The sequence below is a fragment of the Macaca thibetana genome, chromosome 3 (assembly GCF_024542745.1).
Source record: "Macaca thibetana thibetana isolate TM-01 chromosome 3, ASM2454274v1, whole genome shotgun sequence".
NCBI classification, from domain to species: domain Eukaryota; kingdom Metazoa; phylum Chordata; class Mammalia; order Primates; family Cercopithecidae; genus Macaca; species Macaca thibetana.
The window spans coordinates 84,595,967-85,749,399 of record NC_065580.1 but is presented as its reverse complement, the minus strand read 5'-3'; the positions used below and the strand labels follow the sequence as shown (position 1 = coordinate 85,749,399).

Below are 1,153,433 nucleotides of genomic sequence, written 5' to 3'. Positions count from 1 at the left end.
GATTTTGGACCCAATGGAGAAGGAACATAATCCCAACACACTATTAGTGACAGAATGGAATCTTAGTAATAATGTAAATACTCCTTTAAAAGAAAAATTACAGATTTTAGAGTCAACCAATGCTAAAGCAATGATGACTCATCTGCAGAAGGGAATGTGGGTGTACATGCCGTCATTATATAAATGGAATAGTGCAACTGACAGTAATTAGGAAATAAAAAGCAGGGAGGAAAGGTCTAAGAAAGGGTAGGGGTGCTTGTAGCCCTTTTTTACAATGTGACACATCAAGATATGATATTAGGCCAGGTGTGGCTCATGCCTGTAATCCCAGCACTTTGGGAGGCCGAGGCAGGCAGATCACTTGAGGTCAGGAGTTCGAAACCAGTCTGACCAACATGGAGAAACCCTGTCTCTACTAAAAATACTAAATTAGTCTGGCGTGGTGGCACATGCCTGTAATCCCAGCTACCAGGGAGGCTGAGGCAGGAGAATCACTTGAACCCAGGAGGCAGAGGTTGCAGTAAACCGAGATCACGCCATTGCACTCCAGCCTGGGCAACAAGAGTGAAACTCCGTCTCAAAAAACAAACAAAACAAAACAAGAAAAGAAAAGAAAAGAAATATATAACATTAAATGTTGAGAATAAAACATAGTTGTTTCATTACATGACTGAAAAATATAAAATTTTAAAAATGAATACTTAAAATAATAAGTAGCAAGTATTTGAAGAAAAACAGCTGGAACAAGGGGAAGTAAAAGGAAAAAAAAGTCCTCATCTTTCCTATGGGAATATTAATGCATTTGTTTAAAGTTGGCATATTGTCTAAAGTCGACATATTAAGAAATAGAGGAATAAGCAGATAACCTGGAAATATAAAGATGAATACCAGAAGAAATTAAAACAGAAACAATTTAAGAGTCCTCTGAGGAACAGGATTTTGGTTCAGATATAATTTCTTCTTATTCTAAGGTTTTTATTATTTGATATACTAGTATATTAATGAATATTTACAAAATTATAGATTTTTACAGCAGCATTATGTGATTTAAATATGCAGTTTTTTAAATTAAAAAACCCTTTATATTCATTTTCTAAGCTAGCCTGTTTCCAAATATTGAAGACAAACTCATAAAGTCAAAATATATGGCTGTTTCATTTATTATGGTAAATGTTACAGCCATGAAGACAAGTCAGTGGATGCTAATTTGAGAGGTGACGTTCTCCACATTTAGAGGGGTGTGGGTACCTTGAACAGAGAGGCAGTTCAAAGATTCTCTTCAGCTTCAATAGCTTCCTGGGTTCCATTTTCATAATGAGTCTTTGTATCATGCTAAAAAATTTTTTTAACTACCAGTTTGGTAGAAAAAATTATAGGCACATGTATATGCAACACACACACACGCGCACATGTGCAAACACACTAACTCTAGTTAGTGTTTAACTAGAGTTATTAATTTTCACTAATTAAAATTAATAAACAAATTTTGATTAGCTCTGCTATTCTCCACTTATATGCATATACTTGAAAATATATATTATATATGTTACATATGATATATATATAATTTAAAATTTACTTATGTAAAAATAATTTATTCCTGGAATCAGATGGATAGTAATTTAGTTTTTTTAATAGCTATAATCTTGAAATAAGGAGAGTTATCATGGAGTTATATATTCACTGAAAATATGTGAATGTCATTCACGTGTAAACTAGAAGTTTCCACTGTTGACTTCATTAGATTTAATTCCCTAGTCACATTTCATTAGCTCTCAGTTATGTGTATGTGAAGTGTTTTGCAGAAAATCTTTTATGTTCCCCAATTTCACTGTCAAACTGCTTTCTTTCCCTTTCTTCCTCAAAAACCCCCACTCCACTATTCACAACACCAAAAGAATGGAATCAACTTAAATGTCCATCAATGGTAGACTAGATAAAGAAAATGTGGTACATATAACCACAGGATACTACATAGCCATAAAAAAGAAAGAAATAATGTCCTTTGGAGCAACATGGATGGAGCTGGCAGTTAATATCCTAAGCCAACTAATTAAGGAAGAGAAAACCAAATTCCACATGTTCTCCCTTTTAAGTGGGAGCTAAACTTCGGGTGCACATGGGCAAAAAGAAGGGAACAACTGACACCAGGGCCTACTTGAGGGTGGAGGGTGGGAGGAGAGTGAGGATTGAAAATATCTATTGTGGTGTATTGCATAAGCTCAGGAGTTTGAGACCAGCCTGGGCAACATGGCGAAATCCCATTTCTACACACACACACACAAAAAAAAAACAAAAAGAAACAAAAACTAGCCGGGCATGGTGGTGCACACCTGTGGTCCCAGATACTCAGGAGGCTAAGGTGGGAGGATCACTTGAGCTCAGGAGGTGAAGGTTGCAGTGAGCCAAAATCATGCCTCTGTACTCCAGCCTGGGTGAGAGAGTCAGACCTATCTCAGAAAAGAAAAAAGAAAATAAAATACCTATTAGGTACTACGCTTATTATCTGGGTGATAAAATAATCTGTACAGCAAACCCCTGTAACATGTAATCTACCCATGTAAAAAACCAGCACATGTATCTCCGAACCTAAAATAAAAGTTAAAAAAATTATGTTCTCAAACTCTCAACGGTATTTATGATATAGGGAACGTAACAGAGAAGTGTGCAAAAGTTTATGTGCTTAAGAACTGGAAAAATTGTCAGAAACAGTTTATTTGGGGAAAGAAGCCAGTTTGGAAGCAATGATGAGGTGTTCAGTTTTAGATCCACGGCATTTGAAGTGTTGGTGCGCTGTGTGAGTGAACACTTGGCTGGCAGAACAACTAACTTGTGTCGCTGCTGGAAGTTCTCACCCTCACCTGGGTTGTGTTAATGTTGGATTCTGGGGTAACAAAGGCAAAACAGTTACTAATTTAGTTTTTGGAATTATAACCTTGATGATATCACCTTTCCTATATATCACCATCCTCTGCCTAGCTTCAATTGTTTAAGTCCACTTTTATACTTCAAAAACAAAAAAAAATCCCAGCTCCTTTGACCCATATATCTTTGAATTTATTACTTACCTATTTTTACTGATGCCACTGACTTGCCTCTTGGTCCTTATTCCTTTTTCACTGATGATTTTAGCCTCCAACTAATGGTATTCTCTCTCCATTCTCTCTCTTCCCTGTTGTCTTCCCTCCCTACTTCCTTAGAGTCCAAGATCCGTATGATAACTACTCAACTAAAACCATTTCAGCACTTTTGCCATCTTCGTTTATTGTCTCCACCTGTTCAGTTGTTGGAAACAATCATCCACTTCCATTTTGTCTTTACCTGAGTAGCTGGATATTGCCACAGACACTTACACAATAGGAACAGCTACCGTCCCGAAGTGATGCCTGCAATTCCTAAATAGGTTATTGCACTGCTTGTCAATCATTTCCTAGCATACTCTTTCCCACTCTCATACAGGATTATGTCACATTTATTCTTCCCTCCTCAAACTTTCTCAAAAAGCTAAATAGCTAATTTGACACAGCTTTATAGATAAAAAGGAATAAGTTACACGGAAATGCTCAATTTCCCACTAAATGTAATCACTTACCATATCTGGATTCATATTCTTGCCCTTCTCAGTTGTTTTCATAGTGAAACGGTTCTGTCAAAGTTTGACCGTTACAACTGTGCTCCCCTCTTGCATCCCTCTTGCCTCTCTAAAGACTTAACACTTCTAATTGTGAGGTTTTCCTCTTGAATTCTTCACATGTCTCTGAATCAGATCATTCTTGACAGACAAATAAGCTGTAACAACTCTCTGCTGTAAAATGAAAACAAATAAGGGAAAAACCTTCCTTGACTTCACATCATCTTTGTTATTTATCTATGTTTTAATTTTCCCTTCTTAAAATCTGAGTACAGTCTTCATTGCCTTGATTCACATTCTATTTTCAGCTCACCCCATTTGATCTCCAGCCATGGTCACTTTCCCAAGATTTTTAAATTAATGTCACAAGTTGCCTCCATGTTGTTAAATCCACTTTGCTGGTATTCTCTTCCAGGACTTAGCTTAGTGTCATCCCCTCAGAGACACCTTCATTGACAATTGTACCTAAAAGGAAAACTGCAACCCTAAGTCACATCAGATTTTTCTATTGTCTTTATAGCACTTACCATTAGCTGATATCAATTGATTGGTATTTGTCTTCCCACACCATCAGCTTCATAAAAACTGAATTCCAACTCTGAGAGTAGTGCCTGAAATATTGAATTATTCATTTAAATGTTAACTATAAGTTGTTGAATGAATTCATGGATGCCTAAATAAAGTTAACATTTTTTACACTCCTCTAATATCAGCGAACACCAGAGTTGCCTTCTTGTAATTTTGATTTGATGTCTTCCAGGTAATAATTCCAGTGCTGCATGGTATCTTCTGTGTGGCTCTTGAAATCCATTCTGCACCCATCTCCACTCCTCTCTGCCTCAGAAGGCTGGCCTGTATGGATGCAGCTACAAGTGTTCCAATTCCCTGCTTTCTGATAAGATTTGAATGATTGTGAGTCCAGCAGGAGCTTGGAGGCAGACAGGAGAGTGGATTCAGGATCTTTATTACTCTAGATCCTTCTTTGTGGGATTGCCTTAGGCCAGTTCCATTTCCTCAACTCAAGATGGCAGTTGTTCTCATGGCAGCTTGCTCTACCCAACTCTCTCCTTTTGGCTTCCATGCGTGCCAGGAATTACTCCTACCGTGTGTGTGGTGTGTGTGTGTGTGTGTGAATTTGTTTGACTTTTTGAGCCTAAGCGTGATAACAGCTTTTCTGTTACTAGGTCCACAGTACTACCTTTTCTTCTGTTTTCTCTACATCTTATCCTTACATTTATAAATTGTCCCTTTAATGAACTAGCCTCCAACTGTCCTGTTTTGAATATGCCATCTACTACTCGCTGGAACACTGAAAAATGCAGAGTAAAAACAAATTCTGCCAAGTAGTCAAACAATTTATGTAATCATCCACAACTTGTGCCATAGTTTAGGCAGAAATGATTTCAACTTACCTTTGGGGTGTCTATGCCATTATTTCTGATCACTAACAAGAGTCAACTCATTTGTTTATGCCTTCTTGGAATGGAGATAAGGAGAGGGACAAAAAAGCACTGAGGTCTGTAAGTTGCAGCTGTGCTGCCAGGAGTTAATATAATTTAACCCAGTTCTGGAGTCCAAAGGATGACTAGCATTACATCCTGTTATCTTTTAAGTTGTGGAGCTCTGACTCCACTTTGCAAATGATTCAGCAATTTTATGCCCTTCCTAAAATACTGTTTTATTCATCAATGATGAAAACTGTTCTACAGATCAACAAGATTCTTTATGTTGATGAAATCATTGTTTAAACCGAGACTCCTATGAGGCTATGAAAAGAACACCTCCTTCTGATATGTGTTTCCAAAGTTGCCTCCTGTTTTACATAAGTGGTTTCATACACACACACACACACACACACACACACACAAATACAAGCAAAAATTTGGAACAGAATAATATAGCTATTGGCAATTAGAAGCTCAAAAGTTTTTAAAGCTTAATAAATTATTTTGATCTTTTAAAATTCTTTTTCATAAGCCAAGGTTCTATGTTAAAGGAAGTTAATTATTTCAAACAATAGAGCAGATGGAGTGCTCAAGAAAAGAATGAAAAGCATTGCTCATGTATTACTCACTTCTGATAAATATCTTTGTATATATACATAGCACACACATAAATGCCAGACATATCACTGAGATTAAAGTGATGTCATCATTTCAACACTGTATTTTCTCACTTCTGTATTCCTTTAAGCAATATTTTAACAAACACAAAATATTCTTCACTATAAAACCAATAGCAAAGTGTGTTAATTCTAACAATTGTATAGTTAACATAACTTAAATATTAGTATCCTAATCTGTTCCCCTATTTTCAACTATTCCTTTCCTTGTCCACCTCTTGTGGTGTAGTATTCTTTGCCACATTTTATAGCAATTAGAGAACCTTTTTGTGAAATATCATATTAGAACAATGTTTTAAACAATGTCCAGGGCTCATCATTTTTAGGGGGACTGAGTGGAGAGTGAGGAGTGGAGAAAGATGTTGAGAATGTGCTATTAACATTCAAGAAAATGTCTTGTTCTGGAAAATCATTTTTAGTTCTAGGAGAGAAACAAGAAAAACAAGAACAAAAATAATAAAAATAGAATTTGACTATTGTCAGAAAAAAAATAAAGCTGGGGTATTTGTGAGATTAAAAGACATGCTGCTTTGAAACATGAGAGAAAAATGGAAAATAAATATTAAGAGTTCTGAAATATAATTATCATAATAATTTGAAAACAAAGCTGGGTGGACAGAGAGCAATTTTAAGTATATTTTACACTATCATAAAATAAAACTATATTTCTAGTTTGATTCATATGTCCAATAAACTAAGATATTAAAATTGCAAAGGGGGAGGAATCGCATGTATCACTTTGCAATTTCCTATTTCTGGAACATATGTCCTAGACCCCCAACTCTTATACAATACAGGCTTTCTAATTCCCTCTTTAAATTAAACCTTTGGGATTACTCGAGCATGGCTGATACACTTAGATAATATCAGGCATTTAATACACACTATGTGCCTTTGATTTACCTGACAAGTGACAACAAGGCTGTATTGAGTTAAGCAGGCACTATCACTAAATGAATATTTGCAGAATCTGCCTGTGGTTATTGTCATACCAGAACAGAACTCTTGTTCAATATCCTGTTTGCGAAGCAGTCTGCACCAGATGCTTCCAAAGCAGGGCAAAACCACCCATAATGCAATTGGATGGATATGAAATTCTATACTCCTGAGGGAAAACACTTCCTCCTGGCCCCAGGTGGTGGGCCACTAATACTTTATTTGTGTTCCTAGGAGAACTGGTATCTTTAAAGAATATATTTTTAAGTGACTTTTTAGTAATATGGACTTTACCTTTCTAACACTGATTGTTTTTCTGTGATTATAAGTCACCACAATGGGAAATATTAAATTGGTCAGAATGAGTTGCTTTTCCTTATTTTTCACACAGAAAAAGATTCTTTTATTTAAATGTGATGTGAAACACATAGAATTATCTTCCTATATTTTATTAATTTCTAATTTCCTATACATGTTCTCTGAAATAATTTGGTAAACTACGTAGTAGAAATAAAATGGATTTACGTGTTAACTGAGAAGCTGGATATACAACTGAACAATGGCAGGCAATATAAGTAAAAGAGAACAATGACCTACAACCCTTTAGCAACCAGCCCCGGAAACCAAGCAACAACTTCTGCAGCAACTAATTTCAGAAGTCAAACTACACTTACGTACCAATCATAATTTGATGATTGACTTGGTCCAAGACTTCAGCTCACCTGTCCTCTCCCCCTCTCTTACCTGCCCCCAACTCAGGATCAACCAGAGAAAGCCAAACAGGCTTCCCAGCTAATCACATAGGATGCCCCACTTCCAGTAAGCCCACCACCACCCCCATTCAAACAGCCTCCAATTAGGGGAAACCTGAAGCCTTTCCTTTTTTCACTATAAAACTCTTGACAACCCTGACTGCCTTTGAGTATCTGCCAAATGTAAGCAACATTGTCTGACTCCCTATCTATAGCAAAGTGACATTGGCTGCCATCCTTGCTATAGCAAGTTGTTAATAAACAGACTTTATTTATGCTAATTTAAGTGCTGTTTGTCTACTTCTACTACATATTAATGTTCTTAAAGCATATTTATAAAATTTTAAGATTTTAGATTACAATTGGTTTTAAGGTACATTTTAAACTGTTTCAAATGATTATTTCTGGGGCATGGATTAGATGTAATGGGTAACTTTCTTTTTTCTACATATACACATACACATATAGAGATATATATATACTTATATACTTTTACTCTATATATATTTTACTTGAATATCACTGATTCCAAAATTATTTACAAACAATAAGAAATAATCTTGGCCTCAATTAGAGAGCTAAGCTTTATTTTATGTAAAGAACTAAGACACATTACACATCCAAAGGAATTATCACAAAGTCCATAGCAAGCATATAGATAAACAACAGTTTTATAGGCACCGATAAGTGACTAATAATAACAAAATAAATTAAAATTTGTTTTAGAAAAGCAGTTCACCCAGCATATCTTCTATTGTACTGGTAACTTGGGAAAACTGAAGAGTTTGTTCAATTTCATTAAATTCATCTCTTCCTTTTCTTTCTTTCTTCTCCCCAGCTACATGGAGATATAACCACAGCTGCTGCTTCTTTGCCTACCTAGGAAACCAGGCATGTCTATTATCACACATGCTTGGATCGGTGCCACCTGTTTTCTCCTCTGAAGATGTCTGCCAGAGAAGGAAGCACTACTGACAAGAGGCAAACTTGGGTGGCACTGGCAGGATTCAGGGCAAGAAAGGCAGGACTGATGCTCTAAACAGAGAGGAGGAAATAAACACAGAATCCAATATGAACCTTGTAGTTGTATATCCAAATTACAAGCAATGGCTTAGAACTAAGGAAATTATATGAATATGGATGGCAGGAATTGAAGGAGGGAGGGAAAAAGCATGTCACTAATGGAGAAAAGGGTGAAGAAAACACTGTAAATTCTTGAAGATATGGGAAATAAACATGAAATCAGATGATTCTAAAAAAACTATTTTTACTACATTTCCAAAACTGAAAAATTAAAATAATTAGAAGTTAAATTTACAACCACAAAATAAAATATTTAAAAGACTTTAGAGAAAAATGAACATGTGATTCCATTAAAATATTGACAAGAATATTGTTTAAATAGAAATATAAAATCCAATTACCGATAATTTTAGAAAAGTTATTCTTAGTGATAATTCCATAGTAATCTCTCAATTTTGATTCATGAATTTTGTTATGGGATGATTTAGACTTTTTTATCTAGACTAAGTGAATTATTATCACCTGATCTTTGAAAGGAGACAGTCATTAATTTGGAACATATTTCCTTTGATATCTTCTGTTAGAGTAAGTTTAATAAGCTCGCTCTCAATGTCAAAAGATCTTGGAGAACTGTCAACATATACTACATAATATATTTTCTGAAGATTTATTTACATATTACTCAGTAAGTTCTAAGATTGAGAAAATTTTTGTTATTTCAACACAAAAGGCAACAATGGTGCCATATTATAAAAAGAATAGCTTGGCAGGAATAAGTCTTAAAATCATTTATTTGTGTGTGTTTGTTGATGAAAAGAGGAAAACTCTGTAGAATATTTTAGAGATATATGCTCTAAACAGAGAGGATATATCTCATATATAAATATGAGTGACCATGGCCTGTGACACAGCCCTCAGGAGGTCCTGAGAACATGTGCCCCAGGTGGTCAGGGTACAGTTTGGTTTAATATATTTTAGGGAGGCATGAGACATCAATCAAATACATCTAAAAAATACATTGGTTTGGTTCAGAAAGATGGGACAACTCGAAGCTGGTGGGGGGACTTCTAGGTTATAAGTAAATTTAAACATTTTCTGGTTGACAATTAGCTGAGTTTATCTGAAGACCTGGGATCAATAGAAAGGAAATGTTCGGGTTAAGATAAAGGATTGTGAAGGCCAAGTATCTTTGTACAGAGGAAGCTCTCCGATAGCAGACTTCAGAGAGAGCAGGTTGTAAAATATTTCTTATCAGACCTAAAAGGGTGCCTGGCTCTTAGTTGATTATCCCCTGGATCTGGAAAGGAAGGAAGGAAAACAAGGGGAAAGAGAATTCTCTATAAAATGTGGAATTTTTCCCACAAGGGACAGCTTTGCAGGGTTATTTCAAGACATGTCAGAGACACATATTTTGGGGTAAAATATTTTTATTTTCTTCCTTGTTATGACAGAGTCAGATTGGAAAGTAAGTAACAATATCCAGGGTTAAATAAAATCTATCTGATGAGAATTTATGGTTTGTAGGGCATGACTCCCCAGACCCCTTAGATAGGAATTTGGGCAAGATTATAAAAAATCAGAGCTTAGTCCTGCTTATTTTTCACTTTTGGATTTGATCACTTGAACTTTATTTTATAGGCAACTATCAGAAGCACATATTCTTTATTTCCCATGATTACAGGCAGTAATAGATCACAATAAGGGGCTACTACAATAATTTAATAGTTTTTAGCCAATAGGCATGCTCTATGATTCATATAAATTTGGATATGATTACATTTCTTGCATATTTTTTTACTTCACAGCGTAGGCTCCATTATACAAACACCACATTTATATTTAAAATGTTACTAAGATAATGTTAGCATTGGCTTTATATAAAAAACAGACTTAAGGAGTTTAAGTATTTTTTATGAAAATATACAGCTAGTAGGTGGTAATGTCTAAATCAGAACCCAAGTCTTCTCATTTCAAACTGAGTGTAATTTCTATTATGCTGTGTGTCTCATCAGAAGGAGGCTTCCGTGTGCCTAGCTCCTAGCTCATTTTGAAGTAGACTATGCTACTTCACCAAATGCCTGAAGCTAGTTACAGGCAATCGTAGCATTCGAATGGCATTCATTACTAATTAATATACTATTAAGTACCTGTTTAGTACCAGGTGCTGTATTTGGTGACTTACAGATATTTTCTTTAATGCTTACAATAATTTTTTAAATGTAGGAGATATTTATCTCTCTATTATATAAGAAAATTGAGATTCAGAGAGATTAAATAATTTGTCTAAACTCATATAGATGACAGAGCTAGGATTCATACCCATGTCTATTTAATTTTTGTTTTTTCTAGGATCTGCTCCTTTTGAGATAGAATACCTTCTTATTTTTATGTGACTATTGTTGAATCTTCTTTCTTGATTCTTTAAGGACCAATCAATTGGCTAGTTTACTTAAGGCTTCTTTTTTTCTAAGCTGATGGTCATATATAGGTATTGTCTGGAAGAGAAACAGAAGACACCTGGTAAGCATAAACACTTTTGCAAGAACATTTTAAAAAATAGAGAGGATTGCCACAGAAAAAGAGTAATAATAGCTAAAGCATTCTGGAGATGAGGCAGAGGCATACTTCAAAAAGTTGGAAGTTATTTAAAAAGTTATAACTCTATGATTTTTATATCAAAATCAGTCACTTCTTAGCAATAAACTACAGGACTCTTGGTAGTAGTCTGAATGGAAACCTACCTTCACTGCCCTTCTAGCCACAAACGCAGACTGCAAACCTCATTGGTCATTGTGTGAGTAGGGCGCAGAAGAGGTAAGAAGGAAGTCACAATTCCAGCTTCTGTGCTCTGAGGACAAACTCGTGCCTTCTAATTACAGGTTCAACTTTTCAACTGCAGAAGCAGCTATTAAATATCTTCTCAAAGTGAACAAACTGCAGAATACTGTTTGCATGGGTTATAAAATAGACAAGAACCTGCACATAGGGGTATCTTGGTTTTGGAAGTGATGAAAAATACTCCCAGTAGGTGGTTCCCAGCTCAACTGTCATTTCTTTTCCAAAGGCATCTCATTCCAAAAATACTGTTTTAACTTTCTCATTTTTTTTAATACTTTCACATTATTTCATAAATTTGTTATAAAGTTTACCAAACTCTATTTTGTGACTGATTTTTGTGTCCCTCCTCTATCTTCAGCCATCAGATTATGTTCTAGTTAGCAGCGGCTCCATTGCATCTTGTTCAGTTTTATAACTTAAGTGCTTCCATGACTTCAGCCTTTGTGGGAGGCACTATTTTCAGGAACACTTGCTGAATTTCTGAATCCAGTTACAAGTAATCCTACCATTTGCATAACATCCTGAGAAGTAGTTAATTGATATTATCCCTGAATCAAATTTAAAATCTGGTAAACACTCCAGTGTTTTTGAAAAATGTCCATCTTTAGTTATAAAGAAATGAAATCATTTGAATTCTAAAGAGATGGAGGGGAGGACAACACCATCTCTAGCTTCCTTCTAAAGATCAGAAGACTGGGAGAGTATGTCAGCAAATTTAATATTTTCAGCAGGAGAATATGTCAGCAAATTTAAGCAGGAGAAGCTTTATCGGATTCAAGTTCAATGACCTGATTGAAAACTGTAAATTGCCCCAATTTCTTCATGGGATCGTCTTGTATCCTGGCTCATGTTAGGCCAAAACAACACAATATAGACTGTTGGAAAATTCTATTGTCATGGTAATTGGCAATCCAAACTGACTATGGAAAAAATTTGGCCATGCGTATTGGATCATACAAAAAGAACGTTACCAAGGAGACACCATCGCTACCACAGAGATAAGTGGCTCAGGTGAAAGGCAAGGTAGGGAAAAAGCCTGTCAGCCATCACCAAACAAAGAGTAATTCTGTTAGCAGGTTTGCTGGTTGGGTGGTTTTTTGGTTTGGGTTTTTGTTGTTGCTGTTGTTTTGCCTGCCTTTTAGTGCAGGCACACAGTGAAACTCTAAGTGGGAAACAATGGCTGTGCAGGACTGCATTTTCATCAGTTATACCATCTCTACCGCAGGTCTTCATTCTAAATCTCATCAAAACCACAAGCTTTTTAAAACACTCTGGCTATACTACAAGGTACTAATGCGAGACATGTCGTAAGAATATTTGAGATTGGCACTGATACAGATTTAATAGAAAAGCTACAAGAAGTTATCTGAGTAAGAAACTTTTCCTAGCAATGCATACACTCACTTTACTGGAATAAATTACTTCATTTTACTGCTGCTCATGTCAGTTTTTATGTGATCTAAATCAACTCATCAATGATTTATTTAAAACCTGAGTCAATTAAGTTATTTCTTCAGTTGGATAATAGCCAATTTCTCTTTTTTTATATGTCGTTTTTTATTGAAGCATAATGACCAAGCTCAAACTTACTTTATGATTTCTAATTTATCTTATGTTCATGTTTCTAAGTAGGAGACAGAAGAGATTAGCAGGTCTTGAAGACTCATTTTAAAGTAGGAGTAGCAATATTTACATTATCAAAGGTCTAGAATGAGAGTCAAGTATAGTAACATGTTAGAGATCATTGTAAATTTCGAAGTCCTGTGAGAATAGAAGTATTCATTCATCATTCATTCATTCCTTTGTTTTTTGTTCATTTTTTTATCCACAAATATTATTGAGGCCTTCTCTATGCCAAGTACAACACTAGGCACTCAGGATACATTGAAAAAATAAGTTCTCGGATCTCATATGGCTTACTGTCTAGTATACAAATCAAAGATGCAACATACTTAATAGCTACACTATATACTATCTTGGAATGTTGGAGGTTCTGTAGATGAACAAAAATAAAGGACAGTAAGTAAGAATAGACGTGAGCTGTTGAATTTAAGTTGTAAATCAAAATAGAGATCATTGAGCAGATGAGTTTCTAGCTAAGATTTGCTGGAGGTGAAGGAGTTGATAATGCGGATATTCAGGAAAAGAAAACAACAGAAAGAGAAAACACCAGTCTAGGTCCCTAAGATAAGAGCACAACTAACATGCTCTAAAAATGGTAAGGAAGCTGGTGTTGTTCAAGAAAAGAGCATGAAAGGGATGAGGAAAACATGTCAGAAAGCATCAGGAGGGTCAGATTATATACTATCCTGTGGGCAACTGTGAGGACTTTGTTTTTTACTCTGAGTGGAATGTTTTGAGGAGAGTAGTGACATGATTATATTTAAGTTTTTAAAGGTTCACTCTGGCCACTCTGTTAAAGCAGAATGTAGAAATCAGGAGAGAAGTGAGGAAAATAAATAAGTGTATCACAATAGACATGCTAGTGGCTTATACCAGGGTGGAAGCTGTGAAAGTAGAAGTGGTTGGATTGTGGACAGATTTTGAAATTTTATAAAAACAATATTTCTTAGAGAATGGAGGTGACTGCTAGAGAAATAGAAGACTCAAAATGGAATGCAATGGTTTCGGCTTAAGCAAGTGAAAGGGTAGAAATGTGAGTGGCATGGAGTAAGACAAATTTCTGGAGGAGCAGGTTAGGGAGAGGGTGAGCAGGTTAGGAGCTCATTTTGGAAACGTTGATTTGAAATCTCTGTTAAAATAACCGGTAGAGATGTAGAGATGTTGATAAGCAATTGAATGTATGAATCTGTAGTTTGGGAAATGTGAACTGGAAATGTTAATTTAGCAGTTGTTGGTGCATTGATTATATTTAAAGTCATGGAATCTGAAGTGAACAAAGATGGTGACTGCAGATAGAGAAGTACACAGCAACAATGACTGAGCCTATGGATAGTCTGACATTAAGGGGTCGGGAAGAAATTGAGGCATGAACAACATAGATTAAGAAAGAGAGAAGTGTCTGTTCATATTCTTCGCCCACTTTCTGATGGGGTTGTTTTTTGTCTAGCAAATTTGTTTAAGTTCCTAGGAGATTCTGGATATTAGACCTTTGACAGATGAATAGATTGCAAAACTTTTCTCCCATTCTGTAGGTTGCATGTTCACTCTGATGATAGTTTCTTTCGCTGAGCAGAAGCTCTTTAATTTAATTATATCCCATTTGTCAATTTTATCTTTTATTGCAATTGCTTTTTGTGTTTTAGTCATGAAGTCTTTGTCCATGCCTACATGCTGAATAGTATTGCCTAGGTTTTCTTCTAGAGTTTTTATGGATTTAGGTCTTACATTTAAGTCTTTAACCCATCTTGAGTTAATTTTTGTTTAAGGTGTAAAGAAGTTTCAGTTTTCTGTATGTGGCTAGCCACTTTTCCCAGCACCATTTATTAGTAGGGAATCCTTTCCCCATTGCTTGTTTTTGTCAGGTTTGTCGAAGAACAGATCGTTGTAGTTGTGTGGTATCATTTCTGAGGCCTCTGTTCTGTTCCATTGATCTATGTATCTGTTTTGGTACCAGTACCATGCTGTTTTGGTTACTGTAGGCTTGTAGTAGAGTTTGAAGTCAGGTAGCATGATACCTCCAGCTTTGCTCTTTTAGCTTAGGATTGTCTTGGCTACTTTTATGTGGCCAACATATATATGAAAAAAAAAAGCTCATCATCACTGGTCATTAGAGAAACGCAAATCAAAACCACATTGAGATACCATCTCACACCAGTTAGAATGGTGTTCATTAAAAAGTTTGGAAACAACAGATGCTGGAGAGGAGGTGGAGAAATAGGAATGCTTTTACATTGTTGGTGGGAGTGTAAATTAATTCAACCATTGTGGAAGACAGTGTGGAGATTCCTCAAGGATCTAGAACAAGAAATACCATTTGACCCAGCAGTTCCATCACTGGGTATACACCCAAAGGATTATAAATTATTCTACTATAAAGACACATACACATGTATGTTTATTGCAGCACTATTTACAGTAGCAAAGACTGGCAACCAACCCAAAGGCCCACCAATGATAGACTGGATAAAGAAACTGTGGCACATATACACCATGGAATACTATACAGCCATAAAAAAGAATAAGTTCATGTTCTTTGCAGAGACATGACTGAAGCTGGAAGCCATCATTCTCAGCAAACTAACACAGGAACAGAAAACCAAACACCTCATGGTCTCTCTTGAAAGTGGGAACTGAACAATGAGAACACATGGACTCAGGGAGGTGAACATCACACACAGAGGCCTGTCTGGAGGTGGGGGAAAAGGAAAGGAAAAGCATTAGAACAAATACCTAATGCATGCAGGGCTTAAAACCTGGAAGACGGGTTGATTGGTGCAACAAACCACTGTGGCACATGTATACCTATGTAACAAACCTGCACGTAGAGTACATGTATCCAAAAACTTAAAGAAAAATAAAAAAATAAAAAAGAACCTAGTTCCAAACAGTGTGAAAACTTAAAAAAAAAAAGAAAGAAAGAAATATATTATCTTAGCTCAGGTTGCTTTAATAAAATACTGTAGACTATATGGCTTCAACAATAGACATGTAATTTTTACAGTTCTGGAGGGAGGGGAGTCCAAGTTTAACATGCACACGGATTTATTTCTAGGTGAGGTACCACTTCCTGGTTTGCTGAACACCTTCTGGATGTGTCCTCACAGGGTGAAGAGTAGGAGTTGTGGTCTCTCTTCTTCTAAGGACAATAATCCCATCGTGGAGTCCCATCCTTTTGACATTATCTGTAACTAATTACCTCCCGAAGCCTCCATTTCCAAACACCATTACATTGGGGTTAGCGATTTAACATAGGGATTAGGAGAGGACACAAACATTTAGTTCATAACATATTAATGTATATTAAGAAGGAAGAACTAATCATCCGGATCAAATGCTTCTGATATGTCAATTAAAATGAGATCTTAGGATCGACCACTGGATTTATCAGTTTGAAGATCACTGGTGACTTTGGGAAAGTAGTTTTAGTGGAATGGTGAGGGTAAAATCTGGTGGGAGTGACTTCAAAGAGAATGGGAGAAAAGGAAGTGGAGGTAGCAAATGAAAGATCTTAAAAAAAAAAATGAGCCTTTTTGTTCTTTTTTGGTTTTTGTTTTTGATTTTGGTAGGGAGAGGGCAAATTGCAGCATACTTTCTATGTCAATGGAAAAGATCCAGTAATGAGTAAACACTCAAAAATGGGATTTCAAGGTGTGAATTGCTGGAAAGATGTTCTTAAGTAGGCGATCCAGGAGAGGAACCAGTGCAGAAGAGGAGAAACTGGATTTAGAGAAAAAAAAAAAAAAAAAAAGCATGCATGCTTTATCTCTGGTAGTACATTTATAAAGGAGAGGGTGTGAAAACTAATGCTGGGAGGTTGGAAGATGTGTGATGGAAATATGCACAAGTTTTTTTCTAAGTGTTTCAGTTTTCTCTGTAAGATATAAAATAATTAGCTCAGATTGAGGCTGGGGGAACAAGTGTCTAGTTAGGAAAAAGAATGTCTATAATTACATATAGTATAATTGTATGGAAACATAAAGGACCGCTATAAGTTTCCTGGTCATGTATTAAAAGCAAAACCAATCAATAGTTCGTGTGTTTTTCTCCAGCCACATTCAGCTGCAAGAGTGTAGGGATTAATACACTGGATATACTTGGCCAAACAAGTTTCATAAAGTCAGAGATGTTGCAGGGAAGCTGAGGATATATACAAGGAAATGTTTATGATGACTGACCTTAGAATTTAAGTTAGGTAAGTAAGTAAGAGAGACATCAAGACAGTAGAGGATAGTTAAAAGTTGTTAGGTTAAAAATTTAAGATTGTAGAAATTATAAGTATTAAACTGGTATAAAGAAACAACCCAGACTGCTTAATTTATAAAGAAAAGAGGTTTAATTGGCTCACAATTCTGCAGGCTGTACAGGAAGCATGGCGGCATCGACTTCTGGGGAGACTTCAGGAAGCTTTCAATCATGGCAGACGGTAAATGGGAAGTGAGGCACTTCACATAGCCAGAGCAGGAGATCCAATCACCTCTCACTAGGGCCCACCACCAGCATTGGGGATTACATTTCAACATGAGATTTGTGTGGGGACACAGATCTAAACCGTATCAGATGCCCAGAACTCCTTCACTGTTCATGTCTTGCTTTCAGAGCAGGTGGGAGGAATCTCTATTAGTGAAATTAATATCAATCAATTTTCCACTCATACTTAGTTCTTATAAAGGTCAAAAGAAGGAAAAAAAAATAGCTTAATTCTGTGTTATCTATCATTCCACTGCACTCCAGCCTGGCGACAGAGCGAGACTCCGTCTCAAAAAAAAAAAGTACTGGCATCTGGGCATTATCCGAGACACTAAAATATCTGGGGTGAGAGGAGTGGAAATGTGACACTAAGTTTCTGTATTTTTTTAAAGCTCCTCAGGTGGTACTAACGGAAAGCCAGGATTGAAGACCAATAGCTTTTAAAAGAAGTTTATTTATTTAGCCATATTGAGCTGCGCTTCCTTTAGCAGAGATAATCAGTGGTTGACAAAGGCAAATTATACTCATCACTTCTCTGGTTTCATAACTATGGAAAGTGTCATTAGTAACATATCTACACAAAAGATATTAGAAATGTTAACACATAAGGCAAATCAACAAGGAAATCAATTTATTTTTGTTAGATAGGAAAGCTGTTTTTTGTTAGATAGGGAAACTGTGATAGACCAAGTGAGCTTATGCTGAGAAAACATGATCTGTTTATATAATCAGTAGTGACAATTCTCTAAGTAAAAATTGCTCCCTGGAACATGACTGTTTTATAATATTGATATATAGTTGGTCAACTTTTCAAGCAACATTACAAAGGGAATTTATGTTTGCAATAAGAAAATTTCTTTTGTATTTTAGCTGAAAGTATTTAAAAGGCATCCATTTCATGTTTTTAATCAATGCCATTGTTGGGTGAAATACGGTTTCATCACACTTGGCAGTTTCAAAAAAAAAACTCATCTAAAGCAAGATTTAGAACTGAGAGCAGGAGATAGGAGAATAATAAATACATCAATAAACCATAATATACTAGATTCTCCTCTCCTGTACCCTTAACATGGCTGAGCACTTTACCTATCTTTTGCTTAATCTAATACCCATCTGAAGTTTTTCCATTGGTCATAACAGTAAATAAGAAAGCATGTGGCCATATGGACATTTGTATCTATAATTTTCTTCAATTACTTCTCTTTAAAAATTTTACATTCAAGGGGTACATGTGCTTATTACATGGGCATTATAGGTGTAATGGTCAGGGCTGGGCTTCTAATGTACCCATCACCCAAATATTGAACAGTGTACCCAGTAGGTAATTTTTCAACCCTCACTCCCCTCCTTCCCTCAAAAGTTAGGTATATTGGAGCACTAATTTACAAACAGTGAAATTTATTCTTTCTAGAATTAAAATTCTTTGAGTTTTGACAAATGTACAAAGTCATATAACCCTCACTACAATCAAGGTGTAGAATATTAAGCTAGAAATGTTAATATAGGTCAATTATGGACGTTTACATAATATCCATTACATCAGTTACATCATCCTAATAAAGTCCTCCCTTGTTCCTTTGTAGTTATTTCCCTCCTATCATCCCCAAGACTTGGAAACCACTAATCTGATTTCTGTGGTTATATTTTTGCCTTTATTAGAATGTGATATTAAGGTAATCATAGGTAACAGTATTTTGTATGTAACGTCTTTTATTTAGCCTAATGCTTTTTAGGGTCCTCTGTCATTACATGTATCAGCTGTGTGCTTCTTTTTATTGCTTAGTGATAACCATTGTCACAATTTAGTTGCCCGCTCATGAATTGATTGATATTAGGGTTGTTTATAATTTTTGGTGTAAAGTATAAGGCTGCTATGAACATTTGCATACAGGTCTTGGTGTAGACATGTATTTTTATTTATTGTGGAAAACTGCCTAGAAACAGTATTATTGGCTTGTAGGTAAGTATATATTTTAATGTTAAGAAACTGCCAAAGTGTTTTCCAAGTTTTTTGTGCCATTTTGCTTTTCTAGGAGCAATGGATGAGAGTTGCAATTGCTATACTTCTTATCAGCACTTGGTGTCATCTATTTGCATTTTGATTTTCACATTCTAATAGGCGCGACATCTCTTTGTAGTTATATTTACATTGCCCTTATTACTAATAGAGTGTTTCTTTGCCATCCATGTTTCCTCTTTGATGTAGTACGTGCTCAAATCTTTTCTTGATTTTTAAAAATTGGGTCTTACTTTCTTTAATTGAGCTGTGAGAATTTTGTTAATATTGTGGATATAAGTACTTTATATAAATAGGTCACTTGCATCAGATATGTCATTTTTCTCTCAGTCTTTGCCTTATCTTCTCAGCTTCTTAATGGTTACTTTAGAAAAAAAAAGATGTTTGGTATTTGATGAAATCAATTTATTCACTTTGTTTCATGGGTTATATTTTTATGGTCTTATCCAGAGCCACAATGATTTTCTACTATGATCCCTTCTAGAAGTTTTATAATTTTAGGTTTTACATTAAAATCCATGATAAATTTTGAGTTAATTTTTATAAGTCATATGAAGCATACATTGAAGCTCATTTTTATTGCATATGAGCATCCAGTTTTCCAACATAATTTCTTGAAAAGATTACCTTTTCTCCATTGAATTACATGATCATCTTTGCCAAAAATCAATTAGCCATATATTTGTTGGCCTATTTCTACACCCCTCTTATGTTCCAGTGATTTGTATGTTTGTGCTTTAGGCAAGGGTAGAATGTCTCTATGTTGTAAACTTACAGCTAAGTCTTGAAATCAGGTTGTGTGATTTCTGGACCTTTCTTCTTTTATGAAAGTACCTTGGCTCTTCTTGGTCCTCTACTTTTTAATGTAAATTTAGAAATCAACTTGTTGATTTCTACCCAGAAAACCCTGCTGAGATTTGGTAGAGATTGCATTGACTCTATTGTTTAATCTGGAGAGCACTGATATCTTAAAATGTTTTCTTCTAGTCAATTAACATGGCATATATCTCTATTTATTTATATCTTCTCTGATTTTTCTCATTAAATTTTATAGTTCAAAGCATATACATTTTACACATGAATTTTTCAGGTTTTACTAAATTTATCTTCACATGTTCTGATGTTCCATTTTTGATGACATTGTAAATTACCCTAGTTTCTATTTTAATTTCTAATTTTTCCACTGTTAATATGTAGAAATAAAGTTGATTATTTACATTGACCTTGTACCATGGAAAGTTCCTAAATTCATTTTCTTCACACAGTAATTCTAGTAATATTTTCTTCTACTGTTTTTTTGGTGATTTACTGCATAGACAATCATGGGATCTGTGAACAAAGGCATTTCTATTTTTTGTTTTTCAAGTTGTTTAAGTTTTCTCTTTTCTTTATTACTGGTTATAATCTTCAATATGATGTTTAGTAATAGTAGTGAGAGAAGACATCCTTGACTTATTTCCACTATCAGAGGGAAAAATTAGTCTTTTACCATTATGTATAATATTAGCTGCAGGTTTTTCATAGATGTATTGTGAAGTCTTATATTAATATTTGTAGAGTTTTTCTCATAAATGGATCTTGGATTTTGTGGAAGGACTTTATCTGTTAAAGTAAGTATATGGGTTTTGTCTTTAGCTAATAACAATTCTAAACAACATTAATTGATTTTAAAAAATTGAATCAACCTTGCATTCTTGGGATAAAATGACTTGCTCATGATGTATGGTATTTGTATGTTGCTATCTTTGATTTTCTATTAATTTGTTTAGTATTCATCTATCTATGTATATGAAGTATATAGTTGCATAGTTTCTTTTTTGTAACATCTTAGCCTAGCTTTGGTCTCAGGGTAATGCTGACTTTATAAAATGAGATGGAGAATGTTCACTCCTCCTCTATTTTCTCTAAGAGTTTGGGTAGAATTAGTATTATTTATACCTTAAAATTTTGGTAGAATTTTCTATTAAAGCTTTCTGAATGTAAATATTCCTTTCTGGAAACTTTTAAATCACAAAATCAATAAATTTAATAGTTTAAAAAATTTTAAAGTTATCTATTTGTCCTTGAGTGAGTTTCAGTAGTTTCTGTCTGTTAAGGAATTTATTTAATCTATATATTCAAATTATTACAAAAAAGTTTTTCATAATATTTCCTTTTTTGTCCCTTATGACTGTCTAATTTGTAGTGGCATCCTTTGTTTTGCTCTTGTTATTAGTAATTTTTGTGTTTTCTTTCTTCTTCTTTACCTTGATCAATGTGGTCAATATTTATCAACTGTATTTATCTTTTGAAAGAATCAGCTCTTGGTTATATTGATTTTATTTGTTATTTTTAAATTTAATAACTCTTGTTCTTTTCTTATTTTCTTCCATTTGTTTTAGACAAATTTTTAGATACTGGCAAATGAGAGAGCAGCACCATATATTGAATAATGATTTACAGTATACACCACACCCTGGAAAACATTGCTCCAGTTCTGCCAGGGGGTACTATGTAACTGATAGTATAACTGACTCTTCCAAAGGCCATTCAATCATTTTAACAGGCCAGTGGTTTCAAGTTCATAAGAAATATGGTAAGACAAATGAATTCTACTAACAGGAACCAATTGCTCTACTTCATTTGTTGTGAAACAAGTCCTTCACCAGAAGCGGTGTTAGGTGGAATACCATGATGGTATCCACCACGATGGTGGATAAGTCTTTCTGTAAGTCCAAGAATGATGATATTGGCAGATGCATTGAGGATAGGAGAGGAAAATCTATATCCAGAGCAAGTATCTCTTTCAGTGAGAATAAAGTAAGGCCTATGCTAAGATGGAAATGACTCAATGTAATCAACCTGCCACTGTATAGCTAACTAATTCTCCCCTAGTAAATTATGTTATATTCGAGGCTAAATGCTTATATCTGATTTGGCAATTGGGCAGTGAGAAGTTGCTCAACCTTAGTGAGTAGCTCAGCCTTACTGAGTAGCAGTACATGTTGCATGGCCTCATTTCTGACACAACAGCCACTTTGTTCATAAGCTTAATATAATGACAAGAATTATAGAATGATCCATCTTATCCACCTTAGCATTAAAATTCTCCTCTCTTGCAGTCACACATTTGTGAGCATTTACATGCAACATAAACTTGTTGTCCACTTAGAAATATCTATCCAGATATCTCTCCCTGAGACTAGTTTTCTAATTGTGAATTTTCCAACGTTCAGTGAAACTATTACCCCACTGTTTGTAAATTGGTATAAACCATACCTCTATTTCTCCCTCCAACAAAGGGACTGGGTATATTGCTCAAAGTTCTGCTGATCAGGTGGGTTTGCCTTAATTGGTGTCAACAAGGCCCCACAGAGTAGAACTATAGCATTTCAACCAGTCACATTTGGATGGAACTTACTTATCAAACAGAACTTGTATATTTCAAACCCTACTTATTTATTTTCAGTCAACTAGTCAGAGACACTCCCAGTGAAGTCATAGGTGAAGGTTGAGTAAAAGAATGTAAGTTTTGCAGGAGTAGGAACCATGGGCTTTCAGGAAACGTTCTCATATTAATTATATATGCCCGCACAACCTGCTGAAGCCCAATCTCAAAGACATCATTTTCACTTGATAACAGCATGCTGCTGTCTACACACAAATGTATGGTTTGGTAGCTCAGACAATATCCAATTTAGGATGAGCAGTTCAAGTTGCATGATAATTCGGGGGTCATGGTCAGGCATTCAGTCTCTCCTAAAGCCTAGTAGCAAACCAGAATCTAGATAAACATCTCAAAAACAGAGTAGTTAACCACCAGAAGAAAAATGGTATTGCTTTTCATTACATTGATGTTATTATGCTGACTGGATCTGGTGAGCAGGAAGTAGCAACTACTCTAAACACAGTGGTAAGACTCTTGTGTGCCAGAGGTCTAAAAACAAAATACACACAAAAAGAAGGATCCTTCTACCTTGGAAAATTTTTTAAGAATTTGGTGGACTGGGACATGTTAAGATATTTCTTCGAAGATTAAAAATAAATTGCTACATCTGGCCCCTCCTACCACTTAAAAAGAGGTAAAATATCAACAGGATCTTTTGCATGTAGGATCTTTCAACATATACTTCATGTGAGGATTACTTTAATACATTTTCTGAGTTGTATAAAAAGTTGCAAGACTTCTACAACAGGTCCACTGAGATCATTGAGAGGTGAATCTCAGTCAGATCATCTGACCTCAATAAGCTTCTATCTGGACTGGTGAACCAACATGAAGTTTTGGTTCTGCAAAAATTAGTGTCAGTTCAGATTCAGTAATGAATAATATCCTAAAAGTTTATTTCCTCTTCTCCAATGTGTAGTCAGTCTTGTAATGGCTAGAGGTCTCTTTGAGGAAGGATAAGAAGGTTATCCCTGTAAATATTTTGCAGAGTGGAAGGATCCTTCCTTAATGGAACCCACCTCTCTTCATTTAAGGAATTTGGGACTACAATCTTGTTCAAGTTTAAAAATTGATTGAGGGTCCTGCCTCTTTGTTTTGGTGATTCAAGTCAACCTTTATTTACTAGATCTAGAGTTTTCCACTTATGCAAATCAAATGAGACTTCAGTATGTTATGTACCTATTTCAGTTCTAGGGACACTATAATCAAGTTGTCAATAACACAAATTTTTGTGGATCAGACTATTCTGATTAATGTTCTGACTCTGTGTCTAACATGATAACCATGCTCACTTGGTCCTTGAACATTAAATGACACTACTTGGTCCCTGCAACCCCAGGATCGTCATTGTAATTATAGATTCCTGTTTAACTATAGCAGTTTCCTCTGTAATAACTGGCCTACAGAGAAGAGACACTATGGAGCTCTTTAAGAATATGGGGAAGAGGAAGTAGAGATTTTCTTCAAAATTTTTTCCCACTTTCATAAGAAAGAGAGTGTACTTTAGACCCTGGAGGATATATTTAAGGGATGAGAGGGTTGAGTAGGTTTTATATGATAAATCCAGCACATCATTCCAATTGCACTAAGCCTTTGGATGACTTCCTCTACAGTTTACTAAGACAGAGAAAGCATTTCAATCTTATTTGATGTGGGATTATATATGTACACATATATATGTACAAACACACACACACACACACACACATACATATTTTTTAAGGACATTTTTACAGAGATTTGCCCTTATGCTAGGCCAGGCAGTCAGGAAGTAAAGATGGATATAAAGTTTAGAGGACACGCTCAAGGAAAGCCATGAGCACAAACTAGAGTCCATAAGGCCAGAACGGAGTCTATGCACTTCTCATTTACTCCAGCCTCGATTATGTCTGTGTCCCATGGAAAAGTTAGTGTCATTTGTTACAGAGTTAAACATACACTTGGCCCAGGAGTTGGGAAAGCTGAAGGAGGATCAGTTGCTAAACTCTCTGCTGTCTGACACCACTAAGGTGAGCAAAAAGAAAAGCAACAGCATGCATTAGCCTGAGCCCTGGCATTTGAGCATAAAAAACATGGCTGCTGCTTCACTTCCACAGTCTACATCTCACAAAAAATATCTTTTGAAGCTCACTATTATTAGGAGATGCACACACACACATGCCCATGCAGGTGTACGGAAATTCTGAGAAACAGAGTTCAGCCCTAGCCAAGTGAACACACCCTCAAATCTGCCTATCCATGGCTTTCAGTCAAATGCATCATTTAAAACCATACAGAGCTTTACTACTTTGTATGGTCTCAAAATACAATAACAATTTTGGCTTTCATTTTAAAATGAAGGTAGATGAAGTAGCAGTTCATTTAAGCTGGTAAGTTAATATAAAAAGAAGACTATATTAGATGTCTTAAAAGAATAACAAAAGAAAGATCCATTGTATAATTGGCATGATAATAAGAATTATAAAATGTTTGTTTGTTTTGGAGGGGCCATATGATTGGGCACCTGACTATATTTTGATCAATCAAGCTGATAGATGAGATTATTGTCAGCTAAAGAAACTAAGTAAAAATGGTATAGATTTAAAAAAGATATGTTACTAAAAGTGAGGGATAAATTTGTTCAGAAGATTACGTGTGTGTGTGTGTGTGTATGTGTACATGTATTTGCATGCATATGAGCAATGGAAATTCAAATAGAAATATATATTTAAGCAAATTCTAGGAAAACAAGGGAGAAATAGCCATAGGTGAATCTGAATTTGAAAGAGTAAATGAATTTCCCTCTGTACCTTGGAAGATCAATTCAAATTTCAAAGTAATATAGAGGTGCACTAGATGAAAGAGAGAAAGAGGAAAAAATACATTGAAAGTTAACGCATATTAGCTGGTTCCAGTTAGAAGAAATTGAGATGGGATGTTTAAGTCACTGAGAAAGTCAAATCCATATGTTTTTATAATAATTTGAGGTAGGTTGTTGGAGATAGTAAGATCAAGGTCAAAATGGCTTTACAAAAGAAATATTGAAAAAATAATAAATAGCATTCATTTTTCATATACATATATTTTCATTTGTGGAAGACACTGTGTAGGCATTGGAGATACATAAATATGTATAATGTGTAGTCTCTGCTCTTATGAAGCATAACATCTATTTAGGAAGATGCACAAATAAGTATAAGACATCAAGGCCTATGAGGAAGGTATGAACAGAAGACTTTGGAAGAACAGAGACACACATCTAATTAGACTAGGGGACCAGGGGGGACTTCCCAGGGGAAATGACAGTAGTTCAGGTAAAGTTGAGATTGTAACCAGATGGAATTTTGTGTCAAGCAATTTATGCAATTGTATCAAGCAATTTCGTCCATTATGTGCCTAGTAACATCAAGCAATTACATCAAGCAGTTGTACATCTGGAACAGCTGAAGTATTGTTTCTTAACAGATGGGTTCTGTGAGATGAGTAAGGTAAGGCAAATAATAATCAAATCATCAAAACTTGTATATTTAACTAAATATATGGGTTTTGCTATATGTATTTTAAGCAGGAGAGGGACATGATGTGTTCTTTATTTTCAAAGACTACTCTATGGAGGTTCCTCAAAAACTTAAAAATAGAACTACCATATGATGCAGCAATTTCACTACTACATGTATATCTAAAGAAAATAAAATCAGTGTGTCTAAGAGATATCTGCACTCCCATGTTTATTTCACCACTATTCACAATAGCCAAGATATGAAATCCACATAAGTTTCTATCAGCAGATGAATGAATGAAAAATGTGGCATATACACAATGGAATATCACTCAGCCATAAAAAAGAATGCAATTCTGTCATTTGTGGCAACATGGATGAATCTGGAAGGCATTATATTAAGTGAGATAAGCCAAACATAGAAAGAGAAATACCACATGACCTTACTTATGTGGAATCTAAAAAGTTGATCTCACAGAAGTAGGGAATACAACAGTGGTTACCAGAAACTGGGGAGAGTAGAGGGAAGGAGTAAAAGGAGCGAGATTGGCCAATGGGCACAAAGTTAAAATTAGACAGAAGAAATTAGTTCTAGTGTCCTATTGCACATTAGGGTAACTATATTTAATAATGTATTGAATATTTCAAATTGACTAGAAGAGAGAATTTTGAATGTTACTACTACAAAGAAATTATAAATGTTTGAGATAATATGCTACTTGTTCTGAATTGATCATTACATTATACATATATATATATATATATATATATATGTTGAAACATCACATTGTACCCCACAAATACATACAATTAATGTGTCAATTAAAATAAAAATAAGGAGTACTTTCAAAGAGTGGTAAGCTTGGAAAGATGAAGACCAATTGGGAATGCATCACATAAGTCAAGGGTCATGTTCTGAAGATCTGAATCAAGGCGGAAGTGTGAATAGAGATATAGGAATAGATTTGAAATGATGATTATGATGATGGTGATGGTGCTAATGATAGTGATGCTGATGCTGATGAGGATGTTGATGCTGTTGGAGTTGCTGCTGCTGCTGATTACAGGTAGTATCTTTGGGCACTTACTAGTTTACATGCACTGTGGAAAGTTTATTACATAGATTATATCAAATAATCCTTATGGAAGCCTTCTAAGATTAAATTTATTTTTATCTTCATTTAAGGGAAGAGGAAATACATCCTTTAAAATTTGAGTATTTTGTTCAAGATCATAGAGACACTAAAAATTGTATGTGGATTTCAAACCAGGCTATCTAAAGCCCCTCTTTTAGGGCCACTTTATGATTTTCCTTCTCTACAAATATTTAGGAATGAAAATTGTCAAGTGCAAGGTAGGGAATGAGTTTAAATTAGAGAAGTTTCTAGGATTTCTCTCAACATTCTAACTGAAGTAATTAGAATAATAGTATTTCCATGTATTGAAACTGAGAGTGCTAGTGGAGGTACTAACACTAACATTATCAGTTGTTGAAACTGCAACAGTATAGTGAGATCCCGTCTGAAAATATATTTGAATTTATCTTCCTAGAGAAATAACCTCACCAGGAAATTTTCTAAAGAAATACTGTAGCGTAAAGGAAAATATTCTGCAGATGCACACAGCTGGACCAGGAATTGACCATTATTGTGTTAACAATGTATTTTATGGTTCTTCCTGTTCTTCATTTTGTCAATGTCTCGTATTTTTTTTCCTTATTCTGTTGGTCATTTCATACATTTTTAAATACCTGAATAAATTTAACTCCACATTGATTTATGGGTAGCTGCAGAGTTAGAAACAAACTGTTATCAGAATCACAGAAATATGTATCTCCAAAGAACACATATTCTGAAGAAAATTATTAACAGTATGACAATAATGTCTAGTCACACTACAATTCCACCTGAAGAAAATAGATCTCTGTCCCTCTACTCTAATTTGGATAGTAACCTCTGCTCTTGTACTGACACACTACGATAATTGTGCCATCTCTAATTTTACATCTTTATTTGCTTTTGTGTGAAGCTAGCTAGTCTGGTAATAACAAAAATTCTATTACTTTCTTCATGGATATCACTTTTCACATTAACAACAATAAAAAAAATACTGGGAATACCCCTTGAAAAGCTGCATTCCTTGTAATAAATCTTATCTATAAATAGTTACATTCCTTGTAATAAAACTAATCTATAAATTGCTGTTATTATTATTGTTAATATTTATAGTGATTAGGCTATAAAAGAAAAATATCAATGCTTTCTCAAGTAATTTTTCCATCATGTTTAAAACTTAGGGAGACTGATAATTTTAAAGATTAAAAACTTAGGGAGACTGACAATATAAGATTAAAAACTTAGGGAGATTGCTAATTAGAAGATTGAAAACTTCCACAGTAAAAAATATAAAACTTAGGGAGACTGCTAATTATAAAGATTTAAAACTTCCACAGGAAAAAATATAACTGTAATGCTTTACTTTGATGGTTTCTTTCATTGTAATGAGTTGTTCCTTTCTGAAAGTGTGGATAAAAGTCTGTGCATCCCTGCAAGTTTGTTAATGGTATTCTGTCACCATAGAGCACATGAGGTGAACCCCCTGGGAGGAAAACAGAATGTCTTATACTAAATGGACAGCTAATGAGATACTTAAAAGCACAGCCAGTGAAATGTGTTACTGGAATAAGGTCTGTACAAATTTGAGACTTCCAGTCCATTGATTTGTTTATAGAGATCTCTTAGATACGTATCTCCTTCACTGCTATAGTCTCGTATAGACTGAAGTCATACTGAACATTTATTTGGTGAGCGTCCCCAGAGGGAGTATCAAAATTAGCAGTCTCCATTAATAATATTTGGGGGTCTTCTGCTTGATTGAAAAACACTAATTTAATTAGTCATTTCATTTCTTCTCTAATGCTGTTTGCATTGCATCCAATTCTGATTGTTCAGTAATTTCCTCTGAAGAAACAAACAAAAACCACATGTTCTTAATATTGTCATTACTGTCCATCTCATTTATAACTAATTTAGCTGTGTCTAAACAAAGAAAGAAAATGAAGAATTAGGCAATTGAGGAGGGAATTTATTTTCAACTTAGCCAGACTAGATCACAGTATTTTTCACAACATTTCTCAATCATAGCATTGATTCTCTACTTTCATATCCTGTAAGTAAAAAGGCAAACTAAAATTGAAGCATGTGTTTATACAACATACGTGTTTAAGAAGATATCTGAATAAGCTAGTATAGAGCAGGGAGTGACATCAACACTCCTAAAGGGGAATGAACCGAGTTCAGTATGTCTTTTGAGTGGGAATCTGACAAAAACTGAAGTGGGTTAATATCAAAATGTCACTCCCTGGTTTTCAAAGAGAAAAACTGAAACTTAAATAGATAGTATCAATATAATTTTTAACATAAGTACTACTAGAATGGAGATTTACCAGAATCATATTATTGAAAAACAAAGATGAGAAATGTTTAACCAAACATAAGGGGTTCAAGAAAAGTACATACACACACACACACACATACATAGAAATATATATAAACTACATATATATCTATCTCCCTAGATGTATGTGTATATAAATGTAATATATGTATATTATATATTGTATATACATTATACATTATATGCTTATAACACTATATACATATTGTATACAATACATTATATGTATTTAAATGTAATTGCATACATATATTACATTTTCTTGAACTCATGCTTGGCTAAACATCTCTCATTTTGTTTTTCTAGGATACGAATCTGGTAAATCTCCAGCATATATATACATATCCTGGGGAAACATTTTATATGCATATATATATGAGATACATGTATATGATATACTATGCAATATAAGCAACTCTAAATCTGAATATATATACATTAAGAATATATATATATATAACAATCAGTAGGGAAGCTATTACATTTACAAACACAGTTAAATACACTATAATGCTCCATGCATTTGTTAGTGTACCTAAAAAACACCATTTATCCTGGTGCTGCATTATTTTTTCTCCTTACCTATTATATTCCTTCAAGTTGTCTTTTTTCCACGTTTTATTTTTCCTATCTAATGTTTATGGATACATAACAGTTGTACAGATACATAGGGTACATGTAATATTTTGACATAAGCATAAAATATGTAATGATCAAACTTAGGGATACGCATCACCTTAAACTTTATCATTTATTTGTCTTGGAAACATACCAAATCTATTCTTCGACTTATTTTGAAATATATAATAAATTGTTGCTGATTATATTTGCCTATTTGCTACTGAACACTAGATCTTATTCCATCGATCTAATTGTGTTTTTGTACCCGCTAATCAACCCCTCTTTATTCTCCCTCCGCATTACGATTTCTAGCCTCTGATAACCAGGATTCTGTAAACTATCTTCCATGAGATCAACTTTTTTTTAGCTCCCACATGTGTGAGAAAGCGCAACATTTGCCTTTCGTTGCCTGGCTTATTTTGCTTAACTTGATATTGAGTTACCTTAATCAGTATTTTTCCTAACGTTTAGTATTCACAGTAATTATTTTAAGTATTGTCTCTATGATTTAATTTATTTTCACGAACCATTTTTATCCTCTTTCTTGTTTCAAGCTCATTACTTTTGTTAATAGCATTGCTTGCTTCATTTGGTTAAGTTCTTCATAATTCTTTTACTACCTAATTTAAGTCTTGTTTGTCTCCAGAACCAAGATTTTATTTCAGAGATAGGAATTGTATGTTATTACTGGTTTTCTACAAGGCTGAGTAGGGGCATTGCGTGTATTTGTAGGTGTGGGGGAAAGGTCAGAGTGGGTTAGAGTCAAAAGTGCTAAGTTAGAACGACTTACTCAGTATGAAAACTAACTATTTTTCCAGTAGTTTGGGTATAGTACCTATACCATCTGGTTGGAAGATATGTGATCACTTTTTTTGGAATGAATAATCCTGAGCTGAGAACTTTTTCCCTAGTTGTATAGGATACTTTCATTTTGTGAAAACATGACAATTCAAGTGTCCTCATTCCCTACTTTATCCATATCCATAGAGCTGTCTGTTTATACTCTTCTTATAACCATTTAAAGAATAGAAAAAATAATTAAGGAACTTTAGCCATGATTTTTATTTATCTGTCAGAGCATGGGGTAGCATTTTCCCTAGACTTTCCTTCATGTGTCTTTTCTAGAACAGTCAAATGATCCTATCTTTTGTCTTCCAGTTTGCATAATGCCATGAATTTATTTCTTAACAATAAGTAGCTCTAGGTAAATAGGATCATTGTGCCTTTCCCATATAGTTTTCCTCCCACAAGAAAAACTGTAATGCTAACTAACCTGTTTTGGTGCTTCCTTTCACACTGAGGCATAAAGAGAATTTCTGTGTTGATTCTTAAGACAGCATGTTTTGGAACTTTCAACAGTAACTATATAATACCATATAGTTTTCCTCCCACAAGAAACACTGTAATGCTACCCTGTATTGGTGCTTCCTTTCACACTGAGGCATAAAGAGTATTTCTGTGTTGATTCTTAGGACAGCACGCGCCTTTTAATTCAAATTAAAAGAAACTTCAGAATTTTGTGTGCATACAAGAATAAGAACTATGCCAATCTTTTTCTAGTAGTGCAGGTTATGAGAATCTTCTATCTCTCCGTCACTATATTCATGAAACACATTTGTTGAAGTTTTTTGTGTGCTTGCTTACTAGATCTGAGATATAATAGTTCTGAGATCAAGCACATCTCATTTTACATCAGAGTCAACAGTTCTTTAATTTTCAGTTATTTTTAAAGTTTTTTCCCTACCGATTATAATTTATCATATTTCTATAACATTTGGAATAATAACTTCAGTTTAAAATCTTGTAACAAATTTACATCCATTTTAATTTAGAAGCTAAAACACTAACAAAATATGTCTTCTGGAGTCCTATGTTTTCCATCTTTTCTGCTTTGGTAGTCAACTGTCTCATAACTCTTCTGGGGAGAGAAATCTAAGATTGCTATTTAATAAATGAAGAGGTGGAGTACAAGGATTTGTTAATGCAAATTAAATTAATAGATCCTATTGACTACTGTGCACTTTAAAACTCATTGACATCTATCAAAGAAAATTTCGAGAAGAACCATGTTTTTTTTTTTTTTTTTTTGAGACGGAGTCTCGCTGTGTCGCCCAGGCTGGAGTGCAGTGGCCGGATCTCAGTTCACTGCAAGCTCTGCCTTCCGGGTTTTTACGCCATTCTCCTGCCTCAGCCTCCCGAGTAGCTGGGACTACAGGCGCCCGCCACCTCGCCCAGCTAGTTTTTTGTATTTTTTAGTAGAGACGGGGTTTCACCGTGTTAGCCAGGATGGTCTCGAACTCCTGACCTCGTGATCCGCCCGTCTCGGCCTTCCAAAGTACTGGGATTACAGGCTTGAGCCACCGCGCCCGGCCCCATGTTTTGATAGGTCAGTTTTTTGTCTAAAAAAAATGTTTAATGACATTACATTTTTTAGTGCATTTGTTAGTTTCCTACAAGCAGGATACTCAGAGAAAAAGCATATGTTGATTACGTGTGTGTCATGTTTTCTTCCTTATATTTATTTTTAACTTCCAGATTTTAAAAGTTAAGAGAAAATCTTTTTAAATCAAGAGCAAAATTAATTTAAAGCTGCTTCTCTAGGGAAAGCACTTAAAAATCAGAGAAATATCTATACAAATTTTTTTGGGCCTCAGGAAAAAAAGTTCCATAAATGAATCCCAGCTATTTTATTATTTCAATGTTCATAGCAATTATGTTTTCCCCAATTTGTTCATTTGAACCATGTTTTTTTGTTTTTTTGTTGTTTTGGTTTTTGAGACAGGGTCTTGCTCTGTACCCCAGGCTGGAATCCAGTGGCGCGATCTCGGCTCACTACAAGCTCTGCCTCCCGGGTTCACGCCATTCTCTTACCTCAGCCTCCCTAGTAGCTGGAACTATAGGCCCCCGCCACCGCGCCCGGCTAAATTTTTTTTTTTTTTTTTTTTTTTTTTGTATTTTTAGTAGAGACGGGATTTCACCGTGTTAGCCAGGATGGTCCCAAAGTGCTGGGATTATAGGCATGAGCCACCGCGCCTGGCCTGAAGTACGATTTTTAAGATAGCAATTACACACCAACAAATCTATTTTATATTCTTTTAGTATCATCCTGGTGATCAGCTAAATCAAATTCAGAAAGACAACTGCTGTGAAATTTTCGTATTTTTTTTGAACCTGAATAGCTTTTTCAGTATGGCTGTGGACATGTAGACCCTTAATGCGTTATTTGAACATAAAAATCACTCTACAACTATATTTACATTTTTCTCAATTTTTCTGAAAATAATTTATTTTTATACAATTATGTGATAATAAAGGCTTTCTTCTTTATTAAGTATTATTTTATTTCAGAATTTTACTGAGGAAATTATTTCCAGGATTCTAATAAATGATTTGCTTATAAATAGAAAACTTGTATGGGTAGTTTTCCCGTAAGTACTAATTTCACAAAACAAGACAATCTGTACTTGAACCTCTAAGAAATGGTTCTACTGATCGCATTTCAATATTCAAATGTTTCAATCATGCTTATCATTCTACAAATGTACAAATATTTCACTCATGCTTATTATTGCCTTCAAATACTAAGTTCTACTAAGGATGTCACTATCTTTGCCTGTTAAGCTTTTATGGCACAGTTAAGCTTCTTAAAAATCCAATTCCTATAAGTTAAGTGGTGTATATGAAAAGAGAATGCAGGTCTACTCATTTACATGGTCTTCCGACTTTTTTCATTACCTCCGTCTTTGTCTTTTCTCCTACTTTCCATAACTGGAAGATATTAAATGCATTCTGTGATGGAGAGACCGTGAGTAGCAGTCTCACAACCATTACTCATTTACTTTACATCTTGACACCAGAGATGAAGCTCAGTTCAATATCTGTGGAAATAGATAAAATCTCTCATATCGTTTATGTTCAACTAAGTAAACCCAAAATGTCACCATGAGAAAATCCATTTTCAGACTGAAGAGCCGTTTCTCTTCGAAGGAGCAATTAATGACTACTTTTCCTATTCCTTGTCTCCTTCACAGGACAATTATGATGGCACACGGTGAAAAACCAGTCCTCTCTAAAATGACATGTGGCATTTAAAAACAAAAATCTCTATTTTCAGTGCTTGCATAAATCTGATGATTTTCTCCTCTTGAGCAAAGAAACTCTAATGCCTTCCTGGTGTGTTTTGCGGAGCATGGGATCAACATCACACATGGAATATATTTGTGAAGAGACAGACAGAATTATGTCATACCCAGAGGGGAAAATAATCAGATATCAACCCTGCATTTGCTGCATTAATCATATTTTTGTGACTAAGAGAAATAAGAATAGAGCTGGTTATTAGACTCTTGATGACCTCGTTCCCAGTCTCCAGTTTTGGTGTGGCAAGTATGTTCATCTGTCTGCACATTGGGTTATTGGTAAAGTAAGGATAATCATGCATAATACTTCCTTATTGGCTCAGAGCTTTAGAAAGTGATTTCACATTTTCTTGTGTTACTTGAAAAATTGTGTGCTATTCAGGTGCTAATGGATCTCTCTGGCAAAGAAAACTAAGACATACTCTCTTATAATTTCAAGATGATTTTAAATGTATAATTACATTTATATCTAAAGTAAATGACATCTCATTTTTACATAATAGGAATTAGGGTTATTAGCATTAACAAAATTCAAAATGCAGGAATTAAGGATATTATTATTGGGGAAAAATAACAATATGAAATTTTAAAGGAAGGATTTGGTTTTAGGAAAGATAATGTTACTTCATACTTGGTAAAAGATAATTCAGTAAATATTTTTGAATATAAATTAGCTTCTAATTGAAAATGGTTGTGATTTTAAATGTCAAAGTTCACTAGAAGCCTTTGGGAGAAATTTGATGTATTGAAGAAGTTAAAATATATACAATTTTACAACCTATGAGATATATTGCCAATATAATAAAGAAAAGTCTATGTGACTATTTTGAACCTTAAAATATTTATATAAAAATGGTAATGAGTGAAAAGAAAAAATTTATTTCTGGAGAATAAACTGAACACTTTAAGCTATAGAATTGTGTTTTGTATTTTCTGTGTATCGGTCTTTAATATTGTGCAGGCAACTCAATTTTAATGTATAAAATAGTCTGGGTGATGATACTCATGCCCAACAATGTATCAGTTGAATTAGAGTTAAAAGCACTGCACCGATGTTACTAATTTATACTTGTTCATTTAGAATCATGTAAATATGCACATAGCTTTTCTGATAAAACTCTAGTTAGAAAAGTCATAGATGGAGAGGAAGACAAGGCTTCCAAATGGAGAATGTCAATATTCTAAATATCTCATTGCCAACAATTTTGCTTGTCTGTCTATGTCAACTTACAAAGAAGAATGGAATAGAACCAACATTACAAGGTAAGGTAGAACTGACAGCCATTTCTCCTTTTTTGTTGCCAGAATATTAGTCCTGCTTAGGATACCCATATACTAAAGATTATATTTCAAAATTTATATACCAGAGACATAATTTTGCACAGCTAAACCTATGATGGCAATTTCAGTCATTATGCCAATGACTGAAAGATGAGGAAAAATCGACAGGGGGATTTTGGAAAAGATTATATTATTCTCACTGATAACAAGTAAAAGTTGAGGAAAAATAAAAAGTCTTCTCTGTTGGATTTTTTTTTACACTTGAAATTTTGGCAGTCATTTTGGGAACATAAGTAGAGCAAGCATAAGATAATTAGTTAACACACATGTAGGCAGAGAAAGTCATAGAAAGAACATGAGTCATTCTGATGTAATTTATACACTAAATTAACTGACCGTTCTGCCTCTGATCATTTTATAAGCAATATTAAATTTATATATTGTGTAGTTATTTTGTTTGGCTCTTCTCCTACTTGCGTAAGAGATGATACTTGGTATTTAAGGCATGGAAGTGCCTATTTTATAAAATATTATTTCTATCTGAGATGAATTTGAGAGCATTGAGCATGTGTCAGTGGCTCAGGTACTGGTATAATTGTGTTCATCTAAATTTGTGGGACAACTTTTAGCCAATATTGTTGAAATTTAAGCAAAAGAGGACCTTGGATAACTTTACCCACATTTTATTTTCAACCTCAACATTTTACAAAGAATACGCTGAACTCCAGAAATATTAATTAACTTACTAAAGGTAGCCTAGATCTCTGTATTTACAAAAGTTTTATTTAGAGCTATATGTAAAACACTTGTCTTTATTCCTAGTCCAATTTTCTTTCCATTATACTATGCTTTTCCTAAAGCCTAGAAGCTAAGTCAATATCTGACTTTAATTATCACCTTAAAAGTCTTGTTATGTAGTTGATTCATCTTTATAAAAGCTGTGGTGTTTATGAGCTTTCTAGATTAACTGATGAACTGGGCTTAACTATTGGGGGGTTGGTGAGTCACTGTCCATGGTGCTGTAATAGTAGGGGTGGGGGGCACTTTCCAATTATTGTTTGACCCTTACTTTTTGATAGCAGTCATAGGTGCATGATATCATCCAAATGTAAAATTTATTCCCTGATTATTGCCCATTTAAAAAATAACAAATTTACTGTTGTCTTGGAAATTAAGAATCTGAAATTTCCCTTATATCCTCATTAATCTAGCATTAGTTTAGATGAGTGTTTTTTTCTTCTTCTTCTTTTTCTTTTTTTTTTTTTTTTTTTTCTCTCTGAGACAGGGTCTCACTCTGTCGCCAAGGCTGGAGTGCAGTGGTGCAATTTTGGCTCACTGCAACCTCTGCCTTCCAGGTTCAAGTGATTCTCCCACCTCAGCCTCCTGAGTAAGTATGTTCTTAATACATTAGATTCTACACAGTCTGCAGTAAAAGAGTTTTAAAATAGAACAGGATGGTATAGCAATGAAACAATTGACTTTTCTTAGAAGACCACAGCACTGATTTAGAACTGGTAAAGTCATAGTTTTTCTTTTTTTTTTTTTTTTCAGATAAATGTTGGCATCTCATAGTGACATATCATGACATTATCCAGAATAAGTTATAATGAAGACAGTTTTCTCTGAGGACGGAGAATCTTGGCACAGTTGACTGATTAGTTGGTCATCAAAGAGAACAAGAAATTCCATACAAGTGCTTTCTCTAAAGGGTCTGCAATCAGGCAACAGAGATTTCACCTAGAAAATGTTGACTGGTGTATATTTCTACCCGCATCTATGAAACTTGATCATGTGGGACTCTCACTCACTTTTGTGAATAAAGTCTTTTATAGGCCTCAGTATTTCCAGAAGAATAGGTCGAGACGTGGTTTGAACATTCACAATGAAACCACCCATCTCCTGTCTTTCCCATCTCAATCAGCTGGAATCCAAAGAGCACTGTGTATTTGGAGTAAGACCACCTCTCTTTTGACTTTCTCACCTTACAGTCAAATGGTTGCCTCAAACTTTTCATGTTCATGACAAATTTTTTTTTCTTTTTCTTTCCTTCCCTCAACACTTCCCACTTATCACCTTAATCTGTTTTCAGGCCATTATTTCTTATTTCATCATATTATTATTTCTTGTTTTTGATAATCAATTTCAAAAGCTCAATCTTCCAGTCCATCCATCATTTCCTTGCTCCAAATCAGGAATCGGTTCATTCCTTTATCTCCCATCGATCACTAACATCTAAAAAGCTTCAACAGTTTCCTTGTGTCGGATATTAGCAATATCCTCTCTATCCAACACTTCTTATTGAGTTTTTATTTTAACTTCCTGTTTTAAGTGGTATATGGCTGTCTTCCACAGCTTCCTCTGCAGCCATCCCAGTAGTGTTTATCCTGTCTCATACACTCATCACAGGCCAGGGCATTCAAGTGAGGTAATTGTCTTCCTTAATCCTCATTACCACATCCAAAATATTTTCCCTCCTTCCAACTTAGAAACCCAAACTGTGGTTCTCATATATGCATACTGTAATATTCTGTATGTGCATACTGCAATACTCCTCATATGTGCACACTGTAATACTCCTCATATGTGCACACTGTAATACTCCTCATATGTGCACACTGTAATACTCCTCATATGTGCACACTGTAATACTCCTCGTATATGTACACTGTAATACTCCTCGTATATGCACACTGTAATACTCCTTACAGCTGTCAGTTACTTACCACACATTTACTTACATCATTTCCCTTCATTTGCTAAATATTTTGGCTCCTGGATAACTTTTGCTCTTTTGTCCACTAATCCTTGAAAATGTGGCCTCTCCTGTCTCTGATATCTTATTCTCCAGTGATCCTGTCCTCCACCTTGCCACATATTGGTGGTCATTTCCTATATTTTGTCCTTAAGACTAACTCCACCTCTCCAAGATATCAGTCGCATGCAACCAGGAATCCAAGTGTCATATCTTATTTTTGTAGCCCACTCACAGTTTCCTACCACTGATGATCTCACAAATATACTGAAATCTACAATTCACTGATTCTATCACTTTTTAACCATTCGTTACACCCCTTCATGTTCACATTTTTCGCTATTGAAATTACTTAGCCAATCATCATACTTCCCATTGCATATACTCTTAACTCATTTTCCCTACTCAAACTTTGTCCTCTTTACTTAGGACAATCACAACCTTGGTTCCCCTTACTTACGTGTGCACCAATGAAGCTAAAATTAGATGTATAAGCTACAAATTGATTGTACTGTATTTTATTTGTCCATTTACTTTCTCCTATTTAGAACAAGTGTTAACAAACTATGTCCCATAGGCCAAATTCAGCCTGCTGCCTGCTTTTCAAAATAAAGTTTTATTGGAACACAATAATGTTCATTCATTTACATTTTGTCTATTGCTACTTTCATGTTATAATGACAGAGTTGAGTAGTTGCACAGAGATCTCATGGCTCCCACAGTTTAACATATTTACTCTCTGGTCCTTTATAAAGTAAGTTTTCTAATTGTTGTTCTAGATGACTATGCCATTACCTTTTCACCCATCCTTTTACATCTAATATATTCTCCCCAGTTCTCACTTTCAGTGGGTGAGATTGCTTCCCACTGCAAGAAAACCAGAACAGTATATAGATACGCCTTCATGCTCGCATCATATATGTAGGTAGGTAGTATGTGTACTAGCTACTGACATAAGTAAACCTAAGCTGAAAAATTTTGCCTTCTCCTTTGATACTGTAGACATTATTATATACATGCATTAGATTCTTCACATGAGCATTAGATCTTATAACTTCTCATCTACTAAACGACATCAATTTAATAGTTCACTTTTCTCTCTTGAATCATCAATTTCCTGATTTCTCTTTTTGTTGTATTGTTCTCGTGAATATACAGACATGCTTTTATATCTTCTCTTTTTAAATAAAATCTCCTGATAACATCTCCCTCTCTAGCTTCTTCAGTGAAACCCAAAAGTATTTTCTACACTTACTGTTTTCAATTTATTTTCTGTCATTCTCCTTCTAATGCATTCTCATCAGTCCACAAAAGACATACACATCGCAAAATCCAGTGACTGATTCTCAATATTCATTCTCTTTTACCTATCAATAGCATTTTCATTAAACAAATACTTACTAAATACTTATGTGTGTGTACACTGTTTAAAACATTAGCCAAAAATGAAAAAAATCAGGTAAAAATTTCTGCCTTTAAAAGGTATATATTTCACTAATTAATCATATTTAATCATGCATTCTTCCTTTCTCCCCTCCTACACTTTTTCTCAATCTGCTTTATAGTTCTTTCTATTCTCCATGACTACTTAATGTTGCAGTATTCCAAGGATAAGCAATTGGATATTGTTATTTTCTACCTGCAGACACTAACTCTGTGAAGTCATTCATTCCTGTGACTTTGAGTTTATACTTTTTGAAACTTTAAATGTGTGTCTCTAACCTGTACTTCTGTCCTGGACAACAGATTTATATATAATATATGCATATATGATTTATATATATTATATTGCCTATTTAACTTGGATGACTAATAATCATTACATACATAACATGTTTTCAGATGAACTAATGATCTTCTCCTCCAACCCTTCTGTATCTCAGTTGATAGCAACCCCATCCCCAGTGACCACCTCCTGCAAGCAGCCATCCCTTACTTGAGTTGTCACTATAAACTCTTAACAGGTCTTCCACCATCTATTTTCAATACAACAGCCAACGTGACACCTATAAAGTGTACACCAGACCATGTCACTCCTCTCCTCCAACCCCACTAGGGGATATCATCTCATTCTTAAACAGCAATGTCTGTCCTTATGAAAACCTATGAGGCACTATATGATCTGGTCCTCCCAAGCCTCTTTCACCTTATGCTTATCTCCCCCTCTTCTACTTGTTACAGTAGTTGCTTCCTTGATGTTCCAGAAAGAGACCCAACAGGCTCTCATTTGCAATTTTAGCTCTAATTGTTCCCCCTCCCTAAAAAAAGCTCTTTTCCTCATATATCCACTGGACTTACCTCCCTCCAGTATAGGTGTAAGTGGCACTTTTCTCAGAATAGATGGCAAAAAAAAAAAAGTGTAAATAAAATTGGTTAAAATACTGACAGCATGATATTACTTGGTCATATGATAAAAGGCTCAAGGAACCATACTCATAACCTCCTTAACTATTTTCATAATTTTATAATATATGCATAAGAAGCTTTTATGACCCCAAAAGCACAAAATAGCTCTCTTTGTAATTATATATGTAACGGAGCCATTAAATTTTGGTATGGTTTTTCATTTAAACAGTTTAATACAAGGACTAATAATATTTTTCTCACATTCAAAATAAAAAATTACCAGGTACATTTTCTAAGACCAACTAACTTGAGAGTAATAAAGCTAGAAAAATACATGTTTTTAATTAATACATTGAGCATCTACAAAGCATAATATTAATTTAAGAACATTTATAAAAGTAATTGTTGAGCATTCCTTTACTTTTTGCTTTTTGTTTAAGAGCTTTCTATAGCTTTTCAAAGATAGTTTACCTTAGTTTTCTTTGGCTTAAATTATTTTCAAGATAAAAGAATCTTTATCCAGCCATATGCAAAATGCAGTACATCATTCTTTTCCATTAAAAAGTAGAATTTGTATCATCTAGATCATAAATATCTGTAGAATTGAAACCAGCATTCTTGAGTCCTGAAGACTTTTTCATTTTCACCCTGACCCTGGACCCTAAATTAGTTTCTGCAGTGGCTCTATTCCTTTAGGATTTACAATTACATAAAAGAGAGTAGACTAAAAGAATCTCTAATAATCTTAGAAGCGAAATTAAGTAAACCATGAAAATCATGTCTGTCTATGACCCCAGTGGATCTAAAAAAAATTCATGGTCACATGGGAACTTTTGAGTATTTCTGTATATCATGAACAAAGTGACAGCAGTCCAACCAGTTTAGAAACTTCAAATGCCTTGAATCAATAGATTTTATTAAAATATTACAAGTTTGCACTGTGATAATTCAACCTGTCTATTAAAATTACTTCTATTAGCCCATGATTGTATACTCTGTTTGCCCACAAATATAAATAGTTATTTGAAGCACTGTAATTTACTAATCCTGAAATGAACATTTAAAAGAATAAAGAAAAAGAAATCACAATTAAAAAGGAAGAGTGAAAGAGAACTTTAAAATTTAGAGAAGATCTGTTATCAGGGTACTAGGGCAGGTACCACAATACATATTTTCTAAATAAGAGAGGTTGGGGGGTGGGGGAGATTTTTATAGGAATTAATTACTGAGAAGCATATGCGTAAATGAAAAAAAAGTATTATTTTCCTAAATTCATCATCATTCACTGTGGGAGAGAGTTAACAGTATTTTTCCCCATATCTGCATACTCTTATACATCATTTTTCGAATAAGCAGTCATGTGCAAAACAAGTGGTCTTCTGACCATGAGCCTGCTCACTTGGGTATAATTGCTCTGTCACAATTTGTTTTTATACTTCATTCTACATTTTCCTTTTGCTGCTGCCTTTTAACCTTCCTGCCTCTATTTGCTAAGGTGGTTGATGACTAAAATGTCTAGCCCTGAGGAGACAATCCTGAAATAAAATAAAACATGATACGCACGATGCCTGCAAGTAAATCCAGTTCCTAATATTTCAGCTGTTTCAGTCTAAGTGTAATAAAAACAGCAGTTGGTCTTAAAAATCAAAACAAACAAACAAACAAAACCTTCATTAACCTTGCCAAAAAAGAAAAACAGCTTCATTATTCTGATAGAATTCTGGGATACTCCCCCCAAAAATCTCCTAAGACACAGTCTGTTTGTACCATAGCAAAGTGACCTCTTTGATCTGAGATAATTTACTCCTCAATTGAAATTTCAATTATTTTTTCTGACATCTGCTAACATTGATGGTATTCCCAGAATCTCTCAGCATTACTACAACAGTGTGCATTAGTATAGGAAAACTTTTAAATGAAAATCTGCATTACATTTTAGTAAACACTTTACTAGCACTTAGGCCTAGTTATAAAATATCCTATTGCTTTCTTTTCCTTTTCTTCTTTTTTTTTTTTTACTTTTCTCTTTATTTTTATTTCTTACATTACTATAAGAAAAAGCTGAAATCACTTAGGTCCTTAAATACAAGAGTGTTTAAATACCACTATTGTGAAGAAAAGTTCACAATACTGCACAACTGAAGTGTGCATTGGAAAGGTATGAAATACAAAACTCAGGAAACCGAGTTTCCATCATGGAGTTCGTAATTCCTGTAGTCAAGTGCATTCTAGGTAGCTATACTTGACATTTCCATTCTTTGTAAAGCATGTTTTCACCATTTCCATCATCTATCTTCCCTTGCTGCCACATATATTCCCCATGAAATATTCTACTTCCTCCATATTCTGGGTTACTAGACTCAGAACTCTACTTTTTGTAGTAACATGGTTAGCTCCCTAAATTCAAATTTTATATTCGCTTTTACTGTACAAGGAAAAAAACTATGAAGGTAGAGTAAATTTTATTTCAAAATTGTATGCAAAAAACAAAACTTCTGTGCAAGTTTTCAAGATCTTAATCACTCCTAAATCTCTCCCCTACTTCCCACTACTATAACATGGCACATTACATAATGAACACATAAAATCTTTAGATTGGAAAACAAAGTGGGGTTTTTGATATTTACTAGCATCTTTTCTTCCCTTGCTTCGTCATTGTCTATGCATCCTGCTGTCTCCAGTCTTCCTAGATTTTTGAACTTTCACAACATTTGAAATCTATGTTTGACTGACAATCATTCAGTTACCCATGACAAGTTTGTGTCTGTTCCACTGAGCTCGCTAAGCTTAGTGTTTTTCTCTCCTGGGGAACCTCAGCCCCTCGTATGACTCCCAAGTTCTGTTTCCCAAGGTAGAGACATGGGTACCACCTCTTTCTGGACACAGCTCACATGAAGGTTAATGGCTTCCAGCAGCAGCTGACGTATTAATAGTTGATCACTGGTTGGGTGGAGCAAGATGGCCGAATAGGAACAGCTCCAGTCTCCAACTCCCAGCGCGAGCGACACAGAAGACTGGTGATTTCTGCATTTTCAACTGAGGTACTGGGTTCATCTCACTGGGGAGTGCCGGACGATCGGTGCTGGTCAGCTGCTGCAGCCCGACCAGCGAGAGCTGAAGCAGGGCGAGGCATCGCCTCACCTGGGAAGCGCAAGGGGGAAGGGAATCCCTTTTCCTAGCCAGGGGAACTGAGACACACAACACCTGGAAAATCGGGTAACTCCCACCCCAATACTGGCTTTTAAGCAAACAGGCACACCAGGAGATCATATCCCACACCTGGCCGGGAAGGTCCCACACCCACGGAGCCTCCCTCATTGCTAGCACAGCAGTCTGTGACCTACCGGCAAGGCAGCAGCCAGGCTGGGGGAGGGGCGCCCGCCATTGCTGAGGCTTAAGTAGGTAAACAAAGCTGCTGGGAAGCTCGAACTGGGTGGAGCTCACAGCAGCTCAAGGAAACCTGCCTGTCTCTGTAGACTCCACCTCTGGGGACAGGGCACAGTAAACAATAACAAACACAGCAGAGGCCTCTGCAGACGCAAACGACTCTGTCTGACAGCTTTGAAGAGAGCAGTGGATCTCCCAACACGGAGGTTGAGATCTGAGAAGGGACAGACTCCCTGCTCAAGTGGGTCCCTGACCCCTGAGTAGCCTAACTGGGAGACATCCCCCACTAGGGGCAGTCTGACACCCCACACCTCACAGGGTGGAGTACACCCCTGAGAGGAAGCTTCCAAAGCAAGAATCAGACAGGTACACTCGCTGTTCAGAAATATTCTATCTTCTGCAGCCTCTGCTGCTGATACCCAGGCAAACAGGGTCTGGGGTGGACCTCAAGTAATCTCCAACAGACCTACAGCTGAGGGTCCTGACTGTTAGAAGGAAAACTATCAAACAGGAAGGACACCTACACCAAAACCCCATCAGTACATCACCATCATCAAAGACCAGAGGCAGATAAAACCACAAAGATGGGGAAAAGGCAGGGCAGAAAAGCTGGAAATTCAAAAAATAAGAGTGCATCTCCCCCGGCAAAGGAGCGCAGCTCATCGCCAGCAACGGATCAAAGCTGGACGGAGAATGACTTTGATGAGATGAGAGAAGAAGGCTTCAGTCCATCAAATTTCTCAGAGCTAAAGGAAGAATTATGTACCCAGCGTAAAGAAACTAAAAATCTTGAAAAAAAAAATGGAAGAATTGATGGCTAGAGTAATTAATGCAGAGAAGGTCATAAACGAAATGAAAGAGATGAAAACCATGACACGAGAAATACGTGACAAATGCACAAGTTTCAGTAACCGACTCGATCAACTGGAAGAAAGAGTATCAGCGATTGAGGATCAAATGAATGAAATGAAGTGAGAAGAGAAACCAAAAGAAAAAAGAAGAAAAAGAAATGAACAAAGCCTGCAAGAAGTATGGGATTATGTAAAAAGACCAAATCTACGTCTGATTGGGGTGCCTGAAAGTGAGGGGGAAAATGGAACCAAGTTGGAAAACACTCTTCAGGATATCATCCAGGAGAACTTCCCCAACCTAGTAGGGCAGGCCAACATTCAAATCCAGGAAATACAGAGAACGCCACAAAGATACTCCTCGAGAAGAGCAACTCCAAGACACATAATTGCCAGATTCACCAACGTTGAAATGAAGGAAAAAATCTTAAGGGCAGCCAGAGAGAAAGGTCGGGTTACCCACAAAGGGAAGCCCATCAGACTAACAGCAGATCTCTCGGCAGAAACTCTCCAAGCCAGAAGAGAGTGGGGGCCAATATTCAACATTCTTAAAGAAAAGAATTTTAAACCCAGAATTTCATATCCAGCCAAACTAAGTTTCATAAGTGAAGGAGAAATAAAATCCTTAACAGATAAGCAAATGCTTAGAGATTTTGTCACCACTAGGCCTGCCTTACAAGAGACCCTGAAGGAAGCACTAAACATGGAAAGGAACTACCGGTACCAGCCATTGCAAAAACATGCCAAAATGTAAAGACCATCGAGGCTAGGAAGAAACTGCATCAACTAACGAGCAAAATAACCAGTTAATATCATAATGGCAGGATCAAGTTCACACATAACAATCTTAACCTTAAATGTAAATGGACTAAATGCTCCAATTAAAAGACACAGACTGGCAAACTGGATAAAGAGTCAAGACCCATCAGTCTGCTGTATTCAGGAGACCCATCTCACACGCAGAGACATACATAGGCTCAAAATAAAGGGATGGAGGAAGATTTACCAAGCAAATGGAGAACAAAAAAAATCGGGGGTTGCAATACTAGTCTCTGATAAAACAGACTTTAAACCATCAAAGATCAAAAGAGACAAAGAAGGTCATTACATAATGGTAAAGGGATCAATTCAACAGGAAGAGCTAACTATCCTAAATATATATGCACCCAATACAGGAGCACCCAGATTCATAAAGCAAGTCCTTAGAGACTTACAAAGAGACTTAGACTCCCATACAATAATAATGGGAGACTTCAACACTCCACTCTCAACATTAGACAGATCAACGAGACAGAAAGTTAACAAGGATATCCGGGAATTGAACTCATCTCTGCAGCAAGCAGACCTAATAGACATCTATAGAACTCTCCACCCCAAGTCAACAGAATATACATTCTTCTCAGCACCACATCGTACTTACTCCAAAATTGACCACGTAATTGGAAGTAAATCACTCCTCAGCAAATGTACAAGAACAGAAATTATAACAAACTGTCTCTCAGACCACAGTGCAATCAAACTAGAATTCAGGACTAAGAAACTCAATCAAAACCGCTCAACTACATGGAAACTGAACAACCTGCTCCTGAATGACTACTGGGTATATAACGAAATGAAGGCAGAAATAAAGATGTTCTTTGAAACCAATGAGAACAAAGATACAACATACCAGAATCTCTGGGACACATTTAAAGCAGTGTGTAGAGGGAAATTTATAGCACTAAATGCCCACAAGAGAAAGCAGGAAAGATCTAAAATTGACACCCTAACATCACAATTAAAAGAACTAGAGAAGCAAGAGCAAACACATACGAAAGCTAGCAGAAGGCAAGAAATAACTAAGATCAGAGCAGAACTGAAGGAGATAGAGACACAAAAAAAACCCTCCAAAAAATCAATGAATCCAGGAGTTGGTTTTTTGAAAAGATCAACAAAATTGACAGACCACTAGCAAGACTAATAAAGAAGAAAAGAGAGAAGAATCAAATCGACGCAATTAAAAATGATAAAGGGGATATCACCACCAACCCCACAGAAATACAAACTACCATCAGAGAATACAGTAAACACCTCTACGCAAATAAACTGGAAAATCTAGAAGAAATGGATAATTTCCTGGACACTTACACTCTTCCAAGACTAAACCAGGAAGAAGTTGAATCCCTGAATAGACCAATAGCAGGCTCTGAAATTGAGGCAATAATTAATAGCCTACCAACCAAAAAAAGTCCAGGACCAGATGGATTCACAGCTGAATTCTACCAGAGGTACAAGGAGGAGTTGGTACCATTCCTTCTGAAACTATTCCAATGAATAGAAAAAGAGGGAATCCTCCCTAACTCATTTTATGAGGCCAACATCATCCTGATACCAAAGCCTGGCAGAGACACAACAAAAAAAGAGAATTTTAGACCAATATCCCTGATGAACATCGATGCAAAAATCCTCAATAAAATACTGGCAAACCGGATTCAGCAACACCTCAAAAAGCTTATCCACCATGATCAAGTGGGCTTCATCCCTGGGATGCAAGGCTGGTTCAACATTCGCAAATCAATAAACATAATCCAGCATATAAACAGAACCAAAGACAAGAACCACATGATTATCTCAATAGATGCAGAAAAGGCTTTTGACAAAATTCAACAGCCCTTCATGCTAAAAACGCTCAATAAATTCGGTATTGATGGAACATACCTCAAAATAATAAGAGCTATTTATGACAAACCCACAGCCAATATCATACTGAATGGGCAAAAACTGGAAAAATTCCCTTTGAAAACTGGCACAAGACAGGGATGCCCTCTCTCACCACTCCTATTCAACATAGTGTTGGAAGTTCTGGCTAGGGCAATCAGGCAAGAGAAAGAAATCAAGGGTATTCAGTTAGCAAAAGAAGAACTCAAATTGTCCCTGTTTGCAGATGACATGATTGTATATTTAGAAAACCCCATTGTCTCAGCCCAAAATCTCCTTAAGCTGATAAGCAACTTCAGCAAAGTCTCAGGATACAAAATTAATGTGCAAAAATCACAAGCATTCATATACACCAGTAACAGACAAACAGAGAGCCAAATCAGGAATGAACTTCCATTCACAATTGCTTCAAAGAGAATAAAATACCTAGGAATCCAATTTACAAGGGATGTAAAGGACCTCTTCAAGGAGAACTACAAACCACTGCTCAGTGAAATAAAAGAGGACACAAACAAATGGAAGAACATACCATGCTCATGGATAGGAAGAATCAATATCGTGAAAATGGCCATACTGCCCAAGGTAATTTATAGATTCAATGCCATCCCCATCAAGCTACCAATGAGTTTCTTCACAGAATTGGAAAAAACTGCTTTAAAGTTCATATGGAACCAAAAAAGAGCCCGCATCTCCAAGACAATCCTAAGTCAAAAGAACAAAGTTGGAGGCATCACGCTACCTGACTTCAAACTATACTACAAGGCTACAGTAACCAAAACAGCATGGTACTGGTACCAAAACAGAGATATAGACCAATGGAACAGAACAGAGTCCTCAGAAATAATACCACACATCTACAGCCATCTGATCTTTGACAAACCTGACAAAAACAAGAAATGGGGAAAGGATTCCCTATTTAATAAATGGTGCTGGGAAAATTGGCTAGCCATAAGTAGAAAGCTGAAACTGGATCCTTTCCTTACTCCTTATACGAAAATTAATTCAAGATGGATTAGAGACTTAAATGTTAGACCTAATACCATAAAAATCCTAGAGGAAAACCCAGGTAGTACCATTCAGGACATAGGCATGGGCAAAGACTTCATGTCTAAAACACCAAAAGCAACAGCAGCAAAAGCCAAAATTGACAAATGGGATCTCATTAAACTAAAGAGCTTCTGCACAGCAAAAGAAACTACCATCAGAGTGAACAGGCAACCTACAGAATGGGAGAAAATTTTTGCAATCTACTCATCTGACAAAGGGCTAATATCCAGAACCTACAAAGAACTCAAACAAATTTACAAGAAAAAAAACAAACAACCCCATCAAAAAGTGGGCAAAGGATATGAACAGACATTTCTCAAAAGAAGACATTCATACAGCCAACAGACACATGAAAAAATGCTCATCATCACTGGCCATCAGAGAAATGCAAATCAAAACCACAATGAGATACCATCTCACACCAGTTAGAATGGCGAGCATTAAAAAGTCAGGAAACAACAGGTGCTGGAGAGGATGTGGAGAAATAGGAACACTTTTACACTGTTGGTGGGATTGTAAACTGGTTCAACCATTATGGAAAACAGTATGGCGATTCCTCAAGGATCTAGAACTAGATGTACCATATGACCCAGCCATCCCATTACTGGGTATATACCCAAAGGATTATAAATTATGCTGCTATAAAGACACATGCACATGTATGTTTATTGCAGCACTATTCACAATAGCAAAGACTTGGAACCAACCCAAATGTCCATCAGTGACAGATTGGATTAAGAAAATGTGGCACATATACACCATGGAATACTATGCAGCCATAAAAAAGGCTGAGTTTGTGTCCTTTGTAGGGACATGGATGCAGCTGGAAACCATCATTCTTAGCAAACTATCACAAGAACAGAAAACCAAACACCGCATGTTCTCACTCATAGGTGGGAACTGAACAATGAGATCACTTGGACTCTGGAAGGGGAACATCACACACCGGGGCCTATCATGGGGAGGGGGGAGGGGGGAGGGATTGCATTGGGAGTTATACCTGATGTAAATGACGAGTTGATGGGTGCAGCACACCAACATGGCACAAGTGTACATATGTAACAAACCTGCACGTTATGCACATGTACCCTACAACTTAAAGTATAATAATAATAGATAAATTTAAATAAATAAATAAAAAAAATAAATAAATAAATAAAATAGTTGATCACTGTCTCTTTCTTGGAACACTGACTTCTCTAATTTACAAGAACATTTCCCTGGTTTTCTTATTTCTCTGACTTCCTTTTCAGTTTCCTTTTTGCTGATTCCTGTTTCTGATTTTACCTTCTAATCTAAACATGGAATGTGTTTGGCTGTACTTTAGATCTTTCTCTTTTTATATATGTCATAATGTGTCTATGTACATGATATATGTCATTCTATATATGTTCTATATATATCATCTCTCTATATAATGTATCTCTCTATATGGATCTTCTCTATATATAACAATGTATCAGTTATTAAAATACTGTTGAGAAAAGAAATATTTAATTATATTCAAAGATTCATGACATATTAATTATAAAAACATGGAAGATAATTTGTGATCAACTAGCATGATATAAAATGGAGATATGCTGTGTAATATTTTTACAATTGAGAGATGTGATACCTATTTTTCTTATATAAACTATTAATTTTATTACTATGCATGTAGTACACATAATATATGTGGCATAAACATATATTATAATTCATACAGGTGTGAACCATCTTGCCTGCCTAAACAATGTTTGTTTTATGTGATAGTGTCAATGCATAAAATAATTCTTAAGATGTATATACATCATTTGCTCCATTATTATTTAGCTTGTTTTTAGATACACAATTCACTAGGTTCAATGGATGTTACTATGACATTTCTGATGAAATAACAATGAATTAAAGTTTTTTACTGTATGTATCATGTGCTAATCACATTTGGTGATTCAAACGACCAAAATTACCAACTTGCAATTACTATGTTGTGTCGGATTTTGTAAAGAATTGTAATTGGAGCTACAAATCAAAATCAGCCTACATAACTTACTGCTGAAAGTAGTGAATTTTCTAAAGAATTGTATTTGGGTTTTCTAAAGAATTTTCTAAAGAATTGTAATTGAAACCATAAATCGGAATCAGCCTAAGTAACTTATTGCTGAAAGTAGTGTATCAATTTTCTTTTGACACTGTAATGCTGCAGAACAAAACAGCTGATAGCTCAATGGCTTTAAACAATGACCGTTTATTAACACACAAGCCCTCAGTTCAGTGACTTAAATTGGGCTAGATCATTTTAGCTGGACTCACTCACAGGGCTGAGAATCTATCAGCCAGCTGTAGGATGATGAAGATTGGCTGTGGAAAGACTGAGGCAACTAGTTCTGTCCACGTATGTTTAATTGTCTCTGCTCCACTTGTCTTTAATTGGCTAGCCTTAGCCTATTCTCCTACCAGTGACAGATACAAGGGCACAAAAGAAAGCTTGAAAATATTTTTCAAGCCTCTGCTTTTGAAAAAATATTCCATTGACCAAAGCAAGTCACAGAGCCAGATCCAGAGTTAAAGTGGAAGGATACCACAAGGTTTTAGGTCAAGGAACATGAATACAGGGAGAGGAATAGATAATGGACAATAAAGAAATCAATGTACCACATATGTTATAAACACATTGAACATTACCATAAGGGGTCATTACCGTCTGTGGAACATTTTAAACTACACACATACATTACCTTTCCTCCTCAAACCTTCTCATTCAAGATGCCTATGTATTAAAAATCCCAGAGACTAGTAACCTGCATACTCTGGGTTACTAGACTCAGAACTCCACATTTTGTAGAAGCTCTGGATCAAAAAGAAATGATTTGATTGAAGTATATAACCTGACTGAGAATGATTAGCTTAAATTAATGCCAGAAGCTATGGCATGGCAATTTGACTGGCTTAAGCAGAGTATTCTTCTATTTTAGGAATTGTCAATTTACCAGCTTCAGGCCATCCACAAAAACTCTAGGAGAAGAAAGCTGTAAATACAAAGGAAACTTCCTTAGGTCTTATGATTTCCCCATTGTTCTTGCTTTTCAGAATATAAAAATTGAGCAGAGTCATATGTCTAGATTCAATAAAAAACTCTTCTTAGATTCCCTGTCTTATGTTTTCACTTGGTCTTACTACCTACTTCATTTTCTAATCGAGTTTTTCCACTTTATCTAGATTTCCCAAAGGATCTATTTTCATTCTGTTACTCGCTCTGATTCAATGGACTATTCTAATAATAACTTAGTAATGAACTCCGACTAAAGCCTGTGTCAAAAATCATTTTAGCCTTCACTCTTTTCATAACAATTAATAATATGAGAGCATTATTTTCCACTTCCTTTGTAGAACATGTTATTTTATGATAAATATCTTGATACAACATAAATCAGGTTAAAATAGAGAAATAATAAAAATATAAGTGAAAATTGACTCATGAGTAGACACAATACATACCAGGACTCTACTAAGTTTCAGTCAGACAAAAATACACACAATCTTGTTCTTTTGTTTTGCCTATTTTTTAATGTCCTTCATTGATTGACTTTTAAAATAATTCCTCATCAAAAAATCTTCACTCTTATGAAAAACTAAAGTTATGTTTGATGATCAAGAGTATTATGGGGTTAAAAATTAGCATTTAATACCTTATCAAAGGAAACAATTTAAATGCATTGTCAACTTCTTCAAGGTTTGAGCCTTGGTTTCAGAAAGTTGGGCCAGAGAAATCCCCTGAAATGCTTGAGGCATGTTTCCTGGCTGTGTCTTGCATCACCTTTTCTGACTTTGTAGCCAAGGCTCATAGCTTCAAGAGTTGGATGTTGATTGTCAATGTGTTACTAATAAAAAGTTAAGCCCTCAGATTTTTAAACCAGACATATTTGCAAAAACCATTGCCATTTCTTGTTTTTCTTTCTGTATCAGCTATTCATCTCACACTCCTAAGAGGCAATACATGACTTCATTCATTATGATCTATGCTTCAGTCTGAACAATTTGGGAATATTCATCAGGATTTGCCATTAATCAGTTAAAGATGTTCATAAACAAAGCCAATGAATAATTCATATAAAACCAAGTACATGTGCTCTAATGATGAATAATCATGAACTGATCTGGAATTTATTAATGACTTATGAATATTTATCTCTAGATTGTACTCCTGTGCAATTCACAATTCCACAAAAACTGTTTCCTTTTACATTTCATCCTGTACTTTTGCTGAAGATGCCTTTGAGACCATTAAATATTTTTCCAAGAGGGCTTTAATATGACAAAAATTGTGAATATGATGTCATCTAAATACCTTGCTAAACACACCAAAAATTGCTCCTTATTTCCATAATCTCAATCTAACAGATTTTTCTTAGGTAATATTGCCTTTCACCATATGATGTTTGTATGTATGACAGAAAGATGGCCATGTGAAGCCCACTTAACTAGTCAGATGTGAAAATGCAAAAAAATAAAATGAACTGAAAGCTGAATGCCGGAAATAACGTTTTCTTTAAGCAGCCACTAATCTTATGCCAGGTGCAGGCTGTGACGCCCTTCAATGAATGTCTTCTTAGTGTGCCCTCTGGCCACTCAAAAATTGGAAATTTCACAGCAACTTTGGACTGAGTATTTATATGAGATGAGACACTTCAGGCTAGGATTGTCATCAGCTGGCCCTTCACAGGATGAGGAGAATTAACAAGCAACATTTTTGGAACTCTTCAAGTGTTCTGAGTGCTTGGCAATCATTTACCAGTTAATCCTCCTTTGAGGGAGGTCAGTCCTCTGCTTGAATTTTCACATGAAGTATTTCACACAGATGTGAAGTGATCTCTAAAGGCCACAGTGCAGCAAATCTGGGGTAATAAAAATAATCAGAGACAGACTTGGACAAAATTGGAGAGTAGGAAATTGATAGTTTAGGTTACCCAATTGGATGCTCTTTCTGAATACTTCTCGTAATGAAAGCATGGTTATTCTTTGCTATATATCAGGAACTATTCTAAACACTTACATGCAGTAGTTAATTTAATCTTCACCACAATCCTACAAGGTGGGTTGTATCATTATCTCTATTACACAGATGAGGAACTGAGGCACAATGTGGTTAAAACAATCGTCCAGCATACAGCTAGTAAGTGATTGAACTAGGATTCAAATCTATGCACTGGGGCTCCAGGCTGGGCTTGCAACTTCTTCCCTGAGATGCCTCTGCTGCCCCATTTTTGTCTTGCCAATCACAAGCATCCTACCTCAGCTTGTCCACCCCGGCAATTACCTGGATTATACATTTCTGCCAAGTCTTTGCAAAAAAGAAATGTTTTATGTCCAGTCACTCACTGTCTTTTCTCTGGTAGGGAACTACAAAATTATCCCTAGAGTGGGCCTGTATTTGACCACTGAAGTATTTTGAAAGAAAGAAACATTCAAAAATTCTTTTAAAATATCATTGAAGTAAATACATACTGTGTTCGTTTTGCAGGACCACCTCTGCAGGAAAATGTGGTGAAATTTTATATCATTTTTTTTTCTCTTTTCAGAAGATCTTAAAAGTTACCAGGTCACTTAGTGGGATGCTCGTGCAGTTAAGCCAGGGAGAGGTTCAAAACTAGCTGGTGTGCACACATCAATGATTAGTGAGAGACTGAACCAGTAAAGTAGAAAGCATCTTTGCCCAGACTTTTTATCTACTCTGCCAGGATATATTCACAAGTATAAATGGTTTTTCGGGTGTGTTCAAATTACTTGGAGACTGCAAATTCCATTGATGTCACACACTGGGTGGTTAAATTCCTCAATTTATAAGGAAAGTTAATAGTTTCTATGAGATCAGCCTCTATTTATAATAAGTATTCCATTTAGGGGGAGAAATGGGAGTCTGTGAACTACTTGGCTTTCCTTAAAGTTCAGGACTATTTTCACACACTTTTAAGTGTTTATCTTTAGACTAAGCTTTTAGGTGTATAGCTACATTTTTAAGTCACTTCTTCATGAACCCCGCTCCATTGCATCCAAGGATATTTATATTTGAATTACCCATAACTAATTACAAATATTAATGGTAAAATAAGAGTAACATCCGATTGCTTAAATAAAAGAGGCTGCAAAAAGGCGACGGTAAAGACAATGATACAACAAAGAAAGAAATTTTGAAGTCTGTGTAAGAGGCCAAATTGAAAAAGGCATGCCTTAGGGTCAACTTAAAAATTACAAAAAATCCTGACGTTCACAGCACCTCTTCCATTTATAGAACAGGTTTAACACTTTCTCCGTAAGAGATGGCCAGTTGTTTTTCTAAATGTCTATAAAACGTTATGACATGTATTTTATTCCTCGTTATATGTATTTATCTCTAAATAAAATTAAGCAGCATGAAAATGTATTTTTATTAGAATTAATAGCAATTTTCAATGGAATAATTTTATACCCAGAATTTTTCAAAACTTTTAACTCTTTCAACTTGCTAATACTTTGTGCAGCTTTATACGTGATTAATATAAATTATTTATTTGTAAAGGTATTATTGTCATCAAGAGATTTTTCTCATTTAATATTTCATATTACTTATAAAAATCATAGTTGCCACTTTTTATAAAAGTGATATATGTATTTAAAGTAAATGCCATGCATGTATTCGTTCACTTATACTTTTATGCCTGCCTTAGGTAGTTACCTTCATTATCCCTCCCTCCTTTCATAAGGAAGAAAAGATTGAAACATAGAGGTCTCTTTAGTTATGCAGAGTCGCTTGGTTAGTAAGTGGTCAAATTGGGAGTTAAACATAAGCCTTTTAAATACAAGGTATTGCTTAAGAGCAATACTCCATTTTGTTTTAAAATATCTAATAATACTACAAAGCTGATAATAAAATGCCCTTTCTATGCCGTCATTAATTACTACTTCCCTTATACCCTCCATCATGCTCTTTTTAAAAATACGTATTTCCGCACATTAATTTTGTATCCTGAGACTTTGCTGAAGTTGTTTATCAGCTTAAGGAGATTTTGGGCTGAGACAATGGGGTTTTCTAAATATACAATCATGTCATCTGCAAACAGGGACAATTTGACTTCTTCTTTTCCTAACTGAATACCCTTGATTTCTTTCTCTTGCCTGATTGCCCTAGCCAGAACTTCCAACACTATGTTGAATAGGAGTGGTGAGAGAGGGCATCCCTGTCTTGTGCCAGTTTTCAAAGGGAATTTTTCCAGTTTTTGCCCATTCAGTATGATATTGGCTGTGGGTTTGTCATAAATAGCTCTTATTATTTTGAGGTAAGTTCCATCAATACCGAATTTATTGAGCGTTTTCAGCATGAAGGGCTGTTGAATTTTGTCAAAAGCCTTTTCTGCATCTATTGAGATAATCATGTGGTTCTTGTCTTTGGTTCTGTTTATATGCTGGATTATGTTTATTGATTTGCGAATGTTGAACCAGCCTTGCATCCCAGGGATGAAGCCCACTTGATCATTGTGGATAAGCTTTTTGATGTGCTGCTGAATCCGGTTTGCCAGTATTTTATTGAGGATTTTTGCATCGATGTTCATCAGGGATATTGGTCTAAAATTCTCTTTTTTTGTTGTGTCTCTGCCAGGCTTTGGTATCAGGATGATGTTGGCCTCATAAAATGAGTTAGGGAGGATTCCCTCTTTTTCTATTGATTGGAATAGAAAATTCCAGAATAGAACCCAAATGTCCATCAGTGACAGACTGGATTAAGAAAATGTGGCACATATACACCATGGAATACTATGCAGCCATAAAAAAGGATGAGTTTTTTGTCCTTTGTAGGGACATGGATGCAGCTGGAAACCATCATTCTTAGCAAACTATCACAAGAACAGAAAACCAAACACCGCATGTTCTCACTCATAGGTGGGAACTGAACAATGAGATCACTTGGACTCGGACTCGGGAAGGGGAACATCACACACCGGGGCCTATCATGGGGAGGGGGGAGGGGGGAGGGATTGCATTGGGAGTTATACCTGATGTAAATGATGAGTTGATGGGTGCTGACGAGTTGATGGGTGCAGCACACCAACATGGCCCAAGTATACATATGTAACAAACCTGCACGTTATGCACATGTACCCTACAACTTAAAGTATAATAATAATAAAAAAAATTTAAAAAAAGAAAATTAAAAAAATACGTATTTCCAAATTTCTAAGCAATATAGTTTATAGAGCTATTTGTTTATTTTTCAGTGTTAGACATTACTTATTGACTTACATTATAGAAGAAAAGTATTGCTCACAGAGTTCTCCCTTTTGGCACTTCTCCTACTGTCATCCTCCTGAAATACTAAAATCTCACTTTCTAGTTAGGTCAAATTTCAGAATTCGTATTTTATGGTTTTGCAAATACTACCGTTAGTTGTGCCATTGATCAAATTTTCTGACGTTTTTATTGAAGACACTTACACTTTATTGGATGCATTATTTTGTTTGTTTATCCTGGAGTTACCCATTCTCTTCAGTTGCTTTTCTTCCTATGTACTTGTCATTAACTCAGCACACTAACTCACTGACAGAATTGTAAAATTATCCTCAATACCTCTCTGTTTCTCTGTTTCTCTCTTCTCCTGGGACCTTTTTATTCACAAAGTCTATCACACATCTGGCTTTGGAAAATTACCATTTTCTTCATTATCTTGGGAATTTTCTTTCCCTCTCCTCTCTGTTGAATCCCGCTTATCTTCGTCTAGTATCTTCCTTTCTGGTATCTACTCTCCAGTTTTGGTGGAGTATATTCTCTAAGAGATCAAGAGTTAAGAGTTTAAAGATCTATACTTCTAAGCATGACTTTATTTCACATTGAGTATATTGAATTGTAGCAATCTGTATTTATTTTACCAGTTTTTAACTTTGGACTTTTTAGGCAAAGTGATTCAGATGGATTATTTGCATAAATAAAACAAAAATTTAAATTATTTCTTTTCATCTGTATAACACTCTTTTATGGAGGAGGGAGTAGATGTTCAAAATGAAAAACTAAATAATAATATTGACAGTAGTCTTCTAATATTAACGTGAATGAATCCAGTATCCTACTAGCCCTTAGTTTTAAGATTTTTTTTTAATTTTGCAAGTAATTTTAACTTAAGAACAGTTTAATTGAATTCTCTAGAGACATCTGTTAATGTAATTGTGAACATTTTGTTTCTTAGTGGCTCAGGATGTATGGAGTGATTTTATAATACAAATTATTCTTTAATTTAAGAGAAAAATCTAAGTTCATTGTGGTGTTTGATTTCAGTTCCCTGGGCATTTATTTAGAATTTTAACATCTGTCTTTATCTTTTTGTTCCTAAACAATGTTTTTGAGTCTTCTATAAATACATGTGTATGGCTAAACTTTTACTACTGATTTAATCTATGCTCTGTGCATATGAGACTATATGAGAAAACATTAATGCTATTCAATCTAAGTAACCAATAACGGATGCTGACTTAGCAAATTAGTTATTTTAGTTATTTTCTTCTTCTTTTTTTTTTTTTTTTTGTCTTCTCCCTCCAGGAGGCATTGACTTCATAGCTTCCAAAAAGTGAAAAATAAGACAAAAGTAGACTTTTAAAATACTTAAAGTAGTTGAGTCCTTTTGGATAAGAAATGCTACATTAGGCATCAATATATATCTACCAATGATGTGATGAAATTAATTGGCCACTTGAGCTAATACTAGTAGTATTATGTTGTGTATTCTTCCAGCTCTTATTCTTTTGTGAGGTTTGATTGTTCAGCTGTTTCAATTTCTTTTAGCCTCCTCAGATATCCATGTACTAAATTCCTATGTCCGAATTAAGCTTTAGATATCTTGGCAACCTAAGGGAAACATTGAAAGACTATATAGCATTGAATTATCCATTATTTGAAAGCTTGAAGGAACTCACTGGTAAATTATATTATCTGAGAGCTTTACTTGTAAATGTAATTCATGAACTTTTATTATGTTTTCTGCAGTTATCTGTGTATTCATATTTTCCCTTTCCTGAGTCAGTTTCATCTATCTATATATATATATTTAGAAAAATGTTAACTTATTATAATTTCTTGTTAATTAGCTTACTAATTGACATAGTTTTTCTTTAAAATATTTTTAATCTCCTTTACATATATTGGAGTATTCAACCATGTAAACTCTTCAGAGCTGTAGAATTGCTATAGGAGATGTGAATCCAGAATGACAATAGTTTTTATTTGCTGTGAAAGATAAAACATTCAGTCACCTGCAAATGTTGCAAAACTTTTTGGAAGGTTACCTGCTCAGATTACTTCAAACTGGAAGGTAGTTTCTCAATTGCTTTTTTTTTTTTTTTTTTTTCAGATAACAATAGCATTTTTGACACAAACCTAAATCAATATTATCTAATTGGCATAAATACAAAAGCAACCATAGCATAAATTCACCTGGAAAATTGTCAGTGAATTATGGTGTTCCTTGAAAAGCACAGTTTAGATATATTTGTTGAAGTGAGCTAAGAAAATCTTGATTTTTATTTTATTCCCTCATGTATCTATGAGTTTGAATTTTCAGCACATATAGCTATAAAAAGTGGTTATATAGAAACAATTACATGTGCCTTGTCATTTCTCAAACCCTTCCACATTTCCAAGTGCTTATTTAAACTTCATTTTAGCATCAAGTGTTTTGAAAATCACTTCTGAGAATAATTAGAGAATACTTTTGCTTTAGTATACAACATGTATTAATTTCCCCTTTTTCCTGAAATGGTAATCAATTGATAATAAAGAAGGTACATAAGAAATATATCTTTGTAGTACTGTTTCTATATTATATGACAATAATAACAAATAACTACATAAATAATAACTAAATGAATAACTAAATTTCAAAAGGATAAACTATATTTCATGCTAAATTTTGTGACTTTGAAAATCTATGTGACATTTTTCCCCAGAGATGAATAATTATCAAATTTTAAGAGCATATTGACTCATGAAAAGTCTCAGAATTAATGATTTACTTTGTGAGACTAATAATTTTTACATTGCTTAAAATATGTTAGCACTTATTTTTTCTCTAATCTATCCTAGCTAACACTTTCAGGTAAACCAAAGTATTCCTAACAGTAGTTATTGTATTGTGTCCAATTTAATAAAAATGTCTCTATTCTCATCAGCCAGAACTATTTTGTCATTTGATGATAAATTATATTACATTAAGGAATATTCTTCTACTGATATTTTTCTAAGAATTTCGTTGGTTTGTAATCAGGAATGAATGGTGATTATTTCTATTTTACATATTTGATATTTATTTCATTTTTTCTGTTTTGATCTAGGTAAGTAACGAATCATCTTCATAGTTTTCTAATAGATGTTCTTGAATTTCTAGAATAAAGAACATAGAAATCATTAGAAGGTAATCATGAAAAGAAATGGAAGTGATGAGTCATCGTCATAGATTCCTAGCAGATGTTCTTGAGTTTCTAGAACAAATAACACAGAAGTCATTAGAAGGTAAGCACAAAAAAAAAATGTAAGTAACGATTCATCTTCATAGATTCCTAATAGATGTTTTTAGTTTCTAGAATAAAGAACACAGAAACCACTAGAAGGAAATCATGGGAAGAAATGTATTTACAATAGACATATGGTCTATTCCTTTAAGCAAAGGATTAGTTTTCCTGTATTTTTATACCTTTCACAGTACAAAACAAGCCAACCACTAGCTAAGCTAATCAAAGAAAACAGAAGGCATAAATATTCAAAATAAGAAATAAGGATGAATAAATATTTAAACATGAGAAGTTTAGCAGGACTACTTTGCAGAGTTGTATGAAAATTAATTTGAAAACTTAGATGAACCGGTTAATTTCTTAAGGACATATATATTACCAAATTTACCCCACAGAGTTAAGAGGCTTCAACAGACCCATTTTCTAATAAAGAAAATTATTAAAGAACTGCCCCAGAAGCATGAGATTTAAATGGTTTCACAGAGGAATTATACCAAATTTTCAAAACAAAATCAATGCTCTAAAAATCATTGCAAAGCAATGAAAATGGGAGAAAGTGATCAAGTTCCTTTAAGACTGGGAGTATAAAAATCAATAACTCAGGCCATTTCTTCTGGGTTCCCTGTAGTTTTTCATCATCTGCTTTTGTTCCCTATTGATTGGGAGGGAGCAGTGTGGTAGTGTGAGAGGTCACATGCTGCCATTTGATGAATTATTTTTTTTTCTTAAGTTATTTTAACATCTCAGCATTCTCTGTCATCAAATTATACTGAGGGCATAGATTTATGTAGAATGTAGAATATAATTTTCCATTCTTGTTTGGTGTTAGTCGATTATTACTGAGTGGAATTTCCTAGATTGAATCTGAACTCATGTTCACTAGGTATACCATGCTGTTGCTCCATTGCTGGTACATGCTTTTAGCCCTTATGTCTTTGTAATATACACACCTGTTTGAATGATCATGTGGCTTATTTTCCCATTTACTCATTTTTGCCTTGCATGCTACATTGTTCAATATTTCTATTTCACTGTCTTTCATTTTTCATAATTTTCTTACATATAGCTTTCTCTCCTTTTATTTTTAAACTTTCTAGGTCATAGTACCTACCTCGTAGAATTTCAAGGGGATTAAGTGATCTAATATACATAAATCACTTAAAAATACCCAAAATATATTAAGCATACAGTGTTTTTGTTTGTTTCAAGCAAATATACTCAGAGTTTTAAATTTTTGTGTAAGACTAATTTTCTTAAGGATGCGAACTGGCAGTCTCGTGCACATCCTTAGACTGCTTCAATCTTATCCGACTCTTGAGCTTTTAGCTGCTTTCTATACTGGCTTCTACAATGACCACCAATTCCATTTGCAATGATGTTCTTCCTATCTGAGACTGATGCTCAGAATCTTGGGATCCTCCCACCACTTCCAGATGAAATACTGTACCACATGACATGGAACCGACTTCCCCAGTGGCTGTCCAAGGATCAGATAATGCAGCCTAAAATTCAGGGATAGTAACACTCCATGGAATGAATTTTGACCATTGAGGGAATGGAAATCCTGAGAAGATAAACTTCCCTCTCCGTGCTTCTCAACTCACTTTTCTGAAAGAAATCATTTGAATTTCTTTAGAAAGGTTGTTTTCTGGCAGAGTCAATACCCAGGTCTCTTGGTGGAACAGTGGCAGTTCATGTACTTTACTCATGCTGCTCGAATTTTCTTGAGTCCTGTCCTAATTGCACAATTTCCATTGCACGATGAATTTCTGAAACATCCATGAACTCATGACTTAGTAACTCAATAATATGCAGCTCATGAATGGCCGTTCAAACTCATAGGTACTTATTGTTCCGTGGTCATTACCTTTCTCTGGTAAAGACCGGTAGCAGATGGAGAGATGTTTCTCAAATTAGAATTTTTTCTCCGTCATGGTAAACATGTTTTTGCTCCAGATTCCAAGGGATCTGTATTGCAACTCATCTATTAGGTCTTATCAGAGACCCCATTCAGCATCTCCATTCACAAGGAAAACTCCAGCCCTGTCAAAAGTTTTGGATAATATAGCTCAATTGGCAGGGAAACTTAAACCATAGTTTGAACTTGCTTCAGAGCCCTCTCTTCCCCTGGGACCTACTTATAACTAACAGCCTTTCATAACTTGTGATAAATGAAGGAGAACAGTATTCTCAACGGAACTATATGCTACTTTTAAAAGTCCCAGAAGACCTGACACTGTTGTGCTTATTTCTGAGAAAGAATAAGGTTCAGGCCGGGCGCGGTGGCTCAAGCCTGTAATCCCAGCACTTTGGGAGGCCGAGACGGGTGGATCACGAGGTCAGGAGATCGAGACCATCCTGGTGAACACAGTGAAACCCCGTCTCTACTAAAACTACAAAAAACTAGCCGGGCGAGGTGGCGGGCGCCTGTAGTCCCAGCTACTCCGGAGGCTGAGGCAGGAGAATGGCGTAAATCCGGGAGGCGGAGCTTGCAGTGAGCTGAGATCCGGCCACTGCACTCCAGCCTGGGCGACAGAGCGAGACTCCGTCTCAAAAAAAAAAAAAAAAAAAAAAAAAAAAAAAAAAAAAAAAGAATAAGGTTCAAAACTTGCTCATCATCTTAGAAGGGACGTCCCAGAACACTCTAGACTATTGGTACGTTCTACCCCTAAGTTGAATCAATGCAATAAGCTCCTCAATGTTTGTAGAATTTGTCCAGTGCTGTTCTGGTAAATTAATGTTTAACAGCCAGCTCTCCAGGTAAAAACAAAGGTCCTGACTTTTAGCTTTGTTATTTTTTAAAATATAAATATTCCCACCATGTCGGATTTCAAAGTGTTAATTGGGCACCCCTGAATGTGTCCTTGGGAAGAGATATGTACCCCCAAGACTCAGAAAATACCATAAACCAGCTCCCAAAAATGTCTTTTACACTCTGGCGCAAGTGAATTACTGGAACACCTAGGATACTTGCAACATTCTGCTTATTGGGAGGAATATAGTGTTATTGATTATAGAGCATATATGATAGTCTATAGGCCGTATATGGCTCATGTGTGTTGTTTTGTGGCATATTAAGAAAAATCAAAATCTCTATGAATACGTTAGATACATGGATACATTATGATACAAAGTCTCTATAGACAGAAAAGAGTAGAATTAATCAGATTTCTATGTTTAAGTTGTACTGCTGGTCTTAACATATAAAGGCAAACTGTTTGATCTCCCATCTTGGGTACCAAGAAGATATATTTTCCAAATGAATTTCTGCATACTAAATACCAGAGGCTGTGTTGATCTGATTCAACCCATTCCATGTCAGACACAGCAGTTTCAATTGATATTACTCCTTTAATAACTTTACAATAGGTCACCATTATACACCATGATCAGTATGAGTTTTATCAGAGGCCATGCAGGTGAATTGAAGGGTAAATAATGGAGCCTAGCACTCTGAATCCTTCAAATCTTTTTATGTGTGTATAGTGCTTATATCTATATTATCTATTGATATATTTTATAAGTAAAACCAAATATAGGTACAATACAACTCTGATAATTACTTTAATTATGAATGACAATGATTTGGAAAGAACCCTATGGTTCAAAAAGTTTATTATACACATACCTTTGAAACAGTAAGGGTTATACATAAATTATTTTAATAATTTTTGAAAGATACAGTTCTTTCCAAATTATCTTTATTAATTCAAATGGAAGCATTCAGAAGATAATCTTTCATTTTCAACCCTTTGTTAAGTATAATATTTATCAGCAAAGAACTTATCTGAAGTGTCAAACTCAATAACTATTCAAACAATTGGACACAACCACATGACTGGCACTCAATCAAGAGGCAGAGCATCATCAGAACACCAGAAAACTACCCTGTGTACCCCATTTCACTTAGCACCCCCGTAAGGATGCTAAGTGACTTCAAAAACATAGGTTAGTTCTGCCTTTTTTGGTCCCTAATGTGAATGGAATTGTACGTTTTGTACACGATTGTGTTTGCCTTCTTTTTCTCAATTTTTTTTGGGAAATTCATCTATGCTGTTGCATGTAGTTGCATACGATTATTTTTATTACTAATATACTATTGAAAGAATATTACATTGTAGTCATTCTAGTGATTTAATAAGTAACATTAAAGAAGGTCAATACTTTTTCAAATATTTATTGGCTTATTAAATAGTATCCTCTGTGAAGTGTCTGTTCAAATCTTTTGTACATTATTTTTCAGGGTTTATTTCTCAAATACATTTAGTTTAAAAAATCAGTTTTTGTTAGATGTATATACTACAAATATTTTCTCCACTATGTGGACTGCTTTTGCACTCTTTTATTGGTGTCTTTTGACAAATATTAAGATTGTAATAAAAGCTTGGTCAAAAGAGGATCCCTTAAAAGTTGTATTTATGTGTATTCCATCCTACCCTATCCATTTCTGTTCATTTGTTTGTTTGTTTGTTTTGAGACAGAGTCTTGCTCTGTTGCCCAGGTGGGAGCGCAGTGGCGCAATCTTGGCTCACTCAACCTCTGCCTCCCTGGTTCAAATGATTCTCCTGCCTTAGCCTCCTGAGTAGCTGGGATTATAGGCCCACACCACCATGCCTGGCTAATTCTTGTATTTTTAGTTGAGATGGGGTTTTACCATGTTGGTCAGGCTGGTCTTGAACTCCTGACCTTGTAATCTGCCTGCCTCAGCAGTACTAGGATTACAGGCATGAGTCACTGCACCCAGCCCTATCCATTTCTTTGAAAAGCTTACCCTTTGATGAATTAAAGAATAAATATTTTTTTTCTCAGTTTTTAAACTAAAAGTTTTTTTTTGTTGTTACCAATGACTTTCTGCTACCTGAATTATCAGGTTGATTTGCACAAGAAAAGCCGTTGGCATACTAAACTGTTTTGCACCAAATAGATAAAAAGTTAAGATGCATCCATATTTAGTGAACTACCATATGGTTGATATTGTAGTCAGTAATTGTATCAACTTATTTCTAAACGTCAACATTTTAAACATATTATTTAAATATTAAATTCATTTTTTCCAGGAGATATTTTAACAGTTCCCTGTCGTCTTTTTTCAGTAGATAAATTGACAATTCTCTTATGTATGAATGCATGCATGGATATGTGTATATCATGTAAAGACACATGTATTGTAACACTTTATATATAATTTAAAACAGTCATTTACTAAAGGAAAAGAGGCAAATTATGTTTTAGGCCCTAAGAATATTTAGGTTGCAGATATGAGTTTGACTACACTTATTACTGTGATTTGCAACAAGTGTGTAAGATTAACTTAAAGTAGAAGGATGCTAGATTTCTTCTAGGAACAGTCATTAAAATTAAAACTTTTGACTTCTTATATACATATACATGTAACTATTTTATCCTCAGAAAAATAGGTTGGGAAAATGTTGGAAGGGCCAGCTGGGGTTATTTGTTATTAAATACTTTAAAGCACTAATTTCTTTTAAAGTATGCTTTAAGAACAATCATTATTAAACAAAATCATTTGCCCATAAGCAGGAGTGAGAACACAATATAACAGAGAAATAACACCATTATTACGGAATTATGATTTTGCAATTTTAAAATTCCTACCATTGTTCAAACTAGCCTAAGGTTTTCTGCAGATTGCATTGAAGTAATTTGCATGGTGTATTTTCTTCTTCTTTGACTTGTTTTTTATGACTAGTGATTAAAGAACAAAAAGAGAAATGTTTCTTTGTATTAATTCTCAGGTTCAATTGATTCCTTAGAAGACTTTTTTTTTTTTTCTCTTTCTCTATTGCTTGAATTGAAAAAACATTAATCTAAGTTGAAATACGTTCTCTGATGCATCAGAAACTTCTCCTTTTTGTTTTTGAATTTGCCTCAAGGGATAAGATAAAGTCATGAAAATTGAGATGTAAGTTTTTTTAGCATTGTTTAACATAACACTAATTGTTAATATAAAAGAGCACTGCATTTTTTTATTATTATACTTTAAGTTCTAGGGTACATGTGCACAATGTGCAGGTTTGTTACATATGTATACATGTGCCATGTTGGTGTGCTGCACCCATTAATTCGTCATTTATATTAGGTAATATTAGGTATATCTCCTAATGCTATCCCTCCCCACTCTCTGCATCCCATGACAGGCCCCGGTGTGTCATGTTCCCCTTCCTGTGTCCAAGTGTTCTCATTGTTCAATTCCCACCTATGAGCAAGAACATGCGGTGTTTGGTTTTCTGTTCTTGTGATAGTTTGCTGAGAATGATGGTTTCCATCTTCATCCATGTCCCTACAAAGGACATGAACTCATCCTTTTTTATGGCTGCATAGTATTCCATAGCATATATGTGCCACCTTTTCTTAATACAGTCTATCATTGATGGACATCTGGGTTGGTTCCAAGTCTTTGCCATTGTGAATAGTGCCACAATAAACATACATGTGCATGTGTCTTTATAGCAGCATGATTTATAATCCTTTGGGTATATACCCAGTAAAGGGATGGCTGAATGGTATTTCTAGTTCTAGATCCTTGAGGAATCACCACACTGTCTTCCACCATGGTTGAACAGTTTACAGTACCACCAACGTGTAAAAGTCCACATCCTCTCCAGCACCTGTTGTTTCCTGACTTTTTAATGATCACCATTCTAACTGGTGTGAGATGGTATCTCATCATGGTTTTGATTTGCATTTCTCTGATGGCCAGTGATGATGAGCATTTTTTCATGTGTCTGTTGACTGCATAAATGCCTTATTTTGAGAAGTGTCTGTTCATATCCTTCACTCACTTTTTGATGGGGTTGTTTGTTTTTTTCATGTAAATTTGTTTGAGTTCTTTGTAGATTCTGGATATTAGCCCTTTGTCAGATGAGTAGATTGAAAAAATTTTCTTGCATTCTGTAGGTTGCCTGTTCACTCTGATGGTAGTTTCTTTGGCTGTGCAGAAGCTCTTCAGTTTAATTAGATCCCATTTGTCAATTTTGGCTTTTGTTGCCATTGCTTTTGGTGTTTTAGACATGAAGCCCTTGCTCGTGCCTATGTCCTGAATGGTACTGCCAAGGTTTTCTTCTAGGGTATTTTTGGTTTTAGGTCTAACATTTAATTCTTTAATCCATCTTGAATTAATTTTCGTATAAGGTGTAAGGAATGGATCCAGTTTCAGCTTTCTATGTATGGTTAGCCAGTTTTCCCGGCACCATTTATTAAATAGGGAATCCTTTCCCCATTTCTTGTTTTTGTCAGATTTGTCAAAGATCAGATGGTTGTAGATGTGTAGCATTATTTCTGAGGACTCTGTTCTGTTCCATTGGTCTATATCTCTGTTTTGGTACCAGTAACATGCTGTTTTGGTTACTGTAGCCTTGTAGTATAGTTTGAAGTCAGGTAGTGTGATGCTTCCAGCTTTGTACTTTTGGCTTAGGACTGTCTTGGCAATGCGGGCTCATTTTGGTTCCATAAGAACTTTAAAGTCGTTTTTTCCAATTCTGTGAGGAAAGTCCTTGGTAGCTTGATGGGGATGGCATTAAATCTATAAATTAGCTTGGGCAATATGGCCATTTTCACGATATTGATTCTTCCTTCCCATAAGCATGGAATGTTCTACCATCTCTTTGTGTTCTCTTTCATTTCGTTGAGCAGTGGTTTGTAGTTATCCTTGAAGAGGTCCTTCACATTCCTTGTAAGTTGGATGCCTAGATATTTTTTCTCTTTGAAGCAATCGTGAATGAGAGTTCACTCATTGTTTGACTCTCTGTTTGTCTGTTATTGGTGTATAAGAATGCTTGTGACTTTTGCACATTGATTTTGTATCCTGAGACTTTGATGAAGTTGCTTATCAGCTTAAGGAGATTTTGGACTGAGATGATGGGGTTTTCTAAATATACAATTATGTCATCTGCAAACAGGGACAGTTTGACTTCCTCTTTTCCTAATTGAATATCCTTTATTTCTTTCTCCTGCCTGATTGCCCTGGCCAGAAGTTCCAACACTATGTTGAATAGGAGTGGTGAGAGAGGACATCCCTGTCTTGTGCCAGTTTTCAGAGGCAGTGCTTCCAGTTTTTGCCCATTCAATGTGATATTGGCTGTGGGTTTGTCATAAATAGCTCTTATTATTTTGAGATACATCCCATCAATACCTAACTTGCTGAGAGTTTTTAGCATGAAGGGCTGTTGAATTTTGTCAAAGGCCTTTTCTGCATATTGAGTTATTCATGTGGTTTTTGTCTTTGATTCTGTTTATATGCTGGATTATGTTTATTGATTTGCATATGTTGAACCAGCCTTGCATCCCAGGGATGAAGCCAACTTGATCATGACAGATAAGCTTTTTGATATGCTGCTGATTCAGTTTGCCAGTATTTTATCGAGGATTTTTGCATCGATGTTCATGAGGGATATTGGTCTAAAATTCTCTTTTTTTGTTTTCTCTCTGCCAGGCTTTGGTATGGGGATGACGCTGGCCTCATAAAATGAGTTATGGAGGATTCCCTCTTTTTCTATTCATTGGAATATTTCAGAAGGAATGGTATCAGCTCCTCCTTGTACCTCTGGTAGAATCTGACTGTTAATCCATCTGGTCCTGGACTCTTTTTGGTTGATAGGATATCAATTATTGCCTCAATTTCAGAGCCTGTTATTGGTCTATTCAGGGATTCAACTTCTTCCTGGTTTAGTCCTGGGAGGGTGTATGTGTCCAGGAATTTGTCCATTTCTTCTAGATTTTCTAGTTTATTTGCATAGAGGTGTTTATAGTATTCTCTGATGTTAGTTTGTATTTCTGTAGGATCAGTGATGATATCCCATTTATCATTTTTCACTGCGTCTATTTGATTCTTCTCTCTTTCTTCTTTATTAGTCCTGCTAGTGGTCTATCAATTTTGTTGATCTCTTCAAAAAACCAGTTCCTGGATTCACTGATTTTTTGAAAGGTTTTTTGTGTCTCTATCTCCTTCAGTTCTGCTCTGATCTTAGTTATTTCTTGATTTCTGCTAGCTTTTGAATGTGTTTGCTGTTTCTTCTCTAGTTCTTTTAATTGTGATGTTAGGGTGTCAATTTTAGGTTTTTCCTGCTTTCTCTTGTGGGCATTTAGTGCTATAAGTTTCCCTCTACACATTGCTTTAAATGTGTCCCGGAGATTCTGGTATGTTGTATCTTTGTTCTCATTGGTTTCAAAGAACATCTTTATTTCTGCCTTCATTTCGTTATGTACCCAGTAGTCATTCAGGAGCAGGTTGTTCAGTTTCCATGTAGTTGAGCGGTTTTGATTGAGTTTCTTAGTCCTGAGTTCTAGTTTGATTGCACTGTGGTCTGAGAGACAGTTTGTTGTGATTTCTGTTCTTTTACATTTGCTGAAGAGTGCTTTACTTCCAACTATGTGGTCAATTTTGGAATAAGTGCAATGTGGTGCTGAGAAGAACGTATATTCTGTTGATCTGGGATGGAGAGTTCTGTAAATGTCTATCAGGTCTGCTTTGTCCAGAGCTGAGTTCAATTCCTGAATATCCTTGTTAATTTTCTGTCTCATTGATCTAATATTGACAGTGGGGTTTAAAGTTTCCCACTATTATTGTGTAGGAGTCTAAGTCTCTTTGTAGGTCTCTGAGAGCTTGCTTTATGAATCTGGGTGCTCCTATATATTTAGAATAGTTAGCTCTTCTTGTTGAATTGATCCCTTTACCATTATGTAATGACCTTCTTTGTCTCTTTTGATCTTTTTTGGTTTAAAGTCTATTTTATCAGAGACTAGGATTGAAACCCCTGGCTTTGTTTGTTTTCCTTTGCTTGGTAGATCTTCCTCCATCCCTTTATTTTGAGCCTATGTGTGTCTGCATGTGACATGGGTCTTCTGAATATAGCACACTGTTGGGTCTTGACTCTATCCAATTTTCCAGTCTGTGTCTTTTAATTGGACATTTAGTCCATTTACATTTAAGGTTAATATTGTTTTGTGTAAATTTGGCCCTGTTATTGTGATGTTAGTTGGTTATTTTGCTCGTTAGTTGATGCAGTTTCTTCCTAACATCGATGGTCTTTACAATTTGGCATGTTTTTGCAGTGGCTGGTACTGGTTTTTCATTTCCATGTTTAGTGCTTCCTTCAGGATCTCTTGCAGGGAAGGCCTGGTGGTGACAAAATCTCTCAGCATTTGCTTGTCTGTAAAGGATTTTATTTCTCCTTCACTTATGAAACTTAGTTTGGCTGGATATGAAATTCTGGGTTTAAAATTCTTTTCTTTAAGAATGTTGAATATTGGCCCCCACTCTCTTCTGGCTTGTAGAGTTTCTGCTGAGAGATCTGTTGTTAGCCTGATGGGCTTCCCTTTGTGGGTAACCTGACCTTAGACTCTAGTTGCCCTTAACATTTTTTCTTTCATTTCAACTTTGGTGAATCTGACAGTTATGTGTCTTGGAGGTCCTCTTCTCAAGGAGTATCTTTGTGGCATTCTCTGTATTTCCTGAATTTTAATGTTGGCCTGCCTTGCTAGGTTGAGGAAGTTCTCCTGGATAATATCCTGCAGAGTGTTTTCCAACTTGGTTCCATTCTCCCCGTGACTTTCAGGTACACCAATCAGGCGTAGATTTGGTCTTTTCACATAGTTTCATATTTCTTGGAGGCTTTGTTCATTTCCTTTTGCTCTTTTTTCTCTAAACTTCTCTTCTTGCTTCATTTCACTCATTTGATCTTCAATCAATGATACCCTTTCTTCCAATTGATTGAATTGGCTACTGAAGCTTGTGCATTTGCCATGTAGTTCTCATGCCATGGTTTTCAGCTACATCAGGTCATTTAAGGATTTCTCTACACTGGTTCTTCTAGTTGGCCATTCATCTAATCTTTTTTCAAGGTTTTCAGCTTCTTTGCGATGGGTTCGAACTTCCTCTTTTAGCTCAGAGAAGTTTGATTATCTGAAGCCTTCTTCTTTCAACTCGTCAAAGTCATTCTCCATCCAGCTTTGTTCCGTTGCTGGTGAGAAGCTGCGTTCCTTTGGTAGGGGAGAGGCACTCTGATTTTTAGAATTTTCAGCTTTTCTGCTGTTTTATTCCCATCTTTGTGGTTTTATCTACCTTTGGTCTTTGATGATGGTGACGTACAGATGGGGTTTTGGTGTGGATGTCCTTTCTGTTTGTTAGTTTTCCTTCTAACAATCAGGACCCTCAGCTGCAGGTCTGTTGGAGTTTGCTGGAGGTCCACTGCAGTCCCTGTTTGCCTGGGTATCAGAAGTGGAGGCTGCAGAACAGTGAATATTGCTGAACAGCAAATGTTGCTGCCTCATCATTCCTCTGGAAGCTTCGTCTCAGATGGGGTACCCGGCTGTGTGAGGTGTCAGTCTGCCCCTACTGAGGATTGCCTCCTAGTTAGGCTACTCAGGAGTCAGGGACCCACTTGAGGAAGCAGTCTGTCCATTCTCAGATCCCAAACTCCATGCTGGGAGAACCACTACTCTCTTCAAAGCTGTCAGACAGGGACATTTAAGTCCACAGAGGTTTCTGCTGCCTTTTGTTCAGCTATGCCCTGCCCCCTGAGGTGGAGTCTACAGAGGCAGGTAGGCCTCCTTGAGCTGTGGTGGGCTCCACCCATTTCAAGCTTCCTGGACACTTTGTTTACCTACTCAAACCTCAGCAATGCTGGGTGCCCCTCCTCCAGTCTCACTGCTGCCTTGCAGTTCAATCTCAAACTGCTGTGCTAGCCTTGAGCAAGGCTCCATGGGTGTGGGAGTCAGGAGCAGGATATAATCTCCTGGTGTGCCGTTTGCTAAGACTGTTGGAAAAGCGCAGTATTAGGGTGGGAGTGACCCGATTTTCCAGGTGCTTTCTGTCACTGCTTCCCTTGGCTAGGAAAGGGAATTCCCTGATCCCTTGCACTTCCTGTGTGAGGCAATGCCTCACCCTGCTTCAGCTCACACTCAGTGGGCTGCACCCACTGTCCTGCCTCCACTGTCCAACAAGCCCCAGTGAGATGAACCCAGTACCTCAGTTGGAAATGCATAAATCACCTGTCTTCTGCGTCACTCACACTGGGAGCTGTAGACTGGAGCTGTTGCTATTCGGCCATCTTGGAACTGCCCCCCTAAAATAGCATTACATTTAAGCTAGAGCTACTTCTTTACATTGAAGGCATACTTCCAAATAAAATTATCTACACATACTCATGAATATAAATTAGTTAAGCCACACAAGGCAGATTTTTTACTTGAAATTTTATTTCACAAAATTAAAAAATCTGGCTAGAAATAAGTAGATTGCAGAAAATACATAGCTCATTTTTTGTCAAACTCATTCAAGCCAAATGGCTAAATGAAGCCAGCACTCGTCAAGGGGAAGACAGAGAAGTAAAGAAACAGAAATATTTACAGCTCATTTGCAATCAACAGAGAAATATGATGAAAGACTAGTGAACGTATTCTGCTGAAGGACTCCCTTTGGAGTTGAGGAAGAGCACTTGTCCCTCTATTTTATATGAGAATACAACTGGGCTTCCCATCAGCTTCTTTGTGCTTGTTGCTCTTAGGGGTGGGAGATTTCCTAATCTTGGCTATATAAAAATGTCTGTGATAGTGTCCTGCTGTGAGCAAAAGTATAAATGTCCAATGACATATCAGTCTTTAGATTTTCACACACAAAATATTTTTGAACATTTCATTCTGATGAGTCTGTCAGAATGAACACAGGTGTTTTTATCCAAACACCTAATGGATTATAATATTTAAGTTAATCTTCTCATAGTTTAATAGCTTTCATCTCTAAACTTCCCAACAAGGACTCCTAAGTATGAAGATGTATTTCAGAAATGTATAGCCCTTTAGAAACAGGTTAAGTTTGTAGATGACATCAGTGTCTTTGAAATATCATAGCAAATGTATACTTCCAAAGCATTAACAATGTATTATAATCTCATTGTTCAACGCAGCCCACTCTCCCTTCCTAAGTCAATACTTTGGAGGTAGGACACACAATTATCTTGTGTTTTTCTTCAAACTTTTAAATGCTATATGAAGGCAATTTCATAGAAGTTCACTGGGCCTAAAAGTACTTCTTGGGTAAATTTTTAACATTTCTCTAATGTTTGCCACAAGTTGCACTAATAGCAAGGAAAAAGATTACTAGCAAAAATCGTCAAAACCCAAAAGCAACCTGGGATACACTCTGTAAAAGTTAATTATACAAAATGGGTCATTCTTATTTTACCTAGCCAAAACAGAGTTGAGGGGAAAGAGCACTTAGGGCACACACACACATTGCTCCAAGAATATAACTCTTTGCAAGACTAGCTGTTGTAACTGCCTGCTGTAACCAAAAACAAGTTTATCTAATGTCTATGAAACAACCTGCAGCGATTCTAAGACTAGTTTTACCTGCCACTGTTGCTCATCAATCAGAACTTGCCAGTACCTCAGAACCTGACCAGTGAATTTTCTCAAATAGTGATACTAACAGTCTCCTTTTTATAAAACCTCTAATCTCCTCTTTGTGCCGCACACATAGAGAAGACCATCCAACATGTGTAGTCTGTGTGATGCCCTGAATTGCAACTCTTTCCTCCCAAATAAGTTAAATTTAGAGACTTGTCGCTACATGTTTTATTTGAATTTGACAAGTCTCAGTCTCAAAACCAAATTTTCTTTATTTTAACTAATCCAATTTTAACTGACAAATTTATTGAAACAGGGAATTTAGATTAAAAAGTTTTCTGCAGTCTTCCATTCACAAATTCAATAGAAATGTAGCAAAAAATGAGATTTCTTTTTCTGTTTAGTGAATCATTACTTGATGTAAAATCCTAATACATCTTTTTTCTCTTAGAATTTTACTTTCTTTTATAATTCACTCAAGATAACATCAAAATAAACACAACTTTATTTTCTAGGCAAATAGTGATTGCTTTTATGTAATTTGGCTTTTATTGTGGTATAATATGATATTATGTAGGATAAGGGTGGGCATCTAGCTCTTTTGTCCAAGGGAATTTTCAGTGTGTGACTAGAAAAGGGTGAGAGAGTGGTGGAGAGCTTTTATTTTCAGAAAGTTTAGCATATAGCATTGGCCTGTCTGTAGTTTTTCATAAGTGGCTTGCAGAGCATCACTATCTGACAGACTCAGTTCATATAACTTAGTAAAAGGGCATGGTCAATAGTGTTGGGAAGGGTAAAGGTAAAATTCCTTCTAATCAGTGCAAGTGAACAGTGGTGCCCACGAGCATATAACGGAGGGACTGCATGCCACTGCTGAATCTGAGCTCCGTACCTTACATATTTCATAGATATTTCAGGTGGACTTTGTGTTCACTGCCTTGTGGCTATTGATATTTTGGAATATGAAAGAATAAAAAAAAGAATCTACTTGTCTTAAAATATTATTACATGAGACAGTTTAACATATCCCCACAAAGGAGCTTTGCTTGATCAGACACAAAACAATCTATTTTAGTTCTTTGTCATACATTTTTTTTCTGATGATAAAGTAATATAAAATCAATGTAAACATGTTAAGCAATATAGAAATTAGACGGCCAAATTCTCCAGGTGCGGTGGCTCACACCTGTAATCCCAGCACTTTGGAAGGCCAAGGCAGGTGAGGTTGGGAGTTCAAGACAAGCCTTACCAACATGGATAAGCCCCGTCTCTACTAAAACTACGAAATTAGCCGAGTGTGGTGGTGCATGCCTGTAATCCCAGCTACTCAGGAGGCTGAGGCAGGAGAATAGCTTGAACCAGGGAGGTGGAGGTTGCGGTGAGCCAAGATTGCACCATTGCACTCCAGCCTGTGCAACAAGAGTGAAACTCCATCTCAAAAAAAAAAAAAAAAGGAGAGAGAAAACCAAATTCCCCTTCTTAAAGTATATTTTTCAAAATATAAAAATTTGACTCTTATACATATATATATATATATATAGATATACACACACACACACGTATAGAATGAATCTGTATCAAAGATTTAAATCATTAGTAAAGGTACTTGAAAGATGTTAAAAACAGTTGTCAGCATACTGAGTATTAAAAGGTATTTTTTAAAAGGAAATGTTAGAATAAGTTTTCTAGTTTAGATATAAAAAATCATTAATGTCTTACAGAGCAATAAAATCAAACCCTTCAGGTTTATTTTTTCTGTCAGACAGAAATCTAGAAGTTACTATATCACTTCTTTGTTTTTTGAGCATTAATCAAATAGTAAATAACAACATCAAACACAGGTACATTGTCCTAGAGGATTTAATAACCCTTAACTGGACCTGTGAAAACAGCTCCAATATAATATTGAAAGAGCGTCATGTATTTTCTTTTGTCTCTCATCCTACTTTTGCATAGTTTTTCTCAACAGCTCCCTCATTTTGATATAAAATTTCCAAAGGTTATTCCTGAGCACAAAGTTTGTAATGCTTATTTGTATTGTTTCAGCAAAAGGTATTGATTAACCAGATATGTGTCTTTGAGTGCTGTGGTCTGAATGTGGTATGATTTTGCTCTGTGTCCCCACCCAAAACTCATCTGGAATTGCAATACACACATGTCAAGAGAGGGACCTGGTGGGAGGTGATTGGATCATGGGGGTGGATTCTTGCATGCTATTCTTGTGACAGTGAGTGAGTTTTCATGAGATCTGATAGTTTAAAAGTGCGGCACTTCCTCCTTCTCTCCCTTTCCTGACGGCTTGTAAGACATGTTTTGCTTTCCCTTCTCCTTCTGCCATGATTGTAAGTTTTCTGAGGCATCCCCAGCCATGTGGAACTGTGAGTCAATTAAACCTCTTGTCTTTATAAACTACCTAGTCTCAGGTAGTCCTTTATAGCAGTGTGTAAACAGACTAATACAGAATGTTTATGTCCCCCTTGAAATTCACTTGTTGAAATCCTCACTCCTAAAGTGACGGTATTAGGAAGTGGGCCCTTTGGGAGGTGATCAGGTTATGAGGGCAGAGCCCTCAAGAACTGGATGAGTGCCCTGATAAAAGAAGCCTAAGAAAGCCCCTTTGCCCTTTCTGCCATGTAAGATTAGAGTGAGAAGCAAGCTGTCTAAGAGGAAGCAGGTCCTCACTGGACAACAAATTTCCAGCACCCTAATTTTGGACTTCCCAGCCTCCAGATTGTGAGAAATGAGTTTTTGTTGTTTATAAGCCACCCAGTCTATGATATTTTGTTATATTAGCCCAAAGGGACTAAAATATCAGGCAAACAGTTTTGAGCAAGTACTAAACATCTACTAGGAAATTAACTTTGTCTACAAATTCTCGTAAAGAATCTGTTTGAATTTTTGTAAGTATATATTATTTAATTTTTTATACTAAGATCAGGAAACCAAGCCCAAGGAAGTTTTTCCCATAACGTTGGGGAATTCTACTTTGTTTGCAATGTGTAAAATCTGCTAAGATCTTTGGTCTGTCAGGAAGGGCATTCTGTACTGATGAAACTAGAAATATGTAACAGGAAACTCGTCCAGTTTACCTGAGCATTTCCTCCGAGCATTGGCTCTCTATGCCAACTTATTCCCTAAGTGTGAGCTTGGTACCTTGAATAAATGAGAAGCATTCTCAATATGACACTCTAGGTATAATCTTGGATTTATGACTAATATTTCCAATTATATCTTAGTAAAAGGCAAACAGATTTTTACTTAACCTATGCAAATGACTATATTAACATAAAAAGTACAGAAACTTAGTAGAGGTGTTTGCTTCTGAATTATGAGGAGTAAATGAGACTTGCAAATTAAGGGTTAGCCTTAAATTAAGAAAGAAACAAGCTTCTTTTTAATATACCAGCCTGAAAATAGAACTGTAAAATTAAATCAACAATACTGTAAACAAATAACCACAATTAAATTTCCCTCATTAATTCATTCAGTCCAATGGAATTAATTCAGGTCAGCTGTCTGTTTTTAATGAAATTTTCTACTTCTAGTTTTAAAAAAGACCTAGCTCTCCTGACTCAGTCTGCTGGTATGATCTGACACTTGTCTAAATGATGTCAGCTTTAAGCTCCAAAGCCTATAACCATGAGTCTATGCCGTGAAGCATCAATAGGTAAAGGTTCCAGTATATTGCTTTCCATGAGTCTGTGAGTGCAGCTTTATTTATTGAAGACAAAAATTTACTCTATAATTTACAACAGAGCCTTCAGGCAAGCATAAGATGACAGCAGCAAACGTCTGTAGATGGGAGTCAATAGTTGTGGTTAATTTGTTATAGAAATGAATGATATCAGTTCAGAAAGGAATAAAGTTGTTTAATAGAGTACAATAAATAGTACTTCCATAAGAATTGTATCAGTGTTGCCTCTGATAGTATATTACGGGCAGAGAGAGAACTGACAACTCTTGAGGGCCTTCAAATCCATTTTATATATTGTAGAATCTCAGAAATATTTATATTACTCACAAGTCACTTTTATAAAATCATAATTTGGTTTGGAATCTCTTTCTGGGCAGCACCTTTTTTTTTTTAATAGTGTGAAGCAAATCAAGAAATGTGCAGCATACCAAATAAATGTTTTTGTTTTCTTTTTTAGTGGGGGTAAGGTGAAAGACCTTTGTGACTCCCCAGAAACCCTCTGAGAAACTCAAACTTTAGTTGTAGATGTAAAAGACATGCACTCTTCCTCACTAAATTTAGGATCTGATTTGATAGAAGAAAAAATGTAAAAGATTCGCTGAGGAGATTTGGTCACTTGATTAAAATAGGATTACTGATGCCTAAGAACAATTACTCAATGTGACAATATAATATCTTAAGTAAATATAGGAGAAGGAAACTCAATAGTTAGGAATCTCAGCTCCTTCAGATATGAGCAATAATTCATCACTGTTTAAATCTCAAGAACATGATAAAGGCAAAACAAAGCACTGAGAATGATTCAGCTAGTCTGATGAGGCAGTTGTCTGGTCACACTATTTTAACACTCCTTGTTAGGAAAAGACTAGATATATCAATTATTACTTTAATGGATAATAAAATTTAGTTATGCATTAATATAATATGCATTTGTAAAAAATTCTAATTTATTTAAAAATACATTATTGATAAAGCCATCAAAAATAAAATTTTGCCAACATTTTAATATATTTTGTTGCTACTTTTCAGGCTCATTATTTGCAAGAAACCTATTTCCAAGGCAAATGAAATTAACATCTGCCAAATTTTCTAAACCTTGATACACACATTTAAGCGTTTCCTTTTATTTCACTTTCGTGTATTCTGAAATGACCTGACAAGTTTACATTAAAACAAAACCTCTTTTTTTATCTTAAAATGAAGAACTTTTCTCTTATAGAAAAGAATTGCTTTTCTACAACATTAACATTCCTAGTATAATCTCAAACATCATTGTTAGTTTTAACTTTTCATGAATGTAACTTCTATTACACAGAGAAAACTGCAAAGTAGTGATTGATACCTGAGCATCAATAGCAAGAATGTTGGCAGACAGCAAAGGCTCATGAGAACATCAGTGATCACCTACTGAGACCCACCTCCCTTTCACTCATTCTTAAAGTGGCTAAATATATATGTTCATTAACTTGACCCAAAATACAGCCATTATGTAACATACTAATTGTTAAAGAAAATATACATATAATTACGTATATATGTAAAGGTAATTAAAATTACAATATCCAATCTTATTTTTCACTAGAAACTTATATATTATTTACTGATCTGTGATTAAATAATAGAGAAGTCTTTGAGTAAGGACATAGGAAATGATTTTAAGATCATGTAACCAAAACCATATAGAGTATGGTTGTTATTAATTATTAAAATAGTAGTATATTTAAAATGTTGGTATTGCAGATGTTTTTGTTTCCCCGGGAATTCTTGACTTCCCTAAAATTTGACTTATGTTGCCCTTGTTGGTCTCTATTAACTAATTAAACAAAGTTCCTTCAATTTAAGAGACTTTATAATCCAAGTTATTGATCTACTCTGAGGGGAAGAAAGTATTTTTAACTCACAAGCAGATGTATAGGTATTTCCCAGTTATAAACACATGGATATATAAAGAGCCTGCAGTTTAATTTCCACAACCTCAGTCACAAGTTAAACACAGAGGAAAAACTTTGCTGTTGAAGACCTCAAAGGGCTGCTCTGCTTTCCAGTGTGCAAGAAATGTTTTCTTCATTGAGTTAAGTTCCACAATAGAAAAGCACACAAACACAATAAAGAACCAAATAACCAGATTTCTTCCATGTCTCAACTGCCAAAAAAAAAAAAAAAAAAGTTTTTATCATCTCAATAGAGATCACCAAATATTCAGATCATAAAACCAGTGCCCTTTTCACTGTTATCTCCAAATGGGGAATAACTTATTGGACACATACGAAGCAGAAGCAGAACCAAACTTGATCAAGAAATTGAAACAAAACCAAAACAGAATTGAGAGAGAGAGAGAGAAAAAGAGAGGTAGAGAGACAGAGAGATGGGATCAATTTCTATTATCACTTAGGAATAACTCTAGGGTTCCAGAAATATATATAAGCCATTAATGAGGAAATCACTAAAATGATAAAGCTGATTTCCTCTAGCACTTGAGAAGCTGGGCATTTATGGGTATACAAAGAGAAGGAGAAGGAAGAAGAGTAAGAATAGAAGAATGATGTAAGGATAAGATTGTTAATTATTTACAATCCTGGTTAATGTCCTACATGGCAATAAAACCATAATCTTTGGGGCTGGTCTTATCTATCAGATAGAAATCTACAGATTCATATATACCATTACAGTGGGCTAAAATTACATAACAACTAGAAAAGTCAAAAACAGACACACTGCCCTAGGATCTAGAGATAATTAAATGATCCTTTTAAAAAAGGATCCTTTTAAAAAAGGGATCGTTTAATAATATCCTTAAAAGGGCATGCTTTTTATTCTGTTGGAATTCTTTTCTACTTGCAAGTTTGTATTCTATTTCCTAATCCTCTGTAATTTCAGTGTTCAGAGATAACTTTTTTTCCGGCACAGATTTTCTATATATATACACTTATATTTGGGAACTTAATATGGGCTCTTACAGTATGAAATTTACTAGCTTAACATTTTTTCATGGTGGAGTATAAGTTGAATAATTCATATTAGATCTCCTAAGTAATTAAAATGGCCCAATGATATATTCTTCCCCTTTTATCTTAATACATGCCTTCATTGATTATATTAAATGATTATATCAAATTACTTGGTAAATTTTAAACTCTTGGAATTTTAATCTTACACTAAATAAAAAAATCTTTAGAACACATTTCTAAATTTATTAGTAGTAAATTATCTGGGAGATTTTGTGCTATTTTTAGTTCGCAGTGGTCAATGAGGAAATAATTTCTTAATATATTAGCTTTGAATCAAGTTCATTTTATTTATATTTTATATAAAATTAATGAATATTTGTGTCCCACTGGTTTCTCAGTAATGTTTATCCACTTACCTTGTCTTTAGATTGCTTCCTCTACCAAACAAGAGAGGTCATGTCTAGTGATACCGTATTATTCTCTACAAAGACTCTGTATATTTTCCTCAGGTAAACCCCGAAGGTTACCAGTAATGTTTTGATAACTTACATTTCTTCAGATGAATGAGGATGTTTTGAATGTCAGAAAAAGATGTGGGATACAGGAGTGGAAGAAGAATGGAAAGAGAAAAGGAGGAAAATAAATATAAAAGATACTTCAAAATGTAACACCTCATGAAGAAGTAAAACCCCATATATAACATCATAGATACTTCATAAATATATTATAGGTACATTGTAGAGTTATCTTGCTTTTCAATTTCTGTAAATAATTTCCATATTGAAAATAATTATCCTTTCTTGTGCCCCTTTAATTTACAAATGAAAACATTTTTTACAAATAAAACCATATTTATATTTTCAAATATTCTCCAAATTTTTAATTAACACAATTATTCAAAATTTATATTTATACATGTTTATTTCTCAATATTCCCCATATTTGAAGGCTACTAAATCACTGAATTTTTGTAGTCTCCTCCCCTGAATTATGCACATATTTTTTTTCATGTTGCAGAGCTTACCAGAACAGTCTTTTCCATTCAAACGTATCATACTCTTTTCTCCAGACATCTTTATACCCACTGAGTTACTGGGTTCAGCTGATTCTAATTCTCAAAACCACCAATCCCATCTAAAATGTATGTTCTAACGCCAAGTTGCACTTTTGTGCCAGACATTTTTCTTTATGATGAATTCTATCAAACAGCTAATTAGTTTCCTACAATTGATTTCCATTTGGGCCTCCAAATCTGTCAAAAATATATGTATACGTCCTAATGTCAATTACAGATTTGGTTAAAAATAATTTTCCCCAAGGAGTTCCCCAGAGGTTGCCATGTAAATGACGCACACTACTATTCAATACTTTTAAGTTCATCTGTCAGGTTTATTCTCTTTTAACCCTCACCTAGAGTGGGCATTTTGCTACTTGTACATATAACACAATATAATTCAAGTTTTTGCGAATTTTAATATTATTAACTTTACATGACATATTCTGAGATATTATTCTTTAATATTTTATATGTAAAAATAGAAATGCATAAAAGTTGTCATATTATTTCTTGGGGAAAATTCAACTGCCACACAATGTATTGTAAATTTATAGCTTGACACATTTCACAAAAATTGACCGAAATCATGGATGTCAGGGAACCTAGAGCTGATTACTAAATATTTGATAAATATCAATAGTTTTATTGACTCAAGAAGAAAATTAACTAAACAATTTTCCACAGAAAAATACATGAAATAAAATTATTTTTTATTTGAGCAGTATATTTTTAAATGAAGTTTCATATTATTTTTCTAAACTTTGGTAATACTACTTTCCAAGTACTTTTGTAATTTCAGTGTTTTATTATTGTTGTTGTACTTGTATATGTTTAAGTTTCAATGATAAGTAGTTTTCCAAAGACAAAAAGTATAACTGTTAGAATATAGGCACATTGGGTTTTAGATGGTATATGTTGTATAGAGATAGATAAATACCAATACACAATTTTTCACATCTGTCTAGTACCTACTGTTAATCCCTTTGGGAGTCTGAAATGAGCTTTCTAGATTATTTTACTTCTTTCTTCATGCTATAGACTTTATTTTTTCTGCCCCAATTTATACTATAAATATAAAAGGGTTCAATTTTATTTAAATACATGAATATACTATTAATATGTTATCCAATTTAAGAAAAATATTTTGTAAGCCTGCTATGTGCAGTGTTAGAGTTTTTAATGGGATTGAAAAAGAAAATAAAACTTTAAAAACACATAAAATATATTAAATACAATTTCATCAATATAATTTTTAATATATAAATATTTTGAGTTCACGTTTGCCACATCAGATATATATAACTTTAGGAATCCTGAATACCATTTACAATGTCTTATGTTTTTCAGCACTCAGCAGATTTCAAGGAGCTTCAAAAAACATGATCTTATTTAATTACTGTAACTTTATAAAGGAAGGTAGGCAGAAAAAGAAACAGATTCAGGTTTATAAAGCGACTTGTTTGAAGTAAAAAATGGAGTAACAGCTGCATATGAATATGCCTTTTAGATTTTGATTGTAAGCACAGGTCTTTTCTCATTATAACTTTAGCTCATTTTTCAGGAATACATTATTTATCCTAAAAACAAAACTGTTTCCTTGATGCCTGGGACTAATTCTAATTTGCTTTTTCACTCTCACTGGCTGGCATCTTTTTGCTTCAGTAGAAATATCACTGACCTGCTTGAATATGTGTGGTGTACAGCACATAGATTTGCGGGTGTCCAAAATACAGATTTCATTTTTTCTCACACACTAATATTAAAAATTTGGATGAGTGTCAATTTCTCTGGTTATAGTATTCTGTGAAATGAAGAATTATTAAATATTTGCTCAAGTCCATTCCAGTCCAATTATTCCCTTCTATAAGTGGATTATTACTCTACTACAAGACGGAACTTGGAAGCAAAAATGTTTATTTGTCAGGAAGGAGTTTCTAATTATGGCCCATTACAGCTAACTCTTTACTTCTATATGTTTCACTATGCAGACACATGTCTAGTGTGTATTTAATAAAATGACAAACCTTCAGTTTGGATGGAAGACCTTATTAGGATTAAAAAAATCATTATAATCACAACATTTAAATATACCAGATATCATCTCAAAATGTATGTGTAATTAGTTAAAAAGCAATGTTAGCCTTCTCTAAGGATACTCTTTCTCACACAATAAAGAGGCAATGATTTATTACTAATACCTAATATACCACAAATGTTGAGTTGTATTATTTTGTTACAAATTTGAGAATGCAAATCTTTTATTTTCAACTTCTTGAATTGTTGGCCTTTCCAACAAGAGTGGTTCTTTTCAAAATACTCTCAGCCTGACATTCTGTTACTGTTACATGTCAAATTGAGTTACATCATGTAATAAAACATACTCAGAGAGGTGTACAATTTTAAAGAACTTTTCCAAGGCTCAGAACAAAACATCTTGTGTACATTTTTCCTACGTATGTTTTTTCACCAAATAGAAAAATCAAAATGCCATAATTATAAAAGCAAATCATATACCAATTGAGGCATCATGTTAGTATATCTTTATCAGACTTTTGAAAACATTACTGTAAAGTTGTCTGCATAAGTATTTTTCTTGGAATATAACACGATTTTGGTAAGAAACATTTGGAAAATTGGTTGCATAAAAAAAGTGTCATCAGCATTATTCACAACGGATATTTGGTATCAATAAGGATGAGTTTTCATCCCTTTTTGACAGCAGGTTAGTCCTATCTTCCCTACACAGTAGAACAGTTCTACATGAAGCCAATGAGCAAAGGTACAAGCTTGTATTCAGTGAAGATTTAGACCTGATTTCTTGGCCCCAATTTCTAATTTATCTTACTAAGAAACTTTATCTCTGATCAGATTTTTTTCACCTGAGGCCAGTATGTAGAGAAGATTATACACCCACTCGGTCAAATTTAAATTTCTCTTACTTGGAGGTATATTTGCAATGCAATTGCCACGTCAGATTTTAGCTTTGTAAAGAATTCTGTCAACACTTACATTTAAGGACACAAGTACAAAAATTTTGAGAACTATTGGCTGGGCACGGTGGCTCATGCCTGTAATCCCAGCAGTTTGAGAGGCCAAGGCGAGTGAATCACGAGGTCAGGAGATCGAGACCATTCTGGCTAACACGGTGAAACCCCGACTCTACTAAATATAAAAAAAAATTAGCCGGGCGAGGTGGCGGGCGCCTGTAGTCCCAGCTACTCTGGAGGTTGAGGCAGGAGAATGGCGTGAACCCGGGAGGTGGAGCTTGCAGTGAGCGGAGATCGCGCCACTGGACTCCAGCCTCGGCGCCAAAGTGATACTCCATCTCAAAAAAAAAAAAAAAAAAAAAAATTGAGAACTGTCTCTAGAAATACAAAGTAAATAATATTGAAATAGTTTTGAATTATCAAATATATATTATAGAAAACACTAATAAGTAATTTTGTTAATGCTGTTAAAAATTCAAAAATTATAGTGTAACAGGGAAAAGGAGAGGATCTTTTTCATCAGTTGACTCATCTATCAGAATGTTGGCTTCTGTAGTGCTATAGTCTTGGTTGCTCTCTTATGCCTTCAAACATATGGTTTTATTTCTCTATTCAGTTTTGCTACTTGTTCTTGACAAGAAAATTGGTTTCATATATTAGCTAATCCCTCACAGAGGAAAGCATATGGGGTTTTTTGAAATGTAAAGATAAAATATTAATTATAAGATGACTTGAAAATTTCAAATATATAAATAAACATGCACAGTAAAAACTTCTAGTGTAATAATGAATGAAATTAAGAAATTCATTTAACATGAATCAGATGTATTTCTAATGCACACAGGGGAAAAAATCATATTCTCATTATTTTAAGTTACACCATATTTTCCCCTCAAGGCATTTGTGGATCATAAAAGGAATACTACATAATAATAAAATAGAATTTGTAGCCATTTTAGATATGTATGCCCAGAGCAAAATAGTCTCAAAATATATAAATATTTTCAAATGTTGAAACAAACTTGAACACCTGGAATAAATCCCAATTGACCATGCTTTATAATTATTCTTACGTATTGTTGGATGTGATTTGTTAATATTTTGTTAGGATTTTCATGTCCATGTTAAGACAGACATTGCTATGTAGTTTTTTGTTCTTCGCATAGTTTGAGTATTAGAGAAATACTTACCTCATAGAGTGGGGGGTTACAAAGTGTTTCCTCTGCTTCTATTTTCTGGAAAAATTGTAGAAAATTTATACCATTTCTTCTTTAAATGCTTGCTAGAATTCACCAGAAACCCCATCTGGGCCTGATGATCTCTGTTTTTAAAGGATGTTAATCAGTGATTTATTGTTTTGAGCAACTAGTACATTCTGCTTATGTGGTGACCAGAGTAAAGTTTATAAACTTGCCAGCACTCCTCCCCACACAGCTCTACTGATAGTCTTTCTGGTTGGCAGAGACTTGTTTTGTTTCAAGGTAGGATGCTCCTAGAGTCTGGGCAGGAAGTTGTAGTCCACAGGTTTCAACCAGAGGAAGAGCTACAGTGGCCAGCGGATCTATGGAAGGTCTACAGATGGCTGCAAAAGCTCTTTGCAACTACTCCTATGGCCACTGCATGGTGTGCTGATGGTGTCATTTGAATTATGGACACAAGGCTAAGTCTGTTTGGGATTCCCTTGAAAATTTTGGTATGTGCTGCTTTAATTGTTCTTATTGTGAAAAGCCAACATGACTATGAAGGGAAAGGAGCTAGCACAGACACTTGCTGACTGAGTTGAAGAGAGAAATGTAAAGACAGTGGGAATATCAGACTCATTAATGAAGCCTTTGAGTTATCCAGTCACTTGCAGTGGTGGTCAGTCCTCTGATGTTAAAAACTCTGTGTCTGGCAATACCTAATAAAGATACAAATAGGTCCACATTTTCACTGTAGGATACAGAAGAGCCTCATGGCCAAGAACAGAAGAGCCAATTCCACAAAATGTTATTTCCTGAATGATAATGGCTTGTCTTGAAAAATAGACACAGTCATTTGAAAGAAGCATCACAATCCCAACAGTGCCAACAGTGCCAAGTAACTGAGGCCAAAATATATTAATATCTTTTCAGAAGACTATAGGACAATATCAGAGAAAAGTTGTTAATGGTTTTGATAAAAATGTTCAGCTTCAAGAAGCTCTTTGTCCAAGAAGCTGCTGGAAGAAAAAGGTGTAAAACCTAAAGAAACAGAAAAATATATTAGAAAACATCAAAACACAAAGGAAAAAAAAGGTCAATTGTAAAGAGAACCAGTAAAAATTTCTAATGGACTCTATGCTGAAGATGATGAACTTCTCCTTTTAGAGAAGATTACACAGATGATGACAGATTGACAACTCCTTTTAGACAATATTACACAGATGTTGACAAATTGTCATTAGACAAAAAGAGTTTTGGAAAATGGAAACCAAGATTATCAATTTTCTTCAAATATCAATTTGAAGAAACTCATTAATGCTATTAATTTAAATATTTTCTTTAAAAAAAGTAAAAGAGAAAAACAAGCAGTATTTTAAGAGTTCCCAATTAAAGCAGTGCAGTGAGAAATGCATGATTTAAAATTGAGATTCAAAAGCTTCCTTTGAAACTCCAGACACTGCCTGAACTAAATCAAGAATGTGAAATCAAACTTTGCAGAAAATCAGTGGAGGAGGAAATGCATCACATAGAAATAGAGGCGAAACTTCCCAAATTATATGAAAGCATCATCCTTTTACATCAACCCCCTGACTCCTATGGGAAGATGTCTGAAGGCCTGGAGAAACAACTGAACAGTTTGTTTCATTTAATCAGAGGTGGATCATCTCTCATGAGAAAATAGCTCAACAAAGCTTGTCAGCTGTTGTTATGATCAAGAGAGTGCAATGATCTAAGAAAACAGGATGGTCACAACATGCAAAAATTGTCTGAATTAGAGTTTGCAATCCAACTTTTCCCAAGTGGCCCCTTTGCACCTACTGTTCTACGTGTAGCCCAGTGTGGTGGCCAGTGAGAGTATCAGATCGGCTCCTGAATCCTCAGGTTCCCTGAGGAGTAGGAGGGGTGAGATGTGATAGCTCAAGGATGCAGAGTGATGTGCAGGTATGACTGAGGTTTCCAACAGCTAAATCCTGAATATCCACATACTTAGCCAGATATCTGATATCTTTTATCCATTTAATTAATTCTGATTGAGTGACACCTTTTGATTTAACTTATTACTTAATTGATGCTGCATTTTCTCTATTCAACTTTTATATATTAATAATGATAAAATACGATATTGTTTTCAGAATATAGAAGATTTCAATATAGTTCTTAAGAGCATATTATTTCATCATACTTTCTAGAATTAGATCATATAAGTATTGTGCTTTAATTTACTTAAATGATAACTGAAGTTGAACCCAATCAGGAAACAATGGAAACATTAAAGATCTTTTCCATATGCTGTGAGATGTGATAACAAAAAGTAATATTTACCTCGATAAATGTTGATTGCAGTTAAATATGTCAAGAAAACAAAAAAGCCATATTAAACACAACCAAATCCCCAGCCTAAATACTTGTGTTTATTTATTCCATATTTTATAAATTAAGTTTGGAAAGTTGATAGTTGTTGATATGGTTTGGATCTGTGTCCCCGCCCAAATTTTGTCTTGAATTGTAATCCTTTATGTGTAATCCTTTACATGTCTTGGGAGAGACTTGGCGGGAGATAATTGGATCAGGGGGCCTGAGGCATACCCTGCCATGAGAAACTGTGAGTCAATTAAATCTGTTTTCTTTATAAATTATGTGTCTGAGGTAGTTCTTTATAGCAGTGTAAAAGCAGACTAAAACAGAAAATTGGCACCTAGGAGTAAGGTGCTGCTATAAGGATAACCGTAAAATGTGGAAGTGGCTTTGAAACTGGATAATGGGCAGAGGTTGGAGCAGTTTGGAGGGCTAAGAAGAGGACAAGAAGGTGAGGGAAAGTTTGGAACTTCCTAGAGACTTGTTGAGTTGTTTTGATCAAAATGCTGATAGTGGTGTAGACAATGAAGTCCTGGCTGAGGTGGTCTCAGATGGAGATGAGAAACTTATTGGGAAATGGAGCAGAGGTCACTCTTGCTATGCTTTAGCAAAGAGACTGGTGGCATTTCCCCCTTGCCCTAGACATCTGTGGAACTTTAAGCTTGAGAGATGATTTAGGGTATCTTGCAGAAGGAATTTCTAAGCAGCAAAGCATTCCAGAGGTGACCTGCCTTTTTCTGAAAGTGTACAGTCATATCCTTTCAGAAAAAGATGATCTGAAATTGGAACCTATGTTTAAAAGGCAAGCAGAACATAAAAGTTTGGAAAATTTGTAGCCTGACCTTGCAGTAGAAAACAAAAACCCATTTTCTGGGGAGAAATTCAAGCCATTAGCTGTAGAAATTTACATAACTAAAGAGAATCTAAATGTCAATAGCCAAGACAAAGGGGAAAATGTCTCCAGGGCATTTCACAGATCTTCATGGCACCCCTTCCCATCACTGACCCTGAGGCCTAAAAGGGACAAATGGTTTTGTGGGCTGGGTCCAGGGCCTCACTGCTCTGTGCAGCCTCAGGACATGGCACCTTGTTTCTCAGACTCTCCAGCTCCAGCCGTGACTAAAATGGGCCAAGGTACAGCTCAGCCATAGCTTCAGAGGATGTAAGCTCCAAACCTTGGCAACTTCTGTGGGGTGTTGGACATGTGGATGCAGAGAAGATATGAGTTGAACTTTGGAAGACTTCACCTAGATTTCAGAGAATGTATGGAAATGCCTGGGTGTCCAGGCAGAAGTCTGCTGCAGGAGAGAAGCCCTCATGGAGAAGCTCTACTAGGGCAATGCAGAGGGGAAAATAAAGGGTTGAAGCCCTCACACAGAGTCACCACTGGGTCACTAACTAGTGGAGCAGTGAGACAAGGGCCACCATCCTCCAGACCCCAGAATGGTAGATCCACTAACAGCTTGCACCATGCACCATGCACCATGCACCTGTATAAGCCACAGAAATGGCCAGGCACGGTGGCTTGTGCCTATAATCCCAGCACTTTGGGAGGCCAAGATGGATGAATCATCTGAGGTCCAGAGTTTGAGACCAGCCTGTTCAACATAACAAAACCCCGTCTCTACTAAAAATACAAAAAAAAATTAGCCAGGCCTGGTGGTGAGCACCTGTAATCCCAGCTGCTTGGGATGCTGAGCAGGAGAATCGCTTAAACCCAGAGTGCCCCATTGCACTTCTGCATGGGCCACAGAGTAAGATTCTGTCTTTAAAAAAAAAAAAAAAAAGAAAGAAAAGAAAAAAAAGAAAAGAAAAAAGAAAGAAAGCCATGGAAACTCAACTCCAGTCCATGAAAGAAGTTGTGGAGGATGTACCCTGCAGAACCACATGGGTGAAGTCCAACCCTTGTATTCAGCATGACCTGGATGTGAGACATGGAGTCAAAGGAGATTATTTTGGAGCTTTAAGATTCAATGACTGTTCTGTTGGGATTTAGACTTGCAACAGGGCTATTTCCCATTGGTTTGGGCCAATTTCTCCCATTTGGAATGGGAGAATTTACCGAATGCCTGTACCCCCTGAACACTAATGTCCCCTAGAAGCCCTCTTTACTTTCAACCCACATACATGCAATCAAAAGTAACTAAGTTGCTTTTGATTTTACAAGATGATAAGCAGAAGGGACTTCCCTTGTCTCAGAAGGGAATTTCACTTGGACTTTTGTGTTAATGCTGGAATGAGTTAAGACTTTGGGGGACTGTTGAGAAGGAATAATTGTATTTTGCAATGTAAGAAGGACATGAGTTTTGGAAGGGGCAAGGGATGGAATGATAAGGCGTGGCTCTGTGTTCCTACTGAAATCATCTTGAATTGTAATCCCCATGTGTCAAGGGAGGAGCCTGGTGGGAGGTAATTGCAACATGGGAATGGTTTCCCCCATGCTATTCTGGTGATAGTGACTGAGTTCTCAGGAGAACTGATGGTTTAAAAGTGTGGCACTTCTGTTTGCTCTTTTTCTCTCCTGCCACCATATAAGGCATGCCTTGCTTCCCCTTCACTTTTGACCATAATGGCAAGTTTGCTGAGGCCTCCACAGCCATGCAGAATAGTGAGTCAATTAAACCTCTTTTCTTTATAAATTACCCAGTCTCAAGTAGTTCATTATAGCAGTGTGACAATAAACTAATACATTTGGCAACCATTTGTTTCTTATTTTGTTTGTTCTTTATAACCCTTGTTTTGCTGTTTATAATATTGTTTACTGTTTAAATATCTCTAAATTGTATGCATCCAGAATAAAATATAATTTGATTGCATGACTCCTGGGCTTCGTTTTTGACTTACAAACAATCTTCTTATCTCTTTTTTTAAAACATTCTGTTTCTCTCTGGTATATTTATGGTTACAATTTTTCACATTAAATGTTTGATCCTGTCCTGCTTTGCATAAGAAAGAAATTATAAATCCAACATCATTTTTCCTGAAATCTTAATGCAGTTTTTCTGAGAAGGTTAATGAGTCAGTTTATGCTCTCCAATTAGTTAACATGTCACTTTGGTCAGGTATTAAATTCCCATATGTTTTTAGATCTATTACTACTGCTTTTTAACAAGGATCATAGAGATTTTAAATACTCAAAAGGATAGTGAGCTCCTCATTTAATTTTTTTCTTTTTACATTTCTCTTGGTTGTTTAATATTTCCTATGACTATAATAAAATTTGGTCAAGTTCTCACCTCATTCCTCAAAACACAAAATGTATACATTAATTTAGGAGAGTTGACATTTGTCTAATGTCTTCCTATCTAAGGACAAGCACATTTTATACTTACTCATGCTGTAATTTATATACTAGAGTTTCCCTAATCTATGCACTTCACATTTATTTTTAGGGTTGTTGGTAGGCCTTTAAACTTATTATTAATAATAACTGTTTAATATTTTGAGATTTTAATACATTTTTCCTTCATTCTATATTTTCCCTTTTTCTTTTTTTCATTATGTACTTAGTATAAAACCTGAGCAAGTGGACATGATGGGAAGATAAATCCAAAGTGTTCAGAATATTCTTGACTTTTATGTGGCATATCCTATTTATTTATTTATTTTTTTGAGACAGAGTCTTGCTCTGTCGCCCCGGCTGGGGTGCAGTGGCCGGATCTCAGCTCACTGCAAGCTCCGCCTCCCGGGTTTACGCCATTCTGCTGCCTCAGCCTCTGGAGTAGCTGGGACTACAGGCGCCCGCCACCTCGCCCGGCTAGTTTTTTGTATTTTTAGTAGAGATGGGGTTTCACCGTGTTAGCCAGGATGGTCTCGATCTCCTGACCTCGTGATCCACCCGTCTCAGCCTCCCAAAGTGCTGGGATTACAGCCACCGCGCCCGGCCTTATGTGGCATATCTTAAACCCTAGGATGGAGAGAGGATTTGGAGAGTAAAGAATGTGCCTTGATAAGAAAGAAGACAATAGTATAATGCTCCTCTCCAACTACTACTTCACAAAAACCACAGAAACACATGTACATGCCCCATTCAGACTCCTCTAGAATATGAGAAGACAGATGAAAGAGAGGCAGAGCTGGATTTTCGAGTATTCATTCTCTTTTCAACCTTCTTTGGGACACTTAGAGACTTTCTTCAGCAGCAGGCTGAGGAATCTAAGAATCATGGTTGAGTAATACAATGTCAAAGGAGATCACAGAAGCAGATTTTGCTTTCCTGACAAAACTTTGGCAATACATGGTCACTCCCTTAATAACCACACATGCTAATGTCCCCGAGAAGCCCTCTTTACTTTCAACCCACATCCATGCAATAAATTCAATTTCTTATAATCATGGTATGTTTTTTCATTAACCCCCACCCCCTGCGATTTTGTGGAGTCCTTTGAAATCAGAAATGCTTCCATATCCCTTGATTTTGTCATTTCAGGAGAGAGGTAATGAGCCCGTATATCAGTTGCTGCAATTTTTGCAGAATTCCATAGGGTTCTCAAAGTGTAGAGAAATATGTTTCTCTTGAACTCGTCCCTTAATTTAATCTATATTTCACTAAGTTTAGGGTGTAATTTCATAGTGTAAGACTTAGGATTGCAGTTGTTTCCAGGTTTGATTTTTTTTTTTAATTTTATAAACATTTAAGGTCAAATATTTCACACAACATAAAAGTTAAGAGTGAATATACAGTCAGTAATTACAAAGCAATCTCCTCTGTCACAGCACGATGGCCAAAATATATATATATATATATATATATTTATAGATATATCTATATCTCTATCTATCTATCTATCTATCTATCTATCTATCTATCTATCTATCTATCTATATATCTGCAGTACTCCCAAGAGCCACCTTCCATGGCTTGCAGGGTGAGATAGCTTAACTACTGACATTTTGTTTTCTTAGTATGAATCATTAATAAGGTTGGTGTTTTTTTAATATATATTTTATATTAACATAGAATTTACACACAAAATCTTTCACGCTTTCTGTGTATAGTTCCATGGATGCTGAGAAATGTGTACAGTTGCATATCCACTACCACAATCAAGATATGGAATAGTTTGTTTATATTCTAAAAATTTGCCCATCTCCTTCAAAACTGTCTCTCCAGCTCATGGTCCCTGGCATCCATACATGTGTTCCATGTTCCAACAGTATTGCTACTGCAAGAACATCATACAAATGGAATCAAACAGCATGTAGCATTTGAGTCTGACTTCTTTTACATGGATTTATCCATTTGTTGCATGTGTTAGTGCTTTGTTCTTATTATGAACAGTACTACATTTTACAGGTGTACTACAGTTAATTTAATGCTTCATCGGTTAAAAAATATTTGGTTTGTTTCCAGTTTGGGGTGATTACAAATATAGATACTATAAATATATGCTTATGAGGGTAATGCCAAGTAGGCTAGATTATAGCATAAATAAATGTTAATTAGACATTGCCAAATTGTTTTCCAAACTGGGTATTTTTCATTCTTGCCAGCACTTGATTTTTGTTCCTTTTTTAAGAAGCTGTTCTAATAGGTATATGTTATATACATGTGGTTTTAATTTGTCAAGTGACTAAGAGATTGAGCATTTTTATATTCTTTTTATCTATATAATGTCTTCTTTGGTGAGGTATGTTTAAATCTTCTGCCCAATTTTTCATTACTTTCTTAGGAGTGTTTGAGAGTTGTTTGTATATTCTGCACACAAGTCCTTTATCAGGCATATGATTTGAAAATTTTTCTCTAATTGTTTGCATTGAGTTTTCAATATCTTAGCAGTGATTTTTACAGAACAAAAGTTTATTTATTTTGATAAAGTACAAATTATTCTCTCTCCCTTTCTCTCTCTCTCTATATATATATATATGAATACATAATGTATAATCATAAAAATCAATTGAGCATATATTCTTGTGAACGTATTTCTGGACTCACTCCTCTGTTCCATGCATCTCTCTTTACATATACATATATCCTTTTCAAAGACCACCTGATGTTAAGTACTATTGCTTCATGATAAATCTGAAAATATGGCAGCAAGAATTCTCCAACTCAGTTTTCATTTTAAAAATCATTTTATCTATTAGAGATCCTTTGTCTTTCCATATAATTTTATTTTATTTTATTTTATTTATTTATTTTTTTTTTTTGAGACGGAGTCTCACTCTGTCACCCAGGCTGGAGGTCAGTGGCGCGATCTCGGCTCACTGCAAGCTCCACCTCCCGGGTTCACGCCATTCTCCCGCCTCAGCCTCCGACTAGCTGGGACTACAGGCGCCCGCCACCACGCCCGGCTAGTTTTTTGTATTTTTAGTAGAGACAGGGTTTCACCATGTTAGCCAGGATGGTCTCGATCTCCTGACCTCGTGATCCACCCGCCTCGGCCTCCCAAAGTGCTGGGATTACAGGCGTGAGCCACCGCGCCCGGCCTCCATATAATTTTAATAATTTATTAATTTGTCCACAAAATCCTGTGGGAAAATTTGTTTATAATTTTACTGACTCTACAGAAGAATATGAACAACTGTAGGCTCTATAGAATCACGACAACCGGGTGACCTCTCCTCCCTGGTAGAAGATATGATTAATTTATTTGAATTGAGTGGGTAGCAGGGAACTAAAACCTACCAGTCAGAGATGAATTCATACAATAAGATATTATTTAGCCTTAAAAGAGAAGCAAATTCTGTCGTTAGTGACAACATGGATGAAGCTGGAGAACACTATGCTAAGTGAAATAAGACAGACACATGACAACATGATTCCATTTATACAAGGTATCTAGAATAGTCAAACTCAGAAGCATCAAATGGTGAATGCCAAGGACAGTGGGGAGGAGGAAATGGGGAGTCAGTCAATGAATAAAAGTTTCTGTTATGCTAGATGAGTAAGTTCTAGAGATCTGTTTACAACATTGTGCCTGTGTTTAACAATACTTTATTGCACACTTAATTTATTAAGAGAGTAGATTTCATATGAAGAGTTCTTGTTTTTAAAAAAAAGTCAAAAAGAAACATTTGGAGGTGAGGTGTACGTCAATTTCCTTAATTTTGGTGACAGTTTCACAGGTGTGTGCCTATGTCCAAGTCACGGAATTGTATGCATAATTTATGTGCAGTCTCTGAGAGAGAAAGACAGAGAGAACCCAGAATAAACAGGAGCTGTGCCTAGTTCACCTGAAAAAAAAGGGTGTCTTGGCTGTGGACCTTATCTTTGGGAGGAGGGATCAGAAGAGAATTTGCAGTTAGTACATCATGGCATACCTATTTATTCTCTATTTTACATTCAGCATTTTTTTTCCTTAAAATTATAGGAGTTGTCATGTTTAACGTTAGTGGAATCTCCAATTATAACTAAAATTTGAATCCCAGTATTAATTAAAGCTGTGAAGGTTTGTGCAAAATGCAATTAGTGCATTTTAGTAGATGGTAAAGTTAATTTTGAACCTATGTTGTAGAGGTACAAAAGCTAATCAACTCCCCTTTATATTTTTTTTGCACCAATTATTTTAGTAAAGTTTGAATTTCCAATTGGGTCAATGTGTGCACCTACTTTTTTCTAGTCTTTTTTGTTTTCTCCTTTTTTATCGAGGTTTCTTCCTCCTTTCCCCTCGTCTTTCATTCCTTCCTCTCTCTTTTTGTTTTCCATGTTTGTCACTATATATACCCGAGTGTGTGGGGGGTGCGGGGCTCCTCTCTACTCTACTCATACTTATAAACTTATTCCTCCAGAGAGCCTCAAATCAGTATCATTGTGGTTAGAGACTTTCCTGATGGCAATTGTTGCTTTATAGGGATGAAGGACCTTGAGCTTAAGTCAAACTAAAATTAACTCTTATTGTGCCTCAGTGGTGTCTGGGGTGTTTTCCCTACCACCCGGAGAATCAGGATGTTTGTTGCAAGAGAGATAAAGACAGCAGAGTGGCACAGTTAGAGTGCTGGGCTCATAAACCAGATATTGATGCGCTGTAACCATCCTCTGCTATGGCCTCATCTTTTCTGCAGTACAGGCTTCCTTTTCTTCCCCTCTTTTCCTCTGTACACATTTCTTCAGAGTATTTTGAATTTCTAATCACATAAATCATGACTTTTAGTTCTATTTCTGTCTGATGATTCAGGGTGCAAAGTGCATTGTGGGTGGTTACAGGGAAAAACCCAGGAGCCCAACAGTCGCTCTCATGAGTGCCTCCCTCCTTCTCCAGGGAGTGCCAGTCAATCTTCCCAGGTGAGAGCTTCACAGTCCTAATTTCATTTTGTCTTGCTTGGGGTGACAGCCATCAAGCTTGTGATTGCAAGATTATTCCTTTGGTCAGCTGGTAAGCAGCAGTACTAAGCAAAGCCTAGACACACTGGCTAGGGGTTGTGCATTCTCCTTCCCCTTTTCTCATCAGTGTCTGGGCCACAGGCTGCCATGGTCGGGCACCTCATTACCCTGGGAGGTCAGGGAACAACACAGGGCAACAGCAAAAGAAGCAGAAGCACAGAACATGAGCAAAGCCACTACCCTTGCCTGAACATCAATGACTCACATCAGGCAATAAAGTGACACGTTTAATTCTCTCTGGAGTGGTGGTGGTTTTCATTCCCACAAGCCTCACAAAGGTCCATTACTGGTCCTAGCCCCACCTGTCTGCCTATCTGCCATCCCATTCTGTTTGTAATGCCAATTGGTAAGGCTGCCCCAAACTGCCAATGATAGTCACCAGGACAAATGCAGTGAGCAAAGAGCTCCAGCCTGTCCCCTGTTTAGTGGGACTCAAGCCCAGTTTAGTGAAGGCACTGTGTTGTCACTGCTTTTCTGACTTGCCAAACAAGTGCTCAGTCTGACATTAGGCTATGTCGGGGTATAGTCAAATAATAGCAATTCTGGTCTTAGGGAGAAGAATGTTTTAGGGTGGGCATTGATGGAAAAACTCAAAAAAGGTACAAACTGCACAGACAAAAGCATAAACCAACAAGTAATTGGAAGGTCTGTCTCTAAAGGCTTCACTGTATCACAGAACAAGTTAGTTAGCAAAGCACTGTTAATTAAAGCTGAGCAGGTGTAGGTTATGGATGGGCCATCCTGTTCATTATGCCAATTGTTTTAATTGCCTCAGATTCCTCCCATTGGTTCAGGATGGATTTCAGCTTAGGGTTAAGCAGATGGCCAAACACATGCCACCTGACACTGGACAGATGTGATCTACAGAACTTTGTTAGTCACATATACTCACAGCCTGTGGAAGAGGACCTGCTTGCCACATAGGGTTTACACTTGGGAATGGAGTGAACAGGCAGGGGCTGTGGGAGGCAGGGTTTGTAGTATCAAGGTGAGATGTCCCCTTGTTTCCACTAGAGGATGTGATTGACCTGTTTCAATAATTCCATGGGCTGGCAGGGAACTGAAATCCACTATTCAGAGGTAAGCAGGAACTCTGCCTGGTCCCCTAGACTAGGAGACTTATACAAACGGGAACTTGTTGTTAAGCCATGCATGTCTTTATTTTATGAAAATGTCGTGACGGCACAGATGAATAGTTTTTTGGGTCTTATATTTGGGTCTTGCACCACATATATGTTCTGTCCATTTTTGAGGAATATATTTTGAAACTCTGTTGTTAAGTACATTAACATGCATGTCTACTTCCCCGTCTTGAATCATGGATCCGTTTATCATAAATATTTGAAAATCATATATTTGATAGGGGATTTGTATCCAGAATGAATAAAGAAACAACAAGAAAAAGACAAATTACCAAGTTCAAAAATGAACAAAGGGTTTGAATAGATATTACTCCAAAAATAGCCAATAAGCACATGTTCAACATTTTATTAATCACACAAATGCCAATCAGAATCACAAGGAGATACTAAGTTTTGGAGAGGGTATGGAGAAGTTGGAACACTCATAATCTGCTGTGAGGATGTCAAACAGTGCAGCCACTTTGGAAAACACTTTGACAGTTACTCAAAAGGGTAAGCTTAGAGTTAGCATAAAACCAAGCAGTTCTACACCTGGGTATATACCCAAGAGTACTGGGAACGTATATACAAACAAGAACTTATACATGATTGTTAACAGCAGCATCATTCATATTAACCAAAAACTTGAAACAATCCAGCTATCTACCAACTGACATATATTAATAGTTAAATAAAATTTGGCATATCTATAGAATGTGATATTATTTGCTAATAGAGAGAAAAGAATTAGTGATACATGCCATGGCATGGATAAACCTTGAAAACATTATAATAATAAGAATCCAGTCACAAAAGATCATAATTTGTATGATTTAATTTAGATGAAATGTCTAGAATAGGGAAGTCTACACATTTGGAAAGTAGATTTATGGTTGTTTCAGTTTGGAGGAGTTGAGAATAAATGGGGAGTGACTGCTAATGGATATGGGATTTCTTTGTAGAATGATGAATATGTTCTGAAATTGATTGTAGTGATAACTACATCACTCTAGAAGGAAACTGAAAACATTGAATTGAATACTTTAAATGTGGGAATTGTATGGTGTGTGAGTTATGCCTCAATACAGTTGTTATATCAAACAAACATATGCCTGCCTCTCTACAAAGAAAACAGCAGACTAGAGGACTTCATTGGTAAGTCAAAAAGTACCAGATTTACACAAGATGTTCCATATGACAGAAAAAAAAGAATACTTCTCAAACATATTTTATGAGGCCAGCATAACATCCATATCAAAACTGAGCAAAAAGTTATGAAAGAAAAGTTGCAGGTGGATCTTCTCGTGAACATAGATATTAAGATCCTTTCCAACAAAATCTGAAACATAAAAAAGGCATAATACATCAAAACCAAGTTGGATTTATTTCAGGGATACAGGCAGATGCTAACAGTCAAAAATTAATGTACTTAAAGCCCCTCCCAAATGCTGGCAGACCACTGCGCATGCGAACAGCTCACCCAAGGAAACATCCAGGGAGGAGAGACACAAATTTCTGGAATCACGCCAATGTATAAAACCCCAACTAAAGGGCTGAACAGCACACTTGGATCTCTCAAGTTGCCTACTTGGCTCTCTTCCAAGTGTGCTTTACTTCATTTCATTCTTGCTCTAAAACTTTTTCATAAACTTTCACTTCTGCTCAAAAACTTGCTTCAGTCTCTCACTCTGCCTTATGCCCCTCAGACAACTTATTTCCTTTGAGGAGGCAAGAATTAAGTTGCTGCAAACCTGTATGTATTCACTGCTGCTAACACTAACACAGATATTTTATTAGTATTTATTTTTGACATTTCAATAGGTTTTCTCAAAAAGATCAGAGAAAATTCCAAGTATTCCATCACCCATCTTGACCTATGTATTTCATTAATATACAGTTGTTATCTAAAAATATGACTATTGCACAAATTAATTTTAGAATAATAAGCAAATTCCCGAGAATAACAAAAGAAAGAGTGAAACTGTCTATATGCTTCCAAAACATTAATGACTTTCCCTGGTTATTGGGGGCTTTGATTAATATAAGCTTCACACTAAACATTTTGTCATGGCTTATAGAATTAAGCATCTCATATTTTATAAAATGAAACTTTCAGTATAGTATATCTAATTTGTGTACCTATTGATTTAAGCTTTGGAATTTACTATGAATGCAGCCAAATATAAGTGAGCATATCCTGAACATTATGAAATGCACTTATGCATTTTTATGAATTGGCTTCTTTCTTACCTGGTTGCATAGCCTCCATAAAATTGAATACCGGAAGAATTTCAATAGCAAATAATTGACTTTCCACTTATTTATTACTACTACCCCTCATTTCTGTTTTCTTGGCACTAAATAACCTAACCTTAGAAGCATGTATTGAGTAGTTTTGACATAAATGGAAAATTGACATTTTTTGCTAAAAGAGAGCACTAGTCAGTTATAATAAAAATACTGGACTGCCCTACTTGTTAAATATAAACTGTTATATGTTCTCATTCAAACACCCTTTAATATTCTTGGTTCTCTATCTCCATTGTCACTATCCTACTTTAACTCCAGTTATTTTATTGCTGGATCCATATACAGCCTCCTATCTGTTCTACTTACATCCACCCAACACATCTCCAATCATTTTCCATACAGAGAGATCCCAATAATGGGAAAAATGAATTATGTCATTTTTCTGCTTAGAACTCTTCAATGTTTGCCCAATGTTTCCACCCTTTTCATTATCTCTCTTCTACTTACTCATTGTGGTTTTCTTTTAAACACCTTCTTCGTTAAGACTAATCTGTTTGGAGTCTTGACATGTACACTGTTTTCGTCTGCTTAGAAAATACTTTGTCTTTTACTTCACAACCAGATTAGTTTCACACTTATATTTTATTCATTCAGGAAACTTCTATTTATCATATACAATGTTCCAGATAACTATGATAATATTAGGGAGTAACTTCAGACATGTGCCCTGACCCTCAACGTTACTATAGTCCAAGGACCAAAAAAACAAAAACAAAAAACCCCAGCAAATTATTGCACAAATTAACTTGTAATTCTGAGAAAGTGTTCCAAAAGAAAAGCATGTGGTGGTATGAAAACATATCCTAACAGTGTAATAAAGAGATTTCATCTAACTATAGAGGACAAAGAAACTTTCCAGGGAGAAAGGATGATTAGCTGACTTGTGAATGAGTAGCAATTAACTAGGCAAAGTGAAGGAAACTGCAGCAGGAATGGTGAGATCAAGAGGGAAGACCTGAATTTTCCCTTCCTAGTGGAAGGCCTCCCAGACACCCCAGATGACAATAAAGTGCCCCTGCAATAAACTGCCCCTAGGTCCCTTGCAGTCTGCCCTCCTCTTTATCTTCTCTGTCACTCAGTGCCATTTCATTTTTTGTACTGCTTCCCACCATTGGCATTCATCTACTTTGTGGCTTGTAATAATGGCTGTTCCAAGTTCCTTGTTTACGCAGATTAGCATCTAGAACAGAAATATACTCCTCTTTCCTTCCCCGACCCCCAGAGGCAAATTCCAGGGAAGGGCATTGATTGACCCTGCTGGGTTACAGACTGGGGCATTATTGTTGGCTATCCCTGGATTCTGGGCTCACTACTGTACCCAGAGTCAGGGCTTTTTGTTAGAAGGTGCACAGGGGAGAATCATGCTGAACAATCAGAAACAATCACTGTGACAATTTTCAACCACACTCAAATTTTGGCCCCCTCCACTAATTTTTTTTTACTCTTATTTACTTATTTGAGAGCACTTCACTTTGAAAGGTGATTCAGTCTTCTTTAAATATTTAGAAAAATGACAAACTTAAAGAAAACTAAGAAACCATTTACAATGTGACTAATGTAAACTTTTTTCACATTAGTAAAGTTGTTATAGTGGAATACTTGAAATTATATCACATACTAGAATTCAGAAGCATTTTATAACCACAAGAGAATTAGAAAATTTTAAGCCAGCTGTTTCAGCTTTCATAAGAGCTAAACCTTTTTCTGCACTCATTCATAAGAATGGATTGTATTAACTTTTCCATTATACTGAAAATTACTATGTCACCCTTGAAACCCCTCAACCCCTGGAAAATTCCTCCAAATAGAAAATAGTGCATCTAACATGGAAATATTTCACCATCCTCGATAAAATGTAATATGGATGAAAATATAAGTGAATAAAATAAACAGTTATAGTAAACTCACCAAGTTGGAATGTTAACTGTTATTTTAAGAGCTGCCAATCTACGTTGCATATCATAATAAATTTCAGAGTAGAGACTGGTGTTTTGCTTTATCGTTTGGGATCCCTGGCACTCATTCAAGGGTACAAAGAAAATAAACCTATAGTCCTAAATTATCTATAGTTATATGTTTGTCTACGTGTATGTTAAAATTATATATAGCAACAATTTCATTTAACGAGAGTGAGCATTTACAAATTTATTGAATGCTTACTCCATGCCTAGCACAGTTCTTGGTATTTGGGATACGTCACTGAATAAAGTCAAGTCCTCAGAACTTAAATAATTTATGTCCTAGAAAGTTCTAGTAATTATTTATATTGATAGTTATGTGAAAATTTCAAAGATATCTCACAATGTAAGGAGTAAGGAATCTAGGATGGCATGCTCCTCAGACCCTACAAGTAGGCATTTATCTTGGATAAATCAGTGTGTTTCATAGATTGGCTTTGATCCAGATAGATTAAGAAATCTGACATTGAGTGCATCAAATGGTGCTATGTCTCTCACAGGTGGAATCAATTAGCTAAGTTTACAGACATCAGTGACTATAACAAAAACACTGATTTATTGGCTTACATGGATAACTACAAAGGCTGTTATCCAGGGACTAAACAACTTTATGCCTTCTTTGTAAATACTTTCTGAGAAAAGCCAAACTGTAATGAGAAAATTGCTTATAGAGCACGATATTAACAACATTGTAGTTAAAAACAGGTTTCAAATGTTTGCAGTATCAGGCTGAACATATATGCAAATATGAGCATTCTATGAAATATCTAGCTCCAAATTTCTGTTCAAATTATTTTGCCTCCTGTGATACTACCCTAAAATCCACCCATAGAGAAACAGAGATGCTCATACTTCTCTGCGGCTGATTATAAAAAGAGCACTCTGATTGTCTGATTAGAAACAGTATATCCCAGTCTTCCCATTGATTTTGCCTCAAATCCACCAACTTGGGAAAATAAAAGGAAAAACATGCAGAAAACACACTTGTCTCTGCTTTTGTTAATTGCATGATCTTCCTACTTCCCAGTCAACCTGCCTTCACAAAAATAACACTGGATTTCAATCTATAACTCCCTTTATTTCTCTAAATAGACAATAATATTCTCAAATGACTTTTTTTTTTTTTTTCCTAAGTGGTAAGCTCTTAATCTGTGACACTCTCTGTTTCTTGACTTACTCTTTGAAGGTGGGTTTTATGCAGTCTTAATGATATTCCTCACTTCTTCCCCACCAACCACAAGTATATTATTTTAAACTGTCCCTTGTCTGCTCACTGTAAACATCTCTGTTTGTTTGTTTGTTTTGAGATGGATTCCTGCTCTGGCACCCAAGCTGGAGAGCAGTGGTGTGATCTAGGCTCACTGCAACCTCTGCCTCGCAGGTCCAAGTGATTCTCCCGTCTCAGCCTCCTGAGTAGCTGGGACTACACATGTGCCACCGCACTCGACTAATTTTTGTATTTTTATTAGAGAAGGGGTTTCACCATGTTGGCCAGTTTGGTCTCAAAGTCCTGACCTCAACTGATCTGCCTGCCTCAGCCTCCCAAAGTGCTAGGATTACAGGTGTGAGCCACCATGCCTGGTCTGTAAACGGCTCTTTAAAATTGTTTGGCCTTACATGCTCCTGGTACATCCTCTGTAGATGAGTTTATTATCTTTCTTACTCATTTCCCCAATTGCTGTGTCCTGTGTCTCCATGAGGAGTTGTAAGTCTGGTTTATATACATAACACAAAAAGTGATCCCTACAAAAACAATGGCAATTGTGCAAAATGTGGTGCTTTCAATGAACTCTTACATTGAAAAACAGCACTTATGATATTGAATTACATGTAAATAATGTATATACAACAATGGTGTGCCTGTTCTTAAGGGTCACTCTGAAAATGGCTTCTAATTCACCATATAACCCATGCTTCTCAAATTAACATCAGATCTGCTTCTCATCATTGCCTGAAGTCGTAATGTCATGACCCATCAGATTAATCTAATTTAATGTTTGGTTATTGGTATGTCATAGACTTACACAGGACATGTTCCTTTACTACTAAAATAATTGCTGCTGAAATATTCATTCATTCTTTAGTTAGTTAGTTAGCCACTTATGGCAGACATAGAGATTCACCACTCAGATCTTTCTTCCTTCAAGCATTAGACTCATTTCCCAGCTGCAAACACTGTAGGGAGCCTTACAGCTTTAACTTCATCATGGTTTGATGGCTGTCCTTGCCCACTCCTGCTTCCTCTTATTTCCTTTCTCAGGTGTGTGTGTGCCCAATATAACTTTTGTAGTCCTAATTCCAGTCAGTATCTGTTTCCAGGAGGACGCAATGATACTAGAACTGAGGTTTTTGAATTGGATCACTTACTACCTAACTGGGAATGAGAACCACATACCGAGTGAACTGTGAGTTATGGATAGTCCCCAGCTCAAGCTTGCAGTCCAACTGCTAACATTTCGCCATGTCACTAGTGCAATGACTCAGGCTATGAAAAATGCAGAGAAAACAATGCATACAAGGTAAAAAATGGAATTTGTTATTAAATTTCATTGCCAACCTGCTGAAAGATACTGAAAAGCTAAAAACTGAATACTTGAAAACTAAGTGTAAAATCCAGGACCCCTAATATTCTGCAGGGAGAGAAAATAAAAAGCTAAAGACAAACTCAGAATTTAATAGAATGGCCAAGTTTGAATGACATTTGAATATTCAGCTAAAGCAGGTCTATTATGTCAAGGCTATGGCTATGATTGAGAAAATCTAGGTCTCTGACACATGGGATCTGGGTGAATGAACCCAAAGGTATCAACTTCCCAGATGTCTCAGAATCATCAGAGACTGTATATGTGGCCCATCCTTCCCTACTAAGAGTTGTGATTTTCCTGTGTGGGAAGACACTGCAGAAGCCTCCCTTAAGCAAAGTAATAGGGCTAACCTTGGGATCTGCCCTCACCATCTGTCCTGTCTTCAAAGCCAGTGGCTAGAAATAAGTAGGAGCATATCTTAGCCAACAGCATGCTACATACCCCTACAGAGGTAGGGGACTCTGTCAGAAGAGCTGTAATTATCTGGCAAGTAGTGGCAGGAGCTGGAGGAGTATCAGTGAGACTAGATTTTGAGAAAGTTTGCTAAAGAGGATCATATAATAAGATTAGATAAAGGAGGATTTTTTGAATTAGGACCTCCTTGGGATACACAATTTAATATCATAGCAGGCACCCCAGCAAATTTCCTCCTAGAGTGGTACTAAAAGCCTGAAGAAAATGATGGTTTTGTTGAACCAAGCTGAAATGTCAGATGCCTTGGCAGAAATGGAGAAATGGATTAAAAGGCTCAGGAAGGTGAGCGAGAAGAGTGGATATATTCTATGTAAAGCTAGATACTCCACCAAAGGATGACATTTCTGAAAAAGGCAGACACACAGTACACCGAGACCACCAACAATGCAATGGTAAAAAAGACACTAATATTACTAAGAAATTAAGTGATGCCTCTCCTTTGCACCAGAGCTGCAAAAGAGGCTGTCACAGAGTGTGACTCATTTAATAATGATGAGGATGATGAGTTTATGAAACGATAGAGAGCCTGTTGTGGTGCTTAACAACTAAAGCTGGGTGTGGGGGGAAGCAGAAGTGTCACAATTTTATAATTATTTACAAGGTTGGAGTGCAGCCTAGGGTATCTGACATTCAGAAAGTTATGGAGACAATTAAGTTAATATGGTGCTCCTGGGAGCAAGACAGAGGGGCTATTAACAAAGTATTGCTTAATATATAGAATCTAAATAAAGCAAGAACAAATCACAAAGGCACTGCAATGCTAAAATGTCACCATCCCTTGTCAATTTTCCTGGACTCAAACCACTTTTCAGACTTACAACCTGTTGACTGAAGAGATGAATGGTTCCCCAGGAAGAGGGAACCTCTAAAACTGTAAGTAGTATGTAAGAAGGACCCTCTAAAACTGTACTGTAATGATTCCCTTTAGTGGTGTGTGTGTGTGTGTGTATGTGCGTGTGTGTGTTTGCTTTGTTGTTCTGAGTTTTTGTTTTCATTGTTTAAAAAATGCTTTCTTGACCCACTTTTGAAGTTCTGGTCAGTTTCCCTTCTTGAGAAACTGACTTAATTTCATATGCCAACCACTGTCCTTACTAGGCTCTTACACAGTGGACCACTATTCAGTCCCTAATTGTCCCAGAGCCAGATGGCAGACAATTAGGGACAACACCTATGATCCAGAGCCTGCAAAATCATTCAAATTAGCCAATCCAGAGAGAGCCCACACAACTTAACTAACCCTACCACAATTGCTGTACATAAGCTGCCCTGTAGAGCCTGAGCCTGATGTTACAATGTCCCAGGTGCAACCCCACATGCGGCTCTTCCTGCAGCCTTGTTTTGTATGAAGCTGTAAGTAACAAAGAGTTCTGCCTTCACCTACAGTTTTATTTATAGTTTCATCTACAGTTTCATCAACGGCATCTGTGGTGTCATTGTGTTGTATTTCACTATCAAAATTATCATTAAGTCTTATAAAACACCCAGATTTTTCCCAGTGAGACCTATGGAATTTACTAGGGTAACTCCATATTGAGGAAAGATGAGTTGACATACATATTTAGAAATCTGAACTGTTATTCTAGTTGGGGGATGAAGGGCTTAGGTAATATAGAGAGTCTGGTTGAGGTTGAGTTTATGGTGGATCCACTGTACCTATAGACAAAACTAGGGGCCATTTCCAAAATTCTGGAATGTATAATTGCTACAGACATATATAATAGTTGGAGTAACCACTATATTGGTTTCTTATCCTGTAGATTAAGGGCTATCATAGTGTAAAAAAAAATAGAATTAATCTGAATTATACCCCAGCCAGTATCTCTATGAGGATATTAGCAGAAATATTTTTAAAAATACGATGGCAATTGTCTCTATTATATATCTCCATTACATTAGTAAGTATGTTTTCTGAAGAAACTAGATAGATTTTAAAGTATAACTGGACGACCAAACCCCTCCAAGAAGTAGACCTGCACCATGCTCATGTGGTTTATTGCTAGAGCAGATTAATGTGTCTTAGGTATGTGGTACATAGCCACAGATTTTGTGAATGAGTTATTTTCTATCCCAGTCAGGAAAGGGGATCAGTTTATATTATCATGGAGTAAACAGGGCAGCAACTGGGTAGGTATATTATCAATGGCTCAGACCACTCTACTTAAATCTTTTTTACAGGAAGATTAACTCGTGATTTATTCTGATAATTTGAAAGCTTTGCTCTCTAAGCTCTCCTGTGAACTTTTCTCCTGTGAACTGTTCTTTGGTTGGTTAGTTTTTCTAATCAATTTTAGATAACATCTAGTGCTCTATTTCTAAAACTGCTTACAGTAATACCGGAAGTAAGTTATATCTTTTGAACAATGACTAGTCAGTAAAGGCTGATATAGTTAAAAAGAATCAAACCTTTTCAACTAATTTGAATCAATTATATTTTTAAAAGGCAATTAGAATAATTGTGCTGATTTACTAACTACAGATTTAAATTGTGAATACATTTTTAAAAATTTATTTACTTTTTGTATTTTGTAATGTACTATATTTTTGCACTAATTTTTAATTGATTTTCCCTTAGGTTTAGTGTGCTAATATTATAGACATTTTAGAATTTTATACTTATGTTTAAAATTCAATGATACATAGGAAAAAATAATAAGCAGTTTTTGAGGAAAAAGGATAGTTTTATAGTTTACGGTTTCCAGTTTTACAGAAAGAAAAGCCTCAGAACCTTAACTGGTGGAGTTTCAGAAACTGATGTGAAGTTAGGAAAGACAGAAAATGTATAAATTATACAGATGAAAAGGGCTGATAAAAAAAGAAAGAAAAAAACAACTTTCTTAGAATGGAATGATAATGATATCCAGAGGTTTTGAGGAGGTAAGATTAAAAGAATTTAAATTACTTGGTCTTCATCCTCTTAAATAAAATACAAATTGAGAAGGAAAAATGAGCTCTATAGTGATTTCTACATATATTAATCCATCCATTTGACCTATTAATTCTAAAATACTTCAGTGTAACTTTATTTTATATCATGAAACTATCCCTGTATCCTTGTATCAAATTCTATATTTTCTAATTTTTTGTTGTTCTCCATTCTTCCTAACAATTTTAATCTCATGTTTTGTATTTGGGCTGCATATTTATACTCCTATTTCCATTTATTCTAATCCTCATAGATGTCTCACTACCTCTTAATTTAGTTCTATCAACTACACATGCAAAACACTCTAGTATAATAACAAGGACTTGCTGACATATGTGGACATGTAAATCTGTCTTAACCCTCAACTGTTGTTATCCTGTTTGTTTCTTAGCTTGTATTGTTGAACTCCATATAATATTCTGTAAGATCTTAATTATTTTCCCATTATTCATTTCTTTATTGTGTTTATGTTATGTTTCCTTGACTACGTCAGTCATGGGTAAAAATATCCAAAGGATACACTCTTCCCTATTATGTAGAAAATAACCCACTTGATTAGAATTTATTATTAGAGTGTTTTTCTAGATGGCATATAAATCTTTTAGTTTAGGGTTATCAGTGTTATTTAGAGTCCAACATTATTTAAGAATCTGCAGTAACTGAAATAAGAATAGACAGTAAGCATGTAATTTCCAAATACACTACTGAATAATTCATTTCAAAATTCATTGCTTTGGAAATATGCCGTCTATTTAAAAAGCTTCAGATAGAAACTAAAAAAGTGGAATATACTTTTTAAAAATGGGCTTCGAAAGACCTTTGCAAGTATCTTAAAATTGTGTCTCTATTTTCTTAGAGCTGTTTGATAATGAGAGATTTAATCTAGACTCAAAACTATAAAAATTCTAAGGCAATTATTCATGAAAGAAACATAAAGGGAAAAATAATAATCTAGTGTGCAATCAAAATAAAAGTGAGGATATATTCAGGAAATTGTGATTACTCACATATCATTTATGACTATTTTCTTATTCCAAGTAAATGGTAACTTGGTCATTTCATTTAAAAGTTTAAAAAAATATCTTGACTAGTTGTCCAAAGAGACTTAATCAATTTCCCTAGGATATTATTTTTAAAATTATTGCAATTATCTTTTAACAAGTTTTTATATATTTTAATGCAGAGTGTGAACATCAGCCTACTTCATTATTATAGCATTATCCAATTCTTTCAAATGTATTGATACTAAAGCAAACTTAATTATGTGAATATGACATTTTTTTCTTTTCTATGTTTTTCTATTTCATTTCACCCAGTGAAACACTTTTGTGAACAATTACCAAATTATCTCATCCATGTTCTTCCACCCTAGTCCCTCTTTACCTTCTTCCTTATTTCTTACCATTTTTTCTCCACATACATTACTAGTTTCTACTGGCATCTAGATACCACGTTCATTTTAAAATGACCCAGATTTTTAGATTCATGATTGCATTTTGTTGGCTAATTTATCGTAGTGCTTTTTCCAGTCCATGTCATCTATATCAGAGAAAGTTCTCCTGGAAGTTCAATTGCAGAATTCTTCAACATGGAATTTCAAGCAATTTAAAAATTTACAAAAACAAAATCTCATGATCCTAGGTAGGCAAATAGAGCTATACCCCGTATTAGGGTTCTCTAGAGGGACAGAATTGATAGGATGATGTACATATAAAGGGGAGTTTATTAAGGAGTGTTAATTCGCATTATCACAAGGTGAGGTCCCACAGCAGGCTGTCTGCAAGCTGCGGAGCAAGGAAGCCAGTCTGATTCCCAAATCTGAAGAACCTGGAGTCTGATGTTCCAGGGCAGGAAGCATCCAGCACGGGAGAAAGATGTAGGCTAAGCCTGTCTAATCTTTCCACGTTCTTCTGCCTGCTTTTATTTTGGCCTCATTGGCAGCTGATTAGATTGTGCCTTCCCATACTGAGGGTGGGTCTGCCTTTTCCAGTCCACAGAGGCACATGTTAATCTCCTTTGGCAACACTCTCGCAGACACACCCAGAAAGAATTCTTTGCATCCTTCAATCCAATTAAGTTAACATTCAATATTAACCATCACAAACCCCCAGGGCCAGTTGTTAACGTTTGCTATCACACCACTGAGTTCGTTAACATTACCTTCCATTTGTAGTTAAACATCCCCCAAATGGTGCCTTATGTGTGCACTCAATCCAATGACTCATCAGTGTGAATCTCATTCTTTCATGAAGAGATGGTTCTATCAGTTTCTGATCTTCTATCTTATGGAAACACAGGCTGAGGATGTATACCATATCCTCATTTCCGCATGCATTTACTCTCCATACCCAAAACCTGTACAAAGTAGGATAAAAGAGGAGCAGGAACAAATAAAGCATTGCCCCACTGCTCCCAGAAACTGAGCTACAGCTAAGCTAGATACAGATTTTTGTTGGGTCTGTTTCCCATGGGACTAAAAGCTTCTGTAAGACAGCAAATGGGGAAATGTGATGCCTCACCATGACCAGCAGGGATCTGGACCTATGTTAACCTTTCAGAAGAGCAGTTGATGTTCCAAAAAAATTAAATGAGGAAGTATATATAAAGATAATTTTTGAAAAGTAAGCCCAAGTTTCCCATTATTATAAACACAAAGAATAATGTTAAAATGTGTAGTTAATTGTTAGGAAGTTCTTTTACTTGTATATAACATAGAACAACCAATAAATTGTTTTCAAGCAACAACGGAAAAAAATAGCAGAATTTATATGAAATATGAGAGAGAGAGAAGAAAAAAAAAACACAACAGATGGCTTTTGTAAATTTTTTTTTCCTTTCATATTAGCTGGCAGCCGGCAAAGAGGTCAGTCAGGGTCTTCTGCCTCTTGGCAGTCCGACAGGTCATCAAGGAAAACAATTTTAACTGTTTATGGATTCTCTTGACAAACTTTGGCGCACGCGTAACGGGCTGTCTCTGTATAATATCTATCAGGGTCCTTTGTTAACACTTTCTTCTTAGAATAGTTCTGCACATGGCCCTTACATCAGAATTCCTCAAACTAGAGCTGGGAATCAGGTGATATCGCTAAAATTCCTCAATGAAAAGTTGTACCACCTCTGGCAATAACATAACCTCTCATTTATTTATTTTTTGACTATATTTTTAAAAATCAGCATGTGTTTCCACTTTTATCAGCATACTGTTATGGTATTACTATGAACTAATAAATATTTTAAACTCCCAATTGCAAAACAAAAGTTCTGAATGGAATACCCACCACCATCAACAACCTGCACATCTCTCAGTCTTCTCCATTGCAAAACTTATTTGTTCAGTTGTCTCAGAAGAAAAATTTAAATATGAAATTCCTGGGCCTAATGGGCCCATTAGAAGCACAGCAAGTAAGCCTGGGCCATTTGTTAGTAGAAAAGCAGCAGATGTGGCTTGTAGAGCTCTTGATCATGCAGAGTTTTGAGGCCATTATAAGGACTCCTGCTTTTACTTGGGAAGATTTGTTGCAGTTTACATTTTAACAGGAGCCCTCTGTGTGAGTATTGAGAACAGAATGCTGGGTAGAAATGGTGAGTACATGAACTCTTTTAGGTGGATTTATTGCAATAATCCAGGCAAGAGTTGATAATGGCTTGGACTAAAGTGTAGCTATAGAGATGCTGAGAAGAGTTGGGATGCTGGGTAAAAGATATGTTTGTGGAAAGAATATGGTATATGACAGAAAGAGGGAAATCAAGATTGACTCTGGTTGTGTTGAGGTTGAACATTGTACTGAAGAAGTTTTATGCCGTAAACGTTCTGCTGAAGTCATTTTAATAAGGTTGTGTGTTTGTACTTGTGGAAATAACTGAAGAATTAGAACAGCTGCATTTCATAGGATTATTTTGGACATCTAGATATGGGGTAGAGTTGTGAGACATTGAAAGGATGCTCAACCCCATTCATGGCTAAATAAATGCAGTAAAAACACCAAGGAGACATTTTTCCCTTATCAGTTTGGCAAAAGCACAAAGCTTAATAGTACAAAGAATGATAAGGGAAGGAAGGGATTTTCATACACCGAATGAATGTGGGAAAGTAATTTGGTAGGACCATGGATGGGGGGTGATATGGTATCTAGCTTTTAACCAGAAATTGTACTGCTCAACATTTAGCCTACAGATAGATTTGTAGGTATGTTTCACACATAAAGATATGCATTGTAGCTCTTTGTTTTTTATTTTTATTTTTTTGCAATAAAAATCTAAAAGCAACCTAACTGCCCATAGGTCATTGGTTAAAAAATTCATTTCTCTCTCCTGTGTACACTCATTTGAAAGATTACTATGCAATAACTTTTAGAAGGTGTATAATTCATCTCTATATTCTCAAGTAAAAAGTGAAAGGTAGATAAAGGTTTATAATATATTCTTTTAATATGAAAATGATATGTGTATGTATTGGTATATAATATCTATGTATATATGCTTTTCTATACATAGAAAATTTCTTGAGGAGAATATAAATGATTAAAAAAGTAGTCTTTGTGAAGAAAATGTATTACTTGTAAACAGAGTTTTATGCTGGGCCTCTTTTGCAGTGCTGGATTTTTTTTTTTCATTTGCATGTAATACATATTTAATTAATTTTAATTGTTAAAAATATAAAATTTGACTACTGTTCTCTATGTTTCCACATGCTATCAACATTTAGCTTAAAGACATTAATGTCATAGGAATACTTAGGACACCGCTTAGCATGTTGCAAATTTGAAATTACCTGTTTATTAATTAACTATCATTTAATAATTCTGTCTTTAGTTCATGAAAAACACCAGGACTGTGTTCCATATGTTTCACCTTCTGACTCACTGCATGCCAAATTTGTCTGTAATTTTAGTTTCAGAGGTTCTGAAATAACAGTTAATTTATTATCATCTAAATCCTATCAAAATCTTATTAATCTAAAAACATAAAATTTGACTATCACAGTGAAGTGGTATGATCTAGTATAGACCACAGTAATGTAAAATATCCATTTTTTACCTTTTGAATTGTTCTAATTTTAGTTTATTACAAAATATCTATTAAGTCTAATGTATATGGTCAAAATTCCCTGAGTAATTGCTTTATTAAATAACTCTTAAAATATATTTTGGACTCAAAATGAGCATTGAGTTGTTCTTGTGTATTTAGTAGAGACTGGATCAATGAAACACCAATGACTTCCTGATTGACAAACTTAATATTTGCTTTTCAACCTTTATTCTATTTGATCTCCTTCAAGCATTGCATCGCACTGTCAAACACCTACTGATAGATAACTGTATTCTAACTTTACTTCAAGATATTATGCTGTCTTGAATATTTTTCTTTTCTACTATTACTCCTTAGGTTCTTTTACTGGTAGCTCCTCCTCTTGTGTATCACCCTGAAGAATTCATTCTCCCCAGTGTCTGTCACTCCAAGTCAAACATTCTTAACTTGAAGGTTCATAAGCTCAAAGTTGTTCCTAGAATTCAAGGTATCTAGAAACTTGGATAAGAAAAAAAATATATATATATAAATATATATGTTATATTTTTATTAAGTTATTACTTAAATTTTGAATATAGGTAAGAAGCCACAATAGTATTACAGTACCTATATCTTGTCACTGACAGAAATTGAGTATGTTGATATCATGTCATAGTTATTATAGACACTCAGTATACCTTTTACACCCATCACTAGTTTAAAGTTATAGTAGTTAGATTTTCCACAGAGCTTGTTATCCAAGTTGTTAGTAAAGATGCAGATGTATGTTCATAACTGAAATATGTTTTATAAATATTTTGGTAACTATATTTTAATAAATGTTTTTTTTCAGATCCTATATATTTAATATGACATATTTAGATTTATCCAAGAAGTTTTCAGAGACTTTTCCATTTTATCAAAGATGCCAATAACATAGAAAAGTGAATTCTTTCCTTTGAGAGAAGAGAGGAGGAAACCCCCCATTCCCATACTCTTCTATATTGTTTTATGCTCAGTACCTGATTTAAGAAAAAGACAAGGAAGCGAAATCAAAGGCAGGCAGCCCGGTGTCAGGCACCAGACCCAAAACCACGCCTGGGTCTGCCTGACCTTAGTCTGATAGTTAAAATTCAACCCATGATTTAGCAACCGATGTTATCCATAGATTCCAGACATTGTATGGAAGGACCCTGTGAAACTCCTCGTTCTGTTCTGTCTCACTCTGATTACTGGTGCATACAGCCCCTGTCACATACCCGCTATATTGCCCAATCAATCACGGCCCTGTCATGTAAAATCTTTAGTGTTGTGAGCCCTTAAAAGGGACAGAAATTGGGCAACCAACAAGCTCGGATTTTGAGATGCTAGTCCCCGGATGCTTCCAGCTGATTAAAAGCAACTTCCTTCACTATCTCGGTGTCTGTGGGATTTTGTCCAAGGCTGGTCCTGCTACATTTCTTGGTTCCCTGACTGGGAAGCGAGGTGACTGATGGACAGCCAAGGCAGTCCCTTAGGCAGCTTAGGCCTGCCCTGTGGAACATTCCTGTGGGGGACACTGGCCCGCCTGAGCGAGGCGATCCAAATAGCGCTCCCGGGTAGGCAATTGCCCTGGTGGAACGCCTCGCCAGAGCAGTGCATGGCAGGCCCCCGTGGAGGATCAACGCAGTGGCTGAACACCAGGAAGGAACTGGCACTTGGAGTCTGGACATCTGAAACTTGGTAAGACTAGTCTTTGGAACTTGCCCACTCCATTTGAGTGGAAGCGTGGCCTTATAACCCAGGGCATGCCTGTATCGGCACTTTTGTTCTGGTTTTGACTTGACTTGATTTGCTGGATACTTTGGTTTTGGTTTTAACTTGGTTTGAATTTGTTGGTATTCTGATTTTGGTTTGGTATAAACGTGTGTGTGGGGCCGGGTGCGGTGGCTTACGCCTGTAATCCCAGAACTTTGGGAGGCCGAGACAGGAGGATCACGAGGTCAGGAGATTGAGACCATCCTGGCTAACACGGTGAAACCCCGTCTCTACTAAAAATACAAAAAATAAGGCGGGTATGGTGGTGGGCGCCTGTAGTCCCAGCTACAGGGGAGGCTGAGGCAGGAGAATGGCATGAACCCGGGAGGCGGAGCTTGCAGTGAGCCGAGATTGCGCCACTGTACTCCAGCCTAGGTGACAGAGCAAGACTCAGTCTCAAAAAAAAAAAAAAAAAAAAAAAAAAAAAAAAGTGTGTGTGTGCCCTCTTTACCCGTTCTTTGTTTTGTGGTGAGTGTGTGGTGTGAGTGTGGTATTTTGTCTTGAGAAAACATGGGCCAGGCACAAAGTAAGCCCACCCCATTGGGAACTATGTTAAAGAATTTCAAGAAAGGATTCAATGGAGACTATGGAGTCACTATGACTCCAGGAAAACTAAGAACTTTGTGTGAAATAGATTGGCCAGAATTAGAGGTAGATTGGCCATCAGAAGGAAGCCTAGATAGGTCTCTTGATTCAAAGGTATGGCACAAAGTAACTGGCAAGCTAGGACACCCAGATCAATTCCCATATATAGATTCCTGGTTACAGCTAGTTTTAGATCTCCCGCAGTGCTTAAGGGGACAGGCAGCAGTAGTACTAGTAGCAAAGGGAGAGTTAATTAAGGAAGGTTCTCGCTCCACCCGCCAAGGGAATTCAGCCCCTAAAGTTCTGTCTGACCCTGAGCCCAAAGACTTGTGGCAGGAGATGGCACCAACAGTGCCCCCCCACTTACCAAGTGGAGAGGCCCCCTACTCCTAAGCCCACAGCCCCTACACCACCCAGAGTAGACAAGAAAGGAAGTGAAGTTGCAGGAGAAACTCTTCCCTTGGCGGCCTGCTTACGGCGCAAGACTGGAATCCAAATGCCCCTGAGAGAGCAGCGATACACTGGGGTAGGTGAGGATGGACACATGGTGGAAAGGTGTGCCTTTGTATATCACCCTTTCACCTCTGCTGACCTCCTCAATTGGAAAAATAATACTCCATCTTACACTGAAAAGCCTCAAGCTCTAATTGACTTGCTCCAAACTATTACACAGACTCATAATCGTACTTGGGCTGATTGTCACCAGCTACTCATGTATCTCTTTAACACCAATGAAAGGTGAGGGGTGCTCCAGGTGGCAACTAAATGGCTAGAGAAGCACATTCCAGGCGATTACCAAAACCCCCAGGAATACATAAGAATTCAGCTGCCAGGAACAGAACCTTGAGGGGATCCAAATGAAGTACTAGATATGGAGAGGTTAAGACGATATCGGGAAGCATTAATTGAAGGGCCAAAAAAGGGGCTCAAAAGGCCACCAATGTAAATAAAGTTTCTGAAGTCATCCAAGGAAAGGAAGAAAGCCCAGCCCAATTCTATGAAAGACTGTGTGAGGCCTATCATCTGTACACTCCTTTTGATCTGGATAGTCCTGAAAATCAGCATATGATTAACATGGCCTTAGTCAAAGCACGGAAGATATCCGGAGGAAATTGCAAGAACAGGCTGGTTTTGCAGGAATGAATGCCTCGCAGTTACTGGAGATAGCTAATCAAGTATTTGTAAATAGATATGCAACAAGCTGCTGAGAAAGCCTTAAGGAGGGTGAACACCAGGCCAGGTGCAACGCTGATTTGCTGGCTGCAGCAATTAGAGGGATCCCCCAAAAGGCAAGGAAAGGGGGGTTCTGGGAGGAATGCCCAGTCCAACCGCTCACGTCTGCAGCGTAACCAATGTGCCTACTGTAAAGAAATAGGACATTGGAAAGATAAGTGTCCCCAACTGAAGGAGAAGCAAGGTGATGCGGAGCAAAAGACCACAGAAAAAGATGAAGGGACTTCGTTCAATCTGGCCAAGGGGCAACTAGACTGAAGGGGATACACACACACACACACACACACACACACATATAAAAATACATCTCTATATATAGTATATCCTGATAAATTCTGGGGGAAAGGACATAAAATATCAACAATAAATTATGCAATTATTAGAGGCAGTATGGAAACCCCAAAAAGTGGCAGTCATGCATTGCAGGGGACACCAGCAAGCTTCCACCTCGGTAAGCCAAGGAAACTCCTGAGCTGACACAGAGGCACAAAAGCAGCATCTATTCCTTACTGGACATCATACCCTAGTCCCTCAGACACTTGATCTGGTGCCTACTTATTCTAAAGAGAAAGACTTTCTTCAGGCAGAGGGAGGACAAACAATAAAAGAAAGACGGATAAAGTTACCAGATGGGAGAATAGCTGTGCCACAGCTGCTAGGAGCCGCAGTCCTGCTGGCTGTACATGAAACTACCCATTTAGGCCAGGAGTCAATTGAAAAACTGTTAATTGAAAAACGTAAAACTGTTACGTCTCACACTTGCCAGCTCTTGCTAAAACAGTAGTACAGTGATGCATTACCTATTGACAGCACAATGCAAAGCAAGGTCGCTCTGTTCCTTCCGGCATACAAGCCTATGGAGCAGCTCCCTTTGAAGATCTTTAAGTGGACTTCACAGTGATGCCCAAATTCGGAGGTAACAAGTATTTACTGGTTCTAGTGTGTACTTACTCTGGGTGGGTAGAGGCTTATCCGAAAAGAACTGAAAAAGCTCATGAAGTAATCCGTGTGCTTCTTCAGGAGCTCATCCCTAGGTTTGGACTGCCCCTATGGATTGGCTCAGATAATGGGCCGGCATTTGTGGCTGACTTAGTACAGAGGACGGCAAAGGTATTGGGAATCACTTGGAAGCTACATGCCGCCTGCTGACCTCAGAGTTCCAGGAAGGTGGAGCGAATGAATCGGACTATCAAAAATAGTTTAGGGAAAGTATGTCAAGAGACAGAATTTAAATGCATAGAGGCCCTTCCTATGATATTGTTTAAAATTAGGTGCACCCCCTCTAAGAAAACGGGATACTCCCCTTATGAAATATTGTATCATAGGCCTCCTCCTATACTGCGAGGACTTCCGGGTACTCCCCAAGAGTTAGGTAAGATTAAATTACAGCGGCAACTCCAGGCCTTGAGGAAAATAACCCAGACTATCTCAATTTAGGTAAATGAGAGGTGCCCAGTCAGCTTATTCTCCCCAGTTCACCCTTTTTCTCCAGGTGACCTTGCGTAGATCGAGTACTGGAATGTAGCTCCTTTACGGCCACGGTGGAAAGGACCCCACACAGTAATCCTGACCACTCCCACAGCCGTAAAGGTGGAAGGAATCCTGGCCTGGATTTACGGCAGCCGCATAAAGCCCGCAGCCACTGAAACCTGGGAGACCAAACCAACCCTGGACAATCCCTGTAAAGTGACCCTAAGGAGGATGACAAGCCCCGCTCCAGTCATACCCGGAAGCTGACTGGTCTACCCACGGCAGAAGCATGAGGAAAATCATGGTGGGACTTATTTTCCGTATGACATGGACTTGTGTGGTAAAAGCTTCCACTGCCTCTTTTCATATGGAGGACTGCTTTCCATGTATACATCAGGTCACTGAGGTAGGACAACAAGTTAAAACAATCCTTTTGTTCTATAGTTATTACAAGTGCCTAGGAACTCCAAAAGGAACATGTTTATATAATAACACTCAGTACAAAGTATGTAATCCAGGGAGTGATCAGCCTGGTGTGTGTTATGACCCCTCTGAACCTCCCATGATCACGGTTTTTGAAATAAGACTAAGGACTGGTCCTTTTCTAGGCGACACAAGTAAAGTAATAGCTAGAACACAAGAAAGAAGGGTCCCCAAACATGTAACTCTAAAATTTAATGCTTGTGCCACTATTAATTTAATCAGCAAGGACTAGGATGTTGTTCTCTAGATTGGGAAAAAAGCAATATGGCAGAAAATAAGTATATCTGCTATGAATCATATTTATGTACAGATGTGTGTTAATACTGGTCTTGTGTCATCTGGGCTACTTAGAAAAAAAATAAAAAGGATCTTGTTTGGCTTCAAAAAAGAAAAAGTAGTCCCTCCTGCACAAGTGGAAGCTGTAATCCTTTAAAATTAATAATTACAAATCCCTCAGACCCAAAGTGAGAAAAAAGAGAATACGTATCTTTAGGCATTGATGGAAAAGGACTAGACCCTAAGGTAATACTTTAATAAGGGGAGAGATTTGAAAATGCTTTCCAGAGCCAGTATTTCAGACTTTATGATGAGCTAAATGTGCCAGTACCTGAAATTACAGGTAAAGCTAGAAATTCGTTTTTGCAGTTAGCCGAGCATGTAGCTCAGTCTCTAAAAGTCACTTCATGTTATGTTTGTGGAGGAACTGTAACAGAAGATCAATGGCCGTGGGAAGCCTGAGAATTCGTTCCTACAGACCCAGTTCCTGATGAATTCCTGACCCAAAAGAACCACCCTGCCAATTTCTGGGTTCTAAAAGCCTCAATTTTTGGACAATATTGCATAGCTAGGGAAGGAAAAAATTATGACTTAGTTGTCTTGGACAAAACCATATAATGGTACCACAAAAACAGTTACATGGTGGAGTTCCAATTACACAGAAAACAGTAAATTTCCAAAATGGCAGACTATTTGGGCCCATCCAGAATTCCACTGAGACTGGGCTGCCCCCACCAGGTTATACTGCATATGTGGACAGAGAGCCTATGCTAAGCTACTTGATCAGTGGACAGGTACCTGTGTAATTGACACTGTTAAACCATCCTTCTTCCTACTGCCCATAAACACAGGCGAACTCCTAGGATTACCTGTCTCTCTTTCCCGCGAAAAACGAAACATAGCCATAGGTAACTGGAAAGATGATAAATGGCCCCCTGAAAAGATTTTGCAATACTCTGGGCCTGCCACTTGGGCACAAGATGGCTCGTGGGGATATCAGACCCCCATCTACACGTTCAACCGAATCATACGGTCGCAAGCTGTTTTAGAAATTATTACTAATTAAACCTGTCAAGCCTTGACTGTTCCTGCCTGGCAAGAGACTCAGATGAGGAATGCTATCTAACAAAATAGACGAGCCCTTGACTACTAGTTAGCAGCTGAAGGAGGAGTTTGTGGAAAATTTAACCTTACTAATTGCTGTCTACATATAGATAATCAAGAACAAGTAGTTGAAGACATAAAGATACAACAAAACTGGCACATGTACCTGTGCAAGTGTGGCACAGATTTGATCCTGAGGTCTTGTTTGGAAATTGGTTCCCAGCAATAAGATGATTTAAAACCCTTGTAATAAAAGTTATAATAGTAATAGGAACTTGCTTACTACTCCCTTGTTTGCTTCCTGTATTTCTTCCAATGATAAAAAGGGTTTTATCGCTACCTTAGTTCACCAGAATACACAAGTATATTATATGAATCACTATCAATCTATTGCACAGGAAGACATAAGTAGTGAAAATAAAAGTGAGAACTTCCATTAATAAAATGAATGAGAATCTCAAAGGGTGGAAATGAGAGAATAGAAAAGGAGACCCCCCCCCATATTATTCTATATTGTTTTATGTTCAGTACCTGATTTAAGAAAAAGACAGGGAAGCGAAACCAAAGGCAGGCAGCCCAGTGCCAGGCACCAGACCCAAAACCAGGCCTGGGCCTGCCTGACCTTAACTTGATAGTTAAAATTCAACCCATGACTTAGCAACCGATGTTATCCATAGATTCCAGACATTGTATGGAAGGACTTTGTGAAACTTCTCGTTCTGTTCTGTCTCACTCTGATTACTGGTATATACAGCCCCCTAGATTGCTCAATCAATCATGGCCCTGTCGTGTAAACTCTTTAGTGTTGTGAGCCCTTAAAAGGGACGGAAATTGTGCACCCAACAAGCTCTGATTTTGAGACGCTAGTCTGCCAATGCTTCCAGCTTATTAAAAGCTACTTCCTTCACTATCTCAGTGTCTATGGGGTTTTGTCCACAGCCCTTCCTGCTATACCTTGTGTTAGTTCACCACTTCTAAGGCTTCATTAATCACTAAAATGCAAGTAATCCTTTAATTTGCATCTTCAGTAAGGACATTTCTCCTGAATTAGACCATACACAAGTCTCACAAATTTGACTCGTCCAGGTTGAGACTCTATTTGTCCATCACTCCTTACTTTCTCCATCTCCACCTTCAAACCTGAACCCTCCTATAATCCCTGTATTTGGTCATATTGCCCACATCAATCTAGTTTTGTAAACCAAAAATTATACAATCACTCTTCCTCTGGCTTTATTTAAAAAAAAATAGAAAAATCCCACTTGACAATTTCTGTGCCAGGAGTTATTCAGGATTTGCATCTCAATTTCATTTTATCTTCCCAACAATCCTACACACAAAGACAGTTATTGTAGGCAGGAAGACTACCTAGCATAATAAACTGTATATTACTAATGGACAAAATTAGGATTCAAGCCCAGATTTGTCCCATTTAAAAGCCTATGCTCTCTCTTTCACACAGGAGGTGAATTGAGTTCATTATTGTTTTTCTTAGCCCACCAGGAACTCAAGGAAGCAGGACCCACACCTCTTCCATTTATTCATTCTTCAAACATTTATTGATCTTGTTCTATGCTTTATAGAACCTAAGTTCTTTGTTCAGAGGAAACATAAAGTTATATGAGACAGACTCTCAAGTACCTTAGAGTTTACTTTTTCTGCAATTTAAACATTACCTTCAGGCAAAGCAATTTCCATGAATTGGAAGATATTAAACATTGCCTTAACATTTGGATACTTTAATAATAAGAATACCGATTATTATTGTTAATGCCAATTGAAATAATAAAAAATAAGTATGGCTAAGGATAGCTTCCAAGCAGCAGTAACAGGATTTGTTCTGCTATGTTGGATTTGTTACCCAATCACATTCTTTTTGGTGAACATATTCCATGCAAGGTTTCCAGCACTGTCACAGAGAACAAATTTGCTTACAAATGTGTAGACTGCTATGACAGAGACCATATATTATTGTCAGTGATAAAATCCGAGTTTCTACATTTTTTAATTTTCTCGCTGTGACTAAAATAAATAGGTTTTGTAGGTTCTTGAGAATTTTCACCATAAGAAATATAACTATATTTAAATATTTGAATAGTGGTTTTGGAATGACTGATTTAATTTTTTTGAAAAATAAACAATTAAAAATTATATATAAATTCAAAGGAAAAAGGTAGTAGATCATCTAATATCTTATATGCACATAAATATGATTCATAGATTACCATCTCAGGCAACTCTATCACATGCACAAATGGAAGAATACATACATAGAGACATATAGGTGGAAATTTTTAAATTAAAATTTGATTATACATGCCATTTTGACACAAAGCATGAATAAATAGTCTTTTTTTTTTTTTTTTTTTTTTTGAGACAGGGTCCTGCTCTGCTACCCAGGCTGGAGTGCAGTGGCATGATCACTGCTCACTGCAGCCTCAACCTCCTGGGCTCAAATTATCCTCCTACTTCAGCCTCCTGAGTGGCTAGGACAACAGCACATACCACCATGCTCAAGCTAATTTTAAAAAATTGTTTGTAGAATCAAGGTCTCACTGTGTTTTCCAGGCTGGTCTCAAACTCCTGGACTCAAGCTATTCTCCCACCAAAACATCCCAAAATGCTGGGATTAGAGGCATGAGCTACTGTGCCTGGCCAATAAAGTCTTTTAGAAAGGAATATATGGCTGGATGCAGTTGTTCACGCTTGTAATCCTAACACTTTGGGAGGCCAAGGCGGGTGGATCACGACATCAGGAGTTCGACACCAGACTGGCCAATATAGTGAAACCCCATCTCTACTAAAAATACCAAAGTTAGGCAGGTGTCGTGGTGCATGCCTGTAGTCCCAGCTACTCAGGAGACTGAGGTCGAAGAATCGCATGTACCTGGGAGGCAGAGGTTGCAGTGAGCTGAGACTGTGCCGCTGCACTCCAGCCTGGGTGACGGAGCGAAACTCTGTCTCGGAAAAAAAAAAAAAAAAGGGAATATATTTTGCATATCTTGGCAACTTTTAATTTCCTAAGTGTTTTCAAACAAAGGAGAAAAATCTGGTTCAGAGTCTAAAAATGTGTTTAACTTCTCAATTGAGTGAAGAAAGTCTGTTGTAATTGCTTATTTGACGACTTTAGACATTGTTTATGAGGCATCCAATAAAATTAATTAAAGAAGAAAACATTAGCGTAGAGGTGGTCCTCAATAATTGAGAGGAAGAAAACCTTGCCCTCAGAAACAACCTAGAGAGCTGTTCCATTGTAGTAGCTGCCTTCATGTTCTTTCCATAATCACTTTGGCTTTTTGAGCCTTACTTAACCTTGCTGGTGGGTCTTTCTCATTTTGTCTCCTACTATGGTTACTGTTGGACACACGATCATTATTCCTGGATTTATTTATTTTTATCTCTGTGCCACCTCGCTTAATTTTCTCCTCCATTTGCAGCCATAACAATTACCTTTTTGTTAAGATTGTATGTTAATCCAGGGACTAATAGTTCCCACATGAAGGAATTGTGAATTTTCGTACCTATATTACTTACTTTCATAAACTGTATGTCCACACCACATCAACAAGAGGAAGTTGCTGAACACATACAGTTTTATACATTTGTAAGATGCTTTGCATTTTTTAGTTTATTTATTTACTAGTCTCATAAATCTTCAGAAGGAGATATGTTGTATTGCTCTTTTAAAAGAAGAAAGAATTGAAAGAGTAGCAGTTTTATGGTTTACCAGAAGGTATAAAATGGATTATAGCAGTTATAACTAAAGCTGGGAACCCAGTGTCCTGGTTCCTAAAGCAGGACATTCTCTACTACATCAAGACACACACCTTAATTGATATTGCCAGTGAAAAAGAAAATATAGTCATCACTTAGTATCCATCATTCCAGGACCCCCATCACATACCAAAATCCAAGGATACTCAAATCCCTTATATGAAATGGTATAGTATTTGCATGTAACCCATGCATATATACTTTAAATCATCTCTACATTATTCATAATATCTAATTCAATGTAAATGTTTTGTAAATAGTTATCATATTTTATTCTTTAGAAAATATTAACAAGAAAAAATGTCTGTGCATGTTGAGTAGACACAATTATCCTTTTTTTTTTTTTTTCTACTAGATTTAGTAGAATCCATGAACATGGAACTCACAGATACCAAGATCTAACTGTAGTAAGAAATTCACAGAAAAGTACAGCAGGAATATTGCCTATTGCATTTTAGTATATATGAGCTATTAATGTTATCACAAACTTATTCTAACTCCAACATACTATGGTTAATTTGATTCTGGAATCACATTTTCCTTGATTTCTTTTAATTCGTTGCAGTCATTTCCTTTGAGAAAAGCTCATTAGCTGAACCAAAAATAGAAGAATAAGTTGTTCGATGCAATTTAGAACATCTGTAACTAGGTGCAATTTGTGTGTGTGTGTTTTAGTCTTAACGAAACCAAATATAATTATGCCTGCCAGAAAAGAATTTGGGGTAGGCAAATTGGGTATCTTAAGTTTGATTGACTATATTTTTATGTAAAGTTATATTTTTCTTCCTGAGCTAAGATGTAAATTTTAGAGACTTAAAGGCTGAGCAGTTTAAATATCAAATCATAGATCGGTGAGCCCCGAGTATCTGAGACAGGTCTTAGTTAATTTAGAAAGTTTATTTTGCCAAGGTTGGGGACACGAACCCTTGACACAGCTTCAGGAGGTCCTGATGACATGTGCCAGAAGTGGTCAGAGCAGTGTGGTTTTATACATTTTAAGGAGACATGAGACATCAATCAACATATGTAAGATGAACACTGGTTCAGTTTGAAAAGGTGGGACAACTCAAAGCAAAGGTGGGAAGACTCATGCAGGGAGGGGGCTGCCAGGTCATAGGTAGATAAGAGACAAATGGTTGCATTATTTTGAGTTTCTGGTTAGCCTGTCTAAAGGAGGCAATTAGATATGCATTTATCTAAGTAAGCAGAGGGGTGACTTTGAATAGCATGGAAGGCAGGTTGGCCCTAAGCAGTTCCCAGCTTGCCTTTTCCATTTAGCTTAATGATTTGGGAACCTCGAGATTTATTTTTCTTTCACAGGTCTTTAGTGCTAACTTCCAGTGATTACATGGTATTTGTCATTCCTGCATATAATAATAAGCCCAGAAAAAATTAATGTAGGAAAGTCATTCTAATGGAACCTCAATGTCCCCTTTCTTGGTTCCCTTCCTCAACTCTTTATGTCCTCCAGGGCCTCTGTATTCATGGTCTGGCTTCCCTTCAAAATCCATTAAGGCCGAGTTATTGTCCTCAAATGTGATGATGATTTATCTGAAAACAGAACTGGTTGATTGACATAATTCATTTTACTCTTGAGTTCTATTCATTGTGATTGCTGTGTTGAACCAGTATATGAAGGGAAAGTTGTTCCTCGTGGCTGCTCACCCTTTGGCACCTCCATACTTGTCTTGAAACACATTCAGCCAGCTGAAAGCTAGAGCTGGGTTTCACAGGCTCAAAAGGATTGTCTTGCATCATTATTTTGTTTCAGGTTTATAATTCTTGAACAGCTACAGACCATTCACTATAGCAGCTGAGGGACAAATCACCAAGTTTTACATATTTAATCTAGGGGACTAGAATGTCAAAGTGTGTGGCCTTGGCAACACCTGACGTTTCCTTAATGGAATGAGAATGGTTTCCGCAGATCTAGCCCTGACTCAGCTGGGAAGCTTTTTCATTTTACTGAAGCTCAGACCCCACCACCAGAGGTTTGATTTAATTGGTCTTAAATGATCCTTAAATGACTCTAATTTCCAGCCAAAGTTAAGGCCTACTGATATTGCATTGGTAATCATAAATGCTTACCAGCTGGGTAGGAGACAGGATGCCAAGTGATACCTTAAGGTAGAACCCAGTTGCTTTACCTTTGCTATGATCTTGATTTCACAGCAAAGCAAACCCATGGCAAGGTAAATCTCATAATCAGTATATCTACAAATATTATAAAAATAATTGATGCCAGTTATTTGACTGAGGATTACTCCTTTGGTTTATGTTTAGCCTCAGCATAGAATATATATTAAGTCCATTTATATACCCACAATTTGGCTTGTTTTTCTATAAATAAATTTAAATTGGCTTTAGTGGCCTTGGTCTCTAGAACTCTACTACATCAAATATTCTGTAATAGAAATACAAATATAATAATTTTAACGACTCCTGTCTTTGTTTTAAGGGTAGCTCTACTACCAACTAATGTGACTAGGGCACTTGGGGCATAATAATCATGATTTCTCAATGGTATCTGGCTTCTGTAGCTGACAGGCAATTGGGGAGATATGATTCTAATATCCACTGAGAGGTACTGGAATCATTGGCTGATGTCAGTAGTTTGGGGAGCATTTGCAATTTTCAGCCTTCCTGGAGAATAAGAATCTTAGTGTGGAGATTATATACATACTGCATAGTAACAAAAACATACCTTCAAGAAAGGCAATTAACAGAAAAAAGCAGCTATACTTATACTGGAGTTCTATAAAATGAACTCACAAACAAAGCAAACAAATCTGAGGTTGTGAGGTTGTAAGAATATTGGAAAGTTAAGGAATGGAAAAGACACCAAAGAAAGGATAAGAAAGTAGTTGGAAAGTCAAAGTGTAATAAAATATCTTTGAGTTCCATTAGAGTTCCATTAGAGGTGTGTGTAAATGTGTGTGTGTTTATGTGTGTATGTTAAGAAAGCTTTCCCAGAGAAGGAAAATATTTTGTTAAAAAGGTATTATTTTTTACCTATTGAGTGAAATATAATAATATAAGTAGAGCACAGCATATAAATTGTATTAGCCTTATTTAACACAAGGGGGTTGTAAAATATATAATTTGATAGTTAAGTACAATCAATCATAAAGTCACTATAACCTCGTGTGTCATTAGAACAAAGCACTGTAATTTATTCAAACTGAGATCATTTTTAGAGGGTATATTACTGCTAAATCTCTCCTCTTTCCATCTCCCTTCTGTAATTGTACAGTATCTCATGTTAAGCAGATGTGGGGTTTCTTCTTGGTGCCATAAAGGAATAATACCTACTGTTTTCAGTCATACAAAAATGCCTTTAAAACAAAAATATCAACAGTTTTCTGATGATTTGTAAGAGCTGTCTCCCTTGAAATATATTTTAGGGAAGTCAGCAGGTAGGTATAAAGTTTTCATGGAGGAATTATAAAGTTTTTATATATTTCATAAATGTATAGGTATATTTCTGCATGATTCTTTCTTGGTGCCCTTCCTGCCTAGAAAGAAGCGCAAGTTCATTGATGAATAGTATGGGTTATACCTAGCTTTAATGCTGATGTCACTGAGGTTCTGGGGGGAATGGTGTGAAACTGGAGGAAAGTTGTGAAATAGTTACTATTATTCAGTAATGACAGTATCACACAAGTCACGACTATACAAAATATTAGCAGCTGTCACTGATGACTGGGTATTTGACTATCCTCAGGGGATGAGTCTAGTGGGGGACTGCCTTTGTCTGCCCCGCTAGTATTTGAATCTCAAATGACAGGTAAACCAGTTTTCCAAGGCAGAGTTTTAGAATCAGATGAACTCTGCAATTTAGTACATGCCCGATGAGAAAAAGTGTACCTTGCTCTTAAAAACTGACATAGGTACAGATACCCATGTAAATATATACATGTTTATAAATGCATTTACTTTTATTATAATTTATAACTGGTCTTATTTATAAACTTAACCAAATTTAAATCATATTTCTTATGCCCCAAAGTCTTCTACTCCAAAGAAGAAATTGTCCTTAATTTACCTTCTATTTATTGTGGAAATGGATGTAAGTTTAGGATTTTCCCATATTGATCACAGAAATGTTCTTAGAAATGCTTTCTCTACAATGTAAAGTCAGATACTGTGAAAAAGGAAAGAGATACCATTAGCTGTTTTTCTCCTAGTGTGGATAGTTCCATGGTCTAATCAATGCTGAGATGAGAAAATTACTTTTTCTAGATCACAGCTGTGCATAGGCATCTGGCTTAGAATTAGAAGACCAGGTGTTATTTCTGGCACAGCCATGCAGTATTCTGGGCCCGTCATTTAGCTTTTCTGATTCTCACTACTCATTTTTAAAGTGAAGGTAATACTTTTGCCTCAGAGAGGAATTTTGAGGATTCATTTTTTAAAAATCCTTTGTAAACTTGTAGTGAGTGGATTATGCAAATAACTGTTTGCTAATTTTTAGCGTAATTTATGAAGGATATATGAAGTAGCAAGCATGTAGTGTTTCATACACTTTATTTTGGTTTGTTTTCAAAACAACAGGTTGTTTTGTTATCGATTGCCACCTAAAAAACTACCCCCAGATTAGTGGCTTAAATCTTTTTGCACAATTTTGTGCATCATGAATTTGGAAAGTCTCTGCTGGAGGGTGTGTCTCAGATCCACTTGTGTTGTCAGTTAAGGCAGCCGGGACCAAAGGCTCCAGCTTTAATATGCTTCTGGACTCACATGTGTGGTGTCCCAGGGCCCCTTGGTGGTTCTCTCTCTCTCTCTACCTGGCTTCATATCCTTTACAGCTTCTCTATGTGGCTTCTCACAGCATGGTGATCTCAGAGTAGTCACTCTTCTTATGTGGTTTCAAAAGAGAGGAGCAGTCGAGCTCAGTTAAGGGTTTTGTACCCAGAATTTGTTGCATTGTCTCCACTGGAGTCTTTTTATTCATCAAAAACAGTCCTAAGGACTATGTGGGTTCAAGAGTCTGGAAATATCTCTTCACCTGAAAATTCCACTTACTTCTGTTACATTGAAGATTGATAGTTGTATAATCACTCTCAGATGCTGAATTTTTTTTTGTCTGATACTGAAAGATAGAATATTTACCCTTTATTTTGGCCAAGTCATGAAGGCAGCTACCTCCTCTGCATGAAAGCAGTCATGCTTTTCATAAGTTTGAAGTGAGGAAATACATTTGTGGTATATGTGGTATATCAGTGGGACTTATATCACCACTATTCCTTGGAATAGTTGATTAACTAGACCACCACATTCCAAGTCAGAAAACAGAAGACTTGTTTTTCTAAAATTGCCATGAGTTTAGAGCCATAATAGCATGACCTCTATATGAAGCTTAGTTACCGTGGAAAAATCCTACTGTGGCCATTCTTCAATACTGTGAACTAGACGGTGAGAGACAGTTTGCTTTCTGTGTTTGTTTTTAACCTCATTATTTTCCATCTATTCTGGAGTAATCTCAATATCACTTTTCATCATCTATCCTTTGTATCATCTCTTGGCATCTGTTTCTCTTGGCATCTGTTTCTCTGACTTTCTCCTCTTGTTCTCCGCTTGCTCCCTTTCTAAAAAGATTTGGCCAGGCACGGTGACCCACAACTGTAATCCCAGTACTTTGAGAGGCTGAAGGGAGAGGATTCCTTGAGGCCAGGAGTTCAAGAACAGTCTGGGCAAGATAATGAGACACCACCTCTACAAAAAATAACAAATAAAAAAATTAGCAGGTGTGCTAATTAGTATATGGTGTGCACATATACTCCCAGCTACTTGGGAGGCTAAGGTAGGAGGATGGCTCGAGCCTAGGAGTTCAAGGCTGCAGTAGAATATAATCTCACCACTGCACTCTAGGAAGGATAACAGAGAGAGACCCTGTTAAATAAATACATAATATTGTTTAAAGGATTTGGTTGTTCATCACAGTGAAGTACACCCCAGAAAGAGTCACACCATTTATAAGCATCAGGATCTTAAACTGTATCATGAACCCTCTTCTCACTTCTGTCTATAATACGGGCTGGACACAAGTGAAATTGGGCCTTCAGACTTTATCTATTTTTCCCTATTTTTTTTTTCATATTTGTTTACCCTCTTGAGACATGAGTAAACAAATATTTCTCTACTATAAAAAATTTCATCAATAGTAGGTGATACTCAGCCTCATTGTGGAGGAGACAGTGAGGTGTGGTGAACACAACAAGTACAAGGACATAAGCCCTATGGAAGAGGCACAGGCATCACTGAGCTCCAGGTGACGGAGGTCATGTGAAAATGCAGAGCTGCTATATTAGTATCACATCTCATTGTGATAGGAATTCTCCTGATTTATACAAGTTGATGACTATTTAAAAATTAAAAACACAACAAAATATTATATAGGCCAGTGGAACATATCTGTGAGCCAGATTTTCCCCATGGACCACTAGTTTGTAAATCTGTTCATGACTCTAGACTCTTATCTTCCTCTTGAGCTCAAGATTCATACCCAACTGCTTCTAAATTTTCATCAAATATCTAAAACTGATCATGCTTAATATATCTAAATCAGAGCTTTTACTATTTTCCTTAATTTTTCCTATCTCAGGAAATGGTTATCAACTTAATAATCACTTAATTATAACTTTTTTCTATTCTTACCCATAACTCAATGCACCAACAACTTATGTCACTTCTAATACTCAAATGATAGCTATAATGCATCTATGTTTCCCTGTCTTCACTACTACTAATCTTTACTGTAATTTTAAACTCCTGGATTAATACAATAACCTTTAGATTGATCTCTCTCCTTTGATTCTTTCTCCTTTTCGATCTACACTCTGTCAGCAGTGGAAAAATATTTGACAATAGTAAGAAAAACAACATTTTTCCTCCATATATCTTTCAGTGACGTCCGTTGCTGTTGAAATAAATGCCATAATTTTCTCTATGGCCCACTTCTTAAAAATAGACTATTCCCATCATTCACTATTCTTGCCACATAATCCTTCCTTCTGTTATTGAAGAAGTCAAGCTGTTGTACCTCTCAGGATCATGGTGTTCGCTTCTCTCCTGGTGATTGGCTCCTTCTCTATTTCATGTCTCAACTCAAATGTTTCTTCAGAGAGACAGTTCCTGACCATCCTATCTAATGCAACCCCCACCACTGCATTTCTCTCCGTAATATCACCCTATTTATTTCATGATTTTATTAATGAATATTAATATAAACTCTATGAAGGCAGTAAACTCTATGAAGGCAGTTACCTCATCTTTCTGTCTTGTTTGCTATAGTAGCGATAGTATCTAGCCTGGCGCGTGGTACTTTCGGAACAAATATTTGCAAGAATAAATGGTTTGAATATCTATGGAAACATACTTAGCATGAGGACATCACAATTTTTCAATGAGTTTGAAATTATTAACATGTTCTATGTCATCTGGACCTACCTACGTGCATCATGTTGGTCAGCACCAGCCTTCTGCATTCTTTTTAACCAGTCACGTAACTCCCTCACTCAGTCATAGATGCTGTTTCTTCTGCCCATAGTGACCTCCCAACTCTTGCTCCTTTTAGCTAACTCTTCCTCATGCTGTTATCACATCAAATCTCAACTGAAAGGTATTTTGTCAGTGAAGTTTTCCCTGCCTGACTCCCATCCCACCTCCTGAGTCTTGCATAGGTTCCCTCCAAACTGTGGTTTTATGTACTTTAAGTTTGTATCCCTATCTAATTTATAATTAACCTAACTTATTGATAGAAGCATTTGTTTACCATCCTTAAGGACCAAGTCTGCCAAATTTACTGCAACCTTATCAGCTTCTTACAAACTTCCTAGAGCAGAACTGAGACTAAATAAGTGTATTAGTCAGGGTTCTCTAAAGGGACAGAACTAATAGGATAGATGAATATATGAAGGGGAGTTTGTTAGGAGAATTGACTCACACAATCACAAGGTGAAGTACCATGATAGGCTGTCTGGACACTGAGGAGCCAGGAAGCCAGTCTGACTCTCAAAATCTGAAAAGTAGGGTAACCAACAGTGCGGTCTTCAGTCTGTGGCCTAAGGCTCGAGAGCCCCTGGCAGATCACTGGTGTAAGTCCAAGAGTCCAAAAGTTGAAGAACTTGGAGTCTGATATTTGACAGCAGAAAGCATCTAACATGGGAGAAAGATGGAGGCCAAAAGACTCAGCCAGTCTTGTCCTTCCATATTCTTCTGCCTGCTTTTAATGCAGCCGCACTAGCAGCTGATTAGATTGTGCCCACCCAGATTGAGGGTGAGCCTGCCTTTCCCAGTCCACTGACCCCTCAAATGTTATCCCCTTTGGCAATACCCTCACAGACACACCCAGGAACAATACTTTGCCTCTTTCAGTCCCATCAAGTTGACACTCAATATTAACTGTCACAATAAGTATCTGTTAAGTGTTTGTAGACAAGAGGCAAACGAAAATTTAGAATTCATGAATCTGTCATTCCTGTTCCCCCACGGTACAAATTACTTAACATTAACACAAATCAATTTATATGACACTGGCTGTTATCCTCACTTACTAATACAGGATATTCATTCTCTGAAAAGTTATCTTCCATTATTTTTTGGAAGTCTTGAGGGATTTGCTTGTGTGCTCATGAGCCATTTTCATCAGCCATCATGAAGTCTGCTGTTTTGTCTCCTCCTCTTTGACCCATTGCTTTCTTAATATTTGTCACCAGCAGAGTCATGTGTAGGTACCGTGCCACTGTCCCCTAAACTCTCAGAAAGACAGACTTCCATTCATTACCCTTTAATAACATCACCAATCTCTGCCAACCTCCATGTCACTGCTGCTCCGGAAGTGCTGGGTGAAACATTTTGTGTACACTTACTCTGTTGAGTAACATACAGAAAAAGAGAGAAGGCTCCTTGCTTTCTCCTGAATTATACCTCATGAAATAATAACATCTTGTATTCCAGTGTTCTGAAGATTTTTTAGAGAAGAGCTTGATAATTTATTTATGTTATTTAAATTCATGGCTACCTTTTTTAGAATTCAGGCATAAATCCATGAGACCCCGGATGAGATACAAATCTAGAGACTGTTCCATGCTTTTCTCATTATCACTTTACCCTTCTGATAATTGAGGCTTTGATGTGGTTCAAAAACAGCTCTCTCTCCATGGAGAGTCGTTTTACATCCCATACACACATATATATCTAGAGAACAATTCTCAACTGTTTTCTGGACATGGAACACAACTGAGGATCCCCACACCTCCAAATTTTGTTTCAGTAAGGAAACAAACATAGCAGCCAGGCAGCTTCAGTTCTGTGTTCACGTCTAATTGTGAATGCTTTGCAGTTCAAGCATGATGATCCACCTGGCATTGCTATGTGTTGTGACATATACAAAGGCAAAACAATGAGTGTGGTTTTTGCATCACAGAGGCAGCAATTGGCCTAGGATACAGATACAGCAAATCCATCAAAATCATCAGGGATCCCAGCCACAACTTCTTTCTTTCTCCTTTTCACGTACCGCCACTGATGATTCCAAGGAGTTTCATATACATATAAAAGGAGAAAACACTAATGTGAGCCTAAGGACTAGGAATGATGAGGACTCTGTATTTTTGCAGGGAACGTTCTTTCAATGTGCACAGTGACTAAACTTTTCCATTGAAAAAATTTTCCACCCGGATAAATCTGCCACACTTTATGAGCAAATGCAAAACAGGATGATAGACACTGAACAGCGTAGAGACAGCCTGACCTGCCTTTTATTGCCTTCAAGGAACCAATTTGAGCTCTGAGCAATGAAATGAGTCAGTGCTTGAGAAATGTAGAAACACCAGGTGAAACTTCAGAAGAGGTTTTTTGTTAAAATGCAAAAGGTTTTTTTGTTAAAATCGAAGTCTTATTCTTAGGAAAATTAATAGACACAGAACCACCCTGAGAGCAAATGTTTAATTCGAGGATAATAAAAATCGTTAAGGAAAGCATAGACCGAAGAAAGACTTTACCATTTCTTAGACCTTGTTTGTAAAAAGGAACCAAAAGGAAGAATGAATGAAACAAAAAGCGTTACTGTGAACAACTTACTTTAGCACAGAACTTCTATGTGTTACTTTTTAAATACTTAGAGTAAGATTTAAGAAAGTATCCACATAGCAATTACAACTACATGCATCACAATGTCTTTGTTGATTTTTACCACATGCAATAGTGCTGTAAGCTAATACTCCATGTCAGTGACTAGAGATTACAAAACAGCATTATTTACAGTAGGTATCAATGTATTTATTCAGATGTGCACAGAAGCTGGGATTCTTGTTGTAATTAAATAGAACTCCCACTAGGGGGGGCAAGAAAATAAATCTCAAGGCCCTGTGTACAGGCACCTTTCCAACCGAAGGTACGCTAGATACCAGACGAAACTGCTCGGTATTTATTTATTTATTTTTCTTCCTGGTGAATCATTTGCAGCCTGCTTTTTCACTGTGGGAAGTTTCTTTCAGATTTATTTTCTCTGGTTTTTCAGCAGCTTTCTTTGGTTGTAAATCCATGCTGTGGTTGAGCAGCAAGCTCCAACAGGGATGTATTTTTCTACAGGATTTTTAAAACCTTGCATACTCAGTTTCAGCAGAGCCTTCCCCAGTTCCTTGCCAAAGGTATCGCTCTGGTAACTGAGCCTGGAGCTGATAGAGGGATAAAATTAGATGAGGAGGGACACATTGCTAAGGGAAGCTTTTGGAACTGCTTAGTGACTCAGAAAGATGAACTGGGGAAGCAGGCAGGTCAGCACAATAGAATGTAATTAACAAATGCAATTAGCATCAGCGCATAAATTCCTCCCCCTTGACATTCTCCTTTGTATTGCCAAGGCAACCCAGGCAGCCTCCTCCTTTCCCACCTCCTCCATTCCAGCAACCCCAGGCTCCCCGCCCTTCTCACTCACTGACTTTGCCCTTGGAGTTGATTTTAAATAGGTCGCACCTGGATTAACATGTGTGAGGGTGGAGAATGGGGAAGATGGAGGAGTGAAGGAAAGGCCAAGAGAGGGTTGACCTAGGTTTAGCAGTTGCAATTTTTATTTTTTGCTGGCTCGTACTCTTCGGAATATAACCCATGCCAGTTTGGGAATATTTTATTACTATTTGTGACCATCAGCTGGCTTGAAAAATGCCTATCTTTTCATCTATCCAGTTTGCAGATGGTTAGATGTGCACTCAGGCACTTCAGTCTGTGCTCTAAGTGTACATATTCTATACTTTGGTGTATCATTTCAAGTAGTTTGTTGTCAGATAAACAATGTTTCAAGTTAATTTTCAGGGTCACTAGCAGCCAGAAAAGAAATGAACAGCACTAATATATATATACTTTATTATAATATATTCAACATTAAATGTTATATCTATATAATATGTATATTTATATATGGACAGTAGTAACATCTGAGTGAGAAGTGCTGTTGAAGGCAAAAGTAGGTACTTTAATTTTTATTTAAATAGTTTTGTTTTTTATCATATTAAACACAAATGTTGTGCTTTTTAAAAACATAAAACTAATCCAAAAATTAAAATTAAATGCCTTTAAAAATAAAGATATTATGATTAGTTGGAAAAAAAAATGTTATAGAATATGAATGAAGCAAATAACTCCAATCATTACGAAAACCTTTATTGACTATTTTCTGAATGCCAGGAAGTATTTAAGTACTTAGTTAAGTCTCAAAAAAAAAAAAAAATAGGAAATAAGTATTTTTATCCCGTTTGTTTTTCCAGATAAGGGAGCTGAAGAACAGATAATTTGTTCAATATTTCTTAGCAGTATAAACTACCATGTCGTAATGCTTCTCATAATAAAAATTATGTTGCAGTTTGCTCATGACATTATATTAGTTGTATATTCATTTAAGAGAGAAATTACAGAGGAAAGGTAGGCAACTTGATAACATTAAACATAATTAACCCTCATGTAAATGTGACTTTGGTGTCCTGAATAATCTTATGGATTTTGGAGTCACCTAGAAGTGAACTCACATCCAGGCTTCACCCCTTAGGCTTGGTAGGCTGCAATCTGAGCCTCAGTTTCCACATGTGTAAAATGATCTAGTAATAGGCATCTCTCTTCTGATCTGCCCACTTCCCTTTAGGACCTCATTTCCCCCACACCCACCACCACCCTGATTTTAGATACTGTCTTCTTCCTTTTTGACGAGGAAGGAAAGACCTGATAAACGCATTCAAATAATACTTAGTTTCGTAATGCCTTCTCTAGAGTATTGGCACTATTGAAAAAGATCCAACCAGAAGTAAAAATACTTATACCAAAGGCATGGTTTATTTATGAAATATTGTGGCTTCCCTAGAGTATTGTCGCTATTTAAAAAGATCCAACCAGAAGTAAAAATACTTATACCAAAGGCATGGTTTATTTATGAAATATTGTGGGGATGAGATCCTTCATGCAACTACACCCTGATTTGCACTCTCTTTGTTATTTGCACTTTCTATTTGTTCTGTGGTAAGCAGGTCCCAAAGTTAAAGGAAGCTGAGAGGCTGAAGAAAGAGACTGACAAATCTAGTTTCTCAGAAAGAAACATTTAACAGAGACTTATGAATAGCAGCTATAGACTTGGGCAGCGGTGAGATACGACGATCTGCCTCACTACCCCCCAGACTCAGGCTTATATACCATAGGGAAAGGGATATGTACAGCAATTGCTTAAGGACTAAATTTATGGCACATACACTAAAATCAAAGTTGTTTTGACCTAAGGGCAGGGATTACAGTAAGTAGTACATGCTATTGCACGAGGAACAAGGGATAGACTAGAAATCTTAGAGGCATTCCTGAAACTGAGGTTAATCAGAAGTCAACATGGTGAGGCAGGGCAAGGTGGCTGATGCCTGTAATCCCAGCACCTTGGGAGGCCGAGGTGGGAGGATCACTCGAGCCCACGAGTTTGAGACTAGCCTGGGCAACACAGGGAGACCCAATCTCTGTTTAAAATATTGAAAAATAATAATCAGAAGAAGTCAGCATGGTGGATAAACATCCAAGATGGAGTTGCTTTAGCCTCCACACTACCTAGGACTTAAATGTAGTTTTCCAAATTAGTCATATACGTACAGCACATACAGAGATTTAGAAATGCTGGGAGACTTCGCAGCACACTTCACATAAACGCAAAGCCTTTCCATAAGGACGAGTTCACATGGATGACGCAGCCACAAATCAGGCCCCTCAATTTTTTTCAGCTGCTTTTTCCTCCACAGGCTATTTTATGAGGAAAAAATATATATCAAAGACTCCTGTTTCACTTTATATGGTGCCCTTGAATGTGAGCTTTAAATGGCTTATATAACTCACAGAAAAACCTGCTGTCCTCATTGCAGACTCTGGACTTGAGAAGTAAACAACTATTAGTCCAAAAGGGACCCATATCGCTTTACTGGATAGGATACCTGCTTCCAGAATCCAGGAATCGGAAACTTTCCTTCAGCTATGTTCAGGCTACCACTTGTTAAACGCCAAAAACAACGTGTTAAACACCCAGAAATATATATATATTTCTGTGCAGGCAGGGAATTTGGTTGTATGCCCCAGTTGCTTGGTTGGTGCCACAGGGTTTGGCAACTTCCTGATAACAGATTGTAGGAGAGGAAAGTTTGAATCTGGAAGGGACCCTCCCACACACACGCTTGGGAATCCATCTTTTTAGCTGGCATTTTCAGTGAATATTAACATGACTAAGGGAATAATATCTCGGCTTATTAGAAAATGGTAGTCAAATGGGGTAGAGCTAGAGGGTTTTCTGTCCCTGAGAATGATTTTGGCTTCACCTAAAAGAAAACTTCAACTCAAAATGTCTCAAGCGATTAAGAAAATGTATTATTTCATGTTGTAAGGAGCTTGGCAAAAGCCGATTCAAGGGTGGGATGAATGAGTGAATCAACAATACAATCAAGGACAGAGTTTCTCGCTGTCGTTCCCTTCTGCCATCCTAACAATGTTGGCTTAGTTCCTTGGCTTTTTCCCCTTATGAACACAATATGACCTTGCGCTTCCAAGAGTCGCATCCTCAAATACAATATCCAATGTTCCAAAGCAGGAGCAGGGAGTGGTGTGTGGGGAGGAGAGTGTGACCTCCTTGTACACTTTTGAAGAGCCTGGGAATTCTCCTGGCAGCTGCTTCAGTTGACTTGCCTCTCACCTCTCATGGGCCCGCATCATGTTCCTATGTCTGAATCAGTCATTGGCAAGGAGAATGCCAGTACTGTGACTAGAATAGAATAAAAAAGATCCATCCCTGCCTTATCCTGAGATAATAGCCACATCTCTGGAACCAAAGGAGTTCCATTAGCAAGGAAGAAGTAAATGAATGTCAGCCAATGTTGTCTGGGTGAGGGCCAGTGAGCATGTTCCAGAGACAACCTAGGAAGTTAATTACAAATTATCTTCTCTGCTGTATCTCTGGTCTGTTACCCTTGAACCTTGAATGATATCTGGACAACCTTTTTTCATTTTGCTGTGAGCCTTACAGGAAAGGCCTGTGGCATACCTAAGCCAGAGGGGTAAGCAGAAAGTGGCATAACCTGGAACCTTTGATGTCATGGCGGCTGTGCTTAGTAGATCACAAGAGAAAAAAGAATCTGGGGCTACAAGTTGGGGCTTCGAGATCCATCTGCTGTTTCTTAAGTGGATATCTCTGTCCCAATTTTCTCCTTGGAGGATCCATTTGCTCATTCAACAGATTTTATATGAATATCTAGCATATAATCAGGCTTAGTTCCAGGCACTAGGGATGCATCAGCAAACAAAACAAAAGTCCATGCCCATGGTACTTATGTTTTAGTTAGGTTAGTGGGGAAAGAAACACTAAAAAACAAAATAAATAAGAAAATCATTTAGCACATTGAAAGGTCATAAGCCCTATGGGCGGGGTGGGTGGGGGGAAAAACAGAGCAAGGAGCAGAGGGGACTAGAAAGTGAACAATTTTAAACATGGTAGGCAGAAACAATGACACTGAGAAATAGCATTTGAAAAAAGTCTTGAAAGAGGCGGGGGAGTGACCCTTGCAAATGTAGTTGTGAAAGGAGCATTCTGGGGAGTAGGAACAGCGCATACAGCCCCACAGTATGAGGATGCTGGTGCATCCCAGTAACAGGAAAGAAACCAGTGAGGCTGGGGAGACAGACTTTGCCTATAAGAGCCACAGCAAAATGAAACAAGGTTGTCAAGAGGCCTGGCTTTTGTCAGTCTAATTTTTGGGACACCAGCCGTTGAATCTAAGATCGACAGAAGAAAAAGAGAAAAAATACCCTTTTTATATGTCATATTTCTATAGTGATTGCATCCTCCAGTGCAAAATGGGTTGAGGGTTTGCCTCCAACCCTGACTCTGTTAGTAGCTTACTTTCTCACCTTGGGCCAAGTCACGTCATCTTTCTGGATCTCATTGTTTCTTTTATAAAAGTAAAGTGGCTTCACCAGATTATCTGAGGTTCATTTCAGATTCAACGTTCTATGATTCTTTACGTCTATTATCTGATAGAGCAAACAGCTCACTCTTCAACTGTAATTGAGAATAATTGTAAAAATATCACAGAAAAGATGGTCAAAATGACTTTCTAAATGTGTTTGGGAACCATTTTAATTCAGAAAGGAAGGCAGAATTATTTTAAAGCATTACTAGTATATAAATTATAGATATTTCTAAAGGTCCAAATATTTGAGCATCAGAAATATTTGTTTACAAGTAAGATAATATCAAGTAAGATAGTATATTTTTGTAAGTTTGAATGAATTGCAATATTTTCTTCCCTCAAGAGAAGAGTCTCCTGTTGGTCTTTATAGCTTAATTATAAACCATTTAAGAAACTTCAGTTAAAACCAAAGGTATTTCTCAGTAAAAGTTACAGAAAACATCATACCGAATAAGTGGATCATTGACAGATTACCAAGTTTACATTATCTATCCATTTATTTCAATAACGTTTATTTTTAAATTAATCCAAAATTTAAATTTGCTGATCATGAAGCATTTATTCTATGGCCAAATCATCCTTCAATGAGTCATTTCAAATAGTCATTCAAAATAAAGCCATTCAAATAGTCATTTCAAAAAAGTCCTCTCAAAGGGTCTCATTACAAATTTTCTGGGAAACTGAGATTCTTGTATAAATTATTCTCATAGGTTGACTGTTCAAAAGCGGTTAATTACTTCATTCACTCAATAGATATGTAAAGAGCCTATTATGTGCCAGGCACTACTTTGTATCTTGGAGACAGAGCTATAAAAATAGTTCCTCGGCCTACAGAACTTTGCTTTTAGTTTATTCATGTTTATTTTTAAGTGTGAAATGGAATAAGTTAGAAGAAATTAGGGTGCAATACTGAGTATTTAGAGATATAATTCTCAAACAAAGATTGCTGCCTCATATGTTTAAATTCAATTATTAAGTACTGCTTTCAATTTTTTAGTTTTTAACTCTTAGTAGTGCTGCCTGGCACTGATAAGTAAGGTGGAACTTTTAATAGCTTTTCATAGACAAAGGATTTTTTCAACTAGAACAAAAAAGCGTACTTGTTTGTTTCAATAAATACAGGTACAATTATTTGGAGTGAAGAAATTGTTTTAGAATCAGAAGTTTAAGCTCTAGCTCTGTCATATACTGTGGACTCCAGCAAGTTGCTTATCTTGACTGAGCTGAGGCCTCATACATGAAATGGAGCCTAGGAACGGGTGCCTCTCAAGGTTAAATCTCCAGTAATAGGAAATATCCTATTATTCTAAACTCTAAAAGCATATCCTATTATGCAAAAGTGAAACACTAATTTTTATTTAAAACCATAACAACTAAATTTATTGTAGACCTATAATATAATACACACCCATTAAAAAGAATAAAAATATAAATAGCATTTAAATAACTTGAAAATTTTATCACATCACTTTGTTTATTGAATATACCAGATAAGTCCTAAAAATGTATCAATGCATTTCTATTTTTTTTAACTTAGATCAGAATAGCACACTCAAAACAGAGTGTGACAGAAAAGAAAATGTGTTTACTTCTGCTGATCGAAAAAAAGATGAGCAAGTATAATTCATTTTAAAATGAGACTTTTATGCATCCCAAATAGAACACACACATGACCTAAGAGAACATTTTTCTCATTTCTAGTATTATATCACCCTTCAGAGATTTATTAAAGGTGACAAAAATATCCCACAGGTACTATTGATTAACTCTCCAGGATTTGTTAGACTCAATGAGATAATAAGATAAGGTACCCACTGAGAGAATTTAGAATCTAAATAGAGAATGGAAAATGAACAGCACCAACCAAAAATATATCCCCACAGATAAGTTAAAATGGTCTTTTAACCTTTCACAATCAATTTAAAGACTTCAATGAGCAGAATATAAATAATGGCAATGCCCTGTCTGGAATGAAGCATAGGTTATATACTAAGTGCCTATCACTCATCTCAAGCAGAACAAGCCATCATTTTCAGCCAAATGTCAGTCTCATATTTTACTCTCTATGTCTCCAAGAATGTCCTAGTTCTAAAGTCTTGCTAAAAAGATGTCATATTTTAAAATATATACCTTAAATATTTGCAGGGTAACATTTTATCCTTATTCATTTAGCATTTGTCATAAATGTTGTAAGACTTCAAGATGATGTCACAGAAACTAATGCTTGGAAAAAGAAAAAAAAATCTAAGTATGATGATGTACATTATTAACTAGCATTTCTTACTATAAAATAATTTGGGTAACTCATTAAGCTGAGGCAGGAGGATTGTGTGAGCCCAGAAGTTCAAAGCTACAGTGAGCTATGATCATGCCACTGCACTGAAGCCTGGGCAACAGAGCAAGACCCTCTCTCTTAAAAAGAAAAAAGAAATGCAAATAAAAATAAAAAAGAATTTTGTGCCTAATCCTGTGATCCACATTTTACAAATTACTTATTTAACTTCCATTTTGCTTGATGAAGTACTAGACAGCCTTTGTGGACCTGAGGACTGCAACAGGAAATAGATTTTAAAAAATCAACATTTATGTGATATTCAGAAATTGAATGAAGAAAATGTTTTAAAAATCATGCAGACATATGTATACATATATAACAAACCTGCACATTGTACACATGTACCCTAAAACTTAAAAGTATAATAAAAAATAAAATATTTAGAGATAAAAAATAAAAATAAATAATAAAAAATTAATAATTTCACTAAGAAAATACAAACATAAATGTTTGTTTTACATTATATCACCATTTAAATAAATGAATCAAGTGGCAACAATTTCTTTTGTAAACCAAATGCACTTGCAATCATATATTAGCATGTAATTTGTGTCCCACATAAATTCCCCTAAAGCTGTTCCTTTCTTCTATGCAATATCTATTGAATAGTCTATGGAGGAAATTTAATAGCTATGCTGCACTTGGTACACTACTTGTCTCATGCAGCTTCCCACCCATTTTGAGTAAGGAAAAGAACAAAATTAGAGTTAAACTGTTATGCCATTGACAAAATAATAAGTAGGAACCCAATAAAATATAGTGAAAGAATAAAGGCATGAGAAACCCATTACTGAAGACATTTATTTCACCCCCACATAAACCTAGTTAAATATTCCAAAGAGTAAATACAGATCAGAAAAGTGAGGTAAAAACTGCAGCACAATCATCTACATGCACAAAAGAGATGAGTAATTAATTTAAGAAAGTCTTAATATTAAGTTTAATAATAGAGACTCATTCAAACTCCTTTTCTAAATAAATCTTAAGTTAATATTTAGCTTTGCTTACATTTTCAAAGGTCAAATAGAAGCTGAACAGATATCATGTCCTAAAACACGACAGTAAATAAATGTGTCAATTTGCTGTAGTGAATTCGCTCTTTTAAGACCAAAGCACTAGTTTCCCCAGGTGCTGGGAGTGATGCCTGGCTCACAGCAGAGTCCTTCCCCAATAACTGCTTTCTGCCAAAAGGAGCGATCTCTCTCCACTGGTCCAGGAGTGGAAGAGTATAAAGGCTAAGCCCTCTTGCCTCAGTCTGGGAAAATTCTGAAGGGCCATACCAACTCCAGAGCTCCCCCTGCGGATTAGCTAAGTCCTGTTTCAAATCTATCGCTCTTCACCTTCTCTCTCTGTCCAATTCTGTATCCTTCACTCTCTTCCTAGTGTTGCTCTGAAGAGCTCCCCCTGATAAAACAGATGCATGCAAATATAAAATCTCAGAGTTGGCCTCTGGACCTTGGCATTGGTCTCTTTTCTAATTAATATTTTGAAACTGCACACACTATAACGTGAAATTGAAAAATCTGTGCATGTTCTCATTATTTTGCCATCATTTTATTATAATATTTTTCCTATTTGTTTCAAAAATCCTTATAATGCTTTCCTCTTTTTCCTCTATTACATCCTTGATCAAATTCTGATCATATCAAGAATGCAGGACACTGACTTTTTCTTTTCTAGATGATAAAAATCATGATTTAATAAGGACAAAGAAATTTGAAAGGTCATTGAATTCAGTTTTAGTTATAGTTTTTAAAAACCAATAGACTATGAACATTTTATTTAGTCCTCCAAATTAACATTAGTCATCTCTGTTCAAAGACGCCCTTGTCTGATACTTCAGATTTATATTTGCAGACATTGGGTTACTATGAAAATTAAGTTTAAAAGAAATAAACCAGACATTATATCCAGAACACTGTTATATTTCTATTAGGGGCAATGTATATTTTTTTAAAAATAGAAATAAATCCAATGTAGTGATTCCTGAAAGACCTAAACACAGAGTTACCATTTGACCCAGCAATCTCATTACTGGGCATATACCCAAAAGAATAGAAATCATTCTATTATAAAGACATGGACATATGTATGTTCATTGCAACACTATTTACAATAGCAAAGGCATGTAATCAACGTAAGTGACCATCAATGATAGAGATAAATCAAGGATAAAGAAAATGTGATACACATATACCATGAAATCCCATGCAGCCATTAAAAGGTACAAGGTAATGTCTTTTGCGAGGACATGGATGGAGCTGGAGGCCATTAACCTTAGGAAACGATCACAGGAACAGAAAATTAAATACCACATGCTCTCACTTACAAGTAGGAGCTAAATGATGAGAACACATGGACACATGGAGGGGAACAACACACAATGGGGGCTATCGGAGGGTAGAGACTGGGACAGGGGAGAGGATCAGGAAAAATAGGTAATAGGGACTAGGCTTAATATCTGGGTGATGAAATAATCTGTACAACATCCCTGTGACACAAGTTTACCTGTGTAACAACCCTGCACATGTACCCCTGAACTTAAAAGTTAAAAAGAAAAAGTTTGACAGGAAAGAATAAAAAAGCTAATGGCTAAATATATATAATACTTAAAAGCAGATTAAATAAAGGTCAAGAAAATCCCCCCAAAACCCATAAATCTATTAATTTTAAAATGATTTATTATTTACTATTTAAAATTTTTGAATCTACTATGTATCATACTGGATACTTTTTATACAGCTTTGCTAGACCTCTCAACATACTGATATATATTTATCAGTATTATACAAGGAAAAATAAATGAGGTTCATGAGTATTAAGTAACAAGGCAAGACTACGTGTTTAATTAGTGGTAGTTTTGAAGCTCATTGACCAACGGCTGCCAGGGATACATCAGAGCTTGCTGTAGCAAGGAAGAACACTCCACAGGCAAGTTTTAGGAGTTTCTGAATCTGAGGAAGTCAGGACAGGCTTTTTAAATAGAGTCTTGGGGCTTGGTTTAAGTGGCTTTAAGAAGGGTTGTGCAAAACAGAGGAGGTTAAAAATGATAAACTGAGATAAGCAAGGGCTATTTGCTGATCTCAGCTTATAAGCAGAATCTATTCACCACCTTCTGCACACATTACCCATAAGGGAACTAGGTATGTTTAAAAGGCTGCACTCACTAAGCATCACCCATCCTGAGCCCTTGTGGTATCTTTTGCTGAAAATATATTACTTGACCTCATCATAGAAAAATGTAGCTTGGAAGAAATTTAGAGTGCTCACATTCACCAGTTCTCAAAATGATCGACTTTAGTTATGATGTAGATAGCTGGAACTAGCAGAAACTTCTGACAAATATATATGTTTAGACAGGACATGAGCTCTGCTTTTAATTTTTCTAGGTCATATAATCAGTATATATACACATTTTTTTATTTAAGAAAAATTATTATTTGAATTTTATGTACATAACTTACACTGAACTCAAGTTTGAACATACGTTGGATTCTTAAATGGGACTATTTTTTTAAAGAGGACTTTTTTTTCCTTTGAATATTATTTACTTAAATAGATTTCCAAAGCAAGAATTTCTTTATTATCAATTTGCACATTTAAACAAAATAATATATCTAAGGTTACTAATTAAACTAATAGTAAAATACATGTGTTTTTTTTTTTTTTTTTTTTTTTTTTTGAGATGGAGTCTGGCTCTGTCGCCCAGGCTGGAGTGCAGTGGCCGGATCTCAGCTCACTGCAAGCTCCGCCTCCCGGGTTTATGCCATTCACCTGCCTCAGCCTCCGGAGTAGCTGGGACTACAGGCGCCCGCCACCTCGCCCGGCTAGTTTTTCGTATTTTTTAGTAGAGACGGGGTTTCACCGTGTTAGCCAGGATGGTCTCGATCTCCTGACCTCGTGATCCGCCCGTCTCGGCCTCCCAAAGTGCTGGGATTACAGGCTTGAGCCACCGCGCCCGGCCATGTGTTCTTTTTTTAATCAACAATTCATTAACAAGTGCATAAATTTCAATGTTTGACATCCTCAAAAATCATAAATTAAGAGTTGCTGGTTTGTAAATATGTCACCAAGTAAAATCATCATTGTAAACTGTATAATTGGCAGTGAATTACAACTAGAATAATTTTTGTAAAGTTTAAATATCCCCACTGGCTTTACTTTTAATAAAGCTATGTTTTATAAATTATCTTTATTATTTGGACAGATTAAAATATTTAATCTAACTATATTTGAGATTATTTCCTATTTTCATAACTATTATTTTATGAGATTTATAAATTTATTCACTTGGTAAGCATTAATTGAGCTTCTACTCTTGTCAGACTGTTATAGGCATATAATAATGCACGAGACCAACTCCATCCCCATTGTTCTGAAACTTACATTTTTTCCGAATGATGCAAACAACAACAAAAAAAGAAAAATAGCTAAATATAATATGACACAGTAATTAGTGTCATAAAAAGTTAAGTCAGAGAAAAAGACACAGAATAAAGGGTAGAGTGGGCAGGGATACTTTTTCAGGTCATGTGGTCACCCAAGTCTTTTCTATGTAGGTGCTATTTGCAGATGTTAATAAACTGAGAGTGAGGCATGCATGACTCTGCATCAAACGAGCTCTCCTTCCCTGACTAGATTGCTGAACTGTTTTATGGTACTAATTAATATCTCATTATATATGTAGCTATTTTATTATCTGCTCCATTGGAATGTGAGCTTAAGGATGACAGAAGTTAAATCAGTCTTATTCATCATTGTATCTTCAAAGAGAGTACTATAAATATATCTAGTTTTACAGATGAAGCAGCAAAGGCCCTTTGGCAATCAAGTGCCTTAACCAAAATATCACATAACCTAATAAATAGGATGAGAAGTTAGGAAGAAGAACAGAAAGTATGTTAAGTGCTCATATGTGCCAGATATCATGACAGGTGCTTTATATTATTAATCCTCAAAGCACATGTAGCAAGCTGAGTAATGACCCTCTAAATATCAACATCTCAATCCTTAGAAACTGTGACTGCCACCACATAGGTAAAATGTGTACCATATAGGTAAAATGGGCAGATGTGATTTAGCTAAGCATCTGGTGATAAGGAGACTGTTCTGGATTGCCCATGTAGGCCTGGTGTAGTCACAGCAATTTTGTAAGAGGGAGGCAGGAGAGCAGAAAGGAAGTGACTTTGGAAACAAGAAATGGGCATGATGAGAGGAGGAAGCATGAGCCAATGAAGGCAGGTGGCCTCTAGAAGCTGGAAAAGGCAAGGAGATGGATAACTGCCTAGAGTCTCTAGAAGGAACAAGCCCTGTCAACACCTTGACTGTAGCCCAGTATAACTGATTTTTGACTTCTGGCCTGTAGAAATATAAGAGGATTCATTTTAACTTTGTGTTGTCATAAGCCACCAAGTTTGTGATAATTTGTTATAGCAGCCAGAGGAAATTAACACAGCTGCACAGATGGGGAACTCAGGTAAAGGTTAAATAATTTGTCCAACAATACCTCTGTAGCAGAAAGTTAATGTAATTTTCCTGTACTCTCAGCCAAAGCTCCAAAGCTGATAATACTAGGCAGAAATTGCCCCCATATTTTAGAGTGTCAAGTAGTTACAAGTAACCCTTATAGTATTTAATCCAGGATGGCAGCATTAAGTCTTTTGACCCTCACGCCCACAACCCATCCAGACTAAATAAGGCCAGGTCTAGAGGAGTTTACATATAGAGGGAATTCATTTGGGTTGTTGGCTTGTCAGTCCAGAGGAGAGTAATGGGAAATGGAAGCTTTTTCTCTCCCAAGGCAACGTAACCTTAGAAAAACGTGTGGAAAGACTGGCAGTGGCTTTAAAAGATGTAGACTCTTTCTCAAACCATGGTTGAATGTTTATGAGCCACAGATTCTCAGTCTCATCTTGGGGCATTTATTGGAGGAGAGCACTAGACAGTACTTAACTGAGTCCTATGAAGGGTGGATGCATTTATGCATATGAAAGCTTAGGCCTCTTTACTGCATGGAATCTTCAATGGAAGAGAATGTGGCTTGAGCAGTCCACTACTGCACAGGAATGTGTAGGGAAAAGAATAAAGGGACTCGCACTTCCACCATTGGAACTGGCAAAGGTGCATGGGCCAATAGAGTCAGAATAACATAGCCCAGCTTAAGTCTTTTTGAATGTACCCTAAGAAAGAGGGAAGCCTACCAAAAGGAGAGTCTTCAGAGCCTGACACCAATGTGACAATAGTGTGCAATGTAGAGGTCCCTACAAGAACTCTTTAAATATTCACACATATACCTTATATAAACAGTCATATATGGATGCTGCCAGGCAACAAAAACAAAGGCACAACTATAAAAATAGGGGGAAGGAAGACATTTGTATCTCTTCTACCAACTCCCCTTTCTCTCCTCAGTCTAGAAGGAGGTAGAAAAAGAAAGAAAAGGATGATGGAAAGTGAAAAAAAGTCAACATGCCTTTTGTCACTAGAAGCTTTTGAGCCATGGATCAATCTTGAGTTGTGCAGAAGAGAGAAACTTTGAATGGAATTAAGAGTTTGGAGCTCTGATTTAGATTGGAAAAGAACATCTGAATAACAGAGAGTGAGTCATAATGATTGAAAAGAAAATAGAAGTGACTTGAAAGTTATGGGATGTTCATAATGTACCATCAGGGGGTGGAAAGATTTTGAAGAGTTCATGAAAAATAAAGGGGCTTCCTGAACACATTTTTAAGTTTAGCTCACTCAGTAAGCCAGTTAACCTTGTAAGGTATGGAATGAAGCAGCTGGGGCTTGAGAACAGACCTCTAATATTTTTGTCAAGTTTTTTACACCATAATTGGTTTCCAGTCCTCCTAGAAATCACTTTAATATTAAAATATAATCTCTTATGGATTTTACTTCCAGTGAATATGCCTTTCTAACACATTATACGATGTACTGATTTTAGTAGTCATCCATCACTTCTCTTCCTGCGTTAAAGAAACCATTTGAACTTTACACTTCCTCAGTGAGATGTTTTTCTTTTTCTTACTAATTTATCCTTTCATTTTCGGGTTTGCCTAACTTTGTTCTTCCTTGGAAATTTGCCCATTTTTTATATAGTAGCCAAGAAGGGGAGAGATAAAATTCTAAGCAATTAAAAGATTTGTTTCCAGGAAAAAAAATTAGGTTACCTTTAATAACCTGGGGACAATTTTAGTGTAACCTTTAGGATTTATGATTAAAATGAAAGGAATGAAGAACATGAAACAACAATAAACAAGAAAACAAAAAACTGGGGAACATTCTTTTGTCTAAGTGCTTTCTTGAACAATTCGAGGTGGCTTGAATATCAACCAATCAAGAGACTGTCAATTTGAATAACTCAGTTCTGCTAGTAGAAAACAAGCAATAATGAGGGAGAAAAAAAAAATTGTGTTCAGTTATTAAACAGCCTAATTACATTTATAAGATAATTAATTAAGCACCTCTTGAGACAAATTAAAGCACAAAATATTAGTAAAGCTGCCAACCTTATCCAACCCAGGGCCCGCGGGCCACATGCAGCCCAGGATGGCTTTGTATGCAGCCCAACATTAATTCGTAACCTTTCTCAAAACATTATGAGATTTATGCATGGATCTTTTTTTTAAGCTCATCAGATATTGTTAGTGTTAGTGTATTTTATATGATGTGGCCCAAGACAATTCTTCCTCTAATGTGGCCCAAGGAAGCAAAAGATTGTACACCCCTGTCAATTATACAAATTGTCGTTGGAAGAGTGAAAGCGCTCTTCTTTGTCCCTATTACTTGAAAATTGCTAAGACTCAAGATTTCTCAATTTTCTGTTTCATATCATGAAGCTTAACACTATGGTATTTAAACTGACATATATTAAGTATAAGCCTGGATGGCTCCTTCTATTCTACTTAAACATCGTAAAATATATGTGTCTATCAAAAATGTTTCAGCCTACTATGTATGTGTTGTTACAGTATTTAATGGTCGTATTCTTTCCCTTCTGATAAGACAAGCAGTTAGTTACCGAGTTGCAAATTGTCAAATCTAGTTGGCATATTAGCACTTGTCTAGATTATACTCCCCTCATAGTGGAAGTCGGTTGTCCAAGATTTCTCACCTAATCATTTGTAGAACTTGAATCCGTGAGCAATTCGACTGAGTGCTGACTCCTATCCAGTGCGTCCACCCTCTCGGAACAGCATTTTTTTCTAAGCTCTGAACAGCACATATATTTACCATCCCCACCCAAATAATATGAGATAAATTGTGGGACAAAATATCATTTGCTATTTCCGATTTTCAAAATGCAAAACTATGTTGTTTTGTGAAGTGCTTTTCCTCCTCTTTTTTTGCCTCCTCATTTCTGTGGCTCTAATCCTTAACACTTTTAATTATTCATGCATTTGAACAACTTTGAAGTAGAAACTGCTACCTGGGACCTGGGGAATCAGTTTTAAGAGAATAGCACAAAAAGTAGGAAGATGACAAACTGGAGAACTTGGATACTGTAGTTTGACCCATTTTCCAATCACTCAATGTTACCTTATAAGGGTTTGCTCTATTTTATGCCAAATTAGGTGCTCATGACAGCATAAAAATAAAATAATTTCCATCAAGTTTCTGTAATCATTTCTGAATGAGTTAGGGAAGACTGAAGCTCTTTAACAATAGACTCAAAATCTAACGGCTCAGAAAAAATAGACATTTGTTTCATTCTATGCCATAGTCTAAGGCAGTGCTCCCCAAAGTAGGATCTGTGTAGCCATAACCTGGGAGCTGTTAGAAATAAAAATTCTTGAGCTCCACCCTCTATCTATTGAGTCAGAAACTGATACTGAAGGCCAACATTCTGTGTTTAAACAAATCTTCCTGGGTGATTCTGATGCAAATCAAAGTTTGAAGTTCACAGAGCAATCAGTCCAGGAAAATGTGTGTGCACAAGGATAAGAAGGAGGTTGTCTCTACTCCATAGAGTCATTCAAAGACCCAAACTGACTGAATCTCTGTCATCCTCAACATGCCCACATGAAAAAGGAAAGTGTAAGTATATGTGGGATGTTTTCTAGGACAGTTACAGTGCTTCTTTATAAGAAATTCGGCACATGGTCACAGATCACTGCAACGGAGGGTGAAAAATGTAATAGAGTTTAACAATAACATACTCATCTACTGTAAAAGAAAAGAGAAAGGATTTTGGTAGTCATCTGATAGTCTCTGCAATGATGACATAATTATCTGTGGATGATCAAGTCTGCTGCTCATGTGTTGTAACTGTTTTTTTTTTTTTTTTCTTACATTCCCATTGTTTTTGCTTTCATGAGGGTACTTGCTTTAATTCTGGCGTTGGTCAAGTATATTGCATAAAGAGAGCTGATTATTAAGCTGATGAAGTAACAGGGTCTGTTAGTCTGTTGGTGTTGCTAAAAAGGAATACCTGAGACTGGGTCTTTTTTTTAAAGAGGTTTATTTAGCTCATGTTTCTATAGACTGTACAAGAACCATGGTGCCAATATCTGCTTCTGGTGAGGGCTTCAGGCTGCTTCCATACCTGTTGAAAGGTGAAGGGGAGCCAGTAGCATGTTCAGAGATCACATGGTGAGAGAGGAAGCAAGGGAGAGGGGAGCGAGGTTGCAGACATTTTTTCACAACCAGCACAGGGGCAGTGGGGCCTAGGTTACTAAGAGAGAACTCACTCATTACCACAAGGAAGGCACCAAGTCATTCATGAGGGATCTGCCCCCATGACCCAACACTTCCCTTTAGGCCCCACCTCCAACATTGGATATCAAATTTCAACATGAGGTTTAGAGGCTCAAATATCCAAACTATAGCAGAGGATAATTGAAAAAAGAGGAAACATTGTCAGATGTTTCTGAGAAATCAATTAAATGGAGACTAAAACTATGCCTTGGATTTGGCAAAATGGAGGTCATTGATGACTGTAGGAAGGAATGTTCCATAAAATAATGCTATAGAGCCATGTTGGCATGGAGTGTCTTAGTAATTGGAGAACAGAGACAAAAGAGTATAATTTTTTTTTTTTTTTTTTTGAGATGGAGTCTCGCTGTATTACCCAGGGTGGAGTGCAGTGGCGCAATCTTGGCTCACTGCAACTTCTACCTCTCGGGTTCAAGCAATTCTTTCTGCCTTAGGCTCCCGAGTAGCTGGGACTACAGGGACCCACCATCACACCCCGCTAATTTTTGTATTTTTTTTTTTTTAGTAGAGACGGGATTTCACCTTGTTGGCTAGGTTGATCTTGAACTCTTGACCTCAGGTGATCCACCTGCCTTGGCCTCCCAGAGTCCTGGGATTACAGGCGTCAACCCCCATGCCCAGCCATAAATAATTTTTAAAAGAAGATTATCTATAGAGTGGAGGAGAGATAGGGCTCTAAGTACAGGAAGATGTGGGATAGAAGTCTGAAGATTAATATATTTGATGGAAAATATATAGTTGAGAAGTTGTAGTTGAATACTCCGGAAAAAGAAGTTGGCTAATATTCCTGAGAAAGTATAATGGGGCACAAACATACCAATGGGAAGGATGATGGAATGTAATAGGAAGTCAAGAGACATTCACAGATGTGGAGAAAATTAAAGTAATCATTGGGAAAAATGAGACAAAATTTATAGAGTAACACAGATGGATTGCTGAGCAGTAGTAAAGAACTATTTGAAGTTACCTTGCACACATCTACACAAAACCGTTATAATTGCACATTCAATTGCTATATTAACTTGGATGTCAAAAAGCCCTAAAATTACATCTATTATAGTTTCTGTTAATTTTTTTGTTTTATAAAACATTTTACTGGCCAAAATTAGAAAAACTATAATATTTTACTCTGCCTAATCCTGCTTAATTAATCATTATTAGGAATTGTTTAGTCAGTAGGTTTATGATAAATACCAAACTTCATAAATTTAGTAAGTCTCCCAAGGCTTCAAAATTAGCACTCATGTGTAAGAGGTTTTAATAACATGACATCATTTCTCTTTTATTGGAATTACAGAAAATTCTAAAAAGAAACTCGTCAAATAAGCCAATACTTCATGTTTATTAAAAATAATTAAGAAAATTGAGTACACATATTAACATTTAGATTTTTTCCCAGGATTAAAAACAACATGCATTTCTCGATCATTAAACATATTATTTTAAAAATCGAGTCTCTAGGTGCTTACAGATTGTGAGCTGGGCACTTATGTAATGCCATGCTTTCATCCTAGCAGTGGGACTTCTTTAGACTTCTGAATGTGTCATGCACTTTGCTAAAGCTCACCATGTTGCTCTGAAAAGTTGAGTCAAGCCTAGGTGTTCTCTGAGAGCAGATTCAGAGATTCTAACTACTGCTTGAGACTTAAGATTCACCACTTACCTACAGGCTGAGTAATCCAGGATGCCCTACCACTCAAAGCACAATACACTAAAATCATATAGAGATTATCCTGAAAATTCATTGTCAATACATTCACATACAATTTCCAACATTTGTTAGGAATTGAAATACTTAATTTGATCCATTAAACTGTATTTGCATGTCCCAGGTTGCTTATCTTTCTAAGTAGGCATATAACCTATTTTTGAAAATAATTTTCAGATGGTTGTTGGTTGATGGTTAACATAGGTTTTCAAATAACATGGGGCTCCTTTGAGTCATTATTGGTAGAGGCATATATAAGTATCTTTGCTACCTGAGATCTCTGTGATGTGTATCTAGTTCTTTTTCTACCTGGTCTCTACCTTTAAAGGTGGGTCTCATGAGAGGACATATTTATGGTTGGCCTTTATAGGAACATTTTCCCACCTCTTCAGCAGATGTAAGAACACAAATGGGCTTTAGCAAATTAGATTGTCATAATTTTTACAAATCTATATTGGATGATTTCTTTTTTGATTTGTGCAAAGCAAAGCCTGGTTTCATCTGACTGTGAGTGTTGAAGAACTTTGTAGAATTATCAGTGCTTTCTAGAAGTGGTATAATTTTTTAAATGATTTATACTGTCTCAGCTACAATAAAGGAATCCAAGAAAGACCACAGAATCAGAAGAACTATCAGTTATTTAGCCATTTAGATAAATAGTTTAATTTTTATAAGTGAATAATTCTTTTAAATAATTTCAACATATATAATGCTGTGGTCAACAAGTTAAATATCCCACCCTCAAAAAAACATAAAACAGGCTGGGCACGGTGGCTCACTCCTGTAATCCCAGCACTTTGGGAGGCCGAGGCGGGTGGATCACAAGGTCAGGAAATCAAGACCATCTTGGCTAACACGGTGGAAACCCAATTCTACTAAAAATACAAAAAATGAGCCACGTGTGGTGGCGGGCACCTGTAGTCCCAGCTACTCGGGAGGCTGAGTCAGGAGAATGGCGTAAACCCGGGAGGTGGAACTTGCCGTGAGCCAAGATCGTGCCACTGCACTCCAGCCTGGGTGACAGAGGGAGACTCTGTCTCAAAAGCAAACAAGCAAAGAAACAAACAAACAAAAAACATAAAACAAAATGAAACAAATACAGGCAGATGGCAATTTGGCATAATTGCATTCCATTTTTATGGAATTGCATTCCACATTAATTTCATTTTTATATTCCTCAACTTTAGTGAAAATGGATTATGTATTTATCCACATAACCAATTATTATTTTGCAATTATATTTAAAAGTTTAGTAATACAAAGGTTTCTCCATTGATTATATACTAAATTTTAGTTGTTGCCGCATAACAAGAGAGCAACAATGTCTATTTTCAGGTTCACATCCTTACTGTCTTATTTGACAATGCTAGGTTCATTAATAATTGGTATTTTTATTTCTTCTCTGATCATTTATTCATTCAACAAGTAGTTATTAGGCTTCCTATCATTTGAGAAGCATTTTATAAGTATTGTGGATACATAGAGGAAAAAAAATAGACAAAGCTCTGCCTTCCTGACATTGGAGAAACCCTGAAAATAAACAAATTAATATATATTTGTTGATGAAAACTGGAAAAGAAAATAAAACAGAACAAGAAAGCTAGAAAGCACTGGGTTTATTTTATACAAGACACTCAGGGAAGATCTCTGATATGATGACATCCGAGCAAAGACCTGAGCAGGTGACTTAAATGAGGACATTTTGAGGAAAAAGAATTACCCTGGAGTGCATTCAAGGAAGTTCAGAAAGGCCAATGAGACAGAAGCAGAGTAAGTAAGAAGGTGATACAGGTATGGTCAGATGGTTAGCAGCATCAGATGGGGAAATTAAGGATTATAGGCCATGGTAAGGACTTTGACTCCTACTCTAATTAAGGTGAAAACCCACTATAAGAGTTGAACAGGGAAAATACATGTTCTGATTTAGTTATAAAAGGATCATTATTATGGCTTATTTGTGGAGTATATCCTTCAGAGGAATGAGTGAAAGCAGCGAAGCCAGTTAGGAGGATATGTTAATAATCCAAGTAAAATATATTGGTGACTTGGACAAAGAAGAGGTGAGACACTTAGAAGCATACTAGGTATATTTTGAAGGTGAGTTGGCAGAATTTGCCGATGGGTGGTTGTGGGTATAAGAAAAATGTATGAAGAAAGAGTCAATGATGAATATTCCCTATCCTCCAGCTACTGGAAATTGGAAGAATAGCATTTCGACTTATTTGTATAAGCAAGAGTGCAAAATGTGAAAGTGAGGTGGGGGTGGGGGCTGGAGTTTGGTTTTAGATATGGTTAGTATGACTAATGTAGATTGATATTATTTATAATTACAAATGCAAGATAGATAATTGAATATATGAACCTGGACTTAATTGAAGAGTACCACAGTAAACATAAATTTCAGAGTTTCAGATGGCTGAGATCATCAAGGGAATGGATGTACACTGAAAAAAAAAAAAAAAGATGTTAGGGCCAAGGACTGAACCCTTAAATATTTAAGGATTAAAGTTGGAGAAATGAGGGAAAGCCACTTAGCCTGAAAGGAAACCAGTAAGTTAATAAAGCACCCAGAAGAGAGTGATAACTTAAAGACAAAGGGGGGGCGTTATCAACCAGATCTAATATTGATAATGATAAGAAAGAGAGGGAGTAAGAATTGGTCATCAAAAGTGGGACTGGTAAGTAACTACTTCTCTTAAAAAAATCACAAATAAATCCACATTATTTTATTTTTGTTGTTAGTGTACTTGCAGTCTTGATGTATTTCACCTTAGTTTTCCCTCTAATTTAATGTTCCTTATATTTTGATGCTAAATTATTTTCCAATAAAAATGCAAACAAAATATTTAATATCTCTTTTCTTATTCCCAGATCTGTTATTTGGTATTGTATTTTGCTTTGAAATATAAAATCCGCAGCAACATTTTAAACATCTCATACTTGTGGTCTGTATTAAATGGAAAAGAAAGTTTTATTAGCAAGTAAAGTATCACTTATTGGAGTTTTACTCTAAAGTTAGTTTTTCATGTCTAGGATTCATAGTCCCTGATAGATTGAGTCAGTTATCTTTGTTAATTTACGGCTGAATAATGCTTGGAAATAAATTTTGTATTAGACAATCCTCACCTTAAGTGAATTATAAATTATACACTAAAACACAACATAATAACATTTACAGTATTAGCAAGATAACTTTGAGGTTGAAAACCCCTAAACCATACATCTTGTTTCATAATACAAAACACTTTGCCCAATATTGTTACATGACTTCATAAAATAATTAATACCAAGTTTTTTATTCCTTCATAAAAATTCCATATATTTGTTGAATTTTTATTAGAGTACAATGTTCTTTTACAGCTACACTATATATAGTATACCCACACTGTATTATATATATATATATCATGATACTGTATTTTTATTTGCAGAACTTATCAAAATTACGACTAAATAAAGATTTGTATAATTATGCAATTCTTAATAGATCATATACTCACACAATTCAAAAAGTATTCATGCAGTTTAAAGTCTCCAACCTGCCCTGGATGCCTTCCAATAAATCTCACCCACCTCTATCCTTGACTTTCATTTACCATCAAAGTTAATTGTTAATGTCAAATTTTTAACATATGTACACACATGCACACACACACACACACACACACACACACAAACATACATTGCTTATCAAGCAAGTACAAATAGGATTCCTGTTTTCTACCTTTTTTAACATAGAGGTTGTTGTTAGATACATTGTCCTATACTTTTTTACTTAACAATTTACTCATAAAATAATATAAAGCTTTTTGTATTACTTCATAAAATAATAATACTATATATTTGTTGAGTTTTTACTAGAGTACAATGTACTTTTATAGCTATGCCATGTACTATATATGCTATATTCATGCATCTATGGCGTTTCAGGTGTATTAACTATTATTGAGTACCTACTGTGTTTTGGGTGCTATTCTAATAAGTGCACATACAACAGAACACTGTAGTTTAAAAACTGCTGCCTTTATGGCTTTCACATTCTAACATGAGATAGCTTGAAGATATTGTTGTTGTTAGGGTTTTTGTTTGCAATTTGTTTTTTCCATACTTACCATTTCGTTGAAAGGATGGTTCATAATTTAAGTAACACTTACTGCTATTACCAATAATTAAACTTTCACATTTATAGTTTTGGCATGGCTTTAGAGATAGCTGTAGAATAAATGTTCCACAGGGGGATGTCTAGATTATAGGTATTTGAATTATAACTTTTGTATGTTTTATCAAATTGTCATCCATAGCATATATATATGCTGCTTCTATATATAAGATGCTTCTATCTATTCTTCATTTATGGAATATTTTTATCAAGAATGATTGCATACATTTCCTGATGTGAAGTTCATTCTCACATTGTTATGCAGAAAATCCTATAGAATCCACAAAAAAAAAGCTATTAGACAAATAAATGAGATTAGTAAGTTTTCAGGATCATATTATCTGTGGATAAAGACAGTTTTATTTATTCTTTATCCTTCTGGATGCCTATTATGTATTGATTGCCTTATAGCACTGGAAAGAACCTCCAGTGCAATTTTGATATAAATCAAACCCACACAAAATCATCACAAGAAAACTATGTAACAATATCACTTCATGAATATAGATATACATATTATAAACAAATCAAATCTTACAATATAAAGAAGATCATACATCATGATCAAATATGTTTATCCCAGGAATGCAAGGTTGGTATTTGAAACCAATTAATGTAATACACCAATATTAACTAAACAGAAACTCCTATGTGAAAAAAAAATTTTTTTGAAAAAAAATTAAATTCCATTACTAATAAAAATCTTCTTCAAACTAGGGATACCTGTATAAGAGAAGTTCCTTAACCTGATTAACAGCATCACTGAAAAACCTAAAGCAAACATTATACTTAATAGCAAAAGACTAAATGCCTTTCTTTTAAGTGTAGGAAAAAGACACTTATTGAGTGTCTGACTGAGATGTGAAAGAATTGGAAAGAACTTCAAAATAATTGTTTTTGTTAGTTTCCACTTCCCAAAATTTCTCATCTTCATTGTTTGTATCTAGAATTTAATATTTTTGATGCTACTGAAAATTTTAATTTCAAATTGTTTATTGTTAGTATATAGAAATGAAATAAAATTTTTATATACTAATGTATCCTGCAACCTAACTTATTGAATGTATAGGAATATAGATGTTCATAATATTCTCTCATTATTTTTTAATGTTTCAATAATTTTACTGATACAACATTTCTCATTCTTGATATTGGTAATTTGTGTCTTCTGTGTATTTTTTCTTTTCAGTCTTGCTACAGATTTACCAGTGATATAGATAATCTCACAGAACATGATTTTAGATTTATTAATTTTTGTGTATTCCTTTCTGCTTTGTACTTCATTGATTTATGCTCTGATCTTTAGGGTTTTTTTTGTTTTGTTTTTTGTTTTTTACTTGACTTTGCATCTTTTTCTAGTTTTTAAAAGTGGAATTTGAAGTCATTTATTAAAAACTTTTTAAAAATATTTTAAGTTCAGAGGTACATGTGCAGGTTTGTTGCATAGGTTAACTTTGTCACAGAGGTTTGTTTCATCACCCGGGTTTTAAGCCTAGTAACCATTAGTTGTTTTTCCTGATCGTCTCCCTCCTCATAGCCTACAGTGTGTGTTGTTTCCCTCTCTGTGTCTATTTGTTCTCATCATTTAGCTCCCACTTATAAGTGAGCATGTGGTATTTGGTTTTCTGTTCTTATATTAGTTTGCTAGGGATATGGCCTCCAGATCCATCCACGGCCCTGCAAAGGACATGATCTTGATCTTTCTTATGGCTGCAGAGTATTCCTTGGAGTATATGTACCACATTTTATTTATCCAGTCTACCACTGATGGAGTCTAGGTTAAGTCCATGTCTTTGCTATTGTAAATAGTGCTGTAATGAACATATGAATGCTCGTGTCTTTATAATAGAATGATTTATATTCCTTTGGGTATATATCTAGTAATTGGTTGAATCGTATTTCTGTCTTAGGTATCACCATACTGTCTTCCACAATGGCTGAACTAATTCACACTTCCACCAACAGGATATAAGCATTCCTTTTTCTCCACAACCCTTTCAGCATCTTTTATTTTTTGACTTTTCAGTAGTTGCCATTCTGACTGGTGATAGATGGTATCTCATTGTGGTTTTGATTTGTATTTCTCTAATGATCAGTGATGTTGAGCTTTTTATCATATGATTGTTGGCCACATGCATGTCTTCTTTTGGAAAGCATCTGTTCATGTCATTTGCCCACAGTTTTATGGGTTTGGGTTTTTTTCTTATAAATTTGTTTAAGTTCCTTATAGATCCTGTATATTAGACCTTTGTCAGATGTACAGTTTGCAAAAGTGTTCCCCCATTCTGTAGGTTGTCTATTTACTCCATTTATAGTTTCATTTGCTGTGCAGAAACTCTTTAGTTTAATTAGAACCCATTTGTCAATTTTTGCTTTTGTTGCAATTGCTTTTGGCTTCTTTGTCATGAAATCTTTGCCCAAGCCTATGTCCTAAATGATATTGTCTGTGTTGTCTTCTTCCAGGGTTTTTATAGTTATGGGTTATATTTAAGTATTTAATCCATCTTGAGTTAATTTTTGTATATGGAGTAAGGAAGGGGTCCAGTTTCAGTCTTCTGCATATGGCTAGCAAGTTGTCCCAGCACCATTTATTGAATAAGGAATCCTTTCCCCATTGCTTGTTTTCGTTAGGTTTGTTGAACATCAGGTGTATGGTCATATTTCTGGGTTCTCTATTCTGTTCCATTGGTCCATGTGTCTGTTCTTGTACCAGTACCGTGCTGTTTTGGTTACTGTAGACCTATAGTATAGTTTGAAGTCAGGTAACATGATGCCTCCAGCTTTGCTCTTTTTGCTTAGGATTGCCTTGGTTATTTGGGCTCTTTTTTAGTTCCATAGGAATTTAAAAATAGTTTTTTCTAGTTCCATGAAAAATGTCAATATAATGGAAATAACATTGAGTCTATAAGTTACTTTGGGCAGTATGGTCATTTTAACGATATGGATTATTTTTATCCTTGAACATGTAATAGTTTTTCATTTGTTTGTGTCCGCTCTGATTTATTTAAGTAGTGGTTTGTAGTTCTCCTTGTAGATATCTTTCACCTCCCTAGTTAGCTGTATTCCTAGGTATTTTATTCTTTTTGTGGCAACTGTGAATGTGTGTTTGTTGGTGATTTGGCCCTCAGCTTGACTGTTGGTGTATAGGAATGCTAGCATTTTTTTTACATATTGATTTTGTATCCTGAGACTTTGCTGAAGCTGCTTATCAACTTAATAAGATTTAGGCTAAGATGATGGGGTTTCCTAGATGAAAGATCATGTCATCTGCAAACAGGGTCAATCGTGTGTGTGTGTGTGTGTGTGTGTGTGTGTCTGTGTATGTGTGCTGAATTGCATCCCTCCAAAATTCATATGTTAAAGTCTTAACCCCCAGCACCACCTCAGAATGTGATGACATTTGGAGATAGAGTCTTTAGAAATGTGATTAAATGAAAATGAGGTCATTCAGGTAGGCTCTAATTCCATATAACTGGTGTCCTTATAAGAAGAAGACATTATGACTGAGTAAATAGAGAGGGAAGAGCATGGGGAGAAGATGGCTATTTACAACCTGAAGAGAATGTCTCAGGAGAAACCAACCCTGCTAATGCCTTAAACTTTTAGCCTCTAGAATGATGAGAAAATAAATTTCTGTTGTTTAACCCAGGTTGTGGAACTTTGTTATGGCAACCCTAGCAAACTATCTATCTATCTATCATCTATCTACTTAATCTATTTATTTTTATATGTAAATATGTAGAGATGTATACTGACATATTTAATTAAGAAGTATGAAATTTGTTACTTTAAATATAGACAGCTTATTTTATATCAATTGTACTTAAGTAAAGCCACTTTTTTCCCTGAAATTTGTGCAATATACCTGTGAAAAGATATATAATTTATTGTAACTGTCACTACCATTTATTCAATATAACAGATAGAAATTATATTAATTTATCATGTTAGCTGTATATGCAACTTTTGAGAGTCATCAACAGAACAAAGAAAGCATTAATACCTGCTTTTTCTTCTGAGACACTTTTTGTTTGGGCTTATGCTATTGTTTTAGCTAGCAATTTATGTCTGTAGTTTCTTGGGAATTTAGAAATGTAAAAGACAAACACTTTTTTTCTTCCTAACTGTCTCAGGAATGGACATTTAAAATATGCAGATAACTTCCTAATTCAATCATTTTAGAATAAGAATTTTCAAAATGAATTTAAAAAATTAAAAATTATTACCACTATTAATTCATAATCCTGTTTTACCTGTGGTATAATGTAGACATATAGTTTTTTAGTTTGGGATTTTTAATTTTTTAATATCTTTACTTAGTTTTGAGATTTTGGCTAGAGACTGGTCAATTGCCCTTTCTCAGAGCCTGATTTCTTCCACACTCCAACCACTTCCTTAATCAGGTTCTTATACTGTGGGTCATTATGCACAAGCCCCAATCGCCCCAGGCAAAATACCAGACAATTAGGAACAGCATTATAGCCAACGAGAAGGCAGTCTGAGAAACCTAGCTAACCCTGCCTTGCTTGCCATGGATACCCTAAATAACTGCCTCCTACAGCTCTCTTTCCCTGCTATCCTGTCCCTGAGTGCAATTCTCTATATGGCCCTGCCTGGCAGCTTTCTCTTATTAATAGCTGAAAGTAATAAGATATTCTGCCTTTCGTATATTTGAGTGACAGTGTGTTGTATCCTTCCATCAAAATAATCCTTAAATCTTATAAAACAATTTGCACTGTGAGCAGATAGCATGGCCGTGACTGCTGACTCTTGGATAGCTTTTCAAGAGGCTGCTCTTGGCTTACTAATTGGTTCCAGACCTCTATGAGAGTGGCTTGGACAGAACTTGAGCTTGTGCTTTAGCCTTGTTGCCTGCTGGCTGTGTCTGTCTGTGCTTGCCATGTATCCCCACATCTCTCAGAATATTCTAATGAGCAGTGCTACCAGATTAAACTCTGGAGGCTCAAGAAAAGCCTTGATGGAGGCTCACCCCATGGATATGCGAGCGATGCGCCGCTAAAACTGCACTTTCTGGGGCTGGGCATTCTATCCTCTTTCTAGTCACTGTGTTCAACAGAGGCTGACCCCAGATGCCCTTACCTCTTTGTTTCCTTTTTTATTATGTATACCAGAAATAAAATGTTAAGCCCACCAACTGACTCTTAGACCCTTTCCTTGGCCAAGGGCATTCCAAAGTTAACCTGAAACACTAGTTCAGGGCCACAATGGGAAGTAGAGGCTGGAAATACCTCATTATACTCTCCTCCCTTTGAAATTCAGGCACAACTGAACAACATTAACGTTAAAACAGAGACCCTATAACTGATAGAACAGACTATTTCAGTTTGACCAGAAACATTTACAATCTATTCTCTGTGAAGTCTGCTACCTGATGGCTTCACCTGCACAACAAGAACCTTGATCTCAATAAAACTTGTCTTAATGCAGTCACTTTCTTCTATTCCATATCTTTAGATAAACTTTAGCAACAAAGTGCCAATCAGAAAATCTTTGAATCTACCTGTGACCTGGAAGCCCCCACCACTTCAGGTTGTCCCACCTTTCCAGACCAAACTAATGTACATCTTACATGTATTGATTGATGTCTTCTGTCTCCCTAAAATGTTTAAAACCAAGCTGTAGCACAACTGCCCTGCACATATTGTCAGGACTTCCTGAGACTGTGTTACAGGCATGTCCTTAACCTTGGCAAAATAAACTTCTAACTTGATTGAGACTTGTCTCAGATACTTTTTGGTTTGTAATTATTACTTAGGGCAGAATGATGATTTGTCCATGTGTTTCAGGCAACCTTTAAATAGAGATGTTGGCTGGGTTCCCCCATGGTAAAGCAATGGCACCCCTGTCTCATAGTCAATGTTGCTCTGGTCGGGTAGCCATCGACCTGTCTTCTTTGCTGCATATTTTGTTGCTGTTTTTAGGGAACTTCAAGTTCCCCAGATCCTCAGGAATATCATGGGCTACCCTGTTGGATACCAGCCATTCAATGTTTAACCCAGAGAGGCTGTCTGTAGCAAGGAAACAAATATCTCACCCCAGCAACCCCCTTCTGAACACCTGCAAAAGTTACCCAGTTGTTTAAATGATGGAAGTCCCCTAGCCAGTGTGATTGGGCTTTAGTAAGTGCCCCTGCACGTCAACATGAAAAGGGACAAAAACTTAAAGGAACTTATTGCCTGTCCCAAGGAGAGGTGACTACAGCTCTCAATCTTTCACAGGTAGACTGAGAAGCCTTAGGATGAAGAATGGCTGCCTATGAGGCAGACCACTGGGCTCTTTCTTCCACTCCTTTCCTGTAACTATGAGACACAGACAGAAACTAACAACCATGACTTCAGGAGGCTAGAAGCCCAAAACAGAGGAAAAATAATGGAATAAAGAGAAAACCTTGACACAGGAGAAGAAATTTTAAAATAAATAGTTTGTGTACATAGATATATATTTATTGATTTACTTATATAACTCTGTATATATATGTATACACAAAAAAAATTATACATAAATTAACCCAATTAGAAATCCAAAAATCTGCTAAAATATTTTTTATAAAACTAATATAAAAATTGTACTAATTGGGCTTTTGTGTCTGTAAAAGATAGATTCTAACTTAACTTTCAGATCTGCTAAAATACACCAACTGACAAAGCTTTACAGACTTAATCATACTGGGTCTCAACTTGTAGTTCTACTCAAGGATCTCACTAAATTTAAACATAATACTTCCGATATTCTTGGGAGAGTAACTAAATATAAAATAGAGCCCGGTCCAGTAGTACATGCCTGTAGTCCCAATTACTTGGGAGGCTGAGGAGGATCACTTGAGGTTAGGAGTTTGCAGTCATAGTGAGCTATGATTGCATCTGTGAATAGCCACTGCATGCCAGCTTTGGCAACATAATGAGACCCCCATCTCTTAAAAAACAAAACAAAACAAAACAACAACTTAAAAAAAAATTAAATAGAGAAAAATTAGGTATTCTTTTCTTTCATTATAGTATTTTCTAAATTCCATTTTTAGCATATATGTTCTGATACAATGAGTAATGCATTAAAATTAAGTTAAGTTTTTGGCACGGAAAAATTAGCTTGAGAAACAAGACCCTATGGGTCCCCTTATGAAAACAGTTAAGATGTTCCAATGCGAAATTTAAAAGGACTGTCAAGACTTCAAACTTATTTATATAAAACCTAACTAATATTTGCAAATCTCAAAAAAATAGGTAAAGACAGATGCGTCAGGGTGGTTTATTACAATGCTGTGGTTTCATCTATTGTGATTCTCATGCATAATACCTAATATTAAAATTATTGACATCATTTAACTAATAACCAGTAAATACTTTGCTATTATAGATTTTGCTAATATTTATCTTTGGTGGCTATTTCAATGGCCTCTTGACTGTATTTTGCCTTTATCTCCAAGGAAAAAAGTATGCTTTTCCTAGGTCACCTTGTAGGGCAACTCAGTAGTGTTGCCATTGCATGCAATCTTTGCAGACAAGAACTTAACTGTACCCACCTTTCTCCAGAAGCACAGGTTTGATGTTAAGTTGATAACATCTTTCTCCAAGAAGTTTTACTTGACATACTCATTATAAACATAAACATTCAACATCTTTTAGTTCTTTTTTCATTCTGGAGGCAATATATTCCAATTTACAAATTCTACTTAATGTCTCTGATATTGCTGTTTCCAAATAAACTCACCTTAAATGGGGATCACTCAAATAAAAGGCTCTAAATTCTGTCCATCTTAAATTTAGCTGATCCTGCAGAGGCCCGTGACTACAACGGGTGTGGCAAAGCATTCATCAGGAGCTACCCTCTGAATTGCCACATCCTGATTCACATTGGAGAAAAAGCCTTTTATTTGTTCTGCTAATGGCTGTGATAAAAAAAATCCCACACAAAATCCAACTGGAAGAAACATTTTGCATGCAAACATGAAAATCTGCAAAAGCAATATGTATGCAATTTTGAAGGATGTAAGAAGACCTTTAAGAAGCATCAGCAGCTGAAAATCCATCAGTGCCAGCATGAAAATAAACCACTATTCAAGTTTAACCTTGAAGGGTGTGGAAAACACTTTGTTTCACCCTGCAGACTGAGAGGACAGATGCAGGTTCATCAGAAAAATATATATCAATAGGGATGTTCTTTTGTGGCAGAAACATGGACAGAGCTTCCAAAGCACATGAGAGAAATCCATAAAAAGGAAATAACATATGATGTATGCCAGAAAACATTCAAATGTGAAGATTATCTCAAATAACCTGTGAAAACTCATGCCTCAGAATGAGATGTATGTCAACATCCAAGAGACGGCTGCAGCAGAACTGTATTTAATCTCCAGAGCTGTCTTCTTTCTTTTCATACGGAGAATCACCCATTTATGTGTGAACATGCTGGCTGTGGCAAAAGGTTGGCTATGAAACAAAGTCTCACAAGACATGCTATTGTGTATGAGCTTGACAGGAAGAAAATGAAGACCAAAGTAAAGCTATCTTCTGAAAAATGAAATTTGTCTTCTCATCTCAGTAAAATATCCCTCATAAGAGGAAACAAGAACAAGGTTTATCTTTGCATGAAAATGGAGAGTCATTGAATCGTATTGATCTCGACCGCTTCAATACTTATTGTTAGCTAAAAATCAGCTTTCTCTGTTTAAAAGACTACAGACCAATGAACTCAGTTATTTTCCATCAGAAGTACATTTTTTGTTATTAAAATCATTGATTTAGGAAAAAAAGAATGACAGGCACTTGATAGATTCACTATAGAAGCTTTAGCAACCTCCTTTCATACCTCCTGAAGTCTCTGGACAACTATGATGGCCATAGGCAGCCCACAGACTTTTGAAACGAGAAACTAACATTCCTGACCCTGCACTATATATAGCATTAAAGCAAAAAATGTTGACCACATACTGGGACCTCCTGGAAATAGAGGCCCTTGCAGACCTTGAGCCTGTGATTCTCCATAACCAGTTGCCCATTATGCCTTGGGTCATAAAAGCAGCATCCCAAAAACTCAGCACTGCTACTGAGTCCTCCTTAATATAATATGGAGCTGAACCTGGTCCCTCTGGATTATTAACCTGGAAGGGGTGGTCTCCACTGTCCTCAATTCCTTGACATATGCAATGGTGTTAGATGAAGTCACCTTTCCCTCAAACCCATTGGCTATATGAAGAGCCCCTTGGGATTAACTGAGTGTTCAGCAATGGGAGTTTGTAGGCTGTATGGATGACACTGTCACCATTGTAAGTGACAGAACTCACTGAAATTTTGTTGCTTTACCTTCCGATAAAAGGACAGAACCCCAGGGTCAGCACGATTGGCTGGACTTCAGGCAGTCATCTTAGCACTGGATGCCCTGGTCAGCAAATTGCCTCACAAGCAAATGTTCACAAATTATTTGGTCATTGCCTAAGAGTTGTCCCTTCAGAATAAAGAACTCTGTGAATCCCTTGTTTCACAGATATCCAAAATATAAATCAAAATCACACATATATGAAGCTTCTCTAGGACACTCCTTTTTCTCCTTGGAGTTCCAGATATTAGTGGTAGTAATCAAAGCACACATTTCATGTCTCAGAATCACACCAGGCTCTTGAAAAAGGCATTCAATATAACTTTCATATCCCAAATATGTCCAAGACAACTGATTTAACTGTGAGGCCTAATGGGCTCCTCAAAGAACTTGTATTTAAGTTACAAAATAACCAGTTAACCCCTGAATGGATATCTCAGTCCTGCCCCAGGCATTAATATCTCTCAACTCAAGGCCCTTCAGCCAACTCAAACCACTTTAAACAAATCTTATTTTGGTGTTTTAGCCATGAAGTCTTTGCCCATGCCTATGTCCTGAATGTTATTGCCTAGGTTTTCTTCTAGGGTTTTTTATGGTTTTAGGTCTTACGTTTAAGTCTTTAATTCATCTTGACTTGATTTTTATATAAGGCGTAAGGGAGGGTTCCAGTTTAAGTTTTCTACACATGGCTAGCCAGTTTTCCCAACACCATTTATTAAATAGGGAATCCTTTCCCTATTGCTTTTTTCAGGTTTTCAAAGATCAGATGGTTGTCAATGTGCAGTGTTATTTCTGAGGCCTCTTTTCCGTTCCATTGGTCTACATATCTGTTTAGGTACCAGTACCATGCTGTTTTGGTTATTGTAGCATTGTAGTATAGTTTGAAGTCAGGTAGCATGATATCTCCAGCTTTGTTCTTTTGGCTTAGGATTCTCTTGGCTATATGGGCTCCTTTTTGGTACCATATGAGATTTAAAGTAGTTTTTTCTAATTCCTTGAAGAAAGTCAGCAATAGCTTGATGGAGATCACATTGAATCAATATATTACTTTGGGCAGTATGGCCATTTTCATGATATTGATTCTTCCTATCCATGAGTATGGAATGTTTCTCCATTTGTTTGTGTCCTCTCTTACTTCCTTGAGCAGTGGTTTGTAGTTCTCCTTGAAGAGGTCCTTCACATCCCTTGTAAGTTGTATTCCTAGGCATTTTATTCTCTTTGCAGCAATTGTGAATGGAGTTCATTCATGATTTGGCTCTCTGTTTGTCTATTATTGGTGTACAGGAACCAGGATCTAAGTAAACTAAAGAGCTTCTGCATAGCAAAAGAAACTATCATCAGAGTGAATAGGCAACCTACAGAATGGGAGAAAATTTTTGCAATCTGTCCATCTGACAAAGGGCTAATATCCACAATCTACAAGGAACTTAAACAAATGTAGAAGAAAAAGACAACCCCATCAAAAAATGGGCAAAGGATATGAACAGACACTTATCAGAAGGACATTTATGAAGCCAAAAACATATGAGAAAAAGCTCATCATCACTGGTCATTAGAGAAATGCAAATCAAAACCACAATGAGATACCATCTTACACCAGCTAGAATGCTAATCATTAAAAAGTCAGAAAACAACAGATGTTGGAAAGGATGCGGAGAAATAGGAATACTTTTACACTGTTGGTGGGAGTATAAATTAGTTCAACCATTGTGGTAGACAGTGCGGCAATTTCTCAAGGATCTAGAACCAGAAATACCATTTGACCCCGGAATCCCATTACTGGGTAAAAACCCAAAGGTTATAAATCATTCTACTACAAAGACACATGCATACATATGTTTATTGCAGCACTGTTCACAATAGCAAAGACGTGGAACCAACCCAAATGTCCATCAATGATAGACTGGATAAAGAAAATGTGGTACATATATACCATGAAATACTATGCAGCCATAAAAACAGATGAGTTCATGTCCTTTGCAGGGACATGGTTGAAGCTGGAGACCATCATTCTCAGCAAACTAACACAGGAACAGAAAACCAAACACTGCATGTTCTCACTTATAAGTGAGAGTTGAACAATGAGAACACATGGACATAAGGAGGGGAACTACACACCGGGACCCGTCGTGGGATGGGGGACTAGGGGATGGATAACATTAGGAGAAATACCTAATGTAGATGACGGGTTCATGGGTGCAGCAAACCACCATGGCATGTGTATAGCTATGTAAGAAACCTGCACGTTTGTCACATGTATCCCAGAACTTAAAGTATAATTTTAAAAAATAAAAAAATTAAAAGAAAACCTTTCTTATCACCCTCTGCTATATTTTTAAAGAGAAGGAAATGTCTCATTTCTGTTATTATGAAGACTCATTTTATATGTGGCCCCTTATTAATGTCTCCTCCTATCTTTTTAGATTTTCTATTTTGCTTCTACCCCATAAAGTCAATACACCAGATCTAAGCAAAGACTCCTTTGAAACCCATTAACCATGGATTGTCCCATAGGCCAGAACACTGCCCATGTGCTATGGGAAGCATTTGAGTCAAAATTTCCACCATCCAATTCACTTTCTTTAATATTTACATTTTACAAAGTAGATGATTACTTCAGGCTCTCCCTCTGATTCTCTCTAGAAAAGTTAAAATTGGTTTTCCAAGGCCATTCCCATAGACAATGTGGACTACCAAGAAAAGAGATAGAAAACCTTACTTACTGAATAAAATAAAAGTAACTTTCAAAGATAATAGTGAAATCAATGTCATATCTCATAATGACAAAAGCAGACAACACCTCACTGGCAATAATACGTGCTGGTGTAAAATTAGCATGAGACAACAAAGTCCTGTCAGGTGCAGCTACACACCATTCTGTTGACCATTGGTTTCACTACTGTAAGTCTGGATACTTACATTGATTTGCAACCCAGAGGCTCAAACTCTCTAAGTTAGCCATTGTTTGACCACAACAAATGCTTACGTCCACATTCGATTGAGTTTGACAAGGTGAGTAGAAGCCCTACAAACAAAATACTCACCTGGTTTTCTCATCTGCAATCAAACCAGCAACTGAAGCAAAAGGCACATTGGCTAAATTGGAGGGCCTGCCTACATGCTGATGCTGATCCTCCAAGCTCAATCACAGGTATTTTAATAGGCAAAATTGTGACACCCTATTAACCACATGCATGCATATCTGGGCACATCATTTAGAACCTATTTGCAGCAAAACCCTCCCCATCACCCATCTAGACAAAACCTTGGACCATTGGGAGCTTTTTGGTTCAGGTACTCTTAAGGCCTTAATTGTGCCAGCCCGGTTACAGGATTTGGTTCAATTACAACATCACAAATGCCAATATCACCATTCTTAGTTATGTACTCATAAAACCCTGTCTTAAAAGATATTTATAAGTCAAATTCCCAGGTGAAACTTTGCCCTAAAATTTCCCAAGAGGTTCAGTCTTACCATAATACTGGTGAACAACACCCACAGCAACTCACGTGGGTACCTACTTAAAAAAGATACCCTAGTTTCATAGACCACATCACATTGACCTGTCCTAGGAGTTCACCGTTGGGGATCACATCACCTCAGGTAATGTCAACCCATCCTGAGACCACAGAATTGGTGATGGCTTCATCCCCTGTGCAAAAGACAACTTCACCTCAACACCAAGACCACCATGTCAACAACACTCCCAGGATACCTCCCTTGACATTCTTTCAAATTGAACACTGGACATTTGTTACTATTTTTTCTTTTGATATTAGGTTTTATACTACATTTCCTGAGCTTGCTGTTTGGTTAGCCCAGATTCCTGGCATGCTCCTTGCTCTCTATCTATACTCCCATTCCTAAAGGGAAACCTTGTGAGGTTCCTTCTATCTGCACCATTCTAAAATGTGCATTATTGCCTCATATTGATCCATACTTGGACTGGACCTCTCACTCCTCAGAAAACTTCTCCTACCCTCCCGCATCCCCCAGCTTGCCACTGCAACCTCCTGCCTTGCTTCTCTGACCATGACCACGACAACTACTCCTCCCCCCAGTTACAAATACTGTTAACCTTTACATATATCTTATTAAACTTTCAGTTCATATTCTCAGCAACAAAACTGCCATACCTGCCACCTTGATTCAAGAAATACACTGAGTTACTATTACCACAAAACATAATATAACTCATAATTTAATTATACTTTATTGGAAGTCTCTGAGCGTACACTGGTGTAAGAGGTTTTCAATATACAATAATAGTGAAAAGAAGACACAGGTAATAACTCCACCAACATACTGTTAAAGACCCCAAAATTTCAGAATGTTTTTGCCATATACATGGGAAACTTGGTAACAGGATGGCCTGCAAGGACTCTGCATATTTCTACTTGTTTTCTTCCTTTCTATTCTTATACTGAAATGTTTTTTCTACACTGCTTAGGGGAGCTTATACCCTACTGTTTAAAAGTCTCCATTACTCTTTGGGCCACTGTAATACCCGTAGTAATTGAGTTTATCACTAATGTCAAGACAACCAGGGGTCCAACTAGGTATCTTGACCTAGTTTTGAGTCTCTGACTAGAGGCCAGTCAGTTCCCCCTTCTGAGAAGTTAATGAAATCCACACTCCAACCCCAACTTATCAGGTTCTTGTATGCTGGGACCAATATACATCCCCTTATGCCCAGAGCCTGCAAACTTATTAACCAGCAAATTTGCAGGGGGTCCATGTAACTAGCTAAACCCATCCTACCTGCCCCTACAGCTATAGATTGTCATTACCCTGTTCCTACATACAATTTCCTATCTGGCCCTATCTGGCAGTCACATCTTGTTTTGAGCAGTAAATAGCAGAGTTCTGCCTTTATCTATCCTAGTATCAATGTGCTATGTCCAACTATCAAAAAACTCTTTACATCTCATAAAACATGTAACTTATCCTTTTTTACTATAAAGCAGGTAGAATGCCCTGCCCAAATCTGAAATGTTCTAAATGCTTAGAATTGTCCTCAAATAAAAAGTCACATCATTTAAACAGAAATTGATAATATGACATTTCCACCTTAATAAGGGCATGTAACCCAAATGCCAAAAGAAGGTTAAACTGATAGATATTGATTCTTCATAAATATTATTTTTTTGTCTTAGTGTTTATTTTTTTCCTTCTGTTCAAATCTATTTTATCTGTTTCTTCTGGACTCAATATTTTTTTTATCATTGGTACTCTAAATTACATTCTTCAATACAGTAGCTACTAGTCAAAATTAAATACAATTAAAGCATTTAAAATTTTAAATTAACCAAAAAGTAATTTGTAAATAAAATTAAAAATTAATTTCCTAGTGACTAGCTATATTTCAAAGGCTCAATAGGCACATATGACTAGTTGCTACGATATTAGTCAGTGCTAGAGAGTCTTTTTTTTCACAGCAGAAAGTATGATTGGAGATCTTTTCTCTAGAATATGCATGCCTATTAATTCCTTTAATTCCTTCATCTACTACTGGTATTATTTGTTAGGAAGAGTTTTATGGAGTATACCAGAGATATTTTATTTGAATATATGTTAACCTAAGTGTAAGATCAGCTAGTCTGAGAGAAAAAGTTATGGGAAGTAAGACACAAAACACAGTTAGCAGAATTTTTTTTTTCATTTTTTTAAGCTAAAGGAAACAGAGATGAAGTGTCTGTTATGATATACCAGAAGTAACACATTATCTTAGATTTGACCTCTACTCTTCTGGGTGGTAAAGGTTTTTCTTAACATGTTTGGGAAAAACAAAAACAAAAACAAAAAACAAGTATATGCTGTTTCACAAAACCAAGAAGCCTTCCTTGGATGGCTCTGAAAATGTGTTCATCACAAGATTGTTAGCCCTCCAGACAGGGCTTGTTCAAAATGTTAACAGTCTATCCTTTGGGATTAGACTTTCTGGCAAGGCCTGCTGAATTGAAGGATGGTTACTTTCCCAATTATGTATGCATTGCAGCCAGACATATTCACTTTGATTCAATAAATTACATGCCCATGTATGTCTTACATAACCTATAAGAAATAGTGTTCAACACGGGTACTGGTTTTGAGGTAGCCTAGTTTTCATTGTCTGAAACATCCTTATAAGATGCAATGATCTAATCTGTTCTTTAGAGTCAATGAATGTGGCCCTGATTATCATTCAGTTTTATGTATCTTGTATGTGTGTGTATATATGTGTACGTCTATAGCAGTGTTTTCCAACTTTGGCACTGTTGATATTTGAGGCATTTGAGACAGTATAATTCCTTGTTTTCAGGGTCATAGTGTCCTATGTATTGCAGGATGTTTGGGAGCAACCATGGCCTCTACCCACTAGATGCCATCAGCACCCCTCCACCTCACCCAGTTGTGACAACGAAAAATGTCTCCGGACATTGCAGATGTCTCCAGGAGGGCAAAATAGTCTGTATTTGGGAAGCACTGATCTGTGGTAACCTTTTAAAAGTGAGACTGCAAAAGAAGTGATAATGACTAAACACAAATGATGCAAAAAGAAGTACATTTCATTAGACAGTGTATGTTTATAAATATGTTTCTATAAATGAAAATATAATGTGCTATTAGGAACATTTATTTAGTGCTGCTTTTGGCCTTCAATACCTTCTTACTAACAATGTAGTAAAACTACTGGGAGTGGGAGGTATTTATTTAAGGTCTGGACCTCAACCTTCCATTCTTTCATGATAATTTTTAAAATTTGATAAAAATATTATATAAATTATATAATATTCTTTACTACATGGTCAAATCTCTGTATTAGATCTTTTAATAACAATGAATAATCTTTTCAATCTCACTTTAAGCATAGTTTCACAAATTTCTAGTGAGGCTTCACCCTCTGTTCTTAGTTATCTGGTATGAACTTGGAAATAGCAGGAAAAAACAAAAAACACAAAACAGAAAACCTTCAATCCTTTGCTAGGCTCATGCAGAGAGATGTCTGGCAGGTCTTTTGGTTTGAGTGGAAGGAAAGCACACTCTGAGTTGAGAATCCTTGGTCAAGTTCTCTATCACTATGCAAAAATCATTAACTCCTTGATACCTCCTGTATTGCAATAGCAAATGTCTCTCTTGAGTATAGCCACACAAAGTTATACTGTTTAAAGCAGACATGGCTACATATTGTATGGCACAGTATTATAGGATAGTAAAAAGTGAATTTTCTTTATGACTTTAGAGCTTTACTCATCTACTTTTTTTTAGTTACAACGATGTACTGACTTACACGTAGTTTAATCAACCTTCTCTAATTCTACATGACATTGGGCTGGGCACATTGTAATTAGAACTTTGTTTTCTTACGTATAAAATAAAAATCGGATACCAGTTTCTGAGGTTGTTAGGATTTGAAAAGCTAGCATATGAAAAGGCCCTGGTCTAGTGGCATTCAGGGAAGGTCGAGTCCTTTTTCCTAATAAAGGACAGATAGAGAAAGTAGTTATTATATGCTATGCTGTAGAATGCTCTTCTTAGGCTCTGATAGTATAAGGAAGCAATCCTCCTGTCTGGCTGAAATAGGCCTGGGCTCAGATTTCATAGCAGTTGTAGGTAACAGCAGAGTAGCAATGGTTGCCAATGAACCTCATCCCTGGCTCAACTCTATTGGAAACAGTTGCAACTTTCTGCTTCAGTGGCAGCCCCAACAAACATTAAGATAGGACAATCAGGGCTTAGGAAATGTGAGAGACTGGCAGGGATTCAGGCTGTACTGGAGTGTCAGATCAACTAAGAAAGAGATGGTGCTTAGAAGCCAAAATAGCCACACCATCTTCTGCCTCTTTTGTCTCAAATGGCTCACGTTTGAAACAGTCTGAGAATGTGTGGCATAAAATACATATTCAAAACATCATATGTCAAATCTGTGGCTTGTGAAAATTTCTGTACAAAAAGAAAATTCTTTATTAACAATATGGAATCAAAATTAGCTCTATGAAAACCTTTCTTAGTAGAGCCCTTAATAAACACATCGATTTTTTAATCATCTCAAAGATGGCCTTTACAATGTAGACTATTATATATGATCATATTTCTGAAGTAAAATTACAAGGGTTACAAAGGAGCAATGCTGCTTTTCAGAGTCCAACCAATGAGAATGATAAATGGAGTGAATAGTTAATTGAAAGTAGTCACATTGCAATTCTCATGGTTTATCATCTACAAACTGAGAGTTTTAACACAAATCAAAAAATATTTATGAAAATAATGTTACTTTGCCCAGAGAGCCTCTGATACCCCTTTATTTAATTATAATTATTTAAAATTATCTTAGCAGATGAAGAATTGATGTCGGTCCAGATTCACACATTCGTGAACGGCATCATGGTCTTCTCAAAATGAGGCTGCACAAGCCATCAGAGATACGCTTCCAAGACTAGAACAGGGAGTAACTTCCTTCCAGATGTCATCATGGGAACAATATGATCAAAATCCATCATTGATATAGTTTGAATATTTGTTCCCACCCAGATTTCATGTTGAATTGTAATACCCATTGTTGGAGGTGGGGCCTGGTGGGAGGCGTTGGATCACGAGAACAAATGCCTCATGAATGGCTCGGGCCATCCCCTTGATGATAAGTGAGCTCTCACTCTGAGTTCACATGAGATCTGGTCATTTAAAAGTGTGTGGCACCTTCCTTCCCATACTCTCTCTCACTTGTTCCTGCTCTTGCCATGTGACGTGTCTGCACCCCCTTTACCTTCTGCCATGATTGTAAGCTTCCTGAGGCCTCCCCCAAAGCCAGGCAGGTGTTGGCACCATGCTTCCTATAAAGCCTGCAGAACCATGAGCCAATTAAACCTCTTTTATTTATAAATTACCAAGTCAGGTATTTCTTTATAGCAATGCAATAATGGCCTAACACAATGGTTCATTATGAATTATTATTTCAAAAATAAATCTTATAACATTTGTCTGAAAAGTTCCATTATTTTTATTATAGTTTAGTGTTAAAATAGTTTACAGGAAAATATTTAAATATTTAAAAAAATTATAACACTTTATTTTTTCATTTTTGATATGATGTTGACCTAAAAATTGGAGCGCTCTATCTGAGAGCTTTGCTAATGTCATTCTTATTGTTTATTGTAATGGCAACCTGCATAGCACCAGAGCAGGAGGTAACTGGGCCACTAAATAACATCTGAAGTTTCAATAACAGCCCTTTGTCATGAAAGATGATGACTGAAAGCATTTTGTCAATGTTCTGTAGGATAGAATCCAGAATTCTGGGCTATCACCACTATATCACTCCTGGAGTCCAAAAAACATTAAAAAGGATTTAACAAAATAATTAAATTGAGCTCATGACTTGAGGAGATTTTGTATTTGGCAAAGGCACTTGAGAGCAAAATCTTCCTTAGCAACCGGTTAATTATGATCTCTTGGCTATGTTCACCAATACCCCCATCATCCATTCAGACACTGTTTTTGTCTGCATTTCACAGATACATATAGCTATCAATTCATCTAAAGTCCTGGGTGATCTACTTAAGAAAGGAATTTACCTGTAATAGATTAAACAGTATACTTGATGACATTTTGAAATGTAAAATACACTAGAAATCGGTGCTGTTATTTTTCTCAGATAAATCGCTGCACTGATTATCATGAAGTACATTGATGTCACTATCACTATGACAACATTGTGACAAGAACTAGTCACTCCAAGCTACCTAGTAAAAGGAAATGTCATCTATATTTCTGAATAAAATATAACACACAGGACCTCTGCTTTTGTACATAAATTAGTACCTTACTGGCTAGGGAATGTTGAATCACAGTTGGATGAAGAAACAATTCATATTAATGTTTCTCTAAAGGTAAGATTTGAATATTTGAAAAATGTATACTGTAACTTTTTGATCAATTAAAAGGGAAGCATGGTTTTATCATAATATAAGGACCTATTTGATGGAATAAATGCCCTTCTCTTTATTTGATTATATTTTGCACTTAAAGTACAATTCAGTTATAGGAACAAATAGTCTAAATAGGTGAGTTTTGAGATATATTTGAAGATTATTACGTGAAGTAACATTTGAATCAGTCTTTATACTTTTAGGATGTTGCATAATTTTTAATTTTCAGCTTTTAAAGATAGAAGTGAGTCATCTACTTCTACTATTCCTTTTTTTATTAAGCAAAGATTTAAAATCTTTGTTGTTGTTGAAAAATAACTTGTTTCTCATGTATTTTTTGCCCCCTTTCCCCAGGGGTGTCCTGCAGAAAATACATGCAGTGTATTATAACCGTAGGAATAAAGTATTAGTCATCACAAACACCACTCATTTACAAATGCACAGCTGCCAGTATTTTTGGGTTATTTATGCTCAATTTTGTACTTGTTTTAGTTTGTACAGTATAGTGTCAGTATTCTGACATTTGGTGTTTAAAGAACTGTATTACCACATGATATGACATGGAACAGTTGACAAATGGCAATTTTCCCAGTAATGTTTGCCTTTTTATTTGATCTGAGCCAAATCCGAAACTCCTAAGAGGAATTCCTTCCTGATAAGACTTGGTTAATTTAAATAATATATTTTAAATAATAGGATTTAAATTTATTTTAAATAATTTTAAATTTATATGTTTTAAATTTATTTTACATATATATTTAAATATTTTGAATTTATTATTATAAAAAATATATTTTAGATTTATTTTTATATGTAATTTATATGTACACAACCTGTCTTAAATTTAAAATTCTATTTATTTTGGTCAATTAAGACAATGTGACTGTTATACATCATATATAATATGGGCTGTAATCTCAGAGATGGTCACTTTAATGCCTTATAATTTCTTAATTGCATAAACATGATTAAAAGGCTATTTTTTTTCTAATGCATTATTTGGTGCTAGAGACACTGAAAGAAAAACAGAAATATCTTTGGTGAAGGGTGTGTTATTCTGAGTGTATTAACTAATGCAAAAATTCAAAGTATGTTTTTAGTATTACTCAACTACCTATTTAGAACAATTGAGAAATAGAAAAATTGAGCATGGAAAATAAGTAGCTCCAGGTCTCTCTGATAAATAGTATGATTAACTTAATTTTCAATCCATATGTTATTGTATCAATTTCTGTTTTAGAGTCCAGACACATATATTTTGATTATATTAATTTAACTAAACAATATTTTCTAACTTATACTGACTGTGGCTATAATATACACAATATAGACAAAGAAGAAAATACATTTAATTTCAATTAAAATGTTTTAAATATTCTTAATAGTATTTAAATAAAAATTAAATAGAGGTAAGCATAGACATAAGCAGAGAATAAATATATTCAAAAGTCTGTTGGATGCATAGAAACTTCAAGACGGGAGGATTTCAGACTTGTATTTTTAGTGAAAAAAATTCAAAATTGATTGCCTTGTAAGAGATTTATTTTCTAGAGGCATACTTCCCCTACAAATTATAGTTTCTATTTTAAAATAAGCCTTTAGCAGAGCATATTGTATATCATTAAAAAAATCTGTTCCAAACCATCCATCTAACCTATTTTTATCATATAATGCAAGCATTAGTTGGATTTCCTAGACCCTATATAACATTAACTCACTTTCTTCAAGCTCCCACCTATACATATATGTACACACATATGCAAACATACATTCACATGCTTTGTGTTTAGAGTGGAAAGATAAGTATGTGCATATTCTTCTTTGTAATCCAATGATATATTTCACTATAATTACATTTTAATCTCTCTGTTAAAAATTTTAAAGAGATAAACTTAGAATCCAATTTCCTAATAATAATTTTTTATTTGAAGACTTAAGCAACAGTAGATTTTGTCTTCTTTTTTTTTTTTTTTTTTTTTTTTTTTTAACAATCTTTGAGAGGACATCAGCAAATATGTTCTTATAAGAGGCATTCAAATCTTAAGAAATTGAGTTCAGATCTAATGGAATACTAGTCATGTCTTTAATTCATCACTTCAGTGTGATGATTACTCTTTCATCTAATGTTTTAAATTTATTTAAGTTCAGTGATTTTAGAGCAAGTCAGAAGGAGAAGGTAGCAAGTTATTTTTTTCTTTTCCTTTCCTATGGATTGGAAAACAAATGCTTTAGTTAACCAATCTGGAAATGAATAAAAATTGTTGCTTATAAATTTAGGATAAAAGGAGAAGCACAATCTCTGTTAGTCACAAAATGATATAGTCCAGTTTGCCAGCAAAAGTTACATCAAATAGCTTTTAGAGTACATAAGGAATTCTAAAATTTAGAAATATATTAAATAAAAAATGGAGAATTTTACTAGTATTTATGTTATAGAATGATGATATATTAAGCTTTAGTTTATTTTCAATACATGGTGAAAATGGCACTTGTGAATAAAATAGGCATTCCAGACTAATTTTTTTCACACCTAGAACCTAATGTAAAGTGGCCTGCCGTTATTGTCTGTAGCAACATCATCTTGAATTGCTTTAAAAATGCCTTCAATGGGCCGGGCGCGGCAGTTCACACCTGTAATCTCTGCCCTTTGGGAGGCCTAGACTGGCAGATCACCTGAGGTCAGGAGTTCAAGACCAGCCTGGCCAACATGGTGAAACCCCATCTCTACCAAAAGTACAAAAAATTAGCTGGGCGTGGTGGTGCACGCCTGTAATCATAGCTACTCAAGATGCTGAGTCAGGAGAATTGCTTGAACCCAGAAGGCCGAGGTTGCAGTGAGCTGAGATTGTGCCACTGCACTTCAGCCTGGGCAACAAAAGTGAAACTCCATCTCAAAAAAAAAAAAAGTGCTTTCAATATACTTTTGTAGGCAAGCCTAGGCATTGCTGTGACTTTTTAAAGAAAATAAAAATAAATAAAAGGTTTTCATCTATCCAGGAATTTTTCCACAGTGTTGCATTTGATAAGTTTAATTTTAATGTACTTATTATTTCTTTTTTTATCCTTTTTCCTAAATAAGCCTAGTTGTTTTCACAAATGTTGCTTTAAATTCAATTGACTGTCTTGCAGTTAGAATATGAAAAATTGGCTAGGAATTTTTACTCAGCTACAAATCTTGAACCAAATAATTCTTGTAAAAGTACTGTATTTAATGTTCACACAGTCAGCTATCTTGTGGCTAGAGTTTTCTGCCAAGAGTACACCACAAGCTTTTTGTTAATATTATTCAGAAGTGGGAAAGGAGGTAGGAAACTTGATTTCCTGCAATACGAATGAGATTTTTCCCTCTAATATCCCAGAGCTCAGTCAACATAGGGACACTTTGAAATATATTTATTTATGACTATTGTTCCTTTCATGAGCACAAGAATTCTCCAGCTTCTGAAATACACGTCTTATTTACTTGCTATCACCATCTGTCAGAAAATATTTTGAGTTGAACAGAAGCAGCAGAAGAATAATCCCACCTGCAGATGCTGTTCAACTGAGAGATTAATCCCAGCAATTGAAATCATCACGAAGAGAGCTCTGACTTAGTTTTCTTTTCATTGTGACACAAAAGTTTACCTTATTTGACTCCTTGGGAAAAGGAAAGTAAATGCTAATTGTATTTCATTCAGATTTGCATTTGAAACTTTAGAGCTTTACGAAAATATTATTCAAGAATTCTGTGACACCTTCCCTGCCATATCCTGGCCTTGTTTCCCTAGTATCTGTGCCATCCTAGTGTACACTGTCCATCTGCACTCCAGCCTGCCATTCAGAAATGGTGTCCATGGCTGGGGAGGAGTTTGGGGTTAACATTTGAAAAAGAGATTCAAAGAATACTATGCAGTGTATTCCTGGCTTCAAGATTTGCATCCCTGTTAAAGCAAGATAAAAGTATTGCCTTTGAGAGTCAGGGGGAGAATTACAGCAAGGCAGTCATTCACCTTTGGGGAAAAGGTATGAAAACAAGTGGGCAATTTTACCTGCTTTCATTTTGTGATTGATGACATGGGAGCATTTTGAGGATATGCTATGTGTTTTATTCTCCTTTCATTCATTTATTTATTTATTCCTTCATTCCTTCATTTCATTTTTCCTATGAGTAACTCACTTTTTCATGTATTCAATCAACTAACATTTATTGAACATTATAGCTTTATAAATCTTTTTTTTTTTTTTTTTTTTTTTTTTTTTTTTTACTTTATTTGCCAAACTTCTTTCTGCCTCAAGTTTCTACAGTTTCACATTACCCTGTTTTACTTCTTCATAGCACTTGTCACTTCTGGAAGCCATACTATTTTTTTTGGTATATTGTCTGATTCCCTCTTAGGAAGTGTTAAGTTTTGTGAGAAAAGAAACTCTATGTTGTTCATTGCTTAATTCCCCAGATGTAGGAGGATGCCTGGCACGTGATGCTGATAGTTCATCATCATCATCATCATCATCATCATCATTGGTAGCAGCCAATCTTTACAAAACTTTTAATTTTTTTTTTCAGTAAATGAAAGAATGAATGATTGAAGTTACATAATATAATTTGTTGGCATTAATTAAGCCCAACCCATGTTACTGCACCTAATGATCTATTGATCCCATACATTTTCACTTTCAAATACAGTCACATGCCACATAATGATGTTTCATTCCAGGATGGACTACATGTGCAAAGAATTACATGATAATTACACTATAATAATTTATAGTAAAAATGAAAATTTTCTATAGTCTAGTGATGTCTTAGACTTCATAATGTCATAATGTGTTGGTATAACACATTGCCTTTTCTATGTTTAGATATGTTTAAATACATAAGTACTTACCATTGTGTTATAATTGCCTACAGTATTCAGTTTAGTAACGTGTTATACAAGTTTGCAACCTAGAAGCAATAGGCTATAACATTTAGCTTAGTTGTATAGTAGACCAGTGGTCCCCAACTTTTTGGCATGAGAAACCTGTTTCATGAAAGACAATTTTTCCATGGGGGTTGGGGAATGCATGATTTTGGGGTCATTAGCCATTAGACTGTCAAAAGGAGCACACAACCTAGATCCCTCGCATGCTTAGTTTACAATAGGGTTCATGCTCCTGTGAGAATCTAATGCTGCTGCTGATCTGACAGAAGGCAGAACTCAGGCAGTAATGCTCATTGGCCCACCACTCACCTTCGGCTGTGCAACCTGGTTCCTAACAGGCCACAGACAGATACTGCTCCCTGGCCTGGGGTTGGGGACCCCTGTAGTAGTCTGTGTCATCTAGGTTTGTATGAGTACAGTTACAATGTTTACACAAAGAGGAAATCACCTAACAACATGCTTCTCAGAAAGTATCCCCATTGTTCATTGAAACCTGACTGTAACTCAGTTTCCTAAGCTGGAGGGTATATGCAATCACCCTTCTTTAGTATCACCCAGACATATTTGTGTTAGACAGGGATTAGCATCAGTGTTTTGCAAGATCTGAAAGTATGAAGTTGATATTCATCTAAATTTATTTATGATACAAGAAGTCTTAAGAAAAACTGATAGACGGTAATATCACGATTCTGCCTTCCTTTGGTTGTTCTCTGGTATCACCATCATCTGTTGCTGCAATTGTTATGATTGTTTTTGTTAAGTCTTTTACAAATAGCATAATGCTGGTCAAGACAATGAATCATCAAAATAAATGACAGACTGGAAAACCAGTAAAAAAAATTCTGCAAAAATGAATGGACTCTCTTATATTTAGGTTTAAAGATGTAGCTGAAAATACATAGTAAGAAAATGCCCAAAATAATAGTATTAACTTTTAAACAAATACATCACATTATTTGCATGATGCAAATGTATGGTCAATATGCTAAAAACATTAAATTACCTGTGATTTAATAAATGTGTATGTTCAAATAAAGAATGTCATATGCTACATTTCAAGAGAAATGTCACATTTTACTTCCATTTTGACAGGGTCAGTTTAATTATTCCATGCTTTTCCAGAGCAAAAGGCCTGAATTTTTTCACTGGGAATTTTTGGGTAAAAAATGAGAACTCTCTCTGTGGCCTTGTAGGGAGAATCCAAACAATGGCTAATAGAAATGGCTGGATGACACTCAGCTTCCTTCAAAGTTGAGATTTGGTTATTAGGTAAATTACTCAAGGCAAAAAAGGAATCCCAGGAACGTGAATGGGAAAAGATAGTTAGGATTTTTATATTTCCAATCATAAAAGAACTTATTAAATATTTTTTTCACAAAGAGTCCTCTTGAAATCCTATGATTTTGATTCCATCTATATTTAAAGGAGCCACAAGTAGGTAATTTACTACCGTAGATGTTTTTTACTGTGAAAACAATATTACATTTAGCTTGATTCAAGTTGTCATATACACAAACACAATAGATCAAAGATTATTCAAATAAAATATTCTAAAGCCTCAAGTTAGAAACTAATTTTAAAAAATTGTTCACGTTCTAATTGTTACTTATCAACTAAAAGCAAGCTTAGTGTTCCTTCATTAATGTGAAAGTACGTCAATGGCAGTTTGTTTTTATACTTTCCATACCTTAATGTTTTGTTGAAAAAAAAAGAGATGAGAACAAAGATCAAACTTGTCTTGAGATAAAAAGACGTAAAGAGGATCATGTTAATATTTATTACTTATTTGCAACCAGTAGCATTAAGCAGAAAGTGGACAAAGATATTTCAGTTTTGAATTTCTCTGTTATATCGAGTGTGGCTGAATGAGCTGTCAGTCCTTTTTCCTCACTATACGTTTGTCAGAAATAGAAATACTCATTGATCCTCAGCAATTATTAGAGTAAGTTATTGCCTTGCACTAACTTTAGATTTTGTTTCTCTCTCTCTCTCTCTCGATCTCTCTAATACATTTTGCTCTAATTATTTTATCTGTATAAAATTTTCCACTGCAATTCATTAGTCTTACATAAGTTACTTACTTTTAGCATTTTAAACAATTCACCAGTAAGAATATTTCCAGTTTCTTAAGCTCTGTAATTACATTTTTGCAGAAAAATAAGTATAAAATTGGGCCAAATCAAAAAATAAAGGTTCGTTTTTAATTATGAAAGATATATATATATATTTTTTTTAAAGAGTCAATCACATGCTTCTAAAGTCAGAAAACAGGGGGTGGGGGCGGTGGCTTACACCTGTAATCCCAGCACTGTGGGAGGCTGAGGTGGGTTAATCACTTGAGTCGGGAGCTCAAGACCAGCCTGCCAACATGGTGAAACCTCATCTCTACTAAAAATACAATATAGTCAGGCATGGTGGTGCATGCCTGTAATCCCAGTTTGGGAGGCTGAGGCAGGAGAATTGCTTGAACCCAAGAGGCAGAAGTTCCAGTGAGCTGAGATAGTGCCATTGCACTCCAGCCTGGGCAACAAAGACTGTATCTCAAAAAAACAAAAATCAAAAAAAAATATATGAAAATAAAAATAAATCAAGTCAGAAAACACTTGTTCTTTAGGATGTGCTGTGGATGAAATAGTTTGTTTGCATTCTTATGTAGGAGTTTTGAAATCCTCCTAGATTTTCCTCAGCACATATGGATTAAGGTTTTCATTTAAAATTTTCCATCTTTCAAGTAAAAAATTCTGCAGCTAACCAGCTAAAGTTTCAGTCTAAAAATAAAAGTTAAAATCAATTCAGTAGTTTAAGTGAACCAATAACTACCACAAAGCATTTCACTAAATTGGTTAATTTCAAATAACTGGTTTATTGCAAAAGTTTGCATTATATATAAAATGAATAAAATACATCAAAAGCTATTGTACAATGAACAATTCATGCATAATATTTCCTTAAGATGAAATTTGAAAGGGCTTTATATATTAAGCATCTTGCATCATTTTATTTTTATTTAACATTCTGCAAGGTAGATTGTATATGGTATGTAATAAAATATTCTCAGTAATTATATATAGTCCCTTCTCTGATTCTCAATTATTTATCTTTATAATATCTCTATATTTGAGCTGAAAAAAAAGGAACAAAATCAAAAATTAATTAGATTGCCTGAGGTTATTCCATGGAATGGAGCCAAAAATAAAAATCCAAACAAATCTCTCATCTGGTCAGTCTGTTCTAATGGAAGCAGCACAAGCTCAGGCAGTAAACAACTTTGATTGAATGTTCCCGTAAAGGCCAGGCGTGGTGGCTCAAGTCTATAATCTCAGCATGTCAGGACACTGAAATGGGAGGACTGCTTGAGGCCAGGAGTTCAAGACCAGCAGCCTGGGCAACACGGTGAGACCCTGTCTCTATTAAAAAAAAAAATACACATATATATGCACAAACGTATGTATGCATTCCCTTGAAAATTTCACGATTTATATCTAATTAGAATTTTCCCTTGAATAAGGAAAGGGATGTGAATCCATTCTGATAGTACCAACTTGACTCATTAAAAATTATTTAGTAAGCTTTTATTACATCTTTCATGTTGTACTATGTGAGATATAAAAAAGTCTCTTAAGACTTGGTTCATCAGTGTATATGTCTAATCAGGGGGACAAATTTAAGAGTCAAATTATATTTTACTTTTTAACCTGTAGAAAATAGGAGAAGGAAATTGTTAGCATGGACTGTTGTAATAAAATTTTTATGGAGGAAAAAACTTCAACCAATATTAAGATTTTATTTCAACTATTAAACAGAAGATTTTAGACATTTTAAGTTTAAGAACTTTTGAAATTATTTTAGAATATTTATAAAATTATTGTCAATAAACATATTCTTCAAGGAAAAAAAAAAAAAAAAAAAAAAAAAAAACTTCAACCAGGGTGTCAGGTTTGGGAGGATACAGTTTTTTTGACAGAAGTATAGAGTCATATGATGCACAAAAATGTAATCAAAGGATCGAAATGGAAATTGCTATTTTAGAGTATGCCTATGTGTGAGTTGAAAAATGGTTTTCATTATATAGGACCAGTGCCAAATAAAAGAGAGCACTGAAGGGCCAAACATGTGATTTTTGAAATAATGAGACTTCTTTTTTAATAGTTTTATATTCTTTTGATGTCAGGCCAATGTAAGTTTAACAAGGTATGAAGGGTGGTTTTGCTATATTATTATCACTCAGTTCTATTTCATTGCTGTGTGTTAAACCAAATCATAATTTTACTTATGAATGTACATGAGATTAGTAATCATTAATTGATAACCATGAATATACCCTGCTACTAATCCATAATAAAAATTGTTTTTGTTTTGTTTATTTGTTTTATTTAATGTTCTAAAACTTGGGGCACATTTTTCTTAGAAACCATGCTATAAATGGTGTCAAGTTTCTATTAGCAATTTTCACAAGAACTTCTTAATAAATTCCATCTACTTGAGATAAGTTATTCATATAAAAATATGCTCTGAGTTCTACTTGGAGTATTAAAAACTATTCTCCTACTCATACTTGCATATTAGTTGCATACTAATTTTTATAACTCCTCTCATTCTTAACTATATACTTATGGCAATATATTTATTTTCAAAGTACGCTGTACACAACTATCTCCCAAATCTGTGTCTTTAAAATGACTTAACCCCATTCAAGTATAAACAAATATAACCTACTGCTTCTAGGATTTTTCTACTTGCATATGTAGAGTATATTCAATACTACATATCAAAATAAAATGTATTCGCTTTCAGCTAGCCCTGTATCTTATATTCTTTTCATCCTCCCAAATGAAATTTGTGTTAACATCATAAAACCAATCATCAAGAAAGAAATGTTGTGAATCCATTCCCTCTACCGCTGCTTTTTTCTTTTTCTTTTTTTTTTTTTTTTTTGAGACGGAGTCTCACGCTGTTGCCCAGGCTGGAGTGCAGTGGCGCGATCTCGGCTCACTGCAAGCTCCCCTCCCGGGTTCACGCCATTCTCCTGCCTCAGCCTCCTGAGTAGCTGGGACTACAGGCGCCCGCCACCGCGCCCGGCTAATTTTTTGTATTTTTCGTAGAGACGGGGTTTCACTGTGGTCTCGATCTCCTGACCTTGTGATCCGCCCGCCTCGGCCTCCCAAAGTGCTGGGATTACAGGCTTGAGCCACCGCGCCCGGCTACCGCTGCTTTTTTCACTCAGATCTAGTCAATCCATATCCCTTATTTATTTTATCTTCTTTACTCTATTCAAATTGTCATCATAGTTGGGTTATGATCCAGTACTATCTGTTGCATAAGCCATTCTTAGTTGGATTTCAGTCACTTGCAACTAATGAAACCCTGAATACCATAAAAGCCTATAATGTAAATCTTGAGTGTCATTGATTTGGTTCAAGAAATTATCCCTTTTGCATCTTATCTCATTTAATGACCAACAGCCAATTCGTCCTCCATATTTCCTCCTCAGTCTTGCCAGCAGAATCTCTTAAATATGAGAGCTTCATCTTCTCACTTCCCCCTAACTAGCCCAATTCCTTTTTACAAACTTCCAAATATGATCGAATAAATTCTAGTACCCTCTGCATAACCTACAGGATCACTGATTTACTGGCCTTTACTAACCATCTAAAATCTGTCTGTAATACTCATATGTTTTATCTTCCATTTATCTTATTTATTTATTTATTTATTTTTAAGACAACGTCTAGCTCTGTCACCTAGGCTGGAGTGCAATGGTGCGATCTTGGCTTACTGCAGACTCTGTCTTCTGGGCTCATGTGATTCTCCCACCTCAGCCTCCCAAGTAGCTGCGACTGCAGGTGCAATCTACCCAGCAAATTTTTATAGTTTTTGTAGAGATGAGGTTTTGCCATGTTGCCCAGGCTGATCTCAAACTCCTGAGCTCAAGCCATCTGCCTGTCTGACCTCCTAAAGTGCTGGGATTACAGCTGAGCCACTGGGCTGGGCAATCTTAAATATTTATAACTCTTCAAAATATGATGTCATTTTGTAACTCTATGCCTTAACACATATTATGTAACTCTATTCCTTATTCTTATTCATAACTCAACTGATAAGCAGACTGATTCTTCCCAATGTTCACTGGACATCACCTCCAAAGTAAAACCTCTCCCTATTCCCAAATTTCCACACTTTTTCTTATAAATAATTTTCCTACTGAAAATTTTTCAGTATATCTTTATATAACAAATATCCTACATCTGTGTATATGTATGTATATATAATTTTATTTTTACCTTTGTGTCTTCCTCATTGTGCTACGTGCAGCTGCAGAGCAAGATCTGTGCCATGTGCCATATGTATTCATGTTTGCCAGTGATTGACTATAGCATAGTAAATTTTATTAATATTGATCAAATTAGAACAAATCTCCCGGAAGACCAAAAAAACTCAATAAATGTGAGCTAACAAATGGGAATTTAGCACATATTTAAAACCAAGAGCACTACAACAAGCCTATCTGGCAATCAAATCTTTCTCCATCACTCCCTAGCACATCAAACAATTGTCCAGCCATTGTCTTTGAATTTTAGTAAGTGAATCGATTCTCAACAGGCAGACCACCATCCCCCCACTCCAATGTGAATTTACTTTTAAGGAAACACCTGATTAATTTTTCCTAAAAGGGTTAAACACTTTTTTGAATTCTCAAATATTTGTTGATCTTACCATTTACAAACTAAATAAATTGAATTCTAACTGTTCCACCGAACTTTTATTTTGGCAAATTTGATTACTTCAATCTAATACTTAGTAGGAACTTCCACTGAAATAGATCAAAGGAACAAATGTGCACATCAACTGATTTTCCCTGGCTGCCATACTTCCCATCATTTGTTAGACAATGAAAAGTACATTTTACATATTTGCGTATTTATTTTGTCCTTCCAAAGCTCAGGGTTCCCAGAGCAACTATTTAGTTTTATATAAGGTTCTCCTTTCAGTAACTCCCCTCTTGGAAACAGAAAAGAGCATCCACCAAGTAAAATAACAAAACATTTCTGCTCATGTATTTTTAAAGCTAGGGTTATGGGATAAGGATTCTTTATTTTGGAATGGAAACCTAAGAGGGGAGAACCTGAAAACCGTCTGGTCAACGTTTTTAGCTTTATAAAGACAGTCTGAGAGAATAAGATAAGCAGGGCAAGAGAAACAAATATGAGAAATGAAGACAGAGAATGAAAGTGCTCAACTGGGCAAGTGGCTTATAAATTTTTGGCTCTGGTTATTTTGAGATCTATAGTTTAATTGATGAGTCAATATAGTTTATATCTTGCCTAAGCTCATTTTTGTTGAGTTTTTGTCACTTGCAACTGGTAGAATCTTGAATTATATAATAGCTTATACATTAGTAACTGTGACATTGTATGTTTAATGAAAATATTAAACTGGAAAAGGAAAAATTGTATCTCACTTGAAATCATTGTAAGGAAGTTTATTAGCCTTGCCGATTTTACTAACATGTTTTCTAGTCATTTGCCTGTATACGTGTGCACACATACACACACACACACAGAGCTATAGCTATTTACAAAGCACTTCATAAATATTAATCTGATATGTGAAAGCACAGGTAAATATTTCATTACATTTTGAATGAGTAAAAAGAAAAAGACATAATTTGACCTCTCCGGATCATGATGAAAGGCATCTATTTATAAACATGAACACAGACTCTCTATCTCCAAATAAATTATTTCATTCAAAATCTAAAAATATTAATGCAATTTTGATCTTTAAAAAAGATCAACACAATGCATATGTTGTTGTTGCTGCTATTACTTTAATCACTACAGCAGGAAAGGTCAGATGTCTTTTAAAATTCTGTTGCTGAAGTAAAAGATGCAAATGTAAACAGCCATTCTCACGCTGAAAATTACCTTATTCACTTCTGAAATTGAAGAAGTGGTACTCAGAACATGGACATACAAGTTTTCTCTCTATTTTGAATACCTGGAAATGCCTCATAAAATATGTAAACCATTACATACATAATGAATTAAACTGATGATTGCTAATTATACACTTGTGTCACATAGTATTCAAAGTTACAATTTTTAAAGTTCTAGACAAATGGTTTTATGTTGGTGACATTGTAATTTTAAAGAATTTGTAAATATATCATCCCACTTAATATCAAGGCTGAGAGGATATGTTTTTACCCATTGGATAGATAACATAGTTAATTAGTCTGCAATACTTTGGGCTGTGTTACTAGTAGATCATTTCTGCATTGTGTGAAACTTAGATCCTCTGAGCAGCAGAGGCTGAGACTGAAGTTTAGAGGGGCTAGAAAAGTTTATTGGAGAGTAACACCTATTAAAAAAAAGTGCTGTGGGTGGGGTGAGAAAGAAGCAGGATTGTGTAGGAGGAAATTTCAGACCACATTTTGGATTTTATAAAATCTACCAGCCCAGCAGGGAGATCTGAAAGAAACATTGCTGGTTAGGAGAGTTCTGTGTGTAGCAAAAATGGCCCAACATTTGTATCGTAGTTTGCTCAGTTATCTGCTGTGGCCACGTCAAGAAGAGTGACCCCAGCTCAAAAGCTGTGATGAAACAGAAGGAGCTGATAGGTGAAAGCTGTTGATCCCAACTACACTTTTCAGATCTGGGCAGTTGGTTCTCCCTTGCATCTCCATAGGCAGGGCCATGGCTGCCACATCTCAGCCACATGAGACTAATAAAATGGAGTGCACTTTAATCAACTTACTAAACACAATTCATTGAGACAGAGCCATTTAATAAAATCCTAAATTGTACGTGCTTAAATTAGAAAGGTTTAGTTACTAAAGAGTCTTGGCGTTACCACTAGGGTGTGTCTGAAGAGAAAACGGAGGAATATGGAAATAAAATCAACGTTTTGTTCAAAAAACTTTATTATATGGAAAAAAAATAAAAGCTAAGCTGCATGCACACAAGTCTTCCAAACAAATAGAATAAAATGCAAATATTTTCAAAATAAGTTTAATATTCAGGAAAAAGCAGAAATAGCATTATAACTGAACATATGTCAAAGATGGATGGAATGGAAGGCTCCCCTGCATACACATTAAATAGATTTGTATGCTTTTTCTTCTTCGTCAGTCCACCCCATGTCAGTGATTTTTAGTGAACCGTTAGGGAAAACAGCCTATAGCCCTCATAATAAACTGTAATAAATCTTTAAATTGGGATGTCATGTTCTCTGATGTTTGTCCTAAGCCCTCCGCCTGAGATCATGGGTAATAAAACACTTACCAATGGCTTATCTTTGGCTTAATTTGACAAGAGAAATATTTGTTAGTATAAATTATCACATCTGGGAGGAAGGTAAGATAAATGTATTCATAGTACAAAGTGTACAGTATTCACATTGATGTCAGAATGGACAAAAAGATGATTTGTGATATGACATTGATAGTAATAACACAGATTGACCTTCGTTGGTATCAAATAAAGTTTAGGAAAACTCCTCACTTTCACTGTTTGACTGGATTTTCTCTAACTTCATCATACAAAATTATATTTGTATAATCATTTTTTCTCAAATTACAATATACAGGAGCTTATATTTATATTCTTCCTACTCTTATTTACCTTTACCACAGTAGTATTTCTTTATTGATGATACTTTCAAAATATATTTTATTTAAAAATAATACAGTTCTTAGATCTTTCTTGTAAAACACAATAAAAAATAAAGTCAGAGGATTACCTGTAGTTTTAGGATACAAATGTAAGTACTGGTAATATTTTGGATTCATTAAAAAAACTTTTTAGGTGAAAACTTTTTTTCTATAATCAAGTAGTATAAAAAATTCAGATTTTCCTTCTTTAAATAGATCACAATTTTCCAAGCTGTTATATATTCTTTAAGTACTGTTTTGAATGGCAGCAAAATATTCAAAGTGAACTAAATGCATTCGTCACACCTCACACTTGATTCTTACGTTTCACAAATTCATCTTCAAAATATATAAATACATCAAAGTTAAGAGGCTGATCTTAGTTATCATCTATCTGTAACTTCTAAGTTAAGTTAGTCTTCCAAAAGTCATACTGAGGTAAATTTGTAATTTGTAACTCATGCCTGTGTTCATAAATGACTGATGATGAAGTTGTCTTCCCTATAAAAATACAGCCAATGTGACCACTTTGTGGAAAAATGATGAAAGAAAATGTTATGTTTTCCCTCATGAATATTAGAATCATTTTGCTTAAGGAAAGCATGAATAATTCTTATAATAAGGATATGTGTACATATTTAGATATCGTTATGTATATAGATGTTTTCATATGAAGTGGGATAAAATCTTGTAGGTAAATGGATTTAAAGTGAAGGATAAATACTATAGAAAATGCTGTTTGGTTTTTTTTTTTAATCTCAGTGATAAAATCTAATGCTATAGAGCTTTTCATTCATTTCTCTCCACAGCCATGATTGTGGAGGAAATACAATCACCTCTTCAGAAATGAAATTCTCAAATTAACTGAGCTTTCCAGTTACTTCTTTCAGGCACACTGAAAGAGCACACTGGAGCAGTTACTTAGTAAGCATGGCAATATGTAATTTGGTGACAAACCTGGTTACTAGGTTACAAATGAGTTATGTTGTCCTTAGTGAATCCTAGGGCTGTAAATATCCAAATTAGTTTCCTCCCCCAAATTTAAAAATATTAAATTCAAGAAACTGGATTATGATGTCAGATTGAAGGAACAAAGGCATATAACTCCCCTCCATCTAAAATACCCTGAGGATAAAAAACATATATTTTTTAAATCTCTCTATTTCACTGGAAAATGCAGGTATAAAATCAGTCAGCTAGGTATAAAATCAGTCTGTCAAAATCAATAGCTTTCACATAAACCAGCTGTAACCCATTAGCAAAGATAACTGAAAAAAACTATAAAGTACCTAGAAATAAACTTACCAATAAATGTACTAATTATATGACGAAATGTATAATAGTTTTTCTGAAGAATATAAAATAACTGAACAAATGGTAAAATATTCAATTTTCCTAAATGAGAAGACACATTTGTAAAGATGTCACATTTCATCCAACTGTCCTCCTGTTGATCTATGCAACAATAAAATCCCAAACAAAATACTATATAAAACACCACATCAATATCAGTGGTGATTCTTCAACCAAATGACAGAGATGAATTCCAGAATAAAACTTTGGAATCATGTGGTTAGGTTTTAATTTGGATTTTGATATTTTGAATCTGGATTATTCATTCAGAAATAAACACAGTCATTTTCTTATAGATAGGATTTTAATCCACCTAAAGGCTTTTTCTTAAGGGAGGCTCCCATGGAGGAAGAGCGATTGCAGCATGCTATGTGGGGACAACATCCTCACAACATCCAGCTCTGTGCCCAGCAGGTGCCAGGAAACTTGCTTTATGAAAACAGTTACATTTACACATGAGGAGGTGATAAAAACATGGCAAGGATATGCAGTCATATGACACAAACAGGCTAGACCTGAAAAGGCTTGAAGCAATGAAAATACCGGTTACTTTCAGAAAAGGAAATGGCATCTTTGGGACATTTTGTCATAAAGCCAATAATTAAAGGAAGAATACTGAAAGAGAAGTTTCCTGAAGTTTAGGCTTCTTCTTTGTTTTTCTGACTTTATTAACATCTCCTGGAGGGGTGTGTGTGTGTGTGTGTGTGTGTGTGTGTGTGTTGGGAGAGGTATTGGTGTGGGATTTGGGCTTAACAATTAGGAAAACTCATAACTGTGTAACACGTTCACTCTCTTACATTTACTCCCTTTATTTGCCTAACATAAAACCATTGTGTTATATATAGGTTTCCCTCAAGGGATGAGCCCTTCCTCATGAGACCATTCAGCCCTCTCAAAAGCTTTCTTCATTCTATCCTTGAAAACTTCGCGGCTGTAAGGAAAACTAACCTGTTAGATGTGTGAGTCTCCTCTATAGAGTAATATGGACACTAGGATTGGCTAGATGTTGACTTGATTTTTATAAACCAATGCTGCCAAAATTGTTTGAATAATATAAGAACAATCTAGAATTTCTATAAGGGTTACAAATTAATGCATTTAAGTGGTACGTATAAAATATAACAGATTCTACCCTAAACTGATTCTACATAAACACAATATTTATCAAGTAGTAATTTGTTAACAAGGTTGTATTTCTATTAAAAAAAACATTTTAAAGAAATATTTTTAAAATTTATGATTTTATAGTGCTACGAGTGTCAACTGAATTTTGAACTTTCACTATCTTTTTATTTGTATAATTCATTTAAGACTCTAAATGAATCTATTTACTTTATTGTCAAATAATTTCAGGTACACTATATGAAATAGTTTGGGGCAAGTAAGAAAAAACCTTAAAAAAACGTAATAAATACAAATGGTAATACAGAAAAAGTAATAAATAGAAACAGGCTTGGTTATATATTGTGGCAGTGTCATATGAAATAGAAACAGTTAACAAAGCAAGATACAGTATATGAATGGCAATATGTAACTTATAAAGAAGGAGTTTCAAGATCATTGTTGGGTGCACAAAAGCTAGCCTCGGGAAACATATTCATATATTCCTCCCGATTGTTTGAGGCACATTTCTATAGTCTCTTCAACTTCTTAGTTGAAATTATTCTCTCAACTTCTTAAATTATCATGCTCTTTTGTAGCCCAGTTATCACATTCTACTTTGTACTATAGTTGGCTACATAAGAAACTGTCTCCAGTGCTAGGTCACTTTATTTATTGTACCACTCCCATTAGTATCACACAATAAATAACTCTTCAAATAGACCAAAGCAGCATTCTAAATCTTTCTTCTCAGGATATCACTAGAAAACTCCATAAGTAATGTAGTCTTTTTAAACAAAGGATTGTTAGGGATGTTCAATTTCTGTGTGGGGAACCCTCTTTTTAGTCATTAAATCAGGCTAAGCATTTTAAAAAATGTTTTTTTATGCCCTTTGTTTTTTAAAAACTGAGATACTAGATTTAATTAGACGCTAAACTTTGAAACAGAAATTTTCAACCATGAAACTAGAAAGCTCGAAAGGTTCACAGATTCCTATTTGGGCATTTGATAGCCTCTGAAAAATGTTTGTGTATGATTGACAGGCTTTAAGTGAAATTTTTAATTCTTCTGCAATGGACATGTGAAGGTTGGGTTGGAGGGGGGAAGCCAGGAGGTAGCAGACAGGAATAAAGGCTACAAGAATGTTTAATTTCCTGTTAACTGCTCATTTGCCTTTAAAAAAAAAATGAAATGACTTTTCCCTCTAGTAGAAGTATCACAGTTCAGATAGAAACAAAAATTCACCTTAATGCTGACACTTACGGATCTTTACATCTGCTCCGTTGCACTCATGGGGATATTTATCTTCTTCTCCTCAAGTGCCTGTATATTTATATGCAACTACATTGGTCTTTGATGTTACAATAATATTTCTTGTATAGACAATGAAGTTTTGCTGAAAGCTAAGAGCTTCTAGAGGTTGAGAAGTTGTCTTATTCATGTAGCCTCTTTGATACTAATAGAATGTGTATTAATTCTTGATTAAAAGGAATTAATTAACAGTTCATTTTCACATCCCCTAAAGATATGAGCTCATTAGTAAATTACTCACTATTTTGCAGCACCTTTTGATTTTTAACAAAGGCTTCCTAAAATCCTTCCTAAATATTGACCAAAACTTTAATTTATTAAATTGCAGCACATAGGTGTGTGCTGGTAGTGAACTTTGCTGAGTAATAGAACTCAAACTTTTAACAAATTTATTGAGTCCTTTACTATGTGGACGTAAGAGTCATTGTAGGGGGCAAGATTCATTCTGGTATTGGAAGGATCCTACTATTCAAATGCACTGCATTTGAAATTATCAAAATGTGTGAAATCTCCTTTATGGATAAATGGAAAAGGCAGTTAGTTAATTTCCTAATCTCTATTTGAAACATTTTTACATCTATCGATTATCATTTTTTCTTAAAGTTATCCTGAGATGAGTCTTAGCATATTTTGAATTGCTGTTCATTTGTGTTACATTTTCATATACCTTGTTATCATGAGTTTTGCCAATGTTATTTATATGATCTGTCTTAGAATGATCATATTTACTACATGATAGGTGCTACTCTTATTCAGGCTACACACACCTCATGCCTACCTCTTCAATGTCATTCTAGTAGTTCTTACAAAGTAGTTAATCTCCAATGGCCTAAAAATCATATTAGGTTATGAGGATCCTACAAATATTCCATCTGTTTATATTATTTGTAATAAGAATGACTTACATGGTGATTACCTATATACTTATGATTACACATATCATCTGTGAAGTTTTCTCTAAAGAGAGCAGCTACATTTATCAGCAGCAGCACTGTTTCAGCCAGACATTTTAACTAGGTTTATCATTGCCTTCCTGTTTCTTTTGTGTGTTGAAGTTTTCAAGCATTTCTTTCTATTCTTTCAGCTACTTCATTCTTTCCTTCCAGCATCTTGTTGGGCAGGGAGCTTTAGGCTTTACTTAAACTGAATATTTACATTAAAGCTGTTAGTTATTTCCCTGTGAGATGCCTACATTCTTCTGAGATGCCTCTGAGATATGTTTATCTTCAGTCACTTGAGGCTTCCAGAAGGAAGTTAGTTGAATATAAATAGCTCTGAGGACAAAGTTTTGCTTAAAGGAAAGCGTATAGTTCAGATAGAGTAGGAAAAGTGTATACAATAAGAGAAAAAAAGAGAGGAATTCTAACATTTTGGAAATTGAAAGAGAATGAGATTCTTATGAAGGAGATTAAGAAGCACTAATTTTGGCAAGAATTGTTCACACACATTTTATTTCTTCTCCTCTTATTCACTCTGAAACTGGAAGAATGGTAACAAAAAATCTTGGTTCTGCCCTAAATTTTTCATTTGATTTGTTCTTGCAAGTGATTTTTGTTGTTAAATTAAATGTCCACATTTATCTCCTAATTTTATTCGACTTCTCAGCAATTTTTTTATAGTGTTGGTCTCACCATTATTCCAGAAACATTATTTGCTTGCCTTTCACAATCCTACAGTCAGCTGGGACCTCTTCCAGACTCGTTAGCTGCTTCTTTTGTCTCCTCTATTGTACCCTTCCTGTTCCAAATCTCTTAATGTTGAAGTTTGTTCAGGCTTAGTTGTAGATCAGTATATCTTTGTATGCTCTACCTATAGTTTGTCATGGATTTGGAAAAAATACATACATACAAAGTATATGATATGTAGACTCTCAAATTTGAACTTGAACCTAAACTTCTTGAGTATTTCAGCTCAATGTAACCAGCTATTTACTGGTTATCGCCACTTGGCTATCTAGTAGGTATCTACAATTTTATATATTTTATTATACATATGTCTTATTCTTCATATCTCCTTTTCTTTCACCTTATATCCAACACATAAATAATTATTTGTTCTTCCTGCAGAATGCATCTTAAATATGTCCACATTTTATATCTTGCCACCATTATTTTTAACCCTCCCCAAAAAATCACAGTTGCCTGGATGCCTATAATAGCCTCCTAATCTTCTAACCTTCAAGTTTGGTTTCTTTTGAGTTTGTTCTCAATTCAGTGGCTGGAGTAAATTTTTAAAATGCAAATCAAGTCAAATCACTATACTGCTTAAATAATTAATGATTTGCTTTAACTTAGGATAAATTAGAGGCCTTGCAAGGCTTTACATGATTTTGCTTTTTTTCTTTTTAAAGCCTTATCCCATACCTCTCTGACACTTAATGTATTTCTCTACACTTTTTCATCTTCAGTGCTCACCTGCCTGAAATGCTCTACATCCTCCCTACCAATAGACTGTTCTTATGGTCAGCATCATGGACATCAGTTGCCAGCTTGTTAGAAATGCAGAATCTCAGCACGGAATGAACAATTCAGTTTGAAGGTAAAGAAGACAGAGATGATGCCAAGTTTATTGACTTAGGCAAACAGGTCCACACCTCCTTCCCTTTCTACACCTATTGTAGGCCTCAGAACAGATAAAACATCTTCAAGGAAGCCTTCTTTGATCCCCTAATAAAGTGATTAGACCGGTATCAAAGTCACCTGGAGGGCTTAGTAAAACACAAATTGCTGGGCCCCAGTCCCAGAATTTCTTCTTCAGCTGGGCTGGTGGGGACGGCTCAGAAATTGCATTTCTAACAAGTCTCCAGGTGATGCTGATGCTGCACATCTGGGGAACTGGTGGTGCTCTCACAAGCAACTCTTAGCCTTTGCTGTGCAGTAGAGTCAACTGGAGGAGGATTTTTATTTTAACCCTAACATTTGGATTCTTTACAGTTCTTGTCTAGTATGAATAATGTTACTATGAACATTTATGCACAAGTTTATGCATAAGCATATGTTCTCATTTTTCTTGGGTCTACACCTAAGAGCAGATTTGCTAGATGAACTGGTAACTCAAGGTTTAACTCTGAGGATCTGACAAAATGTTTTCCAGTGTGGCTGCACTGTTATATGTTCCTATCAGCAGTGTGTGAGTTTTCTAATCTCTCTGTTTATGGCAACACCTGTTATTATCTGTCTTTATTATAGTCATCCTAGTGTGTGGGAAGTGATATCTCATTGTGGATTTGATTTGCATTTTCCTGATGACCAGGTATTTTGAGCATTGTTTTATGTGCTTATTAGCCATTTGTATATGTTATTTGGAGAAATGCCTGTTAAGATATTTCTCCTATTTAAAAATGATCAGTCCTTTTATTATTGAGTTGTAGGGGTTCTTTACATGATCTTGATAGAATTCCTTCATCAGATAAGTAATTTACAAATACTTTATCCATTCACTAGTTTTGCTTTAATTTTTTTTGATGGTGTTCACTGAAGCACAGAACTTTAAACTTTTGAAGTCCAGTTCACTTATGTATTTTCTATTTTTGCTTCTGTTTTAGTAAAGTATGTAAGAAGCTATTGGCAAATCCAAGGTCAGAAATTTTACCCTGATATTTTCTCTAATAGTTTTATAGCTTTTATACTTACATGTAGGCCTATGGTGTATTTTTAGAAAATTTTTATATTGGATATGAGGTAGGTGGGGGTCTAATTCTATACTTTTTGCATGTTCAATTGTTAAAGCACCATTTGTTGAAATGATCATATTTCCCCCATTGAATTGTTTTGTCACTGTTGTTGAAACAAATTGTAAATGTGATGGTTTATTTCTAGATTTCCAATTATATTCCATTGATTTATATAGTATCCTCTGCCAGAACCACTTTCTTAATTACTGTTGCTTTGTGGTAAGTTTTGAAATCAGGAACTATAGGTCCTCAAATTTTATCTTTATTTTATTTTATTTTATTTTAAGACAGAGTCTTGCTTTGTCACCCAGGCTGGAGCGCAGTGCAACGATCTCTGCTCCTGCTGCAACCTCCTCTTCACAGGTTCAAGCAATTTTCATGTCTCAGCCTCCTGAGTAGCTGGCGTTAGAGATGTGCACCACCACGCCTGGTTAATTTTTGTATTTTTAGAAGAGATGGGATTTAACCACATTGCTCAGGCTGTGTTCTTTTGTTTTGAGGATTATTTTGGTTCTTCCGGCTTCCTTGAATCTCTATATGAATTTTAGAATCACTGTATTAATTTCTTCAGAGAATTCAGCCAAACTTCTGACTTCTTAGATGTCAGTGATTCTGTAGATTAATTTGGGAAGTATTGCTATATTAACAATATTAAGTCATTCGATCCATGTACATGGAATGTTATATCAGTTTGCTAGGGCTGTCATATCAAAGTATCATAAATTGGGTGGTTTGGGCAACAATGATTTATAGTCTTATAATTTTGGAGGCTAGAAGTCTAAGCTTAAGGTACCATCAGGGTCATGCTCCTCTGAAGGTGCTGAGGAAGAATCTGTTCCAGGTCTCTCTCCTGCTAGTTCCTTCAATTGTACCAGCATAACTCCATTCTTCACATAGCATTCCTCTGTGTATATGTATGTGTCCAAATTTTCCCTTTTTGTAAGGATAAAGTCATATTGGATTAACCGAAAACAACTGCCTGACCTCATCTACATCAATAATATCCTCAAAAACCCTATTTCCAATTAGGTACACGTATTGAAGTACTGAGAGTTAAGACTTCAGCGTATCAGTGGGGTGGGGGGGACACGGTAAACTATAGCATACCTTTCCTTTTGTTTAGAGCCTCTTTAATTTGTTTCAACAATGTTTTATAGTTTTCAGAGAATATATTCTTTACTTGTTTTGTTTTTATTTTTAATAGACTTTATTATTTGAGCACTTTAATGTTTATAGGAAAATTGAATAGAAAATAGAGTTCTGTATACACCCTTAAGCCTCCTCTCCCGAGTTCATTATTAGCATCTTCCATTAGTGTGGTAAACTTTTTATAATTGATGAGCTAATATTGATATATTATTACTACCTAAGCACATAGTTTACATTGAGATTTGCTCTATGTTGTACATTCTGTTGGTTTTGACAAATACATAATGACATGTATTCACCATTATTGTATTATACAGAATAATTTTACTGTTCTAACAACTTCCTCTGCTTCGATTGTTCATCTCTTTTTTCTCCACCTTATCCCCAAACCTCTACAACCCCCTGATATTTTTACTGTCTTCATAGCCTTCTCCAGAATCTTACATAATTTGAATAATGCAGTATGTAGTCTTTACAGATTGGCATCTTTCACTTACATTTAAGGTTCTTCCATGTCTTTATGTGGCTTTGTCCATTCCTATTGCCAGTTTGTGTATCCATTCACCCACTAAAGGACATCTTGGTTGCTGCTAAGTTTTGGCAATTATGAACAAAGCTGCCAGAAACATTTCTGTGAAGGATTTTGTGTGGAGTAGAAGTGGTAACAGCAGATACCCTTGTCTTGTTCCCATCTTAGGAAGGAAAATTTTAGTCTTACCACTATTAAGCGGGATGTTAGTTGTGGAATTTTTATAGATGCCCTTTATCAGATTGAGGAAGTTACCTTCTGTTCCTAGTTTTAGTGATTTTTTCCCACTAATCACGAAAACATGATTAGTGGAATTTTGTCTAATGTTTTTACTGTGTCTATTGACATGATCATATGGTTTCTATTTTTTGTTCTATTAATATGATATATTTTATTAAATGATGTTTGGATGTAAACCAAGCTTACATACATGGAACAAATCCCACTTGATCATGGTGTATAATTAACTTTTTGTTCTCTGGATTTTATTTGCTAGTATCTAATTGAGGATATTTGTATTGATATTCATAAAATATATTGGGCTGTAGTATTTTTTCTTGTGATATCTTTATCTAGTTTTGTTATCAATGCAATCCTGTCTTAATTGAATGAGTTAGAGAGTGTTTATTTCTCTTCTATTTTTTGGAAACAATATTTATTCTTTAATGTTTGATAGAACCCACCAGTGAAGCTATGTATGCCTGGACTTTTCTTTGTAAGTAGTTTTTTGTAATTGATTTAACCTCTTGCCTTATTATAGGTCTATTTGGATTTTCTCCTTAATTATTGATTTTAGTAATTTGTGTCTTTTTTCTTGATCAGTCCAACTAAAATTTTGTCAATATCTGATCATTATAAATAAAAAGTTTATGGATTCATTAATTTTCTCTACAGTTTTCTGTTCTCTGTTTCATCAATTTCTGCTCTAATATTTATAATTTCCTTTCTTCTGGTTGGTGAAGCTTTGATTTTTCTCTTTTTTCTGATGAGTAAGCTGAAAATTTAGATTATTAATTTGAGCTATTACTTTTTTTTTTTTTTTTTTTTTTTTTTTTTTTTTTGAGACGGAGTCTGGCTCTGTCGCCCAGGCTGGAGTGCAGTGGCGCGATCTCGGCTCACTGCAAGCTCCGCCTCCCGGGTTCACGCCATTCTCCTGCCTCAGCCTCCCGAGTAGCTGGGTCTACAGGCGCCCACAACCGCGCCCGGCTAATTTTTTGTATTTTTAGTAGAGACGGGGTTTCACCGTGGTCTCGATCTCCTGACCTTGTGATCCGCCCGCCTCGGCCTCCCAAAGTGCTGGGATTACAGGCGTGAGCCACCGCGCCCGGCCTACTTCTTTTTAATATAGGAGTTTACAGCTATAAATATCACTTTATACATTGTATTAACTTCATTTTATTGGGGTTTTCTTGTAAGAAATGAGTCATGTTTTCCTAACTGCTTTCAAGATTCTCCTGCAGTCCCAGCACTTTGGATTTTCTCTTTGTCTTTGTCTTTCCAACATTTTTACTATGATGTGCCTGTGTGGATATCTCTGCATTTATACTATTTGGAGTTTGTTGTGCCTCTTAAATTTGTAGATTAATGTTTTTCATCAAATCTGTAAGTGTTAAGATATTATTACTTTTTCTTTTTTTTTTTTTTTTTTTTTTTTTTTTTTTTTGAGACAGAGTCTCGCTCTGTCGTCCAGGCTGCAGAGCTGTGGCGGGATCTCGGCTCACCGCAAGTTCCACCTCCCGGGTTAACGCCATTCTCCTGCCTCAGCCTCCTGAGTAGCTGGGACTACAGGTGCCCGCCACCACGCCCAGCTAATTTTTTTGTATTTTTAGTAGAGACAGGGTTTAACCGTGTTAGCCAGTAAGGTCTCGATCTCCTGACCTCGTCATCCGCCCGCCTCGGCCTCCCAAAGTGCCGGTGTTACAGGCATGAGCCACCGCGCCCGGCCTCAGGTATTATTACTTTGAATACTTTATTGCTTCTAAATCTCCACTCTTATTACTTCTGTTATACATATATTGATTTGTTTAGTGAGTACCACATTTTTCTGAGCGTGTGTTAATATTTCTTCTCTTTTTCCTCTTTTTTTCTTTGAGTATAATGTCTCTGTATTATGTTTACAATTTTCCGTATGATATGTGTAATTTTTCTGTTAAAGCATCTCTAACATAAAACTTATTAAAAATACAATTAGAAGTGGTTTTCCAAAATACTTGTACCAGTTTAACACGATCATATGCTATAATACAACCCTTTGCTATAAGTCATCTCCAAAGTGTGGTATTGATATTTGCTTAAGCAATGAGTGTAAACTAGCATCTTATTGCTTACTTAATTTGCATTTCTCTATTTTCTCTATTATAAATGAGATTGAATATTTCTAAATAGATTGTTTTATAATTAACGTTTCTTTTGTAAAATACCTGTTTTCTTCATATTTTTAAAAAATGTTGTTTGGCTTATAAAATTTCACTTTGTATACTGAATATAAATTCTGTGCTGCTCATATGAGTTGCAAATGTCTTTTCTCAATTTGTGTTTTGTTTCTTCATTATTCCTTTCTGTATCTTAAATCTCTCATCTGGGTTCACTTTATTATATCTTGCAATATATCATTTAGTTGTTTCTTGTTTTTTGATTTTTATAATGCAAATCTTTTGGCATATTTCTATTTATTTCTTTATTTTTTTCTCTCTTTTTAAGGAGTTTGTTCTCTCTTTACTGAAGATGTTACTCCCCTATCTTCTAGATTCCATTATTGCTGTTGAGAAATCTGGTATTAACCTATTATGTTGTTAATGTTTTTATTGATTCTCATTCTTAGTCGTAGTTTTGATTATAGATCATATTTTACTACGTGTAATCGATAGAGAACACCATAACCTTAAATTGGTAGTAGATTGGAAAGTATCTGCTTCCTGACAGAATTTTAGTCTGTTTCTGATGATGACCAGAAATGCTACTGACAAGTTTAATCTTTTTCATGGTCTTTAGAATAATGTGAAAGATTTAGCTTCAACTTCTTCACATTCCTGGAAGATCTATTTTTTAGTATACAGATCTCTGATTGCTGATATCTTAAGGAAGACCATTTTATGTTTATATTTTCCTTGCCTTGTATCACTGCTACATTTGTTGCTGTTTTTTTAAGCTTCAGAAATTTCCTTAACATTCTAGTGAAACCAGTAGTGCATGACACTTATTGTGTGTTGTAGTTCATGCAGAGGCTTAGTTCTATCTGACATAACATGATTTAAATGCCATACTTCTAAATCTGAAATGTTACAAGGAAAATTCTGTGCAAAGACAAGAGGTAAGAGTTGTTTAACATTTTTATAATAAATAAAGTTAAAATAAATTATCCCTTATTATAGATTAGAAAAAGAAATCCGGTAAGATTTCCTATTCTATTTCAGATGTTCTGATACATTCTTGCTCCTGAATTTCATTCTCAGAGTGCCATAAAAATTATTTGCTTTTGTTGATACGGTCCCCTTCAGATAAGGAAAATAAAATTGCCAATATATTAACTTCAAATTTGTGAAAATGTAACCATTCCCTCTGAGCAACCATTTAAAGTGTTGCTTCAGGTGTGTTGGTTGACCGAATGTCTGAAATCCCTTCCCTGAAGGAAGGGATTGTTTAATTTTTTCCTTTGAATCATCACAATATTTTGGTTTGGTATGGAAGTCAATGAATTGGAAAGAATAAGAATGAATAAGGGGAGAAGTTCTGTAATGAAAGTAGTAGATGAATGATAACGTGTTTGTTGGAATTATGGAACATGTTGCTCTGGGAAAGAATAACATGCTTGGACCAAAAAGGTTCTGGGAAACTGAGTATATACCACTCATCTAATGTAACTCTTTCCCCAACTTCTATTTGAATATACATGTTAACATATATATGATATAAATTAAGATACCTACACACAGACACACACATAAAAACTTTCAGGTTTGTTTTGAAAGCTCTTCATATACCTATACAAGGAAGAACATTTTTCTCCTATGAGTATCATTTAATATATGCTATTGTATGAGCATATAATTACATTAAACTGACTCTTTTATGACTCTTTATTTTAACATAAATGCTTCAGTTAAAGATATGCATAATTTCTATACATGTTTCAAAAAATTAAGGATTGAAGAATAAATCTTTTGAAGTAAAAGTTTACATGTTAACAATAATTCAACCAGAAACAAGTGGAATTCCAGAAACATAAATTAAAAGATCCTTAACAGAACAGTTTTGTTTTTCCATTTCTATATAAAGAAGTTTGTTTTACAAGCAAAGTAACGAATGGCTTAAAACAATCTTCTTGTTGCTAGGCTCTCAGATACCTAAACAGACCTTATACTTTTTAGGTTGAAACCTAACGAACTGAAACATTATAAATATACATAGTAAAATAAGGTGAATCATCTCAAAAATTAGAATTTTACTTTCCTAGTAAATGTCCTTGATATTGTGTACAATAAATATTGATTTCTTTTTTTTTTTACTTTCTCCCTTTTTAATCCTTCTCTTAAGTAAAACAAACTCTCTATGCTAATTAATCTTTTAAAAAATACAACACTTCTTAAAATATGTTCTTAGAATATAACTTATTTCCTAATTGTTATAAATAAACTATTTCATTTTGAAGTGTTCTAAAATTATTTATATCAGGTAATAAATGTGAGTTTGATGATTTGTTGGATTATAAAATGTCAAGTATAATATAAAAATAAATTGAAGAACTTGATTCAAATGTTAGAGGAATCTTACTAAGTAGTACAGATACAGTGGTAAATAATATTGAGAAATGAGCTTAGAACTATACTTTCAGAAGCCCCAAGTGACTTTCCAGTTTCTATTCTTCAATGGCAAGGATATTTGCTACAAGTCACATTCCGTTTGAAAACTTCTTTGTTTCCCACTCATATAACAGATTCCTTTGTGGTGCAAGACATTTTGAAACATGAGGGCCTGATACATGTGTGTATGTGTGTAGTTTCTAAGTGGGGTTGGGGTTTGTTGGGGACTGTTATTGAACTATGTTATATTAAAAGATAGGATTAAATATCTTATTGTAGATTTTGTTTTATTGTATATGCTGTGTGTATGTGTGTTAGATGAGGGGATTCAGCTTGAATAAAATAGTGCCATGATCACGATGCAAATAAATATATTAAGAAGATAGTGTAAAAACAAATGGGAGTTTGGCTTGGATAAATGTACTTAAGTAAATGGAGGGTCCATCCATTTTCTCTTCAAGCCTTGATCTATGATTTCTTTTTCTCCTTAAAACTCTGTCAAAAGTCAAGATTAAATTCTACTGGAAATGTTAAGCAGATAATGAAAAACCAAAAGTACAAATGCTATAAAACCTATATGAAATAAAACTACAAAATCAACTGGGAAAATTATGGAAAACTTAGCAAGAAACACTTAATACTAAACAGTATATATATGCTCAACAAATCAAAATGAAAGAGATCTCAAGAATACCTATATATTAATAATATTTTATCTATTCATGTCAAAATAATACATTAGATGTTTAATATACATTCATTTTGATACATCTGAAATGAAAATATTTAATTATGCAGCATCTCAGTAATATCAATAATGAAATATTTTCCCCTCAAAATTCAAGATTTTTCTCTTAGATTATAGATGTAGAAAACTTCAGGAAAAAGTTGTGGCTTTTCTACTATAAATAATAATTTGTTATTTTATTTAATAGAAATATATTACACATGATATTGATACGTAATCAAAGAATAGGAATTTTACTAATTCTAACAAAAGTACAATAAATAAACATAAATAGCTGGAATATTGATGTTTGATTCTACCTTGTTTTTTCATTTATCTTCATTTTAAAAAGTTGTATTTCTATTAACAGAATATTTGTAATAACATCTATCAGTTGCCTCTGTTTAGTGGCATGTGTTCTGATTTAGTTGCTTCTGATATGTGCGGTCTTCTTGCACTTTTGCATGTGCCTGTGTGTGAACGTGTAGGAGAACAATTATTACAGTTACTAAAAATAATGAATGTTTATAAAAGATCTGATTGTGTATGTGTATTTGTAACCAGAGCAGTTTTTAATATTGTAAGTACATGTTTAATTGATAACGTAAAATAAAGAAAGTGTGCAAATTATAAGTGTGCAGGGCAATACATTTTTACAAATGAAACACCCCCATGTAACCAGAACCACGTTCACGAACTAGAACGTGATCAATGTGCCTACTTCCTTCTGATTACTACCGCCTCTCCAAAAACAAGCATACCCCACCTTCTAACTCTATAGATGAATTTTGCCTGCTTTTATGTTTCATGTAAACACAATTATATAATATATACATTATTATGTCTTTCTCAGCATTATGCCTGTGAAGCCTTATCCCTGTCATTGCTCGTAGTTGTAGCTGATTACATTTTGTGTTGTGTAGTATCCATTATGTAAATTATACTGCAATTTATTTTTCCATTCTTCTGATGTGAATATTTAGGTTATTTCCACTTTTATGTTATTATGAATATGCTGTTATAAACACATGTATATGTACTTTAGAGAACACATGTAAGTCATTCTGTTACATATATACTTCAACGATTGTTATTTTTCTACTAGATTTTTTTCAGGTGATAATCATATGATTATGGTGTGATTATCACCTGAAAAAATAAATTATTCTGATTCTTTCTAAGATTTATGCCTTCTGATATACTTATGGTCTATACAAACTAAATAAAATGCAGATTTAATTCAGGTTTTTTCCATCAATCTTAGCATTATTGACATTTTTGATAGCATATCTATTGATTGTGGGGGTCATCTGTCCTATACATGGTAGGCTAGTTAGCAGATCTCTGGCCTCTACCTATGAGATGTCCCTATGAGTAGCAACTTTCTCACACACACAGTCATGATCAAAATTGTCACCAGAAGTGCCAAATGATCTGGGCAAGGCAGGAGAAATCATCCTCCATTAGGAGTCTCTGGGATGAAATTTCCAGAAAAATTAATAAGTAATAGTGATGTATGTATTACAGAAGAGAAATTGTGTGGTTTGATTCTCAAGAAAGTTCATAAACAAATTCTTAGAAAATTTTTTATTATACAGGCAAATGTGATTATGAACTTCTCATTTTCAAAAATAATCAATTCCAAAAGAACAATGTTTAGTTACTCTAGATTTCAAAATCCCTTGTCATCAACTGTTACTGTCTTCTGTTCTCTTCACAAATATCACAAACTCCTATTTTATTAGGTAATTTCAATACCGACAATTCTATTACCTGCTACTGGGGTTAAGTGATACAAAATAAATTCGTATTCCTGGATCTATGATTTACTAATTTTATGATCAAAAGTGAGCCGGTTAGTCTCTGCAGTCCTCAGTTCTTCCAGCGAATTATGAGAGCTAAGTGAAATTCTGTATGTAAGGTATCAGGATAAGAAAAACAACACTAATGAATTTATTAGGTAATAGAATGAAATATAATTTTAACAATGACATCGATGATGAGCTTTAATTCATTTATCAACTTGCAGAAAAGCTCTGCTGTGTTAGTAAATTGGCCTGTGATGAATACATTTGTCAAGAGGGTGAGAAATAGCCTCTTAGGGTAGTGAGTTAAGAGTGATCCACTAGAGAAAAGAGATGAAACCTTAAAAGAAAATAACGAGTTGTGGGGGCCAGGTAAGGAGTTAATTGACTTAATAATAGTGAAATGTAGTAAATAATTCAGAAGTAACAGATTTTTAATATTCATTTCCTTTTATTTTTAATATAAAAGTATAAGTTAATTTAATTTTAATGATAGCTGTGTTTGACAACTGCATCACAAAATTCTTGAAAATTTAATGATCGGCTCTTGTCTCTTGTGAGTGGTTACTGTGGAAACACATGAGATTTTTATATATATATATGTGTGTGTGTGTGTGTGTGTTTCACTTCAAAACTGGTTATTACAAATCAAAGTTATTTATAACAAAAGTCTGGTCACAAAATGTCTCTGGATTATCAAAACATCTAAAAACGCAAGTTTAAGACTTATATTTATTATTCGAGAACAATAAAAATAATGAGGATGATTTCTTCTCAGAATTGTCTGTTTAAGCTTATCTACTGGAGTGGTCCATGAACACAAAATGTGTCTATTCAATAAGCGTCTAGAAGTAATCATTCTATCTATTGTACACTTCATTTGATTTATTATATCAATATGGCTTTTAATTATAGAGGTTTTTTTCTTATGGCATATTATGCATAATACTGGAATTCAGGAAAGAAATTAATTGATGTATACGAACATGATTTTTTTCATTATAAAACTGGGACTTCATTAACTTTAGTAATGTATAATATATATATCTAAGAACAATGTTATAACACAACACATAGACAAGTTTAAATATATCTCAAGTGAAGGAATGCAAGCATGACATTTTAAAAACACTTTTTCATATCGAATATAAAAATAAAGAAAATAAAGCATACCATTACCAGTAAGTCATTCAGTCATACAACTAATATTTAATGAGCAATTACAACGTGGTCATTTAATTATTCTACATATGTATGAAATAGACTACATTCCTGTACTCAAAGAGATTTTATTCTAGGGATAAAAACAGACAATGAGTAAATGAAAAAAAAAATCACATGTAATTCTAGGTCAGACTTTGAGACAAATTAAGTAAGTGCTATGAAAATAAAATAATGCATGATATGAAGATTGCAAGTGAAATGCAAAAAGTATTTTAAGTAAAGGGATAAGGAGAAGACTCTTGAAAAAAAATAATGACTTTATATTGGGGACTAAATTAAATAAAGAATGGAGTCATGCAAATATCTGGGGAAAGAGAACTCCAGACAGACAAAATGGAAAGGTCAAAGAACCTGAAAGGGAGAAAGAGTTCAGGGAACAGAAAGAAGTGAGTAAAGCCGGAGCACTTTAAACTGGAGGAAGAGTGGTGGATGGAAGAGATACCAGGTGCAAAATCACAGCCTGAAGCTGTCATTACTTCAGCACTGTTAGAATATATCCCACTTTTAAGCCACGAATTAGACTATGACCCCAGTCATCCACTTAAAAAAACATAGAACATAAAAGAACTTTAAAATAAGGTTGTGATTAATATTAATAATATAAACATAATGTAATATAAATGAACAGGAATGGAAATAATGTTATTACTATTAAATTAAGTTGTATCCTGTTGCTGAATATGTCATGTTTTAAACCAGCCTAAAACAGAAGTAAATCATAATGCATGCCTTTCTCGCCCCTCTTTTTCTTTTGAAAATGGATGGAGCCTTCTATTCATTTTCAGTGGTAAATTAATCCTTAACAATAGTCAGATTACCATTTAGGACAAATCTGATTCAGGATCCGGAATGAGGAAAAGAGGTCACCTTAATTAAACAAATTGCTATGCCTAATCTAAAAAATTTTCTTTTTAATCTGGGGTCTGCTAACAAGGAAGCATGGATTGAGCAAAATAGTGGTTGAGTGGACAAACAATAAATCTGCCATTTTATATTACTTAATTTACTTAAATTGATAAGTCTTTCATTCAGTTGCAAAAATAAACTTATGAACCAATAAGCAAAAATGAATGAGGCACCAAATATATGATTACTTACTGAATTCTAAAATTAACTGTTACTAAAGGTTGAGTTGAAAGTAATGAATTAATACTTTTTGAAATTATACCTTATTATATGTATTTTGCTTCTAATCATCCCTTTTATTCATCTGTATCTAAATCATTTAGCACAATCTTTCAGTGTCTTTCCATTATATTCAAACCTGAAATCTAGTACCGTTAAAAAATTTTATGTAATCTTATTGTATGATTAGGAATTGACTCCTTTAGCTACCTAATTTCTCATAATGAATAAATGAATTGGTTTTTACATTTGGTACCATTCACCAATATTTAAAACATCCTCATTAGTTGTTTGGGTGCCATTTCAAGAATTTTAGGTAAACTGTAAACCATCTCCACATCTCCACAAATAACTATATATGTTTACAAATTATGCATACATTTTTTGGAATGAACACTCACTCACTTTGTATGAAACCCATTTAACTATGCTATAAGTCCATGGACCTCAGGATAAGAATCTTAATGTAAATTAATATTTGAAAAAAAATCTCCTTCATATTCAATTCAATCAGCTAATTTTAATTAGCTGGATCCCAAAATGATATAGTTCTATCAAAAAATCACATATCAAATACTTTTGTGGATAAGGCTGTCAATTCCTAAGACCAGATTCCACACAATCTCAGATTAAGATTCTTTTTCAACACATAGAGTGCTACTGTTTTAATAATTTAGTTTTTTACAAGTACTTGAAAAGTGGTAATCTTTAATGACAAAATCAGTTCTATTTATATTAATTCCTGCATCCATGCCCTACTGAAGTTAGTTGGCTTTTGTTTTCAGGCAGAATAAGTAATTCATCTCATATATTTTTATGAAAATATATAACTCTGTCTTCCTCACATCTAGTATTTAAATTATGGTCCTTACCATAACAAGAAGTATGATCTGTACACTTTGAGAATTCAATGATACATTTACATTCTCTCCTATCAAAGTCTTATTTCAGACCTAAGCTATTTGAGAGAGACAGTCTAATAAATTATTAAAAATCAGTAAATATCATGCTGTATATTCATAAAATAAAATACTTGGAATCTCATCTCTCTGTCCAAAGCTACATACCTAAACTGAAATAAAGTTTATCAATGTAAATAGTTTTTATAGACTAATAATACAAGAAATGTTAGATTTTGAATGGTGATGTTGGGTTCTTGATAAAATGTGGTCGTAGACAAATGTGCCTTACAGAGAATTTCAGAAATATGTTTGTCTTTCTGTCTACAGATTTGTTTATACATTTTATCAGATAGGAAAAATAATGTAACTGAAAATTTTCTTTATTTATTTTAGTTAAGAAGGAAACTCAGTCCCTAATTATGTGCTTATCTATTATCAGTCCATCTCAAATGCCTAAACATGTTTACTCTCCAGCTCTTCTTCCTTGCTCTGTATTCTGTTTAATCTCTTAGACACCACCTTTAAAATTATATTCGGAGCCACTTCAGCATCAGTAGGCAATATATGCACATTTTTAAAGCACCTTAATTGTGTGTTCTGAGGACTAAGGGACCACATACAGAATATCCATAGTTTTCTAGATTCCTCTTTGCATATGGGCACACATACAGATGTGTACCTGCTTAAATACTTGTGTATTTGTATGCACATATTCATATAAAATTGACCCTTAAACAATATGTGGGTTAGGGGCACCCATCCCCAGCACAATAAAAAATTTACATATACCTTTTGACTCCCCAAAACGTTGACTGTTGGCTGAAGCCTTAATAAACAGTCAGCTAATACATGTTTTATTGTATTATATACTGCATTTACAACAAAGTAAGCTAGAGAAGAGAAAATGTTATTAAGAAAATCATTAAAGAAGAGGAAGTATATTCACTATTCATTAAGTGAAAATGGATCATCATAAAGGTCATCATCCTGTTGTCTTCACAAGGAGTAGGGTGAAGAGGAGGAGGAAGTATATGATTGTTTTTGCTGTCTCAGGGGTAGCAGAGGCAGAAGAAAATCGCATATGAGTGGACCCACAAAGTTTAACCCTGTGTTTTTCAAGGGCCAACTGTATATTAGAGCAAGGAAAAGGAAGAAACCACAAAAACAGTAGGGAAAAAAAAAAAGTCAAGAAACACATACGTATTTCTCATTGTGTGTCAGATGCTAAGATTACTTTAATATTAGCAATGATGCTTTGAAGCTGGTATTAATCATCTTCCTATTTTACAAATTATACACATACACACAGACTATATATAATAATGTTATTTAAAAAAATAAACTTGGAGTCTCCATTAATATGTACCTGTGAATGTGATTGTTCACTGATTGGAGCTGATTTGCCCATATTATGCTGAAAATATGCAATGTATCTGGATTCTTGTGAATATAGATATACAGGATTGTCTCCTTTCCTTGAAAGGAGAGAATCTTTTTATAGGGCAGTCTTCATGTAACCTTTATATTTAATCAGAACTTAAATACACTTAAAACAACCAAGCTATATTTAGAAACATGAAAACTTGTTTTATTTAAATTCTATTAGTAATAGATTAATTGATTAATACATTGATAGTATATACATTGTAAAAACCATGAAGACATGTATTACATAGACAATAAAAACGTTAAAAATATAGCATAATTATAAATTTAACAAAAGATGTGTGTGTGTGTGTGTGTGTGTGTGTGTGTGTGTAGTGAATGGACATCATCAGATCAATAGCTGGTTTTATAACATTGAAGCAGGAAGTCATTACAAGGAGATATTTAATCATTTATATCATGTGAGAAACAAAGACGGGGCAGGGACCACCCTGATATAAATTAAAGGCTAGTCCCTTCCAAGTGCCACCACTGCAATGATTTAAGTATTCTCTGCTCTTTTGTAACACTGCTCAAGGTTCACATTCCTAGAAAGGCAAGTTTTATTGGCCTGGAAACTTGGAGGCCTGATAAACAGCACAGCAGGATGACATGGGAATGGGAGAGTAATCATTTACCAAAGGAAAGTCTAAGTCTGCTGCCAAAAGAAGGTGGGGGTGAAAGATGCTGAGCCAGCAAAGAGGCCTGCCCTGTGTTTCCCTGCAACACAGAGCTATGACCACCTCCATTCCTTTTTTTCTTCCTTTCCTACTTCTTTTTGAAGACATATGAAAAATCATTATAGACAAATCAAAGCAAGGCATTTAAGACATTTGAGGATTGGTAAAGAAATAGAAAGTGTACTTTAGAGGTATTTGTCTGCCACTTTGTGAGTTCCTCCTATTGTGTCCTTCAGAAGGTTCCAAAACCTGTCTTTAATTACTCTCTAAAAATGGGGACAGTGTACAAGGAAATTACGTACCTCCTATGTAATTTTGCAAAAAGTAATGACCCCATGCTCAATTTTAGCCTCCTTTTCACTTTGCTTCTGAAATAGGAGTTTCTCTTCATTCAAATGTAATACTTCTATTTGTGATTTTGATCCAATTTAGTCTATTTTTACAAAGACAAGTTCTCCATCACTTTTCAGCATTCTTGTTTGTACAGTCCAATCTCTATCTAGTGACCTCACTTTTCCTGAAAATACATTAGAGTTTACCTGTATAAACCATGTTAAAAACCTGCAGAAGCTCCTTATCGCTGAAACTCATGGCTCTGAAAAATCACACATCTTAGTTTCTTCTTTCTGAGACTCATTGTCAACATCCTCTGTTTAGCCACCCATTCATTACTTGCTGCCTGGATTAGCATTTCCCAAACTGAGTTCTATAGTCTTGCTACTCAAAATGTAGTCGATGGACAAGCAATGTGGGCATCACCAGAGAAGTTTTTGGAAATGTAAAATCCCTAAACATTTAGAATTTGAATTTACATTTCAACAAGGATCTAGGGTGACTTGTTTTGAGAAGCACTTTTCTACAAAATATTAGTTCCATGAGATTTTTGGGGGGAAATGGGGAGAAAGAGAGAGTGAGAAATGAGAGAAAAGGAGAGAAAAGAGAAGAGGAAAGAAGAGGAGAAGATGAGAAAACAAGTTACTTGCTTCTCGGGTATCCACAATATAATTAGTCTGTTTAAAACTAATACAAAATCTTACCATACAGAAATAGTATTCTGCATGTATATACATTGAAGATCTTGTAAAGATCATCATATACATAGTAACTATTTTATATTTACTCATTTCCTCGTTTTCTATAAAATTACTGCTGCTGTTTATGGTTACTATGATCTGACTGAAAATAACTAATGGAAAGGTTTATTTGCATGCATTTGGTAGAAAATGCATATATAGTTTCATTTGTTTTATGTAAATGTCTTTTTTTGTCAAAAATTCTCTGATGGGATATTTTAATTCAAAAAAAAAAAAAACCTTTTGGGTAGGCATTCTAGTCATTCATGCCTGTTATTAAGCCTTGGTGAAACTCTTGTAATTCAATCAAAACTCAAAGAGTTCATCTTGCTGTTGCTGTAAAAGAAACGTTTTTCCCCTTGATAAATAACTCAGTGTGACACACCTACCTCTTTTACAATAAACACTGTCTTTTTTGTTAGTTATTCCCTTTAAAAACAGCCACAATTCACAGATCGATAAGCCTGCCAAAGCCACTTTAAATTGGAAAACCATTTGCAGTCTCATTAGAGCACATAAAGAGACAGGCCCCAGCACCACGATTTGTCAGCTGATATTCTCAGAAAGAAGCAGGCACTTGAATGTTTTCCTGTACAATAATACTCAAATTAGCTCTAAGGCTTCTCTCAATGTTAGTACATAATGTGCTTTCAGAACCAGGAGTCTCTAAATGTGACATTAGGCTGTAAGTAGAATTATGACTGCAAAGAAATTCAGTTATGTTGGTTTACTTGCGTTGGTTTCAGTCACTGATAAAAATGCATTAAATTTAAAAAGTTGGACAGATGTCAAAGGACAGATCAATAAACACATGGAGTTTTAAATCAAGTTAGGGGATTGATTGAAATAGACATTCTTTATTATAATAATTTGACTTTGTTTCTCACCTGCTTCAGTATTAATTCTGAAATATACCCTAATTTGCATTTTAATTTTACATGATAAATTTTATTATGTTAGGTAGAATATTATTTTAGAGTTATAAACAAAACAAAGATTGGTGGAATGTATGTATGAAGATCACTTTTCCTTGTTAAAATTAGTATTTGATGATTTCTTATTGCTTGTCTCTTCTCTAGTTTGATGTCTACTTTGCACATTCAGAAAGTAATAGCTTAACCCTAAAATGATTAAAAATAAATAAATGAAAACCAAGTTTTAATTCAATGAGATTATAGTATGCCAAGTAGTCTGGCACTCACAGAATTGATAATCTAGCATATTTTCACATAATTGCTTGCTTTTCTCTATATCACACTTTTAATTCATATTACAAACACTTATTTAGAACATCAACACACAAATACATAATGTTTCTGTTGAAACTTTTTAAAAAGAGATATTTCTCTCCTGTGAGCAATTAATTACATAAGTAATTTTGTATATTAGTGAAATCAAGAGGGAAACATAATCTAAATTATTTCTCTGCTGATCAAATAAATGGAAGTTGAAATTATTCATGAGGTTGAAGCACTGAAATCTTGTTTATTGAATCCAGAGCTGACAAGTTATTCAAATGCTCATTTTTTTCTGAGGAAATTGATCTTCTGCAGAAATAAGACAACAAAAGAGTATTCAGGACCGTAGTATATTGCCGTGCTATGGAAAAAAAATTATTACTGACAGATCGTCATTTTTCTACAGACTCAATAGGTGGATTTCAGAGAGGGACATATTGGGATATCATATAGTCAGGAACACAAGCTTTCATAGTTTTTGGCTTATGTACCATAATTGATTTAAAAGAGCAATTTTTTTTTGTATTTTTTTTTTGTAATTTTCAGATATCAACCAAACAGAGGAACTTCTAGGGCTGTTGAAAATTAGATATTTTAAATATCTTAAATATTAATCATAATGGAAGAGCAGCAAAACAAAAGACACAAACTAGGAAAGTTGTATTCCGTAGAAGCTTGGTAAACTTATTAGGTTCCTAAAATTTAAATTCATGTACCTTAGCTGCTTTTTTATCTTTTTATACATTAGTTTTAGAAATTGCATAGGTTAATAAACATTTAAATTCTGAGGACTGCAGAGAGGAATAAGACATAATTTCTAACCTGAAGGAACTTTTGGAGTGATGCAATTAGCGCAACAATATTTGTTTGAAGACAGAGGCAGAAGAGAGATGCAAATGTCAATGAAAAATGTATTCTATTCGTTCAATACATAGAGTACTCATATATGATATGCAAAGCACTATGCTAAGAGTAAGAATTTAACTGGGGGCACAGGGAGAATTTTTATAGGCCTATCAGATTTAAGAGAGGAACTGAGGATTGATAGATCCAATTTGCAGTTACAGAGAAGGAGCAGGACATGTCCTCCAGCGATACAAAATGGTTGTGATATAGTGAGCATTATGGGAAAGTTTAAATATGTTCTGTTGATAGAAAATAATCAAATAGAAAAAATTAGTGAAGCTTTAGTAGTAGATTAACAGGGAAACAAAGATTTATTGTAAGGGAGGGAAATGCTGGTGGTTAGTTCCTCTCAGTGCCAGGTTCATCATTCTTATAATATGCTCTGTTACAACAAAGGTGTGAGTTTGCAAATCCATCTCTAAGATTCCTTTACCATCTGAGAGGTAATAGTGAGAGATTGAAAGGACAGAGGAACAAATAGGAGACGATTCTTACCCCCAAGTTGTTTCAGGTTCAGCAGATAGTAGCAGCTCCAGTGCCATTTGATATTACTGGACCGACCAAATAGCACTTTCCAAGGTGGCCCAAGACCACCCATAAAGTTCCTATCACTCACTCCCTCTTTTTCCCCCCCAGCCTCCCACTAGGTACCAACACCAGTTGCCTGGAAGCCCTTTGGTGGTCAACAGATTAGCTTTGATAAACTCCTAGTTTCTGGTGACCCTTATGATACTTTCGTTCTCAAGCCTAAGGTGTTATAGCTACTTCTTTTAGATCCTATATAGTTTTGCATTTTTAATACCTGAGGAACCAATTATTTACATTAAGTGACTTATGTTTGAAATTCCTAGTATTATGTCTATGTGTTGAATGTGCCTTACCTGATATGGAAAGCATTGAGATATTTTGCCCATAGGGATGGCATAAAGTGAGGTACTTTTAAAAGTGTAATTTTGTGGTTTGCAGTATTAACAGAATATACAATAATCTGGCTAATGATGTTCATTAGGAAGAATTATTAGTAGTTTGGGTGAAGATAGACAGTCTTTATTTTTTCTAAGATGGCTGAGTAGAAGCATTTCCATCATGCTTCAACAGCTTAAAAGAACCAAAACAGTGTGCAGTCAATCACACTTTCAATACACTATCAAAGAGCATACATGGGAGTTCAACAGAAAAGCAAAGGGAAGATTTGAAATCTAGGATGAAGAAGGAAAATAGGTAGCCTGAGTGTCTGGGAGTGGCTGGGAATCAGGAGTAAATCCCCACCACAGGAGAGAGTGAGTGAGTGCCTTTCTGCAGTCCATCTTCCCATGTAGGATTTGTACAGTCCAGAACATGGGAGAGCACCTTGACCCTCCCAAGCTATGAGCCTAACTTGGGTAGCAGCTGGGAGACTGTGAGGAGAAACTTCTCCAATCTAGGCAGCTGTTTTGGAGTGTCATTTTCTTTTCTTTTTTTTTTTTTTGAGACGGAGTCTCGCTCTGTCACCCAGGCTGGAGTGCAGTGGCCTTATCTCAGCTCACTGCAAGCTCCGCCTCCCGGGTTTATGCCATTCTCCTGCCTCAGCCTCCCGAGTAGCTGGGACTACAGGCACCCGCCACCTCGCCCGGCTAGTTTTTTTTGTATTTTTTTAGTAGAGATGGGGTTTCACCGTGTTAGCCAGGATGGTCTCGATCTCCTGACCTCGTGATCCGCCCGTCTCGGCCTCCCAAAGTGCTGGGATTACAGGCTTGAGCCACCGCGCCCGGCCGAGTGTCATTTTCAATCCTAGCTCTTAGGAGTCTGTCCATGGTCCTGGGAACCAGCAGTGTTGATTGCAGCTGTTGGAGAAACTCAGGTGGTACTTGCAAAACCAGGGCTTGAGCAGGGGATGGACTCCTGCAGCCATTTCTGAGAAGTGAGTGTGGAGTGGGTTCCAGAAACTGGCAATGAAACCAGGTATGCCCACCCGCCACTTACCCTCCCCCACCCTGCTCCCTGGGACCTGAACAGGAGAAGAGTTGCCACTGAGGCTTAGTCTTGAGCCTGGTGGTGTATTTTATAATCCAGGACTTAGCTGCAGAATAGGTGCAAACTTCTGGGAGTGACTGGGTGGCAGATTGTCTGCCACAGCCGTGGCCTGAGAGGAATCCATGCTGGGACTGGATCATAAGAGGAATGCAAGTTCCACTCCCTCCAGCCAAAGCTGTGGCTGCAAGGACTGTCCCACCCTCTGCATGCCAAGACCTCAGCACAGCAATGGTCACTTCACACCCAAGCATTTTCACCAAAGGTCTGAGGACTACCCCACTCCCCCATCTAGATACCAAAACCAGACAAGGACACAACAAAAAATAAAACCCTACGAACCAGTATTTCAGATCAATATAGATACAAATATGCTTTCAAAGTACTAGCAAACTGCATCTAACAGCACATCAGAAAGTTAATACACTATAATCAAGTAGGTTTAATACCAGTGATGCAAGATGGTTTAACCTATATACAAATTAATAACTGTGATACAACACATAAACAGAATTAAGGACAGAATCATATGATCATCTCAATAGACAAAGAAAAAGCATTCCATAAAATTCAACATTCCTTCATGATAAAAATACTCAACAAACCAGGCGTAGAAGAAACATCCCTCAAAATACTGAACATTATACACAACAAACCCACAACCAACATCATACTGAACAGGAAAAGTTGAAATCATTCCCTCTAAGAACTGAAACAAGGCGAGGATGCCCATTCTCACCACTCCTGTTTAACATACTACTGGAAGTCCTAGCCAGAGCAATTAGACAAGAGAAAGAAATACAAGGCATACAAATTGGAAAAGAGGAAGAGAAACTATCCCTGTTTACTGATGCCATAACATCATATCTACAAAAACCTAAACACACCACCAAAGAACTTTTATATTGATAAATGAATTCAGTAAAATTTCAAAATAAAAATCAACTTACAAAAATCAGTAGCACTTTTATATAATAATGACCTAGCTGAAAACAAATTCAAAAACGCAATCCCATTTACAATAGCTATAAAAAATTAAATACTTAGGAATATATTCAAACAAAGAATAAAAGGTCTCTACAAGAAAAAATACAAAACACTGATCAAAAGAATTATAGATTACACCACCAAATAGAAAAATATACCATGCTTATGAATTGGAAAAAATAATATCATTAAAATGACCACACTGTCCAAAGCAGTGTACAGATTTAATGCAATCCCTATCAAAATGTGAATTTCATTTTCATAGAATTAAAAAAAAATCCTAAAATTCACGTGGAACCAAAAAGTCAAAAAATAACAAATCAATACTGAGAAAAAAAGAACAAATTTGGTGGAATCACGTGACCTGACCTCAAATTATGCTATAAGGCTATAGTAACAAAAACAGCAGGGTACTGGTGTGAAAATAGACACATAGATCAATGGAACAGAATAGAGAACCCAGAAATAAAGCCACATATTCTCAGCCAAGTGATCTTTGATGAAGCTCATAAGAACATACATTGGGGAAAGGACACAGTTTTCAATAAATGATGCTGGAAAAATTGGATCGCTGTAAGCAAAAGCACGAAACTGAACCCCTATCTCTCACCATATACAAAAATAAACTCAAGATGTATTAAAGACTTAAATGTAAGACCATAAACTACAATAATACTAGAAGAAAACTTAGGGAAAATTCTTCTGGACATTAGTCTAGGCAAAGAAGACCTCAAAATTATGGGCAACAACAAAAATAGATAAATGGGACTTAAGTAAATTAAACAGCTTCTACACAGCAAAAGGAAATAATCAACAGAGTGAACAGACAGCCTGCAGAATGGAGGAAAATATTTGCTAACTGCATTCCACAAGGGTCTAATATCCAGAATATACAAAGAACTCAAATAACAACAACAAAACAAATAATATTATTAAAAATTAGGCAAATGAGATAAATAGACATTTTCCAAAAGAAAGCATACAAATGGCCAACAGGTATATGAAAAAATGCTCAACATCACTAACCACCAGAGAAATGCAAATTAAAACCACAATCTTACTCTGATCAGAATGGCTACTATTAACACATCAAAAAATAACAGATGTTGATGAGGATGCGGAGATAATGGAACATTTATACACTGTTGATGGGAAGTACATTAGTACAACCTCTATGTAAACAGTGTGGAGAATTCTCAACTAACTAAAAATTGAATTCCCTGTTGACTCAACAATCCCACTACTGGTTAGCTACCCAAAGGAAATAATATCATTTTACTAAAAAGATATCTGCACTCATATGTTTATCACAGCATTATTCACAAGAGCAAAGCTATGGAATCAACCTAAGTGTTTATCAATGGATGACTGTATAAAGAAATGTGATGTATATACACAATGCAGTACCAGAGTGTATAAACAAAATGTGATTGTGTGTGTGTGTGTGTGTGTGTGTGTATATATATATATATATATGCACACACAATGCAGTACTTTTCAGCCATAAAAAAGAATGAAATTATGTCCTTTGCAGGAACAAGCCATTATCTTAAGTCAGACTCAGAAAGATAAATATTGCTTGTTCTCATTTCTAAGTTAGAGCTAGATAATATGTACACATGGATGTCGATTGTGGAATAATAAATAATGGAGATTCAGGTGGATGAGGGAGTAGGACAGGGATGGATGATGAGAAATTACTTAACCGGTACAATATACATTATTCTGGTGATGTATATCCTAAAAACCCTAACTTCACCCCCGTACAATCTACACATGTAAAAAAAGTATTGTACTTGTCCCCCATACATTTATGCAAATAAAAATATTAAAATAAATAAAAATGAACATACACACAAAAAGAAACAGTGTGATTCTGTTTTGACAAGAGGTCACTGATGACATTCTTAAAAGCAATTTCTCTGCCAAATTGAACACAGATTGCAGATAACGGTAGGATGAGGCACTGAAGAAGTTAATCTAGCATGTGTATATCACTAATTAGAGAAGAAGTATTTATTTGTGAAAGAACAGAGAAATTCTATAACATAAAAAATATGTGTGATAAGAGATTATTTTTAAGTGAACAGAGGAAACAAGATACATATTTATTCATTATTTTGAAAAACCAACTCAAGTGAATTTCTGAGAAAATTTTAGTAAAATCAGTGTATCAGTAGGATAAGTAGGTATTTAGATGGTTAAAGTTTTTTGAATATTTGAAAATTCCTTGTGTCTCCATGATTGCAACTAAATAGATTTCTATAAACTCATGCACTAAGATGCAAGCTCTACAAGTTCAGGGCTGTATGTTCACATCTGCTCATTAAATATCTGTTGAAAGAATCTGTATTTTAGCATATTTATCTTAACGCTTATAAATATAATGTTAAATATATTCTGTTTTCAAGTTGAAAAGACTTCTATTTAATTAGATTTTTCAAATTCACAGACTATTTCATTAGTTACACTTGTCATGTCATCTAGATGTAGCACTATGAAGGATATATTTGTAGTAACTATCTTGCCTTTTTATAGACTTGCTCAGAATTTACTATAAATTGCCTCCAAGATACTAGCCAATAACGTAATTCTTGTAAATTGAATCTTTACTGAGATCTCAAAATCAGAAATTTTAGAGCAGATTTTACATATAAATATTTAGGAAAAGAGAAGATGCAAATGTAAGTCAGCTGCTACTTTATGTACAACTTGTTATCATGTTTTGAAATATTCTTTTGATGATCCTGAGTTTGTTTTTCATTCTCTGATATTTTTCTATGAACACAGATATTGTAGCTTAAGAGAAAATGGGGAAATGGTAACTGAAAAAGGTGTATTTTTTCTTCATAAAAAGCAGAAAACAGTACACCTTTCTTAAAAGTATATATAATTAAACTTTTATTTTAATATCTTTTGACCATGACCTCTGTGTTTAATACTGCCAGATTTGTGTAGGAGTTTGCTTTGAATTTTTTATAGTTTTAAAATGTTTCAATTAGGGAGCTGATATAAAGCAAAGCAAAGCAAAACAAAACCTACCTAGCATCCTCATAGATCAACATGGGTATTTTTTAAAAGATAAGGATAGTGTGTGGTAGAACAGATGTTTTGCCATACCCACTTTCAGAAAGCAAACAAACAAAAAAGTTAAATAAAATGTTTCAAACTTAAATCAGTGAACTGGAAATAAAATTAATTCTTAGTGGTTCAAACTAGGAAAGAGAGGAAGCTCAAAGTAAGGAAAAGAAGGAAGTCATACTTAAGGAGACCATTCTAATGAGCTACTGTCCTCCTTATCCCTTGATAAAATCAAACCCCACAAATTCTAAATCATCATTTATATAGATAAGTAAAAATATCTACCAGCCAACCCCTCCAACAAGAAACTCCGAGAAACATGGCCTGTCTTGAAAGTTGATGCTTGGTGTAGACAAATAATAATAGTAAACATCACTCCAGTGAATCTGTAATAATAAACATGCTTCTTCAAGAGTCTGCAGGCCAAATTTTCACTAACCTGGTATTTCAAATTATACTCAAATGAAAGGGTCACCCTTCCAACTGGATGGAAGCAAATGCAAATCTTCTGTAGGGAACCACATTCAGCAAAGCATCAAAGGATTTCCATGGTAAATTTTAAAGGAAAATGAACAGATTGCTGAAACGTACAAAACACAAAAAAAGAAAGCAGGCACTACCAACAATAGCCAGAAGAAATAATTAATACCAGATTCATCTTCAGAGATACTAAATATTGGGTATATCAGAAATAAAATACAAAATACTTATGTTAAATATATTTAAAGAAATAAAAATGATGGTTGAGAATATGAGACAGCAGCACAAGGCATAAAAATTGACCAATTAAATTTGTAAAAACAAACCAAAAACATAAAAAAAGTTGAAATATGGGACTTCTGGTTCCATGACGATAAAGAAGCATATTCTTCACAGATCCTCCCACTGACCACTAAAAAAAAAACTAAACATACTGCAAAACAATGAGAAAAAATAGGAAGATTCTGAAAGGTGGAAAAAAAGTAGGCGAGCTGTCTAGGAACTGCAGGACTTGAAAAATGAAACATTCAAATATTCAATCAAAAATGACTCATTATATATCAAGTGCAAGGGAAATCACAAATTGAATGAGAAAAGAAAGTCAACAGATGCCAATATGAAAATGAATCAAATGGTGTGGTTGTCTGACAAGAATTTCAAAGCAGCCATAATAATTTGCTTCCTAAAGCAGTGATAAGGTCTCTTAAAACAAGTGAAAAAAATGCATGAAATGTAATCCATCACAGAAACAGTTTAAAGAAAAATCATATGATTATACTAATAGATGCAAGAAAAAAGTGTTTGGTAAAAATCAATTCATGATAAAAACTCCCTGCAAACTAGGATTATAGGATTTTTCTTTCAATTTGGTAAAGAAAATCTATAAAAACCTACAGTTAACCTCATACTCAATGGTGAAAAGCTGAATGTTCAAGATCAGACAAGGATTTCTATTCTCTCTACTCTTATTCAACACAATATCAGAACTTTTCTACCCACTGTGGTAAACCAAAGAAATAAAGACATGCATATTGGAAGTGGGGGTAACCCAACTATTCCTATTTGCAAATGGCATGAATGTCCACATAGAAAATCACATCAAAACTAAAAAACTAAACCAAACAATACCTTGGAACAATAAGTGTATTTTACAAGGTTATAGGATGTAAGACCAAAATATAAAATAACTTGCATTTGTATACACTAATTATGAACATATGACAACTGAAATAAAAACACAATACGATTTACAATTGCTCTAAAGAAGATGAAATATTCAAGTATGAATCTCACCAAAGATGTATAGAATATATATGCTGAAACTTAAAAGTTTTTGATGCAATAAATCAAAGAAGACCTAAATAAGACATACCATCTTCATGAATTAGACAACTCAACATAATAAAATCTATCAATATTTCATTAATTGACCTAAAAGTTTAATCCCTTTCCTATAAAAATTCAAGCAAAGCCTTGTATCTGGAATACATTTTAAAAATCTCCAAACTCTACAGTAAAAATCAGGCAATCTGCCTAAAAATATGCACAAAAGACATGAACAGATATTCATCAAAGAAGATATACTGATGACAATTGCCATTCAATGATTTTACTCTTCAGCATTAATCCCAGAGAAGTAAAGCATATGTTCACACAAAAACTTTTTCATTGATGATCACAGTAGATTTCTTTGTAATGGGCAAAAACTGGAAGAAACTTAGGTATCCTTCAGTGGACGAATAGTTGAGCAGACTTTGGGGCAAACTGTATCATCAGATACTACTGGGCAATCAAAATGAAAACATTATTAATACATACAAAAACTTGAGAGAATCTACAGAGAATTATGGTGAGTGCAAAAAGCCAATCATTATAAGTTACCTATTGTATGATTCTATTTATATAATGAATTTAAAAAGACAACATTTGAGAAATAGAGAAAACATTTGTGGTTTCCAGGTTGGAGACAGGGGGAGGAGAGAAGCTGTGCAGCAGGGAGGTTGATGTGATTATCGAAAGGAAACTTGAGGAATCACTGTAAGTCTATTAAATGTAATAAAATTGTAAAGTTTCCCATGAGAGGAACTGCGTAAAGGGTACAGTGGTGTTTCTGTATTATATCTTATAACTGCATGTGACTCTACAATAATCATAATAGAAAGTTTAATTTTAAAAATATGCTGTGGCAAATTACACAAAATTCAATGATTACTATTAAAACACTCTAGAAATTAAAAAATATTAGAAACCTTTGATGGATGAATTTTTATTAGATTAACCCTAGCTGAAGAGGGCACTAGTGAACTATAAGATAGATCTGACCAAATTGTCAAGAATGCAACTCAGAGAGGAAAAATATGAGAGTTTCAGGATTGTAGAATGAGAAAGAGTCTAATGGATATCTGATTGAAACTCCAAAAGGAGAGAAGAACAAAAGTAGCACAGGGAAAATCTCTGAAGATATAATACCTGAGAACTTTTTATAACTTTGGAAAGATTCAGGAACTCCATAAACTAAAAGGAGAAATAAGTATCATAGTGAAATTAGAAAATACCAAAGAAAATAGAATTTGCCTTCTAGGAAATCACAATTTGACTGACAGCTGAATCAATAGCAGTATTAGAACCCATATGACAGTGGAATAAAAGCTTCAAACTGCCTAGAGAAAATACCTGTTTAGAACTGCATACTCAGCAAAAATATTTTTAAGAACTATGGAAAAATAAATACAATTATATAACAGGAACAGAAATCCACAAAACCAAAAAACTAAACAGTTGGAATGAGGACATGAGGACAGTGTCATTAGAGCTCAGTTACAGATAGTAACCAAGACAGACCTGCCTTCAGGTCATATTCAGAAACTTTATTGTGAGAATAGGACAAAGCTTTTTTTTTTTTTTTTTTTTTTTTTTTTGGAGATGGAGTCTCACTCTGTCTCCCAGGTTGGAGTGCAGCGTGGCATGAACTTGACTCACTGCAACCTCCGCCTCCCGGGTTCAAGTGATTCTCCTGCCTCAGCCTCCCGAGTAGCTGGGATTACAGGCATACACCACCACACCTGGCTAATTTTTGTACCATTAGTAGAAACAATTTTGTACTTTTAGTAGAGACAACATTTTCATCATGTTGACCAGGCTGGTCTTGAACTCCTGACCTCAGGTGATTGGCCCACCTAGGCCTCCAAAAGTGCTGGAATTACAGGCATGAGCCTCCATGCCCAGCCAGGACAAAGCTTTTGTATACAGGAGTTTAAAAAAATTTTGATGGCTGCTCCATGGAGAATGCATTAGAAAAATGCAAGAATGAATGCCAGATATCAAAAGGGATGAATACAATGTTTCAAGGAGGAAATAATGATGGCTTGAACTACAATACAGAAAAGAAAAAGGAGGATGTATTTGAGATTATGAATTTCAAAGAATTTTAGATAAATTGTCTTCTAACTTGCATATTCTACAAACAAGGAAACAGCTTTGAGTGGAAAAGTGACTTGCTTAAAAATCATAAAACCATACAATCTCATTTATATGTGGAATCAACAAAAGACAATCTCATAAAAATAAGTAGAAAGGGTCTCGTAGATATCTGACTGGAGCTCCAAAAGGAGAAAAAACAAAAGTACAATAGGGAAATCACTCTAGATATAGCACCCGTGAACTTTCTATAACTTTGGAAAGACTCAGGAAGTCCATAAACTAAAAGCAAAAATAAATATTATAGTGAAATTAGAAAATACCAAAGAAAATATAAATTGCCTTCTAAAAAAATCACAATTTGACTGACAGCTGACTCAACAGCAATATCAGAACCCATAGGAGAGTGGAATAAAAGCTTCAAACAGTGTACCAAAAATACCTGTTTATAATTGGATACCCGGGAATTCTAGAAGAATGGTTACCAGAGGCGGTGGCAGAAAAGAAGGGATGGAGAAAGGGGAGATATTAATCAAAGAATACAAAGTTTCAGTTAAACTGCAGGAATATATTTTAGTGCTCTATTGACTGCATAGTGATCACAGTAACAATATGTTGTCTATTTCAAAACTGCTAAAAGAATATAGTCTTTAATGTTCTCATCACAAAAAACGATGAGTTGGTAAAATGATGGGTATGGTTTTTAGCTTGACTCTATCTTCAATTTACAGATAGCTCAAAACATAACATTGCATCTCATAAATATACTCAATTATTATTGGTCAATTTAATAAGAGTTTTAAAATCACACAACTATTTAGTAGCAGAGAGAGGATAAAAATTCAGGTAACAATAATATCCTCGCTAACAACTTAGGATATTCTTGGCTACATCATGCTGAAATGAAGCAAGGATATATGCTCCTGCCTCCTGTGTTCTAAACCCTGCTGGTATTCTAAATCATTTCTGTAAAGAATTTCCCACCTTCTCTTTCTCTCTCTCTCGCCATACCCACCCTCTTTGACTGATGGCACTAGCTAGAACAACGTAGTATGACAATATTTATTTTTATGAAGAGCCATACTATTCCCCTAGTAAGTCTGATACACACACACACACACACACAATGGATACACATATATATGTAGACATATATACATACATAGTCTTCATGTTGTACTGGAGACAGTGGGAGTATAGAGGTACATTGCACCCCATCCCTGGAATCTATTAAATTAATCACCTACTCTCCCTTCCCTTTCTAACTATCATTGCTTTGGTTTAGCCTTTTTAATTCTCTGCTTCAGTCATAGAAACAGTTTGTAATTGCTCTTCCATCTTGCTTTTCTTTCCATTTTTTTTTCTACATTGATATTTATAAACATAATTCCACCTCTACTAAACATCATAGTGCATATCATTCAGGAAAGACACTCTTTGCGCAAGTCAGCATTTTAGCATCTCTTCTGAAAAATGCACTTATTGTAGGGTTTTTTTTTTTTTTGGTAAAGATTTTTAGAGTTCTGATTGAACGATAAATAAGATAGTTTGCAACATACCTCCTAATCAGAACACAGTGGATTGGGAAGATACTGAGGTTAAGAAAAGCTTTTCTATACTGCTACCAAAATGACTGTTATAAAATGTAAATTTAGTCACATTGTATCTTGCTAAAATTTCTTTGAAAGACATCCACAGTATTTAGGGTAAGTTTCAAATTCCTTAGTGTGGTTGTCAAAATAATCTATGGTTTAAGTCTTGCCTTCCACTCTTGGGCCCACAAAACGCATTAGCCCAAGTTTTCTTGATTTCTGCCATATTGATATTTTGGGCCAATTATTTTGAGGAACTTTCCTGTGTATTATAGGACGGTTAACAGAGTCCCTGGCCTTTACTCACTTTATGTCACTAGAACTGCCCGCACCCTAGTCATGACAATCAAAAACATTTGCAGACATTGCAAATGTTTCCTAGGGAGCACCTGAGGTTCTCCTTGGTGAAGAACCACTGTGATATACAAACAACTTACATTTTTCACATAGGTTGTTATTTTCTAATTATGTTTGGTTTGGTATAGACATCACTTTTTAAGAATTAATACCCTTTATTTTTTAGGAGAATATTACCTTTGCAGAGAAATTAAGCAAGTAGTTCAGAATTCGTATATACCCGTCTCCTTCCCCATTTTGCCAGCACACATCTTGCATTAGTGTCCTACATCTCTTATAATTAATGACCCAATATTGGTACAATGTTATTTCGTGCATCCACAATTACAGTTTCATGTAGAATAGTTTTGACACCCTAAAAATCTCACCTACTCACCACTTCCCCTCTCCCTCCAAAACCTCTGGAAATCACTGATTATTTTCCTATCTCTCTAGTTTTGCCTTTTCGAAAATGTCAGATGGGAGGAGGTGAGGATTGAAAAACTACTTATTGGGTACTATGCTCATTACCCAGGTGACAAAATAATCTGTACACGAACTCTTCACAACACACAATTTACCTATGTAACAAATCTGCACATGTATCCCTGAAAGTGAGAGTGGAAAATCTAAAGTGGGAATGAAAAAAAATTTTATTTAAAAAGAAAATGTAATATAGTATGGGAGCCTTTTCACGCTTACTCAGAAAAATACATGTAAGTTTATTTATGTCTTTCCTTGGCTTCAGAGCTCATTTCCCTTTATCACCAAATAATATTTCATTTTAGAGACGTACCATAGTTTACTTATCTTTTCGTCTGTTGAAAAACATCTTGGTTGCTTTCAGATTTTTGCAATTATGTATAAAGCTGCTATAAACATTCCTGTGAAGGGTTTTGTGTGGACATAAGTTTTCAACTCAGTTGGATATATACTTAGGAGTGTTATTGCTGGATCATATGATAAGACTATGTTTAGCTTTTTAAGAAACTGCCAAACTGTCTTCCAAAGTCACATTTACATTTTGTATTCCCACTAGCAATGAATGAAGTTCTTGCTGTTCTACTTCCTCACCAGCATTGCGTATTGGAGAATTTTTGAATTATAGACATTCTAATAAACATATCATGGCATCTTATTGTTCTTATAATTTGCAATTACCTAATAACATATGATGTTTTATATATTTTCATGTGTTTATTTGCCATCTGTATACCTTCTTTCATGAGGTGTCTTTCACATATTTTTCCCATTTTTAAATTGTTTCCTTATTCTTGAGTTTTAAGAGTTCCTTGTATATTTTTAATAAAATTGCTTTATCAGATATGTAATTTGCAAATATTGTCTTTGAGGCTGTAGCATGTCTTTTTATTCTCTTAACAATATCTTTTGCACATAAGTTTTATATTTAATGTCCAAATTATCATTTTTCTTTTCTTGCATGGATTTCATTTTTGGCAGTGTATCTACAATCTCATCAGGAAACACAAGGTTACCTAGATTTTCTATGTTATCCTCTACATGTTAGTATTCATTAGTCTGTTTTTTGTTGCTATAAATTAATACCTGAGACAGGGTAATTTATATAGGAAAGAGGTTTATTTTGGCTCATAGTGTGCAGACTGTACAAGAAGCATAGTGCTGGCATCTACTTTTGGTGAAGGCCTCAGGAAACTTACAATCATGGTGGAGGGGGAGCAAACATGTCACATGGCGAGGAAGGGAGCAAGAGAGAGGGGAGGAGGTGCCAGGCTCTTCTAAACAACCAGCTCACATGTGAACTAATAGAGTAAGAACTCATTCATCATGAAGGGGATGGCACCAAGCCATTCATGAGGGATACACCCAATGACCCTAACACTTTCCACTATGCTCTACCTCCAACATTGGGGATCACGTTTTAACATATTTGGAGAGAACAAATATCCAAGCGATATCAATGATTTATAGTTTTGTGTCCTACATTTATTTCTATAATCTGTTTTTAATTTTTTGTGTGTGTGAAACTTGTAAGGTCTCTGTATAGGTTTCTACATGTATGTATGTATACATTTGCATATGGATATCTAATTTTTCCAGCAGCACTCGTTGAAAAGACTATTTTTTCTCCATCGAATTTCCTTCACTCTTTTCTCAAATATCAGTTAACTATATTTCTGTGGGTGTATTTCTTGGCTCCCTGTTGTATTCCATAGATCTAATTTTGCTATTTTTTGTCAATAACCTGCTGCTCTGATTACAGTAGGTGTATAGTAAATATTGAAGTTGGGTGGTGTCAGTCCTCCGGCTTTGTTTTTCTTCAGTGTTGAGTCACCTATTTCTGGGTCTTTTTTTTTTTTTTTTTCTTTTTTGTGAGGTGGAGTCTCGCTCTGTTACCCAGGCTGGAGTGCAGTGGCATGATCTCAGCTCACTGGAGCCTCCACCTCCTGGGTTCAAACGATTCTCCTGCCTCAGCCTCTTGAGTAGCTGGGATTACAGGCACCCACCACCATGCCTGGCTAATTTTTTGTACTTTTAGTAGAGGCGGGGTTTCACTGTGTTGGCCAGGCTGGTTTCGAACTCCTGACTTCGTGATCCGCTCGCCTCGGCCTTCCAAAGTGCTGGGATTACACGCATGAGCCACCGTGCCCAGCACCATATAAATTTAAGAATAATTTTGTTAATATCTGAAAATAACTTGCTGAAATTTTTATTGGAATTGCATTGATTCTATAGATCAAGTTGGCATATAGATCAATACTGACATAAAAAAATTGAATATTCCTACTATGCATATGAAACATCTTTCTACTTATTTAGATCTCCTTTGATTTTTTTAGAACTTTGTAGATTTTGTCATATACATCCTGTATATATTTTGTTAAATTTGTACTTAAGAATTTTACTTTACTATTTCACTAATCTTAGAGTAAATTGTATCGTGTTTTAAAATTCAAATTCCAATGGTTCATTGTCAGTGTATACAAAGGCAATTTAATTTTACATATTATCTTTGTATCCTGCAACTTTGCTACATTTGTTTATTAGTTCCAGGAAGCTTTTCCTTTGTTTGTTTCATTTTTGTTGTATTTTTCGTACTTTTACACAACCATGTCTCCTGTAAGAGTTTTGTTTTTCACTTCCCAATATGAATGCCTTTTATTTTTTCTTATCTACTATGTTACCTAGAGCTTTTATTACAATTTTGAGTAGGAGTGGTAAGAGGAGACATGTTTTTATTGTTTTGGATTTTAGAAATAAGCCCTTATTTTCTCATCATTAAGTATGATGTTAGCTATAGATTTATTGTAGATATTCTTTATCAAATAGGGGAATTTCTCTCTTGTTGGCAACTGAGATTTTTCATGAAGAATGGGTGTTGAATTCTGGCAAATGCTTTTTCTGCATCAATTAATATGATAATATAATTTTTCTTCTTTAGCTTGTTGATGGGATTTATAAAATTACTGATTTTCAAATGTTCAACTAGCCTTGCATTCCTGGAATAAATCTCACTTGGTAGTGGTGTACAGTTCTTTCCATACGTTGTTGGATTAAATTTGCTAATATTTGGTTGAGGATCATTTATGATATATAATTATCTGTAGTTTTTCATTCTTATAAAGGTCAGATTTGGATATGAGGGTAATGTTAGTTTCATAGAATGAGTGGGGAAGTGGTCTTTCTGCTTGTATTTTTTGCGACAGATTTTAGAGAATTGGTATTATTTCTTTCATAAATGTTACAATTCAGTAATGAAACTGTCTGGGAATGGTGTTTCTGCTTTAAAAGGTTATTCATTGTCCATTTAATTTCTTCAGTAAATATAAGCCTATTTGGATTATCTGTTCCTACTTACGTGAGTTTTGATAGATCATGTCTTTCAAGGAATTGGTCCGTTTTAGCTAAATTATTAACATTTGCGAGAATAGAGTTGTATATAGCATTTCTTTATTATCTTTTTATTGTAAATGGGATCAGTAGTGATGATCTCTATTTCACTACAGATGCTAGTGATTTGCATCTTCTCTTTCTCTCTCTTGTTAGTGGCCTGGCTAGAAGTTCACTAATTTTATTGCTCTAAGATCTAACTTTTGCTTTCATTGATTTTTTTTTCTATTGATTTCATGTTTTCCATTTTTATCTCTGCTCTTTTATTATTTGTTTCTTCTGATTGTTTTACATTTATATAGCTTTACTTTCTCTAGTCCTAAGATGGAAGCATCAATTGTTGATTTTAGATCTCTCTTCTTTTATAATGTATGAATCAGTGCTACAAACTTACCCTCTTAGCCTGCTTTTGTTGTGTTCCACATATCTTGACATAAGTATTGTTTTCCTACTCATTTAGTTGAAAATATTTTAAAATTTCTTCTGAGACATTTTATTTGACTCATGTTATTTTCAAACGCTGTTTAATTTCTAAATATTTTATTATTTTCTAGCTATCTTTCTGTTATTGATTTCTGTGTAGTTCCATTTGAGAGCATACGTTGGTTGACTTATAACCTCTTAAATTTGTTAAGGTGTGTTTTATGGCCCAGAATGTGGTCTATCTTAGTGAATGCCCCATGGGAACATGAAAATAATGTGTATTCTGTTGTTGTTGGACAAAATCTTTTGTAAATGTCAATCAGATACAGTTGATTGATGATGATATTCAGTTCAATGGTATCCTTACAGATTTTCTGCCTGTTGGAGCTGTCAATAGCAATTATAGAGGTGTTGAACTCTCCAACTCTAATAATGAATTTTCTATTTCTCTTTCTATTGCTATCATTTTTTGCCTTATGTTCTTTGATGCTCTGTTTTTAGGTGCACACACAAAAGAACGGTTATGCCTTCTCAGGGAATTGTCCACTTTATCCTTACATAATGCCTCTTTTTATCCCTTATAATTTTTCTTGCTCTAAAATAGACTTTGTCTGAAATTAATACAGTTAATCCACTTTACTTTGATTATTATTAGCATGGTTTATCTTTCTCCATCCCTTTAATATATTGGTTGAATCTGTTTTACATATCTTCTGTCAAGTTTTTATTGTATGTATTTAGATCAATCATATTAAAAATGACTATTTATATAATGGGATTGGCATGTAGCTTGATTGTAACTGCTTCTTACACACTGCGCTTGTTATTTAAAAAAAAAACTTTCCCCCTTTCACAGCTTTCACTTCTTTTAATTGACTATTTCATATGATTATATTATTTTCTTCTATTACTTATACTTCTTTGAAAATGTTAGGGGTTATCTCAGAGTTTGCAATATATATTGGCAACTAATCAGCGTCCACTTTGAAGTACAGTATACTGTTTCAAAGATGGTACATGAATGTACCAAATAATAGCATAGAGCCTATTTTTCACTTTTATTCTGTATAACATTGTTGTCATCCATCTTACTTATCGATAAACTATAATCACTCCATACATTATTCTTATGAATAGTTATCTATTAGATTAAGAATAAGAAAAGCAAAACATTTTATTTTACCTTTATTCATGCCTTCTCTGATACTCTTTCTTTGATAAATTCAAATTTCTGAACTGTATATTTTTATTCTCTCTGAGGAACTTGTTTTAACATGTCCTGCAAGACAGTGTTACAAGTGACAGATTCCCTGTTTCTCTTTTGTTTGTTGTTTGTTTTTTCTGAGACAGTCTTCATTTATTATTCCCCTTTGAAGGATAATTTAACTGGATATAGAATCCTAGGTTGGTGGGGTTTTTTCTTTCCACACTTTAAATACTTGACTCAACTTTCTTCTTGTTTGCGTTGTTTCTGATCAGAGGTCCAATGTAATTCTTATTCTTATTCTTCTATAGGCAAAGCATTTATTTTCTCTGACATTTGTCAAGATTTTCTCTTTGTCTTTGTTTTTCTGCAGTTTGAATATAATATGCCTGGGAATATGTCCTGCTTAGTGTTCTCTGAGCTTCTTGGATCTGTGGTTTAGCGTCTGCCATTAATTTTGGAAGAGAGCTGTTATAGCATCAACAAATTTTTCTTGTTCTTTCTTCCTTTTTTTATGGCAATAGGGTCATATTCGGTGACTAAGGCTGGAGTGCAGAAGCTTGATAATAGCTCACTGGAGCCTCGAACTCCTGGGCTCAATTGATTCTCCCATCCCAGCCTCCCGAGTAGCTGGGTGAGACTAGAGGCATGTGTCACCAAGCCTGGCTAATTCTATTTGCTGTATGTGCCAGGCTGCTCTCAAACTCCTTAGCTCTAACAATTCTCCCAACGTGGTCTCCACAAATTCTGGAATCACAGGTGTGAGCCACCATGCCTGGCCTCTTGTTCTTTCTTATTTCTTCTCTTTCAGATGATGCTTATGTTTGTAATTGTCCCATAATTCTTGGTTAGTCTGTTATACTTTTTAAATTATTTTCCTCTTTGTATTTTATTTCAGAAAACCTTCTTTTCCTCCTATCTTCAAGCTCATTGATTCTCTTCTCAGTTCTGTCCAGTATACCGATGAGGTCATCTTAAATCTTCTCCATTTCTGTTACAGTGTTGGTATTGTTTTGTTTTTTAATTTCTAGCATTTCCTTTTGATTCTTTGTTAGAGCAGTCTTCTCTCTGTTTACATTAATTGTCTGTTCTTGAATGTTGTCTACTTTCTCTGTTAGATCCTTTAACATATTAATCCTAGCTTTTTTAAAATTCCCTACTTAGTAATTTTAAAAATCTATGTCATATCTGAGTCTAGTTCTGATGCTTACTTTGTCTCTTCCGACTTTGTCTTTTTCTTGCTTCCAGTATGCTTTACAATTTTTTGTTGAAAGCTGGACATGCTGTATTTGGTAACTGAGGTAACTTAGCCTTTGATGTGATCATTTATGTTAATGTGGCTAGGAGTGAGGGTTGTGCTTGATATTTGCTATATTGTACGTGCTAAAGGACTTAGTTTCTTCTAGTTTCTTTTTCTTTCCTTTTGTTATTGGGTTTCCCAAAGAACTTCTTCTTAATTAGAGTCTGTATCTTGTAGCTCTTTCAGTGGTAAGCCCTGTTGATGAAGTTCTAAGTATTTGGGAGTGTAGTTTTCTATAATCTTATGATTAAATCTCAGTTTTCTTAGTGGGTCTGATTCCTTTGGCAGAGACCTGAGATGCATATATCAGCCTTTCTTTTCCTTCCCCTTATATGAAACAAGAAAGGATGATGGAGCTGAACTTTTTAATTGATATTTTTCCAGGTCGGAGAAGGCTCTGGCAAAGTATTTCTCTTGAGAGCAATTCTTCATTATAAATACTATGGACTTATTTCAAAATCATTAATTTCCCCTGTGATATTTTAAAACAATTACTTTTTCCCTTCCTCTCCCTAAAGTATGAGGGAAAGTAATTTTTCTCCAATTTTCACCATGAGAACCTAGTAGGGCTACATTTAATTATTAATACCAGTTACTTGCTCAAATGTTTTCTTCTAGGTAAGCTGATCTCAGCTGTGATTCTCTATGTTTGCTTGCCGCTTTGATTTTGTGGGTAGTAGTTTACTCTGTGAATTCCATTTGTTGATTAACTTAAGAAAAGTTATTTGATTAGCTTGTTTAGCTTTTTCTTGATGTGTGCATGAGAGTGATGACTTCCATGCCCTTTATATGTTGGAGTGAGTGGAAAGTACAAGTCAAAAGATTTTACCATTATTTTTTATCTACAAAGTCATCCTTGAAAATTCTCCCCAAATGTCAGCTACCCTAGGAAAACCTTCCATGTCATTTTCTTACCATTTTAATTTAGTTTGCCTGCTTCTTTGCTCTTCCATACCTACTTTTCCTATTGTTATACTCTCCTCTGAAATATTAGAATTGTTTCTTGGATTTCACCTAAAGGTCCTTAACGTCAGAGAAATATGTGGCATTTGTGTTTGTATTTACAGTAATTAGCACAATATCTAGCACGTAGGACACAATTTTCTTACTCAAAGATAATAAATATTATGATGATTAGGATACATAACCTCAAGAAATTACATGTTTTAGTGGGAGCAACAGGAGCATTCACAGAAATTTTCTAGAAAATGTAAAAAGTGCCATAATGGTGAAAACAGAATAACTGCTCAGTATGCATGTGCAAAGGGAGTCAACAGGAGGGGAAAAATCATATATTTTCCAGAGGAGAAGAGAACAGAGCTGAATGTGACATAAGGAGTTACTGTGTGCCAAACAAAGCAAGGAAAGGTCACAGCATCACCAACGTTTCAGGGCAGAGAAGACATCTTGAGTAAGGGTATAAAGGTGAATGACAGGACAGTAGTATGAAGACTCACTAATCTACAATGCTGGAACATTATGAATGAGGCTGGTAAAGCTAAGAAGAGTGCCAACCAGTACCACATGTCTTGATGAAATGGAAGGAAATGACATCTTCTATGAGAAAGGTTGAACAAAGTGGGGCACTTGAAGAGAACCACAAAATCTGAAAGACATGGGGGAGAATAATTATCTTTGACAAGTGAAATAAGGAACATTCATTTAAAATAATGAGGGACAACTTAAAGGAACAGAGAAGTATTTTCTGTACAAGGCAATATGAAAGATTGTCTGTCTGTAGGTAAGAGGTAGATGTATGGGACACTCATATGTGTGGGAAACTCTGCACCCTACAAGAGAAATGGAGCCTGGAGCCACAATTGACATCATAAAATGACATAAGTGATAAAACCTATGATGACAGATTTCCACTACAATATTTAGCCTTGACATTGGCATCCACTTAGTCCTACTTTGTTGAAGCTAAGGAAAGAAATATTGATGAATTTTGTGGCTGAATCTACATAACACTAAATACTTTTTATTTTAACTCCTTTAAAACCGTTCTGGCTTCTCATGTAAGCTATTAACAGCCTCCTGCATGATCCTCCAAGTACTTGTCTCATTTTGTTCCAGCACATTCTACCTATTACCATCGGATGAATTGCCCCAACCAGTCCCCCAGTGAACTCATTCCTCTGAGGCACACTCTAAATGTTTCATTGTTGCTTGATCTAACTGCTAATGTTCTTATTGCAGGAAAGTGAAATAAATTCTGCTTACTTGATGCAAAATTATAATATTCAACAAATATGAAGTAGTTGACTGACTAAAAGAAACCACCGTAGGACTGGACTTAGAAACATCAGGAAATAGGCCTATTTGGAGATCTAGATATGAAACATATGAGGATGTTTCTTGAATTTATCACCTCCAACAGCTTTGAATGCTTTGGAAAGCTTAAATTTCCAGACAGAGAATCCATTTCATCTCATATATGTCCACTTGGCCTTGGAAACAAAGTTGCCTTTATTTATATTCCAATAAAATTTCATTCAAAGAAAAATCAAAATTTGTTACCAGAAGAAGGGCACTGGACACTGAGTAGAAGCAAACAAACTAAAACAAGTACAAAACAACCAGAACTCAGATGTGTTTTGAACATAGTCCAAACATTTTAGATATTAGCCAGACTCCTTTTTTCTTGCATCTGCATACTGTTTTATTGACAGATAATATTCTAACATGTTATTATGTAAACGAAGTTAGAAACTCTATAACAGAGAATGGTCCATTAATTTTACTAATTGCCTTCATTTTTATTTGCACATCTTTGGTCTCCCATCTGAGATCAAATGAAACAGTTGTTGCAGTTTTGCTGTCCTGGATCATAGTACCCGGATGCTTTCCCTATGGCTAAGGCACTTGTGAAAACCACAGGTGGACACATACACTTTTTCAGGTGATATAGATTTGAAAAAGCCAGTCTGTTTTTTAAAGGGAAACACAGAAAAAGAAGAGATCTATCAACAGTTCCTGAATTTGTTAATTCAATTTATACTTGGGTAGTTAATAAATCATTAAACTTCAGTGACAAAGCACCAGGCATTGAACTAGTGTTGGAGCTATAGTGGGAGAAAAAACTCTGAGAATCTTGATACTTAAAGAGCTTATATGTTAATGATACTGAAAAATGTTTAAAATAATAAATATACTGTATAATTAATTATCCTAAGCCCAATGAAAAAAAATGAGAAAATATAAATAGTTATACTCCAACACCAAACTATGAAATAACTTAAGATCAACTATTTAAAATATTTTCAGCATTTGGACAGATCCTTACACAACTACGCTTATTGATACAGTGATAATTTTGGTAGTGCTTCTAATTCTATTACTTTTTTCAAAGAATTAAAGATAAGCAATTAAAATGTGGCCATTCTGTCAATGAGTTCATACTGTAATTGGAAATCACTATAAAAAATTGATAACTATAACAACATAACTTGTTTTACTACATGTATACATTGTAAGGTCAATATATATATAAAGATTAATGTATTAATGACTGTATACAGTTATTTCTTACTTTGGCATAAAGTATATGATACATACTATACATTGCATTAAATATGCATATGCTTGAGATGGATTACAACATGAAAAAATGAAAGAAAGCTTGAATTTGGCGTTTAGTTAGGTTATTAGATTATCACCCCCCCAGGTGATTTAAAGCTAATACAAAATATCAAAATTTCAAGCATTAGTGATATTCTATACTGATTAAACATAGATTAATCGACTACCTGTTGTATTGCCCTCACCATTCAAATTTCAAATATTAAATTTATTTGTCTCTTTAAAGTGGAGAGGCGATATAGCAGAGGTGTTAAGAATAGGAACTTTGGAGCCAGATTAGAGAGATTCAGTGCTTTTGTCATTCCCACAGACTGTATATCTTTGGATAAATTAGTTAAGTTCTTTGTACTTCTGTTCGTCCATCTGAAAATTGAAAGTAATAAGAGTATCTGCTTCATAAGATAGTTATAATAGTTAAATAAGATGTTACTTCTTGATTAGGTATCGTAGACTAAATCCTAACATAAAAGTATTTTTTCTCACTAAAATGAACAATTTTGGTGGACAAAAAGGAAAACAAAAAGTTTCCATAAAGGTGTATGTCTTCTAGTCTCCTAGTATATAGGGTTCTTTCTTTCTTTTCTTTCTTTCTTTTCTTTCTTTCCTTTTCCTTCCTTCCTTCCTTCCTTCCTTCCTTCCTTCCTTCCTTCCTTCCTTCCTTCCTTCCTTCCTTCCTTCTTTCTTCCCTTCCTTCCTTTCCTTTCCTTCCTTCCCCTTTTCCTTTCCTTTCCTTTCCTTTCCTTTCCTTTCCTTTCCTTTCCTTTCCTTTCCTTTCCTTTCCTTTCCTTTCCTTTCCTTTCCTTTCCTTTCTTTTCTTTTCGTTTTGTTTCTTTTCTCTTTTCTTTTCTTTTCTTTCTCACTGTGTCACCCAGGCTGAAGTAAAATGATGCAATCTCGGCTCACTGCAACCTCCACCTCCCGGGTTCAAGCGATTCTCCAGCCGTAGCCTCCCGAGTAGCTAGGGACTACACTAGTCACTAGTCCCTGTAGTTGGGACTACAGGCATGAACCACCACGCCCAACTAAGTTTTTGTATTTTTAGTGGAGACAAGGTTTCACCATATTGGCCAGGCTGGTCTTGAACTCCTGACCTCAAGGGATCCACCTGCCTCGGCCTCCCAAAGTGCTGGGATTACAAGTGTGAGCCACCGTGCCCAGCTAATACATGGTTTTGATTATTTAAAGCATCATTAAGACATAATGTCCCAAGATTATCCCAATGGAACATAATTTTCCCCTCCTAAGTTTGATGTCAGTTTCTATTGATGTAAAAATACATATTATGTGCTAATGTTTTATTAAAAAAACTATTCAACCTCCAAAGCCATTATTAGATAAATTGCCCAGGACAAATATGGTTTCTGAATTCAGGTCATCCCAATTGAGGAATAAAGTGACTGATTTTTAAATATATATTTAATCCTTGTTTTAATTATGCAATGTATTCTGATTTTGCAATCTGACATGTGATAAAGGCCATTTGCAGATTTAAATTTTTATACTAGCCAAGAAACCTCAATTTTAAACATTGGGCTAGGTATAACGATTTTAAACATGTTAAATGAAAAACAATTTTATTTACATTTCTATGAATTATTAAAGTGCTTCTTGACAACACCCTAAAAAGACCTATGAAGCTAAATCTCAATAGTGCTTGCATAATATTGATATTCATAAGAGTAAAGAGGCTATTAAAAGCATATAAGAATGATTAGTAAAAGGCAACATTGCACAAAACACCCCCTCTTTCAGCATGTCTTTCTTTATGCTGAGTTTTTTTTTTGAGAATCTGACATTTTAAAACATGGTTAAAATATAAAGACATTATTCACTGTAGGATGAAACCAATTGGCTTTAATAGACATAGCTGTGTGAGCTGCACAGTACATACATGATTAAGTTTTTCTTCTTCAATTCTTCAAGTTGGATGCAGGGAATGTACAATAGAAAGTCATCACTAAAAACATAAGAGTTCAATTTTAAGGACATTTAACTGAGGCTTAGAATGAGCCTTTCTATTTTACAAATACATTTTATTATTTTAATATCCGTATTTATCTTCCAGCCAGTCATAGACTGAGAAGGTTAATTGAAGAAATGCATCCTCACTTTTTCAAACTAACTTCAAGGACAAATACCACACAGATGGCTGATTTACAACAGTGAAGATAATGATAATGAATTTTGTTATTAAGTTTCCACAATTATATAGCATCTGTTTTTTCAACAAAGTGCTTTGTTAAAGTCACCCCAAAACCAGTCTATATGTATATGCATTTTGATGCATACTGTGTGAGGCTATCATTACTGTTACAAATTTTTCCACTCTTCCTTTAAAGTTATCTGTCTATATAGAAGTTACAGAAATGTAATATTTCATTTAATAAAAAATAACTTTAAGGTTAAATCACATATAAGATATAGAAAGCTATTCAAACCCTCCCCAACTCTGCCAAAAAATTCTGCTTTTATCTTAAGGCATTCTTCTCTAAATTGTAAACAATATAATTGTAAACAGATTTAATCATTCAGATGGCTTAAAGCTAATGTATTTATTTGCTTGCAATTTATAGCATGGTGTTTTAAAGATTTAGCTATTAGATGAAGGTTATCTGTTTTCTTTCAAAACTGACATTTAAAATGATTATTTGATTCAAGTCCATATCAATGCAACTGAAAATCTTTTGAGTGCCTTCTGTGTGCAGGGCTCTGTGTAAATATGAATATAATTTGGCCTGTAAGTCTAATGTAGAGACACATAAATTACCTCCAGAGTATTAGGAAGAATGATGGGATATTGTTCAAGGGTTAGAGTGGGTATAGAAGAACTAGTTAAATAGGCGTATGTAGTTTCTCAAAAAATAAAATAAAATAAAAAATCACAACAATATGTATGCCTTCTCTTTTTTTAAACCATTGGTCTAAATAATAAAGTGAGGTCATGCAATATAAAACATGGACATTTTCAGGAACACTGTGTAGATGACCATTGCTAAATCAATCATAGTTTACTCCACATCCATCACTGAGACAGCCAAATAAATGGCGGGGCTATATTACAGCCTGCTAATTTTCCACATAAAATTTCAGTTGGACAACTACAATTTCTCTGTCATAGAATTTCTATGCTGTACTTTAAATCGTGTTTTGCTGCATTTTCTGTGATTCCTTAATTATGCATCCAGCTTAGGACTTCACACATTGTGGGTGCCTCAGAAAGTTTGACTGAATATCTTCTTCACTAATTCATATTATGTATCATTGCTCAGACCACTTTATAATACCAGGTACCTTCACTGAAGCAGAGGAAGAATTCGCTTTCTGATTTAAAAAATTGCCTACTAGGTCAACAATAAGCTTGTTGCCCCTAAGAATCATTCAGATTCTGCCATCACCATTCAATTACATTTTAGGTATAAAGAAATAAGAATAATTTGAAAGTCATATACTTAAATATTAACTTCAGAAATTATGGTTTCAATGAAGATAGGGTACACAGTTATGAAAACCATTACACCTGTGCACGTGTGTGTGTTCATGCACGTATACATGTAAGTGCACACGCAGAACGCTACCAGGCACTGTGCTATGTGCTTCACACATGACACGTTATTTGATTCTCTCAACCACTCTGTGGGGTAGGTCCTATAGGCATCCTCATTTTATAGGTGAGGAAACTAAGGTGTAGAAAAAATTATTTTCCCAAGGTCATAGAGCCAGTAGTTGACCTAGCTGGGAATTGAAGCAGGTCTGTTTTGTGACAATGCCAGGAAGTCCAGTGGAAAGACCTGTAAATGGCCTGCCCAGAAATAAGTGACGGTGATCTACTTTGTTAGTTTCCTCTCCTGTAAAAGAGAATTGGACCCAAAGAGATCCGAAGGCCTATCAAATCCCATATTTTGTGATCATTATTCTTTTCAAGGGGAGCGCAATATCATGTCTTTTCTGAATCTCTCCTAGCCTTCCAGTTTATGTCCCACTGATTCATTGATTTAAAACCAGTGGAAAAGTTCCCATATGACACTTTGCTAAATTTAGGAAGTAGCTCTCCTCTCATCATTAAAGCCAAAGTTGGTGAGGATTTAAATTATTGAGCAATTTAATTTTTTTGAAAGATAAAATACTCATATAAAAAATTAAAGTGAGATTACCTTTATTTATGGGATTGTATATTCTTTAAAAGACAAAGCTATATCCTATTGAACTATGTTTCTTTTCCCAATGCTTTGCAGATAATAGATGTTTAATAAATGTTTGTTAAATAAAATTAACATGACAAAGTAATTTTTAAGCACCAGTTTACATAAAGTGCTGTGATTAAAGATGGATTTCTGGAGGCCGAGTACAGTGGCTCATACCTGTAATCCCAGCACTTTGGGACACCGAGGTTGGTGGATCACAAGGTCAGGAGTTCGAGACCAGCCTGGCCAACAAGGTGAAACCCTGTCTGCACTAAAATACAAAAATTAGCTGGGCATGGTGGCATGCGCTTGTAATCCCAGTTATTTGGGAGGCTGAGGCATGAGAATCGCTAGAACCCGGGAGGCGGAGGTTGCGGTGAGCTGAGATCATGCCATTGCACTCCAGCCTGGGTGACAGTGCGAGACTCCATCTCAAAAAAACAAAACAAAAACAAAAATGATAGATTTCTATCTAATTTCAATAACTTCTGATACTTTACAATTTAAGCCCTATCTCTCATCATTTATTTTGTTTGTTTAAGAATTACTTTATTAAGAGTGATGAAAGGTAAATGAAAGTTGTCTTGCTTGTAATCCTTGATATATGACTAACATTTTAGGAGCAAGCACACATAAATGTGTAACAATCTGTTTTTTTAAGGCTCTAGTCCAGTAATCACAAGACTAGGTAGGGATATAGAAGTCAAAGGGGAGTAGAGAGCTGTGCATTTCTTAGGGATTAAATAGGACCTTGAAAATGGTCAGGAAATTAGATTCTAGATAACTTTATTGATTGAATCTGTATAGTAGAAAATTCATTTTGGAGGAATCTTAAGGACAGGCATTATTGTGCAGTTTTGTGGAGCCTGTGAGTGATAGACATGAAAGGACACTTGGAAACCCTGAGAAGTGCATCACATCCTTAAAGTGCCAGTTATTTAGCAGCAGAAAAAAAGACGAAAAGAATTCGAACACCCTTATTTCCAGCTCACTTATCTTCCCAATGCCCTGCACTCATAGATTAATTCATTCACTCACTTATTCCAAAGTTATTTTACTGTGCACATACCACTTTCTAAGCAGTTTAATAGATGCTAGAGACACATGGATGAACTAAGCAAACATAGCTTGCTTCTACTGTTGTACAGTTTGCAAACTTTTGGGTTCTCTTCAGTAAATGAGTGTAATTAAAGTACAGAATTTAATTTGGGAATACTTGTTTTGATGATGAAGGAGATGTAGATGAAAATTAATATGATTCCTTTGTATGTATTTTCACAAACTGATGATTATGTTGACAAATGAGTGTTCATAGAGCAAGTTCATTTTTCTCTTACTTATTTTTTAGATTGATGAATGATGAACAGATTCCCATGAAGTTTCTGATAATATAGTGATGGGAGCAGAGAGGTATCTTGGAGAAATGGGCACAGTGTTGTAAGGGAGTGATTTGTAAGTTTTCCCACAAAATGGAAAATCTTGAGTTATGAGTCAGGAATAAAATTCAGTCATCAATCCTTAACTGAAAATTTTCTTCCTCTGTTACCAAATCTTATAGTTTTAAGAGAGTGTTTTTTTTTTTTTTTTTTTTTTTTTTTTAAGGTGAATCTTAGTAATGCTATAAGCTGTGAAAAAAAGAAAAAAAAAACTAACAAGATAGATGCTAAATACTCATTACCAATTATTTTAACATGTTGTGGCTCTTCCATCTCTACCCAGACCAGATGTTTAGACTCCTTATTTAGAATGAAGATAGCTAATAAATTATGTCTCTCAATAATGTTTAAAGTGTTAGTGCTCTTCCTAAATATTATTTAATTTCAAAATAGGAGTAAAGGTAAAAACAAAAAACAATAACCAAAAAATCAAAAAGAAAACCCTGCTAATCTATAAATGGTAAGATCCTGCTAGTTCTAGTAAGGAATGAATGTGTGGAGCAGGGTAAGTTTAAATTTGTACCATTTGTGGATAAAGTTGGCCTTTTGTATCAAAATGTATTTCTATGTGCTAGAGACTTCTTTTGCCTACTTCCTTACACTGCAGTGTACACAGGTATAAAACAGGTACTCTTTAGACTTAATAATATTAATTGTGTGATATAATAATTATTTAATGGACAGACAACAAACGAAGAGAAAAAATAACAGCTATTTGGCATCATGTTTAATTAGAATTTTGACGTTAAAAAATTCTGGATACTCTTTGCATTTAAGGTATTATATGATTTTTTTTAAAAAATTAGGCTCTGATAAAATCTGTTAAAATTGAAGTTAGACTGGCTTTGGCAAATTGATATTTATTGGATAATTAATAAATGCTTTGCTCATTAACTGGTCTTTGTTTAGCTAAAGGCAGTAATTTTCTAATATAAACACATCAGGAAAAGATATATTATTTAATCCTTTTGGGTTCTTTTCTTCCTTCTGGGTCTTTTCTTATACTTTCTTTTTTTCTGTGTTCCCCTATGTTAAATTTAACCCTGATTACACAAGCCCTAACAACTGGGAAAAAATATGGCCAATATGAAAAGTACTCAGAGGCAGAAATAATTAAAGGTGTGCATTACAAATGAAACCAAAAGGAATTAAGTTTATTTTTAGCTCAGACAACTGGAGGCTGAAAGTGGATTAAAAGTACTATTCAATTAAGCGGAGTGTGTGTGTATGTATTTAGAAGGGGTTGTTCGTGATTACTCAATCTACAGAATAAGAAAGTGAAGACAGATTATTACTACAGCAAATGTTACTAGTAATTAAGAAGTATTCTATTCTTTGGGGGATTTGAGAACGTCTTCCATTTCTTAGTTCTGCTGAATGTCATATTTTTTTATGACAATATGTTGGAGATTAATGAGAGCAGCCAATAAGGAGAGCAAATGAAAGTTAATAGAAAACAGAAACAAGTTGGTTTTACCAGAGTCTGTAGCTGAAGAAGAGATGTTAATGCATTGAAACAACTGAGAATATTATATAGGTAAGTTAAGAGCAACCAAGGGACTTCTCTGTCAAGATACCCTGTGTGTAAGTTGGCAAGCATATTGCTTAATAACTGTCTGGTTTGTACACAGTCCACAAAAATCTTGATTATTGACTGACTTACGTTTTTCTTACCCTAATACACTATTTTACACACATGGCTCAAAATTGTTAATTTTATCTGTGCCCTGATTGGTTACACATACATAGAGTTTCCCTCAATATTTAACTGCCTTTCTACTTCATCCACCCTCCAGTCACCTGCTCCGAGGTTACCAAGCCAGAATGCAGCAAGAACGTCTGCAGCTGCTACAATTGGTAGAATTGGGTTAGGCAGATGGTTGTTGAACAATGACCCATCAAGGACTATAGTTGTAGAAAGGAGAGGGGAGACAGGTATCATATTTCCTGCCTGAGATGTATACTGAGTGGTAGTAATTGCAGTGAATTCAGCTCACTGTCTCAACAGCCACTCACCTGCACCGTCTCCTCCCCTGCTATAACTGGACCAGCAGTTAAACAGCTGTATAGCCTTGTCTCCCTGTCTCGTTTTCCCCTGAGCTCCATCAGCAAGAGTAGCAACAGCAGCTGGAGAAGCGGCAGCCAGAGATAGGCAGGGCTGGTTCTCGCAGCCGCGCAAATCGCCTCCTCCTCAACACACACACACACACACGCACACACACACACACACACACTGCACAGACTTCCGATATCAACGCTTCTTGACATAAATCAAGGACTAAGAGAGACTAAAGAAGAGCGTTAGTCATGGACAACAGGTATTTCATCTCTGACAAATTGTTTCCTTCAGCTGCTTACTGATTTGGATGATAAAATAATCATTTGTGATAGCTAGCTTGAGTGGGAGACTGGAGGACTGGGGGGTGGCCGCGATAGAGGAGCGGGGATGAAGTGGGAGGAGTGAGAGGTGGGGAAGGGGGACGCCAAAGATGACTTTCAGGCTCCGGAAACCTACGTCTTTCAGCCTCCGCTGTTTTTGAGTTGCAAATGATCAGAGAAGGGTGAACCGCAGGCAGCCTGTGTTGCTGCCTGGAAGTAGATTTCCATCTTTCAGACACTAGTTCCAATGGGCCGGGTGTTCTGCAAGGGGGTGGCAGTGGAGAGGAGGATGCTGTGAGCAGAGTTCTTGAAGCTCCACTCCTCTGGGGAAGCCGAGCTGTGTGGGAGCCTTCTTACTGTGCGGGAAGCGTGTGAATTGGAAAGGATCCTGAGAGCTGGCTAGTCCCAGTTCCTCTCCGGAAAAGCAGTGGCTCTCGCTTCAGAGATGCGCCCAGCTTTCGCCTGCATCACACTGCAGTAAGTTAAACTGGACATGGTTGGCAAATTGAGTGGCTTCTGGGTATGTGGTGCGGGGGAAGGGAAGCTGAGAAGAAATGGGGAGGAAAGTTAGAGAAGCATAGCTTTGAATTCTCCGTGAAATGTTAAATCGGTTCGTCTCCCTGACTCCTGTCCTAGTTATGCTATAGTAGGGGTGCTCTGTGATTTGCAGGCGAATGCCGCTTGTGTGCAGAAAGTGCCCTGTCCATTGTGATTTTAGGCAACACAACTGGTAAATGTTTTCTAAATTTAATTCCAAGAGTGGTCTCCTCAAAGTTACCAATGAGATAGCAGCTTGTCTTTTCAAAAGGTAATTCATAAAGAGGTTGGCTTAGACTTTCAAATGCCCTAGTTAATTGTTACAAGTTCCAGTACAGATTTATTCCTAATCTGTGAACTAAACAAGCAAGCAAGCAAACAAAAGTCTTTGATTTACCTTAAAATAAAATGTGAAGTAGGTCTCTAGATAACTGCTAGGCAACAGTCTAGGCCACACTGATGATATGATAAACATTCAAATACTATTTAGTGAGTGTCACATGGAGGGTTCCCTCAATTTCTTCCTGCTGTAATAATCTCCTCCACTTGCTGAACAGTTTCTTTCTTGTGATTTCAAAGTGGAGGTTTTTACATAGATGGCTCTATACTTAGAAACCAAGCAGCATTGTGTTCACTGGCAGAAAATGAAGGCTTAAAACTTTTAAAAAACAACTTCAACTGGTTGCTCAAATTGCAGATAACCAACTCTTTTAAAAACAGGTCAGCAAGGACCAGTCCATTGTAAAGCAAATGACCGAATAAACATGAATGCAAGCAGAATACTGAAGGTCTTTTCTAGAAAAGAGATCAGAAATAATTAATCTAAAAATGTTGGGGTACCTAACCAGGTCCTGACGCATTCACCAGATTTTTATAGTGGTTGTGAGTGGTGGGGAATCCCATAAGCAGAAAGGAGATATTACACAAAAAAGTTAGACTTAGTTAGACGATCATTGGAGAAAACACTGTATAAGTACATTTTTCTCCAATAAAAATTATTGACAAAACAGAAATTACCTAAAAGAGAATGTAGGATTTTAATCTGGATACGTCCATAGGCTAGCATAAATTCCACAGGATAAGAAGGCTTCAAATTTTATGAAATAACAATTGTGAAAAGCAAAGTAATTCTAAAATCATCTGTCCTTAGAAAAATAGGTAACTAAGGACTACTCTTATCCTATGATTTCAGTTTTAAATTGTGCTACTCTTTCTCTAATCCCCCAAATTTCATGCTTTTACCAAAAATAAAACATGTCAAGAATGTCATTGGAATTGTGTTGGCTAATTTTCTACTCATCATGAGGATCTCTAGGTATAAAGGCTTACTTAATATTTTTTGTCATTGTTGGAATACCCAATTTGTTATACGTGATCCATTCCACACACATACATAGTAGCCCTGTGCATAAAGTCTACATGTGACTTTGTGAATCACTGAGTAAAATATAATTCAGGAAATATATTTGCTACAATAGTGCATACATGAGGGTGATTAAATTTTTTTGACACCAATGAGAAAGAGAATGAAAAAGTCTATATGAAGAATAGAAGAATATGGTTGGAAGAAATTTGCAAGCAGTTCCCTAATACTCTAGAGTCAACTATTATTAACTGAAACCTGTATGTAGCTAAAGAGAAGGAAAATTAGGTTAAGATCACTGATGAAAATTTGACAAAATTTTTTAAAATATAGAAACTTATGTAGTTGGAGTTGAGTGGTGGCAATGCCTTTGCTTCATGCTTTCTTATCCTACTGGTAAGCAAAGCTCCTGTTTTGACTGAGAAGAAGATTATCAAAATCATTTGTATAATAAAACAATTATTTAAATTATTTTAACAATTTAAGTTAAAACCATTGGTAAGTTTTGCTGGGATAGTATCTGAACTAGTATCCTCTGACTGATGCTTTTTCTTGCACACTATTGAAAGAAGGGAGAGTTGTAGCCAGACAAGCCAGATGAAGATAGCTGCTGATCACGAAATCTAATTCTGTCTACTAATAATGACTGTGATGTGATGGATAGACTTGAAATGACATTTTAAGATGATCCTCTCCTGGACGCCACTTCTAGCTGCCTTCAGGAACAGAGCTGTATTTATATATGCACAATACTGTTGCAGTATCCTCTAAAGAGTAATACCTCTAGCTGAGAAGCACTTGCCCAGAGCAAACTCTAGGAAAAATTGTGAGGAAGCCTATTCCTATTGCCCCTCTCCCAGCAATAGCATTTTCTTTCTCTTGTAAAACACCAATGCAAATTCTGACCAAGTGAGTCACGTATGGTATGTCCCAATACCACAGTCAATATCTTGGATATTTACTATGAAGTAGGCTCAACTACTTGATAGCCCTGGATTATTTCCTCATATGCTTTGTTCATCACACAATGAATGAGTAGTGGGCGGTTATTTTGAGTGTGGCATTTGCACATACTGGGTCAAGAGCTTTACATATGCCTTCTCATTTATGGTATAACAGCTACAGGAGGGAGATGGCATTTTCTCCCCTTTAGAAAAAACTCAAACTCAGAGGGAATAAACAAATTTCTGAAAGCAACATATTTAGTGAATGCTGGGTTAGAATTAACCACTCAGTGTGACTAACTCTAATTCTTAATTGCTTTGCTTCTTAAAAAAAAATTAAAATTGTACTCCATTATGGATCGGGGTGGGATTGAGCATATTATTTTGTGGATGCCGTGGGTGGGTAGTGCTTGAGTGGTCTTCTTTCTCTGATGATACCCAACCTTGGATCCACCTAAACTGAAATCCACCTGCATTGACCCCAGATCCAAACTTGGCACACTCACCATTCCAATTTCAGGCTCTTCTTTGGCTACACAAACTCTGAAAATGAACATGGGGACATTGACAGGAAGGAAGATAATGCAGTTAATATGGGAGGAGAAAAGTTGGAAGACCTAAACACAGACAGATATAAAAAGAAAATAAGGGAATCATATAGTGGAAGGCTGGTCCAAAAATATGTCCACATTCTTTGTCCTGAGGGACACTAAATAACAAACTCTTTGGACTGTGTGTGGGGTAGAGATCTTTAGTCACAGATAAAGTGCAGACTCAAAACATCTCTTTAAATAGTTGTAAGGTCTTATTACAAAAATTAGATTATGCTTGTCATCAGATAATCTCCTTTACATACTCGTTTTAAAAGTGGAAAAACAATGATTCAAAGAAAAGTGGGGGAGAAAGGCCAGATGCTGACTGAAGAGGTAAAAGAGTAATTGGAAATATCACTGGTTCTTGCATAATCACTTTCTGAAAACGTGCCAGGAAGCAAAAGGCCATCTTTAACTGGTGACGATAAAAACAAAATGGTTCATTTAGGTAAAATGTGAAGTGTTACAGAGACTAACATGATTACTGTCACTTGTCTTCTTATCACAGAAGACAAACACTAACAAAGAATAAAGTGAAAATGTTATGGGCGTAGAGCCAAACAATATTTTAAGATTGGTCTTTCTCAGCATGCTAAATTTAAACAGCCGAAATTCTTTTTTAAGGATTTTCTGAGTCAACAATTTGAAATGAAGGATTTGCCTTTTAACAGGGAATTTGTATTGCATTGTGAATTTGAAACACAATGTCCTCAGTCAGTTATTTTTGATTGGCAATATGCCGATCACTATAGATGCAAGGAGCACAAAAGCTGTTACCTCCAAAATCAGAGAAGAAATGGACACGCTTCATAAACTAACTTGATGCTCCTGAGTTATTGTCAGATGTGTACGTGGTGACAGGGCTTTGCAAATACATTCACATTGTTGGCCCTGATTCATTCTCTTGTCATTTGTGACACTTCAGGTTAGGATTGGGAATAGAGTTAGTTTTCAGGGTTGATTTTTGAATGTGGTGCTAAAATCAGCTGTCTTGCCCATTGGCTCTCTTCTTCTTCTAGTTTAAAAATAATGATAGTAACTTTCATTGAGTGCTTACTACATGACATTTGCCTTTATAAATATCTTGCATATTTAATCTTGATCATACCCTTTTGGGATAATTTTATTATTATCCTCATTCCCATTTTATAAAAGAGCAAACTGAAGGACAACAGGGTTAAGTGACTTGTCACAGTAACAAACTGGTAGGAATAGAGCCAGGGTTTGAACTCAGGCAGTCTAGCTCTGGAGACCACTCTTCTAACCAAAAGACTCTAAATTCACTATTAACTACCACTGGCTTAATATAACCCTCCACAGTTCACACAATGTTGCACCTTCTTTGTCTCTGCTTACATTTGCCTCTTTGTAATTTACTTTTGGACACCCAAACTCCTCTGCCCTCTCTCCACGCTAATGTGTTTCATTTGATAATGTGTCTTTGTCCTTTAATCTCCTACTCTAGTATCATGACACTTTGAGGTATCTAGTTGGTTTCTGCCACGGACCCAACAGTTTTTCTATGTGGTTCCACTGAAACTTGTGCTTGCCTTTATTATTGAACATGCCACGGAGAATTGAAATAATCTGTTTTCTACATTGAGGAAGGGGTTCAAACTTATTTATCTTTGAAAGTTTAGTGCTTAACACAGTGTCTAATATAATATTGGAGCTAAATAAACACTTCTTTTAATAACTGTATTATTATAGGCTCTAACTCTATCCACTGAAGGAATAGGTAGTCCCACTTCTACAATATTTAGCCTTTGCCCCCTGCCCACCAAAGACAAGAGAATTAGCTTTCAAATAAAAACTATGATGTCTGATAGCAAGTGTGTATTTTAATAAGTAGAAGTCATGATTAGCATAAAATTACTCAGAACACATTTATTACCTTCTATGGTATTATATATTTAGAATACATGGGGCAATATTTTGGAATATGACAGATAAAATATTTATTTCCAGATCACAAAATCAAAATTTTTACTGGTACGTATTTTCTGGTTTCAGGTTATTAACATATCTTCAGAGGGGGAAAAAACCCAAATAGTAGAAAAAGTGGCTCATCAAAGATGTTTTGCTCTTGTGGGACAATAATGTGAAGTTGTTAAAAGGTAATTTTTTTTTGTTTGTTTTGTTTTGTTTTTATTTTTTTGAGACGGAGTCTCGCTCTGTCGCCCAGGCTGGAGTGCAGTGGCCAGATCTCAGCTCACTGCAAGCTCCGCCTCCCGGGTTCACGCCATTCTCCTGCCTCAGCCTCCCAAGTAGCTGGGACTACAGGCGCCCGCCACCTCGCCCGGCTAATTTTTTGTATTTTTTAGTAGAGACGGGGTTTCACCGTGTTAGCCAGGATGGTCTCGATCTCCTGACCTCGTGATCCGCCCGTCTCGGCCTCCCAAAGTGCTGGGATTACAGGCTTGAGCCACCGCGCCCGGCCCAAAAGGTAATTTTTAATTGTTTCTTAAACTCTTATTTCCCTTGAGGAAAAACACACTGATTTTAATTCAGTCATAGCTCATAAATTGTGAATCATATCTGCAAGCAGACATTCAAGACTTCACTACCACTAGAGAAAAGTGATGGTTGATGGTGGGAAAATCAATCCAGAAACCCCGTCCTACAAATTATCAGGTTATGTGATCATTCAAATTCTATTTTTAAATGTTTTTATACATTTATTTCATTTACTATTCTAATATTTTATCTATGTGAACTGTATAACACATAGGGCTTTCCAAATACATTTCTTTTTTTAAAGTACCATCTTAGGTCAAACTTTTCTATTTTAGTCTTCTTTCTAATCCACATGAATCAGTTATCGAATAATCAGGGGAAGGGCAGATGGGATGAGAATTGCGTAGCTATTTAAAATGTCTTTAGAGTTCCATCAATAGAGTAATCTCGGAATGAGTTTCCCCCAGTGAGGCAGCTGGGCTGTGCTTTATAATACACATTTTTTTTTAGAATCCCAAGTTGTGTATTGTGTTTTGATTGTTCATAATGAGATAGAATTGTGAATAAGGGTATGGAGAAGTCAGCTCCATATATAATTTCTCAGTATGAAAAGAAGCTTTGTTGAGTTTCATCATTTTCTTAGGTTTGACTTGAAACTTAGTTTCTGCATTCAAACTGTCTGGATGTAAAATCCTTACTTTTTGGATGAATTTAAGGAAGTGACTTAAATTCTATGCTTTAGACTTCTCCTTGTAAAATAGTGATAATGAAAATGCAATCCATTTCATAGAATTAAATGATTTAATCATGGATGTAAGGGGCTTAAACAGAATACACATGATAAACACTAAAAAGTATTAGCTATTATTTCCAACTTACTTGGAATATTGTCTCAGAGAAAAAATATCAGTAGTAAAGAAAATGTTCTAAATAAAATCTAAATCTAAAAATATTTCTTAGTTTTATATTAATAAAATATTGAGGCTACAAAATTTATTAAATATTATTATAAACACTTTGTAAGATTTCATTACTTACCATTGTGCCCCAAATGTTCTTATTAAACTATAAAAAGTGGTAACTATTAACATACATAAGTTAACCCACACACATAAACTACCCAGAAGAATAGCTGGCATGCAATTAGTCCTCAGAAATTTTAACTACCTTTCTCTTACCTAAAATGATGATGAAAGGTCTTTCATTCTTTCTTCTCTGATCTTCTTAAAACATAGTTATAGCTATCATCATTTAATATACAAAAGGATATTCTGTTTTGCTCTATATTGACTACTCCGCTATTTGTACCTAAGCATGTTGGGGAAACATGACCTCTGATGTGAGGAAACCTGTTAGTTTCTAGATCAAACTCCCTTTGGAGTATATGAACTGGAAAGGAGGAAGAAACAGAGGTGCTATAGAAAAACATGACAAGATCCTTGACCTGAAAACAAAACTTCAGGCAGAAAAGATGAGTTTGTAGTTTATTCGGTAACTTATTTTGCTGAGACAGAAAATATAAGGAAGTGTTTCTTGTTTGGCTCTTAACCAAGGAATCTGTTTGTTGGTTCCTTAATGAAAAGAAATAAGGGCTGGGGAATTCTCACGTGTCTTGCCTTTCCTAGTGTGTATGATGGAGATTGTCAGTAATACTCAGCTAGTTCTGGGAAGTCTAAGATTCATATAGAGATATGAAAACTATGCCGTAGGAGACAGAAGTACTTACTTATACCACAGCCCTGTATCCTATTCATCCTTCAGTCATTGATGGGCTACTCTGTCAAGCATTCTGCCAGGATCAGTGAAAGAAGAGGAATGGGTGGAAAAGTTCTTACAGTACTAAAAAGTTACACTTTGGTGGAAGACAGATGTGAATAGACCTAAACAAGGAAACAAGTGCATACTTTGTTGTGGTGATAGTGCTGTGAAAGGAACAAAGAGCTGTTGTTGAGATGAGCAAAAGATCCTATTTACACAATAGGAATAATATAATTAATAGGAGAACAAGCTGGTTTCAGGAGGCATAAGGACCACTCCTGCCCCACCCGCAAACCCCCATTATGCTTTGTTTTCATTGTAGACCTTATCTGTCCTGTGAACAGTGAGTGTAAGAGGTGACAGTGAGTAGAAGAGGCTTAAACACCTGAAGTAAATTTTTAAGACCAAAACAGATGAACTCATAGCGAATCAGAATTTTAGAATTATTAAACAAAACATTTTCATTCTGTCAAAAACATAACTCCCACATTGCTTTTCCTGTTACCTGTATATTATAGGATTATTCAGCTTTGGACAGCTTTTAAAGATTAGAAAAATGCAAGTATTTAATGTTGCTTAGTAACTTCTCTTGCCTGTCATTTTGAGTTGCACATAAACAACTTGTAACTTCCCCACACTTGTCCCAAATAGAAAAAGAGCACAACAAGCTGATGAGTCATTTTGCTATCATGTTGTTCTTAATGAGAATTCTGATTACTAGGAGGGGTGCTCTATTGTTATATAATGTTGTTTGTCATGATATATATTAAAAGTTCCTATTTGGCAAATAGAGATTTCTTCTTTGTTACACATTAAAGATAACATAGCATAAAAGCCATTTAGGGGAGGACTGTCGTTTTACATTCTGATTTTGAATGTACTCTATCCAAACTACTAGACAACATGTTCTGAAAGTAAAGTGATAAGGTTTTTGAGCTTGAAGTGGAAATTTTGTTTTAGACCTATTAATGCTTTTTTTGTTCAAGCTACCTGCATAACTGCATGGTGGTACATTTGGTGCTTAGGCAACTATATTAGCAAAAAGATAATATCAAAAGTGAAAGAGCACTTTAAGTAAACAAAACAAAACAATGACTTGAATGTGGCTGTAATTATATTGCTATTCTTTATGGCTAGGCAATGTGAACTAGTGACTTTGCAGAAAACAAAACACAAAAAGAATATGTTAGATTTGATGTATTTGTCAATATATAGCAGTGCCATGTTGATAAAAATTTTTTCTCCACTAAGAAGTTTCAAAGTTATATTAAAGAAATTAGAGCCTGTATCTTATCATCATGGAGCATCTGGATCAAAGAGAAGGTGCCATCCTCTCTGGTTCTTTAATATGTGTTTCGCTGATCCTCATGAGTTAAAATTCAAACTACATTAAGAGATAAAGAAAGACTGTTTGAGGAATGCTAATACATATGTTAAAAGAGGAAAGGAGAAAGACATCTTCCTTACTTAAATATTAAATAAAGTTGAACACTTTTTTATTTTAAGAACTTCTTATAGTCCTTCACATGTGAATCAGCATCTCTAAAACAGAATTTAGTATAAACTTCCCTGGCCTTATTTAACCACAGAATCCATCCTTCTGGGAGCATCTATTAATATATATTTGAAAACCCTGGAGCACATTTTAGGAAGTACTGGTCTATTGGCATTTAAATGTTCACTTAAAAGTTTTGAGCACCTACCAGACATCAGAGTAGTAGATTCTGGAAGAAAATTATGAATAGAACCTGATTTTGACATTATGGAGATCCTATACTGGGAGTTGGAGGAAGACACATGTATAAATTATAATACCATGGGCTATGTGCAGTTGTAGAAGTAGGCGCATGTTGCTATAGGAGATGGGGAGAACAAGAGACTCAGGAATTAATCACAGATAATTTAGAATTTGAGTTAGATCTTGAAGGAAGAATAGAAATTTACTCAAGAAGGGAAAGTAAAAGCAATTCCTAAGATATATCTAGAAACCATTATTCTTTTATCCTCTTATAAAAACTGGTATTTCTTTCATTTATTCAAGCATAATTCTAGATTGAACAGTTGGCTATGTGATTAAAGAGATAACGGCAACGAACTAGGAAAGAGATATAAAAATTTCGTGGTATAGATGGGGAATGAAGTCTTGGCATCGCTACAAATCCCTGGGAAGAGAACGTAGAATGAAAAAGGAGGTAATTTTAGGAAAAAATCTTGACATATCCTAATACTTTTAAAGTGCACTGGAATAGATGAGTTTGCAAAAAATGAAAATGAATTGTCATGGAGGAGGAAAACAGCAACAGAAACCTGGCACATTCTAAAGACTAGGAAAGAAACGTCTTATAAGAATGACAAAGTAATCATCACTGTTGGATGTTGCTGAGAGGTTAATTGAGATGAGAACTAAAACATACCCATTGGATTTGAACACTGGAAGATCACTGGTGATTATAGCTAAACATGTATTGCTGGAGTGATGAGGGGTGAAACCCAGACAAAAACTTGTTGAGTGAGTAGGAGTTCAGGAAATGGAGACAGAGTGACTCATTCAAAGAGTTAATCTATGAAGGTTTAGAGAAAGGTAGAGCTGTTTCTGGAGAATAATAGAAGTTTGAAAGAGCTTTTACTTTTCTGAATTGGGAACTTTTGATTATGTTTAAACATCTATGAAAAGTAGGGTGTGAATAGAAATATGGGGGGGATCAACATACACTAGGGCCTGTAAGGTGTGGGGTGGGGGGAGGGAGAGCATCAGGAAGAATAGCTAATGTATGCTGGGTTGAATACCTAGGTGATTGGATGATCTGTGCAACAAACTACCATGGCACACATTTACCTATGTGACAAACTTGCACATCCTGCACATGTACCCTGAACATATATATATGTATGTATATATGTATGTATACATATATTTATGTATACGTATATATACATATATGTATATATACATATATACACATATATGCATATGCATATATATACACATATATACACACACGTATATACACATATATGTATATATACACACACACACATATATATAGGATGTTGGTTGACTTTGACTAGAAGGTACACTGCCTATAAAGAAAAAGCAGAGAAAAGAAAGAATATATCAATTTGAACAGGTATTTAGGTTTTATAGCCGTAAGTTAGGTATATTTTTTTAATTTAAATTTTCTCTGTAGAGTTTGAACAAGGTGGAGAAAATTTGAAGTTTATGGATAAAATTAGACGGATCTTGGACCAGAGTCATGTATTGTGATCTAGGTTGTTTTGTGGGGGCAGGTACGGGTGGATATTTGACAAGATGATCATGAATTTATAATGATAACAATTTACCTTAATGTGTAACTTTATTCATATTTATTTATATATGTGTGTGTGTATATATACATATATATATGTTTTTCATTTTGCCTTGACTTAAATTACCACCATCTACCCCTCAGTGACATCTATTATCTTCCTTATTACTCTTTCTGATTTAGAAGTCTGTATGGTAATGTTCCTTTATTTATATCTCTTGTCATCATTAGGATTGGTTAAAGTACATAGGTAAGGTAAGTCAATTATCCTTGGCAGAAATCCCTTAATCACCTTACCTTCATTGACATTCCACATCTTTCCATGTTATCCACCGGGCATTGCCTCCATTCTGGATCTCGGTATTACCTGGAACTTCTCCACTTTGAAATCATGAGATACTCTAAATGATCACATTGCTCTCTCTTCCTCCCACCAATATCCGGTAGCTTGACCCACCTCATTTTCTTCCATGACTTTTTTCTCATTCTCCCTCCCCTTACTGTCCAAACAATACCTAGTATACAACACAAATAGCTCTATTGCACAAATCTTTATTTCCCTGTATTACTCTTTTCCTTCCTTTTTCTATCTGGCAAAATCCTTACCCTTTCTCAGTTGAGCAATCTGGCGTTGCATTTTCAACTGGGTTATTGAATGCTATTGAAAATCACAAAACTATGAAAACTGGTGTCATAATAAGTCTATGATCTCTCACCTCAGTCTGACCCTGGTAATTCTTCTAAATGTCCATGTTTTATTTTTCTTTTCACTGTTCACAGCAGTTTTCTTATAGAGCCCTGCTGCCCATGTACTTCGTATTTTCTTATGAAAAGAGAGATAAGTAGTTTGACTTCTTCTTTGTGTCATTTATTTTTATTTTGGGTACTGGCATTTAGACATTTGAATTAAATTTGGATTTTAATTTAAAAATCATTAATATCCACAACAACTTTAACCCTACTTCTCTCTACTCACCACCTTCTCTGTATCCCTTGCTTTTAGGCAAAGCTTCATAGCATGGTCCTTCTTTATCTCTTCAACAATGTCTATTGTCACCTTGTTCTCTTCCAATCTAATGTTCCTTTGACATTAAGCTGCTTATTCATTCCTTCAGTGCTGCTTTTCCACTTTACTTGCACTCCTATTGTGTCTCTGGTTCTCTGTTTTTTGTTGTTGTTGTTGTTTTGTTTTTTGTTTTGTTTTCCAGTGGTTTGAACATTGCCTGGCACAAAACAGGTACCTAAAAAGCACTGAATAAATAGGTGAACTCTAATAATGCATCTTTCTTGATTGGGGATGATGAGTTATCTCATAAAGCATCTCTCTGGGTCAATAGTGTTTTTTATTGTTTTGTCTACTTTATTAAAGAGGTAAGTGACTATCTTCTTCATTCTCTGAAATGCACTACATTGTAGTCCAGAGTTTGGTACTATTCGTGGTTTCGGGCATCTACTTAGTGCTTTAGAATGTATTCCCTGTGGATAATGTGGGAGTACTGGTACATCCTCTTGGTCCATTTATCAGTATGGTTTGTATTGATGCTGAACAAGTACCTGTACATTAGCATATTTTCCCCTCTTTTATATTTAACAGTAATACCTATGTTTTCTCATTCTGGAGATAATATTCAATAATGCTATTATATTTTGAAAGAATGAAATTATTTTTAATTCGACTAAGTGTAGTCATTGGAACTTTCTTTATTCAATTTCAGAAGCATAAGTTAGATTTAGGGATTTTTTTTTTTTTTTTCATTTGTGGCATTCTGTGAATTGGTCATTGGTATTCAGATTGTGAGCCTGGATATAAAGAGGAGGGATAAATGTTATTTTCAGTGTCTGACAAGAACAAGCATGGAGGCTTCGAGGTCTTACAGGAAGTAAACATAAGGCTAAGAGGTCACACACATGGGGAGAATAAATGATTAGCTGGTGTATTTTCCCCAGTGCTATGTCGCTTTCTCAGAGCCTCATTTAAATGACAATATGCCCATGGTAACAGAAAGAAAACATTTTTCTCAGACATATCCCATATTTACTATGTGAACTGTGGAGAAATGCTTATTAAAGATTTTTGTCATGGTTTCCAGGTTCAATTCAGGAGTGGGTGGTCACTTGTGCTAGGACTTTGTTTCTTACAGCCCTATCCCCACATCATTCTTTACATGGAAGCAAATATTATCTAATGAGATAAGTGAAGGCATTTTAGGGGAAAAGCATGATTTATAGTAAACTGTAGCTTCAAATGGATTTATCCATAGTAGTATACTAGTCTATTTTGCAAGTGTACATTTCTCATCTATCAAAAATCATGTTATTTAGCCTCAGAAATCATAGAATGAGATTGTCCCTGGAATAACTTTTAAATATCTGGCATTTCTTTCCTATGTAATTTTACGTAAGCTATATAAATAGGGTTAGCTGCGACCTAAAAAAAGTATACTCAGTCATTTTGTCTGAAACACAATATAGCATGTGCCCTCATTAATTTTATCTGTGGGATTTTTAATGGTATAACTTCGCAAGTTAATGAAAACGGTATGGAATGAAAACACTCTCAGGCTGAGGAATATCAGTAGATTTTATAATTAGGTAAATTCTGACAAGTTGCTGCATTTTTTAATGCATACTTGTTTTACTTTTCCTCTTTTTCATTGGTTTTAGACATCACCCAAAGGGGTTAATATATTTCTGTATTATATTTATCACAGGCAAAACAGAAAAATAATTGAAAAACTTATTTGACTTTGAAGAAATACTTCCTTGACAGGTCTGAGTTAAAAATTATGTCTGCTTCTATGAAGTCAAAGTTGTCCCTATCTTATGCTGTTCAGATTCCAATTCCATACTTTTTGTTTTTGTCTGTTTGGAGTGGAATTTTATGTCTTTATTTTAGGACTCTTTTCCTTTCCATTTCAACTTTAGATTGCTTAGAGATTGAGTATAAACTATTAATCGATCCCTATGAAACTTGTTTTTTCTTTTACAATGGGAAAAAGTTTGGTGGTCTGTTACTACCCAAGGATTATTTATTCTTTGCTAGCTGGATACGCAACTCCAGTTTCCCAAACCAAGCACTGTTTTGTGAGATGAGCTTCCTCTCCCATCTCCCATCTCCTTTTCAAGTGGGTTTTTCAGTGGGCCATAACCAGGCCTACCACACTGGAAGTTTAGATGGTCTAAGAAAGCACTAAGAAATAAAATGCAGAACTGTTTATCTGAAATGCGACAAGAAGCTCCCCAAAAGGGGCTAGCCCTTTAGTCCTGACACAACCTCCCATTCAGATGGTTATAAGAGATCAAATTCCCATATTTTGCACTTTGCTGACTGAGAGGATTGCTCCCTCTGCATGGAATGCTGGTAGAGCTGAACTTTGGATATGCCCTTGTGTGGAATAAAACCAAGCCTCAGGGAGCATCTATTCACTTGCATTCTTAATCTTGTGTTTATTCTTCACAAGGATAATTTGCTGGTATGATAGTAAATCAAAGTGAATGCTAAACATAGCTGAGTCATGGTCCTCATTCTTGCCAATGCTAGAACCTGAATAGCCTTTTTTTTCTGACCAGCTTAGAGTCTTTTGTGGACTGGTTCCTACACTTCTAACTGCTTTTAAAATAATGTAATTAACATTTCCTGGCTGCTGCAATCCATGGTGTTACTCTTTCACCCAGAATCAAACATCCAGATGCAAGCTATATAGTCTAGCTAAGTGTTTTCAAAATCATTAAACTTAGAAAATTATGACAGGCCAGGAAATATTAGGCTAACCAAATAATTATGTACTTATACTTCCCAATTTCAATATTTAAATAAGAAGCTTCAAACACTACCTAAATGTAGCCACCTTTGAAACTTAATTTCACAACGATATTCTACCCTGACAGTTTTCAGATATATAATACCTTCTTTACCCAAAGATGAAAGTGAAGGAATAGAACCAAGGGAAATTTTGAAGAATTAACAAATATTCTCTTTTAGATTGCTCAGTCTTTTATTGGTATTCCAGTTTCACTTTGCTTTTAAATCTACCAGTGACGTTTTATTTTCCTTACACTAACAAATAAATAAGGGGGATATCATTTATATTTTCGCTATAAAGCCTGAAATGCAAAATGAAATGTAATGTATTCTAAGCAATGATTGATCCTCACAAGTTTCAGATGTACGGCTCCTTATTCACACAAAGAGGAAAATGAAGAGGGACAATACTTTAGGATTTAAGATGCCCATAAGGAAGAGGACTCTTTAAGTATGGGTGACAGGGGAATGGCTATGTTTGCGTAGGAAATTTCAACACTGGTGTATGGAATGAAATGAACCCATGTGTTTAGGATAGTATCTACCATATTATGCCTACCTTTGGAGCCTCTGTCTCTGTGCCTCCCACTACTTCCTTAGCCAGTTACCATCTGCTATCTGCATGCACCATACTTAAATTGGCCTTAAAATGATTTGATAACTTCCTAATTATTAAATACATTTTCCTTTTACCAGTTCCTGTCATTCTCACATTTCCTGTTTTTAATAGATTTACACCTTGTTGCAACTCTGTCCTCCTTTGTCATTGTTAAGATTGCACTATCCTGATACTATTTCTACTTATTCAATCAGTCACAAAGCATTTAATAATTCCCATTCAACAGGTATTGGGAAAACAATGGTAATTAAACACATAAGAAGTTTCTGTCTCCATTGAGTTTTCAGTGTAGTGACAGTGATTGATATTATCTGTGATGTAATTTCACAAATATATTTTGAGCAGCTACTTGATGCCAGGTGCTGTTCTAGACACTGGAAATGCAGTTTTAAAGTAGTATATTTTAAAATTTACATTTTCTTGGAGGAGATAGCAAGTAAAAATTAAATATGTGACACAATTATATATATACGTCATGAAGAAAATAAGTCAGGGCAAGAGGAACAAGAGTGATGGAGAGTGGGTGCAATTTTAAATAGTGTGCTATTTTAGATTTATTTTTAAAATGTGTTCCATTCTTCTATTGACATAATATATTTGAAATGTCTCTAAGATTTCCAAGTGATGATGTTAAGTAGACAGTGTGTATATGAGGCTGAAATTAAGGGGAATTGTTGGAGACAAAAATCTGGGAGTTGTTTGTAGACCTGTAACCAGAAGAGACCCTCTAGGGACTGAGTGTACATAGAGAAGAAGGTCCAATGCTAAGCCTTGGAGTAAACCAATTTTTTGCAATAGAGAAGAAGTACAGAAATCTGCAAAGTAATTAAGAAGGAACAGGAAGAGAAAGCCAAGAGAATACATTGCCCCTGGTGCCAAGAAAGGAAATGTTTCAAGAAGAAAGAGCTGTGTCAATTGCTACTGAGAAGATCGGCAAGATGATTGCGGATCAACTACAGGATTGGGAAAGATAGATCTTTGCTGGCCTTTGAAAGGGAAATTTCAGTGGTGTGGTGGAGTAAAAGCCTGATTTAGCCAGGTAAACTGTGAATTGTTGGTGTTAAAGTGGAGAGAAAACATATATAATAACCACACAATTAAATAGTAAATCACACCAGAAATGTTCTAAATAACACAGTATTATCTGTCCTAGTGAAGAAGATTGGAAAGGCTTTTTGAAGAAATAATTATAAACTGAGATTTGATGGATGATCGGTATTAACTAGATAATAAAAAGAATGCAGAAAAGCATGTAAAAACACTTTATTGCAAGACTGACTTAAGAGCTAGAAGTCCATTTTGGCTGGAGTGGGTATGATACGAGATTAAGCAGGAGTCAGATGGCACAAGGCTGTTTTATCTTTAACCTTAGAGCATTGGAAATAATTGAGGATTTAAGGGAGGTGAGGATATGTGGACAGCATAATTTATGTTTTGATAGGATTACTCTAGCTGCAATGTGCTGGATGAACTGCAGGTCGGCCAGATGGAAGGTGGTAGCCAGTCAGCCATTGTAGTAATAAAGGTGAGTGATTATTTTAGCCCGAATTACTGCAGTAATGGTATCAACAGTGAGAAAGATAAATTGTAGTGATATTTATGACGTGAAATTGGCAGGGCTTGTGATAGTCTGAAAAGAATATATGAGGAAATGAGATAGAAAAGTCAAGAATGACCTTTAGCCTTCTGGTATTTGCAACAGGGAAGCCAGTGCCTTATACCAATTGAGAGAGAGTTTGAACAGAAGTCTTTGGTTTGCTGTTATTTTTGTGTCTCATGAATTCAGTTTAAACGTGTTGAATTTGAAGGACTTTTGAGCTATCCTCATCTACCTACTAGATTTTTCTGTCTATATATCTTGCTGTCACCTCAAGAATAGTGCCAAAACTGAGTTTATCTACATCCTTCCAAACATTTCTTCCCATGTTCGGATCTCAGTCACCTTGAAATGGTCCCTCTTTCTAGTATCCTCCCAGCTTCCGTATTGGCTAATTCAAATTATATCTTTTAATCTTTTCTGTCTCCATTGCCTCTCACATTTGTCCTTCTCTTTCAATTTCTGCCCGTACTAGACAATTACAAACTCCTACATTTCACTCGACTGTATTCTTAACTTGCCGTATGGTTTCTTCATTTCTAATCAATTCTTGCTTAATACTTGCATTCTATCCTCCTCACTATCAATTTTCTTGTACAGGGTTTTGATTTTACCATGTTCTTGCTCAAAATAATTCAGTAGATCCTTCCTTTATTTTTTGTAAGTCAGTCATAGATTCACCTTGGCCTAGCATTCAAGCAAAAAGAAAAAAAATCTGTAGATTCCCCTTAGCTTGCTACAATTGTTTAGTACGGTGATTAAGAAAGACTTGGTTTAAATCCTGGCTTTAGCACTTACTAGTTGTCTGATTTTGATTAAATAATTTAATCACAATGTTCAGTTTTTCAAATGGGATTAATAATAGCTACTCATTAAATTGCTGTTTTAAGGCCTAAATCTATGATATTATGGATTATCCAACATAATCCATAAATTATCTTAGCACAGTCCATGGTACAAAATTAGCATGAATTGATGCAACTCCTATTATTAATCTATTAATAATAGAGTAATTTTAACCGTGCCCCATACATGTATGTAGGCACATTTAACCACTTAATGAAGCACACCTTTTATTTGGTCTCTATGTGCCACTTTATACTCCTTGCATTCTCCTTCTTCTCTCACAGCAGTTGACCCTCCTCACAACGGTTTCTTCCTAATTTCTTCCATCTTTCCAGGAGCAGCTCTATTCTCACTCTCTCCAAGAAACATTATTTTCTCTCCCAACCTTTTCTTCATCCACAACTTCAGGTTCTGTTATTCCACCTTTTTATGTATTTTGATGTTAATCTTGTTTGCCTCCTGTATGTCTGTAGCTTTCTTAGATCTTCTACTACATGGTCGTCCTTGAGTACAGGAAATTTATTTGTGTAGTGCCCATAGTTATAACAATATTTGAGGAAAGGTGATTGCAGTGTTAGGAGTCCCTTCAGTTACATGTAGATATTCTCTCCTTTCCTTCCTACACAGACTGATTTTGGCTCTACTCATCATTCAAAGAACATCAAGTTACCTCACTCGGATGTTTCTTAAATATAGGAGCTTTCAAGTCAGCAATCATCTAAACCAATCAAGGCTAATGCATTTTTCTGTGCTCCCAGGAAGTCTAAGAGCATTTCAACTAAGCCCTTCTGTCAGTGATGGGCCTGCTTCTGTGTTCTAAGTCTTTTGTTTTTTGTTGTTTTTCATTTTCTCTGAGTTTTATGTAATTTAAAGAAAGCATGCTTCAGAGAAATCATGAGATTAATACTGTTTCACTCAGAGATCTCTAATCATTGGCTTCTTAACAAAAAGTGGCACGAAAGAGAATATTTAGTGTCTTTTCTGTTTCCTACCTAATTTCCTCTGGTCTAAGTTCTGACAATGGCCTTTGGAGCATGAGTTGCTGTTTTGTAGGATGTTCTAAAACATGAATCAGGATTGATTCTTATTTTATTCATGGCTATACTTGGCGGTAATTTACAGAGCCTGAGATGAGGGTTTATTTTTCCCCTCTGAAGGTTTCAGGGATGTTTTTGTCAGGATTTGGAAAATGTGCTCAAGGAGCAGAGTGATAAATTGAGTGCTGCCTCAGAAAAAGTCAGGCTGTCAGGGAATATATTTATCTCCACGTTTGGGAAGCAGGCAGGAGAAGTACAGATATTTTAAAAAGCTGTGTGAAAACTTTTTAAGGTAAGGGACAAGGTCAATCTGACATGGCTTTCTATCCATTTTATTTATAACTAAAGGCTGCCTGGACATAAAGAATGAACTGAAATTCACAATCATTCAAGGATGGACTTTTTTTCTCCTGTAATACTGAAGGAAAATGGATAGTTAAATGGTTCAGTTTCAATAATGGATATAGTATAAGAGAAATAAATAATTATATTAAAAATTCTTTCAGTGTTGCCTGGAACAAGGGTCTGATTGTATTTTTAAATAAAGTTTTATTGGAATATGGCTGAATTCTTTTGTTTACATATTTTTTAGGACTGTTTTTACACTGCAATAACAGAGATCACTAGCTGCAACACAGACCTATTGGCCCACAAACTCAATATTTTCTATCTGGTACTTTAAGAAAAAGTTAATTGACGCCAGGTCTAGAAGGACACTTTAAGATTCAAAGATGTTTATTCCTTTTGATTCACTTTGTTTTCTATAATGACATTAATACAGAGTTAGCTCTCATTGTGAAAAGTGGCAGAATGGTGATGGAAGCAGGTATTTCTTAATTGGTGGTGTTATTCTACTGATTCACTTGTTTGTTGGGTATAATTGGGTTTAGAACAGGGCTAAAAGTGAAAAGAAAATAAATTTATATGTACTTCATTCACTACAGCATTTGTTATGATCTTAGTTAGATGTGGCACATAATTAGGTATTATTTGCCGAGCTCCTGAATCCACTTATGTGCGCAAAATGCCAATTAAGGCTTTAAGTTCAGGTCTCTCCTTTTCATAAAAGGTTCCGAAAAAGGGACTCTCAAATTTGTTCAAAAGTATGAATAGTCACAGTGGTTAATACAAAACCACATGGCTCTGAGTGTACACTCCAAGGAAAAATCTTGCAGCTATCTCAATCTCTTTATAACTAAGTATCATCTCTATATCTCTGTCTTCATCTCTATGTGTATATGTGTGTATTCTCCCATTTTCATATTTATTTTAAAAAGCTAGAAAATTTGATTTCATTCAATATATTATAGATCTACATATTTTGTGTTATAGTATGCATTTGTTTGTGGTTCATTGACATTCAGTGATACTCATTTAATCAAACATTACCACTGTGCTCCATCCCAAAGGTGAGCAAAATGACTTGCTTCCTAATTTTATTGAGGCTCCATACTTCAGGGGAAGACAGACTCTTAAAACTTTGCAAACAAATATATAGATATATATTATATACATGTATACATATATGTATATATGTAACATTTATAAGTAAATTACAAATCTAAGTTAGGCAAAGACAAGAAAGGAGGAGGAGAAAATATATCCCAGAAAATATCTTTATACATTCATGATTATAACCAAGTACTCCACTGTAATAATGTTACATTTTTTCTGGAAAGCATGCTTTCACATCATCAAAAATGACACAACTTTTCTATTCTTCTTAAATCTTCAGCCATTACCTTTCATCCTACTCTCAGATAGCCATATTCTGTATTTCATATAGAAATAGAAAATGAATAATATGTCAAAAGATACCTGCGTGCCTGTGTTTATTGCAGCACTATTTAAAATAGAAAAGATTCAACCTAAGTGTCCATCAACCAGATGATAAGATAAAGAAAATGTGGCATATATACACAACGTAGTACTATTCAACCATAAAAAGAATGAAATCGTGTATTTTGCAGCAACGTAGATGGAACTGAAGGTTATTATCTTGAGCAAAACAAGTCAGACATGGAAAGGAAAATATTGCATACTCTTACTCATAAGTGGTTGCTAAAAACTGTACAAATGAATATAAACAGTGGAATGATAGACAATGGAGACTCAGAAGGGAGGAAGGATGGGAAGAGAATGAAGGATGATAAATTATGAATGGGTCAATGCATGTTGTTCTGGTGATTGATACACTAAAAGTTCTGACTTGACCACTACACAATCTATGCATGTAACAAAATTGCACTTGTACGCCAAAAATTTACTTAAATAAGAAAAAGAAAGTAGAAATTAAAACATTAAAACAAAAAAAAATCAATACTACCTACTAATCTATAAATCTACCTCATCCCTACTCTTTCTACTCTTGCTATTGTGAGCAAAGAATTTCCTTGTGTGAAATTCAAGACTCTGGTATAAACTCTGACTGTCAAACAATGCCCTTTTGTGGACTACATCCTTCAGGTATGCATTCTCATTCCCTCCCTCTTTCTTTCTCTCTTATCCTCAATTTCTCTTTACCCTCACACTCCCAAATACATCCATATTTACTTTCTCATTTTTTTAACTCCAAACTTTCCTTCTCTCTATTAATCATCTTGAGACCATGAAAATCTCTTGCCTGGGAATCTTCTGTTGAAGTAGAATTTTTTTAAGTTAAAAATATAACATATAAAAAATACAAAATGAGCTTATTTCAAATATGTTATTTGGCTCATTCATTAATAAAGGAACTAGTAAAATAGCAGGAATGATTCAAAAAAATTAAGAAATGTGAGATTTATAGAGTTGAACAGTTAAAGGAATGCAGAAATAAATTTGCCAAAGGTTACTGGAGTGGTTAATGGTGTACAAGGCAATATATACTAACCTTTGGGTTATGATATAAAAGTCATTTGCACTTCTTTTGGATAAAAAAATATTTAAATTTTTCTGAAAGAAGAATCATTAGCATTTTACTCAATCTTCTACAGGTTAACAAAGTATGGCTCTTAAAGAGTTCAACATATTCAGGTCAATAGGAAATATGAAGTTGAAGAAAGGCACACAACCCTACAAAATCAGAAATCTCCACCACAGTGTTCCTGGTATAAAACAACCAGCATTCTACAAACATAATATCTAGCAATCTTTTTTTTTTTTTATTTCCTAATGCTAATAAATGTTGATGACTTCATTGTTCTGCATGCACTCTTAATTCCCAATTTACTTTTGAGAAAATGGCAAGAATGTTCTTTTGGTAATTTTGTTACATAGAAATTTAAAATATCTTAGAAAATTTATCTTAATAAAAATCAAAAGCAAGTGACTTGTTGAGAGAAAATACTTGTCATAATAGGCATTTCCCTAGTGTTCAAGGATGTACTAAAATGCTTCAAAAAAGGTGACAGAACTATGGAAATAATTCAACAGAATAAGAGCAATCAATTTATAGTGGTGACTGTAATGGCCAAATATGTGAAAAGATGCTCAACTTCAATAATAGTCATAGAACTGAAATAATGATCACAATACCAACAATAACATTGTAAGCCAAAGTTCTCTCATCAGACTGGCAAAATTTTAAAACATTTGGTAACATCTAGTCTGGCAATGGTATAAGGAAGTGGTTTCTTATAAATTGTCATAACTGAAAATTACTGTAAAATGTTAGAAATATATTTTATCATAACTTATTAAAATTCAAATTTCCTATAATCTTTGGCCTAACAGCCTCATTGTTATTTATTTATTCAATAAAATAGACACTTGAATAGAAAGACATATGACAAGGAATTTTTATTGCAGCATTGTTTACTATAACATAAAACTGGAAACGAGCAATTAAACATAAATAGGAATATGTTTGAATTAGTAGCAACGCATTATTCACTATATATTATGTAGTTATATAAGCAAATATAAATCTATACACTAAGTTTTAATGGTGATTAAATTAAAGTTACAAGCTTGGTATGAGACTCCTAGAGACAACGTTAGTTTTGATACTTAAGCATTTTGTTAAAAAGAGCATTAATTTCATAATTATAGGAATGAATAATTATAAATTATTATATGTTATTATGTCTCAGCTTCCCTGCTCAGAGTCTTTTGAGGGGCTTCTTATGGCATGAGAATGCAATCCAAACCTCTTCCATTTGTAAGATCCTTGCAATTCAACTATGCTGTTGTTCCAACTTGACCTTGAGTAACTCTAGCAATCGGTTGCTTCATCTAGAAACAGTATACAACTTTTATTTGCTTTATTTTATTTATTTATTTATTTATTTATTTATTTATTTATTTATTTATTTGAGATGGAGTCTCACTCTGTTGCCAAGGTTGGAGTGCAATGGCATGGTCTTGGCTCACAGCAACCTCCACCTCCCAGGTTCAAGCAATTCTGCCTCAGCCTCCCAAGTAGCTGGGATTACAGGTGTGTGCCACCACACCTGGCTAATTTTTCTATTTTTAGTAGAGACAGTGTTTCGTCATGTTGGCCAGGCTGGTCTTGAACTCCTGACCTCGTGATCCGCCCACTTGGCCTCCCAAAATGCTGACCAACTTTTATTTTATTTTGAAAGAATGCAACTCTTTCTTACCTTAGAACCTGCCCTTTCCTGACTCTCTCCCTCTGGCTGGATACACTTTTTCCATATTCTGTTACTTCGCTTTAAATATCACTTTCCTGAAATTACCACTTTGATCCTTCAACTGAAATTATTTCCCCCAGTTATAAATTCTCATAAGGATTCTTAGGGACACAATTTTTTAAATAGAAACCAAATTGACATCTTGTGAGGCTGAGAAATGCTAAGTAATAGGACGATTTTGAGTATGCTGGGCATGATGAACTAGAAATTAGATATAATTTTTTAAAACTAGAGTCTCATTATGAGAGAAAACAAGAATCAGACACACAATTGTCATTTATTAGTCATTTTGCACAGTTTCTGGATTATTTCACTTTAAGAGGATTTTAACTTGTCATACAAAAGTCTTAAGAGGAAAGATTCTTTCAGCATTGAGGTATTTTACCATGGAGAAGAATGAATGGCTTGTTGATTATTCTTCCCAACTAAAGGGATTGCTACTATGAATGTTTTTGTTGGGTCAAAGAAAGGGGTTTTACAAGTTTGTGTACTAACAGAAATATTTAGGATCATAGGGAGATACTTGGGGCTTCATAGCTTTAGTCATTTCAGATATTTTTAAAGAGTTTCTGCCACTCAGGTCAGTACCTACTAAAGACATAAATATTTACATAGAAAGCAAGTTTTACTTTAAGAGAGCCTGGTAAGATAACATATGAAATAGCCAAATAACTCAAAAAAAAAAAAAAAAAAAAAAAAGGCCAAGTGTTTTACATTTAAAGAGCAAACTCACATCTGAAGTGATAGAAACAGTCATTCAAATGATACAACTGACCCTGACCGCATTCATTTACTGAATGCAAAGCGTGGAAGTTTACCATATGAAATATTCTTTTAGATAGCCTGGGCTCCCTAACATAGACAAATCAGGAGTCTAAACAGAATATTCTGTACCTCAGGTCATGGATATTTTGAAATACATTAAAATAGATTATTTTTATTTGTCATTATTTGAGAAGAGCTACTTTACTTTAATCTGAGAATCATTGTTTTGCTATACATTAGTTCTTTGCCAAAACAAATATATCAAGGATCTGCATGACATTTTGCTGTGTCTAGTAACAAGACCATGAGTATTTAATTTAGTATAACATAAAAGAATGTGTTTTTGAGCACCAGAACATAACAGTTTATAGAGCTATAAAATTCATTTTGGTAGTGATGTTTAATTAGATATTGATGACTTTTGATACGAAGTAGAATGGCCGGCATATCTTACAACCTACAGCCCATGTGCTAAAACATACGCAAGACTTGCAGTGGATTCAATAGAAGGAAAGCAAAATTAGTTTGTGAGATGTTTTAATAAATCATATGATATAAATAATAAATATTTAAGTATTTGAATTTTTTTTTTTTTTTTTTTGAGACGGAGTCTCACTCTGTCGCCTAGACTGGAGTGCAGTGGCGCGATCTCAGCTCATTGCAAGCTCTGCCTCCCTGGTTCACGCGCCGTTCTTCTGCCTCAGCCTCCAGAGTAGCTGGGACTACAGGCGCCCACCACCACGCCCGGCTAATTTTGTGTGTGTGTGTATTTTTAATACAGACGGGGTTTCACCAAGTTAGCCAGAATGGTTTTGATCTCCTGACCATATGATCTGCCTGCCTTGGCCTCCCAAAGTGCTGGGATTACAGACATCAGCCACCACTCTTTGATATTTTTAATACCCAAATAAAATTATAGTTTATAAGTGACTCTTCACCTACTTTGGAATTATGGAGTGAAATCTATAGTCACATAAGTGCTCTGACTGCTGACAATCTTTTAAAGCTATGATGCAGAAACATTAGAGCAATTGCAAAAGAGAAATATAAAGCAGTCAGTAAAAATTTTACTCTACATTTCCATTTAAGAATGCAGATAAAAGCAAAAGGTGAATGTAAAAACTATTGTTAACTTGTGAATTATTATTGCCATGAATATTTTCTTGTCAACTTGGTTTAAAGATTTATATGTGCAAGGTTAATACACAAATATTTTTTGTTGAACAGGCTCTATTTGTGTATGTACATATTTCACTGATAAGATACTGTTGGCTTTTTATTTTTTTCTGTTTTGAGGCAATCCCAAAGTCACCATAAGTTCGATGAGTTAAAAGTGTCTATATTTGTCCTTCTATAAGAATTATTGTCACAAATAGAGATTCTTTATTTGAACAAATACATAAAAATTGGCACTAAAGATATAAACATTTATAACATGATAATCAGCCCCTCAAAGCTGGGAGTTTGATTTAATTTTTCTATATATGATTTTTCCTGATAGCAAGTCAGTGTATTTTCATAATCTTCAAGGAACTATTGTTTGTGGAACTTAGCATTGTGAAGAATTATTTATTTCTTGGTAAAAGGTTAAAATTTGAAGTCAACTTGGTAAATAAACATTCCTTAAGCATTTATCACAAGCTCAGTTTTCTGCAGAACATTTGAAAACAAAGGTTATAAGTTATAAACCATTTACTTATGCAAACTTCACAGGGTGATGGAAATGCAATGCCAGAGGGGTCACCCAAAATAAAATTTTTTGTTTACTTTTCTTTTCTTTTCTTTTCTTTTTTTTTTTTTTTTTTTTTTTTTTTTTTTTTTTTTTGAGACAGAGTTTCGTTCTTGTTGACCAGGCTGGAGTGCAATGGTGCTATCTCAGCTCACCGCAACCTCCTCCTGGGTTCAAGCGATTCTTCTGCCTCAGCCTCCCAAGTAGCTGGGATTACAGGCATGTGCTACCACGCCTGGCTAATTTTTTATTTTCAGTACGGACGGGGTTTCTCCGTGTTGGTCAGGCTGGTCTTGAACTCCTGACCTCAGGTGATCCACCAGCCTCAGCCTCCCAAAGTGCTGGGATTACAGGCGTGAGCCACCGCACCTGGCCATAAAATTTTTCGAAAGGATATTTAAGTAACAATGAGACCAAAAATTTGGCCAGCTCTCAGAAATAATATAATAGGGAGTAAAACACATGTGAATTTTGAATTCTCTGAGATTAAAAAGAGCGACAACATGTGGTATATAGTTATAAAACTTCCTTAGCATCCCAGCATTGTTATATGAGAAAAAAGTTATTGATTAAGTGTGGTCATATGAGTTCTTTTATGTATTTTCCACATATTTAGTGCTTCTTCGTAGCACTAAACACAGTTTTAGCACATAAAATGTGCAAAATATTGAAATCACAGGCATGTCTAATTTTTCTATTCTGTAAACAGAATTTGGAGGATATTACTAATCTGGTTTAGTAAATAACATATAAAAAAAGTAGTGTGAAATATAGGTTTTTATTTATAATTGATTCAACTGAATACAAATATTTACACTGAATGTATGATAATTTTGCTAGGCACAATGTACGTTTAACATATGTTATCTAGTTAGTTGAGGAGGTATATAGAATTTTGAGTCTATGTCATTGATTGACAATATGTAGCATCACATGATTGAGTCTCAACATCAGTTGTACAGCTAACAAGTCCAGGAAAGCAACCAAGTTGTATGAGCTGAATTTGATGCTACTTATAAAAACAACAATATAAAACTTACACCATATCAGAACTGATATTAAATAAGCAATAAAATCTAAGAAACCTAAGAAGTTTAGGAAAGTTGGTTGAGTGCTAGCTTGATCAGTAACTGAGGTGATGCTGCAAAGGCGAGCTCCAAAGTGAGGCATAGCCTGTGAGTGTTCTTGGCCCTGCCCAGGAAAGAATTCAAAGGCAAGCCAGAAGTAGAAGAAAACAGCTTTACTGAACAGGCAGTGCTATGTTTCTGGCCTTGTTACAGCTCTGTCCCTGCTCCTGCAGAGCAGGGCTACCCCTTAGGCAGAGAGTAGCAGCTCAGTGCAGTTTTGCAGTCATATTTATAACTTCTTCAATTACATGTAGATTACAGACCATTTATGCAGAAGTTTTTTAAAACGGGGTGGTAACTTTTGGGTCATTGTGTCATTGCCATAGAAAAAGGCAGTAACTCCCTGGTGTTGCCACAGTAATGGTAAACTGACATGGCACACTGGTAGGCATGTCTTATGGAAAGCTGCTTCCACCCCACCCTGTTTTAGCTAGTCCTCAATTTGATATGGTGTCCAAACCCTGTCTCTGGAGTGGAGTCCTGCCTCCTACCTTAAAGGCAAAAATGTAGATATGATAGTTATAAAGGTCTTATTTTTTACCTGAATGATGCTCAACCATGTAAGGAGATGATTTCCTTTTATCTCAAGGGTGTCCAATCTTTTGGCTCCTCTGGGTCACATTGGAAGAAGAATTGTCTTGGGCCACACATAAAATACAACTAACACTAATGATAGCTGATAAAGAACAACAACAACAAAATTGCAAATAAAATCTCATAATGTTTTAAGAAAGTTTACAAATTTGTGTTGGGCCACAATCAAAGCTGTCCTGGGCCACATGTGGCCCAAGGTGGGTTAGAAAAGCCTGTTTTATCCTAATCTGTTCACTGGGATTAAAATATCACACCCACACAAATATGCAATGTATTCAACACGTACACACTTATTAATTCACATGAATTTCATAATGATCTTCATTGATAATTATTGAGCAACAAGATCAACAGTGGTCCTAACAGTTTTGCCTTATCTACTTTTACCAGTAAATAAATAAGCAAAGGTGAAAGCAAAAGACATTATATTATGCTTGACATGGGCATTCTTATTTCAAAATGTTGCAAATTGGTGTATTTCAGATTATAGTGTTTAATTACCTTTGTGGCTTAATTTTTTTAAAAAGCATGGTGACTCCTAAAAAGTGAATGATTGAAGTACTCCCAGATTTTAAGTTATAAGCTGGTAGAAGGAGCAGAATTCTGTTTTTGAATTAAAGAAAATAGCATTTGGCAGTCAATGAGGATGTTAGAAACAGCCAGGTGGCAAATAAATATAGAGGTATGAAACTTATTTTGTTTGTAATTAATAGAGACAGATTCATTTCTTCATAATCATTTATCTTACTATGATATTGATCAAACTGTATGATCAGTTATTGTTATTGTTTTTATTATTATTATTATTTTGGTGTGCTCCCTATGGCTTTCAGGGAAATTCATCATAGCTCCATCACATCTATTTAATGGCACACCAAACTTCTCCCTAAACAATGGATATTTTTTTCTAAAAGAAGAAAAACCCCTTACCATGTAAAGGCCCTTGTGGGATTATGTAAAATATCTAGCTCTTTAATTCTTTTTTTTTTTTTTTTTTTTTTTTTTTTTCCCTGTTTTTCCCTTACACTAGCAAAATAAAAAAGAGTTTGGGAAGGGAAGATACTGTAAAGCTGTTTTTTTTTCCTGCTTCTTTTGGAAAAAACAACTCGAATATTTATATGCAGGGGACTGTGTGATCTAAAACTTTATATTGTATCTACTAATAATCTGTGTGGGGGAATTGATTTTGAATAATGCCTAGATAGGGATACAATTAATTTTGTTGCAGTTCTTGCTTTTTTCAGTTGTAACTATAAAAAGCAATATTTCAGATGGCTTTAATCTTTTATAGCAATATTCCCCTACATCTTTTATTATTGTTTTTCCATACAGAGGAAACATATCTACCCCATTTATATATAGATATGTGTGTGTATATATATCCTTCTATATATAGAAAAAGAGAGAGAGAGAAAATTATATGGTATTACGTGCTTTGTAAAATATTGTAGTGTATTCTCTACATTCTCGTAGGATTTTTGTAGATACAAAAATTGGGATACTCATAGATTATGTTCATCTGATAATATTAATACAAATGAATGAAAACTATACATTAATGTTAGTGGACTAATCTGAAATGTGGAAAATGCATGCTGTTTCCAGTGCTAAGCTATCAACTAACTTGTCTCTCTAAAAATTGTATTTTTGTAAATGTATGTCTGCTTAAATTATCAATGAGTTCAAGTGTGGTTTAATAACTCCTAATTAAAGAAAAGTGAGTAAGGCAACCAAAGAGCCTGAAACATACTAGAGAATATCACGCTCTGATTTTTTCATGTGTTTTTAAAACAAGTTTCTCAGGGAAATGTTTGTTTACGTGTAAGTGGTACTGCTGGATAACTGAGTACATCCCTTCTTCATCTTCAACTAAAGAAACTTAACCTTTGTTTGATACATAGGTGTACTGGTAGAATTTTATTTAAAGAGAGATTACTGTTACTAAAAATGTTTTAAATTACTACTGCCTATTATTTGTTTCATTCTTAGTAATACAGCATTCTATTTTATGTTTTGATTAATAAGATTATTATTCCATATTTTATACCAACTACTTATGTCATATTTTACAAAGAGGTTACCAATGTAAGACATAAGAGTCCTTACTAAATTCTAACTAATATATTTCTTTTTAGAAACTTAATACTTTTAAAATAATTTTCATTTAATTCAGACTGTTGGCAATCGTGAATCTATAATTTTGGACTGTAAGGGCAGCTTTGCTAGAAACAGTGGACTCAAAGTTAACTATAAATTGTTGTGTATGTACATACTATTGAAAAACATTTGCATACATATGTATGTATATATATAGTATATATAAACTTCCATAATAAGAAGCTAATGGAGATTAAGTTGGCAATATTTATCTTTATTCTTTTGATTTGAGTCTTTTCCCACCAAAATTATAGATGTATTGTTCAAAATAAAAAATCTAATGTTCTTGAATTTCTATAGTTTGTTAAACTTGAGTAAATTTCTAAATTTATAGCAGCCTTATTATCTTCCTGCCTTATATCTTTACTCTTACTGTGATCAGAATATAGAAAAATTAATTCATTATATGTTTTAAGACGTTTTCAGTTATGGCACTATTATCAGGCTATTATCATGATTAAGAAAAAAATATGAAAATGTCTATTTGTCTTTTATACTTGAACAAGTAAAAATGGGCTAAACTGAGTATTTGATTGCAAGACCACAGAAAGTATAATAGAAAGGGGGGCTAGCCCCATTGACCTTATGTCAAGAAAATTATTACCAGACAAGAACTTCCCAAAGATAAAAGTTATTCCTGATAAGTTTAATGAACATTCATGAAAATTCTATTTCTCAGCAAGGATGCCTTTTCATAACAAAATCTTTTAGGGTAGTTTGAATTTCCCATTACCTGAGTCAATTATTGTAGATTATTTTTGTTTTTGGTTACTTTTTAGAGCTTACACTTTGGCATCAGGGGAAAGGGATTACATTTTAATGTGTTAAGATTATCATTAAATATTTGTGTTCTTACTCTCTTGATTACCAAATAAAATGTTGAATTCTTAGCACCTTTCATATTGGCTCTGATTTTTAAATTAGAAAATCTTTTGTATATTAAAACTTTATTACATATATTATATAATATATATTATAAATATAAATTCTATTATATAAATATATGTTATATAAACAATCAAATTTAGGATTTTAGGAAGCAGGTCTCCTTTCCCAGAAGCCAACAGTGAAGCTGAAAGAATGTCCTTGAGTAAAGAAACCTTAGGCCACACAGTATCTAATGTCTGTGAGACAAGCTTCAATTTCAGAATTTTTGCAGCAACTTGGGTTCTTTAAACAGTGAGCATAATGGTGTCGCTGTGCTTTATAAACATTCACCAAAATACTACATTATTCGTTTAACCAAAATTTATCCAGTATCTACATTAAATCAGGAATTACGTTAAGCATAGAGAGTGCATATAACATAAGGCAGAAACTTAGCTGTGAAGTTACTTTCTGTAAATTCTGCAATTCTAGAGCAGGTGTTGACAAATAGTTTTCATCACATATGCCAACATCGGTCAACTGGTAGTGTTTGCCTATCGTGTGCTCTGTGGAGATCCTGAGTCTGCTGCCTCTGGAATCATCAGCAAAATGTTTTAATCATTTATTTATGATTGTTGCTAGTGGTAGCAGGTGTAGCGTATGTTTGTTATTCCTGTTCTACCACTCTTATTTAGAAATAACATTTCATTGGAGATTGGTATCATTTATAAGTACCATATTTATGCAATGAGAAATATGAACAGATTAATATATGACAGGTTCTTATTATATTAAACCCCAGAGATGACTTATGATGCCTGATCCTTCATCTTTGAAAAATTCATATTTATTTTTAGATCTAGTGAATCACCACTTTGCCCTTTGCTTCACAAATAACTTGCAGAGGTTAATGTTCTTGAGAATCCAAGTCCTGTGTCGAAGATCGCTTTATTTAGGGCAAAGTGCCGTATAAATCATAGAAGTTTTAGCAAAAAACTTCAGAGAATACTTGTGTTTCAAACTTCTAAAGATTATTTAAAATAAAAGTATGAAAACTAAATGGATAAAATTGAAAATTCATTTTAATTATAATCCACTAATGTCTGTATGATGCCATCCATCACCACACCTCCCCATATATAGCAATCTGCATAATAAAAATGTTAATATTTTTATAAAATATAGACAGTGCCAGGCACTTAGAAAAGGCTTATAAAATGCTTATTAATGATTTGATAGACAAGTGAGCTTCGTGTTCCTAAAATATTTTCTCAGCATTGTGTTATGCATTTTATGAGAAACAAAAGGCCTAATACTTCTAAGTCAGTCTAAATTCCAGGTACCAGATACCAAATATCTAGGCATATTAACACCCCCAAACCAGACATCAACAGCTTCATAAGTTCGTGAGAAACTGTACAGGATTGACTCTGAGGATAGTAAATTGGAGTGGGCTGGATCATGGTAACTAAAGACAATCTTTTTCAAGATGATTAGACTTTTTACTCTTTGACCAGCATCTCCCCTTTCCCATCACATTTTCTTAATCCCCACCAGCCTCTAGTAACAGGAGGAATGTGTTCTGGTGATCTATTGCACAGCATGGTGACTATAGTTAATAAAAATGTATTACATATTTTGAAATTGCCAAAAGAATGGATTTTAAGTCTTCTCACTACAAAGAAATGATATATATACAAGGTGATGGATAAGCTAATTAGCCTGATGCAATCATTCCACAATGTATATAGGTACCAAAACATCACATTTTACCCCATAAATATATAGTTATTATTATTATTATTTATTAAGATAAAGTCTCACTCTGTTACCTAGGCTGGAGTGCAGTGGTGCTATCTCAGCTCACTGCAACCTCCCACTACTGGGTTCAAGCGATTCTTCCACCTCAGCTGCTTGAGTAGCTGAGATTACAGCTTCACGCCACCATGCCCACGTGTTTTTGTATTTTTAGTAGAGACGCGTTTTCACCATATTGGTCAGGCTGGTCTTGAACTCCTGACCTCATGATCTGCCCACCTCGACCTCCTAAAGTGTTGGGATTATAGGTGTGAGCCACTGCACCCGGCCAATTATTTGTTAATTTAAAGTTAAATATAATGTTAACAAAAGTTCGTACTTAAATCTTTGTCAGGATTTCCATAATTAGAGAAAATAGGAAAATAATTTTTCAGAAATGCTTGGGAAATTTTTCTGAGCAGAAGGCAAAGGTATTTTCTAAAGAATTAACTCATTAATTCATGTGTTTACTCATTTCATTTTACTCATGTATTCAATATCTATTGGTTGAGCACATAAAATACAGATTACAAGAAGCTACAAGGTAGGAGAAACAGGATAGCAGAGAGGGCACTTTATCTGAAGTATCTGTAGGTTACCTAGTTAAAGATCTCCAGTGAGTATATGGCTCTGTGGGCCTGGATGTTAGGTGAGAATGGTGGGCTGCAGATAAGTTTAGAAAAGTTTTTCATATAGGTGGCAATGGAATCCATAGATGCGAATAAGACCACTCAGGGAATAGCATGTAGAGCCAAGACACCCAAGATGGAACTCTGGGTCTCAATATTTAAAATGATGATAGACAAAAATGGATAAAGAAAAATTTTAAAGTAAGAGAGGTTGGAGAAGTCAGGAGAGAGTGTAATAAAAAAATCATGATCAATAAAACATTATTGGCCGGGCGCGGTGGCTCACGCCTGTAATCCCAGCACTTTGGGAGGCCGAGACGGGCGGATCACAAGGTCAGGAGATCGAGACCATCCTGGCTAACACGGTGAAACCCCGTCTCTACTAAAAGTACAAAAAACTAGCCGGGCGAGGTGGCGGGCGTCTGTAGTCCCAGCTACTCGGGAGGCTGAGGCAGGAGAATGGCGTAAACAGGAGGCGGAGCTTGTAGTGAGCCGAGTTCGCGCCACTGCACTCCAGCCTGGGCGACAGAGCAAAGACTCCGTCTCAAAAAAAAAAAAAAAACAAAAAAACAAACAAACAAAAAAAACATTATTTAATATTGTCTTCCAAATCATAAACTTGATCTGGTATAGCATGAGCATTAGTGAGTAATCTCTTACTTGTTTATTACTGTGTCATAACCCATCAATACTGACTGGATATGTGTAAATGTATGTAAATATAAAGCAAAATTAATTTAAATATATGAATATATATTGTGTATATAACTGTTGAAAAACATTAGTAACTGAAGTATAGAATAGAGAAGTGCCCATGCATAGTAATTATGTATAATATATTCTTCCCTATTAATGATCTATTTTCACATAGTTCAATGAGAATAAACTCACAGAAAAGCTTCTGTTGAAGTACGATTGATTATATTTCATTTTAAAAGTAAACCATGTAATTACTTGATATGAATTAATTTACTTTTTCAAGAATGAGCATTAATAAAAAATACTATGATAGCACATGACAATTTAAACACTTTCTAAAACTACAAAGAATGTTTCTTAATTGGAGGAGTGTATATTGATTGTAAAGTTTAATACAATGTGTCAGAAAAATTAAAGAAAACCTTTAAACTTTAAAATACACAAGAAATTACGGGCCCAGTTAAACCTCAACTCTATAATCCTGTCAAAATCTGACAAGATTTCAAAGTCTGCAAGGTAAACCCCAATGTGAAGTAACAGGCAAGGCTAAAATCTAAATTGAATTTTGTTTTCTAAGAACTACAATAGGTTATTTTTAGTTTTCATTACCCATTTTGATGAAGAACAACTTTTTTAAATGTAATATTCCCTTTGGCAAGATGCCATTCCTTATCTGTATGGGCTTGGTTATTTTAGAGATTGCTATGCCAGGTCAGAAATGATAACATTTAGTCATGAAGAATTTTGACAATGTTTAGATTATAACATCTACAAGGACTGTCCTTACAATTTGATAAAAATGTTCTATCTTTACCTCTAAGACAAACAGTGGTGAGGATTTCTTTCTCTAAGTGTCTTCATGGAGCTGTTTTATGTCTTGATCTTCCCTGAGGAATTTAAAATTTGCATCCGTGCAAGGAAGCAAAGAACTAACAGTTTACTGACATTGATTTAGTGCTTAAATATGCAACAGAATCTGTGCTAGATTCTGAAGTATTGTCTTTAATTTTACCTCAGCTTTTGAGGTAGGCATCACTTTCCCACATTATATTTAAGAGGGTAAATTTACCTTCTCTTCCACTTCTAAAGAGGAAGAGGCCGGGTGCGGTGGCTCAAGCCTGTAATCCCAGCACTTTGGGAGGCCGAGACAGGCGGATCACGAGGTCAGGAGATCGAGACCATCCTGGCTAACACGGTGAAACCCCGTCTCTACTAAAAAATACAAAAAACTAGCCGGGCGAGGTGGCGGGCGCCTGTAGTCCCAGCCACTTGAGAGGCTGAGGCAGGAGAATGCCGTAAACCCGGGAGGCGGAGCTTGCAGTGAGCTGAGATCCGGCCACTGCACTCTAGCCTGGGCGACAGAGCGAGACTCCGTCTCAAAAAAAAAAAAGAAAAAGGAGGAATGGAAAGTGGAAAATTGGAGAAATTGAGGAGAAGAGCAATGCTCATTAAAGGTAAAATGATGGGGAGAGTCAAAGGGAAGAAGGTGAGAAGAAATTGGAATGAGGGGCAGAGCTAGAACTACTATTCCACATAGAAGGTCTGTGAAGTCCGAGGTCAGGAGTTCGAGACCAGCCTAGCCAACATGGTGAAACCCCATCTCTACTAAAGATACAAAAAATTAGCTGGGCATGGTGGCACATGCCTGTAATCCTAGCTACTCAGGAGGCTGGGGCAGGAGAATCGCTTGAACCCGGGAGGCGGAGATTGCAGTGAGCCGAGATCCTGCCACTGCACTCCAGCCTGGGTTATAGGGAGAGATGCCATCTTAAAAAGAAAGAGAAAAAAAAAAAAAGAAAAAAGAAGGTCTGTGAAGTCTGACGCTAGAAAAATATGGCAAGAGGCAAGCGTAGGGCGCAGTGACAGAAGGGGCATTTTACTTTGAAAAATGTGTACCATAGCTGCTACCTCTGTATTTTTCCACAAAAGCGTCCACAAAATTCACATTATTGTAAGTGAAAGACTGACCCTAGGAGGGCTCTTGGTTACATCAGAGCCAGAAGAAGAAGGTCCAGTTACATGGACATATGTTGATGATGAAATGGAGACGCAGAGGTGTTAATTAGGATTAAAAATTGGGATTCAATCCAGGCCAGTCTGACTTCAAATCTCAGTTGTTTTGTTCCTGTATCTCTTTGCATGAAATTTGAAATAAGCTATAAATCCAATGGGGAGCACCTCAAGAATGCTGCAGGATTCTTCGCTGAAGCTACCTTAATTAGTGCTAATGATGTTTGACTGGGACAGCTGATTTGATTGTTTTGGTAGATGACTCAGTTAAAATTAGACATAGGTTAAGGAGTCCATGCTAATTGTTTTTACATGCATATGCTAAGGAACGGTATTTTCTCTGCTCAGCTAGTATATTTATAAAGAGCATTCTCAAAGGAGTAAACAGAAGCTTAAATTAGTTTTATGATCTATTAAAAGAAAATGAAAATATGATTCATTAGGGATATTTATATGAGTTAATTACATTTATATTTTAATAATTTATACATATTTAGAGCTTTATAATTAGTTTTCACAAACAGTATGCAACAAATGAGGTTGAAAAAAGTTGTGCTCCAATATCAGGAAACACAAAATCAGTTTTTAAATGTAAGGAATAATACATTGGACAAAGATAGTCTTTCAACAAATGAACATCCACATTTAAAAAATATGGAACAAGTGAACATCCACATTTTTAAAAAAAACAAACAGAATCTAGACACAGACCTTATATTCTTCATAAAAATTAACTTGTAATTAATTATAGACCGAAATATCCAATGCAGTAGTACAGAAATCTTAGAAGATAAGAGAATACTTAGATGACCTTGAATATGATAATGACTTTTTAGATACAACACCAAAGGCAGAGTCCATGAAAAAAACTGATAAACTGAATTTCATTAAAATTAAAAGAAAAACTTCTGTGAAAGACAATTTTCAGTGAATGAGAAGACAAGGCACAGACTGAGAGAAAATATTTGCAAAACATGTATCTCATAAAGGACTTTTGTCCAAATTACAAAGAACTCTTGAAACTCAACAATATGAAAATGAATAACTCAATTAAAAATGGGCCAAAGACTTTAGCAGACACTTAGCCAAAGAAAATATACAGATGGCAAATAAGCATGTGAAAAGATGCTCTACCTCATATGTCATCAGGGAAATGCAAATTAAACAACAGTGAGATATTACTACACACCTATTAAAATGGCCAAACTCTGGAACACTGACATCAAACACTAATGAGGATGGGGAGCAACTGGAACTCTCACTCATTGCTGGTAGGAAGTAAAATGTTATAGTCGCTTTGAGAAACAGTTTGGTGGTTTCTAACAAAATGAAACATATTCTTTCTGTATGATCCAATCATTAAGTGCCTTAGTATTTACCCAAAGGAGTTGAAGAATTGTTTCACAAAGATCTTCATATGAATGCTTTTAGCAGTTTCATTAATAAATGTCAAAACTTGAAAGCCACCAAAATGTCCTTCTAGGGTGGCTAGATAAATACATGATGATATATCCAGACAATGGAATATTATTCAGTGCTGAAAAGAAATTAGCTATCAAGCCATTAAAAGACATAGAGGAAACTCAAATGGAAATTACTAAGTGAACAGCTATATATTATATGATTCCAAGTTTATATAACATTTTGCAAAAGGCAGAATTACAGAACAGTACAAAATATTAATGTTTGCTAGGGGTTGGGGGGAAGAGGGATAAATAAGTGGAACAATATGCATTTTTAAAGCAATAAAACTAATCTATATAATGAAGAATACAAGTCATTACAGAATTTGTCCAAACCCATAGAATGTCTAAGAGAGATCCTAATATAAACTACGTACTTTGGGTGATTATGATGTCTCATTGTGAGCTCATCAGTTGCAACAAATGTACCACTCTGGTGGGGAATTTTAAAGAGTGGAGGCTATGGATTTATATGGACAGGGATTACATGAAAAATCACTGTACCTTCCTCTTAGTTTTGCTATGAATCTAAAATTGCTCTTTTAAAAAAATTAAGTCTTTAAAAAATAAGTCTATGCTTCTCTTAGCCAGGACTCTTGTGTTGGAAGTAACCTTCCTCTATTCCACTTCTCATCTCCCTTCTATTATTATCTGTATTTTTGTATTCATCTCCGTTTCTTTGCTTATACAGTGAAATGCCTTATTTTCTACCTTAATTCATGGAAGTTATGTTTTCAGTGGTCTCTTTAGGTTTTACTTTTTCTTGAGTACATTTCAAATTATTCTGAGCCATACAAAGTCCTCTGTCCCTCAGAGGACTCTCTCATTTTAGCTTAACTCTATTCATGGTCTTCTTTTTACTCAGCACATGCTCTTGGAGTAGTTATCTCTCTTATGCACATCAGGACTCCCAAATCTTTAAATTTGACCTCTAACTCCACCCTGGATTACCACTCTGGCATTTAATCATTCTCACTGTATATGATAGTTTGAATATTCTACATAGAATCTACCAAAGTTTAGCCAAGATACAGGAACCATTTTAGACATTTGGTAAAAAAGACAATGGAAAAAGAAGCCAAACAGAGAATGGCAACAGCGGGAAGCCACTAGTACTTTAGGATTGAAGACAGTAAAGAGAAGTTTTAGCAATAATCCAAATGTTAAAGCTGTCCTGGGGGAGCTTAGTCCACAGTGGGATGGCCAAGAAGGTGAGGAGCTAGAATTATTTTGAGATGCAACCAACTGCCAGAAATAGAACTATCCGCATGCAGGCAGGGCAAGAGAGAAAGAAATACCTTGAGAACTACTACTTCCTACGCTTCATTCCTATGAGATAGTTTGCTAAACCCAGATGTCAGGGGAGCCCAGGAAATGTAGCAGGAGAAAAGGCAATGGAACTGAGGATAAATAAGCAAGAGCTGGGATTCACAGATAGAGAAATGCAACAAAATTTTTATTAAAGTCAGTTTTTCTTAACCCTAACACAAGTCTGTTGCTCCTCCAGAGTTCCATTAATGGAATTAACATTTACATGGGTCATCTTGATCACATTTTAGTTCACCAATAGGTCATCAATTCTTTATAATTTTAACTCTGGAGTTGCCTTTTCCTCTTTATCCCTCATCTCCCCTGCTATGGCTTTTGCATCTACGCTTAATATGTCTCTTCTAGTATCCATGCAAGGCATTCTCATTAGCAGCTCCACCTCCAGTCTTTCCTTAAATGCCAGCAGAATTCTGTCTGGAAAATGAATGAAACCATGAGATCCTCCCACTTGTATTTTAAAAATAGTTACCCATCCCTAAAGGATTAAGTCTTACGACCTGATCTGGCTTCTGGCCCCACCCACCCCCCCCTTTTCTTTTTTGCCATCTTGTCTTATCCCTTTGTCCATAGCCTCTGCTCAGTCCCATTACATGGCTTGTAACACCCCTGACTGTTGTACATTTCTCTGTCTTTAAGTATATTGTTCTTTCTGCCTGGCTAATCGCTACTGCTTCTAGAGGATTCTGCTCTGATATCCTATTTTCTGTGAAACCTCTTCTTTAAAGCCTGGAATCAATTGTTTCCTATCACTCAATATGCCTGGGTATAACTCTATTTGTATTTTTCTTTCTATATTCAAAATATATATATAACATTTATTTCCAATCAGACTGTATAATTTTCAAGGGCAAATATTGTGTTTCATTTACCTGTGTATCACTAGAATTTGGTAACAGGCTAGGCCTGTTGTGGATGCTACATAAAGGCATATTGATTGAAGGGTGGTGCATTTCAAGTGCTCATATGATCCTTTAAGATAGCTCTACTCTGATTACGTGGGTGTGTTTGTATGCGTATGTGTATGTTTGTTGTTATTGTTTTTTAGTGAATATTTGACATAGATTCTGCTATTTAAATGACTTAAACACAACTAGGAAAACACAGAAACTTAACTGTACAAAACTATTATGTGAAATAAAAATACTATAATTATAAAACAACAAATACAATTGGTTATAAATTTTCAAATAATTTCAATTTTCCAATGTCTTTTTTTTTTTTTTTTTTTTTTCTGAGACAGAGTTTTGCTCCTATTGCCCAGGCTGGAGTGAAGTGGCGTGATCTTGGATGATCACAACCTCCACCTCCTGGGTTCAAGGGATCTCCTCCCTCAGCCTCCCTAGTAGCTGGGATTACAGGCATGTGCCACCACGCCTGGCTAATTTTGTAGTTTTAGTAGAGACGGGGTTTCTTCATGTTGGTCAGGCTGGCTCGAACTCCCAACCTCACATGATCTGCCCTCCTTAGCCTCCCGAAGTGCCAGGATTAGAGATGTGAACCACACCCGGCCTCCATTTTTAAGTTAAGATTTTTTTTTAAATTTAACATATACTGCCCCAAAGTCATTCTTACCACAAAAAAAGTGAAAAGTTGATGAGGTGATGGATGTGTTAATGAGCTTGATTGAATCTTTCTATAATGTATAAGTAGATCAAAACATTTCATCATATCCCATAAATATACACTATTATTATTTGTGAATTACAAGTTAATAACTTTAAACTATATTTTAATTCACATCATAGCATTTTAATTTAGGTACCAATATAAATATGTAGTATATGCCCATCTCTATTGTGTTTACAGTGATTTTCTACTTTCTCCTATATTAAAGTGATGTGGTTTAGAATTAATATAAACAAAAAATTTTCCAAATAGTGTATTGGGAAATTTTAGTTTTATAGTTAATTCTAAATTATTTAATTTTTAATATAAATATTATTACTTTCTTGAACATAGTTTAAAAATACGACTAATACTTTTTAAATCTAAATGAGAAAAATATTTATAAAACCTAAAAGACACAGATGGTTAGTACCTAACATAAACTACTATATTAAGAAAATTGGTAGAAAAAATTCAAAACTTTGAAGAGGCAATTCACACACAAACTCACACACACACAATTACAAATGCTCAATAAATATAAAAAGTTTCACAACATCTCTAAAATGGAAGGTGATACTATTTAAATGGTTTGGGGTTTTAAACTACCACATAAAAATAAATTAAAAATAATATTATTAAAAATAATATCAAGCATTTAATTTGAGCCCTCCACCAAAACCAAATCTACATTTCCTGACTTTTGATACAAGTGTTCCTATTGTGACCTCTTACAGTATCTAATGTAAAATGAGCTCTGTCGAAAGTCATTTAAAATAATCATTTCAGAGCAAAAGTATAGAAAAAAAATCAAAGGTTAGCATACTAAATTTTGTGGCTGTATAATATGTTTAACATAGTAGAATTAAAGTAGCTGAGAGAAAACACAAATATCCAAAATAATTGAATGTTGAATGAAGATGTAAAATTGCATTATATGTTAAAAAACAGTGAACAATTTGCACAGAGAAGTTATAGGGGTTCTTGATTCTTTTCTTTTGCCTTTTTTCTCTTTGAGTTCTGTACTTTTAAATACAAGCAAAAAGCATTTAGTCCGTATATAAGGGAGGCAACAGAGTGTAGTGTAATTACAGTTGGCTAAGAGTTGAGACTCCTTTATTGAACTCTAAGAGTTTGAATTCTGGTTTCATTGCTTATTAACTGTGTGACTTTTGGCACACAATTTAAACTCTTCATGTCAGTTTTCTTATCTGTAATATGAAAATAATATTACTATAATACCTCACCCAGAAAGTTGTTATAACCACTAAATAAACATAAATTCTAAAAAATATACTTAGGTTGTAGAGAATACTTAAAAATCGTTAGCAGCTGTTGTAATGTACAGCATGGTGATTATAGTTAAGAACACTGGATTATTTACTTGAAATTTGTTAAGAGGGTAACATTAAGTGTCCTCATCATGCACATACACATACATACACACAGTGGTAACTTTGTCTGGTGATGAGTGTGTTAATTCGATTGTGGTCATCATTTCACTATGTGCACACATATCAAATCACCTCCTTGTATGCCTTATGTATACACAATTTTTATTTGTCAATTTTACCTCAGTGAAGGTGAGGGGAAAGAAAATAAGATTATCAAGTTCATTAATAGCTAAGGAAGCAAAAATTTAAAATCACAATATCATCTCATATGTATCATGTCGACTAAATATAAGAAGTCAGATATTATCAAGTATTGGTTATAATGTGGATCAGTGGTAAGTGCTGATGGTCATATAAATGAGAAACACTCTTTGGAAAATGGTGACGCATCACCTTACAGGTAGAAGAATGTTCCTAAGAGCATTTCCATAAGAACAAATCTTGCAAGCAGCTCAAATGTCCTTCAACAGTAGAAGAGAATAATTAAGGTGTATTCAGACAATGGAATTGTCACAGCAGTGAAAATGAAGGAATTCAGTTCTATGCCTCAATGTAGATGAATCTCAAAAAACATAATACTGAGGAAATGAATGAAGCACAGACAAATAAATAGAGTATGATTTCATCACTGTAAAGGTCAAAACAGGCAAGGCCATAATAGGTGGTAAAACTATATAGATAACCATAAAAACATAATGAGAAACAGTGTGAAAGGGAGTGCTCTAAGAGACAGGCAAACAGGTCTCTAATGTGCTGGTAATGTTCTATTTCATAAACCGAGCAGCAGGTACAAGGGAGGGTATTTTATTATTTTTCTTCCAACTTTTTATATAATTTTATACATTTCCTATATGTAAAATATATTTCACAAGTGAAATGTTTAAATAATTAAAAAAAAGATCAGCTATGTTTACTATATTTGAAAGTTTATTGCTTTTTTTTTGGTTTTTATTTGTAGCCATATCAGAAATTTCTTAAATATGGATTATATTGAAAGTCAAATATTTTAATTCGTTTTTATACTTAAAAAAATCTCTGTAGTACTGGTATTTTCTTTTTGAACATATAACTGAGCAGAAATAGTTTTGTACATCTTATTGGATGCCTTATGGTTGGAGAATATAAAATATACAAACAGTATGATTTATATAACAAGTATGGTGGTCAGAGAATTTCAGTGGTCTAGAATTTATTATGCACATATGCCAGATACCTGGAAATACAAAGAGATTGTGTGAAAATCACTCAGGTTTTGCATTCTGAGTCTGAATTCTCCCTATATTGACCTCTTACATCTCTGCTAAGAAAGTGATTATTAATACCAACTAATTGCCAGGGATATAATGTGACATGCAGTGTTTATGAAGGACATACACTGTGTCTTTTTTAATTCTCAGAAAAATCTATTATCTTAATATTTATAATTGTATTTTCCTAAGAAAATGTTGCAAAATCTATAAATTTTCAAGGTATGCACACATATTCATACAGTTTTGCACATAAAATCAGGTTGTTCAAAGATCCCCTGAAAATATACATGAACAACTTAATGCCATAGGGAAAAGTCTCAAGCCAAGGAGGTTGTTCTTGCAATCCTCTAAACATAGTATAACTGTGTGCTTTGAAACTCCAAAATCAATAAATAACTAACAGTAAAAATCATCTAATTAAAATTTTTCTCTAGATAAATATTCAGCCACTGAAATCTTAAGATTTACGTATTACTCATTTATAAGAGGTGACAAAAAAAGAATGGAACATATGTCTTTGGAAAATTATAGTAAAATACCATTTTTTAAATCCTCTCTTCCTTAGCTACTTATCTTGGATTTTGTCTGCCCTTCATGAAATAATTTCCTGAATATTAATTTATTAGGCATCAAGCATACAATACAAAAGAAATAAACATTGGGAGACATATATGAATGTATGAAATTGTCATCAAAATTCAAATTTGGTCTAAGAAACACTTATGTTACAAGGCAGGTGATAAATTAGAATGAAAGACATTTTTGTAAGAAAATGCTTACTTATTTAAAGATTTGAAATCTAAAATATTTTTAAGTGATTTATGCTCTGAAATTTCACAATTTCTAAAATGATATTTTAAGTATACGTTATGCTGTCTTTTTTAGTCAAAGGCAGTATTTAACAAGGAAAATAGTTGGCATATTGTTGTTAGAGTATATCACGTAAGTATGAAATGGCAGAGCTGAATTTTCCATTATTTCAGTGCTTAATGAAACTGTTTTCTTTATGTCATTTTGTTTTCAACAGTGAAAAATCAGTAAGTAGGTATCATCAAATTGCTTCTTATTTCTTAAGAAGAAAACTTTCTGGGTCGTATTGCCTAACTTTTTATTTCTGGGCTTTGGGTACAACTTTGGGAAAAGTTGGTGCTATGTCCATTCAACTGCCCATGTTGTGTATTATAAAGTGACGTTATTACACAAATGGGATCATTGGTTTTAACACAAGCTATTGTGAGATGCACAGTTATGCATTTCAGGTATTTGCATTTAGTCAGGGAAGGAGGTAAGGGGAGATAGGAAAATATTTATTAAACAACATGTAAATTTCATAATTAAAATTCCGAAGTAAATGTTGCATCAAGATAATGTAGTTGCTTTCAGTGGGTTGGATAGAGAATGGAAAAGAAAATTTGTGAATTCCAACAACAACAAAGAAAACAAAAACCCTGAAAATGTGTATTTTCTCCCATTCTCAGCTTTTTATTTTATACCATTGCTTGTATATCTGCTATAACCCACTAGTTACCTCTTTCTCACTCTTGCACATTCTAAAGATAGAGTGCAGTATTCCCCTGTACTTGAGCTCTCTGCTTCACCTTTTGAAGTCGTTTTCTTATCTTCTTTCTGACTCACCTATATAGTCTGTTTCTGACTGAACAAATATATCTAATGAAGTAATAACATTTTGTGGCTTTCACATATTGCTGAGAAATCAAATCTCATTACTGAGACTGACAAAGGAGCCTCAGACTTTGACTCTGCCTCCCTTTTTACCTTCCTCTTTTCTTGATATTCAGGTCTTTTGTCCAGGTACAAATCACTTTTTTCCCAGACTTCAGTTTCTATTTCCAACATCCACCCACAGCGCATACTCTCTGCCTCGATCATTTCTTGATTACTGATCATGACATTTCTGCTGCCTGGAATTTGCCTTCTCTCATGTTCTCTCTTTTGCTCCTGGTGAACAACACATAATCTTAGGTCAAACTTTGATTCCACTTCCTCTTTGTAGGTTTCTCTAATCACTCTAGTTAGAATTACACTTTCACCTCTATGCTTCTCAAGCATTCTGTTATTTATCAAGCTGTCTCATATAAACATGAACATGTTTGTCTGTTTTCCCTAATAGACTGAGATTATTGAGATCTGAGGCACTGCTTTATCATGTTTACTTTTCCCAGAACCTATGACAGTGACATGCACTTGTCACTCAATAAATGTTTGGTTAGGATATCCGTACCCTGTTTTGCTAGCTAGTCTTTATCAACTGCCTTGATGATTTACTTTGTCTCTATCTTTTGGTCAATTACCTACAACTCCTACTAATATCTCTTGGCTTTCTATGGATCTGGTTGATCTTTCCCTTTTCCTCTACTCCTTGATCTCTTACCATTTGACACTGTGACAACTTAATATCCCTCACGGTGCTCTGCCACCTAATGATAATCCACCTTCTGCAGGCCCAGCAATTACTGCATAACCCTTTGAAGCTGCCACCCCACTTAACAAACCTTGTTTGTTTCTGCTCCACAGGGCAATATCTTAATCAAATGTGGAGGTTATTGTCCCCTTTTACAAAAGTCTTTCATTGCTTTTGCATATATTCATATTTTTCTGTACATATTTTCTATTTTTATTTTCTCAGAAGAAATACATTCATATCCTAAAATGAGTAAGAGAAAAGTATATTCATATTTTTATTTGATGTGTATTACTATTTATTTTCAAAGTCCTACAGTTAAATTGTGGTCATTCTTGAACATAGATATCTGCTGTAGACAATTTGACTGTGGCAATTAGACCCAAGAACATAAACACTTTGAAATACTGGCTGTTTCCCGTGAAGCATTATATTGTGGCAAGCATTGTATTGTGGCAATTTAAAGCAAAAGAGAAGCCCTCAAATTGGTTCCAGGGTATGTTTTTAAACTGCTGAATGTTAATATCGGAAAACAGTTTTACCATCACATACCCATTCCTCACTCCTGCCATGAATATCCATTTGCATTACAATGAAAAATGCCGTTATATGTGACTGGAATATAAGCTTTAATTATGGCTGAGAGCTACTATCCTTTGAGCATTTATTATAAAGTTTCACCAGTCAAGTAAATAGTTATCCATATGGCCAAAGATACATTCACATTGGACACATATTTTCTAGACTTCATGTTTCTTAACTGAGATAGTTAAAACTGAATGTGGTGTGAAAAAAGTGTATAATAAATTATAAAATATATATTGATGCATTTAAATAAAGTAAAATTTAAAATCCTAACAAAAAAGGCACCAACTAGTACCACCAGCTGAAAAATGCTTTAATCAAAGAAGCTATATATGAATAACCCCTATATAGAATATTTGATGTTTCAAAAAGCACATAAGATATGTTTAGTGTTTTAGAATTTGAAATATGGAAATTAAAACAAAAGTAAGATGCCATCTCATAACCATTCTATTACTTTATGTTTTAACAAATTACTACAAATTTTGCAGCTTCAAACATCCACTATTTATTATTTCAGTTTCTGTAGATCAGGAATCTGAGCCTGGTGCAGGTGAATTCTCTGCTTAATATCTCACAAGGCTGAAATCAAAGTGTTTGTGGGCTGTGTTCTCATCTGAAGATCTGACTAGACAAAGATCCACTTTGGGGCTCCTGCAGGTTGTTGACAGAATGTATTCCCTTGAACCTGTGGAATTCATAGAAGCTCACTCCTTCAGCGCCAGAACACACACACACACACACACACACACACACACACACACACAGAGAGAGAGAGAGAGAGCAGGGGATTAGATGGAAGAGAGAGAGAGAGAGAGAGAGAGAGAGAGAGAGAGAGAGATCTTACTTGCTGCTTCAATTCTCTGACCTCTGGACCTTATTTTTAAAAATTCATCTACTAGATGGAGTTCACCCAGAATAAGCTTCTTTCAATGAACTTAAAGTCAACTGACTAGGAATTTAGATTGCACTTGAGGTTGTACATATAATGTCATCTAATGCAGGGAATGACATCCCATTCATGTTGCCATGTTCTATTGGTCAGGAACATGTTTCAGGTTTTACCCACATGCAAAGGGAGGGGAGATGATGTTAGGGGTGACTCATGGGTGCTTACCCTAAGGTGTGTTCCCCATACTCATTTATGGGCAAACACTTAAGAAGCTGAGTAAAGTAAGTCCAGTTTGAGAGGAATTTGGCAGCCTATAATAAAGCATACCCTAAAACCCAGTAATACTATGCATAACAATGTATCCAAGAAGTGTGGGTGTGTTTATTGCATTATTGATTTTAATAATGAAAAAATAAAAATAAACTCTAAATCTTCATTAATAGAATACTAGATGAATAAATTACACACACACACACACACACACACACACACACACACACAAAATGAATACTTTCACTCTACAGCAGTGGCATCAATGAGCCAGAGCCACATAGACTGATATGAATACATCTGAAAAACTTGAATAAAAAATGCAAGTTGCAGAAAAAGGCCATCTGACACAAGTTTTATAAAAGTTCAAACATGTAAAATGGTACTATGAAGTGTGGATAGTTTATATATTATACATTCAGTAAAAGAATAAAGGAAGCATAGAAATAATAAACAGTAGTGTTAACATCTGGAATTTAAAAGGTGTGAGTTTTCTGTGAATGTGGAATAAAATGTAGGCTTACCAATTGAAAAAGCATCAATCATCGTTGTATACTTTTATTTTTGTATTTCAATCAGAATCTTATTTCAAACGATAGTTCAGGATCTTTGTGTTTTCTGTTCTACTGAGATAGTTTTCAAATTTTAACCTGGAATTTTACAACTCTTAGAAATAAGCCTCAGGAGACTAATAAGGAAACATTCATAAGTTGAAAGTGATTCACTTATGGATTCCTTATAAAAAGTATTCTTAATGCCATTAGACTTATATCTGACTTTCAGATCTGATTTTATCTGTCATTAAACTTGATAGGCATATGTGCTTCAAAAATTCAAGTGCACTGTAGAGGTTTAGGAATATGTTAATTATTAGTATTTGTGTGTGTGTATATATATATATATATATATATACACACACATTATCTAAGTTAGTATATTGTGACTAAATACTACTAGTATTATTAGAAAAGTAATAATATTTTAATATAGTATGTCCTACATACTGTATGTTAAAGTTTTATGTTTCTATTATTTATGATATATTACTCAGGATAAATATTTTTTAAAGGCATTTATGAGTTGCTCTTCACAGAAATAGAATGGAAGTTATATCAAAAGTCATATCTAATACACATCAAATAAGGTGTTAATATTTAGGAATAAAAATGAGGACAAGAAATTAAATATGAAAAGAATCTGGGCTTTCCAAAAACATTATAATCCAAAGAATCTTTTGGTAAGTAAAGCAATAACTGAGACTTTCCTTAAAGAGCTTACCTATAACCTAGAAAGGCAAAATGCTGAATCAGCATCTGACAAAATGTGTGCGTATGCATGGGGGTATGTATGTATTGCGTGTGGGTGTGTGTTTGTGTGTGCCTGTGTGCATGCATGTGTGCTTATTTGGGTTGGAGGTCAGCTATGTCTGTTGGTCAATGGAAATATAGATTTATGTAATGAAATTTTCAGTTCTATATCTTTTTTCTAGTATGTCCTACTGTTATATATAGCACATATTTATAATAAATGCCTCAAGATTAAAACTATATACCTAAGTAGAAGGGATATATATTCTGTTTCTGAAGGAACCTTGAAGAAGGAATCTGTTAGTTGGAAGTCAATGTCACGGTGTGATTTAGGCTCTCCCTGGATTTCCAAGTGGTGCTAAATTTAGTTCATTCTAACCAGGAGAGGCTGAGGCATGCTATTTCTCTGCTGATCTCCAAACAGCTGCTGCTGTTCACCAATCTTTTTTTGAGATAGACCTAATTTAAAATATTACAACCTCATTTCACACCTTGAATTTGTCTTAAAAAGGAGTAATTTATTTCTAGTAGCTTTTTTTAGAAACCTACATTAGAACCTTTATAATACGGTTCAGTTTTTTAGAGTTTCTGTTCATCTGAAGGGTGTCTCTTGGGTTCCCTTGAATGCATTACATCTCATCATGCAATTATTCCATTTCAGAATTTGTTCATTTTTTAAAATAATTATTTGGTTTTAAGAGCTATTACTTGTCTTTTTCCCTTCATCTTGGCCAAGTAACACAGAGTAGACCAATTTTATTAATCAATCAGTTATTTTGTAATTCTGTGGATAAACTTCTATAGATTAAAAAGAAAATCATGGCTTGTACTAATAACCCCTCTTTCAGTTCTGTCCCTACTACAGGGGTCCCCAATCCCCTGGCCACATACCATTACTGGTCTGTGGCCTGTTAGGAACTGGGCCGCACAGCTGGAGGTGAGCAGTGGGCCAAGCAGCATTACCGCCTGAGCTCCGCCTCCTGTTGGATCAGCAGCCGCATTAGATTATCATAGGAGCACAAACCCTATTGTGAACTGGGTATGTGAGGGATCTAGGTTATGTACTCCTTATGAGTATCTAATGCCTGATGATCTGAGGTGGAACAGTTTCATCCCCAAACCATCTCCCTCACTCCATAACCACCTGCCTCCACTCACCATCCATGGAAAAATCGTCTTTCATGAAACCAGTCCCTGGTGCCAAAAAGGTTGGGGGCCACTGATCTACTATAATAAACATTGTGGCAGGCACTAAGTGGCTTACACAACAGATTTAGTCCTCCTGAGATCATTTGTATTATCCTTTTGCTCACCATGAGAATGAGGTATAAAGAATTTAAATATCAAAGTGACAGTTTTAGGCAGATTAAGCTCCAGAGTTACCTTACTGAAATGTCACATGCTAACCAGTTCAGAGTGTATGGCTAAATTATATATGTTTAAGTTTGCAAATTGCATATAATCCTATAGGTAACATAAAACTATTAAAAGATGCCAGATGAGGAAATCACATGCAGATAGACTTTTAGAAACGGTACTTTGATTTTACTGCAGATAATGAAATAAAGGGAGCTTACTGCTAATGAGTCAGGCAAGATGTGATAAAGGTATGAAGTAATTCAATGACCAGAGGGATAAAAGCAAAATATATTTTGCTAATAGAATGTCATGTGAAGTTTCTACCAATTACCATTTTATGATAATTTTTCTTTTTTTTTTTTTTTTTTTTTTTTTTGAGATGGAGTGTCACTCTGTCACCCAGGCTGGAGTGCAGTGGCGTGACCTCGCCTCACTGCAACCTCCACCTCCTCGGTTCATGCCATTCTCCTGCTGCCTCAGCCTCCCGAGTAGCTGGGACTACAGGTGCCCACCACCACACCAGGGTCATTTTTTTTCTTTTCTTTTCTTTTTTTTTTTTTTTTTTTGCATTTTTAGTAGAGACGGGGTTTCAGCATGTTAGCCAGGATGGTCTTGATCTGACCTCGTGATCCACACACCTCGGCCTCCCAAAGTGCTGGGTTTATGGGCCCGAGCCACTGCCCCCAGCCCCGATAAACTTTAAAGAATAATTATACTTCAAAAATTTCTGAAACTCACTTCTCAAAGTGTTTGCAATTTATGGTTTAAACATTCCTAGTCATGTATAATTTTTTTTTAAATCAAAGCATGCTTAATATTCTATCAAGCAGAAAAAGGCAATATTATAGATTTTAGTACTAGTAACAATACAGAAAATAAGTGAGAAAATGATATTGTAAATGTTTCTTAGTGGTGTATTTGGTGAACCAGTATGCACATGAAAGGTTTAAGGCAATGGTTTTAGAAGAAAATAAAACCATATACAGTCAAAATATGTATTTTTCTATTGGTGACATCTATGCCTGTGTAAATTGACTCCATTTCTCTGTTTTTATACTGTGATTTACTATAAGCATTATTTGTTTCTCAGTGCAAACATCAAATATCATTTGATAAAAATGTCCCTCACGTACTTCAATAGTGATTTTCCTTAGGCAATTTTGTACTCTGTCTTGAGGTTGAATAACAGCATTAGAGCAGATTATTTTCCAGGGATTAAAGGTTTGGAAGATATTAGTTCCTTGCCAGCAATCATCAGTTTCCAGGAAGTGCTCATTACTAAATTTATTATTTTTTAATTAATAGAAAAATTTGTATAATTGGTTAGCACATGAATTCCTAATTCAATACAAAGTCAGAATACGTATTATATCATAGTTTCCTTGGGAAAGTAGTTTTCCATTGGAAAATTATTTTTAGTAAGTTTCTGTTTTCTTAAGCTGGGGATGGAAAATAAAGATAAATTTATCAACTTGCAATAATCAACATTCTAGGAAATATCTGTTTCTGTTGAAAAAGCCCCAGGTCAGACAGATTGAGGAAGCCATTCAACTGTGTTCTTCCTTAATTGGTATTCTATCCTGGTGGGGAAGGAAAGAGTTATACTTTATTCACAGTCATTTTTTTTCCTCTTCATTTGGGCTCATGTTTATGAAACGTCTTTATGAAAGACACAAACAAATATAACAGAAGTAATAAAACATATCCTACAAAATGGATCTTCTCTCTTTCTGGGGTTAGAACCTTTTTCTTTTTCTAATGTACTATGCTTGATTTCTGTTTTTTATTTTTTGACTTTCACTATTTCAGCTAATCCTCTCTGTAAAGTCCAAAGCAAGAAGAAAACTCAGATTAAATATTTATGTCCAACTCCCAAAGCCCTTATTCTTCACTTCAGAGGGAGATGAGAATTGATAAATAATATGCACCTGGCTATATAATGTAAGAATGATAAATTAAATTAAATACACAGACACGAACACACACTTCTTTCAGTATATGCTAAAATGTAAAAACGGTAACAATAATAACTTAATAAATTAAGAGTTAAACATACACACATACCTACTTCTGTCAGGGCATGCTAAAATACAATAATAATAACTGGAATAGTAACAGTATTTTAATTTCATTTTAAATGTGTCAAATGTTGCCTGAAGTAACTTGTTCTAGTTAATATTGCATAACCAACTACCAATAATAAGTGCTGTAAAATAATCGTTTTACTGTGTTTATAGATTTGGTAGGCCAGGAATTCAGAATGGGCATAGTAGAATTGGCTTGTTTCTGTTCTTTGGTATCCTGGTAGCTCAGCTGAGAAAACTTCAAAGTTGGAGAATGGGGCTACTAGGCAGACAGCTTGGGCTGCAAGCATCTGAAGGCACCTTTACTCATATTTGGGGGTGGAAGCTGGCTTGTCAACTGGGACTTCAGCTGGGCTGTTGCCTGGTATACTTATACGTGGCTTCTTCAAGTGATCTCTTCACATGAGCTACTTTGAGCATTCTTAGGATATGTTGGCAAGCTTCCAAGAACAAGTATCCCAAGAAAGAAAGGCTGAAGTGTGTGACAATTTATGATGTATATACAGATATCATATAGCATCACTTCTGCTATAAGTTTTAGCTTCAGAAAGTCATAAAGGTATTTGCAAGTGCAAGGGGGAAGCCATAGACACCACCTGCTGAAGAAGTACAATAGTGTTCCTGAAGACCATGTGAGATGAAAGATATTGTATCATCGTTCTTGAAAAATAGGATCTATCATAGCATTTTACATTATTTCATATTAAGAAATATTCTATCCCTATGGGTAGAATCTATCCTTATTTTCACCTAACCTGCCAGTCTCAATTCTAAAAGATGTTTTAAAATCATATGTGAAAAGCAAGAGAATAGAAAATTCACTGGAAATAACTTTAAGAAGAATAAAATAATAAACCAAATTCAAAATCTTAACTTTAAAAACATACACAATACAAAGCTTGCTATATTTTCCTCTTTTGCATCACCAAAGATTTCCCTTGAAATTTTATTTTAGATTTTTTGTGTCAGCAGAGTCCAAAAATAACAAAATTATGAATTTTATATTAAGCCACCCACATACTCCTCTAAAAGAGTTTAGATTTCCAGTCTTTTTTCCTCGTATATGTACTGTATATATGTCCACTTTCAATTCTACTAATAAAAGCAATTCTACTTGTAAAAGCAAAGAGAAAATAACTATTATTGAGAATCTCTTATTAGTTAGTATTGTGCACGTGCTATTTCTTTAAATGCTAATGCTCTGTGAAGTGGGTGGTATTATCTACTTTTCATGAGAAAGGAAATTGAGGCTCAGATTTAATGATTCACTACACAGTGAAGACACATAGCTCAGAAATTGAATGAGGATGCAGGTCTATTTGACTCAAATGTGTAAGAATATGATTATTTGTCCTTTAGATTCCTTCATCTATAAATTAATCATTAAAATTGTTTAAAATTGTTATAAATTGAACTACAACAAGCTGATTGTTATAGTTCTCAGTTAATGAATAACAATATGCATTGACTTTTAACTCTGTCTGCTGTTTTTACCTCATGCCTTTAGTGAGATCACTTCACCACATTTTTATGTAATTTTTTCATATCCTCACACTGTTACTTCCCTCTTCCCCCATCATTTCCTCCTAAGTCAACTCTCAGTTCATCACTAAGCCTTATACATCATTGAGAAAACAGAAATAATCAACCGGACATCCTCTATTTCCTAAACACTAAGTCCACAAAACTACTCATCTGTATCCATCCTTAAGATTAATTTTGGCTCTCACAGACTTTCTGGGACTTACCTCCCCCTCTTTTCTAAGTAGTTTAAAACACTACTCAGCTTCTCTCTCCTGAAGTTTGAATCAGTCTCACTAATAAACTCTTCTCATTAACTTTAAAATTGATTCCAGTAATTTCTACAAGAAAAAAAAAAGTTTCTTGATTTCACATTTTTTCTCTGGATAGCTACTTCTCTCTCTCTACTTCTCACAATCACACTCTCCAAGGGTTGATGAGTCAGTCTTCATTTCCTATACTCAGTTTCACCATGCCACCTTTACTATCTAACGTGCCCAACTTCAAAGAAATTGCTATTGCTAAAGTTGCCAGTGGCCACCATGTTGCCAATGGATGCTTCAATTGTCATTTAGTTGCTCAGAAACTTTTGAAAAGTGTCTTCTAGTCTCTCCTTGGTGGATTCTTTTCATTCCCTTCTGTTGTCTTTTTTGACATCATATTCTTTCAGTTGCTTTTAGGGGACGGGCGGGGGTAGGATAAAGTAGGGGAGGACTTTTTTCACCTCTAATCTCTAAATAAAAGAACTCGTCTCCTCAGAGTTTTGTTCTGTGTGCCTTTCTTCCACTACACTCTTGCCCCAGATGTGATGGACAGTGTATATTTTTCCCCTTTAGATCCTCCATTATCCTTGTCTTGAGGCTCTGTGCCTCAAGAGATTGTTTGAAATTGGTGAGACTGATCAGTGGTGGTCTGTGTCCTTGGCTTATGGTGAGGTTTGGTCAGTGTGAGGCACTGGAGGAGAATGGAGATTAGGAGAAGGATAACATTAGGGAATTTATTACTCCACCTCATGCCCAGCTAGGACACTCCAAAAAGAAATGTGTCCTGTTATCAAATGAAATGACTCCTGTCTCAGTCCATTTTGTGCTGCTCTTAACAGAATTCCTGATACTGTGTAATTTATAATAAACACAAATTTATTTTATAACAGTTCTGGAGGCTGGGAAATCCAAGATCTAAGTGCCAGCATCTGGTGAGGGCCTTCTGGCTGCATCGTCACATGCTGGAAGATGGAAGGGCAAAGGGGCAAAGGAGGCTGAACTTGCCCTTTTATAATGTCATTAGTCCCATCTAGAAGGGCGGAATCTTCCTGGCCTAAATACCCCTCAAAGGTCCAACTTGTTAATATTGTTACAATGGCAATTAAATTTCAATATCAATGAGGGGGACAAATATTCAAATCATAGCTCCTCCTATCAAATGACCCTCTATATACAGCTATTCTGGGGTTCGTTAGCTAAAACATCCTTAGTCCCTTCAGGAGGTTCAATAAGTTTCCTACTATTGCTAGTTTAGGATACTGCATTAGTCTCTAATAACTTTCCTTACCTGTCCACATTTCCTAAATAATCTTTTCATTAAACTCTTAATTATCAATTTTAAGTGTGCCATCTGTTTCCTACTGGGATCCTGACATGTGGGATTCTTCACTAGGAAACAAATACCAAGATGGAGATAGGGATGCAAACACATATTAGATAATTATTCCTATGAAACATAAAAAGGGGGAAAAAACAAGCAGAGTTAGGCAAGGAAAGCTTTCAGATTGTAATACAAAACTGATGCTTGTGAAAACAGAAGGGGATATGCAGGATTGGTCAGAAATAGCCTCAGACCCCAGTGCAGACCTGATAAATTTTCAACCAGCCCACTGGGGAGCTCTGGAACAAAAATGGACCATTTAAGGGGTCTCCACTGGACAGAAATATCATGGCCCTAGTACATCCATCATCTTTTTGTTATTGATTCTTGTCTGGGAAAAATGTGACCTCAGTTCAAAACCTAAGTTGACTTCTGAAGACAAGAAGAAGTATAGGCTATCAGAAGTACAGACTGCTAATTGCAGTCTTCGCCCTGAATGACAAGTTCTATCTTGAAGCAGAGCTTAGGGGCATAGCTTCTTTGTTACCACATCAGGAGAACAGCCATTCCCAATTCTTGAAATATCATCTATACAGGAAACTCATAATATTTTACCTATCTCTTATCTTAGCCTAAGCTTAACTCAAAATCTACTAGTACATTCAATTCAGATATATGATAATCATCTCAACTTCAATACATCCCAAAACAATATAGTGATTTTTCTGTTCTCATCAATCCTGGTTCTATTCTAGTATTTGGAAATTGTTTAAATTCTACTTTTCCATTTCCAGCACTCAAGCCAAAATACAGGAGTCACTCTTGATCCCCTCTTTCCTCACAGAACTTATCCTATTCATTATCAAGTCCTACTTCAAAAACATGTCTTGAGTTCAGTTTTTAACCTTGATCTTTATTGCCATTCCCTAAAGCCACGAGCTCTCACACAATATTGGAACAGCCTCTTAATTGGTCTTCCCTCTTCCATTCTTGTCCTATTCATATCCATTGATTAAAGTGGACTTCTTAAAATATAAATCAATCATGTTAATCTGCACAAAAATGTTTCAATGGTTTCATAATTTACTTATGACAAATTGTACTGTCCTTAACATGGCCTCTAATAATCTCACTTATGTAGCTCTTTTTAATTTTTTTGGCCTAATTGTGTTCTCCTCTACTTCTTGCTTACCAGGATCCAGTCATAACTGACTTCTTTAGAAATCTTATAATATTTGAAGTTTTTTTTTCTTTACTTCTAAGTTTCTGCTTAGAATGTTTTTAATCTTCATTCAAGTTTACAATTATTTAACTTTTATCAGTTAGTTTAAATAAACCTTGCTCTCTGAATGCTCTCTGAATCTCTTAAAGGAAATAAGGAGTTGCTGTTGTGTTATAGACTTTGTTGCCTTTTTTTCATATAAGTTATCACAGTTTGCATTTATTTATGGGCGTAGTTGGTTTAGTTATTGTAGCTCTTTCCCACTAAACACGATTTAATAGCTCAGGTATCATATCTGTTTAGCATAACACTACATCCCCAGGATCTGGCATGATGCCTTGCATCCCATTCATTGGGTCTCAAATTTAGACTTCTTTTTATGGTTAAATGAACAAGCAATTATAAACCAACCTATAGAATTTATATTCCATGTAATTTCATCCTACTTTTTCTTCAGCAATTCTATAGTTTTTATTTTGGCTCTACATCCTTTCCCATCCCTAGGATTTTTTTTTTCTTTCTGTTGGAAATCTTATAGTTTGGAGTTTATGACCCTTGAGACCCAGTATACATATATTCTTCAGTGTGTCTTTTTTTTTTTTCACTGCAAATGCCGCCTCCCAGGTTTGCCATTCTCCTGCCTCAGCCTCCCTAGTAGTGAGTAGAGAGTAGTTGGGACTACAGATGCCCGCCACCACGCCCGGCTAATTTTTTTGTATTTTTAGTAGAGACAGGGTTTCACCGTGTTAGCCAGGATGGTCTCGATCTCCTGACCTCATGATCCACCTGCCTCCGCCTCCCAAAGTGCTGGGATTACAGGCATGAGCTACTGCGTCTGACCTAGTGTGTCTTAATGTTTATTAACTTCTCTTCAATGATTGAAGTCATGGCATACTGACTTCTAATAATTACTTATAAATTTACACTTGATGTGACTCACAGATAATGCATCCAACCCAACAGATTGACTCTTCTAGATATTGCTTAATGGCTTCTTCATGAGGAGGTTGATTTCTCCCCTAATTATAGGGATTGTGTTTTAGCCCAGGTACAATGGCCCAAAGAGTCTTTTTCAACTCTTTCAATGCAATTATTTCCTGCTACAAACTAAGCAAAGCGGCACATCCACTGACTAGAAGGGAAAGCCAGAATTAGACTGCTTGCTAAAAGCCAGCAAAGTACATCCCTCCTGACGCTCATTTTATGTACTTAAAGAAAGAATTCTGCAGGGGAAGAGGAGATTTGTGAATGCACCATAGGGAATCTCAGCTGAATATTGTCACATTCTTTCTACCCATTTATGAAGAGGCGGAGACTGTAAGAATGTGCTGCCATCATTTTCATTACCTTCTGAGGCATGAGATATAGCTGTGCCTCTGTATTTAAAATTATACATGAAACATTTATCTTTTCATAGGTTTGTGTATGCCAATTCAAATAGTAAAAAGATTTGACTAAGAAAAAATTCTTCACTTGTACCCCACCCTTATTTTTACTATTTAGCTACATGTTACATCACATGATGAGGGTTAGAACTATGAGAATTATGAGAAATCAATGGCTTACACTAGAAGAAAGGTGAGAAAGAGAGGATTTATTCAAAGCATTTTGGTATTGGAATAAACAAAATCCAACAGCCAAAGTAAATTTACTGTGAGCCCCTCAGAGATACCATTATTTTGTAAATATCACATGTCAAAATGCAAATGGGGTAGATCAATCCAGAGAAGCTTTTCTTGTTACAAAAAGTGAAGACCTAAGTTGACCAGGTCATGCTAAATGAAAGAAAGTTAAGTAGTATTTTTGTTAGATATTGATAAATAATTTAAAAATATACTTGGTGGTCATGTGTAAGTGTTGTTATGGTAAATTGGTTAGCTGACATCACAGGGCGTCCCTTGGGAATGATGCGTATTTATATGGAGTTAGTTAAAAAAATTCACAAAATGTGAAATAATGCCATCCATTTTCAACTCTAAAAGCTTTGTACCCTGAAAGTGCACTTTTTTTTTTTTTTAAATGCCCATTCAGTTGAAGAAAATGGATGTAGTCCCTAGGAAAATTGAAGCCCAGAGTGACTTCTGTTCTTGTCTCCTTTATGCACTATTTTCTCTTTCTCAACCTCAGGCCTCCTTCTAATTAATTCTTCCACTCAAACTTTTCTTTATGAACAAAAAGGAAATAAGTGAATTCATTCAAGAAATACTTATTGACCTGAGACTATATACCAAGCACTCTTCTAAGCACTGGGAAAACAGCAGTGTATAAATGAATAAAAATCCCTGCCCTCCATGGGGCTTACATCATGTAGTATAGGACAGGATGGTGATGCAGAATCTAACATACAGTTTGGATGAAAATCAAGTGCAAACCTAATACTTTTAGTTGCTTTGTCCTTTTTGTGAAATTCCATCAAGGCTCATAACAACTTATATTTCCCCTAATTGTAGTGTGTGGAGACAAATGTTAAATAATATACATAAGTGAAGTATTTGATGTTAAAATATTATATTCAAAACAAATTTTAAAAATGAATGAAGGGATGGTCTGTATAACTGTACAATTTAAAATTCAATAACCAAGTGAGCCTTGATACATGGTTAGCATTCCTATACAGATCAAAGGATGACAGTTCACCAGTCATTTTAAATTTAAATTTCTCATAATGAACTTAATGAACTGGGGGATATTTATCTTCCTTCCTTTTCTTTGTTTGTTTTTTTTTTTTTTTTTTTTTTTTGATACAAGGCCTTGCTCTGTCACTGAGGATAGAGTACAGTGGTGCAATCAAAGCTCACTGCAACCTCTACCTCCTGGGCCCATGCAATCCTCCCACCTCAGCCTCTTGAGTAGCTGGGACTACAGGCACATGCTACCATGCCCAGCTAATTTTTGTATTTTTGGTAGAGACAGGGTTTCTCCATGTTGCCCAGGCTGGTCTAGAACTCCTGAGCTCAAGTGATTCACCTGCCTTGGCCTCCCAAAGTGCTGGGATTACAGGCTTGAGCCACTGTGCCCAGCTGGGGGATTTTAATAAATTTCAGAGTAGGTTTCCAGGTGGAAAGATATAATTAAGACAATTATTACAATTATAATTGATTAATTAACTTGTTGTTGGTAATTTGTCAGACAGGCCTCAGGAATCATCCTAGTTCATGACCATCCAAGGACTCCAAGGGGGTTTGGGAAATGGCCATGTTAAGAAAGGGAGAGACCTCAGGGAGTGAGTTAAGAAGCTATCACAACAACGCAAGTGAGAGAGAAAGGAACTCATTGAAAATACTGACATTTCAGAAACGTAAGAGTGATCAGGTTTGTGGGGTTTTTTGTAGTCCTTCCCCTGAGGATAATGCCCAAGCCTCTTTATTTAGTATTGAAATCCCTTCAAAAACAACCTATTGCTGGTTTCTCTTATGGATATGTGCTCCAATCACTTATACTTACAAAAACAGGTGGTGGACCAAATTTACTCCCTAATTAGTTATTTGCTTACCCCTGTCTAGTTTATGTGGGCCTCCTATCCTTAATATATAGCTTCCATATAAAGTTATCTATTTAGTACAAGAAACTTCTGGATTTGCAGCCAATATGTCACCATTTCAGGTAGTAAGGTGGAGGAAAAGAATAAAAGGTTGCTTTAAAGGGCACTTGCCAGCAACTATTTCCTCTAACAGAACTTTTCTATATGCTTCACCAACATCTACTTACATCTCATTGGCCACTTCTTCATGTAAGGAACCTGGGGAATTCAGTCATTTAAACAGATTTATTTTTACCATCTTTCTTGTACCAAGTAAGCAAAAGAGAATGGATACTGGGTGGGCTTGGAACAGTCTGTGCTACACCTACTAGATTCAGTCACCAGTGTCACTTTCTCCATTTGTCAAAAGGGGAGACTATTAGCACCTACCTCACAGAGTTGCTTTCTGAAGATTGAATGACCTAACACAGTAATGTGATTAGGAGAGTGCCTTTTGCTAACTGTAAGTTCTCAATAAAGCTGACACATTGTGGAGTAACATTATTTTCATCTTTTATATGTTTTGATCTTTGCTCTATCTTCATTGCCTAGAAAGCTTTCTGGCAGACAGCAAGGCTCAACAAATATTTGAATAAACAAACTGTTGTTATCACCAGTTAAAATTTTTGCATTGTTGGCAATTAAAAACTTACTCTGTCTCACTTAATCCTTGACTTTAAAAAAAAAGTTATTAACATTTAACTAACAATAATTGTATATATTTATAGGGTACAATATGATGTCTTGGTATATGTATACATTTAATCCTTGTTTTTTTTTTTTTTTTTTTTTTTTGAGATTGGGCCTTGCTCTGTTGCCCAGGCTGGAGTACAGCAGCATGATCACAGGTCACTGCAGTCTCAACCTCCTGGGCTCCAGCAATTCTCCCACCTCAGCTCCCCCACTATTCCCCCGGAGTAGCTGAGACCACAGATGTGCACCACTACATCCAACTAATTTTTTTAAAAAATGTTTTTGTAGAGAATGGGGTCTCATCATGTTGTTGAGGCTGGTCTCAAACACCTGGGCTCATTCCATCCTCCTGCCTCAGCCTCCCAGTGTGCTGGGATTATAGGCATTAGCCACCTGCCTGGCCTTAATCCTTTATTAAAAGAATATCACAAGCTCCTGGAAGTGACAAGATAGCTGGAGAGTCAGGTTTAGATAGGAACGAGTATCCAATTATTTCTGTTATGATTTAGGTACAGCTGTTTTCACCCTGTCCTTGAATCATTCCACTCAACATTTAAAGCCCTGGAAAATAGGGTGTAATGTGCAAATGTGACAGAATCATCTGTCTCCCTTTGGTTAGAGGACAGAACACATCATTTCACAGTCCCACCAAAACTGCCTGTAACCGGAGAGAGACAGAGAGTTAGGATGAAATTAGTGTGAAAGATGAAATCAGCAGAAGGAAACTGGGTGGAAGATGTCCACAATTGTCATTGCATATCCCCATTCTCTTTTACTTGTATTGCATCCCCAAACCCATGGTTGCCCCTGGGAGAGAAAAGAGAAAAGATATCCAGCAATTTGGCCTCTGTGAACACATCAATATCATCATTTTCCCCATTGTATAGTAAACTACCATATTGTAAAACAGTGCAGGGATGTGACCCCATGAGACCAAAAAGAACAGTTTTTAAAGGCAAGGATGACAGGATTTGACAGTGAGGTCCCGGGGTTGATATTGGAAGACAGTAAAGAGATGTTGAAGAAAGGCAAGGTACTAAGACCAAATGAGTCTTGTCCGTAGAAGTACGGTGACTTTAAGTAATGCCATATGTAATGACATAAATAAACCTTGCAATGATTATAATTTTACAAATAATTCTTATGAAATACTTCATTTTCTATAAGGAATACAGTGCCAATCTGGCTGATTATTGAGCAATTGATTATAGTCTCGGATAAAAACGTTGAAACCAGATGGTTTTTCATTTTGTTTGCCTTTACAGATATAGCCAGTAAATGTAGGTCCATGACAACCTAGAGATTTATTTTAAAGCGTGATTCACAATAGAATCATCTACTGTCATTACACAAGTCTTTCAGACATTTAGAGTTGCTTTAGTTGACCAATCTTTTGGATGTTTTTTAAATCATAAAACTAAAACTTTATTTCATTGCTAGAAAAAAAAATTATATGACTTCTCCAAAATTAATTCATATGATTGGAAATACATATACTAGTGCTGATGAACATTCCAAGCAATTATTGGCAGTCTATACTGTAAACTAGCAAATCATATGCATAGGGAGCTAGAGAGCTTGTTTTAGCCTCCTTGGATAATTTAGGTCTAAATTTTATATGTAATGTTTACATATTTAAAAATTGGTACAGACTGATAAAAATGATACCACTGTCTACTCTTGGAATGTGGAATTTGTAAAACTGGACATAAAAATTTACATTTATGAAAATGTAATTTATAAGATTCTCTTCACAATTTGTACTCTTAATTTATATGATTTAAAAAATATTTAACATTCTGTACCTTGACATTTTTTTTCCTTTGTGCAATCATGTTAATCTTTTTTTTTTTTTTTTTTGCAGTTCTTTAACACATTATTGAAATTACAAACATCCAAAGCAGTTTCATGTGGACAGATTGCATATTTTGAAAGCCTGAGATATTTTATCATGAAACACGCCATGTGGAATCTTTGAAGCATAGATCTCTGTGCAGCAGCTGAATAAAGAATCTTTCACCTGGTATGTAACAGAGCTTCTCACCACCACCATGACAAACCAGGAAAAATGGGCCCACCTCAGCCCTTCGGAATTTTCCCAACTTCAGAAATATGCTGAGTGTAAGTATTCCTATTGAAATTATGAGATTATTTGACATTTGTGCTAGACAAAGTATCATTTATTTCTAAGAACGGATCATAGATCCCGTTCATCATGGGGATAGATCCAGGTCTGCCTTTTGTGTTTACAAGTCAGGTTGACTTGAGACTACCTTTCTGACATGAGAGAAAGGAAAAGATAAATTAAATCAAGTATTACATCTTGCAGGAAAGGAACTAAAATGTTAGATGCAAAATTAGGCTTGGAAAACACTCTAGCTGTAATAGAAATAAAGCAGAGGATGAGACAGCCTGGCAAAATGGAGAGTGGTAATACTGTAACAGACAGGGAGAAGGACAAACAGGGTGCAGTGAGTGAGAAGGAAGGAAAAAGAGAAGAGAAAAGCAATGCTGTTCTTGAGACAGTATGGTCTGACTCATAGATATCAAGAGGGAGGGAAAAGGGAGATGTGTGTGTGTGTGTGTGTGTGTGTGTGTGTGTGTCTGTCTGTCTGTCTGTCTGTCTGTTTCTGTTTGATAACCTAGCATTTCAAAAGAGAGTAGGCAGTAGGGAGTCATAGATACATTATGGAATTAGAATCAGATTTTGTAAAAGAAAGAGGTGTCAGGACCTCAAGTAAGGACAACACAACTTTTTTAGTGTGTGCATTGATACAAGTGATAGGCTATGATCATTCACTTCACTGTAAGTTTTTTTTTTTCTTCTTTCTTTTTTTTTTTGAGACGGAGTCTTGCTGTGTCGCCCAGGCTGGAGTGCAGTGGCGCAATCTAGGCTCACTGCAAGCTCCGCCTCCCGGGTTCACGCCATTCTCCTGCCTCAGCCTCCCGAGTAGCTGGGACTACAGGCGCCCGCCACTGCGCCCGGCTAATTTTTTCTATTTTTAGTAGAGACGGGGTTTCACCATGGTCTTGATCTCCTGACCTTGTGATCCGCCCGCCTCGGCCTCCCAAAGTGCTGGGATTACAGGCGTGAGCCACCGCACCCGGCCAGTTTTTTTTTTTTTTTTTTTTAATATTATTTCTTTGCATATGTAGAGTAAGATTTTATTTATAAGAATTTTTTTTTCCTCTAGATGATCAGGAATACATCTATTTCATAAAGTGACTTTCAACTATAAATATGAACAGCAGTTGATTCATGTGTTGAAGAGAGGAAAAGAAACAACTGATTAATAGCAAGCACCAAAAGGCTTGGAAAATGATGAGTACAGAAAAAGCAATATATAGAGAATGCAGTAAGAATAGTAAGAACAGAAAGAATAACATGGTGACAGGGAGAATAAAATGAAAGTAGTGGAAAGGAGAAAAAGAACCAAACAGCACATGATAGTGAAAGAGGTAAAAATTAAGGCATCTGGGCGACTTGTGCAGAAAGATGTTGTGGGATATAAGAGATGTGTATCAGGAATGAGTTGAATGATATTATAAAGTAGAAGCAGAGAAAGGGGTTAAACACGTATTGGGACTTAGAACATGAAGATAGATGTGATGGTAATGGTGAATACTATCACTCACTTTTATAGAGTACATATGATGAGCTGGGAACACTAATAAATGCTTCATGTATATTATCTGAAAAGACTAGTTTCAAGGGTATTCTAGAACCTTCCTAATCTGTGGATTGAATGAGGGTATGAGAATGCTGCTGGGTATTTGTAAGGAAGTTCAAAATCTATGATTTCATGGGCATTTTAAAAAACTTTTAGGAAAATGCCTATGACTATTGATTGAGTCAATAATAATAAAACTATGATTACAAAATATATGATATTTGGAAATTTTGACATCAACATACGGTTCTCACACTCAAAACTGTTTAGGGCCTCTGAATGTACAATATATGCATTTATCATATTATGAATATTTACATTTAGGTTTGGGAGGCATAGGCAGAAGGATTGCTTGAGTTCAGTAGTTCATGACTAGACTGGGCAAAACAGTGAGACCCTGTCTCTGTGGAAAAAAAAAAAAATTAGCCCAGCGTGGTGATATGCAGATGTAATCCCAGCTACTCGGGAGGCTGAGGTGAGAGGATTGCTTGAGCCCAGGAGGTTGAGGCTTCAGTAAGTCATTGTGCCACTGCACTCTACCATGGCTGACAAAGCCAGAACCTGCCAAAAAAAAAAAAAAAAAAAAAAAAAAAGAAGAAGAATAAAGAAAATTTAGTTCAGGATGGCCTAATTCTTCTTTTTCACTTGCAGTCTTATACTCAATACTTTCTAAATTGGTTATAAATTGATTTGCCTATGATTTCAAATTTCCATATGCTCTGCACTTTGCTGCTGTGGTAACCCAATCATGAAGTAAATATTTCTGAGCATCTTCTTTAGAGTGAGTTTTCTGCTTGGTGCTGCAGAAGATGCAAATATGACGAAATATGTGTCCTGCTTTCAAGGAACTTACAGTTTAAAGAAGGCTAGAAACTAATAGAAAAATAATTCTATGTCTAGCCAGAATATTGTATGTGATACAAGCAGACTTTAAGGTTATATTGGGTTTTACAATTCCACTGGAGATAGGAAAGGAAAGGGGAGTCTTCAAACACGAGGCAGGATTTGAAACAAATCTTTAAAAATTAGGTTTAAGGTAAATGACAAAGGAAATGATATGAATAAAAAGGAAAATTTAGCAGAAATTTAAGGAAGGGAGGTGAGGCGCATTTAGCCCATCACAATTTAAGGGAGTGAGTAAAGTCTATAAAAATGAAATGGTATCAAAATATACCATACTTGAGTCAAACAATGAAGTCATTGTACAGTTGTAAGTCGTAGAGTGACAGAAACAATGCTATGCTTTGAGAAGTTTACTTTGATGACTGAGAAGATATGGTATATGGTGATGAAAAGATACTAGAGACTAGTTAGCAGGGTGTTGGCATAGACTGTATAACATAGATTATGGAAGACGACTGGAAAAGTGAGGATTCAGATTTTATCACATTGAAATTAACAGAGGATATCTTGGAAAATAATAAAATACAACAACTGGCAGAGAGAGACAGGAAGAGAGAGAGAGATCTGACATTTTCCTCCAGCTTTAAAAGAAGGGATCATGGTGGTATCTGTCAAGTAAAGAAAACACTGAGTTTGGCTTAGGTTGTGTTGAATTTGGCTTGTTTATTAAAATATATTTTCCATGTTTGAGTACTCATAAGAAAAGTTCCTGTATTATATGAAACATTAATATAAAATATGCAAATTATTGCTGTGATAGCTAACATTCATAATTGCTATTGCTCAGATATAGAAAGAAATTCCATTTGAACTGATTAGCAGAAACACATTTCTATTAAATTATTAAATGTATTATAGGCTGCTACTTATATTTCATTGGCTAATGAATATGGTGGTGCATTTAATTATATCATAAGAATGCACAAATTAGTAATAAATTTGTGAAAATTCCTAAAACAAGTAGTAACAAAAATTATCGTAAGTGTAAAACTTATACTGAGACAAACATCAATGGATATTCAGTAAATTGGTAGTATGAAATGTCACACTGAGTGTAACAGCATTATTAAAATGGATTCAATGAGAAGACAAATTAGCAGATGAACTGTAACTTTAAAAAAAAAAAAAAGTGCCAATTCCAAGATTATTACACTCTTTTTAAATAATGAAGACAACATGAAAAGTGCTAGATTTACTGCTCCAAGGACTTTCCTGTATAATTAGGAAGCAAAGAATATCATGATTAGAACGTATTCTTGTGTGATAAATTGCCAGTGCCAAAATATAACGGGAAACAAACATCATCCTGAAGATTGTAGAAGTCATTGATTTTTCATGCTGTTCAACATGCATGATTAGTTTATCAGGGACTTTAAAGACTAGACTTTTCATGTTGCAATGCAGTATTGGTAAGTGACATTCCTCCATACTTTATTAGAAAAATGATACATTGCATTCACCTTCTTGATTTTAATTGATTTGTATTTTTAGTAAGAATTCCTTTATATGTGTTAAAGAAGTATAAAAAAATCAAGTTATTGATTTAAAGTTAAATTTGCAACATGCTAAGATTATATTTGGAATGTATCAAAGAAATGTTTAATTTGCTTTATTGGGATAAGGTGGGGCTGTGGAACTCTTGGGCAAGATGAGTGAGCTCATGGGACCCCAATTCCAGCAAAACCAAATCATTCAATGTTGGACCTAGAGAATACCATAAAGATAATTGTCTCAAGTTATCTGATTTTACGTTTTCTCCACAATTGCCAGAATGCACCTTGTAACTATGATTGTTCTCCTAAATGCTACGCTTTTCTTAAAAATAATTAAGGATAAGTTGGATGATACTGGCACAACATTCCTGGATAGGTATCTAGCATACCAGACAGCTTGTGTTTAAATACTGTTCCTATCATACTTCAGATATCTGACTTTGGGTAACTTAACATATCTGTGTTTTATATGGAAAAATGTATGTCCAGTGCTGTAAGTATTAAGTTGAATGAATTAGTACATATGAAGTAATGAAAGCTGTGCCTGGCAAATTGCTAGTGATATGACAGTTTACAATTATTATCTTACTAGAGAGGGAGAGTGTTGAGTGTTCTTCTGGCTGTTTGAACATATTGTTGATGATCAAGCAGAAAAGAACCACATTTTGGAGCATGAAGAGTCAGTGTCTGTTTTTCTGCCACGAGATTAGACTCTTCTCACAAGGTAGAAGCTTCTGGTGTAATTGGCAGCCTCCGCTCTGTGTTGTCCCTACAAATGCGGAAGGCAGCTGATGTGGAGCCTGCTGTGGCTGCCTACAGCATGCTGTGACCGTGCTCCTGTTTAGGGATTCAGGCTGAGTCACTTCATGGGAAGCATTTCCCTTGATATGTGGGAGAGGAGTATAATTTTCTTCCTCACTCTTGATATAAAGTCATCCAAACTGTTGTTATAGGATAGAAAGCTCTCACTCCTGCCCTTTAGAGAATTAAGCTTATTACATATTGGTCTGTCAGTGCTTTCTGCTATGGTTCCATGGAACAGCAAAGGGTTAAGAAACTCCTGAGCTTTTCATGGATAACAATATTTTCTATGTGAAATCTACGTGATATTTCCAAATGATTCATTATCTGCCCACATATTGTCAATTAGGATTAGCTTTTTATTTGCTATATATAACATGTGTTATATAGCATGTAAATTATTTTTGAAAAATACTGTGTTATTATGGTGGGAACTTTTCCAAACTTTCATAAATTTCATACTGTTTATAGCAGCTGGCATTGTAAGGAGTTGCAAAATTACGGTGAATTTGTTCTTTTCAATAAGGACCAATGTGCATAATGTTCAGACCTGGTCTGCAATTTCTTCCATTGGAGTGAGGTATGTGGTGTGACTTAGTGGAAAGAGCTTCGGTTTTGCAGGCAAATATTTGACGGTGTGGAATCCCAGCCCTGTTTTCTACTTATTAGTGGCACGGCCTTCGTAATGTAACATAAACTACCTGAGCCTCAGCTTTCTCACTTGAAAAAGTAGAATCCCACCTCAAAATCTTGTTGTAGGATTTATTGAGACAATAATCAGCATCATACTAAATAATGGATTTTTAGTGCCTACTGTAAATAGTATACAAGTATTAACTCATTTAATCCTCAAAATAACCCTCAGAGGGAGACAAATTACTGCTGTTTATAGCAGAGTAGCTGGACCAGAACTGTGGCACAATAAGTGATAACAAAGGTCAAACCAGTAATAATTTGTTTTTGTTTTTTATGAAGATTGATATGTTAATAAACAGATTCTTAGTCATGTTTCCAAAACAGGAAAAACTAGAATCCATGATTCAAATAATATAATATCTCGGTCATGAAAGGGAGAGAGACTTGACCTCCTCACAGGTGTGTAGTCAATTTATTTTTAGGCAAATTTAGATTACACGCTAGCCCTCTTGCCCATTTGTCATGCTGAGATGAGCTTTTACTTCTGTCCTGAGCCCTGTGTTAGATTGGCTCTATTTTGGGAGGCCCAGCCACTTATTGATAATTACCCTCTTTGTATGAGACAGAAGGATAAATGGCACAGGGCCATTTTGCAGTGTCTGAGAACACATAATTTGATGTCAGACAAAACTGAGTTTAAAGGCTAGTGCTGTGATGTATACTTCAGTTTCCTCTTAGGGTTGCCTTGCTGATTAAATATGGAAATGTATGTGAAATGCTTGGAATTCGATATATTACTGTTATAATTAGGATTGTGATAGTGGTGGCTGAGGCAGTTGAATATGAAATGCGGACTTTTAAAATATTTAAACCTTTTCAATTAAAACACTTATCTGAAATGTTTTGACTTACCAGAAATATCTTGACTTTACCCTGACACTTGGTCTGAAACTTGAATCTGAAACTCTGTTTTAGGTAATTCGTGTCTCTCATTTCTGACTCTTTCTTCTGATTCACACTGATTAACTCAGCCGTCCCTGGCTCTGACCCAGATTATATTTCTAGAATGTATGTTGGCTTCATAATCTCTTTTGCTTCATCTCTGGCTCTGGTTCCTATTTGTTGTACCGCTTCAGGCACAATTTCCTGTTGGTGGCTTCTCTGTGTCCATATGTCTTAAATCACTCAATACCTAAATTTTGCAATAGTAAAAGAAAAAAGTAACTGTGAATGTCTAAACTCCCATTATTTTTGTACCCTAAAGATGCAAAACTTTGGGTAAGCTCTTTTCAGACTTGACTCCCCCCCAAAAATATCCATTCGAGTCCAATTTATGGTCAAGCACACATTGATATTGAAGTAATGGCATCTGTGGAATATTGGTCAAAGTGAGCCAAATCATGCCGTGTCTGAAAAATTCACAAAGTCTCAGTGGGTTAATACACCAGAAGTTTATTTTTTGCCCATATTACATTTCCGATCTGAGTCAGCAAGTGGTTTAATCTCACATTGTCTACAATGAAGTCTAGTCAGATGGAGCAGGCATCAGCTTTAAAAATTGGCAGTTGCTGTGACAGAGAGAGAGAGAGAGAGAGAGAGAGAGAGCACTTGTGACTGTGTGCTCTGAGACCTTCTCCCTGGTAGTGATACGCTAATATTTTTTTGGCCTAAGCAATTAATGTGACCATATTTAATTTTAAGGGTGTAGCATTTCTTCCATCTGCCCAGTGCCAGAAGAGAACTGAGATATTTGATGAAAACTATTAATTTGGCCATTATCACAAGAGTAAATAGAACCTACCATTTACCTTGGGACATTAGCCAAGTCATCACAATTTCTTTATACTTTCATTTCATCCCCTCAGTTTATACTGAAGATAATAATCCCTGTGTATAAATGATAGCTCTTATTTTTATTAGTGATATTATAACAATTTATAACAAAAATTATCACTAAGGCTTATGTATCTTAATATGATATTTTATCCTTAACTCAATTATGGCTTAAAGGTTGTGATTAACTAGAAGTCTCCAAGTTTCCTTACTTACCACTTTCTACATTATTATGGAAGCACCACAATAAATAATAAATAAATAGAGTACACAAGTTAGAGGAACTTAACTGTACTCATTATTCAGCAGCCTGTTCAGAGAGACAGATCCGGTGGCAAATGATGACAAAGCAATGAAATGCATTCTCTGAATGTTATGTATGCAAGATTCTTGGAGAGCTTTTAACTCTGCTGCATATGGATAGAAGTTGAGGAGGAATGGGATTTTAATTTGAATAGAAAGTATTGAGTAGAGGTGGAGGAAGAAGAGAAACTCCAACCAGTTATCAGAGCATGTGGAGAAGCAGGAATGAATGTTATATATCAGGGAAGAACTTGAAGTGTGTGTTGGTGTATAGACATATTTGTGTATGAGCATGCATGTTATTCATGTGTGTACATGGGCATGAGTATAAGCACTGAAGGTAAGGCTGAAGAATTTAGCAATAGTCACAAAAAGTGGGTCTTTAGATGCCATTGATAAAGTATTATCCATCAATATTGCCTAACAATGAAATGAATACACACCTGAGAGGAGGTCAAGCCCCTCTCCCCTTTGCTGATGGAGGTGTTAAAATCCGAATCCTGGAGTCTAGCTTTTCCTATTTCTGAAACATGATTAATAACTTATTTATTAATATATCAATCTTCATAAAAACACAAATATAGACATAAATCTTCATAAAGACATAAACAAACAAACAGATTTTTACTATCTCCAGAATTAATATTGAAGATATTAATTCTGGAGATAGTAAAATATCTGAAATATTGAAGATTTTAATTCTGGAGATAGCAAAATTATAAGACTTAAATTTCAGAAAGAAGTAAATAAATTGTATCTTTGATGAAAAGGAGACTAAAAACCAATTAGGAGATTATTTTATTAGGGCAGCCTATTGAATACATGGGGTTCCATGAAGGTTAAGGCATTGTTAACTGAGAGAGAGTTAAGAGGTAAGCACATGTTACAGGGAGTATCTAGAGGCGGAATGAACCAAATTCAATCACCGATTGAATATGGAGACTAAGGAAGAAGGATGGGGCATTTCAGCTTTTAGAAGTAAGTCAGTGTGGGTCACCCAATCCAGGAAAGGAAAACAAAAATAAATAATTTAGAGGGAGAGTAGAGTGGTTTGAGTTTGGACATATTGAACCCTAAGTTTACAGGTTATGAGTTTGAGATATAAATTAGATACTTGGAAATACATATCTGAAACTCAAGAAAGAAATCAGAGCCAGACATATAGAATGGGTGTGCCTTTGCATTGTGAGTAGTTATCAAATTATGGGCATAGATGAGATGATTTAGTGGAAGCAGATTGAGCAAGGAGAGAAGGATGGAGATGAAACTCTAGAAAGATTTATTTATAAGACAGTTGGAAAATGAGATATCCATGAAAACAACCAGGAAATCATAACCAGAAAGAAAGAAGAGAATAAGTGATTGAAGGTATTCCACAATCCAAAGAAGGAATGTGTTTTCAAAAAATGAGATTGAACTTGAGATAATAACCAAAACACATCCAGAGTCTTTATCACTTAGAATGTCACTGGTGATTTTAATATGGATTTTTTTAAAACACAATAATAGATGAGATGGATGGAAAACAGGAAAGACAGAGAGAACACATGTAAGCTACCCTTTATATAATTTCACCATGAAAACAAAGTGGAAGGATTAAAACTAAAGTAAATAGTGTAAATAGAGGGATTTTGTTCTTCCGCATAGGAGAGAAAGACATGTTCACAGGGGACAAGTGGAATATTTAAAACAGAAAGGAAATAATTCGTGACAAAAGATTGTGATCCTAGGGCCAAATCTTGATTTTTGTTTTCTGTTTTATTCAGTTTGCTTGAATCTATATCAATTGTTTATTTCCTCAACTTATTAGTTTTGGCCGTCAGCAAGTTATGTAACCTTTTCTAAACTTTAATTTTCTCAACTGTGTAATTAAGAAAATAAAAAAGACTATTTCAAAGGTTGTTACAAGACTCAAATAAAATAATATGTGGAAATGCGTTGTAAACTGCAAACCACCATATGTAAGTTAATTATGCTTTCATTGGTATGATCAGAATGTACTGAGTTATTGTTCTACTATATTTTCTTTTTCTGTAGTTCCATATCTTGGCTTCTCCCAGATATATTATTCATTGAATTTTGCAATTCGCTTTGATGAGACTATGTGAGAAATGTCCTTATGCTTATAGTGGTCTGATTTTCTTCTTTTACCTCTTGGAACGTAAATAAACGAACTTTATCTTCAAATCCATTAGGAGCAACAATTATTTTCTCATGCTGAAAAATGTATTTTATAAGAAAGACCATTGCCCAGATGGTGGAAGGTCTGAGATATTTCTGTAATAACAATGTAATAAGTTAGCCTGCTGCAGATCCTTGGATGCTAGGAGAAGACATGAGACTCCTGGCTCTGAGACAAAGAACTGTATTTATTATGTCATAGTAAACAGCATGTACCTCATGTTTGTTTCTGTTCCCCTACTTCAGTTTTATTGGGAAACATGAAAAGGGCCAGGTCACATCTGCACAAGCAGAGAATTGTGTCAGGAGGAAATCCCCAAATTTAGGGAATCTGAGTCTTTTATAAACACAATAAACAGATCTTCTTTTTGCTCAAGGGAGAGTTATAATCTCTGTCTCCCAAGGCTGTCTACTACAAAAACATCCTTGGAATGACAGTCTGGAACATAGGCTGTAAATGCTTATCCTTGTAAAATATACAGAAACATGAAGGAAACATTGAGAATTATCTTTCAATAAATATTAACATAAAGCAGCCATTAACATCATTATCAGTGTCCAGAAGGTAATGAAAATGCATATTTCCCCATCAGGTTGCCTTTTGGTCCATGTAAATATATCCTCAGATTTGTGCACAGAAGTCTCCTTGTCTTGATCTCTCATTGTTGTTTTTTTTTTTTTTTTTTTTTTTTTTTTTTTTTTTTTTTTTTTATCCCTTTGCCCTATGACTAAGTTCTCAGATCCATCTTATTTGTGCCCTACTTTTTCAAAGTAGAAGGAGATTTACTCACTTTTCTATATTTATCCAGGAAGAATGAAGGAGAATTCATGTATTTGCTGTGTTTAGTAGAACCTACCCATGAAAAATAGTCTTAATTCTTCCATTTCATTTAAAAAACTGAGTCTCTTAAGACACAGATATTCACATTCACACACACACACATGCACGCACACACAGACACGTGCATGCGTGTGCACACAGTTTTTCTTACAAATATTAGTTACCATTAAGTTACCTTCAGTACTTTATTGTAAAATGAACATAGAAAAGAAAAGAATTTGGGGCAAGTCGTCAAATGGCCCTTATCCAGCTGCAGCAACTCCTTTTGTAAACTGCCTTGAAAACTCTTGCAAGTGAATGAATCTCCAGTATGCCATTGATATCCCATATGGTGTCATAATGTCTTTAGAGCAGGGTGTGTTCCTTTTTGAGTGAATGCAGCTGCCAAATGATGAAAAACTTCTAGAATATTTTTCAGGTTAGTTTCTTACTGAATCAAGACAATCCATTTTCTCTTGAAACATACCCCAAAACTGAGGTCAGTGGAAAATGAAAGCTTTAGGTTAGGACATCAGGAAAGGAATAAAATGCTAGTAACTACAGCTTTGACTTTGAAAGGAGAGTTCCCCAGATATTTATAAAGTTCTGCTGAATATGTCTGGTTTATAGTCTCACTATGGATATTAGAGAATAGCCATGGTATTTTTTTAAAATTTCTGCCTATTAAATTATTTCTCTAGAAATGGGCTCTTCAAAGCTATGCCTTGGTTAGAAGGAATTCAAGGAGGAAGTTTGTAATGAACAAACACCCACAGCATTCATAGAACAGAGAGAATAGATTCTGATTATTCATAGGATATGATTTGGCATGACTGCTGTAAACTCTATTACTAATATCAGATTAGCTGTTTCTAATGGGAAACAAATCAACACACACAATTTTTTTATTATACTTTAAGTTCTAGGGTACATGTGCATAACGTGCAGGTTTGTTACAGATGTATACCTGTGCCATCTTGGTGTGCTGCACCCATCAACTCGTAAGCACCCATCAACTCGTCATTTACATCAGGTATAACTCCCAATGCAATCCCTCCCCCCTCCCCCTCCCCATAATAGGCCCTGGTGTGATGCTCCCCTTCCTGAGACCAAGTGATCTCATTGTTCAGTTCCCACCTATGAGTGAGAACATGCGGTGTTTGGTTTTCTGTTCTTGTGATAGTTTGCTGAGAATGATGGTTTCCAGCTGCATCTATGTCCCTACAAAGGACACAGACTCATCCTTTTTTATGGCTGCATAATATTCCATGGTGTATATGTGCCACATTTTCTTAATCCAGTCTGTTACTGATGGACATTTGGGTTGATTCCAAGTCTTTGCTATTGTGAATAGTGCTGCAATAAACATACGCGTGCATGTGTCTTTATAGCAGCATGATTTATAATCCTTTTGGTATATACCCAGTAATGGGATGGCTGGGTCATATGGTACTTCTAGTTCTAGATCCTTGAGGACTCGCCATACTGTTTTCCATAATGGCTGAACTAGTTTACAGTCCCACCAACAGTGTAAAAGTGTTCCTGTTTCTCCACATCCTCTCCAGCACCTGTTGTTTCCTGACTTTTTAATGATTGCCATTCTAACTGGTGCGAGATGGTATCTCATTGTGGTTTTGATTTGCATTTCTCTGATGGCCAGTGATGATGAGCATTTTTTCATGTGTCTGTTGGCTGTATGCATGTCTTCTTTTGAGAAATGTCTGTTCATATCCTTTGCCCACTTTTTGATGGGGTTGTTTGTTTGTTTCTTGTAAATTTGTTTGAGTTCTTTGTAGGTTCTGGATATTAGCCCTTTGTCATATGAGTAGATTGCAAAAATTGTCTCCCATTCTGTAGGTTGCCTGTTCACTCTGATGGTAGTTTCTTTTGCTGTGCAGAAGCTCTTTAGTTTAATGAGATCCCATTTGTCAATTTTGGCTTTTGCTGCTGTTGCTTTTGGTGTTTTAGACATGAAGTCCTTGCCCATGCCTATGTCCTGAATGGTATTACCTAGGTTTTCTTCTAAGGTTTTTATGATATTAGGTCTAACATTTAAGTCTCTAATCCATCTTGAATTAATTTTCGTATAAGGAGTAAGGAAAGGATCCAGTTTCAGCTTTCTACTTATGGCTAGCCAATTTTCCCAGCACCATTTATTAAATAGGGAATCCTTTCCCCATTTCTTGTTTTTCTCAGGTTTGTCAAAGATCAGATGGCTATAGATGTGTGGTATTATTTCTGAGGACTCTGTTCTGTTCCATTGGTCTATATCACTGTTTTGGTACCAGTACCATGCTGTTTTGGTTACTGTAGCCTTGTACAAAGCTGGAGGCATCACGCTACCTGACTACACATGCATTTTTTTAAAAAAAACTACTGGTCAGATGCATTTTAAATAAACCTTCCTGAAGGGCTCATTTTACTTTCCACTCTCATCCCCATACTCATCTTGCAGGTGCCAGAATTAAGAATAATGGTTCTTACACACTTTTTATTTCCGATCCCAGAAATACTGCCCAGTCATCTCCAGAGCCTCCTCTCTTCCTAGGTATGAGATGATATCCAGTGCCTTCTCTCTCCCTTGGTTTCAAAGTCATGAGGCATTGCTCTCAGCATCTCTGGGAAGTATTTCTGAAGTAGCAATAACTGCTGCCACAAGCCACTTATGAGGCACTACTATGTGATACCCCTCAATTAATAATATTTTTTGTCTTTTCCAAAGCTGCTTTCTAGTGAAGGCATCTCGAAGGATTTTTTTCTTCTTCTATTGGCTGCCATAATCATAGAGTTCTGTGTTAATTTTCCTTTTGTTACCTTGTCTACAGTATTATCCAAAAAGCATGGAGTTCAGAATTTAAAAAATAATACCATTAACATAAGAATTGCTTCACGCTAAGAATCCATCTTGGAGACACAGACCTTCCTAAAATGTTCACTGATAAAATTCCATGTGTCCTAGAATTGCATGTTGCTCCACTGTTCCTGAGGCCACGTTGCACAAAACATGAGAGAGCTTTCCCTCCTCCCTTCAGATTTCCCTGTCACAGACTCTTTCAAGTGCTTGGGTACCTAAAACCTTCCAGTGTCAAAAAAGCTTATACTTTGTGTGTGACTTCTTTTCCCAACAGCCTGTAGACTGAGATATCTGAAAATTTTCTCATGGTACTTTCTGACTTCTATCTGATTATACAAGTAGACACAAAGGCATTTAAGGGGAGCATGATAAGATGTCAGATAATCTCTTCCATAAGTGGTAATGAATAATGGGTCAATACCAAAAAGAAGTTAGAATTTTCAGATAGCACTGGTAGCAGAAGGTAGGGTATTTTTTTGAGGGGAATGCCATGAGCTTGCCCATGATGCACCCCTACCCATGAAGGTAAAGATTGGAAATTCTCATTCCATCCATCCAACACATCCTGTCAGCTTTCAGTGAGACACATCATCTGAGTTGATTTATGATCTTTGCCTCATGAACCATTTCTATTTTTTTTCTAGGTTGTTGATAAACCTGTGACTTATATTCTGGCTTAGCAACATTATTTAGCAACATTAGTCTGGTTGCACGTTCTGGCTCCACATGTGTCACTTCTCTGATCTCCTCTGGCAACTTCAGGGGCTCTTCAGCACAGCTTGCCCAGGTGCAGATAATGTCCTACATTCAGACTACCGAATGTTATGTCAATAATCACTGTGGGAAAATGTGGACACTGGTGCCCAGAAAAGGACTAAATAATAATGGTGCATTGAGAGTCTTTGTCCAGAATTCATCTTTATCTGTTAGTGCAGAAACTTTAGACTGCTTACACTTCTCTCAGGGTATTGCAAGATAGGAGTTCCAGTAGGATGCTATTGCCAGAACCCAAGCAAATCCAACACCATGACATTTTGTCCAACTCTAGGAAAGAATTCCTTAGAAGTATAATTTAGTACCATGTACTAAATGCTCTTCCCATGAAGGTGAGGACTAGAAATTCTTATTCCAACTATCTAAGGTATCTACCGATATGCGAGCTTTCAATAAGACACATCATATGAGTTGATTTATGATCTTTGCCTCTTCAATTATTTCATTTTTTTTCTTGGTTGTCAATAACCTCTGACTTCTCATCTTGCTTCTGTTTGAATTAATGAAAATCACAGGGATGCTCAGACATCTTGGAGAGATTGATGTTGTTAGGCAGAGCTTGGCACTAGGCTATATATTAGGGATCGGCTGTTAACTGAGTCTCAATCGGTTCTCTTTTCCTAAGCCTTCCTCTCTAATGTCCTTTTTAAAAACTTTCTAGTATATCACAAAATTGCATATGTTTTATCTACTCTTGTCTAGGTGGTTAAGAACTTGCATATGTATCTCGGCATTTTCTAAACTACTGAAGAGTTACTTTCTAAACTACTGATCACACAGACCTCAGCAAAACAGTGGTGCTGCCACCTTCTCCAAGTTTCTCCAGATTTTCCTCCATAAGCCACCTAGAAGCTGACATTCTAGCCTCCCACATTTCACATTCATTTCAGAGTTCATATTTCTGTTGTGTATCTACTGCTTGTTCAAATTTTCCTTCCCTGTAACTTTCTCAATAGCCTGACAAATATTTTGAGTTTTCAGTGCCTAGTGACATGTAGCAGAAGCTATGCTACTTATCCATCACTGTCTACAACACAGGGTCTGTGTGGAGATTACCCAGGTATTATGTAGACCATCAAACTAAACCATACCCCCCATAAGTCTTTCTTCTCCATAAGGCGTCTCCACATTTTAAAAATAAAAAATGTATAATAAATAAGGGATAAGTTGTTCCATAACAGACTCCTTGACCCAATATTTCCTGGAATAAATTTATTTGAGGGATCAGTCTGATAAACATACATAATATGGGTTAGTTATGACTTTGGAGTAGAAACAGCATTTTCAAAGAGTAGGTTCTGTCAGCAAGTCCACTGCTAGAGGCTGAGATTTCTCCGTCTAGTGTCTCTCTCTCTCTCTCTCTCTCTCCCTCCCCACTCTCCTCTCTTTCTGCCCCGCAAATGCTCTAAGTCTCTTTGTTATTCAGTTTAAATGCCACAGAAGAGGCTTCTGAAACTTTCAGTGGCATACTTGGATTCAGGTGTGACCATTCCACAGGTCAAAAATTCTGAGTAATGCCTTATCTAGTTGTTCTCATGCTATTTGTTACTTCACACGATGTTTTAAAGGTAGTCCCTATATAGTCCACGTTCCACAAATAATGTGGTACTATGAGAAACTAATCAAAAAACACACCTGGAATACACAGGATGGCTCAAAACACTTGCTTATTAGTTGCGTGACTTTTCTTCTGTTTCCCTTCCTTCTTTCTTCTTGTAGAACATTCTGAGTATTTTGACTCCATCCTGCCTGAGTCCCACAATGTCAAAGCTGGCAATGCCAATTTTTGGGCATCATGTGCCTTCAGAGTTAGTCATTATTCATGGATGTACCCATAAGAGCAAAATATGGCTCAATGAGCTATTTTAGAGTATTCACAGTAGTGCATTTTAAAGACAAGCTGAGTGTTTACATGCTGATATTTATTATCATTCAGAGAATATCTTAGATGGCAAATAAAGTATCTAACACTTATAAAGAGCTTATTATCATAGGTCACATTATTCTAAATCCCTAAATGTTAACTATGTTAACACATTTAATCTCCATAGCAACTCTACCAAGCCAGTACTTATTATTATTATTGTCATTTTTCAGATGAGGAAATTAAAGCCCAGAGAAGTTCAATAATTTCTTTGCCTAAGGTCAAAGAGATCTTAAACTATAGGGTCATGGTTCAAATCAGGTAGATTGTTTCCAGAATCCATGCTGTTAGTCACACTGCTATACTGGCTCTTTATACGTTATATTTTAGGTAATCATTATAATAAAAACAAACTACAAACTAGTAAAACTGCTATCCAACAGGAATGCAAATAGAAAGAAAGAAAATGAATATAGGGACCAGGAAACCCTCTTCTTCTACAAGTTCAAATTATTCATAAAAGATGAAAATGTTTGATATGACTAAGACAAAATATAAAGTATGGTAATTCCTGGAATCAATTGGGACAAGAAAGGATAATTTTGAAAGTGATTCCTTTAAGAAAGGTTTGAGATAGTTCTGATTAACAGGGAATACGGAGTCATTTTGAAAGCATTGGGAGTACCACAAAATAATTAGAAGTTATAGGCAGAAGCTTCCACAAAGAAAAGGATCTATTTCTCCCAGGCAGAATCCATTTCCAGGTGTTAGTAGGAAGAAGAATGATGAGGTCAGCCAAGTTGTTTGAGTAAGCACTTAAAGGCTTGGCTCACTTTCACTGCAAGTTTAACACTGCTACTTTGTGCAAGCCCCAGAGCAATGTAGGCAAAATCAAATAGGCTGCCTCAGGCAGCAGCAGTAAGGAGAAATGCTGAAGTTATAATCCAATAAGTGGGCAAAGGGAACTTTGGAGAGTTAATGCAATTGACAAAAATGACAAGAATTAGTCAGAAAGCCCAAGGGACCTCCGTGTTTGTGTTCCTTCAATCCTCCTTCTAATAGTATTTCATCTGTTGATGTAATACAGAGGTAAGAGCTCACTTATAGTTTTGTTTTGCATGGAGAGTTAATTTTAAGGAAGGGAAAAATTTCCTGGATCATTTGTTTAAATTGTGAACTTTTTCTAATGTATTTATGGAGAGCTTAGTTGATCTAAAACAGGGGTCCTCAACACCCCTACCACTGACCTGTACTGGTACCATGGCTTGTTAGGAACCAGGCTGCACAGCAGAAGCTGAATGGAAGGTGAGCCAGTGAAGTTTCATCTGTATTTACAGCCGCTCATCATTGCTTGCATTACCACCTGACCCTTGCCTCCTGTCAGATCAGGGGTGCCATTAGATCTCATAAGAGATCTAATGTATGTAATGTATCTAATGTATGTATGTGCATGTAAACTGCACATGCAAGGGACTAGGTTGTGTGATCCTTATGAAAATAAAATATCCGATGATCTGTCACTGTCTCCCATCATCCCCAATGGGACCATCTAGTTGCAGGAAAACAAGCGTAGGGCTCCCACTGATTCTATATTATGGTGAGTTGTACAGTTATTTCATTATATATTACCACAATGAAATAATAATAGAAATAAAGTACAATAATTCAAGTGCACAATAAATGTAATGCACTGGAATTATCCTGAAACCATTTCCCCACTCCCTGATCCATGGAAAAATTGTCTTCCATGACACTGGACCCTGGTGCCAAAAAGTCTCGGGACCAGTGATCTAGAACACAGCCCTGCTCTGAAGGGCAGTTCTTCAATTCAAGCCAATTGCACACCAGACATTTCACACCACTCAGGAACACATAGAGAACAATGGTGTTGATAAATTAATGCTCTATATATCTCTGTTTACCTAGTACATGTGAGAGAGAGACACACACACACACACACACGAGATAAATATATGGATCTATGTCCATATTAGTTAGTTTGGCTTCAGTTTATGTGTCCAGCAAATCAGCTATTTTTCTTGGGACTGGTCAATGTGGGATAGATTATATTATTACAACAATCAAAAAAATCTAAAATTATGTAACATTGTAATCAATAAAAATAAGGCCGGGCGCGGTGGCTCAAGCCTGTAATCCCAGCACTTTGGGAGGCCGAGACGGGTGGATCACGAGGTCAGGAGATCAAGACCATCCTGGCTAACACGGTGAAACCCCGTCTCTACTAAAAAATGCAAAAAACTAGCCGGGCGAGGTGGTGGGCGCCTGTAGTCCCAGCTACCCGGGAGGCTGAAGCCGGAGAATGGCGTGAACCCTGGAGGCGGAGCTTGCAGTGAGCTGAGATCCGGCCACTTCACTCCAGCCTGGGCCGCGACAGAGCGAGACTCCGTCCCAAAAAAAAAAAAAAAAAAAAAAAAAAATCAATAAAAACAGACCTCTAAATGACATTTTATATAACTTCATATACTATGATCTTGAAAGACAAAGATTAGACCAATTTACTAATTTTTAAAAGGGTAAATGTACATAAACAACACATTCTCTAATTTCTCATGTAACTCACCTTGGATCAGAGCTCAGAAAACATGTTGTGACATGCTGTGACAAAGCAAATCTTTACCAATATTTCTCTAAGTCTAGACGAATGAAAACATTTTTGAGGATCTTGATTATTTTTTCAACTATATTATATAATGTGCTTTCTGAATTCTGATTAGGAATAAAAATAACTTGGTAATTTCATTTCACAAAATATCTAAATTTGATCTATCTCCCACTCCCTCTTTTGCTCAGTCTGTTTTCTCACTTATTTCTATTTCTCTCCTATTTTTTCTCCCTTGTACCTTCTATGTCCATACCTAATTCTAAAGCCAGACAGAACAAAACAAGTATTCTAAAAAGCAAAAACAAAATTATTGTATTTTTAACATGAAAACTTAATCAATTACTGTTTAGAGAGAAAAAAAAACAATAAGGAGAACAAGGTTATACAGTGATATGGTTTGTCTGTGTCTCCACCCAGATCTCATCTTGAATTGTAGCTGCCGTAATTCTCATGTGTCCTGGGAGGGACCTGGTGAGAGGTAATTGTATCATGGGGGTGGGTCTTTCCCGTGTTCTTTCCCATAATAGTGAATAAGTCTCATGAGATCCGATGGTCTTATAAAGGGAAGTTCCCCTACACAAGCTCTCTTGCCTACTGCCATGTAAGACTTGACTTTGACCCTCATTCACCTTCTGCCATGATTGTGAGGCCTCCCCAGCCATGTGGAACTATGAGTCAATTAAACCTCTTTCTTTTATAAATTACCCAGTCTCAGGTATGTCTTTATTAGCACCATGAGGACAGATGAATACATAGAGCTAAAAGAAAAGTCAATGGTGATGCAGGTGATGTTAATATAGATTAGTAGGCAAAGGCAACTGATGAAATTACATTTTATTTTTAAAAGCTATATGAATTCCTTTTAGGTAACCTGCAGGATATGGAGAAGCAGGGAAGGCTTAGAAGGGAGGCTTAGAAGAAAGCCTCGCTTTCTTCTAAGACTGTTTTCAATCACAGTTTTATTGTGTTTTTAAATTACTGTTATTTTGTTTGGGGTAACAAATTTTAAACATTTTTTTTTTCTTTTTCCCATTGTCAAAAATAATGATGTCTTTAGTGCAGAGATAAATTTTAAAACCTGACATTTTAAAGCATGGATAGTCAACTCTTTCAATTAGTTCTCTCAGTTTTCCCAAACAGTTCTCTCAGTTGAAATTAACAAAAAATCTGAAATTCTCTATGTCTTAGTGATTTTTACCTTGAATAATACATGATAATAACTGCGTTTTTTCTCCAAAGGCTAATTTCTAACGCAGCAAAAGCATTCTATGTTTAGTCTTATCACAGAGATCAAATTTTAAAATTGAGAAAATATTTTTAATCTGCTGGTTTTGGAAAGAAAAAGTAGTAATTAAGCAGAAATAGGACTTAAAATCAATTAATAATTATAGGTTGTAGCTTATCTACATATTTCAATACTCTATTCATTTGCCTAATTTTATCTCCTACGTAATTTATTTTATATAGAAATCTCACTGCTTCTTTACAAATTTCGAATAGTTTTTTGTAACTTAATTTTCTTTTAACATACAAAGATATCTTGAACTCTTTGTAGTTGTATGAAATGAGATGATTAGACATATATGTAATTCTTAATTTTTTTTAAAAAAAGTACTATTTACAATAGAATAGGTAAATTGGGTTAAATGCTTGGTAAATTCAGCTGAAATGGATTGAATCATCCAATTATAATTAAGATATTAAGTAGAAAAATATATTTGAAGACATCTCTGATTTCTGAGATGAAAGAACTAAGTTGGTAGAAATTGTCAAATCAAGTTCAAGTCTTTAATTTGTAATTTCATGTTTGTTAGAACAGTTGTGGAAGAAACTAACACTTTGATCTGTTATTGGATAGTTAATATTTAACCTTCTGTTAACTCACTAGCTCTCAAGTTGATTGATTGCAAGGACTTCCTCTATTCTGTAGACCCACAACTACAATTCTTATTTCTTATTTTCTCTATGATTCTATCAACCTCCAAATATACTGTAGAATAGCCTGTCATATAGCAGCTTGACCAAACATATCTACTCCCCATTCCACTTATCTGTCTGGCTTCTGCTCTTAACAATCTCTAAAACTATTAAGGCTAAGGTTATAATGGTCAATAGTTTTTTACTTCATTACCTGAGCTCTTCAAATTATTTGATTTAGTAACCATTCATTTCTCCCCCAAACCCTCAACTGTCTGGCGTCTAGATCTATAATTTCTTCTTTCCTACCATATATCTGATCATCCTTTTCATTCTCCTTTTTAGAGTCTTCCTTCTGAACCTGACCTCTAAATCTTGGCTGGTTCCTGGATTATGTTCCCTTTTAAAACTTAACTTTCATTTCCTCTGTGATCATCTGTTCCAAAGCTTTAAATATCACACGTGTGACAATGACTTTCAAATGTGTATTTCTAACCCAAACCTCTCCTCTCAATTTCAGGTTTGAATAAGCAGCTGTCTAATTGACATCTTCAATTGGATGGCTCACTGGAATTATACATTTAACAGTTTAAAAATGCATTATTTATTCCCTTTCTGCCCCATTAAAATAAACTGAAAATTAAATACATCTCTCTCTCCCTTAGGCTATTACATTTTTAATTTGTGCTACCATCATTCCATAACTTTGGGGGAAAATAAAGTTATGACTCAACCTTAATGCATCCAAGATGACTTGTCCTCATTCTCAACATACCAACTACCAGCAGGTCAACTCTCTAAAACAATTTCACCATTTCTCTTAATTTATGCTGTTCCCACTGTAAGCTTAGTCAGCACTCTTTCCTGAACGACCACAGGATCCTCCTTCTTGGTCTTCCTGCGTCTTCTCCACGCCTCTCTCCAATATGTCCTCCACACAGAGAGCCCAGTAAAATCCTTGAAAAATATAAATCCAACTGTGTCATTCCCCTGCCTAAAATCTTGATGTCCTGATGTACATAAAGCAAGATTAAGAATCCTTATTATGTCCTATAAGACGTATATGGATTTTCTCTGGCTTACCTTTCAAACCCATCTGAAAAACCACTCTCTTTTGCCTTCTATGATCAGCTACACTAGTCTTGTTGTATTCTGCTCCCTTTTTCTGAATGTATTTTTATATTTATTTTTCCCAAGCTTTCTTTTCACCTTTCAGTTTTCGGCTGAAATGCCAACCCCTCTGTGAGACCTCTCTTGACCATTTGAACTTCCTCCTCCTTGATGTTATCTACATCTATAGCCTGTTCATTTTCTTCAACACAGTTAATATGATTGGATTTATGTATTTCCTATTTAAATTATTTGCGTTCATCATCTTTAGTTTCTGAAGATAGTTTGCTTATTCACAAATACGTATCCAATGTATAAACATAGCATTTAATATATAATAGGTGCTCAGTAAGTATGAGTCAAATGAATCAATGACACCTAGGGTAAATCGGAAAAAAAAAAATATATATATATAATCTTCATATATAGAAGGAAACTTGTTAGGGGATAAAAGATGCTTTGATACAAAAATAAACTTTTCTAACTTTAAGATTTTACCCTTTTTAGACAAAGGTATGTTATTGACTTAAATGTGAAAGACCTTTTTTTTTTTTAATCTCTAAGTAATTAAGTGATTATGGGGTAGGAGCATAGGCCTTTCCCCAATCTGGTGAAACATGTTCCTAGAGAGGACAGATAATTCAGTATATTTACTATGTATACCTAAATTGTTTCTAAAAGCCTGGTCTAAGATAATAAGTCTGAAATTTGGCCCAAAAAGTCTTGGTGGACTCAATGCAGTTCTCTGGGTCTAGTTTGATTTAATTATCGAGCCACCTTTTGCTCCTGAATTTTTCAAAGTTCTGTCTCTGAGATAACTCACTATGTTAATTTTGGGTTAACATAGTTAGAGTTTCTTGCCTTAAACCCAACAGAATGGTCATGTCAAGGAAAAAGCATTATCCTCCATAGCATTTCATATACAACACACTCACATGAAACATTCCCCAACTATCCATCCAAGGATATTTAAAGTATTTGCTGTTTTCTTGTACTTTTCTTGATTAAATTTGAAATAGTTTGAAGTTTGCAATAAGCTTAGCTAATGTAAAACTTTAATTAATTGGAAACAGCAAATGGTAAAACACAATTTCCTGATTATATATGCAGTTTAAAATTATTTGAAATGTTCTAAAATGCCCAACCCAAGAAAATTGTTGCATGCACTGTAATAAGAGGCATTGCAGAATACCATTGCCAGGCTTTGTATAGGATTTTAGCATTTGGCACACCATATTGTAGCATTTAAATAATACACTGTGGCACAAGCAGTTTGGAAAATAATGAAAACCCACTAAATTCCAAGTTTATTTAATACGAAATTGCCTAAATATTATTATAATAATAAAGGAATAGTATTTTCTAAAAGATGTTTTTAAAAAACATGAATTAAAATTTGGTTTGGAAGGTTTTTTTATTGATCTAGGATCTACATTATTTATATAAAAAGTGACCAAGCATGGCTTAAAGCCATAAATCATCATTAAATGATCGAATGTTACTAGGTAATTCCTACTACAGTGAGCTAGCATCAGTCCAGTATTAAAAGACAGATTAAAAAAATTGTAATTTCTACCTCTCTTTTCTTTACCTTCTCCTTTTTTTTTTTTAAATCTCTCTCCCGAAAAGAACCCAAAAAATGATATGGGTTGTGTGTTTGTTGGGGTGGAGGGTGGCTGTTACAAAAACCTCTCTGAATATTTATACCTATTCTAATCTAATCTTGGTCTCTGGAATTTATTGCATTTCTTGGCTATGCCATTTATTTGACCCTTCTATTAGTTTTAATATTTTACCTAGTGTGTTTACTTCATATACTTTTTTTTTGACTCTTAAAGATATATGGTACAGATATTAAGAACATGGGCTTGGAATTTAACTGCCTAGGTTTACATTTTAACTCTACAAACCATACAACTTTGTGCAAGTTACTTCATCCCTGGGTATCGGATTTTTCATCCGTAAAATGTGGGTAATTATAGTACCATATGTATGTCATAGGGATGTCGTACTAGAAATTATTATTATTATTTTATTTTTCATTTTTAAAACTGTGTCTCACTCTGTCACCCATGCTGGAGTGCAGTGGTGCAATCTCAGCTCACTGCAACCTCTGCCTCCCAGGCTCAAGTAATCCTCCCACCTCAGCCTCCCGAGTAGCTGGGACCACAGAGATAGGCCACCATGACTGGCCAATATTTTTTTGTATTGTTTTGTAAAGACAGGGTTTCCCTTTGTTGCCCAGGCTGGTTTGAACTTCTGGGCTCAAGCGATCGCCCACCTCTGCTTCCCAAAGTGCTGGGATTATAGTCGTGAGCCACCGCACCCAGCCAGCAATTATTATTATCGTTACTCACTATTGTTATACACTTAGGAAATTATTTATCCAGAAAGAAAACATATAACTTAAATGCAGGGCCCATATGTCCCATTTATCCAGCAGGGTTATACATACTAGGTACTCTGTATGTATTAGACGAATGGAAGAGAGTGGAAAAAATAAATAGAATATGAAAAGAGAATGAATCATTGGCATCTGGAAATGACGGGCATAGACTAAGAGAAAACGAGGAGGAAGTGGAAGGTAGACACATGAGAGAGCAAATAGCCTAAAGATTTGATACACTCAGTTCCATAATCAATAATTAAATATTTGCTATCATATTCATTCTTAGATTGCAGAGCTATGCCTATTTATGTAGTAGATACTTAAATCTAACTTCAAGTCTTGGTGCTTCCACGTAACACCATCCTCTCTTACTGTTTCTTTTTTTCTCTTTCTCAAATCCTACCACCCCTAATATATAGAATTTTGAGCATAGAGTAGTCCAAATATAGATTCAACTGCAATTAGCATATTATTGCCTTTATCCTCATTCCCTTCTTCTCACTAGGAAACTTGCATTTCACAACTAAATGTTGAATTTAGAATCGTGACTGGTAAACTAATCTGACTGGAGGTGATTGTATTTTTCCTTTTTTTTTCTTTTCCAAACAGCCATTCCTTCTATTTCTATTTCCATTATGTTGTAGCTGTTCTATAGTTCCTTTCTTCATGTCCTCTACTCAGAGTTTTACCCAATTTTTGGATGCTGTGGCAATAGGGCAGGAGGCAGAAGGGAAAGGGTTACTGCAGAAGTATAGTGGGCTGTTTCTCCTTACCACTGGGGAACAAAGTGGGCAGCACAGCCTGGCTATTTGTCACTCACTCTTTATGTTTTCAGGCTGCCATTCCCATCAGAGCCTGATGGTTCAAGATTCTAGAACTGCATGCATTAGAGGGGACAGAATTAAGTATGTGAATTAATAAAGAATAGAAATTGGACCTCCCTTGAGTTAGTCATTTTACTCATATTTCTGGAAAATACCTTTAAACTACTTTCAATAGTCACTTGTAGGAGGATTATTCAATGGCCCTTGATGTTTTTGAAATAAATGTGCCTTAGTTGTTAAGGGGCCCCCTTCAGTGAGCATATACAAGTTTAAGGCTCTTAAGAATTCACGTTCTAATCTTCTGCAATATTGTTATTATCACGGTTTCCTAACAGAAGTCATAATTTGTGTACCCAAGAGAAAATTTGGAGTTTTTCCCAGTTGGTATCTGGGCTGCTCTCTCTTATATTAGCACCTAGTAGAGAAAGTCAGAATTAGGCTTGGCAGATACATGAAACGCCTACTGATTTTTTTTTTTTTTTTTGTCACCAGAATTGATTCTTTCTGTCAGCATCATGCCATAATTTGTGTGCTTCGGTATGGACATGTACATTTGCATTATTACATTTCAATAGGAAGCATTTAAAAATAGACTTTACTTTGCGCTATATCATTATTGTCAATATCTGTGGCAGGGATATGGAAATAGACACTAAGTAGACAATTGGTTTTGACAATATAATCTAAACATTGTGTCATTTGTGCTTATTTTAGATGAAAACATGTATTTCCCTGGCAAGAAGGAAAAATGTATGTTAATTAAAAGACCTAACTCTTATTCAAATTCTAAAACTGAGTAAATTACTGTAGAAGCATAGATATGAAATGCTTCAATAAAGAGAAAAAATTTTAACATCTTACAAATCAAAATGCAACGTTTACTTCATTTTTAAATTACTTTGTTACCACTCTCTGATTGTTTTTATTGTCCTTAATACCTTAGAAACTTTTCTTTATTTCTATTTGATTTTGTTTGATTTTTTAAAAAATATAATAGCAGCTGGCTAGATTTCATCTTTTTTGTTTGTTATTTTCAAACTAAAACCAAATTTTGAGCCTAGACACTTGCCAGTCAGTTCTTATTCTGGTGTAACTATACATGTATTATGACTGACAAATTAAAACTTTACAACATTCATCAGGCTATGAGATGCACTCTCAGTGGAAACAGTAACTAAAATATCTCAATAACATTTAGTCAGATATGTGCATGTGTTAGGGGCAACCATAAAACAATATTATCAGAAGTGAAAGTCACGATCCTGAGGAAGATGATCTTCCAATCAAAATAACCTGGAGATGGACTTCAGGAAACTATTAACCCTTAGCTATTTCCTGAAATCTCAAAAATTAGAACCGGATCTGAGCTTTAGAAGGGATTAGAAAGTAGGAAAATAAAAAGATAAAATATTAGTGCATATTATGAAAAGAAATATCTTACATACAGAAAACTGTGTTAATAATCTGCAAGTTTTCATATTAGTGTGTCCCACTTGTAGCAGAGAACACAAACTCACCAGTTTATCCCTGAATAGCATTAATAAATAGGCTGGGTACTTGGAGAAAGTCATTGTTGTTATCAGCATATATTGGTTCACAGGTGGTTTTATTTTTGCTATTACAAAGTATTGACAGAATGCAGATACCATCCTACTGGAATAATTAAATTCATGCATATGTAAAAAATCATGCTAAATCCTTTGCTCTCATCATCTTATTCAATCTTTACATCAAATGTATGAGATAGTATTGTTTTTACTATTTTTTTCAACCAAGAAAATTAAGGTTTAGAGAGGTGGCACAGTTACAACATGCAGTCAGAAGTGTAAATCTGGTCTGATTCCATAATCCATGCCCTTTATTCACTTGCTATTCTGATGAGTAGCCACGAATCCTTTTGCCTAACAACAACTAAAGACTAAAAGCAATGATCAAGGATTGTTTCAGTAACTTCCAGGATTCAACATGGACAAGAGTTGAGAAAAACAAACAGCAAATTGGCAGTCTGGATGGAGAATGAAAAGGAACATAAGGATTATTTCTTGCTTTCTTTTTTTTTTTTTTTTTTAGACGGCATTTCACTCTTGTCACCCAGGCTGAAGTGCAGTGGCATGATCTCGACTCACTGCAACCTCTGTCTCCCAGGTTCAAAGATTCAAGCGATTCTCCTGCCTTGGCCTCCAGAGTAGCTGGGACTACAGAACCATGCCACTATGCCCAGCTAATTTTTGTATTTGTATTAATAGAGATGGGGTTTCACCATGTTAGCCAGGCTGTTCTTGCACTCCTGACCTCAAGTGATCTGCCCACCTCAGCTTTCCAAAGTCCTGGGTGTGAGCCACTGTGCCCACCCAAGATAATTTTTAATAAAAGAGTAGGACTTTGTGGTTACTCTCTACAGGGATAAAATATAGCCATGCCTAATATTATAACAGCTTGCAGTGTGAGCCATTTACATTTAAAAGCTGCATATTCTTCCTTCAGTTTCACCTGAGCAGTTATATTTTATCCATCCCCTGGTGCCCAACAAATCTGGTCCAGGGAATGCTTTCCCCCAGTGTGTTCCCAGCAATGTGTTCTTATTGTGATTGTACATAGTCTGTGACCTCCTCATGACCTCTTTTTGTGCTGCTGTTGAATAAGGAAATAATCAAAGGGAGGAAGAGGAAGTTCTGAGTCTGCTTGGTGGGTAGTTCTATGGCTTGAAGTTCTCCATCCCCAACACTAAAACCAGAGAATGGGATCTCCAAGAGAGCCACTAGTAGAGATCAGGATGACTGGAAGAGAAAAAGGCACATAACTCTTTGTCAGATCTCCAGTTAGACCTAGATAATGTGCCATAGCACCTATGTAAGTGAGAGAAAAAAATAATCATGTGGAATGAATAGCTGCAAAAAGAGAGGGCAGAAATGGGACAACCTGTATCTCATCTTTTGGCATGGCAAGGATGTGCGTGTTCCCCATAGGTTAAATGGATTTGCCAAAAGATATCTAGACTTGAGCTATTTTATGAGTGCCCTAATCAACGGGGAGGCCTGCTGTAAGGGGACCTGGCAGCAAGGACTCTACTAATTTAATTTGGGCGAGAGAAGATGAGCTGGAGACACACTTTCTGTATCAGGGTCTGTGAATGGGATGCCCTGAATGCAGACTTTATACCTACACATGGGATTGCTGACATTTGATACCTGTCCCACAGTGAATAGTGACAGCCAGCAGTCATAGTTAGATAAGCAGCCACCATAAAGATGGAAACAAGGAGACTTCAATAAACATAAAAAACAAAGTGGAACATGTTTTCTTACTTTCTATATCAATCCATTTTCTGTTTATACCCCTCTGTATTCATTCATAATTCATAATATTTCACGTGTAATAATGTAGAATGTCAGGAAAAGGATTAACTATTAGAAACAACAAGAAATATGGAGGTTAGAGAAACTATAAAATCTGTAATTAAAAATCCAGAATAAAAGAGCAAAAGGAATCGATCACAAAAATATTAATTAATTATATGTTGGAATAAAACTTTTCTGAGCTAAAGAGCATAACCCTGTTGATCAAAAGGGTTAAATGAATAAAGTTACCTGGAGTATATTCATAACATTTTAGAATTTGAAGGATAAAGAAAACATTTACAAGCACCTTAAGCAAGTAATCTAAAAGAGGAATATTTGGTCAGATTTCATAATTTACCTCTTCAGAACCAATTTTCAGAGAAAAATAATATTTGTCAGTTTAATGTTGAGGGGGAAATGACTCCAGAATTCTTAGCTTAATCACATTTCCATTCATAAATGAGTGTAACAGATACCAATACCAAAATATTTATATAAGGTCTTTTGATCTTGAAAATTACTCATTTTTAATAAAAAAAATAATTTAAAAAATTCTTATTGTAGAGAATGTTTTCAACCACAATAACAGAAATCCTGACTCAAAGTGGCTACAATACATATCTCTGTGTTTTTTCATACAACAAGAATGGAGAGGTAATGTAGGCTTCAGGCTTGATAAAAATAGCTCAGTGTTATCATTTTTAAAATCCTGTTTTTTTCCATCACTTTACTTTGCTGTTCTTGGTACTGGTTTGACCTCACTCTGGTAATAAAGTGGTTGTGACAGTCATAGCCAATGTCCAGAGAAAGAAGAGAGCCAACTTTTCTTGTGGTTATGTCTTAAGAGAGAAGACACTTTTTCTGGAAGCTCTCTGAAAGGTATCCTTTTACAGCCCATGAAATAGGATTGGGTCACTCACCATCCCTGAACCAGTCTCTAGTTGTATACCTATGAAACAAATTTCTCTAACTTTTCCCAATGAGGATTGCTCTTGGGAATGTCAAGATTGGATTACCATCTTGGGTGGAATAAATATTGAGGAATCAATTGTAATGTTCACTATGGTCTTCCAACGACTGGAAAATAAACTAAAATACAGAATTCAGAAAATGTATGGAATATAAAGATTAATAGCAATTACTAAAATTGAATATAAATAGAATGAATTGTAAATATTTGTTTAAAATACGGTGATAGAATAGAAATTTTCAAAGTTGTTCATCAAAAGCAAACACCTAATATAAAAACACAAGTAAACAATTTCATTTCTTAGTTTTCAGATAACACCAATAAAAATGTGTAAATATAACGAATGGATCATGATAACTGCTGAAGTTAATGAAGGATTTAAAAAAATCACTACAGTAAAAGATTCAATGAAAGAAAACATTATATATTACAAAAGATATAAAACAAAACAGCTTAAAAGCATAAAGCAAGATGACAGAAGTAAGTTATTACAATAAGTGTAAATAGATGTAATTTTTCTGTTAAGTTGTATACGGTTTAATTTTGAGTTAAAAATAACATACAGCTGTATACAGTCTGTAAGAGACAAAGGTAATACAAGGTGAAGCAAAAAGGTTAAATAAGAAAGAGGAGAGAAATGTTCTTTGGGGAGAAAATATCTGGTGGCTGCTAAAGGGCTCCACAGCCATCAATTCTGGTCGCTCTCAGGCACACTCTGCCAGCCTGAGGTTGTGCTGCCGATTGCTTTGTTTCCATGTGATTTCTCTCATTGCTACTTATTTATGTGGTTGCTTGAAATTCCCAAGAACAATCCTCATTGGGAAAAGTCGGAGGAATTTGTTTCATGGGTATACTAAATAGGAGAGTAGTTTGTTTATTGCACTTGAAGCAAAAATTAAATGTTGCATTATTTACAACTGCTTATCTTTATATCTCTTCCTTCTAAGACTTGCAAATAAAAATAGCTTAAAGCAAGGAACGACAAGCGTTAGAAATTCAGGGAGTGAAGGTCCTTCGAATAGTTCTGGTTATTAATAAAATTACTGAATGCTTCTCACACATCTTTGAACATTCCAAATATGGCATTGAAAAAGTTAGATAACAGTCTACTTTTTCTCAGGATTTTATGAGCTTTGCTCTCCTATTTTTAGATCGTATTTGTTGCTTCACTGTGTTTGTTTATTTTTTTCCTTGGTTTGGATCATGTGTTCTCAAAGTCATATTTACTAGAGGGGAATAAATCACAATGGAAAGTGAGTTATGGATTGTGGATAAAAGGGAATTGGAGATAGGGGAAGCACTTAACTGATGCTGCAAAGTTGCTAAAGTGCAGTTTCATAGGACTAAATTTACCCTAATCAAGCACACATGGCATTTTAGTTGTTGAAATTGTGTTGCTTTAAAAATGAGTTTTTAATACCAAGAATAGTTCATGTGTGGGAGCTAAGAGAAGAATTAATAGAGTGAAGAGGGTTGAAAGATTGAAACCTGGGATATTTGACAAGATAAATTCTGACAGAAAATGTGAAACTGGGATAATTTATCTGGGACCCTGGGAGCTGTAGCTTAGAATATTCTATAGACATTTTTAATTTTCGGAATTCAGTATGCTAATATTTCTACAGGTGAAATGATTTAATATTCAAGAAGAATGACTTTAGAAAATATATAGTGGAATCAGAACTGGAAAATAAGGGGCAGAAAAAATTTAAATGTCCATGTGAGTGAATGTATCTGTTCTATTAGGAAGAAGGATTATAAATACTATCAACATACACACATAAAAATACTTTATTTATTTCATTCTAGAGTGAAAGAAAACTTCAATACCACTTTAATGAGATGAAAGCATGAAAAATAACTGGGCCCCAAACTAAAGACAGATAATAAAAGTTAAAGCTCATGACTCAAACAGGTATTTGGAAATTATGTTCAAAGTAGCATTATTCATAAAAACCAAAAGCTCCAAAAGCAACCCACATGTCTATAGAAGCATGATTTGGTAAACAAAATGTAGCTTATACATGTAAAGAAATATTAGCCTGAAAAAAGAAGGAAATTTTGACACATACTACAACATGAATGAAGCTTGATGACATTATGCTAAGTGAAACAAGCCAGTCCTCAAAAATACAAATGTATGATTCCATATACACAAGATACCTAGAGTCGTCAAATTCACAGAAACACAAGTAGAATGGTGGTTGCTAGGGCTGAGAAGGAATGGAAGGAGGGAGTTAGTTTGATGAGTAAAGAGGTTTCAGTTGGGGAAAAAAAAAAGTTTAAAGATACATGGTGCTGATGGTTGCATAATACTGTGAATATACTTAATGCCACATAACTGTACACTTAAAAATGGTTAAAATAATACAATTGTTATGTGTGTGTATATATACATACATATATATTTATGTTACATATATATATATATTTACTTACCTAAAAATAAGTGATAGCCCAATTTTTAAAACTCTAGTGGCAGGATAAAAATGATCAACTCAGGGAATTCTGAGATTAGAATATTGTTTTAATCAATTACATAAGTAATTTAAATTGTCACCTTCACCTGAAGTTGATATGATATACTTATTTTTCCATTTCCACTCTTATATATTTGGAATAATTAAAAATCATATGAAAAGAATTTCAGGTTGAATAATTTGAATAATTTCACATTTGAATAATAAGAATTTCATGAGAAGCATGGGTTTTCATCTAGAAAAGCCAATGTTTAAAAGCATATAATCCTTCTTATTTTGTAATTCTGAGTAAATAATTTAAAACTGAGGGCAACTTAAATACTATTAAAAATTTCTGTCACTAGGCCAGGTGTGGTGGAGTTCTCCTGTAGTCCCAGCTACTCAGGAAACTGAAGTGGGAGGATCACTAGATCCTGGAAGTTTGAAGCTGCAGTGAGCTATAATCACACCACTGCACTCCAGCCTGGGCGACAGAGCAAGACTACGTCTCTCAAATAAATAAATACATGATTTTTATAGGGATTATGCTAATAAATGTTGAGGAATCTGGCATATTTCAGCGAGATCTATTCTGAGCTTCCAGAATGCCACTTTTTAGTTATACCATGGCAATCAAAGAGCATTTTAATAATCTTCAAGCTCATGGTGCTCTGCTTGGACTGTTTAAAGGATTTGAAACTGTAACTTCATTGTTTCGAATGGTAGCCACTAGCCACACATGGCTATTGAGGTGAAATGTGGCTACTCCAAATTGAGATGTGCCATAAATATAAAATGAACATCACATGTCAAAGACTTTGTAAGTAGGCCAGGCACTGTGACTCACACCTGTTATCCCAGCACTTTGGGGGGCCAAGGAAGGCAGGTCGCTTGAGTCCAGGAGTTCAAAATCAGCCTGGCCAACATGGCAAAACTGCATCTCTACCAAAAATACAAATAATAGCCTGGCCTGGTGGCACATGCCTGTAGTCCCAGCTACTTGAGAGCCTAAGGCACGAGAATCGCTTGAGCCTGGGAGATGGAGGCCGTAGTGAGCCAAGATTGCACCAAGATTGTGCCACTGCACTTCAGCAGGCTGCATGACAGTGCCAGACTCTGTCTCAAGAAAAGAAAAAAGGCTTAGTAAGAAAAAAGTATTCCTTAGTATTTTTAAAATATAAATGACATTTTGAAATGTTAATATATGGGGTATATTGAATAAAATAAATTATTAAAATTAATATCTGTTTTTATGTTTCTAATGTGGCTACTACAAAGCTTTAACCTGACATTTGCAGAACACATTTGTGGCTTGCATTATATGTAAATGACAGTGAGCTATCCCATAATGTTGTAGCCTAAACATGGCTGAGAATAACAATGAGAGTCATGTTCAAACCAAGATCCATTTGGTCTGGATATAGATTAATTACCATAAGTGACCAGCTTTCACTAGATTGGTAGAAACCAGACAATAGGTCACTTGTTTCCAAATCATTGTAGCATCTTGAGAATGGCACCATGACTGCTTGTGCCATTGACCTCTGAGCCTAGCCTTTAAGGATCATATTTCCTACTTTCAGGCCAATTCCCAAATATAAAAAGTAATTCGTGTTTGCAATATGCATGAATTCTTTCAAGTCTCCAGGAAAAACTGAAATAAATTAAAGGACTCGATGAAGAAGAATCTGATTTGAAGGAGTTAACACAGAATCCGAACACGTTTAACACTGATTTGCTTGTGCATCAGATTTAGTGGAAAACAGGGAAGTCAATGCAATCCTAGAAGTTTCAGATTGAAAATCAACAGAAATACATTTTTCTTGTTAATGCAAACACCCCAATATTCCTAAAATTTGCTAGGGGATGCTGAATCAAGGATGCTATTGGTCACTTTTATACATGGTAGTTTAGAGCAACAATACTACAATTTTCTTGAGGTAACAACTATATTCACCATTTTTAATGTTCCCCACTCCTTGCAGTTTTGTGGTCTAAGCCACTGCTACATCATTGGCACTGAATTATTATACACGTTTGATTAAGATGTTTGTCAGGCAGAGATTCAAATTAATTATGTAAAAGATATTAAAATTTAAGAAAAATGCTTTTGGAAAAAAAAAATTGTCCCAGTGTTATGCATTCTTTACTCATAAAAACTTAGTAGGGGACTCCAAATTTCTTACATGTCTCTTGGAAAAGCCCTACATTTCTTACATGGATGCTATTAAAATATGACCTCCATATTCTTGGGATTGGTACATCTCCTACATAATCCGCACACTCCTTGGTCCCAGCTTTGCTTGAACTTGAAATCTTACACTTCATGACTTCCTCCCTCTTGTTTCACTCCCATGTTTCATGACGTTGAAAACATGGCCTCTATTTGTATTTGACCTGAAATGCCAGAGATGAGGAGCACTAGGTCTATAGCAGAAATCCAAGTGCTACCAGGTGAGTAGTTAAAACTATAGTAAATTAAATCAGTCTGTACATATAAAATACTATTAAGTGCCTGATATAAATAATATAGTTAGAATTCTTAAATTTCCAGATAGAATTTCTCACAAGATATTCTGATCACATGTTGCTTTTTTAAAGTGGTTTTATAATGCAGTAACTGTAAAGATAATACTAAGAGAAAACTCAACCTACATTAAAGTTATCACTTTCTCATTATTTGTTTCTGGAGTTCTCTTTAATCTCTGTTAAAACTAAATGTTTTTATTTCTACAATATTTGCAAACTTCAAGCAGCTACAAGTATAATGGAGTATGGCTGATGTGGCAAAGGTACTCTGGAATTAGTAGGAATTTGGAGCTGTACCTTAGTTGTCATCTATTTCATTCCTGTTTTCAGTAGAGGAATAGATCTGCTTCTTGAGTTACACAAGGTCACATAGCTGATTTCAGATCTAAGATAAGGACTTGGAGTACCTATACCCTAGTGTAGTTAATTCCACTGTTTCATGAAGAGCCTCTTGGCATTTGCTGGCCAAATGAAACCTACAAATTAAAAGCAAACATTCTATTCTCATCAGTTTTCACCTGGGTTACTATAACAGCCTGTGTTTTACTTTTTTTTACAATCTCTTTTACTGCATTCATTTTGTACCCAATTATTATTTCCATCAAGTCTTTATCCCATGCAAAACTTCTTCACTAATGACAGATTCAAGTTCAGTGTCCTTATTCTATCCTTGAAACTCTTTACAGTGAAATCTCTCTTTTTTTCTAGTTAATCGTATTACATTTCATTTGGACTCTGAAGTTATAGTGAAGGATGATGAACATTTAGGAAGTATTAATGTATGATTTGGACATTTTCTATAACTACCTCATCGTGCAAGTCTATTTACTCTTTTCATGTTTCTAAGTATTTATTAGTTTTGTATAGGATTTTCTACTGTAAAAACTTAATACTATTTTCTGTCTAGCAAATATTGTCACTTTTGGGACTAGTATTTTGGGGAACATTCAGGAAATGATCATCTAATCTATTCGTTCATATAAATATCACTTGCAAAAGACTGTTTAGTTTATAATAAAGAAAACAACAATTTGCAATACTTCTGTCTATCTAAAAGAGGAACCTCTAAAGAGCATTCTTACGACAACTGAAGATATTAGAATATGGCTTGGATATTATATTGTAAATGGTTGAAAATTATTTTAGTCATTATAATGACATTGTAGCTTTGTAAGAGAACATCTCTATTCCTAGGAGTTACATATTAAAGAATTTCTGATGAGACATCACGATATCTATTCCTGGCTTTAAAATAACACCAAAATATGCATGACCACAAATGAAATATAAACAAATACGACAAAATATTAAAATTGTTAAAGCTATTTTGAGGACATGCTTTTCATAATATATAAATTTTTATAACAAAAGCAAATAAAAAACCCAAAAGGAGATGCTTTAAAGAGCAATAATGCTCAAAATTCTTCTACCGTATATGTCTGGTTGATGACATCATCATCGAAAGCAAGAGCTTCTATGGCAGAGAAGAGAGGATGCATGTTGAGCTATTTCCAGGACTATATTTTCAAATCCATCCCTTTCTACATCATTTTGTGTCACTTCTGAAACACAAGAATGTGGATCTTATTTAATCAATATGATTTTGACACCATTGTTGATAACTATTTTTCTAATTTGAATTCTAATTCTTCATAATAATTTTCCATAGGACAGAGTAGGAGAAAAGTCATATTTATTTTCTGCCAACTTAATATATCAAACTGAGAATTATACAAAAAATTATCTATTGATCATTTTACTTAATAACTGCAGTAGTATATCTATGAAAATTCATATATTTATTCATGTATTCTTTATTTATTGAATATTTAAGTTGGTCATTGGGGTAAGAACTGTGCATAAAACAGGTAATAAGAAATTATCTCTGTTCTCAAGAATCATAAAACATAGTAGGTGATACAGAGGAGAGACCAGACAATTATATAATGTGTGAAATAGAACTCCTGCAGTTAGAGAAAAACAAAACTCTTAATTGACTACTATAGAAAGAGACACGGAGGGAATTTATAGACTTAAATGAAAAATACCAGAACTGTTATAACTTCAGGCATAGCTTCATGCCCTCAGGAATTTGTCTTCATCTCTCAGCTTTTTTTTTTTTCCTCCAAGAGCTTCGTTGTCTTTCCTTCTGATCACAGGATTACTCCAGCAGTGATAGGTAAATACCCTACTAGTTTGCAAACCTGGCAGAATAGGCTATCACTGTTTTTAATTTTTCAGGATAAGTCCTGAAACTGGTATCTCAGCACGCTTGCTTATCCGTACAACAAATGCTCTGGCTCTGATTTTCTGGGCCTAGGTTATATTTATCCCTGCTGCCCTGTAATAAGGGAGACTTCTGGAGCAAAATGATCTGAGAATAGGAGCATCAGGGATTCTTAAAGGAAATTTATATGTTATCGGGAAAAGGAGGGCAGTTTATGAATACCAAATAGGCAAATATAGCAAATATTCATTATCTAGAACAAGAAGATGAGACTGTTACAAGGTACTAGAGAAAAACATAGAAAAGATACTATATATCCATAATGGAGGTGCCACATGAGTTAAGAACATGAGTACAATGCCTTATTTTAATATTTTTGCATTAAAATCTAAAACAATATAGATGCTGTTCACATTTTTACAAAATAGAGAATAATTATTAATTGCCCATTTATGTTTACTATTCTCTCAATTTGAAATTACATATTTACATCACTAGTAGTAAAGAGCTAGGTATTAAATGTTATGAGCTTAACCAAATTGTAATGTATACGTGTATAAGACCCAGATTATGTTTAGGAATTTTAGTGTAGACTCTATAGCCATATAATGTATATATAGTACAATGTTAAGCAATATATATAATCCTATTATATATATAATCCTAACATATATATGAAAGTATTAATTAAAACCATTCAAATATCAATTGGATGAAGAATAGATTTTGATCTTTATAAACATCACAACACAGCACTTTGAGTTAAAGTTAGGTCTTCATGAAGACTGCAAATTAAGCTAGAGTCATAACAAGAATAGAACTAAGCTTCTCTGCAAACCTACGATGCGGGAAGGAAAGAATTTTAGGCCGTTTTGTAATGTAAATTTATAAAAAATACGATTTCAACTACTTTCTGGGTGAAATAAATTATTAATGATATTATTACATGAAAATTTTTAGAAAAAGAATCAAAGTTAGAATAACCTGAAACCATTTGAACTAGTATAGGATATTTTCTAAAATATTATTATAATTATAAAATATATTTTAATTAAAGAATGTAAATATACTTTAGACTCAAATTCTCTAAATTTTTGGTAAAATTACTCTATACGGAAGTTTCGGCTTAGAACATTTGAGAACCAGAAAGAAGCATAAGGATAATTTCCTTGGGATTCTTGCCAAGGTAGAATTGCAAGTTCATATCATTTTATTACAAACATTTACTTTGTTGATAAACTAGATATTTCAAAAATTGGAAAAAAATATTTCTCTAAAGAATAAGATAGACATCTCCATGGACTAAAAATTGGGAGAAATAAAAATAATATATGTAACCAAATACGCACACATGTTGGACTTTGCTTTTTGTTCAAATAAAAGAGGCTGAGGCTTCCGTTGCTTTAAATCCATGGCAACTGAAAAAAAAAACACGAAAAGTGAGACACCAGAAGCAGATTCGAAGGTCAGATCCAGGTACTATGATGAATTTAACCAGTTAGTGAAAAGAACTTTAAAAATGAAATGCCTGCTGCTTGGGACAGTACATACAGAGAAAAAGAAAGAAGCAGCTAGAATCTTACATTAACCCACTCACAGGTTTATTCCCACTTTTACTGTTGGATGGTGTCCCCTAAGGCAGCAGCCTACAGTGTGTAGATGGCGTATTATACAATTCTCAGAACTATCACTCACTTTGGAGTCCAATTAAATGAGTCCATTGGAGTTGCGTAGTGATAGCGTTATGCTGCAGTCCTGGAAATAGCAATTCATTAACATAAATTTTATTTTTTGGCAATTGGATTTAGGATTGAATGGAGGCAACTAAAAAAATTCTTTAAAGGAAGAAGTGAGAGTAATACAAGGAGAAGAATATATTCTACTCAAAATGTGCCTAAAACATCGAAGTTCAATAACTAATAAAAAAAACTGAATGAAAATCAGACAATAAAAATTGGCTCTAAGACAAGAATTAATAATTATATAATGTCTAAACATTTTGAGAGGTAGGAAAGAAAACATATAAATAGACAACAGCAATAAGAAATAATGAATTAAACAGAAATGAAACAATAACAGGGTACTTGAAAGGAGACACATCTAAGAAAATATGGTCACTGAGATGCTATAACCTCATTTGATGGAAAAAATGTCTATATTGGAAACAATCAAAGAGATTAGTGGATTGAAAGAGAGTAGAGGATTATTCCCCAAAAGTATTATAGAGGAAGTTAAAGTAACAAAGGAACGGTTAACAGATACCAACAATAGTTTGAAAATAGGCCAAATAAGGGTGTTAGGAGTGCCAAGGAAAGAGAATAGCGGTTGAGAGTTGCTATTTGGACGGTGATTTCCATGAGTTGTCTAGAATTGAAGGAGGACACACGTTTTCTACCTAAAGGTGAACACCTAGTGCTGGCTTGGAAAGATAGACACAAATGGACAAATGACGGATGGATGAATTAATAGAAATAGGTCAAAATAATAATACATACATATATAGGCATTTATGTTTGTAGAGAAATAGATAAAAATATAAGCATAGAAATGATATACTTAGACTATCATGCTGAAGCTGCAAAATATATAGGATAAGGAGAAAAATCTTAAAAGTGACTAGAGAAAAAGGCATGTTACCTATGTTTTTTAAAGACAGAAGATATCCCCTGCAATAAGAGATATCAGAAGACAATGGAAAAATAATCCAAAATTGTCAAGCAAATTAACTGTAAAATAGAATTCTGTAAATTGATAATAACCTGTTCAGGAATGGAGGGAAATAAAGCATGCAGTCACAGAATTCAGTACAAATATGCTCTCAATGAAAAAATTACTAAACACACACACTCAAAAAGTGAAGTCAATGTGAAGAAATAACTGGCAAATGTAATGAGTTATCGAGTGGTATAAATAATAATAAGTAATTTCTTTATGTTTCAAAAGAAAGTACTAAAATTCTGGATAATGATTGCACAGAAACTAAGGGATATGTTCACTTGTGAGTAAAGCATGCTAACAATCTTTTTGAACAGTAATAAAGATATTGAGCTATTTTAGACTTTGTTGAAAATTGTATTGATTATTTGTATTAAGCATATAAGAGTAATTAACTTGAAAAGTGGTGTACACAGTTTTCAAACACCATAGTAAATACCAAGAAAATACAGAAAGCTTTATCCGTCTTCAGAAGCCAGAGAGGAAAAACAAGCCAAGAAAGATCTTAGTATACCAAAACACATGCATACACAACAGGTTTCAGAAATAAATTACATTAAAAAGCAATCATAATAAATTCAAACATACCTAACTCAGTCCAGAAGGGACAGTATCTGAGAGTGTTGAAAAAACAAAAAGCCATTTGATTCTTTAAAATCAACCAAAAACTAACAAATGAGAAGCATACAATTAAAAATCAACAGGTAAAAATAAAATAATGGTGAGAAATGTTTAGTTACATTGCAATCACTTTTTACGCTTCTTACATCTTACACACAAGCACACTCACGTGGAATTAACTGGGATAATAATATTAGACACAAGGATTAAAAAATAAAAGCATCAATAAGGAAAAAGAGGGTTTTATCCTTGTATTTGGAGACCCAGACCACTGTAATAATAGATGAGGAAAATTAATCACTTTCTCTTCTCCTTTAATTGTTTACTCAAGCCTGGTGCTGTGACTCACACTTATAAGTTCAACTCCTCCAGAGGATGAGGCTGGAGGATCGCTTGAGACCAGGAGTTCAAGACCAGCCTAGACAACATAATAAGATCCTGTCTCTAAAATAAATAAATGAGTAAATGGAAAAAAAAAAAAGTATGTGCAAATGATACCTTCTCCAAGAGGCCTACATTCACCTCTCTATTTAAATTGCAACCTATTCCCAGTTAACATACTCCAAATTTTCCTTATGTGCTTTATTACAGCACTATCATTTTCTAATTTTTTAAAATTATGTTTTCTTAATTGTATGAGTGAGATAAGTTTGTGAAAACTTTTATAACCATTTATGTAAATATTAGAAAAATAAGCATTCTCTATGTGAACATAAATAAATATGCAGCAAACATATGAAAAATTGTGATGGTGAGGAGACACTTTACTTTCAGGAATGTAGCTATTTTCAGGGAAGGTGAAAGGAATGTATGTGCAGATTTTAGTAGATCTGTGATTTTTATGTTGATTCTTATAAATGAACTGAAGAAAATGAAACATTTAACATTTGTTAAATCTTTGTGGTAGGTTCACAAGTATTCATGATTTTATTCTCTAAACTTTTCTGTATATTTGAAATATTTCTAATAGGATGATAATTTCATCTACCATAATTTGGTAAGACTTCAATTCAGCATTGGTTTATAAATTGAATTATATCAAGACTGTTACCACAATTTTTTAAATCTTCAGAGACATTTGCAGAAATTAAAAATAATACTTGCAAAATCTTCAAAAAGTAGTCTGAGAGAAGCCAGAAAACATACTACTGACATTATTAAGCTGACTAGTTTTTAGTGGGTCTACTAATTTAAATGCTACAATGCCCACTATAGCCTACGGTTTGCAGTGGACATTTCCAGAAAAATGATTGCTTTTGTAAAATTAATAAGAAAAGAAAACATGAGAAAGCTAAAATTTGTGAATTACAGATATAACTACTACTTAGAAAATTCAATTTCAGTATTAGTGGTGGCAGTAATCGGAATCACTGGAAATTAAATCAAGATTAGCAACGATTAAAATTATCTTTATAGTTTGTAATAAAAGTTAAAGTAAGCCAACTCTTACTTTAAAAGGACTATAAATAAGTGGGACAAGTCCCAGACTTGGACAGCAATCGTAATATTATATATTAGCCAGGGATCTCTGGAAAAACTGAATCAGTAGCATATATTTGTGTGTTTCTCTCCAGAAAAACAAAACCAGAAACACATATATGTATGTGTGTGTATGTGTGTGCATGTGTGTTTGTGTGTGTGTGTATATATGTATATACACGTATATATACACATATACATACATATATACATACGTATATATATACACACACACATACGTATATATACATGTATATATAGATACACACACGCACATATACATATGTGGGGGTAGAGAGAGAAACTAATTTATTATGAGTAATAGACTAATAAGATCATGAAGGCTGTAAAGTCCCTCAATGTGCCTTCTGCAGGCTGGCGATCCAGGAAAGATGGCGGTGTAATTACTTCAGACCCAGTTCAAAAGCCTGAGATGGGGGGAGCTGATTGTGTAACTGTTAGTCCCAGGAAATGAGAAAATGAGACAAGATGTCCCAGCTCAATCAGGCAGGCAGGAAAAAAGGGGCAAATTCTTCCTTCCTACACCTTTTGTTCTATTAAAGCTCTGAGTGGACCGGATGATGCCCATTCACAGGGCAATCTATTTTACTAAGTTCACCAATTCAAATGCTAGTCTCATATGGAAACATCTTCACAGACACACTCAGAAACAATGTTTAATTTGGGAACCCCATGCCCAGTCAAATTGACCCACAAAGCTAACCATCAGGTGTCCACTGCTTGTCAGCTGAGCATCCATGCACACCCCTTAAACCATTCTTAATCTCCAAACAAAGACAGTAACAAGATCATAATTCTGCCTAACATGATGCAACTATCCTGCATACAACCGAAAATGCACTGGCCTTTTCCCAGAAAAGGAAATAGAGTTCATGGAGTGATGTCTACTCGTCTCCTTGGTATCCTATGACATAAGCCCTATGATGTATCCTGTGACATAAGTCCTGTGACATAAGTCCTATGATGTAGTCCTATGATGTAGATACGTCTTATGCCACATGATAAGGGAATAAAAAAGGAAAGGAATCAAATATACATATGCACACACACATACACTTATTCATAACAAAATAAGGAGGAAACACTTATGACCATTACAGTCCTTGTTTCCTTATTTCTATAGCTGATCACTTGATCATAGGTGGTGTTTATAGCTACCTTCTTCTACTACTCATACTGTATTCTCTTTGCTTTCAACATGTACCTCAACTGTTCGTGGCTCTTTTCCTGGTGGGGTGACTCACACCTCCATTCCTGAAGGATTGGGGCCATTACTATTTCTGCTGGATGGGATTGTTGTAGTTTTCCATTGACAGGACATGGTAATACTAAGCCAACGTTGTAACTCAATTCTTTGCCTGTTGATTCAAAGGCATGAAAAGTCCAAGTGGCCTGGCAGTCTTAACTTCCAGTTCAGTTGAAACATTGGGCTTCGTGGTAGAAGCATTTCTCCCTCTAGAACCGAAACCTGTAGACCAGCATAGCATAAAGTCAGGAGAACAGGAAGAAAAAAAAAAAATGTTAGTGAGTCTTACAAGTAAGAGAAAGTAATACCATCCACATTTCCACCCCTTGATTCATGGCCCCAAGAATCCTGGCCATGAAAGAAAGGGCACGTTTATTGGACATTGATTCAGGGCATATACAGCCTTCTGAAAAACTTGCTCCAGCCCTGCAAACTATTGTTATGCAGCCGATGTCATAACTAAATCTTTAAAAGGCCATTAGACCAGTATATAGAGCCAGTTCCTTTGGGATGATGGGGAACATGGTAAAACCAGTGAGTTTCATGAGCACGGATGGGTTCATTGCCACCCTTTCTTTGCTGTGAAGTGAGTTCCTTGATTAGAAGCAATGATGTTATGGACTACCCCGATGGAGAAGGCATTCTGTAAGTTCACACATGGTAGTCTGGGCAAAAGCATTGTATGTAATGAAGGCAAATCCATATCAGAATAAGTGCTGATTCCAGTTAGAGCAAAATTCTGTCCTCTCAAGATGGAAGCAGTCAAATTTAATCACCTTGCCACCAGGTAGCTGGCTGATTATCCAGGGGAAAGATGCCATATTATAGAGTCAGAGTTGATCTCTGCTGCTGGTGGATTGGGGACTTAGTGGTGGCCACAGTCAAGCTGGCTTGAGTGAGTGGAAGTCCTTATTAGGGAGTCCATACATAACCTCCATCCCTCCCACCTGGCCACCTTGTTCATAGGCCTGTTGAGTGATGACAAGCGTGGCTGGGAGAAGAGGCTAACTAATATCCACAGAAATGGTTAGCCTATCCACTTTATTATTTAAATCTTCCTATGCTAAGGTCACCCTTTGGTAAGCATTCATATTCAAATATCTTCATGGTTTTCACCTGTTCAAGGACTATCCACATACCTCTTCCCAAAAATTTGTTTGTTACTAATTTTCAAATCGTGTTCCTTCGAAGTTCCTGACCATCCAGCCAAATTATTGACCGCAACCCATTATTTGGTATATAATCACAATACTGGCCATTTCTCCATCAAACAAAGTGAACATCCAGGTACACTGCTCCAAGTTCTGCCCCTGGGAAGATTACTCTTCGCTACTGCCTTCAGGAATATTCCAGGGATGGACTGTAGTGCTGTATTTGTCCACTTTGGGGTGGTGCCTGCATATCCTACAGAACTATATGGAAATCAAGTTGGAGTCTTTTCTTCCTGTGCCAACTTATCTTAGGGAACTCCCCATGCAGCCAGAGATGTGGGCTTGGGGATAGAAAACAGTGTATAGCAGGAATGGGAACTTGGGCACTTGGGTCAACAGCTGCTCAACCCTGATCATGTGATGAAATGTTGCCATAAATACCAACTTTATGGCTTGATGAGTCAGGTAACATCCAGTTCATGGGCAGCTCAGGTTGCATGGTAGCTTGGTGACACATGGTTAAGTACTTAGTCTTTACTCTGTAAAAGGCAGGGTTCTTCAGAGGGACAGAACCAATAGGATATATATATATATATATATATATATATATATATATATATATATATATGGGAGTTTACTAAGTATTAACTTATAAGATCACAAAGTCCCACAATAGGCTGTCTGCAAGCTGAGGAGTAAGGACAGTCAGCCTGAGTCCCAAATCTGAAGAACTTGGAGCCTGATGTCTGAAAGCAGGAAGCATCCAGCATGGGAGAAAGATGTAGGCTGGGAGGCTAGGACAGTCTCTCCTTTTCACGTCCTTCTGCCTGCTTTATATTTGCTGACAGCTGATTAGAGTTTACCCACCAGATTAAGGGTGGATCTGCCTTCCCCAGCCCATTGACTCAAATATTAATTTCTTTTGGCAACTCCCTCACAGACACACCCAAGATTAATACTTTGTATCCTTAAATCCAATCAAGTTGACACTCGGTATTAACCATCACACTCCAGCCTAGTAGCAGGACCAGAGTTGTTTTGTAAAAGCAGAATAGGCCAGGCTTGGGGGCTCACACCTGTAATTCCAGCACTTTGGGAGGCTGAGGTGGGTGGATCACGAGGTCAGGAGATTGAGATCATCCTGGCTAAAATGGTGAAACTCCGTCTCTACTAAAAATACAAAAAGCCGGGCGTGGTGGTGTGCACCTGTAGTCTCAGCTACTCGGAAGACTGAGGCAGGAGAATCACTTGAACCCAGGAGGCGGAGGTCGCAGTAAGCTGAGATAGCACCACCGCACTCTGGCCTGGACAACAGAGGGAGACTCTGTCTCAAAAAAAAAAAAAAAAAAAAAAAAAAAGAAAGAAAGAAAGAAAGAAAAGAAAAGGAGAATAATTATCTGCACGCAGGCCCTTGCATCAAAATACTAAAGGTCCACACTGTGCTTCACCAATAGAATTCTACCAAAGTCTCCTCACACTATCCCAATATGCTGGTTCATATGGCCCAATTGCCATGGCAGCTTGCACAGCAGCCTGTACTTGCTGCAAAGCCCTCTCTTATTCTGGGCCCCATTTAAAACTAGCAGCTTTTTAGGTCATTCATTAAGTGAGCTGAGGTAACACATCCAAATGAACAACATGTTCCTTCTAAAATCCAAATAGGACCATTAGAGGTACCACTCTCTTAATTGTAGCGAGAGCCAAATGCAACAACTTTTTCTTCACCTTAGAAGGGATATCTTGAAATTCCCCACACCACTGGACCCCTAAAAATTCCATTGAGACAGAAGGACCTTGAATTTTAGTCAGAGTTTACTTTTTACCCTCTGAAATACAAGTGTTCTACTAATAAATCTTGAGCAGTTGCTAATTCTTGCCCCCTACATCCAGTCAGCATGATGTCATCAATGTAATGGACTGCTGCCATATCTTGTAGAAGGGAAAGGTGATCAAGATCCCTGTGAACTAAATTATGAGGCAGAGTGGGAGAATTTATGTATCGCTGATGTAGGACAGTAAGAATGTATATCTGGCCTTCCCAGCTAAATGCAAACAGCTTCTGGTGGGCTTTATGGACAGGGATGGAGAAAAAGGCCTTTGTCAGATTAATAGCTGTATACCAGGTACCAGCAGATGTTTTAATTTGCTCAAGCATTAAAACCACATCTGGTACTGAAGTTTCAATTGGAGTAACCACCTGGTTAAGTTTATAATAATGCACTATCATTCTCCAAATTTCATCTGCCCTCTGCATGAGCCAAATATACAAATTGAATGAGGATATGGTGGGAATTGCCACCCTTATACCTCGCAAGTTCTTGATGCTGGCACTAATTTCTGTAATCCCTCAGGGACATGGTATTGCTTTTGATTTACTATTTTTCCTAGGTATTGACAGTACTATTGTCATCCACTTGGCCTTTACCACAATAGTAGCCCTCATTCCATAGGTCAGGGAACCAATGTGGGGAGTTGCTGACTATATCTGTTACAATTATGCATTCTGGAACTGGGGAAATAACCACAGGATGGATGTGGGGACCCACTGGACACGCTGTGAGATGAACCTGAGCTAAAATTCCACTTTAAACCATAAGTCCTATTACAACTGGTGGGCCAAAGTGATGTTTTGAGTGTCCTGGGATTAGTGTCAGTTTAGAGTCAGTGTTCAGCAGTCCCCAAAAGTCTGATTATTTTCTTTTCCCCAGTGTGCTGTAGGGGCCAAGGGAAAACTTCCCCTTTGCTCTCTGATGATTCACTGAAAAATCTACTGACAAAAGTAAGCTTAATAGGAGGGAAAGTATACAAATTTATCAACATGCAAACGAGGGTTACAAAATAGAAGAACTCAAATAAAAGGCCAGATGGTGGACACTTTCATACTCATCTTGTGGTTACAGCAATAATGTGGAACTTGAAGCATGGCAACACCGGTTACGCGGGCAAAATAGGTTGTGGGAGAGGGGGAAGATGCCTGACTAACAAAGGTAGCCTTATTGATAGCAATAGGGAACAGACAAATTCCTAGGCAGACAGGGACAGGTCTCTGGTGAAAACCCGATATTCAAGCCAAGGACAATTTAAATCCTGAAAACACAACTGGCAGTTCCGAATAGAGTCCAAGATCGGAGGGAGAACTTCCATCCCCATCGTACCCGCTCTCTCTTGATTGCTTACTGCTGAATTATGGCTTTTAACTAATTGAATGGTGCTTTTTCCAAGACCACCCATGGACCAATCAACGCATATTCCCCCATTCTAAGCCCATAAAACTGTGGACTCAGCCTCACAGACAGCAGCCTGATTTCGGGTCCCCTCTCCCTGCTGAGAGCTTTCTTTCTGTTGCTCAATCAAATTTCACTCAGCCTTACTCACTCTCTGGTGTCCGTGTACCTTATTCCACTTGGTCTTGGGACAAGAACCCAGAACTTGCCAAGCTGCGGGCAGCGGGAGTAGAAGAGCTGTAACCCTCCCTCCTGCTCTGTGAAAAACAGGAGAAGGAGTCACTGGGTGCCACTCCCTCCAACTCACCAAACAATGAGAGAGAAGAAGGAAAGTCACTGGATGCCACTCCCTCCTGCTCACTGAACTACAGGAGAGAACAAGCTCCAACATTGTTATGTAGATGAAACCTCACAGATGGTGGTCCTTAGAAAAAAAAAATAGATGGTAAATATTCCTTTCAGAATTTTAAAGGTTTCCGACTCTCAGTTACAACTTTCTGAGATCCAGACAAGGGAGAGCCTCTGAAAAGTCCTGATTTTATCCATGCAGATTTTCCTTTACAGATGTAAATATATTCCACAAAGGACAGCTTTTCAGTTACTCTTATATTTGTAGCCCTTCTGGATAAGCATCTTGAAATATGTCAAAGAAGTATATTTGTGAGTGAATTATTTTGGTTTCCTTGAGCATAATTATCCTGATAAAATGCCATAGGTCCTTTGGGGAAAGGTTAGAAAAAATATTAACATTATAATATTTTGGAAGTGCACAGGGTTCCTTCCTCAAGAGGACCTGGAATAGCCTTCATTCAAGGAATTCTAGGTTTGTAAACTGATTCAAATATGGAAAATGATTGAAGGGCCATGACTCAGGTTAGACTTTTGTTCACTTAACCTAGAACTTTTCTGCTTGCACAAGAAGACTTCAAAAAGATCATGAAAAACATGAAAGTAAAATATAAAAATTAAAAACATTGACTTTATTTTCCAACATAAACTCCACCAGTCAAGATGTGTTTGTAAGCAATGATTCCAATCATTTAGTCCATCCTTAAAAGACTGAGGGTTTTCAGAATTTAGCCATGTCAGTTTAGTCTCTACGTTAGTAACTAAATAGAAGTGAGTAATTTTGCCTTTAAAGATTTTTCTAAGGTTTGAAAACAAAAAGATGTCAAAGGAGTCAAATCAGGACTATAAGGTGGATAATTAATGATTTCCCATCAAAACTCTTGCAAAATTGCCCTTATTTAATAAGAGGAATGATCAGGAGCATTGTCATGGTGAAAAAAGACTCTCTGGTTAAGCTTTTCTGGGAGATTTTTTGCAAAAGCTTTGGCTAACTTTCTCAAAACTTTCTCAAAATAAGCAAATACATTTTTTTTTTAAACTTTCTAGAAAGTTTACAAGCAAAATACCTTCAGCATTCCAAAGACTGTTACAATGATCTTTGCTTTTTAGCAGTTCACTTTTGCTTTGACTGGACAACTTCCACCTCTTGGTAGCCATTGCTTTGATTGTGCTTTTGTCTTCAGGATTGTACGGGTAAAGCCATGTTTCATCTCCAGTTACAAGTTTTCAAAGAGATGCTTTAGTATCTCTATCCCACTTGTTTAAAATTTCCATTGAAAGCTTGGTCTGGTCTGCAGCTGATCTGGGCACAACAGTTTTGGCACCAATCAAGTGGAAAGTGTGTCCAACTTTAATTTTTTTTAGGCAGAATTGTGTAAGCTGAAACAATTGAGGTGTCTATGGTGTTGGCTACTGCCTCTGCTGTTAATTATTGATCTTTTTTAACTAGAGAATGCAAAAGATAAATTTTCTATGAAAAATTGACTTGTGGTCCTCTGCTGTGGGCCTTGTTGTCAAAATTGCCTTGCTCCTTCTTAAAGCAAGTTATCTTTTTGTAAACTGCTATTTTATTCTGGGCATTGTACCCATCAACTTTTTGTAAAGCATCAGTGATTTCACCATTCTTCCATCCAAGCTTTACCATAAATTTGGAGTTTGTTCTGACTTCCATTTTGGCAGAATTAATTTTGAGAGCAAAATTAATTCCTATTAGAGATAAGGGCTATTTTCAAACTGATGTCTTAACCTCCTTAGTGCCTCAAATTAGATCCTGTTAAGACATGCCATAATGTTAGTACAAGTTTATTTTGGTGCAAACATTTTTGAAATTCATGCCTAGTTTTTTCATAATATGCTATTAAATAAACTTTTAAAAGACTCCTTGTACAGATTAAGTAATGATTTAATAGATTTTCTATTTCATGTCTAGAAATGCCATGATCAGTAAGCCTAGTCCATAGGTCAGCATAAGTCAGACTATTATGATTGTTGCTTTAACTCTGCTGTCCATTACAGTAGCCAGGTAACCAGCTCTACCTTGTAGGTGGTGGCTGAGTGGATCCCACTCCAGGATCCAATTACTCCAATTGCCTTTAGGCTTCTCAATTCAGTGACTACAGTTCCCACTCGGAGGTCTGGCCTACAGACAATGATCACAGAGATCTTTAAGGATGACAGGGCTCCACTCACAAATTTATTACTCGCAGTATTGGTGAAAGGTATGCCTTCTGGACTCTCCCACTATGAATAAGTAGGCCTTAAATGACAGATCTACCCTAACATTACAAAATATCTCTAAGCCTTTGTATTTCTTCTACATTTCAATAAGGCATGTCAAGTATTTTCAACTTTCTCATGCTGGGCTACCATTTGGTCCATATCTCAGCAGTTAACCAACCAACCTGTTAGAACCAAACTCCACAAGCTGCAACATTTAATACAGAACTTTTACTTAATGAGTTCATGCCAAATTCAGCCTGATCCAACATTAACTTCCTTCCACCATTATCCCACATCCATAGTTATCAATTCCTGTACATGTTCTCCAGATTTCTTTCTGTGTAAATTAAAAACTCAAGTAGTTTTTTTGAGTTTAACATACTTCCTCATGGGTCACACATTGTACTTCACCTTTAGGAGACTGATGAGATTGGAGTCTAATTATAGGTCTAGAAGCAAAGAGCGGGGGTGAGGGTTGGTTCTGCAGAGAATCAGCATTGTATGGCAACTGCATTGTATGGCAATTGCCTTGGGGAAGGTCGGTGTAAGGTCAGTCTTTTATAACTATAGAGGCCGAGAGACCAGTACCACTGTGGGTGGGAATACTGCTGTCACTGTGGGTAGAAGAGGCCAATTCTGTTGGGAGTTGCGGAGATCTCTTTTACTGGTAATGAAGACTCACCAGAATTTAGGGGCTCAATGTCCACAGCTTCATCAGGATCTCTCCCACATGTTCCCTTTCCAACTTAGAGGATCCCAATCTTTTTTGATTAAATGCCTTCATTTAATTAAATGCCTTCAATGTAGACCTCCTGCCAGACTGAAGCTCAACTTGCTTTGTAATTCAGCCAGTTTCAAGATAATGTAGATTATGTAGATTTTAATTGTTGACAATTTCAGTCCTGCAACTCTAGGAGATAAGGCTATTCTTCAGGGCATACATGGAAGCTCTTAAGTCATTTATGCAGCACTTGAGCTGGGAATTCAAATCCTTAACTTATCCTTTTCTCTTACCACTTGATCAGCAATGTCAGGAACTACCAACCCTTGTCATTTTATTAGTTAGTTTTCTGAAAAATCTTCAAAAGTATTTTATACAGAGGTATTTAGCGCTTTGCTTCTTGTAAGTAGTTGATTAGGAGTATCCAATGCAGATATTTTCTATATCTCTATTAAAAATTTAGGCCATAGTCTCTCAGTGCTCCCTTTACTCCTGAGAATAGAGTTATTAGTGTCTTGAAATATTATCAAACACAGAATTGATTCAAGACACTCCAGAACCAATTTTGAAAACTCATCTTTAAAATTAGGTTTCTCTAGAACTACTTGTGTTTCCAAAATCTGTGTTAATCAGGGCTCTTCAGAGGAACAGAACAGATTTATTATGAAGAATTGATTTGCAAGATTATAGAGGCTGAGAAGTCTCACAATGTGCTTTCTGCAAGCTGTTGACCCAGGAAAGCTGATGGAGTAATTTAGTCCAAGTCTGAATGTCTAAGAACTAGTGAAGTAGTTGGTGAATTCCTATCTGAAGGCTGGAGAAAATAAGATGAGCTCAGTCAGGCAGGTAGGAAGCAAAAAGAAGCAAGTTCTCTCTTCCTGCACCTTCTGTCTTACTCAGGCCCTCAGTGGACTGGGTAATGTTCACTCACACTGGGGTGGCAATCTACTTTATTGAGTCCACAGATTTAGATGCTAATTTATGCCAAAACTCCCCCACAGAGACACCCCAAAATAATGCGTAATCTGGGTATTCTATGGCCAGCCAAGTTGACATACAAAACTAACCATCACAGATGTAATAGGATAATTCCTCATAGAGATAGTTAATTTCGTCACAATTTTTCTGTCAGCTTATGCATATACTCTTCACAAACACAGAGTCTGTACATCCTTCTCCTCCTGGTAAGCAGTATTAATTATCATCATAAAAACTGTTGTGTATTAATTACAGAAAATATTTGAGTTATACTTTAGAAAGTATGTAGTCATCCCTGATTTCTAGCGGCTGAAGATCCTGAGGCTCAGGAACCTAGGCATAGAATACAAAGCAGACAGAAGGCAAAGCATCTTCAATCCTTTCAGGAAATAGAAAGGAGCAATATGGTATTTAGAATGTCCTAACTGAGATGTGTAGGGGAAAAGACAGGCATGTTTTCTTGGGGTAGCTGTGGTAGGAATGCATGTCCCAATCAGGCAGCACTGGGGGAGAGCAATTCAACCACTGTCTTTTCTGAATCTAAACAATTTTACATGACATTTCTATCGTATAGAATGCATTTCTAATATTATTCTACGAGAATAATGTCAGTATTTTTCTTAAGTGTCATTATAATATTTATGTAGAATTGTTATTAAACCCTTTAAGCATTCTAAGAAGTCTGTGGCTCCCATGTTTACCTTCTTTCCTCTAAAATGTGTATTACATACACATATGTTTGGTAGGGGAAGTCTTTTTGCAAAAATCTTATTTGGTGTTTTTGCCTCACATGACTTTTTGTGTCTGTGTATATCTTCACATACCCGTGTTTTTCTTCTCTATTTAATTCAAATATTAGTCCTTGTAACAAAAGAGCATTTTTCTTTATAGAGTTAATTTATATGTTCATTAATTGATAAATTCAAGGAATTTAAAGTAGCAGTAATTTCCTATAGAATTTGTTTTTATGCGACTAGTATTATGAGATACGTTTCTTCAAGTGGATTGAAATGGAGGTATTTGAATAGAACAAAATGTCAGGGAATAATAATCATACTGTAGATATGGTGTCTTTTCCTAAAAGATTACGTAAAAAGATGAAGTGTAACTATATTAAGCAAGCAAAACATATTTTAACTTACATTTGCAAAGTAATCTTCAAACTTTGCTCAACAGATATTTTTTTGTTTGGTTTAGTGTTCCTCTTCACTTGACTCTCTGCCAGCCTATTTTTACTGTAGGTATGAAGATATTTCAGGGAACCAGGGTTGTCATTTACAGAAAGATTAGAAAAAAAAAGGATTCATTTTGCCCAAAACGGATGAGTTCTTTTTCTTAGTTGTGCCTATCACTGTCCACCTACTTGAGTTGAGACTTTCCTAGTCCCGGGCCTTCCCTGAGTGGCTTCTAAGAGATATTATCTATTCCCATTCTACTTCTATTACCTGAATTTAGGAATAAAGGATAAGAGTGCTGGTGATGATAATGGATATTTTAAAACACCAAGAAAGCACTTAATGTATACCAAATACCTTATATTAATTATTATATTTAACTTTCATTACATTCTTTTGGATTCAATAGCATAATTACTGCAAATATTACAGTTGAAGTTTACAGAGATGCTAAGTAACCTGTAGATGTCATGTAGCTAGAAAACACAAAAGGTAGATTTCAAATTCAGGGTTGTTTGATCTAGTGTCCAGTCTTGTTCCAACTGAGATCTCAATGATGCCTCCTTACGATTCATTTGAATGAAACAAAAAATTAGTTATGGCAAGTCTCATTTCCATAGCAACAAGAGGGTTTCCCCATTCATCCCTGTCCTCATCTCTGGTTCTCTACTGGTAACTCTTTTTATTAGTTTCTTATTTACCATCCCAATATTTTGTCTTGAAAATATAAGCAAAATCTAAATATATATTATTATATTTCCCCCTTCTTAAACACAGCTTTTGTAAGCTAGATATTCTCTTTCACTTTGCTTTTTTAGTTAAACCCTGGAACTATTCTTATAGCAGTCTACAAAATCCATTCTCATTTTTTTTCTTTATAGCTACATTGTATTCATTATTACTTAATGGAATTTTCTCTCTAATAGTCCTTGGCTTCATATCCACAAAGCTATGTATTTTTTTTATTAATTGGGCAATATCCTTCTTTGACTTATGGCAGTTATCAAATTAATTTTGCAGAGGAGGTAAATGAAAATCAAAGAGGTTATCTTCTTTGTAAAATGGGGGAAATAACACATATCTTAGATATATCTTAGAATATCATATTAAATGAATTCATTTGTTCATTCTAAAATCATTTAAAATAGATATCTCAAAGACTCAGCAAGGTTATTGAAAGAAGGTATAATTATTGAGAAGCAAAGAATTTAATTGATAAATTAGAAGATAGAAATACATAAAGGTAGGCATGGAATACCAACCATACCTACCTTAATCACACCTTGGTCTTTATCACAACTTGGTCTTAAAGAAACCTGTATTTGAAGTCTTCTCTGCTACTTACTGTATCCACAAACATAGATAAGTTGTCTAGCCTCTTTCATTTTTCATTTATCGCCTCTATAAAATGGGGAAAATAACATGTATCTTAGAGGATCATTATAAAGATGAATGAGATGATTAATATAATTCTAAACAGTATGTGATATATAGTAGGTACAATAATTACAATTTTACATCTTCCTTGTATAATTTTATCAATGAATTGTTTAAAGCAAAAATGTATTTCTTGGAATATATCAATGTGGTTTCCTTTTCAGCTATTATGTAGTCTCTGTCCTTCTGTTGGATCTTTTTCTCTGCAAGGCTCCCAATGATTTTATAAGAGACAACATAAGTGATCAAGGCCACTCACTGTTTTTAATCAGAGCTCCAGAACTGCACATAGCTGAAAAGGCCTATGTGGCAAGGCTGAATGCTAATTGGATTTGGGGATTAGGGTGGCATGAATAAACAGCAGGGTTTCCTCATTGTTACATTTGGTGACTATTAGAGCATTTTGCTCTGGGAAGGCAAAACAAATGATAGGTCTGAAACAAGGTGAGTGACTGTAAAACTATCAATCAGAATTCTGTCAAGGCTCCCCGACTTTTGTAAGCAAATCTATTTCTAGAATAGTAATAACAATCCCACCCCCCTAGCTGGCTATTTTAAGGAACACACTACTGAAAACTTTGTCAGAATATTCTTTAGACAATTCCAACTGGCTAAATGCCCTTTGATCTGTATTCCATCTTACTATCTGTTTTTGCCACAAAAATAGATCACTTTGAAACATTTGACAAAAGAATAGCCAATAAGAAGAATGACGTGCCCATATTTAATTTCCAATAGAAAGTATTAGATGCTTTATATTAAAGCTGAAAGTAACCTCTGTGGACTATTCAGAAAACTAAAGACCTAATTTATAAGATATGCCAAATAGATTTGTTTTAAAATTTATTTAAACTATATGCATACATATCAGCAAAATAAAACTGATTATTCTGCCTTTGTCATGCTTCTGTTATTTCTCTTCAAGGACTGGTTTGTGCCTTCGTAGGCCTCTCTGTGTTAATATCTCACCCCATTGCTCCTGTAGCCTTCCCTGTAAAAGCCATCTTTTAAAAAACATGGTTGGATTTGTTGACTTACATGGAACATCCACTCTACTTCAGATGTAAAGTTTTATAAACCATATACTGGCATAGAATAGCATACTAGTACAAAGATTATAAGTGAATGATATACAGAAAACTTACAAATAATCCTGTTCAATTGCAGTCTTACTGCTTCTATTTCCTTCCCCACAATTATGAATAATGCTGCTTTGAACATTTGAATACAAGTCTTTGTATCCATAAATATTTTCATTTCCCTTGGCAAGTGCATAAAGGTATGTAGAGTAAATATTTAAGACAATTATATTATTAACAAAGGCTGGTAAAGAGATGTAAGGGAAGGTATAGAACTGAATAGATAGCTAATAAATAAATCCACACATTTACAGCCAACTGATTTTTGACAAAAGCACAAGAACACACAATAAGAAAATGAGTCTTTTCAATACATGGTGCTGAGAAAATTAGATATCCATATGCAAAAGAATGAAATTAGATATTTTTCTTACATCACATACAAAACTCAATTCCAAGTGGTTTAAAGACTTAAATGTATTACTTGAAACTGTAAAACTGCTAGAGGGAAACATAGGGGAAAAGCTCCATTACATTAATCTAGGCAATGACTTTGTGGATATGACCCTGAAAACACAAGCAACAAAAGCAAAAATAGGAAAAGGAAATTACATGAAATCAAAAGGACTCTCGCCAGTGAAGATAGGAATCAACAACATGATGAGACAATCTATAGAATGGGAGAAAATATTTATAAACTATGCATCCAATAATGGGTTAATAGCTACAATATACAGAATGACAACTAAATAGGAAGAAAACAACCTGACTGAAAAATGGGCAAAGGACCTGAATAGACACTTCTTAAAAAGAGACATGCCAATGGCCAAGAGGTATATGAAAAGAAAATGCTCAACATCGCTAGTTACTAGGCAAATGTGTGTTAAAACCACAATGAGATATATTTTCACACCTGTTTTAGACAAAAGGTAACAAGTTTTGGTGAGAATGTGGAGAAAAGGGAGTATTTGTAAACTGTTGGTGGTGATATAAATTATAATAGTATAGCCATTACAGAAAACTATATGGAGGTTTTTCAAAAAATTAAAAATAGAAATACCGTATGATCCAGCAAACCCATGGGATACTGTTCAGCCATAAAAAGAAGGAAATTTTGTCGTTTGCAACAACATAGATAAACCTGGAGAACATTAGGTTAAGTGATATAAGCCAGGCACAGAAAATCAAGTACCACATTATCTGACTCATAGGTGGACTCTAAGAACATGAATGTCATAGAAGTAGAGAGTAGAATGATGGTTACCAGGGCTGTGGTTGTTGGAGTTAATGGTGGCAGAGATATTGGTCAAATGATACAAAATGTCAGTTGTATAGAAGCAGTAAATTCAAGAAGTCTTTTATACAACATGGTGAGTATAGTTAATAATGTATTTTATTCTTAAGAAATGCAAAGAGAGTGAATGTGAAGTGGTCTCACTACGGAAATGGTAATAATATGAGGTAATGCATATGTTGATTAGCTAGATTTAGTCATTCCACAGTGTATATGTACTTCAAAAAATCATATTGTACATGGCAAATACACACAATTTTATCTATCAATTACAAAAAATTAAATGTAAAGAAAAAACTGAGAATTACAGTTGAAGAATTCAATAATCCTATCTCAACAATTGGTAGAACCATTATATAACAAAGAAACAAGGATATAAAAGAACTATCAGTCAACAGGATCCAATCACTATTCTTTGAATTGTCTGTGCAATGATTGCAGAATACACATTTGTTTCAAGTGGCCCTAGACCATATCAATAGACATATCCTGGGCCATACCACAAACTTAACAAAAGAATTGAAATAAACATTGTGTTTTCCTAACCACAATGGAATCAAACTAGAATCAATAATAGCAATATAATGAGAAATCTTAAACAGATTGAAAACTAAACAAACACTTCCAAATACACAGCTAGTCAAAGAGGAACTCTCAAGGGAAATGACACATATTGAGCTGAATTAAAATGCAAATATATCATTATTTGTGGAAGACAGTTAATGAAGTATGGAGGGGAAAATTTATAGCACTAAATGGATATATTAAAAAAAAAGTAAAAGAAAAATTCCAAATCACTCTCACTGCAAAAACCTAGAAAAACAAGAGCTAAGTAACCTAAAAGTAAGGAGCAGGGATGAAATAATAAAGGTAAGAACAGAAATCAATGAAATTAAAAACAGAAAAGCTGGAGGGAACTTAAATTTTTTAAAAAGATGATTCTTTGAATACATCAGTAAAATTCACAAACCTCTGGGAAGAGTGACAAAGTAAAGAGAAGGAAACAGAAATTGTGCCAGAAATGATACAGGGTATACTACTAAGAATTCATTACACAGAAAAAGGATAAGGGAATATTATGAACAACTTTTCACACAGAAATTTGATGACATATAAATAGAACAATTCTTGGAAAAAAAAAAAAAAAAGACTACCATAACTTACCCAATATGACATGGAGAATAGTCCTACAAGTATTAAGCAAACTAAATTGATAATTTAATTTCTTCCAAAAAAGAAATCTCTATGCACACACGGTTTCTCTGAGGAATTTTATCAAACATTTAAAGAAGAATTAATACCAATTCTACACAGTCTCTACCAATAAATAGAAGGGAAAGGAATACCTAGCAATTCATCTTATAAAGCTGGTATTACCCTGATACCAGAACCAAAGAGTAAAAATGTAGAAAACTGCAGACCAACATCCCTCATGAATACAGTGAAAAAAATTTTAATGAAATGCATAGTGTAGAATTCAGGAATACATAAAATGATACATCATGTCCAATTATGGTTTAGTTCAGGGATATGAGGTTAGCTCAATATTAGAAAATGAATGTTATATTTCATTTTAACAGGATGAAAATAAAAATTTCATATTTATATTAACAAATACAGAAAATGTGTCTGACAAAATCCAACACCCATTTGTAAAATAACAAGAAACAAAACAAAACTTCTCTGATAAAACAGAAAAAGAAGGGAATTTCCTCAACTTGACAAAGAGCATCTACACAATACCCACAGCTAACATCGACATAATGGTAAAAGAAGGCTTTTCTCCAAAGATTGGAAACAAGAGAAAGATGTCCATTATCCCTTTTTTAATTCAACACAGTGCTTAAATTTCTAGCCAGTGCAATAAGACAAGTAAAGAAAATAAAAAGAAAAATTGTATCAGAAATAAAGAAATAAAACTACCACTGTTTACAGATGACATGATTATTTTGAAAATCTCCAGGAATCTCCAAACATAGCTCCTTAGAATTACTAAGTTTAGACAGTTTGCAGGATAGAAGATAAACATCTCAAAGCCAATTGTATTTCTATATATTGACAATGAAATTCAAAATGCAGTATCAATTATAATTCCACAAAATACTTAGGTGTAAGTCTAACAAAATATGTGCAAGACTTATGTGGTGAAAACTAAAAAATTCTGCCAGGCACAGTGACTCACGCCTGTAATCCCAGCATTTCAGGGGGCAGAGGTAAGAGGATCACTTGAGCATAGGGCTTCAAGACCAGCTTGGGCAACATAGTGAGACCCTGTTCTTTACAAAAAGAAAAAAATGTTTAAAAAATCTGATGAAGGAAATTTAATAAAATCAAAATAAATGGATAGATATACAATTCATGATTGGGATTCTGAACATAGCAAAGATGGCAATTCTCTCTAAAATAATATACAGATTTTAATGTAACTGTAATCAAAATGCCAGGAATTTTTTTGGTAGATATAGACACGGTTATTTAAAGTATATGCAAAAAAGGCAAAGGAACTAGAATGGCGAAAATGATTTAGAAAAATAAGAATAAAGTGGAAGGAATTTGCCTACCCAATTTTAAGACCTTAATATGTACAAGCTACATTAATCAAGTCTGTGATATTTGCAGGATTAAAGCATAGAACAACAATGACAGAGAGAACCCTAAAATAAACCCACAAAAATATGCCTAACTAATTTCCGACGAAAAGACAAGAGCTCAGTATTAGAAAGATACCCTTTTAAACAAATGTGCTTGAGTAATTGGACATTCATTAAATAAATAAACCAGTCAACAACAATAAAAAAATGAGCCTAAATTATGCACCTCAGAAAAATTAAACAAAATAGATTGTGGCCTTATATTTAAAATATAAAACTGAACAGTTTTTAGGTGAAAAATGTAACATAAAAGAAAGTCTTTGGGAACTAGTGCTAGGCAAAGATTTCTTAGACTTGATACTGAAAGTGCAATCTATAAAAGGAAAAATAAATTGGACTTCATCAAAATAAAAAAACTCATGGTCTTCAATAGATTCTGTTAAGAGAAATGAAGAAAAAGGTAGACAATGGGAGAAAATACTTGCAAAACACGTATAAATCACAGGACTAGCATGCAAAATATATAATGAACTTGCAAAATTCAGAAGTAAAAACAAAACAAACAATCTAATTAGAAAATGAGCCAAAGGCATGAACAGATATTTTCCTGAAGAGAATATTCAGATGGTAAATAAGCACATGGAAACTATTAAACATCATTACCCATTAGGGAAATTCAAATCAAAACCAAAAAGAGATATCATTATTCAGCTATTAGAATAGCTAAACAAAAAGTGGTAACAACATCAGCTACTGGAAAGGGTGTGGAGACAATGTATTGGTCATCCTTTGCTGGTGGAAATTGAAAATGGTTTTCCAGCACTCCAGAAAAGATTTTGGCTATTTCTTAACAAACTAAACATGGCACTACTATATGACTCAGCAAATGCATTCCTAGGCAAATGCACTCTGGGAGGAATGAAAATATGTTCATATGAAAGCCTGTATGAGACCCTAACTCGGCAAAAATTTTTAAAAATTTGCCAGATGTGATAACATGCATCTGCAAGTCCCAGCTACTGGAGAGGCTAAGGCAGGAGGATCACTTGAGCCAGGAGGTCAAAGCTTCAGTGAGCGAAGATTGTGTCTTTTTTTATGAGACAAGATGAGACTGTCTCATAAAAAGAGAAAAAGGCCTATACACAAATCTTTAAAAGCACTTCATTCGTAATAACCCAAAACTGAAAACAACCCAGATAGTCTTCAATTGGTGAATGCTTAAACACACTGTGGTAGCTCTACACCACAGAATAGTATTCAGTGATAAAAAATCAATGGATCAATAATAAATACAACAACCTGGATGCACATAGCATTTTAGAAATGACACAATTATAGAAATGAAGAACAGATGAAAGTTTGCCAGGGGTTGAGGAGGAAGTGAGAGACAGAGGGAATTGTGTACGATTAGTAAAAGGCAGAATGAAGGACCTTTGTGGTGACAGTGTTGATCTGTATATTGACCATATCATGTCAATATTCTGCTTATAATTTTGTACTATAATTTTGCAAGACATTACCATTTAGAGAAAATGAGGAAAGGAGACACGAGATCTCTATGACTTATATCTACAAGTGAATCTGCAGTTGTCTCAAATTTCAACATTTAATTAAAAAAAAAAAAATTCCTCCAGTGGTAAGCTGCAGCTTTTTTGTGCTTAAGGTTGGGTCTGGAGTACTGAGTTTTTCTGTGTTCCTACTCCACTGTTCTCCTTCGGCAAGCCTGCAGTGCTGTGACACAGAGCAGGCTTTATCTGTGCTGCCTCCTATCTTTGGGGAGAAGACTGCTATTGGATTTTCCTGGGCATACGGTATTTTAAAAAGCAAGTTTTGTTATTTAGGCATCACAAGGCCAGCAGATTAGGAGCTGAGTGCCTTTGAGAAGGTAGTTTGCTGTACTCACAAATCCCAAGAGAAAGGTATCCACTGTACCATCGGGCAGGCGGTACCCAGAGAAACATCATAGGAGACAAGGAGGAGAGAGGGTGAGGAGAAAAGGTGGGCAAGAAACTTGATTGTGTTGGCTGGGCACGGTGGCTCATGCCTGTAATCCCAGCATGTTGGGAGGCAGCGGTTGAAATCCTAGTCTCTGATTAAACAAACTTTAAACCAACAAAGATCAAAAGACACAAAGAAGGCCACTACATAACGGTAAAGGGATCAATTCAACAAGAAGAGCTAACTATCCTAAATATATACGCACCCAATACAGGAGTACCCAGATTCATAAAGCAAGTCCTTAGAGACTTACACAGAGACTTAGACTCCCACACAATAATAATGGGAGACTTTAACACCCTACTGTCAACATTAGACAGATCAACGAGACAGAAAGTTAACAAGGATATCCAGGAATTGAACTCAGCTCTGCACCAAGCAGGCCTAATAGCCACCTATAGAACTCTTCACCCCAAATGAACAGAATATACATTCTTCTCAGCACCACATCACACTTATTCCAAAATGGACCACATACTTGGAAGTAAAGCACTCCTCAGCAAATGTAAAAGAACAGAAATTATAACAAACTGTCTCTCAGACCACAGTGCAATCAAACTAGAACTCAGGATTAAGAAACTCAATCAAAACCGCTCAACTACATGGAAACTGAACAACCTGCTCCTGAATGACTACTGGGTACATAATGAAATGAAAGCAGAAATAAAGATGTTATTTGAGATCAATGAGAACAAAGACACAACATACCAGAATCTCTGGGACACATTTAAAGCAGTGTGTAGAGGGAAGTTTATAGCACTAAATGCCCACAAGAGAAAGCAGGAAAGATCTAAAATTGACACCCTAATGTCACAATTAAAAGAACTAGAGGAGCAAGAGCAAACACATTCAAAAGCTAGCAGAAGGCAAGAAATAACTAAGATCAGAGCAAAACTGAAGGAGATAGAGACACAAAAAACCCTTCAAAAGATCAAAGAATCCTGGAGCTGGTTCTTTTGAAAAGATCAACAAAATTGATAGACCGCTAACAAGACTAATAAAGAAAAGAGAGAATAATCAAATAGCCGCAATAAAAAATGATAAAGGGGATATCACCACCGACCCCACAGAAATACAAACGATCATCAGAGAACACTATAAACACCTCTTTGCAAATAAACTAGAAAACCTAGAAGAAATGAATAAATTCCTGGATACATACACTCTCCCAAGACTAAACCAGGAAGAAGTTGAATCCCTTAATAGACCAATAACAGGCTCTGAAATTAAGGCAATAATTAATAACCTACCAACCAAAAATGTCCAGGACCAGACGGATTCACAGTTGAATTCTACCAGAGGTGCAAGGAGGAGCTGGTACCATTCCTTCTGAAACTATTCCAATCCATAGACAAAGAGGGAATCCTTCCAAACTCATTTTGTGAGGCCCACATCATCCTGATACAAAAACCTGGAAGAGACACAACAAAAAAGAGAATTTTAGACCAATATCCCTGATGAACAGTGACGCAGAAATCCACAATAAAATATTGGCAAACTGAATCCAGCAGCACATCAAAAAGCTTATCCACCATGATCAAGTGGGCTTCATCCCTGTGATGCAAGGCTGGTTCAGCATATGCAAATCAATAAATGTAATCCAGCATATAAACAGAACCAATAGCAAAAACCACATGATTATCTCAATAGATGCAGAAAAGGCCTTTGACAAAATTCAACAGCCTTTCATGCTAAAAACTCTCAATAAATTCGGTATTGATGGAACGTATCTCAAAATAATAAGAGCTATTTATGACAAACCCATAACCAATATCATACTGAATGGGCAAAAACTGGAAGCATTGCCTTTGAAAACTGGCACAAGATAGGGATGCCCTCTCTCACCACTCCTTTTCAACATAGTGTTGGAAGTTCTGGCCAGGGCAATCAGGCAGGAGAAAGAAATAAATGATATTCAATTAGGAAAAGGGGAAGTTAAATTGTCCCTGTTTGCAGATGACATGATTGTACATTTAGAAAACCCCATCATCTCAGCCCAAAATCTCCTTAAGCTGATAAGCAACTTCAGCAAAGTCTCAGGATACAAAATCAATGTGCAAAAATCACAAGCATTCTTATACACCAATAACAGACAGAGAGCCAAATCATGAGTGAACTCCCATTCAAAATTGCTTCAAATAGAATAAAATACTTAGGAATCCAACTTACAAGGGATGTGAAGGACCTCTTCAAGGAGAACTACAAACCACTGCTCAATGAAATAAAAGAAGACACAAACAAATGGAAGAACATTCCATGCTCATGCATAGGAAGAATCAATACCATGAAAATGGCCATACTGCCCAAAGTAATTTATAGATTCATTTCCATCCCCATTAATCTACGAATTACTTTCTTCAGGGAATTGGGAAAAACTAAAGTTCATATGGAATCAAAAAAGAGCCTGCATTGCCAAGACAATCCTAAGCCAAAAGAAGAAAGCTGGAGGCATCATGCTACCTAACTTCACACTATACTACAAGGCTACAGTAACCAAAACAGCATGGTATTGGTACCAAAATAGAGATATAGACCAATGGAACAGAACAGAGTCCTCAGAAATAATACCACACATCTACAACCATCTGATCTTTGACAAATATGACAAAAACAAGAAATGGGGAAAGGTTTCCATATTTAATACATGGTGCTGGGAAAACTGGCTAGCCATATGTAGAAAGTTGAAACTGGATCCCTTCCTTACACCTTGTATGAAAATTAATTCAAGATGGATTAAAGACTTAAATGTTAGACCTAAAACCATAAAAACCCTAGAAGAAAACCTAGGGAATACCATTCAGGACATAGGCATGGGCAAGGACTTCATGTCTAAAACACCAAAAGCAATGGCAACAAAAGACAAAATTGACAAATGGGATCTAATTAAACTAAAGAGCTTCTGCACAGCAAAAGAAACTACCATCAGAATGAACAGGCAACCTACAGAATGGGAGAAAATTTTTGTAATCTACCCATCTGACAAAGAGCTAATATCCAGAACCTACAAAGAACTCAAACAAATATACAAGAAAAAAACAACCGCATCAAAAAGTGGGTGAAGGATATGAACAGACACTTCTCAAAAGAAGACATTTATGCAACCAACAGACACATGAAAAAATGCTCGTCATCACTGGCCATCAGAGAAATGCAAATCAAAACCACAATAAGATACCATCTCGCACCAGTTAGAATGGCAATCATTAAAAAGTCAGGAAACAATAGGTGCTGGAGAGAATGTGGAGAAATAGGAACACTTTCACACTGTTGGTGGAACTGTGAACTAGTTCGACCATTGTGGAAGAAAGTGTGGTGATTCCTCAAGGATCTAGAACTGGAAATACCATTTGATCCAGCCATCCCATTACTGGGTATATACCCAAAGGATTATTATTATTATTGTTATTTTATTTTTATTTTTTCTTGAGACAGAATCTCACTCTGTCACCCAGGCTGGAGTTCAGTGGCCGGATCTCGGCTCACTGCAAGCTCTGCCTCCCGATACCCAAAGGATTATAAATCATGCTGCTATAAAGACACATGCAGACGTATGTTTATTGTGGCGCTATTCACAATAGCAAAGACTTGGAACCAACCCAAATGTCCATCAATGACAGACTGGATTAAGAAAATGTTGCACATATATGCCATGGAATACTATGCAGCCATAAAAAAGCATGAGTTCATGTCCTTTGTAGGAACATGGATGAAGCTGGAAACTATCATTCTCAGCAAACTATCGCAAGAACAGAAAACCAACCACCAAATGTTCTCACTTATAGGTGGGAATTGAACAATGAGAACATTTGGACACAGGAAGGGGAATATCACACCCTGGGGCCTGTCGTGGGGTGGGGGTAGTGGGGAGGGATAGCATTAGGAGATATACCTAATGTAAATGACGAGTTAATGTGTGCAGCACACCAACATGGCACATGTATACATAGGTAACAAACCTGCACATTGTGCACATGTACCCTAGAACTTAAAGTATAATAATAAATAAATAAATAAATAAATAAATAAATAATTTTAAAAATATATCTGTTGTTTTCCTTTTATGCATCCCTATGTCTATCACCCTTTCTTCTTGGTCTCTGTCAGTGGTGAAACAATGCATGTATTCTTCAAGGATTTTGTCACTCTCTAGAATGAATTTCAATCTACTCTGAAGTCTCAGCTTTTACTTTGAAGTCTCAGCTAACTTATGGGATTAACATAAAAGATATACAGTGTTTTAAAATTTTGTCCTACTGTTATTGCTTAAGCTGGTCCTGAGTTCTTGTCCCACATCCAGGATGAATGAGGTATGCATACCTCTGGAGGATGAGTAAGGTGAAGTGGTACTTTATTGAGTGACAGTACAGCTCTCAGGACAACCAAACTGGGTAGCTTGTATCTACTGGCAGGTCATCCCAACATCTGCTCAACTCTCAGCCAAGAAGAGACCTACAGTGGATAGTTCCTTTCCGCAGTCATGTCGTCCTGATGTCTCAGCTGTCAGTGGAGAGGAGATCCACATTTGGTAGCTCTTTTTCCACCTGAGTCTGGCTGAGTCTTGGGGTTTTTAGCTGTCCATTGAAAGGGGCACCTGTAGGCCTACACCAAGCCATACTCAGTGGCCCCTTGGTTTCCCTGCCATGCTCATCGGCACCCAAAGTCCAGAGGGGGCTGAGGTGGCAGGGGACTGATGTGTCAGTGCCACCCCAAGTGCATACACATCTGGCCAGGTCATGACACAGGCTCCGCCACAACTTTGCTCTGAAATCAGAGTGGGTGCCCGGAGCGAGGAGAAGCCAGGCAGTGAGAGCAGGTACTTCTGAGCACAGGGATGCTTGGATCTGCAGCTGCGTCTGGGAGTGCAGGGCTCCCGGCCCACCAACTCTTAAGGGGACAGGTTTCCGCCTGTTTCTGGCTCCCGCCGGCTTCAGGGAGTACACAGCCGTGGCCATGCCTCCCCCACTGGAGCCAGTTCCTTTGCAGCAGCCGCTCCAAAGGAGCGGGCCACAGCTGCCATCAATTTTACAGGAGTTGCTCAGTCTGTTTTGGTAAGTAATTGACATGGAATTTAGATATTTTCAGTTTAAATATGGAGGAATAGCAAAAATGTTCCAAAGACGTTACAACCTCATTGGTAAAATATAAACACACACACAAGCATGCACACATTCAACCAATTATAACCAGTTAGAATTAGTTAGAAATTAGTTATTTGTAGATAATCAAGTTCATAAGAAACTAGCCACTATATACTAGAATATAATATTGTAAGGCTGTGTGTGTGTGTGTGTGTACGCGTTCCTGGAAATTTTTCTAATCTTGGATTCCTATGAAGTTTGTGACACAGGAAATCTCTGTACAATTGCTTACCAATGTCATGAAGACCAAAAAAGGGAAAGATGGATGATTTTCAAAAAGGATTTTCTGCCAAGGAATACAAAAACTATTTTGTAAATAACTCTTTAAACTTAAGGAATAAAAACTTGAAAGATGACTTTCTTTATCCATAGATCTTATAGCTCTTGCAAAAAATAAAAGAAAATCTTCCTCCTTTAATGTCTGAAAATTGTACTTTCTAATAATATTCAGATAAATTTGATGTAGTCTACATTTTAGAGTGTAAAATAAATGGTTAATTTCATGTGGTGTTTCAGAAATAATAGCTCTCATGGCTTTCGAATATACAATGGCTGTGTATTTCAAGGTTATGGCTCAATATTTAATTTTCTATTTTAGAATTTCAGCTTGGCAAAGTAGGCTTACATTTCTTTGTGACATGCTCTTCCAGTTATACGCTTTCTCCCACATGTTTTTGAGGCAGGTGGCCTTGAATTTTTAATTCAGTTCTGAGGAAACCTCTGGCTCTTTCAGTTTGCAGACAAAAGTATAGCAGTGAATGGATTTAATTTAATTTAATCGTGACTTATGAGGTTTATGCCATGTGTGCACATAATTATATACATATACATGTATGTGCATACATGTATACATATGATTTTAATGAACTAATCTATGAGTGAATAGATATTAAGAGCCAAAATAAATCAAATGACTGGGTAAGAAGATTAGAAAATGACACTGAAACTATTTTAATGAGCTAGTGAGTTTGCCTACCATTTTCTATACTTTTTACAAAATAGTTATAATAAGATACCTGAAGAGAATTTAAAAATGCCAATTTGTTATTTATAAATCTTTAAAGTGCCATATTTTATACAACATTACTTTTTTCTTTATTTTTTTTCTGAGACTTTGAAAGTTATGTGATAAAATAAGTATAAAATGTCAAGGGGAAATGAAAAATATAGATAAAATCATTCATGACATTTAGTTGACTCTTTCTTGCCCTTTCTTTATCAGAAAACACGTTGCGACCTCCATCTCACAGTTGACAGAGATAATGGACATGCTAGTGTGATACATACACAACCTTAGTTCGTAATCGCTGTGCTGTCATAAAAGAATGAGAGATCAGTAGTGTGGCAGACTAGACATATTGAAAAGTATTTCAGCAACAAACATACATAGAAATATATTGTTGGGATCACGAGAAGTATAAAAAATTTCCGAAGGTCAAAAAACAATTTAAAACAAACAAACAAAAAACAGCAGTTGGCACAGGAGGTAAGAGAACGGCGAAGCCAGGTTGCCCTGGGGCAAACAAAATTAAATAGATCTTAAGTGCATAAGTAATTGTAATAATTTCTAACAATGACTAAAAAATAGATAACAAAAATCCTAATCAAAAATAGCATATAAACTGTGTGTGGCGGCTCACACCTGTAATCTCAGCACTTTGGGAAGCTGAGGTGGGTGGATTACTTGAGGCCAGGAGGTCGAGACTAACCTGGCCAACATAACAAAACCACAACTCTACTAAAAATACAAAATTAACTGGGCGTGGTGGTGTGCACCTGTACCCAGCAACTGGGGAGGCTGAGGTGGGAGAATTGCTTGAACCTGGGAACCTCGGAGGCAGAGGCTGCATTGAGCCAAGATCGAACCACTGCATTCCAGCCTGGGCTACAGAGTGAGACTCTGTCTCAAAACAAAACAAAACAAAAAAAGCAAAAAAAAAAAAAAAAAAAAAACGCGTGTAATTTGGACGAAGGTGAACGTGATCATAAAGGTTTTTACATTGTTTTGATTTGATTAAAAATAGACTTTAATAATGTAAGAATGTATGTTGTTCTCTCCAGTATAACCAAAGAAAAGCTTAGAGGATAGAACATACACAGCAGTAAAGTAAAAGAACAAAAAAGAGCTTCAGTTGACGAGGATAAGTCAGTAGATTGTAGTAAAAAAAAAAAAAGCAATATATTTCATAATCTAATTATATTTACTTCAAGAAAGCAAGGGTGTTTTAACACTTAAAATACAACAACCACAATTTACATTAAAAGATTCATGTTTAAAACATGAAATGCATTGAATAAAACTCAACATTATATTTATGATTCAAAAATCAATATTGAATATTTGTGATTCTTGTAATTCTTTGTAAACCAGGAAAACAAGAAAATTTCCTCAAATTGATTTCAAGTATTTAACAGAAATTTAACAAGGGATCATTTTTATGCTTATTCTGGTATGTGTGTGAAATATTTTATATTAAAAATAATTACTTACTATGAAAAAGATCCAATCTCTTTCATTCCCTACTTCGGAAGCCATCAGGAAATCATTGAATCTATCAAGGTCTGTCTTCTCATCTGAAAATAAATTACACTAAACATCCTTAGTATTTACTTTTTCCCTTTTTTCTACGTGTACAGTCTGTGGAGAGAGGTAATTGCCAAATTTAATGATGACAAAAGGAAGGCCAAAATATTTGCACTTGTCAATGTCGATAATTCTTGTATTGGAGTTTCATAATGAGCAGAATTTATTGCAGATAGAAATGACCATACATAACCACTCCATTAATTGCCTAATGTCAAACAGCAAAATCAGGCAGTGAAAGCAAGATGAAATGGCTTCAATAAGTGAGAGGAAATTCAGATGTAAGGGCAAGTTGCAGTGGGAAGGCAAATTAACTTTTTTCCACGTTCATACTTGCAAGTGTTTCAAAACCTTCAAAAATCTTTGAAATATCTTGTGATCAGTAATTCAGGAGTACATATTTCTTCATCTTTCATTTATGGGGTGTGAAAAGCAAATCCGAGTTTTGGAATTCTTGCTCAATGTACTCTCTTTGGTACAAGAATGAGACATATTTTGAATAACCATATCCTGTAGATTTGCCTAAAATTCATGTAATTTGATCAGGTCGACAATCAGCTCTTTTTATTCATTATTTCAAGTAATATTTAATCTTGTTACTATATGTTTCTTACTTACCAGGGATGGTGAAAAGGATTGAAATGATCTGAGCCTTCAAAAAACTTACAGAAGACTTACATAATAGCCAAATGAAAAGTTAAGAAAGGCAAAGTTCATAAACTCTTATAGAGAATCGTATGAAAGAAGATGTTCACATAGCTAGACACTGTGGCTCACATCTCTAATCTCAGTGACTTGGGAGACTGAGGCTGGGGGATTTCTTGAACCCAGAATTTCGAGGCAAAAGGGAGCTATGATCATCACTGCACTCCAGCCTGGGCCACAGAACAAGACCCCATCTCTCTTAAAAAAAAAAAATATATATATATATATATATACATATATATATATATATATATATATGTACACACACACACACACACATATATATATATATATATATAATCATGTGAGCAGACTGAGGTACAATCACACCGGCCTCCTTACTCTTCCACTTTGCCTTTACACTAACCTAGAATAGACCTTCCCACCTTCTATGGGGCTTTCTCCTTTAGATCTTTGCTGAATTGTCACTTCTTCAGAGGGACATTATCCAACCCCTCTATTTAATTCACTCTCCACTACACACTCACTCTCTTCTTCATCACCTGTAATTCTCTATTACAATTTTATCCCTACTGGTGTAATATTTGCCTTCTTTTCCTCCAATCCCTTCCCCATGAATTTTTCCAAGAAGTTAATATTTCTTTTTGTTTCTTATGCTATTATTCCACATGCCTAGAGCAAAGGACAGAGTAGGCACTGAATAAATATTCTTGAAAAAATTAAAATTATCACAAATGAGATATACCCAGTTAGAGGGTGAAAATTTTTTTCCCAAGGTTGAAGAAACAAAATATTAAAGTCTAAGTATGATGCAATCATAGTATTCATTACTTAACTCATTCATTTAAAAATTCAAGCCAGGGGCACAGTGGCTCACACCTGTAATCCCAGCACTTCGAGAGACTGAGGAGAGCAGATAATTTGAGACCAGGAGTTCAAGACCAGCATGGACAACAAGGCAAAATCCATTCTGTACTAAAAACACAAAAAATTGCCTGAGTTTGGTGGCACAGGCCTATAATCCCAGTTAGTCAGGAGACTGAGGCATGAGAATTGCTTTAGCCTGAGAGGCAGATGTTGCAGTGAGCCGAGATCTCACCACTGCACTTCAGCCTGAGGGACACAGCAAGATTCTGTCCCAAATGAAATAAAATAATTCCATCAATTATGTTTTCTAAAAAATGCTTTCTATTTTTGGTCAGGTATTGTGCTAAATACTAGGGATTAAAGATGACAAAACTCTGTGTCTTCCTGGAAAGAAGGAAAGAAGAAAAAGAAAGAGGGAGAGAGGAAAGAAAACACCATTTTCTGATTTAGCTTGTTATGGCCTAACACGAAAACTGCATTATTCAAAAGCATTGTAATGATATAAACTTGAGAAATATATTATTTTAGGGTACAGTAATGAGGATAAGCCCAGAGTTATATGTTATAATACAAATATTGCATATAAGAATGGTGATTAAAAATAACTACATGCTTTTCAAGTAGAATAGTTTGTTTGAATAAAGACAGACATGCTCAAATTTCCTGATTTAAACAAGTCTCTGAGTAATTTCTATTACAACTGCAAAATAAATGTGATTTAATTGGCAGCCCAGAGCAAAGAAAAAAAAATAAGGAAAAATTGTGATTAAGAAAAAATGAATATGGAAACCACTGGCTTTAGACAGAATATTAGCAGGTGAGGAGAGCTGTGGGGAGGCAACCAGAATAGTTCGTAGAAGGGATAATGGTGAATGAGTTGCAGCAGTTTTCTCCCTTCCAGTATACTCAAAGATGTCAGATGTGGAGTATTTGCATTTAGCTAGTGTAAAGAATACCAATTTCTAATTGAAAATCAAAGTGTACTTGTGGAGGACCCAGAAGGTAAATACTGAATTGAAAGATAAGTGGAATAAAGCAAATGCCATGTAGGGGTGAAATATACAAAAGCACTTTATATCAGAATATTGCCCTCCATCCTTGTTATTTTTGAAGGCTGTGAGCTAGTCGGCCCCTTACTTAACCACACATCTTAAGGGGAACGTACCTTTTGATAGAACCAGTCTTTTGTGGTTAAACAGACTTACAAAACTGTGAAAGAAATCAACCATAGGTACTTATTGACATCAAGTTGGAATGTTTAATCAAAAATCACAAAATATTTGAAGAAAATGAACAGCCAGGAAGGGAAACATCAGAATAAGAAGTGACACAACTGAATCTGAACAAACACATGACAAGGAGAAGAGACCATTGGGAAGCAAAATGCATTTCTATGTATTATTGTTAGAGCTGCATTATAAAGAAAGGCAAGTAAGTGTATGCTGATGTGGGAACAAAGATTAGCAAGCCTTCTCAGAAATTACATTGTGATACCAGCATAAAGAATGTTAAATAATGCAACTTATATGGGTGAATAAGATCTCAATTATCTAAATATAAAACCCTGGATCTATTTTGCACATAGAGCAGAGTATGAGAAGTATGGAAGGTCTAGTGCTCATATAGTAAGCACCTCAGTAAGAAAAAAGAAAGGCACATAAGCATTGTGAAAAAAAAAATCTGTAGAACATCATGCTCAAAATGCTATGCAAACTAAAATACAGCATAGGTTCAGCTACTGATTGAATATAAGAATAAGAATATGGAATTTACTTGATGCTTGGAACATTCTCCAAGTGGCATAGAATTAACCTAGCATCACAACTGCTCTCTCAGGGGCCAGCCACACTATTTGGTGAAGAAATAAATGACACTATTATATACCTATTGTTGTAAATGGTGCTATGTGGTTTTGAAATTGTAGAATCAAAAAGTAGGCAAAATACGGAAATGTGTTTGTTAGGGTGGGCGAAGATGCTAAAGCAGAGACCAAAAATTCCGAGATTTAAAGAACAAAGACATTTATATCCTTCCTGCACAAAAGAGTCAGCTGGAGAATGTTCCAGATCTGTGGGTGGCTCTCCATCACAGGGTCATTTATAGACTCATGTTACTTTCATTATGTGCTTTAGGCTGGGTCTAGGTCCTACTCATTTCCCAGCTGGCAAAAGCAGGGCAGAGAAAGCATGCAGAAGGCACACCACTATTTAAGTGTCCCAACATAGAATCAGCACAGATAACTTCCACACATTCCATGCCCCATTTCTACATCTTAACTGGCCATGCACCCAGCAACAAAATTAAATATAGAAGAGGAATCTCCATGGAGGAATATAAATGTAAAAATAAAGGTATAGTTAAGCAAAGGTGGAAAAAGAATGGTGAAAGAAGAAAAAGCTAGGTCAAACTATTTTTTGCAGAGTTGGTAGAGAACAGACAATAGATACTCTGGAATTGAATAATTAATAAGTAGACTTCTTAGTAAAATATTTACAGTTATAAAGGGCCAATCAGAAGAATAAAACCAGAAAAAATTTTGAATCTCTCTGTGTATGTTGGATGTACATTTCTCACCTTTTATAGCAGGAAATAAATAGATATTGTGACAAGAAACGGGATGGCTAAATAGAACAGAAATTGCTAAAATATCCAATTCTGGAATTTGTGGGAGCCTTTACTTTTTATTTTATGCCTTTTGTTATTTTTGAATATTTTGATTATTTTGCTTAAACTAGCTGAATCTTAAATGATGGTTATAATCATATTCTTTTTTTCTCTTTTGCCCAGGCTAGAATACAGTGGCACGATCTTGGCTCACTGCAGCCTCAAACTCCTGGGCTCAAGCCATCCTCAGCCTGAACCTCCTGCGTAGTTAGGACTATAGGCGTGTGCTACCAGACCTAGCTAATTTTTGTATATTTTTGTAGGGACGGGGTTTCACCATGTTTCCCAGACTGGTCTTGAACTCCTGGGCTCAAGCAGTTTGCCACGCTTGGCCTCCCAAAGTTCTGGGGTTACAGGCATGAACCTCACCCCTCTCCACCTGCTTTTACAATTAAAAATAGAATAATGTTAAAACAGGGCAACTATGTGTCTTAAATAAAAATGACAAACTTTTCATATTTTATTTATTTATTTTTGAGATGGAGTCTCACACTGTCTCCCAGACTGGAGTGCAGTGGCATGATCTTGGTTCACTGCAACCTTGACCTCCCATATTCAAACAATTCTCCTGCCTCAGCCTGCTGAATAGCTTGGACTACAGGCATGTGCCACCATGCCTAGCTAATTTTTTGTATTTTTAGTAGAAGTGGGGTTTCACCATGTTGGCCAGGCAAGTCTCGAACTCCTGACCTCAGGCATTCTGCCCGCCTCAGCCCCCAAAAAAGTGGATTACAGGTGTGAACCACTGTGCCTGGCACAGAATTTATTTTTTATTAATTTAAGCAATTATAGTAAAAATAAAAAGAAATATTTTCTTCTTCCTACTATGTAACTCATACTTAAAAGTCACAAAAATGTGCTAATAACTACATTTAAAATACTTGGTTATCTATAAAAGTCAAGGTTACAAGTCAACTCCCTCTTCAGCTCTCTCTTCTAACTGAATAAAACCAATCCTTTCTTAGTTTAGACATATTTTTCTGTTAGTAAACTTTACATGAGATCTCAATTAACTAGTTTACCTTCTAGTTTCTCTTTGCCTTCTAAAAAATCAAGCAACTGGAAGAATGATTCCATCTGCCAAAGGCTACAGAGTAATTAATACTGGAAAATCAATTATTATTTTATGTTTACAATCCTATGAAATGAAATCTGATTAATAAGTAGCCTAGCATGCTCCTTTAAAATAGACTGTAATGTGGAGTGTGTAGCACATAAAAATGACTGTTTTGCAAGGTACTTTATGCAGCAGGTTCTATGAAAAAAAGCTTTGAGAACAGGTCGTGGGTATTAGCTTAATGGAGACTGCATTATAGCATACAGGGAATGTTTTAGAAATGGAAAGGCCTTGAGATTGCTCAATCTGTCATCTTTATTTACAGATAAAATAACAATAGGGTCCAAGAAATGTATTTTCCCTGCTTGCACAGGTCTTCTAACTCGGAATCCTGTTCTCTTTCTGCTTCAAAGCACTTTTCTTCTTCAGTTTTTTATCTTTAAGAACATGGTGTTCAGTAATCACTCTACTACAATGCAAGTAAATCAGAAAATTTACTGATACTGATGTCTCCTTAATTAATTCATGGTGATACAAAATCTGAATTAATGTGACATTTTTACTTAAGCATGTGATTATTGTAGCTAGATTTAAATAGATTTGCCTCACATTAGAATTATTTCCAGATTCTATATACAACAGCCAACATTTCCCTCTAATACACTGCTATGACAAATTAAATTAGTTCAAACTTACTGAAACACAAATTAAGCAGGATGTTAAAAAAGAAAAAAAAAAATACCTTAAATTCTGTGAGCTCTTTGACCCATTCACACTACTTTTAAGAATTTATGGTAAGGTTCAGACAAAATATGTTCTAAATGTATATGTATTAGTCCATTCTCACACTACTAATAAAGACACACCTGAGACTGTGTAATTTATAAAGGAAAGATGTTTAATGGACTCAGTTCAGCATGACTAGGGAAGCCTCAGGAAACTTACAATCATGGCAGAAGGAGAAGCAAACACATCCTTCTTCACATGGTAGCAGCAAGGAGAAATGTGGAGCCAAGAGGGAGAAAAGCCCCTTATTAAACCATCAGATCTTTTGAGAACTCACTCACTATCATGAGAACAGCATGGAGGTAACTGCCACCATGATTCAGTTACCTCCCATCAGGTCTCTCCCATGACATGTGGGGATTATGGGAACTATAATTCAAGATGAGATTTGAGTGGTAGCATAGCCAAACCATATCATTCTGCCCTTGGCTCTCCCAAATCTCATATCCTCACATTTCAAAACACAACCATGCCTTCCCAACAGTGCCCCAAAGTCTTAACTCATGCCACCATTTACTCCAAAGTCCAAGTCCAAAGTCTCATCTGAGACAAGGCAAGTCCCTTTTGCTTATGAACCTATAAAATCAAAAGCAAGTGAGTCACGTCCTAGATACAATGGGGGTACATGCATTGGGTAGAAACACCTCTTCCAAATAGGAGAAATTGGCCAAAACAAAGGGGCTACAGGACCCACGCAGGTTTGTAGTCCATTAAGGCAATCATTAAACCTCTAAATTCAAAACTGATCTCCTTTGACTCCATGTCTCACATCCAGGTCAAGCTGATGCAGGAGGTGGACTCACACAGCCTTGGGAATCTCCACCCCTGTTGCTTGCAGAATACAGCCTCCCTCCTGGCTGATTTCACAGCTGGCATTGAGTGTCTGTGGCTTTTCCAGGCACATGATGCAAGCTGTTGATGGATCTACCATTCTGGGGTCTGGAGGATGGTGGCCCTCTTCTCACAATTCCACAGGGTTGTGCCCCAGTAGGGACTCTGTGTTGTATGAGGGCTCCAACCCCACATTTCCCTTCTCCTCTGCCCTAGCAGAGGTTCTCCATGAGGGCTTTGCCTCTGCAGCAGACTTCTGCCTGGACATCCAGGCATTTCCATACATTCTCTGAAACTCAGGCAGAGGTTTCCAAACCTCAGTTCTTGACTTCTGTGTACCCACAGGACCAACACTACATGAAAGCTGCCAAGGCCTGGGGCTTGCACCCTCTGAAGCCAAGGCCCAAGCCATACCTTGACTCCTTTTAGCCACAGGTAGAGCAGTTGGAATGCAGGGCACCAAGTCCCTAGGCTGCAGACAGAAGGTGGACCCTGGGCCCAGTCCAGGAAACCATTTTTTCCCCCAAGACCTCTGGGTCTGTGATGGGAGGGGCTGCCATGAAGGTCTGTGACATGCCCTGGAAACATTTTCTCCATTGTCTTGGTGATTAACGTTCAGCTCCTTGTTACTTATACAAATTTCTGCTGCTGGCTTGTACCAGAAAATAGATTTTTATTTTTTATTGCATCCTCAGGCTGCAAATTTTTAAAACTTTTACGCTCTGCTTCCTCTTGAATGCTTTGCTGCTTAGAAATTTCTTCCACCAGATACCCTAAATCATTTCTCTCAAGTTCAAATTTCCACAGATCTCTAGGACAGGGCAAAATGCTGCCAGTCTCTTTGGCTAGCAAGAGTGATCTTTACTCCAGTTCCCAACAGTTCCTCATCTCCATCTGAGACCACCTCAGCTTGGACTTCATTGTCCATATCACTATTAGCAATTTGGTCAAAACCGTTTAACAAGTCTCTAGAAAGTTCCAAACTTTCCAACATTCTTCTGACTTCTCTGAGCCCTCCAAATTCTTCCAACCTCTTCCTGTTACCCAGTTCCAAAGTAAATTCCACATTTTTGGATATCCTTACAGCAGCACTCCACTCCTCCCAGTACCAATTTACTCTTTTAGTCCATTCTCACACTACTAATAAAAACATAACCTGAAAACGTGCAAATTATAAAGGAAAGAGGTTTAACTGACTTAAAATTCAGCAGGGCTGGGGAGGCCTCAGGAAACTTTCTATCATGGCAGAAAAAGAATCAAACACATCCTTCTTCACATGGTGACAGCAAGAAATGCACAGCAAGGTCAGGGAGAAGCTCTTTATAAAACCACCAGGTCTCATGAGAACACATTCACTATCACAAAAACAGCATGGAGGTAACCAGCCCCATTATTCAATTATCTCCCACTAGGTCCCTCCCACAATATGTGGCGAGTCTGGGAATTATTAGGTTGGTGCAAAAGTAATTGCGGTTTTGGCCATTACTTTCAATGGCAAAAACCGCAATTACTTTTGCACCAACCTAATACAATTCAAGATGAGATTTGGGTGGGGACACAGCCAAACCCTATCAGTGCATGGATATCACATTTATTTTACTGTTAATATTAATAAAAATTTAACAGTTATTTAAATGCTCATAATAAGAGGCCAGTTAGTAAATGAAATTGTGGTACAGCTATAAAGGAATTACCATTCAAGCAATATGGTGGTAGTATGAATATATATGTATTAACATGAAAATAAATTTAAATATGTTAAATTAAAAAGTAGCTTCAAAATGCCATGTAATCCCTAATTCCATTTTAGTAATTTTGGATCCAAATTTTCTAAACATGTATTTATGCACACATACTCAAAATATTCTAGAAGGATGTCAATACAGGGATAATAGTCGTTTCCAGGTAGATAAATCATGGATGATTACATCTTTTTATATTTAAGTGCTTTTACTTTTTATGAAATGGGCATTGTTAATTATACAATCATAAAAATGCAATGATCTTGCCTTTAAACATAAAAGTTGCTTCCAGCTTAACATCAGAAAAACACATGCCACTTAATATAATGTCAATCTGGACAATACAGCCAAGGCATGCCAAGAAATCTGTGATGGAAAGAAGATTTAAGACAGGGAGGAAAGAAATTAGAGAATTCTAAAACAATAACAAATTGTTTTTTAAAAATCTTACAACTTGAGATAAATTTGCTGCCAATTTCACTTAGTTAACCATCTGTCTTTATTATCTTGGATTTCCTGAGAAAATGTAATAATTTGGAGAAGACTGTTGCATGTGACTATATATATTCTAAGATTGAAAAAAGGATAATTGATATTCAATTATGATCTAATTAAGTTTTAAATAACATTTTCAAAGCACCAGTGGTTCAAGTCATTAATCAGATAACCTCATTTATAGCAACATTCAAGTAAAATCATCAGTATGCTATAGCAAAATAATAGTGATAATAATATATGAGTAAGAGGAGACCTAAGATTTTTCACATTTTCCATTTCATACAGCCTGTTTTTGGCTTTTCTGTAACTTCAGATTTCAAGTGGAACAAATATTCAATCAAATTGGAATCTTCTTTATACTTCTGTAGCGCTTGGACAATGTGCCTTAGGCAAAGCTCTTCCAAGGTAACAATCAAAGTTTATGCATTTTCTTGAAATACTCTTTATTTAGATGGCTTTTCTCCAAACCAACTTTGGAGGAGATACTTTCCAAGTGTTTTCTTTTCCTATTACAGAAGCAACAATGCCTAAGAAATTTCTCTATGGCTTGAAAATCTTTTACGCCCAGTCATTCAGACAGACTTTTAACCTGTCCTTCCACTCTTCCCAAGCCTATGAGCGAGAATAAATAACACTAATGGAGTGTCAGGGCAAAAACAAACAAACAATCAAACAAAAACCCAAGGCAACTGACTGTCACAAATTCTAGTAATTTAAGCCCATTTGCAAAAGCCATACCCTCATGGAAATGAGCTTATTGTGTAGAGCTTTTTTTTCCCCCTTTGCAGAAAGACTACCAAAAACTTAAAAGGCAATGTGGGTTCATGAAAATGTAACTATTTAGCACTAACTTGCCTCTATCATAATGTATGAGAGGATGCAATGCAAAAGAATATCCCACAAAATGTAGGCCAAGTATGTGTGTATACATATATATATGTATACATACACATATATATTTTTTTATTTATGACCCATCTACATGTCCTGGTGATGTCAGCTTTTGCCCACAGCAAAAGCCATCCCATTCTTCTTTCTGGAACGTTTTCTAAGGTAGAGGGTTTTGATCGTGTGTTTTTATGCCCCTCATTATTGATTATATTACTATACATGAAGATAGAACCCCTTATTTAGAGCAGCTAACAAAGGGGACTACACTGTTCAGGTTTAGTTGGACTGTCCCATCTGCTTGGTTAACTTCCAGTGCTATTTTTTGCTTTTCTCACTCTTGTGGTCTCTTCGTTACCTTCTCTGTCATTCTTCATTTACTTTAAATTCACTGACTCTATACCCTAGTTCTACATAATAAGAGTAATGCATATATCCTTCGTTATCTGAATCTAATACATTATTGTAAACATGTTAAACATTGATTTTTTTTTTTTATAGTAGGGGCCTGTATGCTGTTATTTTTACTAGGGAAAATAAGAATGCATTCTCAACATATGAAAACACCCAACCAAATTTTCCCAAGTAATAATAAATACTGAAACATGTATATAAAACTCGACAAAGACTTTTTCATAATATAAAGCACTAACGTATCAATTATTTAATCATTTAACACCTAATTATTTAGCGCTTTATGTGCTTATTAGTACATATCCATGCAATGTACAATGATGCTATCTTGTAAAGTATTAGATGCAAATTACATTTTTCTTCTAAGCAGAAGCTTGACGAATAAATAGTATGTTAAAAACACAATGAATAGAATTAATTTTTAACAAAGCAACATAAGGAGACAAGGCATGCTTTGTTTCTTTTGAAAATTAAAGCATTGAAGATATCCCAACTGAGGTACAGTGGTTGAAAGAGAAAGCTGGAAGATGTAGTCAGTGCTGCTGCTTGCTGAAGGGGAAGGATGAGCAGGAGGGAGCATGTGAGGGGTGAGAAAGGCAGAAAGTAAATGCCTGAGGTCTGGCCATGTCCAAATACAGGCAAACAATGGACAATTTCCTCCTGGTTGTTTGACTCTAGAAATGGATGCCTGTCCATTATCAACTATCAGCTGATGCCATAGACAACAACAATGGGAGGATTAAAATTCACATTCCATGTCTCCTTCCATTCACTTTCCTGGTGTCAGTGTAACAGGTGATAGGGAGAGTGTGTGATACATTCATGTCATAATCACATCCAATTGCTACATTATTTTATCTATATGATCTAAACTTTAAAGATTTTCATCAAATATGCATGCTTTCTCTTCTAATTCACAATAATTAAGTTTAGTAATTCTTTTCTGTAATTGTATTTCACAAAAATTCTTCAACATTTTTACTATCCAATGTGGTAAAACAGGCCTCCATACCAGATTAATGTATCTGTTTTGTGTAGTTGTCTTCCAAAAAAAATTGGAAGTTTAGCGACAAACTATAGAACCATTTCTTTTTTCGTACTTTATTTATTGTTAGACACGAGATTCTTTTCATTGCCCATTTCACCAATCTGAGTACCTACCTGCTGTTGACGAAAAGAGTCAAACTCTGTAAAATGTTTTAAGAGATTTATTCTGAGCCAAATGTGAATGACCATGGCCCTTGACACAGTCCTCAGGAGGTTCTGAGAACATGTGCCCAAGGTGATTGAGGTACAGCTTGGTTTTATATATTTTTAGGGAGGAATGAGACATCAATCAAATACATTTAAGAAATACATTGGCTTGGTTCAGAAAGGCAGGACAGCTCAAAGCCGGGGACTTTCAGGCTCTAGGTAAATTTAAACATTTTCTTGTTGAAAATTGGTTGAGTTTATCAGGAGACCTGGGATCAATGGAAAGGAATATTCAGGTTAAGATAAAGGATTGTGGAGATCAAGTATTATTGTGTAGAGAAATCTCTCAGATATCAGACTTCAGGGAGAGAGCAGATTGTAAAATGTTTCTTATCAGACCTAAAGGGGTGCCTGACTCAGTTGATTATCTCCAGGATCTGGAAAGAAATGAAGGAAAACAAAGTGGGAAGGGGATTCTCTATAGAATGTGGATTTTTCCCACAAGAGACTTTGCAGGGCAATTTCAAGGTAGGGCAAGGAGATATATTTTGGTGAAAATATATTTTGATTTTTTTCCCTTGTTATGCCAGAGTCAGATTGGAAAGTAAGTGACAATATAGAGGGTTAAATAAAACCCATCTGAGGATGGGAATTTATGGTTTATAGGGCATGACTCCCCAGACCCCATAGAAAAGAATTTGGGCAAGACAAAAAAATCAGCGCTTAGTCCTCATTGCTATCAAGACCATTTAATTAATCTTTCATCAAAGCAAAGTCATCTATGTAAGCACCCCCTTTAGATACCGCATCACCAACACTGGGTAATATTGTTCCCAGTCCACAGCGAGGGTCAGGCTGCTTATTCTTGCCTCCCAATAACGAGATGCAGAGGAACTGGGAAAGAAGAGAGTTGATTTCTGTTACCGGGTACAGATAACCAGGGAAATGCCGGGAAAATATCACCAGACCAACTCAAAATTACAGTTTTCCAGAGCTTATATACCTTCTTAGCTATATGTCTGCATGTAGGTTTGTATTTATCTAAAGACATATGTAATTAACTTCTAATCTATAACTAAGATCTGAGAGTCCTGAAGACCTTCCTCTGAAGCCTCAGTTAATTTACTTTATCCACATGGGTCCAGGTGCCAGGGGTGATTACCCTTATTTTACTCATGCTACATCAAGGAGATTTGGGAAGATCATTTAGACCCCAATAAAACTTGTTTGTGGAGGTCTGAGGAGTTCCTTCAGATACCCCAGTAAAACTTGTTTAATTCTAAACAGATCCTGTGAAGAATTCCTTCATTATCTTGTTATGCTTCAAGGCCCAGGAATGGCCTAGGCAAAACTCTTGGTGGGCTTTTGTTACATTCCATCCTTTGTATAAGAGCAATGGCTCTATCTGCTTTTAATATTTAAATTAACAACTCAGTCAGTGCTGAAATTGTTGTCATGGAGGCCTGTCTGTTCAGCTGTTAGTGAAACCTGGCCTGCCACAATATGCCTTCAAGGTTGCCAATACCTCTTGGCTCTAATCATAACAGTGGCGCTAGGAGACATAAAGATCTCTTGGATATTGTCTCATAATCACCAATCCTAGAAGGAAGTCCTGGGATGTTCTAGAATTTCCTAGAGATATCAAAAGAACTATGTTTGCAAATTTTTCCTTCTTCAGTTTTTCTTGGAATTTTGATGAATGGTTACAGAAAACTTCTCTCATGAGCTTTGACTATCTATTCTTCATTTAGGCATGACACTTTAGATTTGCTACAGTTCTGACATGGAGGCATGTTCTCCCTGGACTGCTCCCAGGCAATGACCAAATGCAGTTGTGAAGGTAAATCCAGGAGATTTCTTTATAACAGAGAATCCCAACAATGGATGATGTTTGCTGGAGAACCCCTCATTGGCCTCGTGAAGACATTCTCAGAGCTATGCCACAGTATAAAGTCTTGCTACCCAATCCTTGTCTTTCTTGTCCCCTCTTGCTGCTGTTAGACCAGCGTCACAGTCTGAAAGTGCTCCTTGCCTACTCCTGCTCTTTATCCTTCACAGGTGTTTCTACCAGCTTCTTGTAACTTAAGGCTTCTCAGAGGCCCTAAATGAACATACCACTTAACAATTGTACAAAATTCCATTAGGCCCTGGGATTTTAGGGCTATGCGTCAGAGGAGGTTTGGTTGAACATCACCTTTAAAGTTTTGCCTACTGAATTCAATTAGTTGCCCCTTTAAAAGAGATATGTCCAAATCCTAACCCCTGGATACTGTTAAGATGGCTTTATATTTGGGAAAAGTAATGTAAATTACTTTGTAATTACATATAATGTGATTTGTATGTGTAATCAAATTAAATATATCAAGATGAGATTATCCTGGATTTCTGATGGGCTCTAAGCCCAATGATTAGTGTCCTTGTAAGTGACAGAAAGGGAGAAGATCATGTGAAGACAGGGCAGAGATTGGAGGGATGTGTTTGCAAGCCAAAGGTTGCCAGGGATTTCCAGCAGCCACCAGAAATTAGAGGAGAGGCGTGAAACAAATTCTCCATGAGAGCCTTCAGGAAAAAACAACCTTGCTGACACCTTGATTTCAGACCTCTGGCCTCCAGAATTATGAAAAAGTAAATTTCTGCAGTTTTAAGTCACCAGGTTTGTGGTAACTTTTTACAGCAGTGCTAGGAAACAAACAAATAGTGTTAGCTTTCCTTTGGCAGATTTTACGTTTTATGTTCTTGGCAGTGGTTTTTTTTTTTTTTTTTTTTTTTTTTTTTTTTTTTTTTTTTCCCCATTGCTAAATGAATTTATGAGATGGTGTTTGTTAAAAAAAAAAAAAAATCCCAATATCAACATGACTGAGAATGTTCTTTGTAATATAAGCACATTGGTCAAAATAATTCTACAATTCACTTTGAAGACTGCTGCAGCCTCACTAATTGGAACTGCTCATCCTTGATTTTCAGATTGTGCAATGTTGCACGAACTATAAATCTCTAAAATCATCTCAAACTGGCTTTGTAACTAAACTCCTTTACGAAATTTTTCTTTCTTTTCTTTCTTCCTTCCTTTCTTTCTTTCTTTCTTTTTCTTTCTTTCTTTCTTTCTTTCTTTCTTTCTTTCTTTCTTTCTTTCTTTCTTTCTTTCTTTCTTTTTCTTTCTTTCTTGCTCTTTCTTCTTTCTTTCTTTCTTTCTTTCTTTCTTTCTTTCTTTCTTTCTTTTTCTTTCTTTATCTTTAAAAATGTTTAAATAATGTAGGACTAGCTTTGGTTTTACCAAATAAATGTCTGAAATACAGCTAAGATACATCATAAACCATCTCACTTAAAATACCCTACACATTTAGCCAGTATTTGAGCAGGCATTTTTTAATTTGATAGCAAATTATGACAAAGTTTGTTACAACAAATATTCCAATGTAAGAACATAGATTGTGAAAGGTGCCATTTTGTACAAATGAAGATTTTAGATTTCCCTTCTATATACTATTTCACAGGGATTTTTAGAACTAAGAAACAACATGCATACCTGCAGTGTTTTGCCTCCAGTCAGTTCTCCTCCCCCACATTTTTTAAAAATATAAAGATTGATTGTCACATTGTAGGCAATGTTCACAGCTTAATGCAGTCAATATAAGCTTTTAGAGAGCTTGATCAAATGATTATTTTTTACAGTAATAACTATAATTCTGAAGATATTCCTGAAATATAACACCAGTGCCGATATTACTGGAGGTACTGATACCATTGGGGAATTTGACGTGCTAGAAAATGGATCTCTTTCTGAACTGAAATATTTTCTTCGCCTTCCTTGTATTTTTCAGTTTACCTGGTGGTGGGATTAGAAACTGCCAAGTTCCTCAATGTAAGCTTGCTGTTTAAAAGTGTGGTAGGGATTGAGAGGAGTGAAAATTAGAGATAGGAATATTAGGAAGGGAATGTTTAGGAGGTGTGGGGCTGCAGGTACTCGTAAGTGTCTGGAGATATGCATTATCATAGAATCAGAGAATGCTGTAGCTGGAAGAGTCCTTAAGTATTGTTTCTTTGAAGTATCAGAAAGAGAAAATGAAGGTCTACTTTGTGAGAAAACTATGCTATAGATCATTTAAGAGCCAAGATCGGGAAGCAAATCCTTCAACTACATTTAATTATGTGTACAGTTAGTTATAGCCTCCTTCTCACATTAAAGCTTCATACCTCCTGACGTACCGTAAAGATGAGGGGATGCATAAAGTCACAAGGTAAATATGACACATTCCTGAATTTTGTTCTCCATGTAAGATTTGGGGACAATATTTTGAGTTTTATGTTCTCTAAACTATGTATGTGAGCAAATAATATTCCTGAAAATGTATATGCTCGCAGGATAAATAGACTTTGGTTTCTCCATACTGCCTAATATTGTTTGTTGGTAAGTGTACAGAGAACTGAATCTTTTTATGTTCAGAAACTAATTGGAAACTTTAGTAATTTTGTATTGTCTTAAAACAGGATGTTATTAGCATTGTGACTAGAGAATACGGAATTGTTACCAGAATGTTTGGTTTCTCAGTAAGTGTTTTGCAACCCACATAAGAACTTAAAAAATAAAATAAAATGAAACTGTCATCTTCTGAACTAGCGTGGGTTTAAATATTTTTAATGTACACATTCAAAAATGTAACTCATACTTGCATTTCCTTAAACGTTTTGATCTCAACACATAAAATGACTGCATTTAATTCTGTTGCCCACAAAAGTGAATTTTCCATCACAAAAAAAATATACAATTTCTATTTTACATATAACTTTAAGACATCTTATATTGTATTCAAGTTGTTGGTTAAAGAGAAGAATTTAAAAGCATTTAGTGTAAAGATGTTCTTTGAAACCAATGAGAACAAAGATACAACATACCAGAATCTCTGGGACACATTTAAAGCAGTGTGTAGAGGGAAATTTATAGCACTAAATGCCCACAAGAGAAAGCAGGAAAGATCAAAAATTGACACTCTAACATCGCAATTAAAAGAACTAGAGAAGCAAGAGCAAACACATTCGAAAGCTAGCAGAAGGCAAGAAATAACTAAGATCAGAGCAGAACTGAAGGAGATAGAGACACAAAAAACCCTCCAAAAAATCAATGAATCCAGGAGTTGGTTTTTTGAAAAGATCAACAAAATTGACAGCCCACTAGCCAGACTAATAAAGAAGAAAAGAGAGAAGAATCAAATCGACGCAATTAAAAATGATAAAGGGGATATCACCACCGACCCCACAGAAATACAAACTACCATCAGAGAATACTATAAACACCTCTATGCAAATAAACTGGAAAATCTAGAAGAAATGGATAATTTCCTGGACACTTACACTCTTCCAAGACTAAACCAGGAAGAAGTTGAATCCCTGAATAGACCAATAGCAGGCTCTGAAATTGAGGCAATAATTAATAGCCTACCAACCAAAAAAAGTCCAGGACCAGATGGATTCACAGCTGAATTCTACCAGAGGTACAAGGAGGAGTTGGTACCATTCCTTCTGAAACTATTCCAATCAATAGAAAAAGAGGGAATCCTCCCTAACTCATTTTATGAGGCCAACATCATCCTGATACCAAAGCCTGGCAGAGACACAACAAAAAAAGAGAATTTTAGACCAATATCCCTGATGAACATCGATGCAAAAATCCTCAATAAAATACTGGCAAACCGGATTCAGCAACACATCAAAAAGCTTATCCACCATGATCAAGTGGGCTTCATCCCTGGGATGCAAGGCTGGTTCAACATTCGCAAATCAATAAACATAATCCAGCATATAAACAGAACCAAAGACAAGAACCACATGATTATCTCAATTGATGCAGAAAAGGCTTTTGACAAAATTCAACAGCCCTTCATGCTAAAAACGCTCAATAAATTCGGTATTGATGGAACGTACCTCAAAATAATAAGAGCTATTTATGACAAACCCACAGCCAATATCATACTGAATGGGCAAAAACTGGAAAAATTCCCTTTGAAAACTGGCACAAGACAGGGATGCCCTCTCTCACCACTCCTATTCAACATAGTGTTGGAAGTTCTGGCTAGGGCAATCAGGCAAGAGAAAGAAATCAAGGGTATTCAGTTAGGAAAAGAAGAAGTCAAATTGTCCCTGTTTGCAGATGACATGATTGTATATTTAGAAAACCCCATTGTCTCAGCCCAAAATCTCCTTAAGCTGATAAGCAACTTCAGCAAAGTCTCAGGATACAAAATTAATGTGCAAAAATCACAAGCATTCTTATACACCAGCAACAGACAAACAGAGAGCCAAATCAGGAATGAACTTCCATTCACAATTGCTTCAAAGAGAATAAAATACCTAGGAATCCAACTTACAAGGGATGTAAAGGACCTCTTCAAGGAGAACTACAAACCACTGCTCAGTGAAATAAAAGAGGACACAAACAAATGGAAGAACATACCATGCTCATGGATAGGAAGAATCAATATCGTGAAAATGGCCATACTGCCCAAGGTAATTTATAGATTCAATGCCATCCCCATCAAGCTACCAATGAGTTTCTTCACAGAATTGGAAAAAACTGCTTTAAAGTTCATATGGAACCAAAAAAGAGCCCGCATCTCCAAGACAATCCTAAGTCAAAAGAACAAAGCTGGAGGCATCACGCTACCTGACTTCAAACTATACTACAAGGCTACAGTAACCAAAACAGCATGGTACTGGTACCAAAACAGAGATATAGACCAATGGAACAGAACAGAGTCCTCAGAAATTATACCACACATCTACAGCCATTTGATCTTTGACAAACCTGAGAGAAACAAGAAATGGGGAAAGGATTCCCTATTTAATAAATGGTGCTGGGAAAATTGGCTAGCCATAAGTAGAAAGCTGAAACTGGATCCTTTCCTTACTCCTTATACGAAAATTAATTCAAGATGGATTAGAGACTTAAATGTTAGACCTAATACCATAAAAATCCTAGAGGAAAAAACCTAGGTAGTACCATTCAGGACATAGGCATGGGCAAAGACTTCATGTCTAAAACACCAAAAGCAACGGCAGCAAAAGCCAAAATTGACAAATGGGATCTCATTAAACTAAAGAGCTTCTGCACAGCAAAAGAAACTACCATCAGAGTGAACAGGCAACCTACAGAATGGGAGAAAATTTTTGCAATCTACTCATCTGACAAAGGGCTAATATCCAGAACCTACAAGGAACTCAAACAAATTTACAAGAAAAAAACAAACAACCCCATCAAAAAGTGGGCAAAGGATATGAACAGACATTTCTCAAAAGAAGACATTCATACAGCCAACAGACACATGAAAAAATGCTCATCATCACTGGCCATCAGAGAAATGCAAATCAAAACCACAATGAGATACCATCTCACACCAGTTAGAATGGCAATCATTAAAAAGTCAGGAAACAACAGGTGCTGGAGAGGATGTGGAGAAATAGGAACACTTTTACACTGTTGGTGGGATTGTAAACTAGTTCAACCATTATGGAAAACAGTATGGCGATTCCTCAAGGATCTAGAACTAGATGTACCATATGACCCAGCCATCCCATTACTGGGTATATACCCAAAGGATTATAAATTATGCTGCTATAAAGACACATGCACACGTATGTTTATTGCAGCACTATTCACAATAGCAAAGACTTGGAATCAACCCAAATGTCCATCAGTGACAGATTGGATTAAGAAAATGTGGCACATATACACCATGGAATACTATGCAGCCATAAAAAAGGATGAGTTTGTGTCCTTTGTAGGGACATGGATGCAGCTGGAAACCATCATTCTTAGCAAACTATCACAAGAACAGAAAACCAAACACCGCATGTTCTCACTCATAGGTGGGAACTGAACAATGAGATCACTTGGACTCTGGAAGGGGAACATCACACACCGGGGCCTATCATGGGGAGGGGGGAGGGGGGAGGGATTGCATTGGGAGTTATACCTGATGTAAATGACGAGTTGATGGGTGCAGCACAGCAACATGGCACAAGTATACATATGTAACAAACCTGCACGTTATGCACATGTACCCTACAACTTAAAGTATAATAATAATAAATAAATTAAAAAAAAATAAATAAATAAATAAATAAAAGCATTTAGTGAAAACGTAAAAGAAAATTAAGAAAATTGTGAATAATCTGAAATTAAGGTTATAGAAAAATGAAATCCCCAGGGCTTAGCTTAAGGCCTGATGGCACAGGTGATGATAAGGGCTCACTGTCAATGAATATATACTGTGCACCAGCTACTAATCCCAGCCTAAGGACAAAGATAACATTATTTTTATATCCACCTAACAAAATAGCAATATTATCACCACAAATAGTGAATGGTAGTTAAGCAGCACTTGTCAATCTTCCTTCCTACTTAGGTAAACTGTCCATGCCTCCACTCTTAAGCCAGACCTGCTGTGAAGAAGATTGCATTCTCTCTTACCCACTAAAGGACAACATTCTAGTGGGTGTTTAAAAAATTTTTTTTAATTGTTTATTTTTTCACTCTTGACTGGATAATTTCTATTAGCAAGCTATTTTTTTTTCTCTCTTTTCTTAAAAAAATTATTTTGACTTCACTTCTTGCAGTCTAGCTACTGCCCAAATTCTTTCCTTCTATGGCAAAAAAAGTGTTTTTGAATGAGCTGCCTATATTTGCTGCCTCCCATTCCTCTCATCATATTTTCTCTTAAACTCACTCTGGGTTGTTTTTTTCCCCAGCTACTGAATTGAAACAGCCCTTGAAAGTGACACAAATGATTTCCGTCTTGCTAAACTTAAAAGTCTTACTAAATCTGCTCCTCATTTAACTTGATATTATGTGACACTTTGCTTTTACGACATATTATTTTTCCTGGTATTATTGCTATTTCACTAAGCATTCATTATTAGTTTCCTAGCAGATTGCTTCTCTTTTCCTGGTGCTTGAACTGCAGAGTGCTCCAAAACTCAGTCCTTGCTATCTTACTTATCTACAATCACTATCCATGTGATGTCATCCAGTTAAATACTGTTTATATAGAAATGATATTCAAATTTAGTGCTTCAGCCCAGGCTTTTCTACTGGATTCCACACTCATAAATAATTGCTTTACTAATGGCCACACTTGGATATCTAATAGATTTATCAAATATAAAATGCCTAAAACTAAAATTGAAGATTCTCTATTCCAAACATGGTTTATCAGCAGTGTTCATCATTTTACTTATTGGCAACTATATCCCTCCAGTTGCTCAAACTTACAACTTTGGGATTCTTGACACATTACTTTCACAACCCATATCCAATCAATAAGGAAATTTTTTTGGTTCTACTTTCAAAATAATTCATCTTTCCTGCTCCACCACTAACATTTTCATGCCATCACATCTCTATACTGCATTGATATAAGAATGTCTTAATAATGTATTATGTTTGTATTCTATCTTCTTGCACTAGAATACAAACTATAGGATTAGGCATATTTTCTGTTTTGTTCAATGATATATTCCAATAGTTAGAACAGTACTCGTTCTAAACTCAATAGGTGGCTTGAGAATATTTGAAAGAATGATTAAGAAGTCATAGCTGCAGACTTTTATTTCTGTTCTTTATCTCCAGATTTGTCTTGACACACCTATTTATTCTTTCTAAAGTACATAAAATCCCATATAGATTGTTTCATTAATTATTGCTTATCAGAGTTGAATGTTAGCATTCTTTCCCAACTCCACATTAATAATGTCATGTGGGAGGCTTGAAATTGTCATGGTGGAAATATTTACAACACAGCAATTGGCAAACACTACAGTATGTACCCTCCACGTACTGAACAGTTGTTAAACCTTTACCAGCACACTATTTGTCCACACCAGTCAATTCTGTCCCTAATAATATTTCTTAATTAGCAATTATGTTTTCAATAGAAATTTTTAGTTATAGTATAGATGACTGGCTCGAAGGCAAGTATACTCTTTTTCTTAATGTATTTTCTACACAATAAAATATGTATAAAGGTGGAAATTATTTCATAGGTTCCTAGTGTCTGGATAGGGTTTCTGGATAAATTAGCAGATATTTGTCTGGGTTCCTGGCTAAATTAGCAGATATTTGTCTTTCAAAAAAAACAAAATCACTCTTACAAATATTTTGTGCAAGGCATTGGATTAGATTCATACATCAAAACATTAAATGTAGATAGATGAAGGAGTAAAAATTGCTAGCAAATACAAGAAACAGTTAATAAAAACTGATGTTTAAGAGGATTAACAATGATAACAAATATGAAAAGGAGAAAGGAAATTTTCTTCATATTCTCAAATCTATAGTCATTTTGGAATTAACTAGTTTTTATTTTTCATAAGTAGAAATACTTATTGCTCTATGTGTAACAGTTTGCTCAAATATATTATGCCCATTATCATTTTAAGCTAACAATGATTCCAAGAGCTTAGCAGGAACAGGTAGAGAGTGACTTGCACTCAGAGCAGCTTAAAGGATTTGCCCAGAATCCTGTGGTGATGCAGAAGCAAAGACCTGAACAGAGGGTTTGGATTTTGTACAGCTTTTCCTTCTGTAGCAGTATCATTAGAATATTATTCTTAGGATTTTAAAAAATCCAAGTTTATAGATTTCAAATAGAATATAAACTGCTACAAGATAGCTGTTATTATTTTTAACAATAGTTCCATATTTCTTTTTCAATCTCTTTGTACTTTTATGAAAATTCTCACACAAGTACATATAAACTTCTGTTTCTTAGTAACTAGTTCTCTAAATCTCTTATTCTATAGTCCTGTAGGTATTTATTTCCTTTCTGCTGCTGGCTATAAGTAGAACTTCTTTTATATTATCTGGGGAATTTCATTTAATGACAATATTATTTTCTAGATCTCTCTGCTGGATTCCAAAATGCTATTTTTGCTATTGTGACCTAAGGTGAGAGTAAATAAATCTTTAAATAAAATGTTCTCATGAGGTTTTTTTTTTGCTTCCCTAAAAGAAGTTCCCTGTGTAGCAATCAGACAAAATATATATTCATTCATAGGAAAATTTAACAGGATACAAATTGCTCATTAACTCTTACTTTCTTTATGCATGTGATTAAGGATCAGAGCAGTGATTAATTCCATCTCAGCTGCCTATAAGACTCAATTGAGAGGCTTTTTTTAAAGGTCCTCATGACTAGCCAGTTATGGAGATGTAGGCCAATTAAATCTTCATCACTGTGTTTTGAGCGCAGACATCAGCGAATATTAAAAGCTCCCCGGCTGATCCTGATATGGATCCAGGTTTGAGTATTACTAGATGAAGATAAAGCGCTATTTCACCACTTTTAAGTACTATATAGCTAAGGGAAACTTTATGAAATGTAACATTGGACTGAATGCTACTATATTGTCTGTACAACAATGATACAATTTAAGTATACAATTTTACAATTAAATTATATAATTTAATTATAACTTTACATTTAACATTTATATAATTGATAAAGATATCAGACACATTAATGCTAGCTAAGTATTTAAATTAGAAAAATCTTCTCTTTAAACAGTTGAAGTTGCAGAGCCCTCTCTACTACAGGGTTAATACAGTTCCTGAAAAAATGCTTTTTGCTGAGCACAAGAAAAGTCTTCTGGGCCATGAACATCTTTTGTAATAAGAGGGAAAATCTATGTGGGGAGGCTTAAATTTTAAAGGAAACTTTTGAAAGCACTGAATTGAGAGACCTGAAATATGACTTTTCCATCATCCCACTGAACCTCTCTCACTTTGTAAAAACTATCACACTGGCCTGGAAAACCAATATCTTTACTGAACGTGGGAAACATGGCACTATTTTGGTAAAACAAAACAAAACAAAACAAAACAAAAATCATATAGTGAACCTACAGTCAGTCCACTAAAAACGCATTATTTATAAAAATGACAAATGCATTTTGTAAGTTGGGTCTTGAACTTTAACAGTAGAATACATGATAGTCTCTTCACAGCAGCTATGACTACTATTTAGGTGGCAAAATTATTGGCCTTGACTTTTAAAATATATTTACTGTACAGGAGTTTGAATCACTACTGTACATTCTTTTGGCTGTGTGATATTAGCTGTGTAATAACAAGGTTCCTAAGCCAAATTGTAAACTTGTATTTGTTATTTTTCCAAAGTGACGAGAATGGTTTTGGGTCATATACAATAGCTTGAATCATTATATAAAACTTTTTTAGCTGTGTGATCCTAAGTAGGTAATAATTTCCTTAACTTTGATCTCTTCATGTGTTAAGCAGAGGGAATATTTGTTAACATTATTGTGAGTTTTAAATGAGATAATAGAATGCTTTGCAAACTCTAAAATGCTCACGCATTCAAGTTATAATTAATAGCGTTACTAGTGCCCAATACACAAATCGGATGCAGATTCTAAGAGTTATTATGGGGTGTCCCATGGAGCATGAGTTATGACCTACTGTGTTTGAGAAGGTCCTGAGAGATTTTGTGGATAAGTTGACAGATAAACCGTGCCATACATTATGTTGAACTTCACTCGACATTGGAGAGATTCCTGAGGAAAAAAAAATCATCAGCAAAAGAAGAGCTCTAAAATCATGGGATGCCTTCAGAATTGGATGAATGGATTTTGAATAGTAAATATGGAAGGTATAGAAAATAACTGTTGGAAGACAGGTTTGGATCATATTTTTACACACCTATGGTGCCAAGAGGAGGAGTTTGTGTTTCAATCCAAAGGCAAGAGGAAACTGCTAAAGGGTGATGATTTGTTTAAAGTCACGTTTAGGATGGAACAAAGGAAGAAGGATTTATTGGGCACCAGACATTCTGCTAGACACAGTACTGCCAGATCCCTATCATTATTCTAATTTTAAATATTAGAAAACTGAACCATAGAGAGGTTAAAAATATGCCCAGGGACATTCAGCCAAGAATTCCAGAGCCAAGATTCAAACCTAAATCTAGCTGGCTTTAAATCTCTCCATTACTTCATGGGGCCTTTGAGATTAATCTGACAAGTATGTGTTGAGTTTTTTGGGAATAAAGAGGCAAAGAGGCAGGAAAATCACAAAGGAAACTCACTCAAGTTGTAACAGATGCCTAAAGAGATGTGAGAGGAACTAAAAGTGTTTCATTTTTCATGTAGTACTTTTTTAGGATCCATTTGCTATTTTCTAAACATTACCAAATGCTATTAGTCATTTATTTATTTTCAATTCAGGCTAATGTAAAGGGGCTTTAATTTTTCTTGAAAATCATGTAAAAATTCTGAACGTTGTAAAAGTAAATAAAAATTTAATATTGATCCCTAACATGTAGCTCATTTAACTTGCATGGCATTGTTTATTACATGACTCAGCCAAAATGAGAAGATTCACAGGGTGTGTGCATTTTGGGGGGCCCCTGGAACTACTCAAGTACCAGAGCAGGTGATAGAAAGGTAAAGTATAGGAGAAAGTCAACTCATCTACCCATAAACATTTTCTTTGTTCTTTCCCAGCTCATTCCAAGAATGTTTGCTTAATAAAACACCTCCCACTTTCATGCTTAGTACCATTTTCAGCTCTAAGGTGATTCTGATAGTGATGAAAAAGACAGCCTCTTGTCTCAGCTGTAGTTATTGGTATAGTATTAAATTACTTACTGGGAAAATGGATATGTTAGTCAAAGGGCAGTAATTTGTATTCACTGTTGTTTTCCAAGTATCCTGCCCTGCTAGTCAAGCCAAGCATAGGAACCTCTGAAATTAGCCCCATGTTTCAGAACTTCCCCAAGTCATACCCCTCCTTTGCTTTCCAGGAGATCCAATCTTTTGTGCTGTGCATCTGTCCAGCTCCCTTATCCCAAGAACTAAACCTGCCGTTTTCAACCTGGCTGCTTAGCACTGGGTTGCCTAGCACTTCACTGGTCAATCTTCCAGGTTCTTTCTCCCATTACAGACATGTGTTTACTAAACTGATCTCCAAGCTCACAGCTGCCTGCCTGGCTGGCTGCTTGCCTGGATTTCTCAGCATTGCTCAGCCCAGTATCTGTCACTGTGCTCTTTCTTGAAGCTCTATTATTAGCTGAATTATGACTGAGGCCACATCTTACTATCTGTTCATCCAGGTATAACTTCCTCTGTTTATTTTGTCCTAGAAGGCAGGTCAGGCCTAGTTATAGATCCTTTCCCCTCTCCACTGCCCCAATGTAGTTTTGGACAGAATGTAACTCAGAGTTGGCTCAATAAAAAAGATAGGAATGTTTATGGTGATAGCTCATAGGAAGAAATTTGGACAAGCAGTTAAGTTACAAATAAGATAAATGTGTGTTCCCCCACGAAAGAAGGTAAAACATAGTAGTAGGATTTTCACAACTTAGTGCAATTTGGGTGCCCGAGAAGACACGTAGATAATTCACGTAAAAAAAGTGCTGTCGAGAGGTTATGGATATCCCGAACTCTCTGATGTTCCGTATGCAAATCCTGATCCTTAGAAGATTGACCAGTCAAGTCAGGGCCTTAGTCTTAGAGAAACTGGGTCCAAGAAATCTTATTGAGACAGGAAGGTAAGAACAAGATAGTGCGCTAGTTTCCAAACTAGATTGTGAAATGGAGATCAGGTCATAGTTAAACTTCAGATATTAAGATATTAGAACTGGAACTTGAGAATTGGAGAGGCAGTGAGTTGAATTGATAGTGATTCATCTGAATATCAACTAGAGCAGCTTAAATTGTCTCAGGCCACGTCATTATTGAGCCCTAGTTCACGGAAAGGGGAGTCATATATCTAGAGGTTTTTGGCTGTTAATTTAGCTCATGATTTCTCTACTAAGAATATTCAGTATAAACTATGACCAGTACATTTTATGACTAGTAAAATGTTGTAGGAATAATTTTATGAGCTTTCCTTTTTCTGCATCGTTTATAAATAATTATTGAATGTGTTTTTTACTCTCATATAAACTTGAAATGAAAAGGTCATCTAAGCAGTGTCTCTAAAGTGTGTGGGAGGCCTATGTGGGAGAAACCAAAATTGTTTTCCCCGCCTTCCATTTTATCATTGGCTTAAGATATGGTTAAAATAAACATGGTCTATTGAGATATGATATTCCATAATGTATGCCTCTGTTTATGTGTGTGTCTCTGTGCGTCTGCACAGTATGGGTTACATCTACGGTTATGGATAAAAAGAAGTAAAATCGGTTCTGCTAACTTATAGTAGTGCCTTATTATCCACAAAGAAGGATTTGAGACTAAGGAATCAGCTTCATGTCTCTTTTTAATATATAGTTTGGTCTCAGTAGTGTAAGTTTTCTAACAAAGTACATACAGAAGCAATTACTGTAATTTATTGCCATTTAGGAATAGCTCTAATTAATTTAATCTCAATATTTATTGCAATTCTGTTGTTTCAACTTTGTGATAAAGGTGAAAGGTGTGCAAAAATGAAAACACACATTTTCTGCCCTAGAACAACCTCCAATCTAGCAAGGGACAGGACATAAAAAATTAACCCTGATCACAATGTGGAAAGTGCCAGCAAATTATATACCAAAAAAGAAATACATAGGAAGCTGTATAGGCATCAACACACACGCGTGCGCGCACACACACCCCTCAGAGGATGTCCACAACAAAAAGACAAACCGTCCAATTAAAAAATGGTCAAAGAACTTTAATAGACATTTCTCCAAAGAATATACCAATGACCAATATGCATATAAAAAGATGCTCAATATTATTAGTCATTAGCAAATGACTAATCAGATGTAAATCAAATCATTTCACATCCACTAGGACGGCTATAACGAAAAAATGGTTAGAAAATAACAAGTGTTAGTAAGTATATGGAAAGACTGAAACCCTTATACCTTACTGATGGGAATGTAAAATGGTACAGCTGTTGTGAAAATCAATTTAGCAGTTCCTCAAAACATTAAACATAAAGTTACTGTATGGCCTGGCAATTTTACTCAAAGATATATAGCCAAGAGAACTGAAATATATGTTTATACAAAAACTTGTACACTTGAATGTTCATAGCAACATTCTTAACATCCAAAACCTGGAAAGAAGTCAAATATACATAAGCTGATAAACAGATTTTTAAAATGTAGTATATTCATTATAATGGAATATTGTTCAGCTATAAAAAGGAGTGAAGTACTGATACATGTTATAACATGGAAAAATCTGGAAAACACTAAACTAAGTGAAAGAAGTCAGACACAAAGGAAACATATTATATGATTCCATTTACATGAAATGTCCAGAATAGGCAAATCCATAGACACAGAAAATAGATTAAGGATAGCCAGAGGTTAGAGGAGAGAAAATACAGGAAGTAACTGTTTAATGGGTATAAGATTTCTTTACAAGGTGATGAAAATATTATGGGATTAATTAGTAGTAATGATTGCACAACATCATGAATATGCTAAAAATTACTGAATTGTACACTTTGAAATTGTTAATGTAGTCAATTTTATGTGACATGAATTTTATCTCACTTAAAAGTACTGTTTCACAGGCTGGGCACTGTGACTTATGTCTGTAATCCCAGTTCTTTGGGAGGCAGAGGCAGTCAGATCACCTGAGATCAGGAGTTCGATACCAACCTGGCAAACATGGTGAAACCCTGTCTCTATTAAAATTATAAAAATTAGCCAGGCATGGTGGTGGGCCCCTGTAATCCCAGCTACTTAGGAGGCTGAGGCAGGAGAATCTGTTGAACCCAGGAGGCAGAGGTTGCAGTGAGCCAAGACCACGTCATTGCACTCCAGCCTGGGCGACAAGAGCGAAACTCTATCTAAATATAGAGTTTCACACACATACACAAACCCACAGAATTTACCATATAAAGAAAGGAAATGATACATTCCAAGTAAAAGTATAATTCACAAAATATAGGTATTATGTATTCAATGGGCATGTATGAGAGAGTTTTCTAGCAGGATGTTTCAAAAACTAATTTGTGAATTAGTTTTCTGGAACTGGGAAATATTTTGTGGTAGTCCACATATCACTGACTCTTAGCGAAGGTCAACAAGAATTAGATGCAAATGGTAGCAAACAGTTTTCCATGCTCTGTTCCATAAAAGAAAATGGGAAAATCTACGTATTTCCTACATTTTAATTTTAAGGTTTTTTTTCATTATTATTCAAACTTGATGAAATATTAAGATGACTCATCCATATTTCTTAGCTGTTATTTCCTTCTAACTTAAAAGTGCATTGTAATTCTGAGATTTCTCAATCAAAAATTATATTTCAATATGTATAATGAGCAATATTTTAGTAGACTGAATGAATATATCTATATCATATTAATGTATTTAACTTTAATTGTAATAATATTTATGATAATTCTTTTATGACATTATTTTATTAACTTAAAATTTCTTGTCACCAACTAATAAGATGAAAGGTTTAAAAATAATAGTACTTTTGAAGAAAATAATTTATAATTCTTTTGGTAATATGTCTAAGCTTTGTTTCTTCATTAAATGGGGTAATCTTTATACATAACAAAACTAAAATGTTATTCACAATGCATATATAAGGTAAAATACATGACATAACTAAGTTAAAGCTTACTTACTAAAGCTTTAATTTAATTACTAAAGTAAGCTTTAATTTAGTTGTGTTATGTGTGTAGAGAAAATTCTCCTTAAAAATATCTACAAGATACTAAATCTGTAGCTTCCCTCTAAATGGACTCACCATTGAGGCTTAGCTACACATTTTATTTTTCTTATCCAGCAGTATTGTTTTTATTTAATGCAGTGACCTTTTTGTTTCTTTGTAATTTCTTTTCCAATCATACAGCCTTTTAAAAATGGCAATAGACATTTTATATGTTGGTTTTTAAATTTAGTTTCTGCTGATACTTGTTTACATTTTAAGTGGTCTCTGTTTCTGGACTGGGCTATACAATCACAATATGTGCATATAAACAATTTTTGTGTTTTCTGTTTTTTATAGATTCTACAAAGAAATTAAAGGATGTTCTTGAAGAATTCCATGGTAATGGTGTGCTTGCAAAGTATAATCCTGAAGGGGTAAAACTTCTTTTTCTTTATATCAGTTTCATATATATGCTTGGAAGAGGATATTTCTTAATGAAAAATTCTTGGAAAAATGTATGTGTGTGTGTGTGTACACATATGCATTATATATGTATGATACAGGTGTGTGTGTGTGTGTGTGTGTATATGCACACCATAAACCATTTACCATGTACCATAACATAAACAAAATTAAGTTCATAATGCAATGCTATTCTAGAAGATATATTAAATGTTGTACAACATTTTTCATTCAAATAACTCATCTATATTGTATGCTTGAAAGAATATGAATCATTTAAGTGTAGTGTTTGTTATTTTCCTAGAAGTCAGGAAACAGCATTGGATAAAAGAGAGAAAGAATATGCTTGGCTCTCAGTCTATGACCCACAAATTTCAATCCAAAATGGATATTGGTGTAGGGGTAGGGAGTTACCCCTTTCAGGCAATTATTTCCTTGACCAAGGAAGGATTTTGTGTTGCTTATACCAGGTCTGTAACCTTAAGGAGCCAACTTGTACAAAAAGAGAGGGATTTTTTTTTAATCTTCTATTTTACCTTTTACCAGTAAGCTTAAGATTTCTTGAAATCATTTTCTTATGAAAACTTTGCATGTCTTGTCAATTGTTTTTGAACACCATGCTTGAATGAATGCCTTTTCCTTCCTAATTGTTTGTTAAGTAGCCTATTTAATATTAGTTGAGAGATGTTACATTTTAAATGTTTGATCACCATTACTGTTAGTTCATTTGTAGGTTCAGAAGGCAACATTAGGTTGCTTCAAGCTTCTCTTTGCAAAAGATTCTTTTGTCGGGATGTATTAACTAGATAGATTTGTTTGCTGACTAAAATGTGACTTATTTTTTGCGATTATTGTTTCATTTTTGTATGTTTGCAAGAACAGACTTCTTAGTTATCTTTCAATATTGTACTTCCCTGGGATTTATAGAACTTAATTTTAGTTATCATAACCCTCAAGCTATTCAAATTGTTTTGAGATTTCCTATCAGTATTTCTCATAGTTAGCTATTTTTCATGTCATATATTCTTATTCTGTCTACATTACTGTGACTTTTAAAACTCTTTAGGTTGGAATTTATTTTCTTAAAAAATAAAATTAATATTGGTGCCCATAAATGATGGAGAAAATAAAGGCTATTTAAAGCCATTACCATTTTTCTGTATTGGAAAAAAAATAGATGTTTGACCTACATTTCCCTCATATTGTATTTTTCTAGATGGCATAGAGAAGGGGGAAAATAAAGTTAGCAGCTAAACTTACAAAACCGAGAATTTCAAAGCCTAAGAAAGCAGAGTGGGGGCCGGGCGCGGTGGCTCAAGCCTGTAATCCCAGCACTTTGGGAGGCCGAGACGGGCGGATCACGAGGTCAGGAGATCGAGACCATCCTGGCTAACCTGGTGAAACCCCGTCTCTACTAAAAAATACAAAAAAACTAGCCGGGCGAGGTGGCGGGCGCCTGTAGTCCCAGCTACTCGGGAGGCTGAGGCAGGAGAATGGCGTGAACCCGGGAGGCGGAGCTTGCAGTGAGCTGAGATCTGGCCACTGCACTCCAGCCTGGGCGACAGAGCGAGACTCCGTCTCAAAAAAAAAAAAAAAAAAGAAAGCAGAGTGGGAAAAGTAAAGATGAATTATAGCACTGAATTGCTACAAGAAAAAAAAAATTGTCATTAATATTTATATTCACCACAATACTTGAAAACTTATTTGCTTATCTAATCTATATACAGGGATAAAACCTGTTTTTCTCCCTAATGATAGCTGCTGGCTACAAACTCTGTTAAGTGATCTTGTTTGCAAAGCAGCCTTTTTGCTTCAATTTTTTTTTTTTTTTTTTTTTTAATTTATAGGGCTCTCAAGACTTAGTCTTACTGTTATTATATATTTCATGAGAATTACCATTCACCATATACTACATTTATTTATTAAGGTAGTTATTAGACACATTATTAGACACACATATCACCCTTTTCAACCATGTTATACCTTTCATAAATGTACAGATGTATTGTTGAAACATGTTATTAAAATAATGAACAGTTGAAAAACAAAAAGATCTCAATACAACTCAAGAACAATTCTAAATTAAGAGCAAAACCACTCTCTTATCTTAATTAATTTTGATAACATTTTTCCTTCAGAAGAAAATTTTAAGGTTTATATAACCATTTTAAAAACTAGTATGTATCTTCTAAAAGTCAATCGAAAATAATTAGGACTATCTAATGATGAAAAATAAATCTTTAGGACCTTAAAGTTCTCTTCAATACATGACCTCATCCAATTTATAAAAAATTACTCTTACAATATGACAGAATTCCTAATGTCAGTTCACATGTGAAGTTATCACTCTCCATTGGCTTGTCAAGTTGACCCAAAGTTGTTTGCACTGATGACTAGTTAATGATGCTCAATTATACAAGAAAAAATGGACAATTGAGTAATCCAGCCTGAATTTGGAATGATAATTAATTCATTGTTTTCCAAAAGGAACATAGCTTGTATCATTTACATAAAATGTATTGGCAAAAATTAAATTGCTTAACCTCCTACAACATAAAGCTATTTAAATGGTAGATGTACTATTTTGCTTATAATTCCCTTGAATTACTGAATTTTTAAAGTTCTGGGGATAAAAATTTAACCCAAAAAAGATGTGACCTGTTGAAGTCTATTTTAATAGAGAAAAAATATTAGGTATAATTTGTGAATGAATCATTTACTTTTAATTCCTATTAAAGATCATTTGATAATCGTTACTTGAAGAAATGAATAAGAGAAATCTAAACAATGGCCTTAAAGATTCTGTAGGAATAAACACCTTTCAAAGGCCTTGAGATTCCCAAATTAATAAAATTATAAAGTTTTTAAATAAAGAAGCTATTCTAAGAAAAGTGAAATAATTTGTCCAAAACTTACCAGCTAGCTCACAACAGTAACCACAACAAAAACCTAATTGACTAGAATCCCAGTTTAAGGCTAATGTCCTGTGCTCTTCACTTCGTTGACCAAGCCATAGGGGAGAGGACTGTCCTCTTAGATAGGAAGGAAAAAGGTTAGGGGAAGGCATGGGAAGATATTTCTTTTGTAGTGAGTGTGGCACTTCCCAGTACACATACATGTTAATGACTCATGCCTGACAAGGGGAGAGAGTCTTATTAGTCTCCACCTACTCTTGTGTAAATAATATAATGTTAAGAACATTATTACAAGCTAGTTTGTAGCAGAGATCCAGTCTTAGTGAGATTATTCACAGTAAAACATGGTCAGGCCATATAAAGAGTCTCCTGAGAGCAGTAGAATTTGGTAGTATGAGGGGAAGACAGTTTAGCATTCCATGTGTTTTTTTTTTTTTTTCTTTTGGTCTTGGACTTCAAGTTCAATTTCAAATTTTTCCACTCACAGCTGAGATATGGGAAGAAAGTGGCAGATGTATATAGAAATATATTTTAATCCTTAAGGGTACAGAGAGATGCTAGGTGTGATGCTGATAGAAGGAAACCTTAGGAATGGGAAATACATATTCAAAATCTAACATACCTTTATATACATGGTTATATTTCTATTAATCCTCTGAAATATTTTAATCATACTATATGTGTTACATATTATATTTATCTGTCAGAACAGTTTGCTTATTATATACAAAGATTGATCTAGTCATTGATTCTCACATTTTAGTGTACCTCAGAATCAACTGTGGGGCTTGTTAACACAGGGATTGCTGTCTGCCTCCCCCCTACCCCACACAGTTTTAGATTCAGTGTTTCTGGGGTGGGGCTCAAGAATTTGCATTTCTATCAGTTTCCCAGCTTATGCTGATGCCACTGTTTTGGAACCATGTTTTGAGACCTATGGATCTAGGATATGTTTTAAAATCAACCTGTAAACTTGAACTTTTAGCTAAATAATCAGAGATATGAGATAATGAGTATAAATTATCTTACATTAACACATGTATTCTTTCTTTCCTTGCATGCACAGAAACAAGACATTCTTAACCAAGTAAGACATTTTCTTTTCTATTAAAGTCTGTCTTTTCTTTCTTTATTCTGATATGATCTATGAATTTCTCATCCATATCACTAAACTATACTTCTGTACCAATACGATTTCTATAGTATATGAGATTGCCTATAATACTCATAGGTTATAATTGAGTTGAATGTGACACATTTTTTTTTTATCAGTCAAAGGATTTGATGCCTTAATAGGAGCTGGTACCTTAATAGACAAAAAGGGTCTCAAGTGTGGTCTTCAGTTTTGTAGACTCTGGAATTAATTTTTCTAATTTCGCCAAGATATATCAGGCTGTCCTATTATACTTTATTTAGTAAAAGTCTTAATTTATTAATTTACCATGAGAAATTTTAAAATTGAATTTAAAATGCAGTGATAAGGCTTTGTTTTGTTTTGTTTTGTCTACAGTGCTGTGATAGAATCTGTGGGGGAAACATAACCAAAGAGTTGTTGATTTTTGCCCTCCTGGGAAGATTATTCAATCTGTTACTTCAACCACTCTCCCTGAAAATCTGTTTTGTAAATTAAGTTTTAGATCAGTAGTTCAGTTGGGTGCACAGAATTCCAACACATTTTCAGGTGCTCTAAATGGATATTTTTAATCACACTAAAGTAGCTATATCTATTGTCTTCCCCACTGTAGAAATATTTCCTACCAAAATGCATAAGTTGTCTAAAACTGTAATGTTGTCTCCTTTGGACAATCTTGGATATGTACTAGCTTCTTCTTATTCTTAAATTGTTTGATGGTTTTAATGACAAGAGCCACAGTAATTTCATGTCCAACATGTAAGGTACAATTATAACATCAGAATGATACTGGTGGACTTAGATACAGGTCCTACATCTTACAATATCCTATAAAGAGGCACTGGTAACATGGCAACTCATCGACTGTGGCGACATTTACTAGCCTCCGTTTCAGAGGATGACCTTTTCCTGATTTCACCTGTGACTTTTCTGGAAACTTGTTTCCCCAAATATGGACTAAGTAGGCTTGATGACACTTAAGAAGCAATCCCTTGGAGTAAATGATTATTTTCAAGAATGTCATTCAAGAATTGTCATTCAAGTATGTACGTTTTTAGGACTTGGCTATTAAATGGCTTTTGTTGCACACCCAACAAACACACCTTTTTGCACAATCTGCATCCTTTCTAGAGGCTGTCTGAAAACTCATGTCAAAATAAGCTCTAGCTTTTTGGGAGGTCAGCAGAATGAGTTTCTTCCTTCCTTTTCCTTGCCCAGTCTTTGTTTCATGTGCAATGACTTAGCAGGCAAGCAATTGCAGTTACAGAATAGAAAGAACTGACAAAACTGAGGGTATTCGAGGGGAGAAGAATGAAAGCTTGCACATGTTACTGCTCTATGTGTGCTCTTTGTTTATCAGTGTTCTCTGAGCATAGGATTTTCTCCGTACATGTTTCCTGTCAGTAGATGTTCCTTGGCCTGAGGCTGAGTTATGCTTTCATAACTCCACAGGGGCTTTCTTTATTTTTGCACTTGGTACTCTGTAATGTAGTTTCTCTTAATGTGTATACCCTTTACATTCAGACAATATGCTTTTACCCCTTAATAAGGAACCTGGGGATTCAAAACCTACCTTTTGTAGTGCTGCTGCCTAAAGTAATATTTTAAATGTCCTTAACAAGGATAATGACAATGATATAATTATTAACAATGATATAAAAACCTTTTTACTGTAAGCTATAATTATCCTTCTAGAACCAAATTCAACCCTTTCCATTATGGAAAGCATAAGGAAAGTGTAACAGAGAAAATATGGTCTGAGGAGTCTGACTGACCTGAATTCATCTTAACGGGCCTTGGACAAGTTTTCTATCTGTCGTTTGTTCACCTATAAAATGAAGAGAGCATCAGCCTTATTGGACTGTTAAAAGGGTTAGATTCTAAAGTGTATGTATAATAAATAGCTCTGTGTCTTGCACATAACAGGTGTTCCACTAATGTTTAGAGACAGTGGCTGTGGTCATACTTTAATGATCAATGTGATTTCACAGAAAAGTTCTAGAGCACATGCCAAAGATGAGAGTGAGAATATTGGAGATATACCACCAACAAATTCTGTTTCCTTCATTTTCTCAGGACCTCATTTTCTCATTTTAAATTGAGGAACTCTAACTCTGCTGTCTTCTGCACTCAAAAATAATTTCCTTCCACCATGCGGTAGGAGTGGGGATCATGCCATGTAATTCGCTTCCCCTCCCGAACCTGGCCACAATCCAGAGTGCTGTCCTCGTAGCAGAGCTATTATCTCTTGTATTGCTCCACTTCCTACAACTACATGGTGCTAGGACACTTAGTTAGCAAGGAACAGAAGAAGCACATTAACCAATATTTCTGCTTCTCTTCCCTATTACCATCAATACAGTTTCAGTGATGTTCCTCTTCTTATCAAATCTATCTACAATTATAAAATACAATTATATCAATTGTGACCAATTGCTTTCTTTACAAAGAAGTTTGAAATCAAGCATAAATACATTTGGGAAGTAAACAAATAACTCTCCTTAGTTTAATAATAAATGCCAACTTTGAAAAGGGGTATTTAAATTCACATTGTAGAATGTTTGTTCTTTCACTTCTTTAATAACATTTATTAAACAATTGGTATAGAATTTAAAAATTAATGTTGGGGTTTCTAGGTGATCTTTTTGTACTTTTCCAAATATAAGTTAAAAAGTTAAAACCAACATTACTCTGTCACATCTAAATTTTATTTTTAGGGTTTATCTGTTGTTTTTACTTGTGCTTTTTCATCATTAGAAATAGCTTTTTTGGCCAGCTATCTTACACCAGCACTTTGGGAGGCCAACACGGGCCGATCACTTGGGGGTCAGGAGTTTGAGACCACCCTGCCAGCCTGGCCAACATGGTGAAACACTGTCTCAACTAAAAATGCAAATATTAGCTGGGTGAGGCTGCAGGCGCCTGTAGTCTTAGATACGTTGGGAATCTGAGGCAGAAGAATCACTTGAATCCAGAAGGTGGAGGTTGCAGTGAGCCGAGATCGTGCCATTGCACTCCAAGCTGGGCAACAGAGTGAAACTCCATCTCAAAAAAAAAAAAAGAAATAGCTTTTTCAAGCAAAAGAGCATTGCAGGGTACTAAAGGAATATAAATCTAGACATTTTGGTAAAAATGCTTAGAATGTCTATAAAGTTTAATTTTTAAAGGTGAAAGAAATAATAAATCATATTTTTAGGTGAACAAGTTAAATTTTCCACTTAGAAAAATACCTCCAGTAGCAATGTGGACCATGGACTTGGGTAGAAGAGAAGACTAGATATGAATTACGGAGGCAGTCCAATCAAGTAAGAACATTAGATGACAATGGGTATCAGAATGGAGATGGGGGGTAGGCAGATTTGGATACATTTCAGATATATGACCCAAAGTAATAGGTTATACTTTGAACACCAAAGGGTACAAAAACAGTTACAGTCAACACAGGGTTTTCAAGAGTGGGAAATTGAATAATCATACCATTACTTTTAATTGTTATACCTTATTTGTGTATATCTTTTTTTTATCTGAAATGGCAGACCAATTTGACACAGAAGAAAATGCATCTAATACTGATAAACCAGTGGGAAATTACCTTGTACCATGTGTTATTATTGCAAAATCTGTTTAGAAAATTATACTTTAAGTATAATGTAATGCACATTGAAGTTAGAAATATTTATGTCTTTAGTGTCAATTAGAAGCTTTTGGTGTTGGGCAATTTAAGGAAATTTTCTGAGCCTCAGTTTCTTTGTCCATAGGTATTGTGATGATTAAATGATAACACACATATAACATACTTAGTGCAGTTCCTAAAACACAGTAACATGTGGATAGTGTTACATAATGAGGACCTATAATGTAAAAGACTGTGTGATGCAAAATCGTGTTGGATCATATAGCCCTTCAGGAATGAGAAGTTTTTAATTGTCTTTCTACTGAGTCTTCATAATTGTAGTCTTAGGTAAAGCTAGAGTTAGTGGAATATGTGCCTCTGAAGTGCTAAAATAGTTTTCATTTGCCAAAACTAATTTAAAAATTAAAATTCAAGGTTTTCACACTTTGCACTCTTTCTCTTCAAAGGAACTATCTATTTGACAGATTTAGGGGACTATCAAGGAACTCTCTGAAATTTGAAATAATGAATAGTCAATTGCAGTGCAAGATAAGCATAAGAAATGCAATATTTAAAATATAAATTTTTCTAAATGAATTTTAATATAAAAAAATATATTTTGAAATCTCAGTAAGATAGCCATGCTGCATATTTAATCAATATACTTTCACTCAGTGACCTTCATATCAATTTTTAAAATTTAATATAATTAGTTAATAATATAAATTAGAATGTGAAATAGAAATGGAAACTGTAAAAAAAAAAAACTCTGATTAATTTAAATTATTATCTATTTAATTTCATCAGAGTTCTTTGCTCAGTAAGTGCATAGTATTTTACACATATAGGTACTCAGTTAACATTTGTTGATAGATAAAGTGATTTCTTTGTGGTTTCAAACAGTTACTTTAACTATAATAGTTGAATGATTCATTTTTGTGTTTTAGGGATCATTTATTAATTTGTGGTGAATACAAGTTAGAAAAACATAGAAACTGCCCATAGGCTATCTTTTGTCTGATACTAATAAGTGTTATTATGGTCACATGGTTCTGTTAAAATATGAGTCAGATCATGGAATTTCCTACTAAAAACTTACTCCATGTTAAAGCTATAACTCTCTTTTGATGATCTAATATCCTGTGTGCTCTGCCCGGTCCACACATCACCACAGCTTGAGTCTTTGACCTTGTATTCTATTACTCTAGTCCTCCCTCACTCCTGCTCCAGTTTCCTGCTCCTCCTCACTGGCTCCAGTGGAAATTTCTCTGGAACAGGAGCATCCTTATAACTCAGGGCCATTGTACTAGCTGTCTTCTCTGCCTGAAATGTGCTTTCTCCAAATATGTGCAAATATGTGCCTCATCACCTTTAAATCTTTACTGAAAGAGTAGCTTCTCATTTCTTGATAATTGGATTTAAAAAACTGCAAGCACATTCCCCCAAGAAATCTTTTTCTTCTTTATTTTTTTTCTATAGCACTTAATACCATTAGGCATTGTAGATTCAGCACATTAATGTTGCTGTTTTCTTATTCCTTTCATTAGAAGCTAAGCTCCTTCATGGAAGGAATTTTGTGTGTTCTAGTAACATCTTTACCCAAACACCTAGAACAGAGCCTGGTGCTGAGTGGGTGCTCAAAGAACACTTTTTGAATATGAGAAAATCCACAATCCAAAACTACGAAAAGAAATTAAGGATAGAGTGATGACATTTATTTTCATTCACTTTGAATCTGCTTGGATGAATACTAGTGTCTTCTCTTTAGTATTAACAAGGATTTAAAAACAAAGGATCCAGATGGTCAGAAATAATAATGAAAGGCATATAGAAATGTGCCTTGAATCTGTGCCAATTTGGCAGCGACATCTGAGCAGCTCCCTCAGTCAGTATTCTTTACAAATTCTCTGTTATCTCCCTAAATAGTCTGTGGCTGTTCCTTAAGGAAAAAAAAAAAAAAAAATGAAAAAGCAGTTTTTAAAATTTTGAACATTTGTGTGTGTGTGTGTGTGTGTGTGTGTGTGTGCGTGGATGTGCGTGGATGTGTTTGAGCCTACAGCAATTCAATTTTTAAGTAGTCATTCAGTTAAGTCTGACCCAATTTTTATCATTAATGGCTTCATTGATATGCATATAAATGATCTCATTCTATTTAAAGGTCACAGTCTTCCAAAAGCAATTCTAATGCTGTTACATGACAACCGTAGAAACTCTGATGCCTAAATCTGGAAATTTTCTTGTAAGTCATGATATAAGGAAAATGTACAGATGAGGATATCATCCATTTATCAGAAATGTCTAATAATATGGACAACATAGAATTTTAGGAGATATTTGAAAAGACTTTACTTACAAGAGAAGAAAAGGGATGGGTTAACCAGGAAACTCATTGAAGAAACATTTCTCAGTGAATTGAAAACTCTGAGTTAGAAAATTAAAAAAAAAAAAATTAGCCAGGTATGATGGCACCATCCTGTGGTCCCAGATACTTGCGAGGCTGGGGTGGAAGGATTGCTTGAGTGTGGGAGATCGAGGCTGCAGTGAGCTATGACTGGGCCAGTGTACTCCAATCTGGGCAACAGAGAGAGACCCTGTCTCAGAAAAAAAAAAAAAAAAGAAGAGGTTTGTGTTTTCTCACATTGTAAGCCCTATCTATTGCCAGAAAATATGAGATAAATTAATTTTGCTCCAAAGAACACAGTGAAGAAGTTTGAGAAAGAAATTTACATTGTCAATAACACTTCAGCAATAAAAAATGTGATGTCATCTTGTAGAAATAATTTAAGAATTGAGGAAATTTTTACTTCATTCTTGTATCTGTAGTAGGCTTTTATTTTTCAAAGGAAGATTTATTTTTTAGAATTATTGCCTTATAAAAGTTGTTATTTGTCTCTGTTACCTGACACAGAAATGTTATAGCAAAGTATTTGAGACACACAAAACCTGAAGGTTTTATTCAGAAAGATGCAATAAAGTTTACAGTTTTCTGTACCAATAAAAAGGCAAATTGGCTGGGCATGGTGGCTCACACCTGTAATCCCAGTATTTTGGGAGGCCAAAGCAGATGGATCACCTGAGGTTGGGAGTTCATGAACAGCCTGGCCAACATGGTGAAACCCTGTCTCTACTAAAAATACAAAAATTAGCTGGCGTGGTGGTGGGCACCTATGATCCCAGTTATTCGGGAGGCTGAGGCAGAAGAATCGCTTGAACCCAGGAGGCGGAAGTTGCAGTGAGCCAAGATCATGCCATTGCACTCCAGCGTGGGGAAGAAGAGCAAGACTTTGTCTCAGAAAAAGAAAAAAAAAGGCAAATTAAGTTAACTTAAAAATGTATCTAAGCTTAGGACAGTGCTTCCTTTTACCTACTCCTTTTATTTATTTTATATATTATGTGCCCAAGTGCATGCTAACTGCTTTACATCAATTTTTATTACATTGAGACAACTCTGAATGATTGATTCCTTTTTTTTTTTAGATATGGAGTCTCTGCCTCCAAGGTTCAAGTCATTCTCCTGTCTCAGACCCCCGAGTAGCTGGGACAATAGGTACATGCCGCCATGCCTGGCTAATTTTTTTATTTTTAGTAGAGACGGGGTTTTGCCATGTTGGCCAGGCTGGTCTTGAATCCCTGACCTCAGGTGATCTGCCTGCTTCAGCCTCCCAAAGTGCCAGGTATGATCCAGCATGCCCAGCCTGAATGATTGATTTCATATACAACTTTATATGGAGGGAATTAAGACTTAGAGCTGTCAGAAAATAAAACAGTATTTTGCTTGCTGAGCCAGAGAGAACTACATTTCAGAAATTTCAGAAAGTCTTCCTGAGTGCTGAAAAAAGAAGAGTCAAGAAGAAATGTATTGCTTATTAGGAGAAATGCCAATGATTCAGGAATTTTTACTCCTTAGTTCAGCTAAATCCAGGTTCTTGTCTCACAACCAGGAAAAATTAAGCGGACACATTGAAGGCTGAGGAGGGCAGAATTTATTAAATGAAAGGAAAGTGCTCAAAAAAGAGAGGGTCCTACACACAGGTTTTCACCTCACAAATTGAATACCAGGCCACCACACATGAGATGAAGAGGTCAGGCTCCTCCCCTGCATAAAGCACGAATTTCTGGTGGCTTTGCCCCATCATTCCAGTGCACATGTGGGCCCTTAGTCTGAGCCACTACACATTGATTCATTTCCCTACTGAGCATATATCAAGGGACAGAATTTTTCTCTGTGACCATGCTTAGGCAAGCCCCCCTGTGCACAATGGCCTGGGTGGGTCACAGGTTCTCTGCGGACCCTCCTTTATCTGCCGAGGCATTTTTCTGCCTCCTACCTCTATTATTCTCCCCTCTAAAGTAGTACACTAGAGGTACTGCAGTTAGAATAGGGACGAAGACTGATCTTAACTACTTCCTGCTGTTAAGGGGTGCTGTTTTGGAAATATGGCAGTCATAACTCTCTCAAAAGCCTATTTAAGGTTCTCTGTAAAAAGAGGCCATCATTCGAGACTCTGGTTTTATGACTGCTTGGAGTTTGATGGCCTGAAGGTGAGAAGAAACAAACAGGGTTATTAGAAGACATATATTAAAACCAAACAAAGAGGGATGGGTAAGGGCAGCTCAAAAATCCTAAGGCTGCCAGCATGCCCAGATAACTGGTGGCTATAATTATGCCTGCAAGATTTAGTTGCATGGGGCTTGGCTTTGGTTAGCTCCTTTCCTCTTATTTTCCCAGAGGAACCTCTGGGTTATGAGCACCCTATTTACTCCTATCATCTGTCGGGATTTTCAGGATAATTTTTCAGAATTAAAATATTGATCCAGATTATTACATTACCTATGCCTTTTGTTTCTTCTGAGTTGTAGCCAGAAATTGCCGGTTGGTTCACAGGAATAAGAGGGTTAATCTAAAATATAGGCCAAAAAAAAAAAAAAAAAAAAAATTAAAAACAACTAATGAGACTAGAATTTGATGACAAATGTGTGATAAGTTTTGAAACATAATTTTTCTCTCCCCAGTCCTTATTTTTGTTAAAAACAAATCATGATAGGACTGAGCTGTTTGCAAAATAGACTTCAGTCTTATACTTGGCCTGACAGTTTGCATAAAATGCAGCAAGAATAATTATTTTTACATAGGCTTTTAAAATTGCTTTCGATGGAATTCTGCTCCATAAGGAATCTCAGATAGGACTTGTAAAGTCAAGCCCAGTCATGGGTTAGTACCCTCAATACCTAAGAATTGGGTGAATTCCTCTCTTCTTGACATCCCTAGAATATAGAGTTCGTGGGACCATTAAGTGACATTCTTTACTCATCACAGATTAGGAAACCAGGATGAGGACTGTGTAGACAAGGTATGAAGCCAGTTTTCCCAAGGGGCTTCTATTGGCTCTGCAAGTCGAGCGTGATTCCTTAAAGGGAAGCACACCTCTCCAGTCAAAATCTTAGTAAAATAACCAGTTTCTCCAATTGTGTACTGTTGCCAAAGAAAATGAATTCTTATTGCATTGATGCAAATAACCATATTGCCATAAGAACACTCACAGATAGTTTCCAAATTCTAGAGGAACTAGGCAAAGAGAAAGAATTATGTTCCAAATTTTGTTCACATGAGTATACCTTACTCAATTATTAAAGACTGTAAATAGCTGAAAATAAAAGTTTTCTTGACTCTGAATAACAAAACAAGGATCAGCAATGTTTCAAGCAAAAAGTTTTTAAAAAGATTACTTCAGTTTTCTATATTTTATTTTTATTTATTTATTTATTTTTTGAGATGGAGTCTCGCTCTGTCGCCCAGGTTGGAGTGCAGTGGCTGGATCTCAGCTCACTGCAAGCTCCACCTCCCGAGTTTAGGCCATTCTCCTGCCTCAGCCTCCTGAGTAGCTGGGACTACAGGCACCCACCACCTCGACCGGCTAGTTTTTTGTATTTTTTTTTTAGTAGAGACGGGGTTTCACCAGGTTAGCCAGGATGGTCTCGATCTCCTGACCTCGTGATCCGCCCGTCTCGGCCTCCCAAAGTGCTGGGATTACAGGCTTGAGCCACCATGCCCGGTGATTACTTCATATTTCTATTAGTTCATCCATTAAGTTAACTCTTGTTCTACTTAATACCCATGAATGTTTCAGCTCTTCATGAGTCCTGTACATTTTCCTTTTAGTCCAATGTTACAGTCTCCAACGTTATCAGAAACTCGTATTTGAGAACACCCATCAAAGTTTTATAGCTGATTATAAACCATCTTTTGAAGAGGATCAAAAGAAGACAATTGTGAATAACAAAATGACCTGGGTAGTTACAGTCAGAAATGTGATTGACAAAATGTGGTTATCTCTGTGGTTTACAATAACTTAATAAAATAACCTTAATTGTGATTGATAGCATATGCTCAAACATTAGAATTTTAGAAATCCCATACAATTTTGGGACATATGTTAGCATTATTCACTAAAATATAACCCAAAGAAAATTAAACATAATTTTGGCAATCCTATGTACCTAACCATATTAAATTATTCTGTTTACCTCTCTTCTTCTGGATGCTCTAGGGACCCTCTGTAGCATCCAAAAGCTAGGGGTCAGGAAAGACAATCTTGAAGCTGAAATTTGATTTCAGGAAGGCTGTTAAATGTTAGAGGTTTAAAACATTGATAATTTGAAATACAATCCCAGTTAGTTATTTTGTTAAAATGATGACTCAAAAATTTTAAAACAGGGAAAGCCTTTACTCATTAAGAGGAAGGACTTAACTTTTCAAACAATTTGTCTCCTGTCTTCTCTTTCTTTTCCTTGACAGTCTATTTACAAGGCAAATGAAAATCGTTCTTTATTCTTTACTATTACATAAAAATCTTGAACAAGGGAGAGAGAGCCAAATTGTACCCTTACATTAGTTTACTATTAACACAAATTTTCTAATGAAACCTTATAGACAATTCTATACATTCTAAACCAGTTTGACCATAAGGTAAGATTCTTAAAAACCTTTTATAACCTATTACAAATTTTGCTAAAGAACAGATTAGTGCTTTAAGAAAACCTTATTGTGCTTTTATTTCGTTGTTCAGTTTACAGAAAAAAAAAAAGTATAATATCCTTTGAATTTAGTCTATGTTCATACACAGAATTTCTTTTGCAATATTAAATTTAGAAAAATTCTACAACTTGTTTAAAGCTTTAGCTTATTGAAATTTTTAAAATTTAAAACAATCCTTTAACCCTAGGCAAAAATTTACTTACATTTCCATGCCTTCTTATAATCTTTTACTGAAAATATATTTTACTATTCTTACACACCTTGCATGTATACCTATTTTCAGTGGTGGTCTCAATTACATGTTATAATGGTAACTCTTAGCAATTTTTAATTTTAATGTAAAATCCAGTAAATTGTTTTAATTATGCACTAGGCACAAATAAAGTTTGATTCCTTCTAGCCTGTTCAAGGGTTTGGTTAATTCTATATGTCCTCAGGCCTTACCAAGTTGTAAAGCAGGCAAGTTGAACAGTCCTCAAAGGCCAAAGAAGCAGTTTACAACCTTAAAACATTTATCAAACTTAGTATCTGACTTGCACAATTTAGACCACCTATTTAAATTTTAATGACATTTGAATTTTACCAATAATCTTTAAGACTTTTTATTTCTCAAAGATTAAAATTACATGAACCAAAAGGTATAACAGCTTTTATTTTCCTCGAAAAAATATTTGATCTAGTGCTTATTTTTCTTTAGGCCAATTAATTAGAATGCTTTTATATAAAAATCACATATATAATTATATAGACAAAGAAGATGCAGTAGTTTTAAGATTTTTCATTTGCCAATCTCCTAATTGTATAATTGGCCTGAGGGTGGAGCCCTTTAAGAAACAGAGGTAACAGTACCTAATAAGCAGATATAAGTGGAAGACAAAAACAGATTTTGAAAGGGATTATCTACCTCTAATTACTGGGGTTCCATGAGGAAAACAGGTTTCTCCAAAAATGGAATACGTTATATCTTTTCTGTTTTTCCCAAGTAGTTTCAGTTCATCAGAAATTATCTTAGGGTGTCTCATGAGTTCATTAAGAGTGACAAGACAAAATGGAGAAAAAAAGTTCAGTTGATGAGGAAAAAAACTTTCTCAGAAAAACAAGATCCATGAAGAGAAAGACATAAAGGCCTTTTAAATATCCCTATAGCTTGGATATCCACTTTTAATTAAGTTGAGCATTCTTTAAGAAAATCCTTTTAAATCCCTGGATACCCAACTTTAGCCAAGCCAAATGGCTCATATTTCTGGCTTTTGAACTTTACTAAAAGTAACCTCACAGGTGAAACCAACAAGCCTCAAAAGGTTATGATTTAACTGCGAGTGTATGAAGTGTTTTCAAAGGGGTGGTAAGCAGTTTTTACAAAAACTAGAACCTTTAAGGGTAGCTCAGATAAAGGAAGATTCACAAAAGAAAGCTAGAAGTTGTTCATGGAGTGGGAGAGAATCAGCAAATGGCAGAAGTCCCATAGGTATCTATCGGAAACTACTCATTCCCTAAGCCAGGACTGATCCCAGGCTGCCACTGTAAAATGGCAGGGACAAAAACAACATACTGCCACATGGTTACGAGTCATCCTTCCAAGGATGTAAAACAAGATGGAGACCTGCCAAATAGTTTGGTATTGGGCAGTTTGCCAGGCTGACTCGAACAGTGGGCTTATGGGGTCCTAGGTCCTTATTGCATCCTAAGGTACTCCTCTTTCTGACAGAATGATATAGAAAGACATGCAAAGCACACCAGATTGGCTACAGCTTGAGACCAACCTCATAAATCCTTTTCGATTAATCAAAACTTTACAGAGAATATTAACAGTGATCCTTACCTTTCCTTTTACTGGTTTGCACAGGGAGAGGGAGGCCAAATGTCTGACTGTTATAAAATATTTTATCTCTTTGCTGGCATGTCAGGCTTCTGGGTTCCCCTCCCCTGAGCTCAACTCTAAGCCAACTAGTTTAAGGTTTGAGAAATAAACAGGTTTGAGAAATAAACAGGTTGAAGGATGCATCCGAGAGGAGTGTCCTGTAGTATGGAAACACGATTAACCATCTGTGAAGAGAGGACCAAGGGGGAAAAAGAAAGCATTTTTTCCAAAGGAGCCCTAGGGCTCAGAATGTATCTGTAAGCAGCACAGACTGAAGATGAATGGCTACTCATCTAGAAAGAGGGGAACAAGGCGTCCCTGGTTCCTTTCTTTTCCTAGCGAACGCCCAGGGTACATGAGAGAGAGAAGGAAAAAGCTTCCTCTTTCCTTCTTTCATCCTTATATCCCCAAGTCCTGGTGACCACAACAGGGTGCCACCCATGGGTGTCAATGCAGCTTTCACTCACGTTAACAGGTGGGCCTAGGGCATGGGATTATCCACACTTCCCCATGCACTCACTGCCTTTCCCTCTGCTATAAGTAGCCTTTGAGTTCCCAAAACCTCATTTACGCCATGGATACTAGCATGACCTCTATCCATGAAATGGGAGGCTTGGCTTAATCAACCAGAATTAGTCATGCTCATGTGTGGTGTGTGCCTTTTAACTTCCATTGTTGTCTGCCTCTGGATCCCTAAGATCCAGTTTTCTTTCCTAGGGCTTCAATCCAAAGCTTGGAATTGAGTTTGGGACAAAAGAATTACCTCCCTATCATAAGCCAGATGCTAAGGTGAAGCTCTAAAATTGGGTCCTCTCAAACATGAGAGAGAAAAGGGTGTCCTGTGCATTGGAGTCCTGGCCTAATAAAACACCTTTCAAGAAAAATCCTCTGGCATTGAGAAGCCCCTTGTACTCACAGGGCTGTGTTATTAGGTTGGTGCAAAATCAATTGTGGTCCCTGCCAATCTAGGTAATAGCAAAAACTGTAACTACCTTCACACCAATCCATGAACTCCTGACCTGGTGGAGAAAAGAAAGGAAAAAAAAAAAAAAAAAAAAAAAAAAAAAAAAAAAAAAAAAAAAAAAAAAAAGCTTAAGCAGAGGGCAGGGAAATGCCTGGGGAAGAAACCTCTTGTTCTTATGCAAACAGAGAGAACATTTTAATCGTTGTCCCACCAAGCTGGACTCCTTGGCCAGGGGAGAGGAAGACTGTATGGATGTGTGGCAGGGAACACTGGCCACCTGTCTGCACAGGGCCTCTGGCCCCCAAGATTGCCCTGGGGCCCAGGCAGCAACTTCGGCTCAGTCCCACCCTGCATGGCTGTTGGACGCCAAGTGTATATACAGCAGACACGGCCATGTGCCCCAGCAGGGAGGGAATGGGGCACAGGGAGCCACCACTTTTGCATCTTTCCCATGTGGCAGCCGTTGGGGTTGGGGTGGATCACCCTTGGTATTGTAAAAGAAAAGATAGTTGCCATTACAGTCCTGAAAAAAAAAGAAGAAAAATGCCTTAGCAAAGACTGTGTTGGACTGAGGCCGACATTCCCAAATCCAAGAGTGACGCAGGGGATGCAGTTTCCTCTGCCTTCAGAAAAAGTCTAAGGACTGGAAGACCTAGAAACGAAAGTGAAAGGAAGGGTTCACATTTTACTCACCCTTCCTCATGTCCCCATATAGGCCACCAAATGATGCAGGCATTTTTGGTTCTTAATTCAGCTAAATCCAGGTGCTTGTCTCACGACCAGGAAAAATTAAGCATGCAGACACGTTGAAGGGTAAAGAAGGTGGAATTTATTAAGAGAAAAGAAAGCTCTCAACAAAGAGAGGGGTCCTGCATTCAGTTTTCTACCTCACAAATTAAATACCAGGCCACCACACATGAGCTGAAGAGGCCAGGATTCTCCCCTGCATAAAGCATGACTTTCTGGTAGCTCCACCCCATTTTTCCAGTGCACATGTGGGTCCTTAGTCTGAACCACTTCACAATGATTTATTTCCCTTACTGAGTATGTGTTAAGGGACATGCTTAGACCATGGGCATGTTTAGACAGGCCTCCTGTGCACAATGACCTGGGCAGGTTGGAGGTTCTCCAAGGACCCTCTCTTATCTGCCAAGACATTTGTCTGTGTCCTGCCTCTATCAATAGATATTAAAGTTCATTTTTCCTTTTGCTTGGTTATTTTTCTGGCTTTCATCATTAAATGACAGACAGTGATTTTAATGACCATCTACCTGGGTTCTGAAAGGCTCTGTAAAAAGCACACACTTGGGATTTGGCATATTTTTCCTTCAAAAGAACAGATAAATTCCTTGCCCCATATCAGTTAGGTGGTGGGTGGAAGTATTAGAATTTGAAACACAATTGCTTTATTCTGAATTCTGTGTTTGTTGGTTTTGTTTGTTTGTTATGTTACCAAGTTAAAATCTTGGCTTGAAAGAAGTGTTTTAAGGTATAATTATGGTGCAAAAGCAGATTCAGAGAAAAACTTTCACTAATTTCTAGTCCTTTACTACTTCTAGAAGTTCACATTTTATTACTAGCTTTTAAAGTAGCAACAAAGACAACAATGAACCGTGCATGCTTGTTAAATGAATATGAAAACATGTGAAGTAATGTGGCTTTTAGGCTTCTTCTTCAAATATTGTTTGGAATTGTGAATTTTTAAAATGGAGATTCTTTACACAAAAATTGCTTCAATTACATACAATGTTTACTGTGTGCCAGATGTCATTCAGATGCTTTAAAAATAGTAAATAATATGTTCCTCCTAACAAATCAAGAAGTAGGTGCTATTATTCTCATTTTATAGATGAAGAAATTGAGGCACAGAGAGCTTAAATTGTCCACAGTCACACAGCTTGTGTTGGTTTCAAGAGTAGATCCAGGTAGTCTGACTTCAAAGACCATGCTCCTTATCATCTGTTGTGTTGCTAAATAAAATACTGACTATGGAAGACCTAGGAACAGAAGGAAGTGCTGCCATAAGTAACTTTGCTTCTAACCATAATGCTTGTGAATATTTTCATCCCACAGACTTCCTGCAACTTTACAATAAAATCAACTCCTGGTTCCTCATGGGCCTTCATACATGTTGAAGATTAGCTATCAATTTTGGTCACTCAGCCAAGTGAATGTGGAATACTTATCTTTAATAGGCCATCTCTAAGGAGCTCTCTTAGTAAGAGTAGGTGCTCCTTTTCAAGGAAACTATTTGGATCTCGTGTCTGACTGTTGGCCTAATCACCATGTTTTTAAGTGTTGGCTGAATTCATTGTAGCAAATTGCTTTTTTGGAAGCACTACTCCTACCTGAGGCTATTCTTCACATTTTTTAATATTATTTAGAGTTTTTGGTTATGTAATTCACTCTTTTACTAGAATTGACAATCTTCTTCTTCTTTTTTTTTTTTTTTTTTTTCTGAGACAGAGTCTCGCTCTATCACCAGGCCGGAATGTAGTGACACAATCTCAGCTGACTGCAACCTCCACCTCACAGGCTAGAATTGACAATATTCTATGGTAGTGGTGGTAATTTATTAAATATGGAAGAAAATGAAATCTTCTTACTGCCACCAAAATAAATATCTGAAGTGTCCTTGTGAGAATCAATAAGCAAAGTGAAACTAAATTAAAAAGTTAGATTAAGGTATAGGCAGAATCTTGGGACTATTAATAAATAAAGGGTTTGGTTTCATTGTTTTATTGCCTGAGATTCTATTAGGTAAAAAAGCAAACATCGTATTTAAACTTAATTGGCACATGATCAAATCTATACAAATTTACTATCTCTAATGATATTCCTGAATGTCATATTTAATTTTAGGTTTGTCCCAAATAATGCAATAATAAAATTGGTCATTCTCCGTGTCTTTCCCCCAGTATTATCACACTGGAAAAACAAACTTTCTATTACAAAGTTAATTTTATTCTTACCTGCCAGGAATGTGAACAGATCTAAGAGTAGCAGCCAGCCAAATTTCCTCTTTGTCCTATTTTCAGTTGCATCTCAGCACATTAAATTGGGAAAAAAAATTGCCCTTCAAGGGCTTACTATCAAGCCCATCGCTTGCACTCTCTTGATCTGGGAACATGTGGCTTTATTCCAGCCTCTTCTCTGTAGGTCTTCTAGTCCTTTCAAATGCCCTACTGGAGAGAACCCAAGACCACTCCATCGGCCTTCTCCTCCATGTGGTCTACATCTGTTTCCCAGAAAATAATCATGCACCATTGTTCCTGCAGTCACGAGGAGTTTTGGCCAACTTAAAATAGCACCATTTTCTTGCCTTTGTCCCCAGAGCACCCATGTGCTTGTCCTCAATTTCCTAGGAAGGAGTCAGATCCTGGCCCACTGCCTTCATCTCCAAGGAGAAACCAAGCTCTTCACTATGGCTCCTGTGAAAGGCTCTCATTAAGCTGGAGATTGGAAGTTGTCTTCTATCACCGTTTCCTCTAAAGGGCATGGAGATCCTAACACCACCAAAATTCTCTCCAAATAAATGTCTACTCATTTATATAGTTCTACAATGAGTATCAGAGAGTAAGGTCTTAAAATATGTTTCTTTGGAAAGTCTACATATGTAGTTTTAGAAGGTTATATCCATTGAGCTTGGCATTTAGTTGACATATTAAGGTTAACCTCTTTTTACATTGTCAAAAGCAATAATCACCATTAGTGACAAGCAAAAAAGATGGAAAATTCCTCTCTCTGAATGCCTGTTGTATATAAATGACTCTGTATTGGCTTGTTCACAGTGATTGCCTGATTTAATCACTGCAACAACTGTGTGGGGTGGGATTATTATTATTCCCAATTTAGACAGGAGGAAACTAAGTTTCAAAGAGTACATTTTTCAAGGCATTACAGATACTGTGGAAATAGAAATATCTAACTAGAAACTTATTCCTCTTCCTGCTATGCCATCACAGGTAAGACATACATATCCCAATGCCAATGTTAGCCCAGGACGACCCACTCTATTTCTCAAATAGGCACTTCCCTTTTGTTAAACTTGGATATAAAATGGTTTGAGGTCATTTCCACTTCTAATGATTTTGAACACAGCACAAAATTTTAACATTTGGTTAGATCTTAAAATATATGTTTAAATTTTTTTTTTTCCAGACAATAGATTTTGAAGGTTTCAAACTATTCATGAAGACATTCCTGGAAGCCGAGCTTCCTGATGATTTCACTGCACACCTTTTCATGTCATTTAGCAACAAGTTTCCTCATTCTAGTCCAATGGTAAAAAGTAAACCTGCTCTCCTATCAGGCGGTAAGTTTACTTACTTTAAACATTTATATAATACAAATTTCAAAGGCTAAATAAATATCTAGTTATCATAAAAAATGAATGATGATTTGCATAAAAATTGTTTTTTTGCAGTATTTAGACTTTCACAATAAGATTGTGTGAGTTATTTAAAATGTTTCCAGTATAATTATAGCTAATTAGAGAAAATATAATTTATCCTTATCTATCACTTGCTTTAGAATTCTATGTTTAGGTAATAATTTGAAGAGATATTTCCATCAAATTTGGAAAACTGCTCTTTTTAAATAGCTAGATAAGTATAGATTGCTGAGTATTTGAAAATGTGGTCATAAAGCAATTATATCTAAAAAACTTATAATATTTAATATTTATTATGCTAATTGCCAATATACTTTCACATGTTTAGATTTGTAAGCTCAGAACAGAGATTTGATTTTTCTTTTAGATACCTTAAATTTGTGTCACCATAGAGATGGTGGTTCTCTCATTATGGGTAGATTTTTAGAGACGCATAATTACACTAATACCTGTTGTATCAATCTCCTTCCAGTCAGGAAAACAGAAATTTCACTGTATTACCCAATGTAAAACAGTGTAATTGGTTAAACTGTTTTGGAGGGTTGAAAAAGCAAAAAGAAAACACAGGTGATGTAGATAGACTCACAGGAAACATGTGCTGCCCTTAGATGGCGATAATCACAACCCAGAAGCCCTGAGGAAGGATTCCTTGGAGCTAGGATGAAATTCTGAGGTGAGGGGTTGCCTAGCGGACCCAGCTCTTGTGCTTCTGTGGCAATGATACTTCCCGGCTGCCTCTGGAATTCAAGCTCGGGAATTCAAGACGGGTCTATAGCCCAGGAACTCAGACCTATGAGGAGGGTGCATCACCGTGGCCTGTCCCAGATTGCCTAGCGGGGAGCTCATTGTGCCTTTGATGGTGTGAACATGAGCTAGAGACCAGAGCCTACACTGGACAACCCGCTACGGGGCTGAACGGCTGCAGAGATTCAACAGGAGCAGCAGGTTCTCTCTCAGGGTCTACCCCTTCTCCCCCAACTCCCCTCCCCACTGCCCCAACCCCTGTGCCTTCTCATCTCTCTCTAGTGTCCTCTATGGACAGAGCAGGAATCCACTGGCAATGAAGAAATACCTGCAACAGCGTTTCTCACTCTGATCACAGGACTCTTTGAACTCTTAAAAACTGAGGACCTGAAGGAACTTATGTTTATGTGAGTGATATCTATTGAAATTTACCATATTAATGATGAGACATTCCAAAAATAACAAGAATCAGCCCACTACCTGTTAACAAAAAACAACCCATTCTTATGAAAAATAACTATTTTCAAAAACAAACAAAAATAGTGAGAAGGGTAGCATTGTTTTGCATCATTGCAAATCTCTTTAATGCCTGGCTTCATGGAGGAAAGCTGGGTAAATTATATCTGGTAGTATGTTTCTGTTGCTGGATCATATGTCATATAGCCTCTTGAAAACTTCACTGTACACTCAAAAGAGAATGAGAGTAAGAAAAGCAAATAATATCTCAATTCCATTATGAAAATTATTTTGACCTTAAAAATCCCCTGCAAGGAGCTCAGGGATCAAGGAGAGCCACAGGTCTAGAGATTCCCAACTCCAGAATCACAAAGTAGCATATAGAATTGTTCGTATAGAGGCCAGACACAGTGGATCACGCCTGTAATCCCAGGACTTTCCGAGGCTGAGGTGGGCAGATCACAAGGTCAGGAATTTGAGACCAGCCTGACCAACATGGTGAAACCTCGTCTCTACTAAAAATACAAAAAAATTAGCCGGGCATGTGGCAGGTGCCTGTAGTCTCAGCTACTCGGGAGGCTGAGACAGGAGAATCACTTGAACCCAGGAGGCAGAATTGCAGTGAGATGAGATCGCATCACTGCACTCCAGCCTGTGTGACAGAGCGAAACTCCATTTCACACACCACACACACACACACACACACACACACACACGTGTGTTGGTAAAGAGACAAGTTCAATAACGGACATTCTGAAAAATAAAAATGCAAGTACATGTAACTAAGAAATAGATGGTTGAGTCATAAATGAAACTTAGACAATATGATGAAGAGTCCATAATATTAAGCATTACATTGTACTGCTTCCCTCCCTCCCTCCCTCCCTCCTTCCTTCCTTCTTTCTTTCCTTTTCTTTTTCTTTCTCTCTCTTTCCCTTCCTCCCTCCCTCCCTTCCTTCCTCCCTCCCTCCCTCCCGCCCTCCCTCCCTTCCTTCCTTTCCTTCCTTTCCTTCTTTCCTTCTTTCCTTCTTTCCTTCTTTTCTTTTTCTTTTTCTTTTTCTTTTCTTTCCAGAGTCTGGAGTGCAATGATGAGTCAGGCTGGAATGTAATGATGTGATCTTGGCTCACTGCAACCTCTGTCTTCTGGGTTCAAGGGATCTTCCTGCCCCAGCCTCCCAAGTAGTTGGGAACTACAGGTGCATGCCAACATGCCCAGCCAATGTTTATATTTTTAGTAGAGACAGGGTTTTTCCATGTTGGCCGGGCTGGTCTCGAACTCCTGGCCTCAAGCAATCTGCCTGCCTCAGCCTCCCAAAGGGCTGAGATTACAGGTATGAGCCACGGTGTCTGGCCTTCGCATCTATTAATGATGTAACGTATTTTTCCTAAAGTAATCATATGTCGATAGAAGCTTTTTTAAAACAAGTTTACCTATTCTACATGATAGCCCTTCAAGATGTATGATGACTAATACGTTTATCATCATTTTTCTCTTCTTATAAAATATTTTTAGATTCTTAATTCTCTTTCAATCATGAATTGAGAGGCTCGCCACACTTTCTGTTTTTCTCAGAATGAGTTTCAGTGGATCTGTTCTTAATGTGTAGTATTACAGTTTAATAGTGTTTTAGGCTGAATATTTTTAAATGATTCTAGGAATTAAAACTTCCATCTTCTCTGCTGCATGCTATAAATGTATCACACATACCTTAAATTGAATTAAACAAGAAAGTTGTCCTGTATTTAATTCTACATGATAAGATATTGTCCTTGAGTTTTGAGAAAGAAGAGAAAATCTTTATGGATAATTTTGTCTGTCTAAAAAACTGTATCACACATAGAAGAGAACAATTCTGATAATTTAGATGATTTTGTAAGAATTTCAAACCTAAACCTTCCTTTTCTTCTAATAGCATATATTAAGTACTGAATAGAAGATGCCAGATTTACTAGAGGTAAAAATCAAATCAGGTTTCAAAATGGAAAAAAAAAACAAACAAAACAAAACAAAACAAAAAAAATGAAAAACAGATTGTACTTGATTTGGGAAAAATTACACAGACTACATGAAAGGAATATGGGCTGTGTAATCCTCATGAAGCAATGATTAATTAAACTCCGATTCCTTTTCAAAGCTTGGCCTCCACATTTTAGAACTAAGTACATAATGTACTGTCCAGGACTATTTCTAACCCTATATATTTTTTCAGACCCACCTTTGATAGTTTTTGTTTTTGTTTTTGTTTTTTCCATGAGGGAGAAGCAACAATAGACAACAATAAAATTTTCAAGGCTGAGGTAGCCTTGACTCAGAAACTGACAAAAGAAATGCCTTTCCATTCATAGAATCTTGCTTTGCAATAATCTGTTATCTAATGTATAATGAGGTGTTTTTGTGGCTGAAAAATAACAGACTTTTGAACAGAGAGGGACTATAATCTGGTTTGGTTTTCCTGTTACCAGTCACCATATTTCATTACCACAGTTCCAGCAGGAATAGAGTAGCTAGTCTTTTACTCTATATAGCAACTAAAAAATAAGGGCTTCTCAAGAAAAAGCAACACTGAAAAGGAAAAATAATTATGCTCACTACAGAATGATAATCAATTATAAGATATATGGTAAAAGTAAAACATTTAGTTTTTATAGAATAAAAATTTTAAAATAATTATAAATAGGCATAAAGGTTGTATGTATTTATACATGTGCATATGTATATCTGGGTTTTATTTGACTATAGTATGTAATGATCCATTTGGCATTTAATGAAGAAGATGACTTATTTTCGTAATATAATTTGTTGTAATATAAGTGCCTCTTATCACCTATTTAAAAATAATGTCACTACTTCTACTGTTTCCGTATTTGACTTTTGATTTTTGAAGATATCCCTAATGCATTATCTTTTCAGCATTTTCATACCACTTTTGCGTCATTGCAAATGTCAGGTCTCTAATCTCTCATCTCTGCCAGTTCAATGACCAATTTCTGATCTTGCTTTCATCCTTAGGGTCCACTACTTGTTAATTACTCTGTTTATACACTTTTAAAATCAGTTAGAATCTTTCTTTTTCTACAACATGGTTGTAGAAAGATGGTTGAGGCTCACAACCTCAACCGTCAATCAAAACTGTTATCTCCTATATCAGTCCCTACAACTTGAACACTCAACATAACCTGAGAGAAATTTCATAAATATGCAGATTTCTGTCACTATAAATTCCTAGTACCCGATGTTTATATGACCTTAACGCTTCTCCAGTTTTTTAAAAAAAGTAACAATTATTTATTGGCACTGTATCCTAGATCAATTATGTTGATTTTAAAAACTTTTTGAAGTTTATTTAAATACGTCTTCTCATTTCAACATGACTGTTTTTGCATCATATAACACATTGGCACTGTAAGACATAACATACCTCAATTACTCCCCACACAACCTACACAGATCACAAATAATATTTATTTACTATATTTTAGATGGAACTCTTTGTCTGAATGTCCAAATATTTCAAAGAGTTAGATACCAAACTGACTGTGTTTGAAACTTCATTGGTTAGATTCTACCCAAACCTGCTACTATTCCTACCTTCTATTTTGGTGAATAGCATCCAAGAATCTGTCCACTTCCCAGTCCTAAAATATTGGAATCCTCCTACCCTCCACTGTGTCATTTCTCATATTTAGTTAATCACAAAATACTCTCTAGTACTCATTATAACTGCTTCTTCCCAAATGTTCTGCCAGTGTCATAGTTTAATTCATCATTGCATCATAAACTATCAATTAGCAAGCTCTCAGAGCAGGCCCTGACTTCCCATCTCCAAAACGTCCTTTCAAACAGAAGCCTGATTATATTGCTCCTGGGTTTCTAAATTTCAGGCCTTCACTGTCAACTATCATAGCATTTTTAATTAAACTTATTTTTCAAGCAAACTTAGATCCTCTATATGTAAAGCTAGCTAAAGCAGAGTTGCTTTACTGAAGGGTATGGGTGCAGGAGATATATGAGTACATGGAGTCGTAGTCATCCCCACCTTTTGAGACATTCATTCCCACCTGAAGTTACTTTAATGAGACTCCAGGATCCAGAGTCACAGTGAAGAAGGTGATAAAATCTGAGTTCCATAGACATGAAGCACAGTGCCACATAGGCTATAGCATCTGCCTACAGCCCTATTTGCTCCATCTCCCTTCCCTATGCACCCCATATCCAACTATTTGCAGTGACTTAAACCTACTCTTCTCACTCAGGACTGAGTTTTCTTACATGATGTTTCTTTGCCTTTATCGCATGAAAACCCAGTGCTTCCTTAAAGCCTCAGCTAAAGTGTCACTCTTAATTAAATAGCATGCAATGTGTTCCATACTAGGAATTCAATGATTAATAAGATGGCACACCTGGAGTGTGCAATTCGGAAGCAACCCTGGCACTCTTGTATTTTACAAGACACCATTTGTCCCTTGTAGCATCTCTGTCCCTTCTCCATCCCCACCCATGCCAACTCCAACCATTTAGTATTCATTAATTGAATTAACTGCCTTCAGAGAAATTATCTTTCTTTACATATAGGATAGCAATCAACAGCAATTACTAGTAACTGGTAGTTTCCTGAAGAATATAATAATTTAAAAAGGGCATAATATAGTATATTAACTCACTTAAGCACTCATACTGTTTGTTTCTGTTGGACAACACAATGTCCAAAATGTTGCATCTGTAATAGGAAATGTCTGGTACTTGTTGCAGGTCAGTGTAACAGTTTTTGTTGTTGTTTCTTCCTGTTTTATAAGAAAGAAAGAAAGAAGATTTTCCTAGCACCCTTTAAATAATAATGGGCGCTCAATTGATAGGTGTGTCATTTAGTAATTTATTTTATTCTATTTTATTCATTCATTAATTCATGCATCCCATCATCCATTTATTTAAACTTATTATATGCTAGGAATTCCATGGGAAAGCTGAGGATCCTTTAAAGTCAAGCAGAAAGATGAACAATTATGTGATCAATTATATTATAATAAATATTATAACCCACTTTTGAACTGACTGTCTGGAGAAAACAGTGAGGTGCCTACAGGAGCCCAAATAAAACTAGAGGAAAACCAATGGTGAACCATTGCAGGAGTCATTCCGGATAAACTGGAGTTATCCAGGATAAATTGGATTTATACAGGTAAAGTTGGGGAGCGGAGTAGGTACAGGTGAGAAAGGGTGCAAAAGGATTTCCAAGGAGAAAAATCAACATACACATTTCTATTCAAATATATTTTTAAATGTCCCATCAAAGGGCAGTGTATGAACTGTAAGACATTCAGTATTCATTGATTCAAAACTCATCACTTACAAATTGATATTTACTGTTAAAGTTGTTAGGGATACATCAGTGAGCAAAGTAAAACCCACTTCTCATGGTCATTTACATTCTAGTGGGGAGAGGCAGACAAACGGAAAAGTAAATGTGTGTACCATATCAGATGGTAGTAAGTACTATTGGCAAAACTGTATACAAAAAGAGGCTGGAGGCTGGGCACAGTGGCTCATGCCTGCAATCCCAGCACTTTGGGAGGCTGAGGCAGGTGGATCACAAGGTCAGGAGTTTGAGACCAGCCTGGCTAACATGGTGAAACCCTGTCTCTACTAAAAATACAAAAATTAGTCGGGTGTGGTGGTGCACACCTGTAATCCTAGCTACTCAGGAGGCTGAGGCAGGAGAGTTGCTTGAACTTGGGAGGCAGAGGTTGCAGTGAGCTGAGATGGCAGCACTGCACTTCAGCCTGGGTGACAGAAGTGAGATTCCATCTCAAAGAGAGGAAGGAAGGAAGGAAGGAAGGAAGGAAGGAAGGAAGGAAGGAAGGAAGGAAGGAAGGAAGGAAGGAAGGAAGGAAGGAAGGAAGGGAGGGAGGGAGGGAGGGAGGGAGGGAGGGAGGGAGGGAGGGAGGAGGGAGGGAGGGAGGGAGGGAAGGGAAGGAAGGAAGGAAGGAAGGAAGGAAGGAAGGAAGACAGAAAGAAAGAAAGAAAGAAAGAAAGAAAGAAAGAAAGAAAGAAAGAAAGAAAGAAAGAAAGAAAGAAAGAAAGAAAGAAAGAAAGAAAGAAAGAAAGAAAGAAAGAAAGAGAAAGAAAGAAAGAAAGAAAGAAGAGAGAGAAAGAAAAGGCTGAAAGGCTGGCTGGAAAGTGCAGTTTGAGGCTGAAGATGACTGGGAGTCTGGGATTCTCATGATTCACTTAAACTAAGATAGGAGATCAAAAAGTTCATTTCTGTTTGTCCCAGAGCAGATGATGCTCATGGCTTTGTAAATATTGGGCATGGCCTGGAGTGGAATGAGGGAAGAGGGCCTGTCAAGGTCAGAGCCCCAAGGACCTCAGGAGACTGGAGGAAGATAGACTTGTCAAGAGCACTGAGAGATCTGGGTCTGGCCTGGACTCCAGTCGTGCTGCTGCAGAAGAGGCGAGAGAGGTGGCCAAGACCAGGTGGGGAAGAGTTTTGCCTGTCGTACTATGTGATGAATTTTATCCAGAAGAAATTGGAAAGCCATTATGAGATTTTAAGCCAGAAAATAATTACACTGCTAGTGATGTAGAAGCTATCATGAAGGAGAATGAGGTTGAAGGTATAAAAGGGTCCAGAAGATATTTCAGATTGAGAGTAGAGTGTAGTAACAGCTATCTCTGAAAAAAAATTAGGTGCCTTATCATTGGTTCCCAACTCTCCCATTGCTTGTTTGATGAGGCAATGGTTAATTTGCACTGTGGTGCTACACATATCAATAAGCTATAATATCAATAGGAGGATTATGTCATTTTATGTTTTCTGTGCATTGAAGTCACACCCCAAATACTTTTTAGGCAGAAAAGGAAAAACGATTCTTTTATGTCTGTCAGAAAATTAATCAATTAAGAACAGAAAATTGTACAATGAGAATGAGATACTTGAACCTTGGGAGAAATGTTCTTTCACCAAATAGACTTACTGAATGTTCTTGTCCAAAGGTATACTTTGTGCTGAGAAGAAGATATTTCTCTTATTAGGACTGTCTTGAGGATATTAAATATATATGTGTGTGTGTGTATTTTTTATTACTGTGCTGTACCTTAACAAGTCTTTTATAATTGATAAGTTATTTCAGTTTCCACAATGCAAACAAGGAAAGACAGGGTCCCCAAAACACAAATTGAACAGGCTACATAGCTTGTGTGACTATGAGATCGGGGAATTCCTGACACATGGTAGATATTTTAAATATTTTGATATTTATTAATGTCGATATACTTATTACTGTTGAGGTAATAAACTTACTGACATAGAAATGCTCCAGGAATAAAGATGAAATAAATTCTGTCTACTGGCCAATTCACATTTATTTATATCAACCTTTACATTCCATGTACCTCTGTAGTATTGAATTCATACTTCTAATTATTATCGTTAGAAGTAATGATCCACAAATTATTTTACTTCAAAAAATATTTTATCCTGCCAGCCTCTTCCTTGCAATAATTTTGTGGTCTTGTTTTTAATACAATTACTGCCAGTAAGGGATGATTTCTCTTCAAGTCTCTCCTTTAATCATTAAATGGTTTTTAATATATTAGACTTGATTAATCAGGTTTCTTTTTTCTTCCATTTGAATATTCCAAGTAAATTTTGGTCCTCAAATTTTCCACCTTTACTTTATTATTAGGTTTATTCACCCAACACACATTTCTGTATTTTCATTTGCGTCTTAATGATTGCATACTAAATGATAGTGTTGTCTTAATATTTTTGTACTTTCATATTCAAAAATATTTATTTACAGTTTGTAATATTGTAGTAAAAGGAAATAAGAGATTTAATACCCTGCAGAGGCCCAAATCCATCATAACATTTTTTCACTCATAAAAACACCTAGTCATAGCTAGAAAATATGCAATGGTGTTGGACACTTGCTTTGATCCCCTGGAATGAAAGCTCTGTGGAAATGGGATTTTCCTCCTTTGTTCAATGTTTTATCCTCAGTACCTGGGATCTTTTTTACATGACTAATCTTAAGGGTCCTGAATATTTATTGTGTTTATAATTATAAAGGGCATGCTAGTTGTATATCTAACAAAAACACAGATGAGCAATAAGAAAAATCATATGTAAAGATTTGGCAAATATATGTGCATGTTTACACATGCAAGCACACATATAAATACATGTTCACAAACGTATTAAGATAGATGGCCCAAGACATGGGCCAAATGGAAGATGAAAATTAAGAGTTCTCAGCTATGGCTATGATTTCTAATATTCTTTCAAATGTTTATGACTTAATCAATGTATCCACTCTTAAGAGTCTTGAAAACCAGACTCTTAAAACGAAGGTCTTTTATTGAGAGGCAGAAGACAGTTTCCTCTGATTTATTTTTCTCTGACCAGCCTCACAGAATCATGCTTAGAGTATAAAACTCCAATTCAGGCCAGGCACGGTGGCTCACGTCTGTAATCCCAGCACTTTGGAAGGCCAAGGTGGGTGGATCACCTGAGGTCAGGAGTTTGAAAACAGCCTGGCTAACATAGCGAAACCCCGTCTTTACTAAAAATACAAGAATTAGCTGGGTGTGGTGGCAGGTGCCTATGATCCCAGCTACTTGGGAGGCTGAGGCCGGAGAATCACTTGAACCTGGGTGGCAGAGGTTACAGTGAGCTGAGATTGAACCACTGCACTCCAGCCTGGGCGACAGAGCAAGACTCTGTCTCAAAAATAAATAAATAAATAAATAAATAAATAAATAAAATGAAACTTCAATTCAGACTTCATTTTGAGTCATACTTGTGCAACTCGTTCTCACTTCTGCTTTCTTAAATGTAAAATGAGGATAATATGTGTATATATTTCATTAACTATTGTGAGACTGAAAAAAAACATGATGCATGTAAATCATTTGAAATACTATCTTGTACATTATAAATGCTTAATAAATGTCAGTCATTACCATTATTCATTAAATAAATTATGTTTCAATGTTTTGGTGTGCATACATAGCATAAAGGTCAAATTCAACATATTGGTTGGGCATGGTTGCTCTCACCTGTAATCCCAGCACTTTGAGAGGCCAAGGTATGTAGATCACTTGAGGTCAGGAGTTTTGACACCAGCCTGGCCAACATGGTGAAACTCTGTCTCTACCAAGAAATACAAAAATTAGCTGGGTGTGGTGGCTCACACCTGTAATGCCAGCTTCTTGCAGGCTGAGGTGGGAGAATCTCTTGAACCCTGGAAGTGGAGGTTGTAGTGAACGTGCCACTGCACTCCAGATTGGGCATCACAGAGTGAGACCCTGTCTCAAAAAAAAGAAATCGACATATCATTTTTCTTAAAGATATTATACATTCTGAACAATATCTGTACAGTGAAATTTAAGGAGATTATTGGAATTTATTTTCATGTGATAAATATAGAAAATTTGGCATCATGGGCTCTTTCAATGTGTGGTGGTTTAATTATTTTTGTCCCAACCTGAGAGAAACAAGAAATGGGGAAAGGATTCCCTATTTAATAAATGGTGCTGGGAAAATTGGCTAGCCATAAGTAGAAAGCTGAAACTGGATCCTTTCCTTACTCCTTATACGAAAATTAATTCAAGATGGATTAGAGACTTAAATGTTAGACCTGATACCATAAAAATCCTAGAGGAAAACCTAGGTAGTACCATTCAGGACATAGGCATGGGCAAAGATTTCATGTCTAAAACACCAAAAGCAACGGCAGCAAAAGCCAAAATTGACAAATGGGATCTCATTAAACTAAAGAGCTTCTGCACAGCAAAAGACACTACCATCAGAGTGAACAGGCAACCTACAGAATGGGAGAAAATTTTTGCAATCTACTCATCTGACAAAGGGCTAATATCCAGAACCTACAAAGAACTCAAACAAATTTACAAGAAAAAAACAAACAACCCCATCAAAAAGTGGGCAAAGGACATGAACAGACATTTCTCAAAAGAAGACATTCATACAGCCAACAGACACATGAAAAAATGCTCATCATCACTGGCCATCAGAGAAATGCAAATCAAAACCACAATGAGATACCATCTCACACCAGTTAGAATGGCAATCATTAAAAAGTCAGGAAACAACAGGTGCTGGAGAGGATGTGGAGAAATAGGAACACTTTTACACTGTTGGTGGGATTGTAAACTAGTTCAACCATTATGGAAAACAGTATGGCGATTCCTCAAGGATCTAGAACTAGATGTACCATATGACCCAGCCATCCCATTACTGGGTATATACCCAAAGGATTATAAATTATGCTGCTATAAAGACACATGCACACGTATGTTTATTGCAGCACTATTCACAATAGCAAAGACTTGGAATCAACCCAAATGTCCATCAGTGACAGATTGGATTAAGAAAATGTGGCACATATACACCATGGAATACTATGCAGCCATAAAAAAGGATGAGTTTGAGTCCTTTGTAGGGACTTGGATGCAGCTGGAATCCATCATTCTTAGCAAACTATCACAAGAACAGAAAACCAAACACCGCATGTTCTCACTCATAGGTGGGAACTGAACAATGAGATCACTCGGACTCAGGAAGGGGAACATCACACACCGGGGCCTATCATGGGGAGGGGGGAGGGGGGAGGGATTGCATTGGGAGTTATACCTGATGTAAATGACGAGTTGATGGGTGCAGCACAGCAACATGGCACAAGTATACATATGTAACAAACCTGCACGTTATGCACATGTACCCTACAACTTAAAGTATAATAATAATAAATAAATTAAAAAATAAAAAAAAAAAAAAAAAAAAAAAATTATTTTTGTCCCATACTTATATATATTCAAATTACTGAGAGTAATTTAAATAGCTTTCAATTATTTACCTGCATACAGTATATAGCCTACACAACTGTATTATCTGCATACAGTATATAGCCTACACAACTTGATATGGTACCCACTAGCTATCCATTGCTATTTAAATCTAAATTCACTAATAACTTTGGTCAAATAGTCATAGGTAGTTAATTTTATTGTATTGAAGAGTGCAGAAAGGTTTTTTTTTGTTTGTTTGATTGTTTTGTTTGTTTGTTTTCAAGAGACAAAATCTTGCTCTGTTTGTTGCCCAGACTGCAGTGGTATGGTCATAGCTTACTGTAACCTTGAATTCCTGGGTTCAAGTGATCCTCTTGCTCAGCCCCCCAGGTAGCTGGGACTACAAATGCATGCTACCCTACTGGGTAATTTTTAATTTTTTTTTATAGAGATGAAGTTTCTCTATTTTGCCCAGGTTGCGGCTCGAACTCCTGGACTCAAGTGATCTTTTGCCTTGGCCTCCCAAAACTCTAGGATTATGGGTGTGAACCACTGCTCTCAGCCTGCAGAAAATTTTATTGGACAGCACTTGTGTAGACAGATCTCATTTTTACTGCTTTTAAAAAGAGTCCAAAGTTTGGAATTAGATGATTTGTCCTCACCTTTTTGCTCCATTGACTGACTGGTATGTGATCACGAACAGTTTACTTACTGAATTTCCACTTTCTCATCTTTAAAACAGAATTGTAGGGTCAAATAAGACCACTGTACCAAAATATTTTTTGTATACAACCAGAGCTGTTATTAATATTGTTCCTTTACAGAGATTACTCTGCTTTTCAAACATTATCCCCAAAGATCTGCACTTTAAGTCCTTCTCCCTGTAATTGCTTGTTTGAGGTTTTTGCCAATGTCCAAACAGATGAAAACCAGAGTGTGTTCTCAGAGAGGTTCGTCTGATCCCAGTTTCATATCGGGGACTCTAGCTCACAGTCTGTCTTCTCTTTATAAGGAATCACTATCTCTATTACATTTCTTATTCACTGAAAATGCCATCTACCTCATTTTGCTGTCAGTTTGGATAAACAAAGAACGAAAGATAATTATAATATACTACAACAAGCATAGTTGAAAGATTAAGTGTAAAAATCATGAAATGTATGATAATACTAATATCAACTATTTTTATTCTGATTATCTATGCTACTCATTATGACCAATAGTAAGGATGTTGGAAATGTAATTATATTATGTGATAAATAAATCTGATACATTTCTGTAAATTGAACCAATATTTTAAAAGAAAAAGCTAAATTACGAGTGTTTTATTGCCTTATAAATTTAGAAATGTAATTCATGTTATTGTTTTTGACTATTTCATTAAGAAATAGAGAAAATGTCACTGTTTTCATTATCTGAACTGCAAATGTTTGAAAATAAAACAAATTGGATCAGAGGCACTAACTGAACAGGTACTCAAAACTTATCTGCTAAGAATTGAACCTGAGGCTGGAATTAAAATTATCTATTAAACACAACTTTTGAGGTTATTGTTTAAAGAAGTGAAGTGTCTAGATTGGAGGATAATGAAAATCATGTGTTTAGAAATATGATAACAGTAGGCAACATTCAATTTAACTAATGCTAACTACTTTTTGTAACTAAAGCTTTGAAGAAAAGAATGTGTATATGCATATGTATGTATGTGTATATATAATGAAATTATTTTAACAGAAATAAATGCTAAGTACAAGATAATTATTCCTAATAAGACTAATATGCTCCAGTTACAATGGTTATTTTTCACTTTGTACTTTGTTGTATATTATAATATATACACATACACATATATATGTATTTTATTTTATATATATACACACACACACACACACACTTACTTCACTTTGGTGATGAAATATTTAAAATAGTATAGCCTAGGGCAAGTAGAAGAATCTGCAGATTATACTACTTTAAGTGTCAATTGCAATATTTACTCTGAAGCTCTGAAGCAATATTTAGTTCTGTTCACTTGAGGCCAACAAACAAACAAACAAACCCACCCTTTTGTTTTGCCCAGCTATATGTTTCGTTTTAGTTATAAAGAGAGAATTTCGCTGATGACTGGGTGAGTAAAATTGACCTTTGTTAATTAAAGATAGAATTTTGAGCTTCCTCACCAGAGGCTATTGCTGTTATGGAGGATCCCACTTACTATTTCATGTTGTCATTTTACCATCTCAGCTGTAGTAAAGAAGCCTGGCTTGCAACTTCTTGGTTGCCATACATGTTGTCTCCTAAGCTTCTGAATAATCATCAGATTAGTGCAAACTTCTTAAAAGGAAAAAGGACTTTTCTTCAGGGTAGTGAACTGCATTCGAGGAACATAAGTAGTGAGTTTCAGCCAGATTTAGGGAAAGGGCAAAAAAATAAAAATAAAAATAAAAGTACAGTAGGGTGTAAAAATAATCCCTATGGAGTTAGATTGAGGATGGGGCCTGCTTTCAGAAAAATAAATGATAACATAATATAAAGAAACATAAGAGAAAGTGGGCTGATCTTGGGGAGGTGGTGGGAGCAGGAATAAACCTGTGAGCTTTTTAAATTTTGTTTTTACTTTTATTATTATTATTATTTTGAGACAGTCTTGCTCTGCCACCCAGGCTGGGGTGCAGTGGCACAATCTTAGCTCACTGCAACCTCCGCCTCCTGGGTTCAAGCGATTCTCCTGCCTCAGCCTCTGAAGTAGCTGGGACTACAAGCATGCACCATCACGCCCAGTTAATTTTTGTATTTCTAGTAGAGATGGGGTTTCATCATGTTGGCCAGGAGGTACTCGATCTCTTGACCTTGTGATCTGCCCGCCTCGGCCTCCCAAAGTGCTGGGATTACAGGCATGAGTCACAGTACCCGGCTGAGCTTTTTTATTAATTAAACACCTCAAAATTTAATCAAGTTGATGAATGAATAAACTGTAGTACATCCCAACAATGCAATGTTACTCAATGATAAAAAGAAATGAGCTATCCGGCCATAACAAGACATGGAGGAAATGTAAATGCATATTAATAACAGAAAAAAGCCAGTCTAAATAGCCAGTCTGTATGATTTCAACTCTATGACACTATGGGAAAAGCAAAATTAGGGAGAAAATAAAAGGTTCAGAGGTGGGTGGGAGGGCAGAGATAAATAAACAGAGTAAAAATATTTTAGGGCAGTGAAACTTCTCTGAAAGATACTATAATGGTGGACACATCATTATACACCTGTCCAAACTCATAGAATGTACAACAAAAAGAGAACCCTAATGTATATTATAGAGATTGGATAGTAATGAGATGTCAATGTAGTTTAACCAATTGTAACTAATGTACTACTTTGGTGGGGAATGTTGGTAGTGGGGAAGAATATGCATGTGTAGTGGGTAATAACTTTATAAACAGAAGTAGAATTAATGTGAAACATAGAGAGATATTTGATGTAAGCAAGGCTTTAGTAAAGAAAATGAAGGAAAGATGTAAAGCAGTGTTCAATCTCTGTACGGTCTCAATTTTGTTGTGAGCCTCAAACTTTTAAAAAAAGAATAGTCTTTAAAAAATTAAGTCCTGACCGGGCGCGGTGGCTCAAGCCTGTAATCCCAGCACTTTGGGAGGCCGAGACGGGCGGATCACGAGGTCAGGAGATCGAGACCATCCTGACTAACACAGTGAAACCCCGTCTCTACTAAAAATACAAAAAAACTTAGCCAGGCGAGGTGGCAGGCGCCTGTAGTCCCAGCTACTCGGGAGGCTGAGGCAGGAGAATGGCGTAAACCCGGGAGGCGGAGCTTGCAGTGAGCTGAGATCCGGCCACTGCACTCCAGCCTGGGTGACACAGCGAGACTCCGTCTCAAAAAAAAAAAAAAAAAAAAAAAAAAAAAAAAAAAAAAAATTAAGTCCTGTTCTACAATTTTCTTTTTATTGGGTAATAAAAAAAGATCTTTAACATTTTATCTTCTTCTTCAGTGCACTCTATAAATCATGGCAAAAGAACATATTTTACCCCTCATATTTGGCTGTTATTGGACTTCAGGAAGAGTTGATTAGTTCTTCAATGTATAGATTGAATATATGCCCATATTTCTTTTACATAAACTTTAAGCTATTTAAATGTAAAACTATGACACAAATATGTGATATAGCTTTAATATTCAGTTAATATTTCATGGAAAGAAAATACATGATACAGCTTTAAACATTCAGTTATCCATATTTCATGTAATAAATACATGATACAGCTTTAAATGTTCAGTTAGCAATATTTCATGAAAAGGAAATGGAAAATATTACTTATTTTTTCAAACAAAAATAATTTAGTTCAGTAGCATATTCCTTCAAAAACATGGTGCTAAATACAAATTATATGTGTACTTTCATGCTCAATTTATACATTACATACAGAAAAGACAAAATTATGTGATCCTTACATTCTCAATTGTTTGTGTTCAATATGCTGAAAGCTGATAATTAAACACTGTGTACCTTAGTTGTGTAAGTATAAATGATCATGCCGTGTTCTAAATAAAGTGAAGATCTATAATATATTTGACTTTCTTTCAAATAAATGTCAGAGCATGTTCTTTTATTTCTTTTTTGTTTTGTTCTGAATTTTTCTATAAAAGAGTTAAATCAAGCTGATTAAATCATTTCAGTACCACAGGGGGAAACGTTGGAAAAGAGGATTAGCTCATCAGCAAGATGAGTTAGGTCACAGCTTATCCGACCATAATTCAAGAGCTGTGTTCTCCAAGTCTGAAAGTTATGGTCATGTCAAGGGTCAGCACCAAATGTTTTTTATCATAAGTTGGAACTGCTTATTCCTGCAGCTGTCTGAGCTTTAGTTGACTAGTTTCAATTATTCGGGTCATTTTTTTTTTTTTTTAAAGCTCAGGATTGTCTTCAATTTTCTGCCTTCCTTGGTTCATAAATAACTATTAGTTTGTATTAGATATACATTGATACTTCTATTAAAAAGGAAAGTCCATTTACAATACATGTCTCTGTTGATAACTTTATAAACAGGAGTAGAATTAATGTAAAACATAATGCCACATTTAAAATAAGTAAGACTTCATTTAAAAAAGACAGGGGCAAGGCATGGTGGCTCACACCTGTAATCTCAGCACTTTGGGAGGCTGAGGTGGGTAGATCATGAGGTCAGGAGTTCGAGACCAGCCTGACCAACATGGTGAAACCTCATCTCTACTAAAAATACAAAAAAAAAAAAAAAAAAAAATTAACCAGACGTGGTGGCATGCACCAGTAGTCCCAGCTACTCAGGAGGCTGAGGCAGGAGAATCACTTGAACCCAGGAGGCAGAGGTTGCAGTGAGCGAAGATCACACCATTGCACTCCAGTCCCTGGGTGACAGAGCGAGACTCTGTCTCAGAAAAAGAAAGGATGAAAGACAAAAAGCGGTGTTTTTTTCAAACTGTGATTTTTGATCCATTGGTGGCTAGTAAGTTCAGTTTAGATGGTCTTTGAGGAAAATTTTAAGAATAGAATAGAATAGGAGTAGGTTAATATAGAAAAGAAAATATTTGAGCAATTATGAATCCCACTAATGTGTGTGTGTGTGTGCGCGCATGCATGTGCACTGTGTTAAGATGTAAATTATTTTTCTTACATTTTTATGATTGACCTTAAACAAAAATGGTTTGTAAGCTACCAGTGTAGAAACAAGAAGATGAGCTTGTCTTGCTGGTTATGAAACTCTGGGAAATTGAAATCTGTAAGACTGTCCCTAATCTGTAAAAATGGAGAAAATGCACTCTACCTCACAGGGTTCATGTAAGAATAATATGCGATAATATGTGTTAAAGCTCCTACCATGATTTCAGTCATATATTAGGCACTCAATAAATAGTTCCCTTTATTAGTGACAACATCACCAATGATAAAACTAACTTGGGACATTTCACAACACATTGAATTATATGCCTGGGAATCTTCAGATGTCTTGACGAGATGATGGGTATTCATGGAAAGTTACAAATTGAAAAACTAGACTAGAGCGAGAGATACGCAGTCAGGTAGATCTGTGCTAAGAACACAGTTCTAGAACTGTATTTTGTTCCAATTATTCCTTACAGTAGCTTCTGATTGGTTAGGAATCTAGTAGTCATTCAACCCATTAGTTATTTCTCCCAAATACCTCTAAAAATGTCATATATCCCTCAAAGGATAATTGGGGTTTGTCTTCAGGCCTTGTCAGATACACACAATCTGATTTCAGTGGCTTCTGGGTAAGATAGAACTACCAAGTTATTGTGAACATATTTCAGTTAGATTATCACCAGACAGGTAATAAGCAACCTATATCCTTGTCATAGTACCGACACAGATAATAGGTTTCAGAAATAAAGTGAGAACCATTTAAAAACCAAACCCCTAATATGTTTTTACCTCTCTAATATCCATCATGTTTATCCAGAGTTTTGCTTATGTTCTCTTTATTCTTACTCATGGGCAAATCCTTTGATGGTGAAAAAGGATGTCTTCTTCATGGTACTGGCAAATATTTGAAACAAATACATGACTTTATGAATGGATGATTGCTTATTATCAATAGAGAAATTATATTGTGAAAGACTCACATTTTTTTCTTTAGTATTTTGTGAAAAGTCCATTTTAAGTATCTTTCCAACAGATTTATAGCTGTCACTACCTAAAGCAGAGAAAGGTGGGATAGGGAAGTGGGTCTTCAAGCATTCACATGTGCACCAACTCACCTAGGGTAATATTATTCTGACCCGAATACCATCCAGTGGGTAATAGAGCAGTGCCATGTCTGTGGATCCCAAAGAACTCTCCTTCATCTACAACAGTCGTAGGCTGTGTCTAGCTGCTATACTGATATTTCCAGAGAATTTGGTTATTCTATGCCTTAAAAATACAATTTTCTATGTAGCCTGTGTGTTCTCTCTCTATTTTCTTAATTTGTTTTCTGTTTGAGATCACTGTAAATAATTAACAAAATATAAAGACAATTTTTTTTTCCAGGTCTGAGAATGAATAAAGGTGCCATCACCCCTCCCCGGACTACTTCTCCTGCAAATTCAAGTTCCCCAGAAGTAATCCACCTGAAGGACATTGTCTGTTACCTGTCTCTGCTTGAAAGAGGAAGACCTGAGGATAAGCTTGAGTGTATGTGTTTCTTCATTTTGTTTACTTATCACGGTTGGGGGCAGGAGAAAGGACTGAATATTGATTAACTTAAAATTGTATTAGTACAGTTCTATACTTTTTGTGAAATAAAGTGACCCTGCTTAATAGTAAAAATTTCCTCCTGCTGAGAATCAGACAATTAAAAGATATTAAGATCTATTAATTTCAGGTTCTTATTTATCAAGTTCCATTTATTACTGATTACTTCTTGATTATGTTTGTCATATGACACTAAAAAACTGTTCCTCAGTTCTTTGGAGTTAACAAGATGTTATTAGAAAGTAGCCTTTGAGTTGTTTTCATAAAGCATTTATTTCTAGTGTGTGAAGAAACCTTCCCATTAGTGAGTAAGAAACTTACCTATAAGTATGCAACCTGCACCTTTTCCCCAGTGGAAATCTCCCTTGCAAGCTTCAGCACTAACACTCTTGTTGGCAGAGACACATTATTTCTCAAATGCTAAACCTGAAAGTGTCATTTATAGTATTCGATACTGGATATTATAAATCATTAAGCAATAGCTTTGTTTCTTTTAGGATATGGCGGATAGAGAATTTCTATTCAGTTGAGGGAAAGTAAAGTACTGTCTTTAATAAAATATAGTGACTGAGCTCTCTCTGGTGGCTAACTATGCTCATTGCAATATAAGAAAATATTTTTCAAGCATTTACTCTAAACCTGCTCATTTGATCATCTGTTCTATCTCTGAGGCTCTTTGTAAATATAGTCCTGGCAGCTTACTCAATAATCTGATAAATTTGATTATATAGGATATGGTAAATTTAATGAAGAATGCTTGCTACTAGAATGATAGTGAAGATAATAGATCTAAACTTTAATACTTCTAAAGCAAATATAAATAATCATACTGTCTCAGAATGATTATTGGGAGGCATTTTTAGTTAAATTTAATAGTAACTTTTTGATAATATTTCTCCTTCCAATAAAAGATTTACTGTAATGTGATTATTTAAGAGTCACACCTGCTTAGGTTATGAATAAACCATATGAATATCATTCTTTAAATATATATTTATTATTCATAAATGTTGAATATTTGCATTTCAAGATTTATTTTGTATTCCTAAGAAGTTACAGAAATCTGTCTCATTCCAAAGTAAATATTAATGTTCAGTGAATTTCTATTGAAGTGACAGCCAGAGAGAAAGTTTGCTCAGGTGCTATCGGGAGCACGTTTGGGATGATTATAAACATATAAAGACAAACATTTTTTCCACATCTGAAAATGAATAAAGGCACCATCCATCCTCCCCAAGATGGTATTTGGTCTTGCAGTTTAACTATTTCTGGGTCAGCTGGATGTATATTGCTTTTAAGGTGGAATTTCTGAGAAGAATGCTTTTGAGTTTTCAGTGTGCATCCTTGAACCCACATAGATTTTGTCCACAGTTGCAGATAGAATGTTAACTCACCGCACTTTTCAAAAAGACATGATGAATCTCGTCCAACTGACCTGCCATTTACTTTTCTTTAGTGTTCTCAACCCCCTTCTCTCTGTTTTTTTCTTTGAGTTTCCCAGCTTTTTTTCAAGCTTACACTAGATGCATTACATTTTCCTTTCTTTAAAACCATTTCTTCAGACCATTCTTATAGTCAGTGTTGCTGTGGCCCAGAATTATCATTATCATTTTCACCAAACTATTCAAAATACATGATGCTGTAGGTCTGTTTTCTCATATCCTCTAATTTGGTGATTCTTACCACGACTATACATCAGAATCATCCGAAGTTTGGTTTTCTTTTTCTTTTTTAATGCCAATGCCTGGCCCTTTCCTATGTCAATTAAATAACAATCCATCTTCCTCATCCACTTTCTTAACAATTTACCATATATTTTTACTCTTCTAAATTGCATACGTAAAAATTACTAACATGTATTCTTTTACAGTTACAGATTATTAAAAACGAATTCTCAGTAAGACTCCAAACATTTGTATTGATGGTTAGTTTAATACATACTTACTCCAAAAGGGTTACAACTTATTAAGTACAGTATAGACCAAAAGAGTGAAAATGAGAAAAAGCAATTATAATTAACACAGAAACACACGTGAACAAGCACCTAAAATTAACTTTTAGGTCAGTGTTGAATTGGATCTTATTTCCAGGTAGCTAAGCAGAAAGAAATACACACATGTTGATTTAGGTTAGAGGTTCTCAAACTTTATCACACATCAGAATCACCTGCAGGACTGGTATATCTGATTCATCTGACCTGGGGTGGGATCTGAAAATGTGCATTTCTAAAAGTTTCCAGGTGATGCTGATGCTAATGTTCCAGGGACCACATTTTGAGAAGCACTGGCTTATGCAATTCCTTCTGTCCAATGAAAACACACATACACAAAGAATTCACCTGAAATAACAGTTGTTTTTCTTGGAGTTGATGAATAGTGACAGTATTTGTTAGGTACTTTTACCTGGGTTATTAGATAAAAGAATTACACGGCTGTCAATGTTTATATAAGTAGTACTTTGTTTCCCCAAATAATATTTTAAAAATCTATTCAGTGCCTGCCACCACTTTCCATTGCCTGTCTTTTCTGCCAGGCATTTACAAAATGTTTATTATAAAGCTTATTCCATTAAAAAACAGCAAACAAAAGTTCCCAAATGTTTTACTGATTACAAGAAGTCCTCACTTAACATCCTCAATAGGTTTTTGGAAGCTGTGACTTGAAGTGGAAACATGTATATAACAAAACCATTTTTTTTGCTCATCAATGTTATAACAAAATATCATGGAAGGAAAGGATGTTATTCGAGAACCCTCTGTACATTGTTTTGCTTGAAGTCACAGTTTCCCAGTACCTAGCAATCATATTGAGTACTTACCACGTAAGTCATGTCTTCATTTCCTTTACGCAATCCTACTTCTCTCTGAGGACCTTCCCCGTCCCAAGGCTCTATCAGGTAGAAGGTGTTTGTTACCCTTGGATGTGTGCTTTTGCATGCATGCATACGTGCATGTGTGCCTGTGTGTGTTGGGGTTGTGGGGAATTCCATTTTTATCTCCCCTTGTTGGTACCAAGTACCAACCGCCCCTGTGAATGAACAAGGACGGGGTCTCAGGGCTGATTTGCCCCTCTAACTTCAAGTGCTCCTTCACACTTTATGGAGAGACATCAACCTCTCTTTTACCCTCAAATCCTGTGGCTTTGCCTCCATTTTATTTCAGCCCTTCACTTCTATTACAATACTCCAAGCCTTGTAACTGCCGAGAACTGCTATTATTCTAAAACTAAACTGTCAATTTTACTTTGATCGCAGCCTGTGTTCACTTAGCTTCTCACTCTCCTACTTTTAATTTAATTATTGCATAGTACAGTAATTAAGAACCTTGACTCGTCATTTATAATGATTGAATGCAAACCCTAGGTTGAGAATTAACTGTCTCAGTGATCTGAGTACATTTTTAAAACTTCCTCAGACTCAATTTTCTCAACTGTAAAATTGGGATGATTAAATAGTCTCTATCCCATAGGATAACTATGAGTATTAGATAAACATATTTTTTCACATGTGTCCCTTCACATTTATTACTTCACATAAATGCATGTTAGGCGAAATAAAAGTAAATTAAAACTGTTTTACCCTTGCCCACTTTACTCTCTCTTGAATTTGCCTGCTGACTTTTGGTTGTCCATCCTTTCAAATTTGAACTGATCTCATAATCCTTGATGTCAATTAGTTTTTCACACTTAATTTCAGATATTCAACTTATTTGCTCCTGTACTATACTGAGTGGCAGAGACTTGGTGAAATAAAAATATAATTCTTTGGGTTGTAGTTCTACTCAAAACCTCAGCTGGCCTTCAGTGCTCAGTCCAGTGCTCGGTGTTTCTCTCGTCTAGTTTTCTAGTTAAAAGTTAATCCAGATAATGATTTCTTTTTCCAAACAGCTACCTATTTAATCATCATCTTACTCATTAAGTGTATGTTCTTGCAAATTCCTTTTATGTTACTTAAAACCTTATCAACTAATATACTTTTTTTTCTGTTTCTCTTCTGATTCAGAGTGAAAAAGTCCCTTTGACAATTCCTGATTTCATAATGCATAAAATTGAAACCCTTAACTGGGCATGCATACACTGATCTGACTCCACACTCTGCCAGGCTTGCTTTGACTGTGACCTACACACATATGCACAAACCATGTCCTAGTCACATGGGTCAATTTTTCTATCAGCAGACAAACCCTGAACTTTTCCACTTTCATCCCTTTGATTACAATGTGCAATTGCTGGGTTTCACCCCCCTGCCTCCCCACAGTGTATATTTGATAGAGTCTAGTCCACATTTGAGGCTTACCCTGCATCATGAATCTCTTGCCATCTCCTAATTGGATTTATTTTGCTCTCTTTTGTACCCTTGCACCTACATCTGTGTGTGTGTGTGTGTCTGTGTGTTTCAACAGGTAGATGCTCAATAAATGATAGTTAAATGGAAGTGTATTAAAGTCAATGGATAAAAATAAAGTCAATGAGTGCCTGAAAATATAAAAATAACATCAACTATTTAAGATATCGAATAATACTAGCTTTATATTTTTGACTTTAAAATACATGATATTCACATTTGAATTTGTGCTTATCAAGTTACTAATGATTCAACAAGAATTTTGAATATTATCTTACATTTCCTTAAAATGTATCACTAAAGAGAAAATCAATAGGGAAATATTCAGAAAGTAGATAACTGACATACAGAGACTGAACAGTCACCTACATGTTAAAAGTTACTTCCCCGTGCAGTGTTAACCTTAGAAACAATGAAATTTAATAGTGAAGAGAGCTTAAAGATCACCTAGTCAACTTTCCTATAGTTTGTCAATGAAAAAAAAAAAAATAGAGGGTGGTTATTAATTACACTACCAGTTTATCTAGTTATGACTAAACCCCATAATTTCTGAGCTACTTTATAGGGCTCTTTTTATTTTGAAAAGCTGTCTTTTGTTGTTTTTATCGTTGTTTCTCTTGTGAATAAAAGGAGAAACTATCTCTCCATTATACTGGATGTGAAACACACCTAAGCAGCTGGTAGTTTTCACCTCTGCTTTTAAAGTTTATTAAATCAGTATTGAAATATACAAGAGTGGAAAAAAGTGAATTAAAGAAATTCCAGCTTAAATGCCTTTTATAAATATATTTTACATTTTATATTAATAACATATATCATATCATATCATATAATGATCATATCAACAACATATAATGGCAAGTGCAAAACACCAGAGTATGTATAGTAGGATATATTCATTATGAAAACAGATAGAAACTTGCAAATCTTTTGGAAGAGAAAAAAATTGGGATATAAAAATTTATCTTGCATAATATACCTTTGCTCTGATCTTTTAACTAAATACATGTGTGGGCATATAATTGTTTCTATATAAAGTGAAATTACATGAGCATAAAAATAGGAAAAATGTGGGTTACACTAGTTTATAACATTGAAGCAGGTACCCATATTTGGAAGCTGTCATGTTGTCAGAATAATTTTAACATTGGGCTTTTTAAGTTTTTGCAGCCAAATATCTACATATTTATTTTGTTTTTTAAAATAAGATCCTTTTGTTCAGTGATTCCCTTGACCTTCGGGCCTGACTTTACTTTTAAATACTAAGAAATAGTCTTACTATATAATTTGAAAATTCAGTATTAATCATGTCAATATTATTTTTAAATATCGTTTTAAAAGGGAAAGAATTTATAGGCTCACCAGGCCAAACAAATTTTATTTTCCATGGAGTTAATAATTGACTTTTTTCTAACTTAATTAATTATTTTTCTTATTTATTTATTTATTTATTTAGAGACATAGTTTCACTCTGTTTCCCAGGCTAGAGTTCAGTGACACAATCTTGGCTCACTGCAACCTCCGCCTCCTGGGTTCCAGTGATTCTCCTGCCTCAGCCTCCCTAGTAGATGAGATTACAGGCACGTGGCACTATGCCTGGCTAATTTTTGTATTTTAGTAGAGATGGGGTTTCACCATGTTGGTCAGGCTGGTCTCAAACTCCTGACCTCAAATGATCCACCCACCTCATTTTCTCTATTTCTATAACTAATCAATTCCCAAATTCTCCACCATAAATTTATGTTCATAAACTTGTGCTCTTCATTTGCTCTTGAATATTTTAATTGATAATCACTTTCACCCTTTATTTTAGTTGTTCTCTTTCTTGAACCAATATTATTTGGATGCTGAACATCCAAGACAGAACTCTGAATTATTATTTTTTCTTTTTTTCTTTTTTTTTTTTCTATTTTCCACCTTCTTTTCTTTCTTCTTATGTTTTTCACTCCATATCTGGGACATCTTTTTTACCTGGGGATGAGATTTTTCCCAATTTTTCTTACATTTAACTTCACAGAGAATCCATTTTATTCTCAGCTTGATCCTTGTATGTCCCTATTTGTATTTCATGGACTGAAACTTTCCTTTTAGTTATAAGGTTTCCCCTCCTCCCTGCTTTGTTGGTTTCTTCCAAACTACTTGTGTTGAAAGAACTTTTCTGATGGTAGTACTTGTATAGATGAGTACCCATACCGATGGTATTGACTTACTGGGGATAAGGAAAGGGACTTATTCTCTCAATATTTGGTATATTCGCTTTCACGTAATTACCTTGTTTTGGTATTGCGTCCTTACACTCAGAATTCCTGAGTACCTTTAGCCCAGAATTCCTTTCATTTTCACTTTTGCAGAACTCAAAGATCTAGTCTTCTGTTGGGGGAGAGAGCTTACATACACCCCAGATAATCCTGTGAAGATTATCTGGTAACTTTCCAACTCACCACCTTTCTAAGCAAATCTATGCTTCGTCACCTCTACCAGCTTAATTTATATTTCTAAGAAGCCTAAGTCAACATATATGTGTACATATTTTCTCCAGCTCCTGAAAATTGTGTTAGTGTTTTCTGCTCTCATATTTTCTTTCTGCTTATAGATTTATTCCGATTTTATCTCTTACTGTCACTATAGTGGTAATTCAATAGAAAACCAAAGTAAATATGTGTGTTCAATACTTCGTGTTTTGCATTACCTAGCTATAATTTTAAATTAGAAAAGTAGACTTATCACTGAAAATTAAAGTCTTAGAATTTCTCTTTCTTCTCCTGGATGAAAGAAAAGTTTTATCCTTGACCTTGACTTGGTAATATTTAGAATACACAGTACTTGGTACTTAATATATGTATGATATTTTTATTATTGTTATTATATTAACTAGAGCTTAAAACTCTTCAAACTTTCTTCCTTGATGAATTAGACAGAATTTATAGAGAGCATTAACTCTTGTTAATGTGTTTAGGAATAAATGATTTAAAATATTAGATTCTTCAGGCACTAATGAAGTAGGGATTTTTGGATCAACTTTCCTACTGGAATCAACTGGAAAACTGGAACAAATGTATAGTTTTAAAACCTGTTTAAAAGTTTCAGGGAAGTATCAAGGCAACTTGGATTTTTAGGGCAAATTTTCAGGAGAAAGAAGCATGGCTTTTTCCATTGAATTTAAGAAATTAAAGTACAAGTCACTCATATATTTTTCCAGATAACGAGCAGAATGGAAGCCAGATATTAGTAATCAAGTACAGTTATATATGTAAAGTGACTAGAATAACATGTCCAGGTTCAAGTTGGGATTATTACAGGCATTTAAGTTTGGCCTAACATTAGGAAGTGAAACAATGTATTTTGCCACATTAAGAGAATAAAGAAGAAAATCATGAAAGCATTTTATCACATTCCATATGTATTCTATTCATGGTTGAAAACAAAACAACTGTAATAGCAAAAATTCTTAAGTAACAGAAAGTAAAGAACTCAATTAATCTAATAATGTGTATATGTAGGAAACTCCCATCAAACTTTAAAAGTGAAATATTGAAGTTTCTCTCATTGATATTGGGAACAAGACAAGAATGGCCACTACTCTAAGTATAATTCAAATTTGTGTCGGAGATCATTGCCCATGGCAATAAGGCAAGAAAAATACATGGAGTTTAAGAGGATGGGAAAGAAGAAATTAAAATTCATTGTTTGTTATAGACTACCCAGTAATCTACAGATAGATCAAATACTTGAATTAATAAGTGTGTTTAGCAAGATCTGTGCCTACAAGGTAGAAATAAAAATCACTTGTATTTCTGTATGACACCAACTAATAATAAGTAAATAAAATTTAAGAAATTTTATCATTTATCAAATCAAAATTAGTATATACCTGGGAATACATCTTTAAAAACTATTTGAAAGGTATCTATACAGAACAGTATGAAACATTATTGAGAGAAATTAAAGCTCTAATTAAAGAGGACTATAACACGGTTGCAGATTTCAAGACTCAGCATTTTAAAGATTCTCCCCCAAATAGATCGATAGATTCAGTACAATCACATTAGAAATCCAGCAGTGTTATTTTGGTTAGTTTTTTGTTTTGTTTTGTTTTGTAATAGGAGAAAGAAAAGATTGGCAAATGTTTTCTAAATGTCATATTCAATTCAATTCAAAAGAAGGGATGTAGAAGTCAAGATAATGGGTGTCTTTGGAGAGAGAAGAAGAAATAATGATGGAGGAGGATGAAAGGAGTTCTGATTTGTTAGTAAGAATTTGATTTCTTGATTTAGAGGTAATAGTTACATTGGTGTGTACACTTTAATAATATATTAAATAATACATTTATCTGTAAGTGTAATATTTCAATAGTAAATTCCTTCTTAAAACCAATGTTAGGTACACACTACCTTTGGGAAAGACATAGAATCAGGTTTGTTTTAACTGGTTGTTTTTAATAAAGCATGTTATTATTTTTAAGCAATATTTAGGAGCACACAGAATCATTGGGAGAGGTACAGAACAAATTCTAGAGGCTGCCCCTTCAGGAACGATGACCAAATTAAGTATAAAATGGGGCTGGGATGGTTTCTTCCAAACACCCGACTCATCCAGAACCCTGGATATTCTCTCTGAAACCACTGCCCCTCCCATCACCAGAATGGATTCTGTACAGGCTTCTTTGCTTAGATCACTAGCATCTGATTGAAAACCTAGGACTGTGCTTCTGTGTGGTGGAGGCTGGGTCATGTGCACAGTCTAGCTTCAAGTCAGGCTAGTAAAGAAAAGGTATCCAGAGTTTTCATTTTCTAATGGTCCTCATAAAGTGTGATTTCCAGAAAATAGGAAGAAGTTTCACACTGTCATTAATGAATGCTCAATATCTATACATCGTTCCCATGTGTTTCTTTGAGTTCATGTTCCAGTAAGGTCAACAAATAGGAACAGGGTTTCCACAAATTTGAGCAACGTGAAATGGTCATTTTGCAGTCATTTACTACAGTAAGGGTTAACAGAGTCATAAATGTCCCTCAATCTAAAATATATTTAGGCTTTTCTAGGTATTTGCTTATTCCTGTTAGTTAATCCTTCCTCTGAGTAGTCGGTCAATTCTTACCACTTACAAAGATATTTTTTACTATTTGCTGCTGCACTACAATCTCTTGAAATGCTCGGTATGCATAATGTTGTATGTTGCTGTTTCCTTCTGCATTTTATCTATTTATTTATTTATTTATTTATTTTATTTTATTTTATTTTATTTTATTTTATTTTATTTTATTTTATTTTTTGAGACAGAGTCTCGCTCTGTCACCCAGGCTGGAGTGCAGTGGTACGATGTCGGCTCACTGCAATCTCCGTCTCCCGGGTTCACGCCATTCTCCTGCCTCAGCCTCCCAAACCGCTGGAACTACAGGCGCCCACCACCACGCCCGGCTAATTTTTTGTATTTTTAGTAGAGACGGGGTTTCACCATGTTAGCCAGGATGGTCTCGATCTCCTGACCTTGTGATCCACCCACCTCGGCCTCCCAAAGTGCTGGGATTACAGGCGTGATGCATTTCATTTTATTTATTGACTATATGAGAGGGAATCATTACCATGATTTACAAATACAGATATATATGTCTTTTAGCTGACTTAGTATTATCACCCTTAAGTCAATAGACAGACATTTGTTTTCTTACACTTTAACATCTTTAACATTTGTTTGCATCTTACAATAAATAGAATATCATAGTTATATGGCTAACTTTTTTTTCTTTTTAGCAATATATAGACCAATTATGTATCTTATTAATAATCATATGTTAGGATTGGTAAAATGCAGTAACCATTAAATACAAAAATAATCACCTACAGATAGACTATCAAGGTCATTATATAATTATGCCTCTTAGTTATCAACGTCTTTATTAATATTATAGACCTCAGAATCAAGATCATTCAGGAAATTATACAAACCCAAGACAAACCCTTACTTCCATTCTTCTGTTTTTACAGCTGTGTCTTTCTTCTCTGTTTATCTCAAAATGGCACCCGTGGCCTCTTCCACAGCCTCCTGGGGATGTGTGAATTATACAAGGGAATCCTCAGGCCCATCAGGGACCTGTGTCATCTGCTTTCCTGAATCCCCTAACAGAGAGCCAATGTTCTCCTTTTCCTTACTTGATTAGTTCAAAGATCAGTTACCCTCTGAAGCTCCACCTCAGATTTAAACAAATAAACTATGAAAGCCAGGATCATAATGCAATTTTTCTGTGCTGGCTTCTTCCATCAGAAAGAATCCGTTATTTTGCACTCCTCCTCCTTCGCTCAAACTGCTTGGGGATCAATCCTAACAATGGCATCTATTTGTATCATGATCTATGGCCTTCAGTTCACTTTTATATCTATAGCCTCCCTTAACTTTCACGGTAAATGTGTGTTATGGTAGAATGATTATTCTCATTTCACAGTTAAAGAAAATAGTTTTTGACCAAGCTCTTGTAATAGTGAATGGTTGATTTCAAATTATACTTGATTTTGAAAATTTCACATTAGTTGTTTTTCCTTATGCACTCTGCTCTTTAATATCCAGGCTTTGAATATTTCAACTTCTTCCCTTTTATTTTTGAGTTGAGATTTAATGATCTTGTAATAAAGAGTTTAAACAAATAATAGTACTTTTTAGTGTCTTCTAGAAACAAACAAAATTTAATAGACTTTATATGTGCTATCCAGTATTTCTATTAACTAATTAATTCATTTTCAATTAAGTTTGAGAAATAATCCCACAAATTAATTGTTTGGAGCAGGGTAGAAATTTAGTATTTGTTTTCAACACAAACTAAATGTTAATGAATATACTTTAAACTAACATTGATCTTATTTGCCTATAATCTTGTTTTCGACACCTCTTTTATTCTAGTTATGTTTCGCCTTTATGACACGGATGGGAATGGCTTCCTGGACAGCTCGGTAATTTTTTGCTTCAAATTTTCTGTGAAAACTTCAAAGAGTTTCTTCTGAAAAATGCAATGAATAAATGTATAGTTATTACCACAGAAGTCACACTTAATGTAATTTACATCCACTCATATGGCATTTTTATCTTTTGACGTTTTGAAAGAGAGTGATCTGAGGAAACTGCTGGGATTACAGTTGTTCTACTGAATAGTTTTGCTACCACTACACGACTTTTTAAGTTTTTTTTCCTGCACTGAAGTTAGGTAAAAAAAGAAAGGCCCCAGCCTTGTCTGAATAAAACATAAGATTAAGTTGAAACCATTGATCTAGAATGAAGGAAAAACTATTCATAACATTTGGCATTAAGGAAACTTGAGACTATAAGTAGAATTTTAAGGATTTGTAAAGTCAATTTAATTATCTCATTATTTTCCCAGTTTTACATGGTATCTTTAGTTCTATATGCTGCTGAAATAGACAAATATATTTACAGATTGCTTTCACAAACTTTGCTTTTTAAATATCTCATCCAATTTAATATTCAATTTACATTCTTACAGTCATAAAAAATAAGAAAATACCATCTTTACATGCTTAACTGAAAGGAAAAATTAAACGTTTATTTGTAATATATGGAAATCATTCCTAGCTTTCAGAGAAATAGAAAGTAGTTTTTCGTCCTAGTGCACAGATCAGTACCATGCATGAAAGTCCATCTCAGGTTCTGTCCAATAATCTACCTTATGTTTGGTAACATATTTTGCATATTATATTATTTCTTGTTCTATCAAGGAAATATACAAATATTAATAGAATAAGTGTCATCATGGAAATTTTGAAGTGCACCATTTTTAATATATTTAATATTACTAAAAAACAAATGTTTTGATATATTTAATAATGACTGAAATAGACATGATCTCTGAAAATGAGTGAGGTTTTCTCATCATCTGATAGACCACCCTATGGCAGCTAAAATAGACTTTTAAAAGCAAAGCAATGAGGTTGGAAGCCTATTTATGTAACTTTGAGTAGGATAATGGTATATTAGCTTCTCCAGAGAGAGATTAAAATATATAACTCCTACTCTAGGAAATGACCATCACTCTGATTGATGCTGTTACTGTGGGATTTATTATGTTTAAGTCTCAGTAATTTTTCAAATACTGGCCGGGCATGGTGGCTCATGCCTGTAATCCCAGCATTTTGGGATGCCAAGGCGGGCGGATCACCTGAGGTCAGGAGTTTGAGACCAGCCTGGCCAACATGGTGAAACCCCATCTCTACTAAAAATCCAACAATTGGCCAGGCGTGGTAGTGGGCACCTGTAATCCCAGCTACTCGGGAGGCTGAGGCAGGAGAATCACTTGAACTTGGGAGGCGGAGGTTGCAGTGAGCCGAGATCGTGCCATTGCACTCCAGCCTGGTCAAAACAGCAAGAGTTCATCTCAAAAAAAAAAAATTTTTTTTTTCAAATGCTATTATTTTTTAGTGCCTAATGGCCTTCAGTTTCCCAGTGGAAATACCAACCTACATAATAAATTTGCTCATTTTATGGTGCCATTTCATGACTAAAACTTTTAATTTCTTTTAGATACTTTACTATGTTATTATAGCACTTGTGACTACACTAATGGAAATTATATTTTAATGGAGAGTTGTTTTATTTAATGTTTCTTTTTAAATTAAGTTAAAATGATGACTCTTTACTAGGCTTCAGCCATGGGTTGGCAGTTGATTTGAAAATTTAGTCAAATAGTCCTTTTTTTTGGTCTCTGGCCATTTTTTTGTTAGCATATACAGCAGATTACTAGCAATATTTAGAACTATAGTCCCAATATTAAACAATGAGTTGGAGATAAATATATTTAGTTTTGGTTAAACAAGTCTCTACTTTTTGTAATTAAAGGTCTGGATTTCATTTCTAGGGTTTTCTCCACAATACCTACTGCTCCAATATTTTTCCTTCACTGTCAGGTTTAAATTGTACCTTCTGACATCATGTGTCTTGATAACGTTAAGGTGTGGCAGTTTACCTACTGGGGGCAAAACAGAAAGAAAATGATAATTTGAAAATTGTCACTATTTCTAATAATAATAGTTAAGATTTGTCGATCATTTGCAATATGGCAAACAACAAAATAAATGCATTTTGTATAATAACATGTTTAATCTTTGCAGCAATACTATGAAGGAGGTAAAGTTAGAGTAGCTATTTTGCCAATGAGAAAACTGAGTCTTAGGTGGGCTGGCATACCTAATATCACATGCCTACATAACAGTCCACAAAAAATAGTTTCTGTTCTTAAAAGATATCCAGAAACTTTAACACTTCCAAACCATTAATGCATATGTAAGCAAAGATGGAGTAGGTGAGAGATTAGTCATGCATGTGTGCACACACATGCACACTTTTAACCTATAATTCAAAGGGATTTATGTTTTAAAATTTGTTAATCTGTAATAAATACATTTATATTTGTATTACTTCTGGGGCAGCCTGTCTTACTTAAGTAACATATTCATAATTATATTTTTTTTTTCTGGAGAGAGGGAATACAGCTTTCATTAGTTCCTCGGAGGGAACCACGGCTCCCCAAAAGAGAATCTGTCTTATCGTATTTCTTCTCTATTCCATGAACATCGACTACATATATTAGATTAGAGATTTGAGTAGAATAATCTTTCACTACTGTACTTTCAAGCTTCATTCTTTAATACTTCTTACATTTTAAATCATACACCACTTTTCAAATTATGTCATGTTTTCACGTAGAATTACAAGCATTTCACAAAGCCATGTTTCATCTTTTCTGTAGATAGACAAAAATTAAAACATTCGATAAATAGGTAGGAAAATGTTTTAATTAATTTAGCCAGGTCGTGTGTATTAACTTGCAATTCTTCAAAGAGTTGATAAATGAGCAGAATAATATGGAAATTCAAACTAAAATTTCATTCTCTCACAAAATAAATGCTACATATACTTGCCCTGCAAACCTTGACCCCGAACACTCTTCTATCAAAAGCAAATTATTCGATACATGACTAGAACAGTCAATATACATTCTCAGTGTATCAAGATAAAAATAGACTTCTCACTTGTCCTCAAATAATTTTTCCACCCTTTCACTTCTGTTTTCAAGCCAAAGGTTCAGGGAATTCAGTGTCTTAAAAATCACATGGGACAATATATATCTGCTCCTGCTTTCTTCAGACACTCTCTTTTAGTAGAAGAAAATGTATTTTTTGTACAGTTGTGCCCTCTCCTGGTGAACATTTCTAGACAATGTACAAGATAAATTTATATTTAGGATTCTCTTTTCTTTATATAGTTAATTAGACCTTTAAAAATTATTATGTACATATATATATTCCCATGGAACTCATTTAACTTTTTAAGTTACACATTGAATGAAACAATTCCTGCAAGTGAAAGATTTAAAACTCACTAAGATCTTGTAGTCATATTTTTTATCTCTCTTTCTCTTCCAGGAGCTAGAAAATATCATCAGTCAGATGATGCATGTTGCAGAATACCTTGAGTGGGATGTCACTGAACTTAATCCAGTAGGTATATGAATGATTTCACTATTGGCTAAATTCTGGAGGGCCACTCTCCTTTCCTTCCCCTTCCTCTTTTCCTTCCTTCCTTCCTTCCTTCCTTCCTTCCTTCCTTCCTTCCTTCCTTCCTTCCTTCCTTCCTTCTTTCCGTCCCTCCCTCCCTCCCTTCTTTCCCTTTCTTTCTTTCTTTCTTTCTTTCTTTCTTTCTTTCTTTCTTTCTTTCTTTCTTTCTTTCTTTCTTTCTTTCTTTCTTTCTTTCTTTCTTTCTTTCTTTCTTTCTTTCTTGCATTCTTTTTCTTTTTCTCTCTCTCTCTCTTTCTCTTTCTTTCTCTCTCTCTCCTTCCTTCCTTCCTTCCTTCCTTCCTTCCTTCCTTCCTTCCTCCTCCCTCCCTCCCTCCCTCCCTGCCTCCCTCCCTTCTTCACCCCCTTCCTCCCTCCCTTCCTTCCTCTCTTCCTGTCTTTCTTTCTGTCTTTCTTTGTCTTTTCTGGGACCCTAATATATTCCTGTCACTTGACTTTGTCTTTTGATAACTAAGTTACTATTTCTAATCACAAGACAAAGTGGATTCTGAATCAGATAACAAGGTATATGTGGAGTTCTGAAGCTCTTAACAGTAACTTTTGCTTTCTTCCTCATGGAAGTTATTTTAAATGGTGGTCTTACATACATGTGGATAAGCAGAAGATCCTGATAGACACTGCCAAGGTCATGCCATGCCATAAAAGAAGGTGGTAGTTTTCCATGAACAGTGCATTGTGTTACCTTGCATATATATGTGTTATATAATGCTTTCAACTCTCTGAGGTAGATACACTATTTTTTTTCATTTTGCAGAGGAGTAAATTAAGACACAAATATGTTAAAATTATTTGCCCAAAGCTCTTTAGCTAGTTTGAATCAGGAATTTTTAATTAAATTGTTTTGAGAAAGAGTATCTAAAAATGCTTATAAGAGCATAGAATTCTTATTTTGAATAAATTTCAAAATTTCAACATTATTCAAATGCATATTAAAATATTCTTGATTTGAAACCATAGTTTTGGCCACAAAAATATTCTGGGGAAAGTTCATAAGAGATATTGAGCTTATATTATTTTTTAAACCTTTAGCAAAATATCTATGAATAAAGCAAATGCAAATACATTTTATTTAAATCATTTACATTTTATGCAAATTCAAGAAGTGTATATTTAACCTCTGTTCACATTTATGAAGTAAACAACAGGATAATGGCATGATTATATGCTGCAAGAACTCTGATAGCATTTTCCTGTCTTACTGGGATTAGAATTTTTCCAGTTTTAAATCAACTATTGGGAAATGCATATGCTGTGCTTATAGTGAGTGGCAGATGTCATTAACAGGTTGCCATTTGTATGTGGAATAATAAAGTATATGGTAACATGCATTTAATTTATTGTTTGACTCACTTTAATATTTTCACTGTAAGCCAGGAATTTCTGATTAGTTCTGTTGCCCTTTTAATCGACAACAGCTTTCTCCTCTCCTACTTACCTTGCTACCTGTGCAGATGAGTCATCTATCAATCAAGCCAACTTGTTACTAGAGGGAGAGTGGGAGGGGGATTTGTTTTTCCATTCAGGTTTCTAAACAGCGAGCACTACCACTTCTCATCAAAAGTATTTTTGGTATGTGCGTGTGTGGGAGGGTGTTTGTAGCTTTGAGAAAAAGGAGATCAAGATGCTAGGAAGAAGGGGAGAGCTGGTAGCTGAGTAGTCTTTCTACAGCAAATACCTACTGTATTTGTCAGACTATTGACTGGAGAATACAAGCAATAAACTATAGCATTATTTGACATGTGTGTTACTGATAAATCTGCTACTATTCCAGGGAGCTGAAATGGTACAAAGTTTTACATTATGTCTGCTGTCATGGGAACTGCCTCATCATCTTGCCTAAGGCTTCAATAATAGCTCTCATTGTAAACAAATGTACACATCAGCAGGCTTCTGATCATTTGCATATATAAATAAAGAGAAATGGGCCGGGCTTAGTGGCTCATGCCTGTAATCCCAGCACTTTGGGAGGCCGAAGCAGGTGGATCATGAGGTCAGGAGATCGAGACCATCCTGGCTAACACGGTGAAACCCTGTCTCTACTAAACACACACACACACACACACACACACACACACACACAAAATTAGCCAGGCATGGTGGTGGTCACCTATAGTCCCAGCTACTTGGGAGGCTGAGGCAGGAGAATGGCGTGAACCCAGGAGACAGAGGTTGCAGTGAGCCGAGATTGCGCCACTGCACTCCAGCCTGGGCTACAGAGCGAGACTCCGTCTCAAAAAGAAAATTTAAAAAAAAAAAAGAGAGAGAGCGAGAAAGAGAGAGAAATGTACACTTGAGGTTGATTGTAGTAGTAGGGAAGACTGGAGTGTCCCTAGAAGTTTTTATCAAATTAACTCAGGCTCTACACTCAGTTCAATCTTATTTTTTTATGAGGCCCATGGGATTTGAGACACAGAGGATGGCTTTAACGTGAGATTTATTAGGTACAAAAAGGAAAGCATCACCCATCTGAAACAAATGTTATTGTTTTACTTCTCTTATGATTCTCTTATGATTGTTTTATTTCTCTTATGATTGTTTCTACTAATTCATCAGCAAGCTCTTGAGAATCGGGGGAGAAAAATAATCTAATTTTCAAATACAATACTTCCTGGGTGAAGACACCAAGCACAAGAGTGTCTAGGCAGACAATACTTCTACCAACAAATTAAATATTTCATGCATTGCATCTTTTCCAATCTCTGTTCCAATGCTCTCTGCATTTCTCTTTTTTCCAAATTGATTAACGTTTTTGTATTATATAAAGACAGTGAGTTCCTTTCTTCATTAGAATTCTTACCATGTTTGCCATCTTGATGCCATTAGATGGGAAGCACTTTGCTTTCCCAGCAACCAAGGGTAGTATGTTTGGAACTTATATATAATTTCCATTAATAATAACACAAACAACACTATATGACACTGACTCTATATGCCAGGGGCTGGTCTGCTTATAATACATTAGCTTATTTAATCCTCACAACAGCCCTTCTGGATAAGTACTGATACTGCCACCATATCACAGAGAGGTAAATGTATTGCAAACAAACACCGCGGAGAACATTTTAAGACATTACGTGCAAGTCATCTTTAGAAACGAAGTTTAATTAAACATGATTTGATCCTTTAACTTCTTGACTCTATTAAATTCTGATAGGCAATTAAAAAGCAACTAAATTCCCTCGCCCCTTACTACTTAGCAAAGAATTATATGAGCTCTTTGCCATGAAGTTAATTTGTTCAGACATTTTCTGGCATATATATGAATCTGAAAAATAATCTGGAGAAAGTAATTAAAGACTACTTTCACACTTATTAAAGATTCTTCTTGTTTTAGCCGTGCTGTTCATTGGAAAAATGTTGAAAAGTTAAGCACTTATTTCTAAAACGTGATCAGTGTAAGTGGCCAGGTTTAGACATGCTAACAAAGTCACTACTTCATCAGTAATAGAATTAATGTTGTACTGAGTTACCAAGGCAGTTATCCCAACTCTCCACTTAGCTGTTAGTCACAATTGCATATGTGGTAGCCTATGAAATTTATTTTATTGATTGACCACACATTTTCCCTTATCTCCTCTACTCCAGATCCTCCATGAAATGATGGAAGAAATTGACTATGATCATGACGGAACCGTGTCTCTGGAGGAATGGATTCAAGGAGGAATGACAACAATTCCACTTCTTGTGCTCCTGGGCTTAGAAAATGTAAGTATTTCCACAGAGGAGGGTGGCCTGGTGGTGAGTCAGTGGGATCTCTATTACACATTTTGATTACAAATTGATCTGATCATTTTCTACCATGAAGCATGTAGTGAGTGCCTGGAACTTTTAATAAGTATGCCACAGTGCAATTTGACAGTAACTCCTTGTGTAGGAAACTTGCCACACACATATTGATGCACTTTAGGTATTACTTTAGGATCGAAAATATATTCTCTCTCTTTTGTTTTCCTCTATTTAAAGGGCAATCTAGTGTTTTTAAGTTACTGACCTCCTTATATTATCTAAAACAAGAGACTCTCCAATATTATTGTATTTTGCAGTTCTTGTGTGGTGCTTCATTATTTCAATGTTCCTCCTACCTATAAAGGTAATCTATTTTATTGATAACTGGTACTTGGAGGAGGCAGTTAAATATCTGCAGTGGTTTAAAGAATAGTGGTGCAGAAGTCATTACGGTTTCTGCCATTAAAAGTAGTGACAGGACCTATATAAACACCAACCTATATAATCGTAAGTTTTTCTTGAATCAGCAGCAGCCAGGTTGTCATTCCATGCCTGTCAAAAGTTTTCTTAGAGTAGTTCCCCTAGTTGCAATTAAATACCATTATGAAGGAATAAAATAAATCAACCTAAGATAAGAATGTAATATAATAATGACGTTGAAAGCAAATCTTGCTGACCCAGCCTTGAAGCAGATTTTAGTTATTGTTAGTTTAAAAATCTGATGACATCTATAGTGGATGCTAGATTTTTAAATTCAGCATTAATAATTATATAATAATTAGATATAATATGTGTACAATAACATGTCTGCTTAATTTCAAAGAACATTAGGGGTGGAAAGCACAATGACATTGTAATATTTAGAGTTTTAAGGTGTAAGACTATAGTATTCACCACTTTGCTGCCAAACCCAAAACTTTTCATACTTCTTGTTACCAACTGAAACAATTTTACAGATTCAAGACTATATCATAATTATTCAAGACACCAAATTTTTAAAAGTCATTTCTCAAGATATCTTACTGTCTGTGTTTGCGAAACATATGAGTGTATATAAAAATATGTTGGCACGTATGGGTTTAGGAATATATAAATGGGCTTTAGGAATATACAAATGAGCTAAGGGTTAAGGAATATGTATCATTTTAGGAATAAATAATGGGCTTTAAGAGATTACCATTTGTTTTCTTTTTTACCTGGGTCTTCAAATTCTTCTAAACTCAGTTGAATCTTACTTTTCATGAGGCCCATGGGATCTGAGACATGGCCAGAGGGTGGAAAACAATAAAATACTAATAGGTGACATATGGAATATTACCCTTAAACTAATCTATTTAAACCAAATATATATATATGTATTATTGTTAATAAGTATATATTTCTACACTTAAAAATTTTGTGAAACAGTATTTCCTGGTACCTGAAGTTCTTATACTACACATAACTATCTTTTTAAAATGATATTTGATATCATATTTATCTCTATATTATAAGTATTTATTTAATTGTTCATGTACCTTATGACAAAAAAGCATTATGTAAATCAGACTGCTGGGAGAAAACAAACGAAAAACTGACAAAATGTTGACATTTTAAGGTTTAATGTATACTTTATCCTGAAAAATTGTGTTCAGATAACTTTAGTCTGGAAATTCTAATAATAATGGTTCCCTACAAGGACGTTTTATGTTTGTAATGCTAAACTTTGTATATTCTAAGCATTTAGGGAAATTTTAAGATGAGAGGAGGGGACATGCAGGAATGAGCAAGTATATCATCTGGTAGTCGAGGGTGGGATAGAAAAGTGCAGAAAGGGACAGTCAGATGGCTATATTTTAAATATCACAAGAGATTTTTTGAAATGATATTTTTCTTTGGAAACTATTGCTGATACCTTATTTTTTATTTAATTTATCAATGTAGATATTTGTGAAGTTATAAAAATTAGCACAGGTAATAGAGTCCACAAATCTTACCTCATTAGCTTCCAGTGTAGTATTATTTCAATTGTAAGGCAATTCTATGCATTTAATGTGCACTCTATTAATTATACATAATTTACTTTCTAACAGTATTTGTAAATTTATTTTTTATGTTTTTAGTTAAAAGGGAGTGTTTGGAGCTAAATAAGAGAAATCTATTTAGAGTTTTATGATAGCAACAGAGCTGGGTTCCAGAGTTGTGTTTCCAGTGATGGCCGCTAGATGGCAGAGCCACATTGTTTAACCTTAAGAGAGCACCTTAAATCTGAGATTAGATTCCGCCCCCGCCCTATCTCTGTAAAGAACAACTTTAAAAGAAGAAATTTCCCGTTTCTTTCATTTTTGTGAAAAAAGCCACCCACATTTTAAACTATCTTTTAATAAAATGTATAAGCCATATAATCATGTGTAATGATCACAAAATACAGCATCTATTTGTTAGAAAGAGCTGTTTAACTCTAAGGCATGGTAATTGTTTTAAAAAGCGGGAATGACACGGAGACAGCTGAGTGATGAGAGCCTTTTTTAGTAATTGAGATATATTTCCTTTCTGTAGGCAGTTAATGTGTTACGTTATTACCTGGAGAGAATTTGATTCATGAATCTATCCCTTCACCTTTGCTTATTTAATTGAAAATCTAGATACTGCAGTTTGAAGTTGGCCACTTATTGTAAAGCTTGTCTTGTTAGGTTGTCCTATATGTTATTGTCTATTGCCAATTATGAGCTCGGGGAGTAGGTTCTAATTGATAGTGCATATAAAATACCACAGTGTATTTGAAAGTGACTGTGGTGTCCTAGCCAAATTACACAGAAAAGGAAGTAGTCCTGGGAGAGTAATCTTCACTTCTAATGTAAGGCACAACAGTTACGATTTCAGTGCAATTTATTTTTCTTTATCAACTATCAAGTAGTTTAAAAGCTAGTCTTTTTTTTTTTTTTTTTAAAGAATATCTGTTTTGGTACCAAAATCAGAAATGGAGTTGATGGGGACCAGATTCTACGCCAAATAGTAAAGAGTAAGATCCATTTCTTTTCTCTTAGAAGAGGCTCTACAAACTTTACAAAATACAAGACGAAACGGTCAGAAGTGGTATAGAGTGTTAGTGTCTCTTACATTTGAAGGAAAATTGAGAATTTGGATGGCTTCGTGATTCTGACTACCACAATAAAAATTTATATGTGAGACTTATCCATTCTTCCTTCAGAATTCATCTCACTGGAGAATTGTTTTTTTAAAAAAATATCCCATGTAATTAAACACTTTATCTAGAGGTAGATTCTGTTCCAGTGATTGGAAACTGTCTGCAGAAGGAGAGATATTAAATAATTTTGGCTGTGGGGCCATAAGGTTTCTGCCACAACGGCTTAACTCTGCTGTTTTGGCACAAATGCAATCACAGAAATTATGTAAATGAACCAGAAAAGTTGTTTTAATAAAACTGCATGTGCAAAAATAGGTTGCTGGACAGGTTTGACTCAGTGTCATAGTTTGCCAACCGCTGACCTATTCTATCACCAATTTGTCAGATTAAAAAACAGAAAAAGTTTTTAATTTATTTTAAATAATTTGGAAGAAAGGAGTTTAATACCTTTTATTTGGCAAAAATCAGACAGCCACAGCATGACATGAGGACAAACAGACAGAAAGCATAGGAGCAGTGAACATCATCAAATTGATCAAATAACAGACCCTGGCTCTGTTATTAACTAACTAGGTCATTTTGTGCCAGGCGGTTGCTCTTTCTGGAAAAATGAAAAGTTAGTCAGGAAGAGAAGTTAGTGTTTCCTAATACTCTTTCAGTTCAAACATTCCTATTCCTGCATGAACGAGATAATTAATAATGCTTCAATTTCTGAAATCTCTACTTTTGGATCATCATTTAATTTTTTTCAAGGAAAATTCCTGAATTTATATTATAGGGAAAAGAGAAATGTACGTTTAAGCAGTTCAAGGCCTAGCTTGAAATAGCGATACCTTAACTTGTTGTTGTGGATTGTTGCATCCACATCTAGCCTGCATGGTTTCTGGATGGTTTATATTTCGGTCTCACTATATGTGTGAAAAAAATCCTGGTCTTCAATTCTTATAGGTCATTTAAACTTTGCCTTTGATTGAGATGGTTTAGGACACATTTTTTGCTTGACTCTCAGTAAAGTAATATGCGAAGTTTTCTGTGATGAAATTCCTGAGTGATGGAGAATTGAAGACAACATACTCTTGGTAGATTAAATTATATTTTGGAAGCTGATGTTCAGCACATCAATTTTTAAAAGTTTTTAATTTGGTTAAGAGCGTTTGTTCTGCTGTCTATACTTTGCTCAATGTAGAAAGCCGTTACAAAACTAGATGAATGCAAAAATTACTGAGATTCCAGATTGTGTCATTTTTAAAATGACTACGTGGTGTAACCTGCTGTTGATTTTGCATTTGAGACTCAGGAATGGCAGGTGACCTTACAATGTGTGGTCTGGAGATGAACAGTTGATGACAGCTCCACTCAGAATTTTAAAACTTTTCTCTGCATTCTCTTTGCCCAGGCCTAATAGAGCTCATCTTTTTGTCTAAAAGGGAAGCTTATTTCACATTATCATAATTTTTTTTGGACACCTTGAATAAAAAGTAAGGTAATTTAATAGTCTTTGTTATTTAATGAGTTGGAAGTAATTATTTGTAACATTAGCTCATATATTTTTTTTTATATATATATAAAAGTTAAGTCAGTTGAAACATAACTAGGTGTGGGGAGAGAAGCATGTGGGTTAGGACATCAGTGAAATTTCTCCTTGAGTTCTTCTGAACAAAAATTATTTATAGTAGCCCTAGTTCACTTGAACATTTTATGTGATCTTGGAAGTATTTATGGAAAAACTAAAACTTTAGAATCAGTAGGATAATGAAATAGGTTTTGAAAGTTCTAAACAGCATTATTTCCTTTGGAACATCCCTTTGCCTTCTAGGGAACTAAGAGTTGGGGAAAAATGTAAAGTTCCTTCTCAGCATGGAGTAGCCTAGGATTCATTAAGCATTTCTCTGTCATAAACACAGATCTGAACAGCTTCATTACAATATACAGTGTTATGTCTGATGATGAAAAAAGAGCACATTTTAATGAAATAAAGTGAAATTTTAGGTATTTTTCTCAGTTCTTTTGGCTGAAATATTGGGATGTTACATAACGCAACCCAATGAGGGTAATAATATTTGCTGTTTATATAACACCAGTCTTCTGAGAAACCAAATTAACTTCACAGGTATTGTATAATGAAACCTCACACCACAGCCCGGAAAAGGGAAGTGGGTACTTTCCTTTCATTAGAGAGGAAGATAGGAAGAAAGGTGAAATGGCTTATCCACATTTTCACAGTAGGCTAGGAATCAAGCCTTTCTGGATGCCCTGCTTATTTCTGTTTTATAAAAAATAAATTCCCTTTTGTGATAATAAATATATATTTGCAGTGGAAGTACTAATAGGAATGTGTTCTACTGGCTGATAGAATCTAAGGGACAGATTCTTTCTCTCCCCGTTAAGTTTACATTCTAAGCAAGATAAACAAGACAAGACATGAAAATAGAGAGCTGGAGTATAATTTGCACTGCTGAGAAGTAATTGGCTCCTGGTTTCAATTTCTTCTCTTAAAGAAGTCACATACATATTTCATCCCTTGCATATTTTGGCAATGTATCCAGCTAAGAGCTATAAAGCTATTTAATTTGTTTTTTTGGTAAAGCATTTTATGCCTGGGTAATGGATTTTGTACATCAGTTGCAGCCTGTAACATGGATAAGTGTTCTGATTGACAGAACACCCACGTTCAGACTTGTTTATTTTTTGATAAGGAAAATGCCAGCTAACTTACTCCATATGTGCTCTTCAAAGGATGAAGCTTATTCACATGTAATGGACAATCATTTAAAAATAAAATGACAAGATTACAAGAACAGTAATACGTACGAAAATTCGATTTTTGTCCTTTTTACTTAAAAATGTTTTTAAGCATTTAGCTACTACTTTTAATTTTTAAAATATTAATTTAGTTTGTAAAAAATTAACAACCCCATATTTAATCTTTCCACATAAGGATGTTTAAATGTTATTTGAGGGGATATAAATTTTAAAATATAGACAGTTTTGAAAATATAGTGAAATATAGCAAAGTTAAATATATAAAGTATTCTATTCACATGATAATGCTACTAGAAATCTATGACTCACCCAAACCAAAACAGGAGATTCAGAAATTTCTTAAGTTTTGAAAGAAAATTGGAACACCTGTGTTTTCAGAAGTTTTCTGTATGACACCTGCGTAGCTGTATTTGTTGAGACCTTTGTGAGCCCCTTGTCAGAAAGGTAAATCTGAGAAATGTCAAGAACTGTAAAGGGTTTACATTTTATAAAATTTACCCTACTGGAAATTAATGTGCTAGCTTGCCACAGTTTTATGGATGCTGCCAGAGGACATGAGACTCCTGAGTCAGAGACAATGGACTTTGTTATTCACAACAAAGAAAGTAACAGGAGCTTCACGTTTAAGTTCACCTTGCCTCCAAAATCCCATGGGAACAACAGAGTGGGACCCAAGTAATGATTGTACACAGCATCAAGTTTTGGAAACCCTGACTTAGGAAAACTAAATGAATTATAATGTGTAGGAAACAAACCCATTTAACCTTTGCCTACGAGAGAGATTATTTTTATTATACTGTAAGTATAGTAAGCAAACCAGCCCTCACCTCTGGAGGGAGACATGTCTCTATTGTCCAAGGCTAGGCTGTTTGTTACTCAAACATCTTTGAAAATATAGTCTTAAGAAGAAAAAAAAGAAAGGACAGTGCTTCTGCTTTCAAAACATGAAGAAATTCAAGAGACCCACTGAGAATTATCGCCCAGGAAGCATTTCATTAATGTTTCATGTTATGATGCAAATTTGACATTTCTGGTTCTAATGTAAGAATTAGTTACTGTAGATTTTCTCTAGTATTACAAATTTAGTGGTTTATCCCTTGACTGGGAATAGGAAAGGTAGTTAAGAGCATTATTATTAATATTTTATAATCAGGAGAAACAAGATGATCTGAATATATTTATACTGTCTCACTACTACAGGACTAATGTTAATGCCCAAGCACTTAATAGGTGCTCAAAAATTATTAGGTGAATGTGTTCTGAGAAATACGACAATTTGGCTAACCTGAAAAGTTATGATAAATAATGTTTTCAATAGAATACCAATAAATGTTCATCTGTTTGATTTAATTTGGTGATTAGACTACAAAAAATACATGTTAATGGAGAAAATGATGGTAGCAAAAGTAATGATATATAATAATTTCATTTAATATCTTGACCTTCTTGTAAGGAGTTCAAGAAATTCCTAAGCATCATATTATTTAATTTTATTTTAATCTTGAACAATGCAGCTGTGATTAAACACCTACACAAGTAACTATTATGATATAGAGAGTTTTACTCAGAAGAGAAAAAAATGAAATGTTTTGCTAAAGTGGGAATTAATTTAAACCCACGGTTGTATTGTGGCAAATAACTATAGTGATTGTTATAAATAATAATATTAATACAGTTTTAATATTTTTACCTTCTTTCTGTGAGATTAAAACTACTTATATTTTATAAGAGGGGGCAAACAAAATGATAACATCATTAAATCCTTTAAAAAGTTTACCTTTTAAAATATACTATTTCTGGCATACTCAATATATTAATATAAATTGGAATACAGTATAAGGACTCCTGGAAGCCCTAGAATGTCACCAATAACTTATCTTTTAGTATTAGTTTTCCATCCCATCCCATTCCTCTGCCACTTTACATGACCTGATCACCATGATGAATTTTGTATATTAAGTAAGCAAGGGTTAATGACGTCTTTGCAAGTTTTTACTTATCAGGCTCTTCCACTGAAGGGTATTTTGTCTTTCTATTTATTTATTTGTTTATGGAATTGTGCTGAGGATAAAGTATTTAAAGGAGAGGCAATCACGTCCCTGATCCATTTGGCAGGTCATGACGATGGCTTGGGGTATGCTGTTGAGCTGTTAATATTAGACAAGAATTCGTGGGTTGCTATAGCATCGGTGATTTGTTAGCACTATCTCATTTCACTGGAGCACATGTGTTTTTCTAAAGGCTCTGCGGTGATCTTGGAGAAAGTCAGGGATGAAGTAACAGATTGTCTTCACATGCTTCGGTCCAGCTCTGAATTTTATTGGCACTTACATCTTTCACTGTTTATTTCATTAAGTGAAATCTGTTTTTCTTACGTCCCATGCAGAACGTGAAGGATGATGGACAGCACGTGTGGCGACTGAAGCACTTTAACAAACCTGCCTATTGCAACCTTTGCCTGAACATGCTGATTGGTGTGGGGAAGCAGGGCCTCTGCTGTTCCTGTGAGTACATTTGCTCTGCCTGGACATCATCGCCTCCAGTGAGGAAAGGTTGATTTCGTGGAACAGTCTTATTTGTAGATGGAGACCTAAAATCCGATCCAGACTGTCTCTGTACATGTGATTTACATTTTCCTGTACTGTGTTTTTGAATGTTTAGGTTACTCTAATTTCTTCAGTTTTGGAAAAACCTACCCTTGGAAAAAAATGAAGGACATTTTCCAAGTCTTCCGCAATTTTCTTTCCACTGTAGTTTAATTTATTCTTGTTTCCCATTTCTTCAGGGATTGTTTTGAAGATTTCTACTAGTTTTTCATACTTACATCTTATTCATATTTATCCCCCTCTCCTCACATGTTAGTCACTTTATTCACATGAACATCTTATAATGAGTTGCTTCCTTTGGGTATTTTTGTAAGTTACATTAATTGATTAAAAATAGATTTGCACTAAAATTAGGAAATCACAAGATACACAAACTAATTTTACACCTCAAGCCTATTATTTTTAATGCTAGCATAAAGAAAATCTTCATATATGGTTATTAGATGTTGGAATGCAAAGCATTGATGATTAATGAGTTCTGGCCATTTAAAAAATTTCAGTTCACTCATCTTTGCAATTTTCACTTTATTCTGTTAACTCAGTACTACCAATTAGAATGTTCTTATAGTGTATATAACAGTTAGTTTATAAAATCACCTAAGCAATTTTAAATCTACAGCCTATATACCTGAGAAAATTCTACAATCCACAATATTCCTGATAGATAAGAGTAGATATCATAACCTCTTCATTTAAGATCTCCATTAATCCATCAATTTATCTCTCCCCAACCTTTTCATCTTGTACAGAATTACTGAAACTGTCAAGTTCATTAGACACATTCCATTGTTGTGCATTTAATTAAATCTAATGTCTTACCTGGCTTCCATACCATTCATGGCTTATAGGTTTTTTGTTTGCTTGTTGGTTTGTCGTTAGCTAGCGGCTTTGGTAATATGTTCGAGAATTTCCTTACTCTCAGCTGTATTATTTGAAATTTAATATCATGTTTTAGTGCCACATATGTATATGATTTCTGAACTGTTTGCAAATTTTGATAGTTACCTGAAATTTGCCATGTGTAACATAGTCTATGACAGCTACGTTTGAAAGGTTAGTTACATGTTAGTTACATTAGAACATTCTCCATACACAAAGGAAGTACTTTGTTTTTAAAGTTCTATTATATTTAAGAAAAGGAATTTTTGTGGTAGAGTCTGTTAATAAGAACACATAAAACAAAATGATAGGTCTCAAATAAGATGAGTGATATATGAAGAATGAGAATTTTGCTCATAAGCTTTTACTGATTAGTGTGGTAAATGCAATACTCAATATTATTTTTAATATAGAGGACAAGAGAAAGCATCTTTTCTCCCTCAACGTTGCCAAAGAAAATCACAGATATGAATATTTTGGAAGAGTTTTACCATATAAATATTATGTGGATTTAGTGTTTTTCATTTTAATTTGAGGCATTGGTTAGTTTTTTGTTTTTGTTTTTATTGAGGAGGCTATATAGTTATTTTTAAGTATTGTTTTATATATTTATGCATTTAGAACTCTTAATTTGGAACCAACATTTTATTAAAAGAATACATGTAGTTGACCCTAAATCATATTCAGACTCAAACCATAAAGAACTTGAAGATACCAAAATGTACGTCTTGGTTTTCTGACACATGTTATATGTATACATAGATACATATATTTGCTTATGTGTATGTATACATTTGCATAGTAACATAAATTTTTGCATATGTATACAATATGCCGCCCAGCAAAGGCTGTTGCTTTTGGACAAATGATGCCATGATGGCCGAAGGCCTGGCATGTATGATGAAATCTATTCTCTGGAAATAGACTAATCAGCCATTTAAGATTTAGATAAGAGACAAAATAGCATAAACTCATGGGCTTTATTTCCCATGCCTGCCAGCTGCTCTCATGCCTATACTTTGTAAAATATAGATCTCTTCCTTCTAGCAAATGACACCAAGCCATTTGGCAGTCATCAATTTGTCTTTAATATTTTTGTCATCTGGGAATTATTGTGAAAAATTTGAGTGAGGACTGATTTAATTAAGCATTTCCTGCTATGCCATGATAGAGGAGCCTTGGTTTTTCACATGCATAATATTTCCTGTACTAATTGGCCTTTTATATTCCATGGTAAAAACAGTCGACTTGGACTTCTCCTTGATGTGGCTGATTGGATTGATTAGGGAGCAGTGGATATGAAATGAGGTTCTGTTAATGTCATTCTTTCTCTATAAAATTACAACCAGGACCAGGATTAGCTCTGAATTTGTGTACCTGTTTCCTTTCAGTCTGCAAGTACACAGTCCATGAGCGCTGTGTGGCTCGAGCACCGCCCTCTTGCATCAAGACCTATGTGAAGTCCAAAAAGAACGCTGATGTAAGTTTGTGTGCATGCTTGCTTTCTGAAAGTGGCCATTCTGTGGTGTGTCCTCTTACCACAATGATGTCATTCTGTTCTAGGTCATGCACCATTACTGGGTTGAAGGTAACTGCCCAACCAAGTGTGATAAGTGCCACAAAACTGTTAAATGTTACCAGGGCCTGACAGGACTGCATTGTGTTTGGTGTCAGATCACAGTGAGTAACAATTGGAAAACAAATCCCAGCATTCACCCACATTGAAGACTGTGTATCTCATGCTCTCTGAAAGTCCTGCCCTAGAAGGGCTTCCTGAGACTCAGTGTAAGCATATAATCACGGAACTTCTTATTTCAGCTTGTTTGCAAAGAGATAGTCTCAGGGTCAGATTTGTCCCCATAGAGTCCAGAATTTTAGAGCTGATGACAATCTAAGAGATGATACCATGGTATGGTTTTTCAACTGTGTTCCATGGACTGCTAGAGGTTCCCAGGAAGGTAATCAGACGCCATGGCTAGGAGTAAGCAATGCGAATAGGATACTGATTGGGTAGAACTTGGCTCTCCCTTTACTCCACAACCCTGTGTAATAAGGGTTTTCTGATTTGCTTATTGTAAATTTATTTTAGCCATAAAATCTATGGGCTTAAAAGGGTTAGAAAAATGAACAATGAGTTTCAGTGATTTAAGTATATAGTAAAGACTCTAAGACCAAAAAAGTTAAGCAAATTGTCCTTGACCACGTGACTAGATGGAAGTGCAAGTAGGCTGTGTTTTATTTAGGTCTTGATGCATCTAAAAATTCATCTTACCGTTCTTCCCAACATATTGTTGCCTTCCTGTTTCAGTTAAATCATACGTTGGGGTATAAGAGAGACTGATGTAAATGCTAGTCTTGATGGTGTTCACAATTAAGTAAGAAGAGATAAATTAGTCTTTTCTGGGACACTTTGGAATTTCACCTGGCTTGAATGACTGTCAAATCTAGCTTGAAAAAATTTTTGGAATGAATGCAGTTGTTAGATGGTACTTCTACAGTTATATGTGTAATTTCTGGAAGTTAATTAGAATCACACATTTTCAATAATAGCTATTTTTGATAATGTAGTACAAAATATTTATGGGGCTGGAGTTTTCCAGCATAGAGTGAGCATTCCTGTTACAGGACTAAAGTTTTTACTTTTGTCAGAATAAAAAAGTAGGAGGCTCTGAATCAGTTAAGCAAATAACTGTCTCCACTGGGTCCCCAAGTGCCCCACCCTCAACCCAGGGATTAAACAATTCTCTTAAATGCTCTCTCTTTCTCTCTGTCTCTCTCACACACACACATGCACACACACACACACGCGCACACACACACACGCACACACACACACACACGCACACTCACACACACACGCACACTCACACACACACGCACACTCACACACACACATGCACACACACACACACACACACACACACACACACACACACACACACACACACACGCACACTCACACACACACGCACACTCACACACACACATGCACACACACACACACGCACACTCACACAGGATGATGAGAAAAACAACTGACTTTCTTTTCAAAAATACAATTAAATACTTTCTTTTAAATGAACAAATTTTCTGTAATCATTTTCAGCTATTAGTTAAATTATGTTTACATTTGAAATTTTCCCAATTATGAAAGACAGCTTTTTAAAAGTGTTTGGTTTGTATAATAAAATGTCTAACGATGATTCAAATTTTACACACGAAGTACTCAAACATTGAATTCTCAGTTTTAAGAAGATCATAACTACTTCATTTTTAAAACATTCATGTACATTTTTAAAAATCAGGTGTCTTTTTTTTTGCTAACCGTTTACAAAAATATGTAGGTTTTGTTTCAGACCTCGTGGGGGCTTCCTCTTATTTTTTTCATATAGTGAATATTTCACTGGTTATATCTTAACTTTAACATAAGCTGAGATTAGAGAATATTAGAAATAATTTCTTCTTTATATCTCCAATTGTTTTCCTATTCTTCATAAGTTACAAACATATTGTCTTAGGTTTATTATTCAAATTTTCTTTTTTATTTCTTAAAAAATCAATATTTTTAAGTGTGTACTCAGTTTGAACACTCTAAAAACATGCATTGCTGCCTTTTCTAATGGAAAAGCTTTCAAAGCTGTTAGAATTTTCTGTACTTGAATCCTCTCATTCTTTCTTTATTTAATCTCCATGAAATCTGTCTTCTAGCCTTTCCAGTCATGGGAACCACTGTCCTCAAAGTTACCATTGCTAGTGGTCTCTTATTGGTACACAAAGCATCTTAAAATTCTTCCTTTCCTTGTTTTATATCCCATTTTGTTTTTCTCATTGTTTTCCTTTTTGTTTTAACAGTTCTTCTTATCTGGTACTCCAGAATCCACACCTAGCCCTACCATTCACAAGTTACGCATTTTTCTTTGGTCTTGATCCTGACCCTAGCCTTACAAGAAAAGAGGCACTTTCTTTTACAGGAAAAAGGATATCGCTTTTCCGTAAACTGTACTTTTAAAAATCTAAATATCATATGTCCCAAATCAGATAAGACAATATACCCTTAACATTTTATTCCTACACTAAATACCATTGAATAGCTGAATGTGATTTTGTTTGTCATTATGGCAAAGCACAACATAAACAGCAAATGTCTTAAATCCCCAAGTTCAAAATTATTAATAAATAAATCAATTAATCAATCTGAAATTTCTACTTAGGAAACAAGACTAACCAGGGATCTCTGATGGAGTTAAGGCAGAGTCAGAAAGAAAAAAAAAAAAAAAAAAAAAAAAAAAAGCTGCCCTCTTACTAAGCTCTCTGAAGTCCTGAGACTTTTAGCCATCCTCAGCGTCATTTTCTATAAACCATGAGTTCCAGGGGTCTTATGGGTATTAAGTTCATAAAACAAACTTGTGCAAATTTTTAAAAAGCTATCATATATCCAGGAGACTATATCAGTTTCTTAAAAGTCACTTCAGCCTCTGTCCAGTTCTGGATTTTAAATTTTAAGCAATTTTAGGGACACATTTACTTAATTATTGATTTCGTGCCTTGGTTAAACAGGATATATTTACCTCAGCACATTTATGTATTTAGTAGTATTTATAGTTTTCTATTGAGCCATTGCATGAAAATTTCAGCATGAAATTGATCTGCTCTTGACTGATGGGTATCTACTACTACTGCTTGCCTTTAAACAACTGAATGTACTTTCTTTTGCTCTTACACTTTCCAGAAAGTACTATGAATATAACAAAGAGCTAGCAGAAGTTATAGAAGTAATGGAATATGGCAGTGCTAGTGCTGGCTTCAGAAAGGCCTATCTGAATGGGTTCCATGAAGAATATATTATAGAGAGAAACAGAAAGAATGAAGCTTGGCTTTCTTTTGGGGTTTGTCCAAAAGCCATTACTTCCTTTTATATATTACTTTTGGAAATGACTTGACTGTTGTAAGTAAGACCAACCAGATTCTTAAGATTGTCTCCTCACTTACTAGTTGTGCCATCTTGGGCCGTTTATGTAACCAGTTTGGACAAATTTCCTCATGTGTCAAATGGAGTTAATGGTACCTAAGTTATTAGATTGTTATGAGGATTAAAGGGGCTAAAAAAAATCTCTGTAGATATGTTTAGGACAAGACCTCATACATATTAGTGCTCAGTAAGTAACAATTATATCTGTGGGTATTATGAAATACTATTTGGGTGCATATAACCAACCCCTGGTTTCCAGAGGGCACTCCATGAAGAACTTATGTCATTTCTGTCTCACCTGTAGAAGGATGGATAGTTGCCCAGTCTGATTCAGAACAGCACCTGCATGCACTCAAAAAAACATCCAGAATCCTGTGGTCCTGAATCTCACTAACTCCTAAGCCAAACTGACTGATTTTCATTCCCAAAGACTATTACTACAACTCTCTCATTCTATCAGACCTGGTATTGTCATGCTTCCAGTCACTGGAAAAAAAGTTAGAAGTCCATTTTTTTTTGTTTGTTTTTTTACTTTTGTCTTTTACCTTTATCTCATGTACACAACCTGTCAGTGAGTCTTGTCATTTTCTACTTAAAATATCTCTCTCAGATTTGAGGTTTTGTCTCCGCATTCGCAGCCCTAGTGCAAGCTCTTAGCACCTCTTGACTAGATTAGAGTCAAAATCTCTTGGATCATCTCCCTAACAGAAGGTACTTTTCCTATAATGCAGGCTGCATACCACCTCCAGAAAGATCTTCTGAAAATACTGGTTTGTTATATGCCTTCTTTAGCAATCTATAATAGTTCTGTGATAATAAATGCAGCCCTCAACATCCCTTGCCTCAACTTGTTTTTTAGTAGAAATCAGAACCAAACCTAAACATAACTGTATATAATATTCCTCTTCTACACACACCCTCTGCCATAGCTGTGTTTTTCTGTTGACAGTCCCTTGAGGAGGTCATGTTTCCCTCATGCCTACTATTTTGTTCATCCCCTTCCCTTGAATGCGCGCAAAAGTTCGTAAATTTAAGAACCAAGTTAGGTTACTTGTCTTCCTTGAAATTTTTCTTGACACTAATATATCTTCACTTGGAATAGTTTCTGTACTTATAGTCCACATCCAAAGGAAAAACTCAAATGCTCTCCATTGGTTTCACACTGCAGGGTAACATTGTTTGCAATGTTAACTATAGTCCGCTCCTGTTGCTTGTTCATATCACACATTTTTTCCTAATCACCTGAAGTTCTTGACAAAGTACTGAGTATAGAGAACTCTTCAGTAAGATCACTTTAATCTCTGATATGCTATTCTTACAGTAGAATATTAAATTTCCAACATATGTCCTATTTAAGTTTTGTTTTATAATATCATCCTGTAATACTGAAATCTCCATCAGATATGCAAGTAAGCTTAAACAAACACTTAAGAATCCATTTTCACACCCATATTTCAGTTCATACTTGTGGCTTCTTGATGTACTTTTTGGCCATCTTGTAGGCATAAAATTAGGCTCTTAGAATGAAATTTTCTGTTCATTTGTAAATCTAGCCACTTCAAAATTAAAAATACGAAAAGCTTAAGAAAGGTCAATGGAAAACTGCCTTCTGATATTTAGGCAACCAGTCACTGTGTTTTATATTTCAATTCTCTGTGACAGGCAAAATATTTGCCTCAGTTATCTTTTCTGTCTTGATTACTAACATCCTTAATATCCCACTGCTTATACCTGTTCATTTCTTCTGAAAGTGTGTTTTCTTGACCTTCTTTGTAGAACATGTTGTGAATCATTGCTGGTCAAGGTAAGCTGTTACTGGTCAGGCAGAACTCACCAGGTTGGGAAGTCGAGACATTTTATTTAGGCTTGAAAAAAGAACACCTATTTCATAGAAATGATTTACTAACTTTTGCTATGATCTAGAGATAGTATTATTTATTAAGATACTAAATTCCTAGCAGTAATGTTTAAAAGTTTCCAATGCCATGGAAACATTTCTGCTTCAGCAAATGCCAGTCTTAGGAAGTACCCCAAAACTGCAAAATATTAGGGGCCCGTGTAAAAGGTTAACCAATAAATATGTGCCTCCAAATCAGGCCTTCAAATTTTTCTTTAGAAGAATAGTTTATTTCTCTTCTTATTTTCCTCTAAATTCCTATGAACACTTATTTTCTATTTTTCCTCCTTTTGACTTCTTAGATTTCATTTTCTTCTCTGACCAGCACAGCCACTCTTTCCTCAACTCCAGCCATAACTATATGCTGGCACACATGCACACAGACATCCGCACACTTTCTTTTTCTTTTTATCTTGAGACAGCTTTTTCTAATAAACATAGATCTGGCTCTAAATTAGGTGCTACTGGAAGTTGTCATAAACTCTGAAATTATTTCCAAGTGTTTAATTCACTTCCAGGAAAAGCTGGTTTCTATTATATGACTTTGCTACATATGGCACTGAATCTCTTAACATGAATGGGAATTTCTGGCTGTATATTTTAAAATGAGCTAAGGATTTCTATGCCTTAGCTTGAAAAAAATACAAAGATAACTGAACAAAAATGTTTTTTTTTTAATTTTAATTAGTAAACAATCCCTTTTCTCTGGTGAGCTATTGGTTATTTTACTCAAGAGACAGCATCTTCAATCATTAGTTTATTTCTATTCTTGATGAGAATCTCTGTGTTTAGGATTTTGCCGATTTGGGATACAGGTTATCTTTAAAACAATTGTCAGTCTTCAGCATCTTATTTACACTGAGAAGGACTCAGCTGTGTCTTTTACTTATATTCTTGTCCATGAAATATGGTAACAAGTTTAAGCAACTTTTTATTGTTGATGATATTTACTTATTATTTTTTTTAATTTTTAATTTTTGTAGTTACTTAGTAGGTATATACATTTATGAGGCACAAGAGATGTTTTGATACAAGAATTCAATGTGAAATAAGCACATCATGGAGAACGGGGTATCCATCCTTTCAAGCATTTATCCTTTGAGTTACAAACAATCCAATTATCCTCTTTAAGTTGTTTTAAAATGTGCAATTAAATTATTACTGACTGTAGTCACCCTGTTATGCTATCAAATAGTAGGTTTTATTCATTCTTTCAAACTATAAAAAGCTTTTTATTGAAGGAAAATGTACATACAGAAAAGCATTTATATCCAAAGGGCAGAGCTCGATGAATTTTCCCCAAATGAATATTCTATAAGCAGTACCTGATCAGGAAACAAAATATTATCAGTATCTTAAAGTAAAAAAAAATTGTAGCTTTTGAATTCTATTGTATAATTTTGTTGATTTTTGCTTTTTAAAATAGACTTTATGATTTAGAGCAATTTTAAGTTCACAGCAAAAATGATGTTTGCTTTTACACTTTATAGATAGTCCTGAAAACGATATGCATTTTTCACACTGGCTTTCACATTGTTTATTTTTTCCTCAAGTATACCTCCAAGAAATATGATGCATAAACTAAACCTGTCATACTAATTTGACTCACAACCTGTAAAATGATCCCTACTCCTACCGTGATGTCCTCAGTTTTAACACTCTTAGCTACAAACAACGTCATAATGTTGATGGTTATGCAAATATATTTATTAGCTGCCAGATTCTAGTCTTAATACAAGCATAAGGTATTCCTGCATATTAGCAAGTATGGTCTTCTTGGTTAGGAGAATTTTCTTGCATTGTGTGACTCTGTTTAACAGATGATAATATGGTTACTAAACTTATAGATCCTACTATGTCTGGGGGAGTGCCTTATGACTGCCTAGACAAAACTCAGGGATCTGGACTACAGTGGCAATCAAACCAGGAAATCCCATCCTAGCTTTATTTGACTCTGCAAAGGCCAGAATTTCATGGGATCGATTGTCAGTACCTATGCTCGGAAACTCCCAAACCCCGATATACAGAGTTGTCCCTTCACACACACTCTGGTAAGCTCATCTATTGCATGAATCTATCTGAGTCTTCGATTCTTTCCTTCCATCTGGGAAACTACTCTAAATGCCCCCAAATTATCATTAAATTAATTTTATTTTTGCCATCCTTTCTTACATCAGTAACCCTCAAATAACAATACAGAGAGCTTAGTCGTCCCTTACCATATCAGTTGCAAATTGTTGGAAACACATGGATGGAGGCGTGGAGGAGGCTGAGGCCTCTGACTATGCATCTGTAGTCAGTGTTGGCATGAGACTCAGTATGTCCTGCCCCTGTGGCCTTCAGAGTCACATGTTTAGCTTTACAATGTAATCAAGAGTAATATTTCAACACTTTCTTGCTGTAAACACAAATAGATTTTTAACTTGGATCTGTTTTTTGTAGAGAGTTCTTAGAGTCTGTTTTCTCAGTTTTAAGAAAGTTGCCCAAGATTAAAGAGTAAAAGCTCTTTCTCTGTGACATCCATAGTGCAGCAGAGTCTTAAGATCCATAGTCTTTGTTTGGTTTTAGTGCAGTTTTCATAGTACTGGGTTTATTAGTTTTTTAGGGCTGCCGTAACAAAATGCCATGAAATAGGTGCCTAAAACAACAATAATGTATTCACTCATAGCTCTGGAGGCTAGAATTCCAAATGTCAGCAGGTTATCCTCCCTCTGAAGGCTTTCTGGAAGAATCTTTTTCTGCTTCTTCCTAGCTTCTGGTGGTTTCCAGCAATCCTTGGAATTCTTTGTCTTACAGTGCATCACTGAGATCTTGACCTGTGTTATCAGATGGCCTTCTCCTCTCTGTGCCATTGTCTCTCTTTCCAGATTCTCCTCTTCTTATAAGGACACCAGTCATTGGATTAGGGTCCAGCTAAACTAACGTATTAATTTAAATACATCTAGAAAGACTCTATTTCCAATTAAGCTCACATTCAAAGGTCCCAAAAGTTAGGACTTCAACATATCTTTTGGGGGGAATTGATCCATCCCAATACTTGATAATCTATTAACTCTAAATCCAAACATCCATGGCCTTGGCATACTCTAAGAAAGTTAATTACTAAGTCCAATATATTAATAATACATTTTAAATCAGTCACTAATTTTATTTTGAGGAAACTATGCATTTTAATTTGCTCTGAGTATCTGTTTGTTTAGTTCTATTGTGCATTTAACTGCTTCTCTATCTTCAATACTTCTTGACTCTTGACAAAGACCAGTAGTGCCTAATATGATTAAATCACTTTTTTATAGAGAAGTTTATATGCCCCTGAGAAGTAGAGCTGCTAATTATGGATGAACGTGTTAAGATACTTTTATTTCATGTAATGTAACCTAGTGTGCATTAATTATAGTGCAAGTCACCTTCACTCCAATTCAGGGAGCTAGCATGACAACAGTTTTAGATTCTAGGATGGCAGAAATACCTCTTTGATACTGTTCTATTACTAAAAATAAATCAACACTCATTAGACTCCTATGCTTAGTTGATAATTAACTGCTCACAAAGGTATGTATGTTGTGGAAATTAATGCAGCCAAGGCTTAAATGGGGTAGCTTTTGATTCAAAATGAAAAAATAATATGGCTCTTTTTTGTTTTAAACATGACATGTTATCTTATTGAAATGTATTTTTTTTCTAAAATATGAATAGTTCATATCAAATTGATGCATAGTACAGAAGGGAGAAATCTCTAGATGCCTTCAAGCAAGTATTATTTTACCAAATCTGTGTAATTCTTTAAAAAACTAACACTTCAGTTTTAAAACATCACTATTTAAAACACCATGTTATAACACCTTCATGTAAACTTATGACCAGGTTAATAAAAATATTAGTTTTGGATCATACATATCAAAAAATAAATAGGACATTGTATGATTATATACTAACTTAATGTTGAGCTGATAAATACAATATACAAATTTTTATAATCATAATCATCTTCTTTTATTTATATCCTGCTCCTACTGAGATGAATCTCTGGTTACATTTACATATTGAATTACAAAGTTAAAACTAATGATGGGATCAATTATGCCCCATACTGAGCTGTGCACTTTGGAATGACTTTGAGAAAACAGGAGGGTCAAAAAAAAAAAAAAAAGCATACACAGGCACAGTGGTTTCAAGATTATGCTAACAAATAAGCAAAGGAAGAACTGTAATGGACAATAATTTGTGTTTGTCAAAGAAATTAGGCTTCTTTAGTGCAAAACCTAAAGTACATTTTTAATATAAACATTTCTGAGAATTACAAAATGTATAGAATGGGTCACAGAAGCTGCTGAATGGTTTATTTAGGGTACATATATAAGGACAAATGTATTACGAATTATTGTATGACTGTTTATTTGTTCTTATAATTTCTTTATTGTACTTTTAATGTGTTTGCTGTGTCTCGATTGAAATATAGTTTCCCCCATGTTAGACGTTGTCATGTAGAATTTGACACTATCCCCCTTTCTCTTTTTCTAGCTGCATAATAAATGTGCTTCTCATCTAAAACCTGAATGTGACTGTGGACCTTTGAAGGACCATATTTTACCACCCACAACAATCTGTCCAGTGGTACTGGTGAGTTTTTCCTTATCATTCTGCTATAACTCAGGGTTGCTGTGACTAATCAGTATCGTATACCATTAAAAGCTTCTAGAGATAATTTTTCATCAATCAAGGTAGAAGTATATAGATCTAAAATACATCATTCCTCTGGAACAGAACACCTTTGCCCACTATATTTCCTTTTTCCTTCATGTCACAATACGCTTTTTAGAACGGTATGCTTGAACTGAAGCTTACTCAGGTTTTATCACTTAGTCATGCTGTACTTACCAGGAATTGTAAAGGCAGAACACTTCAACATTTTATATATTTTATAGATCTAGCTTCCCAGAATAATGAAATTATTCTTATGGGCAATTTTGCTGGAGATGCACATTGTGTGTCTGCAACGTTGAGGGCTCTCATCTAGGTTAGAGGCTACCTAAAGTGATGATACAACCATGAAGAAAGTTATGCACTGCTATTGCTGTGTTCTAAAAAATTTGTATTGAACAATAAATTTAACTACCTGCAAAATAATTACTTAATTCAATAAATATAGAAGTGAAAATGCATGAGTAAAGTAACTCTGAAAAAAACGAACCTTGGTAGGAAGAGAAGCAGATACTCAAACAATATTCATATTCAAAATCCAAATTGCCTCAAAAGTTAAACAGTTATTTCAAAAAACAAACTATTTTATATCCATGATGCACTTCTCATTTTGAAAAAAACAACATGGAAATTAAATGGCTGGAACTTCCATTTGATATAATAAAATTATAACAACTAAGAAATGTTAGAAAAATACTTTTCTAAAGGTCAACCTAGAAATTAATCATATTACTCATTTTGTACCACTTGTGATTCATTTTGTAATTATATCTGTAAAATACTGGTTGTATTTTAAATGCCTTTATTTAAAAAAATTATTAAAAACTCTTCATTTTCTCAAACTACAAAAATAGAGGAAAAGAAAATACCTCAGTATTGCTGAGTATAGCAATAACTAATTCTAAATTTCCTTTCTTCATGTAAGGTTTGTTAGACATCCTATGGTAAATAAGATTAATTAAATATAATGAGAGCCATATATAAATACTTTACATTTTAGGTTAATTTAGTGTTGTTTTTATTCATTTAAGTATTGTCTTGAAGACTTCTAGAATTTTTGTATTATTTATATTCTTCTTTTAAAATACAGCAATTTTATTGGTTTAGATGCATTTTTTATCTCAGATGTTAACTCTAAGATGAGATCTGCGATTCCTTCCTACTATCCATCTGCCTGTGCAAAAAGACCCCCCTCAGTTCATTGAGTCTGGGGACTGCCTCCTTGACCCGCTTATGTCAATCCCTAGTTATATAAATTCAAACATAAGGTGTATTCTTTTTGTTATGCTATCACTTCTTTGTTTGAGAGAATCAAATGTAAAGAGCATGTGTATGTGAATTTTCTTGTCTTTGAACAATCTTGCAAAACCTTTCATTGCTACTTTTAGACATTTTTTATTCTGAAGATTGATCTCCAATGATTAAATATCCCCACAGTTTTAATACTGATTTGTATCTCACCGTTTGCTGTTTACCATTTTTGTGGTACTATCTACTCTGAAGTGTGTGATGACTATTGAGCATTCATCCTTCCAAAATGTCTACCTTTCATTGACTTCCATTATACCTCACTCCTGGTCCTTTCTCTGTTTCTCTGGATACTTGCTTCCAGTATCTTTCCTGGGTTCACAATGTCGACATGCCCATGTTGGTGCATCCCTGGATTCTACCGTCCTATGTCATGGCGTTCCTCTCTCAGTATTCTTCTCGATGAGATCTTGTTTATTCAGTTGATTGTATTACCATGTTAATTTATATTCAGCTCATCCTCCTAAATTCCAAACCTAGAACTGCCACTTGCAGGACCCATATTATTTTAAGTGTAACATTCCCAATATATTATTATTACTGAAATAATTATACCTCTTTTGATTGAACATGTATACTATCCCAGGGACTATGCTAAAATATTATTTTATTTTTCAGTAAATATTCATTGCATGCCTAGTATGTGCCAAACAGTATTATAGGTAGGAAAGAAAACATTAAAAGCAAAGGTAAATCTTTGCTTTTATGGAGGTTACATTCTAGCAGGGGTAATGTAGACAATAAACAATAAAAATAAATAAATTATTTAGTACCTGGTTGTACTAAAATATATAAATAGAGTAGAATGTTGATTCCTGAAGATATGAAGAGGGGAGGACTGGGGAGATGTTGGTCAAAGAGTACAAAATTGCAGTTATGTAAGATGAATAAGTGTAGAAATCCAACGTACAGCATGATGACTATAGCTAATATTGTATAACATGGCTGGGCACGGTGGCTCACCCATGTAATCCCTGCATTTTGGGAGGTCGAGGTGGGTGGATCACTTGAGGTCAGGAGTTCAAGGCCAGCCTGGCCAACATGGTGAAACCCCATCTCTACTAAAAATACAAAAAAATCAGCCATGCGTGGTGGCAGGTGCCTGTAATCCCAGCTACTGAGGAGGCTGAGGTAGGCGAATCTCTTGAACCCAGGAGGTGGAGGTTGCAGTGAGCCAATATTGCACCACTGCACTCCAGCCTGAGTGACAGAGTGAGACTCTGTCTCAAAAAAAAGTATATATATCTATATCTATATATGTGTATGTGTGTGTGTGTATACACACACACACACACACACAAAGGTAACTATATGAGGAGATGGATATGTTTATTTGCTTGACTATAATAATCACTTCACTATGAATATTTACACTATTGAAAACAAAATAACAACAAATTTATTTATAGATCAAATTGGCATTTATTCATGAATTAGGACAGCCTCCATTCTACAGAGTAGAATGAGAGCTCCCACTAGACCTAGAACAGTGGATTTTGTAAGGTGGGAACAAGAAACACAACAATACAAAACAAAAGCTGATTGTTTAACATCATGTTATTTCAGGTTACTCTTTAGGTAAAGAGTTAAAGCAGAGGTTACATCCTTATTATACCAAGTCAGGTAGACTTGAATTTCACATTTTCAGAAACAACTGATGTGTTTGGGGATCAGTTTGCTTCCTTAAAATTTCAGCTTGATTATGTGACACTTCAGTACAAGTTGTTTGTACTAAAGTTTGGTTTACATTTTGGTTTGGTCTGGTCTGTTGGGACCTCCTGTAGGAGCTCAGTCCAAAACAATGGCCTTTGATAATTTTTATTTAACAATATCAAAACATTAATTGTACAGTAATCATATGCCTTAAATACATACAATAAATAAGTACTGGTTTTGTTTAAATTGTTAAGGGAAAAATCAAAGCAGAGAAAGAAGAAATGTTGGTTTGCAGTGATAAAAGAGGCAGTCAAGATATTCACTGACGAAATAGTTGAGTAGAGTTGAGTGATTTGAGGGAGTCACCCCTGTAGCTATCTGGGGACATAACTTCACTGACAGATTCTGAGGCAGTAGACACTTGACGGATCTCAAAGGCATTGGGGGGTTTAGTGACTAGCCCTGAGTGTATAGGAGGAAAAATAGGAGTTCAAAGTTATCATAAGATTTTTATATTGAGTGGGACAATTTAGGCCATTGTAAAATCTTTAGCCTTTACTCTGAATAAAATAGGAAGCCATTAGAGGACTCTGACCAGAACCAGAACTTATCTGACTTATATTTTAAAAGGAACAGTCTGTGCTGTGTTGAGGGGGCAACAATGGCAAAAAGATATAACACTTCTGTTTTCTCAAAGAAATAGAAAGCTGGGTGAGTAGCTACAGTGAGGATGGTGCAAGATGTATAAGAAGCCTGTGGGAACAAAATGGATCAAAGAAACAGTGTGATTTTCAAGGAGAAAAGAGCAGCTACCTCTGGTTAGTAATCATCCATTTAGTATACAATTCCAGTCAGCTTGGATGAGTATATGTCTCTACTCATATTCATTCATATTTATCTAGTTACATTCCAGCTTTATGAATGGAATAGGCATAGCCCAGTCTTCATGTGACTGTGTTTTTTGGCAAATGTGATATACAGAGAGGGCAGCCAGAGAGTTGAGAATATATGCAAAGGAGTAATTGTAAGGCTTAACCATGGAATTTAAGCTGGAAATAAGGGAAGTAAGGACATTAAATATGAGGTACAGTAATAGATTTTAGGAATAGTACATTGTAAATTACAGTGAAGTCAAAGGTTGTTGGAATCAAGGATAATGGTGTCAGGTTGAGAGTGAGTGAGGTAGGAATTGAGATTATGAAGGAGTATATTTATAAGTAACACAATATATGAATTCATTTTGTTTTCACAGTGACAACATAAGATAAACATTATAATTGTTTCCATTTTACATATGAGGAAACTGAGAAACAAAGAGGTTAAGTAAATTTCCCAGTGTCCCATGAGTAGTACTTGGCAATTTAGAAGTGGAGCCCGAGTGTTTATCACTCCAGAGCTGTGCTCCGAGATTTTCATCGCCACCCTTTCTCCAAATCCCAATAGAGAGATTTTATCTGTCATATCTCAGCTACTGGATCCTTCACACCCCACCTTTCCCAAACTAGAAACCTAAGCAGAATTTTTGATTTCTTTTCTGGAATATCAGATTACTCAATTCTATTTTAATGTTCTTAATCCTGCCCCTTTACTTCAGCCCAACTGTGACTGTCTCATATACCAGCCTTACAAATTTTCTTTTAGGATTGTCCCAGTAGCTTCCTTATGAACTACCTCCTTTCTGTACACCCCAACCTGCTTCCTGGGTCAACTTTCAAAGAATGCAAATATCATAAGTCTCTCTCAGTCATAAAATATTTTTGGTGATTCCCTATTTGAATCCCAAATGCTCTAAAATGGTAAACAAGGCTCTTTAACTGGATTAACCTACTCATTCTCTCCTACAGTACTTTATCCACTGGAAATCAAGGATAATTGAACTGCTCGTAATTCTTTAAGTACACCTGTTCTCTCAAGCCTTTGGGGTCTCGTATGTGTTAATAAATCAATCTAAATCACTTCGCTTTAAAATTTTGCCCACCTCGCTAAGTAAGAATTAAAAGGTTACTTTCTTGTCATGGAATAAAAATATTGACAATTGTACACATTAACTATTTAAATGATCATACTTCAAACAAAGTAATGAAACTGTTCTGCCCACAAAATTGCTTAATCTGCTCCAGCTGATAGGCTCTGAGCCTTTTCAGTCTGTGAATCTTCAGTAACTTTCCAGGAATAATTTCACACTTCATGACCTGTAGCCCTTCATTTAAAGCAAATCATTAGTCCTGACATATATCATGTTGTTTTGTTTTTTATTTTTTAATACCAGTTTCTTCTTTGAGAAATTGTATGCCACAGTTTCTTGTGCTAATCTTCTGTAAGAGGAGCAAGTGAGGTTCAGACTCAGTTAATACAAAGTGGATATTGATATTATCTCTATCATATTATAGAAAATATTAAAGAACTTAAGATGCCTATTTTATTTTTTTCCTTAGTCTTTGACTCTGTAGTTAGGAACTGGTTATCGAATGACCTCTATAAATACAGCGTGGGTCCTTAATTTCTGGTTGAAGCTCACATAGCCTTGTAACTTAATGACATATCACAAGGTCAAGATCCATAGCCAATGTCTTCTTATATTTTTGAACACCTTCTCCAGCGTCATTAAAAAAAAATTTGTACCATCCTTCTCAGCCTTTCCATCCCTCCCCAATAGTTGTTTTAAGCTGTAGGTTAATGATTCAGTAGATATATGCTCACCATTTCCAGAGGTTAGCAAGGTAAGCATCTCCTCTGCACTGATGAAATGCTTTTTATAAGCATGCACTACAAATGGCTTCCACAAATAATTGACCTTGATAATGTCTATTGCCATAAAAATTGGTTAAAATCAAGTAGTCTGAAATTAAAATCATTATCAGATGATTTTTTTCATTCAAATAAAAATTAAACAATGATTCCCTACATCATATATAATTAGTTTTCTGAGGTTGTAATTGGCATCCCGTATCTTTTGAAAGTACTATCAAAAACCTGTATTACTTAAAATTTATTTAATGTGGGATTTAGTCAAGATTTTTCCATAACTGTGTTTAGGTACTTAGAATGCTTTAAAAAAAAATGTTCTGGTAACAATTATAGCTATAGTTCATTTACTGCCATATTGAAGACAGATCAGAAACTGTTTACAAAGATAGATTTCCTTAAATCCTCCCCTTATTGTACTTCCAAACAAATGTAGGATGAATCCCAACTCATCGAGACTCATAAGCTGCTTAATTTCTATAAAAGGCCATTAACCCTTCCCAGTTGATTGTCAAAACAGATGTTCTGCCTTTAATAGAATATATTTAAAAACTGCATTCTTGGTTCTTGCTACAGATAACACACTGAAATCTTAGCTGTCCAATCCAAAACAAAATGACATTGCAAATAAATTTTAATAATCTCACATGGAATATGGCCTAATGAGGCCATATGCAAGCCACTCACTCTTCTATGTTCTAATTTACCCCTAACTCAAGACAGATGTAGTCTATGTTGTTTTAGCCCTTTGCAGTTTTGCTAAAATTAAATTGGGCTTCAACAATTATGTCATCAGCCTGCAATGAAAGGGATTTTTTAAAATTAATCATATAAAACTCCCTATTTTATCAAAAAAAAGGTATGTTGGAAAATCCTTCATTACCTGACAAAAGTTCTTCTCAATTCTGTTTATCATGGTGTTATCTCTTAGACTTCATCTGTCATTACCATCATGTTTCATTTTTTTTGTAGTTAAGAAGCTTACAGTTAAATTTATACTAACATTGAACTATGATGTTGGAATATACGTTATTTATTTGTATGTTTTATTATATAACTTTATTACTATTCTATTCATAAGTTTCTCTTCTGTTTCTCTATAATGGCTTAAGTTCATACTTTTAAAATTATTTTTGATAGTACATAAATTTGTGAAGTCACAGAAATAGATGAACTAGGCCTATAGAATCCCTTTGATTTTAGAGTAATCTCATAGAGTAAGCTACAAATCTGTTCAATTTCTCTAGAATTATATTTTAGTTTTATATTCATTCTAAGTTTTATATCTTTTTTATAAGGTAAAGTGGCTCTATAAGAGTGCACGTTTATGTAATTATTTTTCAGTTTTGGAGGGGCTTTTGTTCAATTAATTCTGCCACTATCAAACTATCACAAGAACAGAAAACCAAACACCGCATGTTCTCACTCATAGGTGGGAACTGAACAATGAGATCACTTGGACTCAGGAAGGGGAACATCACACACCGGGGCCTATCATGGGGAGGGGGTAGGGGGGAGGGATTGCGTTGGGAGTTATACCTGATGTAAATGATGAGTTGATGGGTGCAGCACAGCAACATGGCACAAGTATACATATGTAACAAACCTGCACGTTATGCACATGTACCCTACAACTTAAAGTATAATAATAATAAATAAATTAAAAAAAAAGAAGACTTGAGATATCTCATGACAAAATCACATTTTAAACTTTGAAGAGTAAACTCGAGCAGATTATCACAAAAATCATTTCTGTTGTATTTACCTCCATGATTTAGTTTTGTTTTCTGTGTGTACGCATTTTGTGTTATAATTTAAAAACAATGTTCTTATTTTAATTTAACTTTTAGGTTCAGGGGCACATGTACAGATTTATTATATAGGTAAACTTGTGTCATGGGGGTTTGTTGTACAGATTATTTCATCGCCCAGGTACTAAGCCTACTACGCATTAGTTATTTTTCCTCATCCTCTTCCCCCCACCCTCCGCCCTCCGTCGTTGTTGCCCTTTATCTGTCCATGTGTTCTCATCATCCAGCTCTCACTTATAAGTGAGAATATGTGGTATTTGGTTTTCTGTTCCTACATTAGTTTCCTAAGGAAAATGGCCTCTAGCTCCATCCATATTCTTGCCAATAACACAATCTATCTTGAAGAGCAAGGTTCTTAATTCTCTAACAAAGAGGTTAATTACTTAGCCATTTTTTCCATATCAATATCAATATTTTAGTGTCGATAAATTGGAATCATGAATGACATAGTTTTAATATGCTGATTATTTAAAGTTGAAGTTGTATAATATATAAGTAACCATTGTTTTATACAAATTGTGATTTTTATTTCTTAAAGGTACCTTAAAGATCATTGCATTATTTTATATACAACATCTGCAGTGCCAGCTTCCTACTGTTTATACTTCCTCTGTTTCCTCTTTCCTTCCTTCTTTGTTTTCTTCCTTTTTCTTCCCATTAATTTTTACTAAAGTCACTGGAGCTAAACATCCACATAAGAGCAGTTCTCTTCTCTCCTGCAATTCAGAGTAAACTAGATGAAGCATCCAAAGAGATTAAATATTATGGTGTGATAAATATTCACTTATAGGAGCTCTAGAGGTGGGACTCTTAATCCATCCTAAGGGTAAACAGTAAATGTCTGAGCATAAATAAGTATTTTGAAGCAAATTGTAATGTGACATTTACATAAATAGTCTCAGTGACAAGATAGTACATAGTGTGATCATGAAACTCCAAAATATTTTTTAAAGGTTATGTGTAAGGGTGAGGCTGGAGAGGGAGGTCCAAGATAATGGCTTCCTGGCCTGTCTTGTCAAGGAGATTGGCTTTATCCAATATAAATATGAGCTTAAATGATTAACTTTGTGTTGTAGGAAGACATCTTTGCTAGCAATGTGGTGTAAAATAAATGTAAAACAGGGAGCAGAAGAGATATGAGAGTATCAGTGGGAGATTGCAATGTGAATAGTCAAGATACACCAACAGAGGAAGAAAATTAGGTAACCAGGAGAGAAAACTGTAGCAGAGAGTAGAATATTAGGATTTGATGTGATTTCAAAATAGATTATTTTCAGATGATGGTGAGATCCAATATGCAGCCATGAATCTGAGTGGCTCAACTGATATGCAGGGGATGTTCATTAGATTTTAGAAAGTAAGGGAACTCTGAGAATGGCTTATTGGATGTTATCCTTAAAACCACCCAGGATAGTTGCAGAGTCTTAAAATTAGTTTTTACTTGACAGTATGAATAAGGGTAGAGAGGAGAACTATTAGATTTCATGAACCTCGAACGTAAAGAGAATCTACTTTGGAGCTGGACAAGTGGTAATTTTGATGGAAGGCCAATATATTGCCCTTAAAACTATAGCACTTGAAAGGATTGGGAGAGGGAGCTGCCTCTTTTCAGAAGTGTTATTAGCAAAAGTGGCAATCATTTGGAGAGGAGAGGATAATTTGTTTTATTGCACAATGGTTCCAGAGAGTCCAGTGAAAAGTTTGAGAAAAGAGGAGAAGTGTGGAAGATTGATGAGAGAGAGAGAAAGGAAGGGAGGAAGGAAGAAAGGAAGGGAGGAAGGAAGGAAGGCAGGCAGGCAGGAAGGAAGGAAGTGGGGGAGGGAAGGAGGGAGGGAAGGAAGAAAAGAAGGAAGGAAGGAAGGAAGGAAGGAAGGAAGGAAAGGAGGGGAAAAGAAAGAAGAGACGGAAAGAAAAGAAAGAAAGAAGAGAAAGAAAGAAGAGAGACTAATGATAGCCAGAAAGTGTAGAAGGCTAGAGTCCAGAGTTCTAGCATGAACTCCTAATCTGTGGGCAAGTCATTTCCATCCAATAGTTTCAGAATGGTGACAAATGACTTGTGTATGAAATATAAAAAGAATTTATATAAATCAATAATAAGCAAACAATTCAATTGAAAAGGGCAAGGGACCTAAACAGGCATTTGAACTAAGTCTATTTATAAATCACCTATAAACATATGAATATGTACTCACCATTATTACTTATCAAGAAAATTGATATTAAATATCAGGAGATAACACTAGACACTGAAGAGAATGATACAAGCACATTAAAAAGCCTAAGCTTTGTTAAGATGGAGCCAAATTGTTCATCCATTGCAAGTGAGAGAGTAAATTGGTTCAGTCACCTTAGAACTCTGGCAATATACCATTTGTATTTTAATCCTGGGATTTTCACTAGCTTTGTGATAAGAAGCAAGCTATTAACATTTTGTCCCTCTGCATTCCATTTATAAATAAAATCAAATGAGTTAATTCATGAAAATTGCTAACAACTATGCATAGCTGGTGGTGAGTGCTAGGATATCATCTAATATTGCTATTATAAGTGTTATGCTGTAATTTGAAAAGTGAATTTTAACATTTTATTATACCATAACTATGTACTCAAAAAAATTTTAAAATAATAAAGAAAAATAATGTAAACACTTAAAAACCTGTGATACAGCTATATAAGAAGAATCACAATTAATATATAAATAGAAACACTATTAAAATTACCTTCCTGGTTTTTAGATTTTTTTCACCTTTTTAAAGTTTACCTGAATATACCATGTGGCATTCTATTTTAACACTTAACTTGATATCATTAAATGTTTATGTATTTCCACATACTATGGGACATCACTATTAATGCTTGCATAATCTCATTAAGTAAAGATGTCATATTTTAGTTGAAACTGTTTTTATCTAGCATCTTTTCAATTCCTCATTGTGTGATTATAAGTAACATGATAGTGAACATCTTTATGAAGAATAGTTTCTTCTGGCCGTTCTCTACTCAAAAGTGCAAAGGATCATTTTTCCCACACTGTGTTATTTTGTCCTACAAATGATTTAGCTTTTACAGTTGTTTAATTCTTTCTGTACTATAAAACCATTCCTAATGAAGAAAATAATGATTAAATATTTCCTAAAACAGAAAATTTGCCTTAGAATAGAAACTTATTTACAATTTTGAAATCATTTTTAGATGATTATTTATCTCACTTTTGAACTTAACTATATTATTACTATCCATTAGCAGGAAATGATGGGATGTGAAACAATGAACATGTGCAACACTATATCCCTTTAGACCAGTTATGGTGTGTTCTTCCTGGAATACATTCTCTTGTTATAATATCTGATGAACCTTTAAGAATAGAGTTGATACAATGAGAACACATGGACACAAGAAAGGGAACATCACACCCCAGGGCTTGTCGAGGGGTCGGGGGTTAGGAGGGGGAGAACATTAGGACAAATACCTAATGTATATGGGGCTTGAAACCTAGATGATAGGTTGATAGGTGCAGCAAACCACCATGGCACATGTATACCTGTGTAACAAACCTGCACATTCTGCACATGTATCCCAGAACTTTAAAGTAAAATTTTAAAAAGCAAGAATAGAGTTAATAAAAATATCATCAAAATAAGTTATGAAGCTTATTAGTTCACAGAAAGGACAACAAAACTATTTGAAAATGTATATTTTAAAATATTGTTTAGTTTTCAAATGAATTAATCCTGTTTTACTCTTGTAAACATAATTTTTAAAATTATAAATATTTATTAAAATTATAAATATAAAATTATAAATTTTATTATTTATTGATACATAATATTTGTACATATTTATGGGGTACATGTAATATTTTATAACATGCATAAAATGTGTAAAGATCAGGTCAGGGTATTTAGGGTATACATCACCTTGAGTATTTTATTATTTCTTTATGTTGGGAAGTTCTCTCTTCTAGCTATTTTGAAACATACAATGTGTGAAACTATTGTCATCCTACTCTACTATTGAATATTAAAATTTATTTCTTCTATCTAACCACGTGTTTGTATCCATTAACCAACCTTTCTTTATCCTCCTACTCCATAAACATGCAAACTCTTCCCATCCTCTGATAACCATCATTCTACTTTCTACCTGCATGGAATTAACTTTTTAACTCCCACATATGAATGAGAACATGTTATATTAATCTTTCTGTGCTTGGCTTATTTCACCTATCATAGTGACCTCCAATACCATCCGTGTTGCTGAAACTTAAAATGGTTCCAGTTCTACATCTCTTTTTTCTTCACTGTAACTCTGAAAACTTGGCTAAGTTGTGATGTTGCTGAAGGAGCGATCTACGTATCTCTACCTATAACACCCTCAGAAAACCATATGTCATATTAACTTCTCCTCTTCTTCCGATGTTGCTTGCTCTTCCACAATTTTAAGAATTCTACTAAATTATGCATTGTAAATATGGTGATTAAGTCTTAAATAGCATAGAGTATGTTAAATCTTTCCTTAGAGCATGTGTTTAACTAAGTCATTATTTCTCAGCAATGTCAGAAAGTTTGTTAGGAAGTAGAAGTATGGTATATGTGTCTTTCTCACAGCTCCAGTAGTATGGAAACTTTCTGTATATTTTTTCATTAGACTTAATTCTAATCAGCAAGAGTTGATCATGACAATCCCAATGCTACACATCAGCTAATTCAAGGAGGATGGGAAATACTCAAATCCTCTGTGATTCTGAAATTTGAAATTTGAATTCTCTGTAATATTGTTTCTAGGCTAGTTATAAAACTTCCAGAAATGCAGAGTCTGGTTGGGAGGTGTGAACATATAACTAAGGATGTATCATACTGCACTGAGCTTCAACTTTTATTTCACATCATTATGGCTGTTTCACCCTTCTTTTAAATTTACCTCTTTAACCTTTAAGCAAAGTTACTGAAGTCATCTATTTTCTTGAAATCCTATGTCATCTACCGAAGGTTTGTGCCTATGCAACATTCTTTTTTGTTGAAAGAGCAGGGATAAAGCACATTGTCAGCTCTCAATAAATGTTTCATCAGTGTCATTACTTAATATTCATTTAATTAATATTCATTATAGATCAATTCATAATTGTCATCATAGTAATGATAGGCAAAAAGAAACCTCATTTTTCCATATTTTGGAAATCTAACTCAGACTCAGATTCATGGTATTATTCATAAAGAATAGCTGCTTTTTATTTATTTAATTTTTTAAATGTGTAGGATTACATTCTCACTGATTCAAATTCTGGAACATATTAAGAACTAGGGTGCTAATACTATTTATAAAATATGTTTAAATCCATTCTGGTTTAAAATATTCTACATGTACATATATTTTAAAGAGACATAGCATAAGAAAACTGGAAGGGACCCAGCCTCACTAACTGATGATTTGATCATCTTACCCTTGGGAGGTTAACCAACCATTTATCTGTTACATTGTCTTATATTGGTTTTATTGCTTTCTGACAAACTATCTTTACATTGAACTAGTTTATATTATGTAAAATATGTATAATTATAAACAGGGTCTAGTCTAAAAGAAAAAGTTCTAGTGTTATGCACAATTGTTTTTGTTTCTACCTAAGTGCATAAGGTAGGGTTGTATACTTAAAGGGTTTTTTTAAACAGGGATATGTGTGTGTGTGTATATCCTATATATTTACTATATATATAGGATATTTGTGTATATATATAATATATACTGTATATATAGGATGTATGTGGATATATATCCTATATATACTGTATATATAGGATATTTGTGTGTATATCCTATATATATACTGTCTATATATCCTATATGTATAGCTGTACCCAGGGTAAGCAGCAATAATTTTTTTCAAAAAACAAACTCGTGCCACATTGGGTTTGCCATGATATATGGAAAAGTCAAAACAAAAGCCCAATAAGACACGAACTGGAAGTTCAGCTAAGAAGAAATCTGATGAAAATCTTTCATTTTAATAAATGAACAATTGAGATATTAATATATTCAGGATGCGGTGTCCTATGGATTGACTCTTGACACCCAGGAGTTCACAGTCAAGAAAATTAATTAGGCCATCATGCCTATGATTAATTTAAAATGTCAGTTTTCTTCACTGACCTCAAACCTAGAACAAACAACAAAATTTAAGTATCTAAAAACCTATTACAGGTAGAAATGTTCTAAAACTTTAAGTTCAGATCATAGGTATCTATGTAACATCTAGAAGGTACATTGAAATTGCTGTGAAATTTATATTCCCCAAATCAAAAATAATAATGAAGTCATAAAAAATTCTTTAAAAATTGTATTTACATGATTTTGGTTGCTTTTTTGCAGTTTTTGTTTTCTTCACTTTATCTTTAGTTACCATAATAATTTTACTTATTTATAGGATGAAGAATGATATTTTGATGCAAGTATGAAATATGCAGATTAAATCAGAGTAGTTAATATAACCATCACCTAAAACACTTACCCTTTCTTTGTACTAGAAATATTCATAATTCTCCATTCTAGCTTTTTGAACATATACAATAAATTATTGTTAGCTGTATTCACACTATAGTGCTATAGAACATAACCTATTTATTATATCTAGCTGTAATTTTGTATCAGTTAACCAGCTTCTCTCTTTGCTCTTCTCATGCCTAACTTCTCAGACTCTGATAACCACAATTCTACTCTTTTCTTCCATGAGCTCAGTTTTTTAGTTCCCATATATAAGTGAGAATGTGATATCGATCTTTCTGTGCTTGACTAATTTAAGTTAACATAATGCCCTTCAGGTTCATCCATGTTGCAAAAAATAACAAGGTCCGATTTCTTTTTATGGTTGAATAGTATTCCATTGTGTATATATAACATAATTATTTTATCCACTCATCTATTGATGGACATTTAGGTTGATATCACATCTTAGCTATTGTGAATACTGCTATTATAAACATGGGGGTGAAGATGTCACTTTGATACACAAGTTTCCTTTCCTTTGGCTAAATACCCAGTAATCGGATTCCTGGATTATATGATAGTTCTATTTTTAATTTTTTTGAGGAACCTCCATACTGTTTTTCATAATAGTTGTACTAATTAACATTCCTTCCAACAATGTATGAATTCCTTTTTCTCTGCATCTTACCCAGTATTTCTTATTTTTTTGTCCTTTTGATAATAGTCATTCTAACTGGTGTGAGATGATATCTTATTGTGGTTTTGATTTGCATTTTCCTAATGATTAGTGATGTTGATAATTTTTAATACACTTTTTGGCCATTTGCATTTCTTCTTTTGAGACATGTCTTTCAGATTCTTTTCCACCTCTTAATGGGATCATTGCTATTATTATGAGTGCTTTTCAGTTGCTTGAGTTCCTTGTATAGTCTAGGTGAAAAGCCCTTGTCAGATAAATAGTTTGTAGATATTTTCTCCCAATCTACAGATTGTCTCTTCACGCTGTGATTGTTTTCTTTTCTGAGCAAAAACTTTTTAAAAGTTTCATATAGTCCTGTTTGTCCATTTTTCTTTTTGGTATCTGTGCCTTTGTAATCTTATCCATAAAAATCTTTGCTCAGACCAGTGTCCCAAAGAAATCCCCCTCTGCTTTCTTCTAGTAGTTTTATAGTTTTGGGTCTTACATTTAAGTTGTTAATACATTTTGTGTCAATTTTTGGATCTGCTGAAAGATGGGGATCTGGTTTTATTCCTCTGCATATGAATATCCAGTTTTCTCAACACCATTTATTATAGAGGGTGTCTTTTCCCCAGTGTATATTCTTAGACCCTATGTCAAAAGTGAGTTGACTGTAAATACACAGATTTATTTCAGGGTGTTCTGTTCTATTTGTCTGTGTGTAAGTTTCTATAGCAATGCCATTGTGTTTTGGTTACTATTGCATTGTGATACACTTGGAAGTCACATAGTGTGATTCCTCCCTTTGTTCAGTATTACTTTGACTACTTGCATTTGTTTGTGGTTCAATACAAATTTTAGGATATTTTCCTTATTTATTTGAAGAAAAAAGTAATTGCAAGTTTTAATAGGGATTACTTTTAATCTATAAATTGCTTTGGGTTGCATGGTCATTTTGACAATATTAACTCTTCTAATCCATGAGCATGAGATGTCTTTTGATTTTTATGTCCCCTTCAATTTTTTTCATCAGTGTTTTGCAGTTTTAATTTTAGAGAATATTAACCTCCTTGGTTAAGTTTATTCCTAAGTAGTTTATTATTTTATTTAAGCTATTATAAATGAGATTGCCTTCTCCAGTTCTTTTTCAGTTAGCTTGTTTTTAGTAAATAGGAATAGTAATGATTTTTTTGCATGTTAATTTTTATATCCTGCAACTTTATTAAACTCATTTATTAGTCATAGGAGTTTTTGGTGAAGTCTTCAGGTTTTTATATATATATAAATTATCTCATTTACAAGGAGGGATAAGTTGACAACCTCTTTTCCAATTTGGATGCCCTTTATTTCATCCTGTTGACAAATTGCTCTGCCTAGGTTTTCTATTACTATTTTGAATAAGAGTGGTAAAGGTGGGCATACTTGTCCTGTTCCTTCTTGTAGAAAATGCTTTAAGCTTTTCTCTGTTCAGTATAATGTTAGCTGTGGGTTTGTCATAAATGGCCTTTATTGTGTAGGGTCATATCTAGTTCTGTGTCTAATTTTTGAGAGATTTTATGATGAAGAAATTTTAGGATGAAGTTTTATGAAACTCTTTATTTTGATTTCTATTGTGGTAATTTTAAGACTTTTTCCTTTATTCTATTGATGTAATATATCACATTTATTGATTTGCATATACAAACCATCTTTGCAACCGTTGAATAAATCCCACTTGATCATGGTGAATTATCTTGTTAATGTGATGTTGATTTTGGTTTGCTAGTATTTGGTAGAGGATTTTTACACTCATATTCATCAGGGATATTGGCCTGAAGTTCGTTGTTGTAGTTTGTTGTTGTTTTGTGTCTATGTTCTGTTTTGGTATCAGGATGATGCTGTACTCTTAAAATGAATTAGGAAGAATGGTCTACTTTTTTGTTTTTTGGAACAATTTAAAAATAATTAGTTTAGTTTATCTTTAAAAATTTGGTTGAATTCAGCAGTAAAACTATCTGTCCTGGGCCTTGTTGTTGTTGTTTTCTTTTTGGGAGACTTCTTATTAATGATTCAGTCTTGTTACTTGTCATTGGTCTGTTCAGATTTTCTATTTCTTCCTGGTTCAATTTTGGCAGGTTGTAAGTTTTCCAGGAATTTATATATTTCCTCTAGATTACCCAGTGTGGTGGTGTATAGTTGTTCATATCAGTTTCTAATGATCCTTTGTATTTATGTGGTATCAGTTGTAATGTCCCCTTTTATGTTTCTGGTTTTCTTTATTGAGGTTTTCATTATTTTTTTTCTTAGTCTAACTAATTGTCATTTTAGTTTATCTTTTCAGAAAGCTAACTTTTCATTTTGTTGACTTTTTGTAATTTTTTAGTCTCTATTTTGTTTAGTTCTGCTCTAATCTTTATTTTTTTTTCTTCTACAAATTTTGAATTTAATTTGTTCTTGCTTTTCTAGGTCCTTGAGGTGTATTGTTAGGTTATTTATTTTAAATATTTTAATTTTTTGATATAAGTGTTTATTGGTATAATCTTCCCTCTTAGTACTTCTTTTGCTCTATCTCATAGGTATTTCTATTTTCATGTTTTCAAGAATTTTTTTTTACTTTCTTCTTAATTTCCTCATTGACCTGTTTGTCATTCAGGAGCATATTGTTTAATTTCCGTGTGTTTGTACAATTTCCAAAGTTCTTCTTGATATTGATTCTGATTTTATTTTATTGTGTTCCAAGAAGATACTTGAGAGAATTTTGATGTTTTAAAATGTTTGAGATTTATATTGAGGTCTAAGATATAGTCTATCATTGAAATGTCCCATGTCCTGAGGAGAATAATATGTATTCTGCAGCTGTTGGATGAAATACTCTGTAAAAATCTACTGGGTTCATTTGGTCTATAGTATAGTTTAAGTCCAATATTTTACAATTTATTATCTGTTTAGATTATCTGTCTAATACTCAATGTGGGGCATCGAAGTTTCTAGCTATTATTGTATTATGGTCTCCAATATAGAGTGTGTATGTATATGTTTATTTATTTTTCTATAATTGTTATATCCTCTTACTGAATTGACCACTTGATTTTTATCTAATGACTTTCTTTGTCTTGTTTTATGTTTTTTGACTTAAAGTCTACTTTGTCTAATATAAATATAGATAATCCTGCCTACTTTTGGTTTCAGTTTGCATTGGAGTATCTTTTTCTATTCCTTTGCTTTTAGTCTATGTGTGTCTTTGCAAGTGAAGTGAGATTTTTGTAGGCAGCATATAGTTGGATCTTGTTTTTTAATTCATTCAGCCAATCTCTATCTTTTAATTGGTGAATTAAACCTCTTCATAGTTGTTGATAGGTGAAGACTAACTACTGCCCCATTGGTATTTGTTTTCTGATTGTTTTGTTTCTCTCTTTCTCTCTTATTTATTTTTTGCAGTTTGCTGGTTTTCTGTAGGAATAACATTTCATTCCTTGTCTTTCTCCTTTGTTATCATAATGGCAGATATCATCCTTTTGCTTCCAGATGTAGAACTCTCTTATGTATTTCTTGTATATCCAGTCTGGTGGTGATGAATTCCCTCAGTTTTTGCTTGTCTGAGAAAACTTTACTCTTTATTTCTTAAAGATAGTTTTGCTGGGTAGAGTATTCTTGGCTGACAGGTTTTTTTTTTTTTTCTTTTAGTATTTTGTATATCATCTCATGCTCTTCTGACCTACATGGTTTCTTCTGAGAAATGTGTTGTTAGTCTAATGGGAACTCCCTTGTATGTGACTTGATTCTTTTCTCTTGTTATCATTGACTGTTGACTGTTTGACTATAATATGCCTCAGATAGTGTTGTGGCTTTTTCACTTCCACAGTTCAGTGAGTGAGAGAAAGGGCACCCAGTGGCTTCTTTGCTCCCATTATTCAGCAAGCAGGAGAGGATGGCACCCAGTGACTTCTTCTCCATTGTTCAACAAGTGGCAGAGAATGTTACTACTCTTTACTCTCACCACCTGCAGCTCAGCAAGCAGGAACATTACAGCTCTTTTGCTCCTGCAGTTCAAGGATTTCCAGTTTTTTGTCTATGACCAAAAGGAACAAGGTATCCACACACTGGAAAGTGAGTAAGGTGGAGTAGAATTGTATTCAGCCACAGAAGGAAAGCTCTTGGGAACGAGAGAGGACCCCAAAACAGGTAGCCATTTGTGAGTCTGCGACTGGGGTTTTTATGGGCTTAGAATGGGGGAATGCATGCTGATGGGTTCATGGGCAGTCTTGAAAAAAGTATCATTTGATTGGTTAAAAGACATCATTCAGAAGGAACCAATCAAGAGCAAGTGGGTGAGATGGAGATAGAAGTTCTCATGCCAGCTGTGGACTCTATCTGGAACTGGCAGCTTGGTTTTCAGGCTTTAAACTGTCCTTGGCTTGAAGGTTGGGTTTCACTGGGGACCCATCCCTGTCTGCCTAGGAATTTGTCTGTCTCCTGTCACTATCAATAGGACCTTTTAAATTTAAGTCTATTTGAAGATATTTGAGCATCCTGTATCTGGATGTCTACTTATCTCCCAAGACATAGGATATTTTCAAATATTATTTTATTCAATAGGTTCCCATGCCTTTCCCCATATTCTCTTTCTGGAACTCCCAGAATTTAAAAATGTGTTTGCTTAATGTTCTCCTGTACGTCACATAGAGTTTCTTCACTCTTTTTAAAAATTCCTTTTCTCTTTTTTTTTTTTTTTTTGTGTGTGACTAGGATGCTTCAAAAGATCTGTCTTTAAGCTCAGAAATTATTTCTTCTGTATGACAAGTCTATTGTTGAAGCTCTCAACTGTATTTTTTATGTTATCATTGAATTCTTCAGTTCTATAATTTCTGTTGTATATCTGTTGAATTTCTCATTCAGATCCTGAATTCTTTTCTTGATATCACGGTGTTGCTTATCTGTGTTCTCTTGTAGTTCACTGAATTTTTGAAAGAGATTTATTTTGAATTCCTTTTCAAGTATTTTATAGATTTTTTTATATTTGTGGTCTGTTACTGCAGAATAATTATTTTCCTTTAGAGGTGTTATGTTTTACTGCTTTGTCATGTTTCTTGCATCTCTACACTGATATCTACATCTCTGGTATAGCTGCCACTTCTTTCAATTTTATGAAGTAGCTTTCATGGGGTAAGACTTTTTTTCCTATAGATATATCTGTAGAGTCAGTTAGGTAGAGTCCTTCGGTTTTGGTTTTAGGTAGGTACAGTAATGTATTCTCCATATGATTTTTTTTTTTTTTTTTTTTTTTTTTTTTTGCTGTAATCAAATCAGTAGCATATGTGATTTACTTGGTAGTTTAGGCTGAAGTTGTTTGTGGAGGCTGTGTCATAACTTTCTTTGGGAAAGCCCAGGTAGGCTAGTCTTCAGGATCCTAGGGCATATTTGCAGGTATGGGTGGGTGTTGGTTGCAGTAGGTTGGTCCACTCCTCTGGCTCCTAAATGGTGTGCAAAGGTGCACAGCAGCCCGGCTATTGGAGTGGTCAGTGTTTTGGGGTTGAAGTTGCAGCAATTCCTGAGGAGGATGGTCTTGAGCCCCTGGATAGCACACACTGGGGCATTGGCAGTGGACCTCAGTTAAGCTGTTTTGCAGGTTATTGACATTGCATATGGACATGTGGTGGCCCCACTGCTAGAAAGGGAGAGGTCACTCTTGGTGGTGGCAGATAAGACAGGTGGCTCTCAAGCTCTGGTGAGCACATGCTTCAGCTACCTATGTCCTGGAGGCAGCCTTCCTAAGTTTTTAGATCACCTATTTTCTGGAGTACAGGGAGCTACATGGGCTCAGATACTGAGGACACAGTTGTACCACCTGTTCCAGTTGGTTTCATGAGACTGTAGCCTTCTCAGTGGATGTGGAGGAATATCAATGGAATACTATGGATGTGGAGATACAGGGGCTATTGGCCCAACTCAGAATGTATTCTGGTGATGGTTCTTCTCTCAAAATAATGCCGTGATGTGTCAGCTTGGGTCACAGAAGTGTGAGGCACCCAGCTTGAATTTCCTCTCTGGAACAATACAGTCATGTGAACTCCAGGAAACACTCTGTGCTAGGCTCAGGGTCTGTGAGGGTAGAGGGACTTTTCTCTCCCTAGGATTCCAGACATCTATGATGGGAATGTAGACGGCTGGGGAATCTCCCACCTACCTTTTCCCTGCAAAGAAGAGTCTCTCCTACCTCTATGCTGATCCTGGCTATCTGCTTTGCTTTTATTTTTATGGTGCCATCAGGAGTTTCTATGTCTTAGAAGGTCTTCATCATTTTCTTGCTGAATTTGTGTTCTCCTTTAGATGCTCCATTTGATTTGTGGTTATTTATTTGCTGTTGTAGCCCTTCTTTGCATAAGAGATGAGTGCTAGGTTCCTCTAGTCAGCCATCTTGATGGTGTCTGGAAATCTTAAACATATAGCCATACATGAGCATTATCCAAAGAGAGACTGAAATGTATTAAAAGCTAAATTTTAAAAATAGACTTAAAACAAAGAGTATTATATATGTCTGATTCTGAAGTGAGGATGGTAAATTATATATTCATGAATGATTTAAATTATTTTACAAGTTATTGCTAACAGTATTCAAAACAGCTTATATAATATACCATATGCAGCAAAATAAAATATAGTCAGTTTGTGCCAAAATTAAGTTAAAACTCAAATTTATTTTGTAATACCATTCAAAGTTAACAGAGGTACTTTTTCAGAATTTCCCTGAGTTTCTTGGTAGCTTTAGCAAAAATAAATATTATAGGCTTGATTGTATTCAATTAGAGAAAATATTTTTTATTATTTTGTGGTTACTGAGACCTGAGGTTAATTTTTCTGTGTGAAGTTGTTTCTTTATTGGACAGCACCTAAACAATATTGCAATAATCAGTGTAGTTGTGTTCGTTTCCTTTGATTTTTCTCTTTTATAACAACTGCCAATGCAGACTGATGGTTTATGACCCAAGTGCATTTTGGTATTAAAGAGTCTACCTGTTGCCAAATAAAATACTAATAGCTATACAACTCAAAAATAAAGAAGGATAGCAGATAATAGTGAGATGAATGCCATACATAAAGTTTTATTGCACCAAGCAGAAGAAAATGTCAATAGCAATTGTTTTAGATGGTCAAGAATACTAAAGAAAATGTTTGCTTTATAATGCACTGCCTTGAAAGAAACAAAAGAATTAAGAAAGAGCATAGAAAAAAATAATGTCTTAGCATATCTGTATTAGAATAAGGCAAAAATCAACATTGAGGACAACTAAATAAGTAATCTGGAGAAGAGGATGAAGAAAATCTCCTTTTACTACTGTGGAGAATGGCAACAAAGTGAAAAGAGATCATGTTATCCCTAAGCAAAACAGACAGACAAACAAACAAAAAACTAAACAAACTAAATTGTTCTCTTAAGTGTAAAGAAAATTAAACTGAATGAAAAAGAACCTATGTCACTTCAAATTAATTTATCTACTTGGTGCAATTTGCATGCAATTTTTTGGCTGGACAAAATGGTTTCTAATTTTGCATGGAAGAATAAATGTACATAAACATTATAAAATCTTAAAAAGGAAGAGTAATAAGATAATGCTTATTCTAACAAAAAATCTTAAAAATATGTTTGTTAAATTTGCAATGATAAAAATAATATGGCTCTAAAAATTGTAAAGATGTGATAGAAAGTCTAAAGACAAATTGAACTACATGTAATTATGTAGTCTGTAATAAAAGTCATAAATGAAATCTGGTGGAGCATCAACAGTGTCAGGATTATTGTATAACCACATGAAAATAAAGTAAGGCAAATTCTGCATTACATCTATTAGAAAAAAAATCAAACGTGAATTAAAGATTTAATTTTCACCTAGGCATGGCCTTTTCTTTTTTTTCCCCAAAACAAGGAAGATAAAATGTTGACTGCCTTGAGCAATGAAAATTTATTTTAAAGAAAATGCTAAATCCCAAAACTTACAAATCCAGTTAAAGATAAGGATCATAGCAACAACAATAACAATAGCAACAACAAATCTTTGTATTGTATAATGCCATAGCTATATTCTAAAACAAATTCCTGTATTGTAAAAAGTAATGAAGAAATATAAATTAACACAATGAGATTTAATTTTTCTATCCACTTTGGCAAATATTTTTAAAATTGATAATACCCAGTGTTGGCAAGAATGTGCAAAACTTCTTATTCTCATTAAACATGGGTGAAACTAAATTGCCACAAACTATAGCATAAAAACTCCCAAATATGTGAACTATGTTGATATAATATATCTTCTACTTTCACCTTTCAAAGAAATTTGGGGTTGTGCAAGGCATATATCTAGATCTAATAGCATTACACTGGAAACAAATGCTTTGTATCATTTTTATCTTTTAATTTTTAAATTTTGAATGCAGTCAAAACCAGACATTCTTAACCACCACTAGACATTGAAAGATAAATTTCCCCTTGCAAGGGTAACCTGTAGTTCTAATGATTCCTGCTGAAACAGTGGTGATCAGAAAGTATTTATGTGCATGGCTTCTTTTGTTTTACTATTAAATATGGCTTGCTTATTCTCAACTTTTACGGAACCTGATGAAGAATTAAGTCACATATAACTTTTGGTCCACACATCAATTTTGTAAATAATACCACAATCTCTGTCTCATTCCTGTCTTTGTTCCCTAGTTCAACCCATGTTCCCCTTTATGTGGAATAATGATAGTTATCTTGAGCTTTCCATGACCGCACCTTGCTGTCCAGTCTAGTTAATAAAAATCTATCATTGAAATTCTATTGCTAATACTCTAAAGAACTTTGGCTTATTCAGCCTTATTTGCCCAAGGAAACCCAAACCCTGGAAGGTTACAGCTCTGTACCTAGTGATCTATTCTTCATTACATTACTCTCATGTTATCTTGACCACAAATATTTTCGAATTACTTCCCTTAATTATCATTTCTTCGACATCCTTGAGTCACCCAATGCGTATATTCTTCAGATTTCTTTCATTCTAGTATTCTCTGCCTTAATTCTCCTGGAATTCCACGTTTTTCTCCCTTCATGGTATTTGTCACAAATCTTTAATAAAATATCAATTTCCTAATTTACAATAGGAAAAACCCAGACAAGGTATAATCCAGCACACTTACATAAGTGAGTACTAAACAGGGTCATGATTTGCGTCCAGTAGTTCAATATTGTTTTTACTGTTAGTGTGTTGTAGAACTCATTCTAGTGAAAGGGCTGTTTGTCCTTCTCCTGTGCAATTCTATTGCCTGTATTTGCATGCTGACTCTTGTCTGGTTCTTCACATAGCCATAAGTATGTTTGTGCAGGTGTGTAGATACACTCACTGTGTCACATTCCTCTCTTCCTTCTCAGCCCACATTAGTGTAACTTCTGACTGTAACATAGATATGATATTGTTCTTGCTATCCTTACTAAATCAAATTGCACTCTTTTAGGTGGGTTTCCAAGGAGTAGAGCATTAAGCCAAGATTTGGCTTTGTGTGATTTATGGAGGGAGAAAAAGTTCTTTAGAAAAAACAAACAAACGAGCCGGGCGCGGTGGCTCAAGCCTGTAATCCCAGCACTTTGGGAGGCCGAGATGGGCGGATCATGAGGTCAGGAGATCGAGACCATCCTGGCTAACACGGTGAAACCCCGTCTCTACTAAAAAAATACAAATAACTAGCTGGGCGAGGTGGCGGGCATCTGTAGTCCCAGCTACTCAGGAGGCTGAGGCAGGAGAATGGCGTAAACCCGAGAGGCAGAGCTTGCAGTGAGCTGAGATCTGGCCACTGCACTCCAGCCTGGGCGACAGAGCACCACTCCGTCTCAAACAAACAAACAAACAAACAAAACCTTTAATGGAGGGAGGGAGGCAGAAAAAGGAAGAGGCAAGCTCTAAGCAAGAAAGTTGATCATAGTGACAGTTTAGCCTTGGCCTGTACCTTTAGGGCTTTGGAGCAAAAATCCTGTCATAGGATTGTTTCCAACTTAAGGCAAGAAGGCTGGCCTTTTCTCACCTATATAAATCAGTCATTCTCTAGGGCCTCCTAGCACAGCCTATTTCTGTGGATAAAGGTTAATTCTTAGGGACGTCTGCAAGCTTTCAGAAGTTAACATTCATAGCAGCTGGTGATAGTTGCTCTGGTAAGGTAGCAAAGGATCTGCTTTGAGCTACCAACAGCATCTACTGGAAACCCTTTCCAAGTATAATCTTTTTTGAATGCTCTGCAGTGTTTGACACTGAGATGCTTACCTTTCATAGCCTCTAACTCTCATCCAGCACATTTCCACTAGGTTTTCTTTTACCTTTTAAGCCACACTTTGTCAATGTTGCTAAATCCCTAGTCTTCCTTTCATTTTTTAATATGTATAAAACTTCAATTTTTTGTTCAATTCTCATCTTATTACACCCACAGTTTATAAATTATATTATCCAATTCCAGAGCTACAGCTACCACGTTTTAATGTGTCTGACCCCACTCTCCCCACATGCATTTAGATCGTAATTCTCACTTCATGTTTTTTTTTTAACTTAATTTAATTTAATTAATTAATTTATTTATTTATTTTTGAGACAGAGTTTCACTCTTGTTGCCCAGGTTGCAGTACAATGGTGTGATCTCGGCTCATTGCAACCTCCACCTCCCGGGTTCAAGCAATTTTCCTGGGTCAGCCTCCTGGGTAGCCATGATTACAGGAGCATGCCACCATGCTGGGATAATTTTTGTATTTTTTTTAGTAGAGATGGGTTTCACCATGTTGGCCAAGCTGGTCTCAAACTCCTGACCTCAGATGATCTGCCCACCTCGGCCTCCCAAAGTGCTAGGATTACAGGCATGAGCCACTGCACCAGGCCCTACTTCATGTTTTAAATCTTCTCTCAGATATCCCACAGAAACTTAAAAGCCAACATAGCAGGAATTGAACTTGAAACGTTTCTTGTGAAACTGTCCCTCATGCTCATTGACTAGCACCCCCATTATTCTTATCACTCCAAGCAAAAGGGTTTATCTTTGTCTCTCTAGTGCCTAATTTGATTTGGACATGGACTAGATGCTTAACAAATATTTGCTGAGTGAATGAATAACATTCAGTCAGCTTTTGAAAATTCCCGTCACTTATCACTCTTTTCCCTGAGTCAAGAAAAAATATGTATCAGACAGTAACATATATATTAAGTAAAAATTTAAACAAATATATAACAAGGTGGCTTAGTTTTAAAAAGTCATTGATAACTCATAATTAAATCATTTTGTTACAAGCTAATAAAATTGAGTTTAAAGTGTGTGATGATGAGGAAATGTTAGTGGATACCAAATTAGCATTGTATTTAGTTTCCGGAATGGTTCTTGCAGGATTTTATAGTTACTACTAAATTTCGATAAGCTTGTGATTGTTAGGTGTTGTAGTTATATAAAATATCCAATAGATGGTACTGTAAAATGCCTCACATGTAAAATGAGGAGTTACAGCAGGTAGAGAATATAAAGGGAACATCTTCAGAATTCTGAGGAGAATTGAGATGTTTTTCTCTGGATATTAAATTGTGTTTAAAAATCTGATTTTTAAATGTAATTTAAGCAATATAGTTTTCCATGTAAAATATAATAAATATTCATTCTTCTTTGTGTTCAGAAAATGAAAATTGATGTTTTTTATAAAACAGAGCTTCAAAAATATTCACATTCTCTTGTTTAGAAATCGTGGCTTTTTGGTTGTAATTACTCTTAGTTAATGTGGCATTTTAGTGAATGTTACTCCAGTAGAATATTTTCAGCAAGCAGCTATAACTACATGTATTTATTACTGAAATTCTAAACAAAATTTAAGTTAACAGTAAAGCAAACCTTTTTGAGATGATCTTCATTTGCTTAGCAGGGTGGAACCATTATTTGTCTCACTTGTGGTCTCCGCCAAGACCAGTTTAGTGTCTGAATAGACTAGTATACCAGAATGTGATTACAACATGCATACATATATTTATGAATATATGTATGTATATATGTATATAAAACATATTTTTGAATGTTGCAATCACAAGTATATACATGTGTACACACATATGTGTATATATATACACATACATCAATATGTAATCTTATAGAGTTAAACATTCTTGTAAAAAAGAGTAATAATTTAAAACTGGTTGGAGTTTGCTCCTAAAGAGCATATAAAAAGTATAAATTTGTAGATAGCCTAGTTTATCTTAATACACAGAATTTCCATTATGAAGTGGTGCATGTCTACTTACAAAAGTGAATGCCAAATTTTTATTAACAGAACTATGTTTTATAAAACCTATTTCTAGATCTAAAAATTTCTGAGGAATATATAATGACACTGAAAGCTTGAAAATATGTATATATCTTACTTTATTACATGTAGCTCTGAAATTTTTGTGTTAACAGTTCATGACGTTGTTTCTGACTAATGCTGAGTATTCCTTTGTACAAGGGTTACTTATTTATTTAACAAAGTTTAATTAAATATAACTATATGCCTGGAGAAATAAAGATGAATAGTTCTTAAGTAGAATGTTACTGTTTGAATAAGCAGCTTCTTGTAGGCTGTGTATCATGTGTCCCTCAGCTTCTTTGAGCATTTACTATTTTTAAATACGTTTTATATAATCAGAATGTGTGGTATGATGTATTATTTATTCTTTTAAAAAGAAGATATTATGAGCTGTATTTGAATGTGCTGCTTAAAGAAAATATGCTACTGTAATAACTTGAGCTAGCTTAAGGAATTCAGGTTATTTTATAAAAAGACAAAAATAATTATAGTTTTCACAAATCTGGGCTTTTCCAATTGTTGTCTCCTAAGCCATATTGGGACAAATATTTTCAGATTTGTAATATAAGGTTGTGGGTTAAACCAATAATTGCTTAGATAGTTTGAGTTAAAATGATTTTTGCCCACCAGATAGATTCTATCTGATGATAACATCTTTATGGAATAATGGGGCTCTTAGATTCCTACCCAATTCTTAAAGATTTTGTAGTTATCATATCTTGTACTCCTTTAAAAAATGATGACATGCACAGATTTATGTACTCAGATTTCCTAGTACACTGGATGTATATAACATTGCATAGCAAAGTTTCTATTTCAGCTAAATGGATTTAAATATAAACTGTGCATGCAGATCTCAAGTGATAGTCTCTTAATAGATGTCAGATACTCTTTATTGCTACCCTCCTTTATTTCAGTAACATTTTAATTAATTCACACTGATTGAATAAATGTACATTGAGACTTGTTTCCTAATGAGGGCGCATTTAGAGGAAAGGTTCTGCATCATTCTGATATCCTGTGGGTAATTATATTCTAATTATATGGTCGGGGAAAAAGAGTCTATAACTCAGAACTGATATTGTTCGTTGGACCCAATTAATTACATGCACATAATGAAAGTTCATGATAAGGTTGACTGGCAGTCAGTGTAAAATTTTAACTCAATTGAATCTTAGCCTAACGTGAGTACAGAATTGGACTTTAACCTGGTTAGAAAATACTTTGGCATGAGATCAATGGATATTTAAAGGAGCAAAAGACAAGAGCAAATTCCATTATAACCTCTTTGTTTTTTAATTCAAGATCTTTTCCAAGGAGGGTAAAAAGGAGATATAGGCTTTTAATTCTAAATATTATTATCAATGTACTTTCATTACCTATAGTGCTATTTTTGTTTTCTGGAAAGCAGCAATACACTAACTATACAATGATAAATTTCTAAAACTGGCTCATGTTTTTATAAGGAGATAAAATAGGTATAATAGGAAATATAGATTAATTTTATGAACATAAAATGTATATGTATCAGTCTATTATATTGAGTTCTTTGAAGGGGGTGATTTTTTTCAAGTTACCAACATCCCTCAGACCCCTATCCCAAACATAAACAAACATAATCACATACACATACACACATTCATAAATAGGTATCTATTAATGAATTATATGTAAATTAAGAGTTCTGAAGAATCATCTGAAAAAATAAATAGTCTATAGGATGTGCATGTTTCATTTTGAAATGTGTTTTGAAGGTGGTTGCTCTAAATATCAACTCCCATCTTTCTGCTCCTCAATTTCATTGTTTTCTTTGCTCAGTCTTTGGGAAGAACAGTTTCCATAACTGAGGAAAACAACAGAGAGAGAATTTTGTTCTTTCTTTCTTCTAAGAGCTTCCTCTGTCTCCATTTTCTCCATTGCTTTCTCTCTTTGATTTGTCTCTACCCTCCTCCATCATTTCTACTGTATAAAAACAGATGTTTTTATTTTAAAAAATTCTGTTGATTCTCATCCACTTATTAGCAACAACAAAAAAATGTTCAGATGAAGAAAGTGTAACCCATCTTGTCTTGCTGAGTTCTTAAGCAAGCAGTGAAAACCAAGGAAATCATTTTGGTTCTAATGTTAATAAAACCGTTAACCATTTATTGAGAACTTAAATGTGTCAGACATCATCCTTTTAATCCTACAGGTATGTATCATTATGATGCCCAGTGAACATTTGAGGAATGTGAAGTTTAGGGAGATTAAGAAAATTACCTAAAACCACTCAATTTGCAAGTGGCAGAAGCAATAGTTGCTTTACTCAATACCCCATGATCTAAAGCTGTTTTTATGTTCATGCTGCAGTCCCCAACAATTAACAATGCTTGAAATAAATTTAAGGAACCTAGACCAGCCTTTCAGAAAAGGAATGGAAAGAAAAACAACAGATTAGAGAAACTAGAGAAAAATAGACATGAAGAGTAAAAAGAGTAGAATATACCAGAAAGTGGGGTAAAAAGAATGAGCAGGCATTGTAAAATTATTTTACAAGTGTGTAAATATTCAAATATTCTTATGGTCACGACTTAAAGAACACCTCTTTAATGATATTCACTTCTAATGAGTTTATGAGGCCTAGCCAATTAGAGGGTGTTACTCATTTCTAATGACGTCTTTTGCTAGCTAATCAAGTAGGCAAGCCAAAAATGCTAAAATTTGTTTTAGTTGTTCTTGCTGATTGCTTTTGTATTTAGAAATCCATGTTTGAGATGATTTGGATATCTCTATAAAGATAAATTCTTTACATTTTTATTGAAAACATTTGATACCTTTTAAGTTTTTAAACGTCCATTGCACTAGGTACCCATTGCACTAGTTTTACCTTTCCTGAAATTTCAGTTGCATGTCCTTGCCAGACACACACCGAAACACATATTGAGGGAGAAAGGATGGATGGTGCCTCACGCTCCCTTCTTGTCAATAGCCTCCAGGCAAAACTCTACAAATACAAATAGACACAAACACTCATATTTACTAAGTAAGTATGGAATATTTTGTAAGCAATTACAGTTGAAGGGTAGTGAAATAAACACAGTTAAAATATATTTTACCATTACATTTCTATTAATGCAAACTTTATTTTTTATTATACTTTAAGTTTTAGGGTACATGTGCATAACATGCAGGTTTGTTACGTATGTATACATGTGCCATGTTGGTGTGCTGCACCCATTAACTCGTCATTTATGTTAGGTATATCTCCTAATGCTATCCTTCCCCCCTCCCCCATCCCACAATAGGCCCCAGTGTGTGATGTTCCGCTTCCTGTGTCCAAGTGATCTCATTGTTCAATTCCCACCTATGAGTGAGAACATGCAGTGTTTGGTTTTCTGTTCTTGTGATAGCTTGCTGAGAATGGTGGTTTCCAGCTGCATCAATGTCCCTACAAAGTACATGAACTCATCCTTTTTTATGGCTGCATAGTATTCCGTGGTGTATATGTGCCACATTTTCTTAATCCAGTCTGTTGCTGATGGACATTTGGGTTGATTCCAAATCTTTGCTATTGTGAATAGTGCCACAATAAACATACATGTGCATTTGTCTTTATAGCAGCATGATTTATAATTTGAGTCAGGTGAGAAGCAGTCAAGGGACCCTAGATAAGATTACACTATGTGTAGCTTTTAAAATGTTTTATTTTTATAGTTGCATCTTAATTAGACATATCAGAGTTTTTGTGAAAAAGAGAAATGATTTATGATTCTTTTCATTGTCTTGTTTGCATTATGACTGAAATAATCTTTTACTAAAAATTTTGATAAAGACAACAATAGTATTAAAATCATTTTTATCTCACGTCCTTTTTAAAACTTACATTGTATTCATATGCATGAGTGTACACAATTAAGGACCTCAAGAATTATAGAGTTTAAACGAATTATATGAAACTGAAATATAAAAATAAAATTCATGGAAGCCAAAAATGTATGTGATGTTTATATCCTAAAGATAATACATTTTATTATCTTGTGTGAGAGAACAACTTTACCTGTTCAGCTAAGACAAAGTGTCATTTTATGAAGATAATTTTTCTTTACCTTACCCTAGTCTTTGCCTCTGTCTCTTCTTTTTTGATGTCAGAGATATCCAATTGTATATGAAGGAAAAAAGCTATTTAATATAATTTTATTTGGAACACTTCACTGCACTTGAAGTTATTGTGTTAAATTAATTCATACTATTATTCAAACCAGTTTTTCAGGCAAAACAAGTTTGTGTGTGTGTATCACTTTGTAGATATAGTGATTTCTGAATATTTTTCATTCTTCATCAATATTTTAAAATAATTTTATCCCCAAACCACTTAAAAAATGAAGGCATGGCTAAAAATAGTAATTTTTAAAAAGTCTCTTCTTGCAGCTACTGTTATTTGAATAAATAGAGCCTGGGTTAGGGAAGCAATATTCTGTCACTAACTTTATTTTCCTGGGTTAGGCATCTAAGCTCTCTGATTTTCAGCTTTCCAACCTGAAAGATAAAGTATCTTCGTTTAGTGGGAGTATTAAATGACTGTAATCCCAGCACTTTGGGAGGCCGAGACGGGTGGATCACGAGGTCAGGAGATCGAGACCATCCTGGCTAACACGGTGAAACCCCGTCTCTACAAAAAAGTACAAAAAACTAGCCGGGCGAGGTGGCGGGCGCCTGTAGTCCCAGCTACTCGGGAGGCTGAGGCAGGAGAATGGCGTAAACCCGGGAGGCGGAGCTTGCAGTGAGCAGAGATCCGGCCACCGCACTCCAGCCTGGGTGACAGAGCGAGACTCTGTCTCAAAAAAAAAAATAAAATAAAATAAAATAAATAAATGAGGCAAGATAACAAACATGAAAAATATATAAACATTTTTTATTTATATAATATATATGTATATGTATAAATGCAAAATATATATGTATAAATGTAAATGTTCTTATGTAGGTATAAGGTATCATTTTAAAATTTTTCCTTTAGCCTGAAATAACTAATGACCCTTTTAATGTGAGTACTGTGCTCTCATTATATCTTAACTAAGTCAAACCTCCAATAATCTCCACCAAAGATTTTTCTTTGTCCTATGACAATTTGGATTAAATTGTCAATTTAAAATGATTACACATTAGAAAATATGAAGACAAGAGATATCCTAATACTTAAGAATAATAGAATTTTAAAAAATTCTTTGATATTAAATTGAACTTAATAAGTGCCCTGAAGGCAAATGCATCTTTTAAACTAATTATCTGTACTGTGTATTCTATTTAATATTAAAAAGATACTGATTAAATAAAATCAATCACATTCCTCTGTAGTCACACTTCACATTGGATTAAATAAAAATATACAGTTTCTGTATTAATTCTGATTAAAAATATATTACATTTAGAATCATGCACTCATGATAATTTTCAGAAAAACTAAAACATTTACTCTGTTCATCTTTGATCTTTAAAAATTAAGTACAGGAGAGTAAAAAAGGAAGTAATATAATAGCTAAATTTATTTTCTAATAGGTTTCTACTTTTCTTTTAGATCTAAGTACCATGGTTTGCTAATTGTAACAGAAATAAGCCACCGATGGGTGTGTACATTTAATGTATAACTCTTTGTCTATGCATTTTGATTGTAAATGAGCTTAGATATATGTTGGTTTTGTCACTCTTATTCTTGGAGTAAATTTCTAGTGTTGCTCTCAGAAGGCTGAGTGTTGCACAAGAAAATTCATAGGGCTAGTGGCTTTCTCTCTTACATATTTAAAACTTCTAGCTCCAGCTGGGTCATCAGTGTTGGTTGATCCTTCTACTCATCCTTAGCAAACTGCTTTTTTATTTTCAGAAAAGAAGTGACAAACCTCTGTTTCATTACCTTTTTCATTGTACCTCCTCTCTGCCAACCTCACTTGCTCTCTATCAGCAGATATCTCATATCCCTGCTGCTCTGAGAAAGAGGAAGACTTCAGGTGTGTTATCCATAAATTACCAATTAATAGCAAAGTGGTAGCTAGGTTTCAATTTCATACCACAATGTCTTTTCTTTTTCTTTTTTGGATAACTTCAAATGGGATGTATATTATCCAGCATGGCATAATCTTTGCCTTTGCAACGTCAGACCTGTCTTACCTATTTGTATTATTTTCTTGACTCCTGTGGGTTTCTGGATTTGAGACCCAAAAGGAACACATTTGGAAGAGTGCAATGCCTGTCAATAAGGGCTTCTGCTCTAACTGAAATATTGCTTTTTCAAAAAGCCCTTGTTTTTCATTTATCTTTAACAGTTCCCTCCCTTTCTCTCTGTTCCTCTTTCCCAGCAGCCTAGAAACTTACCTCTGTTTATTCATTTTAAATGAGAACTCTGTTTCCATGAAAATAGTGCTCCTTATTTCTCTTCCACCCACTCCCACGACTTCTCTCCCAACCTTCTAGCAACTTCATAGTTTTCACTGAGATAATGTACATATTTTTATTTCATTGTAGAAACATTTTTACACACTTTTAAGCACTAAAGGATATAATGAAGAGGTAGAAAGAACTTTTTTCTCTCAAATTTTATTACAAAATATTCACTAACAATACAAAAATCCAAAGTATTTCCCACATATATTCAAAAATTGCTATTATGCTGCCATAAATTCTTTATATATACTACTCTATATATACATATATGTGTATGTGTATATATATAAAGCTGAAACTTTTGAAAGTAAGCTGCACATAGTGTAACACCACATCCGTAAATATTTCAGCAAGCACCTTCTAAGACTAAGGACAGTTTTCTACCTAATAACATTATTATATTCTCACCTAAGAAAATTAACAATGATTCCATAATATCAGTCATTATCTTGTCCATATTCAAATGTCTACAGTTATCCCAAAAATGCCTTCTGTTGCTTTTATTTGTTTACTTTTTGGGCGTGGTAAAAGTGAAAGTGGACCAGGATCTATTTGAAGCTCCTGCATTGCATTTGGTGGTTATTGTGAAGCATTTTGACAGCCATAATCTTTTCACTTGGCTTTCCAGGCTGCTGTCTGCAAATGTATGCTTAGTAAGCATACACTCTTCTAAGGTAAAAGGCATCTCTGACTCATGCTCTGGAAGCTGCCTGAAGTCTCTTATTTGGGTTGCTTTTGAGTCTCTGAGAGTTTCCTGGCTCCATGGCACAGAATAGGATAAGGATCCGTAGTATTACATTCCTGATCTGAATGAGAAGAAGAACAAACTTGTATATATTATGATAAAGATGGAAGGACTATATCCATGTCTTGCAATGTTCATTCAGACCTTAAGCTTCAACCTGAAGCTAAGAAAGAATGATAATAAGGTTGGCAAATATCTTTGAATTGACTCAGAGAGAAGCTAGCACAAATATTCATTGTCCCTGGTGTTATGTAGACTAATTTGGACTCAGAAGTCAAGAATGTTACGAAATCAGGAAGTTTTCAGTAAAGGTTCTACCAAACCTATTGTCAATTCATCTTCAAAACAACAGTAATTATTAGATTCTCCTGTAGAATGGGATAGTTGACCAGAACTCATACTCTTCCACTTCCTCGCTTCTTTTGACTAGAAATCTGCAGCTACAGTACTTTCTACTTATATTACGGAAATATCTTCCAAATAGAGCTGGATTCCTAAACACCTTAATTTTTTGTGGGGCTGTGCTAGACCTCTTCTTCTTCTGTGTCACTTCTGAGTGCACTGAATTATTTTAGTCCATCTCTATTCTGTGCAGCTGTGAGGGTGTCAGGTTTTACCTATCTCAGGTTCAGAATTTTTTTTTTTTTTTTTTGGTTCTTGCTGCCTTTCTAAAATTATCCTGGGTAAGGGAGTATAATAATATCTGGAGTCTCAGATTTTTCATACCCATCTTGGTAATCTAGCATTGCCCAGACCCTCCCTCAGATAGCTCGTATCTAGGGAGGAAAAGGGAATATTCTGACTACCTCCTTCTTTTCAGGGACACACAAATATCTAACAACTCTTGGCTTCCCATCCAACTTTTCTTCTCCTGCTCCAGTATGGGGAATCTTTATCTAGTATTGTGTGTGTGATTTGTCAACTATTTATCCAAATTTATATTTTATGTTCTCCTTTCCATAGAATGCAGGCTTCTGAGGTGATCCTTTATCACTTCTTGTAGTCACTTTCTAATGTGAACTACAAAGTGGATAGTGGTGGTATATAATGGAAAATACAGTCATGAAGACTAATGTCAGTATATTTCATCCCATCTTAACAAAATTACTCTCCAGTAAAAATCTTGTCACTTATTTAATTATTATTTAATTATACTTTTTATTCTTTTACTGATATTAATGGAATATGTTTTCTTATTTCCAGAGTACCGTGAAACAAAATGAACATCATAAACTATGTCTGTGTTCAAAAGACACAGTATTTTTAGGAAAGAATGAGAGTTGGACTTCAAAATGAAAAGTGGGATGGGTAAAGGGGCAAGTTAAAAAAATTAGTGGAAATTGTTTATTAAAGATAATGGAACTTGGAGCTAAAGCTGGCCAAAGATGTTGATTAGCATGCTTTGGGTAGATGAAGTTGTGTTTTGGATAAATAATTTCACAACCTAACCCACTCTGTGTTAGATAATTTCTTATTCAATGAAAAGATATTTAATTATTTAATTCAAGGAAGCAGTAAAATTATACCAAGGAAATGTATTTTTAATTTACTCATTTATTTCACAGGCGTATAATGATATGAGAAACTTCATTGATACTTTGTTTTGAGTTTGACTCTTTTTCAGCTTTCATATGAACTTCTCTTTTTCAGCAGACTCTGCCCACTTCAGGAGTTTCTGTTCCTGAGGTGCGTAAGCAAAAACAGGTTTTCACACTTACAATTATAGGCCATTATACATCTTGTATAGCTATAAAGAACATTTTGTGCTGGCTCAGTGACATTCGAATACCAGCATTTTATATTTTATTTTTTTCATATTCTGCTAATTGGAAGTGGTGGTTTTCATATTTTCGGTGATGGGATAGACTTGAAGAATTTTCAATCTATATTTGTGATAAGCATTAAGAAAACAAGAAGTTATGTGACCCAGACTTCACAGAGAAAAATAAAGGTTACTTTACAAAGAGTTTTTACTAGCATAGAAAAATAATACCATTCCCATTTTTTCACATTAAAATGTACATACATTGCAAGAAATCCAAAACAATTTATTCTTTGAGCCGTCAAAATGTAAGTTTCAATGGCAGTATGTTGAGAGACTCTTGCTTACTTTGAAGTGCCCATCACTTTCAAATGAATACAACTACATTAATCACCTAGTCCATGCCATTGTATAGAAAGACATCAGAATAAAATATAGTCACAGAATAAATGGCTTTTAGTTTGAAAATAAATGTAAGCATTGCCACAACAATTATTTTCAGTAACATTTTTGCTTTATCTTTGCATTGATGATACAAAGCCTCCACATTGTTCTGTGACAATATCCTATTCAATTGTTATTATCTCTATAGGAAATGCCCAAATGATCTTGTTTTCCTTAAAATTATTTAAATCTGCTTATTTTAGAAAGTATTACTTACATGAATGCTACATAAGATGATGAATTTATTTAGAGGGTAACATGCTTGCATAAAACGGTAATAACTGCTCTTTTCTCCTCACCAAAAATGGCTTTTTAATCAGTGTAGACCCCTTCGTTAAATTTTTTAAAAAAGTTCTTATTTTTAACCAGAGACATACTCAAAAATACTTGGAGATAACACTTAAATATAATGTTTCTAATCTAAGAAAATGTTAAGCTGATTTTATATTCTTTGAGTTGATGACATTGTTATCACGATTATTATTATAAAATAGAGATGCTAAATTACACACTTAAGTGACAAAAGTATTAGGACAGTTTATTATTTCATTGGGTTAAGTGTGAGAAAATTAATTTTGCATCTCAGGTTCTTGAGTTTGTTTCTGCCCCTATTATCAGCCCCATCAAGTGAATGTAGTCATTGCATTTGAGATGTAAAGTTTTCTCTTTAGATCTGTTAATCTCCAGAGCATCCCTGTGTATTCAATTCTGTAATTTGTGTCATATAGATTGAGTAAATAGATCCAAATTTTTGTTTTTATATATTTTTTCAATTTTCAGGATAAAAGTCTTTATTTTGATATGAAGTTTTTAAAAGTCTTCCTATACTTATTTATTTTTCTGGCATTATATATTGGTTTACATTAACTTAAACTTTCCAGTATCCCTCAAAGTCATTACATAAGATTTTTCAACTTTGTTGTTCCAAAATTTTCCTTAAGCCTATGCATGGATATATGCATGGCTGAGTGTGTGAATACACATATATACACACAGAGAGACAAGAAACCTTATGTTCTACCATCAGGAACATTTGCTCCTTGGTTAACGGAAAATGTGGTTAAAGTATATGTGGGAGAACATATATAAAGATATATACATACATTAAACGTTTAACTTAAAATATGTAGATTTATATTCATTGGCTATATTTTTGAAGATTAAAGGCTTTTCTATGAGTACAGATCTTCTAATTGGAAATGGTATCTTGCCTTTCTTGCATATATCACAAGCTTATTACTTATAATAGTTTCAATTCTTTTAAAGTATAACAAAAACTCAAGAACATCTGTGAAGTAATTTGAGTGTAAAAACACTTACTATTTTTGTTATTAATACCCAAAGCTTGCACAGTTGTTCTCTCTAAACTTAATCTGACCACTCCTCATACACGCCACACAGGCGCACACACACGCACACACATACACACACACAACTTGTGTTATTTTGTCTTTCTAAAGCTTGCAGATTATTTTTTATACAGACAACTCTTTCATTTTGTATTCAAAATTCAATGATGTGAGTAATAATTAAATTACACAATTACAATTACAAGGTAAGTTTTACTTAGAACTGGCATAAACAGATTGAGGGCTAATAAGTCACTATGTTGAGCATTTAGCTTAGGTGGTACAAAGAGACAATGAGTGTGAGCATAAGAGAGCTGCCTCCTGGTACTTACTTTCAGTTTGCTGTGGACGACAGTCAGTATGGTTTACAAAGGGACTGGAGAGTGAGGAATGTTGAGGTTGGTTACAAAGTCTGCCTTTTTTTTTTTTTTTTTTTGAGACAGAGTGTCACTCTGTCACCCAGGCTGGAGTACAGTGGCATGATCTCGGCCCACTGCAGCCTCTGCCTCCTGGGTTCAAGCGATTCTCCTGCCTCAGTCGCTGGAGTAGCTGGGGTCACAGGCACACGCCACTAGATCCAGCTAATTTTTTGTATTTTTAGTAGAGACGAGGTTTCACCATGTTGGCCAGGCTGGTCTTGAACTCCTGACCTTGTGATCTGCCCACCTCAGCCTCCCAAAGAGCTGAGATCATAGGCGTGAGCCACCACGCCCAGTCCAAAGTCTTCTCTTGTATGTAAAGTATATACATACATATATGTGTATGTATACTATATACATACACACACACACACACACACACACAAACATACAAACATTATTTTATGATGGTGCTGCAATATACTATCACATAGCCAAAATTAAATTATTTTGGCATACACCCTCTTATTCCTTAATTTCATTCCCTTCAATAAGAATTTCCTTAACAGAAATCTTGTAAGTGGTTTATACCCAGGATAATATCCTAGGAGAAAATATGAACTTCATGTGTAATGTATGAAAACTGGGACTTATGGATCAAGTCACCAAGTGTACCTTCAAGTTGAGGAAGCAACTAACTTCCCCAGGTACTTTAAGACCAGTTGTCATTTTGTCTGCTTTGTTGCCCCCCGTCTCTCCCACAGACACCACCCAGATCACCACAGCAATTATTCTCAGCTATGGTGACTTAGTGGGCAAATAAAGTACAGGATGTTAAATGAAAACACTTCTTTACAACACTTACCTTCTACTACTATGACCAAGCAGTTTACCTGTGATTAACTTAATAATAAAATATGTAAAAATCTTTATCTGTACTTTAAAATCATTGCCATTTACTGAGTGCCTGTTTTATGTCAGTACTTTTATCTAAATTTTCTTACTTTTTTCTAACATAAACTTTCCAATTTATAGTTTAAACAAATGGTAACACAGCAATGGTAAATAACTTGCCCCAGCTGACACAGAAATAAAAGACAAACCTGCATTTTGGCGTCTAAGCTCATACTTTTGCCTTTACAAAAAGTTGTTTTTGCTTTTTTTAAAAGTACTTATTTAACTAAGTGTAAAAGAAATAAAAATCTTTAGGCCTTATATTGTTTATTATATTTATGTTTAAAACAGTATAATTTAAAAAAATCAAGACTGTTTTTTTCTAGTCAGTAAATAGTTTTGCTGCAATTTTTAAAGAGTACTCATAGATTTAGAGCCTTCATCATTTTTGGAATGAATTTGTTTCCTTCAGCCACTAAAATGTTCAAATCCCACATTAAGTCCATATTGGTTAAAGGTGCAGCTTTACAGTTTGTTAGTAAGGTGGTGTCTCAGACCCAACCTTTGTAAGTCCCACTGAATGTGGTAACATTTCTGCATCAGAGAGATCTTAACTGCTGTGAATCTTTGTGATACTTTAGGTTAAAACTCTAGAGTTTCAGGAAAATTCGTGTGGCCTAGCTCCAGTGGCAGAAAGGACTAAGTCTCCATTCAGGCAAGTTGTGCAGTAGTAGCAGCTAAAGTAAGTTCTACGATTCAAGCGATGGCTGCTGTTGGCAGGAAAGCACTCGCCTTTGTAGCTTTGTACCAGTGGAGGTGCTTTGCTGCTGCCAGTTTCTCATGCTGAGATTGGACAAAAAGAAGAAAACCCTGTTCTTGAGGTAATCATCACTTGCTGCTTGCAGTTTGCCAGCGATCGATAACAGCAGGCTTAAGTATTGTGGTAAACAACCCTTTTGTGAAAGCAGTTTTCACAAATGTACAAATACTCTACCTCTGAGAATCAGCATGATGTAGACAAAGATTTTTTTTTAGAGCACATATTTAAAGTAAGGTCTTTTTATTTTATTTATTTCATCTTTCTATTTTCTGTGAATGGTCTTTTTGGCTTTTCTTCTCTGTTTATTATGATGATTATTCTTTTGGAATTCTAATACAATATAATCCCCAGTTAAGATCTGTTGTGCTGCTTGTAGAGTCTACGGATCACAAAACACTGAATTCTATATTTAAAATGTCTACATAGCAAACACAAATGGTTGATATTTGAAAATGCTCAAATATCAATAACTGTATTTTATATTTTGTAGTTATATGTTCTATATTCTTTCATGACTTTTTTTTTGTTAGAGTAGCTCTTTTCAGCGTTTGAATAATTTCTATTGATTAAAGAAACAATTTTCCAACTCTTTGTATATCTAGGATGATTTATCTAGCAGAAGGAAATTTGCCTTAATTACAACAATGTAATTTATTTTGTGGTTTAGAGCCCCAAAACATAAAGAAAGAAACCGAAGGTTAAATGGCAAACACTGTCCCCTATTATCAGAGAGCAATTTTATCCTGAATGATTGTGCAAACTAAGATTGGTGAGCTCTTTCTGAAACTTTTCAATAAGTTCGACATTGGTAATTAACTCTCATAAATATCATAATAGAGGTCTGCCAGTCAGGGTCAATTGACCTCCCAAAAAAGCTAGTGAAACCTGGTGGAGAGGAAATTTTCCAAGGATGCAATTGCCTCCCCCTTCCTGTGCCTCATATAAAAAGGAGAGACAATTTTCTCAATGGAAATAGAAGAAAAATTAAATAGTGATGAGGCTCTCCTGTTTTTAAGATTTTAGCCTGGATTAATTCCACAAATTCCACACATTTGCATTTTTCCCCAAAGAATTCACTTGGTTTTCTTGATGCGTGTGTCTGTGTGTTTGTGTTTAAACGAATGCTCACCATTTTAGTATTAGCTAGATACTATAATAAAATACACAGACAGATGAATACACTGAGAATTTTAAAAATTAACTTGTTATATGCCTCTGTCTCATATTGTGGATTTCATAAATGAAATCTCATGAGTTGAAAACTCTAGGGTTTTAAAATTTGTTTTTATTTATATATTTATTTTTTGAGACAGAGTCTCACTCTCTCACTCAGGATGGAGTTCAGTGGCACAAACTCGGCTCACTGCAACCTCCACCCCCAACTCAAGTGATCCTCCCACTTCAGCCTCCAGAGTAATGGGCCACAGGTGTCCACCACCATGCCTGACTATGTTTTTGCATTTTTAGTAGAGACAGGGTCTCACCATGTTGCCCAGGCTGGTCTTGAACTCCTGAGCTCAAGCGATCTGCCTGCTTCAGCCTCCCAAAGTGCTGGGATTATAGGCGTGAGCCACCACACCCACCTGTTTGTATTATTTCTGATTGCTTACGCTAAAGCAATTGTTTAGTCTCCTGCCCAGCTTACTTAGGGGGCTGACAACATGGAGGGACATGATGCCATTTAATCAACTGCTATCTCTGCCAGTTGGAGGTTCTTAGAGCACAAGAATTGCCCTAGATATATGTGTGGCTAAGAGTAAAGTAATATTAAGAGATAGTTTTGTAGCTCTTTAAAAACATATACTTGCATGTCTTAAATTTCCATTAAAACATGAATATATAATCTGGTGCAAATTTCCAGTTCCATTGTAACTAATCAAATTGAATTTTATTTAATTCTTCAAATGTACGCATTTTATAAATTGAAGGCCAAACAACAATTGTTGGATAATTTGGAAGAATAACTGTATTAAGTTATATCTTTCACATGGCAGATTTTTACAAAATATTGATTCCATGTTTTATAATATGTGCATGCAAGAATGCTGGAGTAAATTATTTCCACACTCACCAATAGCATTAAGTTTTTGAACAGCTAACACAAGCTATGTGTTTTCAAATATAAGCATTGAACTTTTCAATTTTAAATATGTTCCTAATGTAACCACTGATTTTTTTTTCTTTTCTTTTTTTATTATTATTATTATACTTTGAGTTTTTCATACATACACACATTTGGAAATACAAAAACAATGTTGATGAGCACCCTAATAGGCAACCACAACTATTTTACATCACTCATAGTAACTTTTATATTGAATACATACTTTAATGTAGGGACAATATTACAGACTATACATGTTCTATTAAACCTTACACAACTCTGAAAAATAGGTATCACTATCTCTATTTTGCCAAAGCGTAAACCCTCTAGGTTACGTAATACTTAAGTAGTAGAGATGAGATTCAACTCAGGCATTCTGATTCCAAACCTCATCTAATAATTCACTCCTCTTATACATTATGCCATTAACTGTCTATGAATGCAATTATAATTTGCAAACTTAAAAAGAAGGAACTTTCTTTTAAAAATCAATATTTTTGCCAGAAATTATGCTTATATGAAAGCATATCATTTTTCAAACAACTTGAATTTCAGGAATCCTATTATGGCATCCATTTGCAGCCACACACAAAATATATTCAGTGTTTTTGCACCATGGAATTGCAAGGTAAATGGACTATACGGATTAGCATTTATTTTAGTCAGAGACAATTTCTGATCCATCTAGCCCTAATATATTTAAAAACAGCTTTACTTTCAAAGCTACTTAAAAATGTCTTTCTAGGAATAAATTCAATGCTTGATAGCAGAGAAGGATGATTATACTTTAAATATGTATTGTTCTTGGGCGATGATCAGTCTAAATACCCTTATTTGATCACTATACATCATATACACGTAAAACATTTCTCAGTTAATACATTTGCACAAATAAAAACCGATCTTTCTAAACTACAGAAATTGAAATGATACTCTAACAAGCAAATATAGGAACTAGGAAATATATATAGCTGAGTAAGTGATAGGAAATGTGTGGCACTAAAGCACTTAAGCACCCATGACACACATTGCCAATCAATTAGAACAATTTTTCACATCAAGCCTAGGTCCCCAAGAATCCTTCTCAACAGTATGCTTCAAGAACTTAGAAAACTTTTTTAAAAAGTTTTCATTTATTTCTTCATTCATTTATCCTGACTTTTGTTAGTCACTGATTTAGAATCTGATATAGACCAGTGAAACAAAGAAAGTTCTTTTACTTATGGAACTTTAATTAAGATGAAAGAATGCAGGCAATTAAACAAATCAAAGACGTAATACCTTAGGTTGTAATAACTGATGTTTTAAAAGGGGGCCGAAAGGACTAGAGAAACTTCTCTCTGACATTTGACCACATCCTGAGGTGAGGACCAAGGTCAAAAAATGTGCAGTGGCAAGTTTTCCACCAGACTGAAGAATGTTTGCAAAATCTCTCAATTTAAAGCATGATTGTTATGATCAAGGAACAATGAGGAGGCCAGTGCAGCTGGAGTGTAGTAAAAAAAGGGATGAGTTTGACTTTTGTGTAGAGAACTGAGTGTAGGAAGACAGAAATGGAAGTAGAATGATTCATTAGGTGATAGATAATCCAAGCAAAAAAAAGATAACGGCTGTTTAAACCATATAATGAGGCAGGTGGTGAGTAGTCATCCAGTTTGAGATTCATTTTCAAGAAACAGAATAGGCAGGAAATTTTTAAACTAATCTTAGAGATTTTACAATTACGTGTTTTAGGCCCTCATGTGGACATATAGAAACAGTGTCTGCATATAGAAATTAAGGCTCGGGTAGAAATCAGAACAAGAATTATACATTTAGAAATATTCATAAAAATGAAATTGAAAGCTGTGGGGATGAATGAAGTTACCTAGGGAGTAAGAGTAGATAGAGAAGATGAGAGGTCCAAGGAAGAGGCCAAGTCTTAACAGGTTGCAAAGCTGGAGAAGCAATGGGCAAAAGAGACTGTGAGGGCGAAGTTTTGAAGGAAGAGCAGAGCCCTCAGAGAAAGAAGTGTCCTGGAAGCCACGTGAGGCAAGTTTTCAAAGAGTAAGAAGAGATCAGTTCTGTCAGATACAGCTGAAAGATTTGAGAAGATGAAGACTGACCTTTAGATGTGAAACTGAGATGGACATTGGTGATTTTAATAAATGATAGTTTGTTGGAGTAATGGTGATACAAGTTGATTGGGTTGTGTTAAGAGAGAGTGAAAAGAGAGGAAATAGGAACAGGGAGCAGGCAATTCCTAAAAGAAATTTTTTTACTATGAGGAACAAAGTAATTAGATGGGATGGAATGTCAGTTTTAAGATATATGCTATTTTTGATATAAATAGTAGCTTAAAAGTCCATCATGCAATTAAAAATAATTTTCAATATTGCACATATTTATAAGCTTTTCTTAGTAGTCAACACCACATTCTTTAAATTATAATCCTATACCCGTTATCTGTATCATTGCATATGAAAATAATCAACTTTAGTAATCCTTAATAACTTTTGATAAAGAGTCACAATTGGGCACATAGGGATAATACAATTTGGTATTCTTTCTCATTATTTCTTTAAATGGTGGTTCGATCGTGAAACTATCATATATATTGAGCCAGTTGAAAACAACAGCTTTCACATTATTTACTAGGAACTTCAAATTAGAAAGTTGAGCCTGGGTTTGTACCCATGAAACTCTTCTGTTAGTAAAACGACTTAATTTTTTTTATGTTATTTTCATAATTTTTATTTTTATCAAAGAGTTTCTTTTTTACAGGAAAGACAATCAACAGTGAAAAAGGAAAAGAGTGGTTCCCAGCAGCCAAACAAAGTGATCGACAAGAATAAAATGCAAAGAGCCAACTCTGTTACTGTAGATGGACAAGGCCTGCAGGTATTTTTTAAATCAAAATTTTACTAGGTTTCACATTTGATACTTCTAGGCTCTCAAAGGGGCATATGTTCAGCTATCAACACATTTGTTTAATCTGCATATTAGCTTAGTAGACTCTTTCAGAAAGATCTTTATTAATTTATCAAGATGTCAGTCTTATGGTTGATTGACAGAGTAACATTCTGGTTAAATTAATCATTTATGAGTTTATCTCCGTTTAAACTCAAATTGGCAAGTGATCTTTTGAAAGATTTGCAAATTATTGCTAAATATACACATTTATTAAATGCACATGTGTTATTTATTTACAGGTATACTTTATATCTCTCTATATATTTATATTTAGTGTGGGTATGATTTAAAGAGTCACTTTGATAGCAAAAACTTCTTTAGGAAAGAAGAAAATGAACTCTGAATATATATTTTCTAAATAAATAATTTTTAATAATAAAGAATTTATTGTAATATATTTCCAGCTTTCAAAATTTTAAGTCAAAATTTAAACCTCAAATATATTTCTAGGTTAAATAAAAACAGGTAGTCATTTTTTAATACTATTATATAAAAACCTATAAGTTATCTTTATGGTCTCTAGCATCAAGAATGACATTTTAAGACATTGCATGGGGTGAATGTATAACATTTACTTACCTCTGTTTTTTACCTGTATTTCTTACTTCAACAGGAAAATGGTCAATACATTTCACTTAATTTATGATATTGTGGATTTAAGTATGTTTTTCTACTTATGTTTTTGCATTCCAATTGCCTATACTTCAAGTTTCACATTCTCTGGGAATATTTACCAACAATTTAACATACAGACATTATGTCACACACTTGCACTCATTATATTTGATTTTCTATCATTTTTTTATTTCTTACTTTATTTCTGATACTATAGATTATGTCTTTTGTATTTTTCAATATGCAAACACAGTTCAGGGCACATAGTAGATGCCTAAATGCTTGCTTCTTTATCGTCTTGAATATGTCATTAAAATTTAATAATAATTTATTAAATATTGATAACTAAGTTACTGTTTGTTTTTTATCTAAAAATCCATTGTGAATAGAAAAGTTTTCATAAATTATTTAACTCAAATATAAAAGGAGGGAATTCTGAATAATAAAATTATATATTAGAGAACAGAAAATTTAATTATAAAAAAGTAAATCAAGATGTACATTTTGGAACTCATATCCATATTTTAGAAATTTCATAGAAGCTGTCAAATATAAAATCTATCCACAATTTTATTAGCCAAAAATTTATTAATTAAATGATCCTATAAAATTTTTATTGAAAAAAATCAACATTTTAATTCAATATGTGGATGGCTAATATTGATAAGTTTAAATTTTCAGCTACTCTGGGTTCCTGGGATGAAATTAATGAAAGGGAAGCCTAATCCTGAAATCTAACTGTATTTCACATGACTAGGCACATACTTCTCATCACAGATGGGAAGCATATATCATTTGTTAAATAGGATAGCTTAAGCATTATGATGGTATTTTATACATATTAGCTTGTTTAATTCTCTTAATAAACATACGAGATCAATACCATTATTATTATTATTTTCAAAATCATGTTGATGCTCAGAAGTAAGATAAATTCCACAAGGACACAGTCAGTGGTAAAACCAAGGTTTGAATGAAGACCATCTGGCTAGGGTTTATGTGTTTCATTCCCAACATACCCTGTTTCTTTGCTTAAAAATTTTTAACATGTATGTAACTGCTGAACTTCTGACCAACTTGTTCTTCTATGTACTTTTATATTGCTGCAGGCTTTGAGATAAAATTTATGTATGCAACAGAATTTTAACTCCTCTAATCTCAGTTTTCCAAGATTTTCATAATCATATCTCAGTTTTCCCAGACATCAAAACCAAAATTAAATAGTATATACAGTGTTTTCAAGGTTTTAAACCTGCATAGTAATATGTTTCATTTTATTTGCTATTTGCTATTTTAAAATGATCTGAAATATTTGACCTTATTACAACTAAATTAGTCACATTAAAAATCTTAGATGATTAACATTCTTTGTGGATGTGTTTCATCTCTCTAGCCAGATAATAACTTTTAATAACTTGCTTTGGCATACAAAAGTGTCAGCTAAAATTATGAGTGGGACAAGTATAGAAGTCAGCCCTAAAAAAAATCAGTAAGAAAATACCATATGTGTAGTAATAATTTTTTCAATTAAAAAAAGTTGGTATAGAATCGTGTGCAAAAGTCTGTTGTACCTCAGCAGAAAGGACCAAAATAGAATACACATATACAGCCACATAGTCTTGGAGAAAAAAAATAAAATAATAGAGTTCTATTATATGTAAAATGAAAAAAATAGTAATTTTGTGTTGTATTTATCAACTTTAAATGCCAAAAGCCTTGTTCATTATCAAGAAAGGTAAAAAGATCTACCATAAAATTAATTTTTTCCATGAGCTTTAAAAAATATGTATCATTAAAAAGCATTGAGTTGCAGCCCGGTTTGCATATAACTCAGTGACAGAAGAGATCTATACTGCTTAAAGAAGACTATTAATCATAGTTAGGCACATTCATCTTATTTCTTTCCAGCTAACCAGCATAATGATCAGGATTATTATTTCTAATTAGAGGAAGTAATAGATCATGTATAACCTTAGGATGAGTCTCATTAATTAACCCAAGTCCTAGGGGACTTCAAATAGAGGTGGTTAGGCACTCTGTCTTTGTCATCACTCACACCATAGGTTTACACTTAATACATATGATCAAATGTAATTGAAACTACGACTTCTTAACATGCAAGAGATATAAAATTACAGATGGCTCTCCCACATGTGAACAACTAAGGAGAAAAACAGAACAATTGTTTAAACTGTATTTATGTTGAATTTACCTTGATCCTAAATATTCTTTGAGAAACATTTCAAAATAAAAGGTTATTAAGAGCTAACGAATCTAGTTTGTAACACTATTAGCACAAGAAAGAAAAGAGAACCCTTATGCTTAAATATCAAAAACTGAACCAGTGTCTTTCCTCACAAAACTGCCTCTTTCTTTTATCTTCCTTATTTGTCATATTTTATTATTTTAATCACCAAGACGATAAACCATACACCCATGCACTAAATGTAACTGTATAGTACATATGTATGTTAAATTAATTATCTCTATATAATTAATTCACTTCCTTTGATGTATGTGTGTGTACGTGTGTATGTCGTTTGCTCGTTTTAGAATTCTCAACCCTGTTGACTCTTTCATAATTAGCCCTTAATTGACATTCTAATTCTCTATCTAAATCCAGAATTATTACTCTACAGTTTTGAACATTATAGCAAACTTTAAACTGAGTATCTCCATATATATACAATGGTAGATAATAAATGATGTAAAAATAGAGCTGAGTAAGATAAGAAGTATCAGGGCTGAGAGTCAGAATTCTCTATAATTTTAAGTACAGTGGCTAGATTAGGCCTCATTAATAAAGTGATATTTGGGTCAAGACTTAAAAGAGTTGAAGCAGTTGGTCATTTGAATATATGGGTAATGGACAGCCCTAAGGTAAGTATATGCCTGGAGAGTTCTAGGGTCGGTAAGAACTGTAGTTGGAGTAGGGTGGGCAAGATGGAAAGTGGTAGCAAGTAATTCAGAGAAGTAATAGGGATGGGAATTTTTAAAGGCTTGAAGGCTTCACTAAAGACTGACTTTTGATCTAAGTGTGATGAGAAGATATTGGTGGGAGGGATGAGCAGAGGAGTTACATGATTGAATGATGTTTTAAAAGGCTTACTCTTGTAAAGATTAGATTGCTGGGGAGCCAAAAGTCCAGTAGATTACTGTTGAAGTTATTCAGGGGTTATAGGATGTAGGTTTATTAGGATGGAGCAGTGGAAGTAGAGAGATGTGATGGGATTCTACATATATTTTGAGGAAAGAACAAAATATATGCTGATGAATTGACTACAGGATTTACAAGAAAAGTGAGGAGTCAGAAACTTCTCCAATATATTAATAGTTTGGACCATGCAACTGGAATAATGAAATTGCCATTGACTGAGATAGGGGAGCATCTGTATGAATGTTTAGAAGGAAATTTCTGTTGCTGCTAGATATACAAATAAAAATATCAAGTAGATAGACCAATATGTGAACCTAGAAATTAGAAGAAAGGACAGACATGAATTTGGGAGTGAAAGGCATTGATGGTAGTCATCAGATAAGATGAGATCATTAAAGAACAGTGTGTATATAAAGAGAAGTGATTGAACTGGGATTCAAAACGAGTCTAACTCTAAAATCATGCTCTTTAAATGTACTATTTTTAACTGGCCCTTTATATGATTAAATAAGATTTTACAAGATGAATTCTATTCAGTATGGTGGAGAATCCAGCATGAACAGTCTCCTGGAATGCCCTGCACATCAAATTTATGACCATTCTTTTGCTGTGCAGAAGCTCTTTAGTGTAATGAGATCCCATTTGTCAATTTTGGCTTTTGCTTCCATTGCTTTTGGTGTTTTAGACATGAAGTCTTTGCCCATGCCTATGTCCTGAATGGTACTACCTAGGTTTTCCTCTAGGATTTTTATGGTATTAGGTCTAACATTTAAGTCTCTAATCCATCTTGAATTAATTTTCGTATAAGGAGTAAGGAAAGGATCCAGTTTCAGCTTTCTACTTACGGCTAGCCAATTTTCCCAGCACCATTTATTAAAGAAACTACCATCAGAGTGAACAGGCAACCTACAGAATGGGAGAAAATTTTTGCAATCTACTCATGTGACAAAGGGCTAATATCCAGAACCTACAAAGAACTCAAACAAATTTACAAGAAAAAAACAAACAACCCCATCAAACAGTGGGCAACGTATATGAACAGACAATTCTCAAAAGAAGACATTCATACAGCCAACAGACACATGAAAAAATGCTCATCATCACTGGCCATCAGAGAAATGCAAATCAAAACCACAATGAGATACCATCTCACACCAGTTAGAATGGCGATCATTAAAAAGTCAGGAAACAACAGGTGCTGGAGAGGATGTGGAGAAATAGGAACACTTTTACACTGTTGGTGGGATTGTAAACTAGTTCAACCATTATGGAAAACAGTATGGCGATTCCTCAAGGATCTAGAACTAGATGTACCATATGACCCAGCCATCCCATTACTGGGTATATACCCAAAAGATTATAAATCATGCTGCTATAAAGACACATGCACACGTATGTTTATTGCGGCACTATTCACAATAGCAAAGACTTGGAATCAACCCAAATGTCCATCAGTGACAGATTGGATTAAGAAAATGTGGCACATATACACCATGGAATACTATGCAGCCATCAAAAAGGATGAGTTTGTGTCCTTTGTAGGGACATGGATGCAGCTGGAAACCATCATTCTTAGCAAACTATCACAAGAACAGAAAACCAAACACCGCATGTTCTTACTCATAGGTGGGAACTGAACAATGAGATCACTTGGACTCAGGAAGGGGAACATCACACACCGGGGCCTATCATGTGGAGGGGGGAGGGGGGAGGGGGGAGGGATTGCATTGGGAGTTATACCTGATGTAAATGACGAGTTGATGGGTGCAGCACACCAACAAGGCACAAGTATACATATGTAACAAACCTGCACGTTATGCACATGTACCCTACAACTTAAAGTATAATAATAATAAATAAATTGAAAAAAAAATTTATGACCATTCTTCAAGATTTCAACTACCACAGATGCTATAAAATCTTCCTAAACACTTTCTCTCTTCATCAGTTTTTTTGTTGTTTTTTTGTTTTGTTTTGTTTTGTTTGCATGTGATACCATATTACTCTATCTCATTTATTGTTTAACTGTTTTGAAAAGACACTGGGTTCTGTAGAGAGCCTCAAACACAATGGAAGAGTCATGGGAGATTGAGAGCAGGTCCAGGGTTCTTTCATGCTTTAAACAAATCAACTAAGATGTCATCTGTTTTATATGCTGTTCTACTTCAGATGATCTCAAATGCTGTATAAATATGTACTTCAAAGAATGAATAGTTTTAAGCTGACAGAATTTTTGATATAGTTGTGTTTTTGTCTTTCACCTCCTACTCCACCAAAATCTATCACAAAAGGGACACAATATCTTAGGATGGCAATAAACATGTTTTCAGAATAACTGAGTTTTACATCTTATTTCACAATTGTTTCATGAAAGTGACATTTCTAAATTCATAGACAGATTAGATACAGTTCAAAAGAGAATTAGTAAGCTTCAATATAACATTGGTACCTAACTACATTGGTACCTCAGATCCCATTTAGGGTTCATCAGTTGTCCTAATAATAGTTTTTTTTTCCACAAAACTAGTCCAGAATCATATTAATTTTCTGTTATTGATGGTTGTATTGTGTGTGTGTGGTGTGTGTGTGTGTGTATATATGTATATATGTGTATTTGAGAATGTTTCCATATGTAGGAAATACTAATGTAAATGGGAGTGGTAGTGATGGAGCAGAATTTTGGCAACTTACTCTCAAGTGGCTGTGGGAAAAAGTTAATTATAGAGTCATTGCAACTTTTCTGTAAATTTGAGATTAAAAAATAAAAATATTACAGTAAAATTTTAAAAATATTAATGTAAGATATTTCCGTAAAACTTTATTCACAAATATCAGATGTACTGAGTTTCAGAAACTAATAAAACTATTTATATTCACTTTATCAGTGGACATGTTTTGCATTGCAATACAATGCAAAGATAGTTCTTACCTGAGTGACCTCTCTGAAAACCAGAATCTGCAATCAAACAGTCAGATCAAATTAACTAATTTAAAGACTGCATGTAATAATACCTACAATTTTACTTATCTCATACGTTATATGTTAAGACTGTCTGAAAATGAACTCATACTCAATAATGAGAAAAGTATTATGTAAAATAATGGTTGCTAATTGATTGATATTATTCCTGTATATCCATATTGAATATTCAACATTTGCCACTTGTGGAATATCGTCATTGTTCTAAGCTCTTTAAATTCACTGATTTTTCTAGTACATTTAATCTGTTTTTCCATTTAACTACTCCAAAAATTACATCAAGATTTTGTATTTTATTTTGAGATGCCTTACAGACTATAATCTATTCCAGTGGGATATTTGTTCATAACAGTATATAACTTAAAACACAATTTTAATTCCCCTTTACTTAATAATTTATAGTGATGTCTATAGATATTCTAACAATTAAATATCTCTGAAAGACATTTCAAAGCATAGTTTGAAAATAATTTGATATGTTGGACTCAGTATGAATTTTTATATAATCTCATATAGTTATAAAATAAATGTTGACTTTAGGGAGAAAAGGAAAACTCATCCTAATGAGTATTTGGGGTTCAGATTTAATACTTTGCTCATGCTTAAAAACTATTTACCTTGAGATTCCCATTTCTACTTAGAAACAATTCAAACTGACTAAAAAGTCAACTAAAACTGCATCTATTTATTATTGTGTATTTGCTTATGAAAACGTTAGGAATTTCAGCCTTGTAATAGGATGAGAAATAAAAAAGATCGAACGCAGGTTTTTAAATATAGGTTTTTTTTGGTGGTTTTTCTTTTTTTTTTCATTTTAGTTTTTAATGGGAGGAAGGGGTACCCATTGCAATCTGAGCCACCATGGCTTAAAGATGATAGGCACTTTATATACATTAATTGATAGCACACATTTGGTTCAGGGGAGACCTGGGAAGTTAGTGCAGAAGTTTCTCCTGCTTATCCTTCTCCCAGCTGAATTAGAGACAAATTACGAAGAAAAAAACTTTGTCTTCTTTGCAATGGAAAGTAAAATAGAAACAGATACAGTAAATTATAATGAGAGCTAGTTGGATACGAATAGAAAAATTACGAGTATCTCACTCAGTCTTCCCATTTCGGTAATGTGAAGATTTTAACATTTCCCTGTTGCCTATTCTCATTAGAAAAATGCCATTTTACTAAATAAGTGGAGGAAAATATGTTAGTAGAATATTTTAACTTATATAGTTAAACAGGCAGGAAGGAAGGGCATGATATGGTAAAAATTAGTGTTTTTAATTGTCTCATTAAATATTTAAGAATACTTTCTAGGGGAGAAATAACACTGCAGTAAAGATAATTTGAATCTACTTTCAAAAAAGCAGATTGATCCAAAACTGTTCCACTTAGTATTTAGAGGACACAATTAGCTGAATACTTTTGTTATTAAATTTTGTTTTCATCAAACTGTATTTAGATGGGAGTTATATAGGGTTACATTGAATAGGAATACTTTTATTTTTAAAAGTCTATTATTTAACATTGGACTCAGGTAATAGACAACACTTGTCTTTTCCCACCCTATGTAAAACAACTCTACCCATACAAATACGTGCCATCACCTTACCTGCTTTATTTCCCATCGTGGCATGTTTCATTACTAAATATGTATTTGTTTATTGCATATTTCTCCACTATAATATAAACTCCATTAGGACAGCAACTTTGCCTTTCTTGTTCAACTGAGAGCTGAGTTGTGATGAAAGCAGTAGCACATGATGTACAGTCAAGTCAATTCCTGTTACCTGAAAGAGAGATCAATAGTTAATGGACTCTATTTAGCAAATAGACTTGATTAACTAGCAACCTATTCAGCAAGCAGGAAAAGAAGGCACTGAACAAATTGTGTAGATAAGGACTCTTAGGCCAAAAGGGACCTCAAAGAATCTTATTGAGTTTCTTTCTAGTTCACAGGTGGTTGGGAAGATGTATTCCACATATGCCTCAAAACTCTCACTTAGGACTCCTGCATAAAAGGAGGGCCCTCTATAAGTTCATCTACTTCTTTGCTTCTCATCCCTTTTCCCTCGAATTCTGCTTTATTTTAGCTCATTCACTTACTATCTGAAAATCGTAACTTTTGTTTTCATCTTACGGGAATTACAAATGTTATTCCCTCTTCCTGACTGCCTTCCCCTCTGCCCTCTACCTAGATAGGCATGCCTTTCTTTGTAGAGGAAGTTTTCCTGTTGAACACACCACACACACACACACACAGACACACACACACATTCACACACACACATTGCAGAAAGTAATATTATTGAAATTGCGTATGGTATTTTATAATTTAGAAATAACAAGGAGTCTTATTCATATATAATAGGCCTAATAATTTTTCCATATATATAACTTTTCTTATAGATCACTCCTGTGCCTGGTACTCACCCACTTTTAGTTTTTGTGAACCCCAAAAGTGGTGGAAAACAAGGAGAACGGTATGTTTTTAAATTAATTTTAGTGTCTATTTCACATATATGTTAAAAAAATAGACAAAACGATGACGTAAAAATGCTTAAAAACAATTATTCCTGTCTGCTAATTTTAATGCAAAATAAATGATGCTAGCATGTAATATGTTTATATGATCTTGTTTTTAGGATTGAAATTTTAATACAATGGCCTTTTGTAACTATTTTTATTATTATAGCTCAGGTGTTTGAATTATCTCTACCCCACCTATCACCCCTATCACCTAACAGAGAGTCTGGCTTCATAAATATTGTTGAATGAAAATTGGTTCTCTAAATGGTTACCAAGATGAATCCAGGTAAATCATAACTCAGTACTGAGGAACAGAATTTATACCCAACTCCTAGGCAAAATATATTATAATGATTTTCTTCATGTGCTTTTTGGAGAACATGATGCCATATTTCCTGGAGAAGTACAATATATTTAATCTGAATACTAATGTGTTGCATTATCAGGTATTTCATCATTCTGGCTGATAACATTTTATTTTGTAATGAATGAATGATTAAATTACATTATTTAATACAAATATGAAAATCACTACATTGAAGAGTAAATCTTATGTCTTACTAAAGATGACATTCATGAACAAAAATGCAGTTATACCTGCCTTAATGCTTTTTAGATACCTCTCCTAATCTCAACCAAAAATAAGCAAGCAGATGAAAGCACTCATAACAAACATGACAATAGTATAACAAATTTCCTTTGTAGTTCACCAAATAGCAAAGTTGAAATGTTTCCATGAAAAAAGTAATTTTTTCTACCATTTAAATTTCTAGCTTTCTTTCCATGAAATGAAGAATGCTTTTCATTATTGAATCAACAAAACATTGTTGCTTTAAAGAGTGTGAGATTTTTATCCTAGCACTTTGGGAGGCTGAGGTGGGTGGATCATGAGGTCACTAATTTGAGACCAGCCTGGCCAACATAGTGAAACCCCGTCTGTACTAAAAATACAAAAAAATTAGCTGAGCATGGTCATGGGCTCCTGTAATCCCAGCTACTTGGGAGACTGAGGCAAGGAGAATCGCTTGAACCTGGGAGGTTGCAGTGAGCCAAGATCGTGCCACTGCACTCCAGCCTGGGTGACAGTGTGAGACTCTGTCTCAAAAATAATAATAAAATAAAATAAAAAGTATAAGTTTTTTTCTTTTCATCAATATCTAGTTATATTTTACACCTGTAAACATGATAGAAAATATTTTAAATAAATAATGTTTTAATAATTAAAAATATTCCCAATGCTTTATTAAAGGGAATAGTTTTACTCATAAAATAATAATTAAATAATGATGCTGAAATTACTTTCTTCTTTACTACTTACATTCTGTTAGCTGTATATATTATTGATAGCTTGAACAAAAAAGAAAACGTTCCACAAATAATTAGATGAGACTTAAATCCACATTGGAAATTACAGAAAATTGAAGCTTGAAGAGAAAAAAAATAATATTTTCAAAGGAAAATATTTTTTTCTCAAATTAAGATAATATGAATCTCAGCTTTGTCAAAGATCAGATGGCTGTAGATGTGTGGTATTATTTCTGAGGACTCTGTTCTGTTCCATTGGTCTATATCTCTGTTTTGGTACCAGTACCATGCTGTTTTGGTTACTGTAGCTTTGTAGTATAGTTTGAAGTCAGGTAGCATGATGCCTCCAGCTTTGTTCTTTTGACTTAGGATTGTCTTGGATATGCGGGCTCTTTTTTGGTTCCATATGAACTTTAAAGCAGTTTTTTCCAATTCTGTGAAGAAACTCGTTGGTAGCTTGATGGGGATGGCATTGAATCTATAAATTACCTTGGGCAGTATGGCCATTTTCACGATGTTGATTCTTCCTATCCATGAGCATGGTATGTTCTTCCATTTGTTTGTGTCCTCTTTGATTTCACTGAGCAGTGAAAGGATTCCCTATTTAATAAATGGTGCTGGGAAAATTGGCTAGCCGTAAGTAGAAAGCTGAAACTGGATCCTTTCCTTACTCCTTATACGAAAATTAATTCAAGATGGATTAGAGACTTAAATGTTAGACCTAATACCATAAAAATCCTAGAGGAAAACCTAGGTAGTACCATTCAGGACATAGGCATGGGCAAAGACTTCATGTCTAAAACACCAAAAGCAATGGCAGCAAAAGCCAAAATTGACAAATGGGATCTCATTACACTAAAGAGCTTCTGCACAGCAAAAGAAACTACCATCAGAGTGAACAGGCAACCTACAGAATGGGAGAAAATTTTTGCAATCTACTCATCAGACAAAGGGCTAATATCCAGAACCTACAAAGAACTCAAACAAATTTACAAGAAAAAAAAAAACAACCATCAAAAAGTGGGCAAAGGATATGAACAGACAATTCTCAAAAGAAGACATTCATACAGCCAACAGACACATGAAAAAATGCTCATCATCACTGGCCATCAGAGAAATGCAAATCAAAACCACAATGAGATACCATCTCACACCAGTTAGAATGGCGATCATTAAAAAGTCAGGAAACAACAGGTGCTGGAGAGGATGTGGAGAAATAGGAACACTTTTACACTGTTGGTGGGATTGTAAACTAGTTCAACCATTATGGAAAACAGTATGGCGATTCCTCAAGGATCTAGAACTAGATGTACCATATGACCCACCCATCCCATTACTGGGTATATACCCAAAGGATTATAAATCATGCTGCTATAAAGACACATGCACACGTATGTTTATTGCGGCACTATTCACAATAGCAAAGACTTGGAATCAACCCAAATGTCCATCAGTGACAGATTGGATTAAGAAAATGTGGCACATATACACCATGGAATACTATGCAGCCATCAAAAAGGATGAGTTTGTGTCCTTTGTAGGGACATGGATGCAGCTGGAAACCATCATTCTTAGCAAACTATCAGAAGAACAGAAAACCAAACACCGCATGTTCTCACTCATAGGTGGGAACTGAACAATGAGATCACTCGGACTCAGGAAGGGGAACATCACACACCGGGGCCTATCATGTGGAGGGGGGAGGGGGGAGGGGGGGGGAGGGGGGAGGGGTTGCATTGGGAGTTATACCTGATGTAAATGATTAGTTGATGGGTGCAGCACACCAACAAGGCACAATTATACATATGTAACAAACCTGCATGTTATGCACATGTACCCTACAACTTAAAGTATAATAATAATAAATAAATTAAAAAAAAAAAAGATAATATGAATCATGTAGAATGACCCTTAATTGAATATTTGCCTTCCCTTTCTGCCAGTACATATAAATAATTTTCCCTAAATTAAAAAAATACATATACATATGTATAGTTACCCTAAAATCTTAAGGAAATTAAACTTACTGGAGGCTTCAACTTTGAACTCTTCTCTATACACATCCACTTGTGTTTTGTTCTTTATTCATTGACTGGGACCACGCAAAGTCAAATGTAATGTAAATATGTTTTAAAGGTGATCTGTTTTGAATGCAAACATAATTTTTCTGCCTGCATTAGAGGCACCTTTCACAAGGTGATTCCATTCAGTGTTTTCTTTTCCAAATTTCTTGGCTTTTTTAACTTTGATGTTAGACAAGTTGCAAAATGCCACAGAATCATAAATCCACATAAAGTTTTCCATATCAGTCAATAAGTCTGAAAATGTTCACATATGTGTTCAGGCAGCAACACTGAGTTGAATCCAAACTCTGCTAGTGACTGGGAATAAGAGGCATAAGGCACAGTCATGCAGAGAGGCAGGGACATAAATAGATCTATTGCAATACTATATATTACAGGTTAAACTAGAAATGTTTAAAATAAAAGTTCTATTGAAGTTCAGAGAAAGAGATAACTATCTCTGAAGACCAAGAAGTCTTTAGAGAAGAAGTAGCTTTTGTATTGTTTCTTATATGATAGATGTTTGCCCGATGAAAGAAGGAGAAAGACAGACTTGTGAAATGGCAGGGTGTCAACCAAGAGGAATTTACCAGGATGACAATGTAAAGAGAAAGAGGGGAAAGATGAGAGATAAAGTGTGGCTGAATTGTGACGGTGTCTGAATTTTATATTGTGAACAACTGGACACTGGCATAAACTTTACATCATGGATAAGGCATGACTGTACTTAGACAATAGTATAGAGGAGGGCTGGGTTGCCAAGAATTTTATAAAGCTGGTGAAAGAACTTGAAGACCTTAACTAAGGCAGTGGGATAGAATAGCCAGGTTTGATAGGCATTTTTTAAAGTTTGTTGCCAAGGACAATGTCAGATAGGGTGTTTCCTAGGTTTTCTTTTAGGAAGACACAGAATTGTCCACTAGTAAGTTCAGGTGCCAGGGAAAAGAGGGTATTGAGAGCAACTCTAGGTGATATAAGCTGATATTACATACTGAATTTGGAGAATTTTATCAGTAAATATTATAAGAAAGTGTTTATAAAATATATAATCATATTTTCATGTGTGTATAAAACCAATTTAGTAACCTAAATATATCCCTTAACTTAAAAAAAATCTTTTTAATTTCAACTTTTATTGTAGATACAGGAGGTACATGTGCAGGTTTGTTACATGAGTATATTATGCTCAGGTAGCAAGCATAGTACCCAACAGGTAGTTTTTTTCATATCTTCCTCCACTCCTTCTTCTCCCACTCTGGTAGTCTCCCATGTCTATTGTTCCCATGTTTATGTCTGTGTGTTCTCAATGTTTAACTCCTGCTTAACGTTGCATGCAGTACATGCAGTATTTGGTTTTCTGTTTCTGTGTTAATTCACTTAAATCTCCATCCACATTGCTGCAAAGGACAAGATTTCATTCTTTTGTAATGGCTGTGTAGTATTCCATGCTATATATGTATGGCATTTCCTTTATCCAGCCCACCATTGATGGATACCTAGGTTGATTCCATGTCTTTGCTCTTGTGAATAGAACGGGAATGAAAATAAAAATGTATGTATCTTTTTGGTATATGGTGTGTTTTCCTTCGAGTTTACACCCAATAATGGGATTGCTGGGTTGAATGCTGGATCTGTTTGAAGTTTTTTTTAAAAAATATTCAAACCATTTTCTACAATGGCTGAACTAATTTACATTCACAACAACAGCATAGAGGCATTTCTTTTTCTTTGCAGCCTTGCCAATATCCACTGGTTTTTGACTTTTTAATAATAGCCATTCTGATTGGTGTAAGATGGTATTTTATTGTGGTTTTAATTTGCATTTCTATGATGATTAGTGATGATGAACATGTTTGCATATGTTTGTTTCCTGCTTGTATGTCTTTTAAGAAGTGTCTGTTCATTTATTTTGCCCATTTTTAATGGGGCTATTTGTTGTTGCTTTTTTCTCATTGATTTAAGTTCCTTATAGATTCTGGATATTATACCTTTGTTAGATGAATAGTTTGCAAATATTTTCTCCCATTCTACAGGTTGTCTCTACTCTGTTGATGGTTTCTTTTGCTGTGCAGAAGCTCTGTAGCTTAATCAATTTCTGTTTTTGTTGCAATTTGAGGACTTAATAAAAATGTGTTGCCAAGGCCAATGTCGAGTGGGATATTTCCTAGGTTTTCTTTTAGAAACGCGGTTTGGGGTCTTACATTTAAATTTTTAATCCATGTTGAGTTAATTTTTGTATGTGGTGAAAAATAAGAGTCCAGTTTCATTTTTCTGCATATGGCTAGCCCGCTATTCCAGTAACATGTATTGAATAGGAAGTCCTTTCCCTGTTGTTTATATTTGTTGGCCTTGTTGAAGATCAGGTGAAGGTTTGTAGCTATATTTCTGAGTTTTCTATTCTGTCCCATTGGCCTGAGTGTCTGATTTTGTACCAGTACCATGCTGTTTTTGTAATTGTAGCCTTATAGTGTGATCCTTCCATCTTTGTTCTTTTTAGCTTAGGCTTAATTTGGCTATCCAGGCTCTTTTATTGGTCACACATGAATTTTAGAAGAGTTTTTTTCTAAGTCTTTGAAGAACGACATTGCTAGTTTCCTAGAAACAGTGTTAAATCTGTAAATTGCTTTGGGCATAGTAGCCATTTTAACGATAGTGATTCTTCCGTAAGCATGGAATTTTTTTCTTTTTTCGTTTGTTTGTGTTATCTCTGATTTCTTTCAGCAGTGCTTTGTAGTTCTCCTTGTAGAGTGCTTTCACCTCCTTGTTTAGTTGTATTCCTAGGTATTTCATTGTGTGTGTGTGTGGCTATTGTAAATGATATTGTATTCTTGACTTGACTCTGCCAGGATGTTATTGAAGTGCTGTTGATTTTTATACATTTATTTTGTGTCCTGAAACCTTGCTAAAATTCTTCAGTTCTAGCAGCCTTTTGGTGGAATTTTGAGAGTTTTCTGAGTATAGAATCATTATCAGTGAAAAGAGAGAGCTTGACTTATTTTCTTATTTGGATACCTTTTATTTCTTTCTCTTGTCTAATTGCTCTAACTAGAACTTCCAGAACTATGTTGAATAGGAGTAGTGAGAGTGGGCATGTTTTGTTCCAGTTCTGAAGGGGAATGCTTCCAGCTTTTGCTCGTTCAGTACGATGTTGGCTGTGGGTTTGTCATAGATGGCTTTTACCATTTTGAGGGATGTTCCTTTGATGTCTAGTCTGTTGAGGATTTTATTTTTAATGAAATGATTTTGTATTTTATTAAATGCTTTTTCTGCATCTGTTGAGATAATTATATGGATTTGCCTTTTAATTCTGTTTATGTGGTGAATCACATTTATTGATTTGTGTATGTTGAACCAACCTTTTATCCCAGGAATAATGCCTAACTGATTGTGATAAATTAACTTTTTGATGTACTCTTTATCTCTTTACTTTTAGTATTTGTCTAAGCATTCATACCATGTGAGATATGTGCATGCATAGAAACATTTTTATTGCATTTATTTATAAACATTGTTTTCTTTCAGAAAAAAAATTATTTAATACATGCTGCTAAGACAGTTTAGCAATTTTGTGAGATGACTGGTCAAGATCTTGTTTATATGAAATGATTAGGCCAGATGAGGCTACATTCTTTGCTTACATGTACATATATACAATATACCATCCCATTTCATATAGACGATAGATAATTTTCAGATCTATTAGAGATCTGTAGAGGACAAAGTATTCACAAGGATTTATTGAGAGAAGATATTTAAGCAATTTTATACTGAAATATTTAAAAAATATGTGTTTATTTGAAATCCAATTAGCTAAATAATGTTCAAAAGAGGGTTAGAGAATATTCTAAATTCATATGCATATTAAGGATGCAAGCAATATTTCTAACTTATGAACTATATTGCCTTAATAGTGACAACTAAACCTTTTAAAAAACCCTTAGTTCCTATTGAGCTGTTGGACTTCTGATATTATTGATTCAAAATTTAGTAAATTGATAGAATTTTTTATTAAATTATATAATTAATTGCAACTACATATATTTATGACACTGAGAGACATTACTTATTTTAAAAGTGTTGAATATTATTGAATTTTTTTCCCATATTTTCACTTTTATAGAATTTACAGAAAATTCCAGTATCTACTAAATCCTCGTCAGGTTTACAGTCTTGCTGGAAATGGACCAATGCCAGGGTAAGTCCAAGGATAATATTATTACCATTAACTCAATTAATGTTAATTAATTAAATAAACTGCCTGACATATCTAGAAATAATGTTATTTGAATACAGCAGCATATTAGTACATAAAAATGAAATATCAACTACATAAGAGAAACCAGTGCAAATACTGTTTTTCCAAATAGTCAATTTCTAGCAGATTTTTCTTCTTTCTAAATATGGTGAAGTAATGCTCCTTATTGTACTAATAATGATAATAATCACACACACAGAGAGACAAACTAGCTGAATGTTAGTTTGAACACTGCCACACCATATATTTGAAGAACCACTCTCTTTTTGTACTTCTTATATATATTTTAAAAAAAGAGAGAGAGAAAGTAAGCTAGTTAGCCCATTTATGCCTAGTGTTCCATTACTGGAACACTAAGCATGTAGGAGTTATTTATATCCTACAGCTCAAGGTCATCACCGAGATCTGATTTTTAAATTCAAGTTAAATTTTAAAAATTGCAACCTCCAGCATAAATGGGTTAATGAAAAAAAATTTTATGATTTATTACTTACAAAATCTAATCGCTATCACTCTCTTATAACATACTTCATTGTTAACAGGTAAGATCAAGTAAAATAAAATATATTTTTAAACATATATGTATACTTTTGATGTCACTAGTATGCACCTATACAAATCATCATTAACTTGGTTTAGTTAAATAATTAATGTCATTTTCTTTCATTGACCTCTTTTCTTTCTATCAACATGAGGGTAAATATTAGACCACATGAAGTGGACAGAAGCTCTATAAGCTTTATTCATGCTTCATATTTTTATTAAAAAGCCGTTGATTTAAAATAAGTCTTACATCTCATTCTCAGGAACCAGAAACCAAATATTTTAATTGTACGCTTTCAAAAATTCAGAATAAAATTTGTACCATAGTGTCTGATACAAAAAATACATTCATAAAGTATAATTAATTAGCATAGCTTTCAGTATTATATTCAGCTCTTTCTTCTACTGCTTTGCTGCGTGCTGTCTGGGATCAGTTTCCCAATGCTGAGCAGCAGTCTGCAGAACCTCCTTCCTGTAGATGACAGGTTCACCACAGAAATTCAGTTCAGAACAATGTATTTGTCAAGCTCCACACTCCAGAATCTAGAGGATCATGATCAGACTGTTGGCTAAGTGAGCTGGCTACATGCAGGAAGTCCCAATATAGATAAAGCCAAGCAAAAGTAAAGTATTGTAAATTCAGAAGCTCAGTCAGAATGGCTCTTTTTCTTGTCCTTTAATATTCTCTGGAATTCAAAAAAGTAGCTCTTCTGTAGAATTAGGATATTGTGCATTCAAAACTGTTGCCATTCCAAGACCCCTGTAAGTTGAATCAAACTAAGTTAATCCAGGATTTTCCTGTATTTCATAGTTAAACAAGAAAACAAGAGGTCAAATGGCTCTGCTAATTACAAGCCTTATAGTTTAACCTCTGTGTGACTTCATTATCTTATCTGTAAAATGAGTATTTGTGCCTGCCTTGTAGGATAGTTGTGAAGTTAAATGGGATAATGCCTATGAAGCAAATAACAATGTGCTTACCGCATAGCATGCCCTCAATGAATGTGGCTTATTATCCATATTATTTGTACAAATATGAATTAATAATTAATAAAAACATGACTATTGTGTAGCTCTATGTAAATACATTGGAATAAATTTGATTTTAGCCCTGTTCTCTCATTTCACGTTTTTCCTACTACCCTTTAAATACGTACTACATGTTTCCTTCTACTCTTTCAATTCTAGGCATCCTATTATCTTCTGCTCTATCTTAACATATTTTAAAAATGAAAGTAATATATGTAACTGTAAAAAGCCTACACTACAATAAATATTATTTAGAAAAAAATTTAACGGTCCCACTTTGAGCACTACTACTCCTCAGAAATTAGGAGTGATTGTTTGGTGTATCTTACCAAACAATCTAATACAAACATGTAAATGAGCATATTCCTGTCTATCTTTACTATATTTATACACACACACACACACATATATGTTGGAAAGATAGGTAGATAGTTTTTTACATAAAAGAATATAGATTTTATATTGGCTTGCAACTTCCTTTCTGTACTCTAAAGCAGGTGATACACATTGTTCCATTTCAGTAGATATTGATCAGTTTCATTTTTCTAACTGCTGCATATTCCATAATTATGTGGGCCATCACATTACTGATGAATATTTAGATTGCCTGTGTTTTACAATTATTACCAAATATACTACATCAATATCTATCAATTTATCTGCATATTCTTGAAAGTATGTTCAAATATTTTTATGGAATCAGTGGCTATGGGTAGAATTGCCTGGCTGAAAATATTCAAAGTCAAAAGTTTGTTTTAAAAAATGAAGTTAAATATTTGTGTTGAACTTTTAGCTTCATCTTGATCACCATGAGAATGTCCTGTTTGCCTCTGATACTGATGCCCACACTGCATCCCTAGTGTCAGACTCAGACTTCTATTAGAGAGCTAGTCTTCGTTTATCCTAAAGGCAAATGCCACAGGTAGTTGCTCAGAATGGGGACTCTGACCAGGCTATGATGTTGTCCTTTCTTTGAACCCAGTGACTGATCTCCTCCCAACCCTGTTTCTAGCTGTATTGCCCCTCATCATGCTAAGAGTGTCCTATTGCAGTGATTCCCTTTTAATGTATGGCTTTAGAAGTTGCTCTATTTCATAAAGTCTCCCTATTACTCTGATACCCTTGGTGATTTATACATTTTAGTTTTATCACCGTTTCTAGTTTATTAATTTTCCAATGCTAACAATAGATTTTTTGAATGCATACTCTTGTAAGTGTAGTATGCATTTTATCTATCACTTTAAACCTGCAGTTATTCATTCTTCCAAATTCTTTTAAAATGTTTTTTCCTTTTTACCACACCAGATTGATGTATTATTTTGGTATACAACTCTTCTTTTATCCCAACTTTATTTTTTTTCAAAAACTTTGTTTATAAGAGGAAATAACTTTCTTGAACTAAAACTATTCCTAATCTAAACTTTCTGGCAAATACTGAAACTTATTGGGCATTTCATTTTTATCTTTAATTATTTTTAAAACATAAATGGGTGTGTATTATGTGTTTCCATTCTATCTCTTTATATAAATCATCTCTCCCTGATCCTGACTATTCTGTTTCAAGGTGTCTGAAACAATAGTCTATTTCAAATCATTGTTTCCTTCCTAATGGAACATGTGATATAATTGAATACATTATTTGGCGGTATAGGTTAGCTAGAAGAAATGAAATATGAAATATAAATTACTCTTGGGTTTTACATAGCAATATGTTTTCCTTCACTACATTAAAATAAGTATGTATAGCTCTAGCTGTACACCAACTTCACATGTTAATGTGACTTATGAAAAGTTCATACCAAGTTTTTTGTATACTTGTGACATTACTTTTCCCCTTCTGAGTCTAATCTTCATGAAAATACAGATGGTCTATTCTCACATTATTTCTAAAATTTTAAGTGAGAAATAGGAAGTACTTATTGAATTGAAATAAAATACAAGTTAACTTTAAAATATGTAAATTATTTTTCAGATTGATCAGGATAATTAAGAATAATTAATTGTTTGTGAGAAAGCTGCTCTTAGAAATCTTTGCTTTTATCTACCTGAACTAAATACAAAAGACACATATTTTAAAACTATAATGCAACAGTCAACCTACAGATTTACATATTTCAAATATCATGCATATTTCTATAGTGAAACTTTGGAATACATTCTCCTATTAAAATAAATGTATAATTTAGAAAATGCGTAACAGACTCCACAGATTTCATTACCTTCTTAATTTAAAATATCATTTATATAACCAAATTTCTACCATATTTTATTTAAGTAAAATCTCTCTTGAATCCGAGCTTATGACCTTTTACATATGCTTCTTGTTATGAAATTATGACACAGAAATGAAGAGAATCCTCAAAAGGCTAAGGAAATGTTCATCAAAATTTAATTGAGCGCTTTTGCAAATTTCAAAAATAAAAATTTTTCTTTACTAATATAAAAGTGAAGCACTCAACTCTGTCCTTCTTATGATTAATCATAAAATAAAATGCAGATGATTCTGCAAGCTCTCCCCCAATTAAATGTGTAAGCATAATTCTGATTCTGCATTGGTCACTGGAGTGATAGAGTTTGAAAATTGATTCATGCTTCTAAATTAAAGATCTACAGATTAATAAAAGTAACAAAAATATGTTACCACAATTAATAAAGTCACATAATTGCTTGTCTTTCACACAAATTCCCCCCTTGAGTCATAGTAGGTTTTAGTCACTTTTTACATGCATCCACAAATGCACTATGATTTTAAAGATGTTGAAAAGTCTAATTTTTATTATCTCTCTCACCAACAAAGGCCAAATAGCAATTAGACTAGAGATCTATGTGTCACTGTTTAAAGACTATTGCCTATCAAAATTGCTGAAACACTCTAAAGAAACAAACACGTTCTGAATTGGCCATTTGAAATGCCCGGTTCATATTTGTGTATGTGCTTTAACTTGTGTTTTATTCTGTTCTGGCTGCTATAACAGAATCCCTTAGACGGGCTAATTACAAAAAATAAAAATAAATGTACAGTTCTGGAACCTGGGAAGTCCAAGATCAAGGGACCAGGAGATTTGGTATCTGCTAATGGCTCACTTTTTGTTTCCAAGGTGGTGTCTTCTTGCTGCATCCTCTGGAGGGAATTAATGCTGAGTCTCCAGAAGGCAGAAGGGTAGAAAAACAGCTGGCTAGTTTCCTCAAGCCCCTTTATGAAGGCACTAATCCCATTCATAAGCGCAGAGTCCTCATCACCTAATCGCATCCTCAGTACCCCACCTCCTAATACTATTGCATTGGGCACTAAGTTTAAGCATTAATTTTGGAGACATATGAATGTTCAAACCATAGCATTCTGGACTGGATCCCCCAAAATTCATGTTCTTCTTACATACAGATACATTAAATTAATTCCATCCCAATAGCCCCCAAAGTCTTAATTTGTTTTAATACCGACTCAAAAATCTCTAATCCGGAGTCTCATCTAAGTATCTTCTAAATCAGATATGGATGAGACTCAAGATAGGATCCATCCTGAGCTAAATTGCTCTTCTGCTGTACCCCTGTGAAATCAAACCATTTCTGTTGTTTATAAATTACCCTTTATGGACTTTTAGACTTTACAGTCTAAAGTATTTTGTTATAGCTGCCAGAATGGACTGAGACAGAATTGGTACTGAGGATCGAGGTGCTAGTGTAACAAATTCCTAAAAACGTAGATGGTGCTATAGAATGGGTAGAGGCTACAATATGGAGGAGGAGGAGGAGAAAGAGGAAAGAGGAGGAGGTAAAGGAGGAGGAAGAGGAGAGAGAGGAGGAAGAAGAGGAGGTAGAGGAGAAGGAGGAGAGGTTGAGGAGAGAAGAAGAAGAAAGAAGACCATAGAGAGAGCTTCAGTCTTAGAGATTTCCTACGTGGTTGTGAACAAAATTTTGCTAGAAATATGGATAAGACAGGCCATTGTAATGAGGTTTCATAGGAAAACGAGGAACAAGTTATTCGCAACCAGGGGAAAGTCAATCCTTATTATGAAGTGGCAAAGAACTTGGTCGAATTTTATCCATGTCCTACTGTTTTGTGAGGGGTTGAATTTGAGAGTGATGAAATACCACAGTGTGATACTTGTTAAAAGAAACCTCTAAGCAAAGTATTGAGGGTGTGGCATGGCTTCCCTTGACTGCTTATAGTAAGATGTGAGAAGAGAGAAATGAATTAATGACAGAATTTGTCATCAAAAGGGAAACAAAAATTAAGGATTTGACAAATTCTCAGGCTGACCAGTTTGTAAAGAAAGAGAAAGCATGTTCACAACAAAACACCAAGGGTGTCACCAGTGAAAGTTGGATGAGTAGATTAGTATGTCTAGAAGGAATCCAGAATGCTATTCATCAAGACAATGGAAGAGTGGCCCTGAAAATGTTTCAGAGATCTTCAAGGCTGCCACTCCCATCACAGGCCCATAGTGTCAGGGTCTTGAGGAGGGAAAGGCTTCAAAGGAGGGATTCAGAGCACCTGTGGGATCTCAGGGCTCACTTCCCAGAGCTGCCTCAAGTTTCTGCTCAATACATTCTGATCCAGCACTCCTGGGCCACTCCATCTGTGGCTAAAGTGAGCCTCAGTACAACCAGGGCCACCCTTCAGGAGACAGAGGTGGTAAACGTTGGCAGCGTCCAGCTGGTGCTAACTCTGCAGTCACAGAGTGCAAAAGCTGAGAAGGCATGCCTACATCTGCCTAGATTTCAAAGGATGGAGAGGTCCTGGAGATCCCCAAGCCCCAGACAGAGAACTGCTACATGGTTCAAGCCCCTGCGGAGAGCCTCCACTAGGGCAATGCCTAGTGGAGCTATGGGGGCTGGGCCACCTCTGAGACTCCAGGCTAGTAAAGCCAGCCTGGGAGAGCTGTCGGCATTTAACTCTAACATGTGAGAAACGCAGTGTGGGCTTCACACAGCAAAGCCACGGAAGGAATGGGGTTTTCTGGAGCCTTAGGGGCTTAAACTCTGCACAGTGTGTCCAGAAGGCAGGATACATAGTCAAAGCAGGCTATTTGGTTTTTGTTTTTCCCAGTTTTAAGAGTTAATGTTGTTTGCTTTGTCGGGCATTGGACTTACTTGGGACCTGTTAATCCTTTCTTCCTTCCTATTTATCCCTTTTCAATGGTATTGTCCATGCTATCATCCACCATTGTATTTTGGAAGGACCTAACTTGCTTGATTTCACAGGCCCACAGCTGGTGGGGAATTTTCCTCAAAATAAATTGTACCTTGAGTGGTAACTCTATGTGATTTAGATGATGGTGAGAGGAGACTCTGGACTCTAGACTTTTTAGTTGATGCTGGAAATTATTAAAACTTTTAGGGCTCCTGGGATAGAATGGATGTATTTTACATAACAGAAGAACGTAAATTTTGGGAGAGCAGAGGCAGAATGCTATCGTTTGAATACTTGTGTCCCTCCAAAATTTATGTTGAATCTTAATCATGAACGCAATCATATTAAGAAGTGGAGCAATGAGTAAATGATTAGCTTATGAGGGTTCCACCCTCATGAGTTGGATCAATGCCCTTATAAAATGGCTCAAGGGAACTAGCTCTCTCCTTTCCCTCTCTACTGCCATGTGAAGACATAGCATTCATCCCTCTGCCATGAGTGGATGCATCAAGAAGGTGCCATCTTTGAAGCAGATAATTAGCCTTACCGGACAACAAATCAGTTGATGTCTTGATCTTGGACTTCTCAGCCTCCAGAAATGTGGGAAATAAATACCTGTCATTATAAATTATCCAGTTTCAGTTATTTTCTTGTAGCAGCACAAATGAACTAAAATAATCTGTTTCTGATTTTTTTCTATAGGAGTTAAGTGTTTAATAACATATTTAACTTAAATATCCTCCTATTTACTGTTATCTAAGCATACATAGTAAAATTACTGGCTCAAATTTACCTCCAGCTCCAGGCAGTTAAATGATCATAGCTTACCAATAAGTAAAAATAAGACAGCCCATACCAGATAAATTGATTCAAAACATTTATTCAGTGGCTCCCAGATACCAGGAACAATCTTATCACTGCCAATCTACTCTGAACAAAACAGATCATAACTCTTGCCCTCACAGCCTTATATTTTAGTGATGGAAAACATATATTAAACTAACAAACAAGTGAAATATACATATATTAGCAGGGAATGTGAACAAAGAGTGTGCATTGTTGGTGAGGATTCTGTGGTTCTTTTAAATGAGGTGGACAGAGAAGGACTGGCTGAGTACAGATGTGAAGATGAGGAGGTAGCTCATTGTCATCTTGAAGAAGAGCTTTTAAGGCAGAGAGAGCAGCATGCATAAAAGCATCACGACTGAAAAATATTGTACAAGTTTGAGAAACATTAGCAAGAAGGCCAGGGAGACTAGAACAGAGTGAAGGGCAGTCGGATGTCAGAAAGGTACGAAGCACTAGTTCACACAGGGTTTAGGATTACTGTGACCATAATAATTAGGTTTACCTAAGACTCTTTGGGGTTATTTCTGGTGTCCTGGCATCTGTCCCAATTTAGCATTTGCCCAGGACTTTTGTATTTTAAGTATTGCTATTAATAAATTCATTGCAATAAAGAATGATGATGATGTGTTTGGCAACCCTCAAATTTCTAAATCCAGCTTTTGCTATGTTATCCTCTTGTAATGTGTAAGACACACGTCCAAGGAACAGAGATCTTACTTTAATAGGTAATCATTATACCTAAAATGTGACCAAAAATAAACTCTTTTTCCAACGTTTTTTAAACACAAAAACAAGTGACAACTTTTGAAGAATTGGTATCCCTTTTATGCCAGTCCATTATGCTGTGGTCTGGGTCGCAGAGCTCTCTGAGAGTTGCAAAGGGGCACAAATATGCCAATCAGCAATGCCTGTGGAGATATTGACAAATCATAGGTTAGATGTTCATGAAATGTATGTGAGAAAAAGAGCATGAGCAGTTTTACCAAGAACGTATAGTGAGTGGCTTGAATATACTTCCTCAATGTTTTATGTTTCATTAAATATATAGTTTATAAATATTTACTTTTATAATAGATTTTTATTTTGCAATAACACTTTTCAGCAAAAGATAGCTTAAAAATAAAATGTCTTTTAAATGAAAATAATCCGAATTTCAAAACAAAAATAGTTCTCAATTTCTGTTTCTTAAAGAGTTGATGAATACATAATCTGTGTGAAATATTTATGAACATTTACCATCTGCAATGAGAGCTCTAGTGATATCATTGACTATGTAGAAATCAGTAAACACAACTATGCTGAAGAAACATCAGCATCTGCTTTAAAATTAATTGTTAATTCTCTGCCCCAAAGCAATCATTTAATATGCAGAAAGTCCCTTTGCATATCACTCTTTGAAGCATGACTTTTCGTTTAGATCAAATAACTTTTCAAAATTAGTGTTCATTTTCAATTCCAAGTTTCTTTATGTGTATTATTAATGAAGTTATAGCTGTTAATATCTTGACTCCATTAGCAGAACTTTTCCAAAAGATCAAGTAATGCCATTTTTATATCAGAGTGATCAGAATGTTTTAAATGAAACATCTGTTTGTTGTAAAGATGATTTGAATTCAATTCATGCACTCTAAATGAAGTTTTTGGAAGTTCATTTGGATGAGGGCGAGACATTAGATATTAGTGATGGTGCTCTCATAAAATCAGTACAAAAGTTTAGCACTACTGATACAATGATTTCCTTCTGTTTTAATAATTTGAATGTAGGTTTTGGTGAAGCACACTATCATGGCAAAAACATGATTTCTAATAAAGTAATGAATTGATTGATAAAAATTGTGCTTTAAATTGGTTGCTCACATCAATTATAATCACATCCAAAGAAATTTTAATATTCTAATAATTAAAATAAAAGCCATAATTATCATATTGCTTGTATACATGCATACACATATACACACACACATAAATTATTCAGTTATTCTACTGATTCAGTAGTCACCCAGGAACCTTCTGTACCAAAATAATAATAATAATGACTCAAGTTTTAGGTAACTCAAGTAATAAAGTCCTGTAAAAATCTCTCTGGACAACACTCCTTCAGCCAGTCTTTTCCTGCTTATATATACCCTCCTCTTCTATTTAAAATCTGCAACTCAAGGAGCATAAAAGTTTAAGGTAATTTAATATAGAGGTAATCAGCATATAGAAATCTACAACTTGAATTATATTATTGGATAACAATGTTGTTCGTAATCAAGACAAGTTTAACCTAATAAACACACTCCGAAAAGACAGATAATTGGATTTGGGATATAATAAATTTGATAAAATTGATACAAATTATATTTACAACTGTTAAAATCATAAATATCTTGGTGTCTAAGATACTAATCTTCAATTATGTACATGTCATTTCCTGAAAATGGCAGATGTTTGTTGAATTCATAATGTTTTATTCTCCAATTAAATTATTTACTTTTATTTATCTCTTCTTGATGAGTCATATTTTTTCCATTTAGTTACCTTTATGCCTATAGTTAGAATTCTGTGAAATTAAGTTATCCTTTTTTTTTTTTGAGACGGAGTCTTGCTCTGTCACCCAGGCTGGAATGCAGTGGGAGGATCACTCAGCTCACTGCAAGCTCCACCTCCCGAGTTCACGCTATTCTCCTGCCTCAGTCTCCCGAGTAACTGTCGTATTTTAAATTATGGTCTCTGACCAGTATTACGCTATAGTAAGATGTGTGCACAGAAGCAGATGATCTTGAAGGCAAGGAATCTTCAACTTCGGTGTCTCTCCCTTGCAAGGACTCCTTTCAAGACTACAGGAAGGATCTTAGCAATGTGGCTGTATTGCCTTTCTCATTTGAGTTTTTAATATTTTAAAAAGAGGATATTTTAACTACAAGAATTTTTACGAACAATGTTAGTTAAGCCAGCTCAGTAGTAATGCATAGAGAGGCAAATATATCAATGGAAGATAATTAAGAGCCCTCCCCCATGCCCTGTATATGTATTGGTACTAACTAGAAAAATTGGGCATCAATATGGAAAAATAAAAGTAAAACAGTAAAAAAAAAAAAGACTTCTGTCTCCATTCCAACTCCTTTTTCATCACACTTTACCTAGTGACTAGTAGCATTGGAATGAGCATGAGCATTTTAGGATTTGACTAAAAGAGGATGAGATCCAATTACATGATTGAATTCTGAGGCTTATAATATGTGGTTCACTGATCATTTTGTGTATGGTTGTTTTTTTTTTTTTAATTTATTTATTATTATTATACTTTAAGTTGTAGGGTACATGTGCATAACGTGCAGGTTTGTTACATATGTATACTTGTGCCTTGTTGGTGTGCTGCACCCATCAACTCGTCATTTACATCAGGTATAACTCCCAATGCAATCCCTCCCCCCTCCCCCCTCCCCATGATAGGCCCCGGTGTGTGATGTTCCCCTTCCTGAGTCCAAGTGATCTCATTGTTCAGTTCCCACCTATGAGTGAGAACATGCGGTGTTTGGTTTTCTGTTCTTGTGATAGTTTGCAAAGAATGATGGTTTCCAGCTGCATCCATGTCCCTACAAAGGACACAAACTCATCCTTTTTGATGGCTGCATAGTATTCCATGGTGTATATGTGCCACATTTTCTTAATCCAATCTGTCACTGATGGACATTTGGGTTGATTCCAAGTCTTTGCTATTGTGAATAGTGCCGCAATAAACATACGTGTGCATGTGTCTTTATAGCAGCATAATTTATAATCTTTTGGGTATATACCCAGTAATGGGATGGCTGGGTCATATGGTACATCTAGTTCTAGATCCTTGAGGAATTGCCATACTGTTTTCCATAATGGTTGAACTAGTTTACAATCCCACCAACAGTGTAAAAGTGTTCCTATTTCTCCACATCCTCTCCAGCACCTGTTGTTTCCTGACTTTTTAATGATCGCCATTCTAACTGGTGTGAGATGGTATCTCATTGTGGTTTTGAATTGCATTTCTCTGATGGCCAGTGATGATGAGCATTTTTTCATGTGTCTGTTGGCTGTATGAATGTCTTCTTTTGAGAATTGTCTGTTCATATACGTTGTCCACTGTTTGATGGGGTTGTTTGTTTTTTTCTTGTAAATATTGAGTTCTTTGTAGGTTCTGGATATTAGCCCTTTGTCTGATGAGTAGATTGCAAAAATTTTCTCCCATTCTGTAGGTTGCCTGTTCACTCTGATGGTAGTTTCTTTTGCTGTGCAGAAGCTCTTTAGTGTAATGAGATCCCATTTGTCAATTTTGGCTTTTGCTGCCATTGCTTTTGGTGTTTTAGACATGAAGTCTTTGCCCATGCCTATGTCCTGAATGGTACTACCTAGGTTTTCCTCTAGGATTTTTATGGTATTAAGTCTAACATTTAAGTCTCTAATCCATCTTGAATTAACTTTCGTATAAGGAGTAAGGAAAGGATCCAGTTTCAGCTTTCTACTTATGGCTAGCCAATTTTCCCAGCACCATTTATTAAATAGGGAATCCTTTCCCCATTTCTTGTTTCTCTCAGGTTTGTCAAAGATCAGATGGCTGTAGATGTGTGGTATTATTTCTGAGGACTCTGTTCTGTTCCATTGGTCTATATCTCTGTTTTGGTACCAGTACCATGCTGTTTTGGTTACTGTAGCCTTGTAGTAGAGTTTGAAGTCAGGTAGCGTGATGCCTCCAGCTTTGTTCTTTTGACTTAGGATTGCCTTGGAGATGCGGGCTCTTTTTTGGTTCCATATGAACTTTAAAGCAGTTTTTTCCAATTCTGTGAAGAAACTCATTGGTAGCTTGATGGGGATGGCATTGAATCTATAAATTACCTTGGGCAGTATGGCCATTTTCACGATATTGATTCTTCCTATCCATGAGCATGGTATGTTCTTCCATTTGTTTGTGTCCTCTTTGATTTCACTGAGCAGTGGTTTGTAGTTCTCCTTGAAGAGGTCCTTTACATCCCTTGTAAGTTGGATTCCTAGGTATTTTATTCTCTTTGAAGCAATTGTGAATGGAAGTTCATTCCTGATTTGGCTCTCTGTTTGTCTGTTACTGGTGTATAAGAATGCTTGTGATTTTTGCACATTAATTTTGTATCCTGAGACTTTGCTGAAGTTGCTTATCAGCTTAAGGAGATTTTGGGCTGAGACAATGGGGTTTTCTAAATATACAATCATGTCATCTGCAAACAGGGACAATTTGAGTTCTTCTTTTGCTAACTGAATACCCTTGATTTCTTTCTCTTGCCTGATTGCCCTAGCCAGAACTTCCAACACTATGTTGAATAGGAGTGGTGAGAGAGGGCATCCCTGTCTTGTGCCAGTTTTCAAAGGGAATTTTTCCAGTTTTTGCCCATTCAGTATGATATTGGCTGTGGGTTTGTCATAAATAGCTCTTATTATTTTGAGGTACGTTCCATCAATACCAAATTTATTGAGCGTTTTTAGCATGAAGGGCTGTTGAATTTTGTCAAAAGCCTTTTCTGCATCAATTGAGATAATCATGTGGTTCTTGTCTTTGGTTCTGTTTATATGCTGGATTATGTTTATTGATTTGCGAATGTTGAACCAGCCTTGCATCCCAGGGATGAGGCCCACTTGATCATGGTGGATAAGCTTTTTGATGTGTTGCTGAATCCGGTTTGCCAGTATTTTATTGAGGATTTTTGCATCGATGTTCATCAGGGATATTGGTCTAAAATTCTCTTTTTTTTTTGTTGTGTCTCTGCCAGGCTTTGGTATCAGGATGATGTTGGCCTCATAAAATGAGTTAGGGAGGATTCCCTCTTTTTCTATTGATTGGAATAGTTTCAGAAGGAATGGTACCAACTCCTCCTTGTACCTCTGGTAGAATTCAGCTGTGAATCCATCTGGTCCTGGACTTTTTTTGGTTGGTAGGCTATTAATTATTGCCTCAATTTCAGAGCCTGCTATTGGTCTATTCAGGGATTCAACTTCTTCCTGGTTTAGTCTTGGAAGAGTGTAAGTGTCCAGGAAATTATCCATTTCTTCTAGATTTTCCAGTTTATTTGCATAGAGGTGTTTATAGTATTCTCTGATGGTAGTTTGTATTTCTGTGGGGTCGGTGGTGATATCCCCTTTATCATTTTTAATTGCGTCGATTTGATTCTTCTCTCTTTTCTTCTTTATTAGTCTTGCTAGTGATCTGTCAATTTTGTTGATCTTTTCAAAAAACCAACTCCTGGATTCATTGATTTTTTGGAGAGTTTTCTGTGTCTCTATCTCCTTCAGTTCTGCTCTGATCTTAGTTATTTCTTGCCTTCTGCTAGCTTTCGAATGTGTTTGCTCTTGCTTCTCTAGTTCTTTTAATTGCGATGTTAGAGTGTCAATTTTAGATCTTTCCTGCTTTCTCTTGTGGGCATTTAGTGCTATAAATTTCCCTCTACACACTGCTTTAAATGTGTCCCAGAGATTCTGGTATGTTGTATCTTTGTTCTCATTGGTTTCAGAAACATCTTTATTTCTGCCTTCATTTCGTTATGTGCCCAGTAGTCATTCAGGAGCAGGTTGTTCAGTTTCCATGTAGTTGAGCGGTTTTGATTGAGTTTCTTAGTCCTGAGTTCTAGTTTGATTGCACTGTGGTGTGAGAGACAGTTTGTTATAATTTCTGTTCTTGTACATTTGCTGAGGAGTGCTTTACTTCCAATTACGTGGTCGATTTTGGAGTAAGTACGATGTGGTGCTGAGAAGAATGTATATTCTGTTGACTTAGGGTGGAGAGTTCTATAGATGTCTATTAGGTCTGCTTGCTGCAGAGATGAGTTCAATTCCTGGATATCCTTGTTAACTTTCTGTCTCGTTGATCTGTCTAATGTTGACAGTGGAGTGTTGAAGTCTCCCATTATTATTGTATGGGAGTCTAAGTCTCTTTGTAAGTCTCTAAGGACTTGCTTTATGAATCTGGGTGCTCCTGTATTGGGTGCATATATATTTAGGATAGTTAGCTCTTCCTGTTGAATTGATCCCTTTACCATTATGTAATGGCCTTCTTTGTCTCTTTTGATCTTTGATGGTTTAAAGTCTGTTTTATCAGAGACTAGTATTGCAACCCCCGCTTTTTTTTGTTCTCCATTTGCTTGGTAAATCTTCCTCCAACCCTTTATTTTGAGCCTATGTATGTCTCTGCGTGTGAGATGGGTCTCCTGAATACAGCAGACTGATGGGTCTTGACTCTTTATCCAGTTTGCCAGTCTGTGTCTTTTAATTGGAGCATTTAGTCCATTTACATTTAAGGTTAATATTGTTATGTGTGAACTTGATCCTGCCATTATGATATTAAGTGGTCATTTTGCTCGTTAGTTGATGCAGTTTCTTCCTAGCCTCGATGGTCTTTACATTTTGGCATGTTTTTGCAATGGCTGGTACCGGTTGTTCCTTTCCATGTTCAGTGCTTCCTTCAGGGTCTCTTGTAAGGCAGGCTTAGTGGTGACAAAATCTCTAAGCATTTGCTTATCTGTAAAGGATTTTATTTCTCCTTCACTTATGAAACTTAGTTTGGCTGGATATGAAATTCTGGGTTGAAAATTCTTTTCTTTAAGAATGTTGAATATTGGCCCCCACTCTCTTCTGGCTTGGAGAGTTTCTGCCGAGAGATCTGCTGTTAGTCTGATGGGCTTCCCTTTGTGGGTAACCCGACCTTTCTCTCTGGCTGCCCTTAAGATTTTTTCCTTCATTTCAACTTTGGTGAATCTGGCAATTATGTGTCTTGGAGTTGCTCTTCTCAAGGAGTATCTTTGTGGCGTTCTCTGTATTTCCTGGATTTGAATGTTGGCCTGCCCTACTAGGTTGGGGAAGTTCTCCTGGATGATATCCTGAAGAGTGTTTTCCAACTTGGTTCCATTTTCCCCCTCACTTTCAGGCACCCCAATCAGACGTAGATTTGGTCTTTTTACATAATCCCATACTTCTTGCAGGCTTTGTTCATTTCTTTTTCTTCTTTTTTCTTTTGGTTTCTCTTCTCGCTTCATTTCATTCATTTGATCCTTAATCGCAGATACTCTTTCTTCCAGTTGATCGAGTTGGTTACTGAAGCTTGTGCATTTGTCATGTATTTCTCGTGTCATGGTTTTCATCTCTTTCATTTCGTTTATGACCTTCTCTGCATTAATTACTCTAGCCATCAATTCTTCCACTTTTCTTTCAAGATTTTTACTTTCTTTGCGCTGGGTACGTAATTCCTCCTTTAGCTCTGAGAAATTTGATGGACTGAAGCCTTCTTCTCTCATCTCGTCAAAGTCATTCTCCGTCCAGCTTTGATCCGTTGCTGGCGATGAGCTGCGCTCCTTTGCCGGGGGAGATGCGCTCTTATTTTTTGAATTTCCAGCTTTTCTGTCCTGCTTTTTCCCCATCTTTGTGGTTTTATCTGCCTCTGGTCTTTGATGATGGTGATGTACTGATGGGGTTTTGGTGTAGGTGTCCTTCCTGTTTGATAGTTTTCCTTCTAACAGTCAGGACCCTCAGCTGTAGGTCTGTTGGAGATTGCGTGAGGTCCACTCCAGACCCTGTTTGCCTGGGTATCAGCAGCAGAGGCTGCAGAAGATAGAATATTTCTGAACAGCGAGTGTACCTGTCTGATTCTTGCTTTGGAAGTTTCCTCTCAGGGGTGTACTCCACCCTGTGAGGTGTGGGGTGTCAGACTGCCCCTAGTGGGGGATGTCTCCCAGTTAGGCTACTCAGGGGTCAGGGACCCACTTGAGCAGGGAGTCTGTCCCTTCTCAGATCTCAACCTCCGTGTTGGGAGATCCACTGCTCTCTTCAAAGCTGTCAAGCAGACTCGTTTGCATCTGCAGAGGTTTCGGCTGCGTTTGTTATTGCCCTGTCCTTAGAGGTGGAGTCTACAGAGACAGGCAGGTTTCCTTGAGCTGCTGTGAGCTCCACCCAGTTCGAGCTTCCCAGCAGCTTTGTTTACCTACTTAAGCCTCAGCAATGGCGGGCGCCCCTCCCCCAGCCTCGCTGCTGCCTTGCTGGTAGATCACAGACTGCTGTGCTAGCAATGAGGGAGGCTCCGTGGGTGTGGGACCCTCCCGGCCAGGTGTGGGATATGATCTCCTGGTGTGCCTGTTTGCTTAAAGCGCAGTATTGGGGTGGGAGTTACCCGATTTTCCAGGTGTTGTGTGTCTCAGTTCCCCTGGCTAGGAAAAGGGATTCCCTTCCCCCTTGCGCTTCCCAGGTGAGGCAATGCCTCGCCCTGCTTCAGCTCTCGCTGGTCGGGCTGCAGCAGCTGACCAGCACTGATCGTCCGGCACTCCCCAGTGAGATGAACCCAGTACCTCAGTTGAAAATGCAGAAATCACGGGTCTTCTGTGTCACTCGCGCTGGGAGTTGGAAACTGGAGCTGTTCCTATTCTGCCATCTTGCTCCGCCCCCGTGTATGGTTGTTATTGCTAGTTCTCCTGGTGTAAAAATGACTTCCAGGCATATCCCCACAGCCCAGTGTGACTTTACACTGGTTTTCTGACATAAATTTAAAGAGCCAGAAGACATGTCTTGATAAAAATGGTCCCGAGCCTGCCTGTTAACAGAATATGTGTACAGTAGGGGAGAAATGAGGTTTGAAATGTACAAAGCTCAAAGCTTATCTGTGGAAAATTCTTCTAATGATCCCATTCAGTTCTCTTTAATGCTTCATCAAAACAGAAGCATTATTCTTCCTGGAATACAGTTAACAATGCTGTATAAACAATTATAAATTTTTATTATTGATGAAAGTTACATGATATTAAATTTATCATTATTCCTGTGCTTGTAGAGCACAGGCTATATCAGCTCCACAACCAGCAGGCATGTTTATGTGTAAAGTATATGTTTTATAAATCTCTATGAAATATCGCCATCAATGAAGATACGTAAAACTCACAATATATCATGTTATTAATATAGCAGTGGTTAATGTATATCATTAATTCAAAGAGTACTTAAGGTTAATCATTGAACAAAAAATTGAAATGCCTGCAAGTCTTACAGCTTGACTGTGACCAAAAAACAAATATTGATTTTCACATATTTTACAATAATACTAAAAATTTACTTTATCAATGATGACTTGTGAAGCTGAGTGGAACACTCCCAATAAATCATCAATTTAAACATATCTTAATAAATCATTCTAGAGGAAAAGAAAATCATCTTTTAACCTCAATACAAATATTATTTAAAATTGTCATATAAAAATGTAAAAACAAAGCATTAGACAGTTTATTAATTTACAAAACTTTGTTATTATTCTAGATCCCATGATGTAATGCTTGTAAGCTATCTTAAATTTACAATCTAATGTGATTTTTATTATATATATTTATTTATATATACACATCACTTTTATATAAGTTTATACACATTTATTTTGCATATTTTTTCTTAAAGAGAACCTCAATTTTTATACATAATCAGGATTCACTCTCCTGCTCCTTATTTATCAAAGAGAGATCATAGGAGGAAATTAACTTATTATTTTCAATACTCCATGAACACAAGTTCCATGGGTATCTTAAATTCCACATATCTATTACTAAACTAATTTTCTCACCTTTTCCCAAATTTACACACTGTTTTTATTCTCTAACTTGATGAATGAAAAGGCCATTCACTAAAGAACCGCTTTCCCATTCCCTCTGACAGTACGTCACTTCAGGCTTTCAAGATTTGTCATCTAACCACTCTCCTAGGATCTATATTTACCCTCCCTACATAATAACCCTTCACTCAATTTCTTCTCACATCAGTCCCCCAATTCATCAGCTAATTAACTTTACCCAAACTTCAAGATTCAACTCATGTGTCTGCAAGTCCACATTAACTGCCCTCAAACATCTTATAGTGACCTGAACTGTGTGTTTTTTTGTCTGCCTTCTCAGTTAAGCCAGTGAGATATTCAAAGGCAAGAATTCTACCTTGCTTTTGAATCTCTGGAATCTAACTCAGTTCCTAGTACACAGTTGTAGTTACTACATTTATATTAAATAATATAGATATATAGATGCAGGTGCCATTTAATTTATAGCTATTCTTTTGTATTTGACCCTAAGCAAAGTATTTTTTCCTCTAGAGAAGTCTAGATGTATTTCCTTTCAAAATACGTTCTTACTTCACACTCTAAGCTAACTCAGTGGAATGATCTGATCTGTATAAAATAAAAACACATTCAAATTGTTAATATTAAAAACATTCACACGACAGAATGGATTTTAGCAAATTTGTCAAACAGTCTTGAGCAACCTAATCACTTGTGCTGCTACATTTTAGGGATTAATTGTATAGACTATGAATTTTGGACCATGAATGGTATATATGAGCTTTCCAATTAGAAGCAATGAGAATGAATCATTTTAACTTCTTTCAAATATCAGGAAGACTGTGTAACTTCTGTTTTAATTGACACTGTATCGTATTTTTCTCTTCATTTTCAACTCATTACATCAGAATTGTCTGTCAATTCTCTATGTTTAGTCATGTAACTTACAAGTAATATTTTAAACTGCATTTCCAAACATATATATATACACATATCAGTACACACATAACTTATGCATATTCATTAGTACTTTTAGAGATGGACTTTCATGTATCGTGACCATAAATTTTACTGCATATTTGTAGCAGTAAATACAGGATGCAAATACTGAGTTCAATTAAATTCCTCCCTTTCTAGTGTAGAAAACAACTTACAGATGAGAGAAAATGACTTTTTAAAAGGTGTTTTGTGTTCTTCGGTGTCAAAAAACAAAATTACAACAAATTTAGTTTAAAGATCTCATTGGCTTATATTTGCAATTCTAGAATTGACTAACACCTAATTCTATAGAATAGAATGAGTGTTCCAGTGAACTGAGCACAGGAGTTTGACTTTAAAAGCAGAAGAGGGCTAAAGAAAGCAGAAATAAGGAATGAAAGGTGGATTGGTCCTTTCAAAGTTACTTTTCTCACAGGGTCAAAACAGAGGGGACTTCCTTATCATGCTAGCTCCGGTGAACTGGGCCCCGTCTGATTGGTTGCTGCAAATCTCCTTTTTTTTGTTTGTTTGCTTGTTTTGTTTTTTGAGACGGAGTCTCTCGCTGTGTCGCCCAGGCTGGGGTGCAGTAGCGGGGTGCAGTAGCGCGATCTCGGCTCACTGAAAGCTCCGCCTCCCGGGTTCCACCACGCCCGGCTAGTTTTTTGTATTTTTAGTAGAGACAGGGTTTCACCATGTTAGCCAGGATGGTCTCGATCTCCTGACCTCGTGATCCACCCGCCTCGGCCTCCCAAAGTGCTGGGATTACAGGCTTGAGCCACCACGCCTGGCCTGTTTGTTTGTTTTTTAACTGAACCATTTCAAGTTCAGTTTGACTACATGACAGCACAGTGACTCCATTCTGGTTTGGTCTGGTTTGTTGAGGCCTAGTGCAGAAGTTCAGTCTAAAATAATGACCACTCATAATTTTTGTTTAACATCTGTTAGTTAGTTTTTAAATATTAATTTGTATATTTTAAAAATATCCTTAAAGGGTTATAATTTTCCATGCGATAGAAAAAAAATATATTTTAACAAAATATATTTACAAAAGTGTTTTACTTATACTAATAAAATTATAAATATTTTCTATATGAGAGCGAGAATATTTCAACTAAATATTAATGTTTCTATTCACTCAGAAATGACTTTAAAATTTTTGATATTTCTGCCAATATTAATTTTTAAAGAAATATGTACATTAGTCAAGAAAGGAAAAATATTTAGGCTACATCATAGAACCTGTCATTTACTGACCTTTCATTTCTAACTCATTTTATAGTAGGAGGAATATTAAAGTTATTTAATGAAATAACATTTTAAGTTCCCCAGGAATAAATACTCTCATTTTCTGTGTCTCATGCTCTCTTTTGCCATTTCAGTCTGTGTTTTTCCCTTTCTCTGTCCCTCTCTCCTTCACTTTTGACACACGTAAGCATAAAAGATTTGTTCGAGATTTCCAGAAATAATGAAGTGAATGTTTCACTTATTAATGGTCCACTGGAATATGTATATTTTTCAAATACTCTAAAACTTGGTTGGTTATTATGGTAAGAGAATTAAGTTGCACTGGGTTTATAAAGATTAATTCAAATTATTTTTTTGTAACTATCCCACTTATCCACATGGAATGTCTTCCCAAAACAGTGTAAATGCAGCTTCCATACAGTATCTCAAAACTCTCACCGAATTTCTTGAAACAGGTGCATTTCCTAGTTTAACTAAATTTTATAATGTATTGTTGAAATAAAGTACATAATACATTAGATTGGAGGATATTATTGTAATTAATTTTACTTTTAATTAAAATGTTGAAAGAGTCACATTACATTCATGAAACATCAAAATCTACAGAGAAAAACATGAAATAACCTTTCCCCCATTTTGTAATATATGTAATAGAATGAAACTTTGGGGACTATAAATAATTCATGCATGGAGTTTTAAAAGATATTACACCAGCAATAATAATAATAATATCAATGATACCAAGGTATGTATAAATACAGTTTGGGTATTAGTAAATAAGCTGAAAGTTATTAAAAATTGGTTTTCTAGACCAAAAATATTGTTTCAAAAACAATGGTAACCTCACAAATCAGAAAACTCAGCCAGATTTTATTGAGGCAATTTTGAATCCATCTAATCTTGTAACTTTAAGAATAATATAGTATGTAACTGTGTACATGCAAGTATAAATATGAATTGAGTAGAATAATCAGAGACAAGTATGCTCCTTTCTGTCTCTAAATGCTTAAATCAGAATGCAGACCTTTCTTAAGGCAAGCTCTTGAAATTATTTTTTTTCTAAACAAGAAGGAGGAAAAAGAGAATTGATGACATATGGTAAAGTCATTTTGGATCCTTCAGCCTTGTGTTCCTTTAATACAAAGAGATATGAATATGTATAATTAAAGTGAGCATTCACCATGCATGGATATGCTGAAAATATTTATGACTCTCATACTGATTTCCTCTAAGTATCAAAAAATCATGTTATAATCTGTAACATATATATATATATGTACTACTTACAGCCATAGATTTATTTATTTTATATACTTGATCTGTTTCTAACCCATACAGCCACATTGTATATAAGTGATGGTATTTTTTAATAATAAAATATAAGATTGGAATGAAAAATAATATTTACATACTGAAGTTAAGAATTCTGATTTATGACACTTTCCAAGATTCTGGAATCACTACTATAATTTTCTTTTCTTTTAAAAAAGGTTTTCCTGGTGTGCTTTGTACCTAGTAACAATTAGGTACAAATGAAAATTTACTGCCTTTTCTGTATCTATTTTATCTTAACACAAAGTAAGCCTCTGAATCTTAGATGAAATTTTCTGGATTTGTTTTTGGTAATATTAAGCACCACAATTTCCCCACCTGCTCTTTTGTTATGGTGGTGGTAAGAATAATTAACATAAGATCTACGTTCTTAAAAGCTTTTTACATGTACAAAACAGTATCGTTAACTATAGGAACGGTGTTGTGCAGTGGATCTCTAGAACTTATTCATCTTGCATAACTGAAACTTGGTGGAATGTTATAGTGGTGATTATAGAGCATATATGATAAAAAGAAGCATCTGACAGAGGGCTGCTAAACCCAAATAATAGGCCCGCTTTCAAATTTAGCTATTGCAGATACATAGGAAACTCTCTAGGTGAATCAATGCTCTAAAGGCCAACATTGCAAATTCATCATCATTCGTTTTCTTCATAAATCATTCGAACTTTTAATTTCAAAAAAATTCATAAATTGATGCAAATAAATTCAGGACCCGAGCATGATTTCATTGCAAAATGTTTACGCTTATTCATTCTTCACATGGAACACTGTGGAACTGATAGGTAAATAGTACAATACACAGTACAAAAGTTTCCCCAGAGCGAAGTCCTTCCTGACACTCCTAATTTTCTCACTTCTCCCCATTGAAATGGTGACTCGTGATGTGGAAGCCTCACAGCTGCTCCTCATCACAGCCTTCCTGGGTGAAAAGTCAGTGCCATGCTGGACCCTGCATTTTGGCTCTTGCTGAGTTTCTTCGATTTACTTGTCCTCTATCACAGCTGTTTTCCTCTGTACCTTATGTCTCCCGTGCTATAGGCAGGTCTCCCAATTGTCCGCTGGCTAGTTTCAGATTAGATGCAGAAAAACTCTGCTTACTGCTTGTTAGAAAATTGTGACTATTCTGCCAGAACAGTGCAGGTGGAGGAGGTAGGGAAATCGAGGAGTGACACTCTGACCTAAAACACACCTATACTACTTTTAATAAAGAAAAAAATATAATTAAAGTAGTAATAACATGTGAATAGTAAATTGCATTTACATACGCATTTTCTTTATGTGTATATAAAGAGCTCAGCAAACCACGTGGTGTTAATTCCATTCTAAAGTTATGGAAACTGAGGGTCAGAATCACTAGATAAATCCCAAGGATATTATTCAATGAATGAATGCAGTAAGGAATGAATGAGTTTCTAGGGAAAACTGCATGGATTGAATGGATCAAGAAATTGAGATAAAGAGAGGTCAAATTTTCCAATTAGCAATCAATTTACAGAGAGTAAGCTGGTCTGACAGTCACATGGGGTTTATGTTTGGGGGTAGGATGCTGCTGAAGAACCAATGATGACAATTTTTAAAGAAAACAAGAATGAATAAGAGATGAAACATCATCATGGAATAGAAGAACAATGGTGAGTCAATTGGATGGTTAGGCTTTCACCAAAAACAGTTAGCTCTGTGGGAAATGTTGCAGCTACTGGCGTGTTTTACAAAGTTTTCTTAAGTTGCAGTGCCAATGTTTGAAAATCTAGGAGGGAGAATCAAATTGCTACAGGAATATAGCTGGAAAAGAAGCTGACTGAAGAAGAATTTAAAACCATAAATGTTTAAGAATAATTACTAAAGTAATTTAAACAATGATTTAAGACTTTTCTCTTAAAAAAAAAAACAGAAATTTAGGTTTTATATGCAAGTGCTACCAGTTTTCAAAGAACTTCAATAACTATACAAATTCTTCCACAAAAATAGTAAAAGGGGGACTACTCTGCAACATATTTCATGAGGCAGTATAATTTTAATTTTAAAAAGTAGATAAAAGTGGTATGAGGAAGAAAAATATGTCAATTTGTTCATAAACATCGATGCAAAATTTCTAAACAAAATATTAGTAAAGAAATTCAATTATCTTAAAAATATTAATACACAAGAATCAATTCGGGTGCATTACAGGATTGCAAGTATGGTTTAATAATGCAGATATATATAAATGTTTATCCTCACACTAACCAATTAAAGGACAGAGACCTTGTCAAATCTCAAAAATGAAGAAAAACTTAATATTGATATATAGTAAAAATTTTTATTGTGATAGGAGTAGAAGGGAAACTTGTTAACCTCATAAAAAATCTCCATCAAAAAAAAGGAAAGTAAAAAGAAAGAAAAATAAAATCTCAATAGCAGATATCCTAAATGGGCGGATTCCAAAAGTAATTCTTAGCTTCAGGAACAAGATCTGGATATTCACTATGAATACTCCTATTCAACAATATGTTGGAATTCTGTCAAGGAAAAAGAGGGAAATAAATAACAATTACAAGGACTGGAGATTACTAATAATACTATTGCTATTAACAAATGCCACTATTACATACATAGAAATTCAAATGTATCCACAAACAAAATGTAAGCAATAGAAAAACAGTGATAATATGATTATTTATAAAATTAATGTGTGACAGTCGAATATGTTTATATACACCAGCAACAAAAATGTTAATGTTATTAATAAACATAATTTTTAAATGTTTAAAATATCAACAAAAGCTACAAACAACCAAGAATAAATCTAACAAAATATGTGCAAGACCTGTTAGCACAAAATTTAAATCTTTGTTGAAGGATTTTAAAGAATATCTAAATAAATCAAGCAATATTACATTCATGAATAAGGAAACTTTATTCATATTATACATGTGTTATTGCTTCCAAAATTAATATATACTTTTAATGCAACTTCAGTCAAAATCATGATTGGTTTTTCTTACTATTATCTTAATTTTTATGAAATATGATGAGTTTAAATGATATGAAAATAAAAAAAGAAATAATTGGTAAGATTCTTCATGCCCTGAGATATGGACATACTGGAAAGCTATAGTAATTGTGAGAGTTTGGTACTAGTGCAGAGATGGACAAAGTCGTGAGTAAAACACAATAGAGAATACAGATAGAAATGTACCCATATGTGGAAGTAATATTTATCATGGACTTTGCATAGTAGAAAATTGAATTATTCAATAAATGAAAAGATGGATAAAAAATAAATAGAAAAAAAATGCTGCACTACAGCTAAAAGGAAGGATGAAAGGGAGTGAGAAAGGAAAAAAGGGAGGGCCAGAGGCCAGGATAAAGGGGAGATGGGAGAAAGTGGGGAGAGAAGAAAATAAAGTACTTCACACCACATCAAACTAAGAATTTCTATGTCGAAAGTAAAACTGACATTTTAAGAGAGTATATGTGAGTTCTGAGCTCTGAGTAAGGAAGCTTGTCTTACAGAAGACTCGTAACCACTTATCAATGGGATGATGAAATTGAATATTAAAACTAAGTTCTTATTCATTACAATGAAAGTAAAAGAAGAAACTTTAAATTTGTAGAAGATATTTGAAAACAATTATCAAAAAAGGACTAAAATCAAAGACATGTAAAAATTTTTTACAAACCAACAAGGTAAAAAGGAATAGATAATAGAAACAAAAAGGATAAATAGGCATTTCATGAAAGTAAGAAATAAATAAAATGAAAAAGTGTGACAAGTGTTAAAGAGAATGGATTTAATAGAGCACATCCATTGTACATTGGTGCAACTTCTTTGCGAAAACCATTGACCTTATCTGGTGAAGTTGCATATTAATATGCATTACTCTAAAGTGGCCACTGCCCTTAAGCACTAAGAAGTATGTACAGGCATACCTTGGAGATATTGTGAGTTTGGTTCCACACCACCACAATAAAGTGAATATCACAAATTTTTTGGTTTCCCGGTACATATAAAAGTTATGTTTATACTCTTGTCTATTAAATGTGCAATAGCATTATGGCTTAACAATGTATATACCTTAACTTAAAAATAATTCATTGCAAAAAAATAGTAACAATCATCTGAGCTTCCAGGGAGTCATAATGTTTTCTCTGGTAGAGGGTCTAGCCTTGATGTTAATGGGAACCAAATGATCAGAATGGTGGTTGCTGAAGGCGATGTGACTCTAGTAGTTTCTTAAAAGAAGACAACAATGAAATTTGACCCATTGATGAACTCTTACTTTTATAAAAGATTTCTCTCTAGCATGTGATGCTATTTGCTAGCATGTACACACAGTAGAACTTCTTCCAGAATTTGAGTCAGTCTTCTCAAATCCTACTGTTGCTTTATCAATTAAATTTATGTAATAATCTAAATCCTTTGTTACCATTTCAACAGTGTTCACAGCATCTTTACCAGGAGTAGATTCCATCTCAAGAAACCCCCTTTTTTTGCTTATCTCTAAGAATCAATTCCTCATCCTTTCAAATTCTATGATGAGATTTCGGCCATTCAGTCACATGCAGGCTCCACTTACAATTCTACTTCTTGCTATTTTTATGACATCTGCAGTGACTTCCTCCACTGAAGTCCTGAACCCTTTAAAGTCATCCATGAGGCTTAGCATCAACTTCTTCCAAACTCTTGTTAATGCTGATATTTTGACCTCTGTCCATGAATTATGAATGTTCTTAATGACACCTAGATTATTAAATCCTTTTCAGAGGTTGTCAATTTACTTTGCCCAGATCCCCAAAATGAATCACTGTCTATGGCACCTATAGCCATATGAAATGTATTTCTTAAATAAGACTTGAAAGTTGAATTACTCCTTGATCAATGAGCTGCAGAATGTATGCTTTGTTTGCAGGCATGAAAACAACATTCATCTGTTTGCACATCTCCGTCAGAATATTGGGTGACCAGGTACATTGTCAATGAAAATAACATTTTGAAAGGAATTTTTTTTTTTTTTTTTTTTGAGAAGTATGTCTCAATTGTGGACTTAAAATACTCAGTAAACCATGCTGTAAAGAAATGTGCTGTCACTCAGGCTTTGTTCTACCATTTATAGTGCACAGGTAGAGTAGCATAATTCTTAAGGGCCCTAGGATTTTCAGAATGGTAAATGAGCATTGGCTTCAACTTAAAATCATCAGCTTCATGGTGTATATGTGCCACATTTTCTTAATCCAATCTGTCACTGATGGACATTAGGGTTGATTCCAAGTCTTTGCTATTGTGAATAGTGCTGCAATAAACATACGTGTGCATGTGTCTTTATACCAGCATAATTTATAATCCTTTGGGTATATACCCAGTAATGGGATGGCTGGGTCATATGGTACATCTAGTTCTAGATCCTTGAGGAATCGCCATACTGTTTTCCATAATGGTTGAACTAGTTTACAATCCCACCAACCATGGAATACTATGCAGCCATCAAAAAGGATGAGTTTGTGTCCTTTGTAGGGACATGGATGCAGCTGGAAACCATCATTCTTAGCAAACTATCAGAAGAACAGAAAACCAAACACCACATGTTCTCACTCATAGGTGGGAACTGAACAATGAGATCACTTGGACTCAGGAAGGGGAACATCACACACCGGGGCCTATCATGGGGAGGGGGGAGGGGGGAGGGATTGCATTGGGAGTTATACCTGATGTAAATGACGAGTTGATGGGTGCAGCACAGCAACATGGCACAAGTATACATATGTAACAAACCTGCACGTTATGCACATGTACCCTACAACTTAAAGTATAATAATAATAAATTAATTTAAAAAAATAAATAAAAAATAAAATAAAATAAAATAAAATAATCAGCTTCATTAGACCCTAACAAGAGAGCCAGCCTGTTCTTTGAAGCTTTGAGGCCAGGCATTGACTTCTCCTTTGTAGTTATCAAAGTCCTAGATGGCATCTTCTTCCATTAGAAGGCTATGTTGTCTACACTGAAAAATTGTTGTTTAGTGTACCACCTTTATCAATAATTGTAGCTAGATCTTCTGGATAATTTGCTACCACTTCTTCCTCAGCATTTGCTGTTTATGCAGCTTCTTTCCTTAAGCTTCAGGAACCAACATCTGCTTGCATCAAACTATTTTTCAGCTTCCTCACATCTCTCAGCCTTCATAGAATTGAATAGAGTTAGGAGCTTGCTCTGGATTTGTCTTTAGCTTAAGGGAATGTTGTGGCTCCTTCTATCTTCTGTCTAGACCACTAAAACCTTCTCCATATCAGCAGTAAGGATATTTCGCCTTCTTGTTTGTGTGTTCACTGCAGTAGCACTTTTAATTTCCTTCAAGAACTTTGCCTTTGCTTTTACAACTTAGCTTACAGGCACAAAAGAGCTAGCTTTTGGCCTGCCTATGCTTTTGACATGCTTTCCTCATTCAGCTTAATACTTTCTAGCTTTTGATTGAAAGAGAAATGCAACTCTTTGTTTCACTTGAACACTTAGAGGACATTGTAGGGTTGTTAATTAGCCTAATTTCAATACTGTTGTGTCTAAGGGAATTGAGAGGCCTGAGGACAGGAAGAGAAACAGGAGAATGGCTGGTGGGTGGAGCAGTCAGAACACACACAATATTAGCGATTAAGTTATCTGTCTTATATGGACGTGGTTCATGGCACCTCAAAACAATTACTATAATAACTTCACAGATCACCATAACAGATGTAATAATAATGAAAAAGTTTGAAATATTGTGATAATTACAAAAATGTGACACAGACACCAAGTGATCATGTGCTGTTGGAAAAAATGGCACTGATAGACTTGCTAGAAGCAGAGTTGCCACAAACATTCAAGTTGTAAAAACTGCGGTATCTGCTAAGTTCAATAAAGTAAAGAGCAATACAATGAGGTATGCCTGTATAAGAATGCACTTTTTGCAAGAATGTAAAGCAAACCAATTGAAATGCCCATTGACATGGATTTTAAAAGACATATAAGTGGTATTTAACACAGCAGTAGGAGTTAAAAGAACTTCAGCTACATGTGGAAAAAGCTTCAGCTACAACATAAATGAATCTGAGTACCAGTGCTAACTGGGAAAAGTAGAAAGACACATACCGATCATGTCAGACACATGGTAACTCAGTATTCAGAACAGCGCTCACCTTTGTAAATTGGAAAGAGCAGTGCTATAGGGAAAGAAAACAGAGAAATATGTAAATTATTGGAAATGTTCTACCACCTGGAATGGGAAACTGGTACGTATGTGTTTATTCTATTGTACATATATTAGTATAAGCAAAACAATAAGCATTAGAACCGAAGAAAATATTTGCAACATGTCTCACAAAGGTTAAATATCCACAATATAATAAATGAGAAAATGCATGAAAGTTTCCTGTTCCAAATATCCATGGATATTATAATCAGATGATGGGTTTTAGTAATTTTTATACATATATTTATGCAGTGTTGGTATTACCTTGACAAAACTTTTTTAAATCATGCAAATTTAAATGCAAAGATTGCTATAATATGCAAAGAGTTTGTAAAGTATTATTAAAAGACAACTCGCCCAGTGCAGTGGCTCACACCTGTAATCCCAACACTTTGGGAGGCCGAGGAGAATGGATCACCTGAGGTCAACAGTTTGAGACCAGCCTGGCCAACATGGTGAAACCCTGTCTCTACTGAAAATACAAAAATTAGCCAGGCGTGGTGGCGGGCACCTGTAATCCCAGCTTACTTGGGAGGCTGAGGCAGGAGAATTGCTTGAACCCAGGAGAAGGAGGTTGCAGTGAGTCGAGATTGCACCATTGCACTCCATACTGGGCAACAAAAGCAAAACTCCATCTCAAAAAATAAAAATAAAAAATAAAAAAACAATTCAATAGAAAGAAAGGTGCATCTTTGAATGTTCTTTGCATAGGAGAGGTTACACATCTCCAGGAAATGTATAAAAATATGTTCAACTCACTAGTAAACAGGGAAGTGTGATTTTACAACAAATAAAAAGACATTGGTTTTCACTCATTATTACAGAAATATCATAAAGTTGTTCATATGTGGTGTTTTGTGGTTGCAAAGAAATGGACCCTTGCGTATTTGACAGTGGGAGCCATTCAGAGGGATATATTGATGTAATGGAATATTTTTCTCCAGAGTGGCCTTCAAAACACATGCACACATTTACACAAATGTTCTTCAAATAATGTTAAATACAATACTTTTTTGTAATAATGAGACACCAGAAAAAGCTTAAAAATTCATAAAAGAAATCATTTATTGTATCTTGTAGTGTGTGCACTTATTACAAAACATGATGCAGTGCTTAAAAATAATAATCTGACAGAATGCCACACGTGACATCTGCATATGTTATATACTGATACACAAAGTTCTCTAAGACATATTTGAAGTTAAAATAAAACCACACAAGTTAATGAACAGTATGTATAGCACAATTTTATTCGTGTTGAACATATATGTGTAATACAGACATGTATGAATATTTGTATATATAAGTACGTAGAAAAATTCCTTGGATAGTTGCATATTATATCACTGTCAGTTGTTATCTTTGGGACAAGGGAGGTGAAGGGACACATACAAAAATTTCTGTCCTGTTTCAATTTTTTATTGCAATAAAGTAGGCTATGACTGTATAGCTGGCTACATTACCTGCCTTTGTTGCTTTTCACAAGGTAGGTTGCATTATTAAGCACACTGCATGCAGTAACAGCAGAAGCAGTGGGTATTTATGGCAGCTGACCCAGCAATTAGGCTGGAGTGTTCCTGGATGGAAAATGCTGTCAACCAGGTCAAAATACAAGGTGAAGCCTGACTCCTACTTGCAGATTCTCAGTCAAAAGAAAAGTTGGCTAGAACCCCAGTTGCAGTCTGATCAATTTCTCCCAGTAATGGAGAAAGTACAAAATTGTTAAAGACATATTTACTGACATAACTGTCACATTTATATATTCACTCAAAAGATAATTTTGGATTGAAGAAATTTATTAAGTGAAATAATGTAGTATATGTCATTCTGGGTTATGTGAACTGCAAATCACATCTAGGAGAATATCTTAATGAAAATTATTATGATTTGCTAATTTTATTCTTAAAATTTTAGAGTTTATTAAAGAAAAATAGAGTATATTCATTATGGAATCTAGACTATATAATTACAAAATATTTTTAAATTATAGAATCCTGAATATATAATTATAAAATAGGATTAAAGCTATGTAAGTTATGATTGAGATATTTTAGTTTTTATAAAATAAAAATGTATTTCATCAGGTAAAATGCTAATGATACAAAACTGAAAATATCTTATTTTTAAACTATTAATCATGTGCCATAACATGCTTATTTTTCAGGTTAAACTTTTTCCGTGATGTCCCTGACTTCAGAGTGTTAGCCTGTGGTGGAGACGGAACCGTGGGCTGGGTTTTGGATTGCATAGGTAATGCAGACACATACTTAACATGACTGGGGAGAGAGCAATAGCTTTAAATCCTGTTTCATCTATGTATCTATTGCTTGTATCATTATCTTTGGAAGCAGTGATATAATTGGACATCTGGAGGTTTGTACACTATTTACTGGTTTAACATATTATTCTATAGTTCAAAAATTTAACTGGCAAAATAGTTTACAAGTATCTAGAAATCCTTCCTTTCTAATCCACTTCTTACAGTGTTTACCAAATTTTCAGAGTTGTTTTCAAATGCGGCTCTAGGAAATCAGATTGTTTGTGTGCCCCAGACAAGGAACTGAAGGAGCAGTCTTAGTATTTGTGATAAAGTCTGTGCCAAATTGATGTTCTTACATTATTAAAACATGGACCCTCAAAATCTTACCCTCTGTATACATTCATATCGTTATCATCCACCATCATCATCATCATAGCTAATTTTTATTCATCATGTTGTCTTGTTTATTCCTCACAACTCTATGACACAGATAGTATTAATAATCCCATGTAGAGATAGGGAACCTAAAACTTGGTAAAAGTAAATAACTACAACAAAGTCTTATAGTTGTGAACTGAGAGAGCTGAGATTAGAACCCACAGTTAAACCTTATCTATATTGCCTCTCTATTTAAGTTGAAAAAGCTCAATTTTTATAAGCAAACAACACAAGAACATCACTGACAATGTAAGATAAGTATGCAGCACAAGAAAAACTATAAATTCAGGAAAATTATTTGGTTTTTCAGATATAGTCAGTTGTCGGAACTGGTTATTAGTTAGAAAAAGAGATCATGAATAGGCCTTTATGAGGAAATACATCCAAAACAAATATTGACTCTCTTTGGTCTCATTTCAGTTACTGCATTGATCAATTCTTTGTTTAAAACAGGCCCTTTCATAGAACGAATTGATTCAAAAGAAGTTTTACCTTCTGTATAAATTGAAACAGACACCTATTTAGTCAATGCAGATAACATTTTGTCTTTGCATACGCTAAAAATATTCAAATTAAAAATAAATACATGTTGGCAACACTTTTGATAAGGATCTAACAGCTTTAATCTACTAATATTTGATTTAAAAAGCAACAGTGAAAATTCTGATCTGGCCTTCCATTAAACAATGTAGATCGTATTTACATGTTTTATCTGAGAAGACAACAGAATTCAAGAACTACAAAAGTTAATGAGTTAGTTGGAAAAGTATCTGAGGACTTGTAAGGATTTTAGAGGAAAAATAGCAGGAATTCTTAGCTTGTTTTAGCCCTCAAAATCTTGTCGTTGGCTATTTCATTGTGACATGTCCCTACATTATCTAGCCCCTCTATCCTACACACATACATACATTGATTTTGAGGGGCTAAGGAGGAAGAAAAAATAAAAGAAAGTAATATACATTTGTGAGATTAATTCAAGGCATGCGATGATTCAAGCCAAAGCATATGGGATGTCAGCGGCAGAGATCTTTACTGCTCTGAACCCAAAGCATTATGTGATGTAAAGATTAATCTCATGGAAAACCTGCTGATCTCGGTGTACTCCAGCTGTTAACGTTGTGTTCCGTTTGCTCCGACACAAAGCCGCACCACGGGTGGGAAAAAGTCAAGGACATTGTTAGCAATTTACTCACTTCTATAATTCAACAGTTTGCAAATATTTTATTCCTCTAAGTAAAATGTACCTGGAATTGATGTTGCAAAAGGACTTTATATAGGAACCTACACATCCATCCTAGTTGTGTCTCTGTATTGTAATCTTATGCTGTATATAATAATATCCCTGAGGATTGTAATTGAGACAAGACACACAACAATTTTTAGTTCAGTTAAGGTATTTAAAAAGCTTTCCTCTTGCCTGAGTTTTGAAAATTCCATCATTCTGTGAATAATAGTATTTGTGTTTTATCAATTGCTACAAATGTTTACAAATTATCCATAATTCATTATGGTATATATCTTAAAAATACAATTATGTTTTGTTTATGAGTACCTATTGAAATTCCTTCATTTAATGTCATCAGCCTATCTTTCTATTTCCATTGTTTTATTTGAATTTGAAATTTTCTTTATTTGTATTTTTTTTTTTTATTCTGCAGAAAAGGCCAATGTAGGCAAGCATCCTCCAGTTGCAATTCTGCCTCTTGGGACTGGCAATGATCTAGCGAGATGCCTGCGATGGGGAGGAGGTAAAGCAGCTGCAACAACAAAAGCAGAAACAGTACACAACACCCTTTTCCCTTGCAAAACAAAAAGAAAAAAAAAAAAAAGAAACAAAAACCATATGATTTCAGTGAATATAACAGATATGGTATATATAATATATCATTTTGAGCAATAATCTTGGATAGAAGAACAAATAGTGGTCAAAGAGACCATGGGTATTGGGTTTTAATGTGGTATTAATTACAGACTTAAACTAGACGAGTGCAAGTTTCCAAACATCTCTGGTTTTTGTTTTTGTTTTTTTATTTTTTGTTTTGATTTTTTTGTTAGAAAATAAGGTACATATGGATGCACTTAATTTTTATATTTTTAATTTATAAGTTTGGTGGTAAAATCACAAAGGAAAAATGAAAGGCTTAACAAATTAGTTTCCCAGGAGTGAATACGTTAAATAATACTCAGTTTTTAAGACTCACTCTATGCTAGCCAGCTGTGCTCTGCACTTTGGATACAGAGTTGACAAAATAAAAACAAAAATACCTTAACTTTTAGTGGCACATAAAATCATATGTGAGACTTTACACTAACAAGTAAACAGATGATCATTGTAAGGAAAGACATCACTGAGGATATGACATAGAAAAAAAAAAAAAACCTACTAGCTAGATAATGACACAGCCATGTAAAGCTGGGTGTGAACTTCATAGGCAGAGGGAACATCGAGTTCAAAAGCCCAAAGGTGGCAAGGCACTTGACGTATTCAAGAAACTGAAACTGAAATAGCGTGGGTGGAGTAGGGTAAGCAAGAGAGAATATTTTGAGATGAGGTCTTAAAACATTTTGCAGAGTCACTAATAGGCTATATTTATCTGAAGATCACTGAACGCTACCAGATAAGATCACTAAACACCACCAGACTTTGGTAAAGAAACAGGACTTGAATGCTAAATATTTTTAGCATCAAAGCTCATTTAGAGAAGTTTGAAAAGTGTCTACTAAGACAAGGTGAACAGAGTCCCTGGAGAGCTTGTTAAAAATACAGTGGCCTGACCCCACCCCAGACGTGCTGAATGGAAATATCTGGAGTTGGGAACTGAGCAGATGATTTTTTTTTTTAAACAAAGTCCCTAAGTAACTCTGATTTACAGCAAAGTTGGAGAACAATTCCATGAATATCTGACCAACTAGCTCTAAGTTGTGTACATGCTTGACTAAATCAAGAACTTAGTATGTAATCTATTTGGGATTTTCAGTAAGAATATACTTAAGGAGTATTTTCATGAGTTGCATTAGAGTTCATGAAATCTAAAGAAATGAATAAAGACATCACCGTTTCTGATAAGATACTTGTATTTGCCAGTGTTCATACAAGCGCATTGATTGAAAAGAAAGAAAATATGTGTGTCTTCTTGCCATAATCTTCAGTAACATATATTTGATGTATATGAAAATTAGTAATTTGATTTTTTTTTCCAAATTAACAAATGGCCTAAATGTCAAATTTGATAAAGAAGTCCGTTTTTGGCATACTCTAATCATTCTTGTGAAACCGCATACAAAGTACTAACAATGGATAAAGGCAAGGACATGTGTCAAAGTATCTATTAGTGTTGAATTCTCTGTGAGTGTCTGATATGTGTTGGCATTGTTCTAGGTACTAAATATACAGTGAGGAAATAAACAAATGGCTTCTATCCTTCTAGAGATTACATTTTCATTGAGTATAATGGACAATAAATCAAACAATAATGAAATATATAGTTATAAAATGATATCAAGGAATCAGAAGAATGAATAATAGGATGAACTATCTAGCTAGATGGGAAAGAAGGTCTCTCTGAGGAGGTAACATTTAAGCTGGACCTAAAATATAAGAAGGAGGAGAAATAGCTCTCTGTGTTTCAAGGACTGAAGGGAGGAATGCAGGTGGGGTTGCTGAAGAAGCAATGCAGTGGTGGGCAATTAGGGGTGGTGAGTATTATGACTTTGGAAAGATAATTGGGAGCCAGATAATGCAGGAATTTGTTTGTTATTCTAAGGGTTTTATTTGATTGAATTTGGCATGCAAAGTGAAGCTTTGAAAGTCTCAGAAGCAGAGTAACACACTGACACATTTTCAAAACAGATTAATTTGAGGGTAGAAAATAAACTGGTCAGAAAATGTGAAAACATGCAGAACTATAGTTCTCCAAATGAGAACTTCTATTATAGCTGTTCTAATTACATAATAAAGTGAGTAGACTAGAGCTTGCATGATGTAAATCAGGCAAGTAGACAAACTGGAGGTACATATTCAGGCTCAGTTTAATTGTACTTACCAGTGGATTGGTTAGGAGTTTTAGGGAAAGCAAGGTATCAAGATGCCCAAGTTTAGCAATTAGAGAAATGAAGATGCCATTTGCTAGAGATCATTAACAAAGAAATATGCTTTACAGTGGGATTATTTCTTGACAGATGTGTAACTTTGAGCACATTACTTAAAAACTGGCTGTAGATTCCTCATCGAAGAAAATAATAGTGCGTACCTTGTAGGTTCTTGTGCTAAACTGATAAATTGTTTGCACAGTGTTTGTATTAGTTTGTTCTCACACTGCTATAAAGACATACCCAAGACTGGGTAATTTATAAAGAAAGTTTCAATTGACTCACACTTCCAAATGACTGGGGAGGCCTCAAGAAACTTACATTCATGAAGGTGAAGGAGAAGCCAAGGCATGTTTTACATGACAGCAGGTGAGAGAAGCAAATGAGCAAAGGGGAAATAGTCCCTTATAAAACCATCAGATCTCATGAGAACTCACTCACAGAACTGCATGGAGGAAACCACCCTCATGATCTAATCACCTCCCCCCAGGTCCCTCCCTTGACACATGGGGATTATGGGGATTACAACTAAAAATGAGATTTGAGTGGAGACACAGAGCCAAACCATATCAATGTTTGTGTTAAGAACTTTATGCAGTTGCAGTAATTATTATTATGCTTAGTATTTGTAGAAGAAAGTACTTCATTCCACCATTAATCATTTGGTTCACTTAAGATTCAGGGAATCTTTTGACTTGAAGCCTCTTTTTTATAAGCATATATTTTCATATTTTGGAAAAGTTGACACTGTAAGTCTATAGGATATCCTAGCTTAATTAGCATTATTTTTGTAAATTTCTGGCAATCATTAGTCTCTCTTAACAACAATTTAATGGCAAGGAAAATCTTGTTAGTGTAAACTGAGGAGGTAAGTAATAGTTGTAAATGGGACACACTTTTATACAAATTTGTTGTTGCATTTCTTTATGTGATTTTCATTTGCAACAATTTCTATGACTTTTTAGATTCAGTCATTATAACATGATATCATTAAATATAAAATAAATATTAATTATGTTTTCGTTTTGTTTCTTAGCCTGGAGTGATTACAGGCTTTAAATCAAAATAATAAAAGAAAATAGCATTGTTCTTTTCTATAAAAATCTTTTGCTGGCATATTTAGTGGATTTGATTTATCTTTTTAAAAATCATTATCTTCTTGGGTATAGGAATCCTATTAATAGTTACACATCATTATTTAACAATCTTGAGCATAGATACTTACAAGAAGTAGGGAAAAGATATTTGTTAAATGGGGGACTACAGTTTAGAGTTCATCTATATGAATCACTTCTGAACTGCAGATGTTGTAATTCTCAAGATTTATTTATTGCCTCTTTCTACTTTTGCTTGGCTAGAAGACAGATTTAAACTAGCCTTTTTCATGTTTAGTCATAAAAATCCCTGTACTCATATCTAGTGGTAAAGATTTTAAGCTGAGTGACCCTGCTGCAATGTAGCTGTGGTAATTGATTTTCATTACATTCATTCCTCTCATGTTCTCTCCTGGTTAGGTTGCTGTTCCTACATTGTTCTAGTGTTATGTTGGACAGTGCTGCTATTAACCGGAGACATGACTGAGAACAAATTCAACATTTCTTAAAGCATTATTATTTACTTGTATTTCTGCTAATTGTGTATATGTATACACATACACACACGATACTCCTGTATTATAATATATATTATTATATGCAAATTAATTTATGTCTAAAAACTATCAAGCTTATTCTGAAATGAAAGCAGAATTTGGAAAATAAATGAATATATTTAAGTGTTTTTATTTAATTCAGTAGGTAAAATAATATATATGTATATAATTTGTTTGTGGAGCTATTACTTCTTAAAAGAAATTAACAATTAGAAATGAATTAAACATTTAGAATAAGGTAGCACTATTAAGAAACATGAAATATTAGTAAATATAATTATCATAATCTTGCAGTTTAAACCATTCAGTGTTTTGCCACTGAGTACAGTTATATGCATATTATTAATACTTACAGCTTCAAATTATACTATAAGACATACGATAGCTTTTGAAATAATATTTAATGTTTTCAATGTTTATGTAATCATTACTTATTGTACCCTTTACTGTATGTATTAAATAGCACGTAATTACTTTTTAAACCTGTGTAAGGTAAGAAGTGGTGATGGGCTCCAGAAGAGGTATTTCTAGTTTCTGGTGGCCTTCACCTTCTAATAGTTAATTGAACAGATACACCTTAAGTGTAATGTATTCCTCTTTAGGGAATGTTGGCATATGAGAGTGCCTGTTTTCTTTTAACCCAATGAGTTTATTCAATGATATGTATGCTAATAGTTCTAATGAGGACTCATAGCCTCTGGCATTTCCTTGTTCAACAGTTAAATAATGAACAGAAAAAAGCAAAAACTGAAAATATTGTTCCAACTCAAAATATCATTTTAGGACTCTATGTGTGCTTTTATATGGGTGAAGAGAGAGATGATTTAACTTAGTACAATATTTCAAATTCTGATGGTATCATCATCAGTAGTATAATATTATTGAGAACTTTCTATTTTCTGTTTTAGGCCTCATGTACTGAGATCTTTTTAAATATTATCTTGCTTAATCTTCACAAGAAACCTAAGGTTTTGACAGGGAAGGAAACTAATGTTGAGGGAGATTAAGAAACAAAAACAGTAACTGTCAGGTTTAGGCTGCAGTGATAACTATAATGTTATATACTTACAGGTAAATTGAATATTGAGAATGCAATATTGACAAGACTTTTATTTTCAGGTCATGTTGACCATCTATCATAGATTCATTAAAAAACTGATTTGTTGAGCATTTACTCTATGGCAGGCTTAAGAGGAACCTGTAGTGAGAAAAACACAAGTAACAGCAACGTGGTGTACTAGTTCTAAGATAGGGCCAGTTTTGAGAACTGTGTGTAGGGGACTGCATGAGGGGCATCTGAGCCATTATTTTGAAAGGGTGATTTCCAGAATGAAGTGCTAGCAAATTTATTAATTTTATTTAAATTTATTGTTTTAAAGATGGAATATTGCTCTGTTACCCAGACTGGGATACAGTGGTACAAACATAGCTCACTGCAGCCTGGAACTCCTGGCCTCAAGTAGTTCTCCCGCCTCAGCCTCCTGAGTAGCTGAGACTACAGGCATACGCAGCAGCACTGGGAAGAAGTATTAGCAAATATAAAGCCGTGCCAAGGAAATAGATGCAAACCAACCAAAAAGAAACGGGGTACCCTGAGTAGATAGAATAAGAAACAAAATTTTAAAACAAAGAGTAGGACCTTTGACCTAAATTGAAAGTTTTATATCACTAGAGGTGAAAAGGTGAGAGAGTAAGAGAGTGATGGAAAGGAAAAAGTCTAAAATGACATCCACATTTTTGACTTTTGCAACTGGGTAGAGAATGATGTCTTTGCGAAGTCAGCTGCACATAAGGAAGATATGGAAGCAGAGAATTCATTCAATTTTGAATCTATTTATATAAAATTTTGTGGGGTATACAGTAGAAATGTTCACTTGGCAGTTGTATATGCTGAGAATTGGCACCACAAAAGAGAAGAGAAATACAGTACGTGTTACAAATTAAAGTTGAGAATTAAATATGGGTATGAGTATAATGTTATAATTAATTCTTCATTTTGTTGTAGAATGTGCTTCAAAATCATTATTTATCTTTAGAATATTACATATGCATAAACACACGGAAACACAAAAATACAGCTTTTTTATTTGGTTGGAGTTCTTTTCTCAAGGTATTTTTTTTTCCCGTTAGGTTATGAAGGTGAGAATTTGATGAAAATTCTAAAAGACATTGAAAACAGCACAGAAATCATGTTGGACAGGTGGAAGTTTGAAGTCATACCTAATGACAAAGATGAGAAGGGAGACCCAGTGCCTTACAGTATCATCAATAATTACTTTTCCATTGGCGTGGTAAGATTTTCCACTAAATTTTACCTTTATACCTGTACTGGATAATCACAGTAAGAAAACTTTCACACTATGAAAATTTACTGATTATAAATAATTGATTTTACCTTGTGCCATCAAAACATCTCTTCTAATAGGCAATTATTATTGCTCTAATGACTGATTATTATTTTTATCATCACTTACTAATTTAAAGTCAGAGTATCAGCAACTGACATATTTTTCATGTTTTAAACAAGGAGAAAAAACTATATTCTTTGTAACTGGTTTATTTGTGTTACCAAAATGAAGCTTAGAATGATTTAATATACTTACAAGTTTTAGAGTATAAGCTAAAGCTCCATATTGTTGAAAATGTGAAAATATTGCATTAAATTTTATCTTACTTTGAGATTTATTTTATAAAATCATTATAGCTTACTAAAAATCTAAGAAAAGTCTACAAAAAAATCCTGCTACTATTCTCAAGTGATTAATAAGTCAGAAGGCTGACTTTTCACTTCATTTCTTTTAGAATCTTACACAGAGTAAAATATTATTTGGCAGTTGAAATAGTTGTTAAAATTTTAATCCTGAAGGAATAATTTTAACAGTGATTATATGTATTTTTAGCCAACGATTATGAAATCTAAAAATATATAAAGCATTACATTCCATTTAATGTATGTCACACCATGCTAATTTTATGTCATGTCACATCACACACACACACACACACACACACACACACACAGTAAAAGGCTATAAAAAGGCTACTAGAATATAGAAAACATTGGTTGTGTCCATGAACTTAAGAGGTAAGCTACCTGGGTAAGAATCTTTAAGCAAATTATTTAATCTCAGTATCTCAGTACCCTGCTGGTTATTATTTCCTCTCTCATAGAGTTACAAATATGATTGTACATTTAAAGAATCTCATAGAATGGTAGATAATAAAGGCTAAATACACAATGGTTATTAATACTGTAATGACTATTATTATTTGAAAGAAAAATGCAATGTCTCTTGATCCAGAGAAGCCCTCCTATTCACACTGGTATAAAAACAGTATTTTTGAGGGCTTTCTTAGTGTATCACTTACACACAACCTAATTCACTCATTGTAAGTGTACTTTTTAATGATTTTAGTAAATTAATCCAGTTTTAGAACATTTCTATTACGCAAATCAGAACCCTCATGCCCGTTTTTATTCAATCTTGGCTGCTTTTCCCAGTTTCAGGAAGGAATTGATTGGCTTTCTGCCTCTAAGATTCGTCTTTTATGGACATTCTGTATTTCAAAATATCCAAAATCTCACAAATAACCGCTAAAGGACTTACTCATGTAACCCAATACCACCTGTATGTACCTCAATAACATATGGGAAAATAATTTTTAAAATCACACAATATAGGACTTTTGCATCTGGAGTCTTTCACTTAAGATAAAGTTTTTGAGTTCATTCATGTGAACTGTATAAATACTGTTTTCCTTTTTTGTTGTTGAATAGGATTCTGTTGCATGGAGATATCAGATATTACTTATCCCTTCATCAATTGATGGACATTTTGATTGTTTCCAATCTTTAGATATTAATGATGCCAATCTCTTAAGTCTCTTAGGATTCTTTGTTTGTTTTGGTTACTAGACTTTTTAACTCCTGAATTTCTACTTGGTTCTTTTGTTTATAATTTTGTATCTTTCATTAACGTTTTCTATTTGGAGAGTCATTGTTGCTATACTTTATTCTTTAAATGGTGTTTCTTTTAATTCTTTTGACATATTTATAATATATGTTTTGAAGTATTTATCTGTGAAGTCAAACATCTGTGCCCCATCAGAGACCTTGCTTGTTTGCTTGTTATTTTCCTAAATGTGTGACACATTTTCCCATTCTTTTGCATATATCCTTGTTTTTTGTTGAAAACTGAAAATTGTTTATATTTTTAATTCCCTGGATTTTTATTTGCCCACAGTGGTTATTATTGTTCCTATGTTTGTCTATTTAATGACTTGCCTGTGGAGCCTTTCTTTCTTATGGTGTATATTGCTTTGCTAGAGGTCACCACTGTGTCAAAATGGTTGTCTAGAGATTGTACTCAAACACTTCAAGCCAGTAAGTCTTCTTTTCTTTGTCATCACATCCATGTGTTCATTGAAGAATGTATTCAAAGTTCAGGCAATTAGAAATCACCTTCAGCTTTTAACATAATCTGCCATTTCTTTTTTCTCTTCTGCTCACATACAAAACCTCTCATTTAACCAAGGATGTGTAGGTAACTAGGATCCTCTTATGTCTCTTCTGAGCATTTGTGTAGCCTTGCAAATCCATACAGATTTTCAGACAGCCAGGAATATATAGAAGTTTATCACAGCCCATATGAAAGTTTGATTCCAAGATCTTTTGTTAAATTTCTGGCCAATCTGCTAGTTAATTGCTTGCTCTAGAGTCATTTTCACAAACTCAGGCTAGCTATAACATTGGCTCTCCCTGTTCATTTGCCACAGATATCACTACTGTAAGTGTAAGCTGTAAAACAATGTTCTAGGCCATAGAGATTTTCTGGCTTCCATTTCAAATCAAGTCAGCTCCACTCATAATGAAGCTACTTGTTTTCTTAGCTTATTCCACAATAAGGACTACAGCACCCAGGGACCTGAAGGCTAAGGAAGCAGCCCAAGACTGAAAGATCACTAGAGAGTTCTTATCTGAGGCTCAATAGTTTTTTCTAAATATTTCTCATTTTTTATATGCTTCAGTCAATTTCCAGGGATTCTCAACAGAGAAGAATTTTGCTTCTTCCCGAAGGACATTTGACAATGTCTGCTTGATTGTCATGACTAAAGTAGGTTTTTTGGTTTTTTTTCTTCTAAGTAGTAGGTAAAGTTGGGAATGCTGCTAAATACCCTCACTGCATAGGACAACACCTCAAATACGAAGTAAAGAATTATACAGCTCAAAATGTCAATAGTGTCGAGGTTGAAAAACCCTTATATTAGTAAACAGAAATACAATTGACCTTTGAACAACACAGGTTTGAATTGCACTGGTCAACTTGTAGATATTTTTTCAATAAAAGTTATACCCAGTGTAATTTGCCTCCCCTTTCACCTTCTCCACCTCTTTTGCCTCTGCCACCTCTGGAACAGCAAGATCAACCCCTTCTCTTCTTCCTCCCCTTTAGCTTACTCAATCTGAAGATGATGAAGATAAAGACCTTTATGATGATCAACTTCCACTTAATGAACAGTATATATATTTTCTCTTTCTTGTGATTTTCTTAACATTTTCTTTCCTTTAGCTGACTTTCTGGTAGGAATAGAGTATATAATATGTATAACATATGAAATATATGTTAATTGGCTTTATGTTATTGGTAAGGCTTCCAGTCAACAGTAGAGTATTGGTTGTTAAATTTCTGGATAGTCAAATGTTACACTCAAATTTTTTTGTCTGCAAGAGTGGTCGGCGCCCCTAATTCCCATGTTGTTCAAGGGTCAATTCTATTTAAATACAAAAAGTGAAGGTGTTTGAAAAGGAGAAATGATACAAAACCAAAAGACTTGAAAAGGAAAGCTATTATAGAAATGAGGCAGAAAATTGCAGAGAGTAACAACAACAACAAAAATTCATAATGTTGACAAAACTGAAAGCTACATTATTGAGAAAAGTTAATCAGACTTATTGAAAAACTGATTTTGCAAAAGTACTGTAAGGAGAATTATAAGTAAACAATATATGGTGAAAAGGAAAAAATATAACAAGTAATAAAAATAATGATAAATACATATATATATTCCAATTGAAAAAATATATAATTGAAAATATATTATGACTAGTATGAGAGTATAGCAAATTTTCCAAATACAAAATCAACTTAAATATTCACTAGTATATTCTTATATTAGCAATAATCAATGAGTTTCCAAAAACAATATCAAAAAAAATTGAAAGTATCTAGGAATTAATTAAAAATACACATGACCTAATAAAGAAAATGTTAAAACTCTCTGCAAAGACACACAAGATCAGAATAAATGGAGACATTTTCTATTCTTATATGAAATTTCTTGATATAATATTAAAATTAATTTATAATTTAATGTATAACTACTCAAGATTGGAGCTGGAATTTATGGCAAACTTATTTAAAATATGTATGACAAAAAGCTAAGTCAATTTTAATAATAAGGGCAGAAATATATTTGTTTTACCAAATTAGACATGCTACAATCGGATTGGATAATTATAACAGAATGGTCCTATGAAATAATAGATGAACGAATCAGTGAGGAAGTACAGAGACACATACTGGAACTTAGTATAGGGATGGCACTAAAATTCACTGGGGGAATGACAGATTATTTAGTTGATAATGTTCAAAACTAGGTCCCTAGGAAGAAAAATATTTTGTTAGAACTCTACCTCACATTATATAAGTACATGCCAGACTTATTGCAAAACTAAATTTAAAAGACATTTAGAAACTAATAAAAACTGTGTGATAGAACGTATAAGGCAGATCAGAACTAATTAAATAAATAAGGTGGCTTTAACTGAGTTTTCTTTTAAAGAGTCTTGTTCCCTTTGACTTGGAGCTCTTTTGGCTGAGCATAATATGGGGATTAGGAGGATGAAGGGAGGAGCCATTCCCCCCGGAAAGATTTACTCCTGCCCCAGGAACACAAAATCTCAGTGCTCAGGGACATAATCACAGCAATAGATCTTCTACCTTGAATGTCATTCAACAAAGTCATCTACTCAGCAACTTGCATTTCTCTTCCTCGATCAATGAATCTAGAATATAATGAAATAAAAAAAAATTAACTATCTCAAACCATTCTCGAACATATAACAAATAGTGGAGTTGAAGGATTTAAAGTATATGGGATGCATCTCAACTTTATGCTATAACCAGCATGAAAAAGCTTAAGACGAGCACATAGTTTGTACTTGAGATTGTCTCTGGGAACCCTTCTGCTGTCTAGTTACAAAGTGATCTCCAAGTTTGATTGTACTCTCAGTATTGTTTTCATTATATCAACTATTTTCCCTTATTCACTGACTGCTAGCATTGCACAATCTACAAAGAAACTTGCCTCCGATTTTTAGAAAATTCAAGAAGGTTAGAAATATGTAGCTATGTCATCTTTATATTCATCATGATCTACCCTTTGTATCATTCAGAATGGGTTGACTGCTGGTACAAACAAACCCAAATTTTCAGTGGTCTGACAGTAATAAAAATCAGTTTTTCCTCAGATGACAGGTCAGGATGGGTTAAAAATTGGGGAGAGGCTCTGCTCTATTTTGTCAGTCAGTGACCCAGGCTCCTTCCATCTTGACAGGTAACCTTCTCTATTCAACAACTGAATGGCTAAAGAAAGTGGATTTTTTTTAGTGGGCCCATACCTGGAAGATGTAACATCATTTCCACTCATAACTCACTGTCCAGATCTCAATCACTTGCCTGCACATAATTGTAAGGAAGCTGAGGAAATAACTTTTGTCTATCTAGGAAGAAAAGGGAAATTGATCAATAACTAGACACTATGCCAATTCCTTCTTTTTAATGCTTTTCCAATTTAGCCAGAACTATTGGAAATGATCCTGAAATCGTAATTAATTCTAAAAATAGATATTCTTCCACAGCGATGGTCCATCAATAAAAGCATATTTATTTAGTACCTTCTATGTACCAGGTACTGTTTGAGGATTAGCAATGAACATGATAGAAGTCTGTGTAGTCACTAAGCTTACATGGCAGTGAGGTGAAAGAAGATTGTCATGAGATGCTAGATAGCTGGACATTAGAAGCAAAAGCCAATTATAGATAACTTTAAATATCCAAGGAATAAAACTTTCTACCCCATTAGTTTTATTTCCATAATTGATTCTTCATTCACTTGTTTAATTAAACAAACAAAAAAAACTAAGCACTTATTTTTTCCAGGCTCTAGGGTTATGGGAGTGAATTAAAGACACAGGTCATCTGGCTAGGTGCCATGACTCACTCCTGTAATCTCAGCACTTTGGGAGGCCAAGGAAGGCGGATCACCTGAAGTCAGGAGTTCAAGGCCAGCCTGGTCAACACGGTAAAACCCCATCTCTACTAAAAATACAAAAATTAGATGGGTGTGGTGGCACATGCCTGTAGTCCCAGCTACTTGGCAGGCTGAGGCAGGACAACTGCCTGGACCTGAGAGGCAGAAGTTGCAGTGAGTTGAGATTGCACCACTGCACTCCAGCCTGGGCAAAGAAAAAAAAAATACACACACACACACACACACACACATATATATATACACACACAAGCCATCTCATTATTAGAACTTGGAGTTTAATGATGCAAGGAGATATTTTTAAAAAGTAAAAAAACAATGCACAAATATAACATTTTTGAAAATTGTGATAAATACTGTGAAAGAAAACAAAAGCTACCATGAAGAACATCAACTATAGATCTGAGAGTCAGAAAAGGCTTATATAAATAAGATGCATTTAAGAAGAGATCCGAAGAATATACATAAGTGAGATGGACACCAAAGAGTTGTCATGAGCATACCAGGCAAGTATAACTGTATGTGAAAGACGAGATAAGAAAGGGCTTAGTGTCTTCAAAGCTCTCCTAGGTCAATGTGCCTGGAACATGGAGAGTGATAGTGGGAGTAAATAACATGAAAGGCTGCTGTTAACACAGCTGCCACCATATCTTGAAGTCTCCTGGAAGACTATGGTGTGATATTTGCCTTTTAAGTGATAGGTCACTAAATAATTAAATAATTATAATTAGGGAATGAGGTAACCCAATCCATTTGCAGCGGAAATTCTTCTACTAAAGGTGATAGTTGGATATTAATTGAAAAATAAAACAATTGTCATAAAAATGACACAAACTACTTTAAATATTTTCTACCTAAAATCTATAAATATAATTGAATTGGCCATCTTCCCTAGTAAACCCAGCCAATGTCTTAGTTTTGAATGTGAGTCACTGAGGTTCTACAAACTCTGCCTTGTGTAAACCACAGTCCATAATAAACTATCCATTATTTTCAGTTTCAGTTTATTTAAAGTAGAGTAAAATCTCAGAAGATACTTGTGAAGCCATATGAGTAAAATCTTTCTAGATACTTACAATGGTTTTTAAAAATCTTTTATAATTATTACCCTTACATATAATTATATAGCAAAGTTTCAGCATTTCATTTATATTAAATCTTCCTAAAGCATTTGACTTAGTTTCTATAAAATGCTTCTTTTTAAAATTATACTTTCCAATTATATGGAAAATTATACTTTCTAAATATATTTAATTAAATTATATAAGTATAATACAAACTAAAATAGGCATAAACAGGTTTGGAAACAACACGAGTGACTCTTGGTCATCATAAACCTCAAAAACTAAAAAGAAAAATGTGCAGATTTACTAGATGGTAGTCTATTAATAATATTTAGATTCAATATAATGTGTGAAAAAAATATTAATCTGGCCACTCACTTAAAGGAAACTCAGTCTTTTTAAAAAATTACTATATTAAAAAAAATCATTCTGGTTGTCACATGGAGAATGGCATGGGAGTTTTCAAGAATGGAAGCAAAGAGACCATCCTAGAATATCTTCTAGTAAAATAAGATCAGATGAGGACACTAAGAGCCATGAATATTGAAAAAACTGGAGAGACTTAAGAAATATTTTGAAAATAAAATTGACAGTGTCCAGGGGATGGAAGGAAATAAAATATCCTGAGATTTTATGTTTAACAATTAGGTGGTCTCATTTACTGAGATGGGCTTAATTATTTATGATTCAGGTTTGGTAGAGGATATAAAGTCTTGCTCAGTTTGAGGTGCATGTCAGTGGAAATTTTGGGGCTATGGGTGGATATTTAAGTTGGAAGCTTAGAAGACTAGCTCAATTAGGGAGAATTTGGAGTCATTGACATATTTATTATTTCTATATGGCTATATGAATCACCTTCCTAAAATTCAGTGGCTTAATATGCTAACCATTTTATTATTCACAAGTCTGTGTGTCAACTGGGTGGTTGTGTCATTAGTGGAAGATTACCTGGAGCTAGTCTATGCTGGTTTCCCTCGTATATCTGGCAGTTGGTTCTGGCTGTTGGTAGGATGATGATGATAAGCGGCCATAAGATTCCCAGCATCCAACAGGTTAAGCCAGACTTTGTTACATAATGGTGGAAAATTTTTCAGTAGAAAAAGAGGGTAAAGCCCCATGCAAATCTCTTGATGCAAACCTCTGTTTGCATCCAGTTTGTTAATGTGGCATTAGCCAAAGAATGTCACATGACTAAGCTTACATTCAGGGAGAGAAGATGTAGAAACTACCTCTTGATAGAAGACAGTTACATCGCAAGGGCACATTCAGGACTGGGAGAAAAGTTTATCCATTATTTTCCATCTACCTAAACATATACTTAAATCAGTGTGGACTGATAAGATTAATAGGGAGAGCTCAAAAAGAGAAGAAATGGAACTTTAGGATAAACCCTTGACGTTTACTAATACCTAGAGTCTGCTAGAGGAAGATTACATGGGAAAGGTCCTGGAAAGCAATGACCAAAGAAGCAAGAGGAAAATAAAAACTATACAATGTTTAGGTAAGCAAAAAAAATAAAAAATAAATTAAGAAGAGAATGGCTTACTAAATAGAAAGCTGCTGAGAAGTCTGGTAAAAACAGGACAAAACAGAAGAAACTGGGCCAGTGAAGATGCATTTATAAAGACTATATAGTAACAGATGAGATATTTTAAACATGAATTTTTACATTCCACTTGATATTAAAATACAAATAACAAGAGTGATATCAGCAACGTGGCAGACTAGGAAGATCTTCATCTTCTTCCCCTGACAAACATATAGCTTCAGAAATATTTTACAGACTAATTCCCTTTGTGAGAAATCTGAAAATCTTTGAAAGACCACTGTACCTTGGGAGAATGCAAAACCAGACTCATTTAAGTAGGTAGGGAGAATCGGGTTCCCTTCTCACTGGAGACCAGGCCCAGGCACATCATCATATGATCAGTAAGAAACTCCTCAACCTCCAGCTTTACTTACAGGAAGGGGTTAGTTTGAATGTCCAGCACTTCCACTTTTCCAAGATATCTCCCTGGAAGACTAGCTTCTGTCTTTCCAGGTTGGAACACTAATGAGTCCAGCAAAGCCAGCCACCTAGGGGAGAATACAGGCAGTGGCTTACACTAATGGACACCATTGATCCTTCTCCTTGCTCAGCACAGAGCAGGCAGACAAAAATTTTCAGCTCTCAGCTTCTGCCTGCTTAAATTAAAAGTAGCTCCATGAGTTCATCACCCAAATTCCTCCAGGGCTGCCCAAAGAGGTAACACTTGTCTTATCATTCTTGAAGCTCTGATGGGTCTAACACAGAGCTGCCTTTGGGAGAATGGAAATGTTGGCTTGTACTAGTAGAAGCCATAGCTTTTTCATTCCCGTGGCTGAGCACAGAGTGAGCAGAAAAATTACAGTGACCTGCTTTTCCCTGGGGAAGGAAAAGTTGGTGAAGACCCCAGAATATTTCACCTGGCTAGTTGTTGGGGGTCTTTTCCATACAAGGCTAGTCTGTGAAGACAGGGAGAGGTGAATGTTTTGTCTAATGTACAGATACCATCAACATAGAGAGTCAAAAAAAATGAAAAGGTAGACAAGGATATTCCCAACAGAGGACCGAAGTAAACCACCAAGAACAAACTTTAAAACAAAAACAAAAACAAAAGCAAACAAACAAACAAACAAAAGAGTTATATGATTTATCTGACAGATCATTTAAAAGAACTCTCATAGAGATACTCACTGAGGTCAAGAAAATAATGCATAAGCAAAGTGAGAATTTCAACAAAAAGATAGAAAATATTAAAAAGTACCAAATAGAAATTGTGGAATGGAAGAAAACAATAATTGAACTAAAAAATTCACTCAATTCTATCGACTCATTAACAGACAAAATGACACTTACCACTTTGACGATTTCAAGAATTTTAGAAGGTTTATGTCAAGAAACAGAGGGAAAACCAAATATATATTTCATTACAAGAGTTAATCTCCAAAGTATGTAAGTAATTTCCACAAGTAAATATTAAAAAAGGAATAACCTAGTGAATTAGTCTGTTCTCATGCTGCTAATAAAGACAGATCCAAGACTGGATAATTTGTAAAGAAAAATAGGTTTAATGGACTCACAGTTTCACATGGCTGGGGAGGCCTCCCAATCATGGCAGAAGGCAGAAGAGGAGCAAAGGTATGCCTTACGTGGTGGCAGGCAAGAGAGTGTGTGCAGCAGAATTCCCCTTCATAAAACCATCAGCTCTCCTGACACTTATTCACTATCACAAGAACAACATGGGAAAGACCTGCCCCCATGATTCAATTACCTTTCACTGGGTCCCTCCCACAATACATGGTCATTATTACAATTTAAGGTGAGATTTGGGTGTGGACACAGCCAAACCATATCTTCCCACACTTATCCCCTCCCAAATCTCCTATCCTCACTTTTCAAAAATCATGCCTTTCCAACAGTCCCCCAAAGTATTAACTCATTTCAGCATTAACTCAAGAGTCTACAGTCTAAAGTCTAATCTGAGGCAAGTCCCTTCTGCCTATGAGCCTGTAAAATCAAAGGCAAGTTAATTGCTTCCTAGATACAATGGGGGTACAGACATTGGGTAAATACACTCATTCTAAATGGAAGAAATTGTCCAAAACAAAAAGGAAGTCTGAAATCAAATAGGTCAGTCATTACATCTTAAGGTTCCAAAATGATCTCCTTTGACTCCATGTCTCACATCCAGGTCATGCTGATGCAAAAGGTAGGCTTCCATGGCCTTGGACAGCTCCACCTCTGTGTCTTTGCAGTATGCAACCTCCCTTCTGGCTGCTTTCACAGGCTAGTATTGAGTGTCTGCAACTTTTCCAGTGCAAGGTGCAAGCTGTTAGTGGATCTGCCATTCTGGGGTGTGGAGAGTGATGGCCCTCTTCTCACAGCTCCACTAGGCAGTGCCCTAGTGGGGACTCTGTGTAGGGACTCCAACCCCACATTTCCCTTATGCACTTCTGCACACTAGCAGAGGTTCTACTTGAGGTCCCCACCCCTATAGCAAACTTCTACCTGGACATCCAGATGTTTCCATACATCTTCTGAAATCTAGGGTCCCAACCCTCAATTCTTGACTTCTGTGCACTCACAGGCTCAACACCATGTGGAAGCTGCCAAGGCTTAGGGCTTGTTGCCAAGACTTGGGGCTAGCACTCTCTGGAGCCACATTCTGAGCTGGACCTTGGCCCCTTTTTGCCACAGCTGGAGTAGTGAGACAGAGGGCACCAAGTCTGTAGACTGCACACACAACAGGGGCTCTGGGCCTAGCCCACAAAACCATTTTCTCGTCCAAGGCCCCCAGGCCTGTGATGACGGGGGTTGCCACAATGTCTCTCACATGCCCTGGAGACAGTTTCCCCATTTCTTGGTGAAAAACATTGGTGTCCTTGTTACTTATGCAAGTTTCTGCAGCAGGCTTGAATTTCTCCCCAGAAAATGGATTTTTATTTTCTATTGCATTGTCAGGCTGCAAATTTTCCAAACTTTTATGCTCTGCTTCCTCTTGAATGCTTTGCCATTCAGAAATTTCTTTCCTCAGGTACCCTAAATCATTTTTCTAAAGTTCAAAGTCCCACAGATCTCCAGGGCAGGGGCATAATGCCACAAATATCTTTGTATGGCAAGAGTTACCATTGCTTCTGTTCCCAAGTTTCTCATCTCCATCTGAGACCACCTCAGCCTGGTCCTTATTTTCCATATACTATCTTCTGAGCCCTCCAAGTCTCTAGGAAGTTCCAAACTTTGCAACATTTTTCAGTCTTTTTCTGAGCTCTCCAAACAGTTCCATCTTCTGCCTGTTACTGTGTTCCAAAGTCACATCTACATTTTTGGGTATCTTTAAAGCAGCACCCCACTCTTGGTACCAATTTACTATATTCTTCTGTTTTCATGATGCTAATAAAGACACACCTGAGACTGTGTAATTTATAAAGAGAAATAAGGTTTAATGAACTCACAGATTCACATGGCTGGAGAGGCCTCACGATCACGGCAGAAAGAAAAGGAGGAACAAAGGCACAACTTACGTGGTGGCAGGCAAGAGAGTGTGTGCAGGGGAACTCTCTTTATAAAACCATTAGATTTCCTGAGACTTATTCACTGTCATGAGAACAGCATGGGAAAGACCTGCTCCCATAATTCCATTACCTTCCACTGGGTCCCTCCTATGACACATAGGGATTATTAAAATTCAAGGTGAGATTTGGATGGGGACACAGCCAAACCATATCACCTGGCTACAAAATGGGTAAAACATTGAACAAACTTTTCTCCAAAGAAGACATTCAAATGATGAACCAGTATATGTTTCTAAATGCTCAATATTATTAATCATCAGGGAAATTCACATCAAAAGCACAATGAGATATCATCTCATACCTGCTAGAATGTCTATTGTCAAAAATAAGAGGGAATTGTGAAGATTTGGAGAAACTGGGACTCTTGCACAATGTTGGGATGCAAAATGGTATAGCCACTATGCAATACAATGTGGATGTTTCTCAAAAAATTATACAACAATAGAACTGTTGTATAATTCAACAGTTCCACTACTGACTATCTAAAGGGATTGAAATCAGGATCTTGAAGAAAGATATTCGCACTCTCATATGTATTGCAGCACACTTTTTATAGTCAAGATATAAAAGCAATATAATTGCCCAACCACAGATGAATGGATAAAGAAAACGTGGTTTATACATACAACTGAATGTCATTCAGTTTTTTAAAAAAGAAAGCTTTGCAATATGCAACTAAAAGGATGAACTTTGAGGACATTATGCTAGATGAAATAAACGCACCACGGAAAGACAACTACTTCATAATTGCATTTATACGAAGTATATAAAATGGTCAAACTCATAAAACTGAAGAGTGGAATGGTGGCTACCAGGGCTAGGAAGAGGGGGAAATGGGAAATTATTAATCAATGGGCATAAATAAAGTTTCAGTAAAGCTAGAGGAATAAACTCTAGCGATGTGTTGTAAAACATTGTACCTGTAATCAACAATAATGTATTTTATACTTTGTTAAGAAGGTAGATCTCATGTTAATTTCTGATGTTGTGTTCTTGCAACAATAAAAAAGGAGAAAGTAAAAAAGAAAAAGAAGAGAAAGACTAAATATAAATATTTCACTACATCACAAGGGTTAATCTCCAAAATATGTAACTGGCACAACTAAATAGTAAAACAAAAAAAAAAATTAATAACCTAGTTACAAAATGGGCAAAAGATTGCATAAATGTTTCTCTGCACTTAAATGAAAGAAAAAGAGAGAGGGAAGCAAGAAGGAAGGGAGGGAGGAAGGGAGGGAGGGAGGGAGAGAGGGAGGGAAGGAGGGAGGGAGGAAGCAAGGAAGGAAGGAAGGAAGGAAGGAAGGAAGGAAGGAAGGAAGGAAGGAAGGAAGGAAGGAAGGAAGGAAGGAAGGAAGGAAAAGACAAACAAGAAAAGAAAAGAGAAGAGAAAAGAAAAGAAAAGGAAAAGTAAAGAAAAAAGAAAAGAAAAGTAAAAGAAAAGAAAAAAGAAAAGAAAAGAAAAGAAAAGAAAAAAAATTGAAGATGCTTAAGTTAGAAATAGCCCGGTGCCCAGTGGGACTAAGTGACATCCTCAGCTTTCACTAAATAGATGAACAGCTCTCTTCACGAATGTTTCAGATCCAAGACTTTGGCATCTCAGTGACTTTAGTATTATGATTAGGCAACTGCTAAATATTTTGTTTTCAATGCATCAAGTTTTTGAAATAATTTAATAAACTCATGATCTAACAAAAAATTCAATTGACAGAAGTAGTTGAGTTTTCTAAAGATAAATTGTATAGTATAAACCCCATTACCTCTAAGGGGCGTATGTTGTAGGTAATAGAAGGTTGCATAAGATTATTGTCTTTACCCCAAAACTAAGGCCCAACCTGAATGCATACTAAAGAGACTGCCTGAATTTTAGGTCAGCAACCTTTACAGAGAGCTTTTTGAGGGATTTCAGTTCAGAATGAGCAGACCATTACCCTCTCCCCTGTTTCCCCTTCCTTCAAAATGATGTAGGAGGACGGCAGAGCGAAAAGTAACTGACACTTTAGAGACATAACATGGTATAGTGTATAGGGAGAGATTCTTTAATAAACTTGGTATATGCAATTGACAAAGAAAACTGCAAAGAAAATATAATAGATTTTATAGGTTATTCTAGCCTAGAGTACTACAGAAATTTGGAGATAGAAAAAGTTTATGTGCTAAGAAAGTTGATGTAATTACAGAGTATTTCTACATTTTTGAAAAAAATCACCATTACGTTGGAAATGGTATTAGGTCATGTTGGTCACAGGGAACACATACTAGCACATTTCACACACACCTGTGGGCTTCCCCAGGGCAATATTTGGAGGCTTCTAAGAAAATAGGGACATGCACGTGATCCGCTTTCTTCAATTGCTTCAACTCTCCTGATTCAAGTGGATGCTGGAGACCAGGGGCAGCTGGGAGCTAGTATACCTTAGCTTTGTTGGAGTCTTAGCTGAGGTACTTTAGGCAGGGATTTCTCCCCAAGTGGACTGAGAAAGCAAATGAGTCCTAGGTCTAAGGACTGGAAAGCAGCAAATCTGAGGAACACAAGAGTCAAACATACTGAACCTACAGGAGTGTTCTGGTCCCCAACAGCCATAAAATTACTGCGCAGGTGAGTTGAGTTTCTTACTCGGATATCTAGATACAGCCTCTTGGTTTTCCTCAGCTGCTTGCTGGATTTTCAAAAGATACCAAGAAATTTACATCCTTAGGGAACAGTGTGTTTTCTGGAATATCTATGAACAATTTATTAAAATCAATTACACACGTGGCCACAAAAAAAAAAAATCAGTTTTTTTTTTAAAAAGCAGAAATCTTAAAGGCAAATTAATCTTATATACTTCAGTCATATTAGAAGTACGCAAAAAGTTGGTCTAAAAATCTTAACATTTGAAAATTGTAAAACATTTTTGGTTAATTATAGGATCAAAGTTGAAATAAAAAGGAGAAATGGCAAACTATACAGGAAATATACAATTCTAACATAAAATTGTGAAAGGCATCCTCAGAGGAAGACTTATAAACTTTCAGTTTTAGAACATAAAAAGGAATTTAATATTTATAGCAGAAATTTAGATACAAAGATAATATAAACTAAGAGAAAATTCATTACTAAGAATGTTGTAATTATGATATACTAATCCTCTATACAGAAGTTATATGTATGTATATATATATCTAAATTATTTATTATATAAATATTGATCATAAATATATAAATGGCAATTATATATAACTATATATAGATATATAGAGAGAGATAAAAATGTGGAAATGTGGTTCCAGATAAGACCAATACTGGATACATCTAGAAGGAATTTCTTGAAAAAGAGCTATGAAAAAAGAACACCTTAGAAATTTGATTACAGCTAACAAGTAAAAGAACAAAATAGTAGACATTGAGAAAGATAAATGAGATAAAATAATCAACCAATATTGCAGGAAATTAATTTTAAAATTTTTTGTATACCATAATAAATAATAAATATGTAAGGAGTCTAAATGATAATTTCCTTGACGACAAACAAATGAATTTGGAAATAAAAATAAACCAAGGGACATCAAAAATACTAAGAAATTTAATAATTTCCATAAGCATAATTAAAAAAGTAAAATGGAAATAAAAATGGAAAGAGCATTATTTACGAGTTAACAAATATATGAGGATTTTCTATCAAAAGCCAATACGCACATGGCCAAAACTGTATATGGAGGAAAAATTTATAGCCATAAAGGTGTTATTTTATAAAAAAGATAAAAATAAGCAATATTCAAAGTAAGAAAGAACTAGGAAAAAGCTACAAGACAAATAGAAAGTTAAGATGTAATTGACAAAACGAAAATAACTTGGAAAAAAATAGCAGAAGTATAATGATAGACAAAGCCTAAAGCTTTTTTCTCCTCTAAAAAAACGGCCAATAGAATACAAATAAACGGGCACAAGTTTTCTTAACAGAAAGAAATAAATACACAGCACAATAAATTTAAAGACATAGCCACAGCTATGGAAAATATTTAAATAAATATATCATATGTGTTTATATGACAATAATTTTTTATATAGAAGAAATGGAACATTTTGCATCCAAATATAAATAGCAAAAATTTGCTGAAGAACAAGCGGTAGCAAATCTAAGACAGTGGTTTTTAAATTTAAGCATAAATTAGAATCACCTAAAGGGCTTGGTAAAATGCCGATTACTGGTCTCTACACCCAGGTTTTCTGTTTGGTATGTCTGAGATTGGGGGGCGGGAGCTGAGAATCTGCATCTCTAACAAGCTTCCAGGTGATCCTAATGTTGCTTGTCCAGTATCCTATTTTAAGAACCACTGCTTTCAGTTAGCCAAAGGGGAAAAAGTAGAAATGTAGTAAGAGAACTACTAAGCTTGGTGTCAATTCCATTTACTAATAAGAGCACAAATAGTTTTTATATTTTAACAAAATTTCAGAATGCAGATTAAAAGGGAATGTTTCTCCAATTCATTTTCCATATATTGAAAACCTCAATATCAATACCTCATAACCATAGCTTCCAAAATAAAATTTATGTGTGAATATAAATGCAACAATTGCAGACAAAAATAATAGGAAATAAATTCAAGTAGCATATCTAAGGACAAAAATCTATTGACCCAATCAGGTTTATTTCAAGAAAGCCAAAACACGTCAATATTACTACAATTATTTGATTTAAATAAAAACAAGAATTGCTGTTTTTTGTGATTAAAAACAAACGGAAAAAAATTTAAACTTTTTTTATAAATCAACATATAGGGGCATAGTGTATGCATTCCAAATAAAATGAGGAGGAAGACCATAATTCTTCTATCACTATTTCAGTAAACAATGTTTTCCAAGTGAACTAATTTAATAATGAAAAATTAATGTTTAAAGATATAGAGAAATCAGTTATTAATATTTGAAGGTGATTATTATATATAATAAATATTCATCAACTAGAAATGAAACTAGTAAAGCATTGTAATGAATACTAAATATATATTTCTTAACCTATAACTTTCCTTTGTAATAATACCAGTTATTATGTTAATATAAATAAAATTTTGTTAACAATACCAGGAAAACTAAAAATATGCCAAGGTTTACATTTAGTTAAAAAACCACTCAGCTTATATGAAGAAATCAAAATAATTGTATGCAAAGTTATAAAATAAGGCTTGAATGTTAAGAATTTATCTTATATTTCTGTTACAGAAAAGGGGTCTCAATCCAGACCCAAGAGATCATTCTTGAATCTCCCACAAGAAATAATTAATTAGAAAAATTAATAATTTCACTGTAAACTGAAAGCAACTTTATTAAGAAAGCAAAGGAATGAAAGAATGGCTACTCCATAGAAAGTAGCCCCAAGGGCTGCTGGTTGCCCATTTTTATGGTTATTTTTTATCATATGCTAAATAAGGGGTGATAATTCATGCCTCCCCGTTTTAGACCCTACGAAGTAAATTCCTGATGTTGCCGCGGCATTTGTCAACTATAATGGTGCTGGCTGGGCAGTGAGGACTACCAGAGATCATTCTCGTGATCATCTTGGTTTTGGTGGGTTTTGGCAGGCTTCTTTACTGCAACCTGTTTATCAGCAAGGTCTTTATGACCTGTATCTTGTGGCAACCTTGTATCTCATTCTGTGACTTACAATGCCTTAACTGTCTGGGAATGCAGCCCATTAGGTTTCAGTCTTATTTTACCTAGCTCCTGTTCTAGATGGAGTTGCCTCTGACATTCCTTCATGGACAGATTCAATATTATTAAGAGATCAAGTCTCTCCAAATTAATTTATATATTAATTCCTTTATTCTGAGAATTCTGATAGGGTCCCTGGGGATTGTTTTTGATTAATTTTAATTTGCAGTTGAACAAAAATGCCATTAAAATATTAGCAAATAGTGTCCTACAATGGTCAATTTCCTTGCCGTGTACTAAATGCTACTGAATTTCTGTAACTAAAATACGGTGGCATAAAACTAGATTAATAGAATTGAATATAAAGCTAGACAAAAACAAAATACAGAGATACAGAATATTTAATATTTGTTAGATGTTAAAGTATCAGATCATTGGAGAAGGATGAAATGCACAATACATAATACATGAAGTGACAGAATTGGTTATTCATTTACATAAAAATAAATTCATATTTCTACTTCAAAGCCATGTGAAATATACATCAAATAGATTAAAAATACAAATAGAAGCAATACACTTATATTAGAAGAAAATATAGAAGTAAATTGCTATCATCTGGAACAGGAGAAACTTGTCTGAGACCAGCAAGAAATCTAGAATCTAAAAGGTAAAGGAAATTATGGTTGTGTTTTCTTGAGCTTTCCTTTTAAAAATATATATTAAAACTCATTAACTTTTAAATTTCAAAGAAATGTTTTCAACAAAAATAATAAAGATAGAGTTAATAAACTTAAATATTGAATTCCAGTTTAAAAAATAAGCATGTAATAGAAAAATACTGAATAGCCAGATGAAAAAAATTCCTAATATTTTTAGTTAACAATGAAAGATAAAATTATGCAATAGGTTACCATATTTTGCCTTTCAAATTATTCAAAATTACAAAGATTCATCTCTATCAGTCAATAAGTCAAAATGTATGATGCTGTCAAACTTATTGACATGATGATGTTAATAGAAAAATTGCCACATTCATATTGTGTGATGGACTTATAAATTTAAATATTTTTATTATGTGATAGTATCTATTAAAATTTAAAAATGTGAATACCCTTTGAGCCATTCATCTCATTTTAAAAATCTATTCCACAGGGGAAAGAATAGAAAAGCATAAGCTGGGCAAAACATATTTAAAGACATAGTAGTTGGGGAAACCTAAAAATTTATCAATTTGAAAATAATGTACAACCAGAAAAGAGGTCTGCAAAATTTAACATTAAATTACCAAAACAAATTGTCCATAAATAACATTATTTCTCATATCCTACTTTGGTGAAACAGGACAATACAGAAACGACCTTAAGGAGTTGTTTGGGACTTTTAAAGCTCTTACAACACTTAACAGCAGTGCTCAAGAAATGTTAGGGAACACGGTGGTGATCAAATATCAATGTCTTTACATAGCTGTCTCCTAAAACATATAAAGGAGTACACAAATATATACACCTCCAGCATGCGAGGAGACAGAGGGAAATAAAACTTCTTAATGTAAGTTTAAAATGTGGTGGGATTATGGGTGATCTTTAAAGTTTCATAGCATTATTCAGTGTATTTAAATGTTTGTAAGCCCATACATGCCATGATGTTAACATTCCCATTCAAATATTCACTTTCAGCCCGCTCTACAGTGCTGCCTCTTATTGAATTGTTTTAATAATGATTTGCGATTCGATGTGGTTTTACTTGCTTTGATCACATTTTAACTGGATAGACAGAACTATAGCTGCTGCTCTACTGATTCTTTTTCATTTCATTTCACACACTCTTGTGTCTTTTCCTTTTCTTCACTTACTTATATAGCGATTCGTCTACTTATGTGAGTAATCACTATGTGCTGGATACTCTTCAAAGCATTAGAAGATAAACAGAATTAGTATTGGAGAACACAAGAGGGAAAACCAGTTCTCATTCAGTCTACATTTTCTTAGGAATAGGACACAATAAACAAGTACTTTTATTTTCTAGCTTTCTGGTTTATTGATAGCTGTGGCTTTCCCAGTCCATAACAACGCTGACCCTGCTTTATCATGTTCTTGTTCTTGTGGCTTTGAGCTACAGGATAAATTTCTGGTTAAAATGTTGGTAGAAAGTCCACACATCTGAGAACTATAGAATCCATATTTTGTGATAGCTCTCTATTGAAAAACATTTTTTTTTCCTAGTGTAGAGAAAGGAAAGCAGATTCCTTACTTAATATGCTAAGAGTGTAGTCAAATTCATGGTAGCTGCCCGAAAAAAACAATTATTTTAAGTCTTTTTAAACCTGATAGCTTTTCATATTTAAAAACATAAAAAACATGGTGACATATTCCTTATCCAAGCAACATGTGCAACAATGCAATAGGGAGAGTATCATGAGACAGGAAGGGAGGAGGGTTAGCACACAATATTATTCCCAGTGGATAATCCAGTTAAACAGATTTGCAAAATATACTCTTTATGGGTCACTTACTGGGCTTTACAAATGGCATTGTTGAATAAACATTTCTTAACTACTTCTGACAGTGTACTTACATTAGTATAAAAATCTAAAATATTGAGTTATCATGGGCATTTAGCATTTAGCTCCTTGGTATTTTAATCACAAAGGAGTGCATTTATTAGTTCATTCCACAAATACGTGTTGTCTAATTGCTGACATAAGCATTATAGTAGACACAAAGATGAACATGGTGCCAGAAAGAAGTGTGAATTCTAGTATATTGGAGGTAAAACATTACACACAAGTATATTTCCTTGCATGTGGCTAGAAGAGATACAAATAAGTAAGAGCTCAGGGATTTATTACCTTTTAAACTGTTAGCATATTTATCCTGTTGTTTACTATTAAGCATAATCTTATATAGCATATTTAGCCCTCCAAAAAGAGATATAAAATATTTTTAGGTCATATGTTGGCAACTACCTTATGGTTCTGTAATTAGAATATTAGGGCGTAATAAACTAAATCCACAAACATTTGTATTATCTTTCCATTTAATTTGTGAAGAAAAAAATGTAAGACTCACAGTGAGACAGATAGCAGTAACAATAATAGTCTGACTTAGTGTTTCCACCATAATAAATGTTAAAATAATGAAAGATTTAAGCAAACCCATTTCTTACTAAGTGTAACAGTGATCATCTTTGCAACTGAGAATATGCATAATTACGCATAATTAAGACCTATGAATTATCTTCCCCACCTCTTATGTCTCTTGAGGCCGAGTCTGAAAAGCTCATGTATTATATCCATGGAAATGCTTCCACCAAGATAAATTATATCTGGCTTGCTGACATGAATAGATATTCAGCCACAAAATAGTGTTCATGTAAGACCATCTTAGCCCAATTCTGTTTTCCCTACATAGAGTATTGATTTTGTAGCAGCTGTTAATCATCCCAGTAAGTTCCAATTTGGACACTCTTCAACACAGAAGTCAGCACTGCGAGAAGAAACAAGTAAGGCAAAAAGAATTGCAAAGGCTTCTGGAAAGGTCCTCCGGTTTTTGTAGAACATATCCAGAAACAAATTAGTATCACATGCTGTGTAAAATGTGAAAGCCAACATGAAAACGAAAACCTTATCCACATTAGTTCTTCTGAAATCAGAATTGGGTCTATGTTAACTGTAGAAATCTTCTCTAAGTCTGGAAGAAATCTGACAAAGACAAGTGGACTTTTACTGCACATATATATTACCGCCCAAATGTCCTATCAAATAGATATTTGCATGGTTATGATTTAATATCCTTCAGTCTTAGTCAGTCACTAAGAGCCTCTTATTCTGCCAGTGTAGAAAAAATATGACTACTTAATCCTCATAACCATAAATTTCAAGTTAGTGGAATAGTTAACAACAGAATGTCTCCAATTTTCAGCCCTTTGTAACACATGCTCCTATATATTTACTGAAAACACAAAGGGAATATCTTAACCAAAGAAATTTAGCAATACTCACAGACTCATTAAAAAGGAAGAATTTTTTGTCTGGTCCTATGATGAATATAATTGGGCTTTGAAAATGATCAAAGTCATTTTTTAAAATTTCATTTTCTTTTATTTCTACGTTATCTACCTCTTTAGTAAAACTGTGATATAATTTTTAGAAGCTGTCATATTTTATTACTTTGATTTATATTTGTTTTGATCAAATTCTGTTGGTCTGCAGATAATTCTGTCATCATGTTAATGACAATCATTGTTATTTGGTACTTAAGTGAGATTGGAGTTTACATTTGAGAAATTGACAAGTTATGGATGATCATAGCAACCAAATGAAGACTATAAAACTCATTAAAGAAAGACAATGTCCACATTTTACTGTTTTGTAAAGACAGTAAACTCATTTAAGAAAGACAATGTCCACATTTTACTGTTTTGTGATATAAAGACATTTTTAAGGACATTAATGCTATACTGCTATAATGTTTTTCTTGGAAAATCAACTTCATATCCTTTTGGAAGGTGCTTTCTAGTAGGACCTTGGCTTCTGAAACAGGTTATTTATCTCCAGAATGACTTAGATTATTTGAGTAAATTACCAGTCACAAAAAGATTCTTAATCTCAAATACTTGATAATTTTACCTCAGAGCAATTTATTTTACTCATAAAATTTCATTGCAAATGTAATTTCAACTATTTTCTTTCAATGACATTTTGTTTCTGTTTTATTAAGTAGGTCACACTAAACTCCTTAGTGAATAAATATTTTAGAAAAAAATTAACCTAATCTCTAATGAATGATAAATAAGTTGTATATTAAGCAGCAAATTGAATATAATAGAACTTTTTCAAAACAGACCCATAATATAATAACCAATAATGAATACTTCAATGTGTTTTTATCTGCAATACTTAAAACCACAAACTAGAATTTTAAATGACAGAATAAAACAAAATTGCTGTTTTAGTTTTATTAATGAATTTTCAAAAATTGCTTGTTTATTAAGCAACTAATGACTAGAGTTTGTTTTGTTTTGTTTTGTTTTGTTTAGATAGAGTCTAGTTCTGTTGGCAGGCTGGAGTGCAGTGGCAGGATCTCAGCTCACTGCAACCTCCACCTCCCAGGGTTCAAGTGATTGTCCTGCCTCAGCCTCCTGACTAGCTGGGACTACAGGTGCTTGCCACCACGCCCAGCTAATTATTGTATTTTTTAGTAAAGATGGGGTTTCACCATGTTGGCCAAGATGGTCTCGATCTCTCGACCTTGTGATGCACCCCCCTCGGCCTCCCAAAGTGCTGAGATTACAGGCGTGAGCCACTGCGCCCAGTCAGCTAGAAATTTTAATTGTCTTTCCTTTCACCAGATAACTTTTCTGTGTTTTTAAATGTTCAGACTTAAATCTTTTCAGTGTTACTGTTCCCTGCATTTTATTTATCACTCAACAAAGTTTAAAATGGGTTTTGAATACTGAACCAGAATTTCTGATTTCTGAAGAATAGTAAATGTAGTATTTAATATAAAGTATTCTAAAAAATACAAAGTATTAAATAGAATATTTAAAAATAACTATATAGGTTATTTGGTGAAAGTAGAAAACAGAAAATATATATCAATTTGTTTAAAAAAAAATTCCTAGGTAATTTCTGGGGCTAAAACAACTTCTTTTATGTTGCCACTTCACCATTTGTGGAACCAGTGCAAACTGGTTTCTCATATTTACTTGTACCCCTATCACATGCCTAAAACTTATTTGGCTGTGGTCACCCTTGATGTTACATTAACCAGTCCAATGATACCATCTTTCTGAGTGTTTTGCAGCACTTAACCTTGACTCACTTTCTGTTTTCTGAAATGTTTTTCTTACTTCATTGGGCTTCCATGACCTTACAGTGTCTCAAGTCTTATAATTCTCTGACCACCTTGCTGGTTTTATGTCACTTTCAAGAGATTTTCTAACTTTACTTGTCCTTTAATTGCTGATGATCACCAGGATTGTTTTTCTGTTCTCCTCTTTCCTCTCTGCATTGCCCTGGGTTATTTTACTCCTCCTCATTGATTTCAACCACCATCTATGCAGAAGACAGCATGCCCTAGATCACTTATCTAGAGCTCATCTTAGCATTTCACTTCTGACCAAGAAATCCTGTTCATTTTATCATGCAATCTTCTCTAAATCTTTTCTGTTTTTCTTTGTATAGTCCCCTAGGTATCTGGGACTCTCATTACCTCTTACCATTACAATCACCGTGCCTCCTCATTGCTGTGTCTGCTTCCAGTCTTGATTTCTCAAACCCTTGTTCCCCATAGCTAGTCATGGCTCCAGTGGCCCTGCTGTTGCATACAGATGAATTCCAAGCTTCCTATCATGTTCTGGGCCTGCCTCATCTCCAATCTCATCTCCAGAAATTGCCTATAGTTTCTAAGATGCTTTTACTTTACTCTATTCCTTTGCTCCTATCATCAATTTTGGATGAAACTGACCATTCCCATCCCCTTCCTCCAATTTCCTCTTTACATCCACCTTTTTCTCATTCAGGAGTTACAAGGCTAGCTCCTCTCCATTTTTGAATAATCAGTGGAAGCCTCTCTTCCCTCTAAAAGCCTTTTCTGACCTACCAAACTGGGTTTGCCACTCAATTTGGGCACACCATGTTAATTGTTGCATATCTTTATGTAACCTTAATCATATTTAACACATTGTTTCTCAGTTGTGCCTTTTTGTCTATTTTCCCCTAAAATCTGAGCTCCTGCAGGTGAAGGAATGTAAGTTATTCAAGTGTGCCTACTCTGCACATACATTGACACATAGTTCTCAAACAGATGTCAAATGATCATTCACATGTAAATAAATAAATATTCTATGATAATCAAAGCTACAGACAGATTTCTTTAGCTCTTTCTATGTTCACAATTAAGAACATGGCCATTATTAGGTAAAAGCAAATGGTATAAATTTCCCATCATAATTTAAATAATACTTTCTAGGTATAGATAAAGGTAACTGTGTTATTCTTTTAAATATTTCTAGCAGTTTGAAAATGGGAATAGTAAAAAGCTGTGTAATGTGTACTGAGGAATTTATAATGTGACAAACATTTTTCATACACATATTTCAAAGCAAGAGATCTTCTAAAAAATGCTCTAGGATGTAGATGAAGCCTCTGTCTGACATGAATGATTTTAACAGAATTTTTATTTTCTTACAGTCATTTAATTTCTAGGACATGAACTTTCTTAATGTTCCATAGCTAATTTAATCTTACCTGCTTTTAGCTGTCATGTGTTTTTAATGACTAAACTTGCAAAATGTATCACAGCTAAGGAATTTTTTTAACATTAAAAAAAAGTTCTACACTCTTGCTAAAAGCTATAATGCTCCAAGTGACAATGATAAATGAGAGTGTATTCCTGAAGATGTAATTAATCTGTAACAGGGTCAGAACAGCTCCTTAGGTAAATGAAACTAAATCAGCTGTGTAGTCTATAATTAACTTACAAAACCATATTAGCCCAAGTGTAATATTATTCATTATATATGTAAGGTATTATTTTCTCCATACGAAAGTTGTAATTTGCTAAGTAATGATTAACAATTCATCTTAATACTTTAGTAATATTATCATAATATAATTGTCAAACATTTTCATTTTATTCCATTTGCCGTTACTATTTGAAGGGCAGAAGTAACTATCATTTATGTGGTATGTACATAAATTAAACATTTGAAAATAAAGCTGATTTCGTATGATTAGATTAGTTATCACTGGCACAGGATGTAGCAGGTTTATTCTGGATTCCTTGAGGATGTGGAGGTGTATGTAATCAATATTGAGCCAAAAGCGGAGGCATAGCACTGAGTAACATTAAGTATAGAAAAACTCAAAAGAAATAGAGAAAAGGATTTTGACCTTTAAAACACGTATCAACAATTTTAATTTCATATTGCTCATTCTGTATTGAGCAGTGAATTTATGGCAAGCTTAGTGATTGCTTTTAATATTAGTTAACTAAGAAAGAGCCTATTTTGTGCAAAGTATGGTGGTTTTAGACATATTCAAGAATATTTTTGGAAAGTTGGGAAAAATATTAGACTAAGTACAGAAAGAAAACATGTTTTGATCAGGATTGCTTGGGATTCAAATGGCCAGAATCCCACTCATGTAACTTTAAACTGAAATCAGACTATATTCACTCATTTCCCTGGTCCAGGAGTATTTCTGGCATCAGGCTGGATTTAGAAACTCAACAGCATCATTAATGCCATATCACTTGTTGCATCTTTTGGGTCAGTTAGGTCCATTTTTTCTAGCTGGGTCCCAACAGTATGGTCTGGATTCAATTTCTCTTTTCACTTTTGGATCTGCTTGCCTCAGATGCTCCTGACCTAGTGGAAATTTGCAGCCTGAAATTCCAGATCTGTAGTGGAAAGACACAATCTTACCTTCCAGTTCCACCAGAAAAACCTAGGGGGATGTTAAAATGCAGTAGTTGAGCATTAAATTCAGGCCCTGCTGAAGGCTAAGCCCTGCACTCCACCAGTTACATGCCCATGAAGCCAGCCCTGCCTGTACTCAGTCTCAACTGTTTCAGAAATGGCCTGAGTTACAGTCATACTAGAGAAGAGGAGAGGTAATGTTGATCAGGATATTTCTACCTGAGCCACGGGGAATATGTTCTGTATAGCAAAGAGATTTCTATGTTACTTGACAGGCAAAGTCATGAAGTTGTTCACTAGAAGTTATTTAAAAACTTATGCAGTCATTTGAGAAAACAAAATTAAAAAATAAATTCAAATGAAATTAAATTGGGATTGGTTGGGTTCCATATGTATGCAAGGAATTTTCCTTGGTGGTATGAATCACGTTAAGTACGGTAATGAATAATATTTCCTCCAAAGATGTTTGCAATGTAACTGAAAAGATTTGACAAATCATTAGAAGAAAAACCAGAATGCTGGAGATTGGAGAACATGTCTAGTGATTATCAGTCAGCTCCTTTGCTTAGAAAACATTCAGTTTAATCCCTACGCCACACCCAACACACTCATTCCCTTATCAAGGTTGTTAACGTTAAAGTCTCTGTGAATTCTGTGCAGACTGGTCAAAGTCCAGATGTTCTGGCTTAATCATAATTGCCTCTTCTTCAAGAGGTGATAAAAGTGGTCTGCTTCAGTGCTTCATATGGCCTTTCTAGAGACCTAGAATCAAAAATAACAAGTTTCCTGCCCTCTTTCTCACCCAGAATATGATGACAGATCAGGAACAAGTTGACAAAAATCAAGTTCCCAGAGAGGGAAGAATGGGCATTGCCCAGCAGATCCCAGTTTGTAGCAATTCTTAAATCCTGCTGAGCAGCTGTTGTGAGGATTCCAAGTGTGAGATTTGTGGCGGAAGCTGATTAAGCCTTTAATCTGGGCTCCATTGTCCCTTTTTCTTCATAGTTCCTTTGCTCTAGTCTGTTTTATGATCCTCTTTGGCCACATCTGATGTAGGCATCTCGTAATACATGTCATTTTTGAGAGGTGTTTTCTCCGTACACTTTCTGCTCACAAACTGTTGAGGCTCCATGGCTTACTGCAAGTCTGAAAGAGTCCCAATCTCTTTTCATCTATGCTTTTGGCAATATATTTCACAAACTTCATTAGATTCTTACCTGTTTGATTTCAGTCAGGAACATTATCTAATACTCATACTCACAGTTAATTGTATTTGAGGTTACTTTCATCACCTAGACTTCAGTGGGAGTCTCTCACCCTTAATCATTTTTCCCCGGAGTCATCTTTTGCGACTGAAAAAATGCACTGTGTATCATGTCATTAGCCTAACTTTTTTTTAGTGTGCCTTCATCATTATTACAGCATAGATGCATAGAAATTAGTAGAAAAATAAAGCAAAATTTTAGAAAAAATTGACAGATAAAACATAAAGAGGGAGGCTGAAGAAAACAGTGATAGAAAAGAGGATTTAGTAGCAAGTATGAAGAAAATGGGAATGTTTAAAATCTGTTTTTTTTTTTTTTTTTTAAATTTTGGCATCGACATGAAGAAGCATCTTTCAGTAAAAATACAAGTGGGAGTGAATAAAGGGGAAAATTGACATTTGGGAGAAAGCCTAGAAAACAGAGATAGAGAAAGAACTGACTTACAGGGGAAAAACACAGTGTGATGGGCCTGGAAAGCAAAGATGGATTTCTACAAAAGAGACAAAAACACTTCTGAGGAATTTAACACCCTGTCCTAGAAGACTTTTCCTGTCAAAAAACAACATGTCACATTTTTATTATCATTATCATTACTATTATCCAGACTCCAACATTTTTGACTATCCCTGTAATTATAAATGTGACTAATATAATTTAGAAATTTTTCTTTGAAAAATAGTAGCCTAAATTGCTTTCCATTAGACACTGAAGTTTGACTTGTGTATCAGCAATGTTAGAGAGCTTGTGAGACTAAAAGGAGATGTCATTGACATTTTTATATACAAAAATGAGTGAATTTACAAATATGTAACCCAATATGCAATTTAAGTTAAATGATATTTAAATTTCTATAGCACAGGTTTTTCATTATTTGAATGAAACTGTATTTTACATTTGTTCACTTAGATCTAAAAGCAGTGTATCCTTTGATTAAAATGTCTTCAAGGCTAATGCAAGCCACTACTATTCTACTGAGGATTTGCAAACAAAATGTCAGATAAATTGACACTGTGTAATTCTTATTAGATGGTTTAGTCAGTTCATATTTCCAATAACTGCATCTAGTCCATTTTTAAAGGCCTTCAAAAGTGAGAACTTTTTTCTTCCATTATCTTATAACCAGAACAATGACAACAGCTTTATTCTGATGCTCTGTTGGGGTTTTCTAAATATATGTGATTTTTACATATCAAATGATTGTCTTCTATCTATAACTCAAGGAATATTTTCAGTTATCTCTTGATTTGGATTCTCAGAAATAATCAGTTCTAGAGAAATAAAAATCATATACTAATAGCAATACAGTTTATTTAATAAAACATGAAAATTAAATTTTAGTCCACCTATTCATGTGTTGTCACAAATTTATTCTTAAAGACACATTATATACTTCATTTTAAAAATACTCTACCTGTCCCTTGTTATATTATATTATCATTCTCCTCCTTTTGGAATCCCTGTGGTGTGTGCAGGTGTCTGGAAAAGATTTTTGGAGCTTTGTCTGTAAGAATTATAATCAATCTGTACCTTCTGAGCTAGGAATGTCTTGATTTTTAAATTTGTGGCCATAACAAAATTTCTGGCTATTATTTGTTGAGTTTCTATGTGTGAGAGTAACATTGTGCTAGATTCTTTACAAATAGTTTTTAATTTAATTATCTACACACCACTGTGAGCGAGTTACTATTATTGTCTCATTCCACTGAAGAGAAAAGTGAAGTTCAGGGAGATTAATTTTCTCAAGTTCGTGCAGCTGGTATTGAGAGGGCAATATCAAAATGCAAACAGTGTTTTATTTTCATTCTTTCAGATAGAACTTCTAATTCTATTATATTTAGGTCTTTCTTTCTTTCTTTCTTTCTTTTTTTTTTTTTTTTTTTTTTGAGACGGGGTGTCACTCTGTCATCCAGGCTGGAGTGCAGTGGTGCAATTTTGGCTTACCACAGCCTCGACCTCCCCAAGATCAGGTGATCCTCCCACCTTAGCCTCGTGAGTAGCTGGGACCATAGACGCATGCCACAATGCCTGGCTAATTTTTCTATTTTTTGTAGAGATGGAGTGTTGCCATGTTGCCCAGGCTGGTCTCAAACTCCTGGCCTCAAGCCATCCTCCCACCTCCAAAAGTGCTGGCATTACAGGTGTGACCAACTATGCCTGGCCATGGCCTTTCTTGACAAACATATCCTTTCCATATACTGTAGTATTAATAAAATGGGCACTTGCTCATCATTGTGTATACATTCTTTCAAATTCTAACAGTTTTGAGATAGAATGAAAAATGACATGGACAAGTAATATGTTACAACCCAGAGTGTAACACTAGCTCACACATTGACATATCCATATCTTTATCTTTATCTCAAAATCCTTAATTGGCCCAAATGAACCCATCTCCATTTTTTAAAATCATCACTGCAAAGTCAGATGAAACAACACTCCCTGGGATCTGTGTAAACACAGATTTAAGAGCAGTGTGGCTTTAGAGATAGGGCATTTTCTTTGAGTAACAACAGATAAAATCTCTAAAAGTCCTCTGATGCGATTGGTAAGTGAGTGGCAATCTGCTGGGACAGGTGATACATGGTTAAAATCTCAGGCAGATATTCCCATTTGAAACCTTTAGCATCAGAGACCCTTGAATTCTGTGCTTGGACCCCTGGAAAGCAGAAATCTTATACTTATGTTTGAATGTCTGAATCGTTTGCCTCTGCTGGGGAGTGGCAGCTACAGGATGGTTCAGGTGACCAGGCAAAGTAGTGAAATGCAAAACTAGTGAAATTATATAGAAAATCTTCTCTAGGATCATGTAAGGGAGTGTAGGTATTAAATAGGAAAATATAGTGTGTGAGGGTTTTCTGGGCAAGAAGAATGATGTGAGTAAAGCTATGAAGTAGAGAATACAGGTAGTACAAGTCGTGCTTAGGGAAGGTGACTGTTGCGGCTTAACACAGGATAAACAGATGCAGAGGAGAAGGAGATGATCATAAAAGTTAGGAAAAAGCAGTAGGGAGCACCTGGCTTGCACCAGCGTTTTGGAAAGACAAGGCAGGATGACGTGATCACTTGAGACCAAGAGTTTGAGACCAGCCTGGGCAACTTAGCAAGACTCTGTTTCTACAAATAATAATAATAATAATAATAAATAGATAGATGAATTTATTTAAACAGATTGTGGAGGTTAAGAATGGCCCATGAAGAACCATTGTAGAATTTTGTAAAAGCAATTGATCATATGTAAGGAATGGTGTTTTAAGAAAAGTACTCTGACTGCAGACAAAAAAATCTATTTAAATTTGACAAAAATGAAGGCAGGGAGGCCAATAACAAGTGGGGAGGCTAGCAAAGTTGCAATGCTATGAGATGATATGAAAGGAAATTGGGTAGGATAATTTGAATGGAAATATTATAAATCTAAATGTGCTGGGAACAAAAGAGACTATTGACCGCATATGGTAACGAATTTGGCATTGAAATTGAAATCTCTATTAAAATATTATTACATTACAACATTCTCTGGCTTACTGATGTCAAATTGGGAATGCAGGTCTGGAACATGGAAGAAAGGGTTTCAGCAATAAAAATTAAGGAGTAGATTGATGTGGATGTGATTACTCAGAAAAGCCTACAGAATGTGTGACAACGTAGTCTAGGACATAGTGAATTAGTCATGATGTGCTTTGGGAAGGTTTTGGATTAGGTTGCTTCTTTGTGGTTCTCTAAAAATAACTATCAGTCTGTTGTTTCTAAATATGACATATATATGTGACCTAATGTAAACATGAAAATTTACTTTTAGATGTGCTATTCTATACATGTATTTGTGGTGGCATTTCAGTAATATTTTATCTGTTTATGACTTGCTTATTCTCGGTAGGTACAGTTTACTCCTGTTCTGTTTGCTCTGTTACATGAGAGCAAGCTATGTTGACTACAAAACCACTTTTTCTTTTTGGTTCTTCAGCATTGCCAAATATTTTCATGCAGTTTAGAAGCACTTCAGTGTGCTCACAAGTGAAGTGATATTGATAGCTGACCTCATGTTTGTAAATGATGTTTATTTTCATTTTTATTAGTATAGCATCATTATTATAACCATAATACTACAGCTGCCACTTGCTTGGGCTATTCTCTGCTCCCACAAGTGAAGGAATCCCACAGATCTTTAGACATGGCATCACTCGTCATATGAATATGTCTAGAAAAAAAAAAGGAGACCAATAGTATTCTTAATGCACTGTTTCTCAAGGTGTCAACTACCTACTACTAGTGGATCATTGTGGTCTATCACAAATATCAAGAAGGAGTCTGGTAGTTTCGAATGCAACCACAATGAAGTAGTTGCGTTCATATACATTGCATAAATTTGAAAAGAAAGATTACCATTTTCATAGATATTCTACCATACTATAAATCATTGAATTCGAAAGGTTCTGTCAAGACTGAAAAGAAGACAGTGTTGATCAGTTTGTCTCAGAACATGTTCAGCTAACAGGCTACATTTCCCCTCAGCCAATATGTTCATATCATTTGCCTGTTACTGCTTATGTGTTTTAAATATGTAGTTGGCATTGTTACTATTATGTTGAGTTCTTTCCACAATTTGTAGAAAATGAAACAAAAGCTTGAAATAAATCACTGCAATAGGAAAGTAATGATAAAATAAAACCACTCATAAATTTGTAACTCAAATAGTAAACTAAACTATATTACCAATGTAGAAGGTAAATTTGTATATTCTCAGATAAACAAATTAGCAAGTGTGATGACTTTGCACAAGCAGTCAAAACAGAAAAGTATGATAGAAATTATGAAGATAAAAGTCTTTTAAAATGAGATTTAATTGGACTGATGATTTTTTTAACTTACCCCAGAGCTTTTTAGGTTAGACATCCCTGCCAATTTGGGCCATGAACTTTTGTTTAATTTTCAAACAAAGCACAATAACCTCTCTGGTAAACCAATTGAGTTATGTCAGAACATACATAATACAATGTTTACAGTATAAACTATTATTATTTTTGCCAAAGGCAAGGAAGAGACCAGCACTTCTAAGGCATCATTAAAATTGCATCTTTATAGTAAATATGTCACATGTTTGCTGATAGTATTATAGCAACAATTGCAAAGTTAATAACAAATATTATACCCCCCAAAATGATGTATGGGAATGATGCTTTATTAAATGATACTATTGATTCTGGCATAATATCATTGGCTTCTTACTTGGAAGACCAAGTACAGGGTCTGTGCATGTTAATAAATATTTTACTTAAGTGAAATATTAAGTAAATGATGCGGTAAGTCCACAAATGGGTAGTATATAAATGAGAAAAACATAGCCAATGATTTTTTTCTGCATATCACATGAAAATTCATGCTACAGGAGATTAGTTAAAATTATTTTTCAAATTATTATGGAGAATTAAAAAGGTATATTGTGATCGTTAATAAAAACCTGAGTATTATACCCTGAAGTGGTTACCTCTGGAAGTCAGTCGACATATTATGAATATTTAGTTTGTGATAAATACAACTCTGGATTTTGATTGAGAATTAAAGCAAATCAACAATGTGAAGGTAAACAAAGGACATGTACTAACTGTAAACCTTTATAGTGTGCTGTAATTCTAGGACTGTGCTTTTCATTACTGAGTTAACATGGCTATCAAGAAGATTGTATATTATGTAAGATTTGAAATTACAAGTGAGATTTTTGAAAAACTTCAGAAGAAGTTCTAAGTTGCCTGCTTAACTTTCATATCTCAGCATTAAAACAGGGTTAGGAAATATAATTTGCATACCTCATGATTAATCCATTCTAGGGGTGAAGTTTAAGATTTTTTAGTAAATTTATAAAGTTATTCAATCTCTTTCATGAATGCTATTTTATTTTTGCCATATTGATTAAGCTTTATTAATCTTTGCAATACTTCATATATCTTATTTCATGTATTAGTGCAAGGAAAACCTGACAGTGTGGGATTTCAATTTGGTGAGTTTCCACATGTATACATTCTCACTACTATCACCGTAATGAAGGTAACAAACACATACATTACAACCAAAAGTTCCTTTGTGTCCCTTTGTTTTGTTTCTGTTTTGGATTAAGAACAATTAACAGGATATCTACTCTGATCAATTTTAACTGTCAGTAATTTATTGTTAACTATGAGCACCATAGTGCTCAATTTTGTAATTGGTCCAATTACAAAATGGATTACTCATTTTGTATAACTAACTTTACACTCATTAAGCAACAACTCCCCGCATCCCACCTCCACCATTGCTTGGTAACTACCGTTTTACTGTCTATTTCTATACATGAGACTGTTTCAGATGCATCATGCAGTGTTTGTCCTTCTGTGACTGGCTTATTTCACTTAGCATAATGTCCAGGTTCATCCGTGTTGTCACAAATGCTAGGATTTCCATCTTTTTAAAGGCTGAATAACATTCCAATGCATGAAATGCCAAATTTTCTTTATCCATTCATCTGCTGATGAAGATTTGGATTGTTTTCATGTCTTGGCTATTGTGAATAATGCTGCAATAAACATGGTGTAAAGATATGTCTTTGACGTTCTGATTTCCATTATTTCAGACACATATTCAAAAGTGGGATCACGGGAACATATGGTGGTTCAATTTTTTTTTGAGGAATCTCTATACTATTTTATCACAGTGGCTGCAACATTTTCATTCTTACCAAAGGTATACAAGCATTCCAATTTCTCCATAATGTTACCAACAGTTGTTATCTTATGTTTTTTGATGATACTTATCCTGAAAGGAATAAGGTGATACCTCATTGTGGCTTTGATTTGCATTTCCTTGAGGGTTAGCAATATTGAGCACCTTTTTATACACCTGTTGAGCATCATTGTATCTTTTTTGGAAAAATGTCTGTTCAAGTCCTTTCCCCATTTCATAACTGGGTTATTTTGTTGTTTTTTGTTTGTTTTGTTCCACTTTTCAAATACATGGTTTGCAAATGTTTTCTCCCACTCCATAGAGTACTGTTTCATTTTGTTGATTTTTGTGCAGAAGATTTGGTTTGATGTAGTCCCACTTTTTTTTTTTTTTTTTTTTTGAGACAGAGATTTGCTCTTTCTGCCCAGGCTGGAGTGCAATGGCATGATCGCGGCTCACTGCAAACTCCGCCTTCCAGGTTCAAGCGATTTTTCTGCCTCAGCCTTCTGAGTAGCTAGGATTACAGGCACCTGCCACCACGCCCAGCTAATTTTGTATTTTTGGTGGAGACGGGGTTTCTCCATGTTGGTCAACCTAGTCTCAAACCCCTAACGTCAGGTGGTCCACTCGCCTCAGCCTCCCAAAGTGCTGGGATTACAGGCATGAGCCACCGCACCCAGCCCAGTCCCACGTATTTATTTTTGTTTTTGTTGCCTGTGCTTTTGGTGCCACATCGAAGTAATCATTGTCAAGATCGATGTTAACAAGGTTTTTACCTATGTTTTTCTTTTGAAAGCTTTCTTTTGTTGTTGTTACTGTTTCAAATTGTGCATTTAAGTCTTTAATCCATTTTGAATTAATTTTTGTCTGTGGGATAAGTATCTGATTTCATTCTTTTGGAGGATGATATCTAATTTTACCAACACCATGTATTGAAGATACTCTCTTTACTCTGTTTTGTATTCTTGGCATCTTCCTCAAAGATCAGTTGACTGTATATCTGTGGATTCATTTGTGGGCTCTCTATTGTATTCCATTGCTCTATAGATCTGTCTTTATGTCAGTACTAGACTATCGTGATTACTGTAGGAAGTGTGATGCCTTCAGCTTTGTTCAAAATTGCTTTGGCTATTTGTGGTCTTTTGTGCTTCTGTATGAAATTTAGAATTATTTTTCTATTTCTGTAAAAAAATGTCTTTGATATTTTGATAGGGATTGCACTGGATATTGAGATCAATTTTAGCTAGAATGTATATTTTAACAATATTAAATTTTCCAATCCATATTCAAGGATCACTATCCATTTGTTTGTGTCTTGTTTAATTTCTTTGATAAGGGTTTTATATTTTCAACTTGCTAGTCTTTCACCTTCTTGGTTATATTTATTCTTGGGTATAGTTTTCTTTTTGGTGATATTGTAAATGGGACTGTGTTTCTAATTTCATTTTTGGATAGTTAATAGTTCGTGGATAGAAATGCAACTGCTTTTTCTGTGTTTAATACATATCTTGTAACTTTATTAACTTTGATTTTTAATTCCCTCAGTTTTGAGGTTTTTACAGTTTCCTTGATAGAATATAATGCCATCAGCAAGCAGAGATCATTTTACTTCTTATCTAATTTGGATGCCTTGTGTTTTTTTTTTTTTGTTTTGTTTTTTTTTTTTTTTTTTTTTTTTTTTTTTTTCCTTTCTTAATTGTTCTTGCTAGCACTTCCAGTACTATGCTGAATAGAAGTGGTGTGAATGAGTATCCTTGCCTTCTTTCACATCTTAGAGGAAAAGCTTTCAGCATTTATCTGTTGTGTATAATTTTAGTTGTAGGATTTTCATATGTGACCATTATTGTGTTGAGACAGCTTCCTTCTATACCTAATATATACCTAATTTGTTGAGGGATTTAGCATGAAAGAGTGTTGAATTTTGTCAAATGCTTTTCTAACATCTTTTGAGATTACTGTGTGGTTACTCTCCTTTTGTTTGCTAATGTCATGTATCCCATTGATTGCTTTGCATGTGTTAAACTGTCCTTGCATCCCAGGGATAAATATCACTTGGTCATGGTGCAAAATTGTTTTAATATGCTGTTGAACTTGATTTGCTAAATATTTTATTGATGATTTTTGCATCCAGGTTAATTAGGGATATTGCATTCATGTTCATCAGGGATATGATTTTCTTTCCTTATAGTGTCATTACTTTGTTATCAAGGTGATACTGATCTCATATGAGTTTGGAAGTATTCCTTATCTCTTCTATATTTTTGGAAGACTTTTAAAAGGATTGGTATTAATTATTTTTTAAATGTTTGGTAAAATTCACCTGTAAAGCCATCTAGTCCTGGGATTTTCTTTATTGATAGGTTTTTACTGCTGATTAGAACTCTTTATTCATTATTGATCTCTAAATGGTTTCTATTTCTTCTTTCTTAGTAGATTGTATATTCCTATGAATTTATTCATTTCTTGATTCTCCAATTTGTTAGCATATAATTGTTCATAATAGTCCTTTTTTTTCTTTTTATTTCTGTGGCATTGGTTTTATTGACTCTTGTTTCATTTCTGGTTTTATTTGAGTCTTCTCTCTTTTTTTCTTGATATGTCTATTGATCAGAATTCTTCAATTTTGTTTATCTTAAAAAAACAGGCCAGGTGCAGTGGCTCATGCCTATAGTCCCAGTATGTTGAGAGGCTGAGGTGAGTGGATCACAATGTCAAGAGTTCAAGACCATCCTGCCAACATGGTGAAACCCTGTCTCTACTAAAAATATTAAAATTAGCTGGGTGTGGTGGCGGGTGCCTGTAATCCCAGCTACTCTGGAGGCTGAGGCAGGAGAATTGCTTGAACATGAGAAGCAGAGGTTGCAGTAAGCTGAGATCACACCATTGCACTCCAGCCTGGGTGACAGAGCAAGACTCCATCTCTAAAAAATAAAAATAAATGAATTTTTAAAAATAAATAAAAAGCAACTCTTAGTTTTGTTGATCATTTTCTATTCTTTATTTCATTTTTTCTGTTCTAATCTTTAGCATTTTCTTTCTTCTGCTAACTGTGGCTTTAATGTGTTCTTTTTGTAGTTACTTGAGGTGTAAAGCTAGGTTGTTGATTTGAGATATTTCTTCTTTGTAATTTTTTTTTCTTCTTCTTCCTCCTCCTCCTCCTCCTCCTTCTTCTTTCTTCTTCTTCTTCAGAGACAGGGCCTTACACTGTCACCCAGGCCAGAATTTTATGGCACATTCATAGCTCGCTACCCCTTGAACTCCTAGGCTCAAGCAATCCTACTGCCTCAGCCTCCTACATAGCTGGAACTACAGGCTTACACCACCATGCCTTGATAATTTTCTTGTTTGTTTTTTTTGTTGAGACAATTCTCACTGTGTTGACAAGGCTAATCTTGAACTCCTTGTCTCAACAATCCTTCTACTTTGGCCTTCCAAAATTTTGGGATTACAAGTGTGAGCAACTGTGCCTTGCCATTTCTTCTTTTTAAAAGAGATATTTATTGCTATAAAGTTCCCTCTTCATACTGCTTTTGCTGTATCCCATAAGCTTTGATATGTTGCTTTCATTTTTGTTTGTCTCATGATATTTTCTAATTTCCTTTTTGATTTCTTTTTTTTACCCAATGACTTTTCAAGAGTTTATTTTATTCACATGTATTTGTGATTTTTCAGTTTTCTTTCTGCAATTGATTTCTATATTTATTCCTTTATGGTCAGGAAACATACAAATAATCAATCTTCTTAAATTTTAAGATTTGTTTTGCGACTAATATGTGCTATATCCCAGAGAATATTCTGTGTGTGCTTTAAAAGAAAATGTATTCTACTTTTTGTCTCTCTCTCTCTCTCTCTTTTTTTTTTTTTACTTTGTCTATTTTGTCTAATTATAGTCATCCCAACTCTTTTGGTTTCCATTTGCAAGATTATCTTTCTTCTATTGACTTACTTTCAGCCTATGTGTGTCTTCAGATCTAAGGTGAGTCTCAGAGAGAGAATCTAGTTGGGTCATGTTTTGGTAGAAAACATCTAGTTGGTTTTCTGTTTGTTTTTGTCCATTCATCTACTCTATGTCTTTTGATTAAACTGTTTATTTCATTTACATTTAAAGTGAATATTGTTGGCTAAGGTTTTACTATTCCCACTTTGCCCATTGTTTTTTGTCTGTTTTGTAGTTATATTGTTCCCCTCCTCTTCTCCTGGCTGTCTCTCTTTGTGGTTTGGTAATTTTATTGTAGTGATATGCTTTGACTTTTTCCTCTTTATCTTTTGTGTGTCTACTACCTTTGTTTATTTTACAGTTACCATAAGCCTGCACTAAACACTTTTAACAGTCTATTTTTAGCTGATAACAACTTTTCTTTAACTGTTCATGAGCATTCTATAGTTTTATTCTCCTGCACATGTAGTTTATATTATTGGTATCAGAGTTTACTTTTTTTTTTTTTTTTTTTTTTTTTTTTGAGAAGGAGTCTCGCTCTGTCGCCCAGGCTAGAGTGCTGTGGCCGGATCTCGGCTCACTGCAAGCTCCGCCTCCCGGGTTCACGCCATTCTCCTGCCTCAGCCTCCCGAGTAGCTGGGACTACAGGCGCCCGCCGCCTTGCCCGGCTAGTTTTTTGTATTTTTTAGTAGAGACGGGGTTTCACTGTGTTAGCCGGGATGGTCTCCATCTCCTGATCTCGAGATCCGCCCGTCTCAGGCTCCCAAAGTGCTGGGATTACAGGCTTGAGCCACCGCGCCCGGCCGAGTTTACTTATTTTTATATTGTTATTTATTAAACAAATGTTGTGGTGATAGTTATAATTAGGTCCCTTAATCTTTACACTAGTATTTAAAATGATTTATATAACATTTCAGTATTAGAACATTGTTTATTTGCCTACATATTTACCTTTACAAGTGAGATTTGTACTGGTATGTGCTTTCATGTTGCTAAATAGCACGTATTCTTTTGAACTTGAAGAACTTCCTTAGTACTTCTTGCAGGATATGTCTAGTAATAAGGAATTCCCTTAGTTACTGTTTATCTGGGAAAGTATCTATCTTTGATTTTTGAAGGACAGTTTTGCTGAGTACTTTTGGTTGACATTTTTTTTTCTTTCAGTACTTTTATCACTCCACCCTCTCCTGGACTGAAACATTTCTGCTGAGAAATCTGCTGATAGTTTATAGATGTTGCCTTTTTTTGTGATGAGTGATTGCTTTCAAAATTCTCTCTCTGTCTTTGCGTTTTAACAATTTAATTACAATGTTTCTCATTGTAGACTTCTTTAGATTTAAACTATTTGGGTTACTTATGGTTTCATGAATCTGGATGTCCATTTGCATTCCCAGAATTAGAAAGTTTTTAGCTATTATTTTTTTAAATAAGTTTTCTTCCCTTTTCTTATCTCTTCTCATTTTGGAACTTGTATAATGCATATATTGTTTCACATGGTGGTATCTCAAAAATCTTGTAAGCTTTATTTAGTCTATTTATCCTTGTTCTCTTTGTTTTTATGATTAGATAATTTCAAATGACCTGTTTTCAAGTTCATGCATTCACCTGATTAATTGATTATTATTTCCTCTGATTCAATCTACTATTGATTGAGTCTACTATAGAGGTTCTCTGTTGAATGTTTTAGTTAACATTGTCTTCTTCAGCTGTAGGATTTCTATATTTTATGGTTTATGTTTATTTGCTGAACTTTCTGATTATATTCAGTTGTTTAGTTGTCTGTGTTATTTTTTAGTTCACTGAGTTTATTAAAGATAATTAGTTTGAATTATTTGACAGGTGCTTTGTAGACCTTCATTTCTTTAGAGTTGGTTATGGGAATTTTATTAGATTCCTTTAGTAGTGTCATGTAACCCTTATTCTTTGTGATCCTTTTATTCTTGCAATGGTGTCTGCACATTTGCAGAATAGTTTACAGACTGACTTTGTCAGGGAAAGATATTCACTTATAATTTTAATTGCCTAATATATTGTATTTCCTGAGTAATATTCTATGGACACTCTAAAAGAACATGTAGCTCCTGTTGGTAGGTGGGGTGTTCTATGTCAGTCTAGTCTATTTGCTTGATAATGTTTAGGACTCCATGTCTTTACTGATTTTCTAACTGTCTTATCAAATATTAAGAGAATGGCATTTACACATCTGCATATAAGTGTTAAATTATTTCATTTCAATTTTCTCACTTTTCACTTCATGCATTTTGGTGATTTATTGCTATATGTATATACACTTATTATTATTATATATTTCTTATATATTCACTGTTTTATCAACATGAAATACAACTGTGAATCTCCAACACTATTTTTACTTAATGTTTATTTTCTCATATATTAATAAATCCACTCCAGCTCTCTTATTTTTACTATTTATGTGGTATAGCTGTTTCCTAGTCTTTTGCATTTTACTCCATATGTATCTTTGATTCTAAAGCATGCTTCTTGTAGACAGTATGTATAGTTCAATCTTGTTTTGTATCCTGGCTGACAATCTCTGCCATTTGATTCACGTGTTAGTCCATTCATATTTGTGAAATTATTTATGTGGTTAGTTTTGCATCTACCATTTGTTTTTGTTCATTTGTTTGTTTGTTTGTATTTGTAGGTCTCATGACATTTTGGGTTTCTTGTTGTTCCCTGTGAAGTTTATTTTTCTGGACTATTCTTTTGGTGTTATATCTAAGAACATTTTGCCTAAACCAAAGGTCTTGAAGAATTTCTCCTATATTTTATTCTAAAAGTACTACAGTGTTAGTCCATTTATTTGGATGTAGGATTCATTGCAATTTTTGTATATGGTTTAAAGGGAAGGTTTAACTTTATTTTTTGCATATTGATATCTAATTATCTCACTAGCATGATAAAAGTTCTATTCTTTCCTCCATTGAATTGTTTGATGCCCTTCTCAAAAATCCATTGACCATAAATATAACAGTATTTTTTCTTTAATTTTTTGTTGATTTATATGCCTATTGTTATACCAATACCACAATCCTGATTTCTTTAGCTTCTGTAGCAAGTTTCTAAATCAGATAGTGTAACTTTTCCAATTTTCTTCTTCCTTTTCAAAATCTTTTGGCTCTTCTGGGTTTTTTCTCTCCACATAGAATCATCTTGCACATTTCTCAAAAAAGAATCTGCTGTCATTTTGATAAGGATTTTATTACATTTATTTTTCACAATTAGTATCTTGTCATATTTATTTTCCAATCTATGAACATAAACTCTCTTACTTCATTTAGACCTTCTTCAATACTCACAGCAATGTTTCTTGGTTTTTATAATACAAGTTTCCATTCTTTGGTTAATGCATTTCTAAATATTTTAGTCTTAGAAACTACCATACATGGAATAATATTTTGACTTTACTGTATGATTATTAATCGCTAGTATATAGAAATACAGTTAATTTTTCTGTATTGATTTTGAACCTCGTGCCCTTGCCAAACTTATTTATAAATTCCAGTAATTTTGTAGGGGGCTCTAAAATTGGAATATTCTACACAAAAGATAATTTTGTCTTCAAAGAAAGCATTGTTTTTTTTTCTCTCTCTCTTTCAATTTAGATACTTTCAATTTATTTATATTTTTCTTTATTGTTTAGTTATAGCCTCCAATGAAATAGCCTCTAATGAAAGATTGATTATATGTGGTAAAAGTCAACATTCCCTTTAGTGTAGCAGATTTTTAAGGAATAGATAAGTATATTTGGAGAAACAAGCTGCCCTTTACATGTATTTTCTAATATAGAAATGTAGAAGTAATTATGACACGTCTATGACAATATTTGGTGATGATATTAAATAGTCTAAAGTTATCATTATATTTCATATTTTATAGAAGATTTTTTGCTTAAATTTAGATTATTTGATTACATTGTATATATTCTTCAGTTATTTTGTAAAGAAAATAGCCTGGATAAAATGAACCTGGAAATAAAGTTTGCATTCATTCTTTCTGCTAGCATCTTTGTCTTATAGAAACTGACATTCTATACAAGAACAATGAATTAGTGGGAGAAATGAGAGACAAAGGAAATATTTAGTCTAATTGTAAGTTATATGAATTATTCTTGGTGAGATTGTCAAGTAGTCAGCTTGAACTACCTTGCTGTATCTTGTATATGGTACATAGCTCCTCAGGAACTCCATATAATAGGTAGCTTGATCTCATCTGTATTTTCATGAGAATCCTAATATCATATGGTAAACTCATTTAAAACATTGTTTCATGTTTAATATATGTGATTTAATTTTCAAGTCTCACCTCTTTATAAAGGAGATATAAATTTTAAATTGAAGGTTATATAAGTTAGGAAGCAATCAAGGGAGGCATGTAAAACTATTTATATGTCAATCATACTTCAATAGAGGGTTTTTTCTGAAAAGGGATCGAGGGAGAAGGCAATTTGAGATGAGTTATTGTATATACAGAATGACAAGCCTTGTTAATTACTTATTAACTCCTTTTCTCAGGATGACCAAAGACATAACTCAGAACATGATATTTTTTCATTATTTTCCCTTTTTGTATGCTTTGTAAAATAGTGTATATAAATTTTTTAAAAAATAGGACTGTAAAAACGTATTTTTTAAAAGGCATTTGTAAATAATTTTAAGTTATTACTTTAAAAATATAACCTTAATAAAATGGCATTTCCATTTTAGAAGGATTATTGACATTTTGATATAAAGCAGAGGCCTTTAATGAGCTCTCAATCAAAGGAAATACTTCAGTAATGATACATGATTTAATCGATCCTGATCAAATAAATCTACTCCAGTCCATTTTGATTTCACTTTATGAGTAGCTGCTGAGGTCAAAAGAGTAACAAGTTTGTAAGTTACTACTAATAGCATTTCACTTGACTAAGTATTTGTATCTAATTGGACAAGAGAATATTTGAGAGGATTTCATACTTTATTGTAGTGTACAATTCCATAGAGATGGAACATACCAGGCAAACAATGTAAATTGACAATCCAAAATAAACCATGCAACAATACTCAAAAGTGTATTTTGTTTCATGGACCTGTTAGAGAAAATAGAAAATCACTAAAAAATTATGATAGTAAAACTTTGTCAAATAAACAGAATTTGAAAGTAACCAAGTTTAGTTTTGATAGCATTATTTATTTAGACATGGTTAAATTATTCATATTCCTTAGGTAAGGAATTTATAACTATTGCTCAAAGATATTTTTCATGTAGACTGATAAATTCATGTAGAATCCATTTTTCATTTTAGAGTTCCATACCTATATTATGTACAAAATATTATTATAATTACTTCATGATGGAATCAACATGCTCTCTATTTCAAGGCTCATATTAATGTTTCTAATCATGTTACCAAGGAAAAAGTAGTTATTCATTTAAATAGACTTTAAAGATTACTCATTTTTAGCATCATTGCTCAACAAAATAGTTGATTTTTCAGCTTTTATAACAAACACACGTTAAGCCATAGTTTCTCCAAATACTTCTCTTCTTGCCCATCTTCAAAACTCCACCATTTCTGTATTTCTTCAGGAAATTTCTACATTCAGCCTACACCAAATGAATTTTTAGGGGAAACTTTTTTATTATTTCCTTTTCTAATTTAAAGTAGAAGCTTTTAAAATATTTTAGGTAAAAATTTTTAGTGTGTTTCAGAATCATTGTAAATACTTATCCATATACTTCTCATGTTACTTTGTTATTTTAGGAAGAAAACGTTGAGGGTTTGTGAATGACTCCAACTTGGGTCCCAGTAATTGCTAATGAAGTTAAACTACCCTCCTGATTGGGTTTAGCCACTGAATCCCAGTGCAATGGACCAATTTCTCAACTCCATCTTTTTTGACCTTCCTTTTATCTGTCACTGCCCAAGTTATTTGCCATATCACAGCAATTTTTAAAGAAATATGCAAGGAAATTTTATAAGAACTATTAAAAGGTACAGTGTCACTTCTGTATGTTATAGACAAACCATAGCAATTCTAATTTAAAGTACCAATTACCTGTCTTACAAATGATATATCTCATTCACATATTTCTTTAATGAATCATGTAATATTTTTGGTTAACATATTTATGCCCTATTAGCATAAAATCTTGGTAATTTTTTTCTGTTATCGCTTCATAGAATGTGTATTACCATATAACTACTCTGCAATTACTGTTCAGGAGTACCACAATACAAATACATTTTCTACAGATTACTTCATAATTATACTGCAAGTTACTATGTAGTTCAGTGACTAATCACCATGTTACTTGCAATTTTTGTATCTTGTAAGTCTGCAGTTTAAAAGACAGAAATAATCAGATAATTAGTCTTTGATTACATAGTACTCACCCTGTTCTTAAATGTACTTAAATGGTCAATAATTACCATGTAATTACAGAGCAATTATTATAGACATTCACACCACCATATGTAAGGCATCATGGGTGATTTCATCCCCTGTGTTTAGGGATTTATGACTCAGTCATAGAAAGGTCACTGCAGTCTGCATCAGGGCAAAAACTGCATGAGAGAGTGGGCTGTTTTATAAAGGTGAGATCAGGTGTCAGTGCAGTGGAAAGGCCTGTTGAAGGAAGGTTGTGGTGACTGCCTTTTAAGATTTTTGACTTAGCAAATGAATACAAAATATGTATAAAAAGAGAAAATCCAGAGCTTACACTGACTGTTGAAATTTTATGAAATTCATCAACTTGTACTTTTCAGGAAGTCATTTTTCTTTAAGGTACTTATTTCACTTATACCCAAAGATGCTTTTTTGAATACTAACAAACCATTTAAAATCACATAGTATTGGTTTCACACACTAAAAATTTCCGTCTTACTTTCATATAGCAAGAAGTTTTTAGTGCCAGTACTCGGCACCTCTACAAAAGATCATAGTTAGCACGTTTTCTTTTTATTGAGTTGTTGCATGGCAAGAATTGATAAATTTTTACTCTGGGAGTTAAATAAAAGTTGCTGCTTCAGAAATCATTCTTCTATGATTCTAATTTCCTATTAAATATGTAATTTAATTCTACAGTGTTTTATTTTATAAATGATATAATTATATTTCATTTAAAAATTGGAAGTATTCATGTTAACAGGGAAAAATAGATCTTAAACCCAACAAAAATTATAGCTCTTCAGGATAATCTTATCCTACACTTCTTCTGAATTTTCCAAAAATGATTTATATAGGGTCAAGTATGCGTAAAGATCTAGAGAATATTTTCAGTTGAAATCCATTCCAACTCTAATGTTCTTGGTGCATTCTCCAGTATAATAATTGGAGAACTGCTAATATGCCAGAAATTTGGATGTTTATTTTATTTTTCTCCTTTTTTCACCAATGAATGAGAAAAATAATACCCACAGCTTCTGATAGAGCTACTAAAATGACCATAAAACAGAGGAAAGCTCAATATAAGTTTTCAAATATTGATCTAGATTTACTAAACAAATTACTAAATAAATTCCCAATTCTATTCTGTATACAGTGGACAATGCTAACCAATGAATTGTGTCCAATAAAAGATTATCTCTCATTGGACTAATGATTGGATACATGTCCTTGGCAGATCCTTTAAGTAACTTGCTTTAATGACTTTTCAATTATAGGCATAACACTTAATAGTAGGCAAGACCTGGTGACCCAACTGGACTAACTATGCAGTTTCAGAGATGAAAGAAAGCAACCAGAAATCAATGCTGAGATATGACAGTAAATTCAAAGTAGTGTTACACCACCTTTGAACATAAATGCTGAGGATATGTAGCATAAAATAGAGGTTCCTGAAAGCTAAATAAATGAATTGAACATATTACTAGTAGGATTTGTAAGCATGTAAGTGTAAACCCAATTAGGTCTTCAAACAACCAGATTTAACATTAATATTTGATGGAAAAAAATGGTGACCACAATAGGTGAATTGCTAAGTAAGTAGGAAGTAAAGTATTTATTCACATCAATGTGTGTGTGTCTGTGTGTGGTGTGTATGTAACTAGTTTTGGTTTGTATGTATGCAGGTTTAGAATTCATTCTTTCTCTGTTATGAACTGCATTAGATGCACAGATCAAAATCAGTTTGATGAAAATGCACTGTTTAATATCCTACCATTTCTATGGCTTTGCAAGCAACTTGAGTTTTTAAATATCAGTTCACTATGGCACTATCTTACATACCTTCACATTAACCACATATTATTTTTTAAAATATTTACTCTTAAAAGTGTTTTTAACTGAAAAACCTATCTCTTATCACAATGTCTTTCTCAACATCTTGAATTCTTTTTATTTTTTTGACTCTTCCCATTATTTGAGCTGTAATCTTTTGGAAAGTAATTAAAATTTAGGAAGATGTAATGCAGAACTCATTGCTTTGAAACACAGGTTCTTAGTGGAGTTGATTTCGTCCCCAGGGAGATCTCTGGCAATGTTCAGAGACATTTTTTTTATTATCACAACTTGAGAGTGGGAATGCTATTGGTATCTAATGGGTAGAGACTGGGGATATTGCCAAATATCCTGTAATGCGCAATACTGTATAGCCCCCCACAACAACGAAGAATCCAGCTCAGACTGTCCATTGTGGTGAGGTTTTAAGAAACCTGATTTAAAGAATGAGCACACTTTGAATTGACCTTGATAGTATATAATTAATCACATGGAATTCCAGCAGAATGTTCATTTTTTTCCTTGAAATTATTTAAACCACAGATAAGTGAAGAAAACAATCTTTTGGGAAAATATTTACATGTGATTGAATTTGAAAAACTAATGTTACATAAAATATAGAAATTAGTTTGCTTAGCTTTTTGAGAATGTGCACATATTTTTCAGCATATGTAAAATGTCATACTAAATCATTACTGACTCAAAATTTTTAAACTTTCCATTCCCAATGCTATATTTCTTCAAATATTGTTCCTTTACTTCACAATTTAACTTTGTGGTTCCAATGTAATGATGACAACACATTAATAAGTACTGGAAAATATTTTGAAATTCTAGTTACCTGAACAAATAATAAAAAAGACCAAAACAAAATTTTTCTATTACACAAATACAACTTTTACTTTGTCCACTGTTTTTCTTTTTTATTGTCAGTGTAATTGGCATCATATTTTGACTACTTGTCAAGTATCCAATTGTCAGTAATTGGATCATCGTATCTTGACTATTGTCAACAGTGTTGTCTCTAATTTAAAGGTTATTAGAGCAAGTTACTTAAGTGACCTGCTAAGGACGTGTACCCAATCATTAGTCTAACAAGAGAGAATCCCTTGTTGGGCAGAATGATTCTTTCTTGCTGCTTAATGGAGACAACTTGATAACACTCTTTTCAAGATGGTATAAATATAACAAAAGAGTATAATTTCCAGAACAGTCATTCTTGTTTCCAGAAGAGTCTAACTCAAACTAATAAGAATATTTCCTTTTTAATCTGGAACTAAGGTCACACATGTACCTTTCAGCTTCCCTGGAACAAATGAAGATGAAGTTTGGGATCATGCACAAAGAAGTTTTCAACTGGAATGGGGAGAGCATTATTCAGATCAGGGCTACAGAATGGATAAAAAACAAAATAGTGACTTACTTAGAAATGGTTGTTCCATTTGAATTCATGACAGGGTTACCAAACCAGAGATCATAATTAAAAATAACTTATCAAAGAGGTTGAAAGTACCAACAGTTCAAAAAAATATTCCAAACTTTTTATTATGAAAGCCTTCAATTATACCACAAAATGGAGAGAAACATAGGATGACTACCATGTACTCATCACACAGTTTCAATCATGATCAATAGCGTGTCAATTTTATTCTTCCCACCCCACTTTTTATGTATATTGCAGAAATTGGGTCATTTTTCCTACAAATATTTTAGTGTGTATATATTTCAGTGATAGAGGCTTTTTATTCATTATATATGGTATATGACCATCTTCTGTCATCTCTCACAAAATTAACAGTAATGTCTTAGTATTTTCATTGTCTCATCAGGAAAGAGATGGCACATTTAAATTAGAATCTTTTTTTTTTTTTTTTTTTTTTTTGAGACAGAGTCTTCACTCTGTCATCCATGCCGGAGTGCAGTGGTGCGATCTCCACTCACTGCAATTTCTGCCTCCCAGGTTCAAGAGATTCTCCTGCCTCAGCATCCCAAATAGCTGGGACTACAGGCATGTACCACCATGCCAAGCTAATTTTTCTATTTTTAGTAGAGACAGGGTTTCACCATATTGTTCAGGCTGGTCTCAAACTCCTTACATCAGGTGCTCCACCCGCCTAGGCCTCCCAAACTCCTGGGATTACAGGCATGAGCCACTGCACCTGGCCTAAATTAGGATTATTTAAGAATAGTTTAATGAACAGACTATTTCTGAAGGTGTAAGCAGGGTTTGGAGATAGCCCAAGAGACAAGGGATAGTTCAGTAGCCTGGCAAGTATCTAGGAAAAGGTATTATACTACCACTCTATTGACCTGAATCAAGGAATGGTAGCAGTTTCCTAATCCCAGAGAGAGAAAGAAGCTGAAACCAATTCCTTATGAATACTCTTTTCCAGGAGCAGTAGGTTTTTTTTTTTTTTTTTTCAAATTTAAACTATTAGTGTATCATCTAAGAAATTTTTAGAATATGAAATAGGTCTTATATTCTGAATATAACGGAATAAATATAAAATATAAACATTAGACAATCAGTTTCTCAGTAGTCATTAAATATATGTTAAACAAACATTTCTAAAACATCAGTTGGAGAAGGTACAAAATTATCAGCTGATTTGATATGCCCATGTGTCTCAATCCGGAGCTGGGAAATGCACAGCAATGAGCAGTATTAGCTCTGGTCTATACGTCAGATTGGTGTTCTCTATATAGTATAACTATTTAGTTATTGCAGAAACATAACACTGTAACCCCTCATTAATAAGATGACTAGTGTATAGCAAGGAGAGACTAAATTACATTAAATCACATAGCTATTAAGTAATAGAGTTAGGATTCAAATACTGATATGTCTGACTCTAAAACTTAAGCTCTTTCTACTACAACACACAATGTTCCCCATGAAACATACTCAGCAGCAGTTTGATTCCACATACCTCGTTGTTGTTCACAGATAATATTATATTTATAATGGAATTCATTGTATTATATACATTTATATTATATAACAATTTCCAAACAATATAACATATGACTATTTTATTAATATTATTCAGATTATGTTATAATATAAAAGCATTTATGTTTTATATGTGGCCTTGATTGGAGTATAATTTTAGCACAAATATCCTGATATCCTGAGCTTACTATATGGAAGACATATTGTAGACTGTTGACTGAACTATAAGAAGGAAACAGTTCAATATAGAGCACTGACCTATTTTTCAGCCAATTAAGAAGGCTGAACCTGAGGGAGCATGCATGGCTGTGGCTCATACCAGCTATTGGAAATAAGGTAGTCATTTCATTCTGAAACAACTTTCATGAACAAGGAAATGGTAGTCTCCTTTTGGAGGTGGTTTCCATGATGCCTTCTTCAAAGGAGATGGTGCCAAAATAAAGTGGTTTTAAAGAAATTATGACTGCTGAGAAAAGTTTTGACTTTTAAACATGCTTTCAAAGAGAAATCATTATTTAGGAAAGAAATCTACTTAAAACCATAGTTTAAAAATATACTTAACATCAATTTAATCTTGGTTCACAGCTTCCTGTTATTAACGTTTACCTTTTATTTTATAACCAACAGCTATGAACTATGAAGTATAATTTTGAATCCTCTGGCCTCAGAAAATATCAGGCCATAGATAATATGGTACTGTTAATCAGAAAGTTGGGTTTATATTCAACTTGGTCATTAACTTTTAGTGATAAACTAGGCCAATTCCATATGCTTTCTTGTCTCAGTTCCTTTATCTGTATAAGAATACCACATATTTCTCTATCTAAACTTTTGTTATTTTTAAGTGATTTTGTATAAATCAAGCAGTCAAAAGTCAATGGAAGGCATGACAAAGTGAGAAGTTGACAAATTCTTTCCCCCAAAAAACTGTAAAGCTGGACAAACTTGTCAGAAACAAGTAATTCTTTGCTCCAGAATCCAACCAAAGGCATAAAACCAACTGAGAAGTGTTTATGAATGGAATACATGAACTTCAGTTGTGAGTCCGTGGCATTTTTTCCTGGTCATGCTCCCATCAACCCCATTTCCAATATGGTAGTTCAACCAGGACAGGGCAGGGCTTGCTGCCACTGCTGAAGGGGCTCATTTGATTTGGAGTATCATCAGTTTAAGTGGCCATCTCAACAGCTAGAGAACAGGAAAGTGGCAATTTTGTTAGAATGAGTGTGCACATTTATATGGTGCATTCAGTGCATCAGCGGACTAGCCAAGGATTTGACAGACATTTTTGGAAGGTTGGACAGTCAAAGATGGCTTGATAAACACTCCAAATATCCCAGGTTGACTGGAGTTTATGTGCATGAACGACAGATAACACAACAGGCCAAAGCTACCCACACCTCCTGGGCCTTTAAAGCCTCTGCATGTGCAACAAAGATGTCAGAAAGCCTTATGTAAAGTTAAAGTCTGGAAAAACTTCAAATGTAATCTGAAATATAAATGTTCCATCTAGGCCACATGTATATCTATCAGCAGAAAATGAAACTTTAACCAAGGTGATAAGCATAGCTCTGACCAATCTTTGGGTGAATGCTAAGCTACGTGTAACAGCAACACACTACTACACCCTTAGGATGCAAGGCTTAAAAATAAAGAACAAGAAAAAACAAAAGTAGATGAGGTCTGTGTTGCAAAAGGTCACACACAGTGAAAAGACAGACTTCACAGATTTAGTCCAGGCAGAATTATGAAATAAATAACAAGCCAAAAAAAAAATACATCTTAAGAAGATAAAGTAAAAATCAAGAGTTGCTATGTTACATAAAAAGTTCAATATTCAATAGAAAATTATGTGATATGCAAATAAAGAAGAAAGTGTGACTCATACTTAGGAAAAAAAGCAGTCAGTAGAAATAGTTTCTGAATTTTCCCAGATGTTAAAACACAGAAATTGTTATCAAAACAGTCATTATAAATACATTTTAAAAATAAAAGTTGTTCAAAGAATAAAAGGGATCCATGAAAATAACTCACTGAATAGATAATTTCAAAAAACAGATAACAATTACTTTAAATTAAACAACTGGAAATTATGGACATGAAAAGTACAGTAACTGAAAAATATAAAAATTCACTAAAGTGGCTCAACAGCAGGTCTGTGGTGTCAGAAAAAAGAATATAATGTTTGAAAGTTTCTCAAACTTGATGAAATACATTAATCTACAGCACTCTAAAACCAACGAACCACAAATAAAATAAATATCAAGTGATCTGCACCAGGATACATTTATTTGTTTATGTGCATGAACATAAACAAATATGAAACAATAACCAAGGTGGTAAGCACAACTCTGACCAATCTTTAACTGTGGAAAGACTGTGGAAAGACAAAGAGAAAGTGAAAATGCTAGCCAGTTATTCCAGCACCATTTATTTAATAGTGAATTCTTTCTCCATTGCTTGTTTTTGTCAATTTTTTTAAAGGTCAAATGATGGTAGGTGTGCATCCTTAATTCTGGGCTCTCTATTCTGTTCCATTGGTCTAAGTTTCTATTTTTGTACCAGTATATTGTTTTAATGTGCATTTGGCAAATGTTTTTAAACAGAAGTATTACATATACCACACAAAGTTTGAAGGCAGCTAGATAAAAATAACTCTTTACATACAGGTAAAGGACAATAAAAAAAATCATAACATCTAATCAGAAACAACAAAGGCCAAAAGATAGTAGAATAACATACTCAAAGGGCTGGAAGAAAAAAAACCCTCTCATATAGGAACAGCATGTTCAGCAATATTATGGTCTAATGATGAAGATATTGGATAAACATAATAGTGTGGTCATCAATATTTTCATTTAATAATGAAAATCTCTGAAGAGAGATCTTCCCAGATTAAAAAAAGACCAATATTCCATTGCTGGCATTTCTAGACATATATTAAACACCCTACCAAATGAATGCAGAATGTACATTCTGTTCAAGCACTTGTGAAACATTTTCTATTAGGAACCATTTACTGTTTCACAAAACAAGTCTCAATGAATATTAAAAGATTGAAATCGTACTAGGTGTTGCTCTGACCATGACAAAATTTTATTAAAAATTCACAACAGAACAAAATCTGGGAAAACGATAAAGAGTAAAAATTAAATAAATATACTTTGAATCTCTCATGGATCCAAAAAAAACCACAAAGAAAAATGAAACATATTTTTACCTGAATGAAAATTTAACTCTAACGTATAAAACTTTATGCGAGGTAGCTAAAGCAGGGTTTAGAGGAACATTTATAGATGTAAATGCCTATAGTAGAAGAGAAAAAAAAGACCTTAGTAACCTAAGTTTTATACAGAAAAGAAATTGTATCAGAGATTGTGTGAGGCTGGTGGTCAGAGGAGAAATGGATTGCAAACAGATTTGAAAAAAAAAATGTAGCTCTAAATTTATCTCTAAAACGGAATTTTGGTATAGCTACACAACTCTATAAAATATTTACCAAAAAGTATTGAATTGTATATTTACAATGAGTGAATTTTATGATACATACATTAACATCAATAACATTGTTTAAAAAGTTAATAGTGGTTTGTAATTTATTCCTTTTATTTAAATGGAAAAACTCGATGTGTAGGGGTTTCTCAAATTATGACCAAAGTAGGTCGGTGATTCTCAAAGTATGATCCCTGGAACAGCAGCATCACAATCACTTGGGAACTTGGAAATGCAAATTCTCAGACCCTATCTCATACCTACTGAATCAAAACGTCAAGGCAAGGACCCAAAGAGTCTGTATTTTAACAAGCTCTGGGTGATTGTGGTATGTGCTAAAATTTAAGAACCACATTTCTGTAAATTCCTATAGTAATAGAATTCTCTCTCTTCTTGGGAACAATTCTTATCTCCTGAGTCCCCATGAGCCAAATGTCCTGGGTGATGGTGGTATATACTAAAATTTAAGAGCCACATTCCTACAAATTCCTGTAATAGTAGAATTCTCTCTTTTCTTGGGAACAACTCTTATCTCCTGAGTCCTCACAAACCAAATACTTATTTTTTAATGTGAGATTGGCAAATATTTTTAAATAGAAGTATTATATATTACACACAAAGTTTTAAAGTTCACATATCTCTTGAAGAATCACAAGATGTGGCAGTACTCCCCTCATCTTTTTTTTTTTTTTTTTTTTTTTTTTTTAAACTTTTAGGTTCAGGGGTACATGGGCAGGTTTGCTGTATAGGTAAATTACGTGTTGTGTGTCATGGGGTTTGGTATACAGATTATTTTGTTACCCAGGTAATAAGTACAGTACCCAATAGGTAGCTTTGCCATCCTTACCCTCCTCTTCATCTTCACCCTCAAGGAAATCACAGTGTCTGTTATTCCTTTCTCTGTGTTCACATGTACTCGATGTTTAGTCCCACTTATAAGTGAGAACATGAAGTATTTTGTTTTCTGTTCATGTGTTAGTTTGCTGAGGATAATGGCCTCTAGTTCCATCCATGCTGCTGCAAAGGACATAATCTCATTCTTTTATATGGCTGTATAGTATTCCATAGTGTATATGTACCACATTTTGTTTACCCAGACTACCATTGATGGGCATTCCACATCTTTGCTATTGTGAATAGTGCTGTAATGAACATATGCATGCATATGTCTTTATGGCAGAATTACTAATATTCCTTTGGGTGTATACCCCAAAATGGGATTGCTAGGTCAAGTGATAATTCTGCTTTAAGTTCTTTTAGAAATTGCCAAACCACTTTCCACAGTGGTTGAACTCATTTACATTTCCACCAGTAGTGTATGAGTGTTCCCTTTTGCCCACTACCTCGCCGGCATCTGTTACTTTTTTTTTTTACTTTTTAATGATAGCCATTCTGACTGGTATGGGATGGTATCTCATTGCAATTTTGATTTTCATTTTGTTAATGATTAGTGATGTTGGGCTTTTATTTATATGCTTGTTGGCTGTGTGTATGTCTTCTTTTGCAGTGTCCATTCATGTTTTTTGCCCACTTTTTAATGGGGTGTTTTGTTTTTTCCTTGTAAATTTGTTTAAATTTCTGGTAGATTCTGGAAATTAGACCTTTTTCAGATGCATAGTTTACAAGATTTTTTCCATTCTGTAGGTTGTCTACTCTATTGATAGTTTCTTTTGCTGTGCAGAAGCTCTTTAGCTTGATTAGGTCCCATTTGTTAATTTGGGGGCTTTTTTTTTTTTTTTCCAATTGCTTTTGGTGTCTTCATTGTGAAATCTTTGCCAAATCCTGTGTCCAGAATGGTATTCCCTTGGCTGTCTTCCATGATTTTTATAGTTTTAGGTTTTACATTTAAGTCTTTAATCTATCTTGAGTTGATTTTTGTATGTGATATAAGGAAAGGGTCCAGTTACGATCTTTTGCCTATGACTAGTCAGTTATTCCTGCACCATTTATTGAATAGGGAATTCTTGTTTTTGTCACTTTTGTTGATGATCAGATGGTTGTAAGTGCATGACCTTATTTCTGAGCTCTCTATTTTCATTCCATTAGTATATGTGTTTGTTTTTGTAACAGTACCATGCTGATTGGGTTACTGTGGCTTTGTAGAATTGTTTAAAGTTGGGTAATGTGATGCCTCCAGCTTTGTTCTTTTTTGCTTAGGATTGACTTGACTATTAAGTTTCTTTTTTGGTTCTGTATGAATTTTAAAATATTTCTTTTTCTAATTCCATGAAGAATTCATAGTTAGATTGGGATAGTATTGAATCTGTAAGTTGAGTTGGGCAATATGGCCATCTTAACAATATTGATTCTTCCTGTCCATGAGGATGGATGTGTTGTCTCTGATTTCTTTAAGCAGTATTGTGTAATTTCCATTGCATAGTCTGCCTAAAAGCTCCCTGGTCTGACATACTACTTCAGCAAAGTTTCAGGATACAAAATCAATGCATAAAAATCAGTGGCATTCCCATACACCAACAACATTCAAGCTTAAGTCAAATCAAGAATGCAATCCCATTTATAATAGCCACAAAAAAGAATAAAATTCCTGTGATACAACTTCCCTCACATCTTTCTTACATGGCAGTGTTGAACTCAAGCAGGGTTCCAGATTTCCCTTGAGAGGGGAAGGGCTCTTCTTCAGTGTGCCTCTGAACCACACAGCTTTCTTCACTCGTCTTCACTATGTGAATGGCCTATTCCAGATCAGATCTTCAACTTATTCCCAAACTATGAAGCAAATTACAGATTTTGGAAAGTACATTGAATGCTTCAAGTAGGCAAGAAAGTATTAACAGTATTGTTACAAATGTCACTGGGAGAGACTGGGTAGTTTTATTTTTATAGACATATTTTTTTGGCTTCATTCAATGACTTTGTTTAGATATGCACTTCTTTAAAGTTCACTTTTTTTGTTTCATTTGCTGAGAATTCCAACAACATATTTCTCATAACTAGAGTAATACATTGTTTAGTTTACCTGAGATATGAAAAATTGTTTTTCTTTAAAAATATGACTGAGCACAGTGGCTCATGCCTGTAATCCTAGCACTTTGGGAGGCCAAGGTGGGCAGATTGCTTGAGCTCAGGAGTATGAAACCAGACTGGGCAACATGGCGAAACCCCATTCCCCCCAAAATGAAAAAATTATCCAGGTGGTGGTGGTGGCACATACCTGTAGTCCCAGCTACTGAAGAGGCTGAGGCAGGAGGTCGCTTGAGCTTAGGAGGTCAAGGCTGCAGAGAGCCATGTGCTCGCCACTGCACTCCAGTCTAGGCAACAGAGCAAGACCTTTCTCTCAAAAAATAAATAAAATAAAATCTATCTCTTCTAACATAGCAATTTGGAATGAGAAGTCTTCTTATAGTTCTGTAATAACTACATTATTTACATATAATCCAAGTAGCTTTAAGAAAAATAGTCGAGGTGATTATTCAAATAATTTAGTGATGAAGGTTTTATTTCTAGATGACAAAGACAGAAGGTTGAGTTTGTTGGTCAGATTACAACAATGCCTAGTAAACACTTTGGTATTGAACACTTAAAATGTGAAATTTATTGATTTTTTCTTTTCCTTGATTTATACATTTTTGGATAAGGTGCCTAAGTCTCTTTTTGAAATTAGTTGATGTGCAAGTTTAGTAGATAAATGAAAACATAGTTTAATATATTTTAATTAATAAACATGTTAGATTGTTTGATTCAGTTTCTGACTTATTCGTAATAGCAGGGAAAAAGTGTTTGGTCTGCCTGTCAAGGACATGAAAGATACAATCCATCTCAATGCAAACAACTTTTTTCCTTACTATGGGATCTCGAATACTGTTATCACTGTATTCTGATTTCATGTTTTCCTGGCAAATAATCACAGAATCTGCCATAATCAATTTCCTCAGAGATATTGTGTAATTTTTCTACAATTGCTAATTGAGGAAAAATAATGAAATAATATATTGATGTCATAATGTGTTTCTACTTTTTATTTTTATTTGATTTTGATATTTGTTAATCAACTCTTTCTAACCCTCTAAACCTAAGAATTGTTAGTTAAGAAATATCCATTATTCAGAGAATGTCCCAGCTCTGAGTTGGAGATCTTGAGGCCACTAACCTTTAGTATTCTTTTCTTTTATTTGTTATTTGTTTTTGTTTTCATTTTGAGACAGGTTCTCACTCTGTCATGCAGGCTCACTATAGCCTTGACCTCCTGGGTTCAAGTGATCTTCCCATCTCTGGTTACTGAGTAACTAGGACTGCAGACTACCACTGGACAATTTTTTTTTTTTTTTTTTTTTTTCCTGGAGTTGTGGTCTCCCCATGTTCCTCAGGCTGATCTTAAACTCCTGGGCTAACGCAATCCTCCTGTCTTGGCCTCCCAACATGTTGAGATTGCAGGTGTGAGCCACGGTACTTGGCCTCCTTTTTTTAAAATGGGACACTAATGGCATCTTTCTCATAAGGTTGTTGAAACAATTGAGAACATGCATTTTATTACTATATATGATACAAGATAAAATTAAAAATTATTTGATACAAATAAGATCTCAATATATGTGATTCTGATGAGCATCTATCCTAATAGTAACAGAAATATTTAATTATGTGCTGGTTTTATAATTAAGTTACCCATCCATATTAAATTATATATTCAAATCTGTCAATAAACAGTTATTTGCAGTTATAATCAAATTCTATAGAGTGCAAGTAAAAGCTGAAATTATCTTCACATTGTCCAAAGAATGCAAGGGATAGTTCTAGAGTTCTACTTGTAAGTAGCTTTAAGGAAAGTCAAGTTAATATCCTATTTTTCAAAAGATTATTTCAAGGTGGAAAAATGACCCTCATATATTTATGCTTTCATTGTCAATTCTGAACTAAATGTTTAATTTGTGAAGACAGCAGTCTGTTCAATTTTTTGTATATTTTGGGAGGAAATGTTTCGTCATGGTTCAACAAGAAAATCAAATGTTTTTAAAATTTATATCACAATTTAGAAAGAGATTATAAAAAGAATTTCATTAGCTAGAACTATAAAAACCTTATGATTTAAGTGGTACCCAAAATCTAATTGGTTCTCAAGTTAATTAGTAAGGTTTCCATTGGCATTTTATAGATGTTTAACATTTATCATTTATCTCATGGATTTTAAGATTTTAATTTACATTGATATAAAAAGTAACATGTTAAAAAAGAATCAAATTACTTTTGTGGTAATTAAACGCTAGAAATGTCAGTAGACCGAAAGCAATACCAGCAAATATTGGGATAAAATAAAAGGTAGAACATTTTAACTAGTTAGTAGCTAGTAGAACATTATAACTAGATAAAACATTTTTATATTTAGAAAACCATCCATATGCCCATTATTTTAATTTAATTCTACACTTTTTAACTTTCTGCTTGAACTAAACATTATTCTAGGTCCTAGGGAGTATACAAAGATGAACAACATATAGTTCCTACATATAAAGACATTCACAATCTAGTAATAAAAGATTATGTTTTATTTGTATTTTAATGTAAAATTTGACACTTCTCTTGTTTAAAAATGGCCTTCAACTATAGTGCCCGAAATGCAATAAATGTGTTAAAAATATTGTTTTAATAAAATTGTTGTGTTGGCATGGTATGAAAATATAGGTAATACTTATTTGAGTGCTAATTGCTCCCAGAATGAGACTGTTTGATTATGTCTTAAAGTTGAATGAATAAACTCTCAAAGGTCTTATGTGATTGAGCTCACATAACTAATCAAATCATTTTAATTTTATGAGAAAGGACAAAATACACAACAAATTTGCACTCAGAAAAGACAAGTTAAGCTGTTTATATAAATATGATAGCTTAAAACAGGCACAACCATCTACTGTGTCCCATATGGATTAAAAAAAGAGAACTTTAGCTTTATTCTTAATTATATGTAATACACCCGAATGTGGTCAAACCTACTTAATACATGTAGAAGATAGAATAATAAAGTATGGATTCTGTCTTAATCACTCTTCCCTATTAAATATTAAAAGGCTGTTATTAATAGCACTTTTATAATGGATGTCATTTTCTACCTTGAATGAAAACCTCATCTCCTTTCATGTATTCATTGCAGAAGTTATATAATCTTTTCAATTCTGAACCTTGTACCAAGGAGGAATTTTCTTTTGGCGACATGCCATGTCTTCTTTGTATCTGCCCCAGTTCTTGACACATAGTAAATTTTCAACAATTACTTGGTGAATGAATAAATGACCACATGATTGAAGGAAGGAAGGAATATAGAAAGAGAGTAAAATGGATGATCATAAAGGAAAACCTCCTTGTTTAGTTCAAATAAACTCTTTCAGGTTTTAGTGTGTAAACTTTGGCTGATAGGGAGATTTTATAATTTCCGGTGTTTCAAAACCTGTATAAAAATAAGCTGTGTTATAATTGAGTTCTACAATATATAAGGGACAGGGAGCTGTCTCATCACAGTTTGTAGAGAAAAAAGGGTGTTGAAACAGTAAATTTTGGTATGTACACCTTAATTATAATTTGAGAAAACCATACACTACTATGCTAGTTTCTTTGTTTTCTCAATGGCTGGAGGTCAGATTCTAAAATCTGAGATATCTGTAGGAATGCTTTAAGAAAAATTTAAAAAAGAAAATAAAAGATTGACTTGTCAGTTAGAGATTTTAGAAAGAGCATTTCAGCAAGCTAATGACATTTTAATCTATCTAATGTACAAGTTGAACTTTAAGAGTAAGGCTATCTCTTAACATGTTAATATATTACAAGAAAAACACAGTTCTGATAGAGAAAATTCTACTCTTTGGATAGTCATTGATTATGTATAACTTATTAAAATCCTTCTTGGTAATCAAATGAATCCCAATAATTCCGTCTTGTAAAGAAAGTAAAAATAACGTGGATTTCTCAAACATCAATTTCTATGATTGTGTTTCACGTTTTGCAAACGTAAGTATGCTGGTATTGTTCTGAAGTACAGGCATACCTCATTTGATTGTGCTTCGCTTTATTGTACTTTACAGACACTGTGCTTTTTATAAATTGAAGGTCTGTGGCAACCCTATTTTGAGCAAATCTATCAGCACCATTTTTTTAAATGCATGTGATCATTTTATATTTCTGTCACTTTTGGGTAATTTTTGCCATATTTCAAATATTTTCATTATTACAGCTGCTTTGGTGATTTGTGATAAGTAATCCTTGATGTTACTATTGTCATTGTTTGGGAATACCACAAATGCACCCTTAAAGAGAGTGAACTTCATCAATTCTGCATTCTGACTGCTTCACTGACTGCTGGTGGAGAAGCTGCAGCCATTCCTCTGTCTAGCCTTCTTCTTGGGCTTCCCTGTTCCCTGAGACACAATACTGAAATTAGACCATTAATAACCCTACAGTGGCCTCTAAGTGTTCAATTGAAAGGAAGAGTTGCATATCTGTCACTTTCTATCAAAAGCTAAAAATGATTAAGCTGAGTGAGGAAGGCAATTTGAAAGCCAAGAGACACTGAAAGCTAAACCACTTGAGCCAAACAGTTAGTGAAGTTGTGAATGCAAAGAAAATGTTCTTGAAAGGAATTAAAAGGGTTGCTCCCATGAACTATGAACGTTAAGAAAGTGAAACAGCCTTATTACTGATATGGAGCAAGTTTTAGTGGTCTGGACAGAAGATCAAACTAGCTACATTTCTTTAAATCAAAGCCTAATTCAGAGCAAGACCCTAACTCTCATCAGTTCTATGAAGGCTAAGAGAGGTGAGGAAGCTGCAGAAGAAAAGTTAGAAGCTAGCATAGGTTGATTCATGAGGTTTAAGGAAAGAAACCATCTCCAGAGCATAAAAGTACAAAGTGATGCAGCAAGCAAGTGCTGACAGAGAAGCTGCAGCAAGTTATCCAGAAGATTTAGCAATTTAGCTAGATTGATGGAGGTGTACACTAAACAACAGATTTTCAATGTAGACAAAACAGACTTTTACTGAAGAAGATACTATCTGGACATTCATGGCTAGAAAAAAGAGGCCAGTACGTGGCTTCAAGGCTTCAAAGGACTGGCTGACTCTCTTGTTAGGAGCTATTGCAGCTGGTGGCTTTAAGCTGAAGTTAGTGCTCACTGACCATTCTGAAGATCCTAGGACCCTTAATAATCATCTCAAAATCTACTCTAACTGTGCAATATAAATGAAATAACCAAGCCAGAATAGAAGCACATTTGTTTACATTATTGTTTGCTGAATATTTTCATCCTACTGTTGAGACCTACTGCTCAGAAAATAAGATTCCTTTCAAAATGTTATGATTCATTTGAAATGTACCTAGTTACTCAAGAGCTCTGATGGAGATATACAAGGAGATTAATGTTTTTTAAATGCCTGCTAACACAACATTCATTCTGCAAGCCATGGATCAAGGAGTAATTTTACTTTCACGTCTTATTATTTAAAAAATACATTTTGTAAGGCTATAGCTGTCATAGATAGTGATTTATCAAATGGACCTGGGAAAAGTAAACCTTTCTGGAAAGGATTTGCCATTCTAGATGCTATTAAGGACATTTATGATTCTTGGAAGGAGGTCAGAATAGTGACAGTAACAGGAGTTTGTAGAAGTTGATGACAACCCTCATGTATGACTCTGAGGTCACACATGTAAGACTTGAGTGGAGAAAGTAACTGCACATGTGGTAGAAATAGCAAGAATAAGAAATGGAGCCTGAAGATGTGACTGAATAACTGTAATGTCATGAAAAAATGAATGAATGAGGAGTTATTTTTATGGATGACCCAAAAAGAGATGGAATGCACTCCTGGTAAAAATACTGTGAACATTGTTGAAATGACAACAAATAATTTAGACTATTATGAAAACTTAGTTGGTAAAGCAGCAGCAAGATTTGAGAAGACTGACCCCAGTTTTGAAAGATCTCCTGTGGATAAAATGCTATCAAACAGCATCAAATGCTGCAGAGAAATCATTTTTGAAAGGAAGTGGCAATGGATGTGGCAAACTTGATTGTCGTCTTACTTTAAGAAATTGCCGGCCGGGCGTGGTGGCTCAAGCTTGTAATCCCAGCACTTTGGGAGGCCGAGACGGGCGGATCACGAGGTCAGGAGATCGAGACCATCCTGGCTAACACAGTGAAACCCCGTCTCTACTAAAAAATACAAAAAACTAGCCGGGCGCGGTGGCGGGCGCCTGTAGTCCCAGCTACTTGGGAGGCTGAGGCAGGAGAATGGCGTGAACCCGGGAGGCGGAGCTTGCAGTGAGCTGAGATCCGGCCACTGCACTCCAGCCTGGGTGACAGAGCGAGACTCCGTCTCAAAAAAAAAAAAAAAAAAAAAAAAAAAAAAAAAGAAATTGCCACAGTCACCCCAACCTTCAGCAACCACCATCCTTATCAGTCAACAACTTCAGCATTGAGACAAGACCCCCTACCAGTAAAAAGATTATGAGTAATCAAAGGCTTAGATGATTGTTAGCACTTATCATCAATAAAATATTTTAAATTAAGGTATGTCTACTTTTTAGACATAATGCTATTGCACATTTAATAGGCTACAATATAAAGTGATTATAACTTTTTTTTTTTTTTTTTTTTGAGACGGAATCTCACTCTCTCACCCAGGCTGGAGTGCAGTGGCCGGATCTCAGCTCACTGCAAGCTCTGCCTCCCGGGACGCCATTCTCCTGCCTCAGCCTCCCAAGTAGCTGGGACTGCAGGTGCTCGCCACCACGTTCGGCTATTTTTTTCCGTTTTCCAGTAGAGACGGGGTTTCACCGTGTTGGCCAGGATGGTCTCGATCTCCTGACCTCGTGATCCGCCCGCCTCCGCCTCCCAAAGTGCTGGGATTACAGGCATGAGCCACTGCGCCCGGCCAAGTGATTATAAGTTTTATTTGTACTGGGAAACAGAAAATTTTGTTTCTCATTTTCTTCCTGGTTCTTGTTGGGGAAACCAGCCCCACACCATCCAGACGGTACCCCGAGTCTGGCGGAGACAAAGGAGTTAGAAAGAGACACAATAAGCGTTTAAAAGGCGGGTCCAGGGGAACCGAGCGCTGGAGGTTTTCTCACCGCCCAGAGCTCCCGGGCTCCGTCCAATTTATTGGTTTACAAGCTCTTTGTTCTTAGGGCGGGTGAGACGGGGAGGAAGGGATGAGGAAAAGGATTAATTGGTGAAGGAGAACTCGGGAGTCATTCAATAAGATGTATAGCAGTGGCGGTTTCTGTGAATTTCCTTGAGCAAAGACGTGTGTCTAAACTACTTAAGATCTTTAACTTATCAGGACTGAAATGGGTGGGAGTGGGTTTCAGGAGGAGCCAAGATGTTTGATTATACTCCACTGCTTCAAGGTAGTGTTATCTCCCTGAGCAACCTGTGGCATGCCCCTGAGCGGTTATGCTCTTGGAGCATAAAGACATGAAGGCAATAAGGAGACTTTTCTCTTTAAAGACCGCCCATGGCTCCCCATGGGTGTCTCATACAGGGGAGACCAACTCAACTGGCACCCCAGAAACTCTCTTTCCCACAGTATCAGCTTTATGTGGTGTTCTAGAACTGAACCCTCAATATCTCTGAGGTATTCCTATATGCCTTCAGTGTTTGGTATACAAGATATACCTGTAGGCAATAGACATAAATTGACCAGGAATCAAAACATAAATGGCAGTATGGTGTCCAATCAAAAGAGAGACCCAATGCTATGGAATTTAAGTAATTTATAGAAATATGGCAGGATGTAAAGACTCACTTTTGAAAGGGCAAATTATTTTCTTCATGCTAGATTAAAATTCTAAATTTATATGACATTGTTCATAAAATAGATACTCACTTGAAGAGTGAATGTGATGTTCCTACATATACCTTAAATTGAAAATTCTTATATAAATGAACCAATTCAACTCTGTAAAATGTCAGGATGATAGTATAGTAACAAAATCACTAGATTTGGGGTCAAGAGACATGATTAAATTATATGACTTATTAAGCAACATATTAAATAGGTCATCTATACCCCAAAGTAATTTTCAAAGTATTTTCAACCTTACCTCTAGAAGGTCAGTATCAACTTGTCTAACAGATGCCTTCTCTAAAACTGATTTAATAGGAATTGTCCTTATGAAAGCTCTTAAGTAAGGTGTAGAGATTCTGGGAGCCTTTTTTCAGTAGTTGCTAAGGAGCATTTACTGCAATGATTAAACTTCATCCTACCTATATATTCAAAACCTAATTCTATTCTTTTCTCAATAAAATGTTTTCTTTCTAAAATCGACAGCTTCAGGAGATACAATAGCTTAACCTAAGTGGCAGTAATTTAAGACATTTCAGGCAAACTGCCAAAACAGCAGAAAATGGATTATTTAAATGAATAAGCCTTTTAAAGGTCTTCAGATCAGGTACTATTCATTTTATGTGTTCACAGATCCAATCCTGATAATGAAGTTTACTAGTTTATAAAACACAATAAATTTTTTTGATCAAGCAGGCAGAAGAGGCCAAGGAAGAGTATTTAATAGAGCCGCAATTTGAGCCCTACTGTCCTAACAGTATTTAGTCTCAGTGTATAGTGTCTTAATATTTTTCTTGTGTTTTAATCATATAGTTTATATAAATAAAGACAAGACACATGTTTCTCCTTTATTCATAACTAGTATAAATAGAAATAATTGTTTAAATGTGCCACTTGATTGTCTATTGAGAAGTCATCTGGGTAAAGACAAAAGACTAAACACCAATCTTTGTTGAATCATTGACTTGTTGTTACCCATAGTAGCCAAAAGTAGATTTAAAATCTTTTAAATAATTGATCTAACTCAGTGCTAGATTATTGTTGACAAATCTGTGTCTCTGTAAGTATGTACTATAAGCTTAGGATGGACAAGTGTTTGGACCTGCATTTCTGGGAATTTTGCCATCAGTACCCACAGTTGACTCACATGTTTTTTTGGCTCTTTCCCCTCCTGCCATCTGCATGTTTGGCATTGTGCCTACTTGCAAGTTGGTCAGACCTGTGCCAACATAATGGAATTTCGATAGATAGTACAAAGAATGCTGCAAGATGTAGCATACTAAAGAGGAAAGCCTGCTTCAGGGGTATCACATTGGTTCAACATATGGCCTTCCCTGGATACCTGAAAAGAAAGGGTGAAAGAAGAAATGGAAACCACAGATACCTCCGAACAGCAGTAAAAAATGAGAAAACTGTGAAAATTTCTGTTCAAAGTGTAATACAAAATGCAAATATCTTCATATACTTTATGGTTGGACATATTTAATTATTAACTAGTATATGTATTTTCCATTATAATGTTGATTAGTAAGAGACCATTGAGAATTTGACGTAGCACATTAAAAATTTTTGGAGCATTTCTGACAGTATGCTCAGGGGAATTAAGTATTTCATTAAAACTGGCAATATGCCCTTTAGAAAATATCAGAATCTAAATACTACTTTTAATTTATGAGGGCCAGTGAATAAGATACTAGATTCTGAATTGCCATAAAAAGCACCAAAAAACAAAAACAAAAACAAAAACATTGCTCTTAATTTTAGATATCATTGAGTGAGATTTATAATAATATATAGTTACTTGAGTTAAGCACACTAAGCTAGGTTATGCTGCAACAACAAGCAGGCCTTCAAATCTCTATGGCTTAACACAATAGAAGTTATTGTGTTATATCTTATCTATTGGTCAGGCTGTCCTCTTTTAAATAACCCAGACACCAGGCACTTGCAGCTAGTACCTCTGCCATATTTCTCCTCACAACATGAATACAAATTTGTATGTCACCTTGGCATCATCCAGCCTGCAGATGGAATAGAAAAGAGGGCAAAAAATGAAACTCTTGATACATAACTACTCTAGGCCAGAATATATATGACTTCTACTTACAATCCACTGGGCAGAGCTAGTCAATGGTCAACTTGCTGGAAAAGACAGCAAATCACAGGATATCAAGGAGTACCAGCAGCCTTAGCCATAGCAGAGAATATCAGCAGTTAGTGTTCTTTTTTGTGTGTGTGGAAAATTCCAAGGAATGGTATGTCTATTCACCCACTTATAGTATCCTGGTCTGGCAGGGACTCTAGGGATTCCAGGTATGCTGCCCTCAGAGGCTACTGCAGGCTCTCCAATTTTCCATTGCCGTGCTCAATCTATGGCACATCTTTGTTTTGTGAATGAATGAATTCATGAAATCAAAACTCTTATTTTGCTTATCAGATCAAGAGACTTGCTTGAGTTCCCAGAGTTAGCTAGGCCTTCTAAATTCTGGTACAGCTCTCTGCCAATGTACAGAAACTTTATTTGCATATTGTCTACCTTTTTGTAAATAAATGTTTTATAGCTACATAGTCTATTTTTTTCTCTTTAAGAAGTTTAGAACATGATTAAGCAACAGTTTTTGACTGTAGGAATTTTCCATTTTGCCTTACAAAAACTTTACATCATATGAAGGTCTGGACTTGCGCTAAGCTTGCTCTGTTGAGTCAAGGCAACATCCTTTATGTGGGTGAGTTTACATCTATTGATTTGTGGGAGGCATGAAATTTTATACTCTAATCCGAAAATTCTGCCAAAATCTTTATTCTGAGTTACCAGGAAATGTGGTTAGTCATAGTGTCTAGAGAAGTGTTTTATTGTATAGTCTTTGGCTGTTTGTACTAGAAACAGCTGGAATCCACAACTGGAATATTTTTTGTGGTTCACATTGTGAGCTAGAGAGTATACATTTAACAATGAATGCCATAGGCCTGCTTTGTATTACTTACACTTGAAGATATTAGGCAGAATTATGAAAAAAATCTGGATATGAATAAAAGTGAGAACATTTTTAATTACACTACTGACAATGGAAGAATGCTGCTCTGCCTTTGAAATCAGCAGGAAAGAGGCTTGGAAAGTAAGCAAGTGTCCTGTAGATCAAGGAAAGTGAAAGACAATTTACACATGAGGATATGGTAAAGAAGCAAATTACTGGGCATTTGAGCATCATTCACATTTTGTACTACTCTAGCATTTTCTACTTCCATATCTTCTTGAGGAAGTTTTGCTAACGTTTTCTTCTAGCTTACAAATAGTCTAAAGATGTTATCATAGTCTAAGGCAGATAATTATACACACACACATTCAGGAGGCAATTTTACATTGATCTTTGGAGGCAAACGATGGGTAGCATGGACCGAGTGTTTTCAAAACTTTCACAAGACAGCAAAGTTGTAAAAGGTAGAAGTTAGTGTGTAAAGACAATAAGTGGCAAAGTAAGTTTGAATTTAGTCTTTTTTTTTTTTTTTTTTTTTTTTTGAGACGGAGTCTCACTCTGTCTCTCAGACTCCCAGGCTGGACTGCAGTGGCACAATCTCCACTCACTGCAACCTCTGCCTCCTGGGCTCAACCGATTCTCTGGCCTCAGCCTCCTGAGTAGATGGGATTAGACTGCATGCCACCACGTGTATTTTTAGTAGAGATGGGATTTCACCTTGTTGGCCAGGCTGGTCTCAAACTCCTGACCTCAAGTGATCTGCAAGCTTGGCCTCCCAAAGTGCTAGGATTACAGGTGTGAGCCACTGCACCTGGTCAAGTTTAGTCTATTCTTGAAACAAGACAAAACATATTCTTAAGAACATAAACTGCAAAGGATGTGAGGGCAAAGAATGGATATAATATCTGAGCTCTATGCCTTCATTGTGGCCAGGGATTAAGAGATAGCACTGTAGAGCTTTATCAACATGAAGGCTTATTCTTCACTTCTGACCCAACAGGTGTTGATTTCTGGCTCTCGTTCCTTTGAGGATTTGGATAAGTGTCAGCATGTTCAAGAGATGACTATAGAATTAACAAAATTACCACTGACTATTCTTATCTATCCAATTTGCTTGGTTGAAAGAAATCAGCTAGTATTTAGTGGCATGTTGACTAGTGTAGATGCAGTCAACTCTTAGAAGTTATCCAGTAAAATACCTATTAGAATATTTAAAATAAAAATCAGCCTCAACTCAAGTTATAAACTTTTGTGGGAATCATACCTTCTTTTTATTTGTTTTAAAGAAAAATAGTACTTTCTGATTATTCTTTGTGTTTTCATATACCGACAACTTATTGATGTTGATCTTATTGATGTGACTACTTGCTTCAGAACATTCATTCACTTTGAAAATTATAAGCAGAAGAGTGCTTAAAATTTTACAGTGCATTAGTAATCACACATCTCAAGTAGACAAATGACATTCTGTGAATCACAAAGCAAAAGCTATAGGGAAAAAACAGTCAACAAGTTCATTTCTACATGCCTCTTAGTTGTAAACCTCCAGCCACTATTTGTCAATACCAAACTTTAATGAGTCCGGATAAGAAGTTAGTCAATGGATATCCATTTAGCTAGTGACAATCTGAACTCCAGCTGATTGTCCTAGCAGCTGTGTGACTTCATTACCATTAGAAAGGCGCACAGCCAAGCCAGCTGGTATCCAAACCAGCTACTCCATACACAGAGCCTCTCTGTTTGTTGGTTTACACATCGGAATTACACAAGGCTCCATGAAAAGTTTGAAGTATAAAATAGAATCTGCATAAAGATTTAATTTAAAGGGCTTATCATTACTATGCCAAGTACAGCTAGTTTGTTTTGTTTCTACTGTGATATAGTATATTGTGGTTGTTTTCAGTTCTTCCATAAATGCAGCCTACATGCAAAATTTGCATTTAGATACCAAACATAACAGCACATCATAATTTCCCAGTTAAGAAAACATCTTTTTGGTTATGTTTGTTTTAGTGCTTACAACAGTACATTTTCATTTTCTAAGGCAGCTTTAATAGAAAACAGTTTCAGGAACTTGTTAATAGCTAGTTTAGCTTCCATCTGTCCCCTCCTTTCTATTCCTAATACTTCTGCGTAGATCAGGCCTCTCCTGATATCTTCGTTGGACGTTTGCAAAGGATTTTTAACTGGACTCTGCCTTTTAGTCACTCACTGCCTTACATTACTGTAGGATATTGTCTTAAATCACATCTGCATTGTCTAAAGCAGCATTTTGTTGTATAGTTTTTGGCCATCTGCACCAGAAACAACTGGAATCCTAAAGCAAGTGAAATGCAGATTCTTAGCCTCATCTCAGACCCATAGAATAAATCTACCAGTTAATCTCATTTATACTCTTTGTTGAAAACCACTTTTTTATTTATATAACTTTTTAAAACCACTTCTATCAAAAGATAAGAATCTATTTTTTGCCTCAAGGGTACTCCCAATACAATTAAATGATTAACAGTTTATATTAAGTAAAAGTAAGCCAAAATATAGATCATGATATAAATTTAAAATAGGTAAAAAAATAAGGTAATAGAAGTAATTCATGCAGTGTTACAGAAGAAAGAAAGTAGTCAGTTCAAATGACCATCTCCTCTTTGGGAAAATGTGATAGGCAGGGATTGACTAATCCTTGGAGATGATAGACACACAAAAGTGGAGTTAGTTTTCTGAAAGAGTTTTAAGAATCACGTCTTACCAAACTGTCTCTATAAACTTACAAGCTTTAAGCTTGTATTTTTTTGTCTCTATAAGAACAATTAATATCACGTACATTCAGCAATAGATCTAACACAGATGTTGAAATAGGTAAGAAACATATTTTTTGAGCAATTGAGCAACAAAAAACGGTAGAAGCACAAGCATGCAGATATTTTACAGAAATTAGATTCTGGAGAGGCATAAATCACAAGGGAGAAAAACGGTTACCGGAGTGAAGGCAGAAAGTCAAAGAAAGAGCTAGTTCTCTCAAATGTTAAGCTGTCCAGTGGTTCTTTTGTTGATTCCAGTTTTCTGTAAGTAAATTGATCCTTTAGGGGAAGACTGGAAAGTATTGAAGATGAGAGGAGTAGGTGAATGGGAAAGAGTATTGAAAGCCAGAATCCTAACTATGTTTTTTTCAAAGGAGAAAGAAATTGTGATGGGATTTGACTGATCAGTGCATACAGCCAGAGTGCTTTTGCAGTTGGGATGCTCTGTGAAGAGAATAGTGGTATAGATTACATCATATTTTTAAGAATTATGCATATATATACTTTATATATAACCTAAATCAGGCCTCAAATTAAGTTTCCAATCTCATGTCAAAATTTGTGATCTCTATATTCTATCAACTATATTTAAGGCTCCAACCTGTAAACATAATATTTTCCCACCAGAAAACTAATTATTGCCAAACATACTTCAGAATCATAATGAATCCTGAAATGACAGTATAGCTGTGTTTGGTTTACTTAAGAGTTATAGATTGTGTAACATGTGACTTCGAAGTGTAATGGCTTTAAACAACCATTTTATTTTACTCACAATTTTGTAGGGGGAGAATTTGGAAAGTGCATAGCTGGATGTTTTTATCTTAATTATAGGCCTTAACTCTGGAAGCTGGTGTTGGGGATAAAATTCTAAAATATTTTCTTAACCCACATGCCTAGAACCTTGATTCTACTTGACTTCTCTCTCTCCAGGAGAAGGCTTCTTTCTCATCTCAAAACATGAAGGTAACAGATTAGTTGGACTTCTTACATGAAAGCTGTTTTTTCCAATACAAGCTTTCCAAGAGAAACAGACGAAAGTTGCAAGGCCTAGAATGCCACTTTCGTTACATTCTATTAGTCAAGCCCGCATCCAAGACATGAAGATAAATGGACTTCCTCTTTCACTGGGATATGACACGTGTGAATAAGCAGGGAAAAAATAATGGCAACTACTATTGAGACAAGCTACAATGTCCACTCTCTTAACCCAAAAATATATTTGAATTCCATTTGCAAAATATACTCACCATTTTCCAAGACCCTCAAAAACCTCATTCCATTGTGGCATTTGTTCAAAGTCCAGACCCCATTATTTAAATCAGGTCAGGGTATAGATGGGGTTCCTGAGTGTACTTCCTCAGGTACAGCTCCTTGAATATAATTCATCTTGAAATCCAGACCTATTAACTAAAGAGACAAATTATCTGCACCCCATATATACATCCAACATAAAATGATATAGGATAATAGCAATAGACACTCCCATTCAAAAAGTAAGGAAACACAAAATACATAGCAGTCATTTGTTCATAGCAATTCTGAAATCCAGCAGAACACGTATTGCTAGTTTCTTGTTTATAACTCAGTTCAGCTTCCTGGAGATGATTCTCTGAGCTCTTGATTCTGCTGTTTGAGTCATTACTTCTTTTCCAGAGGAACATATTTGTGTTGTTCATTAAGCACGTTTCTCCACCTGCTGCCTTCTCACAGTAGATTGGGGGTTCAACAACCTCTTTTCATTTTGTACTGTATCTATCACTTTTAGCCAAACTATAAGCATTCCTTTAAAAACTTTGTATGTTTCTTATGTATTAAATTATAAGTCTGCTCAATCATACAAAAGCCATAACCATATACCTCTTCCTGATGATATTTCTCTAACTTGAGATGCTACTTTGAGACACTGTCCTTAAGAAAATCCCTATTAATTGAATCCATCTATAAAGCATACTCTTAAGAGCTTTAGAAGCCCTCTTGGGCAGGCTCTTAAATATTTTTAAGGTCTCAAGAAAAATCAGACAGTCACAACCTTGTGATTCCTATAATCCTAAATCCCACCATTTTATTGGTAGTACACTGGATTTGATTTTTTTCCCTTAAGCCAATTGTTATCTTGAGAATATTTTATCTGGGATGGTCTCAGGATGAGAAATAGTTTTATCCTCAAACTCATCAAGCTTATTAATATTTTCTGTAAACTTTGCCTTAAAACTTGTAAATTCCTTTATTCTTGTCCTGTTTATTATTATATGCAGCTAGAATATATCTGAACACTTTTGTACATTTTGCCTAGAAATATTTGCAGCTATTGTCATATTTATAGATATCTTTTATATTTTTCATGTAAAAAGAAGCAAGAATATTGCAAAAAAAAAAATTTACCACTATACAATAGGAGTCCCCATAACACTTTTCTCCCTGTCCTTCAAACCTTCACCAGTAGACTCCATAAGGTCCTTTGAGCTTCTGTCCATCACCTAGTACCCAAACCATTTTCACACCCAACTACCAGACACCATGCTTACACCACCACTAGATTGCTTACCTGTAGGAGTAAAGATATTATTTACTTTTTATTTTTTTATGGTTAATAATAATAATAGTGAAATTAAAAGCATGAAGGTAAAAAAGATTTTTACCAAATATATGGAAATGCTACTTGAAATAAAACTTGTACTCTTGATTGTACTATTTGAGGAAAGATGATAGCAATAAAAAAAAAAAAAGAAAAGAAACTTTAATTTTGTTCATTTTCTTATCTTAAACTCTTACTCCAGTACTACACATAGAATAAGGGTTCAATGAATAAACAAATTCATAATAAAAAGACCTATTTTTAAATGCTGATAAAGGTAAAATAGTTTTATTTAAAAGGCTGATCAATAAAAATAATATGAAAACACTTTGTTTTTTATCAAAAAGGTGAAGCTTAAGCAAATTTAGTCTTGATCAATACAGTTAAAGGGCAAAGATGTTAATAAAATTTAGACTACAAGAAAGGAAGATATTTTATTTTTAAAAGTTAGCATTGATTTATAGCAAATAAAAATATTTAAAAGTTTAAATATGTTATGGAGCATATAAAATTAGGGAACATAAAAATATGTGAAATATTGAAAAAGGCCAGAAGGAATTTGTGACTATTAACTCCACAAGGGAAAATAACCTGTTTAGGTTATAGTAGTCCTGGTTCAACTTATTTGGATTTCTAACATTTGAAGTTGACCTGTGGGAAAAGAAATGTATTCTCTCAAAGCCAATGCCTAAAAGAAAACACCTGGATGGGCCATGGGTCTGATTCACTATGACAGTTCTTATGTTCTTTCCACATGTGGAAAATATTTAATCATTCTTTCCTTTATCTTACTACACTAGGCTATGCTTTGAGCAATTTCTGCCATTTACGTTTCAGAAGAATATTTGATTTCTCCACTCCTTGACATTAAAGTTAGTTTATGTAGTATAAAGGTTATACACTAGGAATCATGAGGCATAACCCTGCCGCCAGCTCATTATTTGTAAATCATTCCATTTAAGGTGTTTCCTCAGTTTCCTTGCTGAGGAATTTTCAAACAAGATGATCTGTGAGGCTCTACCTTCGTGATTTTTTGTGATTATGGTAATCTATCACTGATCTGCCATGTCTTCATTTTGACTTTTGGTATTCAAGAAGACGTAAGCCAGAGGGAGAGAAATCAAACCAAAACTAATCTTTTGGGGGTGATAGCCAATAATGTTTTCGTGGATTATGGTAGCAAATACTCACCCATCTTTCTTTTGAAGAATTATTCTGAATGAGCAAAACATACTGCAAAATTAACCATATTTTTCAAATCAAATGAAGACTTGCTTCCTGCCAAAGTTATTAAGTCTCAGCCTCAAGCAATAATAATAAATGATATTAACTCCTAGAGGCCAACCCAGAACAAACTCAGTTACCTTCCTGAGCTAAAAGCAGTAAAAGAGACAGAAAATAATTTTAAGCATGTAGAAGATTGCAACTATTTGCTACATTTTACTACTCAAGCAATCAAAATTTATCATTTATAAAATAATAATAACTCAAAAACATAACCACAGAGTTATCTTTTGAGAATGATGCCCATCTCTAAGAAACACCTTTTCTCTACCTCTGTTCAAGATTTTTTAATTCAGAGGACTATACTTCCAATCAAATGAAATTAAAATTCTTTACCTTCATACTTTCAAAATCCTTCATGTTTACACACAATGTCTTTTCTTCATCCTCAAAACCCAGTTTCCAGCCCATCTCCGAGTGATTCCTTTCTCTTGACCTTCCTTACCAAATATAATCTATTTCCCTCATGTGAGCAATTGGTAAACTTACTGCAAGTAAATAAACTATATTGCTGTACAAGGTAATTGGTAATTCTGGCATTGTTATTCTGTTGGAATTAATATTTTCTCATTGCAAAATACAAATTAGTTGGATTCTCTTTTTCTTGCTAACAAAAAGTTTACTACTACTACTGGATAAATTATAGCATGCATTGACAGAATGCTGTAAACTTTGAGGCAAAAAAATCAACTAAATTGGCAATTCCCCAAAATTACCTTCAGTTGACCTTAATTCTGATAATTAATCCCAAAATTGAAAAGGATGCCTGCATTTTAATTCAGAACACTTTAGTTCTACTCCTTCTCAGCGTTAACATTTAGATAGGTTATTTTTTTATCTGGATCTCTGGTCTTGACTTTCTACAGACCATTCAAGTTTTTAAAATTTGATGGCTTGTTACCTATTCCATTTTCCTTTTAAATTTGTATCATTATGATTATATAATACTTTGTGTTAATTAAGTTGTCTATATTAATATATCCTTAGCAGAGCAATTTTAAAAATGGAGCACTTGTTTGTGAATATATTTTAATGAGATTTAAACATATTTGAGCAAGGTAAGCATCTTCAACAAATGCTATTAAGGAGAATGTGTAAGGTGGCAAATTTGCTTCACTAAGACAATTACTGTTTCCTTTAAAGACTGTTTTCACAAATTAAGCAGAAATAGATATAAATTACCTTTTTAAGTGAAAAATATTTCTATACTTGATTAAAACTCTCAGATACAATAAAGCATGAATATTCCCCATGTATTATAACTGTTAAGAATCTAACTCAAAAATGGAATATAATCCATAAATAAGAATATATTAAATGCCTCGTTGTGTCAATAAAGTTAAATGTACCACAAAACTTGTGCTTTGAGTGCTAGAAGATCAGTTATCCTTCCATGAGTGTCACTTGGTTATATAAAGCAATTTTTTCAATATTCAGTGGGTATTGTGGAAATAAGATAACTAGCCATCTCCTAGAACAGAAGGAAGCAATTGAACTATGTTCAAATACCAGCTAAACCCACCTATTGGTTTTGCAGTATTGCACAAATTACCTAGCATTGTTGAATGTCAGTTTGTTCACTCTTTGCATAGTAACATACAACATTCAATAATTTAGTGAATTATTGTTATTCAGGTGATGCAGCAAAGTTCGAATTCTTGTTTGTTAGCTCCGGGCCATTTGGTGCTCTGGATTATACAGCAGAGGCAATTTATGGTCATTTGTGCCTGGCTGAAAGTGCACTGAGAAATATAGTGACACGATTGTTAAATACCATTAGGAGAGCCTAGGAACATAATGCTAAGGAAGGCATTTTATGATATGGGGGGATGGACTTCATAGTTCTTTGTAAAGTCATCCCAAAAGTATCATACAGTCTCAACATAGAGGGCTAGCATAGAAACTAAAGATGTTCACTTTTCTTTTTTTAAACATTTCCTATGTTTTATTTTAAAATTTTTATTTTAATCGCTTTATAAGTAGTTTTTGGTTACATGGGTGAATTGTATAGTGGTGAAGTCTAGGATTTTAGTGCACCCATCACCCTAATAGTGTACATCATACGCAATAGGTAGTTTTTCATTCCTTGTCCCCCTCTCTTTCTCTCTGCTTCCAAGCCTCCAATGTCCATTACACTACTCTGTATGCCTTTGTGTACCCATAGCTTACCTGCCATTTATAAATAAGAACATGCAGTATTTGGTTTTCGATTTCTGAGTTACTTCACTTAGTATAGTGGTCTGCAGTTCCATCCAAGTTGCTGCAAAAGACATTATTTCATTTTTTTATGGCTGAGTGGTATTCCATTGTATATATTATACCACATTTTAAAGATATGCACTTTGCTTACCCCTCCTCCACCTCCTATGATATAGACCTCGAAGCGCCCTCACATATTTAGAAATATAACCTTATTATCTGTAGTGACTTTGGATACTGTACCTAAAAATGGAAGTACATAATCACCAACATGATTTTTTAGTAATCAAATTATTATAAATATCTGAAGCAGCTTTATCTTCTGTTTTCATCTTTGTAGCAAAAATTATTGCTTCTGTTTTCAAAAACTTTAGAATAATGCTTCTGCCTCTTTGTCACTGATGCATTCCCAGTAAGTTTCAAAGAAAAATGAGTAGTGAAGGGAAGAAGAGATTTACAAATACTATTTTCCTAACAGAAGGTCTATGTTTTATTTAATTTTTGTCTTTTCAGAACCTAGCACAGTATTTGGCATACAGTAAGTGCTCAATAAGTGTTCTGAGAATGACTTTGCAGGTTATTTTGATGAAAATCTTCCTTTTGTGCAAAATATTATATTGCACCCTTATACCGTTCATTTTTGCTTGATCATTCTGATATGAATAAAAGAACCCCAAAGGCACCATTTTTGTAAATCATAGCCATTTGTAACTGAGAAACAAATACCCATCCATCTATCTTATCACCTTTTATATTTTCATAGTTTTAATATGCCACTGAGGTTTATCTTCATAAAACCCAAGAACAAATTGCTTCAGGCAATTATTATAAGTTTGACCATATGGGCATTACTTCTGCAATCTACATTTGAAATTCAAAAACAGATCTTATGCACATGTTTGATGAAACATGAACTATTTATTTGTTAAAGGTAAGGCAAAAGAAAAAGCTACTTCAGTACATTTTTTAAAAATGCAAGTCAGTAGGTTAATTATTAATTTGAATGTCTACAATAATGGGTACCTCTGATATTTAAGGAAGTCGTTATTCCACTGTGTAGTCAACAAGTATATTGATTAGAATTAATTCACTACAAGAAGTCTCCAATAATTTTTAACATAAGTTTTTCCTCTTTAACAGTAGCCTGAAGCTTGTCTCTTTTCTTGTGTGGTCAATTTAGCAACAAATTTACAATTAATCATTTACTGATTGCAATGAATGGTCTGTCAATAATACGCAACTCACATTGCTAAAAGGGTTATACTAAGCTTTATGGTTTTCTTTTTGTCTTGGGAATCTTTGTCTAGCTGGGCTTCCTAGAATGGATTTTGAATAGTTGTTTTGAAGTAAACCATGCCAGTTTTAAAGAGACACTACAGGCTGCTCTGAGGGTATCAATCAAGATATGCCCTAACTTTCTTTTGGCATTACAATATTTGGACATCTGTTCTGACTCCTTATATGTGAAATAAAACTCATACCAGATAGTAGAATAAATGAAGGGTTTCATTATCTTAAATGTCATAACATTTGTTTGAATTATCATGTGTAGATTTTAAATGCTGAAATTGTCATCTTGGTTTTGTTTCGTCTATTTTGCTGTCCTTTCAAATGACTATAAGCCTGAAAAATTCTTTTTTCAATTGCATTAATAATTTAAAAGAAATAATTTACAATTTTGTGTAATAACAGTGAAATTGTTGTGCATGGGCTATGTAGTCTGGTAATTTCTAAAAGCATAAATATTTTACTGAGAAACATACCCTTTTAAAGCACAAAAGGTTTCTTGGTTATAATGGCAGTGTATTTAGTGACAAATAATGCATTTTAAAAGAGCCATTTGTTGACCATTATTCTCTTTGTGCAATGGTATTATAGATTCTTATGTGTTCACTTATTAAAGTATTTTCCATTGTGTGTATCAGGAAGGATTTATCTCTGAATTCAATGGTGCCACTGATTAGTGGGGACTACATCTAGAGAATCATGGGTCAACTTGAAATACAATAGGAATATATTTGTGCTTTTCATTTAAGCAACAGAAAATAAATAATTTGATTCTGATAGATATCAACAATACTATCAAATTTGGTCTATTTAACCTTTGTCTTTCTTGAAGACATTTTAAAAATAGTATTACTAATCATGTGAAGATAGTTTACTGTTGTATTATGAAGCCATATAACATGCAGATCCATGTGGATTGTATATATTAGTAAGAGTAGATACTGGTTAAGTGTATGTATTTTTTTTAATTTCATGTTAGAGTGAAACAAAGGCATACAATTTGAAATACATAAAATGATTTAACTAAATCATGGAAGCAAAGCAGTGCTTTACAAATGTATAATTTTGAATACCTTTAAAAAGTCATAGGTGCTTTCAACCTTCTACTCACTTTGCATATTTGATGTCAGAGAATGAGTGATGTTTTGCCTGGCAAAATATTGCAATACAAGGTGTCCCATAACATTTTGTTTGCGAGACTAATTTAAGGTGGTTACCATTCTTAATAAGTGAATGCCATATTAAGTCATAAGTGGGGTTAACCCATAAATATTGCTTATTTGAAATGATGAATAAAGGTAGGCTAAACTTATATTCTTATATTTGCAAAGACTAATTTTTATTTCTTTTGGGGGGATAGGATCACAAATTAAGATTAGCACAGCACAGAAAAAAAGTGTCCCATTTGAATCACTAAATGTAGATTGTCTCAAGATGCTTATACATTTTGTTAGGCATCTAAAATCTCATTTTATAAAATTCTAAAATTAAAATACTATATGAATATAAAAGATAAATTGCCAGATAAGAAATGAACTAATACTAATACTTGACTACTAAGTTAATATCATAGAAAATGTAGTCTTTTAAGGAATACTTCCATAAGACAATATATTTTGATTATGTGTCTTTTCTGAACAAGGAGGCTTTTAAAATAATTTAATATGCAGAGGGTTTTCATATATTTTAAACCTTCAAAGAGCTTGAAACATTGAAGCTAATACATTGGTGCCAAAATAACGTGGAACATTTTGGCCATACATGTAAGTATAGATTTTATATTGGATATGACACATGACTAACATCACATTTCAGTTTAATTGCTATGATGTATACATAGCCGTGTGTGTGTGTGTGTGTGTGCATGTGTGTGTATGATACCATGATAGCCATGGTATTTTATGATGACATTGTAATATGTGAAAAGTTTACATGGTGGGTAAGTCCAGAAATATAGAATGCTTAATATGACAGTAGTCCCCTTTATCCGTGGTTGTGCTTTCCACGGTTTCAGTTACTGCAGTCAACCATAGTCTGAAATATTAATATGACAGTAGTCCCCTTTATCCATGGTTGTGCTTTCCATGGTTTCAGTTACTGCAGTCAACCATAGTCTGAAATGTTAATCAAATATTCCAGAAATAAACAATTTATATGTTTTAAATTGCACACTGTTCTAGTAGCATGATGAAATCTTGGACCATCCCTGGACCTCCCACCCAGGTCCTGAATCATCCCTTTGTCCAGGGAATCCATGTTGAATATGCTACCTGCCACTTAGGTCACTAGTAGCCCAATGCTAACTTCATGGTGCCTATTCACTTCGCTTTATCTCATCCTGTAAGCTTCATATCATCTTGTTTCATCACAAGAAGTAGGGTGACTACAGTACACGAAAATATTTTGGGAGAGAGAAACACCACATTCACATAACTTTTATGACAGTATATTGTGATAATTTTTCTATTTTGTTATTAGTTATTGTTATTATGTACTGTACCCAATTTCTAATTTAAATTTTATCATAGGTATTTCCATATGTATGGGAAAACCATATATATACATATATACACGATTCTGTACTATCTGTAGTTTCAGGCATTTACTGAGAGTCTTAGAATATATACCCTGTAGCTAAGGGGAAAATATGGTATTAGCATTATATTAGCATTATATTAATAATTTGGTTAATTTCAATTAGATATCTCAAAGTGACAGCATAGTTTATTTATTTGCATCTCATTTCATCTAGGCAGCCATGTGCCCAGCTAATAAACAAAATGATGAAACACTATTTAATCAAGCATTACAATCTCTTCCTTTTAGTCTTCAAATAGCAAAGCAGAACGTAAAACTCCATTTTCAATCCATAATTTATTCAAACAAACATAATTGATCACATATACATGCCTAATTAGAGAACCATTTTGCTGGAAACTAACATAAAACTATTTTATCAAAAATACTAACACTAGGCAAATATGCCTCTGAAAGTTTGCATAGATTAAGCATTCAAAGTAGATGTATTGAAAAATGGTTATGTCTATGTAAGCATACAAGGATAGTTCCATGTTTGCAAAATTTGACTATGGCTATTACTACTTATTACAATCTACAAACAGTATAATTATAATATTTCTTTCAATCCATTAAAGTTTAACCCGTTTTTGTCATGTCCTTTATATGTGTAATTGTATTGAGTTGTTATTGCTGTTGAATGTTAACTGTCAAAAGGATTTACATTTCTTGGCCCCTGTTATTTTTTAGGTGAACCATGTGTTTTATTTTTAGAGGTGTTTGTTAAATTACTTTATCGTGGCGTAATAGGTCAGACCTAGAAAGACATCAGGTCTAGAACTGTAGAACCCCATCATGGGGGGTTCATGATTTGCAGAAAACAGAGATTAAAGTAATATATCTAATATCCATTAATTCTGTGAATCCCTGTAAGCTGTACCACACTAACAAATGTATCAGTTTATTTACTTTTCTTCAAACAATCCAAAATATAGATAATTTTCCTTGCATAAAGATTAGACCTTTGTTTTTAGGTTGGAAAAACATGAGCAAATATTTTAAATGCCACCAAAGTAATATCTTATATATGTTCTTTAATTCACATTTTTAAATTTTCCCTCAGGGCTTTCAACTCCAGCTGTAACCTCACCCTAGATAATAGCTACCCCCTCACTCCATCAACAAGATTTGATCCTTCTGCAGTACATAAAACCTGTTCATATTATTGTTCTTTTCTCTGCTGCCCATAGGAGAGTCTTCAGTAGACTAGTTATAGCCCCGTTTGGGGGTAATAAAAGCAAAGATTAACAGGAGCAATTTCCCCTTATAGGTTTTATGTCTAGAATTTTTTCTAGATACACAATAGATTTTAATTTTTATATTACATTATAAACAAAACACTTTTATCTCTGTAATCTTTTATGAATTAAATATTAATCATTTATGAGGATAATGTAATAGGCCTATATTCTCTTTCAAATAGTAGTTTAGTGTTGTGGGAGTTCTGCAGTCACTTTTTGCAATGTTCTTTGTAGCACTGAGGTATGAGATATTTTTGCTGAGGGATGTTGGATTCAATTTTTCTAACTTAAGTTAGATAAATTAGGAGTCTCTCATTATGATTTTAAGCTATTAATTTACTGATTTGATTTTCTTTAATTACTATGATTACAATAAAGGACATTTAAAATAATATTATTATTGAGAACAAAGAGTAAGGACAAATGCTATTTATCATTTAAAAAGAACCAATCAACATTATTTTGTTTTTTAACATCCTCCAGGAACTAAATCATTAATTAAATAAAACCTACCATTAGGTTAAGAATAGAATTATGGACACAAATTTCTGAATAATATGTGTTCTTTTAGGAAATATTGGATGCTAATGGCATTGGCAACAATAAATGATGAAATACCTTAGAGAAAAAAGCAGAAGTGGTTCTTCATGAAAATTAACATCAAGTGAATTATCCAGTAATCCATATTGCTTGGTGAGATGTGTATTAGTCCATTTCCATGCTGCAGATAAAGACATACCTGAGACTGGATAATTTATAAAGAAAAAGAGATTGAATGGATTCACAGTTCTATGTGCCTGGGAAGATCTCACAATCATGGCAGAAGGTAAAAGGCACATCTTACATGGCAGCAGACAAGAGAGAGAATATGAGAGCCAAGTGAAAGGAGTTTCCCCTTAAAAAACCATCAGATCTCATAAGACTTATTCACTACCATGAGAACCATATGGGGGAAAACGCCGCCGTGATTAAATTATCTTCCACCTACTCCCTCTCATAGCACATGGGAATTATGGGAGCTAAAATTCAGGATGAGATTTGGGTGGGGACACAGCCAAACCATATCAATATGGAAGTAGCACCATGAGTTATGGATTGGGAGTTTAAAGACTAAACTCATTCTCACATCTAGGGAGCTGCATAATCTCTAGAAAGTCCCTTAAACTCAGATCCATTCTTTCTAAAAGGCAGACATTAACATCTCTCCTTTTTCTGCATTAAAAAAAAATTCCCGCCATTAATCAGGTCAAAATGTATAATTTACCAGAAAATCCTTTGGAAATCACGCAGCTGTATATAAATATAAAGTTCTGTAATTTTGTCTCTAAAGAAAAGTAATTAAGTGAAATATTTTGTAGAAATATCCATTACAGAATTCACTGACTCCCTAATTTTATGTTCTCACAGGAATGAGGCACTGAATAAATGATAACCTTTGTTTCAGTTAGGATCGTGATAGGCTTTATGGAACAATAACAAAGTCCTAAATCCCAGGCTTCTTTTCCCAGGACAACTGAAAGAAGTTAGTTCAAAGCCAGTATGACAGCTTCAAGTTGTTTTAAAGGACTGGACTCCTTTTTTCCCCTTTTTCACTTTTCAGGAATTAAGTCCACATTCCCATGAGTAAAGTGGTAGTGATGAACGGTGGAATGGACCTCTATCTAGACAACCATTTCTAGTTACAAAGGAACCCAGGAAATTCAGAATTTATTTGTTTATTAGCTGGGCACATGGCTGCCTAGATGAAATGAGATGCAAATAAATAAACTATGCTGCCACTTTGAGATATCATGAAATTAACCAAATTGTTAATACAATTGTCTTTCAGGTATAAAGAATATAACTATATTTTGGAAATTATTCTTATAATAAAGCTTGACTCTCTTTGGAATTCATATGCTAAAGCCTTTTGAGATAGAAGACTATGTAACTATGTGCTATTTACATATAGCTACATATATTCTGGTTTAAGTTTTGGCTACTTTAACTCGATTTTTGCTGAGTTATGTAAACGAATTAAGTTTCAGTTTTTTTTTTCTCAAAAACAATATTTACCTCATAGATTCACTAAGGAAATTAAATGGGATTAAAAACTATATAATTGCACTTTGCACTCTGTTCTGGGTACAGCATTGATACTGTTGACATTCTTGAGTTAATGAATGTTATAGAAAGCCTTACTTTCAGACTTTTGCCATGAAGGTTATATTATTTCTAGTTGTGGTTCCACCACACTATCCAGCTCCCTTCTCTCTGTCCCAGTATAACTCTCAAGGGACCCCTTAGCCTCAAATGCAGGCTTATTTCCTCCCTCACCTTTGAGATCTATTCTCATTCCTACTTGTAGATAGTAAACATGGTTTTTCTTCTATCTCATTTCCCCTCCTCCTTTGTGTCCACCTCAGACTCCACTGCTGCCTGTATCCCTACATCTTACTCTCCCATCTCATCCCAAGTTACTGGCGACCACTCATACCACTTTGGTCATTCCCCACTTCAGTTTAATGATTGCAAATGCACATGAGGTTTTGACTTGGATTTCTTTTGCAAAATAAGTATTATGCGGTCACATTCCAAACCCTTGGGTATTCAAAGATGATACATCTTTCTTTGCAGATTTATGGAAATTACATCAAAGCACTGAACACATTTGCAGCTTTTATCAGATTGAATGAATACAGTAATGACTGATCAACCTGAGACATAAATGTAATTGATGGATACAACCTTTGTGCATTAACTGAAAAAGATATCTTGATTATTGAAAATAATATATATCAGCAAAAACACTTAGGGTTTCCAGAAACTAAAACAGAGTTAAATATCTAATTTACTGTGAAATGAACAGTTTAAAATATATTATATTGACTTGATTTCTCAATTCAAAATCTCAAGCAAGGGATTATAGTAAATATTTTAGCTATGTAAGTTTATATACCTGTCATTGTTTTCTAATTGAGAAACAGGAATGGAAACTATGAAATACGGATTCTATTAGAGGGAGATCAAAACACATTGGAACCATACATTATTCAATAGGTACAGGCAGAGTTTGTGAAATATTCTAGGCCTATGATCATCTTAGTAAAGATTTTTGTTAAGTATTTTCTTGTCAGATGAGACTCAGGGAAGTAGACTGATTCTATGTTAAGACACAGATGATCTGTTTCTTCTGAGACCTGTTGGATTACATTTTTAAGTCAGTTGCTGATTGTATGCTCTGGACAATTTTCTTCATTTTCAATTTCTAGACCTAAATCTGGAGGGTTTTTTTGTTGTTGTTTTTGTTTATGTTTTTGGTTTTTTTTGGAGACGGAGTTTTGCTCTGTCATCCAGTTTGGAGTGCAGTGGTACAATCTCGGCTCACTGCAATCTCCTCCTTCTGAGTTCAAGCGATTCTCCTGCCTCAGCCTCCTGAATAGCTGGGACTACAGGTGCGTGCCACCACACCGAGCTAAATATATATATATATGTATAAAATATACTTTTTATTATATTTTATAATATATTTTAAAATATATACTTTTTAATATATTTATATGTATTTTATATATATAATATACTTTTTTTTTGAATAGAGATGGGGCTTCACCATGTTGGTCTTAAACTCTTTGTCTCAAACTCCTGACGTCAGGTGATCTGCCCACCTCAGTCTCCCAAAGTGCTGGGATAACAGGTGTAAGCCACTGAGCCTGACCTAAATCTAGAGATTTTTAATTAAAATACATGCCTTGAGAGAAATTCCATCTCTTTAATCCATTAAAAATGAGTCTGGAATTTGCTTGGTAGAAGAAATTGAGTATTTAAGGGAGCATTTTAATCACATAAATGATATATTTGTAGTTATAGTAAGTGTATGGTAAATTTATTCTTTCTGCGAGTTTGTTCCTGAAGCTTACAGTTAATTATGTGAAAAGACCATACAGAAGTTTTCTGGCATTGCTAATGCTATGTATTGTATGCAGGAAAGAGCAAGAGTGGGATTTATAATTTATATTCTCTTCTTGGAAGTCGTCTCTAGACTCTCTGACGTCAATTTTTTTTCATATTTTGAGTTAGTCTACCCAACTTCATGAATTCTTCTGTATGAAATACTTGTAACCTAGAGAAATTCTCAGTAAGATTATTAAAACGTAATTAAAATCTCCTCATCTGATTCCCTAGCTGTAATCATGGGTTTCTGTTTTGGAACTGAAACTCATAGTAATCATTTGTACATTTGCTTTCAATCATGCCATATTCCGTCGTAATTTTCATAAGTTTTTGTTTACAGCAGATGAGAAATATATTTTATTTCCAATAATAATTGATTTGTCAAAGGTAATTTTTGCCAGGTACATTGGCTTGCACCTGTTAATTCCAACACTTTTGGAGGCTGAAGTAGGAGAATCACTTGAGGCCAGGAGTTTGAGAGTAGCCTGGACAACATAGCTTGACCTCATCTCTTGTCTCTAAAGAAAAAAAAAGAAACATAAGTCAGGCATGATGGCTCATGCCTATAATCCCAGCTTACTTGAGGGGTCAAGGCAAGAGGACCACTTGAGCCCAGGAGTTCAAGGCTGCAGTGAGCTGTAATCACACCATTGCACTCCAGCCTTGGTGACAGAGAGAGATTCTGTCTTTCAAAAAAAAAAAAAAAAGTTTCTTAAGAATTTTGACTTTTTGGAATAAAATGCAAATCTAGGCAGTAGGCATAATTAAATATTTAGAAATAGTTACAATGATCAACTTAAAGTTCACATAGATAATTACTAACATTCGCTTATGGTAGAAGCCCATAGAGTTTTAATCCAGCTCCTTTTGTGCTTATTGGTCCTATTCTAGATTCATCTTGGCTTTTTAAAAACCACTTTACTTGTCTAACCTATGAGCATTATTTAAGGTCAATTCAAATTTAAAATTCTTTTCAATACATGAAAATTAAAATCAAGCAAATAGGAGGAAACTGATAGGGACAGGCATGTTGTTTGCAGCAGGATGTGAATGTTAAACAGTCTAATATGATGGAAGAGGAAATAAGTTAAAAATCCTGAAAATATTAGAAGTCACAACTACCACTCGGCAGTCTGGAGTCATTTCATGGAAAGTGAATAACCCTACACACTCTGCCCACCACAGTACATGGCATGTGTTACTTAACAAGATGACTGTTGCCATTATGAAAATGTTAAAGGTAATGCTACATATCCATTTTAATAAGACACAAGATTAATCTTTTACTTCAATTAAATTAAATCTATAGATTTAATGAAATACTTTTAATCTAAATTATTGAAATTTAAATGTCAATGTTTAATGCATAATGTATAGTGGAAAATATAAAAATTTATATTGATACTCCAGTGGTCACCTTAATTAATAATTGTCAATACTTTATCATAGATTTGGTACTGGTGCTTTTTAGACTTTTGTGCACACACAGCTCTCCATTCTACCATAAGCATTAAATCTCAAGGACTGTGGTCCCTGTGTTCTGGGTGCTTCTGTTTGCCTCTGTAGATATTCTCTCTGCCCTTGTCCATTCGGCTGTCTCCCTGAGAAATGTCCTGTATAGAAGACAGCAAAGTTCCCTTGCCCTCTATCTTCTGGTGGAGTTGGCCGGTTGAGATCTCCGCAGTAGATGAGAGGAAGGAAATCAGGGTTCGGGTTCTTATGTTCCTGGATACCTTGGTGAAAAAGTCACCTGGGGCTGGATGTCTTTTCTTCCCAAGGCCGTTTTCTCTACATAACTCTTTCCCTCTAGGTCTGGTAACTAGCTCCTCACATTGTCCCTTTGGACATACGAGTGTTTTACCTACGACAGTATTCTGCATGATCCTATGTGGTTTCCCGCAGACTTTTTGGTAGTCATTTAAAAAGAGTAAACTTTCCTCCAATTACAATAGTGCACTTCTTCAGATTAGAGGCCACCTTCTGGTTTTGATGGAATAATGATACTTCACCTTCTCTCAGTGTATAATTACTACTCTCCCAAGTGGCCCTTCCTGAGTGGGAGGGACAATGGGAAGATGCTGAAGTAAGGCAGGCGTTATCTCACAGATAACCCAGTTATCACTGCCCTCTGTAACATAATCACAAGAGTGATATGACTGTGTCCAACATTATATATCAATAATTATTTTTTTAAATAGACTAAAGTGGATTATAAAGTTTGAAACTAATAACTTAAACTGAATTCTAATATAAATTTTGCCATCACCCAATATCAAATACCCTAGAAATTAAATAATTCACTTGGAACCTGCTCACGGGTGCAGCCTCCTTTATACAAAGGTGTCCCTATTTATTTTTTTTGAGATGGAGTTTTATTCTTGTTACCCAGGCCAGAGTGCAGTGGTGCAGTCTCAGCTCACTGCAACCTCCACCTCCTGGGTTCAAGTGATTCTCCTGCCTCAGCCTCCCAGTAGCTGGGATTACAGGTGCTCACCACCATGCCTGGCCTTTTGTGTGTGTGTGTTTTTAGTAGAGACGGGGTTTCACCATGTTGGCCAGGCTAGTCTCAAGTGATCTGCCTGTCTCAGCCTCCCAAAGTGGTGGGATTACAGGCATGAGCCACTGTACCCGGCCAGGTGTCCCTATTTAAAATATGGTTTTAAATTTTCACGTACCATTCAGCAAATCCAATATCCTACTCTAGGGATTTGCTTTATTCTGAATCCCATTAACTTGCTTTCAATCATGTATTTCTCCAAGTCTCTAAGTTATTTCATTCTAGAAAAACGCCCTGATTGTTCCAGCAATGTAATCCAAAACTAAGTAACAGAAATCCACAATGGGTTCCATCTGAAGTATTCACAGCAGGCGAACTTGCAGATGTGCAACATAATGCGTCTGAGTTCCTGTGGAATCACACACACACACACACACACATACACACATACACACACACACACCCCTCATGAGCATTAGGTCCAATACAAAAAATGCAGTCTAACAGAGAAAAGTCCAGGTGCTCCTACCTTTGCTCACATTTAGAAGAGCTTCTGTCATTCCTCAGATACTGTAACATCAACTCCCTAAATCTTTGTAACTCAGGATAGCATGCACCTCCACTGATTTTGTGTGTGTGTGTGTGTGTGTGTGTGTGTGTGTGTGTGTGTGTGTGATGTGTCTTTCAGTAATTATTATTTTTCAACCATAGGACTCAGATTGGGAGACTTTTTACCTATATATTTATAATTACTTTTGCCATTGTAAATGGTATTATTTTCTGTTACTTTGTTTTAATGTTGTCAGTTCCACTAATTATTATATACTATTCCTACATCTGGGAAACGTTAAACTCTTCTCTCAGTTTATGTGGATTTCAGTTTATTTCTTTGAATTTGCTTAAATAGAACATTATATCATGTATAATGATAGCCTTTCTTTTTCTTTATGATACATGTAACTTTTATTGTTTAACTCTTGATCTGTTATATTTCTAAAGACTGCACATACAATGTTAAATAAATACTCAGCAGTGCTGTCTGGGGTGTGTTAGGCCATTCTTGCTTGCTATAAAGAAACACCTGAGGCTGTGTAGTTTCTAAGAAAAGTGACTTAATTGGCTCAAGGTTCTGCAGACTATACAGGAAGCATAGCAGCAGCATATGCTTCTGTTAAGGCCTGAGGAAGCTGACAGTCATGGTGGAAGGCAAAGGGGCAACAGGTGCCTAACATGGCAATAGCAGGAACAGGAGGTAGGGGGGAGATGCCACACACTTTAGGAAGCCAGATCTCACGAGAACTCACCCACTGTGGCAAGAGCAGCACCAAGGAGATAGTGCTGAAGCACTCATGAGAAATATGCCCCCATGATCTAATTGCCTCCCACAAGGCCCCACCTCCAACACTGGAGACCACAATTCAACATGATATTCAGAGGGGAAAACATCCACACTATATCATCACATTAAAATAAATCTTTCTTTTCAAAACAACCATTTTTACCTCTAGAGTTTTGCTGTTTGGTCGTTGTATGTTGACTTTGTGGAACTGACATATATATAGACTTTGCTATGCCTGTTCTAATGTGCTCATACGTCTTTTTGCTAAGTTATAGATTCTAAACTGCATGTTAAACACAAAAAATAATGCAAATTCAAATTAAGAGGATGAAAAAACATGGATTCAAGAAAGAATTGAAATATTATAGAATAATGTTTTTCTCAAAGAAACCCAAAAAACCCTACATGAACAGATGAAGTATAAGTTTCCCATGCTTGCTATAACCAAATTACCATAAACCTGTTGGCTTATAATAGGTGAGAAATGTATTGTCTCACAGTTCAAGAGATGAAAATCCAAATTTAGTATCCCTGGACCAAAATCAAGGTGCTCCCAGGTTTACGTTCTCCCCAGAGGCAATGGGGAAGAAAACATTTCGTGCCGCTCTTGGCTTCTGGTGGCTTTCAACATTCTTTAAGTTGTAGCTGCACCACTCCAATGTCTGCCTTTATAGTTGCATCGTCTCCTCCTGTCTAATCTCTGTCTCTGTCTCATAAGGAAATTGTGAAAGGAATTAGGTCCCACCTGGATAATCTTCTCATCACAAAATTATTAATCATATTTTCAAAAACCTTTACCAATGTAAGGTAACATTTCAGGGTTCTAGAGATTAGGACCTGATATGTTTAGGGATCATAGTCATCCCACTGCTAACTGTCTTCTGGCCCCCAAAGATTCATGTCTGTGTGCAAAATACATTTACCTCATCTTGATATCCCCAAATGTCTCAGTCCTTTAAATCATCAACTTAAGTAGAAAATCTGATCTAAATATCTTCAGCTCCAAGTTCCAAAGCTTATCATGTAAATAATCTAAATCAGATATAGATGACACTTGGTATGATCCATCTTCAGGTAAAATATCTCTCCATTTGTGGACATGTGAAAGTAGAAAATAAGTTATGTGCTTTCAAAATACAGTGGCAAAAAAAGCATAGTATGACAGTTGTACACATTCCTATTCCCGCAAAAAGAAAGTACAATGTAGAGAGGAGTCACTGGTTCCAATCAATATCAGTCATGAACTTGGTCACTTCTGTAAAAAAAAGTTACCAGGTTCCAGCTATTAGGATCTGATAACTTTTTGTGGAGCACCATTGAGCCCACTATAGATGAGGTAATAAAAAACATAATTTATGAAGAGATAGAAAAACTAATATATCAGAAAAAATAAGAAAACCAAAATGTTAATTTCTCCAAAAAAAAAAAAAATGCCAGGCCAACATTTCACAGATGATTAAAAAGCAAATAATTCCCATGCATTATTAACTATTCTGCAGCATAAAGAAGGAAACTTTCTGGCTCTATTTATCAACCCAGCACTACAGATAATATCTGATACAATCTGCCTGGGAAATAATCCCACTTGTGGCTATTAATTGTAATTTTCTTTAAAAATATTAACAGGTAAAAATAGTGCCTTATATAAATAGTATATAAATCATTCGGGTAATGATTGTCAGGAGAGCACAGTACATTCAGGTAAAGATTGTCAGGAGAGCAAACATTGTTTTATTTCAGATGGGAAATACAGAACCACAATCTCTTATCTAAAAGCTCAATCTAACAAAGCTTTGAAAACCCGAATTTGTATAGTTTCTTGGTGAGAACTATAACCTGAACTAAGCTGCTCTTTGTAGTATTACAAAGTGTAGTGTTTCTAGTGTAACTGTAATTACAGTTAGCTCTATCTCACATTGTTAATTTATCTTTCCTTGAGTCAATATTCATATGTACTAGTGCAGAAATATTTATGTGAAGTTTAAGTATAGTGTGATATTCCTGACCCTTTTGAGTTTGTTAGATAATTTATCAAATATGAATGCATAACCCATAAAATTCTGAATACCAAAGCAAAAATTTCCTCATGTACTTCATCTTAAAGATTATGCAATTTATTTAATTAACTATCTCAATAAACCAAATAAGAAGGTATTATGTGTCTCAAAATCATGAATATATTTCAATAATAGTAACAGCTAACATTTATTTTCTTGCTTTCTATACACCAAGCACAGTTCCAGTTATCTTCCAGGTATTAGAACAGCAGATCTTCAAAGCAAGGCAGATATTAAAATTATTCTTATTTTAATACAGGAAAATGAAAATCTAAGCAAACTTTTCGAGGTAAAATATTCAGTAAAATTTAGAGCTGGGTCTTGAACCCAGTCAATTTAATATACAGAGACAAATGGACACAGACTTCAATATGTAGTCCACGTAAGAAGAAATATGAATGAACAAAAGCATAGGAAAAGATTGTTGTTACTGTATACCTTTGACAAAACATATTGAAGTGTACACTTAAAACTGGCAATTTTCTTGTATGCAATAACACTTCAAAAATATTACTGGAAATCTTTAATAAAATATTCAACAAATAGAGCACTGAAAACTTCAGCTTTTGAAACTTCTTAGTAAATTACAATTTTTGAGGAAAAGAAAAGTTTGCACACAGGGATAGATTGGAATTTATTCCTCCAAAACCAAGGAAGAACTAAATTATTTCAACAATAAAAACCCATAGAGTATGCAAGATTATTTTTAATTCTAAAATTTTAATTCTAAAATTTAATTCTAAAATTAGATTTTTAATAACTCATTTCTAATTGGATATATTTATATTCTATTCTAAAATGGAATAAAATTGAAAAGATATTTAATGTGGTGCAATGGCCAAATCATCAAAAACCAGAACAATTTACTTGACAAATTTTAGAAACTATTTGTGAGAGAAAGATTCTTTAAACAGAATAAAATATAATATTGATAACAATATTTGGGTAGATACATTTTACATTTTATAAAAACAATATTCTCCTCAGCAGGATTTGCTATAGGCTCTGGGATCTCAACACATATAGAATAGTCTCTCAATTGAAAAGTTATGATCCATAGAAAATAATCAGCTTTTCAAATTAATATCATAAAATGCAAATTTGGAGATTTAGGGCAATTTTATTTAAAATATAAATAAGCCTATACAGAAAAAGGAAAAATACATTTCAGAAAAATACTAGTGGCCAAGTATTGGAGACAGATATGGCTAATAAACTGATTATTTGATATACATACATTAGTATATACTTATATATGTAAATATAGCAAAAATGTTGCTGATTAAGTTTTTACTGTTTGAGTAGCACAATGAGGTTTAAATTTGTTTTGCTTTAATAAAATTGATTTATTTTCATTTCTTAGATATGATTTTTTTAATTAAAAATAAAGCTATATAGGTTAAGGAAATAATGAAAAGCAATTTGAGTCTGTAAAAATATATTTCAAAAATATGTAACTTAACCATGTTTAGCATTCTCTTTTAACTTTAAGAAAATATTGGTTTGTATATAAGATGTATGAAAATCCCAGCTATATAGAATATTGTTCCAATTGCTATAGAGAATGATATTAAATCTCCACCGAGGTACTTTGAAGAGATATCAGTATCCTCTTTTAAAGATAAGGAAGCTGTGATTCTCAATGAATAAATAATTTGTTTAAAGTCACAAGGCTTGGAAGTAGAAATTCTGAATTCAGAGTTTCCACATTCTAGGAAGTGGAAGTAATGCTGATTTATTTCTGCTGTCTAAAAACTATAATGCATTCAGACAGAAATGGTAAAATTTATTTTAAAATGGCATTTTAGCTTTTTCTTATTTGGTCTGTCTTTAGAGAACCTTTAGTGTCTCTTGAAAAATGGCTGCTGGATAATGTTGCAGATTTTGGCAGTACTCTATCAAGCCCTTTGGGGTTATGCCAAAGGGACAGGGTCCCATGTGAATTGGGTCTGAATTCTCATCCAAATGAACACCTGCTGTCATTGTTCCTTATCAACCCTGTAGTCGGCAATGCCAGCTCTCTTTTTATGGTGGAACCTATTCAACACAAGGAAAAGACCTGCTAGTGTTTGACACTAAGTTTTATTTTTTCCCCTCTTAACTAAATGATCCATTGCCCAAGAATCTTGAAGATAGATAAGCTAATATTAGTTTTATCTTTGACTATTCAGTCCTGTGTTTCTAGGAGTTTACCCAATTATAGTCAGTCTACTTAAATGGTCTTTTGCTATCTCTCCCCTCTCTTCTCCTCCTTCCTCTCTTCTTTCCTCTCTCTCTTTCTCTATTCTGTTTATGTTGCTTTGAAAAAGGAAGAAATTTGTTATTACAAAAATATACACTTGTAAAAAGAAATGTACTACACAATCTATTTTTAAAAGTCTCAGTCTCCCCAACTTAGCAGAAACAAATAATTCAAGCAGAAGTAAATTCAATGATACTCTCCCTATGGGAAACAATATTGATCATTCATTTTTAGTGTTTGGTTCATATTCCTTTGTTTTGTTTGAATAGTCTGCTGAATGTATGCATTTAATTGGAAGATATTCCAAATTGATTTTGTACCAGATTACAGATAAAGTAAAAATAAATGCTTTTCAAAATTAATTAATTGATCATGCTACATATACCATAAATAGCCCAGTTCAGATGTTTTTCCTGTAATCTCATACCACAGTAAGACAACTTCATATTATAAAGTATAATATGTTTATGACTTAACAGAATTAAATTTATAAAAAGGAACTCTGTGACTAGTTTGAGAGTTATCATTGGACCAACAAAAGTGAACCATCTTGATATTTGTACTTCCTAGCAAACCAGGAAGTTGGCCATGTGTATATAGCAAAATAAGGTCTTAAATATTAAACCGTAGAGGGGGATTTTTGTAACCTTTATTATAAGCATTGTTTCTGTACACCTCTATCTATGTGTCTGGGTGATTTTCATTCATAGATTAATTCAATTACTTGACAAATTTTAGGGTATCAAATGTTTGCACAGAAAAAATTACAGTTAGCTCTATCCTGCAACTCTCTGCCATCTGCAGTGGGCATTGGTCCCTCTCTTTTTGTGCCTCACGCTTTGTTATGCATGAGTAAGCACATTAGCCTTTCATTTCATTCATTAGACTTTTAATCCTTGATTAGTGTTTTCAAGATTCTCTCAAATACACAACTTCTTTATTTCCTTGCGTTTGGTTTTCTTTTACTTTTATCTCCACTTTGAAACAAAATTAACAGTGAACGTCAACAATAGTCCTTTTCTATTGAGGTGACTGGTAAATATATTAGTTTCTCATTTGAGTGATTAATCATGTGTGGATGAAGAATGGGAAAATATCTCCACACTTGGAATAACAGAGATAATTGTTTAGAGTCAGTTGCAGCAGTCTGTGCTTGAAAAGCTTGGATAGCAGTATTTCACCAGTCTCACACATTGAGTACGATTTCTATCTCATGAAAAATAATCTGTATTTGCTAAAAGTAAGAAACATCCATTAGGGTCAGAACTGATGCACTTGGAGTCTCAGAGACAAATTGTATTTGTCAACAGTTCCCCCAAAATTTGCTCTTTGTTGTTGTTTTTCTATTCAACGAGATATGCCAGAAAGTTGCTTGTGGTACAAACTATTATTAATTACACATCAAGACAACCTAAGCAAATTCTGAAGTCAAGTATTGCACTTATCTTTACTAGACATGCACCCTCACACCATCTTTTTACCCATAATTAATCTCAAATAATTAGGAGCTTCTGTACTGATCATTTCTCCACTTAGGCCATCCTTCTAACTCTTGTTTAACAATATTTTCAATTACTATTTGACATTTACGCTCATATGTGCTATCTTCAACATACGTTGAACATGAGGTCAAAGCTGGTCATTAAAAGGAGATATAGAAATTAAATGGCAATAAAGTCTTAGATGTAAATGTAACAAATAATCAATTGTGAAATTATTACATAAATCACTTCTGCATATAATTTATATGGATCACACATTTTTACCTAATTTCACATAATCTTCTTGGCAATAATATTGTAAAGAAAAGTTCATTTAAAAATTTTTTTTTTTATTTTAGTCTACATTTTCATGAGATAATAGGATCATAAACCATCCTGTTTTTGTTTTCTATTTTCTTCCCTTAGGATGCCTCCATTGCACACAGATTCCACATCATGAGAGAAAAACACCCAGAGAAATTCAACAGTAGGTAAGGCGACAAAAGAGATGAAATTATAGATATAGTTGCTGAATTTTGCCATAAAAAGATCACTAGATGGTATAGAATATTTTATAATGTAGCGGCTTAATGAGGCTTTGTGTGCGTGTGTGTGTGCGTGTGTGTGTGTGTAAGTATTAAGATGATAGGATAAATGAATTAAATTTTTCTTAGGTTGTGATGAAACTATAATGAGGAATGCAATGGGTCATCTCTATTTCATTCTCATGTACTATAAAGAAAGATTTCAAGTAAAAGATGAAAATAATAGTTTTAAGACACATTGGAAGTTTGCATGACTTATATGAATAGCAATCAACCTTAATCCCAAGGAAAAACACAGGGTTTTGATTTGATAATGCTAAGTGTATATTACACAGGGATTATATATCTTTGGACTATGAGCTTCAAACTGGCCTAAACTAAATGCGAAAGAAATTATAGTAATATCAATGCCAATATAAATTAGTTTTAGAGACATTTCTTCAAGGGGAAAGCCTTGACGAACAAAATTACTTTCCTCATAAGAGCAATAGGCAAACATTTTTTATTCAAAAATGTAGACATTGGCCGGGCGCGGTGGCTCAAGCCTGTAATCCCAGCACTTTGGGAGGCCAAGACGGGCGGATCAGGAGGTCAGGAGATCGAGACCATCCTGACTAACACAGTGAAACCCCGTCTCTACTAAAAAACACAAAAAACTAGCCGGGCGAGGTGGCAGGCGCCTGTAGTCCCAGCTACTCGGGAGGCGGAGCTTGCAGTGAGCTGAGATCCGATCACTGCACTCCAGCCTGGGCGGCAGAGCGGGACTCCGTCTCAAAAAAAAAAATAAATAAATAAATAAAAAATGTAGACATTGTCCTTCACAGTTACTCAGGGAAATAGGGAAAGCCTTGGTTCCGTATCTTCTCCATTTCTAGAAGGAAATAAGGCTCTCTCCACCTTACTCCCCTAGAAAAGTGGGGCAGAAGAAGTGAATTATCTTTTGCTTCAATTATTTATACTTATTTCCACTCTATTCAGCTCACAAAGTCAAAACCATAACTAGCATTTCTGTATAGATATTTAAGTGACTTTATCTATCTATTGATATTCAAAGCCAAGGACTTTATTACCTCTGCATTTGACTTACATCTTGCCATAAATGTTACAGATCATTTGTTATATACCGGCCCCTGGACATTCTTACATTTATTTCAATTTTGTCGCTCATGAGTACATTGATGTAATCTTCTCCCATGTAGGTTCACAATAAACAAATGCTGTTCAAAACTATTTCAAAATTGTTTTATAGTTTTCTAAATATTAGAATTGAGTGCACTACTTTATGCGTAAATCATCACAGCAAATGTTTCATGATTAGTGAGTTTGTATCTAATTTTTCATTAAATTTACCTATTAAGATATTTTTAGTAGGCCGGGCACAGTGGCTCACGCCTGTAATCCCAGCACTTTGGGAGGCCAAGGCAGGCAGATCATGAGGTCAGGAGTTTGAGACCAGCCTGACCAACATGGAGAAACCCTTTCTCTACTAAAAATACAAAAATCAGGGTGTGGCGGCAGGTGCCTGTAACCCAAGCTACTTAAGAGGCTGAGGCAGGAGAGTCGTTTGAACTCAGGAGGCAGAGGTTGCAGTGAGCCGAGATTGCGCCATTGCACTCCACTCTGCGCAACAGAGCGAGACTCTGTCTCAAAAAAAAAAAAAAAAAAAGTTTTTAGTAACTAAAAACATAATCTAATACCTATGTTAAATATTGCCTTGATTTGTTTTTTACCCTACAAATAAATCATGACCTTATGATTTGCATTTTTCCTCATAGTTCAGAAAACTATACTTTTTATTATAAAGAAAATGAAATAAATGCATATATGGATATATATATATATGTACATGTATTTTCAGAACAATTCACACAAATTTTATAACTCTGGTTCCTTCTGGAGAGGGGAGCAAAGTGGTTGTGGTGACAAATGTATTTTTCTTTATTGTACTGTCTGAATTTTGCTCCAGGTGCATTTCAAAATTAAATCAAAGTAATCTAATTAAAATTTTACACCTATAAGTTGTCTTTGTACCTAGAATAGACATTTTTATTTTACAAGATTTAGTTTCAGTTCAGGAAACACATATAAAAATACATTGACATAACAGTCAAAGTATATGTCCTGTATAGATTTCAGCACTTGATTATAAAGCTGGAATATCCTGGAAATGAATATAGCTATTAATGTATCCAAAGCACATTATAAGATAGAGTAGCCTATGCTTTCCCGTATGTCATTCTATGAAGCATTAATATTTATACTCATATATATTATTTATGTTATGTTTATAAAGAAGTGTATATTCATATATTAAAATAGGTTTCAAGCAAAAAATCAAAAGCTGTGTTTCATAATACCACATGGAGTGTGCCTCTTAGAGAGTTTAACATAAAAAAGTTCATTAAAGGCTCTAAGAAATATACCAAGAAAATAAATGTTTGCAATTTATAAGGCATTACTGTCCTAAACTTATTGAGGAGAGAGGGAAAGAGAGAGAAAAAGAGAGCCATAGCAACAGAAAAAGGAGACAATTGTAGCGGCGTGGTGAGAGGGCAGGGGAGAATTGAATGTATGGAGAGGTATATCAATATATTTATGTGCTAATCAAATTTGACAACCTATATGTAAGAATGCCAATATTTATTACCCTCTTTCAAGTGTCAGAGGTTAATGAATTTCTTTCTACAGAATAATTTTTAAGTCTTCTTAATAATAAAGACTTCTATTATTCACATATCTATTTAATTTTTTATTATTAATAGCTCTACTAATTGGTGACATTCCTCACTGCTCAGTATGTGATTAGATGCCATTTACAACAATGTGTTTGTAAATTTCAATGTTTTTTATAAGACGTAAAGCTAACTTTATTAAAACTTCTTTGCAAATTTGAGTCATGAATGAATCTTGCTTATGAATAGCTTATAGGGACTCTTTGCTAGAGATTGTAACATTAAAAAATGCCTTCTAAAATGACACAAAGTCACAGGTTTCTATTGTGAGTTCAAGAACTGGGTATAGAGTAGATGTTCAATGAATTATTGGCCAAATATTTTTTAAGATAATGGTCAGCCACAGAATTCCATATACTACAAGTCAATTAGGCATGTATGTTTCAGTCTATACATTTGCAGATTAATTCTACACTTATCATTTGAAGCATTTAGGCAATTCCCTAAACCATAATGTGATATATTCAGTATGTTAACATTTTCTGATGAATTTCTGCGAGGAAGACATATTGTACATAAGCAATTTTGTACCTACAATGGCAGATAGTTCAGATTTCAACATTGCGACAGGCTCAGCCATAGCACACTTTCATATTTTCAGGAATTTGCAAATGGATTTTTTAAAGTACTCCTAATAATGGTATTTCAGATCAGATCTCTTGTCACAATAAATCACTTCCATTAATATTATCCTCCAGCATGCTCACCTTGAAATTCATTTATATTTTAAAGAACATGATGTTTCTAACATTATCTTAAGGAAATTAATTACCAAAATATATAGTTCTGTTCTCTATGCTTCTTATGACAGAAATTGAAAGAACTGGGAAAGGTAATGATTTTTCCGGTGCTTAAGAGAGTGCTAGTTGAAAGGTTTATATCATATTCTTTCCAAATTTCTATATAAATCTAAGTTAACTGTTAAAACAAAGCATGCTATTTAACTTTCTAAACTTTAAGATATTCTTCCATCAAACTGAATTTGAATAAAAACTTCCAGTCCTTTAGACTCAAGGAAAAACAAATTAAATATTTATGCTACTAGAATTTTCAACTATTTATTACATAATATTGGTATTTAAAATATTTATATAAATTGACAATTAGTATTCACAAACATATTTCCATTCATAATACACATACATAATACTTCTCATGGTGCTATTTAGATAGATGACTTTAAATACTTCCTTTTTTAAAAAAAAGGATATTATAATTGTTTATTACCACACTAAAATAAGCAACATTAAAAAGGGCAATTATAAAGGTGTATAATGATTTTAGAAAAACATTCAAAGCACTGTGGAATTCCGCGTGTAAAACTATGTAACATTGTAAAGGACTTCCAAGTAACATGCAAAATGGAACCAGTCACAGGAAAAGTATTGGTGGTGTATTAGTCTGTGTTCACGCTGCTGATAAGGACATACCTGAGACTGGACAATTGACAAAAGAAAGGTTTGTTGGACTTACAGTTCCACATGGCTGAGAAGGCCTCACAGTCATGGTGGAAGGCAAGGAGGAGAAAGTCACATCTTATATGGATGGCAGCAGGCAAAGAGGCAGAGAGCTTGTGCAGGGAAACTCCCCCTTATAGAACCATCAGATATCATGAGACTTATTCACTATCATAAGAACAGCAAGGGAAAGACCTGCCCCTATGATTCAGTTACCACGCACCAAGTCCCTCCCACCACACATGGAAATTCAAGATGAGATTCTAGTGGGAACATAGCCAAACCATATCATTCTGCCCATAACCCTTCCCAAATCTCACATCCTCACATTTCAAAACCAATCATGCCTTCCCAACAGTCCCCTAAAGTCTTAATTCATTTCAACATTAACTCAAAACTCGACAGTCCAACGTCTCATTCGATATGAGGCAAGTCCCTTTTGCCTATGAGGCTATAAAATCAAAAGCAAGTTAGTTACTTCCTAGATACAATGGGAGTATAGACATTGGGTAAATACAGCCATTCCAAATGGGAGACATTGGCCAAAACAAAGGGGCTACATGCCCCACATAAGTGCAAAATCCAGCAGGGCAGTCAAATCTTAAAGCCGCAAAATGATCTCCTTTTGACTCTATGTCTCACATCCAGGTCATGCTGATGCAAGAGGTAGACTTCCATGACCTTGAGCAGCTCTGCCCCTGTGGCTTTGCAGGGTATAGCCCCCCATCCTAGCTGCTTTCACGGACTGGCATTGAGTGTCTGAGGCTTTTCCAGGTGCATGGTGCAAGCTGCTGGTGGATCTATCATTCTGGGGTCTGGAGGATAGTGGCCCTCTTCTCACAGCTCCACTAGGTGGTGCCCGAGTAGGGATGCTTTGTGGGGGTTCTGACGCCACATTTCTATTCCTCACTGCCCTAGCAGAGTTTCTCTGTAAGAGTCCTGCCCCTGCAGCAAACTGCTTCCTGGGCATCCAGGTGTTTCCATACATACTTTGAAATCTAGGCAGAGGTTTCCAAACCCCAATTCTTTACTTCTGTGCACTCTCAGGCTTGGGAGCTGCCAAGGCTTGAGGCTTGCACCCTCTGAAGCTATGGTTTGAGCTCTATGTTGGTCCCTTTCAGCCAAGGATGGAGCAGCTGGGACACAGGACACCAAGTCCTTTGGCTGCACACAGCATGGGGACCCTGGGCTTGGCCCACAAAACCATTTTATCCTCTTATGCCTCTGGGCCTATGATGGGAGGGCCTACCACAAAGGTCTCTGACATGTCCTGGAAACATTTTTCCCCATCGTCTTGGCAATTAAAATTTGACTCCTCATTACTTATGCAAATTTCTGCAACCTGCTTGAATTTCTCCTCAGAAAATAGGATTTTCTTTTCTATTGCATTGTCAGGCTGCAAGTTTTCCAAACTTTTATGTTCTACTTCCCTTATAAAACAGAATGCCTTTAACAGCACACAAGTCATTTCTTGAATGGTTTGCTGCTTAGAAATTTCTTCCACCAGATACCCTAAATCATCTCTCTTAAGTTCAAAGTTGCACAAATCTCTAGGGAAGGGGCAAAATGCCACCAGTCTCTTTACTAAAACATAATAAGTCACCTTTGCTCCAGTTCCCAACCTGTTCCTCATGTCCATCTGAGACCACCTCAGCCTGGATGTCATTGTTCATATCATTATCAGCATTTTGGTCAAAACCATTCAACAAGTCTCTAGATTGCTCCAAACTTTCCCTCATTTTCCTGTCTTCTTTTGTGTCCTCCAAACTGTTCCAACCTCTGCCTGTTACCCTGCTCCAAAGTTGCTGTCACATTTTTGGGTATCTTTTCAGCAGTGCCTCATTCTACTGGTACCAATTTATTGCATTAATCCATTTTCATGCTGCTGATAGATATATTAGAGACTGGACAATTTACAAAAGAAAGGTTTATTGGACTTACAGTTCCACATGGCTAGGAAGGCCTCACAATCACAGTGGAAGGCAAGGAGGAATGAGTCATATCATACGTGGATGGTGGCAGGCAATGAGAGAGCTAGCTTGTGCAGGGAAACTCCTCCTTACAGAACTGTCTGATCTTGTGAGACTTATTCATTATCATGAGAACAGCATAGGAAAGACCTGCCTCTGTGATTCAATTACCTCCCACTGGGTCCCTCACGCAACATGTGGAAATACAAGATGGGACTTGGTGGGGAAATAGCCAAACCATATCAGATGGTCTTAACAAAGATTTCTTAAAATTGTAGTCATAGCATGATTTTGATGATTCAATTCAAATTCTTAATGTATAACACCTAAAACCATTTTACTAGAATAAACTAAAAGAAATTAGCTAGTAAGCACTCATGGCCAGTGATCACGATAATACTGTTTAAGTCCACTCAGCTTACTTAAAAGTATCTGGTCTCTAATTTTTGGAATAAAACAAAGATAGTTTCTCAGCCCCCTGGTCAGAAGTATGTGATTTATTTCTGTTCTACTTTCTGCTTTTTCTCTCTTGGGCCTTAGTAACTACACAGTTTGTGGAACATACTATGTACTCAATAGATATTTATTCTTTAAGTTATTTACTATTTCATGGTATATTTATCTTCTATACATTTTTCTTTTTTTTTTTTTTTATTTTTTTTTATTTTTTTTAAATTTATTTATTATTATTATACTTTAAGTTGTAGGGTACATGGGCATAATGTGCAGGTTTGTTACATATGTATACTTGTGCCATGTTGCTGTGCTGCACCCATCAACTCGTCATTTACATCAGGTATAACTCCCAATGCAATCCCTCCCCCCTCCCCCCTCCCCATGATAGGCCCCAGTGTGTGATGTTCCCCTTCCTGAGTCCGAGTGATCTCATTGTTCAGTTCCCACCTATGAGTGAGAACATGCGGTGTTTGGTTTTCTGTTCTTGTGATAGTTTGCTAAGAATGATGGATTCCAGCTGCATCCAAGTCCCTACAAAGGACTCAAACTCATCCTTTTTTATGGCTGCATAGTATTCCATGGTGTATATGTGCCACATTTTCTTAATCCAATCTGTCACTGATGGACATTTGGGTTGATTCCAAGTCTTTGCTATTGTGAATAGTGCTGCAATAAACATACGTGTGCATGTGTCTTTATAGCAGCATAATTTATAATCCTTTGGGTATATACCCAGTAATGGGATGGCTGGGTCATATGGTACATCTAGTTCTAGATCCTTGAGGAATCGCCATACTGTTTTCCATAATGGTTGAACTAGTTTACAATCCCACCAACAGTGTAAAAGTGTTCCTATTTCTCCACATCCTCTCCAGCACCTGTTGTTTCCTGACTTTTTAATGATTGCCATTCTAACTGGTGTGAGATGGTATCTCATGGTGGTTTTGATTTGCATTTCTCTGATGGCCAGTGATGATGAGCATTTTTTCATGTGTCTGTTGGCTGTATGAATGTCTTCTTTTGAGAAATGTCTGTTCATGTCCTTTGCCCACTTTTTGATGGGGTTGTTTGTTTTTTTCTTGTAAATTAGTTTGAGTTCTTTGTAGGTTCTGGATATTAGCCCTTTGTCAGATGAGTAGATTGCAAAAATTTTCTCCCATTCTGTAGGTTGCCTGTTCACTCTGATGGTAGTGTCTTTTGCTGTGCAGAAGCTCTTTAGTTTAATGAGATCCCATTTGTCAATTTTGGCTTTTGCTGCCGTTGCTTTTGGTGTTTTAGACATGAAATCTTTGCCCATGCCTATGTCCTGAATGGTACTACCTAGGTTTTCCTCTAGGATTTTTATGGTATTAGGTCTAACATTTAAGTCTCTAATCCATCTTGAATTAATTTTCGTATAAGGAGTAAGGAAAGGATCCAGTTTCAGCTTTCTACTTATGGCTAGCCAATTTTCCCAGCACCATTTATTAAATAGGGAATCCTTTCCCCATTTCTTGTTTCTCTCAGGTTTGTCAAAGATCAAATGGCTGTAGATGTGTGGTATTATTTCTGAGGACTCTGTTCTGTTCCATTGGTCTATATCTCTGTTTTGGTACCAGTACCATGCTGTTTTGGTTACTGTAGCCTTGTAGTATAGTTTGAAGTCAGGTAGCGTGATGCCTCCAGCTTTGTTCTTTTGACTTAGGATTGTCTTGGAGATGCGGGCTCTTTTTTGGTTCCATATGAACTTTAAAGCAGTTTTTTCCAATTCTGTGAAGAAACTCATTGGTAGCTTGATGGGGATGGCATTGAATCTATAAATTACCTTGGGCAGTATGGCCATTTTCACAATATTGATTCTTCCTATCCATGAGCATGGTATGTTCTTCCATTTGTTTGTGTCCTCTTTGATTTCACTGAGCAGTGGTTTGTAGTTCTCCTTGAAGAGGTCCTTTACATCCCTTGTAAGTTGGATTCCTAGGTATTTTATTCTCTTTGAAGCAATTGTGAATGGAAGTTCATTCCTGATTTGGCTCTCTGTTTGTCTGTTACTGGTGTATAAGAATGCTTGTGATTTTTGCACATTAATTTTGTATCCTGAGACTTTGCTGAAGTTGCTTATCAGCTTAAGGAGATTTTGGGCTGAGACAATGGGGTTTTCTAAATATACAATCATGTCATCTGCAAACAGGGACAATTTGACTTCTTCTTTTCCTAACTGAATACCCTTGATTTCTTTCTCTTGCCTGATTGCCCTAGCCAGAACTTCCAACACTATGTTGAATAGGAGTGGTGAGAGAGGGCATCCCTGTCTTGTGCCAGTTTTCAAAGGGAATTTTTCCAGTTGTTGCCCATTCAGTATGATATTGGCTGTGGGTTTGTCATAAATAGCTCTTATTATTTTGAGGTACGTTCCATCAATACCGAATTTATTGAGCGTTTTTAGCATGAAAGGCTGTTGAATTTTGTCAAAAGCCTTTTCTGCATCAATTGAGATAATCATGTGGTTCTTGTCTTTGGTTCTGTTTATATGCTGGATTATGTTTATTGATTTGCGAATGTTGAACCAGCCTTGCATCCCAGGGATGAAGCCCACTTGATCATGGTGGATAAGCTTTTTGATGTGTTGCTGAATCCGGTTTGCCAGTATTTTATTGAGGATTTTTGCATCGATGTTCATCAGGGATATTGGTCTAAAATTCTCTTTTTTTGTTGTGTCTCTGCCAGGCTTTGGTATCAGGATGATGTTGGCCTCATAAAATGAGTTAGGGAGGATTCCCTCTTTTTCTATTGATTGGAATAGTTTCAGAAGGAATGGTACCAACTCCTCTTTGTACCTCTGGTAGAATTCAGCTGTGAATCCATCTGGTCCTGGACTTTTTTTGGTTGGTAGGCTATTAATTGTTGCCTCAATTTCAGAGCCTGCTATTGGTCTATTCAGGGATTCAACTTCTTCCTGGTTTAGTCTTGGAAGAGTGTAAGTGTCCAGGAAATTATCCATTTCTTCTAGATTTTCCAGTTTATTTGCGTAGAGGTGTTTATAGTATTCTCTGATGGTAGTTTGTATTTCTGTGGGGTCGGTGGTGATATCCCCTTGATCATTTTTAATTGCGTCGATTTGATTCTTCTCTCTTTTCTTCTTTATTAGTCTGGCTAGTGGTCTGTCAATTTTGTTGATCTTTTCAAAAAACCAACTCCTGGATTCATTGATTTTTTGGAGGGTTTTTTGTGTTTCTATCTCCTTCAGTTCTGCTCTGATCTTAGTTATTTCTTGCCTTCTGCTAGCTTTCGAATGTGTTTGCTCTTGCTTCTCTAGTTCTTTTAATTGGGATGTTAAAGTGTCAATTTTACATCTTTCCTGCTTTCTCTTGTGGGCATTTAGTGCTATAAATTTCCCTCTACACACTGCTTTAAATGTGTCCCAGAGATTCTGGTATGTTGTATCTTTGTTCTCATTGGTTTCAAAGAACATCTTTATTTCTGCCTTCATTTCGTTATGTACCCAGTAGTCATTCAGGAGCAGGTTGTTCAGTTTCCATGTAGTTGAGCGGTTTTGATTGAGTTTCTTAGTCCTGAGTTCTAGTTTGATTGCACTGTGGTCTGAGAGACAGTTTGTTATAATTTCTGTTCTTGTACATTTGCTGAGGAGTGCTTTACTTCCAATTACGTGGTCAATTTTGGAGTAAGTATGATGTGGTGCTGAGAAGAATGTATATTCTGTTGATTTGGGGTGGAGAGTTCTATAGATGTCTATTAGGTCTGCTTGCTGCAGAGATGAGTTCAATTCCTGGATATCCTTGTTAACTTTCTGTCTCGTTGATCTGTCTAATGTTGACAGTGGAGTGTTGAAGTCTCCCATTATTATTGTATGGGAGTCTAAGTCTCTTTGTAAGTCTCTAAGGACTTGCTTTATGAATCTGGGTGCTCCTGTATTGGGTGCATATATATTTAGGATAGTTAGCTCTTCCTGTTGAATTGATCCCTTTACCATTATGTAATGGCCTTCTTTATCTCTTTTGATCTTTGATGGTTTAAAGTCTGTTTTATCAGAGACTAGTATTGCAACCCCTGCTTTTTTTTGTTCTCCATTTGCTTGGTAAATCTTCCTCCATCCCTTTATTTTGAGCCTATGTATGTCTCTGCGTGTGAGATGGGTCTCCTGAATACAGCAGACTGATGGGTCTTGACTCTTTATCCAGTTTGCCAGTCTGTGTCTTTTAATTGGAGCATTTAGTCCATTTACATTTAAGGTTAATATTGTTATGTGTGAACTTGATCCTGCCATTATGATATTAACTGGTTATTTTGCTCATTAGTTGATGCAGTTTCTTCCTAGCCTCAATGGTCTTTACATTTTGGCATGTTTTTGCAATGGCTGGTACCGGTTGTTCCTTTCCATGTTTAGTGCTTCCTTCAGGATCTCTTGTAAGGCAGGCCTAGTGGTGACAAAATCTCTAAGCATTTGCTTATCTGTAAAGGATTTTATTTCTCCTTCACTTATGAAACTTAGTTTGGCTGGATATGAAACTCTGGGTTTAAAATTCTTTTCTTTAAGAATGTTGAATATTGGCCCCCACTCTCTTCTGGCTTGTAGAGTTTCTGCTGAGAGATCTGCTGTTAGTCTGATGGGCTTCCCTTTGTGGGTAACCCGACCTTTCTCTCTGGCTGCCCTTAAGATTTTTTCCTTCATTTCAACTTTGGTGAATCTGGCAATTATGTGTCTTGGAGTTGCTCTTCTCGAGGAGTATCTTTGTGGCGTTCTCTGTATTTCCTGGATTTGAATGTTGGCCTGCCCTACTAGGTTGGGGAAGTTCTCCTGGATGATATCCTGAAGAGTGTTTTCCAACTTGGTTCCATTTTCCCCCTCACTTTCAGGCACCCCAATCAGACGTAGATTTGGTCTTTTTACATAATCCCATACTTCTTGCAGGCTTTGTTCGTTTCTTTTTCTTCTTTTTTCTTTTGGTTTCTCTTCTCGCTTCATTTCATTCATTTGATCCTCAATCGCTGACACTCTTTCTTCCAGTTGATCGAGTCGGTTACTGAAGCTTGTGCATTTGTCACGTATTTCTCGTGTCATGGTTTTCATCTCTTTCATTTCGTTTAGGACCTTCTCTGCATTAATTACTCTAGCCATTAATTCTTCCACTTTTTTTTCAAGATTTTTAGTTTCTTTGCGCTGGGTACGTAATTCCTCCTTTAGCTCTGAGAAATTTGATGGACTGAAGCCTTCTTCTCTCATCTCGTCAAAGTCATTCTCCGTCCAGCTTTGATCCGTTGCTGGCGATGAGCTGCGCTCCTTTGCCGGGGGAGATGCGCTCTTATTTTTTGAATTTCCAGCTTTTTTGCCCTGCTTTTTCCCCATCTTTGTGGTTTTATCTGCCTCTGGTCTTTGATGATGGTGATGTACTGATGGGGTTTTGGTGTAGGTGTCCTTCCTGTTTGATAGTTTTCCTTCTAACAGTCAGGACCCTCAGCTGTAGGTCTGTTGGAGATTGCTTGAGGTCCACTCCAGACCCTGTTTGCCTGGGTATCAGCAGCAGAGGCTGCAGAAGATAGAATATTTCTGAACAGCGAGTGTACCTGTCTGATTCTTGCTTTGGAAGCTTCCTCTCAGGGGTGTACTCCTCCCTGTGAGGTGTGGGGTGTCAGACTGCCCCTAGTGGGGGATGTCTCCCAGTTAGGCTACTCAGGGGTCAGGGACCCGCTTGAGCAGGGAGTCTGTCCCTTCTCAGATCTCAACCTCCGTGTTGGGAGATCCACTGCTCTCTTCAAAGCTGTCAGACAGAGTCGTTTGCGTCTGTGCAGAGGTGTCTGTGTGTCTTAGTTTACTGTGCCCTGTCCCCAGAGGTGGAGTCTACAGAGACAGGCAGGTTTCCTTGAGCTGCTGTGAGCTCCACCCAGTTCGAGCTTCCCAGCAGCTTTGTTTACCTACTTAAGCCTCAGCAATGGCGGGCGCCCCTCCCCCAGCCTCGCTGCTGCCTTGCCGGTAGATCACAGACTGCTGCGCTAGCAACGAGGGAGGCTCCGTGGGTGTGGGACCCTCCCGGCCAGGTGTGGGATATGATCTCCTGGTGTGCCTGTTTCCTAAAGCGCAGTATTGGGGTGGGAGTTACCCGATTTTCCAGGTGTTGTGTGTCTCAGTTCCCCTGGCTAGGAAAAGGGACTCCCTTCCCCCTTGCGCTTCCCAGGTGAGGCAATGCCTCGCCCTGCTTCAGCTCTCGCTGGTCGGGCTGCAGCAGCTGACCAGCTCCGATCGTCCGGCACTCCCCAGTGAGATGAACCCAGTACCTCAGTTGAAAATGCAGAAATCACCGGTCTTCTGTGTCGCTGGCGCTGGGAGTTGGAGACTGGAGCTGCTCCTATTCGGCCATCTTGCTCCGCCCCCTTCTATACATTTTTCTATATATCTTACTGTCTTTACAGTTTATGCTTTTATAGTGCAAAAAATGCAATAAAGATTGAACTGTGATATGTAGAGTGAGTCTTGATTCTACATAAGTCTTATTTCAGGTATTAATATCTTTTAGTTTTCTCAGCCTTTATGTACCTAACCTTCAAGAACCAGCAATGCAAAACAAACAAAAATTCTTCAACATAAATCCTTGAGCATTGTGTCTTACAAATAAATAATACGAGATTACTCATAGATTAGTTTGTGCTTATTATCAATTTATAAGTCAGCAGTATGCAATTTTCAACTTATTATTATTTGTTGATGGTATTGAACTGAAGACTAAATATAAAATATCACTCTCCTTATACATATATGTATGCTTATATATGTGTGTGTATATATATATATACATACACACACCATTATATATGGAAAATTATCATTTCTAAGAATAGAAAAAATCAAACTTGTGTATTTTTTTAACTTTCTATTTTGCTATAGAGACAATGAAAAGCCCACAGACGAGAATAATACAACACAAAATTGCCATTTGTTATCCAGAGATAAAAAATTCCATTAAAGTTCTAGAATATAATGAGAAGTTAAAACTAACATATTTCAGTAGTGACAGAAAACTGCTATATTAAAGCCAAACATTTTTACTTACCATGTAAAGTGCCATTGAGAAATTATTTCTGTGAATTCAACAAAATAATTTTTGAAGTTCCAGAGCAATTCAAACTGCCGTACATTATGATGGTATATTCTGTTGATGTATTTTCTTGATCTTCTGTAAGAATTTTTAATGTACAAATGATAAAAGCCAATTGAAAATTGGCATCCAATGGATTTCATGACATATTCTCTTATATGTATATCTTACATATATTTTTGAGTCAGATGTGACATAGCAAATAGAATATAGAAGATATTTGTATTTATTTTCCTCTGAAGGCTTTTAACATGTATCTTTGTAGAATCATATTTGTAGGAATTCACGTTTTCTTTCACTTTAAACTTTTAGGAATTAAACTGTTTTTTCAGGAGTACAATTGATTTTTAAATTACTGACATTCACGATCTATTAAAAACAGTGAAAGTAAAGAAAGGATGAAGTCTATCACAGTGTCATCATTCAGGTATTTGACCTCACTTTCTCCTCAGTCAAGACAACTTCATTAATGTAGACTGATTTTTTTCATTTAAAAATTTAAATTATTATCATGTTTTAAGGCACACTTCTACCTGTATGTCACTATCTTTTATAAGCCAACTAGGTGAACAGTACTACTGAAATTAGAAGTTAAATGTTTGTCATTTTTAGTGTTCTGAATAAAATCAGTTTTATTAGAAATAGTGGTGTCGTGCAGGGACCTTTTGAAGAGAATCATATCTTCATGAGAGTTTCATGTGCTGAAGCACTTTTATGTATTTAGTTTCTGTGTACTAGAACGAATTGGTGTGTTTTTAAATAAAGAACATACCCATTTTGCATTCTAACTTAGAATACTTTGCTATATCATTTAAATGAAATTTTTGAAATTTGTGTGTGTAAGCATTATCATGAGGCCAGTTTTTCCATATGAATAAGTTATGGTTTACCCATGAATCATATGTTGTACAGATAAATAAATAGGTAAACATATAAATGTATATATGTGTATACATATATGTATTTGTGATGCATAGATTTATATATTTGTATACATATATATTTGCTAAGAGTTTTCATTTTATCATATTTATATAAATCTCATAATTATGTGTGCTCTTCTATGTGTGTATTTCTAATGTAAAGCTTTTACAATAATTTACTATGCTCCTCATTTCATATATTTCTATTTGTATGTTGAGACTTGTTTAAATACTTTGTTGGATCTGAGCAGGTAGAAACTAGAATGGTAAAATGAGTCAGGACTGTATGTGTTCTCATGCAGGGGGTTTCAATTCACCTGAAGCTTCCTGCATCATTTCTTGGCACCATTAATAACACCAGAACACTTACTTCTGTATCCAGGCTGTTTAAAATCATGTTTGTAAGGTGGCTCTTTGGAATAGAGTGAGTGAGGACTGGAGGATGAATAAAGAAGAGAGTTAGTAACTTTTCTCCCTTCCTTTTTTGCCCCTCACTCCCTTTCTTCTTTCACACCAAATTTTTTATTCTCCTGTTCATTTTTTACTTTTGCCACTGCAGTGAAGTAATAAAAACTATTAATGAAATTTCTGAGGCTTGGATAAAATACTGCTTATCTGCTATTGATTTGGTTGTTTATTTTTCTGCAAACATTTACTAAGGAGCCCTGTTTATGTGATGGACATTCAGCTAAAGACTAGATTTTTAGAATCTAAGGCAAATGAAAAAATGGAACTTGGGATTACAGAGAGCTTACATAATCATAAGTTCTGCAGAAGAATATAAACCAGAGAAAAATTATACTTTGTAACCGTACAGAGGGAAGATATTTCCTTGGGCTCCCAAATTAACGTGACCATTGAGCTCTAACAGATATATGCTGAAGAAAGGGTTGATTGTATATTCTCTAATTTAAATAAAACAGAAATATTTATTTCTAGTTTCTGTTTGCAAGACACTTACATTTTATTATTATCATTTCCATGCAAATATTTTAAATATTTTCCCCTTGATTTTGCCTTTGTATTCCTAGGGTTCGTATTATTACTTTACATGAATTTGCATGTGGTCTATGCAAAAATTTTATATACACACACATACAAATACTTCCAGGATAACAAATAAAGAAACAAGATTTGTAAAGTAACAGTAATTAATTCAGAGATGTCCACAAGATTACAAAAATAATTCAAGTTTAAGTATCATCTTATAGGGAAGAGTATTAAACAGTAAAAAACCACTTTTAGAAAAAATTTCTACTCATTACTGTAGCTTGTATGCCTACATGCAAACTTTCAGGAAGTATTTGTTAAATTAAAACACAAAGACAATTATTTATTGTTCCTTATAAGCTGACAACAATATATATGTAACAGATATATAACATAGATAATATTTTATATATATATATAATTTTAATTAGTCCATAATAAGTAAACTATCAATTCAGTTTAAAGGGAAGAAACTGCAGATAAGCTTGGACAACAGTTAAATATAATATTTCCAAAAACCCTATCCTCAATTTATATAGTTATGGTGAAAACACTGAAGCTTCTGTTCCCTTGTGTTCAGCCTGACACCCAGGTTAGCATCAGCCTCTCCAACTGCAACAAAATTCAATTGTGTTCTGGAGACAGAGGGATCCTCTAAACTAATTAGACAATGGATAGTCTACTTTTGGGAATAAACCTGTGACCTTAACTCGTATCAATGATAGAATTTTCTTCCCCTTTGATGTTCATAGATAGCCGACAGATCTGCATTTGGAATTGACTAGAGTTCAATTGCTATTTTGTTAGTATAAGTAAAATCAGTGCCATATTAATTTAGTTAATTTGATATGAATTTAAATACTTACTTTCTAGTATCTAGATGTGTTAGGATTCATTCTATCAACAATATAATAAAAATGCTTTTTGGTTCTTCTGGAATAGAATCAATTGATTCTTGGTGGAAATTATCCCAGGGAACAATTTTGAGGACCCTCGTTGTAACATTTCTTTACGGGACATATTAAGTAGAAGGTTAGCTTGTCTTGAACTTTTTCCAAAGAGGTTAATCACCTCATTATAAGGTAATCTTACCTAGAAAGTAATCCTCTGGCATGACTAATTAGAACTAATTAGAACCTCTGCGTTGCTTCTCCCTCCACATAAGCAGTAGTTACTCATGCATTTCTTTTGGAATACATGTAGTTATGTGAACATGTTCAATATTATTTTCTGACTGAACAAATTAATTCTACAATATTAACCTTGAATGTCTGATTTATTTTTAAAAAATGGTTCACTCACAAACATTGCTCTTTGAAGAGAAAAATAACATTCTCACATATGCAGCATTTTGAAATTTGTATTTTCTGCATTAACTATGTTTTCATATTGGGATATGTAAAGCCATGGTTCCCAAACTTCAGTCAGCATAATTATATCATATAGAATTAAAATATATATGTTATGTTTTATATAAGTGTATATATGTGTACATATATTTGTCTATGTTACTTATATTTTATATTTTTGTTAAAAAATATAAGTTGTATTTATTTATGATGTACAATAGGATTCTTTGATATTTGTATACATTATGGAATGGCTAAGTCAAGATACTTCACGCATGCATCAACTCATATACTTTTGTGGAATTAACACTTGAAATCACCTTTAGAAAATTTCCAGCAATTTTATATAAATAATATAGTTAATAATTATATAAATTAGTATTTATGTAATAAAATACTTAAAATAGTAATAAAATAATTATATAAATAAATGTATTTATGACAATTAGCTTATATAAATATATCATAGTTATATACATAACATATAAAAACTCATAAGTATAAATATGGTATATGTTTATACAACTTTCTGTCCTTTTATGCTTTGATTTAATTGGTTCAAGGCATAGTCCAGAAATTTTCATTTTTGACCGTGTCCTCCAGAAACTCTGATGGACATAGTCCAAGAACTGTGCTTTGACAAGCACAGCTCTACATAACTCTCTAGATAGGAACTTTGGTAGCTTGACTGGTCAAATAAGAGACAGTGACTGCAAGTCATCAGGCTGAATCCATCTAGCCTCTCTATGTAAACATCATCCTTAGTAATGTTGCTATTTCTTTATTTATTTATTTATTTTGAGACAAGTCTCGCTCTGTCCCCAGGCTGGAGTGCAGTGGTGTGATCTCTGCTCACTGCAACCTCTGCCTCCCAGGTTCAAGTGATTCTACTGCCTCAGCCTCCTAAGTAGCTGGAACTACAGATGTGCACCACCACACCCAGCTAATTTTTGTATTTTTAACAAAGACAGAGTTTCACCATGTTGGCCAGGATGGTCTCGATCTCTTGACCTCGTGATCCACCTGCCTTGGCCTCCCAAAGTGCTGGGATTACAGGCGTGAGCCACCACGCCTGGCCTTAATGTTGCTATTTTAAGTATGGTCCAAAGCTCTGTTGATCAAAGCTTGTTGAATGTTCCTAGGCACTCAATCAGAACTTGTTCATATTTTTCAATGAAAGATAAGACCAGTTTGATTACCTCATTCCTGTTTCATCGTCACCGAACCACTGACAACTCCTGCCTTATTTAACCTTTTTTGTGTTTATGATCCCTGGAAGTAGATGTGCAACTGAAATGTTTAGGTTTTATATGATAATTCCCCCTCCCAGTTGATGGCTCATTTCTGTTCCTAGGCCAGCTTGTGTTCACATGCAAAAATCTACTTCCAACTCATGCAAATCCCATGGATGATGCATCACAGAAAGTCTCAGTATTTGTGGTGTACACCAGCAGCTAGGAGTAAGGCTCACACTACATATATCATATGTGAGCAAGTGTGACCTATGGGCCATACTTCACTATGAAGAATTAAGACAACACTAATAAGTAGGGAATCTTATTGGAGAGTCATGCTTGGGTCTCTTCAATTTATCTCTTCTTTCCCCCAGATATTTATAGTGTGCTAGTTAGGGCTCCCTGGCTTCGAGCAGTGGCTCTTCCACCTCCTAGCTGTGTGACTTTAGGAAAATTGCTCCTCTCTCCATGCCCCAGTTTTCTAATCAGTATAATGAGGATTGATATTAATGGCATCAACCTGAAGGGTGTATTGCAAAAATAAATTAACACTGGATGAAGAACATTACAACGGTGTCTACCAAATATTGTGTTCTCCCAAATACTAGCAGTTATGATTGATCATCTTATCACTTATTGCCTCCAAGTCCCACCATCTGGCATTTCCTTGGATTCATTCTATACCTATTCCCAGGACATTCTGACTCTCAAACTTTCCTAATTTTGCCTTGATTGTTCTTTGAAAGTCTGAATTCGTCATCAGGATCATACCTGCAGACTCTTATGTTTTCTTTTCATTATTTTGTATAGCTTGAGAAATGTTTATTATAGTTCTATAATGTGAAAGTATTTGGCGAATGAACAATGTTAACATGAAATATCCTCTCTGCTCTTGAAAAGCATTTGGGCCTACAGGGAAGACAAAAGTCAAACATGTAATCACAATAAAATATGGTAAAGACTATCAGTGAGGTAAATGCAAAATTGAGTACAATATGCTACTGGGAGGAGGTGCCCCTTTCTGTCTGAGGACTGGAGAAGACATCCCCAAAAAGTATTCTTCTCATATCCATGTCCAATGCCCACAGCATCTTCACCAAGTTTTTCTACTGGGAGTCACCCATGTCACTGCTACTCATATCATGACTTAGTGATCCAGCCACTCTTAAAGGCAAGAGCTCAGGAAAATGTGATCTCTGGCTGGGGGGTGGTGGTGTCATGTGCTCACATAAAGTCTGAGAGGTTCTTGTGCACACAGAAAGAAAGAAAAATGAATAACAGGGGTCAAAAAGCACTCTCGGTCAAAATTTTCATATATTTAAAAGTTGAGTTGGTCTTTGCAAAGACTGGGTTTTGCAATTCATTTCTCAGCTTTAAGGCAGTCACTTAAATTGAATTTCTAGGATCCTCATCTTCAACTGAAACTTTTTAATGATATGATAAAAATACTAACAAGTACAAGGAGAAATCCTGATGTAACAAAACCATTTTGATTTGTATTTCTCTGATGGCCAGTGATGATGAGCATTTTTTCATGTGTCTGTTGGCTGTATGAATGTCTTCTTTTGAGAACTGTCTGTTCATATCCTTTGCCCACTTTTCGATAGGGTTGTTTGTTTTTTTCTTGTAAATTTGTTTGAGTTATTTGTAGGTTCTGGATATTAGCCCTTTGTCAGATGAGTAGATTGCAAAAATTTTCTCCCATTCTGTAGGTTGCCTGTTCACTCTGATGGTAGTTTCTTTTGCTGTGCAGAAGCTCTTTAGTTTAATTAGATCCCATTTGTCAATTTTGGCTTTTGTTGCCGTTGCTTTTGGTGTTTTAGACATGAAGTCCTTGCCCATGCCTATGTCCTGAATGGTATTACCTAGGTTTTCTTCTAGGGTTTTTATGGTATTAGGTCTAATATTTAAGTCTCTAATCCATCTTGAATTAATTTTTGTATAAGGAGTAAGGAAAGGATCCAGTTTCAGCATTCTACTTATGGCTAGCCAATTTTCCCAGCACCATTTATTAAATAGGGAATCCTTTCCCCATTTCTTGTTTTTCTGAGGTTTGTCAAAGATCTCACACCAGTTAGAATGGTAATCATTAAAAAGTCAGGAAACAACAGGCGCTGGAGAGGATGTGGAGAAATAGGAACACTTTTACACTGTTGGTGGGATTGTAAACTAGTTCAACCATTATGGAAAACAGTATGGCGATTCCTCAAGGATCTAGAACTAGAAGTACCATATGAGCCAGCCATCCCATTACTGGGTATATACCCAAAGGATTATAAATCATGCTGCTATAAAGACACATGCACGCGTATGTTTATTGCAGCACTATTCACAATAGCAAAGACTTGGAATCAACTCAAATGTCCATCAGTGAAAGACTGGATTAAGAAAATGTGGCACATATACACCATGGAATATTATGCAGCCATAAAAAAGGATGAGTTTGTGTCCCTTGTAGGGACATGGATGCAGCTGGAAACCATCATTCTCAGCAAACTATCGCAAGAACAGAAAACCAAACACTGCATGTTCTCACTCATAGGTGGGAACTAAATAATGAGATCACTTGGACTTGGGAAGGGGAACATCATACACCGGGGCCTATCATGGGGAGGGGGGAGGGGGGAGGGATTGCATTGGGAGTTATACCTGATGTAAATGACGAGTCGATGGGTGCAGCACGCCAACATGGCACCAGTATACATATGTAACAAACCTGCACGTTATGCACATGTACCCTAGAACTTAAAGTATAATAATAATAAAAAAAAACTTTGCTGCACAAGCAAGCATCTCTGTATTTATATACTTTTTAAGAATAAAGCTTTACATGTACATTTATGTCTACGCAGAACACACACCACTTATGTACTCTTCTTATTTACTGATAAGTTTATTAGTCACTGTGATGGCATAATTTGTTTGGTTTTTAATATATTTCTTAAAAGTTTGTTCTTTATACATATTCTTTTAATTTTTTGGTTTACTTATTTTTCATCTTACTCTTACTTTGTCTTATTTAATTAATTTGGCTTTAATCTTTAAGCCATATTTAAATTACAAAAGTCATTTGGAATTTTGGCAATGACTTCTAAAATACCAGAATATTTCATTTACTGTGATTCATGTAGTTTGCAAATTTATGAATGTAAAATTCATATATGTTCAAATGCAATTACTTTAATTATTTTGGCTGTTTTGCCTTTCAACCTGGATGCTTTAGCCTGTTTTCTACTCACCTAATGATCAAAATTATTTTCAAATATATCTAAAGTAATTTAAAGTAATTTAAAGTATCATATGATATACAGAAAAAGAACACAAAGTTAAAAAAAAAAAAAAGGCTCTATTGTTTTTCCCAGATCTATAGATCTTACTACTCTTTATCAGGGGGAAAAAAAGCTTGGTTACCATGAAAACTTAAGCTAATATCATTAATCATTAGTCCCAATCTTATTTTTATTCTTAATTATTATAGCCTGATAAACAGTTGTAAATCTAATAGTTGTGTGTCCTTGTGCCAATAGAGAAAATAAATCTTATCATTTATATTTCTTAAAAGCTGGGCTATGTTCTGGATACTCCACTAAATGGATTTTTCTGGATTATTTTATTTAATCCACACACAATCTTAGGAGATAGTTACAATTATTACTTTTACTTTACATATTAGAAAACATATTCAGAAGTGTAACTTGCTCTAGTTTACATATTTAACAAGTTACTAAACATTCTGTCTAGATAAATACTCATTTGATGCAAGGCTAATATGTGCTAGAAAAGACTTCTTTTGTTCAGGGTAGAAGATGAATTTGACACCATTACAACCACTTAGAGTTTATAGCTTAGTTGGGAAAAGATACATGCAAACACATACATAATACTGTAAGATGAGTGCAATAGTTGGAGTATCATACATAGAGGATACAAAGGAGAAAATACTTCTTATGCAGTGATGGGACAGTGTTGATTAGGAAGGTTTTGTATAAAACCTAATACATGATTTTAAAAGATAAATAGAAGTTTTACAAATGACTTTGGAGCCATATAACATATCAATGAATAGTGGTGACCACAAATAGTTGAAATAAATACAAAAATAAGTAAATAAATAAATGTGAGAAACAGAAGATTCAAAGGAATACATAGATCATAGTCAGATCTCAAAGAACTTGGGCAGTCCTACTGGAAACATGCCTGTTATCCTTGACACAATATGCAACTATAGATTTTAAACAAAGACTGGATAAGACCAAGGACTTTGATTTGTAGAAGAGAAAAGGGGTTACTAACATCAAGTTTGGTCATTGATACTGGTATGAATGTGAAAGGGAATGGAATGATGAGTGAAAATATGTGAATGAAGGCAGAACGCTGGCAATACCAACCAACAAGTGCATGTAGAAGAAGAGATGTTGTGTGGGATCTAGATTATGCATTTCATTATGTGTCTGTTAAATGTGAGGTATTGGAGCATTATCTAGGTCAATTACATGGACAATACATTTTACTGGCCTGGATTTAGGTGAGATATGATGAGATATGATGAGTTTTTATGAGTTTTATGATGGAGTTCAATAGTCATTGCAATAAAGGAGCCATTATTGTTTTGTTATCTGCAAAGTGTAGTATCAGTAAAATCCAGAGTAGTGGTAACTCAATTAGTTGACAAAATTTTGTTATTTTGAACCATAATCATTGTAATCTGATTTTTTTTTAAAGATTGAAAAAGTCATTGGCAAATTGTACTTCATATATAATGAAAAAGAATTACTAGGCACCCTAAATTATTATTTTTTATTTTTTATCATACTTTAAGTTCCTGGATACATGTGCAGAACGTGCAGGTTTGTTACATGGGTATACACGTGTCATGGTGGTTTGTTGCACCCATCAACGTGTCATCTACATTAAGTATTTCTCCCAATGCTATCCCTCCCCTAGCCCCCCATCTCCCGACAGGCCCTGGTGTGTGACGTTCCACTCCCTGCGTCCACGTGTTCTCACTGTTCAACTCCCACTTATGAGTGAAAACATGCAGTGTTTGGTTTTCAGTTCCAGTGTTAGTTTGCTGAGAATGATGATTTCCAGCTTCATCTATGTCCCTGCAAAGGACATTAACCCATCCTTTTTTATGGCTGCCTAGTATTCCATGGTGTATATGTGCCACATTTTCTTTATCCAGTCTATCATTGATGGACATTTTGGTTGGTTCCAAGTCTATGCTATTGTGAATAGTTCTGGAATACATACACATGTGCATGAGTCTTTATAGTAAAATTATTTATAATCCTTTGGGTATATACCCAGTCATGGGATCACTTGGTCAAATGGTATTTCTGGTTCTAGATCCTTGAGGAATCACCACACTGACTTCCACAATAGTCGAACTAATTTGCACTCTCACCAACAGTATAAAAGTGTTCCTATTTCTCCACATCCTCTCCAGCATCTGTTGTTTCCTGACTTTTTAATGATCACCATTCTAACTGGCATGAGATGTTATCTCATTGTCATTTTGATTTGCCATTTCTCTAATGACCAGTGATGTTGAGCTTTTTTACATATGTTTGTTGGCTGCATAAATATCTTCTTTTGAGAAGTGTCTGTTCATTTCCTTTGCCCACTTTTTGATGGGGTTGTTTTTTTTCTTGTAAATTTATTTAGGTTCCTTGTAGATTCTGGATATTAGCCCTTTGTCAGATGGATAGATTGCAAAAATTTTCTCCCATTCTGTAGGTTTCCTGTTCACTCTGATGATAGTTTCTTTTGCTGTGCAGAAGCTCTTTAGTTTAATTAGACCCCATTTGTCAATTTTGGCTTTTGTTGCTATTGCTTTTGGTGTTTTAGTCATGAAGTCTTTGCCCATGCCTACGCCCTGAATGGTATTGCCTGGGTTTTCTTCTAGGGTTTTTATGGTTTTAGGTCTTACATTTAAGTCTTTAATCCATCTTTTCTTCTTATTATTATACTTTAAGTTCTGGGGTACATGTGCAGAATGTGTAGTTTTGTTACATAGGTATACATGTGCCACGGTAGTTTGCTGCACCCATCAATCTGCCACCTACATTAGGTATCACGTCCAATGCTATCCCTTCCCTAGCTCCCCACCCCCTGACAGACCCCAATATGTGATGTTCCCCTCCCTGTTTCCATGTCTTCTCATTGTTCAACTCCCACTTATGAGTGAGAACATGCAGTGTTTGGTTTTCTGTTCTTGTGTTAGTTTGCAGAGAATGATGGTTTCCAGCTTTAATCCATCTTAAGTTAATTTTTGTATAAAGTGCAAGGAAGGGGTCCAGTTTCAGTTTTCTGTATATGGCTAGCCAGTTTTCCCAACACCATTTTTAAAATAGGGAATCCTTTCCCCATTGCTTTTTTTTTGTCAAGTTTGTCAAAGATCAGATGGTTGTAAATGTGTGGCATTATTCCTGAGGCCTCTGTTCTGTTCCATTGGTTTATATATCTGTTTTGGTACCAGTAGCATGCTGTTTTGGTTACTGTAGCCTTGTAATATAGTTTGAAGCCAGGTAGCATGATGCCTCCAGCTTTGTTCTTTTCACTTAGGATTGTCTTGGCTATACAGGCTCCTTTTTGACTCCATATGAAATTTAAAGTAGTTTTTTTCTAATTCTGTGAGGAAAGTCAATGGTTGCTTGATAAGGATAGCATTGAATCTATAAATTTCTTTAGGCAGTATGACCATTTTCACGATTTTGAGATACGTTCCATCAGTACCCAGTTTATTAAGAGTTTTTAGCATGAAGGGCTGTTGAATGTTATCGAAGGCCTTTTCTGCATCTATTGAGATAATCATGTGGTTTTTGTCATTGGTTCTGTTTATGTGATAGATTATGTTTATTGATTTGCATATGTTGAACTAGCCTTGCATCCCAGGGATGAAGTCAATTTGATCATTGCAGGTAAGCCTTTTGATGTGCTGCTGGATTAGGTTTGCCAGTATTTTATTGAGGATTTTGTCATCACTGTTCATCAGGGATAATGGCCTGAAATTTTCTTTTTTTTGTTGTGTCTCTGCCAGGTTTTGGTGTCAGGATGATGCTGGCCTCATAAAATGAATTAGGGTGGATTCCCTCTTTTTCTATCACTTGGAGTAGTTTCAGAAGGCATGGTACCAACTCCTCTTCATACCTCTGGTAGAATTCAGCTGTGAATCTGTCTGGTCCTAGGTTTCTTTTTTTGGTTTGTAGGCTATTAATTACTGCCTCAATTTCAGAACTTGTTATTGGTCTATTCAGGAATTTGACTTCTTCCTGGTTTAGTCTTGGGAGGGTGTATGTGTCCAGGAATTTAACCATTTCCTCGAGATTTTTTAGTTTATATACATAGCGGTATTTATAGTATTCTCTGATGGTAGTTTGTATTTCTGTGGGATCAGTGGTGATATCCCCTTTATCATTTTGTACTGTGTCTATTTGATTCTTCTCTCTTTTCTTTATTAATCTGGCTAGTGTTCTGTCTATTTTGTTTATCTTTAAAAAAAAAACCAGCTCCTGGATTCACTGATTTTTTGAAGGGTTTTTTTTTGTGTGTGTGTCTGTGTCTCTATCTCCTTCAGTTCTGCTCTGATCTTAGCTTTCTTATCTTCTGCTAGCTTTTGAAAGTGTTTGCTCTTGCTTCTCTAGTGCTTTTAATTGTGATGTTAGGGTGTTGATTTTAGACCTTTCCTGCTCTTTCCTGTGGACATTTAGTGCCGTAAGTTTCCCTGTAAATAATGGTTTAGCTGTGTTCCAGAAATTCTGATACCGTGTGTCTTTGTTCTAATTGGTTCCAAAGAATTTATTTATTTCAGCCTTAATTTCATTATTTACCCAGTGGTCATTCAGGATCAGGTTGTTCAGTTTCCCTGTAGTTGTGTAGTTTTGAGTGAGTTTCTTAAGCCTGAGTTTTCATTTGATTGCACTGTGGTCTGAGAGACTGTTATGATTTCTGCTCTTTTGCATTTGCTGAAGAATGTTTTACTTCCAATTATGTGGTCAATTTTAGAATAAGTGCAATGTGGTGTTGAGAAGAATGTATATTCTGTTGATTTGGGGTGGAGAATTCTGTAGATGTCTATTAGGTCCACTTGGTCTGGAGCTGAGTTCAAGTCCTGAATACTCTTGTTAATTTCCTGTCTTGTTGTTCTGTCTAATATTGAGAGTGTGGTGTTGAAGTCTCTGTGTAGGTTTCTAAGAGCTTGCTTTATGAATCTGTGTGCTCCTATATTGGGTGCATATATATTTAGGAGAGTTAGCTCTTCTTGTTGGATTGATCCCTTTACCATTGTGTAATGCCCTTCTTTGTCTTTTTTTATCTTTGTTGGTTTAAAGTATGTTTTATCAGAGACTAGGATTGCAATCCCTGCTTTTTTTTTCTTTGCTTTCCATTTGCTTGATAAATCTTTCTCCATCCCTTTATTTTGAGCCTATGTGTGTCTTTGCATGTGAGGTGGGTCTCCTGAATACAGCACACACAGTGGGTCTTGACTCTTTATCCAATTTGCCAGCCTGTGTCTTTTATTGGGGGATTTAACCCATTTACATTTAAGTTTAATATTGTTATGTGTGAATTTGATCCTGTCATTATAATGCAAGCTGGATATTTTTGCCCTTTAGTTGATGCAGTTTCTTGATAGCATTGATGGTCTGTACAATTTGGTATGCTTTTATATTGGCTGGTACCAGTTTTTCCTTTCCATATTGAGTGCTTTCTTCAGGAGTTCTTGTAAGGCAGGCCTGGTGGTGACATAATCTCTCAGCATTTGTTTGTCTGTAAAGGATTTTATTTCTTCTTCCCTTATGAAGCTTAGTTTTCCTGGATATGAAATTCTGGGTTGAAAATTCTTTTCTTTAAGAATGTTGAATATTGCCCCCAACTCTCCTGGCTTGTAAGGTTTCTGCAGAGAGATCTGCTGTTAGTCTGATAGGGTTCCCTTTGTGGGCAATCCGACCTATACCTCTGGCTGCCCTTAACATTTTTTCCTTCATTTCAATCTTGGTGAATCTGATGATTATGTGTCTTGGGGTTGCTCTTCTAGAGGAGTATCTTTGTAGTGTTCTCTGTATTTCCTGAATTTGAATGTTGGCCTATCTTGCTAGGTTGGTGAAGTTCTTCTGGACAATATTCTGAAGAGTGTTTTTCAACTTGGTTCCATTCTCCCCGTCACTTTCATGTACACCATTCAAACGTAGGTTTGGTCTTTTTACATAGTCCCACATTTCTTGGAGGCTTTGTTCGTTCCTTTTCATTCCTTTTTCTCTAATCTTGTCTTCATGCTTTATTTCATTAAGTTGATCTTTAGTTTCTGATATCCTTTCTTCTGCTTGATCGATTCAACTACTGATACTTGTGTATGCTTCACAAAGTTCTCATGCTGTGTTTTTCAGCTCCATCAAGTCATTTATGTTCTTCTCTAAACTGTTATTTTAGTTAGCAGTTCACCTAACCTTTTTTCAACGTTCTTAGCTTCCTTGCATTGGGTTAGAACATGCTCTTTTAGCTCAGAGCAATTTGTTATTACCCACCTCTGAAGCCTTCTTCTTTCAATTCATCAAACTCATTCTCCATCCAGTTTTGTTCCCTTGGTAGTGAGGAGTTGTGATCCATTGGAGGAGAAGAGGCATTCTGGTTTTTGGAATTTTTAGCCTTTTTGCACTGGTTTCTCCCCATCTTTGTGGATTTATCTACCTTTCATCTTTGATGTTGGTGACCTTTGGATGCAGTTTCTATGTGGCCATCCTTTTTTTGATATTGATGCTATTCCTTTCTGTTTGTTACTTTTCCTTCTAACAGTCAGGCCTCTCTGCCGCAGGTCTGCCGAAGTTTGCTGGAGGTCCACTCCAGGCCCTGTTTGCCTGAGGATCACCAGAGGAGGCTGCAGAACAGCAAAGATTGCTGTCTGTTCCTTCCTCTGGAAGCTTTGTCCTAGATGGGCACCCACCAGATGCCAGCCAGAGCTCTCCTGTATGAGGTGTTTGTCGACCCCTGCCAGGAGGTGTCTCCCAGTCAGGAGGCATGGGGGTCAGGGATCCACTTGAGGAGGCAGTCTGTCCCTTAGCAGAGCTCAAGTACTGTGCTGGGAGAGCTGCTGCTCCCTTCAGAGCCAGCAAGCAGGAAGGTTTAAGTCGCTGAAACTGCACCCACAGCTACCCCTTCCCCCACGTGCTCTGCTCCAGGGAGACTGGAATTTTATCTACAAGCCCCTGACTAGGGCTGCTGCCTTTCTTTCAGAGATGCCTTGCCCAGAGAGGAAGAATCTAGAGAGGCAGTCTGGCTACAGTGACTTTGCCAAGCTGCAGTGGGCTCTGTCCAGTTCAAACTTCCCAGTGGCTTTGTTTACACTGTGAGGGTAAAACCGCTTACTCAAGCTTCAGTAATGGTGGATGCCTCTCCCCCCACCACACTGGAGCATCCCAGGTCGACTTCAGACTGCTGTGCTGCCAGCCAGAATTTCAAGCCAGTGGATCTTAGCTTGCTGTGCTCTGTGGGGTTGGGATCCCCTGAGCTAAACCACTTGGCTCCCTGGCTTCAGCTCCCTTTCCAGGGGAGTGAATGGTTCTGTCTTGCTGGCAATACAGGAGCCACTCGGGTATGAAAAAAAAAAATCCTGCAGCTAGCTCACTGTCTGCCCAAAAAATGGCCACCCAGTTTTGTACTTGAAACCCAGGGCACTTGTGGTGTAGTCACCGGAGTGATTCTCCTGGTGTGCGGGCTGCAAAGACCATGGGGGAAAGCTTAGTATCTGGGCCGGAATGCACCATCCCTTATGGCACAGTCCCTCATGGCTTCCCTTGGCTAGGGGAGATAGCTCTCTGACCCCTTGTGCTTCCCGGGTGAGGCGGCACTTCAGCTCACCCTCCGTGGGCTGCACCCACTGTCTAACAAGTCCCAATGAGATGAGGTGGGTACCTCAGTTGGAAATGTAGAAATCACCCGCTTTCTGCATTGATCTCGCTGGGAGCTGCAGACAGGAGTTGTTCCTACTCAGCCATCTTTCCAGCCACCGCTGGGCACACTATATTATTAATGATTAGTTTTATCAGAAGTATTTTTTCAGAATTTATTTAAATAACTTACTTAAATTATTTTATTTATTGTTACACTATTTTATCAGAAGGTTCACTTATTTATTACGTAGTCATAAGAATTTATTACATTTTTAATTTAATTTTATGATAAGAAATTTGGGAATCTAATTTTATTGTGATCCTCACATATTCAGGTGGTTAGAATACCTAAAATCAAATTAAAATTTAAATTTTTAAAAGGCTTCCCATAGATTCCTAATTCCGGAAAGAGAAAGAATCTTTAGGTCATCGTTTTTGTTATCAAGGCTAGATTCTTGATTTAAAGACGTTGAAGAATCCAACCAGCAGAGGGCGCTAGTCCACATGCACTCAGCCTTGCCGCACTTCCCACAATCCAGAGAACACTGGATGAGTCCTTCCTATTAAACATATTGGCAAAGTCATTGTTTTGATTTGAGTTGCGTTGCCGGGACTTAGATTTTTTACACTAGTAGTCCTTCTCATGTAGATGTATTCAATTCTTTTAGCCAAGTGTAATTTGAGTTATATTTGAATGTCAGCCGGCATACTTGAGAGTCTGTTGTAAATGCTAAAATGTTAGCAATCTGTCACAGGAGGTCAAAGGGCATCTGTGTACCTTAGTCCAGCCTACTAATTAAGGAGCTTTTGATCACATTTGATGAACAGGACCAGTTTTAATCTTACGTGGAAGGGACTTTGCTTCAGACCAACTAAAAGTCAAAGTGTTGATACTCTTTCATAATTGCAGTATTGCAAATTAAATAAATGCAAAATGTCTGAAATAATTTGCTAATTGGAACTGAGATCAGTCTTTTAAGAATTCTTTTTTTATTTATAAGTAATTAAGTTTAGAAATAATAGCTTTAATATAGTAATTAATAGCAAGAATATTATTTTTAAAAGTTTCCAAAATGCAAGCAATACTATACTTACTTTAAGAGCATTTTAACAAATTTGTGTATTTTAGGTGCCTTTATTACTGTAATTGTAATCACTTTCCCCATTTAGATAAGCAAATAAGGAAAACAGTTTTAACATGTGCCAGCTCTTTATTGTACAGAAATTATAGGCAGGTGTCCATTTTAGGTAATTACTTAATAATATCAACTATTTGTTAATAATGCAGTCGTTTTTACATACCCTCTTTACTAGTGCACTATGATGTCATATTATTATAACATGCAGCATACTTTTTAACTTGTGTAAAATTAAATATATGATGTATCTGTGTAGTGACTAAAGTCTGTTTATTTTTCAAAGCTGATATGAAAGATATTTGCTTCTTATCTCTTGAAAAGCAGTTAATGCTGTCATTTCTACTTTATGATTCAGCACAGTGAAAGTGTGAGAAACTGTTTAAAAACCTGTGGGAAGTTAATTTTAATGTGTAATAGTATGAAGGGGGTCCCATCTCTTTTCTTCATTCTATGAAGCTTATAACAAAGATGATGATTATTTAAGCAAGTGACAAACTGTCCCACTAATAGGATACATTAATTTGCCTGCAAAGCTCTTCCTTGTCCTCTATAAGAAGGTGATAATTAGGTTTTCAGATTAGAAAAAAAAAATCATGTCAATTATGTAGATGCTTGTTAAAATGTATTTAATTCTTTATATAAGCTTGAAAGAATTACAAGTTGAAAAATATTTTTGTGTAAACTTTTAAGTGAATACAGCTAATATATCAAATGAATATTAAGTTAGCACAACTCTTGCGAAGACTAACATTTGGAAAAATAATGTAAGAAGTGATTAACTTCTCAGGTAAAGCATTAGGTTTTCCTAGAACATCTACCTAATAAAACATCATTTATTCATAGCATGATTTAATTTATTCATTTGGCCATACCGAGTCTGCAATTTCATCTTTGGAAAGTTACATAGAATTGTTTTGTGCATGTATATTAACATCCCCAAATTCTAATGATGTTGAAAACTTGAATTACCACTAGGTCCTGCCAATGATTATGTTTTTTGGCTTATGTTATACACAATTAACTTCACTCTACATCTGAGTGCCTAAAAGAGTACTACAGGTTCAGTAGCTCTTATGTGAAATGTTTGGGATCATAAGTATTTCAGATTTCAGATTTTTAACATTTTGGGATATTTCCATATACATAATGAGGTATCTTGGTGATATGACCCAAGTCTATCACAAAACACAAAACTCATTTATGTTTCATACGTACCTTATACACAACCTGAAAACAATTTCATGCAATATTTTTAATAATATTGTGCACGGAACAAAGTTTGAATTAAGTACTTATGTGTTGAATTTTCCACATGTGGCATCATGTTGGCCCTCAAAAAGTTTTCGATTTTGTAACATTTCGGATTTTGGATTTTTGGATTAGAAACACTAAACCTGTATATGATATATACATTTTAAACAGTGAAGGCATAATTTATAAACACAAAACACTAGTGACTTTTTAAAGGAAGACCCTTTCATTGCCTTGGAGTTGATTTTAGCACGTTGTCTTAAAGTTCTTAAACCCAATCTTTTCTAGCTTTAAATAACCAAAGGTAATTTCCTCTTCTTAAAAATTTCAGGGTATTAAAAACTTTCCTATATCTATTTCCTGAACCAAGTTGAAGAATGTTCAGTGCACATTCATTTAAAATACCTTTAAATGTTCCGACTCAATTACTTTTAATAGAGTGGAGAATGTTTGCTGTTTCTCAGAGTGCACAGCCAGAAAGGTTGGGTTTTAGTTAGAAAACATAGAAAATTACTTCCTGTGCAAAGGTACTCTCTAGAGAAATATAAGTAACCAGAAAACCCTACTGAAGACCAGTATATGTACGGTAAATGTCATGTAATTTCTTTGCACTTGTTGTGAACAGAATAATGGCATAAATAATGTTATGGTAAGACATTGACAAGATAAAATAAAGAGATTTTTGTTGATAATATGCAAAAATGCCACATCTGTTTTTATTCATTCTGCACTTATTTCTTTGAGGGAGCATTTCTACAGCTGTGAAAACCTAGGGAGTTTTTTACAAAACAATTTTAACAAATGTTCATGATTCCACACCAATGAAATGCATTTTAATTCCATTCAGAATGTTCCAAGCTCCCTAGCAGATAACCAGTAATAAAACTCATATTGAAGTTATGTCTGTGATTTTTAACTTCACTGCTCAAATGATATAAGCAAGTTTTCCTGGTTGTCATAAAGAAATACAGAGAATTCTAAACAGAGTTTATAGAAAATTAAAAAGTATATTGATGGTTGGGAAGTTCAAACCTGATATTGGGTTCCATAGATAGCCAGGAGACACTTCTGATGTCATACAAAAAAGACAAACTTTCAGTTCTATCTGTGTCTGAGTTCTGCTTCTGCCTCTTACCAGCTCTGAAGCCTAGTGTCAATTATTTAGAATTTAGTAGCGTCCATTTCATCACCTATGAGATTAGAATAGTGATTCTTAGTTCTCAGGATTGTTATACTATTAAATTAAATTGAATAATGCATGTCATGTAGCTAAAGTAATGCCATTTCTTTTGTCTTTTATTCCCATCAGAATTTACTATCAAAACTAGCATGTGACTCAAGTGTATGCAGGATATTGATGCTATAATGCAGGGGTCCAATAACTATCTGGAATTTAGGAAGATGTGTCAGAAATATTAGGTGATTCTTGGAAAGTGAAAAATGGAGTTGAAAGTTCATTGAAAGCTTTATTATTTAAAAGTTAACATGCATCTGATAGTAATCATATGTGATTTCTATACAATGCAAAGATAATGCCACATAATCACAAGAGCACAAAATTTAGATTAAAAAGCCATGTTATAACTCTTGAATGTGGAAGCAACTTTTGTAAATTGGAATGGTTTTCTTAATACAATCTCACAGATTTACTGCAACTATTGAACATGAATGTTTGTAAAAAACATAGGCTACTAAAGAATTGTCTTAAAATGTGTTTGCAGTCAAAATCATAGTCAAGAAAAGAATATAGGTTTGCTAGAGCCATATAGGAAATACCATAGAATTAAGTGATTTTTTAAAATGGGAAGTATTTTCAAATCAGAAGTGGATTAATGGGTACAAAAATATACTTAGATGGAATAAGTTGTAGTATTCAATAGTACAGTAGGAAAATTATAGTTAACAATAATGTATGGTATATTTCAAAACAGGTGGAAGAGAAGACGTGTAATGTTCCAACACTAGAAAAGTTTAATGTTTGAGGTGATGGATATTCCAGTTACACTGACTTGATCATTACACATTATATACCTGTTTCAAAATAGCACATGTATCTGCAATGTGTATAACTATGATATATCAATAAGATATAATACAAAAATAATAATATTAATGAAACACCTCCAAAAAAACCCTTAATTATACTCCCCTCAAAAAAGACAAAGCAAGACATAAACACTTCCCACTGTTGAGTAATAAGACAGATCAGAGGTCAATCTTAAACTGACTATGGCCTATATGCCAGTTCTGACCCTCTGCTTACTTTATAAAAGAAATGTTTTGTTGGAACACAGCCATGCTCACTTGTTTTTCTGCTATATATGGCTGCATTTGAACTACAAGGGCAGAGCTGAGTTGTGACAGAGACCATATGATCCATATAGCCTAAAGTATTTACTATCTGGACCTTTACAAAGAAAGTTTGCTACTCCCGTGATAGATGAAAAACTGTAGTCTGAGAGAAAATGTTCAAAAAATTACAGATAAATTTCAGAACATATAAAAGGAGTAAAATCTTCAGGTTCTGTCATATAGGGAACTATACAATGGAGATGGTTAGAAATGCAGTGGATGGGGAACTTAAGGAGATTCCTTGTCTTAAGTAGCATGGGAATTTTGAGCCATGGTGGAGAAACTGAGACTCTGCAAAGTGAAATGCTTTCTAGTCCGGATCCATATGTGCTACATAAAATGTATGGAATAGAGACTCTGGAGTAAACTAGTCACTTATCTGTGTTGATTTGGCTTATCTGTTTATTAGAAAAGGTAATACCTACCAGAATCACATAACTGGATGCTTGAAATAGCTGTGGTGGTGACAAGAAATGACTGTGGTGGCTCTGGAACCTGACAGCCCAAGTACAAATCCAGGCTCCTCCACTTATTAACTGGGTGACCCTGAACAAGCAGCTTAACCTTTTCTGTGCCTACTTTCCTCCTCTGTAAAATGACACAATAATAGTTCTTACTCCATAGAGTGCAAAAGAGTAAATGAGTTAAGGCATCTAAAGCACTAAGAACAGTGCCTGGCGTGTAGTCATCACGATATGTGTAAGCCATTGCAATTTCCATTTATATGCACATGCATACAGTCATGGACCATGTTACAATGTTTAAGCCAGTGACGGAACACATACGTTCTGTAAGATTTAATGGAGCCTTTATAGAAACTTAATATAGGGCATTTGATATTGGTTTTGCAAATCAAGTAGAGGAGATGATTGATATTCAGTAATGGTGCTTGGACATTTCGTTTTCCATATAATATATATATATAAAAATATACAGGTTTGTGTAAGTACACTTTATGATATTTGCACAATAACAAAATTTCCAAACAATGCATTTCTCAGAAGGTATTTCTGTAAAGTGACACATGACTGTAAATTAGCTTATATTAGTTGTTTCCTTTTTTGCATTCTACCTATTATTTTTATTATATAATATAAATTCAGTCAGTTTCACTTGACCCATTTTTGCCTTTATAGTGTTCTGAGTTAAATTCACCTTCAGGTGACTCTTATTAAAAATTTCAGGAAGAAATGCCCTTATCAAGTTGCACTAAAAACCATTTGCCAAGAGTAGTCATCCAAATGTTAGCTGCTATCCACATATTGCTTTAGAGACTTAATAGATGAAATGAAGCATAAATAGTTCATTCTAAATGATACAATTTGAAATTCTAGGATCACAGGTATTTTTCTCAACTTTAAAGTAAATTTTTTTAAAATATATACTCAAATAATTTGGAATTTATGTGAAAATAAGGTTGTTCATAAATTCTAGGTAATTACCCTAGTTGTTTTTACATTCTGAGAAACCTATTGATCCTTATTATTATTGCTTCAGTAATAAAATAACGTATGTTTACTGATTTATAGTTTTAAATAATTGCTTTTGTATAAATTATTTTATTTGCTCTTGAGATATTTAAGCCCACATATGTATGTCATGCATGCTCTTTTCTATTTGGCAGGAAATATTGCAAGCATATTGATGGTGATAATTAATATTTTCTAAACAGTCAAAAACAGGTGTACCTTTCCAAATAAATCTAAATAAGATTCAAAACAAACTTGTTGAATGACTTCAGAAAAGACTCAAAAATTCTCTTGATGGGCTTCAGATAGCAATAACCACTTTAATACAAGCAGTAAAATACAAAACAATCATAAGTCTGACTTTGCAAAAGAGTGAGTTTCATTAATTTCTATAATTGATCCCATTTTGTTTTTGAGTCATCACTCTTACTGATGAAGTAAGAATTTGGGGCATCTGACTTATTAAGTAAACAGCTGGTCTTGTTCATTAAAAGCACTTCAGTCTTCTCTGGTTTAACACATTTTCTCATTGATGTAACGACCCAGTTTTTCTCGGTGTCTTTCTCAACTCACTGGTTTTGACTTTCCTTTCTTCTTTCTCAAAACAATGTTTAAGTACAAAGGTTGTAGCACAGCTACTCATAATATAGGAGTATTTTAGGGTACTCCAGAGAAACAGAACTAATTGGAGATTAGATGGAGAGTGAGAGCAAGAGACAGAGATTTATTATGAGGGATTGGCTCACATGATTGTGGAGGCTAAGAAGTTCCAAGATCTGCAGTCAGCAAGCTGAGCTCAAGGAGAGCTGATGCTATAGTTCCAGTCTGAGTCCAATAGCCTGAGAAGTAGGAAAGCATAATGGTTTTAGTTGGAGTCCAAACTTGAAGGCAGAAAACCAATCTCCCAGCTTAAAGATATCAGTCAGAGAGAACAAATTCTCCTTTACTCAGTTTTTTTGCTCTGTTCAGACATTCAACACATTAGATGAGGCCTACCCATATTGTGAAGGGCAATCTGCTTTACTCCATCTACCAATTCAAATGGTGATCTTACTCATAGACACCTTCACAGGCACACACAGACTAATGTTTAACCAAATATCTGGGCACCTCATGGCTCAGCCAAGTTGACATATAATATTAATAGTCACAATAGGGGAAGATTCTGTCTCCCAGATGGCAGATGGTCTCCACTTCTGCTGAAGTGTAGCAGAAGCCACCTGGTCTCTGGGCATCTTACACTGGTATCCACTGTGGAGACCCATCTGATATTTTTGGCATCTGACTGATAGCTATTCCTGATGGTTATAGACTGTGTAATTACCTTCATTCTCAACATCCCACCAACTACTTGTCCTAGTTCCTCCTACTTTCCTCCTAGTTCCTCCTAGTTCCTCCTAGTTCATTCTCTGTTTCCTCCTAGTTCATTCTCTCAGCATTTTTGTGTCCACATTGTTCAAGGGTCTTGTCATCCTAAGGTGCTTTTTTCCTCCAACATAATAACGTCTATGTGACTCTGTGAGGACTTCCCTCAGATCCACTTGATAGGACACCTCATTCTGCTCTTTGCTACTTTCTACTTCCATGCAATCCATAGCATAGAATTATGAAAATGGGCATCATTCTTCTCAGTCACAGAAAGGGTCTCTCAAGACTACCTCTAGGATTCTTTGATTGCCATATTTTACTTAGGAATTTTTTTTCTACTCTTAGGTGTTGACCTGAAGAATAAGGGGACCAATCCTGACATCCAGTCTCTTGTCTCTCTAATCCCATGATTTGGGCTTTGCCACCCACCACCTCCAGTCAGCCACTGTAGGGCTTTGCAGTTTGGCAGAAATCTCCCACTATGCCTTCTTATTATTAACTTCAGCATACTAATTATCTTGTCCTCAGTCCTCTGGGACTTGTCTCTTGATCTGAAATCTCTGCTGTGGAAATACACAGAAAAACGCTTTATCATTCAGCAAGGCCTAACACTTGCAAAAGTAAAAAATACATGTCTTTAGATTATTACCTGGACAGTGGCATCCCTATGAAGATATGCATGTTGTTGACATAACTGATATGAAATTCACAGGCATTCAGGAATTAGGTGTTAACCAGCATGGCAATATATTGACTTACAATTTCAAAAATTAAAAAGAAATTGTCTCCATTTCATCTATTTTGCATATTGATAAAATGTGTTCTTGTCATAGCTTAGTTTTTTTAATCCCAGGGAACAATTTATCCAAAATATAAAATCGAAATTAGTTCCTGTCGCCTAGCAAGTAATACATAATGAACTTTGAGAAGCAAAGTACACTAATTTAAAAACAATTCACTACTTTGTTTACTTTCCACACTATCATATGTTCATAAAGAACTAATTAGATAGTGTCACTCAACATTCTCCGTGAGAGTTTGGCATTAAATCCTAATCAGAACACCTAACTGGGTTGGCTGAACATTTTGATACAAGGGACAATGTTAATGCTCTTATTCTTTTAAAGCTGATATTCCTTTAATCTGTCATGGCAGAAATATTTGTAAGAATATATTACTACTCTAAAGGAATATAGATATTGGAGAGGAGGTTACATACCTCTGCAAGATATTTAGAAATTATCTTGTCTTATGGATTTTATAATGGTAAAAGATGTAAGCAGTGTTCAAGAAAGTGAATGCAGATATTATAGGCAATTGAAAGTAGTAGGTGGTTATTGTAGCTGGAATGCCTCCCAGAGCAGATGGTTTTTTAGGAGTTTTTGAAGGAGAAGAGCAAGGTGGCCTGCATGGCGTATATTAATTGGGTGCCTGTTCCAAGTGTAGGGGGTGTTTGGAAGAATGTGTGATGTCTTGAGTGGGCGAATGATACAAACAGGCATAACTTCAAAATAACCTGGAATTTATATCCCAGAAGGCTTACAGACAATTCTCAAAGACATAGTTTTGTCTGTAGGGAATCAGTAAAATGCAAAGGTACACAAACATAAAGTTAACACCACGTAAAACAGAACATGACAAACCATAGGCAATGTTTTCCACATTTAAATTTGGCTATTGCTCATGAACAAAAAATAATAATTCCCTAATTAGGAAAAATTACTTACTAAATTACTTGCCGAGTTTGTATGTAAAAAGAACAGATCTTATCAAGCATTTAAAATATGTGATTATTAAGTTTTAATATTTTCTATGTATGTTTGATAGACATAGATTCTTTAAGAAATTACATGGTTTAACTTACTCTGTAGTTTTTATATGTAGTTGTGAGTTCCTAAGGACACTTGTATCTATTTCATCCATCCGTTTCCTACAGCCACCACTCTGGTTTAAATAACATTATCTCATGTTCACACTGCTGAAAATTCTTCTAATTGAATTCTATTCTTAGTCTTTCCAGTTCTTTGAACACATCTATATTTGCACTCAAATTAATCTTAAAATCTAACTTTGTTCCCTCACTTTGATAGTGTAATAGTTAATAACACAGAATTTGAAACAGACTTGTCTGGATTTGAATCCCAGCTCTACCACTTCCTAATTGTGACCTTAAGCAACTTACTTAATGTATCCATTTTTTAGTTCTCCCAGTATGAAATACCTGGACAATAAAACTAACCATCTTAGAAAGTTGTTATGAAAAGTAAATTACTTGTTTATTTCAAAAGTATTTTAAACAATGTACATCACAAGTGCATTTGTAAGTGTTTAACTTACAATGTCATGGTCATGCTCAGGAACATTTAGGATTCCCTGTTGTATAACAGAGCACTCAGAATTCTTAGCCAGACATTCAAGATCTTTACTACCATCTGCCTTCCACTTTCCAGTCTTATCAAAACTAGAGGCAGACATTCTAATCAGTGTTCAGTGTATGTTGTGTTTTCTTGCTTGTATCTTTTAACCTGTAGTTTTCCTCAGACTAGGATGCTGATTATCATTCCAACACCACACCCATCTCTACCTCCAAATTACACATGAGATCAACCACAACTTTCAGCATCCTCCTTTAACTCCACTTTCTGCTTAATGCTTTCTTTCCCCACCCCATTTTCCTAAGTATCTTTTTCTTCCAAATGCTCCCGATACTCATAGAGGAGGTCATAACAGCATTATGTCGCTCTTCAATTATTTTTGTAATTCATAAACTCTCTCCCACTATATTGTTAAATTCCTCGAAAACATCACACCAGCACTCAGCATACTGTCTTGCACACAAAAGTGCTCAATAAATTTATGGAGAGTGAGAAAATTAATGAGCAGATTAGTGAATGTATGCATAAGTTGGAGTATTCAACAAAGAGATTTATTGTGTTTTAAAGAGATTGAAATGTCTAAGTTTCATGGCATTTAAATGTCACTCTGTGAGTTTTTCGATAGTTTTATTTTAACCAAGCACCCTCTAAAAATCAGATTCAATCATCTAAAATTCCCAGTGAACTGCGGAAATTAGGATTTCCTGACACCATCAAAGTCAAGAAAAAGCTTTTTGATACACAAAATAAAAGCTTAGAAAAAGTCAGTGGTTATAACCAGTAAGTGTGCTGTGACAACTTGGCTGTGATACATTGTATGATTATTAACATAGGTTTTTTGGTATCTAGAAGTGTTTTGAACATTTTAACGTGTGAGATCTGGACATGTTGCTAGCTCTACTTTTAGGACGCAATGACGGAGAAAATTTAAAAAATGATAAAATGATGCAAAGTAAACATGAATATACCAATGCTTTAAATTAAATTTATCTTATAATCTAACTTAAAATAAATATCTTCACAAATTATCAGTATATATTGACACAAAACTATTTCTGTAGATAAGTAACTCTGCATATGTGAATTTTCAGACCCATATCAATACATTAATGTACCCTAGTCCTTATCCACGTTGTGGAAGCTATTGTCACCATCTCCTTATTCTTTTGTTTAGGGAGGTCCAGGTTATTGTCCTGTGACCAGAAGAATAAGGCACACAGACACCAGAAAATGAGTAAGGCAGAGTAGGATTTATTAAGCAACAGAAAAGCTCTCAGCAGTGGGAGGGTCCCCAAAAGAGGGTTACCAGTAATAGGGCTGAGTTCTGTTTCTTTTATGTGGAAAAAACAAGGAAGTCTTCTGTGGGTTCCACCCTGATGGGGGAGGTAAAGTTGCCCCCTAGGGGTGAGGCATCTGTGCATACATGGGGTTGGACATAGTGACTCCATCTTGGTTACTACCCTTTTTAGCCTAAGTGAAACCCACGGGGAATGCCAAAACCACAACGATAATGATATTACAATTAGCAGTGGGTCAAGTTAAGGATATTTAGTTAATTTATTGTGCCTGTGCCTAAGTTGGGACAGTCCCTTCTGAGCAAACATCTGGTATGAGAGGAAGTTCTTAACCACATTTCCACCTGCTAGTTACACCACAGTGGCGATACAGGTGCATTCCCTTGGGCACTGTCTCTCTCTTGAAACTCTCCCTCTCTCTGCTTAGCCAGCTTCTAACTACCTCCTTCTCACTATTGGATTAGAGCCTGGCATTAATGAGGTCAAATGTATGAATTTGTTTTTATTTGTGTCCCTGGACAAAAGTCTTTTTGACAGAACCCTGTACCAGGTACTTTAAACACATCTTTACCTACAAATTGAGCAAATATTGAGCTAAGTAAGAGGAAAACTTAGAGACTGCTCAGAAAACATGGCTTATAATTGTGTGTTTTATCATATTTTGTTGAATATATTACCATTCAAAAATTTGATCATAAGTCAATGTTTAGTTGGATTGTTTTTTAAGTTGCCATTAATGATCCCACTCAGTGTCCATCTACATGTCATGTGCTAAAGTAATATATGAAAGGTGGTAAAAATTAACAAGGTGAATTTCCATTAAACTGTTCTTTACCCTATTGTATCACTCTTAAAGAGTAAACAGAGCGATTGATGAAAGACTAATTAAATCAATTTACCTAAGTTCTCAGGAAGTTTGATAAGGACCTTAGAAGAGATTTTAAGGATGTGCAAATAACTATCCAAGAAAATAACCCCTTTTGATTGAATGAAACATTGGTTAAGTAGCTGCTTTTTGAAACACAAAATGTTTGTTTGGCTCTTGGGTCTACTATTGCCCAGATTTTCTCTAAGTCTTTTGGAGGACAAATTGACTTCAAAGAGAATTCCCTTCATGGGATACCTAATACATGGACTAAACAAGAGATTGCAGGAAGTATTTGGAGAAAGTTTTAGTTGGGATATGTGTGAAAGGAGAACTAGATGTTCAATTAAGTCAACAAAGCACGGGTTTTCCTTATGTCATAAATTATAGTGATAGAAATTTAACTTAAAAGTAGAAAACGTCTGTGAGCCCTTCAATGTAGATATGCACTTTTGGTAGAACTTAGAATTCTAGTTAATTCCTATAGCATAAACAAGTACACTTTCATGGAAGGCAACTTTAAGACTGCGTTTCAGGATATTAAAATTATTTAAAAAGGATATAGCATTTTCATAAGATGATGATGGTTTATAAAAAACATGAAACTTATACCTGTGTTTCATGGACGTAAGTCGTTAGGGACACTATTTTTTAATATACAGATTCTGCTTTATGATCCTTGGGAAAAATTTCTACCTGTTAGGATCAGAAACTGTAATCATTATGGAGCAGTTCCTTCCATTTATCTTATAATCACTGTTAATTAAAGGCAAATTGTGACCAATGTACACGGAACTTCAGATTATGCATTTTACCTTAATGTTATTACCTCTTCATTATCTCCTTTCTGCTGGTTCTTCTTCTTTAAATACATTTCTGAATTTTATATCCTAGTAAAACATTTTGAAGTAATTTAGGAAAATAAAAAGAAACATGACTGGCAAATAAAGAAAAGGGCTATTGCAAAGTTTGGGGGATAGTTGATTTGGATTTTTTCCTCAGTATCAATTGACTTTTCCTTGATAATAATGACAAGTTTCCTCTTCCACATAATAAATCAAAGCAATGTAGCAGCTCTTGGATGAAATATTTAAAATATGTAGTGGGAAAAGGGAAATCAAGAAATTAGAAACTTCATTCTTTCATTTCCTTCAGTGTTTTTCATCCTAGAAGACTTGAAAGTTTTTACTCTATACATTATGGTGAGGAGCTACAAAGAAAAGAAAGAACAAGAATAAAGGAACAAGATAGAGAAAAGACTACAGTTTTTACAATTATTTTCTCAAAGGAAGAATAAGAATATATAAGTGATAGAGGTGGGGACAATAGTGGTACAGGTAGAGAATCTGAAATACATGAAGAATTAATGCCATATTTCTATTACTCAGCAACTGAAAAATAAATGGCACTGTGAACTAATAACTAAATAGTTATGATATTTCTCAAATATACTTATTGTAAGGAATTAACAGAAATATTTATTAGTGGCCCAGTGAATCTTGGTTGTGACAGTGTATTATCTATATTTTATGTTTTTTATACCACTCTTAAGAATACAATATTCATGGCCGGGTGCGGTGGCTCAAGCCTGTAATCCCAGCACTTTGGGAGGCCGAGACAGGCGGATCATGAGGTCAGGAGATCAAGACCATCCTGGCTAACACAGTGAAACCCCATCTCTACAAAAAAATACAAAAAACAAACAAACAAACAAAAAAAAACTAGCCGGGTGAGGTGGCGGGTGCCTGTAGTCCCAGCTACTCAGGAGGCTGAGGCAGGAGAATGGCGTGAACTCAAGAGGAGGAGCTTGCAGTGAGCTGACATCCGGCCACTGTACTCCAGCCTGGGTGACAGAGCAAGACTCCGTCTCAAAAAAAAAAAAAAAAAAAAAAAAAACAATATTCATGAGTTCATCCTAAAATTGAAGGGTTGTAAATATAATAATAACCATTATTTTTTGGAGAATTTATAATGTAGTAGGCAATATGCTAAAAGCTTTATGGCATTATATATATTTGTAAAGTGGGGATAGTAACAGGACTACCATCATATTCTCCTTTGAGGATAAAAATGTCTAACTGATATCAAAGGCTTAGTGTAATTTTCAGTAAACATCAGATGTTAATTATATTGTTACTATTTTATATTTTAGTATTTAATGCTACCAATTTACTATCCAAATTTTCTAGATTAGGAAACTAAAGTTTAGAGAAATAGAATAAGTTACAAAACTTGTAATTGTTGGAGACTGCATGTGAATTCTTATCCATCCACCTGAAAAGTCTATACACTTGTCAACTATTATATAATGTTGCTAATGAACACATAGCTTATCATTTTGTCATACAGGATATTGCTATAATATTAAGTGAAAATTTACTAAGAAAAAAATAACTCATATATACAATTAGCAATAAGATAATGCTTGTACATACCAACTGAATAAAACTAAGATAATAACTATCATATACAATGTCAAAATTGTACACAAAAATGTTAGAATCATTAGGGAAGGAAAATAAAAATGTTGCAGTTATAGATATAAAAAGAATTTATAAAACTCGGGTGATATTATACCAATATTTTTGACAAGGCCTCACTATTGTTTACAAAGCCAATTTATTTGAAAAACAAGCCAAATTCAATGTCTATAAATGTAAAATATGAATATTTAAATTTGAAAAAATCCTTAGTAGAGGACTGATAAATATTAAACACAGCCTAAAAGAGTATTAATGAAACAGAAGATATAATTAACATCTGATGTTATCTTCCTCCCACAAAATTGTTTGCAGATATAAATTTCCTGTAAATTTCTACAACAATTCTGTCGTAAGAGTTTTAATACGTAATATTTTACCACATATTATTTCTAACTTTTTTCTAATGTCCAATATGATTCTTTCCTTTTTGGAATAGAATCATCTATAACTGCAACATTTTTATTTTCCTTCCTTAAAGATTGTAACATTTTTGTGTACAATTTTGACATTGTATATGATAGTTATTATCTTAGTTTTATTCAGTTGGTATGTACAAGCATTATCTTATTGATAATTGTATATATGAATTATTTTTTTCTTAGTAAATTTTCACTTAATATTATAGCAATATCCTGTATGACAAAATGATAAGCTATGTGTTCATTAGCAACATTATGTAATAGTTGACAAGTGTATGGACTTTTCAGGTGGATGGATAAGAATTCACATGCAGTCTCCAACAATTACAAGTTTTGTAACTTATTCTATTTCTCTAAACTTTAGTTTCCTAATCTAGAAAATTTGGATAGTAAATTGGTAGCATTAAATACTAAAATATAAAATAGTAACAACATAAAACTCTTAAGACAGAATTGTTGTAGAAATTTACAGGAAATTTATATCTGCAAACAATTTTGTGGGAGGAAGATCAAAAAATTAATGAGCCAATTATCAACTTTAAAAGCTAGAATGAACTCCAAAAATTTGAGGAGAGTTAAACCCATTTGTAAGATATGATATTCAAGTTATAGAATAAAAACCTAGAGAGAGTAAACGAAGTTGGATACTTGTTTACTGAAAAGACAAATATTTGACCAATATAGGTTGAAACAACAGAAGTGATCATGAAGAATTTTAAGGGTCATTATTAAGAACATTAAGAATTAAAACATAGAAACCCAAGTAACAAAAAATATATTATAAAGAAATTTATTTCAGTGTACTTGAAAACTAGAACTAGAACAAATAGAAAAATGCTATTTACGAAACTGATAACAAAAGAAAGGAAAACTTTAAAAGAAAAAAACTCATGAAGGAAATTCAGTCAGTAATTAAGAATCAATTCACTCCTTCATTCACTGATATTTTCAAAGGCAATTATAACAAATATTCTGAAGCAAACTTACAAATCTAGAATGTATAAAGAATTTCCAACTCATTTTATGACATTTGAATCTAAGACAGAATGAGAAAGGAAATTAAAAGCTAATATCAAGTACTAGCATAGATGTAAAATTATAAGGAAATACTAGGAAATAATATCCTAATATTTATCTATTGTGTTATGACAAAGTTTTATGATATCTCCAATATACAAGGATGACTCAATATCAGGGTATTTATAATAGAATAAATCTATCAAAGGAGAACATACATAAAAATAATTTGTTAAATGTGTCATTAAAAGCAAAAAATAAAGGCAGTTGATAAGAGAGCAAAAAACATGTAACTGTACAAAAAAACTTTAACAAACCAGACACATAATGATGAAAATTAGAACCATTCCTTTGATTCAGGAATGATCCTAAATGCTCACAAGTATTATTTCTGTAAATTACACAAAATAATTTGCAGTGCACTGAAGATCTAAATGTAATAAACACAATTTTAACACTTTTACAAGAATATATAGGGGAACAATTTATGAGTCCAAAGTAAAAAATAATGTCTTAAGCAAGACAAATCATAAATATTTTTATAGTTAAAAGTTTTTAACTTTATCAAAATTGAAAATTGTGCATCAGACAAATGCAAAATGAAAGACTAAAGATAAACTTTATTCAGAAAGTTCAAGGTCTATAATTGACAAATGATAATTATTTGTAATATGAAAATAACTTCTGTGAATTTGAAGAGGAAGACCAGCCAATCTGCAGAATGAGGGTCGGGCACGGTGGCTCATGCCTGTAATCCCAGCACTTCGGGAGGCCGAGATGGGCAGATCACTTGAGTTCAGGAGTTTGAGACCAGCCTGGCCAACATGGTGAAACCCCGTCTCTACTAAAAGTACAAAAAATTATCTGGATGTGTTTGTGCATGCCTGTAATCCCAGCTGCTATAGAGTCTGAGGTAGGAGAATCGCTTGAACTCTAGAGGTTGCAGGATCATGCCACTGTACTCCAGCCTGGGTGACAGAACAAGATTCTGTCAAAAAAAAGGGAAAAAATAGTTCTAAAAGAAGAAAAATGAATGCTCAATAAACAGCAGAAAAACTATTCTACTGGTTTCAATTAGGAAAAATCAAATAAAAATAAGAGCTGATACTTCACAGCTATCAGAATACTAAAAATGGTATCTTACCATACCAAGTGTTGGCATGAATCGCGTAGCAAAAGCAAATGTTAAACAATGTCCATTTGTATATACATTGATGTAAACACTTTGACGAGCAACTTGTCAGTAGACATAAATGTAAAGACATGCTCATGCTAACACTCAGCAATTTCCTTCCTAGGTATGCATAAGGATAATTGTTTAAGAGTGTTAAACATTTGCATTACTTATGCAAAATTAATTGGAGTCAACCTACTGTGCCATCAACAGTGGATGAGTAAGTAGACTGTGTTAGCAAATTCAAGCAATAGAATATCAGTCAGCACTGACAATGAAGGAATTCAAGTTACCTCTGTTAATCGGAATGTATCTCACAGACCCACATTTTGGCTTTTAAAAGAACAGACTACAAAATAAATACAAACCTTTATTTGTTGAAGGCTGATAGGATGAGGGTCATGATCAACTCAGTATATCACTGGAGGCTACGTGAGTGAGGGTGGTGATCAACTCAGTATATCACTGGGGGCTACATGAGTAAACAGCAAACTGTTCTCATGAAAGCAAGATGTTGACAAACTAACAAACTGCATCTGCTGCCAAGAAGAAATGCTGAGGGCAGTCACGACCCAGGCACAAGTGTTTCTTGTGATTAGGCAAATCTGAAGCCTGTTAGCAAAAATGTGAACCTGTGATCAATCAAGCAGCTGACCAATTGTTACCTCCTCCTCCCTGCTCTTTCTACCCAATAAACACGAAGGGCTGTAGAAGCTCAGGACTGCTGTCTTTGCTCACTAGAAGCAGGGAGTTCTCTTCTTCTTCCCCGGACCCTTCCTTGAAAACAGTTTCTTTTGTTTTTTGTTAGCATTTCTGTATTCGTCCTCCTTCCTTCAGTCTTGAAGGAAGGTCTCAACTAGTAACAGTAGTGACTGTTGTAATGACAGTCTCAGTCTCAAGTAGCAACAGTAGTAAGTGTCCTAGTGACAATCTCAAGTAGTAACTGTTGCAGTTGCCACATTTATTCATTACGGTTTTTTTTTTTTGGAAACAGAGTCTCACTCTGTTGCCCAGGCTGGAGTGCAGAGGTATGATCTCAACTCACTGAAACTTCTGCCTCCCAGGCTCAAGCAATTTTCCTGCCTCAGCCTCCCAAGTAGCTGGGATTACAGGTGCCTGCCACCATTCCTGGCTAGTTTTTGCACTTTTAGTAGAGATGGAGTTTCATCATGTTGGCAAGGCTGGTCTCAAACTCCTGACCTCAAACGATCCATCCACCTCGGCCTCCCAAAGTGCTGGGATTACAAGCATGAGCCAGTGTTCCTCTAATGTTTATGTTTTAGAGACCCATACGCACATAGAGAAAGCAGAAATTCATGGAACTGATGAATGCCAGACTGAGGAAAGTGCTTATCTATGAGGACAGAGGATGGGAGAGGAAGTGAGGAAGCCAATACAGGGAGCTTCACTCATTATTTGTGGCATTTCATTTCATCAAGGGGTGAAGAGATCACAGGTCTTTTTTGTGAATTATTTCTATTCATCATTATTTGGGCAAAGATTTTAGATACTTTAGAAAGATTTCTATTTCTATTTCCTTTACTGTATATTTAAAATTTGCTTAAACAAACATTCAGAAGTATCGTGAAAAGGCACATTTTCTTCTCTACTGAAATAGAAGTAACACTGATGACATTAGCTAATACCAGGAATGAGGCCACTGTCAGATGTAAAGGGGAGAGTTTAGGGATTAGTACCTGTAATGAAAGTAACTCCTCCTTTAAAAATCCAAACCCCCTTAACGTATTTTTGTTTGTTTGTTTTGTAAAGACACTTTAATTGGAGACATTTCATCTGGCTATGTTGTTTCCAATGAAATACAAGAAACTCTTTGAAAAAACTTGAACTAAAAGGAAAAAAAAATGTGAGGTTTCCCCCATTGTAATATAATTTTCCCACATAAAGGATTTGAAGTGTTAAAAAAAAAAAGGTCTTAGAAATTTAAAGGTTAGGGAGTATATTCAGGTCACTACATTTTTTTCCCTTATTACTTAGATTTTAAAACATGAAAGTGTTAACCTTTCAAAAGATATAAGAAAGATAATTAGGTGACAATTATCTGCTTCTTTTAGAAATGTATTGTTGGATTGAAACCTATTTTTGTTGCCAACACTTACTAAGATTGCTAGAAGGACATCTTGCTTCACAATGTCTGAGTCTAATTTGAGATAAAATAATGCATCTAACTATGCTGTTATCTATAATTCCTGGCCTCTCATAATTGTAGTTCATTGAAATCTCACACTCCAACCTCTGTCACTCCAGGAAGCAAGATTCATAGCACTTTTTTCTCTCTGTTTTTATCCAAATTATTGTGTTAACTGTATAGTGGCTTTGAGCAGTAAATTGTTCTCAGTAAACACAATCAAAGTCAGGCTTGACAATATCTCTTTAATGAGAAGGTCTGCGTTTGATCCTTTTTATATAATGTTTAGAACATGAGTACAAAATTAACAAAATGTTTTCGGTGGATTCTGTGCTGAGTCCTCCAAATGTGACGTGCTTGGTAGCACTGTTAAAAAACTGACTAGCTTTGCTCTCTTGACCTACTAATTCGACTCCATCAGTCTCACTAAGAAGCAGTGACAACATAGAACCCGATAACGAGGCAGAGAGCTTGAGCCCCATTTTCTTAATCCTAACTATTCTAGTGTTACACTGACAAGTTGGGTCAGAAATCTGTCAAGTTTGAATTAATTTCTCCTAGTATCCCTGAGTTTTTATTTGATTTAGATAGATACTCATTCTAGGGGTTGTGGTGCGGGGAGACTTGTTTAGAAACTTTAGAATTTCTCAAACTACAGTATAGCAGCATAGATAATATGGCTTTGTCATTTATGTACTATAACACCATTTTTGTCATTCTGTAATGCAACAATGAAGGAATTTTTATAATTTTATCACTCCTATGCTAAAGAAAAAATATTGAACTCTGTGCTTCTATTTCTTTGATGTGTTTTTCAGTTATGTAAAGACCAATAAGTCCTGTCTTTAAAAAGCTTTCTCCAGAATTCTCTAAGGCACAATCTTATAGTCATTTCCTAAGAAGGGCTTACAATATAACCCTAGGGAAAACTTTGGGGGTTATAGAGTAAGTGGAGAATTAACGTTTAAAAATTATATCATAAATTATTGAAAAATATATTTTTAATTCACTAGAGATTACCTTGACGACAATTCTGTGTCTTGAAAGATTCCCTTTCAAGATGCAAATTAACACAATTATCTTAGTTGAAAACATATTTAGGAGGTATGCAATCAAAATATTAAATCAGTTAAATAAAGCCAACATGTGCAATCATATTTGGTAAGTAAATAATTTTTAATTAGAAACTTTAAAGAATATTAGCATACTTTTAAAAGTGGAGCATATTTTCTGCACCGTTAGTACTGCTCCTCAATTTGTGTTTAACTTTATTTTTCTAATCCAGAAACCAATGAGCTAGTAAGTGTGTAGAAAACTCAAATACAAAACCATGGATAGTCTTTTAATTATCAGAGTGATTTAACGTTAATTCTGCATTACTGACTAAAGAAAACGTTGTTCTCTACTCTTATGGACTAGGTTACTAAATTAATAAACTCTAGCTTAATCTTTAATTGGAACCACTTTTTCTGGGACTGATATAAAGTTTTTTCTTCTTGTTGTTGTTCTTTCAGATCCCCTGCATATTTAAAAATAAAATATCTCTCCATAAATCATTAAGTCATGGCTCCCAGGAAAATATTTTGTGTTCCAAAAATAAAATTTATAGTTAGCTGAGATTGCAGTTCTTTACTGCTAAAACACATAAACAAGCAGAAAGAAACCCAAGAAAGAGGAAAAAATGCCAAATGCCAATGGAGTTACGTTCATTAAGAAAGGTGAAATTAATTGTGTTAATTAATGGATACTAGGAAAGCATTTTAACTATAATATACTTTTTAATAACTCACCTAGCTAATTTTACTCTGGGGTTCATTAAAATATTTTTGAGGACGACTCTCACTTTTTTTTTATTCCAGTACTTTTAATAATTTAATATTGCCACTTCATTAATTAAAACAAAGGTCAAACTCTTAAAATTTGAGCTAAGGCTAGACTATCTTTAATGAGTTTTGTGGTAGAAATATGTGTACCTCTTGCAAATGAATCACAGGAAAATCACTAAGAGTGAAATAAAAAATCAAAGTAATATACTTACATCTAATAGCATTTAAGTATCTAATTACTGAATTTAGGTTAAAAACAAAATGCTGCACTTTGGAAAGAAGGGGGGCGATCTGCTTTTTCTAGGGAAAGAGGCCAGAGAGTGGTCACAGCTATAGCAACTTGTCCCCAAGTAGACAGCATACCAAAACAAATGTCCAGAGGGTCAGAAATGCTTATGAAGAGAGAGGGCAGGAATTCTCAGTCCTCAGCCATGGTCCAGAGGAAAAGCAACATCCATAGTGTTGGTAAGTCAATCAAACTCTTGTTAAACATTAGTTTGATGGAGTTAGTATTCGACTGTATTTATTTAAAAATGCTATTTGGTCAAAGAGTTAAACATTCAGTACTATTAAAAATAAGTCGACAATAATTGTTGGTATAGGAAATTAATTTTTAGAGTTCTCTGATTTATTTTCTTTTACTGTAGTAATAACACTTAACATGAGGTCCACTGTATTAACAATTTTAAATGTACACTACAGTATTTTTAATTATAGGGACAATGTTATGCAGCAGATCTCTCAAAGTTTTTTATCCAGTATAATCAAGACTTTATGCCAATTGTAAAGGTTTATAGTATCTAAGTTAATATGCCAACACATACCATGGGAAAAATTAGGCATTAGATTCCATTTGAAATATTTTGTGCCAAAAAGACTGATAATTTCTATTGAATTTCCCTTTGATATTATTCTAAGTCCTAGTCTATTAGAATATCTACTTGCCATAGATGTCCAGAAAAGAATATTACAATAGTAGGTGCCAAAATTCAAGTTATACACAGTTATTGGAAGCTCAGAACATATTTCCAAAAATAGTTTTATAAATAATAAACTTGCTTTCTGACAGGATTTATAATAGAAATTTAAATATAATTTTCAAAAACCAAGTTTCAAGTTGATAAAACCACCTATTCAATTTCACTTTTTTCTTGGTTATTGTTGCATGAATAATAGACCATAAATTAGAAAAGTATGTGAACATGGGCACGAAAGCTATCAAAGATAACATGGCATTGAATATAATATTGGGAGCTTTTTCAGGACAGTATTTATTATGTCAATGGTTCTTATAATAAAAATAATATTTATTTAAAGTTTATTATTCTATTATCTTGCTATAGTACTTTATGTTCATTTACTATACTCACGTAACTCTGTTGGGTCAGTACAGCCCATCTTTCATAGGCTATAAACTGTGATTTAGACATTTAAATAATTTCCTTGACATGAGATACTGACTGATTGGAGGAGCAGGAACTGAACTGGAGCCTGTGTGATTTTAATTAGTCCTCTACATACTGCATTCTTCTCCTAAACTCTGTATTTTGTTCAAATCACATAAAAACTCAGGGATTCCCTTTCTTTAATTTTGATAAATCAATGGATGTTTAGTTGTGATTATAGTCTTTCCTCATGATACAAATAAACTATGACAACAAAACAAGTGAGAGCAATGCTTATTTCTGCAGACATATGAAGAAAAAAGTTAATTTAGGTAGAGGTTGAGAGATAAAAATCTAGATCAAGAGCTAGTTTGAATTAACAGGGTGTTAATATTAAGCAAAATAAGGTGAGCAATAGGAGGCAAAAATAAGGAAAGAAAGTTTTCAAGTCTTTCTCAATGTGATGGAAAATATAACTTTTCTGGTTATGTATGCAATTGAAAGGAAATGGGGAAGAGAAGGTGCATCTTAAAAGGTCAAGAGATGGAACTGGTGAAACAAGTTTAGTGTGAAAGAAACATGTTGTAAATGTACAATCAACCATTGGTATATGCCAAATATATTTTATTCCAGTGATTAATGTCATGTTCTTACTGGTTTCCATCTTGTTCCCTTTCTTTCCATGTGGTTGAGGCTCTTTGGTGCCTAGACATGGCCAACTGGTTGGTAACCTTTCCATGAGTTACGAAAAGTGTACTCATTTTATATTTCTGCTGTAATAAATCAACTCAAATTTAATAGCTTAAAATAACGTACACATTTGTTAAATGTATTATCTTACAGTTCTGTAGGTCAAATATTCAACACAGGTCTCACTGAATAAGAATCAAGGTGTCCAGCAAGCTGCTTTCCTTTCTGGGGCTCTATGGGAGGAGCTACTTTTGTGTCTTTTCCAGCATGGCTCCTTTTCTTCTATCTTCAAAGCCAGCAATGACAGGCTGAACTGATCTCATATTGCATAATTCTAACCTCTTTTGTAGTCACCTCTCCCTCTAATTCTCTTCTGCCTCTCATTTTTGAGGACTCTTGTGATTACATTTGGCTCACTTAGAAAATTCAGAATAATCTCCCCATCTCAAAATCCTAAAATGTAATCACATCTTCAAAGCCCACTTTACTACATAGGGAAACATATTTATAGGTTGTAGAGATTGAGACGTGTACATATTTGGGACAGGGAAGGACTTTCTGCCTAACACAAAGGGTTTACTATGTTCAAGTCAAAATAACTGGGCAGTGGCAAACTGTCCATCTTAATTTGCTTATATCCAATTAAAGTAACGGAAAAATCTCTTTGGTTCTAAGATAAATATCTTATACTCCAAAAATGAAACTGTTGACCATCCCTAATCTTAAACTCTGAAATGCTAACTGTTCCAAAATCCAAAATTTTCTGAGCACTGATATAGCTCCACAAGTGGAAATTTTCACACCTAACCTCCTGTGACAAGTCATAGTAAAAATACAGTCAAGACTTTGTTGCATGCACAAAATCATTAAAATATTTTATAAAATTATCTTCAGGCTATGAGTGTAAGGTGTATATAAAACATAAGTTAATTTCATGTTTAGACTTAGGTCCCGTCTCCAAGATACCTCATTGTGTATATGCAAATATACCAAAGGCAGAAAAAAATGTGAAATCCAAAACACTTCTAGTCCCAAACATTTTAGATAAGGAATATTCTACCCTTAATTAAATTCTTAATTAACTATTTTGCTTGGTTACCTTCTTATTTTCCTCAATCTGTCCGAAGTTAAAAGAGGGGAACAAAAAATGTATTAAGTGTCTACTCTGCAACAGTAACTGCTTTAAATATGTGATTTAATCTTTCACTTACGTAGTGGGTTTTTTTTCAAGGAATTATGTTGTACAACTTCAAGGATGTCACCACCATAGGATACTTCTGCCTTCTTATTACCCATTTTTGCCTATAGAGACAATAAACCCCAAAGTACCACAGCTAGCAAGTAAAACTGCAGTTGAATTCAAACCCAGATCTCTCTGACCCCCAAAGCCTATTGTTTCAGGTCAAGTTTATTGGATAAAAGATTCTGATATGGAAATTTGCATGCAAGAATCTTATTGCAATCAATACTAGCAAAGCAGTGGAGGAAACTGGATTGAGAAGAGTTGAATTGCAATGAAGTCTCAAAAAGGCATCGGCTAATCTCATGGGGAGCTCTAGAATTGGAATGACTCTTGACAGTAATCCTTGAAGCAGAGGAACCAAGACTTTTATCTTCCTGCTAGCCAGTCAGTAGATGTGACATGCTCCCAGGGAGAGTCTGTGACTTCAGACAAGGAGGCTCCCCCTGCCCAGTTGTTGTCTGTTGTCAGCATTTACAGCAGCTGGGAAGAATGAGTACTTTAGTCTTTAAGGAAGGGGATCTGGGAATATCACCAAAGCATCCACTCTACCATGCTCTTACCATGTGTGTTTATTACAGTTCCTTCCATTCATTGCATTTGATTTTCTTCCCTAGGTTTCTAGGCTTTCATATTTCCTCATTTTTCCCAGGTGATACTTTTGGAGTGTGTTACTTGACATTAAAAAAAAAAAAAAAAAACAGTTCTGGAGCATTTAAATATCAGAAAGAAAGACAAGGGAAAGAGAGAGAAGCATGAAATGAGGGGAATAGAGGAGATAAAATAAAAACTGAAATAAAGCTACAAAAATCTAAACTAAGGCACAGGATGAAGGTCAACATGGAAACCACATCTCAAATTGTTCTCCTTTTGGGATTATGGTTGATATATACACTCTTAGAGATCAATTTCTATCTATAAATTTTAAAAAGTAGTTGCAAGCCAGAAAATCTAGTGGATACAATTCAAGCCAGAGGCCACAAAGAGTAACTACCAGTCACTATTTAGAGAGGGGAAAAATAAATCTGAGGGAGCAGAAGTAGGATAATAAATGAGAAACAGAGTGAAGAGCTAAAAGTAGTTTGAGTTGGAATTAATTTAGGAGTATATCTCGAAAGAGTAAAGACATGTGGAAAAGTGCTACAGACATGGATGGTATTTACAGCCTATTGTTTTGCATGGAGAGAATGATGATGGGGCTTGAGTACATGGCTCTTAGAAGGGTTATGTCTACTCCTCATTATTGCCTGTTTTGCAAATTGTTCTATTCTTACTCAAGGTAAAAAAAAAAAAAAAAAAAAAAAAAAAAAAAAAAAAACCCTTTCCAGGGATGGTAGGGCAACAGTAAGTACAGAAACTTACAAAGGGAAATACAGCGACTTCTGTACTTTGCAGTGAGAAACTAGTAATTGTTTGCAGGAGATTTTGTAAATCAGAAATTTTTCCTGTATAGATGCTAACACACTGAAGTCTATTTTATCAACAGATACAAAAATGTAAATATTAGGAGAAGACACATCATTGTTTTTATATTTCTGGGCAAGCACTTTCATTTTCCACTGAAACATACCTGGCATAGTCTTTCACAGCTAACAAATGTCAAGACATTGCAAAATGTACATTTATAAATAACACATGTAAACATAGATGTGAAGGTTATAATAAGAACATGATCTCTTATACCATAACTACAATATAAATCCATGTGGCTTTCCCATTATTGCATATGAGGGGTTATTTTTCTTTAATATACTTTTTATGAAAAATCTCATATGACTCAATATATACATATTTCTCAATAATGTATCAGTTCTATAGTAATATAGATAAAACTTAATTTGATGATTGGATTAAGTGCAAAACTAGTTAAGATATTGTCAGAAAATTTGCTAGATACTTAATGACTTACCACAGTAAAATATAATTTTAAAAATACTTTTTATAGATAAAACGTATTCATCAAGACACCTAGAGTATTGCCTTTTAAAAGTAAATATTGTTGTTTGATAATACTTAGAAAGTCTATTATATAAGAGCTACCAAAGTGTTTCTTTGGTTCATGACATGGTGTCAGAGCTTTCAAGTACAGGAATTTGAATTTCTGAACATTTTCAGCAGCACAGTTTATGTTTACACTTAATATTAGGTTGATCCAATTAAATTGCTAATATTCAACTTTTCACTTAAAAAACAGAAAAAAATATCTGTTGTAAATGAATATTACAAGCTTTAATATTACAGTTTAAAGTTATATCACAGTCTCAGCAGATAAAAATGTAAGGTTTAAGGAACCCTAAAAGGTGTTAAAAGTTCCACTGCAGAAGGGGGGATGGTTCAGCGGTCAGGTAAGTGGTCATGATGATCCAGCTTCATGATGATCCAGCTTCCAAAACGGGAGATCAGGGAAGAAAGTCAATCAATCATGCGGAAGGAAGGCTTACACACATAACAATGAAAGAGAAAACCAGGGGACAACACAAGGGAGAAGAGGCCTTTTTATGTTGGGAGCTGGTCAGAGGCCCAGGAGAGCAACTATAGCCAGGAAAGTCACATTGCCTGAGAGATCAAAATAAGAAGTCAAGAAAACAGGTCACAGGAAAATGATACTTCAGAAGGAAATTTCTCTCTGAGGTAGACTCTTCTAGGTAGTTATGTCTATGCAGAACAGAACAAATCTAGTGGTAGAATTGTTGGCAGGATAGTTATAATTAGATAATAAAGGTAGATTCTTAGATAGCATGATAGCGTATGAATATTAAAGTAAGTATTCTTTTCACCCAATCATAAAGAGTTTCTGTGACACATAAAAATGTGCCAATGAAATTACTCAGAAATGGGAAAGTAATAATATATATAAAATGTGGATATCTGAATAAAGTCACTTGGACAGTTTGCCCAAATATACAACAAATATTCAACTAATAAATCAATTTATATTGTATTCATCTAAAATGAAACTTTATTGGCATCTTAGCACTGAACATAATTTAATAAACATTTACTGAATCAATACGTTAGAGACTTGGCATGGAGGATTCTGTAAATTATTAGTCAGAGAAATTTGAAATTTTAAATCTTAAAACTATGTATGTAGCTTCCAATAACTTTTTCCTGGATAAAATTAATGGACCAAATTCACATGTCAACCAACTATGATTTTGGATCCAGATGTCATTGAAAAGAATGATAAATTGGCAGATTGTGACTTATATCTCAATAGCCAGTGAAATATTTTAATCACACAAAAATATAGGTATAAGTCACATGGATCTCAAAGATTAACAATCTAACAAGCATTGTTAGTCTTTCAAGACAAAGAACTTTGATGAAATATTTTTAAAAGACCATTTCATAGCATGATCTAAAGGTATATATCTTGGTCCAAGTCTGACTTCATTTTCCTTTGAATTTTGCCATCAGTGTGTGAAAGTGCAAGGAAGTCATCAGCCACTTGCTAGGACCCAAAATGGGCCACAAAGAAACACTATATACTTTAATAACAACAAGTCGAACATAGTTCCTGTGAAAGAATGTAACTAAAAAGTCTAGAAGGAGCAAACAATCAGTAAAAAGCAATCATTTCCCAAGTGAAGGCACACCAATACTTGCTAAAAAAAAAAAAAAAGTATACTTGCAGGAATTTCCCCAAAATACATTTTGCCTTTTTTTTTTTTTTTTTTTTTTTTTTTTTTTTTTTTTTTTTGAGACAGAGTCTCGCTCTGTAGCCCAGGCTGGAGTGCAGTGGCGTGATCTCAGCTCACTACAACCTCCGCCTTCCGGGTCCCGGTTCAAGCAATTCTCCTACCTCAGGCTCCCGGGTAGCTAGGATTACAGGCACGCACCACCATGCCCAGCTAATTTTTGTATTTTTAGTAGAGACAGGGTTTTGCCATGTTGGCCAGGCTGGTCTTGAACGAGGGCCAGGCTGGTTTTGAACTCCTGACCTCGTGATCTGCCCGCCTCGGCCTCTCAAAGTGCTAGGATTACAGGTGTGAACCACCATGCCCAGCCCCCAAAATACATTTTCATGTGCATCCACTGTAAAGTGAAACGGGCCCAGAGTGAAGAGGTGATCAGACTCTTCAGATACATCTTCCATGTGACTACCAGGACTAAAGGCACCTAAAAGTGATCATAAATGTCTTAGCTCAGAGTGCTGTATTAAATTTCCATAGGTTGGGTGACTTAAACGTTCAGGACATACAGGTTTGTTACACAGGTAAATATGTACCATGGTGGTTTGCTGCACCTATCAACATATTACCTAGGCATTAAGCCCCACGTGCATTACCTATTTATCCTGATGCTCTCCTACCCCCCACTCACTGACAGGCCCCAGTGTGTGTTCCCCCTTATGTTTTTTGAGTGTCTCACTCTGTCACCCAGGCTAGAGTGCAGTGACACTATCTTGGCTCACTGTAACCTCTGCTTCCCAGATTTAGGCGATTCTCATGTCTCAGCCTCTTAAGTAGCTGGGATTACAGGCATACTCCATCATGCCTGGCTAATTTTTGTATTTTTTTAGTAGAGTTGGGGTTTCCTCATGTTGACCAGGCTAGTCTTGAACTCCTGACCTCAAGGGATCCACCCGCCTTGGCCTCCCAAAGTGCTTGGATGACAGGCGTGAGCCACCATGTTTGGCCCATAGTGGAATTTCTTAATAATACAGAGTTAGTGGAACTACGTACACAAATTCAACAAATTTTAAGTTCAAGGCCCCAGAATAGCTTTCATCAGTATGTCTAGCCTGTTAAATAGTTTGCCTTTTCTGAACTCATAATTTTGGCATGGTTGCCTAGGATACTTCATTCTCAACAAATCACTCAGATCCCAGTAGGCAGATAGGTAGTAGTGGGGTAGCATTAAAGCTGTTTTAGTCTGGTCTCTATAAAGACTTGTTATTTCCAGCTGTGCCCCCTAACTATTGAGGTACATGACTTTATTGTGCAAAGAAGCCGCTCCATGCATTCATGCATCCATTCAGCAAATATTTGCTGATCCCCCATGGTAGGCTAAGCACACATGAATGCTACTTCCTCACAAATAAAGCTTAAGGGTTTGATTCTTATGTCTCACATGTACACTGTGTGGCTTTAAATCACTTAGCTTAACTTACAGATATCTAAGTCCAATCTTATCCTTTATACATAAATAGCAAATTTTCAGTGCAATGTGCCAGCATCTCCAATAGTAGACAGAGCCACTGTCTTCCAGGCCTGTAGGTAATCTGAGCCCAATAATTCATAAAACTTTGAATTGACTACACATGAAACTAGCTTGTGGTATATTTCTCTTAGAAGTAAATCTTTCATTTTCTGTTAATTCATATATAGCTATTAGCGGTGGCCACAATAGTTGATTAAATCTGGATTCAAAAATACAGGAGTTTCAGGTTAATTAGATAATATTTGAATTTCAACAATCTAAATACCTGTGGCATTTTCTTTCAAACTGTTACCCACAAAAAATTGAATTAAAATATTGTTATTTTGTTTGAGATGGCTTTGAGGGAAAAGGAACATAACAATTTTACTACTGTAACACTGACTTAAAGTGATCTAAAATACTCATTTTTGTATATGCTATGAGACTGCACTGATTAGGCACCAAAGAAGATACTGTTAATCATCTTTAATGCAAGTTTAATTATAAGATAATGTCAATGACATACTGCAGGATGTTGTCACAAGATAACTTGTCTTCTCTCTCCTGCTGTTACATAAATGCTGAGACAAAACTGAAATGTTTATTCTCAAAGCAGGAGACATTGCTCTTGTAATCAAGCTCTATTTCAGTCACTTTATGTCTAATATTGACTATCAGATTATTGCTTGTATTGATTGTTTCTATATGTTGGATATAGGTGTTCCAGTAGTAGCTTTACGTATCTTGGCAAAAAATTTTAAATTTATGATCTTTATGTCAGGATTATATTTGATTTCAGTATGAAAATGGCATTTTTTTCACCTGTGACAATTAGTAAATTCAATTAAATATATACAGGCTGATTTCTGTATAAAGCAACTATATGGTGCAATTGATCTTATTCTTTCACCATGTATATACAGACAAGTGAGAATTTTTATTATGGCATTAGTGTAATGGTACATTGCAAAGATTCTAATTGAAAATGTTTTATATTATGGATATAGTTGAAATATCTCCTACTTATTATTTTAGAGGGATTTTAATTCAATGATCAAGCATGGATATTGAACAAAGCAAAGTTTAGCAGTATGTTGTTGAGAGGATAGAATATTAGCAAATAAAAGAAGAAAAAAATCAATGAAAATCATATAAATTTCAAGCCTTAATTTTATAATTTCTGGAATAATATCAATATTGTTAATGTTCTATAACATATGTGCACTTTTCTTATATTTCTACATCAACCAAGTTATAGATCTAAGATAAGTATGTATTTATATGAGACTTGGGTAAGTGAGCAAAAATAAAGCTCAGAAAAATGGAAAGTGAACACATGTCTTATCTTTGGCTGGCAACTGGCAATAAGGACATCACCTTGTCCATAGGAAGGCAGTGTGGTACAGGAGAGTAATCATCAGATTTGATCAACCTACATTTGAATCCCTGTTCTACTACTTACTTGCTGTATGATCTGGGCAATTATCTCAAACCCTTGAGCCTCACATTCCCTATTTGTTAAATTGGGAGAGTTTTGAAGCATAAATGGAATTATGCAGTTGATGGAGAACAAGGACTGAGGAATCCGGAGACCCAATTTGAACCTTAGTCATACCTTTAGTGTGTTAAATTGAACCTTAGTCATACCTTCAGTGTGTTAAATTTTATTCAGTTACTTAAGAGAAATAATAAAACCTACCTCCCAGTAGTGTCTTGAGGATTACGAAATAGCAGATATAATACATTTAGCAGAATGCCTAGAATATAAGAGATGGTTATTATTAATATAAAAAAGCTTGCAGAGAGTGATAGATCTAACTCTTTTATATAGGGTGGTCAGAGAAGGCTTTTTGTTAAATGATATTTGAGCACAGACTTAAAAAACAGAGAGAGATGAAGAAAATGTCACAGGTGGAAATCTGGAGGAAGAATATTTTGAACAGGGAGGAAAATGGGCATGAAGCATCCAGGACAGATCCAGATTAGGTGTACTCAAGGAAAGACCAATGTAGCAAGAGCTGAGTGATTGAAACAAACAAACAAACAAATAAACAAAACTGGGCAGGGAGAATGAGGACAGAAAAAGAGCAGAGGTTCAGGCCACACATGACTCCAGAGATAGTGATGACGATTTGGTTTTACTGAATGGTAGGATTTGGCTAGATGAACAGGGGCCAATCCTGATTTTTGCATGGAAGACACATAGAGTAAGGATTTAAATGGTGAAACCAGTTAGGGGCCTATTGCCCAAGACCAGGCAGGGAGTAATATTGGTTGAACTGAGGTGATGGTGTTGAAAGTATGAAATATGGCTGGATTCTGGATACATTTTGAAGTTGGAATTAATGAGTTTTACTGGTTGATTTAAACGATATGTAGAAGACAACTAAATGATAAAGATTTGGGCCTGAGCAACTACAGGAGTAGAGGTACCATTTACAAAGAGGAAAATACCAGGGCAGAAACAGATTGACGAGAAAGCAATTAAGAGTTTTAGATTCAATATATTGCCATATACCAAATTCAAGGGTTAGAGCAGTTATGAATGTTAAATGTGTGTCAATGATTTTAATGCAGTCATCACTGAGTGAAGTATCAATTATCTCTGCTAACTTTTTAAGAGAAATTCTGTTCTGAATTTTAGTCCAACTTTAAACTGAATCACTTTTTCATGAGTTAAAAGGTGCAAAGTTATTGCAAACGCTCTCAAAATATATTGAAACCAATTTTATGAACTGCTAATCCGTAATTACACAGTTAAATGAAAATGTATGTGCACCTAGATTCACTGATTTTTACGTATTAATTATGAACCAGATGATATTTGAACACTCATTTTGTGAAATCTAAAAGTATAATAGTTAGGAGACCATTTAAAACCTCTTAAATGTCAGACAATTTTACTAATTTTCACACAATTAATATTGCTAACTTCAAAGATAAAGAACACTATTCTTTTTGACATTTATTTTAAAGAAGAGCCATTTTTTAAATCTTACATTTTGCAACTGAATAACAAGGTATGATGTAATGACTAGTTCCTAGGATGGCAAAAATATTTATGAATTTTTAATAATAGTGATATTATTCTGGCTATTGTCTAGGAATCCAGCTATCTTACTGTATAGTTTTCCATCTACAATTTGGGTCAGCTATTTCCTTCTTGTTAGAGCATCTAATTTAACCAAATCATACTGGTTTTCTTCTAAAGTAGAAAGAGCGGTAGAACTTGATTACTAAACACAGGCTTCATCTTCAGAATGTAATTTGGGTCCCAGCACTGCCAATAGTTAGCTATATATTATTGCATTAGTGATTTCATTCCTTAGAGCCTAGTTTCCCTAGCAAAACAGGCACTGATCTCATGGATTTATTTGGGGAATAATGTATGTAAAGAACTTCACCTCATACCAGTGAGGGAGAAAATACTCAAAAAGAATGTTTGCTGTTAGTATTCTTTATATTGTTGCTATTTCTTATTACTACTACTATTATTATTATCATAAACATTATATTGTGAAAAATCTATTCACTATTCTACCTTCCACCTTTTTAATGAACCAGTCTCATGCATGACAACCATAGGATTAAGTACTAAAATGTTTTTAATTGGAAAACTTTTTAGCTAACTGCTAAAACAAACAAAAAACCTATGAGAGAAATAGAACCTTAAGACTTCACTATCAAATAAAATAATATAAAGGTATTTTCTTCTCAAGACAGTTTTGGACATTTGAAATTAATAAAGCCTGGAATGATTTTGTGTCCTCTGCTGCTGTATGTGAGTAATTGTGGAAAAATTATATGATCTGCCAAAATAAAATGTACATGGGTTTAAGTCTTTCTAAGAAATAATCAAAAAGTACACATGCATTTGTAATTGTCTGTTTCTTTACTAGCAGTTTTTGACTGTACACAATGTTTGTAACAGAAAAATCTCAACAATAGCAACAAAAAGTTAACTTCACAAAAAAAACCATGTATTTACTCTATTAAAAGTTATCACCCCTTCCTTGACTTTTTAGAGGACAGCAAGCAAATTCTGAAGTACAGTGATACTTTGTTGACACCAGATTAATCATATTTAGAAACAATTGAAAGGAGACTAAATTTAATTGTATTTTTCCTTTTAGGTTAATGGAACTGAAGAAGGTAATATGATTCAGCAAATTGATAAAGGAGATTAGTTGTCACAAGTGCATTTTTAAAAATAGGTAAACATAATATATCAGTATTTTTATATATAACTTCTATAAATATGCTTATTATTTTCCCAGGAGACTGTAATAGCTTTTTTGGATACTAAGGAGTGCCTGAAGTGAATTTTTATGGCCCAGTTATAAACGCCTAAAGAAGGGTTTATAATGGAAACGTGGTGAGGTATTTAATATTGGTACTGAAATAGATACTTCTGAGCCCCATATTTGTTTGAAAATAGTAACAGCAGTTACATTTTCTCCCAGAGGTATATTTTCTTTAGCAACATGTCTAAGTATCTCTAATTACATCAGTGCTCTTTGTGCCTATTCAATGTTGATACTAAATACTGCTTTCCATTATCATCACTTTCTTATTTTAGAGCTTTTTAAAAGTACTCTACCCAATAAAATATCTGTGGAACTTGCATTTTGAGACTCAGTGAAAGATTTTCCATTGAAAAAGATTGAAAGGCAAAACATTTCCTTTTCTTAAAATCAAAACTCCTAGAGGCAATTGACATTTGAATAAGACAAAGGCCAAAAAACATTTGAATAACTTATTTTACAACAGATATTATCCACTTTGATTAGAAAAAGGTAAGGATAACAACAATAACTCATTTATTACATACTAGTTTACAGTTTACTATGCACTTTATAAACATACATTATTTTATTCAAAAAGTTATTTTAAAAATTAAAATGAGCATATATGTTTGTAAAGTATGTGTTACTAAAGGGTTCTGAGCGTGAGTCATCTAGGCTCTTGGTGTATTGAACAAAGAATTGAACAGCATGCATGAACAAGCAACAAAAGCATAGGTTTATTGAGGCAAAAGACAACAGAAACATAGATTTATTAAGGTGAAAATAAACTCTACAGAATTGGAACGGGCCCAAGCAAGCAGCTCAAGAGCCCTAGTTACAAAATGTTCTGAGGTTTAAGTACCCTTTAAAGGTTTCCCATTGCTTATATCCTATGTAATGAAGGATGGAAGTGGAGGTTTTGACTCTGGCCAATCAGAGGCTGAAATGGATTGGCACCTTATGCAAATAAACGATTGGCCCACGCTTGGCCCACATCCAATCAGAGGTACGTTCCATTTTCCATTTGTGACACAGTGGGAGGGGTGGAAGTTGTAGAAGGAGTAGCATTTGATCCTTTGTCACTTGGGCATGGAGAGGTGGGGTTTTCTTTTTGATCCAGTTCTAGGAAGTCGGCATGAATCGGTCTTAGCTTCCTTGCCTCCAGACCACATTCTCCTGCTTCGTATGTGCAACTCTTTCTTTCTCATCAGCCAGAGAAGGATTTAGTTAGTTAATATTTGAATTGAACTGAATCAGCATGTCAGCCACATATAGGTGAAACTTAAATTAGAAGTTTAAGGTAAATGAAACTTCATGCAGTAGTCCATGTCTATAATAATTTCCAACGAAACTGAAGCTTCTGAGTTCATATCACAAATGGGATAGCTTTAGAACAATAGCAGTCACTTTCACTTTTAAGCTACTGTGATGATTTATTTTTCACTTCAGAAGTACAGAGAAAAAAACAGATTCTGAAATATATTTACTAATATAAATAGAATCGATACTGCCCCCTGCCCAAATCTGCTAACTTTGTAATAAAGGAGATATTTTACCAAAACTTACTCTAAATGTGATTTTCTAGCAGTTATATTGACAAATGAATTAAAACGGAAATCTGAAAACCCCTTTGCAGATTAGCTTTAGGAGCCTAAGGATCAATAAGACAAGAGAACTTCACAAAATGTAAACATATTTTTGAGCCATGTCACAATGAAAATATTACCACTTGAATTCATCTTTAATACAGAGTAGATGTATTATAATATAAAACATAAAATACATATACAAACAAAAACATTTGTTTATATACAATATAAGCAATGTGTATATATATATTGCTTAGAATAAGACTATTTCTTTTAAACACAAGTTTTCTGTGCCCAGGGCTGCATTTTAGTTAGAATCTCTTAAAAAATGTTAAAATAACCAATAATATTGATGTTTGTTCTTGAAGTTTCAATTTGGATGTATTCAAAGCTTCACGCATATCTGTCCAATAAAAGCATGGCAGTATAAGTTGACATTATTTAAGAAATCAGATGTCCCTCTCCCATGTCCCAAATACCAGCCAGACACAATGTCCATTTTGCTCTTTGATCTGGACAAGCATATTTCCCTTTGGAGATCCATGGACCATATGAAACACAAGGACTTTGAGACTGCTCTTATCTTCATGAAACAAAGCCAATGCTTTGGTATTTTACACTCATTTGTCACATAGTTTATATCTTGATTGTAAAGGCCATTTAGAGCTAACTGAGAGCCTATATGTCTCCATGTCTAATAAGATTGTTCACTGTTCCCTGCTCATAATTTCTTTCAATTTTCCTGGAACACTATCAGTTACAGTCCAACATTTTTTTTGAAATTAAGCCCATTTATCTTCAATCATTTCAACACAACTTTAAGGATAATGTGGAGGCTGGTAATGATCACCAAAACCTCACTAAATAACATTTATCATATTGTCTTTTGCCACATAGCAAATATAAACAAATAGATGGTCATGATTTCCTTAACTGTAACTAAAAGCCCAAAAGGAGTAATGATCTGAGTTTTGCAAAGTTTGTATTTCCAAAACTCAGCAGTTTTACAGTTGACTGAGAATTGGACAAATATTCTGAAGTATCTTTGCATATGTATTTCCTAGTACAATTTTGATTACATTATAGTTTCTATTCTAAACTAAAAAATGTGTTATATATCATATTAACAGTCGAATTTACTCAATTACTTTCTCACTCTTTTTCTTTTCTTTTTCCCATAGTATAGATAATTTTGCAGAGGTTTATTTTCTTCATACATTATTATAGTGAATTTATTTTTTGAATAAAATTATAATTGTGTAAAGAGGTTTTTTAATAGTACAAAACATTCTGCTGTCCCAGAGTAAGGATTCTATTATTCTCCTTCCTCTGCTCTCTCAATCACAATAATCATATTCAATGATGGGTTTAATAGAAGTGGGTCTTGTCTCCCTAATATGCTATGCAGAACATATGGCCTGGAACATTGTGAATGTTTATAAATGTTTATATTTTAGAAGCAGCCTTATTTCCTGATTTCAGGTTCAGTTAGCCCTTACTGAATGCCTTCTGTGTGATAGTTTTGTGATAGTCAATTTCTCACCTTTTTGTCACATTTATTTTTAATTTGCTGCTCATAACAAGTCTGAGAAATAACCATTATTGTCCTGCTTTTAAACTCTAAGACAACAAGCTTAAGGGTAACCATGCTAATGAAATTAACCTAGCTATGAAGCAACATATCCAGGATTAAACCTAGTGTGTTGACTGCAAGCCTAACCCATTTTTCAACATAGTCCAAGATTGTTTGTTATTTATGTTTGCATCAGAATGATAGCCTATTAAAAAGAAATAAATGGATTGATACAAACCATCAGGGTTTCTATAGCTATTTAATAGTACGAATGACAGCTAACATTTGTAGGGTGGTTATTTTGTAGGAGACACTCTGGTTCACTTTGTATTGTATGCTTTATTATTATAATTACAAGGAATTCCTATTTTACACCCTGCCATAAAGGAAATATGTATACTCACACGAATATGTGTGTGTGTGTGTGTGTGTGTGTGTGTGTATAAACTCTAACTCTAGAAGCATTATAATCAGAGGCTGTGTAATGTAATGCAGCAATATAGAGACGTACAGAGTCCTACAAACACCACTGTGATATAAAAAGCTGCATTCCTTAATAAGCAAATGATGACCAGGCATCAGCACACCTAAGTTTACCTACATTTATAACTCTCTGACATGTTTTGAAAGAAGCAAATTAGTGTATAATGAATTCGAGAAGGTTTGCATCCAAACTAGATAAAAAGTTTTTTTGTTTTATTTTCTCTCCTTTTTTACTGCAAGGTATAAACTCTCAAATATCCTGAAGACCTTGCTGTCCAAACTATCCTTCTCATCCAAAATGTTAGAGCAGAAAGCTTTACAGAGGTTTATATTTAATTATTTATAGTCATAGTGAAATAAATGTGTACTGTACAAGTTAAAAAAAAAAAGTAAAAATCACCAGAAGCAATTTATTATACTTTCCAATTTTCACATGTCCATGCAAAAATTTAACCAGAATTGAGCTGCAGATTATTATTTAGGGAGTTTCTTAAATTGGGTGAATGATTTTTAATCATTTTAAATGTTATTTATCAAACTTCTCTGTTGAGGTTCAGTAATAATTTTCCCCAGCTGAGATAAAAAAGAAAAGTGTTCATAAAGTATATCTCAAATTTAATATTCTGAATTAGTGGATACCTCATAATTCTAACAGCTCTTACCATTCAAAAATTTTATAGCTTAGTTCACTGAGCCAGGATAACTCCACTTTTGTTATGTGTCTTGAAGTCTTTTGTGTGAACATTAAAGTTGCCAGTTACTTCACAGTTTTTATTTTGTTCTAATACAGCATCTGCATATAACAATCTCAAAACAAGTTTACACTAAATCTTTGAAATTGTGGAATTAATCATAATTATAATATATTCAAAAATGTAGAAGCCTAAAACTTTAGAGGAAATGTAATCTTGGAAAACACCTAATCATTATGAAAACCAGCAGGGTGCAGAGAACTTAAGTGTCGTTCTGAAGGTCACAAGGTAATTTATTAGAAACAATAAAATACCGTATCTGTTCCTGTGGTCCTAGTTCTTTCCATTAAAAATGTGTATCTTTATACTCAAGAACATGGACAGTAACTGTGAGAATGTGACATTGTTGGATTGCTTACACGAAGGAAGAAATTGCCCAGTAAGTGATGCCTGGGGAGCAGACAACCATCTTGTTCATTGAAGGCAATGGTTACCTTCAATGAAGGTGGATCACCAGAAAAAGGTGGATCACCAGAAAAAGGGAGCCTTGAGTAAAATTACATGTACATGTAGAAACTAACTAGTTTAAACCCAGTAAAAAGGGACTTGTATTAGTCCATTTTCAGACTGCTGATAAAGACATACCTGAGACTTGGTAATTTATAAAGAAAAAGGTTTAACGGATCACAGTTCCATGGGGCTGGGGAGGCCTTACAATCATGGTGGAAGGCAAAAGGCTCATCTTATGTGGCAGCACACAAGAAAGAATGAGAGCCAAGTGAAAGGTATTTCCCCTTAAAAAACAATCAGATCTTGTGAGACGTATTCACAATCATGAGAACAGTATGGGGGAAACCACCTCCGTGATTCAATTACCTCCTACCCGGTCCCTCCCACACCACGTGTGAATTATGGGAGCTACAATTCAAGATGAGATTTGGGTGGGGACACAGCCAAACCATATCAGGACTTGAGGCCAAAGGTAAGAATTTGGTCATAATCCATAATGTAAATCGATTTGAAGGGTATATATATTTTTAAACAGCATATATTTTACAAAGTTCTTAGCAATGAGTAAGAGTGGGAGGGACATCCTCTTACCTTGCAAAATTTCAGAAGTTATCCTGATTCTATGAAACATCACTGAAAAAAAAACATAGAAATTTTTCTTAAATGTATTGACATCAAAAGCTAAACCCTGTATAAAAAATATATGAATGTCATTTGACTCAACATTAATCATTAATTTGATACATAAAACCAAGCTAATCTTAATATTCACCAGAAAATAGTCAAATTCCAAAAAGGAATAAAATATATTTATATGTAATCACTTTATATAATATGTATTATATATTCATTATTTCATATGCTTATTTTAATGCGTTTACTTTTAGAAATACATATTTTAACTTTTAAACCTGTTCTCTGTTGAGACACTATAGGAGGGTTTTTTTTTTTATTGTTTGTTTCAACATAGATCACATCAGAAAGTCTTGAAATGAGTAGGCTCTTTCTTCAGAGTATTTAAATTTTATGTAGTTGTTAAAAATTATGTGCACAACAGATAAAATTTTAATGGATAAGTTACACAGGGATTAATGTCAAATGACTCAGCTTGTCAGAAATGTTAAGTGCCCTTCACACATCCCCAAGACTGGAGAATGTCATTTCACGCCCTGTCAACCTATTTTGAATTAAGTGAAGGACTGTGTGGAGCTTTTATTCTCACTTACACAGGACCTACAAAAAAAGTTTGATAATGTTATGCTCTAGAGATACTTAAGTTTACCTCAATGTATATATTTTTTTCTTACAGCACACCTATTCTCTTAGTTATGGAAGCAAAGAATTTTAATGCTGTAAGAAACTTACAGAAAATGTAGGGAAACTCTAAATACACAGGTTAAGAAACTAAAGCTCTTATTAATTAAATGACTTCTCCAAGCTACTGCCTTTTATTATTGACACAGATAAAACCAAACCTGGTGCCTGGCTTCTAGGGAAGGGCTGTTTTGCAGCTGTACCATGCTATGCCATCTCCAAAACAATTTGGATGTCATATAATATTGAAATAACCTTCTTACTATCACAGGAGTCTTTTCAACTCTCTCATTTTTAATTGCTCGAGTAAGTTTTAAAATCTTCCCAGGGCCTGCTCTGCTTTACTTTTGGAGAGTAAATTTTCCTAACCCCCTCCAGATTCTTTATACTCACTTATCTCTAACTTGTTCTATTCCAGTCTCTTACAATGATTGTTCACCTTCTAACCTCCAGACATTTGTAAAGGGTATACAGATTCCTCTAATTCATCTACTTTGTATTTTTATTGATATATTTTGAAACTTTGTATCTTTTGTTGTAATCTATTTAATATTTCTTTTCTTGAATTATCTGTGAGATATCACAACTTGTAAACTTAAAAAATGTACAAAAATCTGTTAAAACAGTATAAATATTGAATAAAAGGACTTAGTGTGGATTTAGCCTTTAACTTCCAAGAGCGGATCTCTACTCTTAATGTGCTCAAATCTCTCCCATTAAGAAGCAAATTCTACACTAATTTGCCTTGCACATGTTTTTCTGGTGAATATCCTTTGTTGTTCTTCCTCTTTACAGCCAAAATACTGAAGGTGTTTTTCATATTTTCTATTTTCACAGCTCAAGTCTGATCCAATACTGTCTACACATTCATCACTCTTGCCCTGGCTGCCAATGACTTCCATCCCTCTTTCTTCAGGGAGATTTCTTTTATCTACATCTTAAATGAGTTCTCAGCAAGATTTATTACAGTTAGATACCTGAAACCCTTTTTTTCCCCTTGGTTTCTGTGACATTATGTCTCCTACTCTTATCTCCCTTCAGGCTTATTCTCCTTTACCTGGAATACCTCAAGACTTGTTACTGGGCCCTTTCACCTTTAGCTTTATTGACCACATATGTAACCTCATAACTTCTGTACACAACCCAGACCTCTCCTCTAAGATCCAGGCTCATTTTCCCAACTACTACATTGGCATCTCCTCTTGAATATCTTGAAAATAATTTAAAGTTATTACATGTAAAACTGAATTTATGACTGTCTCCCTCAAAACTAATACTGTTCCCTATCTCCCATATCCATGAATGGCAATGCTATTCATAGTGTTATGCAAGTAAAGGTTCCATAAGTCACCTTCATCAGCTGCTTCCCACTCAACATCAGTCCCTTTCTGTGCCTGGCCCCGTGTGGGATGATGAAATGGCGTACTGTTTTTTTCATTCTTATATCCTTGTGTGGCAGATATTATTATTTTTTCCATGTTGCACTCTCCATATCCAATCCATTGCTGTATCACTTTAGTTTTGCCCTGTAAGTAGCTCCTAGATCCTTCACTTCATTTCATTTCACTCCATCCTAGTCCAGGCTGCTGTCATCTCTCACTTGCATTATTCAATTGACTTCACAGTACTCCTCACCTCACTGACTTTTTTTTTTTTTTTTTTTTTTTTTTTTTTTTTGAGACAGAGTCTTGCTCTGTCACCCAGGCTGGAGTGCAATGGTATGATCTCAGCTCACTTCAACCTTTGCCTCCTCGGTTCAAGCGATTCTCCTATCTCAGCCTCCTGAGTAGCTGGGATGACAGGCATGCACCACCATGCCTGCTAATTTTTGTACTTTTAGTAGAGATGGGGTTTTGCCATGTTGGCCAGGTTGGTCTCAAACTCCTGACCTCAGGTGATCCACCTCCCTCAGCTTCCCAAAGTTCTGGGATTACAGGCGTGAGCCACCGTGCCTGGCCTTCCTTGGTGACTTTTGCTCTCCTTCAGTCTATAGTTAAAGTGATGTTTTCCTAACAGGTCTCTGATAATTACTCTTCTATGATCACCTCCTCAACTCTCCTTAGCAATGTATTTTAAATCCAGTTTGATCTATCACCTGCCTCTCCAGACTGCCTGAGCCCCAGGCTCATCTATTAAAGCCACACCAAATTCCTTTGCTCCTTTCCCTGGGCTCTCTTTCCTCCCCTTTTTGCTATGTATGTCTTGCACTTTTTGCAGATTTCAGTTCAACTGGGTCTTGAGCAGGGAATTCTGACCTGCTTTCAAATGTCAATGTGCCTGTTATATTCTTCCACACCACATTGTCCCTTTGTAGCATTGTCCCAGTCGCAGTTTGAAATCTATTTTAGAGATTATTCTAACAACATCTAGCTTCCCAATATCTTGTTTGCTGTACAAATTTGTGTTTGTCTTTTCTTACTTTTTATCACCAGAAGTTAGTATGGTATCTGCTTCATAGCAGCAATTCAGCAAATTTTTTTTGCATAGGTGAATATTTATAGACTTCTTGTCTTTCTCTGTGCCTATGCATACACATACACAATCACACATGCATATACATCATATCATGCTCATGTATGACCCATGCAGAGAAATGCCTGCCCTTTATAAGGGCATAACCACCCCCGACACACACACGTAAACAAAATTGTGATAATAAAACACATATTACTTTAATAACTTGATTTTAAGGTATATCGATATCACTTGAGCATTTTACTAAATAATCTCATTAATTTTTCTATAATATGGTTTAAATGGTCACATATTCTTCTACTATATTAATATGACAATAATGTATTAAACCAATGCCCCCATATTTTACTGTTAGAGATGATACTTTGGTTAACATTTTTGTATACAGAGCTTTATATATCTATAATTATTTCCAGAAAAAAAGAAAGAGGTAGGGGAGAATGATGAGAAACTATTAAAAACTATTAGAATGATGAGAAACTATTTAGGGCAAAACTAAAGTGATACAGCAATGGATTGGATATGGAGAGTGCAACATGGAGAAAATAAAAACTGTTGCCTGAAGAACAGTTATCATTTGTCAGAAAATGTGTTAAGATGTTTCTATTATACTGTTTATCTTACAGCCACCTTGAAAGATGGTTGTTATGATCCTATTATGCAGAAATTTAAGCTAAAACTTATGGAGTAAAATGAGTTACTGAGATTACATAGCAATCAAGTGGTAGACCAACAATTTGAACCCAGAACTCTGATTACCATAATACTTGTTAAATAATATACTTTAAGTATTTTGATGTTTGTAGTCAGACATTCTCCAGAGATTTTATATTAATTTATAGTTCTTTACTCCCATATCTGAGCCATTACCAACTTATTAAAGAAAAATATTTTGGCCATTTGAAGATACAAATGCTCCTTGACTTACAATGGGTTTACATCCTGACAAACCCATTGTAACTTGAAAACTACAACAAAATGTCAAATAAGTTAGATGCACTTAATACATCTAACTTACTGAACATTATAGGTTAGTCTAGCCTAACTTAGACGCACTCAGAACTCTTATATTAACTAGCAGTTGGGAAAATCATCAAATGCAAAGTTTATTTTATAATAGTGTTGAATTTCTCATGCAATATATTGAATACAGTACACTGTAGACTACAGTATTGGCTGTTTACCCTCCCGATGGTGTGTGGTTGACCAGGAGCTGCAGAAACCTGCCACTGCACAGTATCGCAGGGGTATTGCATATCACTAACCCGGGAGAAGAACAAAATTCAAGACTTCAAGTAAGGTTTCTATTGAATGTGTATATCACCTTCTCAATATTGTAAAGTCAAAACAATCACTTTAAGTCAAATGAGCATAAGTTGGGGACCTTCTTTATAGGCATTCATTTTAATACAATTTTATATATTTGTATTTCAACAGAAATTCAACACATTTTCATTTTTCTGTGAGTTATCTTTTATTTTAATTTGATATAATTTTTAAAATATTGATTCCTCAGAGCTCTTTTTATATTAAAGATATTTATGTAGCTCAGATATTGTAAATATTTACTCATTTTGTCAAATTTCTTTTAATTTTATTTGTGGGATACGTATGTGCACATATATGTGTACTTTTAGTGTTACAGTCATTTTAACCTTTTTATGTAGCCAAATTTATTCAGTCATAGCTTTTGTCATATACAAGATTTGACATTTGAAAACACTTTAACAATGGATAAATGTTAAATAATTCTTGAAAGAAATGTGTCTGGAAATATAAATATGTTTGGTTATATAAGTGAATGCAGATAAAATCTATTTTAGATGTGTCTTGCTGAATAAAAGTGTCTTAGAGATAGGAATAGCAAAAGGTTTAGAAATAGAATGAATGTACACATGAGATGAATTTGGAGAAAAATGAATAGAAAGTTCTGTATAAACCAGACTTTATAAAAATATACAACTATATTAAAATTTTAAAATATGTTAAGCTTATCTGAAAGATTATAAAAAGAGTGTATATATATATATATATACTTGTGTGCATGTATGTGTGTATGTGTATATATATATTTAGTATAATTAAAAGGTCAGAAAAATTGATGGAAGTATACCTGAGACATTTGAGTGTGAATACAGATTTTGTTAATTGTGATATCAGAGTGTGTTGGCTTATAGTTGACTCCTGAACACTGTAAGGGTTAGGGATACCAACTTCCTACACAGTCAAAAATCTATGTTTAACTTCTGACTTCCTCCCAAATTTAACTATTAATAATCTGTTGTTAAGCAGAAGCCTTAGTGATAACATACACCATCAATTTACACATATTTTTTTTGTTGTGTGTACTATTACACTGTTTTCTTAAAACAAGGTAAGCTAGAGAAAAGACAGTGTTATTAAGAAAATCATAAGGAGGAGAAAATACATTTATAGTACTTGTCTGTTTATAAGATGAATCGCTTTTGTCTGAAATGGGGACAAATGCAACTGCAGACTTCAATTTACAGTACATATCAAGCAATTCAACTTTTTCTTTAATGTCATGACTTTGTTCTGCTTCTCGGGAGCACATCAAGCATCATTACTAGCACTTCATGCGGGTCTCATGGTATTATTCAAGGTTTATGGTATTGCCCTAAACACGATGAGAATTACGCCAGTACTGAGAAAGATGGTTTTTTATTCTGCTACGGAATTTACTAGAGAAAGGAACTGCTCCCTCAGGATGATGAGCTTCATGTGGAGTTTTAAACAGATACTCGCAACACTTGAGCCCATCACAATGGCAATAAGAGATAGTGACAAAATTATTTCAGTAGTACCTTATGTACTACAGTTAATTTTATGCAAGTCTGATTTGCCACTGAATCTTTATGTTTGTTTACATTTCTCTCAGCTGCAAATAGTACCATGTACTGTTTGCAAGTGTTCCTATGTGTATGTTTCAATGCATTTTCACTTTTAATAATAAATTTATGTATACTTTGTGGTAGTAAATGATAAACTAAACCAGTATCTACATATATTTTATGCACTCATGACATATCTAACTTTTTCTTCATGTTTTTCCATATTTCTAGGTTATAGGGTTCATCTGTGAGTTTTTTCAAATTGTCCCAAATCTTCAAAAGGTTTCCAATATATTGATTGAAAAAAATCCATGTACAAATAGACTCATGCAGTTAAAACTCATGTTGTTCAAGGGCCAACTGTATTTACTCATTTTTTAGCTTATTTTAATGCTTGGATTCATTACTGAATAATGAACCAAAAATATGAAATTCAAAATACTATATTTGAAATTTAAAAGAATCAGTGAGCTAGAAGAATAGGATTATAACATAACTTAGAAATGACAATTGTTCTATGTATTTGGAAGGTTGTTAAATGTATCCTCCAGTGGTATTTTACCTGCACCTCAGTATATAAATTATTCAGACTTTTCCAGCTGAGGCTACAACCAGGTAGTATTAATAGTGTGGCTAATTTTACCCTGTGAAAATGATTGCTTTGTCTTACAAGCCTACTATATTCCCCATATTGCTAGAACCATACCAGTCACATAAACAATTGCTTATTGATTTCAGAAATGTACTTATTCTGTTCTTACTCCCTCTAAGACAAAAATCCTAAGTACTTCCATGATAATTAACCAGGCTATGGGTGCTTTTCCTGCCTCCAACACCTAGGGTTTATTAATGACAAGTTCTATAAAATCCCAATCAATCACACTTACTCTGATATCCTCAGAGAACAAAACTTCAACTTATCATTAAATCCTGAAAGAGGGATGTGCCTACTTTGTCAGGAACCACCATGTTTTTTCTTCATAACTGTGTTTGATAAAATATATTTTGTCTTCTTACAGGGTGTGTTCCACAAGTTAGCTTCTAATGACTAATAATTATCAGTATGCCCCAACAACCTGCTATTTATGGTTTGTGAGGATTGGGGGAGGCTACCTTCTATTTTTCACTGCCTTAGGCCCTATCCAGACTGTTATTCTTCTATGTTCTTGTAGGGGCATGGAGAGGATCATGGGTTTTCTTGAACATTAGTCCCTAATTTTGTCTATTCTATCTCTCTTGTTGCTGGTCACTGTTGACTTCCATTCACTTGCCAATAGTCTCAGAGTCTACTGAAGCACATGATTTATAGCATTTGTCTTCATTCTTATTGCATCATCATTTGAAATATTTACTCTGTCTTTAATCAAAGATTTTGCCATATGATTTTATAATACAACTCATTATAAAACCTCTTATTAATTTGTTTTCAATTTATTTTAATAAAATATGAATTGTTTTGGCCATCGAAATTTTAGCAGATGTGAAGTGAGTTGAGGCTTTAATTTGCTTGTGTGGCTAGGTTTTGCCTCCTGTACTCTGTCACTCACAATGAGAAGAGCATACCCAGGTAGCTTCTTCTCTATCAGCCAGCCCTCTTAAATGAACATGCATAGAAAAGACTGAAATCCTGGAGCAAAGTTCTCCAGACCCACACTGTGGAGCCAAATGGTCCAGCGTAGATCAACTGAAAATAGTCAAACCACAGTCTGATAAGCACAAGACACATGTTATTGTAAGCCGATAAGATTTTTGAGGTTGTTTGTTATGCAGCAGCACTGACCAATAGACATAATAGCACTTACTACATTTGATGAATAAATTAAGGACAAATTTCAAATCCATGTGGGCAACTTTCTAATTCCCTAACGTGGTAGTTCCTGGAGCTCCTGAACAAGAACTATCACTTCCATTCTCTTCAGCCACTCCCTGTCACATTCGTGCACTAGAATGCCTCATCGCCCTCGCTGACTTCTACTTCACATCCTTTAGCTTTCACACTTCTTCACTCCTTCTTAACTACTGTTTGACCTTCTGTAGACCTCATGTACTTGATCCTGCATTTTCTTTCATAACTATAATCATCTTCTTGGACTAAATTATCTTCTTGGACTAAATTATGAACCCATAATCACTTGATTATATTTTCAACCAATCTGTTCTTCTTTCATTTCCTATGTCTTCTCTGAAAACCTCAAACATAGATCAAGCCCTCAATTTATTCTCTTCACTCCTACATCCAGACTAGCAATAGCACTTGAGAAAATTGTATATAACTTGAGTAATTCCATAAGATGAGATGCAATATGGTCATATCTCATATTGTACAAATAAATTGTTCAACGTGCTAGTTAGCTTAAAAGCAGAAAATTTAGCATCTTCTAAAGGTTTCTCTCATTCTGTGCATCTTACAAGATCCCAAGGGATAGACAATCCCAAAGTGGGTCAGTCTACTTGAGCCTAAGAGCATGTTTTTTTAAATAGAAACAAGGATCAACAGTGATTGTTATATGGTTTTCCATGTAACAGCCACTTTTCAGGAAGTTAACCATTTAGAGCCCATAAGTGCTGTCATGATCAGTAGTACATGGACATGTAGAGCCAACACTTTTTTCTGATATCCTCATTTCTTTATATCAGGGTCAGGCAAGATTTTTCTTTATATACCTAACATATGACATTTTAAAATTCATCCTCTTTCCCTGCATAGTGGGATTATTTTCCCAAAGTATTAAAGTAGTTGACCCTTAATGACTTCAAGGGTCTACTGTTCTGAGCCAGCTTGCTCTCCGGGCAATTTCTTACCCTTTGTTCTTTCTATTGGGTGTATTGGAGATTGAATTCTTAGATTGCATTTGCTAGGCTGTTGTATCATCTGGCATCTGATTTGATTCAGTCACTGGAAGTCATTGGTCGTATAATGAATGGAGAGATTAAGGGAAATTTTCAAGGTATCTCTCCTTCTCCCCCTGGGGCGGCATCTCTAATCATGGCTGTCTCTCTTCTTTGGATTCAACTTCTCTTGAATATACCAACTAAGATTCGATGTTATGCTGGGTTACTCCACCCCTGGGCTCTGGTAATACAACCTCCTAATTTTTCTCCTGTAAGCTAAAGATAGTAGCAACTTCCTGCCGTTGCTAATCTTGTGTTGCTTCATTAGCTTAAGATTGGATTTTCAATTATTCCTAAAAGACACCAAGCTCTTTCCTTCCTCAGTTCCTTTGTCTTTCCTGATGTCTCTGGCTTAGAATGGGCTTTTCTTATATTTTTTCATGGAGAGCTCCTTCTTGTTTAGGTCTCATTCCAGACATCATCTCTTACAAAGCTGTGTCTGGTTTCCATTACTCTCTCACATACAAAGTCCTTTTGTTTCATGAGGCACAGCCTATATGGCTTGCAGGATTATTGTTTACTTGCATGCTGACTTTTTTCTCCAAATTGATTGTAGCTCAAGGGTGGCTAAAACCTTGTCTGTCTTGCTTGTTTCTGTATCCTCAACACCTACAATGAAACATGTTAGATTTATGAAACAGATTTCTTAAATGAGTAAAAGAAAAAAGAATGAATAAAATCTGATTATAGCCTTTAAGAAGCCTATCTCATTTAATTCTTACTACAAGCTGATTTCATAATTGCTATTATTATCCAAATTTAACAGTTGAGGGAACTGACATTTATAGAGATTAAGTAGCTTGTCATGAATTATTTCAGAAGTCATAAGATTAAGTAACTTATTAAAAAGCTAATAACATGGTGGATTCTGTTTTTAAAAGCAGGTTTTTGTGATTCCCCAGCTCATACTCTTTACTGTAATTTATTTTTTAAAAAATCATTAGAATGATACTGACAAAGTCATGTAGAAGAATATTACCCATTCTTCTGTTGACTAGATTATGTCTCAGTTATCCACATATGCAATACTGTACACAATTTCTAGTCTTGAGAAACTTGAGGTAGAATAGATTTGAAATGTGGAAATCAAGAATTTCAATTTAGATATATTAAATATGAGGTCCAAATGGTGGAATCTAGTATCCAATTGGAGTTTGAAATTTTAGATATAAATCCGGAAATGGTCAAGTTCTATGTGATGCTTTCAGCAGCAGCACTATATGAGATTACCCAGAGATTAACCAGGGAGAGGATGGGGACACAGCACTGGCCTAAAGCTTGGGTTGCATTAGTGTTTAATGGCTGAAGTGAGAAGTGGGAGTGACTAAGGAAGTAGAAGAGGAGCAGCCATCGAAAGACAAGGAAAAGCAGAGAGTGTAGGTTCCCAGACATGAGCAGGAGGAGCAATTCAAGAAGACATAGTGGTGAAGGCCCAGTAAGACAAGCAGAGCAGAAAAGAACACTTCTGGTATACAGGAGGGGACTGAAGGGAGTCATTGAGTGAGAAGCAAGATAAAGTGATGGAGAAAGTGACTAGAGACCACAGCCTTGGGAAATGTTGTTTCAAAATGAGGCCGCAGCCCTATTTCCATAATTAAGCTTAGTTTCTGGCACAGAGTGGCTACTCAGTAAATGTTAATTTCATGCAACTAGATTAAATGGGATGCTGAGTTATAATTTGTTTTAAGGAACAGTGTATAGCAGAGTGGGCAGTTGAGTGTGCATGCTAATTTGCTATTGGGTAGAATGGACAATGAGAAAAGGTCCACTTGTAGATTTATTCTTCTAAGCATTTCACTACCACAAGAGTTGGAAAGGTGTGTATGTAACAGCATAATATTCAATAAAAAGAAGGCCATGATAACATTTCTTGTTTCAGAGGTTGAAAGAAAAAAAGGGCATTGCATCCAAATTGAACAGTAGGTTAAATGGGGATATCTGAGACATGTGTATGATTCATCTCAAAATATCAGCATCCAACAGTTTCTCACATATTCTGTTACTTTTAATCTAGTATCCATCTATGTTTGATTATTAGAACAAAGTAGATATCCAACCTTACTAAATAAGTAAGCTTAATTTTGCACTTTACACTAAGCATGCCTTTGGCCTGAAAGTGACCCACTTCTCTTTGATGTGATAAAATGCCTTGACTTTTTGAAGACTACTTTCCTCAAAGAACTTTTTACTTCTGTTTTAGTAAGAGGTTTTATTCTGGTGCCTAAGGAATTATTATAATTATTTAAGTGGGGTATCATTATAATGTTAGTTTTACTTATGAGAAAGGTGAGGGACATCATCATTAGGTGAATTAACAAAGCTTAGATGAGTATCACAGGTTCTGATTTTAGGTGTCTTTGTCTGGTCAGATTCCATGACTCATGTAGGGTTTAGTGGTTTCAATAACAGTTCTCATCAAAGGATATTTGAAAAAAGCAAGCTAGTGTGGTGGTTGATAAATGGCAAAGCAGTCATATGTAAATAGTTTCTGAGGTTTTTACATAAGAAGTTTACTTCCTTATTGAAAACTAATGGATACAATGGGACACTAATTAGGGTTCCCTAAGAGTTCTCCAAGAGGAGTTGCATTGGAGTTGATGCGAATTGGCAGAAAGCAGCATGAATTGATTTGATCACTAAAAGGCCTTGCATTTGGGGCTTTTTTTTAAAATGGAAAATGGTTCCCCAAAGAAAACATATATCATAGGAGAATGAGAGGAAGAGAAGATAAAGAAAATTGAATGTTCATTGCTGATCAATTATTCAGAATCAATTATGGTTTGCTAGGGAAAGCATACTGTGCCAAAGACAAACCAAACTCCAGTAAGCATTAGGATTAATTACTCTCATGCCTGTATAAGCTAGAGAAAGGAGGGGCTGGCATCTACTGGCAGAACTTGACTGTTCTCTAGGAGCAGAAAATGATTGTAACACAAAGAGAGAGAACATCCTGTTTCAGAATATCAGGCTTTTTTAAAAAAAAATTAAAAGAGAGAGTCTGTGTTCAATTTATGGGAGAGGTATGTAAATATATATAATTTCTTCTAACAAACACTGTATTAGTGTTCTCCAGAGAAGCAGAACCAATAGAATGTGTGTGTATCTATGTATGTATATACATATACAGATAGATGGGGTTGAGAAAGATACAAAGAGAGAGAAAGAAAGCAAGATTTATTTTAAGGAATTGGATCATGATATTGTGAAGCTGAAATGTCCGAAAACTGCAGGGCAAGACAGCTGGCTAGAAATTCCTCCAAGAATTGATGTTGCAGTGCATAGTCTAAAAGGTTAGAAACTCAGACAGAATTTTCAGGTTGCAATCTGGATCCTTTGATCTCTTTTCTTAAGGCTTTCAACTGATTAGATGAAGGCCCACCTACATTAGGAAGGATTATCTGCTTTATTCAAATCTAATGATTTACATGTTAATCATATCTATACAATGTCTTCACAGCAACATCTAGACTGGTGTGTGGCCAAACTGGGTATCATACCCTAAGCAAACTGACACATAAAATTAACCATCACTCTTACACTACCTACTTATGGTTTAGGTCAGTGCTATAGATAATAACTTTGCACATTTTGATAGCTATTTTTACATACTGTCATAGTCATAAATTTCATATTCTCATAACAGTAGTGCAGGTTAAACAGAGTAGCAAATTTTACTGTAATGACATAAATGAAGAGACTGAGTCATTTAAAATACACAATTCCTAAATTGTAGACTAGAGCCCACACCCGGTGTCATAAAGAATTTTATTAGCAGTCAATAAGGAAAAAAAAAAAAAGCAAAAGCAATGTTAGTAAGAAACTATGTTCCTGGAATTAAAATTAGGCATTGATATGGAGTATCATCTTTATCATTAAATTAGAATTATTCTGTGAATTTGAAATTGCAAGCAACTTTCATTTAGCTTGAAATATTTTCACTTACAGAAATAGCTAAGCTGTGATAAGACAATTTAATGGTAAGAATGACGCAATCTTTCTAATTTCTTTTTTAAAAAAATAAGGATTGAGTGTCATATATGAAATGAAATAGATCTATATTATATAATCTATGTCTATATATAGAAATAAATAATTAAAAATAGAATAATAATTATTAGTCCCTGCCCAAGAATCTGTAGTACCCCACAGCCCACTCACTAAGAAGGATTTAAAAGGAAAAGGGCAATGATTCATCATAACTGAATAGGGTGTGTGTGTGTACAAATTACTGTGTTTTGTTTTGTTGACATATATTCCTCCTCTGTGGAGGCTCTCTTTATTCACAGGTATCAGACATAAAGGAATAAAAATCCTATCAGTATTAAAAAGTCTTCCCCAGTGAGACAGTATTTTCCTTTCATATTTGACTGCCGTTGAATGGTCTTTTGAGTTGAGAGAGATTGAGAGATCTTTCTCATTTTTAAAGGGTGAATTAGTTAACTATAATGCTAGAAAGGGACTATTATAGCAATTATTTGAAACATTTAAAAACTGGGCCTATTGCAAGCGATTATGTTTGGAGTTAATGAAGCGCTGATACCCCTAACATAGTAAAGGGAAGAAAGATCTTTTGCCAATAAAATCTCATCAGGTGATGGCCTTGACGGAACATCCCACTATTCCTGTCAGCCAGAACTGTCATAAACAAAACATTGATGAGACAATGACAATAATTAACACAGTGTTAATGGGATATGGAGCCTCACAGTTATTTTTTCAGCTACAATGAACTTAATGCATGCCAAGCAGTGCACTGGTTTAACATCATAACATGTTTCTCTTGTATTTACTGTGGTTATGTTGGCTCTCTTGTGTTACAAAGCACAGATATGCTTTCTCAGGCTTATGAGAAGGTAGATAAGGGAACAAGATGCTAGAAATCTAACAGCTATGTTCACATTACTATTAAAGGTTGAGAGTTAAGAAATTGGCTTGATCTGAACTGTTTAGATAAGACTATGGCAATTTGGCCATGCACAATGGAAGACACTTTGGATTATGATTGTAAATCTAGTAGATAATATTCTTTTAAAAGTAGAAACCTTAAGCCAAAAGTTAAAATAATCAGAGACATTGGATTTTATTAGAGATGTTGTCACTGGCAGAATTAGGTTAATAAGGTCATGTAAGGTGTTGGCTGCCGCTGCTATAAGCAGACATATTTGGTGGTGATTATGTAGGCAACAAGACAGCATATCTGGTACAGGATAACAAATTGAGTGGGGAAGCAGTCAAGGATAGCTCGGTAGGTTCCCTGAATATAAATCTCTGGACCCCCCACTGAGTCTGACCTGCTTAAACTTGACTACTTTTTCAAGGGTATATCTAAGAGGCCTCTCCCTCTTGGCATTTCTGTTTTTCAATAAGATACTTATAAAACATATAAATATGTCCTTAAGTCACATTTCAGGATTAATAAATTTCATCTCACACAAGGAATGTACATGGTACGTCTAGACAGATTTTTTTTTTTTCATTTTAGCCTTTCTGCTTGAACTCGAATCAAAGGAAATAACTGCATTACATAAAACGCATTCACTTGTGGAAATGGTAATGTTTTGATCTCCATTAAATACTGGAAATAAAAAAAAAAGTTTGAATGTACGCTGAAAAGCAGGATTATTTTTACCATCCTGAATGACAAATCTTTCTGAACAGGCTTTCCAGCAATTAGTCTTGCTCTAATGCTATTTCTACACTGGCAAGATGAAGTCTGTTACTTGCCAGATCTCTGGAGAATATGGTGCTTTCTGTAGAGGCACAAGTATATGTCCAAATGCCAGAGTATATACTTGTACTTGGCTAGTGTAGAAACAGCAGAAGAGACCTGAAATACTCAAATTTTTATTGGATTAGCTCAGTGATTTCTCTGAGGAATCATGCTTAACTTCTCTAGGAGTCACAAATTATTAAACATACTGTAAGGAAGTCTGTGGGTTATTCTGACTATTTGCTGAACATGCATTATGTTTGGCATGACTGAGAGTCACAAGGAAATGAAATCATGGTCCTTACTCTAAAGGAGACCATAAAGGGTGTTTTCCTCTTTGATTTGCAATTTAATTGAAGAGATTTATATGATGCTTCAAAATGGATTTTCAGAAACTATTTTTACACGCACTTCAGCATACAAATGCTTTTCTATGGAGAGTCTGTTAAATACTTTAGAACTTCTTTTAAAATAATATGAAAATATTATCATTCTAGTCAAAATTTATGGTGTTTTTTGTAATATTCTAAATTTCTTGTTAATATTGTCCTTCGTGTATCTCTTCTATCAAAAGAGAAAAATCTGGCAGTCTATGAAGATTGTTTAAAAAAAACTTTCATTTTGTCATTTTGTTAGATTCAAAGGCTTCAGAATAGTCTGTTCCCTATTCTGTCTCTTTTGAGAACTTCAAGAGGAATGACTTTTTCAAAGAACACCCTGTTGAAGTAGATTTTCATTGCCACTCTAGAAACACATAATTTGGATGTCATCCCATAGTCTGTCTCAATTAAAGTACTATCAACTCTAAGTTTTCTTTTATCTCAGGCTAAAATCAAAGCTTGCTTTTTTATACAAGTAAATATATAGGACAGTCACTATACATGGTAATCAATTCACTTTTTTTCCCTTAAATCTTACACTTAGTTATAAAATTAATTAAAGGTTGTTCGTCTTATAGGTACTACTGTTTCACGATGACAGGTACTATGAGTATTATTATTAATAAAATATATTTTTTTCTAAATTTAAGTAATATCAAACAAGTTACATACTTCTCTCTAATATTTAGGTTTTAGGGCATTAAATGGAGTTATTGATTATAAAATAACTGAAAACTCAAATATGGTAAGTTATTTTTTTCTCACATAAATAGCTCCATATACAAAAAAAACTGTGGATATTTAACCATTATTATATATTTATAATAATGAATACTAACATATTGTTTTCTGTACCAAATGCTTTCAAATATGTTTTTGATATATCTCAATAGCTTTAGATCACTTTTATTCTAGGAGTAGTAATGGTGGTGGTAATAGTGGTATAGCGGTATTGCCATTTTGCCAATCAGAAAATGAGCCTTAGAGAAGTTTAAAAATCAACTCGGATACATATGTTTTATAAGTTGCCGAGGAAACTCTTGAGTCCAAATCTCTTACTAATTTCGCAATACTTTCTCTTCATGTCTATGGGTTGTAAATGTGAGATATTCAGATCTGCAAGTTTTACAGGCATATAACTTGTTGGGGTTGCATTCAAGCAGCCCCTAGATCTTTTCCTAAGCATTAGTCTGGGCCCACAACCAACCTGAAGACCTTAATGAATTTCAAAATCATAACCTTCTGCAAGTCAATGTCTTGCCTCACTCTTGTTTCTGCAACTATTTTTTTAGTCATAGACCATGTGTTAGCATCCTGAGCTCACATTACTTCATAGATGACTCCAGATAACAAATGCCAACAACTGTTCACTCTGATTCCATCCCCTTGATGAGTTTCTAATCTCTATTCTGGCTCTACTCTCATTCTAGCTCATCAGAATAAAGTTACTACTAAATCTTTTACTTCTGTAGATGATTTGCTCATTTTGGAAGAGCAAAATGGTAATAAAAACAGAGTCCAAGATTTTGCCTTCACACATCCCAGTAAGTTTTCTTTTTTATAAAAGAATTTTATAGCTTTGCCTCACTATTTCTTTTGAAAATGATAGTGTGAATTTGTCAAAATCATAATGTGAATTTGTGCTCAAAGCATTGATTGTCAGTTGCTCAGCCTTTTGAATGAATTATGCCTTTAGTACCATATACAGATCCTACTGATGTTCATTATGAAGTGTCTGTTTTTCTAATTTTCATTTTGTATTCACAAGGACAGTCTCAAGGCCTCAGCTCAAGGAAACATAGAAGACCATTTATTTATTGATAAATGTGGTTTAATGTAATGTTTCACAATGGGATACTGTAAAACTTGGCATTTCTTCATTTTTCCTATCTTTAATCTCTTCACCCAGTCATTATCATTGATCAAAATCATTCAAGAGGATGAGATCAAAGTAGATATTTAGATAGTTGCAGTAGGTGAGCATTTATGGTGTCTATCTTGCATTTGTCCAATGCATAAAACATTCTTTGAAGTGATTCCAATGTTTATATTGATGCTGAGTGTTCAGATATTTCAGCAAAATTGTGGCCATCTGAAATCCGATTTTTTTGCACCACTATTTTTTGCAGCACTATTTTGTACCACTATTCATTTCAAAATAACAAACAAAAAAGAAGGCTCCCAGTTCCTTGAAAATAAAGCCGAATTGTTGAGCACTCAAGAACAATTAATTTATCTAAAATGAGAAAACCCAAATATTACACTTGATAAAAGAAAGCATTCATATGAGAAATCTTCAAATTACCTAACAATCACAATCCACTTTTTTTCACATGAAAGCTAAGAAGTACAAGAGAAGCAATACGAAACAAAACATACCCAAACAAAAGTGAAAAATATATAATCAAAAGGAGCAATATATGGCAAAGAAGGGTCCATTGGACCCTGGTGGTGAACATGCAGGTCACACGTAGTGACAGAAGTGGTAAAGAGACCGTCAGGGTAAAGAAAATGAGCAATGAAGAAACACAATGACAAAAGCAACTTTTTGACTAGAAGGACACAGCAGTTCTAGACTCTCAGAGAGGTGATCTTTACTATCTTAAAAGGAGTAAAGAAGAAAAGGACTAACTTTCCAGAGTAGAACCTGAGAATATACACTCACAGAATATTTCTAACAACTGGACTATAGAAAGAGGGAAAGGTACAAATATGCACTAGTACTTCTATTCTCCTAAGATAGTCCACATGTTAAAAGTAGGCCAAACACTATGCTTAAACCTTCAGAGAACAGCAAACTCCCATAGGTCAGTGCACTCACAAGCCTTATTCCCTGCCCAGTCTTGTACTAATGAAACTGATATTTGTAACTTTACCTCTTCATATAGTACACTACAATTATTCATATTCATAGTCTAATTTTCTATCATCAAGAGCATTTAAATCATGTCCTGTTTACCTATGTAAAATTGCAAGAAAATATGTAACCCTTAATAGAGACTTCCATGCCCCCCAATTTCTTCTGTAGGTAAACTTCTCTCTCTCTCTCTCTCTCAGAAAACTTGAAAAGCTTATTGACTGGAATAATTTAATCTGTTCAATATTTCCATATAAAATAATTTTTGTTTAAAAAATCATGGAAATGAAGTCATAGCAATCTTCTCAACCTTGTTCAAAGTCAGGAATTCTTTTTCCTCTGAATTAGTAAGATACAGAGACTAGGGCAACTATTCTGCCTGTTTTATTCAGAGAAAAACATGTACATGTTCATTCTGGCTTCAGTCTTCAGAGTTTTATTACTCTATAAACTCAGTAGATAGTCACATAGCATGGCAACTTTAGCTGAAAGAGAGCTTGGTGTGGATTGAAGCATATTGTCACCCTGGTGCGAAATGTGGCCAGAGCACTTTAAAACATACTGCTTATAGCAATTTTAAAAATAAATACTGGTTCTGTTTAAATATGCCATCTGCTTTAACCTACATATCATTAAGGTTGTTGAATATCATGTTTTTTGAAGAAGCTCGTCAACAAATCCAAGCTTAAAACAGCCTTTTGGTCCATGGCCACACAGATGTGGGGCTTTCAACCTTGAGGTGAACTCGAGTATCATCTTTGCATTAAATCTCAGTATGTAAGGTCTAACAAAGAGTGCTGTGAATCTAAAATTAATGGAGTCCCTGATGGTAAGGCAACATAGCTTTCTTTTTCTAGAAAATATAATCTGTTAGTAATTAAGTGAATGGCCCAAATTATTTGTTCCATGTAGGTTTTGATAATTTAGTCACCATGAAAGGCTAGGCTACTGTGCCTCTTGTTTCTTACAAGATATGCTTATTTCACCTTAAAATTTCACCTTAAAATTGTTTTATCAAATAAACAAATCTTCAGTAAAATTTAGAAAAAAATTTGGATCAGGTAACACACTTTGCATCTATTCACAATTAATATATTTAAAATATATTAATTCCTAACCAATAAATATACTTTCATAACAGAAGAAAATCTCACCCTAACCAACATGTGAGGTTAACCTGCTCTACTGTTCTCCAGTGACAGTCATGTAATTACAGCCTAGGAAACTAAACAATTCACACATTGATGACTCATAATGAGAAAAGTTATATTGAAAGCAATCCTTCAAATGTATATTTTAAAACCAAGAAATTTTACCTTATTGAAGTGAGATACAAAATAACTCACAATGCAGATAGTAAGATCATTTCAAGGAAATAAAGCATTAACCCTTTTTCTTAGAGAAACTAGTAATCCAGTAGGTTATATATATAGATGTTCAAGAATTTTTTCTTAAAAAATTTCTTGTTTATTATCAAGAATTTCTGTTTATTATCAGTGAAACAATTTATATCTTAATTTCTTTCAGAAAAAAATGTGAATAATGAATGAATGGAATCTAAAAATGACTTTAACAGACTTAATATGTCAGAATACAGAATATTACATGTTTGGTATTTGCACATATTTTTACTTATAGTAAAATATCATTTAAACATGGTAGTTCTCTGACATTTTTTACTTCTCTGGATTTTAGAATGCTAAAATTCTTGTTTAAATCTCATCACTATGTGGTGTCTGAACATCAACTTATAATAAGCAACTTAAAAATGTTTACCCATATCTTTAAAACTTTAATAGGGATGTCCAAGTGTTATCAAAGATGAAAAATCAACTCAATTTTGCAAACAAATTCCATAATACATTTTTCCTTTTTGTTACATTATTCTAGAAATAATGTCAAAATATTGTGTAACAGGTTTATCTATTTAAAAAATATATTTACTAAATTATAAAAATTATTTTATTCCAAAAATAGCTTTGAAGAGATTATTTTAAGTGTTTCTAATGTGTGAGCAAGAAAAACAGCAAAAGGTAGGGTTGGAGTAAGAGATACTAGTCAAAATATTTCATCATTGTATTCATTACCATAAATCAAAGGCACTGTAAGATTTGCCTTTATGTTTGGAAGAACAAGCTTTTTATTGACTGTCTTTCATAATTAATAGCATTTACTCTTTAAATCAAATTAGTCTACTTTCCTATTAAAGCCTTACTGTAGGATCATTTTTTAAAGTACAAAATGACCTTGACAAAAATGAAGGATCGATAATATGTTGATTAGGAGTCTATTTGCTCTAATAGCAAATGTTTCCTTGCTGTTAGTTCCTGTTGCAACACTCTCAGAGGTCGTAGTTCATTACTATCTCCTGGCAGTGGTATTTTCTACATACAGAAAAGTTGAACCTACTGAGCAAAACACTGATGGATTGACTTAGTCATATATATGGATTTCCTTAATACTTCTTTAATCAGCTCATTTTTGGATTCAAGATTGTGTTACAGGATATCCATCAATTGGGCAGGAAGAAGAGAACAGTATGCTGTTGAATCTAGCATCCTTAGAATATCTTGAGTTAGACTTAATCAATGAGGGGTATGGGAGCCATGTTTTATGGCAGAAAAAGAAAAGCTTAATGTGATTGAGGTTTCAGAAAATAAAAAGATGGTCATTGATGGGGAAATGAATAGCAGGAAGAAAGTTAAAGTTATAATAACTATGTAGCATTCATGTTCGGTGGGTTGAAGCTAGAAAAGGTGATACACAGCAACTGGAGCCCTTTCTGAATTTAAGAAAATTTCTTATGAAATATTGTTATTTTTAATACAAAGTGGCCTCCTTTCCACTGTAGTTTCTGAGCAAAAGAACAAAAATATTTAAGCAACAATTCATGTAACGAACAGAAACAATTAATGATATATTCTTTGTCAATAATATATGTGGATGAGCTGGTCTAAAATAAATCTATTCAAAGAAAAACAAAGTTTACTTTGAGTAGCCAAGAGGAATAAAGGAAAAATGAGACGCAATTAAGCAGAGAACAATTTAGTATAACTCTAATAGCGAAGTCTTTAATGATGCTTTGATACAGATAAATTTGATTTAGAAATATCTCCCAAGTAAGTTGTGGAAACCCATATCTTTAGTCACTTAAATTTGTACAGGCCAAAGTTAATATGCTGAAAGAGAAAATTGGAACCTTGGAAAGGAGCTAAATGACCTAATTGATCTTTTCCATCACTGATTTCTAGATACCACTATGAATTAAATGACAAAAAGATAATTTTGTGCTATTTAAGATAAAAAGAAATGAACTGAACTGAGTGTTGTTTGTTTTTTTTCTTTTTAAAAATTCACCATACAACCATGTCCAGCTAGCTCCCCTCAGATTTGGTCTGTGTCATCAGACTCATGTTGTTCTTAATTGCATGGCTCTAAGGTGGTATACACAATCTTCATGTTATATGTAACATCAGTTCAGAGAGGTTGCTTATGGTTTTTCTAGACCAAACAGTAGACACACAGTTTCTCGTTCAGATTTAGAGCAAAGAAATGTTAGACACTATAAAAACATTATCCTTAAGGGTTCCCTAAGCAAGGTGGATTAATAAGATAGTTAAATAGATGGTGAAGTGAAGGGAGAGAAGATAAAGGCCTAAAGATGTTGTATGAGCTAAATTAGCAATGTAAATATTTCATGATCCTTAGAGAGCAGTGTGATATACTGGCACTGGGATTGGCAAACTTTTTCTGTAAAGGCCAGATAATTAATTCTTAAACTTTGCAGACCAAGTTGCAAAATTAAAGATATTTATGTAGATTATTACATAAAAAGAAAGAATAAATTTCTACATAGTATGCATTAATAACATTAAAAATATAATATTAATTAAGTGTTTTTTTTTAATCATATGGTATACTAATGAGAAAGATGGTTATCTGTTTTGGGGAAATAACATTTTGCTTAATAGTGGTTCAAAATTTGTGTTCCTTGTCATCAAATCACTTACACATTCACAAGTTGTATCAAAACAGGTCTGTTTTGGCCCTCAGGTTATAATTGGCTGAGCCCTTCCCTAAAATGCTTTTGATGTAGCACAGAGCTGTTTCTGTAGAAGTTTTATCTCCTATGTGAAAGAATGTTAGAGAAATTCTTATTCCAAAGCTATCTTGGTGTATAGAATAAATGTCTTCTAGTCAGTTGAATGTGACTGATCAAATTCTTCTTTTATTCATTGTAATTGTTTGTTATAGCCACTTTTTGTGAATGGGATTTGGAATTTCCAATAGGATTTGACCAAAATGTTTTATTCTCAACCACTCACCACTCTCCACTCTCTGAGTTTAGACGACAGCACCAAAACAGCTTCACTCAGTTAATTCATTCTGTCAATGCCACTGCATGCCCTGGTAAGACCCCAGGGACACAATTAATAAATTGTCTAAGCTTCTGCTGCAGAAACAAAATAGTAGTCTTTATTTATAATCATATATTCATTACACATTCATTTATTTATGTTATTTTAACAATCATGTGTTGGATAGTATATTCCATTCACTGATAATGGAGGCAGAAATAACTTATGAATGTTTCTTAGAAAAGTGATTATATTAACTCAAATAAATAAATAAATAAACAAACAACTAGGTTCTCACTACCTTTTTGTGTTGGCAACTTTATCCAGTACTGACAACTGCCAGATAAAGGCTATAACCTTACAATCTTGAAAGGTTTTGACTGGCAAATCAAATCCTATTGATATAAAAATATTTATCTATATATGTTAGTGTTTCTCAAACATCAGAATAAAAATGAAGCTAATACAGAGAAAATTTACATGCATTCATACTTCCAAATCAGTTGGTACTAAATATTTCCTGAGAAGTAAGAAATAGATACATTTTGGTATTGTCAGGTTTTGGAAAACATGAAATTTATATTATAAATGTACTAGGAATTATAGTTATTATGTAAATTTTCATACAATTTAAGTAAAACTTTAATAGGGACGTTCAAGTATAATCAAAGATGAAAAATCAACTCAATTTTGCAAATAAATCATTTCTATCTGATTATCATTTCATATGATTGGTAAAGTCTCTCAATATTATATCATTCCAACCCAATTTTAGAATGAGAATACAGTGAGCATTTTGCCTTTAGCTTTATGCATGTGAACACTACTGAAGAATTAAAAGTATGAAAAGCAAGTGTCAATATATCTAAAAGACAGAGAAGAGCCCTTTGTCTTTACCATTCTTTCTTTCTTTCTTTTTTTTTTTTTTTTTTTTTTTTTTTTTTTTTTTCTGAGACAGGGTCTCATTCTGTTGCCCAGGCCAGAGTTCAGTGGTGTGATAACTGCAGCCTCAACCTGCCAGGCTCAAGTGATCCTCTCACCTCAGCTTCCTGAGTAGCTGGGACTATGGGTCTATAGGCATCTGCCACCACACCGAGCTAATTTTTCTTTTTCTTTTTCTTTTTTTTTTTTTTTTTTTGTAGAGACTGGTTAAGCCATGTTGCCTAGGCTAGTCTTGCCTGGGCTTAAGTGATCCACCTGCCTCAGCCTCCCAAAATCTGGGATTACAGGCATGAGCCACCATGCCTGGCCTCCATTATCATTCAAGTAACCTTTTTCTCTCCTCCTGGGAAGAATATCAGCCATCAAATAAGACAGAGAATATGAAAGGTGATAGTGAGAAAGTTGGCTTGGCTTATGAGGAGCAAAATCTGTCACAGTCAGATTCTCGGCATAGACTTCTTCAAAATACAGCAAAACCCAAAATAGATAAAATTCTACATTTCCATGAAAAAATAATTAACTGAATTCTTAAAAGTGAATTTAATGTGGCATTAATAATTAGTAAAGTTATTATTTAATCACAAAATACCTCTAGCAAATGTAGTTAACAAATGTATCAAATTGAATACAAACTTTTAGGTTGATTTCTATTGAATTTAATTTTTCCCCATACCATTTCAAAATAATTAAGAATTATCTCTAAAACAAACTTTCTGGAAATTGAAGAGGTGAGTCCTTGAAGAAGGCAGCAGCAAAAATCTCTGCAGGACAAGTCAGCTTCATATGTTGGCTCAGTATTAGTCATTAATATAATAACTTTCATTCCTAAATGAGTATATGTTGCATACAGATTCTACCTTCTAAATTCTGTTGTGACTATTTTATCCGAATAATTTATTTCCTTTTATTAATTCTGTTGTGATAATTTTACTTAAAAAATATGAAAACGATCTCTAAATGAAATACATACCAAGACATAATAAGAGATACCTGGGACCTTTGGAAACACGATTGTTGTTGTTTTGTTAAAGAAATGTCTTGGATACCATGAATACCTACATTTGAAATTTTCAAGTAATCATAATTCATTTTTGTCTTTGTGGCTCTTATCAAGAAATCAACAAAATGACATAAAAATTAAGTGTATAAAATAGTTCAAAATAAATTATTCCTACATTATCACTTCTTCATATGAAGCCATAATTATGAAGCCAGGATGGAATTTAAAGGATAATTTTAGCTTATCAAGTTGAAAGGCAAGGGGAAATTAATTTCTTTAAGGAATGGTTTTTTATCCAGGATTCTTATCTTCTAAAACCCTCAAAAACTGCATTGTCAAGTTGTTATTACAGTCATTATTAAATTATTAAAGTAAAATTAGTAGAAGTATGAGATTCTCCATTTGCTGACATGGAGAGGTGGAAGCCTGTTGGTTTAGTACATCAGGAAAGTTCTGAATAGTTTTTACTGTTCAGAATCACAGGAGTATTTAAATAAAAACATTCGGGAAGGACTGGTAGGAATAATGAGAGACTCTCTAGCAAAGAGCCTTATGTATGTATCATAGTATACGCAGAAATGGGCAAGTAGCATTTCCTAGCTTGAAACAGCAGTAAGATACGCCTCCTCACACTCAAATTACTGCCTCACCCCCAAATAGGGTTTTTAGGCCATCTGCCAACCAGTAGAACTTTGAATTATAATTTCCCCTTCACTGTGTTGGAAGTGTTTCACTCTAAAGGGGGTTGAATGGGATGCCCTCATCCTTTAACTTTAACAAGGGCTGCTGATGGATGTAGTCCATTTGAATGTACAACAGAGAGCTGAACTAGATAACGAACTTATTATTCCTCTCAGAGGATTATAGGCTAGTCCCGAAGGAGTTCAGTAAGCCAGAGAAATCCATATCTACTGGCTAAACAATAGCCAGAAGGCTGACTAGAAATATTGATTTACTTTCTAGGCCATTTAGGCCTTAATGGCAGAGAAAAGCTGAAGTGCTGTTTACTTTTCTGCCAGAATCGACCAAACAACCAGTCCATTTTTTACAGGTTTTTGATTGATTTCGCTTAGAGGAATTAGAGGTGATTTATTTTTAAGCTGAAAGCAACTTGTAAATATCTTCAACAGCACAGGTTCCCTGAGAGGAAATGTTAAGTGGAAATACTTATTGAGAAAGACTTTGTTGCAAATCAATGGGAACAGGTACCATGGCTCGCTGTGAGCCGTCAGGTGTCAGACACCCTTTCCAGAGCCCTGTCAGGACTATAATCTCATCCCTTCAGCTACTCTCCTTTTGAAAGCTCTCAAGTTCACCAAGCTTGAATAAATTTAATCGCCTGACTGAATTTCAGCCAGATGCACCCTGCTGACTTTCAAAGGGTCCTAGATGGGACAACATAATGGTGTGCAAGGCTCACATGGAGCATTTTCTATGTTTGATGGGTGAAAACAGTAATTTATCACACAAGTGGCAATTTTCCGTGATTCCTCGGTCCCACACACAGAAAATGTGGAACTTCAACAAAGGAATAAAGCAGACACACAAAAGAGGCCTCATCTGAAATGCTGCCATATTAGTCTGACTTTTCAAAATATATCAACTCTTAAATCAGTGATAATATTGAAAGCTATACCTCAGCAATAGCAGCAAAAAAATGATTTGTAATTTATTGTTCAAGCTGGCAAGGTATGAGGAGGCTATCATGAAAGGGCAGTGAGTGTTTTAAATGATCGTTCCAAGAGTGCTTGTCTTCATGCTTAGAATGAGTTAACAAAGGGGTAAAGGACAGCACTTGGAATTCTATATAAAGGCTCTCTGTTCCAGGTTGGCAGGAGAGAGAGAGAAGTAGTTCAACAAGCTTCTGATTTTGTCTCTGTGCTCTTTCCTCAGTTGTCACCACCACATCCACTATCTTGTAAATGTTTCTTGAAATGGTGCTGCTTGGGAGACTTGTCAGTGTTATTTTTTCTCCATCTTCCTGAAAGAATTTTTAAACGTCTATTATCAATAGAAGTTAATTTTTGAACTTTGGAATTTACTAATTAACTTATTCTTACAATTTTAAAAGATATACCATCAATCACCATTTATCATAAGAATTTCTCTTCCTCTCAATAAAAGCATACTTACTGTAGAAAATGTAGACAATACGTAAAATTTTAAGTGTTGAAAAGATGACTTATAAACTCCTCAGACTAGAATCAGCACTGTTGTCTTCTCAGTATTTTTGTCTTTTTTTCTTAGATATATATTTTATATATAATATATATCCACATATACAAACACACACCTATATACATATATATTTAAATATATATACACTTTAAATATATGTGTATATTTAACTGTGTATATATATTTAAATGAATATATGTATATATTTGCTTAATATTTTTAAAAATGGAACAACTGCATATGTACTTTTTTTTTGCTTAACATTATTTCAGGACCATTTACGAAATCTGCAGAAGATTTTTTTTTTCCAAAGTATGGCACCACCATTTTCTAGCAGTGAGAGATTGAAAAGGACACCTCATGTCTGTAATCCCAGCACTTTGGGAGGCCAAGGCGAGTGGATCATGAGGTCAGGAGTTCAAGACCAGCCTGGCCAAGATGGTGAAACCCCATATCTACTAAAAATACAAAAATTAGCCGGGCGTAGTGGCAGGTGCCTGTAATACTAGCTACTTGTGAGGCTGAGGCAGGAGAATCACTTGAACCTAGGGAGGGAGGTTGCAGTGAGCCAAGATGGCGCCACTGCACTCCAGCCTGGGCGACAGAGTGAAACTCTGTCTCAAAAAAAAAAAAAAAAGGACATTTCAACTGATGATACCTGTACTAACCTATAAAACGGGAATAATAGTAGAGTCCACACCTTATAAGATTATTGAGACAATAAAAATGTAAAAAAGGAAAAAAAGTAACAAGAATGGCAACCCATCATTTAAGTTTATAGCTCTAAACTGTTTTACATGAGGCTAGGCATGATGGCTCACACCTGTAATCTCAGCACTTTGGGAGGCTGAGGCGGGAAGATCTCTTAAGCCCAGTAATTCAAGACCAGGCTGGGCAGCATAGTGAGACCCTGTCTCTACAGAAAACAAACAAAACCATCCGAGCATGTTGGCACAGACCTATACTCCAAGCTACTCTGAAGGCTTAGGTGGGAGGATTGCTTGAGCCCAGGAAATTGAGGCTTCAGTGAACCTAGATTACACCATTGCACTCCAGCCTGGGCAACAGAATGAGACCCTGTCTTTGTTGCTGTTGTTGTTGTTGTTGTTGAGATGGAGTCTCACTGTCACCAGGCTGGTGTGCAATGGTGTAGTCTCGGTTCATTGCAACCTCTGACTCCCTGGTTCAAGCGATTCTCCTGCCTCAGCCTCCTGAGGAGCTGGGATTACAAGCACACGCCACCGTGCCTGGCTAATTTTTGTATTTTTAGTAGAGACAGAGTTTTTCCATGTTGGTCAGGCTGGTCTTCATCTCCTGACCTCATGATCCGCCCACCTCGGCCTCCCAAAGTGCTGGGATTACAGGCATGAGCCACCGTGCCCAGCCGAGATCCTGTCTTTAAATAAATAAATAATCAAAACAAACAAACAAAACTGTTTTACATGAGTCTCACATATATTGTACTTTCACAATAATAAGCTCCCTGCCTGCTTTAGACATCTATTAATAAAAATAGCAAGTACCATTTAGTACTTAATATTTTAACTATTTTAATAGTCATTAAAATAACAAGTATCATTTAAAGAAATCATAACTGAGAAAGAAGGCTTCTACTAGATAATTTTAAAAGAATAAACTTAAAAACTACTTTAATTGATGTAAATAATGTTTCTCTTTCCTTTTTCCTCATCTTTTGTCCTTCTGCAACCCACCCTCAGAATATTTGATCATTTAGAAGAGGCCAAGCCTCCCCAGAGAGTTGTACCTGAATATGCTGATAAACTTAAAAGACCATTTTGCTAGAGATCATCGGAGGGAGAGTTATCTACAGCTTCACTGTAATTACTGTAGACTGAGGGCAGCGGTAATTTATGGGCTGACAATTTTCACTTTCTTACTCACTCATCTCTTGCATTTCACTAAAATCTGTGCAACTATTTCAGCAACTGGCACATGGTTGTGTCATATTCCTGTGACAAAAATTACCTTATCACCACAGGTCTTTCTTGATGAATGAGGTTGCTTAATAAGAAGAGAGTTATACATACGTGATGCAGGAGTCACATGTTAGGGCAAAGGGCCACAGGCAGCCTAGATTTTCTAAGTGTGGAGGTGTGAGACAACTCATTTTTATTTTCATTCTGAGAATTTAAATGGAGATACTTGCTAAGAAAAAGTATGAAGTTCAAAGAAATTTTTTAAAAATCATATCTGAAAGTGAAATACATCAGTAAAGAAAACAACAGCTGTTATCATGGAGCTGAACTGGATTTGAAAACGCTAGCTTAAAACAATGATTATAAATGCAATACCGCATCATTACATTAGAAGCTTCCAGGCATACAGCACTAGCTCAAGGCAACATTTCCCACATGGCATGTGAAATTATCTTTTCAAAATATATTAAAGTTTCTATATTCAAATAAGTTCAAACAAGTCCCACAACCCTTACTTTTGGAAATTCACAAGTAACATAACATTTTAAAGGCTCTACGATGGTTTAAACCTTAGTTTTCACTTCACTGAAATTTAGCATTTTCTTACACTTGAATGAAGACAACAAGCTATAGTAATATTATCAGTACCTGTGACTTTGTCCCCCCAAAAAATGACAGATGTTTTCATATCACATCACAGATACTGAAGCTGTCTTGAAATATTCTGTATACTCACTACTATTTTATGTTTTTCTTTCAGAATTTTTTTTTTATTATTATACTTTAAGTTCTAGGGTACATGTGCACAACGTGCAGGTTTGTTACATATGTATACATGTGCCATGTTGGTGTACTGCACCCATTAACTCATCATTTACATTAGGTATATCTCCTAATTCTACCCCTCCCCACAACCCCTTCCCCACAATAGGCCCTGGTGTGTGATGTTCCCCTTCCTGTGTCCAAGTGATCTCATTGTTCAATTCCCACCTATGAGTGAGAACACACAGTGTTTGGTTTTCTGTTCTTGCGATAGTTTGCTGAGAATGATGGTTTCCAGCTGCATCCATTTCCCTACAAAGGACATGAACTCATCCAGCACCTGTTGTTTCCTAATTTTTTAATGATCGTCTTTCTAACTGGTGTGAGAAGGTATCTCATTGTGGTTTTGATTTGCATTTCTCTGATGGCGAGAGATGATGAGCATTTTTTCATGTGTCTGTTGGCTGTATGAATGTCTTCTTTTGAGAATTGTCTGTTCATATACGTTGCCCACTGTTTGATGGTTTTTTTTTTTTTTCTTGTAAATTTGTTTGAGTTCTTCATAGGTTCTGGATATTAGCTCTTTGTCAGATGAGTAGATTGCAAAACTTTTCTCCCATTCTGTAGGTTGCCTGTTCACTCTGATGGTAGTTTCTTTTGCTGTGCAGAAACTCTTTAGTTTACTTAGATCCCATTTGTCAATTTTGGATTTTGTTACCATTGCTTTTGGTGTTTTAGACATGAAGTCCTTACCCATGCCTATGTCCTGAATGGTATTACCTAGGTTTTCTTCTAGGGTTTTTTATGATATTAGGTCTAACATTTAAGTCTATAATCCATCTTGAATTAATTTTTGTATAAGGAGTAAGGAAAGGATCCAGTTTCAGCTTTCTACTTATGGCTAGCCAATTTTCCCAGAACCATTTATTAAATAGGGAATCCTTTCCCCATTTCTTGTTTTTGTCAGGTTTGTCAAAGATCAGATGGTTGTAGATGGGTGGTGTTATTTCTGAGGGCTTTGTTCTGTTCCATCGGTCTGTATCTCTGTTTTGGTACCAGTACCATGCTGTTTTGGTTAATGTAGTCTTGTAGTATAGTTTGAAGTCAGGTAGTGTGATGCCTCCAGCTTCGTTCTTTTGGCTTAGGATTGTCTTGTCAATGTGGTGTCTTTTTTGGTTCCATATGAACTTTAAAGCAGTTTTTTTCCAATTCTGTGAAGAAAGTCATTGGTAGCTTAATGGGGATGGCATTGAATCTGTAAATAACCTTGGGCAGTATGGCCATTTTCACAATATTGATTCTTTCTATCCATGAGCATGGAATGTTCATCCATTTGTTTGTGTCCTCTTTTATTTCACTGAGCAGTGGTTTGTAGTTCTCCTTGAAGAGGTCCTTTACATCCCTTGTAAGTTGGATTCCTAGGTATTTTATTCTCTTTGAAGCTATTGTGAATGGGAGTTCATTCACGATTTGGCTCTCTGTTTGTCTGTTACTGGTGTATAAGAATGCTTGTGATTTTTGCACATTGATTTTATATCCTGAGACTTTGCTGAAGTTGCTTATCAGCTTAAGGAGATTTTGGGCTGAGATGATGGGTTTTCTAAATATACAATCATGTTATCTGCAAACAGGGACAATTTGACTTCTTCTTTTCCTAACTGAATACCCTTTATTTCAGGCTAGGCCTGATTGCCCTAGCCAGAACTTCCAACATTATGTTGAATAGGAGTGGGGAGAGAGGGCATCCCTGTCTTGTGCCAGTTTTCAAAGGGAATGCTTCCAGTTTTTGCCCATTCAGTATGATATTGGCTGTGGGTTTGTCATAAATAGCTCTTATTATTTTGAGATACGTTCCATCAATACCTAGTTTATTGAAAGTTTTTAGCATGAAGGACTGTTGAATTTTGTCAGAGGCCTTTTCAGCATCTATTGAGATAATCATGTGTTTTTTGTCTTTGGTTCTGTTTATATGCTGGATTACATTTATTGATTTGTGTATGATGAACCAGTCTTGCATCCCAGGGATGAAGCCCACTAGATCATGGTGGATAAGTTTTAATGTGCTGCTGGATTCGGTTTGCCAGTATTTTATTAAGGATTATTGCATAGATGTTCATCAGGGATATTGGTCTAAAATTCTCTTTTTTTGTTGCATCTCTGCCAGGCTTTGGTATCAGGATGATGTTGGCCTCGTAAAATGAGTTAGGGAGGATTCCCTCTTTTTCTATTGATTGGGATCGTTTCAGAAGGAATGGTACCAACTCTTCCTTGTACCTCTGGTAGAATTTGGCTGTGAATCCATCTGGTCCTGGACTTTTTTTGGTTGGTAGGCTATTAATTATTGCCTCAATTTCAGAGCCTGCTATTGGTCTATTCAGGGATTCAACTTCTTCCTGGTTTAGTCTTGGGAGAGTGTAAGTGTCCAGGAAATTATCCATTTCTTCTAGGTTTTCTAGTTTATTTGCATAGAGGTGTTTATAGTAGTCTCTGATGGTAGTTTTATTTCTGTGGGGTTAGTGGTGATATCCCCTTTATCATTCTTTATTGCATCTATTTGATTCTTCTCTCTTTTCTTCTTTATTAGTCTTGCTAGTGGTCTATCAATTTTGTTGATCTTTTCAAAAAAACAGCTCCTGGATTCACTGATGTTTTGGAGGGTTTTTTTTGTCTCTATCTCCTTCAGTTCTGCTCTGATCTTAGTTATTTCTTGCCTTCTGCTAGCTTTTGAATGTGTTTGCTCTTGCTTCTCTAGTTCTTTTAATTGTGATGTTAGGGCATCAATTTTAGATCTTTCCTGCTTTCTCTTGTGGACATTTAGTGCTATAAATTTCCCTTTACACACTGCTTAAAATGTGTCCCAGAGATTCTGGTATGTTGCATCTTTGTTCTCATTGGTTTCAAAGAACGTCTTTATTTCTGCCTTCATTTCGTTATGTACCCAGTAGTCATTCAGGAGCAGGTTGTTCAGTTTCCATGTAGTTGAGTAGTTTTGATTGAGTTTCTTAGTCCTGAGTTTGACTGCACTGTGGTCTGAGAGATAGTTTGTTATAATTTCTGTTCTTTTACATTTGCTGAAGAGTGCTTTACTTCCAACTATGTGGTCAATTTGGAGTAAGTGTGATGTGGTGCTGAGAAGAATGTATATTCTGTTGCTTTGGGGTGGAGAGTTCTGTAGATGTCTATTAGGTCCGCTTGGTGCAGAGTTGAGTTCAGTTCCTGGATATCCTTGTTAACTTTCTGTCTTGTTGATTTTTCTAATGTTGACAGTGGGTTGTTAAAGTCTCTCATTATTATTGTACGGGAGTCTAAGTCTCTTTGTAAGTCTCTAAGGACATGCTTTATGAATCTGGGTGCTCCTGTATTGGGTGCATATATATTTAGGATATTTAGCTCTTCTTGTTGAATTGATCACTTTATTATTATGTAATGGCCTTGTCTCTTTTGATCTTTGATGGTTTAAAGTCTGTTTTATCAGAGACTAGGACTGCAACCCCTGCTTTTTTGTTGTTGTTGTTTTCCATTTGCTTGGTAGATCTTCCTCCATTCCTTTATTTTGAGCCTATGTGTGTCTCTGCATGTGAGATGGGTCTCCTGAATATAGCAAACTGATGGGTTTTGACTCTTTATCCAATTTTCCAGTCTGTGTCTTTTAATTGGACCATTTAGTCCATTTACATTTAAGGTTAATATTGTTATGTGTTAACTTGATCCTGTCATTATGAAATTAGCTAGTTGTTTTGCTCATTAGTTGATGCAGTTTCTTCCTAGCATCGATAGACTTTACATTTTGGCATGTTTTTGCAATGGCTGGTACCTGTTGTTCCCTTCCATGTTTAGTGCTTCCTTCATGATCTCTTGTAGGGCAGGCCTGGTGGTGACAAAATCTCTTAAGCATTTGCTTGTCTGTAAAGGATTTTATTTCTCCTTCACTTATGAAACTTAGTTTGGCTGGATATGAAATTCTGGTTTGAAAATTCTTTTCTTCAAGAATGTTAAATATTGGCCCCACTCTCTTCTGGCTTGTAGAGTTTCTGCGAAGAGATCTGCTGTTAGTCTGATGGGCTTCCCTTTGTGGGTAACCCGACCTTTCTCTCTGGCTGCCCTTAACATGTTTTCCTTCATTTCAACTTTGGTGACTCTGACAAGTATGTGTCTTGGAGTTGCTCTTCTCGAGGAGTATCTTTGTGGCATTCTCTGTATTTCCTGAATTTGAATGTTGGCCTGCCTTACTAAGTTGGGGAAGTTCTCCTGGATGCTATCCTGCAGAGTGTTTTCCAACTTGGTTCCATTTTCCCCGTCACTTTCTCGCACACCAATCAGACATAGATTTGGTCTTTTCACATAATCTCATATTTCTTGGAGGCTTTGTTCATTTCTTTTTACTCTTTTTTCTCTACACTTCTCACTTCATTTCATTCATTTGATCTTCAATTACTGATACTCTTTATTCCAGTTGATCGAGTCGGTTACTGAAGCTTGTGCATTTGTCACGTAGTTCTCGTGTCATGGTTTTCATCTCTGTCAGTTCTTTTAAGTCCTTCTCTGCATTGATTATTCTAGTTATCCAATCATCCATTCTTTTTTCAAGGTTTTTAGTTTCTTTGTGCTGGTTAAGTAGTTCCACCTTTAGCTCTGAGAAGTTTGATTGACTGAAGCCTTCTTCTCTCAACTTGTCAAAGTCATTCTCCGTCCAGCTTTGTTCCATTGCTGGCGATGAGCTGCGTTCCTTTGGAAGGGGAGATGTGCTCTGATTTTTTGAATTTCCAGCTTTTCTGCACTGCTTTTTCCCCATCTTTATGGTTTTATCTGCCTTTTGTCTTTGATGATGGTGATGTACTGATGGGGTTTTGGTGTGGGTGTCCCTTCTGTTTGTTAGTTTTCCTTCTAACAGTCAGGACCCTTGGCTACAGGTCTGTTGGAGTTTGCTTGAGGTCCACTCCAGACTCTGTTTGCCTGGGTATCAGCAGCAGAGGCTGCAGAAGATTAGAATATTGCTGAACAGTGAGTGTTGCTGTTTGATTCTTGCTCTGAAAGCTTCGTCTCAGGGGTGTACCCAGCCATGTGAGGTGTGAGGTGATGGTCTACACCTAGTAGGGGATGTCTCCCAGTTAGGCTACTCAGGGGTCAGGGACCCACTTGAGCAGGCAGTCTTTCCGTTCTCAGATCTCAACCTCTGTGCTAGGAGAACCACTGCTCTCTTCAAAGCTATCAGACAGGGACTTTTACATCTGCAGAGGTTTCTGCTTTTTGTTTAGCTATGCCCTGTCCCCAGAGGTGGAGTCTACAGAGGCAGGCAGGCCTCCTTGAGCTGCGGCGGGCTCCACCCAATTCGAGCTTCCTGGTGGCTTTATTTACCTACTTAAGCCTCAGCAATGGTGGGTGCCCCTCCCCCAGCCTCACCCCTGCCTTGCAGTTAGATCTCAGACTGCTGTGCTAGCAATAAGGGAGGTTCCGTGGGCGTGGGACCCTCCAGGCCTGGTGTGGGATATAATCTCCTGGTGTGCCGTTTGCTAAAACCCTTGGTAAAGTGCAGTATTAGGGTGGGAGTTACCTGATTTTCCTGGTGTTGTGTGTCTCAATTTCCCTCGGCTAGGAAAAGGAATTCCCTACCCCCTTGCACTTCCCAGGTGAGACGATGCCTCACCCTGCTTCAGCTCTCACTGGTCGGGCTGCACCCACGGACCAGCACCAACTGTCCGACATGCCCCAGTGAGATGAACCCGGTACCTCAGTTGAAAATGCAGAAATCACCCATCTGCTGTGTCACTTGCACTGGGAACTGGAGGCTGGAGTTGTTCCTATTCGGCCATCTTGGGCGCCCCCCTCACTACTATTTTAAAAGTATGGTAGTTAGTAGACCTACTGCTAGCTCTTATTATTTAATGTGATAATAAAGAGATACTTAAATTCATATATCACCAATTTATTTTTATGTTTTGTTAATTACACTTCAATACAATTTATTTCCTTTGATACCCTAAAAATTTTGCTTTATGTATTTAATCACATTAATTTGAGAAGGGATCTGTGATTGCCAACGTGGTTTTTTACACACAGAAAAAAGTGGGTAAAAACACTTGCTATAATTAAACGTATTAACCTCTGCAAAAGCTAGTAATCTCCAAACTCATATACTTAGGAATTATTTTATTTTTCACTCTGAGAATCATGTTTGAATAAGTCATCCATGAAACACTGTTTAGAAGATTCTGCCATGATTGCTTCTCCTCTGACCTAGTACATCTTCCCTGGAACTAGTCTACAAATAGCAGCCTCATCAGGTTTCACATATCTAGAGTTCCTAGGTTTCTTCACCACCAATCTTCTGAGTGCCATTAATATCCAGGAGGTAAACAGTGAACCTCCCAGATGATGATATTGTGAGTGTTCTTCCTCTAGTTCTTTTGTCCATGGAATTCATTTTTTCTCTCTCAGAACACAACTCAGGAGTTAGCATACAGCATGTGTGACATTGTGTGTGAAACACTGCGTCAGCCCATTTGAAGCGATTAATGATAAACTTTGAGCTACTAATTCAGGTAAAAATGGTGTTTTCATTTAGAGAATAAAAACAAGGAAGGAATACAGCAAAATCTCCACCACCAAGAAAGAATGCCACAATTATTTTACCTTTAAGGAAAGTGATTTCTCCTTTTGATTATTGACAACTACCTATTCAGTCCTATGGAGTTCTCACCATAGAGTTTCTCAGTCTTAGCACTAGTGACTTTTGTGCCAGATAGTTCCTTGTGTTGAGTGGCAGTCCTGTGCATTGCAGGATGTTTAGCAGCATCCCTGACCTCCACCCATTGAATGCCAGTGGCAGTCACCTCCCAACCCCAACTTGTGACAACTAAAAAGGTCTCTACATATTACCAGATGTCTCTGGCAGACACAATTGACCCCGGTTGAGAACCACTGAGGTAAAGCTTTAGTCTGTGTTAGGAAGGAATTTGCCATTCTTTAGGAACATCAGAGTCAAGTTAAAAACTGATTAATCTGCTATATAATTAAATAACTATTAAGCAACTTTTCAGGTGAGTTCTGTGGGCCCTAACTTCTAAATATGAGGGAAATTCATTGTGTCCTGTATTTTGTTTTGCCTATGCCAGGGATAAGCAAACATTGTCTGTATGAATCCAGATAATAAACACATTGGGTTTAGTGGTGGGGGTGTCTAATGCAACTACTAGGTTCTGCTGATATAGAGTGAAAGCAGCCACTGAAAATACGTAAACATATGAGAGTAACTGTGTTTTAAAAAAACTTTATTTACAAAAAAAGAAGTCAAAACAAACTTGGTCTGTAAGCTGTATTTTGCCAATCCTTGCCCTAAATATTACATAATAATTTTAGGTCCAGAATTTTAAAAATGCTAAGGTAGAAAAAGTTATTTATTTGATATATGTTTAACCAATCATTAAACCACACTGATTTTCAAATTTATCAGTCTTATCTAAAAATCTACTTACATAAATTAAATTAGATTGGACTGTTCCTCAAATATGCTAACATTTGGTATCGTGTGCCTAAAATTAAGGTAGGAATGACTAAGTGTGTTGTTACTGAATGCTGGTCGGTACGTACCTCATCTTCAAAAGCCTTTCAGTCCATGATTAATGATGACCAAAGTATAGTCAATCTTGTTCCTCATAAGCACACTACATGCTTTATTAAAACATCAGTATGGATGCCAATTAACATGTCCTCTGTTGACAGGCTATGCCAAATGACACTGCTTAATAGCCACGCTCTCTTTCTCCCTTACCATTAGAACCCAGATTTTAATTCCAGAATGATAATGCATTCAGCTAAAAGATAACATCTTCCAGCCTCTTCTGAAATTTTGTGTGGCCACATAACTAAGTTTTGGTCTATAAGACACATGCAAAAATATTGTGTGAGACCTTCAGGACAAATGCTTAAAGAAAGTTGACTCAGTTAGGAAGGAGCCTCCTTTTGTTCTCGTTAGTTTCTTCATTCTACTGGCCTGGTACATTGATATGTGGGCTGGAGCCAAAGTAACCACTTTGGATCATGAGGTTAGAAACCACACATTGAAGATGGCAGAGCAGAAAGACAGGAATCTGGGCCCCTGATGTCACTGGAAAGCCAACATATAAGACTACACACCTCCTGATTTATTCTAAGTGAAAAAATAATAGACCTCTGTTTTCTTTAAGCTAAAATGATTTGGACTTTATGATATATGCTGCAAAATATGATCATAATTGATTGAAATACTCTACAAGTTTAAAATTGATTCTAAATATCATTTGGTGCAAGTCAAGTTTACCTAGGAAACACTGACTTTCTTAGGTATTGCTTTAGGAACTGGTCTACCTCAGATATAACCAGGCATCAGTTCCCCCAAAAAAGATGTGGAGAGACAAGAAATGATATTTAGAGACCCTGTGATCTCCTCAGATGTTCTTCCCTGAGAGTAAAACAATCCATTTTAAACAGGAGATCTTACTGAAAATAGAAAAATAAAAAGCAGTATTCCAGTTGAACCTTGTTTTTTACCACAGGTCTTTCACTACCACAGTGTACTCCAAAAGAAAAGGAGAAGGAAGTTCTTATTCAAAACTGTCAAAATATTACCATATTGTCAGTAAAAACAGGGATGAGGTTATCCCATTTCTTGCCTGGACACCACATTTTTATCATATTTTTATCCTTTTCTTAATTTCCTAAAGGATCCCTTCTGGCCCCTTCCTCACCCTCTGTTCCACTGTTGCTGTCCACTGGGCACCATTGCTGCTGCACAGTTCACTCTGGCTGAGGGTCACCACCATGGGCCATTCAGAGATTCAGAGATATTGTCCTAGTCACATCTATTCTTCAAGCACTCTCTGTTATTTCTCCCCAATCTAGAATTACAAAAGGAAACCCAAGGGAGTAAAAACATAAGCTTTATGTTCCTTCATATCATAAATACTCCTCTCTTAAAAGTTATCTGTTGGGTTCTCCAAATGTTCAATTTCCTATGAGTTGCTATTCTGGTCCTTAATAAATCAGTAAATTTTCTAAGCTGGTTATACCTATCAATAGCGATGTCTAAAAATTACCCCTGTGAATAGGATCAAGTGTTATCCTTCCATAGGGCAAACTATAGTTTTACGAACTTAAGGATATGTGTGTGTGTGTGTGTTTTGTGTATGTGTGTGTATAGGCATGCACATATGTAAGCACTGAAAAGATTATGAGCAACAGATAATGGGAAATTCAAAAAAACTACGTATTTGAGTGAATAGAGAGGAATCTTCCTCTCTATAGGTTGTATGTGGCTTGCTGAATAATCTTTTGGTGGACAAAAAAAAATGCCACAATGTATCTGTGCACAAGGGCTCGGCTCTACTTATTATGGATAAGAAATTCATGGCAGGCATATCCCCAGTCTCCTCTTCTAATTGTGCTCTTTCCTACTGCATCTACATACAACTCCTTGGTCCCTCCTGACAGGACTATTCAGACAGCTGCTACCAGCCTATCAGAGGTGAAACCTGAAACAAAAACTATTTGTAGTTTAGACTTAATTGTTTTGTGTAAATACAAAGGAACTTGAATTCATGTCCGATGCATACCTCAGACTCCAGAAAGAAGTCATACTGACAAAACAAAAATATTTTATTCTGATAAAAACTTTGCAGAATCAAGAACTAGAGCTCTGAGTTTGGGTGCTATTCCTCCTTAAGTACAGATGGAAACTGAAACTGTAGCAAATATCATTACTATTCCTCTGGGACCAATATAGTTTAAGAAAACTTTTGTGATTTTTGATTAGAGTGTGGCAAGAAACAGGAGGAAGCTGAGCACAGTGGCCTACACCTGTAGTTCCAGCTGCTGGAGAAGCTGAGGCAGGTGGATGCACTTGAGCCCAGCAGTGCAAGGCTGCAGTTCACTATGATCATGCCTGTGGATAGCCACTGCACTCCAGCCTGGTCATCGCTAAAGAAAATAAACAAAACAAGAGGAAATTGGGGAAGACAACTATTTCTACCCTCCCTTTAGTCAACAGATTTCACAGGAATGCTTTCCGTTAGTAAGATTCGTTAGTAAGATCACTCTACTCCTGTAATGTCATTTACTCATCTCTAAAATGTGTATACGCATTATTCCTACCTCAAAGAATTATCTGAATTAAAAAAAAAATAGTACATGCCAAGCTGTTTGCATGATATCCAACACACAGAGGACATTGAGTAAGCATTCAATAAGCTCGTTCTTCAAATTATTATCTCAGGCCTACACCTGAAATTGTCAGGACCTGGAGCAAAAGAACAAATGGAGGTCCACATAGTACATTCCTATATATTTAAAAAGTTTTAAATCACACTGACATACTTGCTTATTGGAATTAAATAAAAGAGGCTCCACCTTATTATGACAACATTGAAGGCCAGGTTTCAACACTGGAGTTTCTCACCTAGAGATGACAGCACAGAGAGAACGAGCCCCTGAGCTCTCAGCCAATGGCCTTCTCTCTTGTTTTCCCGCCCACAGCTCCATCACACACCATGAGGAGCCTTCCTTCCAACTACAGGGTGCCCCGGTCAATACATATCTTCTGCATGTAGTAGTTCTTTACTTTGAAGAATTTGTTGGACTTAATCTTCCTATTTTAAAGTTCTTAACCTTAATTACATCTGCATAGTTCCTTTTGCCATGTACCAAAACATAATCACAAATTTCAGGGATTGGGTATTGGTAGTTGTTCTGCCTAACACAATGTCTGTAGAATTAAAATACAGTCCATATGCTTTGATTGCTAAGGAAATAAGAAATCAAGTTAGAAAGAAAAATTGGAAAAAATATATACTATTACAGCATAATTCTTTGTACTCAACAGACCCTCAGAAAAATATATTTAATCAATGTGTGATGAAAGCAATGAATACTCCTTATTTTTAAATTTGTTTTCTAATAATCACAAAATAAAATATTTAAAGTTAATAAGAATAACACTATGTTGTGATAACCACATAATTATATATTGGGATGATGTGCAGAGCTGGTATATATCCCATTTGAACACATAAAGCAAAATGAAAACAATATGAGTGATATTTATTTTCTATGCTAAAGGGAACTTTTGCCAAAACAGTAGAACAGTATGATTATTTAACTGTATTTTTAAAGCACTCTGGTATTGTTTATAAAATTTACATTAAGAAGAATTTTCTTTAGCATAACCACTGATTATCAGACTTTTCATCCCCTTTTCTTCACCTAACTTCCAAATGATTTTACTCCTTTTTCAATTAGGCATAATTAAAAACATGCTGCCATTATCTTTTTTGTTGTTGTTGTTTTGTTTTGTTTTAGATTGACAAGGGATTTCTAAATGTATACAGTGTTTATAAATCTTTTAGGGCTCGGCAGTGGTAACTGTTTTAATCACTGAAGACAAATTTCTGCCAGTTTTGGATATAGCTAAGTATGCAACATGTATTGGATCAATTCAGTGGGGACATAACTATAATTGCCAAGCGCTTATCAGTATAGAGTTTCCACCAGCACTTCAGCTGGACTTTACAATTACCAAAACCAATTCCTGACTGCAGCCTCACAGTTAATTTAGAAGAGGAATTATTGTATTAAAAGCAAGTGCTTAAGGTGGCTCACACATGTAATCCCAGCACTTTGGGAGGCCGAGGCGGGCAGATCACGAGGTCAGGAGATCGAGACCATCCTGGCTAACACGGCGAAACCCCATCTCTACTGAAAATACAAAAAATTAGCTGGGCATGGTGGCATGTGCCTGTAATCTCAGCTATTCGGGAGGCTGAGACAGGAGAATTACTCGAACCCGAGTGGCGGAGGTTGCAGTGAGCTGAGATCGTGCCACTGCACTCCAACCTAGGTGACAGAGTAAGACTCCATCTCAAAAAAAAAAAAAAAAAAAAAAAAAAAAAAAAAAAAAGCAATTACTTAAAGTCAGCTGAAGTCATCCACTAGGGGGTTACTAGACACTAGTCAGAGCGCTCCCCACTCTCTTTCCTTATTCTCTGAATCACCAAATTTCTCAATAACTGGCAAGAAACAGAAAGTGGAAAAAAAAAAAAAAAGACACTCCATAATTTCTTTGAGTCGCCTAATGATGGATTTCATCCTAGAATTTCTAGTAGCAGTGGTGCGTGAACTGGAAAGTTGGTTCAACAAAAATGATTTTGTACATGGTTAAGAACTTACAGATGATGAAAAGAAATGGGAGCTCTTATTTAAAGAGGGTTTCAAAACAAACACTCGCTGAATTCAGCATAATGAGACAAGAAAATGAAGCCAGAGAAATGAATTCCATTTACAAATAACAAATTTAGAAAATGAAGAAGTCTACTGTAATGGGAAAAAGTCTTAAAAATGTGTATGTGACATAATTGTCTGCAGTACTCTCAAAAAAGGATGTTGGTAAAAACTGAAAAAAAAATGAGATTTTTTTCCTCAGATGACATTTTCCCCAATCTCATTATGCTTTACTTTATTTTTAATCAAAATTTCCTCCTATCCATCCAAATCAGTTTTGCTAACAACCACTTTCCTACTTCACCAAAATGCGTAAATATTTATAATGGACAAGAGCAAAAACATAGATTGTTTTTTTCCCTTTTAAATTCTATTTGCATAATCATCTAGTATAAAGGAAGCCTGAAGAAAATGAGTAGGTAAATATTTTCAAGTACACTGTTGATTTAAAATAAGGGACTTTTTGTACATTTTGAATTTTAAGTTTTCAGTATATGTCCTGCTGCAGACCTCCTTCTAGTTCTGAGTGTTTTACACAGAAACATACATAGGTTGAGGCATTTGATGTCAGTCTCTAATGCAAATTAATTATCAATGTATCTAGGAGAGGCGTTGGATCACTTTCTATCCTCTACAAATATTGATTGTATCATTCTCTGGGATTTAAGTGACTTTTTGAATCACTGGGGTCCCCTTCTATCATCCACAGATTTTTTTAAATTTTTTTTTTTATTTTGGAGTAACTAGATTTACAGAAAGTTTACGAAGATGTTACATAGATAAACTGCATCCATTTTATCTATTTTTCCCTAAAGTTAGCGTCTTACATAATCATGATACACTTTTCAAACTAAGAAATGAATATTCAAAACCAAGAAATTAATATTACTGTGCTTTTTGACTCTGTTTATGTGGACAAATGGATTAGAATATCCTTTTCTCTTCCCCTTGAAACGACTGGCTCTCCAAAGAGAATCAATGTTCATAAAGAGGTCAACTTCAAAATTAGTAGCCGAAAAAAAGGGACCCCATGAGCCTAGAATCAAATGCATTTGTCTTCCAATATGTCCTGCTTTCAGTGGAAGTCTTTCATTTTCGTGGTTACAAAATGTAACACTTTTGGCTCAGTCACCCCCTGTAAAGTCTAATCTATTTCAAGAACGTCTGACTAAGTAACTCTGATGTTTCTACTATACTCCAGAATCACAGGGGGATTTTAGTAGGCTAGCAGATCTAGAAAATTCTGAACCTAGGAAAAATCCTTTATGGATTAGAAAGACAGAAGTTTTAGGACATTATCAAAGGAGCTCTCCTTTGATAAGAAAGGGACAGTATTATACTGACCACAAAGACTCTTCTGTGGGACAATCCCAAACCATGGCTGTGAAGAACTGTGCAAAAGGAGTATAACTTACCCTGGGAACTGGAAACTGGATTTGGCAAGAATCCCAGGAAGATCCCAGGGATCCAGGAAAGTGATCTAGCCAAAGTAAGGTACATGGTGAGCAATGGGTGTCAGTCAGGGTATTTCATTGTTCCCACAGGCATATTGAGGGCGTAGCAAGGTATATGGTTTGCATATACACTGTTTCAATATGCAACCTTTTTGGCTGCATTTGCCACCAAATTACAAGTACACAGTATATGTTTTTGTTAAAATCACTTACCAAGTGTTTTCATACCTGTCCTAAAAGATAAGAATGGTTATTTAGAAGTTTTAAAATAGAAGACAGAAGTATGGCCCTCAAGAAAAGAAAGTCCATACTTTAAATCATAAAGCAAATCAAAAAAGTTTAACAAGACTACCATCAATGCAATTTTTCATTTTAAATTAAATCATGGGAATAAAACAATTTTCTTTTTTCTTTCTTTCTTAAGAGCTTAGTACATTATAATAGATATGACATTGAGTGATTGTTAAATTAATGAAACCATTGTTAGAGTTCTCTACAAGTTTAGAGATAGATTTAAAAAAGGTACATCTGGCTGGCTGGCTGCTCAGCCCTATTTTAGTCCCTTTTAGCTTCGAAGCAGCATAATCAGGAAACAATTCTGCACTATGGGTCACAGGATAAAATCCCTTGAGACAGATCTCAGAATATGATGACACAAAACGGTCTCAAATTTAGGGGTTCTCATGGTTCAGAACCCCCCATCCTTTAACCCAGATGCTGTCACATCATATCACTTAAACATGTAAAATACAGAGACAATTGTACTCACACTTAAAAGAAATTAGCTGAAGTTACATAGTCCACAAGGTGGCCTTGCATTATGGGTCTCTTGAAAAACTTGCCCCTGGCTTTAGGGACTGAAACTCAGACTCTCACTGTCAGCAAAATTGCCCTTTCAAGTTCGGTCATTTATAGAAAGCTTACTTCTGCTTCGAGGAATAAGATTACAATTTGAATGTCACTAATCTGCCTCTGTGGAAATATCTAGGCACCCTTACTCATCATAGGGAAGTTATTTAGCACAAAGTGTTCATAAAATGGCTTTGCACAGGTTTAGTATTCAAACAAGCAACACATGTGCTGCTGAAGGGGCTGGGGGGAGTCACGGTTTTATAAGGTTTTTATAATTCTGGTTCCTAAAATTTAAAGCACTGTAACAACGGTTTCATTAATTTGTGAATCATTCAATGTCATCTCTGCTATAAACTACTGGACTTTTAATAGCCCTTTAGGGAGAGAGGAAAAAATATTCCTATGATTTAATATAAAATGAAAAATTGCATAGTTAGTAACTTTGTTAATTTTGGGGGCATGAGTTGGTAAAATTTTCATCTGGTGTAAGGTTATTTTTGTGATGAGAGTATACATCTGTTTCCATAATTTTTCAGACAAGAAGGATAGAAAATGTATTTTAAAAACAGCATGATGGATTTAGGCTACTTATATAAATTAAGGCGAGTTTTGAGAAATATAAAATGTTACCAAGGTAGATTATCACAGCAGGTGATTTTGGTGCACCATGAAAAATTCTCTTGGCCCAGTCTAATTTTGGCCACAGCTTCTGTGGGTGCTCCAGCCCAGGTCAATTGGCTGACAGGCGGCCAATACAAGTGAAAGCAGGTTGTCTACCTGCTTTCTGCCTCAGGGTCCTCCTCTCTAGAAATAAACTATTGAGGCAGGAAAGAGTCACTTCTACTCTCTTGAACCCTGGATTATCTGTATGTACCCTGGATTACAGTCTTACAATTTGCACAGTCTTGTTTATAGAAAACTAAAATGAAAGCATTCTTGAAACAAGTTAGAACCAACATTTCACCCCAAGACTGTATGCCTAGTTCAAATACTAAGACCTTTATATTGAGCACTGAAATTTACTCATCATTTATTCAACAAATGTTTATGGTGAACTTACCAAGTGTGAAGTATGTTTCAGGTACTGAGGATTTAGCCTTGCAACAAAATCATTGCCCTCGAGAAACTTCCAGTCTTTCAGAGGAGAGAGGCAATCAAAGTAAACCAGCGGCATTTCAGATGGCAGGAAGTGCTATGGAAGAAAGCAAGGCAGGAAATGCCAGCATGAAGCATCTATTTATAACTTAAAATAGAGCACTCAAGAAATCCTACCCAAGAAGGTGACATTTGAAGAGAGACCTGGAAGGTGAGGAGGAAAGGCATGTGGTTAATTGGGGGAAGAAAATTCCCAGCAGAGGGAACAGCAGTTATGAAGAATGAAAGCAGATCTATGAAGCCAATACCTGATCTGAAACGAATACTTTATTCTCTCTGAGTTGTGATTTTGTCTTTTGTAAGATGAAGCTAGCTAGTGCTAATTCATTGTAAGGACTGAATGTGTTATTTTATGTAAAGCACATAGTACATGTTCAATACATTAGCTCTTATTATCTCTCACTCAGTTTCATCCATTCCACTTACAAAAGAAACATCAGCGAAGGCTTTTGATTCAGCCAATGACATATCTAAAAGAGAAAAGAGAAAATTAAAACAGTTACACTGCCTGGAAGGTTCTCCAATGAGGTCTGGGTGTTTCCTCAAACTTCAGTTGCATTATAAAGGCCTAATCCTGTTGTAGTGGCTGGGGTATGTGGCATATGCCATAAACCAATGCTCCAAAAGTATCTCTGTGGGAGGCGGAGAGAGGGAGGGTTGTAAAACACCTGTGTAACTACAAAGGAAAAGTAATGTATAATATACTTTATCACCAGAAGAACTGACTTAGTTTTGGGAAATCATTCAGGGATAAAGATGAGTAGAAATTTTTTAGGTAGAGAATGAGCAAGATAGACTTTGAGACAGAGGGAATATCACATATGAAGTTTCTAAGGCAACAGATGGACAATCTGTGCCCTCCTCAGGAGACATTCGGCAATATCTGGAGGCATTTTTGTCACGACGAGATTGGGGGTAGTAATCACATATAGTTGATAGAGGCCAGGGATACTGCTAAACATCCTACAATGCACAGGACGGTGCCTTATAACAAAGAGGTACTTGTCCAATCAATGTCAATAGTATTGAGATTGAGAAACCCTGCTCTACAGAAAGAGAGTTCTTTCATACGAGAATAGAAGACTCATGCGACTAGCTCTTATTATCGTACCAAAGGGTTGTTAAGACAGGCAGAATTTAGATCATGTAGGATTTAACTAGATTTTAATCCTAAATTCAAATGAAGTCTCTGAAGACTTTTTATCAGAATGTGTGTGTGGGGGTGGTGGTGGTGAGGGTATATGAGACAGGTGGAGTTGGCAAGACTTGATATCTGTTTGCAAATGATTCTAATGGAAATTTCAGCTGAGGAACATTGCAAAGAGAGATGCTAATGCAGAACCGGTTTGAGGACTGTTAAAGCACTCTATCAAACCAAAAGTATGGAAGAGTACCCATGGGGAGAGGGGAAAGGTTTTTAAGAGGTGCCTCTGGAGAAAGATATGCTGTCAGGTCCACTTCTTTGCTCCCAGTGGGGTAACCCCTCCTAACCCAAAGTCAAAAGAGGAAGTTTAATGTCTCGCTTGGAGGTCTTAGAATCCACTGCTTTGTGGGTCATCAAGTATGAGTCATGTATGAGCAAGTAAAGGGTGGGGAGCTACTCATAGTAGAGTAGGGAATTGCAGTTCGTGGAAGTGTTGTGGACCCTGAGTTTGCCAGGGTGAAATTCAGCATGTGGGCTAAAGAGAGAGATCGGAAGAGAAGAGAAGAGGAGAGCATGAGTGGCTTTGTGACTGTCTTAGATCTTTCAGGAAGGGCAAGGGGACCTCAGCAGAGGAAATGAGAATTAAATTGGCAGATGCCCAGGGGATAAGGAGAAACTCAAAACATGCACTTGAGTGTGTCAGGGGACTGGTTGTATGTAAAGGATCGGGAGAAATCTCAGAAAAATGAAAGAATGAAAGCATGGGCCCATCAGAAAATGAATTTAAAATATGGAGAAAGTAGAAAATACTAGTGGGAGTTGTCTACCATGGTACCAATCAAGGAAGAACTATCCCTTCTCGCCTTACCTCTTCTACCGCTTGTTCCAAATTGGAGGAGTCAGAGAATATGGAAAGCCAACATAGAGCAGGAGAAAAGAAGTCTTAGGTGAGAAATGAGTGAAGTTGTCCCATCCCTTTCTTTTTCATGAGCTTTATTCTTGCATCAGCCAATAGATAAGGCAGGGAAGTAACCTCAAATTTAAATTAGATTCAGAGCTTTGATGAGACTAGCATTTTAATTACTGAACTCAGATTTTATTTTTGGCAAAGAACTAACTCTATGGAATAAGTGTAAGACAAATTTTAAAATTGTATTTACTTTATGATGGCATCTTTCTGTCATTTTTATTCAATAAAACAGTTACTGTTTCACAAATAGAAACAAACAAAAACGTGGTTCCTTTCTGAAGAATAATTTGGAAGTGGAGCAACTGTATTTGAAAAGACACATTAGTGCATGTTTTAAACATGTTAGGAAGCGTTACACCAAGGTAACAAAAAGCCCCAAAATAACAATGACTTAAATCCACAAAGGATTATTCTCTATCATGTTCCAAATTCTTTGCAGGGGTTGCAGAGCTCTGTTTCTGTATTTATTCAAGGGTCCAAGGTGACACAGTGGCCGTTAATTTGAATTTTGTCATTCAGTGTGCAAGAAGGAAAGAGAATTCCAGTGAATCTCATGTAGGCAATTAAATATTCCAGACTTGAAATTACCCACATCATGTTTCCTAACACCTTATTGATCAAATGTAGACTTGTGGCCTTATCCACTCCATAAAATGGCCAGGAGATATACTCCCACCTTGCTCCCAGAAAGGGGAAAGTGGAAACATTTGCCAGATTTCATTGATTCAATAATCAAGGTAATAATTAATTGGATAATTAGGAGGACTAAAGAAGGACAACAGATATGGATTGGCAGATTCAATGGATAAACTTGAATAAATCCTTCTAGAGCTAAAATGTTTGAAAAAATAGCCATTTATACTATTTATATGTTTTCCAAGAAAGTATGTGAGCCCCTAAAACAAGGTGAGTAGATAAGAGTATAGATTAATAAATATAAATATAATTTATGTTTAGTACCTATTATTTTAAGAAATCATCATCTGTAATTCTTTCTGTTATACACATTTCTAATAATGATGAAGATATCAAAAAGCAAGTAGCAGCCAAGTCAAAGGATGTAAAGATATTTATTAAGGTGGTACCTTGCCATGTGTTTCTTTCACTTGTCAGCTACTTGTTGTCACAAGTGATGTACATGTGCTACTCAACTTATGATGAGGTTAAGTTCACCATAGACCCATTGTAAATTTAAAATATAGTGCCCCCCTCTACCCACTCCCAAGATGGCAGATTAGAGGTAGCGTGCCTCAGCCACTTGGAAGTAGCGGGATAGCACATAAAGATAAACTATGTGAGTTTTAATTCAAGAAGGAAAAAAGGAATCAACCAGAACCAGGGAGGACACCCCAGGTCCTGGGGTTGTTGACAAACAGCTCCCTTGGTAGCACCTGGCTGATAAACATAACTGAAGCCCAGGTAGGTGAGAAGGGCAGAGAGTCTCCCTCTGTGACTCACATTTCCACTGGGGATCTGAGCAACCTAGACCGAGGAAGAGCATGTTGTTTCTCCTGAGCACTGGAACTGCCTTGGAGACTTGGAGGTGCTGAAAGAGAAAGACACTGGGAAAAGCTGAAGACATTCTCCCAGACTTGGGACCAAGAGCAGGATGCCATTTTAAATCCAGGTGCACACAAAGTCAGTCATTCTTTGGAGACCTGGCAGCATGGCCATGGAGGCATTTTAGTCTCATGCCAGAGATTGGAGTGCCTTCTCTGGAGTGAAGTAGGAGCCTCCACAGCCAGAACTGTGGAAAACACCTCAGCAGTAGGTGCTGAAATTGTGCTCTCCCTCATTGCTAAGTAATGTTAATATAAAATTTAAAACTATAAGAATCCTAGAAGAAAATCTAGGAAACATCAGCTTGGGAAATAATTTATGACTAAGTCCCCAAACATGATGGCAACAAAAGCAAAAATTATCAAGTGGGACTTAATTAAACTAAAGAGCTTCTGCCTAGCGAAAGAAACTATCAGCCTACAGGATGGGAGTAGATAGACAACCTACAGGATGGGAGAAAATATTTACAAATTATGCATCTGACAGAGTTCTAATATTTTGAATATATAAGGAACCAAAATAATTCAACAAGCAAAAAACAAGTAAACCCCATTTAAAAATGGGCAAAAGACATGAACAAACACTTCTCAAAAGAAAACATATAAGCTGCCAACAAACATGAAAAAATACTCAACATCACTAATCATCAGAGAAATGAAAATGAAAATCACAATGAGATACTATTTCACACCAATCAGAATGGCTATAATTAAAAAGTCAAAAAGCAACAGAAGCTGTTGAGACTGCTGAGAAAAGGGAATGCTTGCTTATATACTGCTGATGGGAATGTAAATTAGTTCATCCACTGTGGAAAGCAGCTTGGAGATGTCTCAAAGAAATTAAAACAGGATACCAATCAACCCAGCAATCTCATTACTGGGTATATATCTAAAAGAAAATAAATGATTCTACCAAAAAGACACTTGCACTCATATGTTCATTGTAGCACTATTCACACTAGCCAAGACATGGAATCAACCTAGGTGCCCATCAGTGGTGGACTGGATCAAGAAAATGTGGTGTATATATACCAAAGAATACTATGCAGTATTCATGTCATTTGCAGCAATATATATGCAGCTGGAGGTGATTATCCTAACTGAATTAACTCAGGAACAGAAAACCAAATACCATGTGTTCTCACTTATAATAAGAGCTAAACATTGGGTACCCATGGACAAACATGGCAACAGTAGACATTGGAGACTACTAGAACATGGAGAGAAGATCAGGGACAAGAGTTGAAAAACGATGGAGTACTATGTTCACTACCTGGGTGACAGGATCATTTTTATCCTAAACTTCAGCTTCATGCAATATACCTATGTAACAAACATCTACATGCCCTCCCTGATTCTAAAATAAAAGTTGAAATTATGTTTTAAAAATCACAAGGGAAGGGAAGGACCTCTTTAAGAATAACTACAAAGTGCTGCTCAAGAAAATAAGAGGGATACAAACAAGTGGAAAAACATTTCATGCTCATGGATAGGAAGAAACAATATCATGAAAATGGTCATACTGCCCAAAGTAATTTATAGATTCAATGCTATCCCCACCAAGCTACCACTGACTTTCTTCACAGAATTAGAAAAAACTAAATTTCATACGGAAACAGAAAGAGCCCCTATAGCCAAGACAATTGTAAGTAAAAAGAACAAAGCTGGAGGCATCACGCTACCTAACTTCAAACTATATTACAAGGCTACGGTAACCAAAATAGCATATATAGAGCAATGGAACAGAATAAAAGCCTCAGAAATAATGCCACACATCTACAACCATCTGATCTTTGACAAACCTGACAAAAACAAGCAATGGGGAAAGGACTCCCTATTTAATGTATGGTGTTGGGAAAGCTGGCTAGTCATATGCAGAAAACCGAAACTGGACCCCTTCCTTCCCACTTATACAAAAATTAACTCAAGGTGGATTAAAGACTTAAACATAAGACCTAAAACCATAAAAACCCTAGACGAAAACCTAGGCAATACCATTCAGGACTAAGCATGGACAAAGACTTCATGACTAAAACACCAAAAGCAATGGCAACAAAAGTCAAAATTGACAAATGGGATCTAATTAAAGAAAAGAGCTTCTGCAGAGCAAAATAAATTATCATCAGATAGTTCTTTCCAGACAGATGTGTGTATTTACATAATTTTACAGAATGGGATAAAATTTTTGCAATCTACCCATCTGACATAGGGCTGATATTCAGAAGCCACAGGGAACTTAAACGAATTTACTAGAAAAAAACAAACAACCACATCAAAAAGTAGACAAAGGATATGAACAGACACTTCTCAAAAGAAGACATTTATGCGGCCAACAAACATATGAAAACAGATAATCATCACTGGTTATTAGAGAAATGCAAATCAAAACCACAATGAGATACCATCTCATGCCAATTAGAATGGCGATCATTAAATAGTCAGGAAACAACAGATGCTGGAGACGACGTGGAGAAATAGGAACACTTTTACAAAATAGATGGGAGTGTATATTAGTTCAACCATTGTGGAAGACAGTGTGCGATTCCTCAAGGATATAGAACCAGAAATACCATTTGACCCAGCAATCCCACTACTGGGTATATACTCAAAGTATTATAAATCATTCTACCATAAGCACACATGCACACGTATGTTTACTGCAGCACTGTTCACAATAGCAAAGACTTGAAACCAACCCAAATGTCCATCAATGATAGACTGGATAAAGAAAATATAGCACATAGACACCATGGAATTCTATGCAGCCATGAAAAAGATGAGTTCATGTCCTTTGCAGGGACATGGATGAAGCTGGAAACCATGATTCTCAGCAAACTAACACAGGAACAGAAAAATCAAACACCACATGTTCTCACTCATATTTAGGAGTTGAACAATGAGAACGCATGGACACAGGGAGGGGAACATCACACACCAGGGCCTGTCAGAGGGATGGGGGCTAGGGGAGGGATAGCATTAGGAGAAATACCTAACGTAGATGATGAGTTGATGATTGCAGCAAACCACCATAGCACATGTATACCTATGTAACAAACCTGCACCTTCTGCACATGTATCCCAGAACTTGAAAAACAACAACAAAAACACAGCACCATTGTCCAGAACTTCTCTTTCTCTTTCACAGAAATCGGATCTGCATGATGGTCTGAGGGCTCTCTCAGGCTCTTCCTGTGCCTACCTACTATTCCCTCACAAGCATTTTCCCTAAGAAATTATCTTGCATGTCTAATCACATTTGGGCTGCATCTCATTGAGTAAAAACTAACATAAAAGGCTTGATTCTTTGCACTTAGCTTTTTTTCTCTGTCTCCCACCTGTAGTCAGTAACTTTGTCCTAGTGTTTTCTGTGTTACCTCTTTTTCGTTATATCTGTGTGTGTATTTACATAAACTATCTTTGTTCATACACACACACACACACACACACACACACACACACACAGAAAACAGCTTTTGTATTTTTTCTTTATTTCTTTTGCAACCATTTACTTTTAGCCCTCACCAGTCAACTCAAGCTGACGATTAATGCTAATGTTGCCTATTGTTAGTGGGCACTTTCTATGGGCCAGGTCTTGTGATAAATACTTTACCTATATCTCATTTGATTCATAAAATAACCCTAAAAAAATCTGGATGAGTTGGTGGAGCACAGAGGATTTTTAAAGCAGTGAAGTTATTCTGTATGATACTATAAAAGTGAATACCTGTCATTATACACTTATCAAAACCCACAGAATGTACAACACCAAGAGTGAACTTTAATGAAAACTCGGGATTTGGGGTGATAATTAAGTGTCAGGGTAGGTCCATCAATTATAATAAATGTACCACTCTGGTATAAGGTTTTGATGGTGGGGGGACTGCGCATATATAGGGGTAGGGAGTATATGGGAACTCTCTATATGTTCTGCACAATCTTGCTGTGAACCTAGAACTGCTCCAAAGAAAATGAATTCTATTTAAAAATAAAAATTAAAAAAAGAAAATATCATGTCAAAAATGCATTTAGTATATGATATGGTTTGGCTCTGTGCCCCCACTCAAATCTCATCTCAAATTGTAATCCCCATAATCCCCATGTATCAAGTAGGAACTTGATGGGGAGTGAATGGATCATGCGGGTGGTTTCTCCCATGCTGTTCTCATGATAGTGAGTTCTCATGAGATCTGGAGGTTTAACAGTGTTTGGCAGTTTCCCCTTTTCTGTCTCTCCTGCCACCCTGTGACAAAGGTCCTTGCTTCCCCTTCACCTTTCCACCATGACTGTAAGTTTCTTCCAAGCCATGTGGAACTATGAGTCAATTAAACCTCTTTCCTTTATAAATTACCCAGTCTTCAGTATTTCTTAAGAGCAGTGTGAAAACAGACTAATACAATATACCTAACATCATATGAGCATCATGGCTTAGCCTAGTGTATTAGCCTATTCTCACATTGCTAATAAAGATATACCTGAGAATGGGTAAATTATAAAAGAAAGAGGTTTAATGGACTCACAGTTCCATATGGCTGGGGAGGTCTCACGATCATGGCAGAAGGTGAAGGAATAGCAAAGGAACATCTTACATGGCAGCAGGCAAGAGTGTGTGCAGGGAAACTCCCCTCACTAACAGGAGAACAGCAAAGGAAAAACCCACCTTTATGATTCAATTACCTCTCACTGGATCCCTCCCAGGACACATGCGAATTATGGGAGCTACAATTCCAGATGAGATTTAGGTAGGGACACAACCAAACCATATCACCTAGCCTATCTTAAATGTGCTCAGAACACTTGCATTAGCCTACAGTTGGGCAAAACTATCTGGAAACACAGTACACTACAGACTATCAATTGTTTATCCTCAAGGTAGCATGGCTGGGAGCTGAGGTTGACTGATGCTGCCTGGCATCACAAGAATATTGCACCACATGTGTCTAGCCTGGGAAAGGGTCAAAATTCAAAACCTGAAGTATAGTTTTTGCTGAGTGTGCACTGCTTTCACACCATTGTAAACTATGAAAATCATAAGTTGAGCCATGTAAATTGGAGACCATTGTCCTTACACTGCAGGCTATAATGCAAGTTACAGGTTTCTTCACATTTTGTCATTAATTTTCTATAATTTTGACACAATAAAGTATATAATTACAAACATATGTTCCTTTCCAGAGAAAATCTTTGAGGAAAATTGAAGTTCAAATCTGATACTTAGCTTTACTAGCATCTATATTTAATATTAATTTTTCTTTAAAAAATGCCTAATTAGATGCCACAAAATCCTTTCTCAGTTCATCCTATGTGTTGAATTGAGAATAGATTGGATTTGGCTTCAGGTACAATAATTTGCATTATGAAACAAAAATTTGTCAATTTTTTTGTCATGTATTAAGATAAACGAAAGAGAAGAAAGCAGTAAATGTGAAAATAATGTGTTGTAGGATGCGAATACAGATGTTCCTCTCACTAACAGCAAGTTAGCTTCCCATAGGTCAAATGCCAACACATTCAGGATACAGCAATGTCAATTTGCCTGAGGCAGGAGTATGCATTAACTAGGTTCTGAGGGTTAAAAACCCACTCATCAGATGTAAGCAACTCTAATTTTGTGAATGCTTATTAGTACTGCATAACATTACCTGAATACAACTCTGTATATCACGTCCAGACATATAGAGTGATGGTAAAATGTGTCTGTCTTCTCAGTTTTAAATGAAAAGATTCATTATTTTGTTTTATGTGTATTTCATGTGGATATATGAAAACACAGTTTAAAATTGTAAGCTAGCATGATAAATTCTAGTATTGACTAACTTTTTGGATAAGAAATAAAAGACAATCTGCATCTAAAGTCTGTCATGTATGATGAATTTCACCTAAGGTCTTTGTTAATTTCTCAGATTGCAAATACAGCTATAGTCAGAACTTCTGACCTGGACTTACACAGTCCTGAGCACTATTAATAGATTTCAAGAGTGTAAAACTCCTGAAATTTTAGCCATAATTCTGCACATATATATCATGTGTTTATATCAGGGCAGATGGTTCACACCTGTCATCAAATTCGTCAAGTATCTGTGATCCACAGAAAATTAAAAACCACTGCTCTAAGTATTAATATTTACCTAATACAATTTATAAAGCTATTTTCAGACTAATTGGCTCTAGCAACCAGATTTCTTTTTTGTGCTAATTGTATTTTTTACAGAAAAGAAATGAAAATAAAAGGCTTATTAACACTTGACTAAGATTTCTGCATTCGTGGAAACAAGTAGAATAATGAGGCTAAGTGAAGTGTTGGATGGTATAGAACTTAGGTTGGTTCAAGAGTTAATAGAGATCTCATACCTCATCTTTACCAGGTCTTCGCTTTTGTATTATTTGCCAGTAGCTAAGAAGATAATCATTAATAATTACAAGGTAGATATGATCTATGTATTATATAAATATACATATACAAATATACCATATACAAAAAGGAAATTATTTTGTCAAGTCCTTAGACTTGCATCACTTTGTGACAGGATTTGAATTTATACTGTCGGTTCTGGGCTGTCCCTTCTCCTTCTAACTCTGTTCTGATTCTTTTACATATATCACTCCAGCAATGAGTGAGCAAGACGTGAAGTTAAGGATTATAATTACTGAGAGCCAAAAACTCTTAGAAGATATAGGTACATTTATTGACTCTCAGAAGACAAATTCTGGTACAAATTCTACTGCATTAAGACTTGGCTTCCTCTTCCACTGGAGAAAAAAATTCTGCAAAACTTTTCTGCCCTAAAAATAGGATTTTACCACTAATAAATTTATTCTCATTATTAATTCTCCAAATATCAAGTACGTATAAGGACAAACCACTATGGAGGTGATAAAAATTAAACTGGAATGAAGAGCCCCTACCCTCAGGATGTTGACTATCTAGGAGGACATAAAAAACCATAAAGGATCACAATATTTGAAAGTGGTAAGTTTCAAAAGAAAAGTAGAAATTTGATGTTTACAGCCAGTGTCATAACGTGGTATTAGGCCTACCAAATATATTCACTTATGTGACACATTTGCAGATGGTGACCTTCTATATGATAATTTTGGTGCATTTCCTTAGAAAATTCTGTTTTTCTGAGGTCTGTTGCTCCACGACTTTTGGTTCTTGAGATTTATGCTCCTGTGCAGTCTGGGCCTGAGCTTCATTAGCACCTGATTTACCATGAGTGCAGATGGTTATTGGAAATAAAAAGTCAGCCATTTCCTATGATTAAATCTCTCATGGGCGGCATCTCCCTCTTAGCTATTTCCTTACTATTGCATATGATTCATTCGCAAGCAGAACAGTGATTATTATATGATTGTTAAATCTAAAGTGGAAAGGAAAGTAGAATATTAGAAAAAGTCTAGTAGCTTATTAATATATATTATGTGCTACAATGAAAATGATTTTACCTAAGTATTAGCAAGATGATAGATTTATGGATGATGAGAGAAAATTACTCTATTGTGACGACTGAATGTAACAAAAAGAATACAGATTTTCTCTTCTTTTCCTTCCCTTCCCTTCCTTCCTTCCTTCCTCCCTCCCTCTTTCCCTTCCTTCCTTTCCTTCCTTCCTTCTTTTTTCCTTTGCTTGCCCTGTTTGAAGGAGTTATCGTTTAAACCAGTAATCCCCCAAAATGCCTCCTCATTTTGGTCACTTGCCAGCACTTCTGGGCAATAATTTTATTGTGATTCTTGCAGGCAAAGGACAGGAATTTCAGGGTTGTTAATTGCTATGTCTGTATTTTTAGAGCTTAGAGGAAAGCAAACCTTGTTTTTAACAGAAATGTGCACTAGTTGTTTTATTGGAAATAATTGTTATTTTTTCATTTGGCACATTTATGAGAATAATAGTAGTGTCGGAAAAATTTCATCACTTTCAAAATTTTGCATATTCTTTGTATTATACTGAGTCAATAAAGTCGATGGCCACACAGTATAGAGCTAACCTGTAGAATAGAAACTTGTTGATTTGCCTGGTTATATACAGTATTTAACTGCCCTATCACATTTCTTTTCTTCCCTGTTAAAGTCTAATTGTACAATTGAAAGACAATCACAATTACCAAAGCTCATTTCTCTCTAATTCATTTTCATTATTAGATTTATTTAGGTTACTTAGTTTCCACTCTAAGAGTTTAGATATGAAAGAAGCCTTAGTAATGAAATTTAAGCACTGCCTCTGCTGATTTTTTGGAGCATGTTTTGCTTCTATTTCCTGAATGCTTTTGTAGCAAATAATTGCTTAAAAAGATAAAATGCACATACACAAAGAAACCCAATTTTTTTTTTTTTTAATACAAGCGCTACCACTAACTGTATCCTCCACATGCCAAATATGCTACACAGCTAAATGCCTGGCCATAACCTACTAGCACAATCTTATCTCTTCATGAACTAACCCTCTATCGCAGGCTCATAGGCCTTCTTTCCACTGGTTTCTGGTATCAGCTCCTTTCTCCCACAGTGACTTTGCACTTACAAGTCGCCTGTGCCAGAAATGTGCTTCCCTCTAGGAATCACAACCTATCATAAAATATTTCTACTTTTCTTTCTTTTACATGCCACCATAGCAATTTCACAATATTTGTGTGACTATTTGAAGAGTTCGTGTATTTTCCTCTATACAATACGTTAGAGACTATAGGCAAAGATTATGAAAGCTTTTGCTGAGTTTTGCATATGTTGCATTTATCACAGTGTCTGGTATATATGTTTTTGTGTCTTTTATCTATTTGTTCTTAGCACACCAGGCTAGTTTTAGTTTTATTTGTTCTTAGCACACCAGACTAAGTTTTTAGTAGCTTTAATCAGCTGTAAGTTACTGTTTCTCATATTTCTGTGAATTAGCCTGGCAGTTCTTTAGCTGTAGTAATCTGATAGAGGAGCCGGAGGCTAAGCCCAGCCAGGATACTGTGTCTCCCTCTCCTAGAGGTTTTCCATTCGGGGCTTATTAACACGGAAGTCTCATGACAATGCTCCAAGAAGGCGAAGGTGGCATTTATGAACCCCACAAAGCATAGGATCTGGAGCTTACACATCACTTCCGTAATGTTCCATTTGTCAAAATAAGTCACAAGGTTGGTCCTGATTCAAGAGGGCCTAGAAAGAGACTCACGTCTGGAAGGGAGAAGCAGTAGCACAGTCTCACTGTATAGAAGGAAGCTTACAGGAATGAGAAGAACTCCTGCCCATTAAACAATCTACCACTGTATTAAATAGTACATTGTAATACATTAATAGACATGTAATACCAAACAAAATAATATAATAATATGAATGTAATTGTCATTTAATTATAAAACCTAGCCCAGAAATTGACTAGATTAACTGTTTTATGTTTTGTTAAATTTTGTTTTGGGTTTTTATTGTATATACACTTTAAGAATGAGAAGAGGTGGACAGAGTGTTATATTCTAAGTTATATAGGCAATCTAATCTCACAGTTACATAAATAATTATAAGCAATACGAGGGCAGAAACTTTATATATTTTAATCATTGATGAATTTCCAGCAACTAGAATAGTGCTTCATGCATAACAGGTATTCAATAAATACTTGTTGAATGAATGAATGAGCAAAAATAATAGACATTTTCTCTGTAGTCTTCCCTTTTATGTTCATTGGGAAGTTGCCATTTGTTCTCATCTGTCTTGAATGATTAAATTCCAAATTTTTAGAGAAATAAATTAACAAGAAATAGAGGTCCTGCTTACATATGTTGTTCAATGAATTCTTGATAATCAAATGCCAAAATGTAGGGACATTAAAACTTATAAGCAAGAATAATCTTTATGAGTTATTTTATGAACATTTGATCACCCACTAAAAAGAGCCTCCAGGAGATTTTGCTTTCTTATTGATTGGTACAAAATGACAGTAACATATTTTCTCTAATCTCTGTAATCTGTTCAGTATAGAAAGCATATCTAAATGAGTCACTAACCTAAATGAGTGACCATAAATATCCAGTAATATTCAGAATTTGATTTCAATAGTGTATCTAAATTCAGGCTGCAGTACTATTTCTCTGGACAAGAGTCTCACTTTGTTCTGACTCATGTAAAAATACAGGTCATTTTTAAAATTTAAATCTGGTAAATGAATGCCACATGTTGCTAGTATTTTAATATAGGAAAAAAGGGTGATTTGGCTTTTTGTTGATGGTAATGCAAATTGAAACTAGTTTTATCTTATAAAAATATTCCCAGTTGGAATTCATCTCCATTTATTATCTGTTTATATGGACATAATTTCAAATAGGAGAAAATGGTATAAGGACTAGGCATATTTTAAAAATAAAACATTAGATAATATTGGAGAGAAAAGGAGAGGGGATGTTTCCTTTACGTACATCTTAGAATTATTTAACATGTACTTGAATGTACTGGCAAAATGATTAATCCCCAAATGACAATTCCTACATCTGTCAATTAGTTTATGTACAATTCAGCTTGAATATTTTATATAAATTATAGCATCATGACTGGAAACAAAAACAGATCATGATATTTCAGGGAGTCATCTGAGTCCCTCAAGATGTAAATCAATGACAAAAAATGCAATCTAAATAATAATGGATTTACTGATTCATGTGTTAGACTATATAATTCTTCAATTTGATTAAAAATATCAATATTTTCAATATAATTCAAGTAGCCTGATTCTTATTTCTTATCATTTTTCTACAAGATAATTAATGTGTATGTAAAACCACTCTTTCATAGCATTAGAAAAAGGAGAATTGTTCTGTTTTTTTCTATTTCTAGCATGAGAGAACTTTTAAGGTGATTGGCATTTTCAAAATGCAAAGTTATGCTTCTTGTTAGAGAAGTGGAAAAAGACTGCTGATGTGTGAAGAAAAACAAAAGGTAAAAAACACTTAACTAATTTTCAGGGAATAGAAACAAGTTTTATTAGAAGTATTTCTTTTTAAGTTGTGAAGCTGTGGTATTCTTCACAGAATATAGGTAAGGGAAATAATGTGTGAAGGAGCTAGAGAGGTGTAATTCTTTTCTCGATTTTTGCAAGTTTTACAAAATACAGCATCTAAAAATTAAGAAAAACAGATTAAAATGTAGCAGATATGTTTTAATGTTACACAATTATTGATTTAAAATTATTCTATACCACTGAAGATATTTGAAAAGTATTAACTGGCCTTTCAGTGATGAAAGTAAAGGTATTTTTCCAAAATAAATGTATACTCTCTTTTTTCACATGTTGAACTGCCTATGTTGCATTTTGAGATTGCTTTGTCTGGTGATTTGGGGTGTCATTCATATTTGAATATGTCAAGCAAATATTAATAAACAAGGTTATTTAGCTTAATAATCTGAATCCCCTTCAAATATTTGTTAGATGCCCAAAGTTACCAATTAATGTCTATACTAGTTGCAAAAAGTTGCCCATGATTCAGGATGGGAAATCTGACCTGCCTTTGAAGTCTACTGAGAAACCTACATTAAATTAACTTCCTGAAACTTAGTAGGTGCTCCTTAAATATCTGTTGAACTCCATTTAAACTATAGAACTTTATATTCTTTTTTAAAATATATACTTTAAGTTCTAGGGTACATGTGTGCAACGTGAAGTTTTGTTACATAGTTATACATGTGCCATGTTAGTTTGCTGCACCCATTAACTCATCATTTACATTAGGTATTTCTCCTAATGCTATCCCTCCCCCAGCCCTTCACCCCATGACAGGCCCCAGTGTGTGATGTTCCCTTCCCTGTGTCCAAGTGTTCTCATTGTTCAGCTCCCACCTATGAGTGAAAAAACATGCGGTGTTTGATTCTCTGTCCTTGTAATAGTTTGCTCAGAATGATGGTTTCCAGCTTCATCCATGTCCCTGCAAAGGACATGAACTCATCTTTTTTTTATGGCTGCATAGTATTCCATGGTGTATATGTGCCACATTTTCTTAATCCAGTCTATCACTGATGGACATTTGGATTGGTTCCAAGTCTTTGCTATTGTGAATAGTGCTGCAATAAACATATGTGTGCATGTGTCTTTATAGCAGCATGATTTATAATTCTTTGGGTAAATACTCAGTAATGGGATCTCTGTGTCAAATGATATTTCTAGTGATAGATCCCTGAGGAATAGCCACACTGTCTTCCACAATGGTTGAACTAATTTACACTCCCATCAACAGTGTAAAAGCATTTCTATTTATCCACATCCTCTCCAGCATCTGTTGTTTCCTTTTTAATGATCGCCATTCTAACGGGTGTGAGATGGTATCTCATTGTGGTTTTGATTTGCGTTTCTCTGATGACCAGTGATGATGAGCATTTTTTAATGTGTCTGTTGGCTGTATAAATGTCTTCTTTGAGAAGTGTCTCCTCATATCCTTTGCCCACTTTTTGATGGGGTTGATTTTTTCTTATAAATTTGTTTAAGTTCTTTGTAGATTCTGGATATTAGCCCTTTGTCAGATGGGTAGATTGCAAAAATTCTCTCCCATTCTGCAGGTTGCCTATTCACGCTGATGGTAGTTTCTTTTGCTGTGCAGAGCTCTTTAGTTTAATCAGATCCCATTTGTCAATTTTGGCTTTTGTTACCATTGCTTTTGGTGTTTTAGTAATGAAGTCATTGCCCATGCCTATGTCCAGAATGGTATTGCCTACGTTTTCTTCTAGGGTTTTTATGGTTTTAGGTCTAACATTTGAGTCTTTAATCCATCTTGAATTAATTTTTGTATAAGGTGTAAGGAAGGGATCCAGTTTCAGCTTTCTACATATGGCTAGCCAGCTTTCCCAGCACCATATATTAAATAAGGAATCCTTCCCCCATTTCTTGTTTCTCTCAGGTTTATCAAAGATCAGATGGTTGTAGATGTGTTGCATTACTTCTGAGGCCTCTGTTCTGTTCCATTGATGTATATATACACACATATATATACACACACACATATATGTACACACACATATATACATACATATATATATGTGTGTGTATATATATGTATTGGTACCAATACCATGCTGTTTTGGTTACTGTAGCCTTGTAGTATAGTTTGAAGTCAGGTAGCGTGATGCCTCCAGCTTTGTTCTTTTTGCTTAGGATTGTCTTGGCAATGCAGGCTCTTTTTTGGCCCCATATGAACTTTAAAGTATTTTTTCCAATTCTGTGAAGAAAGTCATTGGTAGCTTGATGGGGATGGCCTTCAATCTATAAATTACCTTGGGCAGTATGGCCATTTTCACGATTCTTCCTAACCATGAGCATGGGATGTTCTTCCATTTGTATTTCGTTGAACAGTGGTTTGTAGTTCTCCTTGAAGAGGTCCTTCACATCCCTTGTAAGTTGGATTCCTAGGTATTTTATTCTCTTTGTAGCAATTGTGAATTGGAATTCACTCATGATTCGGCTCTGCTGTCTACTATTGGTGTACTTGTGAATTTTGCACATTCATTTTGTATTCTGAGACTTTGCTGAAGTTGCTTATCAGCTTAAGGAGATTTTAGGCTGAGATGATGGGGTTTCTTAAATATACAATCATGTCATCTGCAAACAAGGAGAATTTGACTTTCTTTTCCTTATTGAATATGGCTAACTAGAAAAAACAGTGTAGAGAAGATTTTAAATGACCTGATGGAGCTGAAAACCATGGCATGAGAACTACGTGAGGCATGCATAAGTTTCAATAGCCGAATCAATCAAGTGGAAGAAAGGGTATCAGTGATTGAAGAACAAATTAATGAAATAAATCAAGAAGTTTAAAGAAAAAGGAGTAAAAAGAAATGAACAAAGCCTCTAAGAAATATGGGATTATGTGAAAAGACCAAAGCTACATTTGACTGGTGTATCTGAAAGTGATGGGGAGAATGAAACCAAGTTGGAAAACACTCCTCAGGATATTATCCAGGAGAACTTCCCCAACCTAGTAAGGCAGGCCGACATTCAAATTCAGGAAATACAGAGAACATCACAAAGATACTCCTCGAGAAGAGCAACCTCAACACATATAACTGTCAGATTCACCAAGGTTAAAATGAAGAAAAAAATGTTAAGGGCAGCCAGAGAGAAAGGTCGGGTTACCCACAAAGGGAAGCCCATCAGACTAAGTGGATCTCTCAGCAGAAACTCTACAAGCCAGAAGAGAGTAGAGGCCAATATTCAACATTCTTAAAAAAAAAGAATTTTCAACCATAATTTCATATCCAGCCAAACTAAGCTTCATAAGTGAAAGATAAATAAAATCCTTTACAGACAAGCAAATGCTGAGAGATTTTGTCACCACGAAGCCTGCCTTACAAGAACTTCTGAAGGAAGCACTAAACATGGAAAGGAACAACCAGTACCAGTCACTGCAAAAACATGCCAAATTGTAAAGACCATAGATGCGATAAGAAACTGTATCAACTAATAGGCAAAATAACCAGCTAACATCACAATCACAGGATCAAATTCACACATAATAATATTAACCTTAAATGTAAATGGGCTAAATGCCCCAATTAAAAGACACAGACTGGCAAATTGCATAAAGAGTCAAGACCTATTGGTGTGCTATATTCAGGAGACCCATCTCACATGCAAAGACACACATAGGCTCAAAATACAGGGATGGAGGAAGATCTACCAAGAAATGGAAACAAACAAACAAACAAAAAAGCAGGGGTTGCAATTCTAGTCACCGATAAAAAAGACTTTAAACCAACAAAGATCAAAAGAGACAAAGAAGGCCGTTACATAATGGTAAAGGGATCAATTCAACAAGAAGAGCTAACTTTCCTAAATATATATGCAACCAATACAGGAGCACCCAGATTCATAAAGCAAGTCCTTACAGACCTACAAAGGGACTTAGACTCCCACACAATAATAATGGGAGACTTTAACAACCCACTGTCAATATTAGACAGATCAACGAGACAGAAGGTTAACAAGGATATCCAGGAACTGAACTCAGCTCTGCACCAAGCAGACCAAATAGACATCTACAGAACTCTCCACCCCAAATCAACAGACTATACATTCTTCTCAGCACCACATCATACTTGTTCCAAAATTGACCACATAGTTGGAAGTAAAGCACTCCTCAGCAAATGTAAAAGAACAGAAATCACAACAAACTGTCTCTCAGACCACAGTGAAATCAAATTAGAACTCAGGATTAAGAAACTCACTCAAAACCACACAACTACATGGAAACTGAACAACCTGCTCCTGAATGACTACTGGGTAAATAATAAAATGAAGGCAGAAATAAAGATGTTCTTTGAAACCAATGGAACAAAGATACAACATACCACAATCTCTGAGACACATTTAAAGCAGTGTGTAAAGGGAAATTTATAGCACTAAATGTCCACAAGAGAAAGCAGGAAAGATCTAAAATTGACACCCTAACATCACAAAATTAAAAGAACTAGAGAAGCAAGAGCAAACAAATTAAAAAGCTAACAGAAGGCAAAAAATAACTTAGATTAGAACAGAACTGAAGGAGGTAAGAGACATTAAAAAACCCTCAAAAAATCAATGAATCCAGGAGCTGGTTTTTTTTAAAAGATCAACAAAATTGATAGACTGCTAGAAAGACTAATAAAGAAGAAAACAGAGAAGATTCAAATAGACACAATAAAAAATGATAAAAGGGATATCACCACCGATCCCACAGAAATACAAACTACCATCAGAGACTACTATAAACACCTCTATGCAAATAAACTAGAAAATCTAGAAGAAATGGATAAATTCCTGGACACACACACTCTCCCAAGACTAAACCAGGAAGAAGTGGAATCTCTGAATAGACCAATAACAGGCTCTGAAATTGAGGCAATAACTAATAGCCTACCAACCAAAAAAAAAAATCCAGGACGAGATGGATTCACAGCCAAATTCTACCAGAGGTACAAAGAGGAGCTGGTACCATTCCTTCTGAAACTATTCCAATTAATAGAGAAAGAGGGAATCCTCCCTAAATCATTTTATGAGGCCAGCATCATCCTGATACCAAAGTCTGGCAGAAACACAACAAAAAAAGAGAATTTTAGACCAATATTCCTGATGAACATCAATGCGAAAATCCTCAATAAAATGCTGCCAAATCAAATCGAGCAGCACATCAAAAAGCTTACCCACCACTATCAAGTTGGCTTTATCCCTGGGATGCAAGGCTGGTTCAGCATACACAAATCAATAAACATAATCCATCACATAAACAGAACCAACAACAAAAACCACGATTATCTCCATAGATGCAGAAAAGGCCTTTGACAAAATTCAAGAGCCTTCATGCTAAAAACTCTCAATAAACTAGGTATTGATGGAACGTATCTCAAAATAATAGGAGCTGTTTATGACAAACCCACAGCCAATATCATACTGAATGGGCAAAAACTGGAAACATTCCTTTTGAAAACTGGCACAAGACAGGGATGCCCTCTCTCACCACTCCTATTCAACACAGTGTTGGAAGTTCTAGCCAGGGCAATCAGACAAGGATAAAGAAATGAACTTTATATTCTTACAGTCTCATACCTGTGCTTAAACAATTGATTGACTTAATGCATTCAATAAAGACCACTAAATAGGATGGGGAGTGGTGGAGAGAGACAGGGAGGGAGAGAGGGAGAGAGAGAGAGGGAGAGAGCCAAGAAAGTCAACTGGTGAATAGCAGAAAGGGGATGGGGGAACAAGCAATTCTTCCACTATTTGTTGTCTAGCTCAACATAGTCAGCTAGTATAATCCAGCTAGTTGTTTCTGCTGCCTAGGAAGGTTATTTGGGTTTTCCAGTGGGCACTGTCTTGATTATGTGATCATCCATAGTCCAGAGTCTCACTCTCATCTTGGTAAATGCAGAGACATAATTGAATCATGACACCCAGAAATGGTCAGGCTCTTATTCACTTGCTCAACTTTATCTACTATAAAATTTATATACCACTTAATATATAGGGGAGGTGATGATAATTCCTTTCCAGGGATTCAGATACACAATTCCATAATTTAAAACATCCCATTAATGATATCAAAATCCATAGAAAGCCAAATTAACTTCCAGATTTCTTGGTTACTATGGAATTTCAGCAAAAGAACCTTTGGAAGGCCTAGCCAATTTCCTTTTAAGGAGAGCTCTCAACTTGCTTTTATTGTATACACACATACCATCTTGTGTATCTCCTTTATAGCACTTGATCTCAATTTATAGTAAATAATTTAATGTATTTTTTCTAATACAAAGTAAGTGTTCTGCAGAGATTTTTTTCTTGTATAAACATAATTCCAATTCTTATCACAGTACTGGACCTATAGTAAATGCTCAGATTGTTGAATAAATGAATTTATATTCTACTAGAAAGAGGGTTATGCTAACCTCCCCTGATATCCAAAGTCAGGAGTGGAAACGTGCTAATATGTGCATTTGTAGTGCCCTCTTATTTTTTAAGACTTATTGAAAACAATTTTTGTTTGTTGGAAACTTTTTATTTATGATTATTATTCAATTAAATAAACTACAGCTTTTTGTGTATACAGGAACACATACCTTATTACATTTTGCTATCAGTTTTCACTAGGCTGTACATGTTCCTATTTATAGTATAGAGAAATACCATATCTTAAATATTTTTGCAGATAATCTCAGACATCAAGGTATATTTTATTAATTCAAACACCACAAGGTGACTCTATTTGTGAAGTTATTGGATGTAGGATGGGGGAACATGAAAAGTGTCAACTTACCACTCACTGGTCTATACAGACTTCACTGACAATGATAAAATATCAGATGCAAATTGGGAGTCTTCCAAAAAAGCAGCATTTTATGGTTTTTTTTTTTTAATTATTTCACTCATATAAGTGTGAAAATGACTCTTAGAAAATTTAGGGGGACAGCAAGTCAGATGAGGAAAGTATATTCAGTGATATTTGTGTATCTTGGCACAAGATATAAACAAGGAATTATGCTCAACAGAAATTCTTTACTTTACCTCCTTTATTTCAGCCACTACCAAGTTTCATATTTAGAAAAATAATATTGTATGAAAAATATATCACTTCATTTATGTTTTCTAGTATCTCAATAATATATGTGAAATTTCTCTTATAAAACATAATGGGTTATGTTTTCAGTGTGCTTTGGCTGCAAGTGACAGAATATGCAAAATAAATAATGAGTCTATTTATAAATCTCTCATGAGTAGAAATTCAGAGACTATTTCATGGTTACTGATGAGCCATTTCAGCTCTGTCCATCATCTGGGTCATCTCTGGGTTTACCTTGTCTTTTCCTTAATGGAGGCAAGATGGCTGCTTCATCTTCAGTTATTTTTCCTTCACAACATGCAAAAACAGGAAAAGAGAGGCAAAGTTTTACTTTGTATGTGTCTTGATCAGAGAAAAAAATCTTTCCTAGATGCCCACTGTATATTTCCCTCAGCTTCCATTAGTCAGCTCTAGGTTACATTGTCTTCTTTAGTTGGCTTATTTCAGAAGAGGGAAATAAAGACACTTAAACAGAAATATGAACAACGGTGTCTTCTAATGATGAGCTTTCTGGCCTATAACATTTTCCTTATGGCTAAGGAAAAAAAGGTTCAAGTGATGCTGCATTCATTATTGTATATAATGAGATACATTTGGGGAAAAAAAGCTAGGGTGTCTTGAGCTAGATTTTGCTACTTTCCATGAAATATTGGAAGCATCACTTCTAAGCTCATTTGAGACAGTGCTATGATCTGTAACAGCAACAATTATTACTATCATACATTTCATTAAATCTTTCTAACAAATTTCTTAGGGACACTTTTATTATTATGAAATATTTATTTTTGTTTGTTTGTTTTTGAGACAGAGTTTCACTCTTGTTGCCCAGGCTAGAATGCAATGTCGCGACCTCAGCTCACTGCAACCTCTGCCTCCCGGGTTCAGATGATTCTCCTGCCTCAGCCTCCCAAGTAGCCAGGATTACAGGCACACGCCACCACGCGGGCTAATTTTTGTATTTTTAGTAGAGACTGGGTTTCACCATGTTGGTCAGGCTGGTCTCAAACTCCTGACCTCGTGATCCGCCTACCTCCGCCTCCCAAAGTGCTGGGATTACAGGCATGAGCCACTAATAGTAAAGATTTAATTATTATTGAAATATATTCAATTCTCAACATGATTGGTTGTTTAAACATTTTATAGGTTTCATTTTACATTTCATATCATTATGAATTTATCACTGCTCTTAGGGACTTACTTTGTGTACCTTTTTGGTATGACTGCAATGTGGGATCACTACTGCTTATATACTTTTTCCATTTTCATTCTGTTAATTAGTTCTAATGTACAATACAAATAGAGAACAAGAGAACATTTAGGTAAGAAATAATTAGTATTATGATAGAAAATTCTTATACATCAAAACACTTAAATAACCATGCTTTTTCCATAGGGAATTGTTGAAATAATTAAAAACTAAAATATTTGATCTTTGGGTGCATCCTTCTCATACACTTATACATAAAAAAAAGTTTCTTTACTCCTGTAAAAGTAATTCAGGTTAAAAATTATAGTTTTAGAATATCCATCTTTTCTTTTACAAACTAAGATGGAGTATCATATGATTCTCTCTGAAGTTTCTATAGCTTCTTTCATTGTCTCCCTGGGACTTAACAAGCACATCTTATGAATGAGCATTAGATACAAGCATTTTTATATGTCATTTGAATAAATTTATATCTCTACCTGTTGTCTGGAAATATGAAAAATGTTTGCTTTCTTCGGTATGAATATTAAATGTCTCCACTGCAGTGATTATAGCTGTGTTTCCTCCTTATAAAATAATATTGTCAACATTATTCTCTTACTCCAAAAACAGTACACATTTCTATGAACAAAAAAGCCTGCGTTTAGGGGTTTAAATAAAATGGAGTTCTTTCTATAACATGTATAGAATTTAGGGTCACTTCCACCACTAATGTGTTCATATGAATAGTAATTGCCATAAAATTGTAGTTTCAAGTTTCTACGAGCAAGTACATAACTTTTTATATACTTAAATTTGATACTATAATTTTTACAAATTTGAGTAAAAGTTCCTATTCATGCCACTATTACATACTTTGAGCAACCTTTTTCATAACTCTTTATTGGTGATTTATAGTTGCCAATAAAAAAAATTACATTGCTGATTTTATTCAACTGGGCCAGGACTTAGTTCTTAACAAATACCTATGGCCATAGTTCATACAGATGACATTTAATTTCCCAGGGGTCTTCAAGAAGTGCTGAAAAACAAACTACAAATTTATCCTCCCTTTCCTTCTGCACTGACCTAGGGCTCCTTTGCCCACCAGGCCCCCTGTGCCCTGCCAACATTCTGCCTGCTGCAGCTACTCTGGGAGTGCTTTTCCCTCCCTGAACTGCAGCTTTCAGAAACTACTCATTCACTGGTGAATCAGGTCCCACCGGGGCCCTTCCATTTGACTTGTGGTGTATTTTTTAAAGTGATACCTCACTACATTTAGGAATAAATGAGTAACCCTATAACCCATGTTTAGTGTAATGTTTCTTGGCAATGAAAAAGTGAATAAAACCGAATTGATTCTATGACATAAATGAACCACTTGAAACACTTACTCTGCAGTATTACTATAAGTCAATATTTCCCATTAACCACCATAGTTAAACAAGTCCAAATTCCTGCTATGCTTCAAGGGTATGGCATAGAATTATGAGACTGAGTTTTAGTACTAAAATAAAGTTATTGCATAACATAGTTAAAAACTATGTTCTCCATGAGAAAATTATTTTAAAACCAGATTTGAAATGAACTTAAAATATTTTAATAACAGAACAAAAGTAAAAACAACGAATTAAAAAGATGGTATTTCTGAAACATCCTTAGTAATTAAATATTTAATTTCATTTTAACTAAACTACTTAGAATATTATTGTTTTTATTTGAAAAGCAAATATCAAAAGAGATTTATTTTCTCCTCTGTTAAGCATGTTATCTACACAATATAAGTCAAATCACTTAGTTAAGGATGCTTGAAAATGAGTTCAGTGTCTAGTAGAAGTCTTTCTGTTTTATACATAATAAATTATCTTCCTGTGCCACCTAAATCCCCACTAAATACATGAAAAATAATAAAACAAATGCACCTGTAAGATAAAAATATGACTTCTCAGAGTAATTTCACTAAGTTAAAACTTTTTCGTTTGCTTATGACTTTTGAGCCTTCTACAGTAAGACAAATGAGATAATTTCATAGCCCTCTGTATGTTACATCTTTGTTAGAAATGAGTTTCATGTCTGATTAGGTAACTTTGTATTCTTTTTGGAAAATGCACTGGTACTTTAGTTTTGTTTGTTTGTTTTGTTTTATGTTTGCTGCATTGACGTTACTAAGCCAATGAAAGCCAAAATAAAAGACATGTAAGGCAGGAAGAAAAACTCCAAGGAAAATATATTGCTGGAAATTAAATTACCCATTTGAAAGTTAAAAACTTGAAGAACTGAATATTAACTAAATTTCATAGCAACAAGGATTTTGCTTGAACAAAGTCTCTGATAGTTCAGATTACTCAGGACATGTAAAAGAAGCAAAATTACAGTTAGTATGAAAATGCCAGGTAAATGGAAGCAAATTTCTTCATCTTTACCTTACTATCTGGTAGCCAAGCACTTTAAGCATTAAATGGAAACTTGTAGATTTGCAATTACATTCATTGGCATAGGGTTTACTATGTCAATTCAAATAATAATTACATGAATAACTTTTTGTGAGGTTTATAGGACCTTTGTTACTATCTTTGGAGTCACAAAATCTGTCCAGGAATACGATAAACTTGACTTTGCTGTGACCATTTCACAGTAGGTTAAATGTCCAGTTGCCATATTCTTAAAGCCCAAAGCTATGTTTTCAGTGACAAATTTGAGTTTGAATTATTTGGATCATTTTCTAATGTGAGCCATAAAAGTAGATAGCATAAATGCTTAAATGTGCTTTTTTGCATTTCTACAACCTAAAACCAGTTTGGTTGAAAAAAAAAATAAAATTTAACAGCCTTTAATTTGTCTTGTGGAACCTGATACCATGTGCATTTTATTACCTCCATATATTTATCTAAGTGAAACATAAAATGGTTGTAATAATGGAGAATTTAAAGTAGCTTTGGCACATGAGCAGTAATGCTAACTAATATGGTGAATAAGGGCTGAATGTAAATTCTCAGAATTTCTGTTTCTTGTGATATGTTTGCTAAAGTGAGTATATCTTGGATAACTGATAGAAACACACATAATCCTAATTAAGCTGTGAAGAGCTTTGATGGACATAATGTAAATACAGGGAATAATCATTTCTATACAAGCCAAAGCCTTGTGTGTGTATATATATATTTTTTAATTTTCAAACTACAATACAGTGTACATTAAATCACAGAACCTGCCAAAATATAAACCCATTATCTCTTTGTATGCTGAATTAAGGCTCTAGTATTCTCATCTATGAATTCAGAGATAATCTACATATGGCATATATCAGTATAATCAAATATCACCAGTTCCTATTGATTCTACCTCATTTATAGCTCTTGAATTGAACCCTTTTCCATTTCTGTTGCCATTTGGATAGGCCTTCAATTATATTTTATATGAATTATTCCAATAACTACAGTTCTCTTAATGAGACCAGCATTTCAACCCTCCAGCCCATTTTTGTGTTTTTGCCAGATTTGTTTGCCCATAAAACAAAGTTCACCATGTCACCCCTCTGCTAATAAACTTCTGTCAGCTTCTTCTTAATCCATAAGATCAAGTCTAAAACCATTAACTTGACTTACGTGTTCTGAAACAGACCCTACCACACTTGTTAGTCTGTATTCAGCCTACTCTTAAAATCATACAGCCCTCCCAAAGGTGCACAGAACTTGTCTATTCTTCCTTCTCTGCTTGCCTTCTACTACTTACTCATTCACATGCTACCTTTTATTCTAAAGCTTGCAGGACTCTTGAGATAAAATTAGTTGAATCATTGAAGTGTGTTCCTCCTACAATAGTTGGCTCATATTTCACTAGAAATTATATTTATTATATTTTATAATAGACCAATGTTTTTATGTTCAGCTTTATTGAGGTACAAATCACCTGAAAATTACATATATTCAAGATTTTTTTTACTATTTTTTTATTTTAGTAATTCTGATAAGTGTGGGGTGATATTTCATTGTGGTTTTAACTTGCATTTCTCTAAAAGCTAATGTTGCTGAGCATCTTTACACGTTTTTTTTTTCCATCTGTATATCTATTTTGGTGAAATGTCTGTTTATGTCTTTTCTTTCTTTCTAATTAAATTGTTTGGGTTGTTTTTACTGTCAAATCATCAGAGTTCTCTGTATATTCTAAATACTAGTCCTTTGCTATGATGCATTCATTCCGTATACTACTACTCAGTGATAAAAGAAACTGTTGATACATGAAACAACTTGGATGAATCTAAGTGAGAAATTCAAATGCCAAAATTTGCTTATTATATAAGTCCACTTATATCCATTCTTGAAATAAAAAAATATATAGAACTGGATGACAGATTAGTGGTCATCAGAGTAAAGGAGGGAGTGGGGGCAAGTGGAAGTGGATGTGGTTATAAAAGGGCAACATGAGGGAACCTAAGGGAACCTTGTGGTGATGGGAATGTTCTGCATCTTGACTGTGTCAGTGTCAGCACTGTGGTTGTCCTGTTGTACTAGTTTGCAAGATATTTTCATTGGGGGAAACTGTAATGGGTACACTGGACTCCTCTGTGTTACCTTTTACAACTGCAACTGAATTTAAAATTATCTCAAAATAATGTCTACTTATTATTCTCCAGCTTTATTAAGGTATAATTTACAAATAAAAATTGTATATATTCAAGATGTACATTATGTTTTCATATATTGTGAAATAATTATCACAATGAAGCTAATTACATATCCATCACTTCATAAAGTAACTTTTTGTGGTGAGAATACTTAAAATCTACTTTTCTAGTTAATTTCAAATATATAATACATTATTTTCCCTCTTGCTACCATACATTAATTATAGCCATCATACTGTACATTAGGTCTCCAAAACTTACTCATCTTATAACTGTAAGTTTGTATCCTTTGACCAACATTTCCTTATTTCCCCCCATCCTTGACCCCTGATAACCATAGTTGTACTCTTTGCTTCTATGTATTTGGCTTTTTTTGATTCTGCATATAAGTGAGATCATGCAAGATTTGTCTTTATGTTCTGGTTTCCTTCACTTAGCATAAGGTCCAAGAAGTTCATCTATGTTGCAACAAATGGCAAGATCTCCTTCTTTTTTAAGGCTGAATAATATTCTGGGGTGTGTGTGTGTGTGTGTGTGTGTGTGTGTGTGTGTGTGTACATATATCCATTGACAGACTCTTAGGTTGTTCATTCATCTTGGTGATTGTGAATAATGCTTCAATGAACATAGGAGTGCAGACACTTCTTTGAGGTACTGATTTCATTTCTTTGGGGTATATATACAGAAGAGAGATTGCTGGATCATATGGTGGTTCTATTTTTTAATTTTTTTAGGAAACTTAGTACTGTTTTCCATAATGGCTATAGAAATTTATATTCTCACTAACAGTATACAAATGTTCCCTTTTCTCCACACCCTTGCCAGTACTTGTTATCTGAGGTGTTTTTGAAAATAGCCATCCTAACAAAAAAAAAGAGGTGATATCTAATTGTGGTTTTGAGACAGTATAGGGAAGAGACTCAGTCCTGGCAAATAACGGACATAATAACCAAGATCCCAGTGAGCCTCACATGTCCAGGCATACTCTCTCCACTACCTTCCTGCCTCTCTTAACAAACTGATATGCCTATAAATTTATAACATTCTGAGCTCCTTGAGGACAAAGGTAACTGCATTTATATTTGTATCTTTAGTGCTTAACACAGTGAATGTTCTCATTAAACTTTTGTTGAATGAATGAATGAATCCTGGAAGATCTGGAGAAAAGAATAACACAAAAATGTTATTAGGAAGTTGCTGAATATAGAAAGACTATTCCAACAGTCATAACGTATTCATTAAGAATGTCTTCAGACCTCTTTGTATAAACCAATCTTTTTCTCACCATCTACAGAATATGTTTTTCATCAGAATGATAAATCTCAATAGTAAAATATTTTAATTTTACATGACTTCAGTGTATAAATTTACAAAAGAATATCGATTCTATAAATAGACATTTACATTAATTTAATATAGACGCATATGTAGATACAGGCCCATAGATCTTGTCATTAAATGTTTACCTCCTACCGATCTCACTAGCTATCATCTATTTACATCTGCTCACGTATATGAAATCAGGCCATAAACTAAGTCAAATATTCTCTAGAAAAGATTAAAGATTCGTAGTGCTAGAATACTATGAAACTTATACTGACCTTCAGATTACTGGCCTGAATATGACTGATTCATGAAGGGATTGTGAATTTTGTAAGCAAATAAAACCTTGTGAGAGCCTAAACATTATTGACTATGTTTAGATAGATAATATAACATTACTTTGTATTTTATAATTTTGTATCAGAGAACTCTGCATAATAATAAGCACTCTATTGGGTTTAACATAGCATAATAATAAGCACTCTATTAGGTTTAATGTCATTTTCCGAACCAATAATAGGCTTGAATTAAGTAGTAAGGCCCTTGCCAAATGTCTTTTTAATTTTCAAAATGTTTTACATTCTAATGTAAAAAGCAGATATCAATATTTATAAGTCAAACAGAATACTTCAATTTGATATGAGAGACATACTCGAATACCATAACAAAAACTTCTTTGTTTCATTTCTATGTGTGAAAATGTCTGTCACTTACATGTATTGTCTTCTAATTGAGGGCATGATCACTATTAGAATTATGTATAATCAAATATTGCATTTTTTCACAAGAACAAAGTTTCAAATCCAATACTAGATAATATAAAAATCTATTTGACCTTTGTAAAATTACATTCAGTGATAACAAATTTAATTGCCTCGTATAAAAAGCCAAAAATATTATCAAGTCATAGAAGAAAATAAATTTTGAGTCTTTTACTTTAAGATTAAATACTGAAATTATTTTAATTATATTTTCTTTGCAACTTTTATTGATATAATATTATTATATTCTTAGTTTTTTAATTCTATATTAGTTCTTGAAATAACTAAAAATACTTTATGCTGTATCATAATTTCCCACTATTGCACACTCTTCACTTGTTGCCTAAGAACAAGCTAAGAATCATGAGCATTAAAACCATTTTTTAAAATGTGATGAACTAATAAAAAATTAAAGGTGCACTTGAGTCTGCTAGATCAACACATTCTTATAATCCCCTCAAGGCCATCATACAGTTTGGCATCAACATTAAAGCTTTGAAAATTATATGACCATCTATTACATTTTAGATGTCACATGTCCTCAGACCTTTTCTATTATAACACAAGACAGAGTTACCATTTTTTAAAAGATCCCTCTGTTATTGATAGTTGTCTAAGGTGCTTCTTCCTTTTCTTTTTCAGAATGAAGAATAAATTTTGGTATTTTGAGTTTGGCACATCTGAAACTTTCTCAGCCACCTGCAAGAAGCTACATGAATCTGTAGAAATAGAAGTAAGAAAAAAATGAATTCTCTTTTGTAATACAATGAAATGGCTTGAGCTTGGTTGTTAGTATGTTTGCATTGGAGCCCATGGAATGAAATATATATTAGCAATCCACAGAGACTTACTCAAGATTTTAAATTGTCATTTCTTTCACTCATTTGGAATATAGCACTATCTGACATATTAAAGTTAAGTGTAGATATGGGTTGTTTTATGATAGTATAAAAGAATGAGAAGTGGAACACAACTTTGGAAATCGATGCAGTTGTTACTGGGCATAGTGCAGCTAGAAAGGTGTAAGATAAAAGCAGCTGAAAAGAAAAAAGTTGCAGAATACATAAAAAATATTATTTTTGGGTCTCAATATCGTATAACCTTTAAAACACAGTTTGCTAAAATTGTACTTACTTTTATGAATAAAGGTTAAAAAGTATACTTTTCCATTCCATTCCCATTCATTAACTAGGTTTTCTCAGTTCCCAAGGTTGCCATTTCCCCATTACATTTATAGAAAGTGGAAATGCCAAGAAAGAGAGCAAAGATAGCAAGAAAAGACACATTTTAAAAAGACTTGGAGCAAATAGGTCTATAGAAAAAAAAAGACACTGTAGGACTCAAAATTTTGGAGAAATATTATAAAAGAAAATGTGTTATATTGAGAGATTTTTAGGGGTCAAAGAAAAAAGAAAAGTTGTATTTTGATAAATGATAAAGACAAAACCAAAAGAACAGAATTATGAAACATGAACACTTAATGACTAGTTGATATAAATTAAGAAACATTGGCTTCAACGCTTTTCATTTTAAAAATAAATGCAAAAATTTGCTACTGATACTTAAATCATTAGTTGCTTATATTCAGGTAATAAGTTTGGTAAACAGAAGTAGTTATGGACCACATAATGGCCTGACTAGGTTCTTCATTATCCTAACTTTCCAATTTGCTGTTATTAATGATACTACTACTCTCGGTGTAACCTTTTAGCACTTTTATCTCATCATGATTGGTAAATATAATTAAGTATTAGAATTGATGGTCACTGAATGGAAACAAACCCTTCATAACGGGATCAGATCATAACCTTTGAAAGGAACATAATAACAGAGGTGAAGGATTTGGGTTCAACATGGACTTTCTGTTATTATTATTTAGGATGATATATCTGTGTATATGTATGATATATGTACACATATAACTGTATACAAAAATGATATATATAACACATATATAACTATATACATGTATATCTATGTTACTATATATGTACTACAGTTACATATTTAGTTATATATTATATATGACATATAACTACATAGTTAAATATTTAGTATATATAGTTATGTGTCATATATATTGTTATATACATATAAATATTTATGTGTATATATATTCAATAAAATATATACATTCCCCCTTTACTCTGAGAATCATTATTTTTTAAAAAAACTGCTTTATATACTAGATTTTGAGTATTTCTTAACCTCAAAAATTATGCTCAAATACAATTCGCAGCAGAAGCTGAAAAGTTTTAGAAAAATTAGAAGTATGGCTTTGGTTGAATGTACGTGGAGATCCTGAATCCTCCTGCACCTCCCTTTACTTTATTCTACCCTTGAGCACAGATTGAAAAGCCATTGATCTATAAAATAAGATTCTATGTGTCACAAAGTAAAAAAACAAACAAACGAACAAAAATCTTTAAGTGTTGTATTTACAGCAAAATATTTTGAAGGAAAATACATTTGAAAATGGTGATTTGTAATGTGATAAATAATGATAAAATTAAGTGGTTTTGATCCACAGAGCTTGAGATCTTAAACTATTTAGAATGTTCTCCAAGAAATCTGGGCCTATAGAACTAAGTTAATGTTTCTTGGAGTGCTGTTTCCACTTACTCTCTCAGCCTGGCCTTCTAGCTCTGCATCCCTGGCTTATTTTGGGTGCTATTACATAATATTTATAAATCACAGCTGGCACTGTGTGCATGCCCCCTTGTATTTTTGCATATCTTGGGGCGTGTGTGTGTGTGTGTGTATGAATAGCAAGGCAAAATCTGCTTCTCTGCTCACTTTTTAATGAATCCTGTCTATCATATTAGCAGAATATGCCTTTCTACCCTCAAGGTTAGTTTATAATTAAATATAACAAAAACAGCAATTCGAAGATTTGATTCTGTTTGTTGTTGCTTCCTATTTGTCCTAAAATTATACCTACTATGGTTTGAAAAATATATAACAGAATAAACTACTTCAGTAAAAACAGAACCTCCAGCAATAGATAACGTGTTTTATAGGCAGCTTTTTCAAAATCAAACTCTCTTTTCTGTGTCTTTTTTATTTACTATTTCTCTTTCACATATGAGTTCCTTTGAAAGAGGGCAAACATTTGGGTTGATATGAATATCATGGAATAATAGTTAAGATTTACCTATTATTAACTGCTTCACAGGTGATGCTAAACAATGCACATATATTATTTGATTTAGTCTTCATCAAAACCTTATGATACTATTATATCTCCATTGCAGAGATAAACATTTTCTTCAGTAATTTAAGAGAAATAAGAATTATGTTGCTGCCACAATCTTTAAATCTAATGAGCAAATTGATTGAAAAATATATATATTTACACATATATGTAGAGTTAATGATACATAAAGTAGAATTTTTTAAAGATATTCATTTATCTTCTAACTTTATTACAAAAGATAAAAATAATTTTTTTAAAGTTACAAGAAAATATTTTAAAACCAATGTTTATATTAAAGTATTTGGGTGGGGGTGAAATGTGTGCCTAAGAAACTCAGGTCAGCATTTGGAATTGAAGATAACAGAGTTCATGAATGTTTAGTTTGCTCAGGGTACTGGGCAAAGTTAATGAGAGAATAAGAAAGCCTATTCTATAGATATTTCAGTCTTTTGGTTGACAGGGAGACTGGGAAAGATGGTAAATTTTAAAGCCTAGAATTTCCATCCCAAAATACTGATTTATTGTAATTATTAAATACTCCTAGAAACCTAAATGATCTCAAGAATTAATAAATGGCATGAGTAGCATCAAAAACACAAAATAAATTAGCAGGATTCAAAAGACAATTGCTCAGTAACCTGGAAAACAGAGTTCTTAAAGGCAGTAGCCAGAATTCCCAAGCACAGTCTCTGCCCCATGTGTCCTAATACCGAAATTACCTATAAAATAATGTTTTAGGTTTCATCTAGTAAAAATAGAAATTTTTATCTGATATAGACATAGAATCAGACCCACTATGGAAAAAAATTACAGTTTATCATTAATTGTATCTCATCACATTTACCATCCATACTCCAAAGTTCTTCGCATGTTTTAAATAGTCCTATCAACTGACATGTTAAGTGGATCTGAAACACTAAAGTCACATATAAAGCTTGTTTTTAACACCTCTGTACAATGTGACTCAGGACTCATTTATTCATGGATTAAAACACATTGGCAGAAAAACTGAAACTGTCTTCTTTTCTTTTAGATAAATTTGTCTCTGGAATAAGATCTTCCATTCTAAAACTGAAAAGAGTGGACAATGGCATCACAGCCTTGCACTCTATAAATAGCTCCCATAGTACTATATGTTAACGACCTTTTTTCTACCTAATAAAAATACTCAGGATTTATTGACTAACTGAGGCTGTTAGCTTTTAAGCTTTTATATTCTTTTCCTCTGTAGCTACCTTTTTAAAAGTCATAAATCTCAAAAGGAATGAAAATATTATCTGACACAGTAATATAACTTGTTTATATTTCATAGCCTTCACCTCAGCTTTTATTTTCATGCACTCAACTGGTGTGCTACAATTACTGGTCTCCATCAGAACCAGCACTGAAATTTTCCAGACTAATGAACATAATGTTAAAGCAAACAGAGGAAGGTAGCCTGGGGTCAAGAACAAGTGGAAACAAATCATTAATAAATAGCAATTTATTTAAGTACATTGTCCTGCTCTCAAAGGAACGTCAATGTTCTTCATCAGTTCTTGTTCTTTGCGACTCTTTCAGAATTTTTTTTTCACTTCTCAGAAAGCTACTTACTCTGTTTCCCTAAAACTAAACATGACAAGACTCTGAAGAGTGAAAACATGAATAATGGCATACACTGATGTTTTTCAATTGTCACATGTAACTCAGCTGGTTCAATTTTTTTTTTTTTTTTAAAAAAAAAGAAGCCTCTTTGCAACATGCTCTCCTTTTCTGCAGATGAACAAAGGAATCCTCCTTCACTAATTCTGAAAGTAACTTGTCACAGTGGGGTTCTAAGGCCTAGTCAAATAATTGTCTTAGTGTACTACCTGCTGTGTTCAATATTGAGTGAAAATGGAAGCCAGGCCCCGACTCCAGCTTATTTCATGATTCTTCTGTTATTTAAATGATTTTAGTCAGTTTGGGGGAAGCCAGACCTTTATAAATTAACAGCAGGGAAATACCAAAGGTGTCAGATTGCATATTTATCATCTTTTTCGTGTAATACTTAAATATGTATTAAGAAGTGACTGACATAAATTAGGCAGATTTCAGAAGCCACAGGCCGTGGCTTGTAGAGGACCCCCTTCTGCTTGACATTTCATCCTTGTCAAAGATCAAATTATTTTAATTTAGGCTGCAAATTATAAGGAATGAAGACTTCTTTGTGGGAATTCCCTGTGGTAATCTGACTTTTGTTGTTACTGCTGCTTGTCAGTGTGCAAAAGATATAATATGCATGCAAATAAGGTTAAAAAATATGTACTATCTAATTATCCAGCCAGTACATTCCACTTGAAGACAGTGGGAGGCCTGACACACAGTATGTGTTTGATTCATTGAGGCCTGCAGGGTATTTACACAAGATTACTTTTAATTATGAAATTAATATCTGTTTATCTAGAATATATAGCGGTAAGTGAGTATACACATGACCAGAATTCTTTAGTAAAAAGAAATCATCTTAATTTAGCACAAGAAAAGGAGGAAAAAAGCACTGCTTTCTGCGGGGGAGGGGGAAAAAAAGCATCATCCAGATCTTGGTTTCGCCCTCATTGAAACAAATTAAATGAAAACTTGGCACTTTCTCTAGAATTTGTTTCTACCCCTGCCAAGGAGTCTCAAGATGTGTTTCTTTATTTCACAGTTTTTATTTTTCGGTGAACAAGATGCAATCCTAGCTTCAGTATGATGAGGCGAATGTGGAAAAAGAGAGGGCTTTTTTTGTTTTGTTTTGTTTGTTTTTCATCATTTTCATGGAACGCTGTGTCTTCTGAGTTCAAAAATCATGACTGCCATGAGAAATGAGGAAGTTAGTGTCAATAGCTTTTTCTGTACTAAGACATGGCAAATGAAATAACGCCACTGCAAACATATTTCAGTTAGGAAATGCATATCCCTCACAAAATTCTTTAAAAAACAAAGTGCTTTTATCTCTTTTCATATTCACTTATAATTGAAAATGGGATAATTTCTAGAAGGTATAATAATAACTAGCATTTTAGAGAAGACAAATTAATAAATAGTAATTTTAAAAATACAGAATAGTCTTGTCACTGTCCATATATGTCCATTAGTGGAAATGAATGGAAAATCCAAAAAACTAAAAAGTGACCGCTCTGAATATAACAAAACATTGTTAGTGAATTTTACATTTTTCATAATCACCAGGGTGTTTTGTTACTAGGAATTTAAGAAAAATTGGGCTGATTAACCTTCTTTTTTTTTAAACTCATTTTTGCAGCAGCTATAAAATCATGCTGGATTGAAGGTCTTTTAACTGCTACTCCTATTTCCCTCATTCAATCTGCCCGGTCCTCCATATTCATTTGGACAACTGTGCCTCTCATGGCCTTTGACATCTGCTTAGGACTTCATCTAGTCCAAAAAGTCATCCTTGGTAAATTCAGTGTGATTGAAATCTCTTAGAATCACTGTTTTGAATTTTACTTTTTTTTTTTAAACAAAAGTCTTATAAGCTACTTCTTTCTCTGCCCCAAAGGTGTGAGACCAGGAGGCATCAATTTTGTTTCTTTACTTTCCCCCAATAGTACCTTGCAGTGTGTTCTAAATAGGGGCAGTCATCACAATTTCTTCCTAAAATTTGACCATAGTTTCCAGAATTAACCTTTGTGTAATACATTAGAAACTTGCAGCTGGTCAAATATATATGCAGATACTAACAAGTCTCTCCCAAAGGTTTTCTACAAACAAAGATATACTGGTGACTTAATTTGATCATTTTTAAGGACTACTAGAGATAACTGGTTAATGTTAGGGGCTATTTCATCTTTTATATTGACTCAGGGTAAGCGTTTAACTGTTCTTGAAAGCCTTGTGCGGAAATGACAACATTATGGATTTCAATGCTCTTATTAAAAGATAAGGAAATGAAAAAGAAGAAATCAGGGAAATAAAGATACTGTTTCTGTTTCTTTCCTTTTACCCATCAGTGTGATGGAGTACAGATAGATTTAATAAACATCTCTCTGGAAGGAATTGCTATTTTGAATATACCAAGCATGCATGGAGGATCCAATCTTTGGGGAGAGTCTAAGAAAAGACGAAGCCATCGACGAATAGAGAAAAAAGGGTCTGACAAAAGGACCACCGTCACAGATGCCAAAGAGTTGAAGTTTGCAAGTCAAGGTCAGTTTTCTAACAAGTAATTGTTAAATTGATTGTTAACCTGCTTCCAAAGTCTTCTTTAAAAGTAACGAGTTTTCCATTGCACTATAGTAATATATATTTTTTTACAGTTGTATTTTTCATATTATGAGATACCCATGTGTGATTAACTTATATCACAATAGATTATAACTCAAGTATAAATTGGCTACATTTTTCATTATTCTTTGTATATAGCTGTTCCCACAGAAAATAAAATACATTTGGGGCATTTCATGGATAATAAAATAGAAGATATTGTACATTAAGCTCTTCTGAAATGTGATTGTCTTAAATAGGACATTCGAGATGCTGGATTAAGGACCTAGTTAAGGCTTTTCTAAGGTTGTGTTATAAGAGATTTTGTTCTTTTATGCTTTGGTCAGGCTATGAGATTGAAGGTATTTTACATAGCTGTTGTTCTAAGTACCACATATAACAGAATGTTTAAATATCCCATGATAAATTTTGGTTGTCTGCTGAATTTTTCCAGAAAGTTAGTAACAACAAGTAGGGGATCTGGGAAACAGAGAGCAAAAACCTAAAAAAATAGACTATACTAATTATGGGGAAAATTTTCAACTCTATTATAATATAGTTCTCATTGGGACATGATAGCTAATTCTTAAAGATTTTATAAACTAAGATATCAATGTGATATTCTGATAACTAATCATGTCCCAATAGTTTACGTATATAATTCTACAATATCATTTTTACCTTGTGGAATTTACCTAATACTATTGATGACACTGAGAAATGAAAACATGTTGTCTCAGCTCAGTGCACCAAGGACAAAATATGAAGATTTCAGTGTTAATAGACTAATATAAATAAATTACTAAAAAATGAAATAGAATAAAGTGAGAAAATGGTTGGTGGGCTTTATGGTGGTGGGCAATAGCTTTATGTTTTGGTGTCTTTGAGTACCTGGTTCAAGTTTCAGTAACAGGCAGTGACTTCTGTTATATAAAATTTGGTACCATGAAAGTGAAAAAGATTGATGGAGAAAGTGTTAGGTATTCTCTTGAAAGAAATGCTTATCACAGCTTGCCAATGACAGGTGGTTTTGATGCCCTTAAAATGTGTAAGCAATCTTGGAGAACTGTATTAGTACAAGCAAGTTTATAACAAATCAATTAAAAATTATATACTCAAAATATAACTGTATGAAAATATGGAGCAAAATAATATTTTGAAGGAGAAATATAGAGAAAAAATGAGAGGTTTGTGCTATATGAATTAGAAGAGGAAAATAAATATAATTATAATTTCTAGAAGTTACTGACATTAATTTATATTTGTATTTAAATATACATTTAAATATAAAATTAGATTTCTTAAAAGGGTAGTGAAAAATTCTAAGTATTGGAATTAGCTTAAGGATCATACTAAGACCAAACTTAAAAAACTCTTTTGTAATCGTGTAGGCTATATTATTACGTACCACATACGTACTCCTTGCTTCCTTCCTTAAAACTATTTTTACTAAATAATATATACAAAATAATTTCCAGGTTAAGTTTTCTGTTTGGTCACTACATCCCAATACTTGTTGGTATGTCATTCTACACATTCCCGATACTTATACAAATTGATTCTCAATGGCTCAGCTGCCAAGTACATTCACTGAGTTGCCAGACATTTCTTAGATACATGACTGTGCTTCACCCAAACACGTCTGTACATTCTGGAGCTGCTGCTTACATGTCATTTACCTGGGCTCACTCACCCTCCTTTGTATGATTTTTTTCAGGAACACACATTTAGAATAAACTACAGACAAACCAGACTCAAATATTGTCATAGGCTGTCAGCGCCTGTAACTATTGGAAAAGCGCTCTCTTCCCTTTCTGTCTTCTTTCTTTCTACTGTGGAACTATTAGAACCAATTTCCCATAAATACTGGGAAATGAGGAAGTGGGAATATATAGGCCTGGTGACTCAGTAATACATTTTTCTCAGTACACAGATGGGAAAAAGTTAAAAAACAGTAGAGCTCAGAGAGGTCTCAAAGGTCATTATATGAGCAAAAACAGAAGTATGCTAGGCTCAATTTTTGTTCCCTGACTTAACTGACTAGCTTATAGTTTTGATTTAGTATTATTTCAGGATAAATATAATCTCAGAACCAAGAATGACCTTTTGAGTTGATCATTTTTTAAAAACCTGTAATATATTAGCCTTTTCTTTTTAGCGATTTCAGTATTGTTTTCACTTTGAGATATTTTGCAACAGAATACCAAAAGTATCTCAGAATGCTTCTAAGTTTTGATTTCATATTTATTCTGCTAATTCTTCAATGTTATGCTTAATAGCCAAAAAAAAATTTGCTACTGAGTTAGTCACATTTACCCCTTTCCTAAATAGTAATATTTCTATCACTTGATTTTGTTTTCAATTTCTTGATATAAAAACAGCGATAGGGCAGGCATGGTGGCTCACACATGCAATCAGCACACTTTGGGAGGCCAAGGTAGGAGGATCACTTGAAGCCGGGAGTTCAAGCCCAGCCTAGGCAACATACTGGGAAAGGAGGAAGTGGAATAGCACCTATTGGGTGGCACAGGCCTACAGTCCAAACTACTCAGAAGGCTGAGGAGGGACAATCCCTTGACCCCAGGAGTTCAAGACTGCTGTGAGCTATAGTTGAGCCATTACACTTCAGCCTGGACAATGAAGCAAGGACTCTGTCTCTAAAACAACAACAACAACAACAACAACAACAACAACAAAAAGCAATAGTATTAAATGTGAGGATCAATCAGTATTTCAAATTTAAATGTATTTCAAACTCACACAAAATTATTATAAGCACTGACTTTAGAATGAATATGGCCAATATGGCTCTAGTCCAACTCATTTTTAACTTACAATAAAATTAATAACTTTCACTGTTAGAAGATACATGAAATGAAATGAAAAACTTAATAATGTAATTTTCTTCTTGTTCTTTCTTAAAATATTAACTAACACTGTTTCTCATATGCCTCTGTAAAAAATCATCAGAAGTTTCAACTAAATTTTTACACTGTTGAAATAGATACTTGCTTTCATAAACTTTAGATAGTTTCTTTTGGAAGGGGAGAAAATGGGGGAAGCATATAACTAAATTCATGTAATAAATGTACTTATTTTATTTAATAAAAGGATTTAATTTGTTTTAAGTTTACTCTTTTAATTTAAAGAAGTATCATAGTCCAAAGGTATGAGATCAGGTTTGGATCATTAAGTCCGTATTTATACTAAACCATACATAATCTGGGACTTATGCATAATTTATTTGCTTGCAATCTTTGAAGACACTCACATAATAAAATCAGAATATCTTCAATAAGTTCATTGGTTGGAAATTTTACTGTTTACTTTAGAATTGACAAAATTATAAGTAATTCATTTAATTACATTATTCCAGCAAAATATTCTAAAATAGTCGGATGCAATTCTGAAACATATTCACATTCGCACTCAACTAATGCAGTAGACATTTTCTTTCTGTGCATATGTGATTGTAAATACAAATAAATGTATTATATGTAGATGGCATAGTCTTGAAGCAAAACTGTAAACTAGGCCAAATTAGTCTTCAGTTCTCTTAGCCTTAACATTCGATCTTTCCCATGTCTTTCAGTGGCTGAGTTCATCTTTTTCTCCCCCTCTTCTGAATTAAACTCAGAAAGATGTCTAATAAATTCATTCACATTAATGGATAAATGACTGATTGCAGATGAAAGTAGAGGTATTTGCATTTTAAAAGATATAAAGGCCTTCAGCTAAAACATTATTTTTCAAACTGTATTCCACTGAGTTATAACTGCAATTCTTCAGCAGTTCTGTAATAAATGTAACAAAAAATTCATTGCCAGATTTTGGGACAAAAAATAAATCTATAATAAAAAATATATTTATCATATTAACAGTTATCAAATCATTAACTTGTGTTACAAGACAAAAACAACTTCTCCTCCTTTTCTTCCTCCTCTTTTTTCTCTCTATATAGGTAGATGAATATATAGATAGTTATACATACCCATACACACACACGTATATATATGTATATAAAGAAATGAATAACTGGCATTCACTGGAAAGTCTGTCGATCTGCAATGGACATTTAAAAATATGTTTCTGCACATTTCGTGAGAAATACTGTGCAAATGGGCACATTAGCACTACAGTGCATGGGAACCACATGCAATTAAAAGGCCAGCAAATTCAGCTACTTTGGCATGTCACAAGCACCAAACAACATATGGCAATCAGTGTACATGAAAACAAAGTGACAATACCTAAATGAAAATGTGGACCACCATAAGATGTATTTTTCTTCATAAAGAAATTGTATCAGTTAACTAACTCCCCCAAATATTAATAATTTTGTACTTGCTTATATATCAAGCACACTTTTATCAGAGAAGATTTAAACATGCTCACAACTGCATGTAAGGAGCCAGCAAATGACATTGGAGCATTTCAGGTATGTACACAGAATAAAATAAATTTGACTAATTGAAGCTTTGCAGTTCAATTCAATTCAATGACACAGCAAGTATCATTATGTCATGAATTTGTTTTGTCGAAGGTGAAAAATTCTGTTAAAAAGATACTTTTGAAAAGTATGTTTTAACCAAGAGTGAGGACCTCTCGAGGAATATGAATCAATATAGTTATTCTAATTGATTTAGCTTTGAAGATCCAAGTCCAACTATTCCAGTTTTCGGTAGTGGAAACAGAATGGTTCAATATGGCTGAAAAGCAACACATTCATACTATTTAATTATATATATGTGTGTATCAGGATATTGCCAATACCACAAAACCAAAACAAAGTGCAGGAATCTATGAAAAATAAGAGATTATCGCATTGCAATTGTCCTCATCAAAATAGATCCATATTCTCACAGATTGATTGTGGGTTTTTTGTTGTTGTTGTTTGTTTGCTTTGTTTTGTTTTGAGACGGAGTCTCACTCTGTTGCCTAGGGTGGAGTGCAGTGGCGCCATCTCGGCTCACTGCAAGCTCCACCTCCCAGGTTCACACCATTCTCCTGCCTCAGCCTCCAGAGTAGCTGGGACAGGCGCCTGCCACCATGCCAATTTTGTTTTTGTATTTTTAGTAGAGGCAGGTTTCACCGGGTTAGTCAGATGGTCTCGATCTCCTGACCTCACGATTCACCCTCCTCGGCCTCCCAAAGTGCTGAGATTACAGGCATGAGCCACTGTGCCTGGCCTCTCACAGACTGATTGTATTGAGAGTGTTAGCAATTAGAACTCCTAAAATGGATTTGCACAAATAAAATTTCAATTTTCTCTTTTACTTACTGGTTTATAAAATGTTGATTTGTTTAAAATGAAGTTGTTGACTGCTTTAAAAAGTTTGATAACCACTGAGCAGAAGTAATTATATTCAAATTATAGAGTTTCAAACATTTGCCAGAAGCTAAGGGAGCAGCTGGACTTTCCGCCTGAAACCTCATTAAGTAGGTGACTGTCTACCCTGCATATGGATACAACTGTCCAGGTACCCATCATGCAAAAGTTTATTTAAAAACTAATTAACATATTATATTGTCCAGACAAGTTTCAGTGATTTCATTCACTTTTAACAATGCTACTCTTTTCTTTGGGCAGAATTTCCCAAAACCCAGCAAGGACTCCACTGATGGAAAATGAGATGGGTTAGTGGGTACATGGACGAAAATTTTAAAAGTTTAATGGTTTTATATTTACTATTACAGTTGTCTTCTCTTTGTGGTAAGAAATGCTGAGGTTTTTACTATCATTTATAATATAAATCAAAATTTCTTTTAAAAATTAATTCATTTAAGTAAAAATAGAGTAAAACAACCCACCTAATAATTTAGAAGATACTTAGATATTGCCAAAATGGTGAATGTGAAGTCAGAAAGACTGAAGTTTAGAAAACTACACCCAGCTGTTGCAGTTTTCACCACCTTGATAGTGTCTGCATAGCCCCATGTGGGAATACTTAATCACTTCTATGCATTTCATGAAGGCGGCATAGTGTTCACGGTTCTTGGTGCAGGCACCAGATTCCAGCTGGCTGGGCTCAAACCCCAACTCTGCTGCTTATCTGGACAACTTTGGGCAAGTAACTTCATCTCCTTGTACTTTAATCTCCCTATATCTAAAATGGGCACAAAGAATGATGCCTTCCTTATATGGTGACTGTGAGAATGAGAAAAGATAGCCCAGATTAGAAGCTTAGAATAGGGGCCAGTCCATAGCAAATGCCTAGTTAATGCTAGCTAGTATCTCTCATGGAAACACTCAGGCCAAAAAAAAAAAAAAAAAAATCAAATAAGTAACCCCACGTGGAAATACTTTACTGTAAACATTGTTTTTATTCTTCATCATCTTGGATAAAATTTACTATGTATCATTTCCCCCAGAATAAACTTTTCCATACACTTTGCACCAAACATATCCTCATCCTACCCTATTTGATCTCTCTGTACACTATTGGGAGAGACTGTGTATCTGACTGGCTGTCAAGGAGTCTCTCTACTCAAGTGACTTTATTACTATTAATTTTGTTAACTCCCAGAAATTATGAAGAAAAGCAAAACAAAGCAAGACAAACCAAATTGATCAAAGAGAATAAATGAGCTGATGTCTGTGAAAGCTTGGCAAAACTTAAATTTCTTTTGCCTCTGAAGATAAATATGGTTTCTAGCTCCAATGTCTTCATCTGTAAAGATGAGTTTTGGAAGAGCTCACTGGTGGTGAGTGCTAGAAGAAATGAGATTAATCTATGTGTGCTTTACATTATATTACCCAGATAATTGTACGAAGTATTTCAATATTAAGATTCTCACACTTTGTATACCTTGTAAAAGTTATTCTTATTTGAAAGTTGATGGCAATGGACATTTGTCATCCATTATTATCAATTTTTCTAGACATTTCTATGGGTTATTTAGGGTAATTTAGAAAGCAGTGTTTTAAGTTGTCTAAATATAAATGCAATATTCATTTTAGAACTGTAGATGATATATTTGGCATTCGAACACCGGCAAGCAGAACAATTTCCAAGCATTTAATTTCAGTGATTAAATCAATTAAATTTAGAAACGACAAAAGGATTTCATGCAGCATTATTATACCTGGTTGTTAGAATTGTTGAAATAGATAATCGCATTTGAGATGCTGCATTTCACAAAAATATATGCATACACCAATACCATGATATTTTCATTGGTTGAAAATAGACAGATCCAAACATTTGCTACCTAGTAACCTTTAAGTAGATGTCTCAAAATGAGGTCCTAACTATGTTTTTAAACTGCCTCCTTTGAAAATTTTTAGCAATGTTAATGCAAATAATAGCACATGCTTAATAAGACTAAATATCAAAACTGCTGTTAAATTTAAGATTACATCATATACCCGGGTATCTTAATGTGATGGCTCTAAGATTTTTTTCAAGTTATAATTTTAAAGTTTGTAAAAAGTAATAAAAAGAAATTAGAAAATATAAGGCATATTTCTAAAATGTAAAAATAAAAATATTTTCAATATATAATACCAGGTACTCTTATCTTTTGTTTGGCTATCCTATAAAAGCATATACATTATCGAGAAGCATTAATGAAATTTCTATTTGTCATAGTACTGTAAAAACTGCAGACACTGGTAGCTCCTAGAAATTTAAAAAGCACAAACTAGAAATATGAATAATATTTTAGAGGAACTGAGCCACTAGATGACAATATTTAGAACATATTTTCATATCCCTTCTGAAGCTATACAAATTACCTTTTCATGACCATCATTATTGCCCCCTTTCCCCTTGTTCAACAGTAAAATTTTTAAAAATCTGATGTGCCATATAATTTTAAAAACAAAATCTGACAAGCAGTATAATGCTATAACCTTTTACAGTAGAATTGGTAGGACTGCAAAGTCATTTTAAATTGAATATAACAGATAAGTAATCATTTAAACAGAAAAGTGGTGTTTTCTAGTACATAAATGAGGTCATCACCATTGATCATCAACTTCTTCATTCCTGAAAAGAAGCTGAAATTAGGAAAATGGACAAAATCCAAAAAGGTACACAGGAATGGCAGAATAATGAGCAACTTTCTATCACCTAATGAATGTAGGGAAACAAGAAAAATGAGTTTTTAGCACCAGTCACATTTTGAAAAATATATGGTTTATTAATCAATTTAATAGTTGCAAGGGAAAAAGGAAATGAATGTGTTAACTCTGGATTTTAATTAAGGCTCAGATTGTTAATCTTGTATGACTTCTGAGGAAGAATACCTTGTTTATTTTCAAAATTCTATATGCTGTTCTAAAACCCTTCTATATTTCTAGCGATTGAATTTTGCAACTGCAGACAAGGTTAGAAAATACAAATGCTTTAATGGGTATGTTCTGTAGACCCTGATATCTGATATCAGTGTAAAATTATCATCTTATTTGTTTCTGTGGCACAGTTGTCCAGTCCTCTGTCTATTGAAAATAGTGGCAGATCACCTACCTAGAGTAAGGCTGCATCTTAACTTTAAGTCAATTTAACATATGCAGTGGTAGAAATACAAAACAGATTTCCAAACTAAATAAATATTGCCTGATAATATAATGCTCAAGTAATTAAATAACACATATAGAGTATACCTTCTCATAGCAGACACATAAAGTTTCCAAATATGAATCCATACACATTTCCTAAATATAAAGCTTGATAGCAATCTCGCTCTTTGAGGGTAATGATTTGAAGCTAAGGTGGTAGATAGCTCCCCAGAAAATTACAATTATTTTTTTCTATCATCAGGATATCTGACAATAAATTGGGGAGGATTTTTAAAAAACATAAGCATTAAAGAACTATTAAAAAGACATGAAATCAATTACAGAAAGTATGAAACATAAGTCATGGTTAGTTTTTTATTGATATTAAAAACCATTTTCCTTGTTCCTCCAGATAGAGAACAGTAACTGAGAAAAACTATAACCTAATTGAGAATAAAACTTCAATTGTACCATTTTGTGAAATGACATCTCACCAGCAATTTAAAGTTATACCAGAAGAGATATCAGGCTTTTATTTTACCTTCTTTGTTTATATTTTGTTTTCTAATAACTTTAATGGATGTGATATAATGGCCACACTCTAGCACTTGATTCTTCTTGCACACATTTATCTAAGAAGGGTGATAGGAGGGTCCAGTGAACTGCAAAGAAACTTGTTTCTTGAAAAATCAAATCTCATAATCTACTAGTATTTGAGCTGTATGAATCTGAATTAAACAAAGCAGCTAACCATTGGAGTTCCACTGCCATGAGTTTAGTTTCCATGAATATAGTCTTTTATTATATAGAGCTAATTATCACGTGAATAGTAGCTCCTTGGAAGTGTGAAGCCATTCCGTTTCGTGGAAATACATAGAAGCTCATATAGTTCACGAGTTCCACCACATTGAGAGTAATCGTTCTCTTGGCTTAATGAAAATAGTTCCATTGTTCTTCTTTTAATAAATTTGAGTTTATCAACTCAGGTTATTATTTTAATGTCTGCTTTAGGCAAGGTTTGTTAGCTGTTGTACAGTATCAGATATTAATCAGATTAAGTATTGACATCTGAATATCATAAGGTGACAGACATTTGCAGGAAGATTACAAATCTACATGGATAAACATGACTAATTTAAAATAGCCCTGGGGAGCATTTTTTAGAAAGTTCAAATACCTGATGAACGCTGCACTGTTATTTTAATTATCCCATAATATGGCACAAAATAACAATCTCATTTCATGCTTTTATTTACAAAGCTGTTTCCATTATCATTATATTTTACCTGCTCAGGCTCTGAAAGATTACTCCTCGTTGAGAGATTCATTAAAAGAGAATAATTATATTATATTTCACAGATTGGCAGAAAGAAAATGTATCTTTGAACAATTCCATTTCCCTGAGCAGTTGTTCATTTCAGAGTTGAAGACAGGTCTATTAAGTACTTTCTACCCTTTTTAAACATGTCAAAGCTAACTATTAATACTGAAATTAGTAATTTGGCTCTGGTTTAATAAAAAATCAGCTGCTATTTGTAAAACTGAATTTCTGTGAATAAAACACAAACAATATTTTCAAAAATACTAACAAAGAACATTAAATAATTTTATTTTGCAGAATATATAAATGCATGTCTCTTCTGATAATTATAGCCCTTAGCACACTGTCTTGCTTTCCTACTAATGCTTCTTAACCCAAAAAGCTACATAAAACATATTTTCTTACTAAGTCTGTGATATTCAAATTTTCAGAGTATCCTGTTAGAAGAATAGTAAGAGATGGAAAGTCAACTAGTATCAGAGAACATTCCATTTTTAGATTTACTGCAAGAACATTTCATGGAATTTGTGATAAAAAGTTTTATTCAAAATTAAAAAGTCATGTGCACAAAAATGTGACTTCCATATAAAATAGGTTTGAGAAGTCATTTCATATTTTAACGTGTTTTTGCCATGAAATAACCTAACTATGTTCACTTGCAAGTAACTGAGGATGCTACTTATACATTTCTCTAGTAAGTAATTGAGCAAAAATGAAATATTGTGTTAATCAGTGACGGCTTTACAAATGTTTTTATACTTGGTGATAAATACTTTTTTCCCCAAATGTCCTCGGTATTTTTGTCTTTTTTTCATGACATCACTCTGGCCAGCTCACCACGAGTGCAGTATCAGAATATCTAGTGAGTCTAGTGGGAAGCAAGGAGTCAATGCATCTTTTACTCAGTCTGAAAGTATGAAAATGCTCTTTTGATTTTAAAAAGACAGTAATTGTATCAAATTTAACCATTTAAAATGTGTGTAGGATTTGAGGAGCCCTCAGATATGCAATGAAGTAATCTGCGTGTCTCATTTTAAAAGTATGTTAACTAAAATATACTGACATATTAACAGTGTTGTTTTGAGTTGGATATTTTATACGTTTGTGTAGTTAGATATTTTCAATTCTTTGTTAATACATTTTCTGTTTCTTTTTAAATTATTGGAAACAGTTTCTTCCAAAGGTTTTCAATAAATTCCTTATTGTAATTGTTTTGTTAAGATAAACTATTTTAAATTTCTGTTTGCTTTTTTGTTTGTTTGTTTCTCATTTCTGCTGTTTGTCTTTTGAATATTTTATATGTTATCTTTGTAAACATTACTTTTCATCCAAATGTTCATGTAAAAGTCAGCAATCAAAAAGGAACTATAACAGGTGTTTTCGTTCTTGAGGAATGAAATGAATGTGCTGTTTATGGTAGATACTGAAATTTAACTTCCTTTGCAATTCAAGAGCCATTCTGTTATCCAAAACATTTTTAAAAAATCAAAACTGAAATAAATGAATTACTCTAGGTATAAAAGTTGAATTAAACTAAAAAACAAAACTGACATTTGAAACCCCTGTGGTAGACTTTAGTACACATGAGTATTTACTAGTGAGTACTCAGATATGTCTTGTGTATATGTGTTGTAATAGAGTGTGTGTGCATGTGTGTGTTTGCATGTGTACTTATATTGTTAATGGGGACAAGCTAATAATGGACATGTAGATATCAAAATAAAGCATGGAATAAAAACATACTTGAACACAAATCATTTTGGAAGCCCTAATCAGAAAATCAGGCATGCAAAGTATCACTTCAAGAGGAAGGCGGGTTCAGTGGTGTTTTTGTTTTGCAGAGGAAGCTGATAGTAGGAAACAACAAAACAAGGTTCTCTAAGAAAACAAATCATTACGCCATTACCCCAAAGGAAAGGAGGATGAAAATGTATAGTCAGGAGAAGGGAATTCCCTCTTTTGTCTTAGTTTTTTTTTTTTCTTCCACTAGTATTATCTCTTAAGAATAATGTTTTCTTCAGATTCATTACTAGTCCTCCTCCAGGTGAGAATGTCCATGCTGTGGTGATTCCTGCCACAGTAGTTGAACAACCCACTCTTCTCGGTTGACCCTTGTAGCACTGCGGCACCTGACTCATGCACCAGAACACAGTAGCTTGGGTGGGAAGACATTAATTCTAAGACTGTACTGACTTTTCTTTTGGTATTTTTTGGTTTTCAGTCTTCCCAAAGGTGCATGATAAAAATGAGTTATCATATTCCATGGGCAAGGGAAAAAAAGAGCAAATTAGTATCACACCAACTGGTTTATCAGAATGCTCAACTTACCCAGGCTGCCTTCCTTCAACTTTCTTTTCCACTTAGTAGCCGCTGATAGGGAAGACTTTTGACATGGACATTAAAGGCTACTGCGTTTCCTACACACAGCTTTTAGTTTTTAGTTTTGTGCACTATAAGTGAGAGGTAACAACGTGCTAGCAGCTCTCGCTCGCTCTCGTCGCCTCCTCGGCCTTGGCGTCCGCTCTGGCGATGTTCGAGGAGCCCTTCAGCCCGCCGCTGCGCTGTGGAGACCCCTCTCTGGGGCTGGCCAAGGCCAGAGCCGGCTCCCTCTGCTCACGGGGAGGTGCGGAGCGGGAGGCGTGCGCGGGAGCCCGAGGTGCGTGTGGCGCTCGCCGGCAGGCGCGGCCGGCAGGTTCTCGGTGGGCGCAGGCTCAGCGGACCAAACTCGGTGCGGCCGGCTGGCGACGGCTATGCTTGACGGGGACGAACTCCCTCTGGGCTGCCAGAGCGCCTGGGCTAGGTGCTGCGAAGTCTCACCGTGGGTGCTAGGGAGATGCTGCGAAGTCTCATCGTGGGTACCAGTGAGAGGTCAAACCGGCTGGGCTTCTAGGACAGGTGGAGACTTGGAGAACTTTTCTGTCTAGCTAAAGGATTGTAAACGCACCAATCAGCGCTCTGTGTCTCGATAAAGGTTTGTAAACACACCAATCAGCAATCTCTGAAAACAGAACAATCGTCTCTCTGTAAAATGGACCAATCAGCTCTCTGTAAAATGGACCAATCAGTAGGATGTGGGTGGGGCCAGATAAGGCAATAAAAGCAGGCCATGGGTGCTAGCAGCAGTAACACGGTGGGTTCGTGTTGCGGTGTGTGGTGTCTTTGTTTTGTTGCTCTTTGCAACAAGTCTTGCTGCCGCTCACTCTTTGGGTCCGGTGCTGCCTTTATGAGTTGTAACACTCAGAGCAATGGTTTGCGGCCTCACTCTTGAAGCCAGGAAGACCAGGAACCCACCGGGAGGGATGAAGAACTCCAGATGCCCCCGCCTTGACTGGGAAGGTCTGCTGCCTCACTCCTGAAGTCAGCAAGACCACGAGCCGACCAGAAAGAGGAAACTCCGGACGTCTGAACATCAGAAAGAAAAAACTCCAGACAGATCATCCTTAAGAACTGTTATACTCACGGTGAGGGTCCGTGGCTTCATTCTTGAAGTCAATGAGACCAAGAACCTACCAATGCTGGACACATAAGCACATGACTACAATAAGTTGTATGGTTAAAAACAAAAAAGAAATCTGCGATCTAATTATCTTTGCCACGTCAGTCTCATAACCTATATAAATGGACATAAACATTTCTGACTTTTCTACCTCCTTGTGTGATTTTTACAGCTCTACATTTTAAACAATGATTAAGTAGAAATGTAAGATAATACTCTGTAAAATTTAAAATATGCACAAAGCTACCCATCTAGAATATTTGAAGCACATCCAAACATATAGCCCACATTTACTGCAGAGGTGAAGGGGCCATTTTCTAACTGCACCAGTAGCCCTTATAGAAATGAGTCCTGGCACCACAGAAGAATAAAAATAAATACCCATTTTTTAGTTTATGGAAAATTTTAAGTTTTCTAAAAAGTTATGATTAAAGTAGAGTCCTCATGACTGGACATCTTTAAGTCAGTTTTAATGAAGAGTTATGTTCTGACTGCTTTCTGGTCCAGCTTTGATTTATGATGTGTTTTAATCTTCCTTTCTGAAGAAAGGGGCAATTCCTATTAAAATATTTGTCCCAATAAAAGTTGACTAAAGTTCACTCTTTTCAGGTATTGGGATGATTAGAACGCCTTATTTATGCAGGTAATTTCTTACTGTCTCGTCTACTCATTTGTTGCTTTCTTCTTCATGGTGAATCGTGGGATATCATATTTTCTTACTGCTTTCCCTTCCGTTGCACATCTACATCGCTCACTTTCTTAAGGTTGTATTGGCCAACAGCACTGATTCCCTCGGAACCACATAACCAAATCACCATGACGACCCTCACTGATCTAGAAGCAGAGACCACGTCACCTCAGCAAATAGTTCAGGTTGTACCTGCTGCTCTTAAATTTCTGATTTCCCCGTAGAGGTGCAATCCATTTCTGGTGATGCACAGACCTGCTGTAAGAGCACTGTCTAAGTGGCTGTAAGGGAAAGTACAGGCTGCCTAAGAAATTAATGTGAGGTGTGGCTTGCTGGGGTGAAAATAAAGTGTAAGAGAAGACAGAGAACATGTAATGGGCCCTACCTAAGCTGCAAAACTCTTTTCAAACAGATGCTGAGTGCGTGCCAATAGATGTGGCAATAACTGTCAACAAGATTTATGACACTTTAACATAGACTCAATACTAGAGGAAAGGTTGAAAGAGTTCTATGATTTTGTTTAAAGTTTAGTGTCTCCTGCTTCTGCAGCAACTCTTTCTAGGCAGAACTCTTGTCTCATTGCAGGACACTCGCAACTCTCAGGGAAACTGTGAGGTCTCAGGACTTTGAATATGTATCTTGTTCTCGCATGTGTTATTGTTTTATTCTTGGTAGTGATTGTTGATGCTGCTATTTTTAAATTAAAAAGGAAAACATCACAGGGTAAAGTGCAGTATGTCTAGGTTCTTAGAAAATGTAGAAAGTATAATTATTGATTTTTGCCACCTGATAATGAGCTTCCACCTCAAATGATGTTGCTCATTCTTCATGGACAACCCTAGATAATTATGTCTTTAAGAGAAATAAGTCCTTGAAAGAATAATTTTCTATTGTTCCGTTTCCATTGCTGCTGGTGTCGTGTCTTAAATCTGACATTCTTTCTTTCTTTTTTTTCTTTCTTTCTTTTTTTTTTTTTTTTTTTTTTTTGGTTGTTGTTGTTGTTGAGACAGAGTCTCATTCTTTTACCCAGGCTGGAGTGCAGTGGTGCAATCTTGGCTCAGTACAACCTCTGCCTTCCAGGGTCAAGCAATTCTGCCTCAGCCTCCCAAGTAGCCGGGATTACAGGTGCATGCCACCATGCCTGGCTAATTTTTATATTTTTAGTAGAGACTATTTTGCCATGCTGGCCAGACTGGTCTTAAACTCCTGACCTTAAACTGGTGATCTGCTGGCCTTGACCTCCCAAAGTGCCAGGATTACAGGCATGAGCCACTGTGCCCGCCAAAACTTTCATATGTATATATAAAATTTACATATAGCTCTTTTACCATAAATGATCAGTAAATGAGGAGATTATGCTTTTATTAACATATTTTTCCCTCAACTAATATCTTGATTAACTGCTGGTTTCTATCTTTTTCCTTCATTAGGAATTGTGTAAGATGAACAAAAGATTTTGTCTGGACTTTGAGGATTTAGTAAAATGGAATTCAGTTCTTGAACTGAGTGAAGTGATTACCCTGGTGTTAAATCTGTTGTTTTCTAAGGCTAATAGACAGGTTTTTTGAAAACCATTTTACAATGTTTCATGTATATTTAATGGACAGATAACAAGAAATAATCATGCCAAGACCAGAAATGTCAATCTTCATATAAGCCATTCACTCAATAGTTTAATATGTGTCAGCCAATCTAATTTGTGACAACTCTTCTCACTCTACTCAAGCCCAAGTAGCCTTTTGGATACTCATCAAACACGTCAAACATGATATCATCTCAAAGCCTTTGCATTGATGTTCTCTCTACCTGGAATATTCTTATCTCAGATCTTAATATGACTTTCCGTGGCTTCACATGGCTTCTCACTTGCTTCTTTCAGGTCACTAAAAACAGGTCATTGTTAAAATATGCTCTCTTAGGAGAAGCTTTCTCTGATTCCCTGTCTAAGATATCACCCCATCTCCTCCCATTCCCTACTCCCTCTCTATGTGTTATCCTTTAAATGAACCTGAACGCTGTCATAAACTATAACATGTGTGCAGAAAAGTGTATGTGTCTTATATGTACAGTCTATGAATTTTGACAGTCAATACACCTATGTAACCACTCTCTCAGATCAATAAATAGAACATTACCAGCACCACAGAAACCCCTAGTTCACTTGCCCTACTTAATACGCTGACTTTTTTCACTATGAATAAATGTTTCCAGTTTTTATATTTTATAGTAGAATGATATAGCATATATTCATTTGCATCTGGCCTTTTAAATTCCATATTTTCATTATTTTGTAGTATTCATTTTATGAGTATGCAGTTTTTTCCAGTGGGACGCTATTACTAATTTGCTGCTATGAACATTATCATTGAACATTATTTGTTTTTCTAGATATAAATTGAATAATAAAAATTGCTGGGTCATAAGGTATGTGCATGTTCAGTGATAACAGACACTACTAAAAGTGATTGTACTGATTTGCGCTACAGTCAGCAGTGCACAAGGGCTATTGCTGCTTTACATCCTCTCCAATACTTTGAATGATGAGTCTTTTTAATTTAGGCATCCTAATTTATTGTTCTGTAAATATGCATTTTCTGATGACTAATGATGTGAAACAGCATTTTATGTGACCAGATCATTTGGACATTTTCTTTTGTGAAATATCTGCCCAAGTCTTTTGCCTATTTTTTGACTGGTATCATATATTACTTATATTTGAAGGAACTAGAACCTTCTGTTGTCTCTATAGGTTACAAATATATTCTTTCACTGTGTGCCTTGCCTGTAGTTTACAAAGTCTTAAACATCAGAACATCTTAATTTTATTAAAGTCCAGTGTATCAATTTATTACTTTTTTCTTATTGCTTTTTATCTGTAGTATTTAAAAATAATTTTGAACATCTGCTATATTATTTTTGAGAAACTTTATCTGCTTAACTTTAACATTAAGATGGAATTGATTTTTGTGCATGGTTCAAATTGAGATCAAGAATAATTTCTTTTTTCATGTAATTATCCAACTGACCCAGCACTATTTATTGAAAAGACTCCTACACCCACTACTCAGTGGTAACATAATCTTAATCCCAAGTTTCTATTTATGAGTTTATTTATTTCTGAACTCTGTATTCCACAGTAGGGGTCAGAAACCTTTTCCTGTAGTGTCAGATAGTAGATATATTAAGCTTTGGGTCATGTACTCTCTGTCATACCTACTCATCCCTGCCACTGTACCCCAAAAACAGCCAAAAACAATACCTAAATAAACAGGCATGGTTCTGCTCCAACAAAAACAGGCAGCAGGAAAGATCTGGCCCATAGCCACAGTCTGCTGACACCTGTTCTACACTATGAGTCTATTCATCAGTCTTTACGCCAATACTACAGTTTCCTAATTAATGTTTTGTTAATCAGTTTGTTAATGTCTCTCCTCTAAATTAAATAAATAAATGAGTAAATAAATAAATAAATACCACAGGGATTTTGAATACAATTACGTTGATCAATTTAGGGAGAATTGGCGTTTTTACTCTCTGAGTCTTCTAAATGGTGAACATGGTGTAGCTTTCCATGTTTTTCATTTTAGTTTCTCATAATGGTTTATAACTTTCTGTGTTGCTGTCTTATGCCTAGATATTTGGTGTTTAATGATGCCATTCTAAATAATATATTTTCCAACTTTTACTCTCTAATTGTCTTTGTTGTACCAAAATACAAAACTTTCTAAAATCACTTATCAATTCTAATACCGTATCTATAGACTGTTGGACTTTAAATAAATATAATCATGTCATCAATAAATGATGACGGTTCATTCCTACTTTTTTACCCTTAATTCTTTTCATTTTTTTTTTCTTATTTCTCTGGCCAATGTCTCCAGTGCAAGACTGAATACATGGGATGATAATGGACATTGGTGTCTTGTTCTTGATATCAGAGGCTGTGGGGGAGATTTCAATATTTCACCATTTCTCTAATGTTCCTTATATACTTTTATGGATACACCTTTTCGGGTTAAAGATTTCTTTATTTCAAATTTACTATGTGTTTGTTATAAAAACATGTTGATTTTTATAAAATTATTATTTTTCATCTATTGAGAGATTCATACTTTTTATTCTTTATCCTGTGGATGTGGAGAATTACATTGCTTAAAATTTTTTTTGAGACAGGGTCTCACTCTGTTGCCCAAGCTGATGTGCAGTGATGTGATACTGGCTTACTGCAGCCTCTGTCTCCTAGGCTCAAGAGATTCTCCCACCTCAGCCTCCCAAGAGACTGGGACCACTGGCGTGTGCCATCATGTCTGGCTAAGTTTTGTATTTTTTGTAGAGACAGGGATTTGCCATGTTTCCCAGGATGGTCTCAAACTCCTGGGCTCAAGTCATCCACCCGCCTCATCCTCCCAAAGTGCTGTGATTACAGGCATGAGCTACATTTCCCGGCTGCTTAATTTTAAAATTTTAAAGGAACCATATATTCCTTAAATAAATCTACTTAGAATGATATGTTATCTTGTTATACAACACTGGATTTTATTTGTTAATATTACATTTAAAATTTTGCATCTATGTTCATGAGAATGGTCATGAATTATTTTTCCTATCATGTCATAATTAGGTGTATTTAATAAAGTTCTGCAAACCAAAAGGGCAAAGTTGGTAGGCAGTATGATCTGCACTTGTGAGTATGGCTCTAACTACTTTATCTAATAACACAGAGGTTTACAGCTTTGTGTCAGATGCGGACCATAAAATGATTCTATTATAGGTCAAACTGAAATGCAAGCAGCCCTGTAACTTAAGCTATAGGATACACCCTACAGTACTATACACACACACACACATATATTTTATTTTGTTTTCCAAATAAAAGATAAAATATATATATGTATGTATATGTATATATGTGTGTGTGTATGTATATGTGTGTGTGTGTATATATATATATGGAAAAGATGCTTTGTGGAGTTGATGACACACTTCAATAAGAGAATCACAATTCTCTTATTGTGAGCAAGGCTATAGAGCAAGGCTATGGCATTGGCAGCAGAAAACTATATGTCAACTGAGAACCATATCTGGACATGCTACTTGGACTCTATAAATATGAACATCTGACCATAGCAAGTGATCATAATGAAATCACAGGGCCCACCATATGCTGAGTTTTGTTAGACCAACCAAGTCATAAGCTCAGCAATTCATTGTAAGATAGAAGTAGAACACCTGGATCAGACATGTGTAGGGCCAGAGAGCAAGGAAAGCTGCATGAGTGTCTGTTGTTCCCACCACTGCTGGATCCTCACCTCTCCCTCAGCTCCCACCTATGACTCTTAGGACCAAATGTCAAAGAAGGAAAAACTTTAACCATGGTTCATGAATGGTTTATCTTGCTTTGTTAGTGTGCTTCAAAACAAGGGCTGCTATTCCAGCAGTGCTTCTTTTGGGGTAGTGGAAAGGAGAAATTCCCAATGAGCAGAGCTCTGGGAAGCCTGCCCACTTATCCTCAGTATAGAGAGTAGCCCAAGGTGATAATACACATGGACCTGTGTATCTTAACAAAGTGTTCCAAAGAAGATGTTTGTGGATGAACTTATAGGAATGGGGACAAGGTACGAACATTGCACTTTTTTTTTTTTTTTTTTGAGAAGGAGTCTCGCTGTGTCCCCCAGGCTGGAGTGCAGTGGCCAGATCTCAGCTCACTGCAAGCTCCGCCTCCCGGGTTTACACCATTCTCCTGCCTCAGCCTCCCGAGTAGCTGGGACTACAGGCGCCCACCACCTCACCCGGCTAGTTTTTTGTATTTTTTAGTAGAGATGGGGTTTCACCATGTTAGCCAGGATGGTCTTGATCTCCTGACCTTGTGATTCGCCTGCCTTGGCCTCCCAAAGTGCTGGGATTACAGGCTTGAGCCACCGCGCCCGGCCACATTGCACTTTTTCTTAGTGCTGGTAAGTACAAAATACAATAGTTTATCTTTTATTTTGGAGAACATGTCCTGACATACTACAGACCACTGGATCCATAATACAAAGATGAATCCCTGACTCTTTACAGAATTTATCTTTCACACCATGGCAAGTCATTATCTTACAAGATCTACAGCCTATACATATCACTTATTGCTCATCTAGCCCAGTTAGCAAAAGAGTACACTGGTTCTCAAACTTTTAGTCTCAGGATCCCTTCATACTCTTAAAAATTATTGAAAATCCTAAGGAACTTTTGCTTATGTGAGGTACATCTGTTGTTACCATATAAAACATTAAGGTTGAGAAATTATAAAAATATGTATTCATTTAAAAGTCATGATAAACCTATTACATGTTACTATAAATATATTATTTTTAAATAACTATATTTAAAAAACAAAAATGTAGTAAGAAGAGTCGCACTGTGTTGCTTTTTATAAATTTCTGTAATGTATGGCCTAATAGAAGATAGCTGGATTCTCATATCTGTTTCTACATTCCATTTATTGCAATATGTTGTTTTAATTGAAGTCTATGAAGAAAATCAAGCCTCACACAGATATGTAGTTGGAAAAAAGAGTGATATGTTAATAGTCTGTTCAAATACTTTTGGATATTATTCTTTGACATTATATCAAAATTCAACAAGTGGTAGTTTCTTAAAGGTTACTTGCAATGTGAAATATAGAAATAGATCAATTTTTGTACTCTTTTGCATTAAAATCTACAGGTATGTCTTGAACTTGAATGGATTTCTTAACTATGAGTGATTTTTAACACTATGAATTTATCATTTGAAAATAATATCAGTTCTGTTAGGCAGGCTTTCAAATATTGACACAGTTTATTATACCGTATCAAAAATCATACTTGTTGATTTCAAGCTAAGACTGGTAAATACAAAAATTTCTAAATTCCTAATTTTCACTTGAAACATTGAATTTTATTATTGGGAACAAATACTGTCAGTTGTTTTCCATCAAATTGAAAAACTCCTTCCATTTTTAAGAAAGTATCTGCCAACTACCCCAAGATATCCAAGTCTGAATAACTGTAATTTTACCATCAGTACCTTTGAAGGTGTTCCATGAACAAAGCGGCTGATTTTGTTCTCAATCACAGGAGGTTTTTCTTTAGACAAGTATCATGGTTTGTTATGCAGCACAATTACTTTATGCATATTCCCTATTTCACCCCAAACAATACTAAAAAATTGTACTCAAGCGTAAATATTTAATAAATTTTTTACTGCTTCATCAAGGACATTTTAAAGCTTTGTTTAAAAACTGTAATTCATGGCAATGAACAAGGCATTAATAACAGGTATAGTTAGCTGCTACTTGTTTCATGCTAGAGATCCAGCAATTTTACAGAACATTGTTTTGCCTCATCAGTGCAAATGTTAACACAATGCATATAAAAATAATTCTGACCTCATTAATCTCTTGAAAGTGTTTCAGGGACCGTCAAGATTCAAAGACCACATTTGCAGAACTGCTGATATAATGGACCAATGTGGTGTTCCACAAACTGTGTAAATGTTTCAGGTCTCTATACTGCATTATGATAGGGGTCAAGAGAGCTAACAGAACTCAAGTTAAAACTCTGTAAGTGTGTTCTTTTTGTTCCATGTGGCTCTAAACTGATTCTGATTTTTCTTTTTGAAATGGCTGGAAATAAATGCATTTTCCATTTTGATGGCTTTATATCTCACACTGAAGGCTGTGTTAATCTGCTTCAGAAAAAAATAACGTATCTGGTGCAGCAACAGCAATTGGTGTTACTGTCTGGATAAGTTTACAGTTATCTACTGTCATGTACCATTATCTATCCATATTTTTATAGTTGCTAGACTAGTGTCATAAATGGGAATATTCCAGAGACCACTTCCCCTGCCTTCTTTAAGAAGAAAATGGCTTTAACCCAAATGATTTACTATAGAAGTATTTTGATATTATACCAAAAATATGAAAACATTGTAAAAAATTGTTTCTGATAATACAAATGTTAGGAAAATCAGTAAAGATTTAAAAAACTAGCCAGGCATGGAGGCTCATGACTTTAATTCTACCACTTTAGAAGGCCAAGGTGGGCACATCACTTGAGCCCAGGAGTTTGAGACCAGCCTGGGCAATGTGGCAAAACTCTGTTTCTAAAAAAATATACAAAAAGTTAGCGAGGAATGGTGGCATGCATCGGTCATCCCAGCTACTAGGAGGCTGAGGTGGAAAGATCACCTGAGCCCAGGGAGGTGGAGGCTGCAGTGGGCCATGAACATGTCATTGTACTCCAACCTGAGAGACAGAGTGAAACCTTGTCTTAAAAAAAATAAATGATGAAAAATGAGTGAAGTTGTGGGTGAAGCAATAGCTGTTACATATAGAACAAAAAACCAGTGTGGGGGATCTGCCAACTACCAAGGATGTATAATCCAGTAATACCTTGAAACATCTTGGAAAACACTATCTGGTTGGTCTGTGGACCCAGTGATTACACTGTGAGCCAAATGCCAGCCAAAACTCTACTTACTATCTTGCTCCTATATGCCTTCATTCTATTAGGAGAACTACGCAATCAGTTTGGATGTCAAAGTATTAATTTCAGTGTTTTGTTTTGTTTTGTTTTGTTTGGATATAGGGTCTTGCTCTGTTTTCCAGGCTGGAGTGCAGTGGCCGTGACCTTGGCTCATTGCAGCCTCAACCTCCTGGGCTCAAGTGATCCTCCCACCTTAATCTCCTAAGTAGCTGGAACTGCAGGCGCACATAACCACACCTGGCTAATTTTTGTATTTTTGTAGAGACGAGGTCTCACTATGTTCCCCAGGCTAGTCTCAAACTCCCAGTCTCAAAGCATCCTCCCACCTACCCCAAAGTGCTGGGATTACAGGCATCAGCCACCATACCTGGCCCAATTTGAGATTGGATTCTGAATCAAGCAAACCTCAAAAGTTCTGGATGTTCCTTGTTACCTAGTATATAGTCACTTGAGTAAAGGGTCTCAGGTCCCATTGGAAAAGGACTGGGAAAATTACAACTTCATATGTTAATGGTATTATTAGGTTATTTCCCTGAAAGATCTGTCCTCTACTTTATCAGTCATCTTCAATTAAAAGTCTGAGAAGCAACGCAGGTCTAGAAACTGAGCAAAAGATAGAAAGTTGTGGAAGAAGAAGAAGGGTTCCCGCCTGTAACCTCCTGATTATCCATTCTTGATTGGTTTTGGTTGTATAAACTAATCAAAATCCTTGGTGGCTGTCCATCTGTCTTACCTACAGGAACTCCGTACTCTATTTATTATTCTACTGTTTTCTAAATTTTAGACTCCATGTTTGCCACTCCTGTCTTCCTTCTCATTTCCAAATCTACATCTGTGTTTCTTCTGTCAGTGAAATACCACCTCTTGGTTTCTATTATTTAGAGATGCTATCATTCCCATTTTTATTTAAGAATCCCTGTTCTGTAACGTGATCTCCTACCAGCTGGCCTTCAGAAGACAGTTACCACTGAGCTTCTCAACAAGATTGATGTCCTTCTCCACAACACACTCTTTATATTTTGGTAAATGGAGTGTCCAATGGTCCATCCTTTGGATTATATTTATCTTGAGGGATTTCTAGCCTTCTGTATATATATTTTCTCAGGCATGCTCAATACACTGAGTCCTTTGATCCCTTCTTCCTTCATATTCCATGGCAGTTCTGGAATTTCTACCTCACTTAAAGTGAGCCATAAATTTTCCAAGTACCATCCTAGCAACTGTTAACATCATCTAGGGTGTGTGCCAGGAATTTAAATCTTAATATCATAGTAGAGTGCTTCCATATCCATTAGCTACTGTATCCAAATGTGTATTCTTTCAGCCTTTGTCAGGGTCCCTCAGGCTGCACACTCTGTGTACTCTTCCTATGCCTGCAGATCCTTCAGCAATTTCAGTGATAGCCCTTCTCCTGTCTTATCCCGTAGCATCTTTGCTCCAGTTGTGCTGATATTTGACATTCAGTATTTGGCTTGTTGTCAGAGGGAGTGATGAGAGTAATCCCTGAAGGGTAAGGATTATCCTATAAGAAATCTACCCCTTGTCAGCCTCTGTATGACCTTCAAGTAGGTGGAAGATACTATCTTGTGAAAAGAGGAAGTGAACCACTTCTGTAGGCCCAGAGAAAATCTAGAAATCTAGAATTTCAAACTTTTAAATTGCATTGCTCCAGATATTCGTGTATCATTATAACAACTATTAGGGTTCTCTGATCATGGCATAGACCAGAATTCTTTGAAGTCTGCTGCTTTTATGATTAGATTCTGAGCCGGATTCTTTGCTATCCTTGCTCTTTGCCTGCAGAATCTTGTATAAGAGGTCTTTTGGCTTTTGCTTTTTGCTTTTAATTAGTGTTTAATCAGTGTGATGTTTGCTTTTACATAGAACCATTAACATAAATATATTGAAGATCTACTATGTGCTAACCCTTGCTGATACATGGTGAAAAAGACAGATAGGGCTCTACTTGCAAAGAAAACAGTATTTTACTTTTTTTTTTCTTTTGAGACAGGGTCTCACTCTGTCACCCAGCTGGAGTACAGTGTCACAATAATGACTCATTGCAACCTGGACTTCCCGGGCTCAAGTTATTCTCCCATCTCAGCCTCTCAAGTAGCTGGGACCACAGGCAAGCACTTTGACACCAGCTAAGTTTTTTGTATGTTTTGTGAGATGAGGCCTCACCATGTTGCCCAGGCTGGTCTGGAACTCCTGGGCTCAAGCAATCCTCCTGCCTCAGCCTTCCAAAGTGCTGGGATTATAGGCATGAGCCACCATGTGCAACCTATTTTACCGTTTTTAAAGCTGAAGAAACTCAGACCATTTAACTCAAATGCTATAACAAAAGAACATCGAGATTGTTAGAAACCTACTTGTGGAACTGAAAAAAATGAGTCCCATTGTTTCATTTATTTTACAAAGGAGACTTCATTCTATCCTGGCATAATCTCTAAAGGCTTTCTTCTCTTAAGCTCCCCACCAGGTTTAATAGTGCCTGATCCCTCTTTTGTGTCCTTAATATAGCCCACACATTTCCCTTTCATCTACCTTCATGTTGACAAATTCACACTTGTTTTTAGGTTTAGCCGATAACTTTCTAACTGTTGTTTAATGTTTGTGGTCTTGTAACTAATTGCATATCCCCATTCACTCATATAATATATTAAAGAAGATAATTATGCCTTAATATTACTTTCTCTGTTTATTATAAGATATGGCAAAGATATTTCTGATAAAAGAAAAATTTCATTTGTAATTTGGATGTTCTTTTAAACACGTTTTTATACAAGTTAATAGTATCTTAACTTTAGAAATATCCTATTAGAAGTTTAGGTGTTTTAATTTCATAATCATTATAGAAAACATCTATTACAAATTACTAAGTACAGAAAACAAATTATATACAAATATCTTCATTGCATAAGGATAAATAATGAAAATATCCAAATTTAGAGGTATTGTTAAATTATTCATGGCATAGCCATTAAAAATCTGAGGTTAAAACTTTTAATAACATTTGAAAATGTTTGTGACATGAAATTATATGAGGAAATCCTGTTATAAAACTATACTGGGTATCTTTATGATTTTATTTTTAAAATATATACATTATTGAAGTATATAAAAAAGAAAAGCGATTATCTCTAAAACAGTGTAATATACTTTTTACATTATTTTCATTTTCTCAGATTTTCTGAAATTAGTCTGCCTTACTTTTAAAATCAGGAAAATGTGTTATTTCAAAACTTTTTATTTCAAAAGATTCTTACTGTATTTGTTCTTAAAGTCCTAAGCCAGTAAGATCTTTAGATAAATTCATTGACGCATATGAGCTGGGGAGAAGGAAACTTCCACGTTTAATTTAAGGAAGTCAATGTGGGAATATGTGAATGGCAGAAAAAGCTAGAGCTTATATCAGATTTTGACTAAGACATTATGATTCTAAAAGAAAAAGAAAAACTCTATGTGATACAATTCTATGTTCAGGGAATAGCACGCTAAATATAGTTAGCAATGTATAAGTGAAACAAATTACCTGCTTTAAATTGTCTAATATTCCTTTTATTCATATTAACTACCAATATTATATTTTCTCCACAGATTAGTCCATTTGTAAATTGATGTTCACTACAATACTTGGTAAAGATCTGTATTTTATTTGTACAGTTCTAAGCACATTTCTTTATCCTAAGAGAAGTTCCAGCTGTTCTTTGCCTATATGCATATACAGCAGTGAACTGCTCATCTTTCATTTAGAACATCCTCTAATCTTTAACCTTTACTGTTATTTATTCAATTAATATGCCTAGTCATACATTAGAAATATGTTAAAACTTGAATTAAATGTCTTGGATCAAAGCTTATATAACGCCACATCATTTTCTAAGAAAGACTTTAATTAATTGAAGTCAGAAAATATTAAATGATTATCAGCATTTTCTATACTATTAAAATTCTTTTGTTTTAGAAATTAGAAAGAGGTATAGTTTGAGATAGTGACCATAGTTATTAGGTATTGGATTCTTACTATAGTCCAGACACAATTAAATGTAACCCTCAATTATTTATCAATTTTCTGCTAATATTATTGTGCTAATATTATATGCCAAGAAATGTGGTAGATTCAAATAGAAAGAAGGTGGAAAAGAAAATTAAGTTGGTAATTATAACAAAGTATGATAAGTGCTATAATAAGAAAGTACTGATAATAAAGGCACACTAAGGGCATCAAATCTTGTTGAAAAGATTAGGGAAGTAAGAGAATACATGATATTAAACTGAGACCTGAAGAACGGGAACAAATTAGGTAAGCTAAGGGGAAGAGGAATGCTCATGTTATTCCAGGTTCCCGGTAGGGCAAGAGGACACATTTGAAGAGCCAAAGGCATCGTAGCATGAAATCACGATGGGATTAGCTAATTATCGGCCCCTACAGCTTTTGTTTCTTTCTTTCCTAATAAACTTTAAGCACCATGAGGGCTCATAAAGTTGGTGTATAGTGAAGATAAGAACTCAATTGTCAAAGCTGATGTGGTTTCCCACACAACATTATGCCTCTTAAAAGAAAACCCATGGCCCAGTTCTGAAGCACAGAGCCAAAGGATGCAGGGAACACTTTATTTCAATTATCTGCTATACCGACTGGACTATCCACAGATTCTCAGGAAAAAAAAAAACAAAAAAACAAAAAAACAAAACTCCAGTGACTTTGTGAAATCCCAAATATGAATGTGGAATAACCATTTAATGGCTAATATCCTCTTAGGCATTGATTTTATTGTTATTAAAACTGGCCAGAAAAAAAGAGTGAGCACTTAAAACCCCAGCTGACTCTTGTGAAATCAATTAGCACCTCCTTCTTAACAAGGAAATATATAATCATTTATCCCTCTCCTAACTCATCTGCTTTTCCCCTAATGTTTTTTTTTAATTTTATTCCTTGCTTACTTTCTTCTGCTATTATGCGTTATTAAGCTGATTCCAGTCTATTTAACTTTTAAAATCTTGCTTTATTGACAATATTAATTCATATATTTAAATATATGTGTATATATGTATATATTTAATATCACTGGAATAAAATTAAATTAGTACAAATAAGTAGATAGCTACTCAAGAATTTTAGCTGCTTTAGAATGAATTTTAAAATCTTATTTGGGAATATTATCTCTGAGGAAAAAAAGAATAAAAGAAATAAAATCACTTAGATTTCAGGCCAACTAGATGAATAAATCTAATCTTCAAAGTTCTAGAATTAACCTAGGTGTCATGAATTCTTTTTATTCCTTGAAAGTTCATCTGCTTTCACTGTCTTCTATTCTCATGCTAACCAACATTAATTTTTTGGAAAAATGCTTAAATATAGACCTCTGAAAAAATAAATTTGAATAGACTGGTAGTTTAGTCATCCTGTCTGTTAAGACCTGGTCAAGCTATGATATTAGTGTAAACCTGCTTTCTAATGTCAGTATTATAAAATGAGAAAGCTAAAGAGAATATAGGGGTCACTACAATGATAAGATCATTGGCAATCAAGGTCTTGAAATTACACTGGTACAATCGTGGGACAACTGCCAAGAAGACCATCTACCCTGAGGCCAGTAGCAATTGTGTTTGATGGATCGCAAGCCACTAGAACTATAAATAAATGCTGTCGTTAACATGTTTAGAATGCTTTGAATTCCAGCTCTGAATAGGAATCCCAAATGTATATCCATGTATATGAGAGAGTTAACCGTCTTTAAAATCATTTCAGCCTAAATATGACTGTCTTATTCTACTCCACGTCAACCTCAAACTTGACCACTAGGTATTAGACTTTTATTTAATAATATCAAAAATGAAGCAAGAAGGCACAGAAAGACATATATCACATGTTCCCACTCATATGGAGAAGCAAAAAAATTGATCTCATGGAGGTGGTAAGTAGAATGGTGGTTACCAAAGGCTGGGAAGTATATCAGAGAGAAGGGGTCAAAAAGATGTTGGTTAATGGGTACAAAAATACAGTTAGAAGGAATAAGTTCTAGTGTTCAATAGCACAGTAGGGTGACTAGAGTTAACAATAATTTATCGTATATTTCAAAATCACTAGGAGAGAAGATTTTGAATGTTCCCCACACAAAGGAACAATAAATGTTTGAGGTGATAGATATCCCAATTACCCTGATTGGATCATTACACATTGTATGCATATGTAAAAATAGCACATGTACCTCATAAATGTGAACAATTATTATTTATTAATTTTTAAAATGGTGGCAATCTCAAATGGTATCTTTATGAGATATGTAGCTACTTTGAGTGAGCTAAAGTCATAGATAATACAGTAATAATCTGTGTAAACTCCAAAGCTACAAACAGCTTCTGTCAAAATGGTTTTGTAATAATATATTGTCAAAAATAGTCAATATCAATATCATAAACTCCTTAATAGTTTTCATTAGGATTAAAACAGGCCTACTGAAAAAAAATTTCCTTCATTGAACGATTGAGAAATTCCAAAAATTTCCATTAAAATTTACAGAATATTGAAAGAAACATTTTATTTCTCAGGTTAAAAACTGAAAATCAAATGACATTTATGAACTGTAAACATACTACTGGACACTAAATTGGCAATGCTGACCTACCAGGGGAAAAATCTGTGAACTGAGCATTGGTTAGTTATTGAAAAGAAAACAATCTGTTTGGGCTGTAATGTAAAAAACTAAACCAGCAATTTCTTTTTTCTGAAGCTCAGCTCATTACCTAGCCTTCTGAGGCAGAAAAGTAGATGTAAGTGAATGCTATGAGATTTGGCACAAAGTGGAACTGTGGGATGTTGTGTATTATGACAAGAAAATCTGGGAGTATTGCAGAAATCAAAATGCTCTTAATGGTGCAATAAAAAAATCTATAAAATACCGCAATATAAAAATAAGCTGTCTTGCATTAACTGGGTGTAATGATGCCAAATGTGGAACTCTGACAGCCTAGGTGGATCTCAAAAAAAAATAAAAAATAAAAATAAAAAGATAATCCATCTGAAAGGTAGTAATTTTAACTTGAAGCAAACACATAAACCGTACCGTTAGTGTGAAGAATAACAGGTTGATTTGTTATTTTTGAGAAAAAGAGTTGCAACCTCCTTTGCTTGAGGTAGGGGTGAGAGTGTGTGTGCATGTGTGTGTGTGTTTGTGTGTGTGTGTGTGTGTGTGATGTTAGTTCAATAAGAACAAACTGTGTACAATAGCAGACAGGTAACATTAAAAACATAAATAAAAGAGAGAAGAAATGTATTATCTAATGCAGGGTTTCATTAAAACACTAAATTATCTGTATCTGTGAACCTGTTAGCTTTCTCTCCTCTAATACTTGATAGACTTTTCAATCCTTGGGTAATTTTCATGGTAGTGATAAATGCAAGCAAAGTGCATGAGAACTCTGCAGCAAGTGCTGGGCTACCTTCAGTGAAAGGCTCCTGGGCCACATCACTGTTCACAACTAAAGAGATGATTAAGTGTTTACCTGGAGTCAATGTTGCAGCACAAGTGGCAGGGACCTTTGGAATATCTCTCCCTATTCTGGTTGATTCTCTTTGATGCCTGTAAGGTGATAGAGAGTACTGCCATGATTCACTAGATGCATTTGAACTTGAATGCAAGCACAGTGCAGCTAGATCAAGACTAGGTTTGGTCTGAGCAAAGAACAACAAAGGTAAAGAAAAAAATTAAATGGGAAAATAAATTAGTATTCAAATAGTAAATATGGCAGGTAAGTTATTTAATTTTAATGAAATGGAAAGAGATACAGTATTGAAAAGACCAATAATAACAAAAACATAGTTTATTAATTTAAGGATAAATACTCATTTTTTACTCCGAAAAGGTGAATATGGCTTTAGATGAAACATTCTTTCTTAAAAACTAACTATGGAGGGAAATATAGTCATTCACACCAAAGTAAAGTTTCTAAAGCGGCATATGTAATTCCTCAAATAAAAATGAAATGCAATAACTTTAGCATTACAAATAACTTTTATCATTACAAAAACTTTGTCATTACTACCTGAAGTAAGATATTTACTTTTCTTTGTGTATAATGTCCCTGAAAGAAATATTTCACTTAGGTGTTGCCATAAAAAGATGTCATTTTGAAAACTGGCACTGGACACATATGAAAATTTGTCTAAGATAATTCTACATATCTAGGCTAAATAAATATTTGTATTGTTTAGCAACATAACTAGGACAACCACATTATATGATGAGATCCTAAGTTTCTCCTACCACCCATGGTATAATAGACTAATTTTTAGGAATTGCCAAAGTCTTTTCTCAAAATAATTTTTATTGGTCTATGATTCATTTAGTGCTGAGAATAAAAACCAAAAGTATACCTCTCGTCATAGATCTTACATTACAGCAAATATTTTACATTGGATAAAAGATATATTATTACAAATTGAATGTCATCATCTGCTTTCCAATATACAAGGTAATAAGGAAATAAACAAAGTGATATGGAGCTTTTGTTGGGTTTTCAGTTGTCAATTTAGAATGAGTTGTCAAAGAATACATCTCTAAGAAGGCTACAATTAATAGGAGGCTGAAGGATTGGTAAACAATTACGGATCAAGTCAATAAAAGTGTATTGCAGGAAGAGAAGAAAGTTCAAGTCCAAAGACTAAAATGGGCAAGATTTTTGTCCTTTTGAACAAGAGCAAGGAATTCCATGTACCTAGAGTACAATGAGCAATGGGGCCGGGGGCAGACTGTTTCCAGATGAAAACAGGGAGGTAGACAATCACAGGTAACTGGAATATTTTCAGTACAGAGTAGTATGATCTAATTTACAATTTAACATTCTTAGTATAAATACAGCACACAGGTACACACATTTCAAAATAAACTATATACTTACTGATTTATCACCAAGTGATCACATTGTACACATCACTCCAAAATAGAAGAAGATCGGCAGCAACACAGATTATCTTATGTTCTCTCTCCTCTCTACACCAGAGGAACCATTATCTTGACTTTTATTAGAAATACTTTCTTGATTTTTTCATATGACCTTAACAACTAAGAATATATTCCTAAACATTATATTTTAATTTGTGTGTTGAAATAAATAAAATAACTTAGTATCTATTCTTTTGCATCTAGATTCATTTATTCCATATTATGTTTGTGAAATTTGCTTTTTGTTGCCTTTGCCTTTGGTTTGTTGATCGTCATTGCTCTGCAGGATTACAGAGATGGAGAGAATCAAAGCAGAGCTGTGATCCTTGTGAGAGTACCTGATTCTGATTTTCTTTTATTGCTAAAGCACTGCCATTTGGGGTCCCAACCCAAGACCAGGGACATTTGCCAAGCCCCATACTTTGGTAGACCCTGGACTCAGTCCCACAATTCTGACAAAAGCACTGTAGACATTATCAACCATCCCTCCTGAAATGAATGAAAGCCCATAAGGCAAGAGTAGCCCATCTCTCCAAATCTCCATCTTTAGCCAGATGGTGACCCAATTTTTCTTTTTTTTTGCTCTCTTATTAGCCTTCTAAGCCTTCAAATATGTGTGTGTGTGTATGTGTGTGTGTGTACACACCTTTTCATGTATATATACACAGAGGTGCATCTGGAAATGTATATGTATACAGCAGCACAAGTTGTCCACATTGGTAGGATTGGCCCAAATTACCAAGTTCTTATTACAATAAGTAACATTCCCTAATCTATCTTTTAAAAAGATTACTGACTGCTCTTATGAGGATTAATTTAAATGGTAAGATTTGGAGATAGGATTCAAATTAGATCATTATTGCTGTTGTCTCTGCAGTACATGAAGATGTCTTGACTGGGTATGGTATTTGTGAAAATAGAATGTTTTTTCTTTTAAGTAGAAATCTCATGACTTGCCAATTGTTAGGATGTATAGGATATAGAAAATAGAAGAGATAGGGAGACCAATGCCCAAGAAAAGTTGCATTGAGGATCAACTCTTCTATCCCATTTTTACTATGTAGCCTAGTGAAATGAAATTTTCTTCTTTGGTGTCATTATTTAACATTTTAATGTAAAAATACATCCCAAGATTTTAGGCTTTGGAAATATATTTAAAACAAATAAAATATCAAATACTGCAAACAGATAAACTAGAGAAAAAGTGTAATCTTTTATTTTTAAAACCATGGCTATTAAAATCCTGTCAAATATATACAAATATATTACAGACTGTGTGTGCCATATGAAATGGTGATGTCTAATAGTGTAGGAAAGCTAAAATCCAATCTAATCTGCATCCAGTTCGAGGATTTCCTCAAGAAAACCCATCTGGCTCAAAACAAATGTCAGGCCGGGCGCGGTGGCTCAAGCCTGTAATCCCAGCACTTTGGGAGGCCGAGGCGGGTGGATCACGAGGTCAGGAGATCGAGACTATCCTGGCTAACATGGTGAAACCCCGTCTCTACTAAAAATACAAAAAACTAGCCGGGCGCGGTGGCGGGCGCCTGTAGTCTCAGCTACTTGGGAGGCTGAGGCGGGAGAATGGCGTGAACCCGGGAGGCGGAGCTTGCAGTGAGCCGAGATCACGCCACTGCACTCCAGCCTGGGAGACACAGCGAGACTCCGTCTCAAAAAAAAAAACAAAACAAACAAACAAACAAAACCAAAAAACAAATGTCATCTTTAACTGATAAACCAATGTGTAATGAATTTCTGTGTTGAGTGAGTCATTGAATTCAAGTCATTTGCTCTGGTTGAAATGAGGTCCCTTAAAGTTCATTGTTGATGACAGAAATAAGACTATTCAAAACCAGGAAATGGAAAAAGAGTACAGCCATATAGAAGACATTTTTTAAAAATGATGCACTTGTTAAAACTGGATTCTCCATGTCCTTAAGTAAGTCAATACGTTTAATATTAAAATCAAAAGTGGCATGTCTTTAAAAAACCAACAAAAAGATCTAATGTAGAGAGGAATTATAAAATTAAGAGAGTATGTAAATTTGGCTGAAAGTATTCAGAGATTTATAAGAATATATAACTCCATTAAATGGCTTTATAATGATTAATTACTAATAAAAATAAACAGTCCTTTTCACACAGGGCTTTTAAATGTAGAGTGATACAATGGGTGATTTTAACAATATCATTGTATGTATCAATGTATGAGTCATATCATTAACCATTTAAGAAAAGTCTGGTTGTACCAGCTGCACGGTTGATTAGTACACGTTATTTATGATGCCAAGGTTGTAAGTTAATGCCTCACCTAGAGTACTCCCTATAAAAACAAAGTCAGATTGATGAGGAAAAAAAATGAAATAGCAAAAATGGGGTGCACTTTGCTATTATATGTTAACATTTAAAATCATAGTGAGATCTAAAATAGGAAACATTTGTCAAGTCAATTTTTAAGAAAATTTTTATGTAACGTAGGATTTGAAAATATTGGTGGACTTTGGAAACTACGCTGGAGCTCTTTTATAATATTTTATACTATTTTTTGGTAGATGTCTTTCAGAAATCATAAAGTATGATAACATATTCTTCCGTGTATGTCTGGAAGTAGTTGCTATATGAATATAGTGGCCATATATCCTGTATTATAGAGGATCATGCCATTTTAAAATATTTTTTTATGGTGCTAAATACAAGGTTTTTGCTTTTTTGTAGTTTGTGTGTGTGTGTGTTTTGCTTTACTTTGAAGGGTTTTTTGGCTGAATAACTTTTAGAGAAATAATACCTTGATTAATATAGCTCACTGGCTAGTGCTTCTCAGAAATCAGGAGTGAAGGGCATGCCTTATGGGGATGTTTAACAAAGTGGGAGGGAAGTGGCAGGTGTGAAAGCATTCCTCATGAGCTGATTCACTGTGGCTTCTTTCCCTTTCTTTTAGAACCTCTTCCCCTCATACCCTTTCCTTTTTATTCATTCAAATGATGTGACTCAATTTTTTATTAAGAAAATGTTGTCACTATGGGTATATATTGTGGGTGAGGAGCAGCTAAAACAGATAATAGGTTTTCACCTGTTAACTATTGTTCTTGTTGGTCTGCATGAAGCATCTTTGTAGTGTTAAGTTTATTTGGCTTTCTGTATTTCAACAAAACTGCTTTTTCTTCAAAATCTCTCACTAATGTGTTCTGTAATTTATCTATCCATTCATTTGATATTGAGTCTTTAAAATTTATCAAAAACTGTTCTAGAAGATTGTGATACATTGGGGAAAGGATTCTTGTTACAGGAATGTAATTCTACATATTAAACGGGCTTTTCTATCTAGGCATTTTTATGTTTACTTTTCCTCTGAAAACTATACATTATAGACAACCTGAAATGATTATGAAACACCTCTTTACTTTTTCTATCTGCTACTACTTACCTTTTCTCCAATACTCTCCTTCTACTGCCATGCCTCACTATAATTTGATAGATTTGAAATAGAGTTATGAGGATTGGTTACTATTATATAAAGTAAGATTAAAGTCTTAGAACCAATGTACACTCCCACCAACAGTGTAAAAGGTTTCCTATTTCTTGACATCCTCTTCAGCATCTGTTGTTTTCTGAATTTTAATGACACCATTCTAACTGGTGTAAGATGGTATCTCATTGTGGTTTTTGATTTGCATTTCTCTAATGACCAGTGATGATGAGCTTTTTTTCATATGTTTGCTGGTACCATAAATGTCTTCTCTTGAGAATTGTCTGTTCACATCCTTCACCTACTTTTTGATGGGGTTTTCTGTTTTTTTCTTGTAAATTCGTTCAAGTTGTTTATAGATTCTGGATATTAGCTCTTCGTCAGATGGATAGATGGCAAAAGTTTTCTGCCATTCTGTAGGTTGCCTGTTCACTCTGATGATAGTTTCTTTTGCTGTGCAGAAGTTCTTTAGTTTAATTAGATCTCACTTGTCAATTTTGGCTTTTGTTGTCATTGCTTTTGGTGTTTTAGTCATGAAGTCTTTGCCCATGCCTATACCCTGAATGGCATCGCCTGGGTTTTCTTCTAGAGTTTTTATGGTTTTAGGTCTTACATTTAAGTCTTTAATCCATCTTGAGTTAGTTTTTGTATAAGGTGTAAAAAAGGGGTCCAGTTTCAGTTTTCTGCATATGGCTAGCCAGTTTTTCCAACATCATATATTAAATTGGAAATTCTTTCTCCATTGCTTGTTTTTGTCAGGTTTTTCAAGGATCGTATGGTTATAGATGTGTGGTGTTATTTCTGAGGCCTCTGTTCTGCTCCATTGGTCTATATATCTGTTTTGGTACCAGTACTATGTTGCTTTGGTTACTGTAGCCTTGTAATATAGACTGAAGTAAGGTAGCGTGATGCCTCCAGCTCTATTCTTTTTGCTAAGGACTGTCTTGTCTATACAGGCTCTTTTTCGGTTCTATATGAAATTTAAAGTAGTTTTTTCTAATTCTATGAAGAAAGTCAATGGTAACTTAACGGGAATAGCATTGAATCTATAAATTACTTTGGGCAGTATGGCCATTTTTGAGATATTGATTCTTCCTATCCATGAGCATGGAATGTTTTTCCATTTGTTTGTATCCTTTCTTCTTTCCTTGAGTAGCTGTTTGCAGTTCTCCTTGAAGAGGTCCTTCACATCCCTTGTAAGTAATATTCCCAGGTATTTTATTCCCTTTGTAGCAATTGTGAATGGGAATTAACTCATGATTTGGATCTCTGTTTGTCTATTATTGGTGCATAGGAAAGCTTGTGATTTTTGCACATTGATTTTGTATCTTGAGACTTTCCTGAAGTTGTTTATCAGCTTAAGGAGTTTTGGGGCTGAGATGATGGGGTTTTCTAAATAAACAATTATGTCATCTGCAAACAGAGACAATTTGACTTCCTTTCTTCCTATTTGAATACCCTTTATTTCTTTCTCTTGCCTGATTGCCCTGGCCAGAACTTCCAATACTGTGTTGAATAGGAGTGGTGAAAGAGGGCATCCTTGTCTTGCACCAGTTTTCAAAGGGAATGCTTCCAGCTTTTGCCCGTTCAGTATGATATTGGCTGTGGGTTCGTCATAAACAGCTCTTATTATTTTGAGATACGTTTCATCAATACCTAGTTTATTGAGTGTTTTTAGCATAAAGAGGTGTTGAATTTTATCGAAGGCCTTTTCTGCATCTATTGAGATAATCATGTGTTTTTTGTCTTTGGTTCTGTTTATATGCTGGATTACGTTTATTGATTTGCGAATGTTGAACCAGCCTTGCATCCCAGCGATGAAGCCCACTAGATCATGGTGGATAAGCTTTTTGATGTGCTGCTGGATTTGGTTTGCCAGTATTTTACTGAGGATTATTGCATAGATGTTCATCAGGGATATTGGTCTGAAATTTTCCTTTTTTGGTGTGTCTATGCCAGGTTTTGGTATCAGGATGATGCTGGCCTCATAAAATGAGTTAGGGAGGAGTCTCTCTTTTGCTATTGCTTGGAATAGCTTCAGAAGAAATGGTACCAGCTCCTCTTTGTACCTCTGGTAGAATTTAGCTGTGAATCTGTGTGGTCCTGACTTTTTTTTGGTTTGTAGGCTATTAATTACTGCCTCAATTTCAGAACTTGTTATTGGTCTTTTCAGGGATTTGACTTCTTCCTGGTTTAGTCTTGGGAGGGTGTATGTGTCCAGGTATTTATCCATTTCTTCTAGTTTTTCTAGTTTATTTGCATAGAGGTGTTTATAGTATTATCTGATGGTAGTTTGTATTTCTGTGGGATCAATAATGATATCCCCTTTATCATTTTCTATTGTGTCTATTTGATTCTTCTCTCTTTTCTTCTTTATTAGCCTGGCTAGTGGTCTATCTTGTTAATCTTTTTTTTTTTTTTTTTTTTTAAAGAAAAAAAAAAACAGCCCTTGGATTCACTGTTTTTTTTTAAGGGTTTTTTGGGTCTGGGTCTCTATCTCCTTTAGTTCTGCTCTGATCTTAGTTATTTCTTGTCTTCTGCTACCTTTTGAATGTGTTTGCTCTTGTTTCTCTAGTTCTTTTAATTGTGAAGTTAGGGTGTCAATTTTAGATTTTTCCCACTTTCTCATGTTTGGCAATTTCTCAAGGATCTAGAACCAGAAATACCATTTGACCCAGCAATCCCATTACTGGGTATATACCCAAAGGATTATAAATCATTCTACTCTAAAGACAGATGCACAATATGTTTACTGCAGCACTATTCACAATAGCGAAGACTTGAAACTAACTTAAATTCCAATCGGTGATAGACTGGATAAATATAACGTGGCACAAATATACCATGGAATACTATGCAGCCATAAAAAAGAATGAGCTCAGCCGGGCATGTTGGCTCACGACTGTAACCCCAGCACTTTGGGAGGCTGAGGCAGGCAGGTCACAAGGTCAAGAGATCGAGACCATCCTGGCCAACATGGTGAAACCCCGTCTTTACTAAAAATACAAAAAGTAGCTGGGCGTGGTGGTGCACACCTGTAGTCCCAGCTACTCAGGAGTCTGAGGCAGGAGAATTGCTTGAACCCGGGAGGCCGAGGTTGCAGTGTGCTGAGATTGTGTCACTGCACTCAAGCCTGGTGATAGAGTGAGACTCCATCCCACCCTCCTTCCCCCCCCCCCAAAAAAAAAAGAATGAGTTCATGTCCTTTGCAAGGACATGGATGAAGCTGGAAACCATCATTCTCAGTAAACTAACACAGGAATAGAAAACCAAACACCACATGTTCTCACTCATAAGTAGGAGTTGAACAACGAGAACATATGGGCACAGGGAGGGGAACATCACACACTGGGGCTTGTTGGGGTTGGGGGGATAGCATCAGAAGAAATACTTAATGTAGGTGATGAGTTAATGGATGCAGCAAACCACCATGGCACATGTATACCTATGTAGCAAACCTGCATGTTCCACACATGTATCCCAGAACTTAAAGCATTAAAAATAAAAATAAAAATTCTTGGAACCAGGTAGATGGAGGATTGAAAGCTGGCATATTTATTTATTGGGAAGCAAGAGGATGCTCAAAATTTTGAGATAGTTGCAATGAAAATAAACTATCACAGAAAACTTGTCTATAGAAAAAAAAATAGGTGAGCCTCCAGGATCCATAACTCCAAGCTTAGGCAGGAAACAGATATAAGGAAAGATATAAATAGACTCTTGTTAAACAAATGCAGATTTTAGGCTTTGGAGAATTACAATTCAAACACACTTTTGGCCCCCAAAACTCCTTTAAGAACTAAAGGAAACAATGTTTATCCTTCCATAATTATAAATAAAGAAATCTAACATAGAAAGCTCTGGTTGTATAAACATTTATTTGAGATTGAATTTCTGTCAAAATGGTTATCAGGCAATGATGGCTACATATTGCTAACCAAAAGCAAACATGTTACCAAATAGGCCATTTTGTATGTTTCCCTTCTATAAAGTAAAACTGCATATTTTGTATACATATATTATTCTCATATTCAGTAGATATCAATAGAGAACTTACTATGTGCCAGAAACCAGTCTACATGCTAAGGAAACAGTGATGAGATGAGAGAAGTAAGAGCCTTTCATAAAGCAACTTCTAGGGGAAGGAAAAATACAACACAGAAAGAAGTTTGATACCTGTTGACAGACGCCCTTCCTCAATCGTTGGTTCATCTCCATTTGGAAAAATTAGGGGAACCTTTCTAATTTAGACTGCATTAGGTCACTCTTTCTGCTTAGACTCTTTTGAACTCCAACAAAACTCTCCAAAACCCAGGCTAACTCCTATGTAGTCTGTATTTTAAGTGGTCACTTACCTGATTATCTCAGTAAACTAGTGAGTCACTTGAAAGACAGTTCTAGTCTCATTCAAAACTATATCCCCAGGGCCATCCCATATAATATATTCAATAATCTTTGAGTGGTTGATTATATATATCTATAATAGGTTGCAACAAAATGTATTACCTGTTTTTGGAGAAGTTCTCTAAAAAGAAAAGAAAGCTAAAGTCTATATTTGGCTTATTATAATAAACTGATGTCAGGACAATGAAACAAGTATTTTTATTAGCCCTATAAATTTTAGCTGAATAAACCTGCACTTCCTCCCAATGTTTCTCTCACCTTATACTGTTTGCAATATTCCAACAGGTCTGACTTTTCAATTTATTCATTTGGCCACGTATGGTAATCTTTATATCACAGTGGCTATCACTAGGCTAATGCAGAGTATCCATGCTTGGTGAAGTTAGGGGTAATGGATAGTCATCTTTGACTCTCTAAGGAATGCTTCAGAGTGTGATAGAATATGGTCCCTCTCCAAAGATGACTGCATCCTAATCTTCAGAATCTATGAATACATTATAAGTAAGGGAGAATTGAGGTTGCAGATGGAATTAAGGTGGCTAACCAAGAGATTATCCAGGAATATTTGGGTGTGCCCAGTATAATCCCAAGGGTCTTTATAAGTGGAAGAGACTCAGAAGGAGGACCAGACACATGACAGGGTGAGACTAAGCCAAACATTGCTGCCTTTGAAGGGGGCCATGAGCCATGCAATACAGATGGTTTCTAGAAGCTGGAAAAGGCAAAGGAATGGATTCTTCCATTGAGCCTCCAGAAAGAAATGGAGCTTGCCAACACTTCAGTGTTAGCCCAAAGAGACCTATTGTTGACTTTTGAACTCCAGAAGAAAAAGAAAAGAAATCTGTGTTGCTTTAAGCCACTAAATTATTAGCAATTTATTTCAGCAACAGAAAGCAAACAAAAAGGAGGAGAGCAAGAAAATCAGACTGTACAAAGTCAGAGAGGAAGGTTGTAAAAGACTCAGCAAGAAGAACATAAGGACTTTGAAATGTATTCCAAGTGCAGCAGGAAGCCATTGGAGGGTTTCAGACTAGAGAGTTTTTAAAAGTAAACTCCATCTAGCCTGTGAAGGATGGATTATAGGCATGCCTGGAGGATATCACCTAGAAAAAGAATGCAGATAGAAAAGAGAAGGCGGCCAAGGAAGAGATGAGGCACAGACATAGAAAAATTACCGGAAGGGCAAACCATATGTTACCATTAGTTATTTTTGGTGGTGACGTGACAGATGATTTATGTGTTTTTTATTTCTTTCTTTCTGTCTTACAAGTTTCTTTATTGAGTACATTTTACATGGTAATTTTTTAAAAATAACAATAAATGGCATAACATATGGAGAATAAATCAGACACAGGTATGTTAGTTCCTATTTTGTAAAGAAAGAAGACAAAGAATAACCCAGCAATGCAATAGAAAACAGACACCATTGGAAGATCTTAGGTGTATTTATTTGCCTTCATCTAGGCAGGTACAAATAGTGCTGGGCACTGGGATATTTTTATCATGCACCTGCAAATTCAGGTAAATGGTTCTTGACATGATTTCTGCAGAGCTTTCCTGATTTTATGTGAGTGAATTTATAAAAGAAATTTTATTCCCAAATTATTCAATAATTAAAATTTTGTTAACATAATGCCTGTATTAAACTGACTATGTGCATATTTAACAAATAGTGTTATCGCTAAGTAAAATATAAAAAATATAATTTTTAAACATGTACTCAAAGGACATGTCAATATGTATCCAATGAATCTTTTTCTTTTTTCCCTCTTTGTCTCTCTCATCCTAAGAATGATTTACAGGCAGTAATTTTAGTGTTCTCAGTCTCTGAATTGGCCATCCAGAAAAGCCCAGAATACTGAATGACTCATTTATGATCTGGCATTTTGCATCATGTAGAAATGGCCATTGTGGAACAAGTAGTGGTCTAACCTCTGTTTATTTGTCTCGTTCTTTCTTTAATAAAGAGTAGCCACTGTCAAAGCCAGCACCTCTGAAAAACTGATTTCAAAAACAGAAGCCTCTCATTTCATGGCTTGAAATCAGACAGCAGGTACACAGAGGCACTCTCTAAGTGCAGATAGGTTAAATGGTTTTCTTGGGATAGCAGCACAATTCAGCCATAAGTAAGACCACCCCAGGATCTGAATTAGAATGAGCCATTTAATAAAATGTAGTCTCACCTGCTGGTTTAAGGATTGATACTCCCAAAGACGGAATGGTATAGATTTGTATAAAAATTGGTTTCCTATTTGGGGGCTCAAAAACACTGCTAAAATATGCCTTTTATTTTGTGACAATTGATAAAGAAACAAATAACCAGGTTTAAATTGTAGTCAATCCGAGATATGAATATGAGATACAGTTCAGCTGACACAGAATGGGAGTATTGCTGTGACACTTTTCACAGCTTGAATACACATAAAATACCGTGAGAAAGGCAGCCTCGCCATGTTCCGCATTCTGAGTCAGTGCTGACAGTGCGGCGCCATTTTGCAAGGGAAGACCCCGTAGGAGGGAGAAAAGATGACATAAATAATCATGTCATATCCACCATAGATGAAAACGCATAAATGAGAAAACTTCTCACAGAAAGGGACTCTTGAATTTAAACCTTAAAATTCATATTTTCCCAAAAGACTTTCACAATTATTTCTTTAAACCCAAAAATAAAATGACTTTTCATGAACAGAGCAAATAAATTGTCATATTTTCTGCTGCTTTCCATACCAGTTCTAAAAATAACGTTCACACTTTAAAAGGAAGCATGTGTCCTTCAGAGATTGTGCCTTTTTTTGGGAAAAAAATTGAAAAGGAGGTAAACAGTAAAAGCTACTGACAACTTTTAGAAGTTACCCATCTGAAACTCCTGATATTACCTCCTGCTTCTCTATGCCAGTGTTTGCCTTGTTGTCTAAAATGACAACCTGAGCTGCTGATTAGAGAAGCAAAATGTTTAGGGCAACAAGATCTTTGCCCCACAGGGTTCATGATTTCTCACTCATAATGGTGGTGTTTTCTGCTTTCATTGAATAATTCTGTTGGATGTGTTCCTGGTATTCACTGTAAAAATCTATAAAAATGTTCTGGGAATATAATTTTAAATTTGGAACTTTTATCTGGGTCCTATAAAAGTGATTACATTGAAAAATTTTTCCGTCAAAACAAAAATGTCAGAGAGAAAGAGTTCAAGCTTCGTTAAAGATCAGGTCTTCAGGACCTCAAAACTGTAGATTCTCTATAATAATGATAGGAGAATTCACTGATTTCTGAACCAAATCAATTTTGGGATTACCAAGGAAAGAGCAAAAATCTGAGAAGATATTTTAGACCTCATTTTACTTCAAGCAGTGCAGTGTCATGGCTACTTAAAGCATGAGTAAAATTCTTTCCTATATCTCGGTCAAAAATGAAGAAATTCCTTGAATTTGCAAGAAAGGAGATTGCTTAATATTTCATCTCCCTATACTTAACATTGAATAGAATTTGCCTGTTTTTAGATAGCATGATACTTTGCCACATCCTCCCTAATACTTTAATGGTAGCTCCATAGATCTGCTGTTCATGGCCATTGTACTTGGCCTTACTTAAGTCATAGCTCATCCAAGTATCGTATCAGTCTAACATTTTCTCCTTTTTTTTTTTTTTTTTTTTTTTTGAGATGGAGTTTCGCTTTTGTTGCCTAGGCTGGAGTGCAGTGGCATGACCTCTGCTCACTGCAACCTCCGCCTCCCAGGAGCAAGTGATTATCTTGTCTCAGCCTCCCAAGTATCTGGGATTACAGGCATGTGCCACCATGCCTGGCTAATTTTTGTATTTTTAGTAGAGATGGGGTTTCACCAGATTGGCCAGGCTGGTCTCGAACTCCTAACCTCAGGTGATCCACCCACCTCGACCTCCCAAGTGCTGGGATTACAGGCATGTGCCACCACACCTGGCCAACATTCTCCACTTAAGTCCATAGTAGCAGGCCATTCCTCTACCTAACTCTCAGAATATATGTTGCCTGTTACTTCCTGTGGTAAACTATATTATTGTCCACAGACGTGTTTTCTTGCCTGTTACTTCCTGTGGTAAACTATATTATTGTCCACAGACATGTTTTCTTGATAGAAGATAGTTATATTTGCTTGTATGACCTGTTGACATTCATCATGGCATGACACTCTTTGCCCAATAGCATGTGAAGAGTAGTTAGTGTCTCCTCTGGGAAGAAGCTTTAAGAGCTAACATGTGGTTGGTACGTCCTTTCCCTCTACATCACAACCACCAACAATGATCTGGTAGAGGGTACCCAGGCAGCCTGAGTCTGAGGGAAGGAAAGATGAAGCCAATTGATGACTCAGCTTTGATGGACATGAGCATCAGTGAAAAATAAAACTCCATGGTTGTAAACCACAAAGACATTGAGGTTCTTTGTGTGCAGGATAACCTAGCTTTTTGTGAGTAGTATTATATATCTCTCTCATAATTTATAGGCTTTCAGGCCATAAATGAAGTCTACACTAGATGTGCAAATTGGAGAAAACCAAATAATTAAATTTCAATCAGTCATTCTCTGGAATTCAATTATATATCTTTCATCAAGAGGGATAAGAAATGTTATTTTTACTCTTTTATTTTCCAGATCTCTTTCTAGGTATTAAATCCATTGAAACTCTGAGGTTGTTTGGAATGAGGCACACAGTTTTTCCTCCAGAGCCTGTTTGGGCTTTGAGGTCAGGTTCCTGCAGTTTGTCTGTGAACACAGGCAAGAAATTGGTTGCAAACCCTTTAAACTGGTGGTTGCATGTAGCCCATGTTGTATGACAAATTCATAGACTTGCTACATACATTTTGGGTTGAAATATAGCATTTGATTTTGCCTACATCTTGAGTGTCAATTAATGAGTTTGTAGTTCAGATTAACCACCTGAAGTAACAAGCATGAAAGGCAGAAAAATGCCACCATTTTTTCCTCTTAGTAATGATGATATTTGATTTGCAAAGTCCTGTTTGCCTTTATCAAGGTATTTGCTTAGAATAAGCTAAGGACATGTTTCTCTAACCACATTTACCTCTAGAGAATTGCTTTCATTAGGGTGTTTTTTTTTATGGTGCATTTCTGATTTATGTTTGTTTTATTTATTTTAAAACAATAGTGATAGGTAAGAAAGGGACTTTAAAAAAGTGAAACCAAGATGATTATTTTTGAATAATATTATCCTTCTTTATTATGGCATAGTGCTATGATGTAGATGGAAATTTGTAACAGATTATTCTTTCAAATCACTGATGACAAAAATATGTACTGATATAATGTGTGTTATTAGACAATATACATCATCTTCTAAATAGAACGTGTAAATGTTATGCTTATTTTTTAAACACTTTAGTGTAGTGTATAATATGAATGTATACTCATGCAAATATGTTATTATTGTTCAGAAACTGCCAATATTATATTTGTGAAATGTCTTTAAATATATTTGCTTTAGGTTTTAAGCATTTTACTTTTATTGATAAATTTTCACCGTGTTTCTCTAATTAGAGTCAAGGATCACTGTATTTTTCTCATTACTAATGTTGCCCTTTTTACACCCTGGAGAAATATTTAAAATTAGGTGGTTTTTTCAAGCACGAGTCACTAATGTAACATTTCAAAATAAATTTCCAAGATACGTATACTAAATATTGAGTTTAATATTAAGTCAACCAATTGCCTTCAAATCTATAGTCATTTTTAAAGCCTGATTCTATAATAAACAATATGTCTTGGGAAAATTAGGAGAAATCTGTTCTTACATTCTGAAAAAGTATGCCAAAGAACAGCATGCTACAAACAGCATTCCAAAACTCTGTCGTTGTCACATCATTCTGTATTGCTGTATGTGCTAAAGGCTAAGTTTTGGCTGAGGCCCAGTCCATGTGGATGCTATCACAAGCCTTCCACTCAAGAGCAACAGTGCATATGGGTGTGGGCTGTTCTTTCTGATAGCAGAACCAGACTGACCCACCACAACACGTCAAGGAACCTCCTGTTTGGATGCGTCTGTCTGTGGGGAGGTTTCCAGCTGGTCTATTTGCTATACATTTGGATGCTTTCATGTAAACAATGAAAACATTGAGGGAATTGCCCATGGATGCTGACTAACAATCAAAGGCTGACTTGAGCTACTCTACAAGGACAAAATGATTCTGAAGGCAAGGAGAGTAGGAATAAGGGGTGTAATGTAGGTGGCCATGAGGAAAACAAAGAAAATCAGGAAAAACTTTGCAAGGGAAGAAAAGGAGAGAGTAATGAATGATTGAAAGTGCAAGAAGCACTTTATCCCTGGGACTATTAAATTGGCCAGAAGTAAATGACAGCAATTGTCAATTAGGCATAACTACTAGAAATATACCTTTACAATCAATACCTGAGTGAGTTCTTTTTAAGTTGAGGAATTTGAATTCAGTATATGAAATATAACACAGAAATGACACTAAAATTTATTTAAAAATAAACACGGTAATCCTTCTCTCCCAGGTCGCAGCAGTATAGAGTTATACCAGTAAAAAAACTCAGGATAGTTTGTCTCTCTTTTTTTTTTTTTTTTTTAAACAACAACAACAACAGCAACAAAAACAGATTATCAAGAATTCTAGAAACCCTGAAATTCTGCCTGATCAGTTCAGGTAGTTCAAAGTATAATTTCGTATATACAAGCAAACATGGTCTTTCTGGCTCCAATATGATACTACCTGCCATTGTTTCTATTTCTAATTTTAGCAATATAAGAGTCATAAGAATCTTAAGAAGCTATTTGCAGAGAAACCTTGCACTATTCCTGAAGCATCATAGCCTTGGCTGGTTCTGTCATTCCTCTTCATTATATGGTTCAGTGTATTCCAACAGGACTAATGTGGAAATGAGGCAGTATCAAGGGGATAATAATGTTTAAAAATTTCACCTTTTAGGTATACTTCACAATGACTTCTATGAGGTCAGGCTGTCCTATTAATTAAAATTCTCAAAATGTCTTAGATCTAAACATGTTCATGAAATATTAAATGATAATTGAACACCAACTTCTGGAAAGCTCCATTTCAGGACCTATGTGTTCAGAGATACTTTTCTATTTTCCATCTTCATGACTCCTCACCTAGTTTAAGAACATGCTTAACTTTAAATCTTTGATTGAAGTCTATCAGTTGTCTGTGTATTCTTGTTGAGGGTCTAATATCACATTAACCACAGATACTACTCTTGTATTTATAGTGATGCAGTTTCATTATCAGCCATGTAGACCATGCAGTAGAGATAAGTAAAAGACCACTATAGGGAAAAAAATTGGTATGAATTCAACAAATCTTCATTGTGCATTTACCAAATGCTAACCATGGTGAAAAATCATTTAGAACAACTTAGAAATTCCTAGAAATTTTCTATTAAAAATTCTAGATATAAGAAAAAGTGGCATCACAAACGCTATTTCATTGAGATAAAGCTAATCTTAACAGAAGAGATACTGAAATGTAGAACCCAAGAACCCATTAAAATGTTTTAAAAGGACAGATGGTAGAGGGATCAATAAAATCTTAAACTCTCTAGTTTCATTTTTTAACATCAGTTATATTCAACATGCTCAAAACGTAAATTTTATTCTGTCATGTTTGAATTCTAGAATCTTTAGGGTCTGATTAATAATTCTATAATAATAATAAATTCACAAATCTGCTTTTCTAATGGACGAAAATACTATATTTTACATCTCAGTCACAGAATTTTAATGCTGAAATGGTAGAGATCACATGGCCCTGCTTTTCCCCCACTCCCACATACACCAAAAATAACATATTTTGTTATAAAAGTTCATGTGTGTATGTATATCACTTTATATAGGAAGATATGATCAATAGGAAAGGTAATGTAAGTGGGGAATGTGTTGATTGCAGGTGAAAAAATGTCATATTGTTCATGCCTTTTTGTCCATTGAAACATTTTTCTAAAATCATCTTAGGTTGTTGGCACATATTTTATAATTCTAATAATAACCAAAATATGTTAAGTTATAATATGCTTATGTATTTATAACTACAGTTATTGAAACACAGTCTGGAATCTCAGAAATTATCCAGACATTTAATGTTCAATAAACTTAGGAAAGTTTCCTATCCAGAAAGACTTGAAAAACACGTATTTTACAGCATATTTAAAGGACTGCAAAAATGGGAATTTAGGGCAAAGAAAAGTATTGAGTATAAGTAACAAAGTCAACTGTAAGTTCACAAGTAAACTTTTCCATTATGTGACTATTTACCCAATTCCTAATTCAGACATATTTCCCATTTTAAAATAGTGATAGTTAACCATAAGAGATTCTAACATCCAATTCCAAATATTGGTTTATCTTATATCCTTTAGAGCAGGACTTGAGAACCCAAGTAATACATTCTCTGTATTCTTTCACTATTCAAAGTTTAGATGCCAAAAAGTTGGTATCATCACCATGCTAACATGTGAAGCTATATTGCATGTCTTCAGTTATAAATACTCTGTCCTTCCAAAGTATTATGCCCTCTCAGTGAGGCACATTTCTCAGATGGATAGGAAGTGAAATGACATAGCACTGGGCAAGGCTGGCTCACAGGTGTTGTGTGAAATCTATAAGATAGATTTTATGAAGGGCTTCCCTAAAATTTCTTTATGGTTAGAGAGAGCCTCTGGTTGTGGAGAATGCTTGGTTGTACACTGGCATTAATTGTAAATAATGATTTCTGACACTGCAAACTTTGTGAGTCAATAGGGAAGGAGATCTCCAGCCTCTAATTTCTGTCACCTTCTAATGGGAGTTAGAAAACAACTACAACAACAGAAACCTATACTGATCCATTGATGCGTACAATTTCTAGTAATAGAGAAAAAGCGGATCCAAACACAGGGTTTTTTTTTTTTTTTTTTTTTTTTTTTTTTTTTTTTTTTTAAGCACAAAGAAGATGTGATATTTAAGCATTTGAACCTACTCCAAAAATGCTGACTGCCATTAGGGATTTTAAGGTCAAGGATTTCTCAAATATGCTAAATATGGATTTGTCTCGTAAATGTGTTCTTTGTTTCTCTAAATTATTTATATAACATCTTCCCACATACATAGATGTACCTTCCAAAAAATATTTCATAATTGTTTTGAAATATAAAAAGCATTTCCTATCTGTCCTTTGGCACATATTAGTGTCCAATTAATATACAACGTGAATTATCAGGTGCAGTTTAGTACAACCTTTAGTGAACCCAGCCCAACTGATACTTCATCCATGAAGTAGTCTGTGAGACTTTCAGCTGAAAATAATATTTTATTGGCCTTTGCTAAATCAGTGTATATATAATTTTAGGCTTTTTTGTCTTTACTCAGACTTTTGCACTTGTAATGCCTTGAGAAAGATGAATAGGATGAGCAGCTGAAACACCAGTGAAAAGGGCATTTCTGTATGAGACATTTACTTACTACATCCTCCCACCTCTTTGCTCCAATAGTAATTTGTAGTCCCTCTACTAGAGCAGTAATTGTGGTGGACTCAATCAGTGATTTGCCTCTGGACAAGCTAGTAAGTTGCACGTCTTGCTCAACTTTGTAGCACCTGCCTAATGGCAGTATATTTTAGGAGCCCTATTAGGGCAGAGTATACGTATGTGGTCAAATCAATAAGGTACATATGTTAGAAAATAGCAAATCATGTTATTTTTGATTCAATGTAAAGAAATAATGGTCTCTAAGGATGCAGAGTGAGAAAATATCACTAAGTAAGGTTTAGAAGTGGAATTTTCCAATTCATTTCTTAAAAATAATAAACAATTTACCCACTGTTAATTGGGTTATTTATTTTCTTCCTATTGAGTTGTTTGTGTTTCTTATATTATTATCATTATTATTATTTTGCTTATTAAGTCCTTATCAGATGTATAATTTGCAATATTTTCTTCCATTGTGTAGGCTGTCCTCTCCCTCTGTTATTTCATTTTCCATGCAGAAGATTTTTAGTTTGATGCAATCCCATTTGTCTACTTTTTTTTTTGACTGTGCTGTTGGGGACATATCCCCAAAAATCATTTGCCAGACCAAAGTCATGAACATTTTCCCCATGTTTTATTCTAGTAGTTGTATAGTTTTAGGTCTTGTATTTAAGTGTTTAGTCCATTTGAGTTGATTTTTGAACACGGTATAAGATAGGGATCAAGTTTCATTCTTCTGCATATAGAATCCAGGTTTCCCAATGCCATGTATTAAATATACTGTCCTTTTCCCATTGTGTGTTTTGGCATCTTTGCCTAAAATCAATTGATCATAAATATATGGGTGTTTTCTGGTCTTTCTGTCCCTTTCCATTGGTCTGTGTGCCTGTTTTTATGCCAGTACTATGCTGTTTTGATAGCAATTACTTTATAATACTTTTTAAAATCAGGGCATGTGATGCCCCAGTTTTGCTCTTTTTACTCAAGATTGATGTGGTTACTCAGGGTCTTTTGTGGGTCCATGAGAATTTAAAGAGTGTTTTTTTCTGTTTCCAAAATGGCATTGGGATTTTTATAGGAATTGTATTGAATCTGTAGACATTTCTGAAAAGAAGACATATGAATGATCAACAAATTCACAAAGAACATTCTCAGAATTACCAATCATTAGAGAAATGCAAATTAAGACCACAGTGAGATACCTCACATCTGTTAAATTGGTATTTATAAAAAAGATGAAAGATGACAAAGGTTGGTGTGGATGTGGAGAAAACGGAACCCTTGTGTACTGTTGGTGGGAAATGTAAATTAGGGCAGCCTTTATGGAAAAATGGTATAGAGATTCCTCAAAAAATAAAAATAGAACTACTATATGATCCAGCAATCCTACCTTGGGTTATATATCTAAAGAAATCGAAAACTGAAATCAGTATGTCAAAAGGATATCTGCATTCTCAGGTTCATTATAGCACTATACACAGTGGTTAAGATATGGAATCAGCCTAAATGTTCAACAGATGAATGGAGAAAGAAAATGTGATATGTGTACACAATAAGATACTATTCAGCCTTAAAAAAGAGGGAAATGCTGACATTTGTAACGACATGAATGAAGCTGGAAGATGTTATGATAAGTGAAATAAGCCAGACACAGAAAGACAAATACTGCATTATTTCACATATATGCAAAACAGTTGAACCCTTGCCAGGTGCAGTGGTTCACACCTATAATCTCAGCACTTTGGGAGGTCGAGGTGGGTGGATGGCTTGTGGCCAGGAGTTCGAGACTAGCCTTGCCAATATGGCGAAGCCCCGTCTCAACAGAAAACAAAAACAAAAACAAAACAAAACAAAAATTACCTGGGCATGGTGGCATGCACCTGTAATTCCAGCTACTTGACTGGCTGAGGCACGAGAATCGCTTGAACCCTGGGAGGTGGAGGCTGCAGTGAGCCGAGATCATGTCATTACATTCCAGCCCAGGCAACAGAGTGAGACTCTCTCTCGAAAAAAAAATAAATAAAATAAAATAAAATAAAATAATCAAAAAGTTGAATTCATGGAAGTATAGGAAAGGAATAATGAGTTGTTGGTCAAAGGGTATAAAATTTCAATTGGATTTTTTAGAAATAAATTTAGAGATCTATTGCATAGTAGAATGACTATAGTCAATAATAACATATCTTATATTTTAAAATAACTAATAAAGCAAATTTCAAATGTCTCACCACAAAAAAGATATGTTAACTAGCTTGATTTAATCATTCCACATTGTAAACATATGTCAAATCATCACATTGTACCCATATATATACAATTATAATTTTCATTAAAAAGAATATTAAAAGATGTAAAGTTACAAAGCAATAATAATAATTTTAAAAATATAAATGTTTTCTTCCTTTATCTCTAAATTAAAGATCATAATATTATCTACATCATGTGATTATTGTGTTAATTGAGATAATCCATAGAAAATATCTCAGCAAAGTGGCTCACACATTCTCTAAATGTTAATAATTACTATTTTTATGATACTTAAAAACCATTCATAGTAATGCAGTTTAGCCTTGATTGCTCTAATAATTTACTGTATGTGTTCCAGTAATTTTTCTAACATATGTATGATGTATATTCTCCACAAATGTAGAATAGTAATGTGTATATAATATTGTAGAACTAAAATGTTCACTTATGTACTCTGGGTATTTCCTTTATGTCAGAAGTGTTTTTTAAAAATATGATGGCAATGGCATTATAGTATTCTATCATGTAGACATACTGTAATCAGTTTAATTCATATTTTATCATGTCTTTATTGATATTGAGAAAATATCTATCTTTTTGATATTTTCAAAAAGTATTTGCTCAATACTTAGTAGTATTGAGCAAATACTTTTTGAAAGAACAATAGCAAGAAATATTAAACTATTAGAAGATATTGGCTTGCATGGTGTAGATACAATGTAAGAAAATATATAGTCCTGCAATAAGAATGATGCATAGACTTACTTGCCTTTATTTTAGGAAATGGAGAGCTGTGTGGTATCATTGGAAAATTTTCTGTTACTAAATGGCGAGGCAGAATTCTTTGCAAGGCAGATTACATGTAACTGTGCTAAGTTAAGAAACAATAAAGCTTCAGTGATTTACCTCATAGTGATATGAACTTTGTACCATCTAATTTTTGAATATAAAAAGCCCCCAAATATCCCCCCGTATATGAATAGCTCTATCACTACTGTATGTGAGGCTAGCAACTAAAAGCATGAACAGGATTTCAGAAATTTGTGTTTATGTTAGTAAAAAATAATTTCTTTACTCTATGAATTAGATAAGAATTAAACACTCACCTACTGTACAAAGGCAGGACTAAACAACAGGTTATTCTGCTATTTAAAATTTGCATTGTGCCAAAATTTGGCCTCATCATCATATGGCAATTATGAATTACTTTTAAAGGTGTTTCCAAACTTGGAATTCTTCTAATCTGCTACTGGTGGGACATTACTGACATTATGTGATTGTTAAACCTAGCACTATTAAGAATTGCTAGTTGATTTTTTAAAAGACACTATTTATTTCAGCTGTTGCTTGTCTTCTGCAAATATCTGAGGCAGAGGAAGTATGGCCTTTCTAGACGGCAGGGACCCTATGTGAATTGGCGCTATTAAAATTTCCACGCATGGACACTATTTGACTCATTCCCACACGTGGCAATTAAGTGCTTGTTAAATATTGCTTTCCTCTGTCTGAATAAAAAGCTATCTGAAGGAAAAAAAAAATGGGAAAGATTTAAATGTAAGCCTGGATTAGTTGAAGTAGACTCATGTCAAATTGTGAGCAAGGACTTTGTGTTTCATCCTTGGTGAAAAGAATGCTCACAATCCAATACTATTTCAAGAAGTATTCATATGAAAACTTTTATTGTGTGTCAACCCTATAACAGGGCCTGTGTTAGGAGTTGGGACTATAAAGATGTATGAAATATGGTAACTGCCTCAGGATGAGAAGACATGCACATTTAGAAACAAAACAATACAAAGCAAAACAAAACTATAATGTCATGAGAATAAACATAGAAGTTAACTATATTCAAGGCAATGGTAACATAAAAACCGTGAATTATTTCTGCCCAGAAGTGACAGAGAGATGCTTCAGAGAAAGTAATGTTTAATCTGAATTTTAAAGAAGGAAAATGCTTTCATCTAGGCCAACAGAGAAGGCTATTTCAAACAGAAGAAATCACATTTATAACACACACACACAAACACACACATACACACACACTGCTATGGACTGAATGTGCAAACCCCCAAAAATGCATATTTGACCTTCTAATCCTCAATGTGATAGTATTTAGATGTGGAGCCTTTTACAGGTCATGAAGTGTAGATGAGGTAATGAAGATAGAGCCTCTATGATGGGATTAGTGCCTTTATAGAAAAAAAAAAAAAAAAAAGCAGACCAGAGCCCTCTCCCTCTTTCTGCCATTTGAGAATACAACAAGAAGAAAGTGTATGCAAACCAGCAAGAGGGCCCACCAGATACCGAATACCAGATACCAAATTCACTGTCACCTTGATCTTGGACGTCCCAGCCTTCTAAATTGTAAGAGATGAATATTTATTGTTATGTCATTCAGTCTATGGCACTTGTTTGTAGCAGCAAACTAAGACACCTAAGACACACATAAAGTTAGAAGCAATAGAGTGAGAAACTATAAGTCTGATGTTAATGAGGAAAGGTATCAAGTGATAAAGATAAAATAAAAGCAAGCAGAGAGGGCCTTTTATGCCATGCCAACAATTTTGAGTTTGGGGTAACTAGGATTCATTGAAGGGTTTAGTAGAAAATGACTTGAGGAGGTCTGCATTTTAGTAAGAAAACTCCAGCTAGGTGGATTAACGTAGGATTAGTTGTTGCCAAGAGAAAGAATAAAATAAAATTTGGAGGCTGTTGCCAAACACAGAAACCATCACTGCATATCACCTTCAAGCAATCTCCTGAGTACAGTGCCAAGAGCAGAGGAACATGTGGATCATGGGGCTGTCACATTCTTTTGAGGAGCTATTCAGGAGCTAACAGCCATTCATTGCCCACACTGGCAATCATCTGCTGCTGCAAATCCTGGAACCGGCTTGCAATTGAGCAAAGCAAATAATGAACACCTATTATCCAAAGCCCCACAAGTGTATCAAAAAGGGACATTGGTCATGAGGTCTAGGATAATCTTCAACAAAACAATGAAATACAAATATATTTCTAATAATTTAAAATTCTATAAAGAGTAATTCCTGAAGTAAAGTTTGTAAATAATCTTAGATATTGTCATCTTGATTATCTGTGAGTACAATGAGAAATTACCGATATTCAGATATCTTTTTTGCACACATATATACTTACTCACCTCAATATGAACTAAATTTTTAAAAAGTAAATTAAATAAATAATGAACTTAAAGCTACTTATCAGTAACAACTGAGTAGTATCATGTCTGTATAGTTTTAGAAGACACCTTTTCAAAAGAAAAATGAGCTTAGCCATTGGAGATACAGCCAGTATTTGTATGTAGAGTTGTCATTCAGTTAAAATCTGTCTTCTGAACCTTATCATGTGCAAACTCACCATTCAACTAATATCCCAAATTATTCTCAAAACTAGCACTTCTGCCTTGTGTCGATACAACAATATAATAAATCAGAAAGCCCACAGTACTTGATATAAATATCTTGGCTATGCCTATAGAACAATGACCCTGAATCCATAAACTACATATGCACATCGTTTCATATCTTTACTGTTACATCTGAAATGAGATTGCCAAACATACTATCATGTATCCTGTTATAGACCTTTCTTTTCTTTCTTTTTATGTATTATTTATTTTTTATAAAATAGATCTAGTTCTGTCACCTAAGCTGCAGTACAGTGGCACGATCATGGCTCACTGCAACCTCCACCTCCGGGACTTAAGCAATCCTCCCACCTCAGCCTCCTGAATAGCTGGGACTACGAGATTTCCCCACCATGCCCAGCTAATTTTTTGTATTTTTTTATAGAATTGGAGTTTTACCATATTGCCCAGGCTGGTTTCGAACTCCTGAACTCAAGCCATCCACCTGCCTCCACCTCCCAAAGTGCTGGAATTAAAGGCATGAGCCACCATGCTAGACCCCATTGTGATCTTTCTAATGAATTCAGAACTTATAGTGTAACAAACATATTTGGTCACATTGGCTCCATTTCCTGGTCCTGGTGTATCAGATATTATCAGGTACATCCTTTCAACTATTCCATGTATTCCCCCAAATAGATTTCTCTAGTCTCAATATGCAAATCTACACATTTTATATCTTTTTTTTTTTCCTTTCAAACTCATTATTCAGAAAGAATTTGCAATTGGAACTTATATTTCACTTAAGGATGGTAGGGCAACAGCCATTTCTGCAAGATAAGTGAAATTGTTAAATAGTTAAAAACCAGCAATATGCATTAAGATCATCTCCTAGTTCTTACGGGCTTTACTTTTTTATATATGTCTCATAGACACTAATGGGTCTATAAGAAAATGTTTTCAGTCATGTAGGACATCTGCTTTAAGCAACAAAAGTAGAGTGACAATACATTTAGTTAAGGAGGTGCTAACAGTATGGCAGATAAAGATAACTACTGTGCAATGAATCTTGAAGTCATTATGTGCATAGCTTCTTCAAAGACATAAATCTCAATAGGAAAATGATTGGAAAATAGGTTTTTCTGAACTAAATCTTCAACTTTTTATCGTTTATGCCACCTATAAAGATTTATAAAATGCATTTCTCTTTTATCATATGAGATTTTTCTTCAAAGCTCTAATTTTACATATATGTATTGCTAATAATGATGCCTGGCATTAGTGTAGAATTTTCCATAAAGAGTGCTAGTACTGAGAATCTATGAACAAACACCTTCCCTACCTGAGTGGGGATACTAAAAGATTTTACATGTTTTATATTGTCTTAAATTGAAACACCATTAACTTACCTAGTTCTTCAAATAAATACACTGTCATCTTGCATTATTTATGAAAAATAGTACATAAATAACAATTGATTAGCATGAAGTGTTCAGTTTTTAATCTCTTTTTGTCTTGCACATCAGATTATTAAGTTGTATATGCATATATGGTACTGTATGGTTATCTACTGGTTTTAAATCAAAATATCAAGGAGAGGAGATAACAGAAGACATGCAAATATAGTGCTAACATGGTACAATTATTGTATGAATGACCTTTCAATACCCAAATTAGTAAGAACACAGGAATATCAGTTTTGCCATCTTTATCCTTATTAGCAAAATGTTGGGTTTTGTTCTAAAGAAGAAACATAATTCAGCTAGATTTTGGAAAATCACACTTTGCCTGTACCCTCGCCCTCTTGGCACCAGCACACACAAAAAGGATACTAGTAAAACCAATTTATTGGGAGCTATTTTCTTTTTCCCTTCTAAATCCCAACTAAAAGCTTTTGTGTTTGGGGCATTTAAGCTGAGAATACCTTTTTTGTAGTGCTCTCTTTCAGAGCACTCAGTTCATGTGCTTTGCCATTATTTTAGAATGGTAATGCTTTCCTTTTAAATGATGCTTCCCTTGCCCCTCAAAGGCCCCATTGTCTGCCTGGGATCCTAAGTTTGGTTGCTTTCAGCCCCTGATAAATTAGTAATGGAACAGAATCAGGAGGCTTTGTGGCCTCTGTGCCCTGTTATTAAATTGTGGTTTGGTGCTAAAATGTATGTGTACACCGCAGCCTCTGTAATGACAGGTAACAGTTTGACTAATTGGCCCAGGCTCAATAGAATCACAGAGCTACAAGGACCTTTAAGATGCTTTGGTCTAATCATCTCGTATTTTTAAGGAAGACTGAGGCCTTGGATGTTCAAAGATGCGCACATGATCATAAAAAATAGCAACGCAGTTTGGACCACTATATATTCTGCTTCTCATGTTATCTCTCTTTGAATGGAAGTTCAGATTTCTGTTAAAATACAAGGGAAAGTGAACTTAAATTTGTCCACATTTTATTAAAAAAGATATGAGTCTTATAAAAATATGTTATGTAATTCAAGTCAGTTTAAAAAACATTGCCCTGTAAACAATGTCTGTTATTGTTTACTCATAAGACAGCTTGTATTTCTGTAGAACTCCGTTCTCCCCAAAATCGTCCTTCTAGGCTTGTACCTGTATTGTATCAGTTAACATGTTAGCAGTTCTATAATATGGGAAAGAAGATATTATTTTCTCTAATTTACTTGGTTTTAATCTGGACTCCAGTAACCATATGTTTAAGTTTTCTCTTTTCTTGAAAAATCACTTTCTACATCATACTTTACTTGTTTGCTTGAATACCTAACCCCTCTACCCGACCCCCCAGAAAGCTTTTGAAGGCAGGAAATCTTCTTAAGCAACTTTCAAGACCCACAAATTCCAGCACAGGGCTTCACAGGCAATAGGCCTTCAGGACATCTATTTAGTAAATGATCAAATGAATTTCTGTTTGACAGATGAGAAAATATTTCTTATGTATATGTTTTCTTAAGATCGTTAATTAGTAAAAGAGAACCAAAATGCAGTTTTTAACTTATGCACCTATTTATTTATCATTGCACCACATGAACAAAGACTCAGATTGCCTGTACTACCAATAACTCACTTTTGAAAGGAATGAATGTGACCACAGCCGTTCCTGAAAAGGAAGTGTTTTGTAAACCCTGGGCGCCTGTCTACCCCATCTAGAGCTGATTGGTTGATAGGATAAGAGGGACCCTGGCCCGTATTCCACACTACAGATATAGACTGACCAGTGACGCAGAAACTAACAAGGTATAAACAGAGGCAAGAGAGGCTAGGAAGGTTCATATGCCAGTTAACATTGTGAGGGAGCAGAAACTATGAGTAAGCAGAGGAAAGTGGTTAGAAAGGAGAAAGAAAAGAGAACACAGTATATGTGCACTAAAAATGGAGATGCTTTCAGAGACAGCGTGCATAGCCTATGAGAGAGAAACTGAGTAACCTAAGGCTAAAACTGCATAACTTTTGACAATTTTACTTTTCTGTTTCTACTACCATCTCACATGCACATTATATATAAAACTCCTTTATCGTGAAGTACATTCAGGAATCTCTCTCCTCTCTCTCTCTCTCTTTCTTTTGCAAAAAAAAATAAACCTTATAATAAACTTAGTGAATGGCATAGGAATCAATGACCCTCGACTGAGAAAGGTCAGTACATTTTAATCCTGCCAATGTACTTACTTATTAATTCCTTGTCTTAATTTTATGAAGTGTTACAGGCTTTTAATACAGATAATTGAATATTTGCCACATATTTAAAGAAGCTGTGTTATAAAGTCTTCTCTATGTAGTTGATTTTAAGATTTATTTTGGACTAAAATCATATTACAATATTCCTCAGGAGTGAAAATAAAATTTCCCTAACAAACAAAATAAAGAAGATATATAGATTGAATTGAAATAGGAAGTTTCTACATCCATGAACTGCAATTCCATTCTGGTTGTTTTCAGCCTTGCACTATTTCTCCCGATCTAGTTATCATCTTGACCTATAATGGTCCCACTCTGCCAGATATAAGGTTGCATTCTGAGAAGATATATTTGATTCTTGTAAGACTCAGAGGTGGAGTCAGGGAAATAGTGAATTCAGATAACATCTCTGAAAGAATATAGCCTTCAAAATATATACCAACCATGGCTCATAGCAGCAAAATGTTCACTAGTTACATTGTCACCTCTAATTCAGAACCAAACAGACCATTTAAGTTGATTCTTGGCAAGTCTTTAAACCTACTTGTGGTGGTCCTAAAATTTGTCCAGAGATTCTTTGATGCTGCTTCCATTAAGTGGTGGAGCTTAATTTCCCTCTCCTGGAGTGTGGGGTGTACTCAGTGGCTCACTGCTAATGAACAGAATAAAGCACAAGTGTTAGTGTGTGATTGCAGAAACTAGGTAGTAAAAATCACTGCAGCTTCCTCCTTTCTTCCTAACTGTGCACTCTGGGTAAAGCCAGCTGCCATGTCATAAGGAGATCAAGCAGCTCTACAGAAAAGTCAGCATGGCAAGGAGCTAAGGCTTTCTGCCGATAGCCTCTAAGGGACTGAGGCCTCCAGTCAACAGCCACGCAAATGAGCCATCATGGAATCAGATCAACCCAAGTTAAACCTTCAGCTTCTTGATGATGGCTTACCTGCATCATCATGACAGACTCAGTCAGAGTCACCTGACTCTGAATCCTTGACCCACAGAAACCGTGAGCTAATAAATGTTTATTGTTTTGAGCTGCTAAATGAAAAGATAATTTATTATTTACAATAGATAACCAATCAATATACTGCTCTTACATATTACAGAGACACTATCAAAGCAAAAGTTAATGTTCCGATATTCAAATTATTTTAATAACTCTTTCTCAATCAAAAGTGATACATAAAATGTCCAGTATATGTTCTAAATAAGTTATGCTTTGTAGGAGTTAATTAGATTAAATTGCTAAACCAACATAAGATGTACCTGCTTCCTTAAAGGAAAGGCAAATTTTCCCCAAAACTGAATGCTAGGAATCCCCAAAGAATCTACATCTTCTAACATATTTTTTTATTCATTTCTTAAATTGCACTAATCTCATTTTTAAATCTTAGAAAAAAACAACTGAAAGAAGAATTTCTCATGTGCTTTTACATTGTTATTCTGAGAACTCTTTGGGCACCTCCTCCTGCTGAATTCTAAATCAATAACCTTGCATATGCTTGAAGTATCTCCGTGTATTTATATATGTATATCTGAATACGAAAATACGTATGTTGTTTTTCATTTCATATGTTTTTTTTTTATTTATTGCTGTTGTAGATTAATTCCTCTTCAGAGCAGCTGCCTGTGGGTGGTGGGTGAATCTCACAGCATCCTTATAAAATGTCTTATAATCTGGTGATGTGAGAGAAATATTTGAAGAGAGGCAGTATATGTGTGTGTGTGTGTGTGTGTGTGTGTGTGTGTGTGTGTGTGTGGTACAGTGACTATGGGTGTGTGTGATTTTAATGTGTAAAATAAAGGTTTTAAAATCTAGAGGTCATGTAGTTCTATACAGTGGTTAGATCAGTGAGCAAGATAGTAAGCTAGCAGACTTGACTCATCTCCAAAATGAATATGGAAATTGGGTAATACTTGGCTGGCAAAATCCCGGCTTTTTTCATTAACCCTGGAATTACAGACTTAATAGTTTCAATATTTCTGTGTACCATTGTGAGTAATATTCTGGTATTTCAATATTTATCTTGTTGTAACCTAGTTAGTAGAATTGTCCTAAAATAGTTTGATGAAAAAGAATCATAAAATGGGGTGTCAGCCCAGATAATCACGCCATTTACCCTATGTTCTAGTTATCTATATTTATATAACACATCCCTTGAAATTTAGTGACTGAAAACAATAAGCCAGGTGCGGTGGCTCACGCCTGTAATCCCAGTATTTTGGGAGGCCGAGGTGGGCAAATCACAAGGTCAGGAGATCGAGACCATCCTGGCTAATGCAGTGAAACCCCATCTCTACTAAAAAATACAAAAACTTAGCTGGGCATGGTGGCACATGCCTGTGGTCCCAGCTGCTTGGGAGGCTGAGGCAGGAGAATGGCGTGAACCCAGGAGGCGGAGTTTGCAGTAAGCCAAGATCGCACCACTGCACTCCAGCCTGGGCAACAGAACAAGACTCCCTCTCCAAAAATAAATAAATAAATAAATAAAATGAATAAGCACTTATTACAACTCATGGTTTTCTGGGCCAGCAGTTGGGCTAGTCATCTTTCTGCTCCATGTGGCATGACAAGATCACTTGGCATCTTAGCATGGGTCTGAAAGACTGAGTTCACCTAGGTCCACATTCCTCTCCATGTAGACTCATGGCCTTTTCACATGCTTTTTGTAGCTGAATAGCTAGTTGAATTTCTTACACAGTTTCTCAGGGCTCCAAGAACAAGTGTTGAGACAGGAGGTGGAGGCTGCCACTCTCCTAAGATCTGGCCCAGAAAATTGCAGTTATCTTCTGTTACTTTCTTTTGGTCAAAGCAGTCATAGAATCTTCTAAGACTTGATAGGAAAAACATTAAAAAACTTGTGGCATTTTTAATCTGTCACACCATAGAATACATACAAAGACAGGTACTCATTCACAAACATGTTTCACATATCATCGATATCTCTAGGGAGAAACCAACTCATTCATTATCTATATTACAAAATAAATTGGCTTTAAATTGTAAGATAATGTTTAGATAACAAAGAAATTAAAACAAAAAACCTTCGGTTACAGTTATGAACATCAGTCTGCTTAAGTATTAATGTATTTAAACATAGTGGTGATCATAAATATCAAAGAAATTGATTACAGAATGAATACTTTAGGTTTTATTAAAATAAACAGTACTGTCTATTTAGATAAACAATTGTATATTCTTTTGTATATTAAAAGCAACTGAACCGTTAAAGCAATCAAAGGGTTAAAGAGACATAAATTGATACAGTGGAATGACAAAATGTTGTCATTTTATTTTGAGTGTTGCTGGATAAATAATGGTAGATGTATTTTGGTATATTGGTATTTAGAATCTCAATAGAAATACTTAAAAGGTCAAAAACACAGATGCCTCTTTACCTGTAACAGCAAAAATGACATCATCTCTAGCCTTTATAACTATAAACATTTTTCAAAGACAGCAATTTATGGATGCTCTTCTAAGAATTAGTCAATATATTAGCTTTCTTTAAAACATACAGCTGCAGCAGTAAGCCACATATATTTTATTTGGCCTTGCAAATTTTCTGTTGAGTTCTAGGAGCTATGGATTTTTGAGATATTTGGCTGAAACTCAAAATGAAAAAATCATTTTAAAAAATAGAAATGCATTTCATTCTTTAAAAATGCTAAAAATATATGATGCAAAATGTCATAGTTTGGCTGTAATAGCAAAATTCTTAGAATCAATCAGTCAAAAATAACTGTGTTATTTAGGCGCAATTTGAAGGCATACAAACTAAAAACAGTATTTTAAAACCAGCTATAAGAGCTTGATGGCTTCTCTACACACTGATAGCTATTTGCCTTATAAAAATAACAATTGAATGAGCACAGAGAACAGGCCATCACAGAAAAGGTTGCCTTTTATGTAGCACTAACATGTACTCAGTAGCATTTACCTACTGAGTCTGGGGCAGGGGCAAGAGGAGGCTTCAAAAACAAAACAGGCTACCCTCTTTTGCCACCATTCTCACTATATAATCCCCTTGCAGTAAAGATAAGAAGCAAACTAAAATTCACATAAACACCCCAATTTGGAAATCGTTTTATGTATGTTTACTTTTCCAGAGTGAGCGTGGTATTTGGAAAAAAGTAAAAGTACACAAGTACGTGGCCCAATCATCTATTCATTTTTTATTCATTCATTTAAAATATATTGATAAAGAACCTCCTATGCACCAGATACTGTTGTCAACCATGAGGGTATATCGAAAAAGAAACACAGTTCTTGTCTTCAATATTCTGAGTATCTAAGGGAAAGGCAGGTACGAACAGGTAGCTATACCAGAACTTAAAAAATGTAATTATTAGAGCAAGGATGAGATATTATGGGATATATGAAGAAGTCATCTAACTCAGTCTTAGAGAAGTGGGTAAAGATTTTCCAAAAGAAGTACCAGAAGGGCATGTGGGAATTAGCCTGACCAAGGAAGGGGTGTAGAAGACACAATAGAAAGAAGATAATATGAAACTGTCACAGGATTGTGGGGGAAATGTGCTAGCTGGAATAATTAGCACAGTATGGGAGAGTAGCAGAAAAGCACGGCTAGTTAATTAATGTTAAGATGGGTAATATCTGAATGAGACTACTAAGAAAAAAAATTAAATGATGCAAGAGAAAAGAAAGCATTACAAATTGAGAAAGTGTATGCTAACCAGTAGGATCAGAGAAATAAGCTCAAGCCAAACAATGAAGCTCCCTGTATGAAACTGAAAAATATTGTTTTGTGTTTAGTGAGTGTCTCTGAATGTTTTAGAATTGTTTTTAGGGGAAAAAAAAAAATGATCTCCCACTTGGAGGCAGGAAGATTAAGATGCTGTTGCATAAATTTGGGTGGGGCGGGGATAGAAACCTGAAAAAAGAAGTCCCTCCAGCTTTTACTGACAGTCTCCTTAAAGTCCTTACAGATTCTGCCAGTGTCCATCACAAAGCAAATGCCATACATTTTTATTTATGTTACAGCAAAGCCCTACTTCTGGTAAAGTCTTTGTTTCAGTTATATATTACTATATGACAACACTTCACACATTTTAGTGGTTTAAAACAACAACCCCCATTTTTCTCATGATGTTGTGCATTTATTTGGGCCAAATTTGGCAGCTTTTCTGCTTCTAGAGATGTTGGCTGTGGCTGTGGTTATCTGGGTGCACAGATGGACTGAAATATTCAGGATGTCTCATTTACGTAGCTGCCATCTATACTGGGATGCTTGCACACCTTGACGTCTCTTTCTCTCAGGGACTATCACTCTTGACATGACTTCTCTAAAAGTCACTGTGTAGAACAGCCAGACTTCTTATATGGCAACTCACAGTTCTAAAAATTACAAAAATAGAAGTTCTTTGACTTTCTTAAGATTTAGGCCCTGTTTATTAATAATCTCTAGTACTCATGAATTGAGCCTCTACTCTGGGTGAGATATTTAATTATAGTCAGGACTTACCAATATTCTCTTAGGACCTCTGCCTATAAAACAAAGCAACAGAGGCATGCCTATGTGTGTCACCATCAGGCTACTGAGGTCCCAGAAGCACCTGTGTTCATTTGTCTTTAGGATCTATTTAATATAGACATCAGGGCCAACCTGAAAGCATGTGGTTTGGCTATTTCAGATAAATTTCTGATAAAAATGCATTCATCCTAAGAAAAGCTGTGAATTATCTTTTCCTGGTTCTCTGCTTCACCTGGATATGTCATCATACAATAAAGAACAGAACATATAACAGTCAATCCACTGTCATCTACCAATGTCTAGTTCATACCATTAAGTCCCTCATCTTACTACTGGCAATTCATTATGAATCTGCCTTGATCACATGGAGCTCTGTGACTCTACCTGTTGGAAGTCCCTGATACATTTCAAAAGTAGAACTGCACTCCCTCTACAAACTTCATAGAGGCTCTTCCTATTACAAAAATCTTGATATTTCTGCAAAATATTTTTTTCTAGATGCCAGGACTCTGCTCACACAGAAGCCTTGCTGTACCTAAGAATAAATAATCAGCATTACTTGGAGACTTAACTCATGTTTCAGTGTAAACCTCCAGTGTGTGAAGTGGCATATAACATAAAGGATTCCTTTGGCCAAAGTGGCAAATACAATAAAAAACGATTGCCTAAGGGATAAAGAAACTTCAAGTAGCAATTCTTAGGACAGTGGAGTTCCCAGATTAGGAAGATCTTGCCTTTAACTTTATGAATCTACAGTGTTCTCAAAAATGATCATTTCTCAACCTGGGTTCTGAGGAGTCCTCAAGAGCAAGAAAGAACGTTGCTCTTCTGAAGGTGGCCAACGTAGATTAGGAAGATTTTTGGAAAAGGTAATGTCTGAACTGATTCCTAATAGATATGCAAGATTTAGCCATGCATAGCATATAAGGAGAGCATGTCATGTACAGAAACCCAGAGGCAAAAGAGAAAATGGCATGCTTCAGGAATAGCAGTCTAAAAGTATGGTTGGAAAATGAGTTGTGGATTGGGGCAAAATGGCAATAGATGAGTCTAGGGAGATAAATAGGTTTTAAAAAGCAAAGGTTCATCCCATCATTATATATCCACCAAAATATTTTAAAGAGAGCTATAGCTATAGTGTATTAGAAATACTAGTCTGAAAGGAAACTGTAAGACAATACAATGAAAAAGGTGATGACAATTGTAGTAATATTACCTGCTGTTGTAGGGTTGCAAACACACAGTTTACTCGGGCACATAGAAAACATTTAGTTTCTGTTATCAATAATTATCTAGTTGAATTTACCTCCATTTGCTGAGTAGTGGGGAAGAAAAACAAGATATAGTCCTACCTACTTTAAAACATATTTATTCTGATTCTTAATGAATCCCTTTACATAATGCATAGTATTTCTAAGATAAAATGTGCAGCCCTTCAGGGTGTTAGCTACCCATCTTAGTCCTCAGATTCTGTCCAAGATGTCATCTTGATGTGTGGTGGGAAAATTGTGGCCCATGCTACCTCTTACTGGAAAGGGAAAATATGATTTGTTTAATAAAATGTCTTCTGATTTTCTTGGTTCCCTGGGCAATGACCCCTGTTCAGTTTACTGCTGCTGGCCCAGTTAGTGTTCTCAGCTTCAGTCTGGTTCTACTTTAAAGTGGTCGGATTAGTTGGAGTTAGTTTGGCCCTAACTCTGAGTTTATCATTCCACATGCACTCCCTATCTTGCCCCTTCCTCCTCTGGGACTGTCCTTTGCAATAGCCCTGAGAAAGATGCCTGGCTCTGAGCCCAGAAATCTTCCAAGCTATTCTTCCACGAACAGTAACTACATTTGGGTCCCATATATGTTAGTTTGTTTAGGCTGCTGTAACAAAATATCACACACTGGGTGGCTTTTAAACAACATAATTTATTTTTCAGGGTTCTGGAGGCTAGAAAGTCTGAGAACAAGGCCCAGGCAGATTCAATGTCTGAAGAGGACCTGTGCTTTCACTCTCACTCATACACAGCTTCTTTCCATTGTGTCCTCACAAAGTAGAAGGGGCAAGCAAGGTCCCCTGGGTGTCTCTTATTAAAAAGGTAATCTCGTTTATGAAAGTCCTGCCCTTATGATCTAATTACCTCCTAAAGGCACCACCTCTTAATGCTATGACATTTATCATATGAATTTTGAGGGGACACAAACATTCAGACCACAGTACCATCCATTCTACAAGGTAAATTCTACAGGGCTCAATTATGCTAAACTCTTTCTACCCAAGACCATTGGACTATTAGGTTTCCTTTTTTAGGCTGCAAATTCAACTGATATTCCATTATCTTGGGAGCTCCTATATTCCAGAGGACCCCTCTGCCCTCACTTATACTTTCTCCTAACCTAAGACAAGATAGGATAAATACATTTTCTTGATTATTCGCCACACAACCCAGGATTCATTCAAAGTTTTCTGGAGGGTGTAAGGCACATTTCACTATGCATAATCTTACTATCATGGCTTGCTGTTAAGGTATTTAATTGAGGAGCTTTACATGGAAGAATATATTTTTGCTTTGTGTTCTTAATGACATTTAATGCCAATTGCTTTCCAAGAAAAATATGGAATGTAAACTTTTGGAATACTGTGCTCAGTTGTAAAAGAATCAGGCTGACAGATTAAAATATTGAATTCTAGAATATAAAATTCAAAAATATCACCAGATTATTTTACCCCTATTAAAACATCAGAAATTATATCTATACAAAATATGTTTTGGTTTCTTTCCTATATCCATTTTAAGGAAGAAAGTGCTGTTCTATCTTATTTTATATTTAGTCATGTATAGACTATATATTGTATTGATTATGGATTAATTGAATCCAAATATAATATCTAGTTTTTCTCCTAATTGAGGATTGACTTTCAAGTCAATCACTAGAAAGGCAAAAGTATCAACTCCAGGTGTTTTTGTTGAATAGATGTGTCCAAAACTTCTATTCTTCATTCATCCTTCACCATATGGTATATGATATCTAAAGTTTACAGACGGAGAATATTGTATTTGCTTGGAATGATCTATGCCAACATTTAGGTATTTCTGCATAAAAATATGAAAAGACCACCTATACATTATGAAAATCATTGATTTAAAAGCAACAAATTCAGCCTACAACACTAGTTATTTTATTTCTATGATACAAAACATTTACAGCTTGGCTTTTTTTTTTTTTTAACTGAAATGACAGATTTTTCCCACTGTAATATTTGTCTGAATTATTTTGGCAGTGGGCAACCCAACATGTTGGAAAGAGACTGAAAACAATTGCCTGCATAACTTATACCAGTTCAAATATCCTTAAGAAAATCTAGCAATTGCCCAATTAACTTTTTTATATTTTCTTATATTCTCCATATGTAAATACTACCATTCTGGATAGGGTTTGTCATTTATTTAGCTAATTTGATCAAGTAAACTACTAGACACACTTAGTGAATAAAATCTCAGGCTTGTTTTGGTTTTAAGTGGTTTTCATGACTTTTTGATTTCACTAAATGTATAACAAATCATAATCCACTTTACTTTGTGTAGACAAAATCTTCATGAGCAATGAATTAACTTTTTGCAGGCATAAAACAAGTTTTAATTATAACCTTACCTGATACAAATGTTAACGTTTTGGTTAGTGGCAACATTTACTAAAAATAAAATGTTGCTATTATCCCATGGTATTAAGGAGCTCTACTTAAGCCAAAAGGGTTGCTAAAATTAACTAAAAGTGCCTTATTGCCTGACCTTTAATAAGCTGAGGTCTCACCCCTAATTATACTGATAGAAAGTTCCTAACCTAACTGATGTAATAGGAAGTGAAAGCTAAACAAACTGCCTTATTTTATTAGTTGCAATAATGCCTATTGTTTTAAGGATTAAAAATGCCCAAGACTTCTTATAAAATGATAATCATCATGAAAACAACAGCCCTACTGAGGTCTGAGTTTATTGGCATGTGCTGCTGGATGATCAGCAGCAGGCTTTGATTTTAAACTTGCTAACACAAAATAGTAACTGGAAAGCAATTTGTTTCCCTTATTCTTAGTAAAATTATGATGGAAAACTGTTCACCTGGGAAAATCCAAATTCATACCATAAACATAATGCTGCTTATAAGGAGTCCTAATGATATACTTTATGAATTTTAATTTCTGTTTGGAAGTCAGCAAGTGTGCATTCTATAAATGTAAACCATCTGTTGGCACCTCCTAAAAGACTAGATTTCAGTCCATCCCAACATGAATTATTTATTTTGATGGATTTCTTTCCTAAGCAAATTCAACCGTGTGTATGTGCGTGTGTGTGTGTGTGTGCATGTGTGTGTACACATATGTAGGGATGTATATGTTTTAATTTGTTTTTAATCTGCAATAAAGTTTCAAAGTCAGGACATGAATAATTGTAAACCCAGAAGATAAAAGTGCTCAACTATTTGAAATGTATTTATTTTACATAACATGCTTGTGAAATTAAGGAACACCATTTAATATTGGATCAAAGGTAGAAAGAGAAATGGTAGCAAACAATAAAACATTCCTATAATTTTAATGCTTCAATGACAATGTCAGACATTCCTATTACGAACCAGAAAAGAGAACCCCATAGCTACCCACTGGGCACTACCCGAGATCTATAGTTACAAGGCAAATGCAATGACAGTGAACATTTGAAATACATTGACTTTGGCTGGGCATGGTGGCCCATGCCTGTAATCTCAGAACCTTGGGAGGCTGAGGTGAGTGGATCACCTGAGGTCAGGAGTTCAAGAACATCCTGGCCAACATGATGAAACCCGTCTCTACTAAAAATACAAAAATTAGCTGGGTGTGGTGGCTCACACCTATAATCCCAGCTACGTGGGAGGCTGAGGCAGGAGAATCACTTGAACCTGGGAGGCAGAAGTTGCAGTGAGTCGAGATCACGCCACTGCACTTCAGCCTGGGTGACAGAGCAAGACTCCATCTCCACACACACACAAAAATATATATATATAGGTATATGTGTGTGTGTGTGTATGTGTGTGTGTGAGTGTATATATATATATATATAGAGAGAGAGAGAGAGAAACTTTACTAGGTGAGAATTTACTATATTTTGAATAAATGCAAAAGATTTGATTGATGTTAACTTAATAGACCTTGTTAAATTGCCAGTATTGCATTTTTACATAATTTTTGTTCATAAATATATAAAATAGGCTCTTATATGTCAACAATTTCTACACATAATTGCACTATCATCTTTGAGTTGTATTCACCTTTTGCCTTTCTACGAAGAAATTCATTAGGTAGGACAGAGACAGTCAATGCCCATTTGTGAATCTGTTCTCTCTACTAGGAGAGACACAGATGAGTGTTCAAGGGTTTTTTTTAAACCATGTTCAACAAGGAAAGTTACACTGTATAGAATTGTTGCTTTGAATCTATTGAACAAATTTCATAGACAAAGCCATCTAAAATCTACATTCCAAATTAGAGCAGGACTTAAATCAGGCTTTAAGAGTCAAAATTTTCTTGTTTTTTTTTAAAAAGTGCCTCCCAATAATAATTCAAAAGCTGCAGATTTTCCTAGGAAGAATCGCATGTTTTTGAGGGTTAGGCACAGTTGAAGCAACACATGTACCCTAGGGCTATGGATTCTTTTTTATTCCTTTATATGATTACTATTCCATTTATAACATAGACAAATTAAATCAACTGTGAAAAGTCTGTTCCTTTTTGCACCAAAGACCAAGTTCCTGCTGTACATAGACTTGATTGTGCTTATGTGTATTTCCATAACACTTGTTGCCATTGGAGAGCTGCAGCTGCATTTGCCGTCTCTGGGGTTGTTCCCTCCCATTCCTTTCACCGTCTAGCAATTCTTGTTCTCTTCCATTCAGGCAAATTTGAACTGATTAAATGTTCTTGGATTATGCAAGGAAGCTATAGGACAAAGTGGCAGAGAATATCCTGTTGCATTTCCCCCTAATTTCAGCTGTTTATAAATTTCATCTGTAGTCTTTGAAAACGTATCTTTAATTATTCTCCTAGTCAACAAATCTAAAAAGTGTTTAATCCAGACTATTTACTGACTCTTAACTTTAAAAAGCTATAATGTACAAACAAAGCTAATCTATATTCTTCTTCTCATCCAAAATACCTTCTCCAAGCATGATTACCTCTATTCTTAACACACAGTCTTCTTATTCTGGTATTCTTTTAAAAATTAAATTCAACCACACTTGAATACATGGTATCACAAAGTCCTACTGGTCTACAAAACTGTGAGTGTTGAACAAAATTTATATTAATCCCTTTCACAGTTAGAAGAAATGTTTCTGTTAAATATGTCAACTTTTACTCATTTTATTAGTCCGTTCTCACACTGCTATGAAGAAATACCTGAGACTGGGTAACTTATAAAGAAAAAAGGTTTAGGCCAGATGCGGTGGCTCACACCTGTAATCCCAGCACTTTGGGAGGCAGAGGCAGGTGAATTACCTGAGGTCAGGAGTTCAGGACCAGCCTGGCCAACATGGTGAAACCCCATCTCTATTAAAAAATACAAAAATTAGCCAGGCGTGGTGTTGGGCGCCTGTAATCCCAGCTACTTGGGAGACTGAGACAGGAGAATTGCTTGAACCCGGGAGATGGAGGTTGCAATCAGCTGAAATCGTGCCATTACACTCCAGCCTGGGCAACAAGAGCCAAACTCCATCTCAAAAAAAAAAAAAAAAAAAAGGTTTAATTGACTCACAGTTCCACATGGCTGTGGAGGCCTCAGGAAACTTATACTCATGATGGAAGACGCCTCTTCACAGGGGTGCAGGAAAGAGAACTGCCAAGCAAAGGGAAAAAAGCCCCATATGAAGCCATCAGATGTCATGAGAACTCACTATCACAAAAACAGCATGGGGGTAACAGCCTCTATGATTCAATTATTTCCCACCGTGTGCCTCCCACGACACATGGGGATTATGGGAACTACAATTCAAGATGAGATTTGAGTGGGGACACAGCCAAACCATATCACGCATCATAGTCCATTGGTTAATTTGGTTATCCTACTCAGAGACTTTTATAAAGAATGCCATTCTTTTGTATTGACAACACTTACAGTCTGTTTTCCAAGCTAATAAAAATGTCTGTGTTTTGTTGAGGGTAGAAATCATAAATTCATTTAGTGTTCAGATAACAGAAAGTCTAGAACTAATATGAGTTATTCTAATGTAAAAAAAAAATAGAATAAAATTTTATTCTAATAACGGAATACATTTTTTATTTCATTCTAATAAATGACAGAATAAATTCTGTCTAATAAATGACAGAATAAAAAATCTGTCACCCAGGCTGGAATCCATTGGCAAGATCATAGCTCACTGTAACCTTCAATTCTTATGTTCAATTAATCCTCCCACCTCAGCCACCCCAATAGCTAGAACTGCAGGAGTGTGCCACCACTCCTGGCTATTTTGTTTGTTTTTAGAGATAGGATCTCACTATGTTGCCCATGCTGGTCTCAAACTTCTGGTCTCCAGAGATTCTCCCACCTCAACCTCCCAAAGTATCAGGATTACAGATATAAACCACCGCGCCCAGCTGAGTTATTCTCAAAATTTAATTAGAAGAGATACATATAGAAAAACCAAGGAGAAGCTACTTGGCCCTGGTCCTTGCTCCCTCTTTCCTCACTTTTCTCTTTAATGTTATTCTTGATGCTACTACTTATTTTGTCCATTATACCTTCAATGCATGTTTGAATCTGTCTACATCTCTTCTGCCTTTACTGAGTATCCTAATAAAACTACCATCTTCTCTCAATCTATGCAATAACCTCCGATTTATTTTCAAAATATCCACTCTGGCTATATTCCATTAACTATCATAACAACCTCAGTAATCTTTTAAAACATGTAAAACAGATAATTTCATTTTCCCACTGAAAATATTTTTTATAAAATTCAAAAAATAGCACTTGAAGTATTCATACATTTGGAAATTCTAAACTATCAAAATGAAAAAATAAAATATTTTAGAATGGGAATAAAAATTAAATACTGTAGATTAACTTTAAGAGAGGCTTTCAAGTGGTATTTAAAGGGAAAATTATATAAGTACTACAAAAAAGATTAAAAATTAATGAGCTAAGAAATCAATATGACTATAATACAAGTACTAGAAAAGAAGAACGTAATAAGAAAGAAGTCCCAGGAAAGAAGAAAGCATAAAAGTAAATGAGCTAAGAGATCAACTCAGAAATTTAGGAAAATGGCAGAGTTAATGCAGAAAATGTGGAAGAGGAAGATAATATAAGAGATAAAAGTAAAAACTGATTCAGTAAAAAGCAAAGATTCAATAGATAAGCAAATAAAACAAACAAGCTAGTTCTTTGAAAGTCTAATGAAATGGACCAAACTCTGCCAGTATTTAGACAGAATGATTAATAAACAATGAGGAGAATCATAAGGGAACACTATCTTAAAAAGCTAGAAATAAAGGTTTCTGGCACATAGAATTATTTCATGAGCTTCAGAAAGGTCAAGAATATAGGGACAGAAATATTTGTACTGTGTCTCACACTTAATAGAACCTCAGTGATCTTTGCTGCGATAGGTTCGTTGGGGTTGGAACACATGCTCAAAGCCTGATTGCAGTTTAGAGAACAGTGAAATGGAAGGTGAGAAAGGGAAGAAAAAAAGTACAAATAACCATGCTAAAAGCTTAGCTGCAAGGAGAAGAGGAGAAAAAAAAAAAGAGATGGGAAGACAGTGTAATAAAGATGAAGGGCTTTTTTACAAACGATGGTGAATGAATCAATAGAGAGAATCAACATTAAGTTCAGGAGCTTGGAGTAGGCATACATTATATTATTTTTTTATATGTGAAAGGTTTTAGCAAGGGCATTATTGTAACCTTGTTATTTATTCTTACTTTTGCAGCAACATAGGGGTCACCAAGTAATCTCTGCATGTGCTTCCTGTTTCACAGTGCTCTGAAAAGATTTCAAGAATTCTTATTCTTTTTTTCTTTCTTCCCACTTAATTAGGGGCCAAGGGAGATGCTGCAAGTAGAGTGAAATGTCTTTAATTGAATTCTATGTCTTGATCTTTATCATCATAAGAGTATACACATATTGACTCTGCTGATTGCATTATGTGTAGTAGCAATAGGAGGGTGATTAATATTAAAATATTTAATCACTAAAACACCTCTAATTAAATTATTTTATTTTTTCCAAGGCTTAAATGGGAATGTTTTCATTTTTGTTTCAAGTTTACATCTTCTTTCAAAAGGAGTTTCCAAGCTGGTTGATTACAAATAATTCTTATCCAGGCAATGGAGAACAGTTTTAAGAAAGCTACTTTGTTCTGACACCATATTCAGACTTCATCACACTGTCGTACCCATTTGTCTTTTTTTCATAACTTATTATTTACTTTAAAATTTTGTGAATTTTTTATATTGTTACTATAATGAATTGAATGTAGGACTTCCTCCAACTTCTACTGGCTGCCTTGCCACTTTTAAAAGGAAAACCCAGTTGTTTACACTACCCAGTGCTAGGGACATTGTTAACTCTAGGGAAGTAATCCGATTTTGTGAATACTCAAGGTAAGAAAATTCCTTACAAGATATTAGGGAAGGGCTGAAGATGGGGTAAAGAAGGAAACATCTCAGATGGGTTCTATTTTTCATTTCTCATTTTACTTTTAGAATATACTTGATCACATACTGCTGCATTTGCTATGGAGGAAAACAAACAAAGAGACACAATTTTGCACAGAAAGAAAGATTTTTAGGTATCTAGAAGTAACTAAAAATAATAATTGAAATATACAAAGTACTCTAGGTATATATATGTAGGGTGGATAAAATATATAGAGAAGTACTTTCCAATATATATTACAACAGTTTAAAATAGATCAATGCTAATTAACATGCATGTGGTTAAACTGAGTAAGATTCAGGGTTGTTGGATGATGTAGCTAACATTTTATCTATTGTATATCTGAGGTGAAACTCAAATGCAATCATCTGATTCTATATTCTGTGGTCCATTTTAAATAGCACCCTTCCTAATTAATGAGGATAAATTCTGTGTTCTATCATGTGATGTCAAGATCAGAGAAGTAGATTCATTTTGTCCAATAATTCACTAGCTGCGTGTATCTCCCTGCATCCTCAACAAATGGCTGAATACTTTCATTGAGGTTGGACTGAGGATGTGAAGAAAGCATGATAAAAAGAATCTGAAATCTCTTCTGGATGTAGCAAGAGAGTATAAGGCAGGTACAATGTTTTCAACTCAAATCTTGGTCCTTTCTCTTGGTTCTATAGCCTTAGAAAAGCTACTTGCTCCTCTATAGCAAATTTTCATCTATAGAATATAGTGCCCTCCTACTTCTTCTTTTGTAACTCTCACTCCTTCTTTCTCTTTGTCTTCACAAGTTCATATCAATGAAAGTGAGACCCACATCACATTGTCTAAACAACTTAATGTCAGGGAAATGTTTATCAGTTGCATTGGACAGTTATAAATAAAACATAACCTTTATAACCTAGGCATACTTTGTTTTCTGAGCATAAGCTATCATTCATTTTAATATGATCTTATTAACCTGGTCATAACTGATACTGGCAAGTGTTAGTACCTAAACCAAAGGCACATACTGTATATTTGGGAGACAAATGGACACATAGAAGAGAAGCCCCATGGATGCAGTCTGACAGAAGTCTAACACAAAGGAGATGCATATGTCTCAGAGGATAATAAAAAGTGAAGAGGTCATTTTAGTTTTCAACTTCAAGTATAAAATATTTTAATTGAATGTATTTTAAAATTTCATTTATATCACAGTATTCAAAATCTAATCCCACTGAGGGTAAGATAAACTTGATGGCAGAGAGATTTCAAACATAATAGGAATAAGGATAAAGGATAGGAAACTGTAGTTATTTCAGATGTTAATAATCAGTTGTTAAGATTAGACAATAGGGCCCTTAATGAATTGTTAGACAATCTAGTGCTAATAGCCTGGGCCAGACAGCTGGAGATGCAGATGACATCACATATACAAAAGTCAGGGGGCTCCTCAAGTGACAGCAAGATGGCAGAATAGGAGTTGGCAGCACTCTTGCCCTCACATGCAAATCAATGTAAGTGGCCAAGTGCAGTGGCTCACGCCTGTAATCCCAGCACTTAGGGAGGCTGAGGCAAGAGAATCGCTTGAACCCAGGAGGCGGAGGTTGCAGTAAGCCGAGATTGCACCACTGCACTCCAGCCTGGGTGATACAGCGAGATTCCACCTCTAAAAAAAATAAAAAGTCAATTTGAACAACCATTTACATGCAAAGATATCTTCACGAGAGCTAAGGAATCGGGATGACAGATTATAGCACCTGAGTGGAACACAGAAATTAGAAAACACACATTAAAGAGGGTAGGAAGAACATTTTCACCTTACCCACAACACCAGTTTGTCCAAGCCCATATAGCACAACATGGAGAGAGAGATCCTCACATGGGAAAGAAGAGTGAAATGAGCACTCCTCTTTCTGTCAACCCCAGAGCCATGCCCATCCCAGTGGACTCTGGCCCCAGACTGGCTCCTGTGTACCCAAGCTCCAGTTAAACCCCATGGACCTAAGTTCTAGGCCCATTCCAGAGGCATACCTGCCTCCACAGTCCAAGGCTTCAGGCCCTGCCTCACAGGCCTAGGGACAAGGCCTATGTCTGTGGAGCCAGGCACCTGGTTGAGCCCTGTGGACCCAGGTGCCAGCGATGGTTACCCACTGACCCAGGCACCAAGCCAGCCTGTCAGAGTATTCTAACATCAAGCCTGCCCATGGAGCTCATCCAGAATCTCTGGATAGGCTAACTTGTGAAGAGTTTTCCCTTCCTGAGTAGTCTATGCGGACTGAAAGAGCTGTCATTTCATTAAATAAGCAGACATCAAGCAAAGCCATAAAATCATGAATAATCGGGAAAACATGATAGTATCGAAGTATCAAAGTGAAGCATCAGTAACCAACCCTAAGGAAATTGGTAACTACAAGCTGCCTGACAAAATAATTTTAAATATTCATCTTAAAGAATCTTGGTGAGCCACAAGGGTTCAACAGCAGACTTGATCTGGGTAAAATTTCAACAACAGACTTAATATGGGTAAAAGAATTAAAAAGGAGTAAAAGAAGCCTACAGGACTTATGAGACACCATCAAGAACACCAAATATGCATTATAAAAGATTCAGAATGAGTAGAGCAAGAGAAAGGGCAATAAGCTTATTTAAAGAAATAATGACAGAAAACTTCCCAATCTGGAGAGGAAAATGAACATCCCAATCCATGAAGACCAAAGAACCCTAACAGATTAAACATAAAGATCTTCATGGAGATACATCATAATCAAGTTCTCAAAAGTTGAACACAATTGTGAAAGTAACAAGAGTGAATTGTTACACAAAGGAAATCTCTGTAAGACATTCAGTGGATTTTTCAACAGAAACCTTGCAGGGCAGGAGAAGAGATGTGACATATTAAATGAGATAAAAGCAAAAAATAAAAGAAAGCAGACTAACCAGAAGTATAATACCTAACAAGACTGTTCTTCAGTAACGAAGGAGAAATATTTTCCGAGACAAATAGAAGCTAGGAAATGGATCACTATCAGACCTAACTTAAAAGAAAAGCTAGAGTTCTTAAGTTGAAACAGAAGGCTAATTAACATAAAAGCATATGAAAGTAAAAAATAAAGCTCCCTATAAAGGTAAAAATATCGTCAAATTCAATATACTCTAATACTATAATAATAATATATACATTATCTTTAATCTAGTCTAAAAGTTAATTGACAAAACTTTAAAAATCCATAGCTACAGTAATTTGTGAATGGATACATAATATAAAAAATGTAAATACTGACATCAATAACATAAAATGTGGGAGAAGTAAAAGTGTATAATTATTATCTATAGTCAAAGTTATCAGCTTAAAAAAGGACTGTTATAATTCTAAGACGTTTTAGATAATCCCCAGATAACCACAAAACAAAATCTGTGGTAGATACACAAAAGAGAAATGAATCACAGTATAGCACTACAAAAAGCCATCGATTCAGAAGTAATACAGTCAGAGGAAAAAAAGAAAGAAAGAAATGCAAAGCAGTCAGAAAACAACAAAATAACAGTAGGAAGTCCTATCCTAGTAACAATTACATAAAATTTGAGTAGATTAAAGTCTCCAGTCAAAAGACGTAGAGTGGCTAAATGGATAAAAATACAGTATCCAGCTATATACTGCCTAAAAGAGACTCACTTTAGCTTCAAGTACATACATAGATTGAAAGTTTACAGAGATCAAGAGATATTTTCTGCAAATAATAAAAGCAGCAGGGTGGCTCTGCTTACATAAGATGAATTAGATTTTAAGTCAAAACCTGTCACAAGAGACAAAGAAGGTTATTATATTATAATAAAGTGTTCAATTCATCAAGAGGATATAAAAATTGTATGCATATATGCACCAAGTATTGGCACACCTAAATATATAAAGCAAATATTTACTGAACTGAAAGGAGAAATAAACCACAATGCAATAACAGTAGGGGACTTCAATACCCCATTATCTTTACACAGACAGAAAATCAATAAGGAAACAGTAGGCTTCTACAACACTACTGACCAAATGGACATAAGAAACATATACAGAACATTCCATCCAACACAGCAGAATGTACATTATGTTCACATGCACACAGAATATTCTCCAGGATATATATGTTAGTTCACAAATTTTAACACAGTTAAGAAGATTGACATAATATTAAATATATTTTCTGACTGAAATGGTATGAAACTAGAAATCAGTAACAGGAGGAAAATTGGAAAATTAAAAATATGAGGAAACTAAACAACATACTCCTGAACAACCATTGGATAAAAGCCAAAATTAAAATGTAAATTAAAGAATATATTGAGACAAATAAAAATAGAAACAAAACCTACTGAAACTCATGTGTTACAGCAAAAGCAGTTCTAAGATGGAAATTTAATAATAAATGCTGACATTAAGAAAAGAAGCCAGGCATGGTGGCTCATGTCTGTAATCACAGCATTTTTAGAGGGTAAGGCCGGCAGATTACTTGAGCCCAGGAATTCGAGACCAGCCTAGGCAACATGGAGAAACCCCATTTCTACCAAAAAAAAAAAAAAAAATTGGCAAGTGTGGTAGCCCACACCTGCAATCCCAGCTACTTGAGAGGCTGAGGCAGGAGGATCCATTGAGTGCAGGAGGTTGAGGTTGTAGTGACCCATGGTTGCATTACTGCACTCCAGCCTGGGTAACATAACAAGACTGTCTCAATAAAATAAAATAAAATAAAATAAAATAGAAAAAGAAAATAAAGGAAAAAGATTTTGAATAAACGACCTGATGTTCTACCTCAAGAAGCTAAAAAATGAGGAGCAAATTAAACCCAAAATTAGCAGAAGGAAGGAAATAATAAATGTCAGAGCAAAAATAAATGAAATCAACACGAGAAAATGATTTAAAAAAAAAGACTGATGAAATTATGAGTTGGTGTTTCGGAAAGATAAAAAAAATTACAAACCTTTAATTAGACTAGAATAAAAAAGAGAAGATCCAATTAAAACCAGAAATGAAAGCGAAGACAGTACAACTGTTACCACAGAAATTCAAAGGATCATAAGAGGCTATAATGAACAATTATATGTTGACAAATTACATAACCTTGAAAAAATGGATAAATTTCTAGAAACACACAATCTACCAAGACTAAATTGTAAAGTAATAGAAAATTTGAACAGATCAATAATGAGTAAGGAGATTGAATCAGTAATCAAAACCTCCCAACAAAGAAAAGTCTAGGAGCTGATGGCTTCACTGGTGAAGTCTACCAAACATTTAAAAAGAATGCCAATGCTTCCTAAACTCTTCCCAAAATGGAAGAAGCAGGAAGCAGAAGGAATACTTCCAGACTAATTTTGCAAGGCCAGGATTACACTGACAACAAAGCCAGATACAAACACTACAAGAAAAGAAAATTAGAGGCCCATATTCCTGATGAACATAGATGCAAAAAACTCTACAATATACTAGCAAACCAAATTCAACAGCACATTAAAAGGATCATAAAATCTGATTAAGTGGGACTCCAAGGATGTAAGGATGCTTCATCATACACAAATCAATAAATGTGATATACCACATTTCCAGAATGATGTACGAAAACCATCTGATCCCCTAAATAGATGCTGAAAAAGCATGTAAAAAAAAATTCAACATACTTTTGTAATAAAGACACTCACCAAATTAGGTATAGAAGGAATGTGCATTCCTTAACATAATAAACGCCATATAAGAGAGACCCAAAGCCAACACACTCAACAGTGAAAAGTTGAAAGCCTTTCTCTTAAAATCAGAAATGAGTCAAGACTGCTCTCTCTTAACACTTGTTTTCAATATGGTACATATAGGAACTCCTAATCAGAACAATTAGCTAAGAACAAAATAAAAGTCATTCACATTGAAAAGAAAGAAGCAAAATGGTATCTTTGCAGATGGCGTGATCTTATATACAGAAAACTCCAGACTATACCAAAAGCTGTTAAAACTAAAAATGAATTGAATAGTACTGCAGTATACATAATAAACACACAAAAATTAGTTGCACTTCTATAAACTGAAAAGGAACTATCAGAAAAAGAATTAAAAAAACATTCTATTTAAAATAGCATCAAAACATAAAATATTTAGGAGCAAAGTCAAAAGTGGTAAAATATTTATACACTGAAAACTAAAAGCATTGATGAAAGAAATTCAAGAAAACATGAATAAATGGAAAAATACCCATGTTCCTGAATTATAAGAATTAATATTGTTAAAATGTCCATACTACATACAAAGCTATCTACAGATTCAATGTAATTCCTACCAAAATTACAATGGCATTTTTCACAGAAATAGAAAACACAATGCTAAAACTTATATGGAACAACAAAAGACCCCAAATAGCCAAAGCAATCTTATACAAATAGAAGATTGAGGCATTAATGCATCACACCACTTGATTTCAAAATATACTACCAAGGTATAGTAATCAAAACAGTATAGTACTGGCATAAACACAGACGTGTCAACCAATGAAACAAAATAGCCCAGAAATAAATCCACTCATTTATGGTCAATTGATCTTTGACAAAGCTGCCAAGAACACATAATCAGGAAATCACAGTCTCCTCAACAAATGGTGCGGGGAAACCTGGATATACACATCCTGAAGAATAGAATCGAACTCCTATTTCACAACATATAAAAAAATTCAACCTAAAATGGATTAAAATTTTAAACATAAAACCTTTAACTAGAAACTGCTAGAAGAAAACATCAGGAAAAGCTACTCCATATTAGTCTACGCAATGATTTTTTTTTTTTTTTTTTTGGCTATGATCCCAAAAGTACAAGCAACAAAATCAAAAATAGACAAGTGGTATTGCATCAAACTAAAAACCTCTGCACAGCAAAGGAAATAATCAATATCATAAAGAGACAACCTACAAAATGGATGAAAATATTTGTAAATTATATGCCTGATAAAGAGTTAATAGTCAAAATATATAAGGAACCTAACAACTCAGTAGCAAGAAAACAAATAACCAAATTAAAAAATTTGCAAAGACCTGAAGAGACATTTTGCAAAAGGAGACATACAAATGGCAAAAACATATGTGAAAAAATGTTCAACATCATTTATTATCAGGAAAATACAAGTCAAAATCACAATGAGATGTTACCTCACACCTCTTAGAATGGCTATGATCAAAAAGACTAAAGATAAACGTTGGAGAAGATACGGAGAAAGGGGAAACCTTGTAACCTCTTCCTGGGAGTGTAAACTGGTACAGTCATTATGGAAAACTGTATGGAAGTTTCTCACAAAATTAAAAGCAGAACTACCATATAATCCAGCAATCTAAATGCTGGATGTATATAAAAAAATGAGATCAATGTGTTGAAGAAATATCTGTACTCTCATGTTCACTGCCACATTATTCAGAATAGCCAAAATATAATACCAACCTTAGTGTTCATATGTCCAGGCATAGATAAAGAAATGTGCTACATGCACACATAACACACATACACACACACAGTGGAATATTCTTCAGCCTTAAAAAGAAGGAAATTTTGTCATTTGTGACAATATGAATGTACCTAGAGGACATTATGCGAAGTTAATAAGCTAGACACAGAAAGACAAATACTGCATGATCTCACTTACATGTGTAATCTTAAAAAACAACAACATCTGACTTCTAGAATTAGGGAATAGAAAGATCATTGGCAGTGACTAGCAGTTGGGGAAATGAGGAGATTATGTTTTAAAAAGGGTAAAAAGCTTTAGTTATGTGGGATGAATATATTCTGAAGATTTAACATAAAGTATGTATTGCAGTGTCAATAATAATATACAGCAGTATAGTTAATAATAGTGTTTTGTAAACTTCAGATTTGCTGAGTATAGATCTTGTAACACACACACAAAAGGTAACGATGTGTTATATTAACGAGGTGATATGTTAATTAGATTGTGGTAATCATTTCACAGTTTGTATGTATATCAGAACATCATGTTGACACCTCCAATATATACAATATTTAATTATACCTCAGTAAAGCTGGAGGGGTGATAAATAAATCAGAGGACTAACCTCTGAGCAACATTTGCTAAAGTTACCCAAAGTTTCTTAGCCAACAACAACAACAAAATTGAGTAGGATTTCAAAACTTACAGAGTATACTCTTTATAATTTGTTACTTAGTTTATAGTGAATCATATGATATTCTCAGCATGGAAGATGGATTTAAGCATTATCAGTCCAATCTGACAAGCCGTTTGCCACAGGGATTAAGAATGTGGGTTCAGAAGCTAGATTATCTTCTTTTGAATTTGGGCTCCTTCACTTACCAGCTGTGTGATGTTGGACAAAGTACTTAACATTTCTGTTCCTCGGTCCCTTTGGCTATAAAATTACATTAATTTTAAAACAGAAAACATAAAGTCCTGTTACAGATTAGATGTGAAGCACTTCATGCAACATTTGTCAAACAATCACCACTCAAAAGTTATTAACTAATATATGTAGGCTTTATTGTATATAATATACTGACGAAGAAAACCCATTCAAGCAGTAATATATAGAGAACCCTAGACTAATTGAAGCTTTCGTGAACATTACAGACAAACCAGTACAGAAATGTCCCCTAATAAGGCTCCTTTCTATATAGAAAGCTAATTTGTAACCAAAATGCCAATTCTTATGTACAACTTGAAATAACTGTGAAATAATTCTATTTTCAGTCCAATCTAACCAGCACATTCTCTTCATGAAAACATGTTTGTTGTTGTTTTGTTTTTGTTGTTTTGTTTCTGTTTTTGTTTTTTGAGACAGGATCTCATTTTTTGTCCAGGCTAGAGTGCAGTGGCATGATCTTGGCTCAGTGCAACCTCTGCCTCACGGGTTCAAGCGATTCTCCTGCCTCAGACTCTCGAGTAGCTGGGACTATAGGCGCACGCCACCATGCCCAGCTAATTTTTGTATTTTTAGTAGAGACGGGGTTTTACCATGTTGGGCCAGGCTGATCTCAAACTCCTGACCTCAGGTGATCCACTCACCTCGGCCTCCCAAAGTGCTAGGATTACAGGCATCAGCCATTGCGTGTGGCCGAAATCATGTTAAATGGAGGAAAAAAATTATTATAATTTTTTTTGATAAACTTGTCCCTTAATTAAAATAGCCTAAAGCACTCTTACTCATTATACCATTAGTCTTGCCAAGGAACCCACAATATTTGAATATTGGAGGCTGCTTGGAGACAGGTTCCTTACCTCTTGGCCAGAACCTACCTCTGTGATATCTCTTTTCCGATGCTTACCTGGCTTATTCAGCTGCATTCTTTTAGTTTTTGAGTATTTTTCCCGATAGGGTATATTTAATTAAAAATGCTTTCTATATTTTTGCTTAATCAATTACATTCAAATGTACATCATCCTTACCTGATATCACTGTTAAATAATCATAATTAAATATAGGTTTTTAGTAAACTTTTCAGTAGGACATTTATTTTAGCCAGTAGTCTTTTCTCTTATTATTCTTAAAGTCTAGCACAGTGTGTGTTTTGTGTGTCTGTGTGTGTGTACGTGTACATATGCACATTTCCCTAATATAAATACAGAAATCTGGAGGCGAAATTAATTTCAGATTTGGGGAGATTTACTCATGACATCTTCATGAATCTCAATTTTCCTGCCATTCAAAAAGTACTGCATACGTGACTCTCCCTCATATGTGATATGAAGAACAGAAGTAATGAGAGTCATGGGGTAAAAACAGTGGCCCGAAATTCATTACTGTCTTAGTCTATTTGGGCTGTTATAACAAAAATACTGTAGACTGGAGGCTTACAGATAGTAGAAATTTACTTCTAACAGTTCTGGAAGCTAGAAAGTCCATTATCAAGGTACTGTCAAATATTTGGTGTCTAGTGAGGGACCACTTTTCATAGAAAAGAGAGCTGTCTTTTCTCTGTGCCCTCACATGTGAGAGGGACAATGAAACTCTCTGAAAAGGGACCAGTCCCACTCATGAGGGCTCTACCCTCAGGACCTAATCAACTTCCAAAGGCACCCCCTTTTTTTTTTCCTTCACTCTGTCACCCAGGCTGATTGGAGTGGCGCGATCTCGGCTCACTGCAACCTCCGCCTCCCGGGTTCAAGTGATTCCCCTGCCTCAGCCTCCCCAGTAGCTGAGATTACAGGCACATGCCACCACGCCCTGCTATTTTCTTTTTTCTTTTTTCTTTTTTTTTTTTTTTTTTTTTTTTTTTTTGTAGTTTTAGTAGAGACGTGGTTTCACCGTGTTAGCCGGGATGGTCTCGCTCTCCTGACCTTGTGATCCGCCCACCTCAGCCTCCCAAGGTGTTGGGATTACAGGCATGAGCCACCACACCTGGCCAGCACCCTCTTCTAATATCACGTTGAGGATTAGGTTTAACAGATGAATTTGGGAAAGACACAAGCATTCAGTCTATAACAGTGTCATTGTGCTAAAGGCTCTTATGAAAGAATAAATTTTGAGAAAACGTTTGACAAGAGCAACGGTGGCTTAATCTTACTGCCCTTTCCTCTGACTTGTTAAAATTCTGCACATTATTCAAGGCCTACTCCACGTTTCTATATCCTTTTTATGTCTTCTCCAATCACTCTGTCAGAAGCCGACTTCCTCCCCTTATGTGATAATAAGCACCTGGAAAGTAAATTAATCTCTCTCTCTCTCTCTCTGTCTCTCTCTCTCTCTCTGTCTCTCTCTCTCTCTCAGAATCTCTAATAACACTTTATTTTATAGAAGGAAAATCTGAATAAGAGAAATTTAGATTTAGATTTAGAGGTCTTCCACTCCATTTTAATCAAGTTAGGTGATTTGACCAATATCAAATAGCAAAGATGGTACAATCAATCAGTTATCATGAATCCCAGTTTAGTTTCAAGTTATGACAATGGCTGTAGAAATAGAAAAGACAAAGTCAGGGTCATTTTGAAGCAAGATCTGACAATATTGTAGATGAATTGGAAAGAGAGGCTACAGTCAAAGAAGATTGAGTTATCATCAGTCTTATTGAGAGAATAGAGGTAATATTAAGAGGAGATATTTTTATCTATTTGATGCAATATGTTAAGGAGATAATCCAAACGTCATATTTTATCCCTGAATGAAACATTTAAAAAGAGACAGTCTCAAATATTTGCTTTGGAAAACGAAATGCCACGCCAAGGTATAAAACTATAGCTCCTATATTTCTAATAGTGTCTTAAGTGGATGCAATTCATGACTTTGATTTTTAAAAAGAATCAGGATATTTGAATTCGTTATTCATTATTAAAATCGAATATGTTAGCATACATATGGTTCTAAGAATTTTTTAATGTCTCTGCATTGCTTGATTCTCACCACAAGTTTCTATCACTTATTCACTGTCTTTGGCCTTTCCCTTGAAGGAAATTAGTTCAGTTCCATTCACACTAGCGACAGGCTTCTAGATTCCAGAGTCACCACTGTACAATTCTTTGAGTGGGAACTCTGTTTCCCACACTAGAGTAGGCATTGGGCATAGTTTTGGCAACATTTATACAACCTCAAAGCAAGAAGCAAGTTTTCACTTCAGTCTCCCCTTTTTATATATATTTTTTTCTTTTCCTACCTCTCTTTTTGTCTTGGAAAGGTAAATTACCTAAAAATAGGCTTACAGCATTCCCTCATAGACTTTTCCATTTATTTACATTTAATGTATGAACTTCCTTTCTTAAAATATTATTCTTTCCCTCTATTTTACCCTTTTCCAATCTCCAATCTTCATACTGTCACCTCTGTTAACAAATGTGCATATGCTTCCTATTTACATAAAGTCCAAATTCCAAACATTTGCAGTATTTCAGAGACACTCAGAAAGCTTCACATTCTTAAAAGAAAAAACAGCCTTCATATATTTGGATGGGTTTCTTGTACATTAACTGCTGCCGACACTTCTATCAAATTTAGTAGCACTAACATCATCTTCAGTTATTATTATTGACTTGGAGGTTATGAAGGGTAGAGGTGAATTTAAGAACTATGACCTTGCTCTGAGGACACCAATTAAATTTTATGACTTATCTTATGAGAAGCTGGAGTCAAAAAAGGGACAGAATAACTTTTTCTCCCTTCAGGTTGTAATATAATTTATGAACAACCGTCAGGATTTGCTCAAAGTATTTCTACAATGTAAGATATTGCTTTGAAGGGCCTGGGTGGCATTACTGAATGAATTCTGACCTAGATTCCTAAGAGAAGCAGGTCTCACAGCTCTCTGCTCCTTCTCAGATACACAGTAATCGGAGTCTCAAGCACAGAAAGCTGTCAGGATTTGTGACCTTTACTGTGACTGATATAAGCTAAGCTAAAGTAGAGGCAGAATTACCTCTTACCTCGCAGAAAGTCACACAGGAGGTCACTTTCAGGACAATGTAAGGACAGGTGCCCTACTGCTTCTTTGCCCTGCAAGGCCTTTCGGTTTGGTTGATTTATCCATCCTCGCATACGCCCTGCTCCAGTAATTCAAAGAGAACTCATTCTACCCTGGAAGATCAAGATTGGTAACCACTGGAGACTGGTCTCTGTGAAGGAGAATTATGTCAGCCTGTAGGCAGGTCAGGGACTGAAATAATCAAATGAAAATGGCTAAGGTTTCTGCATTCTTCAGGCATCATCTGCCTAATAATTATAAATTAAATAAAGTTGATTTGCTCCATATTGGCTTTTCAATATAAGTATGTTGAAATATATAAATTAGGTCACTTTTGTGTGTATATATATATACGTCTGCGTGTGTATATGTTGATGCTATTTGTCTTGTTATCCCAATTAATTGTCTCTGCTTCTAAAAATAATTTGTGAGATATTTTCTTAATTATTTAATCATTAATTTTCAGTCACGGTATAATGTTAGTAAAACTGTTTTTCTTAATATTTTCTCCCATACTTTGCATATTGTATCTCTAATGTGCTCCTTTTCTGTTATTTTGTCTACATAAATGTTCTCATGACATATTTATAAACTCCCTGGGGTTTAGCGAAATAAATTTTACTTGTTCATTTTACTTTGCTTTCCTACTTTCAGGTAAAATCAAATCAGTTATAAAAAAAAATTCCAATTCAACTTTAAAAAGCTTTTCATTTGCAATATATTTTTATTTAGTATTTATAAGCTACTTAAAGTCAGCTTATTTCTTAAGGACAATTTCCTGATGTATGTATCTATAGGTTATTACTTACATGTCGTTTTTTATATTAAGCTGTATGACTTAGGTTTAGGAACATAGCCTTTATATATTTAATTGTAATACATTAGGATTTATGTTTAACCCTTCTTTGCATGGCCAAAATAGCTCAGTATTTTGCTGACCTTTATAGAATTACAGATAGCCATGAAAGAAAATGCCAAAGTAAAAATTTTAGGTAGGAGAAATTGTATGTTTGGACTACTAAATGTAAATTAGGCTGTTGGTTGTTTTTTCTATTGTGATTTTGTCTTATGTATAGTATACAAATTATTAATTTTATAATTCATAACAGTAACAGTAATGAGCACTTACTTTCATTAAATGCCCATGGGGCTAGGTTAGATGAAAGTGCTGTACATTTATAGTTGCTCTGAAAGGCTTAATCTGGGCCAGAACACAATTTAAGTCACTTTCAGATCATTTCTTGATGATGCTTGAGTTCCCAACCTCTACTTGGCATTTGTGACTGAGAGTCAACAAAAGGGCAGAGCTGACTTGATATTAAAGCCGTATCTGTTGAAGGAAACTTGGAGAGACCCTATCTAAAGGGTTAGTGATTACCTAAACAGATTCTACAAATTCAGTAAGGAGAATACATAAAAATTTTCAGATACCTCTGTCCTTAATATACATATATATAAAATATATATATATTAAATATATATATTTTAGTAGCAACTTTTATTAATCCTCCTAAACTGTAACCATTTACTGTCACTCAGCTTATTAAGAGTTAATTACTCAGCAACTGAAAGACAGCAACAGAGAGCAAGATGTCAGAGTAGAAAGGTAGCTTCTCACCATTATAAGTAAATATAATTAATGTATAAAGTAAATATATAATTAATGTATAAAGTAAATATATAAAGTAAATATAATTATAACATTATAAGCCAAATGGCAGAAACTAAGTTTTTTCACCAAAGGTCTTTCTCTTGGAGAGGGAAGAAAAGGTAAGGGAGCCCTTTCTGACATTTTTGATTTAGGAGATAGAGAGACGTAGTTCATTTTTCCTTAGGAGTCATCTTACACCATGATGACAGGGATAGCTCTGATAATGATCTGGAAGTATGAACTGAGGTTTCTTAGGAGAGTCCAGGATGGCACAGGCCAAAATAAAATTATGTTGCTATTTATCACTTAATGATAGCTTTAGCACTCCAAAGATGATAACTTTAAAAAGAATTATGCAATTATTGAAACATTGACACTTCTTGGTTGTTTTGGGTGCAAATCAAATGCTTTGTTAAAATTCTCCGATTTTTCACAAATATTACATAATGATCATACAAAATGTATTTTACATGGAACCTAGACTTTGGGGGATTACTGGGTTGTTCTTTTACAAGCGTGGGATGTAGAATGTAGAAATTATTTAACAGAGAGAGAAAAAAGTGAAATCTCTTTGGCAGAAAGGTTTTCCACTTATTGGGTGTGTATATATTGGTAATATGTAATTGTTGATAAGGGAAGATACAGAACATATGTGTGCCTCCATGGTGTTACCTTCTCCACTTTGCCACAGTTTTCTTTCCATTATTTTCTAAACAAAATGTATATGCAGTGGCTGGTAAGGTAGCAGGATCAAATTATTTTTAATTTTATCTTCTTGGCAAAAATAAGACCTAAAGTATATTCCTTTAAGCATTTATGAAGGTAATGTGGTAAAATAGACACATGTTAGTCCTCTTTCCCAACTAAACTTCAATCCCCTGATAATAGAGTCTTAATAAGTTTAGGTACACAATAATGATTTAAAATCACACATAAGACTATGCTAACATAATCTAAAATCCCCAAACCTTATCTTACCACTTAGGCTTATAGGAAGTCTGGAGCAACTGTATATTGTGAAGATTTTTCTGACCCATACCAGGCTAGGCTATCAAGTTAATGTAGATTCCAGGCTCAGAGATTCATTGACCTTTTGACCTTAGCATATCATTTAACAAAGTGACTACCCTTTTTTTCCCTATCCTTAAAATGAAGATGCTAATTATCTACCTAGAAAGATTAGAGGACATAATGAATGAGTAATCACACAATAAAATTATGAAGTGCTATATAAATGTAAGGAATTACTATGACTTCATTGCTTGAAACTTAGGTATTAAAATGTACAGTAAACAGAAAATTGCACAAGGCAGCCTGCCATGTGAAGATCAAACAGTAGTGAGCTGTTTTGGAAACACTTTTTAAATTTCATTTTCTCAAATTCTCAAATTTATCATACCTATGAGCTTTAAACTTTGCTGAATACATTTTAACATTTAAAAAAAAACTTTTTGAAATCAGCAATAACGTTCTTAGAGCTGTAAAAACATGATGTTCCAACTGCACTTTTTTATAAGCTTTGTACCCTTTTCTTGGTTTTATTGCCAGAACAACCCATGGAAACAAAAGATGCAGAAAAGATATGAAAGGAAGTAACGACTGCTGAGCAGTTATCCTGTAGATGAATAATAGACAAGTAACATAAACAGATGCAAGCCTAACAGGAATGCAAAATGAATGAGAGGAAACAAACAGCAAAAGCAGTTACAAAGTTAGGCACTGGGAGTGGGCATTCATCTATCTCCCTTGGAAAATGCTCTATTGCTGACAAAACAAAGTCCTTCTTCACTGTAACATAATCATTGTTTTAGATGTCTCGATCTTTTTTTTTGACCTAGTAAAAACAACACATACAAAATTATTTTTAAATATGCAAGACCCAATATAAAGCATGCTAACATTCTTAGTTTGTATTCATGATATTTCAATAAGCATCTAAAAATTAATTACTAAGTACACATAGATATAATATGAAATTCAACTATTTGTAACCATTCAGCCATTCAACCACCCAGAGAGAATTGCCTGTAACTACCCTGCCTAGATTCAACTTCACGGCCACCTCCTTTCTCTCTGCAGAAGACAACAACTTTACTCCTCCGTCCTGTACCATTTTGAGAATAATTTGCTATGATCATTGCTAAGTTTGATTTTTATTAAATCAGAAAATGTACTCTAAGAAAAGTTATTCTTGTTAAGCCAAAAATGTAGCCTGGAAATTCCTGGAAATTAAGTAAAAAATCAAAAGTATTAGTCTGTTTTGGCACTGCTGTAAAGAACTACCCAAGGCTGCATAATTTATAAAGAAAAGGAAATGTAATTGACTCACCAATCCACGTGGCTGGGGAGGCCTCAGGAAACTTATAGTTATGGCAGAAGAGGAAGCAAGGCACAGTCTTCACATGCCAGAGCACGAAAGAGAGAGAACGAAGGGGGAAACTGTCAAACACTATTAAACCGTCAGATCTTCTGAAAACTCACTATCGTGAGAAAGCGTGGGGGAAATCTGCCCCATGATCCAATCACCTTCCACCAGGTCCTTCCCTCAATACATGGGAATTACAATTCGACATGAAATTTCGGTGGTGACACAGAGCCAAACCATATCAAATAATTTTCATTAATTCTTATTTCTGATAAAAGGTTATGAGTTTCAGAGAAATTTTTCTTTCACCAATCCCTGAGAGATATTTGTCATATGGTTGTATACATAGGAAACACCAATTTAATAGACATACTCAAAATGTGTTAATACAAAAATAATATTGTTAAGTTTTACTGATATATGTAGTAATATAAATGGCCTTTAATAATTATCACCTCGACTAGGGACAAGATTCTTGATTACTTTTTGTGTTTACATTACTATTGAATGAATGAATGATTAACATTCCTTAAACACTACAAAGATTATCAAGAAAAATAAAAAACAACTATCTTGTTTTTTATGTCATCTTAAACAGGCAAATTTAAAAAGATGATCTATTTTTAGGTGCCAAGATAACAATGCATTTAACATCTTGTTTCATATCTTAGGTAATCATATTATTGATTCCACCATATAAACTATTTTGTTGTTCTCAGGCCTGTTTCTGATTAATATTCCAAACAAAAGCATGAATTATATATGAATGAAAATTCAAATGGCATTTTAAAAACTACCTTGAGTAACTGTAAAATATTATAAATAAAATATATATTATCTATACTTACTCATGACTGTGTTCTCACATTTAATGCCTATTTGGTGGCTAGGCAGGCATGTTAGTGGATTGAATACACTACATTAAAGAATAAATTTCTCATATATTAGCACTTTCACAGCCTGCCTCTTGAAGGAATAAAGGACAATACACAAACAAGAAGGAAGTCAAAAATAATGGAAAGAAGGAAGGAAAGAGGGAGAAAGGGAGGAATGGAGGAAGGGCAGAATGAAACATGAATACACTGAGCATACCATTTATAGCCCATGTTTCTTGTTTCAGTGAAGGAGTCCATTTCACCTTCACATTTATACATAAATAATATATATGCATATAAATACTTATATATATGGGTATATATATTTTAAACAAAGTAATAGCATATCACAAATGATTCACGTAGAAATATGCTGGGCAAGTGTAATGTTGGACTATGGAACTTTACCTGTGGTTTATAAAATGAACCTCATTTACAAGAAGAGCACAAATTTAAGCAATAGCAAAAAGAAGTTTATCCACATTCCAAACTGATTACTAGGGTTAATATGCCAGATTGGTTTATTGATGCTCTACCACATTGCCAAGAAATTAAGAAGTGGAGGATAAACATCACATTACAACTAAGGAAAGGAAAAAAGAAAAGTGACCATGAGAAAAAAAAAAAAAGTGCTTAATGTTAAACTCTGAAAATGTTTAGGGGTCTACACGACTGTTTTCACTACATATTTTTCTATTTATTTTCAATTTTTGTTAGATGTGTGCTGGTGTAAGAATTGAACTGGCTTTCATGTGTTAAGTTATTGGTTTATAAGTTCTGGTTTTTTTTGTTTGTTTGTTTGTTTGTTTTTGAGACAGAGTCTCACTCTGTGGCCCAGGCTGGAGTGCAGTGGCATGATCTCGGCTCACTGAAAGTTTCTCCTCCTGGGTTCACGCCATTCTCCTCCCTCAGCCTCCCGAGTAGCTCGGCCTACAGGCGTCCGCCACCACGCTCGGCTAATTTTTTGTATTTTTTTTTTTTTTTTTTTTTTTTTTTGAGACGGAGTCTAGCTCTGTCGCCCAGGCTGGAGTGCAGTGGCCAGATCTCAGCTCACTGCAAGCTCCGCCTCCCGGGTTTACGCCATTCTCCTGGCTCAGCCTCCCGAGTAGCTGGGACTACAGGCGCCTGCCACCTCGCCCGGCTAGTTTTTGGTATTTTTTAGTAGAGACGGAGTTTCACCGTGTTAGCCAGGATGGTCTCAATCTCCTGACCTTGTGATCCACCTGCCTCGGCAAAGTGCTGGGATTACAGGCTTGAGCCACCGCACCCGGCCGGTTAAGTTTTTTAACTATCACAGGAAAGAGAAAGTTGGAATTGAATTACTTGTTTCTAATATATTTATTTCACAGTGGGAAAAAATTTCATGGCTTTGATTTTTAGAAAATTTTATGAACTTTATTTTGTTTCCTTTAGCTGAGATTTCCCAGCATTTCTAAAATTATTTCAGGAAAATTACAGAACTATAGTACATCTATCAGCTGTAAAAAATTTGACTCTTATTGAACAGAAAAAAATTGTTCTTTTATCAATGTATATGTTGTTTCCATTTTTTTTTCTTCTTTAGTGTATTATAATAACTTTATGTTCTAGAAGACAATATTGAAAGGGTCTCTGGTTCATCCTACCTTTGCTATTAATTTTCCTTTTTTGGCCAAAATAATAGTTTGTTTTTTTAATTAATTGGAAGGAATACTCCCCATTTTTCTATGAAAATTGTTCTGCCTTCCATGCTTATTTCAAAAGTGATAAGCTGCCTTCCATGTTGGGAGTTTACCTGTTCTGAAGCTTGGTTAATTTGTAATAATTTTTTAAATAATGATTTTGAAGTATTATTGGTTCTTTCAAATACTATCTTTAATTTGAAAAGCCTATAACTGCAAGACAGGTACATCACTCTCAATTTTTTTCTTAATTTGCAGTAAAATACATATTTTACAGTAATTTTTGACAGAAAAGTAAAATAAGTGAAACAGCTTATTTCTTATTTATTTCAAAACTCTGAAGCATAAATTGTTTTTATGCTTCTGCATGTATGTTTTGTGCATCCATGTGTGTGGTTTGTGCAGTGTGTGTGTCCATATATGTGCACACGTGCACTAGGTAAGCATTCCAGAAATGTGGTCTGTTATTTACGCCTATCACATATGTTGCCACTAAGTTTTATAGCTTCACATAACAGCTAAATTAGTTTCAAGGAGCTGAACATTAATACATTGTCTTTTAAGTATGCAAGGATGGATTAGCTTTTTAGAGGAGAAGCTGAAACAGAATTCAAGAAAGAAAAACAATTAAGGGTATTGGGAAAAGTTGCCATTTTCCAATACCCTTAACTGTTTAATGGTGCTTTACTTCAGGTTTCCACGTTACACTCATAGCAAATATTATAAACAATATGCTGCAATAACTTTGAGTTGCACATTTTTATTTACAAAACTACATGAGTCACTGATTTTCAAAACAGTAATGGTCAAATACTGGCATTCTACTTCACTGATGAACCTCTGATAAAATTGATATCCACTCTTGTATTCTGAAATAAGGTCCCATTTCTGAAGCCCTTCTCTGTTGTATAGAATGAGTTTTGTTTCTTAATATCAAATTCTTTCGCCTGTTCCAAGCAAAACAGATGGTTAAGATAATTATAATAGAAATGGCATGCTGAGAAAACTGTAGAGAGACCATTCCATTCTTGTATTTTTCCTCTTCCTTTTTCTAAATGCAGTGTAGAACAGTGTGGGACAATGAACAAAACATGCAAGTGAAATAAAAGTGATTTCTAGACTTGGCTCCGCAGATGTGACCTGTGGTATTCAGATCAAGTCAGCTAACCTCTGTGGTCTCAGCTTCTTCTGTAAGATCAAGAGGAAGGAGTTTGTTTACCATGTGACCCTGTTAGTACTCAGGTATAATATCTGAGAAAGTCTTCCTGAAAGATGAGAAGTCAGTGTGAGAAGGAGAAGAAGAGAAGGTTCCTGCAAAATTAAATACAAGTTACTTTTTTGTTGACCAAAAGAATTTTTATGCAAAAGGCATTTAAAATGAGTTTCAAACAGAGAGCAGAAATGAATCTGAAATGCCTACCGTATGCTTTTTCAGCACTTTCTAGCAATTATGACAATTTAGGTGGTTATGTAAATTACACAATTCTTGTAAAATGATATAATTATGAAATGTTGGGGCAGAAACAGAAAAGGACTACATTGCTTTAAAGTGAATACTGCAATGATATAAGATTGAGAATACTCCCCCTCCATCACCTTTTCTAAGTCCCTTGAGATTTTACTGTTGCCAATAGAAAAGCATCAAAATAAAGTAACTTTCTGAGGGGTATAAAGGTTAGTAAAAACCGGATACGGTGGTAAAATATTTTGGAATGATTTTTTGTTATTTGGATTCAGATTATTAAATCTATGTTTGCATAAACAATTCATTCACATAAAACTATATTCAAAAATATTATTCTTTCCTTGCAATTTATTTTGCATTTGGAGTGTTTAAACCACTGGAAAGGTATTTGTAACAAATATTTCACTTAGCATTGTGTGGGTCATGTTTTCAAGAAGGAGAGGAATATTTTATTGGGGGATATTTTACTGCTAAGATAAATTCAAGTAGTTTAAGAACCATAAATATACACATAGTATACATGTTTGTAAATTTCAGAAATCTTAACATTTACTTTTGGAGAATAGTGTATGAAATTTATTTTCCTTTTAAATCTGTAGTTACTATCTTATACTTCATTCCTCAGTCAACTAGCAAGGACAAGGGTACATGCAACTGTGTTTGTGAGAGGGAGTAGAGCATTCTTTTTTCTTTACTATTTAGGTATTATGTTGAATTTCAAAGTCCAACACAAGGTTCCTTACTTTTTCTCCATAGCTGACAGTTTCATCCCAAGGAAACATAGAAGAAAGAACTCATAGCCAGAGGTTTGTAGTTCACAAGGGTTTGTAGCTCACAAGGGTTTGTACTTGCCTGGCAAGGGGGACCACAAAGATACCATGCCTTCCAGGCATTTGGGGCTGCTTTGTTGAATCTAAAACAGGTGCCCTTCTGACTCTGAGGTTTAGGGTTAAAAGTGCCTTTGCCAGGCCTTTGTTTAGTTAAGTGTAATTGTGATGTCAGGAGTGACAAACAGAAGCTTTATTTCCAGCTTTCACTCACTCTCTGGGGAGTAGGTGTGGAGTGGGAGGGGGATTGAGAAGTGGGTGGCTCTATTGTTCATCAACCTGTGGATCCACCCCACACACTCCCTGGATTCTGGTTTCTCTGCTTTGACAGTTGGTTCTTAATGATGCAGATAATTTTTCTCTTGGACTACCTGTCCACTTTTTCTCCCCTCCTCCACGCAGTGTATGCTTCCTATTCTCAGATGATAATCATCATCTTTAGGCAGTTTACAGAAGTGTATAGAAAATTCATTTCAAAACATTCCTGCTTTATCAACCTTCCTTCAATGATTCAGTTCACAGCACGTCTGACTAAGGGAAGAGTCATGAGTGTGGAGTGTGGACTGCCAATGGGGGATATTATCCCCAATCACACCCACTTTACACTTGCAAGATAGCAAAAAGGAAATTCTGGGACTCAATTTATAGGCAAGAACAAAGGACACTGGCATGAAACATTGCTTTACAAAATAGCAAATACGAACATCCTCCCTTGGCAAAGAAAAAGAGAGACAGAGAGACTTTGATGCTGCTCTTCAGTCAGAGTTGCTTCAGACAGTCTCATTTGTCATTGGATCACCAGACTAGGGTGGGGAATTGTCTGAAAATTGTTTCCCCACCACTTCCTTTCTATGTCCCTTTTTTCCTTTCTTTGCCTGTGCATAGCTTAAGGCAAGTCCCTTCTTATACATAAGCTTGCATTGTCTTGAGGGATCTTCAGTGTGTTCCCCTCTGTCTTCCAACTCAAGCCAAGACACCTCAAGAAATTAATATTTCTTTTTGCAACCACTAAGGCAAAATAACAAGCATGAATAATGAGCTTGAATATTCTTTGTGTAGCAAAAACAAAATGCTATTTCAGAGTGACCAGCAGATTCTTCCTGTTGCTCTGGATGTAGTCAAGAACTTAAAATTGTTGGAGACTAGAAATTGACACGTTAGAGCTTGTAAAGAAGTTTTGCTTGTAGAGTCGAGTCTAGAATTTGTCACTAAAACAGACAGATTCATCATTCTGGGAGTTGCTACTTTAGTGAGCACTTTTTTGTCTTACAAGTACCTCTTCATTATTTTGAGAGCAATGAAACACTAAGCTAGTAAAGTGATAAAACACTTTAGACTAAATATTGTTTTCTAATTACTAACACATTTGGGGTGTTTCTAATCAGACTGTGCCCTTTAAAAAGTTAATTTTTTGCTTTCTGAATTAGGAATTTGAATTAGTCCTGAGTGCATGCTATACGCTAGGTAGTTTAAGATGGAATCACACAAATTTTGAGATGCATTTGGTTCACTCTTATGGTCCTCTTGCTTTTGTCTCCAGGGTCTGGATATAGTGCCATGAGATTCTTCCCCTAAAGCAAATGCATGGTCATATGGCCAATCATCCTAAGTTCAAAACAAATAATAACAATAATAAGCCAACATTTAACCCCTGAAGAGATTAAATTCTTTTTTTTTCTTCTTCTTCTTCACTAAATTACTCTAGATTTTAAGGGCAAGGAATTTTGAGCAGGGCAGCCTTTTGCCTAAAAAGACATATGGATTCTAAAACACCAAAACATTGAAGGATTGAGTACAAAATGGGCCAGTATGTAGGGGTCTCTGAGAAGATAAGACATATGGATTCTAGGGAGCTCGAGTATCTAATCTCCTTTAGCCTTTTATAGTTCTTCATTTAATCCTCTTATATTACTCTTAGATCTTCACTTCGTTTTATCACATATAGGAGAGGAATTAAGGGGGAAGCAAAAGGATATGAGAAGATAACAGCAACCTGAAATGGTCCTTAGCAAATCGGGATGGGCCAATAGAAAAATTTGGCCAGTGGTCTGCAGAACACCACCACCTGGCGTATCTTTGGGTCTTGCAAGCATTCCTAAGAATTCTCAGAAAGACTAAGAGGAAAATCCAGTAAACACATCAACTTATCTGAAACCCACTGAATGAAACTTCAGCTAAGTTGAACATTATGAGGAAGATTTGATTACTTTGGGATATTTGCATAATGTTACAGACATACCTCAAGCACAAGGTATTTTTTCCTTAGAAATGTCAAAACTGCACATCAACTTGACTTATTTTTCCTCCCTTTTTCTTTGAAAATCAATAAAGATGACCATCTCTAATCAGAATCACATTAAAGTGAACCTTCAGACACTATTAGGGAATAGAACACAGTATGAGTTTTAAGTGATTTTTTTTCTGTATAGCAGAAAATTACCATCCATTTCATACCAATAGACTATATATAAATATATATATATACACACATTCACACACACATGTGCAATTACACTTATATATATGCATAATAATACACATATTCACACAAAAAATACTTAATTTTATAACATGGAAATTATTTTCCTGAAGAAATCTTTTCATGATTTTCTGATATAGCTCTTTAAAATGCTAATAAATTACTTTTATTAAATAGTTTTTTATAGAATGTTATCAGAAAATATAATGTGAACTGGACAGTCATTAAAAAGCATATTTTGGGGGAGGCCAAGGCAGGAAGGTGGATGGAGGCCAGGAGTTCCAGACTAGCCTGGGCAACATAGTAAGACCTGGTCTCTACAAAAGATTTTAAAAATTGGCTGAGCATGGTGGTGATGCAGGGCTGTAGTCTCAGCTACTCTAGGGGCACAGGTAAGAAGATTGCTTAAGCCCAGAAGTTCAAGGCTGTAGTGAGCTATGATTGTGCCACTGTACTCTAGCCTGAGCAACACAGTGAGACCTTATCTAAAAAAAAAAAAAAAAAAGTGTAGTTTTAACCTTGCTTAATACAATTCATCAGCCAGCAATGAACAACAGAGACTTAGAGACTTAGTTCTTGTCCTCCTGGAAGATCACAGCATAATAGTCAAGACACAAATTATAACATAGTAATTATTTAATTGTTGTGAAATATTTATAGTAGTCTTACATGTTAAGAACACATCTCATCCGGTAGGAGAGGAAGAAAGACTTCCCTGAGGTACTTCGACTTCGTAGTAAATATGGAGAGGGTAGCTTTCCAGACAGAGGTAGTAATGTGTATAAAGGTTACTCTGAATAGAGAATGGTTCTTTATAGGAAGTGAAATGATCAAAGTAAACAAGGAGAAGGAAAAGAGATAAGACTGGTAAGAAAGATCCATTGATCTCAGAAGCTTATTCTAAAGTTTAAACTAAGGTTTTAAAGTATGTTTGAATCTGTAGTATTATCATAAAATGTGGCAATGTTACAATAATTCTCTTATTATATGTGCTTTTCACTTGAAAGAGTTTAGTTATTGCTCTATCTTATTTGATGGCATTAATTTCTACTCGTGTTTTTTAATTTGTGGAGTATTTTTTACTTTACAGGTTACCTCACATAATAACTCTTTAATTAATGAAAGTTTACATTAATAGCTTTTGAAAACATACACCATTTTTCAGATAAGAGAAATTTTTCCTCCAGTATAATGGTATTTACCCCAAAAGCACACTACGTGACTAGGCCATGATAAGTATTATTTTGACATCATGGTTTCAGGCAAAAAAAGCATTCATCAATTTATGTGAAGTCACATTTTCTAGAAAGATAAATCGTATGGAATAAATTTGAATTGTGTGTATTTGCCAAGTAAAAGAATGAAGACAAAGTACTTCAGTTTATTTCACATGAACTCTACTCTTGTTGTTTTGAGGCACTCTTTCGTTAAATATTTGTTTTGCCCTAAAAATGTTAAGTTCAGGTTTAGTACAGGATAAGTACGAGCCCATAGGAGGTAACAATAGTAGAAAAAAATGATCCAGCAAGACTTTTCAAAAGACTAACTATTTTTCACAACTCCTCCACCACAAATCTTTCACTATAAAGCAGTTTTGCCTTTTGCAAAGATAGTAAAATTTCATTACATTGCATTTATATACACAGTACATTTACTTTTGCATTATTATTATTAATACATATGAAATTTGTCTAATATTTATTTTTTATATTTTTTTCTATCAGTTAAAACTATTTGGTTATATTGGCATCAGATGAAATATATCATAATTTATTCTGTTACACTTAACAAAATATTTTATTTAAAAACTTTACACTTAGAGACAGATTTCTGGGGAATGAAGGACAATCATTGATCGTAAGTGTATTTTGTAATTGTTACAAAAACAATATTCCTAAAGATTAACCTCAGTAATTTTCTCCTGGGATAGCTTAATTTTCTGGCATTTCTATAGTGGTATAAATTTCATAGAAACAAATAAATAATGCTACAGGCACAAATATAGAAATACATGTTCATATATGTCCATATCTAGTGACGTAGGCCGTGCATAATGACATTTCAGTCACTGACAACTGCATGTACAACTCTAGACCCAGACGATTATAATACCATACTCTTACTGTACTTTTTCTGTGTTTAGATACACAAATACTTACCATTATGTTACAATTGCCTACAGTATTCAGTAAAGTAACATGCTATACAGGTTTATAGTAAACTATACCATCTATATTTGTGTAACTACACTCTTTGATGCTCTCACAATGACAAAATCGTCTCATAACACACTTATCAGAATGTATCCCTGTTGAGCAATGCATTAATGTATATGAGTGTATATATGTATGTGTAATACTGACTACATATTATAAACAAGTAAAACAATATAGAATGTTTAAAATTGGAAAACTTCTCTAACAAAGAAATAATCAGATTTGCTGGATTTTATATATAAGTAAATTAATCTGGGCTAATACAAAATACGTTCTGCCCTTCTTTTGTAGAATAGACTTTCTCATACATATACGTTGGTTTTGTGTATAATATCAGCACAGCCTGATCATTTTCTTAATGAAATTTATATGTTCAGATTTACTGTGAGTACTTCTAAATGCTATTTTTCTTAATTCATTATCACCATTCACAGAAAATTATTTTTGAACACATACACACAGGGAAAAAAAAAATGATGCTAGGTAGTTGATGCTTTACTCTTCTTTGGTGATGACAGAAGTAGTGAGTTTTGAGACAGAAAAGAATGTATTTTTTGAAAGTGTTTTAATATGTCCAGAGCAATGGCAGAGGTTGAGTATTTATTTGATCCTGAAAATCTTAGCGTTAATTTCTCTCGTGATTTATTTTACTGATAGCTACAAAATTCAAAATCATCTACCAGCTTCACTTTTGCTCACAGCCATTAGTTTTGGGCAAAGCCAGTGTGCTTTGTGGGTAGTCCTGTCCGAGTGGCATTATGAAGCACCCAGTGTAACATTGTACCGTGTGTGTAAGTGTGTGTGTGTGTGTACTATAAACAGCTCTAAAGTTGTTTTCAGATGACTCATGTTAAATTTAGTGTCTCTTCAAGTTAGAGTCTTAGGTTTTACAAAACAATAATGAGTTGAAACTCCCATTCACAATAGACAGGATACTTCAGAAGATTACCGCATTAAAATAACAGTAAATAATTAATTTAGAACTGGTTGCAGTGGGAGGTGGCCTATGTGCCAGAGTATGTCCAGCAACAACTTTGTCTTTGTCCTTCACTGTTGTCAGCCTCTTATTTCCTTCAAAGTGAAAAATAATAACACTAACTTCAGTTGTTTCTACCCTGTGTTCTACAAACCTAACATGCACCCATTTTAAAAATAAAATAAAAATAAATGATGAAAAATCTTGTCATCACTGGATTTAGTGAGACACAGAAGCTGATGATATAATAACCTTCATCTTGAAAGCCAGAAATTCTCCATGATTCTGAAATTGAGTTATCTGAGCCTATGGGATAAGATGGGTTAAACTACTCTATACCGTAGCTAGTTCAGCATAGACAAAGGCTTAACAAATGCCATCTTAATTGATATTCTTGACAGACGCAGCTGACAATGATAGCAAAAAACTTGCTCAACTGTTTCATTTTATATTTTCTTGTGACATACGTAGTTATTCAGAATTCTGAACATAGCATGATCTTATATGCAAGAGATAAAAGAGAATAGATAAAGTTTTAATAGAATTTCACATCTTAAGTGCCCCCTCATTTTGCCTGCTGCTTTTTGTCTTAATGAAATTATGGATAAATGTTATCACATAGGTATGTGTGAAATATATGTGCCCTTATATGCCCTTGTTCCATGCTTTTAGTATTTGCATTTTTAATATACTTCAGCACAAAGGACTAGGCCAATAAACAAGATTGCTGCCTCTTTCTCCTTTTTGCCACCCTCCTTCCTTCTTCTATTTTCTGTGTAATTTTGTCAAGATAAAACGATATAAGTTTTAGTGATACCATATGTAAAATAGAAATTTAGATCACTCGTATGCCTGGTAGATTGACTTTAGCAGATCCTTGTTGGATACTTTCATTATGATCTATTCCTTTTATTTGCATTGGCTAGTTTGTTTGGCTGTTTCTCATAGATTTCTCTGGTAGTTTGCATATTTAGGAAATGTTTTGAAATTCAAACATTAGCCACTATAATCATTTGAGTAAGAATGTAGGAAAAGATTGCTTTCCAAAGTGTGAATCTAGTTCAATTTACAGTGTGGTGTGCATGAAGTTTGGGCAACTATATATATTCTCAAACCCTCCAAAGTGAAACTTTTTGAACAAAAGTTCATCAGGATTGTGAAGGAAGCACAGTAGTGTCCAAGGTAGAATGGACGAAGGCTTGGACCACCTGTAGTCTAACCCTGAACTTCTCATCAAATAGCTGTGGGCCTTGAGATAAGTCACATACCCTTTATAGATGGCAGCTTTCTCTTAAAACAAACAAACAAAAAAATGAGATTCTTGCCTGCTGCCGTGGGGACATCTGTAGTCCCAGTTATTTAGAAGGTTGAGGTGGGAAGATCACTTGAGCCCAGAAGTTTGAGTGCAGCCTGGGCAACATAGTGAGACCCCCATTAAATAGATAAATGAGATTCTTTTTTAACTGCATGACTTAGAAACTCCTCGCTTTAAAATTTTGTAATTTAAAGTAAATGTTAAAAACAGCAAAAATTCTTCATTTTCAAAAGTAACCACAAACATGAATTGCAATCTTATATGTGTTATATAATTGATTAATTTCATGTATTATAAGTTAAATGAAACTGGATATTGATAAATATTTGATAATTGTCTGAAAAATTTGGCCAACATAGATTTAGTGAGCTATGAGATTCCGTTTGACATGTGTATAAATCATAAGATAATTATGAAAATCTTTGTCATTTCCTCTAGGGAATCTTAATTTATAATCTTCAAGGAAAATAGTCATGATGTTAAAATTTAAAAGAGATATTGCAGAATGCCAGTTAAAATACTTCATTGTTAAAGCAATGTGTAATTGCTCTAATTTTAAAAAACATATTACTAGAAACTGTCTTTTCTCTTTACCAGTTTAATTTTCACATTTCAAACTTAAATAATCTACACGCCTTTAAAAAGTCTTAGAGTCAGAAGGAGAAAAAAAAATATCTATTTTGCTTACATATAATCCTCTTAGCACGCACATGCCAGATGGTGTTTCATATCAGGTCAGAAATAATGAAGGAATCTGGCTTTAAATCTAAGAATCAAGAAAAAAAAAGAGTAACTAGGGATTACATGTTTGTAATAGCATTTTTCCCTGAAATTCAAAAATTTATAATAATTTCTGATAGGCTTCTGTCTCTGTGTGTGGATTTATTTTTACTTATTTCATTTCTATTATACTTTCTTGGGATTCTGAAAGGTTATTTATGATGTGATTGGACATTTTCTAAATCCTTGGCTATCTAGAGCCAAATAATAATTTGACCTTCAGATATTTCAAATGGAAACTTACTAACTAGTTTAGAAACTAGGAGATTGGGGACTTACAGGGAGGCAAAAATAAATAGAAATTCTACCAAGTATAGAGGACAGTAATATTTTTAAATTCATTTTAGAGAAATTAATTAGAAGATTAAATGGTCTAAATTGGTAAGTAATAAATAAATAATTCCCTTTATATAATAGTACATTTTATTATCATAACTTTGACTGACTATATTTAAAGACTAAATTTAGGCCTTTGTGTCATAGACAAAGTAGAAAATTATGTTCTTAATTAATCCACTAATTGCTATTATTTTCTTAATCTCTAACTATCACTTTTTAAAAATATATCATAGGATTGTCTATATCATTAACTAACCTGATCAAAAGGAATCCATCACAATATTCTGATCATTCTTGTTAATATCTATATATAAGAATTATTTGCTTATGTGGCCTTGGCCACGTTCAAGCTATAAAAAAAGGACAAACATTTCATTAATACAAGTAGCTAGATTTTTTTAAAAGTAAACATTTCTCTTTCAACATAAGGAGTTCTGTGGACCCACTCCTTGGTGAAACTGATAAAAACTGCTTTATGAAAGTGTTTAAGTCTCTCTACATGGTCTTAGGGGCAACAAATCTCTGGAAATATTCCTTCAAAAGGCACACATGGATCATGTAATGAATAAATAAATAAATATGTAGTCAATAAAACCTGTTAAAACTATTGAATCTCCCATACTCAGCAACTAAAGTTAGAGTGTCAGGCAGAAAAGACTGTACTATTGTCCCCACGCCAGTTTGAAAGCTGTAGTTCAGAGGTTTTGCAAAGGGAAGAAACAGACTGCAAAACAGAAAGCTCCGTATCTCTTCCCACAGGAACTGACTTACTTTGTCATAGAGTGTGAATAAGTTCAAACCTACACGTGCTTTCAAAAACAGTGAAGGTAATGATGAAAGGCAATTGGGAGGAGATTGGTGGATTCTTTGGAAATACATGCTGCACTGTAAGCTGGCTGCTTTGCTGGAGTGAACCATGAATAGGGACAACTAACTAAGACAACTAACTAGGACAACTAAGTGTCCTCCTAACTTCAAAATGTATCTCAAACACTGACCTCAGGAACTATCTCTTCAAATAATCCTGAATTTGATTGAATCTGTTGTTCAAGCAATCTATGCACCAGGGCATTGTTAAAAACAAGAGCGTAAGAGGCTGGCAATTAGTACAACTGAATATGGTCAAAGAAAGAGATAGTCAAAGAGTGTCCTGAAAAAGTCATATCATTGCAGGGCATATAGCCAAGGTTGTATTCCCTTAGGAGCCTTATTAGAAACTTCACACAAGAGGGAAAAATGGGGCATGTGGTAGTGGTGGTGGACTAGAATTCACAGAGATAAGCCAGACAGTCCACAAAACAAACAAGCAAACAAGTTCCAATGTAAGTACTCAGAATAGCTAAAATACATTACCTAAAGTGTCAAGTTTCTAATACAAAAGTATGATACCTGAAGAGAAACAAAAATCTGACCCATACACAAGGGAGAAAAAACAGGCAACAGAAACCACCTGTGATTGCAAGCAGATGTTGAGTTAAACAGAAAAAGCCTTCAAATTAGCCATTATAAGTACATTCAAAGAAGAAACAAATCATGATTAAAGTAAAGGAGAGAATGGTAATAATAACATGCAAATAAATGCTATCAATAAACTATAAATAAAAATAGAAACTATTTCAAAAGAAACATATTTAAATTCAAGGGTTGAAAAATAACTGAAGTGAAAATTTCCCTGGATTGAACTGGCAAAGAAATAACTAATGACTTAAAAATTGATCGGTAAAGATTATATAATCCAAACAATTTTTAACAATGAAGAAAAATGCTACTCAGAGAAATATTAGCATATGCATGATGGACTACTAGAAGGGAAATAAAGACGGGGGAAGCAGAGAAATATTTTTTTAAAAGGCTAAAAACTCCCCAACTTCACTGAAAAATATTAATATATGTATCTAGTAAGGCTAACAAACTCCAAATAGGATAAACGTGAAGAAATCCACACATACACACATAGTAAAAATATTGCAGTCCTAAGACATGGAAAAAAAATTAGAAGCAGCAAGAAGTAACCTCCACTTGATAAATTACAAGTGAATTTCAAGAAAACTAACAGATGGCTTCCCACCTAAAACAATGGAGGTCAGTATGCAATGAGATACTGTATTTAAAGGGCTGAAAGAAAAAAAAATCAACCATGAATTCTGTGTTGATCAAAAGTCTCTCATAAGTGAAAGCAAAATAAACATATTCCCAAATAAACCAAAACTGAGAAAAATTGTTGCTAACCAACTCACTTACGTTAAGTAATAAAGGCAAGTCTGCAGGTTGAAAGCAACTGACCCCAGATGTTATAATAACTTGAATCCACATTATAATGCAAAAGACACTGATAAAGATAGTTATTTAATTATAAAAAGATAGTATAAATACATATTCATTGCCCTCTTTTAACTTATTTAATACACAATAGTATAAGAAATTATGCATATAGTATATTATTCAACCCATAGCTCGGAAATGTAATGTATTTGACAGTAATAGCACAAAGGAGATGGGTGAAAGCAAAGCTCTATTGGCTAAGAAATTGACTCCAGATTGTAACTTGATCTACAGGAACAAATGAAGAGATCCAGAAATGATAATAAGAAAGTTAATTAGCAAAAGCTATAAATGTTTCATGGCTATTCTTTCTTCTTTCAGCTTCAGTAAAAGATACAAAATTATATAATGTAACAATATAGGAAAGTAATGTGTTTGTAACTTTTATAGATGTAACAGGTATAAAAATATAATAAAAATTCAGAAAGGAAGTTGCATTATGTAGGAGTAGCAGTTCTACATTTCACTGGAATTATGTTAGTATAAATATTAAGCTGATTCTGATAAGATGTAGATGGTAAGCCCTAGAGCCACCATGAAAGTTGCTTAAGAAAAGAAAGTAAAAAGATCATTAAAGTAAGATAAATTCTGCATTTGAAAATAGTAAATGCAAAAGAAAGTAATAGATGTACAACAAAGACATCAGACTTATAGAAAACAAAAATTAAGATGGCAGACACAAATCCAGCCATATCAAAAATGGCAGTAAGTGTGAATGGATTAAATAACCTAATCAAAGGCAGAAATTGTCAGAATGGCGAGGAAAAACAAGATCTATTTGTATGCTGTCTTCAGGGGACACACTTAAATTATAAGATAAAAATAGATTGAAAGTAAATGACTGAGAAAGATAGATCATGCAAACATCAATCACAAGAAAGTTGGAGTGGTTATACCAATAGATTTTAAAACAAAGAATGATACTAGAGATAAAGAAGGACATTTAATAATGACTGTCAATCCTTCAGTAGGTTGTAAACATATATACCCTAACAACAGAAAATCAAAATAAAGCAAAAAATGACAGAAGTGGAAGGAGAAATAGACGATTCAGTAATAATTGGAGACTTCTATATCCCAATTTCAAAGTGGTAGAATAATTACATAGAAATCAACAGGAAATAGAACATTGGATCTCTGTGAACCACTGTATATGTATCAGCATCTGTATAAACACCAATATAATAAATATCTGTATAACATTTATATAAAACTCCAGCCAACAACTGTAGACTATGCTTTTCTTTTCAAGTGTACATCAAACAGTCTCCAGGATAGACCGTATGCTAGCACATAAAGTAAAGCTCAAAGATGAAAAATAATACAAAGCATGTTTGGCAACAATGGAATAAAATTAGAAATCAATAACAAAAGAAATTTGGGAAATTTACTATTATATAAAAATTCAAAAACATACTCTAAAATAACCAATGAATCAATGAAGAAATCAAAAGGTAAATTAGAAAGCACCTTAAGATGAATGAAGACAACACATACCAAATTTGGGGGATGCAGTGTTTTGAGAGAAATTTGAAGCACTAAATATATGCATTAAAAAAAAAACAGCATAAATAAATAGCCTATATTTCAATCTTCAGATACTGCAAAACAAAAAAAAAGAAGAGCACACTAAGCCTGAAGCAAGCAGAAGGAAGGAAAAAACAAAGATTAAGACAGAAATTAGTGAAATAGAAAAGTGAAAAAAAATACAAAAATCAGTGGAGCCAAAAACAGGTTTTTTTTTTTTTTTAAAGATCAACACAATTAACAAACCATTAGCTAGACTGACCAAGAAAAAGAGAAAATTCAAACTAGTAGAATCAGAAATGAAAGAGAAATTATTACTATCAGCCTTTAAAAAAGAAAAGACTGTAAGAATACTATAAAAAATTTATTGCCAATAAATCAGATAACTTACATAAAATGAACATACTCTTAGAAAGACACAAACTACTGAAACTGACTCAAGAAGAAATTGACTCAATCTGAATTGATAAGTGTAGAAATCAGCGTAGTAATCAAAATCTACCCACAAAGAAAAGCAAAGACCCAGATGGCTTCACTGGCAAACTCTACCAAATGTGTAAAACAAGAAATCAATATCCACTATTCACAAACCCTTCCAAAAGATGAGGAGAAATACTCTCTAATTCTATGAGGCCACTATTATGTCACCAAAATCACATAAAGATATAACAAGAAAAGAATATGACAGAGCAATATTTTTATGAATATAGATGCAAAAATTCTTAGCAAAATACTAACAAACTGAATTCACAACATATAAAATGAATTATACAACATGAACAAGTGATATTAATCCCAAGAATGAGAGTTGGTTTAACACCTGGAAATCAATCAATATAATGCATTATAGCAATAGAATAAAAACCAAAAATCACATGATCAACTCAGTACACACAGAGAAAGTACTCAACAAAATTTAACAATTGTTGTAATAAAAAACATTCAACAAACTAGAAATAGAGGCTACTCTTCAACCTGATAAAGGGCTTCTGTGTAAAACCCACAGCTAATATCATACTTAAAGGTGAAATACTAGATGCCTTCTTTCTAAGATCAGAAATAACACATGGATATCCATTTACATCACTTTTATTCAACATTGTGCTGGAAGTTCCAGCTAGGGCAATTAGGCAAGAAAAATAAATAAAAGGCATCAGATTGAAAAGGAAGAAATAAAACTATTTCTATTTGCACAAAACATGTTCTTATATATAGCAGATCTTAAGGAATTCACCAAAATAATATTAGAACTAATCAATGAGTTTGGCATGCTTATAAGTCACAAGATCAATAGGTTGTATTTCTAGATCCTTGCAATTAACAACAAAAAATGAAATAAAAAAAAATTTTATTATAGCCTCAGAAAAGAATAAAATGCTAAAAATAAATTTAGCAAATGAAATTCAAAACTGCAAAACATCATTGAAAGAAATTTTTGGCCGGGCGCGGTGGCTCAAGCCTGTAATCCCAGTACTTTGGGAGGCCGAGACGGGCGGATCAGGAGGTCAGGAGATCGAGACCATCCTGGCTAACACGGCGAAACCCCGTCTCTACTAAAAAATACAAAAAACTAGCCGGGCGAGGTGGCGGGCGCCTGTAGTCCCAGCTACTCCGGAGACTGAGGCAGGAGAATGGCGTAAACCCGGGAGGCGGAGTTTGCAGTGGGCTGAGATCTGGCCACTTCACTCCAGCCTGGGCGACAGAGCGAGACTTCGTCTCAAAAAAAGAAAATTTTTTTAAAAATTTTAAAATGAAATTAAAAGAAAGAAAGCATTTGAAAACTGCAAAACATTGTTGAAAGAGATTAAAAACGATGTAAATAAATAGATAAACATTTTGTGTTCATGGACTGGAAGACTTAATTTTGTTAACATGGCAATGCTCCCCAACTTGATCTACAGATTCAATAAAATCACTATCAGAATCCTAGCTGGCTTCTTTACAGAAATCAACAAGCTGATTCTAAAATTCATTTGGAATTGCAAGAGATTCAGGCCAAATTAATATTGCAAAAAGATTAACAAAGTTGGAGTATCTACATTTTCTGATTTCAAAAACAGAGTACAAAGCATGAGTAATCAAGACAGTGTGGTAGTAACATAAGGATAGACATATATATAGCATAGAATTGGGAGTCCATGAATAAACGCATGTATCCGTGGTCAACTAATTTTAGATAAGAGCACCAAGACCATTTAATGGAGACAATAGTCTTCAACAAAAAATGCTGGGGCAACTGAACATCCACATACAAAAAATGCAGTTGGACTCTTATTTCGTACTATACAGTCATTCCCCACATTAACAATCTTTAGTCAATGATGGACTGCATATATAATGGTGGTCCCATAACATTTTAATACCTTAATTTTACTGTGCCTTTTCTATGTTTTGACATGCAGAGATACTACAATTGTGATACAGTTAGTTGTCTACAGTATTCAGTACAGTAAACATGCTGTACAGTTTTGTAGCCTGGGAGCAATAGGCTATCCCATTTAGCCTAGACGTGTAGTAGTAGACTGTATCATATGCATTTGTGTAAGTGCACTCTATAATGTTCTTATCATGACAAAATCACCTAATGATGCATTTCTCAGAATGTAATCCAGTCATTGAGACACAGGACTGTATAGAAAAATTACCAAAAAAATAATCAAGGAAGTAAGTGTAAGATCTAAAATCATAAAATTTTTAGAAGAAAACAAAGGTAAATCTTCATAACCTTGAGTCAGCAATAGATTCTTATATATGACATCAACAGCATGAACAACAAAAGGAAAAATATGTAAATTGGACTTAATCAAAATTTAAAACTTGCATTTCAAAGGACTCTATCAAGAAAGTGAAAAAAAAACAACACAAGTGAGAGAAAATAATTGGAATCATATATCTCATAGAAATTGATTTCTATAATGTGCAATGATCCCTTACAACTCAATAACAAAAAACAAATAGCCCAATTCAAGAATGGCAGATATCCTTAATAGACATTTATCCAAAGAACACATACAAATGGTATATATGAGTATAGAAGATATACTAATCAGCACATGCAAAGGTGCTCAATATCCTTAGTCATCAGGAAAACGCAAATCAAAACCATAAAGAAATACCACTGCACATCCGTTAGAGGAAAAAAGTCAGATAACACTAAGTGTTGACAAGAATGTGGAAAAATCATAACCCTTATACCCTGCTGGTCACATTGTAAAATAGTGCTGCCAATTTAGAGAACATTCTTTTGAGTTTATCAAATGGCTAAACACAGATTTAGAACATTTACTCAGCACTTCCAATCTTAGGTCAGAGTCCATGAAAACTGAAAGCTTATGTCTACAAAAAAGCCTGTACATTAATGTTTAAAGCAACATTATTCATAATAGCCAAAGGTCAAAACAATCAAAATGCCAATCAGGGGAAGAGTGGATAAAGGAAATATGGGATATTCATACAATCAAATACTAGTCACTTATAAAAATTAATTAAATGCTGATGCAAGCTAGAACATGGAGTAACCTTAAAAACACACTAAGTGAAAGAAGTAAATCACAAAATACTACATATTCTACGATTCCATTGGTATGAAATATTCAGAATAGGAAAATCTACAAAGGCAGAAAGTAGATCGTTAGTCCTGGGAGAATAGTGGACTGAGGGTGGGAGGTGGGGGATTGGAGGATACAGCAGCAATATCTAAAAGCTACAGGGTTTCTTCCTGAAGTGATGAAAATGTTCTAAAATTTACTGTGATGGTGGTTGCACATATCTTTGAATATACTAAAAAAAAACCTGAATTTCACACTTTAAATTGGTGAATGATATGTGGATTACATTTCAATAAAGCTATTAAAAAAAAAAAAAAAAAAAAAAAAAAAAACTCTGTCCCAGGAATGGTGGTTCAGCTTCTTTCTCAAAGGATATAATGTAATATTTTAGTTTAGAAAGTCCATAAATGGGCAAAACTATGATCAGCTTCCCCTTATCTTCCTTCAAGCCATCTCTTATTCATTGTAGGCAGGATTCACTTTCAAAGCAGATCAGGTATTTATTTCCATTAGCATTTGGCCTTTGGTCAATTCAAAGCACAAAAAGAACTTTTGTTGGCAGACATCTTAGACCACCAACAAATTCACCTCTGAGGTTGAGCAAATATCATTGTGGTTTTCACTAGTTTTTCATTAGAATGATATTTTTATTTAACTATTGAGTGCTTATGTGAGGTGGTTTCATTGTAGAGGCAAATAGAGTAATCCTGATCAAGATTTATCTCCTTTTAAAACTATGACCTTGTAAATATGACGTCAAGTATCACAGCTAAGTTAAGCTAGAAGTCAAGTGTATGATCTGTTTGGAAAATATTTCAAATTCCTTCTCCATTTCTTTTTCTTTTCTCTATTTTGAACACATTAATATTGGAATACCTCATATTGAAAATGATTCTTATTTTCTCTCAAATTTTACATAATCTGAACTCTTTGAAGGCTTAAGTGTCACGAACATGAAGTTCCACCTAGGACATGTGTCTGTTTTCATATGAATCGACCCTTCCAAATAAAGCTTAGTTTATTTTAAAGCCAAATGAAAGCTAATATTTGCATATTAGTAATGATCCTACTAGGAAACAAACATTCAAGTTAGAATAACTTAAGAAGGATTTATTTACAAAGGTAGTTATTATTATAAAAGTATGGGCAGGATCATGGATTCAGACACAATAAAGTGCCACCACCTAGACTTCAATGGACAAAGAAAGAAAAAGATAAAAAGTGAGAAAGACGGAGACTCAAGTGTCTGCAGGAGAGCCTAACTTTCTATCAAGCACCAGTCCATTCATTAAGCCCATGGTGACCTCACAGGAAAAGTGTAAGGGACTAGATAGTTTAAGCTCCATGTGGAAAATATTCATACAGATCTATATGTGGAAGAATGATTTTTTTTCACTTGCATCTCACTTTTAGCTTAATTTGAGGCCTGTTCTCCTTCTCATGTATGTTCTAGTCTTTTTTTTTTTTTAATTTCCCATATAACTGGTCAGCATAAAACTTTTATATAAACCTGGTATAATTACTCATTTCAAAAGTTTACAGTGGTCTTAGAGCTTTGGAATAGTTGAGAACACTGGTCCAGATAAACAACCAAGAATATTTGTGATTTTTTTTCTTTAATGTTACTAAAAATGGAAAAAGTGAAATTATAGAGATTGCAACTGGAATAAGGTACTAGCTTCAGAGATTTGGAGTCTAGGAAAAAAAGCCATGTCTCAAGGAAGCAAACAAAAATACAAACATTAAATTAAAATAAAGGTAGAGGAAAGTAGTGAACAATTGTTCACAATTATATAAAGTATTACTAAAAAACATATTACTTATAGACAAAACTGAATTATTCTCAATTAAAAATTTTAATATCTAAATAGGACTTTAGAATACTTAGGCATCTGCTTTAGATACACTCTGGATCTCCAGGGGCTCCTTAGAGACTAGATTCTCTGGCCCTTTCTCTTGTCATTCAATGTGAAGGCCGGGGAATGAAGTGGCTTTCTCAATCCATAAGTTTTCATTCAGTGTGTGAGATGAAATGAGATTCTAGCTTAGAGGTTCAGAAGAACTTTTAAAACTATATATTTGTACATTTTTCTTGTATAATATACTACATAAAATCTGATAAACTGTATAGAAAATAGATTGCTGGAAAGAAACAAAAAATCATTCATAATTCCATCTACCAAAGGCAATGATCACCAACACATTAGTATAAGTCCTGTAAAAGACCTTTAAGTTATTTTAAGAACACACACACCTCTCTCCCCACCCACACATACACATACACATTGAAAAAAGAGGAAACTTGCTATATGCTTCTCTTTTTTTTTTTTTTTTTTTTTCTGAGACGGAGTCTTGCTCTGTCACCCAGACTGGAGTGTAATGTTGCAATCTCGGCTTACTGCAACCTCCACCTCCCAGGTTCAAGCGATTCTCCTGCGTCTACCTCCCGAGTAGCTGGGATTACAGGTGCCCACCACTGCACCCTGCTAATTTTTGTATTTTTAGTAGACATGGGGTTTCACCATGTTGGCCAGGCTGGTTTCAAACTCCTGACCTCAGGTAATCCACCCACCTCGGCCTCCCAAAGTGCTGGGATTACAGGCGTGAGCCACCATGCCCAGCCTGCTATATGCATTTTCATAGTCACCTTTTTATTCTATAACTTAGGTTCATAATAATATTTAAACCAAATTTATTACTCGTGACATATAACAGTACACTAGTGTGACCTTGAAAGTCCAAAAAAATCTTAGACATGACTGAGAGTTGAGTAATATTTACTGATATTTACCAGTGTCATTTTATTTCTTCTCTAACCACATTCCTTATCTCCACTTCTGTCCCGATTAAAAAGTTAAAGTAGAAAAATTTAAATTATTTCTTCTTATTATTCTATTTCATAATGTGTTCATACTATTTCCTTAATGGCATTTGTTATATTTTACAATTGTATATCTTAGTTTTTGTTTTAAATTTGTTATACTCATTAACAGTAAACTCCAGGAAGGCAAGAATGTTATCTGCTTATTTTCAACTCTTTAAAGTTCTAACATAAAACTTGACATATAGTAAGAGCTTTGTAACTGTTTGTGAATGAATCTGAAAATTAATCTGCTTAACGAAACAATATCCAGGCCATATATACAAAGTGGCAGACATACAGAGAGAAACATGCTTGACATTGTATAAATAAATATTTTTTAAATGTTTGACTTTTGTGAATAAAATACATAGCTTTCAAATCTTGTTTTTTCCATTTACATATAATTTCATTGCACAGAGAAGTAACACTGGTTACTAATTACACTTCTAGTTACTGTTATTATCTTGGAGCTCAAATCCTAAATCAGAATGGCTGATTGCAAATCCCACCTCAACCATGAATTAATTAGGCCAGTTACTTAACTCTGTGTCTCAGTTACCCCATCAGCAAAATAAAGGTAATACCAGTAGCCACCTTATGAAAGTAATTGAAGATTAAATGAGATAAAACGTATAAAACACTTGTATACTAATTGTACTTATTATATATTAGTAGTTATTTTTACTATTATTACATCTTTATTATTATTTGGAATACATCTGCATGACATAGACTTTTATGAAATTTGAAAGGGAGTGTACATGTAAGTGATGGAAGAGGAAGAATGAATAATATTTATTCTTACTATGGGTCCCTGCATTTTGTGGGGCACTTTATAAATACCTTACCTCTATTTTACCCTTGAGAATAATGTGACTTGAAAACCTTAATTTTCTCCCAGGTTCATCATTAATCACCTTGACGCACATGCATGCCTATACTACAGGTTCCTTTCTTATGGGATTGTTTATATTTGCCCTAGATTGCCATATTCTTCCTGTTTATTCTGTATGAGAAATCTCACTGCATCTCTCAGCCACCAGGCAAGAGTCCACGTTTTTCTCAAGATCACTTAACTGTTGCCTCCGGTCATAATCATTGCCTTCGTGCTTTTGTCTTTTCATTTGCCATCAGGATGAATGTAGGTACTTATAGATCAACTCCTCTATTTCAGCATGAACTTCTTGGACTTTCACTTCACTGCACATAGACAGTGCTTATTAAATGTTGAGTGGGAGGAGAAGCAAAGGAGCGGGAGAAGGAGGGAGGAGTGAGTGGAAGTCAGGACAGTACTGTGTGACTCTGACTCTAAAACTGGTGAGGCAGGCATTGGACTTTCCTCTCAATTCAGCACTGTATTCCCTTAGTCTTATTCATTTGAAATTCGCCTAGGTGATGACAAAGAAGTTGTTGGGGCATTTAGTTTTCATTTGGTATTTTTGAAATTGTGCTGCATTTTGTGGGTAAAATTATATATTTTCTTCCTAAACTTCTTCTTTTGAAACTTTATTACTTGCTTTGTTGTAATTATGTAATAAAAGAGAGCAGGATAGAGATGAAAAAAGCAGTTTTTTAAAGACTATTTTTTCTAATTAATAAAGCAAAATATGTTTGTTGGAGAAAGAAAGAATAGAGAAAATTAAAATAAATAAGAAAATGCATTTATCCCATTATCCAGAAATAAGTACAATATAATATTTATATATATTTTCTTCATAAACTTTTTCTTTTCTTTTCATTGCAGTTTACAACCAAAACATATTTTTCCTCCTTCTTTCCTAAACAGTAAAGGGTAACAATTTTCTTTATTAAAAAACATTAATTTGAAATAGCACATGGAATTCTTTTTCTAAATGAATGAAATCCCCAAAAGAAGAAAGAGTGTGCCATATCCAAGAAAGTGAAAAGCTAAACGTAAGTTGAAAATGAAAACAAGAGAGTCAACAAATAGAGCTGGAGACAAGATTATATCGGGCCTGTAGGCCCTGTCACGGGTTTCAAGTTGTATCCTAAAGACTATTGGAAAGACCAAGTGTTTTTAAGGAAGGAAGCCATGTGATCAGATCTGTGTTTGAGGGAGGCTGAGTAGATGTGGGGAGACCAGTTAGGAAATAATTGCAGCTACTTTGAACTAGGATGGTGGCATCAGAGATGAACAAAAGTGAAAGTGTAAGGAGTACTTGGGAAGAGATAAATGGCAAGGGAGCAAAAGAGGAAGAAGAAAAGAGAGAGAATGCAACATGTAAAACCAAAATAATCAGCATTTCTGCACTAGTTCTTGAAGTCCCAGTTCCCACAGAATGAAACTAAGGGGGCCAGGTAACACCTGCTTCTGCAATGGTTTGCATCATAGGAGAAGAACGCTAAGCTTAAGGGAAATGCTATTATACTGAAGAGCTAGCATGCCTTCCCCTTGCTCTAGAGGGAGGCATGTTATCTTCCAAGGCTGTTCACTCTACATCTTTTTAAAAGATATTATGGAATCAATGACAGACAATGCTTTGCTTCCCAGACATACAGAAAAGTGACAAATCTATGGAGAATTTTCTCCCAGTACCACTTGGGAATGTAATCTGTCAATATCCTTTCAATCTCTATTTCTCTATCTTGAGAATCATTCATATAAGGAGCCATGCTTGAATATATTCATTGCAGCATTGTAACAGAAAAAATGAGAAAGCTCAACTTTAAATAGAAGAAACTCTAACAGAGAGATATACATAGTGTACTATTTTGGGCATTAATTAAAGTGAATCAAATTGATATATATACAAAAATAGCTTTCCAGGACATGTTTTTGCATGAATAAATCAAATTTTAGACTGTGTTACCATTTTTTTTATAAAAATTGATATACAAAACTGATATATTTCAAATTGAACTGGTACATAGATGAGTATAAGAATAGACAAAAATTTGAATGAATATATTTCATAATTAGTATTACCTCTGTGTAAAGAAAGATGCCCAAGGATTAGGAGTGATGATGAAAGGACATTATTGCCATTTTTTATAAAGTACATAGTCATGTATAATGTTTAATTTTTTTAAAGTTAATTGGCGATACTAATTGATCCATTTGGAAAAGGAACAAGACAGAGATGTCAAAAATGGTGAATTATCTAGCTTAATCCGTTAGATGGATGGTAGTGAAATTTGGAAGGACTAGGTACTTCAGCGAAAAAAAGTACGTTGGTGGCAAAGAGAACGATGAGTTAGATTCAGAAGTATTAGATTCAGATGTTGAATGAAAGATTTGATGCTAGGGCTTGAAGTTTAGAAAACAGATTTGCTCTAAGCTGGGGATTAAAATGTGTAGCTCATCTGCAAGATGATGGCAATTGAAGCTGTACTGATGAATGAGAATTTCTAAGGAAAAAGTATAGTGAAGAGATGACTCAGGACAAATCCCTGCGTAATTCCATCATTAATTGTTAAATACAGTGAAAAGGGAGGCCAAAGAAGACTAGGAATAAGTGTCCAGAGATGTAGAGGAACACAAAACATGACAGTAAATATCACAAAACATAAGAGTAAATATCACATAGTAGAGGCTAAGAAAGAGATTTCATGAGGAAGTAATGGTCACACTTTTCAAATACTGCAGGAATAGCTATTAGGGATGATGAAGCCCTTTGATTTTAGCAGCGTGAAGAGTTGGGACCTATAAAATTAATATGATACAGTATCATGAAATATTGGGGAAAGGAGCCAGATTTGAACAGTTTGAGAGGTGAGTAGGAGGAGAACACAGTGAAGAAACCTATAAAGATGTTTGATTGTGAAAGAATACCTTCACCCTGGGGAAGGTGATAGTTGTAGGGGAACACAACATCTACAGAGGTTTTCTTTGAAGAGGATTGCAAGTAGATTAATATATTCAGGTGGTAAGGGTACAGTGGAGAGGGGGAGTGCATGCAAAAATCAGGGAAATATGGGTATATAAAAGCAGGAAGAGATGGGTTTGCTTTATAAAGTCAAAGACAGAGGTGTCATACATCTATGGTAACAGGAAGCAGAGAGGAAAGGTAGGTGCTGGTTTACGTAGATTCTTAGACGGTAGACTGCTAAAGCACTGCCCATTGATTTTCTCTGCATTAGGTGACACAGTCATCTCTTGAGGTGAAAAAGATTTGAAGACTTGAAGAGAGGGGCATAATCTTTGTGTTGTTGGACATGTGAGATTTGATGTTGTGGAGACTAATGGATTCATGGTCTCCACACTTCTTACCCAACCACATTGATTCATTCTGAAAATCAGATGTATGTTGAGACTTTGGATTGAGCCAAGTCACGTTAAAGCTCCGTTGTAATTCTGGCAACATATTAAAACCCTGTTATTTTCCTGGAAAATATTAGATATATTATTTAGGATATCTAAATATCCTGATATTTAGAAATAGGATTTTAAAATGAAAAGTTAAATGTCTCCAGATTATGCACATGGATATGTAAGTAACTAAACTGAAAGGACAAAGCAGCCATCACACTGGAGTGCTATCTGCTAATTAGTCTTGAAGAGTTGGCTGGCTGCCTGTGGGTCTGAAATGAATTCCTGTTTGCCTTTGTATTGAGTTCAAGAGTCAGGCATTTGCCCCCAGTAACGGAGGCATTGCTACTTCTTGCTTGGCCATTGCACCACCAGATGTATCATATAAATACTCTAATGGATAGTGGTGGACTAGGAACATAGGAGATAATCTGATGCAGGCAGATGCTAGCAGTCAAGATTATTCAAGCTGTATTGAAATTTCCTTTGCACCTGGCACTGGAGGTGTTAGCCATGCCAGTTCAATCCCCCCAACACAGATGTTCTTGTTGTACCACTTTGTATGTATAACATTTAGGTTTCTGTTCAGCTTTGCCACAGTACACATAAATACTGTAATCCAAAGACCACCCATTTATTAGTGCACCTGCATCTTCAACCAGATTTCTTTCATTCTTTTCAATGAATACTCAACATTAAAAAAAAAAAAAAAGACAGCCATAGGGTGAATAACCTTTTCAATTTGCCAGATAGCTTAACAAAATGATAATATAATGATAAAATAACAATACCAGAGCCCCCCCCGTCATGCAAATTCACTAAAACAGTGTGGCCAAAACATGAGAATAAAGTGAACTGTTTAATAAAAAGGATATTTTATTAACTTATGTCTTAAGCTTTTCTTTATTTCTTATTAGGGAAGATAGATTATTTAAGTAGGTTATTTTTTCCAAAGATAAATACTGCTTTTTTTCTTCAAATGCGAGATTGGTAAAGCTTACCTCTTCAGGGGCAGATTTTGCTGAATGTGAACCTCTGAGCCCCCATTTTAAATTAATAGGAGTGGAACTCTGTGCAGCTGAAGACTGCATATGACCTCCTGAATACAGGATAAAAAAGCCTTTGGAAGGAGACAAGATCATTACTCCAGAGAATAGCCTTGTATAGTTGCTGTCCTACTGAAGTGGAGAAAGGACATCCAAATGTTTTGATCTTGTTTTTATAGTTGCAAGTAGTGTCTGTATCTTTCCAAATACCCAATTTTGTCATATATATCTCTCTATGAAAAGGAATTTCAATGCTACTTAATTTTGGTTTGGGGGAGATGGGACTGACTTTAATTATTCATTTGAAGCAAATAAATGTTTAAACACGACATATAATTTAAAAATTGATGAATGGTAATGGTCTTTAAAATTTGGTATTTTCTTTCTATCAGTAGTAATAGTTACTCAGGCTTATACTCACGTCCTAAATATACAAGGACTGCTTATTTCCCACTCAGCATCTAGCTATAATTGTATTCTGTTTGAGGCATGTGCCCCACAGAAAAAAAAGAGAAACAATGTATGCAAGTATGTCAATATTACTCCAGAAATTTAGTAAGTCATTGTGTAGAATATATAGGCCACCAAGAAGCTAGCCAATTAGGAGATGGAGTGGAAAGAAGAGGATAATCCAACAGGAAGAAAGTAAAAAGGATAAATGGAAAAGAAAACTAGCTATTTCCAGGAGGCTATGAATATTTTTTGTTTATTTCTAACAACTCTTGGAGCACTCATATAGGACTGAAAAAACACTAGCTGTGTTTTCAGTGAATAAAGAATCAAAGTAGCTACAGAGACTACCTAGTACTTCTATATTTCAAAACTAAAGAGAGAAGGCAAGAATGTAGAAAAATGAAGAACGGAACCAATAAAGCCGGTTCCTTTAACTATTGTAAAATTAATGCAACTATTCTCATTTTGAATTCTTTTGTTCAATACAGAAATACTGGCATATGTGTACCCACAAACATGAAGAAACATCAATGCATAACACAGAAGAAAGAGGGAAGAAGATGTATAAAGAGGGAGAAATTGAGGCTGTTTACAATCCCTTGCAATCAGCAAAAGGGAGGGAAAGTGTTTGAAGTCGAAGTTGAACCCCCATTAATCCTTCCTGCCTCCTACTTCAAACATGAAGATTAAATAGAATATACTTCTTTATCCTAGACTGGTCTTTGTTTTCTTCAAGTTTTTAAGGTATTCTAATATTACACATCCACCAGCAGTTTAAAAACCTGAGTACTAGTCCCCACTATTCCTGTTCCATTCTTGAAATATTTTTTCAAGCTCAAGTAAATATTTTATTTTAATTGTTGGCAGTACTAGCAACTATTAAAGGTCTGTCTTGGGCCAAGCACAGCACTAAGTGTGTTGAATATACTCTCTCACTGGATATTTTGCTTTATTTTACAGGAGAGACAGGTGCTTATACAGATTAAATACTTTTTTCAAAGTCACACAATTAATAACTTAAGGAGCAACAATCTGGACCCAGAACTCATATAAAAGCTTGCATGTTTAATCACTATAAAACTTTACTGAGAATATCATACAGTAGAGCTTTACAAACAAATTTCTACAGAAGTTCATCTACAAAGTTCTGTAGATGCTGGTTCAAGGATCAAATAAGAAATTGTGCTGACAAGTCATATACAATTTGGGGGGTTATTCATTTTAATTTTTTTTAGTTCACTTTGAATCTAGAGTATTGGAATCCATTTCTTTCCCCTCTTCTGTTTCACATTTATACACTCATCCTCATGGTTTTTGTGCCCTGGTTCCTAAGCACAATAAAGGAGTTAAAAAAAGGTTGCCACCTTAAGATGAAAAAATAGTGTTATTTTGACACATACATTAGTCAAGATTTTTACTTGTAAACAACAGAATCCACTCTCATTTGTGAGAGGAGAAAAGGAATATATTTACTGATATTATTTACCCCCGAAATCTCTCCAAAGGACAGATAATTAGGCTTAAAAGCCATACAGCCAGGAACCACTGACAAAGTACATTGCCTGGCATTCCCACAGGTAACCTTATTGTCTCTGCTTCTGTGCATGAGTCCAGCACCCCACCATAGAGAAGCTGGGCACAGGATGCTACTCCTAGGACTTCAAACTCCTTGCCCTCAGAGAACAGAATGTCTGCATGGCATCCTGGCCAGAACTGTTTCTGCCTGTTATCTCCCTCTTCAAGCCACTGCATTCCAAACATCTCAAACCAAGGCACCCGACCTGCAAAGCTTAGGTCATATGTTGGCAGATTACACTTTGAAAGATCCCACACACAATGGCTCACACTCTGACAGATTACAGTCTGAGGGATCAGGTGCTATCGGATCATATGTTGATGGATCACATGCTGATGGATCACATGTTGACCTCAAAGAAGGCAGAGGGAGAGAGCTTCTGTAGCCATCTAAAGGCAGGGTTCCTATTCTTGAAACATAGAAGTTGCTTAAAAAGTGTTGGGCAGCAAGAAAGCATGACCAATCTCTTCAACTCCCAGTAAGAGAAACAGTATAATAAAAGATTAATTAAAAGTTATTGCCAACATTTATAAATTCCATCTCATACATTTTTACCCTAATACTTAAGTTTTCTTCACATGTTTCTTAATTGAATGTCTGCTAATAAATGATATAAGTTGTGCTTTACTACTCATTGTCATGTAGTATAATCTATTTGCCTATCAGAGATTGGCTCACACACTTCCTACAAAAAATAGTTGCAACATTAAATAAACTTTATGCAATATAATATTACTTGCATACTAGAGTTTGCTGAATTTTAGCATATATCATTTGATTCGATCTTTGCAGCAATTCAATGAGGCAACCAGGATATATGACACTCTTCCTACTTTATGGATATAGAAACTAAATTTCAGCAGGTTCATATGATTTCTCAACATCAAAAATCTGATTATGTTGTTTACTGTAAAAAATATTTCAATGGGCACCCACAGTCCCTTGTATAAGTTCAAACTCTTTAACAAGATTTATAAGGTCATATGCCCAGGTATTGCTTGACTTATTGAGCCTAATATGCCTTTTCTCCCTCATGCCCTGAAATTCCATGCTGCAACCATATTGAATGGCTTCTAGGTAGATTTAAGCACTAGATTTCTTCTCACCTTTGGCTGTACTTTTGCACTTGCTGTTTCTCCTCCTGAAACCACCATCACCTCCTTGTTCACCTGGATATGAGTCTCACATGCTTCCAGTTGTTGCTTACACATGAATTCCTCAGGCAAATCTTCCCTTAATGTTGGTTAGTTTTTCTTCCTGCAAACTATCTATCACCTTGAACATAGCCCTGTCATAACCCCTATCATGTTTTTCAATTGGTGTTTTAATTACACATTTTTCTATGTGGATTCCACATCTCTTTACAGTTTTTCTTAGTATAGACAGTAATCTCTAGAGGACACATATTATGTCTGTGTAGCTCATTTCAGTAAAGCCAAGTTTTAAGAGAGTTTACATTTTGTAGTTAATATGCAAGCTTTTATTTTGAATATGTGCATTATTAAATTAATTATCAACTAGTTGATATTGTATACCAGAAATGATCTTATCCAAAGTCTATAGTTTTTCTTGCCTCTATCTACCTATCGATCAATTGATCTATCTTCTATAACATACATATATATATATTATATTATTTGGCTTATCTGCCTGTATTTTGCCATCCTATTTTAGTCAGCTGTAGTAAGACTCTACTTCCCATATGTAGTAAGGTTCATTCCCTCATTATGGCTGTGTGATTTTTTGCAAAGCACAAGGTAGAAGCAGTTGAGAATGAAAGATCAGAAGACAAATCATAAATGCCTTGTGGGGCCAGAAATGAAGCACCCTGGGCAGGGACTTGGGTGACAGGAAATAGCATGTCCTGTCTAAAGGTGGAAAGGTTTATAAGAAGGATAAGTTGACCCAATGTTGTCTGATCCTCCAATCTTTGAAGATAGTCTCAGAATCACATGTTTATGTAGAATCCACTGTTTAAACCCTTCAGCAAATGTTGCAACATTTAGAACATAATATGATATGAGCCAAACAATTCTGTGAACCAGATTCAACCCTCTGGCCAACAATGTATAACTTCTGCTCCCAGAAGGGATGATATGAGATGTCCCCAAGAAAGAGAAGCTTTAAAGCTAAGAAAAGAGACAGGAGAGATTTTGATGGTCCAAGCAAAGAAGATGGTTACTGTGGGTGGGTCTCAAGAACAATGTAGAACCACAGTTGCTCCCTGGAAGAGTTTTGAGGAGGTGGAAAGACATCGTCAGCTGAAAGAGATGTGAATGCATCTGGGGAGGCAGATATCAGGATGAATCTCCACAAGTGTCCTCAGCCCCACATGGACATGGCATCAGAATGCAAGCTTGTGTCACATGAATGCACAGTGACAGTATGACACACTAAGATGAGAGGCTATTTTCACATCTTCCTAGCTATTATACAATCTTTAGAGAGGAAATAAGCCTGTAAGATATTGAGAGTGGATTTACTGATAGGTTGGAGCAATGGGAACATGAAGACAGAATGAAGTTGATTAAAAGGATAAAAACATATGATATTTCTCAAATAGCTAATGTTGTGGACACATACACACATGATTAAAGCTTATGCAAGTACTTAAAGTGTTTCCAAATAAATATACATTCCCTGATATCAAAGATTCCTGGAAAAAAACTACCAACAATTTATAGTAATACATTTCTTGTTCCCCTAGAGTTGATCTACATGAACATAAGTTCTCTTCCCATACTCATGGCTGTTTTTAACATCCCTTTTTCAATGTGGAAAATAATTGCTGCCCTGTTGTGACAACACAGGTCTTGGCTATTTTGTAATGTTCCAGAAACACGCTAAACTCCCTTTTAGCCAGTTGCCTAGACACTTGAACCTTTTAGTTCTTATGGGCAAGGGGCCAATGAAGAGTTCACCAAGACAATTTAGGCTATATTAACTCATCACCAAATTATAAGCCCTATATTTTCTCAGATTTAACCAGAGACTTCAGGCTAATCATTTTCTTGCTCAGATCAATCCATATAGACACACTTAGAAATGTGTCAGCTCACCAAGCTACTTGTAGAACTGTGTAGAAGAGCTGCAATAAATTAGAACAGTTGGAGCCTTGGGCCACATCAGGATTAAACATGGGTCCATATATAAGGCCCCTCAAGTTTTCATGTATTCAGATTTTATCTAGGAATAGCAAAGCATGCTGAAATTTGTAAACAAAAGCACAGTCCTCAAAGTACAGTATGTAATTTACTATAACATAGATCAATGTTTTCATAAATGTTAATTATGTTGAAAAACATTAATGGATAATATTTTTAAGTAAAATTATACCAATTCATTTTCTCCCTATCTAGGAATGTGCTTGTCAGTGAGTGCCATTTCCACTTCTCATTTTCTTAAATAGATGTCACTGGGAAGCTCAGTTAAAATAATGAAGGAAGAAACATCCTGCAATTAATTCACTGGGGAAGGAGGGAATAGGGATGAGATTTGGGTTGTTTTTATCCATGCTATTTGACCAGAAACTTTAGATTGTCTAAATATTACAGACTGTCAATTGGCATCAAGGTTTTCTTTGCTCCACATCTACATCATCTATTTCCTACACACCAAGTAGGTGAAAACTGGACATCCTTCCAATGGTCACCAAGATATAGCTCATGGAAACAGAGATGAGGTTTTATGAAGCACTTTGATCTCAGTTATCCTATCTGAACAAACCTCTTTACATTTCCTTCCTACTCATGATGTTTTCCATGGGTGCATTATAATTGTGCAGGATGTGCTCTATAAAATTCAGGAAGATACCATTAGGCTGGGAGCGGTGGCTCATGCCTGTAATCCCAGCACTTTGGGAGGCCGAGACCCGCGGATCACGAGGTCAGGAGATCGAGACCATCCTGGCTAACACAGTGAAACCCCGTCTCTACTAAAACTACAAAAAATTAGCCGGGCGTGTTGGCAGGTGCCTGTAGTCCCAGCTAGTCAGGAGGCTGATGCAGGAGAATGGCGTGAATCCGGGAGGCGGAGCTTGCAGTGAGCCGAGATCGGGCTGCTGCGCTCCAGCCTGGGCGACAGACAGCAAGACTCCGCCAAAAAAAAAAAAAAAAAAAGAAGAAAAAAAAAAAAAGAAGATGCCATTCATTTAGACCACAGTGTGAATGGTGACCCCTTCAGTTATGCATTATACAACCTGCAAAACTGCATGACTGCATGCATGCACTAGCTTGCAGATTTATTAACCTCTAGGATCAGAAGCTTTTTTTTTGTCTTTGTTAATTTATCCTAGCTGGCTAACTTTTCTTTAAATACATTGGTGCTAAATATTCTGGTTTTACATGTGTACTCTTCTCTGAACAGAGGTGAATCATCGCTGCTTTGGAATATATTCATCATCAGAATAGAAGAATATAAGAATCAGAAGAAAACAAAATATATATCCATCTTTAAGTTCTACTGTGAATATTATAGTTTTATTATTTGTTCCTCAACCCAGTTTATTATTGACCAATCCAATTATCATCATAAGGAAATGTCTTATGACTGTTTTATGTGTGTGTCCTTTAACTTAGGTATAGAAAACCTTGGAGGATAGACAGAAAATAAATGTTGAAACTTTTAACTTTTTTTTTTTTTCCTTGGCTACTGTACTTTTTGATACTGGCCCCGAAGTAGAGATTATTCGCACATCTGTTGATTTTTTTTCACGTTGCACACATTTGCACCTTTTTTTAAAATGTTGACTGAATCGCTTAATTGTAGACAAGCATTCATTTTAATGTAAATCTTACAGTATTACATGAGTGAATGTATGAAAATAGCTTGGAACAGTTTAAATTGGGCAGAATTCTGCTTTGATCATAATGTGCCTCTTCAGCATTAAGATAAACTTGCAACATATGCTGAAAAACATGTGTAATAAGTGCCTCTTGCATGGTGACTTATCTGGAAAAAAATAAATCACCATTTAATAGAATTCAAAATTCATAAAATACTTTAACAACTAGAAATGTGATAATATGATTGGCATCTTATAGTAACAGATCAGTACCTGGCTACTTCTGTTTCAAAGACGGAATTTTTAAATTTTAATAATACTATCAAATTGTAATTATTTTTAGAAATATTTGAAAACACAAAACATTTAATAGGCAGTTCTACACAATATTTTGTTATGTTTTTACAGATTTGGTTCTAATTTATTTATACTATTTAAAAGATACCAAAAATGTAGCAAATTGATTTCAATCTTTAGAGAAGTCAGTATAAAAACAATGATGTTACCAGTTTTCTTCAATCACTGTCAGGATTGGCAAGAGTGAGTTAGTCATGACAAACGAGTTTTTCAATAGTGTGGTTAAATAACAACAGCTTTTGCCCTTGAGAAATACCTTGGTAAGATATTAGTAATTAGTGAAAGATACCTAAAGGCACTTTCCATCAGTAGCCTCATGATGTTGAGAGGAATTATGATATCATGGGAAGAACCCTAGACACTGCTGAATTACTGTGAGCAAACAATTCATCTTTTCTGACTTCTTTCCTCCATCTGTAAAATTGTATCAGTACGAAATGCTATTGGTTACCAGTAAAAAAAAAAAAAAAATCCAGTTAGCAATGGTTTCAGCATATAAATACTATCAGTACATTAAATCATAAAAAAGAATGGGAAACTAAACAGAGCTAGAAAAATATAAGAAGTGATTATCACATTAAAGATAATCCATTAATGGTTACCTTTATCAAAAGAAATACATTTGCAACTTCAAGAAGTGTTCTCTGAAATCATGAGCAATTATTTTGTTCCTAGCTAGTACTCATTGTAAGCCAAATTTAAAGGTGAGTCTATCCTTTATTGGAGCCTCTTATAGAAGACTATCAGGAAAGCTTCAAGTGTACTTAATATAATACATTATTACTAATTCAACATATGCTTATTGATTGTCTGCTCTGTGCCAGGTTATGCATTTGGACATCTAAAAACAAAACAACAAACTCCAAAGCAACATGATATATGATTCTTATTTTTTAAATTTGTAATTAATTTGGAAATAATGTTCACATCCACAGATATGTATTCACCAGGCCAGTCTCTCTATAAAGAGCTCCATGTGGATGTTCCACAGAGTCCACAATACCAGCATATCCAAAATCAAACTTACCATGTTTCCTACATTCCCACATGCTTTTCCTCCAGGATTTTGCACCTTAGTTGGTGACATCATCGACAGCTAGTCTACCAACCCTGATGCCTTCTGACACTCCCCAGGTGGCTATTCATGATGCCGTCAGTTCTCCCTCCTAAGCAACTTTCACTCTCATGCACCTGGTCACAGCTTACTTTAACTCCTTATCATCTCTCATCAGCATTATTTCAATGCTTCTCTAATTGATCACCCTGCTGTTTCTTACCTCATTGCCTTTGAATCCATCTGCAATGGTCTGAATGTTTGTGTCTGCCCAAAATTCATATGTTGAAATTCTAACTTCTAGGTGATGTTACTAGGAGTGAGACCTTTGGCAGTTGACTAGATAATGAGGGTGGTGCCATCATAATTGACATTAATGCCTTTATAGAAAGGGACCACACAAGGATCTCTCAAGCCTTCTATCCTATGAGGTTACAGTGAAAAGACAGCTATCTAGGAAACAGGCCCTCACCAGACACTGCCAGCACCTTGATGTTTGATTTCCAGCCTCCAGAACTGTGAGAAACACATTGTTGTTTATATGTGATTCAGTTTATGGTATTTTTGCATAGCAGCCTAAAAGAATGAAGAAACCATCTTCCACAACTCCCTAAATGTCCTTTATAAAATGTGATCTAACTGCTTCTCTACTTAGCTTAGAATTCTTAACTACACCCTAGTCAAATGTAAGGAAAATCTAAGCTCTCAGGCCCTTCATGACTAAATCTTCATTATCTAATTTCTCACAACTTTTTAGGCCTTCCCTAAGCTCCTACAATCCCAACTCTCTCCCCACCACCAACCACCCTCCATAGAGTTAAATTCTCTCCCTTTTTGAGAATGCTACATTACATTTTTTTTTTTTTTACATGTTAGTGCTCTTAAGGAGACTAATAGCTTTTTACATCTATCTCAGTCACATTCCAGAGTACCTGGCACACATTGCTCTACTAAGCATCTGTTGGTGCTCAATGTAACTTTGTTGGTTGAGGTGAATGGATAAATTGGCAAAGAAATCATATGTAGTATTATGAAACAATATGTATAAGAAAATAAACATGGAGATAAAATGTAAGCCAGGAAAATAAAAATTCTTGCCAAATTCCTAATCAAGAAGAAACATAAAGAGACAATTAGAAATTCGTAACAGCTATGTAAAAATGAGGACAGCTCTTGTGGGTAATGTGGAGAATAAATGAGTTGCACTAAAATATTCCTAGTGATTACGCTCAACAATGAGGAGTTGTCTCACTAGGTAATGAGGTAGTCAAAGTGCAAAGTGATGGATCATTTTTTAACTTCTAGGTCTTGCACTCTGAGGGCACACTATGTGAAGTTTTGACTCTCTCATTGCTGCCTCATAGTATAGGTTGAGTACCAAAGAGTCAAAAACATATCATGTTTTTATAACATTTATCAGAGGGCTGGCAACATAAAAGAAAATATTAAAGGAGAATTGTTACTAAACAATTTTAAAGAACTAGATTCAGGAATGGGTGAATCCTCGTGCTCAATTTATTAACCAGAATGACCTCCATGCAGTGGCATGTTGGCCTCCAGAAGTTCTAGACTTATGGCCAGCTGTGAATCTGGAGTGAAATCTGAACATCTCCTTGTCAATTATTGTAGTAAAGATCTCTTTTTATGCCCTGTACACCACTATATACTCAGGAGCTCGATTTTGTTTGTTTGTTTGTTTGTTTTGATCCTTGTTTTTGTAATTTCTGACATTGTAATAAGTGTTTACTAAATCACAAATATCATGCTTTGCAATATTTTTATCCAGAAAGCTAAGAAATTGTATACTTTGTTATCACTATTGCTTTTATTTCAGAAATCTGAAAGCAATGACATAGTAACATAATTATCTTAAATTATTAGCTTAATTAAGAGCTTCATTATACTGCACTGCCACTTGCCCAGTTATAGTGAAGCTTTGTTCTACTTACTAATTGAATCCCACTGAACTTTTTGCTCTGCAATGCCTTATGCCTAGAACACCTGGGCATCATCTATTTGTTTCATTCCTTGTGGAAATGTAACCATGTGGATTTTATTTCTGCTTCTAGGTTCACAGTGAGCCCAGTCCTGTCCCAGGCAGCCTGCAGAGTGCTGACCTAGTTACTCTATCTTTCTTTGATTTCATGGTGGAAATGCTCATATTCTCGCCCTTTCCTGAGGTGTCCAGCCTAATTACATTTCCCATTCATCTGATCCAAATGCTTTCTTAGATTAGACATTTTTTATCTGCTGTTCTTTTGTTTTTCTATTCCTTTTTCCTATTCGTTCTACATTCCCCCCATCACTTTAATATTTGTAGCCAAATGTCTTTCATCTGAGCCCCACCACGCTCAATTACTTCACTTCCAACATTTTTCAAGCTATTCTCGTGGATATGTTTGTCTATCAAAAGTGGAGTAGTCACAGAATTTATAATTTTATTACTTATACATAAAGTATATTTAGTCTAGGGGATAAAGACAATGAGCAAAAAAAAAATTACTATGTGACTGATTGGAACAATATATTTAATCACAGTGTAAGGTCAGTACCATTTCTCTTTTAGAGATAGGGTAACTGGGTCCCAGAAACATTAAATGACTTACCTGAAGTTGCCCTTTAGTTAAATCAAAATTTAGGACAAGAAATCAGAACTTCTGAGACATATTTCAGTTTAGTACCTTCCACTTGGACCTTCAGCATAGCTGTATCAAATGTTAAATTATTTAAATATTTCTGTACGGTTGGCCCTGTCCTTCCAGGTTCCCCCTATCCCTCCTCATGACCTCCCAAACTTTTTCAGATCCAACACCTAAACTGTCAATGCCAGGTACCTTAGAGACCTCTGGGACCCTATTTTCTTACAATAGCCAGTACTCTTGCTGATTGTGAAATATTTTGATATCTCCTCTATTTTAATACCATCATGGTAGCAATTCACATATGACCATAAAAATGTTAATAAGAGCTTCATTTTTTAGCCAGTTTGGCAGCTGGGAAGAGATCAGGCAGGTTTATTTTCTATTATGAAAGATCAAGGTGTCCTAAGCCATGGGTTCCTCTTCTATAATGCAGCCTACTATGTATGCAGGTGTCTCCCAGACCTCTTTGTTTCACCCTATGGAAGCTGGGATTTGGGGGACTGATTTAGATGTTAAGACTGGCTACTGCTATTGCTATGGGTAGTAAAGTCTTGGGTCTCTGACACAGGGGACTCACGTCTTCTGCCAGCCTCAACAAAGCTGTGGCAGGCTAACATGTTAGCTTTCAAGAAAGGTGAAATCTGGGATGTTCCCATATCTTGACAACTGGTGTATATTTTCCTAATGAAATTTTCTCTTCTCACCTTAGTTTTCCTTAGACCTCTGCTTTCTAATTTTTTCTTACTATTTTCAATACCTGGAATCAAAATTCCTTTTTATTGATGATTTATGCAAAGCAGATCCTTTTTACTTACAACTCAAATTAGGACTCCTACATGAATCTGTTTAGTCCCAAATGCTAATTTCAGTCCCTTGTTGAGGCAAAGGAAAGAACTGAAGAGATGTGGAGGTCAACTCTGAAATATCACTGAATAACTCAATTCTTTCACCCTTTCCCCGCACACTGTAAGTCCAATATGAGTCCCCAGACTCATTTTCCTTGGGCAGATCAGTCTGTTTCACACCTTGTGACCTTAGTTAGGAGGCCTATATCAGAAAGAAGTTATGATTCCATGTGTAGCATTTGCTCAATAATACCTACCTTTTCACCCGATGAATGCCTGTGAGCTTGTCAAACAGAAACCACTAGTAGGTGTTCTTTGAAATGTGTATTTCAGCTGTACAATTGTTATTTGAGAAACAGACCTTTCTAATAATATTTTTCCAATGAAGTTGATACTCATTTTGCATTTTTATCTAAAGGAAAAAATAATACGAAGGTTCTATATAGAAGCTTTAAACTATCTGGTAAAAGTGGCAATCAGTCCAAACACATTAAAATTCTATTTTCCTTTACAAGTGTTTGCTGCAGATGACCCCCACTGATCTTAAATATATTTCTGTATCTGTAACTGAATAGAGGTTTTCCGTACAGCATGTTCTAATGGCACTCTGGCCTTTAGCCAACAAGGCACTGAATAAGGCTATTTTTAAAATACAGAAACTGGGAACAGCTGCAGCAATCAAATTTGATAAAAACAGAGAGGAACTTTGCTTTTTTTTTTACGGTTTGTTCAAGTTTAGTCTTCTTTCATAGAACTGCTTTTGTTCTGTTGTATGAAGGGCTGCAAGACCAATACAGTGAAGCCCTTTTAAACAAATAACTTTTAAAAGAATACGACTAAATAGAATAATTTTCCTTTGTACCAAGAGTTTCACTGCAATAGTATTTTTAAACTATTAAAAAGGGGATATATCTCTTCTAAGAGGAGGTAGAAAAAGAATCAGATATATTGGCAAAGTTTGTACTACAAAAGAGGTTTTGGTTTCCCCCGCCCCACAAAGCAACTCCTTGAAAGGGAAGATAAAGTCCTTAGTTTTTCAGTGTTGAAAATCTGAAAGTTTGCATTTGAACCTCTCTTAGGGTTTCAAGTGTTGCTAGAGGTGATGATACTTTTAATGTCCATTTCTACTTTTCACATTACTATTAGTCACGAATGTTGCTGTATTTTCCAAAAGCTAGATTAGTGTTAGTGCAGTTCCTTTGTAAAGATAAAATAACATGCTGTTTAAAACATCAATGAAAACTTTTTCACAGAGACTTTTTGTACTTATCTAAGTCCTTCAACATGTCTATATACAAGGGCTTATTTTTTTTTTTTTAATTCAAGCTCTTTGGAAACTTGTCAGTACATTATTAATATATGTCATAAGGTGACCAGATACTGAAAATTTCTTATGCTGTAGTAAGTTGCAAGTTCTCTCTTCTAAGTGATTTTATGTGTGGAATAGATTTCTCTGCTACTTTGTGATCGAAATGACAAAGGACATTGTATTTCTTATGGGTATTTACAAATGGAATTAATTTTAAAATTCCATCCAAATAAAACTATTTATGTCAACATTAATTCAATTTAGTAATCCAAGACAGTAATACAATTATTTTTCTGTAGACATAAGGTCATGAAAGAAAATTACTTCAAAAGAAAAGAAGGGTGGAGGGAGGTGAAAAATATACAAAATAGAAGTATTCAGGTGTGTTCTAAACTGTACTAACTTGTTAACAGTTAGTTTATTAGATATGATGGTCCATCTGCCTGCAGTCTGTTCATAAGCTTTAAAAAGGAAAACTGTAGCAGTCTTTTCTGACTAGAATAATTCTTTCTTTGAGGCATGAGTCAAGAACTGCTCATCTTTAATGGTGAGGCAATGAGGAAAGTGTGTTTAGTGCTTTTGACAATAACGGTCCCTGTCTTAGTTCATGAGTGAGGGGTCCTCAGTCCTGCATTAACAGCAAAACTCCTTAAATACACACACTGTTCTAAGCAGAAACTATGACATTCCTGTTGTGCAGAGCCTTGAACTCAGCAGGTTTTCAAGGGTTCTCTGGCAAGTCACCAGACTTCATGATATAATCCTATATTTTTCGGCACCAAACAGTTCTACATGAAGGTTGCTGAGATTTAATTCTATTTAGTCAGGTAGCCTATTCTCTGAAGACAAACTGCTAAGATAGTAAGATTTACTTCTGACCAGCAATACTTTTATGCAAAATAACCTCAAATATTATAAAGTCTTTCAATCTCTTGCTAGGCATGTAAGACTTATATGTAACCAGGGTAAATTGGATACCAGAAACAGTTCTGTTATACAAGGAAATGTTTACTGTAAATCACTTTTCCTCATCATCATGTTCTGCTCTTATTTTAATTTTCAGCATTTTTAAGTTTATAAATGAGTTCAAATGTACTACCATATTTCTAAAATTTTATTTGTATGTGTTTTTCATGTTTCACTGAAACTAAAATAAAGGGACCATAGAAACATCTCATTATAGTTTAGAATATATTTCAAGAAAATAAGTGATTTCCATAGTGCTTCTGGATATTTAGTGTAAAGACCATGTAGTCATATGTAAAGTAATGTTGGCACTGCCCTGTATTACATTGCATTTTAAATTGAATATTTGTTTGTTTGCTTTGTATTGCTTTTCATTGCTGGAACTGCTCAATTCTTAGGAGAATAAGAGTGGGTGATCTCCCCGGTGACTTCATCCCCTTAGCTGGCACCAGTGTTAGGGTGCAGGATGCCCCTCCAGAAGCTATTCAGAATTTGCTGACATCAGCCTTCATTCATGAGTGCTTGCTTTGTTTAGTGATGGCACTAATATGAGGAGACACGTGAAGTAGCTCGGTTTATAGAAAAGGGCAGAAGAGGCATGGTGCTGTGAAAACATTCCCACACACACTAACGGCTCATTCACACAGAAAACAAGGGAGAGCCTTCAGTCCCTTCACAAAGCTTAACGAGAACAAACTGCTTCAAGAACCCAGAAGCAGCAGTGTTCATATTCACCACTAGTTTATCCTCATAAACTCTATTTACATTTACTGATAATACGCATGGCCAGTGGCAGCAAAGGATTGCTGTGGGAAGTCTTTAAACTCTTTCTTTATGGTTTTTGTCAATGAAATACTCATGATTTATTTGGTTGTGTTCCTGTGGTGAAGATGACTTTTCAAGTACACTATAACACGGTGACTTGCAGGCCCTGAACTCCTTTGGTCACAATAAAGAAGTTGTTGACAATATGCTGTACTGGGATTTCTGGTCTTTCCTTAGTTTTAGACTCATTTAGCGGAGTTCAGAATTTTAGAACCAAAACAAAGTTATAGTCAGCTCTGGCTGATTGTTTTCAAAAACTAGATTGCTTTAAAAGAGATGATCAAATCCATTCTCTCTCTTTATACACACACACACACACACACACACGCACTTTAAGTTCTAGGGTACATGTGCACAACTTGCAGGTTTGTTACCTATGTATACATGTGCCATGTGGGTGTGTTGTACCCATTAACTCGTCATTTACATTAGGTATATCTCCTAATGCTATCCCTCCTCCTTTCCCACACCCCACGAAGGCCCCAGTGTGTGATGTTCCCCTTCCTGTGTCCAAGTGTTATTGTTCAGTTCCTACCTATGAATGAAAACATGCTGTGTTTGGTTTTTTGTCCTTCGATAGTTTGCTGAGAATGATGGTTTCCAACTTCACCCATATACCTACAAAGGACATGAACTCATCCTTTTTTATGACTGCATAGTATTCCATGGTGTATATGTGCCACATTTTCTTTTTTTTTTTTATTTGTTTTTTTTTGTTGTTGTTGTTTTTTTTTTTTTTTTTTTTTTTTTTTTTTTGAGACGGAGTCTTGCTCTGTCACCCAGGCTGGAGTGCAGTGGCCGGATCTCAGCTCACTGCAAGCTCCGCCTCCCGGGTTTACGCCCTTCTCCTGCCTTAGCCTCCCGAGTAGCTGGGACTACAGGCGCCCGCCACCTCGCCCGGCTAGTTTTTTTTTTTTTTTTTTTGTATTTTTTAGTAGAGACGGGGTTTCACCGTGTTAGCTGGGATCGTCTCTCGATCTCCTGGCCTCGTGATCCGCCCGTCTCGGCCTCCCAAAGTGCTGGGATTACAGGCTTGAGCCACCGCGCCCGGCCGTGCCACATTTTCTTAATCCAGTCTATCACTGATGGACATTTGGGTTAAAAGTTCTTTTTAAAGTCAGGCTTCCACTATGAATATATATGTATTTCTGTATATATACCTTAACCCCTCATTTTTTAGATTTCAACAGGGAATGGGACATTTCACACTACTAGATTTTTAAAATGACTCCTGTTAATCCATTTGTGGACCAGATTCTAATCTTCTTAATTTTTATATTTAAAAATTATATTTAATATTCCACATTTAAAAATGAGTGAGATAACATGGTATTCATCATTCTGTGTCTGGCTTATTTCGGTTAACATGGTGTCCTCCGGGTTCATCCATGTTGTCACAAATGACAAGATTTTATTCTTTTACGGCTGAATAATATTCTACGGTGTATATATGCCACATTTTTTATCCATTCATCCATTGTTGGGCACTTAAGTTGATTCCATATATTAGCTATTATAAATAGTGCTACAGAGCTTGAGAGTACAGATATCTCTTTTGACATGCTGATTGCATTTCCTTTGGCTATACATCCAGTAGTGGAATTGCTAGATCATATGTTAATTCTATTTTTACTATTTTTGGGGAACCTCCATGCTGTTTTCCATAATGGTTGTACTAGTATATATTGCTACCAACAGCGTGTAAGTGTTCCTATTTCTCCACATCCTTACCAGCACTTGACTTCTTTTGTCTTTCTGGTAACCACTAGTCTAACTGGAATGAAGTAATATCTCATTGTGGTTTTGGTTTACATTTCCTTTACCATTGGTTGTATCAAGTATTTTTTTCATATACCTAATGGTCATTTATATGTCTTCTTTTGAGAATGTCTATGAAAGTCTTTTGCCCATTTTTAAAATGAGTTATTTGGGTTTTTTCCCCATTGAGTTGTTTACATTCCTTTATATATTCTATATATTAACCCCTTGTTAGAAGTGTAGTCTACGTATATTTTCTCCCATTTTTCTAGGTTATCGCTTTACTCTTGAATAGTTTCCTCTTCAAAAGCTTTTTAGTTCAATGTAACTCCATTTGTCTCTTTTTGCTTTCGTTGTCTGTGCTTTTGAGATCTTATTTAAAAAGTCCTTGCCCAGCCTAGCATCATAAAGCATTTTCCCTGGGATTTCTTCTAGTTGTTTCATAGTTTCAAATTCTACATTTAAATCTTTAATCCATTTTGAGTTGATTTTTGTATATAACATGAAGCAGGGTCTAGTGTCATTCTTCTGCACGTGATTATTGAATTTTCCTAGCGCCATTTATTGAAGAGACTACTTTTTCCCCAATGTGTGTTTTTGGCATCTTTGTCAAAAATCAGTCAGCTCTAGGTGTCGAACGTATTTCTGGGCTCTCCATTCTATTCTATTCTATTAGTCTATGTGTCTGTTTCTGTGCTAGTGCCATGTTGTTTTGGTTACTATATCTTTGTATAATAGTATATTTTGAAGTTAGATAGTGTAATCCTTCCACTTTGTTCTTTTTGCTCAGTATTTCTTTGGCTATTTAGGGTATTTTGTAGTTCTACAGAATTTTATAGTTGTTTTTGTTTGTTTGTTTGTTTTTCTATTTTTCTGAGGCAGAGGTCCCTAACCCCCAGGCCACAAACAGTCATATGGGTCTGTGGCCTGTTAGAAACTGGGTCGTGTAGCAGGAGGTGAGCAGCAGGTGAGACAGTGAAGCTTCATATGTATTTTATAGCTGCTCCCCATCACTCACATTACTGCCTGAGATCAGACTCCTGTCAAATCAGCAGCCGCATTAGATTCTCACGGGAGTGCAAACCCTATTGTGAACTGCTCATGCAAGGGATCTAAGTTGAGCACTCCTTATGTGAATCTAACACCTGATGATCTGTCAGTGTCTCCCATAACCCCCAGATGGGACCATCTAGTTGCAGGAAAATAAGCTTAGGGGTCCAGCTGACTCAACATTATAGTGACTTGTATTATTACATTGTAATACATAATGAAATAATATATAGCTATATATTACAATGTAATAATTAATATAAATAAAGTGTGCAATAAATGTAATGCATTTGGATCATCTCAAAACCACCTCCCAACCCTGTGGCTCGTCTGTGGAAAAATTGTCATCCATGAACCAGGCCCTGGTGCGAAAAACATTGGGAACTGCTGCTCTGAAGAACATTATAGTTATTTTGGCAAGAATTGCATTAAATCTGTAGATCACTCTGGGTAGCATAGCCATTAAAAAGAAATTCTTCCAATTCATGAATATATGGCCTTCCATTTATTTGTGTCCTCTTCCATTTATATCATCAAAGTTTTACAGTTTTATTGTACAGATCTTTCACCTCCTTGGTTAAATATATTCCTAGGTATCTACATTTTTTAGCTATAGTAAAAGAAAGTTTTAAAATTTCTTTTTCAGAAAGTTCACTATTATATGGACATACTGATTTTTGTATGTTGATTTTGCAGCCTGCAATTTTAGTGAATTTGTTTATCAGTTTGACTAGTTTTTGGTGTAGTTTTTAGAGTTTTCTTTATGTAAAATATTATACCATCTACAAATAGGGACAATTTGACTATCTTCTTCCCAGTTCGGATGCCTTTTATTTCTTCCTCACCAACTCTGGTGACCTTTCCACCATTAGCAGCCTTCCTGTCCACTGCTTTGTTGACACCCACAGCGACTATCTCTCTCATATCACAAATAGCAAAATGACTCAGAGGATAGTCAGAAAAGCTCTCAACACACGAGCTTGCCAGGAACCATATCGACAATGGTAGCATCACCAGACTTCAACTATTTAGGGCCATATTCCAGCTTTTTACCAGAATGCAATCAATCTTTTCCTTCAGCTCAGCAAACTGGCAAGCAATGTGAACTGTGTGACAATCCAGTACAGGGACATAGCCATCACTGATTTAGCCTGGTTGGTGCAGAATAGTCACCTGAGTAGGGAAGCCATTTGTTTCCATTGGTGGGCCATTTTTGTTGTCATCAGCAATGTTGGCACAGTGAACATCTTTGACGCACATATCCTTGACATTGAAGCCCCCTTTGTCCCCCAGAAGAGTTTCACTCAAAGCCTCATGGTGCATTTCAACAGACTTTTCTTCAGTTATAGCATTGATTGGAGCAAAGGTAACCCAGTCACCACTCAGCACACAGGACTACTACCAAAATCACCAATTCTGTAGAAATCCAGGAGAGACAGACCACAAATAAGGGCTTGTCAGTTGGATGAGGTGGTGATTGGATGCATTGCAGAGTTTCAAGCAACATAGTTCCACTGACTTTACTGTCTTTACAGGTGATTTTCCAGCCCTTGAACCAATGCATGTTAGCACACGGCTCTAGCATATTGTTACAATTCCAACCAGAAATTGGCACAGATGTTACTGTGCTGGCATTATAGCCAATTTTCTTAAGTTTCAGCTTTCTTAATGATTTCTTTGTATGTTTTCTGGCTGTAGGGTGACTCAGTGGAATCCATTTTGTTAACAATAACTGTTTCACACCCAATGTGTAAACCAGAAAGACATGCTCATAGGTCTGTTCATTCCTGGAGATACCAGTTCAAATTTACCAACACAAGCAGCAACAATCAGGACAGCACAGTCAGCCTGAGATGTGGCTGTATTCATGTTTTTCACAAAGCATCTATGTCCCAGACTATCAATAATAACCAAGTAGTACTTGCTGGTCTCAAATTTCCACATGGTATCAATGGTGATGCCATGTTCAGGTTCGGCTTTCAGTTTATCCAAGACCCAGGCATACTTGAAGTAACTCTTTCTTATCTCAACAGCCTCTTTCTCAAAATTTTTGATGGTTCTTTGATCAATCCCACCACATTTGTAGATCAAATGGCCAGTAGTGGCGGACTTGTCTGAATCTATGTGTCCAGTTTTGACAATGTTGATGGGATTCTTTTTCTTTTCTTTTCCATTTGACTTTAGGGATGGTTTTCAAGACACTGTTGTTCTAACTGCAAACCTATTGTAAAAAAGGTTGGTATCAGCGTTAATATCTCCTGCTTCATCCTTGATTTTATTTATTTGAGTCTTCTTTTCTTTTTTTGGTTAGCCTAGTTCGTGGTTTATTGATTTTCCTTTATCATTTCAAAAAAACAAACTTCATTTGGTTGATCTTTTGAATTTTTGTTCTTAATATCAGTTTTATTTCTGCTCTGAGTTTTATTATTTCCTTCCTTCTGCGAATTTTGACTTTACTTTATTAGTAAATCAATAACAAATCCTAGGTCTTTGAGGTGCATTGTTAGATTGTTTCTTAGAAATCTTCTTTTGTGATGTAGACAATTATTACTATAAATTTCCCTTTTAGTACTGGTTTTATCGTGTCCCATGGGTTTTGGTAAGATGTATCTCATGCTTAGTTGTCTCAAGAAAATTTTAATTTTTCTTTTAACTTATTCACTAACCCATTGGTTATCTAAAAGGATGTTGTTTAACTTCCATGTATTTGTAACATTTCCAAAATTTTATTTTATTAATTTCTCGTTTAGACCATTATGGCCTGAAAAGATAGCTGATATGATCTCTCCTCTTACATTTGTTGAGATTTGTTTTGTGGCCTAATATGTGATTCATCCTGGAGAATGTTCCATGTGCAACAGAAAAGAATGTATATTCTACAGTTGTTGGATGAAATGTTCTGTAAATGTCTGTTAGGTCCATTTGGTCTGTGGTGCAGTTTAAGTCCAATGTTTCTTTGTTGATTTTTTGTCATTAGCTTCCCATTGTTGAAAGTGGGTGTAGTCCCCTACTATTTTGTATTGTGAGCTATCTCTCCTTTTAGATCTAATAACATTTGCTCTATATATTTGAGTGCTCTTGTGTTGGTTGCATATATATTTATAATTGTTATATCCTCTTGTTGAATTGATCCCTTTCTCCTTATACATAATAACGTTTTCTGCCTCTTTTAACAGTTTTTGACTTAAAATATCTTTTATCTGATATAAATATGGCTTATTCTGTTCAATTTTAGTTTTTGTTTGCATGGAATGTCTTTTTCTATCCCTTTGCTTTCAGCCTGCCTTTACTGGTGTGGTGAATCTTTTTTAAGTAGTATACAGTTGGGTCTTATTTTTATTTTATTTTGCCTATTCAGCCACTCTCTCTCTTAATTTGAGAATTTAATCTATTTACATTCAAGGTTATTATTGTTAGATAAGAACTTATTTCTGCCATTTTGTTAATTATTTTTTCCTTATCTTGTAGATTCCTTATTTCTTTCTTCTTCTCTTGCTATTTACCTCCATGGTTTAGTGGCTTTCTGTGGTGCTAAGCTTTATTTTATTTTCTCATTCTCATTTGATTGTCTGCTTTACTTTATTTGTTTGTGATTACTGCAAGTTAACATGAAGAGTCTTGTAGTTAGAACTGACTGTTTTAAGATGATGGAAACTTAACTTTGGTCACATAAAATTAGACAGTTCTCCTTCCCCCTAAAATTTACACTTTTGTTCACTTAATTTACTTCTTTATCTGTGGTGTGTTCCTTAGCCATTAATTGTAATTCTTGGTTTTGACCATTTGACATTAAACGTTCATACTAGAGGATTGAAGAAGTATATAGCACTCATATCACTGGAATATTATGAATTTGATTTGTTAACTTACTCTGCTGTTGAGTTTTATGTTTTCACTGGTTTTCCTGTTAGTAATTATGGTCCTTTTGTTTCCATTTTTAGCACTTTCAAGCATTTCTTATAAAACCAACTCTGTGGTAATGAATTCCCTTAGCTTTTTCTTATCTGCGAAGATTTTTATTTCTTCTTCATTTCTGGAAAAGAATATCTCTGCTTGATACAATATTCTTAACGAACAGCTTTTATTTCTTTCAGCACTTTAAATATATCATCCCATTCTGTCCCAGCTTTAAGGTTTCTGCTGAGAAATCTGCTAATAGTGTAATTCAGATTCCCTTATATGCGACTTGATGCTTTTCTTTTGTAGATTTTAGCATTATTTCATTGTCTGTGACTTTTGACAGTTTGATTATAATATGCCTCAGAGAGAATTTTTTGGATTGAATATAATTGGGGATCTTTTAACTTCCTGAATCTGGATGTTCATAACTCTACCAATACTTGGGAATTTTTCAGCTATTATTTTGTTAAATAAATTTTCTGTGCTTTTCTCCATCTCCTTCCCTCTGGCACTCCTATTATAAGAAAATTTATTCACTTGATGGTGTTCCATAAGTCCTATAGGCTTTCTTCATTCTCTATTATTCTTATTTCTACTTTCCCCCCCACCGACGCCCTCTGGTTGGGCTATTTCAAAAGACTGTCTTCAAGTTCATAAATTATTTCTTCTCCTTCATCTTGTCTGTTGTCGAAGCTGTCAGTTATGTATTTTTTTCATTTCATTCATTGAATATTTCTGCTCTAATTCTACTTGGTTCCTTTTTTATTTTTATTTTATGTATATCTTTGTTGAATTTCTCATTCAGATCATGAATTGTTTTCCTGATTTTATTGAATTGTTTCCCTGTGTTCTCTTATATCTTGCTCAGTTTCCTTAAAATCATAATTTTGAATTTATTTTTCAGATAATATATGAATGTCCCTTTTGGGAGTCTGTTACTGGAGACATTTTGTGGGTGCCATGTTTATTTGCCTTTTTACGTTTCTTGTGTCCCTACATTTATATCTGTGAATCTAATTGAATAGTCACTTTTTTCCAACATTATGGAGTAGCTTTCGTAGGGATAAATATTTTCCTGTAAACAGGTCCTAGGGTTAAGTGTGGTGCATTGGCTTTAGCTCTAGGTCGACTCAGTACTATGGTCTTCATGCAGTTTCTTCAGCTGTAATCCTCATCAGTGGTATATATTGCCTCAGTGCTCTAGGCTGCAGGAGTTTGTGATGGCAGCAGTGTAGTTTTGCTGAGGACAGGAGCACTAGGCTGGTTGTTGGACCCTGTGGCAATCTGTCTGGGAAAGCAGATTACTGGACCAGCTGTTGGACCAGGTATGAGAGCAGTGGTGCCAGGCATTCCTGCAATGGTATTTGCAGGGATATGGGACCACTACCAGACTGGCTGCCAGGCTGGGCTCAGGTGTGTGCAGGTGTGGTGATGCCAAGCAGGCCTGTGGCTGTCTGTCCAAGGAGGTAAGGCTGCTGTGAACCAGCTGTTGGGCCAGGCACAGGTGCATGTGAGTAGAGCAGGGCCAGGCTCTTATCCTTCTTACTGAGATTCTTCAGAGTATTCTTCATACATCACCCCATGTAGTATTATAAACGGGAGCTTTGTACCTTGTTTTAATTTTGTGATTACATTTGAAATAATTTAGTGGTAGGATTGTTTGCTGGACTATTTTAAGGTGTCATGTATTCATTCCTTTGTAGCACTTTTTCTCTTCCATCATTGATAACATTTATTTATTTACTTTTCCATAAGTTATTGGGATGCAGGTGGTATTTGGTTACATGAATAAGTTTTTCAGTGGTGTATCATTCTTATGGCTTTGCGTCCTCATAGTTTAGCTCCCACATATCAGTGAGAACATACAATGTTTGGTTTTCCATTCCTGAGTTACTTCACTTAGAATAATAGTCTCCAATCTCATCCAGGGCACTGAAAATGCTGTTAATTCATTCTTTTTTAGAGCTGTGCAGTATTCCATCATATATATATATACCTCAGTTTCTTTATCGACTCACTGATTGATGGGCATTTGGGTTGGTTCCACAATTTTGCAATTGTGAATTGTGCTGCTATAAACATGCATGTGTAAGTATCTTTTTCAAACAATGACTTATTTTCCTCTAAGTAGACACCCAGTAGAGGGACTTCTGGATCAAATGGTAGTTCTACTTTTAGTTCTTTAAGGAATCTCCACACTGTTTTTTATAGTGGTTGTGCTAGTTTACATTCCCACCAACAGTGTAGAAGTGTTCTCTATTCACCACATACTCACCAATATCTACTGTTCTTTGATTTTTTGATTATGGTCATTCTTGCAGGAGTAAGGTGGTATAGCATTGTAGTTTTGATTTGCATTTCCTGATCATTAGTGATGTTGATCATTTTTCATATGTTTGTTGGCCATTTGTATATCTTCTTTTGAGAATTGTCTATTCATGTCCTTAGCCCACTTTTTAATAGGATTGGTTTTTTCTTACCGATTTGTTTGAGTTTGTTGTAGATTCTGGTTATTGGTCCTTTGTCAGATGTATGGATTGTGAAGATTATCTCCACTTTGTGGGTTGTCTGTTTACTCTGCTGACTGTTCCTTTTGCCATGCAAAAGCTCTTTAGTATAATTAGGTCCCAGCTACTTATCTTTGTTTTTATTGCATTTGCTTTTGGGTTCTTGGTCATGAAATCCTTGCCTAAGCCAATGTCTAGAAGGGTTTTTCCAATGTTATCTTCTAGAATTTTTATAGTTTCAGGTCTTAGGTTTAAGTCCTTATCCATCTTGAATTGACTTTTGTATAAGGTGAGAGATAAGATCCAGTTTTATTCTCCTAGATGTGGCTAGCCAATTATCCCAGCACCATTTGTTAAAAAGGGTGTCCTTTTTCCACTTTATGTCCTTGTTTATTTTGTCAAAGATCAGTTGGCCGTAGTATTTGAGTTTATTTCTGGGTTCTCTATTCTGTTCCATTGGTCTATGTGCCTATGTTTGTACCAGTACCATGCTGTTTTGGTGACTATGGCCTTACAGTATAGTTTAAAATCACGTAATGTGATGCTTCCAGATTTGCTCTTTTTGCTTAGTCTTGCTTTGTCTATGTGGACTCTTTTTTGGTTCCATATGATGTTTAGAATTTTTTTTTCTAATTCTGTGAAGAATGATGGTGTGGTATTTTGATGGGAATTGCAATGAATTGTAGATTGCTTTTGCAGTATGGTCATTTTCACAATATTGATTCTACCCATCCATGAACATGGGATATGTTTCCATTTGTTCATATCATCTATGATTTTTTTAAAAAGTGTTTTGTAGTTTTCCTTGTAGAGGTCTTTCAACTCCTTGGTTAGATATATTCCTAAGATTGTTTGTTTGTTTGTTTGTTTTGCAGCTATTGTAAAAGTGGTGGAGTTCTCGATTTGATTCTCTGCTTGGTCGTTGTTGTATATAAGGGTTACTGGTTTGTGTACATTGATCCTGCATCTGGAAACTGAATTCTTTTATCAGTTCTAGGAGCTTTCTGGAGGAGTCCTTAGGGTTTTCGAGGTAAAAGATCATATCATCAGCAAGCAGTGACAGTTTTACTTCCTCTTTACCAATTTGGATGCTCTTTATTTCTTTCTCTAGTCTGATTGCTCTAGCTAGGACTTCCAGTACTATTTTGAAGAGTAGTGGTGACAGTGGGCATGCTTGTCTTGTTCCAGTTCTCAGAGGAAACGCTTTCAACTTTTCCCCATCAGTATTATGTTGGCTGTAAGTTTTTAATAGATGGCTTTTATTACATTAAGTTATGCCCCTTGTATACCGATTTTGCTGAGCATTTTAATCCTAAAGAGATGCTGGATTTAATCAAATGCTTTTTTTTTTTTTTTTGCACTTCCTGCCTAGAACTCCCAAGATTATATGCCCTTTGTCTTCCACTACCAGGGCAAGTAGGGAAGGACAATCAGGAGGAGGGCAGGGTTAGGAGTTTCTGAGCTCAGACTCTCCTTGGGTGGGTCTTGCTGCAACTGCAGCATGGGGAATGGGGTTGAGATTCCCCCCATTCCCCACAAGTCACTGGACTTGTGTACCTAGGAGGATTATGGCTGCCTTTGCTGAGTCATGCAGGTTGTCAGGAAAGTGGGAGAAAGCCCACAGTCACAGGCCTCACACAGCTCCCATACAAACTGAAGGGCCGGTCTAACTCCCACTGTGCCCCTACCAACAGCCCCGAGTTAGTTTCCAGGCAGAAGGTATGACGGGCTTGAAAACCCGTCTCCCGTCTGTGAAAGAAAAGGTCTTGGTTCTTCCCCTGTCTGTGGAGTTTGCACACCAGATTTGCTCCCTCTCCTGAGTTCTAACCAGGTGGCTTCTCACCCCGTTCAAATTGTTACAAAGTTTAGCTAGAGATTTCCTTCTCCCTGTGGAGTTTTACACCCTGCTCCTCTGGTCACCCTCCTGTTGGATCCCTGTGGTGTGGTGCCAGGCAGATATGGCCGGTTAGGGGACCCTAGGAGCTCCCAGGGCCTTTCTGCTGCTTCCTCTACCCCTGTATTTGGCTTGGCTCTCCAAATTGACTCAGCTCCAGGTAAAGCCGGAAACTTCTCCTGGAAATGGACCATCAGCTTCTCTAGTGGGGGTGTGTGTTGGGGAGAGGAGGGTCTCCCTTTCCCACTTCCTCAGTTGGGCCCTCACAGTATTTGGAGGATCTCCTGGGTTCAGCAGGAGCAGTCCACTTCCTTCAGAGGGTCTGTATGTCCTCTCGAGATTGTTGGTTTGTTCTTGCAGTCTGTCGAGCTAAAATTTACAATGCGAGCTGCTCTGTCTGGAGCTACAATCTAGTCCTGCCTCCTGTCCACCATGATGATCCAAGAGAACTGTTAACATTTAATTGGTTAGTTATTACTGTTGTCACAGTAAGTAACATGGAATTTAGAGTCAAGCATATCTATTTAGAAAACCAGATTTTCAATTCTATGTAAAGACTTGAACAAGTGACATAGTTTCACTGTCAATAAAATGAAGAGAATAATACCTATCTCAAAGAACCGTTGAGAGTCTTAAATGGAAAAATGCCTGTAAATCCCTTAGCAGGGAGCCTGCTCATAGCAGGCACATAGTAGATGTATTAGTCCTTCCCATACAGTTTCTCCTTTATTAATAGACCTACGGTTGGATTGTATGTTCCTTCAGGTGCGAAAAGCCTGCCTTTATGTTTTACACACTTGTACTCTGAAACACAGTTTATATTAATAAATTTTTGTTAAAACTCTTTCTACCCACCCCCTTTTAAAATTTATGTCTTCTGGGTAGATAAGGAAAACCAGGTATTTATGCTTGTGAGAAGTATATCTAAATTAAGAATCAATTAGAAATAGATGGACATTTTGAAGACAAATCCTTGAATTATTCACTTTAGTGAATGGGTTTCATATGTTCCTTGGCTTTTTGAAAGTTTATTCTTGGTCCTCAGACATGTTTCATAATGTTGCTAGATAAATGAAACATCACTGGAAGGCATGCTATCTACAAACCTTCAAAAGGTACAACTCCATAGGTAGCCTGGTCTTACTATGGCCAAATAATGACTCAATAAGTGTCAATATAATTAGCAATTTATGTTTATTTCAAAATGTTCCTGCTGAGTCAATGAGTACCTCCACATGGCCTCCAACAGTGGTGCAGAATGTTGCTGGACACTCTGCACAAAGGGGTTTATCCTATTCTGCTCCAGCCTTTCTCCCCCTTTCTTCAGTACCCACTATATTTTGCGAAATGCTACAACCCACATTCAGTCTGTGTTTGTAATGCATTCTCTTCTGTTCCTTCACATATGGCAGTCTGAAACAATTACATAATGAGACATATTATCAGGGCATAACTGTCAAAAATGAAGACTAAGCTATGAATAAATATTACCCACTTATTAGCTAAGCTGCTCGTGTGTCCTCTAATCTATATGTGCCCCGACTTTCAGATTTACATTCATATCCCTGATTACCTGTGTAACAAATGAATGCAGCACTAATTATGTTCGGAAAGAGATTTATAAAGTTTATAAAGACTTATAAACTTTAAAATGATGAATTCCATTCTAAAGTAAGGTTCCTTACCATTTTTGTGTTGTAGTCTTTTTTGCCAGTCTGGTGAAATCTACTTACTCTTCTCAGACATAATGTTTTAAAATTTATAAAATAAAATATGTAGGCTAAAAAAGGGAGTCAGTTAAATTAAAATACTGTTAAACTTTTGATTTAGAGATATATATGCTTTTCTATGAAAAATTAGATTAAAATACTGTTAGAAATTTTGATTTAGAGATATATATCCTTTCTTATTAACAAACTAAAATCTAGAAGTTCAATAATTATTAAAATTTGACATAATGAATGTAAATACCATTTTGAAAAAATACATAAGATAAAAATAAAAAAATTAAATAAAATAAAATTTAATGTATTATTTTATTTTCTAGAGACTATTGTAGATATTTTAGTATTGTAGATAATTAAAATATGTTACCTTTTCTTAAAGTAGGAAATACTGTAACAACTATAATGTGATACGAGTGACAAAGTCACAGGCATTCCTGACTACATTTATGTTTGAAAGAAATGCTTAATTTCAATTACATGTTAGTGAAAATAAAGTTGCATTTTTCCTATTCAGATTCACAGACCATGTGTTAAGAATCTTGATCCAATATGATCCAATTTTGATGATTTTATTAAGTTTCTCTCCTCTGAAATACCTTAGATTCTCTGTTTTAAATGTGAAAATACCAAATTGAAAGCTTGTCTTGTCTCTCTTTACTCTCATGGAGGTATTTAAAAAGACATGTAAACTCTTTCAGAAATGTACTTTGTTTTCCTTCAAAAGTATACTTTATAACATTAAATTGAACAAAAGCAATATCTTCCTCTAGACAGACACAAATGCATCTCAATATCATGGTGTCAGGATTTCACAGTTCTTGACATATTACTTTTGAAGGTAGAGCTGCTTCCCGCGTGAATATCCAGGTCTGGTTGCAACTTCTGCCTTCCTATCTATGATTCTTCTTTTTCTCACACTCAAGAAAGCCAATCAGAGGCAATGATTACGCACACTAATGAATGTTAAACTGTTCTACTTTCTTTTGTAATAAAATTATTTGGAAACTTGTGGTGTTCCGTGATAAATAACCAATGAATTGTGGCAATGTTCCTAGTACACAAGTGTGGTGAAGCTCCCTGGTAGAGAACAGTTGTTCTATGCATGGTTACATACACTGTGGAATTAATGCTGGAACATGATGTCTTTCAGGCCTTAAAAAATAAATTGCCATTTAGCATTTATAGCAGCAGTGCTAAAGTGACAACCTTAGCGCTCTGAAAGTGTTCATGTTTCTCTAAAGCATAGGTTGGCAAACTTTTCCAAAGGTCCACATAGTAAATATTTTCAGCTTCGTCGACCATATGGTCTCTGCTCTGCCTTTGTAGTACAAAAAGAGACATAGACAAGACCTAACCCAGTGAACGTGGCTGTGTTCCAATGAAAACTAATTTATGGGCACTGAAATTTGAATTTTATGTAATTTTCAGATGTTATAGTCCTTTTTTTAAAAAATATATAAACACCATTCTTAATTTGTTGTGAGCCATACAAAAAAGGCAAGGGGCCAGATTTGGTCCATAGGTCATCTTTTGCTGCTCGCACTCTTAAATATGAAGCCAATAGCCAGGTAGCAAACCAATTAAATAGGCTGATCTAGCTGGCTAGGCCATCCCAAGGAGAACTGTTCTTAAAATAACTCTTAGCTAGAATGTGAGGTGAGGAAGTCTGATGTTCCAAAGGATACCACATATAGAAACAGAATTCAAAAAAAAAAAAAAAAAAGAAAAAGAAAAGAAACAGAATTCAAAATTGCATAGATAGAAACTCTCTCTGTCTGAAATCAATCAGGACCCTGATCTCAAAGATAACATGTAGGGGCATCAATTGTATACAGACAGATTGCAGATTGTGCTGTATCAAAAAACGTGGAAGTGTTATGGGAGCAAATTTGTACAACACAAATTTAGAGTTTCATTTTGTCTTTGTTTTCTCTCCCTGAATGCCTAATTAAAAGGAGTATGGTATTTATTTGCCTTTGCTAGAGTTAGTAAACATGGCACTATTCCTATAAAATTATTTGTGTTAGCAAGAACATGAAAGTTTAAAAGGCTTGGTCTTCTAAATCTATGAGAAATATCTTTATTACTGATTATTAACAGCAGAATTGATTTTCAAGGCATTTTTGCAAGCAGAAAAACAAAGACAAATTAAAGAAAAAAATCAGAAGGAGGGTGGTAGACAGTAGCAATATGGTGTGGGTGTAGACAGATCCCTGTGATTCATGAAAAAGTTAGGGCTCACAGATTAACTCTGTCTTGAGAACGTGTTTCATTTCTTATAGAATGGTTCCCATCAACCAGTTTCAGATCATTGCGGAAATTAACACAGAATTCTACCTATTTAGAAATCAGGCTGTGCAAAATCTACAATACTAAATGTGAACTCCAATCCTGTGGTGGTGATCATCGTGGTGGTAGTTGTTGTTTTATAAATATCAGCAGGCACACATCTGGGACTTTAGTGCTTGCCACAATGTCGTTTTCTGGTTGACATATATCTAAGAAATGCGTATATTAACACCCAGGCTATAGAGCCAAGCACATTTTAGTGCCGGCTACAGCTGAAAGAATATGTTTCCATTCCTTGTCCATCTGTTCTTGGCAACATGAATTTAAACTAGAAACACAGAATAAGTTTCATGAGAAATATGTCTAAATGGGGTTTAGAACAGCAAGGTGGAAGCTCTAAGTTAACATTTGATTTTGTAGCTAAAATATTGTTTTTACTTGGAGTAATCTCATGCTACAGCTACAGCTTAAAGTTAAAAATAATAGATTTTTATTATTCACTTAAAAGTTTGGTGGCTTGGTCTCATATTCTTTTTAAAGTGCTTTTATTAAATTTGCCTATGATCCTGGGCTTTGAGATTGCAAAGCACTATTTGCTGCCACACAGCTGAACTACACTGAAAATAAATCATTAGCATCTCTAAACTCTATGCTAAAATTGAGTTATTAGAGAGGAGTGAGCACTTTGTGTACAAAGTGGATTCCATGCAAAACACATTTGCTTGTTTTTCTATGAGTCCAACCTCAAATATGACCAACTATTACGTGGCTATCTTGTATAATAATCATGCCTCCCACTGTATTCCACCCCTCTAGTTTTTCTGCTACTAAACAATATAAAATTATGTATTTACATTTGAAAATATACAAAAACACATAAGAATATTAAAATGGAAAAGAACCATAATTGTGCACCTAGACTTTGGCCTGCAAATCAAGGGTCTCAGGACTCTGAGTTAAATAGGTGAGCAAAAGGGCTGTCACTGAGTCTTGGGACAGGACTGTCTGGGATTCCACTGATGTGAGTTCAACTTCTGATTTCTGGCTGAATGCAAATATTCAGATTGGAAAGGAACCTTGAAGCTCACACAGTCCGACCTCCACCTTTATGTTAAGATGATTTCTAAAATTTTTTAAAGTCTGCCCTTTTCATATGATTGACTTATCAAATGTAGCATAGTGCATCAAAGCAATAGGGTTCACATTTTGGCTCTGTCACTTTCTAGGTATGTGAGTATGAATAGTTATTAACTTCTCCAATGTTTGGCTTCTCTATCTGTAAATGGGGAGAATCACATTTATCTTAAATTGGTCTGGAGCAGGAGCAAATGAGATAATATAATTAGTCCTAGTAAATACTCAACAAGCAATAACTCTTACTATTAGCACTTTTCTAATGTCCTCTGCTAAAGAAAAAAAATTAATAATAATGATTGCATGGGACTAATTATCTAGTATACTACCAAACAGTATTTTGGTAGAATATTCCTTAATATCGGAAAAACATTTCACAAAACTACTATTGTTTCTTGAACTTCTGTACAGTTACCTATTACTGTGGACAAGTTAACTCAAAGATTTAGGGACTCCATCTTCTAATGTATAAAATAAGAAGCTTCAACTCCATGATCTCTAAGGTCTCTTGTTCGAGTAATTTAACAAAATCATGTTTGACAGCATATCCTCATATTTTATTTATAGTGTTGAAATGTGTATTTGCTGCCAAATGTCTGATGTGGGATGTATAAATGGTCCTTATATACATGTGGAATAACATTAAGTTTGTTGATGTTAAAAACTACTGGTTTTTTTTTTTTTTTTTTTTTTTTAGTATTATTTGGCTCAGAATCTGTGTTTCCCATTTTGTTTTAGAATAAGCTGACAGTAAATCATTTCCCACAGAACCTCAAGGTTTAGTTAAACTGAGAGTTATAAAAGTAGGCCATCTTTTTATTACTTTAAGTTTCTAAGACAAGTTTTCTTTGTGAAGTGGCTGTTATTTTTTTTAAATCTCCATAATATCAAATGGCATTAAATTGTGGATATATGTATACACATTGTAACTTAAAAGGCATCTACTTTCTTTCAGATCTCAGTGACCAGCTGCTGGAGGTGGTCGGCTTGGAAGGAGCCATGGAGATGGGGCAAATATACACAGGCCTGAAAAGTGCTGGCCGGCGGCTGGCTCAATGCTCCTGTGTGGTCATCAGGTAGTTCTCCTTCTGTAATTGACAAAGGCGTTTGATATGGCATAGCCTCAAACTAATTAAAAGTATGCAGAACTCTCATAGTAGCATTGTCATCTTTGGGTTCCAAATGATCAGTGACTAACACCAATATATTTCAGAATAAATGGACATAGGCAGATTGTATAAAATATTGGTTAGCTATTACTTATCTCGTTTGTTGGAATCTGATTCTCCCGTGTTGACTACCATGGACACATTGATGCACGAATTCAAACATACAAATTTTATGGTTGATACTCATATTAGTCTACTGAAGCACCAAAGTATTTACTGGGCAAATTATCTAATGAAAATAATGACAAGACACCATTGACTTAAATTCTTTCAAGGATTAAAGTGCTACATTAAGATTTTATGTATGTTTTAAATTTTAACTTTTTCAAGCATTTTTTTCCCCAAAATTTCACTTGCAGGAAAAAAAAAAAAAAAAGAGATCTTTTTTTTTTTTTTTATTTTTCGAGACAGAGTTTCACTCTTGTTGCCCAGGCTAAAGTGCGGCGGCACGATCATGGCTCACTGCAACCCCCACCTTCCAGTTTCAAGGATTCTTCTGCTTCATCCTCCCACATAGCTGGGATTACAGGCACCCGCCACCACACCTGGCTAATTTTTGTATTTTTAGTAGAGATGGGGTTTCATCATGTTGGTCAGGCTGGTTTCAAACTCCTGACCTCGTGATCTGCCCAGGTGAAACCACGGATTGTAGCACAGACATAATTGATGTTATTTATCTGAAACTATTAGTGCTAGAAAATCTGAGACATCAAACACCTTTCTCCCAGTTTGCAATGTGGGGTTATAAAAACAAGGAATCTCTTTTGGCTGTAGAAATTCTGATCATGTCATTAAACATAAACCCTGAAATTTTTCTTTCGGCATCCAGAATTTTCTTTTAATATCATTACATTTAACAGGAAACTCATAATATTCCTGTGACTAAGGTACTTTTCAGGGTATTTATTAATAGTGGAGAGTTGAAGCTCCTTTCATAGGAGATAAATTTAGAGCCCAACTATTACCATATTTGCCTTCCCTGGTCTCATCATCTTATATCTCACATATAGTCTGTAATATAAAGTATTTCTTTGCTATACTTAAAATGAAATATTTTCCCCCAGGACTAGCAAGTCTCTGCCAATGCAAATTGATGGGGAGCCATGGATGCAGACCCCATGCACAGTGAGTACAGAATAGTTGATATGCTATGTCAATCTCAGTTTTGCTTTCCTCTTTGACTAATCACAATAACTGATTTTTTTCTTTATGTCTTTTCAACTTATCACCAAATAGTCTTTTTGTTGTTGTTATTATTTTTGTGTCAGAGCCACTGCATTTAGGTTTTAGACATTATATACCCTTGGCAATGATTTAGCTCTTGAATGTTTGTGTTAGCCTAAGTATAAATAGATCTTTTACATAGATCAATTATAAAGCATCAATCAATTATAAACTCTAGAGCCAAACAAAATATTAATAAAGGTTTCTCTTAAACATTTTTGTGTTTATTTCAGAGCACGTTATGAGAATATTATTTATGAGAACTGCAAACATAAGCTTACATGTGAATTTATTTCCCAGCTGTTCTATTGCCTCCATTTGGGGGATTTGAGGGCTTTCTTCTCCATAAGAAAAAAATTTCTCTCCAGTTTCTACCATAGTTGTGTTTTCTAGATTGAGATATTAGTTAAGTCAGACATTTTGCCCTGCTCAAAAAAATTCAGTTTTCATTTGCATAGTGAATATTTTATTGCATTTCAAAAACAGGCTAGGAACTGCTTTTGGCACTGGGAGTAGAAACATGAACAAGACCAACAATGTAATTTCCTTCAAGTTTCTTACATTCCAATAATAGGGGACCAGATAAATAAACAAATGTTTGATAAATATAACTTCAGACTGCAAGAGTTATTTAAAAATAAGGTGAAATGATGAAGAGAAACTGGATTAGGTGTGGAAAATACTACTTGATATAAGGGAGACCTCCTTGAAAGGACACAGACGAAAGCTCAGTATAAAATATAAAATAAAAAAAAAAAAAAAAAAAAAATTAGCTGGACTTGGTGGCGCACACTTGTAGTCCCAGCTACTCAGGAGGCTGAGGCAGGAGAATCACTTGAACCCAGGAGGCGGAGGTTGCAGTGAGCTGAGATCATGCCACTGCACTTCAGACTGGGTGACAGAGTGAAATTCCATCTAACAAAAAAAAAAAAAAAAAAAAAAAAAAGACACTAAGGAGGGTGGTGTGACCAAAGCTTCTAGAATTAGGGGAGAATGGTAAGAGGCTAAGTAGAAAAGGTAGACAGAGAACAAACCATGTAGAAAAAATGATGGTAAAGAGCTAAATTTTGATTCTAAGTACAATAGGAAACTACTGAAAACTTTAAGCATCATCTGATTTACATGTTTTTAAGTTCACATTGGCTGCTCTGTGGAGGATTGATTGTACTGAGCAGCAACTGAGAGATGGATCTATGCTAGTACTCTGGGCTTGGGCAAGGATGGCAGCAGGGAAGTAAAATGAAAGTGGATCAATTTAAGCTATATTCCAGAATTAGAATAGGAAACATTTATTAATGAGTTCCTGGGGATGCAGGAGGTGGAGGAAAGGGCTGAATTGAAGTTAACTCTTACCTAAGTATGATAGTGTCATTTACTGAGTAGTTAAAGTTCAGAGAGAAACTGGCTAGAGGGCAACAGGGGAAGATCTTAATCTTGCACAAGCATTGTGTTGAATGCTTGTGTTATATGTGAGTATTTATTAAATATTCACTTAATTCTAAATAATGAAACCATCATTTTTTAGATGGAGAAAATACAAGTCCTGGGAGGTTAAATAGCATCATCAAAGTCAGGTATGAAGTAGATATGGAAGTAAAATCCAAGACTCTTTAATTAAAGCCCATTCTCTCAACCACTAGTGTAAACAACTTTAGCTGCAGATTTCAAACAGCACAGATTAGCATGTAAGAAGGAATTTTTCATTTTGCCTTTGTAATGGTTTTACTCTAAAGCTATTGGCTCAAACTTTGTGTATAACACATAAACATAACTTCTTGTTTGTTTCTGGTGTATTCCTTTAGCTATCTGAACACTTCATCTTTTTCCTCGCTTCACCAGTATGTGTACATATACATCTTTTTTGTAATCATTCACTCTCCAAATGGCACTTCTAAATTCACATTATTCTATTCACATGGATGCTTAAAATGTGAATAGAATGAAGAATAGAGTGTGAATAGAGTGAAGGTGATCGTTAACATCATTAATGATGGTGATGGTTATAGTGATGATAAAGGTGGTAGTGATGGTGGTGATGGTATTGCAGGGGTGGTGATGGTTATGATGGTGGTGGGGGTAGTAGTGGCTATTGTAATGATGGAAATAGTGGTAAAACTTGTGGTGATGGTGGTGATGGTAGTTGCAATGGTGGTGGTTGTGATGCAAGATAGTAGTGGTTGGTAGTGGTGTTGTTTTTAATGAAAAGTCACTTTTCATCAGCCTTGGTAACAAAAGAATAAGTAAATCAAAGAAAATAAAATCAACTAGCTTCCATGAATACTCTTTGCATTATTTTGGACTCTTCGCAGGAGAAGAGGCGTTTAGCCTCTTCTTATGCCATGTTTTGAACCAAGAAGCGGTCACAGCTATGATAATATCTAATATTTATTAAGTCCTTAGAATGTCCTGTACATACAGTTGGAGACACTTGACCCATGTAGATGCATTTAATCTTCACAAAAATTCTATGGTTAGCCTTGTTTTATGGATGAAATAACTGAGGAAGACAAAGGTTAAATAGTTCATCTAATTCTACACAGTTAATAACAGCAGAGTAGAAATGGAAACCCAGGTAGTCTGGCTCTAGCATCTGCATGCTTCATTGCTGCTCCTCATTGTGAAGTTCAACACGAAATGACCCCAGTGCATGCTGGAGATCTCCATCCAGAGTGTGTGACCTTTGGTAAATGACGGACTACCTTTCTCTCTGACTAACTTTCAAGCTTCTCCTGCTTGAAAATCTCTGCCTATTGAAATTTAATTAATGTGCTAGAATAATTTAAGCTTGTTTAACACAAGTACTTTTAACACTACTTTTGTTAATTTTTATTTCAATAAGTAATAAGACATTCATTTCACCTGTTAACTATCATGATTTACAATTGTTAAATTAATAATAATTTTATGTAACTTACATTGAATGTTCTTCCCTTGTAAACTCACTTATTCATTTAAAACATTTATTGCAGCTTATAGTAGACCAAGAATCATAATAGACTATGGCTCATTATTGTGATTTTACATTCTGGCATACTCTACTTTTCCTAGAGCCACATGGGGTTCTGAACTTTAAATTTCACTGTAATTGAAGAGAATATTTAGTATTCATAACATTGGTATGGTTAACTATGGAGCGTTTTTGCTTCAATTGAATAACCCAATATTTTTCTTACAGAACATAAGAATGCTGCAATGTTAAAATTCTCTGCTGAATTTAAATATCTGTAAGCTGATATTCAATTTATGAAGGAATTGCTCTAGACATAATTTTAGAGGAGAACAGAAGTTCTGTTTTTTCTTTAAGTAGAATATATAAAATAGAAATATCAATTAATGCTTTCTTAAAAATCAAGATAATACAAGTTTTGGAGTTGGTGGGTAGTGATGATGACACAACAATATGATTGTACTTGGTGCCATTGAACTGCACGCTTAAAAATGTAAGTTAAAATGGTGAATTTTATGTTGTGTATATTTTGCCACAATAAAAAAGTAACTGAGACAAAAATTAGTGTAAGATTTATTTATACATTTCACTGATTGAGTTCAAAGTTCAGGAAAAGAAAAAACCTGAAGAGTTTAATACTAACTCTTCAAATATGCACTTGGTAATTATTTTTAGGACCATCTAGATTCTGTGTCACTGTAAAGCCATCAACATAAATTTTTAAGTGCTCCTGTATTCATTGTTTTGTAATAGTCACTGAGTTAACACAATTATTTTACCCATATAACTATTGCTTGTGATAATAAGCATATCAAACTGAAGACAATATTAATTCTAGAAGAGTGTATATTGAAAATCGTTTTAGAAGAGCTGTCTTTAGGCCAGACTCCAGAGCCTATTTTATTCTTTCTTCTTCCTCCCCCATCCTTCCTCCTGAGCACATAGAACATATGATTCTATAGTCAATATGTTCTTATAAAGGGAAGAAGAAAGAGCAGCTTGGGGTGGAGGCTAGAGGGAATAGAGTGGTAGGATAGGAGAGGACATAGACTAGGTAAGATTTTATTTTCTATCTGTACAACCAGCACCCCTTCACTACCCATTTATTTTAAGTGATACACGACCAGTAAAGTTTAAGTGAGAAGCGACTATTCAAAGTCTCAGGAACCTCAAATTTATTACAACTAAAATGGACTCATCATTTGCCTCCCAACATCTCTCCTACCCTAAATGAGGTCTTCTCACGTCCTAGATCTGCGATTCTTCCCTATATCATACTGAGATAATGAAACCATTGAAACACCTGGTGTTTCCTAAGCTAGAAATCTGAAAGTCATCCTGTACTTCTCTCTATACCCTCAAATCCAATTTACATGTCCATATAATGATATGACCTATTTCTGGAATCTTTTCCTTTCTTTCTCTCCCTACTAACCACTGTCTTAGATTTATTTGGTCCAATTCATTTCTCTCTCATTCCTGGCAAAATCACATCAATATTTCCCCATCTCAATTTTTGTTCCAATTAAGTCCATGCTTCACATTTCTATCAGAATGGTCACTATAAAATATGAATCTCACCGTGGCACTCTTCTACTTAAAATATCCTTTAGTTACTTTCTGTCTGATAAAATGTAGTTGAGTGAGGATTCCTGTTTTACCAGCATAATCTCTTACTTTTTAAAAAGTCTTTTCTTTTTGTCCAAACAAATGTTTCCTCTTCTTTAGTTTGGTAACCAACTCATCTTTTGAGACTCATTCCTTGCTGTCCCTCCTCTATAAATCCTTCCGTGAGCATGACCCCTCCTTCCACTTCTCCACTCCTTTTTCTCCAAATAGCCTAAAAGCTCAGCTTCAGTGTTTCACAGTTTTATCAAAACAATAACAACATTACGTTGGAATTCTCAGTTATATGTCCAGCTCCTTTTAGACACAAGCTTACTGAGGTCATGGACCATGATTTGGATCATCTTGGTAGCCCCGGAGCATAGCACTGTGCCTCACACATAATTATATTGCCAACACCAAATGCACTTTGAATTTGCAAATTTCTGAAATACTTCTTGGGGTAGTATAGCATTTTTTAAAAGTGTTTTTCTACTAAATCTTCTTTCACTGAACATAATGAAGGTTGGCTAGCAATTCATTCACATATTTTTATATATAAATACATGTAAAAGTTATTTTGAGTTATCTTTATTCATTATATTCTCAAAGCAAAGAATTTGAATGTATCAGAGAAGAAATTCTTTCTCAATCTCAAAAGATTTAATCTTTCTATTTCCTGTATGGTATGATGAAACTTCTTTGGGCCACTTCCCGCTGGATTATCAATTATATATTGCTTTTGCACATTCAAAAAGCTGCATTCTGTTAATTATTTGAAATATTAATAGGCATGTATTATTACTCATGACACATTTATGAAAAGTAATGCCAAAAAGATTTTAATGCAAAATTAATCTGGGTTTTTTGTTTATGATGAAGACAGAAAAAACTCCTGAAACTTCCTTCCATGTGATAGAGAACGGAAAGGAAATCATGAACGGATTACACATTAAATAGTGAAATGATCACAGGTAGACTAAGAAGACTCTACAGAGTGATAGCTGAGGACACGGCAACTTCTAGAAAACATTTATGTATGTCTTAACCCCTCTTTGCCTTTTTCTGTACCTTCCCTGGCATAATACCTCTTCAGATCTTAAACCTGTTTGCTCAATCTTAGCTTACAACTACTTTCATGTGCAATTGAGCCCTAACCTGGTGTGGGACCAATACCCACCAAGCCTGATAGTCTTGCTGCCTTAGGTACGATCCTTTCAAATCCTGGGTACCCTATGAGCACCTGCCTCCTGCTGCCCAGATTTCTACTGTGTGACCCATTCCATGAGATGCTATTTTCTGACTTGACTGCCAGTTCCCCTCCCTGGCACTAGCACTTCCTTGACTTGGACATTAACTACTTGCTTTGCCTTTATTTGCATCCTCTACTAGGAAGACTTGGTCCTTTTTCTATTGCCCTAGCCACTGCAGTTACCTAGACTTCATTTTGACACTTGTTTTCACATATTCCACCATAACTTTAAAATACAAACTATTTAAAAACAGTATTCTGGAGCTTATTACATTTTTTGTTTATGTGGTTGTTTTTTCAATTTGTTAAAATGATCATAATACTAAAGTGTTAGTTACTGTTTAATCACTTGCTAAATACGCAATAGTCTCAGGCCATTAAGATATAAAGTAAAAGGTTGCATAAATTTAAGTTTTTCAAGACACAGCAAGTTAGTATCAGCTAGACAAAGGTTGCTGGATTTTTCAAGACATAAGAGAGGAGGGCGGAGCAAGATGGCCGAATAGGAACAGCTCCAGTCTCCAACTCCCAGCGCGAGCGACACAGAAGACCGGTGATTTCTGCATTTTCAACTGAGGTACTGGGTTCATCTCACTGGGGAGTGCCGGACGATCAGTGCTGGTCAGCTGCTGCAGCCCGGCATTGCCTCACCTGGGAAGCGCAAGGGGGAAGGGAATCCCTTTTCCTAGCCAGGGGAACTGAGACACACAACACCTGGAAAATCGGGTAACTCCCACCCCAATACTGCGCTTTAAGCAAACAGGCACACCAGGAGATCATATCCCACACCTGGCCGGGAGGGTCCCACACCCACAGAGCCTCCCTCATTGCTAGCACAGCAGTCTGTGATCTACCAGCAAGGCAGCAGCGAGGCTGGGGGAGGGGCGCCCGCCATTGCTGAGGCTTAAGTAGGTAAACAAAGCTGCTGGGAAGCTCGAACTGGGTGGAGCTCACAGCAGCTCAAGGAAACCTGCCTGTCTCTGTAGACTCCACCTCTAGGGACAGGGCAATAACAAACGCAGCCGAAACCTCTGCAGATGCAAACGAGTCTGCTTGACAGCTTTGAAGAGAGCAGTGGATCTCCCAACACGGAGGTTGAGATCTGAGAAGGGACAGACTCCCTGCTCAAGTGGGTCCCTGACCCCTGAGTAGCCTAACTGGGAGACATCCCCCACTAGGGGCAGTCTGACACCCCACACCTCACAGGGTGGAGTACACCCCTGAGAGGAAGCTTCCAAAGCAAGAATCAGACAGGTACACTCGCTGTTCAGAAATATTCTATCTTCTGCAGCCTCTGCTGCTGATACCCAGGCAAACAGAGTCTGGAGTGGACCTCACGCAATCTCCAACAGACCTACAGCTGAGGGTCCTGACTGTTAGAAGGAAAACTATCAAACAGGAAGGACACCTACACCAAAACCCCATCAGTACATCACCATCATCAAAGACCAGAGGCAGATAAAACCACAAAGATGGGGAAAAAGCAGGGCAGAAAAGCTGCAAGTTCAAAAAATAAGAGCGCATCTCCCCCGGCAAAGGAGCGCAGCTCATCACCAGCAACGGATCAAAGCTGGACGGAGAATGACTTTGACGAGATGAGAGAAGAAGGCTTCAGTCCATCAAATTTCTCAGAGCTAAAGGAGGAATTACGTACCCAGCGCAAAGAAACTAAAAATCTTGAAAAAAAAGTGGAAGAATTGATGGCTAGAGTAATTAATGCAGAGAAGGTCCTAAACGAAATGAAAGAGATGAAAACCATGACACGAGAAATACGTGACAAATGCACAAGCTTCAGTAACCGACTCGATCAACTGGAAGAAAGAGTATCAGCGATTGAGGATCAAATGAATGAAATGAAGCGAGAAGAGAAACCAAAAGAAAAAAGAAGAAAAAGAAATGAACAAAGCCTGCAAGAAGTATGGGATTATGTAAAAAGACCAAATCTACGTCTGATTGGGGTGCCTGAAAGTGAGGGGGAAAATGGAACCAAGTTGGAAAACACTCTTCAGGATATCATCCAGGAGAACTTCCCCAACCTAGTAGGGCAGGCCAACATTCAAATCCAGGAAATACAGAGAACGCCACAAAGATACTCCTCGAGAAGAGCAACTCCAAGACACATAATTGCCAGATTCACCAAAGTTGAAATGAAGGAAAAAATCTTAAGGGCAGCCAGAGAGAAAGGTCGGGTTACCCACAAAGGGAAGCCCATCAGACTAACAGCAGATCTCTCGGCAGAAACTCTCCAAGCCAGAAGAGAGTGGGGGCCAATATTCAACATTCTTAAAGAAAAGAATTTTCAACCCAGAATTTCATATCCAGCCAAACTAAGTTTCATAAGTGAAGGAGAAATAAAATCCTTTACAGATAAGCAAATGCTTAGAGATTTTGTCACCACTAGGCCTGCCTTACAAGAGACCCTGAAGGAAGCACTGAACATGGAAAGGAACAACCGGTACCAGCCATTGCAAAAACATGCCAAAATGTAAAGACCATCGAGGCTAGGAAGAAACTGCATCAACTAACGAGCAAAATGACCACTTAATATCATAATGGCAGGATCAAGTTCACACATAACAATATTAACCTTAAATGTAAATGGACTAAATGCTCCAATTAAAAGACACAGACTGGCAAACTGGATAAAGAGTCAAGACCCATCAGTCTGCTGTATTCAGGAGACCCATCTCACACGCAGAGACATACATAGGCTCAAAATAAAGGGTTGGAGGAAGATTTACCAAGCAAATGGAGAACAAAAAAAAGCGGGGGTTGCAATACTAGTCTCTGATAAAACAGACTTTAAACCATCAAAGATCAAAAGAGACAAAGAAGGCCATTACATAATGGTAAAGGGATCAATTCAACAGGAAGAACTAACTATCCTAAATATATATGCACCAAATACAGGAGCACCCAGATTCATCAAGCAAGTCCTTAGAGACTTACAAAGAGACTTAGACTCCAAACAATAATAATGGGAGACTTCAACACTCCACTGTCAACATTAGACAGATCAACGAGACAGAAAGTTAACAAGGATATCCAGGAATTGAACTCATCTCTGCAGCAAGCAGACCTAATAGACATCTATAGAACTCTCCACCCCAAATCAACAGAATATACATTCTTCTCAGCACCACATCGTACTTACTCCAAAATCGACCACGTAATTGGAAGTAAAGCACTCCTCAGCAAATGTACAAGAACAGAAATTATAACAAACTGTCTCTCAGACCACAGTGCAATCAAACTAGAACTCAGGACTAAGAAACTCAATCAAAACCGCTCAACTACATGGAAACTGAACAACCTGCTCCTGAATGACTACTGGGTACATAACAAAATGAAGGCAGAAATAAAGATGTTCTTTGAAACCAATGAGAACAAAGATACAACATACCAGAATCTCTGGGACACATTTAAAGCAGTGTGTAGAGGGAAATTTATAGCACTAAATGCCCACAAGAGAAAGCAGGAAAGATCTAAAATTGACACTCTAACATCACAATTAAAAGAACTAGAGAAGCAAGAGCAAACACATTCGAAAGCTAGCAGAAGGCTAGAAATAACTAAGATCAGAGCAGAACTGAAGGAGATAGAGACACAAAAAACTCTCCAAAAAATCAATGAATCCAGGAGTTGGTTTTTTGAAAAGATCAACAAAATTGACAGACCACTAGCAAGACTAATAAAGAAGAAAAGAGAGAAGAATCAAATCGATGCAATTAAAAATGATAAAGGGGATATCACCACCGACCCCACAGAAATACAAACTACCATCAGAGAATACTATAAACACCTCTACGCAAATAAACTGGAAAATCTAGAAGAAATGGATAATTTCCTGGACACTTACACTCTTCCAAGACTAAACCAGGAAGAAGTTGAATCCCTGAATAGACCAATAGCAGGCTCTGAAATTGAGGCAATAATTAATAGCCTACCAACCAAAAAAAGTCCAGGACCAGATGGATTCACAGCTGAATTCTACCAGAGGTACAAGGAGGAGTTGGTACCATTCCTTCTGAAACTATTCCAATCAATAGAAAAAGAGGGAATCCTCCCTAACTCATTTTATGAGGCCAACATCATCCTGATACCAAAGCCTGGCAGAGACACAACAAAAAAAGAGAATTTTAGACCAATATCCCTATGAACATCGATGCAAAAATCCTCAATAAAATACTGGCAAACCGGATTCAGCAACACATCAAAAAGCTTATCCACCATGATCAAGTGGGCTTCATCCATGGGATGCAAGGCTGGTTCAACATTCGCAAATCAATAAACATAATCCAGCATATAAACAGAACCAAAGACAAGAACCACATGATTATCTCACTAGATGCAGAAAAGGCTTTTGACAAAATTCAACAGCCCTTCATGCTAAAAACGCTCAATAAATTCGGTATTGATGGAACGTACCTCAAAATAATAAGAGCTATTTATGACAAACCCACAGCCAATATCATACTGAATGGGCAAAAACTGGAAAAATTCCCTTTGAAAACTGGCACAAGACAGGGATGCCCTCTCTCACCACTCCTATTCAACATAGTGTTGGAAGTTCTGGCTAGGGCAATTAGGCAAGAGAAAGAAATGAAGGGTATTCAGTTAGGAAAAGAAGAAGTCAAACTGTCCCTGTTTGCAGATGACATGATTGTATATTTAGAAAAACCCATTGTCTCAGCCCAAAATCTCCTTAAGCTGATAAGCAACTTCAGCAAAGTCTCAGGATACAAAATTAATGTGCAAAAATCACAAGCATTCTTATACACCAGTAACAGACAAACAGAGAGCCAAATCAGGAATGAACTTCCATTCACAATTGCTTCAAAGAGAATAAAATACCTAGGAATCCAACTTACAAGGGATGTAAACGACCTCTTCAAGGAGAACTACAAACCACTGCTCAGTGAAATAAAAGAGGATACAAACAAATGGAAGAACATACCATGCTCATGGATAGGAAGAATCAATATCGTGAAAATGGCCATACTGCCCAAGGTAATTTATAGATTCAATGCCATCCCCATCAAGCTACCAATGACTATCTTCACAGAATTGGAAAAAACTGCTTTAAAGTTCATATGGAACCAAAAAAGAGCCCGCATCTCCAAGACAATCCTAAGTCAAAAGAACAAAGCTGGAGGCATCACGCTACCTGACTTCAAACTATACTACAAGGCTACAGTAACCAAAACAGCATGGTACTGGTACCAAAACAGAGATATAGACCAATGGAACAGAACAGAGTCCTCAGAAATAATACCACACATCTACAGCCATTTGATCTTTGACAAACCTGAGAAAAACAAGAAATGGGGAAAGGATTCCCTATTTAATAAATGGTGCTGGGAAAATTGGCTAGCCATAAGTAGAAAGCTCAAACTGGATCCTTTCCTTACTCCTTATACGAAAATTAATTCAAGATGGATTAGAGACTTAAATGTTAGACCTAACACCATAAAAATCCTAGAGGAAAACCTAGGTAGTACCATTCAGGACATAGGCATGGGCAAAGACTTCATGTCTAAAACATCAAAAGCAACGGCAGCAAAAGCCAAAATTGACAAATGGGATCTCATTAAATTAAAGAGCTTCTGCACAGCAAAAGAAACTACCATCAGAGTGAACAGGCAACCTACAGAATGGGAGAAAATTTTTGCAATCTACTCATCTGACAAAGGGCTAATATCCAGAACCTACAAAGAACTCAAACAAATTTACAAGAAAAAAACAAACAACCCCATCAAAAAGTGGGCAAAGGATATGAACAGACATTTCTCAAAAGAAGACATTCATACAGCCAACAGACACATGAAAAAATGCTCAGCATCACTGGCCATCAGAGAAATGCAAATCAAAACCACAATGAGATACCATCTCACACCAGTTAGAATGGCGATCATTAAAAAGTCAGGAAACAACAGGTGCTGGAGAAGATGTGGAGAAATAGGAACACTTTTACACTGTTGGTGGGATTGTAAACTAGTTCAACCATTATGGAAAACAGTATGGCGATTCCTCAAGGATCTAGAACTAGATGTACCATATGACCCAGCCATCCCATTACTGGGTATATACCCAAAGGATTATAAATTATGCTGCTATAAAGACACATGCACACGTATGTTTATTGCAGCACTATTCACAATAGCAAAGACTTGGAATCAACCCAAAGGTCCATCAGTGACAGATTGGATTAAGAAAATGTGGCACATATACACCATGGAATACTATGCAGCCATCAAAAAGGATGAGTTTGCGTCCTTTGTAGGGACATGGATGCAGCTGGAAACCATCATTCTTAGCAAACTATCACAAGAACAGAAAACCAAACACCGCATGTTCTCACTCATAGGTGGGAACTGAACAATGAGATCACTTGGACTCAGGAAGGGGAACATCACACACAGGGTCCTATCATGGGGAAGGGGGAGGGGGGAGGGATTGCATTGGGAGTTATACCTGATGTAAATGATGAGTTGATGGGTGCAGCACACCAACATGGCACAAGTATGCATATGTAACAAACCTGCACGTTATGCACATGTACCCTACAACTTAAAGTATAATAATAATAAATAAATAAATAAAATAAAATAAAATTAAAAAAAAGACATAAGAACAGCCTGGAAATATTTGGAGTAAAACCCTGGTGACAATGCCTAGATACAACATTTACCTTGCTTACCATGTACGAGTTTCTGTTGTATGGGTACATTTTTATTACTTATTTAATCCCCATAGCAACCCTAAGATGTCAGTAAAGTTATTATAATCCCCATATTAATAATTTAAGAAAAACCTAAAGCCAGAGAAGTCAAGTAACTTCCCAAGGCCACACAGCAAAAGGCAGAAATAGGCCATTGGGTTTTAATATCTTAATTATGATGCTTTGCTACCTCACTCAGTCACTCTTCAGAGGCTTAATGTATTTTTTTTTTTTTAAGATGGAGTTTCTTTCTTGTTGCCCAGGCTAGAGTGCAATGGTGCGATCTCGGCTCACCGCAACCTCCACCTCCTGGGTTCAAGGGATTCTCCTGCCTCAGTCTCCCAAGTAGCTGGGATTACAGGCATGTGCCACCACACCTGGCTAGTTTTGCATTTTTAGTGGAGACGGGGTTTCTCCATGTTGGTCAGGCTGGTCTTGAACTCCTAATCTCAGGTGATCCACCCACCTCGGCTGCCCAAAATGCTGGGATTACAGGTGTGAGCCACGGCACCCAGCTGCCTTAATGTAATTCTAATACTAATAATCAATTACAACTCTATCATTGAAAATAGAAAATCCCTTTTCATCTTATTTATATTATTTATTTTTATGTAATGCATATTTTGCTTTCCAGTGCAGCCAAAGCTATCCATCATATTGTTGCCAGAATTACTGCTGACCAACACAGCTGTGATGATCTTACTCCCTTGATCTCAAAGTTCAATGCCTCCTCGTTTTACATAGAAAAAAGTTCAGAATCTTTGTCATGACATTAAATTATTTTCCCAAGGCCGGCCACAGAATGGTTCTCATAGGAACCATTTCCCAGAGGTTTACCATGCATAGTACTTCCTTTTTTGCCTCAAATCCTTACCCTCTATTTTGTGCTTTAGAAATAGATTAATTCTTCTGGTCTCCAGGCAGGCTACCTCCAAATCTGAGGCTTCTTCCAGTAGTTATCTAGGACCCATGGTTTGCATTTCTTTCATCTAGTCTTACCTATGGTTTATTAATTTCATATACTTAATTTTTCCCTTTTACTCAGATTGCCTGAATTAATTATTCTGTCCTATTGGGATATATGTATTTTTATAAGTTACTTCAAAATCTTTCTGGAAGGCAATGAGATATAAATACATGCATACTAAAAATAAAATAAAATCTCTTCCTTCAATGCCAAGCTTAGAAGCAATTTCCTCATAAAGCCTTTTTAACTTCCCATCTGTCAGAAATATTTGCCTGATCCTTTGTACTCCTGTGACTCTGTTGATATCTTCTTAACAGCATTCCAATTCACAGACTTGTATTTCGGCTACGCATGCCTGCGTCCAGCTCTTCTGACTTAATTGTAAGCGTTTTTAAATTTCATCTTTAATTCCCCTTCATACTTTGCAAATGTCTTTTTACATAGTGCAATTTCTGATAAGAAATTCATAGTCGTTTGAATCATTGCTTCGCAATATGTAATACGTCATTTTTCTTAGGCTGCTTTCAAGATTTTTTTCTTTGTCTTTAGTTTTCAGCAGTTTGACTTTGATGAGTCTGGGCATGGGTTTCTTTGAGCCTATCTTGTTTTAGTTTCACTGAGCTTCATGAATCTGTAGCTGTATGTTTTGCCAAATCGGCACATCTCCAGCCATTATTTTTTCAAATATTGACTTCTACACCACACACTCTCTCTTCTCCTTCTAAAACTGATGACATGTGTTAAGCACTTTATGTATTGTCTCATAGATCTTTGAGTCTGTTCATTTTTTATTTCCTTCTATATTTTCTGTTGTTTACATTGGGTATTTATTCACCTGTATTTGAATTCACTGACATTTTTCTCATATATCTCCATTCTGTCGTTGAGTTCTTTCAGTTATATTTTTATGTTGTTCATTGTATTTTTCAGTTTTAAAATTTCCAATGATTCATTTTTTAAATATCTTCTGTTTCTCAGTTCAGGCTCTCTGTCTTTCATTTCATTTCATTTCAAGAGTATCTGCCATTACTTCTTAGAGCATGGTGATAATACCTGTTAAGTCTTTGTTTGTTAATTCCAACAACTATATCATCTCAGGGTTTGCATCATTGACTATATTTCCCCTTGTGGGTTTTTGAGACTTTTCTGTGGTTCATATCTTGAGAAACTTTTTAGTATATTCTGAACATTTTTAATATTGTGTTGTAAGACTCTAGGTATTTTCAATTTCCACAGGAAATGTTAATTTATTGTTCTTGCTATTACTATTTTAGCAGGTAGTTGACTCTGTTAGGTTCAGGTTACAAAAGCTGATCTATCATCTGTGAGTTGTAGTTCCAATATTTTTGGTTTTCAAAGTGTTTGCAATGTTATTCAGATGTATCTTACTTGTAAAAGATCCATATGCCTGTCTGAAAACTTGGTGGTGATATAACCCCAAATGCAGTTCTCAAAGTCATCAGTATGTTTGTTAAGGTCAAATCTATGCATACACAGCTCAGGGGTAAACTCAGGTGATCAAACGCAACTTTATAGGATAGCTTTCTCAAGCCACCTCCTCTCCATGATCTCTCTGATACTTTTTTTACTCCCAGGACTCTCATATTGTTTCTCTGACTAGGAATCCAAGGCTTTTCTTTCCTTGCTTTGTCATATATTTCCTGAATTAGAATCTGCCTCCAGGGCTCTGTGATAAAGGAATAGAGAGAGGAAAAAGGAGTAGGAATGCCCTATGCTTTGGAAACATAGTTTCTCTAGTCAGAGAAAAGATGTCTCCTCCATTGGAGTTTTAATTACCTTCCACTGCCGTGGAATTGCCAGAGGACTGGGATGGAAATGATTAACAGAACCTTTATTTTTTTTTTTGAGATAGAGTCTCATTCTGTCACCCAGGCTGGAGTGCTGTGGCATGAAGTTGACTCACTGCAACCTCTGCCTCCCGGGTTCAAGTGATTCTCGTGCCTCAGCCTCCCTAGTAGCTGGGACTACAGGCACACACCACCATGCCCAGCTAATTTTTTGTGTTTTTAGTAGGGACAGGTTTTCACCGTGTTAGCCAGGATGATCTCAGACTCCTGAGATCAGACAATCTGCCTGCCTTGGCCTCTCAAAATGCTAGGATTACAGGCGTGAGCCACCCACCACATCTGGCCTGATTAACAGAATATTTTTCCCATTCACTCTGATCTGTAGGGTCCTTCTTTCCTATTTTTGTACCAGTAGGACAGGATTTTTCTTGGCACTTTCTATCTGTACCTGCTGTACAATTCCGGTTTTTGGTCTGCTTTTAAGTCCAGGCCAGGACATACAAGAGGAGAGAAAAAAACTAAAAACTAAAAACTCATCACTGGTTTGATGGCACTTCACGTTCTGTTTTTTTTCCCCCAATTTTCCTTTTATTATTTTCTTTTCAGCAACTTCAGATATCTGCTACATGTGTTCTGCCCAGGGTTTATAGTTGTATTCAGTGGGAGAGATAGAGTGAAGAGCGCTTACTTCTTCTTAACTGAAATTGGAACCTACACCCCCCCATTAGATTTTCTTGTCTATGGCTATTTTGGGATCTGGCTAAATTCTCTCCATCAGATTGGCATATTATTAGCTAGATGTACTTACATGCTGACTTGGAGATTTCATAGATTATTCCCCATTTTCATATTCCTTACAAAAATTCTAAATAAGCCTAATAAAAGGCCTAAACCTTGAATCTTAAAACATACTCAATTTGAGAAAACATCACTGATATTTTTTCTGCTCTTGTGCCCTATATTTAATCTGTTTGAGACAGCATTTACCATGTTGAGAGAAAATAATTGACCAAAGAACTCAGTTGTTTTTACTCACTTACAAGATTAAGGTTTTGGGTATTTCTATAGGCTAGTAATGATATGGATGACCACATGAGATTTTCTTTTTTAAATTACATTGTAGGCAAACACATTTTAGGACTCTTCCAAGTAAGTTATCTGTTAGTATGAGAGACTTTTAGACTGCACGGATGAGGTTAGGTGAATATCCAAGGTCATGAAGCAAAGAGTTATACAACCGAGACTGTTCCTAACTTTACTTATTCTTGAAATTGTGATCAGTTCATTAAACTTGTTTGCCTAAGGATAAAGGGTTCAGAAAGGAAGAAACACCATGCTTCTGAGGCTTTCTGAAATGCGCAGCGATGAATAAAGGAGCACAGGTGTAAAACAGACAGTAGTCCAATGAGACTCCTTTATATTTTGGCTTTCTTTAGCAGTTCCACACTTAGCAAACACAGCCTAGGGCATCTACACGAAGAAGCAACATAAACCATTATAAGAAGAGAATATTTTCATGGTCCTTTCAAAGGCCCATTCGAAGTTGAATATCATGAAAATCCTTTCTATTTCAAATACCATTTAAATGAGCACTTCACATAATATATACTGGAAAAATAATGGAATCCATTGATCACTTTTTTCCCATAGTCTATGTGCTTATATCTTAATTTTTGGTTCAAGAAACAATGGTATTTTTAAATTTAACTTGGGGATAGTACTATGTTTCTTGACTAGAAGCTTCTAAAGCCTAAATATAAACAGTACATGAGAAAAGATTTATAGCAGGAATAGGGCAAATTTGAGAAGTTAAAAAATAGCTAGAATTCACATTTTTTTGTGATAGGTGGATCTCCTTTTACCTCCTACATAAATTAATTAATCACAGACCAGAGGACTGGAAACAAATTGGTAAGTTATACAACCTTACCATTCTCTTAGTACAGAATATCAGCCATTTTATTAAAACTTCTGTTTACCAGATTTTTATTTAAAACCTATTCTAGGTTCTACTATTTTAAAAGTTAGTTTGAGAAAGTTGGCATATGCAACTGAAATAGTCAACTTTGCTAGCACTTTAACAGAAATTCAGTGTAGTCTGAGGTTAAAAATATTTTTCACTCCTTGAAAATAATGTTTTTTGGGATATCGGTAAGGAAGGAGGGGAAGAACTGCTTAGGAAGATTACTATCCAAAGGGGTAGAAAATGGAAATGAGGGCTGGAATCCATGGTCGTGTCTTTGCTTTTACAGTGACTTCTGGACTTTGGGGAGTTATTTAATATTTTTCTTGGAATTATTTTCCTAGTCCTAAAACCTGCTACCTACAAGTCACAAAGAAGTATTGAATGGTTGTTGAAAACTACCATATATCACATTTAGTGATATTAAGAAATCATTAATTAATTTCTGGTATATATTAAGTATTGTTATATTTAATAATACATTTGAATTTTCTTCTTTTTCACGATTTAGACTAACTTTCCTGTAATCTCCAATTATACTTCCCCAAAAAGTTAAACCCATGTTATGCTAAAGTGGGACAATATTTGACATCTTTGAAATTTGGCCAAAGTGTTACAGAAAATGTAGCAACATCATTATTGTTTCCTCATTATCATTTACAGTTAAACTGTTACTAAAGAAGGGCCTTGTTTTATCATAATATTTAACTTTCATAATTACATACAAAGAAAATTATGTTAATTTTCTAGAATAGATGCACTGAAAATAGTGCTCTGAAATAGTGCAATGAAAGTTATCCGCATAGTTAAATAACTCTTGAATCTCCCAAGACCCTTGCATTAAATTGTTTAACTTTAAATATCATTAAATAATTATTAATGTACAAGTTTCGTTATCTGGATAGTAGCCTTGTGTTGAAAATGTGAAAAAAATATTATTTTTTTTTTTTTTTTTTTTTTTTTTTTGAGACGGAGTCTCACTTGGTCGCCCAGGCTGGAGTGCAGTGGCACGATCTCAGCTCACTGCAAGCTCCGCCTCCCGGGTTTACGCCATTCTCCTGCCTCAGCCTCCAAGTAGCTGGGACTACAGGCGCCCGCCACCACACCCAGCTAATTTTTTGTATTTTTAGTAGAGACGGGGTTTCACCGTGTTAGCCAGGATGGTCTCGATCTCCTGACCTCATGATCCGCCCGCCTCGGCCTCCCAAAGTGCTGGGATTACAGGCGTGAGCCACCGCGCCCGGTGAAGAATATTATTTTCTAATTAAAAGTTGCACAGCAATTGTAACTCAACACTTGCTGACTTGGTAGACACACCTTTTTTAAAGAATCTTAAGTTGCTCTAATGGCTTATTTTACCACGGTGGGAGACAAACTCAGCAGAAGAACATGCGTCTTTTTAGTGATGAAAGAAAAAGAAAAAGAGTAACCCATAAGTAATCAGTAAGAAAATGCTTTAACAGGTAGGTGTAGATAATGAGGATTTTCCTGATGTACCTGGAAACTTCATTTTGCCCAATATTTAAATACTATAGATATGTTAAAAAAATAAATACTACAGTTTGTTTTTTGTTGTTGTGGTGGTGGTGAGGTTTTGTTTTTGTTTTGTTTTGTTTTGTTTTATTTGAGATGGAGTTTCTCTCTTTTTGCCCAGGCTGGTGTGCAATGGCATGATCTCGGCTCACTGCAACCTCTGCCTCCCAGGTTCAAGCGATTCTCCTGCCTCAGCCTCCTGGGTAGCTGAGGTTACAGGAGCTCACCACCATGCCCAGCTAATTTTTGAATTTTTAGTAGAGACAGGGCTTCACCATGTTGGTCAGGCTGGTCTCGAATTCCTGACCTCAGGCGATCTGCCTGCCTCGGCCTCCCCCAAACTGCTGGGATTACAGGCGTGAGCCACTGCACCCCGCCAGTTTATTTAATAAGCCTAAATGTTGATATTTTGAAGAGATAGAAAATTAACAGTCTTCTGCCCCCTTGAAACATACTGGCGTGAGCAGACTGCTGCTCTTGTGAGTATATGTTTTAAGGTGTGAGTGGTAGTGAGACTCCAAAAGCAATTAATTAAAACATAGACTAAAAGCACCTTTTTACCTAAATCTTCATTAGTAAATGCTTTTGCATAAATTTACATTTTTAAACGTTTATTTTTCCAAAGACTGGCACGTTAGTGTTTACTCGGACATTATTTTGTGCGTTCTCCTGTTACTTATGCATTAATTAGTTTTGTTTACCTGTGCATAATTTTTCCTAATTTCACAACAGTTGTTTTTTGTAATTGACAACACAATTTACTGCATGTGTGCTTTCTGGCCCTCAAACAAGAATGTTAAGGTGGAAAGCACCAATCTTTTCATTTCAGATTGGTAAAAAAAAAGGATTGATTGTGACTAATTTCCAATTAATTTGCAGTAGTTACAGGGGAACAAAACCATTGCACCTACTAATTAAAATTTAAAATATTCCAAGGTGTCATCTTTAGGTGTCTCTGGAATATATAATTTCCATTTTGGTTCATTGCTGGATCTGTAACACCCGTGAGCTTGACAGCTCTATTAATTTAAAGGCTCAGTAATACCTATTAGTACAAAACATGAAAAAAAATACCATTAATCATTTATTTTAATTTTGCAGCTCTGTCATTTTCTCAGTATGTTTTAAAATTATGATGACACCATAATGTGCACAAATCGACCTGGATAAAGGGGAAATGGATCATACTACTTTGGAAAGATACTGAAGTACATTATTAGAGCTTAATTAATGCCAAGCTGATTAGATATGATTGCTTTTTGTATAAAAATATTTTAAAGACTTTTTTCTTGCCAGAGCATATTTTAAACGTTATCCATCCCAAATGTTATGTTTACAATTAAACTTACCTTTTTGTCGTTCTTCACTTTAATGCATTCAATTTAAATATTGTTCAATGAATGTAAGTTTCTTTTGTTCTTTATTTTGAAACCTGAATTAATCTAGTCATTAGTTTCCAATTCAAAAATTTAATTTCATTTTGGCTAGCAGATAGTAATATCTCTCCTAATCATATTCTCATGTAGGAACTCCAAACCTATGTTGGACACAATATCTAAAAACATGAAAGGTTAAAAATTAAATGAGAAATATGCCAGATATGTAATACCTTATGTATTTATATTGATGTGACCCAAGGCTGTAAGTATGATAAAAATGATAAAACTGTAGGTACTTATCAGAATTTTGTCATTAGTTTGCAAGAGGACCAATATTCACATCCAGTTCGAAACTGAATATCTTCCTCTGGAATGTGCAAAATTGAAAATAATCTCCCAGTTGATGGGTATCATCACAATAATACTGCACAGGTTTGATTGCTCTCAGCAGTTAGAAATCTGTCTGCTGGTGGATACAGACTATAGCCTCACAAGGTCTGGACCTGACTATTCTCTCACATTTGACTTCTGTCTGTCTTTGCCTTTTCTAACTATTAATTTTCTCTGATCTCTGATTTTGTGTATTATAATTAGAAAACAAGGCTACCATATTCTAAGCTCTTCATTAAAAGGCAATAATCTGTATTGTTGAAAATTTTAAAGAGTGAGCCTGCTTATCACTAATACAGAACTAGTCGTGTTTCATAGGGATCTTCCTGGGATAGAATACCAATTTTCAATAAAAATTTGAACTTAAAATTCTTAATAAAAATGAACTAACTAGAATACCATAGTTATTATTTTTATTTCCTTGAATATTTAGAAGACAGTTGCACATATTTCTTTTGAGGAGACCTAAAAAACTCAAAGACTTTTTTTTTCTTTTTTTTTTTTTAATTATACTTTAAGTTCCAGGATACATGTGCAAAATGTGCAGGTTTGTTACATAGGTATACATGTGCCATGGTGGTTTGCTGCACCCATCAACCCATCATCTACATTAGGTATTTCTCCTAATGCTATCCCTCCCCTTGTCTCCCACCCCACAACAGGCCCTGGTGTGTGATGTTCCACTCCCTGTGTCCATATGTTCTCACTGTTCAATTCCCAATTATGAGTGAGAACAAGCGCTATTTGGTTTTCTGTTCCTGTGTTAGTTTGCTGACAATGATAGTTTCCAGCTTCATCCATGTCCCTGCAAAGGACATGAACTCATCATTTTTTATGGTTGCATAGTATTCCATGGTATATATGTGCCACATTTTCTTTTTCCAGTCTATCATTTATGGGCGTGTGGGTTGGTTCCAAGTCTTTGCTACTGTGAACAGTGCTGCAATAAACATACGTGGGCATCTGTCTTTATAGTGGAATGATTTATAATTATTTGGGTATATACCCAGTAATGGGATTGCTGGGTCTAATGGTATTTCTGGTCCTGGATCCTTGAGGAATCGCCACACTGTCTTCCACAATGGTTGAATTAATTTATACTCCCACCAGCAGTGTAAAAGTGTTTCTATTTCTCCACATCCTCTCCAGCATCTGTTGTTTCCTGACTTTTTAATGATCACCATTCTAAGTGGCATGAGATGTTATCTCATTGTGGTTTTTGATTTGCATTTCTCTAATGACCAGCAATGATGAGCTTTTTTTCATATGTTTGTTGGCTCCATAAATGTCTTCTTTTGAGAAGTCTCTGTTCATATCCTTTGCCCACTTTGATGTTTTGTTGTTGTGGTGGTGGTTGTTGTTGTTGTTGTAGATTTGTTTAAGTTCCTTGTAGATTCTGGATATTAGCCCTTTGTCAGATGGATAGATTGCAAAAATTTTCTCCCATTCTGTAGGTTGCCTGTTCACTCTGATGATAGTTTCTTTTGCTGTGCAGAAGCTCTTTAGTTTAATTAGATCCCATTTGTCTGTTTTTGGCTTTTGTTGCCATTGCTTTCGGTGTTTTAGTCATGAAGTCTTTGCCCATGCCTATGTCCTGAATGGTATTGCCTAGGTTTTCTTCTAGGGTTTTTATAGTTTTAGGTCTTATGTTAAAGTCTTTAATCCATCTTGATTTAGTTTTTGTATAAGGTCTAAGGAAGGGGTCCAGTTTCATTTTTCTGCATATGGCTAGCACTATTTATTAAATAGGGACTCCTTTCCCCATTGTTTGTTTTTGTCAGATTTGTCAAAGATCAGATGGTTGTAGATATGTGGTTTTATTTCTGAGAACTTTGTTCTGTTCCATTAGTGTATATATCTATTTTGGTACCAGTACCATGCTGTTTTGGTTACTGTAGTATAGTTTGAAGTCAGGTAGTGTGATGCCTCCAGCTTTGTTCTTTTTGCATAGGATTGTCTTGGCTATACAGGCTCTTTTTTGGTTCCATATGAAATTTAAAGTAGTTTTTTCTAATTCTGTGAAGAAAGTCAGTGGTGGCTTGATGGGAATAGCATTGAATCTATAAATTACTTTGGGCAGCATGGCCATTTTCATATTGATTCTTCCTATCCGTGAGCATGGAATGTTTTTCCATTTGTTTGTGTCCTCTCTTATTTCCTCGAGCAGTGGTTTGTAGTTCTCCTTAAAGAGGTCCTTCACATCCCTTGTAAGTTGTATTCCTAGGTATTTTTTCTTTGTAGCAATTGTGAATAGGAGTTGGCTCTCTGTTTGTCTATTATTGGTGTATACAAATGCTTGTGATTCTTGCACATTGATTTTGTATCCTGAGACTTTGCTGAAGTTGCTTATCAGCTTAAGGAGTTTTGGGACTGAGACGATGAGGTTTTTTAAATATGCAATCATGTCATCTGCAAATAGAGACAATTTGACTTCCTATCTGAATACCCTTTATTTCTTTCTCTTTCCTGATTCCCCTGGCCAGAACTTCCAATACTGTGTTGAATAGGAGTGGTGAGAGAGGATATCTTTGACCTGTGCCAGTTTTCAAAGGGAATGCTTCCAGCTTTTGCCCATTCAGTATGATATTGGCTATGGGTTTGTCATAAATAGCTCTTATTATTTTGAAAAAACTCAAAGACTTTTAATAGATTGTATGGTATCATTCTCATGACAAATCTGTAAAGTGAACAAAATGGCTATTATTAAACATGATTTTTAAATCCATAAATATAATTTAAGAGGAGAATACAACTATTTTATCCAAGCCAAGTCAAGAAAATCAGTGATTGGCCAGGCGCGGTGACTCCTGCCTGTAATCCCAGCACTCTGAGAGGCTGAAGTGGGCAGATCACCCAAGATCAGGAGTTTGAGAACAGCTTGGCCAACATGGTGAAACCCCATCTCTACTAAAAATACAAAAAATTAGCTGGGTTTGGTGGTGGGCGCCTGTAATTCCTGCTACTCAGGAGGCTGAGGCAGAAGAATCGCTTGAACACAGGAGACGGAGGTTGCCATGACCCAAGATCATGCCACTGCACTCCATTCTGGGTGGCAAGAGCAAGACTCCATCTCAAAAAAAAAATGAATTATCAGTGATTCATTTATTGATTCTTTCAACAAACATTTATTGAATTCCATCTCTATGAAGCTGCTGACATTTTGTCCTAGTGTCAGCAATGGAGAGAAAACAATACAAAGTGAACCAAAAAAAGACATGATCTCTGATCTCAGTGTGGGTAGACATAACTCAAATAGTCCCACAAATATAAAATTTCAATAATGATGTAAGGTCTGTGAGGGAAAGTTCATGATCCTTTGAACTGTGATACTATGGTACTGTGGTACTATTGTACTGTGACAGGGTATAATAGAGGTGTTTGATCTCGTTGTAGGAGGTCCAGGAAGGTTTTCAAAGAAACTCAAAATTGACCTGAAAACTAAAAGAGGAGGAGGATATAACTAGGCCCCAAAGAAAGGGAAGAGTGTCTTATGCAGAGAAAACAGCACAATATGGGAGGGAACATGATGTGTTCAGGGTGCAGAAGGAAGACATGAAAGAAGAGAGGCAGCGTGGGGTGAGGCACACGGTCCAGTAGGAGCAGAGCAGCAGGACCTGGGAGCCCTCAGGAGAAACGTTTAGCTTTAATTTAAGGGTAACGTGGAAGTAAAGAGAGGTTTCAACGGGAAAGTGATGTGAGTAGATGTGCACGGTGACAAGATCATTCTAGGTGGGGAATTAATTGGTGGGAGAAGCAATGACCATTTAGAAGAGTTCTATAATTGTTCAGGCCTTAGAACACGGTAGTAAAAAGGAAAAAAAATTCAAGATATACAAAAAAATTTGAGGGATGAAAATGATTAGATTCAGTAATAGATGAGTGGTTATGGGAGGTAAGGAAAAGAAGGTGTCAAGGATGATCTGGATTTCTGGATCATTTCGAACAACTGAATAAATGATGAAACAATACCTTGAAATCGGAGGACTGGAAGAACAATCAGTTTCCTCTCTAGTCCAGTACTATTGCAACTGAATTATTCTCCCTGTTCAATGCCTTAAGCACATTGTTAGAAATATCAATTATCATAACACCAAGCAATGGCAATTTTTTGTGGATAAGTTATCAAAATTGAACATCTGTATCCAATATTATTACCATGATGCAGTTTAATGCTGAGGAGAAAGTCTTTCAGATCAGTGCTATGATGCTCCAAATAGCCAAGGTTATGGCTGAATCTAGAAATTGGGCCATTAAAGAAGTTTCTTCTTCTAATAAGACAGTGTGAGCTTATTGGACTCCCTTGATTAAACAAACAAACAAACAAAAATAATTATGCTCTCTGATGGTTAGTAAACGTCCCACATTCATTTTTTTCTAATCTTTCTTTTGGGTAAAATTGGTGTCTGGCATGTGGCAGGAATGCTGCCAGGTGCCACAGGGAGAAGACAGATGGCCATAATATGCCATTTCCCAATGCCACCCAAGGGACACAGAAAGCTGTTGTTGTCTCAGATAGAAGAGGGGTTAGCAAAATGTGTTTCCACAGGACTAAATATAGTGATGCTAAAAATAATAACATTTATTAAGCATGTATATGACATGCATAGCCTTATTTGTTATTTGTAGTGGTCTTTCAAAGTAGGTGCTATTGTTGTATTACTTTAGCAAATAAAGACTGAAGGTCAAAACTGAGATTCTTTGGTCAGGGTTTTATAGCTGCCAGTGACCAATCTGGGAAACAAATCCTTGCCTCATGTCCTGGGTCTATGTCCTTAACCCCATTACTACATGAAAAAAGGCCATATAGAAAATTTTAGTTGAAATATTACTCAGCAAGAAAAGTCAAGTCACAAGTTGTAAATATTCTCTAGTTAGGAAAAGAAGTGTTTTTGTATTGTTTTGTTATGTTTTTGTCTTCTATTTTCCATGTGCCCAAAGATTTGGAGATGCTCTAAGAAAAGATAAACAGTTACTGGTTTAAAATTGTGAGGATCATTTCTCTGTAGAAACATGGAGATAACAAAAATGTTTTTAAAATGTCTTTGACCTTCCCTGGCAACCAACTTAGAGCCACAAAAATATTTTGGAATGAAGAACACAATTTATATGTTTAAAGCGATTTCAAATCCAGGTATGAATATTTCCCATGCAATGTGGCCAAATAGTCCATCACTTTCAGGAATAAGTGTTCTCTTTTCCATACATATTTAAACTTCCTGTGAATTTCATTGGCAAGTAAACCTCTCAAACCCATTTTTGAAGGATTTTATTTTAAGTCTTCACAATGATTTCTCTGAATTTCATGTTAGATCAAAGACTTTAACATTAAACTTGGAAATTATCATTCCAGAAAATAATGGCTAGAATCATAAAAAAAAAAACTGGCAAACGGATTTTAGAAAATTGTTATGTTTCATTGCTTTGCTTTTTTGGCAGTTATGGACCTGAAAAATTTAGCATGTACTTTATTCCCGCTGTCATATGGCTCAGCTACACACATGAATTCAAAATGGTTTCCATTATTAGAAGGAGACAATCTTATTCCAGAATCAAGCTAGGTAACTTTTAATGTTTCAGATAATTGCTAAATTAAGCTCTACTCACAGATATTTTATGGCATTTATTTTGCTCTGAAAACTCCATTCATTTTTAAGGTAGCTTAATAAATTCAGTGATAATAAACTCTTAAAGAGATGAAGCAAGGAGAAAATTTTTGGCTAGATACAGGGTGAATATTTAACAGGAAAAATGCTACCTGCTGAGGTATGTTTGAAGAACCATAATATTATTAAGCCCACCCTGGTGCAAAGCAATGAGAATTAATTAAAAAGAGAATGCATTTAAGCCAAATTTGATCAGTTGGTACATTATCAAAATTGAGGAATGTTAATATATATTCTAATTCAGAATTTTCACAGAATGATTTCTGAATGGTGGTACTTAGTATAATAAAGATATGCCAAAGAAAATTATTTCCACTTTTATCCATCTTTCAGCTATTGACCCAATAAATCATGATTTTAAATTAAAATTATTTCTTCCACCTTATGCCTCATAATTCTAGATTTAATTTTCAGTATTTGACTTAAGGGTCAAATTTGACTCAAGGGTCAGCAAATTATGGCCTGTGAGTCAAATCTGACCAGTTGCCTGTTTCTGTGTAGCCGGAGTTAAGAATAGTTTTCATATTTTTAAATGGCTGAAAAAATCGAGAGAGGAGTAATGTTTCCTAATGTGAAAATGATATGGAATTAAAATTATAGCTTTTAGACATAGAGTTTATTGGAACATGGCAACATTAATTTATTTACATGTAGTCCAAAACTGCCTTTGCTGTATAAGGGCAGTGCTGAGTAGTTCAGAGACCACAAAGCCTAAATCATTTAATGTCTAATCCTTTACAGAACATGTTTGCCAACCCCTCAGGCAATATGAATGACTACTTAAATATCATTCAATATATCACTCTCAAATATAATAATTCTATATTTAGAATTAAGTTAAATAATTTAATAGCTTATATCACAGACATATAGACCATTGTACCAAACCGAGGCATGCGTCACCTTATTTGATGTAGTTTGAAGGTTTCACCCTAATTAATAGAAGAGTGCCTCATTAATAGGCACTCTGAGGATTGATTGGAAATGTTTATAAGATAGCACTTCTTTCAGTTTTTCTCCTACCTCTCTGACTGTTTGTATTCTCCTGCTGCACTCTTAAATGGCAGCATTCCCCAGTTACAAAGTCTAACATCTGCTATTCATACTTGCCACACTGGTCTTCAGTAATTTCTTCTCAATTGCTGACATTGTTATAAGATAATCAAACCCAAATCTATCTCAAGACCTGTTCTCCCTTCTGAACACCATATCCACAGACCCAAAAGATACTGAGCATCTCCTTCAGAATGTCACCCTCAACAGTGGGTTCACTGGATTTCTGGTTTTCACCCCTTCCTCGTTTTCACCCCTACCAAAAATGCTTCTCTTTCTATAAAAAGCATCACTACACACATTATGAAGACCAAAAACATGGAAATTGTAGTAAAATCTTCGTCTTTTTCCAGTGCCCCACACACCCACTCAATCATCATATCCTATACTTCTGCCTCCGCAATATCTGTTAAATCTGCCTCCACTCTGTTCCCATTGGCACTGCCATGACTAAACTCCATTTCAGTTCTTTTCTGGATAACTACATTAACCTTCCATTTGATCTTCATAGCTCTGGTATGGCACCAGCCCTTAACCTCTGCTGTCAGAGCGATGTGACTAAAACTCAGTTTTAATTCTGCCACCGTCCTTCCACCATGATCTAAATGGCATTTTTTTTTACTCTTATTGTACCCTGAGAATATCCCTAGCTAAAGCATATTACAATCTGCCATCACATGTCCTCTATCATCATTATACTACAAACACCTCAGTTAGGTTTAAAAAAAAAAAATGTCTATTTAACTTGCAATCCTCCATACTAAAATAAGGTAGGCTGGTACCTAGTACATTACCAATAAAGGTAATTAAAATTGAGTCAGTTAGGATACTTGTTTTCATGTGTTCTGGGGGTGTAGAAAAGGGAACTTTCATCCATTCATTTATTCAGTTGGTCAGTCAACAGATTCTTATTGGTCTTGCCCCTTAAGAAGAGAAGTACAATGACAAATAGTCTGGGGCTTCTCAAATTTAAAAGCACAGAGGAATCACCTGGGGATCTTGTTAGAAAGCAGAATCTGAATCAGAAGATCTGGGGTGGGCCCGGGGAGTCTGCATTTTTAACAGTGATGTCAGTGTTCCTAGCCTGTGGATCACATACGGAGAACTAAAACACTGGAGTGCAGGAGAATCACCTGCAGAGGGATTTTTAAAAAGTATTTAAAAGTTGGTACCAAAATAGTATATGCACATGTAACAAAAAAAAAGCAGAATGTATAGACTTGCAAGAAAAATAGCCATCCTGTGTCCTTTTTTCTGTGTCAACAGATCTTCTCATCAGATGCTACCACTTTGATTCTTGGACTATTTCTTCTGATCGTTTACTCCATATCTGGAAATATGCTTTGCTGTTACTTTTTTATGGATTAGTTTTAGGTATACTCTACTTACTTAGTGCTATAGAAAGGTGGTTTCTAACACTCTTACATTACTGTGTTTAACTCTATTACTAATAGTTAACATTTACTGAGTGCTTTTTTTGTACCAGGTAACAGTCTAAGCATTTCATGTACATTGATTCATTTAGTCCTTACAAGAAACCAATGAGACACCATATTAAAAGCTCTACAGCATTGATGAGGGAAATGAATCGTAGTAACTTGCTCATAGCCCCTAGATAGGAAATGGTGGGCCCAGGCAGCCATTAAACTGTTCTGCTTCTGAGAAGTATATAATAATTGTATTTAAATCAATAAAAAATATATAATCATTGAGACTATAAAAATGTTGTCAACTGCAGAACCAAGTCCTGACCCACCATCACGTTTTCTTTCCTGTAAAGCTTAATTTTTTTTTCTCTTTGCAAAGTGATCCTTATAATAGTTCTCATTTTTCTTAAAAAAAAAAAAAAAGACAAAACTCTACCATATCAATTTATCTATTATCCACAATCCTTTTGTTTATATGCCAGAAGTCCTTCCCTTTAGGTTTCTGTCTAGTTCTCTTGCAAATCTGTCTTCCTGGATCTGAGTTGAATCCTTTGTTTTTTGACTCTCCTTCTTAACTCACTCATTTACTTTGCTGGAGAACACCCCAAATACATTTTAAAGGATATATAAGAGGAAAATTCTCTAGATACTTTTGTGACTGAAAATGTCTTCATTCTACCCTTGCAGTTAATCAATACATTGACTAAGTATAGAGTTCTCAGATAAAATTAACTTTTCCTCTGGGGTTTGAAGGTGTTTCTTCATTGTCTTCTAGCACTAATGTTTTTGAAAAGCCTGATGCCATGCTGATTTTTATTTTTCTGTAAGTGACCTATTTTTTTTCTCTCTGAGGACATTTAGAATCTTCTTTTTATCCCTGCACTTTGAAATTTTACAATAATGTGTGATTTAAGCTGGGCAGGACAGGGATAGAAATTTGATTGGCAAAAAAGAGAGGGAATGCTCTCTAGGGCAATAACTAGCACAAAGGTGCAGAGGTGGGAATTAGCAAGGAGGGCCTAGGAGATTTGAGAGTCAACTATCAAACCCAGCTCTTGCATTTACCCACTTGAGTGATGTTATGCAGGTAGCAGAAACCTTTTAAGTCTCTTTGTCCTCCAGTGTAAAGTAAGGATGTTGACAGCTACCTCCCAGAGTTGTTAGGAGACCAAAATTAGATATTATAAAAGTAAAATTATTTTTAAAATAATTTCAACAGCAGGTATAAGAATTCCTTAAAGAAAATAGACCCACCTCTGTTCTAAACTTATCAGAATGCTTCAGTAAATGATTATGGAAAGGATGTTGAGCAGTTGTTCCGATAACAAAAGAAAGAGAAATGCTACTTTTCATAATAAAGGGTTTGGAAATATTTGATGTTGGAAGACAGGGAAGCAAGAAAGAAATCACCAATGAGCTGAACCAAGTACTGTCTGGGAAACTAATCAGGGAAGACCCATTTCTCTTCCCTCTGATTTTAGTTGTGCTGAAGAAAGTCTTTGAAGAGAATACAAATACCTGGGGAATAAACATTATTTGCTATGTGCTGTGAGATATGAATACCCTCTTCTATCCCTTTTATGAAATTCTACTTCAGTTTTACACTCTTCTCTAATAATACTTTTTTTATGGGAGTGGACTTTGAGGGCAACTCAAAGAAGTGAATGAAATAGGTGGCACCTGAATAACATGTAAAACACCTAGCAAAAAGCTTGGCACACAGTAAGGGCCAGATCAATATTATTTTTTATTCTGGTTGTTATTCTTAACATTACAACTATGAGGTGGAAATATCACAACTATCAAACTACTCAACCTTAACAATGTAATAGAAATAAGAAGATGAAGACTATGCTTTGTAATCTTTGATTCTCTTACTGGTTTCTATATGTGCATCCTTATTTCATATTGAATAATTATAAAAGTGAAACTGAACCCACATTTTTGGTATTTATATTCTTAGAAGTGGCCAGTCTTAATTTGAAATAGGAAGACAGAAGTAGAAATAGTCACGGGCAGTAGAAGAACCTTTCTCTGCCACTGTTGCTTTTCTAAAAGGGTACATGATAAGGAGAATGAAGAGTTTTATAGGAGGCCACCATTCTGTATCTGATAGTATTTACCTTGCATGTTGTAAGCAATGCTACTCCACCTTCACGGAGCCATTCCAGTTTCTAGGAGTCCCATCACCACTGTTTATGAGTGCCCAGAATTCTCTTTCAAATAATAATGTCAGAGTCTCTTAGAAACTAAATAACCAAAATCATGTTGCAAAATGCCTTGTTCATACCCAGTGCCCCAAAAATATTTGATGTATCAAGGAATAACTGAGAAGTAATTACCTGACTCTTAATAGAAGGAAGCATTCAAAGAGAAGCCACTTGGTTCATGTCCTTAGATTGCTGAAACTTAATATATTCTAAGGTTTTTGGGGATAAAATTTTTACTCATTGTTATTTCTCTAGTGGGTAGAAAATTAAGAATAATAATAAAACAAGAATGTTCAATGTATACAAAACAGGCATCAGAGTCTTAATTATAGGCCTTGTCAACCCCCATTAACCAGAATTTTGCCACATGAGCAACCTGAGTCTGCAGGTTCACTTGAGTCTCTGCAGCTTCCTAGAGCCTACACCTGGAATTTCTGTGACTGTGACACCGACAATCCATGTGGCTTGGAATTATTCTCATCTTCAGTAGAGTGATTTTGCTTCTGCCCAAATATACTAAGACATGTAACTATCCAGTGAAATCAGCCATGTGAAAAGCCAGGATTCATAATAGACATTTATTGAATGCTAGTTTCCTCCATGTGGTCTCCCCTAACAAAGAAGAAAATAAAACCAATTGGTTCTCGTTTCCATAAACAACAGACAAAAAGGATGTGGATTTCATTTTTTGCAGAAATAAACTTAAATTAAATAAACAGTTGTGTACTTTGACTACAGAAATGATTAAACAACCAAGAAGACAGGTTACCTATAATTTTTAAAATAGTACTGGCCATTATTCTGATGAGTGACTGGAAACTCGAACTTGTGTTTTCATTACTCACATAGATGAAAGGCCCCATTGTATCAAGAGCACTGAATGAGATACTGTGCTATTTTTCAAAGGCATAAAATCATGTAATTTCTTTTTTTTAAAAAAAAAAAAAGGTTTTCAATATAAGAATAGTCATAATCAAACAAAATTTATATGCCCCCCCAGAAAAAAACACAAAGAAGAAGCTAAATCTTATAGCTAATAATTATGTGACATTTTTGCTATGCTTTGTCATAAATTGATACTAACTTATATATATAAATGGCTAGAAAGATAGATTTCTTTCATCGTCTTAACAACTATTTGGAAATAATGATCCAATTTCCCAAAATGCCCTAATACTATTATGCCCTGTAAAGCATTTAGTCCAGAAATTATGAACGAGAAATCTCAACCTTCTTACTTTAGGTCTTAATGTTCTATTTGAATCTAAGGTTATCATGTAAGTAATATGTGATAATTGCTTTCCCAGTACTCATTTAAAAATGACATTTGTGCATAAAATGATTCATTTTCATTTTCAATGTTAAAAAATAGTGCCTTTCTGCTAAGCCTCCCATTTCAGCATCTGTGACACTATTCAGTGTGCTTGTTCAATTTACCTTTCCTGTTAGACTATAATTTCTTGGGGGCAGAGATTGTATATTGTCTATTTATTCAAAGTTCCTGATACAGTGTCTGAAGCATAGTAGGGGCTGAACAAATTTTGTGAAATGAATAAACGATGAATGATGCAGTATTAGATCCTGTCTACAGCTAGAATTTCGGAGGAGTTTAAAACTCAATGACATAAGGTACAGTATAATCGAATGCTGACTTATTGAGAGAAAATCTGGTATAGATCATTTTCAGTCTACAGAGTTAAGTGCATTCTGGTGTCTTAACTATATGACTATCAATTCCCTAGTTCATAATATAACAAAAATAAGATGAAGTCAGATATCCATGGAGTTTGAGGCTGGGTTAGCCTTAGTGGCCTTTTACAGGTGCAATTTATTTTTGCAGGAAAAAGAACACTGAATCCTTCCAGAATAACCTGATTCCAGCAGACTTAAATAAAGTTGTTCATTCTTTCAAGGTTTTTCACATACTTCTGTCTTTCTAGACTGTGAAGTAAATTTCCATTTCCCAAAAGCCCCACTGCAGATTTTAATGATCCTGTCCACGTGATATACATTTTTTTTGTTTCATTGCTATTAGTGAATGACAAGTGAAGGATATTCATTTTAACTTGAAAATGTCAGGTATGCACTTTAAGAGATATATTTTTTGCAGCTTTTAATGAGGTGGTGTTTCTTTTTGAAAGAAATACTCATCTCTGATGCGAATGCTGTGCAGGTGACAACTGATATTTAATAAGCGATGGTTCTTGTATTAGTTGCAGTTCGCTAAAGAAAATGTCTCAGATTGCTTTTGAAAAACTCTTAGCGTCACTAGCCCAAAGGCAAGATGTGACCTTTTTATTACATAATGAGAATCATTTATTATCTTACAATGTATCTTAAAGTCACAGACAAAATGCCACTTTGATAATTGCTTTCAATTAGCTTTGAGCATAGCATATATTCATAAAATGTCTTCTCTAATTTAGAGTTGAATTAGAGAAAATTGCAGACGTAATCTACTTTAAGGTTGTCTCATTTAAGGTGATTCGTAGTTTTATATCAAAGAAATCAAAACGAGTAGCTTTAGAACAGTCTCTCAAAGTGTTTTAAGCAGGCTTTTCAATATTTGATTCTATTCTATTACCAATTAATTAACAAATTAGAAAGCTAGTTCATCATTTCTGACCTTTTATGCATGTTAACTTTTAACTTTCATTTCTAATGACTGTTTTGAAATTAAGCCTTGCAGTTCATGTCGAAAGACAGAAACAATCTGATTAGCAAGATAAATAAGGCTTGCTTTGATACCAAGTACATCTTGATATTGGGCTATAACTAGGACTCTGGAAAGTATAATGGTGCATTCTTTCCTGACTTCAATAAATAATACATAACCAATGGTCAAGAAATAATACTAGATAATCATGTAACCTAAGTAAGCAGTTCTGGAATATTACTACAAGTGAGGTTAGAGGTAACATAATATTTAAAATGTGACTTCAGATATTTTTTAAAATTATTATCCTGAGCATTGGGATAGTATTTAAGTCCATATCTCTACCTCCTTTAAAAATATTTTTGAAATAATAGAAACTCTGAAATTATATTTTGCACTTGTGGTGTTTCAGTCACTCATGAAATATTATTAACCTTAACAGAGAGTCTCACAAATTGGTATTGTATCTGGAGATTACTCTACTCTCTCTCTCTCTTTTTTTTCTAGATAAAAATTACACACAAGAACCAAGCTCCGATGCTGATGGGCCCTCCTCCAAAAACCGGGTTATTCTGCTCCCTCGTCAAAAGGACAAGAAACCGAAGCAAGGAATAATCCTGTATTGTTTCATTCTTAGAAATTGAATTAGCATAATTGGGCCATGGAACACATATGCTGGAAATCTGAACCATTTCAAGTCTCCTGCTCATACACAATCATGGAAGTTGTTTAACAGGTTTTGTTACTAAGCTAATGTAAAGTTCAGCTATTAGAAAATTTATTGTCTCAGTTTTTATAGGCATCTTTGCATGAAGGAAGCAGCTTACCTGAAGTGATACTGCATATTTTTGTTGCATGCATTCCCATAGATTTTTACATCTCCCACCCATCTCTTCCCCAATTTCCATTTACTAACCTGTAAGAAAAATCTGTGAAACATGAAAAAGGAAATACCATGGGAAATGTGATTCTCAGTGTGATTCCAATGATTACGAAGCACTAATCAGTAACGCTACAATGATCATAATTGCAGACTGCTATACGTTTCCCTTTTAGAATCAGTGTATCAATGACCTATAACTTGAGGAGAAATTTTAATTCAAAGATTTTATTAAATAGTTGACTACAATACCTTGCTATATATACATAGTTTTTCTTCAACATCTTAACTCTTCTGAGCGGAAATAAAAATATCAGGTATAAAGTTTTCTTGTGCTGAAAAATAGAACGCGGTTTTTATTTTGCTTAGCTTTCTTTTTAATTCCAGAAATAAGTGAAAATATGTTACTTGACAGTCAAGTGTGGTAATATGGCAAGCCTTGTTCCTTTCTGCATGAGAATCTAGGAGAGAATTCATAACCACACCATAACCAAATAGATATTTTAAACTACGTGCCTAATCAATGTGTTTCCCACCAAAGATTCAGAAAAAGATGCTTGAGAGAAATGGGTTAATGCATAATTAATTAAGCATTGTGGAACAAATTTATGGTTCCTGTGATTAATTTTGTGATGACTAAGATGCTGGAAAGAGAGTGAGTTACCCATTAATTATGATTAAAATTCTCACCTTTCACAGACAGACAATAAGCCAGACAACACAATGAAAGCTCAATAGATGATTTCTTGCTTTTTTTAGTCATTTATAAATATAGATGTAATTTTTCATGGATCAGTTAAGTACACTTGAAGGAAGTAAATGATTGTATCAGTTTCTTTCTAGTATAAATTGGTACCTGTAGTAATACTGAGCTCTTGGAAGGGAATCATGCATGCAATTAGCTCCCTCCTCCTCACCTACTCCACTCCCATCTTTATGACATTTCAAATGTTTATTTGGAAACAACAGCCTAGATCACTGTTGAAGGTGTTCATGGCATAGCTGGAGTCTCTGATTGTTTTAAAAAATCATGGAACAGTACTTTTCTTTTAGTGTTTCATTAAGCCTATGTTGTAAAATGAAATGCTTTTGAGCAGTCTTGTAATATTGTTCATTCATATTGACCTGCATCTCATCATTGCATGTTTTATGTTTTCAAACATGCCATAAGGAAAATGAGTGCTTGAACTGCATGATTTATTAGTTTCTCTCCACTCTGCATTAAAGTGCTAATGATTTATCAGTTCTATTTTGTTATTGATTCATTCATCTTTGAATAACAAATAGCATTTAGTGATTCTGTTGAACACAATCCTGTGCATGGATTTATGGATTTCAAGTGAAATTGCTATAATTTTAGTTCTTTGGTTTGAAAACTCAACTGAATGCTGTTATATCAAATAGCTGCTCTCAAGCACTGTGCTATAATGGAAGATTACGTACAAAGTGTATTCTTTTAGTGTTCCTGGAACATTGGATGGTAAATATCAGTCAACAATAAGCTTAATTACTTTAAAAATAAAAGCTTTTGAATAAAATTAAGACATAATTTAGCATTCCCAGGAAAATTATGATTACAATTGCAAATTTAGTACAGCAATCACTTGCCCTGGTATAATAAAAAATTGTTTGGCAGAACAGTAATCTAGACCAAAAGAAATCTCAAAACAGTAACAAGTACATTACCGATATAATGTTACACAACACACACATTGATTTGTTGTATCTATGGTTACAGGTAATAAATATTTTCACATGAATTGACAAAATTTTCTACAATGGGCAGGCAGGCTTTGTGTCAAAAACATATTTTGAAGCCACAAATTATTTTATGTTCGCTACAACATACAATTACTTCTTGGCTACCTTTTATAGTATATAGTTTGAAGGCAGCAACAGTTTGTGAATCATTCTTAACAATCTGTGCAGTAGAAAGCTGTTGGATAGACAGTGGGATGAGACAAATTAAACAACCTGCCTATAAGATTTCAATAATTGAAATAATGGGATGCAGCTTGACTTCAATGTAGCTGTATAACTACAATTAGTGCTAATAGTGGTTACATTTTCAGTCAGATGGATTCTTTGGTACCAATAATAAATGTTCAACTATGAATCCAATTTGACTTTTCTCAACTCATTTTCTAAAGACACTGATGTGCTTGCCCCCTCAAGTATACTGCCCCTGGGGTTTGGAAAGTAGTTTTTAAAAACGTAACTTGATGGGTTTGAAATCAGAGAAGATATTCTCCTCAGTTTTATGACAGCTTCATATGAAAAATATATAGTTTAAGGAAAATTCTATAGTACATTAAAATATTGAATGATGAATGTTAGCTTTACAAGATGGAAACTTCTCTTCTATGTGTGCGGATGAATTTTGAGCTATCGGTTGCCCTCTTTCAATATAGGAGACATACTGGTATAAAGTTTTAAGTGGATGAAACTCTTAAGTGTAAATTAATGCTGGACTTAACAGCAGTCAGAAACAAAAAGGGAAAAGAGACATACACTCTGCTAAGCATTGCTAGGCACTGAGTTGATGAGATTCCAGAGAGAGATTCCAGAGAGAGATTCCAGGGTAAACCTTGATATCCACACTTCTAAGAAATTGGAAGGGAGGTATCTACCTAGAAACAGAAAGTTTAAAAGACATAAATTTATTTTTTCCACTTCCATGTGTACACCATGTATTTGATGTAAAAATGCTGGTCAATTTATTGTGGTGAAAGGAGATATCTTGTAGGAAGTTTAAAAACTAACATTTTAAAACAGTTTTAATTTTATTTAAAACAGGTTCATGTGATCATAGCCAGAATAAAACAAAAGCCTCAGATGTTTAGCGTAGTCTACTGCAGACAGAAATTTAAATCCAGTGAGGGCTAATGAATCACATGCATGTTTCCACATTTTATTTTGTTTTCGTTTTTTAGGCATATGGGAAGTAGTTGCAATTTTTCAGGGAAGAATATGTTTTGAATCTCACACTGTATTCTCCTTGAATGAGACAAGATTTTGAGATCATTCTTTTCTTTTGTGTGTCAATGTTAGTTTGTTGTTCATTGGTTACGAAAAGGAAAATGTGGCCGGACGCAATGGCTCACGCCTGTAATCCCAGCACTTTGGGAGACTGAGGCGGGCGGATCACAAGGTCAGGGGTTTGAGACCAGCCTGGCCAATATGGTGAAACCCCGTCTCTACTAAAAATACAAAAATTAGCCAGGCATGGCGGCGCATGCCTGTAATCTCAGCTACTCGGGAGGCTGAGGCAAAAGAATCACTTGAACCTGGCAGGCGGAGGTTGCAGTAAGCCATGATCGCTCCACTGCACTCCAACCTGGGTGACAGAGCCAGACTCTGTCTCAAAAAAAAAAAAAAAAAGAAAAATGTACTTTTCATGGCACATATAACCCCTAAAGGATTATTCAGTACCGAATAATTAAATAATAATTGAATAATATTGAATCATATTCACCATTATTATTCAAGTAACTGAATAATATTCTCTATTAAAAGATTAAACACTTGTAACATATATAAAGCTGTAACTTTAAGAAAATAAATAAATAAAACCCTGTAAAAGAGCTTCTATTTTGTGAGAGGCAGAAATCACCACTTAAAATTCCCAATTAAATTCTGCTATATTTAAATAAAGTTTGAGTAAACTCACATTTGAGAGATTCTGTATAACCTTATTGTGTTTAAAAACATGGAACTCATTTAATTATAGTACCTTAATTATTTTCTCAGAAAGTGATATATACAATATCCTGCTTTTTGAAATAAAAATGTTAACCACTCAGTTCAGTGTCATTTCTTACTGCTATTTTGGACAGATTTTGTCTCTGAAATGAACTCCTCCAGCAGCTCAACAATCCATCTACCCCACTGAATACATCCACTAGGGATATGAAGTCAGACACCCTACCTTTTGTCAGGGAGTAATTAGGGACTGAATTATTTGCAATTAAGAACCAAATTATTCCAGTTTGTGGTGCTTTGGGCCCCAAGTTGCTGCTGTGCATATTATTCCAGCAATTTTAGATTCCAAGAAGGCAACAACCTGAATGATGGAACTGTGGGAACTCAAGTTGAATTTTCTGGATGAAACCAATTTCTTATTTTATTTTGTGTAACAGACTTCAACAAATATCTCTTGGGCATTGACTAGGCTAAACATATTATGCAAAGGGACTGCAGCAATTAAAAGATGTTTAAGGAAACAATTTCTTCTCTAAACACCTTTGAATCTTTTAGAGGAATTAAGTAAACAGATGACCATATTACACAATTGGATAAGCGAAGAATGAAGGTAAGTAAAATATGATACAACCTATTCAAAGGAGGAAAAGATGATTTGGTGAATAAATTTGAAAAGGCCTTTAGAGAAAGTAGATCTTCAAGTGACTTTTTGAAAAGCTAAAACTTTACATAAGGAAAGAAGTCAAATCAAGGAAATTCAGAACAAAAAAAGGCGAATGGGAGTAGGGATACAGAAATCAAGTCCTAAATTCTTCATTGACTCATCTTATAAAAAAGTTAGGGAATTTACAGATGAATCATTTGGGTAATGCTTATACTTAAAATTATTAACTAAACAAGGAACAAGAGAAGAAGAAAGTACAAGAAAGAGGCAAAAAAGCAATTAAGAGAGGGAAGGAGAAAGAATAATGTAAACCCCCCAAATTAGAAAATTAATTTTACATTCTGGAAGAGAAAGAAATGAAAAAAAAACAAAATAATTCCCAGATATTTTGGCTTGAAAACTCTGAAAGCAGTATCTGGCCATTCTCCATTTCCAGGGAGTTTGATTAGATTATATTCTGTGAATATAAGTGACTTCATAAACTCTCTGAAGCTCATGAAACTAACTAGAGAACACTAATTGTAAAATGTTGATGCTAAGTGTGTAAAAAATTAAGTATTAAAAATACATATAAAACAATATAAGTTAAAAATTTGTGATAGAATATTAAATCTTTCCAACAAATTACCACTGGTGGCAGAGGCACTAGAAGTTCCCAAAAGCTCTTTCTCTTTTACTCCATATTTGTATTCAAACATTCATTCCTTGAAGTCAGTTGATCTCAGAAAAACATTTCTATTTAAAATAGTATTGGTAATAATAATCCTTAAATTACCAAGGACTTTATAATATGTTGGTTGAAAAATTAGAAACCATGTTTGAGCTGAAAGAAGACCGTCCAGTGCTGGCTGGGCGCGGTGGCTCATGCCTGTAATCCCAGCATTTTGGGAGGCCAAGGCGGGTGGATCACCTGAGGTCAGGAGTTCGAGACCAGCCTGACCAACAGGATGAAACCCTGTCTCTACTAAAAACACAAAAAATCAGCCAGGCGTGGTGGCACGTGCCTGTAGTCCCAGCTACTTGAGAGGCTGAGGCACAAGAATTGTTTGAACCTGGCAGACAGAGGTTGTAGTGAGCCGAGATCATACGACTGTACTCCAGCCTGGGTGACAGAGTGAGACTCTGTCTCAAAAAAAAAAAAGAAGAAGAAGAAGAAAAGAAGAAGAAGATTGCCTAGTGTGTATATTTTTTCTACTGTAGCTGCATTTTTAAGATCTTCCACCTTCAAGTAGCATGTAGTGCTTCTACATCTTTTTTGCCACTCAAAAAAAAAAGATGGGACTTTACAGTCTCACAAAAGTTTCTTTCAACATTTTGTGAAATGGTCGACAACCACCCCATGGTGCGTCTCCCATTGACTTCTCAGCTTCACAGTTGAGGGCATCATACTGACATATTTCAGCATGAGATTTCTGGTGCCAGACCCGGGTACAACTCTTGGATCTGCCGCTCACTAGCTGTGTGACCTCAGGCAAGTTATTTAAGATCCCTGAGCCTCAGTTTTCTCAACTATGAAGTTGAAATATGTATTGAAAATTAAATAAATTAATACATCAAATAATTTAGAGCAGTTCTGGCATGTAGACATTAATATGCCAGGCCTGGGTGTGTAGTATAGCAGGACAATAAAAATCCATAATGTAGAAGATCTTATTCTGTTCTGTAAAAACAGTTGACAAATGGTTGGTATTTATCTGTTAGAAAACTAGTAGTCAACTTCAGGTTCAAAATAACTTGTCATTGTATGTTCAGGTTATGTATGTAGTGTTTGACTCTCCCTAAACTAATTCCCTCACAAAATTATCTGGACATAGGCATATATATCAGAATAACCTCCAACAATCTCTAAATCTGAGCAAATGTTATTAGACCACCAAGAGAATTCTACAGTTGTACAACTTCATAGCATTTTGAGAATTAAAATAATATAATGTCATCATGAGACACATCACCAGAATCCATGGCCACTGTCCAAAGGCATGCCTTTCTTGAAGTCTCCATTAAATTTCCATTCATATTCTTCTATGTGCTTCTCCCTCCACCCCACACATCATCCTTCAAACCCAAATCAGTTTTATCCAAATTTCATTGTCAACACTCAAAGTCTGCAATGAGTACACGTCTTACCTCTGACATTCCTTAGACTCACCTCTCTTTGGAAAACACCAGGACCTATAATAGTTGATTGGTGCTCAGACCTGTCACATCCCAAAAGCCCCACATCATTGGTATTGCTTTTGCCAGTCTTTCCTCCCACTAACCCACCCAGCAGGGATCCAGAAAGCTCCCTGTGTTCCTTCTATACCATACACCCAGGCCTGGAAGGCCCTGGAAGGCCTTGTCTATAGCCCATTACACCTCCATGGCTCCCACACACTGGTGTGTTTCTTATTTGTCCCTGGTCAGACACCAGCAAGGACATCAGCAGGCTTCACCCTGCCAGCCAGCATTTATCCAGAGCTGCCCTCTCAAGGGGTCTGGTAGAAACTGCAGAATCCATGGACTTCATGGACTTCAGGCTATGAGAAAACAGAGGCGAGGCTGGAAAAGTAGGAGGGTGGGCAGTAAGGAGAGGCCACTGTGGCCTAAGCAGGGCCATTGAGCTAAAAAAAGGAGGCTGCAGTAGATAGAGAAGGCCAATGAAGCACTATGGAATCAGGGGCAGCCCCTCATAGGTATCTTACATTGCATTATCCTGATCAATTACCCCTCCACTTAAGTGGACAAGTTTGTTGAAACCCACCAAAACCTCACTCATCACAGGCATTGACAATGTTAATTTTAGTAATAAAAGTAGAAGCCGATATTTATATAGTGCTTGCTTTGTTCTAGGCATGATTCTACACATAAATGAACTCACTCGAGTTCTGTAATTATCAATACCATTTGCATTTCACACATTAGGAAACTGAGGTCCACGGGTATCATTTAGAACTTCTAGTTAATCTCATAGAAGTAAAAAGTAGAACAGAGGATATTAGATGCTGGGAAGGGAGAGATAGGGGGAGAGATTTGTTAAAGGATACAAAATTACAGCTAGATAAAAGGAATAAGTTCTAGTATTTTATACCACTGTAGGATGACACTAGCTAACAATGATACATTATGTACATTCAGATAGCTCAAAAGAGGATATTAAATATTTCCTACACAAATAAATAAATGTTTGAGATGATGGATATGCTAATTACACTGATCCGATCACTATACATTATATGTGATCTGATCACTATACATTATATGTATCAAAATATCACTATGCACCTCATGAATATGTACAATTATTCTTGGTCAATTAAAAAATTATAACAAAAACAAAACCCTTCTCTGACAGAGTCAGTAATGGAGACCTGAAAAGCAACAACAAATCTTCTTTTCATAATCACCGTGATACACCCATCTTTCACCTGGCCTGAAGGATTAGGTTAAATGTAACATAATAATCAACTATATTTATTACTTAAATTGTAATAGAAATATTAAACAATAAAATTCTCATCTCATAGTATAAGTAGAAAAAATTGATTCAATTGTTACTAATACAGCAATTGCCACAAGAAGATTCAAGACCATGAACAATATCACTGATGTTAAAAAGACATTATTGAAATTCAGAATAACCTAATGACTATCAATTTAATAGAGAAGTTGTTGGTGATGTTTCTTATGTCAAAACACAGCTCAGAAGCAAGTGGTACTCATCTGGCAATAACCACATCAAATAAAAGATCACATCAGCAACTTCTGTATTGTAACAAGTAATTTTAAAAACATTACAATGATTTGATGGATTACTTGCATTCAAATGATAAAATGTATATCATTTGAGAAACAGATAGATCAATGGATGGAAGGAGAGATGAATAGATACCTTTTTTTGAGAATTAAAAAAATAAAAACACTTTTGATTCATAAATTCATTTATATTGTTATGTAGGCCAGGGGTCCCCAACCCTGGGGCCATGGATCGGTATCCGTCCACGGCCTATTAGGATCCAAGCTGAACAGCAGGAGGTGAGCAGTGGGCAAGCAAACGTTACTGCCTGAGCTTCACCTCCTGTCAGATCAGTGGTGGCATTAGATTCTCACAGCAGCACAAACCCTATTGTGAACTGCACATGGGAGGGATGTAGTTTGCACATTCCTTATGATAATCTAATGTCTGATGATCTGAGGCAGAATAGTTTCATTCAGAAACTACACACTGCTCCCACCCTACCCCTCCTACCCCGCATCCATGGAAAAATTGTCTTCTATAAAAGCTGTCCCTGGTGCTAAAAAGGTTAGGGACCACTGATGTAGGCTATTGAATACTTCAGATTTTAGCCCTGGGTCACTGATCTATCAGTTTAATAATTTTTTTTCAACCCTCTCTCTATTTATACATTTCCTTATCCATGGATTTAAATATACCTATATGCCTAGGACTTCCAAATTTACATCTCCAATCCAACCTTTTCTGAACTCAGCTGATAATTTGGCGATTCCTACAGCTTTACTTAAATATCTCACAGGCATATTAAATTAAAGCCTTCCAAATGAAACTCATCTTACCTCCCAACATTAACCTAGTCTACCACCTTTGTAACTTTCCCAGTGAATTTCACCAGTCAGTACCCAACTAGTTTCTCAAGTTAGAATCCCAGGAAAATCCTCAACCACTCGTTCTTCTAGATTGCCATTACTATGAGTCCCATCCACTCTACTTATCAACCTAATATTTGTCAAGTCAATTCCTTTTCACCACCTCCATTGGTGGAGGCCTTTTTTCAGACCTTCATCATTTCCTGCATAAATTATAGCTGTAGGCAGGAGTGGGTCCAATTTTTGTGGGTCCCGAAGCTCCCACATTTAGTGAGATCTCACTAAGAAAAGGAATATAAAATTACAAGGCAAAACAGATATTTAGAAAGAAAACTAATGTCTGATCCATTTTCATATTGTTTCCTGTATTTTGGGCTGCATCCCCTTTGATCCTCTCTTTGTAGACAACAATTTTATAACATTTTTCTACCGAGAAGATATAAATATAACTCAATATTTCCTCTAGAATGGCTAAAAAGGTTTTAAATTGATAGCTTAGAAATGTATTTTGGCTTCCTAATTTCTGTTGGTAATGTCACAACAGTAACTCCTTTACACTGTCTTGCCCAGGTGGTGCCTATGAGAATTCCAGACCTTTGACCTTACTGGTCATGGTCCAGCTCATTCAGGTTTTCACAGGGCCAGGAGAATAGGTGGCTGGGGTCAAAATGCCCAGTAAGCATGTGCTGTAGTACCATCTCTTTGTGATCTTCCTTCTTGGAGTCAACACTGGTGAAGATGCTCATCTAGGCTATTCAGAGTATTGTCTGGTGGATATAGTGGCTGTGGTGGATATGATCCTGGTGGATATGGTGGGGTGGCCCCCATAGTGGGGCAGCAGTCTGTGACTCTGCCATGTGACTGACTGGGTTCTTGCTCCCTACTAGAACTCGTCAAGTTTGGGGAAGGACTTATGCAAATGAGGGAACTGGTAGCTTCAGCGTGAGAACTTCAAGGTAAGTTAGCCTGTGGGGCCTGTAAGAGGATCCTGGGGACAGCGGTGTAAACCTGTATCCCAGCTGCTCATTTTTACAGGATGTGTGTCCAGGGAAAGTTACTAAATCTCTCTGAACTATAGTTTTCTCATCTGTTCAAATAAGGATAAGTATAGCACCTGTTTCAGAGTTGTTGTAAGGATTAAATGGATATAATTTTCTAAATTATTTTCTACTGGCACAGCATTCAAGTAGTATCTTTAGTGACAGTGGTCATAGTCATACTCATAATAGTTCTATCAGCAGCTGATGGAGATAAAGATAAAGTCTTCTTTATCTCTACTATCATTCTTCTTCTACAAGGCCAGTTGTATTTTTTTTACAAATAGGTAATCTCCCTTATTAGATCACCATTTTTTATATGATAAAAGTCCAGCATCCTCAAGTAAGCAAGGATGTTCATGAGCTGGACTTTGTCAACCTTTCCTGTTCCCACTTCCCTTTTATCCACATGTACTTAACTACAGTGATGCTGTTTCACTTGCATTTCACCCATGGTCTTTCATGATTGCGCACTTTCGCAAGTTTTATACTCAGTGCCACATTCTCTTCCTCAAGGATTGGTTCACTTTCTTTGGAAGAATGTCTGGAACCACTGTGACCCAGCAGAGATTATGTTGACTCTTCTAGTGAGTCTCTTTTGCACTCCCTTAAGGCCTCCTGATACCCATACTAAAGTTCTTCTTATTCTGTATTTTAAATGATCACTTGTTTTATTCTTTTATTGAACTGGTGAGTCCCTTGAAAGCCAGTCCTGGGTCCTATTTACTACTCTTCCCCTCAGACAATCTCATATTACATATCCAATCATTTTTGAATGAATAACTGACAGCTGCCAAAAAAATTTCTTGGTTGCAATAAAATATATTACTTGTTTCAGATATAAAAAGAAGAAACATAAACCATCTATATTGGGGAAAGCATAATAAATTTATGTCAGCATTATAAAAGAAGTATTTTTATTATTCTTTATAAACTTTGGCTGAATAAACTTATACTTCATCCTGATGTCCTTTTTACCTCGTGCCGCTTTCCTGATGCAGCACCCAAACATTTCTAACTTTTCAGTTGATTCAATAACCAGTATGGCACACTGTAACTCACAGTGGCAATCACTGGGCCAGTTCAGGATCTGCATGCTAGTGGGGTGGAGAGTCATGGACAGCTGTCTTTGATTCTCTGAGTGCTGAAAAGTGGTAGGCAGAATAATGGTCCCCAAAAGATGTCACATCCCAATCTTCAGAATCTGTGAATATGGCACAGTACATGGCAACAGGTAATTTATGTTGCAGATGGATTAAGGATGCAAATCATGTAATTTCAAAATAAAGAGATTTTCCTGGATTATCCAGGTGGGCCTACTGTAATGCCAAGGATCCTTTAAAGTGAAAGAGGGAAGCAGAAGGGGAGCTCAGTGTCAGAGAGAGATTTGAAGATGCTACACTGCTGGCTTTGAAGATGGTGAAAGAGACCACAAACCAAGGAGTGCAGTAGGCCTTTAGAAGTTGCAAATGACAAAGAATCAGATTTTCCCCTAGAACCTAAAAAGGAAACACTGCCTTGTCAATACTTTGATTTTAACTCAGTGACACCCATTTTGGACTCCCGACCAGAAATGCTATAAAATAATAAATTTGTATTATTTAAGCTATAAAGTTAGTGGTAATTTGTTGCAGTAGCAATTGGAAACTATGATAGGGAGATACTAAAGTAGGATTTCCTGTTCAGAACTGCTGCTCTAGGCAAGCAGACTATACACTGATGCTCTTTAAAAGAAATATCATCTCACTTAATCCTTAAAATGTTTGGATAGTTTAATCCTCACTTACTGCATGTGGATTGCTAGAACCCAGTACATATATGTTCTTACCTTTGAGTCTAATAAAAATTGGTGAGAGAGAGAGAAGGATTGTTTTTATTGCCTGGTTCACAGCTTTTTATTGATATCATTCTAACAGGGGAAAAAATGAAAAAGTAAAAGCATTTGTTGTAATGAGACCTACCTCACTGAAGACAGCTATCTCAATTTATTTTTCCAGGTGATTTAGTTAATTCTGGGTTTAAGTATTGGGAAGTTTGCAGTATAATGTGTATTCCCCCATTCTCAGGACAATTAAGGCACTTTCTTTTGTCTGTAAGTATAAGAAAATTATATAGATGGCTGTAAATGAGAGGGTTAGAGTGCTCCTCTTAAGTTAAATTGTTTATGTTACGTCTGCTCCACATTTTCTGGTACATTCATTTCACAAGTTCAGCTTTAGCGGGAGCAATAACTGAACAGAGCTGCTAATGAAGGCGCCCTTGCAAGCTGGGTCAGAGTCCTCCTTTTGCATTTGGATTGATATTCCAGTTTGAAGCTTCAGAAGAAAAGTGTACTGACAAACGCTAATGAATGTAAACTAGTTTATGTGTAAATTACTAAGTGTTTAGAGGGAAAATTAAAGTTCTTTGTAAATATTTTACAGTATAAAACTTTCTAGATTTCTTGTCTTGTTCATAGATCAGAATTTCTAGAGTCATAAAAAGGTCGCCAGCCAAATGAAAGTTTGGCATGTTCTTAACGAGATTTTTCCTGTTCCAAGACCTTCATTTTCACTCTTGTAACTGAGTTAGTTCTAACTTTTAGAGATCCTATTGCTATCCATATATATGGAAGAAATTAATTGATCTATTCAATGGTCTTTTGAGTACAGCTTTTGCTTTGGTGTAATGGAAGATTGGTATAAAGTTTGTATATTATCAGAGCCTAAAGAATGTTCCAGAATTGCAGTTATGTAAAATAATGTTCCCAGGCTGGGCATGGTGGCTCAAGCCTGTAATCCCAGCACTTTGGGAGGCCTAGATGGGTAGATCACTTGAGGCCAAGAAGGCTAAGGAGCAAGAATCATTTGAACCCGGGAGGCGGAGATTGCCATGAACCAAGATCGCACCACTGCACTCCATCCTGGGCAACAGAGTGAGACTCTGCCTCAATAAATAAATAAGTTAATCAATTAATTAGCATCCCCTTAAAGGCATTATTCATCTTACACTCCAAGTAGATTTACAGTAATCGAAAAAGTAAATTTTAAATGGGAAGGTAGAAATAATTGTTTTTGCCCATGCAAAGCTTTAAAAAATTGATGATTTGCAATTCCATGACATGAACAGTTGTCAGAGGGCCATAACTCTCAGGACCCACCTGAGTTTACCTGTGGCTGTGGAAAGTTCCCTACTCACTGACCACTTCTCTGCCTGAGAACACTCTCCTACAAGGAAGCAAGCAGGCCAAGGCATGCCTAGGCTCAACCCAGAAGTGCAGCAGAGTAGTATCCCCTGGCTCAACTCCCAACCAATTGGAGATGGGAATCCATTGTGAAATGTCCCAGCCTCCCTGTTCTTTTAGGTCTGACAATTCAAAGGTATGATCCACCCAGTGAGATTGTGCCCAAATTGTCCACATTAGTAACCCACTCATTAATGTACCCTTTATTAGTTTGTTTCCCCTCTCTGTCTCACTTTTCTCTATTTCTTACATTAGCTTCCTAGTTTTATCGTCCAAATAAATTAGCAATTCTCAAGACCTTGTCTCAGGCTCTACTTTTGAGGGAACACAAAGACAGTATAAATGTCTGGTCTGAGCTTGTTGTTCTTGTAGAGACCTAAATATCGAAGGTTAAAGGAAAAGTTGCAAATCAAATGCCTCAAGAGGCCAGAAGAGTGAAATCCACTGGGTAAAATGCATAAGCGGGCACTGGATGATGGTGAGGACTGTATTGCAATTGGAGAATGCATACTTTGCTTATAGCTGGCCATAGCTACTCAGGATAAGCAAATTGTTGCTATATGAAAAACTTAGATTGCTATTGCCATTTATCCTATTATTCAAGTGAAGTGACAAATTAATATTTTTATATGACATCTCTTAATGTTAAAATGCTGTGACAAATAGACAAAAATACCTCTGTAAGTTTCATTTAAACCATGAAATCTAAGTTCTCATTGCCTTTTATTTGAAAATATTTTTCCTTTGAAAATATCAGATCTGAAGTCAGGAGTTGAACTATGTGTTTTCCTGACAATGGTAAGACTCACTACTGTCTTACCAGCTCCAATTTGTTTGCAAAATTGGACCATATTCAGAATCACAATTGCCGTGACTTATTTCAACTGAAATACTGAAATTAAATGTGCTGAAACACAAATGTACCAAAAATGTGTATCTCTTGCATCTTTTAATACATTTACAACATGTTTATTGAATGCCTATGAACTAAATAAGCATCCATGAACAAAACAGCCAAAGTCTACTGACCTCATGTGGATTATATCCTAACTGGTATGACTATTGAACCATTTCTGTCAACCATTTAAAATGGCATTATCTAATCTAAGAATTATAATTTATAACTTTCACGACCAATACTATACTATACTTGGGAAGCTTACATGCAAATATTTTTATACCAGAAGCAATGGCTTTCGTGTTACATTTTTTATTAGGTTTGCAGTGTCTGTTTCATCCTTTGCTCTTTTCTTATTTTACTCAGGTTTTCTAATCAATTTAATTGACTCTTGTTTTACTAAGGGTTTTTACCATTACTCTCACATAATAAAATGAAAGGGATAAAAAGTCAATGTGGTAGGTGATTTATTTACATTGTATAATGTTGCTATTTTTTATTATTGGAGCTAATGATAATCTTCTCATGATCACACAGCTCAAAGCAGGAAGTGAATACAGCCCTGACTCCCTCGAATACTTTTCACTACCCTGCATGAATGCCTCTCAAGGTAGGGTAGGTAACAATATGCCAGAAGGGAAAGTTAGTTTCTTCTAGAATCTAAGATTTACCTACCATTGGGAAAAAAAAAAAAATTTACGCAAAAACTAACACAAATCCATACACGTGTAAGATGGAAAAAATAAAGTAAAACAAATTAAAGTAAAACTTCATGTTTATAGTAGGTCACTTAAATTATTCCCCCAAGCTCCCCAGTTTATGCAGTCAGAACTTTGGAAGGCACTTTGGGAAACCACTGACCCACACTCAAATCTTTACCAACAGCTAAGATCTCATTTGTAAGTGACAGACCAGTAGCCTACTCGTATTTCTAGTTGGATGTTCCAGAGGCATCACAGACTCAACATCTTCAAAATGGGACTCAACCACATTCTCACAGGACAATTTGCTTTCCTCTTTGTATTTGATTTTCTACCTTAGCAGAAGCATGACACACTCCTTTATATCTAGTCATCAAGTCTTTTCCATTCAATTTATTTCACACATTTTCATTCATCTTCTACTTCTATTCCTACTGCTATTGTCTAATTTTTGGTCCTGATCTTTCATTTGAACTTTTTAAAAAATTATATAACCTCCTTGCAATAATTTCTGCTTTCAGTTGATTCTACCACATGACACAATATATTTTTTCTGAAAAAATTTTTTCATGCCATTTACCTGTTCAAAACCTTTTACTGGTTCCCATAAGCTACCATAAAATCTAAACATATTAACCCAATGAACGAGGCCTTTAATGATCAACTCTATGGCTTCCTATACAGTTGGATCTCCTACTACTCCAACTTTCTAATATTCTATAATCAAACTATTCTCTAATATAATTCTTAAGAGACTTCATCTTACAAGACACTTCTGTCTTTGCTAGTTAACTATACTGATCACCATGCAAATTTCCATTTCTCTTTTACTGATTAGCTTAATGATCATACTGAAGCCCTTTCCCAATCTGGAATCTATTAATTTCACCATGTAAACTCTCTGCTTTATTGAAGTACTGCAATAATTTATGTAGATAGCTAATTCTTAAATAGATTTGAACTTTCTCAAGGGTAACAACACATCCTTGTTCATCTTTACATTCCCAGGATTTATAATATTAGGTACACACACAAGCACACCAGTCTTCTCCTCAAAAGAATCCCCCTTGTTTCCAATGTCAACTCCCTATTTATTCACCTCAGCTATTAATATTCCAATATCTTCTTATTGTCCCCTAAAGCTGAGGAGTCTTTAAGCAGCTGCAATTTCCCCCTTGTTTCTTCCTCTGAATTAAATGTGGATGGAAACTCATGTTGATAAGTTAATAAGATAAAGGTCTGTCCTTCTAGAGTTTGAAGCTATGATCGCCAAAGTGTGATTTTAAATGATTCAGGCCAAAATTATACCATGGGAAGCTAAAGATAGTATAGTAGAAATTATTATACTATTAACAATAAGTCGATCTCTCAGGCCACTGAAATAGGAGGAATTCTTCTGAAATAAAGGTGAAAAGAGAAGAGATCTTGCAAGTGCAATAGGTTCCAGGATCCAGTTTTACAGCCTCAATCACAGAGTGATTCTAGAACAGAGTCCAGACTACCAGCAGTTGTATTTAGAATGGACCTGCCCAAAGAAGGTGCAGAACACTCTAAATCAAATACAGCTGGCCTGTCTTCTACTGGCCAAGATAGTTAACATTAGGTCATATTTTTTAAAAAAAACAAATCTCAGTGGTAACACGAACAAAAAAGAAAAGTATATTTCTCACTCATATTATAATCTCTCATGAATTGGATGATATTATGCTATTAAATTAAGCATAAGGCCTCTGGGGTAACTTCAGAAAGAAAGGACAGTGGGGATAAACACAGAGATCCTTGACAAACAGGCATGTAAGTTTCTTGCATCTTATCTGCTCACATTCTATTAGCAGAACAAGTCACACCAGACCCCATCCACATGGCCCTAACCTAACTGCAAGGTATTGAAAAATCTAGATTTTATGTGTGCCAAAATTAAAGAAATTAAAAAAGAATTTGGTTAGTATGGCATTGCAGCCATCACAGTAACCTTATGTGTATCATACTTTTAGTTGTTCAAAGACAATGCCCCACTTTTGTAATCCACTTATCCCATATTTAAACATGTATACAGGTGAAATTCGGGATTAAATATCTTGAAAACACTATATGGGGGGAGGGGAGAGGGATAGCATTAGGAGATATACCTAATGTAAATGACGAGTTAATGGGTGCAGCACACCAACATGGCACATGTATACATATGTAACAAACCTGCAAGTTGTGCACATGTACCCTAGAACTTAAAGTATTATAATTATATATATATCTGTACATATATATATATATATATCTTGAAAACACTATATAACTGAGAGAGGAAAAAAGAAAAAAGTCAAAATATCAACGATGAGCAACATGTTTGTTCCTCTTTTTTAAGAAGGTAGTTAGAAAGCAGAAAAGCACAAGGCTAAAATTATAGGGAATGGGACAGTATTATACCATATTAGCAATTAGACTTCTGGAGAGTTACTTAAGGAGGCTAAAGTTCAGTTTCTTCATTTATAAAGTGAAAACAAATTAGATTTTTCCACCAGGGTTAATTCTGTTAGAATTACCACGTACATGTTAAATGCTTATAACAGTATCTGCTACAGAGAAAGTGCTCAAAAACAGGGACTATTATGCACAGTATTATGACCATTGTTACTGTTGCTATCATGGTTATTATTATGTAGATCAACTGGACAAACAAAATCCTGTTATGTCTCAAAGAATGAGAACTCCATTTCAAGTAATCTGGAACAAAACTTCCCATATATTATGTGGCAGTCTTTTAATGGCAAAGTTCAAAGTTAACATTTTGAAATGAAAAACTGAAAATATGTATGTCTCAAATCCTTTTATGGCTTCTCTGTACTATGAGAAGGTACTTAGAATTATCTGCGTATTCATTCACCTACCTTCTTCTCCAACCTTTTCTCTTACTACTCCTTCCCCTCACTTTCTGGTCTTCAGCTGTATAGACGTTCATTTAGTCCCTAAAATATACCTCCATAGAGGGCTTCTTTGCATACCCTATTTGCTTTGATAACAAGGGAAGAAAAATGTATCTTGCAGGCGGAGCAGTAGCCTGTACTTTCTGATAGCTAAAACAGCCCTTTCTAATAAAAGCTTTCCCTGGGCTTGCTCAACTATGAGAGGTGCCACCAGTGTAACTGCAGCTGTTGGAATCACAATGTCACCATTTAGCAGAAACTTAGGAGCCCAGATTTTCACTGGTGTTAAATCTCTTCTGATGCTGCTGGGACGAGCCTGGAGTCTCATATGGTCACCATGTCTGCTGATATTACTACACCAGCAGCCACAAACTGGCAGCAGGAAAAGCAAAGTCTTAATGCCTTCTTTTTTGCTTTGAGCCTCCTGAGAGTACTTCCTATTAGTAAAGAAGCCAGATGGCAAAGTTTTCTAAGAAGTGTAGTTTGCAGGTTTCCAACCCTGGATTTACAAAAGACAACAAGTGTGTAGTGATAACCAACAGAAAATCTGCAAAAAAATCCTACTATATATTCTCATAGTATTATATATCTCAACTTCAAAAAATTTCTGCTATATATTCTCATAGTATTGTATATCCCAACTTCATGGCATCTAGCACTTTTCCAATTCACTTACATATTTTTTAAATTAATCTCTCTCTCAGAGAAAAGTAATCTTCATAAAGATAGTGAAAACTGTCTTATATTTACATTTTATTTTACTCAATAATTAGCATAAAACCTGGTTCACAGAGGACATGTAACAAAATTAAGGAAATGAATAAATGATATGACAATTAATTTTAAGGTATCACAAATCATTTGATAAAAGAATTACTAACATTCTACCAATACACACTGAAGAATTACTATTTTTTATTCATTCCTGAATAAAGTGAATTTTTTATTTTTCACATATTTGTGAATTAGCTGCAAAGTTCTTATATGATAATGTGTCTTTAACCCTTTGTATTAGTATACTATACTTTGAATGAGTTAGGAAAGGACAAGAGTATTAGAAACACATACCAACAACATCTTATCAAAAGCATAGTCCAGAGTTCAGTTAGGTGAGTGGTAGTGAAGAATGGACCACACATTGGTAGAAAACGTTGTTGGATAATAGCTGACCTAGAAGACCCTTCTAGCACAACTCAGAGCTCTCCAAGGACTTCCAAGGCTTCTGTCCTCATATTTTCTTTTCTACCCTCTTCTATCCTTACTATATTAGAAAATGCATGTCTTTTAATGTGTACTTGTTCCCTAGAGAACTTGTTGATGCATTCAAAGCTTCTTTCACTGTATCCAGTCATAAAACAAATTTGTGACTTATCATGGATTGGTGTAAGGAATAATGGATAAAATAGGAGTTTAAAGCACTTAGCATCTATAAAGAGCTGCAGATGGGCTAAATAATACTTTCTAAATGTTTATACATATTTGCAACTTTTTCTGTGCTCTCTAGAAACTATGTGCCGTGAGCTCTATTTGCACATCCATGTAGAATTAGTTGGGTTTTGGCTTGTAATATTTTGGATTACCTTAACAGATGTAGTTCTAAATACCTGGCATTTCTTTTAACGTTGTTATAGACATGTTTTTTTTCTCTTGTTCTCAATCTGTGGTGACTACCTTTTAGAGGCTTTTTTAGAACAAGACAAGTTTTGTCTAACACTCATTTCTTCACACACATACACAGACCACCTCACACAATTTGGCAAAGTAAACTTAACTGAGAAATGGAAGAGATTGCAGTCATGTATAACATATTTTAATTATAAGGCATTAAAATTTATATTAATGAATGGAATTTAAAAGTATTATTGATACATGTTCATTTGGTTGTTACTTTATATCTTTTGTCTTTTTATAGAGTGAGAAAATACATTGGCCAAAAGAGATGTTCCCTTTTGTTCATGCAACTAAAAAGGCAGTGGTGACCTTTTGATCAAAATGGTTTATTGCTTAATAAATGCATAAATGAAGTTTCTAAATAATCCTTTGATTTCAAATTACTTATTTTTGCTGCCAAATACATACTATTAACATTTTAGAACAATAACGTGTAAATTTAAGAACAAACTTAGTTCTTTTTATGTTACTCTGAGTGTTAGTCATTCTCCTAGTTTATCAATGTTCTTAAATTTAAAACTCCTGTCAACTTAAGAGAAATGAAAATAAAATTTAAAAATAGAAAACAATAACATGAAATCTATACTTCTTTCTAGACCTCAGTCTTCTACTGGTTTCTAGTTAAAATATTTTTTGCAAAGCATAATAGCATCTAATTTTGTAGCTATAATGAAGTTCCTGGGAATTTGTTTTACTTTAGAATAATGCTGGAATTTTATTTTTCAAGTTTGAAAATACTGTAAATATATTAACATTTTAAAGCATATAACTTCATTTTAATTTTTTAAATTATTATTTTTCTAAGTCTTGAAGGATGTGTATTTCAAACACTGAATAGCATGCTCACTCTCGGTATCTTAATCTGAACAAAAGTATTATTTATGTTCTATTATATGTTTAATTTCTATCATAATTCTAATTTGCACATTTTAGAATCAAAAAATATTTAGAGCTGGAAGAAGTCATTACTAAACACTTTTTAAAATTATGCCTGTATCAACTTAAGTCCTTGGCCACATTCTTAGAGTTAGCTAATGGTAAAGCTAGAAATACAGTACCCAGTACCCAGTACTCCAGAACTACTCCTATCTCCAGAAATAGCTCAAATTGGCAAAGAAAAAAAAAAAAAAAAAAAAAAAAAAACTCTGAGACTTTTAAAACAAAAGACGTATAGTCAAATCTGAGTGAGAGAATGGTTATTTCCAAAATATTTGGTTTTAGAGTACAGTATGAATAATTTTAGAGGCAATTTACATAATTATGTTTTACTAGGCAAATATTAGAATTACTTTGCTTCCCCTGAATAAACAATGTCTGATGATAATGAGGATAATTGAGAAGTGGGATTGACAGTAGTTGGCAATTTTTAAAGATAATTTTAATATATGTCTTAGGTAAAATGCAAAACCCCAAATTATTTTAGTTAATTGAAAGCTATAATTGAAATAACTGAAAAATAGCAGTAACAACAGAAGAAAACATAATCATATGTGAACACATAGACATATGATGGGGAACAGCACACACTACAGTCTGTCGGGGGTGAGCAGGGGAAGGGAGAGGATCAGGCAAAGAAGCTAATGGATGCTGGATGATGGGTTGGAACCTAGGTGATGGGATGATCTGTGCAGCAAACCACCATGGCACATGTTTACCTATGTCACAAACCTGCCCATCCTGCACATGTACCCCGCAGCTTAAAATAAAAGTTGGAGGAAAAAAAAAAACATTAAAAGAAAAATAGACTACCCCTCTCTATATACACTTATTAGAAAACAGGACATCTGAACAATACATTTTGTGCTGGATTAGCTAAGTAGCCTAGTGGGGCCTTTCATGAAAAATATTACACTTTAACCTAAAATGTTAATACAATATTTGGATATTTTTAAGTAACTGTGCTATTTGCAAGAGTCGAGGAATGCTGCTTTCAATTAATTCACTGTCTATTAGTCCCTTATTAACATATGGTGACCAATTTTAACTTTTTATATTTTCAGGGTAATTTCTTTTTACCCAGAGAATTTAAGGAAGAGCAGTAGAATTGATTAAAGTGATATTAATTGGAAGATTAAATCTGATTGAGTTGTTTATACTGAGGAGAAACTAAGATGGTTATTTATTACTTTTTTAGGTGTATTAACTATTACAGTGGCCAATAAGAGTGATTTCCATTAGTCACCTCAATTTTATTTAGAACAGAGGTTCTCAAAACATGGGCTCCATACTAGCAGCACTGGCATCACCTGGGAATTTGCAAGAAATGCATATTCTCAGGGCCCATGGCCAACCTACACATCAGATCGTATCTGCAGATAGGGCCCAGAACTTGCTTTTAACAAGCCACACTGGTGATTTTGATAGTAATAATAATAATAATAATAATAATAATAATTGAGAATGAATGTTTTAGAAGTAGGCTGGGGAAAAGAACCTAGTAGTGATACTAGGCCAAGCGCCGTGTCTCACGCCTGTAATCCCAGCACTTTGGGATGCAAAGGCGGGCAGATCACGTGGTCAGGAGATTGAGATTATCCTGGCCAAAATGATGAAACCTTGTCTCTACTAAAATACAAAAAATTAGCCGGGGGTGGCAGCGCGTGCCTGTAGTCCCACTTAATCAGGAGGCTGAGGCAGGTGAATCGCTTGAACCAGGAGGTGGAGGTTGCAGTGACCCAAGATCGCGCCACGGCACTGCAGCCTGGTGACGAGCAAGACTGCGTCTCAAAAAACAAAACAAACAAACAAACAAAAAGAACAAGTGATACTAATAGGGATATATTTTGTTAAGAGGAAAGAAAAAAAAGAAAACTTAATCATGCACACACATATATTAACTGTTAAGATATTATTTGTTAATTTAAAAGTTAGGCTACTGATTCTTTCATGATTTTTTGGTTTAGAAACACCACAGCCAGTGTTGTCTAGCCACAATCATCTGAAAAAGTAAAATTAATATTACATCACTTGATTTTAGATAGAGAAGGGCATACTTTTCTTACTTTATTGTAACAAAAAATGTATTTATTAAAAGCTGATTTGAAATCATTTTACCAATAAAATAGAGATGCGTAGTTCAACACTTAAAAGAGTAAATACCGTAAGTATATTTTGTAATATGCTAACTCACTTTTAGCTTTTCTTTACCAACTTAATATGGATTTTAAACTACAGTCAAAAGCCACCTCCAAGGCTTATCTTCAGCCTTTGGTTTTACCTGGAAATGGCCAGGAAGTGCGCTTCCCTCTTATGCCACTGCCTGTGCTTGCTCAGCCACTCCCCATCTACTTCTGTTCTGCAGTGGTGTCTGGACCAGTTTTTAGTGTGCTTTCAGTGGATTTACAGGGTCTTTCTTCTGGCTGGAGGCAGATAGAGAAGAAAATGGGTATATGTTTAAGCCTTTGACCTTCTCCACCAACCCAGAATTTAAATATAATCACATATTTTTTTTGTGACCATGAATGGCCCACTTTATCACATTTCCTGTCAGCACAGGAACCAATCAATATCTCCTTTTGCTGGGGGAATCACCAGGACCTTGTAATATGTGAGGAAAGGTAGGATGACACAGAGTAAGGCCAAGATGAGTTGTGAAATACAATTGTGGTGTTGCACCCACTAGATGACAGAGTTGAAGATTGTCTTGCAAGCTTGACAACCTGCTTGTGCTGGTGTCTGTGCTGGTGTAAGTGCTTGACAGTCCTGCAGGAGCCACAACACCTCAAGTGTAAGCTCTGAAGCTGTATTTCTCTTCCTTACTCATGCCTAACCATTATTACCCCCAAATAGGACACTATGCAATGTTTGCTCTGTGGAATTTGGCTTTCTCCTTCACATAAACATTGTACACATAGCAATTCTCTTTCATTACCAGTAGACTTTTGTCGTAAACAAAAACACCAGCTTAAATTGTACTTTTCCTCAATATTTTATTTTGGGAGATGGTTTCTTTTCCCTACTAGTAGGCCTTTTGGAAAGTATCCTGTTCCACTCTTGCTTCTTTATCTTTAAATCTCAGGGAAGAGCAAAGGGTCGAGATTTCTGTCTAATGTCTCACAATCATCTCATTATTTCCTTCTTATTTCCCGTAACCAGTGAAGAAAAGCAAGACCCTCAAGAACTCATAGTCTTGATGGATTCACAGGAAGTTTTATTATATTCTTTTACAGGTCTCTTACCTTCCTTAGCTCCTCTTGTTCACATTCCATAATTTAGATGTCTGCTTACCTGCAGCTTCTCCTGGGGGATATAAGTAACTAAATCCTTGCTGCTCGAGCACCGTTTTTTATACCAGTGTGTGTGCCCTTGTCTGGCCTGGGTAAAAACTGTTAGTTTAGCAAAGATTACCCTCCTTCAGTGTTTATTCCCCTCTTTCAGAATCTCCTTGCCAGTGCCAACGGTAGATTGTTGCATTCTATCAAAAATGATTAATATTTCCCACTGAAACTGATATTACTGATTCAGCGATCAAGCAATTGATCATGTTACACACATTAGTGTGGAATATTTCTTACAAGGTCTTTGATATGTAGGGGTTTAGTTTTTACAAAATCTTTCCTTTAAGAAACAACCTAGAATAGCAGAAAGCTCACTGGGTTTGCAGTCAGCCAGACATAATTCTAAAATCCTGAAAAAATGAAAGTAAAAAGAAAGGGAAAAGAAGGCACAGAATAAGTGTGCAATGACAAATGAGAAAAGAAGTAAAAGCTGCTCTTGTACTAATCGTTATTATTACATTTGAACTGTGCCACTAGGAAACAGAAATGAATGATGCAGTGTTTATATTTCAAGGGAGTTTGTTATGAACTTGAGAAGTATAAATAATGAATACTGAATTTCTTTAAAAAGTATGCATAGTGAAACTTAAAAGGAAATTCCAGGGGGAAAAAAAAGGTATTCTGATTTTGGCCATTATAAAAAGTAAATCTGTTCATAACAAATAATTCAGATGTCATCAGAAGCAGATGGCAATGAAAGATTTTACTACTGAATTCAATAGAAAGAAGCATCATCTATGACCATTTCCTTCTGTAAAAAAGGAAGCCAGCCAGATCCTTGGGATACAAGCCCATGGTGTCTGAAGTGAAATTCACTAGTAAAACCAATTCAAATGAAGAATAAAGAAACTCTTGAAAAGTTCTAAAAGAAAATGCTTTAAAAGTACAGGATAGTTATTTGCATATCACAGAGGAGATTGAAATGCATTAAATGAAAGAGAATTCATGAGTTCAACATTTTTGTAACTCTAATTTGGTTTAGAATAGGTAGACTTTAATTCACAGTATTTTGCACAGTGTTTTTTTTTCCTGATTTCGTTTTTTAAGAGTCAGTAGCTCTCTCAAACTTTTGATGTATATACATACACATACATACATATTTAATTGCTTACATATATATAACAATTCATACATAAACCTAGCTTTCCAACTTTCCTATCTTTGTTATTTAATACCCTAGCAGTGACATATTACATTTCATAGGTAGATGTTGTCATTAATTTATACCGAAGTAAGACTAGCTAATTATAAAATACTCATCAGTTCTAAGAAAAAAATATTTTCAGATTCATTGCGGCTTAATAAAATTTGCTTTAACATCAAATAAAAATTATTATTTTCTTTTTCCAAATTATGTTTTCTTAGTCATTTGCCAATGGTCTAATTTATTTTTTCATTCAGAAATAAAGCTATTCTTTGGTTAGTAATTCAGGGAGAATAAATTATCACCAGGCTAGGGTTTTGGTAACCTAAGTGTTAAAGTTAGCAAATACCACAATCTGCATTTGATTTCTGTGCTTTTCCTGTTATTTACCAAGTGTCTCCTTCTGTGCCATAAATAATTTAGAGTTCAAAGTGAACCATGCCTCTAACTGCTAGAAAACCCCGAATCACGTTTATTTTATTCACTAATGTTTCCCTCGTATAACCAGAATCTGAAACCACTCCACTTGCCCCTAATTTTAAATAAAAGTCTTTTATAATGCTAACTTTAAGAATTCTTCTGGAAAACAGTAGAAGAGTAAATTTAATATGCAATATTAATTGATTACAGAACACTTTTTATATGTTTTGTTACTAGTGGCACTAAATTTTACATGCCATTCATATAGGAAAATATACAGTTAATATAACCAAAAGATCAGAGTATGAAAGCAATTAATATGGATTGATTTGGAAAGGGTTTTATTGATATCTGTTATTCAACGATGGCATTTACAATGTAAGACAATTTAAATTTAGATGTAATTTGAGTCAATGTATACATAACCAACCTGCCACCCTTGCAAGAATAAAATTACAAATCTAATTGAATAGTTCTTATGAGAATGTCTTGTGAATAATTTCAAATATTCACTTCACCATGTTGTGGAAATGAGACAGCTGATTCTTCCCAGTATGAGGAAGGAAACATTTTGCTACTTTACTATGGTAAGGTCCTTACACTGAAGAGCAGTCACTCCAAATGTTTTTTGTTAGTTTTTTTATGTGACCTTGAAACAATCTTTAGAATGAGAAAAGACATAATGGAAAGTCTAGTCATACTCTCATTTTCATGATTGAGAAAAGAAAGGTCCAGAAAGTTTTACTTTCTCAAAGTTACAAAGTTAGATTGCAGTAGGTGTGGAATTAAAACCCCAGGATCCTTGTGAAAGGTTAGTGAAATTCTAAAACTCTCAAAAATATATACCCCAGGCAAGTTTAAGGTATCATTATTGTGATGTCATTATTAAAAATAAACAGTACTTCAAAACGGTATCGAACTTCCTGTCAGTAATTTAAATGTCTTACTTGAAACCAAAATATGGAAAATTCTTACGTTCCTCTTCGGTCTTAGGTCAAGTTAGAAAATAAGAGTTTTAAGAAAATGAGCCAGAACTTGCCTACCTATTTATGTAAATGGGTTGCATCTGCTTTTTCTTTATCTTATATATATAATGAGAGTAATATTTAGCATTAACCAAAAAGAAGAGCACAGCGCTAAATCTCTCTAGGCTTGTTTGCTCATTTTAAAAATGTGAGTAATCACTGTCATAGGGCTTTTGTGAGGACTGGCTGTGATGATGTATGTAAAGAACTTAAAACAGTGTCAGACACATAATAAGAGTTCAATAAGCTAGTTTTCAATTACTAAGTGTTGGGTTTTACTTAATTATTTTCTCCTAATACCATCTGATTCAATTACTATATTTTACATAAAACATCTTTTCTTATTTATATTCATAAACTTTTTAGCTACCTCGTCCCCCTGGTTTAACATAATAGCTCTTGTTATTAAATGGGAGGAGATTAACATAGTATGTCTCAAGCACCTACAACAAGACGCACGCCTAGGTATTTCATACAGCACTCAATTTTATTTTCACAATAATCATATAAGGTAAATATTAAAATCCATCATTGTCTCAACATCGACATTCAGTTGCAAGAAACTGACTCGACTAAAATCTCCCTAGCCATATGAGATGCTGAATTCAAACCTAACTGTGACAGCTTTGAACGTCTATCAATTATCTAGTAGACCTCAGAATCTGAAAGGGTGTGCAACTTTTAAAATTAAAAAATATATATGTCTGTTTTAGCTACTCTTCTGGTACAAAAACAAATTTTGTTTAACTCACATACAGTTCCATCCTTCTATGTCATCCAACACCAATGAACAATAGAAGGTGACAAATAAAGATACTTCCAGATTCTACCTTATAATGCTTACACTGGAGAAGCAAATTCCTGAGTTGCTCAGGCTTGAGCCTAAGACCATCGCCTTGAAGAATCTCCACCAGAAACAAAGAAAATATTTCCTCCAAGCTTTTTGAACAAGAAAATAGGGAATCAGGTATTTAAAACTGTGTGCATTGAAAATAATAGCCTGTGACAGGATGTGATCATCTCCTTAAGAATATTAAGTTAAGACAGTCTTACTAGCCAACGTCTCTCTAAGCAGTACAGATACTTTGGTTCATGAAAGTGACTCTGTTGTTTTCCTTCTCATTTATTAAATGTGCCTTCTTCTGAAACCATAGTGTTTATGTAAAACAACAACAAAAAATAAAGATCTCCACAAAGTTTGCACTCTAAAATTTACTATGCATGCTGTCAGAAACTTTCCAGCTTATGATATAAAAACCTTTTGAAAGTTTAGTTATGATGCATGTTGTTTAGGAAATTTTGGACTTGTTCTCTTAGTGCTCAGATGGCTGTAATAAAGACAGCTGCTGGGGAGATTTGGCAGGTGTACAAATGAAGTTAGAAACGTACATGTTTATCACTTAGAAGCTGCATACACCTACTGTTCTTCTTCGCCAAAAGATAACAATTCCACATTTTATAGGCAATTGTCTTTCCTTTTTTGTCCCAGAGGCTCACCAAAATTCAATAAGTTTATTTTAGTGAAAACCACCTTGCTGCACTCAGCACCTTGCCTAAGCAAAATTCCTTAAAATAAAATGAGCAAGAGCCATTACTGCAAAGTGAACAAAGCCAAAATGATCACGAGCCCATTTCTTTCTAAATGAGCTCATTACTATTAATTTCTCCTGTCCTTAGAGAATATTGGAAAAAGCAAGTTCATCAGGAGAGTAAAATAAATGTTAAAAACGGAGTTGGTAAAAAATATCTCTTCCCCTCTAAACTGCATCCTAAGAAGGACATCCCTTAGGACACTAACTCTCAATAGCACAGGCTCTGAATAATAATTTTAGTTGAATAAATAATTTCAGAATCAAGCTATGCACGATTCTGGGAGCACACATGGGTGTTTTGACATTGGATTAAACAGAAGCTAAATGGTTGTAGAACCACCTCTGTAAATCCATATAATTCAACAGATTCCATTCTCAAGAAACCTGTGACGTTCCCTCCTTGGAAGTCTATGCAAGTCTGTAATAAGAAAGAATGTAATAATAAATGCAAAAAATTAAAAATAAATAGTAACATTCAAAGACGTCCTCTGTGGACCAAATTCTCTGACTGTCCTTACAATACCCTAAAAAAGAGGACTTTAGTGTGCACGGTGGAGCGGTATGGCTAGAGAGCAAGGCTTTAGGTGGGAAGAGTGAGGTGAATAAAGCATTTCATTTCTGTGACACTGTCTCAAAATTCCCCATTGAACTGCAGCTCCTCCACTAGCTTTTTGACATTGACCTTCTACTACACTCTTAATTACCCCTAGTTTTTTATCTATATGATGGCATGAGTGAATAGTTCTTACATTCTATGAAATAAAATAAGATACTATATATAAAGAGCTTACATGTACTCTGGTATAAAGGAAGAGCCAAAAAATTGCATATTATATTAATGAATTTGGACAGCATTTTCATTCTTCTGTATGTTCCCTCCCAAATGGAGAATGTAGAGAGACAAGCATAGACCTGCTTCTCCTCCTTTGAAAAGACTAGCACGTCCAGCTGGGGTTTGGGACCACGGAGAACACTTTTATGGAGATAGGCATTCTTTCTTTCTGTGAGTTACATTTCCTATGCTTCCTAAACATATAAGGGTAGTAAATCTTCAGGTTTAAGACCAGGAAAAAGAGCAAGGTACACTATTTTGCTGGACTTACTCTCAATCTTAAGTTAAAGATGCAAAAGGAATTTTGACTCACACAAGGTCCAGCCTATTTTGGTAGATGATGAAAGAGTAAACAAGGATTTGGGGTTATTGGCACCATCCTATATTGTAACGTTTCTTGTAAGCCTGTAACACCAGAAGGCCATCAAAAATTGATGGTTTGAGATTCTTGTAACTGCCATCAAGATAACACCTCAATTCTCTCTTTCCCTCTCTCTCAGTCTATCAGTCTAAGTATCCATCTATCTATATTCAAATGATTTTTTTCCAGGAGAGATCATTTTCATCATTATCCAAACTTCTTCTGGTCCTTTTCCCAGGTGAGTTCATTTAATGATATTTGAGTTCAAAAAGCCATACATAAAAGCTAAAATGCTGCTGATTAGCCTACACATCTTTATTAGGACTCAAACTGCTCAAGGTAATAAAAAATGGAAAGGAAGAAAGTATTATCTCATTTAAAAGCTAGAAATGCCCAAGTATTAAATAAGAAAGTGTCACACTGATGATGAATGAGTGTCCAAATCCAAAGCAGAAAAATCAACAATTTATTATTTGACTTCTGTTGCTTACAATTATATTTCAAATGCTTATAAACCTATATATCACTAATATAATATTTTCAAAGCAAAACAAATGTTCTAAACCAAACAAAGGTGGATTGACCCTTGAAATGTATATATATTTTTATTTTAAAAATGTATAACATTGAAAAATGTTAAAATCACAATCTTTCCTTAGTCTGTCTGATAGTGTTTACGTTACTAATACTACCAAGTAAGTTAAATATGAAATAAAACCTTCCATGCTATGCTTCTCACACCTTCCAGGCTATGCTAACCTCTACAACATTTCTCTGAAGAAAGTCAGGTGGAACATATTGGAGAAAAAGGCTTTGCCCCTGATCAACCAAAATATATAGAGGGCTTTGAATAATTTATGTGAAGCTGTCAATTCATATGCCCTAATGTACTCTTTCAACATGAATGCCATAGAAGGTGAAAGATCCAACTCATTGTTTTTCCTTCAGGCTCTAACGTTTTACCACTGTTTGGAAAATATCCCAACGGTAGCTAAAAAACACTTGTATAAAGAAGGAAATCAGAAAAGATCATCAAATAATCAAAACTCAGAAGTTGTGAAAAGGAGATTGTACCTTATTTGCAGGCCTTTGAATATTATTTTGTAGATTTTTCTTGTTGGGCATCAAGCAAGTGATTAAAATAGGATCTAGTTTATAATAATGGCATTCAAACTCCAGGAGTTTCCCTCTTTTTTGATTCTATGCATTGCCCACGTTTTTTTGTTTGTTTGTTTGTTTGATTTTCTCAAAGGTGTATTCTGAGTTATATGAATGAAGTATAATGTATAGCTTTTGCCTAACTTTCTGGGTAAACCACACTCCAGCCCAAATGCTATTTGCACTTGGTTTAAAATAGTCAAACTACAAAGACTCAGATATAAATTATAAAAGAAAGATGAACAATGTTGAGAACTGCTTTTCATTATTTTGTTTATTTGAGAGGTCCAAGATAAAATTATCGCAGAGAAACTAAAAATAAAACAAACAAACAAACCAGCCAATCTGGGTTATAGAGACAAAAAGGCAGAGTCATTATGTGCAAGAGTTGAAGAGCATGGCAGAACTGCCTTTAAAACTTTTACACACAGAGTAAAGCAAGAAATATATCCAACTTCATCATCCAGTAATGTATGCACATATGCCCACACACCATCACAAACACACACACACGAGTAGAGAAAGAGCTAAAATACAATTTTCATGAAATAAAATTTATCATTATGCGGTACATATTCTAGTATTTTCCAACCTATCTATCTCATTGTCTTAGTCCATTTTCATGATGCTATGAAGAAATACCTGCTACCGGGTAATTTATAAAGGAAAGAGGCTTAATGGAATCACAGTTCCACATTGCTGGGGAATGTGGAAACTTACAATCATGATATAAGGGGAAGCAAACATGTCCTTCCTCACATGGCAACAGGAGAGTGAAGTGCAGGGCAAAGTAGGGAACAGCTCCTTACAAAATCACCAGATCTCATGAGAACTCACTCACTATCAAGAGAACAGTATGTGGGAATTGCCCCATGGTCTAGTCACCTCCCACAATATCCCTCCCATGACACATGAAGATTATGAAAACTACAATTTCCATGTTATCTTATCTCATCCCATCCTATTCTATTATGTTTCACCTGTGTTGGGGCAACTTTTGTGCCCCAGATATTTGCTATTGTCGTTACACATCACATGGTAGATGTGCCCCAGCTGCATCATGTATTTCTTGCTTTCTGCCCTGAGGCTTCTTAATGACTCCTGCTCATGACTAGATAAGAATGTCATCAACCATTCTGATAGATGCATAAAACTAAAAGTGTGAAGTAAATAATGTATTTTGGAATAATCCTTGACTGTTAGGTGATTGGAGTCAGTGAAAAAAAATGTTCTTCTCTCTTCCCTTCTTCTGAAGCACATGAATGACAATGTGACAGAATAACACACCTGTGGATTATTTCTTCCTTCTTGCCAGCTTCACTACTCTCAGTCCCCAACTGTGATTCCTTAGCATCAAATTCCATATAAATGATTTGCACAGATACTGTAGTCTCGATAACTCCTTTTGGGGGAAACCCAGACTAAGATATCGCTTGATTTTTTAAAAAACGTTGATTGTGAATTGATTTTCATGATCCGTTAATATTAATTTGCAATACTGCAATCTAGGCCTTGGAAAGAAAAAATTCTCAAATACAAAAAAGACATCGGGTGATGGTAGAGATGAAGAATATTCATATTAATTATCATACCAATTGGCTTGTAAACTACCAATTGACGAGTGTTACTTAAGATGCCTAATGTAACATGGCTATAAGGAAAGAGTTCTTTATCAACCAGACTGACTCTTGGCTGCTTTTATGATTTCATGTAAAGACAAAAACTCAAATTCTGCATTTCAACTCAATGTAACAAATATTTATTGAGTTTCCACAATGCTGAAGGCTAGAATGTTTTTAGAAAAGAACTGAAACATATCTTACATCTTTTTGTGATAAGAAATTGGAAGTCATGTGGGTACCATTGATGGTTTCAAACTCTTCGTTACAGGAAATTAGGCGTTTGGAAGGGAAATAAACGATACAGAAGTGACAAAATTTCTGTATCTATCTATCTATCTATCTACCTATCTATCTCTCTCTATCTATCTATCTATCGGATTAAAGAAGAGATTTAAATGGAATTTGAAGCCTAAAGCTTAAAAATCTCAGAAAAAGAAATACATAGAAAAAAGAATTTTAAAAAATAACAATTAGAGTAACCCAGGATAACTATAACAACTGAAAACAGTGTCAGGAACACAATTTTGGCATCAGATTCTTACATGTGAATACCCAGGGAATGATAAGATAAACATGAAATTTTATCATAAGTAGCTACATATGTCCACATAATTATTACAGGGCTTCCCTGATTACTAGGGAGGTTTATTGGTTGTGCAAATTTCCTCTTCTGTGTATTTGTAGTCTTATCTTTGCCCATCAATCTGCTAGTTAGTTCTTTTCCATGGATCTCTAGAAACTTTTTTTTTTACATATTCTGAATAGTAATCTTCTGTCAGTTCTATGTGTTACAGATGAAGTAGTCTTACTTCATTAGTATTCCAAAAGAGTCCCAGTAGCATCTGACAAACTCTTCACTTGCCAGGCTGAATTTAGTCAAAAATAGATGAGGACTCTGAAAGAGGGCACTGACTGTTTTAAGAAGTTTTATCTGTGGTCCAGAAACATGATACTCCAGGATTCTAAAGAGTCCCTGTCATTATATTTGAAGCTCTATGAAGATCAATGGAGAGGTCAAAAGTTGAAAATTGTGCAGAGAAAATCCTGTTAAATCAAAGGCTTAACAGCAGTTCCTACCTAAATTTCAGAATATTTAAAATGATCTGTAAACACTTTTAAGGGAAAAGAAAAGAAAAAGTGCCACCTGTACTTGTGCTGTTAAGCACAGGGCTGAGTAGAGTCTTGCCCAGTGCAGTGACATGCAGTAAGTGCTAAATAAATATTTATTAAACAATATGGTGGTACTGGGGGCATTGCATCTTAAGAGCGATGTGAACAACTGGGAGCACATCTAGTGATGGATGCTGAAGGTAACAAGCAGTCTGTTAACAGAAAAGAAAAAAAAAATCTCTTAAAGAATTTTAAAGAGATTTATTCTAAATAGCTAGTATGAGTGACCATAGCCCCAGGAAACAGTCTCAAGAGGTCCCAAGTAAGTGCGCCTGAGGCAGTTGAATTAGTTTGGTTTCATACATTTTAGGAAGCCAAGAGTTACAGGCAAAGATACAAATCAATGTATGGAAGGTAGACATTGGTTTGACCCAAAAAGGTGATATATCTTGAAGTAGGGGTTCACAGGTAATATAGTGGATTTAGAGATTCTTTAATTGGTAATTGGTTTTAGGAGTAAGGCTCTGTCTAAAACTTGGAGTCAGCAGAAAGGAATGTTTTAAGTTAAGATACGGATGCTATGAAGCAAGATTGATGGCCTGCTGGCATCACTTAACACTTGCCTGGCATAGCCTTATGTCTTGTTTATAATTTGATATCCTATTGCCACAAAGAGTCTGTTTTGTCAGTTTTCTAATGTCTATTTTCACATCGGTGCTGATCAGTTGTGCCTAAACTCCAAAAGCAAAGGGGTATAATGAGGCATGCCTGAACTCCCTTCCCGTCTAGGACAAGAACTCAGATTTTCAGTTTTTTCTGGGGGTCAGTCCCCTTGACCAACAGGGGTTCTGTTCAGTTAGTTGGAGGGATTAGGATTTTATTTTTGGTTTACAAATGTGAGGACCATGTCAGGTGAGAATCATTGAAAGAACTGAATTTATTAAACCTGAGGGAAAAGATGAATTTAGTGCCATGATACCTTTCTGTAAAAATTCATGTGACTTTGATATGGAAGTGATATTAGAAGCAGTCTCCCCATGGCAGGATAGGCCCATGGAAGGAAGTTTAAGAGGGAAAGATAAGGAACTTTCTGATTTAATCCAGAAAAAAAAAAAAAAAAAAAAAAACATTTCTTAAGCGTATGTTCTATGTTGCAACACTGCTAGATGCTGGAATACAAAAATACATAGGACATGATATAAGTTCTCAAAGTGTTTTAAATAAGATAGAATAGAAGAGGTCAATAGCTACAAAATTAAAAGTAATAAACTGTGATAAAGTAATATAAATAGTGTGCTAAGGGAACACAGAGATGTGGTGATTAATACATTTAAATGTGGCTAATCAGTTCATGGGTTACCTGGAAAGCTACTGAGATCCCCATCACAGGAGGTGTTGAAGTCAAATCTGAATTGGACCCAAATGCATTTGCAAGTGTACAGTAAATACACTTGGGTAAAAGCTGGTTGCATTTTGAAAAAACAGGAAGTAAGGTGACTGTATTTCCAAGAATGTTTTTGCTTAATGTGCTTCATTCTAAAACAACGTGGAATCAATAAACAATTAACAAAACTAACACCCTGCCCATATATTAAGTCTGAGTTGTCAGTGTATGATGTAGATTGGAGGCTGGCAAACTTTGGCACATGGGTAAAATCCAGCTTGCTGCCTGTTTTTGCAAGTAAAGTTGTATGTAACGCAGCCATGTTCATTAACTTATGAATTACTTGACTGTTTTCACACAACAAGTACATATTTTAGTAGTTTGCAGAAGACCTGGTAGTCTGAAAATCTAAAATATTCACTATCTAGTTGTTCACAGGAAAAGTTAGCTGACTGCTGGTCAAGATGCTCACTTGTTAGCCATGTTGAAAGAGGGGTTATTGGGTTAACTATTGGATGAGATTACTTAAATTTTTATGTGACATTTAAAATTATAATTACTGTGTATTTTTATTGTTTATTCGGAGCAAATTGTTTTGCTAATGTAGATAACATGTTCTTATCTGTTAACAAATAAAGAACAATACTAATTCCCTAAGAGTGATTAAATTCTCAGTGCAATCAATCCCATTCAATTGGATCATGTTTGTTTTTACCTCCAATCTAAAACTTACACTGTAAATCTACAGATTACCTGGGTTTCACCACCATCTCCACTAAAAAGTACATTTAAATTGATTAGAAAACAGTTGAACTGATAGTGCTGTATCAATAGGACCTATATGATGAGGTAATGCTTGCTGGATATTTAATGTTAAATTAATGAGGATTATGCAACCATTACTACACTTAGAGTGCCAGTAATAGATGTTTTATTATTATGTGAGTAGAGAGATTCCGTCTTCTCACTATTTTGCTTGTACACTAATTGATGTGGCACAGCTTCCTGAAGAATTGAATGCTGAGGTGTATTTTGAATGCAGGCAAGGAAGTATGAATTCGAAACTACTTTTCTGAGTTAAAGCAACTAACATTATACATTTAAAAAGTTCATTTATCTGTGTCTCATCATTCATATCCATCCTTTCATAATGCTCTCGATAGAAATGTGGGAACAAGTTCTCTTGTGGGCAGCTGTGGCTGTCAGCCTTCAAAATGACACCTGATGATGTTCACCTCCTGGTATTCACACCTTTGTGTTGTGTCTTCTCATGTCAAATACAGCTTTCTTGTCTAATCAATAGGATTCTGCAAAAATGATGGCATCTGATGTCTTCAGCTAGTTCATAAAAGACACTGAGGCTTCCACTTTGCTATCTTGGATCACTTATCACAGGGAAGTCAGCTGTTATTACATAAGGATAGTCAAGAAGCCTTAGGGTGAAGTGCTATGTCAAGGAAATGAAACCTTTTGCCAAGAGCCAACAGCAATACTCCAGATACACAAGTGAGCAACGTTAAAAGTAGATTCTCTAGTCCCAATCAAGCCTTCAGGTGTTTGCAGATATCTTAACTATAACCTCATGACAGACCCTAAGCCATAATCAAACAAATATTCTACTCACAAATCCATAATCCACAGAAGCTGAAAAATAATAAATGCTTATTATTGTTTTAAGCCACTAAATTTTGGGATAAATTGTTATGTATATTAGGTGACTAATACAGCAGCAGTACCCCTTCTTGAATAATTATGGAACCCTGCTTCACTGAAAGGATTTGTCCACATGAAATAGCCCATAGCATTTTGGAACAGAAGGCCCCAGCCCAAAGACTGTACAGCAACTTCATGCAAAATAGACGAAGGCCATGTCTCTGTGTACATTCAAGCCTATCAGGGTTCCTGAATTAATGTCTGGAATGTTGCAAAGGGAAATGCTTGGGTTAAGAGACTGGCAAATACACTAGCTCTACTCATTTGAAGACATGTGACATGGAACATGGCACATAACTTCTAAACATCATTTCAGTAAAACTGAAATGAGTCTTTTCCTTGTTCCAAGTGTTATGATCAAATAAGTGAATTCATGCAAAAACATCTTTGAAATCAGTAAAGAGTAAGAGAGTAAGAGTCCATGTTAGTAATCGCTAGTCCTCAGCACCTAGTTTAAAAGGTGTAAACTGGGTCCTGCTTGTGTATTTTTATCAGCCTATAAGACTCTGTCCATTTTTGTTGGTCTGAATTACTGGACATATGTGTGGCTCATAAAATTGTCTTCCATGTCTTGATGTGTGTATATGTACTATATCTATTTGCTCTGTTTTAGCTCTGAACCTACAGGAAAGAAAACAAGCCTTCCTTACCTATACTAATTGTCCTCATGTTTCCCCTCTTAACCATGTTCAGGCCAGCTTGCCATATCTATTCAATATAAGAAGAATCCTGATCTTCCACTCTTGTTCATCTCTGGACCTATGCTAGGAACCACGCAATGTTAAATAAAATAAAGAGTTAAAAGTAACACACTTTCTAGTACATGTTGTTCATATCATCATGGATGTAAAAACCATATAATATTTTGTAAAGTTACTTCAGCTCACATTTATTACTCAATTTATTCCTTTGTGTAGTATCACTAATAATATAAATCCTGCTAATATTTATACTCTGTATCAGGGACTATTCTAGGTGCTAGAAATACAGTAGTGAAAAGAGCAAAATCTCTACCTAATCAAGAGTTTCAGTTTAGTGAGTGGGTACAGGCTGTAAATAAACTGTATAAAACACACAGCATAATAGATAGTGTTATCAAGAAAACCAAAGAAAGGAAGGATTGTAGGGAGTACATGGAAGTGCAATTTTAAATAGAGTTGACAAAAAGCATTCATGGAGAAAGTGACATTCAAGCAAAGATCTGTGGAAGTAAAAAATGCCACGTGAATACCAACGGAAGTGCAAGTGTCAGTAGAGGAAACATCAGTGCAAAGGCTCTGATGTGGGAGCATGTCTGATTTGTTTAAAGAAGAGTAAGGAGGCCAATGTGGTTGAAGCAAAGTGAGCAAGGTGGAATTGTAACAGATGAGGCCAGAAGTTTTAACAGGAGTCTAGATCTTTTCCAATAACTTGGCTTTTACTTGAGATGAGATGGAAAGCCTTTGAAGAATGATGAGCAGAGAGTTGATCTGATCCAATTTATGTTTATAAAAAGCTATGGACAGTTGTGATAAGAACAAACTGAAGGGGATCATGGCAGATGCTGGTAACTGGTGGAGAGACTTGAGAATGATGGTAGTAGATTGTACGGGGATGGTAAAAGAAGATATGGTGAGCAATGATGAGATTCTGGATATATTTTGAAGATAGAGCCAAAACAATTTACTGACAGACTGATTTATGGTATTAGAGAAAGAGAATAATTCAAGGAATTTTAGCATGAGCAACTGGAAGGATGGAACTGTCTTTAAGCGATGAGAAAGATTGAAGAAAGATGAGCTTTTAGAATGAAGAATATAAGGAATTTGTTTCTGAATATGTTAATATTGAGATGTCCATTAGACCATTAGATGTCTAGGTGAAAATGTCAAATAGGCAATTAATTATGCAAGTTGGAATTTCAAGGATGGGATCTCGGTTCATTTAGCATTAGTCAAGATTTGATTATCTTAAAGTTGATATTTTGTTAAACCTAAAGCTAAAGTGTGAATTAAAAACAAAAGACGGAACCCTGGAACACTTTAGTTTTAGATAGACAAGTAGAGGAGATATCAGCAAAAGAGCTTGAGAATGAGCAACCTGTAAATCAGGAGAAAAACCATGACACTGGGGTATCCTGAAAGCCAAGTGAAGACAGCATTTTCAGGACAAGAGGCCCTTCAACTCTGTTGAATGCTATTGATAGGCCAAAGATGGGACTAAGGATAGGCACAATGCAGAGGTCATTGGTAACTTTGACAAGAGTGATTTCAATGGAGTTGTAAGCATGAAAGCCTGAATATGATGAATTCAAGGAAAATAAAGGCAAGGAAATTAGAAAGCGTTGGTGACAACTGTTTTGAGAAGTTTTCTTTTAAGTAATGGAAAAATCTAGTGTGGTAACCACAGAGAGGTAAAAGATCCAAGGAGAATTATTTTAAGGTGGGAGATATATAGAAAATTTGATTTATGAGAACAGTTTCAGTAGAGAGAAAAGGAACAATGATACAGCAAAGAGAGAAGATTTTCTTAAGCAATATGCTTGAGTGGGCACACAGAAACTGACAAATAGATGGAAGAATTGGCCAGTGCTTGCAGTAAAAGATAGGTTTCAGCAACAGACACAATGCACAGGCACTGGTAATGATAGGCAAATGTGTTTTCTGAGTCTTTCTGTAATTCTCTTTTGAGTGCTTCAATATTGTCAGAAAAAATAGCATGTTGGGTCATGGACTGAGAATGAGCATAGAAGAGTAGGTGTTGAGGATTTGAAGAGAGGAAAGACAATTTGAAATAGTCATCAAGGAAAATGGGAGAGTGACTAGATTAGGAAACCACAATGTGAATTCTAGGCATCATTAAAAGCTCTCTTTAAATTTGTGGTCATGTTTAAAGTGATGTGGTATGCTTTTCTCTAGCCAGGTTTCTACTGGGCAGAAGTGAAGGGAGACAAGTTAGATGTATATGTGACACATGCTGGCTTTGCCAAGAGAGTACAGCAAAGTGAGTGAAAGGCAAGGGAGATAAGTGTAGGAGCCAAGGAGTGGTTGCAGCAAATAAAAATGGAATTTAAGCAGATAAGAAGAGAAATAGAAATAGGAAGAAGGGTTTTTATTATTAGAGAATAATAAAAAGTGATTGGTCAATTGACTATAGGCCCATGAGCTAAACAGATTATTGGAGTTGGGGTTTTAGACTAAGTGAACTGGAAAGATAGGAAGTAGTTGTTGAAAAATGAGATATAAGTTAATGAAATTTAGAGGAACTGCAGTTACTGGCAATGACAAATTTTAAGATGTGATCTTGCAAGTGAGTAGCTGGGGACACAAATATTGAAGGAAAGGAGGTCAAAACAAATGAAGGCCAAGATAGGGAAAATATCATCTAAGTAGATATTGAAATTCTTAATAATTATGGCAAAAGTTGTGGTGGAGAAAGTGACCCTAAGCCAGGGGCTAATATCTTCAAAGAATAAGAGAAAGTGACAAGAGAATCAGTGTTTGGAAAGAAACCCAAACACATTCGAAAGTGATTTTTCCTATTCTTTCAATACAACAATAATCACCAACACAGGAGAAAACTTCTGTAACCAAATGTTGGGTTCTTCCCATCAGTATGCAAGCAATCAGTTCTGTGGCAGACACCAACTGGGTGTCTTCCAATTTAATTCCCACACTATCTAACTGGAGATAGTGCCTGATCCTACAGGTTAAGGGTTCAGTTCCCAAGAAACCCCCGCTTCAGACACCAGTTGCAAATCTGGGCCTCCAGAACTTCTGAGTGACTGGCATCAAGTTGGAGTTCCCACGATACCTTGGGTTAATTTGCTGGAGTAACTCACAAAACTCAAGGAAACATTTACTTACATTTATCAGTTTATTACAAAAGATACTGATGAAGAGATATATAGGGCAAGGTATGGAGAAAGGGGCATGAGCTTCCATGCTGTCTCTGGGTGCACTACCCTCCGGGAACCTTCATGTGTTCTGGATAGAAGCTCTCCAAACACTGTCCTCTAGGGCCTTCTATTGAAACTTCATTGGATAGGCATGACTGACAACCATGTAGAAATGTGTTAGGACAAAAAGGGTATGATCTCAACCCAGAAAGGCCTGTCTAAAAATAGGTGCTTTTTAACTCTTTATTTTATTTAACATTGCGAGGTTCCTAGCATAGGTCCAGAGATGAACAAGAGTGGAAGATCAGGATTCTTCTTATATTGGATAGATACGGAAAGTCGGCCTGAACATGGTTAAGAGGGGAAACATGAGGACAATTAGTATAGGTAAGGAAGGTCTGTTTTTTTTTTTTCTGCAGCATTTATTCTTCCAGGATATGGAGGAGGACCCTCTCTGGAATGAGAATCTTATGACCCACAGTCAGATTAGAGTCCTGCTTTGGGCCAGTGAAAGAAGGGCCGGAGAAGGTTAGAGACAGAGATTCTGTTTTCTGAGGCCTAAAGCACCCCAACACTGTAACAAAGAGCTATGGGAGTTAGGAGCCAGGGGCTGTGGACAAAAACACATAGATATGATGTCACAGTTAGATACTGATATGGTTAGGCTTTGTGTCCCCACCCAAATCTCATTTTTAATTATAATCCCCATAGCCCTTACACATCAAAGGAGAGACCAGGTGGAGGTAATTGAATCATGGGGATGGTTTTTTCTCATACTGTTCTTGTGATAATGAGTGAATTCTCACAAAATCTGATAGTTTTATAAAGGGCTCTTCCCCCTTCACTTAGCATTTCTCCTTTTTGTCACCTCATGAAGAAAGTGCTTTGCTTCTCTTTCACCTTCTGCCATGATTGTAAGTTTCTGGAGGCCTTCCCAGCTGTACTGAACTGTGAGTCAATTAAACCTCTTTCCTTTATAAATTACCCAGTTCTGAGTAGTATCTTTACAGCAGTGTAAGAATGGACTAATACAGTAAATTGATAACGGTAGTGGGGCATTACTATAAAGACCCTGAAAATGTGGTATCTTTGGAACTGGGTAATAAGCAGAGGTTGGAACAGCTTGGAGGGCTCAGAAGAAGACAGGAAGATGTGGGAAAGTTTGGAACTTCCTAGAGACTTGAACAACTTCAACAAAAATGCTGATAGTGATGTGGACATTGAAATGCAAGCTGAGGTGGTCACAGATAGAGATGAGAAACTTGTTGGGAACCTGAGTAAAGGTCACTCTTGCTATGCAAAGAGACTGGTGGCATTTTGCCCCTGCCCTAGAGATTCATGGAACTTTGAACTTGAGAGAGATGATTTAGGGTATCTAATGGAAAAAATTTCTAAGCAGCAAAGCATTCAAGAAGAAACAGAGCATAAGTTTGGAAAATTTGCAGCCTGACAATGCAATAGAAAAGAAAAATCCTTTTTCTAGGGATAAATTAAAGTCCACTACAGAAATTTACATAACTAATGAGGAGCCAAATGTTAATTACAAGACGATGGGGTAAATGTCTCCAGGGCATGTCAGAGACCTTCATGGCAGCCCCTCCCACCACAGGCCTTGAAGGCTAGGAAGAAAAAATGGTTTCATGGGCCAGGCCCAGGGCCTTGCTGCTTTGTGCAGTCTGGGAATTTGCTGCCCTGCGCCCTAGCCATGGCTAAAAGGGGCCAACATATAGCTCAGGCTATTGCTTCAGAGGGTGCAAGCCCCAGGCTTTGGCAGCTTACACATGGTGTTGGGCCTGTGGGTGCATAGAAGTCAAGAATTGAGGTTTGGGAACTTCTACCTAGATATCAGAGGATGTATGGAAATGCCTGGATGTCCAGGCAGAAGTTTGCATTGGGGGTGGAGTCATCATGGGAGAACATCTACTAGGGCAGTGTGGAAGGCAAATGTGGGCTCAGAGCCCCCACACACAGAGTCTCCACTGGAGCACTACCTAGTGGAGCTGTGAAAAGAAGGCAACCATTCCCCAGGCCCCAGAATGGTAGATCCACTGACAGCTTGCACCATGTGCCTGGAAAAGCTGCAGACACTCAATGCCAGCCCATGAAAGCAGCTGAGATAGGAGCTGTACCACACAAAGCCATAGGGGCAGAGCTTCCAGATACCATGGGAACCCACCTCTTGCATCAGCATGACCTGGATGTGAGACATGGAGTCAAAGGAGATCATTTTGGAGCTTTAAGATTTGACTGCCCCACTGAATTCTGGGTTTGCATGCGGCCTGCAGCCCCTTTGTTTTGGCCAATTTCTCCCATTTCAAACAAATGTATCTACCCAATGCCTATACCCCCATTGTATTTAGGAAGTATCTAAATTGCTTTTGATTTTAAAGCCTCATAGGCAGAAGGAATTTACCTTGTCTCAGATGAAACTTTGGACTTGGCCTTTTGGGTTAATGCTGGAATGAATTAAGACTTTGGGGGACTGCTGGGAAGGCATGATTGGTTTTGAAATGCGAATGGGACTTGAGGTTTGGGAGGGGCCAGGAGCAAAATGATATGATTTGGTTGTGTCCCAACCCAAATCTCATCTGGAATTGTAATCACCTTTATCCCCCTATGCTCTATCTGTCTAGGCAAAGACCAGGTGAAGGTAATTGAATCATGGAGGCAGTTTTCCCACGCTGTTCTGATGATAGTGGGTGAGTTGTCACAAGATCTGATGGTTTTATAAGGGGTTTTTCTCCCTTCATTTGACACTTTCCCTTCCTGCCACCTCACGAAGAAGGTGCCTTGCTTTCCCTTTGCCTTCTGCCATGATTGTAAGTTTCCTGAGGCCTCCCCAGCCAGGCTGAACTGTGAGTTAATTACATCTATTTTCTTTACAAATTACCCAGTTCTGGGTATTATCTTTATAGCAGTGTAAGAATGCACTAATAGAGACACCAACTGCAGCAAGGAGGGACACTGGATAGGATAGCCTCATGACATGGAATTGTCAGATTAAAAACTGGATACTTTTAAAAGCAAGATAGGAGAATTGTTTATATGGTTTGGCTCTGTGTCCCCACGCAAATCTCATGTCAAATTGTGATTCCCAATTTCAGAGGAGGGACTTGGTGGGAGGTGATTGAATCTGGAGGCAGATTTCCCCTTGCTGTTCTTGTGATGGTGCATTCTCACAAGATCTGGTTGTTTAAAAGTATGTAGCCCTTCCCCTTTTACTCTCTCTCTCCTGCTGTACCATGTGAAGACATGCTTGCTTCCCCTTCTGCCATGATTGTAAGTTTTCTGAGGCCTCCCAGTCATGCTTTCTGTATAGCCTGTGGAACTGTGAGTCAATTAAAACTCTTTTCCTCATAAATTACCCAGTCTCAGGAAGTTCTTTGAGAACTGACTAATAAAATTGTCTTCAAACCATAATGAGGAGTAAGGAGGCCTATTGCATCTCCGGGAAAGGGATATGCAATGTGTGAAGGAGCAAACCTCGGCCACTTGAGATGACTACAGGAGCAAGAAAGTGAAGAGACTGTTTACACAATGTGAGAATGTGGGTAAGTTTGCTGATGAGCAACCGTGTATAGAACAATCAATTATATGATTTTCTATTCTTTAGTAACTTGAGTACATATTCGGGAATATAGATGTAGAGGTGAAACAACCTCTACACATGCAGGCATTACTGAACTGGAGCTGAGTTCAACTGTATTAATGAGTTACCTGGAGTCATTCACTAGCAATCCAGGAGGGACAGAGTCAAAACAGTCTCTGGCTTTAGGAGTTCCTTCTACTTCTATAGCTCCCTAATGTTTTTATGATAGACAAAAGCTTATGTTCCATAGCCTAGTCAGATGGGAAGTAAAACAATGGTATACAATTTTGACAATAAGATAGTGACTCTGGTAACAAATGTAAATTTGGCAAGCTGATACAAATATTTTCAAAATAAGAAGCAACATGATAAAGTGGAATGGCCACTCTACTAGACTTGCATTCTAGTATTATTACCCCTGCTATTTACTCAACTTATTTGGGCTTTAATTTTTCATTGATATAAACTGAGAAGATCATACCAGATAAATTTGAAGGTCCTGACTCCAAAATTCCAATATACTAACCTACTGACAAGGTAAATAATCAAATTATTTTTTATACATTAACTTTCTTTTCTACTTACTCTGCTTCTGGGTATTTGAAAATCATATTTGTTTATGTAGTCAAAAATTGGCGTTCTAAATAAATAATATAAATAAATATTGCTTTTATATTAGAATACATTTGAAAGAATGAAACAAAATAAATGCTTATATCAAACAAAAAGGATTTAAAAATGTATCTTCCCCCATTCCCAAAGGACAGCATTTTCCTGTCTTTCAACCATTACTGAGAAATTTATTGGTCAGCATTATAACTGATTTCTTATTAATATATAACTAATATAAACCCTAGAAAACAATGATGAAAGGAAAAATGCCTAGTATATAGAAAAGGTGGTATAGCATTAAATAAAATGAAAAAGCAATGTAAACCATTTCCGGAAAAACTTTGGTTATAAGATTTTATCCTCTATCCATCAAAAGTGTCAGTTCTGAAATAAGCGCTATTCTTGAGAGTGCTTACAGCATCATAGCTAAAAACCCATCTTTAATATTAACCTTTATGTTTGTTTCCATTAAACATTTTTTAATTTTGTAATTGAAGTGGAGAAATAAAAGAACCAAGTTGGTAGCAGATGATATATAAAATAATAGACATTTCTCTTCAGCTTTAACTCAAAGAGTAGATAGTAAATAATTAAAATATTAATATTGTGACTAAATATTAATTACCCATTGCTATGTAGCTATTGCTATTACTCCAAAGCTTTAATGTCTAAAAACAGCAGTATGCATTTTTTATTTCTCAGTTTCCATGGGTCATAAATTCAGGAGTAGTTTGGATGAGCAGTTCTGGCTTTGGGTTTCCTGTGATGTTGCAGTCAGATGTGTTAAGCCTGCAGTCAACTGAATACCTGACTAAGGAAGAAGTATCCAGTTCCAAGTTGGCTCACATATGACTGGCAAATTGACACTGGCTGTTGTAAGGCCTTGCTTCTTCTCCATATAAACCCTTTTCAAGGAAGTTGAGTGTCTTCATAATATGGCAACTGGTCTCCTTCAAAAGTGATACAATAGAACGACAGCCAAGCAAAAGCTATCCCTTTTATGACCTATTATGCCTTTTATAATCACATAGCAAGATTTCCAGCATATTCTAGCTGTTAAAAGTGGGTCACAAGTCCAGCCCACATTCAAGTGTAGAGAAATTATGCTTCCTTTTTTAAAGGAAGGAATAGTAGTGAATTTGAAGAAATATTTTCAAATTATCAAAGAGTACATGGTAGATTGATTTCTCCATTGTTTTTTTTTTTTTTTTAATTGAGTGATAATTCTTTTACTCTTACATCTAGGAAATTCTTTTAAAAATATTTGGTATTTTCAGAAAATTGATTTTTCTTCCGTTTTTCTTTCTCATTTTTCTTTCTCTTCCTCCTCCTCCTTCTTCTAAAATCGGTTACTCATTTGATCACCTCAGCTCTCTGTTTTGGAATCTAGTAGATATAGCCTAAGTGTTTCTTCCAAGGTCACCAAACCAAATGTGGGATCCAATTTAAGTTTTCCAAGTGGCAGATTTGCTCATATTATTTTTAGTTATTTTGAAATAACCTATTGATGACAGGAGCTTGGCTTTTATTCCTAGGCTCTGTGATTGTAAATATAAGATCCAGGGAAGTGAGTTTCTAGTGAATATGAGATAGATAATCAGGTGAGGGGGAGAATTTATGAAAACTTAATGTGACAAGGTCATAGAGAGAATTTTGGCATCCACATAGTATAAATTTGGTGCATGATGTGGTAAAAGAAATTGAACTGATGACTAGATAATGCACTACAGACCTTTCAAATAGCAAGAGCAAAAGTCATTTTTTCTTTTATTTCTTATTTATTTTAATTAATAATGTATGATGGTGATCTCAGCAGTTTAGCACAGCAAGTTCCCATTCTCTCATTTTCTATCTGCAGTACAGAGATGTGACTCTGCTGTCAATATAGGTTGTGGCATTTGTTATATAATAAAAACCAAAACCATATTTAGTGTGGCTAACTTTTTGAACCTCTCTACATCAAAAGGATAAATTGTTGTCTGTGCTAAGAGATGATGTCACCTCATGGCTTGTTTAAAATAAGAGGTAAAGTTATATACTGAGCAGAGGCAAGGGGTAAAAGAGTCATTCTCTGCATATAACAAAACATAGAAAGCAAAGAAAAAATATTTCAGATTTTCATGTATATCATATATGTAAAATAGCCTATTGGAGAAGTAAAAAATATATTCAGTCCTGCAAAACTACCATGTGTACTATTATTATATTCACATTTAATTTCCAGTAAATTATTTTTTGAAAGCTTAAATGTTTAGCCAAGACCAGCAAACTTTTTCAAATACATAAATATCTTTGCTACTCTCAAGCTAGATTTATGCTATACTTTCCATCTGAATTACAATGCACATGGATCAAAGACTGGCATCAAAAGAGCTTTCACTGGCAGTGAAGGTCAGAAACTTCAAAAATAGCGCTAATAGAATAAGAAAGTAACAGAAAAGTGCTATCCAAGGATGGCTGTGTTTAGTGTACATCCAGGCAGCTGAGGAATTTTTCTGTAGTTTAGTTATGAAGTACATATTCTCATTCCAACTTTTATTTGAAGAATTTTAAGTGATTTTTTTCAGGGAAAAACTTCAATCCCAGGTATTAAAAAGTAATATGATTCTCAGTGTTTATTCTGTTATTTACAAAAATGGGAATGCCCTGTGAACATAAAAGCAATAACTTTTTATTTTAGAAAAGTAGGTTTTAGTGTAAGAACTTAATGTAATTGACTTTGTGACTTATGGAAAATAAATTACCAACTCATTATTGATTTTTAGGCTATCTTCCAGTATAAGGCTCCGGATGTTAAGAGAATTCTGAAAATTGAAAGGATTCATTTAAGTATTTCTAAATAAAACAATAGTAACCTTTTTTAGCAGAGAGCTATACCAGACCAGTATTTTCCAGAAGGTGGGTTTTGCATACTGCAACATTTTGTGGAAGAAGAAAATACCTGAATTAAATGAAAATTTTATCACCCAGAAAATTGTTCTAGAACAAAAATGAAAATTTCAAAGTTTTAGATTGCTCCCAAAACCCCAGTGGGTAAATCTCATTGCTTTTTTTTTTTTTTTTTTTTTTTTTTTTCCTCTCCTCAATCTTTTCTCACACCAAACAATGAAAGAGCTAAGATGTTTAAGAGAGACAATAGAAGCCCCCATCTGAGTTTTGTCAGACTAGGTAAGAGCTGAGTCAGTTGCTACAAGAAGACACTGCCAAACAAAGCCAGCCGATAAAAGGAAAGCTTTCCTTTATGAGTGTGAGTTTCTAAATAAAATCTTTTCACGATTTGGCTGAGTATGGAAGTTTGCTAGAATCTATGTAGCCCACAAACTGGACAGGAAACAGTGACCTTGTGAAGTTTTGTATCATTGCAAGTGGATTGGAGAATGGAGGCACTATTTTATATGGCAATTCAAGAAGTATCATAGGAGGTATAGGGTCAAAATTAGCCTAAAATTTTTCTTTCAGAGAAGGGGTTTTTGAGGAAATTAGTGTAGCTCTTCAGTAATGACATACTGAATGGTGACATATGCAGCCACTATTTGTCTTCAGCAGGCCTGAGGGGAGGTGGAAACAGGACACCTGTCAAGCCTGGCTCTGAAACACACCACGTGAGAGCAGGATCAAGTTTTTTGTAGCTAAGTTTGCTCTGAGTGACATTCATCTATGACCCTCTCGGAGGTATCATTGCTTGACAGAAAGAGGAGGAGGTTGTCACTGGTTGTGCAGCGGAAGTGCAGCAGGAGAATAGGGTCTGGAGGCAGGGAACCTAAGGCCAATTCAAGCTGACTTCTTAGAACTGTATCAAAAGGAAAACTCCACCTCTCCATGCTTAAGTAACAAACGGATCAGAGGCCACTCCTTTTGCAACCCCTCACCTTTCTGCATCACAGATGAAAAATGGAAAGTACCTCTGACTGGTACCCTCCTGCAACCAATCAGATTGGTCATGAGCCAACTTATAGAGGCAGTACCTTTGTAATTTCACTTCAGTCTCTGATTGGTTGCCTCCCACAACCGATCAGACTGGTCACATGCCAAGTCTTCATTTACGTAGAATGTAACCAAGTAACCAGTGGGAAACCTCTAGAGAGTATTTAAACCCCAGAAAATTCTATAACCAAGGCTGGTAAGCCACTAACTCAAGCTGGCTCCCACTCTATGGAGTGTACTTCTGTTTTAATAAATCTGTGCTGCCCTTGCTTCATTCTTGCATTGCTTTGTTAGTGCATTTTGTCCAATTCTTTGTTCAAAATGCCAAGAACCTGGAAAACACATCGTCAAGACCCTCCTTCACCAGTAATAGAAGGAGAAAAAACAACAATGGAATTTACCACAGCTTAAGGACCAAATTTTCACCTGAGTTTCAAGAACCTTGCAAGCCTCAAAGATTCTCATTATTGGAAATCAGAGTAAAACTCATTTTTCAATAATAATAATACTGTACTTCTTGCTCCCAAGTGTTGGGGAGCAAATACTTGCCCATTAAATACATAAATTATGCTTAGTACCCTGTAAAAAGTTTTCTGTCTGAGTGTGACATGGGTTTTATCTCTACATGAAAAAAACCTTATAACTTTAGAGATCTGAAATGGACAAACTGAAGTTTTTTCTTGTGATCAAAAAAAGTGAAAGTAAAATGGTAACAGTATGGTGTACATCAGAAATAAAAAAAAATCTGTGAACTTGTATAGAATAAATTATATAATAAAATAAAGAAATGGCAGTCTGTGATTCTGTGCCCCTCAGATCTCTGAGAAGAAAGCAAAAACAATGAAGTTCACAGTAGAAGACAATATACCCAAGGAAGTTGGACAGCCCTCAGTAACCTTTGTGTGAGGCAACTTGCTTGTCTCTTTCTAAAGTTTTTTGCTTATTTTTTCTTTTTTCTTCTTCTCTTCTGTCAACCCTTAATTTCATTTCTTAAAATGTTTATTAAGTCTTTATCTTTTCGGTTTTAGATTTATCGTAACTTTATCACTTTTTTAAAAATCTCCCTAATTTTTACTTTTTTTTAAAGTATTACTTCATTGTAAAGTATTAAATCTTTAGCCTCATAATTTTCCATATTGTAGCTTCTTGTTTTAATTTTCATTTTCTCTTTTTCATTTAAACCAATTGGTTTACAATTTCACTTCTCTTTTGATTTACAACTATCCCTTCTTTTTGTAGCCATATTTCTCTCCTCATAAATTTATCCGCTCTTTATTTTATTTTTATGATTTCTCTTGATGATGACTGAACAATGAAGAGAGTGGCTACCATGTATAAGAGGATAGCATATCTTCCTGTTCTGATATGTGCCACCTCTATTTTCAAAGCCTCGTTGTTTACTTGTTTTTGTTTAAGTAAAGAGTGTTTTTGTATGAATGGTGTGATATAGACATCCAATTTAATTTTGTTCCATACACAGAATTAATTGTCCCAGTGCTATTTACACAATAGTTTTGCACCAATGTTGTCTAGTACCACCTCTGTTATATGTCATATTTTCATATCAATGTCAGTTTCAGGACTCACTATGATATTTTTATTGATTAATTTTTCTGAAATTAGAAATATATGTATTTCTATATATGTTCTATCTATATCTATATGTCTACTTATATATGGGGGAGAGTCATATAAAGTTATATTTAGCTACCTCCCTACAGATACACACACACAGCTATATTGATGTCTACATATATATGGAAGAACTATAAGGAAAAACAAGAGAAGTCAAGACTGTGATTCAAGGAGGGAGTTGGGAAAGGGACACATCTGAGGGGAGCACACAGGGGACCTCAAAACCACTAATATTGAGTCTATTTCTTAAGCTCAGTAGGAAGCACAGGTTGAGCATCCCTAATCTGGAAATCTAAAATCCAAAATGCTCCAAAATCTAACACTTTTTGAACACCAACATGGCACCACAAGTGGAAAATTTCACACCTGACCTCATGTGATGGGTCTCAGCCAAAAGGCAGTCAAAATTTTATTTCATACACAAAATCATTAAAAATGTTATATAAAATTACCTTCAGGCTATGTGTGCAAAGTGTATATAAAACATAAGTAAATTTGTGTTTAGACTTGGTTTCATCCTCAAGATATCTCATTATGTATATGAGAATATTCTAAAATCTGAAAAAGTTCAAAATCCAAAATACTTCTTGTTCCAAGCATTTCAAATAAGGGATACTCAATCTGTATTAATAACCATTATATTTTACATATATATTATACATACATACCTTTCATACGTATGCTTTATTTTCAACAGTAAATACATGAGCACAAATATAATTTATTGTTCATATTTACTAAAGTGAAGAATTCATGTGGAATCCAAGGTAGAGTTTAAGAGGGGAAAGTAAAACCCTACTTTGTTCAGGTAAGTTTCAGATGGTTGTGAAATATCTAAGTTGAGAATGGTATTCATTTCTGAAACTCAAAGGAGCAGTCTGCTATAAACATGAGTTTCAGAATCTTTAGCTTGCAATCGGTATTTAGCCAATGAATGAGTGTGGAAAAAGAGAAGATGACTTAAGGTTGAACTCTGAAGAAAACTTTTCTTCAGAATTAAGAAAGAAAACTCTAACCAAGAGACAGCAAAAATTTCTGCCAATGAAGTAGAAGGCTATTTCAGGGAAGCTCGGGGGGCGGGGGGTCACCTTTCAAAAGAAAGCCAATGAACAATTGTGGTAAACTATGTTGAGATATCTAGGAAGACAATTTCAAAGAAAGAGGTCACTCCACCTTTGAAAGGAGCAGAGAAGGTGCAGGGCTTCTCTAAGAAATTCTTCACAAAATGTATGTCTTCTTTCCTCAAATACAATAAAACCTAGGATAAAATTTAAAAATAGTAGCCAAACAAGTGGTAATAACAACCTAAATCAGTAATGGTGGAAAAGAAGAAGTCTGAGACTTTATAGAGAATGGGAAAAGGGAGCATGGAATAGATCCTATCCCCCAGGTCCCAAAATCATTCTGGTGTTTGCACAGAGTCCTGAGCAATATCTCAAATTCTTAAATGAAACAACCGAAGGTAGTACATTCGTTTTTTCTTCTTCTCACCATGAAGCAAAGGAAACTACATCTGGAAAGATTGCTGTAAAGTAGAAACAGAGAACAAAGAGGATGATCTCTTTAGAAGAAAAGACTTCTGGACTGTATATTCCATAAGAAAAGTAATCTAAAGTCACACGGGTATGGAGTGGACCCAATTAAGGAAGATTTTTAAAGACTGAGGAAGCTTAAGCTTCAGGCTTCCCTCACTGACATGAATCTTTTCTAAGACTTTAAACTTAATTTTATATTCAGAATTTTGCATTATTTTCCTTAATGAGGGCACTTACATTTGTATAAACTCACTAAACCTCAGGTCACCATTGTCTCTAACTAGGAAAAGTGAACTTTTGTATGGTACACACACACACACGCGCGCGCGCGCGCGCAAAATTCATAAAAGGAAAAGCAGAGATCCTGCTACAAATGACATTGCCACCACCTTTACTCCCATTTTGTTCCCTATCCCACAAAAATTGGATAAAGGCAATATCTCCAGACTTTACACCACATCTCTTAGAGAAAATTAAACAAAACTGGCCTCAATACTGTGGGAAGAGAGCCTAGTTACTAACCCAATTATCAAAACAAATAGAGTGTTCAGGCAGAGACAACAGGGTATAAATGAGACAGATACAAGGAACTGGCATGAGAATTAAGCAAGTATACTAAGGCAAAACTATTTAAGAAAAAAAGTATGAAAAAGAAAGAAAAAGAGTACATCCAATAAGGAAACATAGCTTGAGATACAGAAGGAAACTCTTTAAAATTGCTTCACATAGCAGAACAAATTAGGAAAAATATGATTTCTATAAAATAGAAGCTCCAAAGTAAAACAATAAGAGAAAAACCAATTTGACTATAATTGCAAATGTAAGGGGAAAAATGAAGATTAAATTGTTGTCATAAAATTAATACATTAGAAAACACAAAAAAAACAAAAATTACTCAGCTAAAAATAAAATTGCTAACATGGTGGAAGGGTTTGAGATCATCACAGTATACACAAAAAAGATTAAATAAATTAGAAAGAGGCAAATTGGGCACAAAGGATAGAGCAAGATAAGCAAACATAAGTATAATTTGTGTTCTTGAAGTAAAAAAAAAAAGATGGAATAGAAAATTATTGTAAAATTTAATGCAAGAGAATTTCTCTGATAAAGAAATAACTGAATCTGCAGATTGAAAGAAAACACTGCTCCAGGGTAATTTGATGTAGAAATCTCAATATCAAACTATAAGCTAAGTTAGATATTTAAGTATTATTTATTAAAAGGTGTTTTGGGGCATTTTAAATTAAAAAACAAATCACGTATAATAGGAGAAAATCAGTGACCTGCCAAAGTTCTCTTCAGCAACCTTCAAAGCCAGAATACAATGAAGTGATTTCTACAGAGTTCTTAGAATAGTGTGTGACCCAAAAGATTACACTCAGCCAAAGTATCAGTCAAGTATAATGGCCATAGACATATCAGATTTGAAAAATGTCAAGGAATATACAACCTACAAACCCTTCTCGACAAAAATTTGGACAAAGCAATTTAGCAAATTAAGAGAAAGCTCAAATAGAAAACTCAAAATAAGCACAAAGTGCTTAATGGTAAGCATTAACCAAGTAAAACAGAAAAACAAATCAAAACAATGTTAAAAGTAATCATTTCTATAGAAGTAATAGCTAATAAATACATAGTATATATAACAATATAGAAACACAAATTAAAGGCAATAAAATTCAATTAAAATAAAATGATATTTTACATAAAAGAACTCAGACAGTATAATTTTATTTTAAAAAATATTTTGTCAGTCATTTCTTTATGTATAGAATGACATATATATTTGCTTTGTGTACATGAAGGTAATTTTTGAGGAGTGATATTCAGAATTTTTTAAACTTTCATTTTTATAATTTCTATGCATAATTTGAAAACTTTATAATTAGTATTTATCACTTTTGCAGAAACAATAAAGACATTTGTAAAAAATAAAAAAATAATAAAACACAAAAGCAAAAACCTCACAATGTTAAACATCATTAATTACAAATGGTAGAAATGTAAGTTACTATTTCCTCTTCGTGTTTTTCTACAGTGTTCTGGTTCCCTCACCCCATCCTACTGCCAAAAAATTATAAAACCAATGCATGGAAGTAAGTGAGTAAATGTAAGAAAGAGGATAAATGTAGAAAATTATTTGAAAAGGTTTGGTGATGAATAAGACAGAGAAAAGGCCACAGTGGAAAGGACATATGGACTTAAAATAGGGTTTTTATTAAAATAGAGGAAACTAGAGAATGTTTCTATTCTGATGTGAAGGATCCTATATATCTAGAACATTGATACTGAAGGTGATAATGGAGATAACAAAGTGAAGGAAAACAGTTTTCTAAAGAGGTTATAAAGGATGGGACCCAGAGCACTAGCAGTGATTGTCCTTGAAAATAAGGATCGCCAGTTATTCTGTTGCAAAAGAAAGGAAGAAGGGAAAAACAGACACAAATATAAGCAGGTTGCAAGTTTAGGGATGGAAAATAAAGAGAATCTAATTTTGGTGGTTTCAGTTTTCTTGATGAATTAAGTAACAAGTTAATTGTCTGAGAATACTGTAGGAGGAGAGGATATTGGATTAGTTGGAATAAATAATAGCAGTTTTTTTTAAATTTAAAAATGCACAAAATGCATAATGTACTGTTTTTTCAGAAGGTTAAAGAAACAAAAAATGTATTTATTGTGTACACAAAATTCAATGAGTGTTCCTAACGGTCAAGCTATCTTCCTCATTGTCACTTACCACCCAGTTCTTTCCAGCCTGTGACTTCACCATCTTTTAGTTCTTCAGAATCTTCTCTATTCAGTCAGCAGATGAAGAAAGAGGATTGTGCGTAGAAGATAATTTTATGGATCAGATCTGACAGTGATGGATATAACATTTGCCTACATTTCACTGGATGGAACTCAGGAAAATGGCTACATCTAACTGCAAAGGATGCTGAAAAATGTAGTCTGTGTGTCCAGGAGAAAGAGGAAATTGGAGAAAAGCTAACTACTTTCTGCTTCTGATGAATAATTATGTGTTTGATAACCAAGAAAGTGGTGTGAAACAATTTCAGAGAACAAGGAAATCAGCCAGCTTGACATATAATATGATTGTTGGGCCATGCTGACTATAAGGCAAAAAATGTATTAAGTTAATAAGCTTAAATATGTAATCAAAATGTATAGGAGAACCCCTTGGCTCAGCTGGGTAATTTCCTCCAAGCTTTGCAGTTCACATTAGACACAGAAAAGAGAGGTGGTAGGGTTGACCCAGAGCTAGTTTTTTTCCTAGGTGAATAAACCAGAGGGAGAAACAGACAACCATTTGAAAATATTTGCAAGAAAAGAAAACTGTTTATGGACCGTAGAAGCAAGGCAGATCTAAGAAGCTGACAGATATTTAAAAAGTGATGAAGTCAATGCATTGGGAAGCTTAGTGAAATTTGTGGCCATAGAAATATTTGATAGAAGAGCTATAGAAATAAAGTTCTTTGCCTCAGAGTAGATTACTTTGGGTCTCATTTTTTAGTCTATTTTTAACAGGACTTGTGAATATTATCATAAAAGGGAAAGGCAGCAATAGAATAAATGTAAAGGTTACTGGAAGACAGGATGTCAGGAAGCTGAGAGGCCAGGGGATAAGATTTGTACATATTAAAGTTATCAAGGAAAGTGACTTGAGTAAAAATGAAAATCAAGTTTTAGTCTTTCATGAACAAACTTGGTGAAAAGTCAGTTGTTAGATGACAGCAGAAATGAAATGGATAAGGTATTTTATCCAGAGTAATGAATTTCAAAAAATGAACTCAAGGAAGTAATGGATTATAAGTAACAATGGAAAGTAAGAAATTCTAAGAAATATACCTAGATCCTGTGGTAAGTAAGAAGTGAAACAGCCTCAATTTATGAAAAAGAAGAAGAATTGAACCTAGTAAATGTCTAGATTTCACTTAAGGCAAGAATGAAAGAAAACTATTCTAAGAGGAGACTAAAGATACAAGGGAGCTTTCTGATTACAGAGAGGATGACCTAGAAGCTGTTGTTGGAAAGATTTGTGGGTGCTTAGGCCTGCTTAGTGTATATCAAAGGAGGTACAGAGATAAGACTAGAATAATAATATAAACTGCAGAGCTCCAACATCTGGTGGTAACTGGTGACTGGAGTGAATAGCGAAAAAAAGCATACACGGTTTGTAAGATGGTATGGAGTCAATACTCTTCGTATTGTTCTACATTATTCTCTAAAGAAGCTTCTCCTAGTATGAGGGAAGAACAGAGAGAAAGCGAAAGAAATGGGACAAATGTTAGAATATTTGAATGGTAGAATACATAGTTATTGGTGATTGATTATGAGATAAGAGAGGAAGAAGAGAAAAGAACGATTCCTTATTTGTGGTGTAAGCCATGGAATGGTTTTGGTGTCATTATCAAATACAGTCAAGCACCCCATGACAAACTCTCAGTCAATGACGAACTACTTATGCGGTGGTGGTCTTGTTACATTATAATGGAGTTGAAAAATTCCTATCACCTAGTGACAGTGTAGCTGTCATAGCATCATAACACAAGGCATTACCCATGTGTGGTGATACGTGGTGATACTGGTATAAACAAACGTAATATGCTGCCAGCCATGTAAAATTTAGCACTTACAAGTACATAAGGTACATAACACTTGATAGTGATGATAAATGACTGTGTTCCTATTTTCGAGAGTATTTCTTCTACTTAGGTTTTTTAAAAGGTAACTGTAAAGCAGCCTCAGGCAGACCCTTCAAGAGGTATTCCTGAAGAAAGCATTACTATTATAGGAGATGACAACTCCATGCGTGTTATTGCCTCTGAAGACCTTCCAGTGGGTCAAGGTGGAGAGGTGAAAGACAATGAAACTGATGATCCTGAGCTTGTGTAGGCCTAAGGTAATGTGTGTTTTGTGTCTTAGTTTTAATTTTTTAAAAAGCTCAACAAGTAGAAAAAGAAGTTTAAGAGTAGAAAAAAGTTTGTAGAATAAGGATATAAAGAAAATATTTTTATATAGCTATATGTACCCTGTGTTGAGTTTTAAGCTAAATGTTTTTACAAAAGAGTCCAAAAGTTAAAAGAATTAAACAGTTTATAAAGTAAAAGAGTTACAGTAAGCTAAGCTTAACTTATTATTGAAGAATTTCTAAAAATAAAGTTAGTGTAGGCTAAGATTAGTGTTTTTGAAGTCTGCAGTAGTGGACAGCAATGTCCTAGGCCTTCACATTCAGTCACCACTCACCCACAAGGCACAACAACTAATAGTACTATAAGCTCTGTTCATGGTAGGTGTCCTACACAGATGTGTCCTTTTTTTATCTATTTGTTTGTTTATTTATTTATTTATTTACTTTTAAGGCAGGGTCTTACTCTGTTACCCAGGCTGGAGTGCAGTGGTACTATCATGGCTCACTGCAGCCTCAACATCCTGGGTTCAAACGATCACCCCACCTCAGACTCCTTAGTAGCTGAGACTACGGGTTCGCGCCACTACATCTGGCTAATGGGGCAGAGATGGGGTGTCATCATGTTGCCCTGGCTGGTCTTGAACTCCTGACCTCAAGCAATATGCCCACCTCAGCCTCCTGAGGTGCTGGGATTACAGGCATGAGCCACCATGCCTAGTCCATTTTTAATTTTCCTACCACATTTTTACCACATATATTTTATGTTTAGATACAAAAATACTTACCATTGTGATACAATTGCCTACAGTTTTAGGACAGTAACATGCTGCACAGGTTTGTAGCCTAGGAACAGTAGGCTATACCACATAGCATACGTGTGTAGTAGACTATACCATCTAGGTTTGTGTAAGTACACTCTATGTTGTTCACACAATGACAAAACCATCTAATGATGCATTTCTCAGAATGTATCCCTGTCATTAAGCTATGCATGACTGTACAGGGAACATTGCCCAAGGACATAGATATTGTAGCCTGTTTCATTAAAACATTTTTGAAGCAGGAAAAAGATAAATTAATGATTCAAATGGAGATGTTGAATTGAATATCTGCCAAAGGAAAAAGCTGTCTGGGCTATGGAAATAGAGGCATATCAACATTTATGGATTGGGTAGAGGTTGAAGAACCGGCAAAACAGACTAAAAAGAAGTAGCCAGACAGGTCGGAGAAAAACCTTCAGAAGCTTGTGTTATTACAAGAGCCATACAACGGGAAGGAGAGATAAATCAATAGTCAGAAAGATGCCAGATGCCAAGAGGTAAATAAAGAGGAAGATTTTAAAATGTCAGTTGATTTTTATGACATGGAACACCCATAGTTTCTACTGGCGTAGTTGCCCAGAATTTTCTGGAATGAGACCCTACTAAGTATTCAGATTTCTTGAACATTGAAAATTATTCCATTATTTTCAATGCACTGGGAAGCTTAGATTATTATAAGATACTATACTCAATGGAGAATTGAGTATAATTATACTCAATGGAATACTGAGTATAATATCTTATAATAATTTCACTGCTCTATTCGTAGTCTGTAATTTAAAATATTTATTTCAGGCATAGTGATTTAAATAGCATTATTGTTAGACAATGTATTTAGCAGTTTAAAAACTAATAAATCAGTCTCTGCAAATGCCATTTTCAGTTCAGTTTTGTTAGAATATACTCTAAATATGTATCAATAGTGGAAAAATAATTTGTAGAGAAAAGTAATTTATCACAGACGACTATTGTGCAGCAAATCTTCTATACTAAACACAGTATCTATTGAACTTGAGTAAACAACTTTTTATTAATATTGATAATATTAAGTTGATAATATTTTGATAATATGAAGTTAACAATATCAACTTCAATTTCCAAATTAAAAAATTATTATATGTACAGTACCTTAAGTGGCTTTGCTTTTTCTTAAGCAAAACAAAATTTAGCACTCAAGGTAATGAAAATGTAATTTATTCACTAAAACGAATTTAACTTATAACTACTATAAATCCTGTCAAGTCCTGAAGTCAAGTCCTGAGATACTAATTTACAGTAGTTAGGGCTTACCAGGAGGAAGCTAAGTCACAGAAATAAGAAATCCTTCCACAATTTAGGATATGCCTCCTTAAGTCTGACAGCTTCATTAACACTTTTTTCAGTTAAAAAGAAAAAAAAAATATATATATATATATACACCACATAATATATAGTCATAATTTGCTCAATATTGTAATAACTTCTGGACCTAGAAAATTCAAAATATTTTACAATAAAGGCCAAGTGCATGTTTACTTTTGGCTTTTTTTTTTTTTTTTTTTTTTTTTTTTTTTTTGAGACGGAGTCTCACTCTGTCGCCCAGGCTGGAGTGCACTGGCCGGATCTCAGCTCACTGCAAGCTCTGCCTCCCGGGTTTACGCCATTCTCCTGCCTCAGCCTCCCGAGTAGCTGGGACTACAGGCACCCGCCGCCTCACGTGTCTAGTTTTTTGTATTTTTTAGTAGAGACGGGGTTTCACCGTGTTAGCCAGGATGGTCTCGATCTCCCCACCTCGTGATCCGCCCGTCTCGGCCTCCCAAAGTGCTGGGATTACAGGCTTGATTTCTCCTTTTCTTCCATTCCTTTAGGCAACCTTAGATTAACAATACATTCCCCTCAATGCTGAAATACAATGTAGCAATCTGCTTGTGAGAGTTACAGCGAGTCCCAGTTACTAGCTCTTCATAATTGTCCAAATCATTTTCAATATTTGGACCATCAAAATCCATATTGTCATACTTTCACTGTTCTTGTGTTGACAAGGATCACTAGGCAGCCAACATGGTGTCGGGAGGTCAGTGAAGCAATCTGGAAAACAAAAATCATGAGTGGGTAGCCACGGGACAATTTTCAAAGCTTCCTTGAATTGCTCATTGATTCTACAACTTAGTTGCAATAACTATGTGGCAGAGCTGAGTAGTACACTTTCTCAGATTTTCAAACCAATGTCAAAGGCAAAAGATTGTTTAAGAAACCAGTTCTTTCTAATTAGAACAATCCTTTGCATTTATTCTATAGAGCTAATTATTTTTAAATAATATAAACAACTCAAATGAAATATATTAACTGGTAGAACTGACTAAGGATTCCTCTGAATAATGTATTGCAACCTTAATTATTAGTCAGCTTTATTAATTCTAAAAGTATGGTTCCACCTGGATGATGACAGCATAGTTCCAAGGAACCAGAGCATAATGGTTAAGAACATGAACACTGAGACAAGACTGCATGCCTTGGAATCCTGCGTCTATCAGTTTCTGTGTGGCACTGATGAAGTTATTTAGCCTTTTGGTGTCTGTTTCCTTATCTACAAAGTGGGAATCATAATGCTATCTTTCACATATGTTTGAGTAAGGACTAAGTTAGTTAATACATATGAAGAATTTAGGACATAGCCTGGCATAAATTAGCCTCTAGATGAATATTTGCTATAATAAACATTAGCTAGAATAGTTTCTCTCATTTTCAGAAAGACCTCAATGTCTCTTAAATTCTGACAATTAATTTGTTGGGCAAAGTGCCACCATCATCTATTGAAGATCTGTAAAAGAAATTCCGGAGGGTACAACTAGAATTTGGCAAGCATGGCCCATACATTTATTCAATCTTCATTTATTAAGTACCTAATATGTGCTAGGTGGCTTCTGGTGTTTAGATTAGAAACGAATCAGCAAGTCTGTCCACAAAAACTGCTCCATTGTATTTGTCAACATGTAAGTAGATAGATTTCATTTAATAGTGATGGTGCTACAGTGCACGTATCCAAAATGGACTGTGGAACTGGGAACGGAGGAGAAATGAGCAGCTACATCTGCTCCACAGGAACAGCCCAGATTCACAAATGTGGTCAGACCTGAATGGATCCTTGAAGCCTGACTGAAAAATCCATTCTATTTTAGTGATTAAACATCTTAGCTATCAAGAAGCATCATAAAAGTTTCTGCCCTTTAAAATTAAATGTATCATAAAACTTGATCTTGACATCTGTCTTGGGACTTTAGGCGAAGGCATGGGGTTGACACCAGCTCTAGATTTCTTGCTCTTCTTTAATTCTCTCTAACAAAAGTCACAGATGAATATAGAGCATAAGTGATTTGTATTATCAAACCCATTACTTCCTCCTCTTTACATGTCTTCAAAGATCAAAGAAAATGCCACAAACATTATTCTTAAGGATAAAAGGATGAGGGGGGAAAGCTACAGAAATATTTGAATACCAAAATGTATTAAAATGACAGAATCCCATCAATGAATACTTAGTTGAAGGGTAGATGGAACTGTAGGCAGTTGTAATAGCATTTAACTTTTTCTGTATTTTAGGCTAATGTTCAAATACACAGTTTCATCAAGTTTGGCTTGGCAGTCACATCCCACTCATTCTGAGGGCGTATGGCAGAGAGAAGAGAAGCCAGTCTGCTCGCAGAGTAGATGGATCTCAATCTCTTACTCATCTCATGGCAGAAAAGCTTTTTTTAGTTGTAGTGCTGCCAACATGCAAAGTGAGGAGCAGCTGAAGTGGCTTATAATCATCTGCACACACTTTGGGACATTGATAACTTCTTTTGTGTACAAAGAACATCAGAGGAAGCACAGCAACTTAGAATTAGAAGGGTTATATCTACCTTTACTACTTCACTCCCTGCAGTTAAAAGAGAAAGGGTACAAAGCAGGGAAAGATCAAATGGGCTGAACTAAATTACACATCTAGCCCATAGTAAAATCAAGCATAGAATCCAGATTTCCTGGATTCCAATCATGTTTTATTTATACTACATTATGAATTCTTCCTGATAATGGTAAGTGAATATAGAACACCCTTCAAATTCTGGTAAAGTGCTTTCTGAAACCTTCTCAAATTCAAGAAGCATGAATTTTGTTTTTTCAAATGCAACGGAATATAACTGAAAGATGTCAATGATACCTTCAGACTTTAAATGCGTCTATAATATGGGACCACAGTGTATTTACACAGCAATTAAAATAAATGTCTCCAAAAGCACATTTTCTTCTAAAGTTACATGTTTCATATTACAAGTTAATTGCTTTTTCAGATTTCTACTAAAGTTTTATCTTTCACAATAAGAACAAATTTTGTACTATTTGGAACATTTGCTGAATCAGGTTCACAATCAGTTTTTCTTGTTTTCATATAGTACTTATGGTAGTATTGATAACTTCAAATTTTCATGTCGCCATAGAGTTTGACATACTCATTTTTAATTTCTGGATACAGCCATTAATACTTTTAATAAAGCTCCACCACTGGCACTTGGATTTGATTCCAGAGTCATTTTTATAAAGAAACAGAGTTTTTAAGCACTCTACTGGAATTTTGTATGCAGTACATTTGAGAAGAGAATGTAAAACCGCAATGAAATGTGGGTGTTCAGTGGTCACCTCACTCACTACCTGGAGCTCATTTCTACACTCTAGCCTTTTGCTTTTAGTTGCTCAAGCTCATAATTAGCTAAATCACAAATTATTATATAATATAGACTTCTATCATTTGAATGCCCCTTTCAAAACTCATGTTGAAATTTAACTGACAGAATAACAGTATTGGGATATGGAACCTTTAAGAGATGCTTAGAGTGTGAGGACTCTGTCCTCAAGAATAGATTGATGCTGCTATCAAGGAATGGGTTAGCTATCTTGGGATTGGGCCCTTGATAAAAAGAATGGGTTTGACCCAATTTCTCCTCTGTCTACCTTGCATGTTCATTTACCCTTCTTCCATGAAATGAAGCAACAAGAAGCCCTCACAAGATGCCAGTACCGGGTTCTTGGACTTCTCAGCCTTGACAGCAATAAGCTGAATAAATCTTTCTTCAATATAAATTACTCAGTCTGTGGTAATTTATACAGCAGCAGAAATGGATCACTACACAGACCTATGGAATCTCTCAACAATCATCTTAAGCAATGTGTTAAATCTATCATGTCAAGAGTATCCTACACTCTATTATATCCATCTTCTAGCCTGCACCTCAGAATGCACTGTTTTCCTCATTTGAAGTAGCATTGTTTGGTTACATAGGGTGTGTCCCTGTGTACCATTTTTTTTTTTTGCATGTATATATATACACAATAGATATTCAATACCTGCAAAGTTTTCCAAAGCAAGCACAGCACATTACATAATAAAACCTTTTCTTCTCTCTCTTTCAACCAAAGAACTTTTGGCTGTTAGATAAGGTCTCTGAAGAAACCCTTCAATGATATATTTAAAGCATTTTTTGAATGGTACAACAAAATTTCAGCAAGTTCATTTCAAGAGGAGAGAGCTTATTTCTATGATCTCCTCCAGCAATTTGCTCTTTGCAGTTTTTCTCTCATCAGCACTTTGATCCTTTTCTGAAATAGACTTTTTATCTCTAGGTTAGAGCTCTTCTCCTTATGCAATTGTCCCAGGTTCATGCTGATCTCCACAGTTCTTTCTTCAACTTCTCACTAGTTGGTAGCAATCTCTTTGTACTGAAAATATGTCCCTTTCCAATAGGCTAATCCTCCTATCCTAAATCAATACAATTTAATCTATAACTCTACTGATGTTTTAAACTTTGAATAATTTATAGATTTAATAGTAAATGAATTACATTATACCAGATAACCATTCTTTGAAGTCATAAGTTATATATGATCTTTTAAGTTTATAGAACTCAAACTAAACCCTACAATAAATGTGAACTTATGAACCAATTATAGTAAAAAAATAATGATTTCTTATAGTTGTCAGTCTGTATTTTGTTCTAGTATTCCATGTAGGTTCAGGAATAAATGCTCAAATATAGAAGATGTAAATAAGTGGTAACATTTTACATTTTCACAGGGTTTCACCCTTTCATCTGTGTTCTATGAAGAGAACTGTCTAATATCTTGGCATTTATTCTAATGGAAAAAAACTCATTTGTGATATCATAATATATCAAAAGGCAGAATTTTAAAGCCTTGAGTTACATGGAAAAGAGTGACAGCAATTTGAAAAAGAAACATTTACTTTTTAAATCTCATTGGAAAAAAATGATTGATTTCTATAACCCAAGACTTTGAAAAAATCTATCTCATAGTTTGAAATAAGAGTGGGAGGACTATTTTTGAAAGGAATATTATGTTTGATTTAGGATTGAAATGTGTTATACTTAACATGTATTTTCTTGGTAATTCTTTTATAATGAACTTATGGTATGTGATCTAAATCAGGCTGAACAGATTATTTTCTGGAATATTTGCTGAAGTTGTCAAAAGCAAAGCTAGTGTTTTGGTGTTGTTAGATGGTATTATACCAGCCTGGAATTGGCAGAGGCCATCTCTACTACTATGAGATTGCTGTCTGAAAATAAAAAGAACCTATAAGAAAACAGAGATTTGAAATGGAAGAGAGAGATCTTGTTTCAGCATGTTTCAGCATGCTTCATCACTTCTAGGGATTCCATTTATAAAAGTCAAAAATACTCCTTATTGCTTAAGCAAAACCTAGCAGATGATTAAGGTTTTTTTTCTGTCATTATGGAAAAGAGAAGGACTGAGAAAAATAAACAGAACAAATAAGCATATAGAAAAGGAATATAATTTAAGAAATTGACACAAATTTAAAAATTATAATTTTTTGAAGTTATTTGGGAAGTTACTGTTAACACCATAAGACTAATAAGAGAAGATGAGATTATGGAAATGAATCAGTATGAGAAAAAAAATAAATAAATATCATTGCCAAAGTTAAAAATTTACTAAAAAGTCAAACAGTAGAATAAATGAAGAAAATCAGTACTGTGAAAATTTAAATCGAATGCATTTCTAGAATATAGAGGCAAAACACAAAGAGATGAAAATAGTTAATGTCAAGTTTGAAAGACATAAAGTATGTATTCAGGAACTCCAACATCATGTCCCCAGAAAATTATTAGAAGGAAAGAATGAAAGGAAGAAATGTAAAAGTGAGAAAGAAACACTAGAGAATATTTTATTTTCAAGCTGAAGAAAGACTCAAGTCTTCAGATGGAAAGAGAATATCAGCAACAAAATTGGAATATATTATAGAACAAAAGACTTATGTAAAGATACCTTCCATTAAAGTTAAGAATAAAAAGAATAAAGGTAATAAGCTAAGGACAAGAAGAAAAATTTAAAGTCTTCAGAAAGGAATAGTATACGATCCCTTAAAAAAAACCAATAACATTGACATTAGACTTCTCATCACAACTAGGAAGTCAGACCAAAACATTTTACATTTTAGAGTAAAAATACTTTGAATTTATAAGTCTATACACAAAAATTATAAGTTGGATGAATAAACCAATAAAGTTATTTTCAGACGTATAAGAAATCTCTATTATAACCACCTTTTTAAAACATGATTCTAGGCCAGTCATGCTGGTTCACATCTGTAATCCCAGAACTTTGGGAGGCCGAGGTGGGCAGATCACCTGAGGTCAGGAGTTCAAGACCAGCCTGACCAACATGGTGAAATCCTGTCTCTACTAAAAATACAAAAATTACCCAGACATGGTGACGGGCACCTATGATCCCAGCTACCTGGGAGGCTGAGGCAGGAGAATCGCTTGAACTCAGGAGGCAGAGGTTGCAGGGAGCTGAGATCATACCACTGCCATCCTGGATGACAGAGCAAGACTCCATCTCAAAAAAAAAAAAAAAAAAAAAATATATATATATATATATATATATATATATATATATTTCTACAGCTCCCAGTCAATGTAATAAGGACAGGCAAATAGTAGGGAGTAGTATCTTAGCTTAGATTTCCAAAGAAGCAGACCTTGAGGCAAAAATGTATGTGCTACTATTTTTTCAGAAATACAGTTGGTTGACTGTAAAAAACTTTAGTAACCTTGGATTTTGCTATCCTTGAAGGTCCTATTACCAATCATCAGTGTGTGTGAGAGACAGCAGGAGTGAGCCAGGAAACAAGAACAACAAAACAAACAATACAAGGTTGCACTACTGAGTTGGCCACTATTTGGAGTCAAGCACAACTGGTTGCTCTGTCTCACAGTGCTGTCTTCAAAAAGTCTAGTCTTGGAGAAAAAAATGGGGTTAAGATTCATCCATTAATGCCTATGCTCTATTGGTTTCTCATTGAGAGTTAATACCACTAAACTTTTGGTTTTCAAATGCTTGAAAATGTACAGTATCTTACACTTTATTATCAAGAGGGAAGCCATGAAGTTTGAGGCAAGGAGTGAACAGTGGAGGACATTATGCAAGACTGAGGACAGGTGAACCCACAGAGGACCTAAAGCGGCACATAGGACAAGTCTAATACAATTGGTATAAACATTGGAAAAAAAGAGATACAACTACCTTGTTTGGAGAATGTACAATTGCCTGGTTAGAAATGTAAGGCACACTAGAATCTGATAAGTGATTACCTCTGAGAAGATAGCAACTGGGGAGACTGAAGGAGGATTTTTATATTTTGTTCTAAATATATGGATTTCTTTCCTATAATGAAAAATCTCACTGTACAATTATCATTAAATGTGAAAAAAAATTAACACAAATTTTAAAAGTAAGAAAAGGTACTTCTTCGCAGCCTTCCCTGATCATTTCACTGGAAAATGGACTGTCTCTCAAAGGGACTTATCTTAAACTGCATTACTGTCTAGCTGTTACCTGATCTTCTGTATAGGAAAGAAAACATGCAAATGATAACTTAGCAATCAGAATAGCATTGGAATACTTCTCAAGTATTTGCTTTATTCCTTCACTGTGATTTATAAGTATTTTCACAAATATTGTTTGAATGAACATAATAAGAGAACACATTTCCTAAATTTGTTACCACAGCCACAGAAAATAATTTAGTACAAAGAACCTCACATAAAAATTGCATTTCTAGATTTACTAATGTAAAGGTCACAGAAAATTGAAAGTTTTGGCACTAAAACCAGTTAGTAAATGTTACAGATGACATTTTTAAAATAATCCAAAATTATTTATGCTTTATGCTTATTTTGGAAAGCAATAAAAACTAGCAATAATTTTATCAATTTAAGTCTTATATGTAATCTGACTTTAGATGTACTAATTGCAATTGCAACTGTTGCCATAGAATTATTGTAGAAGTGTAAACCAGCCATCTACATTTGATATTTTTTTGCTTAATATATATTGTTAATATGAAGTTCTTTTTACAAAATAAATGTCAACCACTTCTTAAATAATTGTTTTTTAAACAAAGAGGATTCAAAATACCGTATGAAGAGTAACAATCAAATGCATTCAAGATTTCAGAGTCTAATACTGGGTTCTTTTAACCAATGTTCTCCAAACAGAAGTATGTGAACCGAAATGGACACACAAGATAATACAGCAGAATGCAAAATAAAATAGTAAAACTTGTATATCTGCTTATTTCAACCTCCTCCTTTTTAATAATCATTTTTTCTCATTTTTTAGCTTTATGATTTTACATTTTTATGCTATTATGTTAGTCATTAGCCTAACAATCTCAATATGCATCTTTAAATTATTACAATATATTTTAAACTAGAAATTTTCCACTTCCTATAAAATGTCTTATATGCAAACACACACACAAACAAGCAGGAAGTTTAAAAAATATAATTTTCCATTAACCCACATCTGTATATTTTACAATACTCTTTACTTTTTTTTCACCTGTAGTTCCATACTTCTGACTTAGGATCTTCTTTCCTTTATCCATCTTTTATTTCTTAGTGTGCAATTGCTGGTAACAGATTTCTTGTTGTTGGAAAACATTTTAACTATGCCTTCATTGTTTTATGAATATATTTTTGTTGGATATAGAATTTTGAGTTGATATTTACTTTTTCTTTCAGTATTTTACATGTTATTCCACTGTCTTCTGGCTTCCATAGTTTCTGTTGAAAATCATCCATAAGTCTTCAGTATTAGCTATGATATTTAATTAGCTTAAAAGTCATCATTTCTATGCTCACAATGAGAAAAAAAGCTGAACAAACTGAAAATCAACAGCTATTCTTAGAGCTATCAGAGAACTGGGATGACAGGAGAGCCCCAAACCCTGAAAATTACAGAGACAAACAAATAAATAGAACATCAGAGCTGAGTTCAGCTTACTGTAAGAATAAGGTGCTGGAGCTAATAACTTATAAGCATGCTTAAATGATAGTTAACAAATTGCTGCAGGCTGAGCATGACTAGCTTGAGGGTTAAAATTCCTGGCAGGACAATTTTTGGAAGGTTGCTCACATTTTTGTGAGTTTTACTTCCTGAAGTCCCAAATGATTCTACTGGTAAAGAACAGAGAAAAGATTCTCTGTGCTTCTGGAAGGGAGAAGGAAAAGTAACCACTTTGGAAAACACACAAGGAAAAAGTAAACACTTTGAAATATGCCTGGAATATTCAATTCTCCATATCAAAGGCCTACCCTGAAGACAAACTGTTTTACCAGAGCCTTATCTGACCTAGAAGGGCAATGAAACAACTCCAGCCCATGCTATTCTTCCTGTTTCAAATAAAGAGAGGAAAAAACAAAGACTAAGAAACTCTTCTGAAAGACACAGCCCAGGGATTCAGGCCTACTAAAAAAAAAATGTGAGATTTAAATAAAACATGCACTGTAGAAAAGCTTCACCTCCCCTATGCCTACTACCACATCAACAGAGCCCAATGTAATAGTGAATTATAACTGAGAGAAGTAAAAGGTATACTTTCTATGGAAATCCAGTAATAGTAAATTTATAACAGAGAGAGTTCAAAAATACAGTTTCTATGTAAACTCAAACACAACAAGGAAGGCAAAGGAATTAAGTCTAGAAGAAACTTCTGATAACTACATCAAATGTTAAGCACAGCCTAACTCCTAGCAAGATAAACATAAACTTCACACCAAAGTCCTATTTAGTGTGGACTTAGTTCTTATTACCTGATACATTATGTATGGCTTTCAAGAAAAAAAATGCAAGGCATGCTAAAATATAGTCTGGAGAGGCAAAGCAAGTTTCAGAACCAGACATAGGTATGGATGGCAGAGATTTTGGAATTCTCAGGCTTGGAATCAAAAATAACTATTACTAATATACTAAAAGCCCTAATGAAAAAACGTACACAATAAGCAAGAACAGATTGGTAACATAAGCAGAGCGATAGAAACACTAAGGGAGAATTAAAATAAAATGCTAAAAATAAACACTGTGAACAGAAATGAAGAATGCTTTTGATGCCCTGATCAGAAGACTGAACAAAGCCAACCAAAAACAAAAAGGAACAATAGCAGCAAAATAGTAATAGAAGATCCCAAAACTTTGGGGGTGATTACAAAAGATGTAACCCTCACATACCAGAAGGAAAACCAGAAAGAGACATGAGAAAGAGGAACATAAAAATGTGAAGTAACAATGGCTCAAAATTTTCCAAACTTAATCACACACCAAACCACAGATTCGCATAGTTCAGAGAACACTAAACAAGATAAACCACTAAAAAGTCTACATCTAGGCATATCATATTCAAGTTTCAAAAGTCCAATGACAAACAGAAAATATTGAAAGAAGCCAGAAGGGAAAATAATTGCTTACCTATCTAGGCACAGAATAAAAATTACATCAGATTTCTCTTCAGAAACCACCAGCAAGAAGAGAGTGGAATCAATTATTTAAAGTGATGAAAAAAAAAGAAATGGTAGTCTAGATGACTTTGGGTTTTAATTAGGTCTTCATCGAAGTTTTGATTGAGTGCCTAGCTAATCTCTGCTTCCTTGGCTGTGAAACATTGTAGTAGACTCATTTCCACCATTAACAGGCTTTGAGTTTAGCTTTTTAGTCTCTCAGGCCAAAGAGGATCAAACATGTATCCTGAGGCAGAGATAAGCAAGCAGTTCCTTAAGGAGGATGTTTCAAAATACCGAATATTTCACTCTCTTTTAAAGATGCCTCTAACTCAGCCTCCAGTCTCCCATACCACCCCATGAGCGTTCAAATATGTCAAGGTGAATGCCGGTCATATATTTGGGATTCCTCAAGTGTCAGTCTAAATTTAAAACTATGCAACTGTTAAAAGCTCTGCTGACTTCTCTTCCCCACAGCAGAGTTCCCCTATCTAAACCAAACTATTCTCACCTCATACCAGTATTTTCTAAATGCCACCAGGAAAGAAAACAACTGGAGGTCTAGAGATTGTAGCTCTCCTAGGAATGTCTCTTTCATTTCTGGGATTTTATTTCACCTAGTCTTCACCCACATAGAGTACTCTGATATTCTCAAAATTCTGATTTTAGAAGTTGTCTATGATTTTCATCTGTTGTGGCAGATTCATTGGCCTATCACAATGTATTACATCTGACCCAGAAGCCACCTTTTTCATTTTAAGTGACATTTTAAAATATATTTTACAATGTAGTTCGAACACTAGAGTAGAAGTACAAGTTTATTCTTTATTGCCCAAATTAATTCATGTATACTGGGGGAACATACTTTAAAAATTGTTTTACAGATATGGGTATATTATAACAGTGTTTGGTCATCACAATTCATGAAAATTATACTCTTACACTTCTCCAAAGACCACCCATACTTGATTTCTTAGCATGTTCACAAATCGGCTTCAGATGAATTCAAGCCCTTCAATGGTACTTGCTGAGAAATATTTATACATATGAAGAAACTGATTTTTATAGAAAATATATGCACACAGATATTTGCAACTGTCCTTAAAGATAAAGCAATATTCCTCATTGGTAGAATTCCTTGGAAGAATGATGAACTATAGGAACATTTTTAAATAAATTTCAACTTTTATTTTAGATACAGGGGGTACATGTGTAAGTTTGTTACATGGGGATATTGCTTGATGTGGAGGTTTGGGGTATGAATCCCATCACCCAGGTAGTGAGCATAATACTGAATAGGTAGATTTTCCACCCCCACACACACATCTCTACCTCCTCACTGTATGAGTCCACAGTGTCTATTGTTCCCATGTTTATGTCCATGTGGTTAGGAACATTTTTTTAAACAGATAAGAACCATATACTTTTTGCAGAGAATCATTTTACTTATTTAAACATGTACCTATATGTTAAATTCGTTTTCTTCTTGAATTCTTGACATTCATATTAAAGGCCTAATAAAAGAAAGATATTGTATATTTTACTACACAAAGTAAACCAATTATGGTGAGTTTTATCTTCCATACATGAACCTAAACTACTAGTGGTTCTATTTCCTACTGCATCTTCTTCTACATATCTTCCAGATGTTCCCATCAGTAAGATTTTTTTGGATATTCAGTCCTTTATGGTAGTTTTATATTTCTCAAACTTCAGTAATTTTTTGATCTCTTGTCTTATTTTACTTTCTTGGAACTATTCTGCAAAGCTTTCTGTACTGTCTGAAAAGCATTCAGCTATCTGAACATCTGGAAATAAAACCTTGCAATTAACAGTCACATTTTCATCACTGGAAGTCTGTTACTTTGTGAACATCTTGCTCTTGCTTTTCTACTAGGTATGTTGAGAAACTGCACCATCTGGATCTAATGAAACAAAAATTAAACTGAGCATCAGAATACTCATGACATGGTTGCCCAAAGCATCTCTGTACCTTATTTCATCTAGGCATTTGTTTTACCTTTTCTGGGCTGAGTGCTTTTTTACTCCATGGTGCTGAATTGCCTTTGACACAAAATGAGAGTATACCAATGTCCTCTCAACAATGATTTAAAATTTAAATGTTCTGATGGAGCCAGAGTTCTTAAGACAAGTTCTGAATTTTAACAACACAACACATTTATTTTGTGCATCTAGTCTTGTTTTGACTTAAATTAAATAAAATAACTTAGGAATCTTATACTTTCTCTTGGCTGTCACACACAGGAAATAATCTACTTTAATTTATGAAGCTATAAGCTACTGTATCTCAAATTCTGGCTCCCTTAGAACAGAAATATAAAACTACATAGTGTTGTATTGTTATGTTACTTTGTCCTGAAGCCTTTCAGGAACAAAATATAAATAACATTTTATTTAATTCTTGTAAATTATTAATTAGAAATGTGCTAAAATATTGATTTTCAGGCGAATGATTAAAATGGAAACTAAGTTTTGTACTTAGAACTTTAGGTCAATAAATGAAGCTGGAAATAGTTAAATCCACAGGTTTTCTAATTCAACTAAGTGGATTTCTGATAATTTTGAAGAATCCTTTTGGGTGGGGATTTGATGGAAACAAGGACATGAGAAATATGGGTAATGTAAATAAGTAGGGTTCTTAGACGCCTCCACATCCGCATGAAAGAAGTTTGATTTTCATCTGGTTTACATGTTAAGATTCTTGGTACACTTCAATAAACTTTTCCATGACTTAAAAAAGAAAGAAAAAAAATCTAATTGATGCTCTCAGTGCTTTACTCTAGATTTTTTTTTTTTTAACAAAAGGAGGTCTAGAGGTCTTTTTCAGAAGCTAGTTCATGAGAGAATTAGGATGCTTCTCCCACCTTTAAGTTTTACAGTCTTCAAAATGGACCAATTAGTGAAATGAAAAAAATACACAAAAAAAATTAAGAAATTCAAGAAAGCACCAAATTTATAACATAATTCAAATTAATAAAAACTTTGTAGAGGCTTTTGTTAATGTATCATTTTTGAAGAAAAGATTGGTTGATGACTATTGATAATTGTAGCTTCAGTCTTTACACAGACACATACACATAAGGGATCTTCCCAAAAGCTCATAAACAATGCATATTATGAAAAAACCAAGCATGAATTTCTGGTTTTCGCATTTAAAAAATGGTACTAACTTGTTATAACATGTCTGAACAGGATCCGAGTTTGGGTCACTGAAAAGGATAAGATACCAGTTTGAAAAGAGTTCAGAGCAACTTGAATTCTGCTAAAATTAAAGCAAGAACAAATATCAAATTTATGGTGAAGCTTAGGTGGAAGAATGGTAAAATTGTTGGCGCTTTATAAAAAGTTTTTTGAGACAATGCCCCAAAGAAAGCAGCAGTTTACACACTGATAACTCATTTTAGGAAGGGACAAGAGGATCTGGAGGATGAAGCCTGCAGCGGCGGGTCATCCACATCAGTTTGTGAGGAAAAAATTAATCTTGTTCTTGACTTAACTTGAGAGGACCAATGATTAACAGCACAGATAAAAACCAGCACCATACTCATCTCTATTAGTTCAACTTCACAATTCTGACTGAAGAATTAAAGTCGAGCAAATCTTCCGCTGAATGCATGCCATAATCATTGTGCCCAGATCAGCTGCAGACAAGAGCAGAGCTTTCAATGGAAATTTTAAACATGTAGAATCGGCCAGGCGCAGTGGCTTACGCCTGTAATCCCAGCACTTTGAGAGGCCGAGGCAAAAAGATTGCCTAAGCTCAGGAGTTCGCGACCAGCCTGGGCAACACAGTTAAACCCTACTAAAATAGAAAAAATTATGTGGGCGTAGCCGCATGCACCTGTAGTCCCAGCTACTCAGCAGGCGGAGGCAGGAGAACCCCAGGAGCCGGGTGTTGCAGTGAGCCAAGATCGCACCACTGCACTCCAGCCTGGGCAACACAGCGAGACTCCCTGTAAAAAAAAAAAAAAAAAAAAAAAAAAAAGTGAAATCATGATTCTGAAGCATTTCTCTGAAGAATTGTAATAGGAAATGAAACATGACCTTTCCAGTACAATCCTGAAAACAAAGCACAATCAATGACTAGCAAGGGCAAGAGGTAGAAGTGGTCCAGTCAACGCAAAAGCAGACCAACCAAGAGCAACAATCACCGCAACAGTTGTTTGGGATGCTGAAGGCGTTTTGCTTGTTGACTTTCTAGAGGGCCAAAGAACAATAACATCTGCCTATCATGAGAATGTTTTGAGAAAATTAGCCAAAGCTTTAGCAGAAAACACCTGGGGAAGCTTCACCAGAGAGTCCTTCTCCACCACGACGACGCTCCTGCTCATTCCCCGCATCAAACATTAATAATTTTGCAAAAGTTTTGATGGGAAATCATCAGGCATTCAACTCACAGTCCTGATTTGGTTTCTTCTGACTTCCTTTTGTTTCCCAATCATAAAACATTTTAAAAGGCATCCATTTTTTTTCAATTAATAATGTAAAAAAGGCTGCATTGACGTGGTTAAATTTCCAGGACCCTCAGTTTTTTAGGAATGGACTAAATGGCTGGTATCATTACTTACAAAAGCGTCTTGACCTTGATGGAGTTTATGTTGAGAAATAAGGTTTATAATTTTTATTTTTATCTTAATTCCATTTTGTTTTTGTTTGTTTGTTTGTTTGACACCGAGTCCTGCTTGTTGCCCAGGCTGGAGTGCAGTGGCACGATCTTGGCTCACTGTCACCTCTGCTTCCCGGGTTCAAGCGACCTGCCTCAGCCTCCTGAGTAGCTGGGACAACAGGCGTGTGCCACCACGCCTGGCTGATTTTTTTTGCATTTTTAGTAGATACAAGGTTTCACCATGTTCGCCAGGATGGTCTCCATCTCCTGACCTCAGGTGATCTGCCTGCCTCAGCCTCCCAAAGTGCTGGGATTATAGGCATGAGCCACCGTGCCCAGCCCAATTCCATTTTTCTGCAAAATTTTTGAAGTCCCCTCGTATTTGTGTATATACATATGTGTATTGTGTGTGTGTATATATTTATATACAAATGAGGCATTATATTTATATATATCTATATATATTCATAGATTATATAGCTTTAGGGAGGCATATTAGGAAATGTATATGTAATATACATTAGGAAAGCTATATATATGAATATATTTAGCTAATGTATATTGTGTATATAGTTAATGCATACATATAGAGAGATGGCTGAATAATTAAATATGCATTAGGAAAGCTGGTAGAAATATTTACAGCACTTTTTACTTGACATTTCTTTTTCACTCAAAACTATTCTGAAAATTCTATCCCCAATCTGTTCAATAAGAATCTCACCAAAAAAAATTTCAAATACACATTATAGTCAATATTAATAATCCAACATGCTATTAACTGTTCTAAACAGGGATAAAAGTCTCAAAACTATGAAGGCAGCTGAACAGTCAAGTTCTTTAGTGGAACTATGCAAAAGGCAATAATAATTACTGTAATTGTACCATTGATTTAAAAAAAAAAGTATAAGTGGGAAAAAGTCTCAGATTTTTTAATAATTATCACAGCAGTTTTTGTCATTTAAAGAAATGGACTTTTCACCTGTATTTCTTGAAATCTAACCAATTTTTGGTAAATCTATTAGCGTTCACTGTCTCAAATGAAACAATAGAGCTCTAAAGTGAAATCTTTCTTGTATAGGAAGATGGGCTAGTAAACGACATTTACTCCTGATTATTTGTCATTTCAAAAAACTTACTAGCTGAAATGACAGAGTGCTCATGCTCCCCCAAAATTCATAAGTTGAAATCCTACTCTTAATGTGATGGCATTTGGAGGTGGGGCCTTTGAGAGCTCATTAAGTCATGAAAGTAGAGTCCTTATGAATGGAATTAGTGCCCTAATTCCAGAGAGCCTGCCATTTGAGCTGTAATGAGTAGTTGGCAGTCTTCAAGTGGAGGAGGGCTCTCTTCAGAACCCAATCATGCTGGTGCCCTGATCCTCGAATTCCTGTCTTCAACACTATGAGACATTTTTGCTGTTTAAGTCTGGTGGCTTAATTCATTACAGTCGCCCAAACTGATTAGTACATTATTACTGGAAACAAAGAATGTAATTTGGGCTCGAATGTGCATTTATTATGGTGAAATAATAGATTCGGGGATGATAGCGATACTATTAGTTATTAACCATTCACTAGTCTGATAGCATTGCATAATCAATAGATAGTAGGTCGGGCATGATTGACTCACGCCTGTAATCCCAGCACTTTGGGAAGCCAAGGTGGATGGATCACCTGAGGTCGAGAGATCAAAACCAGCCTAGCCAACATGGTGAAACCCCGTCCCTACTAAAAATACAAAAATTAGCCAGGTATGGTGGCGCGTGCTTGCAATCCCAACTACTCTGGAAGCTGAGGCATGAGAATCATTTGAACCCGGGAGGCAGAGGATGCAGTGAGCAGAGAGTGCAGCACTTCACTCCAGCCTGGGCAACAGAGTGAGACTCTAGCTCAAAAACAGGAAAAAAAAGATAGCAAAAATCCACCTGCAGATTACATTTGTACTTTTGCAATAACCTGCTAAATGTTGGTATGTGTTGAAATAGATAGCTGGACCAGTCATCAATATCAGCACAAACTTTCTGGTTATTTTTATACAAACTTTACAAGTCCTTTGCTTCTCTAATTTTCAGCTATCTGTATTTTATAGTATACATCTGCTAAATCAAGTCTGAATCCTCTTCAGGTCAATTCTTCTCTATAGGCATAATTATCTGAGGAGTTTTTTATTACTCTGCCAAAGTATTTGACATCACATCAATATTAGGCTATTTTTTAAATTTTTTAACTGTGATGAAAAACATGTACTAGAGTAAAAACAAAGTAAACAATTATTTGTATATAAGACACTGTAACAGATGGGACATACAGCAGGAAATCTATGATCATAGGCCAGCTCATTTCTTTTTTAATCTTCATCATCACAATTAATGGCCACACAATGTTCATTCAGATTACTATGAATCTGTGTTCTTCAGATTTCATTTGATAAATATTCTCAGTAAGTTGTTTCCTTTCATGGGTCTTTGTTAATAGACATATCTTGAGAAACAAGAATCAAAATACATGGCCATATTAATATTGTTTCATGTAGTCATGGTCAGAGCTTTTATCAGTTTATCCATTTTGAGGACATAGACCACTTCCACATGTGTGTTTGTTAGTATGTCTGTTAGCCAACTCAGTTTAGTCCTTCTCTTCCTTTGGAAGAGAAAGGGATTCCAGCAGAGTGCTTGCCCCAGAGCATCTGAGTCAAAGCTAAATGAGCTAGTATTCTTTTGTTCCAAGCCTCTCACAAGGAGAGACAAAATTATATTAGCATTTTCTTTTTTTTTTTTTAGCAGCCATTAATTGACTCTCTTTCCCTCATTTAGAATCTCACTTTTCTTTCTTCTATCATTAATTTTTATCTAAAGCTTTTCCACTGAGATGGGTCTCTCTGGTCCAGCCAATGGTCTAGTCCACATTGCTGGTAACAAGATGACACATGCTAAGGCTTCCTCTTTTATTCTATTCCCAGTCATAGTGAATTAGATGGGAAAAATTCAAAGAAATAGAACCATTACGCAAAATATTTGTCACAAGTTGTTAGGCCAAACTTGGCAAAGTCTGGAGAAGAAATAATTTATCCCATCAATCTCTTTGGGATTCTTTCAGTTATATTCAGATTAATAGACATAATTTCTTTTTGGAGATATTACCAGCCTCTGGGACAGTAACTCTAACCTAGGAATAATTGGGTATAACACTGAAAAGAAATTGTTTACATACAAGGGAAGATTTGAATGTAAGCTCCTGCATCATCTCTTCTTCCTTCTTTTCCAATTTTACTTCAAATGCACAATAATTTATCTCAAAGAGAACCATAATAATCTTCTTGGTAAAATAAAATTAATAAAGACAAAGCTGGAAGTCATAGGGCAGCCCTTCAATCCTTTGTTACCTGCATCTGTTTAAATAGGTGTTTCAATTGCACATGTCAGTTTTTATTAACCCACTACTTTGGGAATATATTTTAAAAGTCTATTAAGTGTGATGTTTCTGTTTCTTTACCCATCATTTCTCTAGAAGTTAATAACTTAATCTGATGAAATGTATTTTCTTAACAGGAACAAAATGATACTGTTTTGTTTGTTTGTTTGTTTGTTTTTTGTTTTTGGTCATGGTTCTTTGCTAACATAAACAGCTTTGGCTTCAGTTAGTGAGTATGGGAATCCAAACCCAGAATGTGTATCAAGTTCTGTCAATATCCATTTAAGTACCCTCCCCTGGAGCAATAGGTTAAAAGCCAATGTAATCTACTTGCCAACTATATGCTGGCAAGGGTGAACTGCAGATTTTGCCTTTTCCATTAGCATACAGAAAAAATTATATTGGTAGGGGCCACCAGAGTATGCTGTAATTTGACATATCATTGCATGGTTTGAATTTGTCTGTGTTCACCCATGTCATGGACCTAGGTTGTCACTTCAAGAAATCCAAGTAGGACATGAACTTCTTGAGTTCAGTCATCTCAGACCCTGACACAGGGTTGCTATGTTGAGCATCAGTGTGCCTTTGATTTTTTTCTCAGAATTTCCATAGAGATTTACAAAGAGCAGCACACCATGTGGAGGCCCCTCTGTGGTCCATTTGATCCATTTTCCAGAACAAATTGAAAGCCTAAAAGTCAATATAGTCATTATAAAAAGTCAAACAGTAGAGCCTTTTTTTTGTTAAGTTCTTCTGTCATTGCAAAGAACACAGCCTGTAATACAGGCTCTGTACTTTTCCATGAGTATTTTACTGTTTGCTGAATGCAGAACAGCTGATTTATTTTGCTGTAGAGACAGGGTCTTGCTATGTTGACAAGGCTGGTATCAAACTCAAACTCCTGGTCTCAAGCAATCCTCTCACCTCAGCCTACCAAAGTGCTGGGATTACAGGTGTGAGCAATTGCACCCAGCCCTGATTTTTATGGTAAGTCTTGGCATTAGCTTCTGGAACTGTCCTTTGTGAACCAGGGCAATTGCCTTACATTGTAAGACAATTGCTCAGAAATGTGCCCATTCAACAATAGTAGCAAGCAAGTCCTTAAGCAACTTTATAGTAGGTCATAGGAAGAAAAAGTCTACTTGCTTACTAATGTAAGGAGTCTTTCCTGTAAATTATCTGGTATGATGCTCTTACATATGACCTTTTTACTCTGTCTTATGTGGAAACTTCTTTTGGCAGCTTCCTCTTTTTTTGCAATGTTTTACTGGGGCTTTATTATGGCCTTAAACCATTTACTTATTTGGACTGTCTGTGTAGGTGCCCAATAATAAGCCAATAACTATCTTTTAAAAGGAGTATACCAGAGAGGAGCATCTGGTCATTTTATAATTCAAAAGACAAGAGATAACTGTTGAGAAGAAGCGGTTATGGGGCTTTATGAAAGACTCCAGTTGGCAAAATATGAGTGGCCAACACTTCTAGTATCATTTCAACATTAGGACCATGTTATCCAAAAGAATAACTAGCATTACAGCCCTCAATTAAATATGGCCTTATTTAAATGATTTTAAGGATCAGATCCAACAGTATTCCAAAGTGAGGGATGTGATTTCTCTAAAAGTCAAGAAAGGCCAATAGACATTGTTCAGGTTAAGAAACAGGCAGTAAAAATAATTCATTTTTAGTGGTCTTCAATAAGTCATAGGTTGCTCAAGTCCATGCAATGCTCAAAAGAATCACTGCTTATGTGGGTCTCTGAATTTTTGTGAAGTTAGTCAATGATTCCTGATTATCATGCAATTTATGCCTGAAGTAAATTTGATTTTGGCTTGATACTTAGGTTCTAAAATAATTATAATATCATCAATAGAAAACTGCTAGCTGTACTAGATCTACAACCCATGTTATCATATCACAACATTATATGAGAGAATTCAAGGGTTTTTAATCATACATTACAATTGTTATCCAGACGTTAAATTTTTACCCTAATACAATAGCATCCCCACATCCCTGTAAATTGATTTTGCTAGCCCTAAAAGAATCATGAGCAGGACTAGGCAGCACCATACACTGTGCTTCTTTATCTAATAGAACTAAAATAGTTTCCATTCCACCTCCAGGCCATTTCAACCACACAATGTATTACTGGAGATTGGATCTAAAGACACTGACCTTCATGTCAATTTTATTCTTATATTACAAAATAAATGTTAAAAGAGAGCATTTTGGCATCTAATACTGGAAGCTCATTAGAACTTTTTCTTTGCTTGTATTTTATCTAGGTGCAAATAAGCTGAGCATATCTTTCTTGATATTTTTAACATCAGGGGGTATTTGAGGAGAGATGGTTATGAGTCCACAATTTCCTATGAAATTCCACCAAGCTTCAGGTGATCACACTATCAATTTCCTCCTTTTGCATACCAATTTTAATCAGCCATCCCAGGACTTCCCTTTGATGTAATTAGACTCTGAATAGTTGCCTCTTTTATTATCTTGAAGTTTCATATGAGGAAGTGGAAGGAAAAAAGAGTTATTGCCTGCCTCCCATGAGGGAGCTTGTTTCCATGGAGGTGAAGGGTTACAATCAGGGAGTATCCCACTACATCAAATGCCAGGAAAAGAAGGCCTCTTTGTCCCTCTGGACCTGAGACTTTCTTCTCGCCTTGAGCAACACCAGGCAGCCCAGCCTGGCTAAATCCCTCTCACTTCCATCCCTTCAAACAGTATGAACAGGGAGCAGTGGGAGCCTCAGTAGTCGCAGATAAACCAATCAGGCCAAAATAAAAACCATAAAGACCCAAAAAAAGTATAAAATTAAACTGTTATTAGAACAGCAACCCACAAAAGTAGGCTAAGATATGCATGCTAAAGCTTAACAGCGTGACTGACTGCTAAAATAAAAGATTTAAATAGGAGGCAGAATCTCCTAACACAATAGATAACAGTTCCAGAATACAATAAAAAAAATCACCCATCATTCTAAGAATTAGGAAAATAAAAATTTGAATGAAAAAAGACTATCAACTAATGCCAACACTGAGATAAAGCAGCTGTTGGAATTATCTGACATAAAACTTTAACACAGTCATCAAAAAACATTTCAACATCAATTATAGATTTTCTTGAAATAAATAAAAACAGAAAACTCAGAAAAGAAATAGAATTTATAAAAAGAACCAGTGGAAACAAATGGAAAATATAGAACTGCTGGCTGGGTTCAATGTAAGACTGGAGATGAAAGAGGATAACATCAGTGAACTTGAGGACAATCAATAGAATTTATCAAATCTGAATAAAAGGCAGAAAAATAGACAAAATATATGTGAACAGAGCCTCAGGAGCCTGTGGGTTAAAAACAAATATACAGCAGTCCTATCATTAGAGTCCCATAAAGAGAGAGAAAAAAGAATGGGACTGAAAGAGTATTTAAAGAAATCATTACTGAAAACTCTCCAAACTTGACAAAAGACACAAACCTTCAATCTAAGGAGTCATGTGAACCCCAAACAGAATAAACGCAAGCAAATCTACACTAAAGCACAGAATCATTAACTTCTGAAAATAGCCAGAGAGACAGCACATGATCTACAGGGGAATACCAATTCAGATGATTTCTTATCTGTAAACATGAAGGCCAGAGCATGCGGCACAATATTTTTCAAGGGCTGAAAGAAAAAAACTGTTAACTTTCTTCTCCAAGAATTAAGGAGTAATTTGCCAGGAACCTCAGATCTCTCCTTTTGGCAACTAATGGTACAACTAGACAGAAAATAAGCAAGGCTACAGATGAATTGAACAAAAAAATTAAGATGAAAAACTTACATAGAACATTCGACCCAACAACAGCATAATGTACATTTTTTTAATTACCCATGGAAAATTTACCAAGATAAGTCATACCCTGACCAGAAAACAAACCTTAAGAAAAATTAAAGAATCAAAATCATAGAGTGTGCTCTCTGACTATAATGAGTCTAGTTAGAAGTCAATAACGGAAATACCACAGGAAAATGTCTCAATACATGGAAAGCAAACAACTAACCACCAAAAAATCCATAAAAAAAGGTAGAAGGAAGAAAATCATAAAGGACAGAAGTCAATAAAATTTAAAAATAGAACAATAGGGACAATCAATGAAACAAAAGCTGTTTCTTCCAAAAAAATTAATAAAATTGACAAACCTCTGCAAGACTGACAAGAATAAAATAAACACAAATCATCAATATCAGAAATTAAACAGGGCATATCATCACAGATTTTATTGCCATTAAAAGAATAATGAGAAAGTATAACAGATAATTTTACATACATTAATTTGACAACTTAAATGTAAGAAATTCCTCAAAAGTTGCAAACTACCGAAACTGACCCAAGATGAAATAAATGTTCTAAATATTCCTATAGCTGTTAAAGAAATTAGATTCATATTTTAAAAGGACAGTAAAAGCAAATCTCTAGCTCCAGCTGGTTTCACTGGTGAATTCAACCAAACATTTAAAGAAGAATTAACACCACTTTTGCAAATTTTATACTACTTATTTCAGACTTAGAAGAAGGGACACTTTCTAATTTATTTTACCAAAGCCAAAGACGGTACCAAAAAAAAAATTACAGGCCAATATCTCTCAAGAATTTACATGACTCTTTCTCATCTTGCAAGATGGCAGATGAAAAGGCTGATAAGCCAGATACTAAAAAGAAGCAACTCAAAGCCAAGAAGGCTGATGGTGACAGAGTGAAAAAGGGTGACCTCAAAGCTAAAAAGCCCAAGAAAGGGAAGCCTCATTGCAGCTGAAATCCTGTCCTTGTCTGAGGAAGTGGCAGATATTCCCAATCTACTATGTATTGCAGAAGGGCCAGGTACAAGAGGAAGTACTTAGCCACTAAATCCAAAGTTGAAAAAAAAAAAAAAGAAGGAGAACGTGTGGGGTGACAAGTAGAGTGGTACTCGGGTAGTTAAACTTCACAAAATCCCTAGATATTACTCTACTGAAGATGTGCCTCGAAAGCCGTTGAGCCACAGCCCAAAACCCTTCAGTCAGCACTTGAGAAAACTGCAAGCCAGAGTCACCCCCAGGACCATTCTCATCATTCTTACTGAGTGCCACAGAGGCAAGAGGGTGGTCTCCCTGAAGCAGGTGGCTAGTGGCTTGTTATTTGTGACTGGACCTCTGGTCTTCAATTGAATTCCTCTACAAAGAACACACCAGAAATTTGTCATTGCCATCTCAACCAAAATTAATATCAGTAACGTAAAAATCCCAAAACATCTTACTGACACTTACTTCAAGAAGAAGCGGCTATGGAAGCCCAGACACCCAGACACCAGGAAGGTGAGATCTTCAACACAGAAAAAGACAAATACGAGACTACAGAGCAGCACAAGATTGATCAGAAAACTGTGGACTCGCAAATTTTCCCCAAAATCAAAGCTATTCCTCAGCTCCAGGACCACCTGCATCTGTGTTTGCACTGACAAAGGGAATTTATCCTCACAAATTGGTGTTCTAAATTTCTTAATAATCCAATTACATAATTGATAACAAAAAAGAATTTACATGAAATACCATCAACAAAAATATTAGTAAACCCAATCTAACAATATGCATAAAAAGAACTTTCCTGCATTACCAAATGACATTAATTCCAAGTATGTAAGACTGATTAAACACTTGAATATCATTCAGTGTAATCCATTGAATGAAGAAATGCCTGAGACTGGGTAATTTATAAATGAAAAAGGTTTAATTGACTCACAGTTCTGCAAGGTTGAGGAGGCCTCAGGAAACTTACAATCATAGCAGAAGGGGAAGCAAACACATCCTTCTTCTTCACATGGCAGCAGGAGAGAAAGGAATGCCTCTTATAAAACCGTCATATCTCATGAGAACTCACTCACTATCACAAGAACAGCATGGCAGTAACTGTCCCCATGATTCAATTACCTCCCACTGGTTCCCTCCCACGACACGTGGGGATTATGGGAACTACAATTTAAGATAATATTTGGGTGGGGACACAGTCAAACCATATCACAATCATATCAATAGACTAGAAAAAAATCATGTGACCATTTTAAGTGGCCCACAAAAATAACAAAATCCAACATTGATTCATGATTTATAAATAAAGGGACTTTCAGCAAATGAGGGATAGAGAAGAAGTACCACAGTTTGCTGAAGAGCAACTGTAAAAAACCTACAGTCAACATTTTACTTAATGGTTGAAGACTATACACTTTCTCTTTAAGATCAGGAAGAAGACAAGAATATCCACTCTCATTACTCTTATTGAACATATTACTGGAAGCTTTAATTACTGTGATAGTACAAGATAAATAAATAAAAGGGATACAGCTTATAAAATAAGAAACTGCTCTTAAAGTTCAACAATGTTGTACAATAAAAGATCAAGTCACAAAAATGAATCATGTACATTATACACTAATAATGAACATTCTGAAACAGAAATTAAAAACACAGTATCATTTATATCACTCCAAAGAAAATGAAATACTTAGGTCTATACTTAACCAAATATATACAGAATTCACATTCTATAATTTTTTTTTTTTTTTTTTTAGAGGGAGTCTTGCTCTGTTGCCAGGCTGGAGTGCAGTGGTGTGATCTCGGCTCACTGCAACCTTCGACTCCTTGGTTCAAAGATTTTCCTGCCTCAGCCTCCCAAGTAACTGGGACTACAGGCATGCACCACCACGCCCAGCTAATTTTTGTATTTAGGGTAGAGCAGGGTTTCACTGTGTTGGCCAGGATGGTCTTGATCTCCTGACCTCATGATCTGCCTACCCCTAAAGTGCTGGGATTACAGGCGTGAGTCACCACTTCCGGCCTACATACTATAAATTTGAAGATATTGACAAAAGAAATGAATGAATATCTAAGTAAATGGAGAAGCATATGTTGCATGAATTGGATTGGAATTTTCTTCAAATTGGTTTATAGACGTAATGTAATTCCACAAGACCTACAATAGCTTACGCAATTTTGACAAAGACGGAAAGAAATAAAAACAGAAGAAAAGAGAATAATGTAAGAGGAATCAGTCTACTCAACATTAAGGCTTACTCTATAACCATAATTATAATTATACACACACATATAAAGATTTTTACAGTCCAGGAGTAGGCAATGAATTATTATTAGACTTGACACCAAAAGCCCAATCCATAAAGAAAAAAATGTGTAAATTCAACCTCATTAAAATTAAAAACTTTTGCTCTGCAAAATACTATTAAGAGGGTGAAAAAATAAGCCAAAGCCTGAAAGAAAGTATTTTCAAAACACGTATCTGTCAAAAAACTAGTATCTAGACTAGATAAATTACTCCCAAAACGTAACAGTTAAAGAAACAAATAATCCAATTAGAAAATGGGCAAAATACAAAGAGATACATCACGCATGAAGACAGAAAAATTCTTCAGTAATAAGCATATGAAAACAAGTTCAATATCATTAGTCATTAGGAAAATATAAACTCAAGCCACAATGTCATGTCACTAATCTTTTTCTATTTTTAAAATTTGTCATCTTAAAATGTTATATAGGCCGGGCGCAGTGGGTCACACCTGTAATCCCAGCACTTTGGGAGGCAAAGGCGGGAGGATCACGAGGTCAGGAAATCAAGACCATCCTGGCTAACACGGTGAAAACCCATCTCTACTAAAAACACAAAAAATTAGCTGGGCGAGGTGGCGGGCACCTGTAGTCCCAGCTACTCGGGAGGCTGAGGTGGAAGAATGGCCTGAACCCGGGAGGCAGAGCTTGCAGTGAGCCGAGATCGCGGCCACTGCACTCCAGACCGGGCAATAGAGCGAGACTCCATCTCAAAAAAAAAAAAAAAAAAAAAAAAAGTTACGTAAATGGTACAAAGTAAAAATTATAAAAATAAATAAATAAAATGTTATATAAATGTTTTAAATTCAGTAATTCCCTGGAGATGTATCCATAGTATGGATGTGCCATAGTTTGTTAAACATGGAAGAGGGATTAGAGGTCAGCAAGCAATAGAGATGGAAAAGTTTTGTGGGGAGGGAGGTGGATGTGATCATAAAAGAGCAATAGAAGGGATCCTAGTGGTGATGGAAGTGTTCTTTCTCTTGGCTGTGGTGGATACATGAAATCACTATGTGATAAAATCGTACAGACTGAATACACACACATACACCTACCAATGAGTATAAGCAAAAACAGGTAAATCTGTGTGAGACAGGTAGATTATATCAGTTCCAGTATCTTGAATTTGATATTGTAATAGTGGCTTTGTAAATGTTATCATCTCTCTTATAAACACATATGAATCCATAATAGTCTTAATAAAATTTTTCATTGAACAATGGATTAAAAATCAAGGAGTTTATTGTCTCTTATGACAGAACTTCCATAGGAATGTGGGCTTCAAAATAGGCTTGACCAAAGTTGGGATTCTGTTTTCTGGGAGTCCCCTGGCTCTATCTTCTTAGCATTTCAGCTTCTACCGCAAGCTAATTGCCCTTGGAGCAGCAAAATGGCTGTAGCAATTCCAGATTTCATAAGCATATACCATACTCTCCAGAGCGACTCTGATTTATACAACTGTGGTTAAGGGCGTCTCTTGCATGGAAGCCCTAGGTTACTGCCTTTTACTGAACCATTTAATTTGCAAGGGTGGAGAAATTAGTCTGATGAGTTTGTGCCAATCAGGTCCCAGCACGTATCTGGGAATGTATCAGTGCCAAGTAACCACATCGCTATTGTCAAAGGATGTTGCAGGGGGAGGACAATGCAACTCTCCACTTCACTAGTAAATCCATCTCTGGAAAGATACTTTCAGATAATAGTAAAATGCTATAAAGACTAATCAACAGGTATTATGATAAATACTGACTGTGGGTAGCTTTTAGAGAGGATGGCCAAAAAAAGCATCTTGTAGAAGGTGATGTTGGAGCTGAGATCCAAACGATGAGAAGGAACTGGCCTTGTGAGGAGTTTGGGGAAGAACAATCTAGGCCGATCGATTATGGCCCAGTTGCTTATTTCATTGTTCACCTCAAAGTCTGTAATCCCAACAAAGTCAGGGGCCATGCCCACTGACTCTCTGCTATACCTACCTGAGTCTTGCAATGATTTGGTACTTAATAAATATTTCTGATTAAAAATTGAAGAGGGGCTGGGTGCGGTGGCTCACGCCTGTAATCCCAACACTTTGGGAGGCTGAGGCGAGTAGATCACGAGGTCAGGAGTTCAAGACCATCCTGGCCAACATGGTGAAACCCCGTGTCTACTAAAAATACAAAAATTAGCCTGGTGTGCTGGTGCATGCCTGTAATCCCAGCTACTCAGGAGGCTGAAGCAGGAGAATTTCTTGAACCCGGAGGTGGAGGTTGCAGTGAGCGGAGATCACACCATGGCACTCCAGTCTGGGGGATAGAGAAAGAGACTCTATCTCAAACAAAAAAAGAAAAAGAAAAAAAAAAAAAAAAAAAAACAGAATGAAGAGGATGGCAACTCCAGCACAAAAATAGCTTGATGAAATATTTTAGAATTGTCTCTGAAAGACTGGAAAGGAGAAACACTGTTTTAGTCCAGCAGGATAGATGAACAAAGGCATGGCACGTTAGGAAAGAGTGGGAAATCTAAAGTGAAACAAATGGGCTGTCACGCTGGATAAACAGGAAAGGAACTTAAATAAGTAAGGTTGGTTTCAATTATAGAGAGTTTTAAAATCCAGATGTAACTTACCTCTGATGGCTTAGGCACTGGGGAATCATTATAAGTTCTTGAGCAATGAAGTAGAATTTAAAAAAAAAAAAAAGAATTTAAACGAGACTATTCTGGAAGAATCAAGTAGGCTCATATATAAAATTAACAATTACATTCTTCAATGATAATTGACATATATATATATAAACAAATCCTGTTGAAAAGACACTAAATAACCAGATTATGTTATAATATTATTGAGTGGTTATTATGGGTTCAATATTATTCTAAATACTTTACATGTACTTATGTAATCCTCATGCAACTCTATGAGGTTAAGTATTTTTTTCTATTACAGATGGAAACTGAGGCACAGAGAGCTAAGAAAATTGTCCAATTTCACCTCAGGTAATAAGATATGGAGCTGAGTGCACTGTATTCTTAATCAATACTTGATCTTATCATTCCATAAGCCTACGGAGATAACAGGATTTTAAAGCTTTTAAAAAAGAGTAGGAATAGACAACATGTGGACTCACCTATAAAATACTTCAAATTTTGGCTCAGCATTTCTAAGGAAGAGATGAAATCTTTTTATCAAATGTCACCTATCAGCTCTTGAACTATGTTTACCAGACATTCAATTATCTTTTTAAAAAGGCATGAGAACTTTACTTTTCTGTATATATTTTCATTGTGTTCTTTTCATGAATTCCTTTTATGTAGGCCAGAGTTAGTTATTAAATAATTAAATATTTTCTCCTGGAATCTTTCTTTTTTCACATTTAAAAATATTTTCACTAATAATCTATAATACTTAATTTTGAGGTGTTTTCTTATAATCTTTTTTTTTTCAATTGTATTAAACTCTTTTAAAATATCTGAACACTTCTGACTTATACTCTAAGTAGATAATTCTACCTGTAAATAAAATGTTTAAGTTAGGGAGAATACCCACAAAATATTACATAAAAGCATGTTCTTTATAATACAGATACTTGCTTTAGAAATTCATTACAAGGAAATTCATTACTCTATACAATTCATTACTCTATACAAGAAAGCACTCCTGTGGTATCGAAATTGGTTGTTCACGTCTCCTCACCAAAAACACTCATGCCTTTATTATTTTCTTTTTCTTTTTCTTTTTTATTTTTTTGAGACGGAGTTTCACTCTTGTTGCCCAGACTGGAGTGCAATGGTGCGATCTCGGCTCACTGCAACCTCCGCCTCCCAGGTTCAAGCGATTTTCAAGTGATTTTCCTGCTTCAGCCTCCCGAGTAGCTAGGATTACAGGCACCCGCCACTACGCCCAGCTAGTTTTTGTATGTTTAGTAGAGATGGAGTTTTACCATATTGGCCAGGCTGGTCTTGAACTCCTGACTTCAGATGATCCACCCACCTTGGCCTCCCAAAGTGCTGGGATTACAGGCATGAGCCACTGCAGCTGGCAGCCTTTATTATTTTCAACTCCAGGTAGTAGAAACATAGATTTCAGTTGAGTGCTATTTCAAAAATGTATTTTAAAGCATTTTAAAAGCTTTTCCCAAACATTTGATTTGCTATTTTAATCTAATTTTATACTTTACAACTATAAAAAAGTAAATTATTCAGACAGACATTTTTTAATGTCTCCTTTCAATGTCACTTTCTAATATGGCATCATCTAGCCATAATATTCTTTGAGGAAGTTAATATTTAGGTACTAATTTTTGATGTTCTGCAAATATCATATTGATTACACACTATAATGTTTAATCAGCTTTTCTAAGCAGAGATGCTCTTCAGTTTTTCAAATTCTATACGATCTTTTAGCTGTAATTAAAGAGTCAGCTATACTGGAAGCCATTGTACTTTGCTTTTTCCAGTATTATCGCATAATTATTGATTGCCAGACTACTATTAATTCTCTCTTGTTGGTATATACTATATCACTTAAAAATACTTATTGTATTAAAAAATCCCATGAATTACCATGTTGTATCCTTTAAATCTTTTTCCTAATTCTGTTCTATACTTTTGTATCAATGTTTACCAAAAACAATTGTACAGCAAATTTTTAGCCTATTAACTATGTAATTAATGATTAAGCACATTCACATGGAGAAAAGCTTCACTTCTACTCTCTATTTTGTAAAGTTTTCCATGCCACATGGACTAATATCTACAAATCTAATTCTGCAGAAATTTTTTGGGCACTCATCCTAGAGAAACCAATCATTGAATAACCAGTGAAGGTATTTTGGGATTTTTTTCTTTTTTTTTTTTAATGAAAGAAATATATATATATATATATATATATAGGCTGGGAAGGCCTCAGGAAACTTACAATCATGGCAGAAGGAGAAGCAAACACGTCTTTCTTCACATGGAGGCAGGAAGAAGTGCCAAGCAAAAGGGGGTAAAGCCCCTTGCAAAACCATCAGATCCTTGAGATAGTTTGCTCAGAATGATGGTTTCCAGCTTCAGCCTATCATTGGGTGGGGGGATGGGGGAGGGATAGCACTAGGAGATATACCTAATGTAAATGATGAGTTAATGGGTGCAGCACACCAGCATGGCACATGTATACATATGTAACCAACCTGCACGCTGCGCATATGTACCCTAGAACTTAAAGTATATATTAAAAAAAAAGCATCAGATCTTGTGAGAGCTCACTCACTATCACTAGAACAGCATGAAGGTAAACACCCCCATAATCCAATTACCTCCCACTGGGTGTCTCTCACAACATGTGGGGATTGTGGAAACTACAATTCAAGATGAGATTTGGGTGGGGACACAGCCAAACCATATCAGTCCTATTGTACTCCTTTCTGCCCTTAGGTGGAGTACAAGTTGTCATTTTTTTATTATTATTATACTTTAAGTTCTAGGATACATGTGCAGAATGTGCAGTTTTGTTACCTAGGTATATATGTGCCATGATGGTTTGCTGCACCCATCAACCCGTCATCTATATTAGATATTTCTCTGAGTGCTATCCCTCCCCTGGCCCCTCACCCCCCAACAGGCTCTAGTGTGTCCTGTGTTGACTTACAGCCCCAGAGCATATGGGTATATCAGCAAAATTACATGCTTTCTCAAAGAATAAATTAACCTGCATAGCTAACAATTCATTTAAGGAAACTCAAGAAAATCCTGTTTAGATATTTACTCTTTTTACATATCTTTGCTTTAGCTCATTGATTCATGAGACTGAACAAATTAAAATAGAAATAGGGACACATTAAGCCTCTCTTATTCAATTACTCCTCATATCTTTAACCTTAATTATATTGGTTTGCCCTTCTCTTGTGACTGTTAAATATTATAGTATGCAAAACTATTCCTGGTACTATTGACAAATATGTCAAGCCTTGTGTTCATCAAATCTAAGTGTTCTGCATTTTGTCATGTGCAGTCAGTTGTAGGCACTGAGGTCAGTTTCATAAAATTCTGTGAGAGTCAAAGGACAAGAGCAAGAATCTCAAACAGAGGAAACTCAGTTGTTGTGTCCTGCCTATTTGTAGCCAGCTCTTGTGATCACAAGAAACAGACATTCATTCAAATTAGTCCAAGAGAAATGGAATTTATTATAAAGAGGATATATCCATCTAAATTCAATCAGGAAAAAGAAATCACAGTAATTTGAACAGGAACTTTTTAATGTAAAGAATTATTAAATATGGCAGGGAAGTAACTAAGGATGTAAAGAGAACTCTGCTGGTTAGCCTAGGACTCAGGGAAAGGATGTAATGAAGGACAAGGTTGAAGTGGGGATTCCAAGGTGGGGTTCAGGCCTCGTTGGAGAAGGTATAGTTGCAACCTCCACAGAAGTTTCCTAGGACGCTTGGATCAGAGCTGGTCCACAGTCTCTGGGGAAGCAGGAAATGAGGTGGCAGAGACCCACAGTTCATAAGTGAATGTATACAGAGGGAGTGAAGATAGGGCTTTGCATAAGAATTGGAACATGTGGTCTTCAGGTAGAGGGTCGTGGGAAGAGGGTCTTAGAAAGGTCATGCTTTTCTAGGCAGGCAGATGAGGTGAGACTTTGGCAGGTGTACAGAATTAGAAGAATCCTTCATCCTCTCTCAATATCTCTCCTGCGTCCTCTACTGACAGTACTTAGCACGTGCTCACCATAACAGAGAAATGCTTGGAGATCAATCCATTATTGCAGTGCAGGTACAACAGGGTGAATTTAAAGCTGAGAGACAATAAAATGACAATTATTGCACAGATCAGAATGGAATAACTGACCCTAAAAAATCATAAGGTATGAAGTCTGTACTTAGAAACCAGAAACCAGTTTTTTTGTTTGTTTCTCTCTCTCTCGACTGAAAATTTTTTCTCAGTGTAATTCTCAGTCTACTCTTCTGGCTCCATTGTTGGCTTCCTTCCATATTATTTTATTTTATTTTTTGAGATGGAGCTTCACTCTTGTCGCCCAGGCTGGAGTGAAGTGGCGCTATCTTGGCTTACTGCAATCTTCACCTCCCGGGTTCAAGTGATTCCTCTGCTTCAGCCTCCCAAGTAGCTGGGATGACAGGCATGTGCCACCACGCCCTGCTAATTTCGTATTTTTAGTAGAGACAGTTTCTCCATGTTGGTCAGACTGGTCTCGAACTCCCAAACTCAGGTAATCCACCCGCCTCAGCCTCCCCAAGTGCTGGGATTACAGACATGAGGCACCGCACCTAGGCTCTATATAATTTTACCTTGTACATGACCATCATGAGCTCTCTAACTGTTCTCTATATGAGACATTTCAGTTCAACTTCCATTTCTAAATGATGCTTTCTATCAGTAGTTAATATCCTAAGTTCCTGAAAGTCTATTTAACAAACTTTATTATTTTTGTGCCAGACTCATTAAGCATACAAATGAACTGTCCTGGGGCCCATTCCTAGTCTAATTGGTTCTGTACCTGGAGCTGAGTCACGTGGTAAAAAACATGCTCCTAGGAAACCCTCTACAGGAGTCATAGATGGATAGTTCCTTATTGCAAGGGGCCATGGCCTGAGAGAGTGATTGGAGTATATATAAATTTAATATATGTTAAATACATATTATATTATATTATATTATATTATATTATATTATATTATATTTGGTTGCCCATTCCAAAAATCCTGAGACAGGTTCTGAACAACCAGACTTAAGTCCAAGGCCCACCTTTGGATTGAGAAACTATAAGAACAGGCACAGAGAGATGCTCTGCCAAACTTCTCCTGCCCCGCCTCTAACCATATGCATGAGAGTAGAAGGTAATTTTCAAAAGAAGAAATCACAGGTCACCAATTTCTTAGGTGCTCTGCATAATCACACGTAGGGAAATCAAATGTCTAGAAAAATTACACATATGCTTGCCATTCTCATATGTTATAACTTGATTAAAAAAAAATTGGTTGCCTTAGGTAAAAATGCTTCCCGAAAACCTCTGGTAATCACCCTTCTCAGTGTATCACTTCTTTTCTGCCATCTCCTCCTACCCACAAAAGAATTAAGTGTCCAAAAAAATCCTATGAATTGAAATTAATTGAAGAAAGCCTACTCAAACTACTATACAACCTGAATATTTGACTATTTTTATTTTTTTTTTTTTTTTTAACATTCAACAAGCAGAACCAAAAAACTTAGATATTTTACCTTACTGGGTAGAAAATAACTTAAAATTAATTTTTTCAAAATACCAATATGAGCTGAACAGTACCTGTCAAAGACTAAAATTATGTGGTTTATAGTGAAGATATAATTTATACTCATGGAAAATTCATCAAAAGTTGAAAGCATCTGCTTTTCTTAAGAGAATTTTTTCCTCTGCAACATAATGCATAATGTTCACTTGTTCGGCAAGTCCTTTTGTTTCCCTTAGAGAATAAGGAGAAAATTCTATCCAACTGTACTTGTCCAACATATCACAAATTCTGAAACAGAACTTCATTAGCAACTGTAGAACAACCTTAACCGTGACTTCTCCATATAGACTGTATGGTGATATAAGCTTGGGTGCCACATGAAAAAATGATAAACAACATGGCAAAAACTATCCCAGCTATGTCGATTTCACATATGAAGAAGAAGAAATGTCTCAGACAAGTATTGTGTTCTATATACATTAATTGACATAGCCATCTATTAAGTAAAATAACAATCATGGCCTGATAGAATTACTAAAGATGAAATATTTCAAGATTTATAATTAACTTGATTTTTAATTAACAAAGCATTCTGTTCAACCAGTTACCTTAATGATAATTTTTAATCATTATCACATCATTTCATTAAAAAGAAAAAGTCCTCCAACCTAAATCTCGTGACTGTTGAATCTAATGATAAAGTTAAGGTCAAGTCAGTTGAGTTCACAAGGTGCAATGCAGACTGAATGAGTGAATAAGTTGGGCAGGGAGAAGAGGTAATCAACTAGAAAAGCTACTGATAATTTCTCATATATTGACTTAGAAAGTAGAAATAGGATACTTATTGCCTAAAGAATCCTTACTCTGAAGGCTCAAAACCTTCCAAATTGATAAAACTTTGAACATCTGAATTTCTTGATATGACAGTGCTGCCAGGGAAAGTCTTCATTTGTATTTGAAGGTGTGTTTATTATACTTAATTTTAAGTATGTGCAAATAAATAGTTACTGAGTCTTAATTTAAAGTAGTTTAAACTAGAAAATAAATGATACATTTTATAACTTTATATATAACTGGTATATTATTATTTTGGAGCAAATATAATTTTTTAAACTAAGGAGCTTAATTTGAAAAGGATATTACAATTAGTATATTATTTTGAATGGGTCTAACAATTTTTAAATTCTGCAGGAGCATAATATCATTTCTTTTCCTTTTGCAAGAAAGATTTATTTTGCAAGAAAGATTTGTTTCCTATATGTTTTATTTTTATTTAAAAATAAAATTTTTAAAACTGAATAAATACAGGTACATAAATATTTATACATATCTTTCTACCACCAGTTTAAGAAATCATCCTACCCTCATAAGATTCCTGTTCTGTCCATGTGGTTGGAGTGAGGTGGACACAAAAGTATTCAGTCTTTGTGGCTGGGGTGAAGTGGACACCATGGAATTTAGTTCATAGGGTCATGATTTGGTGGAAGCAGTGCCATTCAGGCTATGCAGTTGCAGGGAAGTGGATACCTGCTCTCTGTGCTTTGTGGGGAGATTCGTGAGTCAGGCCTAGTCAGAGTATTCTGTTCAGCCAGTTACAGCAAATGACTGAAGGCTGCATACGGGACACAGCCAAGTCTCTTCAAGTCTTACTTAGACCTTCTTAAAGGTGATTAGGAGCAAAACTCAATCTTTATGCCATTGCCATCATAGTAGGATCTGAGTTTGAGCAGCTGATTGCCATGGTTTTTTTTTTTTTTTTTGCTGTGTAGGGAGGGCCTGAATAAGAAAGAAGCCAATGTAAAGAAAGAACTAATAAGTAAAGAGAGTCATTTTGAACTCATTTCAGCCCATAGAACCAACCATATCTGAAATGTCTGTTAGACTTTTATTTTATTATAAATGGAAATAAATTACGCTCTATTTCTTAAGCTATTTCAATTTGAACTTCCATCATATGCAACCACAGTGCTATCAAGTTCAACAACAATTACCAAAAAAGGTGGTCAAAACTTAGACCTCCCTAAAGCCCATTCAGTGTGACATATTGAATTATTTAATGCATGGCTAAAAACAACTGAGGGGGAATGGAAATATTTTTCCACTGTGTGAACTTCATGATACATTCACTCTCACAACAAATATTTATTGGATGCCTACTATGTAGCTGACTTTATGTTGCTACTGGAGACACAACAATGAGCATATTTTTCTAATCTTACTTTGCAAAATCATCATAGCGAACTTTGTGTGATACCAGATGCTCTTCAGGAAGACTATTCCTCAACCGCCAAAAGTTTTAGTCACTGAAGGCCCAGACCTCAGTCCCTTGCCAGGAACTGCTTTGGTCTAAGGAGGTTGCCTGTTTAAAATTACAGCCCATATAATTTTTACAAGAAAATATAGGCTGGGCTCGGTGGCTCACGCCTGTAATCCCAACACTTTGGGAGGCCACGGTGGGCAGATCACGAGGTCAGGAGATGGAGACCATACTGGCTAACACAGTGAAACCCCGTCTCTACTAAAAATACAAAAACTTAGCCAGGCGTGGTGGTGGGTGCCTGTAGTCCCAGCTACTCGGGAGGCTGAGGCAGGAGAATGGCGTGAACCTGGGAGGCGGAGCTTGCAGTGAGCAGAGATCGCACTACTGCACTTCAGCCTGGGGGACAGAGCGAGACTCCGGCTCAAAAAAAGAAAAAGAAAATATAATTTTCACAAGACCCCAAAATCACGAACACTAAAGTAATTTATTCTTTGGATTACATTAAAATTAAGAATTCCTCTTTATCAAGTAAGATCATAAAAGAAAAACAGGAGCTACAAGTCACATGAAAATATTTCAAATTATGTAAATAATAAATGACTATTATTGACAACATTAACACCTCCATATTAAGACTTTTTAAAAATCAAATAAGCCATTAAAAAAAAGTCAAAGGTAGAACATCTTCATTTTACAGAAGTGAGAGACTTAAATGACAATCATACGAAAAAGTGTTCAACCTCACTAGTGCTCAGAAAAAATACATTTTAAAACCAAGATTTGCTATTGTTTTACTAACTACATGGGTAACATTTAATACGTCTGAAAATTCTTAATTTGGTAACGATGTGCTGCAATTAGAATTCTAATGAACTGCTAGTAAAAATGTTAATTGCTATAACTACTTTGGTAAACAATTTGGCGTTATGTTGCAAAGTTGAACATGGCAGTAATCTGTGACCTAGCGATTCCAATCCTTGGTTTACCCTTCAGAAACTTTTGTACAAGTTATGGGAGCCATATTGTTCATAAAAATTTTTCATAGTGGAAAAAGCTAGAAACAAACAAAATATCCTGTTTACACACAGAACAGATAAGTAAACAATGATAGTCACTCTTTGAAAGATCATACAGCCATAGAAATTAATTAACTATAGCTACGCAAAACAATTTAGATGAACTTTAGAAGCATTATGTTGAATAAAAAAAAAATCAACACAGTATATGATATTTTTCTAAAGCTTAAAAACAAGGAAAACTAAACAGCATATTGTTTAAGAACACATACATTTGTGGTAAAACTATTTTTTAAAACCGAAGAAAAGAGATCAAGGGAATAATAAATATACAAGTCAGGACAGAGCTGTGAAAAAGAAAAATCTTAGACAAAATAAATTGAACAGACTTTAATTGAGCAATGAACAATTTGTGAATGGGGCAGCCCCTCAACCAGAATAGGTTCAGAGGGACTCCCATGTAGCCATGTTATGGACAGAAAAAGGAAAGTGACATACAAAAAGCAGAAGTGAGGTACAGAAGGAGTCAGATTGGTTACAGCTCCGCATTTGCCTTATCTGAACCCAGTTTGAACAGTTGGCTGTCTTTGATAGGTCAAAACTTGGTGATTGGCGTAAGAATGGGCAACAGTCTCTTTACTCATCCAGTTAGGTTAGGTTACTACATTCAGAGAAACATTTTTGCGATACTTAAAATATGTGAGGCGGCTTCAGATGAAATTTACATTAACAGTGCTAGTTAATGTTTGATTCAATGGTACAATGTTTGGATAGTGGAGGGAAAAACAGGCAGATTTATCAGCATTGATAAATTCTAGTGTTTGAGTTGGGATTTGGGATTCACAGTATTTGTTTTATTATTATACTTCATATCTTACATATGTTATATGTATACTATTTTGTGAGTGTTAAAATTACATATTTTTAAAAAGAGAATTGTCCACATAACTGGAATACCAATTCAAACTAACTAACAAAAAAATTATGAAAATATCAGGGGAATTTGAAGTCTGGCCAAACATTAAATGACATTAAGGAATAATGTCAGTTTTTAAGATGTGTACGATATTATGTTGTTTTTTTTTTTTTTTTTTTTAGAGTTCTCTTTTAGAGACACATATAAAACATTTACAGATTAAATGATATAACGACTGGAATTCACGGTAATATGGAGATTGACATGAAGTAGGTGGGGCAACGGTGAAACAAGACTCGGCATGTGTTGATCATTGTTGAAGTGGATATTAGAAACAGAAAGACTTATGTATTGTTCTCTCTACTTTGGTATTTGTTTGAAATGTTCTTAATGATGAGAGCAACAAGGAAAACCAAATTCTTTCCAAATAAAATTTTTATTAAATGACTCTTAACTTTTGACCATTATACTATATTTAGAAATGTCACAGAGCACAGTGGCTTGCACCTGTAGTTCAAGCTACTCAGTTGTCTGAGGGACGATTGTGTGAGGTCAGGAGTTCAAGACCAGGCTGTGCTAGACAGCCAAACCCTGTCTCTAAAAAATAATTTAAAAAAAAATTTAGCTTGAACCCAAGAGTTTGGGGCTATAGTGAATTATGACAAAGCCACTGTATGCCAGCCTCGGTGACACAGTGAGACCCCATCTCTTTAAAAAAATAAAATCACCTTTACAAAAAAAGGCAGTATCAGTTTCCTCTTCTGGCTTCCCTTTTTATCAATAATATTATCCTATTCTTAATCAGTTCAACTTAAAACTGTTAAAATCATCTATTTCATGTCCATACTTAAGGTCATCAAAGCCTACTACATGTCTTCCATCAAAATGCCTTTTGCTTATCTCACCTTATTTTCTCAATGGCCTGGCCCACTCATAACCAACACAGTAACTTCTAGTGACTCTCTTTGCTTACTTAAAAAGTCCAAACTTCCTTGGCTGCCTCTCACGGCCACCTGCAACTGATCATCTTTGCCTTGTTGTTTCTTTTACACTCTCTTTTTCCCACTATTCCATCCACAAGGTTCCCACATGCATTAGCCCTTCTACTTTCATGTTCACACTCATCTGGCTACCTTCAATAAGCAGCTAAACAATTGGTCCTTTCTTATCCAACATATATTCACCTCATACATTCACCTTTCAAGGCCCCTTTTCTTTCTTTCTTTCTTTCTTTTTTTTTTTTGGTGGAGGGAAATTTATTATTTTTATTTCTCTCTTCCCACAACTAGTTAAAAAAAGAAAGAAAGAAAGAAAGAAAGAAATTACAATCAATGCAAGTACAAAGATCCAATTTTTAAAAATCATTGGCGTACAAAGACGGCCACAGCTCCTCTCCTGGTTTAACCCACATATTTAAAGAGTGTGTGGGGGCAGGCATGGCCGCAGAGATAGTACTACAAAATACACAAAATGTTTTTTTCCCTCACATTTCATAGAATCCTGCCTCAGTTCCAAATGAGAACACTAGAAGCACAAATCACTTAGACGATTTACTATATAACTTATGAAAAATGCTGTACAGGAGTGTGACTACAAATATAGAGTAAAAATGGCTCTGTTTGGGAATTGGTATCTATAAGGGGGAAGGTCATGGGAGGGCTGTCTGATATTTTGACTTGCTGGGATGATGGGGAAGCTGGGATAAGGGAAGACCTGCTCTTGCAGCATGGCTGCACCCCACTCTCCCTTTCCTAGATAAGGTTGAAGCTCACTGGCCAGGGAGAACTGGGGTGGCTGAGCATGGGGTGGCAGTAGTGTAATAAGACAGGGGGCTATAAATGGCATGGAGAAGGCATCTAGGATGCGAAAGAGCACACCCCTTTGATCCATGAACACATGTGACTTGATGGTACTCAATGATCCCAGTTCACTGGGCAGTCCAGTCAGGTCCAGGTTTCTTCTTCCTGAGAAAAGTTTGGATGTTTACAGGCATGGAGAGGGGGCAGAAAATCAAAGCCCATCTGTGAGAAAATGGAAAAGTTCTTGGAAAAAGATTCCAGTGGGTAGGGGGATGGGAAGAAGGAAGTTAACCCAGGAAATCATCTTGCACAGAAAGTGAGGAGGAAGCAGAGAGGTGGAGAACTATTCCATGCACAGGTGCTCTCTGGGATTCAAGGTGACAGCATGCAGGCTACTGAGCCTAGAGAACTTGCATGTTTTATTTCAAAAGATCCAACAGGGAGGGTTTTCTATGTGACCAAGAGAGTAGCAGTAGACTTTAGCCATAATCCTCTTTAATTTAGTTTCTAAATTAGCTAAATTAAGAGCCTGGGGCCTTTTGGCAGATAAACCATCTCCCTTGAATACTGCGTTACCCATTCCTTACACTCCTTCTCCATCTGCAAAGTCCCTTCCTTCAGCGAAACCTTCCCTAACCCATCTAGCCTTCAGTGACCTCCCTTTGAAACAGCCAGGTATGAAGAGGTCCCTGGAGAGTCTCCTGACTGGCCTGCACAGTGGGAGGAGTGGACACTGGGGTGGAGCCTCGGGAAGTCCGTGTGTTTGCAGGGATGAGGAGCGGGTCCCTCATCTTCCTGGGTCTAACCTGGGATTCAATCTGCCAGGCGAGAAGCCTATACTAGGAGGACTCTCACTCTGCTGAGTCCCTGTTTCCCATTTTTTCCTTTTCACCCAGTAAGTTTTATTTTTCTCACCCTTCAAAGTGTCTGCAAGCCTAATATTTCATGGCCATGTGACAAGGACCCATCTCTTAGCTGAACTAAGGAGAAAGGCCTATAACACCTTCTTGCTGAAATACTTTCTTCTTTTGGTATTTATAATACCATATCCACCTGAATTTCCTTCTGATTCACTCACTTCTCCTATTTGGTATTCTTTTCTGACTTGTCTTTTAGTTGGCTTCAAAAGGTTTATATTCCCTGGATTCCCTCCTGCCCCATTTCTCTTTCTCATTTGTTTTTGGTGTTGTTGTTGTTGTTGTTGTGGTGGTGGTTTTTTTTTGGGGGGGTGGTTTTTTGAGATAGAGTCTCACTCTGTCACCCAGGCTGGAGTGTAGTGGCACAATCTCAGGTCACTAAAGCCTCTACCTCCTGGTTTCCAGCTATTCTCCTGCCTAAGCCTCCTGGGTAGCTGGGATTACAGGCGTGTGTCACCATGCCCAGCTAAATTTTTTTTGTATTTTAGTAGAGACAGGTTTCACCATGTTGGCCAGGCTAGTTTCGAACTCCTGACCTCAGGTGATCCACCCTCCCGGTCTCGGCCTCCCAAGGTGCTGGGATTACAGGAGTGAGCCATCACGCCCGGCACCCATTTCCATTTCTCTTATCTGTAAAGAAACCTCAATTAGTCCCATGTGTGTTACATAAACACTAGTGACTCCAAAATCCTTATCTCCAGCTCACATCTCTGCCTCTAGAAGTCCAGAAAGCAGAACTATTGATTATTCTCTCTATGTCAGTCAGAGCTTGTTGAGGAAAATATTAACCATGCTAAGCATTTTATACAGGAAATAACTTAACTCAGAGAACTAGGGGATTATTCCGTATTCATGGTTTCACATGCCTTAGTTCAGTTACCTGATGTTAACCACAGTCCAAAGATATTACATGCAGTAAGATATTTTGAGATAGACCACATTTACATAATTTTATTACAGTATATTGTTATCATTGTTCTATTTTATCATTTGTTACAGCTGTTAGTCTCTTATTGTGCCTAATTTATAAATCAAAATTTATCTTAGGTATGTATGTATAGAAAAAAAAAAAATAGTACATACAGGATTTGGTACTACTCACAGTTTCAGGCATCCACTGGAAGCTGTGGAGCATATCACCTGTGGATAAGGAGGGTACTGTTGTACAACCATTGGCAAGACTGGGGAAGCCACAGCAAGGGACAGGAAATCGGGATACACAGAAAACACAGAAACTACTGTTCATAGTCTCAGCTACTTGCAGCACTCAAGGAGGTGATTATCAGGAGGACACCTTAAAGCCACTGGGGAAAATTCCATACTTGCCATCTCCAATGCCCATATTGCTGCCTGCAGCTCCCGCTGAAGAACAATGGCTGCTGCTTCTTGTTCGCCTTCCAAGTCTCACACACCAATTTCTCATTGGCAAAACCTAAACCAGTAACTGCTGGCAAGTGAATCTAAGAAAGTTAGATTCCAGGTTTTCTGTCACTGCAATACAGAGGACAATTTAAGAGTAAAGTTTCTGAGAATCGACAAGCAATATCTAGATACAACCAAACTTCGTACTTTTCAGTCTTTCTAACTCGGTAAGTAATATTACAATACATTCAGTTCTTCAAACCAATTATTTTGAGTTCAGGGGCACATGTGGAAGATGTCCCAGTTTGTTACTTAGGTAAACATATGCCTGGGTGGTTTGCTGCACAGATCATCCCATCATCCAGGTATTCAGCCCAGCATCCACTAACTGTTCTTCCTGATCCTCTCTCTCTTCCCACGCCCCATCCTCAAACAAGCCCCAGTGTGTGTTGTTCCCTACTATGTGTCCATGTCCTGGTTTTTTGTTTTTTTTTTAATACATATAATTCACATACAGCACATCAGGCAAGTCCTATCAACTCAACTTCTAAAACAATCCTAGGTCCCTTCCTTTTGCTATCTCCACTAATACCTCCTAGTCTAGGCCACTCTCATTTCTCACTTGGATGGTTACAACTTGAAGATTCTCACATCAGAGTGTCTCTTTGGTCTCATGGCATATTACTCACCACCTCAACCAGTACGCCCCAGCCACAATTTTGTCAATTATCTTTGAACTTGCCAAATGTATTCCACTGGTCTGCAATGTTATCCCTTCAATATTCACATGGCTGATAACATTTTATCATGCATATTTCAGCTTCATACTCATCTCAGAGGGATGTTCTTTCCTACTCTAAAATAGTACCTGATACCTTAATTTTCTACATAACATTTATTCCTTTCAGAATTTCTTTAATTACTTGTTTATTGTCCATCTTGTCCTTCAGCCTTAAGTGTCACAAACAAGGAACTTGTTTGTTTGCCACCATGGTATAGTGCCTAGAACAGTATATGGAGATTAAATATGCTTGCTTAATGTGCTCAACGACTGACCAATCCAGCATGTGTTGTTGTAAGTGTGACATTTCTAGAATACTTGCGATTTTTTTTATATCTTTAGATCTTACTGAACGCAACAGCTTTGATGCCATAATTTTCCCATGACTGTTTCTAAGTACCATGCCTTGTTTATAGCCTCTACTAAACAAGTAGTCCTTAGGAAACCATTCTGTACTATAAGACAGTACTGCCATTGTCGCGGATGGTGTCCTGGGAGTTTGTCTGAAGACAGTCAGTTCTTAGTCTGGTCAATTACCTAAATTGTAAAAATATTTGCTAAGGAAGATACTGTCTCTTATAATCTTCATATAGGAGACAGAGAAAAGCAAACAGTAGTGGAAACTGAAGCCAAAAGTTTATGATGACCAGAGACAGCAGTGTGGTTGTGTGGGGTGCAGGGCAGACAAGAGCTACATTTAAGCCGAAAGTGTATGCAAATAGAAACTAGGCAAAACAGAAAGTATGTTCTGTCTATATTATACAACTGGATGAGAGAAAGAACAAGACCTTGCTGGAGTTGCTAAATCGAGGTCATGGTTCAGCATGAGAGTAAGGATCCACAAAGGCTTACACTCGACTGCCTTGAATTGACTTGGAACTATCACAGAGTAAACCTCAAAATTCCTGGCTTCCTGGGCATATGTACTCACAGTCACTTCCTCATAGTGTGGAGAAGCTTGGCTGAGTTTCCCTTTTCATACTAAAATAGACCTAACTAGATAGTTCACTGCTCTAATTTTTAGATTTGTGTCTTAATCTTTTATTCAATAAATATTTATTTAGCATCTGCTATGCATTAGGCACTGTTCTGGGTTTTAGGGTAAGATGTTGAATGAAAAAAGAACAAAAAATCCCTAGTCTGCTGAAAATTACATCATAGAAAAAGAGATAAACAATAAAGAAAATAAATAAGTTAAATATAGTTCATAGGATAGTGATAATGCTAAGAAAAAGAAAATAAGACAAAGAAAGGGGGTATAGCTTACTAAAATAAAAAAGGAGGGATGACTTTTAGATAAAGTGGCCACGGAAGGACTCGGCAAGAAGGTTACTTTTGAGTAAAAGTTTCAGGAAAATAAGAGCACTACTATGAGCACACTTGAAAACAATTCTAGGCAGAGGGAAGAACAAAGAGGACTTGTGTTGGCAAACTGCCAAGTGTGTTCAAAGACCAGTAGAATAACCACAGGTAAGAATGATGTTTGGCATTCTCTTCTGAGACTTTCTCCTTTCATTGTGGAATGTAAAGTGAAGTCATCATCTGAGAGTGAGGATGGGGAAGGAGGTATTAGGTTGTTCTGTAAATTCCCAGTTATGATGTCTTTCACTTAGTAGGTATGACACTTAATATTTGTTGACTATGTAACTGACCAAAAAAAAAAAAAAAGGCAGTAGCTATGCAGTAGAGGCCCAACACTAGTCACAACTGTGTTGAGTAGGTTGATTACTTACAGTATTTAAGATACAGTTTTGGGGCTGGGTGCGGTGTCTCATGCCTATAATCCCAGCAATCCCAGCACTTTGGGAGGCCGAGGTGGGTGGATCACCTGAGGTCAGGAGTTTGAAACTAGCCTGGCCAACATGGCAAAACCCCGTTTCTACTAAAAAATACAAAAATTAGCTGGGTGTGGTGGCATGCACCTGTAGTCCCAGTTGCTTGGGAGGCTAAGGCAGGAGAATCACTTGGACCCGGGAGGCAAAGGTTGCAGTGAGCCAAGATCGTGCCACTGCACTCCAGCCTGGGTGACAGAGTGTGACTCCATCTCAAAACAAACAAACAAACAAACAAACAACAACAAAAAAAACTCAGTTTTTCTCATTAGTAAAGTTTGGCTGATAATAGCTACTTTATATCAGTATTGCGAATATAAAGGTAATTGTTATAAAGAACTACCTAAGACTGGGTAATTTAGGAAGAAATGAGGTTTAGTTGACTCACAGTTCCACTTGGCTAGGAGGTCACAGGAAACTTAAAACAATGGCAGAAGGCAAAGGAGAAGCAAGGCATGTCTTACATGGTGGCAAGAAAGAGAAAGAGAGAGCAAAAGGGGAAGTCCCACATCCTTTAAAACAACCATATTTTGTGAGAACTCACAATCACAAAAATAGCAAAGGGGAAGTTTATCCCCATGATCCAATCACCTCCACCAGATCCCTCCTCTGACACGTGGGTATTACAGTTCTAGATTTGGGTGAGGACACAGAGTCAAATCATGTCATACTTAGAATAGGGGAAAAAGTACTATTGACAGCATTTGTGACAAAGTAATTAGAAAATGATGACTCCTGAGTGCTTAGTTCCTTTGTTTTAAATATAATTGATGTAATTAGAAGTTTATATAATTTAATTTTTAATATTATTAAAATTGTTAACGTTAATACATTTTATTAAAATTATTGTTACTTTTAATAAAATTTAACAATCAGCTTTCAGGAAAGATAAATTGACTCCAAGACATCACTATACCTACTCTTGACCTCTAGTAAGAGTTGGATAAAATAATAAGGGAGAGCTTAGGCTGGGCGCAGTGACTCATGCCTGTAGTCCCAGCACTTTGGGAGTCTGAGGCAGGCAGACCACGAGGTCAGGAGTTGGAGACTAGCCTGACCAATATGGTGAAACCTCGTCTCTACTAAAAATACAAAAATTAGCTGGGCATGGTGGTGTGTGCCTGTAATCCCAGCTACTCAGGAGATTGAGGCAGGAGAATCACTTGGACCTGGGAGGCGGAGGTTGCAGTTAGCCAAGATCACACCACTGCACTCCAACCTGGGTGACAGAGCAAGACTCCATCTCAATAATAATAATAATAATAATAAGGGAGAGCTTAAATTTGTTCAAAAGCTATATCAATATAAAGTGTTATTTTGAGATGTTATAGAGGAAACAAGAAAAGCAAAAGATATGGTCCCGCCTTATTTTTGTTTGAATTTGTCATGTATCCTCAAACAGAATAATTAAAAATTAATGAACAAGTTAAATTTCTCACTTAGGTGAGATAGAAAAAAAGCTTTCTTACCATAAATATGGAAGAAAATTTTAATCTTTTCTCACTCAATGTCTAAAGAGTTGATCAATTTACTGTTTTCTGTTTCATTATTTCACTGTTTAGAGATGCATCTCTCTATACATAGAAGGGCCAGCTATACAACTTCTAAGAGATTCCTTTAAGTTATAAGCTAGTTATCTTTGGAATTTTGAGTACCATTTGATATTAAGAATCCTTTCCATCTGGTAATAAGAGACACAAATGGTGAAGAAGCTTAAGTAACACCTTTTTCACAGTGCATAGACAGTGAGCTATGTGTTAATTTTGGTGAACTCTCATTTTATTGTAAGCTTGTGGATTGCATGTTGTTTATCAAAATGCAGAAATAAATATAAAATAGACAGTTATTAATAATACATGTGGCTTTAGTTTCATAATATCTAAATATATTTACCTTTTTTGAAAGGCATATTTATTTTTAGTTTAACCTCTCATAAAATGCACCTTCAAAAAATCTCTAAGTAGAGATTAAAGGGTACCATAATATCTACCTTAGTATATATATTGTGGTTAGAGAGAAATGGTATCTACCACACTGTATCCTTTTCAGGCAAAATTAAAGGGAACTTTTAAAATATTTCGTTATCCCTCTTCTCTTCCTCATTCCTTCACCCCACCCCATAAGTTTAAGAAAGAGAAATACAGAGGAAAAAAACTTGGAAGACCTTAAGACACATTCATGTATAAATCATAACTAATATGCAAATGATGTAATTGAAACAGAGTATGCTTTTCTAAAGTAAATAATATGTATTTACTCTATTTTTAAGCCGACTAGTTTTTAAAAATAGTTAGTAATTCCTCGACCTATCAGTCTCCTTTATTATTGATGTTGGGGCTTATTTTGTTTTGTCAACACGTTTCCCTCACATCTTCAGAACCAATCTGGTGATTTTTCACTGTCCTATACACATTTATTTAATATAATGGTTAACATACAACTCATTCACCTCTACTTAAAAAAAGAAAAAAACAGAACTCAAAGTAAGAAACAATACCTCAATAATTCTTCAGAAATCAAAATAAAAAGAATTCAGTTATATCTTTCTAGAAATAGAGATGGATGTCCTCAAAGTACAAATTGATATACATCGTATTTGCATTGTCTCAAATCCAATGTTACATTTCAAAATTTCTTTTTTTAGATTTCTAAAAAAACAAAATTTGTTTTTTTATTATGTTTTCATAAGAAAACAATATTGTCTAGGAAATTTCTTAACAAAAATGTGCAAATAATAGAAGAGTTAATGTTAAATATATCAAGAAATCTAATCGTCCTTGAGTGACTTATACATGTGTAACTTTAAAGGTAGTGTAAAGACAATGGAAAGTCTTGCTGTCTGTTCTCTGGAAGGCCATATGCATGCTATCGACATGCTCTGACCGGTCATAAAGCTTTCCTTTTTGCCACAGGATTATTTGGATACTCCTTATTGGAAGATAGTTACCTTCCCATTTATTTTATAATATGTAAATTTATAAGTTTAATCTATATGCTTTTTGATAATGCTTTCTTATATTGAACTCATTACAATATCAGTTTCATAATTTTTAAGAAATCCTTTTTCCCCAATTCTTAGTATTATCTTGCCCTTAAAATTTGTTTAAGACCGGGTGTAGTGGCTCAGCCTGTAACCTCAGCACTTTGGGAGGTCAAGGCAAGTGGATTGCTTGAGTCCAAGAGTTCGAGGCCAGACTGGGCAATAAAACCCAACTCTACAAAAAATATAAAAATTGAACTTGTGGCAAAAGCCTGTAGTCCCAGCTGCTTGGGAGGCTGAGATGGGAAAATCACTTGAGCCTGGAAGGCTGAGGCTGCAGTGAGCCAAGATCACACCACTGCAGTCCAACCTGGGCTACAGAGCAAGACCCTATCTCAAAAAAAAAAAAAAAAAATTAAAAAACATATCTTAGCTGAATATATAATTCAATACAAAATACCAAACTATCAGAGATTCTTAACCTCTTTTTGTACCATGGACCTTTTTGGTAGTCTGTTGAAGCCTAAGTTACCAGAAAAACATTTTGGAATGCATAAACCAAATATGTAGAATTATAAAGGCAACCTATATATTGAAATACTGATATTCAAATATTTTTTCAATTATGTAATTCTGTTAACACATTAAATAACAAGACCTAGCAATATGCAAAATAACTCCCAAAGCAGTGATGATCATAAACAATAATTTGTGATACCACCAAGAACTGTAATGTGACTTAAAAATATCTCCAATGTCTATTCATGATAAAATTATAAGTACTGCTATTGCCATTGCTGCCTACATTCATAATTGAAGGAAATGCTAAATTTCTTTTGGGAGCTAACGAGAATAAAGATGTAATTTTTCCCCATCCAACTTCACACAGCCCTTGAAATCAATTTATGGACCATGGGGTTGGTGGCCCTGATGTTATGAACCTGTGACATAAAATTTTAAATTTGACAAAAGTGCCTTCCTTATAATACCTTCAATTTAGAATGTCTTCCACTGAGTTGTTTAGGTTTTTTTATTCCTTTCATAGTGAACACAGATTTAATTCCTTCTTTATCTTTTTCCCCATCCCTCTAGCTGGTAATGTGTTTGACTCAAATGGAAAATTTTCTAAATACTTGTTATTTGGGTGAATCTAAAGGCAAAAATATCTCATTTTTTTTTTTTGTTTTAGTGTGCGTGGTATGATCAAAATGTAAAGTTTAAGTGAGAAAACCATAGCCTGGATTCCCTACTGTGTGCTAGTTATATGTCTACTTAACTTTTCATTTTAGGAAGTGCTACAACTTCCTGGGACTGTCTGTGCCATGTATTTTTGCTTTTAAAGAAAGGGCTGAACTCTCACATACAAGTATGAATAAGACTTTGTTCAAAGAAGAGATGAATAAGGCTCTCCTTTTCATTTATCTTGATGAGATGCTTTGAAGATAATACATAAGAAAGTGGAGATGCCAAGAGTTTAAGTCATTTGGTTCTAAATCACAATTATTATGCAGTTAAACCTCAATCTGATTTTCTGAAATTTAGTTCAGGGTCTCCTATTGCTCAGCCCTATTAGGTAAAAAATTTTCCAGAATATTTCCCAAAACTATAACCATTTTAGTGAAGTTATGCATTTTCTTTCTTCTCTGGTAAGTGATCACTTTGTCATCTATATGGTACCAAAACCTATTTTGTTATGTTTTTCATTTGTCCATAAAGAACAAAGTTATGATTTATGAAAATTATTCAGTAAAAAGTTATTCCATTTCTTAATTATTTATAATGTATCTAGTATAACTGTTTCTGAAACATGTATGAAAGTGTTTGTAATTCTTGTCAGTATGAGAGGTGTCCCAGCTAGAAGGCCCTGCTCCATTACAAATGTGCTCATTCATTTAGATATCTTATACATTAATATTATAGCATGTTGAAAACTGAATACACAATAAGAAAAATAAGATATGAGAGTGAAATAAAATAATTTGATAGCAGAAAAAGTAAGAAGTAAATTCAAAATCAGCAATTCAAGGGCAAGACCCTTTTCTGATATCTAACAGAATAGTGATCTAAAGTTTCAAACAGAGCCTATTTTGGAGCTCCTCCCCATCATGAAATGGGAACCTCATAGGAATGTAGCTTCAACAAATAGTTTTTGAAAACCTGCTGTATTGAGGACAGGGTGCCAGGTGATAGGTAATGTAAAAATGGAACATGAAATGATGCCTGTCATTGAAAAGCTTAAGAATATTGATTGACTCGTTCACTCAGCATACCTACTATGGGGCTCTTCCCATGCTAAGAATACAGCAATAAGTATAATAGACAATGACCCTTCTGTCTCAGAGCCTATATTCTAGTAGCAAAGGCCTATATTCCCTATAAATAGGCAATAAACCTGTAATCTTAGATATCGTTAAGTGCTACGAAGAGCAACGTAAGTAGAGCAAAATATAGGACGGAAAGTAAAGTATGTTGCTATTTTAGATGATGTTGTCAGTAAAGGCCTCCTCCAGGAGGATGGCACTTGAATGAAGGCTTTAAGAAGAACAAGCCATAGGAATATATGGGGGAAACAGTTTCACAGATGTCCTAAAATCTATTCATTAATAGATTCAAGGCTTATGGCACAGCAGATCAAAAATCCTGAAATGAGAAGGTATGTATAGTATGTCAAAAAACAGGAAAAAGACCATTTTAACTTGAGCTGAGAGAGCAAATGATGGTAATTGAGGTCAAGACTTGATGACTCTGCCAAGGACTTTGGGTGTTATTCTGAGTGTGACAAACACAATTGGAGGCTTTTGAGCAGACAGTTGATTCAATCTTTCTTTCATACATATATGTATAAGGCACCATGCTAGATAAAACAAGTAAGACATAAATCTTTCTCATCACTTAGGGAAACAGGAGAGTGTAGACGGACACATTAAGCAAGGCAATGCTATGAAATCTGATGCTTTTGTACCACAATGAAAACATCTGACTGCACCAGATACAGGCTGCAATCCTGGCACTTGAGAAAGTGCTGAGTGAAGAGGGAGACAGGATGACAACTGACACTGATTGTCCAATAAAAAATGTCAGAATGAAAAAAAAATAGACTGTGAAAATGTTCACGTAAAGAGGAAGATGACACAAATCTAGAAAAGAGATCAAGAGTGTGAACAGAGATGGAAGAGCTCAGGGTACAATGTCACAGAAACCAAGTGAAAGACAGTTTGAGGTAGGAGGATTGTTCAACCACTCAAGTCATATAAGCCTAGAATAAAGACTGGGAAGAACCAAAGGGGCATTACACTTAGGGCCATGTATTCATTCATCTATTTGGTCAATGTTTTGATTACTGTTTCCATACCAGGCACTGAATTAGTTTCTTACCAGGGACAGTGTTGAGTAAAAAGAAGCTGTCATGTCTTCATGACATTTACAGAAAAGTGGATCATGTCAATGGTAAAAATGAAAAAATAATCACACAAATACAGTTTTAAAATCTAATAGTAATAACTGCTATAAAAGGATAGTGTATGGTAATATTAAAATATATAATGTGGAACTTGATCTAGAGTGGGAAGCCGAGAAGAGTTTTCTGAGAAAACAATGAAAGATCTGAGGTCCTGGGTAACCCAACAGGGCAGCTTTAGTTCAGAGTTGGGAATGGAGGGAGTCAGGGTCGTCCCAGTGGTTTTTAAGAGAGTCTTATTTTGTTCTGGAAATTAGAGAAATAATTAATGTCTATATCATTTATTTTCTGAAAATCTGTTTATGAAATTTTAAATCTATATAGTATTGAAAAAGTAATAATTTCATTTCACCCAATCTAAACTACAATAACGGCCAGAAGATTAAGTAAAGTGAAAGAAGGAGAGAGAGAGAGAGAGAGAGAGAGAGAGAGGAAGATAGAAGTATCACTAATATAATTATTATAATATCTTAGAATAACAAAGATAGAAACTTTGAGTTGCAGCCCCTAAAAAAGTATAAGAGCATCATTTTGGGTGACTCAGAGCATGAGTGGGATTCTAGAATGCTTAAGAGTTGCCAAATTAGAGAAGATTTACAAAATAACAATCACATTGTCTTTAAGACTTTTACTTTGGAGATACTTAAAATTATGTTGAATCCTCCTCTCCCATCAACTGTGGGAACTTTGGGAATGTACTTCCCAAACTTCTCTTTCAGCAACAGTTTCATCTTCTTTAAATAGGTTAATAGCTATTTAACACGGGTCTTGTGTAGATTATGTGGTATAATATATGAACGGTGCCTTGTTGGCTGGGCGCGGTGGCTCACGCCTGTAATCCCAGCATTTTGGGAGGCCGAGGTGGGTGGATCACAAGATCAGGAGATCAAGACCATCCCGGCTAACATGGTGAAACCCCATCTCTACTAAAAATACAAAAACATAGCTTAGGGTGGGGGTGGGCACCTGTAGTCCCAGCTACTCGGGAGGCCAAGGCAGGAGAATGGCATGAACCCAGGAAGCAGAGCTTGCAGTGAGCCGAGATCGCGCCACTGCACTCCAGCCTGGGGGACAGAGCGAGACTCCATCTCAAAAAAAAAAAAAAAAAAAAAAAAAAAAAGGCACCTTGTTTAACCCTATAATAATAAATAAACAGTAGCTGTATTAATGGTGTATTAATGGTAATGACGGTGATGATTATGATAGTGATGATGTTTATGCTGTTGATGATGACAGTGACAACATGATGTACATGAATTTATTCACTGTGTTGGGCAGTGGAGAGCTAAAAGACATAGGTCCTGACCTCAAAAGTCTTACCATCTAGTTGTCGACACAGGAAATATGTTAAAACACATACAAATTGCATTGTGCTTTTAAAAACTGAAAAGTGTAAATAAAGACTAGAGGAGATCAGAAGAGGGTCTTCTTACACAAAATGTGGGATCTCAATGAAAAACTAAGACTGCTATGAACCTTAACCCCTTTCTTAGTGCTGTACTATGTTATTAGAACTTCTGCAACAAGTTACAGTTACCACAAACTGGAAAGCTTAATACAAAGTGAATTTATTGTCTTGCAGTTCTAGAAGCTACCAATTTGAAATCCACATGCTGGCATGTCCATGATTCCTCTGAAATCTGTAGGGGGATCCTTTCTTGCCTTTTCCTAGCTTCTGGTAGTCTGCCAACTATCACTGGCATTATCTGGCTTGTAGATACATCACTCCAGTCTTTGCCTCCATTGTTAGGTAGCATTCTGCCTGTGTATCTCTGCATCTTCACATGGCTGTCTTATTATAATGACACCAGTCATACTTGATTAGAGGCTCACCAGACTCCAGTGTGAGCTCATCTTAACTAAATATAACTGCAAAAACCCTATTTCCAAATAAGGTCACATTCTAAGGAACTGGGGGATTAGGACTTCAACATATCTTTTTGGACGGGGAGAAGAACATACAACAACCTGTAATGTGTCAACTCTGTTGATGCAAGGATTCTTTTTTCTCATGGAATTGTATGTTCAGTTTTATAACAGAAATGAAAAGAGTAGTAGGGATTTCTTTGAGCTAAAAATGACAATAAGTCAACTTCAAAAGAAAACTTTTTGGAGAGAAGTTCACAAAATTAAAGACAGTTGTTGAAACTAAGGGTAGCTCTGGGACTCTCCCTCTTTGTCTTTCACCTTTTCTTCTATTTGAGTACCATTTCCTCTCAAGCTTGTCTTTGTATCACTGGGTATATGTTCTAGGGCCACAATTTTAGGCAAAGAATTAGAGAATAAACCCATGTCCTTTAACAGAAAAAGCCTGACTAACTCTGACTCTGACTAACATTGTTTTGGGCCTGGGCAAATGACTGTGGTTGCTATAGCTACTATGATCATGGCCTAGCATAGTCGTAGGCCCAACACTTTTGTCCAATGCAATAAGTCTGTTCCAAACACTGGAGAAGAAAGTTGGCCTGGGTAGGCATATTTGTTTGCTGGCGATTCCGTAACAAAATGCAATCATCCCTTGGTATCCATGAATGATTTGTTCCAGGATACCCCTGCAGATATCAACATCTACAGATGCTCAAGTCCCTTATATAAAATGGAATAGCATTTGCATATAACCTACACACATCCTACCCTACTACTTAAATTATCTCTAGATTACTTAGATTTACTCATAATACCTAATACAATGTAATTACTCTGTAAATAGTTGTTAGATGTTCATGTCTTAATTTTATTATTTTTTATTGTTATTGTTATTTTTATTGACTATTTTCCCCCAAATATTTTTGCTCCATGGTGGGTTGAATTCATAGATGGGGAACCCAGGGATACGGAGGACGGACTGTACCATAGACTAACTGGCTTAAACAATAGAAATGGATTTTTCACAATTCTGAAGGCCAGAAGTCCAACAACAAGTTGTTGGTGGGATTGACTTCTCCTGAGGCCCCTCTCCTTGACCTACAGATGGCTGTCTTCTTGGTGTCTTCTCACAAGGACTTCCCTCTGTGCATGCTCATGTCTGTGTCTTTATTATCTCTTCTTATACAGACACCCATTGTATTGAATTAGGGCCCACCCACACAACTTCATTTTACCTTAATTGCTTCTATAAAGGCTCTATCTCCAAATACAGCTACAATCTGAGGTACTGGGGGTTAGGGCATCCACCTATGAATCTTGCAAGAACACAATTCAACCGATAACGATACACAAAGGTAAGAGCCATAAAGCATTTTTCTCATTAATCACTATCTCCTGATTGTGCCAGGTGCTCTGCTAGGCAGAGTATATCACACAATCTTTATAAGAATCTTGTAAGGCTAACTCAATCATTGCCTGGAATGTTACATATGAAGTTGAAGCTGAGAAAAGTTCATATTTTGTCCAAAGCAATACGGGAAAGCTGAAATTCAATCCCAGGTTGTTTATCTGATTCCAAATTCTCCATGCTCAACAACCACATTGTACTTACAGAATTTTTTGCAGCTGGGGATTGGTTCATTTTTTGTTTTGTTTTAGATGTGTTATTTTTTTCTCTAAAGATGAAGAATGATGCTAAAACAAAGAACAAGTTTAAATCATATAGTCTTTTGTATTATAGACTTTGGGCAGCCTTAGAGAAAATGTGGAGGGTTTCCATATGTCTCTTAGCAATTTCTGTTCACAGGCAAAAAGAAGACAGATCATTCTGGGGGAAAATTGATGAAGTTTTTAAAGAAAACATCAAACATTTAAAGAACAGATATACTTCACCCTGTGAAGAAAATTTATTTTAAAAAGAAGCTTGTGTTATTCTGTATGTTATTACTTGGAGCTGCATTAATTAGCAAAATATAAGTCTTATCTTTTGATCAGTGAATAATTGAAGACCAGCTCAGGTCACTGGCAGCTATGCAATTGCCTTGTACCCCAAAGACCAAAAATTCAGCACAATTTATTTTAGTTGAAGCATCTCTTAATGTTTATGCTTGTATTTTCTAAACACAGAACTACAGCTAACCTTTAAAAAATAGTAATTTTAGAATCTTATCACAAACGTAAACTACACATTCATAATATACAATAATAAAAAAACACATTAATCATTGCTTTTTGAAGCATATGTGCACTAATCGTTTTAGGGGCAGAGTAAAGTTTGTGGTTGGCTATAATATCAGGCTAATTCTTTGTAGAAAATAAAGGGGGGAAAGAGGGCCACATTCACTTATTTGCTTGTTGATGATATGCTCAAGATCAATAACTGAAACCTCACATAACGCAAGAATACTAAGCAATATTATTTCATAATAGGCTGTGGAAAGTGACCACACTTTGCATTTCCTGACTTTGTGGTAGTTTGGGGCTTTCAGTGGCTCCATCAACATAAAGAAAATGAGAGTCTAGTGATCTTCACCTTCATAGTACTGCAAAAATACATGAAAAAACTAACAATCAGGAGGAAGCAGACAGATCTATACAGCAGTTCAAATTTCAGCCCAAACTCCATCTCCACATATACTTTCACATTATTTCAAAGTGCTTAAAACTTCTAAATGTGATGCAGGCCAAACTATTAGCACTTGGAACCTATTAGGTCTCTATAGGATGTTGCATTGCCTTTGAGCAGAGATAATATTCTTTTGAATTCAGTTTGTTAAACTGACTTCAGTGGAGCTCATTATTTAATTGATGGCTATTATTTAATATTATTAAACTAGCTTTACTTACTGAGAAAAATTAAGTTCAGAATTAAGAATTTTATCATGGTCTCAGTTAACCTTTTGAAAGAATGAAATTGAGACAGTCAAAATATGTCTGATCATTCTTTATATAAGAGTTATCTAAGACTGAATAAATTTAAAAAGCTGTCAGGATGGCATTATAGAATATGTATTTAATAATTAGCATTTGAAGTTGGAAAATTAATAAGACATTAATAAAAGAGCAAAACACATGATGTTTAATATTAAGAATGTTGTGTTAATGTTCATTAAAACGTAATGTAAGGTAACTAGTATTTGATTTCTGTTTGACTGATATAATAGCTAAGACAGAAGAAGAAATTCTAAGATACCTCTGGCTGTACAGAAATTAAAGAAGGGAATGAAATGCAGCACACTGTATAGAAATGCACAAAGCATAACCATTTCAAGGCCCTTGAGATGATTATGTTTGATAATGCTTATGTCTGAATGCTCACCAGAGATGTAGACTTCTAAGCACACAAAAGAAAGTAAAACTCTCCTCTTGGCCTCTTTTTATTTGGTCTCTGGCTAAATAAGAAAATGTCTATCTCCAGTTGTCAAAGCATTCTGGCTACATTGTTATCCCGACTCAAAAGCAACATATTGGCACTGCCACTAATGAGAAAAATGGGAGAGACTTGGGTCATCATTGATCTAACTTGACTAGTGGCAAAAACTTCAAGGCCTACTTAACCAAGGTGATACCTAGTTCTTATACCTCCTAGTGCCACATGTTAGTACAGTGACAAAATATTTAGACATGTATTACTCCAAGTAAACTTTAGACTCTATTAAAATTTAATATGGTCTTTGCTGAACTTTATATATGACCTTTGGTCTAAATAGAAAATAGGCAATAAAAGACCTCATTTCAATCTGTTTTATTTCATGATTCCATCTCAGAAAGGTTTAAAACATATTTAAATGCTTTATGTACAAAATCCTACATTATTTTGATTAAAATGTTGGCAATTTTACAAAATGTTAGTTTTTAATTACCAAAAGGAACCAATCCATATTAAAAATTAAATGGTTGCATTTTTTTTTTTTAAATCTCTGGCTGCTTAATAAGCTTGAGTTAGCCATAAAAACATTTTTGGCTCCCCTACAACAAAAGAAAGATTTATCTAAGCTACACTATTAAAAAAAAAATCCATTTAGGCTGTCAACAAGTATGTCAAATATCAACCCAATATGATTTAAAGTTTCAAAGCGATAAAAGAGAAATATTCCTTGGACTCTTACAGAATCTGCATGGTTTCATGGAATCAGAGGAGACTGAAAGTCTGGCACAAATACAAGAGGAAGATTGACAGTTGCCTGGGGTAGCAGAGTTTAAGAGACGATCAAGTCCTCCTGTGTGTGCCTGTGTTCTGGGCCAGCCTAGATATGACCTCTGCTTTTCCAATTCTCCCCCTTCTGTGTGCACATTCCTGTTCAGTCTCTATGCCAGTTCACCTTTACAATTGCAGTTTTATTAGTCTCATTTTAAGTATATTTTGTACTGTAATTCCATTTTTCTTTTTCCCACATGACCACTTTCCTTCTATCATATGCACAGTCATTGAATATTCGCCACAATTTTTAGGAATAATAAGTGACAAGAACTTGATTGTTGTTCTTAGGGAATCCACAAGCTAACAATTATCTGGTAAAGCTATTCAGAAAAAAGTACACCATGAATAAACTTTACAATGTCATCTTTTCAACTTTTATTTTATTCCTAAAGACCTCTAAGTATACTACTTAATTATTATAATCTTTCCTTTCATAGGTCAAAATTATTAGTCTGTATTCATAGCTAAGTAAAGTAACATTCCCTGATTTTCAATCACTATTCTACTCATTAAATGAACAGCAATGTAATAACAAGCATAAATTCAATATCTTAGAAATTATATTTTTACCTCCTAGTGAAATTAATATTGCTTACTTCTTTTACTGTTAGATTCCAATATCTATTTAAAGAACTGCACTTACATTTTGTTGACCTGACAAGCACAGGCAACAAAAGCAAAAATAGACAAATGGATTTCACAAAACTAAAAAGCAAAGGAAACAATTAACTGGGTGAAAAGGCAACCCATGGATTAGGAGAAAATACTTGCATATCATGAATCTGATAGTGTTAATATCCAAAATGTATAAGAAACTAAAACATCTCAACAACAAAAGAAACTAATAACTCAATTTTTAAAAATGGGCAAAGAACCTGCCTAGGTATGTCTCAAAAAATAACATACAAATAAACAACAGGTATATAAAAATGCTAAATCTCACTAATCGTCAGGGAAATGCAAAGTTAAAGTATGAGCTATTATTTCATGGCTGTTAAAAGGACTCTCAAAAAAAAAGTGTGGCAAACATGTGAAGAAAAAGGCACTCTTGTACACTGTTGGTGGAAATTTAAATTAATATAGCCATTATGAAAAACAGTATGAAGGTTCCTCAAAAAATTAAAAATTGAACTACTGTATGATCTATCAATCCTACTACTGGATATATAGCCATAGGAAACTTTATATATAAAATCCGTATGTAGAAGAGATATCTGAACTCCCATGTTCATTGCAGAATTATTCACAATGGCCAAAATAAGCAATCAACTTAAGTGTCCCTCAAGACACTTGGGGACAAATACAAATGGATAAAGAAAATGTGTATATACATAATGGAATGTTAGTCAACCTTTAAAAATAAGAAAATCCTCTTATTTGTGGCAACATAGATGAACCTGGAGGACATAAGTGAAATAAGTAAGGCACAGAAAGACAAGTACTCATGATAATCACTCGTGAAATCTAAACAAGTTGAATTCATAGAAGCAGAGAGTAAAATGGTGATTACCAGGAGCTTGGGTGGTAGTGAAGAATATTGAGGAGATATTGGTCAAAGAGTACAAGGTTTCAGTTAGACAGAGGAATAGGGTTTTGAAACCCATGGCACAGCATGGTGACTATAGTTAATGATAATGTAACATATATTTCAAAATTGTGAAGAAAGCAGATTTTAATTATTTGCACTATTAAAAAATGTATGTGAGGTGAGGGCTATATTAATTAACTTGATTTAATCATTCTATAATTTTTGCATATCTCAAAACCTCAATATATGCAATTAATATAATAAATATATACCATTATTATTTGTCAATTGAAAATTACATTAAATTAAGTTTTTAAATTCACATTTTGGTAGTAATGTCATCCAAAACATTAAAGTGGTAAACTCGAAAGTCAAGAATTTTGTGTATGTAAAAATGAAACATTGCATATGTAATGTTTATCATTGAGTTGTCTTTATCAAGTTGATGTATTTACCTCATGATGATCAATACATTCTCCCCTAAAGTACTCCAAAAAGTAGAATATGCCTAGTATACATTATACTCAGAGTACCCTTCATATTGGATAAATGAACATCTCTTAGTATAACTTCCAATGTCATAACAATGGTGTTTCCTTTTCAGAAAATTTTAATTCAACACAAAGTGCTCCAGCAAGGAGAGCTATTCTATGTATGATGTCACCTTTGACCTTGGATGATTGCTCCAGAAATGACTGGGAACCAAAGTAGAACCAATCTCATACTTCATCCTAATAATATATTGTTTAGAATCCAGAGACATGAGAAGGGGACCTGTAGACAGTTGAGTCATACTTACTGACTCTAGCATTATGTAAAGAAGATAATAGATAATTACCAAGTGAGGCTACCCCAGGAGTTAAAGATTAACGGCACAGGACAATTTAGAAACTGCATTTATATACTAACAGTTTAAAGGTGGAAGTAGAAAAAAAAAAAAAAAGACAAGGTTATCTTATACTGGTGCAGAAAAACTGCTAGAACATTCAGAAACCATGATGAAAACTAGTAGCAAACTCGAAATGGAAGAGAACTCTCTCACCTTTCAAGGGTATCTACTTAAAAAACAAAACTTACAGCAAACGTCTAATTCAATAATAAAAGGTTGGAAACTATTAAATAGACTAGCGTGCCTACAATCTAGCAGCCTGATGGACCCTTGATCATACAGAATGAAGTTGGTAGCATCTTGGCTATGGGAAAAACAGTACCATATATTGGATGCTGATTCAGAGCATATGCAGCCTTCTGGAGAATTTTGCCCCCACCCTGCAAAGTATTGTTTCCTATCTGACAATATAACTGTGATTTTAAAAGGCCATTTCACCATTCTATCAAGCCAGCTGCTTCAAGTTAACGTGGAAGATGGTAGGACCAGTGACTTCCCCAAGAACAAGACTATTGTAGCATATCTTTGACCATGGTAGAAGTGTTTGCATTATGGAAATTGTCAATACTACAAATTAGGGATTGGGAGAGTAAGGAGGTGAGTAGAAGGGCATTGGTTTGTCAACATACCATTGAGTAAGGGCCAAGTTAGAACAATTAGATAAGAAAAATAACTGGAATATTAGTTGGGATGGAAGAAATAAAAGTGATTACTTGTTAAAGTTATGACTGTCCACCACATAGAAAATACATGAACAATTTATTATAATTAATGATAGTGTTCAGCAAGTTTTTTGAACATGACTAGTGAAAAGAAATGAACTACAGCTACAAATATCAACATGAATTATATTTCAGAAATATACTATTGAGTGAAAAAAGCAAAGTACACAAGAATAAAAACAGTAGAAATTCATTTTTGTAGAGTTCAAAAACAAGCAAAATTTAGCACCATATTGCTTCTAAATGTGTACATAATTTAGAGATATAAATATATATTTTATATAAAGAGAATGTATATATACATATATATAAATATATATGGTAAAATTGTGTGTGTGTGTGTGTGTGTGTGTGTATATATATATATTTTTTAAGATGGGGTTTGGCTCTGTCACCCAGGCTGGAGTGCAGTGGTGCTATCTCTCCTCAGTGCAACCTCCTCCTCTTAGGCTTAGGCGCTTCTCCCACCTCAGTCTCCCAAGTAGCTAGGACGAGAGGTGCACACCACTGTGTTCTGCTAGATTTTTGTATTTTTGGTAGAGTTTCACCATGTTGCCTAGACTGATCTCAAACTCCTAGGTTCAAATGATCCACGCACCTTGGCCTCCTAAAGTGCTGAGATTACAAGTGTGAACCACTGTACCTGGCCAACTCAAGCCTTAAAGTCATCACTGCTGAGTGTTTAATGTTTACAGCATTTCCAACTCCCTCCACCTTGTTCTTTTGTTCTCCTCATTTCCTGGCATTATGCCACATACTTTGATTTCTGATAACTTCGTATCATTGACGTTGTTCTGGATCAACACAAATGGTCCTATCCCATTATTTTTAATAACTGAAGAATATTCCTGTATTTTATTTAATGATTTCTTTATTAATAATAATGTAAGATGCATTTCTGGTTTTCTCTGTTTCAATATTGCAGTGAAAATTCGTGTATATACAAACAGAGGGACAAAGAGACTATTTTTTACTATGAAGCATAATTCTGGAAGTGGAATTGCTGAGTAATTTTTTAAAAATTACCTGCCAATAAAAAGTTGTATCAATTTGTACTCTCACAAACAGTTCTTGAGAATATCTTTTCTCCAATAATCCATGTCAAAGTATTTTTAAAGTTTAGAGCTTTAATAGGCAAAAAAAGACTTCAGTTGGTAATTATTGAATGTTTAGTGGAAGTAATCATTGTCACATATTTACTTGTCATTTGCTAGTTTTGTAATTTGACTATTTATATTCTCTGCCCACTTTTGTATTGGGTTGTTTGTATTTTTTGCACTGATCATGTCACTGTACTCCAGCCTGGGTGACAGAGTGAAACTCTGTCTCAAAAAAAAAGAAAAGAGAAAAGAAGAAAAGGGCTTGAGTTTAGTGAAATAGCAGAGAATTATTCTCACTTCTTACTTGATATATTTTCCTCAAGTTTGTTGTAAATATGGGTTGCTGTTTACCAGTAATAACACATAAAACATGGACCAGCAAAAATAGTAACTACTGACATCTCAGGTAAGTGAGGGATGTTCTTGCTGAATCTGAGGAATGTGCAATAAGTATTTGAAGCATGGATTGCTTAAGTGTTAGAAGAAGATACACAAATTAGGTGCTGGAGTAATTGAAATGTGATCATTTTACTTTAAATTGTTTTCTATTTTGTGAGTATAAATAAAGTGCTGGGTATTCTGACTGTTGGAAAGTGAGGACAAAAACCAAGGCTCACAGGAATCAGGAAGGAAGTGCTGCGTAAAGGATCCTGAAAGACCTGTTTTGATTATTCACATCTTCATAAGATATAGGGAAAACACTGGAATAATTATATATATATGTATATGTATACTGTGTGTGTGTATATACATAACTATATATAATTACATTATATATTACATTATATTGTATATAATACATATTACATATGTATATGTGTGTGTATATGTATATAATATATGTATTATATATAATATATATATTGGATATATATATATATATCAAAATTAGAAGTTAGAAGTTTGTTTAGAAAGTTGAGGGACAAGGACGCTACATGGGTTACCTTGCTGCCAAACATTGCCGTCACTAGTATCTAGAACTTCGAAGGGAGAATTCCTTAGACAGCGTAATTATAGAACATAGGGAAATACTAGTAATGGATATATTAGAAGAGACATCTGCATTAACAGAAATTCCTCAAGGAAATAAATGTCAATTATGCCAGCCAGAGCATTTCCAGATAGGAAAATAGGCAGGCAGGCATACCTGTGCATTGTTAGGTCACAGTCGAGCAAAGCCTGAGGAATACATGAGACCAAGTCACGCCATCTTCCCAAGCACCAGAAATGCCCTCCTCCTCACTTAACCTGCTTCAACAAAATGACACACCCACACTGAAAATCTATGCAATTCTAAATTTGATTGTGGAGGAAACCTCACTCAGAGCCTTGCTTGCTCATAGTTTGTCCTGCTTATACTACAAATATCTCTTTTAGATTGACCTGATTTACCTGCAGGGTGCGTTTTCCATTTGAAATTTTAAAAATAATCTTTTATGGGCAGCTTTGTTTTTATTCTTTCTGTGGTCTTCCATCTGCTGAATTTACAATACAAAAGTCTTGTTACTATATGAGTAGGGAGGGATTCATAAAAGTGTGGATGTCTCTTTATCAATAACTTTCACCATTATCATACTGGAATCAGTCCCAGGTAAAAGCTAAATTGAGAAGTAGCAGATACAGGAGACTGCAGGAAATTGTCTACCTTGCTTATTGGACTTAGAGTTTGTCTTTATCCTGCCACTAATGTACAATTGGATTAGATAATGCAACATTCTTCTGGTTGTTCAGTCATATTTCTCTCTGAAGAGCCTGAATATAAACTCAGTTAAAAATGCAAGAGGTTGGGAGGTAACCATAGATTTTAAACCCACAGCTGTAGTAATTTATCCTCCTAGGAAAGATATACTAGTTAGGATGCTATAATAAATGGAAAACTGTGAGGGGAGGGAGCCATTTGAGCCTGAATAACTCTGAAACCAAGTAATAACTTCACAAATAGGAATTTCAGATGAAAAAGATTTATGTATCAGAGAGGAATAAGATGAAATAGATATTCTGAATGCAGTACAAAATTTTACATGAGGAGATAAATGCCGAGGTGACATACTATGTTAAATCAGTTGTACTGATTTGTTTTTTCTTTCTTGTGCTATGGCTACTTCTTTGTCATTGCTTCTTCTTCCTCCCTGGAGTCTCAGTATCTCCCAAGGTTCTGTTCCTCTTCTCTTTTGTTCTCCTCCCTGTTCATAAACTCACAACTGAGGTGAGTCATTTAGTCACAGATCATTCCCAAACGTAATATCTAGTGTGGACCACCAACTTATGCTCCCTACAAATTGTAAAGACTCATAGGGATCCAGCCCTGGAAGAGACATTAAAAGTCATCTAGCCTAGTGTCCTTCTAAAGCAAATCTCTTTGCCATATTCTAAACCAGGGCTGTCCAATCTTTTGGCTTCCCCGTGCCACATTGGAAGAAGAATGGTCTTGAGCAACACATAAAATACACTAACTACAGCTGATGAACTAAAAAAAATTACTAAAAATCTTACGTTTTAAGAAAGTTTATGACTTGTGCTGAGCCACATTCAAAGCCGTCGTAGGCCTCACGCAGCCGCGGTCTGTGGGTTGGACCAACGTATACCTAAAGTCTTCTTGTGATATAACATTTCACGTATGTAGTCTTCTTGTGATATAACATTTCACGTATGTTTATTGCGGCACTATTGACAATAGCAAAGACTTGGAATCAACCCAAATGTCCATCAGTGACAGACTGGATTAAGAAAACGTGGCACATATACACCATGGAATACTATGCAGCCATAAAAAAGGATGAGTTTGTGTCCTTTGTAGGGACATGGATGCAGCTGGAAACTATCATTCTTAGCAAACTATCACAAGAACAGAAAACCAAACACCGCATGTTCTCACTCATAGGTGGGAACTGAACAATGAGATCACTTGGACTCGGAAAGGGGAACATCACACACTGGGGCCTATCATGGGGAGGGGGGAGGGGGGAGGGATTGCACTGGGAGTTATACCTGATGTAAATGACGAGTTGAAGGGTGCTGACGAGTTGATGGGTGCAGCACAGCAACATGGCACAAGTATACATATGTAACAAACCTGCACGTTATGCACATGTACCCTACAACTTAAAGTATAATAATAAAAAAAAAAAAGAAAAGAAAATGTAGACAAAAATAGTATAAAATGCAAACCAAACTACAATGAGATATCACTTTCATCCAGTCTGAATGGCTAAAATCAAAAAAATTAAAAGATAACAAATGCTGGTGGGAATGTGGAGACAACTCAGTCCTTATATATGCTGGTGGGAATGTAAATTAGTACAGCCATTATGGAAAACTGTGTGGAAGTTCTTCAAAACAGTTCATATGATCCAGCAATCCTACTACTGAGTATATATCCAAAGGAAATAAAATCAGTATGTTGAAGAGAGAAAAAAAAAAAAAAAAAAACATTTCACAATTTTTAAAGAGCTGTTGTTTGCATTGGGCATAAATCGGCTTTATCAAACTTTCATCCACATCTTTGATCTGACCTTCAGGGTTTGTGAAACAAAGAATATCCCTTTAACATTACAACACTTCGGCCGGGCGCGGTGGCTCAAGCCTGTAATCCCAGCACTTTGGGAGGCCGAGACGGGCGGATCACGAGGTCAGGAGATCGAGACCATCCTGGCTAACACAGTGAAACCCCGTCTCTACTAAAAAATACAAAAAAATAGCCGGCGAGGTGGCGGGCACCTGTAGTCCCAGCTACTCCAGAGGCTGAGGCAGGAGAATGGCGCAAACCCCGGAGGCGGAGCTTGCAGTGAGCTGAGATCCAGCAGTCACTGCACTCCAGCCTGGGCGACAGCGCGAGACTCCTTCTCAAAAAAAAAAAAAAAAAAAAAATTACAACACTTCAAATGTCCAAAATAGTAACCATAGCTCCTATACTATACTGTAGGCTAATCAGGCCTAAATTTTGTTTGTTTGTTTTTTTAAGACGGAGTCTCACTCTGTCTCCCAGGATGGAGTACAGCAGCCCCATCTCGGCTCACTGTAAGCTCCGCCTCCCAGATTCCCACCATTTTCCTGTCTCAGCCTCCCAAGTAGCTGGCACTACAGGTGCCTGCCACCACGCCCAGCTAATTTTTTGTATTTTTAGTAGAGACGGGGTTCACCATGTTAGCCAGGATGCTCTCGTTCTTCTGACCTCGTGATTTGCCCACCTTGGCCTCCCACAGTGCTGGGATTACAGGCATGAGGTACCGCACCCAGCTGGCCTAATTTTTTTTAACTATTTTTCATGCAATGTGGTTTGGAGTAAATACAGTCGATTGCAAAATAATAGTCACAAATTCTTTCCATCCCTGAATGCACATGCATCTTGTCCCAAGAAGTGGGGGATACACGTGCTCTAGAACTTTGAATCTGGGTTGGTCTTGTGGCCTGCTTTGAGCGTCACAGCGGAAATAATGTTAGAGGAATTTCAACCAGAAATCCTGAGAAGACTTACACTTCCACTCTCGCTTTCTTGGAACCTGAGACATCTTGTGAAGAAGCCTGAACTAGCCTCCTTGTGGAGAGATCAGTTTTGCTGTCAGCCATCAGCAACCTTCAGCCACTTATAGGAGCCATTCAGCCCCAGTATAACAACCAGATGCTACAGTTGCATGAATGACCCCAGATGAGACTAGCAGAAGAGCCACTTAGCTGAGCCAAGCTCAAATTGCTGACCACCAGAAACATGAACAGATAAAATGATGGTTGTTCGAAGCCAGAGTTTTGGTGTGCTTTGTTACCCACCAATAAATAACAAATACAATGAACTGCCCTTTCCCCTTACCCAATCCCTTAGAGTTTCTTTCCCTATGAAATTATGGAATCTAACACAGAATACAATACTCTCATTTGAGGTCTGACTAAAACAAAATAGATCAAAATTCGTCTTTTTTACATAATTTATTTCCATTGTAAAAGTTTTAAACTTTCTCTAAATTTCAGGTATCACATTCTTAGATATATAATACAACTACTCTTTCTATATAAAAAGAGCATAGTCTGGTTGCGGTGACTCACACTTGTAATCCCAGCACTTTGGGAGGCCAAGGAAGGTGGACTACCTGAGGTCAGGAGTTCAAGACCAGCCTGGCCAACATGGAGAAATCCTGTCTCTACTAAAAATACAAAAATCAGCTGGGTGAGGTGGTGAGCACCTGTAATCCCAGCTACTTGGCACCTGTAATCCCGGCTACTCAGGAGGCTGAGGCAGGAGAATCACTTGAACCCAAGAGGCAGAGGCTGTAGTGGGCCAAGATAGTGCCATTGTACTCCAGCCTGGGTGACAAGAGTGAAACTCTGTCTCAAAAAAAAAAAAAAAAAAAAAGCATAGATTAGAAAATATTCAAATAGTCTTGACACTTTATACGTTTCTTTAAAACGGGCATAATTTCTCAAAAATGTTCCCCTTATTGCTTTTTTTAATAATTTACTCCTTCTCTTGTCTCTTCCTGGAAACTATTTGATGGATGTTGGCCTTTTAGGATCAATCTTGTAAGGTTTTTTCTTCCCCCTTTATTTTTCACTTATTTGTCTCTGTTACAATTTATGAGATTTTCTCTTTTTTGGTTTCCTACCCATGATTTATATTGTCATGTTTTTAATTTTAAGAGATTTCTCTTAATTCTATTACTGTTTCTTTATAATAGTTTTCTGTTTCCATTTCAGGGATTCAATAAGTATTTTCTTCTCTCTGATAACATTAAATGTAAATTTCCTTCCATTTCTGTGTTGGGTCTGTTTCCTCCAGGTTTCTGTTTTGGGAGTTTGTTTACTGTTTTTAACTTTTTATTTGGTGTATTTTTTCTTCATATTGGAGACTTTCTTACATTAATTGGTAATCCTTAGCTGATAAATCACATCTAATAATAAGAAGCTAAAAAGCTGATAGAAACAGTGGGCAGGGGATAGGGGAGAGGAAGAGATTGAAGGAGGAGAAAGAAGTTTGGGAACTTAAAGTTGGATGATTGGGACCCTCATATGTCAATATATAGTGATTGTTCTCTATTCGATATTTTTTTCTGCAGGACCATGCATTGTCCAAGAGGAGACTCCTCTGGCTTTATGGGTGATGTTCTAGAAACAAGATAGAAAAAGAATGCCAGAGGATTTCATATTCACTGTGCTGATTGTGACTTGACTCTTTGCTTCTGTTCCATTCGTCTCTGCAGTTCCCCATTGGGCTGGCTGTCCCTGGGCCCTAAGCTTCTGTGGCTCAGTTTCTTCAGAGTAAGTTTCCAGTCTATTTACAGAGGTGTCAATGAGATTCGGGGGAATGCAAAAGAGTTTGGGATCTGGGTGGGCTAAGGATACAAGTACACATTTTACATGCAAACTTTAACCTAATTTTCCTACTTTTTTCCCCCATGCTTCATATCTTAACTTCCTTGTTAATTGGTACTTCGAGTTCTGAATCTCCCTGAAATTTTGCACTTCGAAGTTTGAATTGGCCCACTTCTCATTCATGCCCTCCTCTGCAGTACTTGATGCTAGCCTCCTCCACTAATCTGAGTCACCATCACTCCTCCTTTTCACCTTCCAAACTGTGCTGAGAATTCTGTTCCATTGATTTCTCTCCTGTTCTCTACAACTTAGTGGGCTTATACCTTTTAAAATTATTTTATTGACATTTCATAGGGTTTCTCAAGAGGCAGAGGTGAGAGATGAGACAAATCAGGATGAAGATAAAAGGTTTTAGAATATTTTTGTTTAAATTAAGAAATCATACAATGTGCTATTTAAACCCTATGTATTGCCAAATTCTTGGGTTTTCTCGCCTACAAAAAAATTATGCCAATGATAATACTAAAGATAACTTTACCAAAAAAAAAAAAAAAAAAAAAAAGAATCTCAGAGAGGATAAAGATAAGTTTTATTTTTAAAAGGTATGCCAATTCAGCAAGTCGATATACATAACTTAGAAAAATTTGAGCTCCAGACTTTGATGGTGATTTTATTTCAGGACTAAAATACTCTTGAGCTGAAATACCACAAGTTGTCATCATCTTGGTTCTTCATTCTGCAATCATCAGGCTTTAGATTAGGGTTGACAAATCATAACCCCTAGGCCAATCACGTATTTTCATAAAGGAAGTTATATTGGAACACAGCCACTTCCATGTATTCACACACTGTCTATCGCTGCCTTGGTGTTACAAACAACAGTAATTACACCAGAATTGAGTAGTTACAAAAACATTTACTATCTGGCACTTTACAAATAAATTTTGTTGACCCCTGTTTTTGATGATTAAGCTGCAGGAATACAAGATTAGTGATGTTGTTTGGTAAATGAAATAAATAAATAAGTAAAGTGGAGTATAAGAACTGAAGAGTAGTGAATATTTTATCTTTCTGGATTATGCAAAAATAATTTTTAAAATTGTGTCTTACATGTAAAAGGTGAGTGCAAATGATGCCTCAAGTGCATATTATATTTGAAACATATTAAAGTCAGACTCTACTATAACAAAACTCTTTATATCAACATAAAGGATCAAGGCATCTGGTAGCCTGATTCAATTTTTCACTTTAATCATGATGGACATGGCACTGTACAAGGAATGGAGGACACCTGGGTTTCAGTGTAGCCTGTGCTGTTAACGTACTGCATGGCCTCGGGCAAGTCACTATCTTTATAGATTTAAGGTTTCTTGTCCATAAGGTCAGGCAATTAAATTGCATGATCTTGCATTAACTGTGATTCCATAATGTCTTGAAAACAGTGCAGTTAACAGCTTCGTCCCCTGCACATGATGTTATTAGGCTGTTTTACTGGTTTTGATATTTTAAAGAAAAGTATCAAACACTAAAATGAGGAATAGTGAAGCTGTGGCTGTATTGATTCCTATGCTCCTATACTTTATTTGGATTGCCTTAGAAAAATCATTTATGCAATTCCATGCTCCAGTTTTCTTTTTACTAAAACAGCAATAACAGTGTTTGTATCTTTAGTGTATCAAGATATACTATTCTTTTTGGCAAAGCTATTTGAAAAAACTTGGAAGAAAAGGGGTACATAAATATTAAATTCTTGTTTTTAAATTAATTTTAGGTTATGATAATATTTCAAAAAATACTTAACCTTGCCCTTTAAAATATTGCACATAGAATGCAAATTAAATGCTAAATTTTACATAGTCCTTACTCATGTGTGAAAAAATTAGATATTCTGCATCGTAGACAACTCTTCTGAAATAATGTCACCATGTAATATCACTGTTAGCTTTCCCAGCTGAGAAATGCTGTTTTCATGAATAGTGATAAGAAAGGAATTTGAATGGAATTTTACATTCTCATGCCTTGTTACATAAAATTGTCACCCAGGACTATAAATTTTATTCCTTTTACACTGAATATAAACTATCAATTTCCAATGTATAGCATAGATTTTGATGCATTTCTTTCTATTTAATTTTCAAATGTTAAGTAAACAATGTTGGGTAAAGAGGACTCAGAATATGATTAGCAAGTAGTAGATATATTTAATCAAAACTATGGCCCCTTCCTGTTAATATATAATATTTAAAACCTTCCTCTTTGTGCACTATATAGAAATTGGGAAGTTTGCTTTACTAATCTAACTTACTGTAAAATTTTTCCAGAACAAAATTTTTTTAAGTTCTAGGCTTTTAAAAAACATACTGAAATTATTTTTTTTAAAATATTCTTTCTTAGCATTTGATACTTTCACTAGCAATTATAATATTCAAAGGTTATGTTGATATTTAAGTAGAAAACATGATTTCATAATAAATGAGCTATGACTGTTTTATAGGAGATAGCAAATTAATGAAGAAGAAATATTTTAAATAAATGTCCTATTCAATCTTTTAAAAAAATCAATTTATTTGTATATAACATAATGAACAGGAAAATGTAGTGCTGCTGTTGAAGTTCTTGTCATTGCTTGCTGAATTGAAATTGATTATTTAATATTTATGAAGCATCTATAAAATTCATTGGAAACCTACAAAGCCTGATCCTTCTCTGAGGGAGTGTGTAGTAACATAACCAACCTTTGTAAGGAGGTACTAATGAAAGATCTAGTAGAACAAAGACAAACATTTAACCAAAATGACATTCTAATAATATTTTTACTTTTTAGACTTGCTTACTTCCTATCACTGTTGTATCAAAACAGATTATTAATGTACATTGTTTTTATAGTTACAATTCAGGGCCATATCTCTGGTTTTGTTTCCATAATAATGGCTTATTTTACCCATATCTTTTCAGACTAAGTTTTGCACTTCATTTATGAGGACTTTTTGGGTTGTCTGTAGACTCTGTTTCAAGTTCTTGTGAAGCTCAATCTGTTTAACTTGTATAGTAGTTGTTTTGTTTTCCTCTTCTTTTTGATGAATAGCTATATAGTATGTTGTTTCTTTGCTTTCCATCTGATTTTTGTACTTTGATGTTTTACACAGCATTTCTCCTCTGATCATTCTGGGCATTGCAGACATCAGGGAATTCTTGTCTTAATGAATAAACAAGCTTTGGGATAATAGAAATTCACTTCCTCCTTGTTAATAGAATTGTAACTGGTCAAGAGAATCCTGTAATTGACAAATCCAGCTCCATATGACTCCTGAGATAATTTTCATCATGCATGATGCTATAAATTCATGGTAATATGTTACAGAGCCCACTCTCAGCAACAAGACTCTAAACATGCTACTGACTTCAAGACAACAATGGAATCCTATGATGTTGATATGAGATCACCACCATCCTCATTGCGTCAGATAACTTCTTAGAACTTCGATGTAACTTTTAAAAATCAAACATCTCTTTACATGTCTAGCCCAAATGGCATGAAAGGGTATGACTCACACATGGAATAACAAAGGAGCCAGTGTAATTGAAGCAGAGTGATCAAGCAGAAAGTCGGAAGACATAAAGTCAGATATATAATGGGAGGGGTGCAGTTTATTTCTGGTAGGCAGCTTTTAAGTTGACTCTAATGTATCCCACCTCCTGGTATTCATGTTTTTGTTTAACATTCACACTTTGAGTGTGGGCTGCACCTAGTGACTTGCTTCTAGTGAAGAAAGTACAGCAAAAATCATGAGATATCCCTTCCAAGATTAGGTTACAAAAAGCCTCTAGTTTTGCTCATGTTCTCTTACTTCCTTGCTCACCCTCTGATGGAAGCCAGCTGCCGTGTTGTGGGCTGACCCAAGGATGAAGAGAGGCCCTCATCCAACAGAAATGAAACTTGCCAACATCCTCATCAGCAATACTGGAAAAGGATCTTCCACAAGTGGATTCTTCACAGGACACAACAGCCTCAACGGACACCTTATGAGAGACCCTGAGTCAGAAAAACCAGCTAAGTTGCACCCAAATTCTTGACCCACAGAAACTGTGATATATAAATGTTTGTTGTCTTAAGCTGTGACATTTTTAGGCAAGTTGTTAATGCAGTCATAGACGACTAATATATGCTACTGAAGATCTTATAGGTCATTTTGGTAACTTTTCATCTCTCTGAATGCGACGGAAAACCACTGGAAGATTTTGGGAAGAGGAGTGATGACTTAGGTTTTAAAAGGATGACTGTTGCTGTTGCATCAAGGATGATTTTTGGGGAATAAAGTCAGAAGCATGAAGAAGAGTTTAGAGGTTGTTTTCCTAGTTCAAGTGAGTAATCATGAAGACCTGAACTCCAGTGGAAGCAGGGGAAGTGATGAGAAGTAGTCAGAGTCTGACACATTTGTAGAAAGAGCCAAAAGGGTTTGTTGATGGGATAGAGGTAAGCTGTAAGAAAGAAGGGAAAAGTCAAGAAGGTCTCCAAAGTATCTGACAAGGTTAATATTGTATATACAGAGATGGGGGAAGTTATAAGAGAAGCACATTTAAAGATGAAGGATATGAGAGCTCAGTTTGAGGTCTGCCCCATTAAAAAAAACCTGTTAGACATGCAAATGAAGCTCCAAGTGATCAACTAGATGCGTGAATCAAATGATCAGGGGAGAGGTCCAAATTGCAAATATAAACTTAGGAATATGCAAAATACAGGTGTCATTTAAAGCTTTGAATCTGGATAAGACCTTCTAGAGCTACACATCAATAGAAAGGGAAGTAATTGAAGTACCAAACTGAAAATCATCTCAAAATTTAGAGGTCAGGGAGCTGCAGAAAATTGATAACTACGATTCTGAGAGAGAGCAGATTATCAGGAAATAAGACCAGGGAAGTGCAGTGTCCTAGAAGTCAAGATAAAAAACTGCTTAGGTAAGTTGTGTTTAAACACATCTGTTTTGTCAAATGCTGCTGACAGGTCCTGTACAATAAAAACTGAGAATGGACCATAGGTTTTAGCAACGTGGAAGTCATTGGTGGCCTTGATAGCAGAATTCTGGTGGAGACATGAGGAGAACTGAAAAAAGCATAGGTAAAGTAGGTAACGGGAATTTTTTTTTTTTTTTTTTTTTTTTTTTTTTTTTTTTAGATGGAGTCTCACTATCTCCCAGGCAGAAATGCAGTGGCACAATCTCGGCTCACTGCAAGCTCCGCCTCCCGGGTTCACGCCATTCTCCTGCCTCAGCCGCCACAGTAGCTGGGACTACAGGCGCCCGCCACCACGCCTGGCTAATTTTTTGTATTTTTAGTAGAGACGGGGTTTCACCGTGTTAGCCAGGATGGTTTCCATCTCGTGACCTCGTGATCCACCCGCCTCAGCCTCCCAAAGTGTTGGGATTACAGGCGTGAGCCTCCACGCCCGGTAGGTAAAGGGAAATTTTTAAATGTAAGTACAGACAAATCTTTGATGGAGTATTGCTGTAAAGAGAGGAGAAGAAACAAGTGGTAGTTTGAGGAGTTAGTGAGGTCGAGAGAGACTTTTTTAAACTAGGAAAAATAACAGGAGGTTTGCATGCTGATAATTCATTTAAAGAATATAAATAGTTGCCAGAAGATGAAGTAAAAGTTGGAAGTAGGAAGTCATTTCATGAAAAAAAAAAAAAAAGCACTAATTTCAAGGAAGAAACTAGTCTGTCATAATTATTTTTTAAGCTAAAAGAACAGATTTTTTGAATTCTACCCTAAGTGTTGAGTGGGAAAAAATGCAAACGGGAGCACAATCTGATGAGAAAGCAATAAATATCTTTATTACAAGGGTTTTTTTTCCCCTCTCTGTGTGTGTGTATGTGTGTGTGTGCACATATGTATGTGTATATATATGTACTTGTATTCTAATATGTTAATAAAATATTTGTGCTTTTTATTGTTGACAAACAAGTAAAATTATGATTCATGATTCAGGGTTTGTGTAACTGATATTATTTTTCATTTTGTATAATTCTTCCACAATTATGCAGCACCACATAGCATTTTTTCCCCATCTGTAGCAGTGGTTCTCAGATTGTAGTGTGAGTAATCACCACCTGGAGAACTGGTGAAAAAGTGAAGATTTTCTGCTGATAATATTCAGAAAATGATTTAGTAGGTTTGGAATAGTGCCAAGGAATTTGCATTTTTAATAAACATGTCCAGATGATTCTGATGATATAGTCCTGAATGAATGTGATGAGAAACTCGAATAGAGTTAGACCTATATAGGTCTTCGAGATTTTGATGAGCTGTTGGGCAGGCATGCTATAATACTGGGGACTAGACAGGGAAGTGGACTATATGAAATTGAAGAAGTTTCCCAGGTTCTACGGGTTCAGGTTTAATTTTTCTGGATTAAAATATAGGCATATTTTATGTTTTAGTTATTTGTCCCTTTGATTTATTTTCTGTCTCCTATGAATACCAAGAAAAGGAATAATAGTTTAATCCTAACTGAGATTACAGAATTGTTTATTAGTCTTCATTTTGAAGTTTATACCTAAATGGGTAATGTCTTTACTAGTAGGAGTTTAAAGCAGTTTATTACACTCTAGCTATTTGCTCTTAAGAAGAGGAGTTGTGGTAGTGTTAAGCCATCAATTCTCAACTATTCAAACCAACTTTTATCCAATTTATAAATTGCTCATATTCTTTATAAGTGGTTTTTCTTCTATCCTTTTCACTTTAGATTCTCTCCATTTTAACAGTCACCTACCAGATAGCAAACGGAGGAAGAAGGCAAACATGAAAACAGAATACCCATGATTAAACATTCAGAATCCTTCATGTTTTATGTGTCTTCTGCACAGCATCATAAGTACAGCAGCAAATAGTAGGCCTTGAAGAAATAAAGTAATAAAGTGGTAAGTGTTTGGTCATTAATGTTATTATATTAGGGGGACCTACAATTACTATAAAGATCAGAAAATGAGCCATACTCAAGGATTGTGAGAAATAAACAAGTGTGAATTTGTTCATCTTTGCCAGGTGCAAAGGGACAGAAACACAAGGAATTTGTTAACATCTATTTGGGGCAAGGAACTGCGCAAGAATCTTAGAATAATAGATGCAGTGCTTGTCTTCAAAGAATTTGTAGTTTAGTCTAGAGAAGTGTATATGTATATATATAATTTAGTATAGAGAGATATATACATCTATATATAGATAGCTATAATTTAGTGTAGAGAGTTTGCAGTTTAGAGAGTTTGTAGTTTAGTATAGAGATTTTGTAGTTTAGTGTAGAGAGGTAAATATATAATTTGCTCCATGCAAATACATATGAGGGTCTGTGAAAATCTAAGAAAGGAATACAGCTTAAACTAAAGGTGAAAGTTAGAAATGCTTCCTGGGGAACGTGGTGCCTGAGTTCTACATGAGAAGAGCTTTTCAGAAAATAAACATGTCGGAATAGAATTCAGACAGAAAGATATGACATGTAAAAGCATTGAGTTGAGTGCTGTGCATAAAGGATTGAAAGCAGCCTAGAAAGTTTGAAGAAATAGATGAGGAAAGACAGGATCAGATCAAAGATGGGTCTTTCATGCCAACCCATGTAGTTTAACGTTTATCCTGAAAGCCTCAAAAGGTCAATCAAGTTGATAACTTTAGACCAGACTTAGTTGCCTGTGTATGTACTTGGTTAAAACAGTGCAGTGTTTACAGAGGAAACTTCAGTTGACATTTAAAAATCAGAAAAATTCATACAAAATCCAGTTCT

The 1,153,433-nt window shown here is 35.2% G+C and overlaps 1 protein-coding gene, 1 long non-coding RNA gene and 2 pseudogenes across 17 annotated transcripts; 3 read left to right on the top strand and 1 right to left on the bottom strand.

Annotated features, from left to right (window-relative positions):
- Positions 1 to 116,691: 116,691 nt before the first annotated feature.
- On the top strand, positions 116,692 to 165,464 carry LOC126950854 (transcription factor IIIA-like; annotated as a pseudogene).
- A 79,845-nt stretch (positions 165,465 to 245,309) lies between these two features.
- Positions 245,310 to 1,023,483, top strand: DGKB (diacylglycerol kinase beta). Of its 16 annotated transcripts, none has more exons than XM_050783035.1 (26): positions 245,310 to 245,833; positions 308,128 to 308,384; positions 406,386 to 406,462; positions 410,472 to 410,492; positions 428,173 to 428,326; positions 447,449 to 447,592; positions 458,886 to 458,935; positions 462,419 to 462,493; positions 466,154 to 466,273; positions 474,571 to 474,688; positions 477,061 to 477,149; positions 477,233 to 477,349; positions 487,057 to 487,155; positions 523,029 to 523,061; positions 531,871 to 531,987; positions 541,215 to 541,288; positions 548,823 to 548,897; positions 579,996 to 580,081; positions 582,188 to 582,277; positions 588,400 to 588,560; positions 683,079 to 683,143; positions 826,673 to 826,763; positions 833,201 to 833,396; positions 983,699 to 983,819; positions 984,977 to 985,037; positions 1,019,218 to 1,023,482. In XM_050783035.1, the coding sequence occupies exons 2-26, from the start codon at positions 308,315 to 308,317 to the stop codon at positions 1,019,323 to 1,019,325; spliced, it is 2,412 nt and encodes an 803-aa protein (XP_050638992.1). In that variant the 5' UTR covers positions 245,310 to 245,833; positions 308,128 to 308,314; the 3' UTR covers positions 1,019,326 to 1,023,482. The 16 variants fall into 16 exon arrangements, with proteins under 16 accessions (XP_050638992.1, XP_050638989.1, XP_050638996.1 ...); XM_050783032.1 differs by having other exon boundaries at positions 523,026 to 523,061; XM_050783033.1 differs by lacking the exon at positions 245,310 to 245,833 and adding an exon at positions 246,004 to 246,371.
- On the bottom strand, positions 817,615 to 845,798 carry LOC126949998 (uncharacterized). Its single transcript, XR_007724024.1, has 3 exons — positions 845,606 to 845,798; positions 826,608 to 826,749; positions 817,615 to 818,424 (listed from the first exon to the last, which is right to left on the bottom strand). It is a non-coding gene; the product is annotated as an uncharacterized LOC126949998 (long non-coding RNA).
- Positions 1,023,484 to 1,101,074: 77,591 nt separating the features above from the next.
- On the top strand, positions 1,101,075 to 1,101,925 carry LOC126949995 (60S ribosomal protein L6-like; annotated as a pseudogene).
- Positions 1,101,926 to 1,153,433: the final 51,508 nt, after the last annotated feature.

Excerpts from the sequence above, each read along its gene's own strand:
- DGKB (XM_050783032.1), top strand. The coding sequence starts at position 308,315 with ATGACAAACCAGGAAAAATGGGCCCACCTCAGCCCTTCGGAATTTTCC. Across the intron at positions 531,988-541,214 it reads TAGATGGACAAGGCCTGCAG|ATCACTCCTGTGCCTGGTAC; the intron begins GTATTTTTTAAA and ends CTTTTCTTATAG. Across the intron at positions 985,038-1,019,217 it reads GGATGCAGACCCCATGCACA|ATAAAAATTACACACAAGAA; the intron begins GTGAGTACAGAA and ends TTTTTTTTCTAG.